This window comes from Acartia tonsa, chromosome 2, assembly GCF_053477335.1.
Source record: "Acartia tonsa isolate MP-2025a chromosome 2, ASM5347733v1, whole genome shotgun sequence".
NCBI classification, from domain to species: Eukaryota; Metazoa; Arthropoda; class Copepoda; order Calanoida; family Acartiidae; genus Acartia; species Acartia tonsa.
This window is the reverse complement of record NC_137261.1, coordinates 32626488-33714865: the sequence shown is the minus strand read 5'-3', so window position 1 is coordinate 33714865 and position 1088378 is coordinate 32626488. Positions and strand designations below refer to the sequence as shown.

Here is a 1088378-nt window from a genome sequence, read left to right as displayed (position 1 = left end):
AACACGCTGACTATTGTGATATTTTTTAGCTGTGGGATAAAAAATTTGAAATAAAAGTCTTAAAATATGGAAATGAAGAATAGAACTACAATGTAAATAAGTGTAGGTGTCACTCCTTATCCAAATCAGTTTTACATGCCCTGTTGAAAAATTCAATGTCATTACCCCATTTCTTCTTTAGACACTTTATTGTACTCTCAATCTCTCATGCGCATGCGTAATTTTATTTTCCTTTTATATAACAATGGACTACTTATGGACATGAATATCTTTATCTTTGCTGTATAGAAATACCTATACAATTACAATATAATATACAAGGTTTACATAAAAGTAAAGTTTGTGTTATGAAAACTGTAATATTGGCACCAACACATCTTCAATACATAATTACAGATAATAAAAAGGAAAAAAAGAAGAGTTATTGAGACAAAATAAATAGGAAAAGAGTGAGAGTTGAAAAGGACAATCGTAATTAAGTCGTGTCATGGTTAGGTGAGGGATTTAATTTAATTTTTTTTTTCATTTCATTCCCAGAAATAGATAAATTTTTAATCAGAATTTAGATTATATTTTTACTGGGATAGAAAAGATTTCAACTTTACTTGTGACTTTGGTTAATAATAGTATATAGGTATGCAAGGACGTCCAAGGGGGGGTGGGGGTGGTAAAGGGGTGATTACCCTCTCCCCCAAAATTTTATCCCGGGGGTAAATTTTGGGGGGGATAAAAAAATTTACCCTAACGAACAGAATATAACCCCCCAAGCAAATTTGACCCCCCCCCTGGGTAAACATTTTTTTTTTTGGTGGGGGGATTTGTGGCGCGCTTTAGAGCCATTTTACCCCCCCCCCCCCAAAAAAAAAAAAGAAATTACCCCCTCCTTAAAAGAATGTTACCCCCCCCCCTCCCCCCAAATAAAAAGCTTGGATGCCCCTGTAGGTCTGTAAATGCATAAAACAAGGATGAAAACATCTGTGCACAAATAGTGAAATTCTTAAATATGAAATTTCAAGAGAAGCCAAAGAACAAGAATTTTTAGAAAAATTAATTGATAGTCAATGAATAAAGCACATTTATTTAACATAATATATGTAACATACAGATAAATTAACCTATGAAGTAATGCACATTAAAAATTATAACCTTTATAAGAAATTTCAGATATAAATATTTAAAACAGCTGAGAAAATCATGCTTTCCTTCCAACAGAGTTGGGGGTACGGTTGACAGTACACATGTCTCCTTAACAAAACCTTAGATTAAAAAAAATCTCCAAAGAAACGGACAACGGGGCCTTCAAATAGGGCACAGTGGTGGTCAGAATCCGTTGGAGATTAAATCTTAGCTGCTCCTTCTTGCCAGATATTGCAATTTGAAGTTTTGTGGTAAAAATGCCTAAAATTACAAAAATTCCAAGGATATATGCATACATTTTTCATCAAATAAAAAGGTGAGTTTTTAAATTTGAGGAGTTTAGATGTCTCTGTATATGTAAACTACACAGTTCCTCCCCACTTAGAAAATTTTAAAACTTTTAAGAAATTATTTTAACAAGAGTAATGAAAACGGTACAATGTCCTGTCCAGTTTATAACTTTAAGCTAGAAGCCGTTACCCTGGTACAGTAGGAAAAATCCTCAGTTCAAGTTTACATATAGCTAAAGTTAATTCTTAAATACTCACAACCTCCTCCCTCCTCCCCTAAGAAATCTAATAGGAAGGGGGTGAAGGGGCAGAGTTCTATAGATATCACTAAAGAAATATATAAGCTTTAGTACTTAAACTTTAGTAGGCATCAAAATCTCTTGCAAATATTACTTTTACAAACATTACTGAATCCCCCCCCCCTCATCTGTTGGAAATAGTGACTATATAGGCCAATATTTACTTTTATAAATATCTATTCCAACTACAACCCTCCCAATTTAGTACAATTATTTTGCTGCATAATGTTCTCCAACCTATTGGACTTATAAAAGAAATATTGTCAACCCATTGCTCCTTCCCCAAACATTGAATAAGTAATACATATAAATCAATTTGGAAATCTAAAAGCTTTATTCCAAAATTTGCTCCTTATTACTTTAGTGGTTTCTGAGTATAACACAGGTGGTGAGATTGTATGGAAGGTAGCTGTAGAGGGAGGGGAGGGCAAGCAATAATTTAATATTTTTTTATGGGGGTGGAGTATGCAGCAATATAATTTTTCTGGTTGGGGTTGGTTGAAGTTGGGGAAAGGCCAGCAATATTTGTTCAAGTATGAAGTAATTAAGGACTTACTGAAGTTTAAATCCAAAAGCACACTATATCTTGAGTAATCTCCAAGTAAATCACAAGGGTATTGCTATACTCGCTTCTATTACTTAATTGGAGGGGGGGGGGGGGGGGAAGGAGATTGTAAAGCAATATGGAGGGAAAGGGGGCTTGGAGGGGGGGTTTCAGCAAAATTTGTAAAAGTTACTTTTGGCCAACCAAAGCATATCTCAAAGGTTTGCTTTGTTGCTATAATTCTAGCGGTCTCTTAGTAACACAACAGAGTAGTACCCTATCAACTGCAACCCTCCCCCCTTCTCTCTTTACAAAATGTTATGTTTTTGATTTATGGGGGGAGGGGAAGAGGTCAGCAATATATGATATGTGCTTTGGGTCCTACAACAATACAAATAAAAGCTTATATATATAAATATCTAATAGTTTTTTAAAACACATTGGAATGATCTTTTGCCACCCCCCTTCCCCTCTCAATTAGGTTAGGAAGAAGGGGAGGGGGGGGGGGGGGAGAAGGTGGTCAACATAATTTGTACAAACTTTTGGCCTAAAAACCTTACATAAAAATTTTTCTCACTATACTTCAATTAGTTTTTGAGAAACACATAATAGTATCATTATGCTTCCCCTTCTCTCCACCCTAAAGTTTGTAGGTTGTGAGAGTTTGGGGGGGGGGGGGAGAGCAGAATTACTAAAAGTAACTTGGGCCATATGTAAACTTAAGGGTAATAGCCTTTAGGATAAAGTTGTAAATTGGACAAACCTCCTTAAGCTTATAGTACCTTATTTATTACTCTTATATAAGTTAAAAATATCTTTTATAGTAGTAAAAATTGTTTTGAATGGGGATGTAGTGTGTAGTTTACATATGAAGAGATATCTAAACTCCTCAAATGTTAAACTCACCCTTTTTATTTGATGAATTAAGGTGTTCAATTATGCATATATCCTTGGAATCCATGTAATTTTAGGCATTTTTACCACAAAACTTCAAATTGCAATATCTGGCAAGAAGGAGCAGCTAAGATTTAATCTCCAACGGATTCTGACCACCACTGTACCCTATTTGAAGGCCCCATTGTCCGTTTCTTTGGAGATTTTTTTTAATCTAAGGTTTTGTTAAGGAGACCTGTGAGTATATATGTAGAGTAGCATTTACTACCAATGATAGGATATAATGACTTTTATTTGGGTATGAGTGTTTCTTATGATTTCTACCCTAATACCTTTGACAATCTTGTAGTGTTCAATATTTATATGCTTCATACATGTCTGCATTTTTATAAGTTGATAAAACTGTATGAGATTATTTTTTCCTAATATCTTAGGTATTTCATTAAAGGCATGGCAATTTTCAATCTTTAATCAATAGTGTAATAATAATAATGTTTATTTGGTGGTGCCAGGTTCCCCTTAGGAGACAGCCAGTGGCGTGCGAAGCACTTTGTCTAGGGGGGGGCATTTTGAGGATTTTGTAAAATTTTGCCCCCCCCTAAATCAAAGTGCCCCGGGGAGGCACTTTGCTTTAGGGGGGGGCATTTTGATTATATATACTAATTTTAAATAAGGGCGTTTTAAGGGGTGGGATTATTTGATTATGGGCCTTCTAGTTCTTATCCCTTCTTTCCCATCCCTTCCCCCATCCCTATCTCCCATTTATATCCCACATCTCTTCCCCCCCCCCCCATCTCTTCTCCCCCATCCCTTCTCCCCACCCTGCATTGACCGAAGGGAAGGGAGCTAGAAAGCATCTTTAAAAAAAAAGTACAGAAGATAATTTAACCTTCCCCCCCCCCCCCCGCCCACCAAAAAACATTTTTTATGGGTGGAAGGGGATGTTAGAAAATCTCAGTAGGAAGGATGAATAACCCCATTAAAAAAAATTTTGGGGGGGGGGAAGATAAAAACACTCATTTTGGAAATAATTTACCAAAAATTAACCTAATATGTAAAACTGATTTTAAATATTTCTTTATATAGGCGCTTTTGATCACAACTAAATAACAAAAACTTTTACCTATTAAATTCATGTTTAAAGTTTCTTTATTTCATATATCTACTGCAAACAACCCAGTTTACTTTTCACTTATTACAATAAGATGAACAACTATGAGCTCTATTAAAACATACTTCTTATCTATTTTATTTATTATTTGAATTAATATCTTGAATTAACAGAATATCACATTAAAATGTTTTAAATATGACTAAACCTAGTAAATTTGTTAAGAGATATTCATAAAGATGTTGTGGAATTTTGGATTGGTGAATTTAAAAATAGGGTTGTGAAATTTGGGTAGGGTGTAAGGAAGGGATAAATAATTTGGAAAACACAAAATTTTGTTCTAGTTTTTATTATGCTTAACAGAAATTTTAGATTCATGTTATATAATTATTAACATTCACAACTAATATACAAAATATTTATTGAGTATGATATGCTTTAAACTTATCAGAATTATATAGCTGTTCCTCAAAATAAAAAAAATATTTAGAATAATTATTATAAATCATAAAGCAATTTAACATTTTCTATTTAATAATTTAACAACCTAACATAGTTGATGAATTTAATTTTTAATATTTTAATCCACAAAAAAATTTATCGTACCATAAAAACCAAAGATATAAAGAACTATGTAAAAAATAAAAAAAATTACTTGTCCTTTCATCTACAGATATAAAAATCTCTTAGAAATATGGAAACTTTGGGGAATAGTCTCTTTTGTGGCAACGCCTCTTAAGAGCCATTTCGTCGTATTTTCATAGTAGCTTTTAATAGTTTATTCTAGGTTAAGTTAGGTCAGGTGATTTCCCCGTAGGGTTAGGCAATTGGCCCCGCAGGAGCTATAAATAGGTGAAAAGCTACTGTGAAAATACGATGAAATGCACCTTAAGAGGCAATGTCAAAAAAGGGACTATAGCCGAAATTTAAAAGATTCAAAAATAGCCAAAAACGTCTTGAAAAGCAGTCCGACCTCTATGAATTTTTAATAGTTAATTATACTCCATAATGATGGGAATGTTAACATTAAGTTTTAGCCTTCTATCTTTCATTGCAGTTGAAAAATTCACATTTCCCCCTTGGCCCTTGGGGGGGGCGTTTTGGTCGCTAGGGGGGGGGGCAATTGCCCCAAATGCCCCCTTCGGTTCGCACGCCACTGGAGACAGCACATACAATACTCTAAATTGCTGCTATCCATCGACAATTTAGAGTTTATATTATGAAATTTAATCACATACAATATAAAATAATATAGCCTAAGAATTCAATTATTAACTCATTATAAAGTAGAGGAATAAAAGAAAAAAAAATTCAGGATCTACAGGATTTTAGAATTAATAATCAATATTCTTACTCAGATGTATATGAAATAATAGAGAAGGTACGCTACCAAAAAATACATAAGCACAAAGTGTAAACCAGTCTGAAACAATAATAAGCAGACATAAGCTTAATACAAATTAATCTTTCTAATAGACAATCATTTACAGAAAAGAAGAAATATTTTCTTTCATGTTCTCCAATCTATTTATACCATCGCAATAATTAATGAATTATTTCGTACTAGCGGCTTCGCCCCCAGCAAAGCCCCAAGAGGTAATCTAAAAAAAAAATCAAGTACCTCTGGTGCTGCCAACACCACTTTTTTAATTAACTGCCTAAAAAAAATTGTTGAGGGGGGATTTTTTTTTGGGAGGGTTGGGGGTGTCCCAAGCCCCACGAAAATAGCCTAAAATCGCCACAGGACCAGTAGGTATATTCCCTGAAGAGTAAAATCCGATCGGTTCAGTGTTTACCGAGATCTTAAGGGACAGACAGACGGACGGACAGATTTCATTCAACTTTGTATTATATATGTATATTCAAAGAAACATATATTTTAAAGAGTTTAAATTTTTTATCAGGAAGTTTTAAAATAAACTTAAAAATCATATTTTTGGATATATATATTCAACTTATTTGGCTTTCCTGTTCTCACAAAAAACAGCATGAAGACTTTTTTGGTGGTGCCTAATTGATTGCTATTTATTGCAACACAAAATTATTGTATGTATATTAAATGATATTCTGGTAACTTATGCTTGAAATCAAACTTATCCCTTTGGTCAGACTGATTCGCCTTTAGAGAGGGGATGAAGACCGCAAGATCATTCTTGATTATGTTAAAGATTGTGTGAAACATTCCATGGTAATGAACTTCGTCTGTATATTGACCAAAGTATTCATCTTTAGTTTAGTGAAAAGTGAGAAAGCAGAGGTAGAAATAAATATATTAATGACCTACCTGACAATGAGCAGACGTACCTATAGTTGAAGGAATTTAGTTCTTTTATGTAATTTATGAAGTTTCTTATTGCTTAACTTATAACTTACTCAAATTAAAAACACTATAATGAAACAAATTACAGACTTTTTTTTACAGAAGAAATTACTTTTTTGATTGTTTTGTATGTACTAGCAAATAAAAAAATGCAATTTGTATTGAATATTAAATCACTTTTCACCTTCAATATTTATAAGCACATTGTTTCAAATATAATACCTGAGCTAAAAATATAATTTTTTTTAGCAAAAACATATTTTTGTATAAATAAACTACTCTTTATTATAAGGGATATAATTGGCAATTAATTCAATTTTATAGTTGTGACACTTTAAGGTCACAAACCAGAGAATTTAAGAAAAACTTATTAATTCTGATTGAGCAATTTTTATCGGTAATTTATTTATTTTTAAAATTAATTTTAATTCAAAATGGACCATCTCTCAAAAAATACTTAACTATAAGCCTATGATCATGAGAAACTTAGTAGCAATTTTTTTTCAAATCTTTATTCTTTAAACTTATGATTCACTATGAAGCCTGTCTTTATAAAAATTTAAAGAATTCAAATAAGTTAATGAGGCAAAGGGCATAAGGTGAAATGTTTGTCTGCTTCAAATAAATGTAGCTACATTTCAATTAAGTAGCCAAGGTCATTTTACTTGTAAAATGCATTTTTATTTAGATAGGTTTTAAAAAAAGTTTAATTTTAAATTAACAGTTTGCAGGGTTAATTGTTAATAATACTAGAAAATAATTAAATTCAGCATAAAAATGAAAATAGTATTTGTTGTTCATTGTAAAATTTTAAAATAAAAACGATAAATTTTTTCACTCAAAAATTTGTATTTGTTATAGAAGGAAAATAATAATTTGTATACCTTCCTCATACACACAAGAAACTGACAAACTAACACTGACACACTCATATACAGGCACAAAAATTGCACGGTCATTTCTTACAAAGATCTATCTCAAGCCTTACAACCTGCAGGGAAATGGTGCTATACTTCAAATAAAATGTAATACCTCGTTCTTCTAAGTATTCCTGATCTTTTACACATAACATTAGTAAAATATTAAAAAATGTTATTAATAATATTCTATATTTTCATAATTAAATTTTCATGTATGTGTGAACTAATTTGTAAAGTATTTTTATGACAATCTATATCCATGGATTAGATCTGACATGATTGATATTATTTCTCTTTCATCCTGATATCAAAATGGTGCTTTAAGAGTGATTTATCACATAAAATGCAAAGTCATACACACTTAGGTTGGACTCGGCTAGGTGTGTGGGCAAATTTGAGGCCCTTATTTACCATACATAATATACATTTTTTGCCTTCATGTCTTTCCCCTAAATGTTAAGGGGGAGTTTTACTTGAAATACAAGGTAAATTTTTTCCATTTTACCCCCCCCCCCCCCTGCAAAAATAAATAACCCCGAAAAAAAATTTATTTTTACTTCCACTATCAAGAATTTTACCACCACCAAAAGTCAAAAGACTATATAGTTCAACCAGATTACAACAGTTCTGAACCAGTTTGTAATGGCCTTTTGATTAAATAATGCACTGGGTGTGTCTATACAAAGTCTATCCAAAGAAGTAAAATTTTCCCAATTATTAAGAAAAAATGTTTAAATCAAAATTAATTGTCTAGCTTCCATACAATAGATAAATCAACTCAATCAAACATTTCAATAAATATCAAAATCTTTTTTTCTAGGGGCAATTTATCTTTGCAGGCTGCCAGGGTTGTGGTACCCTCCTATTCCCCCCACACCCCAAAAAAAACAAATTACCCCCCCTAAAAAAAATGTTTACCCTCCCCAAATAAAAAAGCTTAGACGTCCTTGTCTCAGTTCCTAAAAATAAAATACAAATATTGATAAGGATCATAATTTAAAAATCCGTCAATAAAGATTTCACTTTTATAGATAGAAACATATATTTTATAAACTCTATCAGTGTTATCTTCCTATGCATTCTGATCTGACTATCCAACTATCAATATTTCAAGTTCTGAGTAAAAGTTTTGATTTTGTTCTAGTGTTGTTGTAGTGCACTACTTAGTTGAAGCTTACTTCAAGCTTACCAACGAGCAATCACATGAATTGCATCTGAAATCAGTTTTTGGTCAGTCTTGCTCAAGGATTTTTAAAAAGGAATAGCAGTGGTAAGAGAAAAATTGAGAGAGAAAGAATAAGAAAGAAAGAGACAGAAAATATATTATTAGAATATATATTAATATTATTACTATCTACAATTAAGAGTTTCAACCCCTACTTTGTAATACTCAAGTTTTTGTAGCATACAACATTCGTAAATCATTTTTATTGAGAAAAAAAGGTATGCAAGAGCATTAATTTAGCCTTGCTTCATGAAAGTATAGAATATTTTATGTTTTATTGAAAACCTATAAAGCTTGCAGAGAATTGGTTGTGTTTCCATAAAACAAAGAAATGTTATTTTATTATTTTATAAACCAAGTAAACAATGTTTTAGTACCAGAGTTATTCTATAAGTCATTTTTAAGTCTTTCTGTCCATCCGTCAAGAAGAAGAAGGGATAAAGGTAATTCCTCAGCTGCTATTCGATTTTTTGTTTGAAGATTCTGAGAATCTACTATATAACTTACTTAGTCCGTATTCTATAGATTTATAAGATGTAATTTCAATTAAGAAAATGTGTTTTTCTCTTCTGTTATTTTAGGTAGGACGCTTTTTTTGGAAAATATTTTGCATCTACTTTTTAAATGTCTTGATATTTTAGTCTGTCTGTACTCATTTGAATTATGTGTTTTTTCCAACTGTTATTAAAGATAGACTAAAGACCACTGAGAAAGTTGTTATAAAATGATAGATGTTTCGAATCTTGTGTAAAAATTTCAAATAACAATGGTAATCTTTTTAAACTCACTTTTTAGTTTGTACAATCTGTTTGGCTGTTCTTATTCTTCGCTGCCTGGGTATAATGTCATCCTTGTTAAATGTAATCTATAATACAACGTAGAACGATGTCTGTCTGTCCGTCTGTCTGTCCCTTAAGATCTCGGTAACCACTGAAACGATCGGATTCTACTCTTCAGGGTATATACCTATTGGTCCTGTGGTGGTTTTAAGATATTTTCTTGGGGGGTGGGACACCCCCAACCCCCAAAAAACAAAAAAATCCCCCCCCCATTTTTTTTTTTTTTTTTTTTTTTTGCTGAAGATTTCCTTGGTCCTTTAGCGAATTCTACCTTAATTTTTTTATCACCTCTAGAGGCAAAGCCCCTAGAGGCTAGGGGCGAAGCCGCTAGTGTAATTATAGTCGAGTATAATATTAAAATATAGATATACTCAATAATAGGTTTGGTAAACAATTAGTTAGAAAAAAATGATAAAATAATCTGATGGTATTAGAGTATTTTCTCAGGGAATATAAATAGATTACATATAATTTGTCGTTTTGCATATTACTGATTTTTTTGTGTAAAAGTTTATACACTCTGCTGTGATTACTGAATGTAAATCTACATGTTTCATATATTTTTAGTAGCATAGCTATTCTATAAACAGTTGACCCCCCCCCCCAAATTAAAAAAAAACTTTCTCAAAAAAAATTGGGGTATCGAATTCAACTCCCCCCTCCTCAAGTGCTCTTGGAGGCCTCCAGGGGCGTAGCCGCAAATTTGTAGATAATAAGAAGACAAAAACTCTGTTCAAAATCATCAAATTAGTTCGAATCTTATAGCTTTTCATGTACAAAAATGTGTCTTTTGTAGATTTAATCATAACAAATAAATATGTTGTTTAATTTTTCTTTTGAATGAGAATTGGATAGGAGCAGGTAAAAACCTCATCTAATAGTAGAAAAAATCCATAAATAAACATTTCAGTCAATTTCGATATCAAATCAAAGAATATTAGATTATATATGTATATATATGTAGTTTTAAAATAAAAAATAAAAGCATTTTTTTCATGATGATTCTTAACAGTTATGTACAATCTAACAAGCATAGCAACTCCAAAATCATTATATATTCTTTAAAGATGAGTAATTTAGTTTTTTTTAAATTTTTATATGATGGAATGATCCTATTCACATATTTTTGGAATAGAGATTCCTCGGAACATTAGGTATAATATTTTGAGCAAAGCATCACTATAATCAAGTCTTTAATTGTAAGTATTTGTACAAGAAACATTATGTATTTAAGTAATTGAAAGATGTTGATATTTTCATTGTAAACTATATAGTTTTTCATGTTTAATAATGTATATTTTCTGACTTTCTAATTTGATAATCTTCGCATTTATGGATGTTGTCATCTTTATCTGTAAAGCATTGGAATTAAAACAAACTTTAATGTTTTGTTTTTAAAAGGTAAAAATTGTGTCTACTAAGATTTATATTTTACAATATATAAATATATATACATATAAGTTGGAAAAAATTAAGTTTTATAAAGAATTTTAATGTTAGAGGTAGATTTGAAATCTGCATCAAATTTTAAGGATTTTGATAAAATTCGTTTTTTGTATAATTCTTTATCTAAAAGCGGAAATACAATTTAAGTTAATTAATTTTGACATCTGTGATTGGTGGATTGAAAACTATCTGCGCTCTGATTGGAGAAGCTTAGGTGTCGTACATCATTCAACCAATTAGAGCACGGGTAGTTTTCAATTCACCTATCACAGATGTCAAAATTAATTGTATTTGCGCTTTTAAATAAAGAATCGTACAAAAAACGAATTTTATAAAAAATCCTTAATATTTGATGCAGATTTCAAATCTACCTCTAACATTAAAATTCTTTATAAAAACTTAAAAAATTATATATCTTAATACATATATAAGATAGGGAAAATTATTTACTAATCTTCTATTTTCAGTATACCAGAGCAAGGCCGTATTCATTATACATCATTCTACATATTTCGAAATAACACATTTGTAGAATATTTGTATGTAGTTTTCTGTCTGTCCGTATGTCCGTCTTAGTTTGGGGGAAACGTGATTTTCTCGGCTCCTATAAAAGAAAAAGGCTGAAAATTTTTTAACAATATTTTTATTATTAGGGAGCACAATTATCTATAAAACATCGATGGCGGTCGGACCGCTTTTTAGCAGGTTTTAGGCTATTTTTGTATTTTTCTCCATTTCTTTGGTGTTTATGGTCCGATTTCCAAAATTAATTCAGTTGTAAAAATCAAAATTTAATTTCCTGTCGTTTAAAGAAAACAACTATGACAGTCAGACTGCCTTCAAGCAGGTTTTAGGCTATTTTTGTATATTTCACATGTTTCTTCATACCTTTGGTGTTTATGGTCCGATTTTCAAAAATGTTTCAATTAAAGATATCAAAATTAAATTTCCTGTCGTTTAACCATGACGGTCAGACTGTCTTTTTGCAGGTTTTTGGCTATTTTTAAACTTTTCCATTATTTTTCCATATATCTAATGTATATAGTCCGATTTTCCAAATTTTTAAGTCAAGGATATAAAAATTCAATATCGTGTCATTTTAAGAAAACAACCGTTGCGGTCAGACTGCCTTTTAGCAGGTTTTTGGCTATTTTTATATGTTTTACATATTTCCCCATATCTTTGGTGTTTTTGGTCCAATTTTAAACCGTTTTTTGGGATATCAGTATCAAAATAATTTTCTCATTGTTATGAGCATCTTTTATGTAATTTATTGTCATCATTAAACAAAATATGTGTTTATTTTCTCCAATAAATCTATTCTTGATTTTAATAAATACACTTTAAATCTACTTTTACGTATTCCCATCCATGATTTTTGTGCTTCACTACTTATGGATGTTGTCATCCTTGTTTATCTCTTATTATTGCACCAAAAACATTCTTTTCTAAAAAGTGATCATTATTTAAATACTTTTAAATGCATTTACAACTACTTGGTCAAAAATCATCTACCTCTTCAATTTCTAAAGATTGAAAGCACTTTTTATCATTTTGTGAAATGTGCTTAATTGGGGAAATTGTTGTGTCTTTTAGCTTTAGAAAGATATACTTTTATTATTTCAAACAAATTTCACTTTGCTTAAAAAATGTAATTACAGCAGTATATTTTATCAAAAGTTAAAACCTGCATTACAAATTACAAATTACTGCAGAAAGTTATATTTTCTTTTCTGAGAGGTATGAATAATAGTTTTACTTTATCTTGAATCAAGTTTATTCAACTTTTTTTCAGACATTTTTACATTTCAATTCATTTCAGAATTTACTTTATTTGAATAAAAGAAAAAACTTTAGGATATGGGATAAATTATATTAAGATGAAAATCGCTGTTTTGCATTGATTTAACTGCTAACTTATGAGTAAGGACAACCACTCTATAATAAGTTTATGCATGAAAGTCCATTAATCACCCTTTAAAATAGAATATGAATTTTGTGAAAAAACTTAAATTTAATTTCTTTGTTTTTTTGCATACATGTAGAAAAATAACTTTTAATATGGGGGGGGGGGGGGGGGGTCATGATTAATTTTTAAAACTAAGTATCATAAATGAAGCACAAAGAAAAATTGATTATTTGTTTAAAAAAACAGGATTTTAAATTAATTTAATTAAATGTTATGTAATTAGTAGCATATTGCATTGGCCAATCTTTGTAACCACTGAATCGATTGGGTTCTACTCTTCAGCATATATACATATTGGTCCTGTGGTGGTTTTAAGCTATTTTCTTGGGGGTTGGGACACCCTAAACCCCTCCAAAAATGAAAATTTTCTTTTTCTTCTAATTTTAATTTTTTAAATTTTTTTTATGTTTTTATATATTTTTACATATATTTTAAAAGTTTTATTTTTTAAAAACTTTTTTATATTTTAAATTTTTTACTTCTTTTTAAATTTCTTTTCTGCTTTTAAACTTTGTTTTATCAAATTCAAAAAGATTGTGAAACCTTCCTTCTCCTTTAGGAAGTCTAATGGTAAAGAAATTTTTAAAAACCTTGAAAAAGAGAAAAATTCGAGGTTTTTAAAATTATAAATCGATATAAATAAATATAAAAAAGGTAAAAGGTTATAAAAAGTAACAAAATGCAGAAAATATCTAAAAAATGTAAACAAAATTTGTATAATTCTCCCCTGAACCTGAAGGAAAAAAGCCCCTAGAAGCTAGGGGCGAAGCTGCTAGTATTATATAAAGTACTAAGGTTTGTTTGTCTGAAGCTTAAGATCTTAATAACTACTGAACTAATTGAGTTTTTTTAGGGGAGCTTCTCATAGGTTCTGGGATGGTTATAGGCAATTTATTTTTTTAGAATAAAGCCTAGGGTTGGTTTTGGACTATTTTTCTGTTTTCTTCTCTTTGAGCCCCTGAATGCTAGTGGCGCACCAACTAGAATTCCAAATAGTAAAGAATGATATAATAAAAAAAACATTTTTATTAAGTTAGTTAGTTTTCAGCAAAAATGTAACTTTCAGTAGACATTGAAGAATCTGACAGAAAACTAATTATTGGATCTTAACTCCTCTTTCTCTCCTTCTCTCACATTTTACAGATGAATTCATAATTTACTAATATTAATTTTCTTTTAAAATTAATGATCATTCTTTTCTCTCAAAATATTAAATACAGAGTTTGCAAAAAGAACATTTAAAAGCTTTATAATGTTTTCAATATTGAAGCTACTCTATAAGTATTTGTGCCTGTCTTTTTAACCTTCTGTCTGTCTTTGATATTAGGGGGTTGTCAATTAATATTTACAGAATTTGCAATGGTGAACCAAACTCCCTTTGATAACCATGTTTACATAGAAGGTCCTAAAGGGACTTAATAGGATTACCAATGATTTTGGAAGGAGAAGGAATGTTACTTCAATTATAAATTTTTATCCTTGAGTATCTCTTTCCCTGTATCATAAATTATACCTGAAGTATTTCTCTGCTTTTATCCTATATAACTGAAGTATCTCTGTCCCTGTATCATATATACATGAAGTATCTCTGTCCCTGTATCATATATATACATGAAGTATCTCTGTCCCTGTATCATATATACCTGAAGTATCATGTCCCTGTATCATATATACGTGAAGTATCTCTGTCCCTGTATCATATATATACCTGAAGTATCCTGTCCCTGTATCATATATACGTGAAGTATCTCTGTCCCTGTATCATATATATACCTGAAGTATCCTGTCCCTGTATCATATATACGTGAAGTATCTCTGTCCCTGTATTATATATATACCTTAGCCCGTCCCGTTTTAGAAAAACTTTGTTAAAATTTTGGCCCCCAGCCATAAAATGGTTGATTTATGCAAAATATTGACCCATGCAAAATATTTTTTCTGTAATGCAAAAATTGCGATGGTACAAGCATTGCAAAGTTTTTAAAATTTGCAAAAAGCTCTTGTACCATCTCAATTTTAAAGATTTTTACAAAATTTCAGATCTAGTGTGTCTATATAAACCTGAAAAACGAAAAAAATGGAGGCCATCTCAATCATAACATATCATGAAGGACAAAGGTGTAGAAAGTAATTTTCTAAAGGAAAAATTGCCAGATTTCATACATAAATAATAGGGTTGGGCCGTATTGAACAGATACGGATATCTGGCTGATTTATAATACCGGATATCCGGTATTCAGGTTTATATTGACACACTAGAATTTAAATTTTGTGAAAATCTTTAAAATTGAAATGGTACATACTTTTTAAAATCTGCAAAAAGACCGTTTTTAAAGCTTTTGTTCCATCCTAATTTTAAAGATTTTTACAAAATTTCAATTCTAATGTGTCAATATAAACCTGAATACCGGATATCAATACTTGATATCTGGAATTATAAATCAATCGGATATCTGTATCCATCCAATCCGGCCCAACCCTATTATTTGTGTATGAAATCTGGCAATTTTTACTTTGGAAGATAACTTGTCCTTCATATGTTATAATTGAGATGGCCCTGGATCGCTATTTTTCCCTCTTAGACAATTTTACAAGGACACAGAAAATTGTAGAGTAGCTTCACGAGGGAAAAAATCCAATCCTACTTTAAATTCTATTTTATTATGCAAAAATCTTAAAAGAAACATCTAGAAATAAATAATGCAAATAAATCTAGTTATGTTTAAAAATCATTGAACTATAGTCCTTGACATATAACTTTTCCACAATTCAACATATGAAAGACTTTTTCCTTCCCTTTTTTCTTTGTATTAGTACTTGAATTAAAACTTTACCCCTTTTTATGAACAAAAATAATCAAGAAAAATCCTGCTAAAATCAATGAACTATAGTTTATTGACATGTATCTTTTCCACAGCTCAACACATATGCCTAATATTTTCCCTTCCCTTTTATCTTGAAACAGTATCTGATCAAAATGCAAATATCCAGAAAAATCTGATTAAGTTTGAATTCAATAGGCTATAGGCCCCAATAAGAAGTTTTCCACGAGTCAACACATGAAAAGATTTCTGCCTTCCCCTGTGTCTTGGGGAGGTGATCAACAATAATTTTTACCCACTTATATGTACAAATCAACATAATATCCTTCCCTTTTTGTCTTTATGCATTTAGTCTTTGAATCAAAACTTAACTCTTTTTATAGTAATTCCCACAAAACAACAAAAAATAGTCAAAATAATAGTCAAATATTTTTCTAGTTTAACAATAACATTATTATAGGATTCCTGGTTTCAAAAAGCCTCAGTTTAGGATTTCATACAAGTTTAATAGTTCTTAAAAAAACATAAGAACAGATATTGGCTAAAATTTCCTAAACAAAGGAATCGTTGAAATCACTAATTCTATATCTTCATTTTAATATGCAGTAATTATATGTGATCACTTTATAATCTTTAATTTGCTAATTAGTCACATTGTAACAACACTCGATTATTTTTCAAATGTCTCAAAGAAAAGGGGAAGGGAGAACTTTTTGGTGATATTTTGCCTAGATAGTAGAATCTGCCTGGCTAGCAGGCTCTGCCTGGATAGCAGGCTCTGCCTGGTTAGCAGGAAGTCAGGCCTATAAAAAGCAGCCCACTCGGGCTCAATTCCTCAGTTGTGATACTACACTCTCTATCACCAGTCGAAAATCTTAAGGGTTAAGTCGGGTTATAATCTTTGACAGAATTTAGCTTGAGTAAACTTTTCTTTGAGATCTTTGGCCAAAACATACCTAAAATAAAATAGATTTTGTTAATTAAAATTATTCCATTCTCTTAAAAATAAAAATCTGAGATATTAAAAAACTTTGTTTATGTATTAGGTATAGGGGGGAAGTAATAGGGTTCAAGCCCTTATGGGCAAGTATTGGTAAATAGTCATTGAAATTAGTTTGCAAGGAGTAAAATTTTGCTCAGACCTTAAGATATCACAGTAGAACCCATACTAAGGGATCGCATGATGGATCTGAGGTTTTGACAATTTTATTTCTTTAGTAGTATAATTCCAAAACCAGAAGATAACACAGTAGACTTACCACCTAAAGGCGTCGAATGCTTGGTTAGCAGGCCCCCACTAGAGTGGATGTCTTCTCGGAGATAAAGAGGCTAGCTTATTCTGAGGTTGAAAGGAATTTATTTCTTTATTATTTTTTGCTAGATTTTGAGATAACACAGTAGACTTACCACCTAAAGGCGTCGAATGTTGGTTAGCAGGTCCCCACTAGAGTGGATGCCTCTTCGGAGGTAAAGAGACTAGCTTATTCGATAAATCTTAGCATGAAATATTAGGGATTCTTATTTATTTTACGCCAAGACTTTAAGATAACACAGTAGACTTACCACCTAAAGGCGTCGAATGTTGGATAGCAGGTACCCACTAGAGTGGATGTCTCCTCGGAGATAAAGTTGCCAGCGCAATCTATAGATCTTGGCCTAAAATATTTATTTGAGTTTTATATGTTACCAATAACTTAATAGTTTGATTTCCAATAAACGTATGATCGTTGATATACAATCCTGAAACCACCGATAGCACATTATTTTCGGAATAGGGTTTTTAGGTAAATTATATATCTACTGTTTAGTAATCTATTATCTAGTGATTTGGTTTGAATATAATTAGTCATTTCATTGGATAGTATTTCTAATCAGACAGATATTAGTGTTTCACTGAATCAGACTTGGACTGTAACAGGAGGTGAGAGTACTGCGCCTTAATCATAGTAGTGTGATTAAAGGGTGCGGCTGTTTCGAGGACCAGGTTGTGAAGCAGCCCCCATTTTTTTTATGGTTAATTTCATGTATATTTCGACACACTAAAATTGAAATTTTGTAAAAATCTTTTAAATTGAGATGGTACAAGAGCTCTAAAAACAGGTCTTTTTGCAAATTTAAAATTTTTTGCATTACATAAAAAATATTTTGCACATATCAACCATATTATGGCTGGGGGCCAAAATTTTAACAAAATTTTTCTAAAACGGGACGAGGTAATATACCTGAAGAAAACAAATCATCAACAAAGTTACTCAATTTGTTTTGTTCAGGCATCAAGCCAGGTCTCAATTCCATGACTAGGTTCATAATAAACATCGAGCTTTATTTTTAGGAAAAGTTTCTGTTTTATATTTTCTGACTTTATAAAGTAAGGTAAATTAAAGAGTTATGACATGTGCATAATCCACACTGCTGCCAAAAGGTGTTTTTTTTCTTGATTAAGCTAGTAACATGTTTTGTTATATCAGAAATGAAAGAAAGGAATTCTCGACAATAATGATGGAAAAATAAAAATTAGGTATTTTTACAACATTGTTGTATGATTTGTTGTACAAAATTTCTTTTAAAGGGTGTTGGGGCTTCAAAAGGTCCGAATAAATGTGCCTCAGTTTAAGTTTAATTTTATTTTAACATTTTAATAAATTTAATAATTCTAATTCTTTTTATTCTCCACTAAAATAGTATATTAATACATATTGAAGCTAATTGCTAATAGATTTATACTAATGAGATGCATAGTCATTAAAGTTCTAGCAATATTCCTTTATTCTAAAAATGGGCCATAAATTAATCCCCTCATAAACAACCTTACATATAGACAAGTTTTAAAATCTCCTATAACAACTAATAAAATCATATTTTCTATACAAAAATAAAAGTATGTAATAACTATTTTTTTAATATTTGAAAAGTGTACATAAAGAAGGGTAAAAATTTAATGGTTTTTTTTTCATTTTCTATAAAGGTGAAGATAGTTGGTTTAGCTTTTGATCCTCTTGATACTGTCTTAATATTGATTGTAATATGAACTATACTACACTACATACATGCATTTACTTCATTATCATCATTATGTATCTTTTACATTATTTACACTGCATCAAGTTTTAGGTTCATCAAAGAAACAAATTTTAGTTTCATTGCATGACTATGCTCTTCTCACAAAACATATGAAAAGTGCAGATAGAAAACTTAATCTTTATTCAGTTAAATATGACAGAAATAAATAAAAACCTTAAATACGTAACAAATATTTGATAAATAAAAAAAGATATAATAATGCGCTCTGCCATGAAAAGTTTAAAAATGAGACCTCGCTGACACATGTATAGTGTATGTTTGCAACTAAATTGCAATTTTCTGCCTCAAGTAAATTTAGATAAATTGGTATTAGTCCCTGGTAGCAGCTGCTAGGAATAAAGACCAAGCAATACACTAATATGTTTTCCTCTCCCCACTATATCTCTGTATTTCTTTCTATTAAAAAAATTGTATTTAATTAATCAAATTTTTGTAATTTATTTTACTTGTTTATAATCATGATATTTTACAGAATAAGAGGTAGATAAAGGTATTTTATCTCTTAGAATTTTGACATATACCAATGTTGATTGTGTTATGAACATGGTATAAATGCTATATATTCATTCGAATGTTTACAATTTGTTTTAATGATACTTCAAGGTATAATAGTGCTCTAAGATGTTGGACAGAAAGCCGTTTTAGTGACAGAAAAACTAATTAATTTTTTTCCTCTGGTGAAGAATAAATTTACAATTGACTGCTAGCTGTCCTATATATCCCTGCAATGGTCCTGATGATTTACAGAAAGTAAGAAAAAGTAAATGACACTAAGTTAATCTTTTTATCCAATTTGTTACAGGGTGGGGTACCAATAAACCTCAGCAGCCAATATTTTTTTTTCCATTTTAAAATATTTGTAATACATTGACTTGTTTTACAAACATATTGTGGTAAACTAATACCATCATTATATCGTAAACTAGAGGCTGTGCCATTCCAAGACATAATTTTCTAAATTAAATATCCTGAAACCATCGCAGGAACTAAAATGAAGATTCAGTCAGGGATAAGGGATAGGAAACCTGGCCATAAATTAGGTCCCGGCCTAGTTTCTAAAGGGATATTGCAACTTTTACCATTTTCTAATTAAATGACGCCACTGGAGGCAGCTCCTAATAGGCTATCGCTCTATACCAATAAGGATCAGCTTGTTTTGTATCAACCAACAGACAACTAGAGGCAGCCGATATAAAAACCGCGGCATGTGAGCTCAAAGAAAATATTTGAAATGGTCTGCTTCTAAGAAACAATAATAAAAGGTGTTATATCACATCAGCTTAATTATCAAATCTGCCCAGAGTTTTAAATTAAAAAAATACCATATAGGAAAACCAAAAATAGAGGGTTTATCTTTTGGAAAGTGTGTAGCTACGAATTTTTCATTTGGTAGTTTGTAAATGAAATGTTGTATTTAAATGTTAAAATTTTATACTGAATTGATTGAAACCCCTCAATGTACTATTGTGTGCTATAAAGTACAAAAAACATTATTCTATTAACATGGAACAAGAAGAATTGTTAGAATGTTACCTAAGTACTTATTTAATTGTACCAAATTTATTTATTTATTATGAATTTTGATAAGCAATGATAAAATAAAATTTTTACTCATAAACAAAAATGCAAAAAGGCAAACCCAATGATGGCTTTCTGAAAAATTCAATTTACTAGAGTAATAGATAAAATTTGTTTTGGGAGACATCATAAAAAACATCATAGCGTGATTTTAACAAAAGCCATTAATATATTTGTTTTAATAAGTTCTATTTTTACTTTAGACTAGCTACCTGAATTTTATTCTATACTTCATATTCTTAACGCTTATTTAGCTATTTCATTAGAGTTGATAATGAACTACTGCACCATCCTATAACTGGTTTTTAGGCCTAGGCTTGAAATAGGCCTGAAATAATATTCTCTAACGTTTCCCATCCCTTATCCCTGGTTGGTTCAATATTGAAATCTTAAGGTACATCGTAAACAACCTTACCATTTTATATGATAATGGTATTCAATAACAAAATTACATAACTTGGGGAAAATTGGGGTTGACCTATGGAAAATTGTGGGTTGACCTATGGAAATGTTAGGTCAGCCGTTATATTAATATTTTGTTAAGTGGGCAAATAAGTGAGATTATGGGTGTGCCTTCTTAAGCTAACATATAACAATGTTCATATTCAATAAGTAATTAATTTTAGATACAGCCAAAAAGAAAGTAGTAAACTGTAGAAAAAGTAATATTTGCAACTGTGGCAGAAATACAAATCTTTGTTAGAAATTACGGTTCTTAAAAATTTGTACTACTGCTTCATAGCACTTATGTATTGACCTGGTGGAAACTTATAATCATGATGTTATTTTTTTACAATTTCTCTTTTCAATGAAAAAATAAAGTTTCACGTCTCGTCTATCATTTATAACTTTCATTCATTACAGAAAATTTCTTTAGATTTCAGGCTTCCATGTATTGTGGATATTTGTTCTACTTGATATAAGATGTTTTAAACCTTGTGTATATTTTAATTTATCTTTTGACTCCTGTATTTTTTGTACATTGTAAAATTTACATTTTTCCTTCCCTTTTGTTTCTCAGCATTTAATTTAGAAATATATAATAAAAATTACAAGCATTTAGATGTTATAATTTAAAAAGCCATAATTTGACAATTAAAGGAAATATGAATTTAACGACCATTGTCTTATCACTTTTTTACTTAAAGCACTTACTATGGAATATTAAACTAAAACAAACATTAACAACACAAATTTTGGCTTTTCCTTCTAATTCATAAAAAAAATTATTGTAAAATGCAGTAGCGGAGCTATTCTGTAACTATTTGTGTCTGTCTATCAATCGTTTGTTGATAAAGTTGTCCGATTTTATTAGAACTTCATCTTCCTTCGGCATCCATTCGACGCCAATTTCAAGTAAGTCAAACATAATCCAGCAATTAAATATCATACCAATACTAAAATAAACTTACTGAGAGGCTACTTTATTGTTGTTTTGATTATAATGTAGGAAAGTAATGCTTCTTACAGGAGCTCTTGTAAGTCATCCTATGAATTTTAGACATATGAGAACTCAAAGCAGAGCCTACTTATCATAATCCACTCATGACCTGAGTCTTCCAGTTAATATACCGAACCTGAGAAGATGAGTAGGATAACCTAACCACTCACTCGCTCTAGTCATTCTATATAATGCAGGGATAAGGGATAGGAAACCTGGCCATAAATTAGGTCCCGGCCTGGCTTTGAAAGGGATAATGCAACATTTAACATTTCCTAATTAAATGACGTCATTGGCGGATGGCTCCTATTGGCTTCTACTCTAAACTAATAGTGTTTGGTAATTTGGGCTTGTTTTGTACCAACCAATAGCCAATTGGCGGATGACAATATAATTAAAACGGGGCAAAGTGCGCATCACATAAAATTTCAAAACACAAACAAATTTCTGCTTCTCAAACAATAATATTAAAACATAAACAAGTGATGTTTGATCACAACATCTTATTTTCAAATCTGCTTAGAGTTATGCAATCAGAAAAGGAACCTATAGAAAAAAACAAAAATGGAGAAATTATTTTTTTTTTTAATGTAAGTAGCTAAGAATTTTAATTTGTTAGTTTATAAAGAAACTGTTGTATATGGTCCATTCAAATTTTAAAAATTTTATGCAGAAATGATAACCCTCCTTAAATTAATACAAACAAAAAACTAGTTCTATATCTAAATAATAAAAGTGTCTAAATTTTTTATATATTATTTTTATTAATTTTGCTATAATTTAATGCACAGTTATTTGAGTATTTCTGTTTATTTTAAACATAAATTAAGTTTTTTAAAGAAAATTTTTAATTATGTCTAATTTGACATGGAACAGTTAATTGTAGAATGTTACAGAGGTACTTATTCACTTATTCTTAATTTATTTATTTTCGACTTTGAATTTTAGTAAGCAATGATAACATTTTAAATTCAATTTTACTCATAAATAAAATGCAAACAAAACACCCTAAAATCTGTTTCAGGCCAATCCACCATTAAGCCATCTAAAAAATTCAAATTAGTAAAGTAAACAATTTGAATTTTTTGAGGAGAGATAAACATAATTGAAATAAAAGGCATTGGTCATATTGGTCCTATAAAAAGTTCTATGTTTACTTTAGACTAGCTACCTGAATTTTATTCTATACTTCATCTACACACACACACACAGCTATTTCATTACCATTTATAATGAACTACTGCGCCATCCCATAACTGTTTTTTTTAGGCCTATGCTTGAAATAGGCCTGAAATAATATTTTCCTACGTTTCCCATCTCTTATCCCTGAAAAAATGAATGAAATATTCGTGTGTAAAAATGTGCCATGATCTGCACCAGTATTTATTTAGTTTTATTTCTATGTAACTAAAATTTTCTCAAATTATTACAACCCATAAGCTTTCATTTAACTGCATTGCAACTAAAATTGGTTTCTATGGATATTTTATGATTGAATAGCACAGTATTATTACATTCTAAAAAATCTTTTAGTTGCAGTAATCGTTCTGACATATAAAATTAGAGAACTTAATGTAAGTGAACAAATTTCCTACCCTTTTCTATGCCTTCCTCTTTTAAAACTTATATTCTGGAATTGGGACATTTTTTCGACAATTTTAATCTTTCTATTTCTTATAGGTGTTTTTATATTAATTTATGTACTTTCCGTAATTTCTAATGTTTAACCTCGCCATTTATTATTCTTTTCTTGGTTAAAATCGTTCTATTAATTTTGTCTTAAAAATTATTTTAGATTCAAATTATTTGAGAAAGTTTTCCTTTTCTCTGAATAAAATAACACAAAAATTTTCAAGGTTGTTTTTAATTTCTTTTTTGATTAAATTACACTGCAATTCAAAATTAATATAAACCATTATCCTCAAAAATAAACACTCACACATCTATTGGAAGTTGATCGGGACAAAACTGCGACATAACTAAAGACATAAAAAGCTGTACCTATTCCTGCTATATTAGATGTACGACATTAATAGAAAGAGTTTGGAGAATGCCTTGGCCAAAAAATCGCGACTCATTACCACCATGTAAAATTAGAACTTCCAGACAAAGGGTTAAGGGTTGGTTGTCTGCAATAATAGGGAGATTTGTGCCTTGGAGCAACATACTCTAAGGGTCTGGCCCTATGTAATATCAACCGGCTCGAGAGGTATTAATCAGAGGTAGAAGATATGTTTTAGTTGATATCATTACATATACATACTTAGAAATTATTTCCAAATTTCATACATTGATTTTTCAACTTCGTTTTAGATTGCAATCAAAAAATGTTTTAAAAAATTTAAGAAAGAAGATTATTAATTGTATCACAGAGTACTTGGAATGGTATCATGTAAGATTGCCCAAATGTGATAATTAATATGACAAAATGATTGAACACGAACTGATTATGTATAATATTGAACAGAAATGTATGAGTGTAGTAAAACCAACCAACCATAGCACTGAAAGGACATGAACAGTAAGAGATATAAGTTGTCCGGAATTTTAATGTAGGGAGTAGATTTGAAATCTGCATCAAATTTTAGGGATTTTTTATAAAATTCGTTTTTTGTAAAATTCTTTATCTAAAAGCGAAAATACATTTTAAGTTAATTAATTTTGACCAATAGGATAGGTGGATTTTAAACTACCTGCGCTCTAATTGGTTGAATGATGTACGACATCCAATCAGAGCGCAGATTTTTTAAATTCACCAATCACAGATGCCAATATTAATTAACTTAATTTGTATTTCCGCTTTTAGATAAAGAATTATACAAAGAACGAATTTTATAAAAAATCCTTAAAATTTGATGCAGATTTCAAATCTACTCCCTACATTACAATTCCGGAAAACTTATATCTCTTAATGAACAATAAACATTTTTCTGGAGATGGGTAAATTTTGAGACTGTTGTAGTGTTCTAAATAAGCATTTCAAGGTACAATATAATTATATCTTTGTTATTGTTGTCTGATGACTATGGTCTAAAACGCACTTGTAGTGCTAATAGGACAAATCAACTAGTTATTATGACTTAGCTAGCGTACAAAAAAGAATGGGTTATTAGGACATTGAAAGAGAAAAAACAGTAGTGGTTTCAAAATAAGAGATCAAAGATTGTGATCAGTAAAAAAATGAAAAATTGGAGAGGATAACACTTATAGCTCTCTTTTTCTAGACAACATTCTTTTTGTTTTGTTTTATTCCCAGAATTAATTCATCAGGGCTAGTCAGCCACCAATCATTTTTAAGGCAGCTATGCTGTGGATTGTTGATATATTAAGTTTAAAACCATCAGCTAAAAGAATTGAAAAGAAACGCCGCTGTAAGGTGCAGGGTAAGAATCAAGTCGCACTCATCCTTTGAGGTTTGCGGCAGTATTTTTATTTCTATGTTTTGGATGTCATTTTTTCATATTATTCACATAATAGACAATTGACAACGACTTACTAAAGAAGGAGAAGGACTGCGGTTTCCGAGCTCTGATATCCATTCATTCATATTTCTCTACAAACAAGAATAATATTCTAGAACAAGAGTTTATAGGTTAAAAAAATTATTGTTTATCCAAAGTAAATTAAGTATTAAAATAAAAGTAAACTATTTTTATATGCTGCTGTTTCAATCTCTGTCCCCATATAGGTTAAGATGTTAGTGGCCGCTGACCCGATTGGGCTCTACGCAGCCCTAGAGGCTATTTAAAAAATACAAGTATGGAGAAACCTTGATGACCTAGTGGTTACGCCATAGCTATTAATACACAAGGCCAAATGTAACATAGCTCTTGTAACAATGTCAATGATATAAAGTTTTTCAAATTAAATTTATGGATTATAAAACATTTAAGTTGTATGCCAACATTTAGTTTTATAGGATTTAAGTGCTATTGTATGGATTTTTTTATGACAGATTTCAAATTATATCATTTTTTTCAATTATGCCTTAATTTTCAATTACAATACCTGCTATATATGTTAATAAAATAAATCTGGAAATAATATTAAATGGTTGAGAAAGATATCTGCATAGTGGAAGAAGGCTTTAAAAACCAATAGTACGATGTTGACCCTCTTTTCTTAATCTTCTTTAAAAATCATTTTAACATTTAAACCTTACAAATCGGGGGGGGGGGGGGGCTCTCAGATCCCCCTCCTCTAGTTTTTTCAATCTCATTTTTTTTTGTAGGTAAGATGGAGAGCTGTAACTTCATGACTTTTTAAGTTTAGTAATTATACGTCGGCAAGAGTTGATTTTATTAGGATATCTGGTCTGTGTCGGTCGTGGTGTCCGGTCAAAGTCGGTTGGGTAGCTAAAAAAATTAGAAAAAATTCTAAATAAATCTTAATTTCTACATCTTTTGTGTATAAGGTAGAAACCTAAATTTTTTTTGGTTAATACTAAGATATCAATGACCTTCTGAGAAAAGTGGTGTTATGACCGTTTGACCGCTCCCTGACAGACTTTATGACCGATTTTTGTCCGGCTTTTACTACAGGCATATATCATGAATATCGTGGCTTCTATTACAGCTAGAGACCTATAATTTTTTTTGGTAAATCCTTGAGCAATAATAAACAGATAAAAATATTAATTTGCGCCGCCAACCGCCGTTTTACCGCCGAAAATGGCGGTTTCCGTTATTTGCCGTTTTTAGGCGATGATCAGTAATAGTAATTTTTTTGTTATGAAAAATAAAAGTTCGTCCTAAAATTTGGTCATCCTAGCTGCAAAATTGGCCGCTCTACAGCTGTTTTAAAATTTAGCGGCTGGCCGCTAAAAAGCGGCTAAGGAGCGGTCTGACCGCTATGACTAGAAAAAGTAATTTTCTCTAAAAATAAACATGAACCACCAAAAAAAAAAAATTTTACGTCTTTATCTGTACCAGGAGCCGAGATAGAGGGGGGGGCTTTTGGAGCCCCCCCCCCCCCCCCCCAGATCTATTAAGGTGGGAATTGGCGCCCGATCTGTAAGGGTTAAGAGATTTAACAAAAATAAGAAAAATATTCATACGCAATACTTCTAAAAAACGACTCTGAAAACAAATTTGTAGGATCATCATAACACACTTTTCTTATTTTGGGTGATTTTCATGCCTTTATGGAATTCAAATCTACTCCCTACATTACAATTCCGGAAAACTTATATCTCTTAATGAACAATAAACATTTTTCTGGAGATGGGTAAATTTTGAGACTGTTGTAGTGTTCTAAATAAGCATTTCAAGGTACAATATAATTATATCTTTGTTATTGTTGTCTGATGACTATGGTCTAAAACGCACTTGTAGTGCTAATAGGACAAATCAACTAGTTATTATGACTTAGCTAGCGTACAAAAAAGAATGGGTTATTAGGACATTGAAAGAGAAAAAACAGTAGTGGTTTCAAAATAAGAGATCAAAGATTGTGATCAGTAAAAAAATGAAAAATTGGAGAGGATAACACTTATAGCTCTCTTTTTCTAGACAACATTCTTTTTGTTTTGTTTTATTCCCAGAATTAATTCATCAGGGCTAGTCAGCCACCAATCATTTTTAAGGCAGCTATGCTGTGGATTGTTGATATATTAAGTTTAAAACCATCAGCTAAAAGAATTGAAAAGAAACGCCGCTGTAAGGTGCAGGGTAAGAATCAAGTCGCACTCATCCTTTGAGGTTTGCGGCAGTATTTTTATTTCTATGTTTTGGATGTCATTTTTTCATATTATTCACATAATAGACAATTGACAACGACTTACTAAAGAAGGAGAAGGACTGCGGTTTCCGAGCTCTGATATCCATTCATTCATATTTCTCTACAAACAAGAATAATATTCTAGAACAAGAGTTTATAGGTTAAAAAAATTATTGTTTATCCAAAGTAAATTAAGTATTAAAATAAAAGTAAACTATTTTTATATGCTGCTGTTTCAATCTCTGTCCCCATATAGGTTAAGATGTTAGTGGCCGCTGACCCGATTGGGCTCTACGCAGCCCTAGAGGCTATTTAAAAAATACAAGTATGGAGAAACCTTGATGACCTAGTGGTTACGCCATAGCTATTAATACACAAGGCCAAATGTAACATAGCTCTTGTAACAATGTCAATGATATAAAGTTTTTCAAATTAAATTTATGGATTATAAAACATTTAAGTTGTATGCCAACATTTAGTTTTATAGGATTTAAGTGCTATTGTATGGATTTTTTTATGACAGATTTCAAATTATATCATTTTTTTCAATTATGCCTTAATTTTCAATTACAATACCTGCTATATATGTTAATAAAATAAATCTGGAAATAATATTAAATGGTTGAGAAAGATATCTGCATAGTGGAAGAAGGCTTTAAAAACCAATAGTACGATGTTGACCCTCTTTTCTTAATCTTCTTTAAAAATCATTTTAACATTTAAACCTTACAAATCGGGGGGGGGGGGGGGGGCTCTCAGATCCCCCTCCTCTAGTTTTTTCAATCTCATTTTTTTTTGTAGGTAAGATGGAGAGCTGTAACTTCATGACTTTTTAAGTTTAGTAATTATACGTCGGCAAGAGTTGATTTTATTAGGATATCTGGTCTGTGTCGGTCGTGGTGTCCGGTCAAAGTCGGTTGGGTAGCTAAAAAAATTAGAAAAAATTCTAAATAAATCTTAATTTCTACATCTTTTGTGTATAAGGTAGAAACCTAAATTTTTTTTGGTTAATACTAAGATATCAATGACCTTCTGAGAAAAGTGGTGTTATGACCGTTTGACCGCTCCCTGACAGACTTTATGACCGATTTTTGTCCGGCTTTTACTACAGGCATATATCATGAATATCGTGGCTTCTATTACAGCTAGAGACCTATAATTTTTTTTGGTAAATCCTTGAGCAATAATAAACAGATAAAAATATTAATTTGCGCCGCCAACCGCCGTTTTACCGCCGAAAATGGCGGTTTCCGTTATTTGCCGTTTTTAGGCGATGATCAGTAATAGTAATTTTTTTGTTATGAAAAATAAAAGTTCGTCCTAAAATTTGGTCATCCTAGCTGCAAAATTGGCCGCTCTACAGCTGTTTTAAAATTTAGCGGCTGGCCGCTAAAAAGCGGCTAAGGAGCGGTCTGACCGCTATGACTAGAAAAAGTAATTTTCTCTAAAAATAAACATGAACCACCAAAAAAAAAAAATTTTACGTCTTTATCTGTACCAGGAGCCGAGATAGAGGGGGGGGCTTTTGGAGCCCCCCCCCCCCCCCCCAGATCTATTAAGGTGGGAATTGGCGCCCGATCTGTAAGGGTTAAGAGATTTAACAAAAATAAGAAAAATATTCATACGCAATACTTCTAAAAAACGACTCTGAAAACAAATTTGTAGGATCATCATAACACACTTTTCTTATTTTGGGTGATTTTCATGCCTTTATGGAGCAAAAAAAACACCGTTATCTGGTATTCGCCTCGCAGAACAAGTTTACTGAAAATACTCAAAATAAAGTAAAATAAAACAAAATAAAAATGAATGTTTAAGTTAAAAAAAAACGGAAGGGATGGGTGAGTTCTGTAGGCAAATTTTGTAGTCATTAATTATAAAATATTTAGCCCGTAAAATGTTATTTCATTTCATTAAAAAATGTTTTATCTTTATGTTACCTTTTGTTTCAGAACTTCTTAAAATGTGTGTTTCTAGCCCCTTTCATGAAACTTTAACCCTGTGGGGCATCAAAATTTAGTTAACCCAAAATAAACTAAACATCGAACAAAAAGTCTATTAGAATATAGTTAGTAGTCTCATTTTAGTTTTAGAGGAATTTGCCGTTTATGCAAATGTTTGCATTACAAGTTTGCAATTCTAAAATTTACGACAATTGAGAACATGAAACTGGATATCAGTGATTGGGACAAATATTCCATTGTGGTGACACACAATTTTATATGTTTCTGTCATGATATATTATCATCATCATGCTAAATTATATTTTATTCTACATAGGTTTTTAAAAGTAACTAATAATTGTGTGCCTATATATCTCAAATCTTTTACTAAATCTCGTTATGATTAATTTCATAATATTCTGTTCTCCCCACTGTCATTTGGGTAGCAGTTTCCAGCTAGAACTAGGAGATGAATAAAGAGGGTGCTAACAATTGGGAAAGATAAAAAAGGGGTGGGCGTAAGCGGGTGATGAGGCTTTAGTGTCATAGTCAGCTAGGAGAAAATTGTTTTTTTTCCACAAACTTTTTTGCTTGAACAATCATGGATTGCACTTAGTAATGTGTATTGTGAAGAAATATTAGTCAATATTTAACAAAAACAGACATTAATTTAATTCCTAGGACAACAAGATACACTATTTTATATGAAGTATGTCCTTACCTTCCTCATACGAGCGAGTCTGCTGTCACTTTAATGTCAGATCCAACAACCAAAAATAACTAAGGGGAAGCCACATCTCTCATTTTCTGTCCAAACACCCGGGGTATTAGGTTAAGTAGCACCCATCAGATATTTAACTCTTTAATTGCCCGACCTTTTTTGGGAAGTCATAACTTTTAATATTTTTCTTATTGCGTTTTAACATTCTACAAGTATTCATGTTAGTTTGTTCTGCGCGCCGTTTGATTTCATAGCTTTGCTTTACGGATGTTTGTTTCATATAAATCCTATATTAGCTTGCTCAAGGTATAATTCTGTCTTTGGTATTATGCAATATAGTACAGGTTTGAATCTCCCGAAGGTAATACCCGGGACTCGGCAGCTGCGCGTCATCCGCGAATAAGTCCCAAATTTAACCCATTTGGATTCTTTGCTGACGCACGGCTGCCGCCGTGACCTAATAATATCTGGTAAGCCGAGCGTACTCGGCCCACGGGGTAACGAGTTCGGATTCAACGAGCCCTAGCCTTTAAGTATTCTACCAAACAAACAAGCAGGATTCAATCATACAGAAATTATATATTTAAAACTGAATAATATTTACAAGTTATGTTTACTCTATATATACAACAAAATATAACAATGGTTAGGTTTGAAGGGGGTGTGGGGCGCTAGGGCTTAGCGCCCGACGGTAGACAGGCTGTGGGGGCAACGGTGGTAAAAGGGGAGGCAGTGCCTCCCGATTATATAAGCGCATGAGGGACTCGTGATAGTTGCATGTTCAAGTCCCCTCCCCACATTTAGGCAGGCTAGTTTGACCGCTGGGTGCGGGGTTAACAGCGGTCATGAGATGGATAGTGATATAATAGGATTAGTGCGGGGGGTTTGCTTATCATAAGTCACAGCGAAGCAACTCTGTAAACGGCCTGTCCGTATGGGTGTCGTATTACCACAACCTCCCCTTCAAGGGTTGCGTGGCTCCTGAGCCACCAGGCCTTGAACCTGGGGATACGACAGCCGGCTCATGCGCCGGACAGGCAGTTCTTGGGGCACAGCTCGATGGAGGACAGCTCGGGCTACACAGGCTCCCTGGGACACTCGTTGCTCGGTCTGACTGTGGTTGGTGATCAGCATTGTCAGCTCCTGGTTGGCTTCTAGGCGTGGGTTGGCAACGGCCAGGCCTCGCCGCTGGAAATTTTGCCTCGTCTGCAGGATCAGTTCTGTCGCGGCTGGTAGCTGGACACGGAGGCCTAGGCAGGCTCTGATGGTTCCTAAGGGTGGAATGGTGATGGCAAAGGGCGCATAGAATTCCATGGGGGCGCCTGCTTGATTCAGGTTGCTTGGCCTCCTAGCTCCTACCCGGATGGGGATGGCTGTCATCAGCAGGGGGCACATGGCTTCTTCTTCTTCTTCTGGGGCGGCCTCTTCCATCGCAGTGGCTGGCTCTTCTCCTACAGGCTCGCTGCTGGCTGGCAGGTTCTCCATGTCTGCGTCAGGGTTCCAGATGGCATCTCTGAGTGGCTCTGGAGCGGGCGGCGGCGGCGGTGGTTCGTTGGGCTGCTCCTGCAGGTTTTCCTCCACTGGGTCACGATCTTGGCCGCTAGGCTGTGGGGCGGCTGCGGCTGGCTGGTGCACTGGGAACTCTCCTGGGTTGCTAGCTGCGGGCGCCGCCGCTCCAACTGGCAGCTCGGTGGCATCCTCGTCGCCGTCCACGTCAACTTGGATGTCTTCTGGGATCTGGTGGGCAGTCACATCTCCAGTGTATTTGCGCAGTCGGCCTACATGCGCGGTAACTTCTGAGATCCTGGCTACTGGAGAGGCAGGTTTAATGACATAATGGACTTCTGTAGCTTTCCTCACTACTTTCCAGGGGCCAGTCCATCTCTTGGTAATCTTGGCTGCCTTCCCTGGCACCAGGCGGGGGGCCAGGTACCAGACCAAGTCTCCAACCTCATACTTGGCCGTGCCTTCGTAAGCTGCCGCGCTCCTCCTGATGGCTCCCTCCTCCTTCTGCTGGATGGCATCATAAACTGCATAGTAGCGCTGCAACAGAGCTTGGACGTTGGCTGGAACTGAAGCATATTCGGTCTCTGGCAGCCGTAGCACCATGTCCACCGGAAGTTTGGCCTCTCTCCCAAAGAAGGCCAGGAACGGGGTCACACCAGTGGATCTGCAGGCCTTGGTGTTGTAGGCAAAGGCGATGGCAGGCAGGTGTGGCTCCCAGTTGTTATCGTCTCTGTCTAGGAACAGGCGCATGCCTGTGTTGAGCGTCCTATGAAACCTCTCCACTCGGTTGGACTGCGGGTTGTAGGGTGGTGGATGTGTCAGGCCAATCTCGAGCCGAGAGGCCAGTTCCTGGAATACCTGGCCGGTAAATTCCATTCCATTGTCGGAATGGATCTTCAGGGGGCATCCGAACGTGGCCAGGTGGCGGTGCAACAGGGCTTCAGCCACCGTGAGGGTGCGCTTGTTGGGGATGGCGTAGAGGCTGACAAATCGGCTGAATCCATCTTGGCAGGTGAGGATGTAGCGGTTCCCAGCTGGGGTCTCTGGCAGTGGCCCCACCAGGTCGATGAATAGGACTTGCTGTGGATACCCCTGGCGGGAGGGCACGTGGATCCCCTGCTTCAGCCTCTCCTTGGTAACTTTCTGGACACACTCAGGGCAGGTTTGTACCATCAGGCGGACGTCACGGGCCAGGTTGGGCCACCAGAAGTGCATGGCAACGCGGGCGATAGTTGCGTCCATCCCAAAGTGCCCAGCCATGGGGGTCCCATGGGCTAGAAAGAACGCGTCCTGCTGGAGGGCCGAAGGCAGCAGGTATCTTGTCCTCTCTCCTGTCAGAGTCTGGTCAGTGGTGGTGAGGCAGCCGTGCTCGTCAAGCCCCAGGGCTGGGAAGCGGCTGGCGTACTGCTGCTCGTCTCGTTCCTTGCCACGCAGCTCAGCCTTGGTTGGGGCCTTGCCATCAGCCACCCATTGGCGGACACGGAGCAGGAGGGGGTCCTGTGTCTGGGCTTCCAATACTCTAGCTGAATCCAGTCGGGCGGCAGGAGGTCGGCTAGCTGCGGCCTCCCCTGGCTGGCCAAGGTTGTGGATATACTCAGCCTGCTCTGCTAATTCTTCGGCGCTAGCCGTTGGCATGTTGGCATCTTCCCGGCGGCTGAGGGCGTCGGCGTTGGTATTCTGGGTGCCAGGCCTGTGGCAGACGGTAAAGTCTAGGGCCGCTAGCTCCTCCTGCCAGCGGGCCACCATCCCTGTGGATGTGTTCAGTGATTTCATCTGTAGCAGGGCAGAGGAATCAGTGTTGATCTGGAAGCTGCGGTAGGACAAGATGCCGTGGAATTTTCGGATCCCATAGATAATGGCAGCCATCTCTCCCTTCCAGGACGGGTAGCGCGTCTCAGGGTCGGTTGTCTTGCGCCCCACGGCGGCAATCAGCCTCTCCTTGCCCTCCTGGCATTGACTCAGTATGGCAGAGATGGCGCGGCTGCTGAAATCTGTGGTGAGCTGGAACACTGCTGGTAAATCAAACCTGGGCGGCGCTCGGATGGGGGCCTGGCGGAACTTGTCCTTGAGTTGCAGCAGCTGGGCTTCCATCTCAGGCGTCCAGGTTAGGGCCTTGGCCGTCTTCTGCCGATTCATCTCGTAGGTGAGGTCTGCATACTCTGGGATGAACAGGCGGTAGTACCCAAAGAAGCCCAGCAACGCCAGCAAATCCTTGGGGGTGCTAGGGGCTGGCCAGTCCAAGATGCGGTCAATATAGTCCTCTTGCATGGCTATCCCCTCACGGCTGAGGGTGTGACCCAGATAATCCACCTTGGACCGGAACAACTTGGTCTTGGCTGGCTTGAGGCGGATCCCTCCCCTGCGGTGGGCTTCCAAGACCTCTCGGAGCCTGGCCAGGTGGGCCCAGGTATCCTGATGGAAGGTCAGGACGTCGTCAAGGTATGACTGGAGGTTGGCTGTGCCTAGTGGGTTTAGGACCCCTGCAATAAACCTGGAATAGACAGACGGTGCCGTGGCCAGGCCAAAGGGCATCCTTTTCCATTGATACAAGCCCCTGGGGGTGGTGAAGGCGGTGCAGGGCCGGCTATCCTCAGACACGCGGATGGTGTAGTATGCGGCCACCGCGTCTAAAGCACTGTAGACACGGTGCCCGCCAGCTCGTTCCACCAATTGCTGGATCCTAGGCAGGGGGTAGCTGTCCAGCTCCAGACACTTGTTGAGGGCCCTGTAGTCGACGGCCCAGCGGGTGCTCCCGTCCTTCTTCTTGATGGGCACCAGGGGGCTGCTCCAGGCGGAGTCCGACGGCTCTATGACTCCTTCCTGTAGCCAGGTGTCCAGTTGTTTCTCCAGTTCAGCCTCTTGCCGCGGGTTCAGATCCCTAAATCTCTGGCGGATCGGCTGGGTCCCTGGCTTGAGGCGCAGCTGCAACTCAACCACATCTGTGCAGCCGGGGGTAGAATTGGAGAAGACGTCCCTGTACTCTGACAACGTAGTCCAGACCTCCTTCTTGAGCAAGGGGTCCTTGCGTAGGAACTCATTGTCTTCCATCTCCAGGGCCTCCCACAACTCTTGCATGTCTATAGGCTCAGCAGGTTCTTGGAACGAGTGGAGACGCGGGGGAGGCGTATCAGAGACCTCTAAAATGTCAGGTTTGACCAGCTCCCCTGCCACTGGGAGGCCAGCATCCAGCAAGAGGGGCACCTCCCCCTCATTGACCACCAGTACTCTGAACACAGTGGCAGAGCCAGGCCTGTGGGCATACAGGCCCTCTGGAATAACAAGGTCCTCCCCAAACCTCTGTTCTGGGGCAGCTAGTTGAATGGCATCCTTGGTGCGATGGCCTACTAGCTCAACAGGGACCGCCATAACCCCGCGGCCAGGCAGGACCACCCGCTTGGCTGTGCGGAGCTGGGGTGGTTGACCGTCAGTTGGAGTGACAGCGCTTAGCCTATACGTGGCTGGTGAGGGGTCAGCCTTGGCTCCGGGACCCACCGGCCGCGACTTGACGGGCTCGGCTTCTGGAGGGGCTGACGTGTCGGAACCAGGCGTGGCTCCGGGGGCGTCCGGCCACGATTTGACGGGCTCGGCGCTGGGAGAGGCCAAAGTGCTGGGTCCAGCTTTGGCTCCGTGGGCGTCCGGCCGCGACTTGACGGGCACGGCGCCGGGAGAGGCTGGGGCCTGAGAGTTGAGTGTGGCTCCGGGTACATCAGACCGCGACTTGACGGGTCTGGACTCGGGCTTGGCTGGTGGACTGGCTGGAGGTCCCAGGTAGAGGGGGCCAGGTGGACACGGCTGGCCGTTGATAAAAATGTCGGCGGAGAAGATTGGTTCTGGAGGGCTGGCAATCTCAGGAAACGTTGTTGGCAGGCTCTCCCTTGGCACCTTGGGCACTGGGGGCAACCCCATGGCTAGCAGGTTAGCTCCCTTGTGTGCGTTGAGCTCAGCGTCCACCCAGTGTGTGCCTTTCTCAACCACACGCGGCTGCTCAGGCAGGGGGCCTGGCAGAGGCCCCTCATAGCTTAGCTCTCTCTCGGCTGTCTCCCGGTCAATGGGGACGCCACGGAGTGGGATAAACTCCCCACGCACCCACAAGCAAGGTGGTTGCATGTCGAAACAGAGCCTAGTTCCGAACTCCTTGAGAAAATACCCTCCTAGGTTCAGAGGGTGTGAGAGATTCCGGACCACAGTCACGTGGTATAGATGGAGTATAAGAGTGTGTGAAACTGCCATATATAACTCTTTTAATTTTCCGATTACCTGGAGGGGCTGGCCTTCCTCATTAGCAGTCAGGATCTGGGTGTTGTCCGGAATCAACATGCGTTGCACGCCCATCGCATGCATGAGGTGCTCAGAAATTACAGCAGACCCTGGTACACGGTTGCCAGAATCAATCATGGCATCAACCTGTACATGCTGGGCAGGGTCAGGAGTAGGAAACCTCACCCTGACATGGCAGGGGAAGTGGAGGTCCTGCCCTTGAGACAAGGGGGCCTCTCGTTCGGCTGGGGTTGGCAGAAACTTTGGTGGTGGCCGCACCGCAGCTATGGTGGTATCGCTTACCATGGTGGCTTAGACTGTAGCTTCGAATCACTAGAGCTTATTAATTATCACTTGGTCAACAATTTTATATTTATTTTTATCACTTGGTTGACATTTATACACAATGATGTGTTGTTATCACTAGGAGCTCTAGGTGTGATTCTGGAAGCACTGGCAGCAGGGAATGTCCGTCCTGCAAGGTTCAGAGAGGTGACGGCGGTAGGGAATGACCCGTCCTACAGCGCCGCTGGTTCGAATCCCGAAAAATGGCGGCAGGGAATGGCCCGTCCTGCAGCGCCTCGGGTTCGAATCCTGGGAGGCAGCGGCAGGGAATGTCACGTCCTGCCGTGCCTGTGGCTCAAAATCTGCTATCCGTCGCAGTGGTAGGGCTTACTTGTGTGCTGAAGCTTCGCAGCCACACATTGCCTTCTTAGGGAGACCAGCACACAGCTGTCTGTCTCGTAGGTTTGGCCTGGGTGTCCTGGGGCTTGTCCCAGCTACACTTGCCAATTTAGACTCAGTTTTGTAGCCGTCTGAGCTAAATTATCCGATTGTCGTGGCTGCGCACCCAGCGCTACTCCTACACGACACGGAAAAAGCGTCTTAACTGGCGCTTTTAGCAGGCTAAATCTGCTTGCCGTAGGCCAGAGGCCCACATATTGCGTTCAAAATGATGGAAATTCGACCTAAAAAGGCCGTCTCACGGGTCAGTTGGCGGCTGATTGTCCCCTTACTTGCCAAAGGGTCCAATCAGAGGTAGAATAGGCTAGTTTCTGTAAGGCTCGATTGAAACACGCTGACACCAAGTTCTGGTAAGCCGAGCGTACTCGGCCCACGGGGTAACGAGTTCGGATTCAACGAGCCCTAGCCTTTAAGTATTCTACCAAACAAACAAGCAGGATTCAATCATACAGAAATTATATATTTAAAACTGAATAATATTTACAAGTTATGTTTACTCTATATATACAACAAAATATAACAATGGTTAGGTTTGAAGGGGGTGTGGGGCGCTAGGGCTTAGCGCCCGACGGTAGACAGGCTGTGGGGGCAACGGTGGTAAAAGGGGAGGCAGTGCCTCCCGATTATATAAGCGCATGAGGGACTCGTGATAGTTGCATGTTCAAGTCCCCTCCCCACATTTAGGCAGGCTAGTTTGACCGCTGGGTGCGGGGTTAACAGCGGTCATGAGATGGATAGTGATATAATAGGATTAGTGCGGGGGGTTTGCTTATCATAAGTCACAGCGAAGCAACTCTGTAAACGGCCTGTCCGTATGGGTGTCGTATTACCACAAATACACACCCAACCACAAGCTGACTCACTAATCGGAAAATCTTTAAATCACCTTTTCCAAATATAAAGCGTATTTTAATTGACTTCTAGAATTTGCTTGTTAAGCCGGCAGTTTGTCAAGTTAATTACCAATTATTAATAGTTTTGTAATTTACACCAGTAAGTCTGATTTATTAGGATATGCAGTTGCTAAATATTTCTTATACATAGTTGGGACAGGTAAAGATGGCGGCACAAAATTGATAACTGCAGTTGAACAAAATAAAGACGGCTGGCTGTTCCAGCATATGTTCGGTATACATAAAGCCTCCACTGATTGGCTGAAAAAGACAACAAAATGTGGCTGCAGTTGCCGGTAACTTAAAATATATAAAAATAAAAAAATAATTAATGTTTACAAGGAAAATAAAAAGTTGCAAGAATAAAAAAAAAACAATCATGCTAAACTATAAAACAACTACAAAACACATTCTTCCCAGAATATAAAAATAGTTTACTATAATAGATTAACCAATTGCTTATTATGGAGATGTACACAATATTATTTCAAATTGATTCTAGCTGTAGATTTTAATCAAAATTGTAAATGAGCTGCTTGTGTCAATTCCAATAATGTCCACCAATAATAACATAAGGGTAAATTATGTTTCTTTTAACTGATAGTTAGTTTCTCTGTCAGGAATGATGACATTATACCAATATGGGATTTGAAAGTCTTATGGCAACTATTTTAATTTAATAACAAAAGGCGCAGCCGATTTATTTTACAATTTTTTACACCTCCACTAAAACCGAAATCAAGGGGGTGTGAGGCTGAGCTTTAGTAGGCTGTATTGAGACATAAAGAAGGATGTGATTTTAGTGTCAGGGAGATGTATTTTTTATTTAAATTTAAATTTGATTGGGGTGTGAAAGAAAAATGCACCTGACACTATTATTAAACTCCTCTTGTTGTCTAGAAAGAAAATAACATCAGTTCTGATAAACAAAATTTCCCCTTACGTCAAATAGAATTATTGGTGGTGATTGTTACTTTGTAGAAACAAATTATGATTCAGTTTTCAAAGCTAACGATGGAATAACTGGTTTTCAATATTTGGTTGACATACACATTTTCAAGGCCTCTCGTCGAAATTAAGATATTGTGTTTGTATGTTTAAATTTACCTTTTTGCAGTTTGAATTGATACAATAATACATGCGCAGTTTATCTACATCACTGATTGATATTTTATGGTTGTTACGCATATTATATATAGTTATATTTAACAGAAATAATAATTTTTATAAGGAAAACATAAAATAATAATTAAAGTAATAATAATAAAGCAAACGGAAAATATCAATTTGGATCTGCAACTATGAACTCATTGATAAAAAAAGTTGAAATATCTACAGATCTTACTATAAGCGAGTCTTTACTATAATTAGGGTTGGATTGTTTGAATGTAGGTACCTTGTAAGCAAAATATTATGGAACCTACCCTTAACTTTCTAGATTATAGATAGCATAGTGGTGCCTGACTTTATTATGGGTGCTAACCTTAACTTTCTAGATTATAGATAGCATAGTGGTACCTGACTTTATTATGGGTGCTAACCTTAACTTTCTAGATTATAGATAGCATAGTGGTGCCTGACTTTATTATGGGTGCTAACCTTAACTTTCTAGATTATAGATAGCATAGTGGTACCTGACTTTATTATTGGTGCTAACCTTAACTTTCTAGATTATATATAGCATAGTGGTACCTGACATTATTATTGGTGCTAACCTTAACTTTCTAGATTATAGATAGCATAGTGGTGTCTGACTTTATTATTGGTGCTAACCTTAACTTTCTAGATTATAGATAGCATAGTGGTGCCTGACTGACTGCCTCACAAGTTTACAATTGAATAATTCATATTTCATTCAAAGTTTTGTCGCATTGTGGTTTAATATAAACTCATATCCAAACATGGAATAATGTTGTGATATACAGATATACATAAAAACATAATTAAAATGCCTCGTATTACAGGAAAGCAATCGTTAAACATATGGCATTTAAATTACGGATAACATATTTTTTTAAAAATTTCTTTAATGATGACAAAAGTATGAAAACCAGAAGTTTATCCTGACACTTAATTAAAATATATTTTCTTCCGATTATTTTTATGATGATACATGTTTCTTATATTTCATATGTCTATCCAAAGTCCCTTAACAGGTTTCTTACTTATTAATTGCGTGTTTTGAAAATGCATTATATTTAATATATTATATTTTTAGATTTGAGTCTAATATGCAGCTTAGACGAGCGCATGGGTAAATGTTAGGTAAATTTCTGGAATAGGAGAGGGGGGGGGGGTGTTCAAATGTATCTCCTTCCCCAAGCAAAACATGTGCAAACCATAGATATGGCGTATTTATTAAACTTTAGGAGAGATAAGAAAGCTAAGTTTCCATTGGTTCTGAGCTAAATCTTATTTGCAAAATTTGAGTTTTATTAAACCAAGACCATAATACTATTAGTAATATAACCTTTCAAAGTCAAGCCAGCTTGGATAAATGTAGACGAAGCAACAGGTAGCCAATTATAAACTGTTAAAAGTTTTCAAATTTCTTGTTGTATAGGTGAGAAACACCTGACTGAATTAATTTTGATTCTTAAAATAATAAACATAAGCAATTTTGGTGCAGATCCACAAGTTAACTAGATTATATCCGTACGTATGCTAAGTGCAAAAAATCATGCGTGTGCTATTAGTTGTTGAAAGTTTTTTTTAATTTTAATATTTTTTACCACATTTTAATATTTAAAATTTTTTTAGATTTACGTCAGTTTGCAAATCTATCAAGTATCATTAAACCTATTGCAGCTATTTGCTGTGGTTAATATTCTATGACCAGCTAAATATTATTACCAGTAGTTATGCAGTTTATAATTTTGAGTTGTATAAAAATTAATGATTTTAATTAATATTTTGTTAGTGCAGATTATTTTCACTTGGCGCATTTTCTTTTTCCGCTGCAGCGAATCCTTGAAAACAATAATTTTATGTAAATTGTGTCTGCTCTGCTCTATATCATTTCCTAAGCATTTATTTTAGATTTATGTCTCTGTAGTGAGTATTTTTTTGTATTTCACTGGCAGAAAGATGGAGGAAAAATAGTTTTCTTAGAATAACATATCATCCTTTGAACTAGACATATTGTATTGTTATAACAAAATGATGATAAAATGTATCCAACGCTATTTTAAAGTCAAACTGTCATAAATTAAAAATGTTTATATTGAGGTCCTATTTTTGTTCTCCGCCTGGGTCATAGTATAGTAAATTTGTAGAATAAAATTTTATGCCTAATTTGAAATAAAAGTATTAAAAATAAGAATTGTATTTGTTTGATTTTACTCTACCCTACCATTAACCCATAAACTATGCACGTGTATTTATAAATAGAACAAATACATTCATAGGCAGAGCAGTAATAATTCTATACTAAAATTTATTGTCATTACCTTATCAACATAAATTGTAGTAAAAATAGTATCAGTAATTGTCACATTTATGCAATATCATTTTCAATATAAACTGAAGTTTCTTATCGACAAAATGGGCCAATAAGCCCTCTGACATTTAACATTAATTTCATTTTTTCTTTTTCACTATTTCCCATGAAAAAATGGTTGAGTTAAATACAGACAAAGGTACTGTGTAAGAACATACATATAGTTAAATATATAATATAGCAGCTGCGCTTAAAATATTATTAGTTCAATATAATGTCCTGCCAAGCCAGACAGTTTTTAACAAAAGAAACTTTAATGATATAGTAATTATTTTCAAGGATTTTTTGTCTTTTTACTTGTGTATTTTTGCAGAGACACACACTTTAGCTCAACATAGTGGAATACTCTCATTAGTAACTTACCATTATTTTATGAAAACATATATTTTTTTTAATTAAAGGTCAAAAATTTGTTTATTTAGATAAGAACCATTTCAAAGGAAAAGATAAATTTGTAAATATTTATTATACCAAATAAACAATCTTTTATAAATTCTTAAAAAATACTAAAATAACACTTTAAAATATAGATCGTTTTTGGGTCAAATAAGAGGTTTCTTGGATAATCTTGCTACCCTCCTCCACCCCCCCCCCCCCTTAAAAAATACGACTCAACATCACTTTATTAAATTATTAATAGAAAAAAATGCACTGCATAACTTTATGTATGCATATACATTAACAAGTAAAAATAATAATAAATTTTCCTCTTTGATATGAAGGTCAGGCAGTCTGTGGGTTTATAAAAGGGAAGGAATATTTTATATTTTACAGTATTTTATACATTACACACACAACAGTAGAGTTCTTACTAAAACACACAAATAAACAGTTACCAATGAGATCATTTCATCATTTTAAGCGTAGCAAAATTATGTTGTATGGTTCATAATTTACTTTATGTTTTATGAATTAAGAATTGCTATTTCAAAATTAGTATTTTTTTTTGGTTTTGTGTGAAGATAATATTGGACCGGACAAGCTTCCCTCACCCAAACTTTCCCGCTCTGCCGCCCCCCCCCCCCCTCCAGCAAAAATAAAGGCCCATACACCAAGCACTACATACAAGTAACGGAGTGTATGTGTGTGTGTGTGTGGGTGTGGGTGTGTCTTTGCTTTTGTCCTTCTAACTTGCAATTTTACGAGCCAAGCTATTTTCCAATTCGTTTACTCTGCATAACAATTCAATCAAAACTTTAATTTTTTTCTGCATTTATCCAATATTAGGAATATTTATTAAATATTTTATTGTAGTGGGTGTAAGAGTCAAAAAAGTTTTTTATGTATTATTTTCTTACAATAAGAAAACCATTGAGATTTTTAATAAATTTTAATTGATTCTTAAGTTTAATAAATAGTCACAAGAGATAAATAACCCTATATATTTTAGAAGTTATATATAAATAAATATGGTCATATTATTGAGGAATAACGGACTAGGATTCTGGCAAAAAATGCTTTAGCGCATTCCAATTAATCTAACCCACCTTACCTTGATTTTAGCTTAAAACACAATTTTAAAAAATAAAAAAATCCTTTTCAACTATTTATCTCTTCTTCTATTTATTTATCTTTTTTTCTCTCTCTCTTTTGGTTTTCTTTCTCTTTTTCGTTTTGTTACGGACGTTATAATCTTTATACTAAAGTAACAGGATGTCTGTGTGTTTGTACCGAAGGATCTCGCTAACCGCTGAACCGATCGGGTTCTCCTTAACAGGGTAGCTTCTCATAGGTCCCGGGAAGGTTCATAACTATTTTGGGGGAGGGTACCACCACCCTCCCAAGAGAAATCGCCCCTAGAAAAAAATTACCCCTCCCGAAAAAGAGACTTGAACGAAACATAAACCAATTTTTTTTCTCTAATTAGATATTATACATAAAAAAACATTCAAAGTGCCACTAGAGGCCTCTAGGGGCGTAGCCGCTAGTGTTCTTCATAATGTAGCATGTTACATTTTAGTCTTGATGGTGTAATTTAATATATTATTTAATTATACCAAACTTCAGCGGTTATCACATTTTCTCCTAGATGTTTTTCATTTTGGATTTTACCCCAAAATATTGATTTAATTTAATATTTATAGCCAAAAAATTGAGGAATGTTTTACTTGGGAATGTTTACAGGATATATGTATTGTATGTATCTCCACTCATCTTTCATTTCTTTCTTTCTGCCAAATGTAAATCCAATATATCGAGAAAACTTTATCATATTTTTATAAAGTCTATCTCAGGGTGTTTAAGTGTTTGGTGAGTGAGGCTTTTTTGATTTAAATTCATTTGTATTGTATCAAATTCTTTATTTTTTAAGGTTACTTATTATTTTTTTTTCCATTTTTAGAAACATTGTATGCATTGCACCAATGCACAATCTTTATTTTCATTTAAATTCTAGTTAAGAAATAAATAGATATAATTAATCAAAAAGCTTATTACGTTTTCTACATTTAATTTTAGAGTCGTTAAGTTTATACATCTTTTCATTAAATGAGCATGTGAGAATTGGAATCGATTTGCATAATCATTCCTGTAACATTAGTTACAGTTTAAAAAGCGAAAAAAACCTAGAATCATTACCTGAAAGTACTCTAAGACATGTTATTTTTCATTATACTATTAGTTTGACATTGGGGGAAAAAGAGTTTTTAAAAGTTATAGTCAGGCAAAAACCGAAGTGAATATGATATAAAAAATTTACAGGCCAAAAAAATCCATTTTAGAAATCCTTCTTTTCTGAAGGCTTGAATGAATATATTTGTTGTTATGAAAATGATATCATGTATTCATATTCAATATATCAGATAATAGGAAGTGCCTAGAGTTATCAAATTATTAGGAACAAGAGCAAGATTAGAGAACTTATTTCCTTGCAACTCTACTGTGAAAGGGTCTTCAGAAACTAACTAATATATGTTCATATATTTGTACCAATATTAAAGATATCTCAGGCTTAGACTGACCTTCAATATGTTAATTTCAAGTCAAGTAAAAAAATGTCCCCTCCTATAAATCTGTCCGTCCAGAAGTCACTTGATAACCCTATAAACAGTTTAGGGATAAAACAATATATTGATTTATTCTTCCAATTATTGAACAAAATTACTTACCCTTTCTGTCGATTATATTTTCAGTGGAACCAACCAATTGATAACTAATAAAAGTCCCCAAAATAATTATAAGCGTGTATAATTTATAATATAATATACCCTTACTCCATAATTTATTAAAGCTACTCTATATCCAACACCAACTGAATAATTAAACATACTCTCAAGAAGGTAAAAATTTTGGAACTTTTGTTCTTATTTAACTCTACTGTATATGAAATGTGTGTCTTATATCTTGAGTTGAGTGTGCTGCATTGCACGTGTATACTATTCAGTATTCTGCCCAGGGTCACACCCATATTTTATGATAATATTTATTAAGTTTATTTTATTATTTTCTGGTTTAGTACAACTAACCTTTGGTTGGCAACAGTAACTGAAACTTTATTATAAAGCCATAAAGGAAATAAATATGCCTTAACATAAATATACTAAACATTTATTATAATGATAAATATGATATGTGTTAGTGTGACTGGTGAGATCATTTTTATCATTTAACTATAATTTTGATCCAAATACCTATTTCTTTCCATGATTTTATGCATCAGGGTATGACAAATTCTTATTATTTGTTGGTTTCCAGCTTTTTTTAGTCAGGAACTTTTATAGTTACAGAAAGCAAAAAAAATCTTTAGAAATTCGAGGCATCTTGATATTAAAATAAAATAAAATAAATAAAAATATAAATGAAATGATGACTGAAAAAAATTTAGTTTTGTTTTTAAAAGCTGTATTCTTAGTGTTTTTTTTATAAACATAATAACGAGTTTTACTTTTCTTTAGCTTATGGTTCTTTGCAATAAATAAAGAAACAATATAAAAGAATTTATATGTATTAAACATAAAATGTAAGAAATGTGCAGAAAACAGCGGATAAGCCTTAGTATAAAGCATAAAGAACCAATTTTACAGATTTATGCCATCCCTGTATTCTATGTAGTTAGTTTTTTTCTGCATTTCTTCCCTTTACCACTTAGTTTCCCTTTTTATATCTTCCACTTTCTTAATTTTCTTATTTTATTTCCCCAGGGAGAGAATAAAAAAGGACAACGGTCCTAGTTTTACTTGGTGTAAAGGAGGGGTACACCAAGAATCTTCGGACTTGAGATTGTCGACGGCTCCAGGCGCCAGCAGCTCCCGGTGGGATACTCAATATATAAGTACAACATACATACACCCTTTTTTTGGTAACATCTGGAGTTATAAAGTAAGGGCAACTATAGAGGGGAGTGGAAGCTGCAATGTATTGGGTCTATCAACAATATAGGAGCAGCAACATATATAAAGAGAGAAAACACTTATTTTCTTCAGAAGAGAAGGCAAAGAGAGTAACATTCAAAAGTGGGAGAAAAAAGAAAATTAGAAAAAAAGGAATGTAAGAAAAAAGAGCAGCTTCTGTAAGTGTAAAGAGGGTGAATGTGTGAGAGGAGAGAGTAGTTTGAAGAGAGAGCAAAGAAACCAGACAAGTTAAAGAGGGTGACATACCAAAGAGAATAGGATATTATTTATGCCAAAAAGGGAAAGATAGTAGGGGGCTAGGCCCAACCCTAGTGGAATAAAGTGCATCTGCAATGTCTGGTTCTATATAGATACTACAACAAAAAAGAAAGGGGGTGTGGCATTATTTTCATAAAATTATTTTTATATCTAAAATTGACTTAAAATACCTTAGAAAAAGGGTCTATGGTACTAATTTTTTTTTGAAAATGTACACGTGGAGTTTTGAGTCAGCTGTTCGAGATAATTTAGTGACATGTCAGGGCTACCATTCAAAGACTTATAAGGATTACTTAAATTCGCACAATTAAGTAAAATATGATACAAATACAAAAGTTTTATTATGAATTGAGGATTTAAAGTAAAGTTTTCAATAAAGTCCATAAATAAAATAAAGAGAAACTAACCAAACAAATTTCTACTCAAGCAATTTTAATACAATTTAAAAATTAATACTTTAAAGCTCTCTAAGTAAACCAATATTATAGTAATCCTCCTAAAAAATTAAATTATTTATTAAAGATAAACACTAATACATTGGAATTAAAATGACGTTGCATTTCACAATTTAAACTCATTTACATTTAAGACAAAAATTTAGGAATTTGTTCTGTTTAAACAGAGTTTGAATATTTAAATATTCTGTACTGGGCATAGGCGTCCAAGGGGGGGGGTAATGGGCCATTTGGCACCCCCAAACGATTTTGGGGGTGCCGTAGGCACCCCCAAAATTTTGTGAACAATACCCCCCCCAAAAAAAAATTACCCCTACCTTGGGGGTGCCGTAGGCACCCCCAACGATTTTGGGGGGGGTATTTACCCCCCCCAAACCATTTTGGGGGGTAAATACTCCCCCCAAAATAGAAAATCTCTAACAAAAAAAATTTTTGCGCGCTTCGCGCGCATTTTTAATACTAAATTTTTTATAAAATTTAAATTACCCCCCCCAAAAATTTTACCCCGGGGGTAAATTTTGGGGGGGGTAAACAAATTTTACCCCTGCCAACAGATTTCAGGGGGGGTAATTACCCCCCCCAAGCAAATTTTACCCCCGGGGTAAAATTTTTGGGGGGGGTAAAAAAAATTTGCGGCGCGCTTCGCGCGCCATTTTACCCCCCCCAAAACCAAATTACCCCCCCCTTAAAAAAATTTTACCCCCCCCAAAATAAAAAGCTTGGACGCCCCTGGTACTGGGCCTAAATAAGTGATATTAAAGTTGATAACCATGAACCCGGTTTGCTGTGGAATCAGCTGTTTTCAATGAGGTTAGTGCAGGCCTCACATCAACCAACCATATCCTCCCCATCCTCCCCTTACAATCACCCTCCTCCTTCGCCATTACCCAAGTACATTTTTTTATATTTTTCATATAAATATTATTTGAAATGTAAAATTCATTAATTAAAGTTTATTTTATATGAAAATAAAATATATTTATAAAGTCTATTGGAAAAAATGTTGAAATTTGTTTTTTTGTTAAACATTATACAGCTGTAGTGCAAACTTAGCAATTATTCTTTCCAGCACAAGTTACTTTTTCCTCCCCAAACACTCTCACCCCCCCCCCCCCTCCCCCCAATCAATCTAAGAATTTTGTGTCCTCTTTTGCCTGCAGTTCCATACTCTTCAATTCTATTCCTTAGTTATTTAGACCATTAATACTCCCTTCCATTCCTTGTGTAAGAGACCGTCCTCAAACTTTGTCTTTTCTCTTTATTATTGAAGCTGGTCCAAACATTATCTTCTCCATACTTCTGTGCCCTCTTTAGAACTTTACCCCATCCCCTTTCAATCCATCTCCATACATTTCCCTAGCGCGGTTATAATATTGGATGGTATGTACCAATGTATAGAGTTGCCTCTCTAACATTTCTAGTCTAAGTCCAACCTCCGAGCCAGGCAGTCCCCTTCCCCATAATAATACACATACATAATATACTTTAGCTCTAGTGCTCGTGTGCTATATTACTGGTTCCTAGCTGGTTGTGTGACCAGCCAGGATGGGTGACCCTCCGGCGCAGCTATCGCCCTTGTCAGGCGCGTACTTGCTCATTGTGGTGGGCGAGCCTTTCAGTGAGGAGCATAAACAGTTAATTCTACAGAAAATACAGCAAGGTAAGCAAAAATACTTTATTCTGCCGGGCTGAACATTAGTTTTCTTATCAATGTCATTTACTACAATTGTTTTATCATAAATGGCTGGTGTTAAAAAAGATAAAATGCCTGAACCTGTTAGTGTTGCTTGGTGGCAACTTATCTATTTTAAGTAATATATGTAAAAGTTGTGAGGACAAGGGGGATTACTATCAAGTTTTTGCATGCAGTTTTCAAAGTACAACTTTCAGTAGATTAAAGTATTTGTTGAGTTTGATGAAAAGACTGTCAGATTAAGAGAATTTTCTATGCAAGATATCATGTTAGTAAATAATTAAACATTAACTTCATCTTTGAGGCATACTTTTTACTCCTGTTAATGTTCTACATTGATAATTCTAATTTCTGCTATTTGTCATTTTATATTGCTTTAATTGTTGTTATTTGCATTTTCGAAGTACATATTATTAGTTAGGTTTTTTTATTAACAAGATATATCATATCTTACATGAGGAATGTTCTTTATATGTTTGTGGTATGCTTCCTTACATAGAAAGTTTTGTTAAAAAGAGGAAAGAAAACTACAGATTGTCACCAAATTTCTTAAATCCTTTCAATTTTGTTTTTTTTCATATTTAATTTACAAATGTAAGGCCATTTTGCTTTTTTTTGGTAGCGCAAGAACTCTATAATGAGGGCATTTCTTCATGTAGGTACCAAGGGTCGTCACTTCAAAAACATTGACTATTTTCATTTGATCTAGTATATATCATAACAATAGGGAAGGAGTAACAGAACCTACGACTCTAATTCCAAAAATATGTTAGATTTAATTTAATTAATATTGTTGTTTGCTTATTATTACTGTATTTATTTTGTAAATAATACATATGTTATATTTTATGTTTTGATTTTATTATCATTCAGAAGTAGATTATATTATAATTTTGGTATTATCCTCTCAGAATATATTTTTCAACTTTGAAAATTTTATACATCTTTTCCTTGCAGTCTAAACATTTCTACAATGTACATACATTATTACTGTAAAATATTTTATTATTATTTTGACTAAGATATAGTTAGCTAATAATATTTATCATTTTCTAAATCTATAATAGTTCTTGAAAAGTACATATCTTAGATTAGTTAATGTTATGTATAATTTCATGTCTTAATCTACTTTCATTGATCTCATGTATAATGTAATATATCGTATTAATACAAAAGGATTATTTCTGATCGTGTTTAAAATTTAACATGGCTGATGTATCTACAAATAGAAGACAACATTGATTAAAGGTAAGGTAAATAAATATGCAAAGGATAGCCTGAGCAAATTTTTTTTATTTCATTTTCAAAATTCATATTTAAAAAAATCATATTCTTAAACTGTATAAGATTGAAACATTTTCGGCAAAATAGCAAAAATGTTTTTTTTTCATTGATTTCTATGATCTGTATATCTATATATGTAGAACAATGTCTGTCTGTCCGTCCGTCCGTCTGTCCCTTAAGATCTCGGTAACCACAGAACCGATCGGATTCTACTCTTCTGGAAGTATTTACCTACTGGTCCTGTGGTGGTTTTAAGCTATTTTCTTGGGGGTGGGATACCCTAACCTCCAAAAAAAAACAAAAAAATTCCCCTCAATTTTTTAAAAAGACGAAACACTAACTAGGTGGTGCAGCACCAGAGGTACTTAATTATTTTTAAATTAACTCTTGGGGCACAGCCCCTAGAGGCTAGGGGCGAAGCAGCTAGTGTAAGTATAAAAGAAGTAAATAGATACTTGTAAAAAATACATATCTTAGTATGCCATAATAAAAAAACCTAGATATTACTATATTAGTCCATCACTGTCAAACATCAGGGAAATAGTAACGAGCAAATGAAAGTCAAATGATTACATAAGCATTTGGCAATATATTTTACTTTATATATTCTTACTAGCGGCTACGCCCCTAGAGGCCTCTAGGGACACGTAATTTTTTTCTTTTCAATCTATTTAAAAATCATCTATTTACCAAAAATATTTTTTACCGATAGTAATGTTTTTAGCAAATTGCAAATTTTCCGCAGGGCGGTATTTTTATTTTTTGTCGATATCTCTGAGGATGGTGGTATCCTCCCCCAAAATAGTTAAAAACCTTTCCGGGACCTATGAAATGCTACCCTGTTAAGGAGAACCCGATCGGTTCAGCGGTTAGTGAGATTTTGGTACAGACAAACAAATAGACATCCTGTTACTTTATTGTAAGGATTTTGCCCTTTTAAATAAATTATCATTGGTGTCTGGTAAAGGCAAAATCTTTGTGTTGACATGTAATTTCTTTTATATTAATTATGTAATTTACAAAAAGTGATGCTATAGTTCCATATCCTATTATATAAAGTAGTAAGCTTTTTTTTAGTCTGTCCCGAAGGATCTCGCTAACCGCTGAACTGATATTGTTATCCTTTACAGTGAAGCTTCTTATAGGTTCTGGGAACTATTTTTGTCTTCGCCCCCTCCCCCCCCCCCCAACAAAAATATTTTTTTTACTCTTTTGAAACTCATATTTAAAATGGGATAAGGTCGACTTTTTCCCTTTTAAGTGCCCCTAGAGGCTTCTAGGGGGCGTAGTCGCTAGTACAACATTAAACCACGAAACTCGAATGATTAATAAATGTTTAAACTCAAGATACATTAATTTGAATTAAGAAGATAATAGTTTATCTTCTACTGACGCACCTCTGTATCCCTGAAAATTAAGGAAAAGTTTATGTTGGTAACTGATCCCATTGTCCCTGATGTATCTATGTAAACTCTAAGTGCTAGTCTGTGTAGCATAGAAGCATTATCTTTAGCTAACAATAAACATCATTCTACATTTGAAGAAGAATAGTTATTTCTCGTATCGTATTATAAACGGCTTTCCGCGGATATAGAATGTACAATTATAAGATTAAAAATAGTTTTTTTAGCCCCGTGGTGCCGAAGGCACCGGCTAAAAAACTAGTTTTAATCTTATGATTGTACATTTCTATATTCGTAGAAAACTGGATATAATACGATGCTAGACATAATTTTTTCGTATGGATGAGAACCGGTTCCTATCCACCGGATTCGAATGAATACGAGAAAAGCTATTCTATATTTTCAAATGTCTGTTTGTCAATCTATATTTCTGCCATCTTCGTTAGAGAGGCAACATATCCTTTTGGCTGCTTTATTAATTATTAGATAAATAAATATCTGAATTTTATTTTAGCAATCTAATGTACACACTTTATCCGAGAGAAATTTAGTTTTTCTAGGTTGCTATTATAGATAGATGCTTAAAATCTTCTGCTATTCTTGTTTTTCTTCGATTCTTAAAGATATTCATATTCTTGCTTATACACAAATAGACGAATCATAGAAAAAATAGAATGCAGTTGCCCTTAGAAGGTTCTTAAGAGTAAGCTAAAATTAATTGAGAGCTTAATAGTTTTTAAAAAATCATTCATCTTATTAGTCCTTAAAGTTGCATTATTCAACATTATTACAACAAGAAACCTTATGTGGAAGCTTTTCTAATAATGAACAAAATCATCACAAAAATTTTGAAAAGAAATCGAATGATATTGATCCAAGTTGTGCAGAGATAGCTACCTGACCTTATAGCTATTATAATCAATGAAGTGTTTATATATCATCTTCTCATAGTTAATATAATGTATAATATTTATTTGAGCCAGACTAGGAATATGTATTTATATACATATACAGTCTTTTATATATTTTTATTAGAGATGGTTATATATACTTAGTATTGATCTTGTCTTTTATATTCAATTTCTTTACATTAAACGTTAAACAAGGGAGTGGGGCTGGTATCTTCCTACATCTATCACATATATTTTGCTGGAGGGGGGAGGGGGTTTACCCTATACCTTACAAATACCTAAAACATTCTCTGGAACTTCTCTGAAAAATATTTGAACAATCAGTCCTATGCTTATTTAGGAACATAAATTTTATTACTTTAGTAAATTAAATGATTCTTCTTAGTTTTAGATAATTCTTTTTAATTATTATTTTTAATATAGATTACATTTAAGAAATTTAGGTTGATTTTATTAAGAATAAAAGAGCCTGTATAAAAAATATAATAATATCATAAAAGAAACCTTAATGTTTAAAAATACTTAATAAATGTAATAAATTAATACTGTTGCATTATTATTATTACAAAAGATTGAAGATAAGAAAAATATTTTTCCTTTCATTATTATTGTAAAAACTGGCAGGAATATTTACTAACCCTGTTAATCTTGAAAAAATATTGTTTACAATATAACAAATCATTTAATAAAAGTTGTCTAAACTGACAATAAATGATCATGTACGCCATAAAGGCATTGTCATGTGTTTTCATAATATCATAAAAGTTTAACACTGTAACACTGACCTTATCCTGGCACCTAAACTTTTTAGGTTATCTTGAGGATAAATTTATTTCAGCATAAAACATACACAAAATATATATTTTTGGTAATATCCTCTTAGAATTTTTTTTTTCAATTTTGAAAATTTAAGTACCCATCCCCCCCCACCGACAACGAACATCTCTGGCCACAGCTCTTGGCTCCCTAGCCTGCCTAGCCGCAGCCCTCGCCCCCTTGCCTGCCTAGCCGCAGCGCTCTGCCCCCTTGCCTGCCTAGCCGCAGCGCTTGGCTCCCTAGCCTATAACCTAACCTAACCTGAAATAGTTGTTCGTTGTCGAAGGGAAGAATTTCTGTACATAAATAATAAGAAATAAGTTTTTTTAAAAACTAATCAGTTCATTTATTGCCTGAGAGGTTAGCTGCCGGCCTACAGTTTTCAAATATTGATATTTTGGATGATTTTATTGTTGTTGATTGTTAAGTGGCAGGTTTTAAACCCAGCATCTACTTAGGTTGCATTATTATATTAAACATGTTGCATTGATATGTCCTTAATATTCAATATGTCATGTTTGTGACATATTTAAAGAAAATGACTTATTGATCAGGCCTTAATTGTTTTTCTATTTGCCATCATGTTTGTAATAAAAAGAAACTACAAATTAATGCCTGATTAAATGGAAAAATTAAGGTTGTTTCAATATGGCTTTATCTTTTTTACCCCTTTTTAAAAATGTTTAAAGAATTACATATTAATGTTTCACAAAATGAAAAAAATAATGTGGCATTAATATGTGCTTAATTTGTAATTTGTCATCTTGGTTAATTAAATAATTTAAAAGACACATTGAAAAATAAGGACACATTAAAATGATATTATATGAATTTAAAAAGGAGATGGAACAAACAGTTACTGATTTTGTCACCAGATGGCAGTTGTAAACACTCCCTGTTTAGATTTTAGAAATAAAGGATTTTAATTCTACAGACACCACTGTGAATTTATATTTTAGCTCCCTTTTGCATGTATTTTATGAAAACTAATATTTTTGGTGGGACCTTCTACAAAGAATAGAACTATATATAGGTCAAGTAACTTTTCAATTAGCAATGATATAATTGAAAAATAATATTTATTTAGTTCAAAAGTATTAGATTAATTTCAACTCTAAATTAATTATATCTAATATCTAATTTTTAAGTAAATAATGTATTACCAATTTTGGTGGCCATATTGTTTTTTTGACGTTTTAAAAGTAATCGATGTCTCAAATTCTCAATACAACCTTAAATGATTTAAATTGAATTAAATTTAATCATATATCATTTTATGTATCACAAATAATAATAAAATTTTTAAGTTTGGCGGCCATCTTGTTATTTGACGTTTTTAAGAAAAAATTACATTATAATATGTTCTTATTTAAAATAAAATGTCATTAAATTCAAAATATTATTATTATTTATATTTTTTTGTGATGTTTTTTTAGAGATAAGGAGTATTTTTGGTACACAATACCTACAGCCTTAAAAAAAATAAAAATGTATGAAACATCATTTGTATAGTAATAAAAAAGTACGTCATTAAGGACATCAATGCAACATGTTTAATAATGCGACAAAAGTATATGCTGGGAAGTGAATGTTTATGATATTAAAGTTTAAACTATGATCTGATTTTTGGATTCAATTATCTAATTAGGTAAAATACAAATAGTGTTTTTAAATTCTCAGTTTTTAAAAGATTGAGATTGGCATGTTTTGTGATTTGTCATGATTGGAGGGTGCCACGAATACAATTAATTTGATATGATTCTCTATATTAGCCACCCAGTTTCTCCATAATCCGCGTGACGGTAACCAATAGATAATACATATATTCTTATAAAAAATCATCAATATTTACTATTGGCAAAAATTGTAAATTTTTCTATATTGTTTTTTAAATACTGCAAATAATTCTTGACAAAATCTTTCTATTGCTGAGAATACAAATGTCCTTGTTTCTATCATGTTTCAAATGTTGGTATAAATTAGGTCGCTTGTCAATTGTAAGTTGGAGAGAGAATTATAAATGGCATATATACGAACATGAATTAGATAATTGAATAATGAAATTCTAAATTTATGTTAGGTATACATTTCTTGTATTCTTTTCTATGTTAGCTTTGTAAAAATGAATATGATTATGAATGACATACTTAATTAGTGGTTTTTAAAGTATAACTTTTTAAAAGTTTTTCATTTCAAAATAAAGGTACTAAGAAAGAGAGGTAATGTCTGATTGAGCCAATAGAAAAATCGCATTGGAGCATACATGAAATTTCATTGGTTAAAATTATGTACACATTTTGAGCTTACCAAAACATTTCGAATCAAGTCCATCACGTGAAGTACTGCCTTCATATTGTAGTTTCACATCTATGTTTTATCTGTGCATTGATAATAAATATGCTTTATCTATTGCAATCGTTATAAAATAATAAAAATACCTTTATGAATTTAAGTTAATAAAATTATTTTTTTTCTTGAGTTTCTATTAAAACAAAAACATAATATCTCGGACTTCAAATGTACATGATTTATAATCTTTAATTTGTATCTATTATAAACATTTAAAATTCATAGTTTGTTTCATGTTTATCTCGAAATAAATTATATAAATATAAAATAACAACAAATAGCAAAACAACAGTATGTTCGTTACGTTTTCAACAGGACCTAGCGTTGTACTGTGTATACACTGTACACAATACACATATGGGTAAGAGGAAAGGGCATATATTTTTTCATTTTGTTCATAGCTATAAATAGTCTCATTTCTTAATTAAAGCTTTTATATCATGTAAAAATTTATTTTCTAGTAAAGTGTAAAGCATATTACAAATCCTTTAATGAATGGTTGAATTCCTTAATATAAAGTTAGCTTTCAAGAAATTATATACTCAAAAAATTTTAAGGTGTTTTGTCAGCTGGAGGAGTTCCTTTGTCAGATTTACGAAAAAAGGGTTCAGAATATGCTTCTTCTCTTATAATTCTATTCATTTAAAGTTTGTCTTAAAATAACATACTTAACCATAGAACTAAAAAAAATTCTTTCTCTCTTTTGTCACTTTAAAGTTACAAAAATAGTGTGGTTTGGATTGGTTAACTTTATGTGATACTAGTATTTTTCATTGCCATATCCCTGTTTGTGTGGTAAAATGAATGTTCTGCTTTTGGATAATAAAATATGATGTGCAAATATTGGTTTTAATGAAGGTAGAGATATAATTTATAACATTAGGTCATGATAAAAATAACTTTTGTCACCGAATTTTACTGCAATTTATATGTTAAACAAATTAATCCATTAACTAGAAAATGACTGAACTTGTAGGTTCGTGGTATAATAATTTTGGGAGGATTTGTCTCTCATTCTTTCATAAACAATTCAAAAGATAATTATGAAGTAATTCCCTTTTTTATTGATATGATATGATTTATTAGCAGTAAATTACAGATTAATTTTGAAAATAGTTTATTACATTTTAAATTACATAAATTTTTATAGATATATTTATTTACATGTTTTATTTAAATAATAAACTTTTGACCTATCACAAAAATTAATATACAAAATTCTTGATTTTTGCTTCTAACCATCTTGGTTGGTCATTATTCCACCCCCACTACCCCACTCCCCTTAAAGTTTCTATTTTGTGCACTTTCCTTATATTTTTTTTCATGAGCATGCTCCCTCTTTTTTGTTGATCTAAGTTTTGTACTTGTGTTTACCTGGGCTAGGCAATATGCCTTATGTTGCATGACTTGACTGCATTTTATCCAACTATCCATCCAATTCCCCTCATATATACCTTCACTCCACTCTTCTAAACTTTACCCTTCACTACATCACTAGGTTTATAACTCTTGGTGACCAAATAATCCAATTCTGAGCTCTTACATAGGACTTTTGATCATTTAGCTTGGTGCATGAATGGGGGTGTGGTTTTTATTCACTAACTATGTGCAGTGTGCACAGGATGAGGTATGACATGATATGGCAAGGGTGCTGCACAGTAACCAGCAACTGCAACATATTTTAATAAAAGTTACAGCTTTCCTCAGGTCAGGAAAAAATTATAATTGTTTGTTAAATCAAACTCCTTTTTAATATTCATTAATATAGGTATGAGTTCAAAAATTATCTATTCCATTACTTACCTACATACCAATAATCTCTTTATATTCTTAGAAGAAATAAGGAAGAAAGTAGTACTGGGTTGTTTATTGGTATTTAGTTTTAATTAAAACTATATCATTGGACAGTCTTTCAAAGCAATAAATGCACATGAACCTTCATTCTAAAAAAATGAGTCTTTCTAGGTTAAACTAGAACTACTGCTAAATAAAAAATAATAATTGGGCTATAGCATATTACTTAATAATAAACTAATACTTTTGTAAGAGTAAATTATAGTTCTTATTTTACCCAATCTAGTATTACTGTAATGTATATGCAAATAAATTTGTTCTTTTATACTTAACTAGCGGCTTCGCCCCTAGCCTCTAAGGTCTTTTCCCTAAAGGTTCAGGGGAAAATTATTAAAATTTTGTTTACATTTCTTTTGTTTTCAGTGGACAGGGTCAGATGGACGGACGGAAAGACGGACAGACATCAAGCTACTTTGTACTTTAGATATAAAGCTTTTTTAAATGAAATATGAACAAAAAGCAAAGCTATAACACAGAAGTGAAATCAGTATAATCTCAAAAAGACATTTCATATAGTTGAGAATGGAGATTTTCTTTGACTTAACTTCTGGTTTAATATTAAGGGGATCATTATATAAACAAAATAATTGTTCAAAACTTTTGTAGACTTCAGCTTTTCAATGATATATATGCTGTTTGCTATATTATTTTCATAAAATTTGAAATGAGTCAAAGAGATTATTCTGGTTAATCTTTAATAATATTTAATGAAAAAAAAATATTTTCTTGAAATCTTTAAAGTAATATTAAATAAAATAACAATGTATACACTCATATCATATACTCCAATAATATTACTGTATATAGGATTCATTTATCTGTATTTTTCTCTTTCCTGTACCTACATGGATAATATATTATATCAATTTTGAGCATAATCTATTATGTATGATTATGATAAAATATTAACATTCACACACAATATATTTATTTTTGTGCCACACAAAATTTTTATTGCTTACTTTAACGGTCTAGAAACAGCTTCAATTTAAAACATAATAAAAACAAGATGACAACACTATAAAAGTTATGCCAAACAACCAGACATTATATTAAAGATAAATAACGAACTATAGAGTGGTGGTGCTTTTGATTACATAAAACATCCTTAATTACTTAAACATCCTAAAATTGATAAAACTTACCTAGCTTTGTTATTTTTTTTATTAAGCCTGAATACAGTGAAAGGGATTTACTTAAATATCATGAAGTAATAATTGATCGTAACAGTATACTTAGCACTATGAATTAATCAAGTTATAGAGAAAGTTTTCATTTAAAATTTGGCATGAATAATCACAATGAATTGGATTTGGTCTTAGGCATGTTTTAAATAATTTAGTTAAATCCCCAAAAGCTTTTGTCAAAGAAATATTATTAAATACTTATGAAGTTTCTTTTCAATATTTTTATAGCTCATTCCTTATATGAACTGTTTTTAAAATAATTTACAATGACAAAAAATTATTGGTTAAAAGCTACTTTCTGTTCACCTTATATTTTAATCTGAATTTGAAAAGTATTATACATGAAAATACATGCTTTATGTAGATATATCATAAAGAGCTAGAAGAGATTTTAAATGTAAAAGGGAGGGAAGAGCTAGGGAAGAACACCTAGGCAAATCAAAATAACTACTTCACTTAATTTTTTTCAATCTTCAAATAGGTATCATAAACTATTTTATAACTTTTAAAAATGTTAACAATAATGACAAAAATTTCAGTGAACAAAAAGTTTTACTTTTAGATGAAGCTCAGACAGCTTAGCTGACAAGGAAGAAAAATACCAAAATTTCTAAAGTTAAAAAAATTAATCATAATATACATTTAATGTTATAGTAACCTAAAAAAGGATTAGAGTTAGAAAAAACATCTAGATTTTATCTGCCTAACTATTAGATATAAAGGGGAGGGAAAATCAGAAGAGGTAGAATGATGATTCAAATTCACATTTTCTCTTCTCCATTTAACTAGAAAAGGGGCCATAAATTTGAATTTTACTTTTAATCCACCAGTTTAATATGTCGGCAATGGATTTATGTTTCATTTTGAATGTAATTCTTTCTATTCAAAGTGATATATCAAAGATTTTTTTACTCTGGAAACTATGATTTAAGGATTTTCTTTCTATTTCATCTAAAAGTAAATGTAAACCACTATGGATTTAAAATTATTTTTCTCAATTTTCTTATCTGAATGAGTTCTTTTATTAAACTGCTTTAGAGAGAGATTATGATGTTCTAAGCTCTTACAATAGATTATTTTACCCCATTTAAGGAAGCCATGACTGTATACATCCCTGTTAATGCAGCAAGATAGAAAATGACCTGGTTGACATTACTCAAATTATGGACGGACCATAATGGGAGGAATGGGGGCTGCCATAGAAATGTTAAAGAATTTGCAAATTTCTTTGCAAAAAGTGACCAAAAGAGTGGACATGTGGTATGGTTGACATATTTCTTACATTTTTTCATCTAGATGATCTAATTATTGCAGTGTATTTATAAATTAAGAAATTAATATTCTTATTTCAAAATAAGTTTTTATTAATATGATGGATTATTTCATATTTTATGTTGAAGTCAAGAAATATTCAATATGCATTATCTAAAATTAAATTAAAAAATCCTAATTGTAAGAGATTTTAAAACAGACAGGTAAAAAAAATTTGAAGTTAAAGAAAATCTTTATCTATTGTTATCTGAAGTTAGTAAAATAGGGAGGAAAATTTTTTTCTGTAGAATGGAAAAATGTATATTTCAGCATATATTTTGCTGTATATATAAACTAGCGGCTACGCCCCTAGAGGCCTCTAGGGGGACTTGAGGAGAGAGTCAAATTTAATAATTAAATTTCTTATTTTAGATTTTAAAAGAAAAAGTAAAAAAAATTTTGGGGGAGGGCGAAAATTTTTTTTAGGGGGGGGCTGCCCCCCCCCCTCATTTTTAATTTTAGTTAAAAAAATTTAAAAAAATAGTTATAAACCTTCCCGGGACCTATGAGAAGCTACCCTGTTAAGGAGAACCCGATCAGTTCAGCGGTTAGCGAGATCCTTCGGTACAAACATACAAACACACAAACACACAGACATCCTGTTACTTTAGTATAAGGATTGCTTATGATGATACTGGATGTGAAACCCTAACAATGCTGACTTGATTTTTGCAATAATGCACTACAAACTACTCAATCATCTTCACACAAATACAACATGGCTTTTAAAATAAACAAACCTAAAGAAAATAAAGTAAATATGTATAGATTATAAACACAGAATAGGTATGCCATTAATTATGTACTACATAGGTATGCCATTAATTAGTACCACATAGGTATGCCTATTAAAATAGATAGATAAAAACAAAGTAATTCTATATATTGTCTTATATAAAAGTAACGGGATGTGTGTTTGTACCGCAAATCGCTGGATATGATTCTTGTTTACAGTTTTTTTTACAACCCACCCTTTCTCTTAAGGGTCCCTTGAGACCTTTAGGGGAGTAATCGCTAGTTCTAAAAGATAACAGTTGATGTTCATTGTTTTACAATTGTTTAAATTAAGAATTGGGTTAATAACTCAAGTTTAAAGATTAAAAAAGAAAATAAAAAAAAGAGAGAAAGTAAAGAGCGGAGAATGAATGGAAATGACATTAATATGTTAGGATTCTTCTTCTTGGTATTAGATAACTTTTAAAGAAGAACTTCTAACAAAATGCAAATTTTTACATAATACATAATCTTTTGCGCATTTTTATTATCTAAATGAAAATTTTATTGATTTTATAACAAAATTATAATTTCATATTAATCAACATAAATTAAAAAGTTTAAAGTTTCTAATCTTAAATCTAGTAGCCAAATACGATGTTATAAATATCAGGTATTTAATCATTTAATTCATTTTTCTTTCTTTTGAAGGTTAAATGATCTTTTTAACAAAGTGTTTGTGAAATAATTTATTCCAAAAAATCTTTTCTGACAGATTATTTTGAAAAGGAAGAAAAATATTTTGCCTGTGGTGCTCTTCTTTTTAGAACTTGAGATAAAATCTTTTTATTTTGAATACAAATGTTTAAAAATAGAGATAAATATTCTAGAAAAAAAATATTATAAAAGAAATATCTTGAATGTTAAGTAAAGATAGAAATGATTTGATAACACATATTGAATTTGTAAAAAATAATTAAAGATGGAAAAGCATTCATTAGGGCTTTGCACTAAGGTGTGGTGAGGGTTCTTCCCTTCCTCCCATAATTGTTTATGTTTTCCCCCTAAACCTATTTTTAGGAGTTTCATGTTTCCTTTATTGGTAGGGTGTAACTCCCTAGAAAAATAGCTTGAATTACCGCTGAACCAGTAGCTATCATTCAGTAGCAATGGTTGCAGGGATTAGATGGACAGACAGACATAGTTCTACTGTGTATTACATGTAAAACAGAATTAAACTAAATTTCAATATTTTTTACTTCTTTAGAATAAATTTATAGCTCCTTAGCTTGATCCAAATTTAGAAAATTTATATTGTTATTTGTGTCTCATTTTGCCCAAGAGAGCCAGCAAAAAATTACTTACATATAAATTAAAGATATAAACACAAGTATAGAATAAGGCATACTAAACTCAAGATAGGAGCACCTATTTAAGAAGATCCAAAATAAAGTTTTCAACCTTAGGAAATAGTTTTTATTCTGGCTATAAATTTGATTTATCTGTTTATTGGATCATTCAAGCGGAAAGTAGAAAAGACTGTATAATTACTCAAATGACCTGTGTATATTCTATTACCCCATCTTTATCTTTATTCTTACTTTGTTAATAGCACCTACATGCAAGGAGCTATAATACTGAATAGAATTAACCCAGCGGGACGTTTTTGTGAATTTTAATGACCTAGCCTAACATAAAACAGACAAACTTACTTTTTCTTAAAATAGTAATTATACTTAAGGATGGAGAGTCTGGGGGGGGGGGGGGGCTGACTTCTGCTAGAAATACTAATGATGTGCCTTAAAGACTGTGTGAGAGTATTTGCCAAGTTTAAAAACATTATCCTTTAGCATTCAATTTATAGTTTTTCTGTAAAAGAAAAAAACTCAGGTAGGTTAATTTCTCTGAGTTAACCTGTTTACAAAAGTTTACCTACAAATATTTATCTAAAATAAAATTTTAATAAAGTTTTGGGGTATAGTCCCTTTCATGGCAACGCATCTTATGGGGCGTTATGTCGTATTTTATTTTTTATAGGGTTAGATATAGGCAATTGGCCCCGCAGGGGCTAGAAATAGTAGAATAGCTACTGTAAAAATACGATAAACGCTCTTTAAGAGGCGTTGCCAGGAAGGGGACTATACCCAATTTTTGTCTTATAACATTAGACTTTCAACATCAGACTTTCAAATAAAAGGGAATATCTTGTGTTCTAAACAGCAGGGGTTCAATCTAATTTGAGAAGATATTTTTATATATTTTCCTCCAGTGTTCTAGAATTTAATCAAAGTTTTAATCTTGTAAAGGAAATAGAAAGTGTATATTATCAGACTTTTTACATTTTATAGGCTTAAGAGTTCAAATTTAATCTTGTTAATACTTGTAATTTGAGTTTAACGACACTAACTAGAGTCTAAATAAAAATATATGATTGAGATTTTTTTCCTTGAGATTATTTGTTCTATTAAACTCTTATATCTACATATATATAGCTTTATATGCAGTTATACTTTCCTTTTATGATCCTCTCCTTCAATACATGGTAAGTAAATTATCTTTTACCTCATATAATCATAGTTAAAAATTTTATTTTAATTGCACTAAATGATACCTAAGTCAAAATAATACAAATAAACATATTTGGCATCATTTACACAAATTTTTAAACTTTTGAAAGAATAAGAAGTAGGAAGTGTGTAAATATATTATAAATAATTTATATTTCAAGAGTTTAATTATTCAAATTATTCAAAATAGCATGAATCTGTCAGAGATCAATAAATAGCTTTGTTTTCAGCTATTTTCAAAACAGCTAGTTTAAAGACAAACTGGACAGATCCAGTTCTGCTTTTCAATAATTATGTACTAAAGCCCATGAGGGAAGGAAGAGGTAAGTCGACCTTCCCTATAAAATTGAATTTTAATGGAAAAAGTAAAATAATTATTTTTTTTGTGGGGAGGGCGTAACCTATATGAATATTAACTGAAAAAGAAAACACACACACACCCCATTACTTTTATATAAAGATATAATGATAGCTAGATCGTATTTTATTGTAAAAGCCAACATAATTCAATTTAATTCATTAATACATTTCTTTAAAAGATTAATACCAGAAATCTGGGTGAAATTACATTAAAGGGCTAAGGTGTAAAACTTAAAGAAATAATTTTTTTTTACAACTCTATCTGCAGAGTATTGTATGTATTCATTTTTATGTTAGGCAGTTTAAACAATGGATGTAAACAAAATAAGCTATAAATAATATGTACTTATATTTTTTGCCTGTCGGAGAGTCTTACAAATCATGATTAGCTTTGTTTTATTTGTTTGATAGATTAGTGGAAATATTCAAATTTATATGCAAGAAGTTAAACAAACATTATCACGATGAAGTTAAACTTGTAACAAAAAGATGAGTTTTCTAAAAAGATATTATCTGGAAGCATGTAAGAAAGTGTGAAGAGAAGAGTCAAACAAGGAAAATAAGATGATTAAGACAATCTAGTAAAATCCCATAATACGACAGAGAATAATGAAAAATAGTTGAAGGAACAGGGAAACAAAAGTAGCGTTAATTGTTGTAATAATGTAATGAATAAAACTATTTAAAGAAGTTACGAATATGAATATAAAACCTAAAATTAAAATAAACTGTATTGATATTTGTAAAGAGTAAATTGTTAAAATGTAGTTTAAATCCTTCTCGAATGACCTGTATTACTATTTGAATGAATGTCCATGTTCCTAATCCCATCCTGATCTAGGCCTATGAATCTAGAATCTCCCACATGCAAGCAAATAACATTAGCAAAACTTAGATTCGCCAAACTAGTTTACTGGGTGTGTGAAAAGTATTGTACAGTATTGTTTTTTAGTGTATTTGAAGATACGTAAGAATTAGGATATTTTAGTAATTTTGTTGGTGTGGATAAAAAAGGTAAACCAATATGCCTTTTTATGCCATCAATATCATTTTTATGCCTTTTTTCACCTAGCAATTTCCTTGAGATTATTAAAACTTAAATATTTCAGTCAAACAATTAATTAATTAACATATGAATCAGACAAGGATATTAATATTAGCTTCTTAGAAATCGCACCATCCACTTATATTTCAATATTTTTAATCTCCAAAATAAGATTACCACACTGTATGTCTCAACATATATGCCAATATTTGCACAGTAACCTTTCCAAGGAATGTAATTTATATTTTCTGGTAATCAGGAAAAGATTGATTTTAATTGAACATTCAGTAAAACTGATAGATTTTAAATTATGTTATTCAAATAGGAAATAACAATCTTTACAATTAAGACATTCTTAGTTCCACACAAACTACTTAAAAAAATAATTCCAAATTTAAAATATATTCTATGGTCTTTTTAACCCAGATATCCACAATTCTTTATTTCCAGTCTACAAACCTAAATTTACACATCAGAATATCAGTATCTGAGATATGTATTATCCTCGAGTCACAGAGATGCACAAATTTGTCTTTTTTTATTTCAGTTCGGGGATATGGGAAATTATCTAAAAAAACATTTTATAATTATAACTATAGAATTAAAATTTCTAGCAATTTCTATCTTTAAAAATATTTAAAGTAAAATTTAATACCTAACATATGTTTTTACAATTGCTTTGAAATCAGAAAAGACAAGTAGTTAGTTATATTTTAATATGTATTTTTAAATGCTATATATGTTAAAATCCATAGATTTGTTTTGAAACAAGAAAGCTTCTTTATTTGATTAGCTTAAAGGAAGCCTGTATTAAATATCTATGTTTTATAAAGACTTTAAACTTTGGTTATGTATAAGATATTCAATCTTTTGACCACAAGATTTTGTTATTTTGACTTCTAGTTAGATGGATATTTAATTTTTTATATTTAATAAAGAGTTTCTGTAGCTTTTTTCAGTAAACTTTAAAATTTTACTAATAAGCTAAACTGGTGGCAGTACTAAAAATTAGGTATTAGCTGCAGGCTAGTGTAAGAAATATCAACTGAAATTGTTTACCCATTTTTTCCCTAATTTCCAAAGTTGTACAACAGCTACTTCGGTCAAACGGAAAAGCAATATAATGTATAAATGATTTAAACAACAACATTCAAAATTTATATTTTTCAAATTTTTATTTTTTTGTTGTTGGAAATTTGAAGCCTTTTTAGCTAGTAGTAAATATTGAGATAGGATGAGGGTGATATGTACACAATCGGAAACTAAAATTTAGCTGACATAAAAATTGATTTTGTTCACATGGTAGTTAACTCTTTTAAACAATTTTCTTTTTTGAAAAATTGTCTTTATTCCTGACAGCTATGCAATAAAAGAATAGAACAGTTACCTACTTTACCCTAAAAAATTCTTTCAAATCATTAAATAATTCACAAATACCAGTTCACCAATGACATAGGTCGGCCATTATTATAATGTTTTTTTGTCCCACTTGGTTAGGATGATTTAAGGATTATCAATCAACAACTTACATAAAATAAAGATTATTTTATCTTCTTCAAAATTTGATTAAATTCCAAGGATAAAACATTAAAGTAATGCAATTTTTTTTAACAAATTTAGAAATGTAAATTTAACTACTTTATTTATTTCACCTGTCCTTTCTTCAAATCACACACACACTGACAAACATATACACAAGGACAGAGGAATGCAAATTTAGAATCAGAGATAAATATTCTGATTTACCTTTCTAAAACCCTTTATGGGGAGGTAGGAGGGGTAGGGAGGGACAGGATATCAAAGGAAAATCAAAGGACGAGATAGGGGGGGAATTTGGTTAGATAGATGTAAAAAAGGGAAGAATTTGGGAATGATGTGTTAGGAAAGGGAGATATTGTGCAAAATTTGGGCGGGTGATGCAAATAAATGTAAAAGTTTGAACCCTGGAGCAAGAATTAGACATGTTAAACATTTGTTAAACTAGAAACAAATTTCAGGAACATTTCAAATCAAATAAAAAAGAAAAAAGATTGAAAGGGCAATTATTTTACTTTATTAGAAAAGTTTTGCAATAAAAAGAGTAAAATTTGGCAGAAAAGTCACCTGGAAATTTTCAATGCAGATATTCTGTCCTTGGACATAATTTATTGTTTGAATTATTTAAAATTTAGTTGTTGAGAAAATAGTGTATCATTAAAATCATTCCTAGTCTTGGTCAAGGGTGAAATCACAACATTTTATTGTTTTAATTTTATTACTACTTTCATATTTTATATGATAATTCCACTTTTTTGGGTTCAACCTTGTTTAAATTAGTCTGCTGCCTAATATGAAAATCTTTTTATGTGTAATAAGCATGCTGTAAACAGTATGTTAAAGTATATTTGCAAGTGTAAGTTGAAATTTTACCATAACCTTTACTTTTAACCTAAATACAGGTTACCTTCTTTCTATTAATTAATATTTTTGGAAACCTTAAAGTTTTTCTGTTTTGAATGCGCAGAACTGGCAATTATATTATGATCCAAGCTTAAATCCTGAGGTGATTAGCAAAATCTTATTCTTATCTTTGATGACTGTACAATGGCAAGATTATTCTTCAAGCAAGCTTGGATAAATTCATTTTCTCGTATTCATTCGAATCCGGTGGATAGGAACCGGTTCTCATCCATACGAAAAATCTATGTCTAGCATCGTATTATATCCAGCTTTCTTCGGCACCTCGGGGCTAAAAAAACTAGCTTTAATCTTATAACTGTACATTCTATATCCACGGAAAGCGGTTTATAATACAATGAAAGAAATAACTATTAAACATTATTTTACATAAAAACTAAACTAAGTATTAAAAGTATTAAAAAACACTTCACAAGCAATATTGCATATTTTGCACCACCCTACAAATTCTGAGATTGTGTCTTAAACTTTGTAAAAAATGATAGAACAAATATTCAAGTTTGATTACTTTTACATGAATGTTGAAAATTGTTGAGAATCCTTGGATGTTAGGATGCCCATTCCATCCAATCATAAGACTTACATATATTATACATTTTATGTGAAAAAAATGAGGTTTGAAGTTAAGAAAGCATTCAGCAATGAAGAAGCTGGAATATAACTTAAAACCCTATTGTTCTTCTATGTTTCATTCATTTAAAAAACATTGAAAGCAAATTTTAAACAATAATTTTTAACATAAATAACATGGTTGAACCTCCATACAAAGTTTTGAATTCATTCTAACTCTTGTTAGAGATATTCACCCATGGCTTAATAAATAATGATTTAATTATTTGTTTTTCTACAAAACTTATTTAATAATATGTATAAAGTTTCCATCCATATTTTACAGCTATTATTTTTAATGAATAAAATTAATCTTACTAGTATAAGTTGAATAAAGATATATTGAAATGATACTTGATGAAGAGAAGCTTATTGAAAACCAATATAGCATAGTACTGGAGCTCTCTTCCAAACTAGATTTAAATATACATTCCAGAGATACAGTGACAGCAATATTTTTTTTTATCGTGTATATAAGTTATCTTAAATTTAGGGTTAGATTAAAAAAAATTAAGATGTAAGAGTAAATGTAGTAACAAGACGTAGTTAAAAATGTTTTTTAGCTAACGTTAAAGGGACTGTGAACGTAAATTTTTCTCATCTTAATATCAAATCTTAACATAATCTCATTCATAATATCTCACAGATAGAGCAAAACGCGCTTTTGTTTGCTTAAAAAACGGCTTTTTCCGACGATTTTTATAAGGTACAGGGAAAGGAAGAAATTTTCCGTATTATATAAAATGTGCATTAAATTGCTTTTTTCTCCCATTATAGCTAAAATTAAACTTTTCACATAGTTCTAGATTTTTCCTAACGGTTAAGCTGACTTTTAACATAATCCTTGCTTTAAACCAATGTATAGTTACTTAGAAATTGATAAAATAAGCAATATTTTTTATGGAAAACCAAATACAATAACAAATCTAGAAACAGGTTTTTTTATTAGTATCCAATTAACTTTAGATGGCCCATCTCTCGCCCACCTTTAATTACAAATTTGTAAAAAATAAAGACGCAATATTTCTTTATAAACAGTCTGATAAAATTGTAAACTATTTCTCCAAAGTGGGTTATTTATTGTCCAACACAATAAAAAAGGATGTTATTATTTTAAATAACCTATGAGATTCAACCCTTTGTAGACAGTGAGGTATTTTTTTGTCAATAATACGAATTTAAAATAGGTCTTTATTACCTAATTACTACGTTATAAAAAAACTAATTGGCAATTGTATATCATAAAATAAATCCTTAACAGTAAGTAAATTGTTTCAACTATATATGACAAGTTAAATATCCCTACAAACATTATAAGAAACAAAAACGTTCATATTTTCCCTGTTTTTTCCTTTTTCCCTCCCAAAATACCATAAAATCAAGGCATTATTCCTGCATATTTTTGTTAATAGGACGTTTTTGGTTGATCAGTGTAGTGAAATGTGCTTAGAAAATGTTAAGATTTGATAATCAGATGAGAAATTATTACGTTCACACTCCCTTTAAGCTAAAAATTTTACAGATTTTATAAATTTCCTATCCTTGGAAAATTCTACATTTCTGGGTTTCAAGTAGAAATTCAAATAAATTAATTTCTCCATTTCCTCCCCTCCCTTTTACTATTACTTTATCCTTCAAGTTTAAAATTGAATCTTCTATTGGACATTCACAGTGGTTTCTCAAGCTTATAAAACCACTATATTACATTTAAAGTTCTGGCTCAGATACACCATTATTCTGCTGTTACTTGTCTGTTATAAATGGCCCTAAGAAAAACTTTTTTAGATTGATGAGGTGTCTGGATATCTTTTTTTTATTGAAAGACAGATTTACTACTTTTTCCATTATTTAAATTTTTAAGGAAAGCCATTTTAAATGATACTCATCTTTTTAAATCACCTTAACTTAAATCAAACTTAATGGTCAGAAGAGATAGTGTAGATTTATTGGTCAATGTGGCCTTACAATCTGTCAAATAGTCTCGAAAAGTTTGTCAGTTTGTAACCATTTTATTTCATAACGCCTAAATTTGGAGTGCCTTGGGGACGTTTATTTGGACTTGCAAGAGGTAGGTTATCTAAAAAACTAAATCCATTTGCACAAATTTATCAACAATTTAAGATATCAGATAAATAAATGAATTTGTTATTTTTGCAAAAAAAAATGAATAAATAGAAATGATAAAATAAAAAGATAGTATGATTTTTTTTACCTTTAAATATTGCCGCCAAGTAAATATATTGAATGCCTGAAATGAAAGATCATAAAATATGTTTTTGTCTAACAATATTTTAAAACTTATTATCCATGATATTATGTTCTAACTGGTCAATATAAATTTAGAAATGATAATTTAGATAGAAAAAAGCATTAGAATGTCAAGCATTATTAAGTAGAGCAGTCTAAAAACATAAAGTTTCTGATAATAGATAGGAGTAAGAAATATTCAATCCCAATTTTCTAATTGAGAAAAGTTGCTGCAATGAAATAACATCATAAATAGGAAGTTGTGATGCAAAAAACAAGAAAACAAATAACATTCAAAATTTACACAAAATGCACTGAAAACAATTTTTGTAATAGATAACAGGAACCTCAAACCAATTTCACCAGCTTTTCAAGGTTTTCTTTTGTCAGAAAAAATATATCTATGACTTCAATATTTTAAAATTTAAAATAACTGAAATAACATTAATAACTCATTGATTGAAATATTTAACTTGACAAAAAACATAATCCAGATAATGAAACAGTAGTAAAAAACTTTGCTATCATCTTATTTTTTGTTTACAAAGGATTATTTAATATGGCAGTAATCTAAACAACCTTTGCTTTGTAGTTGTGTAATAGCTATACACCCACACTGTCAAAATATAATCTTGCCATGTTACTGATTGAAAACTTCATATTTACAATTGTAGCACCAGCACCTTGTTAAACTGTTTTTTTTTGTATCAGCCTTTCATTGTATTAGTGTTATATTCTACTTCTTAAACATAGTAGAAATTTAAGTAATTGGCACTTTAGCTCAATATTCAGCATTTCTATAATATGTCAGATAGGTCAATTATAGCCAATTAAAACTGTAAAAATCTTGTTAAAAAGTAAAAATCAGGGATCGGAAGCCTCACGTAAGCCGCGCATAAGCCTCAGTTTTAAACCTGCTTGTGAGCAGAAAAAAAAATTTCAGAAAGAAGGATTGTCTGCTAAAGAGCCGTTTTATACATCCAGCTGAATTTTATTGTGATAAAATCACGATTTCACTGAGGCTTACACGCGGCTTACGTGAGGCTTCCGATCCCTGGTAAAAATTTTAGAATTTATGATTTTGACAAATTTTTCAACAGATTTTGTTTAACGTTGTTAAATATGTATATTAGATGTGATATTTAAAATACACTTTTTCGAATATTATTCTTCGGCTAACCTAAAGAGTTACATCAGAGGCCTAGACATACATTTTTTATCTTTTTATCTCTACTGGCTAACTGATAACGGTAGCATGGCGGATTTAACAATTTCTCAACAATGTTAAGGTATTTAGCTCTTCTGGATATTTTAACGTAAACATATAAGGTTAAAGATATGATATCTAAAAATCTTATGTCAAAGTCTACACTACATGTATTTTTAGGCCATTAAAGTAACTTATTAGGTTAGCAGAAGAATGAAATTCGGAAAATATTAATAAATTTCACCAAGTGATCTGATAAATAGTCCTGTATTCTTTTATGGAATCTGATTTGTCCATCAAGGTCGATTAAAGCAAAACATCTGCAACTCACTGTTCAAATTTTGTCTTTTATGATACAAATTAAAAATCCTATATTTCGCTTTGAATGCAAAATGATGTTTAAGTTTAAATGTCCCCATTGGCCTGTGAAACCTACAAGTGTTTGTTAACATAATTTTTTTTCATATAATTTATTGACTAAATGGCATTTACTATAACATACACAAGATTGCCGAGTTGGCATTGCCTTTTGTTTTGTTGGCTTACTATTTTTTACATTAAAAACGAGTAATCTATATCTACATTAGATCTTTTCATGAAAATACCCTTTTTTTAATTTCAATCTTCTGCTAACCTAAAAAGTTACTTTAGGGGCCTAGAAATATATGTACAAAATTTCAGCTCTCTATCTCTACTGGCGACCTAGCGCCAGGCATGTAAAATATCAACAGATAACGGTAGCACGGCGGTTTTAACAATATCTCAGTAATGTGAAGGTTTAAGCCATTCTCTAAGCATTTTAATTTTTTTTGTTGAAATAACGGGATTTCAAAACTTCCTTTTGAAAAGGCCTAAAAAATATCTTTTTTTGTCCCTTTTTTCACTGTATATAGTTACAACTTATTAAGATATTATTCTCAGTTAAAAAAAAATTGGCGCTTCCAGCACCAAAACCGGCAAAAACAGGCAGTTAAACTTCTGAACCCCTACTTAACCCCCTGACAGACCCCCCCTCTATCTCGGCTCCTGTTACAGATAGAGACGTAAAACTTTTTTCTGGTTGTTCATGTGTATTTTTAGAGAATTGCTTTTTCTAGTCATAGCGGTCAGACTGCTCCTTATCCGCTTTTTAGCGGCCAGTCGCTAAATATTATAACAGCTGTAGAGTGGCCAATTTTAAAGCTAAGAAAACCAAATTTTATGACAAACTATTATTTTTTATAATAAAAAAATACCTTTTCTGACCATCACCGAAAAACGACAAATAACGGAAACCGCCAATTTTGGCGGTAAAACGACCAATTTTAAAGCTAAAAAAAACAAATTTTATGACAAACTATTATTTTTTATAATAAAAAAATACCCTTTTTGACCATCCCCGAAAAACGGCAAATAACGGAAACCGCCAATTTTGGCGGTAAAATGGCGGTTGGCGGCGCTAAATAATATTTTTATCTGTTTATAGTTACAACTTATTAAGATATTATTCTCAGTTAAAAAAAAATTGGCGCTTCCAGCACCAAAACCGGCAAAAACAGGCAGTTAAACTTCTGTATCCCTACTTAACCCCATAACAGACCCCCCTCTATCTCGGCTCCTGTTACAGATAGAGACGTAAAACTTTTTTCTGTTGGTTCATGTGTATTTTTAGAGAAAATTACTTTTTCTAGTCATAGCGGTCAGGCTGCTCCTTATCCGCTTTTTAGCAGCCAGCTGCTAAATATTAAAAAAGCTGTAGAGTGGCCAATTTTAAAGCTAGGAAAACCAAATTTTATGACGAGCAATTATTTTTCATAACAAAAAAAATGCTTTTTCTGACCATCGCCAAAAAACGACAAATAACGGAAACCGCCAATTTCGGCGGTAAAACGGCGGTTGGCGACGCTAGTTTTATCTGTTTATGATCACAATAAAGACTACATACAAAAATTGGCTGGTCTAGAGTTGTTTTAGAATTCCGCTACTGGCAGCTTAAAAACGGCAAAACTACAGGTAGGAAATAAAAAATCAGTTAAAAATCGGTCAAGGAGTGGCCAAACGGTCATGGCCTTACTATTCACGGAAGTTTATTATTACTCAAGAATTAATATATATTTATCAAAAAATTTAATTGATTTGAAGCTTACATGGACTGCCGCCACTGACTGCGGTCAGCTGGAAACAACAGCTGATTTAAAAAAAAAATTTAATATGTCATGTAGGCATGTAAGATAAGCTTAATTTTACAATTTTAAGTCTATGAGTAAAAAAAAAATACACTGGAGCCATTCAAAGTTATTTGAAGACTAGGAGGATTATATCCTTCTGGATCATACCTGAACATCTAATTTTCATCTTATTTTTTACTAAGGTTGATTAAATATTACAAAAGTGATTACAAGAGAGTTGTCCTTACTTCTGATCTTAGAGCTTTGTCTTTATGGATGTTGTCTTCCTATTTTTTGTCTGTATTTAATCACTTATTAATGTTGTCATCATTGTCATATTATTTGATAAAAATATCAATGCTTTACAAATAAAATTTATAGAGAAGATCATCTTGATGTTCTTAATAATTAGATTTGTATATTTTGATTTTGTTGTTAACCCTTTGTAGACAAATTGATAATATTTCTAAATGTTATATTTTTTAATTGTCTGCGTCTGGCATCTGACTAAAATAAAAATCTATTACATTAGCTTAAACAATTAACTGTCTTGACCCTTTCCAGACCTTAATCAGCCAATTTTTGTATGTAGTCTTTTATTGTGATCAGAAACAGATAAAAATATTAATTGGCGCCACCAACCGCCATTTTACCGCCGAAATTGGCGGTTTCCGTTATTTGTCGTTTTTTGGCGATGGTCAGAAAAAGCATTTTTTTTGTTATGAAAAATAATTGCTCGTCATAAAATTTGGTTTTCCTAGCTTTAAAATTGGCCGCTCTACAGTTTTTTTAATATTTAGCAGCTGGCTGCTAAAAAGCGGATAAGGAGCAGTCTGACCGCTATGACTAGAAAAAGTAATTTTCTCTAAAAATACACATGAACCAACAGAAAAAAGTTTTACGTCTCTATCTGTAACAGGAGCCGAGATAGAGGGGGGTCTGTTATGTTGTTAAGTAGGGATACAGAAGTTTAACTGCCTGTTTTTGCCGGTTTGGGTGCTGGAAGCGCCAATTTTTTTTTTAACTGAAAATAATATCTTAATAAGTTGTAACTATAAACAGATAAAAATATTATTTAGCACCGCCAACCGCCGTTTTACCGCCAAAATTGGCGGTTTCCGTTATTTGTCGTTTTTCGGCGATGGTCAAAAAAGGTATTTTTTTATTATAAAAAATAATAGTTTGTCATAAAATTTGGGTTTCTTAGCTTTAAAATTGGCCGTTAAAAAATAATAGTTTGTCATAAAATTTGGTTTTCTTAGCTTTAAAATTGGCCGTTTTACCGCCAAAATTGGTGGTTTCCGTTATTTGTCGTTTTTCGGCGATGGTCAGAAAAGGTATTTTTTTATTATAAAAAATAATAGTTTGTCATAAAATTTGGTTTTCTTAGCTTTAAATTGGCCGCTCTACAGCTGTTTTAATATTTAGCGGCTGGACGCTAAAAAGCGGATAAGGAGCGGTCTGACCGCTATGACTAGAAAAAGCAATCCTCCAAAAATACACATGAACAACCAGAAAAAAGTTTTACGTCTCTATCTGTAACAGGAGCCGAGATAGAGGGGGGGTCTGTCAGGGGGTTAAGTAGGGGTTCAGAAGTTTAACTGCCTGTTTTTGCCGGTTTTGGTGCTGGAAGCGCCAATTTTTTTTTAACTGAGAATAATATCTTAATAAGTTGTAACTATATACAGTGAAAAAAGGGACAAAAAAAGATATTTTTCAGGCCTTTTCAAAAGGCAGTTTTGAAATCCCGTTATTTCAAACAAAAAAAATTAAAATGCTTAGAGAATGGCTTGGAAGGTGAATTTAGGTGTTCTGCATATTTCAACTTAAACACATAAGGCCTAAGATATGATATCCCAAAAATCTTTTGTCAAAGTCTACTCTACACCTAGCGCTGGCGATTTCATTTTTCACAGGTATAAAATGCATGATTTTAGAAAACTGACTGGCGCTAGGTCTAGAGTAGACTTTGACAAAAGATTTTTGGATAAAATATCTTTGGCCTTATGTGTTTAAATTGAAATATGCAGAAGAGCTTAAAACCTTCACATTACTGAGATATTGTTAAAACCGCCGTGCTACCGTTATCTGTTGATATTTTACATGCCTGGCGCTAGGTCGCCAGTAGAGATAGAGAGCTGAAATTTTGTACATATATTTCTAGGCCCCTAAAGTAACTTTTTAGGTTAGCAGAAGATTGAAATTCGAAAAAGGGTATTTTCATGAAAAGATCTAATCTACATTATATTCTAATGATACTCAAATGGCCTTTAAGTTGTGTTGATATAATGATTACACTAAAGATTAACTGGATAAGCCAACCATTTGAAACTGTTTAATTAAAGAATTATGCAAAGTTCCCAGTCGAAATATTACAAATTAGGACTATAAAATTAGGTTTCCCATACATTTCTTCTTTTTCCTCCCTATATTTTCTAGTGATCATTAGACATTGACTAAACAATGGATAAATATCTTTAAACAAGGATGTAAACATCCATAATTAGCGAACCCCTAACATTTTAAAATCAGAAAAAAACGGATAGAAACGTCTAAATAATTTGTAAAAGATTAAAGCTGCTTAAAAGCAGTTCGATCGCTATACTTAAATTAGATCCGTAATAGAATTCAAGTAAGGATTAAAAAGATACCCACATAGGAATGTCTTTTGCAATTATTAGAAAATTTTATTCTCTGGGTAGGCAGAAACTGGGTAGTGGACAATGGATGGTAAATAAAATACAAGAAAATGTACCTTTAAATCATTTGGCATTATACGTTGTGAGATGGAAAATAACATTTTAAAACTCCTCCCGATAAAAAACTACAAATAGCTGAATTTTATTGATAAAAATCTGAGGAAGGTTGAATTGATGTCCATTGCTATGTCCCTGAATCCCAGGACAAGCCAGGAGCCAATTTTATTTTAATACTTGAATCATTTTTGGCAGAGATTTAGGAACGGCAAATTTTTCTGTCTCTATGTTTGCATAATTTTATATGGCTTCAGCACAATCATATAATACTTATACACGCAGGGATACTTCATCTCAAGAAAATTAATTTCGTCTTAAACTTTTTTTTAAGGTGAATAAATTTATTGATCAAAAAGAAGACAAATACAACACTAAAAAGAACAGTATTTAATAAAAGAAAAAAATGAGTTACAAATATAAATTCCTTGCATAAATCCATCAATGAATATTTTGTTATTAAAATAAAATTCAAAATATGTTGAATTATATTTTAAAATAATTGTCCCTTGCCAGACTATAATAATAGCTTAGAGGTTTAGCATTTAATTTATTATAACAATCTAAATTTATGTATTTATATAACTTACAATGGATAGCTATAATTTTTGTCAATTTAATTATACACATTATTTTAATTGATTTAAAAAAATATAATATAATGTATAAGAAGGGTGAAGAAATTGTACACAAACTATTGTTTGTGTACAATTGTTATGCATGTAATATTGTAACCATTATTTAAAAGATTACTGTTTAAAATTCTAGATAATGTCTGATAATTTTTAAAACAGAATTTTCTAAATCAATATGCATTTCATGTAAGTGCTATTCTTATGATATGGTCTAATTTAATGGATTCTAATTATATTTCACTCCACAAGGACGGACGGACACATCCTGTAAGCAGAAAAACTTCTCTGTATTCGTTTTAAAATTCTAGTTTGAGATATGTATGTATCTATATTACAACTGTAAAGATAAAAGTAAAATTAAATATAACTAAATGACTAATGAAGAAAAATGGGGGGGAAATTTTTTTTGTTTTTGGGGGGGGGTTGGGGGTGTCCCAACCCCCAAGAAAATAGCTTAAAACCACCGCAGGACCAATAGGTATATACCCTGAAGAGTAGAATCCGATCGGTTCAGTGGTTACCGAGAACTTAAGCTTCAGACGGACAGACAGACGGACGGACGGACGGACGGACGGACGGACAGACATCATTCTACTTTGTATTATAGATAGTAGTTGATATTAGGGAGGGGGGTTAGCAACCCTCCTTTCACCCTAACGATTAAGGTATGGAAAGAGGTCCGGCTTTTATGGGTTAAATAATTTAACAAATTTAAATTTTATTAATCAATAATCTGCTTCACTATATTTAATTTAAAATGATATTAATTTCCACAGCTCTGATGTGCATTTTTGTAGACATTTTTGACACTTTAATTTTCTTTTATTCATCACAAAATAATATACTAATATTTTTTCATAGAAAAAAAGAAAGTTCATGACAATACAAGTACTCTTTAGTGGGAGTTTTATAATCAGAAGAAAGAAGTTCATGTTTATTATTCTAGAATATCCTATAATTATAATAAAAAGTAGTATTTTTTTGTCTAAACCTTAATATTTTAATAACTACTGAACCGATAAAGTTCTCCAGTTTAGGAAAGCTTCACATAGCATTTTTTATAAAAAAATTTTTGTGTCAAAAAAATTTTAAATGCAAATAAAAATGTATAAATAATACCTACAGAAAATGAATCTTTATTAGTGCATTTTATGTAACAGTAGCAGTTAAATTTAAAGCACAAAAATAAAAGAATTTCGTTAATGATCAGAATTTAAGAAATAAATTAGTATTTCATTAAGTGCAATCATTAATAATTTACTTATTTAAAAGGAAATGGTATTAGACATGCAGCTCCTTGTATTATAAATTAAGGTAGTAAACTTTCATTTTTTTTTAAAAATCTAAAGAAAAGTATTATTATTGTATATCAACTGTTAATAAAGGTTAAATGTAGTATTAAAAAAAGTTAATTGTAATTTGTAAAATTATTGTGACCATGAAACAGTTAAGTAATATACTGTGCTTGCTTTGCTTCAATTTTGATAGTATAAGTAGAAAAGATTTATTTTTAAAAATGGTAATAAGAAACCTTATTAATAGTTTATTCTTCATGTCAATTCTTTTATAATCCTAAATCAGAATAGTTATGATGCATAATCTTATGTATAAGTTTTAATTACATAACTCAGTACTTTTTCCATCTTTTTTGTCTGAATATTTATTATCACTAGGTAACTCACAAACTGTGTTAAAAACCAAACCTGACATTTTAAGTCCAATTTAAAACTAAATTTAAGGCCTGACCAAAAAATTAGTTGAATGTAAATTTTTGTTAAAGATGAATGAATAATGTGGATATGCTTTTGAAAAGAAGGTGTATCAACTTTTTTTTTTATAGCTAGCCGGTTCTTTTAGTAAGTAGTAGATGTAAAATTTTTCATAGAATTCAGATATGCAATCGGTTTTTTTGTAGACCTCTTATTTTTTAAGTAATTTAAGTTTTTTAAAAAAATAATTAAGTCGGTTTTAAGGTACTAAAACGCAACAAAATAAAAGAAGAAAATGGCCAGTAAGAACAAAAATAGTAAGATCTTTAATTTGACACCTTACTTTTAAAATTCTGTTGAGTAATTATTGAAAAAATCTATTTTTTTAACCTCGGTTTAATAAAAACTTTAGACCTAAATATTTTCTCAAACAGACATAAAAAACATGGGTTCATATATACCTTTAGAATCAGAAAAATATTACGAATCCATTGTAAGCAAAATTGAAAAAAAGTAAAAAAATAAAAAAATAAAAAAATAGCCAATTGTATTTTTTGTTCTGGCAACACTATCGTCTTCCCTTTTTTACCCCCTCTTTACCCCCTCTATACCCCCTTCCCATTTTCATACTCAATTGAAGAGTTAAGACGTTGCCTGTACAATATAATATGATATTTTCATATAATTCCTTTTATTGTAGTTTATATACTATATTGTAAACTTTTTTTTTCAATTTTGCTTACAATGGATTCGTAATATTTTTCTGATTCTAAAGGTATATATGAACCCATATTTTTTTACTTGTGAAATGATAAAATTGAGTTCAAAGTTTTTATTCTCGTGGGTTTAAAAAAATCGATTTTTTCAATAACTACCTGACAGAATTGAAAAAGTAAGGTGTCAAATCAAAGATCTTACTATTTTTGTTCATAATGGCCATTTTCTTTCTTTTTTTTGTTGCATTTTAGTACCTTAAAATTGACTTAATTTTTTTTTTTAAAAACTTAAATTACTTAAAAAAATAAGAGGTCTACAAAAAAACCGATTGCATATCTGAATTCTATGAAAAATTTTACATCTACTACTTACTAAAAGGACCGGCTAGCTATAAAAAAAAAAGTTGATACAACTTCTTTAGCATGTTTTATTTTTCAATCGGTCTTTTGTTTTCTTTGATCTTATTGATGTACTTTAGGTCTCTTTCACAAAATGTAAGAAAGTTTGCATTTCTTTTCATAAAGTTATAAGAATAAAAAGAGTTATGATGTCATAATATCAACGTCTACATTTTCCCAACCTTATAATGCTAGGGAATATTAAGTTAACATCATAGAAAATAAAAATTGTTGTAATGAGTTAAAACCATAAAATATCCCCACATCATCTCTCTTTGTCATATATTTCTAATTACAATATTCTTTTAAATTAATTTGAGGGTTTTCTTTAAGATATTTTGTTGTTTTTTGCTGCTTTTGTCGTGTCTACTCTTTTATTCAGGATATTTATTTATCAATGATAAATATCAAACTTTTATAAATGGTTTACATTCATTAGAGATGAACATACCCTGTAAAAACAGCAAAAAATTATAGAATTTATTTTTTTTCATAGAAATTAATTTTAAACGTTAGCCTAAAAAAAGAGTGTGCTTGAGAATATTCCCTACAGTTGAAAGCTAATATATCCTTGCTTATGCTTACCTGTCATTCCACTATTCTAAGTCATTATTCATATTAGAGCAACACTAAATGTGGGGAAAGGTACGAAGGAATGAAATAATTGGGAGTGGGGACAAAACACCTAATTTAAAAATACCTAATTTAAAAATGCCTAATTTTATAAATGTCTAATGTGACAAAACACATAATTTATAAATACCTAATTTAAAAATGTCTAATTTAAAAATGCCTAATTTTAAAAATGCCTAATGTGACAAAACACCTAATTTTAAAAATGCCTAATTTTATAAATACCTAACTATAAATACCTAAGTTTAAAAATACCTAATTTTAAAATACCTAATTTAAAAAAACCTAATTTTAAGCATATCTTAAAACTGTTGTTAAATGTATTAAAATGGCGGCTACGCCCCATAAAGACCTGGAGGGGCTATTGCAGTGCGGAGGGGAATTCAATTTAGTCTTGGGGTGGGAGGGGGGGGGGGTTACAACCCCCCCTCCACAATTTCAAAATATAGTTTGAAAAAGAAAGATTAAGTAGAAAATTCTCTTAGGAAGGTGGTGTAACCTCCCCAAAAGTGTTATAAACATTCCCATGACCTATGGAAAGCTTCGTTGTAAAGATGAATCATATTGGTTCATCGATAATCAAGCTCCTTCAGCAAGAATCATTAGCCAATTGTATTAATGTTGTCAAAATTTTAGGTATTTTAGTGAAAAAATTATATATTTTAGAATTAGGCATTTCTAAATTAGGCGTTTAGATAGTTTAGAATTAGGTATTTTTAAATTAGGCATTTTTAAAATTAGACATTTTTAAAATTAGGTATTTTTAGTTAGGCATTTTTAGTTAGGCGTTTTTAAATTAGGCATTTATAAATTAGGTGTTTTTAAATTAGGTGTTTTTAACGTAGGTGTTTTTAACATTAGGTATTTTTAAACTTAGGTGTTTTTAGTTAGGCATTTTTAGTTAGGCATTTTTAAATTAGGTGTTTTGTCCCCACTCCAATAATTGTACGGGTATAGTACTTTTTATGTTTAAAGATACGTTGTTTGTGTTTAAATTTTTATAACTTAATCAGTTGGCTAAAACATTCTTTTTTTCCACAGAACCTTGTTGTTTAGTTCGATAAAGATGTTAAGTTTCCTATTATAATAAAGTTGCAATGAAAGTTTAAATGAATTGTAAAGTAAAGGAAAGAAGGGAGGCAAAGCTGTAAGGTACTAGTCCAAAATTGCATGATAATAAAGTGCAATGATTTAAATACTATATTTCCAGTAAAATATAATTTTGCTCATGATTAGAGTTGGTTTCAAAGCTGAAATTATTTTACATTAATATTAAGATTAAAATTATTGAATGATAACAAAAATATTATTGCTTTATTATTAGGTAAATAATTATTCAATACAGTTACTGGTAAGATAGTTACAAAACATATTTCTCCCTTCAATTATTTGTATTTAGTTTTCGCAGCAACTCTAATTAATGATTTTTCCTTGGGTAAAAATAGAAAAGGTTAGAATGCTAGGCGGGCGGGAAACTTTGTGCAAGGTTGGAGCCACTCCTTCTTATTTTCTACTGGTTATTGTGCATATTACCAAGGTGATAACTTGTAAATGATTACATTTGAAGATAAATATGGCACCTGAAACAAAACTAAATAGATTAAAAAATAATGTTCAAAATTTTTTTTTTTCTTTTGAAAAATGAACCCAATCCCTGAACACACCTCATTTATATTTAGCACTTTGGTGCATTTATCATCGCATTCTATTTTTTAGCAGCGAAGCTACTCTATAATTTGAAATGTTCGTCCGTTCGTTCTTTAGAAACGGAATGAGGGAAACGTGATTTCCTCGGCTCGTATCCTAGCTGAAACTTCTTGTTAATATTCACATCATTATGGAGCATATTTAACTATAAAACATCCATAGCAGATTTTAGCAGGTTTTAATAATATAATCTACGTAATAATCATGCATATGGAAAACCCTAAAAATAGTATTTCTTCTTTTTTATTTTGAAAAAACTCGACAGGGTTCAGAATTTGCATTATATTTTTCTCAAATAGGAATTCGACTTTCATATTTAACTGTAAAAAACTTAATATTATGCCAATAAACAATACAGGGTGATGGAGACAAAGCTTTGCAGAACACACTTTGCTATTTGTTAGCGAAGCTACTCTTTAATTCGAAATGTCCGTCCATCCTTCTGTCCGTCTGTCAGAGACAAAGTGGGGAAACGTGTTTTTCTTGGCTCCTTTTTATGATAGACGCTTCAAATTTTTAGGGATTAAATAACTTCACATTTCAAAAAAGACGGCTGACATTTTCAGGGATGGATAAGTTCAGATTCTGCAGTTCTATAGAGTTTAATTGAGATTCCCCTATTGATTGGGGTATTAGTTCGATTCCTACTTTAAAAAAAAGTTTTTCAGGATTGTATTGACTCCTATTAAAGATAGTCGGCTGAAATTTTCAGGGATTTAATAGATTCACCTTTTACATATTTCCACAAAGTTTTATTAAAATTTACTTAATAGTTGGAGTGCTGGATCGATTTCTAGATTTTCACTTTATACATTTTAAAAAGTTTTATGATTTATTTTAGTTTAATATTTTTTATGACACTGCTCTATATAATTCATTTTTTTCCCGGATGTCCTTCCATAATTTTAGAGCTTCGCTACTTATGGATGTTGTCACCCTTGTTTTTTTTTTTAATTAAATGTAATTAATTAGACAAAAATCTTCGAAGTTTCGGAATTAAAGATATATGTAAGACGATGAATTGAATTTTTGTTACATTCTTTTCTAATCAAGTTTTAAGATTCAAACTTAAAAGAAATGAGACAACTGGAAAAACTTTTAATTAAATCATATCCCAAATTTTATTCATGTAGTATAAAAACAAGGAAGATAACAAACATAAGTAGGGAAAAACCAAAAAAAGATAAGAAAATATTATAAACTTTCTCGGACAAAATTAATTACTGTGTAACTGCCATTTAAAAGAGAATATTTCCAAGAAGTTTTAGAGTAAATCTCCCCAATACACTATACCATTGTTGGACAAACAAATATGAAGATAATATCTTAAAGAAATTATACAAGAAGCAGCCGAGTTAAAAAAAACTTTACATTTTATAATAATAATTTTTATGGGATATACAGCAAGACAGACATACTTGATGGACAGGGATTCTACTTATTAAATAAGATGTTTATCTCTGTCAGCAGCCTTGTAAATCACGTTTCCTAATACTGATAAAGAAGCAAAATTAACTATGGATTGACGTTGCTTATACTAAAAATGTGTGAGTAGAAAAAGGGATTAAAGTAAGAACTGCTTAATTCAAATAGAACATAGAAATGTTAATGGCCATGGTATCTAAATGACTCTTATAAACAATAAACGTACTGCAGTATAAAGTAAAATTGTAATCAATTTTTAAAACCTTTTTTGTGTACTAATTTAAATGCTGTATTAAATATAAGAAAGAATTGTGCTAAAAAATTCTCTTAGACACAAGTTCTTTTCAAAACAAATGTTAAATTAACAAAATTTAGAAAAAGTTTTGTGAGAATAATTTGTTTAGAAAACAAAATGTTGAAGAATAAATAAAACAAGTTTTGTTGTTCTTTCTTGTTTGTCTAACCTTAAAAGTACAATATGAGAGATTTAATTTTTAAATATATGACGACATCCATTAATGCGGAGCTTACAACTTGCAGATAAATAAAGTTCTTCTAACTTTTGAGTATCAATAAATAAATAAATATGCCGATAACTGTAAAAAATAAATATATCATGTTATCTTATGTTGATGTTATTGAAAATTAATTGTTTTATTGTTAATAAATTTATTGGAGATAAAACTGATATTTTGCAAAACTATAAATAGAAAAGCTTGCTCCCTCTTTTTCAATACCTCTTTACTTGCTCTTTTCTGGAATCTGTCCCCTTCAATTTCTCCATTCTGCAATTTTATTTTGCTCTACCATTTTAGTGTCCCTTTGAAAATAAGAGAAAAATTATAAAAGTTTTGCTGAAACACAAAGGAACAAATAAAATTTTATACCATACATCTCTAAGTAGATTTGAAATATAACTTCTAAAATGTCTGGACCTTTTTATATCATCATTTTACATGTAATTTCGTTCCTGGTAAAAGTGTCTAACTTTTTATCTTTGTGAAGTAACAAAAATCGAAGGATGAGAGGGGAGGTAGGAAAGGAAACCCATAAAAAAGAGATTGATTTTTGTTACGTCACAAAGATAAAAAGTTAGACACTATTACTAGGTTCGTAATTTCCAATATTATTAAAACTATCTTGATTTCTATAGAATAATTTCCTCACTGATTGAACACTTTAGCTTTTTGTTGTGTGTGTGTTCTTGTAAGTGCATGTTTGTTTGTGTGTGTGTATCTACAACCAATTTCCTAGTCTCAAAAAAGAAATGCAATTTTTGATGGGAAAATGAAACTTGAAAATTGACAAGGAAGGGAGAAAATGTCCCCTCCATTCAAAAAAAAACTAAAAAAGTCAAATTTATAGCTAGTAACTTTTAATGAGTTGTTATAATTTATTGTTATGGCTGTATCACATTTTTTTTCTTCATATTTTTATCCTAACTTAACTTTTAACAGCTATATATGAAAAGAAAAAAGTGTGATTATTTTAAAACCAATTTTAAAGCAATCATCTTGATTATTTCTAGTTATATGTTGTATAATTGTATGTTGAATGTACATATACAATATATTTTGTCTATATTAACAAATACATAGAGGAGCAGCTGCTATATGATTAATGTTTGTATGTTCCTAAAAGATTATTATGGATACTCTCATTCACGCACACATACACACACTCGCAAGCAAACATGATTGCATCAGAGATGATCTATTTGTCGCTAAAACATTAAATCTAAGGAATATACCATTATTAGATTTTCTAAATTCTACTATATTATTATTACTATTCTTTTTAACTTTATTTTGTTGCTTGCTACTTGTGTTACTGATTATTGTAGTTGTATACTATGAATATGTTGATGAAAGAATGCAGTACTATAGTATAGAATATAGCCACACAGCTCTCTACCAATGTTTTTTCTTACCATCTAATATATACAATAAAGGCACAATATATGTACAAACTAAACATTTTCCAATTATTTTGATTTGATAATTGATATATACCCCCCCTAGACGTACAATTTTGATGCTTAACACGAAGATATGACATTTTCATAAATATCCTATTATATAAAGTATCTCCATAGACACAGTGTTTCGCCCTTTTAGGGCTCATCAGTATGGCTCAATTCATCAGAGTTAATTTTGCACATGGTGGGGCTTGAACCAGGAACCCTTAGATTACCAGGCCAACACCCTACCCATTGCGCCATTACCCCATGACGAGTAAGGAATGAAATTTCGACCAGAGAGCTCAACCAACTTATGATTAGTTGGGGGCTTTGCACTTACGGCTAATTAGTACAGATTTTCATTCCCCTGAGAGTGCTCTAGTTCAGCCTAATACCTGACCGAACGAGCATATATATCCATAGACACAGTGTTTCGCCCTTTTAGGGCTCATCAGTATGGCTCAATTCATCAGAGTTAATTTTGCATGTGGTGGGGCTTGATTACCAGGCCAACACCCTACCCATTGTGCCATTAACCCATGACAAGTAAGGGATGAAATTTTGACCAGAGAGCTCAACCAACTTATGATTAGTTGGGGGCCTTGCACTTACGGCTAAATAGTACGGATTTTCATTCCCCTGAGAGTGCTCTAGTTCAGCCTAATACCTGACCGAATGAGCATATAAATCCATAGACACAGTGTATTGCCCTTTAAGGCCTCATCAGTATTGCTCATTTCATCAGAGTTAATTTTGCACGTGGTGGGGCTTGAAACAGGAACCCTTAGATTACCAGGCCAACACCCTACCCATTGCGCCATTACCCCATGACGAGTAAAGAATGAAATTTCGACCAGAGAGCTCAACCAACTTATGATTAGTTGGGGGCCTTGCACTAAAGTAGTAAGCGTACCGCTGAACTGATATTGTTCTCCATTACAGTGAAGCTTCTTATAGGTCCTGGAAACGTTTTAAACTATTTTTTGGAGAAGATGTCTTCACCCCCCTCCCCCCAAAAAATATTTTTTTTACTCTTTTGAAACTGAAATTTAAAATGGGATTAGGTCGACTTTCCCCCCTCCTAGCCGTGCCTCTGGAGTAGCCGCTAGTATTATATATAAATCGGAACGGTGGTTTATAAGGTTCAGAACCATTTTATCATAACATTGTAGATTGTCCCTTTTATTTGTTGTTTATTCTGGCTTTAGTCCTTACACACACACAAACACGCATTTTCTTTCCTTTTGAGATTACTATTTATATTTCTAGCTTTAAGGAAAGATTTGGGATATCATTTTATGATCAGTTTTATAACTGCTCTTTATATCAAAATAGCTGAATATTGAAATTTTACCTAATAAGAATAACTTTGAATGCTGTTATACGTAATCTTTTAATAATTAAATCATATGCTTTATAAAATTTTGCTGCTCTATTAAACTTTTTTTTGTATAAAAGTGTATGATGTAGAAAAGTCATCATAATAGTTCATGTTGCATTCTTTTTTTATTATGTTGTATTATGTATATTGTCCAGATATGATTGATAGCACTTATCTGCAATACATAGATATTATATAAGAGTTTTATATTTGTTTATGAATATCGTTTTAATATCCTTACTTGTGCACTAATGGTTCTTTATGTAAAACTAGCGGCTTAGCCCCTAGCCTCTAGGGGCTTTTTACCTAAAGGTTCAGGGGAGAATTTAAAAAAAAAAATTACATTTTTTTATATAGATATTTTATGTATTTTATAACTTTTTATAACTCTCTATAACATTTTATAAATCTTTATAACATTTTATAACTCTTTATAACTTGTTATAACTTTTTATATCTATTTATATTAATTTATATTTCCAAAATCTTCGAATTTTTTTCTCTTTTTTAATGTTTTTAAAAATTTCTTTGCTATTAGCCTTTTTGGGGCTTCGCCCCCTACAGGAGAAGAAAGGTTTAAACATCTTTTTGAAATTGAAAAAACAAAGTTTAAAAGAAGAAAATAAATTTAAAAAGAAGAAAAAATTTAAAATTATCTATAATACAAAGTAGAACGATTTCTGTCTGTCTGTATTGTACCGAAGGATCTTGCTAACCGCTGAACCGATCGGGTTCTCCTTTACAGGGTAGCTTCTCATAAGTCCCAGGAAGGTTTTTAACTATTTTCTTGAGGGATGGAACACCCCCAAAGCCCCGAAAAAAATGAAAAATCCCCCCCCCCCTAAAAATTTTCCGCCCTCCCCAAAGAAATTTTTTAAAAAAAATTTTACTTTTAAATCTAAAATACGAAAAATTGGTTTCATCACCTCTTGAGGCAAAGCCCCTAGAGGCTAGGGGCGAAGCCGCTAGTACCTAATAAAGTATCAAAAAATATAAAAAGATATCAAAAATTATAAAGATTTATAAAATTATAGAAAAACATTGGGGTGGGGGGATGGGGGTGTCCCAACCCCCAAAGAAATAGATTAAAACAGTCCAGTGGTTACCGAGATCTTAAGCTTCAGACAGACGGACGGACGGACAGACATCATTCTACTTTGTATTATAGATAGATTTTTTCAATAAAAATTCCATGCCTGACTGACAGACTAGATGTAATTTTATATACTGCATAATGAGAATTTTCAAAAAAAATATTACCTGCCTTTATTTTAAATCTAAGCTTTTTTCCCACTTAGTGTACGTACGGACGAAAGACGAGCTAACAGACAGTCAAAGTGAATTATAGATAACTTGTGCTACCAAAAAGCTTTAATCATATCTAGACAATTTTTAAATTAACTTTTCGCAGATTAATTTATTAATTTACACGATAACAAAAGTTGCATAAAATATTTTTGTTTTAGGTGAGTTGAAGCAAATGGTTGTATAAATATAAATGGAAGAAAATATGTTCGTAACTCGCTAGCAAGCCACCAACAAGCAGAAAATTTTATGAATAAATCTTTCAGTAGTTGGTATATTATAAATAGAATGAGGTTATGGACCCAGCTTATTGTTTATGGGAATGAAATGGCGGTTTGCTTGCGGCAGCCGAGCTCTGGTTTACATAAGTATCCTATTTATATTAATATTTAATTTTTAACAATAAAAAGTAAAATTCCTTTATTTTGTCATAATATTTACATCTAGTGGCTACACACTGGAGGTATGCAGTTGCAGGTCACTTTCAAGTTTTTTGTTTAAGGGGACAAGGAGTATTTTTTCGTAAGACGATTTCTCTTAGGAGGGTCGAGATTACCTCCTCCAAGATCATTATAAACCTTCCCAGGAACTATAAGAAGTTTTAATTTAAAGAAGAACCACACCAGTCCGTCTAGAGCTTAACAAATCTGACCCTGAAGCTGCAGACACAAACAGACAGACACATAGATATCGTGTTACTTTAATATGTAAAAGTATACCCTCTGACTTATTATTGAAGAAAGAGGGGACTGTACCGAAAAGATAAAAAGTAGTTAAAAAAATCTCCAATATTTCATGAATTATATAGTAATAGGTCAAAAATTAAATCACTATTATAACCCGTTTGAATTAATGATTTAATGCTACTTTACTTATAAAGAAACATCTTCATAACAATAAATTTTGACTTATAGGAGACCCTTCTCTTTATTTTAAAACTAAGCTTATGAAGTCGGGTGCTCCACTGAAAGAAGAAGGTAATTTTCAAAAATAAAATAAATTACTTAACAATTTCATTTATTGCTGTCAATCAATAAATGCTATTTTCTTTTTACGAAAATTTAAATTCAGTTTTAATTGAAATTTTTATTAGTAGAATTTTTACTACTAAATTCTGATACTTGATTATAGAGATGCTTTGATTTTAATATTTGTAAAATTGAAGCATCCCAAGGAAACAATTTAACAAGTCAGGTAGGTAATACATTGCTTTTTAAAACCTAAAAAAATATTTATATGGATATAAGGATTTTCTTGAAATGATAATATACTTTCTTAATTGTACCTAATTGTACCAGGAATAGGCATAAAAAATGAATTTTATAGGACAAATTATCATGCTTAGATAAGAGCTGTAAGTTGAATGTAAAAAATCTTCGCTTTTGAAAGGTACTCTATGAAAACTTGTTTATAATATAATATAACCTCTGATTGTTGCTTACAGAGTGAAACAGTATTGAGTGCTTTATCTAATATCTTCTCTTTATATGCGTACACTTGAACCAAACTTAAAGGATAAGTCAATCAACTACAAAAACTGTCTTTTCTCTAATTCGTTGGGTTTGTATTATAAAATTATACTATTGTCCGGGTTTCTTTATAAGATAAGAAATTCAACAATTTTGTTGATTATAACAGACATACACACCGACTGAGTTATGATGCAAACCTTTGTTGAAACGCTTTACGTGTTAAGAAATAAGGAGTACTATGTCCATATAAGCGAAGCTCTAAAATCGGACATAAGAAAAAATCAACATTAATACTTGTAGCAGAATATCTGACGGTTGGATCGATCTTAATTATAGAAAAGCTACGAATTTAGAAACAGTTCATATTTGATTTAATTTCTGTAATCAATTAGTTTATTTCAATGTGGCTCGGAATGTTCATCTTACCTACTTAATAATTCCTTCATTCACATAATGTTCTACACTTAACATATTATGTTACTTACACTAGCTGAGTATGAGTAACAAACACATACTAAATAAAGCTGCCAGCCACAAATATCATATCGAAGACGAGTTTTTTTGCATGATAATAAGAAAAAAAATGTTTTTTAAAAAAAGGCGATTTTTAATCAACAGAAAAGATTTGTCAAAATGATCTTTAATTTTTCTTTTCTCTGTTTCTAGAAATATCTTTCTATTTTCTACGGAGAAACATCTTCAGCTGAAACGATATATCTAAACATACCTTTTAAAGGTGTTTTTTTTTATTTTATTTTTGCTCTATGGTTGATAGTCAGTTAGCCATTAAAGTTATAGCAAAGCTTTTCTAAATTTGAATGTTTTAATATAAATCTGAAGAAAAGTTCAGCTTATACTATAGCACTTTATAATAGCACTAGTGGCTTCGCCCCTAGCCTCTAGGGGCTTTGCCCCAAGAGGTATAATTACATCTTCTATTACTTACCCAGCAAAACGGATCACAAATTTTCGCACCTACCCAGCAGGAAAACATTTTGCGATTAAATTCGCAAAATTCGTAAAATTCGTAAATTTCATAAAATTCGTAAATTTCGTAAAATTCGTAAAATTCGTAAAATTCATAAAATTCGTAAAATTTGTAAAAAAAAAAATGGGGGGGATTTTTTTTGTTTTTTGGGGGGTTGGGGGTGTCACACCCCCCAAGAAAATAGCTTAAAACCACTGCAGGACCAATAGGTATATACCCTGAAGAGTAGAATCCGATCGGTTCAGTGGTTACCGAGATCTTAAGCTTCAGACGGACAGACGGACGGACGGACGGACGGACGGACAGACATCAAGCTACTTTGTATTATAGATTGTTTTTTTCTTAGTTTTGAACATTATAATGACAAACTCTCTTTATATCTATCTGTATTATTTGTAAAAGGGTCCTAGAATACGTATTCCAGTTTAGCTACTTCGCTATGACAAGACATATCATCCTTGTTATGATGACCAAAAACAACATTTTGCGCGGACACTTTCTTTCTCATAAATTTTGGTCCAGGTCACAGAGGAACAAAATTGGACACATCAATTATTCTAAATATAACAAAATTCCAAGTTAATTTTTGTATGGAAGGAAGTCTGTCTGTATTGGAAGATTCTGCTATCTTCAAGTCCTGGTAAGGTTTAGAAATTATTTGGACGGAGGATACTATCATTGTCACAAAAAAAGTTTTTACTCTAATAAAATAATTGAAAACGAAAAGTCATACCCCCCCCCCTTTATTGAAGTGCTACTTGTGCCATAGATGAAAACACTTTATACACACATTTTTATTTCTAAATTGTAAATATTTCTTTAAAAGTAATGGTGATCATTATAATTTTTCATAATGACTGTATAGAAATTATTCGATTTTCATTCTTCATATGTATATAGATGGATATATATTTCATATAAAATGTTATTTAATTCCTTTATTATAAAAAAAATAGTAACAAAAGCATTTACTTGGTATATTAATAAAATATCCATATAGAAAAGTAAAGTATTCCTAGGGGGCCAATATAATACATGACCAGTGTGTAACACAAATTAGGTTTCATAGTAATTTGCCTTTAATATTACTACAGATAAACTTACAGATGGTTAAATATATAAAGGGTGGGGTAAAGGGGTGTTTACTCCCCCCCCCCTCAATCATTGAATCCCATCATTTTACCCCTTTAAGATAAAAAGATATTAGCTGCACTTCAACATTTAGTATTACTTCCAGAAACCTATCCAACATATTATTTACACATATCATTTTCATTAATTTATTCTAATTTATATGATTTAAATTGTAATAATGTCCAGAAAAATGTGAAAATATTCCACTGTGAAAAAGGGCCTGAGTTTTGGTATAAAGATTGATGTTTGAGTATAAATCACATGCTCAGAATGGTCCGCTTAAAAAATAGAGAAAAGGATTCACAGCAAATAAACTTTAAGGCTACTGAGCTCTCTATTAGAATTATTTTGAAGCTAATACACTAAATTGGCCAAAAAAAGGATCTTTAAAATACAAAAAGTTTATATGACAAAAGAAAATGAGAATTCTAAAGAATTAAGGAGTGTTTAAGGCACCTTGAACTTAATAAAGCGTTTGATACATTATTTTTTTTTGCCCCAAGTAAGACACGTAAGCATAAATATCCAAACATTATACAACGCTCCTTTGGAATATTGGCCTCTTATCAAACAAAACTGATTTTTCAAGTTTCACTTAGTCATCGTCATTTTAGAAACTTTATATGCTGACTTTTAGAGAAGGTTTTTATGTCTTGCCTTACAATGAACAATTAACTTACTGACCCATTCTTTATTGATATCTGCAAAGAAAAAGTTGGAGGGATTAGATAAATGTTTTTAGTCAAAGAATAAAGATAAAATAAATGAAAAAGATTGAGGGATTGTTAAAGCAAAAAAAATTTAATATAACGTTGATTATAGATCCAAACTGATGTCTCTTTAAGTAAATAAGTTGAAAATGTTCTAAAAATCTTACAATGGAGAAGGAAATTGATATAATTTGAAAAGTTTAACTGAATTTACAATCACAAAAGTATATCAGTACAAAAAACGTATGATTTTTAAAATAGTTTTTCTTCAACGACCAAAACGCTGGTTTTTTATCTTTCAATAACTTTCCTTTGCCATTATAGCTGCATGTGCGACTCCTGTAATAAATGTTGTCTTTTTAAGGCATATATATAACTTTTTTGTTGAAAATACTCAACAATTTTCAAGACCTAAACCTAAAATCTTCTTTTAAATCAGCCTCCTGTAGACTCTTATTTTGCTTATTTTTATGTTTCAACAACTATTCTGAAATACGGTAAAAATAGGACAAATAAATTGAATTTAGTAATAATGAAAAATAGCTAGTCGGTGCTTTTAGTAAGTAATGGATGTAAAAATGTAATCGTTTTTTTTGTAGACCTCTTATTTTGGAGGTAATTTAAGTTTTAAAAAAAAGTTTGTTTTAAGGTACTAAAACGCAACAAAAAAGAAGAAAATTGCCATTATGAACAAAAAATAGTAAGATCTTTAATTTGACAACTTACTTTTTGAACTCTGTTGAGTAATTATTGAAAAATCTATTTTGATGACCCCTTTTGAATCAAAACTTTGAACTTTGGGCGCTCATCACTAATGGGTGAAAACAAAATCACAAAAGTTAAGACACGTTCTTTCAGAATTAATGGATTGACTGGGCCACCCTGTATAAAGATAACTTGGCTAATGGTTGCCTAATGAAATGCAGAGCCTTTCACAAGCAAATGCCAAAGAGGCACGTTAATAAATATATTAGATTCGAGAAACAAAATACACCAAAACCATGGGATGTAGATTAAAATGAAAGCATTCTATATATTTTATGTGTTCAATCAGATATTCAAACTGGCTAGATTAAAAATTCTTTAAGTTTATGACAAAAACTATTTGGGTCATTACTTATTTTTTAAAGTGTTTTGGAACCTCCTACAAAATATATGCTATCCAAATTCATTGAGTATTTTGTTTTGCTTTTTATGTTGTACTAAACCTTTAAATCTAGCCATTCTCTTTTACGCACCAACTTTTGAGAGTTTTGAGTTGGCATGCAACTTTTAATATCTTTCCTTCAATGGGTTTAGTACTACTCCATACTCAATACTCCATACCAAAAATATCTTTAGGTTAGGTCATAAATTATATAGAATTTTATAAATTTTTGTTTCAAAATTTATTGTTCTAAAAATTTTATTGTACCAAAATAAACCTAAAGTAACTAAACTTGATACATCTATATCTATTAATGGTTATTTAATAAATATCTTTATCCATAAACATGGCCTCTTTAACAACTTTATGATGTTTTATCTATTACAGCTTTAATCTTTCTATAGTACAAAGTAGAACGATGTCTGTATGTCCGTCTGAAGCTTAAGATCTCAGTAACCACTGAACCGATTGGGCTCTACTCTTCAGGGAATATACCTTTTGGTCCTGTGATGGTTTTAAGCTATTTTCTTGGGGGGTGGGACACCCCCAACCCCCCAAGAAATGAAAAATCCCCCCCCCCAAAATTTTTTTTTACTTTTTCTTTTTAAATCTAAAATACGAAAAATTAGGTTGATCAAACCTCTTGGGGCAAAGCCCCTAGAGGCTAGGGGCGAAGCCGCTAGTATAATACAAAGTAGAACGATGTCTGTCTGTTTGTTTGTCTGTCTGTCTGTTTGTTTGTAGCAAATGATCTCGCTAACCGCTGAACTAATCGGGTTCTCCTTTACAGGGTAGCTTCTCATAGGTCCCGGGAAGGTTTATAACTATTTTCTTGGGGGGTGTGACACCCCCAACCCCCCCAAAAAATAAAAACACCCCCCCCCCCAAAAAAAATAAATAAATATTTTTTCTTTTTAAAACTAAAACTAAAATAGTAAGGTCGACTACCCCCCCCCAAAAAAAAAAATTTCTCCTTCCCCAATTTTAAAAAAAATTTTCCTTTAAATCTAAAATACGATAAATTAGTTTGATCAAACCTCTTGGGGCAAAGCCCCTAGAGGCTAGGGGCGAAGCCGCTAGTGTCATCTATAATACAAAGTCAACCTATGTCTTTCTGTTTGTTTGTCTGTTTGTTTGTAGCAAAGGATCTCGCTAACCGCTGAACCGATCGGGTTCTCCTTTAAAGGGTAGCTTCTCATAGGTCCCGGGAAGGTTTATAACTATTTTCTTGGGGGCTGGGACACCCCAACCCCCCCCAAAAAATGAAAAATACCCCATGAAATTTTTTTTAACTAAAATTAAGGCGACTAAACCCCCCCCAAAAAAAATAAAAATCCCAACCCCAAAAATTTTTATTTTTAAACTTTTCTTTTAAATCTAAAATACGAAAAATTAGTTTGATCAAACCTCTTGGGGCAAAGCCCTTAGAGGCTAGGGGCAAGCCCTTAGTTATTATAAAAGCTTTACATGGTATTTGGTGGCATAAGGTAGTAAAATAAACTAATTTTTCTACCTAATTTCGACATAAATGTTTATATTTTAGAAGTTTATGCTCTGAATTTACTACCCAATCATTAAACATTCAATTATAAATGAACGTCTTTAAGTCGTAATGTTAAATCAACATTAAATGGAAAAACATATTCATAATTTTTTTAAATCATGAAAATATAACCATTTCTTCATAAATTAATTAAATACAGTTTATTATTAACATTTGAAGATAGTCTATGATCAATGTTATAAAAAGAGTGTAATCAAAAGTCTGGAGAAAAAAGAAAGAAAACAAACCTTCTCCTTCTATAACTGTCTCCAAAGGTTTGTTTGACACTTGCTAAAGAATAATTACCAAATACATTCTATATTTTTAAATTTCAAAACAAAGAGAAACTTTTGACATCCTCGTAATGATAATTGAAACTACCTTCATGAAATTAGTTTTTAGATTTGTCTTAAATAATGATGAAATATTTTTAAAGGCTTTTAGAATAAAGGAATAACCATAAAACAGTAGCAGTAAAATTATCTTAAAAGCCATTATATGAAGGAGCTTTCCAATTTACAAACTAAAAGTTTTTCATAAAGGGAAGCTTTTTTACATATGGGGTCATTCTGTCCGCCTGAAAGTAAAGTAATGCTATAATCGTTCCCAGAAATTTTGTACGTTCATCTTGAATATGGTGAAAAATAATGTTATCTTGTTTGTTTAAGAACTGGCCTGGAGGTCTAACTTTACAATATCTTTACAAAAACTTGTCTTTTCTTACAGAAAGTTTGTTATTGTTGTTTTTATTAGACTTAATATTGAAGAAATTAGTCAAGATAATTTTATTAAATATAGTTTTATTTTCTTTGTTAAAAACAATACTGCATAAAGTTTTTAACCAACAATCATGAACGCCCAAGCTTTTTTTGATGGGGATAAAATCCGAAACGGGATGTAATTCTTATTTGATTTGGGTAAAATGTCGAAGAAGCACGCAAAAATTTTAGTCGGTGGTCGGCGGGAAAACTACGATGGATTTTGATGTGTAATGTAGACATGATAAAAGCCTCTAAGTCAAAATTGCGGTTATGGAGCAAATTCAAAGATTTCTTGAGACCTGGAGAATCAGGACCTGCTGGATCATATCTGAAACCTGAAATTGGCTTGAAAACCTATATTTCATACTAGGATGTACTACTATAGGATATTTTAGTATTGTAAAATGCTTTTACCTTTACAAAGACTAAATTATTCTTACACTAACAGAAGTAGTTGAAAATTTTAAGCCAAAATTAATATTTTTTTCTTTAGATAGCATTTCCCTCTTTACTGTGTATAAGATATGAATATTAAATATTACAATATGTTAGTTTGGCTAAACAAATCTTGTTGGAGGTCAGACACGTGGAGATTTTTAGCAACCCTCTGAGGAGCACACTTTGAAAGGTTGGTTCCTTCGAGGCTTCTTTCCATTACCAGGGAATAAGAAAGGGGTATTAACACAAAAAATATTAAATTTCTGAATTATCTTATATTTTACATTTTCAGTATATAAGCAAAAATCAATTAAACTTTATATCAATATCAACTAAAAAATGTTCGTTATATATCCATTAGGGTGGATCGATTTTGGACATTTTTTTTCTGAGGCCAAAGCGGGGATCTGCACTCAATTTATATAGATATAATACACCTTTGGATGATTTAAAATTTATCCTAAGTCTTAAAACCGCTGACGACCAGACATTTAATTGTACAGCTATTTGTAAATGGGAGTCAAAAATTTATTGAATCAGAACTATGGCTTCATGGTGCTCCCTGGAAATGCCTTGATGAGCTGAGTCAGGAACTTTTGTCCGTTTCAAAAAATCTCGTTCCTAGCCTGAGAAAATCTAAAAAACCTCTACTAATTGGACAATTCTCAATAAACCTTAAAAATTTTTGTTTTTTTAGTGATTTCTAAGGCTAGGAACGAGATATTTTGAAACGGACAAAAGTTCCTGATTCAGCTCCTCAAGGCCTTTCCAGGGAGCACCATGAAGCCATAGTTCTGATTCACATTTTTTTGAATGTCGTCTTTGCATACTAATAAGTAATGAATTATATTTTTAAGTGGTCGTGTTCTAAAACTCAATTTTTTAAAATTCTTTTTCGGTCAGAAATGTTTTTAAGGTTAATTTTATCTGTTGCATATCCCCGCTTTGTCTAATTCCGATATGAACCCACCCTAATATCCATACATGAATATTTATGATATTCAACTAACTAAAAATATATGAAAATCACTCTTTAGTTTGAATTAAATTGATAAAGAATTAAGATATTCTTTAATCGTACTCAATATGATAGTAGAAAAATTATTTGTTTTATACATTAATATCACTAGGGAAATAATTTTTCCTTAAATTATAATTACACTTATCTCAGAGGAGGAAAGATTAGGGAAAGTGCATTTTTATCTTCTTCTTTTTGAATAATTGCTCAAATGGTTTAGTAGCTAATCGATATAATAAAAAGGATAAGTTAATAAAACAATCTACATATATGTATCCACATAAAATTTAATAATAAAATTTTTGAAAGATTTCAAATTCATGTACTTTTATTATAATTATCAGCTATTTCTTATATTAAGTATCATACTAAATTGCCTAAAGAATCATAATTAAACTATTATTTGATGAATCACGGAGTAAATAAAAGAATTTTACAAAAAATGCAGAATAGGGTGTGTGTGTGTGAGAGAGAGTTTTGAAATTTGGTTGTTGTGTATGTGTGGTTGTGAGAGTACATGTTTAATTGTTTCTTAGAAGAACATAGTCTAAATATATGTTTATAAAGTGGTTATACTTGTAGATGGTCATACTGTCGACTATATTAATAAAAAATAGCTTCAAGAACAGCATTAATGTTTTTTTAGGGTACATATTCGACATTAACCTTAAAATTCAAAATTACCCCCCTTAAATTTTATTTAAAAGTCTGAGTGAATTAACCAAATTTTATTCTAATTTATATTTGTCTATGGGTTTGCAGAAAAAGAATTTGCATGTGTATTAAAATTTTGGCAAATTGTCGCATTTACATTGGCAGGGACAAGTTTTATCCAGGAATAGTTATTTCTCGCATCGTATTATAAACGGCTTTCCGCGGATATAGAAAGTACAATTATGAGATTAAAACCAGTTTTTTTAGCCCCGAGGTGCCGAAGGCACCGGCTAAAAAAACTGGTTTTAATCTTATGATTGTAAATTTCTATATTTGTAGAAAGCTGGATATAATACGATGCTAGACATAGTTTTTTCGTATGGATGAGAACCGGTTCCTATCCACCGGATTCGAATGAATACGAGAAAGGATATTCTATCCACAGAAAAACCATTTTGTCCCTTGCTTTGTGTAAATTAACAGTTCCTTTACAATTTTGGTTTATAATGATGAAGACTAGAAGATAATTTAAAGGTTAAAAAGATATTCTGAATATATAGATAGTGGAATATTTATAGTCAAACACATTTTCTTTTTAATTTTCTTTTTAATTGAGTATAACGAGGATGATAACATCCACGAAAGGATTATCATTGTTTTGAATAACTAGAATTAAAATGAGCATTCTATTTTGAGGATAATGATACAATATTATACGAATTTGGTTGGTAGCAAACTAATTTTACCGCAATGGCAGGTGGGTCTAATTATTTCTATAATTCCCTCCAGTTTACTGTATATTTTGTATATCCAGAGACGGGCATGAGTATTCAGAAAATACATTTCAGGATATGAAAAATATATACCTGCTCTTATATATATGCATTTCTAAAAAGATAAGTAACTAAATTTTACCATGCGATTTAAGCATTATCTAAAAACTTTCAATAAGCTTTTTATAAAGTTTTTGTTTTTTCAGTGCTTTGTCCCATGTTAATTCTTAAAAAGTACCAATATTTACTAGCATAATATTTTTTTAAAAAACTTGTTACTCTATTGTTTTATATTGCCTTTGCTGAAAAATAATAAACTAATTAAAAAGGACACTCACAGGTTAAATATTTTTCTTTTATTCATAATGAAAAAAAACCATAAAAACCATTAAAAAATATAGGATTATTGCACGTCACTTATGTTGGGCTAAGTTATCCCATTGCTATGACGCTTAAATGTAAAATAATACAATCTCAAATTACTATAAAAATTAGTTTATTGTGTATTTAAAAAAAGTTTTTATTTCCATTTGTTATATATTTATTGCAAAATATTAAAATAGCTTTATATGAAATAAACAATAACATTCAGGGGCGTCCAAGCTTTTTATTTTGGGGGGGGTAAAATTTTTTTAAGGGGGGGGTAATTCGGTTTTGGGGGGGGTAAAATGGCGCGCGAAGCGCGCCGCAAATTTTTTTTACCCCCCCAAAAATTTTTACCCCGGGGGTAAAATTTGCTTGGGGGGGGTAATTACCCCCCCTGAAATCTGTTGGCAGGGGTAAAATTTGTTTACCCCCCCCAAAATTTACCCCCGGGGTAAAATTTTTGGGGGGGGTAATTTAAATTTTATAAAAAATTTAGTATTAAAAATGCGCGCGAAGGGCGCAAAAATTTTTTTTGTTAGAGATTTTCTATTTTGAGGGGAGTATTTACCCCCCCAAAATGGTTTGGGGGGGGTAAATACCCCCCCCAAAATCGTTGGGGGTGCCTACGGCACCCCCAAGGTAGGGGTAATTTTTTTTTGGGGGGGGTATTGTTCACAAAATTTTGGGGGTGCCTACGGCACCCCCAAAATCGTTTGGGGGTGCCAAATGGCCCATTACCCCCCCCCTTGGACGCCTATGATAACATTGTAGAGTGTCTCTTAAAGTCTACAGAGCTTAGAGTTGTTGTAAAAATAAAGAGTACTAGAGAATACCTTGTCTTGCACGTGTTTAGATTACCACTCTAGTGGCACAGGTTATTCATAATTATACAATGTTCGTACGTCTGTCATTCTAAAATCCGTAATTATATACAAATATCTTTGTTTATATTTATTTAATTCCATATTTCATACTAGCTGATGCGCCCCTAGCATTTAGGGGCTTTGTATTAGCAGGGCTAGAGAAAGGGGAGAAAAATAGCCCAAAACCATCTCAAGAATTTAACCAAAAAAGCCTAAAAAAAGCCAAACACAGACCTTGATAAAGCTTCTTCAAATTGATGAACCAAATTGGTTGAGCGGTTAGCAAGATCCTTCGCTACAGACAAAAATAGCTTACTACTCTATATATTAGGATAAAGGTTTATCTGATCAAATTATTTCTTGTGGAATTGTAACATGTATCAAACACTTTGCTAAATTCTAATATAGTACACAACACACAGATATATCGTTTTCAATACTTTATCTAGTCATCAAATTTCCCCTATGTGAAATAATTGAGATTAGGATTAGATTATTTTAACTACATTTAAATTATGAAATAAATTTTCATCTACTATTGTCCAAGTTAAAATTAAAATATGAAGCTTACAAGGTTGAATTAGGAATAAAGTTCTACACTCACAACACACACACAAACATTCACATATATACACACATTTTGTGAGAAAATTATTATTAGGCTCTATTTATAAGAACTTATTTTGCCTTTTTGAAAAAAATGCATCTAGTTTTCACTTCTTCCACCAATTTAAAAAAAGTTTTCAATGCTTTTTGGTCATTTGTATGTCCCTTGGGACATTTAAAACGATTGTTCCGTTTGATTGGTATGTTTATTGTTTGTTTGTTACACCCTAATTACCACAGGGATCTTTTTATGGACTATTAAGAGGCTATGCAAACTATGGATATTGTAATCCTTGCTGTAGATATGAAAACTATGGATATTGTAATCCTTGCTGTAGATATGCAAACTATCCTATATGATAAGTTTTAGGCTGGCATGTAAAGTTTTCTCGTATATTGTGTGAAAGTCGTTTCTGCCCACCAAAACAAATTTTCACTAGCAGTGTTACTCTACAAGTTATTTTATCTCTTATTATGCTGTTCAAAAATATATATAAAGATTATATAAAAATACATTAAAGTTTTATCTTAGACTTCTGTTTACTTTAAATTTAAATAGCAGAACTAATAATGAAAAGAATGAAAACATTTATTTAACATGGTCGGTCAAACCATAATACCCAGCTTAGTTTTCAGACCATGATTCAAGTCAAGCAAAGCAAATCAAACGGCTATCCGATAATTTAGCCAAACAAGACGGACAACGCTTTTGCTATGACAAGCATTATATCATAATCTAAAACCAAGCTGGATATTGCTTTGGACAGGAAGACACAAATAGTAATAAGATTAGCCACCATACTAAAAAAACTGACATGATGTATAATAACAAAAAATAAAGGGTATAGTCCCTTATGTGGAAACGCTTCTTAAGGGACGTTTCGTCGTATTTTCGCAGTAGCTTTTCCCCTATTTCTAACCCCTGTAGGGCCAATTGCCTAACTCTGGCGGACAATCACCTAACCCAACTTAACCTAACCTAACCTAAAATAACCTTAAAAGCTACTGTGAAAATTCGACGAAACACCCCTTCAAAAGCGTTACCACGAAAGGGACTATACCCAAAATAGACAGTAAAAATATCATACTGAAAACAGTAACAAATTATATTTCATGCAGTCTTTTTATGTTTATTAAGATTTAGAAAGTACAATCCTTTTACCATTTGTTCCTACTTAATGATCTTTCCATTTTTCTTTTGTTAAAAATAAGATTTATATCAGGTAAGAAATACAAAGTGATATCTTAACACTATTGGCTGTCAGGGGCAAAAAAGCTGACCGTACATCTAAAGTAGACACACCACTTAACATTCAAAAAAGGCCACAGAAATGTGGAGTGGTTAATTGGCAATAATGCAAAGATGGGTGCGTTTTTTAACTGTGTATATTTTTTGATTTTTTACAGATCGATTAATATCTTGGTTTTGATAAGGTGATAATATGTGCTTTTGATCTGCCTTTGCAGAAAAGGATCTTCGTATTTATGACCTGATCCAAAGAATCTTATTACTTTCCAACTTTTAGTCGACCTGTCTTTCTCCACGTTATAGCCCTACCCTCCATGTCATTTTCATGTTACCCCATTTTCTCCTCTTTTTACTTTTTTTATGCTACCCCCCTCCATTACCTTACTCACACATACCTCCCTCCCTTGATTTATGGTTTATAAGAGAATGATAACTGCAGAGATTGGGGATCGTAATTTTAAAGAACATGAAAGACAATTTATACCTTAAACTCTCCCTTTCAAACTAACAAAAACAATTTGATTGCGTAAAAATGATGAGGTGCTATGTTGCATATATCTAAGAAACTTACGTTATTTCATGCTCTATCTATTATTTTACTTTATTCCTGTAAAAAGCTTAACTTTCATGATCTGTCGGGTAACTCCACCTTCTTTACCCTCTCCAACTGTATGTGAGTCTCCTTGGCTTGGAATAGTTTTGCTTATATTTATCAGTGCAGTTATTCGCCATTATACTTTATTTCTTTTTAGTTTTGTATAGCAAATTTATAAGTGTTTTTACTACCTCTTTAATTTATAAGAGCTATTTTTATTTTTCTTGGCGATACAACCTCAGTTCTATAAGTTTAATGGGATCCAGGATACCTTTGTTTAATCTATTTTGCAAAGTTGACAGATCCATAGAGATCTTAATAGGATTTGGTAGTTTATTGTTATACCTAATAATTTTAATTGTATCTGTATCATATATTTTTGATTTTATGACTTATCAATGCCAAAATAAATATGTTCATGTTTATATCAATGCCCATTTTTAAATATTAAGATATTTCTTAATTTCATAGACAATTTTTATGGCTCTGCATGTAGCACCACCACAGAATAAAAATAAATATTTTTTCAGTTATAAAAAGAATGAAATGCACCAATAACATTTTATAGATTTTTTTAAGGTTTGCAGTAAGACAAATACAAAAAGGGCATAGAAAATGAAGTATTCATAATTTTTTACAAACATCATTATGATATAATCGTAATAATAAACTAATTTTCTTGACTCTGATTTGGTTATCATTACAAATTTAACAAATATTTCCTGAACCTGTTAAAAAACCAAGAGAAAAGCTTACAAATAGAGGACCTTTTAAGCTTTTAAAAATTATTGAGCTTATGGTGTAGCCGTTGGAGTACATAAACAGACAAAAAAAACATTCAAATATCTTATTTGATCTCGATAAATAGATAGTTATTATTTTGTTGTAAAATATTCTTAGAACTCTGACGTTATCATGCAAGCAAACAATAAACACTCCAGGGATAAAGGTAAAATCAAGAAGAAATAAATGTGTAATAACTTTTTAGCTATCTAATGCCTATTTATGCTAAAGATTCCTAATAAATTTTCTTCTTTCTTTGTGGTTTACCTATTTGTATTAAAAATGATTGCAAAAATTATATAGCTACAAAGTAGGTTCAAATAACTTTTTCAACTAATTCATCACGGATCATTTTATCTATGTTCTAACTGCAATTTAAAAATATTAAAAAAAAATAAAATAAACGGTTGGGTTAATTAGTGAGATTTGTTATGAAATTAAGATCAAAAAGCGGGTTTTCGTACCAAAAAAATGAAATTACAAAGTTCATAGATCTCTACAGGGAGAGTACAACTACACAGCTAAGCATATTATAATGAATATTGTTTATTACTATATTAAATCTGGCTTGTCCCGTTCCTATGTTTATCTTCATTCTTGTTAAGTATGCTGTGACCACAAAAAGCAATTTAGCGTCCATACTTATTTGTTTGGGACTCGGAAAGACCTTATTCACTAAACTAGGATACTGACTTTGACCAAATAGATCATTCAATATAAAAATAAACACACTAGGAGATAACTTATTATTACAACTAAATTTATCAAGAAACAAACTACAAAATTCTACAATGTAGTTAATTATTGCATCAATCGTCAATTACATGCAAGATACATTTATATGGCTATAATGAAAAGTGGCCAAGGCTTAGATTAATTAAGCTTATGCCTAAAGTTTGAGAAGAAATGCTATTGTTTAATTTTACTCTGAAATTTAAGAAATTGAAGAATAGTACCCCTGTATAAGACCAATTGTTTCCTTTAATTATTCTAAACTGTTGCTAGAAGTTTTAAAAAAGGCTTAGTTGTAGTGTTTTTTTTGTGAAACTTGAAGGCAAATTAATAATAAAATATATCCGAACAAAATAAAACTAGAAATTTGTAATCATATATTACCATGTAACTTCGAAAGACTTGAAAGATTGCATGACTGTAGCGTTTTCTTTAATAACAAGACTAAACCTTCTCTAATGCCTTGAAAACTACTTGGGTATAATTAGTCCTATTCTAATGAATATTCTCTTTATGAGATAGTTGTGTGTTTATTTTGTCTCGAGATTTCTCAATAGGTATAAACAAACAAAAAGAGGGTTGCGAATTGCATCAAAAAATCGACAACCACTGATAATATCAAATCAATGGAAATCTATCTTTTAATAAAAATGTTGTCACTTTAACTGATACAGGGACTTTAATATCAAATCAATGGAAATCTATCCTTTAATAAAGATGTTGTCACTTTAAATGATACAGAGACTTTTTAAATTCTTAAATATTTTATTATGTATACTCATTTTAATGAATTTTGTTAGGTTGAGTAAATTTATTCGGATATTGAATATATTGAAGTGCTTAGATGATAGAGAGAATGCATATATTTTATCTACATAAAATATACATACCACACTTGTCTGTAATGTAATCAACAAAAATTGTCATCATACCAGAAATAGAAAAATATTTATTAAATAAGAACCCCTTGACAATTTGTTTTTGAATGTGAAACCTCAATTTTAAAGTAATTAATATGCTGTTTCTTAAATTCTGAAATTTTTTTTGTCGATAAAGAACCTCTTTTGTCGAATTTTAAAAGCTAATTTTAGAAAGTTAATTTGTACAATAACTTGATCTAAAATTTATATTTGTTCATATATTTGTTTGCACATTTTGAAAGGAGCTCTAGCGCATTACTTTGGTGATTTATAATTTTATTTCAACATATCTTGATTGAATTAAAATACACAGTGACACTGACATGCAATATACATACAGTATAATATACATTTATGGCATAAAACAAATTGAGCTTTCAGCGAAATTAAGTTTAGTCTAAGCAAAACTGTTTGTTTTGTTATGTGTGTCTATTTTTAACAATACTAGTCCACAACAGACATAAACACATTCTAGCGAACAAGGATGGCAATGTTCATAATTCATTTAGACAATAATAGTTATTTCTCGCATCGTATTATAAACGGCTTTCCGCGGATATAGAAAGTACAATTATGAGATTTAAACTAATTTTTTTAGCCCCGAGGTGCCGAAGGCGCCGGCTAAAAAAATTGGCTTTAATCTTATGATTGTACATTTCTATATTCATAGAATGCTGGATATAATACGGTGCTAGACATAGTTTTTTCGTATGGATGAGAACCGGTTCCTATCCACCGGATTCGAATGAATACGAGAAAATTTCTACCTACATTTATGTGAATCTTATTGATTTACAAAAATCACCTGGAACCAAACCCAATTATGGTAAAACTTTTTTTTGATTTTTTTTCAAAGCATCTAAATAGGTTTAAAGTTGAGGATTAGTCGTGGCTGTTATGTTAGTTATGTAGATGTGCAAAATGAATTAAAATCAGGGATAGGTAAAATTAAAACAGGATCGGGTCATTAAAAATAGTTTAAAACCTCTTTAATAGAACCCTAAACCGAGACGTTAACAAAATACTTCTAAGTTTAACATGGATAATCTATATATAACACAGGATTGATTTATTTGTGTATTATTGAGTCTGATCCCCAATAATTGATAGAAAACTGGGCTAATTTACAACAATTATTGGAAAAGTAATCATAAAGAAGGTAGACACTAGTCTATACTCTTTTTGTATACATACAGGGTGCCTGCTGTAGTTTTGTATACATACAGGGTACCTGCTGTAATTTTGTATACATACAGTGTGCCTGCTGTAGTTTTGTATACATACAGGGTGCGTGTTGTAGCTTGGTATACCTACTGTTTGCCTGCTGAAGTTTTGTATACCTACAGGGTGCCTGCTGTAGTTTTGTATACATACAGGGTGCCTGCTGTAGTTTTGTATACCTACAGGGTGCCTGCTGTAGTTTTGTATACCTACAGGGTGCCTGCTGTAGTTTTGTATACATATAGGGTGCCTGTTGTAGTTTTGTATACCTTCAGGGTGCCTGCTGTAGTTATGTATACATATAGGGTGCCTGTTGTAGTTTTGTAAACATACAGGGGGCCTGCTCTATTTTTGTATACATACAGGGTAAAATATTGCCATCATTGCACTTAAAAATATATGTATTACATATCTTCATCATTTCATATCATTGATTATTTATTTATATTTCAGGTTTGTTAAGCTGGGCAGAAGACGACATTCATGTTGACATTTCTCGAGAGCTACAATCAATTGCAGACTGCAATCCTCCAGGAGAAGAGACTAGAGGAGGTAAATATTTAGCACCAAACTGTGTACATTTTGTTCCCATTCATATGGCCGGGTCGTTCCAGCACTGTGTTCTTATTGTATTGTATTGTTCTATGTAGATTTACTATGTTTATACTATATGCTGACCTCTTTTGGGGCTTGGTGTCGCTTTGGGTTCTAGACTTCTCCATTCATATTGATGCATACATCGCTTCTTATTATTGAGGTGTAAAGTGTCCAGTCGCCCAAAGGGTATAAGTTACTCAACAGACAGCCAACCCATGACGAATTCGGAAAGAACATGAAATAAGTTTGACTAGAGTACAGTATTTGATCAATATTTCAGCAGATTATTGCTCATCTGTTATGACTCAATACAAGAAATCTCTTTGATTGTCTGTCTTTTTTTTTGAGCCTTAAGCGGGAATTAATAAAATATTAAAAGTTATACATATTACACTGAAGCCAGTTATTGAGTTATAACAAAAATAATTGAATAAATATTAATAGAGTGAAATATTGATAAGAGAAAGTTTAGCCTATCTAAAAAGATAGATAAAAATAGAGTGTGGAAAATAATAAGAAATAGTAATCTGGAAAATTTGTATTTGAGCTAATCCTAAATGTGTATTAGATAGTGAGAGAAAGAGTAGAAGATTCAATTTCACAAATTTGGTAGAAAATCAAATTTTGTCGTCAATCAATTCCTTTCATACTATTTTCTGAAAATATTTCCACATTTTTTGTTTATTATGTGCCAAATCCAAATTTCTTAGGTTAACCCAGTGTTTCCTTGGTCTTGCTTATTTTTCTATACCTATGTAAGTCTTGGAAAACCCTACCTACCCCCTTAATTACCTAGTACTGGCTAGGCTGCTTTCTATGACACTCTAACCTCATGTTTAGGCATTCCCCTTCCTCTAACTGTTAATGTCTCACATCTCACATAGTAGCAGTAGGAACCATTTTTAATTTCTTTAGTTATGACGCAGTTTTGAGCTGAGATTCAAAAATATTGCCTCCCTGATGACAAGCGGATGATAATACGTGGCGGACGTACTTACATCCCGAAATATTAAATTCCGAAGTATTTAAAATCTACAGTGTGTTTATATATAGGAAAAAAAGTTTTGCTTAACTTAACTCATTTACCATTGACATATAGTAAGAACCAACATTTTATTTTCTTCATTGGCTTGGGGCATTTTGTATCAGAAAAAATAGCAGTTTTCCACAAATTTTACCTTAGAAACCTACTTTTTCATTGTATATGATTTTTGGAAATATTAATAGACCAATATCAAATTTGATTGTTATTGTTTTGTCTTAATAGCTTTGAATGCAGTTAGCTCCCAAAAAATTTAAAAATATTTGGTACCACAGACACAAATCTTTTTAAAAAACACAAAAACTAAATCATTTCATTTCAATTTCAATCCTAAATAGACTTCAAATAAAAAGACTTCTATAAAGAAAAAATATAAACTTCTATAAAAAATAGACTTCTATAAAGAAATAGACATACATAGACTAAAATTGACAACAAAAATAGAACACATTAAAAATATAATTACGTTAAAATATTCTACAATTAAAATTTCTTAAATTTGTTAGTTCTTAAATATTTCTTGTTCCTTATAGATCTTTCAGTTCTGGTTCTAATGAGGTGTGTACAGAGAAACTTTGCTGCCAGCCGTATGGGGGCTAGATATAGTTAAAGATATTTAGTGAGAATAACGACTTCAGAATTTGGTGTTGGTCCATTAATTTTTCCAAAATCTTATTCTTTGTAATTTGTGGAAAACTGCTAAATTTGTTTTTTTCTAATACAAAATGCACCAAGATATTATTAAGATATTGATTATTAATTTCTGTCAATGGTAAGTGGATCAAATGAAGCAATACTTTTTTTCCTTTAAATAAAAAACACACTGTATACAAACAAATATATACCCAGTGCTCAAAGTTATGTTGTATAACCAGTTTTTTCCGGAGAATAGGAATAATAGGGTCAACCATTTTTTATTGATAGGGTCACCCACACCTCCCCCTCCTCCTTTATTAAAGTTGTCACTAGTTCTTTTGAAATTACAGTAACATAAATGTCATGATACATTTGACCACATCATCTTTTTTTAAACTAAGGCTTTGGTCATTTTTTCTGGTCTTTTACTTTTTAAAAAAAAAATTTTAATTTTTCTCTGAAAAATGTTTAAGGTTGCCTATGTAACCCCTGACTAAAAGATAAAAAAAGATCATGGGGTTTAAAGAAAATTGTTAGCAATTAGAAGGAGATATAACCAATTGCAATTTATGGGACAATGCAAATATTTTGTCTCGTCAGCACTAATAAGTTTTGTGGTCAAAGAATACATACATATTACATATAACAATATATACTAATGATTATTACTCTTTATTTAAATAAATACTTTGCTAGCATTTATGACCATTACCATTCAGGATGCCTTTTAACTTTTTTTATAAGCTGCTTTTTAAATTGATCCTAGTTAAATAAGACAACTCAGATGCTATGCAAGATAGGGATCAGATTTTTTTGCTTTTTGATTCTCCTGACCATTGAGTCAACAATTACTATTTTTGACAATATTGAGCCTATGAAGCGACAGACCAAATTATTCAATTATTTCTTTGTTTTAAAAATTTATTATGCAATAGATCAACATATATAGAGTATAAATTTGATGATAATTATAAAATATTTTTGCGAAAATTTAGTTAAAATTTTACACAGGGATTGTTTCTTTTGCGGGGGATTTTCCTTTTACTGGGGGTTGAAGAAGTCCCAGCCACTAAAACACCTTAAAACCACCGCAAGACCTGTATCTATATTCACTGAAGAGTAGAGCTCGATTGGTTCAGTGGTTGGATTTATTGAAAGCTTTAAGTGCGATACTAGAAAGCCCCTTTTGAGTTATTTGCTTAAAATACTTCATTTTAGGGTATAAATTTTATTTTAATATTTTAACTCAATTTTCAGAGAATCCAATGAAATACTTTATATCAAAAATTAAATTTGTTTGAATCTGGGTGTTCTTTATAGCTTGAAACAATTGACTTTGTTTTGATCCGAATCAAGATAGCTCAGTAAACCTTTATCAAATATATTTTGCATTGGCAGCAAAAAGGGCTTTTGTTTAAATCTCTTATGGAGTTATTCATGATATTTAACCTGTAAATATTATCGCAGTTTTAAGTATATTCTTATCTATGTATGATGCTATTTTAATATTAACCAGCTGGCCAGGTCATAAACCTAACTTTTGAGCAGTCGACATTTCATTTTTAAAACACAAAACGGAGCAGAGCTTCCTTATAAGTTGAAATTTCATAAACAATTTTTTTATTATATTAATATTAAAATGTATAATATTTTTGATGATGATTTATTAATTTTGTTTACTTTTGCAGCTTATTCATTTCAAGGTTAAAACTTTTGATAATAAAGTAATTCCTTATGAATCAAGTTTCATTTCTCATTTTGAAAATAGATTAGGTCATTCAAAGTTAAGTCGTCTAACCCATCGGGACTTAATCCGACATATTTTTTTGGTCTGAATTAAATGGGACAAAATATAGATAAAATAAAATCTAAGCTTCTACATATATGAATTTGCTTCTAAATATGAATCAGAATCAAACCAAATCCCTTCAGCAAATAAAGAAATATATCAGATTTTGATACATATATTTAGACATTTAACAAAGCAGCAAATTAACTTTAAAAATGAAAAAGAAAGGCATTTAATATTTATTAAATTGAAAACCTATGTCTCACTGTATTCCCAAATTTTGATTATACTATCTCGCACAATAAAACATTTTTTTGTGTTTAGTTTACATTCATTGAAACTTTACTTTTGCCAGAAACAGATAACTTAAAATTTTCATAAAAAAAGCTCTTTAAGAATTTTATTTTTTTTGTTTATATTTATATAAAAAGTGTGCAAAGTATATGAGGACTACTTTGTATGAATAAAAGATATTCTACTAGGATATAAAATAAAAGATCCACCAATAAAAATATTTTGTCAGATATCTATCTATATACACATTTTATATCATTCTAACACACAAAACAATATCATATATTTAGCCAACTCAAACTAAATCCTTTATTTCAAGCAAAGTAGAAGCCCACTTCTCCCAAACATTGAATGTTTTATTTTAAAAGCGAAGCTTTTCTACAATTAGAGTAGGTCAGTCCGTCCGTCAGTCCGTAACGGATAGCTTTTTTCGTTAATTTAGGCATGTTAGAATTGTCCTATCGATTTCAAACTTTGCATGATTATTCCTTTAGTATTTAGGTATGATTTAGAAAGCGTAGACACTCTATAATCGTTACTATTTTACGTTAATCGTTACGTCCATGTAACATGTTGATATTTTTACTTTTTAACAATAATTTTTTATGTGATAAAATCATCTTATTTATCTGATTTTTGGATTACTGATTCCTACTACAATAAAATACAATTGTTTGAGCGAAGCATCTCTATGATCAAGTCCTAAAAATGTCAGTATGTCCTTAAACAAAATTCTGTATTTAAGAAGTTTTGCAACAAATTTACGTATAATTATGTCAAAACTTATATATTCATATTTTATTTATTCAGTCCTAACACTCTACAAGAGTTAATGTTCGTCTGTCATACCGTTTCAGAGCTTCGCTTTTATGGATGTTGTCATCCTTGTTCTTGCATAACATGTCGCACATAGAAAAAGTTTAGGATCCTAAGCTTTATAGAAAACGCCTTGCAGGTTAAAATAATGTGTTTTCAAAACAAGGTTATGGTGGATGGGGTTATGGATTGTCCACTAGTGAATGAGTAATAATACCATCATTTTCTTTTATTTGTCTTTTCAATATTACTATTCATAGAAAAATATAAATATTTGTGCGACTCTGTTTATTTTGATACAATAAATATTTTTTATCGGGTGAATACAAATAGTTTCTTTTTTCCTCGTTGTTTTCTACTACAACTTCCGGTTATAGATTTACTTTAGGCTTTCTTAAATTATTCATTCCAGGATTTTTAAAAATAAAACAATCACTTCAATTTGTATACAAAAAACAGCAGGGTTTAAAGTTTAAGAATAGTTATTTCTCGCATCGTATTATAAACGGCTTTCCGCGGATATAGAATGTACAATTATGAGATTAAAACTAGTTTTTTTTAGCCCCGTGGTGCCGAAGGCACCGGCTAAAAAAACTGGTTTTAATCTTATGATTGTACATTTTTATATTCGTAGAAAGCTGGATATAATACGATGCTAGACATAGTTTTTTCGTAAGGATGAGAACCGGTTCTTATCCACCGGATTCGAATGAATACGAGAAAAGTTATTATTTTCAATATTGTTTCAATATATTTTGATGAGGGAGGACAAGAAGGGGATCCGGGAGTTAGTATTATATACACGCATCTAATCCTTAAGGAAAAAATATAATAGTCATCAAACGCTTAGATATTTTGGCTCAAGTTATTCTTTTCAATAATAATTTCCTACACTTAAACACAATACCAATCCTCCATATAATTACTCATTTAATTTCATATTAAAGTTGACTTATGTACAGTTTTTTTTTATATTTTGATATGTTTAGGTGAGCGACTAATTCAATTCGCCACAGAACATTTGGTTACAGAAGTTTTGATTCACCCCCAGGTAATACATTATTACTTAACAAGTTTTGCCAGTAGTCAACCTTGTCCGTCTATATAGCACTGGAGAGTTCTGTAGGTATTTCACAAATATCCCTTTTCCGGCAATACTAGCTAACGAAAGAAATAATCATTTCTCAATTTAAGCTATACAACTAATGGACGTAATTGTAATTATTTTTTAAAGCTTAACTTAACTTAGATCATTTATGAAAAAAACTAGGCCATTTTCTGAATAGATAAGAAATTTATCCATAAATTCAACTCTATCTTTAAAATTAACTTCTTTGCAAAAGTTCTCTGTCTATTCATATTTACATGAATGTATGAATGTTTCTATAAATAAATATAACATTACTATATCTATCCATATATTTTTATACCTCTATCTATCTAGTGAACGGCCTGTTCATAACTCTTGTAAGTAAAACGAGAATGTAAGTTACATAATCACATTTACTTGCCAAAAATGGTCTATTTGATGTTCATTTGTAACTAATCCAAAAAGTATTGATTATAAAGAAACAAAAAGTTTGTCTTTGTTCAATAACATGAAATTTACAAAAATGAAGAAGAAAGTTTAATTTTATTTAACAATCACAAATTAAACGAGCAATATTTTGTCATTTTGTCGTTTCCGTGCGATGATCAGCTGTTATTCAAGATAAACGGCAGATTTTTTGGTGAAATTTTTTCTATATGCAAATTTACTTTGTCCTGCGGTCTGTCAGTGATGCTACAAAATATAGATATTAAAAAATAAATATGTGAAAAAGATTTCGTGAAGTTCTATCTATCACACGTGTCGCACATATCAGCTTTGGGTACTATTTAAGTCTTCAACATGATACTGAACATATTTTTTCAATCTTTGAAAGTTTACAATATGCAGCAGCAGAAGAAAACTTTGATATTAAAAGTTTAGTAAAATTTTGTTGTGTGTCAGTTCTAGTTTTTAACATCAAAACTTTTTTTTTATAACGTCACATCTTAGAAAAGATAACAAAAGAAAAGTTTAAAGAAGACATGTGTATTTTGCACATTTAAAAATTTGTTAATAAACAAATCATTTAAATATTTGATTAAAGAAAATCTTATATTTCATTAAACCTTTGCATAATAGGATTAAAAATTTTAAGTTTTATCCATTTATTTTCTACTGTTAGTTATTTTTTTTCAAGTAAAGTCATTTATTACATCAATAAAGATTTACAAAAGAAGATTTGATAAAGGTATCCAAAGTTTTATGACACCATTAAAATATTTTGGATACCAGTGTAATTCACTTTTCCATACGGACAGACGGCATACTAATGAACATACGCTCTGCTATTTAAAATATAATCTTGTATTCAAATTAAATTTAAAAGATAAAACTAAGTAGAATACTTGGAACCCTTGAACTGTAGTTGAACAAAGAATTTTAAATTCTGGGCACAATTTCAAGGTTTTAAGACTTTTATTTTCATCATAACACAATACTTTATGAAGCCTTAAAATACTGTAAACTTAATATAACTATTAGATAATAATATTATAAATATACAAAGTGAACCAATCCACTTTTCATTCATTTAATACATTCTAGTTTTGTTTCAAATTGCGCGGCCTGTCAAATTTTTGTAATTATCAGCATTGCAAAATATAGATACATTAGCTTGTTTTGACAAGTGCTCATTAATAATCTTGAATTTTAGAAACCAAGTGAGAAAATTACATTTGTACGCAGAAATAAAATATTATTTGTTCATCATAGACTTACAGATTGACTAGGTGTGTAATCGAGTAGGTGCTTAACGATCCTAAGAATACTTTTTCTCGTATTCATTCGAATCCGGTGGATAGGAACCGGTTCTCATCCATACGAAAAAACTATGTCTAGCATCGAATTATATCCAGTTTTCTACGAATATAGAAATGTACAATCATAAGATTAAAACTAGTTTTTTTAGCCCGTGCCTTCGGCATCTCGGGGCTAAAAAAACTAGTTTTAATCTTATAATTGTACATTCTATATCCGCGGAAAGCCGTTTATAATACGATACGAGAAATAACTATTAAAACATTTCAGCCATCTATCTTTAGAAGTAGGTGAGTAGATCACAAACATGATTGCCATAAGACCGACGCATAATTACATAGAACAGATGATCATTGGTCAGAGGTTTCATCACAAAAATCGGACTTCTTTCTAGAAAAGAGGCCGCAAAGTTGTCACTTTATTAATCTGTTTATAAAGCTTTCCTGCAGACTGACTGACAGAACCATGAATAAAATAGATAACATGAATTGAGAAACCTTCATAAGAAAATCCAGACCTCTATTTTTAATAGCAGTTGAGATAATCATATATTTCCCTTCTTTAAATGTTGTTTACTTTTTGAAAAAAAATTATATTTCTAATTGCTTAGACTTATTTAAAGTAAAGCTTTTTTATTCTTACAAAATTTTAAACTAAAATAATAAAAAAAATGTCTTTACAATATCTAAATTCGATATTTTTGCACATTCTTTAAAAACTCGCACACCTACATAAAATAACATAACACAGACGAATACAATTATAGCATTATTTCTTTATTAAGACACTACACGAGCTTTTATAGCAGCTTTTCTATAGGTAGAGTTTGTGTGTCTATCTATCTTAATACTTATGTATAAAGAGTATGTTGTAACCAATTTTACAAACTCAAAATTTTATCTTTGTATTGTACCTAGTTACTGAACTACTCCAGAGCGTCCTTGTTTTATTATTAATTAATGGATCACTGACTTCTTTAGCTGGAAAAAAAGTGACAAAAGAAACTTTATTACTTTATGATATCAATTAACAGGAATAATAATATCCTAGAAATCCAAGCTTAAGGTCAGGTTAAAGTTCTGTTTAAAGTTTCTTGTAGTTTAAATCTTTAAAATAATATCGCTTCAGATTGTTGGCTTGAAGAAAACGAATAAATCCACCAATAAATCATTAAGAAATAATATAATTTAACAACATCTAAAATAAAACTTTTTACCTTTGAATCATAACAAACAAATATTGTAATTTGTAGAAATGCGAACTTTATTATTGACATAGATTTTAAAAAGTTTAGCTTTCAGAAATAAAAAATAAGTTGAGCAATTAGATATTGAAAAGGAGGAGAAAATGGTATATAAACAAAGAACAAAAATAAAACTTTTTATAATGATATAAAAAGTAATTTCTGAGAGAAATAAGAAAAAACTTCTTTGATTGTTCTAAAGCACAAAAAGCTTATGGTGTTTGTTAGTTTGAAGATTGTCAGACTGTTGCAAAGGGGGAAGGGAAGGGACATTGGGAAGTAAAAAAGGAGTGTATGATTGCACTATGCTTGACCAAAGAAATGAACTATCCATAAAGAATAAAAACCCTATTCCTTACTTTGAATATGGACCACTTTGATACCCCACCCACCCATTAGATTTTATATAAAAATAAAACACAAACTTAAATGGGAACTATACAATATCTACAATTTGGGCTAGATTAACATGTAAGCAATATAGAAAAAATCACGTATCTTATCTTATTACTCATAATTTTCAGGGGGAAAAATAAAAGTCTTATTTTTTCATTCCAATATAAACAACCCCTTAAATAGTGGATGTAAATATTCATTCCATTGCAAAAAACGCGATCTTTGGTTTGTTTAAATGTCCATTTATTTAGCATTTTTCAAGAATGTCAAGCGTGGGAAAATTTTTAGAATGTGGGAACCATTTATTTTGATTTAAATGGTACATATGATTTTCATTTAAATTCATTTTTTGGACCCGTGAGAAAATTTTTTTAACGTGAGAACCATTTAATTTTCATTGAATTTCATTTTTTGGAAGTGTGGGAAAAAACGTGAGAAAAAATATGTTTTAGTATAAAGAAATGTTCTATCAGTTTCAAACCTTTTTCATTCGATAGATCATACTGACTTTGGAAATACTGTCAGACCGATTTTTGAAATTCAATCTGTGAAAAAAGATATTCAAGTTTTAATTTTTTGTTTTGAAAATATTATTTTACATGTATTGACGCCCTCTTGGATTATGATAATTTTTTTTTGTTAGAAGATTTTTTTTCTAAAATATTTTTAAAAAATTAACTTTTTACAATAAAAAAATCTTTGAACTTAAATTGACCAATAATTCAAAGATTTTTTCTCTTTGATTTGGAAGATTTTTTATGATTTTTATTTTTAATGTCAAATAAAAACACAACAGTGAAAAAAATGAAAATTAAATGAAAAAACGTTTTATGATTTTATTCAAGAAATTATTTGCTAACATCACCTTTTTGTTGCAATAGAATGTTATTTAAGCAAACAAAATTTAGCATAAATGGATATTTAAATCCCAAGGTATTAAAGGATCGAGCGTTAGCTCATCATTTAATACCGAGGGATTTAAATATCCATTTATGCTAAATTTTGTTTGCTTAAATAACTCATTTATTTCCCGGAGGTAGTCATTTTTAGAAGATTTTAAATTTTTTTTGGAAGATTTTAGAATTTTTATTAATTATTAAAAGAAACTTGATATCAGGGAAATAAATGAAAATTAAAAACCAAAATTAAACCACATTTTAGCATAAAAAAATGAGTTTTTTGTTTAAATGAGAATGATATTCCTGTCCAGTTTTTTGTTTAGGAATGAATATTTCCTACCCGAGGGAATAAATGATGGACCGATAGGTCATCATTTATTCACGACAGGAACTGGACAGGAATACCCCATTTCTCCACGGAAAACTGCCTACATTGCTATTCAGTAAATAATCATTACAAGAGTGGCGGGTGGCTGCATAAAATGTGTGTGGAAAGTTTTCATAAAAACGTGTCTGAAATAAAAGTTAACTCAAGGAGAAATGTAAAAAAAAGTATAGCAGTCTACAATAAAATATTTCTTTTATTTATTCACGAAGATCCATAAAAAAGTATGTACTTTTATTGCCTCAAATAATAAATAAATGATAAATCTGAAAAAAATGATCTCAAAATATTATCTTAAAATCCACTATTTCTTTGTGGAAGTTGCAGCTAAGCCAAACTTATATTAACGACTTTCATGAAACTGCAAACAAAGAAACTAAGCCGCAACCCTCAGACACCCTTAGCTAAACTCAGTTAGAGCCACCCTCAGTAAATCCTAATTTTGATTTCAGCTGTAACCCTTCAGATGAAGGCACGGGGGCCGAGGCATGGTTAAAAAGTACCAATACATATGTAATAAAATTAGAAATAAACATAAAGATATCTTTAATTGCCAAGCAGCATGCTTACATTCTATTTTTGTATGTATAATATTTGCCACTAAACACACTTCTACTTTCCTATTCATAGGAAACCTCTTTACCTTTACTTCTATAATATTATTCTATCTGAACAAAAGAAGGAAAGAAATATTGATGATACATGATTCTTTTTCTTCCTTAGGACGTTAATTACTTTCTTATTCATATATCTTCACTCACAGACAAATATTCTGTAAATCCTATTTAGGTGAAATCGGTAAACATACAAAAGTGGGTAATGTAATACATATAATTACTATTGTCTTATCGGTTTCAAACTTTGCATGATGATTCCTAAAACAGTTATGTACGACTTAGAAAGCGTAGCAACTCTATAATCGTTACCAGAAAGTCCGCACGTCCATTTAAAACAAGCAGATTTTTTTCTTATTTACGACAAGTTTTTGTATGTTAAAATTATCTATTTCATCTCTATAATCAAGTACTAAAAACGTCAGTATGTCCATAAACAGTTTAAATTTTGGTTGTGTAATAGGCCAACTTCCTTACGCCCCCTCCATTGGACATTGATACTTCTTGTAAAACGACTCCACAAAAGTTACCGTTACTTACTTTTCCGCGAATTCGAAGTTAAAAAACTAGTATTGCAAATATAAAAATTCTTACAGAAATAATAAAATTAGCTGAAAGAAAAAAATCTAAATTTATTAATTAGAACTTTAAAAATGTTGTAGGGTTTCTTTATGAACTTTGTGTTAGTGTTTCTTTAATTCCGCATATCATGACATCTTCATAGAGTTTCAAAATCCTAAAAATACACAACATCAAATAAATCAAAAGAAAAGTAAAAAGTGCGAGGCCATGCTGTTGATAAATGTGTGCAAGTGAAGCCAAGCATTTCCTGTTACGTAAGACAATCGCGTTTCCAATTAGTATTTATTTGTAAGAATAATATTATTAAACTACGAACCATGATTGTGGTTTAATTATGTTTTCTTTTAAATAGAAATATGTTTAAGTTTGCACATTTGCGTACAGCAAAAAAAGATTACAAATTTTAGAACATCGCACTAGTAAACAAAAGTAAATCTAAATCCACTCTGCAATACTTATATACTTTATACCTATAATAAATCTTTGATAATTAATAATATCCATAATTGGTAACTAAAGCATTCTGTATTCTAGATATACCTACAACAAGACAATTATGTCCAAAAGTGGCGGAGCAAGAACGAACTAATAACATTCTTACACAAACACAAATATAAATTGTGATATATTAAGTAAATCTTTATTCTAAATTCAGATTTAAAAAAAATTGTACTAGGGGGGGGGGGGGATTGTCTAATGAGTTTACCCCTAATTCCCTCACATATTGGACATACTTGAGTGAAAGGTTGAGGATGGTTTAGCTATCCAAGTGTTTATGTGACCGATATAGTTTAAAGAATTTTAAAAGTAACAATTATGAAACAGTGCAATTTAAGAAACTGTTGTACCTGATGTATCGACATATAATAATCATAGAGCATCTATTAGAGGACTTATATATTTTTATAAAATTTTCGGATAATTAGAATATTTTGTTAATCTTTTCCTAATTACTCGTCTATAATATATTTCATAACATTATTACCAACTACCAAATGAAGTGTAATCTATAAATAAAATAACCGGTTGTCTGTGAGTCTCTGTGTCTATCTGCACCGAAGGATTTTTTAATAATATAAAGATAAGAAACTTAGCTTTATTTTTTTTATAGATTTTTGGAAATGTAGTGTGGCTGCACATTTTTGTGAATTCATAGAAATATTTTTCAGTCACCAAAACTTTTCAACTAATTTCAATGTTGTACTAAATATAATAATATTAAGGTGAACACACTGCAACAATGTATGAAGAACATGCTTGGAAGCTTTACCAAGCACAGGCACATCATTCATGCAGGATACACGTTCGCTGGACAAGGTTCCTGGATACTACAGGTAGGATATTATAACTCAGGAGGGGGGGGGGGGAGGGGTTAAACATAAGAATACAGAAGCACAAAGATTTATAGATATTTTAAATATATTTTGTGAAAATGTCAGTATTAGACCCATTTCGCATGGATTTTGTGACAATGTACTATGGTTTTAATGATTTGGCAGTCTTTAGCATTTTTGATGGACAGAATATTTCATAAAGTATCTAATTTATTAATTTAAAACTGGAAATGGAAAATGAAATCTATAAAACTGAATAAAAATTCCAAAGCAATTATAGATTTGCATACTGATAGCAAAATATTAATATATATTTCATTTAATTACTTTTTGCAAAATAAAAAGAAAAATTGATATATGTATTTATAATTTTCATTCTTAAATTTATAAACAGACCATCTATAATACAAAGTAGCTTGATGTCTGTCCGTCTGTCTATCTGTCTGTCCGTCTGTCTGTCCGTACCTTAAGACCTCGGTAACCACTGAACAGATCTTATTCTACTCTTCAGGGTATATACCTATTGGTCAGGTGGTGGCTTTAAGCTATTTCTTGGGGGGTGGGACACCCCCAGCCCCCAAAAATGAAAATCCCCTCCCCCCCAAAAAAATAAATTTTCTGGGGAAACTACTTTACAAAAATTCGCAGCACCAGAATTTTTTTTTTTTTTTTTTTAAATAACCTCATGGGGCAAAGCCCTTAAAGGCTAGGGAAGCCGCTAGTGTTTTTTAAAGCGTAGCTTTCCTCACTCCGTATGTATGTTTATAGTGAGTATTTCTCTGTTAAAAATGTTTGAAAGGGTCTTATCACGGCTGGAACCTCAGATGTCAAAACTTTATTTTAGTGTTTGGCCAAAATGACTTAGCAATTGTATCTGTAAGTACGTCTAATAACACCCTTTGCTATTTTTAAAATCCTAGAAAATTTTTTTTGCAAGAAAATTGCATAAATTCGCAACCTTTTTTAGAACCACTACATAACTCGAGTTTTAAAACTTTTTATATAAAATCCTTTTTACAAAAAATATCAATAATTACTTAAAATTAAACCTGAAAGAAAAAAAATCTCATTACACGTGTTAATTTGCATGTTTTAGGCCTTTTTTTGAGGAAAGTATAACTTCCACATTTTTGACAATAATATATTTTTTTAACATTTCAAAGTAAAATATAATAAAACTTAAACGATTTTTCTTGAATTATCAGTTGAAAATTTCATCAAACATGCAATTTAAGTGATGAAAATTTAATAAAATCATTTTTTGAATGTTTAGAATTACCAATTTTCTACATTTAAAACAAAATGTTAACAAAATTTAAAAACATTCTAATATATAACTTTAAAAATCAATAACATTTTATAAAATGATGTTTTAAAAAAAAAATCATTAAAAGGTATTAAAATGCATTTTAAGTTGCTTAAAATTAAAACGAGAATATCTTTTTACACTTTATTCTTTGTAATAGAGATTAATCGTCATTTGCTGAAAATGAAACATTTGATAAACTAATTGAATCTTTTTGTGACCATGTTTAAACTTTTTAATTTTTACACTAAGGTGTTTTTTAATGAAAATCTTTGTTGAATTCTCTTTTGCGACAAAAAAAGAAAGGGAATTTTTTACTATTTCTAGGTTATCTTATGTAATTTAAACTATATAATATGAAATAATTTTTAATTGTCTTTCTTTTGAGCCACAAAACACTGTAAAATGTAACATATATGCAAAAATAACAATTTTTTTAATGAATATTATAATATCCTTACATGACATTGCGTCAGAGCTTATTCTTTAGATCATATGTTCATGAAAAGTAGTCATAAACTTGGAGGGTTGCGCTATTTATTAGAATATTAAATAAACTTGAATGGTAAAAATATTAGCATAGCCTTTGTCAATTCAAATGCTTTAGGTATATTATTCGGAAAGTTAGTTAAAAAAGAGAGAATTTGCTGTGTATACTGTTGAAAGACTTTCAAAAATGTAAATTACAAAGCAATCCTAAAAGATCGGGTCGTAGGCGAGTCTTAGTCGGGGGTTTTCTGATAGCAAATATTGCGTTATTGGTATACAATGTAAAAAAAAAACATTTTAAAGAAATTCTTTAAATAAAACCCAACGTGTATTGGCAGTACAAACATCTTAATGCTAGCAGACATATGTTTATCAACATTTGCAGAAAACTATTTCCACAAGAAAAATTATTCAGGTTTCTACTTCACAATTTTAAATATTTCTTTCTGATAAAATGTTTTACATATATCGTATAATCATTTACCAAAAAAAATATTTTGATAATTTAGATTTCAGAGAAGATTAATCCTTTCAAAAAACTAAGACGACATTTTGCATCTTCTGTCATGACATTTTAGAAAAAATATAAAAAACCAAAATTTAGTATGAAAACTATTTTCATCGATTTTTCTGAAGGTATTATCGTATTCTGTGGCTTTGTTATTATCATTTACTTATATCGAAAGTGCCAAACATTGTACCCTAACTTATTCATTTAATAATAAACTAACCGTGTTATGTGTGTCAACTATTATATTTCTAAAAACATTTGAACCTCTTTTTGATGTCATTAGATTTTTTTCCTATTTTACAACTGTAAGTTTATCCACCTTTTTGGTCAATTTATATTAAGAACCAAGAATTTAAATTTTACGAGGGAACATTAAGATGCCACATTATCAGCAAATAGCACTGTAAAGGGAGGGAGGGGACAATGTGGAGTATAAAAAATTTAATTAAAATATCCCCCAATAGGATTTATCTATGAAAGTCATAATTACGGACTTTTAATATCTCTATTGAATAATTTATCTTTCCAGTACCTTCATTGTCATCTCTTCTTACTTAACTTGATGTGAATATTTTTTATGTAAAATATATCTTTCCAAGAAGCTACACAAATAATATTTTTCCAGTTATTAAAACGACCAAGCTAATGTTGCTTGATTTACTTCTACAAGAGACAAAATGAATTGGAAATTATTGCTAAAATCGAAATATATCTTCATGTCTTAGAATAGTGTATTTAAATAAATAGGTTGAAAAACATACTAACTTTAAAATATTTCTAGTTACTTTCATTTACCTTAAACATATTATACTGCATTTAAGTATGGATATTCAAATTGTTTTAAGATAATTATAGTATTTTTAAAATATTGTAAAAAACGTTCGAAATAATGAACTTTTTGTAGCGAAGCTACTCCTCACGTCACCATTTTTGTCTATCGTTTATTTAGTTTTCTTCTTCTTCTTCTATTAGCCCTTTGCCTTGCCTATTCATACTGGTTCATCATCTCTGACAGGTAGACCAAGAAATCTGGCTGTCTCGATGGGTGTGCTCCATAGGTTTTTCACTGTTAAAGACGTAGGGTTCTGACTACAGTTGAAAAGATGTTCTGTAGTGTGCAGTTCTGGACATTTTGGACATGTGTCCGGCACAAACTTGTTTGGATTCTTGTTAATCCTGGTCAGGAAAGTGTTTAGGTATGAACTATACCCTGAACGCAGCTGGGCCAGTGTGGATCTTGTTGTTCTTGGGAGAGAGTTTTCATCTTTACTGATGGCTGGGGGTTTAGCTTGGAGGACTTTATTGTTCGCCATTTTGGCGATAGAGTCTCTCACTGATTCTGTGTGCAATTGTTTGAGTCTGGATTTGTAGTCCTTTCCAGGTAAATCTGGATGGGATATAGAGTTTACCTGTGCACCAAACTCGGAAACAAGTGTATTCCTCATTTTGCGGAAATTTCTTGGACGGGCTGGGACCAGGTTACACCTGTTGGGATGGTTGGGATGCTGTGTGGCCAGCAGAAATTGCTTGCTGAGCATCTGACAGTTATCCTTTACAGGCATGACTTTCGTTTCTGCATGTAAATGATTGATGTCTGTAATTTCATGGCAGCCTGTCGCCGTTCTTAGAGCTGTATTTTGGGCAGCTTGCAGTTTGTCCCAGTTTGTGTCGCTGAGGGTCAGGGTGAAGATGGGGCAGCAGTAGTTTAAGAGTGATTGTCCGATGAACTTGTAGGTGTTGACCATCACCTCTTTTTCTTTACCCCATGTGGTACCGGATAGAGCCTTTAAGATGTTGTTTTTGGCATTTAGTCTTGTTCTTAGGTCTTTGGTGTGATGGTTGAAACAGAACATGTTGTCATATGTGACCCCTAAGAATTTAGGGTGTTTGACGGATGAACAGTCTCGCCGTTTATTTTAACATCAAGGACTGTGCTGGCTTCATTTGAGAATGTGGTGAAAACTGTTGCAGATGATTTTGATGGTGAAATGAATAGGTTACGGCCCTTGAACCAGTTATCAAGAACTGAAAGATAAGCATTCAGGTCTTTAACCACTGGATCAATTAGTGGTCCTCGTCCTAGTACATTTGAATCATCAGCATAGGTAACCAGGAGGATGTTTGCTGGAGGGCTTGGCATTGATGACATGTACAGGTTGAACAAGACTGGTGAAAGTACACCTCCTTGGGGGACGCCTTGTCTAACAACTCTGTAATTTGATCTGGAACCTCTAAATTCTACAAATGTTTGCCTACCTCTGAGATAGGCGCACAGGAAGCGTGTCACGTAACTGTTGAGCAGCAGGGATTTTATATCCTGGAGGAGAAGGTGGTGGTCAACCGTATCAAAGGCCTTTGATAGGTCAATTGCAACAGATACTGTACGTTCTACAGGCTTCTTCATGTTGAGGCCGGTGGTGATGAAGTTGTTGATGGTGTGTAAGGCAGTGGTGGTGGATCTGCCCTTCCTAAAGCCGTGCTGATGGTCTGCAAGGTTCACCGCTTCATTCACCTGAGGTAGGAGAAGGGCTTCCAGGATTTTGCTGGTAGGACAAAGAAGTGATACAGATCGATAACTTGTACCCTGGTCTGCTGGTTTCCCAGGTTTCAGGAGTGGTATTATCTTCCCTGTTTTCCAAATGCTGGGTATGTGGGTGTTGAGAAGGCTCAGGTTAAAGATTTCAGTTAGGTATTTAATACCCTTTGGACCGAGATGTTTCAGCATTATTGGAGAGAGTCCGTCCGGCCCAAGGGCCTTAGAACTCTTAGACTTCTTGATTGCCTCAAGTGTCTGTGTGGGGGTAAATCTGACTGCTCTACTCTTAGATTTCTTCTTCATATTCCTGAGGGTTCGTCTAAGAGCTTGTACAGGCTTGGTATCGGATTGTGGGGTGTATTGCGAGTTGAAGCTGTTAGCCATGGTTCTCGGGTTGTTGGTCATTTTGCCGCCGAAACTAATGCCTTGGTTGTCAGGTTTGACAGGTTTATTGTTTAGGCCTTTAATGGTGTTCCAAAGTTTCTTAGAACCAGGATTGCATTTTGAAAGGTGTTCATGCCATTTACTTTTCCGGTGTTCATTAATGGCTATGTTGATCTCCTTGTTGATATCTGGGAGTCTTGCATCACTTGGGTTGTTCTGCTTTATTTCATCCCTTTGTTCTATGAGTCTGGCCGCAGCTGTAGGAACAGCATTGTAGACTTTAGGGATGCGCCCGGCAGGAATACAAGTCTTGGCTGCCTTCAAAAGGGTGTTTGGAAAAAATTTCTCTGCGTTGAAAACATTAATTACTTCTCTGGCGGTGTTGAAAGATTTTTCCGTTATTGCAGTAAATTTAGTCCAGTTGGCTCTTGAGAAGTTTATGAAGGTCCTGTTTTTAGTGTTGGATTTTTTTAAGGTTGCTGAAAGACTTATTGTGATGGGAAGATGGTCGGAGTTTAGTTTCTTTTCTACTTTCCAGGTGGTGTATGGAATAAGACTTGATGACGCGATACTAATGTCCGGAGCAGTGGATGTGCCATTGGCTATTCTGGTGGGCAGGTCTTCATTGATGATACCAAATTCTTTCCCTGCAATTGTGTTTACAAGGTGTCTGCCTCTTTGGTCAGGATTTGATTCTGAATACCAGAGCTTGTTGTGTGCATTAAAATCGCCGATGATGTAGGAATTTTTCCCAAGTCCATCATATATATGTTCAAGGGGGGAACATAATTGGGTGTGTTGCAGCTACTTTGTGGTGGGATGTAGATGTTTCTTATGTAGAGATCTTCCTTGTTTATGCCAGGAATCTTGATGGTGATTGATTCTAGGAACTCATCTTGTTCTAGAATGGCAGGTGTCGGTTCTACATTGAAGTTAAGATCTTTATGTACCATAAAGGCAAGACCTCCCCCTTTGTTGGTTCGATCTTTACGTACCAGGGTGTAGTTAGGTAGCTTTGATAGTTTAGATCTATCTGATAGCTTGGTTTCTTGTAGGGCAGCAACAGGGATGTTGTTCTTCCCAAGGTAGTGGAGAAGATCGTCGCGTTTCTTGGTTAATCCGTTGATGTTGTATTGTAATATATTCACATTATATTCCTCATCTTCTTTGCTCGCCTGTGGGGGGTTGTTACAGAAGGGCGGGGCACTCCTTATTTAGTTTTAACATTTGTCCTCGTTTGTTGAATGTAAAGTGGCTTATGATTGGCATATAATCCAAACTAGCTCTCTGGTTGGCCCGGTTGTGTATAATGATTACTTGATTTTAAAAAGTTGATTTTATTAATTATCTGTATAAGGGAACACATACATACATTATTGTTTCAAAAAGCCTCACCATTGTTAGGCGTAATGGTAAAAACACTTTTTCAGAGTGTTTATAATATAAATAGCAGAATATAAGAGAATTAAATGTGTAAGATATTTGAATAGAAAAGCCTAGAGCGTGTTGTATGTAATATTTCCCTTCAAAATAGACTTAAAAGTTCAGAATCATAATATTATGGTTTAGTTATTCAACAAATGTTTTTAGTCATAAGTGAAAGAAATTTACAATAAGAAAATTATCAACAAGCAAGAAGCCTAACTTTTGTTTTCTTATGAACCTATTATATGATCCCTATTTAGTTTTTTTATATTTATAATACCAAATGATTCCTAGTTGTTTAAATTTTATAATGAACACTCTTTTACTCATCTCCCTCTAAACTCTAATCTTCTACTTTGCTGGAGTATAAAGATGTCAAGAAAGAAAATATCTCATTACAAATACAAGTCATAAGAATCAGGGATACCTGGATACAATTATGGATATAAAATTTGATATTTTAGACAATTAAAGAGGTTACAGCGCTTATTATTATTATAATTTTCTTTTATTTAATTTGGGTAAGGGTGAAATAATAGTGTGATGAACAAATTTACTCCAAGATATTAATACCTATCTGTTGGTAGGTTGGTAATTGCAATGCACACTTCACATTCTTTCTCAATAATTGTTGTAACTGTTTTCATACTATATACTTATTACTCACATGCAAAATTTCTACCCTTCAAATAAATATTTCAAAGGCATAAAGTAAAACGTATTTTATCACATTTTCCCCGCTTCTCTCCCTAATAGGAGGCCAAATTTATTTGGTAAAAATATCTCTTCCTTTTTCAGTTGTTTAACATAAGTTTAGGCATTGACCAGCCAAACTTTTGTAAACTAGTTTCAAATAGAACACATTCATCAGGATGTAAAAAGGGCCATAAACGAGAAAAGTTTTTTTTTAGATGCATAGCAGCTTTGCTAGTCACAATTCCCCCCATATTTGTTTAATCTTTCTCGTAATAAAAAAAGTGGTTATTTTAATTTAGATATCGAGTTAAGAATAATGGAATCTTACTTTCCTTCAACCATTGCTAAATCGTTTTCATATAGTAAAACGTTTTTAAAAATAGTGTAAAGTTTCTTGTAATTTTTTGGTACTGTTTTTTTTAGTAAATTTGATTAAGATAATTTTTTATAGATGATTAATTTAACATTAAGCAGTATAATTTTAATGGTCAACTAAAAACTTTTGTTTGCTAAAATATTTGAAACTTTTCTATTAATTTTCAAACTTTTTTAGATTTGTTGGAATAATGTAAAAGGAAAAAATTTTAAACATTTTTCCCCCCACAATTTACGTTTTATCTTCTGATATAGACAATGAAATAATTAAGATTATAGGCATACAGACAAACATTAGTAAAACAAGTCTTTAACATCTACTTGTCCGTGTTTGTCTTAATGAATGGTTACAGTATGAAGTCTGAATTTCTAGAACTAGGAAAATTTCTGTACTTCTTATTTATGAAATCTAATATTTACCTGTATATTTCAGTTTTAACCCTTCAGTATTTCCTTTCCTTTAGTTAATTTTTTTATATCATTTCAATTTCAAACTCATGTATTTCTTAACATGTAAATAAAAAAGACTTTCTATATTGTTTTGTTTTATTTGCTACATTTTTTTTGTTGGGCGGGAGGATGGGGTGGGACAGTTCCTAACCAAAGTGTTAGAATGTAGGTAAGTTTGTTAGTATGCATAGTGTAAATGTGTGTTAGTATATACAGGGTGCGTCACATAAATCGGGACATTTTTTAAACGGCCATAGCGTCAAAACTACTTGACCAATCAGGACGTTTGACCCCACTATAGAAAGCTTAGGTAATGACCGTTTAGCACAAAAAAATCTTTGGACGAAGATGGACGTGTACACCGAGCTGGACGCGTATATGTTCAAAAAGGCAGATTCCAAATGCGCCGGTGGTTAAGTGCGCAAAATCACAAAACGTAGGGTCCGATAGGGAAGGAGTTGGAATCTTGACCCCAAATTTTGTGGGTGTCTTAGGCTCATTGAGACACACATTTTGCCGTGTTTAAATCCATTTTAGCTCAATCCTAGCCGAAATGAGGTCGATTATTCAAGATTTTGAGCCTTAAGAAATCACAAACAGTAGGGCCCGACAGGGAAGGAGTTGGAAATTTGACCCAAATTTTTTTGTGTGTCTTGAGCTCACCGAGACACGCATTTATAGTACTTAAAGTCCACTGTAGCTAAATACTAGCCCAAATGAGAGCAAAAACATGGATTTTGTCAATTTGGCGGTTATTCATGATCCTAAGGAAATGTGGCCTCCCAGTAGCCCGATCTTAATTCAATGGACTTTTGGGCCTAGGGCTACTTTAAAGCATGCACCAATAGACGTGCCCATACCACAAAGACCTCCCTCATTGCCACTATCAAGGAGAACTACGCCAGCTTGGACAGGTGCATTTTAACCTGGACCTGCCGGCGGTTGAGGAGGCGGGTAGAGACGGTGATTGAGGCTGGCGGCGATTTTATTGAATAATCTACTAGTCATATACCTATTTTGCTTCCAAGTTTTTAAAATTCAATAAAATCTTTAAAATTGACGATTTTATGTTCATTTCTTTAAAAATTACAAAATGTCCTGATTTATGTGACGCACCCTGTATAATGTGAATGTGTGCTAGTATGCCGCAGGTCCAAATAAGATTATAATATGTATGAAAGGCTTACTATACTTTTATACAACATTTGCCTTCTTTTTTAGCGGCTTGGATACTCTATATATTTATATTTTCTCCACTTTTAATTTAATTTCTTATTTATAGTTAAGGAAGTTAATTAGTGAAATTCATGGAATAAACATAGTTTTTATTACTTCGTGACAAGCTAACTTCAATGGAACTCATATATTTGCCAATTTAAATCTGCCAAGTTAATAAAAAATGTGGCAAATTAGTTATTATTAATTTAAGTATTGCATTGCAGCTCCACATACAGAACTTGGAAATTGAAAGCAGTGATTTCATTTTCCAATATTATCCAGGGATAAGGGGATACAAGTTTCCAATATTAACCAGGGATTCAGGGATACGAGTTTCCAATATTACCCAGAGACAGGGATACCAGTTTCCAATATTACTCAGGGATACTAGTTTCCAATATTACTGAGAGATAAAGGGATACCAGTTTCCAATATTACTCAGTGATATGGGGATACCAGTTTCCAATATTACCCAGGGAAACAGGGATACAAGTTTCCAATATCATCCAGGCATACAGGGAAACCAGTTTCCAATATTGCTGTGAGATACAGGGATACCAGTTTCCATTATTACTGAAAGATTCAGGGATACCAGTTTCCAATGTTACTGAGAGAAACAGGGATACCAGTTTCCAATATTAGCCAGGGATAAAGAGATACTAGTTTCCAATATTACCCAGGGAAACGGGGATACAAGTTTTCAATATTATCCAGGCATACAGGAAAACCAGTTTCCAATATTGCTGAGAGAAACAGGGATACCAGTTTCTAATATTACTGAGTTATACAGGGATACCAGATTCCAATGTTACTGAGAGAAATAGGGATACCAGTTTCCAATATTATCCAGGAATAAAGAGATACCAGTTTCCAATATTACCCAGGGTTATTTTCCAATTTTACCCAGGGAAACTGAGTTACCAGTTTCCAATTTTACCCAGGGTTAAGGAGATACTAGTTTCCAACATTACCCAGAGATATGGGGATACCAGTTTCCAATATTAACTAGGGTTACAAGGATACTAATTTCCAACATTACCAAGGGTTACATGGATACCAGTTTCCAATATTATCCAGGGAAACAGAGTTACCAGTTTCCAATATTACCAAGGGTTAAGGGGATACCAGTTTCCAATATTACCCAGAGATACGGGGATACCAGTTTCCAATATTAACCAGAGTTACATGGATACTAGTTTCCAATTTTACCCAGGGATATGGGGATACCAGTTTCCAATATTATCCAGAGATATGGGGATACCAGTTTCCAAAAATACCCAGGGATATGGGGATATCAGTTACCAATATTACCCAGAGATACGGGGATATCATATTCCAATATTACCCAGAGATATGGGGATATCATATTCCAATATTACCCAGGGTTACGGGGATACCAGTTTCCAATATTACCCAGGAATATGGAGATACCAGTTTCCAATATTACCCAGATATGGATATACAAGATTCCAATATTACCAAGGGATATGGGTATACCAGTTTCCAATACTACCCAGAGATACGGGGATACCAGTTTTCAATATTACCCAGATATGGGGATACCAGTTTCCAATATTACCCTGGGATATGGAGATACCAGTTTCAATCTTACCCAAGAAAATATTACCCGTTCTTTATGTCCCTGGATTTTACATCCATAGTTCACTTTTGCTGGTTTTGAAATTATCTAAAACTTAGTAATACAGTAATATATGATACGAAACTTGCAAGTTACTTTTATGTAATTCAAAGTACCAAAGATTACAGAAATTTCACACAGTTCATTTCTCTTTGCATAGAATAGAATGAAGAAAATGTTCTTGTAGGCCCACTGTAAAAAGATGTAAGAAAATTAATTATCTTGATTTTACATTAAATTTAATAAGAGTTGTTTGCAAATTTTTTTTAGTTAAAATCTAGTTGGTTCAAATCAAGAAATAAAATACTTATGCCAAAAAACTTTTAAGAGACTTTTAATAACCTTTTTCTATCACAGACATTGCACACTTGATAAAATAGGGAAATCATGAAACCTTTAAAATCACACAACCTTTAAATCATGAAAACTTAAAAATAAAGGAATCAATCTAGCACCCCAATTAATTAATACACAAATCTTATTGAAACTTGATGAAAAAATGTAGAAAAAAATCTCTATTAATACTATGTGCATTGACAAATAAAACAATTACCTTTTTATTTCATTTCAATATCTTTAAAAATAAGCAAGTTATTATGATTTGAAATTGTCGGTAAAAAGTGCTTTTTCTTTAATTACTCATGTTTTATAAGATGATCTCTTATAATCTGTCAATCAAAATTAAAAGATTAAGAGATTAAAGGGGGAGAAGTGAGGAACGAATATGAAGAATTTTAATACTATGAACTAAAATCCAAGCAAAAAGAAGGTTGATTTTATGTTTTAAAAAAAGGCATTTTAAATGTAATTATTAGATTATTTTGATGTTTATATTATAATGTTGTTTCAAGTAAAAAAAAAGATTTTAATTTACCGTTATAGAATAAAATTCTTTAAGAATACAATAACATACTCACCTTTTGAACTCTTTGGGCTCTAAAATGTGCTGTTGTTTTAAGAGATATTATAAAACACCTGTAACAATTTCGATGCATATTTTTATAGAGAATATGGACATATAATTATTTTTTTTGTACTCCTAATGGTTGTTTCCCAAATCTGGAAAACGCAGTTTTCTCTGAAACACCCTGTATATATTTAACTAGCTAGGTACACTTCTATGGTAGATAGATAGCTTATTCATAGTCTAATAGAAAAGGAAAAAACTATTTCAATTCAATCAGTTTTAATTTGTGTTGGGAAAATTTGACTAAGTATTTTATTTGTATCTTTTATTTTTTGAAATTGGTGTTTGAGAATATGTTTGTATGTCTGTATATCCGTGTATGTGTAAACGTGCATGTTTTGTATATGTGTGTGCGTCAATCTAATGAAAGGTGTCGGTTTGCCAAATTCTTGAGGAAGAGAGAGAAACTAATTTTGAAAGTTTTGGCCTGAGGAACCACTTTGTTGGCTCTGGGAGGTGGGGCTAGGTAGTTTAAGGGGGAGCCAATACCCTTGAAACAATCCCTACTGTTCACTATTCAGGGTGATTGCAAAATAAACTTTGAATGTAGTAATTCTTTTAAAACACAATCAAATTTAATATTTTAATTTCTGCAGTAGATTTTATAAACAAAATTTTTTATATTTTTTATATTATCTAAAACTAAGAACTTTTAAATTAATCAAGACCAACTTTTTAAATCTTAATTTTAAAATTACTTTAAAATATTTCCAAATAATAATATTGAATATCATTTTATATGAAAAGTAATAAAAACTAAAAATTAAAAAAATGATAATAAAGTATCATATTAATCTTAAGTTGTCAATCCTAATTAGTTTTAAGATGATAATCCTTTGCCGCCAGTTTGTAACACTTTTTTGTACCACCCTGCAATCTATATATCCACATACTACATATATGAGTAGATCTATCTGAAACTGTGAGCAAATATAAAATAAAAAAAGAAAGGTTTCAATGGACTTCAAAGGAATTTCCTAATAGGCTTTGATTGTTGTATGGTGTGTGTGTGTGTGGGTTTGTGTGTGCGTTGTCGGATAAAAGGTATAAGGCACCAACAAACACAAATTTAATATTGAAATCAGAGAGGCATTTGTCTTCTTATCCACATTTAATGAGATAGAAAGTACGACACATATGATAGTTTTTCAAAATCAACAAATATTTTAACCTAATAGTTATTGTGGCTCAACTGTAAAATTAAAATTTTGTCAGGTTTAAACAATAATTTAACAACGAATATTAAAATCAGCGGCGTGCATATGTATTTTTTTGAAGAGTGTGAATCTTGATGGGTTCAAAATAGGTGGCTGGCATACCCAATTTAAAATTTAATCATTTTTTTTACATTTTTTTCTAACAGCCAATTAAATCATTTTTAGTAGCAAAGCTACTCCATATCTCAATTAGTCTGTTTATCCGTCCTAAGGGGTAAAAGTGATTTATGGCGGAAGGACTACTTTTAGTCAGCATTTTAGCATCCTTTATCTTTTATAACTAATTTACACATATCTTGAGTGTTTTTATCAGATACTTTATGGGTGTAGTAAATTCAAAAATGTACTTTTCAGTCCTTTTTTATATTGTGTATATAGATAAAAAGACAAATAACAAATGTTTTTTCACCTATGATACCAATATTTTATTTTTTTTTTTTGGTAGATTTCTAAAGTTTTGAGATTTTTGTGTCTTTAATTTAAAGTACAAACAACCTTTTTATTTTTTTTAACTATTTAAGCTTTTTTGGTTATAGTTTAAAAATATTTAAGCGATAAAATAAAATATCAATAAAAACTGTCTCCTGAAAATCTTTAATATGAGTTAACTATATATTACTTTTCCATTTGTTTTCCTTATCCATAACAGATCTTTAAACATTTCTATACTTTGCTGCTCAATAAATTTTTACAAGTAAGTGTCGCTTGTCATTGATTAAATTTTGCTATTAGTTTGGAACTAAGGTTGGGTTGAAAAGCTTGTGTATGGGATTTATGGAAAATTTTTATTTTACTGTATTACTTCACAACAGTATATTTAGTAGTTGATTTGTTAAAAAATTGTATTTCATAAATTTATATATCTTTTAACACGTAGCAAATATCTTATGTCTTATCATCAATTATTTATCTAATATGCCGAATCTGTGATGTCAAAATAGTTCAAATTTACATATGAACTCAGCAACCTAATAAATTGATTTTTAGGTTTTATTTTATTACTAAAGAAATCCGAATCACCATACAAATTAAACATGCCTTGATTCATTTAATTTTTAGGATGGAACCTTCTCATTTGGTGAGTTTGCGAGTGTATTTGATGAATATGATGTGCAGCGGGTCCTGAGATCTTATGAGAATTCTATTTCTATCCATGTTCACTGCTGTGAGAGGGCTGAATGGACACAGGTATACATTAATATCATATCATGGACATGATTACCAATAAAACTAATAAATACATTTTGTGTTTCAATGGGAAAAAAGTTTTGCTTAATTTAACCCCAACTTATCATTGACAGAAATAGAAAATCAATATCTTATTTTCTTCAAAGGCTTGAGGAGTTTTGTATCAGAATTTTTTTTTCAGTTTTCAATAAATTTTGCTCTGAAACCTGTTTTCATACCTTAAAAATTAATAGTCAATTTTCTGACCAAATAACTTTAATTGCAGCTAGCTCCAAAAAGACAGGCAACACAGTCCTTGTACACATATTACTGGAACTGGAATTTAAAGAAATAAAAGAAACAAGTAATAGTTAAGAATTAAAAATTCACCGGAATGGCGCAGCAAATCAAATTTTCACGCATTTTTGGTCCTGTGTACTTTTCTTACATTTTAGTGATTGATTATTAGAGATTTCCTTTCCCTGCATTTAAAGTTATTTAGTCAAAACAATAACTTTCGAATTAGGTGTTGGTCCATTAATATTTCTAAAATCATAAACTTTAGGAAAACGATTTTTAAATATAAATTTTTTGGAAAACTAGAAAATATTTTTTCTGATACAAAACTCCCCAGGCCAATGTAGAAAATAAATTAATGATTATTCATTTCTATCAATGATTAAATAAAGTTATACATTTTTCCTGTACTCACTGTACTATGCTTTTCAACCATTCATTCAGACTTTTTAAAAGTTGTTTAGTTTAACCCTTTTTACAAAATGTTACATAAACAATATATTTAAGATGTATATTCATATAATCATATTAGATATAAGGAATTTGCACATATCTATAATAAACATTAAATATATACTGTACTTTTAAAAATTAAATAGGTAAATCATAAAGTAACTTGAAAAGGAAAAAGCATCAATTTCCAAGGTACATTATTATTATTCTAACATTTTTATCATTTTTTTGTGCAATATTTTGTTCCTACCCACCTGCCAGGCCTGGCCAAATAAATTGCAGAATATTCTATTTATAAAACTTATTTCACAGCTTTTCGGTGCAACTTTGTTGCCAAAACTTCTCTCTCAATCCAACTCTTTTCATTTACAAATTATAATAGAATGGAAAAAGTATGGTCTTTCTAGAAAACACTATTTAACTTTGCAAAAAATATATAAACAGTTTTTGATTTTGTTCGCAAAGGTGACACGTTACAAAGATTTTCATATCTTAATGATTAACTTTTTAGATATGCTTTTTATGATTGTTTCAAATATTGTTTAGTAAAATATAGGTTTTTCTGGTGCTATGTAAAGTCTGTGTAAAGATACAATATAAGACTAAACACTAGGTTAAACATATGCCTAAATATAAGACTAAACACTAGGTTAAACATATGCCTAAATATAAGACTAAACACTAGGTTAAACATATGCCTAAATATAAGACTAAACACTAGGTTAAACATATGCCTAAATATAAGACTAAACACTAGGTTAAACATATGCCTAAATATAAGACTAAACACTAGGTGAAACATATGCCTAAATATAAGACTAAACACTAGGTTAAACATATGCCTAAATATAAGACTAAACACTAGGTGAAACATATGCCTAAATATAAGACTAAACACTAGGTGAAACATATGCCTAAATGCAATGTAAACCACAAGTCCAGTGGTCAACCTTCGCTCATAAAAAAAATTAAGGTGGTCTTTTTTTCAAGTGGTGATTTATCTTTGGAGGGTGGTAGTAAGTACCTTCCCCAAACAATAGTTATAAACCTTTCCAGGACCTGCACTATAAATAAGAACCATATCGGTTCAGCGGTTAGCGAGATCCTTGTTACAGAAAGATTCAGATTGACAAACAGACAGACAGATAGACATCGTGTGACTTTTATTATAAGGAAAGGATAATCAAGCCACCACAAGAATTGATTTAAATTATTATTGATAATTTTTTGTAAATATGTACATAAATGTAATATCTTAATGACACAGCATAACATCCAACTTTTCAAACTTTTCTCCTCCTTTTGACATCTTGAGTAACAACTTCTAAACTTACAAAAATTACATAATATTATTATTTACCTAACGAAGAGGAACAACCAGTTACTTATATTTTCATGCCTTTTTTTTAAAAAAAAGTCATCTAGTGTTCACTTCTACCAACAATTTATAAATGTCAATGCATTCCCGTCATTTGTACGGCCTTTGGGATATCTAAAATGATGGTCTCAAAAAAGTTTGTTCCAAATGGGGGCTTTACTATCCCCCTTTTATTTTGATTGAGCTTTTGTGATTTTTTGCTGTTCTTTCAAATATAAAATTTTAAAAGAACCTAGTAATAGTGTCTAACTTTTTATCTTAACAATTTTATCTTGTGACGAAACAAAAATCGAAGGATGAGAGGGGAGGTGAGAAAGGAAACCCCTAAAAAAGAGATGGATTTTTGTTACGTCACAAAGATAAAAAGTTAGACACTATTACTAGGTTCTTTTAAAATTGAAAATTAAGCCGTATTGAGGCGTCCGCATTCTGCCATCCTAGTAAGTTAGCAAAAACTTTTGCTATAAGGAGGGTTCTTCTTGGGTTAGTTTTAATTAACGTTGAGGTGATTTTAAAGGGCATATACAGTGTTTTTTTTTATGAGAACTTTTTTGAAAGCAATTTTACCCCACTTATAGTTATCAGAATTTAATGATTAATGGCTTATTTTCTTCGTTTTTTAAGGCAATTAATAGAACACCAAAAAAATATTTCAGTTTTTATCTAAAAAGTACAGTAAAATTTAAAATTCAAAACTTAGGTGTCAACGTCTAAAAATGGTTTTAGCGCATTTTTCTTATGCTCAAATATTCAACCTTTTGCAAGAATGGCTGCTAAACACTTGAAAGTTGAAATATAAAGCTAAAAATGTATACAGATACTATTAGGGACATGTACTAAAACATATCAAAGTTTGAAGGTCATATCTCAACCAGGGAGGGAGTACTGGCCCCCCAAAGTCGACTACAGAAAATCCAATTTTTTTTCTTGCAAAGGGTAGAAGATTTAGGCATAAGAAAAATGCGCTAAAACCATTTTTAGATGTTGACATCTAAGTTTTGAATTTTAGATTTTACTGTATTTTTTAGATAAAAACTGAAATATTTTTTTGGTGTTCTATTAATTGCCTTAAAAAACGAAGAAAATAAGCCATTAATCATTAAATTCTGATAACTATACGTGGGGTAAAATTGCTTTAAAAAAAGTTCTCATAAAAAAAACACACTGTATTTCAATATGTTTCAGTTTTGTTTGTCTTTACATGAAAGGACAGTAATCCATCATTTATGGAAACGATTCTTGTTTTATTATTTTTTTAAGTAGGGAAAGGGGTTACTATTCTTTATATCTTATGATTTTAACTATTTATTTGTTAAGATCTGAATTCTTCCTTTTTAAATAACTGTAAACATCAACAAACAAATGAACCAGGGCTCAGCCTAGCTCTCCCCTGTAAAATTTGATGCATTTTATAATTATAAAATTTTTAAGGCATATAGCTTAAATTTTTAGTTGACACATATCATTCACACATCTTTTTAAAAGCGAATCTATGCTATAAATAACTATGTCTGTCTGTCAGTAAGTCCGTAACGCTATGGGGGAAATGTGATTTTGTTGGCTGCTATTTAAAACAGAACCCTGTAACTTCTTCTTGACAACACTCCCATCTTAATTAACTTTAAACATCCATGGTGGTCGGACATAATTTTTTTTACATATTACCTTATATCTTTGTTGTTTTTCAAAATTTTTGTAATAATATCAAAATTAAATTTCCCGTTATTCTTAACATCCAGTATGTAAAATTATTTGACGCTCAGTCTTTCAGTCATCATACAAAATATAACTATTAAAAACTTTAAAAATACGTGGGAGAGATTTAGTGATTTTTTCTCTAAAAATCTATTATTAATTTCAACAAATTCTCTTTAAACCTTCATGTCCGTACGTTTTTTTTGTATTTTGTTACTTATGAGGGTTCGTCTTCCCTGTTAATTACAGGATTGATGTCAACTTTTGTCTTTATATAAAAGTGGTCACGACTGATATATTAAAAACTGATAAAATCAATGGGGATAGCTGAAAACCAACTATTTGATTCTATTACATTTATGTGATACTAACACATAAGTTTTACAGGGGTCGAGCCTGCAGAGAACAAACCAAATGTTTCAAGTTTTCTCGCTCAAGGCATTTGTTTACTTTTGAAACAATCATTACATTTTCAATAATTCCTTTCAACAAATGATTTTGCACTTTAAAAACAAACAAAAAATGTTACTTAGTCCTATAGAAAATCTTTTTTGCTATAAAATCTTTCCGTCTGTTCCTTTTTTGGCATTTAACAATTTTAAGAAAATATTATTGAGTTTTATTTTGCAGAAAAGATTTCCCTTATAATTAAAGACAGTTATCGATTTATAAAATAGAGGACAATGCAAAAATTTAGTTCCTATGTGATAACTTGAAAATATTATTTATCACTTCATTTTTTTTTCAGGACAACATCTCGAAGCAGCAGTTCTCAAAGTTGTGCCAGGTGTTCCTGAACCCGAGCATCACAGGAATAAAGGAGACAGAACAAATAAACAACTTTGTTCAATACCTGGACAAATTTCTACACCCACAGTCTATCCAGGGATGGATAGTTTATTTAGCACAAAAGAGCTTTTGGTTAAAGTTTTGCATTTTTATATACAAGATATGTCTGTGTGTCTGTCTATAACTTAGGATATTTGAATTTGTTATACATATTTGTGATGGGATGGTTAATATTCCCAACAGAGATACCTCTTTACCTCATTTTAAAATAAAAATTATACATTCCTGTTATGAGAACCTTTAATATAATAGGTTGGTTGTGTGTATCTTTGTCAGTCACAATCACATATTTTGAAATTTGTCATCAGTCAAATCTGGTTAATTTAGTATTTTAATAAACATTGTGCTTTTTAAACTTTTTACCAACCAGGAACGCCTGCCGCCCTCCGACGTCGTAGGAAATATTCGGTTCAGCCACCCAACCCTTTATGTCTTCCCCGGGGGTCAAGGCGACTCCGCCCTCTTTGGCATCAATGGATTTAACATGCTAATTGACGGCGGATTTAGCCGGAAGGCGTGTTTCTGGGACTTTACTCGCCACTTGGACCGGTTGGATGCTATTCTGATAACCAGGCTCAATGATGAAAATACCCAGGAATGAATGTTTAAATATAGTTTTGTTTTGATTTATAATTTTATTTGCATATCTAAGGATTTAATTCTAAAAAAACTTATTATTGATTCTATATCTCTAGCCTCTATATTTTATAAATCCTCTACAAGGACAATAAAATGTTTCTCTTTTTGCATGTTTAACCATCAAAAATGAAAATAATATAAAGTGGTAGAAATCTTTCAATCAAAGTAGACTAAATCAATTCTTTCCTACTAACCCTTTAAAATAAATTTTTAAATCCTATTGTCTGTTACATTCAATAAGTATTGAATTAAACATTCAATACTTATTTTCCAGGGCATCAGTGCTGTGCTTGAAAGGAAGACGGTCAGCAATGTTTATCCACAAATTGGTCACTTCTTTGCCAACCTTGTTGATGATAAAGACAGTCAGGGCAGTGAAGTCAAAGATTTTGATGAGAAAGATCAGCTGCTTGTCAATGTGATCCACCAGGGCAACAGTATGATGGAAAACCTTAGAATACTAAATCTAAAGCCGCAGATTTGCTTCAGAGACAATATTTGTGACCCAATCAACTTGTATCATAAAGTTGGTCACGGCAAACTAGATATGTATGTGCTCAATCCTTCAAAAGATTCTAGAGAAGTCAAGGAATTTCTGAGCAGGTGGAATGATAATTCTGGACACCTTGGCAACTTCAAATCTGGCATTAATGTTGATGGCAAAGAGTTGTGGCTTCCGATTGCCAACTTAGTGTCAATTTGTGCTCTACTTATCTGGCAGCCGGCAAATCCTAATGATACAATGACAAGATTACTCTTCCCTGGCAGTACACCGCAGCACAAAATATTCAAAGGTTTAGAAAAATTGAAAAGGCTTGAGTGCCTAAAATACCCTACTTGTTCAGCTTCTACTTTGCATCAGGCTAAATCAAAGTCTAGAAGATCTCGAGATTATATGAAGAAGGAGAGATCTTCCGAAACGAATAAGGAGAGACAAGAAAAAATTGCAAGATTAAAACAAGAAAAGCTCCTGCGAGCAAATGAAGAAAAAGAAAAATTAGAAAAAGAAAAAGAAAGGAGAGATAAAGAAAAGCAAGAAAAAATGAAAGAAAAGGATAGAATGGAAAAAGAAAAGCGCGAGGAAAGAGAGAAGAGAGAGAAAGATAGGCTAGAAAAAGAAAAAGAAAAGGCCGAAAAAGAAAAGCAAGAGAAGGAAAGAAGAGATAAAGAAAAGAAAGAAAAGGCTCTTAAAGAACAAATTGAGAAGGAGAAAAGAAGAAGGAAAGAAAAGGAGAGACAAGAATTGCTTGTAAAACAGAAAGAAGAAAAAGAGAAAAAGGACAAGGAAAAGCGAGAGAGAAAAGAAAGAAAAGAGAAAGCAAGAAGGGAAGCTCTTCAGCAAAAGGAGAAAGAAGAGAAGGAAAAGGCCAACATTGAAGCTGAAGCTAAAATTGAGAAACCAAAAAAAGTTAGGGATGTGTCAAAGAAGCCTTTAGAAGTTCCTAAAGCTATCACTAAGAAAGTTGAAGCTAAGGTCAAGACAATTTCACTGCCTGCTAGCAAACTCAAAAAAGAGGAGAACAACAAGAAAGTGATGGAGACAAGAAAAGCTGCTGCTGCCGCCTCAAAACAAGAGGTAGATAAAAAATCTGTTCCTAAAAAAATTGTTGGTGGCAAATCAAAAACAAAGAAATTAGCTACAGATATGCAGGATAAGGTGGATGATAAGGCTGTTACTGAGAAAGTAACAGAGGCTATTGCTGCGGGTATCATTGACAATGCTAGAGTTATTGTTGATGAGGATGATGATAAAATTTCTATTGTAGAGAAAGATCAGATTGAGCTAATGGAGAATGTTCATGATAATGTTGATAAAGATTTTAAGTTTGAAGATGACATTGAGGCAGAGCTGCAGCATATTGGAATTGAAGATGATCAGCATGAAGTTGCTCCTGTTCCTGACATTGGAGAAAAATTACAGAATAATGATTTCAATTTAGAACTTAAAGAGTCTGTGGAGAAAGCAAAAGTTAGAGAGGAAAGAGCTGCAACAAAAATGGCTTACAGTCATGTCAAAACACCAGATGAGGTTGACGATTTACCAGAACATGAAGTGGCTCCACACGAAGATTTAGCTTATGAGGATGATATAGAAGAAGAAGCTGACAACAGAGAAGTAGAGGAAGATAATGCACAGCAAGATGAAAAGGATGAACATCTGGAGCAGTTAATAGCTGATGCATGTATTGAAAGCAAAATTGCCAAGGATGAAAATGAAAAGGAGCAAATTGATAAGGAAGACATGGAGGAAAAAGTTGAATTTGAATATGAGGACATTAATATTAATGGGGAAAAGAAAAGTGGTACTGATGATGGACACAAAATAGCTGAAAAGCAAGATCAGACAGATTCTGAAGGAAAATCAGATTCTTCTGCAGAAAATGTCAAGGGAGAAGATGAGGTCATGGTTGCAATTGCAAAGAAGGAAATTGAAAAAGACCATGATAGTACTGAATTAAAAGAGGAATCAACTGAGAAATACACAAAAGAAACTTTAGAGAAAGAGATAATTGTTGATGAAGAAAAAGAAGCTGAGGATGATGTTGATGGTACTGCATTGGCTCTGCAAGGAATTGTTGATGTATGTGATGAAGAAATACAAAAAACCTTAGAGTCAAAACCACCAATTAACGAAGTTGGCGAGGCTTTAATACTTGATGAACCAATGGAAAATGAAAATGAACGTAATGAAAAGGAGGACAATATAGAAGATAAAGAAAAGGACACAGCAGAATCCTTAAATGGAGAAAAAGATAAACAGGATTCCTTAAAAGATGAGCTTGAAGCTGCTGACAAATATGAAAATCAGTCAAAGGAAAAACAACAAGAATTGGATGATGCCTCTCAGACAGATAAAGAAACTGAAGAAACTGCAGTCAAAGAATCTGATGCAGCAATTGTTGATGTCTCTGATGAGGCTGGTGTGAAAGAATCTGATGAAGCTGCTGTTATTGAATCTGATGAGGCTGCTGTCAAAGAGTCTGGTGAGGTTGTAGTCAAAGTATCTGATATGGCTGATGTCAAATTATCTGATGAAGATGCTGCAAAAGAATCTGATGATGCTGATGTTAAAGAATCAGATGAGGCTGCTGTCAAAGAATCAGATGAGGATGCTGTTAAAGAATCTGATGATGCTGCTGATAAAGAATCTGATGAGGCTGCTGTTAAAGAATCAGATGAAACTGCTGTTAAAGAATCAGATGAGGATGCTGTTAAAGAATCTGATGAGGCTGCTGATAAAGAATCTGGTGAGGCTTCTGTTCAAGAATCTGATAAGCCTGCTGATAAAGAATCAGATGAGGCTGCAGTTAAAGAATTAGATGATGCTGTTGATAAAGAATCTGGTGAGGCTGCTGTTAAAGAATCTGATGAGGCTGTTGTAAACGAATCAGATACCGATGCTGCCAAAGAATCTGATGAGGCTGCTGTTAAAGAATCAGATGAGGCTGCTGTCAGAAAATCTGATGAGGCGGCTGTTAAAGAAACATATGAGGCTGCTGTTAAAGAATCAGATGAGGATGCTGTTAAAGAATCTGATGAGGCTGCTGATAAAGAATCTGGTGAGGCTTCTGTTAAAGAATTCGATGAGGCTGCTGTAATAGAAAATGATGAGGCTGCTGACAAAGAATCAGATGAGGCTGCAGTTAAAGAGTTAGATGATGCTGTTGATAAAGAATCTGGTGTGGCTGCTGTTAAAGAATCTGATGAGGCTGTTGTAAACGAATCAGATACCGATGCTGCCAAAGAATCTGATGAGGCTGCTGTTAAAGAATCAGATGAGGCTGCTGTCAGAAAATCTGATGAGGCTGATTTTAAAGAATCTGATGAGGCTGCTGTCAGAAAATCTGATGAGGCTGCTGTTAAAGAATCTGATAAGGCTGCTGTTAAAGAATCTAATGAGGCTGCTGTTAAAGAATCTGATGATGCTTCTGTTACAGAATCTGATGAGGCTGCAGTCAAAGAATCATATGAGGATGATCTTAAAGAATCTAATGAGGTTGCTGTCAAACTATCTGATGAGGCTGCTGTTAAAGAATCAGATGAGGATGCTTTTAAAGAATCTGATGAGGCTACTGTTAAAGAATCAGATGAGGATGCTGTTAAAGAATCTGATGAGGCTGCTGTAAAAGAATCAGATGGGGCTGGTGTTACAGAATCAGATGAGGATGCTGTTAAAGAATCTGATGAGGCTGCTGATAATGAATCTGATGAGGCTGCTGTTGAAGAATCAGATGAGGCTGCTGTCATAGAAAATGATGAGGCTGCTGATAACGAATCAGATGGTGTTGCTGTTAAAGAATCTGGTGAGGATGTAGTCAAAGTATCTGATATGGCTGATGTCAAATTATCTGATGAAGATGCTGCAAAAGAATCTGATGATTCTGATGTTAAAGAATCAGATGAGGCTGCTGTTGAAGAATCAGATGAGGATGCTCTTAAAGAATCTGATGAGGCTACTGTTGAAGAATCAGATGAGGATGCTGTTAAAGAATTTGATGAGGCTGCTGTTAAAGAATCAGAAGAGGGTGCAGTTAAAGAATCAGATGTGGCTGCTGTTAAAGAATCAGATGAGGATGCTGTTACAGAATCTGATAAGGCTGCTGATAAAAAATTAGATGTTGTTGCTGTAAAAGAATCAAATCAGGCTGCTGTTAAAGAATCAGATGAGGATGCTGTTAAAGAATCTGATGAGGCTGCTGATAATGAATCTGATGAGGCTGCAGTTGAAGAATCAGATGATTCTGCTGTCATAGAAAATGATGAGGCTGCTGATAAAAAATTAGATGTTGTTGCTGTTAAAGAATCTGATGAGACTGCTGTAAAAGAATCAGATGCGACTGCTGTTAAAGAATCTGATGAGGCTGCTGTCAAAGAATCTAATGAGACTGCTGTCAAAGAAGCTGACGAGACTAATGTTAAAGAATCAGATGAGGCTACTGTTAAAGAATCTGATGAGGCTGCAGTTAAAGAATCAGATGAGGCTTCTGTTAAAGAATCTGATGATGCATCTGTTAAAGAATCAGATAAGGATGCTGTTAAAAAAGCTGATGAGGCTGATGTTAAAGAATCCGATGATGCTGCTGATAAAGAATCTGATGAGGCTGCTGTTAAAGAATCAGATGAGGCTGCTGTTAAAGAATCAGATGAGGATGCTGTTAAAGAATCTGATGAGGCTGCTGATAAAGAATCTGGTGAGGCTTCTGTTAAAGAATCTGATGAGGCTGCTGATAAAGAATCTGGTGAGGCTTCTGTTAAAGAATCTGATGAGGCTGCTGATAAAGAATCAGATGAGGCTGCAGTTAAAGAATTAGATGATGCTGTTGATAAAGAATCTGGTGAGGCTGCTGTTAAAGAATCTGATGAGGCTGTTGTAAACGAATCAGATACCGATGCTGCCAAAGAATCTGATGAGGCTGCTGTTAAAGAATCAGATGAGGCTGCTGTCAGAAAATCTGATGAGGCGGCTGTTAAAGAAACATATGAGGCTGCTGTTAAAGAATCTGATGAGGCTGCTGTTAAAGAATCTGATGAGGCTGCTGTTAAAGAATCTGATGATGCTTCTGTTACAGAATCTGATGAGGCTGCTGTTAAAGAATCAGATGAGGATGCTCTTAAAGAATCTGATGAGGCTGATGTTAGAGAATCTGATGAGGCATTAGATGAGGCTGCTGTTAAAGAATCTGATAAGGCTGATGTTAAAGAATCCGATGATGCTGCTGATAAAGAATCTTATGAGGCTGCTGTTAAAGAATCAGATGAGACTTCTGCTAACAAATCTGATGTTGCTGCTGTTAAAGAATCAGACGAGGCTGCTGTCAAAGAATCTGATGAGGAGGCTGTTAAAGAATCTGATAAGGATGTTGTTAAAGAATCAGATGAGGATGCTGTTAAAGAATCTGACGATGCCGCTGTTAAAGAATCTGACGATGCCGCTGTTAAAGAATCAGACGAGGCTGCTGATAAAGAATCTGAGGAGGCATTAGATGAGACTGCTGTAAAAGATTCAGATGAGGCTTCTGTTAAAGAATCTGATGAAGCGGCTGAAGAGTCTGGTAAAGTTAAAGTATCTAATATGACTGAATTTTCTGATGAAGATGCTGCAAAAGAATCTGATGATGCTGCTGTTAAAAAATCTAATGAGGCTGCTGTTGATACAAAAGAATTAGACATAGAGACAATTAAGGAGATAAACACAAATGTATGTAAAGAACGAGATGCAAATGTAGTTGAAACTGTTGAAATTATTGGTGAAGTGGAGGATATTTCCAATATTCAGCAAGAAGAAGTTAAAGAAATAGACAAGGAAGGAGTGGAAAAAGGAGTATCAGAAGAGGACTCAGATGAAAAATTTAACAGAGAAAATGAGGTTGAAGATCAAAAGGAACATGAAACTAAAGCAGAAAATGACAATGCAGCAGAACAAAAAGAATCAGTGTCGGATATTGATTTAAAAGGAATTTATTACTTTATTCTTTATTTCTGAAACAAAAGATTATTAATATTTTATGTTTTTCCTATTGATCTGATTTTTGAAATACTGATTCCTAGGACAACAAAGTAAAATGTTATAAGCGGAGTATCTCTATAATAAACATGTTCTAAAGATGTAAGTATGTCCATACACAATATTCTGTATTTAAGCAGTTTTTCAACAAATTTACATACAATTATGTTTTGACTATACATTTATATTCTATTATTCAGTGTTGACACTCTACTAGTGCAAATGTTCGTTTGTCCTACTGTGATAAGGAAATGTATATTTATTACATGTTATATTATATTAAAAGAAATTGTTATGGCCTCTAAGCTTTGACTTTATCTCCATTGTCTATTCTTCAAAACTTTGTTATTTGGCTTCTCTGGAAGGTTTCTATTTGTCTGAAATAAAAACGTTGTATCTGTCATAGATAAAGCACAAACATCATTCTTCCTTGAGCATATTGTATCTCATTCCCATGCATATACTATTTATATAATTACTAATGCTAATTTAAAAAAAAATTGTAATAGTACACAAAGATGATCCAAATTCTTTACTAAAATTAATAAAACAAAGATACAAGCTTTTCAATCATCGTCATATTATACAGCATGACCCCCCCCCCCCCTGGACAGAAAAACTATTTTAGGTTATGTTAGATTTTAGGATAGGGAGCAGAGCGCTGCGACTAGGCAGGCAAGGGGGCCGATCGCTAAGGGAGGGGGGTTACTCAAATTTTCAAAATTGAAAAAAATATTTCTAAGAGGATATTACTGTATTTTTAGGGTTCACAGCCCTTATTTCTTAATGTATCATCAAAAAAAAAAAAAAAAGTAATTTTTACAGGAAACACCTTTTTAGCAATATTAAGTGTTGAAATTCCTTTTATTTTTGTTACTAGCAGAAACTTTATACAAAAGTATGATAAAAATTTGGGTTTTAAGTTAAAAACATTTTTTACACATATTTTTTGAGCATTTTTAGGTTGGTGATATTCTGAATATAAAACAACCAAATAAATAATTATGAATATAGCAAAAAGAATTTTTATGTTTCATAATTCTAACTTTTATAATAAAAAAGATATCAACAAAATAAAATTTCAACACAATGATTTTTTTTCTAAAAATCCTAATAGACCACTTTTAAAATAATTAACATGTCAAAAAGATGCGGAGTAACTGTCATAATCAATCCATTTGATTAATTACGGTGAATAAAAAGTTAAAAACAACCTGCAATTGTCAAATAATAAGTTCATTAACTAGTATTTTGCCATTAAAAACTGATATTTAAATTGAAATAATTGTTTTCTCTTTTTCTGGCGTAAAATTGTATAGAGAACAAGAACATCTGCTAATATTGATGCTACATTAAAGGAAGCCTGCAAAAAAACCACGCTTTAACTGCCGAAAGACTGCCACAAGTAGACCCAATACCCCAAATTTCAAGCCTTCAGCTTCAATAACAAAAAGTTGTAGGCATTTTAAAATGACATTTTATGTACAATGGAAACATATAATATAATAGAAAAAAAACATTATTAAATTAGGTCTCCTAGGCACAAAATTATAACCTTATCTTCATCAGAAACTTAGGTTGCCAATAACTGATTACATTTTTACAACAAAAACACCATATTTCATAGTCAAAATCTCTGGAAAAAGTAAATTTGGTTTAAATTGCATTTGTAAACGAGAAATAATAGCAAAAACAAATGAAACTAATAAAAGCTCAGCTGTGATTGGTTGTTGAGCTGATTCAGCCTTCTAATTAGCTGGAAATACTACAGTACTATCGGTACAACACAAGTTAAACATAATTTTTTTAATGATTTTGACCATAGAAATGGGTATTTTTATTGTAAATATATAATTAGTTAATCACAACCTAAATTTATGACAAAAATTACCTTATAATTTTGTGTCAAGGCCACGTAGTTTAATTTCAAAATTTCCAACATGAGCAATGAAAATCTTTCGAAATTTCATTGTACATAAAATGTAATATTGGGTTTCTTGTGGCAGTCTTTCAGCAGTTAAAGCGTGGATTTCTTACAGGCTTCCTTTAAAGGAACCCTGCAAGAAATATACCTCTTTAACTGCTGAACAACTGCCATGAGTAGACCCAATACACGAAATTTGAAGCCTCCAGCTACAATAACAAAAAAGTTCTAGACATTTCAAAATGATATTTTTAGTACAATAGAATTTTGAAAGTTTTTTATTGCTAATATTATAATTTTCATTATTAGAATACGTTGCCTAGAAAGAAAATTATAAGCTTATTTTTGGCAGAAACAAAGGATGCCAGTAACTGATAACATTTTTACAGTAAAAACACCCTTATTTATAGTCAAAATTATTCAAAAAAATTCAGTTTAATTTGCGTTGTATTGAGAGTACTGTAGTGTGAGAATGCCAGCCTTTAGGATTTCCAGCCAATCAGAAGGCCGAGTCCGCTGAACAACCAATCACAGCTGAGCATCTGTATTACTTACATTAGTTTCATTTTTTCATGTTTTTATGCTTACAAATGTTATTTAAACCAAATCTTTTAAAGAGATTTTGAATATGAAAAGGGGTGTTTTTATTGTAATAATGTTATCAGTTACAGGCAGTCTAAGTTTCTGACAAAAGTAAGCTTTTAATTTTGCTTCCAGACGACGTAATTTTATATTGAAATTTCCATAATGAGCAATGAAAATATTTCAAAATTTTCATTGTCCTAAAAAAATCATTTTGAAATGTCTGAAACTTTTTTGTTATTGAAGCTGGAGGCTTCAAATTTTGGGTATTGGGTCTACTCGTGGCAGGCTTTTAGCAGGCATACAGCAATAAAGTGGTGTATTTCTTGCAGGGTTCCTTTAAGAATCAAGGGCTGTAAACCATAAATATACTTTTTTTTATGGGTCATGCTGTAGATTAATCTGGCTTGCTATATTTTGTATATCAATAAATATGATCATTAAATCAAAATGTAATAAATCAAGAACTAGAATCACAAGTTGAAAAGAAGAGAGATTCTGTTGCAAGTTTAAAGTCTGCCTCAGAAGTTGATGAAAATAAAGAATCTGCTGAACCACAAGTAAAACCACAAGTTGAAACACAAGTAGATCAAAAGAGAAGCTCAGTGTCTAGCATTAAATCAGATATTGAATGTTCCCTTGAAGAACAGGAAACTCATGATGTTGAATCAAAAGCAAATCAAAAGAGAGAGTCTGTTTGCAGCATCAAATCAGCTGATGAGGAAACTAAAGAAGATCAAAATAGAAGCTCTATTTTAAGCTCTATAACAAGCACCAAAGATGCTGCTGAAGATGAAAAAGATGAGAAGGAAACCATTGATATTGAACCCAATTTAGATCAAAAGAGAATCTCAGTGTCTAGTGTCAAATCAGCTATTGAATGTTCTATTGAGGAACAGGAAACTCAAGATGTTGAATCAAAAGCAAATCAAAAGAGAGAGTCTGTTTGCAGCATTAAATCAGCTGATGAGGAAACTATAGATGAAAACCTTACACTTGATGTTGACCCACAAGAAGATCAAACTAGAAGCTCTGCTACAAGCATCAAAGATGCTGCTAAAAATGATGAAGACGAGAAAGAAAACCTTGATATTGAACCCAATTTAGATCAAAAGAGAATCTCAGTGTCGAGTGTCAAATCAGCTATTGAATGTTCTATTGAAGAACAGGAAACTCATGATGTTGAATCAAAGGAAGGTCAAAAGAGAGAGTCTGTTTGCAACATTAAATCCGATGCTGAGAAAGGTAAAGATGAACCTGATGTTAAACCACAAGTAGATCAAAAGAGAAGCTCTGTAGCTAGCATTAAATCAGATGTTGAGAAGGCCAAAGATGAACCTGATGTTGAAACACAAGAAGATCAAAAGAGAATCTCAGATGCAAGCATCAAATCAGCTACTGAGGAAGCTGAAGATGAACTTGATGTTGAACCACAAGTAGATCAAAAGAGAAGCTCTGTAGCTAGCATTAAATTGGGTGCTGAGAAGGCTAAAGTTGAATCTGATGTTGAAACACAAGTGGATCAAAAGAGAAGCTCTGTTGCTAGCATTAAATCAGCTGCTGAGGAAGCTGAAGATGAACCTGAATTTGAAACACCAGGAGATCAAAAGAGAAGCTCTGTTGCTAGCATCAAATCAGCTGCTGAGGAAGCTAAAGATGAACATAATGTTGAAACACATGTAGATCAAAAGAGAAGCTCAGTAGCTAGCATTCAATTGGATGCTGAAAAGGATAAAGATGAACTTGATGTTGAACCACAAGTAGATCAAATGAGAAGCTCCATAGCAAGCATTAAATCAGATGCTGAAAAAGCTAAAGATGAACCTGATGTTGAAACACAAGGAGATCAAAAGAGAAGCTCTGTTGCTAGCATCAAATCAGCTGCTGAGGAAGCTGAAGATGAACCTGATGTTGAAGAACAAGTAGATCAAAAGAGAAGCTCAGTAGCTAGCATTCAATTGACTGCTGAAAAGGCTAAAGATGAACTTGATGTTGAACCACAAGTAGATAAAAAGAAAAGCTCAGTAGCAAGCATTAAATCAAATGCTGAAAAAGCTAAAGATGAACTTGTTGTTGAACCACAAGTAGATCAAAAGAGAAGCTCAGTAGCAAGCATTAAATCAGATGCTGAAAAAGCTAAAGATGAACCTGATATTGACACACAAGTAGATCAAAATAGAAGCTCAGTAGCTAGCTTTAAATCAGATGATGGAAAGGCTAAAGATGAACTTGATGTTGAACCACATGTGGATCAAAAGAGAAGCTCTGTTGCTAGCAACAAATCAGCTGCTGAGGAAGCTAAAGATAAAGCTGATGTTGAAACACAAGTAGATCAAAAGAGAAGCTCTGTTGCTAGCATCAAATCAGCTGCTGAGGAAACTGAAGATAGACCTGATGTTGAAACACAAGTAGATCAAAAGAGAAGCTCAGTAGCTAGCATTAAATCAGATGCTGGAAAGGCTAAAGATGAACTTGTTGTTGAACCACATGTGGATCAAAAGAGAAGCTCTGTAGCTAGCAACAAATCAGCTGCTGAGGAAGCTGAAGATAAAGCTGATGTTGAAACACAAGTGGATCAAAAGAGAAGCTCTGATGCTAGCATAGAATCAGCTGCTGAGGAAGCTAAAGATGAACTTGATGTTGAACCACATGTGGATCAAAAGAGAAGCTCTGTTGCTAGCATCAAATCAGCTGCTGGGGAAGCTGAAGATGAAGCTGATGTTAAAACACAAGTAGATCAAAAGAGAAGCTCTGTTGCTAGCATCAAATCAGCTGCTGAGGAAGCTGAAGATGAACCTGATGTTGAAACACAAGTAGATCAAATGAGAAGTTCAGTAGCTATGATTAAATCAGATGCTAATAAGGCTAAAGATGAACTTGATGTTGAACCACAAGTGGATCAAAAAAGAAGCTCTGTTGCTAGCATCAAATCAGCTGCTGAGGAAACTGAAGATAGACCTGATGTTGAAACACAAGTAGATCAAAAGAGAAGCTCAGTATCAAGCATTAAATCAGATGCTGAGAAGGCTAAAGATGAACCTGAAGTTGAAACAAAAGTGGTTGATGTTGAATCAAAGGAACGTCAAAAGAGAGAGTCTGTTTGCAACATTAAATCTGCTGCTGAGGAAGGTAAAGATAAACCTGATGTTGAAACACAAGTAGATCAAAATAGAAGCTCAGCAGCTAGCATTAAATCAGATGCTGAAAAGGCTAAAGATGAACCTGATGTGGAATCAAAAGTGGATCAAAAGAGAAGCTCGTTTGCAAGCAGCAAACCTGCTTCTGAGGATGCAGATGAAGATGAAGCACAAGCAGAACAAAAGAGAGACTCGATTACAAGCATCCAATCAGCTACTGATAATGCTCAAGAATCATTAAAACAACAAAAGAGAAGCTCTGTTGCTAGCATCAAATCAGATACTGAGGAAGCTGAAGTTGAACCACAAGTAGATCAAAAGAGAAGCTCAGTAGCTAGTATTAAATCAGATGGTGAAAACGCTATAGATGAACCTGATGTTGAAAAAAAAGTGGATCAAAAGAGAAGCTCAGTTGCTAGCATTAAATCAGATGCTGGAAAGGCTAAAGATGAACTTGATGTTGAACCACAAGTGGATCAAAAGAGAAGCTCTGTTGCTAGCATAAAATCAGCTGCTGAGGATGCTAAAGATGAACTTGATGTTGAAACACAAGTAGATCAAAAACGAAACTCAGTAGCAAGCATTAAATCAGCTGCTGAGGAAGCTAAAGATGAACCTGATGTTGAAACACAATTAAATCAAAAGAGAAGCTCAGTAGCTAGCATTAAATCAGATGCTGGAAAGGCTAAAGATGAACTTGATGTCGAACCACAAGTAGATCAAAAACGAAACTCAGTAGCAAGCATTAAATCAGCTGCTGAGGAAGCTAAAGATGAACCTGATGTTGAAACACAATTAGATCAAAAGAGAAGCTCTGTTGCTAGCATTAAATCAGATGCTGGAAAGGCTAAAGATGAACTTGATGTCGAACCACATGTGGATCAAAAGAGAAGCTCTGTTTCTAGCATCAAATCAGCTGCTGGGGAAGCTGAAGATGAAGCTGATGTTAAAACACAAGTAGATCAAAAAAGAAGCTCTGTTGCTAGCATCAAATCAGCTGCTGAGGAAGCTAAAGATGGACCTCATGTTGAAACACAATTAGATCAAAAGAGAAGCTCAGTAGCTAGCACTAAATCAGATGCTGAAAAGGCTAAAGATGAACTTGATGTTGAACCACATGTGGATCAAAAGAGAAGCTCTGTTGCTAGCATCAAATCAGCTGCTGGGGAAGCTGAAGATGAAGCTAATGATAAAACACAAGTAGATCAAAAGAGAAGCTCTGTTGCTAGCATCAAATCAGCTGCTGAGGAAGCTGAAGATGAACCTGATGTTGAAACACAAGTAGATCAAATGAGAAGTTCAGTAGCTATTTTTAAATCAGATGCTGATAAGGCTAAAGATGAACTTGATGTTGAACCACAAGTGGATCAAAAAAGAAGCTCTGTTGCTAGCATCAAATCAGCTGCTGAGGAAGCTGAAGATGAACCTGATGTTAAACCACAAGTAGATAAAAAGAGAAGCTCAGTAGCTAGCATTCAACCAGATGCTGGAAAGGCTAAAGATGAACTTGATGTTGAACCACAAGTGGATCAAAAGAGAAGCTCTGTTGCTAGCATCAAATCAGCTGCTGAGGAAACTGAAGATAGACCTGATGTTGAAACACAAGTAGATCAAAAGAGAAGCTCAGTATCAAGCACTAAATCAGATGCTGAGAAGGCTAAAGATGAACCTGAAGTTGAAACAAAAGTGGTTGATGTTGAATCAAAGGAAGGTCAAAAGAGAGAGTCTGTTTGCAACATTCAATCCGCTGCTGAGGAAGGTAAAGATAAACGTGATGTTGAAACACAAGTAGATCAAAATAGAAGCTCAGCAGCTAGCATTAAAACAGATGCTGAAAAGGCTAAAGATGAACCTGATGTGGAATCAAAAGTGGATCAAAAGAGAAGCTCGTTTGCAAGCAGCAAACCTGCTTCTGAGGATGCAAATGATTATGAAGCACAAGCAGAACAAAAGAGAGACTCGATTACAAGCATCAAATCAGCTACTGATAATGCTCAAGAATCATTAAAACAACAAAAGAGAAGCTCTGTTGCTAGCATCAAATCAGATACCGAGGAAGCTGAAGTTGAACCACAAGTAGATCAAAAGAGAAGCTCAGTAGCTAGTATTAAATCAGATGGTGAAAATGCTATAGATGAACCTGATGTTGAAAAAAAAGTGGATCAAAAGAGAAGCTCATTTGTAAGCAGCAGACCTGTTTCTGAGGATGGAAATGAAGATGAATCGCAAGCAGAACAAAAGAGAAACTCGATTACAAGCATCAAATCAGCTACTGAGGATGCTCAAGAATCATTAAAACAACAAAAGAGAAGCTCCATTGCTAGCATCAAATCAGCTGCTGAGGAAGCTGAAGATGAACATGAAGTTGAACCAAAAGAAGATCAAAAGAGAAGCTCAGTATCAAGCACTAAATCAGATGCTGAGAAGGCTAAAGATGAACCTGAAGTTGAAACAAAAGTGGTTCAAAAGAGAAGCTCATTTGCAAGCAGCAAACCTGCTTCTGAGGATGCAAATGAATATAAGGCACAAGCAGAACAAAAGAGAGACTCGATTTCAAGCATTAAATCAGCTACTGAGGATGCTCAAGAATCATTAAAACAGCAAAAGAGAGATGGAACAGAGACTGTTGAGGTTAAAGAATCTGAATTGGACATATCTGATGACTTGCCTACCACAGAGAAAAAAATTGAAGTGGTTGACATAATTGGTGAAATAGAAGATGTAGATGAAAAAGTTATATCTAATGGAAAGGAACCCGAAGAATTAGAAGAAATTTCTGCAGAAAAGAAAAAAGTTGAAGAACTAAATGCAAAAAATCTAGAAGAATCTGGAACTTTGTGTGAATCCAAAGAAAATTTAGAGTCATTCGATAAAAAGGAAAATGGAGATTTTCATGTTGATGATCTATCAGAAAAGGAAAAAGGAAAGTCTGACTTAAAACCGAATAACTCAGAAAATAAAGAGGTAAAGGAAAAAACTGTTGAATTAGAAGAAAAAACAATGCAGTCTTCAGAAATAACTAAAAGTTGTGATCAAAATGAAGAAAAAAATTATGATGATGCTTGCAAAACCAGCAAAGGGTCATTAAAGAGTGAGGCTTCAATAGAAAAGGATTTTGATTCCTATCAATCTCCAGAAATTGATCCTAATAACAAAAGTGAAAGGGATGATGGCATCTACACTGATTATAAAGTTGAGTCAATACATGATGACCAAAGTATTGGACAAGATATTGGTGAGATAACTGATGAATCTGGTCTTCCAAATGAAGAGGAGAAGATACCATCTGGAGAGGAGGAGCTTAGCAAGAATGATGATGCACTTGAAGATCAAATACCAGGAGGTAATAAATTATAAAAATGCATTATAAGTATTATAGTCTTAGGAAGTCAAATTGAAATTCATTTAAGCCAAATAGATTAATATCTAAATCTATTTTACTGCATTTCATGATAAAATATGATGAAAGAGTTTAGTCAGAATATCATTTATTTCAAAATTTTTGTGTTTTTTGAAATTTGTAGTGTGTCTCTCTGTTATTAAATTCATTAAGAATGATCTTGCAATTTCTTTCTTTAATCTTGTTTACAATTATAGTCTATCCAGGGTTGGATAGTTTACAATTATTATTTAGTACTTTAAATGTATCTTTAATTAGTCTTAAAAATATCTTGTGATAATGACACTATTCTCAACAGCAAGACTTCACTGCTTAAATTTTTAAAGTCTTAGAGCTTTCTCTTCATATGTTAGGCCACAAGGAACTTAAAAACAATGGGCAAAAAGTTTGTCTATCTTGTCTCACTTTTTAAAAAAGTAGCAAATTTTCAACAAATTTTTTTTTTCATATAAAAGTATTAGATAATTGGATGTTTAATAAATAATTGGTTGTATCCAGGTATAAGGTATAACCAACAGTCTTTGATAATATTTGAGTGGGGGGGGGGGGGCAAATGGAGAGGTTGTAAAATCTCTACAAGAAAATGTTAATTATAATTCTGTTTATACCCCAATTTTAATATTTTTGTTAAAAGTTTTAATTGTTCCTTTATTTAGATGAATCTCACGAGAGCAAAGAAGAAGGAAGGGAGGCCAGAGAAATTCATTTTGAATACAAACAAGAAATAAAAGATGAAGTTAGTGGACTTAACTCTATCATTACAAAGCTAATTACAGCACTAGAAATCATATGCAACACTGAAAAATCATCAGATAACTTAAACCTTATCAAGGAAAGTCTTCAAAAGCTGAAGATTTCCTCGGAAGCAATTTCAATAAAGACAAATGTTAGTATCATTGATGAAGATTCAGCAATTGGACTAACAAAAGAAATTGAAGATATTATTCAAGAAGTACAGAAAGCTACCAACAACATTATTGAATTGAGTGACAAGAATAGTGACAGTGTGAAGGAGGAACTCACAAGTCTTCTTGTTGATTTGAAGAAGATAGGTAGCAGTCTCAGTTCACACATTTTAGTTCAGGATAGAGTTAAGACACCCCCTTCATCACCAACACTAAGTCAGCAAGAGGAAAAAACGTTACCTGAAACTGTGGACAGAACACCAACACCTACAATTTGTTCACAGGATAAAACAGAGGGAATGGCAGAGAAAGATAGTAAATCAATAGATGAATGCACAAAACATCATATACAAACGATTCACAGTGTAAATGAACAAATAGTAATAAAACATGATTCATGTGTTGTTACAAAAGAAGAAGATAATAGTAAGGAAGAATCTGATGTTGTAAAATTTACAGAGATAAAGGAAGTTAAACCTTATGATGCTAAGAGAGATTCCCTAAAAGACATGCATTGTAAAATCAGTATTGAAATTTCAGAACCTGAGTGTGTTGATCAAATTAACCTAAATACAGATGATGGAGATAATAATGACAGTACATACAGTGACAAAAATACTAATGTTTCAAATGAGGAAGGAGATGATGTTTCTGAGAGTGAGACAAAAACCCCACCACCCTCTCCAAATAATGAAGAAGATATTTCAGAGAAAGTTGATATAAAAGTTGAAAATGAGGAAACAAAGATAGAAATAGTTGAAAAATCAAAGGAAATTGACTTATGCAAAAAAGATATTTGCCATTCAGCTGAATCAGAAAAAACATTTGGCCTTTCTGATGATAAAGTTTCAGAAGTTAAATCTGAAAGAACATCCTCCTTGGTTGAAACTTCACAAGTTTCACAGTTTGAAATTAGCCAGGAAATGAAAAAGGCATTTTCTGTTGATAGTTCATACACTCTAGTTGAGAGTAAACTTGGAATAACTGAATTCTCAAAAACTGAGAACCTAGAGAATGTTACAAGTGAGATTGTAAGAGAAGATATATGCATGAAAGATGTTGCTGAAGTTTCATTTGTTAATCAAGAGGAAAATAAACATGATTCTGTTGTTAATTCAGATGTTGAAGAAAACAATTTTATTACAGAGAAATCAGCAGAAGAAGTTGAAGCAAAAAAATCCCATAAGGTGACAGAACATAAGACAGAAGAAAAGATTGATAATTCTGAAAATAAGATAACTAAAGAATCTGAAGAAAAGAAAGAAGACAAATATGCAAGTTCAGAACAAAAGACAGAAAAGGAATCTGTAACAGAGATAAAAGCTGAAATATCTGCAATTTCAGAAAAAGGAACAGAAAAAACAACAGAAAAATTTGAAGATACTGAAGAAAAGTCAAAAGGGAAATCTGCAATTTCTGAACAAAATGTAGAACAGAATTCTACCATTTCTGAACAAGGGAAAAAAGAGGAATCTGCATCCACTGAACAAAAGCAACAGGAGACAGCTGCAAGTTCTGAACTAAAGACAACTGAGAAAACTTCTGATCAAGAGACAAAAGATGAATTAAAAACAGTGGAACAAAAGCAAGAAGAAGAAAAAGCTAGTTCTGAACAAAAGTCAGAAGAGGAATTTGAAGCTTCTGAACAAAAGACAGAAGAAAAATCAATAACTGCAGAACAAAAGACAGAAGAGGAATCAATAAATGTAGAACAAAAGCCAGAAAATGAATCTGCAAGTGCTGCACAAAAACTAGAAGTGGAATCTGCAAGTTCTAAACAGAAGATTGAAGAGTCATCAACAACTGAAAAACAAGAGACAGAAGAGGAATCAACAACTAAAGAACAAAAATCTGAAGAGGAAATTAAAAGTTGTGTTCAAAAGACAGTAGAGGAATCAACATCTGTAGAACAAAAGCCAGAAGATGAATCTGCAAATGCGGATCAAAAGACAGAAGAGAAATTAACAACTACAGATAAAGAAACAGTTGAGGAATCAACAACTACAGAACAAAAGACAGAAAATATCTCAAAAACTGCAGAACAAAAGCAAGAAGAGGAATCTGTAAGTGCTGATCAAAAGACAGAAGAGAAATTGACAACTACAGAGCAAAAGCCAGAAGAAGAATCTGCAAGTTCTGTAAACAAACCAGAAGAGATAACTGCAGCTTCTGAACAAAAGACAGAAGAAGAGGAATTTACAAGTTCTGATAGGAGTGATCAGGAATCTGTAAATTTTGCAAAAGAAAATGAAGAGGAACCTGTAAATTCAGAACAAAAGATGGAAGATAAATCAACAACTGCAGAACAAAAGACAGGAGAAGAGTCATCAATTTCAGAAACATGGACGGAAGAGGAATCTGCAGTTTCTGAGCAAAAGACAGAAAATGAGTCAACAACTGCAAAACTAAAGACAGGAGAGGAATCTGTAGTTTATGAGCTAAAGACAAAAGAGGAATCATCAACTGCAGAAGAAAAGACAGAAGAGGAATTTGCAGTTTCTGAACATAATACAGAAGAAAAATCAACAACTGCAGAACTAAAGACAGGAGAGAAATCTTTAGTTTCTGAGCTAAAGACAAAAGAGGAATCATCAACTGCAGAACAAAAGACAGAAGAGGAATCTACAACTGCAGAACTAAAGACAGGAGAGGAATCTGTAGTTTTTGAGCAAAAGACAGAAGATGAATCAACAAATGCAGAACAAAAGACAGGAGAAGAGTCATCAATTGCAGAAGAGGAATCTGCAGTTTCTGAGCAAAAGACAGAAGATGAATCAACAACTACAGAACATAAGACAGGAGTGGAATCTGTAACTTCTGAACAAACAACAGAAGAGGAACCTACAGTTTCTGAACAAAAGACAGAAGAGGAATCTACAACTGCAGAACTAAAGACAGGAGAGGAATCTGTAGTTTTTGAGCAAAAGACAGAAGAGGAATCATCAACTGCAGAACAAAAGACAGGAGAAGAGTCATTAAGAGCAGAAACAAGGACAGAAGAGGAATCTACAGTTTCTGAGCAAAAGACAGATGATGAATCAACAACTGCACAAAAAAAGACAGGAGTGGAATCATCAAGCGCAGAAACAGGGACAGAAGAGGAATCTGCAGTTTCTGAGCAAAAGACAGAAGATGAATCAACAACTACAGAACATAAGACAGGAGTGGAATCTAATCCAAAAAAATTGGAAGAGTCAGAAGAGGAATCCAAAAATTATGAAGATGTAAAAGAAGAGGAATTAGCAACTTCTGAACAAAAAACAGAAGAGGATTCATCAAAGGCAGAACAAAAGAAAGATGAGGAATCAACAATTGCTGATCAAAAGACAGATGAAGAATTATCATCTTCTGAAAAAAAGACAAAAGTGGAATCTGAAAATTCTGAACAAAAATCAGAAGAAGAATCTGCCATATCAGAACTAAAAACAGATGAGGAAGGAGCAAGCTCTAGTGGTTTCTTTTTTAGTATTAAACAAAAGATTGGTGGATTTTTTTACTCATCAGCCTCAGAATCTAAGGAGAAGGAAAAGGAAAAAGAGGAGATAGAAAATGAGGAAGCAACAGATTTAAAGGAAGAAATAAATTTTGAACAAAGTAAAAAAGATTCTATTGAGACTAAATCAGAGAAAGAAATGGAAGATATAACCAAGGCTAGTGATAATGACACTGTAGCAGAAGAAAAAGACATGGGTGAGCCAGCATCTAAAAAAATGGAAATAACTGAAAAGGTAAATTTAGTAAGTCAGGAAAAAGAAGATAAACAAGAGGAGAGAGAAAATGTTTCAGATGAAATATACAAAGAAGGAGAAGAAGGTAAATCCAAAAATTTATTTTTCCTCTTAAATTTAGTTTTACAATCATTTTTAATTTATACAAACACTTATTACTCAGTAATTTTTTTTATAAATTAAAGGGAGTTTGAACGTAAAAATTTCTCATCTGATTATCAAATCTTAACATTTTATAAGCACATTTCACTACACTGATCAACCAAAAACATCCAGGAATAATGCCTTGATTTTAAGGAACTTTAGGAGGGAAAAAGGAAAAAACAGGGAAAATCTGAACGGTTTTGTTTCTTATAATGTTTGTAGGGATATTTAACTTGTCATGTATAGTTGAAACAATTTACTTACTGTTAAGGATTTATTTTATGATATAAAATTGCCAGTTGGTATTTTAAGTTCGTATTATTGACAAAAAATACCTCACTGTCTACAAAGGGTTGAATCTCAGAGGTTATTTAAAATAATAATATCCTTTTTTATTGTGTTGGACAATAAATAACCCACTTTGGAGAATTAGTTTACACTTTTATCAGACTGATAAAGTAACAGGATGTTTGTCTGTGTGTTTGTCTTTATGTTTGTACCAAAGGATTTCACTAATCTCTGAACTTATCAGGTTCTCCTTAACATGGTAGATTCTCATAGGTCCCGGGAAGGTTTATAACTATTTTGGTGGAGGGTACCACCACCCTCCCTAGAGAAATCTCAAGAAATCAAAAAAACATTGAAGTTTCTCGATTAACAAAGAGAATCCAACGAAACATAAATGTCAAACGCAACATAGGCATATTTCAAATATAAAAAAAATATTTAAAGTGCTACTAGAGGCCTCTAGGGGCGTAGCCGCTAGTTAGAGATAAAAAGCTTGGACTTTATCTGAACAATTTTAATACATGAATGTGTCTTTATACAAAATGAATATAATTAAAGGACGCCTGCAAGAAATACCACGCTTTAACTGCTGAAAGACTGCCACAAGTAGACCCAATACCCCAAATATAAAGCCTTCAGCTTCAATAACAAAAAAGTTCTAGGCATTTCAAAATAGCATTTTATGTACAAGGAAATATTTGAAAGATTTCAAATGCTTAATTAATTTACGTCGCCTAGACACAAAATTATAACCTTATCTTTGTCAGAAACTTAGATTGCCTGTAACTGATTACATTTTTACAACAAAAACACCACATTTCATAGTCATAATCTATGAAAAAAAATCGATTCAAATTGCCTTTTTAAACAAAAATCATAGCAGAAACAAAGAGGGAAACTTATACAAGCTCAGCTGTGATTGGTTGTTAAGCTGATTCAGCCTTCTGATTGGCTACAGTACACTCGGTACAACGCAAGTTAAACTTAATTTTTTTTAATGATTTTGACTATAAAAATGGATATTTTTATTGTAAAAATATAATTAGTTACTTGAAACCTAAATTTATGATAAAAATAAGCTCATAATTTTGTTTCTAGGCCACGTAGTTTAATTTCAAAGTTTTCAACATGAGCATTGCAATTCTTTCAAAATTTTCATTGTACATAAAATATCATTTTAAAATGCCTAGAAACTTTTTGTTATAGAAGCTGAATTTGGGGTATTTGGTCTACTTGTGGCAGTCTTTCAGCAGTTAAAGCGTGGTATTTCTTGCAGGCTTCCTTTAAGTCATATTATTGATATCAAAATATATTCTTATTAATATATTGATTGCTAGATATAAAACAATGCTTTGCTTTTTAAAATGTATTTTAGAAAAGCATTTTCTGAGATAAGCATTTTTTAAGATAGGCGTTAAATAAGACGATACATAATTGATGGTCCCGAGAATAGCTCAATTTTATATTTTCAATTATAATATTATCAATTGCCTGTATGTATCCTGTTCAATGGTTATATTACATTTTATCATACATATACAAAGCAATTCACTAATTTCAAATGATTTTTAACGTCACATATCTAAAGCCATGTAGATATGTAGATATTTATATAAATTTTTAAATAAAGGAAAAAATGAATATCCAGGTACCCTTATCAGTGATATTCTTTTCCATATATGGCTTTATTTCTGTGACCATCAGAAGAAAATTTTTAATCTATCCGTAGATAGCAATTTCAACATTTTTTGGTTAGTTTAACAGGGTACGTAACAAAAGCTTTTATTTTACTATAAATTTGCAAGTAAACTTCAACTTAAAGATTGTTATTTGTCAATTAGGTAAGTTTTAAGATATTTATAATAAGACACAAAATACAACAATGTTTTCAAGAGAATAAATTAGTTTTTTTTAGTTTGATTTATTTTTAAATGGGAAGTATTTAAGACTTAATTCTCAAAATAGTACTCTTAAAAAACATTAATCTGTGACATATATAAACTTTTTTCCAGCTTCATGAACACTTTAACTGCACATTTTTATAGTCCGGAAATTTTTCCCCCAATCTGGAACATAGTAAAAATCGGCAGAAAAAGCCGTTTTTTATGGAAACGAGAGACAGTTTTGCCCTATCTTTGAGATTATATGAATGAGATGATGTTAAGGTTTGATAATCTGATGAGAAATTTTCTCGTTTACAGTGCAGTTTCAAACTATACAACTATAAAATTAACTTATTATTTAAAGCATTTTTCAAGGTGTTGATTTAATCTGATACTTTACATGTCACTTATTTTCTACTTTTCAAAATTTATTGAGCTATGTATATTTTTTTCAGAAGAAGTCTCTGCACTGCCAACACAAAGTGAAGATTTGGTTGCTAAGCCTTCATCACTGCCAGATTTACAAAATGAGCAACAAAAAGACAATGAAGAAAATAGTAAAATTAACAGTGATTTAATCAGTAAAGTTTCTCAAATTGAGAAATCTACAGACAAAGCTGTAGAAAAAGTAGAGCAAGTGACAGATACTATAATAGGTAACAATGATGACTCTAAAGATAAACAGGCAGCTTCTACTGAGAAGACTTCTGAGGCAGAAAAATGCAAACAGTCTAGTAAATCTTCTGGTAAAACTTTATCAATGGAGACAAGAAGTGCTTCCATGGCATCAGATACCAGTGAAAGGGAAATACCTTCTTTGACACCTAGAAGTGATCCTGGTTCTCCAATTCAAGACAGTTGTTTGGTAGCTGAACAAGCTAGTCAACTAACTCAAAATGTAGTAGACATAATGACTCAAAGCATTTACCTACCAAGTGATGAAAGTAATTTTGATTCCATTGAGGAAACTACACAATTACTAACAGACAGATCAACCTTTTCTGTTGTTGGAGATAAAGAACTAACAGTGGTAGAATCAACAGAACAAGAGAGTAAAAGTGTATCTGTTACATCAGAATCTTTAAACTCAGAAATGGCAGAATTGAAAAATGAGGTATCCATACAGAATATTGTAAAAACTGAAGCAAAAACAATTTCTGAAAAATCTAGTGATTTAACAAGTTCATCTGCTACAATTGAGGTATCAACTTCATCTGAGAGCAAAGTTCATACAAATATTACAGTATCTGACACAGTTTCTGAGCACAAATTATTTTCATCAGAAAGTGTGTCAACTATTTCAACAACTTCTATTCATTCAGTAGAATCCAAATCAGAAATACTCAAGACCTCAAGTATTGAAACTAAGATCTCTACATCTTTGCAATGTGGAGAAGTAAATACATTAAATGATATTCAAAAGTCAATAGAAGGAAGCAAAACCCAAAAACAAGAAGATGAAAAAAGGGAAAATAATAAAAGTGCATTTAAAAATGGGGAAAAATCCCCTATTGAAAGTGAAGATAAAACTCTCAGTGACAAGGAAAAGGCTCAGGATAACATGGACATTAGCAGTGAACAAAAAGAATCAACATTGTTTAAAGAAGAGTTGGATGATGAAATCATTAACTCTAAAGAAGATTTGGATAACAATGAATTTGAAGATGGGGATCAGATTGAAAGTTTTAGTTGTGATACAAAAGTTGAAAAAGACAGTGAAAATTTACCTGGCAATGAAAGTGATGTTAATTCATCAAAGTCTCAAATTAAAATTGAAACTGAAAAGCAAGAGCAGGATTCCAAGGATCCTTTGCAAACAAATGAAGATAATGACAGTTCTGAGGTTCAAGAAGAGATAGAAATTCATAATAACAAATCCGAAAATGAAGTAAATGAAAAAATGTCTGAAGAAACAGCTGAGGTTCACATTGAAACAGAAAATAACGAATCACAGGTAGATCAAAAGAGAGATTCTATTTGCAGTCAAAAGTCGTCTTCAGAATCTGTAGAGGTTGAATTTAAGGACAGCAAGTTATTATCCAAACATGTGAATGACTGTGATTCACAAGTTGCTAAGAAAAGAGATTCTGTTTGTAGTCAGAAATTGTCCATGGAACCTGCTGAACAAGATTCAGAGGCAGATCAGTTATCAACAGTACAGCCTGATGAAAAAACTGTAATATCATGCATTAAATCTTCAATAGAAGCAACAGAAACAATGCAACAGTCAGAAGTAAAGAGAAATTCTATTGTAGACACTAAAAGATCTTCAATTATAAGCACAAAGTCCGCAGATGAAGCTGATAGTGCTAAAAAAATTGATTCAACTATAATAACATCTGGATCTGATATTGCTGACCAGAAAGTAAAAGAAGTAAATGTTTCTGGTCCTGATGTAAAAGATCAGAAAGGAGAATCCATTTCAAGTGTAACGTTAACTGGAGAAGAACAACAAACAAATGTACCAGAGATTGAAAGTTTGGCTTTAGAAGAAAATGGAGAGGAACTTTCCAAAGATCTTAAAAGAGCATCAATATCAAGTATTAAATCAGTAACTGATTCATCAGAAACTTCTACTTGCTTGGAGCAAAAGAGAGCTTCTGTTGCTAGCATTAGATCTGTTACAGAAGCTTCTGAAACTTTGCATGTATCTGAACAAAAACGTGCCTCTATTGCTAGTATCAGATCAATGTCAGAAACTTCTGAACAAATAACTGTTGAACAAAAGAGATTATCCATTTCAAGCATAAAATCTTCTAGTGAAATAGCTGAAAATTCAACTTCCCTCAAAAGAGATTCAACCTCGAGTGTTAATTCTGCAATAGAAACTTGTGAAGTTGACAGTCCATCAAAAGCTAAAACAGCATCAATTACAAGTATTAAGCCTGTCCATGAAATACCTGAAGTTACAGAAGAAAAGTCAAAACAGAGTACAGAAGATGGTAAGGACTCAGATTCTGTAAAACAAGAAGTTGACATTAAATCTGAACATGAAAAGAAAGATATTGAAAAAGAAAAGAATGGTAATAAATCAAAGGATGAGAAAGTTACTAAAGCTGCAGCAGATGGAAGCAGTGAGATTTCAGAAGGCAAAGAAAGTGAGGAAGATCCTATTGCAGGGTGGGGCAAGCCCTTAGGGCTGCCTAGTCCTATTAGACCTGGTACTCCGTCCAAACATTCAAGAAAAGCAGAGGAAGATTCCACTGAAACAAAGGTAATTTAATTTCTTGATATAACAGTTATACATTATTTCTTTTGAAAACCAGAGTTTAAATAATTTGTTCAAGGCTGTTTGTCCTGACTTTAAAATAACACTTTTTTAATGAAATCTGAAAGAAATACACCGATGTAAGATAAAAGACTGTCATATGTAGACTAGTACCCCAAATATGAAGCCTTCAGTTTCAACAACAAAAAAGTTGTAGTCATTTTAAAATGACATTTTAGGTAGATGAAAATTTGAAAATTTCTCCAGCCCTCATGATAGAAATTTCAGTATTAAATTACGTCAGCTAGAAGCAAAATTATAAGCTTAATTTGGGCATAAAGTTGGGATACCAGTAACTAATTATATTTGTACTAGGGTTTCATGGTCAAAATCATTTTTTTAAAATTAGGTTTAACTTCGCATTGTACTGAGAGTACTGTAGTGTGAGGATTCCAGCTTTCAGTATTTTCAGCCAATCAGAAGTCTGAATCTGCTCAACAATCAATCACAGCTGGGCATGTGTAGATACTTATTATAATTATTATTTTCATTTACAAACAGAAAGTTGAGCTGATTTTTTTGAGAGATTTTGACTATAAAACGTAACAGTGACAGGCATTCTAATTTTGTGCCTAAAATAAGCTCATCATTTTGCCTCTAGTCAACGTAATTTAATAGTAAAATTTCTATTGTAGGTACTGGAAAATTTTCAAAGTTTTCATCTACCTAATTTCGAAATTCGAAATTCCTATAACTTTTTTGTTATTGAAGCTGAAGGCTTCATATAATCAGTATTGCAGTCTCCCCTTAAGTTATTTTGATGATATTAAAAGATCCGTTTAAAGTTTAGTAATTGGTATTGTGTCTTAAAAGTCTATAATGGCGGATTTTAGTTGGAATAAATGTAAAATCATGTAAATCTTAATTTTTTTAATGTATTTTCCCTAATGAGTTTAGAATAGTTGATGTTCAATATTTAATGCTAAATTTAATGCATGATTTATTATTTATGAGATAGAACGCCTTAAAAGTAAAAAAAAATCATTAATCACAATTTATTAAAATTAATTTATGGCAACTTGATATATTAAGCACATACAAGAAATCCTAAACCATTGCATATACATTCAAGAAATCCAAAAAGTAAAAAAAGTAATGCTTTAACCCTGAAAGATCGGGCCCTTCGCGAGTTTTTAATCGATCATGGGGAGGGGGAGGGGGAATGCTTAAATACCGAACTTTCCTGACCCCTATTTATGAATATGCAACTTCTAGTTGAGCTAGGAAACTAAAATATTTTGTGTAGTTTCTTTTTACAATATACAAATTTTGACTATTACATTGTTACCCCTATTTTTGGCTTTATTATCCCTTTATTTAGCAACCTATTTGTAGTTTTTTTTACCCAAGAAATCGGTATATTGGCTCCCAGTAGAGACAGTTTATGAAAGCTGTTGCGTGGTTATCATTAAAGGAACCCTGCAAGAAATACACCGCTTTAACTGCTGAAAGTCTGCCACGAGTAGACCCAATACCCAAAATTTGAAGCCTCAAGCTTCAATAACAATGTTTTTTAGTGATAAAAATTTTAATATTAAATCACGTCATATAGAAGCAAAATTAAAAGCTTATTTTTGTGAGAAACTGAAAACATTTTTACAATAAAAACACCCCTTTTCATAGACAAAATATCTTTTAAAAATTCGGTTTAAATTGGATTTGTAAGCGTAAAAGGGGAAAAAATTAAACTAATGTAAGTAATACAGACAATCAGACTCGGCCTTCTGATTGGCTGGAAATCCCAAAGGCTGGCATTCTCACACTACAGTACTCTCAGTACAACGCAAATTTAACGGAATTGTTTTGACTATAAAGAAGGGTGTTTTTATTGTAATAATGTTATCAGTTACTGGCATCCTAAGTTTCTGCCAAAAATAAGCTTATAATTCTCTTTCTATATAGGCGACGTATTTTAATAATGAAATTTTTATTATTAGCAATGAAAAACTCAAAAATTTCATTGTACTAAAAATATCATTTTAAAATGTCAATAACTTTTTTGTTATTGAAGCTGGAGGCTTCAAATTTTGGGTATTGGGTCTACTCTTTTAGTAGTGAAAACGGTATATTTCTTGCAGGGTTCCTTTAATCAGATATATATTCTTACTATAACACAATTGGACTCATTATTTCCTTCCTTATCACCTTTATTTGTCAATCTGTGTTTGTCTTCAGATTTTTTAAAAACCAGCATATCAGCTCCTGTCAGAGATAGATATCTGAAATTTTTAATATCAATTTCAATTCCCTAATTGTTTTATATGAACAAATAAATTTATTTATTCTTTTTATATTCTTTATTCGAGAAGAAAAAAATTATTTATATGCAGTTGTCTAGCTAGAAATGAATTTTAATAAATAATATTTGGAAGAATAAAATCTACAAGACAATGAACATATTGAAAAGCCTTTATGCCTTTATTTGAGACAATCTAATGTTTAGAACAAGGATTCCACAATTGATCCTGTCTGGATGGACCTGGCTTATGTCCCCCACCACGGTTGCAAGGACTATGTCAATGCAGATTTCTTCAAGAAAGTTAGAGCCAGATATTATGTCTTTAGTGGAGTAGAACCCTCCAAGGATGTATTCAATGCTCTGCTGGAAGCTAAGAAAACTTGGGAGAACAAAGATCAGGGTAAGATTTTATTTTTTTATAATTTTATAGCAAATTATGAAGAAAAAATTTTTTGGAAAAGTGTGATTTTCTCATGGATGTAAAGAAATAACACAATGGTCGATAAATTGATGTACAAACCCAATGATGATAAACAAAATTAACCACTCTAGTGATTATTATGAATGGTTGAAACGTTTGGACATCCAAATTAACCCTTAATGATAAAGGTTATTAAATAAAAGGGTGAAAGCAGCAAAATATGACTTTGACTAACCTATGGTTGGAAATTCTTTATCAAACAGGGTCCATGAACAATTTTTTTAGCCCTATAGCTCTAATAGGCCGATTAAGGTGCATAAAAGGGGTTTTAGGGTTTAATGAACCAACTAATCAAAACTCTATAAAAAGTTCACAAAGTTGTTAAGCCAACCAATAATAAATCATAAAACTTTAGGAACCTGCAATAGATTTTCTTGTATGTTGTTTTACATATATAGATATTGTATAACTCTTTGTGAATAATTCGATATGACTATGCAGCATCTGCATATAACTTTATTTTAACCATAGACAAATTTGTAGTGGGTGTCAAAATCTGAAGTAGGAATTTGATTTTGCCAGCTGATTTTATGGATGTTCTATTTTTCATGTACATTTTTTCATTACCATCATTGTTTGGTTTCAAAGATTTAACTAATTTAGAAGTGACAATAATCCCAACATATGATACTGACGTGCTTGGCTACTGGGTGGCAGAAAATGAAGAATTATTATCCCAGCTGAAAATTGATCTAGCGCCATCTGCCAGTAGGTGTACTATCAACCTCCAGGTACATTTTACAGTAATTTATTTTGAAGCCAAGATATTCTACAATTCTTATATATTTGCCCTGGGTCTAACAAAAACATCAGATACTGTTCAATATTATAGTCCTTTTATTTCAGTCTGTTATTGTACTATCAGGTGCAGAAAAACAATTTGAATATGAAAAAAAATTGTTTTAAATCATTCATGAATTTAAGATTGTGTTAATTGATAAATATTTTTTCCCTAAATTGTTGCCCTTTAAATATCTAAAATATTAGATTAAAGAAAAGGTTTAACAAAAAGCATAAATTTTTTTTAAAACATTTATATTTAGGATCATGAGACCAGTTGTGCTGCCTACAGACTTGAATTCTAAATAGAGAAAATATAGCCATAATTCCATATGAAACAGTCATGAAAATGAAAATGACATCATTGTACATGAAGCCACTGCTAAATTCCTCATAGATTGTACTAATTCAGAATAAAAAAAAATTACAACCAAAATTTTAACCAAAATGATATTTTCCCCTTTTCAATGCTTTACTCTGAATAACATCCAATAAGTTGTTTGTTGTTTAGTAATTATGAAAGTAATAAGAATTCCTGAACAACAACTTGAACTAAAAATATTCCTCAGAATATTTGTATCTTTCTAAAATAAACACTTCATAACTCAAGCTTAGTCCACGAGCTCGCAAGTTTCTCTCCAAATAAAAAAAAAAAAATAATCTCCAACTCTCTCTCTCTCTTTCTCTCTGAGTTATCTCCAAACTGAAGTCTCTTGTAGATTATTATGAGTTATTGTAGATGATAATTGATAAAACTTATTCAAAACCTTTCTTGTAATCTTGCAAAGGCAAATAAAAAGACCAATTCTGCCTTCAATTGTAAAGATCCAATTTAAGTAGCAGCTATCCCAAGACAAAGTAATTTAGAAAATACTGTTTTCAGTTCAGATATTTTATGGAAAAGTATGTTGTTAAAATGTTTTTAAATTTTATTGTATTTTAAAAATTCATCTGGTGGACAGATTGTTGTAATTCATTCTGATTCTGTTTTGCCCAGTAGGAACTGTTAACGGATAAAAGGTCACAATATTCTAAATAACTAAATTTTGACTGAACATCAGAAAAAGAAGCCACACATCCATCTAGAAAATTGTAACCTAATCGCCTTGTTAATATTTTTTGCTAGGCTTATAAAATCTTATTGTAATGTTAGGTTAGAATAAACATGATTTATGAATACTTATTTCATTGCTGCGCCGGATTGGGGTTCTACATCTGCCCAGTCTCTCTAGAATCTTTTGACTACAAACTATTGTTGGACAAGTCTGCTTATTCAAAACCTATCTTACAATAAAAATATTCAAGATTAATAAAATTAATTTATTGGGAACTACAATAAGTAAACTTTTCATCTCCCTTGTTTTAGAGGATTCCTAATTTTCAGTATTATTAAAATATAGAAAAATTCTATTTAATCTTACTTATGAATGTGATTATTTGTTCTCAAACAAAGGGCAATTTTATCCTGCAATTATTAGCTGTGAGTTATTTCTCAAAATTTTATCAAATTGTTTTAATTTGTTTTGTTAACCTGAACATTGTTATATAATTATACATAGGGCTTTATAGAGAATTCATGCAATGTTATATATTATATTATAAATGCTGGGAAAAATATTTTATTTAATCATAATCAAATATATGTTTAAGTAATTTGAGCTAATTAAAGTTAGTTGGCTATTTAGCTAATTATTTGAGTATGGATAATAAAGTATTCCTAAATAATATTGTACTAGCACCAGTAATAAATAATTATATACTCTCCCTATAAATAATTATTTTATATCAAATTCAAAATTTTACTTTAAATATTTGGTAGAATACTTTGGCACTAAGTAAAAATTTTACTTTAAATATTTGGCAGAATACTTTGGCACTAAGTAAAATCTTTTGATAAATATTACTGTCATTCTTAAATAACATTTTAGAATAAATCAAATACATGAAAATATATTTCAAATTTATAGCAAAGAATAGCTAAGATTGGCATTAATAAAAATCATTTTATTTTTTGAAAATTAAAAATTCACCTTTTACATGTAGATAAAAATAGCTTTAAGTCACTCTACTCTATGTATAAAAAGTTAAAATTAATAATAAATGAAATACACAATATGTTTACTGTAAACTTGGATAAAGAAAAATTGTGTTAATGCTTGTAAAAGAGAGAAACGTGTAATTTCTTTATAAAATGAGAAAAAAATATACAAAAAAATGAGTTTTAATGTTTTTTTGCAAATCAATTAATAACTTGTTACAGAAAACAGTTGTAAGAGTGTGCAGTTTTTCTTTAGTATCACATGAAAATAATCCCTATTGATCCCAGTAATAAAAAAAAACATTATTTGGATGAAACTTTGTGTCTAGAAATTTTTTAAATTCAAAAGATTTTATTTTGAATTTTTATGTGGATTAATAGGAATTATTTTCCTGGAAGCATTAAAATAGATTCTGCTTTGTAAATGAGAGTTTGTTATGATTTATGATATCTTTACACTGTGTCCTAGCCCTGTCTTGAATCAATAATTAAAGAACATGGTTCCAAAGATTCAAGTAAGATTATCTGGTTCATATTGTAATGATACATGTAGTGCTATATTTATCTCATATATGAATAAACCAATTTTAAACAATTTCTAGTTATTAGTAGCAAAGCTATTTTATAATTTACTTGTCTGCCCGTTCGTCCGTCCGTAATGTTATGGGGGGATGTGATTTTTTCGGATACTTTTTATAAAAGGATGAAACTTCTATTCTATATTCCTATAATTATGGAGAACAATTAACTATAAAACATCCATGACGATGGGACTGATTTTAGAATGTTTTTTTTGCTATTTTATATTTTTCACACTTTTCTCCGAATCTTAGGTATTTTTGGCCCAATTTTCAAATTTTTTGTAGATATGGGTATCAAAATGAAATTTCTCGTCATTTCAGGGGATATTTGTGTCTGTAGATGAAAAGACAATTATTTTGTTTTATTCTTATTTACAAAATACTCCTCATCTATTAGTTTTGATGAAAAAATAGAAACTTGGGACCTTCTTGACACAACCCATAGAAATGTTTTTACAAATTACAGGGTATTTCTAACTAAAGCTCTTATTTTACTGTCCTTGTGTCCTATTTAAGAACTTTAGGAACCACTCCAAGTTTTAAGTGTTTGAAAAGTTTTGGCCTTTTAGTATATTAGATTGTATTGGTAGTTCCTAGTTAGTTAGCTTTCTATTGTTACCACACCACAGCCACGGGAATAAAAAAGTTGGATGAAGGGTAAATCCTGGCCTCATGTAAACAACGACAATAACGTCCAATTGTAGTGACACTTGTGAGACAATAAAATAAGATGGGGTACTTCTTATAAATTAAATGGCGTGTGTTCAATTTTATAAAATATGCCCTAAACAAAATATTATTACTTAGAAGTTTAGAAACAGTTAAGAATTTTTAAAATCAAAATGGATTATAAATAATTTAAAAATTTTGGGACAGATTTAACTTCCAATGGAAACTTTTTTCTCGTATTCATTCGAATCCGGTGAATAGAAACCGGTTCTCATCCATACGAAAAAACTATGTCTAGCATCGTATTATATCCAGCTTTCTACGAATATAGAAATGTACAATCATAAGATTAAAACCAATTTTTTTAGGCGGTGCCTTCGGCATGTGAAATCTCCCAAACCAATGTATAAACATAATATATTAATGTCTGTAAAGGGGAAGTGGGTCAAATAAAAATGATAAATAAGTCATTATTCAGCTTAATAAGCTTAAGGGAGAAAAATGAAAGATTGAGACTAGTAGCTCCTAGTTATGCTGTCAACCTGGCCTTTTCAATAGCAAAATATGTGCTCAGGCCGGTAACTAGTAGGGTCTGTCTTGGCCTAGCGGAAATGATATGCCGCCCCCTAAAGTTTCAAACTTGTTTTACCATTTGTCAGCTTAATTTTCACCTAAAGGAATAATTCAAGAATCATACATTGATCTTGTATCTAAACTCGTTAAATATCCTTCATTTAGTTGCAATTTTTCAGTATATTCTAGTTCTACTCATATGGCATTGTTTGTCTGGGAGTCTTTGATATTATTTTGTGTAAAATAAATAAAATATACATTGGTTTATTGCTAGAAATAAAACACAAAACTGTCAGACAATATTTCAGATTTGTTATAGCGTAGCATCACTGAATACTAACATAAAGCTCGATTTCAATTATCATTATAGAATCATCTTTTCAATTAAAAGCTTTTATTGGAAAATAAGATACGTCATTTAGATAAGCTTAAAGCCGAATTCAAAGTCAGTCTCCCGTTTTTAGTAAGTTATTCTCACCCCAAAGCCATATAATAGCTTGTCACCCTATTTTTAGATTCTCAGCGTTAAACATGGCTGATAGTCCAAGCTGTTGGAAATCAACCCTTGTGCAATAACTATCAAACAGAAAAATCTTCTTTGCAAAAGTGCGCCTGAAGACCCAGTAGTTGGAAAAAAATAAATCCGCAAAAAGGTCATTAGTGATCACAATATAATTCTCACTTGGCAAAAATTGTACAATTATTACCGTCATCTTCCCCTAAAGGTAAGAGAGAAATTTCAAGTTATGCAATGTGATCAAATATTTACAGAATATTTTGAATGCCTATTCCAGCATGATCAAAACATTAAACATACTATTTAGATAACAAATTTTTCAAAGACATTGTTCGTCTACTTGTCTTTGATATGAACCCTAAATATTATTAAAATCACTTAATGCCAGCTTTGCTGATAGCTGTAGATATTTCTTTCTTGTTACACACATAACATAATATTTTCTATTCTTACATGAGAAACAATAAATCATATTTATATTTTTGAAGGAACTATAATAATATACACACAAACAGATTATTATCAGAGTTGATAATTTCTGGAAATACTAATGTGTTTTTTTGAATAAAGCCGCTGTAAAATGTTAAATTAAATTTAATATGTTAGCTGGTAAAAAGGTATAGACTTTTTGATGTTCTTTTTATAATAATCCGTGTTGTTTTTTGGGTTATTTTAGCTACCTTTGAAGATCCTGTTCCTTAGGGAAACATTGAACAGTAGCCGCACCGTTTTACTATAGCTCATGTTATTTGTTTTAAATAGCTTTATAAATATAGTATCTTGTAGTATAGAAGTTGGTTTAAATAGCTTTATAAAAATAGATAAAAATGACACACTAATTTATATAGTAATTATTTAATACCTATATTTGTGATTACTTTTATTTAATAAAATCTTCTAATTTTTAACATGTACAAAACGGCCTACTGTATTGCATCAAGATCCATGACAGATCTATATAGGAAATAAACGTCTATAATTGAGCTCGAATCTTCCAAGCATATAGTGTTTAAAACTCATAGTGCTCCAATAATCCCTATTAAACTCTCATTGACCAGAACGATAATACCCATTATTCTACTTTTAGCATCATAAATTCAGTTTTTTTTATTCATGTTGCTATTTGAATAACATTGAAGTATTTGATTTATATTCTTAAAACAGAAAACTTAAATTCATAATATAGTAAATCTAAGAAAACTTAATTCATATAAATTGATTCATGCGACACTCCCGTAATGTGGTCAGATATTAAACTAAACATTTTAACCCTTTCAGGACGATAATTTGAAATGAAAAATAATAGGATCATATTCTTTAAAAAATGTTTTTAAAAATGAAGCAAAACGTTAAATTGTGTATTGTTACATTGGGTTTAAATATAAAACAAAAATTACTGAATAAATCAGTTAAACAGATATTCTAAAATAAGACGTTAAAGTTAATATTTTTAAAAGAGAGAGAGATAGCTTTGAAAATCATTGACATTCATTTGTCTAATTTTATTACAAGCTAAATTTGAAAGAGATAATAAAAAGGAACATTTAATTGCAGAATAAGAGAATAAAATTTGTAAGGCAAAGAGCGAGAGTATTTAAAAAGAGACAAAAGCCGTAAAAGAGAAACTCAAACTGCACTTAAAAGAGAAAATATTTAGATTTCAGCAAAAATTTGAGCTTAAATATAAATACAAGATATTTTATTTGGACATACTTATGTCATGGTGATAGGGCAACTATGTAAAGCAATGGTAAAAAATAAAGATTTAAACTTTAACTTCTTTGCAGGACATAACAGTTTCAAAAATTTTACTGTCGATTTTGAATTTAATAGGACAATTCTAATAAGTCTAAATTAACAATCAGAACTATCTGTTAGGGACGTACAGATGAACAGACCAACCCCTACTGTTGAAAAGTTTTGCTTTTAACAAGAAATAGATCATTAACATTATACAACCCCTTTTCCCCACTTCCTTCCCTCTTACTGGATGAACAAACTGACCAATAAATGAGGTCCATACTGGCAAGCTATGTTGGGAATATTTACATAATTTATTTAGCCATTAAATAGCAAATCAAATTTTCTCCTAATCCTAGCCAACAGACGAACGGACGAACATTTTGAATTATAAATAAGATTCGCTACTAAATAACAATGGAAAATGAATTTTGCAAATGTTCCATTATAATATTGATTGAAAATTTAAGCCATCTAATTTTGTTAGCAGCTGAGAAAACAAATATTTTAGCTATTAAAATATGGTGTATCCAAGAGACTAATGAACCATGTGAATTATAAGGAGAGAACATTTGACTGTAAATTATACTGTTAACCAAAGTTTAGTAACCACGTTGACTAAAAAACTTGATCAGTGTTTTGTCAGTTCTAAACAAGACGTGTCCAAACTTTTCAATCAACAGAAGGCTTACCTTGGTTTATCATCATGGGGGATGTAAAATCAATATAGTACATTATCTCCTAAGATCCCTGAGTTTAATATCATCAACAAGGATGATAATATCCATAAGTAAGAAGTTCCAAATTGTAAAAGTAAAACAAAAAGAAAAAAAAGCGGCATAACCGACAGACAGACCAATGATGATCTGTGCAGTGGGCATAGACGTCCAAGCATTATTTTTTTTTTGGGGGGGGGGGGTAAAATTTTTTTTAAGGGGGGGGGTAATTGGCTTTTGGTGGGGGTAAAATGGCGCGCGAAGCGTGCCGCAAATTTTTTTCCCCCTCAAAAAATTCGAAGGGTTTAGAAAATATAAATTAATATAAATAAATATAAACAGTTATAACAAGTTATGAAGAGTTTTAAAATGTTATAAAGAGTTATAAAAAGTTATAAAATACAGAAAATATCTAAAAAATGAAAAAAAAATTTTAAATTCTCCCCTGAACCTTTAGAGAAAAAGCCCCTAGAGGCTAGGGGCGAAGCCGCTTGTATTAAATACATTACAGACCAGGGAACAACGTGAGCTGTAGGCTAGCTATATATATAAACACAGGTTATTTCTTTAACGTTTTATTGATGGAAGACAATTGTTTCACTATTAAATAGATCATCAGTTCCAATTAAGATGTATAAAATAAGAGCTAAAAAAATATATGTACTTGCATTTTGAATCCTTTAGTAGTATTTTTTAAAAAAAAGTTTAGTTTTTTTTATATACTCTGAAATTAGATACTAAGCTTTTTATCAGTAATTATTTAAATTACATGCCCCTGTTTTAAATTGATTTTGCTAATTCAATTTACAATTTAATATATAACAAACATACAAAAATTGTTTTAAATAATGTTTAATTATTAGTAGATGAAAACTTCCCCTGCTATGAACAAGTTAATTGAGCTAATTGAGTATTTATGAGCTAGTTGATGTTTTATTACAAGCAGTTTTTTTGTCGCAATGCGTCTAGCTTTACTTACTACATGGATATAGAAACAGATAAAAACCATACAAATAATATCCTTGCATACTGGACATTACAGTAACTATTAACTGGGAGTTCTGAAAATAAAAAGCATCCTCCCTGACATAGTATGTATATACATATATTATTTTGAAGCCGGCTGTGAAAAAAAGTGGCTTCGAAAAAGAGAGAATATATGCTATTAAGTAAAATTTCTTAGTATTTATATAGTAAAACTCCATATATAAAATTGCAGCCGGCTTCAAGATTTTTTGAAATTTTAGTGATTTTTTCACATATATTTTTCAATAAATTCCTTTGATTAATTACCATTCTCAGATTTCGAGAAAAATGAAAATTTTTTTAAATAAGGGAAAATCAATAAAAATAAATTTTTCAAATTATTAAGTTAAAAAATCACTAAACTTGTCATGATCGCTTCTAGTTTGGTTGTAATTTACCTAAAAGGAATCTTTGAACCATTAAACCTAACTTTCTTGATTATTGACCAATTTCAACCATTTTTTTTTCTTTCGCCTGGATATTCATTGGATATTCCAAATCTGATATCGTACTTTACCTAAAATGACTATTTGAACCATTAAATCCAACTTTCTTGTTTATTTACCAATTTCAACCAATTTTTTCCCTTTCACCTGGATATTAATTGGAGATTACAAATCTAATATCGTAGTTTACCTAGAATGACTCTCTGAACCACTAAACTCAACTTCCTTGTTAATGGACTGATTTCAACAAAAAAATTTCTTTCACAAATAAAATCATCTATCTATCTATCTAATGGACTATCTATTTATCTAACGGACTATCTATCTATCTAACGGACAATCTATCTATCTATCTATCTATATAACGGACTATCTATGTATCTAATGGACTATCTATCTGTCTATCTATCTAACGGACTATCTATCTATCTAACGGACTACCTATCTAACGGACTATCTATCTATCTATCTATCTATCTATCTATCTATCTATCTATCTATCTATCTATCTATCTATCTATCTATCTATCTATCTATCTATCTATCTATCTATCTATCTATCTATCTATCTATCTATCTATCTATCTATCTATCTATCTATCTATCTATCTATCTATCTATCTATCTATCTATCTATCTATCTATCTATCTATCTATCTATCTATCTATCTATCTATCTATCTATCTATCTATCTATCTATCTATCTATCTATCTATCTATCTATCTATCTATCTATCTATCTATCTATCTATCTATCTATCTATCTATCTATCTATCTATCTATCTATCTATCTATCTATCTATCTATCTATCTATCTATCTATCTATCTATCTATCTATCTATCTATCTATCTATCTATCTATCTATCTATCTATCTATCTATCTATCTATCTATCTATCTATCTATCTATCTATCTATCTATCTATCTATCTATCTATCTATCTATCTATCTATCTATCTATCTATCTATCTATCTATCTATCTATCTATCTATCTATCTATCTATCTATCTATCTATCTATCTATCTATCTATCTATCTATCTATCTATCTATCTATCTATCTATCTATCTATCTATCTATCTATCTATCTATCTATCTATCTATCTATCTATCTATCTATCTATCTATCTATCTATCTATCTATCTATCTATCTATCTATCTATCTATCTATCTATCTATCTATCTATCTATCTATCTATCTATCTATCTATCTATCTATCTATCTATCTATCTATCTATCTATCTATCTATCTATCTATCTATCTATCTATCTATCTATCTATCTATCTATCTAACAGACTATCTATCTATCTATCTATCTATCCAACGGACTATCTATCTATCTATCTATCTAACGAGCTATCTATCTATCCAACGGACTATATATCTATCTATCTAACGGACTATCTATCTATCTAACGGACTATCTATCTGTCTATCTATTTAACAAACTATATATCTATCTATCTAACAGACTATCTATCTATCTAACAGACTTTTTATCTATCTAACGGACTATCTATTTATCTAACGGACTATCTATCTTTCTAACGGACTATCTATCTATCTAACGGACTATCTATCTATCTAACGGACTATATATCTATCTAGCTAGCAAGCTAGCTAGCTAGCTTTCTAACTATCTATTTATCTATTAAACGGACTATCTATCTATCTTTCTATGTATCTATATTTCTATTTTTCTATCTCTCACAGGCCCCGGGATAATTGTAAAATGCTAAATCTTTTTAAGAAAGTTACATATGTCTGTTAGTGTGTAGCATAAGATCTCGATAACTGCTGAACAAATATAAGTTTAATAAGTTAATAAGAAATTGAAAGTAAGATATTTAACAAATTGTTGTTTTAAACTCAAATATTTATTGCCAAGTGTTCCTTCATAACTACAAAACTTCTAGCTGTTGTAAAGTAATAAATATTTTGGTTTCTTGTGTATTAGACAGAACATGGAAAGGCTAAGTGCTAACGCATAAAAAAATAAGCCAAAGTGGGTATGTGAAATAATAGGAGTGAAGCAAAAAGTTGTGTACGTTTGTGCTGTTTTGTCAACCACACTGTTTTAAAGTTTTAAAGACACACAACAAATGTCAAGTTTAATAGTCCAATGTTTCCTGTTACCCAATAAAAAATATTCTTACACAAAAGTGTTTCTTATAATAATAGAAATATCTATAAATATTTCTATCAAATATTATTTTCAAGGAATCTTAATGATGTCATTGAGTGGTTTTGATTACTGACTTCCCACTCCCTTAGACCTTTGTCTGAAAGTCTTAACTATGCATGGCAATGATACAAATGTATTTTTAATTCAACAATTATATGCTTAAGAAAGTAAATGTATTATCCTAAAGTAAATGTTTCCCTATCCCTTTTAAAAACATATCTTTAACTATTTTTCATACATAAAAAACTTTTCAAAATCTGTTAAAAATAAATAAAAATCAAAATTTAAATAAGTACAAAAAAATGAGTATTATGCTTTAATTAATTACGTGGGAAAAAAGGTCAAAAAAACATTTCACACCCTCCCCGGGGGGGCTAAAATGGAAAAACTTTTCCTAAAAGATATTCATGGATAAAGTTAACAGTAAAGTGACCAGGAATAAATATCCAGTACTTAGTAACAACATTTTTATTACAATTAGTTAAATTTTTAAGAATTAACATTTGAAAAGAAGAAGTATGTATCTATATTTCTTGGTAAAATAGCCTTAAACCTGTTTTGGTCTAAATTAAAGATTTATGAAATAAAATATAGTTTATACCTTTTTTCATAAAAATACCAAAATCTTTCTCTTGTATTTTTTTCCTTTGTTCCTGAATTATTTGATACTAAAAAATAAAATGAAACGTGTGAAAAAAGGGATAGGGAGGATAAAATAATCCTCAACATTTACAAACAACATTTCCAATAATGATAAACTAAATTACCCCTTCTGCACATTAAAATAAATTGTTAAAAAGTTTGATAAAATTATATAAAAAATCAATAAAAATACCCAAAAGTTTCGAATCAGTAAACAAATAACGTAGTTAGAAAGCTTAGGGTACCAGTGAAAATGTAGCCTGTCGTCCACATCATCCCTGAAATATCAATACATGGGGCCAAAGGACATTTCTAAAAACTGTATTCTAAAAATAAAGTAAAAAGTAATATAGTATCTGTATGTTTTAGCTATGAAATTTTTGTTACGTTAGAAAAATGGATTATGAAGTTTGATATCCCATTTCCAAGATACTTTGCTTCAAACAAAAAAACTTTAATTTCTTATCTTATAGGTCATAGCCAATAGAACCTGTACTTTTGAGAGATTGTGTTTAAAAAAAGCATTAAACCATTGTTATAGTATACATACAAAAAAATCACATTTAATTATTATAATAGAAAGTTGTATAATTTGTATTTATAAAACATATAATTTTAAAATCATTTATTTATCTTTATTTTCCAGCTAAAATTGTTCCATATTGATCAGCTGAAATAAATTTCCTATTCGAGCCCTAGTTTCCTAAAGTGTACAGCAGATAACCCAATTATTGCAGACCCTATTTTCAGCGACTCCGGTCAAATGGAAAAGCGATTTAATGTATAAACGATTTATAAATTATACATTCAAAAATTTTAATTTTTAAAATTTAGATTTTTTTTGAAGTTTGAAGCTTTTTTAGCTAGTAGCAAATATTGAGATAGGACGCGGAAGCTACGCACACTTTCGGAAACTAAATTCAGTTCATCTCCATATTTGTTAAATCTTTATTTCTATTTGAACTTAACTTAAACATTTATATTATCATCCAATTATAGGATACTTTTTTTGAAGTAAAGTAGCGCAGCAACCCTACTTTATTTCAGCTTTATTCAAATAGTGGCAATACATACTCAGTACAGTCTTCCCTACATCTAGAGATTTACTTTCTTATTAAAGAAGCGCAGCTACTAAAAACTTTTGCTGCAGATACAACTATTTCCACTTACCTTTGTTTATTATCTAATTATCTAAGACTAAATATATTTTTAAAAGATTAAGATATAACTTCAAGTAGGTTATAGCCTTAAACAAACTGTAAGAATAGAAGTTTTGAAATTATGGATAATTTTGAGCGTAATAACTCCTTTACCCCCCCCCCCCTTCTCTTTGGAGGGTTGTGGTTCCATTCAGAAAAGACCTATAAAAGCAACAATGTGAAAGAGAACTAATGGTCCAGTGGTTAGGGAGATTCTTGGTACACACAGGCAGAAAGACAAACTCATACGCACAGTCACAATGTTACTCTAATCTAATTTAAGAATAGTTACCAACAAAGTAAAATTCTTAAAAGCGAAGCTTTTCTATAATTAGGGTCGGTCCATCCGTACGTCCGTCCGTAACAGATAGCTGTTTTCGTTAATTTAGGCATGTTAGAATTGTCCTATTTATTCCTGTTGTAGTTAGGCAACTCTATAATTACTACCAGAATGTCCGTACGTCCATTTTAAACATGTTGATTTTTTTTACTTTTTTAACAACAATCTTTTATGTGATCTAAGTATCCGATTGATCTGATTTTTGGTATACTGATTCCCGGGACAACAAAGTACAATATCATAAGCGAAGCAACTCTATAAAAATGTAAGTACGTCCCTAAAAATTATCCTGTATCAAGCCGTTTTTCAACAAATTTATTTAAAATTTTGGTTCGACTCTTATTCATTTATATTTTGATTATTCAGTTCAGACACTATACAAGCATTAATGTCCGTTTGTCATACCATTTCAGTGCTTCACTTTAATGAATGTTGTCATCCTTGTTATGATGAAAACCTATAGAATATGCTTTGTTTCTATCTATCTATTTATTTAGCTACATGTCTAACTATCTACTATCTATATATCTATATTTTGGTCCAACAGAATTTCTGCTTCTGCATGGAGTTAAATATAATTCTTTTTTTAAAGGGGTAGTTGCACGAAATGCCTTTAAATTTGAATTTATTGAACTGCATAATTTTTCCTGTTCAATGGTTTAAAGGGGTAGTTTCATGAAATGCATTTAAACTTAATTTAGTGAACCGCATATTTTATCCTGGTTAAATGTTTAAACTACATTTATATGGCATATATTTGAAAGAATTTCAATTTTCAACCACGTAGTTTTTAAAATATCAAGACTAGAAAATCGTCTTTTTAAATTGCATATATCACAAAAAGACAATTTTCAAGTCTTGATATTTTAAAAACTACGTGGTAGAAAATTGAATTCATTTCAAATATATGCTATTTAAATGTAGCTTAACCCATTAACTAGGAAAAAATATGCGGTTCACTAAATTAAGTTCAAATGCATTTCGTGAAACTACATTTATAGGGCATACATTTGAAAGAATTTCAATATTCTACCATGTATTTAGTTTAAAAATATTAGGACTTAAAATAGTATTTTTGTGATATATGTTATTTATATAACTGGCTATATTCATAAAAAATAACAGCATGACTACTAATTTTGTTATGTCTAATTGTTTGTTATTTACTGTAATACAATATCATATATGTTTGATGGTATACTTGTAACTTTGGCTTGCAATAAATTTTTTGAAATGCACTTCATGCAACTATCCCTTTAAGTTGATATACCTATGGATCTCAAGGGATAAGACAATGGACTAAACTACCTTTTCTGTAGAACGAAAATTATAGCTGGGAATTAACCAAATCAATCAAAATACCTATCTAGGCTATCTATCTACCAATCTATCTATTTTAACTATACAGGGTGTTTTTTTTATAGGACAAAAGTATTGCTTAATATAACCCATTTCCCACCAAACTGAAAAATAATTTTGGCGTTATCCTCTTAGATTTTTTTTTCAATTTTGAAAATTTGGGTACTTCCCCACCTTCCCCCCCCCCCCCCCGGACGAACAACTATTTTAGGTTAGGTTAGCGATATTTTTCACTACCTTTTTTAAAAATGGTATAAATCCACCAAAAATTAAATTTAAAAAAAAATTTCTTTTCTAGCTGTCTACTTACAGCCATTATTAATTCCTAGGATAGATAAAAGTCAATTTTAGATTTTTTGGATGTCCCACTGGATTGCACTGTGTGGCAAATGGGTTATATTAAGCAATACTTTTGTCCTATTAAAAAAAACACCATGTATATAATAAGCTAAAATAAATTTGGGTACTGATTGGTTGGTAAAAAACGCATAAAAACATCTGTAAATCAAAAAACTAGATGATAAAAATAATTCCAACTGATGTAAAAAATGTGCTTTGTTACTTTTTATTATTTTTCATGATTGTAGCTCAGCTGTTTGCCATATTTCGTGGAAAATTAAGGATCTGTGACCATCAAATATTTTTATAGAATCAAACTTTTTCAATTAACATTTTAACCCTATATTGTTGAAAATATCAACAATAGTAAAGTTAAATGTCCATACATTGCTGTTATTCATCCAAAACTGCTAAAAATGGCTAAAGAAATGGCTATGAAAATCTAAAAGTTTTAATAGTAGATAAGCTTGTGACATGTCTAGATATAGGTTTTAATGGGTACCAAGCCCAAAACTGCTACCAAAAATTAAGTGCCTGTCTCTATGTCAGCTGGGTAACAGCTATAGTTCAGCTATTCAACCATTTTTTTGGTATTTTCCAGGAAACCTAAACATAGAATATTGCAGTATAAGTACACTTTTTCAATTGAAATTTTAGCTTTTTTCATCAAAATACTTATTATAAACCTGTTTAATTCTATATTTAGCTGTTAAATATTTGAAAACGGCTTACAACGGCAAGGTATAGCCAAAAGTATGAGTTGAATATAGGGCTTGTGACATAACTATGGGTAGGTTTTTATGGGTGCTGAGCTCAAATATTCTACTAATTTTTGTGGCCGCCCATCCATATGGCATTTTGGTAATAACTACAGCTGGTTTTGTACAATTTTTAGACTTTCATAGCCGTTTCTTTGGCCGTTTTTAGCAGTTTTGGATGTAGAACAACTATGTAAGGACTTTTAACTTTTCTATTATTGATATTTTCAACAAAATAGGGTTAAAATTTTAATTGAAAGTGTTTTCTATAAAATTTTTGATGTTCACATATCCTTAATTTTCCACAAAACATGGCAACAGGCTGAGCAGTAGCTGTTTCCCAGCTACCATATGGATGGCCAGTCACAATTCTTATTGTTATTTTTTAGCTCAGCACCCCTAAAAACCTACCCAAAGACAGATCACAAGTCCTATCTACAATTAATACTCCTGACTGCTGCCAGCTGTTTTTAGCCTTATCCCAGCTGCCACATGGATAGTTGGTTACAATTCTTATTGGTATATTTGAGCTCAGCCGTTTTCAGCCATTTCCCAGTTGCCATATGGATGGGCGGTCACAATTTCTGTTGGGATTTTTGAGCTCAGCACATCTAAAAACCTACCCAAAGACACATCACAAGCCCTATATACAAATAATACTCCTGACTGCTGACAGCTGTTTTCAGCCGTATCCCAGCTGCCACAGTACCCCTATAAACCTACCCAAATACTCCTGATCGCTGCCAGCTGTTTTCAGCCATTTCCTAGTTGCCATGTGGATGGTTCGTCACAATTCTTGTTGGTATTTTTGAGCTCAGCACCTCTAAAAACCTACCCAAAGACATGTCACAAGCCCTATCTAAACATAATACTCTTGTTTGTCGCCAGCCATGTTCAGCCGTTTCTAGCTATTTAGTGGATGGTACTAGAAATTTTAAAAATGGTTATTGCTATCATTTACCATGAAGTAAACGAAAAACATTTTTTTTTTAAAGTTGATTCCTACATAATTAATGATGAATTTGCCCTGAAAATAGGCAAAAAACGGCTAAGCACCAGTGTCCTGGATAGGAAACAGGTTTTTTTTGAGTTACGTATGACAAGACATATATAAGACAGTTCAGCCCATAACTTTCATTAAATCACATCTGATCATTTTTGTGGATTTTTTTAAAAATTACTTTTTTCCTCAAATTTTCATAGTTTTTCCCCAAAAAATCACAATGTTCTCATATTTACAGCATAGTTAATCTAAATTTTTTCAAAGAAAAGCATAATAGGTGACAGCTGAACCAAAGATTATGTTATCATCGATAACAAGATCTTACAGAATCAATTGACTAATCTAAGATTTGTAGTCTAGAAGTTTGGTAAGAGTTATTTGAATTAATGTCTAAACAATTAAATAAAAATTAAGTTTGTTTTGGTAGTCAACACATAAAAATACTCACTTTTCATGTCCATCGTGCATGCCTCATTAATTGTTATAGCATAGTTCCTGGCTGTATAAAGATGTCCCTCTGAGGTTCCATCAATGAAGTTGAAACTAACATGCTTCAGAATCAGCAATGATTCTGTATAAAGTTTTCCTTGTAATATTGAAAAGTTATCTTGCTCAATATTGATTCCTTGCTGACTTGATGTCAAAATAGTTCCTCTGTTTTTGTTTGTTGCTGCTCATCATCATTGGAAACAGTCAGTTCAGTATTGTGGCTGCTTTCAAAGGTATCTAGGTGTTGATGGGTTGTGGTTGCAGTTGAAATGATGGTGGTTGTGTAAAATTCTTGCCAGTTTCAGACACAAACTGCACCAGATTATTGTTTACTCTGGCCTTTAAGGTATTCAGGTAAACATTGTAACCTGAAAGTACTGAGCCAGGGTGGTTGTAGCTGTTCTGGGTAATGAGTTTTCATGTTTTCTGATGGATGGGGCTGGTATGTTTAGATCTTTATTGTCATTTTAGTTTCTGTTGGTATTTCTGACAGATTCTGTGTGTATCACCTTAAGTCTGGATCTGTAGGTCTTTTCAGACAGATCTAGTTGGGAAATCCTGTTTTTCATTTGGTGTTTAGAGGGTGGTGGGATCAGATTTGTCATGTAGAGGTGATTTTGTGTTTTGGTTGACAGGAGAAACTTGCTTGCTTAGCATAGATGTTAATGGTCTATCACTGGCATAATCTTGATTTTTGCATGAAGTTTTTCAATGATGGTCATGATGTGACAGTAGATGGCTGTTCTCAGAGCAGCTTTTCCAGCAAACAGAATGCTGTCCCAGCTATCATTACTAAATATGGGACTGCAGTAGATTTTCAGGGACTGGTAAATTGCTTTGTATGTATTTACTATAACTTACTTTTCTTTCCCTCTAGTGGAGAGAGCTTCAAGCTTTTTGTTTTTAGAGTTTATTTTGTTTCTAGGCTACTTAACAAGATGGTCAATATAGAAAAGATTGTCACATATAACACCTAAGAGCTTAGGATGTCTGACTTATGGGACTGTTTTATCATTGACCTCTACAATAACTACAGTGCCTGCTTCATTCAAAAAGGCTGTAAAGACTATTGCAGATGATTTAGCTGGAGAAATGAATGGGTTCTGACTTTTTAACCAATCATCAAGAACTGCTAAGTAAGCTTTAATGTCCTTGACATAAGGATCAATAAGGGGACATATGCTGTTGGAGTTGTTGGCATTGATGTAATTTACGGATTAAAGAGTACAGGGTATAGGACCTCTCCTTGTAGGACAGCCTGTTTGGCAGATTTGTACGCAGATCTAGATCCTCTGATAACAACAAATTGTTGCCTACCTCTGAAAACATTTCATGTACTTAGTCAAGTCTTGTACATTAATATTATACAGTAGAACTTAATTGTTTACAGTGTCAAAAGCCTCTGAAAGATAAATGACAACTGGCACTGTTCTAAAAAGTGGTTTCTTATTGTGTAGGCTATTGTTGATTAAGGTTTTAATACTCTGTAAGGCAGTGGTAGTGAACCTGCCTGTGTGAAAGCCATAATGTTGGTCTGCAAGTTTAACAGCATCATTCAGGTAGGAAAAAGAAGTGTGACAGGGCAGTAGCTGGAACCCTGATTGTCAGGTTTCCCTGGTTTTAGTAAAGAAATAATTTTACCAGTCCTCAATATGCTTGGTATCTAGAAGTGATTTACTTGTCAATACTTTAATGAAAACATTGTACAAAATCATTGCTGATTCTGATTTGTTTAAACTTCTTTGGTGGAACCTCAGAGGATCCTTATATCACATCCAGGATCTATGTTTTACCTACAAATCTTAGAATAGTCAATTGAGGTTATTGATCTTGTTATAGATGTCATCTATTATACTTTCTTTTTTTGCATAAATTTAGAATACCTAAGCTGGAAATGTGAGAATATTGTGATTTTTTGGGGAAAAACTATGAAAATTTGGGTAAAAAAGTAATTTTTAAAAAAATCCACAAAAATGATCAGCTGTTTTTTTTAAATTTCAATTTCGAGACTTTAATAAAAAATCTTATTCTGTACAACTGTACTGTACAACTTTTACTTAGGAAAAAAAAAGTTATTGAGACAGGATAGAGCTCCCATACATGTATTAACTAATTAGAATTAGGCTATGCTAGATGAATCATTGAAATCCGAAAAAGAGGCAGTTAGACAGATGGATAGACAAGGGGAGGGACAGACAGACAAAAAGACAGACATACAAAGGGCTATTCTCTAAAAACAGTTTTGCTGCTATATGAATCATTAAAACCCATCAGAAAAAAAAGAAATTTACATTAGTTTCTTTATTTCGATACTCAACGCCCCCCCCCCCCTCCAATCAAAAGGGTTTATTATTTTTTAAAACCAATAAGTTACTTCTCAGCATAATCAAATTAAATATACTTTTTTTTCATCAATTTATCTCAAATAGAACTTAAGTTATAATCATTTTATTGTCAACATGCAATATGCTTTGTCAGTAAAAACGTCATATTTATGCATATTTAAACAGTAAATAAATTTTAAAATTGTATTTTATTGTAATGATTATTTTAAGGGGGTTGTTTTAATTATCAAAAACCTAAAAAAACTAATTTGGTTAAAAAAGTCCGAGTAATGATTAATCCATCTATCTATCTATGTATCTATCTTTCTATGTATCTATATTTCTATCTACCGTTCTAACTATCTATACATCCATCTATCTAGCTATCTATCTAGCTATCTAACTATCTATCTATCTAGCTATCTTACTATCTATCTATCTATCTATCTATCTATCTATCTATCTATCTATCTATCCATCTATCTATCTATCTAAATATCTATCTTATTACTATATCCAGTTTTCTACAAATTCGCAGAAAGCTTTTTATAATATGATGCCAGAAATAACTATCATGTGTTTAAGAATTAGTCGAAGCTTTCTGCTTCATAATAAGGATGTAAAGACAAACGGACAAAACAACTTTACAAATCCAATACAAATCAAATGACCATCAGAGCATTTCCAACAGACTGACGTACTGAGTAGAGTAGAGAGTAGATGCTCATCGATTAAGAAATTTTTAATCAAACAAATTGGTTATCTATATAGAATAGCAGCTAAGTAATTTAAAATTTCCAAAATAAATCAAATGACTCTCAGAGCTAAATATTATAAACTGGAGCTCATCGGTATAGGGCATTCTCATGAAATTTTTAGGCTCTTTAACTTGAATAGCAGCCGAGAAATTTATGTTCCCCCCAGTTTTATACAGATACAGACGGATGGACATAAATATATAAAGGGTGTTAAAATAACAATCGCTTTACTTTTTAAAAGCGAAGCTTTTCTATAATTAGGGTCGGTCCGTCCGTCCGTCCGTCCGTACGTCCGTCACGGATAGCTTTTTTCGTTAATTTAGACATGTTAGAATTGTCCTATCGATTTCAAATTTTGCATGGTGATTCCTGTAGTAGTTAGGTACGATTAAGAAAGCGTAGCAACTCTATAATCATTACCAAAATGTCCGTACGTCCATTTTAAACATGTTGATTTTTTTACTTTTTAAAATAGCTTTTTTCGTTAATTTAGGCATGTTAGAATTGTCCTATCGATTTCAAATTTTGCATGGTGATTTCTATAATAGTTAGGTACGAGTTTGAAAGCGTAGCAACTCTATAATCATTACCAGAATGTCCGTACGTCCCTTTTAAACATGTTGATTTTTTTTACATTTTTAACAACAAATTTGTATGTGACCTAATTATCCGATTGGTCTGATTTTTGGTATACTGATTCCTGGGACAACAAAGTACAATATTATAAGCGAAGCAACTCTATAATCAAGTCCTAAAAATGTAAGTATGTCCATAATCATTATCCTGTATCAAGCAGTTTTTCAACAAATTTACTTACAATTTTGCTTTGACTCTTATACATTCGCATTCTGATTATTCAGTTCTGACATTAAACAAGCGTTAATGTCCGTTTGTCCTACCTTTTCAGAGCTTCGCTTTTATGGATGTTGTCATCCTTGTTTCAATATAAATCCTATAGTTTTGGTCAAAAACCAATAAAAAGGATGACAACATCCATAAAATCTAAGCTCTGAAATGGAAGGACAAACAAACTTTAACACTTGAAGAGTGTCAGAACTGAATAAACTGAATTAATACAAATGTCTATACAAAATTGTAAGTATATTTGTTGCAAAATTGATTAAATACATTATACTGTTTAAGAACATACTGACGTTTTTAGGACTTGATTATAAAGATGTTTCGCTTATAACATATACCTTGTTGTAATAGGAATCAGTATTAAAAAAATAGGTGAAAAGGATGATTTAAACATTCAAAAATTTGTTGTGAAAAAAATTTAAAAATCAGCTTGTTTCAGATTGACGTCCGGACTTTCTGGTAACGTTTATAGAGTTGCTGCGCTTTCTAATCGTACTTACTGTTATATGAATCAGCTTGCAAAGTTAAAAATCAATAGGAAAATTCTATCCTGTTTAAATTAACCAAAACAGCTAACTGTTACAGACGGACGGACAGACAAACCGACCCTTAATATAGAAAAGCTTCGCATTGAATTTTGAATCTACTCACCTCTCCAGAGTACTAAAGCTCGAGATTTAGCCCTTGTGAAGAAAAAAAAGACAGAACCATCATACACTGAGACATGACAGCTCTGCCTAGTTCTTGATGTTTGACAGGCCTTTCTTTTTTTTGCCAAATTGGCTAGGATTGTGTTAGAAACCTGGTTAAGGTGTCTATAGAAAGGTCTTCTCATGCCACATATAAAAATTACGCATTATGGGGTAAGTGCAAGAACTGTATAAGCAGAGTGTAAATGTATAAGCATAAACAAAATTGGAAGAAAAATTGCTTAAATACAGGATAATGCTTAAGGACATACTTACATTTTTAGGACTTGATTATAGAGATGCTTCGATTATAACAATTTATTTTGTTGTCCTAGGAATCAGTATTCTAAAAACCAGATGAATAGGATAAATAAATCACAAGAAATATTGTAGTCAAAAAATTAAAAATAAATGTACGTACAGACATTCTGATAACGATTATACAGTTGCTGTGCTTTCTGAATCATACCTAACTATATCATCATCGTAATCATCATGCAAAGTTTAAAAACAATAAGCCAATTTTATCCTGTCCAAATTAATGAAAAGAGCTAAATGGGAGTAAGGACGGACGGACCTAATTATTGAAAAGTTTCGCTTTTAAAAATTAATTATCTGAATGTTTTAAATGGAAGTACGGACTTTCAAGTAACAATTATAGAGTTGCTACGTATCTTGAATCGTACCTTACTATCATAGGAATCATCATGCAAAGTTTGAAAACGGTAGGACAATGTGGTATATAAAGTCTAATGCCTAGATTATATTAAACAACTATTAACTTTTGAACCATGAAACAATGTCAAAGCAAACATTTTCGATAAATAGGGACTGTACCCTTTACACCCCCCCCCTGACCCAATCCACTCCCTTCCTACCTCCAACACAATATATCTTTTTATAAATAATATTCCTTTATTTTTCAGGGTGACTTTAAAAAGGTCACAGAAACTTATTCTGGGGTTTATGAGGTTAAGACCTCCTCTTTCTATCTATCTGTCTGTTTATCTTTTAACACTTTAATTGTCCTCTATCTCTCTATTTTCTATCGACATAGCTGTCTTTTTTATATTTTTTTTTTAAATCTAGCTATTTCAGATTTAAAAAATATCTATATTTCTAGAAAAATGAAAATATGTGTTGAAAGTAATATAATTAATTGGTTAAACTTAACAAGGGAAAGTTTGTTGGAAAAAAGGTGTCAGATATCTCCCACCCACTTAGCTATTGAAAGTTCTTTTTCTGTAAAAACAAGGATGACAATATCCATAATCGTACCTACAGTAATCACCATGTAAAGTTTTAAATCGATAGGACAATTCTAACATGCCTAAATTAACAAAGAAAGCTATCCGTTCCAGACGTACGTACGGACCGACCCTAATTGAAGAAAAGCTTTGCTTTTAAAAGGGGAGTACTTAAAAGTTGAAAGGGGACGGAGGGTTATAATAGTTATTTCTTTCATCGTATTATAAACTGCTTTCCGCGGATATAGAATGTACAATTATGTATTAGATTAAAACCAGTTTTTTTAGCCCCGAAGTGCCGAAGGCACGGGCTAAAAAATGGTTTTAATCTTATGATTGTACATTTCTATATTCGTAGAAAGCGGTTTATAATACAATGCTAGACATAGTTTTTTCGTATTGATGAGAACCGGTTCCTGTCCACCGGATTCGAATGAATACGAGAAATAAGTTTTAAACATTTCTTGGACCTTAAGGGGTAATATATTGGAGGATGTGTTTATAAACAACATTCTCAATAACGATAATAGTTATTTCTTGCATCGTAGTATAAACGGCTTTCCGCGGATACAAAATGTTTAATCTTATGATTGTACATTTTTATATTCGTAGAAAGCTGGATATAATACGATGCTAGACATAGTTTTTTCTTATGGATGAGAACCGGTTCCTATCCACCGGATTTGAATGAATACGAGAAATTAAATTACCCCATCTCTACATCAATTGTTCAAAAGTTTGAAACAAATAAAAAATCAAGAAAAGTATCCAAAGTTTTTTAGTCAACAAATAAAGTATATCTATCTATCTATCTATCTATCTATCTATCTATCTATCTATCTATCTATCTATCTATCTATCTATCTATCTATCTATCTATCTATCTATCTATCTATCTATCTATCTATCTATCTATCTATCTATCTATCTATCTATCTATCTATCTATCTATCTATCTATCTATCTATCTATCTATCTATCTATCTATCTATCTATCTATCTATCTATCTATCTATCTATCTATCTATCTATCTATCTATCTATCTATCTATCTATCTATCTATCTATCTATCTATCTATCTATCTATCTATCTATCTATCTATCTATCTATCTATCTATCTATCTATCTATCTATCTATCTATCTATCTATCTATCTATCTATCTATCTATCTATCTATCTATCTATCTATCTATCTATCTATCTATCTATCTATCTATCTATCTATCTATCTATCTATCTATCTATCTATCTATCTATCTATCTATCTATCTATCTATCTATCTATCTATCTATCTATCTATCTATCTATCTATCTATCTATCTATCTATCTATCTATCTATCTATCTATCTATCTATCTATCTATCTATCTATCTATCTATCTATCTATCTATCTATCTATCTATCTATCTATCTATCTAAATTTATATTGATCCTTCCTCCAAATAGCTTAAACCTACCCTGGAACTCCATATAACTTCCCTGAAAATTTTGTTATGATCAGTCCAGCCGTTAATAAGATCTTATTTGACATACATACACACATACATGCATAACAATAAATTGATAAATAGGACACGTTGTGTGAATAGAAAAAATATGTTATTTTAAAAGCTAGTGTCGCATCCACCAATTAAAATAGCATAAAACCTATGATTTACCTTTAAAAACACCCTGAAATTTTTTTATTGATCGTTCCAGCGGTAGAACAAACGAACATAGTGTGTAAGAACTGAATTATCAGAATAGAAATGTATAAAAGTCAATACAAAATTGTAAGTAAATACTGCAAAATACTGGATAAAGTTTAAGGACATACTCATTACTTACATTTTTAGGACTTTATTATAGAGATGCTCCGCTTATGATTTTGTACTTTGATGTCCTAGGAATCAGTATTCCAAAACATCAGATCAATTAGATAATTATATCATATAAAATTTGTTGTTAAAACAGTTTTAAAAATCATCATGTTTAAAATGGACGTACAGACATTTTGGTTACGATTATAGAATTGCTACGCTTTCTAAATACCTAATTACTACAGGTATCACCATACAAAGTTCGAAATTGATAGGACAGTTCTAACATGCTATCGATCTATTCCATACCTAGTGCAGGTAGAGCATTCTTAAAATGCTCTTTATACAAAAACACAAAAAGTTTTAACTTTACATTATTGGGTGATTTAGTAATTTATCACATCGTATTATCGACAGTTATGCTAATAATAAGGTTTTCTAAAAGAATAATTCCAGTTTTGTTGGCCCCCAAGAGATTTTTATTATACAAATTTTAGTCCTCTTGCTCTAACAGGATATGAGAAAATAGGGGGGATGGGCGTTGAACGCCCCCTCCTCTCCACCAAATCTATTAAGGAGCGGCAAGGTGCCCGACTGTTGAGTCTATATTAGCAAAAAGAATATAAGGACAGACGGACCGAACCTAATTGTAGAAAAGTTGATTTTCAATTTGGAAAGTTTGGTGATTTTATGCCTTAAAAAATATTTCTTTCATAAAAAAAATTTATGTGTTAATAGATAGATATCCTGCAGCCGAATTACATATATTTTCAGTTTTTATCAAGGGGTTAATTTTGGAAGGAAAAAAGGGTTTTAGTATCCTCAATTTTTTTTTATAGGAGTTTATTTTTAGTAAAAAGGGGTTCAAAAGTGTCAACATATATTTTCATCTTTTTTCGGCTTTGAAAGTGTTTTTCACAGCCGGCTGCGAAATAATATATATATACATGTGATAATTATAAAATATTAAAAGCGAAATTTAATGTTACTGCTAAAAAGGGAAAATTATTGATTATATTTGCTTTATGATGTTTTTGCCAAAACGAACTTATTAATAAAAAACCACTCTGAAACCTGTAACAAACTTCCTTAAAATATAAACAACTCAATACGTTCGGTATTTATTAAAAGCTTAATCTTTAATAGTTATTTCTCGTATCGTATTATAAACGGCTTTCCGCGGATATAGAATGTACAGTTATAAGATTAAAACTAGTTTTTTTAGCCCCGAGGTGCCGGAGTCACCGCCTAAAAAAACTGGTTTTAATCTTATGATTGTACATTTCTATATTCGTAGAAAACTGGATATAATACGATGCTAGACATAGTTTTTTCGTATGGATGAGAACCGGTTCCTATCCACCGGATTCCAATGAATACGAGAAATAATCTTAATCTTTAAACGAAAGGATTTTCGTTGTTAACTTTTTGTGTTTATGTAATCATTTCCCACGTAATTTTAATATAGAAATATTACGGTATAGATAGATAGATATGTAAATAGATATATTGACAGATATGAACTCCCACTCAAGTAAAGATTGATAATATTAATCAATCTAAGGACAAAATTGTCTCTACACAATAGACACAATTTTAGAGTAGCTTTTCATATTCATATTGTTCTCTTTTGTCAGAGACAACATTAATGTTTTGGGAACCCTATAACCCTTTTAAGTAGCGAAGCTACTCTATGATTTGAATTGTCAGTATGTCCGTATGTCTTAGTTTGGGGGAAACGTGATTTTCTCGGCTCCTATAATAGATAAAAGGCTGAAACAACATTTTTGACAACATTTCCATTATAAAGGAACACAATTAACTATAAAACATCAATGGCGATAGGACCCCTTAATAGCAGGTTTTAGGCTATTTTTGTATTTTTCACATTTTTCTCCTTATCTTTGGTGTTTATGGTCCGATTTCCAAAATTTTTTCAGTTATAGTATCAAAAATAAATTTCTTGTTGTTTCAAGAAAACAACTTTGACGGTCAGACTGCCTTTAAGCAGGTTTTAGGCTATTTTTGTATTTTTCACATTTTTCCCCATAACTTTGGTGTTTATGGTCCGATTTTTTAAATTTTTGTAGTTGAAAATATCAAATTAAATTTCCCAATGTTTTAAGCATGACATTATTCTATATATAACTGTAATCTTCACATATAATATTTTTTATAGTATTCCCACCTGTTTCACCTGTAATTGAAGTTATGCCAGACAAAGTTAAAGAATGTGTATCGACAGGGAAGCTGTTCTTGTGTTCTTTTTGTCATGTACTATTGTGAAAAGTTCTTTGTCCATTAATCCTTACTCCGGAGGTGGTGACGATGACATCTCCTAACTACCAGAGAAATCCTGCGGCATTGCTAGCAAGACGCGCATTTGGCTCCGTTAAGCACCTTTTCCTTTGATGATCAGGGAATGCGTGCGATGTGAGATGTATGTTGATTGTTGTTGAAAGAATTGTATGTGTATGCTATAATTCACCTGTAAGACTGTCCTGCTTGCACGGTTATTGACCAGGTAATGATTTATTCAATGCGTGATGAATATAGGGCTTTAATTGCGAAGTATTTTCTTTTGTTTTGTTTCATAAAAGACCAACCATACCTATGTAATATGTTAATTATGTTGTATTGCACTTGAATAACCTTTTTTGTACTCGTCGAAACAATCTATGATCTTATTACGCTTAACCGAATTTGATTATTGCATTTATATGTATTATTTTATCTCATGTATTTTATATTTTTAAGGCAAAACAGTTTTCATTCTTTGAATTAAAGAATTTGTAAACTCCGAGTCATTTACTCCGTCGGACAGTGCTAAGGTGTTTTACTGTCGCCAGTTCATTGCTGAATAATAGATCTCCATTTCGGTCGTCTGACGAAACAGAATGTATGATCATGTAATAATAGATAACTGGACAAAGTGTCTCAAAAATCAACCATGTGACTCAACATGTGTAAAAATGAGGGATTATTCAATTCTTTTTTATGTGTTTTCTTTCCCTCTTCTCCTCTAATCTCCCTCATTTTTATGACTTCACAAGTCTTTTTTTAAACACTTTGTCCAATAAAGTAAATAGCAACCAAGAAAATCAGAGTCTTTAGAGTTTGTATCATCACCACAGCGTTATGAAAATGGTTTATAGTTTAAAATCTACACAAAACGTGTTGATCTATGGTCACGCATACATGCTAATTTATTTGTAAAATTTATTAATTTGCTTGAAAATGTATATAATTTGTTGTCTCATACTTTTTCTTATGTTTTACAGAATATTTTCTTATGGCTCTCTTGGAAAGTAAAAGAAAACAGGGAAAACGGACTAAGGAAGTGGCAAATAATTTTTAGTTAGACTCCAAGTTTGCTTCAACAAAACATAATACATTTTTAGATTAAATTGCTGAATCACCCCCCCCCCCCCCAGATAAGAAATTATTAAAGGAGAAAAAATTGTCTTCGTGCATATTGTTATTTTGTGAAAAGATAATTTTACTTTCATTAATATATCCTTGTATCCTTATAAGAAAAAAAACATTTTAAGACAATTTACTACTGGAATGTATTATAGTGATGATTCTGTGACCTCTTAACAAAATTGGAACATTTCCGATACTTAACCTGTGTTCTACAAAAGGAAAGGATTTTCTTCAGAAAAAATATAATTTTAATTTTGCCCCTTAGAGAAGTCTAGTTTGTGTCTTGACCTCTCAGTATTATATTATACAGCTTTCCACCAGGAAGTGTCTTTAAATCTCTAGACCAATGTTGAATTAATTACAACGTGAACGAATTTTTCTTTAAGGACGTTAACCATTTACACTTTTAGATGAAGGATATTTTAAATGAATACTTTCGTAGAATGTTACTCATAAATACGAGTCTGAAATCCAATTCAATAATACACCTTTTCTAATATTAAGCATTATAGAAATGTATAATCTTCAGTGTGTAATTACTTACGTCAAATATGGAATCAATTCATTTGATCCGCAAATTAATTCTTTCCTTTGATTCAATCTTTTTAAACATATAATATAAAACTCTACCACAAACTGCCCCTCCCTTTTTCTTTAATATCTTTGTAGAAGATCCTTTCTTATTTATTTGCTCTTGTGTCTTTTAGAGAAAATGATACTATTAAGAAGTGATGGTACACCATAATCATTATTATTCTGTGGAAATATTACACAATAACTTTATCCAACACGAAGTATTATGACAAGTTATAATATGTAGTAAAAGTAAAGAATGACCTTTATTTTAGAAACGTTTTTTTTTATTTAATACTTATATTTGCGATTACTTTTATTTAATGAAATCTTCCAGTTTTTAACATTTACAAAACGGCCTGCTGTATTGCATCAAGATCCATGACAGATCTATATAGGAAATAAATGTCTATAAACGAGCTCAAGTTTTCCAAAGGTCAGATGTTAAAAACTCATACTGGTTCAAAAATCAATAATAAACTCTCAATGACCAGAATGATAAGACCCATTATTTTATTCTATGAAGAATAAATTAAATTTTTTATTTCATGTTGCTATTCAAATTATATTGAAGTATTAAATTTCTATTCATAAAATAGAAAGTTTAAGTTTATAATATAGTAAATCAAGGAAAACTAAGTTTTAATGTAATATGATACTAGCGACGCGCCCGAATGTGTTCAGATATTAAACTAAAATTTAACATTTAGCTAAATAGTTTAACCCTTTCAGAACGATAATTTTAAACAAAAAACATTGGGATCCTAAAATATTTTTAAAAAAGAGAGACAAAATTTTAAATACGGTTTTAAATAAAAATAATGAAATTAAAATAAAGACGGGAGAAAAGGGAAGTGAGAGAGAGGGACATTAAATCTTTAAAAAATGATGAATAAACGAAACTATAGAAGTCGTAGTAATCTTTATGAGTAACTTGATTTGTAGTACGGTTCGGAGAGAGAGAGAGATTGAGGGATAGGTCAATGGAAGAAATAAGATTAATAGTTGGGGATAGGTCAATGGAAGAAATAAGATTAATAGTCGGGGATAGGTCAATGGAAGAAATAAGATTAATAGTCGGGGATAGGTCAATGGAAGAAATAAGATTAATAGTCGGGGATAGGTCAATGGAAGAAAAATGATTAATAGTCGGGGATAGGTCAATGGAAGAAAAAAAAATTAAAAGTCTGGGATAGGTCAATGGAAGAAAAAAAGTTAATAGTCGGGGATAGGTCAATGGAAGAAAAGAAAGTTAATAGTCGGGGATAGGTAGGTCAATGGAAGAAAAAAAGTTAATAGTCGGGGATAGGTCAATGGAAGAAAAATGATTAATAGTCGGGGATATGTCAATGGAAGAAAAGAAAATTAATAGTCGGGGATAGGTCAATGGAAGAAAAAACTTTAATAGTTGGGGATAGGTCAATGGAAGAAAAAAAGGTTAATATTCAGGGACAGCTCAATGGAAGAAAAAAAGGTTAATAGTCGGGGATAGGTCAATGGAAGAAAAAAAAGGTTAATAGTCGGGGATAGGTCAATGGAATAAAAAAGGTTAATAGTCGGGGATAGGCCAATGGAAGAATAGGGTTAATATTCAGAAGTGTGTGTTTTAAATGATATATTTCATCTTGAGGAAAATACCATACATAAATAACTAAAATTGTACATGCACAATACAAAATAAAATAATGTTTTTGTTCTAATAGCTACATTTTGATAAAATTAATGTTATTATTATCATGTTTAACCTGTTTATGATTCATCTAATAAGAAGAATTTATGGTACTATTCCATAAACAACATAATATTGTCTTCCTTCTTGGTACTACTCCACAGGAAGCATCAGGTTGTTGTAAAATTGTTTCATCCAGCTATGTTCTAACGTAGAATATAATTTTTTAGGTGGTGCCTGCACCACCGATTCACTAGTTTATAATATTTAAGGCATAAATGTTTGGTGGTGACTGTTTCTTGCGTTAGTAGGACAAGCAGATTTTGAAAAAAATAACTTGTAGACATGTAAGAAAAGATAAAAAGATTGGACGTACAGAGCCGTTCAAAGTTTTCTGGAGATGTGGAGTTTAGTTCGAGTACTTGCAGAATTTTAACTAGAACTTATTATATATTTTGTATAATTTTTAACTGTTTTGTACCTTGATTAACCTCGGAAAATTTAATAGAAAATAATGGAGAAGGGTTGGTGGACTACTCCTTCTTCAGACCTATATAGGTTAAAGAGCAGCTGCGCTACTCACAGTTTTTTATTTAATTTAAAAGCAGGGATTACTAATTTATCTGAATATAAATAAACGGGTAGCAAGCGTATTTTTGTTGTGGGTATCTTGAATTACCCCTCTATAATACCTAAATACACAGCCTTAGAGATGCATAAACAAAAAAAGAAACTTACCCAGAAAAAGCTTCCCTGTAAAGGATAACCCAAAATGAATACAGTGGTGAGTGATGGCATTGCCCCACAATACATATTACATACACACTGACAAACATCTGATCAATATTTTTAATTTATTTGTTTATTTGGTGTTTTTGTCCATATCTGAAAATTATTCTGTTTTATATTCTGTTTGTGTATCGCAAGCATACACTTCAAGTGTCACTAACAGTTCTACTACTCCTACCAGGTTAATCTTTGAAGCTGTCATTTTATCAACATGTCGTTATTAGAATATGCTTATATATATAGATATAACTTTCTATTACTTCAGATATACCTAAAACTGTGCATCATTTTAAATTGTTTTCTATACTTTTTAAATTTCTATTAATCTTTTAGGTCACAAATTTTGAGAATTGTAGTTTGCTTTGTATGGAAAAAAATGTTGAAATGTAATGTTCAAGTATTCTAAAAATTTAAATATGCCTATTTTTTTGGTTCAAAGTGTATATTCCTCATACGCAGGCTCTACTTGAACATTTATTTTCCCCCAAATAATGTTTTTGAGAGCTTTATTGGTGCTGATTAATAAAAAATGAATAGTGTAAACTAGTAACCAAAATATGCATCTACATTTTATATTTATAGTAAAATCATCCTAAATGAATAATAAAGCTGCTATTATAAAAATTTGGATTTGCCTATTTTTTTGGTTCTCAGTGTACTATATAATTGTACTAGCGGCTTCGCCCCTAGCCTCTAGGGGCTTTGCCCCAAGAGGTTTGATCAAACCAATTTTTCGTATTTTAGATATAAAAGAAAATTTTAAAAAAAAATTTCTTTTGGGAGGGGGGGGGTATGTTTTTTTTTTTTTGGGGGGGGGGGGGGTGGGAGGTAGTCGACCCCACTATTTTAATTTTAGTTTTAAAAAGAATTTTTTTTTTTTGGGAGGGGGGTATTCTTTATTTTTTGGGGGGGTTGGGGGTGTCCCACCCCCCAAGAAAATAGTTATAAACCTTCCCGGGAACTATGAGAAGCTACCCTGTTAAGGAGAACCCGATCGGTTCAGCGGTTAGCGAGATCCTTCGCTACAAACAAACAGACAGACAGACAGACATCGTTCTACTTTGTATTTGTAAAAGCGAAAAGGTCCTTTATCAGACAAGATAAATAACTCTATTTAATTCCTACCCAGAGAAAAGAAAAATTTATGTTATGGTGTTACTAGGTATTTTCTCTTTAGACTTTAGTTGTTATGTAAGTATCGTATTGGTTCAGTGATATATTATCCCTGAGTAGTAAGAAAAAAAAGTCCTTAGGTATTAAAAAAAACTTCCCTGCCACAAAAGTTTTAAGACTGTAATTTTCTAATATTCTTTTTTTTATTAAGGTTTTAAATAAGGGTGCTCGGAAAACGGGAGAGGTGCAGTACAGACCAAACAAACAGATCAAAGCAAATTCCAAGTTTTTACCAAGTTTAAAGTGGATAAGAAAATACAAGAATGTATCTCTATGTACTGGTGGAAAAAAATAAATAAATGAATAAGTCAACAAAGGTAAATTTTGATTAAGTTTTTTTTTTCTTTATTTTACTTCTTACAGGTATACAAAACAAATGTCTGATTAAAAGGTAAAATACATATACTACAAAAGGTAAAAAGAATTCAAGCACACAAGTGTATACTAATCAGAATTATTATTACAATTGATAAAATGCCTGGTAAGTATAACCAAAGCATATACTGTATAAATGGTTACTACTAAAGACTATATCCTTAAATCTAGACTATTAAATTTACACTAAGTCTTTTGGTATTTTAAGCTTTAAAGAAAAATTAAGTTGAAATTATTTTAAGGTTTTTTTTTATATACTTGAAGCTTTAAGGTAAAGTATAAATTAAAAATAAACACAAGTGTCCTAACACTTAGGATTTTTAAAGGAAATGTATGTTAAAATATTTCTAAGTTTCTTTATATACTTAAGGATTTAAGGTAAAGTATAAATTAAAAATAAACACAAGTGTCCTAACACTTAGGAATTTTAAAGGAAAAAATAAAATATTTCTAAGTTTCTTTATATACTTGAGGCTTTAAGGTAAAGTATAAATTAAAAATAAACACAAGTGTCCTAACACTTAGAAATTTTAAAGGAAATGTGTGTTAAAATAATCATATGTTTTAGGAAAAATTAGAAGAGAAATATGGCACTTATAAAATTCAAAGAAACTCAAGTTAAAAATGGCAAAGTATGAAACTAAACTTAAGAACTCTTTTATACTCTACTGATAGAAAAACCTATTTGAACCTAAATTATAATGCTAACCTTAGTTAAAGCTAGAAGCTGGGTAGTGAACAATCTTCCCAAGACTGATACAAAAGCATTGAGATTTGCCCTTTTTATACTGAATTCTGGCTATGACATCAGAGCTTTTAGCTTGTAAAATCTAGATTTAATTTAGGTCATGCTAGTAAAAAGACTATAAAGTAAAAAGCTTTTAAGGCACTAGTTAAATTATGGAATTACAATTTTTAAATAAATGTTGGAGTACTTGATTTTCTTTCTTGTTTTTCAGCATTCTTTTTTTGTTTCTGTTTCTCGTGTAGTAGTTGGATGTCTGTGTTTATCCTAAAAAAATAGATTTCAGCTTTGTAAATATTTTCATCCTATGATTTTTCTTTACCTAGTTCTGCCTGTGTATTATCCAAGAATATTCCCCTGAGTGTGTGTGTGATCTGGAGTGTTAGGTCATAAAATTTTCTCTATGCTAGGTGCATAGCTTCTCTATATCTTTTTATGTCTTGCACCCATTTAGGACATATTTTCGTCCTAACATATTATAGATAGAATAAATTATATACAGGGTGTCCCTCGTAAACTGTTTTTTTTTGTAAACGCCCATTACTCCCTTAATATTTTAAAATTTTCAGCTTTTAGAGTGTTTTGCTTCATAAATATTGTATGCTAGGATAGAGTAAAGTTAGGTCTTTTGATTTCATCTATCAAAACTAATTAAAAATCAATTCTTTACAATATATCAACGAATTAACATAAAAATGTTGCATGTCTATTATCCATGTAAAACACATGTAAAAATATTTTTTAAAAGTATGTATCTTTAATATGTTTAGTTTTTATTCTTTTCATTTTAATAAAATAAAAATTATTCTATTATATTGGAAATAAGTCACTTTGTAAAAACACTATATTTCTAGTTTTGTCATTGGTTAATGTTAAATCATCATAGTTTTTATGTTAATTCAAAGAAATATCCCACATCTTTAACTTTTAATTAAATACTATAAATATAAAATCAAAAGAGCTATTTTTTTACTATCATTGTCTTTTAATCATATTATGAAGAAAAATGCCCTGTACACAAGAATTTTACCAAAAAAGAAAAGACACATCATGATTCAGCAAAATTTACTTAATCCATAGTAAAATAATAAACTTTCTCGTATTCATTTGAATCTGGTGGATAGGAACCGGTTCTCATGAATACGAAAAAACTATGTCTAGCATTGTATTATATCCAGTTTTCTACGAATATAGAAATGTACAATCATAATTGTACATTCTATATCCGCGGAAAGCCGTTTATAATACAATATGAGAAATAACTATTCTCGTATTCATTTGAATCCGGTGGATAGGAACCGGTTCTCATGAATACAAAAAAACTATGTCCAGCATCATATTATATCCAGTTTTCTACGAATATAGAAATGTACAATCATAAGATTAAAACTAGTTTTTTTAGCCGGTGCCTACAGCACCACGGGGCTAAAAAAACTAGTTTTAATCTTATAATTGTACATTCTATATCCGCGGAAAGCCGTTTATAATACAATACGAGAAATAACTATTCTCGTATTCATTTGAATCCAGTATATAGGAACCGGTTCTCATGAATACGAAAAAACTATGTCTAGCATCGTATTATATCCAGTTTTCTATGAATATAGAAATGTACAATCATAAGATTAAAACCAGTTTTTTTAGCCGGTGACTCCGGCACCTCGGGGCTAAAAAAAACTAGTTTTAATCTTATAACTGTACATTCTATATCCGCGGAAAGCCGTTTATAATACGATACAAGAAATAACTATTAAAGATTAAGCTTTTAATAAATACCGAACGTATTGAGTTGTTTATATTTTAAGGAAGTTTGTTACAGGTTTCAGAGTGTTTTTTTATTAATAAGTTCGTTTTGGCAAAAACATCATAAAGCAAATATAATCAATAATTTTCCCTTTTTAGCAGTAACATTAAATTTCGCTTTTAATATTTTATAATTCTCTCATGTATACACATACTATGTCAGGGAGGATGCTTTTTATTTTCAGAACTCCCAGTTAATAGTTACTGTAATGTCCAGTATGCAAGGATATTATTTGTATGGTTTTTATCTGTTTCTATATCCATGTAGTATATAATACTATATAATACGATACGAGAAATAACTATTAAAATCCAAAAACAATCGATGTGGGCTAATATTCTCATTTTTAGCTGTGCAGTATGATTCTTAAGGTGTCAGAGTATATTATTGATATACCATTCAAAAATAGGTTAAAAACAGTTTAAACCTTTGCCTTTGCAGGTTTTCTTTTTCTAATTTTTGTTCATAATAATTGTACTTGTTTTATATTGAATTAATGTTTAATTTTTATAATCCACGCAATACCCTTCATTTTATTTTATATTTACAGTAAGAAATTCAATTTGTTTTATTTAATTGGCTGATAAAGTGTTAAATATATATTTTGTAAATATTTGAATATTTTTTCTTCATTTTTTATTGTATTGATAATCTCATACTTGCATTAAAATTATTAATGATCTATATTATAATTATTAATGACCTATGTTGTAAAATTGTGCTAGTAAAGGTTCCAGCTGGCAGATACTTTATCCTGGAAGTAACCAACATGCCAAAGCTCTGGTATAACCATTTAGAAAAACTTATAAAGAAAGATTTAGAAGTTTTTCTATTACACAATCAATTGTTTGACTTACAAATATATTTTTTTTTGACTAGGTAGTATTTGAAGTTTCCATGCAAAAAATGTAATGTGCTTATTTCTCTTCGTATTTATGTTGACACTTTAAGTTGTTTGATTGTTATTGATGGAATTACTCACAAATGAATGATCAAAACTATCAAGTATCCTGTTATATAATTTATTTTGAAACAAATTAACATTTTTTTATTCATCATCATCATCATTGCCTTTTAGTTCTCGGCAGAACGTAGGCCATGCACAATGGTTCTCCAATCTTCCTTTTTTTGGGCACGTTTTGAGGCATTGCTGAAAGATGGAATTTTCTTTTCTTTCAGTTCACTTAAGAGTTCCCTCCTCCAGGTTGTTTTTGGTCTACCTGGTTTCCTCTTTCCTACGTGGGGGTTCCAAGTCAAGGCTTGATTGGTTATATCATCATGCCCTTTCCTTAGAGTGTGCCCCAGCCATCTCCATTTTCTCTGTTTTATTGTCAGTTTAATGTCTGACATATCACTGCGCTCTAGAAGCTCAGCATTTGTGATCTTATTTGGCCAAAAGATCTTGTAAATTCTCCTTAGACATTTATTGACATATGTCTGTAGCTTGGAGACCACTGCTGTGTTTAGGAACCAAGTTTCAGCCCCATACAGCAAAACAGAGAGAACATTTGACTTGAACAGTCTTAACTTGGTCTTTAAGGAGATGTTGTTGGAATTCCAAATTTTGTTCAGGCTGGCAAAGGCTGTCCTAGATTTGTTAATTCTAGCTTTAACATCTGTTAAAGTGCCTCCAGCTTCATCAATTTTACTTCCAAGATACTCAAAACAATCTACATCCTCAAGAATTTGGTCTCCAATAGTAATTGGTTCTTGGGAATTTGTATTTAATCTGAGTATTTTGGTTTTAGGAACATTTATTTCTAGTCAAATTTTCTTGGAGGTTTCAGCTATCCTGTTAGTCCTTCTTTGCATTTGACTTCTATTGCTTGTTAACAAAGCGATATCATCAGCAAAGTCCAGATCTCCTAAATATTTGGGATTGCCAAATAGCTCCCAGCGGATGTCATCATTACTTTCACAGTTCTTCATGATCCAGTCAATGGCAAGGAGGAAAAGGAAGGGAGAAAGAAGGCATCCTTGTCTGACACCTGTTACAATCTCAAAAAAGGTTGATAGTTTACCTTTATACATTACATTTCCACCTCCTTTATAATAAACTGCGAACCAAAAAAATAGGCAAATCCGAATTTTCAAAATGGCAGCTTCATTATTCATTTGGGATGAATTTACTGTAAATATAATATGTAGATGCATCTTTTTGTTACAAGTTTCTACCGTTGATTTTTTATTAATCAGCACCAATGAAGCACAAGATCTCAAAAACAGCATTTTGGGTAAAAATTGGTGAACCAAAAAGATATGCAAATCGAAAACAAATCAATGGAAAAACGATTTTTTTTGCACTTTTCTTCTGTTCTAAAGATTTATTCTGATAAATTAACAATTTTTTAAGGGATTTATGCATTAATTATTATGAAATGTAGTATAAGGTAGAAATTAATGATTTTTTTAAAATAAGAAATATAAGAAAAAAAGAAATTCAACCCCTATCACTTTAGAGGTCAGCTGCTGACCTCCAGTTTAATGGATGTAGCCTAATACATGTTAAAGATAGAAATTACCCTGAAAAGTATACAAAAATGCTTTTTAATGTGTTAAAAAAAAAACATTTTAAAATCTTGATTTTGAGGATGATGTCCTTTCAGATGCTCCTATTGGTGATGATGGTGAGCTAAATGTTATCTAAGTACATGCCCATTACAACAACTTGTCTATCAACCTATGTACCATTTTTTGTAGTCATAGCAATCTCCAATGGAGCCTGACGTCAAGAAATATAAACATCTTCTGAAAACTATGGTAATTATGAATTGGAGTAATTAAAATTGCATTATTTTTCTTTTTTAATACTGCTTGGCTGGAGGCTGCTATGAATACAAAAATTGGACCATAGTTTAATATATAAGTAATCATCATGGTCATGCACTTTGATAACATTTGGCTCACTATTACAACCCATAGGAGCATCTTAAAGGCCATCATCCTCAAAATCAAGATTTTAAAATGGATTTTTTCAACACATTAAAAATCATTTTTGTATACTTTTGGGATTAATTATTATTCTTAATATGTATTTAGCTTCATCCATAAGACTGGAGGTCAGCAACTGTCCTCTAAAGTGATAGGGGTCAAATTTCTTTTTTTCTAATATTTCTTATTTTTAAATTTATTAATTTCTACATTATATTACATTTCATAATAATTAAGGCATAAATCCCTTAAAAAATTGTTAATTTATCAAAATCAATCTTTAAAACAGAAGAAAAGTGCAAAAATATCGTTTTTCCATTAATTTGTTTTGGATTTGCATATCTTTTTGGTTCACCAGTTTTTACCCAAAATGCTGTTTTTGAGATCTTGTGCTTCATTGGTGCCGATTAAAAAAAAATTAACGGTGGAAACTTGTAACCAAAAGATGCATCTACATTTTATATTTACAGTAAAATCATCCTAAATGAATATTAAAGCTGCTATTCTGCAAATTCAGATTTGCCTATTTTTTTGGTTCGCAGTTTAGATAGCTTTAATGATATTGATTATCTTTTCTGGAATGCCATAGTGTCGGCAGATTTTCCAGAGAGATCTTCTGTCTAAAGAATCAAATACTTTTTTGTAGTCAATGAAGTTTACAAAAAGCTCAGAGTTCCATTCCTTGGATTGCTCTATGATGATTCTTAGAGAGGTTATCTGATCAATAGTGGAACGGTTTGGTCTAAATCCAGCCTGATTAGGTCTTAGCTTTTCATTAACCTTCTTCTTTATTCTATTAAGAAGAATCTTACTAAGGATACGGCCAGGTACTGAAAGGAGCATTATCCCTCTGTAGTTTCCACATTGGGTCAAGTCTCCTTTTTTGGCTAGTATTGAGATATGTCCATTCTTCCAGTCCTCTGGGCATAACACATCATTCCATATCTTTGTGATCAGAGGTAGGAATGCCTCAGCAGATGTATCTAGGTCTGCTTTTATGACCTCAGCTGGGATGTTATCAGGTCCAGCGGCCTTGTTATTTTTCAAACTTTTAATGGCCTCCTTGATTTCCAATAGATTTGGCGCTCGACAGTCAATGTCAAGTGCATCTGAGGGTGGAATCTCAGTTTCTTCCTCTGGAACTGGAAGATTCAGCAGTTCAGTGAAGTGCTCTGCCCATCTATTTAGCATATCTTCATCAGTTTTAAGGAGTGAACCATCCTTGTCCCTGATTTGTGTACTTTACCTGCAATGCTCTTAGTAATCTCATAGAAATCTTTCATTCTATTTTGATTAGCAGCATTTTCTGCTTGCATAGCAAGGTTTTCCAAGTGTTCTTTTTTGTCAATTCTGACACTTCTTTGGATTTCCCTGCTGAGCATCTTATACAGGTCTTTATCTTCTGGAGAGTTTCTGGAGAGTGTCTTTTGTCTTACCTCTCTTCTTTGATCCATGAGATCAATGGATCTTTGAGTGATCCACGGCTTTTGGTTAGCCTTTTTGAAACCTAATTTTTCTTGGCTAGTATCATTATAAACTTTTTTGATACCTTGCCAAATATCTTCAACTCCATCATCTTATTGAAGAGTCAACAACTCAAATCTGTTCTTTAAAGTGAGCTTAAACTCTTGTAGCTTTTCAGAGTTTTGAAGGGTTGTTAAATTATACTTTTTCCTGGGGTTAGGCTTTGTGTCCTGCTTTTTAAATCTAAGCCGAACTTTAGAAGATAGAAGATAATGGTCTGAATTAACATCAGGTCCTCTTTCAACCCTGACATCAAGGAGAGAACCTTTAAAACGTCTAGATATACAGATGTGATCTATCTGATTAAAGGTTCTTTGATCTGGTGATCTCCAGGTGGCAGTATGAATCTTCTTGTGTTTAAAGATGGTTCCACCAATGACAAGTTTGTTTTCAGTACAAAAACTTACAAGTCTATCACCATTGTCATTTTCCTTGCCATTACTTAAGCCTAGGCCATATCTGCCCATGACTTCTTCTAAATTCTCATTATTACTCCCCACTTGAGCATTGAAATCTCCTAGGAGCATGGTCAGGTCCTTTTCTTTATGACCATTCTTAAATACAGAGTCAAGCTGGTCATAAAATTCGTTTTTGACCTCTGTATCTGCTTGTTCTGTAGGAGCATATGCTACTATTATTCTCAGATTGATGTTTTTCTCTGAGGATTTGAAGTAAGCCTCCATGATTCTTGGACCATGGGGATGCCAACTGATCATGGCCTGCTCTGCTTGCTTGGTCAGCATAAGAGCCACCCCTTGGTTATGTCCTAGATCCTCATTCATATGGCCTGAGTAAAGTATTTTCAAGCCAGAATGATGTTTAAACTCTCCATTATTTGTCCACCTTGATTCGGTGATAGCCAGGATATCAAACTTGGCTTTACGCATTTCTCAGCAAATGTTTTCTGTCTGGCCTGACTGAAACATTGTCCGAACATTCCAGGTGCAAATTTTTGCTGGTCTGGGGAATTCAGAATCATCCGCCTGACTGGTCCTGTAGCGGTTTCCCAGCCAAACATCATATTGTTGTTTCCAACCTCTACTTCGTTCCCGAGCCCAGAGTTAAATTGGTCTTTACTTTGTGCAGATTGAACGTGAGCAGGTTTTTTCTAGGGAAGGATTGTTAGCCCCACCCAAACCCCCTGAACTGGGGGAAGTGACCAGAATTCAGTCTGGCATCTACCCTAGGACCTTTCCAGCACAGTAGGATTCTTCTGGTGTAGCTCCTAGGATCATTGATGCACGGTGCAGGATGGACGGCGTGCACGTAACTGGTCTCCCATCCCATTTTTTTATTCAGACTCCTTTAATTTTTTTGTAATAGTAAAGCGTTATTAAATAATTACTAATTTTTGTTCTCTCTTTATTTTAAATTTTTAATATCTTTATTATGGAAGAAAGAGATGGAGGAAAAGGTAAAATTGAATTTGAAATTTATATCACTTTTATACAGAAGTTAGATAAACACCTTGCACTTTTTATCACAGGTTAAATGGATACTTAATTCAATATTTACTGAAAAAAAATGCATTTTTACAATATTTATATTATACTTTATGTTTGTATGGGTTGTTTATCTGTCTTTGGTGCAGATACTCTCTCTGGAGCCAGTAAGTAGTGTGTCCAACTACATCTTTTACCCATTATTCCTGAATTTTTCTGATTTAAAGGGATAGTTGCATAAAGTGCATTTCAGAAAAATGACTTCAAGCAGAGGTCAAAAGTATGACATAAAACATATAGAATTTTGGATTACAATAAATAACAAGCAATTAGACATCACTGAATTAGTAATCATGCAGTTTTTGTGAAAAAAGGCCAGCTATTTTCATAAAATATATTCAAAAATACGATTTTCAAGTCTTGTTATTTTTAAAACTACGTGGTAGAAAATTAAAATTCTTTCAAACATATGCCCTAAAAATGTAGTTTAAGCCATTGAACAGAAAAAAAAATATGCAGTTTACTAAATTGAAGTTTAAATGCATTGCATGCAACTACCCCTTTTATCAAAGGCTAGACATCATACACATAATTCATAAACACATATATACACATATTAACACATATATTGATACACATATAATATATATGTATATAGAAAAAAAAACAATAAAAGCTAGAAATTATCACGTACAGCTATTGAAGGTCAAATCAAACCTTTTTTTTTAGCTGAGATCAAGTAAAATTTTGCCTTTAGTGGATTTATCCTTCAATGTAATAATAACAAGATGTCTATGATCCTAAAAATTCTCGCTAATTCTCCTTTACAGTGAACTTCTTATAAGTTCGGGGAAAGCTTATTACTATACTTTTACAAAAGTTTTAAAGCATCTACGGCAAAAATGAAATTTGACAGGGTACTTTTTTAGTATTTATTAAAGTATTGGTGGCTGCTAATGAAGCTAAGACACGGCTGAAATTTTCTTACAAATGAAGGCAAATACAAAGCACTACTTCTTTGTCAGTCTATGTGTTTGATACTATAAATAATGGATGCAAATATTGAAAAGGTACCTGTCATACAACACATAATACAACCAGACCCAATACAATTATTTTACTTTATGGATAAACTGTTTCAATTATTCTATCGTTTGATTTATAGTTTAAAGTTTATGTGAATGACTATCCAGATATCAAATATGTAAATAAATTAACTGGATTTCATCTATGATAATATTCACAATTATTAGATCTTATGAAAATGTAACAAAATTCATTTAAATTAGACCTTTGTGGATAAATATAAAGATATCCAGTTTCTTTAAAAAGTTGATATGTTTCATCCATGTAATTTCAAGCCATAATATCCAAATATTTTTTTAATAATGTAAATGTTGTATCCATGTACATAAAATTGTATGTCTATGTGAATACAAGTCAGAATATCCAGATCTTTTGATAAATTGAGATTTATAAGGATATGCTTATAATACAAATGCACACACACATACACAACTCTACACACACATAACTCTATCAAACTACGAAGAAAACAAATATTTTTTCATGGATAACGTGAAGTGGATGAATTATTTTTTGTAGGCTGCTTGATAAAAGGTTGCTAAGGTAAAAACTAAACACTAAATCCAACAGCCTATATAGTTGCTTCCTTAAAAATAGTCTTGTCTGCTATTTTTGTAGTTGATTAGATGTTATACATAGAGGTGTTAATGTGATATTATGATGGGCAAACTATTTTTTTTACAAAAAAAATCACGAAAATAAAATTTCAATTAGTTTAAACAATTTAGAGATAACATGTACAATTCATTTAGGATGTTTGTCTGCAAAGGTATCACTAACCAATGAACCATTTTGGTTATAGCATAGAATTTAATACATTATCCTTGGAATGCAGGCTATTTATCTAGTTTTTGCCAAGCCTATGTCAAATGTATCTGCTTAATTTAACTGAATTTGTTTATCTCAAAAAAGTTGTGAAAATTTGAAAACTAGGGAGGAAAAAATTGGCTGAATCTTTAAAGAAATGTGTTTTGTATGGTTATCGTATATAACTGAATAACATCTAAATTTATTCAGGGATAAGGGATGGGAAACGTAGGAAAATATTATTTCAGGCCTATTTCAAGCCTAGGCCTATTTCTAGCCTAATAAACCAGTTTTGGGATAGCGCAGTGGTTCGTATAAAATGCTAATGAAAAAGCTGTGTGTGTGTGTGTAGATAAAGTATAGAATCAAATTCAGGTAGCTAGTTTAAAGTAAAAAACATAACTTTTTATAAACCTATATATTAATGGCTTTTGTTAAAATGAAGTTTTTTCTCTCCCAAAATTTTTTATCTTTTACTTTGGTAATTTGAACTGTCAGAAAGCTATCGTTGGGTTTCCCTCAGACAGATTTTAGTTTGTATTATTTGCATTTTTATTAATGAGTAAAAATTTTATTTGAAAATTTCATTGCTAATTAAAATTCAAAATAAATAAATAAATATGCACTTGGGTAACATTCTATCAAGTTCTTTGGATACTATACTGGATATAATGTAATGATATATCTGTACTGTACTGTAATGAATGAGGATCTAGGACATAACCAATTACTATTACATTGAAGGATAAATCCACTAAAGGCATAATTTTACTTGATCTCAGCTAAAAAAAAAAGGTTTGATTTGACCTTCAATAGCTGTACGTGATAATTTCTAGCTTTTATTGTTTTTTTTTCTATATACATATATATTATATGTGTATCAATATATGTGTTAATATGTGTATGTATGTGTTTATGAATTATGTGTATGATGTCTAGCCTTTAATAAAAGGGGTAGTTGCATGCAATGCATTTAAACTTCAATTTAGTAAACTGCATATTTTTTTTTCTGTTCAATGGCTTAAACTACATTTTTAGGGCATATATTTGAAAGAATTTTAATTTTCTACCACGTAGTTTTAAAAATAACAAGACTTGAAAATCGTATTTTTGAATATATTTTATGAAAATAGCTGGCCTTTTTTCACAAAAACTGCATGATTACTAATTCAGTGATGTCTAATTGCTTGTTATTTATTGTAATCCAAAATTCTATATGTTTTATGTCATACTTTTGACCTCTGCTTGAAGTCATTTTTCTGAAATGCACTTTATGCAACTATCCCTTTAAATCAGAAAAATTCAGGAATAATGGGTAAAAGATGTAGTTGGACACACTACTTACTGGCTCCAGAGAGAGTATCTGCACCAAAGACAGATAAACAACCCAAACAAACATAAAGTATAATATAAATATTGTAAAAATGCATTTTTTTTCAGTAAATATTGAATTAAGTATCCATTTAACCTGTGATAAAAAGTGCAAGGTGTTTATCTAACTTCTGTATGAAAGTGATATAAATTTCAAATTCAATTTTACCTTTTCCTCCATCTCTTTCTTCCATAATAAAGATATTAAAAATTTAAAATAAAGAGAGAACAAAAATTAGTAATTATTTAATAACGCTTTACTATTACAAAAAAATTAAAGGAGTCTGAATAAAAAAATGGGATGGGAGACCAGTTACGTGCACGCCGTCCATCCTGCACCGTGCATCAATGATCCTAGGAGCTACACCAGAAGAGTCCTACTGTGCTGGAAAGGTCCTAGGGTAGATGCCAGACTGAATTCTGGTCACTTCCCCCAGTTCAGGGGGTTTGGGTGGGGCTAACAATCCTTCCCTAGAAAAAACCTGCTCACGTTCAATCTGCACAAAGTAAAGACCAATTTAACTCTGGGCTCGGGAACGAAGTAGAGGTTGGAAACAACAATATGATGTTTGGCTGGGAAACCGCTACAGGACCAGTCAGGCGGATGATTCTGAATTCCCCAGACCAGCAAAAATTTGCACCTGGAATGTTCGGACAATGTTTCAGTCAGGCCAGACAGAAAACATTTGCTGAGAAATGCTTAAAGCCAAGGTTGATATCCTGGCTATCACCGAATCAAGGTGGACAAATAATGGAGAGTTTAAACATCATTCTGGCTTGAAAATACTTTACTCAGGCCATATGAATGAGGATCTAGGACATAACCAAGGGGTGGCTCTTATGCTGACCAAGCAAGCAGAGCAGGCCATGATCAGTTGGCATCCCCATGGTCCAAGAATCATGGAGGCTTACTTCAAATACTCAGAGAAAAACATCAATCTGAGAATAATAGTAGCATATGCTCCTACAGAACAAGCAGATACAGAGGTCAAAAACGAATTTTATGACCAGCTTGACTCTGTATTTAAGAATGGTCATAAAGAAAAGGACCTGACCATGCTCCTAGGAGATTTCAATGCTCAAGTGGGGAGTAATAATGAGAATTTAGAAGAAGTCATGGGCAGATATGGCCTAGGCTTAAGTAATGGCAAGGAAAATGACAATGGTGATAGACTTGTAAGTTTTTGTACTGAAAACAAACTTGTCATTGGTGGAACCATCTTTAAACACAAGAAGATTCATACTGCCACCTGGAGATCACCAGATCAAAGAACCTTTAATCAGATAGATCACATCTGTATATCTAGATGTTTTAAAGGTTCTCTCCTTGATGTCAGGGTTGAAAGAGGACCTGATGTTAATTCAGACCATTATCTTCTATCTTCTAAAGTTCGGCTTAGATTTAAAAAGCAGGACACAAAGCCTAACCCCAGGAAAAAGTATAACTTAACAACCCTTCAAAACTCTGAAAAGCTACAAGAGTTTAAGCTCACTCTAAAGAACAGATTTGAGTTATTGACTCTTCAAGAGGATGATGGAGTTGAAGATATTTGGCAAGGTATCAAAAAAGTTTATAATGATACTAGCCAAGAAAAATTAGGTTACAAAAAGGCTAACCAAAAGCCGTGGATCACTCAAAGATCCATTGATCTCATGGATCAAAGAAGAGAGGTAAGACAAAAGACACTCTCCAGAAGATAAAGACCTGTATAAGATGCTCAGCAGGGAAATCCAAAGAAGTGTCAGAATTGACAAAAAAGAACACTTGGAAAACCTTGCTATGCAAGCAGAAAATGCTGCTAATCAAAATAGAATGAAAGATGTCTATGAGATTACTAAGAGCATTGCAGGTAAAGTACACAAATCAGGATCACACATCAGGGACAAGGATGGTTCACTCCTTAAAACTGATGAAGATATTCTAAATAGATGGGCAGAGCACTTCACTGAACTGCTGAATCTTCCAGTTCCAGAGGAAGAAACTGAGATTCCACCCTCAGATGCACTTGACATTGACTGTCGAGCGCCAAATCTATTGGAAATCAAGGAGGCCATTAAAAGTTTGAAAAATAACAAGGCCGCTGGACCTGATAACATCCCAGCTGAGGTCATAAAAGCAGACCTAGATACATCTGCTGAGGCATTCCTACCTTTGATCACAAAGATATGGAATGATGAGTTATGTCCAGAGGACTGGAAGAATGGACATATCTCAATACTAGCCAAAAAGGGAGACTTGACCCAATGTGGAAACTACAGAGGGATAATGCTCCTTTCAGTACCTGGCCGTATCCTTAGTAAAATTCTTCTTAATAGAATAAAGAAGAAGGTTAATGAAAAGCTAAGACCTAATCAGGCTGGATTTAGACCAAATCGTTCCACTATTGATCAGATAACCTCTCTAAGAATCATCATAGAGCAATCCAAGGAATGGAACTCTGAGCTTTTTGTAAACTTCATTGACTACAAAAAAGCATTTGATTCTTTAGACAGAAGATCTCTCTGGAAAATCTGCCGACATTATGGCATTCCAGAAAAGATAATCAATATCATTAAAGCTATCTATCATAAAGGAGGTGGAAACGTAATGTATAAAGGTAAACTTTCAACCTTTTTTGAGATTGTAACAGGCGTCAGACAAGGATGCCTTCTTTCTCCCTTCCTTTTCCTCCTTGCCATTGACTGGATCATGAAGAACTGTGAAAGTAATGATGGCATTCGCTGGGAGCTATTTGGCAATCCCAAATATTTAGGAGATCTGGACTTTGCTGATGATATCGCTTTGTTAACAAGCAATAGAAGTCAAATGCAAAGAAGGACTAACAGGATAGCTGAAACCTCCAAGAAAATTGGACTAGAAATAAATGTTCCTAAAACCAAAATACTCAGATTAAATGCAAATTCCCAAGAACCAATTACTATTGGAGACCAAATTCTTGAGGATGTAGATTGTTTTGAGTATCTTGGAAGTAAAATTGATGAAGCTGGAGGCACTTTAACAGATGTTAAAGCTAGAATTAACAAATCTAGGACAGCCTTTGCCAGCCTGAACAAAATTTGGAATTCCAACAACATCTCCATAAAGACCAAGTTAAGACTGTTCAAGTCAAATGTTCTCTCTGTTTTGCTGTATGGGGCTGAAACTTGGTTCCTAAACACAGCAGTGGTCTCCAAGCTACAGACATATGTCAATAAATGTCTAAGGAGAATCCACAAGATCTTTTGGCCAAATAAGATCACAAATGCTGAGCTTCTAGAGCGCAGTGATATGTCAGACATTAAACTGACAATAAAACAGAGAAAATGGAGATGGCTGGGGCACACTCTAAGGAAAGGGCATGATGATATAACCAATCAAGCCTTGACTTGGAACCCCCACGTAGGAAAGAGGAAACCAGGTAGACCAAAAACAACCTGGAGGAGGGAACTCTTAAGTGAACTGAAAGAAAAGAAAATTCCATCTTTCAGCAATGCCTCAAAACGTGCCCAAAAAAAGGAAGATTGGAGAACCATTGTGCATGGCCTACGTTCTGCCGAGAACTAAAAGGCAATGATGATGATATCTGTACTGTGTTGTATTGTACAAAAATTAGGGTGAAGGTGTTGTATCAGTTCCGTACTAAATTTTTAAAATTCAAAATACAACATCTAATTTATAAACTACCAAATGAAAATTCGTAGCTACCTTCTTTCCAAAAAAATAATCCCGTTATTTTTGTTTTTTCTATGTGGCCCTTTTTTAATGTTTAACTCTAAGCAGATTTAATAATTAAACTAATGTGATCTAACACCATTTATATTTATTTTTTCGTAGCAGACAAAATCATTTTTTTTCTAGAATTGTCTGCTTTTAAAATTTCCGCCATCTGTGAACAGAACACTATTGGTGTAGAGCGGTAGCCAATATGAGCCGTCCGCCAGTAAGGTCATTAAATTAGGCAAATGGTAAAAGTTGCATGATCCCTTTCAAAACCAGGCCGAGACCTAATTTATGGCCAGGTTTCCTATCCCTTATCCCTGAATTTATTCTATTCAGAATGCATTTTTCGTATCATTATAATATACTTTCTTTTTATTAACCTTAACCCTGTTTATCATTCAAGGATAGGAAGTTATATATTCTATCTAATTGGTATCAGTACCAATACATTTTTATTACTTTTTTTAACATGTTGATTTTTAACTTCCATTAAAGGGTGTAAAAATAATCGCCCACAATTTTATTTAAAGCTAATTTTTCGTTTGATTTTATTCATGCTCAAACAAGGGCAACAAGTAAACAATAATGAATTGAAGCATCACGGCTAAACTTTCATTGAAAATATTCGTTTGTTTGTTTTTCTTTGCTTTATGAATGCTGTGATTCTTGGTTTTTATAGTTACTTACCGAGATGTATGCCATCATACCAGTTTAATCTAGATTCAGATTCTTAACCTTTATGAATATTCATAAAAGGGATGACATTATCAATAAGCAGCTAAGTACAAATATAATAAAAGATGTCAGCAAACAACATAAAGAGTAGTTACCTATAAATCAGAGGAATCGTCTTAGACAATTTAAAAGCAAATTTAATTCATCAAAAATGCTACATGTCCCTTTATCTGTTCAAAACATATTCACCTACAGTCCGAATTTTATGATTATTTTATTATGCTGTATGATAATGGGAATTTTGCTATAAGTCTTATCCGCCTATCTTGTAAAGGAGGCGAGAAAATCAGCTGTAAAATATAATGCGCCTCAAAAGCTGCTTAAAAGCAGTCCGACTGTTTATACTATGTTTTATACTTAATTATGCTCCATAATGATGTAAATGTTGACAAAAAGTTTCAGCCATCTGTCTGTTGTAGAAGCCGAGAAACCCAATTACAAAAAGTAAAGCTGCTAATCACGTTTCCCCCCCCCCCAAAAAAAAACAGACAGACAGACAGGCATAGAAATAGATATAGAAAAGACGTGGATATTATGGCAGGTTAAAAATTGTCCTCAATTTAGGTTGTTGCTTGGAAATCATTTATTGGTCTGTTCGTTCATCCAGTAGGAGGGAATGGGGTAAAAAAGGGTGGAAAGGGGTTAATGTTATTTTAGCCAGCTACAAGTTTCTTATTATTAGAGTATATGATAATATGGTGTAAGATCCAGATTTAATAAATCATATATGCTTAATAGTCCATGCTAAGTGGTTGGAAGGTTTTTGTGTCTTGCAAGACTACTTAATACATGGAGTTCCCCATTCTATGGAAGCTTCACATACGTCATTTTTGTTATGAATTTAAGTCATTGTAGTTTTATGCTGTTTTCTATCATGCTCAAGATGCTAAGTGTGATAATTAATAATAAATATCTAATGTTTACCTTTTTTATTATTGGATGTAATCGTACTTTTATTACATGAAGTATAATGTAATTGTCTAGTTCCACTGAAGATATGCATATCAAGTATTAATATGAAGTAATGTCACCTCTTACATATTATTATTGATAATGCTATAATAGAAGGAAAAATGACCAAAATATCATATACTATATTTTTTGTGTTTTAAGAAATATAATTTGAACACATCTTTCTTGTTTCTCCCTAAAAATGTATTTAACGAGATATATATTGTATGCTTAACTTTTTGTCATCTTACTATATTGTTTTCGCCATATGAAGACTAATAAAGTAATCTATAATTCTACTACTGTTTTGTAATACTGGTAATTTCAATATTGAAAGAATTTCCTTTTCCAAAAAACAGGCACTGGTGGCTCTTCCAGACAAAGGTCGTGCAATTTAAATGATGATTGTACATAAGGTGTTATTTTACCTAATAGCTTGGGTATTCTTTTGAGGGAGTTTGTATTGGTGTCACTACTCTAACAAAGTAGCAGTAGATCTCAACATCTCTAGTATAAGTTGAGTGGTTCAGACTCGTACTCGACACCTTTCTGACATCAAGCATGCATTTACTATATGCTGTGGGCTCAAAATTAAGCATATCTACCATCTATAAATTTATTTTTTCCTTATTTTTACTTCGAAATTTTTAATCAATTTTAACATTTTAGGTTTTATAACTACTATGTACTACTATATGATTATAACTAACTATAGTTCTGTATTGATATAATATAAGCAGGCAAGGTAAACAGTGGTAGACTTGATATATTAGGAGTACTATTTATATTGTCTATTTCATACCTCATTGATTTTTATACATACACTGACGTAGATCAATTCCACAGATGAACTTTTTGTGTGACAGCGACTCAATTCAGTTGTTGGTCAATAATTTCTTTTACGGTGTTTTTTTTCAACAAAATAATGATTTTAGTTGTTGCGCTACTGATTTTTGTTTTTTATTCAAATGTTTAATTTAGCAGACAAAGCGAATAATTCATAACTAACAGCCAGAAGTGAACAACATGATCCTTGTATGTGTAGTAATTGCAGTCAATTTTTACTAAAACCAATAAAAGTTTTGAAAAATAAGTGCAGTTGTAACCTTTTATAATATAAAAAAGGATTTTGATTGCCTTTTATCTGAAAAGTGTATTTTCTCCATAGGAAACGTCTAAAAACTTCGGGTTTTTAAAACCAATAATTTTTGTAATAAGTTGTACTAAAACATACTTTCCTTTTTAAGTTGAATTATTCTTTCTTATTTGGGGAAGAAAAGATGAAAAGGAAAGTGCAATTCCTATCAATTTATGATGATAAAATGATTTTTTTAATTATAAATTATTATTTAGCTATCTTTTATAAATAAACTACAATATCATTCAAAGTAAAAAAAAATATTGACTGGACTTAATGTGTAGTGTATGCGGAATTGAAAGTGCAATTTTCTACTTCTCACACATGTGAAGATAAAAATTCCACTAGACAATATTTGTCTAGGCTGCTTGATGAGAGGCTTCTATACATGTAGGATCTTATATAAGAACGTCGACGTTTTTTTGGGAGGGGGAGTTGGAATTTATCAATTACATTTAAATTTAAATTGCCTGAATTTAGTTGAAAAACAAACCTTAAACATACAAGTATTAAATTCTAAAAATAACAGGCTAAAAAAAATTTTAAGTCATTGTATACCAACTTTACCCTCTAAAATTAATAAAAACTAACCAAAAAACGTTTGTAACAGTCTCTGACAACTTCCATAAGACAGACAGACAGACGAATGTCACTATCGACCTGAAACATTCTACGCACCAGGATTTAGCTACCATACGTTTGCAGTTGAGTGTGGCCGCGTGTGGCTTAAGCTTTGAGTGGCTGAATAAAATCTGATGACCGTGATTCTTCTAGTAGTTTATTCTTTCTCTGAGCTTCTGAAAACTTCTTGAGCCTTACTTTAATGGATAATAGGAGGCTTTTTAAAATTAGTTTTTCTATAGGAATCCCATCCCTACCATGTAGGACACATCAAATTAGGTAGCTATTCAGTGGGAGGACAGGCAGAAAATTGAATAAATAGTGAAAATTGACAATATAGCTACTATATGAGAAACAGACAATACACATTGGGCTAACAAACAGGAAAAAGTTGACCAAGAAAACATAGGAAAATTAACCCATTAGTGACGAACCGGCTTTTAACGCCCGGTTCCAGAAAATGCCGAAAAAAACCGGTTTTCAGTTTCAGGATTGCATCATGCTCGCATGAGCCTAACCTTTACTGCGCTGTTTTTCAATTCCCCCCAGAGAGAAGCGTTTCTATCTATTCGGTCGGCCACAATCTTTCATCAAAAATGGGTGAACCGAGAAAAACAAGGTGATTTAAAATACCCCTTCTAACTTTTTTGTTTATGAAGTAAAGTTAGTGATTTTTTTTCGTGAAATTTAAAGTTTATTGGCAACTACATTCATTTGTGAAATCGTTTTATTCAAATTATTATTTTTTATATGATTTTTTTATCGTTTAATTATGTTCTATATAACTCCGGTTCGGCGTGAGTAAAAATACCCGAAAGTTTTATTGCCCGGTTCGGCACTAATGGGTTAACTTTTCAACCATTAGATATATTAGATATTTTTTATCATTTATTATTCTCTTCAAATGTAAAAATTTCTTTATTTCCCAATGATAAATATAATTGATAGATAGATAAATAAAAGGATCGATAGATAGATAGATAGACTGATATATAGGGATAAGACAATGGCCGATAAATTTATGTAGATTCCCAATGATAATCAACAATTGTTAGATAGATAAATAAAAGGATGGATGGATATATCTTGGTTTAGACTTTATTACATAAATATTTTTAAGGGGTGGGGGGGGGGGGGGGGGATATGTTTTTTTCTCTAAAAAAAACAATACTATTTTAAATTTTTAGGAGTATAAAATTGACAACAATGGCCGATAAATTTTTGTAGATTCCCAATGATAATCAACAATTGTTAGATAGATAGATAAAAGGATGGATGGACAGATAGATAGATATATCTTGGTTTAGACTTTACTACATAAATATTTTTAAGGGGTGGGGGGGGGGGATATGCAAATTTGATGGTTTTAGGCCATTTTTGTTATCTTGATATTACTGTATTATTCTATTCTTTTGTTTGTGATATTTTTTAAATACTTTAGGCCAAAGATATGTGATAAGTCTTTTCTAGTCTTTCCTTTATCAATAAAAATTATATTTTTTTATATATTTGTCAATTACTGATACTACTAGAATAGTTGCTACTCTATAATTCACTTTGGACGTTCAAAAATTACATTATCAATATCCCTCCCATTATTATCAATACAAATATTAGCAAAAGTTTTAAAACTTCTTCGAAATGGGCTTTTTTAACCGAAAACGGCGGCACCTATAGCCAAAATCTTAAATGTGATATAAATTGTTTTGTATGTTAGTTGTAGCTCTATCAATTACATGAGGTTATGTAGTTTTCAATTACGGATCGTATCGTAGTTTTAAAAAGTGTTCATCTCACTTTGGGCGTTCAAAAATTACATTTTTAACTTTTCGCGCCAAAAAACCGGGTATTTAGGTCGCAAACGGGCTTCAATGCCGGGGGAAAGCACCAAAAAGGGCCAAAAACGGTTATTAATGCCGCAAGGTTTTTTTACTCACGCCGAACCGGGTTTTATTGCAACTTTCCTGTGCACGCCACTAGAGCAAAACAAAAAAATACGAATTCCGTTTTGACCATTATAAAGCTTCCCTGAAACTTTCAGCTCGATCGGCCCATAAAAGTGGCGCTCGGCACTAATGGGTTAAATAAAGTTAAAATTCACAATACAATCACATAAAATAATACAATTCACATACTACGAATGATAAGTTAGACATGTCAAAATTATGTTTATGTAGTCATAACGTAAATAAGTCGGTAAGTTAAAAATATGTCCGCCACGACTTTAAATTAATAGCCTTGTAAACCCTTGATATTATTGTTTTGTAAACTTTATTACAGTTTTCTACATTGTTGACTTGAGATTGGACGTGTGTGTACTGTGTGTGTATGCTTATATGCAATAACCACCAGAAGCAAATTTTTAAAATTTTACTATTCAATTTCTTTTTAAAGATTATCTATAAAGGTTTTGGAAGCAGAATGTTTATATTCATTTGTTTACATTAATCTTACTTTCAACTTCATTTGTATTCCAGCACAGTGTAAATTGTAGAAGACAGGGCCCAATATACAATTCTTATTCTGCCAGTCATTCTAAATATGAATTCTAGAGACCATAAGGCAAAAGTATGGAACTTAATTTAACATTAGGTTAGCCCAGGCAAGAACTTTACTGTGAACACATGAAACAAAAAGCTTTTGATACCATTATGAGTTTATCTTTTACAGTTCTCATTATTTACATACCCGGATATATATAATCTAAAAATAAAAAATCCTTTAACTAAAAATAAAAACCTTCAACTTTAGCTATTCTATTGTTATTTTTAGTGTTAATTTAATATTATATTGTCCCAGGAGGTAATGAATTTTTCAACCAAACCTTACAATTTTACCACAATTTATAAAGTATTAATAGATTAATGTATTCTATAATATAACGTAAAAAATTTCAAAGGGATAGTATGTAATAACTAAAAAGTTAATTCTATAACCTTATTTTCTATAATACAAATCCTTGTTTATAGCTCTTTTTTATCGGCAATAAAATACTTCAATATGTAGACGACATATTTCAAGTTATAGTGTTTTATACTACGTGGACAATATAAAAAGGAGAATTTAGTCCAATAGAAGCCTAGCAAACACATGCAACATCTCAGAGGAAAAAGAACACTGAAATGTGCTAAAGTATTAGGGTAATATTGCAATACAATCAAAAGTTATTGTCGGCCATATAGGTAAATGGTTTGAGGGTAGCTGTACTTCAAAAACAAGATTTTCTAAACTTTTAAAATTTTATGAAATGAATGCAACGGGTCTTTTGGCAAAGTTGTTTTTATACAAAGGAAAATTATTCAAGTATTAGGTAAATTTTATATAGTTTGCAATATAAAATGAAACTAACATTCATTATAAAAGGCAGTTAGACTTTCGCAATGCCTTTAACAAATCTAAAGATATTAAATTCTGTTTGAGTAATAGGTTACGGTATTGTCTTCTGATTAAGGGTGTGCACAGGGTTTGGTCAGGGGGGGGGGGTTAGCGAACGAACCTGAAAATATTAGAAATCGATTTTTCTTAAAGGGTGTGTAATCCAACATCAAGAGAGGTGTTATATTATCATCAGGGAAAAGGGAATGTGATTCTGACGAACAATTCTAAAGGAAAATTTCCGCACAACCCCCTTCCCTTTTTTCTCTCCTCAGTTACATGAAAAAAAACAAGTTTTACGCCAACCTTACCCCAACAAAATATTAAATTTTGCGACAATTTCATTTGGAATTGATGGTACACACCGACAAACCTCCTACTGCGACAAACGTCCTAAACCTCATAATGCGACAAACCTCCTAAAGGGACAAACGTCCAAATGCGACATCTCTTTAGTAAACGTCCTGAAAATTTTCAAAACTTATGAAATAAAAAAGATCTTCCAAATTTAAGGACAAGATCCTCCAGTTGTAAAAATATTTAACAATATAAAATTCAAAATGGCGATAAAACACAGGGGAATATTTTGGAACTAAATTTATTTTTTGAATAACTGTAACCATAGGCTAAATTTTAAAAATCTGTCCGACAGTTCTCCAAAAGTCTGTTTATATATATATTTCCTCTTATTTTAGAACATTTTAAAATCAAAGGAAGATTAAATTTTTGAGAAAAAAATTAGGACGTTTTACTTAAGAGATGTCGCATTAGGACGTTTGTCGCATTAGGACGTTTGTCGGTGTACCGAATTAATTGGCTTAATAGCAGCCCCTAATTATCATAAGGTAGGTCTGAGCCTAAGAGTGTAAGACAGACTAGGGGCAGTGATGTTACATCAACATACTCAAAAATGAAAAAGGCAGAAATACATACAGATGGACAGAAACAATGATAAGTTTCAAACCCTCCGAAATTTTAAAAAATGTCTTTTAACTTGACACCTCCCTTAACTGAATGTAGATCCTGTCAAGGGGGATGGGAGCTTCTGAAATAAAACATTATAAAAAGACTAATTCCTTTTTTTTCAAAAAGACATAAAAAAATAAATCTTAATATACACACAATAGTTAATCAAGATAATTCTCAAAGAAGATTTCACACAGAAAAGAATCCTAAAAATGTAAAATTCTTTTGTATAATCATGACAAAAAGAACTCCAGTAATATATTTTCATTTTGAAGCACAAATTGAAACAATTGAGACCAGAAATGTCAACTAGCAGAAGCAGCCAAGCTAAAACTAAGGATATTAATGTTAAGAAGCAAATAATGAAATAGAATTTAAAGGTTGAATGATTTTAGCCATATTGCTTTGCAAATCTTGCTAACCCACCCCCTTAAACAAAGCAAAGCTTTTCTTTAATTAGGGATAGTCCTTTAGGAACAGTTAGATATTGCATTAAATTAAGCATGTTAGAATTGTCCAATCTATTTCCAACTTTGCATGGTAGTTAATTTAAGCGTAGCAACTATCTTAATGTTACCAGAAAGACCGTCCGTTCATTTAAAACATACTGTTTTTTTTTACTTTTTTGACAAATAATTTTTATGATATTATCATATTCATCTGATTTTTGGTAAACTGATCCCTATTACAACAGGGTATAATGTTATAAGTGAAGCATTTAATCAAGTCTAAAAAATATAAGTATGCCCTTAAAAAGAATCCTGTAGACTTGTACATTTATATTCTGCTTATTCAGTTGATACTCCACATGTGTGAATATTAGTGTGTTCTACCGTTTCATATCTTCGCTTTTATGGATGTTGTTATCCTCGTTTCTTTGCCTTTATGCTACGCTAACTATTTATTATGCGCGTCTGATATAGCAGTGAAAGGAACAATTTTGATCATCTTTGTTTAGGACAGTGTTTGGCCAAGATTCAAACCTACCACAAATTAAAGAGCAGAAAAGCTACGTGCTATGCCACCATTGCTGGTCTATACAAGACTAAATTAACAGGGTTATTAACTCCAAAGTAGCTTCGCAATATAAAATCATGGAAGGAAATACAAAGAGATTTTCAGTTGTCACAAATCAAAATGAATATATATAAAATTATGTACTTTTTGTAGAATGACTCAACAGAAAAATTCACAAATTTAAAATTTTACCCGTCTATTTTGACTTAAAAGCTTGCAAAAGAATATCATGATTTATTGAAGAAAAAAATAAAAATCAGGTACACAAAAATCACAAACAAATAAAATATTACAGCTTTATCATTTAAAAGATTTTATTTCTTGTTCTAGCTGCCTCAGAAACCGCGTCTGAAAAAAGGAAAATATTAGTTACATAGTAAATATATATAAATACATTTTTTTCTTCTTCAAGTTTAGTGAAAAAATTGTCTAGGAGAAAGAAAAGGTAAAAAAATATGAAATTAAGGATTAGTTATTTAGATTATTTTGTGGTTAAATGATATCTAAATTATATTAGAAATGATGAATTGTATCACCATGTTGTTTACTGCAATAAAAAGTAAAGTAAAATCTTTATTTATTAGAACTAAATGAATTTCTAATTGGTATACTAAACAAACGCACAATTCATTTAGTTTCAATTCTAAATTGTAAAATAACAAACTTGACATAAACAAGGATGAAACTTGTATAAAATAAATGTCAAAATTTATAATAATATTTAATTCAAAATCAAAAACAAAAAGTCAACTTACAATTCTAGTGAAACCATGATTAAAGTCTAAGTAGCCCAATTTTGAAATATATACAACTTTTAAACTTAAGGATTTAAACATCTTTCCAAGTAAATGCCGACTTTTTATATACATATATATCTTGAATATGTAACTAAATACCTAAATAATGATGCATCAAAATTTTGACGTACAAAAATTTATGAAAATCTTTGCTATAATAAACTTTACAAGAAATTAAAGAAAAAAACTGGGCAGAGATAAAAGTTTGTGTCTCACAATAGAAATAAAGAACTAAGATAAAGAAAGTTTTGAGATTAATGTTAGTGGACATGTAGCAGCCACAATAGCATATGTACAACAATATATATACAATGCAATAGAGGAATTAATCTTAAGATTGGTATATGGTTTATGGTTATTATTCCCAAAGACTTTACAGAATGATAATTACTAAATCTTTAATGCATAAACTTAGTATTGAATCACAAACTATGCTATATTATACAAGCTATAAAGAGCTATTAGGTTAGGCAATCCAAGTGGATATACATGGTTAACAGGAGGACATTATCTTGGAAAAAAGAGACTTCAAATATTATAAAAAGTTGCACATAAATATGAATAATACTTTTTTCTCAAAAGGTCTACAAATATGTAATCTAATATAGTCTGGGTAAAAGACATTTATTTGTAGACTGACTAAAAGCAAATCAATTTAGTTTAAATTAAATCAGACTTGATTCAACAAATTAAATAAAAGTCTACATAATTCGTTGAGGGAATTTACTTTGTATTGATAATTTCGTAATTACTTAAAAGAAAAAGTTTAATTGTAAAATTTTACCCATTTATAGAGTACAAACAATTAAAATCCAATAGATCCTATTGAAAACAAAGACAAGCTTTTAAATGCCAACTCTGCTAAAACCATTCCTCCAAAGAAAATGGTCTGGGGAGTCTATATGCCCTGAGAACGAACAAGACATAAAAAGGATTTAAAAAGGAATAAGCTACCGCCTTGAAATAGAAAATAATTCAAATTTCTATTAATAAATCTCGAATATCTATATTTGTACTTTGTAAGTAAAGAAAATAGCAGCCTTATTGTTTTGTTTACAATCTATGAACTTGGTATTAAACTTGGGACAGACATAAGCTAAGCATAAAATGATAGGTAAAGAAATTCTTTAGTAGAACATCTACTCTATAATTAGGATTTTTCATTCCGTCACAGTGATTTAGATATACTGTTAACACCAGCCTCTACCAATAACGAAAGTAATTCGGAAAAAATCACGAAACCTATACTTGTTTTTCAGCTGTCGTTGGGGGGCAAAATTAGACGACCTCTCCATTTGCCCCCTATATATTATTTTAGATTTATTTCGCTTGTTGGTTACACCTTATTTCTGTGTTAACACGGACAAAACTAAACTGGCAAATGAAGAAGTTAAAGACGACTAATTGAATCTTTGGTCTCACATAAGCACACACACAATAACAAAACTTTATATTGAGGACAAATATATTTATTTTAATAAGAAAGGTGAAACATGCTCATGGAGCCTATTCGAGCACCAGCCCCAAAGTTACTTTGCGCCTGTAGAAGCTCAAATCCATTCCTGGTGGTTTCTGCCGGCAGCAACAATGAAAGAATGAGTTAAGCTAGGTTTTGGAATTTAAAGAAGTTATGTGTAGGTGTATCATGGTACATAAGGAGAAGCAGACAAAATAAAATTGAAGGTACATTAATATTATTATATGGATTAAATAAATTTTTTTGCACAAGTCTTGTTTGATTTATACTTGATTTTCATCCCCCCTCCCCTCCCTCCGAACCTCCTTTAAAATGTCTTTGCTCTTGGTTAGGTTTCTTTTTTATTAGTTATGCTTCCTTCATTAGAATTACTTATTGAAGGTTTCGCCACGGATGAAAGAAATGAGTAAATAATATTTTTTTGTCAAATATGGGACTGTAGGCAAGATAAGGGCACAAAAAAATCCTTGGGGACTCCCCCCCCCCCCCACCAAAAAAAACTATCTTACCTTATAAACATTTTTCGTTCATAATTATGAATAATGCTTATAGTAGAGTAACTGGATCTCCAGGTGTCTGTCTGTTAGGGGATTTTTTTTCCCTGGCTTTTTTTTTGAAATTCAAGTAGTGCAATTATTATGCCTTTTGGTGAATAAATACTTGTGTTAGAATTTTAACTATTTTGGACAAGTATTATGCCCAGTAATTTCACTTTGAAATTTTGACGCCCCCCTTATTGGGGTCATGGCTTCATGGTGCTCCCTGAATAGGTCTTGAGGAGTAGAATCAGGAATTTTTGAAATTTTCAAAATATCTCGTTCCTAGCCTGAGAAAAGTTCAAAAACCCCTAAAATTCTTTTTAAAAAATTGGCCAATATTTAGAGGTTTTTTGAACTTTTCTCGGGCTAGGAACGAGATATTTTGAAAATTTCAAAAATACCATGAACCCATAATTCTGATGCAATGATTTTTTTACCCCCATAAGGGGGGGTCAAAATTTCAAAGTGAAATTACTGGGCATAATACTTGTACAAAATGGTTAAAATTTTTACACAAGTGTCTTTTCACCAAAAGGCATAATAATTGCAACTGCACTACTTGAATTTCAAAAAAAGCCGAGAAAAAAATCCCCTTCTGTCTGTCTATACTAAAGGATCTCGCCAACTGCTGAAACAATATGGTTCTCCTTTGCATGTAGCTTCTCAGAGATCCTGGGAAGGTTTTTTTCTATTTTGGGAGAGGGTAACACCACCCTACCAAGATAAATCAAAAAATTACCCTCTTAATTTTTTAAAAAACTAACATTACAAATGGTAGTTGATCGACAACCCCGTCCAAATTTTATTTTACATTTACTTTTTAAAACGAAAAATAAAAAATGTGATGTGTCGAAATCCGAATTGAAGGAAAGGAATTTCCAAGATTATCTATTAGTCCTACTATTAAGGAACGAAAAAAAAATTAAAGCTAAATTCTTCCCTTATTGTTCTGTTCATGGATACTTGTGATTTGCAAACATTTTACATTCCGCTTCACCCATGTAAAAAGTTGGCCACTTGACGGGGCACTTGTCTGAATACCAAATAAGATTTTCTCAATTACAGAGAAAACTTGCAAAATTGTTTTTAGTGGTAAACCTTCTTTTAGTATATGATCAGTGTGTGAGTCTGTATGCCTCTATCATTATTTTGTTAACTCTTTATTGAATTAAAAAGATTTAACACGTTGGGATGTTGTAAAAGTTTAACAGCTCACAAGAATACTCTGATCTGCTCTATAAGGTTTATAGTGTTATTTTTTAACTATATTCAACATAATCAAAAAATTTTATGTAAGTTAAAATTATGTTATAAAGAAAAATGTCTCAAAATTAGTCTCTCAGTTATGAGGCTTGATACGTTAATCATAAGACAATAAAAAGACCAAAAAATGCATCAAGTAAATTTCAGTTTCAAACTCTCACTTTATGCGTAAATTCATTTCTGGAAATTAGAAAATCTAAAAAAAAATAATTTTTCAATTTTCATCCACTAGGATTTCCCGCATAATCATAAGAAAAAAGTATAAGGATTATTATTTATTGATTATGAACAAGTTCACTTTTTTAGGTTCTTAAAAATAAACTTTAAAAAGAAAACTTGTACAATTTTAAAAATATGAATATTTAATTTTGTTATCATGGATAAGTGTAAACATCTAGGGGATGGAATTTGAACTTGAAATTTTCAAACTTGGGGCAGATGCATGAAATGCATATGAACTAGAAATCAGTGAACTAATCTTTTTTCCTGTTAGATAGTTACAACATTTACGGGGCATTTAAAAGAACTTACTTTTTCTACCAATTACTTTTAAAAAACAAGACTTGAAAATCACACTCTTGTGATTTATGCAAACCAGACATATGGGTTATTTTTACATTATCAGTTTGGTGACTATTTTAGAAAATCAAAATTTCTTATAATTCTAAATGGTATTATTAAATGGTATTATTAGATGGTATTATTGTTATGCTTACAATAATTTTTCTGAAAATGTGACTTTTCTCATCACAATTTAAACATTTTATGATGTAAAACAAAATTCCTGGTAAGTTAATTCTTCTTTCAATTATCTTTATGGCAAACTTATATTTATCATATTCTACAAAAAAAAATTAAGGTTCACTACTCCAAGTAACCACACTCATTAAATGCACTTCTTGCAACTATTTCTTTCTCAAATATTTAATTTCTTTGAATTTTCTGAAAATTAACTTAGTAACTAAGAGAAATTGAAAATGCATACATATTTGGTTAGTAATACAGAAATGGATCATAAACTTTGGACAAGAACGAAAAGCTTATTTTGAAATTGTCGCTATTCATTTATAATAACAATGCTGAGCATTTAAAAAGAAATCTAATGTATTACATAATTTTAGCAAGAAATGACCATCCTGCATAGACAAATTCAATTTAAACCTGGACATATATGCAAATTTATATCAAAGAAAAAATTATAGGTATAAATATTCTCTTTGTGTAAGAAAATAGGAAATCTCTTTTTTTGATTGTATAGAGAATAGAGTTTAACTTAAATATGAAATTTGATTTAAGCCTTTTTTTGTCCTTTTTAGGTGAACGTTTTTTACTTAACAAACAAAAAGCTCCTGAGGGTTAGAGACCACTTCAGGGGCTAGAAATATATTTTACTTTTTCTATAATTTGAACAACAGTTTTTTCTAGGGGCCATTTCTCTTGGAAGGGTAGTGGTACCCTCTCCCAAAATAGTTATAAGCCTTCCCGGGACCTATGAGAAGCTACTCTGTTAAAGAGAACCCAATTGGTCTAGCGGTTAGCAGGAACATTCGGTACATATAAACAGACTAACATACAAACACACATCCTGTTACTTTATTATAAGGATAGACAAGACTACACAAAGATAATTTTTTGTTTGGGATGATGCTATCAAAATAGGTTCTACTGAAATTTTAATTCAATCAAGGACTCAATAATCTTACATATTGAATGAAATTCAAATATCGAAATTTTCTACCTATTCAATTTCAGTTTTATATACCTATCCAGTATCCAATCCGATTATATAAAGTGGTAGGATTTTTTAGTCTGAAGCTTAAGATTTCAATGAATACTGAACTGTTTGAGCTATCATTTAAAGGAAGATTAACAAAGGCTTGGGATGGTTTTATGCTATTTTTCTTTTCATCGTTTCCCTTTTAGATAAAAAAGCTATAGATACTAGGGGCGCATCTGCTAATTGTTTTGTTATAAAATAATTTGAAAATTGTTTAACTTATCAATATAACAACTGAAATTGTAAACCAAATTGAGATATACTTTTCCTGCAGATTAGTATAATTTTATGGTCTCCAGGACCTTAAATTAAATTTGTTCAAATGGATGGTTAGAGAAAATGTATAAAACTTTAATTAATCTATTTTGATGGTATTATGGAAAACAAGAAAGCTCTACAAAAGTTGTTAAAAACACAATTAAATCTGCAAATGGAAAATAAGGAAGAAGGCTGAATTGGCAAAATGAATGTGTTATATGCAGAAACTTATAGAGATTTTTGCTATTGAATTTTCTGTTTATCCACATTAGACTTACAAGCTGTGTGTGTCTGGAGCTTTAAAGTGATTTGGTGTAACACTATGACTCTGATCCTGACCTATAAGGATGTGGGGCCTATATCGGATTAATGAGAATATCCCTGGTTTTGACAGTTTTGACACAACTCCATGGATGAAGAGAGAGGATTTAATCAGGGATAAAAGATTTAATCAACAAGCAAAAAATAAATTGATTGATTAAAAACATTTTCATGATTCTTAACTAAAGATTTGTTGAATACCTAGACAAGACAAAGCAATTGTAAAGCCATTGGACATATTAAACCTATAATCATCTCTTTATTATTGAAATTTATTACCTATCACTGTTTGATTTTTACAAATGTTATTATCTATACCTGTATTCTTGATATGAACTAATATTATTATCTATACCTGTATTCTTGGTATGAACTAATATTATTATCTATCCCTGTATTCTTGATATGAACTAATATTAATATCCATCCCTGTATTCTTGGTATGAACTCATATCATTATCTATCCCTGTATTCTTGATATGAACTAATATTAATATCCATCCCTGTATTCTTGGTATGAACTCATATTATTATCTATCCCTGTATTCTTGATATGAACTAATATTATTATCTATCCCTGTATTCTTGATATGGACTAATATTATTATCTATCCCTGTATTCTTGATATGAACTAATATTATTATCTATCCCTGTATTCTTGATATGAACTAATATTAATATCCATCCCTGTATTCTTGGTATGAACTAATATTATTATCTATCCCTGTATTCTTGATATGAACTAATATTATCATCTATCCCTGTATTTTTGATATGAACTAATATTATTATCTATCTCTGTATTCTTGATATGAACTAATATTATTATCCATCCCTGTATTCTTGATATGAACTCATATTATTATCTATCCCTGTATTCTTGATATTTACCAATGCATTCTTAAAACTTTATCACCACTAGAAGTTAGCTTTCAAATATAATAGCAACTAAATTACAATATCTTTCAAAAAACTAATTCAGTTATTTATTGACTTTAAAATTCTTGCTGAAATTGGTAAGATACAACAATATGAAGACAAGAAATTTTATGGAATAAGCTCAGCTCTATATCTTAATATTTGATAAAAAACATAAATATTTTAAACCATTCTTTTATTATTCATAGTAATCTATAATACAAAGTAGAACGATGTCTGTCCGTCTGTCTGTCCGTCTGTCCGTCTGTCCGTCTGAAGCTTAAGATCTCAGTAACCACTGAACCGATTGGGCTCTACTCTTCAGGGAATATACCTACTGGTCCTGTGATGGTTTTAAGCTATTTTCTTTGGGGGTGGGACACCCCCAACCCCCCCAAAAAATGAAAAATACCCCCCCCCTCGAAAAAATTTTTTTTTTTTACTTTTTCTTTTTAAATCTAAAATACGAAAAATTAGGTTGATCAAACCTCTTGGGGCAAAGCCCCTAGAGGCTAGGGGCGAAGCCGCTAGTTTTACTATAATATGTTAAAAATGAATTATTATCAGTTTGACAAAAACAAAACATTTGACTGAATCTATGGGGTTTAAACGATTTTCTTAAATTTTCTTTCAATAAGAAAGGAAGCTATGTAGTGAATTTCAGCGTTCTATTTGTGTTTTTTAGTCTTAGAACAAGCACATTTACGGAAAAAAGGGAAAAAATGATCACTTTTGTTAAACTAAAATTTAGCTCCATAGCATTTGCTTCCCGTGTTTCAATTCGAAGGTGTTTTATACCAAAGTTGACCAATGTATGTCGTTTCCTCTATAGAGTGAGGTGCACCTACTCCTCCTTACAAAACATAATTTAATAGTTTTTGGACAAAGATAATTAAATAGTACTTGTATTACCTAACAATGTTTGGGGACCTATAATTGATTATATGCAGTATTTTTTAATTTGGCCGTCAAATTCATCGAATTATCATTAATTCTGTGAGTATACTCCAACTATTACCACCTATGGTTTAATAAATTAAAATTGGGTTGAAATAAAAGATAATTTAAAAATTGTGCATTCTAGTTGCTCCCAAGTTTGAAATATGGAATTTGGTTCTCTCCTACGGGGAATGGATTTGCTTCTTGTTCTCTGATTTAACACAAACTCACACAAACACACTTACACACACAAAACATTAACTAAAATTTAGAAATTAGGACATGTTTGCAAAAAATTGTAAGAAATTGGTTAATACGGCTTGATATAAGTATTTTTTTTGTAAATATATCTACGCCAAAAAGTAACTTCAGAAGATAAGAATAAAATCTAAGTGTAAACATTAAATTTTTTATCTGTTATTTTTTGTAGCTATCTAATTCATCACTTATTTTTATTAAGAAAAACTAAACAATGTGCTGTTAAATCTAGATTTCATTTTATTTATCATTATTACTTTTAAACTGTTTTTTTGTTCAAATATTAATATCTGGTCCCAAATATAACACACACAAATACATACAAACAAACAATTTCAAATCTCAAAATATCAAATCTAAACAAATTTCTGTTTAGAGTCCTTAGAATATAAAGTTAGAACAACATTCTTCTAAAAATCTTATTAAATATGATGAAAGAACTAAAAAGAGTTGGAAACATTGAAATAATTACATAGTATTTCAATGTTCATAAAATAAGTAAACTACTAAATATGAAGTCTGTTGCTTTGTAATAATTATTTTTAAAATACATTAAATATCCTTATAATACGGGAACAAAAACTGTAGCTTTCATAAAAAATAATCAAGATTCGCTTGGGAGCTTTTTCATTTATCCATGTATTAACTTTTCTTTGTTATTGTTAGGAGTATGATTTCAGATGCAATCTCAATTCTTTACAATTGAATTTGAGAAACATGTTACTTAGTTTGATGTACCTAGATACATGTACTAGTTGTATTTAGCCTAATATATATTTATAGTTTCATAAAAATAATATATCTTTTAAGCTGTTAATAATTACAACTTCATTAGGCATTTATAACATTTAAATGTAATGGATTTTTTACAAAAACTATGCATATAATCCCATTTCTTAAAATTGACTTTCAGAATTATAATTGATTAGTAAATTGATGAAAATAATCTAAACAACAATATTACCTACAGTTTTTTTACTAAGAAAAACGTACTGGCTAATTCCATCCACTTAACCATGTCAGAAATTAATCATTAACATCACATTTTTTTCATTGATGTGTGAAGTTTTGTATCAGAAAACTATATTTCATGGTGTTCAACAAACTATGCCTTAAAAACCAGTTTTTTCTAAAGTGCCTTTATTAATATTAATTTTTCATAACAAATTACAAGGTCATTGTTTCGAAGGATAACTTGAATTCAGACAACGCCCAAAATGCTGACAGCACAGTTTGAAATGGGAAATACTTAATTCATTCAGAGTTACAAGAGTTGGGTTACATAAAAAAATGCACAAAATTATCGTGTTTCTGTCGCCTTTCTGTGTGCTGTACACTCCCTGTGCATTTTTATTAATTAAGGGTTTCAGGTTATTTTAAAACTTATTAAAAATAAACTGCTTTTAAATACCCCGGTTTTTAATGCATAATTGGGCGAAAACCATGAAATATTTTTTATGATACCAAACTCCTCACGTCAATGAAGAAAATGGGATGTTAATGATTAATTTCTGACATGGGAAAGGAGGTGGAATTAGCCAATTCTTTTTATTTAATACAAAACACTCTTCTAATAAACTTCTCTGAAAGACAGAACCCAAACAAGCTAAGTTTAGATATTTTGTTTCAGATCGACTTCCAGCTACTTTGTTTTCTTTATATTATATGGATATTATTTCTTACCTAGTCTAAATATCTTCTTTTGTATCTTGAATTACATGAAATATAACTGATTCAATCTCTTCTTCATGACCTACGCCTTTGTGTTTTGCATCTGGTTCTTCGATTTGATGACCAACACCTTGTCCCTCAAGATGTACACTGTGTTCAGCCTGCAACTTATGAACAACTTTTACCTAAATCATTGATTAAAATAAAAATAGTCATATCGTGCTTGAACGAGGAGCTTAAGCAGGCCCTAGTGGCTATAGTATACAGAAGTGTCGCAGACCTACTTCATAACGACTTAGGCCCAAACCCTAAATAACTATGGCTAATCGATCAACCAAAAAAACAAACTTGAAGACAGGAAAACTAGCACGCTTATCTTTTATATTATTACTAGCGGCTGCACCCCTAGCATCGAGGTGGGTCAAAGAAAATTGCCTAAAACCACCTGAATACATTTATAAAGCTTCACTGAAACGTACAAAAAATTCAGACAATAATTTTCTGAGATCTTTAGCTTCAGACTATTTTAAATTATAGGATGATGAGACTAACCTGCCCAAGCTGAATATTTTGTTCAATGCCAACTGAAGAATTTCCTTCAATCACAACAGATTTGAGAGTACCATAATTTTCCTCTCTGTTAATAATAACATTATCAACTTGTATGTGAGTGTTGGAATGATCAGTTGCCTCAGTAGTGTCAGCTTTTCTCGTTCTAATTATAGAAATTTGAATATGATAAAAATATACCTAATCTTTTTAATCAAAAAGAACAGACAAATATTCAAAAGTATGACAGCAATGTTCGATTTACTAGACAAACAAAGTAAGTTTCTTTATAATATGCTCTATTATCTAAATAATCCTGTAAGAACGTATGCATTATATACCTACATATATTTGTCGTATAGTATACTATTACTAGACCTATTTAGATAAGCTTAATCCAGATATTGATTAACTATATTGCGCAACAGCATACATTTCCTGACATCCTGAACTTTGATTGCAAAATCTTTATTCTGCAATTTCACCTGTCCAATTGTCAAGATATTTTACATGCTTTAACATACCTATTGCTGGCATCTGACATAACAGCATTATTTACAACTTCTAACTAGGGTTGGGCCGGATATCCGGCCATTTTCAATATCCGGCCGGATACCGGATATTGAAAATATCCGGCCGGATATCCGGCTCTATAATTTTTTATACTTTACACCAAAAATCTCTGCTTTTTAAATTTTAAATGGCTATAATTTTCTTATTATTGAAGCTAGTACATTTTTTCTGAACAAGTTTAACTTTATGTAAATTTATATAAGATTTCTGACGAAATTTTTTTTTGCTTCTTTTATATCTGGTAATTTGGCCGGTTATCCGGCCGGATATCCGGTAATTTGGCCGGATAACCGGATATTTGCCGGATATCAAGCGTTGGCCGGATATCCGGCATTTGAAATCAGCCGGATATCCGGCATTTGAAATCAGCCGGATATCCGGTATCCGGCCAAAAAAGTATCCGGCCCAACCCTACTTCTAACATCATTAGTTATGACGAGGTGTGGGTCTGGCGCTAAAACCCGACACCTATCCATTGATTAGAAGATGTGTTAAGCTGAAGACAAGTGTCTATTATCTTTATCATAATCTAATACCTTGTTTTATTCGTTGAACTAGTGTTTGTTTGAGACAGTGCTTCAAGTAAACTTCTGTAAGAAGTAGCAAGTGTACCATCTTTCCCTCCTGTTTCAACTCCAGAGTTTGTCATATTCTCAAGTATGTCTGTTGACGTATGCACTTTTTCAATATCCTATATAAAAAATGGATGATATCATACAACAAAGCAAAGTTAAAAATATTTAAAGTTTTGCAGCAAAAAGATTTTTTGAGGTTGTATTTGAAATTTAAAACGATGTGATATTGGAAATTTTATTAAAAATACCTTTAGTTTCTGAAACCAAATAGATGACTTGTCCTTGTATGCTTGTGACTTGTCTATACTTGCAGGATCCCCCAACCACTGCATCTTAAGCTTGCGCATATGCCGCATTCCATGCTTTGTCACCACGTGATTGCGAGCTTCCGGTAATCCAGCCTGAAATTAAGAAAGTAAAAAATCTTTTATAAAAGAAGGAAAACAATGACAAGAAGAACTTGTTATATTGCTGTCAAATGAAGAAGCTTAATTTAAAATTAGAAGCAAACCCAACAAGTTTGCAAACTTTAATAGTTTGCATTAATGATTGAAGTTACAATACTGTATTTTAGACTGAAAATGCATTTAATGACGAAATTATCAGTACTATTGCTACATTTAAAAACAAGGATGACAACATCCATAAAAGCGAAGCACTGAAACGGGAGGACAAACGGACATTAACACTTGTATAGTGTTAGAACTTAATTATCATAATATAAATTTAAAAGAGTCAAAGCAAAATTGTAAGTAAATTTGTTGTAAAACTGCTTGATACAGGATAATTTTTATGGACATACTTACATTTTTAGGGCTTGATTATAGAGTTGCTTCGCTTATTACATTATACTTTGTTGTCCCAGGAATCAATATACCAAAAATCAGATCAATCCGATGATTTGATTATATAAAAATTTGTTGTTAAAAAAGTAAAAAAATCAACATGTTTAAAATGGACGTACGGACATTTTGGTAATGATTATAGAGTTGCTACGCTTTCTAAATCGTACCTAACTACTAAAGGAATCACCATGCAAAATTTAAATTTGAAATCGATAGGACAATTCTAACATGCCTAAATTAACGGAAAAAGCTATCCGTTACGGACGGACGGACGGACGGACGTACGGACGGACGGACCGACCCTAATTATAGAAAAGCTTCGCTTTTAAAAATACTATTTACGGAACTACCTCAATGATTTTATTTTCCTATAAAAAGAATTGTATAGGTAAGTTTTGCAGTTGGTGCATATATTAAAATAGTGTCAAAATAAATAGACAAAACATAGATATCTTACAATATTCAGAAAACAAAGAGAAACAAAACCATAAGGGGCAGTGATACCTATTGACAATTTACCCATTGATCGAAGATTATTTGTCTGAAAAGTCCTTACTGTGTCATTCTAATTTTGGCATCCATCTAACAATTTTGTCATTATTATTAAGCAATTTTTTTAATATATATCTAAATTCGCCGTTGGGTTGATTCGGCTTTTTATCAAAATTCATTTCTTAACACTTGACAATTTATTTTTAGAATATTTGATTCTGTTTTTATATCTGTAAACAAAAATGAGATTTCAACTGGTTGTAACATTGAAAAGTGGTACAAAACAGGAATTTCTAATTTGCGCCACAGTTGACATTTAAGGCGAGGAAAGGATTGAACTGTTCTGAGTAAAGCAAAAATAGAATAATATAGTAACCAGTGAAAGATCTGTGCTGGGATGTGCTAGATGGTGTACTTTCATTTACGCATAATATCATGTTTTATCCATATTGAAGTCCTTAGTTTCACAAATCTATTACTATTGCACAAATTATTCACTCCAATTCAAATTGAACATCAGCTTTAAATATTTTGCAGTTATCAAAATTTGGCGGAGGTTATGGATACACTGGTATAGATCCAATTTTACACCATTTCAGGTTTCTATCTCACTTCAGTTCAATGTAGATATTCTATTTCTTTAAAGCGGGTAAATTATGGCAAGCTATATAACAAAAGATAATATTACACATACTATAACACAGACATGACAAAAAAAACTTCATTAACTTGTATATGGATAGGTACTGGTACAGGTACACATGAGAACTGTAATTTTGTGTATCTGACACAAATTTTGCTCATGTCACTGTTAATTAGCAGCATACACCAAACTCAGCTTGCACACTCTGTCTGCAATTATTGTTATGAGACACCTCCTACCACTTAATGATGGAAGCATTTTTATCTTTTGATAAAAAAGTATTTTTCTTATGTAGAGTAGATTCCGTATACAAATTGTCGTAGAAACTTTTATATGGATTTTCTGTATTGATCAATATATAATGTATGTATTGGATAATATCTTAAATTAAAAATATCTTTACATCATAATGACGATAATCTTGTAAATAATTAATACTTCAACTCAAACAGTTTGGTTTGATCATGTCCTATACTATATAGAAGTCGCCTAACATTGATAATTATCACACTTTAAGACTCTTGAAGGGAAAAAAATAGCAACTATACTACAGACCAAATATATTACCTAGGTAAAATAAGTTTAAAATAAACAAGGATGACAACATCCATAAGTAGCGAAGCAGAAAAAAATATGTATAAGAATTTAAAGATTAGTTGTCAAAAGCATGTATATTAGGAAAAAAATCACGAAACCTTTTTAACATTTGTTTTTAATTTCTTGATATTTATATTTCAGTACTATGACTAACAGATTGTCAGTCAAAGTAAATGGATGCTCAAAACAACGGGAAATTTAATTTTGATATTTTTAACTACAAAAATTTTAAAAATCGGACCATAAACACCAAAGATGTGAGGAAAAATGTGAAAAATATGAAAATACAAAACTTTGGAAATCGGACCATAAACACCAAAGGTATGGAGAAAAATGTGAAAAATACAAAAATAGCCTAAAACCTGCTTAAAGGCAGTCTGACCGTCATAATTGTTTTATTGAAAAGACAGGAAACTTTATTTTGATACTATAACTGAAAAAAATTTTGGAAATCGGACCATAAACACCAAAGATATGGACAAAAATGTGAAAAATACAAAAATAGCCTAAAACCTGCTAAAAAGCGGTCCAACCGCCATTGATGTTTTATAGTTAATTGTGCTCCTCAATAATGTGAATGTTGTCAAAAAATTTCAGTCTTTTATCTTTTATAGAAGCCGAGAAAATCACGTTTCCCCCAAACTAAGACAGACGGACATACGGACATACAGACAGACGGACATTGCAAGTTATAGAGTAGCTTCGCTACTAAAAAAATGTCTTACAAAAAATGATCAAATAACCCCGATTGCCCTGTTATGGCTACACTCAGCTGCATCAAACTATATTCCGGTGATAGAGGGATAGAAAATAAAAATATGTTTGAAAATTATTTTGATTTAGTTTCACTAGGTAACCATATAAGTATTGAAGTCCCTTTGTTAAATGAAGGATAATTTGTTCATTTTGAAAACCATTAGAGGGGATTGCAAGATAATAGACTAAAATCAACTTATGTTAAATTCAAAGCTGCCATGAAAAGCACAACACATTTATATTATACATACTAAATGTTTTGCACAATACAATAAGGGTTCGATCAATCTGTCCACAATTCTCTAAGAAGTTTGGTATTACTGTCCATCACAGGTTTATAATAAATTCGAGGGAGGCAATAGGTCAAAAAAACTCCCCCTCACGATCACATTTAAAAACGAGACCATATGCCTGGTTACACTGAGATACATTCAGAATATTCTTATTCTGGTATCCCTGGTTACACTCAGATACATTCACAATATTCTTATCCTAGTATCCCTGGTTACACTCAGATACATTCACAATATTCTTATCCTGGTAACCTGGTTACACTCAGATACATTGACAATATTCTTATCCAAGTATCCCTGGTTACACTTAGATACATTCACAACATTCTTATCCTAGTATCCCTGGTTGCACTCAGATACATTCACAATATTCTTATCCTGGTATCCCTAGTTACACTCAGATACATTCACAATATTCTTATCCTAGTATCCCTGGTTACACTCAGATATATTCACAATATTCTTATCCTGGTAACCTGGTTACACTCAGATACATTCACAATATTCTTATCCTGGTATCCCTGGTTACACTCAGATACATTCTTAATATTCTTATCCTAGTATCCCTGGTTGCACTCAGATACATTCACAATATTCTTATCCTAGTATCCCTGGTTACATCCAGATACATTCACAATAATCCTATCCTGGTATCCCTGGTTACACTCAGATACATTCACAATATTCTTATCTATCCTAGTATCCCTGGTTACACTCAGATACATTCACAATATTCTTATCTATCCTAGTATCCCTGGTTACACTCAGATACATTCACATTCTGATCATTTCCCTATTTTTCATGTTAGTTCTCAAACACAAAAAACAGAAAAGCCTAAAACATTTATCAGCAGGGATATAACAAGTGAAAAAATTATTCAATTTAATGCAATGTTAAACACGAACAACTGGGGTAATGTTCTTAATGAATTAAACCCACAAATTAGTTTTGAAAACTTTCATGAAGTATTTGATTGTGCTTTTAATTTACATTTTCCCATCAAAGAAGTTAAATTTAATAAAAATATTCATAAAATAGAGGGATTTATGACGGGAGGGCTTATGATTTCTAGACGAAAAAAACTTGAGCTAGGGACAATTTATTCAAAAAATAAAACACCAGAAAATAACATTGCATATACAACATATAGGGACATTTACAATAAGGCAATAAAAGATGCAAAGAAAATTTTTTACAGGGAACAACTTAATCAAAATAAAGAAAATCTAAGAAAAACCTGGCAAACTTTAAGACAAGTAATCTCAAAATCAAATGACAAGACATCGTGTATAGATGAAATAATTGTCAATGATACATCTTACAGTAATAATCATGATATTTCTAACAAATTTAATACTTATTTTACTTCAATTGCTGATGAAATTGCCAGCCAAATTAACCCTTCCCCACTTAATCCGTGCGACTTTATTCCTGATACAGACAGTGTATTTAAGCTAAGAGAAATAAATATTCATGTTCTTTTTAATTTAGTGAAAAAAATGGAAAATAAAAAGAGCTCTGACATGTTTGGATTATCAAATTGTTTATTAAAACAAATTATAAATAGTATTGCCGTACCTCTTGTTCACATTATTAACCAATCTATTAAAACAGGTCAAATTCCTTCACAATTAAAAATTGCTAAAGTTTTGCCAATTTTTAAATATAGTAACAGCTCGAAAATGGATAAATGTAACCCTGGCAATTATCGTCCAATAAGTTTGCTACCTATTTTTTCAAAATTGTTAGAAAAAATTGTATCTGAACAACTCACAAGATATCTTGAATTTAATCAAATTATCTATGAACATCAATATGGATTTCAAGCAAAAAAATCTACACTACATCCTATGATCCACCTTTTAAATTATCTAGGACAAGCAAAAAATGAAAATTTAATTACTATAGGGGTATTCTGTGATCTTGCTAAATGTTTTGATACAATTTCGCATACAATTTTATTAAAAAAACTTAAAAAAATTGGTATACATGGATTAGAATTAGAATGGTTTAAAAACTATTTAAGTAATAGAAATCAGTTTGTTTATACAAATGGCGAAAAAAGTGATTTATTAGGAATCAGCAAGGGTGTCCCACAGGGAAGTATTTTGGGTCCAATTTTGTTTCTAGTTTATATCAATGATATTAAAAATTGTACTAGCTTAATGACACTACTCTTTGCAGATGACAGTAATTTTTTGATATCAGGAAAAGATTTGAATGAGATAATTGAAATACTCAACATTGAACTTAAAAATATCTGTGATTGGTTTCGTTGCAATGAAATGTCTCTTAATCCAACTAAAACTAAATTTATGATCTTTAATAAAAGGGAGGATTCCATAACTTGGGAACAAATTAAAATTAAATTAGATTTTAATAATGAAAATGAGAATGATACAGATAAAATTAGATATTTGGGTTATATCAACCAACAGAGTGAAATTCCTGCAATTAAATTTTTGGGTGTGTTTATTGATTCTCAACTTAACTTTAAATACCATATTGAATATTTAAGGAAAAAAATATCTAGAAGTTTGTTTTTAATCAATAGAGTTAAGCATATATTATGTGAAAAATCCTTAGTAACACTATTCCACTCTTTTATAAATAGCCATTTATTGTATTGCTTGCCAGCATGGAGCTGTGGCTTAGAATCATCTATTAAGCCTTTAGTAGTTCTACAAAAAAAAGCTATTAGAATTATACACAAATCCGCTTATAACAGCCATACGCCACCTTTGTTCAGGAAAATTAATGTTTTGCCTATTAAGGAGCTATCTATTTATACAAAACTACTATTTTTTTATGATTTTATTCGCTGGAGGCTACCAAATTCTTTTGATGGTGTATGGATTAGAAATAATCTAAGAAATCAGAGACAACTAAGAAATTCTAGTGAGTTTTATATTCCAATAGCCAAATTTAAAAAAATTGAAAGGTTTCCAGTCTTTTCATTTCAAAGACTATGGAATAATTTTTGTCATGAAAAAGATCTTTTAAATGAGAATATTCCTAAAAAAACATTTGCATTAAATCTTAAAGATGAACTTTTTAAATCTATATGTAATATTGAAGAATGTAATGAATGTACTTAAAATATATTGATTTGCCTGGATTTATTAAAAACCTTACATTATTGATTACAGAAATGATTTTAAAATTTAAGAAAAACTAGCCTTAGAATTTGTTGTAACCATTCTTTCCTTCTCTTTTTCCCCTGTCCATTTAATTTTACCTACATTTATTTTGACATTATTATTTCTTATTTTTCTTATTATTTTAATGCCAACCTAAAAAAGGCAATGCAAACATCTCGGATACGCATATTCCTACTTTTAGGGAAGCCTAATCAGTGCCACACATAACATCTAGTGTTAGTCATGCAATTTAATTTTATAAATATTATGAAAAATTGTAAAGTACACCTGGTACTAAGCAGTAGCTTGGTGTACTATTGTATGTACTGCTTCGTAAGACGGGGCGTAATCTGTCACTGAATAAATGTTTTTTATGTTTATATTCTTATCCTGGTATCCCTGGTTACACTCAGATACATTCACAATATTCTTATCCTAGTATCCCTGGTTACACTCAGATACATTCACAATATTCTTATCCTAGTATCCCTGGTTATACTCAGATACATTCACAACATTCTTATCTATCCTAGTATCCCTGGTTACACTCAGATACATTCACAATATTCTTATCCTGGTATCCCTGGTTACACTCAGATACATTCACAATATTCTTATCCTAGTATCCCTGGTTACACTCAGATACATTCACAATATTCTTATCCTAGTATCCCTGGTTACACTCAGATACATTCGTATTTTCTTATTCTTGTATCCCTGGTTACACTAAGATACATTCACAATATTCTTATCCTAGTATCCCTGGTTACATCCAGATACATTCACAATAATCCTATCCTGGTATCCCTGGTTACACTCAGATACATTCACAATATTCTTATCTATCCTAGTATCCCTGGTTACACTCAGATACATTCACAATATTCTTATCCTGGTAACCTGGTTACACTCAGATACATTCACAATATTCTTATCCTAGTATCCCTGGTTACACTCAGATACATTCACAATATTCTTATCCTAGTATCCCTGGTTACACTCAGATACATTAACAATATTCTTATCCTGGTATCCCTGGTTACACTCAGATACATTCACAATATTCTTATCCTGGTATCCCTGGTTACACTCAGATACATTCACAATATTCTTATCCTAGTATCCTTGGTTACACTCAGATACATTCACAATATTCTTATCCTAGTATCCCTGGTTAAACTCAGATACATTCACAATATTCTTATCCTAGTATCCCTAGTTACACTCAGATACATTCACAATATTCTTATCCTGGTATCCCTGGTTACATCCAGATACATTCACAATATTCTTATCCTAGTATCCCTGGTTACACTCAGATACATTCGTATTTTCTTATTCTTGTATCCCTGGTTACACTCAGATACATTCACAATATTCTTATCCTGGTATCCCTAGTTACACTCAGATACATTCACAATATTCTTATCCTAGTATCCCTGGTTACACTCAGATACATTGACAATATTCTTATCCTAGTATCCCTGGTTGCACTCAGATACATTCACAATATTCTTATCCTGGTATCCCTAGTTACACTCAGATACATTCACAATATTCTTATCCTAGTATCCCTGGTTACACTCAGATACATTCACAATAATGCATTTTTTAAATAGAGACCGAAAGGCATTTAAAGAAACACGCAAATTTTAAACCAATTCTATAATAAAATAAATTATTTGTAGCCAGTATATATCTTGAAAGATATTTCTAAAACTTTGGGGGACTGCATAATTTTAAGTCCATTACCTCTCTCTCTCTCTTTGTTAAAAAATAATCAAGTGACCTAATCAACTTGTAAAAAAATAAGATAAACTTGCTTTCTTTTCTGATATTCCATCCAATATTTCGTATTTCTTAACAAAATTTTCTAAAATATAATTTATCAGAATATTTACTTTATCATTAGTATTTGTTGTAGCGTATTTTGCTGTTATTATACTTTTTTCTTTAAATATTGTAAGAACTTCCAGCAGAATAAGCACACTAGCTACTCACATACACACTAGGGTATGGACGGATATCCGGTTGACCGGATACCGGATATTGAAACTATCCAGTCGGGTATCCGGCAATATGATCTTTTATATTATACTACAAAAATCCCTACTTTTCAAATGTTAAATGGCTGTAATTTTCTTGTTTTTGTGAAGATAGAAGAATTTTTTTTTCAGGAAATGTTAATTTTTTTTGAAAATTTTATTTATATTAGAAATCTCAAAACATGATTTTTGGCAATTCTTATGAAGAACTTTTTTTTGCACTTCAATATCCAGTTATCCGGACGGATATCCGGATATCCGGCATGATAAATCATCCGGTATCCAGCCAAAAAAGTATTCGTCCCAACCCTAATGCACACACACTCACCACACACATACACACAGTCATACAAACACACAGACATACAAAGAGCAGAGTATGAAGAAAAAGCATTTCCGAGAATGCACTTTCTTCTTTCCTTCTAAGTTCAATTACTTTAAAATTTGTCACTTATCTATTTTTCCATTTGTGTGTTTGTCTGAGTGTGTAAAGTAATATATTGGATGTTTTAGAATTTCAAAGAATAATAAATATCTCTTTTGGTAGATGTAATAATTTTTTTTACAGAAAACAAAAGCCAACTAAAAAATATAATTTAAAACATGAATTATGAGAGGCTGATGCAATTATAGAGTGAGTGAACTGAACATATTTTAATTCATATGACCTTAATTCAGTTTAAACAACTTTTATACTTTGTAAAGGCGCAATTTTGGTTAATATCCAAATTCGTCTCCTTATTTGTAACTGCTAAAGCAATGATAAAACAAGGATGACAACATCCATAAAAGCGAAGCTCTGAAACGGTAGGACAAACGGACATTAACACTTGTATAATGTCAGAACTGAAAAATCAGAATGCGAATGTATAAGAGTCAAAGCAAAATTGTAAGTAAATTTGTTGAAAAACTGCTTGATACAGGATAATGATTATGGACATACTTACATTTTTAGGACTTAATTATAGAGTTGCTTCGCTTATAATATTGTACTTTGTTGTCCCAGGAATCAGTATACCAAAAATCAGACCAATCGGATAATTAGGCCACATACAAATTTGTTGTTAAAAATGTAAAAAAATCAAAATGTTTAAAATGGACGTACGGACATTCTGGTAATGATTATAGAGTTGCTACGCTTTCTAACTCGTACCTATCTATTACAGGAATCACCATGCAAAATGAAATCGATAGGACAATTCTAACATGCCTAACTTAACGAAAAAAGCTATTTAAAAAAGTAAAAAAGTCAACATGTTTTAAATGAACGTACGGACATTTTGGTAATAATTATAGAGTTGCTACGCTTTCTAAATCGTACCTAACTGCTAAAGGAAACACCATGCAAAATATGAAATCGATAGGACAATTCTAACATGTCTAAATTAACGAAAAAAGCTATCCGTTACGGACGGACGGACGGGCGCACGGACGGACCGACCCTAATTATAGAAAAGCTTCGCTTTTAAAAAGACTTAGAAAAGATTATTTTCTACATCCATATAAACGAATATAAGACGTATTGTTTATTTTTATATGTTTATTTCGTACACTTTTTATTTTTCAGCTAGAAAATAAAAATTTACACTATAAATAAAGGGGGGGGGGGGTTAATACAACCATCACGTAATCAATGCGCAAATGGCACTTAGAATCTGAATTTCAGGATGAAATTTGGTATGAATAAATAGAATAAAAAGTTGGAAAGTAAAGGCTAACGGCTGCCGGCTCAGCCGTTTATGGACTTTTTTTAGGGCACAATTATCGATAAAAATACCAATAAACTTTTTGAAAAGGGAGGAGTAGGTTGCGCTAAAAATCCGTAAGGGTTTGAGTTTTAAGGTTTAAAATTAGTAGTAGAACGATAATATTCTCTAAATATGTGTATTTCTTATTTAAAAGAACTATAGACAATTTTTTTTTATAAAGTTAACAAAATTTTTATCGTTCTACTACTGTTTTTAACTTAAAACACACAACCTTTACGGATTTTAAGCGCAACCTACTCCTCTCTTTCTAGTACCAGCTGCTTAACAGCTAGAACCGACTAAAAAAGGCTGGTAGAAGCTATAAAATGGCAAGAGCATCATTTTTATACCAAATAATGTAAAACCATAATTGAAAAAGTTGATTTCGACGTAATTAATGATGGTTTTGCCCTGAAAAAAACCAAACGCCGGCTTAAAGGCTGAGCCGCCAGCCGTTACTTTTCCAATTTTTTTATTCCATTTTGGAAAATAGACCTACCAAAGATTAATCATTAAAAAATTCATCCTGAAATTCGGATTCTAAGTGCCATTTGCGCGTTGATTACGATATGGTTGCATTAAACTGCAAGAAACTGTGAAACCTAAAAAAATACATTTTATGTTCACCTTCAATGGGTCATTTGGATGTGGATGAAACTGTTGGCTACAGAAATTACACTGATAGCTTCCTCTGCCTAGGTAGACCAGAATATCAGAAATCTGTTTCCTGAACAGGGTCCTGGACCTACCAGCCTCGCATCTCTTTACATGCTTCTTTAACCTTAATAATATCAATATATTATAGTTATTCGTTGGAGTCGAGTGGTATGTTTGTCAAACTAATGGTGGACAATTCGAGTATTCCTGTCACCAAAAAAGAAGTAGATAAACCTACCACATTTACGACAGGATTAGGTATAAGAATGCAGAACTGATAATAAATCATCTACCAGATAACAAAAAAAAAGAAGAATCAATCTAAAAATGACTTTTGTATCATCTCCTTTCACCCCCGAATATTTTTTGTGTTTCTTGTGTACAGTTTCAGCAAATATAACTTTATTTCCCTTATTTTGGTTGATTAACTAGAATTTCCCTAAACCGTGCAATTTTCTTGACCGACCTGCTGCGTGTTGGAAATTGGTATTCACAAATCTGACATGCAAACATCTTATTTTCTGCTTTACCATGACAATTAGCCTACAAAACATTATTTTATAATTTTACGGTGGAGGGAGGACGGAACAAACAGCAGATCTCAAGTGTCCTATACACCTTTAAACTAAGATTTGCAAGTAAGGCTAGTTTTAGGTAGTCCAGCACGAAATTTAGTATCTTTTTGAAAAGAATTATCACTTTATTTAGGTTCGCTGTTATTCAGAAATGCAACATTTAAGCTTAACGAATAAAAAGGGGAAAAATTAACTACAAAAAAAACCAAAAAATTTAAATGCAGGTATAAAACAGACTTTTCCATTATTAATAAAATGTGAGATTATCTTATTCTGTATTGATGTATTCCTCTTTATATTCTAGATCGTACCTGATGAATAAGAAGCTCGTGTTTCGTAGAAAATTCTTTTTGCTTGTCATTACTGCTGCCACACCTATTCAAATTTAGTACTAAGGGGGGGGGGGGGGGGTTAATGCAGCCATCTCGTAATCAGTCTGAGCAAATGGCACTTACAATCGAATTTCGATCTGAAATTTTGCATGAGTAATCCTTGGTAGGTCTATTTTCCCTAAATCGAACAAAAAGTAACTGCTAACGGCTCAGCCGTTTAGCCTTTTTTTTGGCTATTTTTAGGGCAAATCTGCCATAAATTATGTAGGAATCAACTTTTTGAAACATATTTTTGCTTTAAATCATGTGAAATGATACAAAAAAACATTTTTAGATTTCTAGTACCAGCAACTAGCGGCTAGAACCGTTTGAAAACGTTTTGGAGCAGCATAGAATATTATGTGGAGATAGGTTTCGTGCCTCCCGTGATTAACACCAAATTCATTTCCTATAAGGGTACAAACTTCTCCCCATTTAGGCTACAACGGAGTTTTAAAACATTTTAAGAGTAAAAAGAACCATATTAATTTAGTAACTTACCCTTCACAAGTAAATGAGCCATGTGTATGAAAAGTCTTGATATGACTTTGTAGAGTTCTTTTGCTAAACATAGATGGCTGCTTCTTGGATTTTAATGGATTTATTTTACACTCAGGACACGGTAGCTTGCCCTGAATTAACATAATTGTGAATTTTAATTTGAAAACGGTACCAATAGGTATAGAATCGAAATGGTAATTATTAACGGTTTTAATCCTCATTCTATATCCTTTCTATTCAAATCCTTAACAATAGCTTTTAAAACATGCATATTGTCATATATGCATATATTTACCAGGAATAGATGTATAGATCGTAAATTCTACGATGAGTTGCCAGCCAACGACTGCTAAATTATGAATAGGTTTCGTGATTTTTTCCCGAATTAATTTCGTCGTTGGAATAAGCTGTATATTAGATTAAAGTAATGATTAAATTATCTAACCTGAGTATGAGAAAGTTTATGTTCTAAGAACATAGATTTATTATTTCTAAATTTCTTCCCACATTCTTCACATCTACAACAAGAGTTAGTATTAAATTATGATATACAACAAAATAATCTTAGCATTTAAAAGAAAACTATTTTAAAAAAAACAGGCAAAACATGCTTACAATGCGCTGCATACAATAATGCTTTAAATAAAGATAAACATTCCCTTCTTTGGTAGTAATGGCAGTAAATTGTATAAGTGTAAGAATCTTCATAAAAACAATGGAAGGTTTTATTTTTAAAAACTTACTTAAAGAGGAAAACATTTGTAAGATGTTTGATCAAAATATGTTGCTGGAGTTGAATAATGCTCTCGTGTTCAAAGAAACAAATCCGACATTTCATTACTTCTCCGTCCGATTCCTAAAAAGATTTTTAAATGTAGGGTGAGGGGAATGATTCTGCCATTTACTTCGACCATCATGTATTTCAGCAATATGTATCATTAGGCTAATTTGAACTTTTCAAGAGAGAAAACTTTCTTTTAAACCAATTTAGACATTTTTATCTAAGAAAGGCAGGATGAATACCCTCTACCACCTTACTCATAAAAGCCTAAAGAGTTAAAAATTATCAAGGTATCAATAGTCAAGCATGTTATTGTAGACCATCATCTAATAGGGGTAAATTCTTTATTACTGTACTTTGGACCTAATAAAAGCGTTTGGTGATACAAATATGATTTAACAACATAAATCTTTAATAGGTAGTTAGGTATAGTTTTACTTGAACAAAAAATCTTACTTGAATAATGTACTGCTTTGCTACTTCTTTGCCTTTATGTTCCCCCAAATACATTGGACTGGTAAGTTTGTCATACTCAATAGTTGTATCAACCACCATATCAACAAGATTTTCATTTTCCTAAAGAATAAATATAATAGTAATATCTTCTTTTTTGCCTATTTTCAAAACGAGTGATTGTAAACTCATCCAACCCCCCAACCCTAGATATACCACACTTTTCTGGGATCTTGCCAGATCAAGTATCAACTGTGGGGAATACCAAAGGATGACTCCATGCAAAATTTGAGCCGGATCCGGCCAAAACCGGCCGGGATTTTTATAAAAACCGGTTGTTTCCGGTTTTTAGGGGGTATCTGTAAATCAAGCCCCCTCCTGGGTAGGCCTCAATGATGATTTTTGCTTTAAGGTCTGATCTGAATTCCTCAACACTGGATATGACCCCTAGAGTTGAAAAAATGGTTAAAATCCGGTCTTTTGACCGGTTTCCGGCCATTTCCGGCCCAAAAAAAAAAAAATTTAAAAATCAAAATTTCATCTAAAATTAAAAAGAAAATGCTTTAAATCACATTTTTCATTAATAATTTTTCAAAAACCAAAAACCTTAGGTAATGAAGATAATTTTAGCAACTTAAAATGTGAAAAAAGGTTGAAAATTGACAATCTTGTGTCAATTTGAAAAATGTTGGTAAATCTTAAAAAAATTGACGGATTTATACAATATACATACATTAGAATTTAGGTTGACTATGGTCTTTAAGACACGCCATATCCAATAAAATTGCAATGAGAAGGTCTAAATGTTTTTCTGAACTAAAATTCTACATACCATGGCGGTTCCAGGGATATATCATTAAGGCCGTACGGCTGGCCAGAAAGCTTTTAACAGGTGGCCGACTAAAAGCCGGATTTGATAGTTATCAACCGTAAAAAGTAGCGATTTTCGTTTTTTTTGGCCAAAACTCATGCAGGGAGTTGGTTTTTGGGATTGACACACAAAAGCAAGTTTGTACAACTTTTTGGGGCAGACTTTTTTTTACATACGCATTATCTGCCACGGGTGAACCGTTTGGCCGATACGCGCCGCCAAAGGCACGATTTTTGATGATTTTTCAAAAAATCTTGGTTTTTTGCCCCTTTAGGGGATGACGGAGCCGATTTAGCGACTTAGAACACTTTTTCATTAATGTTCAACTTTTTGAGGCGGACATTTCTTTACTTATGTATCATTCACCTCTGGCGGACCGTTTGGCCGTTATTCGTCGCCGAAATCGCAATTTTAAAAAAAGGAAAACAATTACTAATTACACCAACCCCATGAAATGTATTTCCCCCCCACAAGAAACAAGTTTGGGTGAAATAATTTTTTAAGACGCAGGCTCCAAATTATCTTATTATTGATTATAACACTATAATTATTACCTAACCTAATACATATTAGGGTGGGTTCATATCGGAATTAGACAAAGCGGGGATATGCAACAGATAAAATTAACCTCAAAAACATTTCTGACCGAAAAAGAATTTTAAAAAATTGAGTTTTAGAACACGACCACTTAAAAATATAATTCATTAGGTACTTATTAGTATGCAAAGACGACATTCAAAATTTTTTTTGAATCAGAACTATGGCTTCATGGTGCTCCCTGGAAAGGCCTTGAGGAGCTGAATCAGGAACTTTTGTCCGTTTCAAAATATCTCGTTCCTAGCCTTAGAAATCACTAAAAAAACAAAATTTTTAAAGGTTTATTAAGAATTGTCCAATTTGTAGAGGTTTTTTAGATTTTCTCAGGCTAGGAACGAGATTTTTTGAAACGGACAAAAGTTCCTGACTCAGCTCCTCAAGGCATTTCCAGGGAGCACCATGAAGCCATATTTCTGATTCAATAAATTTTTGACTCCCATTTACAAATAGCTATACAATTAAATGTCTGGTCGTCAGCGGTTTTAAGACTTAGGGTAAATTTTAAATCACTCAGAGGTGTATTATATCTATATAAATTGAGTGCAGATCCCCGCTTTGGCCTCAGAAAAAAAATGTCCAAAATCGACCCACCCTAATACATATATTATAGTAATTTTTATTACTTTTTAGTTTATAAATACTTGGTAGAGATGAATAATAAGTATTCAGATTTACAAAGTAATAATCATTAGAGATTAATCAGATAATTAAAAGATAAATTAAAGATTACCAAGTAGTAAATATCCAGGGAGTAAGGGAGGGGACAATGGGCAATTAATTCAATATAAGAGTTATCAAAGAAAGGGCATGTAATCCAGTTTAATCCAATAAATTTGTAGGAAATTATAAAGGGATTGTTAATTGAATAATAGATTTCCATAGCGTCATGTAAAGTGAAATCACAATTGTTTACAGATACCCCCTAAAAACCGGAAAAAACCGTTTTTTTATAAAAATCCCGGCCGGTTTTGGCCGGATCCGGCTCAAATTTTGCATGGAGTCATCCTTTGGTATTCCCCACAGTTGATACTTGATCTGGCAAGATCCCAGAAAAGTGTGGTATATCTACCCAACCCCCTAAAAGAAAAACTTCTCAATTCATTTATATTTTCTAAAAACAATTCTATATCATCGATTTATCCCCTAGATATCATACTTTAATTTTATAATGTAAAGATTTACTTTACTGTACTTGACATATGTCATATGCCAATAATGACTTTATAGTGCTTGTCTCAGACTTAGAAATACATTGATTTTACCTTTGTTTTGATATTTGTATGTACACTTTTTACATGAACATTCAGTTGGTTCAAGTTATGGAACTTTTGATGGCAAAGAGAACAGATACAGGTAAACACTCTGTAGTGAACACTGTACATGTGATTCTAGAAATAGGAAATTATGGAACTTTTAATTATAAATAGTACAGATATAAGTAAACACTCTGTAGTGAACACTGTACATGTGATTCTAGAAATAGGAAATTATAGAACTTTTAATTATAAATAGTACAGATATAAGTAAACACTCTGTAGTGAACACTGTACATGTGATTCTAGAAATAGGAAATTATAGAACTTTTAATTATAAATAGTACAGATATAAGTAAACACTCTGTAGTGAACACTGTACATGTGATTCTAGAAATAGGAAATTATGGAACTTTTAATTATAAATAGTACAGATATAAGTAAACACTCTGTAGTGAACACTGTACATGTGATTCTAGAAATAGGAAATTATGGAACTTTTAATTATACATAGTACAGATATAAGTAAACACTCTGTAGTGAACACTGTACATGTGATTCTAGAAATAGGAAATTATAGAACTTTTAATTATAAATAGAACAAATGATAAATAGATGCATGTAAGAAAATATTTTTATTTTAAGATTAGATGCCTGGTTCGTGAATGAATTTGTACATAGCATGTATTACTCAACTGCAATTAAAGTAAAGTTTATTGAAAGCATAGATATTGGTTTCAATAAGATGAAGATCGGAGGGCCTACAGAGCAAAGGAAAAGTATTATGAAAGTAAATTTAGGGCGGGCAAGTTTAATGTTTATATGGACAAGAAAGGTTTCATATTGCAAAGAAACAGCTGTCCTATTTTTGTCCTTCTTGCTTTAACCTATGTAAGTAAGTCTGTATGTTTGTTTGTAAGGACCTCGCTAACTGCTGGAACGATATGTTTCTCCTTTAGAGGGTAGCTTCTCATAGGTCCTGGGAGGATTTATAACTATATTATTAATTATAATAAATAAATAATTTAAATAATAAAACTATACTCTATGACCGTCGGTATGTCTGTAATGATCTGAGGGTCATCAAATTTCAATATTGAAAATGGTTTTATCCGCTTATATGTAAGTTAGATGACTGAAATCTAATTCTATTCTCTTTTAAATATTTTCACTCTAGTTTTCTTCCGAATGCCTGTTCATTCCTTCAGCCTAGAGTGTATATTTGCATTTGTTGAAAAGAACTGAAAACTTTTCTATTCAATATTCTATTTCTATCAGTTTCTTTTTAAGAAAATGTGCTTATCATGAAAGAGAGTTTATTGTTTATTGGTTGAATGCAACTTATAGTATTTTATTAGCTGATTGTCTATTTGATCGTCATTTATCATAATATTAGGCTTATAATAAAAGAAAAACGAGAAAATGAGATGGTTACTCAAAGATTTTTAGGAATGGCGAAATTATGGCTAGAATAAAAATATTTTTTTGATGGGTCATTAAAGGTACACAATCAAAGCATCGGTTAACAAATAGGATACTATTCGAAAACAAAAATTTTGAATTCAGTCGCAGCCGAAAAAAATAAGTTGAAAAATGTGACTGTAAAGTGATTACCAACCTGAAGCGTGGATTTATATTGGCTTTTCAAAGTACAAAGATGACATTCCCAATGTTGGCTGGAGACAACAAAACTAAAGTTTCTGCCACGAATACTTTTCTCCTTAACAAAAAAAATTAGGTTGCAAAACATATTTATAAAAGAAAATCAAAACTATTTTGCAACTAGTTGAAGACATTTTGAATAAATATATAACAGTAAATTAATATTAGGTACTATAGAATGCACAAAGCACTCATTATTTAAAACTAATTAAGTAGGAAGTGACACACAAGTGTCTATGTCACTCAGTAGAGCAGGCTGGATTATAAAGTAGTAAAGGACAGCATTCTCTATTCATTTCTAATTTGTTTTTATTGTTTAAATAAGAGGTTTCGTGATTTTATCCAGAAACTAAATATTTTAAGAAAGCGGGGCCAGGATTCAAATTAATATTATGCTGCACCTACAATGAATTACCATTTTATCTACTTAAAACTTGAAATAAAGTATATGTAAATATCGAGGTAAAAGAATTGACACGAATAGCTTAAAATATAATCCGTACAATTGTAGAAATTCTAAATTATATTGCATTTCTATAATTCAAGATTTATGAAAATAATAGGTAAACGATTATTAATTCAATAATCAAACTATAATACAAAGTAGAACGATGCCTGTCTGTCTGTCTGAATCTTCATATCTCAGCAACCAATGCACCGATTGGGCTCTGCTCTTTAGGGAATATACCTACTGGCCCTATGATTGTTTTAAGTTATTTTCTTTGGGGGTGGGACATCCCTTCCCCCCCCCCCCCAAAAAAAAAAAAAAATTATTTCTTTTTAAACTAAAATTTTAAATGGGGGAGGTCGACTACCCCAATTCCAAAATAGGGTTGATCAAACGCAGTTCATTACTTCTTGGGGCAAAGCCCCTAGAGGCTAGGGGCGAAGCCGCTAGTTAATAAAATTTTAATGCGGCCATTGGTTTGGTTCAGAAGGATGTTTATTTGAACAAACAAGTTATTTCATTATTAACCCCTTCGTTTATTTTTTTGCAAGGAAGAAGTTTGATGGTAAAAGCTTTTTGTAATCTTTTCCACTGTATTCTACTTTTTTGTCTTCTCCAGAGTTTGTACATTATATCATATGTATGTATAGTGTATACTCTGTGTTGCATATTATGTGACCCACTCAAGAGTTCTTAAGAATTTTAGCATATTCACTTATGAAAGTTCTTTTAATTCCTTGAATTTGACGATGGATGAGAATAAGAATATTTAGTAGGATCCTACCTGAATTTTGTTAATTTGTTTATCTTTTAACTCATTAATTGGAATATGTGATAAATCCTCTAGCTCTGAGAAATCACTCTCTAAGTCCTAAAAATTAAACAAGAATGACTAGAATCAGGTTATGTTTATTGATTAAGCATTTTTTAACAAACAAAGACAAAATACGATTACAAATTACATATGCATTATATTCACCATTAAAATTCTTAAAATTTCATTTTATCAAATAGTCAAATTTTTTTTGCTGCGTTTGAATGTAATGACAGAATTGAATGGTTTCATATCTGGCGCCAAATAGTAAGAGAAATGCCTTTGTCCACTTCTTACACACATTTCAGACAAAGGAGGTGAAATAAAAAGAATTGGTTGTCTGTTGGGAGTTATACCTGATTAAGAAATCTTGAACTATTGATGACACTTTGTAAGAGTTATATTGTAAGCTTGATTGCACTCACATCCCAAAAATTGCTGACAACCAACACTTTGATTTGAGACCTTTTTCTGTGCATGACTATAAGTTGTGCCCGTTTAACCACAAGACAATCCCCTCCCTACCTACTCTTACTATTGATGTCAAGAATCTAAAATAGTAGCAGAAGGTATAACTCGCTCAAATGAGGAAATTTACAGGAAACTGAAATGGTTAAGAACTTTAAATACCTTTTTAACAGCATTATGTAAATGTTCTTTTTTGTGTTTAGTAAAATCTCCACTGTATTTAAATGTTTTATCACAATCCTCACACGAATAACAATATATTCTCAAATGTGTTCTAAAAATAAAATATTAGGTAGGAATTAAAATATTTTGTAAAAATATCTAAAATTATTAAAAAAGAAAAAAATCTGGCCTTTCATGTAAAAACATACAAACCTAGTGTTATAGATTGATTAGTCTTATCTCTAGCCCTACTATAGCCAAGTTGGAGTTTTTTGTTAACATACTTGGACGGACAGACGTACAAACAGATGGGGCACGGACGTCCGTTGTGTTCCAGATTTAGGGTATTTCCCCAATACATATACCTATCAGTACACTCACATTTTTAGATATTAAAAACACCTATAGTAAAGGGGGGGGGGGGAAATGTGGTGACTCGTGCCACGACATACCAGCAATTTTATTTTGGGTGCTACTCCCTTAGTTTTAGAGATAATTGGGTGAAATCTTTTGGGCTGGGTCACTAATTACCCCAACTACTGGTATCTTTCAAAAAAAACGGCGGCGTGTCCGCCGCTCCCGCCGTTCGCCGCCATTTTCCGCCGCCGCCAAAAAAAATTTTTTATTGCATTTCTCGCCGAATTAGGCAAGGTATATCTTAAATTCAGTGCCTCTCCTAAGCTTTTAAAGATATTGAGACAAAATCTTTTGAGGTAGGTCAGTAAAAAATATTTGAATAAAAAATGGCGGCGGTACCGCCGCTCCCGCCGTCCACCGCCATTTTCCGCCGTCGCCGCCAAAATTTTTTTTATTGCATTTCTCGCCGAATTAGGCAATTTAGAATCATTTGAGACCATATTATTTTTTTCAAAAATTTTTCCCCTTACAAGCCGTCCTGTGGGCGGCGGAAAATGGCGGTGGATGGCGAGAGCGGTGGTACCGCCGCCATTTTTTATTCAAATATTTTTTTGCTGATCTACCTCAAAAGATTTTGTTTCAATATCTTTAAAAGCACAGGAGAAGCACTGAATTTAAGATATACCTTAATAAACGAGAATTTGAATAAAATGACTAAGTCCCCCCGCAGGGTTGGTTATAAGGAGAAAAATTTTTGAAAAAAATAACATGGTCTCAAATGATTCCAAATGGCCTAATTCGGCGAGATATGCAATAAAACAAATTTTGGCGGCGGCGGCGGAAAATGGCGGTGGACGGCGGGAGCGGCGGTACCGCCACCATTTTTTATTCAAATATTTTTTACTGACCTACCTCAAAAGATTTTGTTTCAATATCTTTAAAAGCACAGGAGAAGCACTGAATTTAAGATATACCTTAATAAACGAGAATTTGAAAAAAATGACTGAAGTCGGGGGGACAGGGTTGGTTATAAGGGGGAAAATTTTTGAAAAAAATAACATGGTCTCAAATGATTCCAAATTGCCTAATTCGGCGAGAAATGCAATAAAAAAAATTTTTTGGCGGCGGCGGAAAATGGCGGCGAACGGCGGGAGCGGCGGACCCGCCGCCGTTTTTTTTTTGAAAGATACCAGTAGTTGGGGTAATTAGTGACCCAGCCCAAAAGATTTCACCCAATTATCTCTAAAACTAAGGGAGTAGCACCCAAAATAAAATTGCTGGTATGTCGTGGCACGAGTCACCACATTTCCCCCCCCCCCCCCTTTGATGTATTATTTTACAGAGAATATGGATCTATATTGTTTCATGAGGCTATTTCTGGTTAATTCCCTAAACCGAAAAACGCAGTTTTTTTCGGGACACCGAAAAAGCTGACAAACGGACATGCAATCTTTTTAGAGACCATCGTTTTTTATGTCCAAAAGGCCATACAAATGACGAGAAAGCACTGGAAAAATTTTAATTGGTGTTAGAAGTGAAAACTTGTTGATATATCCATGTTGCAGGATCCTGGTCAGACAGCCGCCTACTGAATTCATACCTACCCACAGTTTTATCATGTAATTATCTATCTATTTATTATTTGTGTTATATTATGCCCTATCACTCCTGGCTATCAATAAACCTGAGTTTTATATTGAACTGTAGTTTAACTTAATGAACCAACCTTTACTTATTAGAGAGTGTTAGAATGAGGTTTCGTTTATAACTATTAAAATGTATTTGTGTTCATTTCAGTATATAACAATGCTATAATATTGCTGGAAAGAGTATGGGTTGTTAGTGCATGACCTGTAAGGCTGGCTATTATCCAAACAGCCATTTAAGCCTCATATTGAAAAAAACTAGAAGTCTTTTTTTCAAAAAGCTAAACTTGGTGAAAATAAACATTTCTTAATTGATAGGTAAGGAATGGGAAATGTAGCAAAATATTATTTAAGCCCTATTTCACCCCTAGGCCTAAAGAACCAGTTACGGGATTGTGCAGCCATGAGTATTGAAAATAATCAAGCTATAAAAGAAGATAAAGTAAAAAAGAAAATTAGGGAGCTAGCCTAAAGTAAAAATATGACTTTTCATTAACCAATATATAAATCATATGGCTTTTGTTAAAATAACATTATGAATTTGTTCTCTCTGTCATAATCTTTTTATCTTTTACTCTAGTAATTTGAATTTTTCAGAAAGCTATGATTGGATTGCCTCAAATAGAGAATTTGTTGTTTGCATTTTTATTATGAGTAAAAAGGAGGATGTGCACTATAATGGTTTGAGCAGGTGAGGGGGGGGGGGGGGATTTACTCGAGAACCCTTAGAGCTAGAGTGATCTAATTTCGGATTTAAGCTTCTGTGGGGCCAAAGTTACTTTTAAGAATATCGGCGACCGCCACTCAAAATGTTCTAAAAATATACCTCAAACAGTGATTGTAAACTTTCTGATAACTTGGAAAGGCAGCTTTGCACACTAAACATTCAAAACTTACTAAAAATAAAAATTATTCAGTTTTTAAAAAATCCAAGTCCAAAATTAAAATGAACAAGTGACATCACTTCCATCATATTAACAAAAACATAACAACTCGTAGTAAATTTTATTGGCCATATTTCTTTACCTACATAACATAAAAAAGTTATTTTTAGGTTTTATGGAAGAAATTATCTAAATAAGAAACAACTGATAATATATTATTCATTGGTGCATTTTATAATACAATATACAGTAAAGGAAACCTACCAGAACCTGTCCTTGTGAAATAAGATTCAATGATAGGTTTGGCTTTGTCAGGCGGGAAAAATTCTTCTTTGCCCTCCAGATGATAATCACCGACCAGTTTCTAAATACATAAATGTACCAAATCATTGATAAACCTTTAAAGAAGGAAAAGTGAGCTTCTTTTTCTCATGCTATTTACCTTTTCATTTTGTGAAGATTCTAGTTCATGGTTCGATATATGGAGATCTAGCCCATTTTTTGTCCTAAATAATAAAATACCTATTTATAATGAAAAGCATAAACATTTGAATGTTTATGTATTTTAGATGAATTTCTTATTTTCAATCATATTTGTCTTAATTTAGAGTTTCTTAAGAAAAACATGCCTACATATATTATGTAGTGCAAAGTCGTATAACAAAGTCTAAGAGAGAAAGAATTTTAGAAATCAGTGGCGTGCACAGAAATTCACCAGGTGGTTGTAAATCTGTGAAACCATTTAAGAGTGAAAAAAGGGAGGCAGGCATTTAACAACCGCATGTTACTGAAATTAAACAACATCACCAAAACAGTGCATTACAAATCTTTTTAGTTATATATTTAGTGACACTGCTCAGTGAATTTTTAGCAATTCTTTATGAAAAACAATTTCATAATAATCATTTTAAGACAGTCTAATAAAAAGTATCGCCATAAAATGGTTGTTCTATTTCAAACCTGAAAACATCCAGACAAAACCCACATCTGTAGATAAATATATTGAAATGTTTAAACATGTGGTTTTGTATCAGAGATATCTTGTCTGCCTAAAATATGTATTATACTTTATACTTTATAATTGTTTTTATATTTTATATTATGTTTATGAGACTTTTGGCTTAAAAATGTTTAACCTCCAAGCAGGGGTGTATATTCTGCACAAGATTTATTTTTTTTCCCCTGCTACAAATTTTTTTATTTTTCTTCCCCCCCCCCCTAGTTTTTTCTCACCAAGTAGGGGGGAAATGAAAAAATATTTAAAGAACTCTATATTTTATTCATTTTATCCCTCCTACCACACATTTTTAAAAAAATTTTCACCAAGGAGAGGGGGGAAAATGGAAAAAATATTTTCAGTTTTCTTAATTTTTACATTTTTTTTCCCTCCAACCACTTATTTTTTATTTCCCCCCCCCCCCCCTGAGCAGGGGATCCCATGTATAATATACACCCCTGCCTCCAAGTTTACTTTTCTGTAAAAATTGGAGAGCTTTCATCTTGGAACATTTTCATTGGCATACAAACATTTCGTTAAAATATTATCAATTATACTCTATATACTTTTAAAAAAAAACACATTTTACCTTGAATTTTCCTTGGCATATAATGCATTCATATTTATTGTTCTGACTGTTTTTTAGAAAACTCGATGTAACTGTCAGTAATGCTTCTTCTTTACTCATATATCTAAAAAGATTTATATAGTTTTATCACACGGCATAACCAGATTTTACCGACAATGTGCAGCCAAGGCCAACGTAATCATTGAAAAAGCCAAATATGGAAGATTTTTTTAATTTCACAATATTGGATAAGGAATAAACTTGAATTAATTCTTAGTTGAGGTAATACAGTCAGAATTTTGATATACATAATTTCCAACTTGTATTCGTAAAAACCTCTACTTCAACTATTATCTAGAATCAAATCTATCAAGAACAAAAAAAAATACTGTTTTCAACAAACCTGGCGTTATAGATTTTCTCTAGTGTAGAATGATTATGTTTTAATAGTGGATTAGAAGCTCCTTTTACATAAACCTTAAAATTAAATTCAATCATTAGCATCAATGAAATTGGCCCCAAAACAAAGCGAGAATTTTCTTTCTATATTTTGAAATGTGCGAGTTAAACTATTTGAAGCCCATCTTTTAAAGGTCCTTGGGATCAAACAAATGAAGCAAAAATCTAAAAAGAAATTTGAATTATTTGAAATATAATGTCCTTAGTGAAAAATAAATTAAATTAAATATAAATATAAACAAAGAATTAGCCAAAAAACGAAACCTGTTCAACTCCATCTAGATTAAGTTTAGTTTCGATGATAGATTCAATGTCTGAACTCACTGTTGCTCTTGTTACTGAAGTATCAACCTTAACAAAACTTATTATGTGCTAGCGCATTTATTTCAAATTCTCGTTTATCAAGGTATATCTTAAATTCAGTGCTTTTCCTGTGCTTTTAAAGATATTGAAACAAAATTAGGTTGATCAGTAAAAAAATATTTGAATAAAAAACCGTTGGCGATACCTCCGCTCCCGCAGTCCACTGCCGTTTTCCGCCGCAGCCAAAAAATATACATCAATCCCTCCTTACCTCGAGTTCCTCTGTTCCGCCAATATCAAACACATGAGTCAAATTTTCAAATTCTTCAATCATATTTCTATTTGCCTTTTCTACGGCTTTCCCTTCATTACTTCCATTTGATGTAATTATGTTATTTCCATTGCTTTCATTTGTAGATGAATCTTCACATAGCTCTTTTGTATGTACGTCTTGAAGATGATTTTTTAGGTCATATCTAAAAAAACAGGACATTGTAATTGTGAAAAACTGTAAATCCTTATACTAAAGTAACCGGATGTTTGTTTGTGTGTCTGTACCGAAGGATCTCGCTAACTGCTGAACCGATCGGGTTCTCCTTAACAGGGTAGATTCTCATGGTTCCCGGGAAGGTTTATAACTATTTTGGGGGAGGGTACCATCACCCTCCCATTTTTTTAAATACGGGAGACTTCAACGTAAAATAAAGATGTATCGTACGTAAAGAATTATCGTAGAGACTTTAACAAACAAAAACATTGAAAGTGCCACTAGAGGGGCCTCTAGGGGCGTAGCCGCTAGTGGACCATAAAGCAGAAAAAAGTCTCAAGTTGCGAGAGGAAAAAAGATTTAACTTCCATCAACATGTGCTGTTAAAGGTTTCCTACTTTCCATTAAGTAGTCTTTAATTTAATCTTTTCTTCTACAGCTATAAAACATTAGACACTCTATACATGTGTACCTAAGCTTCACCTTATTTTAAATTTCTTATCGCAGAACTCACACGAATATCCATAAACATTAAGATGTGTAAGGAGAACATGATCAGAAACTTGACTTGGATCAAGACTAAGGAAATTACACAATTGACATTTGTACTCCACTTTACCATCAGGATTTGTCTAAAATAATACATAAATATACGATGGGAAGGACGTAAGTAAGAAACAAAAGTGGATTCGTATAAATTCACTCTGTTATTGCAAATTAAATTTGGTACAATTAAGGGACAAACAAATGACGAAAAAGCACGAAAAAAATTAAATTCATGGAAAAAGTAAAATTTGTGCCTTTTTTCAAAAATGAATAATAAAACAAAAAGAGTATTTCCATTGCACATCAAAATAATAACAAATATTATGAAAGTAAATACTACCTCAAAAATCATATAGGAACTGTAAAGTTTTTCAATTTCTGACTCACTGAAAATGCTTGGCTTCTCATTAATACAATGAGTATGTGCTGGTAATTCATCATTTCCATGTGCATTTTCTTCATTTTCTACAATTTCAGTCCCTTCTGCTGTAATTATTATGATTTTTAAAATTTTCAAATGCTTAAACTTTGTTCAATTTATGTCAGTATAAATTCTGTTATTATTTTCATTATAACTAGCGGCTACGCCCCTAGAGGAGAGAGTCGAATTTAATAATTCAATTTTTTATTTGATATTTTAAAAGTTAAAAAAAAAATTTTGGGGGGGGGGCGAAAAATTTTTTTTTTTGGGGGGGGTGTGCCCTCCCCCCTTCATTTTTAATTTTAGTTAAAAAAAATTGTAAAAATTTTGTGTGGGGGGGATTTTTCATTTTTTTGGGGGTAGGGGGTGTCCCACACCCAAAGAAAATAGTTATAAACCTTCCCGGGACCTATGAGAAGCTACCCTGTTAAGGAGAACCCAATCGGTTCAGCGGTTAGCGAGATCCTTCGGTACAAACATACAAACACACATACAAACGTCCTGTTACTTTATAATAAGGATAAAACTTGCAAAGAACCATATGTTTTATCAAAATATTACAGATCAGGAAAGGCAAACGGAATACCTTCTAATCGGAATTAGGATTAATTCATCATTTTTGCAAAAATGAATACAAATTTTGAAATCAGTAGGTATAATAAATTGTGGAATTTATGCCCTGAATCATTCCTAATCTGAATTCGTTTCAGATGAATCTCTAATTTGTAGACAATCAGATAAGAATTCGAATACGAGATTGTGATGTGTGCCTCGGATTTCCATTCCTGGTTTTAATTCGGGGGGAAATTATGAGGCAAAAAAATATTACAATTTACTCAATATTTTATGTCTCAAATAATCGTCCCTGTAATCTGAATAAGACTTTGTCTGTCACTTTCTTCTTCAATTTTATTTTCAGATTCTTTCTTACCAACATCTTGTTTAGTAGTTTCTATGTGATCTATTCTGTTATTTCCAAATATTTCTTGATCTTTTGATTTTGTGTCAGGTTTGTCATAATCAATTCTGATTAATGTAGACTTTTCTTTTTGTGATGATGAGGGTCTATCAATCCTTTTTCTAGAGAGATAGGATTCATTTTAATTAAAAGAATGATCCTGTTTAACAATAATGTAAGGATTTGACATTGTTTTTAAGATTCTAAATTTATCTAAGATGAAAAACAGGTATGACATCTTAGAAGGCAAAGAATGTATTTTTTTGTTCGTATCTAATGCATATTTATGAGGAAAAAATCTTATTGTCAATTTCTTAAAAGAAAAAATAATAAATGGAAACAATAAACTCAATTGTTAATTTGTCAAATGGTTTGCTATATTCAAAACAACAATAATTTAGATTTAAACCAAAGCCCATAATTTAAATGATACTGATTGAAAGTACGAAAATCAATTACGTTGTACAATAGTTTGAAATCTAAATATTTTTCATATTTAAAATGATGTCTTTAACTTGTTTAATTTCTTTCAAAGCTTAAATTCAAATATTAACCTAATTTCTTAACCCCTCATTTATGAAGAGTCCCGTATGTTAGAAAAAATGTAAAGAAATGAATCATGCCTGGAACTAATTTGTGACCAATCAGTGAACTTTCTTGATGAGTAATCAAAATGATCAAAATTCTTCAGGCGTTTAGAACAACTATTCACTTCTGAGGTGCACTAAAATAAAAACTTTTGAAATGAGCAGTGGGGGGATTCTTTTATAGAATATCTGGGATGTGCATATACCTAATTTAAGGGAAGCCTACAACCATACAACAACCTTACCTTTAAACATCTACAATTTAATACATACATATCAAATCAATTATTAAAAGCGAAGCTTTTCTATAATTAGGGTCGGTCCGTCCGTACGTCCGTCCGTCCGTCCGTAACGGATAGCTTTTTTCGTTAATTTAGGCATGTTAGAATTGACCTATCGATTTCAAATTTTGCATGGTGATTCCTTTAATAGTTAGGTACGATTTAGAAAGCGTAGCAACTCTATAATCATCACCAAAATGTCCGTAGGTCCATTTTAAACATGTTGATTTTTTTTTACTTTTTTTAACAACAAATTTTTATGTGATCTAATCATCCGATTGATCTGATTTTTGGTATATTGATTCCGGGGACAACAAAGTATAATGTAATCAGCGAAGCAACTCTATAATCAAGTCCTAAAAATGTAAGTATGTCCATAAACATTATCCTGAATCAAGCAGTTTTTCAACAAATTTACTTACAATTTTGCTTTGACTCTTATACATTTATATTATGATTATTCAGTTCTGACACGATACAAGTGTTAATGTCCGTTTGTCCTACCGTTTCAGTGCTTCGCTTTTATGGATGTTGTCATCCTTGTTGTAAAGTACACCAAGAACTAAACAGTAGCTGGTTGTATTATTATATGTAGTGCTTCGTAAGGCAGGGCGTTATCTCACCCACTAAAAAATTACTTAGAAAATAATAGTTTCACAAATTACCTGTCTTTTAGTGCCTTTTCTTTGCATTCCTTCGAAGTTTAACCTGAAAAAAATATTTCTGTACTTGAAGATTAACAAATTTTAATTATTTTAATAAAATTCTTTTCATTTTTGTGTAGTGCAATAATCTTTATGGTAAAAGTTGGTCTGCATGGTTTCAGATTGTCTGAGCTTCAAGACCACAAAAATCATTAAAGTCTGCAAAAAATATACTTTGTTGGCAGTAATCTTTTAACCTTTTACTGCAAACAGCAAATTCCAGGTACACTATTACATATGTAATATTTTATATTTATATAGGGTCGGTCCGTCCGTACGTCCGTCCGTCCGTAACGGATAGCTCTTTTCGTTAATTTAGGCATGTTAGAATTGTCCTATCGATTTCAAATTTTGCATGGCGATTCCTTTAATAGTAAGGTACGATTTAGAAAGCGTAGCAACTCTATAATCATCACCAAAATGTCCGTACGTCCATTTTAAACATGTTGATTTTTTTACTTTTTAAACAACAAATTTTTATGTGATCTAATCATCCGATTGATCTGATTTTTGGTATATTGATTCCTGGAACAACAAAGTATAATGGAATAAGCGAAGCAACTCTATAATCAAGTCCTAAAAATGTAAGTATGTCCATAAACATTATCCTGAATCGATCAGTTTTTCAACAAATTTACTTACAATTTTGCTTTGACTCCTATACATTTATATTCTGATTATTAAGTTCTGACACCATACAAGTGTTAATGTCCGTATGTCCTACCGTTTCAGTGCTTCGCTTTTATGGATGTTGTCATCCTTGTTCTTATGTTTGCATTTGGTGGTTGTCAACAAAACGCCTCCTATAAAAGTAAAACTAAAAGGGTGCAGTAGGTAGTAATTAAAATATTTATCTTTAGTGAAATATACTGAAGGTAATACTTTAAAATAGGATACCTGACAGATATTGCAGTTAAAAATTGTTGAACTTCCTCCCACATGCTATAATCATGGATTATAATAGCTTCAGAAAATCCGTGTAATATTTTTACAATTGTTCTAACTGTTTCACATCTAAATAAATAATAGATTTCTTCATAAAACCTTAGGTACTGTTTTGTTCCTACATATTTGGCTTTGTTCTAAGAAAATTTATCAATTATAAAACTCATGATTTACTTATATCTTTTTAAAAGCGAAGCTTTTCTATAATTAGGATCGGTCCGTCCGTCCGTAACGGATAGCTTTTTCCGTTAATTACGGCATGTTAGAATTGCCTTATCGATTTCAAACTTTGCATATGTGATCTAATTATCCGATTGGTCTGATTTTTGATATACTGATTCCTAGGATAACAAAGTACAATATTATAAGCAAAGCATCTCTATAATCAAGACCTAAAAAGCAATTAAGTCTATAAACATTATCCTGTATTTAATTAGTTTTTTTTAAAATTTACTTACAATTTTGTTTCGACTCTTGTACATTTACAGGGTGTTTTTTTTAATTAAGTTAAAAGTACTGCTTAATTTAACCCACTTGCCATTGACAGAAATTAATAATCTATATCTTAATTTATTCATTGACGTGGGACATTTTGTATGAGAAAAAAATATTTGGTGATTTTCAACAAATTCTGCCTTAAAAACCGGTTTTTCCAAAGTACCTATTTTGGAAGATTTTTGGATCATGACTAATTTAAAGGGTTTGCAAAAATGCGTACATTTTAAAAAATCAAATTGCGCGGCTTGTGTTAATAGTAGAAAAAATATTACGCATACTGTTAGAATTGACATAAACTCTAGTTTTTGGAAATATATGTAATATATTCATGCTATTTTTAGTATAGAAGCTACATTAGAAAATGTGAGAAATGTTGAAAATTTTAAGTAAGTTGGAACATTTTACCACGTAGCTCCTAAACTACACGTAGCACAGGAAACACCTAAAAACTAGAGTTTATGACGATTCTAACGATATGCATAACATTTTTCTACTATTAACACAAGCCGCGCAATTTTATTTTTAAAAATGTACGCATTTTTGCAAACCCTTTAAATTAGTCATGATCCAAAAATCTTCCAAAATAGGTACTTTGGAAAAACCGGTTTTTAAGACAGAATTTGTTGAAAATCGCCGAATATTTTTTTCTCCTACAAAATGTCCCACATCAATGAAGAAATTAAGATATAGATTATTAATTTCTGTCAATGGCTGAAGTGGGTTAAATTAAGCAATACTTTTACCTTATTAAAAAAAACACCCTGTATATTCTGATAATTCAATACTGACACTCTACAAATGTCCCGTTTGTCTGTTTCAGTGCTTCGCTTTTATGGATATTGCCATCCTTGTTAATTAACATTTCATGTTCCTATTTTTCCTTAGATAACTTTTTAAAACAATAAAATGGACTATCCACGAACGAGAGCAAGTAATTCTAAGCACCTTCCAGAATTGATCCATAGTATTTTTTTAGTGAATAGGTATAATAGGTTTATGTTTAATATTTGGTTTATCGACCAAAAAGTTAAGTTTCACCATGGTTTTATATGAACAAAAACTTTGAAATGTAAAGCATTTTTTGATGCATTGTCATCAAATGCTTTGTTGATTTCAAAGGACAAAATAAAATAACACCACAGAAAAGCATCAAAATGAACTAATTATGCTTACCCAAATCTGGAACTCACCTAAATTCTTTAACTAAAAAAATATTTTCTTCATTGTACAGATTTTCTATTAATGTAGAATAAGATGATAAAACTGCTCTAGAAAATTTCACAATACCATCCTTGCACTCAAATATAGCATCCACATTCTGAAAACAACAATCATATCCTTATAAAACTGTATTAGTATTTATTTCTGTCTTTGTGTGTTTACCAAAATACATTCTAGCTAATTACAGAACCGATATAGGTTTTCTTTAAAGTGAAGCTTCTTATAGAGATACTATACCGGTAAGATTGTTAGCTGTTATGGGATTGGGAACGTACCCCAACCTATTCGCAGTAAGAAATAATACCTAGTAAAGCTTGACCTTAAATTTAATTTAGCCCAGTCTAAATTTATATTCCTTGTGCAAGTTTTAACCTTCGGATCATAGAAATAAAACGAAGTATCGGGTTTCGTCATATTTTCATAGTAGCTTTTGATTTAATTTATGTTGGGTAAATTTTAATGATTGCCCAGTAGGGTGCCCCGCAGTGACTAGAAATAGGAGAAAGGTCACTGAAAATACGAAGAAACCTGCTACTACATTTGATTTTCTTTCCATGATCCTAAATTTCTTAGATTACATGTACTATAGGTATACAATATTATACATACATTCTTTCCTTGCACTATTTTTATCTGTAAATATTATCAGCACCTCAACTAGCTTTAGCTGCAACAGTATCAGGGACAAACATTTCTTAACGTGATAACAATCTCAGCCATCTAATATTTATATATATGACGGACTTTTAGGCCGTGAATCGTACTATACAAGTTCTATCAACTTATTTTTATTACCTGGCCTTTACACCACATATCATAAATACTTCTCCGTATTTCATTCTCTCTGTCAGAGGAACCACAAACCTTTAACATACTGTATCTGAAATATTTTATTAAATAAAAACATAAGATTATACAAATTTATTTCTGATGTTTAAAATACATTTGGAATAACAATGAACAAATGTCAAATAAGTATACAAATATTTGTACTTGGCAGGTAATTTCATATAATATCACAGAAAAGTTTTAATACAAATAAGTTTTCAATGCATTTAAAAATCTATTTCTTAAATAATAAGCAATAAATGAATTAATAACAAATGGTAATTCATTCTTTTTGTAGTCTTATTTTCCTAGCTTCTTTTTTTGCAATATTCAAACCTTCGACGCCTTGGGTCCAACTCATCTTTGTTTTTCTAAATTTATACAATAGTTATTTCTCGCATCGTATTATAAACGGCTTTCCGCGGATATAGAATGTACAATTATAAGATTAAAACTAGTTTTTTAGCCCCGAGGTGCCGAATGAATACGAGAAATAATATTATAATTCTAATTTTAATTAAAAATGTGATTTCTTTGAGTATGAGTTATTTTTTCTGCATAAGTCTAAATTACCTTACCACTAGGTAATCTTTACCTTTGTCTAAATGAAGGGCTAAATAATTTCCTAATTTAACATTAGAAATTATAACATATTTAAATAAATTAGGAAAATACACCTTAGATGTGTCTGTTTATGAACAGTAACAACGTGATTTCTAAAAAAATATTATGAGATGAATTAAAAAATACATTTTATATTTTAATATTGATCTTTTATAAAACCAATGCATACATTTTAAGTATAATACTTTAATAGTTATTTCTCGCATCGTATTATAAACAGCTTTCCGCGGATATAGAAAGTACAATTATAAGATTAAAACCAGTTTTTTAGCCCTGAGGTGCCGAAGGCACGGGCTAAAAAAACTGGCTTTAATCTTATGATTGTACATTTCTATATTCGTAGAAAAATCATAATGGATATAATACGATGCTAGACATAGTTTTTTCGTATGGATAAGAACCGGTTCCTATCCACCGGATTCGAATGAATACGAGAAATTTTCTTACAAGATTTTAAAATCCTTTCCTTCCATACACTGCATGATAGACTCGAAATAAAGTATTACCAAACTTTACCAATAAACTGTAAACAAATATGATAAATATACAACCAAAATAACAAGTTAATGTTGAGATTCAATTCCTTCTCGTTCCTTCTTAAGCATAAAATGAATTTGAAAATTTTTAACATAAACTTTAATATCCTTATCAGGGTGTTGATTTTATATGTCGTCTTTATGACAGGTGAAGATGTTATGAATATATTTCTTAAATTATGTATATAAAAAAATATTGTACGGTAATATCAAATTAAATTAAAAATAATTTATTTTTTTTTGTTTTTTTTTGTACCAGAATCATCCCTGCAATAAAAGAAGAAAAAAAATTGTTTTGTTTTACATAGCAGACTAAATGTATTATGATAACATACAACGTCTCTTTGTGAGTTCATATTTATAATATTGATTTTTATAAATGAATTAATGAAAAAATATTTGTTTGAAATTTGACTAAATGTCATATTGTATAATTTACTTAACCCCTAACAGTCGGGCCCCTTGCCGCATCTTTATCGGTCGGGGGTGAGGGGGTGGTGTTCAACGCCCCCTCCCCTATTATCTGAGCCACTATTAGAGCTAAAGGTCTTAAAATTTCTGTGTATGTCCCCTGTTTGATAATAAATTTCCGACTATAAGTGAGTCAAAGTAAATTTTCGCTTTCTTCATCCTTTTATTTAACAACCTTTGTTTTTAGGTCCTTTTTTACTTAAATATTACTAACGGCTGCCTTTATTTTATTTTTTATTAATATTTTTATTAATTATTAATATTTTATATTAGAAATCTAAAAATATATCAACGGCCACAGCTGTATTTGGCAACTGCCGCAGTCGGCGGTCAGCTGGAAAACAGCGGTGGATCTTTGTGAAATTTAAATATGTTATGTGAACATATAAGAAAAGCTTAAGTTTAAAATTTGAAGTATCTAATTCAAAAATTGCGGTCACAGGAGGCTTTAAAAAATTTAAATTCTCAGTTATTTGTCATTTAGTTTTAGCCCTCTATCTTTCTCACACAGAAAATGAGAAAGAAAAACTGGGGGGGGGGGGGGGGGGGGAGGGGAATCGTTCAACGCCCATAAAAAGCATTATTTAATGTACTTCTAGTATGAAAATAATTATTAAAAATTAACTAATATTTTTAAGAAAATAAATGAGTTTGAGTATTTGTTTATCTGATGTTTAAAGCGTGAAAAAAAAGATTTTACAGAAACTTGGAAGGTAATATAGTATTTTTATCTTTTATACACTGAATGAAAAGGAAAATAGCCATTCTCGTAAATACTGCAATAAATAGTAATTGGTTTTTCATAAAGCTAACATTTATGCACAAAATCATGGTAGATAAACAAGTTAAACAATTTTGAAAAGTTTAATATATACATTATAATTTCTAATTGTGCATTGTATTAAACACCAATTGAATTAGAGATATTTTTTTAAAATTATATTTTTTAAAAAGCTACCTAAAATAGTTGCCCATAACTCTTTTTTTAATTTGAATCCCAAAATAAAGCTTGGGCGTCTTTGATTTTTATCCTTATATAACAGTAACATGATGTCTATTTATCTATTTGTCTCAAAGGATCTTGCTAACTGCTAGACAGATATGGTTTTTCTTTACATTAAAGCTTTATATAGTCCTGGCCATGTTTATAACTATTTTGGGAAAGGGTATTTTCACAATATAAAAATTGCTCCTAACAAAAAATAACCCTCTAAATTTTTTGAAAAACTATGATCTTAAGTGTAGTTGCGACTCTCCACCCCCCCCCCCCCTCCCTCCCCTTCCTATCCCCAAGTGTCCCTAGAGGATTTTAGGGTACGTAGCCGCTAGTCCTTATATGGAAATAACGGGATGTATGTATATCTGTCTGTAACAAAGGAACTCGTTATCCGCTGAACAGATGGGGTACTTGTTTTTTTTTGTAAAACTTAAATTAAAAAATAGAGGGGATTATATTCTAGTGCCCATAATGATTGCTGGGGGCGTAGCGTTTTTAGCATGGCAAGCATCGTTTTAGAATTAAAAAGAAAATAAATGTTTCAGTTAATAACAACCCAACAAATGATGTCTATAGCAATTTGATCAGCTGATTGGTTTTAATACTAGATGTTTTTTTAAGTAGCGCAGCTACTCTAAATCTAGGAAATAAATCTAATTTTGCTTAGAATTTACTTTTAGGTGTTTTAAACGTTGTAAATTAAAGATTTTATTTTAATAATTAACATTTTACAACAATACCCTCTATAAACCTTGAGGAAGTTTGATAAAATTACGTTTATTTTGCAAGCTTTTTTGAAAATACTTCATTATTTTTATAATTCTGACAAAATAGAATGTCTGTTTAAGTAAATAACATGGCCACAAAAAGGTTTAAGCAGTTATTGAAATATTTTATTACCATTCTTGCTAATTAAATAGTCGTTAAATATGTTTAATTTGCATTTTTTAAAAGACAAGAAAAATATCCTACTTAAATGCTACTTTTATGAAGTTATCTTAAACCTTTTCCAAAAGTTTGTTTTATAAAAATATTTTATTTTCCATTGATTTTATTGATTATATAGGTTAAAAATATCAAAAGTATTTTTTAAAGGCTATAGATTAATTTTGATTAATTCCGATTTTTAATTTTTTAAATTTTTTTCAAATCTGAAAGAATATGCCTGTCTTTTTAAAGAATAGATTATATAAAAAACTAAATTAAACATATTCAGGCTATCAAAAAGTTAAAAATATTTTTTTTTTACTATTAAATCGCTAATTTTTAAAATCATTAGATTTTAAGCTTATTTTGCATGGAAACACACTTTTTCAGTCATTTCTTCTCAACAATGGATCTTAAATGATTATTACTGAAAACTTTTATGAAAATGTTATTAACCAAAACTCCAAATAAAGGAAATAATTGCCGTTTGCGAAAATGTGTGCAAAAAGTTGCCAATATCTCGTTAGAAGGGACTTAATGGATTTTAATTTTTACTGCTTACGACTTAGTGGACTATAAACTATTAGAAAAGTATCACTTCAAGGTGGAATTTTAAGGGTCAACTTTTTTTCTTTTAAAATTCGCAGTGCATAAGTTCCGTGTTAAGTTGTTAATGTTGATCTCAAATACGATTACAAAGCTTTGAAATAAATTTGTTTTACTGCATTCCCAATTTTACCAAATAAGTGGTTAAAAAAACCTTGCTTTTGGTAGACTGCTTGCTGTTCTTCTCGGAGGTCTAAATTCTTCTCCACAATGATTACACTTGTATATTCCTAAAATTTGAATTTATCCATAATCTGAATCTTTTATCAATAGGTATTCTTAGAAATATTGTTATTCAAATGTACCTGATGCATTTATAAAATCATAAAAAAATAATTAATCCTTCATAATCTGAATCAGATTGATAACAGAGAGGTCTACTTTTTTACAGGGTTAGGGGGTAAAGCTCAACCTATAAACTCCACAGTTATAACTAACTCCTCAGCCCCTTAAAAAATATATTGCTATGATACCTGTCCCCAGCCATGTCAAGCTTTTTGCCAGTTGTTTTCTGAACAAAGTCCTGCTCCTACCAGCTTCACAGCTCTCCATGTGGCTTGACAGCTGGAAGTTTGTGGGAAAGAAGTGTTGACAAATCTTAAATTCAAACAAACTTTGGACAAAAGTGTTCTTGGTGTTTTTTTGCTTTCTCCACTCCTAGCTTCTATGGGCTGTACAATTAGTATTACATTCGAGACTGGAGGAGTCGGTGATAATTTTATTTATTTTTTTCAAAGAACTCCCCTCTCGTGAGTCCAAATAAAAATTCCTGGGGCACTTTTAAAAAGGCATAGGTAACAATTTTAGTAAAAAAAAGTACCCAATCAGGTCAGCGATTAACGAGATCTTGACGGACAGACAAAAAAAGCTTTATAAATTAGGATTGTTTATCTACTCTCAAGAACCTGCAATGAAGTAAATTCATAGTAAAAGGTCTGGGTAAAAGGATGACATTCAAATATACAAATAAGAAGGTATCTTATTTCAACAAATCATTTAACAGTAAGATGTAAAACTTACAGAGCACATAAACTTTGTTTTCTTAGACATAATGTGCTGGTCAATTTCATGCTTCTTCAGATGGGCTGCTGTCTCCAAACTCTCCTCAACAAAAAATACGAAATCGAAAAAAAAAATACCTGGAAGTAACATTTTCCGTTTCTATTAGTGAAAGTAAAAGGAACATTCTATTATAAACTGAAAGATCATAAAATTTTGAGGCGGTTTAAAAATGGACACGGTTAAAAATAGATAACTACTACCAAAGCTGACAAAAAATATCATTATCATTTGTTAAAAAATACATTATAAAATAACAACTCTACTTCTATTATCTTTTATGCTTTGACATATTAAAATAAATTATGTGGTACTGTAAAGATATTTGGAATAAAGTACGAAAGACTTTAAGATTGCTTTAATCGACATAAGGTAATAAGAGGCTTAATCTAAATAAATACAAATAATAATTCTTCACCTTAAAAAAACAGCGAATGACCATTATTAAATTTACCTACCTAGTAAGTTATATTTAATAACCACCAATAAAGCTACATAGCATTCATACAATTTTCCATGGTTTAATAATTTTATCTTTTCTGATAAGCCAATTATGTATGAGGGCCATTTATAATGGTAGTCAATAAATCCTAGTTTTATAAAATGTTCCTTAACTACCTGGCAGCCTGGCTCTGGACAAAAATATTCTTTGTCTGAACAATGAAATCTTTTCTGATGAGCTTGTAAACTGTCAGACGTTAATCTTTTATCCTTAAAAGATGACATAAAATTATCATTTTCTATTTAACACATGAATTAAATGTGCTGAAGTATATAGCAAGGATTTTTCAATATTCTGCAATCCTACTAGTCCTAACTACAATTACCTCTCTATGGCGAGCTGACGCTTATAAGATAAACGATCCTAAGAAAAATTTGACAAATACCTCCCCCCCCCCCCCCCCCTCCCTCTTTTTATTATAAATAATTACCAGATTTATTCCAAGTTGAATACAAATAGAACAGCCGAGTTTTCCAACAGTATGTTCCAAAATATGGCTTAAGTAACTTTTTTTTGAATACCGAAACTGTTTTCCACAAATATCACAACTAAAATAATAAGGGTGGTGTTTTTAATGCAACCATCTCGTAATAGTTAAAATTTATCATTTAAAAGCTTTATGAATAGAACGCAATTGAATAATTATGTAAAAGTTTTAAAATATATCAATGTAAAAGTGCGATTTTTCAGTACATACCTATAACTTTTGGAAATTGTATATATTTTCATATTTAAGTCAATTGGAGTGAACCATGTTCCCAATCATCAGAAATTGAAAACATTAGGTATAGGAAAAGACAAAAAATATATATATTACCTATAAAGAATAAGTTTTGTCAGATGTTTAGCAAAGATATGATATTCCACCCCCTGTGAAGCTGACTTAAAATTACACAGTTTACATGCATATGTTCGTCCTTGTGCCTGAAAATAAAAAGTATTGCCAACATACATATTGCATAAAAGCGAATTGAGGGACGCATAAATACTAGATCTAATGACCTTTAATGCCCTATTTGGCATTATACCTAATACGTCTATTGTTCAATTCAAATATAAAAGTTTTTTGCTCATTTACCTTAGAATAATATTCTTTAACAATTTTCTTTCCATTTTCTGCTCCTTGATAGTTTAAAGAAAGGAATTAGCTTAACTTATTATGTTTGGATACTGAAAAAAAACAATATGTATAATAATTTAATAAATAAGATATAATTATCTATCGTTTGGTTTTAGAGAAAGCAAGATACAAAAACAACATTATATATACTTATGGCATTGATGCTAAGACTGAATAATAAAAAATGAGACTTGTATTTCTTAGATGTCGCAGTTATCTTATCTTATTTATATCAATTGAATCTATATAACTAGACGTTTCTGTACATGTAAATATTATTTTTGTATGATAATTTTTAAGCAAGATATTAAATAATAATCTAAAATAATTTTAAGTTTTCAAAAAAAATTTTTTTAAAATGTATATTTATGGAAAATCAAAGAGATTTCACCTAGATTTTTAAATGCTGTACCTTACCTACATATAAATCATTTTCAAGTAAATGATACTGAAAATTTAGATGATTCAAATCATTAGGAGGTGTCTTCAATTCTTCATCTTCTGGTTTATTGTAAATTTCTCTATTTTTTGGTTTGTCACTGTTAGCACTAAAAAAATATGTTTAGTGTTAGTAAACTAAGAAAAAAAGTAGGAGCGGGTGTGACACTTTTTGAAACCAAATCTAAGAGTCAATAGAACTCAACTTTGTAAAAAGACTTACAGCAATGAGCTCCTTTTGCTTTTAGTTTTTGTTGTTTTGTATTACCTCTCACTTGCAGATGTCTTTGAGGATAATTCATGTTTTGATTTTACAGAAATTATTAAATAATCTAAAAATATAAAATACCTAGGTATATTGTTCCATACTTGCAAAGTATATCAATAATTAAATATCAAAGTTGTTGAAGAAGTAAATTCAAATATCTTTGAAGTAAAACATATTTACCTTCGATAGATTTTCCGTGGGCGCTTTTCAAATGAACCGCAAAGTCACTCTTAAATTTAAATTCTTCAAAACACTAAAAAATATATTATTATTACAAAATCTTACAATTGAAAAACAGGTTTTTGAGTTATAATTTGAGGAGAACTGAAAAATATTTCTTTCTATATATTGAATATAATAATTGAAATGAACTAACCTCGTCACATTGGTATACGTACATCTTTAAATGGTGAAGTAAAGCATGACGTCTCATTTTTCTAAACAGGAAAAGCATGAACATCGTTATTAAGGGCAAAACCTTTAGCTTGATACATAAAATGAACGGGAGTATAGTTGGGAAGTTAGGACGCTAGCTAAAGTTCTGGTAATTAATGATGGTTGGTGTCTGACTCACAGACATTGTATTGAATTCTCTCCCTTGACTAAATGTTTGGGTGGGATAAAGTAGGACACCTCTCAGGGAAATAAGTAAGCTCCAGCTTAAAAAGCTGCATTGATTTGGGTTTTTGAAACAAAAAGGTCGTAGACGGTTAAATCATTCAATTAAAATCTCAATAACATAGTTGAACTGAACAGGAATTTTAAAACGACCAAGCTAATATTGCTTGATTCACTTCTACAAGAGATGGAATTAAGATGAACAAAACTGGAATTTTAAAAAATCTTTAATATCTGATGATAAATCATTAAGACAAATTACGCAGAACTCAAAAAACATTGCAAGGGCCGGTTGTATCCTATTCCCCTACTATAGAAAACTATTGTTAATATCACAACTTATTTTTGTACTTTGTCCATAAATGTTTAAGAATATTTCAACGTTTTCATACCTAAGAGACAAAAAGTTGGGAGATGGTCCGTGGTAAATCCCAAAAATAAGAAAATAGGAATATACTTACGCAATTTTGAAAGCTGAGAAAGCACAAAGAATACATTGAAATCCATTTGAAATTTTAGTTAAGTATGAATCAACAATGATTTTGGCCTTGGACCAAGGTATGTACACAGTTCCCTGAAAAAAAAGAAATATTCAACAAAGAAACAAACGTTAGCTTGTACCAGGGCTGGTATAAAAAAGCCGACCCCCCCCCCCCCCACCTAAAAAAAAACTAGAAAATCCGAACTTTAGAAGCTAATAGATAATGGTCTGAATTAACATCAAGAAGAGAACATTTAAAACGTCTAGATATACAGATGTGCTCTCTCTGGTTAAAATTTCTTTGATCTGGTGATCTCCAGGTGCAGTATCTATAGGTACCTGAATGTTATGATAGTTTCCAATCAGTTTTTCTCCATCCTCATCAACGCACATGTGTAGCCTCAAATCAGCCTCACTTGGAAACAATCGATCACACATTATATATCACAAGAATTTTCATGGTTCTCAAAATGCTGCTTTAAGATATGATTTCTTGCACTAGAAAGACTTGAAAAGGAATTTACCTAGAAGTTGGCAATTTTTCGATTAAGATTTTTTTAAATGTTATGTAATTGTTCAAAATTCTATAGAATTTTTTCCACTCATTTTTTCCAAATTTCTAGCTGCAACCCTAAAAACTAAGTAGCCTTTAGATCTGACATTCACTAGCTCTAAATAATAACCCGACTTAGCCTTACCTAACCTAATAACAGTTGCAAGTTTAATGGGATAGAATTTCGTGTGGGAGCCTGTATTTAGCTATCTCAAATGAACAAAAAAAAATTGACGTTGTTTTGTTTTATGGTAGCTTTTGAATAAGAAAAATTGTGTTCCTTATTGCAAAGGGAACAGTGATATGTTTCTTCATTTTCAAACTTGTACAAATAATCATTTATATCTTCAATTTCATTAAATGCTTCTATCTCTGTGAGTTTCTCTTTTGTTTGGTGTTTATCATATTTGGTTCCATCATCAATGTTTTCAACTTTATCATCCTGGATTTCATTTAAATTATATTTTTGTCGATGGTTTAATAATTTGTCAATTTGCTTAAATCTTAAAGGGTACATGTAAAATGTAAATAAGTCATATTCGATATTCTTAACAATTAACTTCCATTCATTGAGGTGTAAATAGTAGGACAACTAACATTTTAAAAATTTAGTTTATTTTTGACTTCCTGGAGTTGTATCTCGCCCCTGTACATTAAGCACTGAAGTCAATGAAGCAACAAAGATCAGAAAAATGTATACCTTATGTTCATTATGTTGATGTACAATTAGTTGATAATCATCTCCAAACTTCATACCACAAACCGAACATTCAAAGAAGGTTAACTTTAAATGGCTGTTTACCAAATGAAATGAAATATTTTCTGTCAGAAATACTTTACTGCATATAACACATTTTACTTTTTCTTCGTCTAATTGTGTTTGATAACTTGCGAGTACTTTCTCTTTTTCATCCTAAAATATCACAGAGGGTAATCAAAACTATATGGAAAAAATTTGATCTGACACAGCGATTCCTAGAGTCATTACCTATGTTATAAGCTTTCATTTGTATATAATTGCTTTGATAGTTATTAGTTATCAGATTTCTTGAGCTTCCTTTTTATGGCTGTTAATATCCTTGCTTAATATCATTTAGAAATACAAAATCAATTCTAAAACAAACCTTTGGTAAATGAGTTGAATTAATATTGAAATGATAATAATAATCATGATTGATATCTTTTGTTGATTTATGCTCAAATCTAAAAACATACATATATTATAAAACATAATAAAGTTTCAAAATCGCAAACTTAAAATCAAAAATAGAAAGAAAACTCTTTAATAAATCAGGATAAAATTTATAAAATTACTTGTGATATTTTAGAAGACCATTTGTAATAAAGCTTTCTTTGCATTCATCACATGAATATGGTAATGTTTCGCTATGTACAAAGGCTAAATGATTCTTCAGGGCTAACTTTTTCTTCAAAATGGAACGGCATAGCTTACATTGAAACCTAAAATATTAATTTGAAAAACAAGACAAATATTTATATACCTAGGAATATAAATAAGACATATTATTTCTTTGTATGCAAACAAATATCAAGATTAAGTAAATTAGTTATGCAAAAAGGAAAACAATTCTTGAAAATAAATGACTTTTTATATCAGACCTACCTATTTTTAGAAATAACTGTGTACCAAACATTATTGGTTGCACAATATTCATTGTGTTCTCTTCCTTCGCATTCAGAGTTTAATAATTTGTAGCAAAATTCACAGGAAAATGGCTGAAACTCTTCCTTAAATAAGTTAAATTGTCACATATTTAAACTATCAAAATTTTATCTATGAGTTATGAGTATCTATAGAATCAATTTAAACTAGCAGTATTACAGATTAAAAAAGAAGAGTTAAATGTTATGAAGTTTAAAGCAATAAATCTTTGTATATCTAGGGTCACGAGGTGCATTATTTTACAAAACGTTCGACCTTACCCTAATTGTAGAGTAACTGCAATATTCTTATAACAATTTACCTGGTTTGAAACCACTATTTCACTTACTTTAGTTTCTTTATCTAAATTTACAAAAAGGTTGGTATTGGTTTTAGTTAATGTTACTTTCGTGAACTTTTTCTTTAAAATTTCATATTTTGACATATTTTACCATCTTTTTTTTGAATCGATATAATGAGTAATATGACAACACTACATTTAACATTTAAGGAGATTTAATTGATACCTATTGAATCATTTAGTAACTTTGCAGCGAATAGAGGATAAATAGAATTTACAGGCCTATTTTTAAGTTCAACAGTTTCAAGTTTTGGAGTCTTAGACCTTTTCAAGTCGAGAGACGTTGCAGGATTTTCAAGTTTAAAAGATTCTTGTGATCAATACGTATTGTCTATTACGCAGCGTCCCGCGAAGCATTAAATTAGTAATGACTATGCCCCAAAGTGTAATAGAATCATAATTTACAAAACTTATTTGAAAGAATTTCTTAACTTTAATATTCACGTGAACATGCGCGAAGCTTACCAATCTAAGATTGACCAAATTATTCTCATTTATACAGGGCTACATACATACGCCTAAACGAAGGACTGAGCATAGCAGATGTACATGTGAATTTTAAACTGGCACCTTAACCATTCAACCATTTGTGTTTAGAAGCGTTACTTATTTGCTACTCAATAAAAAATTTCTACCTACCAAAAAATATTTTTTTGTCCTTGATAAAAAATTTCATAAATCACTTTTCAACCTTCCTGTAGTTTTTAATATTGTTTTACTCATCATATCTTGGGGCAAGTTTATTTTAAGTAATAAAGCTAACTTGATGACTTCATTAGAAATTCTTTCATCTTTCATAACTTGTTTCGGTCCAGTTATAATGTGTAATAACTTACTGAAAATAAAATTAGGAAAGGATTCATTACCTATCATCTTTAATAGATGGTATAAAAAATGTAAAGCACAGGCAGACAGAAAAACTTTTTAGACATAATCGTTTTTTGTTGATTCGTAATATGTTTGAAATATTTGAAGTGTCAAGTGAAAATATAATTTTTGGTAATTCTATTGATAAAAATGTGCTTGTCTCTAATGATTCAAAATTGCGAGAGAAAAAAAAATCGACGAGAAACGGCGGTTATGGCGGAGTGGCGGGTAACACCGCCGTTTCTGTACAGTTCCTTGTCTTGCCAAAATTCATTGATGTAATTATTCCTCATCCGCCTCCCCCCTTATAAATGTGATTTATAGAACTTCCAAATGTAAACAACCTAGCTTAATACATACCTACCTGGTTATTACATATAAAAGTAAAAACGGTAACTATCATATATATGTTAGGTACCAATTTTCGCACAATATATACCTGAGAATACCAATATTAGTTTCTGGCAGGAAAATAATATCCACCTCTTGATTACTGTTCATAATCTGGCACAAAACTTGACTTGCGGCTGCAAGGTATAGCCTACTACATTCTAGTGAGCCGTCCATACATTGTAGAGAAATATCGCAAAACTAATAAAAATATAATGGATTAATGGAATTTTTAGTAGGTATTTTGATCAATTAAAAAATATAGAAGGGGGGGGGGGGAGGGCGCTAGGTGCCGGAAGATCGAAAACCGTGAGCAAATTGGACTAAATATTGAGCTAAAATTTGGTACATAAGCCTGTATCAATAGGTACTACATTTAAATGGAATAAAATCAAAAAAAAATATTAGGTTAGGTAAGTAAAACCCTGCGGAAATGTTTTTTTTTTTTGATAAAACCTAAAGAAAAACAATTAAAGGTAAGTTGCTTCATTAAAATAGACCGAAAAAGGTCCAAAAACCCCATTTCCGCAGGGTTTATCTTACCTAACCTAACAATTTTTGGATTTTAATCTATTTAGATGTGGTACCTATTGGACTAGGCTTACATATCAAGTTTTGAAATTTCAGCTCAATATTTAGTCCAATTTGCTCACGGTTTACGTTTCCGGCACCTAGCCCCCCCCCCCTCTTTTTTTACTGTGTTTAGTACTAAGTTAATGACATTGACGACTTGATATTCGCAATCCTGTTTGTTATCATTTATTATATGTAGTTGCTATCATTCATAATTTTAAACGAAACCAAGGATGACAACATCCATAAAAGCGAAGCTCTGAAACGGTATCAATGACAGACGAACATGTCAGAACTGAATATACAAAATATTAATATATAAGTTTTGATTAAAGTATACGTAAATTTGTTGCAAAACTTCTTAAATACAGAATACTAATTGAGGACATACTGACATTTTTAGGAAGTTTGATTGTAGAGTTGCTTCGCTTATAATATTTTACCTTATTGTAATAGGAATCAAAACTCCAAAAATCAGATCAATCGGATGATTAAACCACATAAAAAAAATTTGTTAAAAAAATTAATCAACATGTTACGGACATTCTGGTAACGATTAGAGTTGCTACGCTTTCTAAAAATTACCTAACTACTACAGGAATCACCATGCAAAGCTTGAAAATTATAGGACGATTCTAACATGCCTAAATTATCGAAAAAAGCTATCCGTTACGTACGGACGGACGTATGGACTGATCCTAATTTTAAAAACAGATAATTTTGTCAAAAATATAAATGTGTAAGAAGGTTAAATATAGGTATATAGTCTTGTAACATGTACGTAAACAGTAAACACAAGGTATAAATCAAAAAACTTATTATACAAAATAGAATTAAAATTAGGTAAAAGTATTTTAGCTCATAAATTAATAAAATCTAAACTTTCTGCAGCTATATAATATATTCGTAATTATATTGCTATTGTATGTATAATCTCATTTAAGTACCTTTTTATAAAGTTTGTATCTAAACGAAACTTAGATTACTTACTTTTTTCTCAATCAAAAAGTCTTCTAAAGACTTGCACATATTTTCTATATGTCCATTATGTGTTATCTTAAACATTATCTGCAAATGTTTACATTTTAAAACTTTACATAAGATCACTCTTAATAACATAATAGGTAGGTGATTTTTTTATTATACAAGAAAACACTTCTATTTCTAAATAAACTATATTTCATAAACAACTTAAAAGAGAAAAACACAAATTATAGTGTTTAACACAATAATGGAGAAAATCTATACATTGTTCACAATAGTAAAAATATATAGGTACAGAAAATCATAAAAATTAAACAACATAGATAGATTAAACTACTAATATTAAGATGAAATCATTGTCATTTCAAAAAAAAAAATATTTAAGAACTGAGACACGTTATAAAACAATTAGGTATTGCAACCAAAACTAATTAAAATTAACGTTTAAAATTAATTGAAAAAAACAGTTGATAAAATCTAAAAAATTCTTGTCCATTTCGATGCTTGGGTACGATTAAAATCCTACAATACGGATACTAAAGTTGGTAACTTGAAAATGAGAATTTTTAAAATTATGCCTTCTTCAAAAATAAGAATATTTGAGGTACTCGACTTATAGTCAGATTTAAAAATCAAGTTTTAACTTTAAAAAATTATAACCAAAGAATGAGATTTTATACCTGGTGCTAGAAATTTTTTTTTATGTAAAACAAATACTTTTAAGTATAAATAGTGACTACATCTTATATCATAAAATTCAGAACAATAATTTATAACTACAGGATACAAAGAATCTAAATTGAAAAATAGAACTTTTTGTAATTGTATTTAAATTATGAATTTTGCGAGTTCTAAATGTTTAGGTAAGAAGTCAAGTTACGATTATCAGTTAGGTGTGAATACAATCTTTTCAAAAGTGTTGAAATAGCCACAAATTAGAATATAACGGGTAGAAAAATATTATTTTACAATTATTTTAGACCAAAAATTGCACTGGCAGGAAAGTTTATACAGCAGGTTAGGTAGAATTTAGCACTTCCTTATTTGAGGAGTAATAAGGATTTTTTTAAATATTGATGTAACAAGATTAAATCTTTTCATTGAAATATATAAAAAGAATAATCGTAATGTAAGGGGTTTCTTGCAGAAAAATTCATCTATCAAACGAATTATAGGAACCTACTTAAATATAGACATTGCTTTTCGTTTATTGAGTTAAGCAATATTCTTTAAAATCCTCATTACTTTTCCTATTTTTAGAAAGTACCACTAAACTAACTCTTTCAAGTATTAAAATAACGACACAAAATCTTTTTTTACATGCATATTACAAATTCGACATTATTTTTATTTATAACTCAGTAATTTTAGACATTACCAAAGGAATCAAAGCATTTAGTTCTGTAGGTTCTTAAATGGTTTACGACTTATAATGAGGTATAATTATTACAAGAATATTCATGCAAAAATATATATTTTAAGCAAAGTTTTTATTGAATTTCTTTGATTTAACACAACACTAATAAGCACAATACAATGTATAATTTCATATACAGAGAAAAATATACTTAGGTAGAAAATGAGGCATAACATTTTCTCTCGCGAAAATTTAAGTAGGTACGTACCTATATATTTAGATGTAGGTAAATACTAAAATCACCAAAAGAAAAACTATTTTGTTTTAAGCTATTATTCTACTCGTAATAGTTTTCGTGTAGAGTTAGTTTAACAGACTGAAAAATTAGAGGCAAAGTAGTTTTTACGTAGGTGCCATACATTTTTCATCTGTTATACCTTTTTTTAGAAAAAAATTTCTCTGTACATAATAATTACAATATTACAATGTATAACGGATTACTAGGTGTAGGGTGTTAGCCAGCAGGATCAAATATCATACACATTATCAGATATTTATAAAACAGACATTTTAAAATAAATATTTCTTTTTATCAGATTATGAACGAAACATAACAAAAAAGTTAAAACTTTTAAAATACCTAGTATTATTTTTGATCAGCAAAACATCTAGGTATTATGTATGAACTTTTAGCGTGCTTGAGTTGCCTTCATAAGTTAAAAACTAAATATCTAATATAATCCACTTCTAGGCTAGAAATTATGTTTTGTTGTTTTTTGTTTTTCTTTAAATATCTAACCCATTCTATAATGTTTTACATAATGCTAGACTAAGAAGATGGTGATTATGCATTTTCTTCAAAGGCAAAAAAAACTTATTTTATAAGATACTATTGCAAATATACTTATTTCTAACGAAAATATCTCTCTTGACTAGAGAGACTTATCTCGATAGAGTATTTTTATTTTTTTTAGTCTTGAAATATAAACTAATGATACAAGTTGAATGTGTATGAATAAGATTGCTCACAAAATTATTTTAGTAGGTATCATTTCACAATTGATAAATGTTAGAAACTAAATAAGTGTAGCAATTACGACTTAGTAAAAAACTTGCTCAACCAGTCCCAGTCAGATAGAATTATTTCAACATAAATTTTTTACAAGTATTTTTTATATAGGTAGGTACACTGTTTCAAAACCAAAACGAGCAAGTCCCATTCGACAATAAACAATACACACACACACCCGCTTTTAAAAGTATTTGCAGTGGTACAACAAACAGCAGTTTTAAACATTTTAATGGGTTAAATATTTAGTATTAAATATTATTTACCCTTCTCTTTCCAATCACTCAGCATTAACCTCCAGCAAATTTCTGAGGTGATTCTCAAAGTTTGCCATATGTGATTCTAAGTCGGATGTTTGCGAATCAGAATTGATAATATTGAAGAAAAGAAGGTGTTCATCACACTTGAGACCAATAGAACGAAGGGCAGGTAGACGCAGCAATAGCTTAGCAAACCTTCCAGTCTCTGTGGGATGATTTGTACGCACATAATCCTCTAGACTGGCGTACACACGTTCACGAAAAGATTCAACCTTAGTCGTGTCCGACAAACCTTTGGTGTCTGAATTATACAATACAATACACCTCAAGAAACCAAGCTCGGTTTTGTCCATTCGCAGGTCTGTCATCTTACGGACAAGTTCAATGAGAATTCTGTCAAAAACATTGCCCATTCCAGCTTCATGAGCGGTTTCTCTAGTCACCAATACACCGTTCGCCAACATGAGACCGTCCTTTACGCCAATACTTCTAAAAGAAACGCCGGCAATCATCAATTCATTCCATCCATTTCGAAGCAGCGCCACTTGATCTTCTGGTCTGAATTCAAGAAAGTGAGGAATTTGTTTGGCCCACTCGACCAGGGCCTGAAGCTGCAAGTCGGCAGCAAATTTAAATTTAGACGCCAGATCATCGCCGGCATTCTCGGCGGACAGACCCTCTTGAAATTTATCACATGCCCGTTCGGCCTCAAGTACTTGTGTGTGCGGCATTTCATTGACATAAGAATTCATTTCCTCGCCACCTTCTTCTTTTCCGCCCTTAGCATTGGGTACACCTCGTTCTTCTTGCACTGCTTCCCGTCGCATACCCATGCTTAAACACTTCATATAGCGGCAATATTGACATCTGTTACGTTGCCTTTTGTCGACAATACAATTGCGATCCTCCCGACATTGATAGGTCAGCTCTTTGCGGACTGTACGCTTGAAAAATCCTTTACATCCTTCGCAAGAGTAGACGCCATAATGCTTCCCACTGGCTCTATCCCCACATATTGAACACATGTGTTTGGCTCCTGACAGAGGATGATTTTGCGGGTATTGCTGTTGGTTTTGCCCGCCATTGCCAAAGTTATCACCGCTGCCATGCGAATTTGCCATGGCTAGCAAGTGTGTAGAATCAGGCTTCATGTCTATGGGACTGCTGGGGTTGAACATGTTACTCCCGTCCCCGTTACTATTATTATCCATCATTGTATCTGCTGTGCTTGTGTGCAGGCTTGCAATTCTAACCTTTAACTGTAGAAAACTAATTTTGGCTGCTGGATAATTATCAATGCGAACATATAGAATATACAAATCTGAAAAAGAAACACAAAGTTTTTAAAAAATATATTATAAATTTAATCAAATTCAATAAAATGTCTTATACAGAAGGAAATAGAAAGCCTTCTGATATATACGGACGTACATCCTTTCTTTTAGTTACATATCTATTTGATAAGGTATATTACTATATATACTACACAATTTTCATAAATCAATGAAAATAACAAATTGAGTACATTATATATCCATTATTCATTTGTTTACTTTATTTAAAACTTTTTTAGGGAGGGAGGGGGGGGGGGGGGGAAAGCAGTTTAAATATCAATTTTGTAGTGACTTCGTAGAATGGTTATAAAACTCAGAAAAGAATTTTTTAATAGCTAAAATTAACATAATAAAAGCATCCTAAAAAATTAATTAATATTATAAAAAATAACTTAATTTAAGATATATATTCAATTCTCAAAAATAAGAAAATATAACTTTGCATGCCATGCATTTTTAACCAATTTTATTAAAGTTGTAAAGGTCTTTTTTATTGGGGGGGTAAATAAATCATTAGTATGTTACTGTATTTTATTTTATTGTGAACGTATTACTGGTTTAGTTAGATAATTCTTAAATTGTAAGTGGAAATTTTAACTTTCTGTTTTGCTTCAATATTTTTATACGTTAATTAAATATACAACAACAAATAATAACATTTAACTTAGGCAGAAGGCAATTCAAATTTATACCTAATAATATATAAATAAGTAAGGTCAAATTGTGTACTCATTAAAACATTAGCACGCTATTTTTATATACATTTTAAAAAAACAATTGAGAAATTCCTAGAAACTATGTTATTTTGTTTGTAAGAGGTCACAAAATTCGAAAGATTTATTATAATTTGGTGTTTTCTTTCATAATTAGATATTTTATCGAAGATTATCGAGAAAATATCAAAGGTTTATAGGAAAATATAATATAAATATTGACGTAATTACAGTCAAATCCAGTTAAGGTTGTCCCTCTCTCCCCCTTTCTTCTCTTGTATCACACTACTCTCTTTCTACCTTTGAACACCATACAATTATTTCTCCTCCCCCCCCCCCCCTCCCACCAACACTTCCCCATGTTTTGTTTACACACATTTGGCTTTGCCGCGTCCAAGTTTAGAATAATAATGTCGTCGTTTGACTGAACCTTACATAAGGAATTAAGAAAATTAACAAATATTAAAAAAGAAAATATAAATTCTTCATATTGAACATTATAATTATAAAAATTCATATATTGATTTATTTTTATTTACATATTTATAAAACGTAGTCTATTGTGGAAACTTCCACTCTTAAGGAGTGAGGCTCAACCCGTTCTTCATATTTTATTGATAACTTTTTCACAACAATATTTCCATGTTATGAATCCAAAGTCTAGAAAACTGACAGCAGATAAACCTAAACAAAAAACATTTGAATATGCGTGCATCTTCTGGGGGATTGAGGTTTATACACTTAGTGCACCCGCTCATTGTTGGTATGGTTCAAATCGTAACTAAATATGCGTTATGACACAAGACATTAAAAATGGTTTCTACTGCTGCGCTGTCAGGTGCGCTAATAATTGAAATAGGATAATCCCTTGGTCCATCACAGGCACAACTCATTGCCACACACAGTTAGGATTTAATACAAAGGTACTGCAATCAAAGGGTTAGTTTCTGAAGGACGATTGACCATAAATTCATGCACTATATTAGCAAGATTTAGTTCAGAGATACATAAAAAAATAACTGTTTTTTAGTAGCGAAGCTACTCTATAATTCACTTTGTCCGTCCGTCAGTCAGTCCGTCAGTCAGTCCATCCGTCAGTCAGTCCGTAACGCTATGGGGGAAATGGGATTTACTCAGCTCCTATAAAAGATAGAATGCTGAAATTTTTTGACAACATTCCCATCATTAAGGAGCACAATTGACTATATAACATCATTGGCGTTTGGACCGATTTTTAGCAGGTTTTAGGCTATTTTTATATTTTTCACATTTTTCTCCATATCTTCAGTGTTTATGGTCCGATTTTCAAACTTTTTTCAGTTACAGATATCAAAATTAAATTTCCCATCGTTTAAAGGAACAACCATGAAGGCCAGACTGCCTTTTTAGCAGGTTTTAGGCTATTTTTATTTTTTTTTCACATTTTTCTCCATATCTTCAGTGTTTATGGTCCGATTTTCAAAAATTTTTCAGTTATAGATATCAAAATTAAATTTCCCGTCTTTTAAAGAAAACAATCATGACGGCCAGACTGCCTTTTTAGCAGGTTTTAGGCTGTTTTTTTATATATTTAACATTTTTCTCCATATCTTCAGTGTTTATAGTCCGATTTTCAAAATTTTTCAGTTATAGATATCAAAATTAAATTTCCCGTCTTTTAAACAGACTGCCTTTTTGACAGGTTTTAGGCTATTTTTATATATTTAACACTTTTTTCCATATCTTCAGTGTATATGGTCCGATTTTTCAAATTTTTAAGTTAAGGATTTAAAAAATTAAATTTTTTGTCGTTTTAATAAAACAACCATGACGGCCAGACTGCCTTTTATCAGGTTTTTGGCTATTTTTATATGTTTTACATATTTCCCCATATCTTTGTTTATTTTGATGCAATTTTTAAACTTTTATGGGATATCAGTATCAAAATAATTTTTTCCATTGTTATGAGCATCTTAATATAATTTACTTTGACCATCGTCATCATGCAAAATAAAACAAGGTTTCATGTCTATTTTATCCAATAAATCTATTCTTGATTTTAGTAAAAACCTTTTAAATCTACCTGTACGTATTCCCATCGACGATTTTTTGTGCTTCGCTACTTATGGATGTTGTCATCCTTGTTAATAATATATAACAGATTCTGTTTACTTTATCATGTAGCTTCATATTTGGCTATGTAACTTGACATATCTTTTTTAATTTTGGGGAAAGTACATCAACACTTCAAGAGATACAAAAATTTCCAACCCCCTATCTCACAAAATACTTTTAATACTATTAAATCTAAATTATGGGATGTAGTGTTAATTTTGTTCCAATATCAAAGTAAGGTATTTGCACTAACCTAGCCAAAGTCCCAATGAACTGCCCAGGTCTACAAGTAAGTTAAAGACATCATATCCATAGAAATCTCTAATAGTAAATATATGATTATATAACACTGATAATAATACAATAAATAGACTTATAGGTTTTTAAAAAATAAGGTGAGTATTTGGAAAATAAATATAAAAAGTATAAATGTCCATCTAAAAAGGAACAACATTACATAAAATTGAGGGCTTGTGTATTGCTACCAGTAAGTAAAAGAATGTATTGCAAGGAAGACATTATGTATCACATATAATATAAGGGGGAATGTTAAAATAGAAAGAAAGAAGGAGTAAGGATTTTAAAAAAGTAAAATTAAAGAACAAGAATGGGAATGTGGCTAATGCACATAACTAGTAGATGGAGAAGGTAGAAAGAAAGATAAAATATGACATTCATTTATATATACCAAAGCGTTACATCTTTCATACAGACAAGTTTGTATTTTAAAGCAGTTTAACTTCTTACAATATTTCATTTTTCTGTAGATCAAGCACAAAAAAATATAGATGAACGTTCAAAGTGAGCTATGGAGCAGAGGTGAATTTTTAAAAAACTTTTTCCCCACTAAAATCAGTGAGGAAAACAAAAAAATTTAGAGGGGATAATTTTGCCTCACTAAAATTTTAGAGGGGCAAAAGTTTTTTTAAGAATTTACCTCAGATGTTCACTTTTCAGAAAAAAGAAAAAAAGGAATATTCAATAAATTCTTTGTAAAAATACAAAACTGCCATAAAAAAATAAGTTTTTCTTACTTTTCAAGCTTGAATGACAGACTAACGGACCAAGTATATCAAATAATGAATGAATATTGGTACAGGGATTCATCACCAGAAATTTTAGTTGTCTATCTTAAATGGCAGATAATAAATCATATTTTCCCCATAGCATTACAGATGGATTGACTTACAGACATACAAAGAGAATTATAAAGTAGCTTTACTACTAACAATCAACTTGCCTTAATATCTTGACATTATCCTCTATTGTAAAGACAATACCTACACTGTCATGCTTTTTACCAGAATCTATAACCTGGAATATAAATTGCTATATGATAATGATTGTAGGTACAACCATCTTCCCACCTTCCGGGATGATGCCCTAATATTTATGTACTTATGTAGACGCTTAGATTGATAGTAATAAATAAATGAAATAATTAATTATTTATTTAAAATGAAAATTTTGCATCTTATAATTACATGGTTAATGTTGAATCTAACTATTTTTTAAAGATCCTTTAGGTAGGTATAAACTTTTAACACTAGATGCTTGAAAATAGTAATTAAAAAATAAAGGAACCCTAAATTTAAACAAAAACGGGGTGTGTATTTACTGATTGAAACGTCCCCAATTGGTATTAGATGAACTATTCTTTTAGAAAATTTGATTTAGTGAAATGTATTAGAAAAGAATACCTTCATTTTGATATTGGTAGTTAGACAGGGAGGCAAACAAGATTGAAACATTTCTACTTTTCCTGTGGACAACAGAGACAACATTTCATAGTTTAAAGTAGTAAGATCTTCTAGACTACCCTTCACAATATTTGAATCTTTCTCACATTCTTTACCACTGAAACACAATTTCTTGTATGAAAAAAAAATTTGTTACAAACTAAAACAGGTTGTATGTTGTCCAATTAGCTGTCATGGGTTACTTGTTTAGGAAACTTTAAATGTAAGGGGAGAAAGTCACTCAAAAATCAGCCAAGTGACGTTTTAAAAATGAGGGAGATGAGAGGAGAATTGGGAAAGAAAACCCCTAAAAAGGATCGATGGATAATCCCTCATTTTTATGACGTCACGTTGCTGATTTTTGAGTGAATTTCTCTCCCAACCTTTAATTCAAAATGACACTGTTAGAATATTTTGACTTTTGTTTAATAAACATAGGAGTTTAATGCCTAATTGGTCATACATATTGTGTCATAATAGTATAGCTATTGCCTGTTATTTGCTGATGGAACCCATGGAGGAAAACATCCAAACACATGTAACACTCTTTCTTCTAGTTTCTCTATGATACACCTATTAATATAAATATAGTTATCATCAAACACATGTAGCACTTTTTCTTATAGTTTTTCTATGATACACCTACTAATATAAATACAGTTATCATCAAACACATGTAGCACTCTTTCTTCTATTTTCTCTATAATACACCTATTAATATAAATATAGTTTGTTCCCTATAAAGAAAGTATGCAGTATACACAGCAAAATATCTTCTAGTCTATCATGATATACCAATTAATTCCAATATCTCAATATCAAAATTATTGGTTGAATATCTTGAAAGTATACATAAGAAAATGTTTTTTTTTGGCTCAGAAAAGAAACTAAAACATCATAGCACATTTACTTACCAACCTACTTTTCTTAAACAAGTCTTGCAGAGTAGCTTTACAATATTGAAATTTAACCTGCTATAACTTGTCTTTTTTTCTCTATTATAATCAGTACATGTAACTCCATGTTTAAGAGAAGCATCATGTAACTCATATTGTATCTCTATTCTAGCCCATTCATATTTCTCATTGCCAGCAGGCCCAACTAGTAACCTATGGTGTTGATTATTATCTAGTTATTGTATAACTATTAATTATTAAAAGGTGTGTATTTTTCAAAATAAACCTACAGTTTTGATCTAAAAGCTATAAAAGTAATAAAATTTATGCTCAAATAATGACCAGAGAAAACGACATTAAAGTAAAACAGCTTACCTAAAACATAACTAAACACTTATATGTCTCATTTTCATACATAAAAAAAAAGTATTTATTACTCCCTTATCATGATGTAAAGTGTCTAAATAAGGTCTGTATTTTTCCTCTTCAAATTTTTGTAATGAAAAAATATTTTAAATGAAGTCTACAGAAATGCAATGCTTAAACTGATGAAAGACTGCCACAAGTATAGTAGGCCCAATACCCCAAGCTGGGACTTGAGCTGTGGTGCCCTGGAGATTGCAGATTCACTATCATTTCATTATTGTCATTATTTGAGCATGAATAGGATTGATTTTTTTATTACTTTAAGAGTAAAACTGTAGTGTTAATATTACAAAAGTGATTGTTTTTTTGCACAACCTTTAATAATCTCTTCCCCTTTTCGCTTTAATCTCTATTGTGACTTTTTCAAGATTTAACTCATTTTTTCTATATTTAATCATCCAAAGTTAGGTTTTATAAAGTACTGCTGCTATTTGACATAATCAAACTTCTTGTAATTGAAAAAAAAAATCAATTATACCTGGCTTCTGGAGTTTCTTCTGTTCTTAGATTATTTACTCTTTTTGGATCTGATAACGTAAATCTTATCCTGAGTTGAAGTGTGATACCTATTAGATTTTACCCCCTTCCCCAATATTGAAATTTGAAATTGAAATTAATACCCCGCACTATATTAAAATTTTGTCCTCCCATCAAAGAAAAAGCTTGGATGTCATAACTAGAGTGCCTAATAATTTTGAGTAAGTTAAAAATAAAATTCTTTATAACACTTCCCTTGAAGTCGTAGAGATAAATCCATTATTTGTATTCAAAGTTATTACTTTACAGAATCCACTGGGAAACAGAAAAACTTCTCCTTCTTCTACTATACCATTGATAACCTCCAACGTAGAGTAGTTCCGCTCCCAAGCGTCATTCGTGATATTAGCATAAGTTTCATTTTCATATTTTCCTTTCCAAGTTGTTTTGTTGCTCATCATAAGTTGACCCATGAATAAATCCTGTGTTAAAAAAATAGGAAAATAAAACTGTTTTAAAATACAAAAATACAAGGACTAAACGCGAAAGTCTTAGAATGGATAAAACATGGCCAACACGTCCATAAAGGAAAGCCTTTTCTTTTCCATGGGCGCGAGGATGATTTTTTTTACATCCTTTTGATATATACAATTGAAAATTGTTCAAGGAGGAACTTGAACTAATGGCACTCCCCAATGTATGAATCTTTATTATGGGTGCAATCTACATTACATACCGTCATTTGGTTAAGGGGGATTTTCACACTCCTGTACACATACTTTGCAATAAATTTTGTATTTATAATAAGGACAGTTAGGTTCAATAGTAGGAAAGCTGCTTAAAATGATAATCAAAACATAGAGAGATGGAGCATGGAGAGACCTAGAAAACTTTGACAGAAGACAATAGAGAAGTAAAAGGAATGACACATGATTATAGAGGAACTTTGCAACAAAAAAATTAACCTTATAACCATATTTATTAATCATAACTGAAATATTTACTTGCTCTGCTTGGCATACATAAAATCTACATAAAAAATGGATCATAAAAAATCGGTTTTTTGTGTTTTTACAATAGCCGTTCTCCTATTTCTAGCCTCTGTAGGGCACATTTGCCTAACCTAAATAATCAAAGGCTACTGTAAAAATACGACGAAACCCGCTACTTCGTTTTCTTTCCATGATCAAAAAATCAATAAAGATGTTTTTGTCCATATGCAGCAGTAACATTTTACATCAAAAAAACGTCAATTGTTTAAGTCGAGGGTGGACGAACCCTTATGAAACCAAAATAGCACCACTCTTGTGATCTATAATACAGACATATAAAGTGTAAACTGTTAACAAAAAGTAAGGTTTTAAAGTTCACCCCCCCCCCCCCCCCCCTCGATTTCGGGTGTTAAAATTTTGTGGTTGCGCACCCCTCTTGCAAAACCTTGTGCATACCACAGAATGTATGTAAATATTAAATAAATAAAAAATTATGTCTCTACCTGGGTTGTTCAATATCTTGAAGCTTCACTGTAGAGGCGCTTTGTAAAATAGGAGGATCTACATATTTTTCTAAAGACTGTTTCATTTGAAATACAAAAATGGTGAGAGCTAAGGCAAGAAATATACCCCTGTTACAAATAATAAGTATTTATACAAATTTTAAAGATTTATATCCTAATTCTAATATAAAAGTAACAAGATGTCAGTCTGTGTGTCTGTACTGAGCGATCATACTAACCGCAGAACTGAAATGTTCGACCAACCCCTCCCCAACCAACCCTCCAACCTGCCTCAAGTTCACCATAAAGTTCTGTATGTTTCTCCTTTAGTTTCTCTTAGGTCCTGTGAAAGTTTTTACCTATTTAGGGGGAGGTTTCCTCCAACCTCCCGAGAAAAACCGCCCCATTGCAATAAAACCCCTCGCCACATTATTTTTAGTTGTGAAGCTGCACTAAAATTCCAAATGCCCGTCCGTCCATCTGTCCATTAGGCACGAAGTGGGGTAAACGTGATTTTCTCTGTTCCTATTTAAGATAGAAGGCTGAAACCTTTTGTCAACATTCCATTATTAGCATCAACACTGCCTTGTAAATGATTTCAAGATAATTCATTATTTTCCTGATTACAGTTTCGAATCCCATTCTTGGTTATAATTGGTTCTGGCGTTTTCTTAATATAATTATTAAATACAGTCATGAACTATGTTAAAACCTAACCTTTATTTAGGAAATCAAAGTCATTACCGTCCCCCCCAAAAAATTTGGAATATCAAAATTTGCCCTCATAAAAATTTTATCTCAAAGGTTTTTAGGGAATGAACCTCTTCAAACCTTATAGAACCCATAAAAATTCCTTTTTACAAATCAGCTAATTTTTAATATTTCAAACCACAAATGTGTCTCCCCCCCCCCCCCAAAAAAAGTAGCTTTTTAGGAATAACTGTCCTCTCTTCCTTTGTACTCCCGTGGTTAAAAATTTAGAAGGGGAAGGGAATTTTGCAGGTATTTTTATCCAAGTAAATATAAAATAAAATAACCATGGCCATCCTTGATTTTAATGAATGAAAGAATCGACCAAATGTTATGATTGTTAGTAATATGTTTGATCACAATTTTTGTCCTACCACAATTTTGTAATCAAAGACCTACTTAAATTTCAGATTTCGAGCAGTATATACACTCTATAATTTATTAGTACAAGGTTTAGTTTTTATGGAATTCCGTTAACATTGATTATTCTTTGAAATTTTGAAAAGTTAATAAAATTGTATTTACCTTTCAATGCTTCTGGAAAAACTAATTTTTCTGGACACGAAATTTAGTGTACATAATAAGTAAGGGCATATAATACAACTAATTTTCAGATTGGGGGTGACTACGCCTGGGGGGGGGGGAATTACCTACAATAACTCTTGTCCCCAGTTCAATATCGTTTGAGGTACAGACTTCCTTTAAAAGATAACTCAATCATTATTTCTTTAATGTTTTTTTGGGGTGGGGGCCTGGATATTCAAGGATAGGGGGGGGGGGGGGGTTGAGAAGGCGTAATAAAACATATAATAACAAATTTGACCATGAAACTTTTACCCTAATCCCCTTAAAAAAAAGAATATGTAAATTAAAAAATTTTAAATCTTTAAGTGGGGACCGTTACCCCTTCGTAAACAGGAAAATATCTAGAACGAACGTAAAGTTGATTTATGTGCATAATTGTGCTTAATTAAGAGAAAGCTTTACTATTATTTATTTAAAACAGTAATCAAACATTAAAATTAATTGTCTGCTACTTACTGAGTTAGGAATATCAGTGAATTATCGTTAACTAGAGCAGCATGTAACTTACAGTTGAAAATCTTTTGATATCTAAATAGTAATATTAAAAAAAGCTTGTGATAAAAATAATTATTTTAGAAAACCCCTATTGGGGTTATTTTTGTAATTCTTTCTTAAAAGCTAACTTATTTAGAACAATTATAGTATTTTGGCAGCTCCTTATGGGTCCAGCAATTGCATATATCTTTTTTTAACACATAGAAAGACAGCCTACCTCATTCACATTGGATTCATGTTGTATTTCGTTAATAAAAGCAATTATAAAGTAAGTATGGAATAGTAAACATAGAACAATATTTAGTATTAAGTTTTTTTTTTAATACAAAGACAACATTTTTTCCGGTTTGGATACCGAGTCAAATGAATTTGAATCTAAAATAATGAAGCAAATTTTTTTGACAAAGATTAGTGTTACTATGTTATCTATGCTTTCTATATCTTATCAATACATTGCAGGACAGATTGATAGGAGGAAGATTCAACTATACGCTATTCGAAAGAACTTTAAAGGCTGGAAACGGCTACTTTGTACATATGGGATATGCATCTTTCCACATCAGTGTAACAACATGTCCACCAACCAAGGATATATAAGTGACCTATGTTTACTATACCGAAACTCAATCAGGTATTAATGAGTGTCTATTTAGTTTGTTATTTGTATTTTATTGTTTGACTTCTACTTGTTTTCTTGGAAAATAAGTAATTTTTTTTTCTTTCTGCCCTTTGCTTCTAATAGATGTCATTAATCTTGCTGTCCCAATTACTTGAAACATATAAATGTAAATATATTAACATTCGGATCACATTATAAATTACATCAAAGTTTGAATTGTTTGTTTAATATCGTTAACACCTTCCCATCTACACATATTAAATGTTTGATTAACGTAGTTTTGAACTTAGAATAGCATTTAATACTCTAGTGCAATAAAGGTAATTGAGGACAAACGGGACAAATGAACTTTATTTAAAGGAATGTGTTAAATTATGTTTTAGGTAGACTAATTGCAATTAAATCAGATTTTTATAGAATCTAAAGTTTTATACTATATAAAATGGACGATGATTAACATATATCACTTATGATGATAATAGTTATTTCTTTCATCGTATTATAAACCGCTTTCTGCGGATATAGAATGTACAATTATAAGATTAAAACTATTTTTTTAGCCCCGAGTTGCCGAAGGCACGGGCTAATTTCTTATGATTGTACATTTCTATGTTCGTAGAAAGCTGGATATTATACGATGATAGACATAGTTTTTTCGTATGGATGAGAACCGGTTCCTATCCACCGGATTCGAATGAATACGAGAAACAATATTATCATTTTGAAGATTATAATTATTGGTTATAAAGTTGTTGGCTAGTTTGAGACAGACAATCAAGTTTGAAAAATTTTAAAACTTTGAATGCCAGAATTAATTATAATTCAATATTCCCTTTCTCCCTGAACAAATATTAAATATGTTTTTGAAGGTATTAATGAGTTAGAAGCAGCTTAGTAAAACGTAACTTCAAACATTTCTACTATATATATATTTGTTAATCATTGTACATAATATATCTATTATAACCGCTGAATCCATTGGGCTCTACAATTCAAGGAATATACCTACTGGTCCTGTGGTGGTGTTAAGCTATTTATGCCGCTACTTACATATATGTTAATTAATGTACATATATTTGATACACATTGAAAAATTAATTATGAAATAAAGCTCTTAAAATATTAATAGTTGATAAGTTATTAAGACAATTACTGACAAATCTGATTTATGATTATCCTTATAATTATGTTTAATTACTCCTATGAAATATAAACAAAGAAAATAAATTACTTGAAACCAAAATATGAAATTAGCATGGCATAAAATTCAAATTAAAAATCAAAATTATGCTAAATTAAAACAAAGATTTTTAAATGCGAAGCTTTTCTATAATTAGGGTCGGTCTGTCCGAGACAGATAGCTTTTTTTCGTTAATTTAGGCATTTTAGAATTGTCCTATCGATTTCAAACTTTGCATGGTGATTCCTGTAGTAGTTAGGTACTATTTAGAAAGCGTACTAACTCTATAATCATTACCAGAATGTCCGTACGTCCATTTTAAACATGTTGATTTTCTACTTTTTTAACAACAAATTTTTATGTGATCTAATTATCCGTTTTATCATATTTTTTGGTATATTGATTCCTGGGACAACAAAGTACAATATTATAAGCAAAGCAACTATAATCAAGTCCAAAAGATGTAATTATGTCCATAAAAATTATTCTGTATCAAGCAGTTTTTCAACAAATTTACTTACAATTTTGCTTCGACTCTTATCCTTTAAATACTGACTGAAGTTCAAGCTGACCTACCATAAAAACAGAAAAGATTGGCTTGCTGTAAAAAATAAAAATACAGTTTTATATGAAATAAATTTCCCTTAATTGCTTTCCCTTAATTATTCCACATGCAAGTTTTGTTTCTCAATTTCTCTTTTTTCTGTAAATCTACCTCCGCCTCCAGGTCTCCAGAAATCTTTAATTGGCTCTTGTGAACGCAATTTTTGAATTAGATTCTTCAAATTTTAAATTTAAGGTTTTCTTACTTGTATACATTAAAATTTACTGAAAATCCTCCGCCGTTTTCCCGCCGACCTCCAACTGCTGCGGCTGGCAGCTACCAAGTACAGCTGTCGCCGACAAAATTATTATTTTGAGATTTCTAAAATAAAATTTACATAAAGATAAACATTTTCTGAAAAATTGTTCTTCTAGCTTCAAAAATAAGAAAATTGTTGAAACTGCTAAATATTTTTTTCTGTGTAGAAAATAAGATATTATTTCAGAATTTCTGTCCATAATAAGAAGGTTAAATTAAGCAATACTTTTTGCATAAAAAAACCACTGTAATTAGCAAGTGGCCCAGTTACACGTTGTGGGAAAGCACTCACATTTGTTTGTTATCCTTTTATTGTTGAAGAATCGACACTGCTTGGTCATAAATTTGATGTTTAGTCAGAATTTGTTTAAGTTAATGAGCGTGTATACTGTATACTGTATTTACTCTGATATTCATAAATGTTTCAGCTATGTTTCCTTTAGATTTTATAAAGTTGTCGGGTTCGAGTCTGGAACAAACCAACTCATTCAATACTTGTTCAATAATTTGCTGTAAATTAGTTCAAAGTTAAAAGATTATGTGTCATATCTTTATGTAAAGTAGCAGAATGTCCGTTTTAAATTTATCTATTCTGTATAGTGAGGAGAATCTACCTGTAATGTTCTAATTATAAAAAAGGCTTTGATATTAAAAAAATATCAAGAATCATAATTAGAAATCATTTAGTTTCAGAGAAAGTGGAATAATGGGTGTAGCTCATAATATAATCAGGAACAAAGTATAATTATTAACAAGACCATATTATATGGTAATAGATGCGAAGATGTAAATATATTAACAATCCTTTTTAAAAAGTAAAAGGATATCTGTCTGTTTTTGTGCCTGCCTCTGTGTACCGAAAGATCTCGCTAACCACTGGACCAATGTTGATCTCCTTAATAATATAGCTTCTCATAGTTACTAAGCTGGTACATAACTATTTTGGGGAAGGATACCACCACCATCAAAATAGAATTAGCACTCAGAAAAAATTAATGCCACCCCCCCCCCCCTCTCAGAAAAATATTTTATAAACTTTTTTTTTCAAAACTAAAATTGGAAATATGGAGGGGGGTGGGGTGGTGGGTGGGGGGCTTTACTTTCCCCAACTTAACCTTAAGTGCAATAGAGGTTCTAGGGGCAAACCGCTATTGGAAATAAAGATCCAACATGACAATTAAAAACTTAAATTCCCTTTTTACATTATTGGACATACTGAATAATATTCTGATAGGCTGCAAATTCAAAATTATGTTTATCAATGGAACCAAGGATTATAAGTTTTTTAGGAGGTTTGCATAAAACGAGAACTCACATTAAAGATACCTACTTAAAAATAACAGACTGTAAACAATTTTTCTCGATTTATTTTTATATTTGTTTTATTGATAGAGCAATATTTTTGGTATTTGCTGTTTGTATATTTGTTTTTCAAATGAAACAGTCACTGGAAAAATATATGGATCCTCCTATTCTACAAAGAGCCTCGACTATCAAGCTTCAGAGTATTAAACAGCCTAGGTAACAACATTTAACATTTTTAAATTTTGTTCGACAGACAGAAGGATACACGCACTGACATGGGTTTCTTATAGAGACGCTTTGCTACTGAAAATGATGTTATTTATTATCACATGAAATATTTTGTATTAGTGTTAATATGTGTATAAAGGTTCTATATTTGTGAAGCAGATCAGTTTAACTTTACAAAGATGGTAGATATATATGGTTATTGGGTAAGAATTATTCCATTAATTATATAAAGTTTTGTAGTCACAGTAGTTACCATTTATCCTACTATCTCTAAATGAAATCTATGCACAATGTAAAAACAAAAATTTTCCAATTTGCTTACAAAATTTCTGACTTAACTTTGTTATTAATTTAGCAAATAAAATCAATCATAGTAAACTCGTCCCTAAACCAAACTCGCTGGGAATAAATAAATGTACTATTATTATACCAGCTTAAAGGGAGTGTGAACGTAAATATTTCTCATCTGATTATCAAATCTTAACATTTTCTAAGCACATTTCACTACACTGATCAACCAAAAACGTCCTATTAACAAAAATATCCAGAAATAAAGCCTTGATTTTATGGTATTTTGGAAGGGAAAAAGGAAAAAACAGGGAAAATCTGAACGTTTTTGTTTCTTATAATGTTTGTAGGAATATTTAACTTGTCATATATAGTTGAAACAATTTACTTACTGTTAAGGATTTATTTTATGATATAAAATTGCCAATTAGATTTTTTATAACGTAGTAATTAGGTAATAAAGACCTATTTTAAATTCGTATTATTGACAAAAAAATACCTCACTGTCTACAAAGGGTTGAATCTCATAGGTTATTTAAAATAATAATATCCCTTTTTATTGTGTTGGACAATAAATAACCCACTTTCGAGAATTAGTTTACACTTTTATCAGACTGTTTATAAAGAAATATTGCGTCTTTATTATTTACAAATTTGTAATTAAAGGTGGGCGAGAGATGGGCCATCTAAAGTTAATTGGATACTAATAAAATAACCTGTTTATAGCTTTGTTATTGTATTTGGTTTTCAATAAAAAATATTGCTTATTTTATCAATTTCTAAGTAACTATACATTGGTTTAAAGCAAGGATTATGTTAAAAGTCAGCTTAACCGTTAGGAAAAATCCAGAACTATGTGAAAAAGTTTTATTTTAGCTATAATGGGAGAAAAAAGCAATTTAATGCACATTTTATATAATACGGAAAATTTCTTCCTTTCCCTTTACCTTATAAAAATAGTCGGAAAAAGCCGTTTTTTAAGCAAACAAAAGCGCGTTTTGCTCTATCTGTGAGATATTATGAATGAGATAATGTTAAGATATGATATTAAGATAAGAAAAATTTACGTTCACAGTCCCTTTAAAAGAAAAAGGGCATACAGACAATTATTAATCATTTTAAAGCTTATAATCTTGAAATATTACTGCTATCAATTGCTAAAGTAATCTATAAAAAAATTAATTTAATTCAACTTATTTATAGGATATTTTTCGTGGAGTTCTTATAGCTAGCAATCAAACAACTTGGAAGGGTCAATCTGGATTGGAAAATTTTTCTGACATGCTTAAAGATGTTCTCGAATATAATTATACTTCTCTTACATTCGAAGATGAAATTGGAAAAATTATGGATGAAGAATTTTTTATTTTTCCCCTGGGTAATATTTACCTTTTTGACACCTTCTTTTTTACCGTTTGCACCTCAACAAACCTAATTCATGGTCATCTTGTTTTCGACTAAGCAATCTTTGAATATACACCAAGTCTTTGATAGCATGACTTTGAAAGGAAGTAAAACACTATAAAGATAAATTATCTACATTTTTAACATCTTTAGCTTGACGGTGATTAGTTCAGACCTTAAACTAACACACGAACATCCCTGAGAGTATACAAGCACATTATTATTTACGCCTGCAACTTTTTCATCACCTAAATGATGTTTACACCCCAATACTAAAACTGTGTGCACGAGACTAAATCCTTTATAGTTTGAAATGATATATCAGGAAGAGGATTATTGCCCTGTCCTTTAAACAGCTGCTACTTATTACCAACAAAAAGAGAATAACGAAACAAGGTCATGTTTTAACAAAGGGTTGTTTTTAATGGCCTTATGTAGCTGGGGTGTGAGCTTGTCACGAGGGATGTAGTAAGTGGACACATAGGGGAAAAGACAAATTACCTTTGCCACGGGTGGATACAACTACACCTAACTTATGCAAGCTATTGGTTGGTTATAATGAAAGAAAACATTTTTAGGAATTTGTAAAATTGGAGATCTTTCTGGTGTAACTTCTGCAACACTGGCCACATTTAATAGAGTTAGGTTAACTGTAGCAGATCCCAACAGGGTTAACCAACTCAGAACTGAAGAAATACCAAAAGCCAGGCATTATAGATAGCAACATAAATTTTATTAACTTGAAAGGAGGAGGGGTTGATAAGTAAAAATTTGGGAAAATTAGTAAAAAGAATTAGGTTAGATTTGGAGTAAATGTATCAATTTAAAATTAGCATAGATAATAGCATGCTAAAAGTAACTTAATCCATGTTGTCTGTATACTTTGTCATAGGCTTGTAATTGGCCCAGCTGATAATGGATTATTTGAATGGGTCAGAGCAGATGTTGTGTATGAGTTACATGATAAGTCATTGAGGGATGGTGATATTTGTACAGATTATCAGAGACATAATAAAACTACATATGGTAGGTAAGTTTTAACAAAAATAACACTTTTAATAATAACACAATAAAAAGTTAAGTTTTGGGTCTATATGCGATATGATGGAAACTATCAAAAGACAATTTATCTACAAATCCTCAAAAATTTTACCCAAAAAATAAAAAGAACTAAAACAAAAGCTTTATTGTGTGAAAAAGATTTAGAAGTTTGTGATAAGTGACTGAGGCTGTAATCATTTGTACAGGTTATCAGAAGCTTAATTAAAAAACCTATGTTTATTCAATCTTAGATACAGATTCCTATTCAAGTACATTTACATTTTAGTTTCAATTGCTAAATTCAATAAAAAAAGATATATTTTCTTAAACAGTTTTATCATTTGTTTAAGAATTGATAATAAATAAATATAAAATGATGTGATATATCATGGAGTACCTAGAAGAAAGATTGTTAAATGTACATATTTGTATATTTACCTCCTGTATATTTACAATCTATATTTATATATATTAAAAGGTGCATCATAGGAAAACAAGGATAACAACATCCATAAAAGCGAAGCTCTGAAACGATAGGACAAACGGACATTAACACTTGTAGGGTGTCAGAACTGTATTATCAGAATATAAATGTATAAGAGTCAAAGCCAAATTGTCAGTTAATTCTTATGAACATACTTACATTTTTAGGATTTGATTATAGAGTTGCTTTGCTTATAGTATTGTACTTTGTTGCCCCAAGAATCAGTATACCAAAAAACAGAACAATCGGATAATTAGATCACATAAAAATTTGTTGTGAAAAAAGTAAAAAATCAACACGTTTAAAATGGACGTACGGACATTCTGGTAATGCTACGCTTTTGAAATCATACCTAACTACTACAGGAATCACATATAGAAAGAAAACTACCTGCAAATGAGGGCATTTTAAAAAAGTGTTTGTTTATTTAAATTCGTATGTAATATATATATCCTATACTTTACACTTACAACAAATGTGGTATGCGGCAGCTCTGGACCATGCAGAAACCAAGACATTATAGTGATGCTACGCACCTAGTTAAATCCTGTTATTCTACAATTATGAAGCCACCTGAAAAGATGTCAGATAACGGTACTGATTTTATCTCTCAGTTGTCCTGCAAATGGAGGGAGGGGTGTTACCCCTCCCTCTCCCATCTTAAGCACCGGAACCTTCCCCTTCAACCACCAAGTTATCAGCACCACCTCAACCCTGAGGATAAAGGATCTAAACCTGCCCTCACCTAATATAATCACCCCCACACAGACTGTTGTTGTCACAAGTAATCATCAAACCTTCCCTCTTTAGTACCCAGACCTACCACTCAACCCCTCTATGCTTATCTACCTATTGTGCTGCTCCATGGGCTATCCTGCCTGCCCCAGACAGGGATAGCCATCTACCTAACCATTGCAATTATCTATGTTTTACTGTATGATTTATCTTTAACTATCTTTATTCCTAATCCATATGTATTTATATTATGGTTAACTGTATTCTTAATTCCCCCCACCCTTTCCAGGGATGGGGGACCATGATTGCCCAAACTGACTATTGTATATGTATTACAATGCTTTTATGTTATGATTATTTATTCCTATCCATTGTAGTTAATGTTTGTTGTATATAGCTTTAGTATCCTTTAAACCTCCAATAAAGTGACAACTGAAATAGATGTTGATTCTTGTCTAGTGAATGCTAGAGAAGCGTAGCTTCTCTATAGTAAGGTGTCCACGTCTGTTCACACTGCCGTAGTCTTTATTCGAACTCTGGTGTCTGCCATTTACCCTAGGCGGATACCACAACTTTTGGTGACAGCTGTGTGAGATTACGGCGAACCACAAGTGTAGAGCAGACGCGCAGCTGAGGCTAAGGTACTCCCAGCAGTGAAACTGGCAAAACTGACACAAGCAACCTGAATTACCCACCCTGGACAGCAAGTCTAACTCTGCATCCGGCAGTTGTGGAAGTGAAACTGGACGAAGAACCGCGAGAAGCGCCGACATCTAACGGAGAATTGAGCGCTCAAAAGGCTGAAACAGGCCTGCGGACCGGCTGAAACAAGCCAAATAAGTGTAAACGGCTGAAAATAGGCCAATTTTACTGCAAGAGATAGCAGGATCCGAACCAGTGGCGCTAGCAGGACGGGACATTCCCTGCCGCCATCAGCTGGATTTGGATAAGCGGCGCTAGCAGGACGGGACATTCCCTGCCGCCGATAGGCTGAAACACGACACATAGCTGCAAGCGGCGCTAGCAGGACGGGACATTCCCTGCCGCCGATAGGCTGAAACACGCCACATAGCTGCAAGCTGCGAGCCAACATACGAGTGTAGTGCACCAGAACAGAGAAAAACTACGTCAACTCCAAGTATCCTGAGAGGCTACAACGCAGCCACCCATCTAGAAAAACAGATATTATGTTACATTGCAGGGATTACCACCCTGATGTGATGGCTAAACAATAGATTTATGAGCAAAGCTTGGCAAACAAATTGTTGTGTTGTGATGAATCTAAGAATAGAACAGGCTTGGATTTATTGTGTATTGTGATAACAGCTAAAAATAGAACAGAGTTGGTAAACAAATCTGTTATGCAATTGTGATAAGGACAAAAATAGAAGCTAGATGTAATATAATAAAGACCCTGATATACAATCAAATCACCTCAAGCCTATAGCACAACAACAATACACCCCTTATTCCAAGGGAAAGGGAGGAGCCCCTCTCCATTGAAGGCAAATACAATCAGGGTGATATAATAGATAAGCCTAGGATTAAGAAGAAAAGGCACTATTACACCAGCACACAGTTACCTCCCTCCCTCACAGGGGAAACGGACGGAGCTACCCCCGTCCCCTCACGCGCTTCCCCCTTCCTACCCACACTAGACTAAGTCCGTCTGTAGTGTGGGGCTAGCGATCGGACACACAGAGCGCCATTCACGGGTAGCGCAACAGAGTGCGGAAAATATCATAAATCCAACGGACGAAGCGGACCAATGAGAGAGCGAGTTGAGGGGTGAGAGCGCGTTTTCCCCGTGTGCGCGGATTTGACGGTGCGGACGCGCGTTGCAAGGACAGGAGATTTCACACACACACACACACACCCACACAGGAGAGGGGCCACTCTATAGCATACAACAGAGATATTTTTTTTGGAGAAAAACTTGCCAGCTCCTCCCTCCCTGTCTACAGTGTGATAAGGAAAACTAAACCAGTTCCTTAAACCCGCTCAGACCCTCAACATCTTCCTAGCCTGCCAACCCTACTTCAAAGCTGAATGGTTAGTGAAACAAATATATGTATATATAAATACCCAAGTGATAAATAAGGTTGTTTTTTTTGTATCATGGGTACAAGTAAGTGAATACTAACCTCACCAAACAACACTGGAAACTGATATGGTAACTGAACGAAAGTACGCCCACCCTGTGGACATAGCCTGACTTGCTGCCCCACACTGGGCAGTGGTGGTGTGTACCTGGACCATCGACCTTCATAGTTGTGAACTATATACAGAGGAAGCGTGATTTTTTTTGGAGCAAGGAGGAAAAGCTAGCTAGCTCTGGGGATATTCCTATACACGTATATATATATATATGGGCGTGTAGCCATGTATATATATAGATAGCCTACCTATCCATATATCTACTAGCGGATACGCTCCTAGAGACATCTGTGGATTCCTAACATATTCCCTGCTACCCTTAAGCTAAGATCCGCTGGTTACCACAGAAATCAAGAGCTATACTGGAAAGGAGAACAACTCAGGCTCAACAGTTAAACAAGACGCTGGCACCCACAGACCAACCCCCTGCTACTTATCATGGGGGCGCGCCAGCCACAGAAACTCTTGAGCCAGGAGGACCGAGCCTACGGCTACGTGGACTACCACCCTAATTACACAGCTATAGTATTTATACTAGGGGTGAGCCGGCTCGAACCTCCTTGCGGTGCGGCTACTCTACTCTGCTCCTATATCTACAAGATACTGCTTCTGTTATTACTTTGGCCTACTGTGTTGAGTACAGTGAACATCAAACACATGCCAGGTCACAGACCCCTGGTCCCTGAGATGCCCTTGTCTGGAAGGGTGACTGAATGTCCGCTGCACAGCTCCTGTTCAGTTGGTGCTCAACGTACGAGAAATAGCAATACTGGACTGGGGATTGCTGAACCTGTAGGTGTCCTCCTGGGGGTGTTGAACGATGCAACTGAGCCTAATGAGAAGGTGACAAGCTTCAGAGACTTAGTGGCCAGCCCCAAGATGGACACTACTACCAGAACTGAGACTCCAAAGGGGCCCAGCCCTAGGGCCAGTACCACCTGTTTCTGGGGTGGAAAGGTCCTCCCTGGCACTGGCCTCACCAATCTGGAGGATGGGGAGCTGTCCCAGGGGAATAGGCCCTTCACCCAGATGCCCGACGCATACCTGGGGGTGGGGGAGCCGCCACCCAAGCCTCCCTGGGAGCCCCCAGGCATGGAACGACTGGGGACCAGCCTAAGGATGGGGACTGGTGACCTGCTGCAGTGGAAGACTTTACCCAGCACGGAGGGAGCAGGGTTGACCAGCAGCAGTGAGGCTGTCCCCCCACACTCCAAGACCAGATGCCGCTACTTTGTTGAACCACTGCACATGTCCCAGCCAAGTTCCCCCATGCTGCTGAAGATGGAGGCCCACCAGGATGCAGAGCTCAAACTAGGGAAGTCAATAAGAAGGCCACCCCCTGCCAAAACCAGAACCACCGCAGGGGCTCCCCACCAGCAGCTGACGGAGCCTGGCAGGGACGCAATACCAGCTGGCAACTCTGGCCCAACTCAGGTGGCTACCAACAGTCTGCTGACAGTCCGGAATACAGTTCAGGCTACCATCAGTATGGCATCTTCTGGGCCTTGCTGGTCCACCTGTGGGTACCTGTCCACACACTGGCCACAGGTACCCCCCAGAGATCATAGCCCCCTTTCCGACTGGCACCATCAACGGCCTTTGCTACCAACTACCTGGCATACCCAGAGGCAGGATCCCTCATGTGGAGAAGCACCTGCAGAAGCTAAGGCCGAGGCTGGCCTCGCCACCCAGGGGAGGAGAGCCGCTGTTGGATGGAAGGAACCTGTGTGTATGGGGAGGAGGCTGAATGTAACCAAGGAGCCACCACAAGCAGCCCAGCACCGCCTGACCCCTAGTAGGGGAGACCCTGTTTGTCAGCTGGTGCCCCAACTGGAGGAGGAGAGACCTGGCAGGTTGATACACCCTGGGGAAGCCGGCCTGATGGGACCCAGCTGGACGAAGGGGCGCTGCCGCTTCAACGGCCACACAGCCGCCAAGTGTAGAACCGGTTGGGACCAAGCAATGAAGAAACACCAGGCCGCCCAACAACCTGCATGCAACCAGTCTGCCACCCAGGTCCACCTGGAGGGAGATGCCCAGCCCCAGCCAGCCAGCCAGAGCCCCCAGCCAGCAGGGAGAGTCCAGCTGTCCCTCACCCTCAACTGCATCCAGCTGTCTACCTCCCTCAACCAAGCCAGGGTAATTGCATTGCACTGGTGTACCAGGAAGTTTGGGCTGGGCCAAACTTGCCTGCGCCCCCTGCATCTGCCCCAGGAGCCAGGATATCAGCCATTACCAGCCAAACTGAAGAAGCTTTGACCGCTGCCTGGGGAGTAACACAACTAGATGCGCCAAGTGCCGAGCCTAACCATAGAAGTAGAGGATCCCCAACAATTATGTCTACCCAAGATGGAGACAATGTGCCTGGACCCCTTCAGGCTAGGGGAGGAAATCCGGAGCCTTGTGCCTCCAGTCCACTAGCAGCAGTGTCCGTGGATGGGCCTGTCTCCCAGCCAACTAGAGCGGAGCCACCCTTGCAGATCCAAGACAGCCTCCGGCATAAAGGGTGGACTGTTACCTTTCCCTACCCCGCAGGTCGGACTGCCATGCACCACCCTGCCAATGTCCAGAATGAGCCTGAAGGAGGCAACGCTCCTACAGTATGGCAACCACCACCTGCCCGCGTTGACAGAGACCCTGGAAGCCGAATGAACCTGACCAGCCCCGAGGGCGAAGAAACTGCGCCTGCATCCAGTAGCCAGCCTGCCAGCAGCAAGGTGACCAACACGATGGAGACCACCAGCCCAGTGGAGAAACCTGCAGAGGTGTATACCAGGCGGCTGTTGGTCCAAGCCCCCTCATGTGCTGTGCCACCCCTGGAGGTTGCCAGGGTGGCCTCAGAGGTACACATCCAACGGCCAGAAGATCCAACAGGACCAGCTACTCCAGCAGATATAGCCGATTCCGTTAGACCTGGGGAGGGCTGGAGTCCACCACCGTCCAGCAACTGGTATCCTGGCGGACCCATTCCACAAGGACAACAAACTGAAGGCCGCAACCACTGTCGGAAGTCTGGCGGTGCAGACAACCCCTCCAGCCTTCCGAGGGGAGAGTTGTGGTATGCGGCAGCTCTGGACCATGCAGAAACCAAGACATTATAGTGATGCTACGCACCTAGTTAAATCCTGTTATTCTACAATTATGAAGCCACCTGAAAAGATGTCAGATAACGGTACTGATTTTATCTCTCAGTTGTCCTGCAAATGGAGGGAGGGGTGTTACCCCTCCCTCTCCCATCTTAAGCACCGGAACCTTCCCCTTCAACCACCAAGTTATCAGCACCACCTCAACCCTGAGGATAAAGGATCTAAACCTGCCCTCACCTAATATAATCACCCCCACACAGACTGTTGTTGTCACAAGTAATCATCAAACCTTCCCTCTTTAGTACCCAGACCTACCACTCAACCCCTCTATGCTTATCTACCTATTGTGCTGCTCCATGGGCTATCCTGCCTGCCCCAGACAGGGATAGCCATCTACCTAACCATTGCAATTATCTATGTTTTACTGTATGATTTATCTTTAACTATCTTTATTCCTAATCCATATGTATTTATATTATGGTTAACTGTATTCTTAATTCCCCCCACCCTTTCCAGGGATGGGGGACCATGATTGCCCAAACTGACTATTGTATATGTATTACAATGCTTTTATGTTATGATTATTTATTCCTATCCATTGTAGTTAATGTTTGTTGTATATAGCTTTAGTATCCTTTAAACCTCCAATAAAGTGACAACTGAAATAGATGTTGATTCTTGTCTAGTGAATGCTAGAGAAGCGTAGCTTCTCTATAGTAAGGTGTCCACGTCTGTTCACACTGCCGTAGTCTTTATTCGAACTCTGGTGTCTGCCATTTACCCTAGGCGGATACCACACAAACACACTAAATCTTTAGACACACTTGAGTATTTCACCTCAACTTCATCTCACCTGTAAAATCTACAGGTGGGTATTGATAAATAAAGTGTAAATAAAGTGTAGTAAAAAAAAAGAAGGACCCCGAGGATAATTATTTCTTGTGATTCTTAACTTTAACCATATGAATTTAAGCCTGTTTTTCATATGGTGTCGTTTAGACCTACAAGATAAAGTTACCTCATTCAATAGAGGATCAGTATACAACCTAAACAATATTCTTGAGGTGGAGCTTTTGATGGTCTGCCCATTAAAGCATTTTGCAGTTTTCATTTAACAGGCCAAACTTATTTATCCCTCCTTAAAATTTTTATGTTCAGCTGTGTATCCATTATACACATTTTAATCAGAATGTAGTTAGGATTAGTGTTGACCTAATATTTTTATCATAAATATCTTATTTTACTTCTCAATGACGCTTATTTTTCTTTCAGAGACTGAAGTTTTATTTTTTTTTGTATAAATTGTATATTTTGAGAAGAGATTATGTTGAATTAGCCTTGACCTAATTTAAATGTACACTTTTTATGATAAACGGCAATTTTGCTTTCTCTTTTTTACTTCTGCTTTACAATTAACTAACACTTTTTATAAGAGAATATCTTGGATTAGTCTTTATACAATATTGTTATAATAACTCTTATAATTCAGATGTAAAGTTTTTATGCATATAATTGGCACAAATAAAGAATCAAATAAGGAATCACATGCAAAGTTTGAAATCGATAGGACAATTCTAACATGCCTAAATTAACGAAAAAAGCTTTCCGTCTCAGACGTTAGGACGGACCTACCCTAATTATACAAAAGCTTCGCTTTTAAAAAGAAAGAGTGGTACAAGTGTTTGGTAACATCTACATATATTTATATTATAAGGTGCATCATAGAAAAACTAGAAGAAAGAGTGCTGGAGATATATGGCTGCTTTCCTCCCTGGGTTCCAGGAATTCAACACAGGTAAATATTTTACCTTAGAACATTGAAGGGAGGGTTGAAGTTTTTCTCGTACTTAAGTTATATACTCTTAATTGAAATCGTTGCATAAAAGTAAAGGGATGTCTGTCTGTCTCTAGATAAAGATCTCGGTAGCCGCTGGACCCATAGCCATTTTCTGCTGCACAAGAGGTCTAAAGGGTATATAAACAATGACAACTATGTCAATAATATCAACAAACCAGCATCATATTGGTGAAAAAAAGGCATTTCAGTAAACGATATGTGTTTTTTTCTTTCAGTTTTTTAGCTTAATTAATTATACATGTATTTGAATAATGTATCCTAGTTGCAATTTAGAAACATTACTAAAATTATTTATACCAGTGGAAGAGTTTGTGAGAAAGATTTATCTGTAAACCCTGTTGGCTTAAATCAAGATGAACTAATTAAAACCTTTACACAAGATATACTTGCTTTACTTTCTACAGGAATATGCAACAATATATGAATTGTTTTCTCGTACTCATTCGAATCCGGTGGACAAGAACCGGTTCTCATCCATACGAAAATACTATGTCTAGCATCGTATTATATCAAGCTTTCTAAATGGTTTTAATCTTATAATTGTACATTCTATATCCGCGGAAAGCTGTTTATAATACGATGCGAGAAATAACTATTATCTATAATACAAAGTAGCTTAATATCTGTCCGTCCGTCCATCCGTCTTTCTGTCTGTCCGTCCGTCCGTCTGTCCCTTAAGATCTCGGTATCCGCTGAACCGATCGGATTCTATTATTCAGGGTATATACCTATTATTCCTGTGGTGGTTTTAAGCTTTTATTGGGGGGGGGGGGGTTACACCCCTAACCCTCCCCAAAAACAAAAAAATCCCCCCAATTTTTTTTAAATTTTGATTTTGATACTGGGGCAGATCCAATTTTTTTTCCCGAAAATTTTGAAATTGATACTGGGGCAGCTGCATTTTTTTCCCCCGAAAATTTTGAAATTGATACTGGGGCAGCTCCAATTTTTTCCCCCGAAAATTTTGAAATTGATACTGGGGCAGCTCCAATTTTTTTTTTTAATTGCCACTTGGAGCAAAGCCCCTAGAGGCTAGGAGCGAAGCCGCTAGTAAATTTTATAAATTGGAATGATGATATGGTTCCCTATAAATAAACATAAGAAACAGAAATGTTTTTCCAGTGGGTTGCGCAAGGTGCACCCGACAATTTTAACACACTTTTTTACGTTTTATGCCACAACCCTCCCCCCCCCCCCCCACTACATTTTAATGAGGTGTGACTTTTTAACATGACACCTTTCTTGACTGTATTAGGGGCGTGTATCAATATCAATAGGGAATTATTCACTTCCCTTAATTTTGCATGGAGGGCGGATACACTCTCCACTTCCACCTTATATACGTCTTGGATCAGAAATATGTTTCTTCAGTAATTGTGTTTGTATATTTCAGTTTCAGTGAAATTGACGATATTTTCATTTATTAACAAAGTGAAATAAAATTAATGCTTTTAAAAACATGCATATAGACAAATGTAGATAATGTTAAATATTTAAAAGGGTAAACCTATTCATGTAGAATTTTTTTTACACTTGCATCTGTTGAATATTTTTGTAACAAAGGACGAGTCAAAATGTTTAATTCTTGCCTTCCTCCTTGTCTAACTACAAATATTAAGATGGAGGTAATATTTTCTTTGCTTTTGTATATTGTCATATTTAATAATCAGACGATTCATCAGGGATGTATCATTCTATATTTTTTAACTCTATATCTTCTTTAGATTTTTGTGGTGTTTTTTTCCTAAAGTGGCTAGTTGATTCTCTCCCCCCTCCCTCCCCTATTTTTCAATAAAATTAAAATTAGTGGGGAGGGTATATTAGAAACTGTGTAGCCTCGCAGGGTTAGGGCACCGTAAGTATAGAGACAGGTTTAGGGCACCTTGTAGGTACCTACCCCCCCTTAATTTCCATTTATTTGAAAAGTAAGAGGGGGATGGGTTAAGTACTCGATAGGCACTTTGAGGGAAAGCAAAAATTTTCTTTTAGTCAAATAGTTTTAGCTTGCTATTGTTGCGCTACTTCAGGACAAATTAATCCTTGTTGTTATATTTATTTAGATAGTTGATAGTGGTAAAAATTTACAAGATTTGGCGAGGGCAATCATCACTGTAAACGAAAATGTTCAAGTCTTAAGGAAGAATATGTTAACATAAAATCTCGAAAACGTCTGGAATGACATGTTGTGGGAACTGGAGACGCTTAGTTTTGTCCTGGGTTGTTTTTAGAAGAGCTGTCCTTAGGGTTGGGAATCTTGTAAAGTTTTTTTTAGACAATTTAATTTTATATGCTGTTGTGCTGGTTGTATCAATTTCTTTCTTCGTGCATTCCTATCAATGCTCATTCTTTTCAAAAATTTTATGTATGTTTGTAATGGCCTTATTCAGGTTTTAGGCTTTTGCACAGAAAAAAAATATTTCAACCACATTTTAAACAAAAACTAGAGGTTTAGGGGGTCCACCTATAAATCCATTTTTTAATAAAATATTCTTGAAACTAATTGTACAGAGATTTCTACGGATATGATGGTTTTAACTTATTAGTTGATCTGGGTAGCTCTCTAGGACTATGGCTAGGTCTAGTTTTATACATTATACTCCATTTCTCACAAAACAAGAAATGTTTTTTTACCCACAGTCTACTGATCATTGATTATTCATTATAATTAATAATTATATATTTTAAAATTATTCTATTAATCTAATTATTGAAAAAATGATTTTCCTATTTCCTATTTTCAAGTCATTTAATGTAAGTGTGCCCTTAAATAAAATCTTGTATTTAAGGAATTTACATTAAATTTTTTACTATTTAATTATTATTCTGCTTACAAAGTTTTTACACTCTTGAATAGTTATTTCTCGCATCGTATTATAAACAGTTTTCCGCGGACATAGAAAGTACAATTATAAGATTAAAATCAGATTTTTTATCCCCGAGGTATACGAATGAATACAAAAAATCTTGATATTCATTTGTCCTGCCTACAGATTTTATGCTTTTATGAATGTTGTTTTGTTTTATGTTAAATCTTAGATATACAAAATGTTTATTTCTAGGTTTATCTGCTATTAGTTTTCTGGACTTCGGATTTATAACATGGAATTATTTTAAAAAGAAAATGGCAAGGGATTAATTCCTATTTATTATTGATTTCAATAATAAACTTTTTTTCTATAAATCTGTTTATTTTATTTATTTCGAATCTACTGAGCTATTACTTTTGCTGTCATATGTAAGCGGTAAGCACAATTATATGATTCTGTTTTAAAATAACTTATAATGATTTTTGCAAGAAAAAAAGATATAATTAGGCTTAACTCTTAGCCTCAAGGGGCTTAGCTCCATAGGTAGTGGTGATAACCGCCACACTTAATATATGTTACAAAAATACTTTGCCTGCAGCTGAAGAAATCAGTATTCTTTATATATATTTTTTTTGAGGGTGGGGTTCTCTCAATAAATCTAAATCCAGACAGACGAAAAGAATCGTTTTGCTTTGTATATGTCTTTTTATCTTCATTACTTAAAGGGAGGATAAATGTAAAAATTTCTCATCATATTATCAAATCTTAACATTTTCTAAGCATATTTCAACTAGACAAAATACCGACAAACCTAGGAAACTTTCACAAAACATTTTAGTCGTTTATCTAGGAAAGCAGTTGATAAAATCACGTTACAGACAAATGAACATTTCCAATTATATAGTAGCTTCGCTTCTAAAAAAAGAACACCTTAAGAGTTTGAAGTTAAATGTATTCTTTTAATAATATAGTGTGCCAAATGTGATTTTAGTAAAATAATTACATTTGAAATGAAAGAATAAAGGATACTAGAATTACAATGAAGCTTGAACTCACCATAAAACCTGAAATAAATAATCTTTTTCAACCACTTATTAATCAGCCTAGTCTATTTTTCTATTATGAAAAAAATCAGCCCTGTCCTACCATATAAATTACTACTTTATAATTCTACTGTTGTACCAACCAATCATTAAAGTAGATCTTCACTTAAATATTTCTCTGTCCTGTTCTTCTATTTAATTTATGCACGACAGTGGCTTAACATGTAGAGCATCCGCTCTTCGTCGGGGAGGTGATAGGTAATTGTTAGAGTAGCGGGAATGCATAGGCCCAAAACTTACACAACTAATTACCATGCACAGTTAGGACTTCCCGATTAAGGGTATGCAATCAAAGAGTTGGATGTCTGTTGGGCGTTACTTAAACTAATACCCCCGGATAGACCTGACGTTACATTGTTACAGCCTCACCCTTATAAGGGAACTTTGTGTAATTTACTGTTATGAGATTCCTATGAACCCTACCTGCTCCGGTTCTACAATTGTTTCCAGCTGCTAACTTGGCTATCACTGAGATTGGACTTTCGTTGCCATTTTCATCTACAGCTTGCATAGCAAAACTGTATACTATACCATTCTGCAAAATAATGTAAAATTTAAAATGATTTATAAATAAAAATTATAAGAATATTTTTTTAAGAAAGGATATGCGACAATAACAGCTTAATCATTATAGTTATTACTTTTAAAAACTTGAAGTGTTCATTGTTTTTAGAGGCTTCTATAGGCACAAAAAAATGGATTTTTTTTCAGGGGGATTATTTTTCCAGGTGCGATATCTCTTAGGATTATGGTAATACCCTCCCCCAAAATAGTTATAAAACTTCCTGTGAGAAGCTACATTGTAAAGGAAAACAATATCGGTTTAGCAGATTAGGAGATCCTACGGAACAAACAGACTCACTGACATCCTGATACTTTTATATAAGGATAGTTGAAACTTAAATTAGAGAAACTTTGATTACATTCGTCTTTTATACCTGGAAAATAGTTGTATTAAGGTCAAGTTGAACAAGCTCGCCTCCATTATAAGCATCAAGTGTTCCATTATTTAAAAGGTCCAAATCTGTAAGCTCAGAAATAGTTACATTCTTGAAATTTGCCTAGAGAAAAACATTTTCATTCAAATATTCCAGAGAACTTAATCGGATTTTAGGTAAGCGAAAAAAGAAACATGCAAAGCTACAATTAGGTTTTGTCCGTCCGTCCGTGTCTGTTACAGATATTCTTGTAGTTAATTTAGGCCTAAGTCCTTGCGTTCATTTAAATGTGCTGATTTGTTTATAAGATTATTGGAGTCGTGATTTCTAGAACAACAAGGTACATTATCATAGGCTAAGCAACTCTATAAGCAAGTACTCAACAAGTTAAGTGTTAATGTTTGTTTTTCCTACTGTCTGTTTTTAAGCTTTGCTTTTATAGATGTTGTAATTCATGTATGTTCTTAATTCTTTTATTATAATTTTTATAATTTCCACTTAATATTTCCTACAAACCTCAGTAAGATCAGAAGCATATTCTGAATACTTGATTATGTATTCCTTGGCTGGTTCTGTGGAATCAAAATCATCTCCAGGAGCAGTGAAGGTCAGCTTTACTGCTCCACAATCATTTGTCAACTAAATTTACAATTTTAATGATTATGCTTAAACATGCTTTAACAACTTTAATTTTCTGATTGTAAACATTTCTAACACTTTGTTAAAATGAAGGTAAGGGATGTTTTTCGGAAACAGATCTATATAATCACCCAGAGATGACTCATAAACTACCCCAAGCTAGACAAACAGATGAACAATGTTCCTACTACTGATTTTTACCTTGAGATCTGTAACTCTTGCAGGAGGATATTTGTCTTCAGTAGGAAGGTCACCAGGCTTAGCTTGAAAAGAGCCCCCAATAGCTTGTCTAAATATGAATAAATACAAATTTAGTAATTTCTGAAAAAGATTTTCATGTCAAACACTATAAGTAACAAGGAAGGATGACAACATCCATAAGTAACAAGCACAAGGAAATCATGGATAGGAATATGGACATGGTCATTTAAAAGCTATTGTTTGAATGAAGAATAAAAAAATATTGGGAAAAAATAATAAAACCATTCACGTGTATTTATATATAATTTAGTATTTAGCATGGAATTCAGCAGTTTATCTTTAAGAGCATCATGAACTGACTGACATACAATAATGAATTATAGTGTAGCTGTGCTACTAAAAAAGTAATTCTTAATTTGCCTCTTTAACTTGTCCACTCTTTGTTTTTTCTCACCATAAAAATTCAATACAAATTTGCCGTTACTTACCTAGTAAAGTTGCCAGAGTTTGTAAGTTTTGAGTTAGGACTGACAGCAACACTACCACAACAGATAGGAGCTCCTGGTTGCTCTGGTAATGCTCTTAGAAAAACATAGTGTTAAACAGTTGATTACATGTCATTATAAGTTTTTTTAAAAAGTTTTAGGCATGTGTACCTGCTAATGATGAACCCTTCATTGATTTGAGTGGTATCATCTCCAACAACTTCACATTTTACACTGTAGCGACCAACACCTAAATTTGTGTGGATATTAATAAGATTAAGCATTCAAAGAAATATTTCTTGCTTAAAAAAAGAGCAATAAATATGACTATACCAGTGTATTTGGTGAAATATCTTGAGTAGATACCATCATTCTTGATCACATCAGCACCTGACCCATTGTCATCAAGTTCTAGCTCAAGAGCAGGAGTTTCTCCATTAGTAGATGGTCTCGTTATGTAAGCTCTGACCCTTGCACCAATGACAGGCATGTTACCTTTCTTAACCTCAGCTACAGCTGATAGCTTCAGGTAAACTTCAGTTCCAAGCTGTTGTTCTCCAGTTTTTATCCAGCACTTGGTCTGAATGGGATCATCATTGGCATATCTTGATCTGCTTGTAACGCGCACAGAAAGTGAGTCAAATTGTTCTGTTGATTTGATAAAGAATTGCCATCTACCAGCCGTAGCATCTCCATCAAGCTGATGTATAAATGTTCCAAAATTTTGTTTAGAACATTTAAATATAAAATCCTTTCTATCAGATATGTTGGGTCCTATTAAGGAAATATTCATATTTTGATTGCAATCTTTGTTACCATTGGCTATCTCAACTCTTAATGTGAAATTTTTTCCAACAGAAACATCAACATCAAATGCTTCAAGAATAGTTGCAGAGTAATCAAAATCATTTTGATACAAGGTCATGTCTGTATTTGAAATAGTGTCAGCTGGTTGGAAAGTTGTGGATCCTGTAAATGCATCACTGAAATCCCCAGGTCCACTATTGTCATCTACAAAGAAACTTTTACCACCAGTAGCCTCAGCCAATTCTTCTATTTCTTGATCTGCACTTTTACCAAGAGCAATTGTAATAAGTCTTACTTTCATTTTGACTAAATAGTCTCTGATTTGATCATAATTAGTATTGCATGCTCCATCTTGTTGTCCATCAGTAAGTAAAATTATTGCATTTCCTTCTGCATTATTCAGATAGTTTGGATCTTGCACAGCTCTAAACAGACCATCTGTTATACAAGTGCCAGACTGTACTTTTAGCTCATCTATTTTTTTCACCATAGTTTCCCTATTACCCTGATTTACTGCAGTCATATAAAATCCGAGATTTGGATATTGATCAGTTGAAAAAGGAAGCATTCCCAGAACAGTACCATCAGGAATATCGAAGTTTACAAATCTTTTGGCGGCATCTTTCATAGCTGTTAATCTATCTGCATGTTCTGGGTTGATATTAGGGTCCATTGATCTGCTGACATCCATCACCATAACATATTTTACTATCTGTTCTTCTCCTCCAATGATGATAAATTTAGGGTCTGTATTACTAATGTTAACTGGAGGATTAATGTTGTTCTTGAAATCAGTACTTTCAGAAATAACACTCCAGGTGCTTCTGCCATTACAGTACAAATTCTGTTTTGTAGGCAGCTCTGGATTGTGAAGATAAGCTTCTAAAAATATTAAGAAATTTTAAGCAGGCATTTTTAAAACTTTTTTTAGGATTTAAACCAAAAAACCCATAAAACAGAGAACCTTTTTAGAAAATAATAAATACAATGTGCTTGCTGCGGGAGAGGTACTCTGTTATACAATAGAGATCTATAGATTAAATATTACGTACTTTTATACCTGCAAGAATATACCAGAGTATGGGAAAGCATTGACATGTGCAATTAATTACCATGACATGTTAATACTTACTATCCAAGATCATGCAATCAAAAGGTTCATAGATATTGATTGTTAGATCGTCATGTACAGCATGAGGAAAAACTTAGGAGTTAACATGCAACTTAGAATTGTTAAATTTAACCTGATTCATCATCGCAGAAGTTAACATTAGTGGATAGATATGGCAAGGCCATCAAAGATGAAGTTACATCAGAATCTTGGGTTGCATAAAATACGCAGTTGCCATCAGGTAGACCATTTAAGTCTCTCTTGCAGGCACCATTACTGATGATATCCTTGATTAAAAATTTTTTTTACGTCTATTATAATAGCCATGCATTAGTAGTATGAAGCATGTTAGGTTATTCTAGTGTCTAAAACAAGCACAGCTTTTACTGAAAATTTCTAGCTGCAGATAAAATCAATATAATAATATTACAGTTATTGACATATGTCTTACCTGTTCATATCCTTTGATATCACCATTGACACAAAAGTTTGGTTTGGCTACAGTTTCTTGACCATTAGCACCCCAAGTTTCTTTTAAGTAAAACATTGGGAACATCTCATCACCAGGGTATCCATGCTCTTCAAATACACCCCATCTCAGCTTGCTGAACTCATGTATCAATGTCTTACCCCTGCAAAAGAAATTTTTTTCATAAAATTGTGCAATCAACAGTGTTTTAGTGACATTAACATTCTTATAACTATATCCCCAAAATATATAAAATTGGGTGGAGAATAATAGTTGATTCGTCCATTAACCATAATAACTAATAATGCAATTATGAAAATAACATTTAGCACTTTCTCTTTAAAGAGGATATTCAATTTAAATTATTCTTATCAATATTAAATTCTTTGAATTCTGCCTATAATTCTTACTTGTCACCATAGATGAGTCCATCTTTAACATATTCAGGAGTAAGATGAGTATAGTCTCCAGGTACTCCACAATCTGTTGACTACAATCATTCAGATTATTTGTTATTAATCAATGCATTTTTTTTTCACAGTCCCCCCCCCCCCTAATGGTTTACTAGTCGCTTAGCTAGGGGCATGATACTTAATTCTAATAATTTGTCAGTGAAATTGAAATAAAATTATAATACCTGTTGAGTATAAGGGCTATCCCCATAGGCAGAGTTAGGCGTATCAATCCTATAATAAAGGTTTAAATTTAAGACATTTTAAAATAGGACAATAAAAATATATGTATAGTAATCTTAGTTTGGACTAATATATATTTATTAGACAAAATAATTTGATGTAAGTAGTTTAAATTTTTCAAAAAGTAGCCTGAACTAATGCAATGTGAATGTTTATTTAAATCTTAGGCATAAAATATTTCTAGATTGTCGTGTACCTGAATTCAGCATCTTGAAATGTTTCTCCAGAAACAGTTGCATCTGTTGGATAATTCCAGGTTTTGGGTAGCAGGATCTTTACTGTTCTACATAGATAACAAAATGTGTTAAATGTGTTATAATAATTAACATGTGAATTACAAAAAGTAATTTTAAAAACTTTGTGCTTGGTAATTATTTATAATAAAAAATGCAAGTTTAAAGTTTAAGAAAGATACTCAATGATCTCTTTAGGTAATGAAAAATAAAAAATATAATATTTGCCAATTAAAGCAATAAACTACCGAATTTATTAGAAATGTCTATTTAGTAATATACAAATATCTTTCTACAACACCTTAGGTAAGATCTCTTTCTAGTAGCAATATACAAATATCTGCTCATATCTCTCATCATTTCCTGAATAAAAGTGAATAAATAAACAAAGTAAAGAATAGATTTTTGATATGAAAGCAAAGATAAAATGCTTTATTAAGTAAGATTTCATACACTACAAAAATACAAGGTGATTTTTGAGGTATTATATGAGAAAGAGTCAGTAAATCATTTGTAATAAATAAAAACGCCTTAATGTGTTTCTTGAGGGAAGCCTTTAGAGGCTATAGGCGCTATACTTCTAATGAATTGGCGAATTAATTATTTTAGTCTTATTTAAAGCAGTTTTCTCCAGTAGTTGTAGTGAAAAGGTTAAAAAGTTAAAAGATTAAACTGTCAGAAGATAAATATTTGGATGATTTACTGACAACTTTTTTGTCCTTATCATTGCTATTCTTTTTCAAATTTTGTCCGAACGTCTATGTATAAGTCTGAAAGATAGTAGGTCAAGGGATAATTCATTTATAGAAAACTAGTTTGTTTTGCATTTACCACCACAAAATAATATTACGTATCTTATGTCAACAATTAGAAATAACACGACATTCAAAGAAACTTTTCAATTTGGTAATCCAAATATTTAATTCTACTTTTTCTGACGTTGACAATTGTTGAAAAGACTTTTAAAATGTTGTTTTAGTTGTTTGTTGACACTTATGGAGAAATTTGCTCTTGTTTGTGAATATTTTGCGGATGTTGGACAAGTAGATAAGACAAGTTTTTTTAAATAATGAAAACGAAAACATTATCTCTTCTGCTACAAAAAAATGTGTTAATACATACTATTTTAATTGCTTGGCAGCCGCAGTCTTACACACATTAAGCCTTGCAGAAAATAAGGAAAAGCCGCAGCCTAGTTGTTTAAGGTTGTTTAACCCAAAAGCCTTTCTTTTCCTAAGTAGCAAATCAGCCACAATCTCACATCCTCATAAGCACTCTTTGACCGAAAATTTGCCGTAGCCACGAACTATTAAACCACAGTCCGCCTCAGGGCCTATAGAAGGCTCCAATTGCTCTCATTTAAGCCACTCTTAGCTGCAGCTACCCATACCAGCGACTGTTTAGCAGCTGTAGCTGCTGTAATACTTATTCAAACAGCTAAGACAAAACTGATGAAGTAGCTGCAACTAACCTCGTGGATTTGAGAAACCTTGGCGACGTGGCTGAAAGCGAGAGCTGCCCACAACAAAAGCCACTCTAAGTTTTTAACAGCCGCAGTCACCCAAACTCGTCCTTAGCTACAACTTCAGCCGCAGCCGCATGGCTAAAGGCGTGGATGTAACCCAAATATATTATTCATCTCAAACTAAATGTCAAGTGTTAGGCAAATATATTTTTCCTCTAATGGAAACATATAATATTTGTATTTTTCTCCCTAAATACGTCAGAATTGAGAGCTTGGTGATAATTCGGAAACAAGGGTTTAAAATGGAATATATATAGCGAAGCACAAAATTTCGTGGATGGGAATGACCGTCATGGTTGTTTTCTTCAAACAACAGGAAGTTTTATTTTGATATCTAAAACAGAAAAAATTTTGAAAATCGGATCATAAACACCAAAGATATGGGGAAAAATGTAAAAAAAATTAAAAATAGCCAAAACCCTGCAAAAAGGCAGTCTGACCATTATTGTTGTTTTCTTCAAACGACAGGAAATTTAATTTTGACATCTTTAACTGAAAAAAAATGAAAATTGGACTAAAAACACCAAAGATATGGGGGAAAATGTAAAAAAATATGAAATAGCCAAAAACCTGCAAAAAGGCAGTCTGACCTTCATAGTTGTTTTCTTCAAACGACGGGAAATTTGATTGTGATATCTATAACTGAAAAAATTTTGAAAATCGGTTCATAAACACCAAAGATATGGTGGAAAATGTAAAAATAGCTAAAAACCTTCAAAAAGGCTGTCTGGCCGTTATTGTTGTTTTCTCCAAACGACGGCAAATTTAATTTTGATATCTTAAACTGAAAGAATTTTGAAAATCGGACCATAAACACCAAAGATATGGGGGGAAATGTGGAAAATTTAAAAATAGCCTAAAACCTGCTAAAAAGCCGTCCGACCGCCAGTGATGTTTTATAGTTAATTGTGCTCCTTAATGATGGGAATGTTGTCAAAAAATTTCAGAATTCTATCTTTTATAGGAGCTGAGTAAATCCCATTTCCCCCATAGCGTTACGGACTGACGGACTGACTGACGGACTGACTGACGGACTGACTGACGGACGGACGGACGGACGGGCGGACAAAGTGAATTATAGAGTAGCTTCGCTACTAATAATGGAAGACAAATTTGTATTTTAATAAAGTATAATTATAGAAATATTTGGATTTGAAAATTGTAAAAATAACATTTTAAAAAATGTTTGTGCACTTATTTTAGAAAAGTTTTGCTTTGATAAATTGATTGTTTGATTTATTACATTTTAAGCAACTTATATGAAAAATTTGCAAAAGATTTACTTTAAATCTTACCTTTATCGAATCTATCATACTGTCATCCTATACGTTTCAAATTCATTTAAAATGTTTAACATTTGTTTTAAGCATTTAAGTATTAAACAAATCTAAAGGTGTACTTCTCTTTTGCAACCAGGCTACATTAAGACTAGAACTGCCATTTTAAATTGAATTAATAAAATTTTCCATATATCTCATTGTCTATCTGTCCGTCTTATGTGGTAAATGTAAATTACTCGACTGCTATTTGAAATGAAGGACAGTTGTTGACCAATAGGCATCTAGTATATAACTAACCTGGTCCGCCAGTCTGTCGTTTATGCTCTATGGAACACTAAACTTTTATAGGAGTGAATACAAAACCGCGACATTACAAAACCGCGACAATAACAAAACCGCGACATTACAAAACCACGACAATTACAAAACCGCGACATTACAAAAGACCAACATTCAAAAAGTCTTAATGCTAGAAGGTCTTGGCCGCAGCACTCGGCCCCCTGGCCTGCCTAGCCGCGGGCGGTCGGCCCCCTTGTCTATAACCTAACCTAACCTTACCTAAATATTGTAAAAAAATATTAAAAATTTGAAAAAAATCTACCAACCACTTTTTGTTAGGTTATAGGCAAGGGGGCCGAGCGCTCGCAGCCATGACCTTCTAGCATTAAGACTTTAATTTTTCGCGGTTTTATAATGTCGCGGTTTTGTTATTGTCGCGGTTTTGTAATGTCGCGGTTTTGTAATTGTCGCGGTTTTGTAATGTCGCGGTTTTGTTATTGTCGCAGTTTTGTTTGTCGCGGTTTTGTATCCACTCCCTTTTATAGGTGAAATATGATTTTATCTTCTTCTATTTAAGCTTTTTTGGCGAAGATTTTACTAAACCATTGATTAACTTATATCTTGATGAATTATAAATGTCGTAACATAAATAATGAATGTGTAAATTTCCTGAGGTACATCCGGAGAAATGGCGACAACAAAATCCTCGTAACCATTGTTAGTAAGAGTAGCTTTACTCTCACTAAGGTCCAACAAGCCAAGAATGAGCAACAGGCCTAAAATATGAAATAGTCAAGAGATTTCACTCATCTACACCACAAAAGAAATTTTTTAAGAAAATTTTGTTTCTGCTTATTTAGAATAAGTTTTGTTAAATTAAAGTTAGAAGAGTCCCGCAGAGATATTACCCTGTAGGCATAAGGGCCTCTTAGAGGCAGGGCACTCTGCAAGGACTAGAAATATGATGAAATTTTTTTTTGTAAAGCTGTACTCATCCATAATGGTGACAAATAGTGTTTAGACTATTAAAAAATGAGGGGATACAATTTTGCCAAAAAAATTTTAAAAAGGCATGCATTATCTATCAAACAAAGTAGAACGATGTCTGTCCATCTGTTTAAAACTTTAAAGTTAAAGTTAAAGATCTCAGTAACTTCTCAACCGATTAGGTTATGATATAAGAAAAAAAACTGTTTCTGAGGTTGTTTTAAGATATTTTATTGTGCCAAAAATAAGATTTGATGACAGGATTTTTTTATTATATCTCTGATCCTTAAAAACAGGGGAGATGGGGAAAAAATTTAGGGAAAAAAGAAGAGAGAATGCATCATTACAAGCAAAAGTTTACCTTAAAAAAGTAAACTGATATAACAATTAAAAACGAAACAATATTCACAACAAATATCTAAGAAAAAATAATAAACAGTCAAGAAAACTTCAATTATAAGATTGATTTGGCTCATGAACACTTGATTGAAAAATAAGATTACCTAAAGCCTCTGCTATAAGGCCAATAGGTCTCATTGCTATGTCAAGTATGAAACTCAAGTGACCAAACTATTTCCTTATCATTTTATATACAGTGTCCTTAGCCATCCCTGTCCAACTTGGAGACATTGGGTTGACATACAATATCTCTACTTTGTGTTTATCATATGCAATAATAATTCACTTTCCTACAAAATGCAGTTAACATTTTATTTTGACTTAAATAAAGTCTTTTGTTGATATAATAACAGCAATGAATTTCAGCATGAAATTAAAGATTATTCTAGTATAATGTAGTCATGGAGTTATATTCTGAAATAATTTAATTGGCAGCGTATAATGTCTGTTAATCAGCTGTCGAAAGAAACATATTTTACCTGAAATAATAAATTTCTGTAAAGCATTATAGACAGACTGAAAAACCAAGTAAGTTATAGCGTAGAAGATCATTGATGGATAAAAGTGATTGAGTTATATTAAGATTAGATTCGACTGTCTAGACCTGAGTGGAAAATAAGCATTTTTTAAGAATATTACTCCTGCTTTCAAGTAGGTTTTAAATTCGCTTTAGTAAAGATAAAGAATTTTTTTATGTATTTTTATTTTTTTTGTTTAAGCACTACTTTGATATTTAGTAGCGGATTTCGGACTTTATGATCTTTTACAAGAAACAAAGGAAGTCCATGGTAAAAATTCAAATTAAGGGTAATTCCTTTTTAAGAGGGGGGGGGGGGGGGGTGCTTGATCCATTTAAGATTTTTACTTCACTCCCCCCCCCCCAAAAAAAAAAGAGCTTGGGCGTCCTTGGACCGCTTCCAATCCAATCTGTACTATACTTCTTAACATCCATTTCTATGTTTTTTCTTTGCTTTGCTTTGCTGGTCTTTGCTACACATGGATTTTTAAATAATTTTTTGAATTTTTGAGCATCCAGTATTTGATAACTTGGTTTGTAGGTCAGTCGATCATGCTACATATTCAAGAATTAAAGGTTTCGTGTTTTTTTGTTGAAAATCTGCTCTTCAATTGACTTGGTCAGTTTGTACATTCATATTTTCTGCTCTGTTATTGATAAATGTATTTATCCTTTTTAGAAAATCTTTTTAAAGTTTTGGTCATTCATTACAAATAAAATCTCATCTATTAGATTTAAAATATTTTCTCTATGAAAAATGATCAAATAATTAGGAAAGTGTAAGAAGGATGTTTGCTAATCAGTGATGCAATAAATATTCAAAAACAAAAGATAGATAAAGAATATACTAACAGGAGCTTAAATATTAAATAATACAGTGAGGAATTTTTTAAAACTACTGCAGTTTTAAATTTGTAAATGTTAAAGTGTTTGCCGATTAAATCCAATAAATCTTGCAAAGCAATACAACAACAAGTAAACAAAATGCATAAAAGACATGTTCACCAAATTCTCCCAGACGAATATACTGTCTATCAGTCTCAAATTTCTTAAATACAGGATGCTTAAATACTTACATTTTAATACTTGATTAAAGATTTTACATAGTGTTGCCCCCCAAGAACAGCTGTAAATCATGTATAGGTTTCGTAATTTTTTTTCAATTTTATTAAATTTCGTTGTTGGTATAAGCTGTTCATCATTTATCTTTTAGTTTTATCAATTTAACACACAAGTGAATAGTATTTTATTTAATGCTACACCCGCAGAACTAAAAAGGTTAAAATAAAAAAAAAACTAAATGTCAATTATTGTAAATGTTAATGCAGTTTAAAAGAAGTCGCCAATACTATATGTTGAAACCAACAGCAGCGAAGCTATTTATCCTCATATAATACTGTTTGAGGACATACTTACATTTTCAGGACTTGATTATAGAAATGCTTCGCTTATAAGATTGTACTTTGTTGTAATAGAACAAGGATGACAACATCCATAAAAGCAAGGCTCTAAAGCGGTAGGACAAACGAACATTAATACTTGTAGAGTGTCAGAACTGAATAATCAGAATATAAATGTATACAAGACGATACAAAATTGTCAGTAAATGTGTTCAAAGCTTCTAAATACAGGAAAAAGTGTAAGGACATATTTACTTTTTTAGGAGTTGATTATAGAGATGCTTCGCTTGTAAAATTGTACTTTGTTGTCCTAGGAATCAGTATTCCAAAAATTAGATTAATCGGATAATTATATCATTTAAAAACTTGTTGTTAAAAAAGTTAAAAATCAGCTTGTTTAAAATGGACGTACGGTCATTCTGCTAACGATTATAGAAAAGCTGCGCTTTCTAAATGATACCTAACTACTACAGGAATCACCATACAAAGTTTGAAATCGGTAGGACAAAACATGCCTAAATTAACGAAAAAAGCTACAAAAGTTTGTTGTCAAAAAAGTAAAAAATCAGCATGTTTAAAATGGACGTACGGACTTTCTGGTATCGATAATAGAGTTGCTGCGCTTTCTAAGTCATACCTAACTGTTATAGGAATCATCATGCAAAGTTTTAAACGATAGGACAATTTTAACCTGTTTAAATTAACGAAATGATCTAACGGACGGACCTACCCTAATTATAAAAAAGCTTCGCTTAAAAAATATCTTATCTATGCCGGAGCTTAAGAAATAGGAAAATGGAAATAACAATTTTACATCCTAGTTTGGAAATAGAAAAGTATCATATATTAAGTATTTTTTATTTAAGTTTTTAAATAACTAGCGGATTCGCCCCTCAAGAGGTAATTAAACAATAAAATTATGTGCGTGCCTAAAATTAGGTACTAAATCAAAAAAAATTGGACCTACCTAAATTTCTACTACCCCCCCCCCCCCCTTAAATTAAAGACTAGCGGCTACGCCCCTAAAAGTCTCTAGGAGGATGAAAAGTCGACCTCATCCCATTTTAGATTTGTGTTCAAAAAAGTAAAGGAATATTTTTTTGGGGGGGAGGGGGTGAAGACACCCTCCCCAAAAATAGTTTAAAACCTTCCCAGGACCCATAAGAATCTTCACTGTAAAAGAGAAGAATATCGGTTCAGCAGTTATTGAGATCCTTCGGGACAGACAAAAAACGCTTACTACTTTATATAATAGGATAGCGGTTACGTACCTAATCTTTAGCGTTAATCTTGATATGGAAAAGAGCAAGGATGACAACATTCTTAAGCAGCGAAAAAATTAACTACAGATGAGAGTCATAAAAAATAAACATTAAACTTGATAAAATCAAGGACGTCCAAGGGGGGGGGGTAAAGGGGTGATTACCCCCCATGTGAAAATTACCCCTACCTTGGCGGTGCCGTAGGCACCCTTAACCATTTAAGAGGGTAAATAAAAAATCCCTATCAAAAAAAATTTTGGCGAGCCCTGCGCGCATTTTTAATACTAAATATTAAATAGTATTTCATTTTTAGGTAGGTATCTTTTTACATTATTAAATTACCCTCCCCAAAAATTTACCCCGGGTGTATATTTTTTGGGGGAATTTACCCCTGCCAAGAGATTTCAGGGGGGTAACGGGAGGGGCTCAAGCAAATTTTACCCCCGGGATAAAATTTTTTTTGGGGGGTTAAAAAACTTTTGCGGCGCGCTATTTTACCCACCCCCCCTCAAAAAAATTTTTAAAAAATTACCCTTCCCCCTTGAACAAAATTTACCCTCCCCCCCAAATAAAAAAGCTTGGACTCCCCTGTATAAAATATATAACGAAACCTTTAATATGTAATGGTCTTCTGAAGAATTAAAGATCCAGACCGACAGAGAATGGCCTTTTCGCCCACTCATATGTATTTCTAGAGGTATATTATTAAGTTTACTTGTCATTAATTTGAAAAGCTTTTGATTGCCGTATTAACCATCCCATTCAAGGAGTCAGCTAGGAATTGATCTAAAACCTCAACTCAACCAATAAACATATAAAAATGAACTTGATGTAAATGGGGTATTCCTATCCAGTTTTTTGTTGTTATTCATTCCTAAACAAAAAACTGGATAGGAATGTCATTCTCATTTAAACAAAAACTCATTTTTATGCTAAAATGTGGTTTACTTTTGGTTTTTAATTTTCATTTATTTCTCCGAAGTAGTCATTTTTTCCCTGAGGTAATTATGCTTTCTTTTAATAAAAATTCTAAAATCTCCCAAAAATTTTTAAATCTTCAAAAAATATTTTCTCAGATTTTCATATAAATATGACTGTCTAGACATGGGAACTTCAGTCGTGCTAGGCCTGTGGTGCAGAACTGAGATTCTGTTCACCGGTTGCCATGTGCGAGGCTTGTGGTGCAGAACTGAGATTCTGTTCACCAGTTGCCATGTGCAAGGCTTGTGGTGCAGAACTGAGATTCTGTTCACCGGTTGCCATGTGCGAGGCTTGTGGTGCAGAACTGAGATTCTGTTCACCGGTTGCCATGCTTGGGGAAATAAAATGACTACCTTGGGGATAGAAATGATACAAGGAAAAAAAATGATACCACAGGGAAAAAAATGACTACCTTGGGGAAATAAATGACTACCTCAGGGAAATAAATGATGCTGTGAGTATTGGTGCAAAAAATATGATGTAACAAAAAAAATTAGCCAATGAGAGGCTGTTATTGACCAATGGTAAAATTTATAGTGGACTCTCATTGGCTAATTTTTTTTGTTACGTCATATTTTTTGCACCAATACTCACAGCATCAAATAAATGACTACCTCGGGGAGAAAAAAGAATATTTACATCTACTATTTAAGGGGTCCTTTATGTGAGAATGTGGATTTATTCACTCCATGAAAATTTCAGCTGTCTATCTTGAATAGGAGCCGAGAAAATAATGTTTCCCCCATAGCGTTACGAACGGACTGATAAAGTGAATTACAGAGGAAACCCATCATGCAAGTTATATCAATCTTCTATTAAATTGAGAACAAAGTCAGTTCCAGAAGTAAGCTAGGTGTTGAGGGACAGTCAATTTGCATCTATTTTATTTAGAAGTAATAATAAGTTAGGTTGAGGCATTGACGAAAAAATTCACTTCTCTGGATATCCAAGTAATTTAAATGTTTATGGCTTTTGAACAATTAAATCCTGCGTAAGTTCAAATTAGTAGGAAATCTCCACTTTTTGCAATTTATAACATTATAAGTGGCCGATAGATTGCAGTTCAATCTACAATCATAAAAATATTATAAAGTTTTATTTTAGAGACATCTATTGAGCGTTTAGAGCATAATTCATTTATGTGTCATCTTCCCTTTTTTCTTTCTCTCCATTAATACTTAATCCTCTTTACATTACCGCCAGATTCTGCTTCCCCTTTAGTGCCCAGACCCAATTTCTAAATGTTTTTAATCCCTTTCAGGCCCCTTTCCCTTGCTTTATTGAAAGAATGCCTTATTCATTTCACTTCCCATTGTCTTTGGGTTTCAAATGTCACCCCTTTTTTGCTTTCGAAGTCTCAGCCACTCTCCGCTCATTTTTCATCAAAGCCGGTGTGTGTGTGGGTCTGAGTGATCGTGGGTGTTGGCGTGAGTGTGACAAGAGTGCTTGTGCGTGTCTGTGGATCTGTGTGCGGAAACACTCAAATTATTTCTGACCGCGTCTCAAATATCGTCGGACCGTGTCGCTATGACACCCTCGAGAAAATGACACCAACTTCCCTATTATTTCTATTTTGCACCAGGGGGATAAAAAAAAGGGGCGGGGGTTCCTTTTCACCGCAACTTTTGTCCGTCAGTTTATTGGCTTTCGCCATCCATTAATGTTATCGGAGTCTCTGAAATTTTAAAGATTACTAATAGGTGAAATTATATCATAAGCTAAAATGCTTAATTAAGTTAAATGAATAATAAAACAAAGTTATAAACCTAATTTCAAAGTAAAGTGACTCAAATTCTACCAAAAAAATCTTTGTTATGACACCAAAAACCTGTTTTTGTGTCAGCTGATTGGTAAAACCAGCAGTAAACATGAAGATTTCAGTGCAGAGGGTTTGTGGCCCTACTCTGCTGTATTTTTATCTAATTTTTCTAACAAATAATGTTGTAAGTAGTGGCGAAATCGCCTGCCATGCAATTAGATATATTTTTCATAATAAGAATTTGGATGTATCTGAAGTGCCTACCTCACCAAGACAAGGTAATAACCAATTTTTGTTATAACCAATTCAATATTTTAACTCAAACTTAAATTTCATAATTTTCAACAGCTGTAATAGTATTGCATCCAAAAATTGGTAAAATGTTAAATTTTATCAATTACCAGATCTGTATTTAAATATTCTTTTATTGGGGGAAAAGTTTGAGATAAAATAAATGAAATTGCAATTTTTGGAGCAATAATGAAGTTCTATTTTGATTTAATAATCATATTAAAACAAAATTGTTTGTTTTTACACATTTAAAATCTATCAAGTCAAGTGGAGGTATTTGTTTATTGGAAATTTTTAGTGTTATTTTTATAATATCAAGGCGATGGAACAATAAAAATATACGTTTTTAGAAACTAACTTTATAAATTTCAAACTAAAATTAATAAGTAAAGAAGATATTTAAGCTACAATGAAATTATTAAGATAGTGTTGTTGTTGTCATTAGTTTCCTCAACTTTGTTTAATGTTGAATTGGATATCACACAAATAAAGCAAGATAATTTCATGTCAGCTATAATTACTATTGAAAAATGGACAAATCATCTATTTAACGTCAGGATAATGCATACATAGCTAAGAGGAAATTAAGTTACATTGTTGAAACTTTATCATAATATACAAATATTTCCCTCAACCCTTTCTTCTACTAGCAGAAATATTGACAGCTTTAGGCGCGATGCAAAATATGTCAACTCTTATAACCACAGGATTACAGGGATAGGACTATCTAAGATTTATTAATTCTGGTAAGTCTACCCTTTCTTTGCCTAAAAACACTGCACTGAAGGATAGTTTTTACAATAGATTTTTACTTAAACTTTAAAGAAAACAATTCTATCCGAAGAAAAATGAAAAAGAATTAAGAACTACATATATTTCTTAATGCCTCACACCCCTACTCCTGTATAAGTCTTGCTTTGTTAAAAACAATATTTATACAATAATATTTGTTCTTAATCATAGAAAATTTATTTTTATTAAAAATACAATATATTGGAGTAATATTCATCTAGTTATTAAAAAAAATAAATTCAAAATTCAAATCTATAGAAATATCTTTTGTAACGAAGATATAATTACACACATTCATGTACAGTATATAAAAATGTTAAAATATCTAAATTTGACTGAAATCAAACGATTACATATTCAAACATCAAAGTCAAAAGAAGAAATTTGAAAAATTCAATGAAATTTCCCCAAATTTTCAAGAAAGTTAAAAATTATATTGTAAAAAATAATTTTGACAAATGTTAATTTATGTCGACATACTTGATTATTCAAAATAACCATTTCTGATTGCAACTAGAAACCTGAATCTACAAAATGTTGAATGTTGTAAGTCAATGACTGGCTACAGTCAGGCAGAAGAAAAATGTATTCACTCACATTCTTTTATGCAACATTTGGGCATAAAAAGAAACGGATGATTATTCCAAAAAATCTCTTAAACATTTACTCTATTTTGCCGTTAGTCATAATGTTATCATTATAATATCGTTATTCGGAAAATATATGTTTATTCGAGAAATTAAATTAAGACATTTTTATTTTTTATCTGTCTATAATTTCCTTTTTTGCTTTTAGCTTGTTTCTGAGTAAAAAACTTGTTATTCCTTGTTTCAGTGAATATATATCCACTATCATTTATAACTTGATAATCAATAAATATCATTATTCACGGTTATCATACATGTAAAAAGAATTATGCCATAATCACACTAAATACCAAATAGCCAAAATAGTTTCCATTTTTCTCTCAGTGTCGGTTTTTAAACTAAAGAAAAATAAAGTAAGGTTTTTTTTGTCTGTAGCTTCAGATTTTGATTACTACTGAACCGATTGAGTTCTCCATTTTAGAAAAGCTGTATTTTAAGCTGTTTGTAGGCTAATTTATTTATAGATTTTGATTTTAGTATGGTTTTAGACTATTTTCATGTCTTTTCCTTCGATAGAGAGCTACTAGAGGCTAGGAGCGCAGCCGCTAGTAAAATGAAAAAGGAACTGTTTTAAAATTTCATGTAATGTTTTTTTTAATTTACTAGGACGATTTTATTCTGATAATATCACTTATATTATTTAAATTCTTTTTAAAAATATATTTAAAGACTATCATAAATGCTAGATTGGAATTTATTTAGGCATGACCAATTTCTTTCAATGACGGGTTTCTTTTTTTTATATCAAAACTTCTCTATAATTTAAAATTTTCAAATCTCTATTAGCCATGTCAAACCATCATTTTCTTTGCTGTTATGGAAATAAGGTTTTCTTGTGAAGTTTCCCTTGATATATGAGCATCTACTCTATAATTAACTTTCTCCACCTGTGTGTTATCTTATCAATTTATTTTACATTCATGTGCTTCGCTACCTATTGATTTGTCATCCTTGTTTTATAAAAATATAATCCATAATACCCATAGCTTAACATTTTTATATCGAAAGAAATTTTCCTTTATGCTTAATTTTAAAAATTTTTAAAATTAAAAAGATTTTTATTTAATATTTTTATCCTATTATCTATGCATCAATATTTTTGTATGTGTAATACCTCTATAATTGTTAGGTTATTTTACTCTCTCTCATATATTTTTTGTATTCGTGTTTTACAAGACTTTAGTTGCCTAACTGTGTAATATTTCAGGAATCCACTTACAAATATGTCCCCGAGGTGAGACCTGCTGTACAAGAGAGATGGAGACAAAGCTGTGGACTGTGTCCAGGGAGACATACACCAACACCATGGCCAACAGCGCCAAGCATATTATCAAGCTTTTCCAAAATAAATCTAAGATGTTTGATGGTAAGTGTCAATTTTTCACTTTTTTGATGGAATCATTTTGAGAAAACAGTCGATCCAAAAAAGCATTTATATTTTCTAAGATTTGATGATTTATATTTTTTTAATCAGGGCTTAACTTAACTTTTTGCAATTTTATGGTGTTTAATATGAAAAATATTTCTTTTTCTATATAACTGGCATATTGATGAAGACAAAATAATTTTCTTTGGGTGCAATGTCCCTGTCCTTTCTTCATAATCCTTAAATCCAATAAAAAATGAAAAAAGGCATGGAATTAAATCCTTGAAAACTTTTTTTGTCGTTTTTTAGAATTCCTTCTTCGTCTGACTAAACTGCTTTTAGCAGACAAACAAAAGCTGCTATTTTTTCTATGAGCCACAAAAATTCTTTTACTAAAGATAAAAATTTGAATGAACAAAATATTTAGGCACAATCTTTTGATAGCTAGTAGATGCACATGCCACCTCCCCCTTAGCCTTGGCGGGCAAATTTAGGCGATTTTAGTAAGGTTGCTCTCCGAATAAACTGTTTTATGCGACTAAGTCAAAAAACCTGATTAGAGAAATCTTATGGTGTGTGTGTGGGGGGGAGGGGAGGGTCAACAACCAACGACCAAAGGGATATTGCTAAAACACTTTTTTCTTCTGTGTTCACAGTAAAGAATTATGTTTAGATTATTATCTTTACAACTCATTACTGAGACCTATGTATGTGCTTATGATCAGGGAAAAATATTCTAATAAACTTAAAAAGTAAACTACACTGGCAATATTAAAAATTTACTTCTACCAATGATTCCTGTGTTGAATAAATAAAAGCAAAATAAAACTTTGTAGGTATGTGTTTCTGTGGTTTTTTGATAATATTTTTCCCCATTCTCAGCATGAGTAAAGAACTTATAAACTGAAAGTCAAACATAAATTTGGTGGAAGGTGTTCAGGGGAGCAAAGGTTGGGCCGTGTTAAGCTTTGGTGCTGATATTATAAAGGGTGAGCAAAAAAAATGCGTACCTTTTTAAAATTGAAATTGCGCGGCTTGTGTTAATAGTAGAAAAATGTTATGCATATCGTTAGAACCGCTATGAAGTCTATTTTAAGGAAATATAAAAACGATTCCTGTGCTACGCATAGTTTAGGAGCTACGTGTTAAAATGTCCCAACTGACTTAAAACTTGACTTGCGAGTAAATTTTGGGACATTTTACCATCTGGCTTCTAAACTATGCGTAGCACAGGAACCGTTCTTATATTTTTAAAAAATACAGTTCATAGCGGTTCTAACGGTATGCGTACCATTTTTCTACTATTAACACAAGCTGCGCAATTTGAAATTTAAAAATGTAGGCATCTCTTTTTGCAAAATATCTTCTCTAATTTTTAGTTATATTTTAAAATTTACTCGCAAGTCAAGTTTTACATCAGTTGAGACATTTTAACACGTAGCTTCCCAACTATACGTAGCATAGGAATCGTTCTGATATTTCCTAAAAATAGAGTTCAAAGCGGTTTTAACGATATGCATAACATTTTTCTACTATTAACACAAGCCGCGCAATTTCAATTTTAAAAAGGTACGCATTTTTTTTGCTCACCCTTTATATACTCAAGACTAATAATTCAATATAGGTTTCTTGGTATGAATGCATTATCTTATCGACTTAATTATTGCATATTGTATATTGTTAACTTTGTATTCTATATCATTTTTATCTCTTAGCCTCTTTTATTTAATGAATAGAAAATACACTATTGAAATTATAAGTCAATAGATACTTCAAAGTTTAATATGAGTGGTGTTATTTTCTTATTTTATCTTTATCTAACCAACTATTGTGTAATTGCTCATAAACACATATATTTTTCATTTTTTATTGTTCTTTACTTCTTTTTTATGGGTATAAAAACATATTACCTAGGTTAACTTTTAGCTCTTAAAAACAGGGATAAAAACTTATTTAGATAAAAAATTATAAGCATTTTGTACAGAGCACATTTAAAGAGTTACTGCGCATTTAAAACTTATAAATATAAAATTTGCGATAAAAAATACATAAATTTTGGGAAAATATTGATTAGACTGTGACAGCTATGTCAATCCTGAATTTGACTTCAATGTTTTTGGGAAACCAATGGAAAATAAATCAATAATAATCCCAAAGGAGAAGTGGTTCATATCGTTCAATTAATAAAGACCCCTTTCCCCCCTCCCCCTAAAAAAAATAATAAATGGAAGGGAGATATTTATTTTGCTTCAATTTACCTATCTCCGAATCCTACTTTTTTTTATAAAGGACAAAAATCCAATATGCATGCTTTCAAAAGAACAAAATCGTAAGTCTCCCAAAAAATCTTTTTAAAAATGGATTCTTTTCTTTTTTAAAATTTTATTTTACTTGTATTAATGTCCAGTTTTGGGCCATAGTAAATAAATTTTACCTGTCCTGAGCAAGGGAAAAGTGAGTTGTGGGATGTTCTGCTAATGTTTAAAATTTTTTTTGAAAACGGCAGACAGACAAACATTTAAGTAAAACAATTTTTTTTTGTATTGAAAAAAATAGTTATGCACTTTTTTAAATAAAAAAAATATTTCTGTAATTAGCACAGCAATAACATTTTTTTGTTATTCTGAGGAAACACAATAAAGGGTCCCTTGTCAACATATCACTCCATGCTTTTAGCAAAATAAATTCCCAACATTTTCTAGACATTTTCTCAAGTGATAACATGTATTTTTACTTTTTATTTTAGTTTTGTGGTTCATAAGGATCAATATAAATTTTTGTGCAGCAAAGCTACTCTATGAATAGATATATAAGTCAGTCTGTCACTAAGGTAACTAAAGCGCAATCTCACTTCATTTCCCTAAAATGGATGACATTCCCTGATTTTTACAATTTTTTCAGAATTTTTCACAAGCCTATTGACGAACTCGAAGCGAGAATTTCACCTGATGTTCAAGAAGACCTACGGCATCCTGTACGAGAGAAACTCAGACGTGTTCACAGATTTCTTCAAGGAGCTTGAGAACTATTATGAGAATGGAAACGTGGATTTAGAGGAGGCACTGAAAAGATTTTTCACCCATTTGTATCAGAGGATGTTTACTGTGCTAAACTCTCAATATACTTTTGATAACAAGTAAGTTTCCCAAGTTTAATTGTTAAAGAATAATTGTCCCTACTGTAGTCTAAGCATAACACTAACAGCAAGTAAATTAAGAACATATTAGCTGAAAAATAAGATACTCATACGGCTAAATTAAACCCTCGTTAACGCTTTTTTAAAAGCTAAGCAAAAATTCTTTTTTTGCATTTGACGTAAATACTTCTTATCTACGTCTTCTAGATATTACTAGGGCATGTGAAAACATATTTTTCCAGCTAAATTTGTGTAACAATCTGTCAAATGTTTCTAAATATTTGTGTTGAATAGTTAAACATTGTTTTAAAGCTAAAAATTGGATAAAAACGAAGTAACAAATGATTTCAAAATAATAATTTAAATAATCTTAAGAAAATGTAAAGAAAGTTTGGTAATGACTGCAAAGTTTAACCAATATATTACATTGGTATACCCCTATAAGATATAAAAAAGGTGTAATAATAAAAATATAGAAGAAATTAAGATAATCCAACTCTTTATGTAGAATAAATTGTTAATATTGTAAGAAATATGCAAATTTAATGGGATGAAAAAGTGGTGTTTAAGTTCATTGTTCATCGTGTATCACCAAATCACTTGGGACTAAAGAAGGTTTAATTTTACTGTAATGCATAGGATAAGAGAACCAAAGGACCAGCCTAAATTGTGAGCAACGAAATGTAACTCTAAGGACACATCTGACATTAGCAAACACACACACACACTCTTGCACATTTACACACTTTCAACTAAATTCCTTCATTCTAAAATAATTCAGAATTAAATCCCCCCCCACTCCACAATAAAAAATGATTTTATTAAAAAACTTTAAAAGGAGATAATCTTGTTTACTTTAAATTCATTTAGGGAGGGGGATGATGGGGGGGGGGGGGAAGTGAAGAGGGTCTATTTTAAAACAATTAAAGCTCTAACCAAAGTCATATATAACATATATTTCCATATCTTTCCTTACCATTCAATTCTAAATATTACTTTAGAACAAATTTGAAAATATAATGTTTCAATCATGGATAGATGGATAGGTCAATATAGGAGAGCTAACCATTTACCCGTTTTCTATCTTTAATATAATAATTACGAGTAAAGATTAACCTATATATATTTATTCCAAGATACCTGTCACCGGTTTTGACGTATTGAAATAAAATATCAAATGTTATATTTGATTTTTCAACAAAAAAAGTTAAAATTTCGAGCAAAAAGTGAAATAAAACATTGATCTAAAATTGAATAGGACAATCAAATGAATGTTATTTTCATTTCTTTAAAATATGTCAACTAAGATTGAAATGTTAAGCCTTGGAACAGAGAAATATATTGTTAAAAATATATAGTCGGAAAAGATCCAGTTATTTCTTTTTAGAACTAAAGTTTTTCGTATTCCTTTATATTTAATGTTTGTTACTCCAAAAGGCTCCTCAACATATGTTACTTTGACACCAAAATGTCCCTCTTCCCTTAATAACCTGTTGATAAAAATACAGTTGTCAATCAAAATAATTTTTTGTTGAAAATTGCGTGTTTGTTGAAGATAAGAATTTGTGGCACTTAAGTACAGGGACGTGAGTTCTGAGAAAAAAGAATAATAATAATGATATTAATAAGTAATAATGAATTAAATGGAATGTAGAACGTATAAAGAACGACTAGGAGCCTTTATCGACTATTTTCTTTCTTATTATGTCAATACTACTGATGTCCTTTGTTGACAAAATATAAACACAACAATTTAGCTGGGATATCAATATTTTGTATAAAACTCAGCCTTATATGATGTGACCTCAATAAAACACTGATAAGTTATTATTTTCAACAATTTACTTTAATCTTGTGTAAATATATACTATGCATAATATTTATCACAAAGGACGGTCACATAAATTATTAAAATTTATATTTTGATCAGCATTAAAGATATCATTTACAGTAATCACAAAATATAGCACAGGCTAGCAAAATGGATGAAGTATCTTTATGAAATATATGAGTACTCAATTGAGTCCAGGTATGAAAACCTAAACTTTGTTTAAAAACTGTATAATAAAGGATTATAAAACTCTCAAGCACCTGACTTATTGTAATTATTATCTCAAAAATTATTAATATAAAAGATAAGCCTATTTGCAGTACTGTAATATTTACCATAAATAAGGCAATAAAAACGCCTTTTCATAATAAATAATAAAATCTAAAAGTCAACAAAAGTTTGCCTTTATTGCCCTTCACAAAAGTTAACAACAATGACAGTTTTGAGGCGAACTTTATATATTTTTATATCCCATGATATTAAAAGTTTTTGAAGCAAAAAGTCAAATACTAATAATTTCAAAGCTAAAGACATTATACGAAGAAAATTATTTTCTCTTTAACTTTTCAAACTATCGAAAATAAAAATTCCTTTAAAAAAATCTATACAATCATATTGACAATTTCGGTTTACGCTTGTCTTTTGCTTATAAAAAAATCTTTAGTCCTAAAATAATATTTTTTTAATGAAATAAATAGCCTTTACAAATACAATAAATCATTTATTTTCGTTATAGACAATAATAAAAACTTTCCTAAATTACTTTTTAAAGTTATCAGACTTATCTAAAGTAATTATTTATCAAAATTGAAATCACAGTAAAATTACTGTTCTGGAAACGTTTGTGTTATGGTAAGTTAGAGAATGTCTATATAACCGCCTAATATATATTTTTTGGCTTGAATAAAAGGGGTAAACTATGATTAATGAAAAGTTAGGAATTTTTTCATCAACTTAGAGCATGACAATAAAGTAGGAGGAAGGATCAACCATTAAAGGAACTGTAACATATTTGTTTATGATAGCCTTAAACCTGCCTATTAGTCTTTTGTTGTGGTTAGTTATGGTTACATGTTTGTAACCAAGATTAATATGTCTATGGAACTAAATCATACCAAGTAAAAGTAAGATTATTTGTTAATATGTCAAAAAGTTGTATGTTTTTTTTCATGGGTAACCCATGTTTTTTTTTAAGAGTTAAGAGTTTTTAAGGGTTAATTATTATTATAGTCATTATTAGAAGTATCAATTTTGATAATCTATTTTTAAGGTATCTTCAATGTGTAAGTGAGAACATGCAGAAGCTGCAGCCTTTCGGCGACGTACCAAAAAAGCTCACCCTCCAACTTCGCCGCAGCTTTGTCGCCACACGCACATTTGCGCAAGCCCTGCTAGAGGGCAAAAAGATCCTGACGCGGGTGCTCAAGATTTCTCCCAGCGACAAGTGCGTGGACGCGCTGACCCGCATGACCAGCTGCCCCAGCTGTCAGGGGCTGCCGGCCATCAGGCCCTGTACAAATTATTGTCTGAATGTTATGAAAGGATGCCTGGCGTATCATACGGAACTTTCTGATACTTGGGACAATTATATAGGTAAGTAGTCTTTTTATCTAAAACAAACGACAGTTTTTTCTTAAGTGGCGTATCAATGGTAAAGTATAAGAGTAAAAAAACACTTAGATAGTTTATTATTGATTGACCATTACAGACATGCTCTAGTTGTATATGTAGTATCTGTACATAGAATGAGTAATGTAAATATTATTAATAGCATTCATTGGAAGGTGACTAATTTATTGGGATTGTAAATTAACTTTCTTTTGTGTGAATGTACTTGCGCATATTTTCATCTATAAAATGTGTTTTATAATTCGCCAAAAGACACTCTAGATAATCAAATATATACAAGTGCAAGGCAAAAGATTTGAAAAAGAAACAGTCTGTGCTGTAGTAATAATTTTCATTTTAAAATTTACGTTTTGCGGAATGATTGGGCTTCGCAATGAAAATGTCTCCCAAGAATAAAACTTTTATATTAAGATTTATAGTAAATAAATACGTCTTTGTAACTTAAACCAAACAAAGTGTCACATTGGCTGAATTTATTCGAACAATGAGAGTTAGAGTTCTATAAAATATTATTTTTCTACAGACGTTCGCTATAAGTTTATAACTATGGTACATCCGTCTGTACGCTTCGCCCCTAGCCTCTAGGGGCTTTGCCCCAAGAGGTGATAAAAAATTAATATTTATTGTTTTTAGTGAGAGAATGTAGCTATTCTTTCATTCAAAATAAATGCTAGAATAAAAAATAATAAAGGGCAGCCTGCGGCAGCCTGTAGCAGAGCAAAATAAAAAATAACGGGGGGGATTTTTTTGTTTTTGGTGGGTTAGGGGTGTCCCACCCCCCAAGAAAATAGCTTAAAACCACCACAGGACCAATAGGTATATACCCTCAAGAGTAGAATCCGATCGGTTCAGTGGTTACCGAGATCTTAAGCTTCAGACGGACGGACGGACAGACAGACAGACATCGTACTACTTTGTATTATTGATTGTACTTTTGTTGTCTAGATTATGCTGTTTTTACTGCGATAATTAATATGATAGCTCTAATATTAACAACTCGAATGACATTAGTTAAGAAAAAGGAAATAGTGTAATCAAACAGTTCTGTACAAGGAGTTTATTATGAAAGTAAGAAATCGGGGAGGTGACGTTAAACCAATCACTCATAGCTATATTGGTCTCTATTTTTATATGTTTCGAAATATTGCCCCCTCCCCCTAATCCAGTTAAGATTTGAGAAAAAGTTATATTTGGAAAGATTTTTTAATCTCTATTAACCTAAACCTCCTTATGTTTTGACCTTTAGATAATGATAATAGCAAAGTTTATACAAGCTGAAACAATTTGCTTTGATATTTGATCCTAATTTTCCTGTCCGACACTCTGGATTCATTTTAGCAATTCGGTGCAAAATTAAAATTAAGTTATTCAGGGGAATTAGCAAAAAAATGTAAGTAGTGGTGTAGCTGCCAATGTAAAAAATACTTCAGCATGACACAAAGTTAGATCAACTCAAATCTACTATGGAGGCTGAGGAAATTTTTGTTCATCCAAACGATCAGCCAGGAGGAAATAATCTTAGTTAGAATAGCTGCGCTACCTAAATATATCTATTTCTGTGTTTTATTAATATGATGAAGTAGCATAAATCTTTCTTTTGTATTTCTATTCAAAATTTATCCTCCCAAAAGAAAAGTATTTCCCACGAATAATTTTATTAAGGATAGAATTTTAAAAATAAAGGCAAATTTAACAAAAATTATATAAATGAACAACACTTAATAAAATCATTTTAAAGTATGGTACAATATAATTGATAAATTATTTTAAAAATGCCTAGAAATGATAGCTTTTAAATAAGCGTTACATACCCGAGTTATAAAGTGATTGCTTAACTAAAAAATATTGTCATTGTCTCTTATATTCTTGTGATATATGCAGAGATAAGAGAATTTAGTTTTATAAAGAAATAAAAGAAATGATTATTTCTATTCAATTTTTAAATTTATTTATTTCCTTAAGTAAATAGATAAAAATATATAGAAAGCTGCTATATATCTGGGTACAACTGTTATGTTTAGTGACTTTATGAGTGATTTTATGAAAATGCCAGCTAAAAATTTACGTACTAGGTACATACTTATTAACTGTCAATTTAAGAAAACAATATATTTTGCCTCTCTTATACATAGTACAAGTGTATGTCCACCAATTAGAAACAAAAAATAAAAAGATTTATTCAAAATGTTTCTGATTTTAAAAACTTTTCGTTTATGTCATAAAATTTCACTCACCGAAAAAGTATTTGAGTTATCTATTCAATGAATTCAACATTTTATAACCCTGGCCAATTTTATCTTCAAGTTTTGGTAACAAGGGACCATTTTATCAGGCATTGTTACCAATAAATCCCCCCTCTAACTATTTTCTCCCCCTAAGTCTCCTTTCTTTTCTAAATTTAAACCTTTTTATCAATTTAATTTAAAATAAAGGCGTGTGACAACAAACAGGGTTTTAAAATATATTATTTTTTTCTTCGGAAATAGAAAAAAAATCTTTTATTGTACTTAAAAACAATTGTAAACTTTTATAATACTATTTTTATGGAGGGGGGCTGTTTGCCCCTGTTATTCATATATTCAGCATTTATAGGCAAAACAGTTCCAAAAACTTGTTCAAAGTAATATAACAAGCTAGATAAATAATATATTTAACTGTGACTTGAAGGTTTTAATTTTTATAAGAACTAGCCCAAGATAAGCCCATTCTCTATTACTCTTTATCAGCTCTTAAGTATATTCTTTTAAACTCTTTAAAAACTAAATTCAGCAAATTAAACAAATCAAAGTATTAAGCTTTGATAAGAACAGTGAAGAAAACATTTACAAAATGTAAAAATTAAAATTATTTTGAAGTATAGCAAACTTAAACTACATTGTGAGAACGAAAGTCCAGAATTTTATTGTTTTATTTCAACACTTATCTCAGAATTAGTGACGATTGTTCTAAAAATAAGTTTTAAAAAAACAAGGATGACAACATCCATAAAAGCGAAGCACTGAAACGGTAGGACAAACGAACATTAACACTTGTATAGTATCTGAACTGAAAAATCGGAACATAAATGTACAAATGTCGAATCAAAATTGTAAGTAAATTTGTTGAAAAACTGCTTAAAAACAGGATAATGTTTATGAACATACTTACATTTTGGACTTGATTATAGAGTTGCTTCGCTTATAATATTGTTCTTTGTTGTCCCAGGAATCAATATACCAAAAATCAGATCAAACGGATAAATAGAACACTTGAAAATTTGGTGTTAAAAAAGTAAAAAATCAACATGTTTAAAATGGACGTACGGACATTTTGGTAATGATTATAGAGTTGCTATGCTTTCTAAATCGTACCCAACTACTACAGGAATCATGATGCAAAGTTTGAAATCGATAGGACAATTCTAACATGCCTAAATTAACGAATAAAAGCTATCTATCTCGGACGGACGGACGTACGGACGGACGGACGGACGTACGGACGGACGGACGGACCGACCCTAATTATAGAAAAGCTTCGCTTTTAAAAATGTTAGAACTTCTAAAGATTGCTAAAAATATGAAAAAAAAACTCTAATGCGCTACTTGTGTTCATAAAGGAAACATGTTTATATGCTGACTGCACAAAAGTTTTCTATAATATTGGATAATTCTGTTTTATAAATAATTCTAGATAATGCGAGTCCGTGTGTCTGTCCTTATCTAAACTCTCTGCCTAATTTACAAGCCTTCAATTTTAAGAATACTTTATTTATGGATTTAAGCAAATTGAATACATACAAAAACCTGATATAAAATCGTTAAATTGGTATGAAAGTTGACAACAGGATTTCCCTAATTCATACCCCTTTATTGCTGTGCTACTTTTCTTTTAAATTAAGCCAATACCTAATTTATTTTTAAAAATTTTTTAAATTTTTAGATAGTCTGATATCTGTTGGAGAGAGGTTGGTTGGACCATTTAACATTGAAGCTGTCGTAGAACCAATAGACATCAAAATCTCGGATGCTATTATGAATTTCCAAGAATCTGGCTTTGAAGTCACTCAAAAGGTATACTTTTTTATCTATTTAATTTCTTTTTTTTTACTCATTCTAACCCTTTACATACGAAGTAAACTAAACTAAAACAGGAACGGTAATTCTATTACAATTTAATCTATTACAAAATTTAACTTCGGATCAATATACTCTAGATTTTTGTGAAAATAAATGGGCTTCAGAGGGTTATCCTAATTGCTACTCCATTGTTTCCCCTTCCACCCTTAAACTGGACCCTTTTTCTGTTGATATCCATACTTAAAACTCTTGCTAATGATAGCATTCTAAAGCACCATCAAAATACCATCCCCCATTTTTTTTGGCCGACCATTGCTTCAGTTTTTTTTAGGAATTTGAAACTCTAAAATTAGTGACTATAATCTTTTATTCTGGGCAAGATTAACGTTCTTTTTTTTTGTTGTAGCGAACCTATTTAATAATTGTGGTCGGGCCGTCTGTAGTTTCTTAAAAATTTCTTTTTAACTGTTATACCTTTGTATATATTATCTTTTTAAATTTTTAATAGTTCATATTAGCATTGATACATTTGACAGAAATTTTATTATTAACTTATCATCTACTCCACGTATGGTCCCTCAGATGTCAAAACTTTATTTTAGTGTTTGGCCAAAATGACTTAGCAATTGTATCTGTAAGTACGTCTAATAACACCCTATGCTATTTTTAAAATCCTAGAAAATTTTTTTTGCAAGAAAATTGCATAAATTCGCAACCTTTTTTAGAACCACTACATAACTCGAGTTTTAAAACTTTTTATATAAAATCCTTTTTACAAAAAATATCAATAATTACTTAAAATTAAACCTGAAAGAAAAAAAATCTCATTACACGTGTTAATTTGCATGTTTTAGGTCTTTTTTTGAGGAAAGTATAACTTCCACATTTTTGACAATAATTATATTTTTTAACATTTCAAAGTAAAATATAATAAAACTTAAACGATTTTTCTTGTATTATCAGTTGAAAATTTCATCAAACATGCAATTTAAGTGATGAAAATTTAATAAAATCATTTTTTGAATGTTTAGAATTACCAATTTTCTACATTTAAAACAAAATGTTAACAAAATTTAAAAACATTCTAATATAAAACTTTAAAAATCAATAACATTTTATAAAATGATGTTTTAAAAAATAAATCATTAAAAGGTATTAAAATGCATTTTAAGTTGCTTAAAATTAAAACGAGAATATCTTTTTACACTTTATTCTTTGTAATAGAGATTAATCGTCATTTGCTGAAAATGAAACATTTAATAAACTAATTGAATCTTTTTGTGACCATATTTAGAATTTTTAATTTTTACACTAAGGTGTTTTTTAATAAAAATCTTTGTTAATTTCTGTTTTACGACAAAAAAAGAAAGGGACTTTTTTACTATTTCTAGGTTATCTTATGCAATTTAAACTATATAATATGAAATAAATTTTAATTGTCTTTCTTTTGAGCCACAAAACACTGTAAAATGTAACATATATGCAAAAATAACAATTTTTTTAATGAATATTATAATATCCTTACATGACATTGCGTCAGAGCTTATTCTTTAGATCATATGTTCATGAAAAGTAGCCATAACTTGGAGGGTTGCGCTATTTATTAGAATATTAAATAAACTTGAATGGTAAAAATATTAGCATATCCTTTGTTAATTCAAATGCTTTAGGTATATTGTTCGGAAAGTTAGTTAAAAAAGAGAGAATTTGCTGTGTATACTGTTGAAAGACTTTCAAAAATGTGAATTACAAAGCAATCCTAAAAGATCAGGCCGTAGGCGAGTCTTAGTCGATTGGGGGGGTGGGGGGGGGGGGGGGGGTGGGGGTGGTTAATGATCACCTTTTCCAACCAATATTCAATCAACTTCTATTTAACACTTATCAGTCGGTCGCCTGCCCCCCTATTATCTCAGCTCCTATTTGATCAGAGCTCAAAAATTTTGTGCATGTCCCCTGTTTCATAATGAATTTCCGACTATAAGTGAATCAGATTTTCGTTATTAGTATACGAGGTAAAAAAAAAGAACATTTTAAAAAAATTATTTAAATAAAACCCAACGTGTATTGGCAGTACAAACATCTTAATGCTAGCAGACATATGTTTATCAACATTTGCAGAAAGCTATTTCCACAAGAAAAATTATTCAGGTTTCTACCTCACAATTTTAAATATTTCTTTTTGATAAAATGTTTGACATATATCGTATAATCATTTACCAAAAAAAATATTTTGATAATTTAGATTTCAGAGAAGATTAATCCTTTCAAAAAACTAAGACGACATTTTACATCTTCTGTCATGACATTTTAGAAAAAAATATAAAAAAAACAAAATTTAGTATGAAAACTATTTTCATCGATTTTTCTGAAGGTATTATCGTATTCTGTGGCTTTGTTATTATCATTTACTTATATTGAAAGTGCCAAACATTGTACCCTAACTTATTCATTTAATAAAAAATCAACCGTGACTCGGCAAGGTCTTCTGTACAACAGAATATCACAACTATAAATACAATTCTTTATTGATACTGTAGCAAGACAGGCGTGGATATATATGTTCTCCCTTGCTATGGATGTTGTTATCCTTGTTCTCTTTGTTTTATACTCCAAGTAAAAAATATATTTATCTTGTTTTTTACTTGCATCTGAAGAAATTTTTTCTGGGTTATGCTATCACTTTCACAGAATGTAAAAGATTATCAAATCTTCAGAAACACAACTTACCATTTTCCTTACTCTCATTCATAAATCTTTTTATTATTCATTATGTACATAGTTTTTTTTTTACAAATATGTTGTTTTTGGTTATGACTTTGTGTGGAAGCGATTGAAACCCATTTTCTGAAGCCTCTAATTAAGTTTGTCTGAGTACACGAATCTATAGGAGAGATATATTATCTCTTAAAAAGGAAATTTCTTAAATGTCTATTCTTTATATTTTGGGAATTGTTATTTTTTATGACTTTTGGACTTTAACTCAAATTATGATCTTTTTTGTTCCATTCTGCCATTTATTTTTCATAATACTTAACTAAATCCCAGATTATTGAGGAAAAAGAAAAAACCGTCAGACATGAATTATGTGTGTGTATCGAGTACACAATCTACATAAGTAAATAGTAAATAAAGCTTTAACCTAAAAAGAAGCATGTTAATATAGATATCTTGATAAAAAGACAGATGCATAACTAAATACTAGTTAATCTATGTAGTTTAATGTGTAGTTTATGTTTTCATTTAATCTTTTTCCTTCTAAATTCAAAATTATATTTTCTGTTTTAGGTATTCGAAGATTGCGGCAGACCGCGGCTTGGCCGTCGTCAGGCAATCAGCAACAATGCCTTCAGCTATAACCGTCTATCCGCAGCCGCAGGCAGCGCCCCCCAAATGCCGCCAGCTGAAATTATGGCTGATGCTGCTATTCATTCAAATGTCGCGTCTGGCAGCCGCATGAGTTTGGATACGCTTGTGAATGATATAATGACTAATGTGAAGGGTACCAAGGGGTATTGGATTCGTCTGCCTTACATCCTCTGTCAAAACCCTGAAGTCGGATCTGGAAAGGAGAGCGTGGAGCAAAATTGCTGGAACGGCCGCGAACGCGGCACCTACACCCAGCGGCTGATGGCTGATGGTCTAGCTGCACAAGATCAGAATCCTGAAGTAACGGTAGACAGCAGCATAGCGGATACTAATATTAATGAGCAGATATTCGCGCTGCGGCTGGTCATTAATAAACTTGAGTCCGCGTACAATGGTCATACAGTCAAGTGGCCTCATTATGAAGCAAGTAAGTCAATTTTTTTCAAATTATTAGTTTAATAAAAGATTTTTTTTATGCAAGGAAAGAAAAATATGAGGATTTGTTTTTAAAAATTTAATTGACTTTTTTTCTTCAGAATATCCCAACGACTCTGGTTACGAGGGAAGCGGCGATTGCTATGACGACGAGGATTGTGAAGTTGAGGGATCTGGCGCCGCCCAAGGGTCCGGAGACGGACCTTGGGATGACGATCTTGAGTCCTGGGACCAGCGGGAGGGCAGCGGTAGTCGTCCAGAGGGCAGCCAAGCGCCCGGCAATCAAGAGCCAGAATCAAAATGGCCGCCATGGGTTACTGACAAAACGCGCGGTGGCTCCGCCGGCGATAACAACAACGGTAGCAGTGATGATATTGAAATTGATGATTCTGTAACGTCGCACGACGGACAGAGCACGCCGCAACGCGGCGAGGCTTCCTCCGCCCATAGCCTTATGTTGTCAACACGGACTTTATTACACTACGCGTTACCAGTGCTCATATGCTGGCTAGGAGGCTGCTTCATTTAAACATACATTATTTATTCATCCTTTCATAGCAAGCAAATCAAAATATTGGATTATCATAATCAATCATCAAAGCTTAAAATCTCTAATTAAGTCACAAAAGAGAATTTTGATATTTTATGAAATCCATCAAAATGCCCAAACTTACTAACTTAGCTGTGATCTAATAAATTGTCATAATTAAAATCATTACTAGGTGTTTATAATAATTAATAGAGAGAAGCTGCTCTATTAAAAATACACTAATTCTTGAAAATTCTTGCGAAAAAGGTGATCAGAAATATTATAAAGGACGCATTTTGGCGCTAGTTTTAATGTGATACAAATAAAGCAATAATCCTGTACGATTTATCATACAAAAACAATGACATGAATAATTTTAAAGATGTGATGCTCTAATACAATTACCTTTTGTCCAATAAGGGGAAATTTTTTATATGAAAAAGTAAAAATTCATATTAGTGAAAGTAATACCATTTTATGTCTTTTTTACTATTTTTTCTAAAGAATAATTCTCTGTTTGGCTGGTTGTTGTTAAGTAAGATTTTGAAAAGAACTGCCTGTCAATAAAATTGTGATGTTATTTTTTAAAATTGGATCTCTATCGCAATTTTCAATACAAGCAATTTTTATTTTTTTTCAGAATTTTGTCATGTTCAAGCTCTAGTCTTATATTTTTTATCATTAATTATTTAGTAATTATTATTTTTAATAAACAAAAATCTTTTTAAAAAGTAGAGAAAATCTATAAGAGAGGTGTTACTCGTTTATTCATTCAGTCTAGTTTTTAGATCTTTCCATTAAGGGTCTAAATAATTACTTTCAGAATACCTTCTTTGGATTTTATACTTTTTTTATTCCTTAGATCAGAGCTTTTTCCAATATTAATTTTTTAGCTCTTTAACAAGTCCCGACTGTTAACTTTTAAAATGTTACCAAAGATTAGACTTAAGTTTTATGTTAAAATATCAACCCATTTTATCAAATAATTTTAATAATTTATAATTTTCAAATAGTTTCCGCTAAAAATGCCTAAAAATCCTGCCATCCCTAAAATATAGAAATAGATAATTATGAAATGATTAAAGAAAATTATCATAAAATGGCTGTGTAGTTTTATTTATATTTATGAAGGGATATTTTATCTAAAGAAAAATAGTCATGCCTCCATCTTTTCGCCATGTCAAAATAGTAGTTTCTTATAAATATTGTATTATTTCCTCACAAATAACAGGCGAACAAATAATTCATATTGTTTCAAGGGCTTCTATTTTGAACGTTTAGAAAAGGTAGACGCTATTTAGTTGTTCTTTATATGACACATCCCTCACTTTTATATTATAGATATATGTATTTGTATGTAAGCAATATTGGAATATTCAATAAGTTTTGGACAATTTTATTTTCATTCATCGCTCCAAAGAAAAGTACAGGCTTTTTGAAGAAAAAATTGAAAAGACAGAACATATAAAGATTATAATACAACGTTAAATAAACAAGAATAATCAAATGTAAGGTTTTTTATTATTGAAATTAAAAATAGCTATACTTAATTATAGATTTTTTGCCTTTATCGTTTTTTTACCAATGCAATGATTGTCTGTGCCCCAATAGATGAACACAAATGTTGCAATTTTTCGGGGAAAGGGGTAGTTTTGGGACAATAAGAAACTTTTTAAAAAATAATCTGTTAAAAAAATGTTATTTTTCTAGATATTTATCTTTATCCATGGGTCTATTTCCATTTCTAAAATCTATAAATCAAAATTAATGATTTCTTTATTTTGCGGAGACAGTAATAAGATTTATGAAAGATAATTTCTTAAGATGCCCGTAAGAAAAATTAGATCTCGTAAACGGCTGTGCCAATGGTTTCACAATTTTTATGAAAGTTTAGAATTTGTCCAGGGCAGGGTTTAGGCTATTTGGCATAGGTAGGGCAGATTTATTTCTATAAAAAGTTCAATTGTTTGTTTTCAGAATGAATATTCTTTCCCTGATAATATTGCGACACATCATATCAATTATAAAACTTGGTTTTACCTTTTTACATTATAGTTTTGGAGCAAAATTTGTAGTTTTTAAAACTGATTAATTTTCAAAATTGATAATATTAGTAATATTGATTGTTATAGAATGTTTATATTATAATCGTTTTTGTTGAAAATCAATAAAAAATGGAAATTTACTTATTTTCTTAGTGGCGAAGCTACACTATAATTCTAAATGACCATATGTCTGTCCGTTTAAACATATTTGGAGAACCGTGATTTTTTCGGCTCCTTTACACGATAAACGGCTGTTTTTCAATAATATTCCTTTACCCAATTTAATAATCTAGTTTTTAATTTATGATTTGTTGGTAATGATATGGCGTATTTCTGTAAGATTTGGTTGCCATTTTAGATAGATGATGGTGAAATATGGAATAAGAGTGTAACGAATTATGAAATAATTTTACCAAGTTAGCCGCATGAAGTTCAAGGAAAAAAAATTTTTTTGCAAGTGTCTCAAAAATGGGGGGGTGGCGGTTGAACCCCCCCCCCGCAGGGGGGCGGCCGGAGGCCGATTTTGAAAAGGAAAATTGCTATGGATTCTTGAATGCCGTACGGAGGTGGGACAATTGGAATTTCAAAAATCGGAGCAAAAACGCGCGCGCAGCGCGCGTGCAAAGTTGAAAATTGCGGAAAAAAAGTCTCCATTTCACGTTTCGTTCAAATTATCCTCTCGTTTTTTGACCGTTAATAACGCGCAGGTTTTTCAAGTTACATTAATTTCCTTTGAAACCCTGAAAATATGGCCCGATGGGGTCGCGAAAAATCATGACCCAACATTTTCCCCCAAATGGCGGAAAAGTTAGAGCATGTCAAAAATTTTTTTACCAGGCCTGCCGTATTAGCCCCTGTGGGCCTCCCAGAGGGGCTAGGAAAAATCCAAAGGTACCTATGGAACCACAATGGCCGGCTCTAACTATCATTTAGTGTTGCTGGAGGCAATTGCCGGCCGCCTTCCGGCCTTAAATTGGCGGCAAAGTTAGCGCACCCAAAAAGTGGCCATTTTTTGACGTGTTTTTCGCGCGTAGCGCGGCGTGTGTTTGTGGCGCAGCCACGTGTATTCCAACTTTTTTGTAGTCCATCCCAAGCCGGTTCAGGGGATGTGCGGCCGAAGGCGGTCGGCCCGGCCGTTTGGCCGGCAGCGGCCGTCAAAGGTCGCGAAAATCGTCAAAATTCGCTGTTTTTGCGGATTTTCGGCGGGCTGGTGCGGCTAGGCCGGTCGGCCGACCGACTTGGGACACATATCCCTGGATTCTATGGGCCATGGGCCTTCATTGCTATTTTGCACAATTTTTTTCCCCCAATTACCCTGGCCGGGACGGCCGTCCAAAGTGGCCTGGGTCAAAATCGGCCGAAAACCGTCAAAAAACACCGTTTTCGGCCGTACTTTGACGGCCGGCCACGGCCGAACCGGCAGGCCGACAGGCCTGACCGGCACATCCGTGAAACCGGCTGGCAATGCCGGTTTAGGGGATGTAAAAAAAATTTACCCCCCCTAATGTAATTTTTTTCGGCCACAGCCCCTCAAAGTGAGGTGGGGTTCCAAGAAATTGTAAATTTCTTCAATGATTATTACTTTGTAAATATATTCCTGTTTTCTTGATTCCAATGATTATTACTTTGTAAATACATTCATGTTTTCTTCATTGTAATGATTATTACTTTGTAAATATTTTCAGGTTTTACTAAGCTTAGACCCCAGTTTTGCACTGGTACAGGCTGACGCCTTGGGTTCTTGACTAGGTCAATGCTGATGTCTAGGCGTTTTAACTGTTTGTTTCCCAATCTGTGGCATTTTTTATCTCTTTCTTTGACGCTTGTCCCATTCGCTGACGCTTGCCCCACGCGGTCCCATAGCATATTTCACCGTGGTGGTCCCAATCGAAAGGGACCGCGTCAGCCTGTTCTAGACGGATAATTAGTTTGGTTTTGATTATTAAGTAGCAAAGCTATATGAAATTATGCAGCTATGTCTGGACGTACGGCAAAGTGAGTTTTACTTTCTTTATTGTTCAGGTGATGTATTGAACAATATTTTGGCTAACTTTTGGTACATTTGGGTTTAAAATATAGATTAAACTATTTATAAGAAAGGTCGTAAAAACGGTTTAATTATTTCATTAATTTTTATCAAACATGAAGTGTATGCAATTTAAACAAAAAAATAGAACTATTTTATACATTGTATACTATAGGTAGATTTTTTTGTATTATGAAAATTATACAAAATACACAATTGTATTATTTTTTTGTAATTTTGTACAGTACATTTTTTTGGCTAAGTCCCCTATATTTTTATCGTACATGTTGTATCAATTTTGTCTACAATAGTACTTTCATGTTTTTTTTATTAAGTACCATATTTATTTTTTGTTTATGTTCCCCCCGATCTATTAAGCTGCGAATTGGGGCCCGATCTGTAAGGGTTAAGTATATGGGCTACGATAATACTGTACAGAATAGGGTATAAATATAACACACGTCTTTTTATTTTCCTAAATCTTTCTCTCCTGTTGCTAGTAATATTATTGTTTTGTATAAGAAAAGGTACCAGTTTTCTGGAAAAATCCCATCATATTCGACTTAGTTTAGACTATCTCAAGTAGTATTTCATAACATATGGAGTTGAATTATTTTAACTAGCGGTTAAACATTGGAAGAAACTGTCTTTTCTCCTATTTAGTATGTGTATAAAACATTATTTTCACCCGATATTTCTTGGTCTGAAGTTTTTTCTTCGTCATATAACAAATCTATATTAAGCAATATAGCTTCCATCATGTTATAAAATTTGAATAAATATTAGAGAATTTTACTATGCCAAATCCTAGAAAATTGATAAGGCTTAGTTTAGGTTTCCAAAGCCTTATGTCTTAAGGTTAGGTAAACCCAAACTAGCCTAATTAATCTTAAATTATTTGTTTCTTGGTTTAAACTAATTTATCATTTAAAGCCTGTCGTTGCACTTTCATGCCTTATGCGGCGTTATTTATTAATATTTTTTTTATCCCTGTTACTCACTGTGTAAAGGAAATATAATATTGGGTTACTAAAACCAAAATCTTGCTATTTGGCGGATTTCGAAAACAGTCTGTTACAGATGTATCACATACCATTAACAACTTGACTCACATTGAAAGTTTTATGTTATTTGTTTTTGTCAAAGAAGTCTGGAATGGTCTTTTATTCCTGCAATGCAATGATGTACATTTGTTCTGGAATAAAATGAAATGCAAAGAAGTTGTATCAACTTTTTTTTTTATAGCTAGCCGGTTCTTTTAGTAAGTAGTAGATGTAAAATTTTTCATAGAATTCAAATATGCAATCGGTTTTTTTGTAGACCTCTTATTTTTTAAGTAATTTAAGTTTTTTAAAAAAATAATTAAGTCGGTTTTAAGGTACTAAAACGCAACAAAATAAAAGAAGAAAATGGTCAGTAAGAACAAAAATAGTAAGATCTTTAATTTGACACCTTACTTTTAAAATTCTGTTGAGTAATTATTGAAAAAATCTATTTTTTTAACCTCGGTATAATAAAAACTTTAGACCTAAATATTTTCTCAAACAGACATAAAAAACATGGGTTCATATATACCATTAGAATCAGAAAAATATTACGAATCCATTGTAAGCAAAATTGAAAAAAATTAAAAAATTAAAAAATTACAGAAATGGCCAATTATTTTTTTTGTTCAGACAACACTATTGTTTTCCCTTTTTTACCCCCTCTTTACCCCCTCTTTACCCCCTTCCCATTTTTATACTCAATTGAAGAATTAAGACGTTGCCTGTACAACATAATATGATATTTTCATATAATTCCTTTTATTGTAGTTTATATACTATATTGTAAACTTTTTTTTTCAATTTTGCTTACAATGGATTCGTAATATTTTTCTGATTCTAATGGTATATATGAACCCATATTTTTTTATTTGTGAAATAATAAAATTAAGTTCAAAGTTTTTATTCTCGTGGGTTTAAAAAAATCGATTTTTTCAATAATTACCTGACAGAATTGAAAAAGTAAGGTGTCAAATTAAAGATCTTACTATTTTTGTTCATAATGACCATTTTCTTTCTTTTTTTGTTGCATTTTAGTACCTTAAAATCGACTTAATTTTTTTTTTTTTTAAACTTAAATTACTTAAAAAATAAGAGGTCTACAAAAAAACCGATTGCATATCTGAATTCTATGAAAAATTTTACATCTACTACTTACTAAAAGAACCGGCTAGCTATAAAAAAAATAGTTGATACACCTTCTTTAAAAAGTTGTGCCTCTCTCTCCTTACCTACAAATCTAGTCAAGCTACTCTATAATTCGAAATTTTCCCGTCTGGCGCCTAGAAGAATGTAATCTTATTAAAGAAAGACTGCTGATTTTTCAAAGATTCATCTGGCCAATGATCATCTTTTCCATACCTTTCTTTGTCCGTCCGTCCACCCATAAAGATTTGTTTGAGACTTGATTTTGTTGGGGAAGTATCACTTTTAATTCTTACATGAGATCGGGTTTCAAACGTTTCTTTGTAACGATTTGGCAAATAAGCATTTACTTTGTCTATTTTATCGTCTAATTTTATTACTATTTTTTTGCGTTTTCTATTTATGAATCCCTGTTTTTTTTAAATATGCCAAAAAAATATTTTCATTTTCTAAAAGGTAATTTTATTTAAGCTTATTTATCAATTCCTAGATTTGTGTTTTTAACATTGTGTAGAATGTTTTATCCTCGTTTTGTGAATCTGCAATACACATACATACAATATATATTTTACTAGAAGCCTTGCCATCCACAATTAGGGCCTGTACGCCTTCTTACATCAAATATGAATTTTAGTTTTTAATTCGGTCCGACGGAAAAATTTATCTGTCGGAAAACTATTATACGCCAAACTGCTCTACAAATTAAAACTAAAAGTTCATTGCTTGTTATTGTACAAGGAAACTTCCTAAATAGTCATGGATAGAAGAGCATAATACATTTTACCATCCTTGTTGGTGTAATAGTTATTTCTCGCATCGTATTATAAACGGCTTTTCGCGGATATAGAATGTACAATTATAAGATTAAAACTAGTTTTTTTAGCCCCGAGGTGCCAAAGGCACCGGCTAAAAAAACTGGTTTTAATCTTATGATTGTACATTTTTACATTCGTAGAAAGCTGGATATAATACGATGATAGACATAGTTTTATCGTATGGATGAGAACCAGTTCCTATCCACCGGATTCGAATGAATACGAGAAAATACTTTAAATATAATTCCCGGAATATAAATTGTATGTGTTTTTTAATGTTAATATTATCATCCTTGTTGGTATAAAATACAAGATTTTATGTGTGTCAGTCCTGCAAAATAAATTTTATGCTCAGAAATATTTTTAACTCATATCGTGCTATTTAGATTTTAACCCAACATTTCAGAGGAAAACTATAGAACCTAACGGATTTTAAATGAATGATTAAAATGTCTAAAATTTTAATTTCATGTAATTCATAATATAACACAACATAGAACCTTCCGGTCTAATGTCCGTCTTTCCATTGTTCCGTCCCTTAAGATCTTGCAAACCACGTAACTGACATGGGTGTACTTTTCAGGATTGAAACGCACTGGTCTTCAAACATTTGCTCTCCCAGCTCAATAAAATTTAATATTAATTGGTTTACCTCTTCCAGAAGACCCTAGGACTTGGGTCGATTCCACTTTTAATCATAAAGTAGCTTCAACACTAAATCCCAAAGAAATGATGAGATTAAGACAAAAATACATCAAAAAGAAGAGAAATTGGGTTGTGTGAGGAATTAAAAATATAGAAGTGGAGGGCAATAAAGCTGGGATTATAATATAGTACAAATACAATAATTACTTGACAGGCTCTAAATACAAGAATAATAATTTCCAAACAGAGCCCAGCACAACAAGGTAACTATATTTTTACTAGTAATAGTGAATACTAATTTCATATGCTTTATATAAAAAAGGTAAAATTTTCTGTTCTTTTCATTCATATATAAATTTTTATTCATAGGCCTAATGAATTTATAATTTTAGCTACTATATTTAATTGTTCCTTTTTTGTTTATTAAACCTATCTCAACAATCAAAAAAATTATAAAGGTTAAAATCAAATGTGTTTTAATATTTATTTAATAGTAATACTGTACAACAGTTTGTTAATCTTTTTCATCAAAATGATATTTGGTTTCTAATGAACATAATTGTTCTTGTTTTTTATTGAAGAATGGAGAATCGCGAAGATCTATTTTTGGAAAATTTGAAGATCTATTTTAATTTGTTTAAGTATGGCTCAGAAGCAGAGCGGCGGTAAATAAACGTTTTACAACTTGTAATAATAGCTTATCCTGATAAAAAGTAAAAGGTTTTTTGTCTGATGCTAAAAGTATGAGAAATTGCTTATCCAAAATGTTTGTACTTTTCAGGTAAGCATGAAAATATCTTGGGGTGGTTTTAAGCCAATTTTAAAGCCTATCTTTTCCTCCCCTAGTGGCCAGTGGCGAGTACCAATCAGTATTTTTTGTAAAGCATCCAAGTAGGTTTCAATTGGCAACTTATGCATGGCTTACTAGCGGCTGCCGAGCCCTGCTTTGAGCCTGAGAAATAACAGAAACCACCTGAATTTCCTTTACAACAAATAATTAATAAATAATCAAATAAAATTTTCACCAAGGCAGCCAAAACAATAATTACCCTTATCCATCCCATCCCTTTTCTTCTCCAATGATTATCCCCTTTTCTTTCCCCTGCCAGCCACTCCCATTTCTTTCATTAAGCTGACCGTCAAAGGTTTTACCGCGCGCGTTCATCAACTTACCCCTCCTCATTTTACCCCTTCCCTCCATATATTACCCTCCCCCTTTGCCTAAGCCCTTGTAAAGGATTGTGAGACGCCACCTTTGATCTTAGAGATGATATGGAAATAAATGGCTTTTTTCTCGAAGTGGAAGACAAAGATCAGGAGAATTGATTGAAACAAACATTATTTTCTAAAATTTAATCAAGAATAACACAATATTGAAAATTAAGTTTGCTAGATATATATCACTTAAATTGTATATAAAAACAAATAACCTGGCTATTTTATTCTGTTTAATTTGAAACTTATTTCACTTACTAAAATATGTCCTGTATACTGTTTTACTATTTATTTTCAAGCTTATTTATCTTTACCCCTTGCATTATTGTTTTATCTCAGCTGGGTTCTATTTTATTATTTTAAATTAGGAATTAAAACTTTTTAAAGAACAATTTAATGTTTAGAATTCTTTCATGGCTTAATACTTGTAGACTTTAATTTTTATCAACAGCGAAAATCTTTTTAAAAAAGATTATTTTAGAGATATTGCAATACTGTATAAAACATGATTAAGTAAACCAAAAATAATCAATAGTTTTTAAACAAATATTTTAAAATTAATTTTTCTTTTTATCTGAATAAACCCTACCAAATCATAATTATTTGTAAGAATAGATGGAAAGGGTTTGTTGTTATTTATTTTACTGGTTCCTAGATTTTTGTAAGATGATGTTCTAATTGTGTTTAAACCTTAGCTAGGCTGATACTGAACTGTTATTATACAAACATATATTTACTTTCATCTGAGCTTGATCTATAAATGTGTAGCCGTTGCCGCTGCCAGAGGTATAGCCACTAACCTAATAGCGATCTTTAAATCAAATTGGCTACACGTAGCCGTGGCCAAATAAAAATTAAAATTAAAAAATGATTTATTTTCTGGGTGGACCATAGTATATTTTAGAGATTCATATTTCTAGGATAGCTGAAATTGCACTGTTGTAAAATCTTTTAAAAATCCATGTTTTATTGGCAGCACTACACGGCTACACATTTAATGATCCAGCTCTGATAATCATAAAAGTAAAGAAATTTTCTTTCAATGATTGATTGGCCCAAAATAGATTATTCCAGTTTTTCAAAATGTTTATTTTTATAGTTATTATGTAAAATTGTTTAATTAAAAGAAATTTTAAGCCTTGAAAATATATGAATCTATGTTCATTCATTCAATTAAAGAGGAAACAAATTGTGTGACCTTAACAAAGCATTATGACCCTTGCAATATAAAAAATGTTTTATGGAAAAAGCAAACCACACAAGAATTTTTAGACCTCTAGCTCTAATAAAAACCAAGAAAGTAAGGAAAGGATCATTTCTCCCTATCTATTAAGGACTTTAATCGGTAAAAATATCATTTTTATCAAAAATAGATTTGAAGATATAGGGTTAAGCATTTATTTATGATTGGGGTGGAAGGTGGGCAAGGGGAAGAATTTAGAGTAAAATTATGGGAGCGGTCACGGTGGTGAAGTTGGGGTGGTGGGGGAAGAAGGGGGGTAGACAGGTGGACTTTAGAGTACTGCTTTGTGAGAGATGACAGGTCACAACCTAAATTAGATCCTGAAAAAGTTCTATAGTTGTTAAATTTTGAGATGTCACAGAAGATTAATAGCCCAGACTATCTTGCTATTGGACTGTCATACTATAGTGACTGTAATACTACAGAATTATACCTAAATTATTTTCTAATTTTATCATCTAGAAACCGAATCTAATGTTTTCTCTAACTCCTTTATCCATTCATCTCGATAACTATTTGTTATCATTATAGTCATTATCAAGGCAAGTCAATTTTTTAAGGGTAGGGTACATAGATTAAAGTTTTAGTTATAAATTTGTTTTTCTACGCTTGTGGCATTTTCTCTTCGATTTGTAATAATATAACTTAAATAGAAAATGTAAATAGAATCTTTTAAAAAGCCATTACAACAATTGAAGCTGCGTTTTTTATATAATATTTTTCTTTAATTTTACAAAAATGGATCACAAGCTAATTTTGTGAAAGAACGATCAATGTAGGTCAAGTTTTATCCATAAAAACAGAAAATTTTTCAGGGGGGTGTGGGAGTGTTATTGATTTCAATAGTTCTAGATTTTTCCACTTTAAAGTCATTAATTAAATGATCTTAAAATTATACCTTGAAAATTGGCATCAATTTGCTTTATTTAAAAAAAAATTTACTGTGACTCCATGTGGACAAGTAAGAATCAAAAATAAAAATCAACTTATAAAGAAATATGTTATTTCGAAGAGATATTGAGAATGTTCTAGGTTGCCTTTTAGAATAATAAATTCAGACAATATATACATAAATAGTTCAAACAGAAAACATATGAGCTATAAAAATAACTGAGTTTTGTTATAGTCGACATGAATAATGACAATGCTGAGTATTAAGAAAAAAAATGTGTCGATATCATGTAAGTCCTGACCATTTTTTTTATAAACTACCAAGAATGAATTTCACATGAATAAAGTGTTGATATTCTTACCATGTGAAAACCAAACTTGCTAAATCTAATAAACATATTTGTATTTTTAATATCATAAAGTTGATTATATATATATATATCCCTGTTTTCCCTGGATATTTTTATATGTCACTATATATAAACGAAGCTGACAGACAAATATTTTAAATTATAAAAGTAGCTTCGCTACTAAAATGAACTCGGCGGCCATCAATATTTTTTTAAGGTGAACTAACTGCATCTGGGTTATATTATGTTGACATTTTAGTGGTATCGTCTTTTGCGGCTGCATTGTTCATCCGCGATTAGCTGCTTTTTTGGCAACTGTTAATTGATTATACTTGTCCATATTTATTATATGTTGTTCTATAATTTATCTATCCTTATACTTGTTCTTATTTATTAAATGTTGTCAACCTTGATTTATATGTTTATTACCCATACAGAACACAAAAGGTCCGTCTTTACTCCTTTACTGGGAACGCAGCTACTCTAGGGTATGCCCGTCTGTATGTACTGTCCGTAATAGTATTTTAAATTAGTCGCAAGTCTCTAACGAAAGTTTTAAATAGCGGTTCTTAAAAGATTGTACACTTTTTATTACCTAAAGTGATTTTTATTTTTAATTACATCACATAATTTGCATTCGCTTGTGATTTGAATATTACAGAAAAATACATATTACTCCTTTTCCTTTTTTGAATGTAGCCAGGTATTGCGTCGCTGTATTTTAACATAGATGTCCTTGTTTCTTTACTCCTCCCATATACTGTTAGAAATATTTATTATTAAAGTTATCTTGAACATCTAGTTCCCACACTAATATATATGTTAGTCAGGAATGCGTTTCGTGCTCCCTGCATTTTATGTTAAATTTTAATAAACTATTAATTACACTCTTAGCTTCAAGGGAATCGATCTGATTGGTGGAAAAAAAGTGTAAAACTTAACAATTTTTTACTCATTTTGAATTTAGAGGAGGACCTAAATAGTGTACCCACATTGAAAAATAGACAAGAACATGCTAACTCTATTCAATTTTAACTTTTCAAAACCCTCCTTTACATAAAATTTACTCAAGGATTTTAAAAAAATTATAAATGTAATGCAATATTCCTCGTGCACATAAAAATTAAATTATTTACAATATAGGTGGGACAATAGATTAATAATTTGTGTGTCATTTTTATTTTCTTAGCATTTTTGGAATTTTTAAGTTTTTATTAGCCAATTTACATTTAAAATCAGGACCATATATCATTTTATTATTAACTTGTATGTTGTTTATTGTTTTAAAATCAGGTGCATAATAAAAATTTTAATGCTAGATGATCGATTTTAAAAAATTTACCCCCTCCTAAAATATTTATAATTATTCGCTGGACCTATAATTACACATATGCATCCTGTTACTTTTGTATACGGATATATGTATTTATGTTTGTATAATGTTCTACGTTGTCACTTTACTGAAAGACACCATTCATGACAAAGTATACATTACATTAATATGTACATCATTCAGTGATAGGAGGAATATAGCACCCAAAGAAAAATTATTATCCAAAATATTTCACTACTTCATAAATGTAGTAGCAGTTTTAAACTATGTGTAACAATCTTTTTTATAAATACTCACAATAAAAACACCACCGCATAAAAACAGAAATGAAAGGAATACAATTTTTAGATTCCAAATCCCCTAAATCCTGCAGTTTAACCTTTAAGTTTATTTTGTTTTCTCAATATTCTGTAAAGTTGTCATATCTATTTATAAATACTTATGAAAATATCCAATGTTGTGAATCTTTGTGAGATTTATATTTTGTAAATAGGTCATAATATAGCAAGATTTTATAGGACTAATTTGAAGCTTTTCTGAAAAGTGGAATTAAAATTGACATAGTAAGAGGAAGGAGAAATTTTACTGTAAATAGTATTGGTCTCCAAAGTTCTATAAATATTTAAAACTTTGGGTACTTTTATTAGATCTTTATTGCTTATTAGTAGTGTACAAACTTCTTCACCAACAAATCAAATCTCCAAAAGTGGTAATTATAATTATAATTATAGGTTATTTGCATCAATTTATCATACATTGTCTCATATCTTAAGATCCCTTCCCTAACCCCACTATTATTTAGAGAGGTAATCTTTTCTTAGGGTTGTGTCTCCTCGAGAGATTAATGTACGTCACCCACCCTCCTAGTCAAATAGCATAAAACCTTACCTGTTCCTTTGCAAAATTTTTCCTATAATTGTGAAACAAACAATCTGAAAGTTAAGAAACAAAGAGATACACATTCTCTTAACTTAGTTTAAAACAATGAAATCTTTAAAAATATCTTAAGTGTACTATATGATCGACATAACAAAAACCTGTTAATACAAACTACACACATAGAGTAGCTTCGCTGTTCAAATAGAAAATAATGGTAAACCTGGAAAATTTGATAACATTTCAGGTTTCTTGTTCCATATATTCAAAATTCACTTTTCAATTTATGTCCATATTTTTAAAAGGATATTCATACTTAATAGTTAGTTCGTGTAAAAGTTGATTTTACTAATTGTTTTTTAACTTATATGTATAATAGGTAGGAAAAAGTACCTGTAATTAATGTTATTAACAGGTTTTTTTTTGAAAAATTAATTAATTAGAACAAAAAAGTTTTGAAACATTTACGTTATTCTAATAATAACAGTAATACAATTTCCATATACTGATATACTAACAATAACTATTCAAAAGTGCAACAGGTAATTGACAAGTTAAAAAGGTTTAATTATTGGGTGGTCTTACTACTTGAAAATATGGCTGATCCTTTTTATTTCCTTTGCCATGTCCTTGGTTCTAAGTTTTTAGAGCATAACTTTTGTTTTTGTATGTCCTGGATATTCAAAGTTTATATATCAAAGTATTTTCTACATTTCAAAGCATTGACCGTGGCTTCATATGTAGATTATCCGCTCGTCGTCGGGGAGATGATTAGTGAGAATCTCGTCTCAACACCGAGTCATATATAAAGGCGTTAAAGTTGTTCCTACGGCTTCTGAGTCAGATGGGCATCTCATTACCATGCCGTCAGGCACATCTCATTACTATGCACTGTTATGACTTTCAGACAACGGTCGTGCAATCAAAATTTGAACCAAATAGCCCGGACATAGTTGCTGGGCCTTTAGTTACAGCGTTTCTAGGACAGCAGATTCAACCATTCAAGGTAATTGACGAGATGCTTCTTCTTTTTAAATAAAAATTATTATAAAATATTTAGCATTTTAAAAGAACATCAAAGTTATTGTACAACTCTAATAAGTTATTTACTTGTCATGAGAATGAAAATGCGCTAGTCATAAGGTGATTTTTATACCTGCTTGTACTTACTTATAATAGAGCAGATTCAGAGAAAATGTTGATTGTAACTAGGTTTATTTTCTAAAAAGACCCACAAACATATCATACCTATAGAGTAGCCTGGGATAAAAATGTTAATTTGTAACAGATGCTTTGTTTCCCATATATTCTTTTATTCAAACACTGACATTTATTACAGAAAACAACCTTGTATGCAGGCAATTGTTTCTGATACTGCACTTGTATGCAGGTAATTGTTTCTGATACTGCACTTGTATGCAGGTAATTGTTTCTGATACTGCACTTGTATGCAGGTAATTGTTTCTGATACTGCACTTGTATGCAGGTAATTGTTTCTGATACTGCACTTGTATGCAGGTAATTGTTTCTGATACTGCACTTGTATGCAGGCAATTGTTTCTGATACTGCACTTGTATGCAGGTAATTGTTTCTGATACTGCACTTGTATGCAGGTAATTGTTTCTGATACTGCACTTGTATGCAGGTAATTGTTTCTGATACTGCACTTGTATGCAGGTAATTGTTTCTGATACTGCACTTGTATGCAGGTAATTGTTTCTGATACTGCACTTGTGTGCAGGTAATTGTTTCTGATACTGCACTCACAAACGCAAACGTGTGACATTTTTTAAGTGGTTTGAAAGCATTGGTCCATTATAAGTTGAAAATGATTTATAGTGTTTTTTTATCAAATTAAAAGTATTGGCTAGCGTAACCCATTTACTCCTGACAGAAATTATACATCAAATAAATATCTCAATTTCTTCATTGAAATATTAAATAATTAATGATCAAAAATATACAGGAAGTGCAAATTTCATAGAAACGCGCGAAAATTGTAAAAAATGTTCACATTTTTTTATGTATTGAAATTCATAAGAAATCAAGTATTTCTCATTTTTTTTATAGAATTTTCAATTTATGTTTTATTGATTTACATACCGAAACTATCATGCAAGCCGTTTGCGAGCTATCTGCAATTAAATTTATGTTGTCGAAACAATGTCCTTGTAATTTTATCAGATACTTATTACTTTTAAGCTACTCTTTATAAAAAAAATGAGTTGTATGTTTGTTTGACTATGTGTTTGTACCGAAATATCTCGCTAACCGCTAGACCGATATGGTTCTATTTTACAGTGAAGCTTCTTATAGAGTCAGGGAAGTTTTAGGAAGGTAACCTCCATGCTCACTAGAGAAATTGCCCTTGAAAAAAAGAATCCCTGCCCACAATTTATTCTACTTTTTCTTTCTAAAACTAAATTGTAAAGTGGAGGGCTGAACTCACCCCCCCCCCTTCCCTCAAGTGCCTCTGTGAACTATTATTTATCATATCTACATTAATATTTCATGAGTATAATTATCCATAGTCCACCTTTTCTCATTCTCTTTTCATATTTTCCAATAAATTTAGAAAATCTTTTTGGTTGGTGGTTGTGTAAAGGAAGGGACAGGGAATAATAATCTCAAATAATAATTGAACAGGACAGATAAAGATTTAAGTACTGAGTGATGATTAAAAATTGCTTTGAACATAAATACATAATTACATCTGCAACAATATCTTTTTAATAAATGTTGATAAAAGAAAAACAAAGTTATAAGTATTTATTTTTCAGAAGATATATTCTTACTTTATTATTCCCCTTCGTTTTAAAGAAATTATTAAATTTTTCCCCAAGAATAGGTTTTAAAATTAAAAAACAAATTCTCAATTTGTTATACATAATATATGATAGGAAAATAATATGAAAAGGAACCTACTTCAAAATGAAGAAAACGGAAAATTGAAATATTTGCTATTGAAATATCAAGAAGTAATCTTGAAAAAGCCTAAACCCGCCTCTTGATATATAGAGCTTCTATAAAATTTTGATTTTCACTGTACACCTGTAGGAAGATATATAAAACTCAAAACATTATGCCTAATAGTCTATAAATTATTTAGTAGCGACGCTTATCTATACGTGATCGTGTCTGTCTGTCTGTCCTTCTGTCTGTCCCACCCTCTGTAATGGTGGATGGTTGCCTATTTCACGTTTAATCACTTTCCTTTACTCCTTTATTAAAAGGTGAATTAAAGATTGATTAGATTAACTGGAAAAACTCATTAATAAAAGTAAAAATAAAGTTATCAGTTTCATTAAAACTTTTGGAATAAAACTTTCTATAACAGAATAGTAAAATTAAGTAGGTTTTTAAGAATATTAGCATAGTATTTCAAACATGGCTTCAAATCATATTCTTTTCGCGGGATGAAAACCGGTTCTGAAAAGTGAAGAAAACAAATTTATTGTATGGTTCTACATAAATCGTCCTCGAAAAATAGGATAAATAGTATATGGATTCTATTTTTTAAAATTATTATTTTTCAGCGTTCGTAACTTTTCTTTAATTATTTGTGTTTGAAGAAATACCCAATAGTTAACAACAAGACTGAACAACAGCACACAATTTATAAATCCATTCTAAATTTTTTTTAAACTTCCCACAACTTGGAGTTTTTATATTCCATGGCTGAGGGATATATAATTAAGTCAAGTTTTTAATTCTTATAATAAAGTAACATGATGACTGTCTGTTTGTTTGTTTGTCTGTCTATACCAAAGGATCTAGCTAACAGCTTAATCGATCGGGTTAACAGGGTAGCTTTTCATAGGTCCCGGGAAAGGTTTATAACTATTTTAGGTGAGGGTATCACCACCCTCCTAAGAGAAATCACAGAAAAATTTAACTTTTTTTATAGAGAATTGAACGCAACATAGATAGTTAAAGTATTATTAAAAAAAATACATTTAAAGTGCCAATAAAGGCCTCTAGGGGCGTAGCCGCTAGTAATAATAATAGCCGAACTCTAATTGTAAAGAAAATGATTTACTGATATTTTTAAGATGTGAATGTAGTTGGAATATGAATAAATTATTACCTTAAACAAAAGACGTTCAATCAAAGGGTTAGTTTATTTCAATAGTCAGAATATAAATGACTTAGGACCTACAGCAAAGATTGGCTCTACTTTGTTTTAGCCATATTTAGAGGTAATAGCGTTTTCAGCATAATATTGCAAATACAATGGCAGAAAAAAACTAACTTTTGCCTGCATAATGATAATTTTTGACTGGCGGATAAGTTTAACCATCCCTGATACTTCCTATCTATTTATTTTCTGTGCAAAAACCTGCAATTCTTTTAAAAAATCCATGCAAAAGTTTTTTTTCTGCATCTTCATGATGAATTCTTTGAAAGGGCTTGGACAAGGATAAATACCTTTATCAACAAATTGTAAAAAGTGCCACTTATACTATTATAAATTTGGAGGCATATTTTTAATTTATAACTTTAGTTTATTAAACCCAACAAAATTTAATGTAAATCCTTTTGTCAACGTGCTAAAATTAGAGAATATTTTTACATTTCTCCAAAAGATATTATTTTTATGATCATAGTCTTAAATTGATAAAATAACTACCATGAACCTTTCCAAACAGTTTATAAATATAGCTTTATTCGGCAAATTTATGTTTTAGCAATGCTGCTTGTTGTACAGAATATTGACGTAATATATCAGCAATTACCACTCTTAGTAAATGCCAATTAGACGATTGTAAGTAAAAATTTTTGGATATTTTCTCCTGTTTTCTTGTATAAATGTTCCTGTATGATAGAACAGTTTGAAAAATAGGAATCTTTTGTCCAAAGTTGTTCCATTAGATCAACATTTTCTTGAAATATCATAGCTGCTTTGCTAGTACCACGATGTTCGGGTAAAGTCTTATTTTCACGGAGGTTATGGGTTTCGTAGGCATGGTTTTGCCAATATTTTGTCATGAACACGACAAAATAGATTCAATGACCTGTACTTTAAGGGATACTGAGCAAAATGGTTAATATTTTCTAAGTTACCTCTATTATCGGAGAAGGGCTCTCAAGATTTAGATTTATAAATGATTGCTTTACAAGAGTTGGGAGAAAAAATATTTATCTTTCTTTAAACTAGTTTATAAACCTTTTAAAGGTGAAAAGCAATTGATTTGATTTGTTTACCTCTTAAGAGCAAAGGCAAGGGATATATCACCATTTCAAAAAAATATTTTGCCTTCGCCAGTGGTTTAGCAAAAATAACTTTAAAAAAATTTAAATATCACATTATTGTTACTGAATGTATTTAAAGGAATAAAGTATTTTATGTATTGGGTAAATTTATAAAGCTAACTAAAGGTATAAAAATATTTTCTAGATCACACTGTAAAATGTATAAAGCTAACTAAAGGTATAAAAGTATGTGATCAATTAATTATTCTAGAGTAAAAGACTCAGTTTGCCAAGTTTTACGCTACGCCAACAAAAGTGACAAATATTCTAAAAATGTAAGTGGTTAGACAAGGAAAACTTTTTAGTATTATGTCCCATGTAGGATTTTCCCAACCGTGAAAAAACAGTGATTAATAATAATAGCTTATTGATAAAAGGAGGCAATAACAATTAGGTATAAAAAAATACAATCCTTATTTCTTCTTATTGTTCTATTCTAATATACTAGCGGTTGCGCCCCCTAGAAGCCTCTAGGGGCACTTAAGGTAAGAGGGGGAGAAGTCTACCTCATCCCATTTCAAATTTGAGTTCAAAAGAGTAAAAAAAAATATTTTTTGGGGGGGGGATTGGGGTGCAGACACCCATCCCAAAAATAGTTTAAAACATTCCCAGGACCTATACGAAGCTTCAGGACAGACAAAAAACGCTTCCTACTTTATATAATAGGATATAAAATAAAATATTTTTATCCTTGTTCTAAACTTGGCTAAGATGATTGTGTTAGAAATGCATTATAAGATTGCTTATTCATCTTAAGGATGCTTTTTCATTATTATTATCTTTATTTATTTGTTCTTAAATTGTACTCTTTTTCAATTTTCAATTAGCATTGTTTTAAATAAATTTGCCTTAATTCAGCCATACCGAAAAATCATACACGATTAATAAAATAACAATACTTGTTTTGATCTTATAATTTTTAATGTTAATAATCCGCGGAAAGCTGTCTATGATACGATGCCCTTTATTGGAAAAACTTCTTTCTTTGCGTGATTCAAAATTGTCATTTAATTTTACTGTCCATCTATTAGCTCATAACCCTAGGGATTATTAAAAGCGAAGCTTTTCTATAATTAGGGTCGGTCCGTCCGTCCGTCCGTCCGTACGTCCGTCCGTAACGGATAGCTTTTTTCGTTAATTTAGGCATGTTAGAATTGTCCTATCGATTTCAAATTTTGCATGGTGATTCCTTTAGTAATTAGGTACGATTTAGAAAGCGTAGCAACTCTATATTCATTACCAAAATGTCCATACGTCCATTTTAAACATGTTGATTTTTTTACTTTTTTAACAAAAAAATTTTATGGGATCTAATCATCCGATTGATCTGATTTTTGGTATATTGATTCCTGGGACAACAAAGTATAATGTTATTAGCTAAGCAACTCTATAATCAAGTCCTAAAAATGTAAGTATATCCATAAACATAATCCTGTATAAAGCAGTTTTTCAACAAATTTACTTACAACTTTGCTTCGACTCTTATACATTTATATTTTGATTATTCAGTTCTGACACTATACAAGTGTTAATGTCCGTTTGTCCTACTGTTTCAGTGCTTCGCTTTTATGAATGTTGTCATCCTTGTTTTTAATGAATTTATTTATTTTATCATTTGTGACAATAGACTTTATAAAAAAGCATTAAAATAGCGTTAAAAAGTCCCTAGAAAAATCCATATTTCACCCTCCCCCCAATAATAAAAACCTACCAAATAATATTTATAATCAAGTGCATACCTTTTTCAATTTCTAAAATATTTTGATTTGGCCATAAAACCGACCCCTGTAATTATTTGAAACATATTTTAGTAGCAGAACTACACTGAACTATTATTTATTTGTAAATCAGTACTTTAAAGTAAAATTCACATAGATTCATACTTCCAAATAATGGTCTGCATTTGACAAGGCAGAAAAGGATAACAATTTAACTTCAATTTTAACGCGGTGTGTTTTAAACTTGACAACTATCCAACACTAAGCGGCACCTTCCGATTGATCTAAAAAAAAGGGACTTAAAATATACTAAACGAAATATAATTACTTGGAAATTGCACCAGATTTTTGTCTACTCTAATAAAGTGGTATGATCAGGTGGCTAGTATAACGATACCCCCCATCCATCCCCCTTACCAATCCCCCCAAACCCTATGACCATTAAATGAAGAGTATATTAGCCACCTAAACTGACGACAAAACTTCCCATGTCATAATATCCACGTAATATACGTCCATTAACATACTAAACTTCTAAAATTATGTTTCAAAAATAAATTTTAGAAATAGCCTAACTAGCTAACCTAGAAAGGGAACTGCATGTAACTTTTTAGCGTGCAAAATTGATTTTTCCTCGTAATAATTGTCACATTAACCACCTTTTTGATTATATTCGCCCTGCTTTAATGGAATTTTTACCGAGGTTTTATCATGAAACTGGTCAGAAATGCACAGCTTGCTTTGCGCCTCTTTTTATTAAATTGTTAAAAGCACACCTGCACTTATGTAAGTGAGTAATTTTTTTGTTTTAAAGCACCTGTGATTGGTAAATCATTGAGAGAAAAAAAGAAATCCATGATGTTTCTATGTGAATGAACTTTTTTAAAATTTAAAAATACTATATATTCACGCCATGCTCTTATATAGTAAAAATATTCGTTTTTTAGTAAAGAAATATGAAAAGTGGGCGTAGTTATAAAAAGAGCATATGGTAATAAAATATTTTTAGTCTAATCCAAAATATTAGATAGTGAATAAAAATTTTTAAATAAAAATGCAATTAATAGATTTTTTAGACAATGTACTTTACCCATTTAATGTAAGATTCAAAACAGTTTAGTAATTTGTACAGAAACTCTCAAACAAGTAGAATTGAAAAAGCTAGAAAAAAGTAAAAAGATCCTAAGAAAGTGTATCAAAACCGGATAAATAAATGTAAATGTAATAGCTGAATAATTATATTAATCTAAAACACTGTGTATTTCTTAATGTTACTGCAATACACAAATACAAACATATATCTTAGACAGGGACACAGTGGAATATTAACGTAAGATTTAGAAGAAGAAAAAACTTCATTATTTTTCATAGGTTATTTGAAACCTAGTATTTGATTAGAAAAAGTCAATCTATATCATGTATAATGTTTATATATCTAATAGGCAAAATATATTAAGAAAGAGAATGAACTACAGTTAAGATATACAAAAACTGTATGGTCCTTACAAGACAATTTATGTTTGACCATTTTTTAAATATAATACAGAATTCATGACTTTATGTTATTTTTTCTGTTTGTAGGTGAGGTAAAAATATTACGTCAAGGGCGTAAATAAACTTTTTTAAAGCTTTAATAATTTAGTTGAATATTTTTTTTTATTTATGCTATTTTTTCCAGTATGTTAAATATTGTTTTGAATTGGCTTCAATACTTCCTAGTTTTTTCTCTGTGTTTTTCTTTTTATTACACTAGTAGATAGAGAAATTGTGTATTTATTATATTATTTGTTACTATATTGCTTAGAATAACTAGTTAAGAATAGAACCGTGTATGTATTAAATCATTTACTATAATATAAGCAGTTCTCCTTGGAATAATCAAAATTTAATAAAATCATGCACCTAAAAACCCGACTTTTTCAGGGAGTTTTTTTTAAGTGTAAAATTTAAAGATCTTGGTTGTTTTAGATTTTTGTAGGGTCTTGTATAATGGTACAAAATATGCGATCCGGCCTAACAGTGCAGCATTTAAAACTATTAAAAAAGAATAAATCCGTATTTCTGACTCTATAGATGCGCAACTTCTCTATAGTTTGTATTCTATGTTGGTGCAGCAAAATATATCATCTTGTCTTGTCTAGAGAATGGTAATAGTAGGCATTTTTATTTCATTTACATCTTTTTATTTTCCTTTTTCTATTAAATGTAATAATATATCAAATATATAATATTAAGGTTAACATTCATGGACATGGGAATAGTTAAAAAATTTACAGAATTTCTATTTAAAATCATTTTGAAACTTAAAGACATCATCAACTTCCAAACCAAAGAACTTAATTGGCTTCCAGTGCCGCATGATGCTGTCATTGAAAGTAAACAACTGCTTTCATTGATAAGATCTATAATTGCTTGACATATTTATGTTCAGATTTAGTTTTATATGATAACTTAATGACTATTTGCTTTTCAATTTTGAAGATATGTCAATAAATGAGCAGTGGATTTTATAAGAACAGTTGCGGACCGTTTTACAATCAACTTGTTTATACAAGCCAGATTAGAATAAGCTGTAGGGCCTTTACTGGTGATTTTTAGTGGTGGTTTTGAATATAATGTCATAATCTTTATATCCCAGCTAAATCTTTTTAACATTATTATGATTTACAGAGAAAATGCCAGTACAGGGATTTTAGGATAATTTTATTTATTACTTATATTTTAGGTTAGTTCAGGGGGGGAGGGGACAATGGGCTGTTTATTACACTACTTCCGAAGTTTTATTATAACGTTTTCTTGGCTTAACAATCTTGGGGACATTTAATGAATTGTGATAGGTTGGTTCATTAAGAGTCCAAGCTTGTTAACCACTAAATGTATTCTACAAAGGGGGTAATTTTATGTATAATCATTGGGGATGTACACCAATTTATAGGACATTGTCTTATCCTTTCATATCCCTGGGTTAGTTAGATGTTAGTGTAAAAATGTCCTTTAAAATCTTAAAAACACCTGGACTGGGCACATGGAACCATAATTTTCTAAGATTCCCACAACGCTCTCAATAAGAGGAATGGGGCGCAAGAAGGGAAAAGAAAGATATCCTAATATTTCTTTAAAAGGCTACTCCGACTCTTTCCCTGAAACACACATACAAAACGGTCCCATCTACTTTTCTTTCCAATTCTGGTGAAATGAGGTGTGTTATTTTATAACCTCGTCATTTATCAAAAACATAGAAATTATATTTGAGTTTCTTTTCTTGGACTATTTGACCATTTTCCTATTAGATAGACTTGGGGTTTGTATCCGTCCTTTTAACTTTTATTTTTCTTCATGTTTTTGATTTTGTTCGTGTATTATATTTTTGGCAATGGTATTTTAATGTTGACAAAGAGATTTTTGATTGTGTAAAATGTGATATGAAAATTCCCATGAACAATGAGTACACTACTACAGTAGTACCCACTCTTTATTTATTTAATCCGTCCGCCTGTCCGTCCACCCGTTCTATGGTAATGATTCAAACAATTTGATTTGAATACCAAAGATAAATATTTGTAAATTTTATCTTGAAGATTCTCATAAAAAATTATCATTTACATTACTTGCTTTCTTTAAAAAAAAGCTGTTACTAAATGTAAAAAAGAAAAATTCCACCATTTATCTGACTTAGAAAGAAAGAAAATAATTCTTTAATAGCAAGCAAAAGATAAAGGTTTAAATCTAGATTTATTAGAAGCTGTAATCAGTGATGTGAAGCCGGAGCCTTTTTTATTGTCGCCGACTCCAGGAGCCGCATCAAAATTCCAGAAATCTTTTTTGACATTGTTTTAAATATATAAAGAGCTTATTTATCTGCTATAATAATTTTTTAATAAAGACATTTAATTATATAAAAACTATATGAATATTTTAAAATCAAAGCTCGGCAGCTGCGGATTATAAAAAAAATTGTCCGCTTACGATATATGCATAGAAGGCAGAGTAATGAAAATTGCCACATAGACTATGTCTTTACTCAGCATCTATTGATACTCTCATGGGATGGTTGATAATTTCAACTTGAGATTCAGACCATCATGATTGATCCCTAAGTATTGTTCTAACCAGCATCTTAAACAAGCGGTTACGAAGGTTGGGTTCTAGAGAAAAGTGGCTAAAATCGACTGCGGATATCGAACCCTTTAAAATCCAATATTGCAAAGTTGAGCAAAAATTGCATTCTCATATAATATACCTTTGTTAACATGTGTTAAATATTGATATTTTTAAAAGCGAGGATATTCTAGGTTGGTCCGTCTGTCCGTAACGGATAGATCTTTCTATAATTTAGACTTGTTAGAATTGTCCTTTGATAATGATTCCTGTAACAGGTACGATTTAAAAAGAATAGATACTCTAAAATCGTTACCAGAAAGTCTTCACGTCTATTAAAAAAATGCTGATTTTTAACTATTTTTGACAACAATTTATTGTATAATATAATTATTAAATTCAAATCAAATGTAAGTATGTCCTTATACAGTTATCTGTATTTAGTCAATTTAAAAAAACAAATTTACATCTTAATTTGTTTATTCTGGTTTATAAGTTTTGTTCTGCCGTTTGATTTCAGTGCTTCCCTTTATGAACATTATTGTTATTAGATAAACTACAAGTTAAATTAAACTATAAGTTAACATTTTCAGTAAAGCTGTTGGTCAATAGTCATTTAGTTTTACAAACATTTTTTCTTGTAAATGTTTACAATTTTCTCTTTTTCATGAACCTCCAATCTCTAGCTGTACCTTTTGTACTTTTTTTCTTGCCTTTTTATTGTAGTTTATTAAAGGAACCCTGCAAGAAATATACTGCTTTAACTGCTGAAAGACTGCCACGAGTAAACCCAATACCCAAAATTTGAAGCCCCAAGCTTCAATAACAAAAAAAGTTAAAATACGTCGCCTAGAAAGAAAATAATAAGCTTAATTTCAGCTGGGAGTACTGTAGCGTGAGAATGCCAGCCTTTAGGATTTCCAGCCAATCAGAAGTCTGAGTCCACGCTAAGTCCGCTGAACAACCAATCACAACTGAGCATCTTTATTACTTACATTAGTTTAATTTTTTCCCGCTATGATTTTACACTTACAAAAGCAATTTAGACCGAATTTTTAAAAGACATTTGACTATAAGAATGAGTGTTTTATTGTAAAAATAATATCAGTTACTGGCAGTGTAAGTTTCTGACAAAAGTAAGCTTTTAATTTTGCTTCCAGACGACGTAATTTAATATTGAAATTTCCATCATGAACAATGAAAATCTTTCAAAATTTTCATTGTACTAAAATAATCATTTTGAAATGTCTGTAACTTTTTTGTTATTGAAGCTGGAGGCTTCAAATTTTGGGTATTAGGTCTACTTGTGGCAGGCTTTCAGCAGTTAAAGCAGTGTATTTCTTGCAGGGTTCCTTTAACTTGCTTTTATTTTTACCTAATCTCGTTCTTTAAACTCGATAAGACTACAGAGAACGGAATACACCACGAGATCTTATTTGATCTTGATGAACGATGTTCATAATCATATTGTCAAACGCCCTCCAAACAATCAACCTCCTGATTGCACGACAATGCCAGGAAGTCCTAACAGTGCATACTTTTATTCCATATTCTAACTTTTAAGTTGCGCACATGACTGCAACAGTAGAAGTTTCATATTATGAATCAGTGTTGGTCCGAGATTCAAACCTATCACCTTCCTGACGACCAGCAGTTGCGATACACAGTCGCGGGTTAATCTTATTCTTTAGACTAAGTAATATCTTAAATAAGTGTGCAGTACATTAGACTTAAGCGTTGTAATTGCTTTTCCATGGGTTTAGACCAATTTTAAGAAACCATTGACCAAAGACTAGGGACAAACAAAATATATTTTGTTCCTAATAAAAATAAGTACATTACATATTACTTGTTATTCAGCAACTTTTATATAGCAGAACAAAAAGTCTAAATTAGATTACATAATTTTCCTTGAATAACCTAGACTTCTTTTTTCTTTCTTTATTATTCATATTATATTATGTATTTATTTTAGCAGGAATACATAGATAAGTCTGCAAATTCCATTAAAAGTCATTTTGCAGGGCATGGAAGTAACAGATTAAGCTGCACTTAGCCAAACAGCTTACAATCAGGGATAAGGGATGGGAAACGTAGGAAAATATTATTTCAGGCCTATTTCAAGCCTAGGCCTATTTCTAGCCTAATAAACCAGTTTTGGGATGGCGCAGTGCTTCGTATAAAACGCTAATAAAAAAGCTGTGTGTGTGTGTGTAGATAAAGTATAGAATCAAATTCATGTAGCTAGTTTAAAGTAAAAAACATAACTTTTTATAAACCTATATATTAATGTCAAAAAACGCGCGGCTAGAGCTAACTACACATGGAAGAACACACTTCTTTGTAGAAAATATATTTCGCTTTATTCAAGCCTTCTCAATTCTATAAAATAATAACCATATTTGCAAAAATTCTTAAGAAAACAACAAGCTTCATACTAGTTAAAATTAATATAAGTTTAACAAAAAACAAGTTAAAAATATTAAGAACTTTGAAAAAAAGAATTTTTAAAAACAAAATAAAATCCAAATCTTTTTACTTTGAAATATGGTGTACCTAATTGTTTGAGAGTTTATGTACAACTGAATTATTTATTGTAATGGAAGGGGGGGGGGGAGGGTTAGCAGATGAAAATTGGCGGTCAAACTTTTCAACAGTGGTAAGAATTTATACAACAACAAGGAAGAAAATATTCAAAATTTTGGTTGGGTTAGCATTTTTAAAAAAAAATATTGCAATTTGCAAGTCAAATAGGTATAAATTATGTTACAAGAAAAAACAACATGTATTAGCAAAATTTACTTTCATTAACAAAAATATATAACAATAACAATAATTTTAAATTTTTCTGTTCAGCCCCAGGTGCTTTGTTTCAAATTTATTGATGAAGAAGGATTCTCGACATTTTCTGTACATGGCTGACTCCTGCCTGCAATTTTCTATAACAGATACTTTCATGTTGGCAACACTGTGTCCAGGAAGATTAAAATGTTCCCCAACTGCAGTTTTATTCAAGTTTTCATTTTGAGATCTGACACAATCTAAATGTTGTTTGAATCTTTCTTTAAGCTGTTTCCCCGTTTCTCCTACATACTGTGTGTATTTGCATTCTCTCCTATCACATGTTATAACATAAACGAGATTTTTTGTAGAGCAGCTGACTGGTGTAGAAATAGGTACCTTAAAATTATTTGCTGAGCTGTAGACAACTTTGGCTTCACGGACATGAGGGCAGGAGGGACAGTTAGGTAGGTTACATCTCTTCATACCTTTGACACTTCTTTTTTCACGTTCAGGTAGCTTTGATTTCACCAATATTTCCCGGAGAGAGCTGTGTTTAGGCTGACGATATGCAACTAAAGGTGGTTCTGGAAATATCTTTTTCAGTCTCTCATCCTTTACCATTATTTTCCAACCTTGTTTTAGGATTGTGCTGATTGAAGGTAGAGCTGGATGGAAAGTAATAACAAATGGTATTCTCTTGGTTGATACTTTAACTTTCTTTTCCAGGGCCGCATTTCTATCAATATTTAGAGCCTTGGCAATAGCACCATTGATTATCTGTAGGTTGTAGTTTCTAGAAAGAAGCAGTTGTTTAAGTTCATCTAGTCGTTGGATTAGTGTGTTTTTTTCAGAACATATTCTTACTAGTCTGTAACATAAGCTGAAGGGAATATTTTTGGTAATGTGTGCAGGATGTGCTGATGTTGGCAACAGGTACTGGCAACGGTCTGTAGGTTTTTTATAGATATCTGTGACCAAGGTTTTGTTTTTGATGGTAACTAATGTGTCCAGGAAAGGTATGGATCGGCTTGAGTGGCAGAAGCAGTCATGTTCAAATCCAGCAGGATAGGTACAAGGGAAAGGACAGGTGAACGAACTTGTAAATTTAATTGTGGGGTGGAGTGTATTGACCAATTCTAAAAACATTTGTAGATTCTCCACACTGCCTCTCCAGATCATAAACAGGTCATCCAAGAATCTTTTCAGTAAAATTAGGGGATTTCTGCCAGCTGCCACTTGCCTTGCTAGATTTTTTATCTTGACATCTATACTATGCATCATTATTGTTGCATAGTTTGGAGCACAAGCCGTGCCCATGGCTGTGCCACAAGCTTGCAGGAACAGAGATTTGTCAAATTCAAATATATTACATGTGAGGACTAGTTGCAGAAGTTGAATTAGAAAGAGTGTTGGTACAGTTTTGTCTGGTCTGTTTTCTAGAGCAGATTTCATACAAGATATTCCATCATCATGGCGAATATTTGTATACAATGCAGAGACATCCATGGTCACCAGAATGTCCGTGTCTTCAATGTTTCCAGAGTCATTGAAATCTTTCAGTGTTCTGAGGAAATCTGGAGTATCTTCAATAAAGGCAGGAATTTGATGAATGACTTTTTTTGCATGAAAATCAACGAATCTTGATATGTTTTCAGTAATTGATCCATTACCAGAAACAATAGGACGGCCTGGGGGGATAGTGCCAGGTTCATGTTCCTTATGAACCTTAAAAATCTGGTAGAACCTGCCTGAGCCTTTGTCACTAGGATTCATGGCATTAAATTCGGATTTTGTTATCCATTTGTTGTTTAGCCCATCTTTTAATACAGAAACAATTTGGTGTTTCATTGTATCCAAATCCTTTTCAGATGATGGTTTGTAGTAAGGTAGCGGTGGCCCAGTTGGTTGCTGTTGAGAAGAAAGAAGGTGTTGATTGCAGCTGTTTACATAATCATCATAGTTAACCACAACTATACCACTGCCCTTGTCCGCAGGCTTAACTATGATCTGGCGTTCTTTCTGCAGCTTGACTAGGTTCTGGAGGGCCTCAAATTCGTCCTCTGGTAGATTTCTAATTTTTGGATTGAGGTGTTTTTTGTTCCACAGAGTTCTGTTTTGTAAATTAGATTCTACAGTATTAAGGAAAGTTTGTAATGGTTTAGCTACATTACCACGATTTGGAAAATTTGTTTTCTCCTGTTTAAATATTGATGGAATAAAATTACTGTCCTCAGGTTCAACATCATCAGTGTAGAATTGTTCTGCCCATTGCATTCGTCGACTGAATTTTAAATGATCTGATTTTATATATTAATGGCTTTTGTTAAAATGAAGTTTTTTCTCTCCCAAAATTTTTTTATCTTTTACTTTGGTAATTTGAACTGTCAGAAAGCTATCGTTGGGTTTCCCTCAGACAGATTTTAGTTTGTATTATTTGCATTTTTATTAATGAGTAAAAATTTTATTTGAAAATTTCATTGCTAATTAAAATTCAAAATAAATAAATTAATATGCACTTGGGTAACATTCTATCAAGTATTCTTTGGATTCTATTATGTAGTGATATATTTGTACTGTGTTGTATTGTGTATTGTACATATATTAGGGTTAAAGTGTTGTATCAATTCCGTATTAGATTTTTAAAATTCAAAATACAACATCTAATTTATAAACTACCAAATGAAAATTCGTAGCTACCTCCTTTCCAAAAAATAATCCCGTTATTTTTGTTTTTTCTATATGGCCCTTTTTTAATGTTTAACTCTAAGCAGATTTAATAATTAAGCTAATGTGATCTAACACCATTTATATTTATTTTTTAGTAGCAGACGAAATCATTATTTTTTCTATAATTGTCTGCTTTTAAAATTTTCGCCAATTGGTGATTGGTTGTTAAAAACAGGCCGATTCTTATTGGTTTAGAGCTATAGCTACTTGGGAGCGTCCGCCAGTTTGATAGTAATTTGTAATAGTTGCAATATCCCTTTAGAATCTAGGCCGGGACCTAATTAATGGCCAGGTTTCCTATCCCTTATCCCTGCTTACAATAGCTTACTATGCAAGTTGGTTGATTAATTTAGCAACAAATGCCAAGATGACCTAAGTCACACTCACCCTCAGCCTCACTAAGCCTAAGCATATTAGATTCGCAGCCGCTAAAATTTGATTCAGACACTGGCCATACATAATGAACCTCACTAAGATAAAGCCATTCTCATTCGCAGCTACACAGCATTCGGGAACATGTTCTTTTTTCATAATTTTTAAAAAGTTAGACAGTTTGTCTGTGGGATGGAAAGTTATTTTCACTTAATTCTTGTGGCGAAGCCACTAACTGAATAGATAAAGAATTTTTTCCATTAGAAACCAATATAAAGGAAGAGAAGGTCAGGCTAAATAAATAAATTTGTCTGGGAGAATAAGAAAGTAATATAAATAAAAAAGGTTATTCGTGGATGGAGAAAGATAATCATGTACATTAGTATAGCTGCAACTACAAGTTCACATTATTGTTTTCTCATAAAGTACACACACAAAAAAAACTATAAAAAGTAATAAATTACCTGCAAATTTTTGTCACAATTTGTAGTAAAGTTGACATTTTATGATTTTTTTTCTTTTTTGAAAAAACAAAAAACAAAGTCGCTGAATTTTATGAAAATGATAGCCATTTAAAGTAAGAAAGAAGAACTAAAACGTGTTTATGTGGCTGAAAGTTACACGCATATATTTCAAATTTTATTTATTAGCACGTTGTGCAATATCAAGATTCAATAACAAGGCAAACCCCATGCATGTCTTTGAGGAGTTCAAATTTCATAATAAGCATTTGTCGGTTGACAGATGTAATTGGAAAAATCTTAGCCAATCTTATTGATTATGCAAAGCTGTTTATATTTTACTATTAACATATTCATTTTATTATTGACTTACTGAGTAAATTTTAAAATGTGGTCTTACTACTTTGGTTGTTGGTAATATGTGTAGTGTGCTGATTCTAACTAGTTAAAACATAAATGGAAACTTTGTTTAATTCATATTCTCATAGGCTTACTCTTCATCTCTCTTACTCTCTCTTTAAACTTACTTATTCTTTCCCTTTTCTCTCCATGCTCTTTCTAACTCTCTTTTAATCTTGCTTTCTTAATATTTGTTTCATAATTATTCATCTTTAAAGTTAGATAAGAATTTAATAAAGAGAAATATAAGCTAAACTGAAACCAACTCTACAAACACTCAGAGATACATGGAAAGATAGATTCAACTTCTTAATCTTTCAAAGTTCTTTATTATTCTATTTGCTACACTTCTAGTATTTATGGGCTTAATATTTTAAGAATGAGAGAAAAATAGCTAAATACCTACCTATCCTTAAAAAAGTATCTATGTATGGAAAACTCAATAAGTACAGTGATTACGGAAAAAATAGAACTTGAAGAAAGAAATGTAAGTTTTCAGTATAAGAAAAACTTGGAACTTCTTCTATGCAATTTATAAATTTTGTTTTTATACAAATGGAAAAGAATATTTTTTTTTCCTACAATGGCCAATCTCTATATCTCTGACAAACACTTAATTTACTGCTATTCTGAGCTTCTGCAGATATTAAACTTTAAAAATTTAAACTTTTACCACAATGTTCTGTTAAAAACCTAAAGGTTTATATTTTCTTTTAAATAAGATATAGATCTTATTCATCACTATATAGGTATGTTATAAAAACAAGGATGACAACATCCATAAAAGCGAAGCACTGAAACGGTAGGACAAACAGACATTAACACTTGTATAGTGTTAGAACTTAATTATCATATTATAAATTTATAAGAGTCAAAGCAAAATTATAAGTAAATTTGTTGTAAAACTGCTTGATACAGGATATTTTTTATGGACATACTTACATTTTTAGGACTTGATTATAGAGTTGCTTCGCTTATTACATTATACTTTGTTGTCCCAGGAATCAATATACCAAAAATCAGATCAATCCGATGATTTGATCACATAAAAATTTGTTGTTAAAAAAGTAAAAAAAATCAACATGTTTAAAATGGATGTACGGAATTTTGGTAATGATTATAGAGTTGCTACGCTTTCTAAATCGTACCTAACTACTAAAGGAATCACCATGCAAAATTTGATATCGATAGGACAATTCTAACATGCCTAAATTAACGGAAAAAGCTATCCGTTACGGACGTACGGACGGACGGACATACGGACGGACCGACCCTAATTATAGAAAAGCTTCGCTTTTAAAAAGATTGTTTTCTAACTAACTTTTCAACATTAATAATTATTTTAAAAATGGAAAATATTGTTTAAATTTAGAGGCTTCAATTATAACACATTTTAATAAAAATAATAAAGACTCTTACTTATTCCTAAAACGAGACAAAAAATAATAACAAATACTAAATATAAATACAGTGGGAAATACATTTATCAAATTTATTTTTGTTATTATTTGTCTGCTTTCTTATAATTTGGAATAATTCTAAAATTTTCAGATCAAACCTAATTCTTTGCCTGATCAGGGCCAAATATAGGTCAGATGTTTAGTAAATAAAATTGAAATATTTGAAAGGAAATTTAGGAAAATGGAATTATCCAAAAACAGGAACAAGTAAACTATAAAAATGAAACTTATTCATATGTTTTAAATCTTTATTTAGTCTTCATCATAATCAATAAAATTTCAAACTTTTCAAATAACATGTTACTTCTGTAAAATTGTTTTCAGAATAAAATTTTCTACCTATATTTTTCTAAATTTTTCCAAATGTCAAAATTTGCTCTTATTTAACACATGAAATATTAATAAATAATGAAGTAAAACTTAACAACAGGCATAGTTAATTATATTTTTAGAATGAAAACCAATCAATTTGATTGAATTTCTTTTTTGTCTGTTTTTACATTGAAAAAAATGTTTTAAAATTTAAAGATCTATTGGGTCTTATTTTTCTATTAATGTAATTGATAAAAGATAAACAGGCATTAACTTCAAATTGATTGCATTTTCACACAAGAATTAAAGAATTAGGTTGCTTTTAAATATATAATCCCTGTAGGGTCCCTAACCCTGCAGGGCCTATACTTGTGATGCCATAACCCTGCAGGGCTAACAAATACCAAATATAACCTAACCTTAACTGTCCCAAAATAATAAACTAACTAAAATCTACCTTCGCTTCTTTTCAATTTATTTTAAAAGAGGTGCAAGGAGTTATCAGTGCTCAACAAGATACTTTGCTTGAAAGTTCTAAAATTAGATATAGACCTAGTTTTGTGTAAGAGTTAAAAGTACAATTCTGACAATTAATTTGTTTTCAGTTTAAATCTCAATGTTTAACATTTTATGTTTGAGTATTTCAATTTGTATACATTGGTTTCTTTAAATGTTTAGTCTGAGATACAAATAAACAATATTCCAATAATTTTCTTTCAAATTTTTTAAGCTGTTTAAAGTGCCTATAAAAAAAGACATCATACTGGCCTACCATAGTTCAATTGAAACGAATACTGGCCTGCTATTGGTAATTTAGTCTGTGTATTGGCCATTTGTATTTTATGACGTCATTCTTTTTATAGGCCCCATAAAAAGCTTCAAATTTTGACTTATTATAACATTAATCAAATGTAAAGACTTCACTTAAAGATTGCTAATTCTACGTTCATCTATAGGTTTATATTGTTCGCTTGCTTTTCTGCTGATAATGAAAGTTAAAGTTTATATTTATTTAGATTATTACATAGTTCCTAATTATTTATATAACCACAGGCCAAACCTAGTGTTAGAAAAGCTTCGTATTAAAAATACACACGTTAATTTTAGATACTTTAAACACACTTCGTAATGTTTATTTTATCAATCTAGCAGTTCGGTCCTTTTTCTATAAAGATAGTTTACATTTAATATATACATTCTAAAATGCATTACATCTAGGATAAAAATAAACCAAACAAAAAACTTAATTTTTAAATTCAACACCACCCAACCCCTACATTAAATTCTTTTTTCTTTAATATAACATAATATTAACGGGGTGGGGGAGGGAGATGATAGCTATCAACAAACCCCTAGAGGCAGGGGGAGATGCTTTTAGTGAAATAAGTACACCTGTACTGCATGCTCTTATAACAGTTCACCAATTCAAGAAATGCTGCCATTGTGACGTACAGACTCTAATTAATCAAAAGCACCGATTTTAAAAAGTTGTTTTACCGATGATATTTTTCAGACATTTTTGTTTGACCTTTAGAGTATGTACATACAAAATCTATTTTTGAAAGAGTTTAATTACGTAGCATCTATATATGAAATTTCTTTGCATTTTTAAATCTTGTCCTTCCATACATTTTGTCTTATTTTGTTTTCTTTTAAACTGTTTAATAATTTTATCATTCTCAAGGTATTTTATTATTTTTTTTTATGGATGTTTTTTTACTTGTTTTTAATGAAATGTTGACATACTGAAAGATAAGAGTATCCTAATCTTTTTATATTATCAGCCGTTATTAAAAATTCATAACACAAGGATTACAACATCCATATAAATGACTTTAGTTTAATTTTTAGCCTGGAACTATTAAACTTTTTTGTGCAGAGGGAGATGACCAATTCTTGTAAATGTAGGAGAAAATTTTCTTTAAATCAAATCTATAATTAAAAGCAGAATGTCTGTCTGTCTGTCTGTCCGCTCGTCAGAATTAACTTGAGATCTCGATATCTTGTTTTGCTTTTCAGTGAATATCCCTACTTGTTATACTATGGCCTGAAGGCAAGAAAAGGGGGCGATGCCAATAGCCATAATAAACTTTTAAACTTTGTAATTTATTACAACAAAATTCCAAATGCCCTAGATGTAGAAAAGCTTTACTTTTAAAATTATAAAGATAAAGAATGGAAACTTTATCTGTATCTACGGTTTGGTAATATTTGTATTTTTGCATTTTCAATCGAAAATTCTATCTTGAAATATCAATTAGAAGTTTAAACATGTTAAATACGAAGATTCTTAAAGATTTATTTTTTGTCTGTCTATCTACAACTTATGTCGGATAGCTCTGATTTTATGGTTGACAATTTCAAACTTTGATCTAAAGATTTTAAACATTGAAAGCGCAGCAACTTCTTTTTAGCTGCTTTGACAATGTATTACAAAAGATAATAAATTTATATATATTTAATACAGACAACTACCTGGCCTAAGTGGTGGAGACCCTTTTCGTCTGCTAGCAAATTTCTTTCTGTTCTTTTTTAGTTATTCGCCACGTGGGTAGAGTTACATATATCTCGTCCTCCCTCTATTATTTTACTTTATTCAACAAATGGTCGTCTATCAAATTATGAAATTAGGTTCTGATTACCTCGTTTTCGATGTTTTACCCTTGTGGATAATTATTAAACTAGAAATATAGTTCAAGAACTAAATTTCAAGGAAACTATTTGTAATTAGATAAGTAAAGAGTTTTTAATATTATGTTGTATAAATGAAAAATTCATATCTTAGAAAATTTATGGAGGTGTGCGTTACCTCTATCATTAACAAATCAGGTGAATTTTAACATTGGTTTCATTGCTAATATTTTACTTGTGCACCTATTCTATAACTACGCCGCATGATAATTTGCTCTTACAGGGACGTCTAATTGTCTAATGAACACTGACAGCCATATTTTTGCTGCTTGGCTGGGGATTAAATTAAAAAGACTTTTGCTTATTTTAGCTGTAATCAGCAGCTTTTTTTGGAGTTTGTACCTTTATATTGTTGTCCCATTAGCTACTTCGGGTTAATTTTGGTTATTTGGTTACCCTTTGTTCTGAAAACTTAACAATTACTATTCAGAAACATTTGTTTTTGGGTACATCGGTAAAAAATACATTTTAAATTCAATATCTTCTATAATACAAAGTAGAACGATGTCTGTCCGTCTGTCCGTCTGAAGCTTAAGATCTCAGTAACCACTGAACCGATTGGGCTCTACTCTTCAGGGAATATACCTAATGGTCCTGTGATGGTTTTAAGCTATTTTCTTGGGGGGGGTGGGACACCCCCAACCCCCCCCAAAAAAATTTTTTTTTTACTTTTTCTTTTTAAATCTAAAATACGAAAAATTAGGTTGATCAAACCTCTTGGGGCAAAGGGGCGAAGCCGCTAGTATTATATAAAGTAGTAAGCTTTTTTTGTCTGTAGCGAACGATATCGCTAACCGCTGAACCGGTATAGTTCTCCTTTATAGTGGAGCTTCTTATAGGTTCAGAGAAAGTTTTTAACTATTTTGGGGGATGATATCTCACCAAGTTATCTCAAGGTATTAATCACCTTTTACCCTTTCTTTTTAAATATCAAATTGAAAATAGGGGGTCGAATTTTCTCCTCCCATTTCAAGTGCGCATAAAGACTTCCAGGGGCGTAGCCGCTAGTAAATATGATAAAGTAACAAGTAACAGTGACTTAAATTAAGCATTGTGATCGTCAAATCCACTTCAATGTGAAAATTTCCTTATTCATCAGTCAATTTTCAGCCACGCCCTCCCTTTGCAACGAGATCTTATATATCAGCCGCGCATTATCCACGGAAAAGGATATGGTTTTTCATAAACTAGGATATCTATATCCATTAAAGGATTTTATTATATTGTATAAAAACTAAACAATTAAGTATTGCTGTAATAGTTTTTAGAAAACGTTCACATAATTATATTTTTTTTGCTATATTATCGACATAGAAATAAAATTAATCATCAATTATAACGACATGTCAATAATATGTATGTCATTCATTACAAGTTGTAATCAATTTTGTCGACATATATGATTGAGTTTTTTCCTTTGCTTTTCAGAATAAATATCTCCAATTATTTTCCTATCTAAAAATCAAAGAATTTAAGTGGCTTTATAATTTCGTGGGTAATAATGTATGTAACTGTTTACCGTATATCATTGTCGAGCCAATATGGGTGTCTCTTAGCCCCTACTTCAGAGAGTGCCAAATGTAAAGGGAAACTCTGCCCCTTAGAAAACTTATTTTATTCTTAATATAAGTCTTTAGATGCATTTTTTGTCTAAGCCTAAAAGTTAAATTTTTTAACTTGTAAATATAAATTTACATTGGATGTGACATTATTAAAGCTTTAGAATATATCATAAGCCCCTTTTTAAACTTTTTAAAGTCACTAGATTTTGACCATACTTTACTGTGTAATTTGAATATGTCGGTCACTACGTCATTTCGTTTGTCCGTTCTAATAAGAAAATGTGATTTAATTGGCCGACTGTCTGAAAAACATATTGTGTCATTTTTGTGATGATATTCCAGTAACCAATGAGTTTCTAATCTTTAGCTTACTTTGTTCGATCCGTTTGTAATGCCTTTGTGAGACGCCAAAACTCGTTATTATTCCTAGAAAAAAATAAACAATTACTTTATTCTTGTTAATCATCTAATATATCTAAGAAAACAAAAAGGCAAATAAATTCACAAAATCGTACTGCCCTTTTAACTAACTTAACCAATAAATTAGAGATTGTCCCTAAAATTAAAATATTTAAAGGTTTGTTAATAATATTGTAGTCTTTTGTGTATGTAATAATATCTGATATTGTGGTTCTTTTGTTTTAAAACCGTACAATGTAACTAAAAATTATAAATAGCGGAAGATCAGAAAATTCAGAATTTGATTTTGCAATACTTTTTATATAGTAAAAACAATACAATACAATGTGTAATCAAGGTAAATAATTTTAATAAAATTTTTTTTTGAAATAGCGAAAGAAAATTATATATGACTGTTTTGCTTCAACATATTTTTGTCAGTCATTCAATGGAATTGGTCATCCTTGCAGGGGGCATAATTGTTTTCGTCTTTTTTTAAAGCGAGGATGAACTATAATTAGGGCTTGAACGTCGTCGGTATTTTATTTTCAGAAGCTTTTTCAAGCTGAGGAGTTGTTTTACCGGAAGATTATTTCTCCCTCAACTTGTACTTTAGTCAAACAACTTGTCCGCTATATGAGAAATATATATGTATATGCTTTAACGAAAATAAAAAATATTCTTGCCAGGCTTTTCATTCTTGAATGAGTTATGTTCTTGTTCTTTAATTTGACTACTCAAAATATTTGTGATTATAAAAAACATGTTTGTATGATTACATAGATATGACACTCAATATTATTGATAGGAAAATAATTTTTACTGTCTCTAATTATAAATATTATGAATTTTTAAGAGAATTTTATTATAATTCCAAATTTCCGTCTGCCTGTTCGTCTATAACATTTTTGGGAATAATGAAATTTTCTCGGCCTCTAATTAAAATGGACACCTGAAATTTTTTCTCCATCAATTTGTTATAAATGTTATGAAGTTTATAAGATTTGAAAATTTTAAATTACTTGGTCCTTCAGTTTGTCTGTGATGCTTTCAATTTCTCAGCTATTAATAATGATAGGCCGCTAATACTTTTGAAACTATTTTATGATTAATGTTTTCATGAGTCGTAATGAGTTTGCTTTTCATAATACTGTAGATGTGTGAACGAAACATAATCTAATTGAACCTAAGATATACTTTTTTTGTACAAAAGTTTCGTCAAAACTGGAAACTGTTCATATTGTCCTTGTTCAAAATTTTTCAGAAAAATGTAAGATCCAAGTGTAAAAATGTAGGGAAAGTGGGGTGAAATATTGTCACGACGGAACAATTTTAACAAAATTTTATCAAATTTATTCTATACCAACAATTTTTAAAAGCTTAATTTGAAATAGAGGTAGAATGTTTTAACAAATTTTAAAGTTGGATTCAGATGTTAGAACCCATCTCAACAATAAATGATTTCGGGTACTTATCCTTAGTTTGTCTGAAAAGTAAAACAATTAGAAACGTCCCAGAGAAGATTAAATCTGTCAGCAAATCAGTTATTTTAAATCATTTAACTATAAGTTAAAAAATTTGGGCTAAACCTTTGAAGTTTAGATAATATGGCAATTTTTTCCTACTCAGACACAAAAATGAAAAAGCATAAAAAGTTTGCGGAAATTTTTATCTTTTGACCTATTCGATAAATTTATATAAGTTTGTGTATTTCAAATCAAGTCAAAACTCAATACTATTATGTAGACGAATATGATTTTGACTGACGATTACAATAACTGCAAATCCATTAAATTATGATAGCTTTTCTTTAGATGAGTGTACACATTGAATATGTATACAGAACTGACACTAGAATCTAAGTAGTTGCCTCATCCCTAACTTTATTCATAATTTCTCATTTTAATTTCAAAGAAGATAAATACAGTTATTTTTAGAATGAATTAAATTATGATTACCCCAAATTTCTAAGTGTATTTTGCCGTTTTATTCATCGGTTCCTAAAATCTTAAATACCAAAGAATCACAAAAGAGTAATTACCTAGTATTAATGAATATTTCTTTTTAATGTTTTTTGTATGATGATCCCAATAACAATTTTAAAATAAATAATTTTGGAATAATGATTTTTAGGTCAACAAGTTAATATCTTCAAGAGAAGACTCTCTATAATCAAGTCCTAAACATGAATGTATGTCATGTCCTGTTAATTAACCAACTACAAGGTATAACAGAAAGACCATCACCTAACCCAAGATTGCAGAACCGTTTTCATTTCAAAGTAATGAGTTGCGAATCTTCATAGATCATAGTATTCTACCAATTCTTACTATTATATTAAGTATTAGGAATAATTTTTATTTCCGTGATATGAAGTGGTTTAAGCTGTTCTAGAACCTAAAATTGGCATGCAAGTAGTAGTTTAACCCAATATTGTAGCTTTTACTTTTTGATTGTTATCAAGTGTTACTTGTACACGTCGCTTAGTCTTTAGAACTGTCCTTCAATGAAAGTGTTAGGGAAACATAATGATTGATGTTCCTCAAAACATCTGTACAGGAATTGGAACTTGTTTTAATAATGTCCAGCGAAAACTGTAGATCTACAATTTCAGGGAAGCCTATTATTTAGTCTAAACAGGTTTTATCTAGGAGTAGAGCTACTAGTTAAAAATAAATGGTATATGCTTTGTAGTTTTTGGTTATTTTTGTAAAATTCATATATCAGAAATACCATGAGAAGATGACTTATTTCTGTCAAGAAGAGTAAGTGGGTTAAATTATGCAATACTTTTGTTTCAGTACTTACCCAATGCTTTGACAATTTTTTTTATATAAAACTTGTCTCTGTACTAGCAAATATTAAACTTGGACTACCTATTGCTTTGTATTATCGTTGTATTCTAAAAATAAATTTATGATGAATGGGTAGATAGGTATACATGGATTGGACAATGGCTTACAGATTAACTTATCCAAGCAACAAGCTGCATAATTCTACTTTTGTAGCCTATTATATTAGAGGAAAGGTTAGGAAACTTGGAGTAAGAAATAAAATGAATCTCTCCTCCAATAGTCCGAGCTAAAAATGGTAGAATTTTACACTTTTATTTAATTTCTAGCTACTAAGCTATGTTGATGTAAATAAAAGTCTCGTACTGTAATATGTAATTCTGTATGTATATGTCTTTTCTTTATGAAATACATATCTTTAAAACAAAACAATTTATTTTTCGGTTAATCTCATTTTCTTCCCTGAAAGTGATAGGTAGACTAACACGCTACTCAGATCTAAACTACAAAATTACAGGCAAGTAAGCTATAGAGGTGATACAATTTTTAGAAATATAATAATGTGACAATGACAAATTTGGCAAAATTCATGACAATTTTAACTGGATTTGAAGGTTAATATGAAAAGTAAATATGACTTATGAATATGAATTTAATTTTAAAAAAAATATTTTCCTATTAAACGTCATCTTTTATCTTTAAAGTATTTGTGTCCCCCTGTTAAGTCTGAATGGAGTGGCAAAGGATTAATTCTGTGTATACCTCAAGGGACCATAATTATTGCCTTTACACCACCCCCCTTCAACCCCCTAAAAGTAATCCCATCCCCAAATTGAAAACAACCCTTCCATCTTTTTAAACCACTAGTTTTAATTCCTTTGTAGAAATCATATTTGTTGTCGTGGACGGGTATTCTGGAAAACAAATTTTAAAACAGACCAGAAAATTATATGAAATTATACATTAAACCAGCTTTTCCATAAATTATATACAGTCCACGCATTTTAAGAGTTTCATGGAAAGTAACGTACAATGTATTGAAATTACATTTCCTAAATAAAAAAATTCGTTTAGTTTTTTTATATACATGTTCTGTTTTTATAACTTTATAACTGTTTGTCTCGCATTTTATTTTAAAATTTATTTAATTCAGGTAGCAATAATACAAGAGAGATTAAGGGAATTGTAACTTTTTTCAATGGGGAGGGGGGTGTTGGTTGGTTCTGAGAATTGACATTTGGATAACATTTTCGCCCAAAAAATAGGATGTACGTACCATAAACTGCAAACTTGCATAAAAAACTAAACTGAGTCATATCAGAAGGCAATAACTACAGCTATGTTAAAGCATAATATTAATTTGTCAGGCACAGGAACGAATATTATACCAGCCCTAAAACAAGGACAAGACTTTAGGATTTCAGATAAAAGTTTGCAATTAAATAGTTGATTTTCTGTAAAGTTTACTATAAAAGGGCTGATAGTATGGTTTTCTGAGATACTTATAGCCATACCCATGCAATTGTTTCGGCAAAATAATTACCATATTTTCATTTTTACATATACCTATTCCTTCATTATGAAGGTAGGAGGATTAAATAAAATATGTTTATGCACTGTCGACACCGTATTACAATAGGTTTGATCAACTACCTAAAATAAAAAATATAATTTTGTTTTTTTGATGTATGTGTTAATCAGAAGGGACAATGCACTGTAAATTAAACTTACCCATAAACACGCTCAGCCATTTCATGGTTGTATAAGTTGATTTAGAGTTAATGGAGTTATTTTGAGCGGAGTATAAAGTCCTGAAAATCCTGATAGGTTTCTAAAAACCTAAATTTGCTGGATCAAATATTTAATTCTGCATAATTGTCGCACTGTGGAGTAGATAACTTTAGGCAGAATAATTTTCCTTTAGCAAATAATTCTTTTTATCTAAATCATAGGTATATCATAATGGTTTGTATAATTTCCTATAATAATTGATTACAGTACCATATTTTAAGTTATAATTGATGTGTATAACATTAATTATGAGAAAATATTATTCCATCTCATTTAATATTTATAGGAGCGACTCACTTTTGGTACATTTTACATTTAGGTATATGGAAAAATTGGTACAAAATCAGTGAATGCTTTAAGCTATTTTCTGTGTGTGAAAAGGGAATTGAATTTGTCAACTTTTAAAGATGGGGGGGGGGGGAGGGTTCTGGGAGGGAGGGAGTGATCGAAAAACTATTTATGATTTGCCATTAAACAAAGAAACATTGTGTATTGGACAAAGCAAATAAATTTTACATATTTTGATACATTTTTCAGATCACAATGATATTATATTTGGTTTAAACTTTGGATAATTAATGAATGCTCGGAGAAGAGAGATAAATCCTAGCTATTTATCTTATTACTATAGATCCGATTAAACTACTTAATTTCCTGTATAAGATGCATTGTTTTTAAAAGTGAAACTTTTCTATAATTTCTACTAAAGCACAGCTTTTCTATACTTAGGATTGGTCCGTCCGTCCGTCCTCACGTAAGGGATGGTGCTTATCGTTAATTTAGACATGTTATAATTTTTCGATTTAAAACTTTTTATAATGACGTTTGTAAGAGTTAGGTACAATTTAGGAACTCTATAATCGTTACCAGAAAGTTCTTATTTAAAGTCTTTTCAAACTTCTTAACTCATGTGGGATGTTAATTCCAACCTCTTATAATCTCTTCCGCGAGCCTCAGACCACAATGTCCGTATACCTTTTTGTTTTCTACTGTCATAAATGTCCTCATCCTTGTTTAATTCATTTTATATAGAATATAAATTTAATTAAAGTTAACCGTAAAAAATATTACATTTTAAAGCTGTTCAAATTTTCATTATTTCGGGATATTTTTTTATCTATAATACAAAGTAGGTTGATGTCTGTCCGTCTGTCTGTCCGTCTGAAGCTTAAGATCTCAGTAACCACTGAACCGATTGGGCTCTACTCTTCAGGGATTATACCTACTGGTCCTGTGGTGGTTTTAAGCTATTTTCTTGTGGGGTTGGGACACCCCCAATCCCCACCAAAAATGAAAAAATTTTTCATTTTAAAAATAAAATTAAAATAGTGGGGTCGACTCAAAAAAAAAAAATTCCCCCCCCCCCAATTTTTTTTTTAAATTTTTCTTTTAAATCTAAAATACCAAAAATTGGTTTGATTAAACCACTTGGGGCAAAGCCCCTAGAGGCTAGGGGCGAAGCCGCTAGTTCTATATAAAGAGGATTGAAAACCTCCATAGAATATGCCTCCGAATTTTGTGTCTCATAATAGTTTTCTTTATTTTGTATTACTAATAACGATCACATTCACAGTCAAACATTTTTGCACTGACATGATTTTGATTGCTAGACAAGTTAAGAATGATGTAAAACATTATTATTGAAAGACTAAGTTAAGTTTAAATTAATTAATTCTTAATTTTAATATTTCCCTAAACAAAGGAAACCAAAGAAAAGTGGTGCATTTCCATCAGGTTTAAAATCAATTCATCTTTTTATCAAACACTGCTTTATGCAACAACAATAACAACATTTTTAGAAATCTAGAAAATGGCATGTTTTGAAAATTTTGAAAAAAATTAAGAGTTTTTGTGTACTGGAAGTTTTAATATAAACAAAATTTATTTTTACTATCGATTTTTTTTTATAGAATTATGCACAACCTTATGTAACAAAAACACAAAATACAAAATTTAAACACACATTCATTTCAAATAAAATTTAAAAATATGGGACAAGATAAAAACAATTCTCGCAATATTGTAAAGAAAATCAATAAGTTATAGCAAATGTTAATTTTCCAGCGAAACAACTTACTTTCCCGTCCGTCCATATGTCTAAATGTACGTATGGGGATATGGAAGAGAGTAGACATTGGACTGCAAATTACACTAGTCTCAAAGTTTTATAAACATGTTTTCTTATTTGATGGCTTGAGAACTTTGTGGACCTATTAAAATCTTTATTTGGTTTTACAAACACACAATGTCAAAATTTTCCACCAAAAGGAATATTTTTGTTTAACACAATCTTTCTTAACTGATACCAAAACCGTTATTTTCTTTTGTCGATTCCAATTTTTTATAGTTAAAATAAGTTTTGCTATATTTCAACAAGCTTTTTTAGCAGGTTTCAAAAATGGATTTGCAAGATTGAGTAGAATAAAGTTGCATTCAATCAGAATCAGAACAAAATAAGAATAAACAAAATAAAACATGGATATTTAATCTAATACAATAATAGCTATTTTTAACGGTTTTCCGTAAATAATGAAAAACTTTAAGAGCGGCCGAAGTCCTGGGCTAACAAAACTGCTGTTTATTCTATGATTCTTATTTTAATATTCGTGGGAAATTGTCTGTAATACGATGCTATCCATGATTTTTGGTTCTATTTTAACAATAATTTTCTCATTCTTATGCCTTGTCAGGCAAACAAAGTCAATGTCGAGCCTTTTTAACCTTTCAAAATTATTTGGAGAGTCTAATTGATTTACTTGTTGCATAAGTTGCAAACCATGATTAGATTTTTTTCAAATTCATGTTAAATAAACGTTTCAGTCGCAAGGTACTTACATAGATAACTTTCTCCAAAATTTGAAGTTATCTTTAGATATAGACATACCATTAAGTTTATTACTTGCTTTTTCCTTTATATTCAATTCAAAATTACCTAAATAACTTTTACATTTTTAGCATTGTCTTACGAAATAAAGTTCAAAATATTGGCGAGAGGGAGGTAGTTGTATTTTCTCAAAGAATTGTAGTGTAAATACGCTCTTGATGATATAAACAATAAACTTTTTGCACAGTATCAAGACAATCAGACCTAACTGTCCAATCGTGACTTACAAAACCTAACTATAGAATAGCTTCTTTAAAAAAAGATATTTATAACTTTTATTCAGATTTGTATAGTTATACCTTCGTACTTGTGTATGATTCCAGCTATTAGGATAAAAGCCATTGATGTAATTATATGTTTTATACTAAAGCCAATTTTATATTCTTCCATAATTATTCCTTCATACATTATAATAGGTGTAATCAGAGAGGGAATTTTAATCTAATAAACAGTTTAACCAAAATTCCCTATTATTATAGAAATAAAAATTCAGTAATACAATTTGATATTGGAAGGGAACCGATGAAAGATTTTGTAACTAGAGATTTTCTTGATGGGTTTTACCACTGAAGAGTAATATTTGTCTTCAGAACGGCTTCCTCTGACCTGTGTTCCTTTATGATGTACATAACCAGGATAAAATGATCATAAAGAGCGCAACACTTAAAAATTAATTTAATATTAAATGAAGTACAAATGTACAAAGTTTAAAATAAAATAACATCAAGTAATAGCTTAAATAAGCTAATAATCCATCCAGTGTGTATGAAGGACGGACGGGAGATGGAGAGACAGTGTTTAGTTATAGAATAGCTGCGTTACTAATAAAAGATTATATCTCTGGTAATTTGAGTAATGTATGCTAATCATCTCTTTCTATGAAGGAGGGTTGGATACAATTCTGAAACAAAAATAAAATAGCAGCTAAAAATGACATAATACATAGAATAAGATAGGTGGTCGTTTATGAGAACGTTACAGGTCGTTCGACAAACTGATTCAGATTTATTGAATAGCCTCGCTAATGAAAACCAAGAGTACTTTTTTGAAACCGCATAAAGTTTAAAGCTTAAAGGCTTATCGAAACTATAAATTGGCATGATTGCTACTGACGAATTCTGTAAAACCATGTTGTTTTAAATGATACATTTATTAAAGAAGATACTTAGAACCCACCCTGATCCTAGAAAACGGACATCTATTCAATAAAATTATTGGTAAAATATTTCTTTATTTATTTTGGCAACTGTAATTGTATTGGCTATTCAAACTCAGAATTATTTTTGAAAACCTATTTCTACCAAACCGTTTACCTAATACTTGCCATATGACTACAAAGTTTGAAAAAGTAAAATAGACAAAAAATACGTTTTCTTTTGATTTTGACAATGTGTATCCTTGTCCGTCCTCGCCCTGTTTTCTTAGATATCATCCAACATTAATCAAATTTGGCATAATTAAGCCATTTGCGCTGGGATCCGAAGGAACAAGGTAGGGGACACTTTTATGGGCATATTAAACATATAAGACTAAGTTTTATTATTATTGTATTATCTTTTTATAACATAGAAAGGTCTTTTGTTTGTCTGTTAAGATCTTACTAACCACTAAACCGAATTTTCCATTCCAGGTAAGCTTTGCATAGGTCCCTGGTATTTCATTCGCAAAAAAAGTCGTTGAATGATTTTAAGGTAATCTATTGACCCTCCATTCCGTACAAAGAAATGGTTCTTAAATCCTATCTATTTGCTTTAAAGTTAAAGTCATAAACGAATTTTCTGTTCTGAACCTGGATGAACCTGAATGAGAGTTGGATGCTAGATTAGAAATATTCACTTAGTAAAGCCTTTTATGTTTAACACTCAGGAAATAAAAAAGAAAAATCTGTTCGAGGGGCAGTTGTGCATTCTCCCCCTCTCCATTATTTCTATTTTTTTTAATTGAACATGTATCTGCCCCTGTGCATGGCTCTAACCCTGTTTGACCCTATCCCTGCGGGGTGCTATTCTATGACGTTGTTTGACTGAAAAGTATTCTGTTTAAAAATAAATTCGCATTATGTTAATTGTTAAAAAAGGAAGTTCTAGTGTAAATACAACTATTATATTATCATAGAAAACAATAACCTTTTATAAAAGCTGATAACAACTATTCTTAGTTTTGAATAGTATTAAAAACGATGATGACAACAACAAAAAAGAGCGAAGAACAGACGTTGAAACCAATCTTTAAAAAGTATACCTATAGGATTTAGCAAAATGAAAAGTAAGTTTTAGAAATTGGACAAAGAAAATTTTCCAAAAATCACTTTTTACAATAATAAAATCAATCACGAATAAAGTGAGTTATAGAGCAGCTCCGCTATTTCTAAAATCTTATAATAATTGTTGAATTATAAAGCCCCCTAATGAGTTATATTTTTAGGAATTCTATTCATTATTTTCAACTATTTTTAAGTAAGCAAAGCTACTTTAATATCTATCAAAGAAAGTATGTCTGAAATTCTCTGGTAGATTTTAAAAACATCTTAAACATTTTAACTTTAAAAAAAACATAAATTCATAGTTTGTTTCATGTTTACCTAGAAATATATTATATATAAAACCACAGATATGTAAAGTTGTAAATTATTTATGACCAATGAGAATGTACCTTGAAACTCACTATTGAGGCACCGAAAAGTAACAGCGATGGGGAGTCGTTACCTAAGTGAACATCTGATTATTCCCTGGGGCATAAACCGGAGCGGGGCCACCTAAAATATGCGGCGACTTCACATCGCTGCCTTTTTTATTCGTCTCTTTAGTTTTTCTTGCCCTGTGATAAATTTTTAATTTAAAATAGCGTTGTTAACTATGGATTTAAAAAGTACATTTATTTTTTTTTATCAGTAACGAGAAATAAATCTTAAATCATTATGGTAGAATTTTTAACCTACAATTTATAAATTGAAGAGAAAATGTTTTTGTAATTACTTGTCCCTGATTATTTGTTGTAATGTTCATATTAATCCTTGCTTTCTATGAAATTAATCATCCTTGTTTCCTAAATCTGTATTAAACGGAAGACCAAATCTTTGCAACTATTTAAACATATTATGATATTAACAATAAAAATGTATTCATTATCAAAAATGAATTGAAAAACATCAAGTTTACTAGTTTGTACCCTACATTTATACTTTCTAGAAATATATACTTACAGCTTTTATTTTTGTTGAAACCTAGAAAAGGAACACAATTTTTAACTTAATTTTAGCTTGTGTGATTAAAAAGATTAACTTAAAATATGTTTTGAGGCAAAATGTTTTTCTTGAAGTATCATAAAACCCTATTTATTTGTAGCATTATATCAACATGCAGTTACAATTGTCTATATCGACAATATGACAAATTTAGAAAATAGTGGTCATTACTAATATATTATACCGTTAACAAAAGGCATTATTGGTAATATCAATTTATCGAAATAACGTTTTTCTCATGAGGTTCGAACTGGTTTGTAGTACATATTATCAAAGTTCTTATGAGATGACCGATGAACTACTACTAGCTGCTAATCCTTTGTCACAGCACGGGGTCCATGGGGTTAAAGGTCGGGTTTTGGAGACCATATATCATTCTATAATCATACTATAATAACTAGTTTACTTGAATATCCCTTTGACCACGCCATTAAAGATCATGTTTGTTAACACAAACCCAAAGTGAAGAATTACAGCCAACCATTTGGTTGGTCATATTTTGTTGGAAAGTTCTTACACTGGATTGTTATCATTTGCACTATTTTATGAGCCAAGTCTTGGCTTCCATGATCCTGATATAGCAACAATTAGTGCCTTTTCAGGGATATTAAGTGGTTTAGAAAAGTCGAATACACAACTCCCTTACAACTATTTAGCAGATATTAAAAATCATACTGTAACTGCAAACTTTTCATGGCTTTAAAACCCCCATCTTAAAACCTGATTCATTTTAGAAGATTATCAGAGGATTATTTAACCTAATTTCTGTAATGAACAACAAAGTTTTCCAATTAATTGTACATTTTCTACCTTGTATTAAGATTTTGTCCTAATAGTTGTCACTTTATGTCAGCAAAAACTTACAAAAAGCTTACAAACTATAGGTTCGATATTTTTTCAATTTTCAATGATTACGAGATTAAACAATAAATAATAAATGTATATTATGTGCTGTAAAAAGTTAAGAATAGTATTGTTCATCAATAAATTGTATACTTGTGAATTAAAAGAGGTTTAATTTCTCCTTCTATGTAAATAAGATTATTTAGTTTAATATATTTTTAATAGAATAGCTACTCCATGACCATCATATGTCCTTACGTCCATATGGCTGTATTTATATTACTTAGATATCCTAAAGAAACAAGAATCTTAAGGTATAAGAAATTGGAAGATAAATGGATATCAATCCCCAACAATGATTTTATTCTCTTGATTAAAATTATTGAATGAAAAGTTTAAACCAACCAATCAAAATTCGATAAAGGCAACTAAAGTTTTGTAGCCAATGAATAATAAAAAGTAAATATGTATGATTTACAGTCCAATGTACTCGCCCTCTATAATCTTAAAATGTAAAATGCCCATTTCCTTAATACGTCTTTTTTTCTTTCAGATATGAAATTTTATTAAAAAAGGATGGATGGACGTACTAAACCCAACCCAAAACAACTTCGCTTCTTATATCAAAGGTTGGTTAGTTATTAGATAATCCTATAATAATTGTTTTCATTTTAGTTGAGACGGAAACAATTTGAAATTGCTGTGTAAGGATTTAATGCTGAGTTTTATAGGCAGTTCATTTTTATCCAGACGTTTTACAGACGGTTCTCAAGTGATACAACAATTGAAGCGGGAAGAGGGTGCGGGATGTATAAATTTTAGACTATCCGTAAAATAGCATAAAACATGACAAAGAATTTTTGGAGAACTGTTGACCTTACATTCCAGAGGCCTTTGAGATCCTAATGGACACTAGGGCGACAATAAATACATCTAATTACTAAGATTACCCTGTAAAAATGGAAGAATGTGATTTTAAAGAAGTATTAAACAGCAACTCTGCTAACGATCGTCTCTCAGTTGAACGTACAGTTAGACATTTAGAATTATATATTAGCTGCGCTACTACAAATCAATGTAGATTATAAGTCATTAGTGTCCCATGTTGACAAATTAGTAATCAAAACATTTTTTTCATATCATTTTAAATTAATTTACCTGGATTTAAATTTATTTAATCTCATATGAATAAAGGATAAGGATATACATTCACAAATTCCAAAGATCAAAGTAAAGAAAATTGTATTGATATGCTGTTTATATTCAATATATAATTTTTAGTAATATAAAAGCTACTGTAAGCGTGCAGTGTGACCGTTTTCGTCCATTCTGCTTTAGGTGTGTTTGTGCTCTCATTTAAGAAAATAGAATTGTGTAGGTATGTATAGAGAGCCATGTACTTTGTAAATAAGAAATGGTAATTTATCTATATTGCTCTAAGTTGATGATATTTTGACTTACTTCTAATTGTTTTCTAAAACACAGTCCCCCCCCCATATGTATACGGATTATTTATTAGTTACTTAAAACAAATAAATTTCATATTATCCATAAAGATTAAAGAACAGATGACTGTAATGCATTCATGATTTATTTTAGTTTCAAATTTGTTGTGGGTGTTGACTTTTTTCTCTGGGCGCTAATTTCTTAAAATTCAGAAAATAACTTAAAATCATAACAGGAGATGAAGAAATTCATAAACTTTGAAGAACCCTAAGCTTGAACCAGACGGACGGACGGACAGGCTTCCACATTTTCTTTTTAGTAATATTATTTAACTCTTTTAATTATAATCCAAATTTCTAATGAACCCAATTCTTTATAGAACAACTATTGAATCTTTAATCTCCTTTTAGTCTCACATCAAAATATAAAGATTAGCTTTGTTAACTGTTCACCTACCTTGTTCTGCCCTGGTTTGTCAGAGTAAATATTGATTCTACTAAAGCTTCGCATAATATTTTAGCTGTCTATCCTAAATAGCATCAGATGGAGACTTGAAGTTAAAGTGTAACTTTGTTACGAAAAAAACGTAAGGAAGGATTTTTAGGCAAAAAAATGTCTTTTTAAAATTTCCACTTCTTCAAAAACACACTCTCTTGTTCTAAAGTTAGTCATGTAAGGGAAAAAATAAATTATACCTTTCCCACTAGTAAAGTATACTTATTTAAAATCTGAAATTTTCTCCAATAATGAAGATGTTTTAAAGAAAGGGACACGGTTATGTAAAGTTTTAAATGATTTTCAACAATTATTGAAGTCATGCCTTCAGCTTTACAGGATGAAAATTTTGCGGTTTGACTTCCTTAAAGCCGCAGCGATTGACCGAATTCACATTTAGAGTGGCAGTTGCATTTTCTTTATAACCTTACCGCGGGTGCAGTAATGCTATACATTTTGCGAATTAGCGTCTTCAACTATCTTAAAATCATTCGAGTGAGGGAAGTAAATGCTTTGATGCGACAATTGCTGACAATATTGTCTGTCCTATTTATATCCAAAATCCCTGGCAGAGCAATGTAAAACAATGTAAAGGACAATTTAAGTTGGGTTTACAACTCTTAATTCAGGGGTCTGGAATACTCAGGCATTTAGAGATAGGACAATGGACGGTAAATTATCCCTCCCCCCCTTCCCTTCTCAAGGCCAAAGAGTAAAATTTTATATTGGTTCCTAGTAAATTTGTTGATTAATCCCATTCTACCTGGAAATCTTGGATATACCATTGTGTACAGGGATACAGCACATGAAAACAATCTTTACTTAAAATTTTCTGTATGCATTTAACATGCATTAACAGCAGAAAATTTATTCAGTTATGATGATTTTAATTTAAAAGTTTGGTTACAAATAGATTATTTTCAAACTTACTTTGAGGATTCTCAACAAAAGCTGTGCAATAAAAAGGACTGGTTGTTTGCAGAATTGTATGTACGGTTAAAAATATTAAAGTTGCTTCTGGACAATTTAAACAAAAAATCTGGACTGATTTATAGATTTTTTCAGGTTAACATTTTCTTTACTTTAATTTCCCGTTTCCCGTGTTTCTTGGGGAGTACATTGGGGTTGTGTAAAACAGAATTTATGTTTGACAAAGTAATAATTACTACAAACCATTGGGAGAGTCTTATATTCTTGTTCAAATGTTTACCCCCCCCCCCCCCCCCACCCCAGGAAAATTTAGTGACTATGCCCTCATCCTGAAGTTGTTGGGGTATGGAAGGAAACTGTAAAATGCATTTAAATGGATGACTTTCCCACCCCAAAATGATGAATAAATTCACCCTTCCCTGATTTCATGCTGTTATGGAGAACTCGATAGAAAAATTTTAATTATGATAATAATTACCTAAATAGTTTAAGATTTTTTTCCTACTTATTAAAATTGAATCTAGCCTGTCCATTTTGTTTTCGTTCTTGTTCTATGCCAATAATGTAAATTAGAAATCAATATTTCACCTACATTTTTTGCCAAGTTATTTTTCCTCTAGCGAATTGGTTTATTTACATGGTTACAGCTTGTTTTTAGTCATAATCTTAAACAGAAAAAGAGCTTAGAATTGTTTGGCCAGTTTGTGAGCCAAAGCATACCCCTCCTATGATACATTTCTATTCCATTTTCTCTTTTCTCCAAAACCGCAAGATGTTTAGGTGTACAAATTTCAGTGTAGCTTTGTTTTGATCTTATTGGTATCTGATTCTAGGAGCTCAACTGAATAAAAATATATGTTTGAAGGCAAGTATTCTAATGTTTCATTTTGTATCCTGTGCACTCTAAGTAAATATTTGAATTAAATTCATCTTTAGGAAGAATCAAGCATTTCTACAGCAGATCATCTTGAAAATATCACCCTTATTCTATTATGTAAAGTAATAAGCTTTTTATTGATACAATTTTCCTTCACAGTGTAGCTTCTCATAGGTTTACAGATATTTTTGGGGAGGTACCACCCTCCAAAAAGTTTTCCCTCCCCTAAAATATCGCAACTAACTTAAAACCTTCCCAAGACCAATCGAAAACTTCACTAAAAATTGTGGAACGATCGGCACCGTAGATTACGAGATCTTAACACATATACAGGGTGTTTCAAGAGAAATGCGTTTTTTAAAAACTTAATTAGGAATAGAAAATGAAACAGTTATTTAAAATGCTTTATGTATTTGGAAAACCTATTCTAGGACATTTATGTTTCAAATATTTAAAAATGATTTTTTCGACAAATTATGCCTTAAAAACCGGTTTTCCAAAGACCTTGATTTTGAAGATTTTCAAAATTAAAGGTTGGAGAAAAAATGCCCTCATTTTTAAAATTCAAATTGCGCACCTTGTATTAATATTAGAAAAATCTTGATCTTGATCTTGATCTTGATAAGGCTTTCAGCTTCTTGAAGCTCCGCCTCCCCTTGTTATTGACATTTCTTCTGGTGTCTGGCCATATTTGTGAGTGAAAGTATTCGTCCGCATCTGTTACAGGGGCCATTTTTCGCTACATAGACCCTTGCTTGTCTTTGTTCTTGTTGAGTTTCTTGTCCCTCCCTCTCCCTGCAAGTTCTCTTGTGTCTTGCTAAGTTCGCCGTAACTAATATATTTATCACAGTAGTTGCATTTTCTTTAGTTATCTCTGTCAGGTACTATTCCATCACAACTTTTTTTGTGATTCCATAGGTTCGCCTCTTGTTGGAAGACTTGGTTGCATTTATCACAGGTGAAAGTTACCTTCTGACTAGATATATAATGCAATCTTTTGGCATGGACGGTGAGGCCTGCCTTGCTTAGACAGACTTTGCCACACCCTTCAAAGTCACATATTAGGGATTCATCCTCTGTTCTTGTGATGTTTCTATCAATCCTCTCCTCCTGGTTCTTGTTCCCCAACTGTTTCTCCCACTTGTCTAGGTGCTTCATCCTTGCCTTGACTAGCCTCTTCCACGTCTTTCTTTCAGTGAGTGTACTTATCTTGGTATAGTCCCACCCTGCTTCTTTGACTAGCTTCTTATAGAAAAGAACGGTCTTTCTTTTCTTACCTGGAACCTTGGGTAGATCCTCCAACTGCTCCATCCATCCCAAGGTGACAGATTTGATAATCCTGTCATCCTCCATCCTCATCAGGTGACCTAGTCTCTCCAAGCATCTCTTCTCCACCTTAAGTCTAATGGATTTGACTCCTAGCTCCGACCTGACATTCACTCCCTCCTCCTGCATCTGGATCAGGGGTGGTTTATTCTTCCTGCTCCAGATGTATCTGTACATGCGGTCAACACAGCTCTGGAGTTTCTTGATATCTCTTAACTGCCAGGTACGTACATGGCAGTCAAAGAGCATTGTGCTCTCGACGCAGGCCTGCGTGATCTGGGCCTGGGCCTTTTTGGACAGTTTTGAGCCTCTAAGCTGTCCTTTGACCTTAAACCACGCTGCTCCCGCCCGTTTCTTCCGCTGCTTGATATCGTTGTCTGGTCCTAGCCAGGTTCCCAACACCCTTATCTTTCCTCCCTCCTCCGTCCCAAATAACACCTCCTCCTCCTTGTCATCATTGTTCCTTTCTTCATACCAACCCATCACCTCCTTAAAGTGACTGCGAATTTAATTTTTCAAAATGCATTTTCGTTTACCTTTTTTTATATTTTAAGTAATTTTCAACGAATTATGCCTTAAAAGTTCAGTTAAGTTAGAAAAAAATCAGTTTAAAATGCAGAGAGTGTTTCCACATGAAAATAATGTTAAAATCTGAGCATCAATTAAACTAAGAGAAAATAAATTATTTCTTCGCTTGCAGATAAAAACAAAAAAATTGATACTTAGAAAATATTTTTGTAATATATCTCTTTTAATATTTATCTTTGAACTTTCTCTAAAATGTAATGAAAAAGTTTGGTTTATTTTAAAAAATCATTAACCAAATACCGCTTTGTTTATGCAGGTATAGTGACAAAAGAAAAATTGATTAAATCTGTAGAAAGCATGATATTTAAGAATTAAAATGTTTAAATAGAATAAACAAATATCATTTGCTGCTCATATTCAGCATAAAATATAGCAGTCTTTCTATAGTATTTACATAAAAAAAAGCATTTTATCATCGTAAAATAATCTCGTAATGTGTCGAATTTAATTATATATCTGTCATTATACACACACACACACACACACACACACACACACTCATTCACTTACCTTGGGCATTCATGTTTCCCTTTTCCATTCTCCGTCCCCCTCCTTATCTTTTGTGGTAGAAATGGTACCAACGGATTTTGTTAAGTTGAAGTATAGAAACCAAACATTACTAAATATTGTAAAAGTCGCAGTCCCTTCAGTGTATTTTAAGTTGTAAGTTTGGACCAGTACGGGAAAATTTCAATAGCTATAAAAAGTAAATAATTTTATTCCCATAACTGAAAAAACATGTTATTTTATTTCAATTTTTGTATAGGTTTATTGGTAACTGACTTGATTTATTACCTCAGGAACCATCTTTACATTGTGTTTAGGATTAAGATAAAAGCCTTGCTTTAATTAATGTACATCCATGAATAACAGATTAATATTAAAAGAATATAATTTGTGTTGTCTCTTTATCTTATTCCATGTTTTGAAGTATTAAACAATCAAGTTCTGTGGAGTCCTATGTATGTTTGTGTGTGTGTGTATTTGATTTAACCTGGCTGTGCTGTACTCAGAAAACGCTTATAGCAAATTAATTCATGTTTCAAAAATTGTTTCTTTTAAATATCTTTTATAGATTTTAGTTAATTAATCAAATATAATCTAAGCAAGAATTTTACCCCAAAATAAAAAAACCATAATAGCTAAAAACTTTCTCAATCTATAGTAAAATCCCCCAATTATGTGGGGGCCTAATCGTATTTTTAGCTCTGCAGTATGTTGAAGCTTTTTTAGCAAGTAGTAAATATTGAGATAGGATGAGGGTGCTATGTTACACAATCGACAACTATAAATCAGCTGACCTTATACCCATATTTGGTAATATCTTTTCGATTTTCGGTAAAAATCATTTAATCTCCCCGTAAAAAGAAATTACAAACTTTTTTGGTTAGTTTAATATGTATGTAACAAAAGAATTTATTCTACTCTAAATTTGCAAGTAAACTTCAACAAAAAGATTGTTATTTGTCGATTTTGATAGGTTTTAAGATATGTATAATAAAACTCAAAATACAACTATGTTTTCAAGGGAATAAATTCGTTTTTTTAAAGTTTGATTTATTTTTAAATGGGAAGTATTTAAGACTTAATTCTCAAAACAGTACTCTTAAAAAACATTAATCAGTGACATATATCAACTTTTTCCCAGCTTCGTGAACACTTTAATGGCTGGTAATCCGATCTCCATCTCCTTTCTGCATCCTATAACCGACGTATCATCTGCAAACAGCTCCTTGTCAATACGAATCCTCTTGGCCTCCGAGTTAGGTTTCTCCCAGATCTTATCTGATGGGATTAATGATCCTGGGACCCATTTGTATGCAATCCCTACCTCTAAACCTGCCTCCTCTGCTTTTCTCTTTCTGTTGTCCGCAGCTACTCTCATAACTACCTGGTGGTAAACATTAAAGAGCACCGGAGATGATGGATCTCCCTCTCGGAGCCCTCTGGCTGGCACCCATGGGTCACTCATACCCTCTCTGCCTCTGACCTTGTACTCTGTACATTCGTGAAGTCCTTTCAGAACCCTCAGTGCTTTTGGTCCCATGCCATACTTGGTCAGGATTCCCCACAGGGCAGGTTTATTTACCCTGGGGTAGGCCTTTCTCAAGTCCAGGAGCCTCGCCACTGGAACTGTCTCTGGATCCTGTCTCTGTCCTTGCGCCTCCATCCTCCATCTCAAATCTGTTGCATCCTCATGAATCCTTATCATCACCTGAGTTGCATCTGCTGTTGACCTTCCTTTCCTAAAACCCGACTGATCATCATCAAACAGCTCCAACTTCTCCGCCCATATTCTAATTCTGTTCGCCATTATCCTTGCTAAAATTCTGCTGCCCATGGCCAGCAGTACCACTCCTCTGTAATTGTCTCTCAGATTTCTATCACCTTTCTTGTGTAGTGGAACAACTATACCAACCTTCAACTCCTCCTCCCACTTGTCAGCATCATTTTCAAACATAAACTGGACCAATCTTATAATCCTCTCTGTCACCTCCTCTCCTCCTTTCATCAGCATAATAAGTCTAACTCCATCTTCTCCTGGCGCTGAGTCTCTCATCTTTCTCATCTCTGTCAGGATTTCCTCTCTTTCTGGGGTGGCCTCTAGCATTTCACTCCATTCTCTGGCTCTGTCTGTGTTGCTTATGTCTGTTACTCTGTTTACGGCTCTCTCAATTTCATCTGGTGTGTTTTCAAATCTTTCTTCAGAAACTTTTTAAAAATGTTCTCTGAATTCTTCTTTGGTAATTGTTGTAGAGTCTGTCGGGCCCTTCCAGTCACGTCTCCCCAGGTCTTTTAGCACTTTATACATTTTGCCTGAGTCACCTCTGCCTTCAGCCTCTTGGCATTCTCTGATTCTGTCGTCCCACCATTCTGTCTCCCACCTCCTTGTCTCTCTCTTCATTTCGCGTCTTGCCTCTCGTAATGTTTCTCTGGCACGCTCCATTTCTCCGTCCATTTCTTCTCCATTCCCTCTGGCTGTTTCTGCAATCCTGTTACGCTCGGTTACAGCGCCAGCAATCCTGCTTTTCATGCACTGTAGCTCCTCCTCCTTACCGACCATCCAGGGATTTTCAATCCTTCTCTCTGACTCTCCACAAACTTCTTTAGCTGCTTTAGTCACTATATCCATTATCTCTCTGTATTGTGTTGTTTCGGCCATCTCATTTCTCTCCATATTTTCTGTAAGTTCGTTTATCTTTTGCCTGTAAAGTAGCGCCGTTTCCATTTCCTTCAATTTTTCCCACCTGATTTTTGGTATCTTTTTCTTCACCTGTGTCTTCCAGTGCCATTTCTTGATCTCCAGTACTAACTTTTTCGGTTTATGATCTGAGATTGTCATTTCTCCGACTGTATTTAACTTTCTGACATATCTATGCCTGTCTTCTTGCCTCATGATGAAACCATCGATCTCGTACCACCAACCTAGCATCCTGTTGAACCATGTACCACGTTTTTTCTGATTGAAAAAACTGTTGAGATATGTTAATCCCTGTTCTTGACACCATCTAATCAGCTCCCTTCCTCGTTCATTGGATACTCTGAGACCAAACTTCCCCTTGACTCCTTGCACCTCCTCTCCACCTCCTACATGCGCATTGAAATCTCCTCCACAGACAAATATGTTTCTTCTTGCCCACTGTTTGTGCTCTGCTAGAATGTCTCTCTCAATCTCAATCTCATCCTTGTTATTACCCGTAAAAACCGGTAGGTAAACCGCCGTTAACGCCAGACCTCTTGTTATCACTGACACTGCTCTCTTGTTCAACTCTTTTGCTTGACCATTGTCACACCACCCTTGCAGTAAATCTCCTCTTAGCAATACTCCAGCTTTTTCTGCAAACACTATCGCCGTCAAATTTTCTCCTTCACCAAACCACGCTACACCTTCTCTTTCTGCATGCACCTCACTCAACAACACTGCATCCCACTTCTCTTTCCTTGCCTTCTCCGCCACCTTTCTTGCTTAAGCTTTATTCATTGTTCCAAGGGACATCCTTTGTACGTTCCAGGTTATAATGTTGTATTTTGTTGTTTTATCTGTCGTCTTCTTTCTCTTTTCTTGTCTTTTTGCCCGCCTCCTTTCCCTCCTAGCTTGCTTCCCCTCTTCAGTTTTGTTTCTCCCAGGCCCCTGATTGGGGTGTATAGTCTGTAGCCTTAGTCTTATTGTGTTTGTTAACTGTCTTTCACTCTTAACACCATCCAAAATGTCGCCCACAAGGGGCCTTCACCACAAAATTTTTATAGAGAGGGGCGGAGTGGCTGGGTACGCCCCCCTCTGTTGCCAAAAAAAAGCACCATGGCTGTCCTCCCATGTCGGGTCTCCTTCCTGGTTTGCTTCTCCGGCCTCCTGGATTCTTTGCCGCCAGTTTTGTTGCCAATCCTGTCGTTCCCGCTGGTCCTGCGGGGAAGGGATCCATTTGCACCAGCATATTAGAAAAATGTTATGCATACCATTAGAATCGTCATAATCTCTACTTTTTGGATATATAAGAACCATTCTTATGCTACGTATAGTTTAGGAGCTACGTGGTAAAATGTTCCAACTTAATTAAAACTTTTCAACCTTTCTCACATTTTTCAATGTAGCTCCTATACTACAAATAGCACAAAAATGGGACTTATATTTCCAAAAACTAGAGTTTATGATGATTCTAACGTTATGCATAACGTTTTTCTACTATTAATGCAAGCCGCGCAATTTGAATTTTAAAAATAATGGCATTTTTTCCACAACCTTAAATTTTGTAAATCTTCAAAATCAAGGTCTTTGGAAAAACCGGTTTTTAAGGCATAGTTTGTCGAAAAAATCATTTTTAAATATTTGAAACATAAATGTCCCAGAATAGGTTTTCCAAATATGTAAAGCATTTTATATAATTGTTTCATTTTCTATGCCTAATTAAGTTTTTAAAAAACGCATTTCTCTTGAAACACCCTGTACAACCTGTTGCTTTATTAAATACTAGCGAATGCTCCCCTAGCATCTAGGGACTCTATATTCGAAGAAAGGTGGAAGACAGGAAAATAGCCTAAAACCGTACCTACCCAGCCATTTTATAAAAATAAAATAGCCTAAAACCATCCCAAAACCAATATGTAGCTACACGGTAAAGGAGGACTATATCGGTTCAGCGGTTAGCTAGATCTTTTGCTACTTACAAAAAAAGCTTATTACTTTATATATTAGGATGGTAAGTCAAATGATTTTATGGGGTTACGAAAGCATAAATGACAAAATACAACATTTTTAACATCTGCAAAAGTTTTGAAATAGAAACTTGTTTGCTTTTGACATTTATTTTACATGGTTTCAGTATCACAATTTTAATTTTAATTTAAAAATAAAATACATTTTTAAAAATATTGAAAAAACTCAAGTTGAAAATTGAGTTATACCTATATTTTTAGACACAGTGCACTTTACGGCAGTTTTCATCAGTTTACAGTAAAAGTGATGTTAGAGGATCTCAGGGTCTTAAAAATCTCTTCATGTGTAAAAAAAAATTGATAGAAATTCCTTGATCCAAAAAAATTCAATTGGCCCCACATTTATTCAATTTAAGAGATGCAAACGAACATATAGCCAGGAAATGTTTACAAAGAATCCCACAGAACCTCTATTTTTTAAAATGTATTTATAGGATAAATTGTAATTTTCCCGAATTATATAAAGTCCATTTTATGCAATATTAGGTAAGCCTTCAATAAATAACATTCACATTTGACATTAGCTATACAGATCAAGGGATATGTATTCTGAATAAGAAAAAATATATTCGATGGTAGCGAAGCATTATTTGGATTATAACGTATGAATGAAAGAAGTAAATAACAAAGCTGCTCTAGGATTCTGTAGATTTGACACCATCTTGTAGTGTCAGTGTCGACACTTTTCTACGTTTTGTCCATACAAAACTTTTTCTGTTCAATGGGAGTGTTTGTATGTGTGGAGGTAAGGAGCATTGGAATTATTGGCATTATGGGGAGTATTCTTATAAACAACTTTTGCATTATAGTTACAACAAAGAAACAGTCTCCCCTAGGGTAAAATACTTTACTATTATATCATTCAACACCTTGTGGAACCATTTTTAGTATATGGGTTTGCATTAAACTGTCCAGCTTTGGGAAATGTTATGATAATTTGGTAAAGTTTAAATCTGAGTTTATATAAAAAATATAAATTTTTTATATAAATGCAACTTTTTTTAATGAAAAATTGTATTGAATTATTAAAAATGGCACAAATTTGGTTTATTATATATATCTTTGATCCAAAGTGTCTGTAGAAATAACAAAACTGATTTTTTTATTTTTAAAGATGGCCGAAAAATATAATAAAACTTTTATTACAATTCCTGCAAGCGGGACAAGTTTGTGTGCATTCAGTTTTTGCACTGCAAAGGGAATTTAGTGTTGAAAGATTATAAATATACTTGCTTCCAAATCGAGTGGGACAATGTCCACTTAGAATTTGACAAATTATGATATAATCGCCTAAATTAAATAAATCAATTAAACTTTTGTTCTGGCATCAAAAGTTTATTCATTAGCTTCGAGTACTTTTATCAAATATAGAATGGTTGTTTCAAACGTGCAGTCCCAAAAATATCAACCATAATTTTGATCCGTATAAGGGATAACAAGGATTATGTTTACAATCATTGGGGGGGGGGGGGGGGGGTATATAACTTTTCTTGCCATTGTCTTATACCTAAAGATTCCTGAATATAATAAACTTTAATTAATAATATTAGTTTATAATAAACAAAATGTTACCTTACAGTTTAGGTACACCAACTCTAATAATAAATAAAGATTATTGGTTTAGAAGTTTGGACACTTCTTGTTTTGGAACCAATCAATCAAATTCAATAAAAGTATCTAATTTTTTTGAGTCAACAAACTTTTGGTACCAGTGTAATTTACAGTCTCATCGTTCCCGGTCTATAATTGACTTTTACTTTACTTTACCTTTCCCAGACTTAAATAGGAAATAACAAGCCTTTTAAATACTTGAAATTGGTATAATTAATGTCCTCAAATATTCTGGTATATTACATATACACGTAATAATTATAAGCAACAGTTACAAGGCAAGTTCTAGGGAACTTTGGTCATAGATGTGTCACATCAAAACATTAGCAACAACTTTTGCTTAGGGTCATGGATTCGACCTCTGGCCCAATTACTTCATAGACGGCAAATTTGAGTTATATTTCTGTCATACATATGATACTAATCATAAAGATAGGAGGAATTCCTTAGTATCTTAACAGGCTCCGATAAAAATTTCAAGCAATTGTTAGGTTTTAAGAGTTTAATGAGAAAGCCTAAAATGTCACGTGTGACGTCACACGTGACATTTTAGGCTTTCTCAGTTAACCCTTAACAGTCGGGGGGGGGGGGGCGTTGAACGCCCCCCCATCCGGTTTTTTCTATCTCATTTTCTGTGTGTGAAAGATAAAGAGCCCAAACTGCTTGACAGTATGGGTATGACACATAACTGAGAGTTGGAATTTTTTAAATATCTCCATCCTGGCGGGCACAGGATGCCAGCAAACCTGGCAGGGTCATCCAGGTAAAGAACAAAAATTTGTTTTTTACTTAAAAAAAGCATTTTATCTTACCAAAATACTAAATTATACTCTAGTAGAACATCCTCATATTAAATACAGGTGTTCAAGTCAATTTCAGGTTCCAGGTATGATCCTGCAGGTCCTGATCCTCCAGGTCTCCAGAAATCTTTAAAATGCTCCTGTGGCCGCAATTTTTGACTTAGAGACTTCAAATTTTAAACTTAAGCTTTTCTTACATGTCTACATAATGTATTAAAATTTCATAAAGATGCGCCGCCGTTTTCCCGCCGACCGCCGACTGCGGTGGCTGGCAGCTGCCAAGTACAGCTGCGGCCGCTGAAACTTATGTTTTGATATTTCAAATATAAAATTTAAATAAAAATAAACATTTTCTACAAAAAAAAATTTCTTCTAGCTTTAAAAATAAAAAAATTACAGCCGTTTGAAATTTTTAAGTAAAAAAGGACCTAAAAACAAAGGTTGTTAAATAAAAGGGTGAAGGAAACGGAAATTGACCTTGACTTACTTAAGGTCGGAAATTCACCATAACACAGGGGACTTGCACAAAAAATTTTAGCCCTCTAGCTCTAATAGGAACTGAGATAATGAGGGGGGGCGTTGAACGCCCCCCCCCCCCCCGACTGATTAAGGTGCGGCAAGGGGCCCGACTGTTAAGGGTTAAATAAGTAAAATGTACAGACAAACACATTTGATTATACAACTTTTTCATTTTAATAATTCATGCCTATTGATGGATGGGCCAAATTATTTCCAGTAACTTTTCTATTTATCCTTATAGAAGTAACGGGAATCAGCTTCTACCAATAACGAAATTAATTCAGAAAGAAATCACGAAACTTCTACGTGTTTTTCAGCTGTCGTTGGGGGGCAACACATCGTAAAATTGACGACCTATCCATTTGCCCCCCAAATATTATTTTATGTTTATTTCCCTTGTTGGTTATACCTTATTCCTGAACGGGAATGCTTAGTGTAGTGAAGGATCTCACTAACCACTGTTCTGATTTGGTCCTCCTTCAAAGCTTCTTATATGCCCAGGAAAGTTTTGTAACTATTTTTGGGGTTGGATACCTCAAACCTCCGAAGATGTGGTTTTGGAATAGATAAAAAAAAAACTTTACCATAACTGTTACGTTGATAATATATAATTCTTGGAACCATTTAAATTATATTTTATCCAAACAACAGAGGCAGAGAATATCGCTTAAAAAATAATATCTGCTTTTCATCTATTTAAATATTAGAGATACAAGTAGATTATCTCTAATTTACCTCCTGGTTTGAATTGTTTAGGTAATAAGAAATCATCTAATATTGCTCTATTTGTAAAATTCTTCTTTTGTTAGCTTGTAACCATCATGAGGACGAAAGAGTTGTAAATTAATCATTTTTAATATATCCTATTTACAACTATATTATGATATATTTTTTTGAATTTTAGTATTTAAAAAAAAGGTCTATCTATAACTAATTGTTCTAATTATTAGTTATAAAGAAAGGTGTCGGGAGTTTGATAATTACAGACAACCAATCCATTCCATACCCCTTTCCTGTTACATACATTTTCCTCACCCCTTTCCTGTTTGGAGGGGGGGGGGGGAGGGCTGTTCTTACAAAGTTACTATGCCATTATTTCTAGCTAATTAACAGTAGCGCAAATCTATGTTACTTTGCACTATCATTTATTACAGACAACTGACTCTTTGGTTGCGTCTCTAAGTTGCTTTTAGAGTTTTGTCTTTGTTTTGTTGGCCCAAAGGGACCTAAGGTCAACATCATGTACAGAAGGATTAATCGTATGATTTTAATTTCTTTATGTATGACGAAATGATATATGTTATTTCAGCTTGGCTAAAAGCCTATAAAATCCAGTGGCAATAAATCGGCTCAGAAAAAATTTAACGGACTGTTTGAACACCATTCTTTTCCTTTACCCAGCCAGGTCAAAATTTTACCCTCAGGAGTCATTTGGTGAAAGATATGGTACAAATTACCATACTATTCCACGTATAACATAAACGTAATAAACAGTTGCTCCCGCTGCAATGTCAGGTTCATGACTTTATGCGTTAATGCGATAATAGGAGCTTAAACGGGCTTGAACAAGCTTTATTTGCAAGTTAAATTTAAAGTATCAAAAAAAGATAATTTCCTTAGAGATTTTTATATAAGAAAATGAATCTTTTGGGAGAATTAGGGGGTGATTAATTTTTCTATGGATATTTCTTTTCAAGAGTCACATGACCCCTCCCCCACAGACATCGAAATATTTTTACATATTCAGATAAACAACATTCTACCTAGTTTTTCTTCCATTTTGGTAAAATATTTTAAGGTAACTCAGAAATATGGTATTTTGTATCCTAACCAATATCTATGACAGACACTTTGAATTACTCCCAAAGTTAAAGGAATCAACAAAAATGATAAATTCAAGCTTTTTGTCTAAAATTTTCACCTTACATAAATAATAATATACACTAAATAGGTTGTTTCAATATAAGTATGTTTTTTTTGTTATTGACAGAGAAAATAATTATTCAATAGTAATCATTAACACAACTCAAAATTTTACTGCAAACCAAATCAGTTATGTTGTGTAAGTTTTTATCCCCATTTCCCTATCCCTACCTCTCATACAGCGTCCGTCTGTTTGTCTTTACACTTTCATATCATTCTCAAAACAATCATTAACCGAATTTTTTCTGTGAGACTTACCGAAGATTTCGGGTTTTGGTTAGGAAGTAGCGAAACCATTCTACATAAAAGTCTTTAGAAGTAATTTTCTATCTTTCTCTCTGGTGGTAATGCATTCGCTCTCAGATCAATATATTATGTAATTGCGATACAATTATCTTAAGATTGTTAAAATCATATGAACATACGAGACTAAAAAGTGTTTTACCTATTATGAAATATTACTCTATGGAATAGAAGGGTGAACCGACTTGGAAGAGTAAGTTATATATAGAAATTGCTATTTGTCCAATGTCCACCGAAAAAGTTCTTTTCCTATAATCGTCCTTCGTCCTTGTTAAAATAACCATGATTTGGGATACTTACATTATTTAGGTTATGTTAGGTATAAAGACAATTAATCTGCAAATCAAACAAGAATTACAGGAAAAAGATTTATTATATATATTATATAACTATAGTATTTTTTAATTGAATGTAAACTTGTAAAGCAAATACAAATACCCACATTTTATCTAACAGATAAAGGTTTAATAAAATATTTTTTTATGACTTTATATGACTGTAGTTTTATTTTGACATAATAACAGTTTTAAAGTTTTTCAGAAATAACCATGTAAAAAAGTCTATCACACTCTATTACTTTTTATTTATATTTGACAATATCTTTCCCTTCTTGATTATATACTTGAAGTTATTCAAATATGTTATCAGAGGGATGTTATTACATGGTTATTATAATGTAATTTATAGGTTTTTAGGCTTGGCAAGCTTTCTACACAATAGGTGTGTCCGTAAGTACTTTTCTGTATAACGGTTGTATTAGTCCATTAATTTAGGAATAATAAAAATCGGTAAATGGATTTTAATCAGTGCACGAAACAAAATTTCTGCAACCAATATGTATAACGAAATCCTTGAAATTTTGCAATCAAACCTTAAAGTCTGTGTATCAATTTTCAGACTTATTGGAACTAAATTGACAAAGTTGTTTCCTATGAAGACGATTTTGCACCTTTAAAGTCCAATAAAACTTGCTTCGTGTAAGGCAATTTTGCATCAAATAAACTTTGATATTTTAATCCCACATTAAAACTGCTTAATGTGTAATTTTATACATTATCCTATTTTCTGAGCTTCTTCTTTACGATGTTTTTATACTTGTTATAATGTATTTTGTATGTTTTTAATATTGTTATTATAAAATCATTCAAAAATGTTATTTGGCCAGTAAAATTATGGGAATCAAACCTCTATTCATTTGAATCATCTAATTAGTTTTATATTATGTATTACCTATATACTTATTGTTTTTATTTGTTTATTTTTTACTTCGATTTTAGTAATATAAAAACTCAAATCTTTAAGAATAATTCCGAAATTTGGAGAGAGAAAAAATCCCCCCTCCCCCCTTATACCTTTAATTCTTTGAAAAACACTATGTGAAAAAAAGCTAATGTGATTTACTTGCCATGCTCAAAATTTCCAGGCCACCAAAGATTGCTAAATCGAAGCTTTTTCACAGTTAAGATCTTTGCATAATGACTTTGAAGGTATCGCACAAAACTTATGTTTTTATTTGTAAGATCAAACAACTTATTGGACTAGTTGTTGCGCCACTAGCATCTAGGAAAGGGATGGTTACAAAATCGGTTTTGTTGTTAACGAAATCTTAACGGACAAGCAAAAACTCTTACTATTTACTTTTTTACTTACTACAAAATTAACTCTACAAGTAACTTTGAATAAAATGGTAGCTATTCTAAATAAAAAAAAATGGCCATTGTAACAGTTTAGCCTGTAGACTGATTATTCTTTCGTAGGCGTAATTGTCCATACCCATTACTTATGTACACAATTGTTCTTGTTTTCAATGATTCCTTCACTGTTAATTATCCAACTTTTTTGGGTGGTCTTTTCTTTTAGTGGCTAACCTTTTCATACAATAGTTTAGGTAATACCCTTTTAACTGCAAGCAGACCAACAATCCTCCCAATGAAATTAATTAGATGTCGTCTTATCTGTTTTGTATAATCTAGTATGCTGATTGGAAGGTTTTGATATTTTACCCCCAAATGATAATCCCTTATTCTTAGATTGTCAATTCGTGTTCTCTTATTTTGAGGGAAGGGGGGTTAAATGGAAATTCGTTCAAAACTAATAGAAACTACTTTAGTTCAGACTTTTTGAATAGACTTTGTCGGTGAGAATATTTCACTCCTAATTTTGCATTTCAAAGACCAGTCAATACGCGTTAAAACAAGAAGCATTACGTACAAAGTTAACAACGTTTAATTCACAACTGATTTTTACAGTTTAAGATTAGAAATGCACCCTTCTCGAACCATCAAAGTCAATTGATAAAATATAGTTAATGGAGAAGTAGTATTTTTGATTCCATCTAAAAAGTAATGACCAAGTCCATATTAAAACAAGGATGACAACATCCATAAAAGCGAGGCTCTGAACCGATAGGACAAACAAACATTAACACTTCCTTAGTGTCAGAACTGAATAAGCACAATATAAATGTATAAGTATAAACAAAATTGTAAGTAAATTTGTTTAAAAACTGTTAACTGTTAAAACGCAGGATACTGTTATAGGACATAATTACATGTTTAGGACATAGAGAGGTTTCGCTCCTATTGTTGTATCTTGTCCTGAATCAGTATTCCATAAATAACTTTCTGGTAATGTTCATATATAGAATGGCTACGCTTCCTCGTTCATAATTGTTTTAGGAATCATCATGCAAAGTTTTAAATCTATAAGACAAGCCTAACACATGATTAAATTCAAGAAAAGAGCTAACCGTACCAGACATTCAGACGGACCTAGATCGCGCGAAAAGCTTCGCTATAAAAATAAAGTGGCTTATTAAGAAGCTACGTTTTTTCAGTTGGACCGCATTCAACCCCTCTAATCCCATTTTACATTTTTTTAAGTAAATTAATTTGGTTCATTATGAGCGGGAATTCAATAAAAAACGTATCTTTTCATTAATTGGAGTTCTTTGAGATACATAAAAAGCGGATAAAACTTTATAGAGGCGTCAGGACCTTTTTGCTCGTATTGGAGACTTTCTGAGGTTATTACTATTTTTGATTAAAAAAAATGAAATCTACGTTTTCAGACCTAGAAAGGTAAATGCTATAATCCTGAGAAATCTAGCTATTGTGAGAATATATTTTTGTGTCTCTATTTAACTATTTAATCTATGGCTCAGCAGCCGCAAACAAACTAGCAAAACTATTTCATTTTATCAAATTCTGTAACTTCCACCGGCAGTGGGCGTGGCCTTCTAAATTTAACCCTTACAGATCGGGCCCCTATTCCCACCTTAATAGATCGGGGGGGGGGCTCTATCTCAGCTTCTGTTACAGATAAAGACGTAAAATTTTTTTCTGGTGGTTCATGTGTATTTTTAGAGAGAATTACTTTTTCTAGTTATAGCGGTCAGGCCGCTAATTAGCCGCTTTTTAGCGGCCAGCCGCTAAATTTTAAAACAGCTGTAGAGCGGCCAATTTTGCAGCTAGGATGACAAAATTTTAGGACGAACTTTTATTTTTCATAACAAAAAAATTACTTTTTCTGATCATCGCCGAAAAACGGCAAATAACGGAAACCGCCATTTTCGGCGGTTACGGCGGTAAAACGGCGGTTGGCGGCGCCAATTAATATTTTTATCTGTTTATTGTTGCTCAAGAATTTACCAAAAAAATTTATAGGTCTTTAGCTGTAATAGAAGCCACGATATTCATGTCTGTAGTAAAAGCCGGACAAAAATCGGTCATAAAGTCGGTCAGGGTGCGGTCAAACGGTCAAAACACCACTTTTCTCATAAGGTCATTGATATCTCAGTATTCACCAAAAAATATTTAGGTTTCTACATTTTACACAAAAGTCATAATGTAGAAATTAAGATTTATTTAGAATTTTTTTTAAATTTTGGTGCTACCCAACCGACTTTGACCGGACACCACGACCGACACAGACCAGATATCCTAATGAAATCAACTCTTGCCGACGCATAATTACTAAACTTAAAAAGTCATGAAGTTACAGCTCTCCATCTTACCTACAAAAAAAATGACATTGAAAAAACTAGAGGGGGGGGGTCAATATGACCCCCCCCCGATCTGTAAGGGTTAAACAACCACAACATATAAAAAAAAAATTTTATATCCGCAGCGGCAGGTCTACAGCAAAAAGCCGCCGAGCCTTGTAATTTAACTACTTAATCTAGTGCATTTCAAATCATTTATTTAAACTTTTAAACTAATTTAAACAAACTTGAAGCATTTTTTCTGTGAAACTTTGAACAATTCAAAACAAGAACTATTCGAAGGAGGAAAAAAACTTTGGAAAATTTTCCCCTATAGAAATAAAACCTTACAAGAATGATAAATATAAAATTAGAAACTTCGAAACAACGGACAGACGTAAATTATTAGTATATCATAGAGAAAATACATTTTCCCAAAAGAAATCCTATTAACCATAAAGCGTTTTGATAGATAATGTTAGTTAATAGATGCTCTACTACTTGTCCAAGGGAACAGCTGAGTAAATCACACATCTCCCCTAGACAGCACTGACAAAGTTGGATATAGAGTAGAAACTTCGCTGCTAAAACTAAGGACAATATCTATTTATTAAAACTTTAAATCTTACTCAAATTTCTACATAAATAATTATAAATTGCCAATTATGGATCAAAATTTTTGAAGATGTTGCATTTTTTATCATTTTAATATTAACATTTATCATTGTTATTACTTAGAAAAAAATAAGATTTTATTATAAAGAATTTATTGCTGTGAATAATAACTCGGACAATAATCTTCATAAATAGGCAAGCAATAATTTACGAGTGTACTTAACCGTTCTTGTATTAGTAAGTACTCTATTAAAAATTGTAATATTAAATAAAACTGGGTCCCGGTGTTTTATTGATGCCCTTAGATTCCATGAATGCTTTAAGTCTTTAAGCATTCAATCAATTGGGTAATTATTAGAGCTAGCTTACAAAGGCGGAACTGGATATAGTTCATATGAAATATATTTTTTATAAAGCTTGGATTCTGTCAATGCTTTAAGTGTACACTTTACAAAAGTCATAGATCAATTGATTTTATAAATAATATGTTGGCACAAATAGCCAAAAACCATCCTCAGACTTGAATTCCAAAATAGAAAAGCCTTAAAAATAAATCATTCAAATGAAATCTGAATACTTTACATAGTAGGATTTTAGGGCATTTCCGATGCTAATAAATGTTTTTTTTTCAAAAGTAATTTTTAGCTCGTGGAAACTGTTTTTATTTAATACTAAATTATTTAAGAGCTATCGCTAAAAGGTAAATTTGATTTACCCCCTTTTTTTGGCCACCCACCTGAATGCTTTTAGTACTTGATAAAAGGGGGTTTATGAGATTTTTAGATGATATCTAACAATATAAAATTGTTTTGTTTTACTTCTGTTTACAAAAGTAGGTATATTTGTGTGTGTGTGTATGTGAAGGTGTATTCGTTTACTAGGTAATATCTCGGAAGCTGTGTAATTATTCGGGTAAATATGTGGTTCTTTTGTAAGGGACGAGATTACTCCCAGCACCCGCAAATAAACTAGACCCCTAGAGGGACTACACATTAATATTAAAGAAAAAAAATCATATCGAAGTCAGAGAAAAATCTTCTTTTGAGTCTGTCTGTTTGCTTAGAATGGGATATTTGATATCTTCGTACAATTTTTAAAAGCGAAGCTTTTCTATAATTAGGGTCAGTCCGTCCGTCCGTCCGAGATAGATAGCTTTTGTTCATTAATTTAGGCATGTTAGAATTGTCCTATCAATTTCAAACTTTGCACGATGATTCCTGTAGTAGTTAGGTACGATTTAGAAAGCGTAGCAACTCCATAATCATTACCAGAATGTCCGTATGTCCATTTTAAACATGTTGATTTTTCTACTTTTTTAACAACAAATTTTTATGTGATCTAATTATCCGTTTGATCTGATTTTTGGTATATTGATTCCTGGGACAACAAAGAACAACAGTTTAAGCAAAGCAACTCTATAATCAAGTCCTAAAAATGTAAGTATGTCCATAAACATTATCCTGTATCAAGCAGTTTTTCAACAAATTTACTTACAATATTGCTTCGACACTTATACTTTTATATTCTGATTATTCAGTTTAGACACTGTACAAGTATTAATGTCCGTTTGTCCTACCGTTTCAGTGCTTCGCTTTTATGGATGTTGTCATCCTTGTTTACACTTGATTTTATAGAGATACTATCCCTTTAAACCGCCATTTCATAATCATGGTAAATTATACTTGCTAACTTATATCATAATCTTTAAAATCAAAATGTTTAAAATTGCCATACGGACTTTTAGTAAACAATATTGAGTTGCTCTGCTTTCTAAATCGTCTGGAATCATCATGCAAAGTTTGAAAAATCCTAAAAGCCAAGGAAAATGCTAACTTTAATCATCACTGAACTTCTGACGAAGCTTAGTTGTATAATAGCTATGCTATTAACTTATGTAAAACAAATTTATTTTAATTAATAGACATACATGTAATATTCTAATTTCTTAGTTGGAATAAAATTTGATTAAGTTTAACTCTGAGAGAAAAAGTAGAAATAAAATTTGACTAATGTGCTTCTATAATTGTTGTATTTGCATATTTATGTAATTATAAAGAATAAATTGTCTTAGGGGGATAATCAGGGAAAGAGGGGACTATACTATCAATCAAAACAGTACCCAAAGGTTAACGTTTGCTTATTCATTGGCTTAAAACCTTGGGTGCTTCTCTTAAATTTTAATTGGTTGGTTCATTAACTAACAGTACAAACGTTTTAACCAAAAATCAAATCTACAGAAGGTATAATTTTGGCTATCAGTGGGGATATATATCAATCTATCTTTCAGTGTCTTATCTCTTAAAATCCTTTCATAAATTAATGATTACATTAAACCTGGATGCCATATTAAAAATATCTAGCACGACAAATTAAAGAATAAACAGAAATTAAATGTTTTATATTAAAGTTTATATACCTTTGATGCTCTATCAAATCCATACATTTTACATAGATTTATTGAATAAAATTGTATTTTTTTTTACAAAGTCCTCTGATGATAGATTGAGAATGTATGTTAAATTTAAAAATACGAGAGCAAATGACTGCTAAAATATGCCTTATAAAGGTTTAATGAATATGTACATATATAATCTTTACATTTTAGTAAATAACCTAATCTTTATATAAATAGTTATAAAAGTTCAGAAATGCAATTTGTACAAAATATGTACTGTATAAAAACGGATCCTAATTTAACCACTCATCAATCCGAGGGTTCGTAATTAGGTCAATTATATATTTTTATTTTATCTGTCATTTTGGTTTTTGAGATTTTAAGTGACACAAGGGCATTCCGACAAAACAACAATAGCCAGTAATTATTAATGTGTAGATTTTTAAACAATAAAAAATTAAATTAATTTTGATAAAATTTTCACCTTGTGCTTAAATTGTAATGGGAAAAAATCAATGAAATGTTTTTTCTTTGAAATTTTTGCTCATTGTTTGCCAAAATATTTTTTGCACGGGCTCGGCACCCAAAGTACTAGCTTTTGTTAGTGCACCTTAAATTATTTGCAGCCTTTCGTCTTCCTATGCATATCACACCCAATTTGCAGCGTAGCATCAGGGGCGTCCAAGCTTTTTATTTTGGGGGGGGTAAAATTTTTTTAAGGGGGGGTAATTCGGTTTTAGGGGGGGTAAAATGGCGCGCGAAGCGCGCCGCAAATTTTTTTTACCCCCCCCAAAATTTTTACCCCGGGGGTAAAATTTGCTTGGGGGGGGGGGTAATTACCCCCCCTGAAATCTGTTGGCAGGGGTAAAATTTGTTTACCCCCCCCAAAATTTACCCCCGGGGTAAAATTTTGGGGGGGGTAAGTTAAATTTTATCAAAAATTTAATATTAAAAATGCGCGCGAAGCGCGCAAAAATTTTTTTTGTTAGAGATTTTCTATTTTGGGAGGGGGTATTTACCCCCCCAAAATTGTTTGGGCGGGGTAAATACCCCCTCCTAAATGGTTGGGGGTGCCTACGGCACCCCCAGGGTAGGGGTAAATTTTAAATGGGGGGGGGTAAAATGAAAAAAATTTTGGGGGTGCCTACGGCACCCCCAAATTCGTTCGGGGGGGGGGGGGGTAATTGCCCCATTACCCCCCCCCCCCTTGGACGCCTATGCGTAGCATATTTGCTTTTTTTCTGCTAAAATTACTATGAAAGAAACTAGGGTATTAACCTTCACCCTTCCCCCCCCCCCCTGAACTTAATTAAGCCAAGTTATTTCAAAATCAAAAGCTGCAAAAAATTGCATGGTTGCCTAGCCCTGAACATTTTGCAGTTCCTGACAGCACTAATAATTGAATAAAATAATTCTTAGTAAATCAATTAGACAATTTATTTCAAGGATACAAAAAATAAATAAAAATTACAGTAATATACTAAATTTGTAAATGTATTTTTTCTTGAAATCTGTATATCAAAAAAATTGCATTAATCTTTTAAAATTAGTTTGGCTTAGATGAAAAAAAGCCGAATTATTAGTTTTTTCCGAAACAAGCCGATTATTTCGTCTAAAATGTTTTGCTATTTTTTATTATATTTTTATAAAGTTATATACGGGCAATTCAAAAAGATTAGCCTAAAATAAGTAAGTTAAAGCAAAAAATATTTCATTCCTCGCTTTAAAAGCAAAGCGTTTTCAACTCGCATTTAACGTCAATAACTGCAGAAATGTTTAAAACTTCATAAATTATTGATGAAATAATATAAATGTATATTTTTAATCATGAAATTTTATTTGTAGTTTAAAGCTTTTTTTGTGCTTACACACATTAAGAAAATTTACTAATCCAAATACCTGACGAGAACCAATCAAAAATATCCTTAAAATACAAACTCATTTCTGAGATTCTATTTGGTAAATACATGCACATCAAAAGAATCCATATAAAACATTGCAAAGCTCAGCTTTTACGGATGTTGCAATCCTTATTTTTTTTACTTTCTCGTGAATATTTGAAGAAGCACAAAGAGATATTTGTTTCATTGCCTACTACAGCTCAGTACTCAGTGTAGTCAAAGCGTATTTTTATTGATTCTTTTTACAAACATTTCAATTGAAATAAAGAAAAAATGGTAAATATGAAATCTTTCATTTTATTAGGTATGGTTTATTAATATCCTTTGTAATGGGTCCCAGTGTACAATTATCCTAACAAACGCTTTAATTATACCACATTTATATATGTATGGTAATAGGCTACATCTACTTTGGACCAAATAAGATATTGTGTAACTTTATTTAAAAAAAACTCTGAATGACCCTCCCTCCTTCCCAGATAAGGGTAATCATGAAATAAAATGTGGTTAATTAATGTGTTTAATTACATTATCTAGCTGACATCCCTTTATATTCATTCATGAAAATTTGGCCTTTTTAAGAAACAAGAATAGAAGCAGCCATAGCTGTTTCATTGCTACGCTTAAAATATAATGATTAATATCAAGAACCAAGCTTTTAAATTTTGATAAAAGGCAACCTTTGTCTGAAAGTTTCAAATTTCAAACTGTTGCGTCTGTACATTGGTCAATGCATTCTCAATAGACGTCAATAAACATACTGTGCCTTAGATAGTAACAATATTTATGACGCAGGTTGTACAGCAAACTACAGGTTCGTTGACAAAAAAGTGTAACATTCTGAATTATCTATATAGAAGCTAAACTTCATAGTAAGAGACAATGCAAAACACTAAAAAGTAAATTTCTTGACATAAATACTCGACAAATATCTTATATAGTTAATGGATCATTCATTCCTCAATCCCCCCCCCCCCCTTGGGTTTCAAAATAAAAAATATGTATATGGTAATTATTTCAAAGTATGCTAGGGTGTTTTTTTTTGGGGGGGGTGGGGGGGAGTGGAGAAAAGGTTAACAAATGATCCACTTGCAGTAAAAGTAAATGTACTAAATACTCTAAATGCAGAAAAATACAAGAATTTCCTACAAGATGTCCATGTTTCTATCTGTCTGTTTGTCTGTCTGTGTGACTGTCTGTGTGACTGTCTGTGTGACTGTCTGTGTGACCGTCTGTGTGACTGTCTGCGTGACTGTCTGTGTGTCTGTCTGTTTCACTGTCTGTGTGACTGTCTGTGTGACTGTCTGTGTGACTGTCTGTGTGACCGTCTGTGTGACTGTCTGCGTGACTGTCTGTGTGACTGTCTGTGTGAATGTCTGTGTGACTGTCTGTGTGACTGTCTGTGTGACTGTCTGTGTGACTGTCTGTGTGACTGTCTGTGTGACTGTCTGTGTGACCGTCTGTGTGACTGTCTGCGTGACTGTCTGTGTGACTGTCTGTGTGACTGTCTGTGTGACTGTCTGTGTGACTGTCTGTGTGACTGTCTGTGTGACTGTCTGATTGTATATCTCTCTGTCTGTGTGACTGTCTGTGTGACTGTCTGTGTGACCGTCTGTGTGACTGTCTGTGTGACTGTCTGTGTGACTGTCTGTGTGACTGTCTGTGTGACTGTCTGTGTGACTGTCTGTGTGACCGTCTGTGTGACTGTCTGTGTGACTGTCTGTGTGACTGTCTGTGTGACTGTCTGATTGTATATCTCTCTGTCTGTGTGACTGTCTGATTGTCTATCTGTCTATTTGTGTTTCTGTGTGGATACTGAAAATGTATATTTTTACCTTGAACATTGAACATTACAGGATATTTTTGTATAATATTTTTTTTTCTTTAGAATATTTACTTTTTTCCACTTATGGTTTTTACTTATCTAAAATCTATATTTATTCAAATCAATACCTCCCCAACTTTCCTTTCAGCTTTCTTTTTTTCATTAAACCAAATTAAAATCAAATGACCACTTTCTCTCCTCTTTTTCGACTAAAAATATATATTTATATTTTTTAAGGATCTATATAGTGCATGTAAAGTAAAATAAAAAACTTTTCACATTCTAATAATGAAACTAACTATATTTTACATGGAGTAATTGAAAAGGGTTAAGACAATCCAAAGTGATTTTTTTCTCGATTAATGAAAATAGTACATTAAAAATTTCTCTAAGTATAATATATAAAAACTTTATAACTCTTTTCTTTGGTCCAAATGTAGAACTTTTTATTTGTTTCTGAGTATATATCTTGATTAAGGGAAATACTTTAGAAGCCATTGTCAAAAGATTTAATGTTTTTAGGACAACCAGTTGACATCTAACATGTTCATTAGAATGGCTCAAAACATCTAACATGTTCATTAGAATGGCTCAAAAAATCTAACATGTTAAATATGTCAGGTAAAGTTGTTCCATCCACAACCTGAGAACCATGTTCAATTAAATTTGAATTTGGCTAATGTGCCTTTTTATCTTGAGAATTTTCGGATATGGATCAGTCTGATAAAAACTTTTAAAAATGTGAACCAGGCTAATGTCTCTTTATCTTGATCTAAATCCACCAATTCTCAGTTTTATTCAGAGGAAGGAATTTTCACATGCATTCCGATTTCAGAAGCTGCCCCGCTTTATAAAAGCGAAGCTTTTTTATAATTATGGTATTACGTCCGTACATCACACGCTCAAAATGAATGTATGCATGTATTTTTAGAGCAACTGTTTTCAAATAAATTTAAGTTTTGATGAGAAATTAAAGACTTCATCAAAGCAGCTGCGCATTGAGCCACAGCACTGCACCTGTTCGTAGCTTAAGCGGAGAAGAGCTTCAGCTTCGGATGTCTGTTTCTTTCCTTGCAGCTGCCTGAGGCTGCGGCTTCTCACTGTAAATCAGATCAGTTTGAGTACTGCATCAACTTAACTAAGGCTGCATGGCTTTGGCTGGCTTCGGCTGAATTATGCTAAGATAAACTGTACGTTAAAGTGGCGAATGGAAATATGGTTGCTTCGGCTGAGCATGGCTAATTGGGTAAGTTATTAGTACGCTCACGTCTGCCGGTGTGACTTTTGTAAGCAATACGGCCAATTGACAATAAAGCTGCTCTGAAAACTAAATATATTATTTGCGAGATCATAAGTTGCAGATTTTTAGAAATCAATAGGTATGAAAGTGTTTTTTAATTGTAAATCTAAACTGTAAGGATAGGAATCCATAAATTGTAAATAAAAACTCTATAGTTACAGATGCAAATAAGCTGTATTCTTTTTTATTGAAAAAATCAGGCTCAGATGCGCTATGTTTGGACAGTCCCAAGCCGTAGCTAAAATGCCTTTATTTAACAATCCACTGCCTAGCCTAATTGTAAAATGGAGACAGCTAAGCCCTATTAAATTTGAAGAACAATTTGATCAACAGTTATGAGAAATATTAAAAAGCGTATTTGTAAAAGATTTAGGGATCAAATTCTTCAAATAATCAGCATCAGAGATGTTAGATTGGTTAAATTATTTATTGATTGTTTACGTATTTTTTATTAGTTTAGCAGAACCAACAAAAATTTAAGTAGTTGATTAAGTTAATGTTAAATTTAAAGATTTCTCATGAATTCCTGTACCTAAACTGCTTTGTTCTGAAGTCTATTTTTCAAAAGACATTTCCTGTCCCTTCAATAACTTATAAATCTCAAACCAGTCTATGAATTTACAAAGAATTCATAAAACTTAACTCAATAGAATTTATTAGGAATCTAAAATTGTTTAAAAACCAAAATAATTAAGGGGATTTTCAGATGATCAACCTTTTAAAGATTTTGAAGTATAAATAACTCTTTCTTAATACATTTTTATATTTCTTATGTTGTCAATTATGTAGATATTTACCGGTTAAATTTGCCACTGCAGATTCCTGTCCTTGAATTTCAGTCTAATATATTTTAGCCATGTTCCTGAGATACTTGAGTTTTGTTTACTCTACACAAAATTAAGATACTCTGATTATCCCTGTTAGACCTGAGTTAGGCTGATATATCAACAAAGAACTATTTAGTTATTATTTCAGTATCTGAATTGTTAACAAGGATTACACACAACGAGATCTTGAGATCTTATTTTAGAGATATCTGTACCAAATCTTGCTTAATGATGTGCATGTTTATATGGTTTAACGCCCTTCAGACAAGCAACCTTTGGTTGCATGAACTTTATCTATTTGTACATTATAATAAGTTGTGCCTGTTTTGTGCCAAGGAATTTCCGCCATCTATGTCGCATACATGAAAGTTTAAATATATTGCTGGTTTGAAAAAAATCTTAATCTAACTCTTGGGACCAGTACAATTTATTGTCCAATGTTCCCTTCCTCCCTGAATTCTAATAATTTTAGGCAAATTATATTTGAATTACGTAATCTTTTTGAGTTTTAAAAGGTTTTAAAAGTACTTTGTTTACCTAAAAAGTTTGACACATTTTTCCATCCCTGTAAATACACCAACCTTCATGATCTATTTGTGCTAGAACTTGATGTCAATATAATACTTTCAAGTTTAACAGAGATGCGTATAGTATCCTTAGCTGAGCATCTAAAATATATGTTTTACCTGTACCTATAATTACTTTATTTTAAACTTTTATTTATCTTTTATAAACCTATCCAAGGTTCCTTAGCTGAGCATCTAAAATTTATGTTGTACATGTACCTATAATTACTTCATTTTAAAGCCTTTTGTTCTTTCTATACCCGAAGAGGGTCCAAGCTTTAAAAATAAAAAGAGTAAAATTATGTTTTAGGGTACCAACCCTGTTAAGAATAGAAGCATTGTGGTGACAATGACTTATATTTCAATAGGTTCTTTTCTTTTTATATAGATAGAAATGCTGACTTAACAATACCTTTAATATTTAACAATGAAGTTTTAGCTGCATATATGTATCATTATGTTCATTATGTTATTAAAAACCGACATACACCTTTCTAAGTACTGACTTAGGACTACCCATTCAATTTTAAAAGAATTATAGATAGAAAAATCAAGGGGATGGATTAATATTTAAAAAAAAAATAGAAATGAATTCAGAGATAAAACAACATTTTGCCTCCATTCTAAGTAGCGCCTGTCCAATTATGTTGTTAGGGATTTCCGATATTTTTTTGAGGAGGGCAGATAATTCACTTTCCTTTACTACCCCATTACTTTTTTTTAGGGAGGGTTGTCGCGCCCCCTGGCAAACAGCACAAATCTTGACTGAGAATCTTGTAAATATGGGTCCATCCGTTTGCTCTGTGCCATATTGTCAAATCCACCAATCAATTTTCATTCGTAAGAGAACTCATGCAAATAGATTGGAGGGGATGTCATATGGGAACGGGCAGTTTCTGAACAAGTAATAATCATAATGACTAATCACTAAACTGATTTTATTTTTTAGAACTAATGACCGACCACAGTTTTGTGTATTTCTGTGTCAAGAAGTTTTTGGAGAAAATTTGTTAATTGGTTACACGAAGAAAAGTTAAAATTAACGAGACAGGGAAAACTTTTCTTTTAAACAATTAATTAGAAAGGACATACACAGGTTAAAAAAAAACTAGGTGAAATACTAAAATTTTAGCAACGTTGAGCAAAATTACACAAAACACACTTACATTAAAAATATTTTCACAATAAAAATTGTATACATAAAAAAATAGTAGGGTAGCTTGACTGCTGGTCCTTTTAAAAGGTCAACAAGGCTGTAGCTGTAAATTCTTTAGCTGTATATTTTGCCTTGGCCTATAAACAGGCGCAATTCATTACCTTGCACAGTTAGAATATCAAGACAGAGGTTATCCATTTAAAGTGTACTGGTTGCTGTTGGGACTTACTTAACCTACCAAGTTTCCTTGGGTGAAAAAATAATAATACGTTCAGTTCAATTGAACGAGGCACTAAATTCCTTGGCCGAGCGTCCTCTCGAGATAATAGGTGGTAAAAGGTGCTTTTATTTTGATTTTGTGGAGAATTATCCTATTCCCTGAAGTTACAAACCTAGAAGTTGTCATCTAATAGTTATTTTGTAAGGACTTGTTTTTAGTTTGAAACAACATTATCAACACAAGAAAGTTACTAAGATAAATGTATAACAAAAGGCTAGCCGTCCACCTTGCTTTATGGTAAAATTGCTCATTATACATTAGGATAATTGATAACCTACATTGATTCGTAATTGTGTAAATGATACTTTTAAATCGTCCCAGGACTCAACAATTAAACATGTAAATAGGACTTTTATTTTCTTATTTTTTTAAGATTTAATGTCAACTCACTAATCAGAGCTATGTGATGCGGCTAGACAGACTGATCCCAAAGATTTGCAACCTGTTACTGCTTGACAGACAGACCGTTAACTGTAGAAAACTTTGGCTTTAAAAAGAAAACAGAATGTATTGAAATTTGAAGGATTTATTATTTGCTTTTAACTTGCATCTTGTTTCAATTCAATGGGATTGGTACATTTATTCTGAGAAACAAAAACACATCTTTATAGTTAACTAGCAACTATCCCCTAAAATTAAACGGAGGGAGGACAGAATGAAATAGTCTGAAACCATTCTTGGGCCTCAGTGATGCTTCTCTAAAATGCAGGAATATCTAAAATGTAGAGCGCACTCGGTTCAGCGGATCAGATCTTAACGGACAAATACAAATATTTACTGCTTTATAGGATAAGATTGAAGTACTACCCAAACTACAAACATTTCAGTTGTTATTGAATTGATTTGTCAGTCCTTATCCCTTTAACTTAATTTGATATAAAAATAAAAGTATTACATTGGCAGTCACCACTAATACCTAATAACTTTAGTATAACGTAGTTATTGACATCGTTGTCTACCAAGATAGAAGATTTCACATTTTATTTTCAAAATACATTTGTGTGTCTTGCTTTACGTATAAATCTATGTCTGGAAAATTTCTTGCTTTCTTATCTTTCCGGAATTGAAGCTGTTTTTAGAAAGAAAAAAATCTATTTCTAATATAAGAGAGACAATGTGTGTTTGTCTATGTGTTTCATCCAAAAATCTGGCTAACTGCATGCTAGACCAACATTGCTGGCTCTGAATTACAGTGAAGCTTCTTAGAGGTTCGGAGAAAATTTAGGAAACAAGATAAGATATCCCTTGAAAATGAAACATTTAAATACATTGATTAAGATTTTGGTTCCATTATGCTATTTTTTGAAGTGAAAAATTTTGCCAATTTGTAAGAACACAAATATCCTTTCAATGTTTCTTTGATTTGATGTTATTCATGCTTAAACTTTTTAAAAAATCTAAATTCCTTTAAAAACACATCGAATTTGTAATAAATATAGATTAAAGATAAAAACAAGGATGATAACATCCATAGAAGCGCAGCTCTAAAAAAAAGAAAGGATTCCATTGCAGAGTGTCAAGACTTAATAGGCAGAACTAAATTTGCAAGTCTAAATAAATTAAACATAAATTCATTGCAAAATTGCATCAATATATTTGCGTAAAATACATTTTTAGGATTTAATTATGTAGATACTTTGCTTATTATATTGAACCTTGTTATCTTAGGAACCAACATGAACAGGAACAACAAAAAGTTATTGTCAAAAAAGGGACGTACTAACTTTCTTGTAACGATTATCGAGTTACTACGATTCCTAAATGGAACCTAACTGATAAGTGATAAAGGTAAAGGTGAAGTAAAATTGATAGAAAAGCTTTGGTATCAATAATATTATTTGAATATGTTATTCTTATTAACGTCTGAATCATAAAGAAAGCAACCAACTATTTCTTCCCACCACACTTATTGAATTTAACCAACCAAAGAATTTTTTATCCAATCTTAACCAGATAAATGCCATCTAGCTAAAAAAGATGCGTAGATTTCATTTCTGGAAACCAGAAAATCCGCAGAAATCGAATTAACGAGATCCAAAAAAGTTTCATTAAAAAAAACCTTACACCAAAAATAACAAACAATAATTATAACGACGACTTAGTTTCTTTTTCCTGTTTAATACGAATATTGAAACTAATTTTCAGGAATGCATGTTTGTTGGTATAGTACTTTTTTTAGAAACCAAAATATAGACACATATAAAACTATGAAATTGTATATTAGTTACTAGAAAGATTATATTTTTTTTCTTGCTTTAAAACAACTTTTTGTACATAAAAACACGTAATGTCTTCATTATTGACACAAACATGCATGCTGTATAGTTTTAAAAAATTTAGTCAAATAAAATACCTGATTAGAATACAAAGCAAGAAATAAAGGTTATCAACTCCCTATGAGCTTTTTGTGTTAAATAGAATTATTAATAAGAATAAAAGAGTTTCAAAAAAAAGTAAAATAACAAAATGTTAGGTGAATTGTTAATATTAAATCAATCAAAAAATGTTTTAAATTCTTATAATTAATTTCAATAAAACATATATATGCTCAAGAAAGGTTATTTATAATTATGAATTCTACCAGACTAAAATATAAAATGGGAAATAGTTTATGAAGACAACACAAAATGATTTTAAAAATTACTTATTTTTATCTTTTTTTTTAATTTTAATGTTTTTATTATGTAAATATATAAAGTATTATTCAAAATTAAAGGATTTAATCTTTTTCTTTGTAATTTATATGTCAAAACAGTGTAAAAATGAAGTTCTTAATTACAAATTTTCAAATCATTAGATTTTAATACAATTTATTATAGAAATAAAGAATAATTTCAACAAAAAAAAATTGCTACAAAAAGGCTTACTGTATTATTAAACTGACTTAATTGTATAATTGCATTTATTTTGTTTATTTACCTTGAAAAATGAGTGTTTAAGTGCTGCATTGGTTAAAATCAAACCTAAAAGTGCTCTTTATTCGGTGACAGGGTGAAAAAAATATATACCTTGTTTTATAGTTTTTGATCTCTTTTTTATATATTTTTATCTGATATGTATATCAAAATTTAAAAGTATCTATTTCATTAGATATTCATACTTTGCTAAAACGTCTTGGTTACTTTTTGCACTATATTTGCTCTAAAAAGGATTCTTTATCTGACTTTTACATTTAAAATGAAAGATTTTATGCCAATTTTTGTGTTGACTGTAGAAAAAAATAATTATTTTGTTTATATGCAATTTTCTATAATAAAATGTGAGAAATGCCTTTTTTCACATGTAGGGCGAAAAAAGTAACACTGAAAATATTTTTTACGTCTTAAGCATGTCCTAAACTCAAAGATAATAAACTTTCATAAAAGATTTATTTCAGAATATGTCATTTAGGGCATAAAATTAATTTTGCAAATTAACATTGCAAATGTTTGCCAATAACTTTTAAAAATGATTTCTGCGGATTTTCTAATTTACATGGGTGTTTTCTACACACTTTCCCCTTTCTAAAAATACCTTCCTCATAAAGATTGGCTTCCGGAAAGTATATACTTTCCAAAAATGATATGTGCCACGATATAACCAGGATTCAGGACAATTATTATATACACCTAGTATTAGGATGTCCGATGAGATATTGTAAACTGCTGGACAAATCTATCTACAACTTTGAGGAAGTATCTAATTGGAGAGGAGATACGACACTTCCCCTTTGACATATTGTTTCTAGACATATATGTTTTAATATCAACTTGGACAAAAATTATTGTTCTATCATGCTAGTTAATTAAACACACATATATGTATATTTACGGTTAATTCGTTTTTTTTTCTCCATAATTATTTTCTCAATTTAAATGTGTGTCTCTATAACATTCTGTTCAATTTCATCTTTTCTCTACTTCTCTTTATTCCTTTATATAAAACCTTCCCTTTACTTGAAATAGCTAATACTACTACTTTTTTAGAAACTAGCGGCTTCGCCCCTAGCCTCTAGGGGCTTCGCCCTATGAAGTAATGGGAAGTCAACCCTCCTAAATAGAAATATTCAAAAAAATTATTCTTTGTTTAATTACTCTGTGGTAAAATTAAACCCAGGTTGTGCGTTTTATGCACAAAAATTTTAATTTGTACAAATTAAACCCAGGTTGTTTGCCGTATACACAAAAATTTCAATTCGTAAAAATTAAACCTAGGTTGTTCGCATACACAAAAATTAAAATTAAAAAAAAATATCTAAATTTTTTTTTGGGGGGGAGGATTCATGGGGATTTCGCCCCATGTTGCATTTGGGTTCCCCCACCCCCCACTGGTTTTTGTTTACAAAAATTTTTAAAAATTAAAAATTTTGGAAGTGGGGATTTTTTTATTTTTGGGGAGGTTGGGGTGTCCCACCCCCCAAGAAAATAGCTTAAAACCACCAGAGGACCAGTAGGTATATTCCCAGAAGGGTAAAGCCCAATTTGATCAGCAGTTACTGAGATTTTACAAAAAAAATGTAAAAAATTTTTTTTGGGAGTGGTTTATTTTTTATTTTTGGGGGGGTTGGGGGTGTCCCACCCCCTAAGAAAATAGCCTAAAACCACCACAGGACCAGTAGGTATATTCCCTGAAGAGTAGAATCTGATCAGTTCAGTGGTTACCGAGATCTTAAGGGAAGGACGGACAGACAGACGGTCAGACGGACAGACGGATAGACATCAAGCTACTTTGTATTATAGATAACACTCCGCCCATAAAATAATTGCTTATGTTAGAGTAACTTTTTTGGTGTTTTAGAGGAAAAATTAGGTTTAGACACTATATAATAGTACTAGCGGCTTCGCCCCTAGCCTCTAGGGGCTTCACCCTATATAGTTTTGGGAAGTCAACCCTCCTTAATAGAAATATTAAAAAAATATTCTTTGTTTAATTACTCTGTGATAAAATTAAACCCAGGTTGTGCGCTTTATGCAGAAAAATTTTAATTTGTACAAATTAAACCCAGGTTGTTTGCCGTATACAAAAAAATTTCAATTCGTAAAAATTAGACCTAGGTTGTTCGCATACACAAAAATTAAAATTAAAAGAAATATATTTTGATTTTTTTTGGGGGGGGGGGGGGTTCATGGGGGCTTTGCCCCATGTTGCAGTGGGGTTCCCCCACCCCAATTACTGGTTTTTGTTTAAAAAAATTAAAAAATTTTGGAAGTGGGGATTTTTTTATTTTGGGGGGGTTGGAGTGTCCCACCTCCCAAGAAAATAGCTTAAAACCACCAGAGGACCAGTAGGTATATTCCCAGAAGGGTAGAGCCCAATTTGATCAGCAGTTACTGAGATTTTACAAAAAATGTAAAAAAAAAAATTTTGGGGGTTGGATTTTTTTTATTTTTGGGGGGGTTGGGGGTGTCCCACCCCCCAAGAAAATAGCCTAAAACCACCACAGAACCAGTAGGTATATTCTCTGAAGAGTAGAATCCGATCGGTTCAGTGGTTACCGAGATCTTAAGGGACAGACAGACAGACAGACAGACGGACAGACGGTCAGACGGACAGACGGACAGACATCAAGCTACTTTGTATTATAGATTCCTTGGAAAAGCGATAAATAGTCTATAACTTTGTAAATTATCTAATTAAGGTTAGTTTATGCTGCTTGTGTACTTGGAATATTTACATAAGAAGGCTGCTTAGACACTGTAGAGAATTTAGGAAACCAAACAATAATTTGCAGTATATAACAAGATCAATTGGAGAAGGGAAAATGTGTTGTTAAGTAGTCTAGAACACTATAGCTCTATTAGCTGTGCATACTTAGTCTACGTTATTGAGTTGTAAATTTCAGTTATGACCCTTTAGTTTCAAGTTAGCTTGAATAAGAACATAAATCTTTTAAATTCAATGCAGGAAGCCCACAGAGACTAGGGACTGAAAGGATTATAGAGAGAAAAAAAACACATCAGGTCAAGCTAAGATTTAGGTATCGATATATATTATCTTATTGGCGCGAGTATGAGCAAAATTGGAAAATTAAAGTAGAAGTCTGTAGGTTTTTATGTCCACCCTAATAAAAAGGCAATGAAACAAAATCATTCACTTATTTTATAGTAATTTGAATAATCAGGCCATCAAACTTAATTAGTGCCCGCCCCTAGGATATGGTCTTCTTCCAATACGTTCGACAAAAGAAATTCTGATTTCCCAATTCTATATTGATTTCGATTTGAAGAGTTAGTAATAAATATGATATTAATTTTGCATAATCAATCCCTTAGCCATCGAATGGACCTAACATCTTTTGTCTGAATCTTTTTATATGGATTTAATTATCAATTCAATAGTTAATAGCAGTTGTGTTTAAGGGGTTTTGGTATGGGGATGCGAGAAGTGCTCCGAAAAATTGTACACCCTCCTTAAACCCATATAGCGCGCATTTTAAAAGAACTTCTAGCCAACAATTGAGAAAACGTTTTTATAAACTTTGGGTACCAGAATTAATTCAATATCCACCACCTCACTTTGGGTACCAGTATTAATTCAATATCCACCACCTCACTTTGGGTACCAGTATTAATTCAATATCCACCACCTCACTTTGGGTACCAGTATTAATTCAATATCCACCACCTCACTTTGGGTACCAGTATTAATTCAATATCCACCACCTCACTGTATAATTATAGAGTAGCCTAGATACTAAAACTGGTATCCTACACATTTCCCTAATTTTATTCCCACTGTTTAGATTCCCACAAACGGATTCCCCGAAATCTGATTCCCCTAATGTTAAATATCCTTTGTTATTCTTTTCCCAATGACACTTTGGCCTGATGCACTTAGCCTAAACGTCTTAAAGCAATGAGATCATATTCCCTCTTCTACAAATTGCCGCATCTAAAGATATCCATTAAAACAACATTTTTTTATTGGCTCAAGTATTCTCTTTTTAATTGACATATGATTGTTAAATACTCTAATTACAAATCATGAGATTTAAATGGCGGGAAATTTAATAAGTTCCATATGACCTTGCTGGGACACTCTCACATTATAATATTATAAACTCAGCAATTTTTAGTAGCAAAGCTACTCTATAATTCGAAATATCCTTTTGTCCGTACGTCTGAAACTTTTCTTGTCTCCATAAAATACTTTTATAAAATAAATCTTCATTTTAAAATTTCCTTCAATATGTAGCATAATTAGGTAAACCATTGCAGTCGGACTGCTTTTAGGAAGGTTTTTAGCTACTTTTATATTTTTCAATGTTAAACGGCTCCTATAAAAGATAGTAATTTTAATTTTAGGGTGGGGGGGAGGGGGTATTTACCTGCTTTACTACTAGAAATTGGAAATGTTAACAAATATGTAATGAAATATAAAGAAAATCCTTTAAAATGGTTGAGTGCGAAATCGGAAAATTATAGGCTTAACTCAAATTTTTGTCTGATTCTACCTTGTTAATAACCTATCCTCTCAGTCCAAAGATAAAGCCTAGGTACCAAGTTTACGCAAATGTGTCAAAACTCCCCCCCCCCCCCCACTTAGTTATGACACTCTACAAGGGTTAATTTTGCCATCCTTGTTTAAAATTACTATCAAAGAAATATAGTGAGAAAAGATTGAATTCGTTAATGTTATAATAAAAGTATTAGTATGTCTTAACTTGCGCACTTTAAATTGAAAATTTAAAAACATAAAAAAATATGTTGGGGAGATAATTTTGGGTGATTTCTAGTGGGAGATTGGTGGTACCCTCTTTTAAAATAGTTATAAACCTTCCTTGGACCTATGAGAAGCTACCTTGTAAAGGATAACCATATCATTTCAGTGATTAGCGAGATCCTTCGGTACAGACATAAAATGAGATACCCAAACAAAAATCCTATTAATTTATTATACGGATTTGCAAAAAAAAACCAAAGTAACTAGAACATATATGGTGTTTTTGGGCGAATGGAATAGTTATTGTAAAATCTTGTTATGATTTTTAAAGTTTGATACATATGCGGAAGTGCAAGTACACCAAAAGTGGAGTGTTGTAAAATAATTAAGAAGGAGGAGAAATAATGAGTATTTGTATAATTTGGTAAGACACATAGGAGAATTCTTGGCTCTACTTTACAATACCCGCCCCCTCCCCCCCAAAAAAAAAACAAAATGATAAAAAGATTGTGATTCTCCAGTGTGGTTTTGCGATTCACAAGTTTTTGGGATAATTCAACATGGTTAATTTAAGTCTTAAAATTTGATCATGTTGATTTTTTAACTTTTTGACAATATTTTTATATGTTATATAATTATCCTATTTATCCGAATTTTTGAAATATTAATTCCCAGGACAACAAAGTATAATTTTATGAGCTAAGCATCTCTATAATAAGTCCTAAAAATGTAAGTATGTCCTTAAACAATATCCTTTATTTAACCCTAATCGACCAGAGGATGTCGGGCGTTTTTGCCTTCTTCTGTCATTTTTTTGCTCTTGTTTTTTTTCTTGGCATTGTACTTAATTATGCTCCATATTAAAAGGAATGTTAACAAGAAGTTTTAGCTTTCTAACTTTTATAGGAGATGAGTAAATCCCATTTCTCCCTAGCGTTATAGACTGATGGACGGACAGACAAAATGAATTATAGAGTAGCTTCGCCACTAAAAATAATAGTTAATATCAATCTTATTTTTGTTGCCATAACACTCTGTCTGTCCTTCTGTGTGTCCGTCTGTCATTAAGATAAATCTAATATGAATAAATAAAATAATGAACAAGCAATGGCAGAATCTCCTCTGTGTATATCCTTCTACTCATTTTCCTCAACTTATTTTATATGTAAAATGCTCCGATTTAAATAGTTGGATATTATATTTTCTTTTCCTTAAACTGCAAAGCCATAAAAAAGACAAAACTTCTTGGAATTCAAAATGTCATTGCTTCCTGAATTTAATGTTTTGACCGTTCTTAATTGTATTGCTCCTCCCTCTTTCTCACACAAAATATGTCCCCGCCCTTTTACACCTAAAATCCCTCCCACTGTTAGAAATCTTGTAAATCTTAAGGATGAAGAACCCTAGCACCAAATGGTGTAGAATGTGAGCCGTTTAAATGATACTTATTAATGTGTAAAGTTCTGAAAAATTTGTCCTAAGTTGTGTTTTTAAATGAGTTATTTAAGCAAACAAAATTTAGCATAAATGAGTTATTTAAGCAAACAAAATTTAGCATAAATGGATATTTAAATCCCAAGGTATTAAATGATCGAGCGTTCCCACATTCTAAAAATTTTCCTACCCTTGACATTCTTGAAAAATGCTAAATAAATGGACATTTAAACAAACCAAAGATCGCGTTTTTTGCAATGGAATGCATTTTTTGTCAACGGGATTTTATTTTTTAAATGGGTGGAGATTTCTCAGGTAAGATTTTTTAGGGAGGAAAAAAAGAATGGGGGGAGCTTTTGGGATACTTGTTTAGAAGAGAATGGTATGGGGGTGGAGCATGGGAAATAATTGACCCCAATCGGCTTTTGTTTTCAAATTGCTGAAAAAATGGGCGGAGTTTGTAAGGGTTTAATCAAGGAAAATGGAAGTTAAAAATTATTTGGAGTAAAGGAAGTCAAATAATGATCAAATATTACTCGTAAAAATTGATGAAAACAAGGATGACAGCATCCATAAAAGCGAAGCTCTGGAAAGGTATGACAAACGAACATTAACTCTTGTAGAGTGTCAGAATAAAATATACAAAATTTGAATATAAAAGTTTTGAGAAAATTATACGTATATTTGTTACAAAACTTCTTAAATACAGAATTCTGTTTAAGGACATACTGAAATTCTTAGGACTTGATTATAGAGATGTTTCGCTCCAAATATTGTACCTTATTGTAATAGGAATTAGTAATCCAAGATCAGACCAATTGGATGATTTTATCACATATAAAATTTGTGTTAAAAAAGTAAAAAATTAACATGTTTAAAATGGACGTACGGACATTCTGGTAACAATTATAGAGTTGCTACGCTTTCTAAATCGTACCTAACTACTACAGGAATCATCATTTAAAGTTTGAAATTGATAGGCCAATTCTAACATGCCTAAAATAATGAAAAAAGCTATCCGTTACGGACGAACTGACGAACCAACCAACCCTAATTATAGAAAAGCTTCGCTTTTAAAAACAAGAATGACAACATCTATAAAAGCAAAGCTCTGAAACAGTAGGACAAACGAACATTAACACATGTAGAGTGTCAGAACTGAATAAGCAGAATATAAATATATGAAATTATATTTGTTGAAAACAGAATAATGTTTAAGGACATACTCACAGTTTTAGGACTTGATTATAGAGAGGCTCCGCTTATAACATTGTACTTTGTTGTCCTATTAATCAAATGATTTTATCAGGAATCAAATGCAAAGTTTGAAATAGATAGGACAATTCTAACATGCCTCTATTAACGAAAAAAGCTAACCGTTACAGACGGATTGACGGACGGACAAACCTTTCCTTATTATAGAAAAGCTTCGCCTTAAAAAAAACAAAGCTAGAAGAATTAAACAGTAGATTATAAAAAGTATTGGACAACTGTATCCTCCGTCCGTAACGATTAGCTTTTTTCGTTAATTTAGGCATGTTAGAATTGTCCTATTGATTACTAACTTTGCATTTGATTCGTGTAGTAGTTAGGTACGATTTAGAAAGCGTAACAACTCTAAATTCGTTACCAGAAAGTCCGTACATCCATTTTAAACATGTTGATTTTTAACTTTTTTAACAACAAATTTTTATGTGATAAAATACTCAGATTAAAATGTAAGTATGTATATCCTTAAACAGTATTCTTCATTTTAGAAGTTTTGCAACAAGTTTACTATAATACTTTGCATTTTCAGTTCTGACAAAAGTTACAAAAGTTAATGTTCGTCTGTCCTACCGTTTTAGAGCTTTGCTTTTATGCATGGATGTTGTCATCCTTGTTAGAATAGATTTAAATATACAATTACAAGGATGACAACATCCATAAAAGCGAAGCTCTGAAACGGTAGGACAAACGGATATTAACACTTATATGATGTCAGAACTGAATAATCAGTATGTAAATGTATAAGAGTCAAAGCAAAATTGTAAGTAAATTTGTTGAAAAACTGCTTGATACAGGATAATGTTTATGGACATACTTACATTTTTAGGACTTGATTATAGAGTTGTTTCGCTTATATTATTGTACTTTGTTGTCCAACGAATCAGTATACCAAAAATCAGACCAATCAGATAAATAGGTTACATACAAATGTGTTGTTAAAAGCGAAAAAAATCAACATGTTTAAAATGGACATTCAGACATTCTGGTAATGATTATAGAGTTGCTACGCTTTCTAACTCGTACCTAACTTCTACAGGAATCACCGTGCAAAGTTTGAAATCGATAGGACAATTCTAACATGACTAAATTAACGAAAAAAGCTATCCGTTACGGACGGACGTACGGACTGACCGACCCTAATTATAGAAAAGCTTCGCTTTTAAAAAGTGAAAGTGGACAGTGCTTAATTTTACCCTTTTTCAGTCTTGAACTTATACTTCCACTATTTATCTATGTAATACAATACAAACCCTTTCGGAAGAGGCAAATGAATGTAGAATTTGAGCAGTTTTATTGGTTTAGCCCCCCCCCCCCCATCCCCCTTCTTAATTTAGAGACAATTAATAATTTCTAGGGTATTTAAGAAGGATATCAAGGACACGTGGAAATGTAAACTTTAGGATATATGATCTGTCGCCAAAGTGTAATTAGGATGAGTGCATTATGGATATCATAATTTAGGGGTATAAATTTTAATGGGAATTTAAATTGGGGGAATCCGTCACTTTGGCAAAATGAAGTTTGGGAATTTAAAAGAGGGAATTCGATTATGGGGAATCGATTTGTGGAAAAGTACCTAGAACCACTAAAACTACATATTAATTAATCAATAAACAATGATTGATGTACATATGCAAGTATATGCAAATTATATTCTATATATTTAAAAAGTTATTAGCAGCCGTTCCTACCTTCATAACTAGCAGATTAATATGATTAAAAATCAATTTAGATAACCATTCTTTTAACGCTTTTAAAACCAAACATGTATGTATACTATACCCAGCATATACTTTTATCGCATTATTTTAAGAAACATGTCGCATTAATACGTCCTTAATGACGTAACTTTTTTACTACTGTACAAATGACGTTTCATATTTTTTAATTTTTTTTAAAGGACGTGTTGTGTACCAAAAACACGTCGTTATCTTTAAAAAAACGTCACCAAAAAATATAAATAATAACAATATTTTGAATTTAATTAATGACATTTTATCTTAAATAACGGCGCATTAAAACGTCAATTTTTCCTTTAAAACGTCCAGAAAAACAAGATGGCCGCCAAACTTTCAAAATTGTATTATAATTTTTTATTATTTGTGGTAAATAAAATGATTAAATTTAATTCAATTTAAATCATTTAAGGCTGTATTAAGACGTCAAATTTTTATAAAACGTCAAAAAAAACAAAATGGCTACCAAATTTGGTAATGTATTATTTACTTACAAACAAAATAGTAGAAATAATTCAGGGTTAAAATTGATCTAACAATTTTGAATCAAACACATAATATGTTTCTATTATTTCATTGCTTACAGAAAAGTTTCATGACCTATATATATGGTTCTATTCTTTCTAGAAGGTCTCACCAAAAAAATTAGTTTTCATAATATACATGCATAAAGGAACTAAAATATAAATTCATAGTGGTGTCTGTAGTACTAATATCCTTCATTTCATTACAAAATAATAATTGTCAAACTAAAAATAAGGTCAAAACATTGAGAAAACAAAGCTAAACAATTAGTGATTTCAACTGCCATCTAGTGTCAAAATCAGTAACTATTTGATCCATTTCCTTATTAAATTTAGATAAGATCATTTTAATGCGTCCTTATTTATCAACACGTCATTTAAATTATTTAATTAATAAAGATGACTTATTACAAATAAAGGACGTTTTGAATCCACATTATTTATTTTATTTACTGTCACATTAATATGTATTCTATAACATATATATTAATATGTGGAAAAAATAGAATACGACGTATTGAAACAACCTTAAATTTTATATTTAATCAGGCATTAATTTGTAATTTCTTTTTTAAGAAAAATAATGGCAAATAAAAAACAATTAAGGCCATATTATTAAGTCATTTTCTTTAAATACGTCACAAAAAAGACGTATTGAAAATTAACGACATGTCAATGCAACATTTCTAAAGAAACAAAACCACTTTAGTAGATGCTGGGTAGGTAATTGTATTCTGAATTATAGAAACACGAAGAAATGTTTCACTTGAAGAATAACTATTTGACCTAACAACTTTTCCGCCAGAAAAAAATAATTGTTGTGACTTATATAAATTTATATTCTGCTGAAATCATTATCAACAAAGTAAAGTATATTTTATCAAAAACAGTTCTAACATTAACTTGCGGATATTCGAATAAAAAGTTTTCAGACTATTAGTCTATTTCTGAAAAAAATAACCGCTTAAAATGAGGAGCAAGGAAGACTAACATGTATATGTAGCGCAGCATTAGCAAGTTTACTACTTCTCTGTTGAAAAAAAAGAAGAATTACTTATTTTAGGGTATAATAGAAAATATTTCTTTAGACAAACACTTTTATTGGTGATTTTATCTTCTTTAATGTAAGACTGGCCAACAAAGATATTATATATAAAATAGCTTCGAATCTTTATATAAAAAATGTGAAACATATAATTTATTAGCTGGGTCTTTTTCTAAATAAGGTGTTTCTAAACCTATTAATGTATATATATATATATATATATAGTGGGGCATATGAGGAAACTGTTGCCTTCTCAAGTGTATTTCTAATTTTGGCCAGATTTATAAGTTTTTTAGACTTTTTTCTCACTGTAAAATAGATCATACTGCGCTATTACTATAATTAATAACCAAAAGTATGTAGTTATAATAACGTCAGATATGTCGATATTATGTCAGCTATGACCATCAAAAGCCATATGTTATAAAAAATATCTTACTTATTATTGTATGTCAGCCACGACTTCTATTTATTTTAGCCATACAGTCGAAATGAATTATTAAAATACAACAGTTTTGACAGGGTAGATCCTAGTTTAAAATAAAGGTTTAATAATGCTGATAAAGATTGTGCATTGTATTTATACCATAGATATTTTCTAAGCCCTTTATACTAGGGGCGTATCAGCTAACTTAAATGCAAGGAGATTAAGTCTTTGTTATATCTGAAAGAAATAAAGTATATTTGAGACCATTAGAAAATAGTATAAGGCCTCTTAAGAAGAGTGTAGTCTATCCAACTCCAAACTAAATTAATCAATCATAATTGGTAATAAATGAGGGTAAAACAGGATATTAAAGCCGGGGCCTTACAAAGTGTTTGGAAACAAAGCTAGATATATTCGGATTGTAGAATCATTTTAGAAAGTAAGCTTTTTAAAAGTAAATAATAGATGAATTATTTGGATGTCTGAGAGAGATTTTCTAGATAGTACTAGTACTTTTAGGCTTAGTATGAGAACAGAATCCTGAACCTAGTAATAGTGTCTAACTTTTTATCTTTGTGACGTAACAAAAATCCATCTCTTTTTTAGGGGTTTCCTTTCCCACCTCCCCTCTCATCCTTCGATTTTTGTTACGTCACAAAGATAAAAAGTTAGACTATTACTAGGTTCCAGAATCCTATGTTATTTTTAATTAGGTTCAATTTTTTGGGTTAGAGGGGCGGGTGTAAAGGATTAATACCCCACCAAAAATATTTTAGGAAACCATATTTTGTGTTATTAGAGTCAACATTACAGGCGTACCCAGGGCGGGGAAAACCGCCCTCAACCCCCCCCCCCCTTCTACCGAAATGGACTGGTATAGTACCCCCTCCTAATATTTTTTTCGGTGAGGGAGGTAAAATACATAAATATTTATCTAGATACATGAACTTGGGGAATAGTCCTTTTCGTGACATCGCTTCTTATGGGGCGATTTGTCGTATTTTTAAAATGGCTTTTATTAGGTTATTTTAGGTTAGGTTAGGTTATATTGAGTTAGGTGATTGCCCCACAGGGTTAGGTAATTGGCCCCGCAGGGTTAGAGCCCCCCGCAGGGGCTAGAAATAGGAGAAAATCTACTGTGAAAAATACGACAAATCGCCCCATAAGAAGCGATGTCACGAAAGGGACTATACCCTATACTATATAATGAAACGTTTTTTATCCGAAATATTTTGAAAAATCTAAAATTATTAGTAATATAATTAAGCAACTATTTTAACAAATGGTAACAAAATTGTTGGATATATTTCAGAGAACGTGACAGATATTGTAAGAAATAAATATTTCATATAATTATTATCATTACTCCAACCCCCGTCACTCTCGACTTTAGCAACAAAAATGAGATTTTATTATTGGCTATAAAAGATTGAAGCATTATGGTTTAGGTTTCCCATTCATGGGTCACTATTAAGCACTTGATAACATTGGCAGCAAAACTGTTTTATAAATGTTTTTTCTTCCCTTTAAGAAATGATTTTACTGCTTCACGATCTAAATAAATATTTCCCCAGCAAATATTAGCATCCATCCAACAAGTGTGTAAGCCCGCAAGGCTGTATTTGAAGCCGATAGTTTATCAATTTATTGTTTAAAAGTATCTTACATTAATAATTTATGATATCGTGTCTAAACTTTAAGTTTGAAAATGTCAAACTGCTGATTAGCTGGATATTCTGTAACGCATAATCATAGAAAGATTTTTAAAAAGTGAAGTTTTCCTAAATTTAGGCTTTGTCCGCTAGTCCGTCTGTCCGTCCGTCCGTGTGTCAAGTAATTAAAATAGATAAATTATGTGTATGTCTAATTGGCACAGCAACAACAAAGTGTCAGCACGTTCAAAATGTAGATAATCTTATTACATATTTATTAAATCAATTGTTCATAAGGATTTTGCTCAATATAAATTTGAGTAAGGCTTCTCTAAAAATTCGCAAGTCTGGTTACATTTTGTCTGTTAGGGCTCGGCAGCAGCGCGTAAGTCACTTGCATGCGTGAATGACACCTTGTCGAGCTTTAGTTTCCACACTTTCTTGGTTCTTGACTACGATCTATGTGAATCTTGTGTTTGGTTTGTTTTTGGCAAAAGTAGTTTGAGTATCACTCTCTTCCCCTCCCCCTTCTATTTACCAGCTTCCGAAGTTTATTTTCACGAATTAGTCTTTTTGGGAAGACAATTTATCGTCCGTTGTCCTATCCCTAAATCCATGATAAAAGTTGTTTATGTTAAACTAAAGAGTTAAAAGATGTAAAGGAGCCTATAAAATAAAACTTTTAAAACTCTTGTGTCACAGTATAATTAAAGTATTTGCTAGCCTTCTTCTCTATTGAGGTGTTATTATGATGTAGCGACTCTGAAACTTGCCTGTAGAGTTATAAGATCTAAAGTTGACAGACTGATATTGATAAGGTGATATACTAGACAAGGATAAACAGATTAACACAAGCCACAAAAAAACTAAACAATGAAATAAAAAGTTAAATTAATTAATTTCAAATATTTTGACATCATTATTCAACGAATCATGCACTTTTATTCAGTCTTCTTTTTTTCATATTTCAAGCAATCCATCACTCTAGATTGGGTAATTCTTGTTTGTACTGTTGAGTTTTGCTTTCGTTAATGCCATCATATTTTTTTCAGGAGGCAAATTTTCAACTGGTCTATCCCTTTTCCATTAGATATATGTATACTGTATGTATAAAGTTTAAGACTTAAAACATCTAACGTGAAGGAGAGATAGACAGAGAGAGAGAGATTGTATCAAGGATGATAGTATAATCAGTTGCGCATTCACTGTAACAAATATTTACTACTAGCGGATATGCCCCATACAGGCCTTTAGAGCCACTTGAGGAAAGGGGGGGGGGGGTAAGGGAGCAGTTCGACCCTCTCATTTCAATTTTACTATAAAAAGAAATTCTTAGCAAATAATTGCGAGGGATAGGCCAGGCATTTTCTCTAGTGCCAATTTTTCTTTGTTGGATGTAGTTACCCCCCCCCCCCCCTAAATAATTTTAAACATTTCCTTTCGTTGGAAAGCTTCACTGGAAAGGTGATCCAAATCGGTTTAGTGGATACCGAGATCTTTCATTACAGGCACACAGACAAACAATCTTGTACTGAAAACCTTGATTTATTAACTTTAGTTGTTCAACCTTTAAAAAGTATATGCTGATATCATATCAACATAAATATTTTAATACCTTTATTGGTAGATATATGTTATCAGTACAGATGGTGTAAATTTAGCATAATCAAGATGATAAATAAATGAAATTAGCTCTAATAAGTATATGTAGATAACATATCAGTCAAGACCACTTTTAGGAAGTTACAAAAGTCGACATAATTTTTGTTATTGGTTTAAGTTTTAGCTTCGACGGAGTATCAACACAAAACAAAGTTGTTTTATTTTATTCTCTACCTTTAAAATCTTAATTATATCGTATGAACACTTTCTTAGTAATAATTTAAAGGAACAAACAGAATATAGTAAAATGATAAAGACATAAAGGCTTAGATAATGGCGTTTTTACAAAATAAAGTATGATTTTTGAAATCATAATGGCACTGTTTTAAGCCAAACTTATATAGGCCTACTTTAGTATATTTTTAATAATTATGTTGAAGGTAATTTTATTTCCTCTGTTACTAAATTTGACGAAAGAAAATAATATTTTTTCAAAATAATATTTCTAAAAATAAAATAAGTTGCCCCAGGGCCAATGTATTACGCCTACTATCATTATATACTAGTAAGGTCGCCAAAACTGTTTGACCATTTAACATCCGAATATTATGCTACTATTAACGTATAAATGTAATATTATAATTAAAAGGACATTATCATTATTGAGTAAACACCCAAGCAAAGGATATGAAGCAATAACAAAATATTTTTATCAATCTACTATCAGAACAACAGACATTAATGGATAACTTTAAAATTTAGCTCTTTCTGGCGTTCAGATAAGTTATATTCCAAGAAACTAAACAGGAAAACATTACAACATATAGAGTAGATGCTAATTAATCAAAGAACAGTATTAAACATTTTTCTGTATTTTCATCTACAAAAAATAAACAATCCATAGGACAACTAGAAATTAAAGAAAAATACTTTAATGCTCTAATTAAAAGATAAGATATGTCTGATCAATATCATTTTATGTATGTCTGCTTGTAATCAGGAATCAAAGTAAATCGTAAAAAGACATGTCTTAGAAAAATCCACCTCAATAAACGCCATAAAATACGCCATAGCAAAAATCGTCATTGTAAAAATGCCATCGTCAAAAATACAATAAATAAAAGAGAGAAAAGTAACAATAAAAAAGCAAACATAATGGAATTATAAAGTACAATGCTGCAAATAGATCCAAATTTGACTAACAGACCATCTAATAGATTTATCAATTAGCTTTACCTGTTAAATAACATCAGTTTGCACTGTAAGATATTATACTCTATTCTTTTTTTCTGTAGTGCTAAATAAAACCGTTAACTAGAACGGATATAATTATTAAACCATTATTACCTTTAACTAGGAATACTAAATATATCCATTGTTAACGCAGCTATAACCAACCAACAATATATATTTTATAAATGTAACAGGATGGGTTTCTGTGCCTGCTGAACTGATATGGTTCTCCGTTACACTGTAGCTTCTTATAGGTCCAGGAAGGGTTTATAGATATAAACATGCCAAGAGAAATCGCAACTAGAAAAAATTACCCCCCCCCCCCTAAAAAAAATTTCCTTTAAAAAGCAAGATTAAAAGTGGAGGGTCGGCTTTCTTCTACTCCCCTTCGCTCAGGTGCCCCTAGAACCTCAATGAATATATGTTTATTTATTAGTGTGTGATTTATGGAGATACCAATAATATAGAGGAGGTGCGCTTTTCTAAAAAGGATATCAATAATTATATTGTATCACTATAATATAAAATTGTAATATCATTTACTAAGTATATTTGCGATAACTTTTATCTAATGAAATCATCCAATTTTTAACCTGTACAAAACGGCCTGCTTAATTGCTTCAAGATCCATGTCAGATCTATATAGGAAATAAATGTCTATAAACGAGCTCAAGTTTTCCAAGGACTATTCGTTGAAAACTCATAGTGCTCCAATAATCCATAATAAACTCTCATTGCCCAGAACGATAAGACCCATTATTTTACTTTATTAAAAACAAATTCATTTTTTTCATTTCATGTTGCTATTTACATTATAATGAAGTATTTAATTTCTAATCATAAAAAAGAAAATTCAAATTTATGATATAATAAATTTAAGAAAACTCTGTTTTAAAAGAATTCGATTGTGGCGACACTTTGTGTGTTCAAATATTGAACTAAAATTGTAATCATATAATAAACCCTTTGGTGATGGTAATGTAAAGAAAAAAATATAATTTAAAAGATAGCTTTTTAAGATCATTTAAATTATTAAATATTTACTTCCGTTTAAATAGTAATGCCGGGTGAGGAAAATAGATTTATTGAGAAATATATATGCATATAGAAAACTAGCCAATAGGGAGATAGTTATATCGAGCCAACTCTAGTTATATAATATATAATTAATCTTTTTTTATGTATATTGTAGGTATACCTGTTTTAATGTTAGTTTAAGTATCCTAATTTTATTTGTTAAGATATGTCCGCTAAGATCTCGCTAACCATTGAACCGATTGAGTTCTTCATTTTAGGGAAGTTTTATATAGGTCCTTTGATTGATTTAAGCTCCTGATTCAAATACAATATGCCCATGCCCAAGATACTAGAGTTTCTAATAGACCTACACGTAGACCAATAAAATTACCAAACATAAAAAATAGATTTAAATAAAAGTGTCATTGGGTTGTGTGCATTTTTAAGTTTTTATTTTAAAATCCTAGCCTAACAAAGTCATATTCGAGGGGTAAAAATTTGCCAAATGTTTGAAATGCCCCATCGCTATCAATTTAGTATTCTGCAGAAGTCATATCAATTTCAACGTCTTATTTATGCCACGGTTTTTGTCAATCCCAATAAATGAAGACGTTATTCAACTTTAGTCTTTAGACAAGAAATAAAACTACACTTTGAAAATTTTAATTATTGGTGGAAAAATATGGACAACCCCATCTAGATTTAATAAAAAGTTTTTAGGCTAACAAATTCGAGAACGTGATTCTAAAACTTTGTGTGCGAAGATTATTTACAGTTTAATGTTCTCTCTCTCCCTAATTATTGCACTCTTACGTTGATATAATAACAGCAAGCACCAAAGATTAGCGGATACAGTTCCTATGTTGTTGCTTTTGTATCTCTGATAAATTTAGAATGCGACCTAATTTGCATAAATATGTTCAGGACGGAGTTTGTATCGACTACAGTTTACCTGAGCTGCTAATCTACCTATTAAGAGCGCAGTTACTATAGAATTGAGGTATGTTCGTATATCCGTCACCCTCCATGCTGAATTATTTTAGGTAAACATGAAAACATATATTTATTTTTTGTATATTTGTAGGTATATCAGCTTTAATTTAAAAAGAAATTATAATATCATTATAATTTAGTTATTTTGATAGACATATAAACCATCATAATACATAATAGGATATCAGCAGAATGTTACCAGTTTTATGCTATTTTATTTTTCAATTTAAATCATGTTGTGTATTAGGTAATTTTACAGTCCTTATTCTCCTGGGTGCTTAGCAACAAGTATTGATAAAGCCATACAAATTATTAGAAATGTTTTCAAACGCCTCACTTATGAATACTTATTGAAAAGTATGTTATTTTGTTTGGTATGTCATTCGTCACTATTAGCATACTTCCTAGGCATTGTAACTAAATATAGTGGAGGGTTCTAAAGCGGGTATGCATAGTTATTTTTATGTTAGTAGATTAAAAGACATACTCATATAAAAATTCTTTTATATTTTAGCGATGTTAAATGACAATGAAAGCAGAACACATGTATTGTCTTTAAAATATCCTTCTTACCCTAAACGCTAGAAATTAATGTAGTTTCTAAGCAATTTTAGTGCAAACTGAATTCTCATCTTATAAATATACCGATGTTGAGTTACATTTTTAATAATCATACATACGTTTGTCAAAAAACAGATTATTATTATAAATTACATAAATAAAATAACTTCATGGTACTTTTATTTAATTACAATAATTGTGTAAAAGTTTGTATTATACGATGGCTAGCAAAAGTAATAAAACAGATAACAAACTAATTAATTTAATTTAGCACATAAACTAAAAACTTATCTCAAAATTGCGCAAAAATATCAAAGATGTGAAATTGATAATAATCTTTCTCGTATTCATTTGAATCCGGTGGATAGGAACCGGTTCTCATGAATACGAAAAAACTATGTCTAGCATCGTATTATATCCAGTTTTCTACGAATATAGAAATGTACAATCATAAGATTAAAACTAGTTTTTTTAGCCGGTGCCTTCGGCACCACGGGGCTAAAAAAACTAGTTTTAATCTTATAATTGTAAATTCTATATCCGCGGAAAGCCGTTTATAATACGATACGAGAAATAACTAATATTGTTTTGTTATCAGTTATTCTTAATAATTGATGATTCTGTAATTTTTATGTTATCATATAATATCAAGGAGACAGACAACATTTAATTATATTAGAAATAGTTTAAACTTGTAAAATAAGGGGGAATATTTTGGCTCGTAGAATGGCGCAATGGTCCAATAAGACAATAACTTAGTCTTGAACAAGCGTTCTTAAATAAGCATTATTTAACTGTATTATTAATTTCCAATTTTGTTGGTTAGTTACCATAAATATTTTCTATAAAAAATACCATGTCTCAAATTTGAGTAATCTTATCAAGTAGGTTTGACTCAGCTAATCATTTGATTAAGATTCTGGATAATACTTTTCTATATTATAATCATTACTAAAATTTGACTTGTTTTTTCAGATTCTAATTACCTTCATTTACAATCATGGATAATGATATGCTTTATTAGCTACGAAAACAATCTTCACGTATATTATAGAGAAGATTAGCAACTTTTACCGCATCTGCTTTAGTTTACCCATCACCTGATTCTAATTCAAATATTGTAAGCTGATATGCCAGCATTCAAAATAAACAATAAAATATTAATATCATCAGATTAAAGACAAAGAGTAAAAGAATTTATTATTAAAACAAAACTCATTATTATCTGCATGATAGTGTACAATATCATAATGTACAGTGTTTAAAGTAGAGAAAACTTTAAAGCTTTTAATCTTTTTCAAGAAAAATTTGATCTTCCCCCTCCCTTTATTTTCTCTCAACAACCTATTTGTGCAAATTTGGAATTTGGATGAAGATTAATTGATTCGGTAATGACATGTCCCTGTAGAATTATGATAATACAAACTGGCGTAGCTTTGTTGCATGTTATTTTAATTTTTCATTAGACTATCCAGGTATCTTAACTATTTGGAATTATGATCATTGTTTGTCATTGTCCTATTCCTGTATCCAAGTATAGGCCTGATAAATACACCTAAACTCATCTGCGGGTTGGTTTGTTTATTATTGTCAAAATTTAAATCTTGATGTTTAGACAAACTGTAGATTAAATTGGAACTTAAAAGAAACATATAGCTCTGATCGTAAATTCATTCATGTCAAAAACGTTCAAGAAAATTGTTGTGGGGGTTATACCCTCCTCCTCCCCCCAGCCAACCCAAATTTAAAAAATATGTAAAAAATAGTGGGGTTGGGCTGTAACCCATTTTAAAAAAATTGCCCGAATTGTCAAAGTTGTTCGTATGACGTAATGACATACAGAATTAAATAATTAAAAACTAAAGTTTAGTTGAAATGAAAGAACACTTTATAACTTGTCATATAATAAAGCATGTGGCCTTTATTAGATGCATGTAAGTAGGGGCCCCTGTATTTTCAATTCATCTTCATTATTTGTAGCGCAGCTAGTATATAACTAGTTTAGGTCTGTACGTATACTTGAACACGGACAAATGACAGATGATAGAATTAACTGTTTGAATAAAAAAAAATTTAAAAAAGGAAAAATTTCTTTATTTTCTTCTTAGGTTATAATAGACATTTAGCTTTAATATATTTGATAATGCGAAATTTAGGCTTACCAAGCTTTATCGGCGGAGATAGATTTTCTAAAAACTAAATAGCCCTAGTAAGGTACTAAATAATAAAAAAAAAGGTAAAAGAAGGCCATGGCTTCTAGTTGTTCCTAATACGTAAAACAGCTGAGAAATAAATTTAATCTATAAATTTTTATTGTAAATTTTTATTGTAAATATATATTTTGCCGCAGCTACCATTGTTATATGTGGCAGCTACGTAATTCATAAGACTAATCAAAGTCTACACAGGTTTTACACAATTATTTTTTACAACACTTATCCCTTTATCTCAGCCAAACAGAAAAAAAATTATACAACAACAACAAAAAAAAATTTAAGAAGCTTCCTTAGGAAATTTCAATAAAATAAAAAGCTGGTCTTGACAGGATATACAACAAGCATAAAATATTTCAAAGAAACGAAAACAACCATAACATTTCAATCCAAATGCTTTGGATCAATGGCGGGTCAGTGGCAGGGTGGTATCAATGCCCCCTTAAAAATCAAATTGGTATGGCCTGCCTTCTTCGTTTTCACAACTAATGGTTTTTCACCTCTTTTGTGAATGAATGTGCACGCCACCGCTTTGGATGGTTTTAAGGCAATTCAAAATTAAACTGTAATCAGACAATTTAACGGCAAACAGTTTTTATGTTTGAAAATTGGACAAAACAATATTTAGAGGAATTTGTAAGTGTCACTAAATCAATTTACTAAAGAAAAAATTGAACTATGATTAACAGACGATTATGGACATTTGTCAGTTTTAGAGAAGCTTGGCTCATATAAAATATACCCGCTTCTTGTGTTGTGTATAAAATATCACAAACCATTATAACCGATATCGCCCATTTGTATTGCGATGAATCTCTATAAGGTCGAGTACATAATTTTTACTTGTAATTTTTTCTTGATTTAAAAAAGTAATGGAAAAAGAATTTGAATTTTCATGAAAATTTAAGTCTTGAAGGATTATGTTTTTTAATTCAATGATTTTATAAATTAAAATGACAAACAACCTGGTATTTATTCGTTCTTATTTTGGTTTAGTAGGCAGATGGACAGTTTTTCTCCAAACTGAAAAACTACCTCTTTCATGTTGATATTCAACCAAAAAAAAATGGAAATTCCCAAGATACTAAGTCATAATATTATAACAGTACATTAGCAAGGCATCAGGGCCTAATTTTGAAGTTATTCTATTGTTTAGATCAACCTGGAAATTTTTTTAAAAATCTTGTAATGATAAGCTTTTTTTTAAAGTTCAATATTTACTAGAGGGGAAATAAAAAAATATGGTTATTTTAGAAATAGGTTTAAATCAAAGATGAAACTGACCAAGCTATAATTGCTTGATTTACTTCACTAAAGAGATGCGATTGATAATGAAGATTTTTTTCTTTGAAATATATTTCGTTATGAAGCAGCAGTAGTTACTAATTTATAAATGTTATGGTTGAGATAGATTTATAACTGTTAAAAGTGCGAAAGTTGAAAACATTCATAAATAGAGAATTAAAGAAATGAAAATACATAAAGTTAAGACAATAAGAAGTACGTATTAGCAAAGTGATAAGTAGATAATTCAGAGAGAAATCAAAAGAAATTTCATAAACCTAAATAAGTATTATCGTAGATTCTCAAAAATCAAGCAAAACCTCTTTAAAAATTTGATTTTGATTTAGAAAAACTAAATTTGTCATTTCTTTCAAAAAACAATTTGTTTGAAGCTTGTTTGATATAAAAATGTTTAAACAAAACAACAGTATTACCGTTTTGTAAACTGCACCTTTCGATTCTTAATAAGAAAGCTTCTCCTTTAACAGCCTATCTTTTATCCTATTATATAAAGTATTAAGCGTTTTTTGTCTGTCCCGAAGGATCTCGCCAACCGCTGAACCAATATTGTTCTCCTTTACAGTGAAGCTTCTTATAGGTCCTGGGAAGGTTTTAAACTATTTTTGGAGAGGGTGTTTTTACCCCCCCCCCCAAAAAAAAAATATATTTTTTTAGGTACTTTTTTGAAACTCAAAATTAGAATGGGATGAGGTCGACTTCTCCCCCTCCTACCTTAGGTGCCCCTAGAGGCTTCTAGGGGGCGTATCCGCTAGTAGTTTATAATATACTAGTGGTTCGGCCCTAGCCTCTAGGGACTTTGCCCCAATAGGTAAAAAAATTAGTACCTACTTTTAAAAAATTAGGTAACTACCTAAAAAAATGGTACCTACTTTTAAAAAATTGGGGGTGATTTTTTTGGAGGAGGGTGGGGGTGTCCCAACCCCCAAGAAAATAGTTTTAAACTTCCACAGGAACAGTAGATTTATTCCCTGAAGAGTAGAATCCAATCGGTTAAGTGGTTACCAAAATCTTAAGCTTCGGACGGACGAATTATTGATGCTTAATTTTTACTGCAGATCAACATAAGAAAGACGCTGAAAAGTTTGCTAATATAACAATTTTAACTAAATCATTGACACACCCGTCCCCTGCCCATGAATGAATGAAAATTGAAAAGCTTTTAGTGGTAAAGAAATGATTGGACATATGAACAACAAATGGAATAGTTGTTTCTACTTTTTGTAACTTGTCTATTAATATTTTTAATATATTATTTTAATATAATTATTGATATTACTAACGTAGTTACTCTACAACTATGATTAGGTTAAGAAACTATATAATACTTGCTTATTGACGGATGAAAACATATTCGAAATATTAATGTTTTTCAACAAACTGTTTTTTATAATAGTCCTAAAAGATTTTTAATAATGTTTTTAACCACTAATTGTAATCTGCAGAAAGGGTTACTTTGTGTATCATAATTTTATAAATACCTAAATTTATTGGCTATTGCCTTATCCCTATAGATCCCTGGCCTAAAACTATAAACTTGATTTAAAGCCTCCACCAAAATCTATAGAAAATTATTGTCATGCATTGGTCACCATTAAACAAGGGGAAACAGGACATTAATCAGTTAAGTTTAGATACAGGGCGGGTTTAATATGCTTTAATAGCCTTTAATATCATGGAAATTCATTAAACATATTTTCATAAAATTTTACTTAAAAAGGCTGGAAAACCGCGCATTCAAAAGATCAGTAGCAAAAGATCTTAACAAAATCTAGTTACTCCAATTAACTCATACGAGAAAGGCTACTGTCAATGACACTCTAACGTCAGTTTCAACAGTAAGGGTAACTAAGGGGAGCCAAATCTCTCATTTTCCATTCAAACAAACGCGAGGCATTAGGTTAAGTTAAATGCTATAAAGAAATAATAATGCTAAATATAATGGCTCAGCCATGTTCTGTGAATAAAAAACAATTATTAATTTTAATTTTTAGGTTATGCTATTTTCATATTGTATTAAAAAGTTGTTATTACTTTTAATCTATTTTATAGTAGCATGTGCTTTTTCTAAATAGTTGCGACAATACTCTATAATTAGGATATTATGTATAATAGCAACAGTCCGCCTTTTGATTTTATTTTAGTCGGGTCCAAATAAATGCTTTATACTATCCCTCTTGTGTAACTATTTATTTTCGTTTGAATTTTAAAGTAGCCTATAATACATAATACACTCATAAAATACAAGTAAGGGAAATAAATTCTTAGGAGAGGGAGGCAGAAAAATAGCAGAAATTTCATTCTGAGACTTTTATTTCAAATTGAGGACTAAATCGGTTCTGTTGCAAGAGAGATCTTATCAGATAAACATAAAAATCCTCCTTTTCAAAAAGTGTAATTATAATGTTTTGTTGCGCTACTTATGGAAACCTCCATTCACAATTTGTTATATCGAATATAATTATAAAAGTAATTGTAACAAGAATGATAATATCCTATATTAGATAGCTTGGCTACTAAGATATATAAAATGATAGTTGAAAGTTTTATTCAAATATGACGATAGAATATCTAAATACATGATGATTACATGGACATACTTACATTCTTAAGACTTAACTATAGAGATGCATCTCTTGTAACATTGTGTCTATTAAACCTAGTCACCAATCCAAAATTTTAGTTAATAAGAAAAATCAGTTCATGTAAAATTATTTACTTCAACAAATATTTATTTTTCATAAAATATAGAAAATAAAATTTAAATAATGGTGAACATGAACTCTGGAAACAATTACCGGATTTTTCAGAAAAAAATTAAAAGGAATGTTACAAACCTTTCGAATTCTTCAAAATCAAATTTTATCAAAAATAGATTTTGCCTAACTATACTTTTTATATTTTAGTTGAATTTATCAATATTTTTTTATATTTTTCTTCAGTCTTAATTTGAAAGATTTTAATGGAGATTAGAGACTATTGTCATCTAAACTTCTTGAACTTCTTAGATTTGGCACTGAAATCTTTTAACTTCCATTTATTCTTTTAAATTGCTAGCCTCAACTGTTTTTGCCATTATGTAACAGCTAAACAAACATTTTTGATTAAACAAATAATAACGCACAAGTAGAATTTATCAAAATTTCAATTGTTTTTTTTGTATTTTTATTCTAACTTTAGAAAAATCATCCAGTAACGCGAAGTTCAACCAAACAGAAAAATCAACTTTATTAAAAAGTGAAGAAACAGTCAGTAATAAAATGTCAAACTTATGAAACAAAAAGTATAGGCCAAATAATATAGGCTAGCCTAAGAGTTAGGGTATCCATTAATCTTACATAGATTACAGTGGCATAAGCGTACATGATACCTGGTCCTGCATGCTGTGTCGGAAAGGTGTCAGGTTTGAGTCTAGTTTACATATACGTTGTACTAGTGACGTTAGGATAAATGCCTTGTCCCATAAACAGGCGCAGATCATTACCACGCACAGTTAGGACTCTCAGTAATGCATTCTATTACAATGGTATGATCACTTGAAAACGATGGAGAATCCTGCACCAACGAGGTAATAAATAGGTAAAATAACCTTACTGAGACAAAAAGGACTATATCAGGCTTGGGAAACCTAACTTCTAGGTTTGGCCAAATATGTTTAAATAGATGTCCGGAGATTCATGTACTCACTTTATATTTACAACGCTTTAAACTGAAAATAAATTCACATTCAATTGATAGTATGATGATGACAGTAATATTAAAAATACTTAAGAAAAATTATCAAAGTTTAGATGGACGTGAATGACGCCCTTTTTATATTGTATAACCTGCGCTGATAATTTTTGTAAAAATTCTTTATCAATTAGATATAATATTTGTATAAAAAGTTACCGAGTCATTTTTAGATAAGAAGCTCCCCTGCATCTCAAAAACAAGAATAATTTCTTACATAAACAGGGAAGCTATTTCAGAACACTATAGGTTATGATATACTTTTATTTATTGGTATTCCCATATACTAAAGTAGCAGGATGTCTGGTAAGACCTAGTAAACACCTTGATCGATAGTTCTACAGTTTTCAATGAATTTTCTCATTGGTCAACGAAAAGTTTTAGCCAAATTGGAGGGTTTTATGAATTCTCCCCCCCTTAGGATATATAGCCCTATGAAAAATTAACCAACCCAACCAAAAAAATATATTGATATAACGATTTACTTAGTTTTATTAGTTAATTTACTCGTTGGATTGGAATACTAAGTTTGAAAATAGGCATGCCTACGTAGATACTTTAGCTTGATAACAATTAAGAGGAAAAATAAGCATTTTAATCTTCGGTATCAAATAGTTGCTTCACTCGTAGGAAATTTATTGTCTTGTTTTGATACTCTGATATCGCTCAGGGTTAAAGGGATCAGTGAATGGGAAATAAATTAAATAATTAATATCTCTTAATTAGTATGTCAATAATATTGCCCTTGATGAAAGGTTACAAAAAATGAGAGAAGGAATAATTTATCGTTATGTTCCCTCCCTCTTTATTTATATCTGTATATCTTACACTTTTTATTAAATATTAAAACTCATTGCAAGATAAGAAGAAATGTTTTAGTAAACAAGTCTGTCTTACTATATATTTTATTCTACTTAATTCGAAAATTTTTGACGTTGTTTTTTTGTATCAAAGTTATATAATCTCCATACTCCACACTCAATTATAACAAAAAATAATTGGTTGAAAAGTTAGGACAATGCTAATTTATACAGCTCAATCAAGATTTAATGAAAAAGTTTTTAAATCAACGAATAAGAAAAAGAGTTTATAAAACATTAGGGTTGTAATATTTTCTTTCTGTAGATTGATATTTTTAATTGAAACAAGTAAACACTTCTAGCTAGAGCAACCTCCAATTGATTCAAATTGATTTAAGCCAAAGAATATGAAAATATTTAATTTGAGTACAAGTATAATTTACAGTCCAATTTCACCTCCACTCCCCCCAAACTACAAATATATCTCTACCAAGAGATAATTTTTTAAAAACAAATTATGGTTAATTCTTTGACAGAAATACCTAAACTTGGAGGAATGCCATGACCCATAAAAAATAAACATTGTAAGCAAATACATAGAATACTCTTTTGAATAAAATTGTTGCAAGAAATAGTTTGATAGTAAGATCAAATGTATGAGAAAAGAATGCATTTTTTTCATGGGTGTAACATCACTTCACATCACTTCACAGTCCTCTTTGCTTCGCTCTAAATTTTATAATAAAGTAAAAGGATCTCCGGAAGTGTGTAAAGAAGGATCTCGTTAAGCATTGACCCAATGTGGTTCTCATTTACTGGCTAGCTTCTCATAGGTCCTGAGAAGGTGTTTGACTTTTTTGTGGGATGGTATAACCACCCTCTCAAGAAAATCGCAAAAAATATAACTAATTCCATACAGCAGCCGTTAAAATAGTTTTTGGTAAACAGTGGATCTCAATATTGATTGAAAAGAATACATTTTACGTGATCTTATAGGCCTATAGGTTCGTAGCAGCTAGCAATTGAACATAACATCTGGTAGTGATTGCACTTTTTCGGGTAATGCATAATCAGTTTTAGTCAGATCTCTTGTTTTGCTAGTAGAATATCTCTGTGTTAATACTCATTGAGAAAAGATTCCGTCAATAACAAATGGAAAGCTAAAGACTGACGGAGACACAGCATAGTCTACCAGACGCGCCTTTTCTTGTTTTGCGCGTTTAAACAGTTTTTATAAATTTCACGATCTCATTTTTAGCGTTCAGTTACTACAAAAGTCTTATTTAAAGACTGCTTCTTAGATAAGTGATATCTCTATTAGCGACTTTCTCTTCTAATAATCCGGCACTCACGCCGTCACAATGTAAATCTTTTTACAAAAGAAGTGACGGGGAATTATGGTGTTTAACTAGATAAATAAGAGAATTTTCATTATTATATTTGTATGCAATATAAATGTTTTCATTTATGTTTCTTTTTAGCATAGCCAAGCATATGTAGGATGGGGTAGGGATGGAGGATGAGGATATACCCCGGAGCCATTGTCAGGGAGGAGGAATACACTATTCTGAATCAGAAAGATAGCTCTATATGTATGAGGTAGGGGGTAGTCTATGAAAAATAGCCACTAAAATGTTTCTTTAAGTTTTTATAATAAAAACATAAGATGGTAGGTTGTTCAGTATTGCTCTTTATTTGGATCTGACTTATTAGAAGTGACGTCTTTTCTCAAGGTACTAAAGAAATAAGATAAAAATTTTAATTGAAACAAATTTCTAAAATAAGAAAAGCCTTTTTTAAATTTTGATGTGATCAAAGAGCAATATTTTGAAATATCAACAGCTAAATCTTTCAAGACAAGTCAGAATTAGATAAAATGTATCCATATCAGTATGTAAGGGTCTGTGGACAAGTGCGTAGCATGAGTTTGGTCCCTGCCTTGGACAAGATGGCGAAGTCGCCCAAGTTCCTGAGGCCTGCTCTATTCTGATTCTATAACAGTATGTTAATTTATTTTTTGAATACATGTAATATCATTCTACTTTTTATATTTAAGATACCTATCCGTGCTTTTGATGTAGAAAAGTGAGATTAAAATAGCAAGATCGTTAAGAATCATTTGACTCAAATATCAAAGTTTTTACAAGAAAGGAGTAATTTGAAACTTTATACCCCTTCCTACATTTTTAATCCCAGGAATAGACCTAACTTTGTTAGAAAACCTTATCTGCCCATTTTAAAAGTTTTAGAATCTTTCCAACCACGGTAAAGCCATATAAAGTTAAAAATTTGTTTTTATTATCTATAGTATTTTTATTTCAGCAGTGGCAGCTGTTCAAAAGTACTGCTGATGGGTCTCTTAAAAAAACGTTCCAATTAGACTAACAACAATCACAATTTTCTTTAGATAAATCAAATCATATTGACTTACATACAGAATGAGGGAGACTAATTTTAAAGAATACTCTTTTTTTAGATGAACTTTATTTTGGTTCTTCTATAACTCTAATTTTACCAAATATTTAGGTCTCATAAACTTTGATTTATTTTTTGTTTTAAAAATATTTTCAGATAAATTTTGTTATGTTTTTTTTCAATAGATGTTATTAGTAACAAAAGCAAATTCTTTTTAAAAGATTAAACATAGAAAAAAAATTCGTTTTTTAAATGAAAAAGTAAAATTTGAAATGTTTTGTTTCGTCGTATTAATCCAACCAACCTTAAACAAAATAGACTAAAACATGTCTACACAGGATTAGAGATTACACAGGTTAATAAATTTGAAGACTCATCTGGAAACACACACACACGCACATTTTCTTTGGTATTCATTTAGCATAATAAAATTTTTAACTTAACATTGTGAAATTCAATTTTATTTAATTCTATCTGAGTTTTTAATTACAATTATCATATTCTTATCTTCTTAAGAAAACAAAACTTAAAAGAAATTTTCTTATTTTCTTATCTTTTGAACAAACTTATAAAATAAACATTATTTTTCTCATAAAAACTTCAATTTTATTTTATTTCTAAGTTATTTTTTTTAATTATTTGAAAAAATTACTTTTTAAGAATATCATGGTATAAGGTAGCTAGATTTGCTCTTGTTAAATTCAGCATGCATTTTCCTAATTTACATAATTGCAAAAATGTATTATCAAAATTATGTCAAATAATGACTTACTTAAGAGGCTAGGGGCGAAGCCACTAGTATTAGAAATAGTATACAATAAAAAATAAACTTCAGTTCATAAAAAGTTATAATTGTTTATTTTTGGATGGAATGACTAAGACATTCTATATCCCATCTATAACTTCATGCAAAATATATGTTTATATACACCGCATATTACATATATTTTTAAAAACTTTTATAGATGAGCAAATAAAAATATCATTAATGTGGGAAATATATTCTTTACAGTGTAGTTTAGTTTCTAATTTTAGCGTGCCAATATTTCCTCAAAAGTATCGAAGTAAAAATCTTTGCAACCTCTAATTTATTTGCTTTTTGCGAAAATGGAGCACTTTGTGGATGTGACAAAATGCGGCAGTTAAGACACGCCTCTTGATTGTGCCTTAATATGTTTATTTGTTAATAGTTTATGTTGTCAATTATCACCTTAATGTTGGTAAATAAACAATAAGCAATTCTCAGTCAGTGTGTTAAGGTTGGAATATAAAGTAGAAACCTATCTGTCCGTCTGTTTGTCAGAATGAAGCTTAAGATCCCGCTAACAGTGGACTTTGAGTATGCGGTTTCCAAAAACTAAGTTTTTTTTTCACTTGTGGAATTTAAGAATGCTTTTGTAACAAATATTAATTTCGGGTGTTCACTCCCATCCCTTCTTTGATCTAAACCCTTTGAAGAATAGGGGTGAGGACACTAGTAAACCCATAAAGAAAGATAATTGAAATAATGTTGGATAGCTCTGTAAAATTTAAGTAACGTTATGGTCATTTTACGTAACTGTCTTTAATGGACGAACTTACTGTTCTAATCTTACGTCGTTAATAAATATTCAAAAAATATTTATTAAATAAAACATGACATTAAATGTTTGAGAAACCTGAAACTAATTTGTTAAGATAAACCAAATATAGATCAGGAAATCAAGGGATACAAGAAACATATTTGGGAGGAATTCCTTGGCACTAGTCATCTATAATACAAAGTAGAACGATGTCTGTCTGTTTGTTTGTCTGTGTGTTTGTCTGTTTGTTTGTCTGTTTGTTTGTCTGTTTGTTTGTCTGTTTGTTTGTAGTGAAGGATCTCGCTAACCGCTGAACCGATCGGGTTCTCCGTTACAGGGTAGTTTCTCATAGGTCCCGGGAAGGTTTTTAACTATTTTCTTGGGGGTGGGACACCCCCAACCCCTAAAAAATTTAAAAATACCCCTTTTAATTCTTTTTAAAACTAAAATTAAAATAGTGGGGTCGACTACCCCCCCCCCCCCCAACAATAAAAAAAATTTCTCATCCCCCCCGAAAGGAATTTTTATTTTAGATTAATTTTAAAAATCTAAATTACGAAAAATTGGTTTGAAAACCTCTTGGGGCTAAGCCCCTAGAGGCTAGGGGCGAAGCCGCTAGTATATGTATATTGCAAAAGTTAAATAAATTGTGAATTTTATGAAGATTAAGTGTAGTATGCTATATGTTATAAAAATCATTTAAGGTGGTTTATAGACAATAAATACTAAAAGTGAAACTAGATCATTATTCATAAATTATTCAGTTTGCTTGTTATTGTTGCACTGATAAGTTAGACGTGGTGTCCTTAATATTTTGATATCTATAATACAAAGTAGAATGATGTCTGTCCGTCCGTCTGTCTGTCTGTCCGTCTGTCTGTCTGTCCGTCTGTCCGTCTGTCCGTCCCTTAAGATCTCGGTAACCACTGAACCGATTGGATTCTACTCTTCAGGGAATATACCTACTGGTCCTGTGGTGGTTTTAGGCTATTTTCTTGGGGGGGTGGGACACCCCCAACCCCCCCAAAAACAAAAAAAATCCCCCCCCATTTTTTTTTTTTGCTGAAGATTTCCTTGGTCCTTTTACGAATTTCGCCAAAAAAAATTTTTGATCACCTCTTGAAAGGCTAGAGGCGAAGCGAAGCCGCTAGTGATACTTACAAAGGAAAAAAAATATGGAACAAATTTGTACTAATATCCCAACTCCCTGGCCTATATTAGGAAGATTTTGATCTGAATTTAGAAAGAAGTTGAAACACTTACTTGACCATTTTATCTCTCCTTAATTAGCATGTTATCAGGGAGCCACATTTCAGAACCTCAAGCAGATTAATTGACACTTTTAACGAGGTATTTCAAGTCTCTTTCTCTCTTACAGGGCATACTCTACTTTAGATAACAACACAAAAGGGTTAAACTCGAAATTTACTTGTTAGAAATAATGTTTTTTTTTTGGTTGTTATTTATTGAAAAACTGCATAGATGTAAACTGTTATTTAATATAAATAATCAAATCAAATCTTGTTTATTTTTTAGGAAAAATGAATCATTTCTAAATGTGTATGAATCTATCCACATGGGATTGTACCTACAACCTGCACCCTAGCTCCCACATGGGATTGAACTTACTACCTGCACCCTAGCTCCCACATGGGATTGTACCTACTACCTGCACCCTAGCTCCCACATGGGATTGTACCTACAACCTGCCCCCTAGCTCCCACATGGGATTGTACCTACAACCTGCACCCTAGCTCCCACATGGGATTGTACCTACAACCTGCACCCTAGCTACCACATGGGATTGTACTTACTACCTGCACCCTAGCTCCCACATGGGATTGTACTTACTACCTGCACCCTAGCTCCCACATGGGATTGTACCTACTACCTGCACCCTAGCTCCCACATGGGATTGTACCTACAACCTGCACCCTAGCTCCCACATGGGATTGTACCTACAACCTGCACCCTAGCTCCCACATGGGATTGTACCTACAACCTGCACCCTAGCTCCCACATGGGATTGTACCTACAACCTGCACCCTAGCTCCCACATGGGATTGTACCTACAACCTGCACCCTAGCTCCCACATGGGATTGTACCTACAACCTGCACCCTAGCTCCTGTCTAGCGAAACAAATTAATTATAATAGGCATATCTTAACACTGTTCACATATTCAGTCATTTTAATGAAAAGCAATTTTCGAGTTAACCCGCCTCTTCAAAATACTTTGACACTTGAATTAGTTTAATGTTGGTATGTATATTTGACACTACCACTTTTTTAAATAGATGTATAGCTTTTCTGTAACTAGAACTGTACCATTAGTTTTTTTTACCAATCTAAAAAATACATTGCTGATGATTTTATTTTTTTTTATTCTTAATAATTTATTTCATTTAAACACAAATAACATGAAGCAAACTATAATATTTTTGAATTTTTATGTTAAAATACAGAAAATTATTCTTAGATTAAATACATAAGAGAATAAAATATTTAGTGAATAATTGACTCAACCAAAGATCTCGAAAGAAATATCGTCATGAAAAATACATATTCTCATAAAAGTTGCTTATTATGCGAAACAGAATGTTTTAGATAAATTTACAAAAACCTTCTACTAATATCTTATTTGTTTTAAGAATAGAACAAGGTTTCGTGAATATTTCAGACATAAATTTAAATCCAAAAGTCTGAAAAAATTAAAATAGAATAAAGTTACGATTTTATACTTTACATATATACTTTGTATATTTAAAAGAATTTTTAGAAAAAGAGGTACGACTGACTTATTACCTACATGCATTTGTAACTGATTTTGGTAAGTATAGACTTGTGCTAATGTAAAAAATAAAATTATTCTTTGATACATTTAAAAACTCATAATCGATCAATATATTAACGGCCATAAAAAAATAAGATAATGAGTTTTGATTATAGTTATCAATGAAGTAATGAGAGAGTGACGAATGAAATAAATTAAAATTTAGATAATTCTGACAGTTAAGAGTCTGTTTACCCTTTTTAAGTGCAGCTACTCTATAACTAGGACATGTTCATCGCTTCCTAACATAAAATGACTTTGTTTACTCTCTCTTTCTCTTTTTCCGTACAGGCCCGTACTTTCATACATGTCTTTATTTATAAGGAAAGTGTTGTTTGCTTGTTTTTTCCAGTAAAGCTATTGGTTATTATTTTTCTTGTTATTTCATATTCCCAGGCCTACCAAATATCATAAATAGTTTTTAAAATATAATACAACAGGACAAACAAAACTTTAAAAATCAAATAAGTAAAATATTAGATAGTGAGACAGACATACAGATAATTTGTGTTGGAGAGTAGTTGCGTCATAGTCGAGGGTTTATTCGCGCGGAATTACAAAATTTTACTTCATGCAGGAGATTAGTTAGCCTCACAGAGCATTACCGACAAATCAAGTGGGTTATAGCAAAGATGATAATTTCTTAAAAGCGTAGCTTAGTTAGAAAAGGTAAAACTAGAAAATTTATGTTGCATAAAAATTTACTTTAAATACTAAAATAATGCTCATTTTCTACTTTTCAAAAACCCAACTTTTAAGGATTGCATATTATTTGTGTGTGGTCCCTTTTGTGCCTCCAGCCCCTTCCCATCATCCCCTCCCATTAAAATTCTATTTTATATGTTTCTATTTTTCAACTAAAATTTATGGACAGTCAAAATTTTAATCTATGATACAAGAGAACAAAAAGTAAATACAAACATTTTTGTGTGTCAAATTGATTGCAATATTTTATTTTAAAATCAGTAAAGAGTAAGGGACGGGAAATCTAAAAAGCAAACAAAAACCTTCAATGTTTCTGCCATTAAAAAGGATCATTAATAAGAAAAACTGTATAACTTTTCCTTAAATTAACTGCAAAATAATATGTTGGTTTTTATATATAAAAAAAAAAATAAAATAATTTGTATAAAGGTTGAAAAGTTTGTTTCTATGGACACCAGTTTGAGTTGTGTTCTGAGTTCACACCTAATCAACTCTTTCCGCAATTCAAGTGCAATACATTTTTTACGGAGCGAACCTGGACTATAATATATGTCTATACGCCTGTCTGTTGACATTGTAGGAGAATTTGTAATAAATGATGTACATATATTCAACACCTTCCGGTCAAGGTAAGTACAAAAATTTGCAAAACTAACCAGAATACATTTTCTGGCATACCTATAAGACTTGGAGTTATCTGGGGAAAAAAACACATTTTGACATCAGTGGTTAAACTTTTCTGCTTGAAATTTAACACTTATATTTTTTGTATTTTTAATACGTATTTAATTATTATATGTATCCATGCGTTATTTCAGATCTTTATGTAAAAACTTAGCTATATTCAAATGAAATGTTGTCATTCTTGTTTTATAAAATATTTGCATGATCCTTGGTATTTCCTCTCAAGAATATTGCCTCATCTTTTTAACCAGAGAATACACAATGAAATAAAGTTTTAATTTGTGGACCTATCATAATATTCTTTTAATTCATGCTTTAGTTTTTTGCCTATAGATAGAAGACACAATGGAAAACGTTGGTTTATAAAATCTTTATTAAGTTTATTTAAAAATTTTAACCATAACATGTGAATAAAATTTGATGATATTTGTTAACAGATTTTATGATATTTCTTCTATAGAATATTATTTTATTCTTTCTTGTTTTTTTGTAAAGATGTGTAGATCTTTGGACGTTTGAATCAAAGCAAAAGATTCGTGTTTATTTTGAAAATGCCAGTCAAAATTGCACAGTGTTTACATCTGCCCTTGTTGTCACTTTTGAATTATCTTATTAACCCCCAAGTATACTTATCAGTCTTAATAGTATTTTGTTCACAGCATTCTATAATTTAATAGCGGAGACACTCTTATAGGAAGGTCCAATACTCAACGATCATTAATAATAAAGAATCTACTCATGCAAGCTAAGATATGTAGTTTTATTCCCCTGGCCAACTCCTGTGGGGAGCCCTTACACTGAGGGCCTACCTTTTTCCCAATATAACCTAACCTAACCTGGCCTTAAATAAAAAAACAAATACACATATATTTAATTTCGACTATGCACGTTCAAAAAGCTTTGCTGAAGCTTTGCTCGTGTAACTGTTTAATTTTAAACGAAATTGTCCTTGTTAGTTTGGATTTTGTATCATCAAAGTGTTGTAATTAGGTATAACTAATCAATAGGAATTAATAGAAAAAGAGCCGCCAATAATTAATCTATAGCAGCTAAAAATTAAATATCTAAATACCTATGTAAAAATACTACGGTCTGACAAATGTAACTAAAGAGTACCTTCGCTGCCTACATTACCAGAAAAAAATGAAAAACTTTGTATCATACATTTATTTACTAGTTTCAAAGCACGTTTTGCTCCATACTGACCTAATTAATTAGAATAGTCAACTTAAGAAATGAAAAATTATAAGATAATTCCAATTTTGTTGGGCCCAAGACTTTTATTTCATTACCCGTAGAAAAATACGGTTATAATCATTGGATATTAATCGGTTTCGAAGCCATTCAAGAATTAGTTTGATGGTCTATTTACAGCTAAACATTATACTCAAAAACTGCTTTTAATTTATTTTCTTTATGTTGAGGCTACTGAAGTTGTATCGTATATAATATAGTTGTTAAAATCTTAGCTTTCAACTACGGTTTCAAACACAGGGTGTCCCTCGTAAACTGTTTTTTTTTTAAACGCTTATTACTCCCTTAATATTTGAGCTATCTTAGTAAAATAAAAAGTATTTGGCAGCCTACTACTGACCATTTAATGATATAGTGAAGAAAAAAATCCGCAAAGTTAACAAAAAAAAATCTACAAGGTAATACATAACAGGCTGATTTTAGTGAATATAAGACTAATCCACAAGAAAAATATGCCTTAGTTAACTTTTAAAGCAGCTGGTGGTCAAACAGTGGATCACAAAGACTTACTCCAGACATTATAAGAACTGGCATTGTAGTCTAATTAAAAAATCTGGTATATTTCAGGTTCTTGAGTGCATTTGAAGCAAGCTCACATGAAAAAGAAGATCAATATTATGCCTATTTTAAAATATTGTTCACTAATATTACACTTCAGATTCTTGAATATTGAGAATTTCTGGTATGCCATGTCAAGCCTGTTTTAATTTTGTGCTTAGAAAGTCTGAGCGACCAGCCGTTTGGACCCTAACTAATCTTAAAGTTCACAAAGCAAATATTTTCTTGTGGGTTAGTCTAAATTCAATAAAATGAACCTTTTATGTAATACCTCGTAGATTTTTTCCTGCTTATTTTGTGGATTTTTCATCATTACCCTATAAAATGGTCCCTAGTAGGCTGCCAAATACTTAATATTTTACTAAGATAGCTCAAATATTAAGGGTGTAATGAGCGTTTTAAAAAAAATACAGTTTACGAGGGACACCCTGTATATATAAAAAAAAACTTTAAGCACAGGTGGGTGCATGTCTTTCTTATGATTTATCAAAGTTCCCATTTTAATATTTTTCTTTGGTCTGAAAGAATTGAATAAGCCTTTAAAACTCTTTATAAAAACAAATTGAAAGAAATACATATGAGGATAAAAAGAATCATTTGAGATAAAAATTTGAGATTTGAACAAGCATCAGAATATCCCTAAATGCGAAGATGTTAAAAATTACATTTAGAATTTTATCTTTATGATAAAGTAACAGGATATTTGTCTGTCTTTTTGTACCGAAGGATCTCGCTAACAGCTAAAGTGATTGAGTTCGCCTTTACAGGGTAGCTTCTCATAGGTCTTAGGAAGGTTTACAACTTTATTGGGGGATGGTACCACACCATCTCAAAAGAATTCGCCTCTAGAAAAAAATAGCCCTCTCCCTTAAATTTTGTTGGTACTTTTTCTTTTTAAAACTTAAATTTAAAATGGAGGGAGGGTGACTTCCACCCTCGCCCCCCCCCCCTCCTTCACATCAAGTGCCTTTAGAGGCCTCTAGGAGCGTGACGTGTAGGATATTAAATAGTAGGATTCTATTTTGAGTACTTTCAAAGATATACGGATGGAAAATACAGTGAAAAGTTTGTCAGAATGAGACGTACCAATCTTATAATTGAAGAAAAGATTTGCTCTTTAGAACACACTTGTCTATTAGTTTCTGTATTTAATGCTTGGTTGTACATGAATTGTCCATTATATACAATTTATCTAAATCTTTTTACTCAAGGATTTATGGGATAAAGCTTTATCAATTTTATTGACAAAATTTGAAATTAAAAAACTTATAATATCTCTGAAAAAATTTGTACTAACATATAAATTATGAGATTTTGGGTATTTTAAAGGAGACTACAAACTTTAAAACTGTTTGTGTGTCAGATAATGGATGTAAAGGTCCGTTGAATATGTATTCTGCATTGCAGTATTCTGGATTTTGGTGTGATTGACCCCCCCCCCCCCCCCCCCACTTATGAGACTTTCGTTGAAGATCAAACCTTTTGGTCTTTAGTGCAAATGTACAACAAATCCTTGTTAATTAGAAGCTGAAATCTAAAATATTCCACACTGGATGTTTCGTCTCTTCATCCTTGAATAGTTTGGGTAGAGGACAGATAGTTTTTATTTAATCCATAGTTAAGTCCATTAGATTTAGATTCAAATCTTTATACATTAGAATTAAATAACAAATGCTTCAACATACATTTCAAAGAAAAGCTATTTTATAATCTAGGTTATATGTCGTTATGACACAACGACAGTTAATGTTAACCTTCCGATATTTATTCATAAAATCAATCAAAAATAAACTAAGGGCTTTGAGGATGAAGGCTGGCGCGAAGCGCCAAACATTTTAAATTTATTTTGATTGTATGGAAAGTAAAATGCCAAGTTTAGAAATTATATTGTATATGTATTTTTTAATTGAAATTAATTTTGAAATCTACCACTCCATTATGGCCTTTCTTAGTAATAATATCATTATGGTCGATACGATTTAAATAACTAACACCATCTAGCGACGAAAAAAATATTTTTGTTAAATAGCTGATTTTAGCACAGATTGAAGGAGCAATTTTACGTGTCCCTAGAGGCTTCTAGGGGCGTATCCGCTGGTTATATATATCCTGTTAAGTACATCATGTAATATTTGTAAATCAAAAACTAATTTGACTTGTTTTGAATTCTATAATTTAATCTCAAAATGCCTTCTTAGTGAAACTTAAATATTCAAAGAGAAAAAATAGCCAACAATTTGAAGATAAAAAAAGTTAAAAAACACCAGAAAATTTGTTGATTAAGAGACGATTTTTTCACGAAACAAGGAAATAAAAAAGATTTACAATAAGTGTAGAAACGTTGCGTTCCCAAAAAGTTTGCAAAAACTGTGAAAAACTGGATAACTGTGTAGGATCCAAGTATCTTTGTATAGCTGGCTAGCCTAGTGTCTTATTATTTCCGTAGGAATATCAAAACTGCAAATTGACATCACCGCCGATCGAATTCAGATTGTATATTATTGTATTCTTAAAAGTTTTATATCCAATTAACTGTTTTATATCAGAATCAATGACGCAAATATACCAAAAATATCTAAATATCTAAAGATCAAAATTACTTTAAATTGCTGGATTTTTTTTACAAGAGACAAAATGGATTATAATGATTGCAATATATTTGAATGACTTAATAGTGTAATTTTATCAAAAAGGTTGAAACATATTCTACCTTAAAAATAGGTAATATGAACTATTTATTGTATCAAATATTTTTTTATCTAAAATAATACTAATGCTATTGATGTTTTGAGTAATCATTTGCTAATTGGAGTTTTGATATTCCTTAAATCTTGGGCATATCGACATTTCTAGTAAGTGATGTAACACCAAGGAGCGCACTTATGTATAACTTAATTACCCCTAATATTCTCTAAGTGCTCAAAGAACGCCGCCTCATAAAATAGTAAATTAACATTTTTGTATTTTCCTACGGATTTACAATCTATCTTGGTGCATGAATACATTTTTATCCGCCAGGCAAAATATGCCTTGTTTTTATATCACACGGAGCTACTCTACACAACATTTATCTATAGATAAGTCACCAAATACAATTTACAATACTATCTTTATTTTTTTGTATTATAAACTTTTGTACTTTTATAAAATTGGAAACTAGTCTAAACGGTACAAAATGGTACACAATTATTTCGAGTTCTAAGAATCTTTATCATGCATTTTTAAAGCTTACTTAAAGAGCATGAGATAAGTTTAAAATCACGAAGATTCAATAAGACTAAGTATGGACGGTCAACTATAATTGTAGATAATATTTTGATGGGGATTTTGCATTTAAGGAACTATTTAGATTCAAACAAAAAAACTTCGACCCGTGTTAAAATAACATTAACAAGGCTATTGAGTCCAAAAGTAGTGCAGTATTATGAGTTAATATTTAAGATAGAAAAAGATCGATAAACTGTATAAAAGTATGCAGCAATATCAGTATTCAAAAAGGCATATTTAGATCATTGGAGAGGAAGATAGATTGAAAAAGAGAGCATGAAACTTATGCACAGTGTATAGAGAGTGTGATTTATATACATTTAATTATGTAGGACATACGTACTCTGTTAACTGTAGTGCAGCAGTGCATATAATAAAAAAAGTGACGGGCAATGTATCTAAATATGTATCTGGATACCAATTGTAAAAAAGGAATTTTTGTCCAACTTTCTCTTTATATATTTGTTGCTTTGAAAACCCTAAAGAATTAAGAATTTTTAACACCTAGCGACTTCAAATCCTAAAGTTTTATTTAACCTTCAGTACCATGTTAAAAAAGGTTTGATTAAAGCGGTAGGTTAAATGTAGCCCATGTTTTGATCTAACCCATGACTTCAATTTGGTAGGTGTGAATTTTTGTGGCACTATAAAATTTTATTTTTAGCCTTACGTGAATACTTTCATCACTATTCCGGGAAATATACTGGGGGGTCTAACATTGAAGACAATGCAAGGGTTTTAAAGTCAGTTTGTTGTATTTTTATAACATAACATTGAAACTCTCATTCAAACTGATAAAGTAATGTTAAAATAGTTTTTATTAGCCCGAATAATGATGGGTAAGTAATGGAAATGTAAAAATGGTTGTTTTCAATTTTCACGAAAAGGTAATTTATGCGTTAGGGTCGACATAGGTACTGACAGACAAACAGACAGACACACTTACAGACAGACTGGTACTGACAGACAAACAGACAGAGATATACTTACAGACAGACTGGTACTGACAGACAAACAGACAGAGATATACTTACAGACAGACTGGTTCTGACAGACAAACAGACAGAGATACACTTACAGACAGACTGGTACTGACAGACAAACAGACAGAGATACACTTACAGACAGTAAGTTAATGACAGGCGTGTCTCACAAGTATTCGCAGTGTTGGAAAATATACACAGAGAAAAATGTTCTCTAAAGTTAAATCAACAAATTTGGCATAACAAACACAGCTTAAGAAAACCATCTCTCCAATTTCTTTTATTTTATTAAACTTTGATATTTTTAGACAACCAAATATAAATTCGAAAAATATCATTTAGGATTTTCTTGTAAATAATTTCTATTAGTAAGATCAAAGAAAAATGAAGACCTAACCTAAATTTGTAAAGCCAAATTAAATTTAGAATCCAGTTATCTATCCATATTGTACACCTCTTTTTATAATATTTTTTGTTATGAAACCTGGTAGGAATCTGAATCTATGCTCCAAATATATTTAATCTCGTCTCTCACCTTTTTAAAATAGTTTTTATATTATCAAGTATATCAAGTATGTTTATAATCATAGGGGTTCAGCTCAGAGCATAATATTTAGGTTTTATATTGTATCAAAATTTATTTACATTAAAAATATACTAGCGCCTACGCCCCTAGAGACCCCTAGTGGCACTTTAAATGTTTTTTTTGTTCAAGTCTCAGCGATACCTATCTATGTTGCGTTGAAGTCTCTGCATAAAAATTTCGATTTTTTGTGATTTCTCTTGAAAGGTTGGTAGTACCCTCCCCCAAAATTGTTATAAACCTTCCAAGGACCTATGAGAAGCAACCCTGTTAAGGATAACCCGATCGGTTCAGCGGTTAGCGAGATCCTTCGGTACAGACCGACAAACAGACAGAAAGACAAATAGACAAAAACACATCCTGTTACTTTATTATAATGATTGTGCTGGACCCCCCTCCTCCAACTTCTACGTCCTTGTCTCTATATTCAAGTTTTAAAATGTACGCAAAAAGGTTCCTGTATTGAGGTAAATTTGGGAAATATTCAAATCGTATTTCTGTTCTAAAAAAATAATTGTATACATAAGTATCTTCTGAAAGGGTTAAAACTTAAACCTAATTGGGTATTATATTATTATTAAATACTAAATAAACTTTGATTTGAATTAATAATTTCCTTCCATGTTTGCAAAACCACAACCATGTAAACAATATATCTAATTATGATAGCCTGATATCTAGTTGCCGAATGTGTACGCAGTTTCCTGGGTGTTTCCTCATCCTAGCTCAATATTTACTACTAGCTACAAATCTTCAAACTTCCCTTGAAATAATCAAAATTTGAATGTGTAAACGATTTATACATTATACATTATAAATTTGAATTTTTGATTTTTTTTTGAAGTTTGAAGATTTTTTAGCTAGTAGTAAATATTGAGCTAGGATGAGGAAACACTCAGGAAACTGCGTACACATTCGGCAACTAGATATCAGGCTATCAGCTAATTATTGTCTAATTATAAATACCTAATTAGTCAGAATTGCACTGTGTTTTTCTGTGTTTTTATTGAAGCTATTTTATAATTGAATGTACCTGTATGTTTGTCTCTCTCTCTTTTGCTCGCTAATACAATATCTTTTTTATCTTTCTCTTTCTATTTTATCAAATTAAATTAGCCTTTGTGAAGCTTATGGTTTTTAGAAAGCTACAATGGACCGGACGTCTTAGACCTTGTAATCTAAGTTTAACATAAATTTTAATAAACATTTATTTGTGTGAGATATCATTTTTTAGGTTCAGATTATTCTTACACGGCAAGGAAATAGATGACATTAAGTTGTTCACTAGGGTTTCTTAAACAGTTAGAGAATTAATAATTGTTGTCGCATTTATAAAAAGTAAATTTGTAATAAAGATTTTATCAAAATAATGAAAGGATTAAAACCAATTGACCTTGTGATGATATGGTAATTATATTGTAATAATTAGAAATTAATTTAGATAACTATTTAATTTGTTAAGACCATGTAACCAAGACTTTAAGGTTCATATTCAGTACTGAATAATTAATTAATTGCAATATTTATAGATTTATGCATCTATTTGTTTGTCTTTAATGATTCTAAAAACGGCAGCTATCCAAATTTAAGATTTGTGATAAATATCAAATCTTGTAAAATTTGAAATTTTGAAGCCCTTGATTAAAATACCCTTTTTATGGAAGTTTTAACTTTACATTTCTACGTTTATTAGTAATGCTTTCAGGCTACAATTACTAAGATCACGAGCCTGACCCAGTAGTAGTAGACCAGCGTAATTTTAACATCTTTAATTATACCGCGATTTGAATAAAGATTCAAACTTATCAACGCAGTTTAATCAAAACATAGCTAGCGAATTATGAAGAAAATAGAATTACTGAATTAAATGAAATGTAGGTAGAGCTATTGACCTAGCCGTAATAAATTTTTATTGCATTGTATATTGGTCTACAAATTAAAGTGAAGGAATAAACCTGGAAGTTAATGTTTATTGGGCCTATATGTATATTTAACGAATGTCCAACAACAAAAGGGAATCAAACATACTAGAGACATAAAACTAGTAACTACTGCTGCTATATCAATCAAACATACTAGAGACATAAAACTAGTAACTACTGCTGCTATATCAATCAAACATACTAGAGACATAAAACTAGTAACTACTGCTGCTATATCAAACATACTAAAGACATAAAACTAGTAACTACTGCTGCTATATCAAACATACTAAAGACATAAAACTAGTAACTACTGCTGCTATATCAAACATACTAGAGACATAAAACTAGTAACTACTGCTGCTATATCAATCAGTTGACATCAAGAGAGGGAATTATTTTGCCTTACCATGCAAAATTAAGATTTCAAGAAAAATGTGTGCAATCAAAGATTTTGTTGTATTATTGGTGTTTGGTGTTGGAAAAGTTGTGAAAATGTTTTGTCCCAGAAACAGGCCCAAATCCTTGCCATCTAACATTTTACAATGAAGTGTTTAAACTAATAATTTTGAGGACACCCTTTTATTAAGCAACATAAATAATATGTATACTTTACACATAAAGTAAAAAGATAGATAATTATGTAGCAAATTTCAAATTGTCAGTAGCTTAAGAACTAATTAACCTTTCGACCGTTTTCTCCTTAAAGTGAAGCTTCTTATAGGTCCATGGAAGGTTTATAGCTAAGAGAAAAGGCCTTTATAAAAAAGAAAGGGAAAATGAAGGGTCGCCTTAGCCCGCCCCTTCCCTCAATAGCCCCTAGAGGCCTCTGGGGCGAAGCCGCAAGTATTTTCAAAAATCACTGACATAGTTTCCTTCTCTTCAAAGTAGATGAACCATTTTATGCCACTTTCAATACATAAAGTACATACTTATGATTATTGTCATTCAAGGCATTCCTCCTTCACTAACTATAATTGTCTTGCATTTGACCTAGCAGAAAAGGTGACAACCAAAGCCCAACAAATACCAATGTTAAGCTGTTTGCTTTCTAAATTGTTCTATGAAGAAAAGTGTAAGTTACTACAGGAAATTAATAAAACTGTAAAGGTAAGCCGAAATCCTCGGGGCTAAATTAGTCTGCTAACTCATACAAATGCGAAATTAAATCACATTTAGGGGATTTTTAAAGTCATTCTATGATAGAATTAGCACACTAAATTTACAGACTGAAAAGAACGGTATTTTTTTTCATTTTGACGTAAGTCAAAGAATAACTATTTATAATAAATATTTCAATCATTAAATTTTTATTGCATATTGCATGAGAATCATAAATTGTTTCCAATATCCCAATAAAATAAACATATTAATTGCGAAGGTTTTCTGCAAGCCTTGATGATTGCAGTTTCTAAGGGGGCCCGGCTATACTCATTTGACTTCGGCGTCAGCACCGACAACAGCGAAAAAAAACTTTTTTGATGGGAGTTTCTCTCTGACATATGCTACAAGAGCTGAAACCGTACTCGTTGTAGTCCGTCTGCCCTGTTTAGTATTCTTTCAATATGAAAACCATTGTCTCAAAACATTTTAACATGTTTATTTGTTCTAATGTCTGTTTGCTAAGTTTTTATTTATGTTTTCTTTGTCGCTTGTTCCTTTTTCAACTTGATGCTAAAATGTTTTATCTTGAAGTATAAAATTTATAATTATCTTTTGTATAATATGGCACTACAGCAAAATATAATATGATGTTTTTTTCAATGGTTATTGCAGTTTACAATTTTAGTGTTCCAATCACTAAGCAAGAAAACAATGAATTAAGAAACAACTCATTATATGTCACTAAATTAAGTAGATAACTTTTTAAAATCCATTTTGTTGTTCAATCTATGTAGCCTTTTTAGTATACTATGCATTTAAGTTTGTCAACCGCCAATCTTCGGGCGGCTTGGTTGGGGTTTTTAAAAAACATATTTGTACAAGAGCGTCTGACCGTTGTTACTGTGACATTCTAAAAGATGTGACTTAAAATAAACCCATTATTAGGACCATTGTGTAAACACCTAAAATTTGTTGGTCGCCAATCAAAAATTATTCATGGCTTCAAAACTTATACAACATAAGAATAATAAAGAATATTCAAGATGATTGATTGTCATGCATCAGTCAGTCCCTAGCAAAATTGGATGCTTCGTGACGACACTAATACTATAAAATGTATTCTTTTTTAATGTCGACTATTCTATACAGTAATTAATTAAAACTTTAAATTTAATACTAAAATGCAATAACACAAAAAAAACCACAAATATAATGAAAGTTCAAATTCATTTCCTTGATATATAATTTGAACTAAAAAAACAATAAAAAAGTCCTAAAGTATTTTATTATCGTGAATATCTTCAAATTGAAGAATTACAAAATATTTAGTTCTTAAACCCCACAATCACGGACGGGCATTCGCAAGAAAAAAAGTTGAAAGACAAAATAATAATAATGATATATTTTAGAAATATACACATCTTAAAGAAAAATAAGAATAGGGAGATATAAAATCTGAATATAAGTAAAGCCAACCTATTGGTCGTACAAAGCAAATATCAAAGTAGATTTTTAATGGACAAAAAATGTTTTTTCGGATCTATAATCTCAAATAACAGCCAAAGAAATTTTGTTTTTACAATATAAGAAAATTTCTTCCCTTTCTTACATTTAAACCTCAATTCTTTCCTCAAACCAATTTGAACCAATTTAAAATTTTATGATTGTTTTCTAAAAACTTAATTGTACCTTTTAAATTGTATATAAAGTCAACCTAAATAAACAAAAACTTAAATCACGTCGATTTTCAGTTTACTTTTTGTTAATTGCAGAATTTTATGAATTTTAAAATTCTTATCGAGGACAGTTACTTCCAGTAGTAGTGAATCAAAGATGACTTATTTAAAAAAAAACAATAATTATGATTCGAAAGGTTTTTTATTTGGCTTTAAAGTAAAAAGCAGTCGTGTAACAAAAAACGGTATTAATTTGAGAAGAAAAATATATTCAGCTGTTTTGAGGGGTTACATTAGAAAATAGACATACGCATTCTTGGACATTATAGATATTTGTTAGAACTTTATCAATCCGAATTCACTTACTTTGAATTTAAAGAATAGCTTCGAGGAATATAAAAACATATTCGTTTAATATTTTAATTTCTCATGAAAACAAGTCAAGATTGCATGGACTGTTGAACGATAGATAAATACATTTCGCACAGAAGGTTTGTAAAACTTTATTAAAATAACAGTATATTTGACTGTAAGTATGTCCAATAAGATATTGTAAACAATTTTCAGTGAATTTACAAATTGGTCTATTGGGGATATCTTATTCTGTTTGATGAGGAGATGCAAGTCAACCCCCCCCCCCCTCTCACACGTAAAAAAAACAATTTGGCCCCGATGATTATTTAACCATTTACTTTTTATTTTCAGAAAACCAAAAACCTATTGAAATCAAACAGAAAAAAATTATGTTCCTTTAATCTATCCCTATAAATGCCTTATTATTAAAAGATAATGTTATGTTTTTTACTCAATTTTGAATCATTGTCTTAAATTTTGAACTTAAATTACCATCATTATCAAACATTTAAAATATAAAATATATTGTTGAGTTTTGTTATATAATACATCAATCAAATATATATGTGATATTTATGGAATTCTCATTTAAACAAAACGAAGATCCTTCTAAAAATCTTAAGTTGAAGAAAAAAGGGTTGTGTTTTTCTGGAGATACTTATTTTAAGGATAAAGGTTGATATAAAATAAAATTTACAACATTTAGATAGATTGTAGTTAAAGCATTTAAAAGTTAACCGTTATCGGAAATAAATATATATTTATGTACTGTAGAAAAGTTTTGATTTAAAAAGAATATACCATAATTCAGTTTAAAATATTTCAAAAATAAAATTAAGCCTAATATATATTTTTTGACTGAATAACTGCATATATTAAGACTAAAACACAATGGTTTTCAACTAAATGAAGATTTCTAAAGATAAATATGAGAAAAAAATGACAGTAATGTCACATTAGGTTCACATGATATCCATTTTGTGATTAAATTGTATCTATTACCCTGAAACCCCACCCAACGTCTGCTTAAAAATGACCCAAACCAAATTTCTTTGTGTGTGTTTCAACACCGCCAAAAAGAATAGAATTTTAGATTTTCACAATAAGTGATTTACAGATTTGTCATCGGTAATTGATTCTATTATTTACAGCAGTGAAATTTTCATTTGTTCGTTAAGATCTCGCCAACTGATGAAATTTCCATTTGAGTGCAGCTTCACATAGTTTCAGGAAGAATTAGGCCATTTAAAAAAAATGGCATGGTTCTGAGAAATTTTTCTCATGTCTGCCTCTATCAAAAACTGGGCCTCTAGATGCTATAGTACTCCAAACAATAACATATATAGTCGTTTTTTAAATATTTCACAAAATAAACAGTTTAAAATAGCTAAACTGTGTGTGTAAAAATGTTGTTAGTTTGTCAGTAGGGAAACTTATCAATAACTAAATTTGTATGTCCGTTCATAAGTCCTAAGGTAGAGATATGTTTAACTCAATGGCTATAAACAGCTGTAAAAGCTATTCCAAGATATTATTATTTAATACTTATATTTGCGGGAACTTTTGTTTAATGAAATCTTCCAATTTTTAACATTTACAAAACAGCCAGCATTATAGCATCAAGATCCATGACCAAAGAAGATAAAGTATAGAATAGAATCCAGGTAGAAGATTCTGCCTGGCTAGCCTGAATTAAAATTGGAACATTTGAAAGACAAAAACAGCTATAAGGCTGTTAGTAAATCACATGATTTAAGTAATTATTCTGAAAAAATATTCAAAATAAATTCATTTTGCAATAATTTACTAAAAGCCTTGTAGCCGTGTATCCACCTTTCTTTACCCTATTCACAATGGATTAAAATCAAATTTTATGTGCAAAGCCTTAAAAATTTTAATTAAGTAAGCAACTTACTTTTCAAAAATTATTGGTCTCAGCATTTATATGATAGGGTTCGCTCCTATGCTGTTTTCAAACAGCTGATTATACATACTAGCAACTACATCCATACATGAACTTGAGGTAGGGGAGGGGAAGGGGAGGGGCTGACCCTTAAAATTATAAATGTGGTCAATCATACTTTTCAAAACAAGGTGTACAGTAACAAGTAACTTTTCATCTTAGTATGAAACGAACAAGCATCAAATGCTGGAACCAGTTCTATATGAGGTGTGTTTCAGTGGTGGTTTTTTCAGTATGACAACAATGTTTTAAGGGTCAAACAGTACCTGCTATCCAATGAAAATGATATCAATTTATTCTAAAGACTAATCCTTTAAACACAAAAAAATGTTAAACAGTATCTATCAGGTTTTAATACAAATTAAACTTTTTTTAAATTTTGTCCAACTAGTCATTGTGATTAGTACTTTAGCCTTATTGTCTTTACTGCGCAAGTCAAAGATTCCTTCAAATTTCCCAGAAATATTTAGGGTTTTCATTTCTATTCCTCCTTATTCTATGTCCATGACATATCTATATAGGAAATAAATGTCTATATATGAGCTCAAGTTTTCCAAGTGATAAATGTTTAAAACTCATACTGCTTCAATAATCCGTAATAAACTCCCATTGACCAGAACGATAAGACCCATTATTTTACTGTATGAAGAAGAAAAACATTTCTTGATTTCATGTTGCTATTTGAATTATATTGAAGTATTAAATTTCTATCCATAAAACAGAAAATTTAAACTAATAATATAGTAAATAAAAAACTTAGTTTTAAAATAATTTGATACAAGCGATACATGCGTAATGTGGTCAGATATTGAACTAAAATTTAACAGTTAACTGAACATTTTAACCCTTTGAGGACAATAATTTGAAATGAAAAATATTAAGATCCTAAAATAGTTTAAAGAAAGAAATCGTCAGGGAAAAGATAATGGAAGAATAGGGTTAATAGTCAGAATTCAGATAACCAAAAGAAAGTAAATAAAACATTGAAAAAACCTAGCCAATAGAATAGCGAGATAATTATATCAAGCCCAACTCTAGTCTTTCATATCACCCACTTTCAGCACTTGAAAATTACAATTTGTATCGTATTGTGTTACTGAGTATCATATGTGTAAGTAAAATGTATGGAAATCTAATTCTATTATGTGACTTAAATATAAACGTAAAGATTTTAAATGCAGGTGCTAACAGAGTTCTTCAACATATTTTCATTTTTTTATATTTTATTATGATTTACTGAATCGTTTTGTATAGTAATGAATTGCAACTGTTCAATGGTTAAATTGAAAAAAAAAACAATTTAAAACCTGACCCTGACTAAATGAGATATTAAGAGAAAAATTTGATTTTCAATGTTAATACAAAAAATCGCACAAAACTAAAAGAAGGCGCTGGAAAGTGTCATGTGTGACGTCATAAAAATTCGTCTAAAAAGGAGGCATGAGAGGAGAAGTGGGTAAGGAAACCCCTAAAAAGAGATGGATTTAGAGGTATTTTTTATCTTTTCAGCACTTCGGGTTCTTTGGAGGCTCTTGGTTAAAGTTAAAGCATCTCTATGTGAAACAGGGGCGTCCAAGCTTTTTTATTTGGGGGGGGTAAAATTTTGAAAATAAAAATTTTGGGAGGGTAAAAATTGAAAATCCAAAATTTTGCGGGTGCTTACGGCACCCCCAAATTCATTTGGGGGGAGGGGGTAATCACCCCTTTAACCCCCCCCCCCCTTGGACGTCTATGATGTGAAACAAAATACGAGGTAGCTGTGCTACCAAAAAAACAAGAGAAAAGATTTAAGATTTACTGTTTTCAACGAATAATTAAAAAATTATGGCGTGAAGTAAATTTTAAGCTCTGGCTTTAAAATATTGATTTTTCATGGTTATAAAGACGGATAGAGTTGTTAAGCACCAAGTTTTCAGAAACGGAGACTCTAATTCTAAATTTTTATGCCGCATATGTTAGATTATGATAATCCTGTAAGGGTTGAACAAAGGTCTTTTTTTTAGCTATATATATGAGTTGTGATATTCAGGGATGTTAAGTGATAAGACAATGTAAAATAATGTGTGTTCATTTGCGGAATTTAATGCACAGCTAACAATGTAGGTAAAGATGTCAAAGCAGTATTGTATTATTTTGGCTTCCATAATAATTTCTATGTTTGCTGATATACATATAGAGTTTTTACACATTATTTATAAAAGATGGATGGAAAGCTATTAGAATAACAAATTTATTACAACAGCTGCTAAATTTTCTATCTTTCAATACTATTTAAAACACACCCCAGTGCACAACATATGTAATTTAACAAAAGTGGTCATTACCTATTTATTGTCTACCAGTTACACTTATAATAGTTAGTGTACCTAATGTTTATGTAGAAATGTTGACCGACATAAAGCCGTACTCAAAGAAATATGTTTCCAGTATGGGTTTAAAGCAAATTAATGTCCGGTGGATTAGAACCAGTTCTCAGCCATACTGAAAAATAATGTATAGCATCGAATTACATATAAGTTTCCACGAATATTCAAATATAAATTTTAAAATTAATACTAGTTTTGTTAGGCCAGGCGTTCGGCCCCTCGGGGCTAACAAAGTATTATATAATACTTATAATACTTAATAATTATTTGGATTTGATATTTGAGAGGCAATAAATGTTCTTGTATTTATTTCGCAGTCATAATTAAACACCATGTTGATGCATGGTGTCAGGGATAGCACAACGAAGTATATATTACCTTAATCTTCTATCTTACCCCAAATAAAAGTCTGCCTTAGGTAGCTTGCTTATAAAGTTGAAGGGACCTGCATAATCATATATTAATTCAATGTTTGGTGCCCAATCCCTTTCTGTGTATGTTGGCATATAAAGATAGATATAAAGGAACAAAAGGCAGTACATGTGACATTTACTAATTATGTACATAATATCATGATAATATTATATCAAAATATTTCTTTACCAAATCAGTATCCCATGATATATAATAGTTAGGCTTAAGATTTAGGAAATGGATGAATGAAAAGGGTTGAATTTTTAACCCGCAAAATTAGTATCTTGATGAAAAACGTTCAGCCTTTGTATGTGAACTTAAACATACATGAAACTATAAATGAATAATTGATAATTATGATAATTTTTTTTTAAAGAAGTTACAAAATTTCGTTCTTAAATAGAATTGAGTAGTATAAAAATACGCTTACACTGACTCTATGAAATAAGAATAATTAAGAGTAAAAAATGATATGTGTTGTACCTCTAGGGGAAAAAAATGTTACTTTCATTATAAAGTTTGATTATTAGTTGAGAAAGTTGGATGAGTTATACCTGTGAGGCATTTCTTATGTTTATTTGTTTTTTGGAAGCAAAACTTTCTTTACAATTAGGATAGTCCCTGTGATTAGTAAGACAATTTTTTTTGTAAAAGATTAAACATAAAAAAACCACGTTTGTTTTGAAATGTTTGTAGACCAGCAAATCTAGATTTAGTAAAATCCCCTTACGTTTAAGCCAATGAATAAGAGAATGTGTTTTTAAACTTTGGGTATCATTATATCTTAAAATCTAATGTCTTTAACCTATCTAGAAAATCTACAATTTAACATGATCTGTTGGATTTAATAAAACCATTTAATAAGAATGACAATTATAAACTTTTAATCTGCGTCTCAAGTTTATGGATGTTGTCATCCTTGTTGGTATATATATACAATATTACATTATACATACACAATTACAAACTAATGCGTTATTCAACAAATAAACATATAAAGATTCTACATCAAATGATATAAGCAAATGGGAGGAAAGCGACCTAAACATGACTGCAGACATAAAAGTAATGCTTCCTAATCAAAGACAACATCTTAAAACAACTTCCATTTTCAAACAACCTTATTGAACAGTTTTCAAAATTTTGAGAACTTGAATTAGCTTTCACGGAAATCCAATACAAAATAAATCAAAGTTGCTTTATAACATTCAACTAATTTTGCCAAGAGTTTTCATGTCCTAATAATGTATGTAATTCAACAAATCTAAAAAAATGCTCATTAAATTAATTTTTCTTTTTTCATATACTTGTGCCTTACTTAAAGATTACTATACAATCTATAAAAGACTTCTCTCTTACCTATTTCTCAATCAATAATAAATTTATAAAATAGTTTCTTTTGTGTTGATAAAAATCACACTTTCTTTAATCTAATGGGATAAATTGTTCAAATTAAGTAATTCAATAAAAATAACAAAATTAATATAAATTATTTCAGGGGTGTGAGAGAAGGTTTGAATCCCAACTAATAATCTACTAATTCATTTATCTAACAATTGTTCTACACCCACAACAATTTAAATTTCTGAAAAGTGTCAAAAACATTATGTGTATACGTTTAATATACGCTTAAGCGTAACGCAGAAAGGCCTTGTGCTGGTAACAAATATTTTATAGAAACGTTCGTTTATTCTTTGTCTTATATATTGATTGAATAAATTAAACTTACAAGCAGTGTACAAACTTTCAATCAACAAAATTATTTCGGGTTTGTTTTGTTTGTCATCATTAATTATGCATGTATAGAGTTGTGAAGTAGCTTGGCTACTAAAAATGGAGAGTCTAAATTTTATATAAAAAAGCTAATTTGGGAGCCAATTTCACTTTTATTGGGGGGCTAAAATGTTAGTAATTACGCCAACAAAAATGTGATAGGCTATGATTATATTTTATAGGGGTGGAGGGATTAAATAAAAGTTTGAGAAGTGGACATTGGGTAGTAAAAAAATATAATATCATTTTTAAAAGAAAACTCTCATTCGTTGGTTTAAAACTTTTAGTAAATCTTGTTTGGGTTCAGAATTTAAACTTTCCTACCAATATTTTCTTAAAATTGGAGGTGGAAACTAATTTATCGTCCGTTGTCTTATCCCCGAAGATCCAATTTTTCCTCGCTCTTACACTTGTAGAGAACGGTTTCTTTTTCACTAGAGAATATTGTTTGTTTATTGTTATCCCTTTTTCCCTGATTTTATAATGGTTCAATTTGCCAGATGACCAACTAATGACAATCTAAAACACGGACGATTATTTCCAAAAGAAGCAATGAAACAGAAAAAGATTTTAATGATGAAAGAAGACTATAAGTTGCTTATTTTGCAATTGAAATGCCAAAAAATTGTCAGTCTCTCAACAGGGACTTCCAAGGGGGAGGGGGGGGGATAGTATGGGTCTTTCCTCACCCTAAAAAAATACTTGGACGGCCTTTTGAAATAAAAAATGTTTATAGAGCGGCTGCGCTTCTTAAAAGCTGTTGGTCCTAATTTTAACTATTGATTGTCATGTTTTTGACTTTTATAAAATTTTAATATTCAAAAATAAATTTATGTTTTTAATGAACTTGTGAAAAGTTTTAAAGAAGGTGTATCAACTATTTTTTTTATAGCTAGCCGGTTCTTTTAGTAAGTAGTAGATGTAAAATTTTTCATAGAATTCAGATATGCAATCGGTTTTTTTGTAGACCTCTTATTTTTTAAGTAATTTAAGTTTAAAAAAAAAAAAATTAAGTCGATTTTAAGGTACTAAAATGCAACAAAAAAAAGAAAGAAAATGGTCATTATGAACAAAAATAGTAAGATCTTTAATTTGACACCTTACTTTTTCAATTCTGTCAGGTAATTATTGAAAAAATCGATTTTTTTAAACCCACGAGAATAAAAACTTTGAACTTAATTTTATTATTTCACAAATAAAAAAATATGGGTTCATATATACCATTAGAATCAGAAAAATATTACGAATCCATTGTAAGCAAAATTGAAAAAAAAAGTTTACAATATAGTATATAAACTACAATAAAAGGAATTATATGAAAATATCATATTATGTTGTACAGGCAACGTCTTAATTCTTCAATTGAGTATAAAAATGGGAAGGGGGTAAAGAGGGGGTAAAGAGGGGGTAAAAAAGGGAAAACAATAGTGTTGTCTGAACAAAAAAAATAATTGGCCATTTCTGTAATTTTTTAATTTTTTAATTTTTTTCAATTTTGCTTACAATGGATTCGTAATATTTTTCTGATTCTAATGGTATATATGAACCCATGTTTTTTATGTCTGTTTGAGAAAATATTTAGGTCTAAAGTTTTTATTATACCGAGGTTAAAAAAATAGATTTTTTCAATAATTACTCAACAGAATTTTAAAAGTAAGGTGTCAAATTAAAGATCTTACTATTTTTGTTCTTACTGACCATTTTCTTCTTTTATTTTGTTGCGTTTTAGTACCTTAAAACCGACTTAATTATTTTTTTAAAAAACTTAAATTACTTAAAAAATAAGAGGTCTACAAAAAAACCGATTGCATATTTGAATTCTATGAAAAATTTTACATCTACTACTTACTAAAAGAACCGGCTAGCTATAAAAAAAAAAGTTGATACAACTTCTTTAAAAAAACATGCTTAAGGTTTTAATTATTGGTTAACCTTTAAAAACATACTAAAAAGTTTGAATTAGATTTCTCTGCTCTTAGTAGCATTCTTTTCCAGCATTTAAAATATTGATATAAATAAATGACTTCTTGTTTATTGAATGAGAATGTAATCTTTTGGTGAAAATAATTTGTTTATATTAAATTTGTTTGAAATTTAAATCTGCGCAAATTCAAGGTATGAGTTTTGATACAAATTTCCCATAAAATCTTAAAGCATGTTAAACAGGTTAAGCCCATCAATCTCAAGATATTCATAATGAGATAGGTGTACCTTTAAAAGATAGTAATGATAGTATCAAATTCTTAAAAGTTTGCATGTTCAATATTCACATACTAAATATTTTTTTAATTACAAATATTATTGTATCACCATCCCATAAGTTAACTTGACTAAGTTGCAACAAATAAAAAAATCTTTTTTTGAATGGATAAGATTATTCTGATAGTTGAAATAGACTTGGTTGACATAATGGAATAATTTCAACGAATGTTTAATCAAGTTTTAGATTTTTTCTTTGTCAATAAACAACTTGGCTACCACTAAAACAAATCAGTTCTTATTCAAAGAGAAGTTGTAAATAGGTCCTAGGTCCTTCTTTTTTTATTTTAGAGTGGGTAGGTCAACCCTCCAAAAATAATGTTCCAAAGAAAACCACCGTTTTGCCTCCCCCCGTACAAATTAATTTTGTTTTTCTTTTTAATTTTAAAACAAAAACGAAAATGAACACAGTAATAGTGTCTGACTGATTATGACGTAACAAAAAAAAATAGCCAATGAGAGGCCACTTTAAATTTTACCATTGGTCAATAACGGCCTCTCATTGGCTAATTTTTTTTGTTACGTCATAATCAGTCAGACACTATTACTGTGTTCCGAATATTCTCTTTCTTTTATAATACAAGTTTCCACCCAATCTTGTAATTGTATATATTAAACTGATATTGAAAAAGACTTTGAATTTTGCCTTGGTGTAAATATTTATACATTCCAATTTCCTTTAAAACTGTGGCATCTTTGTAACGATGTATTTATTTTTCATTCATAGAATACTATTCATTAGAACAACAAGGCATCTTTGTAACTATGTATTTATTTTTCATTCATAGAATATTATTCATAAGAACAACAAGACAACTTTGTAACTATGTATTTATTTTTCATTCATAGAATACTATTCATAAGAACAACAAGGCATCTTTGTAACTATGTATTTATTTTTCATTCATAGAATACTATTTATTAGAACAACAAGACATCTTTGTAACTATGTATTTATTTTTCATTCATAGAATACTATTCATAAGAACAACAAGACAACTTTGTAACTATGTATTTATTTTTCATTCATAGAATACTATTCATAAGAACAACAAGGCATCTTTGTAACTATGTATTTATTTTTCATTCATAGAATACTATTCATAAGAACAACAAGGCATCTTCGTAACTATGTATTTATTTTTCATTCATAGAATAGTATTCATTAGAACAACAAGACAACTTTGTAACTATGTATTTATTTTTCATTCATAAAATATTATTCATTAGAACAACAAGACAACTTTGTAATTATGTATTTATTTTTCATTCATAGAATAGTATTCATTAGAACAACAAGACAACTTTGTAACTATGTATTTATTTTTCATTCATAGAATAGTATTCATTAGAACAACAAGACAACTTTGTAACTATGTATTTATTTTTCATTCATAGAATAGTATTCATTAGAACAACAAGACAACTTTGTAACTATGTATTTATTTTTTAAATACAACTCATTTAAGTTATTGTTTAATGTTTGATAATGAGTGTTTATGTAATACACGAGGTAAAATAGAGGGTTTTCCATGTCTTACCTAAATTTCTTATGACATATTAACCTGATTATTATTCTACTTCCTATTTTTTATATTGAAGGGAGCAGTGACAGAAAATGTAAACTAGAGGTTTCTTTTAGATGAGATAGAAACATCAACTGTAATTTTGTGCCTTATAATTCATAAATTGTTAATAATCATGTTTTAGTATCAAATTTTACGTGTATTACATTAATTAACGAAATAAAGAATAAATGTCTTATGTAGCAATGAATGCTGTCATCCATGCTTATTTTAAGCTTTGTTGCACTCACCGCCTTAGAAACAAGTAGTAAGATTCATAAAAACAAAGATTGAAAAACCTTATTTTTAGTATGAACAATTACAATGCTCTTTATTAGCTTGTTGTTTTATCAGTAATTTACATTAATACTGAAAAGGGTTCCTTAAACCACATTAGAAATTGTTTGTTGACAAGTTTAATTTACTTACTTTAAAGTAATAATTTATTATTTAACTTCTTAATGTTTTTCATATTCACTGTTAAATTTTATCAATGTGTTTTTGACCATACAAAGTCTTGTTTTCTAAAACTATTCTCTATGATATTTTTTCCTTTCCATCACAGGGTATGAATGCCAAGAATTTTAAAATTTAAAGGGATTAAATTGATCTTATCTGTACAGGTTAATTTTTACATTCGACATGGTTTTTGTCTCACAAAATATAGACCTCATAAAATTGCCTTTCACTAAAAACTTAATATTAGAGGAAAATTCACATTCATTTACGTTCGGAAAAGAAAGTATTCTGTAAATCTGGGCCTGTTTTAATTTGTTGCTGTCATTCTATCAACATAAAATTAAAGTTAGAATGTCAAAAAGCACTGCATACAGTTGATATATGTATTTAGTAGTAATGGAATATGTTTATTGATGGACATAATGACAATTTAGGTTCGGTTAATAAATCCGTTATGAAAACTTTTATCAAATAATGTACCAAGTAGCTCTTCGAGCCCATACTTAGTATCAGTTAACTTTTAAAAAAATTTCCAATGAAACACTTGAAAACTTTGTTTTTTGTCTTTACAAGTTATTTGTCTATTATTTTTCAGTCTAAAAAGTGGGCAAAAAGTCAGTAGCTTAAAGTAGTTAGACAGAACGTTAGTAGACAATTATAGGTGAAAATAAAAGTGTGATTTTCTTTTTGTGCAAGCCTCCAGAAGCGGCCAAAGTGTGACCTTCTTTATTCAGCTACTAGACCTGGTAAATCTGGTAATAACAAAATATAAAAATACATTTTTTAAAAATCGTAGCTTCACTTTAATTATAGTACGTCCGTATCGGAATTTTAAAAAGTGATTACTCTTTGAAATGTTTTGTAGTCATATTGAAAATGGATTGTTCAAAGCTTATTAGATTTATTAGTTTAGAATTAGGTCTCGAGTGGTTACTACGTTAATTTAAAATAAATGTCTGCATTGAGTTGAATATTATTTAAATGGTGATCTTGAAAGTTTGATATGATAACAGCTATAAGATTAATCAAATTAAAATCAAGATTTTTCAACAAAATGTTTAAGCTGTGCAATCATAGATGTTGTCATCCTAGTTCATTTTCCATCATAAAAACTAAATTTCTTTACGCGTTAATAGTCAAAAATAATTTTAGAGTTTAGTATAAAAAGTGTTGAATTTTTTTGACCATTAAATCAAGGTATTCGAAAACTTCCTTTTTATTAGCGTAGCTTCTCTTTCCGTCTTTCCGTTCTATTAATCTCAATTTTGTTTTAACATATTACAAAATAATACAAACAAACAAACCCCAAAAAAATGTTTTTAAAATAAAAAAAACAATTAAATGATTTATTGATTAAGACCATTGATAATTCATTAATTATATAATCGACAACAAACTTAAATTGATAAGTCATCAGAATAATTTCAGTGTAACAGAGAAGCATTCATTTATTTTATGCTGTTTCTTAACCATCTAATTCATTGAGTGTAATTTAAAGATAGACATCAAATGAATCAAAGTCATTCTGTTTATAAAGTATAACAGTACATTTTTATGCAAACATACCCTGTAGTTCTAATGCCATAACATTAAATAAATCCACTTGAAACCCAACCTTAAATGTTAAAAGAATGTTTCACGCATAAAAACATTAAATTTATCTATAAACACATATTAGTACATAGATATATAGATAGGTAAATTTGGACGTTAATTTTTCTAAACAATTTACTATAGAATTATATTATAGAAGCGCATGTAATCTATATGTGTTTGAGTCTGTCTGTCCGTATGTAATGCAATCGTGAGTATTTAATTTAAGTGGGTTGTATAGAAAAAAATTGCGTGCTTCGCACGTCAATTTAGTAGTCAAAGGACGATTCTTTACTTTTGAGAATGTTGATTATGTAGGGGTTGGACTATAGGGGGTGTATTCACCACCCTAACAAAAAAATGACACTCTTCTGGATGTCTGTAATAGACGCCACTAAAGCTCACAATACCCTCAATCGATTTTTGCTTAAGGAGGGTGTTAAAAATTGTAAGGATGTGTCCAAATTTTCGGATACAACACAAAACCCTGTGCTCGCCAGTGCTTGGAACTAAATAATAGAATGGCAGTTACAGTCATGTTTATTCTTAATTCTAAATTCTGTTATTAACATTTATTTATTCTTTACCCCTCTTGTAGATATATCTTATACATATTTTTGTTGCGTGCTATTAAACACTTTGTGATGATATTCAATTCCAAAATAATATTTTAAATTGGACAGAGGTATATTATTAGAACATTTTATTAGAGGAATAGCTTCCATACAACTTAGGTCTTCCGTACGTCTGTCTGACCGGGTCAGAGACTACGCAAGATATATCACTATAACAGATAATAATACATGGTGTTTATACCACTGATTTTAATTACCCAATACAAAATCAGGATAGGGTATCTGTCCTGAGAGGAGAGTACATATAGCTCATGTCCTCTCTTTTCTTCTAAATTTAGTACATTTCTTGGAACCTTCATAATTTTTCGGTCTGGTTTTAGGCTATTTTCCTGATCTCACCCGCTCTTCAATTAAGACAAAAGACAAAAAAAACTATTAAAAATATAAAATAATACTGAATAAATATTGATTGTTTTATATTGGTGCTTGGAACTCATAGTCCTTGTATTAAATTATATTTACAGATATAATCTAGATTTATTAGTCCACATTCTATCATGCCAGTTTTTATACGGAGAACATTCTATACAACAAATGTTTGTCTGTAACTATGTGATTGTGTATTTCCTTTTTCATTTATAATCAAACCCTTACTACGACAACCCGTTTTAAATTTATATATCTTATAGATAGTTGAATTACAAAAGCGATTTTCAATAATAATTTCAAAGCATGTTTTCAATTTTAAGAAACCTTTGCAATAACTGTTTTTACTTACTTTTTGTATGGTTTATTCTTGTTTTAATAGGCACTTTTGACTTGTTTGGGATTATTTTAAAATCATTAAATAGAATATTAGAGAATGCCTAAATAACCTCATGGAGGGAATTAACATTTGACTGTAAATAACACAAGTACCCAATTTTTTATAACCACGTTATCTTCATCGTTGGCTTAATTTTGAGTACTTTTAATTGACTTTTGATTGACTGGTTTCCTAAATAGTAGTGTCCAAACTCTTAAACCAATAACTCTAAAACAAAGTGGGTTATTTATCGTCCATTGTCTTCTCACTTGAGATCCTTATTAATGTCTTATATTACAGTAAAAATTGCACCAAAATTGGGTTAACAGTCTTTGATTATAAAATGTAAATCAAATGTTCTACGTTAAATTTTCACTTTTCACGTTTAGGTTTTTTCATGGTGGTCGAAAAAAATGTAATTGAAATGAACAGAACTTAATTTGTGTGACATTAGAGTTATTTCAGACTAAGAGAATTATCAAGAATAAATGCAATAACATAATAATGGATTTTTTTGAAGGGTTTAACAAATCTCTAAGAGAAAAAATCAAATAATTTTTGTTAATAAAAAGGATCTAAATAAAATTATTATATAAATTGTTTTACCATACATTGTATTATTGAACGTATTAACATACCAAAATTATAATATTGAGAGTAAATATAAAAATAAACCATTATGCTATTTTAACTCTAAAGTGTAATATTTCAGTAGGGGTTAGTTAAAAGGAATGACCATTCAGAATTTTACTTGTGAATCGGTTTCATTTACGTTCATTACAATATACACACATTGTCCCCTAATTATTAATACCTGCCCAGAGCTTATATTTACATCTTTTTGAGGAGTGTAACTTCTCTATAATTTGCTTTGTCTGTTTTTCTTTAATATTTTACTTGCTTGATATGAAATCTTTGTCTTGACGACACATTTTTAGAAGTTAAATAGGAATTATTTAGCATTTACTAAAATGATTTTTCATAAAAATGACATCTTTACTTTGCTCTAAAAAATAACAGTGAAATGGGGGTTTAAAACTATATCACATGCTTCTTAATTCTTACCGACTTCCAATAAATTTAAGGCCATTTAAATCTTAAAGTATGCTTTAAAAACATATTTAAAATACCTTTTTCATATTGATGTCTGTCTGTTGATATTTGATTTAAAAGATAGTCTTTTGTTTGTATGGTCATGTTCGTCTTAATAAACAAGAAATGCGATTTTCGTAGAAGCGTAGCTCATACCCTGCCATCATTAGTGGTATTGTGTCAATTCCAACAGATTATTATTTTCGACAATATGGCTTTAAATAAAAGTGGACAAGACTGACATTTTATCGAAATACATAAACACTTATTCCCTGAAAGGAGGTTAGTTTTGTCGAGAAAGCCCAATCTGTCTCGATTTTGTATCACTTTTGAAAAGTGCGATTCCTGTGACGTCATATAAAAAGGGAAGGGGGGAAGAAAATCTCTTCCCTTTTCTCCCATCTCTTTTGAAGAGATTTTCTTCCCCCCCTTCCCTTTTTCTTTCCCGAAACGTATATGACGTAACTGGAATCGCACTTTTCAAAGTGATACAAAATCGGGACAGATTGGGCTTTCTCAGTTTTGTCGTATGTTAGTGTTTTACCTTAGGCAAGGTTAGTTCATAGTGTTGCAATTAAAGGTCTGATGGGTTATGCATGTACAAAAAACTACCTTCAATTTATTTATTTTTATTTTTTAAACAAGAGGGGAGTGCTCAGTATACAATTGAGGGGAAGTAACACTATTTTTTATGTTAACTATATGACACTCGGAATTTCAAATGAAGACCACATACTTTTAATGATTTTATATTTAGATAGAACTCTGAACTTCCATAACAATAGAGAAGCTGGACTGTAAAGAAAAGTTGATGATATGTTGACATTATCATTGACAGCTTCTCATACAACTTCACTTTAATATTAGCACAAACAGAGGGGGGGGGGGGGGAGAGTGTAATGTTGACAAGCAGTCACTACTTTGGCTTTAGTATTTAATACAAGTGGTCATGACTTTCATAATGTATCAGCTGATTTCCCTGGCTTTGTTTAATTCTTATACTTATTGCACCTGATGTCAAAATGTAATTATTTTTATTAATCATATTTAAATTGTTTATGAGAGAAGATAGTGTACTGTCACATAAGTATACAAAAAGCCCATAGAACTGGTCACTTGTCATAATAACATCAATGTCATATTATTGTTTATTTTCCAATACAGCATATAACCTGCAGCATTAGCGATAATTTTAAAGCGACCAGTCAAATTTTAAACATTTATATTTCTGCGGCGTGTTAGAGATGTTAAAAATAATTTTTTTAATGTTAGGCAATTGAAACATAACATAAGATTATAGCCAAGAAAGGTAGGGGTACTAAAAATTATATTAGAGCCCAATTTTATGTAAACTCTACTCTTACTATGTTAGCTTTAAAGTTTAGGGACTTTTATCAAACCTTTTATTTCAGTTGTTATAGTTCCCGGGTCATATCTTTGTCAAAATGGGCATTATTAGAATTAAATTGCTATAAAAATGATATTGTGATTATTGAAAAAACACAAAATACCATTCTTGCTCTAGATCTAATCTTTGGACAAGATATTTCATTTTTATACAATGCAATGAAGAACCATTGAAAATATATAAACTAAAAATGCTTTTAATTGATATCTTGATGAAACTTATAAAAAAACACTTTCATATTACTTAAGACTCTGATTTTAAAATGTTCTACTTTTACTTCTTCCCTTTTTTGAGACCAATTGCCTTTTTTTCTTCAATCGCCTTTTTTTCCTAAACTAGAATTAAAAGAAGTAACTCCTAGATTTTTTGTAGCACAGGAACCGTTCTTATATTTCCAAACAATTGACTTCTTAGCGGTTCTAGCAGTATGCGTAACATTTTTCTACTATTAACACAAGCCGCACAATTTGAAATTTGAATTTTAACTTGCAAGTCAAGTTTTAAGTCAGTTGGGATATTTTAACACGTAGCTCCTAAACTATGCGTAGCACAGGAATCGTTCTTATATTCCCAAAAAATATACTTCTTAGTGGTTCTAACGGTATGCGTAATATTTTTCTACTATTAACACAAGCCGCGCAATTTGAATTTTTAACATCTAGGCATTTTTTGCACACTCTTTATATATAGATATCTCTATAAATACAACAAAACCTTCTATAAATGTTGGTTATTAGCTTGTAATTGGCAAAAAAGATCTCCCTTACAATCAAATACACGCGTCTGACTGTGCAGCTGTATGTGCATAGTGGAGGTCTTACTCCATTTCACCATAATAAATAATGGAAGAGTAACACTTTATGCTAAAGACGGAGCTTATCAAAATAGTAAAGTTCGTCATCTGTTTTACAAAACACTTTTAATTTTTAGAAATACTGGTCTAATTGCTTTCAAATAATGTCCTGTAATTAATTTGTCAAAAAATGAAAAGCCTACAATAAATTTTCAAGTGCAACTAATCTAGAATAAAAGCTTGGATGTCTAGTCGTATATTTGTACCAAACATTTACCATTAGTTTATTTGGTTCTACTTTTCAGAGATATTTGTCAGGGTATATTTCTATTGGTGAAGAGGGTTAACCCTCATAATAAGGTAAGACCCAAAACTGTTTGGAGTTGTTATAGTTTTGTTCAGATAAATTTCACTTCCTAGCTAAAACAATGATCTTAAAGGCGATGAAGACAACCCAATATGATAAAAAATTACTTTTCTGTCAAGGATACTTTTTGCAGGCTAAAATTATTGATGGAAAAGTTTCTACACTAATAGATTTTGAAAAAAGTCTCAAAGTTTTAAAGCTAACGAATGAGAGTACTTTTTAATAAACCAGAGTAATTTACAGTGCAACGTCTTCCTTAATCCTTGCGCAAACTGCAAACTTTAATGTTTCTAAAAAAATTATTATTTTTATATTTTAAGTGCAATGTCGTTTCTTTAATCCATACTAAATTATACTAGCCATAATTCTCAGGGCTAGGAATAAATTTTCTAACACAGATATTTATAACTTTAAGTAAAATATAAAAATAAATAAATTACTCTCTTTTATTTGAAATAGCTCCTACTTTTTTTATTTTAAGCTTATATTTAAACATTTTATTCCTACTTTCTGGTAATGCAATAAATTGTTGAACAAGTAAAGCAACGCAAAGAAGTTAATTGCATCTAAGATAAAAACAAATATTACAACAACCATGAAAGCGAAGCACTGAATTAAAACAGTAGAACAAACGAACATAAACACTTGTGGAGTGTCAAAACTAAATAGAATACTAATTTAATGGTTTAAATTTGTATTACAATTGCATAGATAAAGGATTCTGTTTAAAGACATACTTACATTTTTAGGACTTGATTATAGAAATCCTTTGCTAAAATACACTACCTTGTTGTTCTTGTATCATACAAAAATTGTGTGTGATTGTGTAATGAGCATTGGTCTCTTTTAAGCAGCTTAGCTACTCAATACAAGATTATACATGTGGTAATAAGTACCGCCATTATTGGGCCAAGGAATTCCCTACTAAAAATAACAGGCAACTAAACAAGCTAAAGTAGTAACAACGTTGAACTTTTTCAATAATGAAGCTGTTTAACTTATGAATGAGTCATGTGACCAGGATATTAGTGAACAAAGGCCCTTTTTTATCAACAACATGAGGAATAATATTTTAATTTCTGAATGTTTGTCATCAGTTTGCAATGCCTTCTCAAACCATTCTGGCAAAATATGTTCTGCAAGTGCAAACAATATATTTAACCATAATCCAAAATAAAAGAATAATATTCTTACAAACTTAAAAGTTGATATTATATCCAAAACAGTCAAATTTCTATATTATAATACAGTTTAGAATTTTAACTGTGGATAGAATAAGAAAAACCAATACCAAGGCCGAGATTTTATCATAAACTTTTAGCATAAACTACCAATGCATCAAGGCTTACTCAGCCTAAGCCACATTAAGCATCACTCACAGCCTTAGTCACCGTCAACTGCAGCTATCATTAGTATAATTCAGCCTTAGCCACAATCACCAAGCGGCATTTAGCAGTTGTAGCCGATGTAATACTTAGCCATCCACAGTCATAGCCTGAAATTTTGATTTAGCGGCCCCCAGCCACATCCATCAAAAGCAGCAGTCTAAGCCATCCTGACGACGAGCTGATAAGCCAACCCAGCAAGATATTTCGCCATGGAATCGCCATCGAGCTCATGCAATATATGGACCGAGTATCATGCTACCTCCAATCCCCTTCGCCATGAATTATGGCGATAAACGTTGGAAAATCATTTTTTCAAGCAAAAGGTAGCATGCCAGTTCGCCATCGATATCGTAGCAGAGTATGGGGCGAAGTCGCACAATAGTAGCATAAGATAAAAGAGAGTGAGAGAGGATAAAAATAGAAGATTACTTTATGCTACTCTGCTACGATATTAATGGCGAACTTGCATGCTACCTTTTCTTGAAAGGCCGATTTTCCAACGTTTATCGCCAACGATATCGAGCAACGTAGCATGCTAACTTTTTAAAAAAGTTTTGCTAGGTAGTGTTACGATACAGTCGTGAGTTAAGTGAAGCTGTAGGTAAGATCTTTATTGTTAAAAGAAGAGATATTTGTTTGCAGAATATTTTACTCTTTCCCTGTATAATCCAATTAGCTTTTTGCATCATACACTGATATACTATACCAAGGGGGGTCAGGCGATTATTTTGGGTTAGTTTGGTAGGAAGGGTGGTGGGGCGACCCCCTGCTGAACTAGGGATTGGTAAAGAGATGTGGGATATAGCAAATGAAAAAACAAAAGATTTAAAATTCTTAAATAATTCAAATCTTTGTCAAAATACCTTCGATTTTAAATTGTTAGAAGGTGAATTGATTTAGACAAATATGACGGTTTTTTTGGTTATATACAATTGATGTTTAGAATTGTTCAGTAAATAATAATATTTATTTGAGCCATTCTATTGCTAAGTTTTTACTGTCAGGTCTAAATTGGATATTCTCAGTTGTTTGGTAATGTTCAGTCATCTTATATTTATATAAACCTGCTAAAATTTTATTCAATAAGTTAGATTATATTACCTTTAATTACCTCGTACGGGCGGCATTGACCTTTTCGACTTAATGTACTATCCAGGTCATGGTCCAGCAATCCAGGAGAACTAAGGATGGATACAGGAGGCTAATAGTTCGAATTACGATTATGACCATAATATAAAGAATAAGGGCAATGAAATATTCTAAAACAAGGTAAAATTTTCACAAAACAAACGTAGATTTTCAGAAAAAGGTTCTAGCAATCAAAGGGTTTTGGTTGAAATAGTTAATATGTTAACAAAGACGATAGCATCTTTATGGAGAAGAGCTAAAGTTTAAATAGAAATAGAAATATTATGAATTATTTCAGGGGATTTCAATACAGTAAAAAAATAAAATCTTCTAATGTGTGAGAAAAATTTCAGTAATATAACCTAGATACCAGCCGAAAAAAATTTCCTTTCCCCAAAAAAGTTTAAGACAGACTTACAAATTATTTTCATTCTACAAATTAGAACAAAAATTCTAATAATTACTTCGTATAATTTTGTTACAGGATTAACTTGAAATATATAAATTATAATGTAGTGTATGAACAGCAAAATGTTCAAATAAACACAGCAAGGATATAAGGGATAAGACAATGGCCTATAAATTGGTGTACATCCCCAATCCCCAATGATGATACACAAATTTACCTCTTCTGTAGATTAAAATTAGGGGTTGAAATGCTTGAACAATCAAAATTTACTAAAGTCACCAAAATTGTTAAGCCAAAGAATAAGAAAATGTTATTATAAAACAGCCCATTATTCCCTCTCTCTCAGTGAACCAAGTCAGTTTTTAGAAAGATGACTTGAATAAGTATAATAATAATACATTCAAATAAAAGAAAATTTTCAATTCATTTTTTTCGCCCTTTTGACAACAGCTGTTTGATTTCAGGACCTTTATCTGCAAGTCCTTCATGTGCATGATAACGACAAGACTGTGTGTTGGTAAAATTTACATTACTAAGATTTATTATATCTATCTTTTAGTATTTTTTTGAACGCATGTCTTTATCTCTGTCTAAGTTAATCTGAAATTTAATATTGCAATCAGAAAGAAAGGAGGATATTCAGAATCAAGTCCACCTTGCAACTTTTTCTTTTAGGAAAATGGATATGCCTGTTGGAGAAAATGTATCATTTACTTTAGGTTACTGAATTCTTGTCATTTCCCCCAGTTCAGGGGGTTTGGGTGAAGCTAATAATCCTTTCATAGAAAAAAACCTTCTCACGTTCAATCCGCATTTACTTTCATATACAAACAAAAATTAGATTAATCATATTTTTTTTACATAAAGTTTTAAGACAAAACAAATCTTTATTTGTGTAATATATCAGTCAAGGCAGGCTTTTGACTTGGCTTGTTCGGCTTTACTCAGCTTAAGCTACCTTCAACCGCAGCCTCCGCAAAGATATTAGTCGCAGCATCGCTGATTATGGCGAGGCTGCCGAGCATTGTTTTCATTCATCACCCATGGACAAATATTTTTTAAGTTAAAAGAATCTCTATTTGCATGCTTGTTACTGAATAAAGCTGATCCAAAGATTTATATCTTTCACATTATATCTGGTATGTGATTTTGAACAATGTACACCATCACTATGTTTAGACTCCACAACTCTTTTATGCAAATAAAAACAATTGCTTTTTAAAATTCGTTTATTATCATAAAATCAAACAAGTATAGAACATGCATAAAAAGTAAGTAATCATTAATTTCAAGAATAATATTTAACATCTTAAATGAGGTTTTCTTAATAAAGAAAAATTAATATTCTATCATAATTCTATTATACAAAGTATTAAGGACTTTTGTTGGGCCGTTAAAACTGTTTGGAAAAATTCAGACAAATAAGTCGAGAAGGCTTTGTCGTTTTTTATTTATATTTATGTTTAAGCATTAGGATTGTTTTATGCTCCTATATCCTCCCCCCCCCCCCCCTCCAAAAAAGGAAAATAATGGTTATGCTTATGATAGGTTAATATGGGATAAAAGAAAGATTTACAGAATTCAATTCTAAGAAATCATAAAATTAATTTAAAACTAGTGTCTTCGCTCCTTGCCTGTAGGTTCCCCAACCTTGCATCTATATATGTGTTAAATAAAAGAACACAGTATTTGGGAGTAGGATTTAGTTATTTTCTTTCTTCGGGTCTATGACTTAATAGACTATGACCTTTCCAGGACCATTACATAATTTTACTGTTGTAAAACGATCAATTCAGCAGTTACCGAGAGCTTCCAAGTCAACAACACAGACACACATATATCTGTCTACGTTCTATTGAATGAAACGATAAGTATACAAATATTTACTTAGATTGTAGACATAAATATATGCAACAGATAGGTATATCTATATTATTGTTGAGATATGTATGCTAATACATTACGATTATTTTACTATAGTATTCCCTACCTCTAATTTTGTTAATTAAATCAACACTATCCAACTCTCAACTCCCAATTGCATGACTGTATTTTTCAATGCGAAATTATTTTCAAGAATAAGGATATAGTTAAGCTTTTTTTAGTTTTAATTTTTTTCTTGCACAAATCTTATGAATCTTATTAGTTGCTACGCCCCTATAAAATAGTTATAAACCTTTCCTTCGGTTAGCGAGATCCTTCGCTACACAGAGAGAGATATCCTGTTGATTTTAAGTAAGGACTTACAAAATGTAAAAAAAACTTTTCACAAAAAAAAGACTTTTGCATATGAATTTCAGGAGAGAGAGGATAATGATTTAAAAACTCGTTTTCCAATCTAAAGGTATAATTTTATTTGGGAAAGGAGAGTTGAATTTCTAGTCCATTGACTCTCCCTGTATTTGTGGTAATACAAGTATGAAGGAAGGGTAATTACTGCGCTATGAGCTTGTATAATTACCACGTATTTGTGCCGTAAGACATAAGTTAATAACACCTTTTAAAGAACCTAAATTCCAACAATTGAGGCTAAACTTTCTTCTAGTCATTTTCTTCATGCGTAGAGAAGATGGAGTATTCTTCAAAAAGATTTACTTTTAATTTAGTTTATTCAATTAGTTAAAAATCAAATGCAAAATCAAATATTTGATGAAGTTAAGCAGAGTAAATCAATATTCTTAAATAAAATTGAGTCTTTTGGTATTGCATCGTATTATACACAGCATTCGCTTATATTTAATTAAAATAATTTTTACCAATTTCTAACTTATAACATCCACGACTACTTTTTACTAGATGATCTATCTATGAGCTATACTAAATATGCACTCATCCGTTTTTTTCTCTGAAAACTTTTCTCTTCCCTGGCGGTAATTAAATACATGTATTATGCTTAATGTAATGTTAATTTGGGAGGTGATTTTCATATTAAGCTGAAGATTTTAATAATTATTTGACGGACTTGAAAAAGATTAAGCCATCAAAATTGTTTTAAGGTCTAGTGAAATCTAATTGCAAGTTCAGTGTAAGCCTATACTAGATATTTGCAAGATTTTTATTTGTTTTTAATACCCCTCAAATTTCTAATATCTTTGGCAAGATAAGGAAAAGGTAAAAGTTTTTTTGTGGCAAAATTTTTGAAAAATAATATCTTTTCTAATGTTTCTTGACTATCGCCCTCCTCTTCCTTGTACAAACTAAAAGAATGCAAATTGAATTTTATAAACTTATAGGGAATCTTCATACCAGTTACAGTTATCTAATTTGCTTCCCGTTTTAAATATATTACTTTTAAAATGAGTTAAAAAGGAATAGCCTACATAAAAACTGAGATCATAAACTTTTAGTTGTTGTTGTTAAAATGATTTATTCAACTTATGGAAAAAAACTTAGGCTGTTTGGGATAGAACTTTTTCAGAATTATTTTTTTAACATTTAGACATTTTTTCTGAACATGAATTAAAGAAAGAAAGATTGTCTGTAATTATATTTCTCGTATTCATTCGAATCCGGTGGATAGGAACCGGTTCTCATCCATACGTAAAAACTATGTCTAGCATCGTATTATATCCATCTTTCTACGAATATAAAAATGTACAACCATAAGATTAAAACCAGTTTTTTTAGCCCGTGCCTACGGCACCTAGGGGCTAAAAGACTGGTTTTAATCTTATAATTGTACATTCTTTATCCGCGGAAAGCCGTTTATAATACGATCCGAGAAATAACTATTATCCGGACAAAATAGAAGTAAACTTTTTAAATTTGGACCAGAAAATGTATCATGAGAAAATTAGAAATAAGTTTTAGTAGAGAAACTCCTCTATAATTTACTTTATCTGTCCGTCAGTCTGTAACGGTATGGGGATATGTAATTTTTCTCGGCTGCTATTCAAAGTAAACAGCTGAATTGTTTTGTGATGATTTCCTATACCAATGAGCATCCAGTATATAATATGTTTGGTCCGTCGGTCTGTCATTCATTCTGCAAAAATAGAACTATTAAAGCAAATATGAAAGGTTTTTTGATTCCTATAAATGCCTTCTTGATATATGACCACAAAACATCTGTTCTATAACTCAACTTATTTGTTTGCCCATACATGAATGTTTTGCTTTGCTACTTATGGATATTGTAATCATTGTTTATTTCTTACAATACTCATGCCATTACCAAACCATTCGTGGATTTTAAATAAATCTTTTAAAAGAATTCAGATGATAATGACATTTTGTTCCCTATTCCTTTTTTAACGGAGCAAAGTTTGTTTTTAAATATCTAACAATTTGTAATATAAATTAAATTTCGTTTTACACACAAGCGTGTCTCTCAAGCTAAGGATCTCTGACCTTGTCTGTCTGTCTGTCTGTCTGTATGACTGTATGTGACAAACATTTTGTTCTTTACATATCTTTGCTGTTTATGTACGTATTATTTAGTGTAGTTACTGTTGATATTCAGCTAAGTTGACAAATTACAAAATTTTAGAACCTTTACATCAAAGGTTCGAGATCATGCAAAATGTTATAATATCTTTGAAATCCGATAATCCAATGTGCTTTAAATCTTTCCATTTCTATTATATCAAAACGCCAATATTTTTCATGGGTAGAAAACTAAATAAGAACAAAATACAAAGATTAGTGGGAATGCATTCATCTATCAACAGCCAAAACTTATTATGAAGCAAGGTTTACTCCACCTAAAATATGAAAAAGTGCTTGACATCTGAATATGATTGATTATATTCCTATAGTAGAAAATCATTTTATTCCGGGAAAGGTATATAAACTCAAAAAGGCAATTTCCACCAATAATCTTTGTTGTTTTTTTAGTTCATCATTCATGGCAAGATAGGTAATTTATTGACCATTGTCCCATTCCTCAAGGTCCCTTGTAAAGTCTGAAAAGTAAGGACTGCGCCAAATAACTGACTATCTGAGGAAGATGTAAACTTATAATGATGATACACATTTTGAAGGGTTTTAATTTGTTCAAATTTCTACTAAAGACGTTAAAAAGAGTATCTTTCTTCTGTCATGCCAGTTACGTCACATAAATAGTTAGAGTAGGGTAAGTGTTTTTTTGCCCAAAACTGACGTAACTACGCACAGTTAGACCTTCCAGCCAAAGGTTCTGAAATGAAACTGTTATTGTCTAAAGCGCGTTTGACCGTATAATCACGTACAATATTACGCAAGATTAAATAGACATCATATTACTTTGTTTTATTTTTCCGATTCAATATCAATGTCTTTAATTTTACTGAAGATGTGTATTTGAAGCTCGAGGGTATGTAATTAATCTTCATAATATCAACTTTACATTTAAAAGAATTTTTAGTAGTTATCCTACTCTGTAAGATTTTCTCGACTTAAGTTTATCATAAATTCACTAAGTGAAAAAGTCTTTTAACTTCCCAGCTATTTATTGAAATATATTTCGGTGGACATTGCACCCTCATCAGTCTAAATGACATAAATCATATTAATTTAATTTACATATTAAAAGATAGGTAAAAATAAAGAAATTTGTAGAACTATAAAGGCAGAAAATGTTGCTAAAAAAAGAAAAAAGAAGAAAATAATATGATCAACCTTGAGTTTAGTTGGATGTTAAAAGTAAACTGGAAGAGATTTTTTTTAGCAAGAGACAATATCAGCAGGGGGGGGGGTGTTTAAAATATATTGATATACATAAATTTTAATATTTAACATTTTTATATGAAAAAAACTATTTTCTTTTTTTTATTAAATTATCATTCAAAATTAAAGCTTACTTTTATAGATGAAGTATTTAGAATTAGGTTATGCTGCATAGATACTGTAGAATAAAATTAGTATTTAGAAGTCAAGCTTTTATACATTTTAGGTTATTTTGAAAAAACTTTTTTATATATGGGAGTAAGCTATCATTTACTATATCTATTATAGTACTCCAAAGATTTTTAAAGAAGTAAATGTTTATACATAATTATGATAATAAAAATTTTTCTTATAAGTTTAGGTCTTGTAAAATAAAAAATTTTTCAATTGCTATTAGCTATCATTTACTATATCCATTATATTGACAAAAGATTTGTATTTAAGAGTTAAACTGTTTATATATTATTATTGATAATCAAAAAAAAAAAACATTTAAAAAAAGTTATTGTGGAAAAGGTTCTTTAATATTGGAGTTAGTTATCATTTACTATATCTATTATATTTCCAAAAATATTTTTTTAAAAAAGAGATAACTCTAGGTATATACATAAATATGATAATAAAATTTAAGTAAAATTTTTTAGGTCTTGAAAAATAAAAAAAAAATTTTATTTTGCTATTAGCTATTATTTACTATATCCGTTATATTGACAAAAAACATTGAGCAAATTGTTGGAAAATTTCTTTTTAAAAAAAATGAATTAGTTCATATTTTCATTTATTGTTTTATTATGTAAACTAAAAGAAGTTTTTTTTAAAAATGTTGCTGTACAAACAAAAAGTGTAAAAAATTAATTAGCTAATCATTTACTAATTCTATTATCTATTATTGAGGCCAATTGTTTTTGTGTTGAATAGATTGATACATCTTGCCTCCTTAATTTTTCTCTCTGTTTCTCCTTCATATTTCAGAACATGTAAAATTGTAACTTTCAGTTTGGTAAAATTAAAACTGAAAACAGAGGTGAATTATTAATTTTTTTTGGCTCATTCTTAAAATTATTTTTTAAAAACTAAAATCAGTAAGGGGATAATTTAGTGAGGAAATGAGCCAAAAAAGTTTTTTAAGAATTCACCTCATTTCATCTTTTGAACAACTTTATTACTTTCAAAAATCCACATAAGCTACGTTAAATAAATAGTAATAAGTTTACTTAAACCCGCGACCGTGGCTCAACACGTAGCGCATCCGCTCGTCGTCGGGAAGGTGATAGGTTCGAATCTCGGCCCGACACCGCGTCATAACTAAAGACGTTAAAAATGGTTCCCACTGCTACTATGTTAGATGCGCGACGTAAATAGTCAGAGTGGGGGGAATGCCTTGGCCCAAAAACAGGCGCAACTCGTTACCATGCACAGTTGGGACTTCTCAGACAAAGGTCGTGCATCTCAGAGAGTTGGTTGTCTGATGGGCGAATGGACGCTTTACACGGCAATCATAAGCGGAGTATGTTTCAAGGTGCGTGGAGAGAGGTCTAGTTACCTAGGACCCGAAGCGACACCAAGCCCCCTAGAGTCTTTAATAAGTTTACTTGAAAGCTATACGTAGATGACTTCAGATTGTAGAAAAGCTACTTTTTAAATTTTAATGCATAGAAGCTAAAAAGTCCATATTGTGACGAAGATTAAAAATATACCCAGAGGCAGACAAACTTTGCTTCCATATAGTCATTTTACAATACACAATATAAAGCATACAAATTTATAAAGTCTTTGGACAGAAATGTATTTTCTAAATAATAAAAAGGAAAAAGATAGGAACCCATTGAAGAAAATACTTTGAATTTTGAATAAAAAAGAAAGGTTTTTGGTTTGTCTGTTAAGATTTCGCTAACCACTAGGCCGTTGAGATCTCCATTTTAAGCTTCACATAAATCGTCCTGACATGGTTTTGGACTATTTTACATCCCCCCCCCCCCTCCCTTTCCCTAGACGTCAGAAGGCACTGTTCTTTTAAATGCAATATGTATATGGATAAAGTCTTATAAGTTGAATATAATAACAGCCTCACAAATGAACAAGCTTTAACTTATGGTAATAGTTGTACCTATTGTTAAAACAAGAATCTATTGTTTTATGCTGGGATGTATTTGTTGGTCAATATTGAAAAAGCACCCCGTAACTGATCAACAAATTAAAGCATACAAATTAAGGAGTAGACACAAAAGCTTTTTTTTAAAAGCAAAGCTATTCTATAATTTGGGTTGGTCTATACGTCTTCCCGTTCGTCCGTAACACATAGCTATTATCGTTAATTTAGACATGTTATAAATGTCGATTTAAATCTTAGCATAATGATACATGTAGAAGTTAGACCATTTAGAAAGCGTAACAAGTAAGTCCGTACGTCAGTTTAAAACATGCTGATTTTTTGTATGATATAACTATTCCACTCATATGTTTTTTAAACACTGATTCCTAGGACAATAAAGTGCAATATCATAAGCAAAGCATCTCTATATCCAAGTCCTAAAAATGTATCCTCTATCTCAACAGTTTTGCAACATATTTACTTACACTTTTGCTCAGACTTATACATATATGTGTTTTGATTATTCAGTTTTGACATTCTATAAGTGTTAATGTTTGTTTGTCATACTGTTTCAGAGCTTCGCTTTTATTGAAGTTGTCATCCTTGTTTTTGAAATACCCAGGGACAAGATTAGGGCACCCGAAGAATAACTTTTTTACCTCAAGTTTTTATATTTTTAGGATTGACTTTTACCTCAATTGGCCATTTTCGCCTACTTCTATCAATGAATTGAAACGATTGTTCAATGTTCATCAGAAAACTCATCCTTTGATTAAACGGCTCTTGTATAGCAATCTAAACTTTGCATGTTAATGGTTTGTCAATATAGGCATTTTACTCTTAAAACAAAAGAATTTCTTCCTTCTGCAGAAAAAGGGGCCTTGATTTGCTAGAAGTAATAAATACACTTTTAATTTTTTAACCCAATTCTCTAATTAATGACAAGTGTAAAGTAATCCATATTATCAATTTGGACAGGGAAATAATATATAAATATACAAAGAAATTAGAGAGTTCCTAATCAATTCACAGACATAAGTGTTGAGGTCAAGTCAGATTTGGCTAAATTATCAAAAAACTTGAGGGTGTAAGGGCGGTAAAATAGCCTTAAACCAATCCGGGGCCTATGCGAAGCGGTTAAGTGGTTTGCAAGATATTAATGAACAGGCAAAAAACATTACTACTTTATATGAACGAATCAAGTAAATTTAGGTTATCAAAAACCAAAAGCAATATATTTTATTTTTTCCTTTTTGTCATTCTTACTTTTTAGAATAACTAGCGGCTTCGTCCCTAGCCTCTAGGGGCTATGCCCCAAGAGGTTTGATCAAACCAATTTTTCGTATTTTAGATTTAAAGAAAATTTTTTTTTTTAAATTTGGGAGGGGGAAAATATTTTTTTTTTTTGGGGGGGGGGTAGTCGACCCCTCTATTTTAATTTCAAACAGACAGACAAACAAACAGACAAACAGACAGACAGACAGGCAGACAGACAAACAAACAAACAAATAGACAGACAAACAGACAGACAAACAGATAGACAAACAGACAAACAGACAAACAGACAGACAAACAGACAGACAAACAGACAGACAAACAGACAGACAAACAGACAGACAAACAGACAGACAAACAGACAGACAAACAGACAGACAAACAGACAGACAAACAGACAGACAAACAGACAGACAAACAGACAGACAAACAGACAGACAAACAGACAGACAAACAGACAGACAAACAGACAGACAAACAGACAGACAAACAGACAGACATCGTTCTACTTTGTATTATAGAAAGTTTCATTTTTATTTTAATTTTAAACAGACAGACAAACAAACAGACAAACAGATAGACAAACAGATAGACAGACAAACAAACAAACAAACAGACAGACAAACAGACAAACAGACAGACAAACAGACAAACAGACAGACAGACAGACAAACAAACAAACAAACAGACAGACAAACAGACAGACAGACAGACAGACAGACAAACAGACAGACAAACAGACAAACAAACAGACAGACAAACAGACAGACAAACAGACAGACAAACAGACAGACAAACAGACAGACATCGTTCTACTTTGTATTATAGAAAGTTTCATTGTGTGTTTAGGACTTAAAATAAAGAAGAAAGAAAAAAATGTATTTAAAATGCCACAAATGCCAGATTATTAGGGGGATGTACTTATACCTTTCTAGAACTAAAACATCAAAATATAACATCATGCTTATTGTTTAAACCTAAAGCATGATTTTTACGTGCCTGAAAATACGATCAGATACGCTCTAAATGTAGAAAAGTTTTGCTTTGAAATAATTTGTTATAAACTTATTTCACTAATAATCTACCGTGAATATTTAAAAAGTTTAAGGACCAAAACTCAAAAAGATTAATCTGTAACAGCTAGGCCAAATGGCTTGCAAGACTATAACCGATATATTATGATAGCAAATAACCTTGGAATTGATAAAAATTACTATAGATCATTTCTTTTAGACCTAGTTTGAATACAGAATTTACTAAATCAACAATTTTTGTAATTTTGTTCGTGACTGGTCACGTGAACTTAAAATCTTGGTGACAGCGAAATAATTAATTCTTCAAATTACATGAAAGCGCTTTATTAAAAGCACAACCAAAAAATCTATGTACGATAAGAATGTTGTATAATAAAAACGAATTTTCAAAATTGTTCTTTAGTCTACTCTATATCATCTGTATAACATTTATCGAGTATTTTTTATCAGTTTATCCCAATATAAAAATGTAGACTAAAATATTGTACACTTCCTGTAGGTATACTTTCCTAGAGGAAAGTTGTTACCACCCAAATCACCAGAAATATGGACAGTTATTTATCAAATAGAATTAGAAAATTTAACCAGATTGGTTTTATATTAATATTGTTAGTAAGAATAATAAATGTTATCAAAAGCATTTGCTGTATTAAAGGGTTACAGTCTTAAAAGGTTGGGGGTTAGTTTACCAGCAAATACCTGAATCAAAAAGAGCTTGGTTGATGTATAAGACGACCCTGGGAGGCGACAGCTGCCATAAAATCACCGACTTAACAATGGAATCAATGGATTCAAGGAATTACCAATGTATTGATTACAAGACATACCATACTAATTATCAGATTTACATACATACATACATTTAATTTTACTTTTTAATTTAACAAGAATAACAACATGAAAAGTATCAAAGCACAAAAATCAAACAACAAACTCAATAAACTCAATGGACATGGAAATATTCACAAGACTTCATTATTATAAAATGTATGTTTAGTTTATAATTTAAAGCAGCTTTGCTACTATTGAACGTTTTGGTCTTGATATGATTCTAGAAGCATGAAAAAAATATTGCAAACATAGAATTTGTTTTGCATATCTTTGTCAATATCCAGGCAAAATCTAAATTTTCTTAATGATCCGAAAAAAATTGGTTTTTGTGCCGTTTGTGTCCCCTGGGCTCTGAGGGGGTCCAAACCTAAATATTTTAAAGTATCACCGTGGGATTACTTCTAAAGCTATTACAAATCTCTGCTGTTTTCGAACTGTAATCTAACAATATAGGAACCCATCTTATTTAATGTCGCCCATGGATAATGTAAAAATTATAGCATGTTAAGTTTGAGCATTTTTAATTTATTCATTTATTTTTTTCAGTGGGTATAATTTTCAAGCATTTTTAAAAGCGCAGCAACTATAAAAGTCACCCCGAAAGACATAGGCGTATTATCGAAGTAAGCATTTTTTGTTGTAATATACCCTAAGCAGAGTAATTCCCATAGTATTGTAGAACTAAGCAACTAATATGTTGATACAATATTTATTTTTGTTGTTGTAATATACCCTAACCAGAGTAATACTCATAGTATGTAGAACTAAGCAACTATTATGTTGATACAATATTTTTTTTTTTGTAATATTATTATACCCTAACCAGAGTAATACTCATAGTATTGTAGAACTAAGCAACTAATAAGTTGATACAATATTTATTTTTGTTGTAATATACCCTAACCAGAGTAATACTTATAGAGTATTGTATGACTAGGAAACAAATATGTTGATACATTTTTTTTATGTAATATACCCTAACCAGAGTAATTCTCATAGTATTGTAGAATTAGGAAACTAATATGTTGATACAATATTTATTTTCTTATGTAATATACCCTAACCAGAGTAATACTTATAGAGTATTGTATGACTAGGAAACAAATATGTTGATACATTTTTTTTATGTAATATACCCTAACCAGAGTAATTCTCATAGTATTGTAGAATTAGGAAACTAATATGTTGATACAATATTTATTTTTGTTGTAATATACCCTAACCAGAGTAATACTTATAGAGTATTGTATGACTAGGAAACAAATATGTTGATACAATTTACTTATGTAATATACCCTAACCAGAGTAATACTCATAGAGTATTGTATGACTATGAAACAAATATGTTGATACAATTCTTTTTATGTAATATACCCTAACCAGAATAATTCTCATAGTATTGTAGAATTAGGAAACTAATATGTTGATACAATATTTATTTTTGTTGTAATATACCCTAACCAGAGTAATACTTATAGAGTATTGTATGACTAGGAAACAAATATGTTGATACAATTTACTTATGTAATATACCCTAACCAGAGTAATACTCATAGAGTATTGTATGACTATGAAACAAATATGTTGATACAATTCTTTTTATGTAATATACCCTAACCAGAATAATTCTCATAGTATTGTAGAATTAGGAAACTAATATGTTGATACAATATTTATTTTTGTTGTAATATACCCTAACCAGAGTAATACTTATAGAGTATTGTATGACTAGGAAACAAATATGTTGATACAATTTACTTATGTAATATACCCTAACCAGAGTAATACTCATAGAGTATTTTATGACTATGAAACAAATATGTTGATACAATTCTTTTTATGTAATATACCCTAACCAGAATAATTCTCATAGTATTGTAGAATTAGGAAACTAATATGTTGATACAATATTTATTTTTGTTGTAATATACCCTAACCAGAGTAATACTTATAGAGTATTGTATGACTAGGAAACAAATATGTTGATACAATTTTTTTATGTAATATACCCTAACCAGAGTAATTCTCATAGTATTGTAGAATTAGGAAACAAATATGTTGATACAATTCTTTTTATGTAATATACCCTAACCAGAATAATTCTCATAGTATTGTAGAATTAGGAAACAAATATGTTGATACAATTTTTTTATGTAATATACCCTAACCATAGTAATACTCATACAATATTTATTTTTGTTGTAATATACCCTAACCATAGTAATACTCATACAATATTTATTTTTTTTGTTATATACCCTAACCATAGTACAATAGTACAATAGTACATAACTCATACAATATTTTTTTTTGTTGTTATATACCTTAACCATAGTAATACTCATACAATATTTATTTTTGTTGTAATACACCCTAACCATAGTAATACTTATGGGTCAGCTGAATCTTAGTTTCCGATTTTGTACAAATTACCCTCATCCTATCTCAATATTTACTACTAGCTAAGAGAGCTTCAAACTTCCAACAAAAAAATCAATTTAAAAACTAATATGTTGATACAATATTTATTTTTGTTGTAATATACCCTAACCAGAGTAATACTTATAAAGTATTGTATGACTAGGAAACAAATATGTTGATACAATTTTTTTATTTAATATACCCTAACCATAGTAATACTCATACAATATTTATTTTTGTTGTTATATACCCTAACCATAGTAATACTCATACAATATTTATTTTTGTTGTAATACACCCTAACCATAGTAATACTTATGGGTCAGCTGAATCTTAGTTTCCAATTTTGTACAAATTACCCTCATCCTATCTCAATATTTACTACTAGCTAAGAAAGCTTCAAACTTCCAACAAAAAAAGTCAAATTTGAAAAATTAAAATTTTGAATGTATAATGCATAAATCGCTTTGTTTTCATTTCAGCCTTTCCCTTTGACCGGAGTAGATGAAAATAGCTTTTGCAATAGTTGGGTTATCTGTAGTACAACTTCGGAAATTAGGGAACAAATGGGTAATCAATTTTAGTTAATCTACTCATGGAGTATTGTGTTGCTGCAAAACAGAGAAATGATTCCTGTTATCAGAACACTTTCTTTCTTATTTAACTTTTAATATAAGCTATTAAGTAATAGAAATAAATCTAGGGTAAATTCTCAGCTAACCCTATAATATTGTGGTACGTCATACCTATCAACTTGAGACAATTATTAAAACAGCTTTATGTTTCAATGTAACTTTTGAGTACTTTTATGATATGCCATATAACATATAACATACACTAACCAGTGAAAATTTAATCTAACACATTACTTTTTCAGGCTTCTTTCAGTGTGGTTGCATTTTCAGCTTTTGTCTGATTTAGTTGAATTGTGAGAGCACCCTGGGGTATGGGGTATGTCATCCAACAATGTAGAAAACAGTTTTAATAAATGATTCAACAACCACCGACAAGGACAAATATATGTACACATGAAGCACACCAATAACAAGGTAATTGCATTTACATTAATAAAATGCGTAAGAGTTTGTTTTCTAGTAAGGCTTCAAATCGATTGATATCCGCTGGATTAGAACCGGTTCTCAGTCATACTGAATAATTATGTATGGCATCGTATTACGGTCATTTTTCATGAAAATTGAAATAAAAATTATATATTTTTTTATTTTAATATCAACGGAAAGCTGTTTATAATACCATGCGATAAATAACTAATAAAATAAACGCCTAGTAAATCCCAATGGTATAGTGTATTAACCATACACAATTATCAAACTTTGCTGTAAAAAGATGGTTGAACACATTCCAGTATTATAGAGTAGCTGTGCTTCTCAATAGAATTTGGTTGAACAACTATGTGTACAACAAATCAAATTATTGAGCCGAAAACATTTTTACTTTTAACTGATTTTTAGCTCTTTATTCATTGCGAATAGTTCTGATCATTTATTTAGGCAAATGATTCCTGAAACAGTTTGGTACAATATAGAAAGCGTAGCAGCTCTATAATTACCGACAAAATTTCAATTTAAATATGTTTATTGTTTTTAAACTTTGAAAAAAAATTTACTTGATGTAGTTTAACTATTGCCACGATATTTGAAGATATGATTCCAAAGACAATTAGGTTCCACGTGATAAAATAACGTAAAAAACATAAATCAGTGATAAGAGCTATCCGTTACGGATAATAATAACACAGAAAAGCTACGCTTTTGAGAAGTAGACATAACCATAATACATACTTGTGAACAACTATATGTATAATTATTTAAAATAATTTTAATTATTAACTTAAAATCTACTTTGCTTGCATGTGGCTGGAAAGTTTGAAGGCATGCTTTTAATATTTTCCATATTTTCAGACATGTATTCTTACATGATATAAACATTTAGAATATTCTAATAATGTAATTATGTTATGGCTGGAGAGGCTGAAAAAGTGAATTTAGTTCTTACTAATGTCTTGTTAGAAAGGGGATTGTTTGACACTTCCTTTTTGCACGCCTATTTTATTCTTTGAATCTATCCCAAGTATTCTTTATCTATATGAAGTTTAATTTTAAAATAATATTTTCTTTTCCAATTACAAAATTAAAGCAAATCTAACAAAAATAGGTCTAAGAATCATGAAATTTAAAATAAAATATTTGGACACTCATAGTTTTTATAAAAATCCTTAAGATTCTTAAGCTAATTAAAAGTGGTACGAGTCAATAGAGATTAAGAATTTTTTATAGTCCAATTTACCCTTCCGCCCTGATATAAATATTCTTCAAGTATATATACGCTGTTCCAGACATTGGGCTCACAGTAGTATATATACGTCGAAAACATTCCATTTAATAAAATGGAATTAAGGGAATAGCTACTAGAGACCAATATCTACGATTTTCATTGGATGGCATATTGATGTCATTACATTTATCCGTAAATGAATGAAGCACTACCAAAAATTGTTAAAATGCCTATTTTTTTTTTAAGGCTATTAACCTCTTTGCCAATTAGAGTAACTAAAAAAGCTCCATGTTGAAGATTCAAAAGAAAACATAATTTTGTTGAGAAAGAAATGAGCGTAATATTCATGAAGACATTAAATGTGATTCCTAAGGTGGATAGATAATTTTAGTTTTACAGCACAATAAGAGGCTAACACAAGCAGAAATTTGTAATATATAAAGTAACTCTGGAAAGGTGGGAAAGTGTGAATTTGGGGTTTGGGTGGTCTAGTCTTTTACATAGTTGGGGCACTAGAATGTTTTATATTTTATTTTATTTATACAAAGGATGGCAACTTTCTGGAGTTGCATACAAATATTAGTATTCCTATCATAATCTATAATAAGATACTAAGATAGGTACAGCTAATTCATCATACAGTACTTTCTTAGAAGGTATCTGCTGACCGCCAATTGTTAACTATCAACAACCAGGCAGCAGCCGCCAATAAGTAAATAATCTGCAGACAATCTGATCGATTTTGATTCAAAGAATACGGTAAAATCGCTTCATCTTAAATATCTTGATAAATTTGATTACTTTTTAATTTTTTTCCTCTCAGAAGTCTGCAGTATGATTGAAATACTCAACTGAAGAAAACTTTATTAAGCCGACTTTTTAACATGAATAATAAACCCTGAGTCTGAGAAACTTATTTTCACCAAAATCTCCGTCTAATTTGTTTGTAATTGGTTTAAGAAAGGAGCTTGAAAAGGTTAAACATCTTAGCTGTTATTATAATCATCAAAACAGTGGTTTTAGTGTCATGTTAAGAAGATTTATTGTTAAGCAAGTTTCTAGTAGTAATCATTAATTTGTCATTATGACATTGATTATTTAATTACATTCCAAGTGGTCGACACAATATATTGGAACCCAATTCCTCCAAGTCTAACTGGGAATGTATGATGATGCAAATATACCGAGGCTATTACTTTACACATTATGCACGGGTATGGTGATTACACATAAAGTTGAGTATTTTGTACTATGCTTATAGAAACAATTGTCCACATTTTAAAACGTAGTGTTGAGCTTTCTAGAGTTAATGCTCAATAGTCCTTGTAATACATGAAATTCAAGTCTATTTTTAAAAGTGGCAAATTAAAAAGGAAGTTATTCGAAATTTTGCTTAGTCGCGAACCTGTCGTAGAAATGTTCTTAAATGCTATCCATAATACAAAGTATGTAGAACGATGTCTATCTGTCTGTCCGCCTGTCTTTCTGTTTGAAGCTTAAGATCCCAGTAAGCTTGGGCTCTACTCTGTTTTTTTTAAATTGGGTTGTTAAAATCAAACTACTCTCTCTTTATGTTCCCCCTAGAGGCCTCTGGGGGCTTGGCCGCTAATACTGTACAAACCAATAAAGTTTGAGTATAGTAACAACCATGGTTCTTCTATATTATCAAATTTTCACCAAGTACATGATATAATTTTGTGTCTAGCTCAGTGTAATAGATAATTCATACCTGGCCTGCACAAACTAATTTCATAGGGATTCTAGGAAAAAGTGAATGAGCCAATAGGAGTACCATCAGAATTCCGTTAAAATTAAGATTCATAGGTACAGGGAAGGTTTATTTTTATTATGGGAGTGGATACCCATATCACACTAAGAAAAAATCAACCCAGGAAAAATTAACCCTCTCCAAAAATTTTTTTTAGTTTTTATCTTTAAACTAAAATTAGATGTGGAGGGTTGAACCCCTCCCCTCAATTTAAAAAGCTACGCCACTACAGGGGTGTAGCCTCTAGTTTTTAAGATACTTATGTATCTCATTATTTTATCAGAAGAAATGATTTATTTTCTTCTATGAGGATAAAAGTATTTTGAGCATAAATTATCAAATATCTAGCTTCATACTACATTGTATTCTATTTTATCTAAATATAAATTTAATCTTTGCGATAAAAATAATAAATTTAATATCATTTTGTAAATCTATGTTTATCAAAAAAACATATTTTAAAATACACTAGCGGCTGCGCCTCTAGCATCCAGGGGCTCTTTATTCGAAGGAACATGGAAGAGCAGAAAAAAAGCCTAACACCATACTCAGACTTTATATAAAAAAGTAATAGCCTAAAACCATCCCGGGACCGATAAGAAGCTTCTATATAAAGGAGGACCATATCGGTTCAATACTTAGATCCTTAGCTACAGACAAAAAATCTTACTACTTTACATAACAGGATACATACTTAATTATCACAGCTGTCATGTTTGAAATGCTGAAATTTGAAATGACAGCAATTATATACCATTTTATAAAGTTTTAATTAAAAACCTATGCAACTTATCTTCCTTGAATCATTTTTTTAGAGACCCTGACTTTCAGAGGAAATAATTGTGCTTCACAATGATTTGCAGCATATTGATTTTGCACACACCCACTTACCCACACACACACACACACAAACAAACATTATTTTCTTATTTTGTTGACCCTTAATTTGCCCACTATGTATGCTTTAATTAGCAAAAAAAGTAAAAATGAATTACATAGAAATTGTAAAATACTACCAAGCAGCTTTTTCTCATTATATTGTCCTCTCTCTCTCTCTAGGAAAATTACGTCTAATCAAGCTATGGATAAATGTTCGAGATGGTTTACTTTCCCCAATAAAAAAGATTGACATCTAAGGGGGTTAGTTAGTTATATTCATGATATTAAGTTCATGTGTGTATATTTATTGCCCCACAATCTTCAAAGATGGTCTAAATATTTGCATGGAAGCAGCAACTGCCAACACGATTCAGAAGCTGAGAGTTGTTTTCATTTTGGTCTCATTTCAGATGTACTGGATGTTGTCAAAAATTTCTTGAGATTGCAAGGATGCTTATATAGTAGAACATCACTTCCGCAACAAGTCTCGTTTCTCTTAAAAGCATCGCGGTTTCCCGAGTTATTACAATGGCACAAACTGACCTTTATTTCAATAATATGATTTAACACTAACTTTATTGTTTTGCTTTTGTATCATATGAAACCTTTATAATTGAGCGGAGAATATTGGACACCAGCAGTGAGATGTGCACAAATATCTGTTCTTGCTTACCCATTTTCAACTAATTCCTTTATTTTACCTACTGACAAACCTTCATCTCCTACCTTATTTATTTTAAGTTTTAAAAAAAACATTATATTTTTGATCATTCTTACTATTGTGTTTAATTGAGTAGGAGATGCGCGAAAGTCTATTTTTTTTTATAGAGCTCCGTGTTGGAGCTATACTACCTAGATTCAAGCAATAAGAAACTATAGCTACACACACACAGTTAAAGCCGATAAAAAAAACTTAATCGTATGATTTTATTTTAGAAGACTGGATATAATACGATGCTATACATAATTTTTTTAGTATGGCTCAGAACTGGTTCTAATCCACTGGATATTAATTGGTTTCGAAGTAATACTGAAAAAGATTTTCTAAAGGAGGGGAATCAGCGATATTTAACTAAACATATAGGTAATTTTGTTCTATTTCCTCTATTTTATCAACAAGAACAAAGTTGAAAGTGAATAGAATTATTAAATAGTAAGTGGAAGGGATCAGACGGACATACACTTGTTTTTATCTATTTAATTATCTTTTCCTCCCTGATAATCAAACACTTTCTTTCAACTATCCTAAACATTTGGAAAATTTATTTCAATGAATATGCTACTTTTAAATTCTTGCATCTAGTATTTCTTTTTTAATTAAATGAATGTGTCTAATTTATATGCAATGTATGTAATATATTTAATGAAAATATTGCTTTATGCAAAAAGTAGGATATTTGTCTACTTGCTTAAGCAATAGTACTTTGATTAAAATAACCTAATTGTTCATTTTATCTATCCTGTATTTATTATCTGGGTAGTTTCCCAGCAAAACTTTAAAAAAAAGGTAGCATGCTACGTTGTTTGATATCTCAAAAAGTTGGTTATGAATTACCACCTAATTTTTTGGCGATAAACGTTGGAAAATCGGCCTTTCAAGCAAAAGGTAGCATGCGAGTTCGCCATCAATATCGTAGCAGAGTATGGGGCGAAGTAGCACAATAGTAGCATAAATTCTCTCTCTCTCTCTCTCTCTCTCTCTTTCTCTTTTAATTTATGCTTCTATTGTGCTACTTAGCCTCATACTCTGCTACGATATCGATGGCGAACTCGCATGCTACCTTTAGCTTGAAAGGCCGATTTTCTAACTTTTATCGCCAAAAATTTAGGAGTTATTTCATGGCGAATGGGATTCGAGGTAGCATAGGAATCGGTTCATATATTGCACGAGCTCGAAGGCGACTCTATTGCGAAATCTTGCTGGGTTTAATAAGGTTCATACTTTTTAGCGACTTTTATCGACTATTTGGCATTGATAGGAGTGATAATGGCTGACATAATTTTTATATTCCGACATTCGACATAAGCACTATATATGTTGACTAGATAGTATAAAAGTCTTTACAGCTGACATTTTTCAGGGCTCGGCGGCCGAAAATTTGTGTTCGCCTGCAACTGCATACGCGGCTGATTTAACCCATTGGCTGTAAAACTTTGAGAAACTATCTCAAGTTCTGAAATACTTGGGGAGAATTTCCAAGAATTTTAAATGTGGGAGAAACAGTAGAAAATGACTACTTAGAATTTTAGCAGGCGGCTTCTCTATACCAGATACTTCAAATCTATCATTATACGGTAGAAAAACAAGAATGAATTTGTTCATTATTCATCTTCTATATTAACTAAAACAGTAGTGAAGAAGATGTTTGCAATAGATTATGATATTAAGGATTTAATACATGGAAAAGCGTTGTCCATTTTGAGATTTATCATTATTATCACAGCTAGAACTCCATGCATTTGAGCATAGGCCTTAACTCAATCAACTGAAGTCTTATGTGTTGACTAAAAGTCAGGGACCTGAATTTCTAAAAAAAATTTAGGGTCATTTCAACAAAATTATCACATCCATTTCATTTTTAGTTCACCCAACATCTAAGTTAACCCCATCTATACTCCGTCAAAAATCCAAATACTCAAATTTATACAACTTTCCTACATAGAGAAACTCCCAGCCCCTTGGAGTTGATATTTGAGATGCTTCGCAACTAGAAAAATCACATTCATTGCAAATTTGAAAATAATACTTGATGGTGTATTTGGGCCTTGCAATTTTTCTGAAAACATAAATAAATTTGTAGTTAGTAAAATCTGGTTCTAAAATTTCTTTTTTTTCCCCACATCATTAACCCCTCATAAAATCCTCAATTGTAATATTTAGTTTTTTTCAAGCTATTGTACCTGATTCATACAACTGGTGACCAGACGGAAAAGATAATAACAACATAGGGCCAAACCCTTTGATTATACGACCTTTGTCTCGAGTTCAAAAAGTGCATTGGCATGAGATTCACCTGTTTTTGGGCCAAGATGTTCACCCTTTACCACTACAATTAATATCACGCATCTGACATAGGAGTAGAATATTATTTTCCTTTAAAGTAACATTGACGGGACAAACAATATTCTAGAAGATATCCTAAGGATTATATTTTCTCAATTGAATTTTTTTTCCTAATCAGCATTGGTAGAGGGCCTGCAGTTTCCGAAAAAAAGACAGATCTAAAACTTACCTATTGGATCCCCAGGATTATTTGACTATAATTTTGCGTAGAATTTCTGTCTGCTATGATGAGGACGGAAAATAGCAGTCAGGACAGAAAATCTATCTTTTCCATATCCATAAATTCGCATGAAATCAGTTAGAGAGAAGCAAGGGGCGAAGTTTGGAGAATTATAAAACAATGAATACACTGCACAGTGAATGAAATGTGACTATTGAATGACAATGGGAAGATATTTATGGATTAAGGGATAGGTCAATGAAAGTTTAGTTGATCTTTGCTATATTTAAAAGGATTGAAATCTGTAATAAAGTTTTTCAAAGAACGGTAAACTGTAATAAAAATAAAAATGACATGCCTTGGTTATTTATAGAGCTAGAGAAATAACATGTATAAATAGCACAAATATAAATAGTTTTTTTTTCTAAAAGTTTATTCTAAAATACTTTTACAACGAACTTACAGGCCCTAATTATAATTTAGCTTAGCTACTTATTTTTTTACATATTTATTCATCTTCATTTCACCTAACCCTTAGTCCCTGGTGAGCTTGACATGGGTTGACAGGTTCCAGAAGGGTGTCCATAGTGAAGCCAAGTTTCAAGTCAACCCATGCTATGTATGGGTTGACTTACATTCTCATCAATTATTAGACAAAAGATTCATAGAAAGAGCAATGGTATATTTCATATCAGAGAATCATGTAAATTTGTCCCGAAGTTTAAGTATGTCAAAAATTCCAGCTATCCTGTTGTATTTGCTCTGATGACAATTACAGTTTTGCTGAAATGAATAGAAAAGACTTTTTTACTCTAATAATAAATTTTAAAAGTAGAGATAAAATATATGTACCACCGACCAACGGATTTAAAAGATTTTCTTCAAATATTTTTTCCATGTTTCTAAGTTATATTTTAATTAATTAAACTTTGAATACAATAAAGTAAATAATTTTACTAATCTTAAATAATGTGTGCAAAAGGCATGACTGTTTACAACAACCATTAGAAGTGATGTTTTCTTTAACTCTGAACTGAACTCAGTCTCTAAATTTTCTAAATGGCTTATATTTGAAAAGTATGAGAAAGGGTGGAACTCTTCAAGTTGAAAGGAATTCACACATAATTAAAATAATTATTTCAATTTCTTAATTATGCAATTATGAGTATAATTTATAATTATAAGCGATTTAAAAATGTATAAAGATTTATTTATAAAGTTGACTAATTTTGTATTACTCCCAAAGAAACATTATCGCTTATTTGGTTTGAGAAAATTCTAGCCGGCATCTTAAATAGAAGCCGAGAAATTCACGTTTCCCAAGAAAAACATGAGATGAATATTTACAATAACTATAGAGCTGCGATGCTAATAGCTAAACAAAGAGGGCTATTTCAGTTTATGTGGGCCTATTAGTATAATTTTATAAAGGTGACAGATTGGAAATAGGATTACTGATGTATGCAAATGGATGAGCTTTAAAACTTAGAGAAAGTAATTCTTTGTAGTTCCTAAGAAATAACGATTATCAAAACCTTGAAAAATATTACATTATTTCTTTAAAACAAAGTAGCTATTTCAATTCGTTCCAATTTTTTAAATTGAGTGTTAAACCCTCCACCCCTCAAATGAAATTAAAGGAAGAAAAGCTGTTAGTGTAATAAGTAATAGAAGTTATCAGCAGCTGAAGGCACAATCAGCCGCGTCACTTCAGGAAGCCTCAACGTCAACCGTCCTGCTCACAACAGCCAAAGAAAGCCTCAGAAACCTTTAGCCGCTCAAAGTTACTTTTAGGCCAACTTAGACTAAGCCACCTACGCCAACCGAAGCCTCAACAAACCTAAGCGGCAGTCGCGCAAGTGCAGCTGCATATGTAGCAAAAGATCTTATCTTATACTATACATTCTACTTTACCAGAGGTTTCCTTTTGGTCCTGTTATGGTTGTTTCCTTTCGCTGTCTGAGCCTAATATTGAATTGTGTTAATGCTTTATTATGTTTGTTAACCCCAATGTCTAGAACCAACACAAAGATAATTAATACAGCTTACATGATAATCTTAAAGCCATGCAATAACAATAAATCACAAAATATTACTAGGCATGGCAAGACTGATATTCTTCTGTGATAAATTTGATTGGGTTAGTCAGGAAATAAGAAGAATTTGTGCTAATCATCAAAATATATTAGAAGGTGTGAATTATTGTTGATATGGATTCTTAAACAATATTAACATGAAGAATAGACATAGTTCTTTTGCTTAGATTGTGTAATTATTTCATGTTAAAAATATTGGTATAATAATACCATTTAATTTCAAAATTTTCATAAAAACTTATTATTTTCTTGCTGAATTCGTATCTAATATACTTTTCTAATGATGATTACTTTTCTTTTTTTTATCTAAGAAAAGTAATTGCAATCATAAATAATATTCTTATTGAGCTAAATGTAATATTAATTTAATACTTTTACTCCTATCCTCATATTCTTTACAGATGATGTAATCCTCAATATAAAGTGAATTGCAAGTTAGTAAAGTTTTAATTAAATATCAATGTCCATTCTAAACTAAGTGACAGCTTAGCTTGAACAAAACCTTTACTGTATTTATAATACAACCTAGGCTTCAAATTATATCATTCGAAACAACAAAGTTTGGAACAAAAATTTGACAGGCAAAATAATAATTTTCTTTAATACTGTTAATTAAGGTGCACTATTACAAAAAGAATTAAGTAAACATTATTAATTTGGCTAGGTTTTTTTTGGCCTTGTTGAAATGAACAGAAGTTTTTTTTAAATGAAGAAACGTCTGGCAAAGTTACAGAAAAGGGTTTAATAATGAATTATGTATACTTGACCAACAAGAATATTTTGTAACATATGAGCAAAGACGCGTAGAGTAATCAACAACATATTTTCCTTTATTCACATATTTGTAATAATTTATCTGATCAAAATAATATCTTAAACAGGCATCAAAGTTGCCAGCAAATAAATCTATAAATAGATATTTTCCTATGTATGTTTAAATTTTTCTAGTAATATATATTTTAAATACTCTAACTTAGCTCTAATGATGAAATGGCCACAGCGGGGTCATAATAAGTCATTTAGATATTTATCAAGGGTGAGATAAATATTATACACATAGCTTACTAATGGTGAGAAATCATTATTAATTGGATTATTACATTTTTATAATCAGATTTAATTATCTTTTCATGGTATTTGTTGTTACTAAATTCAAGAAGTTGGACCAACATGAAACTTCTTTGAAAATTTTTATTTTAGCTCAGCACATTCTACTAATAGACAAATAGTTCTTTAGTATTCAAATTTACCCTGTTTCAATTTTATTGTAGTAATTTAATCGTTCCTTAGTACCTCTGGGTCACCAACAAAAATCGAATATGTAATTTTATCCTTATAATAAAGTAAAAGGATGTTTGTGTGTTTGTCTGTGTGTTTGTATGTTTGTACCGAAGGATCTCGCTAACCGCTGAACCGATCGGGTTCTCCTTAATAGGGTAGCTTCTCATAGGTCCCGGGAAGGTTTATAACTATTTTTTTGCGGGGTGTGACGCCACCCCCCCAATTTTTTTTAAATTTTTTAAACTAAAATTAAAAATCTAAAATAAGAAATTGAATTATTAAATTCGACTCTCTCCTTCTCAAGTGCCCCTAGAGGCCTCTAGGGGGCGTAGCCGCTAGTCCTTATAATAAAGTAACTGGATGTTTGTCTGTTTGTACCGAAGGATTTCGCTAACCACTGAACCGATCCAGTTTTCCTATCCGTGTTATCTTAACATAGGTCCCGTGATGATTTATAACTATTTTTGTGGAGGGTGCCATCACCCTCCAAATCTCCCCTGAAATAAAAAAAAATACTTTCTTGTGTAATTATATTTGATGACATATTTACTTCTTATTATGGAGTTGTACCTAACTCTTATAGGAGTTACCATGCCAAGGTTGAAATAGAGATAAAACATGCCTAAGTTAAAGATAAAAGATATTCTTTTTATTGGCGAACAAACGGACTGAGCGACCATAAATAAAAATAAGTTTCGCCTAAAAAATATTTCTATTGGAAGTTATTTTCTTTTTGATGACCCCAAGTTTAAGATCACCACGAAAAGATTAAATTGATTTAAAGCTTGTGCTAAAAGGTCGAAGCAAACAATGAATTATTGTTTAAAATCATGAAATCATTTTATAGAAACCTTTTCTATAATGAGAGGTAGGACGTAAGGGATAGTTTAAACTGTTCTTTACGAAACATAGAAGTGATCTCCAAGAATAACCGAGTTTTTTTTTATAATTAAACACTATATGCTGGTTTTATATGAAGTTTATTTGGTTAAATATTAGCTCCTTCTCAAATATGTTGCCCAAATTACAGTTCGTATATTTTTACATTTTAATGGCTTTGCATTTAAATAAGTTGTTATCCTTGTTAAGTAAATGTTTGTTTAGCCATAAAATAAAAGTGTGCATCGCCCATAGCATTGAGTAATGTCAGTAAGCAATAAGTATTTCAGTGAAGTTATGATATTTTATTCGACGCCATGACCAACATTTTGCACGATTCTAGAAACACTTAATTTTTACATATTAACCTAGCCTCTAATGTTATTTTTTTATTATAGTAAGTAATTTTTAGAGGGAACTACAAATCTTTTTGTATCTCAAAGACCATTACAATGTTTTCTTTTATCATATTTAAGGTTTTCCATTGTTTACACCTTTATAACAACGACAGAATCAAATTTAACAAGGATGACAACAACCATAAGTAAGCAAACTGAATATCTTATTTAATTACGTGGCTATTAATAAAAGAAACAAGCAAAAAGGTAAATTCTCTTATTAAAACATTAAGTATCTAATTTCAAAAGTAACAAAATTATTGTTTGGTAACTTGAAATCTTACTTCGATAGCGTATATACCAACACACGTACAATACAAAATAAAAAAGCTTTACTTCTTAAAATTTTCCAATGATGACAATGCTGTTGACAATCAGATCACACTAAAACAAGAATAACAAAACTCAAACAAGATAAATAATATTTGAGAAATATTCAAAAATAGTAAAAAAAGTATCAAAACTACTAGGATTTAAACCTTTAGATAAAGAATAGAAATAACATAAAACTAACCCAGATGTTAGCTTGAGATATAATACGAAAGACGGAGAAAGTCCCTCAAAAATCAGCATGTTACGTCATAAAAATGAGGGATTATCCATCTCTTTTTTAGGGGTTTCTCATCCACTCCTCTTCTCCTCATCCCTCATTTTTATGACGTCATTGAGGGACTTTCTTCGTCTTTTATTAAACGCATAAGTTTACCCTTTCATTTAGCTTGAGAAAACGTTATACTTTGAAATATAGGACAAAAGTTTTTTAAATCATTTATTTAGTCTTATTTAGACTCAAATTATATTTACTAAAGAAAAGGTTTGCTCCAACTCAATGATAAATTATTAAAGATGGTACAATATGGAGGTAATATGAAAAATGGTTGGGCCTAGTTGTCATGTCATACCATTGTTTTCAATATGCAATGCATATTCTATAAAGTTGGTTTTCCCTCACTCTTTGCAACTATATGTATTGTGTATGGTGTAATTTTTAATTGTTCAAAATGAGGTTGTATACAAAATTGTTTTGACTTGTTGGTTTGTCAAACCATAGTTTCTAACATGCAATGTATGTTCTTTAAATCTGTGTCGCTCTCATCATTTCCATAATGTTGGTTGTTGCCCTTATAGATTTTTTTGTAATTTGTTATCCTTGTTTTTCGAAGATCTTGTTTTGTCATTATCACTTTGAATCCTGGGTAAAAGATCAAACAAAAAAATATCTCAAATACAAAAAATATGGAATCTTATCTTACTTAAATAGAGAAGGTGGGACATGGGAGTGATTAATTTTTAATAAAAATAATATTTCAAGAACATTTGTGAGAGAGATCTATTAGATAATTACAATATAAAACTAAGTACGCTTTAATGCTATTCTTAAATTTTAATATTCAGCTATTTACTTTTAAAAACAAGCGGTGATTGGTGTGCAGTGTTGGGAAGTTATTAAATAGTATTGGTTGAGAAAAACATTAAAATGGCTGGACAGTGGACTTCCAACACTATCCCTAATATTTCTCACAGTTTCAAATTGACCCTAAACCCACCCTGGACCACTTTAAACATTCAAAACGCCGCTTAATCTTTTTTTGAGGCGTTATATTACATCCGCAAAAATTTCATAGTTGCAAATCAACTACTTCAGAAAACCTAATTAATTAAAAGAATTTTGAAAAATTTATATCTGTAGTTCTAACGCTATAATAAGAATAGCGTTATAAACCTTTATTTAATGCTTGGTGTATAATTTTTTTAAATTAATAAATCAGCGGCCAACCTAGCTGATTTACAGAAGCTAAAGAACACTTTATTTCATTGCCAACATGATAATTTTTAAAAGCGAAGCTTTTCTATAATTAGGGTCGGTCCGTCCGTCCGTCCGTCCGTCCGTACGTCCGTCCGTCCGAGATAGTTAGCTTTTATTCGTTAATTTAAGCATGTTAGAATTGTCCTATCGATTTCAAACTTTGCATGGTGATTTCTGTAGTAGTTAGGTACGATTTAGAAAGCGTAGCAACTCTATAATCATTACCAAAATGTCCGTACGTCCATTTTAAACATGTTGATTTTTTTACTTTTTTAAATAGCTTTTTTCGTTAATTTAGGCATGTTAGAATTGTCCTAATGATTTCAAATTTGGCATGGTAATTCCTGTAATAGTTAGGTACGATTTAGAAAGCGTAGCAACCCTATAATCATTACCAGAATGTCCGTACGTCCATTTTAAATATGTTGATTTTTCTACTTTTTTAACAACAAATTTTTATATGATCTAATTATCCGTTTGATCTGATATTTGGTATATTGATTTCTGGGACAACAAAGAACAATATTTAAAGCGAAGCAACTCTATAATCAAGCCCTAAAGATGTAAGTATGTCCATAAACATTATCCTGTATCGAGCAGTTTTTCAACAAATTTACTTACAATTTTGCTTCAAATCTTATACTTTTATATTCTGATTATTCAGTTCAGACACTATACAAATATTAATGTCCGTTTGTCCTACCGTTTCAGTGCTTCGCTTTTATGGATGTTGTCATCCTTGTTATTTAACGAATATTTGCAAATTTTTATTATAAATTGGACATGGATAGTCAATGTATCAATTAAATAATAAATGGTCGACATAAGCTAAGCTTAAAACTGAATAGTAGAACATGACGGACAGAAATACAACTAGAAAATATTGGATTTTTTAACAAATTGTTTTTTGCTTTCGTGTTTTGTAAAAAAAAAATTGTTAGTAGAAAATCCTCTTTCAAATGTCCGTCTGTCCAAACATAAATTTATCGGCTACTTTTTAAGACTAATAACTGAAGCTTTTGGCCGTTAATCTGCCTAAACCCACGCAATTGAGACAATTTTTCCTCAATTTTGTTATCACAATTTTTTTGGCTGCTGTAAATCTTAGATAGCTGAAAGTTTTTGAAAGAAATAATGTCAACTATGGGCATCTTCTCTATTACTCATTTACGACTGTCTTTTCATAAAGTAAATGTAATTTACTAGTATTTCTAAATTGTTCTTGTGATATAAAAAAAATTGCAATAACTAAAATTTAAATAATACTTGTTAATAAAGCTTTTAATTTTGACTCATTCAACTAATGATTTAATTATATGGACAGTGTAATGGAAAGCAGAAAAACTTTTAAAATATTTGAATGCATGTAATTGTTGTAATTGAAATTGTAATTGTCAGTTTCCCAACTCTTCCTATATTCCCTAGAAACAATAAAGTTATAAATGATTAGAGGAGTACATCTGTAATATATTAAACAAAGCAGCATAAGGCACCAGGTCATACCACTAAATGTTTCCCAACACTTCCTCATATTCCTGATAAAGATTTAAACTATAATAAGAATTAAAGGAAAAAACTTTGCTTGAATCTCAATAAGGCATGAGACAATAACACAAAATTTATTTTCTCAACTCGACCATAGAAACATTAAGATGTAGGTATTAGAGAAATAGACCTTTGTTAAATAAAACATAAATATTTTTCCATACATTTTCTGTTCTTGTAAAATATTTTTTTAGTAATATCTTTGTTTATTTTAACCTTTTTTGCAGAAAAGGGATGTAGGGAGTTTCAAAGTAAAAAGTATACATACCCTTTAAAACTAAGACACTTATGAGGATATATTCACTCTCGTGAAAATAAAATCCCACCCCTCTTGTTGTCTGTATTGTGCCCCCCTAAAGCTGACACCCCTTCAGCCCCCCTGATATAGATTAAGGGGGTTGTCAAAATTTTCATCTGGCAAAACCCTGTGCACGTCACTCTTTGTCTTTCTCTATATCTTTACATCTATTGTTTAAATACATAGTGCTGCCTATTCTATCCTTGCAAAGTAGAGACGTGTATTCTCAAGAAAAAGTAAGTAATTTGTAATTTAATTATTATCTAAACAGAAAGCAGTGTCTTTTAGTGTAATTTTTCAATAACTGATTTCGTGTTAATGTTTAACTTGCAAAATAGTTTTTTCTCATAAAAAATATCCCTCTCTAGTTTTTCACAATTTTCCTGAGAAGAAATAAAGCTTTACAAAGTGTCCGAAAAAAATAGCCGTGTGACGTCATAAAAATGAGGGATGAGAGGAGAAGTGGTATAGGAACCCCGTAAAAAAAGATGGACCTGTTGGCGGCACACGGCTTATTTTTTCTGATTCTTTGTAGAGCTACAGAAGAAATATCCCTCTCTAGTTGTTCACAATGTTATAGTATAATTATTGATGCAGAAAATATCTAGAATTTCACTCCTTAATTAGGTAACATCTTGTCAGGGATAGGAAGAAATATGTAGACATTACATTGAAAAAGAACCAGCTATGTTCAGAGTTCTGCTTTGGTGAAAAGGTTTAAGGGTAGATGCCTGACTGAGTTCTGGTCTCTTCCCCCAGTTCAGGGGGTTTGGGTAGGGCTAACAATCCTTCCTTAGAAAAAAACCTGCTGATGTTCAATCCGCACAAAGTAATGGCCAATTAAACCAAGATGATCGAAAACAACAATATGATGTTTGACTGGGGAACCGCTAACGGACCAGTGAGGCGGATGATTCTGAATTCCCGCAGACCAGCAAAAAAACATGTAAAATTGTGTATTTGAGGAGTTATGCAACAAATGTGTAATTTGATTTCGAGTAGTCTAGAAAAATGATTATTAAATATAGGAACTAGCGTTACACAATTACATACAGTGACTAAGCTTTTTTAAATTTCTTTTTTTTGTATATATTATATAATATGTTCATTGCGACTGGAGAAATCGGAACACAGTAATAGTGTCTGACTGATTATGACGTAATAAAAAAAATAGCCAATGAGAGGCCATTATTGACTAATGGTAAAATTTATAGTGGCCTCTCATTGGCTATTTTTTTTTGTTACGTCATAATCAGTCAGACACTTTTACTGTGTTCGAGAAATCGCCTATTATTTTCAATTAATCTATATAATTATTGTAGACCAATCCCATTCCCCAAAACAAACTTCCCCCTCTATACATTGAATTAGTGTCGGCTATTTCGTTACAAATAGCAAAAATCTTTTTATTAGGACTCTGTTAAAGAACCTTATGTTTCAAATATTAAAAGTTCTTGATTGATTCTTTGGCGTTGGTTATCTTTCTTTTTTAACTTACATGTCCCTGTTCTTGTTAAAAGAATGCCTAACTAATTAAAATATTGTACTTGACTTGTAATTAAGTCCGTGCAAAATCCTGAAGAGAGATGATGCACTTCATTAGGACAAAATTGCAGTCATTTCAGATACGCGCATGCAGTTAGACAATGGATCTACAAATGTCAAATATGGGTACATTTTTAGTACAGAATCTACTCTAAAACTAATTAATTGACTGTCTGTCATAAGTCAGTGAATGTTGTCGTTATGAATAGTCTTTTTAATAACATAAAATAAATTTTGATGGGTTTAACACCCTCAATTTTGGGCGAAGCCCCCAGAGAATAGCAACAAAGCCACTTGTTAAAACGAAACAGTAAATCTAATTTGAGACCAAAAGGAAAAGAATTTACCATATAAGTAAACATTTTTTATATCAATCGACTTGGGTAAAATGTTAAGTAAAACTTTTCCTTTAATTAACGCTATAATCAGAAATTAGTTAAACATACTTATTAGTAGCAAAGCTTGCTGCTCTTGTAAATTAAAAAGTATCCATGGAATTTTACTTTTATCATCCAGCTAAGCTGCGCAAGGGTGCCATGTTCACCAAAATATATTTCAAAAAAATAACAATTGAAGAAACAGACTTTTTCACTGCAGTTAATTGATTCATAATTTAGTCTGAACTAGCTATATGTAGTGTTCCTTCGCTATTAAAGTTTATTTTTTTTATGCAGTTAAATATAATTCATTGATTTGAACATTATAATTCTTGCTTATTTGGTCTGTGATTCAAAAATATTTTGAATTACAAATATTAAGATTAAAGAGTTCTTATATGGGGATATGTTAAATTTATTAACCTTATAATATGAAATTAGTAATACTTTCTATTTCAGCATATGTTCTCAAAATTGTTTTCTAATTTAATTAAAATCCGTGCCCAAAATAAGCGCAGCAATAAAAGTGAATGAAAAATAAAAGTATAAGAACTTTTAAAAATTTGTTCTTCAATTCGTTAATTCGCGCTCTCGTTTATCATTTTTGCATAACTATTCTTCTTTATATTATAGGGCTTTTTTCAGTCTCGTCTAATGAATAATGTATTAATTTCATGTTTTATTTGTTGCCTAAAACTGATTCTATTCCAGCGGACATTGACCGATTTCTAAGCCACACTGGAAAGAAAATTGCTACATAAATTAATTTATTACTTTAACAGAGGCTAGATGAAAGTAGTGGGTACTTGTCAAAGAAATCAGATACCAGAATATCAAGGGGGTAATAATTGGGAATAGCTGTGGTGTTCTACCATTTCAACCGCATTCTCATCAATAACATTATCTAGCAAAATAATATGGAGTTAAAAATATCTGTAAAATATCTGTAAATTTTGCTTAGGTAAAAAACCTACGTAATATGATCAATTAATAATTATCTAAAATCATTAATAGTTTTTCTGTATAAAAATTAATAGAAATAAAGATTTCAATTGCTATCAAAAGAATATCATTATATAAAACATACTGAAGAAGGATATCTAATAGCAAGGGATAGGAAGGGAGAAGGAAATGGCGCTAAATTAATTATAATATTTACCTTTCTCTTGCGTAAAAGAAGCATATTTGCGGCAATGATTCTTAAGCTTTTACACAATAACTGATACATATATTACAATTATGGCATTAATATTACAATAAAGTTTTAGTCCTTTCTACATAGTTACTTAACTGTAATTTTTTGAATGGAGGAACCAGTTTTTATATCTTCATGGGAAATCCTATCACCTCTCTCATATTGTAAATACCACTCCAGTCCATATTCATTAAAAATCAAAATGACAAGTCACATTTTATAATTTTCTTAGTGCTACATAAAACAAAGATGTCTGTTCTTTGAGATGATTTCCCAACAATACTTTGTATAGAATTTGATGGTTTCAACACTGCTTCTATTTTTGTGAAAATGGAATAATTTCATTAAATTAAGGTTTGAAAAGGCAAAATGCCTCAAAGTTAGATACTTTAAAATAAAGAAGTACTGGAAACTCTCGTCAAATCTGTAGAACCATCCCATTAATGGAGTAAGTTAAGAACTAATAATAACATTTGAATTTCTCCAAGAGTTTATCCTTCAGCTTGATCAAAAATTAAATAATTTCCTAGATATTTAAAGAATCTGGCACAATAAGGCATAGTGACTACATCTAGCTAAAGCATCAATAAACAAGTAAAATATCTTCCATTGTTATGGGCTAATAAATTATACAATACTGGGATAGGTTTATCAAAGATAATTTAAAAGATAAATATATACGCTAGTTATCAAACAATACATTATTTTACAATTTGTGAATTTTATACATTTAACTTACGAATATTAAGTAAAAGTTAATTAAAAGTTTCGTATCACGAAAAAAATGCAAAATTCATAATATTTGTAGTTATTTTACACTATACAATTTTCAATGATGTTTTTAACCGGTTTGTATAAAAGAGAAATTAATTTGATTCTGAGCTGATAAGCTAAATTGTTTTTCCCTTATAAATTTCGTAATCATAAGCTGTGATATGTTGCTTTTCTACTTGTTTTGTAGTTTACTCAGATCAGTACATGTTCCATCTTATTTTATAACCTTGATATATATATTTTCTACAGATACCAATCTAACCATCTAGCTACCAAATGTCTTTATTATTTCATAAAAATATTCTCACACCATTAAATATGATTCTGATGACAAACTTGGTGAATGATACATATAATATTACTATTAGTTAGATAAAATAGCAGTATAATTTACAGTTTAAATATCCCTCTAAACCCGAAAAAAATGGTTGTCTTACAACTTAAATAGTTAATATCGACAATACTTTACATAGTCAAGGTGATAATGACTATTAATATTCTTTAGATATAATACCAGCTCCAAAGTTTGGCATGAATTATAAAAGGTACCGCCTTGCCAGGAAAAGGATGTTGCTGAACGCAGAAGATAGAATTGTGGTTTACTTAACGTCACTTCATTGTTGTTTTGTTTAAATAATAATAATTGAATAAAAGAAACGATAAACAAGTTAGTTTATGTATACTGTATAGGCAAGCTGATATAATCGTTATTTATCAAAGAATCTCAATTTCCTTGTAGATGGTATATTTTATTAATAAATACTAAATTTAAGACAATTTATAAATACATTATGACAATTTTACTTAAATGTCGTAATATATCCATCTTTGAAAGTAATTACATATTTTACTAAACCATTCAGAAAAAACAATAAATTTGTTTTATTAATTTTCAATGGAATTTCAAGAATAACCTTATCCAACGAAGGCAAAATATTAACAACAACAAATATTTGCTTATACCTTTATCTTTAAATTATACAAAGAACTCATAAAACAATTGAAAGTTCCGTTTTTTCCATGGGAAATTAAAAAGCTAAGTATAACCTTAACAAGGATTAACCAGATAAAAAAAACGCAGCTGAAAAAATAAAACAGTTTCAATTAAATAGTTTTATAACTGATAATCTAGTGAAATTAATCTGCCATTTTTTAAATCAAAAAGATAAATCTTAAGTGTTGAATATTTGTTTCAAATCACTAGAGCAATTCTATCGTTAAATAAAAATAATTTATCAAACAATGTTAGGATTTTTGATATCTTTTATCTTCTTAATTTTTTTTTACAAAATTAAAGAGGAGAAGTTTCGTGAGTTTATATTACAAACTTTACAGAACTATGTGACAAATAAACAATTGAACATTATTCTGAGAGAAAAGTACATAAAAGTCCATGCCCAGGGCCAATAAAAGCTTACCTTAAATCAAAACTAACTCGATTCATTTGATATCCTATAGAAAAGATTACCCCCCCCCCCTCCCCTCCCCCCACACCTCTGAAAAAATCTCTTAAAAAATAGGAACGGAGAAAATAAATAAAAAAAGATATGATGAAAATTATTTAGAAGGACTATAACTTGTAGGGAAGGTTCTTTAAAACTTTGTCTTTCCTGTCCTAATATTTGTTTTTAAAATTTACTTCTCTGTCCTTCTTACATAGAGTAAATAGTTGGATAATAAGAAATGGTAAAAAGTTTGAAAAAGAACTAAAATGAGAGGGAAGATTGCGGCATAGGGCTTGACCCTAATAGCAAGTTTCATAAATAATTTATTTAATGAAATCACTATCAAATCCCAGTCTTACATATTCAGATAGCTTAAACTTTATATTACTGTTACAGTACAACTTTAAAATTCAACTTGAATATGCTGATACTATATTGCTTTAGGAATTTAAATGGACAAAATTTACAAAGTTAATCCATTATTAAATCCAACTTTAAATGAAAAACCTTAGTTTTCAAAAAAAAAAATTTAATTGCTTTGTGTTTTTTTTTGTGTTTAAAAATGTGTTTTTATACTGACATAATTTTCATTAGCGGTTCAATCAAAATTTATTAGTATTTAAATTTATAAAAATTTTTAAAATGTATAATCTAGCTATTATTAAAAACTATAACTATAGGGTTATTCTTAACCCAATATCTGAACTACCTAATATTTCAAATTAAGGAATAGACCAATTCACAGAAAAAAAATTGCAATAATACAAATAGAACAAATTTTATTCAGAAATAGTATCGTTTAAAAGATAAATAACTATCCGAACTAAGGTTTTATAATAAACTAGAGTTGGCTCGATATAACTATCTCCCTATTGGCTAGTTTTCTATATGCATATATATTTCTCAATAAATCTATTTTCCTCACCCGGCATTACTATTTAAACGGAAGTAAATATTTAATAATTTAAATGATCTTAAAAAGATCTTTTAAATTATATTTTTTTCTTTACATTACCATCACCAAAGGGTTTATTATATGATTACAATTTTAGTTCAATATTTGAACACACAAAGTGTCGCCGCAATCGAATTCTTTTAAAACAGAGTTTTCTTAAATTTATTATATCATAAATTTAAATTTTCTTTTTTATGATTAGAAATTAAATACTTCATTATAATGTAAATAGCAACATGAAATGAAAAAAATGAATTTGTTTTTAATAAAGTAAAATAATGGGTCTTATCGTTCTGGGCAATGAGAGTTTATAATGGATTATTGGAGCACTATGAGTTTTCAACGAATAGTCCTTGGAAAACTTGAGCTCGTTTATAGACATTTATTTCCTATATAGATCTGTCATGGATCTTGAAGCAATTAAGCAGGCCGTTTTGTACAGGTTAAAAATTGGAAGATTTCATTAAATAATAGTTATCGCAAATATACTTAGTAAATAAGAAAATCAAAAAAGGAAACATACAGCTTTCATTCTGACAGATAAATCCAAATATCTAAAACTCCTATTTTTTGACACCATAACTTTTCCCCTAAATTCTTGAATATTACCAACCTCTACCATGATCCTAGACCAAAGATTTAAAAGGTTTGATTCCAGAATTATTTCACACCAAATGTTTACTATAGAATTATAGTCTAGGATAGTCTATTCATGTTATGAAACCACAATAACTGAGTGTTCTAAGGAACCGCAAAGTAGAGGAAAAAGGGTTCCCACCGCTATTAGTATTCGAATATGGATTTGAAATGAATATTTTGCTATTTGAACCATCAATTCCACCTGAAAGCGCAAATGTTAATACCACTAAATCGAAATTACTGCCGACATGTTGTTTTAGTACAAACGAGCTTTTTATTTAAATTTATAGAAGTGATCCATTCTTCATATTAAAACTAATGGATCAATTATGAAAATGAGATATTATAGTGCTTTTTGGCTGTTGAACCCTTTTTTGCAATAACAATATTTGTTAAAATATGTTGAAAAGAAAAATTCTCCCAATTTTTTTACATGTTAAAGTAGTGTAAGGTTATTCAAATTTGGCTGTTTAGCAGAAGGGAGGGCACATCGATTTACTGTGGAGTAGTAGCGCAAAACTTTTACTCAGTACTACTACTCATATCAACTGAAAGATTCGCCGACTTATTATTATCATATTTTCTCAGTACAAAGAGCAAAGCTACTCTTAACTTAATATTAATCTGTAAGATCATTACATTTACTTGTAATAGGGAAAAGAAAAGGTAAGTATAAAATTAACAGGACATCTATCTATCTGTACCATTAGATCTCGTCAAAGCTGGGCCGATTCAGCTCTTCTTAGAAAAAGAGCTTTAAATTATAAGTCCTGGGAAGATTTGAACGGAGTTTACCTTCACCCTCCTAAGAAGTATTACTTTAAAATACTCACAGAGGCTAAAGGGTATTGTCGCTATTATCTTTATATTATACTATCTCAATTTTGTTTCTTAAATGAACACAAGTGAAATATAGATAACAGAATAAATAAATTTTTCTCCTGATTTAAATCAAGAATTAAATCCCGAAGACTGTTTATTTAAATCCCCTAAAATTATTAATTTAAAACTTTTGTTCTTGCTTTCATTGATGTTGTTATCCTTGCAAATGTACAAACACAATTCAAAGCAAGAGAAGAAAAAATAAGTTCTTTGAATATAATTTGAGTCTTCTCAGATTTGAACCCATATCAATTTGTGTCTAAAATATAAATATTTCAGAAAGGATGGGGATAAATATTCTGCAAGACTTTCAGCTAGATCTCAGTTCAAATGTTTTCATTGCAGTCCAATTAAATAAAATACAATTTGTCTTTTTTAGATACTTTATAGCCTAGGGTGAATTTGAACAAAGTTTATTAAGAGGTGTAGAAAAAAAGAGTGGAAATAACCAAAAAGGTTATGAAAACCAATTAATAATTGAAATAAAATCACGATATGAATTTAAATTTTCCCATTCATAAATATTGAGAAGTTTTGTAAATCTGATGTTAATCATTGATTGTTGATGGGTAAGTGAAAGATTTTATTTTGGTGTGTCATCATTTCAGCGAAGCAAGAGGATTTTCTGTACATTTTCAATCAATCTATATAGGACAATGGAGAAGATAATAATCTTCCCATTTATTTTATTAGCAAAACTCTGACTTTAATAGTATTAAGAAGGGATGAAGAAAAAAGAATATATAAATTTACCAATAATGGACCTAGCTAATCATCCCTAAATTATAAAACAAAATATGTTTAACACTATTTGCAATTGAACACGTTTGAGAGCGAAAGTGTATAAACACGTATACATTACAATGTGCGGTGTTTATGAATCTAAGAATTAGATTCTTATATTATAGCTTCTTTCATATTAGACCAAATAATGGAAATGATAGGTTCAGAGAATCATTCCTATTGCTTAAACGTCCTAGGAATCAACAAAATTAATTTTCATATACGCAAATTTGGTACAAAATTGGCCACAGGACGTACGTATTTTCAGTTCATTTATATATAGTTGCTACACTTCTAGAATTACTTATAGTAACAGAATCCTCATGCAAGGTTTAAAAAGGATGATACGATTCAAACATGCCTAAATTTATGATCCGAGCTATCCCCTGACTGACGTACATAAAGACAGACACACCCTATGGTCCATATTACTAATTAATAACATGATGTGATATGTTATTGATGAATAAAGCCAGGAGCTGTGACTTATGACAGATTATCATCAACTTTCAGATTATATTCAATAAGAAACAGGGAATGTCACAAACATAAAGAAAATAAAGTATTTGGATGTAAAACTATGTGTATAATCTCTTAAGATTCTGAAGGTTAAATTCTTTTTTAACGTTTCATGGCTATGTTAGTTTAACCCCTCCCAAGAGGCCAGGTACAAAACGTAAAATGTAAGCAATTGGCAGTCACGACAAAAAAACGTATAAGCAGGATCGAACAGCCATAACTGAATTCGACTCTAATGATTCTTGCTACAATTAAAATCTTGTATAACAAATTGTTTTCCATAAAATCTTTCCCTGTGTTTGTATTATTTAAGAAGTAGCCTTATTTATTGCCTCAATCTAAACTTATCAAACATACTCCATTCATAATCAAATTATATGCTACCTAAAGTTATTCAAGCCATAATATTAACAGCAAGATATCTGTCTAAACTTACACGATACTTAGGATATTTTACTGTTAAATTAAGACATTCATAATCTAATTAACTTTCTTAGTAAATATTTGTCGGGAAGTATAAAGATTTAAATTATTGTAATTAATAAGAAGGGCCGAGGTATGCATCAAAATTTGCATTACACCAACACCATTTCATTGTTAAATATCAGGACTCGGTAGCCTGCGTCACCTCAGCCGCGCAGCGTTCAAAGCCGCTCAATTTTAATCCAGCCAACCGCAGCTTCATTAGCCACCAAATAAGCCTCAGCTTCGAAATCCGTTGCCGAGCTCATCCATACATCTTAAAGAACGCTGCAGTCGCAACCGCAAAAAAAATTTTATTAACCGGTGAAAAATATCTCTTTGTTAGATTGGCTCTGCCATACAGACGGACGGAAGGATAATGCTAATTATAGAGTGGCCGGCTTCTAAAAAGTCAGAAAATGTGGTTATTTTAAAAGCAGTCATTACCCTATCATATTGACAGCAGCCATTAGTCCATCAAACTCTTTGGGGAAGATTTAAAAAAATAAAACTTCTTTATCAATTTTAACGCATCTATCAGTATAACTTAAATATTTCAAGAATAATGAAGAAGAAATAAAATAATCCTATTATATAAAGCAGTAAGTTTTTTTTTTTTATCTAAAGCAAGATATTTATAACTATTGAACTGATTGAGTTATTCTATTTAGGGAAGCTCTTTATAGGTATTGGAATGGTTTCAGGTTACATTTTTATCTAATCCTTTGTATGGATTTATGCTATTTTCTGCCCTTCTAAACCCCCTTGAATACATACGTCTAGATGCTAGTGGCGCAACCACTAGCATGTAATAAATATAGACTAGCAAATAAAAATTGTGGTTATGTAAACTATAAGAGAAGAAAAAGAAAAGTCTGCTGTATCACCAGTCAAAAGAGCAATCTTTATCAATAGAACATTATTTTCTTTGTTGATTACAACTCCTGTAGATTTAAAAATACAGAATAATCATGCATTTAGCAACAAGATTGTATAATTGCAGAACAATTAAATTGAGAATATTAAGAGTAAAATACTTTTTACATCTTCCTTTTAGAATTTTCTTAACGATAAAATCTGGTAAAATCTTTACTGTGACTGCCCAACTATACATTAATTGATAAGAAAAAGGTTCTTTCGTTTTTTATTGACATGCAATAACAATATCATTTCTGCCTGAAAAAGCCTACTACAGTTATGTAATATACAGTTTTTAAACATAAATCATAATAAGTCTTAAAATTCTTCTTATACCAAACTTAAGTTCTATGTAGAAGATTTTTTTTTCTTTTGTGCGAGTTGTCATATACAGAACATTGTCCCCCTTTTCCCTTTTCTCGTCGATTTACTCATCATACATGCTAGAAAAGACTAAAACTATCATTGGACAAATTAAGAGAACAGATAATTATTAGGTTTGTACACCAACTAAAAGGGATATCTTAATTTGATACAGGCTTTTAAAAGTTCCTCGTGATTTATTTTGAGAGCTAGAGAAAGCTTAACAAGAACAATTATGCCAAGAAGTAGCGCGGCAAAACAAGCAATCAAAACTAAATTTTAAAAAAAACTTACTTAGCTACTAATACATGGGTAAGAAAGTCACATAATGTTTGACTCAAACGGAAGGATAGATAGTAATATAAAGCAGTTATGTTTAAAACTATATAACACATTTGGCATAACAGCATTAAGTAATATATTTTCCATCTTTAGTTATGACTTATTTTGAACAGAGATTCGAACCCGTTACCTGCAAGACGACGAGCGGTTACACTACAGTTGTACTCGTACAGAAAATTATTCTGAAGCAAACATTTTTACTGATATCTATATTTCTATCCGCTATTTAATTAAAAGTTCCTTCTGATCATAGAACAAATTTAGTGCAAAATAAGTTATTTTAGGAACTTTTTGTTGTTGTTTTAACAGCATAATTAAAACTTGGTTTCTACTGTTATAACGCGGAATTTATAATTCAAAGAAATCCACCCAAAGCACTGTATTAGTCTATTGATGGCACTTCCTGTGGATAATAGAATCCATTAACCATGATAAGGTTTCAATTAACAGATCAGGTTATATCAGAGGGCAAGTTCTAGGGTTCTTAGAAAATTAAAATATCAGTTAAAATAGCTACTTATGAACTGTAAAACTTTAGTCATTGATAAACAGAATAATAACAACATGAATGCAGGTACATTAATAGTATTTCAGCATTAAAAAATCAAGTATAAATATTAATAGATGATAAACAAATAGTGAAACTTTTTTAACGCGGTGCCTTTTTTATACTAGCAGTCACGCCCACATGCCTCGTTTAAAAAGAAATGTATATATTTCATTTTTTGGGAGGGGGGGGGGGGGAGAGACATTTATCAGGATTCAGAATGTGAATTCTCTTGGTTATAGTACTCTCCTCAAAAATCGTTTCATAAACATTTCCTAAACCTATAAGAAACTTGACAGGAGAACCTTATCAGTATCCTTTGCTACACACACATACAGACAGACATCCTGTTATGGGTATCTTCATAAAGATTAAAGAAATACATATAATGATGGTATAATATAACAACCAAAATTTCTACAATAAAAGCAATTTATCCTTACGATTACGTCAAATTGAAAGAAAGCTTGGCCCATAGTTATTAGATATATGCTTGTCTAAAAAAAAACTCTAATTAAATATTGGTTAGATGATAAGAAATATACTATTAAAAATTTTTTAAGAGTATTATTAGTCCAAATAAAAAAAACATCCTTTTCTCTTTGTTATTATTTAAGTTATTTACAATAGCAATATAAACATTTGTTATATTAAAACATAAATTTTTGTTTTTGCGCGGTTGGATATATTATGCCCTATAAATTGTTCATTAAAACCTACTTTTTGGTTCAAAAGGCAGCCCTATATTAGACAAATTTTAACCTAAAGACTTTTATTTTTTGCTACTTTCTTATTAAACTGATTTTCTTTTATTTTAATGAGTAATTCACAAATTATAGTATGTAAAAATGTAAAATCAAATATATTTTAAACATAAATACAAAAGTTTTGCAATGGGTAATATTGTTGATTTATATATATTTATGTTTACTAGCGGGTTCGCCCCCAGAGGTCCCCCTCCTATATTGAAGCTATAGAGATAATATAAGAAAATACTCAATGGCAAAAATAAAACCCAGGAATCAGGATAAAAACTTCTCCAAATATGTTTCACAGCTTTCATTATTCGTAAAATAAATGGGGGTGGGGGATTTTTTTTTTCATGGAAGCTTTACGATATGATAGGGTTGTTTTTATTTACAACACATTTTTTTCTTTCCTTGTTTGGGGGGTGGGCAGGGGCGTCCAAGCTTTTTATTTTGGGGGGGGTAAAATTTTTTTAAGGGGGGGGTAATTCGGTTTTGGGGGGGTAAAATGGCGCGCGAGGCGCGCCGCAAATTTTTTTTACCCCCCCCAAAATTTTTACCCCGGGGGTAAAATTTGCTTGGGGGGGGTAATTACCCCCCCTGAAATCTGTTGGCAGGGGTAAAATTTGTTTACCCCCCCAAAATTTACCCCCGGGGTAAAATTTTTGGGGGGGGGTAATTTAAATTTTATCAAAAATTTAGTATTAAAAATGCGCGCGAAGCGCGCAAAAATTTTTTTTTGTTAGAGATTTTCTATTTTGGGGGGGGTAAATACCCCCTCCTAAATGGTTGGGGGTTCCTACGGCACCCCCAGGGTAGGGGTAAATTTTAAATGGGGGGGGGTAAAATGAAAAAAATTTTGGGGGTGCCTACGGCACCCCCAAATTCGTTTGGGGGGGTATTCGCCCCATTACCCCCCCCCCCCTTGGACGCCTATGGGGGTGGGAGTGTTCCCCAACACTCAAGAAAATAGCTTTAAACAACAAGACCAGTGTATTCAGTGGTTACAAAGTTCTAACTTTGTTACTAAGATTTTTTTCTTCAATTTAATGATTCTGTGGTTTATAAAAGTTGCTACTGGTTAGACATAATTCAAAAGAGTGGGTCAAGTGCTCTACAGTGTCCTTCGTGGGATATTGCCCGTTATGTTTTAATCATAAAGAAATATTTAAAGATTAATTATTTTTAAATTTAATCTTCTTCAATTTGATGGAACAAATCCTCTTCGTAAATAATCTAAAAGAAACTGGCAAAAGGTTTCGTGTTTTTTCTAAAAAAAAATTATTTTTTTACTTTTTGTGTCAAATCGTAGATTTCCTTATTCATTCATTGATTTTATTTTAAAGTGATTGCATAATGAGTTTTGAGGGCTAGTGTAAGAAAACAAACAATGACTGCGAAGCCTATTGAATATTCCAAAATTGCTTCAGAATAATATGATGAAATAAATTGAAGGATGTGTTGTTAGAAAAATTGGTTTTATTTTTATAAAGAATTATTCAGATTACATGGGAAAACAATGGACGACAAATCAAAAACGTTCTGAGGGGAGGGGAGTTAAATTCCTTCTTTATGGTGTAAAATTTACCAAAGATATTTAAGCTAAAGGCTTTCAACCATGGTGCGAAGTGGCAGGTTTTTTTGTGGGTCCGAATTTTTCCATTTCCATAATCAATCATCTTTCATGCCCTTCTCCAATTAGCTTTGACATAAAGAACTCGCATAGGTTGGAAAAAATTTTGACAACTGTATAACGTTCACAACCTTTTTTAAAACGAAGGAAAGAACTATCTATGTAATTTTGGAAAAGCTGCATTAAAAAAATAGAATGTCATCCTTTAACTATAGAAATTTTGGTTAATAAAAGAAAACATATTTTAAGTGAACAAGATTTATGTTTTATAACATTAGAAAGGGGACCATACTTATTCAAAACTGCCAGCATCAAAAGAAATCATTACAATGGCAGTAACGCTCATAACAAAAAAATATTTGAACCTATTAGATACATAAGAAAAAAATCTTCTATAAAATATCCTGATTACAATATTTATTTGAATTCCAATTACCAAATCCCACAACATGGGTTAACTACGAGTTAAGTTTAGTGGGTGTTGATGAAATTACAATTTATATAATCTATATCAATTAATAAATGTTTCTTGACTTATTTTCCTGCGATTTTATGAGATGCACTATGTCTGAAATAACTATTAGTGTCACTGTAGTATAACCCAAATATAAAAACAAGGTATGCTTTCATAGTAATTATTGAGGCACTCTAATCTAAAGTGGTTTTATCTAAAAATTCCTGTACCTCTATACAAATGATCACCCTTGATGTAAAAAAAGGTGTACAATATACATACTATTATGTGTGCACTTACATCCGCACAGTGTTACATATTCGCATAAAAACAAAATAGCAAATTATAAAAGTGGGGTGGGGGTAATTCAGAGTTAAGTAAGTAATTGCAATTTGTGCTGTTTTAATAATATGCAGTAATGAATTTTTATGTGATATATGTTGGAATTGATTCCACACTATGCCTTAACTGTTTATAAAGAACTTAATAAGCCCCTAGCCTCTAGGGGCAATTAGCTTTAAGAGGAATGGGAGGATATCCACACATATATTTTATTTATAAAGATGATTTTATGTGTTGTGGATTTGAATATATTGGAAATATCGATTAGAATGAGTGACAACTGGTAATTTGCAAAATAGCCTAAAACCTCCCTACACTAATACTAATAAAACTTTAAAAACTGTGGACATATTTTACAACCCGTTAGGAAATCTTAACGGACAAAATGAACACACATACACACAACTTACTAATCTATAACAAAATATGATATTTCAAAATCATTTTGTAAATTTTATTTGGATTATGTCGATTTTTTCAGCAAAATAAATAGAGCACCTTGTGGTTTGTTAGTTGTCTTGCTGTGTGTTGCTTTAAATTTCTAAAACGGCAGAGTTGTAGGGCTGTGCTTTAAAGAAAGATAGTTAATAGTCTTTATATGTATTGCAGTCTTTTAAATTTCTCTGTTCATAATGTCTTCTTCAATGGAATCATTTTGTTACAAAAAAGGATGTCTTTTAGCTTAATGTTAATCTGTGTTGTTGTTTAGATCTTGCATTGAAAATAGAATGGTTAAAATATTCTCAATCGAAATCATGAGCAATAACACAAAGTGCCGGTTGAGCACCCCCCACCACATAATCTATTTTTTTCCTATTATATGAAGTAGTAAGCTTTTTTGTCTGTAGCAAAGGATCTCGCTAACTTCTGAAATAATATATAGTTCTCCTTTAAAATAAAGCTTCTTATAGGTCCATGGAACGTTTTTAACTGTTTTAGGGGATGGTATCTCCTTCCTCCCAAAAAATGCCCCCCCCCCCCCTCAGAAAATAAATATTTTTATCTTTATTAACGAAAATAGAGGAAGGATCGACATTTTCCCCTCCACCTAAAATGCCCCTTGACGCTTCTAAGGGCGTAGCAACTAAGATCACAATTCTGTAAGATAATACTGATTCTTTGAAATAAAAGTATTAAAAAAAACAATACATTTTGTCTCAACAATTACTATATTTAACTGGCAGATTTTGTTGAATTATTTATCAAACTTTAATTAAATTTAAGTTTTGATAAAATCGACACAACCCTAACATAAAATTTTCTTTTTAGAAAAATGGGGTAAAAAGGAGACTCCACCCTTCATACTGATAATTTCTCAAATGTCTAAAGAACATTGTTTTAAACAAGAACGATTAAATCAAACAGTAGCACACCTTATCTTACTAATTTTAAACTATTTTTTTCAATAGTGAGAAAAATTGTGCAAACTTTACAATTGAAAAAATTGAAAAAAATATTTCTATGAAGGTATATATAAGGTTTGACATTCAAATTATAGAGTAGTTTTTCTTCAAAATAAACATAAATTCGGATGTTATGGTAATAATAATACTTGAATGTTAAGAGTATTTTTAATAATAAAGTTTTCTTTTTCAGGGATACTGTAGAAGAAAGTATTTCAAGGCCTTCTTGTGACTGACCTCCAACGTTATTTAACAAATAACCTGCATTTCTTTTTTTGGGAGGGTAATTCTTAGCATTTTAACTTTTGGTTTAGTACCTAAGAGTTGAACTTGTTAACTTTAAAAAATTAGTAGTTTACAACATAATGCTTAACGACAAACCAACCACACAATTTTTAAAACAATAAAAATATATGGGGTCCAGATTCTAGTCAATAAGGGGGTCTTTAATCCTTTGAGGCGTTTCTTTCATTAACCTTACATAAATTAAATTAAAATAAGCATCAAAATAGTTTGTTTGATCGGCAAGCATTAACATTAATGACGGGAAAACTATTTTCTATAGTATCAAACTTGTACGTTTAATCAAATGCTGTTATTATTAAGTTTTGTCAAATGGTGTGCTTATTAAGAAGTTAATATTTATAAATAAATCTAGTTTTTATTACCTTTTTATTTCTGTAGTACCATTGTGACATGTCACATTCAATGTGACAAGTCACAAACATTCTTTGTGACAAGTCACATATTCTGAGACATTCATAATTCTATGTGACAAGTCACACACATTCTTTGTGACAAGTCACACAATACTTTGTGATATTTCACTCAAAAATCTCGTGACATGTCACATTTTTGATGACAAACTCACTATATAAAGTGTGTGACCGGTCACAAGTTTAGGTGTGTGACATTGTGACATGTCACAAACGTTAACATCGGAAAAAGTTGTGACATTTTTCAAAAACATGTTACTGGGATATTTCATATAGAGAAAGACTATATAAAAGAAATATTCTTACAAAAACCAGAATAAATATATATGTAGGTATGTATGTATATTGATATGATTCTAAAGAATTATGTTTAATAATAAAGTACAGATTATTTTTGCTCCTTAAAAATTCAGCATTGAACAGTGGCGTGCGAACCGAAGGGGGCATTTGGGGCAATCGCCCCCCCCTAGCGACCAAAACGCCCCCCCTAGCAACCGCCCCCCCCTAAATGTTAAAAAATGCCCCATTTTGCCCCCCCCTGGTCAACAAAAATGCCCCTTTTTGCCCCCTACATTACAAAAAGCAAAACTATCCCAGTTTCCAAAAAAAAGATCAAGAAATACTCAACAAAAAAAAATTTTGGCGCTTTGCGCCAAACAGACAGTTACTATTCATTTAACCTTACCAAATTTTTAAATTAGTGTAGAAATTAGGTTATAATCTTTTTTCACTGAACATAACAAACCAGGTTATAGGAAGTATTTTATTTTGTATAATATAAACTTTTTACCAAAGAAATTTTGTACATCCCCAATGATGATACACAAAATTACCCCTTATATAGATTACAATTAGTGGATGAAATGTATGGAAACTCGACTTAATTAACCAACCAATCAAAATTCCATTTAAGTCCCCAAAGTTGTTGAGCCAACGAATAAGAAAATTTTATATGAAATATTGGGGACTAGTGTAATAAATAGCCCAAAAAACCCTCCCTCCCTGCATATTTGAAGAAAAAAATTTGCGCTTCACGCCCTTCCAAATGGTTTCTGCTATGAAATATTGGGGACTAGTGTAATAAATAGCCCAAAACCCCCTTCCTTCCTGCATATTTGAAGAAAAAAATTTGCGCTTCACGCCCTTCCAAATGGTTTCTGCTATGAAATATTGGGGACTAGTGTAATAAATAGCCCAAAAACCCCTCCCTCCCTGCATATTTGAAGAAAAAAATTTGCGCTTTGCGCCCTTCCAAATGGTTTCTGCTTTTTATCACAATGAAAGGACAAGTAATTTTTTTTATTTTTTACATAGTTCATTATATCTTTGGTTTTTATGGTACGATAAATTTTTTTGTGGATTATAATATTAAAAAAATTAAAATTTCTTGCTGTTTCGAGCATCTAGTATGTAATTTACTTTGACTGTCATCACACAACATACAGGAAAAAGGATTTGTGACTTTTTCTACCTGAAATATATTTATTTCAACAGATGCTCTTTAAATCTACTTGTCTGTATTCTTATTAATGATTTTTTGTGCTTTGCTACTTAAAGATGTTGTTATCCTTGTTGTCATACAATAAAGAAATATTTAATATCATTTTTTCAAATTAGGTTAATTTTTAGTAAATTATTTCCAAAATGATTGTTTTTATCTCCCCCCCCCCCCCCAATTTATTTTAATGGGGTTATTCATCCTTCCTGCTGAGATTTTATAACATACCCTTCCACCCATTAAAAATGTTTTGTGTTGGAGGGGGGGGGGGGGGAAGGTTAATTTATCTTCTGAGAGGAGTTTTTAAATAGCTTAAAATGAGAATACATGCCCCCCCCCCCCCAAAAGAGTATGGGGGCCCCCATACTCTTTTTTACTCCCCTCAACCCCCCATCTCTTTTTAGAGGCAGAGAATAGGGAATGGAGAAGGGAGGTGGAGACAAGGGGCAAGGGATTTAAACAGAGAGAAAAGGGATAGTCAAATATTCTAGCCAAGCAGGCAGGCGTGTCAGGCCAGTTTCTTGCCACAGCCAGGCAAGCGTGCTGGGACAACATCATATGTTGATTGAGAAAGGGAGAAGGGAGGTGAAAGTAAGGAGCAAGCGATATACACAGGGAGAAAAGGGGAAGGTGCCATTAATACAAGTAATGGTTGCCAACTAAAAATGAAAATAAGATTTCTAATATTTTTTATAATCCTTCTAGCTTTCTTTTACTATTATATCTTACGAGTAATATTTTAATACCACATCCTTTTACATTATTAGAAATCTTATTTTCATTTTTAGTTGGCAACCATTACTTGTATTAATGGCACCTTCCCCTTTTCTCCCTGTGTATATCGCTTGCTCCTTACTTTCACCTCCCTTCTCCCTTTCTCAATCAACATATGATGTTGTCCCAGCACGCTTGCCTGCCTGTGGCAAGAAACTGGCCTGACACGCCTGCCTGCTTGGCTAGAATATTTGACTATCCCTTTTCTCGCTGTTCAAATCCCTTGCCCCTTGTCTCCACCTCCCTTCTCCATTCCCTATTCTCTGCCTCTAAAAAGAGATGGGGGGTTGAGGGGAGTAAAAAAGAGTATGGGGGCCCCCATACTCTTTTTTGGGGGGGGGCCGTGTATTCTCATTTTAAGCTATTTAAAAACTCCTCTCTGTACTATTTTTTCGAAGATGCTTTCTAGCTCCATTCCCTTCGGTCATTGCAGGGTGGGGAGAAGGGATGGGGGAGAAGAGATGGGGGGGGAAGAGGTGGGGGATATCAATGGGAAATAGGGATGGGGAAGAAGGGATAAGGACTAGGAGGCCCATAATCAAATAATACCACCCCATAAACGCCCTTATTTAAAATTAGTATATATAATCAAAATGCCCCTCCCTAAAGCAAAGTGCCCCCCCGGGGCACTTTGTTTTAGGGAGGGGCAAAATTTTACAAAATCTTCAAAATGCCCCCCCCTAGACAAAGTGCTTCGCACGCCACTGGCATTGAAGTTAGATAAAATATTATATATTGTTCTTTTCCAAAGAACATTTAAAGTAAAATTAATTTCATAATTCATAAACAGGTGTCGTTAGTGTGAAAATATATAAGGGGAACAAGCCTAAATTGCCACCTAGCGGCCTTTTTACGCCTTTCTGTCCAATTCTTTGTGTGTAAAGTTCCATTGCGCAGACTCGCGCCAATCCACACACTGTTCCTGCCCTCCAAGGTCACCAAATTTAAATTAAAATTTGTAAAAAAAAACTTAGGAAATAATTATTATAAAACACAAAAAAATATCTTAAGAATATTTAAGATGTTACTGCTCAAATATGTTGTTAATTTTAGTTTAAATAAAAATTTTATTATTGGCACAAATTCAGAGTTTTAGGTGTTCAAATTTTGTAATATAACTCAAATTATTTTTAAAATATTCTAATAAATAAAGCTATAAATAATGAAAATGAAATTGTGAAAATGCGAAGTTTAAAAGTTGGCGACTAGGATCCTGCTGCCCTTCCAATCATGGCTCCCAAATTTGATAACATTTCCGCATGTACAGACAGCAAATTATTTTTAAAAAAAGATTTTGTTTTTAAATTTAGTAATATTTATAAAGATTTATATAACAGATTTTTTTTACATTTGAAGAAACTTTTCTGTTTCAATCAATTCTTACATAGAAACACTCCTATTTATTAGTTTTGCTGTCATATTTTATTTGATAAAATTGAATCATAATATATCTGAAATTAATGCAAAATTCTGGCCAAAAGTTTGACCTGCCCTGTTTGTGGTGCTAGCTGCGGCTAGGGTTCGGCAACCTAGTTCCCAGTCAAACTTGTTCCGGTGCAGCAGCATTATCAAACCTTGTCAAGGGAAGCCCATTAACTGTCAGCAGCCACGGTTCTCTTAGTTTACTCCTTTATAGAGGTAAAATTTATTTATAAACGAATTTTTGTATATCCTAGCCGGTGCAGTTATTGCAAAATAAATAGTTAAAATCGCATACTTGCATAGCTTTGACCGGGGGAAGTAATTTGCCAACAAAATTTAGGATATTGGGAGGGGTTACAAATCAGCTGATTCTTGCCTAGCTCCCCCTCTTGTTTTTACACCCCCCCCCCTACCCTCAGTTATTCCTGAACACACCCCCTTCTTGTTATATTCCCCCCTTGTACTATATTGATCCCCTCCCATCCCTGACTGTTGTATGGTCGATATCAGGCTTAGTCAGTCACCACTGATGCCAAAATAATTTTTTGACACTATTTCGAAAATATCTACTTTCGAGATAATTTGTGTTTGTTTATGTCAATTCATTACAAACAATGCAGTGGTGAGGACATAAAAGAATCTTATAAGATGTATACAAGAACTTTCATAATATCATTTTAATTGAATATATTTTTAAAATGTGTCTTATATAAAAAAATTTATATTTCTGTTATTTGTTATCTACTTATTTTCGAACACCCCTTGTCCTTATATCCCCCTTCCCTATTGTCTTTGTCAGAACCCCCGTCCCTTTAAGTATTTTAAGTTAGCAAAAGTTGTGTCAGCTACTTTGCGAAGATTGGCATCCCTGTCAGTCAGGCTGTCTTTCTCATTCCTTCCTCTCCAACTTACTAAGTTACTACACATACTCCAGGAGAGCCTGAAACTCAATCAAGAAGCATTCCTACACCCGCAAACATGTCTTTCAATCCTAGATAAAAGCTTTATCTTTATCATACTGAAGTTATATTATAAATTTTAGATTGCTGTAATAAATATAAAGTGATACAAGCAGAGCAAATAACGAAAATGTTTTGAAATTTTATTCCAAAAGCTTGACATGTTACACTTGGAAGCTTGGACTGTAGGTTTTTCGTACTAGTCAGGTACTGAGTGTAGCATAGTCAATCTTTGCGGACGGATCAACAGACCATCAAGACGTACAAGTGTATCCTTGTGTCCTGCAAGATCGTTAGAAGAAAGAATCTTGGAGAAAGTTCAGCTACCGCAAGTTTTTTTTTTTGTCCTGGGCCGGTAAAGCATTTTTATTTTTACATTTAAAATATTTATTATTTGTTAACATTTAAATTATTTGACTTTACAATTAAAGAATTAAGATAGGAATTATTACTCACTCAAGGCTCGTGTGCTTACCTTATTATGATAAGACTAGAGATAAGGAAATATTCAAATCATTCATAGTATTCAATATTAAATCAAGGCACATGCAATGTAGTTTATATATTCTGCAAAATATCTCAATAACTTGTTCTTTATATCATTGGATGTATTGCTGTTGTTAAAAAATGTGTAAAATGTCATGCAAAATTTTGATTGCACTAACTAAGACACGCAGCACACACATAAAATGGGTAAATTGCATCAAGATCATTTAAAACCTGAATTTTTCGCAATTACTCAACCTATGCCCAACTTCCTAAAGCATAAACCATAATACAAGTTTGCCTTGAAAACTAAAAATGGCAGAAAATTAAGAAACTAGCAAAATATTTTTTTGGTGTATACTATATATTTATACATAATCCTGATCATTATTTACATACATGCATATATAGGCTATTAAAACAGGAGGGAGGATATAGTATGAGTTAGTTGGAAGGAAGCGAATTGGACCAATATCTCGTGTTTTTTTATGTTTTTTCATTGACTGCAGTGTTGTGTGATTTACTACAAAAAGTGGGTCAGGCTAAGGGGGGGGGGGGGAGTTATGAGGTTGGACAAGGAGTAGGGAGTTGCAGAGAGAGACAGAAAAATAAAAGAGGGTAGGTGGGGGGGGGGGGGGGGGGCATACTATTATTGCCTAGGATTAGGCTCACATTTACAGTCAGAGTAATAAGCACAGTTTAATTTAGAAATTCAATTAAAAAAAACTTGCACAATTCATCCTTCATACCCACGGATTCAATTTTAAATAATTTCACTTCATAAACATTATATATATTCACAAAGCAGTTATACTTGAATTTTAGACCAAAGTTATTCCTTATTTTTTATATTAAAAATATACATTATAATTTTAAAGAAAGTCTGAACAAAGACTATTGACCCTATATGTAATAAATGTATTTATTTATGTGAGTGAATGTGTAATTGTATCAATAGAATTACTCTAAATCGGAGACACAAATTTGTACTCTTATAAATTAGTAGTAGAGCAGGACAGTCTAATATTCGTGTTTATAGAAAAGACTTGAAATAAAATATTTAAAATAACAGCTTAGGAAAGATATAAAATATTGTTGTTTTTTTAAATAAAATAATTTATAACTGTATGACCCGTTCTACTAATTGTTTATCAGAAAACTCTGCCCTGTCTTTGAGCTGAGGTTTGGTGGATAGACATTTATTTGGTTTCATGCATCGCAGACCTAATTCTAGAAAATCAATGTTATCCAACAACATCTTTCGATCATTTGCAGCCTCTTCCTTGTTTTTTTGTTGCCTTGCTCAATATATATTAATGCTTTAATTATAAAAAAAATGCTTTAGAAAATGTTAGCATATCACAACAAGGAAAAAATATATTGTAGTTAATATATGGAATAATATGTAAAAGCAAGAACATGAAAGAATTTTTTTAGATTAATTTAGATAGGGGATTGTTAAGTAAATTGGGTGGAATTTGAAGGCTTTGGTATGCGTAATTTTTAAAAATCATATGGTGTTTTGTTTCAATTAATATACTTTAAATTTATCCATTAAATCAATGTTATGTAATTTTAAAGCTTTGTAATCATAATGTATCTATCCACAAGTTTACAAAAGTACGTGAAGAAAAAAGGTATCATCAACAAAAACAGCAGCTTATCAATTGCAGTTTGATAGGAGGGAGTTGAAATATAAACTACTTCTATCACGCTTGCTTATAACAATCAAATCAACATCATCGTGGTTATCAGCAACAATAAAAATTAATGCATATTTTTGTACAATTATTTAAAGGATGATTCAGAAAAAATTAGTTTTGTATTTTTCTGTATGTATTAAAACTGGTTTATATATTTTGTCTATCTCTCAGACACTCTTAAACTAATTTACTAACAATTTTATTCTATAGAAAGCTCTTTTTCTGAAATAACATGTATGTATATATATGATTAAATCATCATATCCAGATATTAATATTATTTCCTTCTTTTATTTATCATAAATATTATGTATATTTTGCATTAATAAAAAATATGATCTTAGAATAATCTTTCTGCTTATTTTATTGGATAGTTCTCCTAGCGACATGGTTTACTACATGTTAGATTTGGATTGTCATAGAATAAAGATTAAAATCTTATTTAGGATCCTGTTTTTTTTATTTTACTCGAAAAGAAATACATGTTCTAAATTAGATTGATATAAAAAAAATATGGAGAGTTTTTATCAAAAAAAACGCTCTAAGATCATAAATCAGAATGATCCTGGCAACCAACCCTTTATTTGCACGGCCTTTGTATCAGAACATAAGGTTCATGTAGTAAGGTTTCCTGCACCTTCTTTTTTTCTCTAAAACCTCATCATTAGGCACCTTACATAGCAGCAGAAAAAAACCCTTTTTTTAACACTAAAATTAAATTCTGTGGTGCGAAATATTTTTACAACATACATCTCAATTTGTAACCTTACCTTCTTTTGTAAACAATAAGTTATAAGTACAGCAGTAAAATAAAACAGTTGTTTGTCGTTTCAGCGGACAAGTGTTTTCTTCCATAAATCCTAGAAAAAGTATACAATTATAACATTATCAATAGTGAAGCTAAAATTCAAATAGGTAATAGATTAGGATTCCTAGTCATTTATATAGTTACAAGTTAAGGTAACGTCAGGAACGCAAGCCTAGGATAACTAAACCAAACTACTTTTATCTGTGTTAGGCTTGCGCCAAACACAGCACCTTTTTTGAACGTTAGTTATAAAATAGGTTTTAACCGTGACCCGAATTTGGCTCAAATAGCGTGTATTACGTTCGGACACGCCCTAGATATAGAGAAACTATACTACCAACATGGATGACATTATTTTTAAAATCGAAGGCCACAAAATATAGGGTTATAATAAAACTTTTAACATTTTATCCGAATTACAGGCTAGCTGCGCTACTAAAATAAAATAAAATGTGTAAAATAATATTTTTTAAGAGCGAAGCTACACTAAAACTTGTATAATGTATTTAAGTCGTAACCTTCAGAAGAAAGTGTGAATTTCTCAGCAGCTAATTAAGATAGACGACTGAATTTTTGTGTGAGGATTCCTCTTACCAATGCACATTCAGTAAACAACATACGGTGTCCATCAAGGTGTCATTTATGCTCTGAAAATATTGAATTCAAACCAGAAAATGTGTGAGATTTAGAGCTGATTTTAAAAATGACTTATCTGTTCAATGTGCATCTACTTAAATTTGCTTTGTCCATCATTCTATCGGTTTCCGTTATTTGCCGTTTTTCGGCGATGATCAGAAAAAGTATTTTGTTTGATATGAAAAATAAAAGTTCGTCCTAAAATTTGGTCATCTTAGCTGCAAAATTGGCCGCTCTACAGCTGTTTTAATATTTAGCGGCTGGCCGCTAAGGAGCGGTCTGACCGCTATGACTAGCAAAAGTATTTTCTCTAAAAATACACATGAACCACCAGAAAATTTTTTTATGTCTAACTGTAACTGGAGCCGAGATAGAGGGGGGGGGGTCAATATGACCCCCCCCCCCCCCCCCCGATCGATTAAGGTGGGAATTGGGGCCCGATCTATAAGGGTTAAATAAGCATATGCGATATATTTTAGTTTTTTTTTGCCATTTTTAATCTCTTAAAGCTAGTGCCTTAGTGTTTGATGATATGGGGAATATTATATTTTCGCATATAAGTAGAAATGCTTTTTATTATCTTATACGAGATATTATCTTTAATCTCAGAGATATATAGATAGGGCTTTTTAATATAGATATTTTTTACCTAAATTCTGACTTAAGTAACTTTTAATTTGCTAGGTCAAGTAAGGGGGGGGGGGTAGAGGTAGATAAATAATTCTCTGCCTCCCTGGTTTTATCTAGGCCAATCTAGATTATAATTAGTTCGGGGAAAAGTATCCTCAAAAATATTATTTAGAGGCAAAAGCACCCTAAGACAAAAGTTCAGCAATAGAATAGCTTAAAACAATCCTAAGGTGGGAAAGGAAAAGTTGATCCACCTCCCCCTTTTTTTCAATCTGAGTTAAAACTTACAGTAAAAAAAAATTGTGGGTTGGGTCATTTTTATTTGGAGGGTGGAGAAGATACCCTCCCACAAAATATTTTTAAAAAATTCCATGGACTTTAGATTACAGTTACTGTTTGACCAATGAAATTTTTAACAGAAAACAAAATCATATTTCCAGGGTTCCTAAGGGATAAGACAATGATCGATAATTCCATCTTCATTTCTGAGTCTGACAATGATAAACAAAATCATCTATTCTGTAAATTAAATTATAGTTAGGACCAACAAATCAGTTTTATAAAAAATATAAATGTTAAATTAAACCCTGTATTTCAGTATCATTTATAGTCAAATGTCCTATCCCTTCCTACAATTTCCTTATCATAGAAATATATTTTTAAAAGCGAAGATTTTCTATAATTAGGGTCGGTCCGTACGTCCGTCCGTCACAAACGGATAGCTTTTTCGTTAATTTAAACAGGTTAGAATTGTCCTATCGATTCCAAACTTTGCATGATAATTCCTGTAGCAGTTAAATACAATTTAGAAAGCGTAGCAACGCTATAATCATTACAAGAATGTCCGTACGTCCATTTTAAAAATATTGATTTTTTTTATTTTTTTAACAAATTTTTATGTGATTAATCATCCGATTGATCTGATTTTTGATATGTTGATTCCTGAGACAACAAAGTATAATGTTATAAGCGAAGCAACTCTATAATCAAGTCCTAAAAATGTAAGTATGTCCATAAACATTATCCTGTATCAAGCAGTTTTTCAACAAATTTACTCACAATTTTGCTTCGACTCTTATACATTTATATTCTGATTATTCAGTTCTGACACTATATAAGTGTTAATGTCCGTTTGTCCAACTGTATCAGTGCTTCGCTTTTATGGATGTTGTCATCCTTGTCTCACATACTATTACGAAAGAACAGAAAAACGAATTATGACGTAGATGCCAATTGGTCATTGGAATCATAAAGATCTTGCAGAATTTATGTTTATTAGTATAATGTAACCTTTACCACAAGCACAGACATTAAGAATTACAGATTGTGTTTTATGCCAAAAGTACCATGATTGAAGACTTAAAATTGATTGAAGTTAGATTTAGTTACACTTTAAAAGAAACTGCAAAATCTGGCGATCACGCCGTTTGATTCATGAATACGTTTGAATAAATCTGTTCCATGTTTAGTTGGCCTTTCCCACTTTCCTTCGAGATTCGCACGCCCATTAAGACCCCTCTTGGTACAAGCGTCTTAAAAAATGACATCCTATTAGACTTTGTAAAAGAAATTTTTAGGTACATTTTGACCATATATTACTAGTCTATGAATCCCTGTGTAAATGGTTGTTGTGCAACTGCAACTTGCATTACACAATATTTCTATAAAAAAAGCTACTCTATAAAATAAATTAGTACTTATGTCATGAGATACGTTTACGATTACAATTCAAAATATTTAAAGGAATCATATATACAATTAAGGTTTGTACTTTGACAACATAGAATTTGATAGAATTCGGAAATTTTGATATTATTTAAGAAAAAGTCAAAAAATGACAATTATATCCAACAGAAAATCTTCTACCAACATTATTGAAGATTTCTGCCTTGATAGTTTTACCCGATCAAAAAAATTCTACAAGAATTAATGGAATAAATTTTAACTTGGTTTTATTGGATATTTTATTCTTGTTTCTTATTAATTTAAAAGTGCAACCCGATGATGCATGGTAAGATATATATGAAACAATTAAAAAAAACTTTTTTAATCAACTGACCTTGCCCTGTGTTCTGTAAACACATATTGCTTCGATATTCTCTATGGATTTGCTTTAACGCCAGTCACGAATGTATGATGTGATTGCAGTACAAGTTACTGTTATTTGTGACAACTTTTATTTAATAAAATCTTCTAATTTTTAACATGTACAAAACGGCCTTCTGTATTAGGGTGGGTCGATTTTGGACATTTTTTTTCTGAGGCCAAAGCGGGGATCTGCACTCAATTTATATAGATATAATACACCTCTGGGTGATTTAAAATCTATCCTAAGTCTTAAAACCGCTGACGACCAGACATTCAATTGAATAGCTATTTGTAAATGGGAGTCAAAAATTTATTGAATCAGAACTATGGCTTCATGGTGCTCCCTGGAATGCCTTGAGGAGCTGAGTCAGGAACTTTTGTCCGTTTCAAAAAATCTCGTTCCTAGCCTGAGAAAATCTAAAAAACCTCTACAAATTGCACAATTCTCAATAAACCTTAAATTTTTTTGGTTTTTTAGTGATTTCTAATGCTAGGAAAGAGATATTTTGAAACGGACAAAAGTTCCTGATTCAGCTCCTCAAGGCCTTTCCAGGGAGCACCATTAAGCCATAGTTCTGATTCAAAAATTTTTTGAATGTCGTCTTTGCATACTAATAAGTAATGAATTATATTTTTAAGTGGTCATGTTCTAAAACTCAATTTTTTAAAATTCTTTTTCGGTCAGAAATGTTTTTAAGGTTAATTTTATCTGTTGCATATCCCCGCTTTGTCTAATTCCGATATGAACCCACCCTATTCTGTATTGCATCAAGATTCATGACAGATCTATATAAGAAATAAACGTCTATAAATGAGCTCGAATTCTCCAAGTATAGAGTGTTTCAAACTCATAGTGCTTCAATAATCCCTATTAAACTTTCATTGACCAGAACAATAAGACCCATTATTCTACTTTTAGCATCATAAATTCAGTTTTTTAAATTATGTTGCTATTTGAATAACATTAAAATATTTGATTTATATTCTTAAAACAGAAAACTTAAATTTATAATAGGTATAGTAAATCTAAGAAAACTTAGTTTTAATATAAATTGATTCATGCAACACTCCCGTAATGTGGTCAGATATTAAACTAAACATTTTAACCCTTTCAGGACAATAATTTCTCTTTCAAAAAGAGACAAAATCCGTAAAGGAGAAACTCAATCAATTCTACTAAAGAACATTAAGAAATATAGAGCAGCACCTAAAAGAGAAAATATTTAGATTTCAGCAAAAATTTGAGTAAATATGTCATTTAATAGCTTAAATACAAGATATTTTATTTGGACATACTAACGTCATGGTGATAGGGCAACTATGTAAAGCAATGATAAAAATAAAGATTTTTACTTTGACTTCATTGCAGGACATAACAGCTTCAAAAATTTTATTGTCGATTTTGAATTTAATAGGACAATTCTAATATGCCTGAATTATCCCTGTAAGGGACGTACGGATGGACAGACCAACCCCTACTGTAGAAGAGTTTTGCTTTTAACAAGAAATAGATCATTAACATTATACAACCCCTTTACCCCACTTCCTTCCCTCTTACTGGATGAACAAACTGACCAATAAATGAGGTCCATACTGGCAAGCTTTGTTGGGAATATTTACACAATTTTGATAGTATCTGAGAAAACAAATATTTTAGCTATTAAAATATGATGTATCCAAGAGACTAATGGACCAAGTGAATCATAAAGAGAGAACATTTGACTGTAAATTACACTGTTAACCAAAGTTTAGTAACCACCTTGACTAAAAAACTTGATCAGTGTTTTGTCAGTTCTAAACAAGAAGTGTTCAAACTTTTCAATCAGCAGAGGCTTACCTTTGTTTATCATCATAGGGGATGTAAAATCAATATAGTATATTATTTCTTAAGATCCCTGAGTTTAAGAATCATCAACAAGGATGATAATATCCATAAGTAGCAAAGTTCCAAATTGTAAAAGTAAAAACACAAAAGCAAAAAGAAGAAAAAGCGGCATAACCGACAGACAGACGATTGATGATCAGTGCAGTGGTCATACAAATCTTCACACTAAATATAAGCAGTCTTTGATATCAGAAAATAAAATTGTGTTTATGTGCAGTACTGACTAATCTACAGATAGGCGGACAGGAGTGCGGATTGGTTTCCAAAAAAATTAAATCTTCTATATTTAATAGCAGAAGGGAATAGAAACATTTCTCATAATTTTATTTATTTCAGAGCACTATAGACAGAATAACGGACTAAGTGAGGAATACAACTTTTTAAATTTAAATTAATTGACTTCGCTACTAACATTTAACAGATAAATAAGGATGATAAAATCCATAACCATAGAAGCTCTTGAATTAAAAAAATAAAAGTTAAAGCAAATGAAAGCAAAAAGGGTGCACAAAAGACAGACATAGTAAGTAATGATGCTTAGTGGTATTTGAATCTTTACATAAAAAAATATCTTCGATAAAAGCTGGGAAAATTGTTTTAGAGCATTACCGATAGACTGACAGACATTATTCTTAGAGTATACATGCATTGATCAGCAAGCATAAAATAAGCCTTCTGTTTAACCCTGAAAGATCGAACCCTCTACAAATTCTTAACTGATCTGATTTTATACCTTGATATTTGCATCAGCCTTATACCTTTCCAGTACGGATATATTCTCAAAAACATTACAGACCAGTGAACAACGTGAGCTGTAGGCTAGTATTTTTATACCTGCGACCAACACGCTCAACACGCAGCGCATATGCTCGACGTCGAGTATGTGATGGTTTCGAAGCTAATATCATAACGACCAAGCTAATATTGCTTGATTATCTTCTACAAGAGATGCGTTTCATAATGGAGATTTTTTCTTTGAAATATATTTCGTTATGAAGCAGCAGAAGTTACAAATTTTAAGCGGTTTGGTTGAGATAGATTTAGAACTGTTAAAAAGACATTAAAATTCTTCCCACTGCTGCTATGTCAGGGGCGCGAAATTCATAGTTAGAGTAAGGGGATTGCCTTGTCCCAAGCAGGCGCAACTCATTACCATGCACAGTTAGGACTCCTCATACAAAGGACGTGAATCAAACAGTTGGTTGTCTGATGTGGGCTACTAAACCTAATACCCCGGGTGTTTAGACGGAAAAGAAGAGATTTGGCTCATCCTATTTATCCTGGTTTGTGGGACCTGCCTATAGAGTGCTATGGGCAGCAGCCTCGCCAATATAAGGTAATACATTAGGTACTGTTATGTTTGCTACTAGCGGCTGCTCAGTTCAGCTGTTATTTAGATCCTTCGCTTCACACATCCTGTTTTATTTATATACCTAGGGATATCATAAAAATAAATAATAAATTAGGAATAATTTTTAGGGTTTAATTTTAAATTAATAGGATGTCATACCTTGTAGAGTTTCATTATAATTTTCTTTTTGTTTCCTAAAAGTGATCCTTGCTTTTCTTTTCCATCCGCCCCTAGACAAAAGTATTTGTGAAATCTTGTACCAAAAAGGAGAATGTGCAATTTAGTTGTCTTAACTTACAGAAAGAATGTAAGAAATACACAGCTCAAACTACTAAAAGACTGCCACAAGTAGACCCAATACACAAAATTGTGTATCCTTAAATATAAGGTACCTGACACGAATTCTATATTTATATGTAGGAGTCCTAATAGGAGTTGAGGTTGTCATAACACCCTAATCTACATACCTATACGTTATAAATTGTAGTAAAAAATGGCTCATAGAACTAATAGAGTAGAAAGTCTATATAAAGTGTTATTGCAAAATTTGCTCTGATTAGCCTAAACAATATCACTGTGGGCTATAATTGAATCAAGACAAAAGTAAGTGCCGAGCCCTGAGACCTATGTATGGTGAAAATAGACATAAAACCATTTTATGAAGTCCTTCTTAAAACCTCTCTATATTTGATTTATTTTAGGCTGAATTTTCGTGACCTTTGCAAAGCAAGTGATAAAAATGGCCATTTATTAACTCCCTTCAGGAGTGGTTTTATGAAGAACTTTGTAAAAGCAAAGTTGTTCAGAATTTTAAATAAATAATATTTGCTTTTCTTGTCTTGATTATGCGGCAACTCCTAGGGGGTGAAAATTGAACTTGAAATTTTCAAATCTAATTTTCTCAAAAAGCCCCCGCTGAAATATTTTGGTTTTACCTGGAATCATCATGGTTTTATGTCTATTTTCACCATACGTAGGTCTCAGGGCTCGGCACTTACTTTTGTCTTGATTCAATTCTAGCCCACAGTGATATGCAATATAGCAACACATACATAGCAATTTTAAAAACCAAGTTATCCCTTTTTTAAATTAAAGATATTAGAGTTTATTATTTTTAAAGTTGTAGGAAAATTGAATTTATCTGCTGATGACACATCCCAAACTGTATAATCAACTGTACATTTAAGTAAATCCAGTGTGTGATAGAGAATCCCTGAGATAAGGGTGTGTGTACGTAGTACAACCATGCAACATCAGGGGAAATGAAAAAGGGGACAGTAGCAGAGAAAGTTGTGTAACAGACAACAGTGTTACAAAGTAGACTGAGCATAATCCAGAATTATTGCAATATAAACAAATTTTACTTACCTTTTGCATAATAACTATGCATGGCTCAATTCACATTTCACCTTCATACTTATTGATACCTCGCCAAATTAAAGCCTGACCTGTGCACAAGGCAACTCCTAACTTAGCATAACCTTTATTTTCATTGAGTTACAAGCAGTTTGTAACTAGTTTATAGTTTAGGGGAAGATTCATTAATAGTCCACTGCCTCCTTCTTTTATCTAGTAAGATTAACATTAAATTAGAGGATTGTGAATGTTGTATGGCTGGGAATTTATGAAAGATCTAAAAATGCTTTGCAGTGCATTATGACAAGGGGTATAGAGATGGGATATTGGATCTAAAATTATTTTGTTTGTGCTATCTTAAACCAATGCAGCTTTTCATATTTTGGCAAATTCTAAAAACTGTAATTAACTATTATAATTAGTCCCTTTTTCTGTCTGTTATCAAACCCTAATTTTAATATTATTTTTATGGTCAATTATATACATACTATTCATATCAAAATACTTAATGGAAAATAATCCTCTTTGAACACTTAAATATTTCTGATATATTTAACTGTTTGCCAGGAATTAATGAATCTAGTACCTAATCAACCTAACTTACTTATGGAAATAAAATGACACTTTTGAAACACATGAAACCCTATGGATTCAATGAAAAAATTGCAAAAGCTTAAATAACTCAACTCTCATTGATTTTGATGGTTTAATGTTTATGGTTAGGTTTAGTAATGGCCAGAACCCTGCTAGGTGCAATAAACAATTTTTGAAAATAAGGGGAGTGGTTTCAAAGGTTTTCTTGAAAACCTTACAAATCCCTAACAAGTCGTTAGGAGTTCTATTTGGTGAAATAAATTTTGTAAAAGCTTTAATATCATTGAATACCATTCATATATACGTTTGTAAGTACATATGTTGAGAATTTAGGCAAAAATACTAATAGATGCAAATATAATAGGCGCAAGTCCTGATCCAACCGGCAGCTACTTAAAATGACCTGAACCCCTGCACACTTCTCAGAAGATTTGGTGCAAACTTTTTAAAACAAATTGTATTCATCTTTACAAACTTTCTTTAACAAACTCCACTCTAATTCTGTAGTTGTAATATATAGAATTATCACAGTTTTATTTAGGCCCAACGAATATGCTTACGAACTGTATTGGAACTGTAGCATATAGGCTTTAAACCACTGCAAAAGTGAGCAATGTAAAGCTGTTTAGGCACACAGAGTTAGAGACAATGTAAATTTAACTTAAACTAACAAAACAAAATAAACTTAGACAATGAAAGAAGGGTAGGAAAATTAAATAGAAATATTTTTAAACAAAAAATTGAAGATATTTTTTGGAACACTACACAACCACTATATACTAATGTAGGTTCTTCTAGCAAAGCAACATGTAGATTACTTTTATAATAATTTAATATAATATATTTGTCTTTTTAACACCATATTTGCAAAAATTATAATAGGAAGCAGTTTATTTATTTTTATTTCATCTCAGGCGCTCAGTTAGCATGTTGTTGCAGCCATGCTTAAGGACATAAATATTATGATATTTTGACATGTACTTTTTAACAAAATGAAAAAAAAACAATTCTCAGAAGATAAATAAGAGCAGGGGCGTCCAAGCTTTTTTTTAATTGGGGGGAGGGGGGGTTAATAGAGTACATGGAAATGGAAAGTGGATTAGAGCCCAGCACTAAGAAACAAATATTCTATAAAAAATATAACAAACCAGCAAATACTTTAGCAACACATAGATTCATGCAAAAAATAGAGATCAACTCTATTGAAAAAACTAAATTGAAGAAAACTAATAATTATTTTGATTACCTATTCAATATAAATTAAATCTTTACATGAAACTAACAGGATGTTTCTCTCTCTGTCTGAGTGTAGCGAAGTATCTCGCTAACCACGAAACCGATAAGATTCTACCTTACATTGAAACTTATCATAGGTCTAGGCAATTGTTTAAACTATTATGTAGGAGAATACTACAACCTCAACAAAAGATATCAAATCTAGAAAATTATGTTTAAGAACTGGAAAAATTTACACTACCCAAATAGGAAATTTATCTTGCCTTTTATTTTATAAACTAAAATTTCAGACCAGGGTTGACTTACCCTTCCCTCAAGTACAATCAAATGTTTTATTAAAGTCAAATGAACTGATAATATGAGTTCCATTTTGAACTTGTCAAAGGTTAACTTAGTTGAACTCTTGAAATCAAATTCATAAAGCCTCTTTAAATCCAGAGATCTGCAATTTAATAAAAAGCAATTATTCCTTTATTAGTTTACAATAAAGTAAAGTATAAATGTAGAAGGGATATTAAGGGAAAATAAAATTGCTCAGGGAAGAATTTTTCAGAAGAATTTTTTGCTATTTTTTAGCAAGTCAATACAAAAACCGTTTCATTACCTAAAATTTTTTTCTTAATTACATAATTAATATGAAGAATTACTCTCCCGAATATAAAAATAAAGGCAAAATTGTTTTTGTTGAAATAAAATATTTCTCCCTGAAGACTTTTATGGTCAATGAAATATTTGGGGAATAAACAAATATATTGCTTTAATATTTTTCGTTCAAAATTGACGTACAGCTATAAAATAGCCTGACACCTGCTTAAAATAAAAGCTAACAATACTCAGCTAACAAACCTCAAAGCATGGAAAGATGCTACTTAAAAGATTTTTAAATCTAAAGAATAGCCGCTTAAAAAAAAAATTTTTAAATTTAAAAAACGGTTAAACATTTAAGACTTAGTTTTTCTTAATTTCTTCCAAAACGTAATCATCCTATGACTAAAAATAGAATATTACATAACAATAAATTTGAAATACATAGCATAATGTTCAGAATGCACAATATTGACAAGAATTCTTTAAATATATTAAACAAACACACAAGAAAAGCTTCAGTTCTAATAACCATCTTTCATGGTCTCATTCTTTTTGTATATTATATTTAAACTTGCTAAACTGATTAGTTTTGGCTATTCAGAGATGCATTTTTCTGGTCTCTGGATAATCAAAATATGTAAGATATTTAAAAATCTTTGTATGGTTAGCGGACTATTTATTTTCGAGATAAATATTCATTGTTGCTGAGAATGCAGCTTGAATTGGCCTTCAACTGAATGCTAGCTCTGCATCCAAGGACTAGTACAGAGACATAAATACTGAAGGGGAAAATCAAATCATCTTTTTGAAATAGAATAACTTTATAAATTTATAGACTCAGTAGTCGTAGTTACACACTAGAGATAAGTCCTATTTATGGTTTTAAAAATAAATATACGCATAGTTTATAAAAACGCCTACAATCTCATACGGCTGTTTATATGCAGCCGATCGGTGGCACCTAACAACAGTGTTTTTCTAACAATTTATAACTTTCCTAATGGACATGAAAACACGAGGATGACAACATCCATAAAAATCGAAGCTCTATTATCAGAAGGAAAGACATAAAAACAATAATTCTTGTACAGTGTCAAAACTTAATAAGCAGAACATAAATTTTAATTCTAAAAAAATGTATATATTTGTTGCAAAATTGGGTATATGCAGGATATAAAAAAGGACACAACTTAATTTAAAGGATTTGATTATATAGATGCCTAGCTTATAGTATTGTAACTTGTTAAAATTGGAATCATTAATACAAAAATCAGATGAATAGGAAAACTATATCAGACAAAACTTTTAAATAAAAAATGTTGAGGATTAGCATGTTTTAAATGAATTTACAGTCTTTCTGGTAACGTTTATTGAGTTGTTATGCTTCCTAAATTGTATAATTTATCATGCAAAGTTTGTTATTGATGAAAAAATAATAACATATCCTAATTAACGGAAGGAGCTAACCGTTCCGGACGGACTGACCCTAATTGTAGAAAAGCTTGGATTTAAAAAAAAACATCTAAAAATTTGTCCCTCCCCGTACTATTCATCTCCCAATCAAACTTCACATACACGAAGCTAGAAAAATCATTTTCTCATTAATTAATTTATTAGATTTCTATAACCAAAAGAATCTTTTTTTAGGTAAACATTTTTGCTTTAACAATTTTACTTATCTTTATTTATTGAAACATATTCCTATTATTTTGATAGGTTAGCAAATTTAAAACAAGACATTCTATCAGAATCCTCTTCTGGGAGAGGAGGGGGGGGGGGGGGGGGAGTTAACCCTTCACTGTACATTTTAGTTTTAAAAAGAACAAGTGTTAATTTTGGGGGTATTTTTTCCAGGAGCAAATTATCTTTGTAGAATGGAGGTACCTTCCCCAAAATTAGTTTTTAAAAACTTTCCCTGGACCTACGACCTATTAAAAACCCCTGTACCATTATGGTCATCAACTTACTTGTTCATTTAATTACGTCTTTATGCGTAATAATGTAAATATAAATCAAACAGTTTTGGTACCCAAAAGGTTCAAATTAACATTAGCATATTTGTTCATGTGCTTTTTTATAAATCCAAAGCACCCCAGGAAACACACCCAAAAAAAGGCTTCATTCTTACCTAGGGCCAATATTAATATTAAACTCGAAGACCTTAATAGGAAACGTGTTTAGGGAACATATATCCCACGAAGACATGCTTTCAACCACTACATTACTAGGATTCCGGCTTTTCTATTAATTGAGATTTTACCTATTTGTTTATCAGAATACCTGTCTATATTGTTGGTTGATAAGCCAGGGCACCTTTATTTCTGTGGATTGTGCCTTGCTCAGGACGGGACAGCTGTAGTATTTACTATTGAGGCCAAATATACAGAAATAAAGAATAATTATTCTTCAATATTTTCAGATTATACTCTTTCAATAAAAATCCCATTAATGTAAATATATGTATGGACAAAAGAAGAGTCTAATGTCAAATAAATAAAGGTTTTCTTAAATTTAAATACTTGAAAATTCTGTCAAGACGAATGGTAAAAACCGATGTCTTTCGATTACGAATTTCAATATTTCAATTATAAATACGGCCATCGAAATTGCGATCAAAGGGGGTGGCTAATGTGCCAATTTTCGTTTGGGTTTTAGGTCAGTTTACATAAGTGACAATAAATTAATCATGCTCTTAATGAAATGAACAATCTCTGGGTTTTTTTTATCTTGAAATGAGTAATTTTTGAACAATGAGGTAACATATTGATTGCCATTAGACTGTGTCCACTCCGTTTAAAAAGTATTTTACCAAATCCAACGTTATAGTCTCATTTACTTTTCATTTATCCCTCGGATAACCCAGAATGGTTTAGAGAAAAGGAGAATGACATAGAGAGAGAATAGAATAGAGAAATAAGAGGAGAGAGAGAGATAAAGAGAGTGTGGGAAGTGGGACCGGGTGGAAGTAAACTTTGAAGGCACTGTGAGCAGGATGACCTACTTTTTCATTCAAAACTTTAAATATTTAGTTAAATTGGTGGAATTGCTTGATGTTTTTAAACTAAAAAAATGGAATGTGCAAAATATTATTCTGAAAATATATTTATTTTTTGTATATATATACATGTTTATTAATGAAAATAAGCTTAATTGTATAAAACATTTGTACAAAGGAACTGTTAGCTTTAATTAATATGAAGAGAAAACTACTAAAAAAGTTATAATAAAAATTCTATGGAGGCAAATTAGTTTATGATTTCAGTAAAATAATAATATCTATAACTGTCTCACCTTTTCAATTAAAATCAATCTCTTTTTCCCCCATACAATACAGGATTTTCTGAAGCTTTATCACTTTAAACTTTACTAAAAATAAACTTCATTTGATAGTTTTTTGAAGTAGAAAAATATAGTTTACGTCTTTCAGAAAATATTTAAAATATCTAAAGTTTTGAGCCTTGATTGGTTGCTGGGCCAGAACAGAACAGAACCTGGTTGCTGGGCTCCAAGGGATAGTCACATAGCACCTGAAAATTAAAATGTTTAACCTGGCAGATCTCAAATTTAAAAGAAATTATAATACTAATTGAATAGCAAATCCAAATAGAATTTTAACAGTAATTTCTCCTAACAAATACCTTTCCAGAGAATAACCTAATCTTAACCTATTAAAATTTATCTAATGTATGTTATTTTAAATGGCTGCAATTTACCAAACCCATTTCTTTTAAATCCATTATAATATTTCAAAACTCGGCTGTTTGACTCCGAAAAATTTTTGTGCTAACATTTAAAAGAAAAACTATAATCGTCTTATTTTAAATAACAACCCAATTTGAAAATTCTAACTTGTAAAATCTTAGTGTCGTGAAACATAAAATTATCAACATTCTTAAAATGCATCGTTCAAGAATAAACCTTAACTAGAAGTTTTGTATAAGGTTTCAAATCAATATTTCAATTCTACCAAGATATAAATCTAGAAAAGCTTTGCTTGAAAACACAACCTAATTGTTTATGTTTTCTTTCTTTACTACTTTTAGGTGACAGTAATAAGTACATTTCCATTAAATAATTTTCACTAAATATTGATCCGTGGGTAAAGGAAAATGACAAGTGTGGTAAACAAGGATGACATCATTCATAAGTTGCAACGCACAAGAAATCACAGAGAGACAAACGGTCTAAGTGAGTTACATTTCATCTGTTGTCATAAAAAAACGACAAGAAGAAAGATTGAAAGATATACGAATAGAAAATTATAGTAAAAGAATGGTAAAAATCACGTACTCTTCTTAACGTTATATACAAATAAAAATACGGAAATAATGATCTTTAGAACTTTCTTGTAAAATAAAAAATAATTTAGATTACCTAAACAAAACACACTCGATTATTTTCTGTTGTTAGCTGCACATTTCATGCTTCTAGAGCTATTAGAAATCTAATTAACATAGTAGATTATCTCAAATATCCTTAAATCTTGATGTGAAACTCATTGTGGCAATAGGACTTCAGGATCTAATTTCTGTTCTCTGAAGTTAAATTGGGGCTAAGTCAAGAGACAGTTATAAGCATTATTAAAACCAAGTAATATTTTTAAAAAATTATCTTACATACCCTTTTAAAACCTATTTATTTTCATTGATCCAATTGTTCTTTTACTATAGAATACTATTACCACTAGAATAGAGTATTCAACGTCTAGATTGTTAATAATAATAAGTTATAGACTAAATGAGTAAGAGAAGCTAAGGTCTTACAAACTTTTTTTAAAGTAGAAAACATTTTTCTTTATAACAGAGTATCAAAACAAAAATAAATGACTTTAAACAATTTTTCTGTCTTGTTCTGCTTTTTACATGTACCCCATTCTTTCCCAAACAATAATAAAAAAAACTTGGCACTAAGAAAATATTTAGAGAGTACATCTAAATAAGATTACAGAAATATAAGTTATTCTATGAAACATATAAATTCATATTTCCATGTTTTAAAGCTGTATTCTTGGAGGTAAAACCTACGCAAATAGGAGTATAGTAGTTACAATTTAGAGTATGAAGGTTGAATATCAAAAGAGAAGTATTACCACAATCCCAGAAACATTCCTACAGTTATTGAGATCTTGGGCTCCAAATGGATAGATGTTCTAATTGGAGAACAAAAAAAATTATGAAATTAAATCTAAGTGCAAATAAACAAAGATTGATAGATTATGACAAGAATCAATATTTCGTATAGGGTTACACTAAGATTCCCTATAGGCTTCTATTAAATGTGCAAAAAGACTGGTTTTTATTAAATATTCAAAAAGAAATATTAGTTTATGATTCAAATTATCATATATAAGCTATCATAACCAAAAATATTTTACTACAGCAGCGCTATTTACGAACATAAATCTCATGAAGGCTATTAGTTATTTGATATTTTTATGGATTTATTAATTTGTAGGCCGAGTTGAACAACGACTACTTTATATTTGTTTCCCTTTTCATATCAACAAACAGGTTCAATCATTCTGAATTAATAGATCAGGACAGAGCAATCACATCATGCATGGAAAATATAAATAGAAAAGTTTATTGCAGTATTAAATAATCTCCAATTACTATTAAATTGTCGGATTTAATTGTCTGTAAGAAGAGGAGAAGTTAAAAATGTATTTTTTCATCAATTGAAATTTTCTTGAAATATATATTTTTATACAGAATACATGTCCCTATATCAAATTCTCCCAATTAAAATGTGTAAAGTTTGTACTATAATATTGATAAACATTTTAACAAGAAACCTTATGTTTACAGTTAAGCTAAGGAAGGGAGCCAAGGACGGTAATTTTTTTTTCTTTGTGGTTGGCAAAAAAGTTTCAAATTTTTACTCGTAAATCAAATAAAGATCTTGATTTATAAAATTAACATTTCTAGTCGGAAAACACAACAATATTAACCATTTAAAAATTAGCTTTAAAGATTACAAAAAAGGATTGACACATTATATTTATTTTTACTAGATTATATGTTGTTATACAATATACATTTAATCAATAACAAGAACATTATAATTTTATCACATTGTCTTTTTCAACTTTTGCTAATGAACTTAAACAAATATTAGATTAAGTTGGAAAACGAATAAAGGTTTTCAAAAAAAGAACTAAATATTATTAGAAATAACCAAGACCCAATATTGCACATGGGGCGGTTGGTGCTCATAAATACATTAAAAACCGATTTATGCGCATTCACTTTATCCGTACGATTTCTATAAATTACTGGTTCTTAACTGTTCTAGATTATTTTTAGCCTTGCTCAGTCGTAAGCTATGCTTGCTGCCTGTGGAAGGTCCGCTAGCAAGCTCAAGTCCGTATATAAATGCCTTCCTCATTTTCCGACTTTATCTAAGAATCCAAGTGCAAATCTTAATATAAAATAAATATGCAATATAACAATCTGCTCAAACTGAGACAAAATATTCTAATTTAATAAGTAGTTCTACTATTTGCTATCCAGAATATTAATCTTATGAAAATTTTTTTTTATGCATTTATTACAAAATTCTTAATTTAAACTCTACATTTGAAGCACCCCACAATCATCAGATTTTTGAAGTAAATTTTAGTTTTCTGATAATGTAATATGTTCTGTTTAGGAAAGCCTAAAAAGGTTATTACAGGACACTGTAGGATAGTTATTGGGAGATTCATCCCATAAAGATATTTGAATTGATTGCTTTTATTTTTCTTTATTAATTTAATTAAACACCCAATAACATATCTTTCTACGCATTAAAAAGAATAATATGCTATTGATATTCATTTAGCAAGTATTCACAAAAACTGATCATTTTAATACTTTCAAGACAAATTATACATTAACTATTTGTGTTTTGATATATTTTGAATTCACTAAAGGGAAGAATTGTGTTTCTTTTTCTAACCCAACCTAACAATATCAAATTCAAAGTCAAACCCTTTTACCTTCAAGTGTCTTAGTTTTATCAAATAAGTTTGACTTTCACAAAGTACTTAATATACAAAAATCAAAGAAAGTCGACCAACTTGATCAGTTAACTCAGAAGATGAGAAGGACGGGGGAAAACTTTTAATACCAAATTTTTCATATTTACTATGTAATTAAATGACACATGGACTTGAAATGCAAAGAATTCCTTACTTAGGATAGTTTATAATTTATATGTGTTTTTACTTCTAAAATATTTTTAAAACTAAGCATTTTAGACACAATTTTAAGTGTCATAAGATCACATTAGTACCTAATATTGACTAAGATGGGGAGAAATTTCAACCCCCCCCCCCTTTTTTTTTTCTTTCTGAAAGTAACATATTGGTCCCTCCTTAGAGGAAAAAAAAATAAACTGCATGAATAGCACTTTACGCACCGGTCTAAGGCAACTAGACTAAATTATTCACAACCAACAAAAAAACAAAAAAAATAACAAACTAGGAAATATGACAAATAATATTACAAAAACAATTTTCTCTATAAGCAGCGCAGCAATTTACAAAACTGTTAAAAATATTCAGTAATATAATTTTTTTTGCAGTGGTTTTGTATCACGCATGAACTATAGGTACAATATTCATAAAGCACTAGAAGTTTGATCTAATCAACATAGCTAGAAAATATATGTCTATTTAATAGATTGCACGAATAATATTATATAAGGGCATTAAAAAGTATTTAAAAAAAAAATTGTCACAACATGAGAAAAAGTACGCAGATTTTTATTAGGAAAATTAATCTACGCATTTGTACTTAAATCCATCATGTCTAAATTTCATTTAAAGCCTTTTTCATGTCCCATTATAACATTTAGAATAAAAAAACTACACTCACATCATACATAGAATAGATAGATACAGTTTAAGATACTAACATTTTAGAGATAAAATTCAAACAGAATATTTGATCTTAAGTACAACGATTAGACTTGATGTTTTCTACGATTTATAACAAGTTCTTTTAAATATCACATTATCTTTGTTGATGCTAACATTTATAACAAACAATCAAATGCATAAAAGCAATTCGATTTCTGTATCATTTTATACAAATAGAAAAGATTAAGGCTTAAATAGTTATGCTTTAGATAAAATAACTGTCTATGAATTAAAGACATATAATACACATAATTTGGTTATTCATAATATTTTTAAATTTTAACTACATTCAGAACAATATTAGGTACTAGAATATTATAAAGAAAATAATTTAGCTTTTCAGTAGAACAACATCAAACATCATTCAAAATTTCCTTTACTCTTTTATTGCTGGGCAATCAAAATAAAATTATTTGTTATTTTATTCAAAAAAATATTGACTAAAGCATCAGGATTTTAATAACTTCTTCTAATCAAACAACGAAATATCATCTCTTACCTAAATGAACCAAAGGGAGGAGGGAAGGGGGGCGGGGTGTAATGACATCTGAACTTAAACAGTGATCTAAATATTAAGCTAGATTCTTGAAAATTAGTACATAAGCCTAGTCCTATAGGTATTACATCTAAATAAGAAAAAAAATTTTAGGTTAGGTACGAAAAACCCTGCTGAAATTAGATTTTTAGGCCTTTTTTGGTCTATTTTGATATAGAAGCTTAACTTAAGCTTTTTTCTTAGGTTTTTTCCTTGAATACGCTGTGTCTATTCACAAGGACATTTTTAAAGATGATTAAGCAAGTCGGGGACCAACCCCAGCGGGCTGGGTGGGTGGCTTGCAGGAGTTAAGTGCATTTTTTTATATTCTTATTTTTAGAGTTTCGGTCTCCAACTTGCTAAATCATCTTAAATAGTGTCCTTATGAATAGACATAGTGGATTCAAGGAAAAAACTTAAGTTTCTTTATCAAAATAGACCAAGAAGGACTAAAAATCCCATTTCTGCAGGGTTTTCTTACCTAACCTAAAAATAAAAAAAAATATTTTTTTTCATCTGGATGTAGTACCTATTGGACTAGGCTTATGTACCAAATTTCAAGAATCTAGCTCAATATTTAGACCATTTTTCTCACCCTACCCCACCCCACCCCTTATATACAGAACTCTCTGACTTGTGTTAATATATGTATATTCTTTTTTTTCTCTTTTCAAACTGGTATTTGACCAACAAGCAACATTATTGTAGTTTTATATGCCCCCCATATTTGTTTCTAGATATTTTGCTTGTTATCCACAGCTAATTTTTATAATATTAGTCAAGATGGTTCCAATGTAAGTTTGTAAATGTAATACCAGATTTTAGCCTTGTTTGGACAGAAATTGCATGTAATGTGATCCTATTATTTTTATACTCTTAGGAACCACCTTTTTATTAAACATCAAACAACTTCGTTCTTAAATTCTGTGTAGGCAGATTTGGACGTATGATTATTGTTTCTGTAACTATATAATTGATTTGTTGGGCTTTGTTCAATTTTGCTGCTGCCTCCATTTTTCTTTTTTCCCTCCATTTGTTTTACATAGCTGTACAATACACCTCCAAGAATGTTCAAAATTAGGCCTAAAACAAAAACAAAATGCAATACAAAAGCTATTTATAGGGACTCATAAGTAGGTAAATTTTTATGCTAGTCAAAAATGATCATGATTAAGAATAATAGGTACTTGATAAAAATTTGTATTGAGACATTCATAATCATATCTTAATATTTTACAATGCTTATTTAATATTGTCTTGCTATTAAGGCAAATATGTTTTCTTCAAATGAATTCCTCTTTTTTCTTACATGTAACAGCATGACATACAGACCTAAATTAAGAGAAACTAAAACACTAAAAGATATTACCTGATATATTTAAGGGGTGAAACTTGACCCCACCAAAAGTGAAGAATCCAAGGATTGTTTGAAGGATGGACTTGCTGACCCCCACGATGCTAGCGGTCAGTGCGCTGCACACACTAGCGCACAGAAATTGTGAATATGACAATACTATTCCACTCACTGAAAAAAAAATGATTCAATTATGTACTATTTCAATTTAGCCTGAAAATAAAAGTGTAAAAAAATTTTTTTTGTTTAACTTTCTAATTGGCATAATTGACAACAAATATTTTTTTTCAATGGCGTTTTCTGAGGCATACCCTTGATTTGTGGTTAATTTGCGATTCATTTAGGCAGAGAAAAATATTGATTTAAAGATAAGAGAAAAGTTTTATTTGAAAAGAAAAAAAGCAAGATGTGGGTAATTGGGGAGGGGTGGGGGGGGAGTTTATTCATCTTCAATTGTCCTATTCTGGCATCCTTGACAAAAATACTTACAAATAAGGAGAGTATATATAAAATAAAAGGATTGATCTTCTGTTCGTAGACTTGCTGCTACCTAAAACAAAAAGCTTGGTTATCTATAATACAAAGTTGAACGATGTCTGTCTGTCTGTCTGTCCGTCCGTCCGTCTGTCCCTTAAGATCTCGGTAACCACTGAACCGATTGGATTCTACTCTTCAAGGTATGTACCTATTGGTTCTGTGGTGGTTTTAAGCTATTTTCTCGGGGGTTGTGGGACACCCCCACCCCCCCAAAAAATGTAAATTCCCCCCCCCCCATTAAATTTTTATACATTTTTTTTTCTAATTTTAATGTTTTTTATGTTTTTATACCTATATTTAATTTTTGATTTTTTTTTTACTTTTTAATTTTTTTTATACTTTTTAATTTTTTTTTTATTTTCAATTAGGTATTTTTCTTCTTTTTAAATTTCTTTTCTTCTTTTAAACTTTGTTTTATCAAATTCAAAATGAGTGTGAAACCTTCCTTTTCCTCTAGGAGCAAAGCCCCAAAAGCTAATGGCAAAGAAATTTTTAAAAACATTAAAAAAAGGAAAAATTCGAAGGTTTTAAATAATATAAATCATTATAAAAAGTTATAAAATGTTATACCTAAAGAGTTATAAAAAATTATAAAATACAGAAAATATTTAATAAAAATGTAAACAAAATTTTAAAAGTCTCCCCTGAACCTTGAGAAAAAAAACCCCTAGAGGCTAGTGGCGAATCCGCTAGTCCTTATAATAAAGTAACAGGATGTCTATCTGTTTGTTTGTACCAAAGGATCTCGCTAACCGCTGAACCGATCGGGTTCTCCTTAACAGGGTAGCTTCTCATAGGTCTCGGGAAGGTTTATAACTATTTTGGGTAGGGTACTACCACCCTCCCAAGAGAAATCACAATAAATCGAAATTTTATTTTAAGTATAGAGACTCCTACGTAACATTGCGAGGTATCGTAGAAAGAGACTCCTACGCAACCTTGAACGCAACAAAAAAAATAAACATTTTTAAGGGCCACTAAAGACCTCTAGGGGCGTAGCCGCTAGTTAAATATATAACAATAAAGAGTAGGTACTATAAACGGAAAACACTTGGTGAAAAACTACGAAATGAGTCATCAAACTTCAATAAAATGCTAAATATATTTACATAAGGAGAACGTAGAGAGATTTCCTATCCTAGTCATCACCAAAGCCATAGTAATTAAATGATACATAGAAATGTTAGCTATGAATAAATGTTCTTTTTTACAGAACTTTATGTAAAAAAATAATGAAAGATCCTTAACCAAATTTTAAACAAATTGATCAGTCTCATATTGGCCCAGTTCGATTAGAGAGAAATTTAAAAAGTGACTAAAGTCTGCAGTATGACAGTTTATATGTTAGAAATTCACCAATATATATGCTAAATGGATAAAGATTCATAAACATCTGAACTATGATGCAAATAAAAAGTAATCTTTCCTAATTTAAATCTAATCCATTGTTTAATAGATTTTAACGTGTTAGTATTACTTTGATAATTAAATGTTTACCTTCTCTGGCTCACCAAGTAGAATAGCCAATGTAAGAAAGAGTGGAAGGGTATTGTAAGCGTTGATATGTATCATTTCAATACTCGACTTGTGCCGGGTCTCAGAACTTTTCTGAACTAGGGTCAAGTAACCAGCCTAGAACACAAAATTGTTAATAAGAGGCCTCTTCTTACAGTTAATTTTAGTTAGATTGTACTCAAATATTCACCATTTTAGGGAATATTCGGATTGCCTCTACGTCTTAGTTTTGGTTTTATCAAAAATTTTTTTTTTATAGAAGGACATCTGGTCTTTAGAATTAAGGTAATAGGTAATATTAAGAAAGCAAAGATGACATACTTGAGCAAAAACAGAGCAGGTGCCCATGAAGTAGGCATGTGCATCAAATTCTAAATCTCCAAGGCTTGCTATCATTACACCAAGAGTTATTATACCTTAAAAAATTACATGTTAATTTACTTAAATCAAAAGAATATTTAAACAGGGAATCTTTATTACAACCAGGGAAAAGGGAATGTGATTCTTACAAACAATTCTAAGTGAAAATTTCCCCTCAACCCCCTTCCCTTTTTCTCCCCCTTTTTACCCACTTCCCTTTGCAGTCACACAAAAAAAAGTTTTACTCCAACTTTACTCCAACAAAATATTTAATCTTCGGCAATTTCAAATGGAATCAATAAGCTGAATTACAACGCTCTATTGATATAAGTTTAAACTTATTGCACATTCCTATAAAATATTTTTGGAAATTGGCTAGCTGCTCGCTAGTGATGCAAAATTGTTTTTGTGAAAAATCCTCCAAAATCACTTTAAAAATCGACAAACATGAAATAAAATCATAGAAGGGTTATTAACATAAGATTTTATTAAATTTTTAAAGATTTTTTATGTGATTTTGGAGGATTTTTGCCTCAACAGCGACCCAATTTTTAAAAAAAAGAAACCACCTCTGATTTCATTTCCTGTAAGTCTACAAACTCCCCCACCCCAAAATTTGCTAAATAGATTCATTAATACCTAAAAATGTTAGGTAGGTAATTATTGAATATTTTTTCAATACAAGTAACTAAGTAAAAGGTATAGGTTCAAATCCATAAGAAATATAAACGACACCTGTTTAAAATCCATTCAGTATGATAAATTCAACAAATTCTTCTTAATCAATTTTAAGTTTTTGCTAAATATTATGTAAAGTTAAAGTAAAACGTATGTTTGAAGTGTGTTAATGCACCTCCTCCCTCCACTTGCCCCTGAATAGTCCTATTCAATTAAACATTATATAATTAAAAATTAAATTTCTAATAATTGGGCTCATGAAATTTTGCTAATTTTTACCTATAGAAAGTGTGAGTAGGGGTGAAGGCATAGACCTCTTGAGAACAAGGACGGACAAGAGCAAGCTAACCAGCGGTGTACATCTCTTTATAGCGCCATACATGGGCAGGTTCATGCCGTGCAGGGCAGACAAGGAAAGTGTGGAGTGGAGGGAGAATGAAATACTGGCGGCAAGAAATTCTAGGCCCTCTTTGTAGCTGTACCCAGGTAGCTTCAGTTTTCCTAAATTGTAAATCAGTTTTTAGTAACTATCGGTATCGATCATGTTTTTAATTTTTTTACTAGAGGTCTCTAGGGTAAGTTTAGAAAAGGTATAGGATGCGTCGACCATTTACTTTAAAATTTTAAAATATTTGCTTTGCTGTTAGTGTTACCTGTATGTCTAAGTGTGTCCAGAAAAACTATGGTAACAATCATCTGACAAGTCATTATTGTGAAAGGATAGTTAAAATTATAACTTGATACAACCTAATAATATAAATATTACATTAGTATCACAAGGTTCTGAACTTTAACCTTGTTTGCTTATAAAAAAAAAATAAAATACATATTTAACATTTTATGTTGAATGAAATAACTGGGTACTTACTGCTTTGTTGAGAAAGTTCATAGAAATACTGCACATAAAGTAGAAAATGGCCACTTTTAAAGCTTTGTCTGCCATTTTGGATCTTGTTTATTTTACGGTTCCTGAAAAATTCGAGTTTTGTTATTAATATATAAAAACAGTCGCTTTTCTTATGGTAGACAAGAACGCGCAATCCTTCCTTTTTATCTAGGTAAGGATGAAGCAATTGTATCATTTTCTTACTGTTGGTATTTTAAAAAATCAATCATTTTTTAAAGTACAAGTGGCTGCGGGTTTAGCCTCATTCATACTTACATCCTGTTACTTTGTATAAAGGATTTTCTTATTAAACAGAGATTTGATTTTTTATTTTAAAAAACCACATCTAAAACATGTATTTTGATTATGTTTAGCAATACAAATAAGTACATAACCTGAATGAATAAAATAGATTGTAGAAGGTGAATAATTTTCAGGTCATCATGTTGTTGAAAAACTTTGTCTGCTGTCCTACTGCGAGTTCCAGAGGTCTTTGAATACTTGAGACACAATTATCTCTGTGGCTGAGCTAGCATGCACTGTTCTAGAAGTCAAATGTGTTTAATTGACTCTAGAACCCACCTTTAAAACCGAACAGGTGTCTTCAACATTAGGCCAATTATAATTTATCATAATTATTGACCATCTATAAAAATAACAGGGATGTAGGAAATAGATAAATAATAGGTCCGAAAAAGATTACCTAGAATAAATTTTCGGTTTTTTTTCTCAATTGTCTTTAAAACTCCTAAGCTGTATCTATTTTACTAATACGTAACAGAACGATCATGTGGCCATACATATTACAAGAAACCAATGGTCCGACTGCAAAACCTTTTCAGAAACAACATGAAATAACATAAGAAATAATTTTACTGTCTTTAATTACGAGTAGGACGTTATTTAGGCTTAAACTTTAAAGTATATATACTTATCTAATCACTATATCCCTGACTAAACACCTGTAGAATGTTCTTTATTTTGTCATTTTTATCTGCAATAAAATTATGCTTAATAAACAGTGCCTATAAAAAAGTGCTTCTAATCTATAATAAATTTTGTGTGGTTAAAACCCGATAACTATAGAAGACTTCAAAACGTAATCAGAATTTTTCTATAAATAAACATAAAAGATCTAATTTAAGCTTGCCATTTCAACATTAACTTTATATGAAATGTTAAAATATTCCCAATGGGTCTAACTAAATAAAAGATTAAAAATTAGTTTAGTTCTCTACTAAAGTACTATTAATCTAATCTAAAAGTTTTAAAGTAAACAAAGGCTACAAATAGTTTATCTATGGTTATCTAGGCTTTAAACAATTTCCAATAAATTTGATACAATCAAAGACATTTTTACACAAATTAATAAAATTCATTTAAAAATCAAACAATTTCTTATTTTAATTCACAACAATTATATAATTTGTAAAGATAAAAAACTTTAATATTCACAAAATCCTGAATTGGATTGAATTATATAAAAATTAGTTTGGCACTCAAATTTTAGTCAAAGATAGAAAGGAGTATGTAAATGGTCCTTTAAAAAACAACTAAAATATACTTCGATATTCTATAACAATCTTTAGTTTAGTAAATAATGTTTCAATAGAAGTAAGATAAAGGCTTAATAAATCTGAAATTATTTATAAAATTATCAGATTTAATTTTTGGTAGGTACATTTACACACCCCTTATTCCTGACAAATAGTACCAGGAGATTCCCGTGACAACAAGAGCCGATTAACTTTTTAGAAATGATGATATCACATTAAGAGAATGAATAACCTTCTGAAAATACGTTGTATCCCAAAAAAATAATACAATATGTAAAAAAGAACCTTTTTGATAGCAACAATGAGAGTCTTGAATTTCAAATCGTTTTAAAATAGGGAGATTTTCTTTAAAATATTAACATTTTTACAATCTAACATGAAATAGATTAAAGGTATTTATAATATATCTGTTTTATTACACTTCCTTAATACTGATGACAAATTGGCTTTTCAAATTAATTGATAGCTAAGTAACAGATGTTAATAATCTAAAAACCAACTGTGAATGTTATAAATGTATATATATTATGTGTTAATCTATAATTATAAAAGTTTAAAAGTATTTATGTATATAAAAATCTTGAAAAACAAAAATCATCAGTTATTCATGTTAAGATTTTTTTATTAAAATTACAAATTGCACTATTCTAATTATGCAGACATTAAAAAGTAAAAATAATGAAATATCATTCTTAATTTAAATTATTCGTAAACCTTAAAAAGGAAAATCAATAGGTATTATGCCAACTTTTATAAAAAAAAATAGGCTTAAAATGCAAAGAAATGTTGTTCTTGTTATAAATAAATGCTGTTTTTCATTATTAGTACCAGAATTTATACCAATTGTGATACTAAATATTGCTATTGTAATTTTTGCCTGTAAAAACTAACACTAAAAGTTTGGCTTATAAATTTTTAAGGATTTTGTGCAACTGGGGGTTGTTGTTGTCCAGTTTGTACGGGTTTTCCGCCCACTTCTGGCTGTTGCTGTTGACCTTGTAATGGTGGCTGCTGTTGGCCACCCTGAGGTTGTCCTGCATATTGTTGTTGTTGAACTGGTTGCTGTGGCTGTCCAGCAAACTGTTGTGGCTGTCCGCCCATCTGATGAGGTTGACCTCCCATCTGCTGAGGTTGGCCTCCCATTTGTTGAGGTTGACCAACAAACTGCTGCGGTTGGCCTGCAAATTGTTGTGGAGCCTGTTGACCTTGCATTGGCTGACCTGCCTGCTGTGGCTGTCCAACAAACTGCTGTGGCATCTGTTGACCCATGTACTGTTGTTGTTGCTGATACTGATATTGTTGTGGGTATCCTCCCTGCATGGGTGCCATACCTGGAGCGTATTGTGGCATTGCGGGTTGACCGGGAACGCTACCATGCATGGGTACACCATTGGCACTAAGTCCAGGCATTGGGTGGCCAGGTAGTGGAGGGTAGTTTCCAAATTGGGGTGGCACCTGGCCATAACCAACTGGAGGCATACCTGGAATGTTGGGGTATGGGTAGCCTGGAGGCATTTGACCGGATTCCATCAACTTCCTAAAAAAAAGGTAATGACTGATCATTTCCTGTTCTGGAAGGAGTTTATATTATAAACTGCGAACCAAAAAAATAGGCAAATCTGAATTTGCAGAATAGCAGCTTTAATATTCATTTAGGATGATTTTACTGTAAATTTAAAATGTAGATGCATCTTTTTGTTACAAGTTTCCACCGTTAATTTTTTATTAATCATCACCACTGAAGCACAAGATCTCAAAAACAGCATTTTGGGTAAAAACTGGTGAACCAAAAAGATATGCAAATCCAAAACAAATCAATAGAAAAACGATTATTTTGCATCTTTCTTCTGTTTTAAAGATTGATTCTGATAAATTAACAATTTTTTAAGGGATTTATGCATTAATTATTATGAAATGTAGTATAAGGTAGAAATAATGATTTTTTAAAATAAGAAATATTTGAAAAAAGAAATTCGACCCCTATCACTTTAGAGGACAGTTGCTGACCTCCAGTCTTATGGATGAAGCTAAATACATATTGAAAATAATAATTACTACCAAAAGTATACAAAAATGATTTTTAATGTGTTAAAAAAATCTATTTTAAAATCTTGATTTTGAGGATGATGGCCTTTAAGATGCTCCTATGGGTAGTGATGGTGAGCCAAATGTTATCAAAGTGCTCGACCATGATGACAACTTATATATTGAACTATGGTCCAATTTTTGTATTCATAGCAGCCTCCAGCCAAGCAGGATTAAAAAACAAAAAAAATTCAATTTTAATTACTCAAATGCATAAGGTAAATACTGTCGTTTTTAGAAGATGTTTATATTTCTTGTCGGTTGGCTCCATTGGAGATTGCTATGACAACAAAAAATGGCACATAGGTTAATAGACAAGTTGTTGTAATGGGCATGTACTTAAATAACATTTGGCTCACCATCATCACCAATAGGAGCATCTGAAAGGACATCATCCTCAAAATCAAGATTTTAAAATGTTTTTTTTAACACATTAAAAAGCATTTTTGTATACTTTTCAGGGTAATTTTTATCTTTAACATGTATTAGGCTACATCCATTAAACTGGAGGTCAGCAGCTGACCTCTAAAGTGATAGGGATTGAATTTCTTTTTTTCTAATATTTCTTATTTTAAAAAATCATTAATTTCTACCTTATACTACATTTCAAAGTAATTAATGCATAAATCCCTTAAAAAATTGTGATTTTATCAGAATCAATCTTTAAAACAGAAGAAAAGTGCAAAAAAATCGTTTTTCCATTGATTTGTTTTGGATTTGCATATCTTTTTGGTTCACCAGTTTTTACCCAAAATGCTGTTTTTGAGATCTTGTGCTTCATTGGTGCTGATTAATAAAAAATCAACGGTGGAAACTTGTAACAAAAAGATGCATCTACATATTATATTTACAGTAAATCCGTCCCAAATGAATAATGAAGCTGCAATTTTGAAAATTCGGATTTGCCTATTTTTTTGGTTCGCAGTTTATTTATATCTTTACTCCCAATAAAGAATTCTCTCCCACACACACACATTTCTAAGGCACTCAAAAAAAAACGGCAGCACGGACGGACGGAATAAAAACTTTTTGGAGACCATCGTTTTAGATGTCCCAATGAAAATACCTACAAATGACGAGAAAGCAGTAAAATATTTTTTTAATAAGTGGGAGAGGGGAAAATGTTTTTAAAAAAGGCATAATAAACAAGGATAACAACAACCATAAGTAGTGAAGCACAAGAAATCATATATTGACACACGATAAGTGCTAACCGTTACGAACGGACGGACGTACAAACACAAATTTTTAAAAAGCTTAGCAACAAAAAATGGAAAATATTGATGTGAATAATTTTTTTTTCATGCAACCTACTTGACCAATATGAAATATTTTTCAAAATTAGAAATTCCAATAAATTTAGATTTAAATCAATAGAGAAAAATGTACAATTAAAACTAAATTTTAAACTAAAAACAATTAAAATATTACAAACTAAATCGTAAACATAAAGCTACATGAAATACTACAACTAAGGAAAAGTACAAATATTATATTACTCAGGTATTCAGGGATATGACAATGGACGGTAACTAATTCTAGGTGTGAAATTCTGCCATGTTGTGAATTAAATAAACCGGCATCATTGTCCTTCCCTTCCTAAAGCTAATTACAGGACATTAGAACTAAGTTTATGGCTCATGCTCATACTTAATCTGTTGTTCTCTTTCAGATTCAAATCTTTGGAATTCTTCATCAGTGTAAAGCTCCTCGTCGTCTATGCTGTCCCAACCTGGATCCTGAAATAAAAACGATAATACAAAAGAAGTTTTTATTTGAACATTATAACATCGTATTATAGACAATTTTCCACGGATATTAAAATATAAATCATGAAATTTAATTAAGTTTGGTTAGCCCGGACCTACGGCCCCTAGGGTCTACCAAAACTATTTTTAATCTTTAATAGAAAAGGATAATTTAGTTCTGTGACTGTTGCTGGCAACTAACCTTTTCAAATTCTTCTCTTTCAGTTTCTGCAAGGAACTCTTCATAAGAAATCATTCTGTCCCCATCCTTATCAGATTCCCTGTAAAATGAGTACAAATATATTATTTGTTTTTTTCCATCTTGTAAGGAAAATGTTAGGAAATGTTGTAAAATCGCGGCAAACCACTCTATAGATGATTTATCGAATACTGGATATATACGTGACCTTAGCTAAGCAACTTATAAGAATACCTAGGTATTTATTGTTAAGTTTTTATATTATGTCTTATTATAGGACTAATGACACCAAGTATGAACCATTCCAAAGTGAGGTGCGTAGGAAGAGTTTCCCCGTGACCAGTAGGAGCCTTCCCTGTGAAGAACACATTTGAAACTATACCAAGCACCGATACCAAATATTTTTATCTTTGTTTGTTTATTATTTTTGTGTAAATAAGAGTTTAAAGATATGTCTTTTTATTTGCAGAATATAAATATAGTCTGGGGTTAAAATATTACTTAATCTGTTCTTAATTTTTAGAGTATGTGAAATGTCATTTTGTGTACTGTTAAGGGTGCTTTCATAGCTGCGCTATTGACTTAGGTGAACTTTTCATTGATTTACTTCCTTCAGAGGTGGTTTTATGAAAAACTTCTTAAAAACAAACTTGTTCAAATTTTGAAAATAATAGTACCTATTTGTTTTTCTTATCATGAAAATTGAAAATTTCAAACTTAATTATCTCTAAAATTAGATATCATTTAGATTTTCTAGCTGCCAGAAATCAAATGAAATCTACGCATCTTGTATAGCTAAATGACAGAGGTCTAGTTAAGATTGCGAATATTAAATATAATTTGTACAGTAATAAACTGCGGTTGGTAACTGAAGTGTTTAACATAACTCACCATTTTCGAAAAGAAAACTTTATCATTACTTGTTAAAAAACTTACTTGAATACATGTTCTCTCATTCTCTCCATTTCTTCCTCTCTCTCTTTCATATCATCTTCAGGATTATTTGGATCGTACACCTTTAACAAAATAAAAGGATAGCTCCATGAAGTCTAAAGAATAGATATTTAAAGTTTCATAAAATATTCTTGTAAACCATGAATGATAAACATAGCTTACTTACCTATAAAAGTAAAAAAAATAATGAAGAACGCAACCCAAAATATTCATTTTAGGATAAATTGTAAGAATTCTAGAATAAAGTATACTTTACTATGAGTTTACCTTGCATAAAAAAAGGCATTATGACTAACTTTATATACTGAAAATTCTTTGTAATCGCTTGGCAGATATGGCATGCCATTAGCATCATTTTGGTCCTAGAAGGTTTTTATTTATTTAAGGAAACCTTAACTTTGAAAAGGTAAAACAAGGATGACAACATCAATAAAAGCGAAGCACTGAAACGGGTGGACAAACGGACATTAACACTTATATAGTGTCAGAACTGAATAATCAGAATATAAATGTATAAGAATCGGAGCAAAATTGTAAGTCAATTTGTTGAAAAAAAGCTTGATACAGGATAATGTTTATGGACATACTTACATTTTTAGGACTTGATTATAGAGTTGCTTTGCTTAAAACATTATACTTTGTTGTCCCAGGAATCAACATACCAAAAATCAGATCAATCGGATGATTAACTCTCATAAAAATTTATTGTTAAAAAAGTGAAAAAATCAACATGTTTAAAATGGACGTACGGACACTCTTGTTATGATTATAGAGTTGCTACGCTTTCTAAATCGTACCTAACTACTAAAGAAATCACCATGCAAAGTTTGAAATCGATAGGACTATTCTAACATGCCTAAATTAACGAAAAAAGCTAACCGTTTGTGATGGACGGACAGACCTACCCTAATTATAGAAAAGCTTCGTTTTTAAAATAAGAAGTAAAATGAGTTGAAATAAATTAAGAAATCATCAAATGATTACACAGAAGAACACACTCTAATAATATATGTTATCTATATCAATTCAACGGTTCCATCGGGATTGAACCCAAACGAGATTGAACCCAACGGGATTGAACCCACGGAATTGAACCCGCACGGGATTGAACCCAATGGGATTGAACCCAACGGGATTGAACCCACACGGGATTGAACCCACGGAATTGAACCCGCACGGGATTGAACCCAATGGGATTGAACCCACAAAGGTGTAGGTTTCCCCCAATTTTTTTTCTTCAATTTTTTTGGGGGTTTAAGTCTCCTCTTCCAATTTTTTTTCTTAAATTTTTGGGGGTTGAGAGCCTCCCCCACCAAATTTTTTTTTCTCAACCCCCAAAAAATCAAGAAAAAAATAATTTGGGAGGGGAGTTTAAACCCCTCAAAAAATTGAAAAAAAAAAAAATTTGGAGGGGGAGACTTACACCCCCCCCCCCAAAAAAAAAAAAAATTGGGTGCAGAGACTTAAACCCGCCAAAAAATTGAACAAAAAAATGGAGGGGGAGACTTACAACCCCCAAAAAATTAAAAAAGAAAAAATAAATAATTTGGGGGAAGACTTACACCACCCAAAAATTTAAGAAAAAAAAATTGGAAGAGGAGACTTAAACCCCCAAAAAAATTGAAGAAAAAAAATTGGGGGAAACCTACACCTTTGTGGGTTCAATTCCATTGGGTTCAATCCCGTGCGGGTTCAATTCAATGGGTTCAATCCCGTGGGTTCAATCCCGTGTGGGTTCAATCCCGTTGGGTTCAATCCCGTTGGGTTCAATCCCGTGTGGGTTCAATTCCGTGGGTTCAATCCCGTTGGGTTCAATCCCGTGTGGGTTCAATCCCGTGGTTACCCAATTCAACAGGGGGTAAATTGTGAATTCATAATCTGTCTAGTTTATATACTTCTATTCTTATATAGTATGTAAAATAATGTATTATTTTTGACATATAGAACTCAACAAAGCAATTAACAATTTCCAAGGCAAAACTTGGTTTATATTTGTAATTTGCTCTCGTTCGTGCAATTTTTTTTAGAATACATGTTATGTCTATGGCGAAAAATTAAATTATTACCTTATCAAGTTCTTTTCTAAAAAGGATTCTGACTTCGTTTTCGTCCCAGCGACCATTACCGTCCAAATCATGCATGTTGAAAAAGGTTTTAGGGTCCCAATCCTTAAAAAAAGAATAAGAATATCAATTAAAGATAATAATGAAAAGAAGATATAACAGTTAGACTTGAGTTGATGCAATTTTAACTCTCTTTCTTTCGCCCCTAGCCTATGAGGGCTTCGCTCTCAGGGGGGGTTGGGGTACTTGTTCTACCTGATTAGTTTTTTTAGGAAGCTATATATAAGAATTCTATGGTGATAGAGAAAATACTAAACACTTAGTTTTACGGGATCTCACAAAATGAATGCTATTGCTACTACATAAATAAAAATATTGACAACCTGTTTATCCATATGATCTTGTTCCTCCCACACTTCTTCCAACTGATCCTTTGTCATGGGATGGTTCATTTTCTCATGAGTTCTGTGCTTATTTTCTAATTTTTCCATTTCTTCCTGGACAACCTTTCTTTCCTAAATTTTTTGACAATAAAAAAAATTAAATCTATAATATATATTGTTGTTAAGTCGACTAAGATCATATGTGGTGTACTGTACTCTATACGGATATAAGATACAAGCATAGGAAGTAAAGGATTGTTTAAGTTCTGAGTTGTTAGTCCAACATTTACAAGCGAAGTTATTGTTTATTGTAGGGTAAATGTTTAATAAGGTGGATGTATCTTCCCTATCTTCCCTTTTTTTTCTCTGGTTGTTTCTCATTCATATTCATGAGAACGTTACAAGATAGATTGAAGCATGAATTAATACATGGATAGGTTGATAAGTTGATAAATAAATATATAAATGAATGGATGAGTACATCTTAAATTAATTTCTAAAGGATTTGTTTTAATAATATTGACCTGAGTGTCGTTTATTGCTTTCAAACGCATTTCTTTCTCAAATTTTTTCTCCATCTCATACTTTTTAAATTCTTCTTTTCTTTTCTTGTCTGCTTCCTATTAAAAAAAAACATATCATTTCAACTTCAGTGCAAAATTTTGAAGCTTTTTTTTATTTGCATCTTTTACACCAAGATCTGGAGAATGAGACTATGTACGAACGAGAGCAAGTGATGTTAAGCACCTTCCAGTAGTGATGCAAGGCATTTTTTAGTTGGTAAACTTGGTATATGTTATATAAAGCTAAATGAATGAAAAAAGTTAGTCTACAAATGACTTGACAAAGAAATGACGAGTTAATGTTATAAAACACCAAATGCTTTAACTTAAAAATATAAAAAGCAAAAGGGGTTGTAAATTATAATGATGTACCTAAACTTTATCATCTATCAACTTTCTAAAATGTCAACCTTCGAAGATGCAACATACCAGAAAAAGTTTTTAAAAACCACTATCAAATCACACCCAACCCTTACCGATTTTCCTTATTAGGCTAAAATTCTTACCATTTAAAAATACAGACAATCTTTATAATGCTAATTACTCATTTGATATCAATTACCTCTAAATCTCTAGTTGTTTGTTTGATGAGTTTCTGAAGATCAGCAACTTCAAATGATTTGTGCTTTAACTCAATATGCTGAGGAATTTTAACATGCTTTCTATTTATTTTAAAACACAATAAATATAGATTAGGTTATACCTTTCCTTTGTATCTACAAATTTCCATTTTGAATAGAGAATAGACTACTACCTATACCGTACACGCATGTAAAAAATCTCTGTTATTTTAGTCCTTAGAAGTAGCGTGTCGGACCCTTTTAATTTTGATGCGGCTCCGGCTCCTACCTTCTTTAAACGACAGGAAAGAGGACTATCCACGAACCAGAGCAAGTGATTCTAATCATCTTCCAGCATTGACCCATAGAATTTTTTTAGTGAATATACTAGGTTTATGTTTAATATTTGCTTTATCGCCTGAAAGTTAGGTTTCACCATGGTTTTATATATATAAAAAAAACTTTGAAATGTAAATCAATTTTTAAAGCAATATCATCAAATGCTTTATTGAGTTCAAAGGACAAAATAAAATAACACTGCAGAAAAGCATCAAATGTTGTAAATTGCAAAAGTACATTAATTAAACTGTTTACAAGTTACCAACCCTTTATCTAAATATACATCTTTAGTCACAATAATATACTTTTGTGTCAAAGTTTTTAAACAACAGTTTGAACTCATCAAAACATTCGATGATATTGCAACAAACAATGCTTAACATTTCAAAGTTTTTTTTTATATAAAACCATGGTAAAACCTAACTTTTTAGTCGATAAAGCAAATATTAAACATAAACCTAGTAGGTATATTTACTAAAAAAAATACTATGGGTCAATGCTGGAAGATGCTTAGAATCATTTGCTCTCGTTCGTGGATAGTCTTCTTTAATTTTGATATCTATAACTGAATTTTTTTTGGAAATTGGACCATAAACATTAAAGGTATGGAGAAAAATGTGAAAAAAATAGCCTAAAACCTGCTTAAAGTCAGTCTGAACATCATAGTTGTTTACTTGAAAACTATGACAGGAAATTTAATTTTGATATCTATAACTAAAACATTTTGGAAATCGGACCATAAACACCAAAGATATTCCTTAATGGAAATGTTGTCAAAAAATTTCAGCATTTTATCTTTTATAGGAGACGAGAAAATCACGTTTCCCCCAAACTAAGACGGACAGACAGACAGACATTTCAAATTATAGAGTAGCTTCGCTACTAATAATAATATGTTAAAGGTCATGTTAATCTATATTTATGTATAGTTTCCTATCTAAACCAGAGTTAAGCTCAAACTGTTTCTGTGCCAAGTGGCGCAGTCTTTCCACTTCCTAAAATAAAATAAAAATATATCTGAGTTGATAGGCAGTAAAACCAGCGAATTTGTTTAAACAAGGATGACTACATCCATAAGTAGCGAAGCACAAAAAATTGTGGATGGGAATGTGTACAAGTAGATTTAAAGTGAATTTTTAAAAATCGAGAATAGATTTATTGGAGAAAATAAACACCAAGCCTTGTTTTATTTTATGTGATGACGACAGTCAAAGTAAATTACATAAAAGATGCTCATAACAATGAGAAAAACTATTTTGATACTTGAAAATTGGACCAAAAACACCAAAGATATGGGGAAATATGTAAAACATATAAAAATAGCCAAAAACCTGCTGAAAGGCAGTCTGACCGCCATGTTTGTTTTCTTAAAACAACAGGAAACTTAATTTTGATATCTATAACTGAAAAAATCTTGAAAATCGAACCATAAACACCAAAGATATGGAGAAAAATCTGAAAATATAAAATTAGCCTAAAACCTGCAAAAGGCAGTCGGATCGTCATGTTTGTTTCCTTTTATCGGCGAGAAATTTAATTTTGATATCTATAACTGAAAAATTTTTGAAAATCGGATCATAAACACCAAAGATATGGAGAAAAATCTGAAAATATAAAAATAGCCTAAAACCTGCTAAAAAGTGGTCTGACATTATGCTCCTTAATGATAGGAATGTTGTCAAAAAGTTTCAGCCTTTTATCTTTTATAGGAGCTGAGTAAATCCCATTTCCCCCATAGCGTTACGGACTGACTGATAATCGGACAAAGTGAATTATTGAGTAGCTTCGCTACTAAAATAGATCAGTAGAACTTCAAATGTTTCCAATAATTGCTAATCGTTATTTAATCGACGCCAATTTGTCTCCCAATTGCGCTCTCTCTCAAACTCCAAAGATACTAGAAACAGAACCCTCCAACCTCTATTTTTAAATAAAATAAACATAAGGAGAGAGAGAGGTTTTCATCCCAACTCCTGCGGAGATCCCTAACCCTAACAAAACACTTTCCAACCCCTTATTCAGAATCCGAATCAAGTAAATGTATTCACCTTACCTTCTTACAAGCTGGTAATGATTTACCTGACGCTTGACTTCATCAAGTTTGGACCTAACTCCATGGCTGAGAAACTCTAGTTCCCTGGCTATTGTGCCATCACGAATGTCTTCAACCTAAAGATATTTTTATAAGATACTAAGCAAAGCAAGTTATGAATAAAATATTTACATTTTTATAAACTATAAAAACATAAAAGAGGTTCATGCTAAAGCACACGTCCTTTTGAAAATTCTTTAATCACACCTTTCTTTCATATGTATTTCAGTTTTTTAGTGTCTTAGCTTTAACGTTTTAAAAGATAAAAAAAATCTTTAATGGCCAATGAGCTGAAGTTAGTCAATAATTCAAAATAGAGTACAAACAAATCATATCATTTCTCTTTAGAGAAACAATGACGCATAAAATAATGAATAAGTTAAAGGAAAACCTTAGCATTTTCCAACTTTTTCTTGAATTCTTGATCTGACTCAAGAATAGAGACAACTTCTTGTAAATATTTATTATATTCTAGTCCCAGGTTAAATTCATCTGTTGTCTCATTCTGTGCTGGTCCTGAACCTGAAAAAATTAATTAGGAAGAACAAGGTAAATTTTTTTTTTAAGAACAGAAGGGGGGGGGTTGGAGTTTTGACACATTTGCGTAAACAGTGAGTATAGGCTTAATCTTTGGACTGAGAGGGTAGGCTATAAAAGAAAAAATCATTCTTAAATGATGAAAGGGAGGGGGCTGAAGTGACACTTTTTAAAACCAAAACTAAAAGTCAAAGGAACTCAACTAAATAAAGAGTTACAGCTCCGAGATTTGACATGGCAGTAGCTTAATATGGAACTGTGAAGAAACGGCGGTGGAACCGCTAATCCCGCCGAAATTTATTTTTGCCTTTTCTCGCTAAATTCGACAATTTTCAATCATCTGAGATAAACTTTTTTTTTATAAAAATTTCCCTTATATTTTCACTTGACACTTGAAATATTTCAAACATGTCAATATTAAAATCGCAAGTGTCAAGTGCAAATATATTGAACGTCATCATACTTCTAGTAAACCACACTTCTCTTCTACTGCAATAGCAGCCTTCCACTTTCCTGTCGTTCATTATATTTGCATTTGGCGAGAAAAGGCGAAAAAAAATCGGCGGGAAACAGCGGTTTTCGGCCGCCATTTCTTCACAATTCCAAATCATACATCTTTAATGCAACTGCCATGCCAAATCTCAGAGCTGTAACTCTTTATTTAGTTAAGTTCCTTTGACTTTTAGCTTTGGTTTCAATAAGTGTCACTTCCTTCTCCCCCCTTTCCCAAGTTTTAAGATTTTTTTGATAGGCCTCTAGGTTCAGAAGCTGCAGCCTGCAGGCCTCCAAGTTGGTCTCTGGATAGGTAAAACTAAACATTAATTTTTTTTAAGAGATAGAAGTCAACTTATTAACAAAATATGCATCTTTTTTCTTCAAATCAATAAATAACATTTAAAAATATGCATATTTTGTTACCTAAAAAAATATTTGATTTTTGCCTGTCCAGAGACCACTTGGGGGCCTGCAGCTCCTGAACCTGGAGGCATATCCAAAAAACCTTAAAACTTGGGAAAATTTATCATATAAGAATGATTTTATCCCTAATAACATATCCTCTCAGTCCAAAGATAAAGCCTATACTATCTGTTTACGCAAATGTGTCAAAACTTCCCCCCCTCTTTGATTTTATTCATCGTGAACGCGGCCCGGGATTAGCGTGAATGATAGTGTTTCTGCTTGCTATCGAGGAGATGTCGGGGTCAGGTCTGAAACACATCTTGTCACACTATAGAAGTTAAAGATGGTACCTAAAGTGAGAGTAAGGAAGAATGCATTGGCCCTAAAGGGGTTGGTTGTCAGTTGGAGGTTACTTAAACTTATATCCCATAATGGGCATTTTAGAATCGCATTCCCATTACATGCAGATGATACCATTGGGTTCTCTTAGATGATCTCTTGGAATCGAAGGAAAATACCCAGCCCTATATAGATTTGTAAGTACCACACCTTATTTGAATATACTAAATATACCTTTTTCTTTGCCACTATTTTTGTCAACAGGAGGGCCAACAATACAAGGAACCAACAAACTAAATATTAATAGCAACCTCATTTTAATTTTTCATTTAGAAGATCTGAAATAAAATATTTGTAAATATTTCATTTTTTAACAAATTAAGATATTTCAGCCGTATGTTTTGAATGGGGAAAGGGAAAAGCTGTTAATGTTTCTTTCTCAATAATGCCCAAATACTTTATGTAATTTGCACAATTTCTTAAATTCTGACGTTCAAATAAAAAAACATAGATTTGCTATATCATTATACCTAATTTTTTTACTTAAGCGTTTGGAAGCAGGGGTATTTCTTTTATTTGAATTCTTCAATTGGATAACAATATAATTATCTAATACAACAACAAGCAGACAAACAATGCCCTTAGAAAAAATATAAAGAAAAAACAGATATTCTTCGATGAAAATTACAATTTAGGGTTGGTCACAATGGCCCCATTGTCCTCTTTCAATGTGATGGGAGAACTAAGAATACCCGCATCCACCAGCCACTTCCTCGCAAGTAAAATATAACCATGAACAAAGTCAAGACTATCTTCTTCTTCAACGTAAGGTTCTGACTTGGCCTGGCCTCCTTCTTCAATTAATTTTTGTCTCTCGTCTTCCAATTTTTGTGTGGCTTCCTATAAAAGGTAACTATTGTCATTAATCTAAAATAAATAAACCATTAACTAATTATCTAAATATTGTGTGTATAGGAGGCTATTATTTAAGATTTATATTAATCAATGAATAGAAATAGAAATTAAATAACAAATAACATACCTAATAGATTGAATAACATATAATATTTTCAAATTTCAACTGGCTCTTAACACAGTTTAAGAGATATCTAGAATACTGATAGAAACGCAATAAAAAATCTGTTTTAAACACATAAATATGCAGTGTCTGGTATAAAAGGTTTAAGTGAGCTACCTACAGCAGCAATGACCAACCTTGAGTTCAACATTTAATCTGTACTGAAAGTATTCTCTTCTCCATCTTTCCTCCACCGTTTCTCCTATTCATTATCATGGATAAACAACGTAAGTATACAAAAAAAAGTACCTTCTAAGTCATATTAGACTAAAGATAAGAGATAATTGAATGAGCGTTTTAAAATACAGGTTATGCAGGTAGCTCATAAACTATTTAAATACAACCAATAATCAATTATGTGTTATTAATATTCTTTGAAGATGTGAATCACTGACAAGTTATTTTAATCTAGATTTTTATGTTGTAGAGTCCAGTTGCTAGGTACACAACAAAATCAAAAGTAAGATTGATATAGAATCTTTAATTCTTGCTTTTTATTTGGTTATTACTTATTTATTTAATGTTTATTCATGCCTGTAGCCCACTGAATAACCCACCATATACAGCCAGCCTGCAAACCAATTATACCTCCCAAAACACCAGCGGCAAGCATTCCTGATAAATATGTTTTCATCTTATAAATAAAGGTAGTAACTTTTTATCCGAATTATTTGTCATTTTCATGGGAAGATTTGAAATGTATTGTGATGGTTTTGTGCTATTTTTCTGACCTTCCTCGCAAGAAGTGAAGCAAATATCTTTTTTTTTTAAAAATGAAAACCATTTTTCCATTTTGTTTTGTAAATTAGTAGGTACGTTGTATGGTACGTTGTGTATCTGTTCGAGTGGCTGTGTAAAGAAAAAAAAATAATTTGGTTTCAAATGATTCTAAATTGTATAGGTAATATGACGAGAAAGATTTCTATAACTGATGCAAATATTAAATATTTTAAAATACAAGTAATGGCACTGATATTGAGATTTAACTTAAAGAAGGAGAATTTAAAAACCAAGCTAGTATAGCTATGAGGGGATTTATTTGGTTTCTATAACTGAACTGATCAATACACACTTGGATTAATTAGAGGAGAATCAAGTAGAGAATGATAAATTACCTCACCTTTAGGTCCCATGTTAAATCTGTAAACTGCTCCCATCATCATCCCACCTACCGCGTGATCCAAAGGGTTAACATAATTTCTTATTGCTGTTAAACTCTATAACATCAACACTTAAATATTTTATCTGCTTTAAAGGGTTAAAGTTTTGTTTATTGCTTTACTACGGAAACAACATAACAACGAAGTGATAATTACTTAATTGATTGCCTCAGAAAGTATATGTATAAATACATAAAAAGAAAACAAGGTCGATTGCATACAACAGTTGTCAAGCTAATAACATTAATAATTAAGAATGATTGCCTGCGATACACACATATATGTTCCAGTTAATATGGCCATTCTAGAACCATAGCGAAAAAAACCTTTAAAAAAATCTATGTTATTAAAAGAGCAGAATTTTTAACATCCGTTTTTTTTGTTTAGTTTAAGACACCTAAAAAATATACAGCACACAAAATGCTCATAAATTCACAAGGAGTGAAATAAAATGATTAATATGACGATTTAAACTTGAATACATTACAAGACTACATCTTCAGTCATTATAATCAATGTTGGAAAATTAAGATATTTTCGTTAAGGATGAACATTACGCAATAAGACGGTAAACTAATATTAAGAAAAAATTAAAAACTTTTATTAGGAGAGCTTTTCTTTATGAAAATAAGAAATACACAATTACCTTTATAAGCCGTCAGGATCCATTTATCTCTAACTGCTGCCTGAGCTTCACGCGGATGTTTAAACATTTCATATTTATTTCGTTCCAAAAACACTTTCATTATCCTTCATAATCATTGGAAATTCTTTAATCTATTGTCAATGATTGGCTGTCTGTCCACTAAGATATCGTAAACGGCCTTTACTCACTATCTATAAAATTATTTAAGAATATCCTTTCCTTTGAGTTTCCACATATGAGCCAACAATGCCGCCACATACAGCTGATATATAGGTACTGAATATACATTGGTTTAGTTCTGGTGATAAAGCTCCGTACTCATCAATCCTCCACATCAAACTAAAAAATATATATTAGCACACAGTTTACGTAGATACCATGATTTGCTGTTTGTTTTTATGACACAAAAAAACTAGTTAAAGGCAAGCTCTGTGGAATTTCATTGAAAATAATCATGATATAAAATACTAAAGGGGGGGGGGGGGTAGGTGCTAGGTGATGGAAGCTCGTAAACCGTCAACAAAATGGACTAAATATTAAGCTAGAATTTTGAAACTTTGTACATAAGCCTAGTCCAATAGGTACCTCCTAGGTATTACTTCTAAATGAAAAATAATCCAAATATTTTTATGTTTAGGTTAAGTTAGGTAAAATGCACTTAACCTCTGATAGCCAACCCACCTAGACCGCTGGGGTTAACTTCAGAGTAGTCTAATGCTTACTTTAGATCTGAATTTTAGTTTCTTGATCTAAAAAACCTGTAATTTGATGTATGACATAACAACACATACAATTTTTTTAAAAATACACTGCGGGTCACCCACATAACACGCTGAGGACGGCCTCCGATTTGCTGAATCATTTTAAATAATGTCCTTAGAAATTGAGTAATCAAGGAAAACACCTAATAAAAAAAAACAATTAAAAGCAGGGTGGCCACAGACTTTTTTTCAAAATAGCATAAAATAGTATGCAGAAAAAAAGTGAATAGTATGCAATAGTATGTACAAATTCCATAAAATAGTATGAAATAGCATGCATCTTAAACACAATAATGAGCATTTTAAATCAACTTAATGACTTAAAATGCAGGCAGGAGAGGGGGGGGGGTCTTCAGGTGTTGATTCTTGCATAAACTATAGCTCATGCCTCTGACAGCTTTCTAAAATTATAACTCATGCCTCTGATAACTTAAATTGAAAAGAAAATCTGCTTTTATGATTAAATGGTTTAGGGATAATTAAGGTCAGGTTCATTTTAGAGTTTTATTGAGCCCCGCAGGGCTAGGGAAGGGGGGGAAGATGACTTTTAAACTAAAAGTTGGTCTGCACTAATAAAAGCTTAAGTCCAAAATATCTGCACGGTTTATTAAGTGGTTTTAGAGACCAGGACCATTCAGGTATGGAGTAAAAATATTTCAGTTTAAGAAAGCATTTTATGTTACCAAAGTACTAAAATATCATGTATATGTATATAGGCAACAATTTAAGGCTTCAGGTTTGATCCTGCACGTCCTGATCCTCCAGCTTTCCAGAACTGTTTAAAAGGATCCTTTGACCGAAATTTTTTACTTTAAATTTTAAACTTAAGCTTTTCTAACATGTCCACATGAGGTATTAAAATTTCATAAATATCCACCGTCGTTTTCCTGCCGAGCCCCGGCTGGCAGCTGCTAATTACAGCCTCCGCTGCTGAAATTTATGTTATGAGATTCCTAACATAAAATTTACACACACAAAAACATTTTCTGAAAAAATTGGTTTTCTAGCTTCAAATTACAGCCGTTTAAAAATGTTATGTGAAAAAGGACCTAAAAACAGAGGATTTATATTAGTTAAGAGATCATAAACCTCAGTTACCTATAGGATCATTTAATAATAAAAGTACTCCTCAATGCTATTAAAATTTAAAAGAAGATATCTTTACATTTAATGTGGAAATACCAATAACTTTCAAAAAAAAGGTACAACAATCTGAACTGAAGAACTACTTTCTTCTGGAAACATTTCTAAAAAAATTGAAAACAAAGTAGCGAGTTTGCCATTTTTTCACAGTAGCATTTGATAAGTTATTTTAGGTTAGGTAAGTGGTAATGATTGCCCCGCAGTGTTAGAGCCCCCCGCAGGGGCTACAAATAGGATAAAAGATACTGCGAAAATGTGATAAAACCCGATACTTCGTTTTCTTTTCATGATCTAAAAAAATCAGTTCGTTTTAATTACCTACCTAAAAATTGAAGATTTATCTGACATACAAATAAATTGTGGCAAATATGTAGTATGCAGTTTTTGGAAAATAGTGAAAATAGTATGCAGTTTTGGACAAAAGTGGAAATAGCATAATTTTTTGGAATAGTATGCATAGCATGCAAAAATAGTGGAAATAGCGGAAATAGCATGTTTGTGGCCAACCTGTAAAAGTAAGTTCTACATCAAAACAGACCAAAAAAACCCTTTCCGCAGGGTTTTTTTTATCTAACCATACCTAAAAAATTTGTATTTTTTTACATTTTTGATGTAGTACATATTTGACTAGGCTTATGTACCAAGTTCCAAAATTCTAGCTCAAAATTTTGTCCATTTTGCTCACGGCTTCCGAGCTTGTGGCATCTAGCACCCCCCCCCCCCCCAGTAGCTTCATGTCCAGCAAGATCCCCGAAACAAATTTAATTACTTTCAAAGAAATAGTCCCTTGAACTTACTTCTCCGAAACTGCTAACTCACGAGTTTCAGCCCATATGGACACAAGGCGAAGCTGCTAAATACGATGAATGATACTTTAAAAATAACACAGCAGTAAACTATGTTGACTTTAAGTGACTTTAAAAGTAGAGTAGACAAAAATAGCTTCAAGTTCATACCTTAATCTTTCAGTCCATGATATGTCAGATCTTTGTTCATATTTCAATTTTATTTCTTGTAGCTCTTTTTCTCTGTCCACAATGTCAAAATTTGAACCAGCTTTATCTTCCTCCTAAAATATAGGACGTATACACCTTTTTGGGCAAACTAATAAGTTGTGGGTGGAAATAATCAGGGTTTTGTGACAACCGTCATTTATGTTTTAAAAAGTATATGGAATGGATGTTTGTCCAGTTGATCTCGTAATCGTTGGACTGAGCATTCTTGATAATTTAGTCCCTGGAAAACCCGTCCAAAAAAATGATATTCCTTTTATCTTTCACCAATACTCTTGAATAGAAGCTGTTTAAGGGTCGATCAAATTGTTGAAATAATTTGTAAATTAATTTAAAATAAATAGGCATTATTGTATGATAATTGCTTAATTATAGTCAACCGATGGTGTCTTATATGATTATATAATATGCTATTATCAAACTTTAAAAAAAAACTTTAGGAACCAATCAAGTTGTGGAAAATTATAGCAAACATGGGCTGCGCAAAGGATCTTCTCCTACTAACAAGAGTATTAAAAATCTAGCACTAATTTCACCTTTGAAAACAATCCTATGCTAAATATTAATGGTGCCCCTTGTGGTGTTCGCCTAGCTAGGCTTTTTAGGAAATACATTTTTTATGTCTGCAAAACAATAACAACAATTTTAAAAAATTTAAACAAAACAAAAGGAAAACTAAATGCAACTTGTAAATAAATAAATAACTGGTTTATTAGATCACAATGTTTAAAAGGTTACTCAGAATTATTTAAAAGAGAAAAAAATTAAATCCTAAAAAGTAGAAAACGTTGATAGTTAATTGTCGTTTTAATTTATAATACTTAAACAAGTGTTATTTTTTTAATAATAAGTTGACGTGTTTTTCTGGTTTTTACTAAATCTTTGTGCTGTGATAAAATTTTTGTTGAGAAAACTTTTTGTGTATTAAATTCAATTACAATGTTTTTTAAATGCAAATTAACAATATGTTATGTAAGTTTTTAAAATACAAAAATAAAATCATGTAAATTTGAGATAATGAAAGAGACAGAGACTACTTGCGCATTTTTTAAATAAAATGAATATAAAAGAAAAGAAACAATTTCTAGGAGATTTTACTTTTCAATGTAAAGGATTTTTACTTGCGAAAATAATGAGAGATTTAAATTATTACCTAAGTTGTAAAAACATTTTAAAAATAGTTTAAGTTTTTTTTTACACATCGACTTTTGTTTAAATAATATTTTATAGGACCCTAGTCTCTGTTCCAAGGGATGTGCACTTGAATGAAACATTTCTGTATTGAGGAGGGGATGGAGGGATAACCATTAAATTGAATTATATATTTTAAACAAATAAGTTGGTTTCAAATAAAGCTTGACATTTTTACAAAGAAACTTAAATAAATGCATAAAGTGCTCCTAGTGTCCTAAATTTAGAAATGATTTTTAAAGCAGCATGCAATCAAAAATATAATTCAAAGTATCACAATTTTCATAAAACTAATTCACTTTTTTTACTTCTTACCATGGGTATCAAAGGTTTTAATGCTTCTTGTCTCCCACCTGAAGTCCAACAATGAAATCAAACAAAACACACACAAAAAAAATATTTGAAAAACACGTCCAAGTCCTAATTTGAAGTGTTATCACCATAAAAGGTAACTCTAAAATTCAAAGCAAACTTACAATATAAACATGATGTAAAACACTGCCAATGTATCTTTTTATATTTTAAAAAGGGTCTTAAATTCCAAGTTTATATTCGTAGAAATATGTTTATTTTGTAACATTGAAATTTTAATTCAGCTGTTTACGTATAAAATATGCTCATCTACTACAAAATGGAAGTTAGGATAAGAAATCTTCTTGAAATTACTTTGAAAGCATACAAGCTTCAAGACATCTTATACTTAAAAGTTTTCAGTCATTTTTCAAGATCGGACTTTAATGACAGATTTTTTATCCCTACTATAAAAAGGTACTTATGTGATGTATGTAATATGTATCTATCTTTTTTTTTTTAAACACTGGATTATGCTCTTTGATTATTTAAAAATTAATTCTATTGTTTTTCTAAAGGTGTATTTATTCAACTAGTTTTGTTGGATTGCTTCTCAACTTGTTTCTTCTTTCCAAATACTCCATCCAAGAACAGGCCTGTGGTACATCAAGGATTAAGAAAAGAACGGTTGAATTTATTTTTGGGGATTTTTTTTACTGAATGAGATAATACAACAGATTAACAATCGAAACAAGTCTGAGATAGGAAGAAAGACTGTTTTACAGTAAAAAATAAGACCGTTATTCTACTATATTGCATAACAAAAGATTTTTTTGAAAATATATAATTCTGATCACCAATTTTCATTTTAATATTACCTAATTTGAAAGTGTAAAGAGATTCAAGGTCTTATTAGTTATTGTTTCTTAATTAAGAAAAAAAGCTTTTAAACCAAATATTAGGTTTTTTTTTATGTTTTATCAGTCTTGCTTATAACATTATTTTCAAAAAATTGTGTTTCTAATCCTTTCCTGCAAAAACTAGGACAACACCCAGCCACTGTCTGGACATTAGTTCATTACCAAAGAAGATAACAGATGCGAGAACTGTGAAAAACTTGCGTGTGGTGGTTATTATTGAACAAGGCAGCGGGCCAAAGTCACTAGGTAACAAGATAGTATATTAATAATAAATGGCACAACCAAATTATTTAAAACTCTGTTTATATAGGTAGGTATAAAATGCTGATTCAGTTTGCATAAAAAGCTTAACTGTTGTATTTAAAAAACATTAAATATTGGGTTAATAGATCAATAGACCATACACTTTGATAGAAAATTAGGGACGTAGAAGTTTTCTTTGTTCACATTACCCTATCCACGTATAGCCAATACAGTACTGGATACAGCACGAGATCATACTTTGGTGCATCTATAAACCAAATTTGCTTGATGATGTACATGATTACATGGCTAACGCCCTTCACACAAACATATCTTTGATTGCACGACCTTTGACTGAAATTTCTAACTGTGCGTGGTAATGTGTTACGCCTATTTTAGACAGAGGCATTCCCCTCTGCTATAACTATTCATCTCTACTCTAATTATTTATGTCGTAAACCAGAAATATCTGCAGCATGAACTATTTTTGACGTATTTAGCTATGGCGCGGTGTTGGACCGAGTTTCCAACTTATCAACTAGCTTCACAACAACGAGAGCTACATGTTTTCACATTACCCTAATCTGGTTCCAGGACAAACGCAGGAGTCCCAAACGTCGGGGTGGACAAACGCAGGAGTGTTAAAATATTAACTTTAAGTATTTATATACATATTAGGTTAGGTTAAGATATGAATGAACAAAAAAGCCCCCCGCAGGGGTTAGGCATTTAAAAAACCTATAAGATAGTCTAAAATAGGTTAGGTTAAGTGTCCACTCCGACGTTTGGAACTCCTGCGTTTGTCGTAGGACCCTAAAAACAAGTACTTGCACATTTTTACCTGACACACATAAAAATGAAGAATTGTCCGAATGCAGAGGCAACACAGAAGGATAAAATCTGCCAGATAACTCCGGGATGACGGGATACAAACCCGATAAACTCCACACCTTCTCCGGTCAGAACTTAATTAAATATGTTATATATTTTTCTCAGTATTTAAAAAATGAAAAAAACTACCTACTTAACTAATCAATTTCGTTAACTTATTTTTATTTTAGACAAAATATAAAAGAAAATTGTCCCTACCTAAAGCAACGCCAAGGAAGAGCATGGACCAAAGATTCATAGCTTTCATCATATGTCCGGATCTTGTGTTATGTTCTGATTTCATTCTTTCCTATACATTGAAGACAAAGTAATGTAGGTAATGTGTAGAATAGTTTTATGAAAAAATAGCTTCTCACAATTTCAGAAAAAAACTGTGTAGGAAAATGAATTTTCTAAATAACCTGAACAGCTCCTGTGATACCATCGCATGCAAGGGAAACCAATAAAAGAATTTCGCCAAGTCCAATTCCAGAATCTGAATCAGCTGTAGCCTTACTAGCCTAGCAATTGAAAACAAACAAATATAAATCAATATGGTTTTTTTTTAAATTGAGGATAAAAAATGCAGAGAAAGTTGAACTTACTTTATCTTTGTACATAAATAGTGCAACTCCAACAACAATCATCAGAACAAACAGGTACTTTCGCAGTGGATAAACTTTTCTTCCTAAAATAGTGGAACACATGCTTAACAAAATAGGAAAGGAGAAAAAAAAATAAAAGTATCACAGATACCATTAGATTTAGTTATATTAAATTATATAGGTACCTGCACAAATAAATAGATAAGATAAAAAGAGAAAAAAGTTTTACCTATAAGTACACCAAGAATCATCACAGGAATTGGTTTACAAGATTTTCCTACAACCTACAGAAACATTATAGATTACAATAAAGATTTTATGAACAAACTGGTACTAAGTACAATACGGGGATGGTAGATTGTTAAAGGATTGTTAAAAAGGGTAAAACAATTATTCTTAACATGAAAGATTTAATGATAATACCACTTTATAACTTAAGAACTGGCCCTATTTTAAAATCTATTCCAAGGCCATCCGCTGCTAAAGGCAAAGATAGTTATCTGAATTGTGTACAGATGAATGAACAAGGTTTCACTTGATCAGGGAATTAGTTTGATCTTCACAGGCTTACAAAAAAAATCATTCCTTTATTGTAGGTAGATACCATGACTTTTAGGTTAGGATAGAGAACAAAAACAATTTTATGACTGACATACAGCTGAGATTGATAAATACGGAAGCACAGACGTACCATGAATAAATACCTACAATAGGTGTGTTTCTTATCCTCACCTGAGTTGGATAATTGACCCAAACTAGAGCTTTATTACTTGACACCATGGCAATAAGATAGGATAGGGAACAAGTTACATAATATGAAGTCTTGGTTGTGTCTTCACCCTGAAACAAATGAACAAAATGAACTTCTTAAGTTCTTATATCCATTTTTTTGAACAATTTCTGTTGAATCAAGGGGCATTGTGTCATGCAATTTTAATGTTTTAATGGTAAACGTCAATCAAATGTTTTTAAAAAGAACTTGTTAGATGTAACCTTAAGTTAACATCGATTAAATGTCAAGCATCTTGCTTGGCACCAAAAGGTAAACTTTCTAACGTCTTTCATTGTCAAAGAGCATATGCCGCTTCGTTTTAAATTGAAGTGAAGAACAACTAGTTTACCTGGGTTAATACACCTCGGGAAACAATCACAGCGTAAATGTAGTTCACTAAAAAAACATTTATATTAATGACAGAAAATACTAATTTGAAAAGTACAATAAGTCAATTCTAGCAGGTATTGTCAATGAATCACTAAACAAACAAAATAATTTCATTATGTAAGACATACCTACACATTGACTGAAAACAAGTGCCATGCTGTATACAAACCTCTCATCCCCATAGTCTTTACGCGTAATACGTTCCTAAATGTAAGTATAATCACAAAAAGAGAAAAATAAAATAAGGAGATAAAAAAAAATTATTTCTTCTTTTCTTTATGGTAGGCCATATTTCCAGAAAAGCAGGATGATACAATAGAAAAGTAAATTGCAGAATATAAATTGTTTGTATCTTTACTGAAGAAATTAAAAAAAATTTGTGATAAAACTGCCTAAATTTTAACAAGGGGGGGGGGGGAAGTTTGTACAGTTATAGGAAATGAAATTCAGTATAAAAGTTTGGGAGGGCCGTGTGGGCTTGTTTTTATAGTTATCAACCTAATTCTTTTTGTAGGCTCTCTTATATGACTGGATGTACACATAAAACTTTGAAAATTGAATTTCGGCACTTTCCTTCTTGGGGCTTGTGGAGCACAAGAACCCCAAAAACTAAAAATATGCGTTCTGAGCTTATTTTTAAAGATATCAACCTGATTTTTTTTAAATGATACTTTTTTAACTTAACTGAATCAATGAACCATTACAGATTTCATTTTGGGACTTTCCTTCTAGGGGCTTGTGGAGCAAAAGACCCCCAAAAACACTAAAAATATGCGTTCTGAGCTTATTTTAAAGATACCAACCTGATTTTTTTTTAAATAATACTTTTTTAACATAACTGAATCAACGAACCATTACAGATTTCATATTGGGACTTTCCTTCTAGGGGCTTGTGGAGCAAAAGACCCCCAAAAACACTAAAAATATGAGTTCTGAGCTTATTTTTAAAGATATCAAGCTGATTTTTTAAAGGAAACTTTTTGAACATAACCAAACTAGGGAACCATTACAGATTTCATTTTGGGACTTTCCTTCTAGGGGCTTTTGGAGCAAAAGAACCACAAAACACTAAAAATATTAGTTCTGAGCTTATTTTTAAAGACATCAACCTGATTTTTTAAAACAATACTTCTTTAACATAACCAAACTAAGAAACCATTACAGATTTCATTTTCGGACTTTCCTTCTAGGGTCTGCTGGAGCAAAAGACCCCCAAAACACTAAAAAAATTGGGACTTTCCTTCTAGGGACTTGTGGAGCAAAAGAACCACAAAACACTAAAATATTAATTCTGACCTTATTTTTAAAGATATCAACCTGATTTTTTTAAGAACACTATATTTAAAAATAAGCTCAGAACTCATACTTTTAGTGTTTTTGGGGGTCTTTTGCTCCACAAATCACAAGAATAAAAGTCCCAAAATGAAATCTGTAATGGTTCGTTGATTCGGTTATGTTAAAAAATAATTATTTTAAAAAAATCAGGTTGATATCTTTAAAAATAAGCTCAAAACTCATATTTTTAGTGTTTTGGGGGGTCTTTTGCTCCACTAGACCCTTAAAGAAAAGTCCAAAATGAAATCTGTAATGGTTCCTTAATTCAGGTATGTTAAGAAAGTTTTCTTTAAACAAAATCAGGTTGACATCTTTAAATTAGCTCAGAACTTATATTTTTAGTGGTTTAAGGGGCGTTTGCTCCACAAGCCCCTAGAAGGAAAGTCCCAAAATGAAATCTGTAATGGTTTGTTGATTCGGTTATGTTAAAAAAGTATTATTAAATAAATCAGGTTGATATCTTTAAAAATAAGCTTAGATCTCTTAATTTTAGTTTTTGGGGGTCTTTTGCTCCACAAGCCCCTAGTAGGAAAGTTCCAAATAAAATCTGTAATGGTTTGTTGATTCAGTTAAGTTAAAAAAGTATCATTTAAAAAGTATTATTTAAAAAAATCAGGTTGATATCTTTTAAAATAAGCTTAGAACTCATATTTTTAGTGTTTTGGGGGGATCTTTTGCTCCACAAGCCCCTAGAAGGAAAGTCCCAATATGAAATCTGTAATGGTTCGTTGATTCAGTTATGTTAAAAAAGTATTATTTTGAAAAATCAGGTTGATATCTCTAAAAATAAGCTCAGAACTCATATTTTTAGTGTTTGGGGTTTTTTTGTGCTCCACAAGCCCCAAGAAGGAAAGTCCCAATATGAAATCTGTAATGGTTCGTTGATTCAGTTATGTTAAAAAAGTATTATTTAAAAAAACCAGGTTGATATCTTTAATAATAAGCTCAGAACTCATATTTTAGTGTTTGGGGTTTTTTGTGCTCCACAAGCCCTAAGAAGGAAAGTCCCAGAATGAAATCTGTAATGGTTCGTTGATTCAGTTATGTTAAAAGAGTATTATTTTTAAAAAATCAGGTTGATATCTTTAAAAATAAGCTCAGAACTCATATTTTTAGCGTTTGGGGGGTTTTTGTGCTCCACAAGCCCCAAGAAGGAAAATGCCGAAATTCAATTTTCAAAGTTTTATGTGTACATCCGGTCATATAAGAGAGCCTACAAAAAGAATTAGGTTGATAACTATAAAAACAAGCCCACACGGCCATCCCAAACTTTTATACTGAATTTCATTTCCTATAACTGTACAAACTCCCCCCCCCCCCCTTATTTATACTTTTTAATAATTGAATAAAATCTTACATTTACAAAACTCTTCTTAAAAATTTAAATACAGAACCTGTAAAATTCCATAGTAGAAATAGCAGAAAAATATGCCAGCACCGCATATAATAAATCTTGTCTTGTGCCCTAGAGTATCCAACATTTTTATATTCACTTTCTGCAAACAAAACTAAATGTAAATAAAATAATAAGGATTTCAAGATATCCGTCTGTGTGCAGCGAAATATCACGCTCGCTTCTAGACCGATATGGCTTTCCTTTACAGTGAAGATTCTTAGATGTCCCAGAAAGGTTGAACTAATTTACGGACGGGAGGGTACCTAAAACCTCCAAAAGAACTCACCCATAGAAATATTAACCCTACTTATCCTAAACATTTTTTTTATTACCTAAAAAAATAATTAAAAGTTGGGAACCTGAAGTTGCAGTCGCTATAAAGTTATCATAATAGAGTTGTTGAATATGAAGCTAAAATTGTAAATAAATGAATAATATTACCAAATCTTAAACAAAATCCTTGATTTTGTTATACCTGTAAATAAGAGGGGGGGAAAGTTTTGACACATTTGCATGAACCGTGTGTAATTGTATAGACTTTATCTTTGGACTGAGAGGATTGGTTATTAGGGATAAAATCATTCTTATATAATAAATTTTCCCAAGTTTTTAGATTTTTTGATGGACGTGGTCTCTGGACAGGTAGAAATTTTAAAAAGAGGTTAACTTATCAAATATTCAGAATATAAATGGATCAAAGTCAAAGCAAAATTGTGAGTAAATTTGTTCAAAAACTTCTTGACACAGGATATATAAAGTTTATGGACATACTTACATTTTTAGGACTTGATTAAAGAGTTACTTTGTTTATAATATTGTACTTTGTTGTCCCAGGAATCAGTATACCAAATAATCGGATAATTAGCTATATCACATAACATGCAAAGTTTGAAATCGATAGAACAATTCTAACATGCCTAATTTTTAACGAAAAAAAGCTATCCGTCTCGGACGGACGGTCCAAACCTAATTATAGAAAAGCTTCGCTTTTAAAAACATATATATTCAGAACAAAATGTACATTTGGCCTATATATACTTAATAACACAAAAAAAGGTGAAATAAGATAAAAACTAGTTTAGATGTTCAAAAAGGCCGGGTTTATACAAAAACTATGATGAAAACATTTAAATTTATACCTACCTATATATACCTAAGGAAAATAAACTTATTTCATATATTATTGTAGTATTTCATAAAATATTTGAAAGCATACGGTAATAAATATTTTCTCATCTGAAATTTTCCTCAAATGTTGATTGTCTGTTGACATTTTTGAGGAAAGAGAGAGCGAGAGAAAAGTTAATGAATGGTCATTTACTATGTAGACAAATTTCCCTAGAATATTTTTAAACTGTAATTTTAACTTATCATAGGTAAAACCCAATAAAATACGGGGTGCAAAAGTGAAACGGTCGTTAAAGCCGTTTACGAGATTTTACATGACGTAGTATACGAATATATATGTTCAATTTACGCACTTTTTTTTAGAGTGACAAAGGAAAATTGTTGCAGGGAAAACTGGGCTCTTCTGTTTTGATGAATCTATCTTGGTGTACACTTTCTGCTACGTGTTAAAATATTCCAGGCTTTCTTTTCCTATTTCTATTAGACAAATCTTTTCTACAATTAGGGTCGATTGTAACTTGTCATTGCGATATCTTTAAAAATTTGGTACAATTTAGAAAAAGTGGTAACTCTATGATACATGAATCATTGAATATCTAGAAGAAATTGGTTGGTTAATTTGAGCTACAAATATTTAAAATCCGAACAAAAAAAGATTAATTGTGATGAAAACTGATGCCTGAACTGAAAAATCACTATCTTTCGTACAAATTGTACAATCCTGGTGTGCTAGATTGATGAGGCTTGGTTGAACTAAAGCTCAGTTCTGTAAACCTTTTTGTCACACCTTCGACAGCTTAATCACAGGTGGCGTAGGTGTGACGATCACACGAGTCGTTCTTTAGTCAACTCACACCATACGCAATCACACCTTCAAGTCACACCTATGACGTCAATCACCCCTATTTTGGATTCACACGTTTTCGTGTGAGAAGATTTTCATCACACTATGCTGTCGCAGCTGAAAACAGCTTAATCACAGGTCCAGCATGGAAATTTTCAATAAAAACGCGGCATTGCGCATAAGAAGGGCTTTCCTCTCATATCTAGCAGACAATTACAAAAAAGATAAACAGAAGAAACGTAAATAAACAAACAGATGAGACGAAGCGAAGCGAACATATACAAAAAGGACGAATATTTGATTTATATTTTTTTCTATGTTTATTTAAATGTTTAACCAAATTATGATTTTATGAATAATTTCAGATAATTTGCAGTAAGAAGGTGAATAATGAAGAAGACAACATTGTGGATTATAAATGGAGATTTACAAACTCTAATTATCAAGTGAAAAAAAAGCTAAAATCGAGATTAGATACATCCTAAAAATATATAGTGGATAATGCTTTACAAATTTTAATTGAAAATGATGGTGAAAGCTATTGCAGTAAAACCTGCCAAAAATAGAACATTTTTTATTACAACCCATAACAGTTTTATCAAAGAAAAAATTGGTTTCGGATATATTAAAGAACTTTTAATATTATATATGAAGTCATATTTGGTTCCTTTAAGTATTTATAATATCTTATGTATGTATAAAAAATATAAAAAAAATAATCTGCCAAAATATCTGCATTTCTTTTATTTCTATGTATTATATCTGTATCAAACTGCATCATACCTACAGACGGCATAGCAAGACGTGCAATGCAGGGATCTTAAGGGATAAGACAATAGTTAATAAATTTATGTATATCCCCTATGATTATGCATAAAATTACCCCTTCTGTATATTGAAATTAGTGGTTGAAACGTTTGAACACTCAATTTAATAAAAAAGAACTATCAAAAATTTAGCAAGAGTCCCATTAGTGTAAAGCCAACGAATAAGAAAACATTATTATAAAACTTTGGGGACTGGTATAATAAACAGACCATTGTCCCCATCTCTCTCAGCATACAATGTTATTACAATTGAAGGGAAAATTAACAGGCAAATCTTACAACTTATTTGCATGGTTTTAGGCCATACCATATAAATGCTTTGTGTGCAGCCGCTCAGGGATCTAAATGGATAAGAAAATGGTAATTAAATTTATGTAAATCCCCATTCATGATACACAAAATTACCCCTTCTGTAGATTAAAATTATTGGGTGAAACGTTTAGACACACATCTTCATAATTCAACCAATTAAAATCAATTGAAGTCCCCAAAGTTGTTAAGCAGACGAATAGAAAACGTTATAAATACTTTGTGTGCGGACGCTCAGGGATCTAAAGAGATAAGGCAATGGCCAATAAATTGATGTAAATCCCGATTGATAATGCACAAAATTACCCATTCTGTAGATCTAATTAGTGGTTGAAACGTTTGGACACACAACTTTATGATACAACCAATTAAAGTCCCCAAAGTTGTTGAGCCAACGAATAAGAAAACGTTATAAATGCTTTGTGTGCGGCTGATGAGGGATCTAAAGGGATAAGGCAATGGCCAATAAATTGATGTAAATCCACATTGATGATACACAAATTTACCACTTCTGTAGATTACAATTAGTGGTTGAAACGTTAGGACACACAACTTTATAATACAGCCAATTAAAATCAAAAAGTCCCCAAATTTGTTAAGCCAACGAATAAAAAAACGTTATTGTAAGACCTTGGGGACTAGTGTGATTAACAGCCCATAGTCCCCTCCCTCCCTGGCGGCCGCTAGTATTTTATATCTGGAGAAAAAACGTAATATGACAGATGTCCAACCTTAACAGACGAAATTTAAAATAAAAATTGGTCCTGTAGCTTTTTTATTCTTCTTATCATTTACAGGCAACTAACCAATTGATTGCAGCAGTAGATAAACCTATTGATATCTTATAACGCGGCTTAGGTAAAGAATCAAATCCGTCAACACGCTTTAGCACAATAGTACCTTGAATTCTTTAAATTTATTAATTTTATGTTTGTCAGTCCGTACGGTTATCTTTCTAATAATGAATTTAGGCATGTACTTTCATACACTATAGGTAATTGGTACAGAAACTAAGCTTCTAAAAACACGATTGATGTTGAAATATTATTAAAATTTACCAATAATAAAAGTAATAAAAAATTCAAACTTTATTTTATTAATTTAAGCACAACAATTAAAACATTTATGAAAATAATATAGAATGTAAGTGAACAAATATGGTATTATTTTTGTTTCTAAGTGTAGCCACTACTTTTAAGGTTGTCAAGGTGGCTTATTAACAGAGTAATTCTTGGAAATCCTCTGACATCCAAAGTCCTTAACAAAAAGATTAACTTTAAAATTAAAATATTGTCAAGTAGATCAGGTGTTTACATAGGTACTTAAAATACATAATACCTATTGAAAAAAAAAGAGATTGTAACAATTTAAAAAACATTATTATCCTATTATATAAGGAAATTCATTTATTAAGATTGTGATATCCATGGAAGGTTTTGGGCCAGTTATAATAAATTATTTTTATAATGGCATAAGTACATTATAATTTTCCTAATTTACAATGAAGGGCGAAAGCCCCACATTCTGAGGTCAGAGTAACTGGAAGGTTAAATTAAGAACTGAAATATTTTACTAATATTTAAATAAAAAAATGACATCTAAAAATGAAAGTAAAATGGGTTTAGATTATAGAAAAATGTGATAAAATACCTGAATAAATATATTGCAATTTGTATGATTTGATGTTTGCTTCCCAACCATATAAACATTAGCTTTCATAATTCTGTCCCCAAATTCCACGAGAGAAACAATCTGTCAACAAATGAACTTCATTCAGTCTGAAATAAAAATATTGTTTAAACCTCCAAATTATAAAATTTATTTTTCACAAATAATATTAAAAATAAAAACAGTAGGTATTTAATTATAATTAAACATTAGAGTTAATCTGTTAATTAAAAAACAATCAACAACCCGCTTTACAATTTTAAAACTTAAGAAAATGACGAGCTTAAAATGCGTGTTGTTTCCGTGCTAGTCAGCTAACGATTGAAAATTTTTTTGTTTATGGAAGACGACATTCGTAAATAAAAAATTTTACGCGGATTTATAAAATGAATTCTATGGCTTATTGTAAGTTTGACTTCTAAAGTTGAGCAGAAGTTGATACAAAAGTGTTGTTGTTACCGGTGTACACATTGTTGTTGACAGCTAAAATCTTGTCACCCGTATGTTGTTGTTTCACACCTAGCAGTCACACCACACGTATGTTTATAGAACGGCTACGTGTGAGCAATTTCCATCACACCTACGAAATCGAAATCAGGGGTGAGATAGGGGTGACTAAATTCATGCGTGATCACAGCTTACTCACACGGTGTTTTAAGAACCGACCTTAATTGTTATACTCCTTTTTGAAACACACCAAATCTAATCATATTTTAAATGTAGAAGCTGTTAAAGGGTATAGGTAGCTAATATGGTTCTTGTAGAACCCATGTAGAAGCTTTAGCTTAATACAATAACATTGACCACTTACATTTTTGTAATCCCATAAGTTTTTTTATAGAAAAATTAATAGATTTCATTTTTAGCACCAATATTCTTGATCAAAAAATGGTGGTTAAGGAAGCGTTGTTTAAAAAATAATTTTCTTGATATAGGATGAAAATTAAAAATCGAGGTAATAGAGACTGTGCAGCAATAAAACGGCTATTTAAAAGTGCAATTTATATTCAGTTTCCTTTATTAGGTATATAGGAGATAGATTTTTAATATTCTTACTTTGCTTATAGACTTCTTGCCCTAATAGATGATTTTTAAAACATAATTTTCTCGTTTTTGGGAGGAAAAATAAAAAAAAGATTTACTAGAACCTATAAACAATACAAATGTCTACAGATTTATGCTTAAATTATAAATTTTAAGATAACAGAAATATAGTTTTTAAAAATAAATGAAGCCAAAAAATTCTAAATTTTTTTGGTCTTCGATAGAGACCAAGCGATTCAAACCGCTTATAACGCATATTTCACATATCTACACATCTCTGATTCCGTCCGTATTGGCCTGTCTAATCACACGCACACACACACGCACACACACACATACACAAAGACAGCTGATTCCGTCCGTATTGGCCTGTCTATACACACGCACACACACACGCACACACACACATACACAAAGACAGCTGATTGCCCGGTAAATATGTAAAATGTAAATAAACAACTGTTCGTATGCTTGTTGACGTTGCTTTTGATATACATAGTTTGGTTGTGAATTTTTTATATTTTATTTCATTCAAATAGCATATAGTGAATTGTTTATGATTTGGTTTTTGAAATATGTCAAGACATTTGCAATATTTTACCTACTGAATGATATTTTAAAATTTATAAGGTTTGATTGATACTTTTTTTCAGAAAGTAAAAATGGATTACGACGCGTTTGCTTCTTTGAACCCTTATAGATGTAAGTTCATTATTAGATAAAATACCTACTCTTTCAATTAGCATATTTTGCAATCAACAAAAAAAACCTTTTAAATTAGATTTAGATGAATCTAATCCGTCAGTTATTGTAGGTGTATATATATAGGCTGATTAAAAAGGAGACAATCCACGATCGAATGAGCTCTAAAGTGATTCCAGCTGCTAATTGAAGTACTTTTTGTTTTTTATTACATCAAATGCTGTTAAATGCAGAAGTACATTAATCAAACTGTTTACATTATTACAATTTACTCCTTTTGCTAAATATACATTTCTTATCGAAAATGAATACTTTTGTAACTAAATATATTGCATGATTACATATTTTAACTTTTCACACTTCTTCAAATTTTTATATCAAGACAATATTAGAACTAAACTTTTAGCTCTAAACAATGAAACCCGGCAGTAAGTCAATACTATTGTAAAATTGTCGCGCACATTTAAAGAAGATTAAAGGGTTACTGTTTAATTCTAGGTTTCATAACTTTATTTACCTACCCTTTCTTTCCTTTTTAAATTCAAGGAAATTTTGATAGATAAACAAGATATTTGTATTTTAATCTAACATCGAAAGCTAATAGCTTTGTATACTTAGTAACTTAATGGCTACTCTATTAGTTCTTAGGTGCCCATATATAAAAATAATCAGGGGTACCACGAGTTTCTGGACTCTGTGGTTCTCTAGATTTTAATAATATTAAAAAAATAGTATTCGAAAATGTTACTTTTATGTTGCTATTCTACTCTTTCATTCCATCTACATATCTGTTTCTCCTATTTTTGTATTAAATAAGGACGCTTGTTTTAAATATTGTTATTGTTAAACAAAACTCCTAAACAATTGTGTATCATGTCAATTTCTCATTTATTTGTCTGAAAGTAATATTTAAGGGGGGCGGTGGGGTGGAGGGGTTACTACGTTCATTCTGTTCGGAAACCGTGATCAAATGGGCTAAATATTGATCTAGAATCTTGTAACTTGGTGCATATGCCTAGTCTATTAGGTACTAGATCTAAATTGAAAAAAGTCCATTTTTAAAAATTTTTAGGTTAGGTTTGGTAAGAAGAACTGCGGAAATGGGTTTTCTAGGCTTTTTGGTCTATTTTTGTGTAGAGACTTACTTTAATTGTTTTTTTTTCTTCTCGAAAACACTGTGTCTATTCTTAAGGACATTAATTAAAATAATTCGGCAAATCGGAGGCCAACCCCATAGGGATAAGGGAGATGCCTACAGGGGTTAAGTGTAAGTGTTTCGTAGCCGGAGCTGGGAGCCGGGAGCAGCAACATATTTGGTGGATCCGGAGACGTATTTTTCGTTAAAAACGGCTCCGGCTCCAGATTAGCTAAAAGTGATTTTTTAAAGTAATAATATAATTTGGCAACGGTCTATTTCCATATAATAAACTGAAAAACTATTGTTACTTAACAAATAGACACACATCCTTCTACTTTTATATAGCTTTAATCAAATAAAAGCAAAATATTTTATATTATTTATTTTATTTTATCAATTTCAATAATGAACAAAAATTGATATATTTATTTTAAGGTAGGAGCCGGAGCCGCATCAAAATTAAACGGCTCCGACACCCTGCCTAACCTAATATAAAGAATTTTTTTATTTACAATTAGTACGTATTGCACAAGGCTTATGTACCAAGTTTCAAAATCTACCTCCATATTTTGTCCATTTTACTCACAGATTACAAATAAACGGCACCGTTTACTACCCCTCCCCTTATGTAAAGTCAATGTATGCCCTAATTAATGCCTATATGCAGTATTAGTAATGAAACATTATCATCGTTTTTTTTTTAAAAGGGATAGTTGCATGAAGTGCATTTTAAAAAATATTGTTAATTTTTTTCTTTTTAAATAATATAGTAATGCATAATATAAAGTTATTGATTAAAATTAAAAGATTTGGCCAGGGATTTTCCTAAAAAAAATGACTTTTTCATTTTTATTTTCAAAGTTTTTACATGTTATATACCTATCGCAAAATCATTTGATACAACTTTTGATCGCATTTACTAATTAATACCTAGAGCTTTTAACTTTTTATACAACAAAATAATTAGGTACAAGAGTATTCTATGATATGTATATTTTTGTAATATTGATGTAAAACTTACAAAGGAGTATATATATAAACTAGCGGCTTCGCCCCTAGCCTCTAGGGGCTTTGCCCAAGAGGTGATAAAAAAAAATTATTGCGAGAGACCATAAAGGACCATGGAAACTCCTTAAAAAAAAAAAAAAAAAAAAAAAAAAAAAATGGGGGGGGATTTTTTGGTTTTTGGGGGGGTTGGGGGTGTCCCACCCCCCGAGAAAATAGCTTAAAACCACCACAGGACCAATAGGTAGATACCCTGAAGAGTAGAATCCGATCGGTTCAGTGGTTACCGAGATCTTAAGGGACAGACAGACAGACGGACGGACAGACGGTCAGACGGACAGACGGACAGACAGACATCGTTCTACTTTGTATTATAGATATGTTTATATTGTATGGTTAGTTAGTTTGTGGAGATAATGTGTATATCGTCAGGAAACCAGATGGTTTTCTTTATTTTTTAAAAGTACCTATCCATAGAAAACCTGTCCTATGAAGAACCGGATGTTATTTTTTATGTTCTTTAACTTTAGAGAACTTGCCCTAAGGGAACCTCGGTTCATTTTTATATAACTCTTGTGAATTATTGTCAAATAAAAAAAGTTTGGTCAGGTCAAAGTTAAAAATTCTTTTACACATAATCATATCTATCCAATGCCTAATATATTCTACTAAGGCATATTTAAGTACACTACTCAAAGTACCTTAACTCTTTAAATGCACTTCGTGCTTTTTTTCTCCAATGGGTCATTGATTTTTTATTTTGATATAGGATACATGAATGGTTCATCTAATAAACTTGCTACCAATGCATTAATTCACTAAATTTACAAAATGTAGCCATACTTTTCTTTCTATTTAGCTGACCCAGTCAGAAAGCCAGGCATAGTACAGCGCCCAGAAGATGAACATCCAGATGCAGGTACTGTTTTTGGATGCTTGCGTAGTAATCCTATTATATAAAGTATTTTTTTGTCTTTAGCGAAGGATCTTGCTAACCGCTGAACTGATATTGTTCTCCTTTACAATAAATTTTGTTACAGGTCCAGGGAAGGTTTTTACCTATAATTGGGGAGTGTATCTTCACCCTCCCAATTAAAGGTTACCCCCCAAAATAAACTAGGTATTTTTTTTTAAAACTCAAATTGAAAGATGGAGGTAGCCGGGTCGAATTTGCCCTCTAACCTTAAGTATCCCTAGAGGTTCTAGGGGCTTCGCCTCTAGTTAGTAATAAAGTAAATTGTAGTTTTGCTTAATTTAATTTTTTCATAAGAAATGTTGTATACCGCTATCAAGTATGAATGAAATATTAAATATACCTATATAATTTTTAGTTCCAAATATCCCAATTTTGGTGGAAACATAAGGGAAATAGCACTTAGAATGAAAATTATGTAATGTAATTTGGCAAGATAGGTATACCTAATTTTTTTTTAAATGGGAGGGGGCGGTCGTGTACTTTTTGAAACTAAACTACAACTCAACTTTAAAAAAGGTTTACATCAATGAAAGGGAACTATCCACATACGGGAGCAAGTGATTCTAAGCACCTTCCAGCATTGATCCTTAGTATTTTTTTAGTGAATATACTAGTTATCAACTAAAAAGTTTGGTTTTACCATGGTTTTATATGAAAAAAACTTTAAAATGTAAATCGTTTTTTGATCCAATATCATCAAATGCTTTTTGAGTTCAAAGGACAAAATAAAATAACACGGCAGAAAAGCATTAAATGCTGTAAATTGCAAAAGTACTTAGATTAAACTGTTTACAATATTACATGGTACCAACCCTTTTTCTACATAAACATTTTTAATCAAAATAATATACTTTTGTGTAAAAGCTTTAAAAAGCAGTTTGAAACATCAAAACATTTGATAATATTGCACCAAAAATGCTTTGCTTTTAAATTTTTTTTCATATAAAACTAGGGATGGCAATCCGTCAAATTTTTGGACCGGATTCGGATTCTTACAAGAATCCGTCCAAAAAAATAGCGGATTCTCGTGGATTCCAGATTCTAGCAATATTTTAAAAGGCTTTTTAAAAAATTGAAAATTTAATTGCTACATATGTCCTAAAAATTAACGTTCTTGGTGTTTTCTATAATTCACTTCCGAGAATCGAACAAGATTTTAAAATATGTTATATATACCTAGCGGCTTTGCCCCCAGCCTCTAGGAGCTGTGAACCAACTTCCCCAATAAACAAAAAAAAAAAATTTTTGTGAGAGGGGGGGTTGGGGGTGTACCATCCTCCAAGAAAATAGCTTAAAACCACCACAGGACCAATAGGTATATACCCTGAAAAGTAGAATCCGATCGGTTCAGTGGTTACCAAGATCTTAAGGGATGGACAGACAGACACACAGGCGGACGGACAGACATCATTCTACTTTGTGTTATAGATGATAATAATGACAAGTATTAAAAACTCTAGGCTCTAATTTTAGTCTACCAACTAGCGGCTTCGCCCCTAGAGGCCTCTAGTGGCACTTTGAATGTTTTTTTTTTATTTGAAATATCTAATTAGAGAAATAATTGGTTTATGCTTCGTTCAAGTCTCTTTTTGGGGAGGGTTATTTTTTCTAGGGGCGATTTCTCTTGGGAGGGTGGTGGTACCCTCCCCAAAATAGTTGAAAACCTTCCCTGGACCTATGAGAAGCTACCCTGTTATGGAGAACCTGATCGGTTCAGCGGTTAGTGAGATCCTTTGGTACAAACACACAGACAAACAGACATCCTGTTACTTTAGTATAAGGATTAAGAATCCAAATCCGCTATTTAAAAACGGTTTCCGGATTCAGATTCCAAAATTGGCCAAAAAATTAGGCGGATTCCGGATCCCAGATTCAGATACGGATTGCCAACCCTATATAAAACCATGGTGATACCTAACTTTTTAGTCGATAAACCAAATAATAAACTTAAACCTAGTATATTCACTAAAAAAATACTATGGATAAATGCCGGAAGGTGCTTAGAATCACTTGCTCTCGTTCGTGGATAGATCCCTTTGGCATGGCTGTTGTTTTAAAGAATTTGGAACTGAACAAAAAAGTTTCTCTCAGAAGGTTAAAAATTATCTAAATGGCAGTTTTTGAAATAAGACAAAAATTTACGGCGGTTTTCGGCAAAAACAGCAGTTCTGCCGCCGTCTCCCCACGGAAAAAGCAAATGCTATGCCTAATTTCAGTGCTTTAACTCTTTTTTGGGGTTATTTGCTTTAACAAAGTTACAAACCTTAAACCTTACCTGGACCTATGATAAATTTTACTGTACAGAAAAACCTTCTCTGTCCAGTATTTATCAAGATACAGACATACAGACTTACACCCTATTACTTGTATATAATAATATATAAATACTACGCTGGGACTAATAAATTCATTTCAAAAGAAAAAAGGTCTTGCAAAAAGTCTTTATTTAAAACAAAAAAACACATATTAAAATAACTAAAGGGGTAGTTGCACGAAATGCATTTAAACTTAAATTTAGTGAACTGCTAATTTTTCCCTTTTTAATAGTTTGAACTACATTTTAATTTCTACCATGTAGTTTTAATAATATCAAGAAATGAAAATCGTATTCTTGTGATATATACAATGGATATAGTTGGCTTATTTTCACAAAACAGCACATTGACTATTTTTGTGATATCTTATTGTTTGGTATTTTTTATTGTAGGGTTGGCAATCCGTCCAATTTTTGGACCTGATTTGGATTCGAATGCTTACAAAAATCCGCCCAAAAATGAAACAGATCAATCCGTGGATTCCGGATTTTTTTTTTGACGGATTCCAGATCTTCAGATCTCGGATTCTAGCAATATTTTAAAAGGCCCCTTTTAAAATAAATTAGGTAATTAAATTTTATCGGGTACTGGGAAGAATCTAAAGCAGCGTTTTTTCATACTTTTACAAAAGCTTTTCTCCTATTTCTAGACCCTACATCGCCCATTTGCTAACCCTTACTCAACCTAACCTAACTTTGTTAAAAATTAAAATATATATTTAGACAAAAAAACTCAAGATGCTGATTTTAGCTTAACAATTAACATCCGAATCCGCTATTAAAATAACGGATTGCGGATTCAAATATTTCCATAAATTGAACAGATTCCGGATTGGATTGCCAACCCTAATTTATTGTAATACAAAGTTATATATGTTTTATGGTATACTCGTAACTTCTGCTCGAAATCATTTTTTGCACTTCATGCAACTTTCCCTTTACCAAAGATACTAAACTTATTTTTTCTGTGTTTTTTAGGCTGATGTTGTTGACAACGAACAACCTTAAGGCGGTGGCAAAGGTCTGAATGAGGTACAGCTGTAGTCGGCGGTCAAGCCGCCAGAGGAGACAAGAGCGAGGTGTTGAGACTCTGTGTGGGACTTGTCAATGGGACTGTTAAGTAAGTTTTTAGATAGATAGATAGACGGGCAGCATTCGATAGCTAAAAACGGTAGACACCGAATGAATGGACAAATGAAGTAGAGATTTTTGGTCAATTTAAAAGAATGAAAAAATAGATGTAAGTAGCTTGGATTTATAGTCAGGGGTCAGATAAAGTACCTAATCAATATTATTAAGAGTAATTTCAAATGATAAGTTGTTAGGTATTTAAAACCAATTTTTGAACTTAAAACTAGTGAAAATTCTTTTTATATTATTGCACTTAAATCTAACTCGATCAATTAAGATTTAAATGCATTTTTTATGGTCTAGTCTGCTTTTTTTATACACTGATAGTTTGTACAACCTGATCAATATCTTTACTTTCAGGAATGTCAAAGGATAACCTTACTCGTCATTCACCTGCCCACAAATCTAGATAAACTTTGGCAAGAATGTGCTGACTACACAGGCAAATGGGACCAAATGCGGGGACACCGGGACGAACACCTACCCAAAGCAGTAGTTATTTGTTAAAATGTTCTTTTTTCTTTTCGCTAAAAACTGATTTAAATCATATGACGTTTGTATATTTCCATTGAAGGGATACTTGCATGAAGTGCATTTGACAAGATTGATTGCAAGCAAAAATTACAAGAATATCATCTAACATAATTAATTTTTTATTACAATAAATAGCAATCAATTAGACACCATCAAAATAGTCATCAGAATGTTTTTGTGAATACAGGACAGCCATTTAAAATGCAAAAATCCAAAAAATATGATTTTCAAGTCTTGATATTTTTAAAACTACCTTGTAGAAAATTTAAATTCTTTCAAATACCTATAGATCATAAAGATGTAGGTAGTTTAAACTATTGAACATAAAAAAATATGCAGTTCAATAAATTCAAGTTTAAATGCACTTTGTGCAACTACCCCTTATCGTTTCTTCCTTGCTTTCCTTGATTAATGTCAATTGCTTTATCGGTGCTTTCCCTAAAAGTGCCTGCATGTATTCCCATGACTTTACCCTACTACGGGAATACAGTATCCAATATAACTTAACCTGACCTAAACAAACGAAAAATCAACCCCCCTTTTTTCCAATTTACTTCAAAGTAGGGGAAGGGGGTTGGCGATAATCTGTGCTTGACTAGGCGCTTTTAAGGGAAACCGCTGATGTTATTCTTTACTTTTTCCTTTTGAGTAGACAAATACATTAGGTTGTAGATCAATCTTTCATTGTGATTTTAAAAAATATTTTAATAAAAGTACCCAGGTATATTACGGGTTAGGACAATCGACGAAAAATTTATGTACAACCACAATTTCAATATACAAAATTGCTCCTTTGTAGATTTAAATTAAGTTTTGACACCTATGGTTTGTAAAATTCAATTAAGATTCTATTAGGTTCCCAAATTTTTTTTTTTTTTTTAAGTACAATTAATATTAATCTAATCTTACCCACCTTAAAGTGGATAATAATTTTTATGGGAAGTAAAGGTGTGTAAAGGGGGGATTTTAAATGCAACCATTTCGTAATTAATTTGCAAATGGCACTTAGAATCCGAATTTCGTTATGAAAATCCTATGTAGGTCTCTTTTCACTAAATTGAACAAAAAGTTGCAAAAGTAAAGGCTGTCGGCTCAGCCGTTAGGCCGTTTTCGGCTATTTTCCCATAAAAATGTCACAAGCCCTATCTAAACATCATACTCTTGGCCTCTCCTAGCCGTTTACATCTTGTTCTAGCCGGTAGCGACTGCTACTAGAAATTGAAAAAAAAATGGTAATTGGCATCATTAAACACGAAGCCGCTATCGGTTACTTCTACAACTTTTTGTTTAAATTAGGGAAAATAGATCTACCAAAGATTACGCATGCCAAGTTTCATAACAAAATTCGAATTCTAAGCGACATATGCGCATTGATTACAAAATGGTTGCATCAACCCCCCCCCCCCCTTAATTTGAGCTCTTTCTTTAATTCTTTATATTGTCTTGTTCCTTTATTCCTGTGAATTCATGTTCAATTATGTAATGCTCTCGTGATAGTTTTTTTGTTGAATTTTTTATTTAGTTGCACAGCTACTTCATATATATAATATACTAGCGGCTACGCCCCTAGAGGCCCCTAGGGCACTTGAGGAGGGAGGAGTCGAATTTGATAACCCAATTTCTTATTTTAGATTTTAAGAGAAAGTACCTACCTATTAAAAAAAATTTTGAAGGTGGAAATTTTTTTTTTTGGAGGGGTTATTTTTCATTTTTTTGGGGGGGGAGGGTTAGGGGTGTTCCACCCCCCAAGAAAAGTTATAAATCTTCCTGGGACCTATGAGAAGCTACCCTGTTAAGGAGAACCCGATCAGTTTAGCATTTAGCGAGATCCTTTGGTACAAATAAACAGACAAACAAACAGACACACAGACTAAGATCCTTTTACTTTATTATAAGGACTAGCGGCTACGCCCCTAGAGGCCTCTAGGGCCACTTGAGAAGGAGAGAGTCGAATTTAATAACCCAATTTGAAATTTTTTATTTTAGATTTTAAAAGAAAAAGTAAAAAAAAATTGGGGGGGGGGGGGCGAAATTTTTAATTTTAATTAAACAAAATTCAAACAATTTTTTTTTGGGGGGGGGATTTTTGGGGGTTTGGGGTGTCCCACCCCCCAAGAAGTAGTTATAAACCTTCCCGAGACCTATGAGAAGCTACCCTGTTAAGGAGAACCCGATCGGTTCAGCAGTTAGCGAGATCCTTGGTACAGACACACAAACACCCTGTTACTTTAGTATAAGGATTATCAAACTGTAATACTGAAGACCATGTATAACATAGTATTACACACAATATTCAGCGACTATTAAGATAAAAATCATAGAATTAAAACCAGTTTTGCTTGCCGATACCTTCAGCCCCTCACTTTAATATCCAGAAAGCTGTGTATTAAATTCTAAATTGTTAAGTATTTGTTATGTAATACACTTATTGATTGAAATAAATACACCATTTAGAAAGTAATATTTTAATTAAAGCGTGGCGACTCTACAATCCTAATATCTCAGTAAGTCTGTTAAGAATTACTTTTTAATATAGTTTTTTTTAGCAATGATAATTTATAAATTACTCTAAAATTTACTTTGTCTAAGATCGAATTTATTTACCAAAGATTGCATAGGTACAATTCCCCGATCTTGGACGACAATTTCACCATTGGGAAAAGAAATAAAATTTACATAGGTATATTAGGTATAATTTGATATAATTACATCAGCATTCCGATAATAATATCTCTTAAAAATAGGTTGTGTCGCAAGAAATATGATTTAAGGAATAAGAAATTTTCTTGATAAAAATGTCTTCAAATCAATTCAAAATTGAAAGTAAAAATCCTGAGAGGATAATACCACTTTTTGATTTCTACTTCGAAAACCTTTAAGCAATCATTAACATTTTTATTTGTCCTAAATATTATCCGAACAGCAACATCGCAAGCCCTTAAATATTTCTTTTCAGGTGTGCGTTTTACGTGCAAAATCATTACTATAACATATCGAAATAACATTTAAAATTAAAGTCCTTTCTTCCATCACTTCTTGTCTAAATACAACAAAGATGACAAAATCCATAAAAGCAAAGCTCTGAAATGGTAGGACAAGCAATCATTAACACTTGCATCAGAACTGAACAAACATAATATAAATGTATAAGTCTAAGTAAAATAGCAAGTAAATATGGTGACTCGTGCCACGACATGCCAGCAATTTTATTTTGGGTGCTACTCCCTTAGTTTTAGAGATAATAGGGTAAAATCTTTTTGGTTGTGTAACCCCAAGTTTTGGTATCTTTAAAAAAAACGGTGACTGGACCACCATTCGCCGCCGCCCCAAATTTTTTTTATTGCATTTCTCGCTGTATTAGGCAATTTGGAATCATTTGCGACCATGTTATTTTTAAAAATTTCCCATTGCAAGTAACCCTGGGACTTCAGTCATTTTTTTCAAATTCTCCTTCATCAAGGTAGATCTTAAATTCAGTGCTTTTATTGTACTTTTAAAGATATTGAAACAAAATCTTTTTGGGTTGGTCAGTAAAATATATTTTTATAAATAACTGCGGCGGTACCGCCGCTCCTGCCATTTACCACAGGTTTCCGCCGCCGCCAAAAAAAATTTGTTATTGCATTTCTCGCCGAATCAGGTAATTTGGAATCATTTGAAACCTTGTTATTTTTTAGTGGGACAGCGGGAGCGGCGGTTTTATTAAAGATACCAAAACTTGGGTTAATTAGTGACACAACTAAAAAGATTTTACCCAATTATCTCTAAAACTAAGGGAGAAGCACCCAAAATAAAATAGTTGGTATGTTGTGGCACGAGTTGTTGCAAACCTGCTTATAGACATATTTACATTTTTAGGACTTATATATAGAGCTGCTTTGCTTATAACATTGTACCTTATCGTAATTGGAATCAAAGGGAGTTATAAATAGTAAAAATCCCTATGTTTTAATGGATGTACAGTCTTTCTGGTAAAGATTATACATATAGTTGTTTGTTACGCTTCCTAAATCGATACGACAATTGAATAAGTGTGAAGAGCTAACTTTCTGGGTATACATATTACATACGGACGGACGGTTCGGACCCTAATTAAAACTAAAAGTAATAAAAACTACATTATCAACATCTACAAGTAGCGAAGTCAAATCATAGGATGGAAGAAGTATGTTATAATGGAAATGTTCAGTTCACATAACAAAAGAAAAGAGAATTTGCATAAACTCAAAGAAAATCACAAAACCTAAATACCTACCTACAGACAAAGTGAATTAGGTATAGTGTAGCCAAGCTTAAAAAAAAGACAAATATTTAATGAAAAAAATCTGTTAAGTTTAAAAAATATTTATTTATGTTAAAAAAATCGGACTGAGGTACATAGGTAAATAAAAAAAATACTATAGGTAATAATGATCAAATTATAGAACAATGAATTTTTACAGCTTTTAAATCTCATTGACAAATGGTACAAATTTCTATTTTGAGGTATATTATCACATACAATGTTAGATATATCACAAAAAATTGAATCTACAACTAAGATCGAAAACGTCATTTCCCGCCGAATTTTTATTTACCTTTTCTCGTCAAAATAGACAATTTCGAATCATCTGAGACAAAACTAAAATTTAAATGCAAATATTAAAATAATTCATCATATTGTATTATAAACAGCTGTCTGCGGATATAAAACTGTAAATAATAAGATTAATACAATTTTTTTAGCCTGGAGATGCCGAATGGATCTAATGTCAAACATGCCATCTTCTTTACACAACTTTACAACTTTGGATTTCACCTCCTATTGTGTTTGCACACACAGACGAGCTAACATCTCTAAAAATCACCTAAAAATTAAAATAGTTCATACCAAAAAGTGTTATTTTTTTTTGCAAAATTGCCACAGTGATACTTCCACACAAAGTACTTTGTATAAAAAAAACTTGTTACGTGTTAATAACTCAAATCTCAAAGTAATAAAAGTCAGGGAGTAAGGGAGGAGACAATGGGCAATTAATTCAATTTAAGAGTTTTCGCTGAAAAGCAATGAAAACCAGATTCATCCAGAAAATATGACCAAAATTGTAAAGGGATAATGGTAATATAATTTCTCGTATTTATTCAAATCCGGTGGATAGGAACCGGTTCTCATCCATACGAAAAAACTATGTCTAGCATCGTATTATATCCAGATTTCTACGAATAAAAAAATGTACAATCATAAGATTAAAACCAGTATTTTTAGCCCGCGCCTTAGGCACCTCGGGGCTAAAAAAACTGGTTTTAATATTATAATTGTACATTTATATCCGTGGAAAGCTGTTTATAATACGATGCGAGAAATAACTTTTCTTGTATTCATTTGAATCCGGTGGATAGGAACCGGTTCTCATGAATACGAAAAAAAACTATGTCTAGCATCGTATTATATCCAGTTTTCTACGAATATAGAAATGTACAATCATAAGATTAAAACTAGTTTTAATCTTATAATTGTACATTCTACATCCACAGAAAGCCGTTTATAATACGATACGAGAAATAACTATTCTCGTATTCATTCGAATCCGGTGGATAGGAACCGGTTCTCATCCATACAAAAAAAACTATGTCTAGCATCGTATTATATCCAGCTTCCTACGAATATAAAATGTACAATCATAAAATTAAAACCAGTTTTTTTAGCCCGTGCCTTCGGCACCTCGGGGCTAAAAAAATGGTTTTAATCTTATAATTGTACATTATATATCCGCGGAAAGCCGTTTATAATACGAAAAAGAAATAACTATTAAAACAAAATTAGTTCTAAAAAAAATCATTTAATTGAAAATTAAATTGCCAATAGATCACAATGTAGTAAACATTCTGTAATTAATCACTAGAAAAATCTTGTTTAGAAATTTGTCAACCCTTCTCATATATTTTTAACTGCTACCTAAATTCAAGGGGTTCTTAGATTTTTAATACATAAATATCACAGTAAAGTTTCTATACATGAAATGACATTTTCTTGGGAAAAAAATATTTGTTAAAACCAGCCATGAATAGCAAATTTTTCTGTCTGCAATATTCAAAACTAACTCAGCTAGTTAGCGGGGCATTGCCTCAAAGTCAGTCAGAAACTGCTGAATTCGTGCACATTCCCTTTACGCCAGTACCCATAGTCTGAGACTCTTGAAAATTGAATATTCAATCCATTGTCCCCTCCCTTACTCCCTGAATATTAGTACTAAAAGTTAAGCCAGAAATAAGAGTAGGTAGTGTTATGAAAATTAGGTTACCATATTAATTTATACTCCAACTCTGCTAATTATGTGCTATTAGAAACAAAATCAAAAGTGCAACTTAAAACCTACCTAATATCTCTTTCCACAGACATAGCTCTTGTGTGGATCTTGATTATGTTGTAACGTCCATTCAGGTCAGGTAGGGAAAATTTGACCTTACGTTCCAAACAACCAGGTCTCATAAGGTCAGGATTCCAGGGTGTCTGGCCTGTTTGTTACCTCCAATACCTGGGATAATGAATTTTGTGAAAATTAAGAGTATTGTGTATTTGTAATTGGTTGAATAAAGTTTTGATGGGCAAGTTATCTTCACATTTTTTTTTATTCAAGCAATAGCTGCCCTTGCACTTCCTCTGAATGAAAAATATAACGAGCAGATAAATAAATTGGCTTGTACCTATAAATATATGTATTACATTATGAAAAGGGAGGGGGCGGATGTGACACTTATAAAATCCAAATCTTAACATTAAAAGAAATCAACTTGGACTAAAATTTTGCAGGACAGTCGCTTTAATTAGGTACCTACATTGTAAAACTATGAAGAAACGGCGGCAAAACCGCCGCTTCCCATGACACTTGTGAAATTTTTATGAAAAAAAAGTTTATCTCAGATCATTCAAAATTGTCTGATTTGGCAATAAAAGACAAAAAATATTTATGGCGGGAAACAGCGGTTTTTGGTGAAAACCGCGGTTCCGTTGACATTCCTTTACAGTTCCACGAATCCACAGTGTACCTCTTTAAATCAACTGCCATGCAAAATTTCAGTGCTTTAACTCTATTTTAGTTGAGTTCATTAGACTTTTAGTTTTGGTTTTAAATACAGGGTGCACCACATAAATCCGGACTTTTTCTTATTTTTAAACAAATAAACATAAAATCGTCAATTTTAAAGATTTTATTGAATTTTAAAAACTGGGAAGCAACCTAGGTATATGACTATTAGATTATCTTATAAAATCACCGCCAGCCTCAATCACCGCCCCTACCCGCCCCCTGAACCGCCCACCGACCCTGGTCACCATGTCCCTGTTCAAACAGGAAAAGTTCTCCATGATAGAAGCAATAAGAGAGGTCTTTTTGGTATGGGCGCGTGTATTGGTTCATGCTTTAATGGCGCTCGAGGCCCAAAAGTCCATTGGATTAAGATCGGGGCTGCTGAGAGGCCACATCTCCTTAAGGAGTGAGTAACAGCAAGATCCAAATTAACCTATCTTTAAAGCTACCTTTTGACACGGCAGCTCTCATTTGGGCCACAATTAAGCTAGAACAACGTTTTATACCTTTTTCAAAATGGCACTAAGATTAAGATAGGGTTTTCAGTGCAATACATAGTCTGAAACGAGTTTCAAGGTTCCATATGGGCCCCTGAAGTCAAGAACCGAGATTTTTGACGTTTTTGACATCTTAAAATCTACCACGATCCACTTTGTCGGAGTACTACAGCCAAGTCAGCTTGGATAGAATTAGAGAGCTCTAGTCTTTTCTAGAGTTTTCACTAGGTATCTGATAGTATATCCAGCAAGTTTCATTAGCCCATCTCACATACAGATGGGCTGAGGTCAGATTAAGTAGGCCAAAGTCATAAATCAATGGTAATTTATCTGCGCAATTCGAATCTGCCTTGTTGAACATATGCACGGCCAGCACGGCGTACACGTCCTATATAGTTCAAAGATTTTCATGGGCAAAAAGGTCATTACCTATTACCTAAGCTTTTTATAGTGGGGTCAAACATCCTGATTGGTCAAGTAGTTTTGCGCTATGGCCGGGCCGTTTAAAAAAAAGTCCGGATTTATGTGGTGCACCCTGTAGTGCCACACCCGCCTCCCCCTTTACATAAATATATTAACAATTTGGCTTAATATTTATTTTCAAGATAAAACCATTAAGGCTAACCAAAAATCTTAACATAAATAAGTATCAGGGATCTTAAGAGATAACACAATGTACAATAAATTGATGAAAAAGTTGAAAAGTTTAAACACCAAACGATCACAATTAAAAATAGGATCAAAAGTTTTTAAGCTAACGAACGAGATAATGTGGTTTTTTAAAATTTGGATACCAGTGTAACTTGGGAGTACGATGACCCCTTCCTCCATTAATTTATAAGTATCAACTTAATAACTAGATGGGTACCTCAATTCAATATTTACTCTAACAAAAAAGGAAAAATACTTGAATTAGGTAGGTATATATCAGCGTATCTGCTAGTTTGTGTATAAAAAAAGCATATAAAATGACCACTCACATTAATATTTCCTCTGGAATCAAAACCATCCAACTGATTGTTCTTGCGTAGTTCTCTTACATCTCTAGCTCCATCGTCAAACCTAAATTATGTTTAAGTTAAAAATACACATAAGTTTTTTACGATGTAGATAGATAGATATTTGTTTTGTAGGTATAATCTAATTCTAAAGTTTAATTTAATCTATATTCGTTATTTATCGCATCGTATTAAAGACACCTTTCTGCGGATATCAAATTGAAAACATATTAGATTAAAACCAATTGAGTTAGTTACAGGGTTTGGCTAACAGAGCTGGTAAAATCCTATCACTTTTAAAAGCGAAGTTTTCTAAAATTAGGGTCGGTCCGTCTGTCCGTAATGGTTATTTTCGTTTTATTACACATTTAGAATTGTCCAATCAATTTCGAACATGATGTTTAGAAAGCATTGCAACTCTATAACTGTTACCAGAAAGACTGTACGTCCATTTTTAACATGCTTATAGCTTATTTTTAATCTTTTTGACAAACTATTGTATAATATAGTTATTAGAATAGACATGTTAGAATTATCCTATCGATTTCAAACTTTGCATGGTGATTCCTATGACAGTTAGATACGATTTAGAAAGCGTTGCAACTCTATATTCGTTACCAAAAAGTCCATACATCTTTGCTGATTTCTTTTTGCATTTTAACAACTTTTTTAAAGAATAATGATTCTTAGAACAGGTAAAGTATTATGAGCGAGGCAACTATAAAAGAATGTCCTTTTCTTTATCCTATATTTCAAGTAACTTAAAAATGCTGATTCTTTAAAGGTGCTTAACAATACTTGCTTTCTTTCGTGCCATGCACTCTGTCCATGGATAGTAAAGTTAAAATAATTCTAATATAATGTTCAATTATAATAATTTGGCGGTTCCTTGAAGGTATAGAGCAGTCCAGAACTAGAAAGTTTATAAATTCCAATAATACAAATGGATTTAATTACCTTTATTTTTCTATAAAAATGTTGGTTGGTTGTTTTTACTTTTGAGTTACATTTATTCTTCTGAAATAAAAAAAAATCCTGTTTACAAATTTTATCTAAAATTCAACATTATATTAAAGGTTTATTTAATTGTGTAAATCTTACGATTCTAATAAGTAATAAACTGATTGAGTTGCTCTCAATAGATGCTACAATTGAGAGTGAGGAGTGAGTTCGACTTCACTCCCCCCCCCCCCCCCCCCTCCAAACGAACCCAAGGGCCGCCATTCCTTATAATAAAGTAAAAGTTAATCTATCTGTATGTCTCGCTAGCCGTTGAACATTTTGACATCTCTCACAAAAAAAAGAGCTGTCGAATATGGACAGATATAACCGTTCAAATTTTGCTTATAATAAGTGTTGCGGAGCCGCCAAATTTTGCTGGAGCTGGAGCCGTAATTTTAGTTAAAAGACGGCTCCGGACTAGATAAATAAAGAGATTTTTTAAAAATTAAAATTTTCAGTTTTTCAAGTCCATTTTTATCAAAAATTTTACTTTTAGAACCTTCAAAAGTCAAAAGTAGACGTGGGAAAAAAATATGTCGAGTTTTTCTTGATGTTAGGTTGGAGCCGGAGCCGCACCAAAATTAAACGCTTCCGCAACGCTCCTTGTAATAATTAACAAAATAATGTGAATATATTGTTTTCAAAAGCGTCATTCATAGCTTTAGCCTGTAGCTAGCAGACAATTATCAATTTATCATAGGCATAATATCAGCTGACACCATAGTTGCCAGATTTACCAATTAATTATAAAATAAAATAAAATAATGCTATTAATAAATGTCGTTATTGAAAAATGTATTTTTAAAAAAATTATTTTTTATGTGTAAAACTTAAAATGTAATTTAATCTTAATCTCAGATAATTTGACAACTCTGTTTATTGTTTAGAGAAAAAATTCAGCGAACAACAGAAAAACTGATCAAATCATAGCGGCCAACTTTTGAATTAAAAAAAATATTTTATTTTCATTTTTATTTAAAAATTTATAGTGAAAGGCGGGAGTTAAATTAAATAAAAATAATATAGTTAGAGTACTTATCATATTTTTAAAAACAATAAAAAGTAATTTTGGAAACCATGATGAAAATTATTTATCCCATTCTCCTTTTACCCCCCTCCCCCTCCAATCCTCAAATCCTATTGGCTAGCCAATAGGAACTCGATTATTTTAGCTAAAACATTTTTTTTCGCAATTTAAATAACAGAAAAATAACTAATTTACGTCGTATAATTATATAAAATTACTTTTATATAAAAAAGATGACATTACAATATTAATTTTTAATACGACTGAACCACTAGAAAAAGTCAGAATCACCATTTTGTAATAAAAAAGAGCATTTTCCTTTAACCCCTCATTCAATATAAAATTTAGTGCAATAAAGACATGCTAAAAAACTATCTCTTTTGCAAGATTTTGATATTATCGCATTATTTCAATTTCAAAAGAAAGCCCATATTATACCCAATAGCGTCTAGTACATAAGTTTTCTTGATTTTTTGTTTAAAAGTAATTATCTTAAATTTTTCACGTTATTTTACTGTCAAAAAAAATTAAAGAGAAATAGTCAAAAAAAAATTTTTATATTTTTTTCATAAAAATCAAATTAAGAGGCTAAACTAAAAAAATGCCTTTCGATGCTGCTTATATTAACCCCTTCTAAACCACTGTTAAGTTATGAATTAGATTCTCAATCACTTTAAGATAACAAATTTTTTGAGGATGTAACAAAGCTATGCCACTGAGAAAAATCAGCTTGAGATCTTTAAACTATTTAATGATTTAAAATGTTTTCCTATATTTGTAGGAGGTTTACACATCCAGCAAATTTACTGTGGATGTGTTTTCGCCAGTGCAATGGATGTATTTATGACAAACTAAATTTTTACTGTATAAATGACAGTAAAATCGATCTTAATGTCACAAATACATCCAACACTGGCAAAATCCAATATTTTTATACATGTCAAAAATACATCTGACACTGGCATTTACACATCCATACTTTTTCAATTATATATTGTCATAAATAATCCAACACTGTCATTTATACATCCATAAAAATTTAATGTAAAATAAGAAAAAACACACTCGTATATTATTTGAGTTATAATGTATTTGTCAGGTTAAAATAAAATGCATGATGTGATGGATTGTTGTGATGATCTTGATCTTGTCACAATTCTAGGGTGTTGCGCTAGAACCTTGAAGGAATTTGTGTCATTATGAATCATGTAGTGGCTTCTTAACCCTTAACAGCCGGGCCCCTTGCCGCACCTTTATTGGTCCGAAGGGGCGTTGAACAACCTCCCCTATTATCTCAGCTCCTATTACAGCTGGAGGGCTAAAAAGTTTTGTGCATGTCCCCTGTTTGATGATGTATATCCGACTGGCGTTCGGCGGAAAAACGGCGGCGGTTCTTCATGAAATTTTGATATGGTATGTAGACATAAGAAAAGCCTAAGTTTAAAATTTAAATTTTCTAAGTCAAAAATTGCAGTCACAGGAGGCTTTAAAAAATTTCTGAAACCTGGAGGATCAGGACCTGCAGTATCATACCTGGAACCTGGAATTGACTTTAAAACCTATATTTCATATAAGGATTTACTATTGCAGGATATTTTAGTATTTTGGCAAGATAAAATGTTCTGTTTTAGTCAAAATATTATCTTAGCTCTTTACCTGTATGACCCTGCCAGGTTTGCTGGCATCCTTAAACTTCTATTGGTCACAGGCAACTTTCAAATTTTCCTAAAAAAATTGGACCTGCAGTATCTTACCTGTGGCTCAGACAACTTTTAATGCTCTAATTGATCAAGACAATAATAAATTATTACTCTCCACCTAGATGACTTGGCAAAGTTTGCTGGCGATCTTCAAATTAAATTAAAATTTCGAAGTCAATTAATAATTGCCTTTCATCTTCTACCTAAAAAAAAAGGTAGAAATAATATGAAAGTGGTTGTCATCCCCCCCCCCCCTCCCTCCTTCTTGAGCTAAAAAGGTGAAGACGAATAACAACAGTAGCTTACACTAACAACTATTAAGAGAAAAAAACAGAATTATTCTTATACATTTTTTTCTGATAAAAATCTTTTAACAATTTTGCATCATATGGAAAAATAAATACTCGAGCGAGAAAAAGTTATTACATAGGTATTGATTTTGTGGTATGCATGTTTATTGTTCAATTTTAAATAAAGAGATGTAGATTCCAATTTTATTAATTGAAGATCAGTCTTAAACCAATAGGATACGATTTTCCAGCACACCGATTCGGTTCAGAAACATTTATTCTATTCCGCTCTACCATTTGATTTCATAAAACCCATTCTAAAGTTTAATATTTTCAATTTAAAACGTTATTTTGTCTTTTTCACAACAGAACAAATATTAGAAACTGTTAACGTCTATTTGCCTACTTGAAAAGATATACCAAACTATCAACAATTTTTTAATTTTGTAATTGAAGGCATGGTGCAACAGGTAAATTAAAATCTTTGGATAAAAATTAAAGCTTTATTACTTTTTTAAATATTGGAATCTATACCCTTAATATAAGTCTTGAAAAAATTGGCAAAAATAAAAATACATTCAACTTTTAAGTCTGTAAAAATAAAATGGATCAATGGTAGGTATATAGTTACATAAAATTTGACTATTTCAGTAATGCAAATTTTGAATACAAGCTGTAACTTTAATAAGAAAGATGAAGTCAAAATCGACTTTATAATTATTAAATGAAAACATGATTTTTATAGATAAGACCTAAAAGTTGAGGGTAAATTAACAATGAAAACTAGGACTATTGTTTGTGTTACTTTATTATGATATAAATATTATAATAATAATACTATTAAATCTCTTTGTGGTTTCCAAAGAGTCTTTCTCTTGCACTTTAATTTCATGTGTAATTATTTTACAAATGATCAAACTTTTGTGTTCTTGGTCGCACTTGATTTTAGTAGTAAGAACTCGAGATTGGAAAAAGTATTCACAAAAAAAACATAAGTATGGAGCAATTAGAAACAAAACTATTATTAAATAATAAATATTTAAGATAAACAATATTATATTCGTTAGAAGTACTTGTAATTTTATTAAAGTTTTCAAAGGGTAAATTAAAACATGCAAAAATTTTTATTGCTCTTTCATACTATAATTTTATAGAACTTTTTCCGTTCTTTGTATAAAACAAAAATATCTGAAAAGGTAGAAGTTAATTTGATATACCTTTACATTAAAAAAAAATATATTAAGACAAAACTATACAGCCTCTAAATTTTCCGATATGAAAAGTAATCATATTTGGTAGAAAATAGCATTATGCTGAACAAAATATCAATCCCGTATATTGAAAAATATATTACTTTATTGACTGGCGGAAACTTAAAGACAAAATAGTTTTATCATCTGAAATATACTTCTCTTCTTTTTGTTTCTATTAATATATGACAAAAAACTAACTGTCAATATTAATTTTGATTAATTCTTACAAAGAATTATACGTGCAACCATTATCAACATGATATATTATTATTATGCGACAAACCAGGATTTTTAAATTAAACATTGAATTATACATAGAGGAAATAAATCAATATTTACAAAAGATATAAATAACAAAAAAAATAAACATTTCTTAATAAATAATAAACGAAAACGGTTCTGTCGAATTGTCAACTTTTTAGAATTAAACTCTTCTGGCGTTTTTGAGCGAATTGATCCTATCTTGCTTTGTCTCTTAATTAATTGGAAAGGCAATTAATAACAAGGCAATTCAAACATAAAAATATCCGTTTTACTTTTAGATCAGTGTTATATAAAATTCCGTAAAATTATCAAAGCAATAGGCGATGAAGAATTAAACGCTCGAATAGTTTAACAGTTAAAAATTAAATAGAAAACAAATGCAAAACTTTTGGATGCCTTAAAATTCAATACTTCAGATCCTTAAATGACATTGAAAAGGTACGATAATGTGACGCAAAATGGCAACAAAAAAAAATTATTAATTTTGTAGGTAAAACATAATTTTTATCTCCCTTAAATTACATTTTGTTAATTTCTCAAGTAAAAACTAATTAAGAAATAGTAGGTAAATAAAGCAAAATAAAATTGACTCAACATTAGCTATCATCATATTTAGAAACAAATAACAAGATTTTTTTAAAAAATCTATGTAATTAATCTACAAATATTAATAGCATAGACGTAATTTGTACTATCAAGAAAAAGCCAAAAAGCAGAGAACTTGTTTTGAATATTTTTACTGCTTTGCTTAACCCACAACTTGTACCTAGGAAAGACATATCAATCAATGACTTACTTTGCTACAAGGTAAATAAGAAACTCGAACAATGAAAAGCATTAAGTAAGAAATATTGTAGAAAAAGAGTGTTCTTTTGTAATGATTTCGTTAATCTAGGTATGAAGCACTTTTGTAACAGAAACAAATATTTTAAGCCATATTTTTAAAGAAATCACTTTAAGAATTTGGAAGGTTCTTACTAGTTTCTTAAATCAATTTGATTTTAAGATCTTAACAAGAAAATACCTCAGTGTAGAAAGTTTAAAATAGTTATTTTTGTATATATAGAACAAAGATTCGAAGCTTTGATCATTGTTCATTATAAAATATAAAATTTCTATCAGATGATATTTTCAAAAATATGTCAGGGGTGTATATTCTGCACAAGATTTATTTTTTTTTCCCTGCTACAAATTTTTTTATTTTTTTCCCCCCTAGATTTTTCTTAAAAAGTAGGGGGGGAAATAGAAAAATATTTAAAGAACTCTATATTTTATTTTTTTATCCCTCCTACCACACATTTTTTTAGTTTTTTTAACCAAGGAGGGGGGCGAAATGGAAAAAATGTTTTCAGTTTTCTCAATTTTTACATTTTTTTCCCCTCCAACCACTTATTTTTTATTCCCCCCCCCCCTGAGCCGGGGATCCCATGCAGAATATACACCCCTGAAATATGTTTAAAATAATAGGTAGTAAGTGCAATGTTTACCCAAGTCACCTATTTAATATTTCCCTAAAATAATTTTGTTTAATAACTTTACTTTAAACATCCCTACATATGCATTACTTAACATATAAAGATTTCCTAGGACAAAATTTAAAACTATAATGTTGACTTTTAGTGAATTAACAAGTATAGTAAAAAAAACTTGGAAATATACTAAAGGACGAATAACAAGTTTTCCAAACGCTTCTTAGATCAGATGAAAGTCTCTAATAAAACTTCACTATTAATAATATTAAAATATATCTTTTTCTGTACATTCACTATAACTGTATTGTCTCTGTCTATAAAGGCATCAAATTAATTTAAAAAGCAGCCGACGCCGACTTACAAATTGCGTTATTGTAACAAATTAGAATATCTCTCCGTCGATCCTCCCCCGGCTTCGACCTTGGTTACGGTCGGTTGGTGCTGAATGGTAGCATAACTCACAGCCTGTTGTTGAGGCGAAGACAAACTGGCATTGACGGACTGGACTGGCTGTGATACAACGACCTGTTGGCCGGACACAGTGCTCACTACAGTTACTCCGCCCGTGACCGAGCCAGAGGCGACTACAGTTCCTCCAACGATTGTAGTGCCGGCCGCGTTTTGAGAGTTTAAGTTGCTCTGGCGGTACGCGGCCATTTCGACGTCGTATTTTTGACGCTCCTCTTCGGCACGCGCCTGATATCGGTCTTTCGTTGTCTTGTCCATTTCCGCCCAACGGCGGCCAAGTTCTTTTGCGACGTCGCAAATGGAGTAGCTGGGATTATTTTCTTTTACCTGCAAAAAAAGTTAGAGAACTTTATTATTTGTTATAAAATTATTATCGAAGAAATGAGCATAAAAATTAATTTTGTTTAATTAAATGTTTATTTGTTTAAAAAGAAACTGGCCAAAAACCTCACCTTTAATCTTTCCTCAGTAGAGAAAATAAAATAAGCACTTAGAGGCTGTTTCGGAGCATTGGGGTCCTTCTTCTTTTTCTGGGGTTTGTACTGCGACATCTCCGCGTCGTATTGCTTCCTTGCCTCTTGATACCTGCCCTCGTATGATGCCTTTAGAGCTGGGTCCAGAGTTGCCCATCTTTTGCCTAGCTCCTTCGCCACCTAATTAAAATAAAGAAATGGCTAGGATGGTGTATCTTGGTAATAAATTATATATTATAAAAATATTTCGCTGACAAAAAAAGTGGGTATTTTCAAAGTAGATTTCAATGCAAAATCTTGATTTACACCTTTCAGGTTTTCAACATAAAAATATATAAATTGACAAGTTTTTTTTCTCGACTGCAAAGACCATTAAATCATTATCAATAATTATCATTTCTTCCTATTCTTGGGGAATTTTTGTAAATTAAAGGTTTTGATACTTTTCATAAAAGATAGCAGAGCTAAACTGATGAATATTGTTACAGAAATCTACAAAGATTTACAAATTTCAGAGCGCCTACTAATCAATCTATATATTGTGAATCTAGTTATTGGTTTTTAATAAATATTAGGAAATTATTTTCTAATACTCAAAAATTTAAACAAATTAAAAAATTAAATTAGTTAAGGTACAAAGGAGCAGTGCATTACAGAAAGGTGTTTAACTAGAAACGTTTTGGAGATTACTGTTTTAAAGGTCAATAAATACTGCCCTGCTGTGCAATGTTTAATTAAATTACCTCTGTGATGGACATTTCAGGGTTGATGTTCTTAACCTTCAACCTTTCCTCTTGTGAGAACAAGAAGTAGGCGGATAAGGGCTTCTTTGGAGCATTCGGGTCTTTCATAGGCTTCTGGTTTACTTTTTGTACCTAAAATATTCATGTCATGTGTTGTTTTACTATCCAAAATCTAAAAAAGTACATGTTTAACCTTATAGAGCAACTTTTTGATGCACGATTGGGTACTTTTTTATTAACTTCTACTTGTTATTTAGAACAGAAGCATTATATATATTGAAACATTAATTTTCACAAATTATTTATTCGCAAATTGCAAATTCATTTTTTCTACATAATTTATAAAATACCTAAATTCTTGTCTGTTGAAAAAAATATAAAAATTACCTGTACCATTTGATTGTTCATGATGATCTGTCCCTGCCTGTTCTGACCACCAGTGACCTGTTGCTGTTGTGGTTGAACATGCCTCACAACCTGCACCTGACCCTGATTGGTCGTAGTGTAGTTAATCAACTGGCTGTTGTCTACGACTGTGTTCACAACCTATATACAAGAGTATCACTTAGCTACTTACATAAATAAAATATACATTCTATATAAAATGCAGGCCAAAGATTTATATTTTTATTTGTTTCTGTAACCCTAAGGGTACCACAATCGGGAGTCGGTGTAGGGATGAAAAGAAATTTCATTTGGCATCCAAAAACTTTAGGTAGGTAGTTTTTAATTTAAATCGAATAAACTTTAATAGGGGTTCTATATTTTTCTTAACCTTAAATCATTAACTCCAGTAAAACCCACATGCTTTTGTGAAAATCACAGTACTGAACACATACAAATACCAAAGCTATAAAAAAAAATGTTAAAGTTTAGTTTTTAACTCATTTTCGTTTTTCATAAGGTTTGGCTTACAACTTATTTTACTAACTATACCTGATGTCCCTGAAAATTTCCAACATCTGAGTATTGAAACTGAGTCCCAAAATTTGAGATATCTGCTGTAGTGTTCTGAATTACAGTGCCACCCGCATTAACTTGGTTAACCTAAAATTAAAATTTTTATAGCAATGAATATCACTTCCTGAGGATAAATATTTGTGAATTTAAGTTAGAACTTCAAATAAATCCTTGAAGAGGGCATCGAGGACATCATTCATGTATGTTTGTTGTTTCTTCGAGTGAGACAATATTTTAAGTGAATCAAATAACACAAAAATAAAACTTATCACAGTAAAACAAAAACAAAATTATTTGAAATCATTACGTACTTAATTCAATATTATAGAACTGTTATAATAACCTGAAATACCTGAAGTTGGTTGAGAGCTGCCTGTTGTGCATTGCTTCTGTCTGCCATCTCTTGGAATCTGTCTCTCTCTCCCTCGGACAGGTTGTACCACCACACTGAGCATTGCTTGTTGAATTCTTCAATTTCCTACAAAGATTTTATAATTTTGAAACATAATTTCCGAATTTGTGAAACAACCAGGAGTATAAAAAAATTCAGTTAATATTCTTTAGAAAATCTCTTGAAATACCAGCGCACTTTAGAGCTAAAATAATGCAAAATTTGAATTTGATACTTTAATCAGGTAGAATTTTGTTCTTTGGGGTCAAATTAAATCCTTTTTTACTAGAAAACAACATTTAACACGGACAAGGAAATATTCTACCAATTTACCTAAACCGAAAATTAAATTTATAACTCTCTTTTTTTAACCAAATAGGCAGGTAGGTAATTAATTTTTTTAGTAGGTATGCTTAATAGGTCTTAGGTTAACAATTGTTCATGTCCGTAACTAATCTAGGTGGTGAACACTTCTGCTTCTTTATCGACTAACGATCAATATATCTACCTTGTGAATAAGTTCATCAGGGTACTGACGCTTGTGTTGTGCCCAGCAGGCCTGAACAAACACACCATATGCAGTGTTCTTCTGCACACCCCCAGTATCTGTCATTATAACAATAGTTAGGTTACGTCGTCACAAACAAAAGTACAATCTGAAATTGAAACATCATGTTTTAATAATTTTTATTATTATTTACACCAACAATGAATTAAAACCTATTTGGAATTACGCTCATAGCAAATTATCAATTAACTACAACTGTATGAAAATTAATGTCCTCACAGCGCTTTAATTCTAGTCTATATACAGATATTAGCACTGGGAAAATAGAATAGATTCAAACCTTCTACAGCTACATGCATATGAAGCTTACTTGTTAAGAAAACAACAGAGTAATATCGATCAAATATATGGTTTCTACAGCTTCCTATCGACACAACTGCGCATTTAAATATTTAATCATATAATTTTACAGAATAACAGAAAACAAATGATTAAATAATAACAAAAATCTCTTTAGAAATGGTGTGTTAACCATATAATAAATGGTGCACAGGTGCTTTTATTTACAAAACATAATAAAACGATAAAAACCATATTCACCTGTTTAACGTATCAAAATTTTTACAAATTTATTGTAGATAACATAAAAAATATAACAAAAAGTAGTGAAAAATTAGTAAAAACGTTATCAAATATTTAAGTACAACAATTTGTATAATTAAAAGGTGAAAAGTCACTTAAAACAACCAAAACAACGCTAAACGTCAAAATCAAAACAAACCGTCCGCCATCTTGGCACTGTCCAAACTCCCTCAGCCTAGGCCAAGCTAAGCCAATGCTGCTCTGTGATTGGCTAGCCACAGGTAAACAAACTGTCTCATTGGTCAAATGTATTTGTATTCACCAATGGTGACTTAGTTTTAATTTCAAACTTTGATGTGATTAGTGCAATTTACTTTTTAATGCAATTTGATTGGTTTAATATAATACAGCATTTCAAATAAAAAGGATGGATTGTCCAATGGCGATACGAGAATCACGACTGTTTGAGTTTAACCGGTTATGAACGCAGAGTTTCCAGCCAGCGCAGGCAGAGTTAGACTAGTCTAATATCGACTAGAAAAGAGTGTTGTAATGCTGCCGGAAACATACCCTTGGCCTGGCTAGCCTGAAGGACAAAGACTAGTCTACACTTGGAACAGCTGATCAAATGTAAATACGTGTCTGTTTGTATACATACAAGTAGCAGAAATTTACGATTTTTTATGTCATCCCCTCTATACTGTTTTATAGAGGAAGCGCGGTTATACCGCATTCGTTAAATACGGCACTGCCATACGCGGTTATCCAATAGCCAGCTTTTTTCCCTCTGAATCGTTAGGTCAGAGGATGCGCAGCTTTGTCTGCAGATTATATTCTTTAATATTTACCGAACGAAAAAACGTTCGAAGGTCCGACGATGGAATACACAGCATATTCATTATACCGGACTTATTCTTATTCCCCCTGTCTTCGTGACGGGGGAGGAGGCATATTGTCCCTTTGGGGGTATGGCTATAAGGCTCCGTAATAGGGGAAGCAGACAGCTTTATCTCTCTTTTCTGGTGTAAGCGAGGGAAAGGGGGGAGACACGGAAGGGGGTGGGGTTAGGCGAGCGCTCACACACATACATACAATCATTCTTACACACACACGTTCACAGTGGGGACAGACACACATCGAAGGGGTTCGGTGTACACGGAATTTATTCCGCGGGAAACACGGACAGAGGGAGCTGTTGAACTAGGCTTTCATACAGCTGTTACAGGGGAGGGGGGGAACACACACACATTCGCACCACACAGCATGGGGCAGCTGCCGCTAGTCATAGCTTAGGATTCAACGGAGTAACAACATATTGAATGCAACGTGGTCGTTTATCGGCAGTTTTTTATTTGCATTCTTTTTATCAGGATTATAAGTCATAAAGTGTTAATATTATTTATGACATATAATGAAATATGTCAGTTTTTAATTATGACTTTTTATACAGTGATTATAAATATTCTTTGTTGTATTTGAAACGATTTTTTAGCAAAAAATTTTTTCGTCTTATTTTATAAGTAGAACGATTTTTCTATCTTTAGGCGAGATTCATTGTTTTCTGGTTGGATATTTCGAAGTGCGGAGTTTCAGGGATTGTTCAGTTTTTCGGGACGGTATTTCGAAAGTATAAGGATTCTTAGAAGTACCAGAAAATAATAAATCTTGCCATATAAAGGTTGAATTATAGTGCTTAAAACAAAATCTGGACTGTAATTCATCCCTGCTTAATTTCGTTTTCATACAACTAGGAAAACTTCTGTGTTTAGCTTCATAGCACCGATAATCTGTTATAACGGTTGCCTATTTAATAATGCTTTTAATAGCGATTCATCTTTTATATATTCCTCAAGGGGATAAAGTCAAAAATCCTATTTTTCATGACATTTCGAAAAATAGAGTGAAAAATTTACGATTTTTTATGTCATCCCCTCTATACTGTTTTATAGAGGAAGCGCGGTTATACCGCATTCGTTAAATACGGCACTGCCATACGCGGTTATCCAATAGCCAGCTTTTTTCCCTCTGAATCGTTAGGTCAGAGGATGCGCAGCTTTGTCTGCAGATTATATTCTTTAATATTTACCGAACGAAAAAACGTTCGAAGGTCCGACGATGGAATACACAGCATATTCATTATACCGGACTTATTCTTATTCCCCCTGTCTTCGTGACGGGGGAGGAGGCATATTGTCCCTTTGGGGGTATGGCTATAAGGCTCCGTAATAGGGGAAGCAGACAGCTTTATCTCTCTTTTCTGGTGTAAGCGAGGGAAAGGGGGGAGACACGGAAGGGGGTGGGGTTAGGCGAGCGCTCACACACATACATACAATCATTCTTACACACACACGTTCACAGTGGGGACAGACACACATCGAAGGGGTTCGGTGTACACGGAATTTATTCCGCGGGAAACACGGACAGAGGGAGCTGTTGAACTAGGCTTTCATACAGCTGTTACAGGGGAGGGGGGGAACACACACACATTCGCACCACACAGCATGGGGCAGCTGCCGCTAGTCATAGCTTAGGATTCAACGGAGTAACAACATATTGAATGCAACGTGGTCGTTTATCGGCAGTTTTTTATTTGCATTCTTTTTATCAGGATTATAAGTCATAAAGTGTTAATATTATTTATGACATATAATGAAATATGTCAGTTTTTAATTATGACTTTTTATACAGTGATTATAAATATTCTTTGTTGTATTTGAAACGATTTTTTAGCAAAAAATTTTTTCGTCTTATTTTATAAGTAGAACGATTTTTCTATCTTTACCATCCCACCCACCCTACAGGACGAGACTAAATATATTATTCACGATCATTTTATGAAATCGTGGCGCCAGTAAGAAGTATTTTTGCAAGTTTTAATACAGAAATGGCCCCATATAATTTTTTACAGGAATATGCCGTTTTTTATAAAGAATTTATTTCTATGATTACATTTTATTTTCAGACTTAGTATTCACAATTTTTTCGTTTACATAAATCATCTTTGGTATATCCCTTATTTTTAAAGATAACAATAACATTTCATAAGTGTTTCTTTACATTTTTTAAGAAAATCGACGAAAAATTTGTTAATATCATGAGACAGTTTGACAATTTTTCCGTTTCATAACAATTTTTTGTCAACATACATTGAATCGATAAAAATATGGTTTGTTATATTACGCACATGGTTATTATTTTATTCAACGTAGATTTGTTAATAATTCATATTATTTTTAATCTTATATTTTTATTTTCAGACCAAATCGTCGATTTTTTAAATTATGGCTGAGCCTGGGCTACCTCAGAATTTCATGCAGTCAGACGATGATGTTGATGCCGCCGCGGCTTACGCCGCCCTGCGAAATATAGGTATTGTACCAATTTTTACACGTCTGCTAGTTTTAGCTAATTATATTAATTTCGACAATATTCATATTATTTGCAGCCCGAGCAACAAAATTCACATTGGCATATTTTTTACATATTCAAACAACATCCATTATAGTGTCGATACAATAGGCTTCAGCGGTCACCAAATTTATATGGCCAGGAATCAATTTTTACCGAATAAAAAGCTATTTTCTTTCTACGATTTTTTTCAGAGAGAAATAATAGGAGAATCGAATCGAAATAGGGTCGTGTTTTTTGAAAAATTTTACAATTAGATTACGATAATATTCGCGGTTTAATCCCATATTTTATCCTATGGGGGGGCATGTATTGCCCATTCATATTTTCCTAGTAAAAAGGGAACCAATTAATAATTTACCGTATTCATATACTATTCTAGAAGATAAATTATACGAATTTCGATATTTCAATATTTTTTCCAGTATGCATTCAGTTTAAATGTCAATTCGCCGGACAGTCATGATTTTGTCTTTTTATTTCTAGAGATTCCGGACGACATTAACCAGTTACAAGGAAGCTCAAAACCGAAGGAAACGGAAAAAAGCAAGAGCACGGAAGGAGGCCCATTGGACGACAATAAGAAGTCAAATAAAAAACAGGACCTGGAAAATAAGAAGCCTGCTTCTCCTACGAAGAATAGTTCTTCAGAGAAAGAGAAAACGCCCCCCAGAAAGAGGCCTAGGCACGATTCACACTCCTCCAAACATTCTCACAAGTCTTCATCCTATAAGAAATCTAAACCTTCAAGGGAAGGGACTCCAAATGTGTCGACGTCGCAAGCCGATGAGGTCAAGGATCTTAAAAACAAGATGGAGGAAATGTCAGAGTTCATAAAACACTTCATGACGACAAAAACCGCTTCTAGTTCTAAGCGTAAAAGCACAGAAACAACAGAGTCGCTGGCTAAAAGAAAAAAACCGGAAGTTGTCTCTTCAGAGTGTGAAGCTGATTCAGACCAGATTGATTCAGACTCTTCGGTCGATCAGCTGGATTGGGTGGGGGCGGCCCAACCTACAAATCTCCGCCAAGAGGATTCGATCCCGTCAGAACGCATGCCGGTAAAGCCCTGGATGGTGAACACACCGGAATCTGAAGAGGAGGATCAATGCCCCAGCTTCCGCCGACAGCGTTTCAGACCTGGCTCGAAAGTCAAGGATAACAGGATTATATCCAAATCCAGCGCAAAACCGAAGGAAGACATCCAGATGGGTTGTCCCCGGTTGCGTAGTTTGAATGGAGTTTTGGTCAAGACCCACGTTCCAGAATACTGCTTAATCACCTACCAAGTAGGTTTAAAACTTTATTTTTATTGGTTACCTATTACCCTTTTTTCATACAATGCTTCTTTACAACATGTGCAGGCATAATTTAAAGGCCGTTTGAACGATTTTACGTGTCATAGAAAGATTTTACAACTAGCATTTTTGTTCTGCATTGTTTTTTAGCAAGGTATTTGTCTTAAAATCACACAGAGTCCATGTTTTTTAAACAAAATGATATTTGGTTACAATATTGAAGATACGTGTTGTCATTATTGCAGATGTAAGGCAGAAGTCATAGTTTTTTCCGCATTTACAATGATATCACACGGCGACGTCATCTTTTATACCATTCAAGTTATATTTCCGTTCATTTTTTGTTTAGTTTAATCGCCTCCTTGTTATAGGGACTTCAACAGGAAAGGATGAGCAAATATGGATTATTCCACAACCTACCTACGGCAGGCCGCAGTGATCTGATTTTCCTCCAGGCCTGTTTATTCGAGTCTTTGAACATTGAGCAGGCATTGCAAGAGAGCTCAAGACGCTTATACACTCTGATGGCGCCAGCACGTTTGACGCCCGAAATCCATTCAGTCATGGAGGATACAATCAGCGCCATGGATTCTCTTCGTAAGCTGCAGAAGACCATGAACCTGATGTTCTTACCAAACGCACGCTGGTCCGTGTCCACTCAGTTTGCGAGTCAAGTAAACCTAGGTGGCATGCAGATGAACAGCAAAGAAGCCAAATTATGGGATTCTTTGGTCAAGGTATTTATGTTTTTTAACCACATTATTCCGCGTAAATATCAGAGCTTGCCACGGGAGCCCAATACAGAAAAAATTTTGATATTAATGCAAGGCATTTAGCATAAATATTCTGGAGCATGTAAACAGATCAATTTTGATTGGTTGCTTTTTTATATCACAAACACTTAAGAGATACGTTTATGTCTGTCCTATATTTGGTAAAATACATTTAAAATTATTTTTACAACGTCTCTATCACATTATAAGTCGCGTCTTAACGGTTACTATATACACAGTTATGACACATGCAGTGTCATTTTTTAGATTAGGAAGTTTAGTTCTTTAAACAATGGAGTCCTTTTTTCATAGTATAACAATATTCGTTTTACAGGAGTCCAAAGAAAGGGAAGAGGAGGACAAAAAGAACAAACAGTCAAACAACTTTTCGAGCTTTAAAGGCAAAGGAAACGGTAAATCACAAAGCAAGAAATTCTACTGCAATTATTGTCAAGGCAACAATCATACGGTCGACAGATGCCGCATAAGGATCAAAGAGGAACGCGAGGGGAAATCCAAAGCGGACAGAAAATGACTAGATTCTCCCTCGACTCGGCCAGCAAACTCTGTCATAATTTTACCCTCTGCGAAGGCCGGGCGCAGCAACGATTTACAAGAGTCGTCTTTTATATCAAGCCAAAGCAATGTTTCATTATGTCCTTCAGTCAATTCCAAACATATTAATGCCGATTCTCCTTCTAGCCAGCCTCATACTTACGACAGACCTGTAAATAACAGGCCACATAAGATGTCAACTGGGGCCAATTCTTATAAACCTCACAACGTTTCCAGTGATACAATTATTAATGTGCCAGACCATACAGACTTTAATGTTATTTCCGATTCGGTTCAAGCTAAATCCGACCGTGAATTCGAAGATTTTATAAATTCCAAACGCCAGGAGATTATAGACAAAGGATTCTCGCCGCTAGAACGCGGCATAGGCCAGCCCAAGGCCGTACAGTTCTACAAACAAATTCTCGGGGCGAGTGATGAAGTCGTGAATATCCTAGAACACGGCTACAAACCCAGATGGTCGGCATGTCCTCCGCCTACATCTTTTTTCAACAACAACAAGTCAGCAGAGTTAGAGATGGATTTTGTACGCGAAACCGTGCAGGACTGGTTGGAAAAAGGATACATCAAGCGTTTGGATAATCCTGCCACAGTTAATTCTCCTCTGTCCGTCGCATCTAAATACGACGTTATGTCAGGTAGATTTATTATCTGATTACGTTCTTATTTTTTTCATATTCTGTCATTAATTAACAATATGTCCTTAAAATAGCTTATATGTAGGTTTATTTTTTAAAGCCATCTTAGATAAATAATAACACATCTCGGGTTCCATTTGATATTATACAGTTTCGGACATATCATTTTTTACAAAATACTAAGTCATTCATATTCGGATATAATTATCATTCGCGTATTAACACACTTATTAAACGATCGAGATGTGTTCCATAAAGTGTTCGCTTAAACAAGTTATCAAAATTCATTTAAGTTTTATGTTGTACGAATTTATAATTATCGTATTTTATAGGACAGCTCAAGAAACGCTTATGCTTAGACTTATCCAGAAGTACAAATATGTATGTGGATCCAAAATCCTGTCCTCTCAGCGACCTATCTACATTTTTACCCAGGTATTATATTCATCTGAATGTAGGGCGTTTTTCACAGATATATAATTGGGGAAAGTGGCGTCCGTCGTATATGAACAAGTTTGTCGCGAATAGGTGATACAACGGTGCACGTCATGCGTTGCAATGGGGCTGTCCTTCTCAATTTATTATGTTTTTTATTTTAGGATTGAGAGGGGCAGCTTCATTGCAACGCATGATATAAGGTCGATGTATTTACATGTCTCCTTGCATAGGGAGGCATGGCAATACTTCGGCTTCACCATCACCAATGTTGCCGGCATCATGGAGCATTACTGTTTCATTGTAGTACCCTTTGGGTACTGCAATGCAACAGCATTAATGGCCTGTTTGCTCCGTCCCATTGAGATACATCTACACTCTCTGAGTGTAGATGTGTCTTATTATGTGGATGATGGCGGCAACATTGGTGTGTCATTAAGTCGTTGTTCCACATATCAACAGTACACGTTCTTTGTGATGTCCTGCAGTGCATGGCAGATTGCTACGGAAAAGACGGTGTATCCATCACAAATCGTCAGATATTTGGGTTTCATCATAAATACCGTGGAAATGCGCATTACAGCTCCTGCCCGAAAAATTGCGAAACTTCAGCTTGACATCGACGAAATTATCGTCGCAGGCAATTCTGGCAGTCCTGTTCCTTGCCGCCAAACTGCAAGTATTCTCGGCACAAACGCTCACTTGTTGAGTTCCCACGGCGAAATTTTGAAAATTGTGTCTAGAGAATCGCAGCATTTGTTGGGTACCGCCGTGGTAGCAGCAGGATGGAACGCACACATGGTGATTTCCCCCAGAATGGTGGAAGAATTAAAAATGTGTAAGGTCTACTTGGAGTCCCATAACGGCAGACCTATAAGATATGAATCTAGACAAACAACCATTTTAAAACCCGCGCACAAAACATATTTATTAGAAGGGTGGGATCCTAAAGACGACGCCAGGGAATTAATCACCATGGTCAGCGACGCGAGCGCAACCACAGCCTTTGTCTATCAGGCCGACACTTTTAATATCGTGGCCGAATTCCCCTTCAACGACAACGAAAAACAAACATCCTCTACTTTGCGTGAGCTTAGCGCTATCTTCAAGCTATTGACGTCCGACGAGAAGTTTCTCAAAGAAAACAGAGGACGTATGGTCCTATGGTTGACCGATTCTCAGTCTCTCTGTCATATAATGCGTCGTGGGTCAAGAGTGCGCCAGCTCCAAGAAATGGTTTTAAAAATCTTCGAGCTTCAACACAAATGGGGTGAGAATTTTCCCTTATTTTTAGAAATTTATCGCCATTGATTACATCGTTTTTTTCAGGGAATCACGGTTATTATAATTGTATACTTTTTTCAACCATGTATGATTTCGTATTTTTTGTTTCAGACGTGCGGATCTTCTGTTTTTGGTCGGAACGGTCAGACGAAAACTTGTCCATTGCGGACATGGGCTCCAAGAAGACCAGCACCGACGAGTGGTCGCTGGACAACGAGTCTTATTCACAAGTGTTATCTAGATTCAGCGTAGTTCCTACCATCGACGCTTTCGCGGCTCCTGACAACACAAAGTGCGAGCGTTTTTTCAGCAAGTGGCCAGAAACAAATACTGCCGGTGTTAATTTTTTCAGCCAAATTATTGATCCTACAGAGATTTTATATGTTTGTCCACCTATTAGTTGTATATCTAGAGCTTGGCGCACAATTTCAAAAATTAACGGTCTTACGTCCATTATGGTGATTCCTTATTGGAGGTCCCACGCTTTTTTCGCCGATTTTCTAGAGAAGGATCAGTTCAAATCCTGCATTAAGTCATATTTTATTTTTGATGCCAATTTCACTTCTAAATCTGAATCATGTTTATTTAATGGTTCCACAAAATTCGCAACTTTGGCAATGCTCATTACAGTCGACAACACCAATTAATATATTACGTTATTTTTTGTACGAGGAGCTGCTACAACGGTCTAATATTTACATGTTTTTTCCAAATACATATTTAAAGTGCAAAATCTATTATTGCAACAAAATATTGGATAAATACCATCTCAACTATTATTTTACACGTTTCTAATTTTTTGGTTTACAGCTTAGATAATTTTGTCACCACAATCAAAAACAAAGGCCTTTTGTTACACCAAGTTTTTGTTATTCTTTTATTTGACCAGCAGCACCTCATACATGTCCATATACCTGTATTTTTATATGTTTTCTCGACTAGTCAGGATAATTTATTTTGTCATATGTTTCAACAAAAAGACAGTAATTTTCTCATATTCCTTTTAAAGGGTTGGCTTATTTGCCTTAAGCACAAGCTGGGCTTCACACTATATTATTCAGACAATTCGTTTTACATATTACGACAAATTTTTATTTATCCTATACAGTCTTGACCAGTGACAAACCAGTACACTTATATATGTTTGTTTTATGTATATAATACGTTAAACAGTCAGAACGATTATCATGTTATTTTATTATGTCAAGTGACGTCGTGTTTTATACAACGGCGGATGTCAGATTATTTAATCCCGTAAGTACAGGGCATGTATGGGACAGGAGTTCATGCTACGGCAGGCAGTACGGTTTTCATCGTTTATTTATACTATGTTCTCAGGTCTCCTATATCGCCTAGGTACTTACGCTTTGTTTATTCGCAGTCAGATATATTTTTTCGCAAATTATAATAACACACTGTTGTTCATTTCAGAATGGGTACGGCTAAAAAAGCGAAAAATGCCCCGACGGACAAAGGAAGGTTTTCGAGGTTATTGCAAAGCAAAGCCTCCGGCGCCGGGTCCACTCAAATTCCGAATTCTCAGAAACCGGTCCGTACCATGGCCGCGTTGCAGGAGTTGGGCTTAGCCGGGAGAAGGGAGCTGCAGGCCAGGTATTTTTATACCCATTTGTCTTTTAACGCATACAAGGACGATAGTTTTCATAATAGTTTGGTCCACAAAAAATAAAAACGCAAATTGTACAAAATGACCAGGACTTACGGTAATATAGGGGAGTTATATAAATTAGCAAATTTTATCTTCCTACTTAAGGGTAGAAAACAATTTGTCATTCAAAATATTTTTGTGAATCACATACATTTTTCAGGGTATTAATATCAAATAGGGACTTAAATAATCTTCAGATTGCATTCCACCTATGGCTTAACATTACAGCCGACAGTATATATATCCGGTATTTTATTTATAGATTGGCGGGGGCAGCGCGCGCCGAGGGTACCAGGAGGAGCCACAACCGCATAATCAAGGATGTAACCAACTTTCTGGCGGAGCAAGGAGTGGACCCTTCCGAGCTCGATGAAGTTTCTATCATGAGTTTTTTGATGAAAGTCTATCAAGAGGAACGGCCATTCGGTTACACGGCGGCGGTCAAAGGAGCGATTCATGCTCTTATGGCAGCCCTGGGGTTACCAGCATCTATCTGGTCCTTAGCCGTGGAAAGGGTCTTCCAAGGTACGGTACGTATCGCCGCTCCACGAAGGATGCGCCGTCCTCGGGTTCAGCAACTTCCCGGCTACGCTATCAGAAGAATGGTCGAGTGGGTCATCCCTGTCTGGCCAAGGAACACCCAAGAATTGGATCAAATTCAACTTAGAAATTTTCGTACTGTCATATTGTTGGTGACTCAGTTCTATACTTTGTGTCGTATTTCCGACGCAAGAAAATTAAGAGCGCGCGACGTGAAACTTTTAGACCTGGACGGTACGCCGGCGATTGAGATATTTTTTCGTCAACAGAAAAACGATCAGATCCATATCGGAAACAAAGCATATATCGTCAAAGAAGGTGGCGCGGCATGTCCTTACACTCTGTACAAGTTGTATTTCGCGCGAAATTCTTACTATTTTCGAGATGGCAAGACAGAAGATCTGAATTTTCTATTTCCTAGACTCAAGATGGCGAAAATAACTAGGATCCTGATACCTGACGGCCGCTACGCAGTCTCTGAGAACACGCTGGTTACCAACATAAAAGCCATGGCCAAGAAGGTCGGATTTTCCGGGGTAGTATCCGGAAAATCCGCCAAAATAGGAGGTACGAGTGCAGCGTTTGCCAGCGGACTATCCGATGCGGAAGTCCGCGATAAAGGCCGCTGGAGAAGTCTAGAGTCGGCTCAACATTACAGAAGGATAAGTGATTCACACAACTTGAAGCTGGCCAAAGCATTCTCTATCCAAAGAAGTTCGGTTACGGATAATCGCAATCCACGGGTGTTCAATCCAGAGATTCTCTTCACGTTCAGCGACCAAATCGACGATGACGTCGCATTAGACCAACGTTTGTTTCCCGATTTGTAATTTTGTATTCCAGAATAAAGATTTTTCGATTCTGAGAATAAAAGTTTTTTGATTATTACAAAGCAGTTATTATACAAGTCTTACTGGCGACATGGCAGAAATATCATGTCAATATTTAAATAATAATATCATGGATATAGCGATCCGTATTCTTTAATTCTTTTTATCAGATATAAATCAGCCGTCGTACTAGTTTTATCGGTGTTATCACGAAATTATTCAGGGACGTATTTCAGTCATGATTAGTTTTCATATATTACGGTATTTCGAAAGTATAAGGATTCTTAGAAGTACCAGAAAATAATAAATCTTGCCATATAAAGGTTGAATTATAGTGCTTAAAACAAAATCTGGACTGTAATTCATCCCTGCTTAATTTCGTTTTCATACAACTAGGAAAACTTCTGTGTTTAGCTTCATAGCACCGATAATCTGTTATAACGGTTGCCTATTTAATAATGCTTTTAATAGCGATTCATCTTTTATATATTCCTCAAGGGGATAAAGTCAAAAATCCTATTTTTCATGACATTTCGAAAAATAGAGTGAAAAAGTTTTTATTCTAAAGACCACAGTCCACAGCTAATCATTACACACTCACACAGCCAAGACAAGAATTAAGCCGGTGTCCTGCTTATGTCAAAGTTTAAGTTATGATAAAAAGTGTGATGTTTTTTTCTTATTTATTTAAATTATCTTGATCTTTTTATGTTTTACAAACATTTTAATTGTTTCTATTAAAAAAATATAGTAATATACATATTTGACGCGTATGCAATTATATTATAAGCGTGTCATTTCGGGCTTTTTATCCTAAAAAATCTTATTAATTTAACAAGGATAACTAAGTGAATGAGTAGCAACGCAGTAAGAGTTATCACAACAGCAGAGCAAATAGAAAAAGAATAACTTGAACAGAACAAAAACAATTATGTTAACTTAATATGATATGATATTGATATGGTTTGCTTAATAGCAAAATTACCAAAATGGGGAGGGAGGAAACAAAATTGCCATGAACGCATAAACTAAGTTATTCTCCACCTAAAAAACAGTCTCCTTATTTTATAGTATTAAAAAAATAGTTTTTATCTTCCATTAATATTTTTTTTATTTCTAAAATGACATTATCCAGACCCCTAGATGACTTCAGATACAGATAAGAAAATGAAGGGCTCGGGCGCAAATGATAATACCCTCAAATATTTAAGGTAAGATTAAGTTATACGAATATGAATTGAACCTTTCATTATTAACCCTTTCGCCAGTTTTAGGTAGAGAGTTGAAAATATAATTAAACTGAATGACATCTTCTATTTTAATGAATTTTATGAATATTTCTAATTGCAGGTACTTAGGGTTTGAATAGGGGTAGATCGAGTATATATATCTCTTTGAAGTATAGATGCATGTTGAATATGCTTATTTAAAGAGTTATATTCAATTAATAGAACATGACTTTTGCTTTCTTAAAAATCTGTATGCCCAATTCTAGGACAAAATGGGTGAATTCTATAAGAAAAAAAGGGCTTACATAACCAAATTGTAAAAAGAAAAAAATTAAAGAATGATAAAATATAAAGTTTTTATACTTTGCAATTCATTGTATATTTTGCTGTTGTCATAAAACATAATTTGAGATTGCGTATTACATGATTTAATTTCAAAAGTATTGTATGCATTTATACCAATAATTTTGTACATCTGATATGATTTTATACTTTTCATAATAGAATTAATTGAAAATCAATTTGTATATTTGCCAAGTGTTTATTTTAATTTTCGCTTTTGTGTGAATAAAAATAAGTTTTAATGCTACAACATAGTCTTCATTTTAAAAATGGAAAGGGGGGAGGGGAGGGTTTAATGCAGCCATCTCGTAATCAATGATTAAATGGCCCTTAAAATTTGAATTTCTATCTGAAATTTTTCATGAGTAATCCTTGTAGGTCTATTTTCCCTAAATCGAACAAAAAGTTGGAAAAAGTAACGGCTGGCTGCCGTTTTGTCTATTTTCAGGTCAAATTCATCATTAATTACGTAGGAATCAACTTTTAAAAACATATTTTTGGTTTAATTCATGTTAAATGATAGCAATAACCATTTTATAAATTTCTAGTACCAACAGCTACCGACTAGAACCGTTTGATAAGGTTTTTGAGCGACAAAAAGTATTATGTGGAGAAAGGTTTCATGACTATTTTGCTTTTAAGATAGGTAAAAATTGGCAAAACGGCTGGGCCGCCAGCCGTTTGCCGTTACTTCTCCAACTTTTTGTTCGATTTAGGGAAAATAGACCTAACAAGGATTATTCATGCCATGCCAAATTTCAGATAAAAATTCGAATTTTAAGTGCCATTTAATCATTGATTACGAGATGGTTCCCCCCCCCCCCCCCCTCCTTATTAATCATTTCCTGATGTATTTTAGCTTAATCACATTGACTGGACAGAATGCTTTGCTTGGCCTCAGCATGCGATATGCTCGCACAAGACCTGGGGATATGTTCATCTCCACCACAGCTGTTCTTATGGCAGAGACAGGTAACTTTCCAAATGCGAGAAATTTTACTATTTACTTCCCCTTAATGTTTAAGACTAGAGATGAACTTAAAAAATCCATTATTTCACCACTAACTAGTGACTCAAAGGGTTAGAACCTTAACAAGTACTAGAAATAAGATTTTAAAAGTTTTGCTAAAAAGATAGATTATCCACAGAAAACAATGAGGGCATACTTTGTAAGCACTCTTTTCAAATTAAGTAGGTGATAAAATTATTTCTATTAAAATTATAATTCTCTTTATATTTTAGTGAAGCTCTTGGCTTGTCTTGGCTTAGTTTGGAATGCCGAGGGTAGAAGTTTGGAAAGGTGGTGGAGTGCGCTAGACAATACAATTGTTAAACAACCAATAGATACGCTAAAGGTCAATATTTTAACATCTATAACAAGAAATTTTTCAAATAAACAGATCATTGCCTAATGGAAGTATTGATAAAGCGACAATTGTACAGAGGCCTCTCTGATTTATTTAAAACAGGATGAAAACTAAGTTAAATATTTAGGTCTGTGTGTCATCTTTTGTTTATTTGATCCAAAACAATTTATTATATGTAGCTGCTTCAAATCTGGACGTGGCCACTTATCAGGTACAGTACAGTTTTCTTCTCAAGTACAGGCTACTCCTAAATAAATATTGCAGAAAATTTTGATCATTATTCATATGTCTGTTAAGCATCTACTCTATAACTCACTTTGTCCGACTAAATGTCAATAATGCTACGGGTTGGATTAATTTTCTCTGGTTCTATATGAATCTAAATTTGAAATTTCTGAAGAAAATTCCTTTGGTTAATGAGCATCTATTATTTAACTTTAGCATCCTTTAACTCTTTAGGCATCAGAAAATATTCATCTGTCTGTTTACTTTTGGATGTCCTCATCGTTGTTTGTATTTAGATTACATATCAGCTGAAAATTTTAACAACGGCCGTGTTTGCTGTGACAATGCTGAATAAAAAGTTGATCCCACTCCAATGGACCTCCTTGTTGATATTGGTGGGTGGAGTCGCAATGGTGCAGCTTTCTGATGTCAAGGAACAAGGCGCTTCTGGTAAGCTTAAAGGGCAGGTTATTATACAATAAATTTCATTCGCAATATTATTGTGTCTTAATAGTTATTTCTCGTATCGTATTATAAACGGCTTTCCGCGGATATAGAATGTACAATTATAAGATTAAAACTAGTTTTTTTAGCCCCGTGGTGCCGAAGGCACCGGCTAAAAAAACTAGTTTTAATCTTATAATTGTACATTTCTATATTCGTAGAAAACTGGATATAATACGATGCTAGACATAGTTTTTTCGTATGGATGAGAACCGGTTCCTATCCACCGGATTCGAATGAATACGAGAAAGATAATTATGTCATAAATACTTAAATCATAGGTAAGGTCTTTTGGATTATATAATTACATTGACAACAATTGCATTATTAGTGATTTATGGGACATCGTCGAATCAGCTCTGTACTTATAGTTTTACGTTACATTATTGTTAACTAGCGGCTGTGCCACTTGCATATAGGGCTCCATATTTGAGGAGATAGGCAGAAATAAGCCATCAAAACCATCCAAAGACTTAAATCTAACAAGGATGACAACATCCATAAAAGTGAAGCTCTAAAATCAGAAGGAAGGACAAACAAACCAAAACTTATGTGATTCAGTACCACTACCTAGTTATTGAAATCTAAAACTACAGACCAATAGTACATTATATTTATGAATTAAAACATTTTTTCATCCCAAATTTCTAACTTTTTGTTGCTGTGCCTCACGATTGAATTGTTCTTGTTGATTTAAACCTTTATATGAGAAAATTAAATTGTTTTTAGGTAGTGAGGAGCAGAGTAAGTTTGTTGGTTTCTCTGCGGCCCTAACTGCTTGCTGTCTTTCTGGTTTTGCTGGGGTTTATTTTGAAAAAATATTGAAAGGTAACCGACACTTCGACTAACTTGTTCTTTGGTAGTATTTTATTTTTTGCTTTATCGTTATTTGTTATAATTTTTATCAAGGGAGAGGTCATTTTCTAGTAAATCCCGTAAAGGTGTGTGTTATAAGGCCTAAAAATAGTAGTAGAACGATAAGGTGCTCTATATATTTGTATTTCCTATTGAATAGAACAATAGGGAAGAAATTTTTTTTTTTTTTTTTGATAACCGTACCTGGAATATCTTAAATTTCTATCAAATGCTTTGTTTGGCTCAAACTGACACAAATAAAAAAAAAATATAATTATAATAAATCAACCTGTAAAGAATGACTTCTTCCTTTGTTTAATGGTATAGATTGTTCTTAACCTTTACCTTGTACCTATAGAAAACATTATTATTATAATTATATTTTTTTTAAATTTTTGTCAGTTTGAGCCAAACAAAGCGTTTGATAGAAATTTCGTATTTTTTTTAGATAATCCAGGTACGGTTATCAAAAAAAAAAAAAAATTTCCCTATTGTTCTATTCAATAGGGAATACATATATCTAGAGCACCTTATCGTTCTACTACTATTTTTAGGCCTTATAACACACACCTTTACGGGATTTACTAGAAAATGACCTCTCCCTTTATTATAGGTAATCGGATATTATACCTACAGAGTGAAAAAAAATAGTTGCATACAATATTTGGGGGGAGGGGGGTCGAGGGTTGATGTTTTGATCTGTAATAATCTCAATTGATCATCCTTTATATCTGTTGTATGGAGTTATTAACTTCAATGGATATTGAAACATATACTTTAGTTACATGATATCTTTTTTTATTTCATATTTTTTGAAAATGTTTAGGACGTTTTCTAAAGAGATGTCGCATTAGGACGTTTGTCGTTTAGGAGGTTTGTCGTTTAAGAGGTTTGTCGCATTAGGACGTTTGTCGCGGTAGGACGTTTGTCGGTGTACCGATATTATACAGAGTGAAAAAAATAGTTACATACAATATTTAGGAGAGGGGGGTCGAGGGTTCATGTTTTGATAGGCAATAATCTCAATTGATCATCCTTGATACCTGTTGTATGGAGTTATTAACTTCAATGGATATCGAAACATATACTTTAGTTACATGATATCTTTAATAATCTTGTCTACCTTTTAATGATTTTACTTCCACCTAAAGAAAGAATATTTGGTCTAAAATTTTCTTTTCGTTGAATATTAATGGTAGGTAGTAAAACAGTAACAAGCACTTTTCACTCTACAGGGGTAGCATAGGCCACTTACAATTTGTCAGTGTTTCTGTAACAATGTGGCTTTTTTTGGATATGGGATAGGGTTGTCAGCCTTAAGCCCTATGATTGCGGTGTAAAGCATTCATTTGCCCATATTTCAAAAATAATGGTAGGTAGGTACCTTAATATTTTTGAAATACTTCTATTTTTTTTATTAATCGCAGCAAAATATTTTACACTATCACGTTTGAATACTATTTTAGACATAATATTTGTATTGTATACAATATGGTTTTTGTACTGTTGATTGTGCCTTTTTCGTATTTTGTACTTCATCATAATGTAGAAAAGTTCTATGAAACTTTTTATAACATATTTCTTAAGGTAAATTAATCTAGCTGTCTATACATCTACTTCAGGTTCAGATGTCTCAGTTTGGATGAGAAATGTCCAATTGGCCCTGTTGTCTATTCCCTTGGGATTCTGTACCACTTTTCTTAAGGTAACTTTTCTTTTATTTTTAAATGAAAAAATACAGGGGTAGAATGTTTTTATCCATTTTTGCATTACTTTTGATAAAATTATAAGTCATTCCGAAAGGACATTTTTGATGCCAAGTACTAGGTTTTTTAGTCTTGCTGTCTGTTTTTTTGAAGAAAAATAACTTTACATTTGCATGACCGATTAGACTCTGCTTTACATTAATGCTTCATAATGATGATTTGAATTTTTTTAAGTATGTTAAAATATCTCCCTTAAAATGTTTAGCTGCACAAAATTCGATTAAATATATGCTAGGAGAATTAGTATTTTCTATTCCATGATATTGAAACACCTGCATTTATCAATTATACAAAGGAAAGAATTTAGATTTTTTACCATATAGTTGTCAAAAATGGATACAGGAAACTTACTCTTGGACTAAATGAATGGTCATTATTCTCAGTATTTTAAGTAGTTACATGCACTTAATGTTCTATCACTTTTAGTAGCTGCACCTCTAAACAATAAGTTGCAATATGAAAATATATTCTCTTCAATATATCATAAAAAAAATGCTTAAAGAACAAGAACAATTGTGTTTACATATTTAGCGCATCTAAAAAAAGCTAAGAATAATTTAGATTAAGCATAGTACAACAAATGGCTGTTGATTTTCTTACACGAGGCTAGATTTTTTATTGTCTATGGTGGAAGAACATACATTATTCGTATGCTAGATTCGATGCAAAAATATTACATACAAAGAATAATATGATATTGAAAGGGTAAAAGTTTATAGACAATATTTATCCTTGGCTAAAGTTTGTTTAACTTTGGATGTGCCATAATTTCCCCCTAAATAAGATGAATATGATTTCATATAAATGCATGTTTTTTCATCAAAAAAGCAACTATATTAATAAATTGATTTTTGCCTTTATATTTGGCAACTCTGATACTGTAGTTGCTAAATGGATATTTTTATTTTGCGTTTATGTAATCATTTGGTATTTTGAGTTAGGAAACTTATCAATCTCAATATATAGCTTTTCTGAAATTGGATGTTAAATAACCAATTTTTTGGGAGGAACTGATGAGTCACTCATGACAATCCGTTAAGTGGTTGAAGGGGATAAGAATAAAAAAAACTTTTACAATTGTAAAGAAACAAAAATATATTATTGATTCTTAAATATTGTTACTATTAACTTCTTATATACAATGAAAATATAAAGAAAGAAAAAATAAGAAAAACTCTTTAGTCTAATAACAACATTTTTTTACAATAAATATATTATCTTTTTATGATAACAATTTACGCATAGTATTAAGCAATAATACAAAAAAAAAACAATAAACTTTGCACATCACATATTTATTACTACTTTGCACAAAATGTTTCTTTTTAGTTTTTATGTTTAAAATGACGTAAACTGAAGATCTAATTTAATTTTGAAATATTTTGCATTGATGTTTAAACTTTTATATTTTAGGACGGCGGTAAGATCAGTGAACACGGCTTTTTTCACGGATATGACAGTTTTGTGTGGTTTACTGTTCTTCAAAATGCTTTGGGTGGACTTCTAGTAGCTGTTGTTGTCAAATATGCTGATAATATTCTCAAGGTTAGTATAAAAAGACAAGAATTTGGACAAATAGCAGAACATCACTGGAAAAAAAATACTTTGGGCGAGCTTTAGTGGGTGTTTTGATGTATTTTGGCCGTTTAGATGCATGATAGTATGTCGATATAGAAATAAAATTGAAAAAAGTTGTTATAAGGGAAGATTTATATATACCTAAGAACTAAACCAGTTTGTATTTTTATCATTTTCAATGCTTTCTGGTATTTCAGGGTTTTGCCTGCTCCCTAGCCATCATAATCACCTGTGTTGCCTCCATATTTATATTTGACTTCAGTCTTAGCTTTCAATTTGTGGTTGGTGCTGCTATGGTAATTTCTTCCATATTTTTGTATGGATATCAACCCAAACAAGCGAATTCAAAGCTTCCACAGAGAATTTAGATAACAAAATTATTCTAATTCAAACCCTTGTAATATAAAAAGTTTAAAGTTCCATGCAGTGCATTAAACATAGGTAATTTATTTACATACTAAAGAAAACTTCATATTGCCACGTGGTTTTTTAAGGATATAAGATACGGCAAACTATACCTATTTTTCTGGAATGACTAAATTAGCTATTTTGTAAATATGAGACAAAGATTAAAAATATAATAATAGTACAAGGCTTAATTTTTCAAAAACCACATAGCATAAAATAGATATTCATATGAATATAACCCCCTTGAATTTATTTCTTATTGTTGTGTTAACCGTTAAAAAAAGAGTAAAGTGGTGTGATTTGTAAATTGTAATGAAAACTCAATAATATAAAAAGACTCCCTTTCCATGCACTGCACATATTATAACAGAAAAAATTACCTGGATCAAAGAATTTAAATGCATTTCGTGGAACTTCCTAATAAATTCTTAAAATCAGGCCTTATACAATATACATAAAGTCCACATGCTAGCTAAATATGTGATTGTGTAACCTATCCTGATAAAATCCGAGAAATATACAATTAAAGAATCTACAACCTACAGAGTATTCACATAAGTTGTACAATTCCATTGTTGTTTACCAAAAAAAACTAGATAAAAATAAACACACAAACTTAAAAATTTTCCTATGTATTATATTCTTATAGTTTTATTTATATAAAAAGTTAAATGCACAATTTATTTAAGTTTTATAATGCCTGATAACTGTAGGTCAATTCTTTTTATTAAAAATTGTATCTATTATATTTAGACCTATACAGACAGGTATACCAGTGTATAACCTGTATATAACTTATTTTATTCATTATTTATATCTAAATAATATTATTATTTTATGCAATAAAACCAATGTAAAGTAGATTTTCTAAATTTAAATATTAACTTCCTAATAGTGAATAGTGATATAAAACTTTGTGTGATATTTTAAATATACAACAAGCATTTTTTGTTTTAATATTTTTTTGTTTGCCATATCAGTTTTATTCATTTTTTTTATATTTATCAAGAAAAAATCAACAACAAATTTTTTTTCCAATTCAATTTTTGAGAAAAATGGACTTGAAACACTTAAAAGGGTTTCCAAATTATAAAAGGCGTAGTTGCACGAAGTACATTTAAATATGTTTTTCTGTTCAATAGTTTAAACTACAACTAAAGGATATATATTTGAAAGAATTAATATTTTTAACCAGGTAGTTTAAAAAATATTAAGACTTTAAAATCATGATTTTTGGAGATCAAAACAGCATGATGACTATTTTGGTGGTGCCTAAGTTTATCAAGGTATAAAAAATCTTTTTTTACGGATATACTTTAGCTTTTCCCGGAGCCGAAGCCGCTCTGAAAATAACGGCTCCGGCTCCACAACACTGCCAGATATTAGTAGTTTATAAGGAAAGACACTTATTAAGTATTTTTATGTAGGGAAACTGAGATAAGTAGTAAAATTATCAAGAAAAATAAATTTTAATAAAAAAACATGTCCTTATCCAAAATAACATTTCCTTCAAAATAATTTTATTTTTTTCAAAAATATACATATTATGCAAAAATAGTTTCTGATTATTCTTGGTGAACTGATTTAATTTTTATTTTCTTGACATATGAATTCTCTCCCATTTAATATATATTGTTTTCTAAGTTTTCAAAAATACACTCAATAGACTAAATCTTAAATGAAACCTAAATCTTTTTGTCATGTTTTTTCAACAACAAAAATGTGACTTTTTGTGATTTTAAGTTTTTAAAATTTTCAACATTCCAAAGTTTTCCTCTATTTTAATATTTTTGATTTAATTTAAATGCATGTGTTTGAAATTTTTTTACAAATACTAAAGAATTTTTATAAGGAAAATGACTCAAATAATTTCCGTAATTATAAGATTAGATTATGTTCTTTGAAAACTATAAGGAAAAATTTGAAATTTAATATTTTTTATGCCTTTTTGTAAAAAAAAGGCATCTAGTTTTCACTTCCTCCGCCAATGAAAAAAAATTCTCTTCATTTATGGCCGTTGAGAAATCTAAAATGTTGGTCCACAAAAAGTTTGTCTGTTCGTTTGTCCTTACGTTCGTTACGCGTTCGTTACACCAAATAATATTAAATTAGTTTCTTCGTTATTATCTAAATCAGTGCAATTAAGAATTTGATAACAATGTATATTATTCTTATCATGTTGATACAATTGGTAATCAGGGGCAACATACCAATCATGGCTTTATAAATTTCATTCATGGCCATGAAAATATAGTTTTAATTCAATTAATAAATCCCATCTTGGAAGTTTTTAGTACGTGCAAACGCTACATTTTAATATCTTTTTTACCTTGTTAATTGTTTAAGTTTTAATTCAATATTGTTTTGTGTGATTTTTAAAATATTTATTAAAATTGTTATTGTTTTCACAGGTTGTTTTTTACAATAAATATTTAATTAATTAATTACAGTATTATCAAATTTGGGACAGCACTCATGTTTTTAAAGTAAGTTAGAACTGTCCTAGCGATTCTTATTGGTTAAAATTGTCTTATAAATTTTAAACTTTGTAATCTAGAATGCTTAATATCTTATTAATCATATTTACCAGAAAGTCCTTATGTCTCGATCAAATATGATTGAATTTTGATATAAGGGGGGGGGCGTAATGACATAAGCTCTTAAACCGTGAGCAAAATGGTCTAAATATTGAGCTAGACCCTTCAAACTTGGTATATAAGCTTAGTCCTAAAGGTATTACATCTAAATGGCAAAAAAATCCAAAATTTTTTATTTTTAGGTTAGGTTAGGTAAGAAAAACCCTGCGGAAATGGGGTTTTTAGGCTTTTTTTGGTCTACTTTGATGTGGAAACTTGCCTTAAATTGTTTTTTCTTAGGGTTTTAACTTAAATACACTGTATCTATTCATATGGACATTATTTAAGATGATTCAGCAAGTCGGGGACCGACCCCAGGGGGCTAGGTGGGTGGCCCGCAGGGGTTAAGTTCATTTTTCCCAATATATTTGTTGTGATACATCTAATTATAGGTTTTTTAGGTCAAGGAACTCAAATTCAGAGCTAAAATAAGCATTAGACTAATCTGAAGCTAGCCCCAGCGGGCTAGGTTGGTGGCCCGCAGGGTTTAAGTGCATTTTTTCTAATATATATCTTGTTATATATCAAACTATAGGTTTTTTAGGTCAAGAAACTCAAATTCTGAGCGAAAATTAGCATTAGACTGACCTGAAGCTGACCCCCCCGGGCTAGGTTGGTTTTCTGCAGGGCTTAAGAGCATTTACCTAACCTAACCTAGAAACTTACTTATATTCTCACAGGTTTTTTTCTTGAATAAACTGTGTCTATTAATGAGGACTTTATTTAAGATGATCCAGCAAGTCGGGGACTGACCCCAGCGGGCTAGGTGGGTGGCCCGCAGGGGTTAAGTGCATTTTCCCCAATATATATGTTGCGATACATCAAATTTTAAGTTTTTTAGGTCAGTTAACTCAAATTCAGAGCTAGAATTAGCATAAGACTAATCTGAAACTAGCCCCAGCGGGCTATGTTGGTGGCCCGCAGGGGTTAAATGCATTATTTCCAATATAGATCTTGTTATATATCAAAATAAAGGTTTTTAAGGTCAAGAAACTCAAATTCAGAGCTAAAATTGGCATAAGACTTACCTGAAGCTAACCCCTGCGGGCTAGGTAGATTTTCCACAGGGCTTATGTGCATTTTACCTAACCTAACCTAGAAACTTACTTATTCTTTTTGGTTTTTTACCTTGAATAAACTGTGTCTATTAATGAGGACATTATTTTAGATAATCCAGCAAGTTGGGGACCGACCCCAGCGGGCTAGGTGGGTGGCCCATAGGGGTGTAGTGCATTTTTTCTGAAGTATGTGTTGTCATACATCAAATTATAGGTTTTTTTATGTCAAGAAACTCAAATTCAGAGCTATTTTAAGCATTAACCTAAGGCTAACCCCCGCGGATTAGGTGGGTGGCCTGCAGGGGTAAATTTTCCAAATTATGTGTTGTTATACATCAAACTATAGGTTTTTAAAGTCAATTTGGAGCTAAAAAACACAATAGTAATCTGATGCTAGTTTTTTTCGTGGTATGTGGTATACATTAAATTAAAAAATTGTATCCTATTAGCATATTAAATTCTTCCACCGCTAACATTGTACTATCAAAATTAAAATTCTTTCAAATATATGCCATATAAATGTAGTCTAACCAATTAACCAGAAAAAAATATGCAGTTCACTAAATTAAGTTCAAATGCATTTCGTGAAACTATCCCTTTGAATTTCTGGACCTAAAAAACCTATAATTTTATGTATTACAACTAAAAATGCACTTAACCCCTGCGGGCCACGCACCTAGCCTGCTGGGGTCTTAAATCTTAAATAATGTTATAATAAATAGACACAGTTTATTCCAGAAAAAAACCATAAAAAAACAAGTAAGGTTCTAGGTTAGGTTAGGTAAAATGCACTTAAGACTTGCAGGCAACCCACCTAGCCCGCTGAGGCTAGCTTCAGATTAGTCTGATGCTTTTATTAGCTGTAAATTTGAGTTTCTTGACCTTAAAAACCTATAGTTGGATGTATGCTTTGTATACATAATTTAGAAAAAATGCATTTAACCCCTGAGGGACACCCACCTAGCCCGCTGGGGTCGGTCTTCGACTTGCTGGATCATCTGAAATAAGGTCCCCATTAATGGACAGTTTATTTGAAAAAAAACCTATAAAAAAAAATATTAAATATAAGTTTCTAGGTTAGGTTAGGTAAAATGCACTTAAGCCCTGTGGGCCACCTATCTAGCCCGCTGGGGTTAGCTTCAGATTAGTCTAATGCTTATTTCAGCTCTGAATTTGAGTTCTTTGACCTAAAAAACATATAATTGGATTTATCACAACATATATATTGGGGAAAATGCACTTAACCCCTGCAGGCCACCCACCTAGCCCGCTGGGGTCGGTCTTTGACTTGCTGAATCATCTGAAATAAGGTCTTCATGAATGGACAGTTTATTCTAGAAAAAAACCTAAAAAAAAATAATAAATGGAAGTTTCTAGGTTAGCTTAGGTAAAATGCACTTAACCCCTGCGGGCCACCCACCTAGCCCGCTGGGGTCGGTCCCTGACTTGCTGGATCATCTTAAATAAAGTCTTCATTAATAGACACAGTTTATTCAAGAAAAAAACCTGTGAAAATATAAGTAAGTTTCTAGGTTAGGTTAGGTAAATGCTCTTAAGCCCTGCAGAAAACCAACCTAGCCCGGGGGGGTTAGCTTCAGGTCAGTCTAATGCTAATTTTCGCTCAGAATTTGAGTTTCTTGACCTAAAAAACCTATAGTTTGATATATAACAAGATATATATTAGAAAAAATGCACTTAAACCCTGCGGGCCACCAACCTAGCCCGCTGGGGCTAGCTTCAGATTAGTCTAATGCTTATTTTAGCTCTGAATTTGAGTTCCTTGACCTAAAAAACCTATAATTTGATGTATCACAACAAATATATTGGGAAAAATGAACTTAACCCCTGCGGGCCACCCACCTAGCCCCCTGGGGTCGGTCCCCGACTTGCTGAATCATCTTAAATAATGTCCATATGAATAGATACAGTGTATTTAAGTTAAAACCCTAAGAAAAAAACAATTTAAGGCAAGTTTCCACATCAAAATAGACCAAAAAAGCCTAAAAACCCCATTTCCGCAGGGTTTTTCTTACCTAACCTCACCTAAAAATAAAAATTTTGGGATTTTTTTGCCATTTAGATGTAATACCTATAGGACTAGGCTTACATTCCAAGTTTGAAGGGTCTAGCTCAATATTTAGACCATTTTGCTCACGGTTTAAGAGCTTATGTCATTACGCCCCCCCCCCCCTTTAGTTATTAATAAAAAATCGTATTATCATGAAAACGTTGGAGGTTAAATATCCTGTATTTAAGCTGTTTTAAATTTTATATTTCAATCAATATTTTGTTGTATTGATATTCGCTTTCATAGGTGTAGCCATCCATTTTACAGAATGGGAAGGAATATGATAAAAATACACAGATTTACTTATTTAGATACTGTTAAAGGATTGAAAAAAATCCTTGTAATGATGGTAAAAAATAGTTTAATCTTATGGTATAAAAGTTACTTCTAATAAAAGACTTATAAGTTTTTTCTCTCCCAAATTTTTTTTATCTTTTACTTTGGTAATTTGAACTGTCAGAAAGCTATCGTTGGGTTTCCCTCAGACAGATTTTAGTTTGTATTATTTGCATTTTTATTAATAAGTAAAAATTTTAATTGAAAATTTCATTGCTAATTAAAATTCAAAATAAATAAATATGCACTTGGGTAACATTCTATCAAGTTCTTTGGATACTATAATTTAATGATATATCTGTACTGTGTTGTATTGTACAAATATTAGGGTTAAGGTGTTGTATCAATTCCGTATTAAATTTTTAAAATTCAAAATACAACATCTAATTTATAAACTACCAAATGAAAATTCGTAGCTACCTTCTTTCCAAAAAAAATAATCCCGTTATTTTTTTTTCTATATGGCCCTTTTTTAATGTTTAACTCTAAGCAGATTTAATAATTAAACTAATGTGATCTAACACCATTTATATTTATTTTTTCGTAGCAGACAAATCATTATTTTTTCTAGAATTGTCTGCTTCTAAAATTTCCGCCAATTGGTGATTGGTTGATACAAAACAGGCCGATTCTTATTGGTTTAGAGCGATAGCTACTTGGGAGCGTCCGCCAGTTTGATAGGAATTTGTAATAGTTGCAATATCCCTTTAGAATCTAGGCCGGGACCTAATTAATGGCCAGGTTTCCTATCCCTTATCCCTGATTTAGATAAAAATAATATTTTTTCCAAATATTGTAATTTTATTTATAATTCTTTCTTGCTACACAGGACTGGGCTTTTAACCGACAATCTAGGCAGTATATTTTCGTGGTCCTACCCCAAACGTAGGAGTCCCAAACGTCGGGGTGGACAAACGCAGGAGTACCAAACGACGGAGTGGACATTGCTTAAGTAAAACCTAGGAGTGTCCTCATTTTAATAATATGACAATTTTGAATTTTTTGATACCCCTGTCTCAGTGTTTCGGATCCGCATTGATTTTTTGCGGATCCGGATCCTCCAAATTTGGTCAGTGCGGATCCGGATCCTTGACAATAAAAATAAAATCACCAAATTTTTCAAAAATATTTATTCTTTAATTCGAAGTCAAAAATACTTATAATTTTCAAGTCTGAACCTAAACCTTAAAGATTGGCTCTCATCAAGACAATGTCTGAAATTTTATATAAATTTAGGTAGATTTTTCCATTTTTTCCGCATTTTGAGTCCAATGATCCGGATCCAAAACTCTGCCCTGTCTACAAAATAATGACTATGGCCACAGCGCTTGGCCCCCTGGCCTATAACCTAACCTAACTAAGAAAAAAAAATTCAAAATTGAAAAAAATTGTTGGGACTCCTGTGTTTGTCCACTCCGACGTTTGTCCTAAAAATCCTGCGCTTGTCCACTCCGACGTTTGGGACGCCTGCGTTTGTCCCACTCCGACGTTTGGGACTCCTGCGTTTGTCCACTCCTACGTTTGGCTCGGAACCTATTTTCATCAGTGGCAAGAACAAGGTTTTGCCAGGGGGGATTCCCTTGGCTATTTTTGGAGGTGTAGATCTATGTATCCACCCCCTTCAGCACACTTATGATTCACATCTTTATTATCTTATTGCAACATTTAAGAAGGACAAAAAAAGTCAAATGTTTTGTCATAGTCTCAAAGACACAAATTATAAAGTAATTTTTATACTTTTTTATCCGATGAAACAACCTGCTAGTTTGCTTGACCCTTCTGCATTTAGTGGCGTGCACAGTCTTTAGTTAAAATCAAGGGAGATGTAATACAGACACAACATGATGGTTGTTTTTATTTTTAGTGGGGTGGATATTGGATACATCTTTCCTAGGTGACCGCCCCCCTTACATAATCAACAAACTCAAAAGGCAAACAAGTGTCATCTGTTTAAAAAACACATTTTTCCACATTTCTTTAAATTTAAGGGGGGGAGGGCTGACCTTTAAATTTTGAAAACCCCTTGACTATTTTAAAGTGATGTAGACCCTTGCCTAAGAGGTTGACATATAGGAGGGTGTATCACCCACCCTAATTTGCCAGAGGAGGAGATAGACCTCCCTATTGCATGCTCTTTATGTTTTATATTGAAGAATTTGCCTTTATATAAAAATTTTAAGTTAATTTTAGCTGTACAAAACCTTAAGGATAGAAACAATACTGTGTAATTTTTAATTCTATATTCTATTTAACTTAAATAATATGCATAAAACATAAAGACAGATTTATATGATACAATTTACTACTGACAAAATTTATCTAAATATCTCTACATAAATCTACTTTTTATTAAATATCTTTCACATACAAAAGTAAAAAATTAAAATGCGTACCTAATAAAAATGTGAAAAAACTGAGGAAAGAAATAAGTACCCGACAATATTATTTTTCTGATTACAAATAATATTATAATAAATAAACATGACCTAAGAATATAATTGGAATGAGGTACTTTTTCTTTCTAAGAATTTTCGGAGTTATTGGCGCACACTGTAAAACCTAGCTCTTTTAATTTTCCGTGTTCTATTATGGCAAGTTTTGAAAATCTTAAAACTGAAATAAATGTATATGGCAGTTTTAATAATTAATGAAATAACAGTATAATTATATTTCTAAGCAGTTCTATTAAGGACGAGGGAAAAGCATTCTGAAAAAACTGAATGATAATGAAGTCTTATGTGTTTAGCACTTTACTATTAATTAAAGGACATTTTACTTGTTTACATTTAATGTTTTATTGCAGCAGATGTTTTCCAGAATGCTATCCCTCCTGTCTCGGAATCTATTGACTTGTTTTATTGACTAGCACTGAATTTTCATAAAAATCATTTTATTTATATTTAGTAATAAAATCTGCATATATAAAAAGGAATTAAAACTAAATTTATACTAACATGTTTTGAGCAAATTATTATTTAAAGATACTGAGGCAAGGTGAAAGATTTAATATAAAAATCTTTTCAAACATATTTTTTTAAATTAAAAAAAATTTAGAGCAAAATAGAAAACAGAGAATTTAAAGTTAATATATAGAGAAATATAAGTAAGTGTCCAAAAGTAAATTTAATAAAGAATTTTTTTATCATTCAAATTAAGGAATATTCAAAATAGTTTGTGTTTTGTTATGTTTCAAAATAAAAGAACACTTTCTGTATCTAGTCGAAATTTGAAGGAAGGTCTTATTGTCATATATTAATAGGCTGCTTGTAACCAATTATTAATTGATAATTGATGGAATTTTATTTAGACGAAGAAGTTGTAAATTTGGCATACAACAGAGGCACATATTTTTTCATATGCCACTTGACAAAAACTTTAAGGACAGTGCTAGATGCATTTATTTTAGGTAGTAAGTACGAAATTATTTTTGGTAGGGGTTTATAAACTTTGACATAAAAGCATCCAGATATATATCTGATAGTTGTAAATTTGGCAGCAGCCCATAACAAATCCTAAACAAGCATAGTCTGGAACAGCTAAGTTTCCAGTTAAGAATATAGAGCTCGCAGCACATGCAAATTAAGATCGATCATTTATAGACTTGGTTAATCTAGATCTAATAATATGCAAACATAGGCTTTACAGATACTTTGGTCGTTATCTCGGCCCTTAAAGTTGACGAAAAACCTTCCTTCGTATTTCCTACTTGACCCACTTTTCAACATATATATATATATATGGATACAGTAATTATAATATGACCAGAGGCGTGCGGAATATAAGTTGGCGAGGAGTGTCTTACCTATTTCTGAGACTCAAGACTTACACCCACCTGGCAAATATCTTTGCACGATACTGAATATGACTATCACAAATTATCAAATGTGCATGAAAAAATGATACCGGAGCACATACATACATACTGCATACAACAACAAGGAAATGTTGTAGAACAAGATAGAAACAAATATTTGTAGCTAGCTAATACTTTCTAGTCTAATATAGGTCTTACTACAATTTTTTTATTACTATCTATTTCTCAGAAAGATGTTAACAAAAATATGAAATAAAGGTTCGATATATCCTTCTAAACATAAACAAATTTAATGCTAATAAAATTTATAAATAAGTAAACAAAATAATAACAGTGAAAAATAGATAGATAAAATTGTTCTAACAAAGTTAAAATAATATAAAACTTAACAAAATGAGTGTATTTTTGGGGGTTTTAAATTTTTGCTTTGGTCATATCCTAACTTTAACATTAGTACTTTCAGTAATTGAATACATTTTAAAAGACTTAAATCACATACTTAGGGACATTTTCACAAATAAATTTATTTTCTATAACTTTTTACATATTCTGAAGAATATCTGATGTGAAAGTTTCCATATCTTGGGGTGACGAACCCCCTAATTGTAGAATAGTATGGCCCGAGGTGGATAAGGGGCTGTCAACTTGACCCAAGGGGCTGCCAACAGACAGTGGCTGACCGCTGCTGGATAAAGGACTGCCAATACTTGTTGTTGCGGATTTGTCGGTGGCTGATGTGCCACCACCCGCCTTTGCTGTGTGTGTCTGCTGGTGTTTTGCAAGATGGGCTTTTTGTCGAAATTTCTTGGAGCAAACCTAAAAAAACATTTTTGGATGAATTAATGATAAGTATATTGCAGGTTGACTTTAGTATAATTATAACAGGATGCCATACTGTATCGCGTCTTTAAAAATACTTCAATCAAATGGGCATTTTTAAAAGAATAATTTTAGGAAATATTATTCCTATACTGAAAATAAAGATTAAATATTGCCAAAAATATGTGGTTAGGAATTGTTTTACCTGACACGAGAATGGTTTTTCGCCAGTGTGTGTTCGTACATGCACATTTACGGAATATTTATCCTAAAAAAAAGTTAGATTATAAATTATTTTAAAATAAAACTTTTATAATAAAATAAAGCTTGTTTTTGATAAGATTAAAAAAATACTTCTTAACATTTTTATCATGATCAATTTTAAATTTATACCTTAAACCCTTTATTGCAAACAGGGCAGTAGTGCAAATGCCGCGACTCTTTTTTAATATTCCGCTCGCTGACAGGAGAAGCAGCTGTTAATGCTACACTGTTAGTTGTCACCGGAGCCACCAGAGTATTCGTACTAACCGCTTCAACCAGGCTGCCAGCTTCTCTTGGCCGCCGATGATACTTTTTAACCTTTGACATATGACTGCTTGGGGGCGAAGTAACGTTTAGTATACTTGTGCCTGCGCTTGTATCCATGTTAATTGCATCATCCATGGTTTTAATAGTTGTAACATTGGCCGCGTTTATTGTATTGGCAAGACTTGTTGTGACAATATGGTTCTGGTTGACTAGGTTCGACTTGTGCAGTACTAGGTTACCATCAACATCCACCTCAATAGAAATAAGACTGCTGGTGCCTTGATGAGCTCCTGTAGTCGCTTGGGATGAAGCTACTGTCATCAATGATGTTCCTGTTGAATTTGAGGATGATATAGGCGCTGAGGTGACAATTTCGGGGTCATTGGTGACCTTTGTGTTGGGAAATAGTTGACTAGCACCACTGGACCCGTTCTTCAAGTGAGCAATTGCGTCCCTTCCCTCCAGAGACAACAAATATATGTCTTCTGCCTTGCTCTCACCTTAAATACAAACAATATAAATGGTTTTAAGCTAGCTTATTAGGGATGGGTATTGTTTATTGGTAAATCAACCAGAACCAAGATAATTACCCTGAATCTTTTTGTATAAATCTACTATATAAGTATTTGGGTCCTAAATTCTATTTATCTAATATTTCAAAGCTACTACTTTTTACAAATCATGTTATCTAAAATTTTGAGATTAAATTCACCAAAATGTGGCTGTGTGTTTCCCAAAAAAAATGTTTAAAGGGAAAGGTAGAAAATGATTTACCCCATCTATGTGAATCTTACCTAATAGGTAAAAATTTGAGGTGGGTTAAAACTTCATCTTATGTTTGCAAAAATGGTTTTGCTTATTATTTTCACGAAGGTTTGCTACTATTGGACTTAATTGTCCCTTGTTTTTAACCCAAGGAGGCTGGGTACAAGACAATTAAAGAATGTAGTTCAAAGATAAAAGGACGAATCTTACCTACATTACCACCACCGACCATAGTTAATACTGCTTTGCGCAAGCCACTGCTCTTGCTTAGTTGAGTGGCTACTATCTGCTGATTTGTTGATGATGTTATAGTTGGAGTTACTGATATTGATGATAATGAATTTGTTGACGAAGTGAGTAAGGGGGAAACTGATGACGTAGCCATGACTGCTGACACGGCTGTACTGCTGGTTGACACTGAATAAGACGACGCTGATGATGCCATTGGCTTATTGCCAATCAGCGCCGTTCTTAATAAAGAATTATTATTAATGCTTGTCTTAATATTATTGTTTGTTGTATTTGCATCACTGTTCACTATTTCACCGGCGGATATGACCACAGTGCTGAGCTGCGGCCGTGTTAGAGTTGAAGTTAGTTGCTTGGTTGAATCTACCAGTCTGCTGGCCAATATTGGCTGCGGCAGCTGACTGGCAAGGATTGTGGCCCTTGGCTTCACTGTTACAGCTGTACCTACAGTTTTTACAAGTCCTATTTTAGGAGCTGTTGACAGTTGATGAACTCCAATTGGTGCAAAAGTTGTTGTTACCAGAGAAGTTGCGGGAACTGCATGCACGGCAGATGTCGTTAATTCATGATCGATCGATTGCTGGGGTTGTATAGAGGACAGACTTATAACTTTTGGCTTCTGTAGTATAGGCTCTATTGACATTAGCTCCCAGGGGGAATCAAAATCCAGGTCATCCAGTCCGCAGGTGCTGGACACTGTGTCGGAACTGGAGACTGGAGCCGCCACGCGTTCAACCACACCAGCCTGGAGCACGGAGTTCAGGTCCATGTCTTGACTACTACACACATCCTGTTCGAGATTTTAGTTCATTTTATGTTTTTTTTTTAATGCTATTACAAAAAGTAGTAATAGCAATAGCTGGAATCAAATCATTTGTATAAATTAGTAATAAAGGTACTCATAATTCTATTAAATTAGTCTACCTGTCATTTAATTAATGAATTACCCTGTAATGGTGCTTAAATTTAAAAAAAACCTAACTTTCAAGTGATTTAAGAAGACAATAGTGACTATTATTGAACCCCTCATAAAAATGTCACAGTATATATTTCAACATAATAATTGCTAAGCGTAAAATTCATTGTACCATTTAATTGTCGATATTAATATTTACAAAATTCAAATAATTGATATCATTTGTTATATGGATCACTGATATAGTACAGTATTTTAAAAAAAACACCAAAAACCAATTAGAAAGCTTACAGCATAAAAAAGGGTGGGGGGATTCGATATTTTGCTATATTTTAGAAAATTAAATTATATTTTCAAAATTTTATCTTTATCAATTTATTTTTATTAATTTACGTATTTTCTATTCAGCAAAATGATAATAATATTTTAATATTGAGTACAGTAATATACCAATGTATTTACAATACCGACACAAAACTAATTTTGTTTATTTTATTTACATGTTCTTTAATCTCCAGATATGTTGCTTAATCAACCATAGGCATAATTAGCTTTAGATAAATATTTTTCTGATAAACTTTATTGTAGCCTTTTTACGTGGACTTGTTCGTCCTTGTTTTTATTTAGTCCCATGTGTGGTGAGTTGTAATATGCCTTGTCATAAGAAGGTTTTGATTGTGTGTATGTGTGTGTTTATGTGCGTGAGTGTTGTAGGTTCTAAATAAACATGGTAATATTTATCCCAAAATTGAAATCAGTAAATATTTAAATTAAACAATTAACAATAAGGATGAAAACATTGATAAAAGCGAATTTTACAAATAAACAAATTATCAATGAACATAAAAGATTCTCATATAAAAATCTAAGTTTAGATATGATAAAAGACTGATAATTAATCGTTCTGATATATTTACAAAAATTTCATATAGATTAGACAATTCTTACATATTTAAAATTACTATCCAATGTCATAATTCTCATCATAAAGAAAATAATTAAAAATTTCCATGCAATAAAAATGTGTAAATATTATGTAAACATAAGTCAATTGCACATCGATAGAAAGCCTACATTTTTTGTAAAGGGATCGTGTTTTCAGATACCATGTACCTGTCCCGGCGCTGTGCGCGTGGTCTATAATTGGGAGCATAACATTGTATGTATTAAGAGAAAGTGTCCCCACCATCATAATTATGTAATTAAAGCTGGGGATGTTTAATCAATTCTGCACAACCTAAATTAATAATAATAGGCAGAATAAGCAAACACTTCTAAAAATACCAGATGGACAAAGTTTTGCATGTTTAAAATATTTGAATATAGTGCAAACAGTATTTTTTTTATTGTTTATTGTTATTTTACTCTTAAGAACCCAAGTAGGGTCATAGTTATAGAGGTCTGAATAACTTGGCCAAAGTCTGAATATTACTATCAAGTGTTTTCTTGAATGTAGATAAAGTCACGGCCTTTTTCACATGAACAATCCCATTTTTTGGGTAGGGGGGGGGGGGATTTGTAGAAAAGTTTTGATACTTAGATAGTTTTATTTTTTATCATATTAATATTCTATTAATGATATGACCATAATCATACAATTAAACAGAATCCGATAAACATATTTAACATTAAAGACACGGGGGGTTGAATGACTATTCATTGTCGACATACTTAAATATTGACTTTAAAGACATATATAAAAGTGTTCATATTGACATTGACATTGACATTATAACTACTTTAATGAACTTTTATTAAATATTATTTCTAAAATATGAAGATAAAATTAAAGTGAGATATTTAGACTTTAACGAACTAATATGGAGATATAGTAAAATAATAATGTAGTCTTACTATTCTTTTTTACCATGCAATGATAGAATATATAATTTTGATTAATTTACATAATATTTTTCTTTCATACTAATATGTAAACTTAATTCTTTGTTTTAACTGCACAAACTGTTTTTCATGAATTTTTTCTCTTCCTGTTGATATTATGGATTGAGACATAGATAAGATTATTACTATTGAGACTTGAGATAAATAAGGATAAGAAAGGAGATAAAGTTATTCTATTTAATTCATCCAGAACAGGATACATTAGACTGGACCAAAATTTTGGTTCAACAATAGTCTATTTCAAAGAAGATAATAATCTATTGAATTGATTATTGTATATTAGTATTCGTTAGACTGGTTAAAAAAAAGTATACTTTGTAATGATTTAAAATAAAGTGCAATTGCCTATACTAAACCCCGAACAAACATAATAGTATGTTTGTTTAGGGTTTAGTAATTAATAAAATTTTAAGTGTGATTTTTTTTAATATTAATTTACAATCAATTTCTATCTTAAAAACATTCTAACAAATTAACCCATTACAATGGATTTATTAATACTTGTATTTTATACCAGATTACTTTAATAAAGTAAATCTTATAGCTGGCTAAAATAACGTCCCACCCCCCATCCACCCCTTTATCAAATCTCTAGCCCTGATACTGAATGCTGGCCATTAAATGATGTTCATGTTTGCAACCTAAATTGACAATTTTTCCCCTGTCATAATATCCACGTATATTGTATATCCATTCAATTTACATATATTGCCAACCATAATTAAATTTCATCATGTGCCCTTATGTTCTAATTCTCTTCTTATCAACACCCACACTTATACCAAGATACCCTATTTTAATACTATTTGTGTACATATAGAATTTACTTTGAATATTACTTTGACCCAGTCCCTAGGTTTTTTTGATCAGAATGACGGTAACCAAGCAAATTCTTATTTGAAATTGGAATATAAGACTTTTTTGAATGGATAGGATTTCTATTTTTTTTAGAGCTTTTCATCAATGGGAGGGAGGAGATGACATACTCCTTTTTATGTGACAACATAGTTTAATTTTTATAATTCATACTTAATTTTTTGAGTATTTTATTCAACATTATCTAGCCTAATTACAATTTAAAATTAAAGACACATATGCTCTTTCCTTTACTCAATTTCATATCAAATAATTTCTTTTTAATTACTATTTGTGTATCATTAATTTACCTTTAATTGTAAAAATTGTATTTTCTCCTAATTACTTAGTACTTAAATATCCAAAAAAATGAAACTCCACAAATCAGACAGCCGAACAAACGAACATAATAACACTTTGCTCTTGAATAATTTTATTTAGAATTTTTGCAACCATTCGAGATTTGTCTCAAATTGCTTGAATAAATGGTGTATAACAAAAATATACTTATGCTAAAGACTAGATTATAGCGATCATAGCATTCCTATACAGGGAGTAAGGGAGGGGACAATGGGCAATTAATTCAATTTAAGAGTATTTGCTGAAAGACCTTGTAATCCAGATTAATCCAGCAAATATAGAGGAAATTTTAAAGGGAGAGTTAATACAATACAGAAAACAATAAAATAAGAAGAAAGTTACAAGAAAAAAACATTCATTTGAAAATTTTATTACCAGCACATCAGACTGACATAACCATTATGTAATTAATAACTAGAAAAATCTCCCTGGAACCCATTCAACCCATAGCCCCATACCCCAAAATTTGATTGGATTCTTTGATCATTTATTAAACAAATATCACAATAAAGTATTTATCTATGAAATGATATTTTCTGGAGAGAAAAAAATTGTTAAAACCAGCCACATCATAACAAATTAAGTTTATTGATACTTGTCTGCAATATTCAAAATTAACAAACGAGTTAGCGGCATTCTGTGCGCTAGTACCCAAAGTCAGTCAGAAACTGCTAAATTCTTGCACATTCCCTTTAAGCCAGTACCCAAAGTCTGAGACTCCTAAAAATTGAATATTCGATCCATTGTTCCCTCCCTTACTCCCTGAATCCTATAGGTAGGACGGACGTACGCTTTTGAAATTTGTTGCCTTTTAAAGAGTGAGAAAACTTGTAAACACCGTTTCCTCTAATATGGCTGACATATAATCAATTAAAATGCCGCTTTTCTTTTAGTATATCTTATCGATTTAGGGAATAAAAAAATTGTTTATAAACTATAAGTATACAATGGACATGCTATATGCTTATGACATTGTAGTTATATACAGAATTGTATTAATGTAATGTCATATGTTACGATACAGACCAGAATAAAGCATCGTATTTTTAACAAAAAAATCCGAAAAATTTTATCATGTTTATGAACTTTTCCTCGTTATCGTTGTCATCTTGTCCGTCATCAGTCTTAAACTCCTCTTTCAAACAAATTCTATCCCCGCTGATGAGGGTGAAGTGCGTGTACGACACTTCATCCTCCATCATGAGAGTGGATGCCGATGAGCGCCGTCGCCCACCGCCATGCAGGCCCCCACCGCTGCCTTTGTGATGCAACAATCCACCGCCGCCATCTAGATTGTCCTCCAGGTCTGTGCCGATCATCTCCTCGAACCAGAGGTCACTAAGATCGGTTATGTCAACCATTGTTGCAATAAATAAGTGCCTACTTTTAATTTGTTTTTATATTTAGTTGCACGGCCTTGACGGCTTAAAAAGGCTAGAAAAATAAGAATGTTTGTTCATTTCTCAGTTTTGGCTGCCGTTGGGCGGTCATTTCACATACCTGAAAAAACACATATTTTTTACAACTAGAAACCTATATAGTTATCATATATCTTTAAGCGCTTCTAATATAACAGCATCACTAAAAGTTAAATAAGATATTGCAATATAAATTGTTTTTTGAAAATAATTTTCTTCCAGAGATTTTTTGTATGAAGTTAGCAAACTGTAGGTCACGACTGTCATTTTAAGCCTCACATATAAACAGGGAAAAATAAAAAAAATGTTTAAGATATTTTTCAAAAGTTAAATTTTTCAACTAATTATATGATTTTAGTTACTGTGATGTTGATAAATGAAAATAAAGCAATAATTAACAACAAATTAATATAGTTGATTATATATGAATCTAGAGCCCTTTCTCTGTAATTAAAGAAGAAAGCCCTGTAAAATCCCACTTTAGTTATATACATTTTAAAAGTATAGAAAAGCCCTTCGCTTCTTATGGATAAATTGCACTACTTTTAGAATAATTCTGGTTCGATTTGCATCCTTTTACATATCAATTTATTACTGAGGATGATCGACTTGGGATAGTCACGGATGAAACGTATTTGTCCGCCTACATTTTCATACAAGACTTGTTTAGTAAGTATTGATCAGAAGGATTTTAAGTATAAATTTAACTCTCTTTTTCAGGGAAACTTTACATTGCTTTTATTTAAGTAAGACACCTTTCTTTATAAAAAAAACTAGTATATTTTTTTAAAGCTGTACAATTGTCAGAAATGAATTTGAATATCAACACGTATGACCGTATTATTATCAGTTGAAATCAGTTTTTAAGAAAATCTAAATTGATTTAAATTGATAAAACATATATTTATTATTTTTTAACAAATAAATTTGGGATTTATTGAATCAAATACAAAAGCAAATTGATAAAAGCAGAGGAAAATTTTCTTAAAAACTTGTCATTAGAAATTTCTAAATCTTGCCATTGAGGAAGTAAAAGTTATGGATCATTACAGCAAAATATTTGTTAGTAACATCTGTATTTTTCTTCAATATTTCTAGAGAAAATTGCCATGACCGGTAAGCATATACAATAATAGGTATTAAATAGTTGGTCTGTTTATGCTTGTATCCATTATGCTCCAAAGATAATAGAAAATTTATATTTTCTCGGCTTGTAGTAAAGAATCCTTCCTATACTTACTTAATTAATAATTTGAGATATGAGGCATTATTGTAAAGACTGTAGCATCATTCTCAATGATGAGTATAGAGGTACATTAAATACATTTTTAAAACATATTGGTGTAATATCCCATTTTATTCAAATAGTCATTATCCCCATTTTTTTGTATTGTATTTTTGTATTTTATTTATAATACAATTTCACAAACCATTTTAGAAATTATGTCTGCCAGTTTTTGGGTTAAGGAGATGAGAAGGGGGGGGGGGGGGGAGTTGTAAACCATCTAAAACAGCTAAGTGGGGAAGATAGTAAGAACATATTTATATAACATATGATCTTTTCATTAAGATGGAAGCAATAGTATTATCTGATCACCTTTATAAAAGAGAAAATAGATTAAGAAAGGTAGAAAAGGATAAGGTACATAATAAAAATCACGAAAATTTTATAAAAGTATTTATAATATCTTGTGTACATGTCTGTTGATAGACGGACTAATTGAGTTGAACACTTTAGGGTATCTTCGATCAGCACTTTAATATTTATATTGAATAGCAGCCGAGCAAATAACAAGGTTTGGACTTAACATTTGTTTTCTTGGCATTTTGTATGTGACCTATTTATGACCATAATTGTCCTTGTTTTTCCAGGGAAAGGGAATGTGATTCTGACAAACAATTCTAAGTAAAAATTTTCCTCTCTCCCTTCCCTTTTTTCACCCCTTCTTAGCTACTTCTCTTTCAGTTACACCAACAAAACAAATTTTACTCCAACTTTACTCCAACAAAATATTTGATTTTCTGCAATTTCAAATGAAATTAATTGGCTGAATATCAGCCCCTGGTTATATGAAATATACATATCAGAAGGTTAATTAAGTGTAATTCAAATAACAAAGTTTAAAGTTTAAGACCCCAGGAAGTGATAATATTTATTCTATTCATCCATCCACACATCTATTTATATTAAAGCTAAAATGTAAATAAAGTAAACTTTGAATTATAACTGACCTTTCTGGCAGATTATCTGTCACGGCTGCCACATCGTCGTCGACACGGCTGCCTCCCAATCCAATTGGCACGAATGCCACGCACAATTTTTTCCTGACAATACTGTTTCTGTTTCATGCCTCCCTCAGTCATAAATTTGACACCACTGCGATCACTTCAATTCCCTGTTTCATACCATTTTCATATCATTTTATCGGCTCAATTTAACCTATCTTGTTTGTGGGCCTTAGTTTTAATTTTTATCGTAACTTGTTTCAATTAATTAGATTCATTTCAGTTTCGTTAGATCTTTATTTTACAGTATCGTTTGTACATTGTTTATTATGTGTTAGTGTTTTGAAAGCAGAGTGTCGGGACCGCTGGCACGTCGCCAAGAAGTTTAGGGATTGCTGTTTAGCCAGACGGCCGTCCCAACAGTGGTTGTATTTCCCGGCTCTCTACATTCGAACTATAGTGCATTGAGGTCAGTAATTTGTCAGCTTAGGGAGCCGCAGTGGCGGCGACGCTGTCCGCAGACGGACAGATATCTGCCAGATAGAGGTTTTTGACGAAGCACCTCTAAATACCAAGCGGAGTCAAAAACTGACCTTTCTGGCAGATTATCTGTCACGGCTGCCACATCGTCGTCGACACGGCCGCCTCCCAATCCAATTGGCATGAATGCCGAGCACAATTTTTTCCTGACAATACTGTTTCCGTTTCATTCCTCCCTCAGTCATAAATTTGACACCACTGCGATCACTTCAATTCCCTGTTTCATACCATAATATCATTTTATCGGCTCAATTTAACCTATTTTGTTTGTGGGCCCCAGTTTCCCCCCCCACCCCCCCTCCAAATTTTCCCAAAATTCATTTCCAACTAAACCACACATGACTTTAAATTCTTCTTTTATTCTTTCTGTTATAATACGTTAACTCTGTTTTTTATATTTCAAATTATTAATATGGCGGAGACTGTTAAGCAGCTTGATATGGAGAAAATGGAAGACCTTGCCTATGATAACTTTGTTAGAGCAAGGCTGCATGAAGCTCAGATGTCAGCTCCGTTTTTTCACACTAACAACAGAATGGAGCTTCTCAAGAGTCTGAACACCCTTCAGGAGAGCACACAGATAATTTGTTTTTTACAATTGTTAAAGTTACTGTTTTGTTTGCTAAAAAAAGTTTTTATGTTTAATGGGTTTCAGTCCCAACTTGTATATATAATGGGTTTCAGTCCCAAATTGCTTATATTTAATGGATTTCAGTCCCAATTTGTTTATATTTAATGGGTTTCAGTCCCAATTTGTTATGTTAAATGGGTTCTAGTCCCAATTTGTCTATGTTCAATGGGTTCCAGTCCCAAATTGTTTATGTCTAATGGGTTTCAGTCCCAATTTGTTTATGTTATAGTGGGTTTCAGTCCCAATTTTATCATGTTTTAATACGTTTCAGCCCCAATCTTTTACATTTAATGGGTTTCAGTCCCACTTTGTTATGTTTAATGGGTTCCAGTCCCAATTTATTATGATTAATGGGTTCCAGTCCCAATTTATTATGTTCAACAGATCTAGTCCCAATTTGTTATATTTAATGGGTTCAAGTCCCAATTTATTATATTTAAAGTCCAAAGTTGTTATATTTACAATTTGTTATGTTTAATGGGTTTTAGCCCCAATTCGTTATGTTTGTTGTAGAAAAAGAATACTTTTGAAGTCCCACAGTTGCTTTATTGATATTTTTAAAAGTAAGTTTTCCTTTTTGTTTGTTTTTGTCATTTAAACAAGATATGAATAATGTTACAATTACAAATGTAATAATAACCATAAACTGCTTATTATATGGTGGACCCAATTATTTAGACAGCTGAATTGGGCCTCAGGGATGTCAGGGATAAAGAAGAAGATTCTGATGCGGTTAAAGCCCTCAAGAAACGCCAGCGACAAGTCCTGAGGACCCTAACCACAGAGCTGTCTGAAAGATACAAAATTGATTTTGTTCAATTTGCTCATAGATCCATGGCCGCAGACATCGTGAGATCCAGCCGAAAACCCTTCTCCTTCATAGATGAGGAACTCATGAAGAAAATTGACAGTCATAAAGAACTTCAGAAGAAAAAGAATGATTCTGGTGAAGGCGGGCCTATCCGTGGCAGAGAACATTTTTATGGTCAGCAGCACTATCCCTACTAATTTCAACAGCCTACCCACCACCACGAAATATTAGGCAATTAGAATAATCTGCAGTTTATATATATTACAGGATTGTAAATCATGTTGTTTTGATTGTGTTTAACTAGTTGCTTTGAAATATTATCAGTGTATTTATTACTTATATATTTAGTCACTTATGGTTATATATATATCTGCAGCGGCCATATATAATGTTTTGTATTTCTGTTTTTTAGACAAAGCAATGGTTTAATTTCTTTTACTATAACACAATACATCTTCACAGTTAGCCTGCTCGAAGCTTGCAGTGGCGGCGTCGACCGTCCCAACAGTGGTTGTATTTCCCGGCACTCTACATTCGAACTATAGTGCATTGAGGTCAGTAATTTGTCAGCTTAGGGAGCCGCAGTGGCGGCGACGCTGTCCGCAGACGGACAGATATCTGCCAGATAGAGGTTTTTGACGAAGCACCTCCAAATACCAAGCGGAGTCAAAAACCACATAGGATTGTGTAAATTCCCCCCCCCCCCCCCTCTTCAAAATATAAAATTTATTTTTCCACAACCCAATAAGGAATTATTTCATATTATTAAATTTTTTTTTTTGGTTCCCTCAAATCCTGTGTACGAACCTAGTTATAAAGGCTGCGTTAGTAAGTGTTAAATCACTTTGGCTTTTACATCCAAATAACCTTGACAGGTGTAGGATCATCGCTAAATCTAGTGGCTTGCAGGAGAAAAATAGGTGCAATCTATATTCATGGCTTTTATAATTCCTTTTCTGAAATTATATTTAAAATTTTGCTAAAAAAATACGGAAAAATGAATAATAAACATCCTCTTTCCTTAAAAGTAAATAGTTTAAAATATGAATCAAATTTTGCCCCGGATAACCCTAATTTTTACATCATATAGACATGGAAAATCTATATACAACGAAAATAAAACCATCTAATTTCAATAATAGTGAGAGACAAATTTTAGGCTTCAACATAAAATCTCAGTAGCAATTAACATTTTATTATAAGACTTGATTAATGAAATAAAAGTACTCTTTTTTTTATATCACGCGTAACATTATGTTTGAAGAAGTGGTCGATTCTTGGGCCAAATGTCTTAGGGTAAGTTCATAACCCCCCTCCTCCCAGACAAATAGCCTAGAACCTGCCCTGGACCAATATAAAGCTATTTCCAATATTTTACCCTTCCCTAAAAAAAACTGACTCATTGCAGCCGATCAAGAAATCTTACTGGACAAAAATAAAACATCCATCTTTAGCTTAAAGGATAAAATTGTGTATCATGATCATTTTACAAAATACTTTCCCCAACTGGAAGCTTGAAATCTGTCTGAGTCCATGTTGAAATCCATCTCTATTTGAAGTTTCTTTTCATAAATTTTTCTGTTACTCTCGCTTGGCAAATTGGTCAAAATTGGTTGTACATGCATATTACGTTGGGGTAAGGGACAGGTACAGATATATAAAAATACTAATAATATCAGATACAACACATAAGGGCACAAACACTGTGCATGGGTTAAGACATTTAGACAAAGATCGTGCAATTAAACGGTTCGTTGTCAGTTTAGCGTTTATGGCCAAGATACTTTGTTACAATATAAAATAAATACGAAAAAGGGTCAGTTTTAAAACGGAGGAATTGTTCTTTTTATTTTCTACATACAGTAGCAGTGTTTGTAATATTGTGTACCCAAATTGTTATAAAAAATATATCAAGGCCATTGGAGGGTAATTTGGGAAATCAGTGTCAATAATTTTCAGGGAAGGTAGGGATATATTTTAAGTGATTTATGAATAACATCCTCCTTGTTACAAAGATCTAAGTATAGTGTTTTAAGTTTGTGTAAAAAAGTTGCAGATTTAATATTAGATTATTACCTTCAAGCACGCCCGAACATGGAACATGAAACAAATATTAAAAAACTTTATTGTTCAATGTGGAGAAGTAACAATAGAAAAGAAACAATAACTAATACTTAGATAGAATATCAGAAAATTTTCAGAAATTTACTAAAATCTCTATTGACCTAACATTTTACTTAGATTCTAATCTATATTAAAAATATTCGTATATAATATCGTTGAAAGATCTAAATCTAATTTTTTTTTTATAAACTTATAAAATGAATTAGGATAACCTATTTGGTGAATAGGTTAGCCTAATTCGGCATACCTTAATTATTTTAATTTAATTTTGAAATTAAAGAGCCTTAAAACTTTGCTGATAGAGTTAGCATCTTTTTCTGCCCTGTCCCAGGAAGAGAGGGGACAATAAGCTGTTTATTACACTAGTCCCTAAAGTTTTTTAATAAGGTTTTTATTCGTTGGCTAAAACTTTGGGAACTTTAATTGAATTTTGGTTGGTTGGTTCATTAAGTTGAGAGCCCAAACGTTTCAACAACTAATCATATTTTACAGAGTTGTAATTTTGTGTATTATTATTGGGGATGTACATTGTCTTATCCCTTTAGATCCCTGGCCCTGTTCTATAATTTGTTTTGTAGAATTGCCCATCCCCTCTTTCTCTATGTGCATGCACACGCATATCAAATACTGGTCAAGTTAGGACAATTTTCATAGCTAGGGATACAATACCTAAACAAAAACCAGTTAAAACTTTTTCAAACTTAATGTTATTGTTTCTTGTTATTGTTTTTAATTATGATGTCAAATAATGCAACCTTAAAGCAACTTATAAATTGAAAAAAATGTTTATAATTACTTAGCTTCCCTCGCTCTGTTAATTTTGTTATAGAATTGAAAATATATATTTGATGTTTTTTTGCGTATTGATTTACAATATATTTAGGGTTATGATTACTGAATTTTTATGAGAATATATAACCCGTCCAAGTTATGGCTATTAAACCGACCACGGTACAATTTTACAGGCCCTTCCAGGGACTAGGATATGTCATATTAAAAAAAAGTAAAAACACGAGTGACTAGTATTTTTTAAAAAAAATATCAAAAACTATTCTATAGATGAATATTATTATTTTTATGCTTTTGATAATTAAAAGTTAAGATATGATTGACTTTTTAAAAATAAGTGTCTGTGTTCGCTATGCCCATTAAAACTGACAACTTATGAGTTAAGTTGGAATGAAAAAATGAAAGTTTTTTTCGGCATATGGTCAATTGGTCGAACCCTTTTTAGGTGACTTTAAATATATAACTATAGTTAGTCCTGTTAAATTAATAAATATATCCGTTTCAATTTAATAAGAACTAAAGATTCTTTCTATCAACATAGGCCACAGTTATTTAAAAAGTTTTTTTTTTACATTATGGGATAGGGTAAAGTTCGATTTTTGCCCCCCCCCCCCTGAAAAATCTCTATTGACGCTCCATTACTGTCAACTTCTTTATAAAATTCTTTATGTTGAAATTACATAAAATTGAATAAAATGGTTTATAAGAAAATCTCATGTGTTGAATAAAAAGATCTAAAAAGACTTGAAGGTACTTTTAAAGGTATTATTATTTTTATTCATCTTCGATAATATTCTTAGCTAATCAATTGTAGAGCGAGGGATTATAAGTCTTGTAAACAATTCTTTCATACATAAAAACTCGATAATATTGGAAATATAAGTTTCAAAATTTACATTTATTACTATGAAATAGTTTAAAACTATTTACTTAAATTTACTTTCAGACTTTGAAATTTTCAAATTTTTATAAGAAAAGTTTTTCAATATATATATATTCATAGGACAAGGTAGCGACATCAATAACTAATGCTCTTATGTCCAAGCAGAAAAATTTTCCTTTCCGCTATTCATTTACGTTTCCGCAGTCAACTGTCTATTAAAACTTGGAAGAAACCTTATCTAACAATATTTCTAAGTGAAATCATAAACACATTTAAGGAAGTTAATGATAATGAATTTTTTTGGCAAAACTTCTTAGATGCAGAATATTGTTTAAGGACATACTTACATTTTTAGGACTTGATTTAGAGAAGCTTTGCTTATAATATTGTACCTGGTTGTAATAGGAATCAGTACTCAAAAAATCAGATTAATCGGATTATTATATCACTAGCGGCTAGCCTTTTAAAAAAAAATAAGTACTACTGGTGCTGCTCGTAGTTTTATGTGAACTAACTTCCCCATAAACCAAAAAATGGGGGGGGGGGATATAAGAAAATTGCTTAAAACAACCACAGGACCAATAGGTATATACCCTGAGGAGTACAATCCGATCGGTTCAGTGATTACTGAGATCTTAAGGGACGGACAGCCAGACGGACAGACATCAAGCTACTTTGTATTATAGATATAAAAATTTGTTGTTAAAAAAGTTAAAAATCATCATGTTTAAAATGGACGTACGGACATTCTGGTAACGATTATAGAGTTGCTATTCTTTCTAAATCGTACCGAACTACTACATAAATCATCATGTAAAGCTTGAAATTGATAGGACAATTCTAACATGCCTAAATTAACGAAAAAGCTAACCGTGACGGACGTACCGACCCTAATTATAGAAAAGCTTCGCTTTTAATAACGGACAGACATACGCACAGGCCAAAATATAACAGAATTGACGTACAAAGACATACGGACAGACAAATTGATTGAAATTGTTTCTCGCCATTGAAAAAATGTTTGAGAAAATTTTGTAGTAATTTTGATTCAATGTATTGGTCAAGGATTTGGATAATATTCATGAAAACACAAAGATAATTATTGATAAATGTCTAATGTGATATCTTAAAAACTTTGGGTCTATCTTGATTGGATGTACAAAGTAACAGTGTCCTAACTTTCCCTGATTTTAATTTGCAAGAGTGGTAATTTTTTTTATAATGAAAGTAAACTTATTTACCTCCATGTCTTATCCCTTAGCTCACAAGGGTCAGCAGATTGTATTGTACCTAGCAGTCTTTTTATTGTATTGATTTCAAAATTCCTTATTCTTTTCCCAAGTTTCTGTTTAAAAAGCCTGAAGCACAGGACATGGCATTCTACAATGCTAAATTGTTACAAAAATTAGACTTATAGAATAAAAATATTTTTAGCTATTTAATGAAAGATTTAATGAACTGAAAAAAATGCAACCATATCTAATTAATATTTTTTATTAAATTTCAGCTAACCAACAAAGCATATTATGAAATAAAAAATAATAAAAATGTTCTTTTTATTATTTTTATTAACGATTTTAAAATTTTGAATAAGGTTTCCTGCAATAATAAAGCCTAATTATGAAAACGTTACAATAAAGGCTAAAGTTCTTTTTAAGTATGCTTTATTTTCTATTTTGAGACAATTTTTTAATCTTAAAACTATAATAACTTAATTTTGGAAACCCATTTCTTCTAAATAGTTTGTTAAGCTTTGCTGTTATGTGCGCCACTGTCATTGTTAAAATAGAAAACAAACCCAAAATAATGCATGTCTGTCATTGGACATAAAACAAAAGTTTTATTTTTAATTAATCAGAATTGTAACCTGCCAAACCAATGGAAAATGATCAACACAAAAACTTAATATTTAAGCTTTGAAATATCTTATTAATATGTTAAATTATTGGTTATTAGAATAGTGACGGTTTGATTATACTCTAACTATTTATATCTCGCAACTAACAAAGCAGCAGTAGGAACCATTTTTGACGTCTTCAGCGTTGTTAAGTCGAGATTCGAACCTAAGCTAAGCGTAGACTTTTCTTATAATCTAACATCTAAATTTGAATACAACATTATAACCAAGTATTGATCACCAATAGAAAAAAAACATTGAATTATTTTTCAACAATAATTTTCGACCTTCACATTGACTGAATTAACCAAAAATAAAGAGATAAATGATGATTAAAAATAAAATTTTTACTTTAAAGACGATTTTACCTCGAAACAGACCATTTTTCCGAAATTAGGCACTGCCCCCTTGCCTTTCTTTGTATAACAGTAGAAGGGAAGAAGTCTTTAGTGATTTGTGATGTTTTTTTTAAACTTCCGATTTTTTCATAATTTCTTTGAATAACTTGTCTGAAAATAATTTATTATTATACAAACTTTATTTAAGCTAGAATAACATATTTTCACCACTGATATCTGTCGTGTGTGTGTTTTAAAAAGTCATTCAAATTACGTAACAAGTTCAGCATAGTTACCCATTCCTTTATCTGTGAAACAACCACACCATTGCATGGCGTATCAAAATCTATTTAATAATCTTCTCAAATAAATTACACAAATTTAAAAAAATACTATTTTACAGAGAGGATGGAGAATAAGGTTTGATTACAAACCATTCTTTCTATTTCTTCATTACCTTCAATTATGATAAATTATCTTTCATGTACATCAAAATTATTGTTGAAACTGAAAAATTTGTTTAATCCATTCACGGTTTAATGAAAGTCGCCAAAGATTTATGCCAACGAATGAGAATACGTTTTTTAAAGTAAAAACAATTTGATGTCTAAAGTCCATTCTTTCTTGTTAGTAATTTACAAAAAATATCAACTTTGAATTTTAAAAAAGTAAATGTCCTTTTTGAGTAAAATTTCAACCTTATAAATTCTTTAGCAAGGTACGTTACTATGAAATCTAAATTCATAAACCTTAATAAAGATCAACCATGGATCACAAGGGATAAAACTAAGGACGTTAACTTGATTACCATACCTAATAATGTATAATAACAAAATTACCCCTTCTGTAGATTTAATCCTTGGTTGAAAAGTTGGGACAATACTAGCAAGGAACAAAGTAAAATTAAATAACGTCCAATGCAATGGGGGATAGGGGGAATGGGTAATTACTCCCCCCCCCCTCAAATGAATTTTGGGGTGACGTAGGCACCCCCAAAATTTTGAAGTTTGAATTTTAACTCCCCCCTAAAATTAAAAAGCTTAGACGCCCTTGCCTATATGATATAAAGATTAACCCCCCAAAATTTTGAATTTTTACTTCTCCCCCCCCCCCCCCCCACCCCCAAAGGAAAAAGCTAGGTTAATTGCACATATGTACATTCATAGGCGTGGTCAATAATGTATCCTTTAACTTACCCAACCACTAGAAGTTGTTGTCCTACCAAAAATACTTCTCACAATATAGGGAAACAAAATTTACAAAGCAAATATTTTCAAATCATAACTGCTTTAGTTAATTATTTAAGAGAACCTCTTAGAAAAAAAATAACTTTCCTATTGTTATTTAAAACTTTGAATTTCGGAAAGTCTTGGCATATACTAATGATATCCAGGGATGACAGGACAGAAAAAAAAGACAACACTATTGTGAAAATATCAAGTTGAAAAATTTGGTAAATCATATATTTTAGTTTTTATCATGATTTACTTTTATATTTGATGTTTTTTAATCATATTAAATTGATTCACAGCTCTAAAAAGGCCAGGATAAAAGAAACATAAATAGGGTCCAGGGTTGTAGAAATAGGTAAATGGCAGATAAACTGATTTTTCCCCGTAATAAAATGTTGTTTACAAAATAAATTTGCTTTTTTATAACTAATACAAATTATAACGATGTCTATCTGTATATAAAATATATAAGTGATTTGTTAAATGTGAATTTTAACTTCTACATCCCATTTGGGGCGAAGCTACTAGAAGGCTGATATAAACTATTCTACTCTTTAAAAGGGCGAGAAGATTAATCTATATTCAATTTTTTTTCCAATGCCCATGACGTGGCCATAAGAAAGTTGTGTTCATTAAATCCTGTTTTAGGCTGCGTAGCTGATTTGTAATTTACTTGTTTATCGATTGTTCAGTATGACCTGAAAATGATCATACAGGAAAACAAAAGTTTAGATAAGATATTTCTCATTGTTGGGAAGGGAGCCAATACTCTACAAATAACAGCTTAGTAAACTGTTTTTTCAATCTGACTTTTTCAAATTTCTATGTAATTTGATTTTTGTGGTTCTATGTATAATTCCAACAAGTAATCTGTAATATATCATTGGTGACTCCTGATGATCATAAACAATTTTTTTAGAATAAAGATTATTTTATGAGAAAAAAAAGTAGAAAAATGCGTGGATACTATATTCTTATCGAACAATTGGTGACGGACGGACAGACTTATAGTATATTCGGGCATTATTGCACAAAAAAAAAATTTTCCTTTTCTTGAACTGCTCCTATCTGTATCTATCTTTAATCATGAATAGTTTTAATTCATCATCACGATTTTAGTTTTATCAATTATCAAAATCTACATTTTGGGAGCGAATAGGAAAACATGGATGTCAACATACATAAAAAGCGAAGCACAGAAATAAAAACAATTAAAATTAAAGAAAATAAATCTATCTAATAGACAGATACAAACAGAGCAGTACAGACAATGGACCTTGTAACCAATATACTAGATGCCCAATGGTCAGCATGGTCACATTTCAGATCAGAAAATCAATGGTGTAATGAAATGGAAGCTGATAAAAACATATTTAATTTAAATGAAATGGATGATCATTGGAATCTCCATAAAAATACTAAGCTCTAATAGCAGATAAGCAAATCTAATTTCACCCTTTAATTTTCAAAAAAAGTAAACTACGTACCTGAAATAAAAATTTAAAATCAGTTAATTTACAAAAAGTAGCATATTATGACTTGTAATTTTATTCTTTTAGTATATACACGTGAAATAAGAATGTCTATATTTAATGTACGACAAATAGGTATAATTTAGTATAGCATTGCGTTAAAAAAAAATTAAGAATAAATATGTATAAACCTATACCTGGTATAAACCCCGCTGTTAAAAAAGATTAAACTTGTTATTAGTTTCAAATCTACCTAATGAAATATATATGAAAAGAGAACAAGAATACAGTAAAAAACAATTGGTCGTTCTTTTTAAGATTTTGGAGAAATTGATATTTGTATTTTTGTAGTAATAATAACCTTTACAGGAAGGGATACACCATTAGGTCTTACTTTTGTTATCTCTGAAAAAAATCTTGGTAATGAAAGGCATGATAACATCTTAAAGATAACTAACACTTTGATTGCACGACTTTTGTCTGGAAGTTCTAGCTGTGCATTTTAATAAGTTGTGCCTGATTGAAGTAAAGGTATTCATCCTAGTCTTACTTTTAACTTATCGCAACTGACATAGGTGTGTTTTTAACCTCATAAGTTATGACGCGGTGCTGGGCCGAGATTCGAACCTAGCCCCTACCCGACAACGAGAGGGTTCATTTTTTTTTCTTTAAATCAATCAAAAAAACAGCAATTCGAAAAACATTGAGGCAGTATAGACCAATTCATGAAATTTGTCTGTTATTAAAATTTTTCCAAGTTCAAAATCGAATAGAAAACAAAATATTTTCCGCAATATTTATCCCTCTCCGTAATCAAAGTTTGTATTAAGAACTTTTAAATGACTTTTCAATTTCCAAATAATTTTTAGAAACTCAAACTCCACCTTTTTTAGTTTTTGACAAATGAATGTAGGTTTCAGATTTAGACTTCTTAATATTCAAGAGGTTTCGGTTTAATCTAAAATGTTATGTATCCTATTATAAAAATTGATAAGCTTTTCTTGTCTGTAGCATAGGATCTCGATAACAGCTAAACCTATAGGGCTTATTTTTGGGTACATATGGGTATTAACTATTTTGGGGGAGGGTATATCAACCCTACATGGGTAAATCATCCGTTGAAAAAAACACCTAGCCAAATTTAAATTTAAAATTAGGGAGTCACCTTCCCCCCTCCCCCACCTAATTGCTCCTAGACTCGAGGCTTCTATTTTTTTTACTTTTATTATTCTATGTAGAAAGAATTCAGAAAGTGAAAGTTTTATGTTTTATTCTTATTCTATGGTGCTAGAATTGAGAATATATGCTGTAATATGTAGATGATAAGGGACATATTTTCTAAAATAAGAAACTTAATGTAATAATAATATTTACGTAATACATAACATACAATTACACAACCCCTGTCAAAAATTATTTTTAAGAGTTTTAGAATTTTAAGGGTTTATTTAAATTATATAAATTTAATAAAAAGTGATCGGGGTTCAAGTTGATGTAATATCGACATTTACATACATTTTTAGATATTTATGTCGACTATTTGGATTTAATAAAAAGTGTTATGGTTAACATATCGATAAATCTAATAGCAGCCACAGTTCTGATCGGTCCATATTTGAAAAAGCCGTGTATTGGAAATAACTAATTTTTTTAAAGCTATTGAGTTAGAGTTTTTCTACTTGAGTAATTATTTATCCAGCTAAGCTTACGAATGTTTTTGCTGATAGTTATCCTTGTTACCAAGAGATATCCACATTTCTATGCCATGTATGAGAGCAAAACTAACATAGAGAGGGGGAAATATTCTAACAACAAAACTAGAGTAATTGCTGGGTTTTTTTTATCAACAGAAAACAATCTTAAAGGCTATTATTTGTTTATCAAAAAAACGATACTTGGCAGAAAAAGGCAACGAATAGTTTCATAACGTCATTAGGTATGAGTAAGGTTAAAGTAAAAAAGGAAGTCGACAATTTGTCAGTTTTTACCATTTATATCAAGATTATTAAGAGTTGGCGAGGTGGAATCTACCATTCACTGTTAATTTTAAGTTTTAAAAAGAAAAGTAAAAAAATCGAACAAATTTATTTTTCTCCAAATTATTTGTACCTAATCCTGAAGTCTTACATAGGAGAGAGAGAGAGAGTCAATCTAGCCCCCCGTGGTTAAACGTTCACAATTTCTAACATTTCACATTAAATACCATTTCTAAGGTTCAACATTTAAGGATTTTACAGTAGATTTCCTTCCTAAAACTAACCTATAACAGTAATGTGATAAAATGGGTAAAAAATGCTTTGAATCTGTCTGAAAGTTAGAATTCTTGTGTAAATATTTCAAGCCACAATAGATACAAACTTGAATAAAAAAATTCATAAGTTCAAAAAAACTTATGAGACAAATTTTTTTGACCATCACTTGTGTAAAAAATTGTGTAAGTTGATATCGCCATAGAAAAGAAAAGCTAAAATTCTGTTTCATGTTATAGTTTATTAAGTGAGGATAAAAATCTTTCAGCGATAATATAATTTCAAAAGTTAAGTCTTGAAATTTGGAATTTGTAATCTCTAGAGAACCTTGAAAATAATGAGATCAGTCATATAATTAAACTGTATTTTAACTTAGATTTAAGTTGGATTTTGCGATGGTGACCTGAATTATTATCTAAACTCAAAAATAAAATTTACACATATAAATTTTCATACAAATACTTAGGGTTAGTTTAATATAACCAGGGATCAAAAAGGATAAGACAATAACCCGATAAATTGATGTACTTCCGCAATGATAATACACAAAATCACCCTTTCTTTAGATTAAAATTAGTTGTTGAAACGTTTGAAGACTACTTAATGAATCAACCAATCTAAATTCCCTAGGGTCCCGAAAGTTGTTAAGCCAACGAATAAGAGAACGTTATTATTGTGGATTAGTGTAATAAGCAGTCCCTTGTCCCCTCTCTCTCTGTTTAATTATAAGTATAATCTTTATTTTTATTTATGTGTCAGTAAATCTTAATTGGTCAAAACTTTTTCTCATCAAAATCTGCTTTTTATAATGAAAACCAAATTTGCAGTAATTTTTACAGTGCAACGCTTGTATTGCATAAATTTAATACTGGGGCGCATTTCTAAAGTTATTTTAAAACTAGAAATTGCAGTACAGTAATTGTTATCCTTGGCCTACATTAAACTGTGACATTATTGAACTATGGGAACCACGAAGCATCAGGAAGTGAGAAGTTCTGAAGTGAACAGAAAAAAAAGACACGATGAAGGCTTTGCTCAGGGGTATAGAGATAAGTAAAAAAATTTAAAGAATCTTTTTATGTCTTCATTTATTAGACTATAGAGTATTTTATGTATAGTGTATACCTGAAACTATAATTGACAAGATAACAATGATAAAAGTGTTCATAAATGTAATTTATTTGAAATGCAGTTTATTAGCTGACATATTAAACATCTGATGATCTTAGTTGATCTAATGGCATAAAATAATTATAGTTTTGTAATGCTATAATTACAAAAACAATATTTGTTAAAACATATCTTTTAGAATGAACATAAAAAATTAAACACTTTTTACCCTGTTTCCTATGCTTACACCACTGGTATGAAAAGTGTTGAAATATAGCACTTTGACATGAAACAAAACTATTTTCTGGGTACCCTGTTTTACTTATACTCAGAGAAACAAAAAACACAAAAGATTTAAGTATTTCCTATGATTTTTGAGTAACTGAAAAGTATGTAAAAAACTCAACTTTTCTGTACATGAAATACCAATTTTGTATAAAGCGGCAAAAAACAACTTTGGAATTTTTTCTGTCACTACTGATATTTTTCCAACTAATAACTAAAGGTTTTATTGATTTTCCTTTAAAATCTTACTAACAACTGCACCGATTGACTTAGAGAAACCTAACATAGGTAGGGATGGGTTTAGGCTATTTCATGGTTAAATCTAAGTCCTCTTTCACTTGGAATAGATGCAAGGGGCGCAGCTGCTAGTCAAATGCATTGCTAATTCTTTTGGAGGGTTGACAAACTAGCCTAAAATCTGCTCTTGATTAGTTTTACGCTTTCCTGAAAATTAAGGAGTGTTCGACTTAGTAGTTTTCGAGATAATATTAAACATACATCCAACTACTTTATAATAAAAACTATATCTTTATATTACTCTATTTCTTTACCATTGAAAAATACCCATTACCTACATAATAATTGATTTTCAAAATAGTGCATACACTCATTCACATACACACACGTGCAAACACACACCCACATACACACACAAAGCCATTCTTTGCGGAAATGAGTGCACCAAATCTTATAGGGAGCATGAGAAAGATGGAGATAAACATAGATAAATAAAGAGATAATAGATAAGAAGGAAGAGAAAAAAAATATAATAAAAGAAATGGAAGAACTCCTTCCCTCTAGAATATCATTTTTATAAATCTACAAATAAAAAGGATTAAAAAACAATTGATATAATTAAAATAATTAAACAACATATTATTCAATCGTAAGAAATGCCAAAAAAGTCTTCATATCTTTCATAACTTTAAAAGACAAGTTTTGATAATTATTCTTTGTGTTGACTGACCCAATTTTCCTGAAACTACCAAGAGCCTCAAAAATGAAATTTCATAGAAAGAGGTGCTTCTAAATAGTAAAAAGAGGTTCTTATGGGGCACAATTAATTTTAATCCCAAATCCCCTCTCCCTAAATATTTTGGGAAGTATCATTTTTAATTGTGTTGTTAAATTAATCATCCATCTTGGAATTTAAAACTGCAATTTGGGTATATGACAATCATCGATATATTAAGTTCCACTAATTCTTAAGTTCAAAAATCTGTGTTTGGTAGTATTAACATATTCATAGCATGACCTGGGTATTAAATAAGCATAAATTTACCCATTATCATTATATACATACACTCATAATCTCTTGAAGTGTTTAAAATGTTAATGTAGGGACAAGGGGCATAATTTTAACTAGGTAATAAAAAAGGAAATTGCCATATTTATTCTTAAAAAGCGGGGGAATGGGGGAGGGAGAGCTGGGACACCGCCCTTTGATCCCATTCCTTTTTTAACCCTCTCCCCTATCTCTCTTATATATTTTTTACGCTGTAAGTTACCTTGCGTGAGTTGGCCTTGATATTTATAAATGCTCCGTGTTCCCTTTATCATAGGCCCCGCCAGTAGTAGGCCTGTGTTAGGACATATAGGCCTAGGCAAGTATTTCTATTCATGTTTTTCTCAATAATGTGTTAGTGCCTAAATTCTTCTGTAAAGATAGAAGTGCTTTAGACTTTAGGATTTGCTTTTTTGGTCTACACAGGTGCCTTTACACACACATTATGGAAGTTATATTTTCATACACACACATGCAGCCGGCAATTCTGTGTGTGCATTTTTTGTCTGTGTACGCTTATCTGTTTGTGTGTGTATGAGTGTAAGGCGTAGTTTTTTTCTGCCTAGTTGGTTTAACTTCCTAGGTTTAATATATCTCATATATTTCATCAACAGGGATATTTCTTGTAAAATTTAGATAATTTGTCAAGTATGAAGCCAAGAAAATATAAGATATTTATAAAATTGCCTCAAATAATTTTTTTTGTAAAATACTATATCTACCATGGAATGCTATTCTGTGGAAAATATCATGATTATAGTGTGTTATTCTGGTATCCCTATTTAAAATTAATAGGATGTGTGTCAGTTGGTCTGGCTGTACCAAAGAATCTCATTCTGCTAAACTGATAGGGTTCTCCTACATATTGAAGCTTCTCATTGGCCCTGGGAAGATTTATAACTATGTATGGAGAGAGGTACAAACACCCTCCCAAAAAATGACCTCCCACCCACCCTCTCACCTCCTTCAAGTGTCCATAGAGGCCTCTAGGGGTGTATTCGCTAGTAATCAAAGAATAAAGTTCTTTTTATCTTTTTTAAAGACTTCTTATGTCCCGCTGTTACACATTTGTTATTTATGAAGTGGCTGTCTTATGCGTCTGAAACCTTTAACCCTGTTGGATTAATGCAGTTTAAACAATTGGCAAAAGAACAAATAAAGTTCCTTAATCTATCATTAAACTTAACACCTGAAGATAAAGGTTATATGAATCAATTCATACAAATTACATGATCAAATATAGATTGACAGTGCTTCTAAAATAAAAGACACATAATGCTAATTATATATCCCTATAAATCTTAGTAAAACTGCATAAGCTTATGATGAAAACGTCCAAAAAAGGGAATCTAAAAAATCAGATTCACAATTCATGGATTCGCATAAAAAGAACTTAAGAAACAAAATTGCATTTAGAATTCTGAACAAAAATTCGATGTAAATTGATCTCAAAATTGATGAGAAAGACATACTGACATTCCAAGACTTGTTATAGAGATGATTAGATTATAAAATTTAAAATCACCATCTAAAATTTAAGATGATAGAATGATAAGACAATCAAAATAGCTAAATATTATCATTTTGGAAAAGGACATACAGACGTTCTGTTTATCCTTATAATAAAGTAACAGGATGTTTGTGTGTTTGTGTGTATGTGTGTTTGTATGTTTGTCTGTACCGAAGGATCTCGCTAACCGCTGAACCGATCGGGTTCTCCTTAACAGGGTGGCTTCTCATAGGTCCCGGGAAGGTTTATAACTATTTTCTTAGGGGGTGGGACACCCCCAACCACCCCAAAAAATGAAAAATCCCCCCCCCCAAAAAATTTATTTTTATTTTTTTAACTAAAATTAAAAATTAGGGGGGGGCCCCACCCCCCGAAATTTTTTTTTCATCCCCCCCCCCAATTTTTTTTCTTTTAAAATCTGAAATAAGAAATTGGGTTATCAAATTCGACTCTCCCCTCCTCAATTGCCCCTAGAGGCCTCTAGGGGCGTAGCCGCTAGTATGACTATAAAGTTGTAACGCTTTCAAAATTGAACTTTACTTCACAATGTAAGATATCTGTTATGTACGTACGGAAAGACGCTGCGTTACTAATATAACTGCCCTTGTTATTATTCTATTAGCTCTAGTATTTGCGTCTAAATTAATCTCTTTTCTATTCATTGGTTAACACCCAAAAAGTGCGCGTTTGCCTAAAATGAAAATAAATAATAATTTATGTAATGTATTTTAAGTTTATTTGAATATTTTTGTTGCTATGACTTTTAAATTAATAAAAGTGTAAAAATACTGCGGAGAATATGAATAAAAGAAGACATTTACTGTTCAGTGTTTAAAATATTATTGTTTAACTACTTATTTAAAAGAGCAACTTTTAATGATGATTCCCATTACAATTAGGTACGATTTAGAAAGCATAGCAACTTTATAATCGTTACTAAAAAGTCCGATTGATCGTAAAAAAACATGCTGATTTTTAACAACTTTTGTATTGAATTAAATTATCTAATTTTTGGAACAATGATCACAATGCTTATGAAGGTGTTTTGACTTTTGTGTCAGAACCTAAACTGGGACATAGTGCATTTCATTACCCTAGGTAAGGTAACTTCATTTCACTTTTCAATAAAATCTAAAATGCAGCCGTTTTTAAAAAAATTAAATTTGAAAATTTCAAGTTTAATTTTCATCTCCTAGGAGTTACCGCATAATCATGACAAGAAGAGCAAATATTATTTATTTAAAATTTTTAACAAGTTTGCTTTCATAAAGTTCTTCATAAAACCACACCTGAAGGGAGTTAATTAATGGCCATTTTATCAGTTGCTTTGCTAAGGTCACGAAAATTCAGTCTTAAATAAATCATATATATAGAGGTTTTATGAAAGACTTCATAAAAGCAAACTTGTTCAGAATTTTAAATAAAAAATCTTTGCTTTTCTTGTCATGATTCTGCGGTAACTTCTAGCGGATGAAAATTGAACTAAAATTTTTCAAATTTAATTTTCTCAAAAACGGCTGCATTTTAGATTTTATTAAAAAGTGAAATGAAGTTACCTAACCTAGGGTAATGAAATGCACTATGTCCTAATTTAGGTTCTGAGACAAAAGTCAAAGCACCTTCGAACGCACTGTGAATATAATAAATTCCTGATAATTCTAGGCACAAAAATGTCCTTGTTATTTGCGTATTATTGCGCATGACAAAATGTGACAAGCCAAAACTGCGTTTTGCAAAAAAAAGATGGTGAAAAGAGAGTTTTACATTAGTAAATAAATAACTCTTTCCGCCAATCAACATCTTAGATTTGCAACCTATCTAAGGCAGAATTTATCAAAATTATTTTGAGAAAGATTATTTTTACAAACCAAAAAAGGAGGTAAATGATTTTTTTTTATAAATTACGTTCATATTCTACTTTTTATTTTACTAGTGGTTTTGCCCCTAACATCTAGGGGCTCTGCATTTGAAGGGGTATGAAGAGGTAGAATGACAGGTAAACCTTTTAAAAAAACAAATTACGTAAAACCATGAGAGGAATGTAATACTTCCCTCAAATTAAAGAACACAATTGATTCAGTGGCAATCGAAAACTTCACTCCGGTAATTAAAAACCTAAAATATGAGGAAAAAAAGAATTTGAAAACATTAAACTTATGTATTGTTTATTCTCTGTAGATTACATCAGATTTTCATTGCACTTACCTAAAAAAAAAGATAAAAATAAGAAAATTAACCATCATGCTAACTTAAAATAAATCTAGTAATGAATTTTAACATTTGTTTGTGTGTGTGATTCTTTATGCTCATGTAATATGTTAGAGTTTGTGTTTTTAACACGCAAATGTTGTTCTCCAAAGGTTCATTTTGTATGTCAGTATGTATTCATTTAGTAAACCTCTGTTTTCATCGACTAATATTAGAAATTAATAACAAAAAAGTGTTTCTTTACATGAAAGGTTCAAGTTCATCTTTTTACATATTTTATATAAAATCATAGTTTGTTGGGTAGGAAAGTATACGATTAGTTAACCCCACAATTTTTTAATGGTTGAATTAACATATGGCATTTGTTTGAAAAAAAGATAAGGATGTAAATAAATTTAGGCAGTATTGTCTTATGATGTTGCCTATGCGTGTTATGGTAGTTTTCAGTCTTGTTTTTGGAAGTCGTATGAACTTGTGATATAATGAACGTGCATGTATGAAGCAAACAAGGATAACGTTCATTCAGGCGGTGAAGCATATGAACAATAAAAAATAATTGTTTTTGAAGAGTTTAAAAGTTTTTGAAATGAAATTAATGGTAGACAAAATAGATAGAGCCAGAGAGAAATGTTAAGAAAGTGAGTGACGGATACACATACAGAGATGCCACGCTCCTAGAAAAAATATTACACAACACGCAAAACCATTTTATATAATTAAGTATAAAGTGCATCACTAATAGACAGGAATAAGAGGAAAGATAAAATATTAAAAATTAAAATTAGCTTTTAACAAAAAACTGTTAACCTTCGTCATTCTTATTTTTTGCAGCTAAATTTAAATTTTAAATGTAAATATTTTTGTTCTATGTAATCTCACAAACGGCTTTATTGATAACTCTACAATTTTCGCTTTTCAGTAAACAAATCATTTCAGGACGGGTTTGAAGGTGTAAGACGTCCTCCCACAAAGAGATAATAAAACAGGAATAAATGCTCCTTCCACAAAAAAAAGTTGGGACTAATCAACTTTTAACCTACTTTGTTAAACTTTCTTCCATTTCCTTTTATCCTGATTCAACTTATGCATTAAAAATGTATAACTGTTTTACTGTTGTTCATTAACAAACACTTCAATTTTGTTTCGTTAAATCAAAACGAAAGTATATTAAATTAAGTCAATATTTTCAGAATAAATTCATATTTTTCCGTATAGTCAGACTATTTAGAAAAATCTATGAAAAATCCTTCGTTATTTTGTAATTTAGAAAGTAATTTTACCCCAACAAGGACATCAATGCCCATAAGTAGTGTTTTGACAAAATGATACATAGGTTGGTTCAGAATTTATAAACTCGGAGTGCAATTATGATTTTATTTGTATGAATTATGCGATTCTTTAAAACATAAAATACACACAAAAAGTCTGTTATTTACCAATTTAGGGTGCACACTCTAACATGAATTTAGAGTAGAGCCGCTGTTGAAAATAAAAGAAATGAGTATACTGCCTAACAAAAAGTCTTGACTGTCCCTCTAACAAATATTCAAGTTGTAAAACTTAGAAAATAAAAAGTTGAGAATTGTATGAAAAAATGGTGGATTAATGGTAACTCTACTCTTTTGTTATCTTGAACACAGACACACTTTCATATGCAGAAACTACAAAGATACTTGCAAATACGCCCCTAACCCCCAGGGCTCTTGTTTTTTTGTTTGTTTGCCCAAAAAAGCATATATTTTCAAACATTATATAGTCGGAATGCTATTAATAAAACAGTTTTAATCGGGAAATAATTTTTTTTTTATTAAAATACCTAATGTTGTCATCATTCATATTGACCTAGACATTAAATTAAGTTGTACAAACATGTGAATAGACAGTGAGACAACCGGTAAATCCATGAGTAGGATTGTAAAATAATTTTACATTGAGAAGATAAAACTCACCGTATTTGGGATTAAAGGTAAACAACTACGTAGATGGGTCTATGTATTCAGTGTCTTTCACAATGGTTATAGAAAAAGGATAGTAGCATAAAAAAGAAAATTTATTTGAAAGACAGGTTTACCCAGGAATATGCCTATTTAAAAGTAACCTCTTTTATATATAGGTACATCTCTTTTGCTAAGGGTAAAACAATTTTTAAAAGATAGGTAGACCGTTTTTCTTTCGACTTATCTAAAAATCCCAATTTGGGAATACATATTTGAGATAAAGGTGCATATTCTGAGACTTTTTTTCAATTTTTTTTTCTAAAATGTTGTCAGGTCATTTGTCTATTTATTAACAAAGGATATTTCGTAAATTTTTTTATAGATAAAGATTTTTATAGACAGGATACAAGTTTAGAATAACAAGGAAAGAATCATAATTTCATAATTTAGAGCGCAGCTAATGCAAACCTACTAACATAATGTGAATTGAAATTGAAACCTTATATGATTAAATATAAGTTTAAAAGATCATTTTTAGAGAGATCTCATCGTCCGTACTAAAAATGTTTTTTTTTTATAAATTAAGAGTTAGGGTTGGTTAACTGAAAAATAATTGGTTTTAACACTTATTTTACATTCGCTTGAGCAAAAAATGATTCTTAAAGTAGAACATGTCCTTAAAATTGAAGAACATTAGTAAACTGTCTCAAGATCGTACTGACAAACCTAAATGGTCAATGTAAAACAAATGACATTTTAAGTGGGTAAAAATCTTAAAATCTCAAGATTTTTACCAAATTTCTTAACAAGTATTTGAACTTTTTGATACTTAAAAACATTGGATTTTATATATGCGGATAAAAAAATAAATAGAAAAGCAACACTAATGTAAATTATCATGCAGAAATTTAATTTGTTTCAACAAAATACTTACTTTAACATTCTTATTAATGAAGTCTATTTATCCATAATTATTAGGTCCAATAGATGGGTAATGTGTGACAGGGAGGTTTGTTTGATTTTACACCACGATAATGATCTACAAACAGCAGGTACACTCCCAGGGATAGGGACAAACAATCACAATATAATATTTCACCATAATAGTGTTGGAAGGAAATGATGGTAACTCTAATAAGTCACATAACTATAATAGAACAACCACTAAAATACTGGCGCTTTAATGTTATAATAATTATAAAAAAAATTTCTTCAGAATTTCTGTCCCTGCAAATTTAAAGGGCACCCTTCAAGGATCATTACTCAACCCTATTTACATCCTTCCACTTTTATAGTGGAATATTTTAGACCATCAAAGGGAAAAAACTGAAAGGTATATCATAAATAGGGAGGTCTTCTAGTTTATTCATTAGATAGGTTGACCTAATTATCGACATAAGAGTTATGCTAATGACAATGCGACTATAATCAAGTTTTCAAATAAGCTTATTTTTTAATATTATGAAGTAAAGTAGAAACAAATTTTAAAAAGTATGCACCCGGATTCTGAAAGCAAACTTGATGTTGTATTAATGTATTTTTTTTGTGTTTGGTCTTCGGATTGTTAGGCAAACATTATGAGGATCATTTCTTCAATGGAAGTTTTAATGATTGTAGTTAAAATAACAATTTAACATTGTTTAAACATGTTGCAAAATTGGTAATATTCCTCAGGGTATCCAATGGAGCATTTAGCTCCCCCTAGCCAACCTTCTTCCTAGTTGCAAATACTTTCTATTCAAGACATTAAAAGGCCACCATAGAATTCAACCCCCCCGCTCCCCAAAACTTGAAATATATTGACGTATGAGGGGATGTACAGACAGACTGGAATACGAGTATAGAGTAGCTCCGATACAATTTAATAATCAATAATCTAACAAAGTATTTCTAAAAAATACACATTTATTAAACAATTAAAACTGGTTAGAAATAGGCAGATTAATGGGATTATTATTATAGGATATATTTAATATGATATATATTAAAGGCTTGGACGTCCTGTTTCTTAGTTAGGTAAGAAACGACGTACTTGAACACGTGGGAAATATAGATACCGCCAGCCTAGACTTATAGGCTTGTATCTAACCGAATGCAGACGGGAGGAAGCGTATTCACTCTTTGGCCTGCAACAATCAACTAGCCCTCAACACAGCAGGATGGAGTATGGTGGCGGTTACAAGTGGAGGTCTGACTCAGCCAGAGAAGTATAGGAATGTGAACAGGGATAAGGATACATAAACTTGGGTGTTGATTACCACACTTGCCCCCTCTGAGGGAATATGAAATATTCCCTCACAGTTGACCTGCACGCCGGCTTCTGCGGGTTGATGTGGTACTCGCAGGTTCTTCGATTGCGGCCATAGCCCTCTCTACGATATCCACAGGATTGGGTTCAGCGGGAGTAGGATTTTCTGGAGCTGCTGGAGGCTCTGGAGCAACAGCATTCTGGAGGGCTAACATGCCCTCACAGGGAGCCGTGGCTACTGGATCTTCAGAGGCAGCGCCAGCCTGCGGATTAACAGGCAGATCAATTCCAGATGGAAAGAGCTCACTGATTTGAGCATCGAGCTCTGTGTCACTGTTTTCCTCTGCAGGATCCAGGATCTCTGGGTTGCCTTCTCTATCGGTGGGCCTGTACTCATCAGAGCACTCAGAACCGCCATAATGGGAGATCAGCTCAACTCCATCATCATCTGGCCGGGGTACGTCCCCAGCGGGAAGAGATGCCTCTATGGTTGCCACATTCTGCCCAGGTACATTCATTACATTACAACGAGTATTAATATATTTAATTACCCTGTCAGAGTTTTGGTCCAACAGTCGACTAGTGGCCTCAATAACCGTGGTCATTCGTGATTTTAACTCAACGGTCGAGTCCTCAGAGACGGTGCGAATTTTGTCGCGCAAAGTTTTGCGGTTCCGCAGTAATTCTGCGGAAATTTCAATAAGGCGCTTGCCATGTTGTATATATGCTTTCTCAACAAATGAAGCATTGCTAGCAATTTTAGTTTCCAGACTTCTCTGGAAGGGGAGAAGAGCTTCCTCCATTGCTTCTTTTACAGTGGAGGATAGGACTTTTTTCCATTCCTCAGCGGTCACCCAAAAAGCCTTAGGCTCACTTTTGCTTTCTGCTAATGTCTCTTTCCTTTTAGGGGGTAATGGAGGCGGTTGGATTTCCACCTTAGCCTTTTTGGCTACTGGGCCGCCGCTGCCTGTTGGTGTTGGCGGACGTTTTTCTACCGCTTTTGGGGCAGATTTTACGGCGACTACCTCCAATTCAGGTGAGGCACTACGTTTTGGTGGCGATTCCACCCGATTTTTTTGCGGTTCCCCTCCCCTATTTTGTTCCATTAGAGGCCTGGTTCTAGGCCTGGCTTTATCGGAATATTCGTTGGCTTCTAAGTTTTTAGCCTGCCGCAATTTTTCTTGCAAGTCTAGGAGTTCCTTTGGAACATCTTTTCTCGCGGTGCGGTAAACGTGGATTGACCTTGAGACACATTGCAGTTCACTGAGGTTTTCAGGGTTGCGCGGCGGTTTTACACGCGGTTGATACCTGTTTTCATCAGGTTCATAGTAGGCTTCCTCAGGGCCGCCCTGGGGATAGCCATGATTGCTATCATAGTAATAGTCCTCTTCATTGTAAAAGGGTGCCTCTTCATATTCTCGACGGTATGAAGAGTGACCGGCCCCGTGGGAGTGGTGAAAACCCCTTGAAAAATTCCGCCTGGGATATCCTAAAACAAAAATAATAAACTTAAAATTAAGGGTCATTAATTCCTTATACCGAATAAGGAAATATTTTTACAAAGACGACCTTTAGGGACGACAATCTTATAGGTATATATGCTTGATACAGGTCGTCCGTTTTTGAGGGGATTAGTTTTCCCCATTATTTGTAAAATCCCGCAATTCGTGTGTTTCACTCGTACCTCCTTCTTTGTACGCGTGAATTTTGGTGCAGGCTAATATGTAGATAATAAAAGCGACGCATAATAACGACCCTATTCCTGTAAGGATGGCTGCTACTACAAGCACTATATGATACCAAGTACTGGATAGAAAATCAACCACCTTATGATACGTTTGAATAAACCAGGAGTCAGTTATTTTTACTTCAAAATTATTGGAGTCTGCGGCAAGTTGGCTGAGGTATAATTCCTCGGCACTTTCTGAGAAATTAGTTTTTTCTAGGCTTTGCCAAGAATGATATAGAAATAAGCTAATCGGTTTATCCATAAGATATTGATTTACATTTAGTATTTGCATACCCTGCCCTTGATTACCAAGGAATTTTCCTTGGTACAAATGTAAGAAAATTGGATTTTCGGCACATTTAGTCGGGGTTAAATGGGTGGTATTAACCAATCTGCGTGAAAATGGTGATATTCCCATAGTCTTATTATTGATTGAAACCGAAAAATGATCCACAAAACAGGGTAAATTTTCTCCCAAAGAAACATTGATTTTAAGACTGTCGCACTGTATTACTAAATCCAGCTCACCGAGCGCCCTAACTAGTTTTTTACGATGAGTCTGAATACTGCTTTTAGACAGAAAATGGTTCTGTAAACAGCGAGTTTCGGGGACAATTAATTTGTTATATTGTTGGTAGGAATAGAAAATCTCTAGTGGTAACATATCATCTTTTTCTTTAGCGTTTAAGAGTGGGAAATATGGTTTTATAGAATTTGTGAACCATACCATTAAGTTATCAATATTAGTTTTGTAATAAAATAATTCGGGAATTAGACTTTCAAAATGTTTTTTATCTTTAAGTTCTAGTGCTAGAGTAATTTGGGGATCGATCACTAGATATTTTTGGGCACCCTGTTCTCCTTCAAATGTAAACAATGAAATATTAAAGATGTCTACCGTTCGCCAAGGAGAAGTGAATTTTTGTGCGCTATCAGTTTTATCATCTGAGATAATTCTATCGTAGCCTAATCTCAGATTGTGATCTAAACAATTGTTTCCCACCCAGTGACTGCCCAGGTAACAGCCCGCTTTTGTTTGTAATAATTCAACAGGCTCAGCCTGGACCCCTATTTGTTTTTCCTCAAATGTCCCAGGGATAAAAATGCCGTTAATGTTTACGCCGTTCCCCTCGCAGGCGGGGTCGATGCCGTTAAGGATGTTGTTGGGGTAAGTAAGTGTCCCGTTTACCAGGAAACGCGTGTATGACATCTGGTGTTCATACACTGAGACTGATTTTCCTTCAAAGTTAAATATTTTAGTTTTGGACATGGTGTAACAGTCTTCATAAGTTACGAGGTTCGGTATCTCTACAAGAGCTGGAGCAGCGAGGTGTATGTGGCTATATCTGCCACAATACCAGTAATGAGTACTGGTTCGGAGGTGGCAACGAATTCCAGGTATAATTTTTCTTTCAACCTTTTGCAGCAGGTGAAATTGTTTTTGTTCAATATTAGTAAGATTAAGAAACGCAGCGCATTCAGAGATTTTCAAACGCGGATTTTCGTTTGCTACACATTGAGTCGCATCTATTTGTATTATTTCGGACGCATTTGATTTTGCCAAAATAATAAAAAGCCCCAAGAATCCCAAAATAAATTTACCTCGAGCTCCTGGTGCCTTTGCCAAATGATGCTGCATTTTATTTTTATGCTTCTCGTTTTTCTCTGAAATATGTTAATTAGTTAGTTTTAACATATATTTTTTTTGTTTATTTTCGTTATTATACATACGTAGATTAAGCTATATACATTTGCCACCTTGGTTTTATATAATACATTTATATACATTTTATTTCTTCCTTTTAATTGGGTTATGCAGTCCGATTTGGACATGTATGCGGTTATCCCCCCCTTGTGACCTAGTTTTTCTTTCTTCTTCTAATATATACTTGGGTACTATGCTTTGTTTGTTAACGTTAATAACCTTTTCAGGGCTGGATTGTTTGGGTCTTTGTGCGAAGAAAGAAGCCTCGGACGGGACGGTTTCTTCCAAGAAACTATTTTCGACGTGAATTTGAGGACCGGATGACCGATCTGCGCCAGGGGGTTCTTGGTCTTTGGGCTGTGACTCAAATGGTGAGTTTTTTTCCATTATATCCCCTCCCCCATCACAATCCACCTCCCCCTGGGGTAAATCCTGACTAGTTTCAGGGTTTCCTTCTATAAAATCGTCACCATCGTTATCTAGGTAGGTAAAATCGTCATTTTCCATACCTTTATTATCGTTTATTTCGGTTTGCCCGGTATTATCTATTCTTAAGGTTATTTCCTCAGACGGGACGATTTCCTCAATAGGAAAGACGTTAAAGGAAAGTGTTTCCCCCAATAATTCTATTTTAGAATCTATTTTCCGTATTTTATCTCTACTAACAACTTGGTTAGTTTTTATTGGATTTGATCCAAAGGGACTGAGCTCAAAAAGGGCCTCTGAGAATTTTTTTGTTACAATAAAAGGACCCCCATAGAAAGATTGCAATTTTTTACTGACCCCTATTTTGACTAGGTTAAAAAATGCAAAGACCACGTCGTTAACGAAAAGGGGAGATGAAGCCTTCCTAGATTTATTTTGAAACTCTAAATAAATCTTAGATTTTTTGGAAACCTGTGCAATAATTTCTTCCAAATTTTTTAGGTAGTTCAAGTAAGACCTGCAGTCAATGTCCTGCCTTTTCTGCAAAATTGGAGAAAAGAAATCGAGATTGAGAGTTGGTTGCCTGCCGAACATGAGGTAATATGGCGTATACCCCGTTCTTCTAGACGTACTAGAGTTAATTACAAAAGTGGTCAAGGCTAATTTTCTTGCCCAGTCTTTACTTTCAAATCGGTCATCGGATCTTAGACCTGCATAAATGCTTTGATTATGCCTTTCACATGGGTTACTATTAGGGTTTCTTGGGGGAATAAGTTTAGTTTCGATACCTAGTTCATCCATAACCTTTTTGAAAACTTCCCCAGTAAAATTTGTTCCCCTGTCACTTCTCAATGACCGAAATAAGCCGTAGATGGGTACTACCTGTTCAAGGATGACCTTCACCGTGCTTTCCACGGTGGCGTCCTTGATGGGGTGAGCGATAATATACCTAGAGAATAGGTCAACCAGTATAAATATGTAACGGACATGTTGTCCTTGAAAATAGTTAGGGGTTAAAGGACCGATAAGGTCTACTGACACCTGGCCAAAAATCTCGTGACTAATGGCTGAATGGGTGATAGGTTGCTTGTGTTTAGGTACCTGTCCTATTTTTCTTAGGCAGGTAATACAATTTTTAATGCGTGATTCGACAAACTTATTAATTCCTATAAGGAAGAATCTTTCATTTATCTTGCGTGTTGTTTCGTTAACCCCCTTGTGACCTATACTATTATTATGTGCCAATTCAAAAACTTTATTATATAATCCAATGGGTACGACGGGTCTTTCAATGAATGTTCCATTGCTAAGAGGTTGTCTAAATATTAGAAGTCCTTCCATAACGTATAAATGTTCTATTAATTTAAAAAGGACCTCTTTCCGGCCGGTTAGTTCAGCTTTTTCAAAGCTCGACAACTTCTTTTTTTCGAATATCCACCTACGAATTTCAGATAATACTTGATCTTTTTGTGTTTCAGATTGCCAAACATTGTTCACACCGACTTCCGAAGCCGAATGTAACTCAAAAATCTGGTCTTGGTATGGGCAATCCTGTTCATAAGGATCCAAGGTAAATGAGCTAGTACATTTTTCACAATCGGTTTCCTTATGTTCTTTGCATAAAAATTGCCCTCTAGATAAATTGTCGGCATTACAATGGTCCCTACCCTTTCGATGAATTACTGTAAAGTCAAAACTTTGGATGAAGTAAATCCATCTTACAGTTACACCATTTATTGTTCCTTTTTGCCATTTTTTGTAATGAACTAAGGAAATCGAATCTGTACGCACAATAAAGTTTCTGAATCTTAAATAATGAAGAAAGGTTTTAAGAACAAATACTAGACATGCTAATTCGCCTTTATAACTTGGATAATTTTTCTCTGCCCCGTTACATTTTTTGGAACATATTCCAATAATTCTTTCTACCCCCCCCTGATTTTGGCTGAGAATTCCAGCGAAATAACTCGTAGAAAAATCTACGTCTACTATAAAGGGGTTAGGATTATCCCACTGGGGGTAGCCTTTACTTATAGAATTTGAGAACATATTTATGAAATTTTCCCAATCTTTTGATAGGGAATTGGTCCATTCGATAATTTTATCGTTTCTGTGTTCGTCTAGGGTACAAGAATTTTTTGCATAGGATGGGAAATAGGCCCTATAATAATTGGAGAAGCCCAGGAAACGCTGGAGTTCCTTGCCTGTCCTGGGCCTGCTCCAATTTTTAATTTGTTCTAAATATTCGGGGTTCATTTTAAGTCCTTGGGAACTGACTATATGACCTAAATATGTACATTCAGATGTGAAGAATTTACATTTGGCTAGATTTAACTTAAGTTTTGCTAATTTTAGGACTCCGAAGAGTTTTCTGAGATGTTTCAGATGTTCCTCAACATTTTTTGAGAATATAATAAGATCATCAAGGTAAGATATTATGAATTCATATAAGCCAGGGATAAGGGTTAGGACTCTGTCCATCAAGTGGCAGAAAACACTTGGCGCGTTACACAGTCCGAACGGCAGTTTCTTGAAAAGATACTGCCTGTTAAGGGCTGTGAACGCTGTCAAGTGTTTACTTTCCTTCGAAATGGCTAGCGCATGGAATGCACTAGTCAAGTCGAGGGTGGTAAATACATTACCAGTGCCTAATTTTTCTAAATTACTAGAAATCAGGGGAAGGGGCCAATTAATTTTTCGTGTTACACTATTAAGCGCACGAAAATCGATAACGAACCTAAGCTTGCCTTCCCCCCCAGCCGTTGGTTTTTTCTTTACCGCAAAGATTGGGGAGGACCACTCGCTGTAGCCCTCCTCAATGACGCCCCCCCTTAGCCAATTTTCAATTTGTTCTTTTAATTTGGCTTCGTATAATGGGTTTAATTGAATGTTTCTAGCCTTAATAGGTTTAGCCCCGGGGATCAAGTCTATTTTATACTGTAAGAGATCGCAGTTACCGATATCGGCATCGTCAACCGAAAATATATCAAAATGATCAAGGCATAATTTTACTACCTTTTCCTTCATCCCTGGGTTATTTTTGATAAAATCACTATTTTCTAAGTCTAATTTTTCTTTAATGAATTTAATTCTTTTAAGAAGTGTAGTTCCTGACAATTCATTTATTTGATTAATACTTTTATTGCAGGAATTTGGGGAATCTGATTCGAATTCAAAGCAATATCCAACTTTAACGTTATCCAATAAGGTAATATTTTTTCCTGCTAAATTGACAAAATTTACCCAACATTCTCTCTTTTCATTTACATTATAAATACCCTCCATAAGCATTAAGCCGTTCTGGCTTGTCATTTTAGAATTATTTGGGGATATATACAGCTTCCTATTTTTCTGATGAATAGGAATTGTTATCATTGTTGTATTCCCCCCCGGCAAGAATGTTGTTTTCCTTGCTAATTTTACGCATGTTTTATTTTGTTTTAATGTCCCAGTCCCCCCCTGGTTACTCCAATTTATTCCCGGGATAAGGGAGTTTTGTTCCGTATGAACATTATTTGTAGGAATTAAGGGTATGTTTTTACTTTCTTCAACTATATTAATTGTTGAATTTTCTATGGGGATTTGCTCGCCAGTGGGGAGCTCAAAGGAGAACTTATCTAGTAACAAATTAATTCGATTAACTTTGAGAAATTCATATCCTAGATTTATAATTTTAGACGTCGTTTCAGGGATATAAAACGTTTCTTCGAATATTTTATCTGACCCATCAAAGCTGAATTTTAAACTCACGTGTCCTATGATATTTACTGGTTTTAAATCTACAGACAGAGCGCTAAGATTGGCGGGGGTGAATGTGATTTTGTTATCATCTAAGATTTCTTTAGAAATAAGGGACCTAAAATTGTTTCCTGTATCCACTAAAGCGTGTTGCAGGAATTCCCCCCCCACGGGATTAAGAACTTTTAGTTTTGCACAGATAGGCATTATAAAATAAATTATATTTTTAGTCGAAGCCTAAGATGCATATTTTCCAAGATCCCCACCTCAGCGGTTAGACGATGGTAATCCTCACACAGAGACTTCCTGTGTTCCAGGTATAGTTGTCTGTCGAAATTTTTCAAATAATGAAATGTTTTAACAATATGGTTAATTGTTAGAATAATTTTATATAACTTTCTGGGTTTCATTAAGTTTTTTATTAAGCGCTTTTCAGCTCCAGAAATTTCTCAATAAGCATGAGAATGTTGATAGTTCTAAAGAAACTACTTAACTTTAATACGGGTCCTTATTTATATACTTGGATATATGATAGAAACCTATCGGAATAAGATTGAACTAAAAAGTTTTAAAAGATTGAAGGGCTACAAAGTAGCTTAAAAATAAGTGTTCAGCTTGCAACTAACAAGACATTAAAAACAGACTGACTTATTTTTTGACTTATGTCTGTATTTATACAAAATATAGTGTCATTAGTTAGTATCTGATTCACGATACAAATAATTTAAGGTTAGCGCTAAATTATAGCTTAAAAATTATTAGATATGGCTAATATAATAAAGAGGGTCAATGATGACTGGTTTATTATTCTGATATTGTTAGTATTTATACTTAATTTTTCCACCTATGGGGTAGAACAAGTTTACATATTTACTAGAGTATAATTAATGCTGAAATCAGCTTAAAAAAATAGGATGTGGTTTGTAGTAACTGCTTTGATAGTAACTGGCCTCGATTAATAATGTGCATTCACTTTTATATAGACTTTTTATTCCACTGGTAATCCTAGCGGAAGCTAATAGAACTAACTTTATTTCATTCTGCTAGTAATCCTAGCGGAAAATAATTTAACCAAAATGTTTTAAGATTTTATTAATCACATCTTAAGTGATTAAAGATTTTAATTTTTAAATGCTGCTTGATTGCAGCTCAAAAATGAGTAAATGATAACAACAAAGAACTGAAGGACAACTGAATTAGATTTGGAAATTTACTTGTATTTATACAGATTTTCCATAGACCCCCCCCCTTCTTAATTTTATCATTTACTTATACGGACCGCGGTAGCATTCTAGGCGACATCTTTCGGATACATAATAAATTAAATATAGTTCTATTATTGTCACTGTACAAAATGCAATAATATTTATCCATATGGATAAGTTATTATACATAATTGCTGAGATATTTCAGCTACAAAAATCAGAGGCTAAGAGTGAGCAACTCTCAGATAAAATTGATACTGAGGGTTCAACTCAAAAATCATTGTTTATATACAGATAATTCGCTTAAGTTCCCCTAGCGGTTAAAAATTGAACTAGAATGTTTTAGATTCTACTATATATACATTCAAAATATACGATATTTACATATTAGATAGGTCGTGCGATATTAAAAATAAATACTACTAAATAGAAAATAGGTATTCACTTATTAGCTTCTTGATAAAGACTATTAGATTTTAAAAAATGGAAATATTAAGTGCATGTGAAATGCTCCTCAGGTTACTTCCCTATTTCCCCCAATTTCCTGTATCAGCTACATTTGGATAGGGAAAGGAGGGGGAGGAGTTTATTTTGTGTTGCTTAGTCAGACTTAATAACAATAATTTGTTTTATTTTTCGCGCCAAAGCATTGCTTGGCAAGGGATATTTGATATTAAGGAATTTGCAAGCTTAGCTTGGCATGGGATATTTTGTTTATCTTTCATATCAAAATATGAAACTCATTCAGCAAATTTTTATTTTCTGGGACAGGGACAATTAATATCGCATAAATCCACTTTTACATTTAGTGGACGTGATTTTTAACAATCGCTTGTACATATTTATCTATTTCAGATTCTTCGCTGGCTTCCTGATCCATTTGGTTGATAGTTTTACGCGCATACTGCTCAGGTATTTTATTACTATTACTTGGAGCTTTTCTAGGCGTGAATTTACTCCGTGTTTTACCAAAGCGGGACTCAGGATTTGGGGGCTCCCCAGCTTTCTTTTTGTTGCAATTTTGCACTACATGGCCAGGGATATTACAATGCCAGCATTTAATATTTTTACTCCTCCCATTAAAGGCTCCTATAACGCCCTCGATTTGATCCCAAGCAATAGGATCATCCTCATGGTCTACCCAAGAAGGAACCTCGTCAGGTTCTTCGGTTAAGTTTTCCTTATACATTGCCGTGTTAGTGGGGATATTATCTTCGATAATACTGATTATGGGTTGTTTTTTCGTTTCCGCAGAATTTTTAGGTAGGAACATTTCCATGGCTTGAGAATAGCAGGCCGAAAGGTTTTCCTTGCTAATATGGCCAGACCCATCCCAGTTAACGTATCTCTGTCCGAGATTAATAAGTTTATTTAAGTAAGCGTTGTAATCGTCCAAAAATTGCATACTCTCAACATAATTGGCCATGTCTATGGCAAGGTTGGTATACAGCAGATTTTTGCTAACGTTAAGATAGAATTCTTTCCATTTCTTTTTAGGTATGAGGCCAGGATTCATGAGTTTGAACACCCTAAGTTTGTTTTCAAAATAGGTGTCAAGGGGTTGATTAGTCTCCTGTTTTAGGTTGTAGAAGTACTGAGAGGCTACTTCTGGATCCGAGAAAGGGGTGACCAGCCTCCTAATCATCAGGTAATAACTTAAAGCAGATAAGGCCTGATTTCTTTCAGGCGTAATTAAGTCTCCTAATCGTTCCCCTCTAGAGTCATAAATTCTCTGGTATAAAATATCCTTAAAAAGAATTGGGTCACAGATTCTGTATGTCTTTGCAACCCTCCACATATTAGAAAAGAAGTTATCAAAGTCAGCCCTACCGTCCCACCTAGGGGCATCCCTCGCAAAATCGGAATCCCATTTTTGTCCCTTAATAAAGCATTCTTTAATAAAGTCATCGTCGGCGGCGCTAGTTGTTGCCGTTGCGGCTGTGCCTGTGTTTGGCGTATTTCTTGTAGAGGGTCTTGTTGCTACATTGGGTGCAGACCTTGTAGGTCTACGGAGGGGTTCTAACGACTTAATCCTATCAGGGATAAAGGGAATCCTTTCTAGCAAGGTTTTTTCATATTCAGTTAGAGAAGTTTCTCTTACATTCATCCAATTGTCATTATCCGCCGGACCTATAAAGCCTACAATTGAATAGGCCATACAACCTGGGGCTGTCATCCTATCCTTGGCGACCCATTCAACCACGTTTATCTTTTGCTGGACCGATATCCGGTCATAAAAAGTGGCATTAATTGAATCATCACCTATGGTGTTAAAATGAGTCATGTTAAGACTTTCGTTTAACGTTTTTTCCGCAAACAATGGGCCAAGATTTCCGTCCGCTGGGAGTTTTGATACTCTGCGTTTTAGATCTAAAATGTCGGTATCGGCTAATAATCTGCGATGTGATTCTGTGTCCTTAAACCCTGCCCATTTTGTTTCTAATTCGAGCTGCATAATCTCGGATTCTTGTTTTATTAAATCTCTATAATGTGACGAATATTCGTTTAACTTATCATTTAACGCTTCCGATATGAGATCTTTGATTTTTTCAGGGGAAAGCGGGTCAGCCTGCTGCTGCTGTTGCTGCTGCGAGGTGCCAGAGACGGCCGGAGCCGGCGGAGGCGGCGGTTTTTGTTTATCATCATTTTTCTTATCGGTCATGGTGCTGGAGTGTAGTGTTCGTTAACACTGATTTGTCTACCACGAAACTTTTTAAGAACTTGGGAATATCCCTTTCTTCCTGTTTTAAGGAGAAAATATGGAAATGTGTGAAATTAAATACTAGTGTGAAAATAAAAGGCGGGTTCCTTTTTATCTTTATTTGGCAGTTTGCCACGAAATAATTATTATAAATATTCTGTAACAAATTGTTACTGTAAACCGTTTCCGTGAATAAACTTAGTTATCAGGAAAATATTAATTTCACTTTGCAATCGAAGCTACTTTACAATTTAATTTTGTCTGTACGCTAATTATCCAAACCTTCCCCCCTCAAAAAATGAGTGGTAGACAAGACTGCGCCAAAATGACGTATGAGGGGATGTACAGACAGACTGGAATACGAGTATAGAGTAGCTCCGATACAATTTAATAATCAATAATCTAACAAAGTATTTCTAAAAAATACACATTTATTAAACAATTAAAACTGGTTAGAAATAGGCAGATTAATGGGATTATTATTATAGGATATATTTAATATGATATATATTAAAGGCTTGGACGTCCTGTTTCTTAGTTAGGTAAGAAACGACGTACTTGAACACGTGGGAAATATAGATACCGCCAGCCTAGACTTATAGGCTTGTATCTAACCGAATGCAGACGGGAGGAAGCGTATTCACTCTTTGGCCTGCAACAATCAACTAGCCCTCAACACAGCAGGATGGAGTATGGTGGCGGTTACAAGTGGAGGTCTGACTCAGCCAGAGAAGTATAGGAATGTGAACAGGGATAAGGATACATAAACTTGGGTGTTGATTACCACAATATGTTCTAGTAAAAGCATTACAAAAACTTCCTGCCTATAAATAATAGCTAGCAGATAAGGACAATTAGTTTTGGACTTTTCAAGAAAGCTTTAATCTTTTTTTGTGTCGGATTTTTGCTCCTGTGTTAGGCCGTTTTACTATTGAAACAATGTTTAACAAATCGGGTTTAGGCTATTTCCACTCTTTTTATTCACCAATAAAGATGCTAGAGGTGAAGCCAATTTTTCTATGTAAAAGTATGAGGATGTATATCTGTCTAGGCCAAAGGATCTCGATAACCACTGAACCAATATGGTTCTTCCCTACAATGTTGTAGGTCCAGGGAAGGTTTACAACTATTTTTGGGAATAAATAGCCTCTAAACCCTTAAAATCTAAACTTGAAATATTTTGATTTATAAAATATTTCTAAAGTCATACAGCATATTTCTGCAGGAGTGTTTTTTATGTTTGTTTAGAATAAGTATCTATGTCCCATCCCTTATCTTATAAGAGTCTAGACAAGTAGACTTTATATTGAATATACATTTATCATGTACATGAAAATTTATAGAGAACCTTTTCTACAATCAGTACTTGTTTATCACTAGGTAGATTATATACGGTTTACATTTCATTGTTAGGTATGGTATAATTGTTTTTGTTTTATTCTAAGAAACATCATGAAATCATATTCAAATTTGGAAATTAAGAAGAAACTGTACCCATAGCCATCTACTTCTACTCTTGCGAATGTTGCCATCCTTGTTATACATAAAGAATAGAAAATAGAGCTACGGCCCTAGTGGCCTCTAGGGGCACCTAAGGTGGGGAAAAAGTTGCCCACCTACCACTTTCATTCTTTATTTTAAAAGAAAAAATATAACAAATATTTATTTCATTGGGGTTCATTTTTATAGGGGCTATTACTCGTCGCTTCGTCTGAATTTGTAGTTTTTAAAGCACATTTGTCCGTATGTCCGTACGTCTGGGAGTTAAGTTAGAAATACCAGTGGCGGTTTATTATATCCTTATACTAAAGTTAAATTATAAAATATTAATAACAAAAATCATTTCCATAGCGAAGCATTGTCAAGCAAAAATATTTTTTTTCTCTTTCACTTTAGTTTGGGAAATCTACGTTTTCTAATTTTAAAAATCAGTCAATTAGCAAGAAAATTGTTGTCATTGGAGCTGTGATTTCGATCAGTTGGTCTGACGTACAGAATCTAGTTATAGAAAAGCAGCGTAAATAAAAAAATGCCTATAATAATGTCTATTACAAAAAAGTGACCCCTGTTTATAATTTTCAATATAAAAAGTTTAGAATGGAATGCTTTCAATCAAGTATTATACAGGCGGCATTGAAAATGGCCTTTCTGAAAATCAATAATAGAACAGGCAGGAATGTTTTTGAGCTTTTTAATTTGAGGAGGGTAAAATGAGGGGTTTCAAAGGTTTGAGGGGGGTAATCTAATGTATTTCTAAAATTTTGATGAGGGTAAAATACATTTTTTTAACGTATGAGGAGGGTAATCTAATAAATTTTTGAAAAATTTTGAAAGGGAAAGATGAGGGGCTTCAAAGTTTGAGGAGGGTAAACATCCATTTACCCCCACCCTTGGACGTGTATGGACCAAGGTATACAAAATAATAGTAGCAGTTTCCCTTAAAGTGCCAAGTCGAGCACAAAAACCACCCTTCCCCATTCCCCTCATTTGAAATCGAAAATAAGGGGAAAAGGGGAAATCTTCGTTTGCTTTTAAAGGAATATTTTCAATCAAGTAATAGAGAACCGATGTTTAATGAAAATTTTCTGGGCCAAGTTTTCAAGATATTCATAATTTAAAATTAAAATGAGAGATGTAGGCAGAGCTTTTAACCATGCATAGAGAGAAATCGTAAAAGTTGGGGTAAATTTAAAATTGACAGTTCCTTTCAAGTATTATATAAATTTCTTATTATTTAAGACACTTAGATATGATTTCTAAAAATATGTTGATATAGTTCATTTTGACCAATTAAAGATTATTTTGTGACAGTTTTCTTTGAAAAAAATATCACTCCACAAATTCTTAAAGGTTGTATTAAGATTTTAAATTTTTAAAATTGTTATATCAATGTTTAAATTACAATGAAATAACTTTTACCACAAGCAAATATCCATGAAGCTGAAAATGCTTTTCTATTTTTGGCTAAATATTTTTCTTTTCAATGAAAGTGAAATCTTAAAGAGGAGAGTTGTGTGGATGCTATTTACTCACACATACACACACACACACACATACACACACATTCACACACACACACATATAGATGCTTCCCACAGCTTCAGCCTTCCCTTACAAGCATCTACACCGCATCCCACCCCAAAAAATCCACTGCTCCTTTACCATCTTACCTTAATTTTAGATATGTGTGTTTGTGTGTGTTTGTGTGTGTGTGTATATGTTAGATGTCATGGCCATGGCCCGGTATAAAAGCACAGAGTTATATTTTATCATTGCAGCAGTTTTTATAAGTATTTATAAAATTAATCATGCCTATAAAAATTCCCAATTTAAATTAACAATTAGAACTTCAAGTTTTGAACGTTTTAAGGATCAGTTTTTTGATTATTAGGTATGACCAGTTTACCAATATATTAATACGATGTCAAGATTATTTAGTAACACGTATTAAATCAAATGCTTTGCACCTAGATTTCTTTAAAACTTTAAATCACATTTAACCCTCTCAAATTGTTGAGAAATAGCCAAAATACTCGCAAAGGTAATTCAGAAACCCAAAAGAAAAGCAAAATCAAACAAAATTATACATCAAACCTGATATGTTTTTTTATGGTTGATGTTAAAAAGTATGAAATTTGTAAAATTGTTTTTGCTATTGACTAAAATTAACAGTTTTGTATGGAGAAAATTTAAAGGCGCCTAACTCTAACATATCTATCTGTACAATATACAATATAGAAAATCTTTAGGAATTTCGTTGGGAAATCGATCTTCTTTGTTAATTGTTGTGTAGTTGGCCCATCTTTTTTAAATGTGAAGCTTTTCTACATTTAATATCAATCAGTTATTACGTCCATAACGATTTCTGATTATAAAGTTTTAACTTAATAACTATTTACACTTTCATAAAGATTCCTGAAACAATAAGAAATAAGTCTATAAATTTTAAACATTTATTTTGTTTTACTATTTTAAAGCGCAAGATTTGTCCTTTTAATAAATTTTTATTTTTTTAAAATGCTGATTTTAAGTACAAACAAGCACTATATTGTAAGTGAAGCATTGCTGCAATAATGTCGGGAAATTTAAGTACATCTGACAATCATTTTAAGCAACGGCCGTTTAGTAAATCTCCCTACAGATTATTATGTTCTTGTTTAATGATCCTTTGTACGGTTGTTTACTTTGTTTAAATTATTTTTTTTATGGATGTTGTCAACCTTGTTTTAAAGACATTTTTAGTTTAAGTTTTATACAGAACACTTTTTAAAAACTAAAATGTAACAATATTTGAGAATTTAAATAGGAATCATATGTACCTATAGAAGTCATGCCTGTTTGCTGGATAGGACTTCCCTCATATCGATGACCACAAACGAATTTTAAAAGAATAGAAAAATATATGTCAATGGTTTTGGTTAGGTTGGGTTAAATAGCCTTATACAATTACCTGCACGATTGGATTTATTATTATTTACTCCATATTATCATGTATTCTAATAAAGTGAAACTTGTAGCGGGCTAAGATAATGGTACAATCTTCACATCATCCCCTTCCCTCAAATAGATAAATAGCAACCTAAAATTGACGGCAATTTTTAAACTATCAAAATATCCACGTATATATTACATTCATTCCTTCATGAGCTAGCAATAAAGTTTTTTAATAAATCTAATGTACCCAAAATTGTTTTCGTCCATCAAATTTCTTTAGATGTGTTTAACCTCAAACTATTGTGTAGTATCTTAATAATCATCTTATATAGTTAACAAAAGCTTTTTATTCAAGTTTTGATAAAAGATTAACCATCAACCAAAATAGTAATTTTGTGTTCTTTGTATCCTTATTAGTTAGCTCAATGGATATAGGATACGTAAATATTGTGAATAAATTTTTGATACCCTAATAAAATGTTTCTCCCAGATGATGTCTATACCCCTATACCCCCTTTACCCTTACCTTTCTAGGATCGCGTTTACAAATAAATGAGGACTATGTTAGCAACCTAAATTGACGTCAAAATTCCCTTGTCCCAATATCATTATCCACGTATTTTATATCCATTGTTAGCTGGCTATTAGTTCCATAATTTAGAAAATTATACAAAAGCCGATTCAAGACGCACAAAGTTGTGGGGCTTAGACAAGTTTTCTGAAAAACAATAATGTTTCACGCGGATAGTAAAATAAAAAAAAATAGGATTATTTACAATTTTGATGGGCCTGCGATTTGATTTCATGATTTTTATTTTCTAAAAAAATTCTATATCCACGATACATGATTTATTTGGTATGGCTCATAACCATTAAGACAGAGGAAATGAATCGGATTTAAAGCCATATAGGAAAAGCCTTTCTAAATTCAACAAAATAATAGAAGAGTAAATTTATCTGGTATTTATGTCGATATCATTTCCAACATCAACCATTAGAACTAAAAAAATATTTTGTCCATGTAGTTAAAATCAACGCAAATGATATCTTTAAAAAATACTATTTTTAGAAACTTTATTCCAAACCAAACAAAAACCTTCAAAGATATTTATTTTAGCTTTTAACTAATGATTATAATTTTAGCCTTTTAAAAATGATTGACACTTTTAAGTTGTTTATTGATGTTTATTTCTACAGTTTGTTTAAAGATATTTCATCCTAATAACTTTAACCATCGAGCCCCTTTCTATACCTTAGCTCTTAAGATGGATGGAGCGCTAAAGGACCCTTTCATCTCACAATATGGAGAATCTATCTCAGCTTCTGATAGCGCTAGAGTTCTATCTATACATTTCTGTGTTGTTTCCATTTGCAAAAGCGAAGCTTTTCTATAATTAGGGTCGGTCCGTACGTCCGTCTGTCTGTCCGTCCGTCCGTACGTCCGTCCGTAACAAACGGATAGCTTTTTTCGTTAATTTAGGCATGTTAGAATTGTCCTATCGATTTCAACCTTTGCATGGTGATTCCTTTAGTAGTTAGGTATGATTTAGAAAGCGTAGCAACTCTATAATCATTACCAGAATGTCCGTACGTCCATTTTAAACATGTTGTTTTTTTACTTTTTTTAACAACAAATTTTTATGTGATCTAATAATCCGATTGTTCTGATTTTTGGTATACTGATTCATGGGACAACAAAGTACAATATTATAAGCAAAGCAACTCTATAATTAAGTCCTAAAAATGTAAGTATGTCCATAAACATTTTCTTGTATTAAGAAGTTTTTCAACAAATTTACTAACAATTTTGCTTTGACTCTTATTCATTCGTATTCTGATTATTCAATTCTGACACTATACAAGTGTTAATTTCCGTTTGTCCTACCGTTTCAGAGCTTCGCTTTTTTGGATCCTTTTAACTTAAAACAGCTGGTTATTTTGATTCGGTTTAAAAGTTAGTAGGCCATTTTCTCTATTTCTGATATTTCTAATTCGATAAAACTGTACAAATTTGTATTGTACACCAGTTAATCATCAGAATATGTTCAAATTTTTAACCATTCTTACCAACGATGGCTTTAGAATAATCGTCTATTTTTTATTTTTAATAGATTGATAAAAACAAATGGTGTCTTAAGTAATTAAGTGTCATTTTACACCCACATAAACCTGGTGTTCATTCACTGCAGCATATTATCAAATTTTACACCCACATAAACCTGGTGTCCATTCACAGCAGCATATTATCAAATTTTACACCCACATAAACCTGGTGTTCATTCACTGCAGCATATTATCAAATTTTACACCCACATAAACCTGGTGTCCATTCACAGCAGCATATTATCAAATTTTACACCCACATAAACCTGGTGTCCATTCACTGCAGCATATTATCAAATTTTACACCCACATAAACCTGGTGTCCATTCACAGCAGCATATTATCAAATTTTACACCCACATAAACCTGGTGTTCATTCACTGCAGCATATTATCAAATTTTACACCCACATAAACCTGGTGTCCATTCACAGCAGCATATTATCAAATTTTACACCCACATAAACCTGGTGTCTATTCACTGCAGCATATTATAAAATTTTACACCCACATAAACCTGGTGTCCATTCACAGCAGCATATTATCAAATTTTACACCCACATAAACCTAGTGTCCATTCACTGCAGCATATTATAAAATTTTACACCCACATAAACCTGGTGTCCATTCACTGCAGCATATTATCAAATTTTACACCCACATAAACCTAGTGTCCATTCACTGCAGCATATTATAAAATTTTACACCCACATAAACCTGGTGTCCATTCACTGCAGCATATTATCGAATCCGTGTACAGGTTAATAGATCTACAGTAAAGATGTATATTCAGATAAACACTTCCCTCCATTTTTCAATGACCTTATTCTTCTGCTAGCAAATAGTTTTCTGCTACTTGGCTGCGTTAGTGCACACCACACCATTAGTTGATTTTCAATGACCCCATTGAGAGTCGGCACAAGAGCAGTGCGATTGGGAGGTACAGTTATTTAACCCTTTCCCCCTCTAGTGTTTACTATTATTATGGGTTCATCATATTCCCCGCTGCATATTATCAAATCCGTGTAGTTAAAAGAAAAAGAAAATGAAGGGAGTGTTAAAAGATGAGAGTGAATGCAATTTGTCCTCTTGTAAAATATGCAAATATGATGATTTAATACTATGGTACATGTATGGGGGAAGCGATTGTACACCTGTATAAACATACAACTTTCAAATAAATGTCATCTGCAAGAAAAGGGGACATAAAGTATGAAAACCTTTTCCTTTCCTACAATTGAAAACAAATAATTTGGTTTGGTTAACTCTACCAGGTTCTGCCTAATGTAACTTATCCTAATATCCAAACCAATAAGGTTTGTGTTGGGGTATAAGTTTTTGAAGTGATATTTGTTTTTGTCTTTATTGTTTGTTGACAATATAACCGCTAATTGTTTTTAAAAGCAAAGCTTTTCTATAATTAGGGTCGGTACATCTACAACGGTTAGCTTTTTTCGTGTGACGGGTAGCTTTTTTCGTTTATTTAGACATGTTCGATCGATTTTAAACTTTCTATGAATATTTCTATAACAGATTTAGAAAGCGTAGCAACTCTATAATCTATACCAAAAAGTCCGTACATCCATTGGAAAAATGTTGATTTTTAACCTTTTAAATGTGTTATAATTTTCAAATTTATCTAATTTTTGGAACAATGATTCCCATTACATCAAGGAATAATCTTATAAGCGAATCATCTCTATAATCAAGTCCTAAAAATTAAGTATGTCCTCAAACTATATCCTGAATTTAATCAGTTTTGCAAGAAAATTACTAAAAATTTAGTTAGGACACATTTATATTCTGCTTATTTTGTTCTGCCACTCTACAAGTTTTAATGTTCGTTTGTCCTACCATTCAGAGCTTCGCAATTATGGATGTTGTCATCCTTGTTAAAATGCTATTTTCTACTTAGGCACAAATGATGTTGAAAATGTATATAAATTGTACATATGTCTCTGTTTCAGAATTTCTCTACGAGTGTCATTAAACATTAAACAGTTGAAGAAATGTTCCAAATACATATAGTTTATCAAGTGGAAGTCTTTCCAGCAAGGAAGAAGATAGACATCCTAACTCTTGTATAAATAAGATTACCTTTCTATCCCTCTAAAACTTATATGACAAGAATGTTTTTTTAAGAGTGACATAATCATTTAAATGGTAAAAGTTAAGTAAAGGTTACATTACATGATTAGGTATAACCAACAAGCGAAATAAATCTAAATTAAGTTTGTGGAGCAAATGGAGAGGTCGTCAATTTTGCGATGTGTTACACCCCCCCCCCCCCCCCAAACGACAGCTGAAAAACACGTATATGTTTCGTGATTTTTTCCTGAATCAATTTCGTTATTGGTATAAGCTGGTTCTATTATAATTTATCAATAATATGCTGAATATTGTATGTATTTTCTTTTTAGAGCTGCTTATTTAATTTTAGGCAATTTAGTGTCAGAGTTTTAAAGCAGGTTTTAAATAGGAAAGTTATAAAAATTAATCGGACAGATAGACAGACATAACCTTGTTTCAAAGTAAGATGCGCTCTTAAAATAAATTAGGCACATTTCTGATTACAAATATCCCTTGAATAGGATGTGTATATATCTATTTTCCTGTTCATTGATTTTACAAATATTATTTAACTCTCCATTTAAATAGATATTTTAACAATTATAAGATTTTTATACAATTAAAGGGAATAAGGACGTAAAAACTCATTTTTTTTTTTTTTTTTTTTTTTTTTTGGGGGGGGGGTAAGATAGAGGGACATTTTACATTGTGTGTAAATGCCAAAAATGTACCTAATTTTAAAAAAAACTTACGGCTTTATAAAGCAAGGCGCGAAGCAGCAAAATCTTTTTTTAAGGTGTTTAAAAGATTTTGAGGCTAAAATTTTCATGATGGGTAAAATCAAAAGTATTTTCAAGAATTTAATGAATTTATAAATTGGTTTTAGAGATGGTGGGGAGGGGGCTTAATCACCCCCTTAACCCCCCCCCCCCTGTATATCCTTGTAAGGGAATCAGTATCAAAAGAAGGAAGATCGCAGTATTTTAAAAAAAAACGTTGGGTTATTTTTTGCTAATAGTTTTAATCTAAAGCTAATTATTAAAATTTAGTTTGGTTTAAAAAATATTTCTCCCTTTCTATACTTTTATAGTTGTCATTGCTTAAGGGGAAAGATGTAAACTTGATAGAAAATAAGAAATCTATAGTACATCTTGAAAAGGGTTGTAGACAAATATTATTAAAAGTAAAAATAGTTCAGATAGTTTGTTAAAAATTAGTTTCATTCTGTTTTACCTACTGAATTTAATTTCATATTATTGTAGTTTACAAATTACTATAAATTAAGACTTAATATATAACTATAACGTAAACAATGCTAGTAACGTGCACAGTGAATTATCAAGGGGTGTGTGAGTGTAAGACATCCTACAACCTCCATCCCGTAAATTCAATTCTACAAATGTCATGGCTTTATTTTGATAATAACCTTTTTTTTAGATCGGATTTACTTTTCCCTAAATGATGCACATCTTAAAGATAATTGATAATAACTTTAAAATTTTTGTTAGAACTGAGTTAGATTTATATTAGATAAGGTTGTTTGTGAGTTGTAATATTCACAGATATTTTATAAACATCCAAATAATAAATTTACATTTTTAATAAAATATAAAAACAAAATAGCAAATGGACAAAGTAAGTTATAGATCAGATTCTCATTGGTCATGGGAATCTTTACAAGAATTTCTGTTGTAATATATATTTAATATTAGCCTATTGTAAAGCAGAATCCTTACAAAAGAATCAGTCAATTACAGCCAATTAAATAAAATGTTTCCATTCAGAAGTATAGTTTTTTCCCCTTTAAACTACCGACGAACCGACGGTCAAAAACATAGGCTGATTGATGGTTGGCCAAATGAATCTTTATAAAAATTTCAGATGTCTATCTATAAAGTAAAACCGAGAAAAGTGTTGTTAATACCAAAAGAGGTTCCACGACAAACGTAAGAGTCCCAAACGTCAGAGTGGAAAAACATCAGAGTGGACAAACGCAAGAGTCCAAAACGTCAGAGTGGGACAAACGTCAGAGTGGGACAAACGTCAGAGTGGACAAACGCAGGATTTTTGGGACAAACGTCAGAGTGGACATTTTATAAGTAAAACGTATGAGTCTCGATTTTATAATCATTAAAGCGCTGCGGCTAGGTAGGCCAGGGTGCTGAGTGCTGCAGCCAGAGTCATTTTCTTTATGATTAGGTTAGGTTAGGTTATAGGCTAGGGGGCCGAGCGCCCGCGGCTAGGCAGGCTAGGGGGCCGAGCGCTGCGGCTAGGTAGGCCAGGGTGCTGAGTGCTGCAGCCAGAGTCATTTTCTTTATGATTAGGTTAGGTTAGGTTATAGGCTAGGGGGCCGAGCGCCCGCGGCTAGGCAGGCTAGGGGGCCTAACTGTCTATTTTTTGTCATATAATTAAAATAGCATAGACTCTGATGTTTTACTTAAGCAATGTCCACTCTGACGTTTGTCCCACTCTGACGTTTGTCCCACTCTGACGTTTGGGACTCTTGCGTTTGGGACTCTTGCGTTTGTCCACTCTGACGTTTGGGACTCTTACGTTTGGGGTAGGACCCCAAAAGATATCAGACAAACATTTAGATTTAAAGAATGAATCTATCATTTTTCTTGAATTGTAAATTGTTCTTAACTCAAAGCTTAAATTGGAGTCTCTGTAATGCATTTTAGCTACCCTAAAATCCTTTAATAACAATACATATATGTTTTTTAAAGCACACACACACACACGCATACCCACATACACTGACACACACGCAAACACATTCCCATAAACTTGACTTGTCAAAAACTTACCAGGAAGTTGAAGGAAATTTTTTTTACATCTTTTAAGGACACTTGAAAATCAAAGATAATTTTCACTTTTTAACATTATTTTGATCAATTTATGTACTATAAAACACTTTTTACTATTATCATTACATAATTCTTTGAATTCACATATTATTTCTCAATAATAAATACACATTAAGAATTACGTTTTACAAGAATTGACCCTTGTGTTTGAAACCATATGTGTATACTGAGTGTGTAGATAGATAAATATTTATACGTGCGCTCTCGCTAGAGGGATGTCCATACATTATAAACTATTTAAATTTTGAAAAAGCAAATATAGTTTCTTTTTACTAGAGAGGCTACGTTATATGTCAATGTGTTGGCTTTTATTGTTTCATTTAAAATGCACTAATTATCTAAATAGCATAAAAAGAAATAAGCTTAAAACAGAAAATAAAATAAAATATAAATGACTTTTTATGGTCATATTTACTACGTAGCTTAGCAAATTTTGGATTTCGACACTTGTATGAAATTGTGAAAATTATAGGTTTTATTGAAGAGAGATAAATCCTTAGGTTATTGTAAATTAATACTTTACGTTGAACTAAATCATTTTTTGGTGTGCAAATGAATAAGCACCCTGCCAGCGTATAGGGATTCATATAGGATACGCGCACACACGCACATACGCTGGCTGACTCACACACACACACAGACCGATACACACACACGCTTACAGACTGATAAACACACACGAAAATGTTATACACATAACACATATCTACACGCTTCCACTGTGAGCCATAGCCTTTAATGGTTACATCTAAAAATGAAACTTTAACATTTATAATCTTAAAGCTAAAAGATAGACTAGCAGCTACGCCCCTAGAGGCCTCTTGGTACTTGTGGGGGAAGAAAGGGGGGAGTTGACCCCTTCATCATTTTCCTTTTATTAAACTCCCATTAAAATATATATTCACATATTGACAGTCCCCTCTTTTTTAAATTTGTTTAAAAATCACAGAGGATGTCAAAATAGATTTATCATTAAAATTTTTTTCTTAAAAAATTGATTTTTCCCATAGTGATTCACACACACACACACAAGCCCACATATACACACAGAAAATATCAAATGCACAGACACATGTATATTGCGCATTCAAATCTCCAAACTGACAAACACACACACACTCACACATTCAAGCTTTATTATCCTTACACATATTTTTTTTCCGGGTCTAGAACCCACCACCATCCTCCCTTTAATTCCCCCATCGAGAAACTAAATCTCACCGCCCCCCCCCCCCCCCCTCCTTCTGAACCGCATATTTTTCCCAACATCTTAAATATGTGTACACGAGGGTTGCACTTCACTTTCCCATAATTTTTTTCTTCTCAAAAATGACACAATGCTTAGGATATTGGGATTTTTTTATAGCTTTTGTATATGTTCAGATGTCCCTAGTTGAGATAGTTGTCCATTTTAACACTTTAATCCTAAAATTATTGAATTTTTGCTACAATATAAAATATTTGATATTTAAGTTGAAATGATGTCACATGTACACGACACACTGCTCTGCTGGTTTACTAGGCCCCTAGGGGATCAAAATAAAAGTGGAAGGTTAAGGATAGATGGATATTTAAACTGGGTTGCAGGTATCAGCATTTGGAAAAAATATTAATGTTTCTTAATATTTAACAGTTTCAATGTTTATTTTTACAATAATGAATTTCATAAAATTTGATTGTTATGAATTTGCCTGATATTTCCGTTGACTTTATGTTTAACTTTGATCTTTTAAATATATATTGAATAATTGTTAATACCTGGGTTCCTGGTTTGATGGAAAGAGGTTGATGAGAGAGTAATCTTTAAAAGTAACTTATTCTAGAATTTTTAGTAGCAAAGCAACTTTAAAGTTTCTAGAAAATTTAGATTGGCTAATATAACATGCTAGAAGATTAGGATTAAATGACTTTTTAACTTTGAAAAATTCTGGCATCCTTAAGCTGTCAGAAGACCTAGCTGGGTTTACCAGCGAAAATAGTATAATAGATAGTTTTTTTCGGAAAAACTTTATGAGACCCCCCCCCCCCCAATCTTCTAATCACTTAAGGTATCAATGGGAACCTATATGAATAATATTCAATTTCTGATATTGTTGAGCCTCGCTTTTATGGATGTTGTCATCCTTTTCTATTTTCCTTAACCTGCCAAGATTAAATTTGACTTTTAATACTGTAATAAAAATTAACCTGTTGAAAAAAATTAGAAACCTAGACAAGTATTTCAAAAAAACAATGATAGGATTTTTCAAGTTGTTAAAAGAGATGATTCTATTTACAATTAGCGAAGCTTAAAAACAAAAATTAAGTAACTAAAATTTTTAGGAGAAGCCAAATTGACTGATGCAAACAAAAGCAAGTAGATGTTGAAAAGTAGACTTCTTTCTTCAATAGCATAGTCAAGTCTTGTGATTGTTTAATGTTAACTTCTGCCCCTGACAGTTCACTTGAAATACAGAATCCATTTATGGTAAAGGCGTATTCACTAGTATAGTTATAAAGTTGCTATGCTGATAATAAAAACAAGGATTGCAACATCCATAAGTAGTGAAGCATAAGATTCATAAACAGACTGGGCAAAGTGATTTTAGAGCAATTGTGCAGAGGTCTTTGTAAACGAAATGAAAAAAAACTTTTGTCTATGTTTTGTAGACATAGACGAACGGACCAAGAAAAGGGATGCTTATTGGTATAGGGTAAATTCATAATAAAAGTCTTTTTGAATAGAAGCCGATAAAATCAGTTTTCTCCAATAGTGCTTTTGACTGACTGACGGAAATACTTCATAAAATAGCTTGGAAGCTAAAAAGTTTACAATCCAACTTTTTATAGTTTTATTACTAATGATATGTTCCATCTTAAAAAGTTTACATTAAAAACACAACTCTGTTTCATCTAAAGAATCACTATTTCAAATACTAAGTTTTTAGAACAATTTTGTATCAAAAATCAATAAGTTTATATCAAGAAAATTTATTATTTTTATAGAATTATTCATTCCATCTTGTATATCGGTAGGATGATTTGGAAATTCAAAAGAAGCATTTAAGATGAGGGAATTCCTCTAGAAACTGGAACCATTTTGTCATCATGTTGGCTTATTCCTTTAGATCCCTGTCTAATGCATGTCGATAAAATAAGAGGACTAAAGTAGAACAGGATTATGTAAATTTTCTCTATGGTATGACCCCCCACCACCCCTCTATTGAGTTGATCCCTGTGAGTGACCCCTCTGCTTTCACCAGCATACCACCATATACACGTGTGTCATCACTTCCACATCATTTTATATATACAAAGTGTTTCATTCTTATAAAAAAAAGACTAAATAGCAAGTTATTTAAAATAGGTAAAAATAAGGAACAGAAATCAACAGGTAATTGACAGATTGTACGCCAGCAATTTGCCAAGTTTATATTTAATAATATTAAACAATTTGGGGATGTGATACTACGTCTATATAAGTGGGCCTTATACATAAACAATGTATGTTATAATATGTTGTAGAGAATTACTTACCCTTCAAATATTTGGTATAAAATCAGTCCTACGGAGAAAATAAACGTTAGCTAAACTCTCCCCAATTCTTATGTGGTAATTTTGCCTGTGGAAAATAATATTAAAATCTTTACACTAGAAGTTAATATCAACTCTTTAATATTTTAGAAATAAAACTGTTTTCTTACCATAAAAAAATAATTATGCGTTTCCCCCAAACCGCCCAGTCGAGCACAGAAAACCCACCTTTTTAAAAGAATAAAAAAATTAGGCGAAGGGGTGATTTTCCATTTGTTTTTGTAATTCTTTTAGCTAGGTTATCTTCGGTTAAATAAGGTATTGGTTAGCCCCGCCTGGTTAGGGCCCCGTATTACTAGGCTAGGCATATGAAAAAAAACTACCACCCCTTATTCATAAAAAAAATAATTGGGAGCTCGATAGGATTTTGGGGAAAAGCTCAAGGTCTAATTCTTGGTTTTAAATATAATTTACTTAATTTTCTTTTCTTAGAACTGTTCTCTTTTTTCATTCACTACATCTATTACACAAACTTTCATCTAAACATCTTTGGGGAAACCAACCTAAGAATGTTTGCCTGTGTATTTGTTTGTTTGTTAGTCTGTCTGTCTGTCTGAAAGTGTGTAAGTGGGTGAGTGAGCTTATTTGAAAGAAAGTAAAAGTGGAAGATTTTTGGGGCACTGTGAAGCAAAGTAAATAAATATATGTATTTATGTCATGGAAAGAGTTATTTATCGCATCGTATTGTAAAATAAATAAAAAATATGGAATTTAACAAGACCTGTAAAAAACTTCACTATATTGGTTCTTTGGTGAACGAGATCTATACGTTAGACAAACACACAGACTGACAAACAGTGTTACTTTAATTTATTTCTGAAGAACATTCTGAAGAATTTCCTTGAAAATAAAATTAACTCTTCACGTCTTCATACAGAATAATGTGACAAATTATTTCTTGTTAACAGAATAAGAATTCTTAGAATTATTATAAAACATTATGAAAGAAAGCAGGGATTGGCGGCCATACTTGGAATCGCCAGTTTAATACACCTAATCGTGTCATTCTTAGTAGCAATAAAAACGGTTGAAGATATAGTTCAAATAAACTCATTTACATTAAATTTGTTCAATAGTGTGATAAAAACAAGGATGGTAACAACATCCACAAAGCGATAAGACAAACGGACATTGCCACTTGTAAAGCGAGGGAACGTAGTATATAAATCCTTCAGTCTTAAAAATTTGTATTAAATTTTTTTTTGGCAAAACTGCATAAATACAGGATACTGTTTAAAGACATTTTGGGCCTTGATTAATTTAGAGATGGATCGTTTGTACAATTCAACTTTTTTATCCCAGGAATCAATATTCCAAAAATCAGATTTCTAGGATAACTATATTGAGACTTCACAAAGTGTCCGACAAAATGAGGTGTATGACTTCATAAAAAGGAGATATGAGAGGAAAAGTGGGAAAAGAGACCCCTTAAAAATAGATGGATTTATTGACGTCACATAGCTCATTTTGTCGGACACTTTGTCGAGTCTCATTATATTACATAAAAAAAATCAGCATGATTTAAATAGACGCAAGGACTTTCTTTAAACGATTATAGAGTTTCTGCGCTTTCTAAATCGTAATTGTTTGTTATAGGAATCAGTATGGTAAATCTAAATTGATAGAACAATTAAATATTTCTATATTAACGAAAATAACTATCTGTTACGGACGGTCGAAAGGGTTCGTACCAAATTATAGAAACGTTTCACTTTTAAAATTATAATTGCTGAGGATTTGAAAACCTGTAACCTTAGTAACTATTCCTATCATGCTAATTATTAGAAAACGGACGCAGGAAGGGAGGGGAAATTGGGCAGTTTATTACAGTTGTCCCCAAAATTTTATAATACAATTTCTTATTTGTTAGTTCAGCAACTTTGGGGACTATTTTGAAAGGTTGCGTGATATAAATCAGTTTTACTTCATGTTTGGTATATTAATTTGAGATATAAGTTGCTATCAGATCTGTCATTTAGTTTGAGACATTTATATGCTTTTATTATTAAATCAATATATAAACCATAATACATGATAGAGATTAGTTTAATAATCTTTTTTTTACCAGTAACAAAAATTACATTTAAAATATGAAATGATAAAAAAAAGGATTTTAAACTGACGCCGAAATGCAATTCAAGTCAAAATACAGTGTACAGCAGCCAAATTGTCGCCAACTTTAAAATCAAATAGACCCATCATTATCAAATAAAAATTGTGCACCAAATATAAAAGATAGGCTTTCTTCTTTTAATATTTTGTTTAGTTAGCATCATGGCGTTATCCTTCGGGTAGATAAATGGATAAAAGTAGAACAAGAAGCTTTAGAGGTCCGTCGGTTTTAGAGAATCTTAAAATCCAAGAAATTCTAAGGGCACTAAAGTCACCTAGGCTACGGGTTCCAACTCAGCCTAAATCTTCACCATATGAATTGTCCTTCAGGCACTGACTGTGGACTGAGATCTAGAAAAAAAATTGTCAGCAAGGCTTAGAACATCGAAATTGGTAACTGAGGATACTTTGGGACACCTTTCAACCTTTGACACGACATCTCTTAAACTGGCCTTAGTATAGCTTATATCAATTTGGAAATGGCATAGGAATAGAACTAGAGTTACTATTTGAACCTGAATCATAAAAATGGATGTAGAAAATACGTGAATGATATAACAGGAGAAAAATTGTCGTCAATTTAGGTTGCAATTTCCCCCCGTATTTATTGGTCGGGCCGTTTATCTAGTAGGATGAAATAGGATGGGGTAAAGGTGGGGGATTGGGAAGATCGTTATTTTAGCCAGCTACAGAGTATACTTTATTATGGAACATGAAAATTTTGTGTAAGATCCATGTAATTATACATCCATTATCCTAAAATGACTTTTAGGGTACTTTAGGCTGACTTGAAGTCGAGATCCGAGAAATTTTCGATTTTACCTGAACTATTATGACAATAAAATGATTTGTGGCCTCATAACTCTCCCAACCCTAATTCCTTGGACTTTCTGGTCTTTGGCTGTGTCGAAAGACATGTTAACAGATATCCCCATACAACTAAGGCCTCCATCAAGGAGATATTTGGCTACATGGACAAGAACATTGTAAGAAGAGCCTTCAGCCGGGTCAGAGACCGCACCCTGTATATTATCTAATTATTTCTTTTCAAACTGGGTTAAACTTTAACTTTCTTACACAACTTTAATATCTTCAATTTCAGTTCAAAACTTTTTTTCTTTGACGCCCAATAATCTAACATTCTAGATTATATTTTTTTTATTACTAGTGCAGTTTCTATACCTAGTTGCTTCGCACCTTGCCTTAAAGGGATTTGCTCCGAGAAGGTTGGAAAGTACGGACACAATTATTTTTTTTTTTTGAAAAACTTCTTATTACTATATTTCATATGAGGTTTAACAAAATAGCTTAAAACCTGCTCAGAACAAATACTAAAATTCTCTGGAAATTATCGAACATTAGTTTAGCTGTTTACGACACCTTAACAGACATGGAGATAGAAAGATTAGCAGGTTGTCAGTTTTAAAATTTTCTTCATTTTCAACGGTCTGTTTACTCTATTTTTTACTTTTAAATAGCTACTTGATGTAATCGTTATGTATTACTGTGAGTGGCTAAGGCTTAGAGTGGCCGATTATCTTTGAACAGTACAACTGCGACTGCAGCTTCGTTACACTTATGTGGATGTTTGCATCTGCACCAATTTTGCTGATGTTTTGCTGCAGCTGAATGAGGCTTATGATGTTTGCTGGGGGATGAGAGGGTTGTAAATTACCCCTATTGTCAACCAGTCCTTTCTTTCTAATAGTTATGCGTGTAATATAATACGGAGGTAATATAAAATACATATTACATACATCATATATGCAGTTTTACATAATTTGTGTTTTGTTTTCTTTTTATTTCATCTGTGCGTCTTAAGACCTTTTCTCGGTGTTGTTTTAAGTTTAACTTTATACGTGCTAAATTTGTACTTGCTAATACTTCACATACCAAAATATGAAACATAAAAATAACAAAAATTCCACAAGGAAACTTTTTCAATATCATTTTGTAAAGTTAAAATTTAAATTTTTTTGCCTAGGAACTCAATAATTGTCTTTTCTCTCAGTATCTGATTAAAAAAAAGTTTTTAAAGGAAATGTTTATGTTTTTTAGGTAATATTTTATTTAGAATTTTCAAAACATAATTTTTTATCGGCAATGTATTTAATTGTTATAGTCTGCCATTTGATGTAGTAACCTACAGAATTCCTACCCCTCTTGTTTGTAATCTATGATGAATCAGGATTCTTTGTTCATAAACAATTTCTTTGGTTTATTCTATTCATTTAATCCTTATATATAATATTGTTTTTAGGTCTGTCTGTTTGTACCAAAGCTTTTCTATAATTAGGGTCGGTCCGTCCGTACGTCCGTCCGTCCGTAACGGATAGCTTTTTTCGTTAATTTAGGCATGTTAAAATTGTCCTATCGATTTCAAACTTTGCAAGGTGATTCCTTTAGTAGTTAGGTACGATTTAGAAAGCGTAGCAACTCTATAATCATTACCAGGATGTCCGTACGTCCATTTTAAACTTGTCGATTTTTTTACTTTTTTAACAACAAATTTTCATGTGATCTAATCATCCGATTGATCTGATTTTTGGTATATTAATTCCTGGGACAACAAAGTATTATGTTATAAGCAAAGCAACTCTATAATCAAGTCCTAAAAATGTACGTATGTTCATAAACATTATCCTGTATCCAGCAGTTTTTCAACAAATTTACTTACCATTTTGGTTCTACTCTTATACATTTATATTTTGATTACTTAGTTCTGACACTATACAAATGTTAATGTCTGTTTGTCCTACCATTTCAGTGCTTCGCTTTTATGGATGTTGTCATCCTTGTTTTTTAAAAATTGGTAATTAATAAAAAAAACCTATGGCTTATGTGCAGAACAATTATTTTATAATGACATGAAATTGTAGTCTTGTGTTGATATAATAACAGCTCCAAAATTTAATAGGGTACAGCAAAGCAATCATTATTTAGTAGACCTAGAATAAAGTTTTATATTTCATTGCTCTTTGCTAAAACAACTTTTCCAATAAAATGTAGTTACTAAAGTCAAACAATAGTATGACCGTAACAGTAGGCTTATAGTAGCAGAGATACTCTTCAAGTTATACGTGTTGTTATTATGTATTTCTAATATAAGAAACAAACCAGGTAAAGGGAGCCTCATCCGAAGTCAGCCACGCGGCTGACATAATCCTTACTATCAGCTGTGCGGCTAACACTTCCATTGTCTCAACCACAGCTGCGACAACTCTATGTCACACATTCAGTCGGAGCCTCAAATTCAGGGATCGGAAGCCGCGCGTAAGCCGCGTGTAAGCCTCAGTGAAATCGTCATTTTATCACTATAAAATTTAGCTGGATGTATAAAAAAGTTTCTTTAGTAGACAATCCTTCTTTCAAAAATTTCTTTTTCTGCTCACAAGTAGGTTTAAAACTGAGGCTTATGCGCGGCTGAGGCGCGGCTTCCGAACCCTGCTCAAATTACAGACCTATTTATAAACAATTTCAACTATATAAATTGTTCTAACCGCTTTACTTTTTACTTGTTGATCCTGCTCATGTTAAAGGATAATATAGAGCAAAAGTATGTAGAACCGGCCTAAAGTTGAAGTGCAGCTTTGGTTTAGAATCACTACTGCAAGGCTTTACTTGGTGAGTTATAAAAACAACAAAATATTTTTATGGGAAGAAATATTACTAATATAAAGTATAAGTTTAATAATTTTTTAAAATTAACTAGCAGCTTTGCCCCTACCATCTAGGGACTCTAAATTGGACCAAAATAGCTTAAAAACCACCCTAAGACCTAAACCTGAAATAGACAAAACAAAAAATAGAGAACCATATCGGTTCAGTAGACATTGAGATTTACGTACACTTTATAAAATAGGAAAATAATACACACGTATACATTTTTTTTGGGTGGGGGGTGGGAAGGAATTGGCCTTTTAAAGCTTTCTTATACGAGTTTGACTTATTAGGTAAGATATTATTCATTTTATTTTGTATAAATTTATTGATACAAAATCTTAACCTATAAAACAACTCGAACGCGAAGATTTAAATTAAAAATTAAAAGGGAGTTCTGTTAAATTTGTTAATTTGCTTTTTTAGTTTATATAAACACTAAAAATGTTTACAAAGCTAAAAATGAGAAGGTTTACACTAGAAAAAAGGGTCAATGGAGTAAAAGGAAAAAGGGTTGAGGGGAAGAAATAAAGTATGAAATGAAATTGAGAAGTAAAAAGGGAATACAAATAGCTAAGTTCGCCAGTATACAGAAGGTTTAATATTGTACTGGTATTTAAGGAACACTATGATTGCCGTTATTAGAATTGCGTTATAAGACATTGTCGGCGTCAATATCTTGCAAATAAACACAACTAAAACTAAAATGTGTGTCAACAAAAGTCCCCCAAAGGTGTCTATTCTACCAAAAATTTGTTAATATCAGTAAAGTTGTTTAGCAGCTAAATTCTGAACGGTTACCGGCGTTATTAATGTAAACCAAATCCATTTTGTGTAGTTCTAGTTGTTAAATACACCTTGCTACAACTTCATTACACAATAATCGGTACTAGAGTTGTTAATATATTAATTTTACAGTAGAATTATTGTCTTGCTTATTCAACTACTATGCTGTTACGCTACATATCAAAGTAATTTTTGGATCCACTCACCATTTACAACACCAAGAATTGTAACATTTCTTAAATTACAAGTTGGTCTCTTTTTCTTTTAAACAATTAATTTAATTGTCATTTTATATCTAGTACTGCATTAGCTTTCTTTTATTGGTTTCAAACTTTTTACATTGATTTAATTTTAAATATATTTTGCGCTATTTTCATAATTGTTTTAAAAATTTTATTTTATTATTTAGGCATAAAAACTATTATTATTATTATTATTTGATTCTTTATTTGTCTTAATTATTTACATAAAAAGTTTACATCTGAATTATAAGAGTTATTATAACAATATTAAGTTAGAACTAATCCAAAGTATTCCATTATTGAAATGTGTTAATTGAAACCAAAACAGAGGTAAAAAAAGAAAAAAATGCCTTCTGACATAAGTAGTGTACTTTTAAATTAAAATTGATGATATAATTATTTTAAATTAATTTTTGTAGCAGGACAAAATGCATCAAAATTCAGCCATGTGACGTCATAAAAGTGAGTGATTATCCATATCTTTTTTATGGTTTTCTTTCCCACTTCTCCTTTCATCTCCCTAATTTTCATGACGTTACATGACTGATTTTTGAGACACTTTGTCCCGCTACAAATGTTTATTATTTTTGTTTATCAAACGCTTTACTAATGTCTAGAAGACACAAATTTATAAAAGATTGAGATATGCAACTACTGTACCTTACACTTTAATTAAGTATTCTTTAATCATTTGCTTTTTGATTAAAACTTAGATTTTATTGTAGAAAAGTTTAAAAATCTGTTGATCTGTAGTATTTATGTTGTAATCTTTCAGAAATAGAAATGGAACATCTGTTCCTTTTTCTCTTGCTATTACAAGGTAATTCAATTTCAAGAAGCAATGAATTTCTACTTTAAGGCATGGTGAATTTCGTCTTTTCAAACATTATATAAATAATGCCAAATTTACAGAAAAAAGTCTTAAAATTATAATCTTAATCTTAATTTGTTTTAAAAAACAAAGAAAAAGCGGAAGAAATTTACATGAAACCAGGAGGGGGAGGGGGGGGAGTTAAAAACCTTGAGGGGATGAAAAAAAGGGGAGGGCAGTCTGACCAAATTTCAATATTAAATGGTGTACACCATCTTACACCCTTCCACCACACTCTTATGTTTCATTGGTTAGTTAAATGACTATACAGTCAATAAGTAGCTACGCTAAATAAACGAAAATAATGCAATATCCCTCACAAGTTAAATATTGCACAATTCCAAAGTTTCCATAACTTTTTACTTAGTTTTAAGTAATATTATTCAGATTGCACTAAAATCGATATCATATATTAAAGGAATTTTTATTAAAATCACAATAAAGAATTTTCTCTTAAACCAACCACGGCCCCCTCTGCATCTTATGTTTGTAATAAATAAAAAAGGATAAGAATTTATTTTTTTCATTCCCTGCTGGCCCTTACCTGCGGTTCCTAATTCACCCATCACACTGTCATAATTAAAATATGTTTTTAGGTATCAAATTTTCGGTACTTCAATTACACACATATGAATGTAACCCTTTTTTTTTTAAATTTTTGCAGAAAAAAAAATTTCTTGCGGTGCCTGTCCTTACATAGAGTACAATCCTGAAGGGTTTTCCTAACCCTTCCTTCAAAAGTTTATTTGTGGGCCATAAGCGGTTTGAGAGGGATAACGTCGAATTTTTATAACTGAATTTTATATAGATATTTTTTAGCTGGAGATGTGGAGAGGAATCCAGGTCCTTCTGGCCGGAGGTCTGTGGCCAAGGTAAACATGATATCTTTACGATAAAGTAAAGAGATGTTTGTCTGATCTCGATAACCAGTAAACCGATTTATAATTCTTTACAGGGCAGCTTCTCATAGGTCCTGGGAAGTTTTATAACTATTTTAAGGGAGGGTACAACCACCCTCCCAAGATAAATCTAAATTAAAAAAAAATATGGGGGAGGAGTATTTGACTCACCCTAAATAAAAAAACTCCCTCCAAAAATTTTTCTCTTAAAATAAAAAATAAATAGTTGGGTTATCTGATTAAATTCTCCCCTTCTAAAGTTCCCCTAGAAGCCTCTAGAGGGAGTAGTCGCTATTATTATTATAAAGTAGTTTCGCAGTAAATTTCTCTTTTCTTATTATTTGAGAGTATCATTAAAAAAGTAAAGTCAATATTAATTTTTAAAAAAATTCTGAAATTATTTTCCTGGAATCAAAAAAAAAATCATTGAATAATCCAATCTGATTTTAACTTCTTTTAAGTTTATGTGTATTTAGTTTTGAGTTTAATAAACTAGGAAAATGTAAGATATCATCTGATTTTTAATCATCAAAGCTTAATTCTTATTTGTTGTTACTATTTTTCATAATTTTTAGGGTCCAACTCCAGAAGAGGAAATTCTCACTCTACAAGCAAGGGTAAGCTTTCAATCTAATTTAAAGTAGTTGTCTGTTGGTCTGTCTTTCTGTTCCTATCATCGAAGAAAAGTAGCTACTAATCAAGGACGTCCAAGCTTTTTCATTTGGGGGGAGGGAGAGGGGAAGAGTGGTTTCTAGGTATGGGTGGGTAATCTAATGTGCACCCAAAAATCTGTTTTTTGGGGGGGGGGGGTGGTGAGTAATAACCCATTTATCTCTATTCTTGGAGTCACATTTACCAATTATGTTTAGAAAATTAATGTGTTTTCAGTTAAAAAATTAGTCGACAAAACATTAAAATAATTTTCTCAAGTAACGTACTATTAAAAAACAAAATTATATGTAAAAGTTCAGAAATTCAAGAAATCTTTTCATCTGCAAAAAAGGATTACAATTGAAAGAGAAATTCTGCAAACTATTATTAAAATGGAATTTTTATAGAAATAAAACAAGGACGTTTTAATCAACAACTAGATATGATAGAAAACAGGATTGAAAATATATGTATATAAATAAAATCAGAACAAAAAGAAACTTTTTGGTACACAGAATAACGTACAAAAAACACAAACAAAATAAGTTACACAATACACATAAACTTACTTACTCATTGCAGTTATGCAAATGAGATTTTAAGGTTATGTCAACTATATGACTTTCATAAAAGCAATTTTTTAATAACTTAAAAATATTTACATCGACTAATTGCTATTAATGGAATATTGACAATCTAAGTACATAATTACTACACATATATGAAATACAAAGAAGTAGAGAGCGAGAAAAACTAAGCTTCAAGGAACACACCTTACGTGCAAAAGGGCTGATCATACTGAAAGTTTAAAACTTGAATTGAAGTTAATTTAAGTTTTTAAGGAATGAAATATATCAATATAACTTTTGACAAACAAATCATATTTCATTCAGTCACAAGCATTCTAAAAATTTAAACAGGATTGTTAGAAAAAATCTCCGAATTGCATTCAGTTCTACTGGAGTAAAACCAGTACTTAGCCTTACAAAATGAAAATGTATCGTATCGTATTATACTCGATTTTCCACAAAAAAATAGAATAAGAACTATAAAAATATTCCCCGTTTTGTTGGGCGGGTCTATCTGGCCCTTGAGGCCAACAAAACTGAAATTAATCTTTAAGTAGGTCTATCTTATGAAAAACCATACTCATAAAATTCCAGGCTAGTACCTATCTGTGGAGCCTCTAGAAGATATGGAATATATTATAGATATCATTTGGATGTGTGTCCAAATTAAACTTTGCTAATAAAGTGCACAAACGTCCTATAGGCAAACAACTCTTTGATAGCACGACCTTTGTGTAGAAGTTTTAAGAAATCCTCTAGTTTATGTGCATATAAAATAGTGGCAATAGATACAATTTTAAGGTATTGAGTAATACTAATAACGAGATTTTTGAGGAGATTGTAACCAACCACATATCCGACAATGGTATTGCGTCACGCATAAATTTGGGATGATAAAATAATTTTTGCTAGCGGCTACGCCACTAGAGGGCTCTAGTGGCACACAAGGGGGAGGGGGGGTTAATTTCGACTACCCATTTTTAAATTTAAATTTATAAAGAAAAATTTAAAAAAGGGAAAAGGTGGAATAATTTTTATTGGGGTGATTTATCTTGGGAATATGGTGGTACCCTCCCCCAAAATTGTTATAAACCTTCCTTGGATTATGAGAAGATACCCTGTAAAGGAAAATCATATAAGTTCAGCGGTTAGCGATATCCTTCAGTACAAATAGACATCCTGTTACTTTATAATAATTGTAATAATTATAAACCTATCTCTTTAGATCCACCTCTTGTAAAAAAAAAAGTTTTATTTCATATTTTTCTATATTTAGTTTGCTGAAATGGAGAACAAGATAAAGGAGCTAACAACAGGGATTATTACACAAATTGTATCAATTCTTTTTTTATAAAACTATTCTCATTTCAATTTTTAAAAACAAAAATTGATTTAAAATAATTTTTTAATTGACGTCAAGTTTCTATTCCTACAATTGATTTTTATTTAAAAGAAATTATTATGTAGAAAAATGTTTTTTTTTGTAAATATCTGACACAATTTCCATTGTATATCTACCATGCACAGGAGCTGAAGAGAATAAGACAGGTCTGGAGTCCAAGATTGATGGTCTAGAGACTAAAATTGATGAAACTCTAACTGAGAGCATAAATACTGTTAAACAGGTAATTTGAAGAAAAAAACTACAATAATATATATTTTTTTAATTAAAATCAAAGAAATTAAATAGTACAATTTGTATGGTATGTTAATTTTATATTTCTTGTTGACTGGAGCTGTCATTTAGCCAATTAATCCTATTTGAAATTGCCGAAAATTATATATTTTGTAGGCGTAAAGTTGGCGTAAACCTTGTTTTTTAGTGTAGCTGAAGAGAAGTGGATAAGAAGGGAAAAATAAGGGAAGAGGGGTGTGAAGAAATTTTCACTTAGAATTTTTTGTTTGAATCACATTCCCTAGTCACTGCTTGTAGTAAATTGAAGTTTTTTTCAGTATCAATAATCATAGTTAAAATTTTGAAGTTGAAGTTGAATTTTTATTATTTCTAGGACTATGATTCTCAGATAACTCAGATAAGAGAGGCCTCTGCCAGCTTCCAGGTAGAATTATAATGTTTTACTTAATAAAAAAAAACATATTTATCTTAACTGATATGAATACTTTGACGAAGCCCAATCTGTCCTACTTTTAATTTCTGTGACGTCATAAAAATGAGGTATTATACATCTTGTTTTTATGGGTTTTCTTTTCCTCTTCTCCTCTCATCTCCCTCATTTATATGTCGCCACAGGAATGAAAAGTAGGACAGATTGTCAATACTTTTTGTTTTAGGAAGCTAGTGGTTCGAATCTTGGCGAGCTTCAACAAACATTGGAATCTATGATAAGGTTAGCTTTGCCATGCTTCCGTTTGTAAAGTGTATTACAAAAAAAAATTAAGATCAGTTACAAATAAATCCAGTTAAAAAACTTATGGGGCTGTTAAAAAATAGTCCAATTAAGAATATAACCGTAGAAATTAAAGCATTTGGTGAATTCAGGGTTCGGAAGCCGCAGCCGCAGCCTCAGCCTCAGCCACCATCAGCCGCGCGGCTTACGAGAAGCCTCAAAATCAGCCGCGCGGCTTCCTCAGCCACCCAATAAGCCTCAGCCTTAGTCGCAGCCGCGCGGCTTAAAGAAAACATAAGCCACTGTAAGCCTCAGCCGCATTCAGCCACTGTAAGCCTCAGCCACTGTAAGCCTCAGCCACAAAACTCCAATTCAGCCACATTAAGCCTCAGCCGCACTAAGCCTCATTCAGCCAACGCCCCTCTAAGCCTCAGCCGCAATCAGCCGCGCGGCTTATAGTTGGGGAAGCCTCAGCCACACTCAGCCGCGCGGCTGTTAATAATTTGAAGCCGCAGCCGCACTCAGCCGCGCGGCTTCAAGAAAGCCTCAGCCGCAGCTGCAAAGTTATAATTATGCCGCAGCCGCAGCCGCGCGGCTTGATATTTGTAAGCCGCAGCCTCAGCCGCAGCTTAATTTTTTAAATTCAGCCGCAGCTTTGACACAGCCGCGCGGCTGAGATATTGTAAGCCCCAGCCGCAGCCGCAGGTGCTAAATTAGTACAAGCCTCAGCCGTCAATTCAGCCGCGGGGCTTAATTTTCATTTAATTTTGTCTGTCTGAAGCTTAAGATCTCAGCAACCACTGAACTGACAATGTTGTCCTTCTCAGGAATCCTTTTACTACAGTAACAGGATGTCTATGTGTCTGTGTATCTGTGTGTCTGTACCGAAGGATCTCTCTAACCGCTGAATCGATCGGGTTCTCCTTAACAGGGTAGCTTCTCATAGGTCCTGGGAAGGTTTATAACTATTTTTTTGGGGGTGGGACACCCCCAACCCCCCCAAAAAATTAAAAATCCCCCCCCCCTCAAATAAAGAAAAATTTTTTTAAATTTTTTAAACTTAAATTAAAAATGAGGGGGGAGGCCCCCCCCCCCTAAAAAAAAAAATCCCCCCCCCAAAAAAAATTTTTTGTTTACTTTTCTTTAAAAATTTAAAATAAGAAATTGGGTTATTAAATTTGACTCTCTCTCTTCCTCAAGTGCCCCCTAGAGGCCTCTAGGGGCGTAGCTGCTAGTTATATATATATTGACATTGGATGGTTTTGAGCTAATTTTGGGGTGGGGGTCAGACATTTCCATCGCCCAAAAATAATTTTTTTAAATGTTATACTTTTAAATTTTTTTATATTCTTTTATAAAAATTTTATCTTAAGTTTTTTTTAAAATTACAACATAGAAACTACCATCTCGAACAACTACAAAAAGTTTGAACCTGTAATGTAAGAGCTCCAGTAGCGCAATCAGTTAGCGCACGGTTCTTCTACACTGTTATGCCGGGGTTATAAGTTCGAATTTCACCAGGAGCAATACGTTTTTGAACGTTGATACTTATGAATATTATTGAATACTATTTATAGGGTAACTGCCCTACTGACGTTTGCCTAATTTTATTGTTTTTATAAGATACAAATTTTTCAGAATTTACTTAATATTTACTATGAATTTGTATTATCTTAAATTTTTTTTCTTGTACAAGTGGCCTATTTAGCTCAATGGTAGAGCACTCGTCTTGTAAACTAGGGACCGTGAGTTCAAACCTCACAGGGGGCAATCAATTTTTGTGATACTCAAGTTATATAGTAGCTTCTCTATTATTTTTCCGTTTAGGTACGCAATACTTGTTATATATAATTAAGCTTCTCCTACTTAGATATTTCTTCAATTTTAAATGTATTTAATACGTTGTGGTTGATGAGAGACACTGAAAAAGTTATGCAAAAAAAAAGATTTGTATGGAGAGTTATTTTGTCTGTAGATTAAGAATTCGATAACTACTGAACTAATGAAAACTTTTTAAATTGCCTTTTCCAAGTTTTTGAATTTTTTAAAAAACTAAAATTAAAACTGGTGGGTGCTCAACCAAACTCCCCCCTATTTTCCCATAAAAAAATAATAAAAGTCACCCTTCATCCCCCCAAATTTTTTTTTCTTCTGGGATTCGAACCCGGATGATAGATGGTTCAAAGCTGTTACCGTACCAAAAAGCTATCAGAGCTCCAATATTTCAAAATGAAAATTTGTCTTATTTTTAGATCATTAAGTATTATGATGTCTATTTGTTTGTCTGTCTTTATGTTTGTACTACAGGATCTCGCTAACTACTAAACCGATATGGTGCTCCTATTCAGGGTAGTTTCTTATAGGTACTGGGAAGGTTTACAACTATTTTGGGGGAGGGTACCATCACACTACCAGAAAAAAATTGCCTTAGAAAAAAAATTAAACATCACCCCAAAATTAAAAATGGGATTTACTCGCCCTGGCCCTCCCCACCCAATAAAAATCACCCTACCCCCCAAAAAATTATTTTAATTCAGTTCTTCTTTTTCCAGTACCTATTGTTTAGTATTTTTTGTAATAACTTCATAATTACATTGTCATTAAGATTATGTGACATAAAAAGTTAGTCATAAAAATTATACCCATGAATAATTGTAATAAAAAGCACTTTTGTAAAAAAAACATTTTTCATAAGAGGTAAGTTTTTATGACTAATACATTTATTGCAAGTGTACATATGATAAGCATTTTAAAGACGATTATTTTTAAGACAAATTTAACCTGCGTACCATGGCTCAACATGTAGCGCATCTGCTTGTCATCATGGAGGTAATAGGTTCGAATCTTGGCCAGACACTGCGTGAAAACTGAAGACGTTAAATGGTTCCTACTGCAGCTATGCCAGGTATGCAACATGTAAAGTTAGAGTATGAGGATTTCCTTGGCTCGTAAACAGGCGTAACTTATTACCATATGACTTTCTGGCAGGTAGTTGGTTGCTGGATAGATGTCACTTAAATTGGAAAGAATTGGTTCCCTTAATTATCCAAGGTTCAACAAGAAGCGCATCTGCTTGTCATCAGGGAGGTAATAGGTTCGAATCTCGGCCAGACACTGCGTTATAACTGAAGACATTAAATGGTTCCTACTGCTGCTATGGCAGGTGTGCAACATGTAAAGTTAGAGTAGGAGGATTTCCTTGGCTCATAAACAGGCGTAACTCATTACCATAAAACTTTCAGGCAGGTAGTTCAATAAAAAAAGTTGGTTGCTGGATAGATGTCACTTAAACTAATACAGAAAAGGAAAGAATTGGTTCCCCAAGGTTCAACAAGTAGCGCATCTGCTTGTCATCAGGGATGAAATAGGTTCGAATCTCGCGCAGACACTGCGTTATAACTGAAGACATTAAATGGTTCCTAGGTGCTTGGTGTGCAACATGAACAGGCGCAAAGGAAAGATATAATTCCCCTTAGTTATCCAGGGTTGTTGGACCTTGAGTTATTGTCATAGAAACCCTCGACCGTGGCTCAACATGTAGCGCATCGGCTCGTCGTCTGGGAGTTAATAGGCTTTGTACTGCATCATAACTAAAGATGTTGAAATAAATTCCTACTGCTAAAAAACTTGTATAAAACTTTGGGTACCAATATTAAAACAAAATTTTAGGTATTAGTATAAAATTTTGGGTACCAGTATAAAACTTTGGGTACCAGTATAAAACTTTGGGTACCAGTATAAAACTTTGGGTACCAGTATAAAATTTGGGTACCAGTATAAAATTTGGGTAACTGTATAAAACTTTGGGTACCAGTATAAAACTTTGGGTACCAGTATAAAACTTTGGGTACCAGTATAAAACTTTGGGTACCAGTATAAAATTTGGGTACCTGTATAAAACTTTGGGTACCAGTAAAAAACTTTGGGTACCAGTATAAATTTTTAGTACCAGTATAAAACTTTTGGTACCAGTATAAAACTTTGGGTACCAGTATAAAACTTTGGGTTCTAGTATAAAACTTTGGGTACCAGTAAAAAACTTTGGGTACCAGTATACATTTTTAGTACCAGTATAAAACTTTGGGTACCAGTTTAAAACTTTGGGTACCAGTATAAAACTTTGGGTACCAGTATAAAATTTGAGTACTAGTCTAAAACTTTGGGTACCTGTATAAAAACTTTGGGTACCAGTATAAAACTTTGAGTACTAGTATAAAACTTTGGGTACTAGAATAAAACTTTGGATACCAGAATAAAATTTGAGTACTAGTATATAATTTTGGGTACTAGTATAAAACTTTGGGTACCAGTATAAAACTTTGGGTACCAGTATAAAATTTTGGGTACCAGTATAAAACTTTGGGTACCAGTATAAAACTTTGGGTACCAGAATAAAACTTTGGGTACCAGTATAAAATTTTGGGTACCAGTATAAAACTTTGGTTACCAGTAAAATTTGGGTACCAGTATAAAACTTTGGGTTCTAGTCTAAAACTTTGGGTACCATTATAAAACTTTGGGTACCAGACTAAAACTTTGGGTACCAGTATAAAACTTTGAGTACCAGTATAAAACTTTGGGTACTAGAATAAAACTTTGGGTACCAGACTAAAACTTTGGGTACCAGTATAAAACTTTGAGTACCAGTATAAAACTTTGGGTACTAGAATAAAACTTTGAGTACCAGTATAAAACTTTGGGTACTAGAATAAAACTTTGGGTACCAGTATAAAACTTTGGGTACTAGAATAAAACTTTGGGTACCAGAATAAACTCTGGGTACCAGTATAAAACTTTGGGTACCAGTATAAAATTTGGGTACTAATTCTGAATCAAACATTTGAAAAAATCCTGCTGTCCTCCCCCCTCTTCCCTCCACTCTTATTCTCACAACCCCTAACCACCCTCAACTCTCCAAAAAATGTACTAGAATGCATTTAAAAAATCCAATTTAGCCGAAGCCTCAGCTGCAAAGCTTATTTTATAATCAGCCATAAGATCAGCCGCAAGGCTTAATATTGTATTCAGCCGCAGCCGCATTCAGCTGCGCGGCTGAATTTAATTCAGCCACAGCCTCAGCCGCACGGCTTTCAGTAAGCCGCAGCCTCAGAATCAGCCGCGAGGCTTAATTATGTTATCAGCCACTCTCAGCCTCAGCCTCACTCAGCCGCGCGGCTTAATTTTCCAATCAGCCACTGTAAGCCGCAGCCGCTATGAGCCGCGCGGCTTTCAGTAAGCCGCAGCCTCAGCCACAAATCCTTCAGCCACTGTAAGCCTCAGCCACCCTCAGCCACTGTAAGCCTCAACCGCTCGAAGCCTCAGCCACAAAATTCCAATTCAGCCACTGTAAGCCTCAGCCACCCCAATTCTCATTAAGCCTCAGCCGCATTCAGCCGCAGCCACTCTCAGCCGCACTAAGCCTCAGCCACTTTCAGCCTCAGCCACTTCCATAACTTTAAGCAGCCGCAGCCGCAGCCACAGCCGCAAATTAGGATTCAGCCGCAGCCGCAGCCGCGCGGCTGATAGCGCGGCTTCCGAACCCTGGGTGAATTACACGAAGTGATAGCTTTATTGCTAGCCAAACATAAGTTTAAATTAGGTTAAATTTTTCTTACACCTGGATTTAAATTTATATACCAATCTATCTTTTAATGTTAGTTAGGGATTAAATCATAATTGGTGTAGGTAATAATCACAGCCTATATTGTACAATAATATGAGGATTATTGATTTTAACTCCCACCCCATCCCCCTTATTAAATTTGTTTTGCTCTCGCTGGGCGTAATATAACCAACCCAATCTAATCAACTTATTTCTAATAGTTTAGAAGCTACTTTAAAACTCAGTCGTCAGTTGTCTGTCTGTTTATTAATGATTCTATTGGGGACATTTGATATATGTGGAAAAAATACGATACCTTTGTCATTTCGATTGCTCAACTTTAAAAGATATTTCACTAAATGGTTTTATATTTTCTGTTTTCTTCTACTTTATGATGTTGTCATCCTTGTTTATTCTGTGAATATCTGTCCCTGTCCTATTTTCTGTATAGACAATTTTGACAGAACCTTGGACAGTTTTGAGAAAAAAATATTCCCAATAGTATTGCAATACAATGCAAACTCATCAAATATTCCCAGTTAATCTTTAGATGCTAGTATTATATCAACATATCACTTGTCTCAGGATATAATTGTTACTGTACTTATAATATTCAACAATTTCTGGTAGAATATAAAAGTTAATCGATGTCAAATTGTTATGTTTTTCTAAACTTGTTGAAATTTTGGCATGCTCTTCCAAATTTGATCCGAATAATTTGTTTTTATAACAACATTTGTTATTTGTAGTTGATTCAGTAAAAAATATATTCAGTACAAATTAAGTCAGGGACTTTAAGTCATCGAAGACAATGTAAGATGATTAATATTATTGGTTACAAAGTCTGTACACTTCTAGTTTTAACCAACTATTCATAGGCAGTAAAAAAGTTTCCGATAGTGGTGTAAAACCTTGCGGGGGTTAAAGTTTAAAAAGTATTTCTTGATTTGTGGGGGGGGGGGAGGAGAGAGGGGTTGGCACCCTCCTACACCCACCTTTTGCAGACAATGATCTAGAAGATAAAAAAAGGCCACTGAAGCTTATATTTAAGAATGGCCCAATTGACTATTGTAGGTAGCCGCAGTGGCTATTGATCCTATTTCAAAATGCAATTTATATTGTTCCAGATATAAAAGAATACCAACAACACGCCTCCTTGTCTGGTGTCCAATCACTTCCACAAAATTATATTATGAAAAATCTGTAAAATTATTACAACAGCACTAACTGCCGCCCTTCCTTACCGAATTTCGTCATTAATGCATTCTGCGTCTTTTTCAAATATAAAACATTTGAGTATACTACAATATACGTAAGTGATAGCACACTCTCTTGTCTGAGTCTGAAATAGCATTTCAACAAGTAATAAATAACAAATCAAAACTATTTATAAAATTTAAATTTATAAAAGCAAAGCAAATAAATATTATATCTTGAGAAAGACGGATTTGTCCTTATTTCAGGGTTGCCTAGCTCAAACAATAAAGCACTTTTATTAAATAAATAAATGAAAAAAGTTATATAATAATTTTTGATGGTATGTCAATATTATATCATCTATTGCCAGGATACCGCCTGTTTTGCCGGTGGTAGCCTACTCCATTACATCTTGTTGAATTAATAGGAAGTTTCTATTCTTAAAGACCATTGTTACTAACAAACTCCAATTATAGAAAATCATCACCTCAAAAAATAGCAAAAATACAAGCAAACTGATTTTATTTATAAAACTCAATAAAATAACAGAAAACTAATGGTGATGCTTCTGGAACAAAAAATATTTTCCGATGAGATATCCCTAAATTTGTTGTGTTGATGTTAGACCTTGGACCTAGCCAACTTGAAGAATATTTACTTTCAAAACTAAATGGCTTAAAATCATGGTTTTGCTAACTTGGTCAACACACAGCGATTTTTACTTTTTTCTGCTACAGCAAACAATTGTACTCTAAAATAATAGTCATAAATATAATGTAGACAATCTTTTTTCATTAACTGTAAAGTCTATTAAGTAAGCTGTAAGAAAGGAGGATTAAAAATGAACACCAATGGATCTTAGGGATAAGACAATGGACGATAAGTTTATGTATTGTACATCCAAATGATGATAAACAAGATTCTATTCTGTAGATTGTAAAATTATAAGTTGAAAAGTTTCCTAAAATCCCGAATATAAACTTTGTAGTGTATAGTGTATACTAGAAAATATAAACTGTGATTACCAAGCTTAACTTGCATAAATAATTGTAAACAAAGTGCAACTTAATTCTTATAAAGTAATCTCAGATCCGAGTAAAAAACTTGAAAATAATTGTTTTGAAAACTGTAGAAACAAATATTCTCGCGACTGTTAGTCTATCCTCACTTAAACCATTGCTATTTTAGAAGCTAAAATGTAATGTTAAAATTAGGGAGAATTGCTTAATTCATAAGCTGTTGTAACTTTTTTTTATATGTAATATTTATCACTAGAAAAGGGATGTTCAAGAAATATTCTAAATCATATAATGGTTATGACAGTAAGGAATTTATAAAATATTTTAGATTTTTTATATAAATTATTTTTGCATTTTATATTCTATTTTTGCGTTTTTTTTTGTATTAACATTTTTTAGTGATGCTTGAATCTACTATTAAAGACAGCTTTATTTGTCATTTCTACAGTTTTATTAAGACGTCTGCTATTCATTGTCCACTTTATATAATGCAAAACTGAAGGACACACAAATTGCAGAAAAAAATAAAAATAATAATTTGCAGAAAAAATGAATAATTTGCAATAAATTGTCCTATGTAAACAAAAAGTTTTTTTGTTTGTCTTTAAATTTCATTTTTCAAAATTTTATAAAAAGTTGACAAAATCAATAAAAGTAAAAATTAAGTTAAACTACAAATCCTAATTTTAGATAAAATCTCTGTAAAAGGAAACAAAAAAGAAATCCATAAGAAGCTCATCTATATAAAATTATCACCATTTTTCATAATGTAAAGCCAAGTAAGTTTTGGCAGAAATCGTCTATAAAGTCTAGCATTCAAATTTCTAAGGTCTTTTAAGAAAAATAGGTAATTAGTTATCTTATTTAATTCTAATTACCAGTAAAATATGATAAATCATAATCATTGAGTTCATGATCTTATAAAATTATCAATTCAAACAACAATTAACTAAATTACTATTTTGAAAAACAATAAAATGAATGCGTCATTTTGAAAGTTTTGATCCCTGTTTTGTTTTGAACTGCAATTGTACTTTTGTCAACTTATGTCTGGAAATATATGTTTGTCTGTGCGCTACTTTTTTTTAGTAACGTAGCTACTCTATATGAATAGTCTATACGTTTGTATGTTATCAGGAATAAGATATAACCAACAAGCAAATTTATTCGAAAACTGATTTGGGGGGCAAAATAACGCAACCTTTATTAAATTGCCTTTTTCAACTGTCGTTGGGGGGCAAAATTTGTATTTCACCATCGAGAAATATTGTGCTTTATTTGTAAACAAAAAATCCAATAATTGCAGACAATGGTCTGTTAAGTTAAAAAAAGAACTGTCCACAAGCAGAAATTATAATCATTTATATATACAGTAAAATTTTTTAGATAATGTTATTTTATATGAAAATTTCATCTTTCTCATATGGTACTCATATTGGTAAGTTTGTTTATTCAGTAGGAGAGGAGTGGATGGGATATAGTATGTAGATGGGGATGAGGGGTATTGTCATTTTAGCTAGCTGCGAGTATAATTTTATTAGAGTACATAAAAATCTGTTGCAATATCCATGTATTAATATATTGATTACCATTATATCAATGTTTTGGTACTAAGAATTGTACCTTCCAAAAAACAGGTTTTAAGCAACTATGGTGAAATAGGTTTAAATAATTAATTTGCTTGTTGGTTATACCTTATTCCTGGTATGTTATAATCACATAATGTTCGTATAACAGAAACAGTATGTGTGGGATGTAATTCATAAGAAATGTCTAATCATTCTAAATATACGCTTTGACACAATACAATTTTAGAGATTTTATATTTTTAGTCATTTCATTCAGAGCAAAATAGCTCTTTACGTTTTTATGTTCTCCAATGACCGTTTATATCTAGCATTAGTTTTGTTAGATTTAACACCCGTTTTTTAATGTTTTCTCTATTCAGCTATAGCTTGTATCATTGTATGAATCGATTATTTATATCTACAGTTAAGAAGTGAGTATGCTTCCAAATGATTTTGTAACTTCTCAACTACGCTTTTATGGATATTGTCATCCTTGTTTTAACCAAAAATAATAATATTTACATTGAAAATTTATTTCAAACTTGACATACCATAATTCACAATTTTTTTGAAATATTATAAAACACTAGCAGCTTCGCCCCTAGCCTCTAGGGGCTTTGCCCCATGAGGTGATCAAAAAAAAATTAGGCGAAATTCGTAAAAGGACCAAGGAAATCTTTATCAAAAAAGGACCAAGAAAATCTTCTGCAAAAAAAAGGACCAGGGAAATCTTCTGCAAAAAAAGGACCAAGGAAATCTTCTGTAAAAAAAAAAAAAAAAATTTGGGGTGATTTTTTTTATTTTTGGGGGGGTTGGGGGTGTCCCACCCCCCAAGAAAATAACTTAAAACCACCACTGGACCAATAGGTATATACCCTGAAGAGTAGAATCCGATCGGTTCAGTGCCACCGAGATCTTAAGGGACGGACAGACGGACAGACAGACGGACAGACAGACGGACAGACAGACGGACAGACAGACGGACAGACAGACGGACAGACAGACGGACAGACAGACAGACAGACGGACAGACATCAAGCTACTTTGTATTATATATTATTATTTTCAAGAGGAATTAAATTAAATTAAATTATAGACAAGCCATCCCATTCAGAGACATTAGGGGCTTAGTAGATATTAATAAAGACAATTAAGAAGTGAAATACATCATTTGGCTTTTATTATAAAAAAAACAATTTATACATTTTGAATAATTGTACTTTAGACTTAAAAAATGCGTTTAATGAATTAAAATATACAATTTGTACTCAAATTTTTGTAATCAAAATAAGTTTACTTTAAAATTTTGTATTAATTGCTTTGTTGATAACAATTAAAGCATAACCTTTCCTTGTAATACTTATCAACGTTTTTAATCTTTACTCTGAAAAATATAGAAGTAAAGTATTTGTTCATAATTATTTGTATTCTTTCTTCATCAAAACTAAAATTTGATTTCGAACATCTATAGTACTTTATTTTTAATGTTTTAACCAATAATTGTATAAAATTACAAGATTGTTGTTTTAGGTTAGTTATATAATCAAATAAATAAGGTTAGAGCATTTATATTTGGACTAAAGGTATAGTTCATTCTAAAAACATAATAAACTTAACCCAATAGCCCGGGTGTTTGGACAGAAAGGAGACATTTGAATCCCCTTGGTTATCGTGGGTTGTTGGACCATGGCGTTTGAATGTCATGGACAGCATCTCCGCCCATCTGTAGTTGACGAGGTAAACAGACATTTCTAATTTATTTATTCGTAGTACCACTCCGGAATAAAGACTACAACTAGTAAAAGCCATTTTAAGATCTAAACTGTGAGGGAATTATCCCTAACACTACAACGTTTGGTTTTTAAATTAAGCATTTTAGATCCTGTTTATTGGTTCAAGTGACACCCAGCTAACAACCTCTGAGGGCTTAACCTTTGTCTGGAAATTGCACATTTTCAAGTATTGTCGTCATCTTCCTAAAATAGAAGCAATGGCTACCATTTTTAATGTCTTTAATTATGATAATGTTTGTGAAAGTATTTAATCTTACAACCTATTTGACAACCATCGAAGGCATTAGCTATCCCTTTATCCCTGATTTTGACCCCTTAACAATTTGTGTGCTGTCCAATGATGAATTTGAAGGATTGCATTTCTGACTAGAATTGAGCTCACTGACAAGATGTTTCATCGTTTCCTCCATGATTATTTTGAGTATCTACAAATACAAATATATTATTGTTGGCTTATCTGATATTGGATAATTTATTACATTTCTAAAAATGGAAATTGGATGTTTATATTTTTTGCTCATTTCGTCATTAGATGGATTTTAATGTATGTAAATTTAGAATATAAATAGCTGGTTAGTGTGTGGAATTGAAGGGTCACCAGCCTCCAGACTGGTGTTTATACAAAAAAAAATAATAAGGATAATTATGTCTATGAATAACATGGATTTAATAATAGTTTTCATGGATTGTAATGATCATTATATTACTGGCAGATTAGCGTATTTAGAAAAAAATTATTTGGTAAACCAGCTAACTACACCAACTGTAAATGAAAGAAAGGCGTTTTCCATTAAAGTGCATTTTGAGCATAGAACCCCGGAGGGCGCTACAAAGATTTTCAAAGACATTTCACAAATTTATTAGAAAAATAAATTATAACATTACAACATAACGCATAAAAAGTGTATTTTTTTCAATTCTTGAGTAAAAATAAAGAAGTTGTAGCAATTGCAGCAAAATACGAGACAAAAAAAAAACAATCGGCATAACAAGGTGGTAATGGGGAAGAGGGCAAAAACAATGGATTTAACAACAATTTACCACAAAAATGCATAAAATAAATGTATACCAATACTAAATACATGGTACAGGAAATGGTGGAAAAATGAGGCCAACTTTTTCATCAAAACATATTTATACCGACTAACAATAAAATCGTTTTAACCAGAGCTCGCTCAAGCTGATAATGGTAATGTAAACAACACTGTGTTAAAAGAATATTCAACATTCAAAAAACAAAAGAATTTAACAGAACACAGCTTAGAATATTTTTGAAAGTTTTAACTATTCTCTGTTTTTTGCTTAAATTTTCTGAGTGTGGAGGATAGAGGGCTAATTAACTGAATCATCCCGGTGAAAAGAGCAAAAATAGTTTTTTGACATAAACAAAGCATTTATGTTACCAAAATACTATAATATCGTAGTAGTAAAACACAATATGAAATATAGAAATTCAAGTTAATTTCAGGTTAAAGCTATGATCCTGCAGGTCTCCAGAAATCTTTAAAGTGCCAAGCCGTAGATGGTTAATAGATTATGCTCAAAGTGACAAATACAAGACTGTCTTGCCTAATTACATTTGTTCTAACTAATGTGTATTGTTTTATTAATGTTTTAAATTATTTCACAGTATACTAATAACTAATATACTATATTCATTTTTTATTTCTTTTACAAAAAGAACATAAAGTTTTTTTTTATTTTAGTTCCCAAATTGATGCTCTACGAACAGATCTGTATGATAAAATTGAAGCTAATGATATTGACTCTAAGAATAGAGACAAAGGTAATTTATTAAAACAGGGTGGTAATACAAAATGGTGAAATAGTTCTTAAAAATATTCGTAAGAAAAAAAGGAATTCTGAAACAACAATTTTCTTTGTGTAAGATTATCCTGGTTTTATTTTGATATTATTGACTGATAAGTATGATTGAAGATTCTGGATTCAAATTACAAAACAATTTATATCAATATGTATTTTCAATGCCAAAAAGGCACTAATAAACAGTCAACAAATCTACTTTAATGCAAATAGATAAAGAATCTGAATGTAATATTTTAATTATTCAATGACATTGAAATAGTCATTAAAGAATCACATTCCTTTTATGTGATAAATTAAAAAATCTTCCAGGAGGCCAATTTTGTTACCACCCTGTTCCAATTTTGTTACCACCCTGTTCCAATATTGTTACCACCCTGTTCCAATTTTGTTACCACCCTGTTCCAATTTTGTTACCACCCTGTTCCAATTTCTTAAAGAATTAAAAATTTTAATATGACTGGGACAAAGGAATACTAGTTTTTCCATTTTACAGACTTGGATGAAAAGATGGAAGCTAATAATATTTCATCCATTAACAGGGATAAAGGTATTTCATTTCTTTATATAAATTTACACTACATATATGCATGCTTTATTCTTAATATACTCTAGTTGATGGGTCATTTATTTTATTCCAAATGAATCCTTTAATTAAAAGAACTGTCTTCAATAAATTTGTTTTGGAAAAAAATCTGTAGGTAACTATCTAATTTTAAGCATGAAAGACATTTACAGAATCCTCTTTGAAGCACTTCAAAATTTTGAATGATACCATTTTTTTTCTTCTCCTATTAGAGGTGTTCCATTTTTGTATTGTTATACTATATGTATAGTAATTTCTCAGTATAATAATGTTTTTTTTTACACAGTTTAGACTTTAGTTTAATCTGTTACAGTTTGATGCTATTACTTCACTTTTTCAGGACAAAACTGTTCATGTGTAAAGAGGCTAAAAATTCTAACTCCTATTGCTTTGCAGCGAATTTTCTCTGCTATGTATTTTATTTCTATATTGTTCTGAATATCTTCATAATATTATTAACTTTTGTGTTTATTTAGAGTTGAGGAATGAAGTGCGAAGTATCTTCAATGAAATGAAATCTATCTCCAACAGAATGGAAACAATCAACCAGATAATGGAGGATGTCCAGGTTAATTTAATACCACTTTGTAAAATAATTCATCACATAATTCATCACTTTTAGGCTCTTAAATCAAAGACTCCAAGACATATTAATAAGAGAGAATAAAATGTTAAAAGCTTGCTACACTATTGAAGTTTTCTTACAAAATTGTCTACAATCAATGATATTTTAATACATCAATGAATCAAAATAATATTCTTCTCTCATTAAGGTTTTATATCTTTGTAATCTTCAAAATAAACCTCTTTTTGATTCAACCTGGCCGTTATATATTTAATAAAAAATGTATTACAGGAGAAAATGTATGACTTTGAAGAAAAGAAGAAAAATAATTTGATTTTCTACGGAGTTCCTCAAGAGCCAAGGGAAACTAGTGAAGAGTTGAGGTAGGAAGAAACTAAGTCTGCATGAAGATTTTCTTTAATGTCATTTAATTTAGGTCTTTGAATATGGTATTTTTCTGTCCCTCCATTTACCTTAAATACAGAGCCACTAAATGCTAGGGACACAGCCGCTAGTATTTAATATTTACTTTACTTATTTTAATATATACTTAGCCTTTTTAATTAAATTAAATTTATTTTAAATTGTAATGTCTAAAAAGGATTTTGATGTGTTTGCTTTAAAGAAGGTTTATTAAAACAACTTTATCAAAATATGATATTATAGAACAAACCTTCTGCATAGAAAAGTAAGACTGTGCAGCTAAGCTACATATGAAGATTAAGAAACAGAAAATAACTCTTAACTAAAGAATAAATGCCTTGGCATATCATACAACAAACTAAGACACAACTATATAAAATAAGGATTAAAATATCCATTGATGCGAGCAATACTTTACTTTGTCAATAGGAGTGCATATAGAATTACAAAATTAGTACTCCAATTCAAGACATTAGACTATTGACTTTACCAAATCTGAAATTATAGAATTAGTAATCCTATTATTAAAGTAGTAAAAGATATTTTTGTCTGTAGCGAAGGATCTTGGTAACCGCCGAACCGATATGGTTCTCCTTTACAGTGAAACTTTAAAAGTTTTTAACTTTTTTGGAGAGGGTATCTCCACCTTCCCATAAAAAATCGTTTACCTTTTTTTTTTAAACGTAAATTGAAAATGGAGAGAGGGGGTCCACCTCCCACCTTAATTGCCCCAAGAGGCTTCTAGGGGCTTAGCTGTTAGTAATGAGATATAGCAATACTTTAAGAGATGCTGCGGATAAATAATGCCTCCTTAATTAAGAAAGTTGAATTCTTAGTTTAAATAAAAGTTCTGGTTGGACAGGAATAAAGGATAGATAAAATTAAAACAACAACCCCTTCATATTCAACAATTTAGATTTAATCTGAAATTAAAAGTAGAAGGATGTCTGTCGGACCGTCTAATTATCCGTCGCATAAGATCTTGATAATCACAAAACAGATTTAATTTTAATATTTAATAAATATACCTTTGGGGTTGGAAAGCTTCCTTTTTTTTGAAAGCAATAAAAATTTTATATAGTTTTTTGACGATTTAAAGTTATCTTCACTGAACCTATTACTGTATCCCTGGGTTCTTGAGAGTATGGACGTTAATGTTAATTAAACATAAAATGTACTACAATGTATAATGTATATTTAGGGACAAGTAATACAAAAATTAATTAACGCTTAGGCAAAGATTTTAATACACAGCAAAATGCTATGAACCTTCTTTTCTTAATTTTAAAAAAAATATATTTATTCTATTTCACATGTATTTATTTTTGCTATTGTATTAATATAGAATTAAAAGGCTTATTTAGAAAACCATTTTAGCCTTTTTGTCACCACTCCCATCCCCCCCCCCCTCACTTTAAAATCTTGGACAAGTTGATTTCATTTGTAATTTATCTTTTTCATAAAATGTTTCAATCTCCAGTGAACAATATGTACTAAAACTTTAATGTGCAAATGTTAAGATGTTACAATGTTGAAATTTTGCCAAAATGAATTTAAAGTTAACTTAATTTTTAATAAAACTTATTTGTAAATGGAATAGAAAAGGATATGGGAAATACGGTTCAATTCTAATAAAGCAGCCATGAATTTTAACTGATCTTTTTTTAGAAATAAATACCTAACTACTAGTCTAAGATTTTATCTGTTTAGTTCCCTAAGTTGAATTCTAGTTCTCATTAAGACACACCTCCTTTAAAAGATACAATACAGTGCAGGTTCTATTGTTCCTATGTAATAAAATCAGGGATCGGAAGCCGCGCGTAAGCCGCGTGTAAGCCTCACTGAAATCGTCATTTTATCACTATAAAATTTAGCTGGATGTATAAAACTGCTCTTTTGCAGACAATCCTTCTTTCTGAAATTTATTTTTCTGCTTACAAGCAGGTTTAAAACTGAGGCTTATGCGCGGCTGAGGCGCGGCTTCCGAACCCTGAATAAAATACTAAATTTCAATATCAATTTAATTTATTACTATAAATATTACATTCAATTCTAAGCGGAAATCTAAGTGGATAAACTTCTTAGATTATACGGTTTTATCTATAAATTTCTTAACAATGTTTGAGTTTAAAAATAACTATATTATCAACAACAAAAAATACTAAAAGAAACTGTTTTGCCAACATATATTTTCTTCTTTTTCCTTCTGTTGCCATATTTCTAACGAAGAATATTCTGGATAGCAGTTAGTTATCCCGTGGGGTTATGAACACCAGAACAGGGGCCAAAGTGGGACAATAATTCTCCGCGGCATTCTAGCTCACATCTAAATTGATCAATATTGTTATTAATTGATTGATAGAAACAATTATTGATTGATTGATATATTTAGCGCTAATGAGGGATTGACATTGTGATTGATTGAGAATTAGTTTGCAGCATTTATAAAATTGATACATTGATGAATTGATAAATGGAAATAATGAATTATTGGTTGATAGCAGATTAATTTACATGGCACTATAGTTCAGATTTAAATTTATAGTAGTAATTTTTTTTATGGAAAAGTACAAAAGTTGAACACTAATTTTTAGTTATTTAGTATTAGCACCAAAATACAAAGAATGAAAAATAAAAAAGAGAAAAATATAGAAAAGGAATAAAGTATTGGAGACAAAAGCACTTTGATTGTGATTTTGACAATTTAGAATTTTAATAAATATAAAGGGAATTTCAAAATACTATATTTTGCTAAAAAAAAACAAGATTAATTTAGTGCAGCAGTAGTACAGCAATTACAAGCAAGCAAAATAAAGATTTAATGTAGTTGAAAAGAAATTATAAAGAAACCTTAGATTTTTAAATTTATGAATAATTTTTGTAATGTTTAAATGACCATAAATTATTTACAGCCAAAAGTGATTATCTGTTTTTGTGTGTGTGAGTTTGATGTATCTTGTCTGTTGAGTGACGAGCAAATAGAATAAACTTTAGTTATGGAATAGCTACGCTACCAGAAGCGGATGGCAAAATATTGCAAATATATTTAGAACGTTGAAAAGAAAGGAATGATTGAAACAAAATAACTTTTTATTTGAAATAAGGTTATCAGAGATTTAAAGAATTGAATTAACAAAAACTTTTACACAGTCTTATAAAAAGTAGAACAATGTCTGTCCGTCTTTGGATAGAAAAAGTATGACAACACTTTCAATTAGTAAAAGGGGTAGTGCTCTATTCCACTTTTTGTCTTTCTTTGATATTTATCCAATCCGTGTTTGAAATATTGAAATTTATCAATACAATTCACATTATTTACAGAGGGAAAAGTGGTTTATTAAACTGCTTTATAGAAATAGATCTGAATTAAAATGACATTACTAGATGAGGTTTGAAACATTTCATAATCATTTCATTTATTTTTTGTTGATTCCCTTATTTCTTTTTACATAAGTAAATGATTATCTATTTATGAATGAATGTTGAAAAAAGCAATTTTTTATGTGTTTTTTCTCCAACTCACAGATTTCCTGTGGTTTGAAGAGGTTGTCAAGTGTACGTACCTCACATTTTCTAATCAACGTCAATTATTGTGTTGAGTAGACCAGAGGACAGGGATAGTGATGGATAACCATCGATTTTAATCAAGTTATATCATATTGTATTAGTGTGTATTCCTACAATAAGTTTAGTACGGCTGCATTTAATTGTTTGTGATATGTATTTACGCTCATCCCTCAGAGTATTTATTCTATATGTATCTAAAATAAAAAGTAGTAGGATGTCTTTCATCGTCTGTCTTCCTAGAGTTTAAGATCTCTTTAACCGCTAAACTGACAAGGTTGTGCTTATTAGGTAATATACTGGTCCAGTGATGGTTGCAGGGGAGATTGGGATACCCACCTCCATATTTTTTTAAAAATTACTACGACATCCGACTTATAAACTTTGTACTTTATCAGTAACTAGCGGCTACGCCCCTAGAAGCCTCTAGGAGCACTTTAGGTAGAAGGGGTGAACGTTGACCTCATCCCATTTAAATTTGTGTTTCAAAAATTTAAAAAAAATAGTTTTTTGGGGGATGGGGGGTGAAGACACCCTTCCAAAAAATAGTTTAAAACCTTCCCAGGACATATAAGAAGCTTCACTGTAAAGGACAACAATATCGGTTCAGCGGTTAGCGAGATCCCTCGGGACAGACAAAAAACGCTTACTACTTTATATAATAGGATAAATAAAAGTAAATTTAAAATAAAATAGCCTAAACCCTTTCTCTTAGTATAATATATCATAGACGTCCAAGGGGGGGGGGGGGTAAAGGGGTGATTACTAGGGTGGGTCGATTTTGGACATTTTTTTTCTGAGGCCAAAGCGGGGATCTGCACTCAATTTATATAGATATAATACACCTCTGGATGATTTAAAATTTATCCTAAGTCTTAAAACCGCTGACGACCAGACATTCAATTGTAAAGCTATTTGTAAATGGGAGTCAAAAATTTATTGAATCAGAACTATGGCTTCATGGTGCTCCCTGGAATGGCCTTGAGGAGCTGAGTCAGAAACTTTTGTCCGTTTCAAAAAATCTCGTTCCTAGCCTGAGAAAATCTAAAAAACCTCTACAAATTGGACAATTCTCAATAAACCTTAAAAAATTGTGGTTTTTAGTGATTTCTAAGGCTAGGAACGAGATATTTTGAAACGGACAAAAGTTCCTGATTCAGCTCCTCAAGGCCTTTCCAGGGAACACCATGAAGGCATAGTTCTGATTCAAAATTTTTTTTGAATGTCGTCTTTGCATACTAATAAGTAACGAATTATATTTTTAAGTGGTCGTGTTCTAAAACTCAATTTTTTAAAATTCTTTTTTGGTCAGAAATGTTTTTAAGGTTAATTTTATCTGTTGCTTTGTCTAATTCCGATATGAACCCGCCCTAGTGATTACCCCTCCCCCCCCCCCCCCCCCAAATGAATTTCACCCTCAAAATTTTGAATTTTGAATTCTTACCCCCCCCCCCAAATAAAAAAAAATGCCTCTATAAAATAAAATTACCCCCCCAAAATTTTTATTTTCAAAAATTTTACCCCCCCCCCCCCCCAAATAAAAAAGCTTGGACGCCCCTGATATATATCCTTACTTTCCATTCAAGAGACGTCTTTTTATCTTGCTATCTATTTATACCTGTTTCTAAAAGTGATTTGATTTCTGCTGCAAGCGTGTCTGTGGTCAGCGCAGGTTATGCCGGCACATCTCATTTCCTCTGACCTGCCGATCTAAATAAATAAAAAAAATTGTTTCATTCATTAATATTTTGGTGCTTTCCCTTAAAGTGACTTACCCTTGGGGGCTACCCAGTACCCAAAACAAACCTAACCTTATATAAGAAACTGGCAAAAAACAAGGATGACAACATCAATAAGTAGCAAAGCACAACAAATGGATTGACTATCAGACAAAGTGAATCAACAAAATGTTTTGTGGTCACAAAAAAGATAGGAAGATAAAGATATATAAAGAAGAACATACGAATGGAAGATATTTTAACCAGTATATTAAAAATGATCTCACCTTAACGTTTTTAGTATGACAAGGTTTTAACAAGCATACACAAATACAGAACAACATGTATCCAAAAATATACAACTTCATTCTCAAACTTCAAATCAACTATGATTAAGTATTGATAGAATATTGCTTTATATACATTTAAATCTTTATTAACTGTGATATCTTATCATAAGTTTTTTTTTATAATATTTGATTTTTTTTTATTTGTTTATCAAATATGATAAAATTAGGACATCATTATTTTTAAGAATTTTAAATTAATGTCAAGCTGCGTCTTTATCCATTGAGGAAGGTTGTGGATAATAGAGTTGAATTTTCATTTTATAAACGAAAAATGACTATATAAATCTTATTGCATATAATATAAAAATTCACGCAACCTTGCAAAATTTATTTTTAGATAAGGAGCATTCTAGAATCTAGATCATATCAAAATTAGATCAGTGCACTAAAAATTAACATTGATACAATGCTTTCATGAAAACCTGCACATCTTATTTGGTCTAGTCTCATCTACAAGAAGATGTAGAGGTAAACGCTACCCCAAATTGGAAATCCGAAAGGCCTGGCTTCCCTTTTTACCCCCCTTCTTTGTCACTGTACACGCCACTGTACCATACATTATAAATATCTAATAATTATGTATAATACAAAGTGGAACGATGTCTGTCTGTCCGTCTGTCTGTCTGTCCGTCTGGATCTTAAGATCTCAGTAACCGCTGAACCGATTGGGCTCTACTTTTCAGGGATTATACCTACTGGTCCTGTGATGGTTTAAAGCTATTTTCCTGGGGGGTGGGACACCCCCCCCCCCCGAAAACTAAAAAACCACCCCCCCCCAATTTTTTTTTTTTTTTTTAAGGATATATCCTTACCCTTTTTTTTGCAGGAGATTTCCTTGGTCCTTCTTATTTTTTTTTTTACGAATTTCACCTTAACTTTTTTATCATCTCTTGGGGCAAAGCCCCTAGAGGCTAGGGGAGAAGCCGCTAGTAATAATATAAGCAATTACCTAATTTACAAAGTTCATTTTTTTATTGTTTTCTTTAGGCAGAAGATTATCAACTTGGTGAAGCTGCATATGAACATGAGGAGAGATATTCCTGTAGCAAAATGTAATAGAATACATACAGGTACATATCTATCTATCTATCTGTCTATCTATCTATCTATTTATCCGTATCTATTTATCTATTTTGCAAGTAATTTGAAAGTACTTGATAGTTAAATAGTTTAATAAAGATTAAATGGCTATAGATTATTATTATAGATTGACCTTATAAATGCAATGATGGTAAACAGGTAAAAAGATGAAATGGTATTTACTTTAGTAATGTCAGGCTCGTGATGTAAATAGATAGTATAGGAATTACATTTGTCTAAAAAAAATTACCTTACATTGTTAAATCTGTTAAACAAATAAAATACAATCAAATGTTTGGTTGTCTGCGAATTATTATTAGGACGAAAAATTAGTTAATGGTATCTTAAGATTATATATCCCCTTCCCTTGTTATCACCATTTAACAAGTGCAAAATTAAACAAATTATCTTTCAATTGTAATGCAATATTATTGATAACAAAATTAGTTAAAGACTACAAAGTAAATATCTTTCGTAGTAAACATTAAGACAATTCTCTAATACTAAAATTAAGTCTGTCTGGCCTAGGACCGTTTTTTTTTGTAGGCTATCTACTTATCAAGAAAAATGACCTTAAAAAATCCGTTATTTTAAATTTAAAGAATATTTTGAATTAAATTATATTTTTCCAATTAGTATTAATGTTATACTTTTATGAATATGGTATACCTTATTTTTATATGCTTTTTGGCAAAATTATTTATCTCATTCACATTCATTCTGGTGCATAATCAAAGATTATCTGACTAAAGTTTAGCAAACATGTATATAATTTCATTTTTGTATACTTTGATATTTGACATTGTAATATTTAAGAATACTTTGCTTTAATGTTGAGTAAAATAAAAAGTTTTACAATTTTAAATGTGCAAACAAAAAAGTAGCAATTTCACTGCCTAAAGTTTTAATCATTTTTTTGATTTAAGTTGATTTTTTTTACTTGTACATAGAAATAATAACATTTCTTATCTATATTTTTAAATTTAACAAGATAAATGAAATATGATGTTTTTATCATTCTTAATAACAAGAATTGAAGAGGGGTTCAACCCCAACCCAGTAGAAATTGATGCATAAAAATGAAATTATTATGCCTAATATGCAAAAATTTGCAGCATAAAAGAAGTTGAGATATAATCTAATAAACTTGATAATTTAGTTCTTTCATGTTTACAAGTATTTTAAATGAATATATTTGCTCTAATTCTATCTACTTTACCTTTTATTAAATGCAAAGTTTTTCTATAAAGATAGTTGGTCCGTCAGTACGCCTGTTATACTATTTTCTATGTATAATGTTTGTCACAAATAAGTTGAATAAAATACTGTAGTAATAATATTTGTATTACATTTTCTAATTCTATAGTTAGTTATTTTAGTTTCATCTATATATTCAAAAAAATACATATATATTTTATGAGCCATATAAAATAGAAAAAAATGTAAATAACTTTGGGATAAAACTTAATTAAATACTGTTTCAGGTCCTGAAGTACAAGGAACGAGACCCGTACTTGTTACATTTGAATCTTTCAGAGACAGAGAAGATATCTTGAAAAATTCTAAGGTTTGTTAAATTACAATTTTAAATAAATTGAGAACAAATTTATTCAACCCCTCTTCATTTTGGCATTTTTAGAATTATATGAACAAAAGTCTATTTATATAAGTCTGTTTATCATGGACACACGGAAAGACAAAATGTTTTGTTGAATAGTTTTAATACTAATAAAACCTAAATTAGGTGAGGTATTCCAAAGGGGGAGGATAAGTGGATGGAAAATGTAGCTACAACACTATGTAATATAGTTTGTAGCTTCATACGTGAACAGAATATTATATTATATTTTTGCTAATAATAAAGTAGAGTAGTTAATTACATGAATTAGAAATAAGTTGTTGAGTAGCTTTCCTACTAATAGAATATAAATAGTAGGTAGTACAAATATGAATACTTGAATCTAAATAAATCCTATTGAAATGTCTATTAGACGTGTCTACCCTTCTGAATACAAACTTTTTATACAAAAAAGGGACACAGACTTACTTTAGCATTCAATTCAATACTATGATTAAGTAACAGGATGTTTGTGTGTCTATCTGTATGTTATTATTCTATTTAGTAAATGACTAAACCGATTGTTTCGCAGTTTTCTGAAAATACAAATTTCGAGAATATCTTTTTTTACCTAATTACAACGTTATTAAAACATAAATCCCACTCACTAAAACAGAATGTAAAAAGAAATACAACTCGAGATCTATTTGAAATATTAATTCAAAGCTCTGAATGTCTTATTTTTAGAAAATGTTAACCTCTCTTTAAATTTAAATTTAGGTTTATTCAAACAAGGAAAAAATATTCTTTTTTTATTAAAACGATCAAAAAAATTTAAAATAAAATTTATTCATCAATTTATTTTTATTACAAGAAAATACAAAAAATTCTTTTGAAATGAAATTGTTAAAATTTTTCAATTACTTCAATGTTTCTCTTGTGTTTATTTTAGAAATTTTTATTATAATTTCGGGGAATATTAATTTTTTTTCTTTAATTATAGGGATACTAGGATGTAAAAATTATAAAATAACTACGCTCCAAACAATAGCGTCATTACAAATATCTTACTTATACCGGAATTGTTCAATCAATGCATTCTATTCCAATTTATTTTTTTTGTTAGAAAACTAGGGAAATAAAGAATTTATTTACATTGCTTTTCCCCCTTCATCTAAAGGTATAATTTTTTTTAGTTTTAATTAAAACGAACACAGTAATAGTGTCTGACTGATTATGACGTAACAAAAAAAATAGCCAATGAGAGGCCACTATATATTTTACCATTGGTCAATAACGGCCTCTCATTGGCTATTTTTTTTTGTTACGTCATAATCAGTCAGACACTATTACTGTGTTCAATTAAAACCAGATCCTGTTTTTTACCTCACCTATAATTCAACAAACCAAGAATTTGCAGATAATGATTAAACCTGAAAATAATAATTCTTTTATAGATATACTATAACTAATTCTAGGTTCTCCGACGTTCCTCTGTCACTGTGACAGAAGACCTCTCAAAGAAGACGCGAGAGAGCAGGGTTGAGCTACGCAAATTTATGCGTCAGGTATCAAATTTTTTTGTCACAAAAGTGTTTAAAAGGTTATTTAATGAAAATTTTCGTTGTACTTACTAAAGACATAGAAATATTTGTGTTCTTTGTGAAAATACTCAAATCAGTCATGATATATTTTAATTTGTGAAAATTATATTCACCTGGCTTTATTGACCCTAGTAAGGAAATTGAAATCTCGAGAAAGAATATATTACTAATCTTAGAAGGTGTTATTTATTGATTACACCTCTTAACGATTGCGATATATTGCTTTGTTGTTGGTATCAGTTCCTGGTACGTATTTGTGTGTGTGAGCGTGTGTGTTTGAGTTTTTGTTTGACTTATGTGTAGTAGTAATATTAAAAGTTTTGAAAAGGATATATACAACAAGAATAGACAAAAGAAATAATTAGAATGGATAAATCCTTAATAATTAGGTCGTCCCTCTTTTGTTAATAAATGTAAATAAATAGGAATTTGAACTTTGGAATGTCTAACTCCTAGTCTAGTGTAAGAAATGTTATAGAATTTGGCCTGATATACTGGCATTTATATAATAAGGAAGTATTATATACAGATGTTTTGTACAGACAGAAACGAGCAAAAAAGTGATTTAAAGTGGAACTACAATGCATGTTTTTAAAGTATGGTTTATAGCTAATTTTAATCCACCGTGATTAAAAAAAAACTCTTTTATACAAATAAAAAAATGTAAACAAAGATATTTAGCCCCCGCTATACCTATATGAACTGTCTATAAAAATGATATGAGACAGACTGCTCACCAATCATATCACAACATATACAAACAAAAAAACTTCCATATTCTTCTTACAAATCCAGGTTCTTGTGGACCATTTTTTAAAGCGTGACCACAAAGAGATTAAATTAAAAATTTTGTGTCTATAGAAGTGTATTTTTTGTCCTATTAGATTTATAAAAAATTACACGCAAGCTATGTTTTGCTGATTTGAATACAACAGAAAAATTAAAGATTTAATGACCCAAAAGATTAAAATAATTTGATCTCTACCGCACCCTGTTCCATAAAAGGCATTTTGAAGTCTGAAAAAAAGAATAGGGAAATAAAGTTTTATCTTGACAAATAAAAAAGTTTTTTTTGAAAAAAATGTCAACAGAAAGTTTTAACTGTTGGCCTTTGTATAAATCTTTTGATACACTTTGTAGAGTTGCTAGGCATATATTGTTTGTACTCTTACATGAGACTTAAATTCAATTAAATACAATTTTAGGCTGGATTACTCTTTTGGGTTCCATATTCAAATGTTTGAAAAACACTGAAAAACTACTTGCTCAGACACACAAGACAGACAACTAAAGAAGAAATGATATTTAGTTGTTGGTTGATGCTTTCATCCTTTGTTTAGGTTAAAAAGAAGAACCCTGAAAGATACTGCCATATTGAATATGATAAACTATATCTGGATAATAAGGTAACTAATTAGTTACAAAGTGGATAGTGGTTTCTAGTATTATTGTCTAGTATTTGTATTCCATTGTCACTATAAATACATTGTTACGTTGATTTATTAACTAAACACGAGTTTGACAGGTCGAAAAAAAGGTTTAGCCGCCGGCTATGAACTTGATTTTTAGTTCACTAAAAAAATAAAAATCACAGCAAGGTTTTGACAGATATTAAATATAAACTAAAAATAGAATCATTTTATTTATAGATTAGCATACCAATTTTTATTTTACGGAATATGTAAATTTATAGGAGTTTAAAGCAGCGAATGGAAAGTAAAGGACTGGATCGAAAGTGTCTTGTGTGAAATACATCTATTATCCTTTCCCACTTCTCCTATCATCCCTCCCTTTTAGACGTATTTTTATGACGTCACACATGACACTTTCCAGTGGTTCATTGAAAGTCAATATGATATTTTCTGTTGTTTAAATTCATCAATAACAAATTTAATGACAGTTTATTTAAAATTTAGGTATTTGTGTGGAACGAAGTGTCCGGCCAGGTAGTGGAGATATCAGAACTGGACAAGGATGGTAGAAACTCAAGCCTGGGGAGCAAGTAAGAATTTGTTTGTTTGTTGCACAGCTACTCTATAAATCCCTTAATATGTTGATTTTTATAATGCGTTGATTCAAAACTTTCTTTTGTTTATCATTATAATATAGTGCTATGAAGATTTAATAAGAGGAGCGGCTTGGAGGATGGATCGTTTATTTTAAGCCACATAGCCTTAATCATCCTCTGCCGCAGTAATCATATTTTAATTCAGTCCCATTCAGCCTAAAGAATCCGTGAGCAACCTGCGCAATAACACAAGCTGCATCTACAAAAACTTGAATTCGGCTGCCGACCTCTTGTTAATTTTCAAAATACTTCTATGATTATTTAAAAGTTATTTTTTATTTTATTGCATATTTTCATTCTTGTTCAGTAATTTAATTTTTCTTGATAAAACTACTGAATATATTTAAAACTTGAAAATGTAGCTTCTAAATGATACCCAGTGTCTTATTATACAATGTACATATCCTTAATTTAGGAGCCCCTTGCTACGAGGATATAGTCTGTCCACTCCAAATATTTCAACAGATCCAGATTTATTGGAAAGAATCCGGGAGCTGGAACGTCAGATTCAGGTTCAAAAGGTAAACTTTATACTCTATATTCGATGAACTCCAATTTAGTTTCCGAAAGTGTACCTAGCGTCCGCGTCCTATCTCGAAATTTGCTACTAGCTAAAAAAGCTTCAAACTTCCAAAAAAGATATTAAAATTTTAAACATTAAAATTTTGAATGTATAATGTATAAATCGCTTTGTTCTCACAAATTTCCGGAGTAGCTGAAAATAGGGTCTGCAATAATTGGGTTATCTGCTGTACACTTTAGGAAACTAGGGCTCGAATAGGAAATCCATTTGGAGCTGATCCTATATTCTAGGTTAGATAGATATCAAAGTAAATAAAACTGGGGATGTAAATCTTTTCTTGGTTTCTGACGGAATTTAAAAAACCGGATAAAAAAGATATGAAATTGAAAAATATGTACCTTAATTCATTCTTTTTCTCGTGGTAAGAATATATTTGGGAACGTGATGTAAAAATATGGAATAAAAAAAATAAAATCCTTATGTATTTTTGCATTGTTCACTTAGATATGTAAACTAACTGAAATTTAGATCCTCTGTATCTGCAAATAAACAAGAAAAATTATGTACAAAAGTATCCGAGTAATATATGTATAATGTGAAAAAAATCACTTTATGTTACGAAAACAATAGTAAATTGTGTTATAATAGTCATGCATGTTGAAAGTTGTTTTATAGTTGAACAACTAGAAATGTTAAAGTTTGTCGTTTGAATACCCATTGATTATTTCATATTTCCCTGCAAGAATTTTTGTGTGTGGTCTGATAGATAGTTGATCACCCTTCATTTTGATGTTTGTTTTGGGCGGGGGGGGGGGGGGGTAATTTTTTTCTAGGGGGGATTTATCTTTGGATAGTGGTGATACTCTCCCCCAAAATAGTTATAAACCTTCCCAGTATATGATGTTACACTGTAAAGGAGAAATATATCGATTTGTCGGTTAGCGAGATATTTGGGTACACAAAGATACACAGGCAGAGATCCTGTTACTGTATTATTAGGATATAGCTTTGATAAAAATTTGTCAAAGCTGACTTATTATCGACATAATGATATGACATGAAAACTATACATGTTCGGACGGACAATAAGGACGTAAGAAAATTAGCATTGAATTAATTTAGACCTTCTTACTGATGTGTTTATACCTGAATATATGCAAACTTCTTTCTTTCTATCCTTCTGATTAAAGACATAAGATTTTATTCACAATGCTGGGGATAGGCACAATTATCCTTAAAAATAGTTTGAAACAATAAAAATTATAGAAACTCTTAACTATAAGAGAAAGAAGAACATATCTAAAGTTTCAAAATAATTAAACATTACAATCTGAAAGCTTTACAAAGTGTCTCAAAAAATCAGCAATATTAATTCAGAAAAATGAGAGATGAGAGGAGAAGTGGGGAAGAAAACCCCCCAAAAAAGAGATGGATAATCCCTTATTTTTAAGACGTTACGTGGCTGTTTTTTTAGACACTTTGTGAAGCTTCTACAATCTGTGACTATTCATGGAAAAATTCTTAAAGATTTTGACAGCATTTATGTATATAAATTACACTTTTTCTAACGATTTTATCATTTTATTATAGATAATTAAATCTGATTAGTATTACTATTTTATGTTTTATGTTCAGCAATACTTGTTTTCTTATGAATACTTTTTCGTGTTTGGAATAAATGGAAACCCATTTTTTTCTATGTGTAGATAATGTTAGTAATGGATATAGAAAATACATGAATATAATGACAAGGGAAAAATTGTCGTCAATGTAGGTTGCTAACATAGAATTACTTAATTGACCATTTCTTTCATCCAGTAGGAGGGGAGGAGATGGGGGGTATCATTATTTTAGCGAGTTTCACTTTATTAGAGAACATTAACATCTGGTGTAACATCCAAGTAATGATTTATCCATTATGTTAGCATACATCCATATTTTATAGATAGATTCTTGCAGCAGGAATACTATATAATTATTTTGTTTGTTAGTATAAGTAAATTTACTGAACATTGTACATATATTTTATAAATTACATGATTTTCAACACCTAGCGCTCCTCATCGGTAAGGTGATAGGTTCGAGTATCGGTCCGACACCGAGTCATAACTTAAGACGATAAAAATGGTTCCTACTGCTGCTATGTCAGATGCGCGACATTAATAGTTAGAGTAGGGGGAATGCCTTGGCCCCAAAACAGGCGCAACTCCCTACCAAGCACAGTAAGGAATTCTCAGACAAGGGTCGTGCAATCAAAGGGTTGGTTGTCTGATGGGCAAATGGACGCTTTACACCGCAATCATTGGGCTTAGGGCTGACAACCCTATCCCATATCCATAAAAAGCCACATTGTTACAGAAACACTAATAAATTGTCAGCGGCCTATGCTCCCCCTGTGGAGTGAAAACGGCTTGTTACTGTTACTGTTACATGATTTTTAAATAGTAGCAGAGATTCTTTTAATATATTAGTTTGTATGTGTGGGTTTCTTTCCTTTTTTTGTTGAATACTATTTGTAAAATTATTTAATGAAAAACTTAAGACATAAAGAAAAATGACTACAGAAACAACCGCCAAACTTACCAACACTAGATTTAGATAGTAATTCTTCTTAAATATTTTAGGATACAATCCAGAACCAGCAAAATCTTTTGGAAAACAAAGGTAAAACCTTCTTTGGTCTAGGATACAAGTTGGGCTCGACACCCAATAATAATCCACTTCTAAGAGACAAGCAGGGCTCGGCAGCCAATAATAATCCACCTCAAAGCAGCAAAGAAATAGACGTTTCAGCATAATCAGCTGCTCTCTAAACTTAAAATAAAAAAAATAATCATTTGATTAAAAACGGAGCCATATTCTGAATCCCCAAATTGTAAAAGGTTTTCAAATGCAATCCAAAGACAAATTTCTTTTGTAGAAGGGATAACTTTCAAAGCTCAAGTAAAAAATACGATGGTTTTTTTTCCATGGATATATAAGAGTCAGCGGCCAAGCGGCTGGCTTACTTTTGTACAAATACTCTAGAATAACCAAGACTCGAACATGCACAGCGAGTTTATATCCTGAGAGATTGTAAAAACGGTTTTTGGATACTTTCCATCAAATTGCCTATTAAGTACTGACCAACCCCTCCCCCCACTTATATTTGATGAAGAAAATTTAGTATGAGGGGCTAGTCATTTCCCTTTGATTTACCCCTTCAAGGCTACCAAGTACCCAATAAGACCTATCATAGCATAACCTAAAGTAACAACTTAACAATTAAAAAAAAACATACATTATCTACAGACATTTGATATATATTTATGCAAATGCTTAGAGTGTCGAAAACTTTCCTTTGTAATTCCGACTTGTTCCCAAGATTTTTAAAACCTTTTAATTAATTACGAGGATCAAAGGAATTAAATATTTGTGCATCTATTCTACACTCCTGTTATCCCCCTCCCCACCTCTTTAGCTTATACCTGCATTTACAAGAATACTAACCCGCCCCCACCTCGCCCCAATCCCCTCAGCAGAATATTCTTGCATCAACATTTATTGACAAAAATATTTTGCACTTCCCTAGTAATTTTCAAGGTTGCGTAATCCCCCCCCCTCTCCCACTCCCATCCCTTCTCGTGAAACGAGAGACTGATAACCGATATAAAAAAAACATTTAAGAATTTTTTTGACACACAAATGGTAATTGGTTACTTTTTCCCTACATACTTTAGGTATTTATTTTGCCTGGTATTTGCGTCTACCCTTAAAAACTTTTTTATTTAACGCCACATTGTTATTATAATAACAGCAAAAACTTTTTATTAAAGTAATGATACTGGCAGCAATCTTCAGGGATAAGACAATGGACAATAAACTTACATGCATATGTATACCCCAATAATGATAAGCAAGATATTTAGTTAAAAAGTTTTGATACTACAAATTTGTACAACATGATACATAAAGGTTACCAAGTTATTAATCAAACGAACGAGAGAAAGTATTTAAAACTTTTTGAATAAAGAGTCCAATTTCACCTACCTTCCTGAGTTCTGGACTAAACAATGTCACCTACCTTCCTGAGTTCTGGACTAAGCAAGCTTGCAATTATCCTATATGTACAATTTATAAGCACAGAGCCAAATTTTGATATTTCTACTTGTATTTAAAAGCTTTGTTTTGTAATGAGTACAAGGGACAGTAACTTACATTCGTAGAATAACTGAACAACATTCAAAGAAATAGAACTGATGATATTATATAAAGGTTAAAATTTTAAAACTTTTAACAATTCAGCGCACAAAATAAAGAAGAATTTTCTAATATGTTAATAGTAAAGATATTATAAAAATTAATATTCCTTATCCTTGAACTGAACTGCATATTAAAATGAAGTATCTATTGATAAACTTTTTGATTGATTTCAATTTTTAAATATTTCGAGCCAAAACTTTTATTTTGATGGATAAGTGAATTTATTTGCAAGGAACAAGGATGTAATTGTATATCTATGTATTTTGGTAAATTTTTACTATCTATAATACAAAGTAGCTTGATGTCTGTCCGTCTGTCTGTCTGTCTGTCTGTCCCTTAAGATCTCGGTAACCACTGAACCGAATGGATTCTACTCTTCAGGGTATATACCTACTGGTCCTGTGGTGGTTTTAGGCTATTTTCTTGGGGGGTGGGACACCCCCAACCCCCCCAAAAAACAAAAAAATCCCCCCCCCTATTTTTTTTTTTTTTTTTTTTTTTTTGCAGAAGATTTCCTAGGTCCTTTATTTTTTTTTTGCAGAAGATTTCCTAGGTCCTTTATTTTTTTTTGCAGAAGATTTCCTAGGTCCTTTATTTTTTTTGCAGAAGATTTCCTTGGTCCTTTTACGAATTTCACCTCAATTTTTTTTTGATCACCTCTTGGGGCAAAGCCCCTAGAGGCTAGGGGCGAAGCCGCTAGTAAAGCCATACAGAGTTAAGAAACAACACTTTTTTTGAGGGTATAATTTTAATAACAGGATCTTAAAAAGATTGAAAATTCGATATTCAAGTAACTATTTCTTATTAGTGATAAGAACTATTAACAGTAAAAGTTTGTTTTAATGTTTTATGTTTAATCCCTTCTTCATGAGAAAGTATAGATTTCATATAAAAGTTAGATTAACCATTTCATTTCAATAACATTTAATAGATTTGTTTAAATTCGTCGAATCAAAAGTTTTATTTGCATAAATATCAAACATTTTAAATACTTTATTTATCGAATTTTGAATAGATTGATATAGGATATAATTTGAATGACAGGCGAATTCAGGGTCCGATTTTGTACTTATATGTTTTCCAAAATAATGGATGAGGTTCGGTGCTCACTAAGAACTTTGATAGAAAGGACAAAAGCTTCGATAATGTTGAAATTGTTATAGTGTCGTAGGGATCTATAAAAAGAGTGTTTCTGTGGGTATGAAAATAAATTCAAATAAAACTTTTAAACCTGATGATAATTGGACGTATGAGAGCCAGTTAAGGAAATTCAAAAGATTGTTTTACTGGAGGAATAGTTTTAAAGAGTAGCTCTTTTTTGGGGTGTTGAGGGGGGGGGGGGCCTTGGACTGCATTTTTTATACAATAATACAGCTATTTTATTTTAGGACTAGAGCTAAGGTCTCCAATCAAAGTTTGTATCAGGTAAAAATTATTTCTAAATACGGACTCGTAAAAAATATGTATTTGGTGTTATTACATTACTTTTGGATTTGATTGTTCTTGTTACAGAACAACTGCTTATTTACTATTGGCTATTGTAAATTACATATACCTTTCACCAACAGGAGTAAACTAAATATTTCTCATATAGATATAGGGTTAATACTTGGATAAATCTTAAATGGATAACTTCACAAAAAAATAAGACAGCTTTTTAAATGAAAGACAAGAAAATATCGTATCAGTTAAATTTTATTTTTATGTAAATTAAAAATTATAGAGTAGCTTTGTAACTAATAAAAATTATTTACATTTACTTTTATGATTAAGGGATGACCTAAACACGGTAGAAGTGCGAGTGTCAACGCCAGCCCCCGGTGATGACGCACAACCAATCTCCAGCCCAACTCCTCCAGATGACGAACAGGCAAACAAAGATAAAATTTAATTTGATGGTTCATTTTTTGGACAATTTATTATATCTATAATACAAAGTAGAATGATGCCTGTCCGTCCCTTAAGATCTCGGTAACCACTGAACCGTTCGGATTCTACTCTTCAGGGAATATACCTACTGGTCAAGTGGTGGTTTTAGGCTATTTTCTTGGGACGAAGTATGAATTAAAGTAAAAGAAAGACTGTCTAATTATCCAGTAAGAGTTAGTATTGCATTAAAAAAAATTCCTGGAAGTTTGCAATGATCCAGGACATCTTATAATTTTTTTGGGGGATCATTCATTTTTTTTAAATTGAGAGTAGTCGAATAAAGATCTTAATAAACGGATATTCTTTCTAGCCATCGCAGAGATTTTAATTAAAAATTAGAATATTTTCTTTGTTGATAACAGGAACAGCAGGAAGAAGATGAGGAATAAAAAAACGTAAAAATGAACAACAAATTTCCAAAGACATAAAAAAACATTTCCTACATAACAAAATTATTTTTAGACCTTTTAATCCTAACAACAATCATATTTTCCAAATAAAAGCCAATTAAAATTTCTTTAGAATCAATTAATCATCATTTCTTTTCATTATTCAAAATTCAATAAATTTTGATGTAATTATTTTAAACTGCTTTGATAGCAAAACAAATTGTTTCGGTATTATTGATAAAAAAAACTTTAAAAAAGGAAAACGAATAATTTATGTATTCTAGACATAAATATAGCGTTTGATAAAGAAGTATGAAAAAAGAGTTTTATTAATTTTAAAATTTGTTAATATTTTTCAATGCTAGTTATGTCTAAGTTTAACGGCTAAAATTTATTATTTTAAAGGAAAATCACTTCAATAATATACAGGGTGCGGCACATAAATCCGGACAAATTCTAATTTTTAAACAAATAAACATAAAATCGTCAATTTTAAAGATTTTATTGAATTTTAAAAACTGAGAGGCAGAATAGGTATATGACTATTAGATTATTTTTAAAAATGGCCGCCAACCTCAATCACCGCCTCCTCAACCGCCGGCAGGTCCAGGTCAAAATGTACCTGTCCAAGCTGGCGTAGTTCTCCTTGATAGTGGCAATGAGGGAGGTCTTTGTGGTATGGGCACGTCTATTGGTGACTTGCTTCAAAGAAGCCCCAGGCCCAAAAGTCCATTGAATTAAGATCGGGCTGCTGGGAGGCCACATTTCCTTAGGAACGTGAATAACCGCAGGATCTAAATTCGCCCAACTTTCAAGCTACCCTTAGACACAGAGGCTCTTATTTGGACCACAAGTGAGCTAGAACTACGTTCTTAACATTTTTAGAAATGGCATGAAGTTTCAGCTAGGGTTGTCAGCGCAACTTATAGTCTAAAACAAGTTTAAAAGTTCAATATGGGTCCCTGAAGTCAAGACCGAGAAATTTTCACGAATTTTAACGATTTTTGACATCTTAAAATCTGTCACGTTTCACTTTGCTGGAGTACTACGGCCAAGGTATTTCAGATAGAGAGCTCTAGTCTTATCTAGTGTCTTACTTATGTATCTAAGAGTCTCTTCAGCAAGTTTCACATGCCAATCTCACCTACAGATGGGCTGAGGTCAGATTTAGTGGGCCCTAGTCGAGTATCCAGATTAAACCACCGGCACAAATGGAAACTGCCTTGTTGTACATATGCGCGGCCAGCTCGTTGTACACGTCCATCTTCGCTCAAAGATTTTTTTTGTACTAAAAGGTCATTACCTAAGCTTTTTATAGTGGGGTCAAACGTGCTGATTGGTCAAAAAGTTTTGACGCTATAGCCGTTTTAAAAATGTCCGGATTTATGTGCCGCACCCTGTATAAATAAAAAACAAAAAGTTTTGTCATTCAAAATTTAATTAATAAATCAAAATTAAATGCTTTGTTAGTGATTCGAGTAAATTTCTATTTCTATTGACGCCTCATTTACTGTTTTGTTTATAAAGTTAAAAATAATGTAAATACTACCTAATGTAAATAAAAAGATGTGTAAACCAAAAGCATTAAAATATTGTATAAAATAATTAAATTGAATCATTTCGTAGATACGAAGGAAGTTCTTTTTTCACCAACCTTATATTGTGTTAACGGCCTTATAGCTTATCGTCATTAGAATCGGAGCAATTAGGATACAAATATTCTGAAATATATAATATGCAATTAGCTGGAAGCATATATGTGTATATATAAGCATACTAGCTAGCAAAAACGCGCGCAATATTCTTCGTTTTACGCGTACGCTAAATGATTTCTATGTATTCTATAATCCTTGTTATTCTAGATTATTTATGGACTTCTTCTAACGTAAGCTTCGTTTTCAGTCGTTTAGCTGTTAACAATTAGTCCCTAAAAGACAGTGAAAAAAGCCTTCAATTGTAATTTCGTCTTGATTCATATAATCTTATTACATATTATGAACACTGCCTGTTTTAGATATAGAATATTATAATCACAATCTTTATATAATAATAAGTACTAACATGTTGTTAATATATCTATCTATCGATTTAGAAATAAAGTAATTTAGAAAATTTGTTTTTCTTTTATTTATATGCATTATAACTCAAATAACTTCCAAAGTCAGTATGTCCGACGTTGAAACATTGGCCTGACGTCCTACAGAAAATAAATCTGCAACTCCTAACTGTGTATGGAGTCGAGCTGCGCTTATTCAATATTCATAGGCTAAGACGTTCCCTACTTTTTAACATCTTTTATCGCGACTTGGTGTTGGATAGATTCGATCTTATCACCTATATCAAAGACGACATATACGAAGCGCTATGGCATATTTCGTATAGTTTGCTAATTATAATATTTATTTGTCTGTTATCTATGGACATAACCTTCATAGTTTTCCTTTTTTATACAGAAAAAAGTGAGTATAACTTATTAACCTGAGCAATTTACATTCCACAAAAAATATTAATGGTAAGCGACGGGTACGTTATTATTACTTGGATCTTCCCCCAGATTTTCATATTAAAGTAAAATAACGATCTATACCATACCCCTTCTCCTACTGGTTGAATGGCCCGAAGAAAGATATCCACTTATGTATATTCTACATCAATTTTGACACAAGGATATACAAAAGTTATAAAAAGCTTTGCTACTAATAATGAATAACAATTATCGATTTTTCTTATTTATTTTACTAAAATATTGACGTTTACTATAATTTTTCTACACATACAACATGGTTTGATGATGGTTTTTAATTTGAAGATTTATTCACGAAAGCGCTAGAATATTTTTTTTTAATAAACCCAGTTAAAGTTTAATGTTTAGAAATTTTAACTTTAATGTTTAACTAGATAGGTAGGATAAAATGAGTCAGGGATAGGACGCACAAACATTTTTTTCTTCTCCTAATTCAGATTATTTCCGTTGGTCCAAACCACGGATAGATAAAAAAAACAGGATTCGAGACAAAGTTTTTCATTAGGAACCAAATAATTGCCCTTTAAATATACTAGGATACTTTAATTGCCGGTACATCTACCCAAAAATATACAAATTCTAATTAAATTTGATAAAAAATAAACATTTATTAATTTTCCATATTATGTCGACCAGTCTTAAATAGATACATAAATATACATATTGTCAAATTATATGCGGCCAAAGCTTTTTTTGCTTTTTACATTTTATATGTTCACATGAAGGTAGGTAGGTAACTTATTAAAAACTAAAATTAATATTTGTAGGCTAGAATTAAATCATTAATGTGAAAAAATATTTAATTGAAATACTTACAAAATTTCATTATTTTTATAATTTTTTATCTTGTTGTAATGTACTAATACAAAAAGATTCAATAACAAAGGGGGTGATAATTATTTAAACATCTCGTAATTAAGGCAACAAGGACATTAATATTTTGAAATTGATAATCCTCTAAGGTATACAATACATGCATTTTAGGGTTTCTGATAAGTTTGTATTTGTCCTTCATACCTTGATTTCAAAGAATTGTACAATGTTAATTATCTCTCCCTTATTATTAATGGACTCTACATAATTGCCAATGTAAGGTTTTTACAATTTTGACAAATAATTTGAGATACAAAAATATGGAATAAAGCCAGTCTAAAAATTATTCTCTTTACTGACGGCAAGATTAAAATAATGTTTCAAAGTATGGGGCAGTGGAAAAAGTTATACATAGTTAAAAAACCATTTGGTTTTAAATCAAAATAATGTTTTCTTCTATAAATTATCTACAACCAAATTTGAGCTAAAAATTTTAAGTTTGCTTGAAGTTAATTATTTTACAGCATTATATTTATGAACAGTTATAAGATAATGCCTACTTCAAAACTATAAAGATTAAAGAAACCCTCGAACTCTATGAACTACAAATTTAATAATAAAAATAAAACGAGAATTGTATGAAAGAAAGACATTTAAATTTTAAAGATCAATAATTTAGAAAAACATAAAGAATGCAAAAAATACTTCCTAAATTGAAATAATACGGTCTGAACATAAATTGTTGTTTCCTAGTTAGCGCTTTTGAACGATTAAAAATTATTACATTATTACAAAAAAGGGTAAAAATAAGGTAGAGGTTGATAAATAAAGAACTAAATATCCTAAATCCTACATAAGTACACGAGAGTACGATGTAACCGGGGACACAGATAATTATTATGAAATATAAACAGCAAAGCAAGTCAGACAAAAATTAATTGTAGAGTTATGTTGACACATTTAGTTTTACAAGAAATCGAATTAAATATTCCACATACTATTTATTTTCATATAAACATCCCTGTCCCTTAGTTAAACTACAAATAGCACAAAAATATTTCTTTCCACTACTACGAGAAAGAGAGAGAGAGATAAAGATAAGATGATTATGAATATGATAAAATGGTGAATAGTGATTGCGTCTCATTTTAATTATTATTAAAACCAATATACACAAGTGGGTAAGTTCTGTGTCCAATAAAAAAAACGAAGCATTTTCTTTAATATCCTAACCCTTAAAAAATATAAAATTTGCGACTAAACCGCGGCTCAATTTGTTCTAAAATAGCTGCTAAACTTTACTTACATTTCATGCTTGTTTTTAATTAGGTACTCATTGCCCATAAAATCCTTGTTTTATTGAAAATATAAAACAGGCACAAACACTATTAATTTACATTAGTTTGATCACATAAATACTAAGTAATAATAATGGGTACAAATGGATCATAAAGTCATTAAGTCCTAATAGCACCACAGCAGACTTGCCTTGGCTATAATTTAGCTGTGATGAAAGGAGTTTTAATGATTTTATAAACTATTTTTGATGAGATACAATTAATGCCTAGAATGTCGGAAGATTTTGAGTAAGACAAGGATAGATATTTTGGCCAACAATTTGAAGAACAATGCAATCAAATATGCAATCAAGAAAAATTCTTACTTTTATTTTAGCCGTTCTACAAATTATTTATTAAAATACCAAACCCTGCCTCTGAAAGTGGAGAGGTGTGTTTTGGGAGTTCTTATAAGGAGTCCAGATGTCACTAGATCTAATTTTTGGGAGTTAAGGTGTTTTTTATTTGCGAGTGTTGTCAATTTTAGTCAATGGAATGTCTTGAAAAAGTCTTTGTAATAATTTTTTTTTGTGAAGGAGTTTCAGGCGTGGTAGGTAGAGGAGCAAAAATTTGGAGTTTTTAAAGTAAGGAATGGGGTAAAACATCTGGAGTGTTTTTTTCTGCTTGTATTTTCATTCCTTCTACACAACAGTCGTCCCACGAATTCAGACCTGAAACAATAATAATCACATAACGGTTGCATTATTTTTTTTTATTGACGCACTTTATATTCTGCATTCATGCCTTGCCTATGTTAATATGCTAAGTAACTTATCTAAATGTTAATTTCTTTTATTACAGAGTTAACATGTCGAGGGTGTACTAGGATTTCCAACAAAAAGCCTTATGTTTATAAGTGATTACTTAATAAATGAACAAAAAACATAATCAATGGTTTTTCTTTGAAAGTAAAAAATATTTGTATACCTTTCCAGTTCCAGAGTCATCTGTATCATCCGCCTTCTCATCCTCATCATCATCCTGAGTATCACAACAATATAAACTAAACATTAATATACGAAGCAAAAATAATATTAGCCAAAGAACAAGTCGATGTTTATCTAATTTTTCAATTCAGTGGTTTATATTTCTTTATCTAGTTGATTTTCTTTTCCCCTATCCTTTTTGTTTTATTTCCCAATTAAAGTACGGAATGTTTGCTTATTTTAAATCCAACCCCTTATCTCCTTATTATAGAAGAGGAGAGGGATTGAAAATTTATCCCAATTGAAGACTTTGCTTAACTTTTCTTTTAAGAGGAGTATGCACGAACAAGAGCACGTGATTCTAAGCACCTTACAGCAGTGATTCTAAATGACTTTTGATGAATGTACTAGGGTTATGTTTAATATCGTTATATCAATTTTAAAAAGTAAGTTTCACCATAGTTTTATAAAAAAAAACTTTGAAATGTTAGGAATTTTTTGGCTATCAAATATTTTGTTGAGTTCAAACTGCTGTGACACAAAAGTACTTTTTAATGAAAAATGTTAATTTAGAAAAAGGGATGGTAACTTGTATTTTTGTTAACAGTTTTATTATTGTACTTTCATAATTTACAGCATTTGATTATGTTTTGGCGAGCTATTTTATTTGAACCTTTGAAATCAACAAAACATTTGATGTTATTTCATCAAAAACTGCTTAACATTTCAAATTTTTTTTCATATAAAACCATAGTGAAACTTATTTTTTTCAGTTCATATAACTATAACAAAAATAACCCTAGTATATTCACAAAAAAATATTTAGAATCACAGCTGGAAGGTGCTTAGAATCATTTGCTCTCGTTAGTGCATAGTCCCCTTTAAACACAATTTTCAACCAATTTAAAATTGAAGAAATGGTACATTAAATTTTTGTTGAATAGTTTATATTTCCTCATCGTCAGAGTAATCATCTCCCAGATCATAATCATCATCATAGAAATCAGTCATATCTATATGATCAGGAACAGTCGGGCGTGCCTTAGATTTTATACAGTACCTGAAATAGAAAAGTTTTACATAACTAGCATTTTTTGTAATTCATGAAATATTGAATAATAGAAAATACAAACATAAACATTAAGTAAAATGAAGGCTTCTTCATCAAATGAATGTACAAAAAATTAAAGAAAAACATACGATATATTAAAGACTAGAAACCTTTGAAAATAAAGAGGGGTGGCTCCATTACCTAGACTGAAAAAGCCAAGGTAAAAATGTGTACTCCCTGGTAGAACCATGTGCACGCTTTTGTTAAGGACATTAACTTAACAGCAGGGTACAAAAAAGAAGAAAAAGTAGAAGAAACAAAACCAATTCAATAGAGTTGTAATATAGGGGAAAACTGAATAAATCAACGAATAATGTAAAATAATAATATCTAGTATAATGCCGTTGGAAAATAAGGACGAAATAAATTGCAAATGAAGAATTAAAAAAAATTTTTTTTTTTTTTAAATGAGAAATTTTATTATTTAGTAGGTAGCAAGGTTAGCCTCATGAAATATATGGCAACTCTAAAAAATCCCTTTTATTATAAAAGTTAATACAGAAATCTAGAGATTAAACAAAGGAAATAAAGGTATGGATATTATGAATTGCATAATAATATAATGGATACATATAGAAAATGGTTCATTTATTATACAGCATGACCCTCGAAAAAGTATTTTTAAGCATCTGCAGCTCTTATTTCTCAATGAATTATTAAAAAATGCATATGTCCTTGTTCTCTATAGTATTCCATGTAAGTAGATATAAAAATATTTTTTTTACCTCCATTAACACCGGAGATTTTTAGTGCTAAAGTATTGAAAAAGTGACTGAGGAAAAAGTAACTTTTAACATGAAATTACTTTTTTAGCAAAATTAAGCTAGAAATCCTTTTTTTTTGTTACTAGCAGAAACTTTATACAAAAATGAAATAAAAAATTTAGTTGTTGAGTAAAAAGCATTTTTTTACACATATTTTTTGAGTCTTTTTAGTTTAATGATATTTTGAAAAACTTACTTATTAGGCAAAATTGTTTAAGATTAAAAAACCAAATAAATCTCTATGAATATATCAGGAAAATTGTTTTTGTTTCACAATCCTAACTTTAATAACAAAAAAGTTATAAAGAAAATAAAAATAAACATAATGATTTTTTAGTCTAAAAAGCTTAATTTACCCCCTATTAAATAATTGAGATGTCAGAAAAGTAGGCGGAGCAACTGTCATAATTAATCCTTTTCTATAAATAAGGGTTAATAAATAACCTAAAATTTGCAAATAATCAATTCATTCAGTAGTATTTTTTGCCATTAAAAATTTATATTTTTTTGTGGAATAAAAAAGAAATATTTAGTTAACTTGTTTTTCTTTGTGTCTCATTATTCAGTTGCCAGAAAAACATAATATAACCATCCAAAAAATAAGAGAAACAAAAAAAAATTCTTTTTCTCAGTCACTTTTTCAAAACTTTAGCTCTAAAAATCTCCGGTGTTAATGGAGGTAAAAAAAATATTTTTATATCTACTTACGTGGAATACTATGGAGAACAAGGACATATGCATTTTTTAATAATTCATTGAGAAATAAGGGCTGCAGATGCTTAAAAATACTTTTTCGAGGGTCATGCTGTATTCATAATAGATATAGGTCAAAAGTTGGTAGGTACATATCTAGATCTTTTGTATTACCAAAATTTTTACGTTTGCTTACTGTCGGGAAAACAATGGCCGATATATGGGTAAAATATATATTTTAGAACTAAATCAACAGACATTAAAATATTAATAGATTCATACAATTACTATGAAAGGCGCTTGAAGAAAAAAAGATAAGCCAAGGGAGAAAGGGAAAAGTAGGTTGCGGGTAAAATCCGTAAAGGTGTGTGTTTTAAAGCTTAAAAATAAAAGTAGAACGATAATATTCACTAAATATTTTTATTTCTTGTTGTTATAGAATTTTTTTAAATTCAACTTAAGTTTTTATCGTTCTACTGCTGTTTTTAACTTAAAACACACAACCTTTACAGATTTTACCCGCAAACTACCTACTTTTCCCTGGGTACAAAATTACGAACGGCAGACAAATTTGTGCTATTTAAGGGTTGGTCAGTGTCACATGCAATTTTGAATTGGTTCAATAAACCAATAAGCGTCAAGACTACATATAAACAAGATGGCCGGTATGTTTTTTATAATATCACTTCGCTAGGTATGACCACAAGAACTATAAACTAGATAAATAAAATAAAAAACAAGGACTTACTCTTCCATTGTGAGGGGAACAACTACATTATCCTTCTCGGCATCGGCTCTTGAGGCAGTTACTTGTTTTCTAAAATAGAAATAAACTTTTTTTTTGTTTTTTTTTTTAAATCACGAAACCTTTAATACGAAGTAATTTTTTTATTTTAGTTTGATTATTTTTTCCTTAAGTAGCTAACTATATTTTACAACGTTTAAAAACTTGTAGATCATTTAAGTAACTTTATTTTTTATTCTAATTATGTACCTAAAAAAATAGGTCAAATTAAAAAATTTGCTTCCTTGGAACAATGTTATCTAAATGAAGATATCTGTAAATGAAATATATTTAAGAGTATTGAACAAGTTGTTTATTGAGAAGATACTAAAAACACAATACTATCCAGAATTAAGGACATCTATACTGTAAAACAACTAACTAAACAAGAAACTAAAATTAAAACCGCTCATTATTCAGATCACAAGCCAACATTTCTAAACATTAATATTAATTACAAATTAAAAAGGCAGCTACTCCCAAATCATGATAGACTTAAAAACTAACAGTTTGTAAAACCATATGTTCATAAGATTTTTCTTGTGGAGGTTTTCGTAAATAAATTTCTAGCTTATCACATCTTTAATTATCATGGACCTAACCGTCCTTTTCTTAAGAAAACTTATCTTTCCTAAACTTGGAAGTAAAAGGTATTCCCTTGACATATAAACAACTTCAGAAGGAGTAAATAGTGACGCGAAGGAAAACTTATAAAAACTATTGTTTAGCTTCACACCCTAAAACTATCTCAAGATTTGAGGAAACGTTAAAAAACTAAACAACTCTTTTATTCTTATTTTATCATAAAGCAGCTTAAACTCAAGGAGGCCATAGTGTAATGTACCTAAAAAGGTTGTGCTAAAATTCCGTAAATGTGTGAGTTTTAAGAATTTAAAATAGAAGTAGAACTCTAAAATTTGGCATGACAGTTGCTTTAATGGGGTATAACGTGGATATGTACTAAATTGGAGCAACTGCCATACATTTTTTTATTTTAGAGTTCAACTCCTATTTCAAAGTCTTAAAACTCACACCTCTACGGAATTTTGGCACAACCTACCTCCCCCTTTATAAGAAGAGGGATATTTAACAATTAAATTAGGCTTTTCCTTGATAAAGGAATATCCCACCACCCACAGAAAAATCGTTTAAAAACATAAAAGGACCAGCGAAATGTAGCAGATACCAATCATACTTGCCGACGCTGAGATATTTTATTTAAAGGATCCAGACGGACGGGTAGACATCATACTACTTTGTATTAAGAGATTAGCAACACAATTAATCGTAATCTTGTCATCACTCTCTCTATATATTAGTGCCATACAATGCAACCAAAAACAAAGAATATCTTCTAAAACCATCAAACACGTTCCTTAGGTCTAAAATACTCAAATAGTAGAGTAAAAAAAACTGTTCTTAAATAATTAAATATGTGATAAATTGTAACATATATAATTGCCAGACATTCCTAAATCTTAAAGTGGCTTTGACTTAAGTCAATTTTAGGAAAAGTATATGGGAGGATAATTCTTTATCACATCAAATAATGCTATAGGTTTCCGCGGATAGTAAATTAAAAAAGTATAAGTTTAACTATGAGAGAAACGAAAGCCCGAACCAAAAAAAACAATTATTGATCTCATGATATTTATTTTATTGCTCGTGAAAAAAAAGCCAAAATACGATACACCATTTTTCAGTTTGGCTTAGAACCGTTTCTAATCCAGCGGATTTTAATCTGTTTCGAAGCCATACTGGAATTGTAATTATGTGACACGAAAGGATATCAAACAAGAGATACTGGCTATGGCAATCAAAGCTTTAGAAAGGTTGGATCATAGGTTAATAGTTCGAACATTCGGTTTTTTCTTCTCGTATTAGTTAAAATGTGAGACAACTGTTGCAGAGGCCAGGACATCACAAATACAATTTTTTACATACAAGAATAATAGTTCCTAATATCAAAATATATACCTAACACTAAAAATTAGTAAATAAATATTTATGCTCTTGTATATTTCAATAAGTTGCTTATGGAAAAATGTACTTCTACAATATACTATTACTTTGATATCACCCGCCTGACATGGCTGCAAACAAAGTATTACCCGCCTAGCATGGCTGCATTTTACGTCCTTAATATGGGGCGTTATCAAGACTCTTATCACAGCAACAAGTGGAATCAGCAATCAAACATATTTTTATTGAAGAATCTTTATACCTTATTCTATATGTTCTGTTTATAAATATACACAACAACATATTGATAATCCATCATCTACTTATTCTACCAAATATCCGTGCATATGGAAAAATTCTCAATATCATTATCAAAAAGTATGATCATATCCATAAGGAGGTTAAAATAACATATCAAATATTATTTTAATTGCCTTAAAGTGGAGTTGTGGAAGAGATACTTTTAAAATTCAAACCTAAAATACAAAGTAACTCGACAAATACAAGAATTAGGTATTGAACTGAGATTTAGCATGACAGTTTTCTTAAGAGGTAACTTGTGGAACATTGAATAAACTGTGGTTGGACCTCCGCTGCTGTCAGTAACAGCCATTTGACGCCTATTTTTTTTTGTCTTTTCTCGCCAAATTAGACAATTTTGAATCAAACTTATTTTTATCAATAAAATTTTCATAATATTTTCAATTGACGCTTAATATTTCAAATATATCACTTATCAACAAAAAAAGTGTTAATGTAAATAGAAATATTTTTCTCGTAAAAAATAAGTTAGCCTCAAAAGATTCAAAATCGTCTAATTCGGCGAGAGAGAAGACTGCGGTTTTCTGCAATTGCATATATCACAAAAAGAAGATTTTCAAGTCTTGATATTTTCAAAACTACGTGGTAGAAAATTGAAATTCTTTCAACTATATGCCATATAAATATAGTTAAACTAATTAACTATAAAAAAAAATATGCGGTTTACTAAATTAAGTTCAAATGCATTTCGTGAAACTACCACTTTTATAAAAAAAAACTAGAAAAGAGGTGCGTGTGAGACAATTTTAAACAAGCCTATAACACAAATGATCTTAACCCAAAGAAAGAGCTAATGCACTAAAATTTGACTTTTACAAGGCTTCACGTGCTTCTTACATTGATATGTAGTACATAATGTTTGAGTAATAAACAATACATTTACATATCAAAGGATGAAGATATGGCAAACATTTAATAATATTCTCAGGCTAGTTCATAATTCTTTCAGTGAAGAACCTCCAACCTCAACCCCATAAGGAATATTATAACATGTTTAATTGAATTACTTAATTAGATAACAAAAGTATGTTAAAGAGAATAAGATCTATATAATTTAAAATAAACAGAATCTTCACATACAAAATCAGCTTTGTATCTCAAAAGCAAAAAAGTAATTCTTATTATCTTTTAGGTAAGACAAACATACAAAGTATTTTACAGAGTAGATTTAGAAAAATTAAAACATACCTAATATGATTAAATCTAATTGAATTTTAATATAAATAAAACCTTTGTGCTAAGGCATTAATGTTGATTTCAAACAATTGTAAGAATGTCCTATTTGTAAGAAGTCCCAAATTATAATATTAATAAGTAACCGCAAACCAAACTTAATAAATTCAGATTTTTCGTCTTAAGTATAAAATCTTTTTATGGACTTATTACAAGATGAAAATTATTTTCCCTTTTCCTAGCCATACTTATCTATTATACAAACACTTCCCACTAACACGCCTTTCCCAATTGCCCTCATATGAATTATATTATTATATCTAACATTTTGGCTAATCATCAATCATAGATTGTAAGATTCTAGGTCACCAAAAAGCTCATGTTTTTTTCCAGGGTTAACTTCAACACTGTATTTAGCTAAAAGTTTGACATATAAAATATCAAATAAAAATGATAATTTGTAAACAGCATCACTTTAAAAATTTGATTATGTTAGATCGACCAACAATTCAGCTTTACAGAGACGAAACAAAATTGGGCACTGCACCTGCTACTGCCTTCCTTTCCTATGGTTGTATTTTCTCCTTATATAATAAACTGATGAAAATGGATTTATATTTATATTATAGAATTATGAGTCTGTATACTTATCTATAAATCTATTTGATATTTTGGATGGTATCACTTTCTCATGTATTGTATCAGATAATAGGAAATAGATAAAGATTTTAGATACATCATAAATTCAGGGAAAGAGATGTCAATTTAGAAAAAAATTAAGGGGAGGGAGCTTCAATATATGCCATAAATTGTTGTCACCCAAAATTATAAGAGCATTTTTTTCGAATTAATTCGGTTGTTTGTTACAGCAGAAAGTATATAAGTATATTTTCTGCTCTTAATTTTCATTTAAATAATAATTTATCTTATTGAGAAAATATCAATTGTAAATCGTTGTACCGTCTTATCGTTGTGTTTTAGAATCTTACATTTATTGGCCCTAATATTATTTAAAACTCTATGGACATCTCAGTGTCTCAGGCAGTGAGAGTAATGATGGATCTCTTAAACGTAATATAGAACGTACCTTTAGACTTATTACTTACAAGCTATGAAAGCCTTAATTTTATAAGTTGTCTTTATATCTGTTTGTAATGTCCAAATTTATTTAATGCTCTTGCAATTAGTTAAAAAAATACCGGAGACGGAACAAATAGAAGAATATAAACTAAAACCTTATCACCATTCTTCAGCAGATATTTCTTATTATAAGCCTTCACTTTTCATAGATAAAAATGACCCAATATTAAGAAAAACTTGAATTTTTACCTGATAGCAGGCATAAAAAAATATGGGTTCATATATAACTTTAGAATCAGAAAAATATTATGAATCCATTGTAAGCTAAATTAAAAAAGTTTTATAAAACTATAATAAAAAAAAAGTTTATTTTAAGAATCATAGTTTTCGGCTTTAAAGGGTTGAACAACTTGAAAACTTGAAACTTGAAATAAACCTAAATAAATATACATACAATGTAACAGATATTTTTTAAACACAAGAAACAATAAAGCATTTTTAACTGCATTGTTTTGAAGTTTATAAACAGATTGAAGCATATTTGTTCATAATTTTTCGTTCTTTACATGTTATGTAAGTATCACTATTTTCATTGTAGTATCTATTGTATATATTCTATGAACATTATACTTTTTTTTTGTCAATTCTATTGGTTGAGGTTTTGAGGTTAAGCTTCCCGATTAGTCAATTTTTGAGACTTGTGATTGGCTAGTTTAATAGTTACAATTAAATGTTACCTGTAAAAAATAATACATTAGGCCATTTTTATTATTTTTATTTTTTTACTTTTTTCAATTTTGCTTACAATGGATTCGTAATATTTTTCTGATTCTAAAGGTATATATGAACCCATATTTTTTATGCCTGTGGGAGATTATATTTTACTTCAAAGTTTTGATTAAACCGAGGTTAAAAAAATTGATTTCTTTAATAATTACTCAACAGAATTTTAAAAGTAAGGTGTCAAATTAAAGTTTTTACTATTTTTGTTCATACTGGCCATTTTCTTCTTTTATTTTGTTGCGTTTTAGTACCTTAAAACCGACTTAATTATTTTTAAAAAAAAACTTAATTACTTAAAAAATAAGAGGTCTACAAAAAAAAACGATTGCATATCTGAATTCTATGAAAAATTTTACATCTACTACTTACTAAAAGAACCGGCTAGCTATCTTAAATAAAAAGTGAAAAAGTTGATACGCCTTCTTTGTATTATTACTTTGATCTCTAAGAAAATATTTCTCTCTCTGAATTGAAACTAAGGCAGACATTGCAATATAGCAAAGTTAATTGCCACAATCAAAAGAAAGAGATTGTGCATAACAGCGAATACATTTTATTTCATTCAAATGTTATTGCTAATAACAAAGTTTTTATTAGATGAACTTGAAGCTGTCCAAGAAACCATAACTATACAAAATACTGCCACCGTCCAAAAATAAAACCGTACATGTTATGTTCGAACTTTGTCTACAAATAATTCTGACTGAAAAAAGCCAATAATATATGATTACCGCTTTGCCTACAGAAAACACACATTTTTCTTCATTAACAATTTACCTTCTTTTTGTAAAACAATAAATATTTGTTGATTCTACGTTATTATGAACTGAATTGTCCTTGATAAGAATACGAAACTAAAACTAGAAGAACCTTACTTATAATCTATTTATACTTTGTTATTCATACGCAATAAGAATTACATAAATACGTAATACATATTTCGGATCATATGAAGAAAATGAAGTCATTCCTAAAAAGGACAGAAATTCCCTTCCTTGGGTATAGGAAGGCTATTTACTTTCCTTTTTCTTACAAATTCTCTGTAAGGAAGGTGATTTCTGTCCACTATCTTACAAATTCTCACTAAAGGAAGGTGACCTCTGTCCACCATCTTACAAATTCTTCCTAATTCTTAGAAATTCTTCCTTTTCCTCACTATTACAACTATGCTTAATAAATCTACCTTATTTACCCAAATTCTTACTTATTCTCAGAAATTCTACCTTAATTAGACAAATTCTCCCTTATTCTAAGAAGACCTACCTTATTCAATGAAATTCTTCCTTATTCTAAGAAAATCTACCTTATTCCCTCAAATTCTTCCTTATTCTAAGAAATACTTCCTAATTCTATGAAAATCTACCTTATTCTAAGACATTCTTCCTTATTCTAAGAAAATCTTCCTTATTCTAATAAGATCTACCTTATTCTAAGAAATACTTCCTAATTCTATGATAATCTACCTTATTCTAACAAATTCTCCCTTATTCTAAGAAGACCTACCTTATTCTAGGAAATTCTTCCTTATTCTAAGAAAGTCTACCTTATTCCTTCAAATTCTTCCTTATTCTAAGAAATACTTCCTAATTCTATGAGAATCTACCTTATTCTAAGACATTCTTCCTTATTCTAAGAAAATCTACCTTATTCTAAGACATTCTTCCTTATTCTAAGAAATTCTTCCTTATTCTAATAAGATCTACCTTATTCTAAGAAATACTTCCTAATTCTATGAAAATCTACTTTATTCTAAGACATTCTTCCTTATTCTAAGAAAATCTACCTTATTCTAAGACATTCTTCCTTATTCTAAGAAATTCTACCTTATTCTAAGACATTCTTTCTTATTCTAAGAAATTCTTTCTTATTCTAATAAGATCTACCTTATTCTAAGAAATACTTCCTAATTCTATGAAAATCTACCTTATTATAAGACATTCTTCCTTATTCTAAGAAAATCTTCCTTATTCTAATAAGATCTACCTTATTCTAAGAAAATCTAGCTTATTCTAAGAACTTCTTCCTTTTCCTTACTAATTCTCTCTTATTTTCAGATAACCTAGCTTTTTCTAAGAAGTTCTTCCTTAATTCCCCTAATTCTTCCTTTTTCTCAGATAATTTTCCTAATTTATATTGGGATATCATAACTGAAATAGAGGTATAGAGAATATATAAATTCTGCCTTTTCCCCTTCCTTATTCTCTCAAAATCTTGGTTTTTCTCACATATATTTCCTTATGTTTATTGGGATATCAGAACAACATGTGTAGGATAAGTTTGAGTTGTATCTTTTGACCTGAAATGTTTGTTTGTACTTTAGAGGTGGAAATTCATAAAGTACATTTTAATAGGAACCCCAGTCAGAAGTATGAAATTATCTTAAGAAATAATAGAAAATTCAGTATTTTTTTTGGTTGTATCTTTTGACATTTAGTGTTTATGTTTTTATTCATAAAATTATTAATAATATTAACATAATTTTGCAGAGAAATAAACCTAATAATAACAGGATAACAGAAAAAGACAAGTAGTCTTTACAATCTTTCTCTAGCCAACACATAAAATATTAGACCAAGACCAAAAAAGTAATAATTTCAAAACAAATTAAAATATTTTGTATATTTTACTGATAATTTTCTTCAATAACTATATGTAATTAGCAATCCTTTTATAAAAGTAACAGGATGTTTGTCTGAGCTCCCAAGAAAAATTGCCTAAAGAAAAAAATTTCCCCCCTAACCATCAGAAAAAAATCTTTTCCTTTTCAAAAATAAAATCCCAGGCTTAGAGTCAGACATTTTTATTTGATTAATTACCCAAAGTGTCCATAGAAGCCTCTAGTGGCGTAGCTGCTAGTCTCAACCAATGTAATGTTTTTTTTCTTCACATTCCTATTTATGTGGTACAAACTCTATAGAAAGTTGGCAACTTATTCTTTTCGTCAGTAAACTAAAACAGCTGATAATTATGAAATCAATTCAAGGGCAATTAGAGTGGGTCAATTTTCAATTTTTTTTTTAATTTTGAATTCACCACAATGGATTTATTATTACTTAGATCTTACACGAAACATTTCATGTTCTATAATAGAGTGAACTCTCTTGCGGGCTAAAATAACAATCTTCCCCACCCAATTCTTTACCCTATTCCCTCCCATCCTAATGGAAAAATGGTACACCAAATAAAATCGAAGGGAAATTGCAATCTAAACTAACTAAAAATTTTCTCCTGTGATAATATCCACGTGAATAAATATAGAATTAATTGGAAGTTGAACCATAATTTTGTATCCTCTTAAAATATCATTGTTGTAGATGGTTAAAACATTATCTATCCCCTCTCCCCTATCTCTTTTCCTTCTTTATGGTGAATAAACTGACCAATAAACAGGTTAGCAACTTAATTTGGCGACAACTTTTCTATGTAACTCTATGTCAATAAGATAGGGTACTTATAGCTTTAAAAATCGAACCATCCTTTTAAATATTGACCCAACTCGACCCAATTTGTTGCTTTTAAAGACCAATACTAAAATCTAAATACAAAAAGTTTTGACATTAAGAAATATTTTATTTTTTGGTATTAAGTAATATGAATATTAAGAAAATTCATAATCCTTTATATCTTTTGAACATATATTTATAATTATAAAAATATCCGAAAATCAACAATTCTTTAGCTCTGATGTTGGTCATCACTCATCCCCTCACTAACCCATATGTTCTATTATTCATTCCCCAAATATACTATTAACAGGGATCTAAAGGGATATGACAATTGCCGATAAGTTGATGTAAATCCTCAATGATTAAACATAAAATTATCCCTTCTGTAAGTTATAATTGGTGGTTAAATCGTTTACTATTAACAGGGATCTAAAGAATAAGACAATTGCCGATAAGTTGATGTAAATCCTCACTGATTAAACATAAAATTATCCCTTTTGTAAGTTATAATTAGTGGTTGAATTGAATCGTTAGTGGACAGGACACTCATTTTAATGTACAAACCAATAAAATTCAATAAAAGTTTTAAGTCACTGAATAAGAAAACGTTATTATAAAACTTTGGGGACCAGTGCAGTGTAATAAACAGCTCAATATTCACTCCCTCCCTGGATTATTACACAGTTTTATTTTAACAATTTCTTATTAATGGGCTCAACAACTTTAGAGACTTTTTATTTAATTAATTAAGTAAATTGATTTATCATCCATTGTCCTATCCCTCTTAATTCCTGATTATAGGTTGATTTCTCTGTTTCGGCATGGGACAAGGACAACATATCAAAGACAATTTGTAAATATAGAATATGTAATATAAAAGTTTTTTTAAAATAATTAGATACCGCTGAACCGATATGGTTCATTTTTACACTGTAGCTTCTCATAGATCCTGAGAAGGTTTATAGCCATTTTGAGAAGGGTACCACCACCCACCTTGAAAAATATTACTCCTTTACAAAAAATTTTAATTTAAAATAAAAAAAACAGAAATGAAAAATGTGGGGATGAGTATGATCCCCCCCCCCACCAAAACAAAAAAAATTAACCCCCTTCCCTTCATTTTTTTCACTTTTTCATTTTAAACTACTATAGAAAATGGAGATATTAAATTCAATTCCCACCACCTAAAGTGCCCCTAAAAGTGTCTCTAGGAGCGTAGCCGCTAGTTTGAAATAAAACACTAACAATATAATTAATTATCCATTAAAATTCTTAAAATTCTAAATATACATAGTCTATGGTCTTATTTTAAATGTATGTCTGTGGGTTTGTGTTCGTTCATAAAAAATACACCCCCTCCCTTACCATGTAGCCGGCCGTGCTGCGTCAAATTCTTGTCCAGGCTAGCCAAGCTGACGGACGTTTTTTTTTCTAATTTCTAAAAGCTACCTTTTTTATAAGAATATTTTTTTAATATTATATATAGAAGCAGTATGGTTCTTCATTACTGTTTAGCTTCTTATAAGACAAAGGAAGGTTTATAGCTATTTTGGGGGAGAGTACTAACACATTCTAAAGAGATATCTCCCCTAGGAAAAATCTCCCCCCCCCAAAAAAAAAAAATTAGAAACCCACTAAAATTAAAGAGGTCTCTAGGGGCTAGTTTGTCATTAAATTAAAAACATTCTTATTTTTCACTCTTAAAAAAAGCTAGCTTTTTTATTTGGATGAAAAAATCTGATCTACATAAAATTATTGCAACACAGCACTTTTCTCATCTCCTGGTAGAATATGAAGAAAATAGTAAGGTTTTTCTGTCTGAAGCTTAAGATCCCAGGAATGGTTGGTCTAATTAGCAAGAATTAGCTAAATTATCTGAGACAAAGGAAGGATATGTGATGAGAAGGAAGACTTTGAGGGAAAAAGGTAGATTTTCTTAGAATAAGGAAGAATGTCTTATAATAAGGTAGATTTTCATAGAATTAGGAAGTATTTCTTAGAATAAGGTAGATCTTATTAGAATAAGGAAGAATTTCTTAGAATAAGGTAGGCTATCTGAGAATAAGGAAGAACTAGGAGGTATTGGGTTAATTTTCTTATAATTAGGAAGATTAAGTGAGATTTAGGAAGAGATTTTCTTAGAATAAGGAAGAATGTCCTAGAATAAGGTAGATTTTCTTAGAATAAGGAAGAATGTCTTAGAATAAGGTAGATTTTCTTAGAATAAGGAAGAATGTCTTAGAATAAGGTAGATTTTCTTAGAATAAGGAAGAATGTCTTAGAATAAGATAGATTTTCATAGAATTAGGAAGAATGTCTTAGAATAAGGTAGATTTTCTTAGAAAAAGGAAGAATGTCTTATAATATGGTAGATTTTCATAGAATTAGGAAGTATTTCTTAGAATAAGGTAGATCTTATTAGAATAACTAAGAATTTCTTAGAATAAGGAAGAATGTCTTATAATAAGGTAGATTTTCATAGAATTAGGAAGAATTTCTTAGAATAAGGAAGAATGTCTTAGAATAAGGTAGATTGTCATAGAATTAGGAAGTATTTCTTAGAATAAGGTAGATCTTATTAGAATAAGGAAGAATTTCTTAGAATAAGGTAGGCTATCTGAGAATAAGGAAGAACTTAGAGGTATTGGGTTAATTTTCTTAGAATTAGGAAGATAAAGTGAGATTTAGGAAGGTGATTTTTATCCTCTTTTTCAGATATGTGAGAAAAAGGAGAGTGATTTTTGTCCATATTTGAGATATCTGAGAAAAAGGAAGATGATTTCTGTCCTTTTTGGAAGGGAATTTCTGTCCTTTTTAGGAATGACTTCATTTCCTTCATATGATCCCATATTTCCTATCCTGTTGTCTGAAGCTTAAGTTTTTAATAACTACGGAAGTTCTCCTTTAAAGGGAAGCCATTAATAGTTCTGGGGGGGGGGGGGGGGTAGGCTAATTCATTTTTAGATTTAAACCCTTAGTGGGGTTATGCTATTTTTCTGTCCCTTCTTACCTTAATTTATGTATGGCCCCTAGATGCTTTAAATGTTATACGAAAAATATTAGGAAAAATCTCTCTAAGTCGTATCATATTTTTTCCAGTATGGCTACGAATCAGATTAATATCCACTGGATTAGAACTGGTTCTCAGCTATACTAAAAAAATCATATATAGCATCGTATTACAGAAAATTTTCCAACCATTTTTTTCCCCCTCGGGCCAAACAAAACTGGTTTCAATATTTTTTTCATTTTCATATCCGCGAAAAGCTGTCTATAATACGATGCGATTAAGAACTAATATTCCATATCAGTTTTATAAGCATAGCTTAGCAGGACATTATAACCCAAACGAAATTATAATCAAGGATTTTCACTTTGGAAGCCTTAGTGCAAAAAAATATATCCCAAGAAATTCAATGTTTGGTTGAATATTGCACTACTTTGTTATACCAGTCTAAAAACTTTAACCTGACCAATTTTTATTGAAACCCTGAAAGCTAACAGAAAATAATATACCACCATCGTAACTTAAAAACTTGGGTGTGGGGTTTATGAAAGAAAGTGATTGATATTTGAAAAGAAACTTACCTAATAATATTTTCATATTCTTTATCCTTTCCCTTGCTTTCCTTCCACCGTCTGTACATCACACTAGCGTCCACATTGGCAGGGCTAAACAAAAAAAATATGTGATTTTATATGATCATTATTATTACCTACCTACTATAATAATTTTGAAAATAATATTAAGATTTTAACTGAATTTCAGCATGAAAGGCAAGATTAAAGAGCTTAAAATATGTTCAAACAAGTCCGTTTTTTACTTTTGTGTTAACATATTTACATAATAATTTCTGTATAAAATATTATTTAACTTTTCAAAATTCATTTCTGAGTAAATCTTAAGGTTCGAATAGGTATAATAGAAAGTTATAAAAAAAAAAATTCTGACTTTTGTATTGTGAAATTATTGAGAAGGCTAGAGAGGTTGGCTTCTTTTTACATATTGATTTTATGCTAATTTCTCTTCTTGTCGCTTCTTATTTCTTATGATGTGGTTTACCACATTATTTTGTGGATGGAGTATGTGGCAAAAATTGGATGACAAGAACCCATGTTCCAAAACTAAGCCAATTAATCATAGATGGATTACAAAGGTTGAAGGGTCCTGTGCATACAAAACAACCAAGTTGTGTGCCATTTCAATTTTGACTGAGTACAGCAGGCTAGATTTAATCCATACGAAACTTTGGACTGGATGAAAGGTTTCTTAAAGAATTTTCCAAAGTCACCTTTTCATTTAAAAGTGAGGAATCGCTGGAAAAAAAATTGACAGATTATAAAAACACTAAAAATGGGAGTGCAGTGAAAAGGGAACGAAAGAAAGGGTTTGGCCCTCAATAATAAATCAATTTCAGTGCTCAACAAACTTTCTTATTCATTTTCACATATTCATCATACACTAGAGAGATGAATTACTCGCATACCAGCTGTGTGTGCTATATTGCTACGTAACCATTTTATCAACATACACAGTGCACAAATTTATACAAATGCGCAAAAAATGGTTGCACTATTCATTTCAGATATGTTTGTCTAAAAATTGTTTACCTCCTGAATAAAATAAAAATAAGTATTTCATTTAATTATTGGTTTGTTTTTGAGAAAAAGAAGAATGTATTAATTAATCTACAATTAATGTTCAACCGAAAGTTGATCACAAATTTTTTCTGCAGATTTTTTAAATACTTTAGGTATGGGTTTAGAGTATCCCAAAAAAAGATAAAGCAGCAAAGTTAAGATTTCTGCAAGAGTTTTTTTGGTCGACTTTGAAGAATCAAACAAGCATTTTATGAATTTAATAGGAATTAAAACATATTAATTGGCAGATTATTGGACCAAAATTTCAGTAGAGATCAAAGCATCAAATATTCAATTCATATAAAAGAGCAAAAACATATTTTAAGGTCCATGTGAATTTTTTGGGCAATGCAAAAATATTGGTGTTGCAAAAATTTGCACAGTACTGCCAATTTTTTTTTACATATAATCTACACTTACCCTTCATCACTTTACTCCCATAATAATTTTCTTAAGTCTGTTCTTAGTTTTTTTTTAAACAGCACAGTTTATTTATTCCACTCTGAAGAACTGTGATGTAATCCTAATGATATAAGTTTTCTCACTGGTATTTGCAATAATAAAACACAAAATTAGGTATGTTCAAACTACATAAAACAATTTTCTTTCCCATCTAGTTTGAGATGAATCCTGAGATTAACCTAGATGTTAGTTTGATACAAGTTTGGGATTAACTTACAATATTAATTTATGTAAGAAGCACAACAAGTAGCCAACCAATCAGTGCAGAAATTAAACAGAAATATTTCCAATAAGTAGGATAAGTTCCAGATGATGCAAAAGGCAGTCTGTAGTTAAAAGATACTACAGACTTTTAATTCAGGGGAGGAAAAGGACAATAGCAATTCAATAATCTAAGACCCTATACACTACCCCCTTCCTAATGTTTAATGGTGGACATAGTTATTTAACACCTTAACATTAATCAGACTTTAAATCTATTATGTTAAGAACACTTTTAATCTCTTTATTTTATTGATTTAATCTGTGTATAAACTTTAAACTTATATTACTTCTCATGAGAATATTTTAAAGGAAATTCATTGTATATTCATGACATTAAATGGGTAGAAATGAATTATTACACTATCAACCTCCTAGCTTTGTAAATATTTATTTTTTTATGAATCTTTATTACAATCATTTAGGTGTGGTATTCAGAGGGCAGGAATATGTATAATGTAAAAAATTTAAGAAAGGGAAATTAAGCAAGAAAGTATGGTAAATGGTCAATTTTTATGCTTATCACATTACCCATAAAATTATTGATAACATTCACAGATATTTAAAAAGGTAAGATATTATGTATTAGATATTAAATTTCAACACTTCTTTTAACTTAAGGAGGCAATGCCTAGTCTTTAAAAAAATCGATAAAAAAAATGTTACTTTTGTCCATCAACTTATCTATTGTGGCAGAAGCGCCATAATAATGACTCCTCCCTTTCCCCCTTTTTATTGTGCTTTGTACAAACGCCCACATTATAGGCTTTGTGGTGTTTACACACAACTGAAATAAATATAATGAACTTTTAGCTGTTCTAATTTGTTCTAGTTGTATTGAATAAATCTTGGTAAATTTACACAAAAAGGGGTAGTTGCACGAAATGCATTTAAACATGAATTTAGTGAACTGCATATTATTTCCTGTTAAATGGATTAAACTACATTTATAGGGCATATATTTGAGAGAATTTCAATTTTCTACCATGTAGTTCTTAAATACCAAGACTTAAAAATCGTATTCTTGCGATATATCCAATTTATATAAAAACCTTCTTGAGATCACAAAGATGGTTTAACATTTCAAGAAAACTACGAGAACTTAGCTATTTTCTTTATCCTATAACTGTATGTTAAAAACATATGATTATGTGGTTTGGAGTAAGCTGTACAATATCAAATTCATTTGGAGGATTTCTCACATTTTAATTCATGCAATTCATGCAAATGACATTAAGTTAAAATCAATGACATCAGGACGGACATATCAACCGAAGAAAACTATATGGTCTCTTATTTTTCAATCAGTCAAAATATTTAATACTAGAAAAACATCGTTGAAATTTACTGCAATTGGTATCAATAAAGAAAAGGTACAATCTTATATCTAAGAGGAGGTCAGGGGCGTCCAAGCTTTTTATTTTGGGGGGGGGGGTAAAATGGCGCGCGAAGCGCGCCGCAAATTTCCCCCCCCCCAAAAAAAATTTTTACCCCGGGGGTAAAATTTGCTTGGGGGGGGGTAATTACCCCTCCTGAAATCTGTTGGCAGGGGTAAAATTTGTTTACCCCCCCCAAAATTTACCCCCGGGGTAAAATTTTTTGGGGGGGGTAATTGAAATTTTATCAAAAATTTAGCATTAAAAATGCGCGCGAAGCGCGAAAAAAATTTTTTTGTTAGAGATTTTCTATTTTAAGGGGGGTAATTACCCCCCCAAAATTGTTTGGGGGGGGGTAAATACCCCCTCCTAAATGGTTGGAGGTGCCTACGGCACCCCCAGGGTAGGGGTAAATTTAAATGGGGGGGGGGGGTAATCACCCCATTACCCCCCCCTTGGACGCCTATGGAGGAGGTATGCAATTTAATATCTGCTCTGTTCTCGCATACGGCTGGACCAATCGTTCCAAATATCAGAAAAGCTTTTAATTGAAGAATTTAAAGATTCCATGCTATTAGATGGGGATAAGACAATTATCCTTGCAGATGTGGTCCCGAAAATAAAACTTTCACAGATATTTCTTTTTAGCAACAAGAAATAATAAATTGGATAATACCTATGGAGTGAAGTAATTAAATAAAAGACTACAAAATCATACAAAAAAAAACTAGGTATAGGGTAGTTTGCAGAGAAGTAGGGATTGTCCTAAATTATCATCACAAAAATGCCAATCCTAGGTGTTATGCAATATTCGTTTTTATCTTTCCCACATCTATTTAATTTCTCTAGTTTTATGAAAAAAAAGTTTTGTAAAAAATCTTTTAATGCTAAAAGATTGGATAATTCAATTAATTTGATTCTAATTTGTGATCGTTATATTTAAGAACCTTTTTAATATTAAATCATATATACATTTGGAATGATTATACAAAGTGCAACGCACATTTCCGGACTTTACTCAGCTATAGCTCTAAATGTATCTAACGAATGCTTTTTTAAAATATCAAAATGTCATTGTCCGCAGTTTTTGAGTCAACTCTCTACAATTTAAATTGGTTGAATTAATATGAGCTGGATTAAATAAACATAAAAATAATGTAAGAGAAATTTATTAAAAAATAATGTCGGCTGTCCAGGTCGAAGCGAAATTAAATTCTGAGAGTGAAGGACACTAAGATTGACAAAATCTGTTCAAACATACATTTATGTTTTATAAGTTTTTTAATGTTTATGATTCGATTAGGTATAAAAAATCTGCATTTGTTGTTTGGTGAAGTAATGAGTCCCAGTCTCTTTATAAAGTCGAATCAAAAACCATTTGACCATGTAGCTGTGGACATCCTTGATTATTTATAAAAGAAGATTGAATTCTGCAAAACAAAGACTTCTGTAAACAAAAGAAGATGAATAACTACGTGAAATAGAAAACAAATAGCATTGAACGCTAGGGAGGAATTAATATCCAGAAATATTATACAATCCATTAACGTTTTCACCAGTTTTTAAGAAAATAATATAATAACCCATGATTTTTTTGTGTCCATAGATATTCTACTCAGCGGAAAAGTATGGTTCGAAATATATGTCTTCAGATTTAATATCCCTCCATGCGTAAAAAGTTTGTTTTTCAAATATTTATTAGATTCAAGATTTTTAAAAAAGAAATCTTTAGTAAACAATAGTTCTTAATTTTTTTTATTAATTAGTATTTTAAGGTAGATTGTACAGTATTAAATAGAAGATGAACAATAAACTGTGTTTTACATAAAAATCTATTTCTGATTTTATCATTTTTATAATTCTTGTTTTAAATCTTAAAAATATACTACAATTTAACCAATGACAATATGTATAGCATAATATTTTCTAACAAAGGAAAAAAACATTTAATTGAATGATCATTGCCTACATATTTTATTTTAGGCAAAATAGTTATCCATTTTCAGAAATATTTTCCCTGCAAGAAATTTTCTAATGTTAATTATGGGAAGGAAATGAGAAGTGTAAAATAAGCATTCATATGAAAGTGTCTGGAGAAAAACCAGGGTTACGGAAATAGGACACTGGCCAATATATTAATCTCCCCCAACCCTTTTATGTATGACATTTTTTTTCAGTATAGAAAAATTGATGTAGGTTAGGGGGAACTACGTATATCAATTTGAGAGCCATTGTCTTCTCCCTTGGCAAGAGTAGCTATTTCTCGCATCGTATTATATACAGCTTTCCGCGGATATAGAAAGTACAATTATGAGATTAAAAATAGTTTTTTTAGCCCCGAGGTGCCGAAGACACCGGCTAAAAAACTGGTTTTAATGATATGATTGTACATTTCTATATTCGTAGAAAGCTGGATATAATACGATGCTAGACATAGTTTTTTCGTATGGATAAGAACCGGTTCTTATCCACCGGATTCGAATGAATACGAGAAAATATATATTAAAAATGGTACAGTCTAAACTGAAAAATAAAACCTTTTAAGGGATAATTCCTGGAAAAGTAATGAATGAATTTAAAACCATTTTCTTCTGCTTAACACATATACCTTTTTTAAACATAAAAAATTTAAGAGTTAAAGACGAGAGACAGTTAAATATCTTTTTTTGTACCCACCCTTAAATGAAAATCCTTAATGCTCTTTTAAACCTGAAGAAAAAAATGACACACATAGAGTTTGAAGTAAATATTTACCTGGATGTGTTTGGTTCATTGAGTAGGCTGACCACACTAAGCAGGACAGTCCTCACACTCTGGGTGGGGTTCCATCTTTCACAGGGTAGCTCTCCTGACTGGGGGTCATCAACAGGAGGGTGCAGGATAGATATACACAGGTCTCCATTCTAGATACACAGATATACAGAGATAGCAAAGCACATTAATAATGCTTAATAAGAAAGTTGATAAAGAAGTTTCATTAAATTAAAAGTTTTAATGATATGTTAAAAGTAATGAAAAACAATAATATTCATATTACTTAAAAACTTTTCCTGTATTGAAACAACAAAATATTCAAATTTTTACTGAAAAAAAGTGCATTTTTCCTACACACAGCTATATGAAATGTTACTTTTATATACAGTAAACTTTCTACTTCTGGGACATTTATAGCAAAAAAAGGGACAATCATAAAGAAAGAAAAAAGATTCTAGGTATTAAGACAAAATATTATTTTACAAGAACAGTCCAAAATCAGCAAAACAAAGGAAAGTTAGAGTTTGTTTGACACCCTTGTTTCAATATCCTTGTGATGACCGTCAGCAAGGGTGAGCTGAGGTTATAATAAATGTCTCAGTCTATTCCACAGATTAATTGGGCAAAAACCAAAACAAATCGAACAATACTTGATTTTATACTTAAAATTTTTTTTATACCTATATTTACCTAGGCCCTTTAGATATTTTTGTAAAGAACAGAACTTAAGGGGAAACTTGGAGATTCTTTTAAAAGAACTTATAGTGGTTAAGATGTAGGTATTTAAGAGCAGAATTTTATTTTTAAAAGTTTACTTATTTAACTTTTTATTTGCCAATATATGGCACGTATCCCACCTATTTTAAAAATAAATAAATAAAACTGTGATAAACAAATTAAAATTCAGCAGGTTCCTTTAAAAGAAGATTTGGTTGACTGATTCTCAACACAGCACGAAATGAGTAATCCATACAAAAACATAAAAAAATGTATATTATTACTATGCAATATTTTTTTGGTATCTATCATTCCTTCATTCATAACACATGACAATAATAGCACAACTAGTACTTCCTTGTTAACACATGATAAATATTGTACATTGTACAGGAATTAAAAATAAAGGTAGTATTGCTAAAACACCATGAAATGTAATGTTTTTTTCATCAATGTTGGTAATCTAATGTCAACAGTATATAACAAATAATTTTTATAGATTAAAATGAAGCCATTTTACTTCATGGTTTTATTTATAATAACAAAATACAGAGTGTTTGGGGTTACACAGTTTACCTTAGGGTGAAATTTTTTCACAGCAACGAAAAGATGTAAACTAAGTTCATAGTATTCACCCTTTGAAAGCATTTTAATTTTTTACAGTGTCAAAAATATAAAACATAAAAACTTTAAATTAGCAAATAATTACAATATGTCATGAATTAAAATAAGTTAAGAAGCAGTCTGAATACAGTATATTAAAATATAAAATTTCCTTGTTCTCATTTGAGAATTAACACATCTGAAGAAAAAAAATCAGACACATATATTTTACATAAAAGCTAAGATAATCTAATTTTCATTACCTAGGTAACTATTTCAGGATAAAAATGTATATTGCTATTTTATTCCGTAAGTTAAATAAATTCAGTAATACATGATATTGTCCCTCTAGTAGACGTGTAAAGCCCAAAACAACCGCCTCCTTAATCACTTAATCATTAACTTAAAAAAATAGGGTTACTTCTAGCATTGTACACGCGAAGCTTTATTTAATACTTTACCTAACCTTAAACTGACATTCAATTAAGTTTTTCAAAAAAGTTTGTTCATGGTTCACATTCAGTAACTAGATTTAGGTTAGAGGGAAATTGCGAAATAAATTATATAATAAAAGTAAATCCCCTTTACATTTCCTATTTCTGTTAAAGATAGACTTCATTTCTCTTTCTTTCTAGTCCAGATTGGCAAAACCTTTCAGGGTTTTATATTCACGGATTAGGGAGGTAAATCATAACAAAAATAAAAAAAAACACGTTCTGCCATTTATATACTACTAATCATGTCCTACTTAATATATGAGATTCTACGAGCAAAATAAAAGTTTTTCCAGTATGACTTCTTAAGTCGTAACCAATTATTATCCGCCGGATTAGAACCGGTTCTAAGCAGTACTGAACATTTCCTTCACGTGCAATATCCTTATCACTGTCTTTTAACTAATAATGTTTTTTTTATACTGGAAACTTTTTAAATCCTTAAAGGATGAATCACCCCTACCCCGGCCCTCCACCCCCCGTTGAACGCCCTTGGTTATTTGTAAAAAAAAAGTTTACCAGAATGCGCTGACATGATATGATGATATGACAGCTTGGTCAAAAAAGTTTTCTGTTATCTATCTAACAAGAAAACTTGTTACCCACTTCTCAAAAACATATTTACTTGCACGGATGGGGATATTCAGTCCTAATGGCAAGTGTTCTAATTCATGATTTATAGCTAAAAACAAAACTGCCAACCAATTCTCACAAAACATTAGTAATGAAAAAGAGGTTTTTGAATATTATGGTCTATCTGAAAACTTAGATATAACAAGGAAGAGAACATCCATAAAAGCGAAGCTCTGAAACGAACATTTACACTTGTAGAGTGTCAGAACTGAATAATCAGAATATAAATGTATAAAAGTCAAAACAAAACAAAATTGTAAGTAAATTTGTAAAAAAACTGCTTAAGTGCAGGATATTGTTTGAGGACATACTTACATTTCTAGTACTTGATTATAGAGATGCCTCGCTTATAACAATGTACTTTGTTGTCATGGGAATCAGTGTTCCAAAAATCAGACAAATCGGATAATTTTATCACATAAAATTGTTGATAAAAAAAGTTAAAAAGCAACATGTTTAAAATGGACGTTCAGACTTTCTGGCAACTATTATAGATTTGCTTCGCTTTATAACTCGTACCTAACTTCTATAGAATTCATAATGCAGTTTGAAATCGAATGGAAAATTCTAACATGCCTAAATTAACGAAAAGAGCTATTCGCCGATACGTACAGACGTATAGACCGACCCTAATTATAGAAAAGCTTTGCTTTGAAAAACACTGAACAAGAAAACTTTTTACCAACTTCTTAAAAATAAGACACGAAGGCAGGTGTCCCAATTTATGTAACATTACTTAAAGAATAACATACTAGTTATCTAGTTCTCAAAATCACGGGTTATCATGAGAAAACTTGTACTCTACTTCCTTAAAACATATTCAATTACAAGGACAGAGATATACATTCAAATTAGAAGTATTCTCAAAGAAAACAAAGATATCCAATTCTAAAAACAAATTAAGGTGCTAACAATTTTATTTATCTAATCAACTTACGCATGTACTACCTAGAAAATATTAAGACATAGGTCTAAATATTTATTAAAACAGGGTAATGTGTTTAGAGTCTAAACGGCTGGTTTTCAAAGTGAAAAAATTACCTCATAAACATTAGGGTGCCAAACTTTGCACAGAAATCTCATGGAGGGAGGGTTGTAGGGGTAGTCTTGAGGGAACTTCAAATGAGCCTGAAATAAAAGAAACCAATTAGACTGAAATCAAAAGTATTAGATTTAGAATATACATAGCTTATAATAATTAAATAAAAATCATTGTGGAGTTGTACATTTAAATGATGTTTCATTTAGTAAGTTCCTGTAAATTAATTAATATTGATACCCATGATTATAATATTTATAGGTATATGGAAATTATGCTCTAAGTTAAAAGAGATAAAATGACATATGAAGATTATATATAAACGTAAACAAAACAAAAATGCGGAAGAACCCATCCTGGCAAATCTTTCTACCTCCAACTTTCAAGACTTGATAAATTTTCTTGTCTTCGTAACAATTAATTAAACCAACAATATTTGTCAATTTAGGTACACTTTCTTATCAAGGATACAGGGCTGAACAAAAGTAAAAATACCTTTTATTTGCATTATTCATTTAAATAGAACTCGTTGTCTTATTAATACTAGATATATATAATCAATTTCAATGCCGTTAAATGACGAACATCAACTTAAGTATATTAATATATTTGTTAGATAATATACCTAGATGATATGGTATTATTAATGGATAGGTATAACTCCAGTATTATTTTTAATGAAAAATAAATATTGCTTAATTCAACCATCTAATTTCAACACCTATCTTATTTTCTTCATTGGCTTGGGTTAAATTCAGCAATACTATAGGTATATTTTTCCCTTAAATTAACACACACTAGTAAAGGGATGTTTTATTTTTTTAACCTTCCCTAAATTCTTGCAAAAATTTGCAAGAAATGTTTTCCCAACCAATATAGGTATTTCATTTACTCAGAAAACTTTAAAAAAAATATTAGATCTTCCTATCTTTACAAAGTAACGCACTTTTAAAAAGTTAACTTTCAACACCATTTTTTAAAGTCAAACAAATTAACATAATGTAAAAATTAAGGCTCTCCTAGCACTATTATATACTTAACCATTTATCTAAAGTTATCTTAGCTTAACTCTAGAAAATATCTATCTACCTTACAACTAACAGAATGAGATTAAATGGAAAAATTTGATATAAAATTAATAAGTTGGATGTTTGTTGGGTCAGTCTTTGATGTTAAACAATACCCTTCAGCCTTGCACAACCCACGGACTAGGAAACATTTGATCGCATGCTATGTTAGAGGCGTTGCTTTGATAGTCCTAGTATGGGTAAATGTCCTGGCTCTAGACAGATGTAAAACATAACCATTGGGGTTATGCATTTTTTTGTACAAATACTACTGGTGCACTACCTTAACTAGAGTAACCTATAAATCAGGCTTCAAGGTATTTCAAATCATCGATTCCTAAGCAATGCTTACTTTCTTTATTATGAATCCAAACCCTATTAATATTAAAAAATCCTATATAATCCTATTCTATATTTTTTCAGTGTACTAATCCCTATCCAAGGTTTTAGGAAACTAGTTTTACACAAATATATTAAATAAAGGATTCAACCTTTTAGCTGTACAATCTATTTCTAAAACTATACAAAAGGTATTTTTTTTGTTAAATTAAATAATTATGTTTTGAGTTCGAAGCGTGGTCCTATATTAAAAAAAAACACTGGCAACAAAATAATCACTTAGAGTAAAGTAACTGGATTATTAGATTTGGAGTCTTTTATTCAAGAAGGTCTTACTTTACAATTTTAAATGTCACAATATAAAAGTAAAAAAATCAAGGGATTCGAATTGTTTTACAGTTACGTATGAATTTGTTGCTTAAATGATCTTAATTCTAATTTTTAAAATTGAATAAAAATGTATGCGTTAATAGTTATTTCTCGCATCGTATTATAAACGGCTTTCCGCGGATATAGAATGTACAATTATGAGATTAAAACTAGTTTTTTTAGCCCCGAGGTGACGAAGTCACTGGCTAAAAAAAACTAGTTTTAATCTTATGATTGTACATTTCTATATTCGTAGAAAGCTGGATATAATACGATGCTAGACATAGTTTTTTCGTATGGATGAGAACCGGTTCCTATCCACCGGATTCGAATGAATACGAGAAAAATAATTATCATTTCTAAAGTTTAAAATGTTTCAGCACAATTTATCTTACAACAAAAAAGTGTTAAAAAGTTGGTAAGAAAAGCATTTTCATACAAGTATAATCATGATTTTTCTTTTTCTTTGGAGAGCAAAGGACAATGGAAAAAAAACAAAATATCTATAAATATATTTCCCAAAAACTCTTTAAATCCCAAAATTTCACTATAAAAATATTGTATCGTTGACTGTGCCAACCCTGTCCCCCTGCTGCTTTTTTGCATCATCAAGCAAGCATAACTGTACAAGTTTTCTTGAAATAACTGAAAATAATTTTTTTAGCATTTTTTATCATGAAAAATAGAAATATTACGAAAGCGAAGAAAAAAATAGATATTATAAAATGTGCACAACTTTTGCCTAAGTCCAATTGCTACACTTTGCAATTAATATCTAAAAATAGATTCTTATTTTATTTTATGCAAGATTAAATTTTTTTCCAACCCTACAGAAACCTGTACGGTTTAAGCCAATTTTATAAACAAGCTATATTATATATTTATACTTTATATAGTTAAAATTATATAATTATTAGGCAATCCTTTTAAAAAGAAATAAACTAATGAAGATCTTGTTTTCTTCAAAATATTATGTAACTTACCTATATTAAACAATAATTGATAAAGTAAAGTAAACTGTGAAACATATTAGGTATGTGCAGAAATCTTTCACACATTGCAAAAAGTAGTTTTAACCGAAAATTATTTCTATGCAAATACTACTCTTTGTTTCTCAATTAATTAACAAAAAACTTCACATTTTATGTTTATCAAATATTTGCGGAAGCTACGGGACACCAAAGTAAAGGTAACAATTTTAACAATTGCATATACTGCAAATTATAACAATATTATGTGGTTTCTTAATTGAGTGAGGTATTTGAATACACTGAGGTTTATTTTCGTTTAGAAATCGACATTGAGAAGCTTATTATTTACTTCTTCATAACAATGAAAAACGAATCTACTAATACCCAACAAACTTAAAGGGATAATATCTATTTATGCCGTTTAATCCTCTATAAAACATTATGAGTATAAGAAAACAGTATTTCACTCAAATCCCCCTCAGTAATGAGTCAGGGTTTTAAATCATATTTTTATTCCATTTGGAATTATAACGTTGTAATTCTCATAATCAATAAAAATAAAACGATGTTATGTCAAAACAAAATTAATTAATAAAAACAAAAACAAATAATTAAAAGTTAAAAGAATAAGAAAAAAATATATGTCAACGTCATAAGCATAAACATTATAAAATGAAAACTATTGCAAGAGCTAAATTTTTAGAGAGGCAACTTCTCTACAAAACAAGTTTGTCTATATTTCTATTCAACAATTCGTGGCTTAAAGATCAATACCTAAGTAAAATGCATTTCTGTTTTTTTTAAATTCAAAGATCAAAAAGAGGCCAAATATTCTATTACTCAAATGCTTTATTGACAATAGCTACTAGATATTAATCTTATGTAATTTTCAAATAAATATCATTAAATCGTAATTAGTTCGATATTCAGGGACACTGTAATATGTTATATGTTTTTGTTAGTTTGTATAAAAAGATAAAAATAACTTAAAAGTCAAAGCTTTAAGTAATAATTTAGAATGCATGTACATGTATATTTCCAAGTACTAAACACGGAAACTAGACTTAGTTCTAAAAACATTATCTATATTAGTATTACAACACTTATTAAGGTTAGCTTTAGCTTGTACCATACTGTAATCATAAGGTTTTTAACAATTTCTTGGAGTGATCCTCTTGTAAACCACTACGACAATGTTTAAACAAAATGACTGACATTTTCAATTAATGCTAAAATCTTTGAAAAGCGAAGGTTTTCTTCAATTAGTCCACGTAACTTTATAGGTTTCACATAAAAATGAAATGAAACTTTTGAGAATCTTCCTATTTAGCGGTTTTCGCCTATCGAGCACTGAACCTTCCCTCCCCCCTATTAGTAGCAAAGGCACTCTAAAATTCGAAATGCCCGTTTGTCCGTTCTTAACCAACGGAATGGAAGATAAGACTATATCATCTCATTTTTATGCGATTACTGAATAAAACAATAATAAAGAAGCCTAAAATGGATCAGACTGTCTTAGTCGGAAAATCTCACTTAATTTAAGAAATAAAAAAAATAAAAAATAATAGAGTAATGCAAGAGACCGTTTTTAAAGGGTTAACTGTAATAATAATAATTTGGTAAGTTTGAAGAAACATAACATTTGAAAGGAAGTACAAAGACAGAACTGACTTTGAAACCATCTAATTTATTTACAAAATGGTTAATAACAGTTATATGTAAATATAGAAGTATTAGTCAATTATAATCAATTAATTTATATTGTTTAGCAGATATAGTTGATATAATCTAAAACTTTGATAGAAAGAATTGGTCTTCAAATTTTTTTTTATAAAAACAGGTATTAGGAAGCTTAATTGAAATTAAACAGTGGGGCGGCATTTCTACTGATTTTCCATAAAAATATGTGTTCTTTAACTTTTATACAAGACAATAACGCTTAGATTTGGAATGGCAGTTGCTAGTAATTTTTAAACTGAAGCTTAAGATCTCAACACTGATCTGATTTGGTTATCTATTTAAAGGTCCTGTGATGGCTTTAAACTATTTAATTTTCAAATTTAAGTCTTTGGGTGGTTTTAGTATGTAAAATATAGAACCATAAATAAACGGTGACGAAACAGGCGATGTCGCCGTTTTTTTACTTTTTATCGCAAAATTAGACAATTTGGAACTTGAATCATTTCAAACAAGCTCATTTAATAAGCTCAATAAAGTTCACAACAGTTGTATTTGACACTTGTCTTGTCATTTTATTGTTCCAAGGATTTAAAATATGTCACAACTTAACCAAAAAAAACTCAAGCATACCTAAAGTGATAAAAGCGATTTTTTTCTGGAGAAAAAACGGCGGCTTTATGCAGCAGCGGAGGCTCAACTGCCGTTTTTTCTCACAAATCCACAAAGCAACTGCCATGACAAAGAGAGGGGTAGGTTTCTGGTAGAATCCGTAAAGGTAAAGGTTTTAAGGCTTAAAAATAGTAGTAGAACGATAATATTCACTAAATATGTGTATTTCTTATTGAAAAGAACTATAAGACAAAAAAAGTTTAAAAGTTAACATAAATTTTTATCGTTCTACTTCTGTTTTTTACTTATAACACATAACCTTCACGGATTTTACCAGAAACCTACCCCTCTATTTTTTTTCTACTCCTGTTTTAAAGTCTTAGAACCTCCAAAGAAATATGGAGAACTGCCTCCACCTCTATTATTGACTGTAAAAGTTTAACCTTTCTTTTGAGCATACTCCCCTTTATTAAAAAAATTATTTATCTCTTTTCACAAAAATAATTTGTTTTTAAATCATTTTAATACGAAAAATATGAATTAAGTGTTCCTATAGACATATTACACCACCAAAATACACAACTACAACTAGACACAGACTGAATTCCTTCTTTCTCATATTGTAAACATGACAAGAATATATTTAACAAAATATATTTGGTACAACCACAAAGGGGGGGGGGGAGCGAAAGTGACACTTTTTGAAACCAAAACTAAAAGTCAACAAAGGAACTCAACTAAAAAAAGGGTTACAGGTCTGAGATTTTGCATGGCAGTTGCTTTATAGGGGTAAAATATGGAACTGTGAAGAAACGGCGGCGCAACCGCATTTTGCATGGCAGTTGCTTTATAGGGGTACAATATGGAACTGTTAAGAAACGGCGGCGCAACCGCCGTTTCCCGCCGAAATTTTTTTTCCCTTTTCTCGGTGGTTTTCGGCGGTTGCGACGCCGTTTCTTAACAGTTCCATATTGTACCCCTATAAAGCAACTGCCATGCAAAATGTCAGACCTGTAACTCTTTTTTTAGTTGAGTTCCTTTGACTTTTAGTTTTGGTTTCAAAAAGTGTCACTTTCGCCCCCCCCCCCCTTTAAAGATCTAGGGTAAGGTACTTTTTTTGCTCTAGCTAAAAAAATCTAAATTTGTAGTCCAAAATATAAGAAACAGTTTATGTTATTTAGGCAAAAAAAAAAATCTGTTTTTATGGACAAGGTTTTAAAAATTTCGACAGCATTAAAAAAATCATAGTGTTTATTGTTTCAAGCTTTCTTTATTGAATAACTACACTAATAAAGTTGCGGAGGGTAAATATTACCCCAAAATTTACCCCAGGGGTAAATTTACTTAGGAATTACCCTCCCTAATTATTTTCATGTGAATTAGGATTTTAAAAATTTGGACATTTAACAATTCTTTAAAAGAAACATTCGGGCGTTATCCTCTTAAATTTTTAAAGGGGGGAGGCGGATGTGCCACTTTTTGAAACCAACAGTATAACGTGCATGATCTCAGCCCATGACAGAGTTTTAACTCTAAAATTCGGCACAGCAGTTGCTTTTGTGGAGAACAATATGGAACTGTGAACAAACGGCGGCGGAACCGCCGCTCCCGACGAAAACCGCCGTTTCCCGCCGAATTTTTTTTACCTTTTTTTCGCCAAATTAGACAGTTCTCAATCATCTGAGATAAACTTTTTTTCTCATAAAAATTTCCCTTATATTTTCACGTGACACATGTAATATTTCAAACATGTCAATATCAAAAAAAAACAAGTGTAAAATCTTACAAGTGTCAAGTGAAAATATAAGCGAAATTTTTGTGAAAAAAAAGTTTATCTCAGATGATTGAAGATTGTCTATTATGGCGAGAAAAGGAAAAAAAAAATCGGCGGTTATCGGCGGGACCGTTTCTTCACAGTTCCATATTGTTCACTACAATAGCAACTGCTGTGCTGAATTTTAGAGCTGTAACTCTTTTATAGCCTGAGTTCATGCACGTTTTACTTTAGGTTTCAACAAGTGGCACATCCGCCTCCCCCCTTTTAATCCAAAACAAAACTATGACTCTGGCCGCGAACGATAAGGGGGGGGGGGGAAGTTTGTACAGTTATAGGAAATGAAAATTCAGTATCAAATTTTGGCCTGGCCGTTTGGGCTTGTTTTTATAGTTATCATCCTAATTCTTTTCGTAAACTCTCTTATATGATTGGATCTACCTGTAAAACTTTGAAAATTGAATTTTGGGACTTTCCTTCTAGGGGCTAGTGGTGCAAAAGACACCCCCAAACACTAAAATTTTAAGTTATGAGCTTATTTTTAAAGATATCGAACTTTATTGCATAAATGAGTTGATTAGCCATCCCATATTTCATTTTTGCACCTTACCTCTAGGGGCATGTAAGCTCAAAACTTATAAATTTTGTATTTGGGGGGGTTGTTTTACTCCAAAAGCCCCTAGAAGTAAAGTGCAAAAATGAAATATGGAGTGGCTAATCAACTCATCTATGTAATAAAAGGTTCCATTTAAAAAATCAGCTCGATATCTTTAAAAATAAGCTCATAACTTAAAATTTTAGTGTTTTGGGGGGTCTTTTGCCCCACTAGCCCCTAGAAGGAAAGTCCCAAAATTTCATTTCCTATAACTGTACAAACTCCCCCCCCCCTTAGGTTAGGTTAGGTACATTGTATATCAAAATTGAAGAAAAAAATCCTAGGAGGATAATACCAAAATTCGTTTTAACAAAACCTTTTGAGTTTAATAGTGTCTTTTAACATCATTATTTTTAATACAGTAACAGTACAATATGAAAATTATTATTCATCCGTTGCTATAAATTGCGTTCTATGGATAAACAAAAGAACTTACAAATACAATGCATGTAGAAAAGCTTTGCTTTTATATATTGATAACTAGTAATTTTTAGTTCAAATTAATGTTTAATTGATTATGAACATAAATCGAGGCAATATTATTGAAAAATTAGCCAAGAAAGTTTAAAAGACAATTCCTTTTGTTAAGCTGTCAATCTTAACAAAGTAAAATTACGCATTAATCATTGCAAAGAAGATGTTTAACACATTTCTCTGATAAAATTAAAAGAGGAATTACAGCATAGTATTAGTCGACTAGAGCATTGTATTATAAGGTTAAATTCTAGTATTTCTCGACTGTAGAAACAGCTAAACTCCCAATTGCAAATTATTTTTGCGTAGGCTAAACTCAGAGATATAAGAAGAGGTAACTTCGACACTTATATTACAACCAACAAGGATGACGACATCCATAAAAGTAAAGCACTGCAACGGTAGGAAAAAAGGACATTAACACTTGTATAGTGTCAGAACTGAATAATCAGAATATAAATGTATAAGAGTCGAAGCAAAATTGTAAGTAAGTTTGTTGAAAAACTGCTTGATACAGGATAATGTTTATGGACATATTTACATTTTAAGGACTTGATTATAGAGTTGCTTCGCTTTTTATATTGTACATTGTTGTCCCAGGAATCTATATACCAAAAATAAGATCATTCGGATAATTAGATCACATAAAATTTTTTTTGTTAAAAAAGTAGAAAAATCAACATGTTTAAAATGACGGACCGACCCTTATTAAAAAAAAGCTTCGCTTTAAAAAAACCTAGATGTGCCATTGATGTCAACCACATAAGTTTAAAAATTAATTGGTGTAATTTAAACATCATCCAGAGTAGGGATTGCTTTAAAATAACTATCCAAACTCTTTTGCTTCCTTTTTTCTCTGTCTTATTGCATACATAAATAATTGCGTTTCAGACACTTATATAAAAATAGTAAAAGACGCACTATAGAAGTTTTATAATTTGGCATTATTAGTACTTGGTATTTATTTCCTATTTTATAATGTTGTAAGTTTAAGTTTATTTGGTCGTTAAGTTCTTATTAACCACTAAACAGATTGGGTTCTATATGTCAGTGAAGCTTTATTAAGGTCCTAGGATAAATACTTTAGCACTCAAAGTGGACTAACATTTTGGAAATTTGTAACATAAATCATACAATCCTCGACTTAACAAAGTGGATGTGAGTGTTTCATATTGATAGAACAAAACAAATTAAAAACTTTAAAAAATTTATTTATGTAACATATTTATTGGAGGTTACAAAACATATCCGAAATTGGTATAATGGCATCAATTTAAAAACCCTCATAATACAAAAACTTACAGCTGCCAAATAAAAAGAGACCTATACATTTATTTTTATGTAAGATGAAAATTTAAAATCATGTACTCAATTTAAAAGCTTATTAAAATAAACTTGAAATATAAGCAACTCGGCGGGGAAAAAATCATATTTATGAACTCCCCCCCCCCCTCCCCCATAAATAAAATCAAAAGGAGTGTTGTTATAAGAAATGTCTTTTCTTTGGGTATGTAGGGGCTTTAAGGTGTTAAGTCTTCAATATACTATTCATCACTATACTACAAAATCTATTGTGGTACTATAGAATATACCAACCTAAGGCTCCGTCTTAAGTAAGTAGTTTATTATCACGTATACAAAGGGTAGACCAAAAAAAAGAAACTAGCCCCCACAGTCCTTTGTCTGACAGTTGGGCGTACAAAGACAGGGAATAAGAGTAAAAGAAACAAATAAAAAACAGGAGAGACAATTCTAATCAGCTGTGAAGTAAAGAAGAAAAAATAGTAAATTGAATAAGCTTAACGGATTTACGTAGAAATGAGAATAGATATGAAAATTTATATGTTAAAATTTCTTTATTGAAATTTCCATAAACAATAAGTCTTAATTTTCTGTGTCAATGAATAGTTATAACAACCTTTTTTTAAAAATATCTCATCTTATATTACATAATTGTTTTAAAAATGCTTGTCTCTGTTCATCTAGCGATAAAAAAAAACAAGCACAGCGCGCGTAAAAACCTCGTGCACACAAAGAAATTGCCATATAGCCTAGTATTACACCTAGAGGAGGGAATATAAAACTACCAACATTTTATATTAAATTGTAGTGGTGTAGTTCTTATCGAATTATCAAAGAATATATTTAGTTTGATTTTTAATCAATTAAATATCAGCTGCAGCTTCACTCTTAGACCACAAGTTTAGTATTTATGAAAAATAACGTAGACACACGAACATAGAAACACACTTAGAAATGACGAGAGGGCACTAAAAATTTTATTTGGTGGAAAAGTTGAAGGTTAAAATTGTAGGTATACCTTTACGCCCAAAAGGCATAATTTTTTTTTGCTGAAAGGTAGAAACATTATCAACATCTAGCTTTCTTGTTTGTTTAAAAACAAAAAAGAAAGAATTTAAATAGGACAAAGTGAAGGAAAATAAAAACAAGAAAACTTTTTATCTGCCTTGAATTGCATAGGTATTTAAAATAGGTAAGGTAGGTTTTTTTCAAAGAGCATAGATTCTTTTTAATAAAATTAGCGGCTACACCCATGGTATCAACCATCTTTGTAATCGGTGGTTGAAGGTGTTGCTTCCAGTCTTTAAATATTTAATTGTCTAATAGGCATTTTAACAGAGCAATAAAAGAAAATATTGTTGTTGGCCAAAAATAAGTTTTAGGCTACTTGCAGCCAAAATAAAAACAGATTTAAGTTTAGCTTTTAAAAGTTGTTTGCATTTATATTGAAACACGGAAAGAGACAGAATTCTGAGGAAAAAAACTAAAGGTTAAAATCTGTTATGTAAAAAACTAGCGGCTTCGCCCCAAGCCTTTAGGGGCTTTGCCCCAAGAAGTGATCAAAAAAAGACCAAGGAAATCTTCTGCATTTTAAAAAAAAGGACCAAGGAAATCTTCTGCGATAAAAAAAAATGAGGGGGGTAATTTTTTTATTTTTGGTTGGGTTGGGGGCATAGACGTCCAAGCTTTTTATTTGGGGGAGGGGGGTAAAATTTTTTTAAGGGTGGGGTAATTCGCTTTTGCAAATTTTTTTTACCCACCCCCCAAAAAAAAAATTTTTACCCCGGAGGTAAAATTTGCTTGGGGGGGGGGGGGGAATTTTCCCCTGAAATCTGTTGGCTGGGCTAAATTTTGAGGGGGGTAATTTAAATTTGATTAGATATTTAGTATTAAAAATGCGCGCGAAGCGCGCAAAATATTTTTTTGTTACGAGATTTTTTATTTTTTTTGGGGGGGGGGGTAAATACCCCCTCCTTAATGGTTGGGGTAGGGGTAAATTTTAAATGGGGGGGGGGAACTCGCTACTTAAGCCCCCCCCCCTTGGACGTCTATGGTTGGGGGTGTCCCATCCCCCAAGAAAAAAGCCTAAAACCACCACAGGACCAGTAGGTATATACCCTGAAGAGTAGAATCCGATCGGTTCATTGGTTACCGAGATCTTAAGCTTCAGGCGGACGGACGGACGGACGGACGGACGGACAGACAGACAGACATCAAGCTACTTTGTATTATTGATAGAAGGGAGTTTTTCTTTATGTCCTAACTTAGCTAGGCTAACCTGTACCAAATGAGACCTAACCTTATCCAACCAAAAGTAAAATTTAACGTAGGAACTCAACTCCCCTCTCCCTTTCAATTTATTTAAATTTTGGGAGGCGGAGCGCGGATTTTTCTGATCTTCCAAGCACTTTTAGGGAAACAGCCGAATTTTCTTTTAACTAAACAATTCTGTTCATTTATTGTTATATGAAATATTTATCTCCTTCCCTGATTTTGAAAAAATTGCAGCAAAATTTAGATTCGTCTAGGTTATTGCTCTTAAATTGAACATACAAACGCACACAGGAATATAGAAAAAGGCAAAATAATTTTAAAAAACTCTTAAACTATGTTTTAGCAATGTGGTTTTATAAGTGTTTTTTTGACAACATTATACCAGTTTACTGTCGTTAACGCATTTTAATTTTATTTGACATGTTTAACCTTTATTTTTGACCAAATAAAATAGATATAAACACATACAAAAAATACAGAAAAACAGACAGAGATAAACAGACAAACACTGTAAGTGACAATACACATTACAAAAGTGAAAAAGTTCACACACCGTAACACCACCGCTACCAAAAAGAAAAGACAATGACCCTATACTTAAAATTTTATTTATAGCAGCAAATATTACATTACATTTTCTGCCTAAGCTATCCGGTTAACGTTATGTAACACCGCTTTTAAAGAACAACTTTAAACCTTTAATCTGATACAATTATGAAAAAGCACTTTTTAAGATTATATTTGGAATCAGGGACTAGATAAAAAGGCATTTGAAGAAAATGCATACAATTTAAAAAATTGTGTGGACAATTTTTATCGCTTCATTTTAAACACTTTTTGCTACTAAGCTTAACTCGTTAGTGCCTGATTGTCGGGGAGGTGTCGGGTTCGAGTCGGAACTTCACTGCGTCATACTAAATAAGTAAGAGTAGGGGGGAATGCGGACAATTAAAAACCTTACTTACTACTTACTTAACTTTATGTAACAGGATAAATGATTCTTTAAATTGAGTTAAAAATACTATTGGCAAGAAATCTTCATTTTCAAACTTACCTAAAATTAAATAAAATATTAAATAAATGAAAATTGACTTAAACTAAAATAAAAAGTTCAAAGCATCAATGTTAAAAAACTATACAATATTTAGTACATCGTCTCAACATACCGTTCTAAATATATAAAACATTGGAAAGGGCTCCTCTACTGTTGGTCATTTGTGCTTTTTATTGCCATTTGATTACATGCCTTCCAGGCATTAAGTGCACTGAAAAAAATATAATATGATGTTATAAAGTAAAAAATAATCTAACGGTCATCTACCATTTTATACTAAGTAGAACGATGTATTTCTGTCCGCCTGTTCTGTTGTAGCAAAAAATCCTAGTATCCACAAATGATTATGTTTTTTCTTTTGCTCCTATCTTGATTTCCAGTCATTTTAACTAGAAAATAGCATCTCCAATAAATGGTAATTTTGAAATTTCTTTGACGAAAGCTTTTGAATTTCTGATAAAATTTAAAAAGGTTAATTTCTTAAAAAGAGGCCAAACATGTCCCCCTTCCTTTAAACCAAATTATCTTTATCGAATTATATTAATCAAAAAATCTATTGAATATTATATATTTCTATATTTTTTAGAGTGCAGTTGTTAACAAGCTAAATAGAGAGTAACTCAAGCGTTTTTTCTTTTATTTTCTTGCAATTTTATTTATATAAAAAACAAGGATTACATTACCTTTAAGAGCGAAGCTCTAAAATTATATGAAAAACGAAAAAAAACACTTATGAATGTGTCAGAACTTAATGAGCAAAATATCAATTTTTAGATCTAAACATGATACCTAGTAAAGAATAAAACTTACTTAAATAAAAGATACTGTTTAAGAACATCCTACTTGCATCTTTAGTTAGTTAGATCCTACTCACAAGTAGACATCTTGTTACTTTTATATAAGGATTATAACTGTCTTATCATCCATTATGCCATCAATATAAAGATGTAATAATAAAGAAATAAAAAACATTATTTCTTCTCAAGCAAGAACGACAATGCCCATGAACTGGAAGAAAGGGAAATATCCACGAACAAGAGCAAGTGATTCTAAGCACCTTCCAGCATTGATCCATATTTTTTTAGTGAATATACTAGGTTTATGTTTAATATTTGATTTATCGACTAAAAAGATAGGTTTCACCATGGTTTTATATGTAAAAACTTTGAAATGTAAAGCATATTTTGATGCAATATCATCAAATGCTTTGTTGAGTTCTAAGGACAAAATACAATAACACGACAGAAAACATTAAATGCTGTAAATTGCAAAAGTACATTAATTAAACAATAGTGATGGGAATCCGGATCCGGAATCCGAATCCGGAATCCGCCCAATTTTCGGCCTATTTTGGAATCCGAATCCGGAATCCGTTTTTTATAGCGGATTCCGGATTCTAAATTGGTAGGCTAAAATTACCGTCTTGAGTTTTTTCTTACAACTACCTCTTAATTTTTTTTGTACATAACAAATTTTAATAATTACTAATGTGATGTTACACTTTAACACTTTAAACAAATCAAGGCTTCAACCAAGTAACATAGTGTTAAATTAATGAAAAAAGCTATCCCTCTGTGACGGACGGCCTTTTAAAATACTGCTAGAATCCGGAATCCGAATCCGGAATCCGCCAAAAATAAGAATCCGGAATCCGCAAGAATCCTTCACTTTTTTTGACGGATTCCTTCAGAATCCGGAATCCGAATCCGGCCCAAAAATTCGACGGATTCCCATCCCTATTAAACAATATTACAAATTTTCTAAATATACATTTTTAATCAAAATAATATACTTTTGTGCCAAGGCTTTTAAACAACAGTTTGAACCCATCAAAACATTTGATGATATTGCACCAAAAAATGCTTAACATTTCAAAGTTTTTTTTCATATAAAACCATGGTGAAACCTAACTTTTTAGTCGATAAACCAAATATTAAGCATAAAACTAGTATTTCCACTAAAAAATACTATGGATCAATGCTGTAAGGTGCTTAGAATCACTTGCTCTTGTTCGTTGATAGTCCCCTTTAAAAAAATGCATTGATCAAACATTATGCCAGCCTAAAAAATGGCCTAAAACCTCACAAGGTTCCTTACAACTGTAAAACTATTGATCTATCCGTTTCCAAGATATTACTGGATACACGCACAAACTTAAAGAAATTAGAAATATGCAATCTTAAAATAGAAACTATTATTCACGATTGTTAAACAAACAAGCCTTTTATTTGTTTTGCCTAAATATCTGACAAAGAAGCGAAGTGTCCCTGACATTGTGACGTATAGTTGGTAATTATAGAAAAGCGTGATATGATAACTGAAAAGATATGACATATTCAGGCCCAAAAAATATAAAAAGCTATTTAGACATGCAACATTTTTTTCTTTTCTTTGTATCTAGGCTGTGACGTTCTTGTAAAACAGAGAAGTAGAGTTAAAAAATATTGTACAAGGTTTTAAAGAAAATCCTTAGCTATAATTGAGTACCTAAGGATTTTAAAGATTTTAATTAAGAATTTCTTTTAGTCTAATGGCTTATCGCTCGACAAAAATGACAAGTTTATTTTCTATATTCTTTGCTGTTTGTTTTATTTCGTTGCTTTGTGGAAAGAAAATAACATTAACATTGGTCTTTGTTTTAATGTTTATATCATGAGATCTCATTTTCATTACACACAACTCTTTCTTTAAAAATAAACAGGAAAATAAAGATTAGATAAATGTTTAGGGTGCTCGCTGTAGATTAAATTTTAAAGGCTGAGGGGGCAAGAGTTATATGTAAATTTCCCTGCAAGGTAAAAACCCTGTCCCGATTTTTAATTGGGTCTTTGAAAATCTGCTAAAAAAAAGTTAAGTAAAATTCCAAGATTCTGAAATCTGATATTGTCAGGTACATACAAAAGAACAATGAATTAAAATGTTTCTTTGATTAAATTACTTATTAAACTAAAAATTGACAATAACCTAAAAAGCCATACCTAATAAAATTCACCGATAATTTAACCTTTTTGTAAAATAACTGACCATAAAAATGAAAATGACTTATAAAAGCTTAATTGGCAAAGCAAAGTTTAATGAAATTTATTTTCGTCTGCTAGGTAAAGGGTCCTTGCACTATACTTTTACATTTGACACCTAATTATAATAGTTACCTACATGTATAGGATTTAATTCAATTTCATAACTGTGTCATCCAATAAGGTGAGCAATATTGAAGAACAGGGCAACAAATTCCTTCCATTTATTCGTTAAATAAATCTCTAATAACCTTTAAAATGATGTTTAGCTACATTTTCTATTTAAACCTTATAGGTATGTGAAGCAGTAGGTTTTTGTCTACAACTTAAGATTTCAATAACTACTAAAATTATTGAGTTCTATATTTTAGGGAAGCCACAAATAATTTTATATTTGAGTTTTGGGGTGGTTTTAGGCTATTTTTGTAGCCTCTCCATACCCATTTGAATACAGAGCCACTAGATGATAGAAGCGTAGCCGCTAGTGTTCTACAATTTATTCACATTATGAAACTATTTGAATTATATAAAAACAAGGATGACAACATCCATAAGTAGCGAAGCACAAAAAATCGTCGATGGGAATACGTACAGGTAGATTTAAAAGGTTTTTACTAAAATCAAGAATAGATTTATTGGATAAAATAAACATGAAACCTTGTTTTATTTTGCATGATGACGATGGTCAAAGTAAATTATATTAAAGATGCTCATAACAATGGGAAAAATTATTTTGATACTGATATCCCATAAAAGTTTGAAAATTGCATCAAAATAAGCAAAGATATGTGGAAATATGTAAAACATATAAAAATAGCCAAAAACCTGATAAAAGGCAGTCTGGCCGTCATGGTTGTTTTATTAAAACGACAAAAAATTTAATTTTTAAATCCTTAACTTAAAAAAATTGGAAAATCGGACCATATACACTGAAGATATGGAAAAAAGTGTTAAATATATAAAAATAGCCTAAAACCTGCCAAAAAGTCAGTCTGGCCGTCATGATTACTTTGTTTAAAAGACGGGAAATTTAATTTTGATATCTATAACTGAAAAATTTTGAAAATCGGACTATAAACACTGAAGATATGGAGAAAAATGTTAAATATATAAAAAAAAACAGCCTAAAACCTGCTAAAAAGGCAGTCTGGCCGTCATGATTGTTTTCTTTAAAAGACGGTAAATTTAATTTTGATATCTATAACTGAAAAAATTTTGAAAATCGGACCATAAACACTGAAGATATGGAGAAAAATGTAAAAAATATAAAAATAGCCTAAAACCTGCAAAAAAGGCAGTCTGGCCTTCATGGTTGTTCCTTTAAACGACGGGAAATTTAATTTTGATATCTGTAACTGAAAAAAATTTTGAAAATCGGACCATAAACACTGAGGATATGGAGAAAAATGTGAAAAATATAAAAATAGCCTAAAACCTGCTAAAAATCGGTCCGAACGCCAATAATGTTTTAAAGTCAATTGTGCTCCTTAATGATGGGAATGTTGTAAAAAAATTTCAGCATTCTATCTTTTATAGGAGCTGAGTAAATCCCATTTCCCCCATAGCGTTACGGACTGACTGACGGACGGACTGACTGACGGACTGACGGACGGACAAAGTGAATTATAGAGTAGCTTCGCTACTAATAATGAGTATATGTAGAAATACTAAGAAACGAATTTAATTCTACTTGTCAGCAAATTTCTATGATTAATTACATTAATAGAAGTGGAAGCTTAATTTGTTTTAAGTCTTAATATGATTTAATTAATATTGAGGATTCATCCTAATATTAATTTAGTAAATATTTATATTTTATAAAGATTTAATATTGAAGATAATCTAATAGTATAAAATATTGACCAATTTTACCTCTTTCTTAAAAAAGAAAAAGGGGTAGGAAAATGTAATAAAAACTCCACGCGGAAGTTGTTAAATGGTTATTTACATGAAATTCATTAAAACTTGAATTTAGTGATCTGCATATTTTATTCTGATATAGGACATAGATATATAATATTTAAAGAATTTCAATTTTCTACCAAGTACCTAGTTTTAAAAATAATATTTTTCGGATATATGCATTTTTTCACAAAAACAGCATGATGACATTTTTGGTGCCACCTAATTGATTAATATTTTAATTCAAATCGTTAAATGCAATTCATGCAACTATACCTTTTGGGAAGAATAGATTGAAAATAAAATATAAATTCTAATTTGATATCATTCCATTTTGTTTAGGGTTTCACTTTCCAGAAGATGTAAAAATCTAAACCAACTAGTGTACTGTAAAATACTTCAATAGAGAAGGACACCTGCCATACTTTAATACCAATGCTATCGTACCTATACAGTATACATACAACAATAGTAAGTCATATAACAACTTTACTCTTGTACTTTGAATGCATTTAGAAACCATTTAATATCCAGCTTCCTGTAACAAAACCTACAAATATTTACAACATGTAAGGATAGTTGGATACTAAGTAGAAACTAATATAAGCAAGCAAATATGAAATTAATCAAAATGGTATAAATTGAGAACTACTTTCTCATTTAAACAATAAGATTTAATGCCAGATAGAATTAATATAAAGATTCGTGTTCTGCTTAATTACGATATTTATTTAAATTAAGTACTTCATCATTATTATTTATCAATGCTTTTCTCTCAAGTAATTTTATTTCATTGTAAAAATCAAGGTGAGCTAAAGAAGTGCCCCAACTCTAAAGAAAATATATTAAAAGGCAGGTAAACCTTTAAAGTAAAGTTGCAAGTGCACGTTTGCATTTTCTTTCTTATGGTATACCCAAACATCATCATAGATTAAGGGTAAGGTATAAAGTTATTTTTAGCAATATTTCATAAGAATTTATTTCTCGTTTTCTGAAAAGATTTAAACAACATACCTAGGTATTTATTTGATCAATCCTAAAAACAGCCAAAAACCAAAGAGCAGTTTAGAAGATCTATTACGCTAGTGTTATCTAATAGCCCATTAATAACTGTATTCTCTATGCTACTATTGGAGATTTGTAGATTCACAATTTATGGATGTTGTAATACTTGTTTATTTTCAAACAAAATATATACCTATTTTAAACCTTTGAGAACTGTTAATGCTTTTAAAAATAGAAGCGAGGTAAGTAAATCAATTTCTAAAATTGCTTTCCAATCTTTGCAACAAAATTTAAAGGGAAAACAATAAAAAGCTTGAGAAAAACACATCAGCTTTTCAAAAGATTTTTCAAATACTGCGTAAAATCTAAATAACTCTGCATTTTAGTTGAAAATTCTTAGAGACACAGACATTGATTAGGGAATGGTAGTAGAAAGAAATGAGCAAACAATCATATAACATGTAGTATGATCTGAGAAAATATTTTTTATATCTTACTTTAAAATAATTTTGAATTAATAACTATTTTTTTATTCCATGTTATTAACTTCTTATAAAAATCTGCATTCTGTTTTACTATTTATTTGTTATTAATACCCCTTTCCTGATATTTACTTTAAGATTAAAATATTAGAATTCATGTTGCATTTTGAACATTTGTTCTGCTCAATATATACGACAAGGGCGTGTTAATATTTTTTTCGTTGGGGAGGGGATATTAGTGCTGATACTGCCTTTTCACCTCTGTTTATTTTTTTCAGAAGTTTGAAGCAAAACGGAGGTGTGATCACATTTTTTTTAACAGTCATTAAAATTTTTAAAGCTTTTTTCACTCCTCCTCACTCAGCCTCTCCAAGAGATGCCTTCTAAGATTTCTATAAATGGGGGAAGGGGGGTTGATCAAAGAAATTTGTGTATTTAACCACTTGGAACAGTACAAGTGAGGTCCTATATTTCTGACCCCACTCGGAAGGCTACGCCTAGGATATACGTAATGCTATAAATTTTAATTTAAAATTCATTTTTAGGAATAAAGTAGCTAGTAGGTATTTTTTTTTAAATTGTATGTATTTACAACACACATACAGAATTTTAAGTCTTGGGTATAGTAACTAGAAAATACTCTTTTTAAATGACAATAAGTTCTAAAGCAAATGGCAAAATGTTTTCCTCAGCATAGAGATGAAATATGACCACACAGGATATAAAGTAATGTTTGTGGTACAACTCTACGCCCCACAAACTGATAAGTAAACAATAATTTACCCAATTCGGTTTGAGTGTGGCAGGTGTCCTAACTTTTATCCACCAAATTAATGGAAGCTAACAGCGAGGCGTAAAAAATCTATTTTAAAGTATTATTTTCTTGAAGCGATGAAAACTACAGAACAATTTTTGCACTACCTTACTTATAAAGTACTGATCCAGTTTTGATCAGACAATCAGTTAAGAATTAACTATTTTAACCTTCTAGTCAAAAATAGATGTGGGGAAAAAAATATGCAGAGTTTTTCTTGATTTTAGGTCGGAGCCAGAGCTGTAGCCAGAGCCGCCATCATCACAGACGGCTCCGCTCAGCCGGACCCGCACCAAAATCAAACAGCTCCGCAATGCTGCCATCTAGAGTTGCGACTAACAGATTAAAATTCAGCGCATGAAGAGAACGTCCATTTCTTTAGTTTTTTATATCAAGGTATTGCAATAATTTTGTTGGTTAGTCAATCTTAATTATGTGATGTGAAATGATGTACTAAGTGACTAAAGAACCCACATGAAAAGAATTTATTAACTGCATAAGATGTAGAAGAACATGCAGTAGTAGTATAAACTGTATCATGCATTATTGACGGCTCTTCTTTCAGAATAAGGATTCTAAGAGAACATTGCTTCATACCTTCTTTGAAAATTCGAATTTAGCATTACGCCATTCGGTGTTCAATTCATTCTCTTGGTAGAATAATAAAACCTTACCCTCATCAGGGGATTTATTTTGATTGTGTAATAACAACACAGCCTCCTATATATATATATATATATAATATATATAGATAAATGATTCAAGGCTAAATGGTATTTACAAATGAATAAAGTAAATTAAAAAATAGCTAAATCTAGTATAAATAAACAAAAAAGTTTTATAAAAAGATTTTACAAACAAATGCTTGGCTGTATTTTCTATAATGAATAGATAGCAAAATAGTAAACGTACACCAATAAATAAGAATGCAAATGGTACATGTACAACACTATTCAATGTAGTTGCAAGCAAATAGAAATATAAGGACAGGTAATATTTTGTTCTTCTTTGAAGTGAAATAGTAAAAAGGGTTTAACATAACAACAATATGGAAAAATAAAATAGCAGCTAGGTACCTAGTAAATAATATCAAACAGATTACCTAATAAACACGTGTAATATAAGGTTTTTGTTATATCATAGGTAATCTTTATATTACTTCATTTTAGAAATAACATTTTTGGAAGTCGACAATCAGCTTGTTTATATTTTTTTTGAAAAGCATCAATAGTAAGGTAATTGTCAGGTAGGATTTAGAAATCATTATTAGAAAGTCCATTTTCAACATGCTGATTGAAAAGTATTGTCTAACGTCTCAGCAGTTTATGGCTATATCTTTAATTAATGTTAAATTATACCAAAAACCATTTAATTTTTAGATTTCTATATTTTAAGCGAAGCATCTCTAAAATCAAGACCTAATAATGTAAATATGGCCTTAAATAATATCCTGTAATAAAGGCAATTTTGCAATAATATACATTTACGTTTGACTTATAAAGTAATATTCTGCTTATTAAGTTTTGACACTCTACAAGTGTTAATGATCGTTTATTCTGTCGTCTGATTTTGGAGCTTTGTCACCCTAGTTATTACATACCTTAATAGGTACCTAGGTATCTTTGAAATTTCAGATAATCAAACCATAAGTAAAAAGAATTATCAAACAAAAAGAATAAATAAATTTGTACCTAAAAAAAATTAGGTATCTTAAATTAAAAACATCTTTCAGACAAAGAAACTTCTTAGAAGTATACCTACTAATAAATAGGTAAATTTATTACATTAAGTTTTTATTTTATCATAAAATCTTATTTCATAAATCAAATATTTAAAAAAAAAAAGACTGTACAAACTTAACAAAATGCCTACCTTAAAATATCCTCCTTGGTAAAGTGTGTCAGGGGGGCCAAAGAGGGCCACTTCCCAAACAAACATATCTTCATCATTCACTAATTTAACTCTAAATCCTTCAACTGGCTCTTCCTGTATTATAATTTGCTCATGTTTTTGTCCGAATTAGATACTTACAAAGAATTTATTCAAATATTTTGTTTTTCAAAGCGTCTGACTTTGAGACCTATTACTACCCTTAATTTTTTTTTACTTAAGGGGAGAAATAAAAAAAATACTTTAATTATATATAATTTCAAAAAAAATCTCTATTCATAAATGTGTATTTTCAACATAATTAAAATCACAGAAGCATTCCTGAAGTGATTTATATTCCAGCGCAAGGGCTCGAACTGCACTACCAGCCATTTTTCAGTATTTATGGTAACTAGGTAAAATTTAACTTTATCACTCTTATTTTTATCTCAACAATCAAGTTGTTTCAATTCCTTTAGGTTTTCACTTTAATAATCACTTTTTATATAATATCCTATTTATAAACAAGTTTTAATAATCTTTAAGAATTTTGTAATTACTGAACCATAATAACGCTATAATCTAAAAATTATTATATTTTTACTTATAATCATACAGGTACTATTAGTTTTCAATCATCTCCCAATTCGCATTTAATGAGTAGGATACATTAAGTAGTTAATCATAAATATCTTTGATAAATAAATCAATCTTTAGGTTAGCAATAAAGATATTAAGAAAAAAATTAGCTTTACCACGTAGGTAGTGTTTGAATTATCTTAATTACGAAAATTTTTAATATTAGTCACCAGTCGTCTAAGTTGCATAAATCACAAAGTAGGTAAGATAATTTTATATGTGAAAAATATCAGAATCACGAATTTTAAGTTTAAGTTATATTTGATAACCAGTTATTGGGGAGGGGGAGGGAGAATTCAGATAAATACAACCATCCATGTCCTGTTTCTTCAAAGTACATGTACTTCATAATTTATTCAGGGGTGTATATTTTCCAATATCCAACCCACGTACCCCCCTTATTTTTAATACGTAAATTGGAAATAAATATAGAAGAGTGGAGAAAGGAAAATCAAATAGGTTGAGAAATATAAACCTAATCTTGATAAATATTTAATATGTTTCCAAATACCACAATAAAGAATATTAAAGAATATATATAATCATACTATGAAACTAATATTGTCAGAGTAAAAACTATAAATTTTTTAAAGAGAGTAATATCTAGGATTATATATGAATCCTCCTTATATAGATAAGCTATGCAATATTTCAATAATATTATAGGCTAAACCACCAGCCTCGAAGGGATCTTTTTCAAGGGGAAAGAGATCAGGTATATACTTAAATATACCTTTGGGATTACGAAATATAGCCTAAGACCTACCCTGCACAAAAGTTATCTCCCTGAAAAAGAAGCTTACTACTTTATAACGTAAAAATTTACAACTAGAAAGTAAAAATAATAGGAATGACTAAAAATCTTCGAGTACAAACAAAATGAACGATTATTATATAATAACCTATTAAAACAAAGAAATGTAAGTAAAAGTAATAAAAAAAGGTTTTTAAGGTAATTTTATGAAATAATAAATAGGTTTTTACATTAAAATAATAAAAGTATAAGATAAAAACTGTATGAATTAGAACAAAAAGAATCACATTTAAACATTTCTGATTTCTCTGTTGTATGCAACATAAGACCAAAACAACTACTAGCAAGACTGTAGAACGCTCACAAATGAATAATTTTGTAACTTCATGTTATTCCATTAAAAACGTCTTATTTCGTTTCCTTATGCTACAATTAATATTTTTTATCGATCGATATTCCATAAATCACTAAAGAATCCGTCGAAAATAAGCTAAAAGAGTTTTAATATTGGGAAAATTCGAAGAATTCGATAAGTATTTAGGAACCAATCGAAATGAAACGAAGAAATTCGTGAGAATAATCGGATAAATAAAACCAATTCGAAATCAAAAAATTTTATGGTAGGTAGTTATTAAAAAATTCTTTTTTCTTAAAAAGAAAACATTTTAAGTAATCTGAAAAAATACTGAGAAAAGAACTAATATGCAATTTAAAAATTTCAGTTTTATTTAAGCATTTTTTTTTAAAAAATTGAAAAGCATAAATAGAAATAATACAAATGCATAATAACTTAATTCGGCAGAGTTACTATGAAGGTTTGAGAAGACTCGATGGCTAGAAGATCTTCAAAATTTAAAAGCATAAATAAAAATAATACAAATGCATAATAACTTAGTTCGGCAGAGTTACTATGAAGGTTTGAGAAGATTCGATGGCTAGAAGATCTTCACCGTTAGCTCTAACCTCCGGAACGTCTTGAGGGAGGGGATAACCATCGTTGTTGAGAGAGCATCCTTGGGGGTCTAGATAGCCCGAAGCTAACAAAATTTGGAAGATAAGAGCGCGGTTCAGGGGTGCTGAATGGGCTGAGGACCAAGAGGGAGTCGTCCGTGAAGCGATGGAATTGGAGGCTTGGTCTGTAAGGGCTGCTAAAGACCTGGGGACTGCTGTGCTCGAGGATTTTAGCATAATCTTGGAGAAAATCTCAATAAGCGTTGTGTCATCAATAGCTCGATAATGTTGAGCTGTAGCTATGGAGCGCCATCTGCCTAAGACTCGGATATGATCATCGCTCATACCTAATCGAAAGGCAGATGACACTCCTAAGCTTTTAGCAGATTTAGATGTAATTTTATGTTTAAGTCCTAAGTTACTATAAATTAAGTTTACATCCTTCATTAAGGTGGAAGCTGAAATGGCGTAACGTCCATCCGCGACTAGGATTCTAAAAAAATATAATTACCAATAAAATTTTGTGACAACTTAAAAAAGAAAAATGTGTGAGTATATTATGCTTAAAAACTCGCCTAGAAGATTTCGAAGTGGTACCATTCCCTGTACGGGGCAGCAGATAGCTCGTATCCAGACAGGAAGTATCTGATGAATACAACCGGAGCCTATTGTAATACAGGACCAGTAGAGAATAAAGACAATATTCTGATCCATTGAAGATCACGTAACTGGTGGAGCCCTCAAATCTAGAAAAATAATGTTTATGTTTTTGTGTAAAAAACGAACGCTATTCTAGATGAAATGCAGAGTTGAAGAATGCATAATAAATTTGAAAAAAGATTTTCTGGAATTTTCTTTAACAATTTTACAGTAGAAAAAATAGGTATTGGTTAAGAAAATTATTTGTAATTTAAAACATTTTAAACTAAGACATTGAAAATCTTTGAAAGAATTTTTAATAAGAATTAGAAAATTATTTTGCAATTATAATGTAATTTCCAATTTAATATTAAGTAAAAATAGATAGAAAAGAATGTCGTATGATATTTGAAAAAATTTCTGGGAAAAAAAGTTTTTGAGAAAGAATTGAAGAAAGATTTTCTTGTTAAAAATAAGTACCTAGGGTCAGTCTTAGAGGATCTGAAGGTTACGCTCATGGCTGGCGTGTCTCCTAGTGTGGTAACCGCTAGATCACAGGCTCTTAATCTTAACAGGTCAGATATGCGTGCGCACAAGCTGTACTGAAGGTGCTGGGCCACGATTGCTCGGAGGGTCACGATTGGAATCTTAAGAAAACAAAGTTTCTATTAGAAAAGAATATTAAAAGAAAATACAAAAGCGGAGAAAACTCCTTGTCCTAAAATAGTTGGCCCAAAAAAACTAAATTCGAATTTTTAAGAAATAAGCTTTCTATTAGAGATCAATGTGAATATTAGAAAGACGTAAAAAATTCCGTAATATTTAATGTAGTTTGATCCGACAACTTAAAAATAGCTAAGTAATAAGTATGAATCAAAATTATTTGAAAAAGGATTTATTGATTCATATGAAACAAATTACCTGATCTGGATTCTTTAGAAAAGGTGTCACGTGCTTGTCGATGGCCAAAGTCAAGTACTGTATGGGCAGTTTTGGCGCTTTTTTGGTCAAAGGCTGTTCTGCAGAGGCTCTTCTCGTGATTCCCTGATACATTCTTTCAATTTGGGGGGTCCAAGGGGATTTCATATCTAAAGCACTGGCTAAAAAATCTATTGCGCCTGCCAATCCGACTACGGCGGATTTTTTAGCTGCGGAATCCTCTAAGTATTCAATGTAGGCGGCTAAATCCTTTTTTGAAAAATTTAACAGAGATTTATTTCTGTTTTCGCAAAATATTTCAAAACGGCGTAATGTACGATTGTGGAGTAGCTGCGTGGACTTAGTTCTAGAAGACGCTGTCAATTTTATATGACGTTTCCTTTTTTCGGAAAGGTTGTATTTCTCTAAAACTGACGGAAAATACAGAGGGCCTCTTTTTTCTAGAGGTCTATTGTCTTTAAAGGTTTGTAACTGAGCATTAAACTTATGGTAATTTACAGTGGAATGTTTGAAAGACGTTCTCATTGTAAAAATGCTGAAAAAATTTTGTACAATTCATTAAAAAACATATTGATTAAAATTGTGGTAAAGGAATGGCATAGTCTTTACCGGTATGAATCAATAAAGCGAGAGTTTTAAACGTCTTATGACCATTGAAAAGATTATTTGGCGTAGAAGCAATGTAGTAAGGATCCCAGAGCAAAAAATTTTTTACAAAAGAATTAAAATAAGATCCTTTAACAATACAATTCCAGAAAGGGTATGTCGGCCATAAGGGCAAAACTACCACTGCTGTTATATCCTCATATAATTTTAATTTATTAAAAACACGAGAAAGGAGAGAAATCGGTGGGTGGATGTAGTAGCATTCTGAACTGGTCAGGGAAACTGTGAAAAAATCAATATCAAAACAATTTAGTTGTGGGAAGGGGGAAATGAATTTCTCTACTTTACAATTCTTAGATGTTGCGAAACAGTCAATGGAAATTTGAATAGAAAAATAATTTTGAAGAAATTGAAAATCATTAGAACTAATCCCAAATTCATTTGAGGATTTAAAAAGCTTAGAGCCTAAATCTGCTAAAGTAATAAGTGAACTGTCTCGGGGCATCCATTTAGGTATAATACGAATTGCGTATTGGAATTCTAAAATTTTTAATTGAATTAATAATTTTTGAATAACTAAATTACGGCTTCCAATACGCAAAAAAGAGTAAAGGCACATGCTATCTGTTATCCAAATAACCAGCTGTCCTTTAAGGGTGGCGAAATAATTGCTATAATGTTCAAAAGCTTTAACTATACTTAAAAGTTCTCTATGGCCTGAAGATAATTCAGCCTCTTGTGGAGTAAATAAATAATCAGAGATAATCTTACAGTCTCCAGCTTTAAATGAAAAGGCTGAGTGGTCAGAAGCGTCTGACACAAAAATATTACAATGTTTATTTAAATCATTAGGATCAATGTTGTCAATCAAGAAAGATGTTTGATGGGGGGAAAAAACTTCTATTGTTTTGGATTCAGTACGAATTGGTTGTCCGTTTAAAGAAACAAAATGTTCTTTACAGAGGGACAGCTCTTGAAACATATCTGCATTGACAAACAAAGCTCCTTTCCAGCCATACTGTGAGGTGTAAACACCAAGGGCATGATTAGAGTTTCTTGCCACGACGCGAATAAAATCTCCATGACTAAAATATGCATGACATAATTTGCCTAGAAAGGAGGCTAACATAGTAACATCTACAGGATCGTTAGAATCAAAAGCAGCTAAAATTTTATCAAGAAGAAATAAAACTTCTGAATTTTAACAATGGGCAAAGAAATTATCATTTTACTACTATCAAGAATAAAACCTAAATATTGTATACGACGAACAGGTTCTAGTTGACATTTAGAAAGTTGAAAATGCCAACCTGCACATAGTAAAACTGATAGGACAAAGTGAGTACTAAGAAGACATTTAAAATAATTTACTTCGACAGTCAGGCCGTCATCAATATAGACACTCACGTCTATATTGTGACGGTGACAAAAATGTTTAACTGGGCGTATCAAGGCATCAACTAGAAATACGGCTGAGGCAACCCCGAAGGGAAGCCTCAAATATTTGTAAAAAGAATAGGAATTATCAGCATTTTTATAACAAAAACCAAAAAATTCAGTAACGGCAGGATGTAGATGTACTTGATGGTACATGCCCCGCAAATCCCAAGATGTAAAAAATACATCCTGAGAAATGCGAGGCAGCACTGTCTTAATATCATTTAAAGAGACGTTCTCTGGCTGGAGAAGTAGATTAATGTGGCGAGATAAGTCGATGCACAATCTAAAAGCAGGAAATATTTCGAAAAAATTAAAAAAGGGGTGAAAAAAATGAAAGAATTTTTTAAAAAATTTGAATTTGAACAAATAAAAAATATTTGAGAGGTAGGGAAAAGAATTGAAAACGAAAAGAAAATTTTATAAAAAGGGGGGGTAGAAAAAGAGGGGAATCAAAAAAAATTTGAAAAAGAAATTTAGGATAATATTTATGTGTCGAAAAATTTCCTGAGTTTAGTTGTGTTGGTTAAACTACATGTTCTGCTAGCTACCGTAAGAGGTGAACAACAATAAGGCTGATGATCGATTTGAGCAATAATACCTTTGTCTAGCAAAGATTGAATCTCTTGACGGACAAATTCTGGATTGCGGACAGCGCTATTGTTGTTCTTCTCGAAATACGGTAACACTGGAGATGTAAAAACTTAAAAAAGATAGATTATGGAGAATAATTTTAAAAAGAAAACAAAAAAAAAAATTTTTTGGAACAATGTCATATAAGAAATAAAATGTGAAAAGAATTATTCTCAATAATCTACCTGGTTGATATCCAAAGGTAAGTGTTTGCAAAACAAAAGATGGTGCATGGAGAATATTTTTATAGAAATTAATTGCTGTAAGTGAATGAATCGAATAAGCTGGCGAATAACTAGATAAAAAATCCGATTGAATATCATATAAACGTTTATAATGGTCATAATCTTCTGTGAAACAAAAATTTTTTAGAGAAGCGATATGAAAATTTGGAATGTCTGAGGTAGGTATCTGTAGGTTTAAATCTTGAATAGCGTAAAGCGGGGTGGACTCATTATTTGGAGTTGGCGGAAGGACAGTCTTCGACTTTATGACCTTCGCCGTTACATCCGTGACAGCGAAGAGATCCTCGACCTCGTCCTCGAGATCCTCTACCCCTAGGGTTTGAGCCTCCATTTGAGTTAAACCGGCCGTTAGAGAAGCCGCCACGTGCTCCTCTGCTATAGTCCCCTCGAAAGTCCGGCAGGGAATCCGAGATCCGTTGCTGCTGGGTGGTGAGGTAGCGTCTGTTACCTGCTAGCGCCACCCGGTTGGCGTGGCCGATGTTTTTCGAAAAAGCCAGTTCGATATACCCGATGGAGCTTTCAGCTATCTAGATAAAAATGAAAAATCTTTATAATTTAGAAAAGATATGTTAATCTTTAGCTCCATGAAAAGAAATGTGTTGTAGGAATTATCTTTCCTGTAGATAAAAATAATGAAACTTAAATGAACTGAAAAATAATGCAAATGTCACAGAAAAATCTTATGAACCTTTTTTCTGTGGTGCGGGAGCTAATAAAACTGGTGTTAATCAAATGTTTGCACGTCTTCATTAAAAAAGCACATTTGAAAAAAAATAAATGTCATAAATAAAAAACGATTCCTATTGATCGAATTTGTACGTAAGAAATAAAGAAAACTAAAATTGGCATAGGTTTAGTTATTACAAAACGAAAAAGAAGAAAAATTTTATGAATTTCTTGCCTTTATTGCTTGATAGCAGGCTTGCAGCGACTGCTGTAGGTCATATAACAAGTTCTTGGGGGCTTTCAGCGCCACAAGACGCTTCGCAGCATCCTCGACATAATTCTTCGAACGGCAGGTGTCTCTTAAGACACATTTTAAAAATGTGAGAGAGACGTCATTCTTTTCCTCCAAAGACTTAATAGAAAAACTATTGTGAGATTTCCAAGAAAGGAATTTCAAAATTTGAAAAAAGATAAACAAAAAACTTAATATTTGAGATAGTGAAAGAATACTTAAATGTGGAAAAGAGAAAAAAATTTTTGTAAAGAAATGTAGAAAAGAAAATGCCCTTAACCCAAGATAACTGCCCTTTTTTTGTTTAAATAGACTAAATAACCCCTACATATATTAAAAAATATATGTTTGACCAAAAAATTTTTCAAAAAATGTTTTTCTTACGTTTAAATGTTCGAAGAGGCGTTCCCGTTCGGCATGTATGTCTGCTGTCGTCATGCCAATCCAAGCAGGTGGGTCTGACAGTATTTCAGCTGCTCGCCGGAGGCGACGTCTAGCTTTTCGGCCGCCTACTAGTTGGCTGCTACTGTCGGAATCGGAAGAGTGCTTTTTGCTCTTCTTCTTTTTCTTTTTCTTTCCTAAAGAAAGAATGTATGAAAGCATAATAATCCGAAGAATAACGTCAAATATTCAATCGGTGTTCATAGAAAACAAGAAATTTGTCTTTCAAATAATTGAACTAAAATAAATTTCTGTAATAATATCGGAAAATTTTCAAATAGTTCATACATGAGAGAAAGAAAGGATTTCTTTTTAAATATTGAAAAAAATACCTTTTCTTTTCCTTTTAGGTTCATCTGATTCCGAAGAACTCGACGATGACGAGAAAGAACTGGTAGAAGAGGAACTACTAGAGTAGCGTTTCTTCTTTTTTGACTTCTTACGTTTAGGGGAAAAATCATCTAAAAATAAAAAGATTTAAAAAGAATAAAATGGAAAAAGGTGTAAGGTAGTAAAAAAGAAAGAATAAAAAAGAGGGGGGGGGGGGGGGAAAATTAAAAAAGTTTGAGAAAGAAAATGTTTGGAAAGGTAAAAAATTTGTTAAGAAGACAAAATTCATATGAACTTCAATTTCTAAATCAATGAATCAAAATCATGAGAAACTAAGCATGAAATTTTACCTGAAGACACTGAAGCATGTCTGACAGGCATCTTAACTTTCTCAGATTCAATATGTGGAGCTGCTGACACTGAAGGTCGCGCTGGAGCTGCAGACTCTTGAGGTCGCGCTGTCATTTTCGGAGGCTGATTAATTTGTGGCACAAAACCTATCCCCGGCAAATATGAGCCCGCTGGGGGAAGGTTGTTTAACCCCAAGGGATCTTTAGGATCCTGGGGAATAATAGTTTGTGCTACCGATGACGGACCTGGAGCTACAACCGACGAGGGAGCTGAGGTATTGACTGGGGCTGAATAGGATCTAGCCAAATTTGTGGTTGGAACCACTGTGGATGCGGGGGGGGGGGGATTATTATCCTCATCTGAGGAGTTGTGTGAATGCCCTGTAGGAACAGGCATTTTTAGGTCTGAAGAGGAAATTTAAATTTAAAGAAAAAATTTAACAATAACGTTAAAGTAAAGAAACATCCACGAAAAATTTCATGCAAAAATAATAACAAATAAAAAACATGCTGTAATTTTTAACAATTCAGTATTTTACAAGAAAAGAAAAATTGAAAAAGGAAAGAAATTTTAACTTATTTCAAGAAAATAGTGGTGAAACATTAATTGAAAGAAAAATAAGAATTGTTTGTAATAAGAAAGAAAAAGAAAAATTTAGTAATGTAATTTAATCAAGAAGTGACAAGGTGTTGCGACATTCTGCTTCGAAATCTTTAAAAAACTGGCCAAAATTATCATAAACAGATTTTGCGGCGAAAAAATCGTCATCTAAAGTATGGTTAATTTCTTCTAATTGTTCTTTATAACAAGATGCACGATTAATCAACTCTCTAACTACTAAATGTTTATCAGTTTTACTTTGATAAACGACAAAATAATGCAGGTTTAAGCCTAAAATCTGCTTATAGGCAACTATATTTTGAGCATGGAATGACTTAACACTCCTGAGTTTATAGAACTCGAATGGTGTCATGATAAAAAACGTTGATCTGAAAAAATGTTAGAGACATGAATAGGTAAGTATGTCAGTTTAGAAAAAACAATATTAATATAAAAATACCGGAATTAAGAAAGCAGAAAAATAAAAAATTTCTAATAATAACTAAAGGGTTAGGGAGGGTGGGTGAAAACGTATTAAAAAGCGATGTAAGAGAGAGTACTAGCTCTATCGGTGTAATGAAAACGAATGAAAATATGAAAAACGTTTTGTATTAAAGTAAGTTTTAGGAGATTTCAACTCGTGTGCCGGCAGGCTATAAAAACGTGCGACGCGCAAATTTTCGAGAATGCTCCGTGATGTAATTTCAGCAATCGATCAATAAAATAATATCAATATTCCTCATTAATTCAACAAAAAATGGCCATTTTGTAACTTCATGTTATTCCATTAAAAACGTCTTATTTCGTTTCCTTATGCTACAATTAATATTTTTTATCGATCGATATTCCATAAATCACTAAAGAATCCGTCGAAAATAAGCTAAAAGAGTTTTAATATTGGGAAAATTCGAAGAATTCGATAAGTATTTAGGAACCAATCTCCATTTACTATTTAAATTCTCTTGAATAATCCCCAAATGCAAATAAAATCCCCAACTGAAAATAGTAAATGAAAAAATACGTTGAAAAAACATATATATAATACACTAAAAACTAAAACTTACTGTTGAAAACGTATTAAAAAGCGATGTAAGAGAGAGTACTAGCTCTATCGGTGTAATGAAAACGAATGAAAATATGAAAAACGTTTTGTATTAAAGTAAGTTTTAGGAGATTTCAACTCGTGTGCCGGCAGGCTATAAAAACGTGCGACGCGCAAATTTTCGAGAATGCTCCGTGATGTAATTTCAGCAATCGATCAATAAAATAATATCAATATTCCTCATTAATTCAACAAAAAATGGCCAAAACAGCTGATCTTAACATAGACAAATTATTTCTCAACTTAGATGTTTTAAACAATTTGTTTTATTACAAGTTGTTTATATTTACTCATTTTTAACAACAAAATATCATAGATATACACTTAATGTTATTTTTTTAGCATTATGTATGCCTGTTTTAAATATATTAAAGCAAAAATGTTTAAATAAGAAAAGATCTAAACGTAATAAATTGTGAGCGTTATTATAATCCTTATGTGGAAAAATAACCAATAATATGACGTTATATTTTCTTTATAAAACGTTAATAAGAGAGCAATTTTTATTTTTGCTTATTAGGTTAAAAAATATGCAATCTTTTATGTTTTACGTGTCTTTGACTTAGGGTAACGGTGCGCGCTTAACGTAATGTGCTTGTGTATATGTACTTGCGTGAGTGTGTCTTTGTGCATGAGTTGTGAGCGCGTTAGCTCGTCGGAGCGAAGAGAGAGAGGGAGGGCGAGGAGAGACATATATTGAACACTTTTTTTGTTGATCTTTATTATCTTTTACTGGTTATATAACAAAAATTCTACATAAAGGATTTTGCGTTTTACCCATATTTCTATTTTTAAAAGCGAAGCTTTTCTATAATTAGGGTCGGTCCGTCCGTCCGTCCGTCCGTCCGTCACGGATAGCTTTTTTCGTTAATTTAGACATGTTAGAATTGTCCTATCGATTTCAAATTTTGCATGGTGATTCCTTTAGTAGTTAGAAAGCGTAGCAACTCTATAATCATTACCAAAATGTCCGTACGTCCATTTTAAACATGTTGATTTTTTTACTTTTTTAAATAGCTTTTTTCGTTAATTTAGGCATGTTAGAATTGTCATATCGATTTCAAATTTTGCATGGTGATTTCTATAATAGTTAGGTACGAGTTAGAAAGCGTAGCAACTCTATAAGCATTACCAGAATGTCCGTACGTCCATTTTAAACATGTTGATTTTTTTACATTTTTAACAACAAATTTGTATGTGACCTAATTATCCGATTGGTCTGATTTTTGGTATACTGATTCCTGAGACAACAAAGTTCAATATTATAAGCGAAGCAACTCTATAATCAAGTCCTAAAAATGTAAGTATGTCCATAATCATTATCCTGTATCAAGCAGTTTTTCAACAAATTTACTTACAATTTTGCTTTGACTCTTATAAATTTGATTCTGATTATTTAGTTCTGACATTATACAAGTGTTAATGTCCGTTTGTCCTACCGTTTCAGAGCTTCGCTTTTATGGATGTTGTCATCCTTGTTAAAACGAAATTAGGTATATACATGAGAACTTTATTTTGGAGCCAAAATTTCTTTATTTCGTCGCGGTACATCGGCCCGTCCTTAGATAGCTCGATATGTTCCCTGTCTAATTTGTTGAGAGTTGCTTTTATGGACGAATGTCGTTCTTGTTGTATATTTGTATGTCTTTTAGATGTATGCTAAAATTTGCATAGTCATCACATGATGTGCATGTCTTTATTTCTTTAAAAATTGCATCATAATTTTGTAATGTTACTAGCGGTTTCGCCCCTAGCCTCAAGGGGCTTTGCCCTAAGAGGTAATTAAAAAAAATAAGTATGTATTTCTGGTGCTGCCATTTTATGTGAAGTAGTTTCCCTAGAAATTTTTTTTTTGGGGGGGGATTTTCATTTTTGGGAGGTTGGGAGTGTCCCACCCCCCAAGAAAATAGCTTAAAACCACCACAGGACCAATAGTTATATACCCTGAAGAGTGGACGGACAGACATCAAGCTACTTTGTATTATAGATAGTCACTTATAAAAAATAATTACCTCTGGAGATGCCCCCACAAATTTTTTAATAATTTTAAAAAAATTGAGGGGTGATTTTTTTAAATTTTTGGTGGGGTGGGGGGAGTCCCATCCCCCAAGAAAATAGCCTAAAACCACCACAGGACCAGTAGGTATATTCCCTGAAGAGTAGAATCCGATCAGTTCAGTGGTTACCGAGATCTTAAGGGACGGACAAACGGACAGACAGACAGACGGACGGACAGACATCATTCTACTTTGTATTATAGATTGTCACTTATCCCATAATAGTAGGGTTTATTGTCTGGAAGCTAAAGATCTATAGCTAAAATCACTGGTCCAAATGGGGATATGAGTGGGGTAATGAGATATTGCACCATTTTAATTATGAAATTGAACTATATCCAGTCCATGTAAAGTCTCTTTCTGGAATCTTTTTGAACCTAAGAATGAGTAATTAACTCTTCACACATCATGTTTTACTTAGCAGGAAGCTTTTTACAGGTTATATGGGGTGGTTTGAGCTTACTTTCCAAGATGAAGGGTGTCTAGGTGCTCTGAAGTAAGAGGAAATATAATATTATTAAAATTGTTTAGCCAAAATGAAGTTGCGGTAATGAAAAAATCTTTTAAATGAATCCTTATAAAGTTAATTACAAAAACTGACAAAATTATCTTGAAAGGGAAACTTCATTACTATTTTCTTATGTTATATTTAACTTAGGTTTGCTAACTAAGAGTCAAGTGACTTGTACTTCTTAAAGGCGGTTCGGTTGTTTCAGTCTCAGTCGACCCTCCACGTTCAATATTAGTTTTAAAAAGAAAATATTTTTTTTGGGAGGTGAAGGTTATTCTACTCCAGGGCGATTTCTATAGAGTATATGTCACAAAAAATTTCAATTATAAAAATCACGAAACCTTTTAAAAATGTATATTGTATAATGGTCTTTTCAAGCATTAAGCTAATAAGAAAAACGTTAAGATCTAAAATTCGATTTAGCACCCCAACCAATAGTAGGTCTTTATAAAACATGGTCAAAATATTTAAAATGTTGACTTAATTAATCACTAACAAGGATGGCAACATCCATAAGTAGCAAAGCTCAAAAATCATGAACATCCAGAATGAACTATAGAGTATTTAAATAAAAATTATATAAAATCACAAAACCTTTCATGATTTATAATGTGGAAATCTAGGAATCGATCTAGCACCACAACCAACTAAATCTTAATGAAACTTTATGGAATTATGTAAAATGTAAACTTATTCAATCCCTGAAAATTTCAGCCATCTATCTGGACTAGGAGTTGAAAAAAAGCTTGAACACTTAAAAAACTAGGAATCGATCTAGCACCCCAACCAACAAGCAAATCTCACCAAAACTTTATAGAAGTGTGCAGAATTTGAATTTATTTGATCCTTGAAAATTTTAGACTTCCATCTTTAATAGGATTAGAGAAAATCATGAAAACTTGAAAATCTATGAATCGATCTAGCACCCCAATTAATTGACATATTTCAATGAAACTTGGTGAAAATATGAAGAATGATAACTTATTTAATCCCTAAAAATTTCAGCTGTCTATCTTTTATAAGAGCCGAGTAAATCACGTTTTCCCCAAAACGTTTCAAACATACATACAGACGGACATTTCAAATTATAGAGTAGCTTTGCTACTAAAAATGTGGGATTACTGTGGATATAGAATATATACGTGGATATTATGACAAGGGAGAAATTGTTGTCAATTTAGGTTGCTACTATAGACATCACTTTTTGGTCAGTTCGTTCATCCAGTTGAGGGAAGGGAAAGATTGACAGGCAGCTACAAGTTTTACTTTATTAGAATACACGATAATCTGGTGTAAGATCCTAGTAATAAAAAATCCATTGTAATTACAAAACTAATTTTATTTATAATTTTTTGTTTATATCATAAACCAGGAAGCGATTAATCAAAATATTATTTTCTAGAAACTGTAAGTCAAGAAGATTGGATGGCCAGCAAGTCCCAAGAGAAAAATGGAGACTATTTTTCATGTACCAAGGTAGAGGGATCTAAAGGAACAATATAATGACCGATGAATTAATGCACATCCCCAATGATTATGGACACAATTACCCTTCTGTACATTACAATTAACTGTTGAAACATATGGACACTCAACTTAACGAACCAGTCAATAAGAATTCAATAAGTCCCCAAAGTTGTTAAGCCAACAAATAAGAAAACGTTATTACAAAAATATGTGTTCTAATAAACAGCCCAATGTCCCCCCACCCCCTTGAATAAGGTATCTATTAATTTTAATATTGTATATTTTTAGATTAATTATTTTGAGTGTGATACTCCTAATAAACCAACTTTATAATTCCTTTTAATTTGTTACCAACAACATTATCCATTTATGTAATAAACTAGCGGCTACGCCCCAAGAGGCCGCTAGGGGCTTTTAAGGTAAGGTGGGGTATTCGACCTCCATCACTTTTTTAAAAAAGATAAGTTGTTCTAGGGAGGGTGGTGATACCCTTCCTAAAATAGTTATAAACCTTCCTAGGATCTAGGATAAGAAGCTACCCTATAAAGGAGAACTATATCTGTTAAGTGGTTAGCGAGATCCTTCGGTATACACACACAGACACAGATCCTGATACTTTATTATAAGGATAAAATATAGATTTTAAAGTGCTCTGGAAAATGACACTTAAATTTAAAATGAGCACAATTTAGACAACATATATGTAAATAAAGCTTTTACATAAACTGCTAGATTTTAATTTGAAATTCCATGCATGCAAATAAAAATTTCAGAGCTATAATTAAAAATTTACATAAATTAGAAATTTATGTCTCAGAGTACGAAAAACTTGGAACTTGCATAATTATTCATAAATATGTTATTTTCAACTCAATTTTTTTTTAACTTATACTTTAGCCAAAATTAGCCTTTATAGGAGCTACAATCCATGTAGGGAGGGGACCTTGGGCTGTTTATTACACTAGTCCCCAAAGTTTTATAATAGAGTATTCTAATTCGTTAGCTAAACAACTTTGTTTTTTTTAATGAAAATCAAAGGGTTGGTTTATTAAGTTGAGTGACTAAACGTTTCAACCATTAATTGTAATCTATGAAATTTTATGTATCATCATTGGGGATGTGTATAAATTTATCGACCATTGTCCTATCCCTTTAGATCCCTAGCTACAATAAAAGGACATCATTAGGACAGCTAATCTTTGATTGCAAGATCTTTGTCTAAAAGTATTATTTGTTTTTTCTATTAATATCTTGAATATGACGCGGTATGGGACAAATTACATTAGTTAAGAAAATCCTTAAAAAAATAGAAAGCTATCCGCGGATATTAAAATGAAAATTATAAGATTAAAACCAGTTTTGGAAACCCCAAGAGACCGGGCTGGTGTTAATTTCATGATGTTTTTTAACAATTGTGGAAATTTGTCTGTAATACCAGTTCTAATCGAACAGATATTTCTTGGTTTCCAAGCCATACTGGAATAATTACCTTATACGTTTGGTTGCTTATTAGTCCTTTGAAATTGTAACTTCTAGCTTCACCACTGAAAAAATGTTGATTTTAGTAAAATTAATTTAAAAGTATACAAACATCCACAAAATTTTTATAATCTTTATTTTATAATTCGTTCTAAATTATCTATGATACGATTCGAAACATGATTTTTCAGTATGATTTATTTACCTTGTTTTAACCTTCTTTACTTCTGCTAGGATTTCTTTATGTTTTGTTGTATTTGCCTAAAATAATAATTTCAATTCAATTATTTTAACAATATCAGATTATAAAAAGTTCTGTTTTAAGTACTATTAAAAATATACTTATCTATAATACAAAGTAGAACGATGTCTGTCTGTTTGTTTGTGTGTTTGTGTGTTTGTGTGTTTGTGTGTTTGTCTGTTTGTAGCGAAGGATCTCGCTAACCGCTGAACCGATCGGGTTCTCCTTTGCAGGGTAGCTTTTCATAGTTCCCGGGAAGGTTTATAACTATTTTGGGGGAGGGTACCACCACCCTCCCTAGAGAAATTAAATTTTTTAAAAATAACTCAATTTTAGAAAGAGAGTTCAACGAAAAACAAACATCAAACGTAAATTTTTTTTACTTTTTCTTTTAAAATCTAAAATAAGAAATTGAATTACTAAATTCGACTCTCTCCTCCTCAAGTGCCCCTAGAGGCCTCTAGGGGCGTAGCCGCTAGTAAGAAATATAGTGCAAAATTAATTTAACCCTTACAGATCTTAATAGATCGGGGGGGGGGGGGGTCATATTGACCCCCCCCTCTATCTCGGCTTCTGTTACAGATAAAGACGTAAAATTTTTTTCTGGTGGTTTATGTGTATTTTTAGAGAAAATTACTTTTTCTAGTCATAGCGATCAGGCCGCTCCTTAGCCGCTTTTTAGCGGCCAGCCGCTAAATTTTAAAACAGCTGTAGAGCGGCCAATTTTGCAGCTAGGATGACCAAATTTTAGGACGAACTTTTATTTTTCATAACAAAAAAATTACTTTTTCTGATCATCGCCAAAAAACGGCAAATAACTGAAACCGCCATTTTCGGCGGTTACGGCGGTAAAACGGCGGTTGGCGGCGCCAATTAATATTTTTATCTGTTAATTATTGCTCAAGGATTTACCAAAAAAATTTATAGGTCTCTAGCTGTAATAGAAGCCACGATATTCATTATATATGTCTGTAGTAAAAGCCGGACAAAAATCGGTCATAAAGTCGGTCAGGGTGCGGTCAAACGGTAATAACACCACTTTTCTCATTCACCAAAAAAATTTTAGGTTTCTACCTTATATACAAAGTCATAATTGAGAAATTAAGATTTATTTAGAATTTTTTTAAATTTTGGTGCTACCCAACCGACTTTGACCGGACACCACGACCGACACAGACCAGATATCCTAATAAAATCAACTCTTGCCGACGTATAATTACTAAACTTAAAAAGTCATAAAGTCACAACTCTCTATCTTACCTACAAAAAAAATGACATTGAAAAAATAGAGGGGGGGGGGTCAATATGACCCCCCCCCCCCCCCCCCCGATCTGTAAGGGTTAATAAAAATTCAGCGTGACCGCTTAATATGTTCTTGTTAAATCGTAATTTATTTATTTACCAGCGCCTACACCCCTAGAGGGGTACTTGAGGAGGGGATAGTTAAATCCAAGACCTATTTTTTTAATATAGATTTTTTTTAATGGAAAAAAAAGATTTCAACAATCGTATTGGTAGAAAAAAACTCATGACTAATAAAATGCCTCCCTTAAAATCATACTTTATTTTTTCTAATAAACTTTGAATTTACCCTAAAACCTTTAAAACCTTGTGTTGCAAATGCCTTATTTAAAAAAATCAGCTTAATTTAAAACACTTTACCCACTTTTCGAGTGTTTAACTCCTCCTTCCCCATAAAAAGAATTGGCTAGTCCTTGTATAAGTTTGATGTTGTGCGTTAGACAGATTGACAGACAGGCATTATATCACTTTGCATTGTAGACTTATATTTATTTTTACTTTTACTTTTACTAGCGGCTATGCCCCTAGAGGCCTCTCCCTAAATAGTTATAAATCTTAGCAGGACCTATGAGAAACTACCCTATAAAAGAGAACTATTCCGGTTTAGCAGTTACATGATCCTTCGGTAGAGACAGATAAATAGACAGACAAACATCCTCTTACTTTATTATAAGGATTGTCTATTTTTTTGTCTATGTATATGTGTATTATCTTTTATTCTCTCCCATTTTATATGAAACTAGCGGCTTCGCCCCTAGCCTCTAGGGGCTTTGCCCCAAGAGGTTTGATCAACCTAATTTTTTGTATTTTAGATTTAAAAAGAAAAAGTAAAAAAAAAATTTTTTTTTGGGGGGGGGGGTATTTTTCATTTTTTGGGGGGTTGGGGGTGTCCCACCCCCCAAGAAAATAGCTTAAAACCATCACAGGACCAGTAGGTATATTCCCTGAAGAGTAGAGCCCAATCGGTTCAGTGGTTACTGAGATCTTAAGCTTCAGACGGACAGACAGACGGACAGACGGACAGACAGACGGACAGACATCGTTCTACTTTGTATTATAGATATCTTATTTAAAACTTGACAACTACTTGAACAAGATATTAGCTATGCAAATTTAAAATCTCACTTTTTCAATAAACATAATTAAATTGTTAAATAAGCAAATTTTAAAAATGTAATTTTATGTCTAATGCTACTCTAAAATTTATAAAGAAATATTCATCAAAAGTGCGAAGTCTCTACAGAGTCAAAGTATTAATTTACATTTTATAAAAAAGACAAAATCATCTTAAAACTTAAAATCTTGAAGATAGACCCATATCAAAAGTGTTACTTTATTAGTTCTTAAAAATAGATGTATAATTGACAATTTTAGATGTTTAAATGCCATTGTTAGATGTATATTTGTCACCATACCTTTAAAATATATCAAATAACTGTCAAATTTACATCCAAACCAATAATTTTGACAAAAAAAACACTGTATTTCTGACATAGAAACAGCAACGTTGGTTTGATAATATTAATCTGCTGCCGTTAATTTCATATTTCTTGTTGATGTTTGTGAATATATTTGGTGCAAAGAATAAGATTTAATTTCAAACTTAAATTCAAATTTGAAAATTTTGTAAGTGCCTATTGTTACATTTTTTGTATGAATAATCATTTTAAAACTCTTAGTCATGTATACATTTTTTTGAGTATTTAACAGCCGTTGGATATTGAAAATTAAAGTCGTATTTTACATTAAAAATATTGTAAAGGAATAAACAACTGTGCTAACTTGAGAAAAAGAAGATACTTGTATGTAATTGTACAGGTTACATGATTTTTATCAAGTTCGGGGTGGGGGGGGGGGGGGGGGGCAATGCTTAAAAGTAATATTGAACTTGTATCTGACCCAGCAAGATTTATTTTAGATTTACTATGCCTTTTGGCTATACTTTGTTGAAAGTTAGATATAAAAAAAGGCTATTTTATATCTAACATACAAATTATGTAGTAGGCTTTTATAAAAAACGGACATTAACACTTCACAAGGACTCTGGCAGGAAATTGACAACTTATTCATACGTACTGTACTAAATCAATCTTTACGTGGACTAATTTAACCAAATTAGGTTTTTTTTTAGGTTTTTTTATAATTCATACAACCCCCTTAAGTTATTCATTACAATAGAATACAATTTTAAAATTTATTTACTGTGTAAATATGCATAAATATGACGTTTTTACTGACAATTAGGTTGATTTTTACTCAAAGCATTTTTCTTGTAGACAATAAAATGATTATAACTTTCGTTCTATTTAAGATAAATTGATGAAATAAAAAGTATTTTCAATTTTATTATGCTGAGAAGTCACTTATTGGTTTTAAGAAATAATAAACCCCTTTGAGTTGGGGAGGGGGGGGGGCGTTGAGTATCGAAATAATGAAACTAATGTAAATTTCTTTTTATGGTGGGTTTTAATGATTCATATAGCAGCCAAACTGTTTTTAGGCAATACCCATTTGTCTGTCTGTCCCTCTGTCTGTCTGTTTTTTTGTCTGTCTGTCACTCCACTTGTCAGTCTATCTGTCTAACTGCCTCTTTTTCGGATTTCAATGAATCATCTAGCATAGCCTAATTCTAATTTGTTAATGCCTCAAAAACTGTCTGTCTGTCCGTCTGTCTGTCTATACCTCCATCTGTCTGATCATTCACAGGTTCTCTATTGGATTTTATTTAATGAATTGTCTATTATGGTCAAACTGTAATTTGATCATTCTTCTTGCCTGTCTGTCTGTCTCGTCTATCTGCTGAGTTTCTACCATTGGTCTAACAGACTGATTCACTTAATTAACCCCTTACAGTCGGGCCCCTTACCGCACCTTAATCAGTCAGGGGGGGGGGGTCACCCCCCTGCAACCAACCCCTAGCCCTCCGGGGCTTAAAAAATCCTATAAATGAACCTAACCTTATTTTTCTCAGACACCATTTGACCAATAGGGATGATTTCTTAAACTTAAGCTTTTATGATTATAAACTAACTCCTAGATTATAAGTCACCCCCTGCCGCCAACCCCTAGCCCTCCAGGGCTCCAAAAACCCTAAAAATGAACCTACCTTTTTTTTTCTCAGAAACCATTTGACCAATAGGGATGATTTCTTAAACTTAAGCTTTTATGGTTATAAACTAACTTTTAGATTTTAAGTCGCCCCCCTGCCGCCAACCCCTAGCCCTCTGGGGCTCCAAAAAATCCTAAAAATGAACCTAACCTTAATTTTCTCAGAAACCATTTGACTAATAGGGATGATTTCTTAAACTTAAGCTTTTATGATTATAAACTAACTCCTAGATTATAAGTCACCCCCTTGAAAATAAAGGTTAGGTTCATTTTTATGGGTTTTTTTGATCCCCGGAGGACTAGGGGTTAGCAGCAGGGGGGTGACTTCTATACCAAAAGCTAGTTTATAACCATAAAGGCTTAAGTTTAAGAATTCATCTCTATTGGTCAAATGGTTTCTGAGAAAATTAAGGTTAGGTTCATTTTTAGGGTTTTTTTGAGCCCCGGAGGGCTAGGAGTAGGCGGCAGGGGGGTGACTTCTAAACTAGAAGTTAGTTTATAACCATAAAAGCTTAAGTTTAAGAAATCATCCCTATTGGTCAAATGGTTTCTGAGAAAATTAAGGTTATGTTCATTTTTAGGGGGGTTTTGAGCCCCAGGGGGCTAGGGGATGGGGGTAGGGGGTTGACTTTGGAACCATAAGATGTTCATACCCCTAAAAGCTTAAGTCCAAAAAATTTGCATGGTTCATCAAGTGGTTCCGGAGAACCCCCCCCCCCCCCCCCAGCATCAAAAAAGCTTCAGTTACGTCCCCCTTTTAAACGTAAGCTTTCCTTATATGTCAACATAACATATCTAAATTTCATAGAGATCCGCAGCCGTTTTCCTTGCTGACTGCCTGCTGCGGCCGCTGAAATTTATATTTGATATTTCTAATATAAAATTTACTTAAAGATAAACATTTTCTGTAAAAAAATTGTTCTTCTAGCTTCAAAAATAAGAAAATTACAGCCGTTTAAAATTTTTAAGTAAAAAAGGTTGTTAAATAAAAAGGTAAACTAAGCAAAAATTGACTTTGACTTATAAAAGGTCGGAAATTTATTATCAAACAGGGGACTTGCACAAAAAAAAGATTTAGCCCTCTAGGTCTAATAGGAACTGAGATAATAGGGGGGGGAGCGTTGAACGCCCACCCCATCACCAACCGATTAAGGTGCGGCAAGGGGCCCGACTGTTAAGGGTTAATAATACATATTTAATAATTCATATTAAAATCGATAATACTGTAAAAATGGTTGAATGCTTGTTTCAATAGAAAATTAGATTTAACTAATAATAATGTTGAATCTTGTACCAGGAGATAAACAAATAACCTTGTGTTGCAATAAAAAATAAAAAAAATTATCCAATTTACTTATGAAAAAAAGTGTAATACTGTATCTATAATCTTTTTGTACATAAATGATAATAATATCAGGTTATATTCCATTAATTTATAACCACCTAAATTTTTTGACACTTACAACTTTTAACAGCTTTCTTTAACCAAAATCAAGGATAGTTTATTTAAGTATGTCACCAAGACTTCATTACATAAGTAATACATTTTTACAAACTTTAAAAAGAGGATTGGGAAATATCTCCCTCCCCAACATTAACTTTAATCACTATTGTAAACAATATTAAAAGTTATAAATACATATCAATCAAGATCTTTAGAGGTATTAACTGTGGTTTAATTACATATGTATGAGAGCTCCTTCTTGTGTCAATCACTTTTATTTACTGATTAAAATTTGTACAGTACAGTTGTACAGAATATTGCAAGATTTTTTTTAGTTAAGTCTGGAAATTAATGATTAATTTATCTAAAAATAGATAGCATAGAATTATCTTAATCAGTGGCTTAATTTTATACACCTGCCTTAAACACCCCCCCCCCCCACTCTTTATTTTAAGGGGTGTAAATTTATTTCCTTTACACCCCCTTGGAATTTATAGAGGGGTGTATCTGAGGGTGTAGGCTCTTGTCAAGAGGGTGGACATGGGTGGACACCTAGGGAGGTGTATCCATCCCCCTTAATTTTACAAGGGTGGTGTAAACAACCCCTACACCAACCTTTTGCACGCCTTTGATCTTAACTATACTTTTAGTGTACATAAAGTTGTAAATTCAGTAACTATTCTACAAAAATTACCTTCCTAAATTGATATATGATTTTCAGGGTAATCTCCGGTGGACTAAACATTAAAATTTTATGGAAAAAAAGATATCTTTGGAACATGCATGACTTGAAATTATCCCCCCTTTGTACTCAATACGCATTTTTTATTCTAAGTGCGTCAATTTTGCGTTTAAAGATACCCTTAGTTTAAGCATTAATTTCTCCAAAAAATGATGAAAAAAGATAAATTTTTTTTTGATAAAATGATAAAAGTATATGTAAAATGAAATAACCAGCAAAAAAAATTACAAAATTACGTTAAATAGAACGAAAATTAGAGCGTTTTGTATGCCTTATAAAATGCGTATTTCTCATGAAAATTGTAACGATTTAGTGTCTTGAGTAAAAAATTTACAAACTTCCCGCTTTTATAAGAAGCTAGAGCCTTTGTGACTTGTATGATGTCAGAACTGAATAATCAGAATGCGAATGTATAAGAGTCAAAGCAAAATTGTAAGTAAATTTGTTAAAAAACTGCTTGATACAGGATAATGATTATGGACATACTTACATTTTTAGGACTTGATTATATAGTTGCTTCGCTTATAATATTGTACTTTGTTGTCCCAGGAATCAGTATACCAAAAATCAGACCAATCGGATAATTAGGTCACATACAAAGTTGTTGTTAAAAATGTAAAAAAATCAACATGTTTAAAATGGACGTATGGACATTCTGGTAATGATTATAGAGTTGCCACGCTTTCTAACTCGTACCTAATTATTACAGGAATCACCATGCAAAATTTGAAATCAATAGGACAATTCTAACATGCTAAAATTAACGAAAAAAGCTATTCAAAAAAGTAAAAACATCAACATGTTTAAAATGGACGTACGGACATTTTGGTAATGATTATAGAGTTGCTACGCTTTCTAAATCGTACCTAACTACTAAAGGAATCACCATGCAAAATTTGAAAGCGATAGGATAATTCTAACATGTCTAAATTAACGAAAAAAGCTATCCGTGACGGACGGACGGACGGACGTACGGACGGACGGACGTACGGACGGACGGACCGACCCTAATTATAGAAAAGCTTCGCTTTTAAAAAATCCAATCGTTTATCTTGGACAGGAGTTGAGAAAAACACAAAAACTTGAAAAACTAGGAATCAATCTAGCACCCCAACCAATAAAGGCATCTTAATAAAATTTGATGGAAATATGTAAAACGTGAATTTATTTACTTCCTGGAAATTCTAGCCGTTTATCTTGAACAGGAATCGAAAAAATTACAAAAACTTAAAAATCTAGGAATCGATTTAGCATTCCAATTAATAGACAGACGGACAAAACAACATATAGACTAGATGCGCATATATCATAGGAGTTTTCACTAAAAATTTCTGCTGTCTATCTTTATTAGGACTCGAGAAAATCACGTTTCCCCCATAGCGTTACGGACTTACTGACGGACTGACTGACTGACGGACATACAAAGTGAATTATAGAGTAGCTTCGCTACTAAAAATGGAATACCTATAGTTGTAACTGATTTTTGATGATGATACTGAATAGACATAGATTGGCTGCACTATCAAATGCGTCATTTTTTTCCACCCTTTCCATAATATTTCATATTAGGGTTCAAATTTGCCTCCACTCCAAAATAGTAAATAAACATTAGGCATCCATACCCGTAGATCAAAAATACTTATATAGCATTATCACCTTCCCCCACCCCTGTAACAAAAATTTTTTTTTTCATTTTTGGTGAAAGAAAGATTAGTAAAGATTTTTCAACAAATTTAAAATTTTGAATTTAAACGTACCAATAAATAAGGAACCCCTTAATTTAATCTTTAAGTATAAACTTCAAGATTTTGAAAACAGCTATCCCTATCCTTATAAAAGGCTCCAAGTGTTGGAACTAATTACCTGTTCTTACTCTTGCTTCTCCAGGAAAGATTGTTCATTTCTAATTAAAGATAAGAAAGTAAAAGTTAGGTTTTTCCTTTTTTCCGCTATCAGTTCTACATATAGCTTATATCTGCTTATTTTTAGGGGGGGGGGTGGGGTAAATACACCTCGGTCCATTAGAAGGACGGTCAACTAAAATTAATTTAATTTTATAAATATTTTTTAAAAACTTTTTTATCAATACTATAAAAGGTTTATGAGCACTTTATTTTAAGCTGATAGTTTACATTGCTACACAATTTATATATACTAGCGGCTTCGCTCCTATCCTCTAGGGGCTTTTTTCCTGAAGGTTCAGGGGAGAATTTTGAAAATTTTGTTTGCATTTTTTTTTAGATATTTCCTGTTTTTTATAACTTTTTATAACTCTTTATAACATTTTATAACTCTTTGTAACATTTTATAACTCTTTATAACTTTTTACATTTATTTCTATTGATTTATATTATTTAAAACCTTCGGATTTTTTCTTGTTTTTTATGTTTTAATGTTTTTAAAAATTCCTTTGCCATTAGCCTTTTTGGGGCTTCGCCCCTACAGGAGAAGGAAGGTTTCGCAATCTTTTTGAATTTGATAAAACAAAGTTTAAAAGAAGAAAAGAAATTTAAAAAGAAGAAAAATAATTAAAATTACAAAAAAAAGTATGAAAAAGTATAAAAGATATATAAAATATAAAAATTTATAAAAAATATATAAAAACATAAAAAAAATAGCTTAAAACCACCACAGGACCAATAGGTATTTACCCTGAAGAGTAGAATACAATTGGATCAGTGGTTACCGAGATCTTAAGGAACAGACGGACGGACGGACAGACAGACGGATGGACAAACTTCATTCTACTTTGTATTATATAATAGTGCTGGCTCCTTTGTGGAGGGGGGGGGGGGAGGGGGGAGTCTGTATGTTCCATCAACAAAATACAGGAATATTTCTATAAGTTTGAGTAAAGTAAATTTGAGGAAGAGACAAATAGTTACATGAAAAAAGCTAAATCTTTTCTTAAACAAAGTTTTAAATGTTCAATAGAAATAGGTTTATTTACTTAATGTTAAGGCAAAGAAGCCTTTGGTTGTTCTTAAAAAGTTCTATCTATTTCTTCATACAACTCTCTAATGCAAATGCTAAATATTTAAGTATATGTAAATGTCCATAAGAAAAACTAATATTTTTTAGTTTTTTTTGTTTTAAATTTTTTTTATCACATGTAAGTTTAAATTGTTTGAATTAAGGTTTTTCTTTTAGCAGTATCAGCAGATTAAAACATATTTTAAGTCGCACCTACTTGTCTCTTTTTCAACAGACAAGCAATGTAAAGCAAAAATAATGAGAAAGCCCAATCTGTCCCGATTTTGTATAACTTTGAAAAGTGCGATTCCATTTACGTCATATACGTTTCGGGAAAAAAAAGGGAAGGGGGGAAGAAAATCTCTTCAAAAGAGATGGGAGGAAAGGGAAGAGATTTTCTTCCCCCCTTCCCTTTTTATATGACGTCACAGGAATCGCACTTTTCAAAAGTGATACAAAATCGGGACAGATTGGGCTTTCTCAAAGATAATGTAACCAGACAACAAAACAAAACATTTCAATAGAAGTTTACAATTCTAAACAAAATAACATACATACTGATCCTTTGTTCAGAATTTTTACAACATGATAAGTGTTATTTTTCCAAACTGGTGTCAATATGTCTACTTTTAAGAATATGAAATAATTTTAAACCTTTTCGTGAAAAAAGGAGGTAAAATCTTGAATCCAATATAATGTTTAAAAAGTGAAGTTTGTCTAGGTATCTTGAATATTAGCCGAGAAAATCACTTTTCCAAAAAAAACATGTCTTACCTACAGACGGACGGATATTTTAAATTATAGAGTAGCTTCGCTACATATAGAATAGCCACACAGTGATGTACCTATCATAAACTTTTTCGGGTAAAAAGAATTAATCTTGTTCTTGATCAATTCTATTCATTTCTTTAGAACAAAAAGAAAATAAAGTATTAAATAGTATTATGATTTTCTTGAAAATGTCCATTTAATAACAAGAAAGAATATATTAATAGTAAAATAGAGGGAGGACGTCCGAGCTTTTTATTTTTTGTAGAGTTGATATAGGGTGTTGAGTTTTCTCGAGTGTTTTGAGTGGGGAAGGTGGTGACAAAAAATATTTTTTTTTTAAATACAAGGTGGGGGAGTTGGGGTAATCAATACGGTTGTAAGTACGGCTTCTTATCCAGTAAGTGACCGCTCAATAAAAACAGCGGCTTAGTTAGCACAGATGTCATTTGGTATTATTATTCATCTACTGTATGCTGTTCTAGTAATATTATCTATAATACAAAGTAGAATGATGTCTGTCTGTCCGTCTGTCCCTTAAGATCTCGGTAACTACTGAACTGATTGGATTCTACTCTTCAGGGAATATACCTACTGGTAGCTTAGGTAGTAGAAGATGTAATGATTCCTACAATAGGCACGTTCATAATTTTTTTTAATTACCTCTTGGGGCTTCGCCCCTAGAGGCTAGGGGCGAAGTCGCTAGTGAAATATAAACTATTATATACTTGGAGGTTAAATATTACAGACAGCTTAGGAATTTATTACGTCTCCAAGAAGATCAGACTAATGTGAGTTAGACTAATCTATTTATAATTTTGCATATAACTGTGTCAGCTTTTAAATTCACTAAACATCATTATACGCTATAAGATCTTCTACAATTTTACAATCTATAAGTTTACTGTTTTTTAGTTGCTCAGCTACTTTCTAATAATGATCCGTCAGGTTGTTTAATTGTCTCTCTGACAATCAGCCAAAAAAATCGGAATTTTTATTATTTTGATTTTTATGGTTAAAAACGAAAATTATTCTGATTAATGTGTTTATAATTTGTTGTATTTGTTATGCCGAGATAATTCACTTTTTTGCTTCTAGCTGCATTACTCATGACTAACAGTTTCCTTATTCAAAAGAGAGAAAACGCCAAGATCTTTAATAATTCTAATATCTACAGGAAGGAAGGGGAGATTATATTGTAAATTATAAAGGTCTCAAAGTTTTATTAAAATTCGGTCATTCGTTGGTTTTATTGAATCTTGATCGTGATGTACACAATTGCAGGGTCAAAACTTTTCCTTCAATAACTTATTTTTTTCAAAAAGTAGAATTTTGTAAATCTAAATTGGATGTATACAATAGACATCACATTTTCTATCATAGCATTTTCCCTGAATTTATATGACTTTTGTACATAAATAAAATTTGATTTACTTCTTTACATTTCAGTATATTATAAAATGTAATTTTCATATAGTGTCTTATTACAATTGACTACATACTTAGCTTCTAAAAAATTCACTTCCAATTCAGCTATTTTCTTGATTGGGTTCATTGCAGGAATATAAAGGGAGAAGACAATGGACAACAAATGAATTTACAACCCAAATAATAATAAACAGTTTGGACACTGCTAGTTTTGAACCAACCAACCAACAATTTTTAGAAGTACCTAAAGTCCTTGATTTAATTAACGTGATTATACAACTTTGGATAGTAGTGTAATTTACAGTCTCCCTTCCTGGGTTGATCTGAATATTCATACTTCTGTCCTCGCCTGACACTTTTCAAATATCTTTTTTTATTGAATTATTAGGAATTTTTAAAAATAAAATTTCATATTTTAGTATATTTTACTGAAAACTTATACTTAACAATTTAAATACTACTGCACAACTGTTAGTCTTTTAAATTACTAATTGTCCTTGCCTAATAAAAAAACATTACACAAACTTTATTAAATAATCTTCATGAAATGATATGTTGAGTAAAATTAGGAAATAATTTGTCAAATTGAATTACTAAGATAAAAAGGAAAGTTAGATTTTCTCAAAGTTTTTTTTTAAATTACCATTCTGACTCTAAACTCTCTTTAGGAATGAGATCTCTTAGGAGAGTGGTGTTTTCCTTCCCAAAATAGTATAAACATTCCCAGGACCTATTAGAAGTTTCTTTGGACCATACAGGTTCATCGATTAGGTACACACATAAGACAAACATACTGTTACTTTTATATAAGGTTAAGATTGTTCCCGATAAATAGAATGATATAGGTAGTTTTTAAGGGGAATTTTTATTACCATTAAAGTATGAGATTGATTATGTCTAGTTGTGGGGGGGGGGGGGGGATTTTCTAATGGTCCATCTGCAGCAACAAAAAAAAAATACGGAAAAAGTTAAGAGCTCTTATATAAATTCAATCTTATTTTATATTAGGAAAATATTCTCTTTAGATATAAAAGGTAGTAAGGTATAAATAATTTCTCTACTTAATTTCATTATAAATCTTTTTCTCGTATTCATTCGAATCCGGTGGATAGGAACCGGTTCTCATCCATACGAAAAAACTATGTCTAGCATCGTATTATATCCAGTTTTCTACGAATATAGAAATGTACAATCATGTACATACAAATATCCGCGGAAAGCCGTTTATAATACGATACGAGAAATAACTATTCTCGAATTCATTCGAATCCGGTGGATAAGAACCGGTTCTCATCCATACGAAAAAACAGTTTTTTAGCCGGTGCCTTCGGCACCTAGGGGCTAAAAAACTGGTTTTAATCTCATAATTGTACTTTCTATATCCGCGGAAAGCTGTTCATAATACGATGCGAGAAATAAATATTTTTTTCTTACGTTTTAAACCGTTAACGGAAAGATACAATAATTTCCTTTTTTGGATAGATAGATAATTAATACATAATTCTATTTTAGAAATAAACAGAGATATAATTTTTCTTCACAAATTATCTATAAAAACTGTAGAAAAGAGAGCAAAAAGTTACAGAATATTTTGATATCACCGATATCTGTGTGACAGACTGACCCGAACTAGTATAAAGTAGCCACTTTATAAATAAATAAATTGGTAATAAATGAAAATGATAAATAAGAGAAAATATAAAAAAGAAGATACATATATTTTGTAAATTGATTATATAAAGAAAATTGGATTGATATATTTGCAATTTACTGATTTATAAAATATTTATATAAATATATGTATTTGTGGATTCTCCTATATTTTCTACAAATTACTGATAAAGAGGCCGGATTTGTTGCAAATATAGTGGATCAGAAATAAAAAACATCATGGCTTTGAAAAATCCTCGGCTAGAATTTAGAAACTCAAGATAGGCCCGAGCACTGGTTAAACTACTGAAATCTAAGTCTAAGTAACAAGACGTTTGTTTGTAGAATTACATCAAAATAATTACCAACTTAACATAAGTAATTGTCTTGTAATAACTTAAGGAAGATATGAGTATATCTTAATTTTATGATAAACCTACATTATTCAATAAGTAAATCCTTAATTTTTGTTTGTTTATTTTTTGGTATTAATGCTGTATTAAAGTAAATAATACTTGTGTTGATCTAAAAATTTATAATAAGCTGACGCAGTAGGGGCCAATTAACAAAATATCATTACCGATATACCTACACAATAGAGATTCATATACATGGAGTGATCACAAATGAGAAATATGGAAAAACAGTTCTTTAGATAGCTTCTTATTTTCTCAGCATTTGTATTGAATATGACTTTTGAAATTTCTAAAAATTCTTCTTATTCCCATCAGTCCCTTAATGTTATGTTTTACTAAAAGTTATATTTTGTTCTTTGCTACTTATGGATTTTGTTATCCTTGTTCATAAAGTTGTAAAACAAATAATTTTATTTTGATCTGATTAGCTACGGATGTTAATAAAATGCTCATTTTTATTCGTTATATATAGGTACTAGCGGCTTCGCCCCTAGATTCTAGGGACTTTGCCCCAAGAGGTAATTAAAGAAAAAAAAAATGATTACCTCTGGAGGTGCCACTACAAATTTTAGATAAATAAAAAAAATTAGGTACCTGATGAAAACCACCACAGGACCAGTAGGTATATTCCCTGAAAAATAGAATCCGATCAGTTCAGTGGTTACCAAGATCTCAAGGGACGGACAGACGGACAGACAGACGGACTAACAGACATCATTCTACTTTGTATTATAGATAGGATAAATAAGTATAGGATAAAAAACATCTGAATTAATTTTTAAAAAAAATATTTCTTAATGTTCGCCCCCCCCCCCAAAAAAAATCCGCTGAAATTACAAAATATCTTATTAGAATTCAGTCAGTTTTTGGTTACAGCTTTTCAGCAGCCCCAACACAGCTTATGAACATATACGTTGTTTTCAGCTGCCGTTGGGGGGCAACATATAGTAAAATTGACCACCTCTCCATTTGCCTCTAAATATTATTCATTTATTTCACATGTTAGTTATACCTTATACCTGGCACCAACCTTCTGTTAAATTATTGCCCATGTACTGCTGTATTCATGAACTTACATCACTCCTCTAAATAATATTATTGAGAAATTAAGCTTGATAGATATTAGCAGAAAGGAGATAAACAAATTTTATCAAAACTAATTCAAACTATTGGCATTGACAGAGATTTTGATAATTAGACCTCTTAATTTTCTACCATGATATTTTAAGAGGGATACTTGACAACAAAAATTCCTAAAAAAGCCCTTGAAATAACAAATATCTTGAAATACAGTCAATAACTTAGTAAAGTAAGGAGTTTTAGAGGATAAGGTCATTGTCAAAATAAAATAAATAAAATAAGCTAATAACAATCCTGATAATAATAATGTAAAACGACGTCTTCCTACCAACCGGATGAAACTTAAAATCTCACTAACCTCATAACAATATTTTCTTAATAGAAGCTTTGTCTTTGTTCCAGCTATGAGGGTGTATACTTATTATTTCTTTTCTCGCCCATGGTTCATATATAAAGATATAATAATTAGATAACTTATTTTTTTATTACCACAGAGGATATCCAAATTAGGTCATATTTAAAGATAAGTGTATAGTAATAAGTAAAAATATATACTTCATAATTGTTGTTCCTGTAGCTTAAAGCAGAGGTGAATTCTTAAAAAAAAACTTTTGCCCCACTAAAATCAGTTTGCCCCACTAAAATTTTAGTGAGGCAAAATTATCCCCTCTAGATTTTTAGATTGTCTCACTGATTTTAGTGGGGCAAACTGATTTTAGTGGGGCAAAAGTTTTTTAAGAATTTACCTCATGGCTCGACAGCAGTTGAACTATTGGCTTTCAGTCTTATTCATTGGGCAACTGAGGCTACAGATTTTTGGCTGTGGACAGCTTGCAAAATTTTAATTATTCTTTAAAAAAAAAGGTCATTGAACCATGACGCGAAGCACCCAATTTTTTTTATATTTTCAAAACTTTCGGGTCTCTGGACCTATGAAAAGCTTTGCTGTAAAGTAGAACCTCAGCGGTTAGCGAGATCCTTTGCTACACTACACACTTAACCATCTTGTTATTTTTTTTATAAAGGTGATTTATGTTTTAACGGTAAAAACGTAAAAGAAAGTAATCTTATACAACCCAAGATTTTATTATTCTAAATAAAATTTAGAAACTATTCTATTATGTAAATAAAATAGAATATTCATGGAGAAGTTTAGAGAAGTTTCGATAATTTCATTGTCCCTCAAGTTCAGCAGTTGGGCCATGAAACCAAGGTTCCTAACCTAGAACACCTGCAGAATATGATTGGACTTCTGCGTTCTTTTATAACAATCTTTTTATACATATTGGTTTAAGTAAATTTCTTTGGTAAGGATGCTAACATCCACAAGTAGCTAAGCTTTTACATATCAAAGGGTTGGTTGTTTAAAATGTATGAATAATTATGGATTTATAATACATGGATATTGTAAGAGATTCTTGCATACATTAATAAAATATTTCTCACAGCTGGCTAATATAACAATAGCTCATTCCCCCTTATAACCTTAGCAACCTAAATTAAAATCAACTATTCCCCATGATATTGATCATGTTAAGATACTTAACCATCAAGTAGTACTCTTATTTCCTACTTTGCATAAACATAATCAAAGTTTCTTTCCACCTTATTAAAAGGATGGTTACATAACCATTAATCAAAGGATAAACTTATAAGTAGTCACCTTTAAAACTAAATGAAAATTAAATGAAATCCTTAAATGGAAAGAACAGAAATATGAAATACCCTTGCTTAAATTAGGAATGTGATATGCAATCAGGCAGCACTCAAGAGATGTTAATGCCCAGGCTGAAGACACAAGACTGCCTGTAAAGCAAGGTTAGTTTTTATATTTAGTAGCTTACAATGCAAGCTGATTCAATACTTATTTGCTTTGTCAATAATATTAATATTGCTTGGCAAAAGACATTGCATAAAGTGATTGTGATTCATGCGCCCATATTCACTAAGTAAAAAACTGAATAAAAATCTGTTTAAAACATGATTTTTCTCACACAACTATAATAATTTCACATGGCAAAAGAAATATGTTCTTTAAAAAGTTATTTTCTATGATGAATAACTCAAAAGTATGTAAAAATGAATATTTCACCAAGACATGTGATTAACGTGAACTTTGAACTTGATTCAAACTTTTGTTTTAACTTACCCAGTTAAGTAAAGATTATCACATACAGACTTTATTAATAATTATATACCAAGGAAAATGCTGAATATATCAAATGAACCATTAGCGAATCAAGTGTAATCAGGAGTAGATTAAATTCAGGGGCTGATAGTTAACAGCTGATTGTTGTTAACTATCAGCTGTTTTCCACAAAGAGCATGTTGAACACTGATAACCAACCCCCTCTTTTATTGTTAGAATAAATTGAAAATAAGGGGGTTTATTATCAGTGCTCAACATGCTCTTTGTGGAAAACAGCTGATAGTTAACAACAATTAGTTGTTAACTATCAGCCTATATTTAATTTTGGAATCACATAATTTTGTTAGGGCACACAAAAGTAAAATAAAAACTATCCACTCAACTTTTAATGAAATTGAAATTCTTTTCCCATACCATGTTTGATTTCAATGGATTACAGAAAGAATTATCATTCCAAAGTAAGTTACACTATAAAAACATATTTTTGCTTTCATAGACCTGCATGCTTTATGATTATATAATATGTCACGTTTTAATCTTCCATAATATTTATAAATGACATAAAATCATAGTAAAAAATCATTACTTCTTTTGAGTTATCTAGTGTTATCTTGTGGCCAAAAAGTTCAATATACAAGAGAAAAAAACTTATTTATTATTACAGATTAAACATGACCTATCATTGCAATCACTTTTTTGAAATGAAATCTTAAAAAAGTAAATTTGGTGTATTTTCTCATATTTCTTCTGGTTTTCATACAAATCTGAAAATCTTCTGGGACACCTTTAATTTTTTTTACAGTGATAGGAAACTTTTAGGTTATGTGTGTAGAAATATTCTTATTTAACTTTTATATATTATTTAAATCTGACAAAATGCATTATTTTTGGCAAATCTTATAAAAATATCTATCTCATAAAAAGTAAGGTATTACTAAAATCCTTTTCCCTAGAAAGCCATTAAAGGCTTGTGGTGGAGCCACTATAGACTTTAAATTGAGCCACAAGTTTTTCTAAAAGCAAGCTGTCTAATTTTCTTGCATGATCATGAAATGATGAGCACATTTATCATTTAAAAATGGTAAAAGTATTACATCAAATATCTACATCTCAATATCATCCATATACAATATACATTACCAGTATTGGATAAGTTTTCTAGAAAAAAATCATATTTAGATAATTATCAAGTAAATTTTCTATAAACTATTTTAAATTAACCTTTAAAAATAGATGTTAGCTATATAAAGTTTCCTTTTTGATTGATAAAGGTAAAAATTATTGCTTAATTAAAAGCTCATTATTTCAATCTTTTTTATTCCCTGCAAGCTTTTGTAATTGTATATGACAACCCAGTTACAATTACAACATAATATTGTGCAATGTGATTAAGTACACATTATTCCCTTTCATATGAAAAAAATTCAATATCAATTTTAGGATTTTTTTTCATAAGTTGAAAAAGTTTTTGAATACTTTTCCCTCTATAGTGATAGGAAATAAAGTTTATAATGAAAGTATATATCATGATATATCTTGATAAATCAACATAGGATACAAAATACAACAAAATCCTTAAAAACTTTTTTCTTGAGTTCAATACTGTGCTGTTTGTTATTTAATCTTTTTTTTATAAATAAATATTTCCCATCAAAACGTTTAACTATTAAGATTTATTTAAAGACTTTCAACATTGTCATTTCAATGGATTTCCTGTTGCATTTAATGTTTTAGGGTAATTGTATCAAATTAACTTGTCCCTCTTCATGTTTGAATGTTTGTATTGCCTTGCATACCTGACTCACAAGCACTTTCAAAATATGCACCCAGCAAAACTAGAATGTCAAAAAAAGATACCATATACCCTACCCCCTTCCCTTTTTCATGCCAAATGGTACCAAAGGCTTCTTTACTCTAATGCAAGCCTAATTGATAGTAGAGTTGATATTCCTCCCTGGTCTTAAAAGGTAGCAACTCTAAACATTTCTATTGAACTTTCTTGATTTTTGTGGAATATACGGGCTTGGGTTCAAAGTTTTATTGTAATGCCCTCTCAATTGTTGACTCAACTTAAGAATCTTCTTACTAAACCTTGATTTCATTGTACAAACCAGAATATCTTTAAAGAGATTTTTTGTTTTTCCTAACTTGAGTTCAAAATGAATTTATTGTTAATGTCTCATCACTTAAGATTCCTGGGAATATATAAGTGTATCTTTATTTACCGACTATCAATCATTAATTTCATGGAAAAAGGAATGAGAAAAAAAATACAAAAATTAGTTTACACAAATTGTAGAAAACGAAGTATATAACTAGTATAGTATAACAAGTGTACATTTGTATGTATGTTTTACAGTGATAATTTTATTTTTACCATTAATAAATATTCGGCTTGTAAAGAAGAATATTAAAATGTCTTTTCTTACAACATAAAAATATCATGCATCTCTTTATCTGTAATGTATAACTATTATAAATGTATCTAGATATAACACTCACTTTCGTGTATTAGGTATAGGAACAAGTTATAACTTGATTCATATGTAGTTTTCATTCTGTCTTAATCTATTTACTTTAAAATGTTTTTATTTATGTTATTGAACTAGAGTAAAAAATATTAAAAACCTGTTAATATACATAAAACAAGCGTCAAAAAGAATTAAAATAGTTGCCTTTAATGTTCTTTGCTTTAAAGTATAAACAAAGCTCATTTTTGGTTTCGGGAAACTTCACAACAAATTTTAGATATCAATCTTAAGAATTACTTTTCCCCTAAAGTGTTCCATACAGATGAAAAAAATTCTAGGATAGTTTTGAACACTTCGACTTTCTCAAAGTGTTTGACATATTTTACATATTTTTAATGCGTGATAAAATACACCACTTTATTATTTAACAGATATATTAAGACTGGCTTTTGATGTTAGTGTTTTTTAAGTTCAAGCTGATTAAATGATTAAATTTATAAATCAGGCCATTTGAAATATCTCATAAACTTTTTGATGGTCAAGATGAAGGCTATGTTTGCGGCTTTATGCTTTTTTATGCCCTATTATTCTTAATTTTCCATGAAAAGGCTCATTTAAAAAAAAATTTCATGCTGTTTTTAAATGTCTCAACCTGGCCAGATCTGTGGCTCCTTTTATGTAAGTACTATAAACATATTCAATAGGAAATGAATTCTTTTGTAAGTTTGTGATAAGAAAACAACTCTTTTTATGCCCACTATTCATTCACATTTAAATATTCAAATATGGTTGGAAGTTAATTTAATTCTGAACATTTTCCTCTAGAAAAAGGTTGGAAATTTTATTGTTTACCTCCTTTTAATACTTTTTTTAAAAACTGATTATCCTCCGTAAAAAAAAAAGAATAGTATCTTCCACCGTAAATAGAATCCATGGATATAAAGGGATAAGACAAAAAACGAATAATTGATAAACGACCCTAAAGAAGAAAAACAAAATTACCTCTTCTGTAGTTTAAAACTAATGGTTGAAACGTTTGGACACTCAAGTTAATGAGTTAATCAATAAAAATTCAATAAAAGTAGCCAAAGTGTTTAAGCCAACGAATAAGAAAACATGTATTTGGTTGTCTGAAGGGGGGAATGGGGGGGGGGGGAGTCAAAGAAGTACCAATCTTAGAAAACTGAAATACCAAACAAACTCTGGGGGTATTTTGGTAGATAATTAGTTATGAATAAATTATACCATCTCATAATTCAAACAGTTTGCACTTTTCAGAATATAGATTGATCTACAATTCTACTCAACAAACAAGAGGCAAACTTTGTTAGTGGCGTAGCTGCTTCATACTTACAAATTCCAAGAGGGAAACGGATTTTGTTTAACTGCTTATTAATAGTTTTCGTCAAGATTTACATGATTATCTACTTCTTGAATATCTTTTCGTCGTTTTTTTCACTATGCTTGGCTATGTATGCATGCTTTAATTTGTTGAAGCATATTAGACAATTTTAATTCAAATTATAATTATAAGTAGTTATACATATCGCAGCAATAATAAGGTAAAGAATTATAAAGAAGTAAAGTATTATAAAGTAAAATGTGAAAGTTTTAGTAAATTTAATCAATAGTAATAAAGTCCCAAAGTTTCATTAAAGTGGATCTTTACATAAGGTGAGACTATTAAATCATTATTGTAAGTATGTTGCAGCATGCATCACTCATTTCCTTAAAAAACTTCTTTATGAGAAGCTATCATCTATACTTTAGAAGCATACTAGTCCATGTTACTTGCAGGTAAAATATGTGAAAACAGTTATCTCTGTCTATTTCTAAATTAAATAGTGTGAATACATTCTGATTACAACTCCCAATTCTTAAAAATATATCTATATTAACCTGTACAAATATCAAGTCATTAAAAATATCAGAGATATAACAGAATTGTACAGGCATTTAAACAGAAAGAAGATTATGAAATGAACTGTTTTAAAAAGAAATCCAAATATAAAGAATTTTACATCAATGAAGTAGAATTAACTATTTTAATGATTTACCTAAAGTTACTATGCACACTCTGCTTTGAAAAAAAAACTTTAAAAAAAAATTAAGTATTCAATGTACAACAAGGACTTTTATGTCTGATGGAAGTAATAGAATCAAAGAGAAGCTATATTATATATATATTTAAAAAGTCACTCCAATTTTACGAATCAAGCTTTATGCTACATAACAAAATGTGTGTTTTAAATGAATATTAGTTTTCCCACAAAGTTCCTTTACAGCACTGAAAATCTCCCATCCCCCTTATTCTTGAAATAAAATTAAAATAAAAGGGTAGGGGGGGGGGGTAATTTTTTCTTATGCCTTACCTCTGCGTGGGCAGGTTTTAGTGCTAAACAGTCACTTTGAGGGAAAACGCCTAGTAATTCTTTAAACTTTTTTCGCTTGATAAAAATTGTCACTTACTATTTAATTTGTGAAATGTTTGCACCATCCTGGTAGCCAATGATCCCTATGAATTAGAATCCTATTGAAACCAGAAACATGGCCTGAGAAGTATCATTTGATTGCATGTCCTTGTAATTAGTTTTATTTCTTTGTTATTGATACAACGGATCTGACAAAGCAACAGAAGGTTGTAAGATTCTAGAAACTGATAAAAAAAAATTCAGTTGCCTTATTTTTTATAGTCATGTAATTTTTTTCTCGCAATATCTGTCCCTGTCCCTGTGATCAGCTCTTTGATATATTTGAAGTAAATAGCTGTGAGCGAGGCCGTAGCAATAATGAGATCAAATTCTATACTCCAAGTGAGCTAGGCTAATCAAGAGATATAGAGCTGGGTTACATACAGTTGCTTTGTCACAATTCAAAGTGTCAAAGGTATATTCCACATTGTTTCATGCTAGAGACGTCTAAAATGTATTGAACACTTTTACTGTAAAGATCGGATACAACACATGACAGATCTACTATAATAAAAAATGCATGATAATTTTGATAACATTCTACAGAAATTCATTGTTTCAAGCAATTTTTATGGGCGAACGGAAATTAAAATAGTAGTTTTTTAAAAGTAGGTGAGGTTGAAAGTTACTACTGTCACAAACTGTTTCAACACGTCTCTGGGACCAACGCATAAGATGTATCAATTACATTTTCAAATCTTTAATCTTTAATCTGGATAAAATGAAAATATCCTCATCATCTTGAATATTAAGAAGCGTGGCAATACCATGGAGAATCCGATCGGTTTAGCGGTTAGTGAATTCTTTCGGTACAAACATACAAACAAACAGACATCCTGTTACTTTATAAAAGGATAAAGATTTTAAGATAATGAATAAGAAAATAGAAATACAGATCCTTAATTTTGAAAATTGAAAATTCAACAATCAAATTTTGTTTTGATTCAGGGATAGGACAATATAAGATTAAACATTACCCTATCCTAAAAATATGTCTAAAATGTTACTTCCTTGAAAAAGTTTAGGATGTATGTTGATTTATCTACCATTGCTCTTTCACTTCCTTGGTGTTATTTAAGAAAAATAAAAGAAAAAGTGTAAGTGTTTTTTTCAAAACAATAAAAAATATTCAGCTTCACAATGAAAAATATTTAATGCAAACAGCCTTAGCTCCAATGTCTATCTGCTTATGGCATTCATTCAATTTGCATAAAAAAAACACTTAAATTAAAAAAACATGATTTTATTATTAGGATAAATATTAACAAATGTACATTAGAATTATAAAGACATTATAAAACAATCAATATCATTTGGAGGTTAATTTTTTACAAGAGATAAAGTGAATTTTACATCTAACATTTAATTACAAATGAGTATCATTATTGCTTTGTCATACCCTTAATATAATCAAATACATTTAATACACATAATAAAGTTGTGCTAGTAAAGAACTTGAAGATGTACCACAACTTTGAATTGCAGAATATGTTTATGTGCCCTTAAACTGAACCAAACACATGTTTCCTTGTCATCATACTGTAGTGGACAGACCTAAAACTGTGTAGCTGCACTTCCTTGGAAAATCCTAATGATTGTTGTAGTATATAGGAGCGTTCCTAAAAATACATATAGAAGGGAACGCCTTTAATCCTATTGTAATGTACCTTGCCTAATTTTCATGAAGAATTATTTAGTATTGTAAAATCATTCATTCAATAGACATGTAAAATAAAATACTTTGTGTTTTTTTGATTTAAGAGTAAATCACTACAATGGAAACAAGTAATTGGTTAATTTTAGCGGTTTTTAAATATGTATTTTCAAAGATGTGTCATTTTTATATTGATAGTAAAAGATGCTAAAAAAATTGTACATTATAAAAATATTGTACATATTTACTTTATTTTGAAGTAAATGCAATTCAGAAGACAATTTACTAATTTTTAATCAAAAAGAGTAAAAGAAATTTTATTAAAGATAAGTGCTCATACTCATACTGAGCGCCTTGTGTAAAAAATAATACGCTATGATGCAAAAAAAATCATATTAGAATACATTTAGACGTCAGTGTTTTTTATATCATTTGAGAATGAAGTTATAAAAAAATTTAAAACTTTTGCTTTACTGTCTTGAAATGTTAAATAAAATTTGAGAGACTATAACTAATTTTGAGATAAAATTTAAATTTCCTTTTCATATACTGACAGATTTCTATTATGCAAATGAGAAAACATTAAACAATATTACTTTCATTTTAGGAATATTTTTACATTTTATGAAAGAAATTGAGTTTATTTTTTTTTATAAAACGAAAAGCAAATTAACCCTGTTATTGATTTTGTGCTTTCATAACAAAACATCTATTTAATATAAATCTAATGTTAATATCAGGTAATTTTTAGTATCTTTATGAATAAGAGAAGAAAATACATCTTAGTTAAGTTATATTGAATAACTTCATAAATATGAAACTTTATATATAAGTTATTAAATTGTGTTTTGAGGCTTATGTTATATTAATTTGAATAAGACTGAGGATGAACAATTGCCAAATATGGACAATGATTGGATTGTACAAAATAACATTGTTCAAACTTCTGGTCCATTGTACAATTATTTTTTTTCTGGTTATGTCATACATTTGGTTGGGTAAAATTGTTTTTGTTAAGATGGAAAATATTGAAAATGTTTGAGTCTAGTACATTCAACAAATCAACCACCTAATCCTTATTTTTATCATCCCATTCTTCCAGGGTATCTGCCGCATTTGGGTCGTATACTGTAGGAGTGTAAGGTGGAGGGGGGGAAACCTTCACATCCTGCCCTCCCTCTTCCTCTGGTGTGTTGGGTATAGGGGCTGTAGCTAACAATGGGAGTGGCGGGCGCACAACTGGTCTTGTCTGGCCCCACGTGTTCATTGTCTGCATAGACTCCACAGTGAAAACATCATAGTTCCTACAATCAAGCTTTGAATCAATAGAATGAATAACATATCTTTTTAACACATACCTATATTTTGTTTAATAAAAGGTAAATAAAAAGGTATGAATGAGACTAATTGTAATGAAAGTTTAAAACTAACCTGCTACTTTGTATATACTGTGCCTCATAACCATGGTGTCCAAATTTGTCCAATGTGTGAGGCCCTAGTCCTGTGTTTGAGGATTGGGCTTCCATGATACCAATCTACATATTAAAAAAATAATTTGAAAGTAGTTGAATGTTGAATGAAAGAAATATAATATCACTTGAATGTGTATTTCCTGTTGGATCAGAGCAAAGAAGGTATAGGCCCAACAGGGTTAGTACCTCCTGCAGGGGTTAAGAATATGAAAAAAAATGGGGTTTTCAGTGCTAAATAGGCACTTTGAGGGAAATCAATATTTTATTTTAAAAAAATTTTACGTGGTGATGTCATTGCCTCCATTTTCAATTTTATCTTTGGAGGAACACAATTTTTTATTCCCTAAAAATCAGAACCTAATTGTTCAATATGACTTTTTCTCTGATTTCTAGATATTTACCTGGGCTGTTCTAACATGATAAGGAAAGTTCTTGTTGTGGGCAGATGGTCTGAAAATATAGAACTATAGAAATTTTTAGTTTTATCTTTATTATATTTTTTATTCTCATTAAACACAAAGTCTTCATAAAAGTGATTGAAATTTGTATCCTATACATTTTTTACTTACGAATATTGTGTAAGTTTATATCATAGTATGCTTATGCAATGTTCAGTCAAGCTTTTCTTACTTTATGAGGACAAAAACCATAAAAAGAGAGTAGAACCATCTCTATACACTTTCTAAGTATGTTTACATGTACCCAAGGATATTAAGTATTAAGGAAACAATTTATTGATCTTTAAAAGTGGTAAAACAACTAATGGTAAAGACAAGGTTAGGTTTATGCATTTAGATAAATTTATCATGGCTCATGAATTGTTTTTATTACTTTATGACCAATATCTTTTTTAAAAAAAGGGATAAAACTATACAATATAACATCCATATCCTTTATCCCGAAGTTTACCTGGTTAGAAGAAGAAATACAGCATGTCCCATAAGGGCAATTCCATGCTCTACAGAGCATACTACTTTCTCTCTCAGCCACTAAAAGGAATTACAAAATTACACACAACATACAATAAAACAGCATTAAATTAAATTTGAATCAATTTGAGATGTTTAGACATTCAGTCAATATTCAATTCCATAATTACTTTTTTTTGTAAAGTTAAACTATTATTGTAAATTAATAAGTAAGTTGATAATAAAAAATATATAGGTAAAATACTCTAATAGTGAAATATAAAAAGAAAATGAAACTTATAATTAAGACTAATGTAATAAAATCAGATCTAAAAACAAAATTTACAAAATTCCCCATAGCAAATCAACCTAAGGTATCAAATTATATTTAAAAAAAACTTACCCTTGGTATGTACATATTTCCAAGTACAATAACAACTGGGCCAGCAATAAACCAGAGCGTGTAGAAACAGAAGAATGGATAGTAAAATCCTCCCTAAATAGATTAAACTTTTTCTATATAAGTTACAACAATTTTATTACTCTTTTTTAGTGTATTATTCTTTAGTTTGAGAAAAAAGCAAACTGTACTAATTCAACCCAAACCTGTACTTTTTAGATGAAACTTTAATATCTGAAAATTGATCTACAAAAGATCCTTATTGAAAGGAAAAATAATAAAACAAGAGGTTAAATATCATTGAAAGGTAACACTAATCTTGTACTACTGCAGCTACGCTAAAAACTTATTTGACAACAATTTTTGGTATGATATAATATTACTATTTTACTGATTTTTGGAACAATGATTCCCAGGACAACAAGGTAAAATATTTTAGCATAGCATCTCTATAATTAATTCCTAAAAATGTAAGTATGCCCTTAAACAGACAGTATCCTAAATGTATGCAATTTTTAAACAAATTTATATACAATTTTATTAAGACTTATAAATCAATATTCTGCTTATTAAATTAAGACCCTTTACAAGTGTTAATGTTTGTTTGTTCTTCCTTAAGATATAAGAGCTTCGCTTTTTTAAATGTTGTCAGTCTTGTTTTTCATCTAAGCTTGTTAGCTTGTTTTAACTGGTCTTTTCTTTTACTTGCTCACAAATTGCAAACCAGTCCTTATCCCTTTACATTACATCCTTGAATATTCATCTTTTGATCTAGTTGTATGTAAGTTAGAGAGTTTTAAAAAATATGGTCTTTTTGAATTACTGATAATTTCATTATCCAATATTTTTTACAAAAATTAACTCTAGCTGATATAAATACTATCCATATGGTAAACTATGTTTTGATCCAGACTATGAGGTTGAAAAGAGCATAGGTAGCATCAAGTTACTATTGGGCATTAGATTATAACTTATAGTTAAAGAGTATTTAATCAATGCAGGAAATGTGAAAAAAATCTTTAGACTTTACTGTACAGCAAACTAACTCAGAAAATACATTAGCATGTATCTAGGGACGAAGTCAGTGGCGTGCGAACCGAAGGGGGCATTTGGGGCAATCGCCCCCCCCCTAGCGACCAAAACGCCCCCCCTGCCCCCGTAGCCACCGCCCCCCCTGCCCCCCCCTAAATGTTGAAAAATGCCCCATTTTACCCCCCCCCCCTGGTCAACAAAAATGCCCCTTTTTGCCCTCTACTCTACAAAAAGCAAAACTATCCCAGTTTCCAAAAAAAAGATCAAGAAATACTCAAAAAAAAAAATTTTGGCGCTTCGCGCCAAACAGACCGTTACTATTCATTTAACCTTACCAATTTTTTTAATTAGTGTAGAAATTAGGTTATAATCTTTTTTCACTGAACATAACAAACCAGGTAATAGGAAGTATTTTATTTCGTATAATATAAACTTTTTACCAAAGAAATTTTGTACAATTTATATGTAATTATATAGATTACAATTAGTGGATGAAATGTATGGAAACTCGACTTAATTAACCAACCAATCAAAATTCCATTAAAGTCCCCAAAGTTGTTGAGCCAACGAATAAGAAAATTTTATATGAAATATTGGGGACTAGTGTAATAAATAGCCCAAAAACCTTTCCCTCCCTGCATATTTGAAGAAAAAAATTTGCGCTTCGTGCCCTTCCAAATGGTTTCTGCTTTTTATCACATTGTATATTTTGTTTTTATTTCTATAAAAACATGTGTAAACAACAAATATTTAATCAAAAAGTTATTTATATAAAAAAAAAAACAGCGTTGATATTTATCTAAGCCTTTTTCTCAACACTGTATGTCTGTCTAAATGAATAACTTTATATGATGTCATATTATTTTCAGGATAAGTTTATCATTTTTTTGTGTACATACCCTTACAAAAAGACATGTTTTTTTTATGGCAATTTTCATTAAAAACCCTTAAAACTAACTACACTCTTTATTCCTAACTTGATAAAATACGCCACTCTTGTTGTCTTTAATTGATTTTAGTTCAAAGGGGGAGTAAATATTTTTAGGTGCGCTTCACGCACCGCCCTTATAAATCCTTGGAAACACCACTTAATCAAAAATTAACAGAGTTTTAAAGTGCCATTTAAAGAGGGTAGGATATTTTGATATAACTTTTTAGCTTCTCTATAATTCACTATGGCTGTCAGTACATCATGCTAAGGGGGAAATGTGATTTTTTCAACTGCAATTAAAGATAGAAGGCTAAAACTTAATGTTAACATTCCCATCATTATGGAGTATAATTAACTATTAAAAATTAATGGAGGTCGGACTGCTTTTCAGGACGTTTTTTGGCTATTTTTGTATCTTTTAAATTTCGGGTATAGTCCCTTTTGTGACATTGCCTCTTAAGGTGCATTTCGTCATATTTTCACAGTAGCTTTTCACCTATTTATAGCTCCTGTGGGGCCAATTGCCTAATCCTGCGGGGAAATCACCTGACCTAACTTAACCTCGAATAACCTATTAAAAGCTACTATGAAAATACGACGAAATGTCCCTTAAGATGCGTTGCCACAAAAGAGACTATACCCCAAAGTTTTCCATATTTCTAAGAGATTTTTGTATCTGTAGATGAAAGGACAAGTAATTTTTTTTATTTTTTACATAGTTCTTTATATCTTTGGTTTTTATGGTACAATAAATTTTTTTGTGGATTATAATATTTAAAAAAATAAAATTTCTCGCTGTTTCGAGCATTCAGTATGTAATTTACTTTGACTGTCATCACACAACATACAGGAAAAAGGATTTGTGACTTTTTCTACCTAAAATATATATTTATTTCAAAAGATTCTCTTTAAATCTACTTGTCTGTATTCTTGTTAATGATTTTTTGTGCTTTGCTACTTAAAGATGTTGTCATCCTTGTTGTCATACAATTAAGAAATATTTAAAATCAGTTTTACATATTAAGTTAATTTTTGGTAAATTATTTCCAAAATGAGTGTTTTTATCTCCCCCCCCAAAAAAATTTTTTTAATGGGGTTATTCATCCTTCCTGCTGAGATTTTATAACATCCCCTTCCATCCATAAAAAATGTTTTGTGGTGGGGGGGGGGTGGAGGTTAAATTATCTTCTGTACTATTTTTTCAAAGATGCTTTCTAGCTCCCTTCCCTTCGGTCATTGCAGGGTGGGGAGAAGGGATGGGGGAGAAGAGATGGGGGGGGGAAGAGATGGGGGATATAAATGGGAAATAGGGATGGGGGAAGGGATGGGGAAGAAGAGATAAGGACTAGAAGGCCCACTATCAAATAATCCCACCCCTTAAAACGCCCTTATTTAAAATTAGTATATATAATCAAAATGCCCCCCCCTAGACAAAGTGCTTCGCACGCCACTGGACGAAGTTACTGGTTTATCTATGCAGGCAGTGAAAATCCCGTTCATTGAATTAAGAAACCCTCTAGTGTAGGACTAGGTAGTGTGCAAAATGCACAAAACCAATGTTAAAGAGATTAAGGCCTATTACAGAAGGATTTAGAAAATTTACCAACCGTTCACCTTGACATTAGTTTCATAATTTTTTTAATTTCATTTATTTTCTTCAATCCTTATATAAAAGTAACAAGATGTCTGTGTGTCTGTTGTAGCTTTTACTAGGTCATTGAAAGGTTTATTACTATTTTGAGGGAGGTTACCACCAGCCTCTCAAGAGAAATCGTAAAAAAAACATAACTAACCCCATCTAGATACAGAAAATGTTTTAGTAAACAGCTGATCCTAACTTAAATTAATTATTAGTATAAGTAGATATATCAGTAGAGCAGACTAATAACAAAGTAAAGAGAAGTTACCTACAGTAACAATAGTACATATGTAAACAGTGATGTAAAATTTACAAGTATCATATCTTAAATAAGTTTATGTGCCAGCAAGAAAATAAGAATTATATTTTATATTTTTTTTTATTGAGAGACTAGACACGGAATGTAAAGATGACATATAGCGAATAAATTTCAACAATTCAAACAATATTATATATATACAGATATGTGACATCGTTTCCGTATAAATATTAACAGTACAAACTTTTATTATCGACAATTTATAGCATTAAATTATCAGAATCGTATTTTAGCCAAATTGAGATTATCATTGTATAAATGTCATCGCATGATCTAAAGGTGAACTGGTAATATTATGTTCTTTCTGGGGCCAGAGAAGTACAGAGAAGTACCGACTAAATATATCTGATTTCCAGTTAAGATTGTAACGTTAAATTTTTTGGTGTGTGGATGGTATGTCACACTAAAGAAACCTATTCTGATTTCATAGCCTATATTTTCTTTAGGGCACGTCAGCCTCAATTGCATTCAGCCACGCAGTTTACAGAAGCCACAACAGTCGCAGCTCTAAAAATCCTCATAACTGGGACGATGCTGCAGTCGCAGCTTTAATATATATTTAGCTTCAGTCGCAGAAGCAACAAACCATGCAGCTTCGAGGAAGCTCAGCCTTTCTAAGCTTCAGGTACTCTAAACCTAATCCACCCTCAGAAGCAGCCTAAGAATTATGATTTAGGCAAGTTCAGCCTAATAAAACCTAACTCAAACAAAGCAACCATGAGCGTCAGCAATACAGTCGAGCCCTGGTATTTATGTACTGTACAATGTACATATATCTATAACTAAATTTACATAATATGTAATATGATATGTTGATCCTACAAAACTTTACATTTTCTCTTCTTTTAAAATTCAACCGTGCAGGTCCTCTTTAATTTACTAGTACTCATCAAAAAATATACATTGAACACTCCTATAAAGTTGATTAATAAAAAAGGCCTCATTTAATGACTTTTGCTTACAAAGTACAAGACTCTTTACAGATTCCAAAGCACCCCTGTATCATATGCACATAACTCGCTTACAGTATCTCTGCTTCTACTTGACTACTTAAAAAAACCCAGAATATCTGATTATATATGTAATTAATACAAAACTGTTCTTCTTCATTTGATCTGAGCTGGATCTTTAAATTGTTAGTGGTGCGCTGAATCGGGGCGATCCAGTTAGGCGCACCTAGATATTATTAGATTTCAATCTTTAAATCAAATGGGCGAATAAGCGCGCCCAGTGGCACGGTACTGGCGCGGCAATGGCACTCAGCGAGTGAAATTGCCGCACCAAACCGGGGTGAACTGGATCGCCCAGATTCAGCGCACCACTAAACAATTTAAAGATCCAGCTCTGTATTACAATTTACTTTAATTTTTTTGGAAAAAAGTTTTCATCTGTTATTGATACACCATTAGTGAACATAATTGTCATTGTTAAACAAACATTAGGAAGAAAAGCAGCTATGATAAAGGTACAAAATTACCATCCTATGTTTGCCCAGTAAAATCTCTTGAACTTCCTCAGTGATAGTTCCACCAGGTTATAAGATAATCAGTTTTTAGTTTATGACTGAAACCATAGTTTTACACATTTTTTCCACGTGTATAAATAAATTTGTCCTTGTTATTAAAAAGAAAAGAATTGATTTAAAGTTTGTAACAATTATTCTTCTCAGCAACTAAAAACTTTGGAAATTTATGATTTTAGGTATTCTTATAAAGTTTTATAATTTGTTATAAAATTTGAAAATATCTAAATTTAAATATTTCTTAAAATTTGTAGAACAAAGTATATAATTTAATACATATTCTGTATACTGTTAAATAACAATGACATGTGTTTATTATGATCTAGAATTAATTTGCAGAAGATTGTTATGAAATAAGGGGAATATCAAATAAATCCAAACCATTCGATCATTAGCTTCTTTGTGTCATCCTTAATTTATTCTCTTCAAAGTTTTCTTCATTTTATTTAAAAAAATTTATTTAAAAAAACTTAAAAATCTTTGAAAAATACCGTTGTATACAAGTATTTGTAATTTTCTCAAAAAGATATTATTTTATTATTTCATTAAACACTTTATACTGTTGTTCTCTGAATTTTCTAGAAATTACTTTTACTTTTAAGTTTAAGTATCATTTCTATTTGATACATACAATTATTTTTTTTGGTTTAGTGTAAGAATGCAAAAAAATCATAATTTTCTCATAAATTCAAATATCTGGGACTTACCTGTTTTTGCAATTATAAAGTAAACAAGGATGACAACATCCATAAGAAGCGATGCACAAAAAATCATGGATAGGAATACGTACTAGTAGATTTAAAGTGTATTTATTAAAATCAATAATAAATTTATTGGAGAAAATAAACACATATTTTGTATAATGATGATGGTCAAAGTAAATTACATAAAAGATGCTCATAACAATGGTAAAAATTATTTTGAAACTGATATCCCAAAAAGTTTTAAAATTGAACCAAAAACACCAAAGATATGGGGAAAAATGTAAAACATATAAAAATAGCCAAAAACCTGCTTAAAGGCAGTCTGACCGCCATGGTTGTATTCTTAAAAAGACAGGAAATTTAATTTTTATTACCCTAACCTAAAAATTTGGAAAATTGGACTTAATACATCAGAGATATGGAAAAATAAGGGAAAAATTTATAAATAGCCAAAAAAACAGGAAAAAGACATTCTGACCGTCATTATTATTTTCTTTAAACGACAGGAAATTTAATTTTGATATCTATAACTGAAAAAATTTTGGAAATCGGACCAGAAACACCAAAGGTATGGAGAAAAATGTGAAAAATACTAAAATAGCCAAAAAACCTGCAAAAAGACATTCTGACCGTCATTATTATTTTCTTTAAACGACAGGAAATTTAATTTTGATATCTATAACTGAAAAAATTTTGGAAATCGGACCATAAACACCAAAGGTATGGAGAAAAATGTGAATAATACTAAAATAGCATAAAACCTGCTAAAATGCCGGTCCGACCGCCATTGATGTTTTATAGTTAATTGTGCTCCTTAATAATGGGAATGTTGTCAAAAAATTTCAGCCTTTTATCTTTTATAGGAGCCGAGTAAATCTCGTTTCCCCCAAACTAAGACAGACGGACAGAGAGACAGACGGACATGCAGACGGACATTTCAAATTATAGAGTAGCTTCGCTACTAAATATAAACATGAAGAGATATTTTTTGTAGTTATCTCATATTCAATGTGTCAAATACATTTAAAAATCCTAGCAAGCTGCATAAATCCAGTTTCACTTACACTAGTGCTAGTAGTTGTAATAGTTAGATGCAGTTTGACTTTTTAGTGACATTTGATAGAAATAATATAACTAACCTAATAAATATAGAAGATTTAGATTCCTACTTGGTAAAATAAGCCAATAGGAAAATAGTAGAGGAACAATCGTATAATAAGCCTGCTATAAATAGTCGAATTTCTTAGGAGAAAGCTTTGCTTGGGTAAATTATACAATGTTAAAATATCTTCGCATATATTTGTTTATAGCAAATGTGACAAAACAAATATAATAACAAATCAGCTAATATAATCTTTGAATTTCTTAGGAAGAAGCTTATCTTTCAGAAAATTATATGGACCAAAATTTTCCTTGCACATAGTATTGGAATAATTAATGTTACTAACTATAAACAAAAATGTTCGTCGTCTGCAAGGACTCTCTATTTAATTTTGACGGATACGGGCGATCGACATGTAGATCCGAAAAGTGTCATGTGTGACGTCATCAAATTACGTCTAGAAAGGAAGGACGAGAGGATAAGTGGGAAAGGAAAACCCCAAGAAGAGATGGATTTACACTTGACACTTCTCTGTGTCGATTGCCCATCTAGAGTTATAAATCAATTCCTAACCTTTTCTGGGTAGTGCTTTAGAGTGAAGAAAGTCGCGTATATGAACATTACCCAGCCAACAACTCTGAAAAAAAAGAACGTTTATGCCAATCAGGGGCGATGTTATATCATTTTAAAAATAGCTAAACAATCGGGAGAATAGAAAAGAGGCTCTTTGGCCTTTTTAAAAAATGAGTTCATACAATAAAAATGACCAACGATAGGCCGATACACAGACTAAATTACTAATGGCAGGCCAGTATATATTTTATTTGACCTATGGTAGGCCAGTATAACGTCATTTTTATAGGCTCTATATTAAGCTTCAATGGAAAAGATATAATCTTTTAACGCAAAAACAGTGCTGAATACATTAAGTTGTGAAGCAAAATTTTTTTGCCTAGATCAACAGCTATTCTGATGAAAGATTTTAGGGAGAAGAGAGAAAAAAAAAAAAAATTATTTAAAAAGAAAGTTTGCAAATGGTTAAATTTTCTCGAAAAACTATTTATTACGATAACAATTTGTCATATTGATTACCTTAAAATAACAAGTACATAACCCCAAACACTCTCATATAGATACAGAACTGAACCTGGGTCAAAGTACATCTGCTCAGCTACAAAAATAGCCTAAAACCAAAAAGAAATATTGGATCATGGAAAGAAAACAAAGTCATTCCTAATTAGGACAGAAGTCACTGGAAATTGGTCTAAGGAAGGCTACCTATGTCCTTCATCTAACAAAATCTAACTTAAGGGAGGTGACTTATGTCCTTTGTCTAACAAATTCTTACATTAGGAAGGCTGCTTATGTCCTTCATCTTGCAAAACATAGCTTCTCTTTCCTTCTCATAGCAAAACCTCACAAAACATAGCATTTTTGTCCTTCACATAGCAAATTCTTGCAAAACATAGCAAATTCTTGCAAAACATAGCAAATTCTTGCAAAACATAGCAAATTCTTGCAAAACATAGCAAATTCTTGCAAAACATAGCAAATTCTTGGAAAACTTAGCTTTTTTGTCCTTCACATAGCAAATTCTTGCAAAACATAGCAAATTCTTGCAAAACATAGCAAATTCTTGGAAAACTTAGCTTTTTTGTCCTTCACATAGCAAATTCTTGCAAAACATAGCAAATTCTTGGAAAACTTAGCTTTTCTGTCCTCCACATAGCAAATTCTTGCAAAACATAGCAAATTCTTGCAAAACATAGCAAATTCTTGCAAAACATAGCAAATTCTTGCAAAACATAGCAAATTCTTGCAAAACATAGCAAATTCTTGGTAAACTTAGCTTTTCTGTCCTTCACATAGCAAATTCTTGCAAAACATAGCAAATTCTTGCAAAACATAGCAAATTCTTGCAAAACATAGCAAATTCTTGCAAAACATAGCAAATTATTGCAAAACCTAGCAAATTCTTGCAAAACATAGCAAATTATTGGAAAACTTAGCTTTTTTGTCCTTCACATAGCAAATTCTTGCAAAACATAGCATTTATGTCCTTTACATAGCTAAATCTTTCAAAATGCAGCTTTTCTGTCCTAAACATAGCTAAATGTTGCAAAATGTAGCATATTCTTGCTATTTAGACCACCCATTCCTGGGATCTTAAGCTTCAGACAGGAAAACCTTTCTGTTTGGTAATTGAATTGATAGGATTTCAGAACAATGATATTAATTTTGATGTTTTATAACTCTGAATTTTTTCATCCATTTAAAATAGCCAGCTTTTTGTTAATAAATGTGAAAACTAAAAATGCTTTTAAATTTAATGATCAACTAACTGCTATGCTATAGACATATTAATGAAAAGAGGGGAAAGTCTCCCCACCCTAATTTTTATTTCATTTTTCTAGGGCAATTTCTCTTAAGAATGTGGTAGTACTCTTCCCCCAAATAGCTTTAAACCTTTATTGGTCTCATACGAAGATAAATTGTAAAAGAACCATACAATTACTATAATAGCATAGTAAAAAAATATATTTTTTTAAAAGATAGCTTTTTATAATAAAGAAATAAGTAAAAAAAAAACTGTTTGGCTAGGTGGCTAGTTGGGCGTTTACGGCATGGGTCGGAACACACACAAAGACCATAGACTATGTATGCTTAGATTTGTAAGAATTTTGATTTATTGTTGCCTGTTGGTGTTTTATTTTAAACTATCGGCTACGCTCCTAGAGGTCTCCAGGGGTACTTGAGGTGGATGTGGTTTGGATTTAACCCTTCCATTTTTATATTATTTTTAAAATGAAAAAGTAAAAAACAAATCACTCCTCCCCCATTTTTCATTCGATTTTTTAAAGGGTTATTTTTTCAAGGAATGGTTTATCTTAGGAGGACGGTGGTACCCTTCCCTAGAATAGCAATAAACCTACCCATGTCCTGTAAGAAGCTACACTATGAAAGTGAACCATATCGGTTCAGCGGTCCCTGATTATTTTTTTTCTTAAAATCTTTTATATTACACTAGCGGCTTCGCCCCTAGCCTCTAGGGGCTTGGGCACCAAGAGGTTTGATCAAACCAAAATTTCGTATTTAAGATTTAAAAAAAGAATTTTAAAAAAAATTCTTGGGGGGGTAGTCCAGCCCACTATTTTAATTTTAGTTTTAAAAAGAAAAAAAAAATTAGGGGGGTTGGGGATGTCCCACCCCCTAAGAAAATAGTTATAAACCTTCCCGGGACCTATGAGAAGCTACCCTGTAAAGGAGAACCCGATCAGTTCAGCGGTTAGCGAGATCCTTCGCTACAAACAAACAGACGGACATCGTTCTACTTTGTATTATAGATATTCTATATTTATAAATTGTCTTTGATGTTAAACATTTTTGACCCATGCCGTCACATAAAAATCACGCCAAAATCAGGAATTAAAAGGGATAACACAATGGATGATAAATCAATTTACATAATTAATTAAATAAAAAGTCTCCAAAATGTTGAGCCCATAAATGAGAAATTGTTAAGATAAAACTTTGGGTACTGTGTAATAATCCAAGGAATGAGTGTACATTGAGCTGCTTATTACAAAGGTCTCCAAAGTTTTATAGTAACGTTTTCTTATTCGTTGGCTTAATCTTAGGGAAATATAATTGAATTTTTATTGGTTGGTACATTAAAATGAGTGTCTTGTCCATTAACGATTCAAACACTAATCATAACTCATAGAAGGGATAACTTTATGTTTAATCATTGAGGATTTACATCAACTTATTGGCAATTGAATATCATTTTAGATCCCTGTTAATAGTAAACGATTCAACCACTAATTATAACTTACAGAAGGGATGATTTTGTGTTTAATCATTGAGGATTTACATCAACTTATCGGCAATTGTCTTATCCCTTTAGATCCCTGTAAATAGTACGTTTTGCGAAATGGACATTATAATACTATATGGGGGGATGACCAATAACAGAGCTAAAGAAATGTTAATTTTCGGAATTTTTTACAATTAAATATATATGTTGAAAAGTTATAAGGGATTATAAATTTTCTTAGTATTCATATTAATTAATACCAAAAAAATAAATTAGAATATTTCTTAATTTCAAAACTTTGTGTGATTAGATTTTAGTATTGGTAATTAACCAACCCCAGGTCGTGTTGGGTCAAAAGTCATAAGGATGGCTCAATTTTGGAATTGATAAGCACGCTATCTTATTGACATAGAATTACATAGAAAAGTTGTCGCCAAATTAAGTTGCTAAGTTCTGTATTGATTCACGTTGATATCATAACAGGAGAAAATTTTGGTTGCAATTTCTCTTCGATTTTATTTTGTGTACCATTTATCCAGTAAGAGAAGAGGGAATAGGTTAAAAGAATTGGGTGGGGGAGATCGTTATTTTAGCCCACTAGAGAGTTCACTTTATTATAGAACATGCAAATCTCGTGTAAGATCCAAGTAATAATAAATCCATTGTGATGAATCAAAAATTTTAAAAAACTTTGAAAATTAACCCACTCTAATCTTCATAGACCATACTTCGCGACAGCGGCGGACGGCATGATGTGTCAAGTTTTTTCTTCTTATTTTGAAAAGCTAGCTTTTACACAAGAACATATATTTTACTATCCTTATAATAAAAGTAACAGGATCTGTGTCTGTCTATCTGTATGTATATCTCGTTAACTTCTGAACTTATAGGGTTCTGTACTTAGTTTAGCTTCTTATTAGTTCTGGGTTAGGTTATAGGTATAGGTACCACCCTCCCAGGAGAATTCACCCCTAGTAAAAATTAACCAACCCCCCCCCCCCCAAAAAAAAAGGTCTCTAGGGGCAGAGCAGCTAGTAGATCATTAAATTTAAAAGCATTTTTAGTATTCACATTTATTAACAAAAAGCTGGCTATTTTAAATGGATGAAAAAATTCAGAGTTATAAAACATCAAAATTAATATCATTGTTCTGAAATCCTATCAATTCAATAACCAAACAGTAAGGTTTTCTTGTTTGAAGCTTAAGAACCCAGGAATGGGTGGTCTAAATAGCAAGAATATGCTACATTTTGCAACATTTAGCTATGTTTAGGACAGAAAAGCTGCATTTTGAAAGATTTAGCTATGTAAAGGACATAAATGCTATGTTTTGCAAGAATTTGCTATGTTATGCAATAATTTGCTATGTTTTGCAAGAATTTGCTATGTTTTGCAAGAATTTGCTATGTTTTGCAAGAATTTGCTATGTTTTGCAAGAATTTGCTATGTTTTGCAAGAATTTGCTATGTTTTGCAAGAATTTGCTATGTTTTGCAAGAATTTGCTATGTTTTGCAAGAATTTGCTATGTGAAGGACAGAAAAGCTAAGTTTACCAAGAATTTGCTATGTTTTGCAAGAATTTGCTATGTTTTGCAAGAATTTGCTATGTTTTGCAAGAATTTGCTAAGTTTTGCAAGAATTTGCTATGTTTTGCAAGAATTTGCTATGTTTTGCAAGAATTTGCTATGTTTTGCAAGAATTTGCTATGTGAAGGACAGAATAGCAAAGTTTTCCAAGAATTTGCTATGTTTTGCAAGATTTTGCTATGTTTTACAAGAATTTGCTATGTTTTGCAAGAATTTGCTATGTGAAGGACAGAAAAGCTAAGTTTTGCAATGTTTTGCTATGTGATGGACCAAAAAGCTATTTTATGCAAGATTTTGCTATGTGAAGGACCAAAAAGCTATGTTTTGCAATATTTTGCTATAATAAGGACAGAAAAGCTAAGTTTTGCAATATTTTGCTATGTGATGGACCAAAAACCAATTTTATGCAAGATTTTAGATTTTGCTATGTGAAGGACCAAAAAGTTAGGTTTTGTTAGGTGAAGGGAGGCTACTTATGTCCTCAATCTTGCAAAATCTTTGTTAAGGGAGGCAATTTATGCCCTTCATCTAACAAATTCTCACTTAAGGAAGGCTACTTATGTCCTTCCTAGGAAGGTGACTTCTGTCCTAATTAAGGAATGACTTTGTTTTCTTTCCATGATCCGAAATATTAAATATTTAATAAACATTCAAAACAGATATTTAAGTTGATAATAGGCATCAATACTTACTACATATTTTTTTACAGGGAAATCTTACCTTATAGCAAAGAATATAAGCACATATGAAGACAGTCACTTTGATCGAACTCCAGGTTCGAAGCCGTGCTCTAAAGAAATCATGATTTTATTTTTTCAAGAATATAAAGTTTTATTAAATTAAGCCTAAATAATCATCTAAAAGTAAGAAAGGAACACTGTAATAGTGTCTGACTGATTATGACGTAACAAAAAAATTAGCCAATGAGAGGCCACTATAAATTTTACCATTGGTCAATAACGGCCTCTCATTGGCTAATTTTTTTTGTTACGTCATAATCAGTCAGACACTATTACTGTGTTCGTAAGAAAGTGCACTTAATCTAAAATACCTTTACCATACAGGTTTAACAATTAATCAGCAAATAGATACCTAACTTTTGTAGGATTTCATTAAAATCAAAGTTACGCCAAAATTGATCTATCATGTAGTTTATATAGTAACTTAATTTTTAGGTAATTAAAAATGCCAATTGCAAGTCTTAATTTAAGTTTAAACAATTTATTGCTAAAATGAACTAAAGAGCAGTTTCTCTATAATTGACAAAGAAATGAACGTACCTTGTTACTGTATATCCCTTGGCTATTACAATTAAAAGAAGCATAAAAACAATCTCAGACGCTGATTCTAATATTCTTCCTAAATTACAGATTAAATCATGTTTTGAGTCATATGTTGAAAATCAATTGATAATTCCAAGTAGTCCAAATAAGCATTTAAAAGGTTTTCTTTAAAAAGCACAGTGTATCCTTATACTAAAGTAACAGGATGTTTGTCTGTTTGTTTGTCTGTGTGTCTGTGTTTCCCGAAGGATCTCGCTAACCGCTGAACCGATCGGGTTCTCTTTAACAGGGTAACTTTTCATAGGTCCCGGGAAGGTTTATAACTATTTTCTTAGGGGGTGGGACACCCACCAAAAATGAAAAATACCCCCCCAAAAAAAAAAAAAATTTCACCGCCCAAAATATTTAAATTTTTTAAAAATCTAAAATATGAAATGGGTTATCAAATTCGACTCTTCCCTCCTCAAGTGCCCCTAGAGGCCTCTAGGGGCGTAGCCGCTAGTAGTATATATTATATAACACTTTTTAACTGAAGCACATGAATTATTTAAAAAGAATTTATTTAAATATATTTGCCATTCATGAATTTTGATTACGCGTAAAGTTACAGTCCTTTTGTTTAACTTACTTTATCATCGTGATAAATGGATAGTCTATACAATACAAAGTTAAAACATGTAACCTAGTAGCTTTCCGCTTGGCATTCCATGTCCGTTAAAACCATACGTCATGTAGGCCAAAGTCAACAAAAATATTCCAAATCCCTAAAAAGAAATTTAAGTTAAATATTTCCATAAAAAGAGATATACAGACGCTCTTGTATACTGTTTTAGCTAGATCTATTATCTTACTTCTATGAATTATAGACATTTGTCCACAGTTAGTCAAATGCAAGATTATGGGATACATTACTGATTTGCTGGCCCTGGAAGGCCGCAGTCCCTGACCATCAAAGGGGTAATTAATCAGACACGAGGCTATGCGTTCCTTCTATTTATATTATTTTCTTGCTACTTTGTATGCCTTCTAATCCTATCTTTTTTTACATTTTGACAAAATATTTGTCAGAACACAAAAATTATTAATATTGCAAAGTCGTAAAAAAACCAGAAAAGTTGCTCTTCCAATCATTGGCTGTTGTCATTCTTGTTTATATGTATTCTTTTTCTATCTTTTTACATTAGGAAACAATTTTCTCACTAATGCACATAATAATAAAAAGACGTAAATGGTAAGGGAAAAAATATTATTTAAACTAAAGTAGCTGGGTGTATGTTTGTCCTTGTATTCAGTAGGATCTTATAAACGGGTGGATTGAATAGAGTTATTATTTTAAAATTTAGCCCTGGCTTTAAACTCTTGGTTCCCAACCACTCAAAAGATATAGCCACAAAAACGAATCTAGTTCTAATATGGATGTCCCTTTAGGGAAGCATCATATTAGTCAAAGGCACAAGTGGACTTAACCAAACCTATGTTTTCTAAAAAGTTCTGTGCATGCCCTTGTAATCTATTCTGTGTATAAATAATCATTTTTTTAGATGATTTGTCGTGAATATTAGGTTTTCAATTATATATACAAAAAAACAGTTTTTTTTATATTAATGCAGACTTTAGCAGTTGTTCATAGTTATTATCTAAATCTATCTAAGCCATGTAAAGACATACCAAATATATTGTTACTTAATTGAATTTATTGTGAAAGTTCTATGTCTCCTTTCCAAACCTCGTCATAACCTAGGACGTTAATACTGTTTTTGCTACAACCAATTATACGTAGGGAAATCAGGACCCATAACAAAAACAACTGGTCTAATTGCAGTTGAGACTTCATGAAAAGAATGTGTAATCTAAGGGTTTGCTATCTGTGATTTAATATTGATGACAGGGAACACCATGAAGTGAATATTATTGTGCTATAATAATAATAAATATCACTGATAAATTATATCAGGATTCATTTATGTGTCTCACATACTGATATTTTTTTAGCTGGAAGAATAGGAAAATTAACTAAAAAAGAGACAATTATGTTCATGATATATTTTTATGACAAAATATTGGGTCTTTTTGGGCAGCAATTGTAAATTAATTAGGGATTATTTGGATAGCTGATTTTATATCTTTTATATATCTTTTATAAACTTTTCTAATTTTTCAAAACATACTTTCAAAATGATTTTTATCAAGGAGGAAGGAGACGTTGAACTTTGGTCAACAAATATTTGGAAGAAACTTTATCTCCAAATTAGGAGTTTAATTTATAGATATGAATTTTATGGTGTAATTGTTTATCTAAGAAAATAATTAGTAATAATTAATAATAGTAATTAAACAAATTTAGATATTGAGAACATCTATATATAGCGAGGCCAAACGGATTAAGTGAGTTATAGAATAGATGTTTAGAGGTAGAGAGTGAGAGATAATTCGGTAACTTTTAGAAAATCACCAAATCTTTATAAAATCATATACATATAAGTTAAAACGATCGTCCAAATAAGTTGTATGCTCTTAGGATATCCTCGCAATAAACATCAGTCTATCTTAATTAAATATGAGCAGGGAAAATCACATTTCCCCAAAATCTTTACGGAGTTCCTGACAATGTGAATTAAAGAGTACCTTAGCTAATGATATCTTAGTAACCCCCGCCCCTTTACTTTCAGCACATTTGAATTTTATGTCTTCCAGTTTTTTTTTTAAAATTGCAATTCTACATATTATTAGCGCAGCATCTCAAAACTATAAAGTTTACCTGTAATAAAACAGAGCAAAGGAACATTTTGTAAGTCACATGATACAACTGGCGGCTTTTCAAATGCATTGCAGTCCTAAAAAGATTATAAAAAAAATATTAGAAAAAAAACAAAAACAACATAAACATACCTTTTGGTACATATAAATATTATCTTTAAAATAACTATTTTCAAGAGTATTTTAAAAATCTATAAAAATAGCATAAGACGATCACAGAGGTGACCTAATTCGAAAAAAACATGGTTCACCATAGTGCATCCTCAAACAACTTTCAATTGTAATATCATAATTATATTCATTTAGTTAGGCGCAATACTAAATCAATATTATTTGCACATAATTTAGGGTAGGTTACATTGGCTAAAAATAGATAATAGTTACGGTAGGTTAAACAGTATACATGGCGGATTCCTCTCGTTATATATTTTGGGGGGTTGGAATACTGAACTAAACTTTTTACAACAGTTAAATAACTTAGATTTTACATGAGGAAATTTTTACATGGAAAACATGTTTATGTGGAGCGAAGCTAGACTATATTTCGGGTTTGTCCACTCCATTTTCTTGTTCAAAAAATGTTATTACCTTACTGCACCAAATAGGAGAAGAAGATTGATAAACCCGTAACCTTAAATATACATATTATTAAATACTCGTTCATATCTAATTTTTAATCAGGGAGCTTAGGGCATAAGACAATCGACGATAAATAAATAAATATCCCCAATGGTCATATATAATTGCACTATATGCTGATTTAATTATTGGTGTTAAAGTTTGGAAACTACTAGTTCTGAGTCAACCAATTTAATTCAATAATAGTTCCTAAATTTTTTGAGCTAACGAATAAGATAAAACTTTGGGTATAAGTGTAATACAGTCCAATGCCCCCTTCCCCCTGAGAATAAGGAATTTATCTGCCCTGTTGTAATATTTGTTTACCTAATAATATTGGAAGAATATAGAATTCATCAGCTGAAAAATGATAATGGAAATAATCTTGTGGGTGCCCGTTCGTCAACCACAGACGGTATCTGAAAAACGTGTTTGTCAACATTTTCATGAAAATTATTTCATACATTATTTTTGAAAGGGGTATCAAAAATATACTCTGACACCTGTAGAATTATTCTACAGAGTATTTAAAAGAATAATAACCCACATAAATTTTTAATAGGATTTTAAATTTGAATTTCTTTTATTTATTCATTAGGTCCATTTGGCTAAATGTTTATGTGTCTTTCCTGTCAAAATTGCTTCAAAAACAGTTTAATGTATTTATGAAGCACATCTCTCTTTCTCTCGTGCTATCTGAATATTTTGAGTTAATTTTCATTTTTGAATACAATATTTCTAAATGAGGAACAGAATGTCGATGTACATAAAGAAGCATGAAGAAACCACATATATATTTTACCCAATAATAATACTTAATAAATAAATAAAAAAGATTTTTTTTCTCAAAAGATTTTTCTTTTCTTGGGAACATATGTTTTGTAAGAGAGTAGTACAACCCCCCGAGGTATAGTTTAAAACCTTGCCAGGACCAATACAATTAAGGAGAATCTAAGCGAGCCATCAAACTTGAAAGCAAAGTAGGTTTCTACACGTGCAATGATTCACAATATTTTTTTTATAGAATATAGAAACATTGAAAAATATGGGTAAAACAGTATCTCTTTGAAGTACAGGTCAGTATACTTTATTTTAGATATGTTTACGAATTATATTTTACTTATGTAAACTATATACTATACAAATATAACAAATATTTTGAATAAGAAATAAGAAAGATTACGACAAAAACTTACACTAGCTGATTTAGTTGTGTGATTGTAAATTGAGAATATTTGAAAGGAGCAAAAAAGATAAAATGGAAATGTATTTAACTTGAGCGTTACTGTTAGACCGACTGAATAAGAAACACAGCTAGCTTGATGAGCATCTTCGCTACTAAAATTTCAAATTGTTACCTCAGGCTAAGACCATTGGTGGATTGACAATTTGAAATAGCTATGAACCACCATCTTTCGCGAGCAGTCTTAAAGTTTCTAAAAAACACACATATTATTTTCAAAATGTTGGACATACATATTTTCTGTGTAGCAAAGTTGCTTTGCTCAAAACAGAATCACTAGTTTTACAATGACTTAAAGAAGCAGAATATAATTTATATACTTAAAAGTAAATTACAGCATAATCGCATATATAATTTGAAGAAAAATTGTTTCAGCATTCATTATTTATGTTTGATTATTAAAACTGTGAAAAAATCTTAATTTCATGAAAAAAGAACACTTAAACGTCATTAATGCAAATAAGATTTTCCTTTGAAAATTGAAGTTCGTGAAGAAAATATTGTAAAAAGTTAGTTTACAACTATGTAACCTAATAATTAGAAAACTTTTAAATTAGAGAAAACAAGGAGAAATTCTGTATCTATATAATTTAAAATCTCTTAAAAATGAATGGCAAAAATGAGCAGTCACTACATCAGGAAATGTATGCATGATAGAAGTATCTCATTGTTTTGAAACTTTACATATTTGTTGAACTTGAACTAAAAATGGATAAAAAGGTCACTTTTTCAATTTCGTTCCAATTGAATCAGATTTGATGGAGATTTTTTGGTTGCTAGATCTAAATTTTGGTCCCATATTATCATAGAAAAGACTACCTCGACCCCCTACATCTGTAGAACGTCTTGTTTTCATTTCTGACTGTGAATTGTCGACATCCAGAGTAGATGACGTCTGATGTCAAGTTTATAAACTGATTGTTTTCAACCTAAAATATGATAATTAAATAACTCTTATGTCTTATGTGAGCCGCGAGACAAGTTTAGTTATATTTTCCTTAAATTTTAAAATCATAAATAAGGAAATTTAAATTAAGTTTGATATCTCAATTAACTCTAACCAATTTATCTTTTTAGCGGTTTTAATCAATTAGTAAAGAAAATTAAATTTCTTGATAACCTACTTTTCTAATTAACAAACAGACATTCCATAGTTGTAATGTAGCTACGCTATAATACCAATAATAATAAATTTATTATTACTTGGATCTTACACCAGATTTTCATCCTCATAATAAAGTAACAGGATGTTTGTGTGTTTGTCTGTGTGTTTGTGTGTTTGTATGTTTGTATGTTTGTACCGAAGGATCTCGCTAACCGCTGAACCGATCGGGTTCTCCTTAACAGGGTAGCTTCTCAAAGGTCCCGGGAAGGTTTATAACTATTTTCTTGGGAGGTGGGACACCCCCAACCCCCCCAAAAAATGAAAAATCCCCCCCCCCAAAAAATATTTTTTTTATTTTTAAAATTTTTTAAATTAAGAAATTGAATTATTAAATTCTAATACTACTACTAATAAATTTATTATTACTTGGATCTTACACTGCACCAGATTTTCATGTTCTATAAAAAGTAAACTCTGCTAAAATAACTATCTCCCCCATCCCCCTTCTGTACACTATCCCCTCCATTCCTATTGGATAAACAGCCCGACCAATAAATGTGAGGGGAAATTGCAACCTAAATTTACGACATTTATTCTCCAGTCATAATATCCACGTATATTAAATCTACATCCATTATTATAATACAATTTTGAGTAAAGTTACAACATGAAAAGTTTAATTGGTGTATTTTCCTGTATGTCAGCTAGTTAAATAGTTTCCTATTTCATCAGGAATATGGGTATGGATTTATTGATCTATATAATTGTCTCCCATACGACTTCTTAGCTTCTAACTCAGCTGATTTTAAAACTATGTATAGGGAATCGAGATTGAAAATGATTTTAACACAGGAATGCAAAAAATGCATGTTGCCTTTGATTATAAGTTTACAACCTAACATTTTTTTATAGATTTAGCTGTTTTTTATTTAGTAAAATTCCCAAAAAAATTTTGACATTCATATATATATTTCTAAACATTTTGTTTTTAAAGTGAAAACTTATGGTCAATTATTAATACTTCAATCCATTATACCATCCTCGTATTTCAGATCAACTATTCAAGTTCAATGGAAACTTAAAATGTATTTTGGAGGATTTTTAAGGTTAATATAAAACGAATTTGTTTTTTGATAACAAAAATTCACATAAAAAAACAATTAATTTTTTTAAAGACATTAACAAAAATGTACTAAACGTAAAAATTATAGATTACGAAATTGCCGCTAGAGTATGTTTTCTCATTACATTATTTGTTTCATCATAAAATTTTTTTTTTGTTTGTTTAGTAAAATTTGATCATGAATAGCAAAATATCATAGTTTTTTATGATTCTAAAGAAGAAACAAGAAATTTTTCAGAAGAACGTACAAGTTAAAACTTAATTCTTGTAGATAAGATTTGTACCGTAAAAATATGTAAACTAAATTTATTTTCATGATTTAGGAGGCTGAAACGAAAAAGAAACAGTATGTAGCCCAGAATTACAGTCGGATACAGAAAAAAAACGATATCAACACTAAATAAGTTTACATCGACGATGTCATCAAAAACATTGGACTTTGTATGGTATTCTATTTTATTCTGTGTAAAAACCCAATGTCAATTATACCAGGATTTAAACAAATTTAAAATCTGATTTTGAGTCATCATTTAAATTTCTCTTTGTTGTTCCATATTATGTTTATATGAGATGAACTCTAATTTAGTTTCCGAAAGTGTACCTAGCGTCCGCGTCCTATCTCGAAATTTGCTATTAGCTAAAAAAGCTTCAAACTTCCAAAAAAAAAATTAAAATTTTAAACATTAAAATTTTGAATGTATAATGTATAAATCGCTTTGTTTTCACAAATTTCCGGAGTAGCTGAAAATAGGGTCTGCAATAATTGGGTTATCTGCTGTACACTTTAGGAAACTAGGGCTAGAATAGGAAATCCATTTGGAGCTCATCTTATATGATGTTTAGTTGCAGGCGCGTACACAGGAATATCTTTTGGTAGCTCACAAACAATTCTAGAGAAACACATTTAGATGATAATAAAGGGGAGGGAAGGGCGCCAAATTAAGTTCAGAGAGTTATAAACTATGAGCAATATGAAAACATTACTACTAATAATACTGACACCGTTTAACTAGTCTTATCACAGAATACCCCCTCATATTATTATTGGGGTTTCAACACACCTTCATTTTTTATATAGGTGTCAAACACCAAAATTTTGTAATAAGGGCAACAACACCACCTTTATTTCATCATGGTGGTTTTACCACATCCTTATTTTGTCATCCTCTTATTATCATGGAGGTGCCAATATACCTTCATTTTTGTCATGAGGGTGTCAATATACCTTCATTTTGTCACGGGGGTGTAAACACACCTTCATTTTGCCACCGGGGGTGTAAACACACCCACATTTGTCATTTGGGGATTCAACACACCCACATTTTGTCATATGGGTGTCAACATACTTTCCTATTTTTGAATGGGTGCCGACACTCGCTCCAAATATGCACATCCCTGTTTAGTAGTTTACAATTCTATTAACTTTAGATAATATATAATATATTAGATACTGCGCAGTTGTTCTATAATAATTAATTCCGTAACTAAATTGTGATTTCATACAAATGAATTTTTCATGATGAACAATAAAATTATCTAATCAATTGCGAAATAAAAAAGTAAAATAGTTCCTACAATAAAAAAGTAAGTTTCAGTTACTTTGGAATTTTCATACATATTTTAATTATATAAAGTATTATAAATCATAACAATTATTAACTTTCTTAAAAATAAAAATTTCAAATATCAATTTAATAGGTTAAATTAAATATGTCGGACACTTACGGATAGCAACACAGACCTTTCCATATAGAAAAGTTTCTATATTAAGAATAAGATAAAAATTAAAACCTGTAAAACTGACTCTTTCTCCCTGCATGTAGTTAGACTTGATTTAGGTCCATACACCAGCGGCCACTGGGATTCTGTGTCGTAGTACAGGTTCAACTTTTGCACAGAAAACTCCTAATAAAAAAACACAGCTAAAAAATGTCAGATGCACATTATTGATTACTATCGGCTTTGCCCCTAGAGGTTTAATCAAACCAATTTTTCGTATTTTAGATTTAAAAGAAAAATTTCAAAAACAAATTTTTTTTGGGGGGGGGAATTTTGTTTTTTTGAGGGGGGGGGTAGTCGACCCCACTATTTATATTTTAGTTTTAAAAAGAAAAAGAAAATTTTTTTTTTTGGGGGGGTATTTTTCATTTTTTGGGAGGGTTGGGGGTGTCCCACCCCCCAAGAAAATAGTTATAAACCTTCCCGGGACCTATGAGAAGCTAACCTGTAAAGGAGAACCTGATCGGTTGAGCGGTTAGCGAGATCCTTCGCTACAAACAAACAGACAAACAAACAGACAGACAGACATCGTTCTACTTTGTATTATAGATTACAGTAGTGGGAATGCATTGACATGAAACACGGAAAATTGTATCAGACTAAAAATTCAACTTTAAATCTACTTTAAAAGTATAATAAGGAATGCCTTTCCCTTAATGTTGAAGTAATAATGTATTTAATGAAAAAGAGTCCATAAGCAAAGGATATCAGTCTCTCTATCTGTGTGTAACGTAAGATCACGCTTACTGCTAAACTTATATTTCACTCATATTGGTTGCGGGAAGGGTTTTCAACTTTTAGGGGGAGGGTAACTTAACCCTTACGATAGAAATCCTTGTAATAAAGTAATAGGATGTTTGTCTGTATGTTTGTACCGTAGGATCTCACTAACCGCTAAACCGATCGGGTTCTCCTTAACAGGGTAGCTTTTCATAGGTCCAAGGAAGGTTTATAACTATTTTCTTGGGGGGTGGGACACCACAACCCCCCCAAAAAATGTAAAATCCCCCCCCCCCCCAAAAAAAAAATCTAAAATAAGAAATTGGGTTAACAAATTCGACTCCCCCCTCCTCAAGTGCCCCTAGAGGCCTCTAGGAGCGTAGCCGCTAGTCTACAATAAAAAAAAGAAGGTAAAATAAACTAAAAGTTAACCATTTTAAGTTTACACAAAAACATTCAAGAAGAGATGACAGTTTGTAATAATCTCCACACTTGAGATGTTTACAATAATGTCAAACTAAATATTTAGGTAGCAAGAAATTACAGCTAAAACTTAAAGTAGCCATATCAAATTTGCTGAAATGCAAAAGTTGTCGGCAGAAGACATATTACATCCAACAAACCCCAGAAATGTGCAAGATATACCACATGCTTCTATGCCAAGCGTGTGACTTTATTAGTACATGTAGCATAATATAAAAAAGTTGTTTGTTGACCGCTGGACTGATATATGGCTTCTGTTAAGGTTCTTATGGGTCTTATGGGATATTTTTCATTAGGTAGGGTATGTGAACACACACAAGAATGATGGAATAAAAATTACTTTTTTAAAAACTAAAAGTTAGGGTAGTGGTTCAACCTTCTCGGTCATCTCTTTACAGTGCCCCTATATAAAGGAGTCTTGTGGCGCAGCAAATAGTAGAATTTCCTCATGCTTATCTTTCGGTCCATTGCCCAATCTCGTGTATTATCAGAATAATTAGGTAACCCAATTAGCTACTGAAATATGAATTCTTAAAATTTGATAATTTTTTCTATTGGTTGATTTATGTAAGGATATGTATTATGTAGAGAATGTATTTCCTTCTATTTCCTGTCCTTCAACCAAGTACAGGTATAACTAACATATTATGAAATATTTACTATGGTATTCTAATAAAAAAGTAACAGGGTGTGTGCCTGTCTATGTATCAGTGTGTCTGTACCTCAAGATCTAACTAACCACTAGAATACATAATTTTGCTTTACAGTGAAACTTCTTATTAGTCCAAGAAAGGTTCATAACTATCTTAGGGGAGGGTACCATCACCCCTATATACCAAGAGAAAGTAATTTTTTACTTTTTCTTTTAAGATCAAAATTTAAAAAGGATGGTCGATTAAAAAAAGAATAGGTTTTTGGGGTATAGTCCTTTCCACGACATCCCTCCATAAGGAGCGATTCTTCGTATCTTTAAAATGGCTTTTTATAGGTTATTTTAGGTTAGGTTAGGTTATATTGTGTTAGGTGATTGCCCCACAGGGTTAGGTAATTGGCCCCGCAGGGTTAGAGCCCCCCGCAGGGGCTAGAAATAGGAGAAAAGCTACTGTGAAAAATACGAAGAATCGCTCCTTATGGAGGGATGTCGTGGAAAGGACTATACCCGGTTTTTGTTCCAGGTAGATGAATTTTTTTTTTTTAAAAACATGTCTGCCATATTTTACCTTTATACAATTTTATACAGTATCTATCAATAATTTTTGGATTTACTTTTTTTTGTCTTGGTTAAAGCCATTAAAGGTTTAAAGTATAAATATGATAAAATTTTACCTGTGGGTATTCAATATCATATTCGAACTTGCCATCCAAGGATAGAAAACAAAATCTGATGATATGAAATCATTCTAAATTATATATTTATTGTTGACATATCATTGACAGACATGCTGTAAACGTCTTCTTAATATCTATCTGATAAAGTAGATTTTAGAGAAGCGCAGAGTATCTACCGTGTGGTTTAAGGCTATTTTTAATGCTATTAGGGACGAAGCCACTAGTCTATAAAATAGCATGTCAACAATTTCTTTTAAGTTCTCCAAAAGAACACAATTAAATGATTTATTTCCTCGCTAGAAAGGACCAGTTGTCTCCTGTTGTCAATTCTCCTTCCATATACTTTCCCTGGACATTGGCAGGTCAATTTTCATTTCAATTTTGTGCAATGTCTTTACTCATTTACTTATTCATATTGTATTGTGGATCGAGCCATCTGATGTCGAATCTATAGTGGGGGTGAAAAGAAGTAGTTGATTATGTAGAGGCTCGCCCTTTCCCTTTTCTTCAAGTCCTCCTAGAGGCCTCTAGGGGAGTACTCGCTTATAATCTTTATGTTATCATGCAATGTTTGTTTGATTGATTTTATCAGATAAAACTTAAAAGTAACTTGATCTGCTTTTAATTTCGTCATTTACATTTTGTTAATTTTTTGGGTATATTACTAAAAATCTATGTAGCCAAGGCAGGCAAATTAATAATTTATCATGTACTTTTATAGAAGTATTTTTGTCTAAAATGTCATTAAATGACGCAACATCATGAATAATTCATATTAACCTTAAACGTATACAAAAGTAAAGAATTTATCTAGAAATCACTTGGTTTTCTACTATAGACGTTGTAAATCTAATTATGTAATGCGTTCTTACTTTATTATTTTTCTTGCTCGTATTTCCAGCAAAAAAGGATCATTCATTTAATTTAATCCTCCCAATTTTAAAGTTATTTTAAAGTTATTTAAATCACATTATCTCATAAACATAGCAACTGTTCTAACATATGTACTAACAAACATCCTATATCCTATTATATAATATTTTTAGTATAGCTTCAAAATCGATTAATATCCGCTGGATTAGAACCGATTCTTCACCATGCTGAAAAATCATGTACAACATGGTATTAAAGAAAATTTTCCACGAATATTTAAATAAAATCATAAAACTAATACCAGCCTGGTTAGCCTGGGCCTTCGACCCATCGGGGCTAACAAAATTGTTTTTATCTTGTAATTTCTCATTTTAATTTCCGCGGAAAGCTGTCTATAACACGATGCGATAAATAACTATTATCTTATATTTGTGAGTTTATGAAAATTTTAATTTCCTGAACGATTGACAGATTTGAGATTCCATAAAGGAGAAGCAAAAAGCAGTCCCACATCATTTTTAACATTTTGCTCAATTTTCAGGTTATATCTTTCATTTCTTGGCTGAAATATATATAATATTTTTATTGCTTCATTTAGGTTAGGCAAAACACAGGGATTTGACATAAGCAGATAAACTATTCTTACTTTCAATCATTATTGTACTTAATTCTCTGCTTAGGTTTAAGCTTACAAATATTTGTCATCTACTGCATTGTCAAAAAAAACTTAACGAGTGTTTATGTGATTTTGGTTAAAGCGACAATATCCTTACAGGGCTTTCCTTTAACATATTATTATAAAGAATAAACTCTGTGTGTTCTAACCATGCGGGACTTTGAAACCAAAAAGTGAAAATGGCATATGATCTTAGTTTCTATACATCTATATATTTATCTACTAATTTCAAAGGTAAAACATACAAGCGATTATATCGATTAAACTAAACCTTTTAAAAGATATAATAATTCATTTAAAACTATCTTAATACCTACTAAAATTTCATACATGTAAAAATCATGCTTGACATCACAGAAAAAATCATTTTTATAATATTTTCCAACAGTAAAATTAATAACTATTTAATAGACTATCAATTAATGCATTTATTAAATGAATAAATATAACTATTTATAGTAAAGTTACTAATAAATAAAATCAGATAAAACTAAGGCCACTTTTTCCCCATGTGTAAAATGAGGGAATAAACCATAAGCTGGTTCCTTACATTACAGAGAATTACAAATTACTTTGTACCTCTGGTGGTCTAGTAATGTTTTGTAATACAGTGGAACTGTAGGACGTTTGAATTTTGGTTCAGGTAGAAAAGCTTTCCCTTTCTGTAATGGTATTTCCATGGATACTATTTTATATTCGAGTTATTAATGACCACACATAAACATAAAAAAAAGATAAAATATAAATAAAGAATATTCATGTATGTTTTCTATTTTTAAAAGCGGATCTTTTCTATAATTAGGGTCGGGCCGTCCGTCCGTACGTCTGATTGTACGTACGCCCAGAACGGATAGCTCTTTTCGTTAATTTAGTCATGTTAGGTTGTCCCATTGATTTCAAAGTTTGCATGGTGATTCCTGTAGTAGTTAGGTACAATTTAGAAACCGTAGCAACTCTATAATAAATACCAGAATGTCCGTACGTCCATTTTAAACATGTCGATTTTTAACTTTTTGAACAACAAATTTGAAGTGATATTATTATCCGATTGATCTGATTTTTGAAATACTGATTCCTAGGTACAATATTATGAGCGAAGTATCTCTATAATCAAGTCCTAAAAATGTAAGTAAGTAAGTCCTTAAACAATATCCTGTATTTCAGCAGTTTTTAACAAATTTACTTACAATTGTTTCGACTTTTATACTTTTATATACTGATTAATGAGTTTTGGGTTCTAAATCTTAAATCATTACTTTGATGCAATTTATGCCAAGATTAGAACAATCTATTACTTAATGATGACGGTTTGACTGCTCTAAGTGTTTTATTTCTAATGATTTGCTGTGGTTCTTACTAAGGTTTACTGAATACATAATTTGCTTTCTTTAACATTTTCATACACTTTTGATTTAAACCTTTTGGTCATGATAGTCTACGCAACTAGCGTTTAGGGTCTTTTCCTTATATAGCATTTAGACCTCAAAAAGATCTTTTGAAAAAAATACCCTTTTTTAAGCTAATTGTATGGTAGGTTAGCTAAGTTAAGCAATTACCCACGCAGAGACAAAATCTCTTATTCATAGAGATAGGAAGGACATCCAAAAATATTTAAAATAATTTTTTTATATGGACTCATGGAGAGTGAATTTTTTTCATGCTTTTATTACCAATACAAAGCTTTCAATAAAATTGCATGCTGATGATGCACAAAAGCTATTTATTTATATGTTTATATCCAATAAGATAATACATACGGCTAAACCAAACACATACAATTTTCAGGAAACCTAGTTTTGGTTTTTGGCGGTTCATATAATGTTTTATTCTAGTAGTTGTCCATCCCGTACGATGTATAAACACTAGAAAGTATCCCCACCATATTAAATTCTTTCTTGCTCATCCTATTATATAAAGTAGTAAGTTTTTTTTTGTCTGAAGCTTAGGATCTCAGTAACTACTGAACCGAATCAATTCTCCATTTTTGAGATGCTTAAATGTGTCCTAGTATGGTTTTAGTCCAATTTAGTTTTACATTTAAGTCTTTGGGTTGTTTTAGGCTATTTCTTCTGCTCTCTTCTACCTCAACCAATATAGAGCTAGGGGCGCAGCCGCTAGTTTTAAAAAAAATTGGTAAATATTTGGGGTTGGAGAAGCCAGCAACTCCCTTTAAGAGCGCGACAAAAAAGATTATAACAGTACAAATAAAAGTCACACAACCTTTGTCATTACAAACCTTATACTCTTAAATTTCATGAGTACGAATTACTGATTTGTATTATTAGTAAAAAAGACAAGTATTTACTAAAGAGAGTCGAGCACAGGATTTTACCAGGAGGGGGGTTTGCGGAGTGGACATGCAAGTTTTGACACCCCACTATGCGATTTAGAAAGGGTTTACATTTACAGGGTTTCGATTACAAAATCTAGGGTGGTGGTGTATTAATCACCCAAGATGTCTGTCCACCCTGTATATCTGTATACCTGAGATTGAAATTATTTGGGTGGACAATAGAACCACAACTTTGCCTCTTTGTCTTATTCTTTCAATATTTTGACCTTCAATCTAGAACTTTGGAATATTACATAAATGTGTATATGCGGCTAGTAAGATCGCATAAATGTCTGAACTGATCATTAAAGCAACCCCCCGAAGATATAGGACTCTGAGAAAAATACCTTAAACTTAAACTTTAAATAATATATTTATCACTAACCCCTTATTTTTGACAAAGCTTCTATATGCGAGGGGCAAACATCTTTGCATTAGTACTGGTTTCGGTTTACGGTATTTTGCACCGATAAAATCATTTCTCGTATTCATTCGAATCCGGTGGATAGGAACCGGTTCTCATCCATACGAAAAAAAAACTATGTCTAACATCGTACTATATCCAGCTTTCTACGAATATAAAAATGTACAATCATAAGATTAAAACCAGTTTTCTAACCCGTGCCTTCGGCACCTCGGGGCTAAAAAACTGGTTTTAATCTTATAATTGTACATTCTATATCCGCGGAAAGCTGTTTATAATACGATGCGAGAAATAACTATTATTTTTGCGGCACAACTTATAGGAATAACTTTACTTGTAAAATAAGTAATGTTTTTGTCTTCTAGACAATATGTTTCAGGGTGTTCTATGTTTACCCCGTGTACAGCTTAAGTTTAAAATGAGAAACGAGCTCCTTATTAATTTCGCTAAAAGCATGCCTAAATTGAAAATATTAAAAATAATGAAAAAACTAATTATCAAATTTGTATTTTGGTTTTTATTTATCAATAATGATTTTGATGAATAAATTATTTTAGCTCATATGATAGTTGATCTATGTAAATTTGTTTTATTTAATGTTATCTTTTCCGTTTATGATTGGGTTTTGGCAATTATAAAATAACGATATAATGCTATTCTATTGAATTTTTGTGCGGATTTGATTTCCCGCTATGGTTAAAAGATGAAGACTAATGGCTAGGATATTTACAGTAGATAGTAGAAATGCTGTATGTAAAGGTAGTTTATCTTTAAGAAAATAAAACTTTGTTTTCTTCTTGTCCAAAGAAACGCAAATTATTGTAAACTATATTTTTTAAGATTCATTTTATTAATATTTATTTTTAAATTCAGTATCAGTATAATGTATGATATTGTTAGCACGTATTAGTTCTGTTTGCGCAAGGTTTAAAGATTTTTGATCCACAGAGAACTCCACAAAAAGAACTAAAATATCAATATTTGAAACATACTTGTAAAATATCCCCATTGTTGGCAGTTTTTATTATCCAAAATAATGCAACCATGACAAAGCTGCCGCTGCAAAATTTTGTATTGAAATTAAAATTTTCTACCCTAAATTATAATCTTGTTATCTAGCAAGAAAATAGTTTGTAAGGACCTATCTACATACTACATACATAACCTTGTTATATAGTAAGATGATAGTTTGTAAGGACCTATCTACCTACATACATAACCTTGTTATATAGTAAGATGATAGTTTGTAAGGACCTATCTACCTACATACATAACCTTGTTATCTAGCAAGAAAATAGTTTGTAAGGACCTATCTACATACTACATACATAACCTTGTTATATAGTAAGATGATAGTTTGTAAGGACCTATCTACATACTACATACATAACCTTGTTATATAGTAAGATGATAGTTTGTAAGGACCTATCTACATACTACATACATAACCTTGTTATCTAGCAAGAAAATAATTTGTAAGGACCTATCTACATACTACATACATAACCTTGTTATATAGTAAGATGATAGTTTGTAAGGACCTATCTACCTACATACATAACCTTGTTATATAGTAAGATGATAGTTTGTAAGGATCTATCTACCTACATACATAACCTTGTTATATAGTAAGATGATAGTTTGTAAGGACCTATCTACAGTATACGTTACGAAAAATGACCGGTCTTTAAAATGATCTAGCCCCCCCTGTAATGAAGTTGTAACCCTATTTTTTGTGTGTGTGATCTTTATATACATGTATAATAGTGTTTGTTGCGGTAAATTAGATCAAAGAACATTTTCCGACATTCAGCAGGCTATAAAAGAAGAAATTCAAAATGAAAAAAATACTTATTTTTAAAAGTAAATTTTACTTAAGCCGAAAAATCACATAGTGAAATTGAATTAAGCATAGGGGTTGTGTCGAGTTTTATCTTCAGCATAAAATTCTGCTTCCATAGACCACTTACCCGACTTCCTAGCTCTAATACAAGTCATTTGAGCCTAAAAAGCATGTATCAAGACCTCAAAATCTATGATTTTTCGGCTTAACCAAAATTCAATTAAAATACATTAGGGTCGGAATTTTTTCATTTTGAATATTTTCTTTCATAGCCTGCTGAATGTCGGAAAATGTTATTTGATCTAATTTACCGCAACAAACACCATTATACATGTATATAAAGATCACACAAACAAAAAATAGGGTGACAACTTCATTACAGGGGGGCTAGACCATTTTAAAAACCGGTCATTTTTCGTAACGTATACTGTACCTACATACATAACCTTGTTATATAGTAAGATGATAGTTTGTAAGGACCTATCTACCTACATACATAACCTTGTTATCTAGCAAGAAAATAGTTTGTAAGGACCTATCTACATACTACATACATAACCTTGTTATATAGTAAGATGATAGTTTGTAAGGACCTATCTACCTACATACATAACCTTGTTATCTAGCAAGAAAATAGTTTGTAAGGACCTATCTACCTACATACATAACCTTGTAAGATGATAGTTTGTAAGAGATAAATGTTTTAACAATTGTCTTGTCAATATTCAGCTAGAGCAAATTTATTCTTATGTAGGAAAATTTGTACATATATTTGCATTTAGTGGGATAATTGTATGAGATATTTTTTGCAGAATATTTTAATTTCATCTTTTAGTCACCATTTTTTTAGCTAAGTAATGCAACAACAGGACTAACAAAGAGATCCCTGAAAATAAGAACACAATTAATTCATCTCTTTTAAACAGACAGACAAAATACATGTCAAAATACAATATATGCTCGGCAGCCGCGACGAAGCCTCATATTTAAACTAGTCTGGATGCTTAACAATTTTCCTGAAATTGGATTGCAATATTGGGTCAGGTTTAGACTTCCAGCTGATTTTTAAAATGGTAATAGGTTGATTTCTCCGAGGCTTACAGGTAGGTTGATTTTAATCGGCTGCCGAGCCCTGGTAAAAGGCCTTTGAAATTGATCACAAAATAAATTCTTTATGTTAATTATTATAGATTACATATGCTAAATTATATTATATTTCTTCCTACATACATTAAACAGATATGGGCCAGTTACTGGGAATATGGAGATAAATATGTTTATACATTTTATATAAAGATGTATATTTCACCGCACATTATATAGAATATATACAGGTTGTTACAAAAATATTTGTAAGAAAATTACATATCTATGACTTTATTTAGTTTGTTATGTATTGACCAAATGACAATTTCGACTTGTGTCCACCTTTATATTCCTGACTGGTATAAAATACAAATATGTACATTGTACACTCTTTCTTGTGTCCACCCTGTAACATTCCTGACTGGTATAAATTATAAATATGTACAGTGTGCATTCTTACTTGTGTCCACCCTGTACATTCCTGACTGGTAAATGATATAAATCTGCACAGTGTATACTCTATCTTGTGTCCACCCTGTACATTCCTGACTTGTAAAAGATATAAATCTACACAATGTATACTCTATCTTGTGTCCACCCTGTACATTCCTGACTGGTATAAGATATAAATATGCACAATGTACATAGCTTTCATTGAATCAGTAATAATTCCCATAAGACTTTGCCTGCTACAGAATGTGGCGCAAAAGTAGGAAGATTTTTTATTAAAGGGTAAAAATAGTTTCAACCATACATTTTCATTTTCTTTCAGACACATAAGGTTATAACTCATTCGAACTATTTTAAGGTCACACTAAATCTTACTACTCACAGATACACAACTCTATTATATATTCTTGCTATTTGCAGGCCACACTATTTCTTACTACTCACAGGTACACAACTCTTTTATATATTCTTGCTATCTGCAGGCCACACTATTTCTTACTACTCACAGGTACACAACTCTTTTATATATTCTTGCTATCTGCAGGCCACACTATTTCTTACTACTCACAGATACACACCTCTATTTCTCTTTAGATAATCCATTTACACACTAGCTGAACTTTTTGATGATGGTATGGTGAGAATAATCATGTTTATCTATTCACTCATTTCTAGTAATTGTGGATAGTGAGAATCATATCAAGATATTCAGTACAATTTATTTGAAATAAGTAAATAACTAATTTATGAAAGTAATGAGAAAAGGCTAGCCTTTAATACATAGTTGGATTACAGGGATCTAAAGGAATAAGACAATGGCCAATAAATGATGCACATCATCAATGATGTTACAAAAATTACCCATTCAGTAGATTAAAATTAGAGGTTGAAACGTTTGAAAACTCAATTTCATTAAACAACCAATCAAAATTTACTTAAGTCCCCAAATTTGTATAGACAACGAATAAGAAAATGTAAAACTTTGAGGACAGTCCATTGTCCCTCTCTATCTGGTATGATTATGATATAAGTTTTGTTCCTTGGAATTTTCTGAAACCTGGGTGAATAAGAAAAAGTTTATTGTCGGGCACAGTGGCGTGTAAGGTATTCAATTAAGAAAATCATCCTCTATATACATAATGCGGTATTCAAATATGTACAGGGACAAAAATAGACTAGAATTATCAATGCAAAAGGACATACAAATTTGCATTTCTTTCGATTACTTAAAACATATTCTATTATATAAAGTAGTAAGGGTTTATTGTCTGTAGCTTAAGATTTCGGTAACTACTGAACCGATTGAGATCTCCATTTTATGGAAGCTCTTTATAGCTCTCTGGATGGTTTTAGGCTATTTGGTTTTTGGTTTTAGGCTATTTGATTTTTGTAATTGAGTTTGTTTTAGGCTATTTTCCTGCTTTCCTTACTACTTTCCTTGTAAATTATTATAGACAATTTTCTGTATGAAGTAAAATGAAAGTTTCTGGAGTGATTCTTGATTTGCTAGCCCTTATGATGACCTAAAATAAAGACTTTTTTCAATATAAATCTACATGAAGACAGGCAAACGGAAAACAAAACGTAGAATATTTTTTCGTAATTTATTTGTAGCTCACTTTTCCATATCCCCGGATAAATGTTTAATAGATGAAAATATATCCAGAGAAACCAAATTAAAGACACGGGGAATATTTTCTTATATTTTCCAGAGCTCGATCTTTAAATCGTTTATAGGTGATTTAAACCGGGGCGATTCATTTGGCGCACCATCAAATTATTAATATCAATCTTTAAATCGAATTTGCATGGGCGATTTGAATCGGGCAGTGGCGCGGGCCCGGCGCGGCAACGCCACTCACTGAGTGGCATTGCCGGTTTAAATCGGGGTGATTTATTTAATAAATAAATATTTTTTTTAAATTACTTTAATATTTTATTGCAAAACTATTGTGAAAACATTTTTATAGTTATTTTTAAAATAAATTATATATTAATGTTTTATATAAAATACCATGCTGACACGGAATTTTACATAAAATGCCTTACTGACACGGCTTATGTAATAAAGTTGTACTAATAACAAAAAGGTGATAATCTAAAACCCAAGGGTAAAAAATTGCTGCCACGATCGTAGTCGTAGCCGATTTTGATGCTGTGAGTATTGGTGCAAAAAATATGACGTAACAAAAAAAATTAGCCAATGAGAGGCCACTATAAATTTTACCATTGGTCAATAACGGCCTCTCATTGGCTAATTTTTTTTTGTTACGTCATATTTTTTGCACCAATACTCACAGCATCCCGATTTTTCATAGCTTTCCAATGTTTTCAAAACACTGAGAAAAATTCTTCGTACTAAAAAACGTTGAGGAAAAATTCCTCCATTGAAAACATTTTTCTAGTGCTCCGTTTAAAAATTTCGTAATCATTTTTAATTTTAGTTAAAACACCTTTTTTCTTAAAACAAGGATGACAACATCCATAAAAGCGAAGCACTGAAACGGTATAGACAAACGGACACTAATACTTGTATAGTGTCAGAACTGAATAATCAGAATATTAATGTATAAATGTCGAAGCAAAATTGTAAGTAAAATTGTTGAAAAACTGCTAGATACAGAATAATGTTTATAGACATACTTACATTTTTAGGACTTGATTATATTGTTGCTTCGCTTATAATATTGTACTTTGTTGTCCCAGGAATCAGTATACCAAAAATCAGATCAATCGGATTATTAGATCACATAAAAATTTGTTGTTAAAAAAGTAAAAAAATCAACATGTTTAAAATGGACGTACGGACATTCTGGTAATGATTATAGAGTTGCTATGCTTTCTAAATCGTACCTAACTACTACAGGAATCACCATGCAAAGTTTGAAATCAATAGGACAGTTCTAAAATGCCTAAATTAGCGAAAAAAAGCTATCCGTTACGGACGGACGGACCGACCCTAATTATAGAAAAGCTTCGCTTTTAAAAAGCCTTCATTATCTTGCCACAGGAAATATTCCCTGGAGAAGCAAAAGGACGAGGAAAATATGATTGAGATAATTGAGGGGGGGGGGCGGGGAAGAGGAGGGCAATGACGTGCCTGATATAATATTAAGAGAAAGATAAAATGGTGGGAGGGGAACATTCATAATTCAATAAATACATTACTGTCATGAAAATTGTTAGTTATTATGTTACTATAATGTGGTCAATATGTCATCAAATTTATAATTTCATTATGTCGATATTATGTCAACCATGACTACTTTTATTAAATGTCATATGGTCATCGTAAAGTTAAAAAAAATATTATAAGAAATCCATAAGCATCGAAGTACAAAAAAATCATGGATAGGAATACGGAAAAGGAGATTTAAACAGCATTTGTTAAATTAGGAATCACGAACCCATAACCAAAAATTTTTAAATATATATATTTTGTAGCATGACAGACATACCAACAAAATAATTACATACAGGATACTTATTGTATAAGGAATCTTCACAAAAAAATCAGCCGTCTATCTTGAATAACAACTGCGAAAATCACATTTTCTCCATAGCATTAGGGACTGACTGACAGACAAAGTAAAAAAATAGCTTCTCGTATAATGGTATTTTCATCCTTGCTTTTACTTGATACATTATTTTCTGCAATCCAATGAAGTTTTGAGAAATCCTTCTAGAGTTTTCTAGACAATTTCTTTTAACAATAATCTGCCAAAACCAAAAGTTTGTTAACTATAGTTTTCATCAGCTGTGCTATCACTTCCACACAAAAACGAGTTTGATAGAAGCGCCAAAATCAGATTAGCTAAACATCAATTTAGCAAAAATTCTAAGAATCATAAAATTCTTAATATCAGATCAGTCTTTTACACCATATTATCTCGTCTCCTATTATTGCAAGAGGTCTAAAAATTGCTATGTGGTTTCTTTTTTACATAAAGATTTTTCTATAGAGCAGAAAAAGTTATTTTTTTGCTTCTTTAACCCCTTTAAGCCAGCTTAAACCTAAGTTACATTTTGCAATTTAACTGTGTACTGCATAAGGAAAAAGGATAAGAGGATGAACACTCACCCCTTTTTCATGGTAAAATACTACTTCCCCATCCCTAAATTTAGAAGCAGACAAAAATCAAAAACCGCTCAGGGCTTTTTGTAAGTCAATCATAAATAATAATGTGAATAAAAAGAAAAGCGATATTTAGCAAACAGCCGTGGGCGGTCAAAATCAGCTGAATGTTCATTATGAAAAAAATTTCCCCCTTTTTAGAAATAGAAGGATTCATCTTTCATGAACAAATTCTTTTAAATAAAAATAAAATTCTATGTAATTTTTAATTAAAACATTAAAACGAAAATATCTAATCTAATATTCTTGCCCTAAATATGGAAATAGTAAAAAGTAAAAAAATATTTTTTTTAATAATTTTTAATCCTTCCATTTGAAAAGTAGTGGAATAGCAATAAATTTTAGCGCGGCAACAGCGCTGAGTAGGCCTCTAGGCCCACTGCCTATTTTCGTCTTCTAGTTGCTTCGATTCCTCTCTTTTATTTTTTTCTTTATGGTGTACTGTTATGATTTTTGCATTAATACCAATTTAAGTAGGTAATATTTGGGTGGAAATGATGGTACAACTTTTCATCAGTATAATATAGATCCTGTTAGATATACTTTCTGCACTTTTTTTAGTAGCGAAACTACTCTGTTCGGGATGTCCAATAGGATGGAGGTACAGGGTTGTGCCCCCCCCCCCCCTAAAAAATGTGTCTATCTGTAATTAACAAAGAGGAGGGAGACATTTTTTCTAGGTTGCTGTTAAATATAGATTTCTGAATTATTATTGTAAACTATATTGTTCTAGTTGGCTATTAAAGATGTTTTGATGATTTCTATGATTAATGAACATATGTTCTGATTTATAACTAACTATTTAGATATAAATGTTTAGGGAAAAATGTGATTTAATCGGGTACTATTTTGTTTTAATTAAACAGAATATTTCTATGAAAAAAAAAAATTACTCTATAACATTTGTGTTGCATCTATCTGGTAGTTTAGTAAAGTATTTATATTAATGTGCTTCGCTACTAATTGGCAGTGTCATCCTTGTTGATAGATTATTTTATTTTCATTGTTTTACATCAAAAAATTGTAATAGAAATAATCTATCTAAAAAAGTATACATCTTGATATTCAAAAATACATAATGTCTCTTTGGTTTTATTTAAAATAATTTTAGTGGCGTCGAATCCCATTCATTACTTAATAAGTTAGATAATAAAATCATTTTTTTCTTATACCTGCCAAGAAATTGTAATAGACAAAAATATATCCAAAAAAACAATTGTGACTTTTAAGTTGTTCACCTTGCCATCCAAAATATTTTGATTTTAAAATCTTTTAGTTGAGGGAAGATTATTTTTTCCCATTGACATATTACTGTATCTATTGAATGATACCTTGTATTAAACGCCTTTGGGAGTTAATCCATCTAATTTTGCAAGTATATGTCAGATAAATTCAATGACACAATCTGGACAAAATCCTGTTGAACTTAGCCACTTCTGTTAACATAGCTTTGCTTATATAAATAACCGTTATGCTGTCATATGATTACCACAGACAAACATCACTACTAATTTACTAAAAATCATTTTCCTCTTTTGTGATTATTTCTTATGTCAATACTTTATATTATCAGTGGCAAAGTTTGAGTTAGTATTTGATTAAAAGAATTTATTTCTAAAGTTTGCAAAAATACGTGTCTACTTCTTTTCTAATCCTAATCTGTTGTGCAGTTTTCTTTTAAGTCTAGTTATTTCTCTGGGTTACTCTAGTTTATAAACAAGTGTAGCTTTAGATTACATTATTTTACCGCTATTTAAACCTTAAATATTCCCCTTAAAAATCTTGGAAGTCATTGGATCCGTTCGTCGATTTAAGAGTCGTTATTTTAATATTGACATCCTGGCGGATACAAGACACAAGCAAACCTTGCTTGGTCATCCAAATGCAGAACAGAAATCATATTTTCCTCATGGCAAAAATACCTTAAGGCTTTAAATAAAATATTTTCCATTACTCTTTCACATAAGGTATCTTGTTGAGCAATGGCAACCCCCCCCCCTTCCCACTTTTCTCACGCTTTTCTTTAAAAAAAATTTAAAATAAGAGGAATGATGTACTTTTTTCGCTTTTTTTTGTTTATCACTTTATGTTAGGTTAGGGTAGGTTATATTGGATAATGGGAAGCCACGCAGGGGTTAGGCACAGGAACAAAGAAAAAAAAGGGGGGGGGGAAGGTGCTTATCAGTTTTTAACAGCACTTATATCTACATTTTGGTATTTATTCAGATAGATACACAGATGTTAAGATAAAGTAATATAAACTTCAAGTTTTTAAAATGTATTTTTAAGATGGCGAGTAATTTTTCACTTTCTATATATTAAGTAAGGTGTAACTTTTTAACTTACCCCTTCAGTACGCTTCTGCCAACATTAGTATTTTCAAGTAAATTGATTATTTTTAATTTCTTTTTTCATGGATTATTTAAGACCACCATACCAAAATTTATAAAAAAAAAAACATGGTTTATTTACTTGAATTTTACAAACACACATACATTCAAACATCTTATTTCTATTAAGTAAGAAATAAAGTTTTTATGTTAAAAATGTTGAGTTGCAAAAAATCTGGGATAATCAAGATTTTCACACATTTTTTTTTATAAAACAAAATTTCATTCCAGTCTGGATTTATGCATGTATTATGGGATAGATAAATGGAAGATGATTTTACCATTCCATAATTTTAAGTTGAAAATATTATCATGATCTTAATTGTATATTGATAATGATTTATTAAAGATCTATTACGTAGGAGTTTAAATATTACATCCCATCTTATAGCGGTTGATGCCGACTGTTTCTATTATCTTAATAAATTGATTTTACAACAACATAAAAAGCGAAATAGGCCAATCCCAACCAAGCTTCTCTAAAATTGTAAAGCCATAGTTGCTGCCGTTTGCGAGACCTAACTATCAATCCCGATTTCTTTCTCTTTTGCTAAATAAATATCTACGAACAGTGATTAATTTCTATAAATAAACTAATGATTATCAATGCGAGCAAATTAAATTTAATATTATGAAGAAAAACGTTAGAAAGTTAAAGACAAATGGAATGACAAAGTAGGTTTTATAAGAGAGTTGCTCATTGTAATTAAGGTAATTTTCACACAAATAAATTAACGAACATTTGTGAATTTATAGAACATTTGCTCTAAGAATCTACTCTTAGTTAATAATGTATCTTATTCTAACATTTACATTAAGACTTAATATTTTCAGATTATTTTGCATAGAAAATATTTAGTAGAATATTTAACAGATACATTTTACATTTACCTTCTATATCATTGTCAATTATTGATATTAATGATTTATCGCATAGTATTTTAGACATCTATCCGCGGATATTAAAATTAAAAATAGACCAGTTCCCGAGTCTTCGAAGGCCCAGTATAAAAAAAACCGGTATTAATTTAATTTATTTATTTTAATATTCGTGGAAAATTTTCTTTAGTACGATGATATACTTTGTTTTTAGCATAGCTTGAAACCGTTTCTAATCCAGCTGATAATAATCATCGGTGTGAAAGCCATACTGGAAAATATCTTCATCAATCTATTCATGTTATTTTTCTTAGTTTAGAGATATTACTGTGGAACATATTGAAGCATATTATTATTATTCATTTCAGGTATATTATCATCTAGGTGTTCAAACTTTACAACTTCAGACTATTCCAGAAAAGAAACTTAACAGTTTATTAAGACTTGCGGCTGCGCCTGTAATAAAACTTTATTTAGGTGTAGGAGGAGGTAGCCTTTCCCATTAGCGTTTAAAAACTGGACCTATAAGAAGCTTCGTTGCAAAAAAAAGGGTCATATCGGAAAACCAGTTAACGAGATCTTAAGCCATAGGCAGACAGTGGATTGATGGACAGACAGACAGAAAGAGAAAAAGAAAGGTAGACTAAAAGACAAGAGACAGCAATTACTTTTATAAAAATTGTCCGACTATGGCTGCTAAAAAAGAAAACAGTCAATACGCCCAGTAGCCCATTCTAACTACTTCTAACATTGTAAAAAAAAGAATGGTGAGAAATTAATCTAAGAATTTGGGTAAGATATAATTTGAGTTACATTATAAGAACGTCATCATGATGAGGTATTAATGTTTTCTTCGAGTATAAACCTATCTAGACTACATTTATCATATTCAGGAATATAGAGGTCGTAATAACTACTTTCTAATGTCCTACTGGACAATTTCACTTATCATATATGTTGACCTTGCTCAGTGGGTATTATCATTATTCATTATTGTTGACTTTTACGTTTTTAAATGATAAAAACAATGGTAATTTCTTTTGGGTAAATATACGTTTCTAGTGATTTTGGTTTTATGATTTATTTTCTTTGATTGGTATAAATAGAGTACTTTAAGAGATATTTATCTAAACGAAAATGTATAAAAAATAAGTTATGTTCAAATAACTATATCTTGGAATAATATAAATATGAATACGCATTTTATCAAATGGATTTGGATCTAATCTTTTTTTATTAATTTGGTACTATGATATCAACGAGGCATCTCAACGAGCATTTGTTTGGTGAGTTTTCTTCGTATGGATATTATTTCTTGTGATATTGTTATTTTTTACAATCACGATACAAACATTATGAGCAATAAATAATTTCAAGTGTCAATTTATTTTAAATTTTCATATTCTTATGACTATTCATTTTTTAGTTTTTTTAGTTGCAAAGCTAACCTTTGTCAATAATTTGTCCGTTGTTTCGACCTTATATGTCAGTGACCGACAGTTAGGTAAATGACTCATTCATTCTTGTTTATTGACAGATTTTAAATTCTATAAACATATAACTTGCTTAAAATAAATAGGTATTACAATTACAATATTAAAAAAAAAATTTTCATAAGCTCAAATAATCGTGATGTTTGTTTATTTGTTATTGGTGCGCTCCCCAGAACTTAATTGCCCTAGTTTAATTTTTATGACTATATAAATATTATTTTTTGTTGTTTTAAATTCAATGTTTGGGACAAAGGTCATGTCTAGATGTTGCTAATACAAGAATGATAACAATATTCAAAGCCTATCCAGCTAATCTGCACAAGGTTCAAGAGAGTACCATGTTCACCCAAATATATTTCAATTAAATATTTATTAAGAAAAAGACTTTTTTACTGCAGTGAATTCATCCTAAATAGAAATTTATAACTGGTACATACTGCTGATTTGATATATGAATAAAATAAAAATTAGTTGAAGAATGAATTGAACAAATTACAAATGAATGCATACATACACAAATGAGACATGAAAAACGGACGCAAATTACAATTTTCTATTTATTACCTTTTCTTGCATTTCTAAAAATTACCTATACAACCTAAATCCTAAAATATTAATAGAATATAAATTTACCGGTTTGATTATAGAGTTACTTTACTCCTAAATAGAACAAATACTATGGTGTCATTTGTAACAATCAGATAAAATATCGCCAGTTAGTTTATGGTGCCACTTTCTTATTTGTAGCAAAGCTACTCTATAACTTACTATTTTTGTTTGTCTGTCCGTACATCCAAAATAGTCAAAATGTTTAGTATTGTGGTTTGCCATTTGAGTTAGTGTAGTGTCGTATAAATGTAAATTTAAATGTAGTTTGACATGTTAAACAGTTTAAACTCTTTGCTTAGCAGATTAATTACATTTAGTCATAAATGTAAATAATTTGAAAATTACAAATAATATAAAACATATTTTATACATATGTATATTACGTACATAAATATATATGTGTACATATACAATTTTGAAAGACAAATCAATTATAAAATTATCACCGTCTAAAGCCATGTTTTTTGGGAGATTTTGTACAAAAAGATTTGAAAATAATATACATTTTAAACACATTTAGTTGGTATGTTAGTTTTAAAAGTACTAGCGGCTTCGCCCCTAGCCTCTAGGGGCTTTGCCCCAAGAGGTATAATTACATCTTCTATTACTTATTCAGCAGAACGGATCACAAATTTTCGCACCTACCCAGCAGGAAAACATTTTCTCGTTTAAATAACGAATTCGCAGAATTCGTAAAAAAAAATAGTCTAATGAAAATTACTACTGGTGCTGCTCATAGTCTAATGTGTTCTCAAGAAAATTATTTTTTTGGGGGGTGGGTTAAATTCTCATTTTTTGGGGGGTTGGGGGTGTCCCAACCCCCAAGAAAATAGCTTAAAACCACCACAGGACCGATAGGTATATACCCTGAAGAGTAGAATCCAATCGGTTCAGTGGTTACAGAGATCTTAAGCTTCAGACGGACGGACAGACGGACGGACAGATAGACGGATGGATGGACGGACGGACAGACATCAAGCTACTTTGTATTATAGATATATTCAGTAAAATTAGTGACGTATTATTTTAACTTCAACTGGGCCAACTAAAATAATTAATTAATATATTTTTTGCCATAGTTTGTTGGGGGGAAAGAAATGTATAACAATTTTAGCAACACTGTCCTCTTCCTCCCTGATAACTAGAATAGTCAGGTGTTTCAATTAATTGATGGAAATTAATTGATCAAAGTTAGTGAATGAATTCAGAGTTCAAAGTAGGGGTCTGCATTTGATGATCACTAGTAGAGCTAAGAATTTGTATATACGTACTTTTGTCTTTTTGGGAAATGAAATTAATAAAAGACTTGATTGGAAAACAAACTGTACAAAGTAACAAGTGTCCAAGTATTAGTCATTACTTGTTCAGTTCAATATATTGCAAATATTATCCAATCAATTCAATTTCATTCGATTCCACCATTTTTTTGATGGGAAGAAAATTTGCATGTTTAAAGATATCAGTGTAGTTGGTATTTAGAAACATAGGCATCAGTTTTACTTACGAATAGAGCGCCCTTTTCGAATTTGGTAAGTTGGTCCTGTATCTTATTCCTCTTTCACATCCACTTTAGTCTTGCTTTTTAAAAGCGAAGCTTTTCTATAATTAGGGTCGGTCCGTCCGTACGTCCGTCTGTAACGGATAGCTTTTTCATTAATTTAGGCATGTTAGAATTGTCCTATTGTTTTCAAATTTTGCATGGTGATTCCTTTAGTAGATAGGTACGATTTAGAAAGTGTAGCAACTCTATAATCATTACCAAAATGTCCGTACGTCCATTTTAAACATGTTGATTTTTTACTTTTTTAACAACAAATTTTTATGTGAACTAATCATCTGATTGATCTGATTTTTGGTATATTAATTTCTAGGACAACAAAGTATAATGTAATAAGCGGAGCAACTCTATAATCAAGTCCTAAAAATGTAAGTATGTCCATAAACATTATCCTGAATCAAACAGTTTTTTTCAACAAATTTACTTACACTTTTGCTTTTACCCTTATACATTTATATTATGATTATTCAGTTCTGACACTATACAAGTGTTAATGTACGTTTGTCCTACCGTTTCAGTGCTTCACTTTTATGCATGTTGTCATCCTTGTTTTATCGCAAAATCAGGGATTTTATGGGATAAGACAATGAAAAATAAATTTATATACATCCCAATGATGATAAACAAAACTCCACACAATTATAGCTTTATAAGTTTGGAACCAACCAATCAAAGTTTGATAAAAGTAACAAAAGATTTTGACCCATTGAACAAGATATTGGGTACTAGTATAATTTGCAGTTCAATATCCCCTCCCTCCCTGCTTAAATGAAAAATAAAACGGGTTGGACGAAAATCATTATTTGAAAATTTTTAGGTTTAAAAGAATGAAAAAGTATTAAAAGAGTTATTATTGTCAATATAATAATTTATTGTTCATTATTTTCATATTTATTACTTTACTTTAATCTTTATCAATCTTGTAATAAACTTAATGTTTAGGAAACTTATTTCTGCGCACAAATTAAATGAATTATGGATAAGTATTCAGTTTTAATTATCTTTAAATCTACACTGTAAATGATATTATAAATCAGAGAAAGTATAAAAGCACTCAAATTATCTATTTTCAAAAACTATTATCTAACAAGGGCAGAATTTAAAGCATTAAAATTTTGATAAGATTAAAGATTGATCATTCATTGTCTTATCCCAAAAATAATATTTTTTTAAGTCCAATGTTTGGATGTTTTAGGCCATCTTGAAGGAATATACAATAAATATAACTAGCGAATACGCCCCTAGTGGTCTCTAGTGGCACTTGAGGGAAGCCAGCCAACTCCCTCTCTACTTTAAATTTAAATTTTTTTATGGGGGGTGGAAGGGTTTCCTAGTGGCGATTTCTCTTAGGAGGGTGGTAATACCCTCCCTCTAAAAAGTTTTCTAGAACCTCTGAAAATCTATACTGTAAAGTCGAACCATATCGGTTCAGCGGTTAGCCAGATCCTTCGGTACTCAGAGACAGACAAAATTTAACTAAGGTTATACATTATAGCAAAGTTCAAATTAAGATAATTTATGTTTTGCAGTGTAAATTAGAAATGTGATATCAATATTTGATTAAATACTTATATAAAGTTTGCAAATTGATTTAAGTAATTTAAAGTTATATGTTGGACCCATCATGTTCTGTAAATGAATGAGATTTTATTTAAATTCAGTTTTTAACACGTTTTAATACAATTATTGCTATATGTTTTTCAAGCGGATGATCCCATCCTTACCCTGATCTCACTAACCGCTGAACCGATATGGTTCTACTTTACAGGGTGGCTTCTTATGGGTCCTGGGAATGATTTCTAAGTAAGATACCACCACCCTCCCAAGAGAAATCGTCACTCTTCAAGGAACACCAGAGGCCTCAAGGGGTGTAGCCACTAGTAGCATGTAAAGTATTAAAGGGGGGGGGGGTTAATTAGGCATTAAACCATCTAAAAATATAAATCTAAAAATAAGAAAGCATTAAGCCATTCCCCGGGACCATGAAGCTTTTCTAACACGAAGAACTTTATCAATTCAGCACGATCTTAACTATATTTGACATCCTCAACATTCGACAAAACTACACTATATGTGTAAAAAAATTGTGTGCTTCGCGTCCGACATCCTTTTGCCTTGAAAATGTGGATATGTAACACATTTGTTTACATATGATAATTTCATGTTTATATAAATAAGTATAGAAAGTATACCTTTCTCTCATACTTACATATTTGATAATATTTGGTAGTATTCAGCAATCTTACGGGATAAGACAATGGGCAATCTATAATACAAAGTAGCTTGATGTCTGTCCGTCTGTCCGTCTGTCTGTCTGTCCCTTAAGATATCGGTAACCACTGAACCGAACGGATTCTACTCTTCAGGGAATATATCTACTGGTCCTGTGGTGGTTTTAGGCTATTTTCTTGGGGGGTGGGACACCCCCAACCCCCTCAAAAATAAAAAAACCCATCCCCCAAATTTTTTTTTTACATTTTTTTTAAAAATCTCAGTAACTGCTGATCAAATTGGGCTCTACCCTTCTAGGAATATACCTACTGGTCCTCTGGTGGTTTTAAGCTATTTTCTTGGGGGGTGGGACACCCCAACCCCCCAAAAAATAAAAAAATCCCCACTTCCAAAAATTTAATTTTTTAAAATTTTTGTAAACAAAAACCAGTAATTGGGGTGGGGGAACCCCACTGCAACATGGGGCGAAGCCCCCATGAATCCCCCTCCCCCCGCAAAAAAATTAAAATTTTTTTTTTAATTTTAATTTTTGTGTATGCGAACAAACTAGGTTTAATTTTTACAAATTGAAATTTTTGTGTATATGGCAAACAACCTGGGTTTAATTTGTACAAATTAAAATTTTTGTGCATAAAGCGCACAACCTGGGTTTACTTTAACCACAGAGTAATTAAACAAAGAATAATTTTTTTTGAATATTTCTATTAAGGAGGGTTGACTTCCCATAACTAAATAGGGCGACGCCCCTAGAGGCTAGGGGCGAAGCCGCTAGTAGAGTAATAAAACTGTAATATTCTGATGAATGCATGTCCTGAAAGATGGGCTATTGCGTTTGTTGTCTGGTTTAAAACGTTTTAAAATTTGCTTACTGAAATATAAAGCCTGGAGACCTATAGATTATTTGAGTAAAGACCTGTGCTAGATCTCTAAATCACAACGACAATGCCACTGACGACTTTGAAAGCGGCTCACCTAATAGCTATCTTTAAATCAAAATGGCAGTGGTGAGCACTTTGAAAACACCCACCTGCTCACTACTGCCATTTTGATTTAAAGAACCATGTTTTATTTGCAGCAATAAGAGTACCAGTGGGTAGCACTAAATAATTAAAAGATACAGCTCTGGTCAAAAGAAACCCTTTGTTCATCGGACTCGACATACTTCTACATCTTATGAACTGAACGGACAAACATTAGACATATACATCTCCAATTACGAAAAACAAAATATTTAACAAAGTACATAGATTGAAATTATTGGTTTTTAATACCTTGGGCACAACTGGTTCAAATAAAAGTTTGAAGCCAACGATTAACATGGTATAAAACTTTTGATTTGTCTAATGTGACCTCCCTCCCTGGCATTATAGTTACAGACACATTATTTCAAGGATATGCAGAGCAAGTGTGTTCTACAGCGCTTAGTTTCCATTCATATAATAATATGATATTTTATATTTTAAAAATAGTAAGCCTCACTAAATCTAAACAACCAAGATATATTAAAATTTTATCTAAAATATTTATTTCTTAAACTTCTTACTATTAGACGTATATCATTTGGTATATTACTTCGTAAAGAAAAGACAGACAAACATACTTTCTACAACTTTTATATTGGAATAGTTATAAAACAAGAAATCATATTATATTTACCATGTATATGGTTTGATCATATTTGTTTGTATTACATAATGATGTATGAGTGTATGTTGCATAGTTATTCTAGAATTCACTTTGTCTGGAGGCCAATTAGCTCACAGATCATTAAACTTTCAAAAATAACAATATTGACTCTCCCTCAATGTTATTTTTTGGATTGTTGCGAAAATATTGATAATAGTGTTCATTTTTAAAACTAGAGTTAAAAGTCACCTATACGACTGATATGTCAGGCACGTGACTTCAATTTAAATAGAAGAGAAGCCCCATCATAAGATACCTACTTATCTAAGTTTTTTATATCAAGTGCCCTCGGCCTCAACCGCTTTTTCTTGATAATTTTTTCAGATGACCATTTTTGAGAAAATGATTTTGATTTCCTAATTCTATTTTTAGATAGTGTTTTAATGCATGGACAAAGTAGGCATTGAGATAGGCAGGAATTGAGAAAAATTAGAATTAAGGTAGATTAAGAAAAATATTTACATATCATTGTGACATATTGCTCGTCATTACAATTTATTTAAAATTGTACCTATTATTACTGTCTTATAGGTTCGACATGGATTTTAAGAATAGGGGATATACCATGGTCCAAAATAGGATCAAACGTTTTACCTTTTATAATTAGGACTACCAGACAATGGTTATGCAGCTAAAGGTTTGGTTGTCTGTAAAAGATAGGATTATACAAAAACAACTTATAGAATAGATTCGCTAATCCTTGACATTTTAATCTCCTTGTGTTTTCAATGAGAAAAAAAATATTTTACTATACATTAACTTATCCTCTTTCTTAACTTTATTTGTACTTTTCTACAATTTGTTTTTTTAATAATCTTTGCCCCTTTCCCAAAGTATTTCGCCAGCGGAAAAATATGCATTAAATCTAAACATATTGTATAATGCTTTTAGAATAAAAACAAGGATGGTCACAACCTTAGAAATTACTCAAATAATGGTAAATATGTGTAGGTAAAAGGTGAGCAAAAAAATGCGTAGATTTTTAAAATTCAAATTGCGCTGCTTGTGATAATAGTAGAAAAATGTTACGCATACCTTTAGAACCGATAAGAAGTCTATTTTTTTGGAAATATAAGAACGATTCTTCTGCTACGTATAGTTGGGGAGCTACGTGTTAAAATGTCCCAACTGACTTAAAACTTGACTTGCGAGTATATTAGTAGGACACCATGGAAACTGTCCCGATTTTGTATAACTTTTGCGGAACATGTTCCAGTTACGTCATATTTTTCTTTCCCGAAAAAGGGAAGGGGGGAAGAAAATCTCTTCAAAAGAGATGGGGAAAACCCCCTTTTCTCCCATCTCTTTTTTCTTCCCCCCTTCCCTTTTTTTTCTTTCCCCCTTCCCTTTTTCGGGAAAGAAAAATATGACGTAACTGGAACATGTTCCGCAAAAGTTATACAAAATCGGGACAGATTCCATGGTGTCTATTAGTAGATATTAGACAATAATTCTTGCAAAAAGACGTGCGTACATTTTTAAAATTCAAATTGCGCGGCTTGTGTTAATGGTAGAAAAATGTTATGCATACCGTTAGAACCGCTATGAACTGTATTTTTTGGAAATATAAGAACGGTTCCTGTGCTACAAATAATCTAGGAGCTAGGTGGTAAAATGTCCCAAAATTTACTCGCAAGTCAAGTTTTAAGTCAGTTGGGACATTTTAACATGTAGCTCCCTAATTATACGTAGCAGAGGAATCATTCTTATATTTCCAAAAAAAAATAGACTTCTTATCGGTTCTTATGATATGCTTAACATTTTTCTACTATTAACACAAGCCGCGCAATTTGAATTTTAAAAATTTACGCATTTTTGCTCACCCTTTAAATTGAACTATTTTATATTGGCAAAACAATAAAACAAGTATGAAAACATGCAAAAAGGATAATAAGAACCTTAGCTATATTTTTAAAAAATTAATCAGGTTATGTCCATGCAGTCCACTTACAGTAAAATATATATTCGGTTCTACGCTGTATACAATCTGGAAGATGTACATGTCGAGCCGCCGACAAATCGTTGCACAAAAAATTAGTTGTACCCAATAACCTGGGCTACTTAAGAACATAATTGTTCTTTATTTAACATTCTCAGGCCTCTTATCTCTAGAAGCTTGCAATTTGAAAAGGTTGGAGCGATTTCATTACTTCCCTGAGAGAACCCACCATCCGCTATCAATGGGATGCGAAAACTACACTGCTTATTATAGAATTAGGTAAAGTAACATCCAACAAACAATCCATACTTTGATTGCACAACCTTTTCCTGGAAGTCGTAACTGCGCATTATGATGAGATGAGCCTTTTTACACTTTTTACGAGACAATGTATATAGAAAAACATAGCAGTAGTAGTTACCATCAACGTCTCTTGACGTGGAGAGACTTGAACCTGACAACACCCTGGCAGCAAGAAGTCACGCTATTATATTACAGACAATTTTCCACGAACAGTCACGCTATTATATTACAGACAATTTTCCACGAACATTAAAATAAAAATCATAAAATTAAAACCAGAATTGTAAGCCTGGGCTTACAAAACTGGTTTGAAAAGCTATTTCTAATTATCAAAACTTATATAATCTTATTAATCTAAATTATTAAAAAATAATGTACAAAAGCCGCGCTGTAAAACCCCCCAAAAAACAGTTTGGTAGCTGATCTAAAAATGTTTTTGTTTGTGATTGTTGAAACCCAATATTGAATGGATTTATTGGAAACTGCCACAAGCTCAACACATAAGAAAAACATGTACAAAAATAATATTAGGGAGTGTCTCATTCCAATTTTTTCCTATACAATTATTTTAGGGGGATTAACATTCAGTTTACAAAATCAATGAAATAAAAAATAGGGGGTGTCCTAAATGAAATTTGATTAGAAAAAATAAAAAAATATGTATAAAGAAATAAAAGTGGCCTATTTCACATTCTTCAAGAACTTGATAATTCTAGTGGGTTTAATAAATTTAAAAGCTCAACACTTGAAAAAAATAAGTTTAATGGTCTATGGACAATTGACAATGAAATGATTGACATTCCAATAATGATGAACAAAATTACCTCTGCTGTAGGTCAGAATTATTGGTTGAAAAGTTGTGAAATTACTACTTTGGAACCAGCAAATTGAAATATGATAGAAGTAAACAAAAATAATGAGTTAATGAAGAAGATAATGTGGTTATAAAACATTATCATCAGCGTAATTTACAGTCCAATGGCATCTCCCTCCTTGTATAGTTATAAACCTTCCCAGGACCTATTAGAAGATACATTGTAAAGAACCATTTCGGTTCAAGATCGGCCTATTAAAAAAACGAAGCTTTTTTACATTCAGGGTCAGTTAGTTCGTCCTTACAACCGTCCATAAAATCAAAATTAGTAAGAGTATTCCAATAACACTTAGGGAGCTCATAATCTCTACAATTATTACTAAAATGTTCGTATGTCCATAATACACATGTTTTTTTTAGCTTGTAAAAGCAAATCTTCAACATCATATAATTATATAACATCATCTGATTCACTACATTTTTTATCATTGATTCCTTTGACGATTGACATATTTTATACATAATATAAGAAATAAGTATCTCTATAATCAAGCCTTATAAAAGTTATAATATCTTGTATTTATGTAATTTTATTGAAAATTTTGTACAGCTTTAAAAACGAGCTAAAATGTTTTATCTAGATCATTGATAACTAAAATATTTAACAGTTTTTTTCTCAAATATAGATATTAAATAAATTCCAAAAAATTCTTATCTTTAGAACTAAGATTTAGATATCTATTATTGAACTTATTAGAAAGGTATTAAAGATTTATGTGCAAAATTAAAAATAGTCTCTCCTGCTATTCTTAAACTATAAATATCTAATAGTTTGATAGTACTTTAAGTAATATATACTACTAGAGGCTACGCCCCTAGAGGCCTCTAGGGGCACTTAAGGAAGGGAGAGTTAAATTCGATAACACAATTTTTATTTTAGATTTAAAAAGAAAAAGTAAAAGAAAATTTTTGGTACAGATCGACATTCCTCCTCCAAAATAGTTGTAAACCTTCCCAGAACCTATGAGAAGCTACCATGTATCGATTCATCAGTAAGAGATATCTTTTGGTACAAACAAACAAAAAGACAGAGCGATAGATAGACATCATGTTACTGTAGTATAAGAATTATTAGTACTATAAAGAAGAGTAGTTAATGAACAAAACCTTAAAAACTTTATAATGAAATAATAGAAAGGGTTCTATTGCAGCATCCATAGTCGCACAGCGCACATAGATCTCCAATTAAATGCCTTAAACACATTTTCTCTTGCAAATACTTCACTTTTTCTTTTATTATTAAGCTGATGCGACCCTCCTTCTTTTGGTTATGTCAAAATTTTTCTAAATCAGGATTAAAATAGCCATTCTTTACAAAAAAAATTACTTCTGCCAATAGAAGCACATCAAAGTACATGAGCCCTTATTATTGTATTTTCCTTCATAAGAAATATGACAATCATGCTAATATAATTTTATGATATAATTATGTACATGTATGTATATAGTACATAAAAATTTTCCATGGCGCCTACTTGGAGTTTTCTAGTTTCAAATATTAACAATAGATAAGTTTATAGACTAATACTTCTTAGTTTTTAGTTTCTAGAAAATAACCTAATCAAGAAATCCGTCCCGGCCTTACTAAATTTTTAATCTTGCTTCCAAGTACATTTTTTTATTTGTTCATCTAATTTCACAACTCTATTGTATCCATGTGTTATTTTGAATCAATCTAAGCATAGCTTATCCTTCAAATATCTTGATTTGTGCCTCTATTATCATAACTCTATTATATCCATGTGTTATTTTGAATCAACCTAAGCACAACTTATCCTTCAAATATCTTGATTTGTGCCTCTATTATTATGACTCTATTGTATCCATGTTATTTGAATCAATCTAAGCACAACTTATCCTTCAAATATCTTGATTTGTGCCTCTATTATTATAACTCTAATGTATCCATGTGTTATTTTGAATAAATCTAAGCAAACTTTTCTTAACTCGCTTTTGAGTCCTACTCCACACACACATACACAAAAGTGTTTATTCAAAACCACTAAGAATAGTAAGTTAGTAAAACAGCAACATGGAAAAAATAAGTTTAAAATAAATTTCATAATTGGTAAGACAATGTACGATCAGATGATTTACACACTCAATTATGATACACAAAATTGCCCATTCTTTAGATTTTATACATTTGTAGAAAAGTTTGATCACTACTAGTTCATAAAGGTTCTTAAAGGTTTAATAGAATGAGATAACGTGTTAATAAATTTGGAGTACAACTAAAATTTACAGTCTTCTAACTTCCTTGTGATAGGCTATTTAACTTAATTATTTTTAAGCAAAAGTTTTGGATTGAAAATCATCCGCTACTTGCTGGTGATGTGGTAAATGGTTTGAGTCTTTGATACTACCATATTCGATAGAAATACTGAGAATTTGATAGTAATGGAATATAGAATGATTTGTTCTATAAGTATAGGTGCAACCGTTTTTATCCTTAGTCAGGACTTAAACACAAATTTAGTGTATTGAAAGTAGTACATATAAAGAAAAAATTCATCACAATTTTACAAAATCTAGAGAACAATATCGGTTTAGCAGTTAGAAAGATCCTTCGGGACAGACAAAAAACGCTTACTACTTTATATAATAGGATATTTGCTCGATCATATAATAACTTACACACATGCACAAAAATAGTGATTCATAGATGATTGAATATCACAGTAGAATATCTTCTTAATTTGCTATGAAAGTTTACTGTTATGCTTAAGTATTGACCAGACCCCAGACCCTGCCTGGAAACTCGCCCACATATAAAAACAAATTAATAATATTGGATCAAGGCAGACACAAAATTTTTATTGTCACTTCCAGTCAAGTTCTCTTCTGATTAACATCTAAAGATTAATTTTAAAATTTGAGTAATTTGTACTTTTCAATGTCGTGTTGTTTTAATACAATTCAATACTTTAAAGACTATTAATTTTAAACAAAGGGACAACCCCCACTCCCCACAATTTTTTTTACTTTTTTAAATTTAAAAAAATGGGTTTAGGGATTCAACTTCCCCCTCCTCAAGTGCGCCTAGAGGCCTCTAGAGGCGAAACCGCTAGTTTATCATATTTTCGTAATATTGATCATGCTGGAATCGGTTTTAAAAATATTGTGCGATCCCCTTACAAAAATGCGATTCCTATTTTAAGCCAAATTGTATGAAAATTAGGGTATAAAATCATACTGGAATACAAAAATTATCGTTTTCAATACAAATAAAAAAATATTGTTTTTCTTTTCTAACTTGTTTCAATGTTAAAGCCTTATATGAATTTTCAGACATCGAAACTTAAAAATGCCTCCAGATTCCTCCATCGAAGAGTCCGTCACCAAGAGCGAAAAGTTGCAAAAGTGGTTGGATCAAAATCAATATTCCAGGTATTAATTGTATTAATTTGATAGCGGTGCTACACTTCAAATCATAATGATTTTATCTGGATAAATCTGGTTTTCATTGCCTTTCAGAGAAAACTTTATATTCAATTAATTGCCCATTTTCCCCTCCCGTACTCCCCGAAAAGAAGTCGCAATAAATAAAATGAAGAGAAATTTTTTAAGTATAAAACACTGAATTAGGATAGAGTCATCTAATTATAACATTAGAAAATTGGATAAAGTATAATTTATTAAATTAATTTTAAATTTTCTACATATATTATAGACACTGATGTAATATATAAAATTAGATTTTAATCTTGAATAAATATTAAACCGATGTTGCCGCATCTGTATCCAAACAAAACAGATAATTCAACTGTTGGTACATTGTAAAATAAACTAAGTCATAAAATCTTTAATTTATCTTTTTAGTAGCGAAGCTACTCTATAATTTGAAATGTCCGTCTGTCCGTCTGTCCGTCTGTCCGTCTGTCCGTATGTCCGTCTGTCCGTATGTCCGTATGTCCGTCTTAGTTTGGGGGAAACGTGATTTTCTCGGCTCCTATAAAAGATAAAAGGCTGAAATTTTTTGACAACATTCCCATTATCAAGGAGCACAATTAACTATAAAACATCAATGTCGATAGGACCGCTTTTTAGCAGGTTTTAGGCTATTTTTGTATTTTTCACATTTTTCTCCATATCTTTGGTGTTTATGGTCCGATTTCCAAAATTTTTTCAGTTATAGAATCAAAATTAAATTTCCTGTCGTTTCAAGAAAACAACTATGACGGTCAGACTGCCTTTAAGCAGGTTTTAGGCTATTTTTTATTTTTCACATTTTTCTCCATACCTTTGGTGTTTATGGCCCAATTTCCAAAGTTTTTCAGTTATAGATATCAAGATTAAATTTCCTTTCGTTTCAAGAACACATCAATGGCGGTCAGACTGCCTTTTTGCAGGTTTTTTGCTATTTTTATATTTTTCACATTTTTCTTCATATCTTTGGTGTTTATGGTCCTTTTTAAAAAAATTTTTGTAGTTATAAATATCAAAATTAAATTTCCCGTTGTTTTGAGCATCCAGTATGTAATTTACTTTGACCGTCAGTCTGTTAGTCATAGTACTGAAATATAAATAAATATTAAGAAATTAACAAATGTTGAAAAGGTTTCGTGATTTTTTCCTAATATGCATGCTTTTGTCAACTAATATCTAAATTCTTATTTAATTGTTTATGCTTCGCTACTTATGGATGTTGTCATCCTTGTTTACAATATAACCAGTATATTAAACATTTTTGAACATCTCATATATTGTATATTACTGTGTAATAGTAAATTGTTGGTTGTATATTAAAGGCTTTTAAGTTTTGTGTGTTACTGTGTAAACTCTCGCATAGTATCCGCCAGTAATGAAACATATGCAACAAAATATTGCAACAAGCAAGAACAAAGCTTTTTATAGATAGCGAATTTGAGATACCTAAATAATTTTCGGGGGGTAGGTGGTCCCTAACTGATACCTTGAAAACTACCAAAAGATATAAACCACATCAAAAAGCTTTTAGGGGTTTTCTTTCCCACTTCTCCTCTCATCTCCCTCATTTTTTTGACGTCACATGGCTGATTTTTGAGACACTTTGTAGGGTTTCTCATAAAATCGGCGGTTTGTAATAATCCAGCATGTACAAAAAACTTTTTTTTAAGTGAGGTTATATCTGTAAATTTGTATACAGTTAGGGAAATAACAACTTATAAGATGCTCAGCTGTATAAAATGCATTTTATTGCACCTGAGTAAATATAAAACTATAAAATATAAGGCACTGGTGTAGTTTTACATACTTTTATATCAATGATCTTTATGCAGAAATGGTTGAGGGCAAATTCCATGTTTTATATTGGAAAGATCCATTCATTTTTGGGGGTTTGGTGTAATTTATTATATAAAATTAATCAATATTTTTTCAGATATTAAAAATTTATAGATACATTACATTTTTAAAGCTTTTAACCATCTTTTCAATGATATATAGTTCGCATATTTAGTCTACACAAACTTAATATTTAAAAGATTTAATGATATGTGACACATCTTAATAACCAGTATACACATTTTTAAAAACTTTAAAATTAATTTTATTACACCAGAAAAATTTTCAAAATTTTAACAGTTTTTTTATTTAGGAAAGGTATTTTGAGGTATGAGAAGATTTTTGGCAGAACTTATGTTTCTGTTGGTGGAGAATATACTACTAGGAACATTTACATTGCAACTTCCTACAAATAAAAAATCATTTAATTTGCAAAATCAAATAATTATTAATTTTAAGATATATTAAAATTTTCTTTTTCTTTTCAAGATTGACTAACATTTTGCCTACAAGTATGTGTGGTAGCGGCAGCAGTTTATCAGCCGCTGCCCGAGTCCGGGTATTACGGCGGTGTGAACAGACGTGGACAAGTGTAGTTATAGAGAAGCTGTGCTTCTCTATATATCACCAAATAACAAATAGAATATAATTTAAGATGTTGATTTATTCAAAGCTCACAAAGTACTAAAAATAATACAACAAAATGGTCAATGCATAGATTGGAATAATTAATACTAAAAGTCAGAGGTTAAATATATCTGTACAACAATAATAATGGACAATAATTATCCCCCATCCCTGAAAGGGGTGGGCAGAAGCAAGATAAATCAGATCAAACACAATAAGGTTGTCAAACTATAAATACTTTAATACATGGGGGGGGGGTTAAATGGCCCCACCTCCTTCTTAGGGGAGATCACTTGGACCGCCCGTACGTTGGAAGAGAAGTTACTATACAATTAGGGGCTTCGGGGTGGCGAATACCACATATGCTCTTTTTTTTATATCTACCAAGAAATGAAAGCAAAACTTGCAGTACCTTTGAAAGAAAAGAAATATGAAATTTTTAAAAGTAACTTAAACAAACTTTTGCGGCAATTTTTTTGTGTTGCAAAAATTGGGTCAAATATTGGCACTCAAAAAGGTGGCAAATTCAATGTTTATGTTTGTGTGGGCGTAGTATGTTGACAGAAAAACTTAACCTTCAGCCAAATATGAGAGTTTTAGATATTGGTAAGCATACACAATCACAAGTATTAGAGAAAATATTTATTTTACAGAAATTTTTTATTTCAATATGGCTTCAAAACCGTTTAATATCTGCTGGATTAGAACCGGTTCTCAGTCATACTTAAAATCATTAAATTTAAGCTAGTTAAAACTGGTTTTAATCGTCGAATATTTCATTTTAATATCCACGGAAAGCATTAGGGCACGAGGGATAAGATTACGTAAAGAAAATAAGTGAAGGTAAAATATAGAGAAAAAAAAAAAAATATTTTGGTGTATTTATTTTTCTAGTAGTCATATTTGATACAAATAAATAATATATACAAAATTGTAATAACCGACAATTAATGCTGACAATGTGTTAGCTTTTGTCACTTTCATAAAAGACCTAATATTTTACAAAAAAAAACATTAAAATTGTAAGTAATCATTTTTGTATCAGAATAATGTTCCCTATCACTGCCTAAGTTATATGCAATTTTTTTGCATACTTGTAGTGATATCAATTTTTATTAACCTTACAATGTACTTCTTTTTCTTTTTAACACTTACACACTAAATTGAGGAGGGAGTGTCGACTCTCCCATTCACTTTAAGTGCTTCTAGAGGCTTCCAGGGCGTAGCTGCTAGTATATGAATACAGAATTCAAATAGATGGAAAGTTATTAAACTTTAGGTTTAGCAAAACTTTGGTCTTTTCTACTATATATGCCGCAAAATTTGCTTAATTTTTTTCCAGGTACATTTAGAAGATATTGTCCTTAAAGCGTTTGATTTAACTAAATAAAAGATGTTTGTGTGTATGATATTACACATGTAGCAGCACAGATACATTGAAACATGGATAACAAATTGAAAAAGACATAAGAAGACTTCAAATCGAAAAACACATTTTTAAAAATTTTGTACGTTCATACGAGTTGCTTCGCTCCTAGAATATAGAAACTCCAAAACCACCATGGGACCTACTTGAAGCTTCTCGAAAGTAAAGAACTCGATCGGTTTTGGTGGATCAGTAATATTTGACATAATATCATTTAACATAAATTCATTTCACATAAAACATTTGACATAAAATCACTTCACATAAAGGTACATTTGACATAAAAACATTTGCCATAAAGGTACATTTGCCATAAAGGTACACTTCACATAAAAACGTTTCACATAAAGGTACATTTGACATAAAGGTACATATGATATAAAGGTACATTTGACATAAAGGTACGTTTGACATAAAGGTACACTTGGCATAAAGGTACATTTGACATAAAGGTACAGTTGGCATAAAACGTTTCACATAAAGATACATTTCAAAGTCTACCCGAGGTTGTCATGTTTTTCCCCCAAGCATGGCAACCGGTGAACAGAATCTCAGTTCTGCACCACAAGCCTCGCACGACTGAAGTTCCCATGTCTATACAGTCATATTTATATGAAAATATTTTTAGAAGATTTTTAAATTTTTTTTTGAAGATTTTCCATTTTTTTAAAGATTTTAGAAATTTTTATTTATTATTAAAAGAAAATTTTCAAAAAAAATTCAAAAATCTTCTAAAAATATTTTCATATAAATATGACTGTATAGACATGGGAACTTCAGTCGTGCGAGGCTTGTGGTGCAGAACTGAGATTCTGTTCACCGGTTGCCATGCTCAGGGTACCTTTATGTGAAATGTACCTTTATGTCAAGTGTACCTTTATGTGAAATGTACCTTTATGTCAAATGTATCTTTATGCCAAATGTACCTTTATGCCAAATGAGTTTATGTGAAACGTTTTTATGTCAAATGTACCTTTATGTCAAATGAGTTTATGTCAAATGATACTTTATGTCAAATGTTTTATGTGAAATGAATTTATGTGAAGTGATTTTATGTCAAATATTACTGATCCTTTGTTGGTTAGCAAAATTTTAACGGACAAACAAAGTGCTTAGCTACCAAACCTTTTCTTCATTATTTTGAAAGGAATAAAAATAAGGGACAAGAGGGTAGTTTTCGATAGTAATCGTACTAATTTTTTATCCTAGGTTAGGTTATATTGTGTAGCGGGTTTCCCCGCAGGGTTAGGGCCTAACATCAAAAATGTTAGGTACAATGAAATGTTATTTTCGATCGAACAAAATTTGTAAGATATACCGATTCTCTTCTTTCTTTCTTCTTAAAATTAATGTAAGAGAAAGCACCAAGAAACCAAGAAAAGTTTTTCAAGTGACAATTATAGAGTGGCTACGTATCTAAAAACAACTGCATTCCTATTAAACTTTTCAAACTTCTTTCAATTATCCAAAAACCCAGAAGGAAAAAAAGAAAAAAAGAGAAAGTAAAAAAGATAGATGAATGAAAGAGAAAAGAGTTTCAAAATCAAATTAAGAGAGATGGAGACTGAAATCCATAGTTGAAATTTCAAAGAGTTTTGAATTTGAATATAACATTAAGGTTGTGGAACTGGGGGCTCTGCGTTTTTTATGGCAAGAAGGTAATACATATTTTTAACATTACCATTTATTGAATAGCTGCGACCCTAATAAAGGAAGGGTGTACAAAACGGCCAGATTGTAATTTTGAAACAAACGAACCCCCCAACTTCCCACCCTGTTTACTTTTAATTTATTTTAAAAATGAGTTGAGGTTATGAGTGCTTAACGAGGTACTTTGTGTAATAGGGCCGTGCTGCAATTTCTGCAATACTATTCCAGGCGCGCCATTAATCCGATGATTTAATTTAGATATGGAGTTGATGTGCATGGTCTGGATTTATCAACAAATATGATTGATATTGCCCATGACTACAGATCTGAGATGGAGCCTGCTGTCAAACACAGGTACAATTTTCATTTTTCATCGTATTATAGACAGCGGATAGTAAAATAAAAATCATAATATTAATGCCAATTTTTGTTAGCTCCCAAGGGCCGCGGAAAACTGTCTATTATACTAGGCAATAATAACAATTATGCAATTGTGATTTTGTTTTGTTCATTTTTGTGAAATTTTTTAAATGTCTACGTATCTTTACCTGACCCTTGCCTTATTTACTTAATTAAATTCAAACTAAATTCAAATTTAGAACCTGATTAAAAAATAGATTAAACATATTGATTTATAATAGGGTCCAGTTTTACATTGAGGATGCAACTGCAATTGAGTATCCTGGATCTCTTTATGATGTTGTCTACAGGTAAAATAGAAAAATCCTTAGAGAAATAATTAAATATACAAAGTTTCGCTTCATTTTTAAAGGATTTAAAATCTAAATGCTTCAGCTTTTAAATTTTAAAGTCTTATTTTATTTACCTCTTGCAAGAAACTAGTTTAAACTTTGAATAAATTTATCTTTATTCAGTTGTATTATTTGAGAACAATAACGTATTATTTCTTATTTAGTCGGGACACACTATTGCACATTGAGGAAATTGTAGGCCCTTTGTTATTAAAATAGTTTACATTTTTATAAATTCATTACTCTATTTAAATTGCCAAGAGCTAAGTTTAATGTAATTTCTAATATATTTTTTTCAAAAATCTTTTAAAATTAGTTTCATTCATCCAAAATTAAATTTAAATTTCACCACTTTAGTAATATGTTTATAAAATTTGATAACATAATAATTTATCAAATAACATCAAAATAAGCAGTTCATCTACTCTTTATTTTACTATTTAGGTATGATCTACCGTTCAATAATATTTCAAACCTACCGTATCTTTCTATTTTTTTTGAGAGATTTTAAAAAGATAATTGCAAATAATGGTCTGAATTAAATCAGCTTTACAATAAGAAAAAAATCATTTCTTGTAATTTATTGACAATAACTGTTAAGCCGGGACGCAATTTTGCACATCAAGGACAAGTTGTCGTTGTTCAAGAAGTTTATGACCGCCCTGAAGCCTGGGGGCAAGGTTCTCATCTCAGATTATTGCGTTGGAGATCAGGTCACAATTTTTATTTGAGATTTAAATCCATCCATTATTTTTATCGGAGGTTCTAGTTTTATTTAGTCAATCTCGTGAGATAAGTAAAGACGCTATGGAATCATACCTATTTCTTATATGTGTCAAAATAGACATTGGTCCATTAGAAGGTGTGAACGATACTTAAGTGCAACTACTTTACAAAAAGGTCGTGCAACAAAGTCTTGGTTGTATGTATTAGTAACATAGTACAAGGTCAGGAATTTTAACATTAGCATAAAAGCCTGGAAAACTTGTAACTACTATGAGGGAGGGGACAATTGACTGTATATTATATTGGTACCCAAAATTTTATACTACCGTAATCCAAAGAAGGAGTAATTTACAGTTCTAGTCGTTTGGTCCTTTATAAGAAGTTTAAAAATCTAAAAGTTCTAAATTACAGTTCTAGTCGTTTGGTTCTTTATAAGAAGTTTGAAAATCTAAAAATTACAGTCTCTAAAATATATGTATATGTAAAAAATTAGATTTATAAAAAAACATGGTTTTAAAACAATTTAAATTTTAAAAGTCTTGTTATTTCATAAGAGTATTATTAAAATATTGAACCCATAAAGAAATTTACAATTAAGGGCGTTCAGGGTTGAAAGGGGGTGAGGGCATTGAAAACCCTATTAAAAATTAGTGGGTATATAGTATATACACCTTACTACGCTTACACCCCCCTACACCTCCCTAATTATCTCAATTTCTATTAAAGTAGATGTCAATAAGCCATATATGTTATTCATTCACATCCCCCCCCCCCCCAACCCTTGTTAAATCCTGTGCACGCGCCTGTTTACAATTCCAGTATTATCACAGTAATATCGCTGTAATAATCAAATATAAAAACTGTAATCTCTAAACTTTTCAGATTATGGCTTAATACGTTTTTTCAAAATGTAAGATTTTTTCAGTTTGACAAAAGAAGTCTAATACCCTTTAAAAGAAGAAAACTATATATTATAGAAACATACTATTACACATATTTTGTATTATAATCATACATACAAACTATCACAAAAAATGTCACATTGAAATAACATATTAAAAAGCTTATCCTTTGTAATCTAAACTTTTTTAGAATCAAAACTTTTCCAAATGGTTTTCCGTACGTCTAACCGCCTGCATATGGAAGAAGAATGTGAGGTTGAAAACTCTCCCCATCCGAAAATTTTTACATCCTCTTAAAACCAAGAGGGGCGTATCCACTCCCTTAATATTGCTATGAGTACTACATCCCCTACACGCCTCTGCACAGATGTATTTATATGCAAATTTATAAAACTAAGTCGTAATTAGACATATCTTTAGAAAATTTCTAATAATAATCAAAATTGTGGGATGGTTTAGGGCTATTTAGAACTGGTTCAACTACCTTTATGTAATTTTGTTTGAACTTTTAGGAGCACTCTGAACACTTCAAGGCTTATCTGAAGAACAGGGACTACCAACTTCTTACTGTAAAGGTAAAAAAGTATTATTTATTAAGGAAACTATCGGCAAGTAACCATTTTCATTTTTCATTGACAGTATGGCGGGCTATAGTTTAATAGCTACCATACTCAAAAGAAAATTTATAAATAAACAATAATTCTTTAATATAGCCAAATTAATTTTAATCGGGCCATGCTTTTAAATAAACAATCATTATTTGCCCAGTATAAAGAACAAAATATGAAAATTCCAAATATTCGTAGAAAACTGGATATAATACGATGCTAGACATAGTTTTTTCGTATTCATGAGAACCGGTTCCTATCCACCGGATTCAAATGAATACGAGAATAGTTATTTCTCGCATCGTATCATAAACGGCTTTCCGCGGATATAGAATGTACAATTAAAAGATTAAAACTAGTTTTTTTAGCCCCAAGGTGCCGGAGGCACCGGCTAAAAAAACTGGTTTTAATCTTTTGATTGTACATTTTTATATTCGTAGAAAGTTGTATATAATACGATATTAGACATGGTTTTTTCGTATGGATGAGAACCGGTTTCTATCCACCGGATTCGAATGAATACGAGAAAAACACTTATAACTAGCAGAAATAAAAATAAAAGTGTTTGTTTAGGAATATGGAAACACTTTACAACGCGCCGGATTTGTTGATGTAAGTACTAGTACATTTATTCTTAATCAAAGCTTTGCTTTTTCATGATTAGGGACTAAATGTTCTCACGTCAGTTTTTAATTACGTTATTTGCCTAAATCTATGTAGCAGGGTATCCTATTTTTTGTTTTAAAGTTTGTCATATCTTAATATGTTTCAACGGTACTACGTCAATCCCTAGATACGTCAAACAGTAGATGCGACAAACGATAGACAGACAAACAGTAGATGCGTCAAACGATAGACAGACAAACGATAGATACGTCAAACACTAGACTACGACAAACAGTAGAATTTGCCATTTCGCGACAAACAGTAGAATTTGTAAAGTGTGACAAACACTAGAAGCGACATACGCTAGAATACCTATAAACTTATAAAATATTTATAAATTTTTTCGTTCATTAATACTAAATTTATATTTCTATTAATGCAGGGATCTAACTGGATAAGATAATTGACGTAAAAATCTATGTACATCACCTATAGCAAATAATAAGTGGTTGAAACTTTTGAACACTCAACTTATTAAACCAACCAATCATAATTCATTAAAGTAACAAAAGTTGTTTAGCCAACGATTAATAAAATGTTCTTTTAAAACTTTGGGGACTAGTGAACTAAAACAGCTCATTTTCTCCTCTCGCTCTGCTATCATTGTCCCTTCCCTGCAGAAAATGTGATATAGCAATGAAAAGGTGTTTTTGCAATACAGTTAAAACTAAACCAGCATGTGTTATTTTTTTGTATTTATAGTCATTAACAGTTATAAGATACATCAAAGAAGGTTTATTAAATTAAGTCTAATATAATTAAAGAGATAAAGAATTTTAGTAATTTAAATATAATTATTTTTAAATGACATGTTTGTATAAAGTTATTTTACAGTTGCTTTGTTTAAACATCAAAGGGAGATATAAATGGGTGGAGTTATATACACTTAGGATGAGCAATATTTTATGAGCATTAATTATTTGACCATTTATGACTTCGCCTTACAACACTTTTTCAACAGCGCAGCTATTTAGTAGTAAGTGTATGTATGTATATCTATAATTCTGACAATCCGTTGCTTGACTGAAACGTTTTACAGAAATCTTATTTCACCTAGGCCGTGGGTTAAATCAAATAATATAAAATAATTTCAATTGTAATGAAATTTTTCTTTTTAGATTCATACTAACAATACTTGTTTATTACAAGAGAAAAAATCTTGCTTTTATGTTGCTGCACTACTTAAATATGATATTGTCCTTGTCTTTGAATCAGTACAGCGATTCATCTGGGGTCATTTGGGGGAAAAATAGGGGAATGCAGGCAATACTAATTCAAATTTAAATGGAGGTGTTGTCACCCCTCTACAAACCCCTACCACAGGCACTACTTTAAATAATAATCACCATATAATTTTAGTCAGTAGTAATAGGCAATATAATTTAAATTCCACAAAATTAGTTAAAAACCTTCTGGACCTATTATTTCATTTTCTTTTTAAGTTTTAAAAAGAAAAAAAAATATTTTTTTTTGTGGGGGGGGGGGGGGTAGATACCCTCCACAAAATTAGTTAAAAACCTTCCCTGGACACATATGAAGCTTCACTGTAAATGAGAACCATATCGGTTTAGCGGTTAGTGAGATCCATCGCTACAGACAAAAAAAGCGTATTACTTTACATAATAGGATTAATTCTAGCGTTTGTCGTATCTATTGTTTGTCGCCTTTAGAAAAAATCTAGTGTTTGTCATATTCTAGCGTTTGTCGCATTCTAGTGTTTGTCGTATCTAGCGTATGTCGTGTCTAGGTTTGTCTGTCTACTGTTTGTCTGTCTAGCGTTTGTCGCATCTACTGTTTGACGTATCTAGGATTTGACGTAGTACCGTTTCAACTAAGTATAGGGTCAGATTTTTCTTTTATTCATTTATCAAAACATCAACTTTTTAAAATTTAACTAGAGAAGTTCAACTAATATATTGATATAAAGGTGGAAGCTGTTGATGTTAGCAACATCCTCCTAGAGGTGTTGCACAGTGAACTAGAGAAGTTCAACGCCATCAAGCAAGAGTTCATTGAGGAATTCACTGAGGAGGACTTCGAGTGGATTAGACAGGTGTGTACCTATAGAATTTAACTTCTGGCATAATAACCACAAAAATAACTATATTCAGAAGAGCTGGACTAAAAAAAAGACATATATGTATTCCAATTCTTTCCCAGGTAATATTACTTGGTGAACATTTTTTAGCAGCAAAAATTTGCCCCTAACTTTCTAATCGACACAGTTGGGACATTTAAAAAGGTCGTACAATTTAAAAAAAAAATTTTAAAAGGTTGATTTAAATGATTTAACGGGATAAAAGATACAAAGATGTGCATTTTCTTTCTTGCTGCAAAAAATCAAACAACTCTATTCATATTTCTTATTTTTATTTTCAGGAAATATTTATATTTATGTAAACATATTTTTGACAGGAATTCTTAGGATTGTGAAAGTTTTTATGTTACCAGAAATAATATAAATAATTAGTTCCCTGTATGTGTAAGTGTATATAAGATTATGTCCAGTAAGATCACGAGAGAAAAAAAAATTTGGTTTTAAAAAGAATTGAATTTACAAACTATAAGAATTTCCTTATCTCAACCAAAGTGGATGTAATAATTAATTAATAAAAAGTATAGGATGTAGTTATAATCTAATAAATAGCATCTATAAAGGTCATTAAGCTAGATGACAGGAGGAAAACAAGAATGACAATATTCATAAAAGTTTGCAGTTATAATTATTAAGTAGCTACACTTTGTATTAAAAATTAGAACACTAGTTCAAAAGATACAACATAATTTCTTACTATTTTTAGTAAATCCATTCTGAATATTTTATATAGCGTACATAATTTCATAGTTTTAGCTGTAGTAATATTTTTCTTACTAGTAGCAATATTTAAGGAATGGTGGGGCATCTCGAAAGTCACCCTTGACATTTTTTTCGTGGATGGGAGAATGTTTCTCCCTCTGGGCCATATCTCAAAGGGATATAATCTAACTTGACTATATTCTAACTTGGAGCTATATAATACTTCCTTGGAACAATCAGTCCAGCCATTTATAATATATTAATGAACATACACACAAGGACATTCGGACTATGTCTATAGAAAAGCTACACTTTCTTTATTGATATACTAACGGATATACACTAGTTTTTGAAAAGCTTCGCTTTTAATAAAGCAAAGATGTGCAAAAGCAGGAAATTTACGGGGAAATGTTTCGCAGAAAATATTTAGTTACATAATTCTTGTTATATTAATTTGATTAGATGGTAACACATTAGTCACATTAGTAACGCAGCATTTGATCTAGTAACTGCTAAGTTTTTCATTTAGTTATACCATTTAAAAGATAGAGGTATTTCCTCTCAAGAAAAACTATAATTCCTAGTTAACATTAAATTCATCAAATGAGATTATGATAATATAGAAAAGGTTAGAGGCAAAATAGTTTCTACTGGGATGTATTATAATACATATCAGATTATATAAATTACAAAGGGAAGTTAAAGCACAAAGAGACTTATAATCTTTTTAGATATATTATTTTTCTTTTCTATTAATGAAAATACATAATTTTTCTCTGTTTTGTAAAAGCAATGTTGACATTAATTCTGTTTAAGTCAAACGTAAATATAAGATTTTCCTCTAAACATTCTTTGGTAAATTCTAATATCTGTTTTCTTCAGGGATGGGTAGACAAAATCAAGCGCGCTGGAGAGGGAGAACAGGTCATTTTTTAACTAGCAAAGATACTTTATAATTAGCATTGAACCGTATGTCCAAATGTTTATAATTTTAATTTAATCTTAATTTACAGTAGGCAACTAAGGCTAAACACATTGTTTGACTAATTAAGCTAAGTTAATTGCTTAATGAATATTTTTAATTCTACACCAAGATCTAAAAATGTTTAAAGCTGTTTTTAAACCTGAAATATGTATTGACTTTGCCTTTATACAAATGTGAATGTCCTTGTTTATTCAAATATTCTAAAATTTTGTCATTCTTTAATATTAATGTCAATCTTTGGGTTTATGAAAGTATGCTGTTATAAGATATTAGAGAAGTAATAGGATGCCCTTTTGCGGCGGTTTCAATCATATCGCAATCTCATAAGGAACCACAAACGAACTTTTAAAAATAATGTTTAAGCAGGGACAGTGCGTTCAACTACGTTGGGCCCCGCAGGGTTATACCCCCCCTCCCCCCCAAACACACACACACATTGAAAGAAAGAAGAAGGAAGGGTCAACAATTGATTTTTGATTAAAAGTATCCAATAAATTTTACTATTTTAGGTTTGGGGTCTGTTCACCGCTACAAAACCAGAATAAAATGAAAATTATAAAAATAAAAATATTATTTGTTAAAATATATCCATTTTTCTGTTTTAATTATTAATTAAGTTTTTGCAAATTTTAATAGCTTTACTTTGTTAATTATACTTTTCTAAATTTTGTATTTTTACTACTTATAATAAATTCATTGGTTTTAAAGACATAAACTTTAATTTATTTTAATAAATATCAAATTAACAAGGATGACAACATCCATAAAAGCGAAGCACTGAAAAGGTAGGACAAACGGACATTAACACTTGTATAGTGTCAGAACTGAATAATCAGAATATAAATGCATAAGAGTCGAACCAAAATTGTAAGTAAATTTGTTGAAAAACTGCTTGATACAGGATAATGTTTATGGACATACTGACATTTGATTATATAGTTGCTTCGCTTATAACATTATACTGTGTTGTCCCAGGAATCAATATACCAAAAATCAGATCAATCGGATGAAGAGATCACTTTAGAATTTGTTGTTAAAAAAGTAAAAAAGTGAACATACGGACATTTTTGTAGTGATTATAGAGTTGCTACGCCTTCTAAATCGTAAATAATTACTAAAGGAATCACCATGCAAAGTTTAAAATCGATAGGACAATTCTAACATGCCTAAATTAACGAAAAAAGATATCTGTTACGGACGGACGGACGGACCGAGCCTAATTATAAAAAAGCTTCGCTTTTAAAAACTAATTTAACTCTAAAACTGGGTCATTTTAATCAAAACCTTGTGCCTTGTGGTCCCTTGCAGACGTAGCCCCGTTATTGTTCATAAAATTATCTATAGTACAAAGTAGAACAATGTCTGTCCGTCTGTCTGAAGCTAAAGATCTCAGTATTTGGTGTATTCAGGGAACATAGATACTGGTCTTGCGGTTGTTTTAATATATTTTGTCGGGGTTGGGAAACCATCAATCCCCCCCCCCTCATAAAAAAATTGCCACGCCAAATTTTTTTAATATTTTAAAGAAGGTGTATCAACTATTTTTTTTATAGCTAGCCGGTTCTTTTAGTAAGTAGTAGATGTAAAATTTTTCATAGAATTCAGATATGCAATCGGTTTTTTTGTAGACCTCTTATTTTTTAAGTAATTTAAGTTTAAAAAAAAAAAATTAAGTCGATTTTAAGGTACTAAAATGCAACAAAAAAAAGAAAGAAAATGGTCATTATGAACAAAAATAGTAAGATCTTTAATTTGACACCTTACTTTTTCAATTCTGTCAGGTAATTATTGAAAAAATCGATTTTTTTTAACCCATGAGAATAAAAACTTTGAACTTAATTTTATTATTTCACAAATAAAAAAATATGGGTTCATATATACCTTCAGAATCAGAAAAATATTACGAATCCATTGTAAGCAAAATTGAAAAAAAAGTTTACAATATAGTATATAAACTACAATAAAAGGAATTATATGAAAATATCATATTATATTGTACAGGCAACGTCTTAATTCTTCAATTGAGTATAAAAATGGGAAGGGGGTAAAGAGGGGGTAAAGAGGGGGTAAAAAAGGGAAGACAATAGTGTTGTCGGAACAAAAAAAATAATTGGCCATTTCTTTAATTTTTTAATTTTTTAATTTTTTTCAATTTTGCTTACAATGGATTCGTAATATTTTTCGGATTCTGAAGGTATATATGAACCCATGTTTTTTATGTCTGTTTGAGAAAATATTTAGGTCTAAAGTTTTTATTATACCGAGGTTAAAAAAATAGATTTTTTCAATAATTACTCAACAGAATTTTAAAAGTAAGGTGTCAAATTAAAGATCTTACTATTTTTGTTCTTACTGGCCATTTTCTTTTTTTATTTTGTTGCGTTTTAGTACCTTAAAACCGACTTAATTATTTTTTTAAAAAACTTAAATTACTTAAAAAATAAGAGGTCTACAAAAAAAACCGATTGCATATCTGAATTCTATGAAAAATTTTACATCTACTACTTACTAAAAGAACCGGCTAGCTATAAAAAAAAAAGTTGATACAACTTCTTTTCAAAACTTTTGTATATTTTTCAAATTTTTTCTTCTTTCTTTCAGTTCCTTTTCTTCTTTTAAATGAAAAATCTTAGCTGCATAAGCTGAAAAATATAAGAATCACTGTTTCAAGAAAAAAATGATATTGAAATATCCTCTTATTTTTATAGGTCCGGATATAACCTCGGCCTTAGTAACTATTTGTGATGATTCCTGAGGAATGATCTCTGTCTGCAAATAATAACTAATATTTTAAAGAGTTCACCTGTTTCGGCCTAGGCTATTGCTATTTTCGTGCATCTGACAAAGCAGCAATAGTTTTCATTGACAATGGCATCGTGTAATGGAAAAATAAAGTTTATTTCCACACTTAGGTTTTTTCTATCTTGTTATCCAGTAATACTCTACGTCCCAGTTCAGATTTTAACAGCTAAATATAACATTATATCAATATAATAAACCAACGACCGATGAAAATTATAGAGGTGCTACATTATTTGTTGGCTTTCTGATATTTTACTTATATTAGATACTTCTTATATTAATTAATATCTTTCAGTAAAAAATAGGTTAACCTGTAGAGTAAATTATTTTCCTACTTTGACTTCTTATGATGCATATCGTGTTCTAAAAGGATTCCATTGGTTTATTTATGTTTAGAAAAGTCCTGAAGAATTGTACTCAAAGTTTATAAACCTTTTTTTCATTGGTTAGCCTAAAATTTAGCTAAAGAATGATAAGTTCGTTCAAAGTAACAGTGGCAAAATTCTTCATAACTAATTATAATCTTTAAAAGGCACAATTTTGTTTATCCCAATTGGAGAGTAGGCATTAATTTATTGTGCATTGTCTTATCTCGTAAACATTCAATAATGACAATTATTATCAGTTGTCTAAATTATATTGCAAGGAAGAAAATATATTTATTATTGATATGCAGTTTCAAAATTGGATTGCAAAACAGTTTTTCCTCAAACTTAATATTTTGATATTGATGCGCTATTTATAAACAGTATATAAACAGTATTGTCCTTGTATTTTTGATAATTAACTAAAAAAAAGTGTATACGTCAAATGTGTAAAGATTGATTAAGTAAATTATACACTGTAAATATAGAAAGAATTGGATCATGGAAAGAAAACGAACCAGCGGATTTCGTCGTATTTTCACAAGCATATAGCATATTTTAGGTTCGGTTATTAGGTAAATGTTAAAGCCCACGCAGGGGCTAGAAATATGAAAAAAGCTACAATGAACATACAACGAAACCCGCTACTACGTTTTCTTTCCATGATCTTTCCTTATTTCTTATTCCCTTACATTGTCACAAGACATTTGGTCAAATTTGTAATTAACTTTTGTCTGCTTTGTTCTACTAATTGACTTTTAGAAGCTTTGTCCCTTTGGGTAATTACAAAGTTAGGCATTTGAGAAGACCAATGTTTACTAAAGCACCTTTACTAACATATATAAACATGAGTCGCCAGGGACTTATCAATTTGTGATGAATTATCATTTCTTCTATTCTGTAACTATTCTGACATAAAAGTAACATGATGTTGATGTGTCAGTGTTGTTGACCACTAGACCAATACAATGAAACTAGATCCAGATAAGATTTTTTTATTCTTTTTAAAACTTAAATACAAAGTAGAGGCTCTATATCAACCCCCTTCTACATCTGAGGGCTCTAGAAAATAATTATTATATTCATTATTTACTCAAGTAAATGTTAATATCCTCATGTCTCAAACTATAAAGCATATGTAAATAATGAAGTGGAAACTAAAATGATCGATGATTAATCGTTGGCACTAACTGTTTAGAAATATGTTTTATTGAAAACTTTAACAAATTTAAAACAAATACTAAATAACTATTAATGGTTTAGCCTCAATAAAATCAAAAAATCGATTTATTAAAACTTTGAGCATAAAGAATAAAAGCTAAGGACCTAGTTTACACAAAACCTAAGCCTACTATCGATCCTCAGATGATGAAAAATTATTATTCATGTTTTATGACTGTATGTTCACTTTAAGTAATTTTTCAGTCTTGATTATTATCTTCATATTCGGAAGGAGGGACAATGGCATAAATATTCATTTGTGCAGGGTTTTATTTTTAACCTTGTGTAAAAATCAGTTATAAGGGATGGGAAACGTAGCGAAATATTATTTCAGGCCTATGTCACCACTAGGCTTAAAAAACAGTTATTGGGAGGTGCAATTGTAAGTACTAAAAATTATCAACTATGATAAGATAGCTAAGAGATTGCAAAGAAGATAAAGTATTGAATAAAATTCAGGTTATCAAAAGATAACGTTTTATTTACAAATATATTCCATATTAATGGCTTATTAATGTTAAAATAACGTTATGATGTTTTTTTTCTTCCAAATTTTTTATCTTTCACTCCAGTAATTTGTTTCTGTTTGATTTGCTTCAGACAGATTTTAGGATGTGTTGTATGCATTTTTATTAATGAGTAAAAATTATATTTGAAAATATTATTTTATCATTGATTATTAAATAAATTTCTTATAAGTGAATAAGCAACTGGGTAAATTCTTTCAATTTATTGTTCCATTACAAGAGAAAAATAATTTAAGGATTTATAAAAACTTAATATTATGTTTAAAATCTAGTTACAGACAGCAGGACGTACGTAATTACCAAGATTTTGGAATAGTCGGGGCTATGTATTGTATATGCATAGAAATGTTTTTGTATTGACTTTGTATGAGAATTGTCAGGTGGAGCTGTCCAAACACTGTCTACTTATAGCTCAATGTATTTTCAACACATAAGATATGTTAGTGGGTTTCCAAAACTAGTCACAAATGACAATCGGGAAGAATATTTCGATATTGATGTCTTCTTACCACAAAAAGTATTTTCAATACGTAAAATTACACTAGAGGGCAGCAATACAGAGCCGAAGTAGCATTTTTTTTATATGGCTTTAACAAAATAAAAGAAACCCATCTTTATTTTGAAAAATAAATACCTAAACTTAGAATTATAATTCTAGTATTAATTAGTATCCAATTTTTCCATTGTATTTAAATTGGTACTGAAATATCATGGCTTGCTTTTCGTTTGCTTCCTATTATGTAGATGGGGATGCAATATTTTACACTGAAATAGTGGAGGGTGATTAACCTCTAAATATTTTTCCTGATATTTTTTTACTTTGTTATCCCCTCAAAAATTTCTATAATATGATGTGCATTATTTATTTTTTTTCTTCTGAAAATAATTGAATAACTTTCATCAAAAAAAAATGAATAGTTTAATAAAAACATAAAAACAATTTAATGTATACAATTTATATCTCCAAGCAATGCATGAAAACTAGATAATAATCCTTCTCTTTAATTTGCAAAGTATATATTATTCTTTATTCAGAAATCATTCTATAAAAATCTACATTCATTTTATTCTCTCCCACATAGGTATGTTTGTATTTACAAAAATGCTTTTGAAAGTTAAAAAATGACTGTACTTAGGTTTATTATTTTCAAGGAAGCCTTTTAACAGTTCGTAGCAGGATTTTAAGTTTTTTTTATCATGGGATTTGCTGAACTTGTTAAAAGATATTTCGTCAAAAAAGTAATGTTAACCTTGTAGATATTTTAAGAAAGATATTTTGGTAAGTGATATGTCAAACTTGCAAGAATAATCTAGCCAAAAACGTTACACCCTTAAATCGTTTTAGTTTTAAAACAATAACTAAAATTTCAAAATTATTACCTCCTTCCCCCAAAAAGCTGTTTGATGAATCCCAAAGCAGCACAAAAAAAACTTTACTCGAGTAAAGATGTACTTTATTGAATTGTTTGAAAGCCTCTACCACAACCATCTATAGATGATACAATCATGGCAGATAAGGGAATATTAGGAAAATTAGTGTAGAGGAAGAGAAAATATTAAGAAAATCTACCAGGAAATATTGTTCCAAACACAATCATAAATTTATTCTCCTGTGTTTACATATTATTATGGCATTTAATGAAAGTAAGTATTGTTTACATGTAATTGTAGAGGACACTTTTTATAGTTTTAGAAAAAAAAGCCAGTAAAGTGGGGATTTCCTTCATATCTATGTAAGGTTAAAGGTTTTCCTAGAAAATTTTATAAAAAGTGCACGACAACTAGAAAAACAAATAAAACATAATATACTTAAATAACTACTTTACGACTTGAAAATAATCAGAAACAAAATACAATTGTCATTTTGTTAGACAAAATATTAATTAGTTTTTAAAGAAAAACATTGTACAAAATTTTGAAAATCCTTTAGGTATATTGTTTGTTCAAGTATGACTCTGAACAAAAGTCAAGTATATGATAAAAATTATTAATAAAATAATTTAGTTTGGAAAGCTTTCATATAATGTAGCACCTCTAAGTTATACTCCAGTTTTCTTCTTTCTTAAAGTCTTTGCTTTTTATATTGTATTAAAAAAATATTTTTATATTAATCTTTAATGATGTTTCAATATTTAGTCAACAGCGGCTTCGTCCCTGGCATCTAGGGGACTCTGTAATCAAAGGAACATAAAAATAGCCTAAACCATCCCGCGACCTAATTGAAGCTTCCCTTTAAAGAAAAAATCAATCAGTTCGGTAGTTATTTAAAGCTTAAGCTTTAAAGAAAAACCTCTGTTCTTTATCTAATAGGATTTAAAAATTGTAGCAAATTACCTCTTTTTTTGTATATTTTTATGTCTTTTTTTTATAATTGAAAGTATAAGCTTTTAAGGTTTTCTTTAAACTGTTTTTAACCTATTTTTTTATCATATATCAAAAATATACTATGACACCAGTAGAATTAGACTGCAGAGCCCAAATTTGAATTAAGTCCCCAATAAACTTTTTTTGGGGGATTTAAAAATCAATTTTATATGTTGCTGTGATCATATTGACGGAAGCAAAAGCATTTTTTAGTTTGGGGTTAAATTGTTTCTTACAGAACAATTTGATGTGATTCAGATTATATCAATACAATAATAAAAACTCTACTCTGTTTGATGCAAATATTTTTTTTTCTAAAACAATTATTTAGATAGAAGAAATTTAACATTAAAATAAAACATATTATTCTGAAGTCTGAACCAATTAAAAGTCTTGTTTCATTTCAGTTTTTTACAATTCAAAAAAGAGTGTTTTCACAAAGTGACTTATTTCCAATGTAGTTAAATAATTTTTATTTAATTAAAATGAAAAGAATGAAAACCATACACATAAAAGATACATGCTTTTTAAAAATATTTTAAAAAATAAGTTTGAATAATCTTATAATTTATCATATTTGTATATGTGACAAAAAAAATTTTGTTGTATTGAGTAAACGTTTGTTGTCATCTTACACTATTTAACCCTTTACAGCCAATTTTTTTGTGTTTTAAATAAGTGATGGAAAACAAGCACGATAATGTTAATTCATTGATATATTGTAAAGAATTAAGTTTTTAATGAATTAATTTAGATGAAATCAAAAGGCCTAATTTTACTCTATACCAGAATACTATATATATGAAGCAAAACACTCTAAAAGCTACGAATTTTACCCAAATAAAAAAAAAACCTTTTGCTCTGATCCAAAAGGACCACAGCAACAGTAAAAATTAATTTTTAAATCCCCTCAAAAAAGTTTATTGGGGACTTAATTCAAATTTAGGCTCTGCAGTTTAATTCTACTGGTGTCATAGTATATTTTTGATATATGTTTTAAAAATAGGTTAAAAACAGTTTAAAGTGTACTTAATGTACATTTTAAAAATCTTTGAAACACTATTGTATATCATAAGTTTCAAATTACTTTTTTAATCTTTAAAAGTATTCTAAAATTTGGTATAAATGATTGTCCTTGTCTGATAATATGAATGGTCTATAAATAATATAATGAATAAGCTGGTAAAAAGTAAATAAAAAGGAACACTAACCAAACTCTAGACATAAGACTTGTTTTATCTATAGTACAAAGTAGAACGATGTCTCTTTGTCTGTTTGTGTGTCTGTTTGTTTGGTGCAAAGGATCTCGCTAACCGCTGAAACGATCGGGTTCTCCTTTACAAGGTAGCTTCTCACAGGTCCCGGGAAGGTTTATAACTATTTTCTTGGGGTGTGGTACACCCAGAACCCCCCCAAAAACTGAAAAATACCCCCCTCAAAAAAAAATTTTCTTTTTAAAACTAAAATTAAAATAGTGGGGTCGACTACCCACCCATAGGCGTCCAAGGGGGGGGGGTAATGGGGCGATTACCCCCCCCCCCCAAAATTTTTTTCATTTTACCCCCCCCATTTTAAATTTGCCCCTACCCTGGGGGTGCCATAGGCACCCCCAACCATTTAGGAGGGGGTATTTACCCCCCCCAAACAATTTTGGGGGGGTAAATACCCCCCCCAAAATAGAAAATCTCTAACAAAAAAAATTTTTGCGCGCTGCGCGCGCATTTTTAATACTAAATTTTTAATAAAATTTAACTTACCCCCCCCAAAAAATTTTACCCCGGGGGTAAATTTGGGGGGGGGTAAACAAATTTTACCCCTGCCAACAGATTTCAGGGGGGGTAATTACCCCCCCCCCCCCAAGCAAATTTTACCCCCTGGGGTAAAAATTTTGGGGGGGGTAAAAAAAATTTGCGGCGCGCTTCGCGCGCCATTTTACCCCCCCCAAAATAAAAAGCTTGGACGCCCCTGTACCCAACCCCCCAACAAAAAAAAAATTTCCCCCCCCCCAAAAAATTTTTTTTTTTAATTTTTCTTTTAAATCTAAAATACGAAAAATTGGTTTGATAAAACCTCTTGGGGCAAAGCACCTAGAGGCTAGGGGTGAAGATTTCTGCTCTGAACTAAATTAATGAATGGTTGAAATAGTCAAGCAAGAAGATAAAATAAAACATTATCTATAGTACAAAGTAGAACGATGTCTGTCTGTCCGTCTGTCTGTATGAATCTTAAGATCTCGGTAACCGATTGGGTTCTACTCTTCAAGGATATTACCTATGGTCCTGAGGTGGTTTTAGACTATTTTGTTGAGAGTTGGAACACCCTAAACCCCCCTTAAAAAAATTTCATTCTTTTTTAACTAAAGCAAAGAAGCAAGAGAACAACCAACGCAACCTAGGGGCGAAGCACCCGTTTTACCCCCCCCCCCCCACTCAAAAAAAAAATTACGAACGAACGATTCCATATAGCAGGGAGACGGTGGCAGAAGTTTGGGATCACGGATCTTTTCAAACCAGTTTTCTCCCTCCCCTATCTTCATTGTACATGAACCAGAAAGTTGTAGATAAAGTATATCTGACATGAAAAATATATCTTCTAACCGGTTTATGATAATAACAATAATAAAAGGAAAATCTCATTATTCACTCTTTTTTTAAGTGCAACTATAAATCCTAGCGATTTTAAAAGACTAAAAATGATAAAAAGATTTTAGAATAAAATAAGCATAATATTTGAATTGTAAACCTATATATTTAATTACATCCAAGAAAAGCCACAAGGCAAATAAATTAAAGAGTAACTGCACTGTTGATCAACAATTTTTTGGCTGGAAATCCATAGTTTGAAAATTATAGGACAATTCTAACATGCTTAAATTAATCAATTTATCGCATCATATTATAGACAGCTTTCCACGGTTATTTAGAATGAAAACATATACAAATAAAACCAGTTTTGTGGGCCCTGAGGTGCCTAAGGCCCATGGTAAAAAAATTAGCATTAATTTTATGATTTTTATTTTAATAATTGTGGAAATCTGATTGTTATACCAAGCTAAACATTATTTTTCAGTATTGCATAGAGCTGGTTCTAATCCAGCGGATATAAATCGGTTTTGAAGCCATACTGGAATAGGTATTTATCGCATTGAATTATAGACAGCTTTCCGCGGTAATTTAGAATGAAAAAATATACAAATAAAACCAGTTTTGTGGGCCCTGAGGTGCCTAAGGCCCATGTTAAAAGATTTAACATCAATTTTATGATTTTTATTTTAATAATTGTGGAAATTTTCTGTAATACCAAGCTAAACATTATTTTTCAGTATTGCATAGAGCCAGTTCTAATCCAGCGGATATAAATCGATTTGGAAGCCATACTGGAATAGTTATTTATAGGTATTATAGACAGCTTTCCGCAGTTATTTAGAATAAAAAAATATACAAATAAAACCAGTTTTGTTTGCCCTGAGGTGCCTAAGACCCATGCTAAAAAATTAAACATTATTTTATGATTTCTATTTTAATAATTGGAAATTTGACTGTAAAACGAAGCTAAACATGATTTTTCAGTATTGCTTAGAGCCAGTTCTAATCCATCTGATATAAATCGGTTTGAAGCTATACTGGAATATATATTTATCGTATTGTATTATAGACAGCTTTCCACAGTTATTTATAATGAAAAAATATACAAATAAAACCAGTTTTGTAGGCCCTGATGTGCCTAAGGCCCGTTGTAAAAAATTAACATTAATTTTATGATTTTTATTTTAATAATTGTGGAAATTTGACTGTAATACGAAGCTAAACATGATTTTTCAGTATTGCTTAGAGCCAGTTCTAATCCATCGGATATAAATCAGTTTGAAGCCATACTGGAATAGTTATTTATTGCATTGTATTATAGACAGCTGTCTGCGGATATTAAAATGGAAAATTATAAGATTAAAATCAGTTTTGTAATAAAGGCCTGTGATAAAAAAAACTGACATTATTATTTATGATTTTTATTTTAGTAATCGTGGGAAAATGTGGAAATTTGACTTTAATATGAAGCTAAACATGATTTTTTCAGTATGGCTTAGAACCGGTTCTAATCCAGCGGAAATAAATTGGTTTGGAAGTCATACTGAAATAGTTATTTATTGCATTGTATTATAGACAGCTGTCCACGGATATTAAAATGGAAAATTATACAATTAAAACCAGTTTTGTGGGCTCCAAATGGCCGAAGGCCTGTGCTAAAAAAACTGACATTATTCTTTAGGATTTTTATTTTAGTAATTGTGGGAAAATGTCTGTAATACAATGCTATACATGACTTTTTCAATATGGCTTAGAACAGTTTCTTATCCAGCGGATATAAATCGGTTTGGAAGCCTTACTGGAATAGTTATTTATCACATCGTATTATAGACAGCTGTCCGCAGATATTAAAATAGAAATACAAGAGTTAAAAACTTAAAAACGAAGTGAAAAACGTTATTCTATAGCCATTAAATTACTAACAATATTTGTTAAAAAGTATCGTTAAATTGGATGGTTTGTAACGTAAAAACAACGTAAAAAATTGATTAAAACAACGGTTATTCTATAGCCATTATATTGCTAACAATATTTGTTAAAAAGTATTGTTAAATTGGACGGTTTTAACGTAAATATGATGTAAAAAAACTATTTAAAAAAAACCGTTATACTATAGTTATTAAATTACTAAAAATATTTTTTTTAAAAGTATCGTTAAATTGGATGGTTTTAACGTAAAGACCATGTAAAAAAGGATTAAAATACGTTATTCTATAGCCATTAAATTACTAATAATATTTGTTGAAAAGTATTGTTAAATTGGACGATTTTTAACATAAAAACAACGTGAAAACGATTCTAAAGCCATTAAATTACTTACAATATTTGTGCCAAATTGTCTGTAATATGATGCATTTCAGTATGGCAGAGAGAGATATAGCCATATAGGTTTATAAAACTTTGGGTACCAAATGTAATTTACAGTCCAATGTTTACTAAAGGTTATGAAACTTTGGGTACCAAGTGTAATTTACAGTCCAATGTTTACAAATGGTTATAAAACTTTGGGTACCAAATGTAATTTACAAACCAATTTTTACTAATGGTTATAAAAGTTTGGGTACCAATTAGAACATGTTGTATAGTTAGGTTGCTAATATGGACCTCATTTATTGGTAAGGGGTGAGGGGTTGGGGGCAGACCCACATGGCAGGATTTATGCTAGCTTTCATTTACTAGGTTTAAATTTCGGATCAATTACTTTTTTCCTGTAACAAAATTTACATTAACTTTTTGTGCAAAAAAAACCACTAAAAATAAAGAAAGGAGTCTGAATTTTTTTGTGTAGATTCCTTAGGCAAATAAGAATCGCAGTTCTATTATGCTTTGTGCCCGATTTTTACGTTTAAACCCCTATAGTTATGTAATCTTTGTCCGTAGGTTTTTCGTTTAAATTTTGGATCAATTATTTTTTTCCTTTCACAAAATTAACGTTAACTTTTCGTGCAAAAAAAAAATAAAATAAAGATAGGAGTCTGAAATTTTTTGTGTAGATTCTATAGACAAATGACAATCGCAGTTTTTTCATGCTTCATGATCGATTTTTACGTTTAAATCCCTTTAATTATGCAATCTTTGTCCGTAGGTACTACATTTAAAAAAAGTCTTTTTTTATACTATTAAATAAAAAATGTTGATTGTCTTTGAGTGTCGTTAACTCGTTGGCCTTTCAATGTAGATCGATGAAATTTTAAACATAGCTAGTTAAAGTAGTTGGTAGTCTCTGTATGAAATTTCATTAATATCACATGAATACAAAAAAACTTATTACAATCGTAAAAAACGACACTAAAAACCATAAACCCCAAATGAAAATAAAAAAAACATTTTTAAAATAAATTATTTAAGACTGTTCACGTTATCGTCAGCTAAGGGGTTAATACGAGCCCACTTATTGAAACCATTTTTAAGATTTTTCATGAAAGTGAAAGTGTTCCCCATTTTCAGGCCATAAAGGGGGAGAGGGAAATGGCCACAAACCGGTTTCAACATATCCAACACAATACAGAATTAATCTATACTCAATCGAACCAGAAATTTCTGGATACACACCCTCAAAACTTATTATAGCTTTTTTAATATGTTGCTACAGTTCAACAAATTTAAATTGTAAATTGTCATTACTAATTTCTTGTTAATTACTAGCTTATATAACTACTAGCGGCTACACCCCTAGAAGCCTCTAGGGGCACTTAAGTCGACCTCATTCCATTCTAAATTTTAATTTCAAAAGAGTAAAAAACAATTTTTTTTTGGGGGGGGGAGGGTGTGAAGACACCCTTCCAAAAATAGTTTAAAACCTTCCCAGGACCTATAAAGGAACAATATCGGTTCAGCGGTTAGTGAGATCCTTCGAGACAGACAAAAACGCTTACTACTTTATATAATAGGATTGTATATGTAACAATGTACAGCCTGAAGTAAATGAAAACAAAAAAAACCTTACTACTTTATATAAATGGATAAGGATAAAAGTTATTTTCGAATAGTATTATAGACAGCTTCTCTAAGCCCCGGGCTAACAAAACTGGTAGGTGCTAATTTTATGATTTTTATTATAAAATTCGCAAAAATTGTCTATAATACGATGCTATACATGATTTAAGAATTGTTGAGAACTGGTTCCAATCCAGTTGGTTCTGAAGCCATGCTGGAAATTTTTAGTAAGTTATGCTTGAAAATTGTTAAAATAGCTATTATTTCTATTTTCAGATTTTTCAGAGAAGCGACCAGGGAGACTTCCCAATACCTCTTGGGGTGACGCCCCTAGAGGCTAGGGGCGATGCCGCTAGTGTTATATAAAGTAAATATTAAAAATCATATACTTACAATTTTTGTAAAGGACAGAGACAAATTTTCTAAAAACAAATAATAAAAATATGTAGATTATTATGGTTAGGGGTAAATTTAGTTAAGATCATCCCCCGCATATAAGATATGTCCTGAAAATAGAAAATGGAACAGAAATATTTTTCATTTAGAACTTTTATTTAATTAGAATGATGTGTTCGTTACTATAACAAACATTGGTATTTCATACTTCCCTAAACTAGAGAACATAATCGGTTAATCGGTCAGTGTTATTTTGACTGACAAACAAAACTTTACTTTATCATGTAACTAGGGCCTATGCCCTCTTTGGGCGCTTGAGGTGATGGGGCCTTGAATTTGACCACCACCCATTTTTGTAGTTTCAAAAAAAAGTGTTATAAAATAGGTGGGGGAGAATTATTTTTGGTTGGTAGTACCCTTCATCAAAATAACTATATACCTTCCCAGGACCTATGAGACGCTACAATGTAAAGGAGAACCATATCGGTTCAGCGGTTAGCAAGATCCTTCGCTAAAGACAATAAACACCTTACTACTTTATATAAGCGGATAAGATAGATTTAGAGAACAGATGCCACCTTCCCTCACTAAAGCAGACATATGTTACAATTACGGAAAACATAGATAAATACAGGTGATTTATTGGGTAGCTTACTTTCCACATGTACCTTGTCTTTAGGGGGATGGTATGTTGTAGATTCTCTTCACGCCTTGAATTTATTTATTCATTTCCAGGGGCTTCGGAAGTTGCTTGGAATCCAGGGAGGGAGGAAACATTTGGCTATAGTTGGTAGTGCGAATGGGGCGCTTGTCCAAAATCTGGGATATGGAGATCGCTCTTCTATGAGTACTACTTAAATCCTACTTTTACTGCAATACACATAGACATTCTCAAAATCGGTTTGTCAGTGAAGAATGCTTTTCCTTTTATTCCCACAAGTATAATACGAATTAGGTTGAACCCGTGGCAGTCCATTATATACCCACGCACGGTATTATATTGCTTTAAACTAAGAATAAATGGCTGGTTATGATGTTCGATCTTTATAATATAAGTATATCAAGTATAAATTAAGGAAGATGGCTTAATAAAGTGTATTTATATATACAAGTGAATCAGCTAAGTATGAAAGTTACAGGATAGGAGATAATAAACATAAGTAGTGTAGGACAAGAGATTGCCTAAGTCCAAAGCATCTAATTGTGCATAGTGTTAGGCCTCTAACATAAGACCTATGCACAATTCATACCAAGTACAAAGGAACCTAAATTTAATACTATACAATGCATGCCAAATTAACTAAGTCATTACCTTTAAGCCAGGAGAGAAGAGGAGAACTTTTCAGTTCAAGAGTTAGTAAATAACTGCCTTATTTTAAGAGGTGCAAGTCATAAAGACAACTTTATTACCAGGATCTAGTCCTGTCTGTTCAATAAGGTGTTTGTATGTTAAACTTGTGACGTAAATGTAGCTGTGGCTATAGGCATACTTAGTCTTACATATTGGTTACATGATTACTTTAACAATAGATACAATGTTTTATATAAGCATATAACATTACTAAATCACATAGATATTACCATGGAAAGGCTAGTATTACCCATATATGGTGTTATATTGGTAATGATAGGCTTGAAATTGCATAAATATATATTAAAACTGCCTGAGGGCTGACCAGATTATCTGTGTCTTACGCCTGAAGTGCACGAGATAATTACACAGAGCTGTCAATCAAAAGTTGGAAGAATATCTCTTGTTGTATAAATTTATGATGAAATTTATAATAAAGTGTAGATAAATTAGAATAAATATTTTTAAGAAAGTTGCATCTTTTTAAAATATTAATTAAAAGGAAATTTTATAAATATTTTACTTCAACTGAGACACATTTTACAGCTTTGTTATTTTTGTATATATATATGAGTCTATGAGGAAAATCAAAGGGAATAAATTTGTATATATTATACACTGAGAGTTTCACTTTAATAATAAGTTGCTTTTATACTTTCAGATTTATGTCATTCATTCTCTTATTTTATTTCTAACTGTCTATATTTGTTGATATATTTGCAGTGGCGTGCACCCAAAAAGTTTAATACTCCCATCAAACTAAAATCGAGGGAGGTGATAGCTTTAGAGGAATGTAAGGGATTATGAGGTGGGTAGGAGAAAACTTGAAAGAAAGATAAGGGAGAGAGGAGTATATCATTATCAATATAATCAAAGTCAAACAATCTAACAATGAGGTTAGCTACGTAAGGATGTTTTCATCCCTGTTTTCAGATTATCTATCCATCTTTCTCTGTCTTCTTGAAACATTCTTTTCTTACAATTGTCATCACAATTGAGAAGAATCAATTCTTTTCTACAAGGTCCATATATTAGAGTAGCCCTATCAAAACTATCTACAATATGTCAAAATGCCAGCTCAATGGTTTATGTCGACTATATTACATCTATAAAAGTGGTCATAGCTGATAGAATCGACATAATGATATTATAATAAAATTGTCTCTATGAAAAAATGTTTACGAATTGACATAATAACTAAACATCTTTGAATATATGTCTAACGGATATAGGCTACCAATTTTGCACGCTCCTAGGGAATTTTTACTTGCGGCCTTAAACTTTTCAATTTTAATCAAGTAACATCCAGCAGACAACCATTAATTGCTTCAATATTTACAATAAAAAATATTGCTAAGTGCATTCTATCTTAAAATGATAACCTGTATAAATGATGTTGTGTAAAAAAGACATCTTTAATAACAATACTACAAAATGAAAGCAAGCAGTTACAATCATGGTTGTAAGGAATGCACTTTAAAACATAAATAATCTTTAAACATTTTATTTTTATATACCTATTGGCTTGGCCTTTAGTTTTTATGGGTTTGGTAATAGTTATTGTATTTGTGGAATTATTTTTATCTGTCTCGAATAATCTCTATTCATGATAGAAGAAAAAAAACATATCTTTTTCTAAACAGCATCAATTACATTTACAATAGTCAAAGACAGTTGATAAGCAAGAGTAACAGCTTCCATAGAAGAGAAACGGACAAACGAACACGGACAACGATTATTGTGATGTTGAAGAAACAGAATTTAATTTAGAAATGTTATAACTAATGATATGGGGGGGGGGGGTACTTCCACCCTTCCAAGAGAAATCACCTCTCGCCCGTAATTGATCTGTAAAGGAATACTTTACTTTACAATAAATAAAAGCTGGAATGAGGGTTCGGCATCCGCTAGTTACATAGTAGCTAACAGTTCATTTGAAAGTGGGGATAATGGACGATAAATTGGCGCACACCGTATTTCCCAATGATGAAAAATAAACTTAGTTCTTCTGAAGACCAATTTATTTAATGGTTTTTAAAAATAGTTGTATAACCCTGGCTAAAATATACTAATGTAAATGGTTTATACTCTAGTTGCTTAAATAGGCCAAAAACACATTTGTAAAAAAGAATTGTGATTCAACAAGTGGACAACATTCATAAAGGTGAAGCTCTAAAAGCAGAAGGAAGGACAAACGAGCAATAGCTCTTGTAAATGTAGAGTATCAGAACTTAATTATCAGAACATTAATTAGTGAGTCTAAACAAAATTGTACATGAAATTGTTGAAAAATTCTGTAAGTAAATGATACAAAAAGGACATACTTTTATTTTTTTTGGATTTGATAATAGCGATTACTTGTAATATTGTACTTGTTGTTCTTGGAATCATCATATTAAAAATCAGGCCGAACAGAGATTATGTGAATAGTGTAACGATATTCTAATAATGACATACTAGACAAGGATTATCTATATAGTTGCTTAAATATTAAAGAAAAACCTATTATACGTCATTATTATATTTTGAACACAATAGAAAGAGCATTAATTCATTTCCCCACTGCAAAGAGCTCAGGGCTTCAGGGATAGAACATGGAAAATAAATATTCCAGTTATTCCTTAGTGGTTGCTCCTAAGGCTATATTTATTCCATATATTAATTTCCCTAAAATGTTTGAAAACTGCACTATAATGAGTTAGGGATGTTTGTGGCCAAAGCATTCCCTATACTAAAACTGTTAATGTACAAACCTAACATAGTAGCATCTAACTTTTTCAAAATCTCTAGTACTGAATTGGTTTTGTCTAGATTATGGGCTCTATGTTACAAAGGGTTGGTTATCATCCATAGACTCAAATCCAAAAACAAATTATCATAAAAACTATTCCGGGCTCCTTTGGTACACACACACATTTACTTTTATACAAGAATAATAGGATAATTGTCACATGTCGATTATTTGCTACTAAGTCCTGCTATCCCCTAATCCCTGGAAAATAGCACTGTCAATATATTTAAATAAATCATCCGCTATATTTATTCTTTTACCATTTATTATTAATAATGTTGGCCAACTTTAATACATTTAATTGATTCCTGTAGTAGGTACATACTGTGGTATAACATTCATTTCTGTGCCTGTGCCTCATTCTCTTGTAATATTAAACTTTTACAATACCCAGATTGGAACTACTCAAAGCCAAGTTTATGAATATTAGAATGTATGTTCTTGGTGGCGAATCTATTTGATTGGAAAACAGTGCAGGTTGTTTCACTATCAGTCTTAACCGCTTAGGTGATTTTAACACAATTAATTATTGTATTTTCATTTAATTTTCAATTACTCGTGCAATTTAAAAAAAACTTACAAACACCTACATTTAAACAAATAAAAAAGTTTTTTTTCTCCTTTTTGTTTAAATCATAGTATTATAAGTATAAAAAATAGATGAATCTTTTCTTTGAAACTAATTTGAAATTTCAACAAAATAAGCTTAAGAATAAAACTTATGATAATATTTCAACTTAAATTATTCTTAAAGAAGTATGACAAAACTATGCATGTTTTTTTATGTATACATGATCATAACTTAAGATTAAGCAGATATTTAGATTTAGAATTTTCAATTTTTTACATTTCTACAGTATACAAGGTCGAGTGATCATTCAAATGTCATTAAACAACATATCTTAAATTAATGAATACTAATATATAAATCAAATTAGAATTCAAAATATGTTGGCAATTCTTTGAAGTTGACCCATAATCATTTTAATTTGTAGACTCAACATTCTATTGTCATGTTTTAGGTTCAATATTCATACACATATCTATAATACAAAGTAGCTTGATGTCTGTCCGTCTGTCTGTCCCTTAAGATCTCGGTAACAACTGAACCGATCGGATTCTACTCTTCAGGGTATATTCCTACTGGTCCTGTGGTGGTTTTAGGCTATTTTCTTGGGTGGTGGGACACCCCCAACCCTCCCAAAAACAAAAAAATCCCCCCCAATTTTTTTTTTTAATTAGAAAGTAGTGGGGGCACCTTAGTGGGAGTTCTTAATTTTTTTTTAACAGAAAGTAGTGGGGGTAGTTTTTTTTAATTACCTCTTGTGGCAAAGCCCCTAGAGGCTAGAAACAACGGAAACAACAGAAACAACATACATAACCATTTTCTTTTGTTTTCAACTTGTCCCTGATGCAAATGTAATTTAGAGTGTAAGGGGCTTGGTGTCCCTTCGGGTTCTAGACCTCTCAAAGCACCTTATAGTTGCGACGTTAAGCGTCCAAGCGCCCTATAGAAAACCAAACCCTTCATTGCACAACCTTTGTCTTAGTATTCCTAACAGTGCATGGTTATGAGTTGCGCCTGTTTTGGGCCAAGGCATTCCCCCTATTCTAACTATTTACGTAGCATAGGACATAGCAGCCGTATGAACCATTTTAAACGTTTTTAATTATGACGCGGTGTTAAGCCGATAGTCGAACCTATCAACTCCTCAACGACGAGCGAATGGTCGAGGGTTAAATATATAGTTTAGTACATGAGTAACTAATTAATTGTCAGTTTGAACTTAACAAAACGTTTGATGAAAAAATTTCGACAAACCCAAAGTTTTTAATGTTTTCTCATTTGTTGGCCTAAAAACTGTTGTTGTTGGGCTTGGTATCATTCACAAAATTATTTGGGTATTTTTAGAGTTTTGTTACAATATCATATAAGGGTAAAAATTCATTTCATGAAAAGATGCTTGAATGTCATTCATTGTCAAATTAGTGATCTTTTCAAACTAATTTGTGTCTTTTTTCACAGGTAAACTTTTGTCCTTTTGTATCCTAAATTATTTTTTGTTTCTAGTCACGTATTTACTTGCCTGGTGCACATACAATCATAGATTGGGACACATCATCACAAAATAATTCATATAATTTCTGTTTGCTTTTGGGGACATTTTTGAATTTCGTGTCAGAAAGGGGGGGTTTCTGTATGATGAAACATATTATTTTTATTATATTATATTTATAATTTATTTAAACAGCTGTTTCCCTAAAATTACATCTGGACCACAAATGAAATTTTTGATCAAAATGTGTTTTGATTATTAGTTTAGGATAGGTAAGTAAGAGCCCTATATGGAGAGGACCCCCGTGGTTAAGGTCAGAGTAAGTTTTTTTTCTCTCCAAAAGTTTAAGATGAGGGATGGAGTGATTTTGGTGTTCAGAAAAAAGTTTGAGTAAAAGCAACTTTTTATGGGTGGTAGTTATTTTAAACTTTACTTTTTTCCCATATGATTAAGATTATAATAAATTGCACGGAGATCGAAGGAAGTGGAATAGAATAATACGATACAAATATAAATAAATAACATAGTTGGATATTTTTGAATCTATGTCTTTAGTAACATTGGATATGTAAGGGGTTTACAGATATACACATTACACGCATTGTATGCCGTTCTTCTCTTTATAGTTTGTCTGTGTCACATCTTTTCATTTTTTTTAAAGAGAGGCTTTATTTAGGTCCCAAACTATGTTTCTTTCAAAAGAACTTTAAAGAAAAACAATCTTTAAAAACATATGTATTAAGTCATTTTTAAGACCAGTGAAAAGATAGTACTTGCATTATTTAAAATCATAAAATTATAAGTTAACAGATTTGTGAATGCTTACTGTACATAACATCTATTTCTTTGAATATTAAATACGAAATTTGAATAGTGACTGTTCTCTGCCAAATTAGAAATTATTTTCACTTAAACTTTAAAAAATTGATTAGACACTACTTGTGAATTAATTTACTTTATAAAAGCAAAGCCATTGTGCATTTCTAATTTGCTGTCTGTCCTCCTATCTATCCGTTAAGAAAAATAAACCCTAAACAGCCATTTTATAGACACAGACGGACAATATATATTCTTTCCCACTTTTCTATACGGTTATAAATCTCGGAAACTGAAGTAGGACTAGAAAGAGGACACAGAATAAATACACATAAGATATGGCTTCCTAAACGTTTCTTCAATCAAACCAAAAATAGATAAGATTGAAATAATATACCCAAAAACAAAAGTTAGCCCAAACTAAATTAATCTGCTAATACTTTTATCATATCTTATATCTTCGATCTTAAGGGATAAGACAAAGGATGACAAATTTAATAAAAGTACCCGAATTTTATGAGCCAACAATTGGTTGGTTGAATTAGTATATAAACAGTCAAATTTCATTCCACCCTGATATTAACTAAAATATTCTAACATCTGTGTTTTTTTCCCAATAATTCTTTGAAAAAACAAGGATGACAACATCCATAAGTAGCGAAGCACAAAAAATCGTAGATGGGAATACGTACAGGTAGATTTAAAAGGTTTTTACTAAAATCAAGAATAGATTTATTGGATAAAATAAATATGAAACCTTGTTTTATTTTGTATGATGACGATGGTCAAAGTAAATTATATTAAAGATGCTCATAACAATGGGAAAAATTATTTTGATACTGATATCCCATAAAAGTTTAAAAATTGGATCAAAATAAACAAAGATCTTGGGAAATATGTAAAACATATAAAAATAGCCAAAAACCTGATAAAAGGCAGTCTGGCCGCCATAGTTGTTTTCTTAAAACGACAAAAAATTTAATTTTTAAATCCTTAAAAACTTTAAAAATTTGGAAAATCGGACCATATACACTGAAGATATGGAAAAAAGTGTTAAATATATTTATAAATAGCCTAAAACCTGCCAAAAAGGCAGTCTGGCCGTCATGGTTATTTCCTTTAAAGACGGGAAATTTAATTTTGATAACTACAACTGAAAAAATTTTAAAAATCGGACTATAAACACTGAAGACATGGAGAAAAATGTTAAAAATATAAAAAAAAACAGCCTAAAACCTGCTGAAAAGGCAGTCTGGCCGTCATGGTTGTCTTCTTTAAAAGACGGGAAATTTAATTTTGATATCTATAACTGAAAAAATTTTGAAAATCGGACCATACACTGAAGATATGGAGAAAAATGTGAAAAATATAAAAATAGCCTAAAACCTGCTAAAAAGGCAGTCTGGCCTTCATGATTGTTTCTTTAAACGACAGGAAATTTAATTTTGATATCTGTAACTGAAAAAATTTTGAAAATCGGACCATAAACACTGAAGATATGGAGAAAAATGTGAAAAATATAAAAATAGCCTAAAACCTGCTAAAAATCGGCCCGACCGCAAATGATGTTTTATAGTCAATTGTGCTCCTTAATAATGGGAATGTTGTCAAAAAATTTCAGCATTCTATCTTTTATAGGAGCTGAGTAAATCCTATTTCCCCTATAGCGTTACGGACTGACTGACTGACGGACGGACGGACGGACAAAGTGAATTATAGAGTAGCTTCGCTACTAAAAAAGTTGGGGGAGATTTTTTTTTTTTGGGTGGGGGGTTTGGGGTGTCCAATCCCCTAAGAAAATAGCCTAAACCCACCACAGGACCAGTAGGTATATTCCCTAAAGAGTAGAATTCGATCGGTTTAGTGGTTACCGAAATCTTAAGGGACGGACGGACGGACAGACAGACGGACAAACATCATTCTACTCTGTATTTTAGATATAAATTTGTTGCATATTATTGACAAGACACAAGTAATAAATTCCAATTCCATGAGAAAGAAAGAATAAGACAAAAACTAGTGTTTGTTATTTTCTAGCGTTTGTCCGCAATCAAGCGTTAGTCGCATCTACTGTTTGACGTATCTAGGGTTTGACGTAGTACCGTTGGAACGAACTCGATACTTAGAACCTAAAATAAATAACATTTTCATTACAGATGTGTTATATTAGGGTTTATTATTAGTAAACTTATTTGATAGGTTCATTTTACATTGATGACAATTGCAAATATGTAGATTTATAAAGCAAAGATTTTCAGTAATTCATACAGCTGTTCTAAAGACATAAATTGATGTACATTAAAAATTATGAGACACAAAATTACCCCTTCAGTAGATTACAATTAGTGGTTGAAACATTTGGACACTCAACCAACCAATTAAGATTTAATAAATGTCCTCAAAGTTGTAACGCCAACAAATATGAAAACGTTATTATAAAACACTTTTGGGACTAATGTAATAAACAACAAAATGTCCCCTCCCTCCCTCTCAAGGGCGTCCAGGGGTGGGGGGGGGGACGGGTATAGCCATATTGTACCTTACCCCCTCCCGAAAAAAGCTTGGACGTCTTTGGCGTACATCCGTACGTTTATCCATCTGTACGTTGGTCAGTCAGTCAATCGACTCATTTTTTTGTGTTTCTTGGCGGGATTTTGAAATTCATATTTCTGAAATAAAATTAGTTAAACAATGCGAACAAATACTACTAAAAATTTGATTATTTTTCCTGTACAACACTTTACTGTTGTTTTTCATTAGGTTGGTTAATATTGCGCTATTTAGAATCATATTTGTTCTTGTTTCTTCTTCTACATATACATAAAATTTAGAATTTGCAAATGGGTGTCTTTTTGCTAATTTTAAAACAACAAGAAAGGTTACATCCAAAAAACATTATAATCATAAAAAAGGGTTTTAACACTGGCGTACACTTGGCTTAAGGGGCGATTCTTCGTATTTTTAACATGGCTTTTTATAGGTTTTTTAGGTTAAGTTAGGTTATATAGGGTTAGGCAATTGGCCCCGCAGGGTTTGAGCCCCCCGCAAAGGCTAGAAATAGGAGAAAAGCTATTGTGAAAAATACGAAGAATCGCCCCTTTAGGTGCGTTGCCACGAAAGGGACTATACCCTAATTTTCTCATGGGAGTTGTTACTGTTTTTAAGGTTATTTTCTAGTATAGAAGGGGGTTTATAGATATCAAGCGTCTTACCTCATATGTGATGCTCTTTTATAGTGCCTATAAAAAATGTTGTCATATTATAATAGTCCATAATTCTAATATGACATAATTCGGGATTTTTAGCCAAAAGTTTTTAAAAAACGTGTCCTAACTTTTGTGATTTTTAAAAATAGCTAGTCGGTGATTCTAGTAAAATGATCCATAGAATTTAGATATGAAATCGATATTTTTAGACCTCTTATTTTAGAAGTAATTTTAAGGTTTTTTTTAACTAAGTTGGTTTTAAGGTACTAAAATGCAACAAAAAAAGAAAAAAAATTGCCATTAGGAACAAAAATAGTAAGATCTTTAATTGACACCTTACTTTTTGAATTCTGTTGAGTATTAATTGAAAAAAAATATTTTTTTTTAACCCCGGAGAATCTAAACTTTGAAGTTTGAGAGCTCGTCACGAATGGGTTAAACGAAAATCACAAAAGTTAGGACACGTTCTTTAGTGCCTATGGAAAAAGGAGATAAATTGAAAACTTTTTGCCAAAAAATGCCGAAATACGTCATATAAGAATAATGGATTATTCTAATATGATGTCATTTTTTATAGGCACTATAAAGAGCTTCCTAATATATATAAACGCATTGACCCTATGTAAAGCACCAAAAACTTTTTAAAAAACATAATAAATTTTGTGAATAATTCCTTTCGTGACAACGCAACTGAAGGGACGATTCGTCGTATTTTTAAAATGGCTTTTGATAGGTTATTTTAGGTTAGGTTAGGTTATATTGGGTAAGGTGATTGCCCCGTAGGATTAGGCTATTGGCCCCACAGGGGCTAGAAATAGGAGAAAAGCTACTGTGGAAAAAACAAAGAAACGCCCCTTAAGAAGCGTTGCCACGAAAGGGACTATACCCTAAATTTTTATGTGTTTAAAATCACAGTGGTTAGAAATAGGAGAAAAGCTACTGTGGAAAAAACAAAGAAACGCCCCTTAAGAAGCGTTGCCACGGAAGGGACTATACCCTAATTTTTAAGTGTTTAAATTATAAAAATAAGAGGAAAGCTCTTCAACTACAGAATAAGAAACATATGGAGGGGAAATTTTCGGGTAACTTAATGTTGCGTGAAGCACCCATTTTTTTACCACACGCCCCCTAAGAAAATAGGTGTGTATGTCTTTTTCATCTTGACTACCCTCTTGGCTCTTTTAGCTCTTTGGTACAATTGTCAAGGAGGGTATAAATAAAATGGGTGTATACTTTTTACACCCGCTACCCAGGGACAAGGGAATGATAATTTGACAAACAATTCTAAAAGAAAGTTTCCCCACGCCTCCTTCCCCTTTTCCTCCCCTTCTTTCCCACCCCTCTTCAGTTGCATGACAAAAACAAAATATGTCACCAGATACTTTATAAGGTTTCGTGATTTTTTGTAGAATTGTTGGTTAGAATAGCTACGCCTGGCTAACTAACCACGTAGCGCATCTGCTCGTTGTCGAAGTTCTAATCTCGGCTCAACACCGCGCGTCATAACTAAAGACATTATGAATGGTTCCTACTCATGCTATTTCAGTTGCGCAACATTCATAGACAGAGTAGGGGGAATGCCTTGGCCCAATACAACCGGTTACGACTTACACATAGTTTTGTAAAGAGTTGGTTGACTGTTGGGTGTTACCTTAATTTATACCCTGGGCGAATGAGCGCGTTGCATTGTAATGCAAATGCAGAGTATCCTATTTTATAAATTAGTAAGCTTTTTTGTCTGTAACAAAGGAACTGTTAAACCTATATAGTTCTCCTTCATAGTGAAGCTTCTTTTAGGTCCTGGGATGGTTTTAGACTATTTTAATTGTATCCCCCTCCCCCCTACCTAATTGGTCCTAGAGGCTTCTAGAGGCGTAGTTGCTAGTGTTTAAAATTGCGCGTTGAGAACTCAAAGAAACACCTAGCCCCCAAGAGGTCATCATCCACCACCTTACATCACCAAGAGGGTGTTAACAATCCCCTCCGGCACCCCCCACTGTTTGAAAGATTGAGATCTAAAATGAGGTATATAATAGCTGTGTTTCGGAAGATATCAAATAGTTTTCTTCAACAAACAAAAATTACATTTCAACAAATATTTATTTGTTGAAATTTTAATATTGAATATTTCTAAATAAGTTATTTAATTGAATCCTATTTGGACAAATCCCTCTAACTTCTTAAAAGCCAAGTTTTTTTTTAATAAGGGTCGGTCTGTCCGTCTGGAATAGTTGGCTTTTTTCGATAATATATACATGTTGTACTATCGATTTAAAACTTTGCATGCTGATTCCTATATCAATTAGGTACGATTTAGGAAGCATAGAAAATCTATATCGTTACTAGAACGTCCTAACGTCCATAAGACATATGGTTTTTTAACCTTTTTAACAACAATTATTTATGTGATCTATTTATCCTAATAAACTGATTTTTGGATTACTGATTCCTTTCACAACAAGATACAATGCTATAAGCGAAGCAACTCTTTAATCAAGTCCTACAATTATAAGCATGTCCTTAAACAGTATCCTTTATTTAAGCAGTTTAGAAACAAATTTACGTACAATTTTGTTTAGACTTTCAATAGGTTGGCGAAAGGGGTTGTGGACTACTCTCAAAAGAAAGAAAATAGTCAGGGAGGTTTACCTACCCCAAGATCTGATTAATAACTCCAGGGACAATTGATAATATAATCTTTATAGAAGGCAGGGATCTAAAGGGATAAGACAATAGCCGATAAATTGATGTACATTTTATGATGACACATAAAATTACCCATTCTGTAGATTACAATTACCTAATGGTTTTAACGATTGGGCACTCAACTAAATGAACCTACCACTCAAAATTCAATAAAGGTCCCCAAGCCAACGAATAAGAAAACATTAATATAAGACTTTTGGGACTAGTGTAATAAACAACCCAATGTCCCCTCTCTTCCTGTCAGAAGGTCCTAATGCATTACATCCCAAATATTGCATATGTAGACAATCATCCCTTTGATTGTGAGACCTTTTTTGTTAAAAATTAGAACCTTGCATGGTAAATTTTGGGCTAATGCATTCCCCTCTTCTTATTATTAATGTTGCGCATCTATAAAGTTTTAACGTTTTAATTTGATGCAGGTTGGACCGAGATTCGAAACCATCACATCCTCGACGACAAGCGAATTTAAAAATTTCTGAACGCTTCGTGCACCCATCTCGAACCCAACTCGTACGCCACTTCCTTTATGGCTTTTTGTATCATAATTTTAACAAATTCAAATAGTGATAATGAAATGGGATCTAAAGGGATAAGACAATGGCCGACTAATTGATGTACGTCACCAGTGTTAATACTTAAAGTAACCCTTTCAGTAGATTACAATAAGTGGTTGAAACGTATTGACACTCTATTTAAAAAACCTACCAATCAAAATTCATTAAAATCTAATGAATAAGAAAATGTTATTAAAAAACTTTGGGGACTTGTGTAATCAACAGCCTATTGTCCTCTCTCTCTCTGGATTCACTTTTAAAAAGAAATTTTTATTTAGTGAGAGATCAAAATTCAAGATCGTATTTTAATTTTAATTAAAGAATCAAATATTTAAATTCCTGTTAATTTGTATATAAACATATATCATATATACCAAAATATAAGATTATACTTAGTAGATTGATATATATTTCTCTTCTTCACTGTATTAGGCGAGTATTTAAAAAGAACAAATTTGAATTTAATGTCATATCTCCTAGATCTTTCAAGGGATAAACACCATTCTTTTAACACATTATAAAAGCTTGGGTTTCATAGTGTTCGAGGGGGTGTAGGGTTCGAGTGCTGGCCTTAACTGTTTAATATCTAAAGACATTAAACATATATAGCATACATTGTCATATTACAAGGGAAATGCCTTTACCCATCAACAGTTCAGACTTTTGGTGAAGGGATTTTCAATCAAATAGTTGTTTTAAAAGTTTCATTCAGTGGCGTGTGCAGGATTTTACTAGGGGGTGTAAAAGCTTTAGGGTGTTAAAAAGAGAGAATCTTCTCTTTCTAAAATCTTGTTTTAAGGGGGTTATACAACCCCTCTACACCACCCTTCTGCACGCTTATGGTTTCGATTAACAAACAAGTATCTATTAGCTAGCTGTAACAGTAAATCTTATTTAGAATTTACTTAACATGGCCAATCTTTTAAAATTATAAAAAATTTTAAATTAGAAAATATATTGTTGCTTTTCAAAAGTTTTGGTTAGGTTTTATATTTTAATTGTATTCAGACTACTAGGGCAATGTATTTTAATCCTATTATATAAAGTAGTAATTAAAGGTTTTTAGTAGTTTGTTGCCTAAGATTTAAATAACTACAGGGCCGATAAGGTTCTCCCTTTTAGGAAGACTTAACATAGGTCTTGAGATAGTTTTAAGCTATTTTATTTCTTAGGTTTAAGTCGTTGGATTTTTTAGGCAATTTGCACTTCTTTCTCTAACTCTACGAAAATAAAACCTCTAGATGATAATGGTTTAAAATATTTGATTTCAGATCAAGTAAATGTTATCTTGGAACCTATTAACATTTGTTTTAGCATTTATCAAGGTACATATTTGATATGTTTATCATAACATTTTAGATCAAAAATATTTTAATTTTGCAATAAACAAGGATGACAACATCCATTGAAGCGAAGCTCTGAAACTGTATGACATTAACTCTTGTAGAGTGTCAGAACTAAATATACTAACATTTTATGGACGTTAGTATAGAGTTGCTTCTCTTATAACATTGTACCTTATTTGAATAGGAATCAGTATTCCAAAAATCAGATCAATCGGATGATTATATCACATAAAAATTAGTTGTTAAAAAATTAAAAAAAACATCATGTTTAAAATGGACGTACGGACATTCTGGTAACGCTTTCTAAATCGTACCTAATTACTACAGGAGTCCAGGAGTTATCCTGCAAAATTTAAATCGATAGGATAATTCTAACATGCCTAAATTAACTAAAAATGGGTAACCGTTACAGACGTACGGATTGACCCTAATTACAGAAAAGCTTCGCTGTTAAAAACAATAGATTTAAACAAAATTCAAATTTATTTATTTGTTTTTGTAGGTCATTGATGCTAAAGAAGTTAAAATCAGGTAAAATTCTAATAAATCTGAACTAGCATGATTTAAAAGTTATTGTTCGTTTTTTTCATTTTAAGATAAAATTGCTTTGGGATTTGAATTGCAAATATTTCGTTGCTCGAATAAAAAATTAAATTATATGGGACTAAATATAAACATAAAAATCTCTTTCTGCAAGATATTCATTTTTTAGTTGGTGGACATATTATTACAATGGATTTATTAATACTTGGATCTTACACCAGCTTATCATATACTCTAATAAAGTGAAACTTTTAGCTGGCTAAAATACTGTCTTTACCTCTTTGTTCTAATGGATGAACAAACTGACCAATAAATGATGTTAACAACCTAAATTGACGACAATTATTACCCTGTCATAATATTCATGTATATTCTACATTCTACAACCATTATCAGTATGTCTGATTGACCATCTAATGATAATAAATGTATTGTTTTAGTGAGGAGTCAATCCTTACCGACCAGAAGTGTTGTCTGATTGAGTATCTAATATAATAAATGTATTGTTTTAGCGAGGAAGTATGTGAGTCAATCCTTACCGTCTAGGAGTGTTGTCTGATTGACCATCTAATATAATAGATGTATTGTTTTAGCGAGGAAGTATGTGAATCAATCCCTACCGACCAGGAGTGTTGTCTGATTGACCATCTAATATAATAAATGTATTGTTTTAGCGACTGATTGTCCATCTAATATAATAAATGTATTGTTTTAGCAAGGAAGTATGTGAGTTAATCCTTACCGACTAGGAGAGTTGTCTGTTTGACCATCTTATGATAATAAATGTATTGTTTTAGCGAGGAAGTATGTGATTCAATCCTTACCGACCAGAAGTGTTTTCTAATTGACCATCTAATATAATAAATGTATTGTTTTAGCGAGGAAGTATGTAAGTCAATCCTTATCGACCAGGAGTGTTGTCTGTTTGACCATCTTATGATAATAAATGTATTGTTTTAGTGAGGAAGTATGTGAGTCAATCCTTACCGACCTGGAGTGTTGTCTGATTGACCATCTAATATGATAAATGTATTGTTTTAGCGAGGAAGTATGTAAGTCAATCCTTATTGACCAGGAGTATTGTCTGATTGACCATCTAATATAATAAATGTATTGTTTTAGCGACTGATTGTCCATCTAATATAATAAATGTATTGTTTTAGCGAGGAAGTATGTAAGTCAATCCTTATTGACCAGGAGTGTTGTCTGTTTGACCATCTTATGATAATAAATGTATTGTTTTAGCGAGGAAGTATGTAAGTCAATCCTTACCGACCAGGAGTGTTGTCTGATTGACCAATACCATATAATATGATAAATGAATTGTTTTAGCGAGGAAGTATGTGAGTCAATCCTTACCGATCAGGAATGCTGTCCCAAACTTCTCAGTCTTGAGATAGCAGTAGTCAACTGTGAAAGGTTATTATCCATTTCTTTTCCAAGTCTCGGTAGCCACGCGTCAGCCGCTTGTAAGTCTCAAGGTAATCAACCTTTTACAATTTTAAAATCAGCTGGAAGTCTAAATATGGCAATACCTTTTTTTTAATAAAAAAAGCATTTACACGGGTTTGAATTTGAGGCTTAGTTGCGACTGAAGCGCTGCTGCCGAGCCCTGATTCTTTCTTTCTAACAATTGATTTAATAAGATATTTAGATAGCTAGGTAGAAAGTCAAACTGTTTAACTAAAATGATACAATTTAGTATTTACAAAAATACAAATACATAAAAAAAACTGTCCATAATTTTGTAAAGGAGGTAGGAGATACTAAAACCATGCATCAAAATATGAAACATATTTTTAATAATACTTTAACTTTACCAAAGTAATCGATATACAATATTCCATTAAAAGTCCATAATACTAGAACCTTATCCTTATAATAAAGTAAAAGGTTGTCTATCTGTTTGTTTGTACTGAAGAATCTCGCTTCAATAAATATTTTTTTTTACATTTTCTTTTTAAATCTAACATTAAAAATTGGGTTATGGAATTCAACTTCCCACTTCTTAAGTGCCTTTAGAGGCTTCTAGGGGCAAAGCCGCTAGTGTTCATGAGTTTTACTACCAGTTTTCGAGATCATATTGAACACATCCAGGCACTTGACTACATAGGACTTTGTTTAGGGCTGTAGGGATGTTGGTTGGAAGTTTTTGTGATGTAGGGTGTGCTACTCAAAAGTTTGGCCTACACCATCTTGTGGAGGAACATAATTTACAAGGTTAGAAGCATGAGCTTGCAGGGCGGCATTTTTTTATTTTTTTTTTATTTGTGCTTTTAATTGAATGGAATTTTTAATATTTTTAAAATCTTAATCGTATTCATTTTTTTCTTGGAATACAATACGTTAAAATTTTCATTAGAAAGAATATTTTTTAGAAATATTATTTTTAGACAAAACAATTTCTGAAGTTCATCAAATAAATGAAAATGAGGACTTAGATAAGTCTTACTCACAAAGGTAAAAATAATAAATTAATAGGTTAATCTTCTATACAGTAAAGTGTTAATTAAGGTAGGAAGGGGAATTGACTTCCCCATTTTTATTAAAGTTTTAAAAGGAAAAAGAAAACAATAATTTTTTATTGGGAAGGTGGAGATAATCTCCCACAAAAAAAGTTAAAAACTTTCTCTGGACCTATAAGAAGCTTTACTGTAAAGGAGAACCGTATCGGTTCAGCGGTTAGCGATATCCTTCGCTACAGAAAAAAGGGTTACTACTTGATATAATCCTAATCCTATTATATAAAGAAGTAAGCGTTTTTTGTCTGTCCCAAAGGATCTCGCTAACCGCTGAACCGATATTGTTCTTCTTTACAGTGAAGCTTCTTATAGGTCCTAGGAAGGTTTTAAACTATTTTTTGGGAGGGTGTCTTCACCCCCCTCCCCCCCACAAAATATTTTTTTACCCTTTTGAAACTAAAATTTTAAATGGGATGAGGTCGACTTTTCCCCCTCTAGAGGCTTCTAGGGGGGGCGTAGCCACTAACCACTAACAGACATTTTTAAAGTGTGTGGGTGAAATTTTAAAATCATTATCTAATTCTATATGTTACTCTTTTTTTTAGACTTTAAGTGTAATAGAACTTAAATTGTAAATAAATTATTATACTTGCAGATTTTAAGTGAAGTACTTAAAATAAGATTAGATTTTAAATATGAATCTTTAAGCCTAATAATATGTATTTTACACAGAATTAAAAATAGAACTATTTTGAAATTTTTTATTTATTAGACCCAAAGGAGATCGTCATGAAAGCCAGATTGGGCGCTACTTGAAATCATTTCGGCGGGTGATGAAGAAAAGGGGGATCCACCCCTCCCACCCCCTCTCCATGTACCACCGACAGCGCCAGATGGAGGATAGAATGCTCCCTCCAGAAATTTTGGTTATTCCTAGGCGTGGTGTTCATGATAAACATGATATTTTGGTTGACCAGCCTAGCCATGCCTTTAGTCAGGTAGGGGTAAGAAAGAGCTAAATAATCCATAGTAAATTATTTTTTTCTGATTTATTTAATGTTAAAAATGTCAGTTTTTTTCGAGTACTGCTAGTCTTATATTTTTTAGCGAAGCTACTATATAACTCACTTTGTCCATTAAGTCATGGTGAAAATGTAATTTCTTAGCTACTATTTAAGATGGACTACTTAGTTTTTTTTTAAAGATTCCCTATTCCAATTGAGCATCTAGTATATAATTTACTTGGTCTGTAGTACTGTTAGTCATAATACAATAAGGATGACAACATCCATAAAAGCGAAGCTCTGAAACGGTAGGACAAACGGACATTAACACTTGTATAATGTCAGAACTGAATAATCAGAATGCGAATGTATAAGAGTCAAAGCAAAATTGTAAGTAAATTTGTTGAAAAACTGCTTGATACAGGATAATGATTATGGACATACTTACATTTTTAGGACTTGATTATAGAGTTGCTTCGCTTATAATATTGTACTTTGTTGTCCCAGGAATCAGTTTACCAAAAATCAGACCAATCGGATAATTAGGTCACATACAAATTTGTTGTTAAAAATGTAAAAAAAATCAACATGTTTAAAATGGACGTACGGACTTTCTGGTAATGATTATAGAGTTGCTACGCTTTCTAACTCGTACCTAACTATTACAGGAATCACCATGCAAAATTTGAAATCGATAGGACAATTCTAACATGCATAAATTAACGAAAAAAGCTATTTTAAAAAGTAAAAAAATCAACATGTTTAAAATGGACGTACGAACATTTTGGTAATGATTATAGAGTTGCTACGCTTTCTAAATCGTACCTAACTACTAAAGGAATCACCATGCAAAATTTGAAATCGATAGGACAATTGTAACATGTCTAAATTAAAGAAAAAAGCTATCCGTGACGGACGGACGGACGGACGTACGGACGGACTGACCCTAATTATAGAAAAGCTTCGCTTTTAAAAACATATTGAAGTAGGGTACATTTAAGTGTTTGTCTGTAAATTAGGGCCAAAGAACGTCCAAGGCGGGGGGTAAAATGGGGATTATCCCCCCTAAACGAATTTAAAATTATTTTCATTTTAACCCCCCCCCCCCCCCATTAAAATTTACCCCTACCTTGGGGGTGCATACGGCACCCTTAACCATTTAGGAGGGGGTATTTACCCCCCCCCCCCCAAATAAAAAAGCTTGGACGCCCCTGTTAGGGCAAGGTAATTCTTTCCAATTTTAAACATTTTGTATATCACTGCTGTTTTCAATAAAATTTTGAAAGTTAAAATTATAAGAATATATGAATTGTAGAGCTTTAGACATAAAAAAAATTTAATTTTTAGAAAGAAAAGTATATTTTAGTTTTTTTACAGTTTTAAGGGAAGAAATATTGATTTCCGCAAAATTTGAGGAAATTAGATTTTGTTGCAGACTACTATTCCTATCTGTATTGTATATAATCTTACACCCATACAGAACCTGGATATTTTAAACATGGATTAAACATTAATGACACTTTATTTGATACATCTCAAATTAACAAGGACGACAACATCCATAAAAGCGAAGCTCCAAAATCCGAAGGAAGGACAGACAAACAAGAACCTTTTAGAGTTTCAGAACTTAATAAGTAAAACATAAATTTGTAAGTCTGAACAAAATTGTACATAAATTTGTTGCTAAACTTTGTAAATACAGGATACAGTAAAAGAAACTTTCTGGTAACGATTACAGAGTTGCTATACTTCATAATTGTACCTAATTGTTATAGGAATCATTATGCAAAGTTTGAAATCGATAGAAAATTTCTAAAATGACATACGGACCCTAATTATAAATAAGCTTCGCTTTTAAAAACTAACGAACATTTCAATATATGAATGAATACTTATGAGTCTATATCATAGCTATTATTTTATAATAAAAATCGCCATTATATAGACAATTTATAAATCACATATTGTACTATATCCATAGTTATTGATCTATTACAAATATCGGCATTATATTATATTATTTATAAGCCCATAGATCATTGCACTAGACGACAAGAATTTCGGTGTTCTATCAAATTCGCTAAAAAATCATATCAAAATATAGCAACATAGTATCAAACAAAGTTGTTGAATAATTTAAATGATAGTGTTGATATAGTTATTTGCAGCAAACCTAATCCATAATTAACTTTATCTGCCCTATGTCCTTCAGTCGGTCAGTCTATAACAACGCAATGGGGAAAATGTGATTTTTAAAATACCTCTTAACAAAGAGCGTCTAGTATACAACTTACTTAGTCCCATCAGTCCGCATTAAAAAATGCCTTAAAAAGTAACCGTAAAAAATCTTATCTAATCTCTTTTTCTTTTTCTCCCTCTCTTTATAATAAACACTGAACATCTTATCTTACCCACTTTCCCCATTTTGTTTTCTTTCACTTTCTTTCTTCTTCTTTCTTTTTCTTTCTTTCTTTCTCTTTTTTTTCTCATTCCCCCTTCACAACCAGAAAGTATGATGTAGCTGCACACAAACAGAAAATATCATGTTATTTTGATGCTGTGAGTATTGGTGCAAATAATATGGCGTAACAAAAAAAATTAGCCAATGAGAGGCCGTTATTGACCAATGGTAAAATTTATAGTGGCCTCTCATTGGCTAATTTTTTTTGTTACGTCATATTTTTTGCACCAATACTCACAGCATCGTTATTTTTATTTTTACATCCTTCTAATACAGGATCTGTGTGTGTGTTTGTCTTAGGGTTGGCAAAAATCCGGATTTTTGTAGAAAAGTCCGAGCTTTATTGGTTCAAAACTGGGAAAAGTCTAGAATTTTTTTTAAAGTTAATTTTTTTAAAACCAATCTCCGTAAATGTCAACGTATTGACCCAATCTTTTTTATTTAGGTATGAGAGAGGCAATAGTTAGCTGAGAAGACTTCTTGGTAGTACAGATACTCTACAATTCTCTTGAATGAATGAACGTTAGTATAAAATTTAGATTTTTTTTTTTTGGGGGGGGGGGTAATTTAATAATGTAAAAAGGTACCTACCTAATTATGAAATACTTATAAATATCTAGTAGTAAAAATGCGCGCGAAGCACCCCAAGGTAGGAGTAAATTTTAAATAGGGGGGGGGGGGTAAAATGAAAAATATTTTTGAGGTGCCTACGGCACCCACAAGTTCGTTTGGGGGGGGGGGTAATCACTTCTTTACCCCCCCCCCCTTGGACGTCCTTGCTCACAAGTAATAGAAAAGTTTTTGTGTTTGGAGGGAGGGTACTTAAACTTTTTAAAACTACAATTGAAGGGGGTAGTTGATTCCCACCCACCCCCTCCCCACCTCACTTGCCTCCAGAGCCCTAGTGGCGTAGCCGCTTATTCAGATAAAAATAGTACAAAACTCATAAAAATTTCAACTAAAAAGTTATCTTACAAGACAGAACATTTTATAATATTGTTCTACATTTTATATTTCACACAATGCAACAATTATATTAATATTTTCAAATAGCAAAATCATGTATGAATGTTGTTCTTATTACTTTTCAAACTTTTGGAGTTTTGTTACTCTATTGTCGATTTAGATTGGTCTCATGTTTTGCACATCTTCTCCTCTTCTTTAAAACATTTATGCATAATTTTCTTTGATTTACTGTTACATTTTTTTAGTATCTGGCTTTGGAAGAACAATCTTGTAAATTTTATCGCAAAGTTTTCCAGAACTTTTGTGTGAAGTTTAAATAATAAGAACTTCATCGATACACGATAAAAAAAAATACCTAATTTGAAACGTCTATTACAGTTTTTTTTGGCGAATCTTTTATATCTTGGTAGTACAAAGTAGAGCAATGTCTGTCTGTCCATTCATTTAAGCTTAGGATCTCAGTAACCGCTGAACGTATTGGGCTCTACTCTTCAAGGAAAATAGATACTGGTTTTAAGCTATTTTAAAAAGTTAGTAATAATAAATCTAAATGTGTAAATATTTAAGGACACAAAAGAAGACGAAGAAAGTCCCTCAAAAAATCAGCATGTTATGTCATAAAAACGAGGGACTATATCTCTTTTTAAGGGGTTTTCTTTCCCACTCCTCCTCTCCTCAATTCTTATCTTTATGTCGTTATTGAGGGACTTTCTTCGTCTTCACACAAAACTAAGATATAATAAAAGTATAAAAATAAAATTTTACAGTATTCAACATACTGATACAGACCATAGATAAGCTAATAAATATTCATTGCTAAAAATGAATTTTATAGTATTCTGTCAATTTCTTTAAAAAAGAGTAAAACGTCTGAATTTTTTTCGTTAAATAAGGATAAAAAATGTTCCATTATTTTTCACGTTTTAGAGACAAAAATGTGAGTAAAAATTGAACTGTACCTGGTGTAAGGGTAAAGAAGCCATGATTTTTTGTCAAAAGATTTGCACTTGTTTATTCTAGAAAAAAATTACTTAAACCTTTTTAATATTCAAAATATTTTATTTTCAATTTTTTTTGCTTTGTTTTAGCTAATCTTGTTTATATTATCACAATCAAATAGTCTATAGGATTGTATTAGGTTTTTTTTTAAATTTGTCCCAATTTTTCTCAAAACTTCGCTTTTATTGAAATTAATCGTCCTAATTTGTATATAGTATTTATGAAATCGCCTATTATGTTATTTACCTGAAATAAAAAAAGGTGAAGTATAAATTTTCTTCAGGGATAAACTGGATATGTAGTCACGTTCGCTATTTCCAGTAAAGGTTTTGGGTTCAAGTATTAAAAAAGAGATCATTTCATTCCTGTCATTATTTTAGAGTTGTTATTATATCAACGCAAGATTGTTGTCATAATGGCATGGAAATATCACCATATCAATAATATGTCAGGTATGACCACTTTTGCAATAAGTACATGGTCGATAATTACAACGTTTCAGTCTTCAACAAGCTTTGTAGTGGGTGAGATGTCTGTAAAGGTAGGGTGGGAACAATTGACTGTTTAAAATCAAGTTATCATTTTTTCATTAAATTTTGTTTGGTTGGTACCAAACTTTTCAACTAATATTCTTCATCAATATAGGTGGTAATTCTGTCTTTTTTAATCATCCTTAAGGTCCTTGCAGAGGCATCTAGGAGAGCAACCGCTAGTAATAAATACACTACAGTTAGATATGCGATTTTCTTGTGAAGTTATCCTGAAGTTTATGATAAATTAAGCAAACCATGTAACATGTAACAGTAACCTCTGTCACAATTAATACCCCCCCCCCCCCCTTAGTGTATCTGTTGGGGTTATATTTTCCTGAGAAGGTTGACACACACCCTGCAAATTACCAGCAAATAGCCTGACCAAAACCAATGCTAATTCTTCATAAATAGTGTGGAACGAACGGTCTAGCCTTTTCCGAAATCTTACTGGACTTACATTCACAAAACTTACTATTCATTATTTGTCTCTTCAAAAAAATATTATAATATAATCTTATCCTGTTATGTTTTTCCATAGAAAGTAAACCTGTCCTAGATTTTGAAAGCAATTTCTAGCAGAGCAAATAATTTTTGATTGAACAAAGCTTTTATTATGGAAATATCCCTAGTCATGAAATTGGCTTACTTTTCGAATCATGGTAATATTTCAAGGTAGACGAATTGTTACACTAAACTTTGGGTACTTTTATTTGAAATTTGATTGGTTCCAAACTGCAAGTGTGGTATTTAAAAAAAATAATATTTTTCTATACAAGGGGCAATTTGGTTTATATTGGAGTTATATATCAATTCATCGTCCATTGTCTTATCTATAAAGATACCTTGAAACAAATTTTCGTTTGTGGTTGTGGGAGCTTTATTTCTTGGTATTTTTGGTGGTTAAAATAATAATCCTCTTACTTGGTAGGGATTCCTATAAAGATCTATTAATCAAAGCAAAAACCTAACATGGTACAGCTGTCATATTGACTTACGATCTCATAGATTAATGTCGATTAAAGGGCATTAAAAATAAGTGGTCATTGATGATTTTTTCTAGAAATCCAGTCATATATATCACGTTCAATAAAAAGAGTCAAGGTTGACATATAATCGAAATAATTATAACAAATGATCCTGTATGCACAACCTTGTGGAAAGTCCATAGTTGAAGGGAATTTGAAGTTAATTAAAGTTTAATAATATTGCAGAAGGTTTAAATAAATATGATTTTACAAGATCACACAACAATTTGAGGATAATGGTGTAAGTAGCAAAGCTACTCCTCAATTTACCTTTGTCAATCATTCTATCTTATGCTTGGTTGTCTTGAAGTTTTTTATTTTTCCTTTAATACTATTTTTTTCATTTTCTTTCATATAAATTTCAATTTTGAATGAAAACTATTGTTATGTACTTTTTGTATATCTGGTATAAATATAATATCTAAATATTTTGTTCTTGACTTATAGTTACTTATTTAATCCCTGCTGAAAATCTACTTTAAAATATCTTTCCTATTCTTAAACGGGTTGGTACTTTTAATTAAGGGGGGGGGGGGTTTAATGCAACCATCTCGTAATCAGTGAGCAAATGACACTTAAAATTCGAATTTCGATCTGAACTTTTGCATGAGTAATCCTTGGTAGGTCTATTTTCCCTAAATCAAACAAAAAGTTGGAAAAGTAACGGCTAGCGGCTCAGCCGTTCAGCCGTTTTTTGCCTATTTTTAGGGTAAATCCATCATCAATTACGTAGGAATCGACTTTTTAAAACATATTTTTGGTTTAATTCATGTTAAATGATAGCAATAACCAATTTTAAAACTTCTAGTACCAACAGCTACCGTCTAGAACCGTTTGATAGCGTTTTAGAGTAGAAAAGAGTATTTTGTTGAGAGAGGTTTCGTGACTAATTTGCAGTATAAATATCAAAAAAATGGCAAAATAGCTGAGCCGCCAGCCGTCAGCCGTTACTTTTCCAACTTTTGTTTGATTTAGGGAAAATAGACCTACCAAGGATTACTCATGCAAAATTATAGATGAAAATTCGAATTCTAAGTGCCATTTGCTCACTGATTACGAGATGGTTGCATTAAAAACCCCCCCCTTAAATTTAATTTGAAATGTATTCATGTTATTAAGTAAATTGAAGGACCATGGAATCCAGAATTTGCTAAAATGATTGGTAAAGTGTTTTTGCATGAATTTCAATATGTGGTTTAACCTCAAGGAACGGTTGCCTAAAATCAAAGCTATAATTTTTCTTTAAATTTATTATCCAATCAGTTTTAATAAAAAAAAACTTTGTAATACGTTTTCTACGATTTTTTTACTGTAGGAAAAATGCTTTAAAGATATGTAACTATACATCTAAATTGATGAAGTTAAAAATTGAAATGTTTTTTTTTCAACTTCATTAAATAAAAATTAGACAAAAAAAGATTGTTTAAATTTTCAAATTTTATCATAGAAATGTTTTAAAATACCATACCTATGGTATTTTTTAGAATGATCTACAAAGAACAAATATAAATAGCGCAAATACGGTAAAGAATTTAAGCTGGCGCAAAAGGTTAAACTGAAATATTATTTTTTGGTGACTCCATCCTGAGCACAAAATTCACCAAAAAATTATCAAAACACAATATAGATATAGAATTTTAAACTTGTAAGTAGGAAAAATAAAATTGATAAAGTGTAATATTCGGTATCCATGATTAAAAGCTCGTCATGCAATGTTGGTTTCACACCTATCTTTAACACACAAAATTTCTATTTGTGGAACATTAAGTTTCATAATTCTAAGAAAATAGTACAAAAAGAAAGAGGAGGGGGGGGGGGGGTAATCACTTTTGATAATGTGTAAAAAGTGTGCACAAAGTGTTTTATTGGTTTGTTACCTTGAATCATTCATTTAAATGCGAAGCTTTTTTTTAGTTATTGTAAGTCCGTAACGGATAGGTGTTATCATTAATATAATTAGGCATATTAAAATTTTACATTAAGTTCAAACTGGCATGATGATTCCTGTATCGGTAAGGTACTATTGAGAAAGTGTAACAATTCTATTCAAGACCACAAAGTCCGTATGTACATTTTAAACATGATGATTGTTTAATTTTTTAAACACAGTATCTTGTATAATATAATAGTCATTATGGAATATGGAGTCCTAGGACCATTGGGTATAATATCATCAGCAAAGCATTGTTAAAATCAAGTCCTAAAATATAAGTATGTTCATATTAAGAATCCTGTATTCAAGTAATTTTCAAACAATTTCAGCTTAAATTCCTAGATAAAAATTGCTTTCACATGAATTTACATTCAACTGTAAATGGTAATTTTAACCTTATGCACTAAAATATGCTTATATTTAATATAAATTTAATTTGTAGTATAAGATGAAAAATTCAAGTAAAAGCACTTGATTCGCCAGTCTGTCTGTAATGCAATCAAGTACTCATTGAGAAAAATACAATTCCCTTATTAGGGGAATGAAAACTGGATTTTGTTTAAAAGTTATTTCTGACCAATAAGCATCTATTCTATAATGTGGATGGTTCGTCGGCAATGTTATTCCTCATTCTATCTCATCTGCTGTATGAGATAGAATGAGGAAAATTTGTGTGAAAATCCTTTGACTGCGCATCAACACCGTCCCTCAATTTGTTTCATCTGTATTCTACTAAATAACTTCGCTACGTATGTATGTCGTTCGTGTTTGATTTCATCTCTCATTTCGAAACATAAAAAAGGTCTTGAATATCATTTTTAATAAATTTTAGTTTTTCTTTAAGTACCTTCTTAAACTTTTTTTATGTTATCTAAACGTACATTTTAATAGTCTTATCTTTTTTTATTGTATTATAACTATTTGTATGATTGCAAATAATGTGCAAATTTCTAGTTAACTTAGGTTCATTTATAAGCTGTCAGAATTGCACAAAAATTAAGGAAAACTTGTAAATGTCATCAGATTAACCATAATAAATTGAGTTTTATCTTCTAAATAAAAAATAATTCATTGTTTGGAGGTTTGTCATTTGGGTAAATATTTTAATTAAATTAAAAATACTTAAATTCTAGATTTTAACCTATTTGTACAGTATTTAATTAAAAAAATGTAAAATGGCTTTAGATTTAATCTTTAATCTTTAATCTTACTTACTTTCTAAGCAATATAGTACATATTAAGAATTAAGGAAATTTTCATTAGAAAATTGCCTAACAATTTCCTATGTATTGATGCTAAACTATCAACATAGACAACATTCTAATGGCAAATTATTGAAATTTCTTAAAATCATGTAAGTAGATGATTACGTAAACAACAAAAATTAAATTTATAGGTCATATTTTTAGAAATAAAACATATTTAAAGTTTAAGATACAAGTAATGATTAATTATCCTCTGCGATTAGTATACCTTAATATCGCTGGTTAAGGAATCAGGTAAGCAATGTATGGATTGTTAGACCCATATAAATGTTTTGAAATTCTAGATTTTAATTATAGGAAAATTTGTATCTATTATCCTATATCCTTATACATAAGTAACAGAATGTTGGTCTATCTGTGTGCCTCTAGCTTAAGATCTAGCTAACCACCAGCTCTTTAAGAGGTACTGTTCCCTAAAAGAGTTATAAACATTTCATTGACTTGTAAAAAGCATCACTGTATGTAAGGAAGAACCATTTCGGTTCAGCGGTCAGCGAGATCCTTCGCTACACATACACAAACACGTATACATCCTGTTACATTAATATAAATTGTGATTTTGATGCCAACCAAACGTAATATAGGAAGAGCTATTATATTCCGTTTGCTCCGTTAGTCAGAGATCCCCCAAATATTTGTCTCCGTGTGTCTCTCAACCATTCTCCGTCAGAGGACCACAGCTATTTCCGGAGAAACCTCGGCAGTCAATCCTATATTTACTTACGTTAAACTTGTACAGTGTGTTTCTTTGTTTTTACTGAAATTATTCAACATTTTTAGGGATATTTGTATATATTTAATGATTTCAAAAGTCTTTAGTTTTTTATTAGTAAGTACTATTAACATATTTTATTCTGCTGTTTAATTTAAAGGTAAAAAGTAGTGGTTTGGAAAAAAATTACAATTTTTTCAATTTAAAATTAGCTGAAGGTTTTAAAACTCCTTAAAAATCATAAGTATAAGGTTTAAAGGAATAAATTATTCTACTAACTTGAATATTTGAAAATATCTTTGCTACAAGGTGACATTAAAAAGAATGACCATACATCGTTTTACTCTTAACTATCAAGTTTCAAAAGATCCGACAATTCTTCCATGCTATAAAATTTAAAAGAACTAATTATAACGTTGTGAATTACAACGTCAAACACTCTATTTTTAGAAAAGTGTTGTTTTAAAAACATATTAAGCATAATTTTAATTTAAGCCAGCCCAAGTTAATTTATAATTGATCATTTACTCGCTTAATTGATTGGTTAGTTGTTGAGCTTTATTTTAGGTGATTCCTCACTATCGCATTTAATCCAGTATATCAGAGAAATTCAGATATAAGAGCTGAATTATGGAACTTTCAATTTTTGGATATAAATATGATTCGTGTTTTTAATATGGTTCATTTCTGCTGACATAAGAGTTGGCATCATAATCAAATTCGCGAAAATCGTATGGTATGATGGTAGATAGTACACAGTGCGTTTGAAGGTGCTTTGACTTTTGTGTCAGAACCTAAATTGGGACATAGTGCATTTCATTACCCTAGGTTATGTAACTTTATTTCACTTTTCAATAAAATCTAAAATGCAGCCGTTTTTCAGAAAATTAGATTTAAAAATTTCAAGTTCAATTTCCATCCCCTAGGAGTTACCGCATAACCATGACAAGAAAAGCAAAGATTATTTATTTAAAAATTTAAACAACTTTGTTTTTATAAAGTTCTTCATAAAACCACTCCTTAAGTGAGTTGATTCATATCCTTTTTATCAGTTGCTTTGCTAAGGTCACAGAAATTCAGCCTTAAATAAATCATATATAGAGAGACAGACTTTATAAAAGCAAAGTTGTTCAAAAAATTTAAATAAATAATATTTGCTTTTCTAAATTAAACTTGAAATTTTTAAATCTAATTTTCTCAAAAACGGCTGCATTTTAGATTTTGTTGAAAGTGAAATGAAGTTACCTAACCTAGGGTAATGAAATGCACTATGTCCCAATTTAGGTTCTGACAAAAAAAGTCAAAGCACCTTCATACGCACTGTGAGTAGCTTTAAAAAGCATTATACAGTTTACCAGCGACTGCACCCCTCAATCTTTTCTTGTTGAAATGGCAAGGGAGAAGGTAGAAAAACAGCCTAAACCCATCTTTAGGTTTAAATTAAAAAAATAGATAGTTTTAAACATATACAGGACCTAAATCAAGCTTCCCGCAAATGGAGAACTTTATCATTTTGACATCTTGATCACATACTTTAAAACTCTTGGTCAACCCAAAGATTCAAGTTTAACCCGGTGCTATATTTCTTAACCTAGTTTAATTAGTTTTTTTCTTAAAAAGATGACGGTGGCAATATTTTAATTAAGTCATTCAGTATAAGGAAGGGACATTTCGCCTGAGACAAACTGCTTTTCCTCGAAATTTTACCAAGATAAACACACCTCCCGTTCTCTTTACTAAACCACTTTGTGCCCTCTTCTAAATTTATCTTTTCACATGGACACACCAATAATTGTACAAATAACCAACAGAGGATTTTGTCATTCTTTGACAAAAAAAACTTGGTGTTTCATTTAGTCTTGATTGGTTGGTTCAAACTAGTGGTCTCAACTTTTCAGCATATAATTCTAATCTGCAGAAAAATGTATTTGTTTATCATGATTTTGAATGAACATTACATTATCGTCCTGTATAACAAAAGGACATACAGGCACACAGAGGGAAATTTTGAATTATATAGTAGCTGTATGATAAGAATGTTTAGATTATTCGCCTTGAAAAAAATATTACATGTCTAACTTAATGTAATTTACTACTTACAACTTTGGGGAAAAAGAACTAGGTTATGTTTTTTCTTCATTATGTATGTCTTATTTTTACGGAAAAAAAGGATGCAAATATCCATTATGGCATACATGGCCGTTTACCCATTTTTTTTTGCCATTTTCAATGCAAATCTACACATCATACTCTTTGTCTCTCCCAGCCGGTTAAGCCGGTTCTAGCCGGTTCTAGCCGGTAAGCGACAGGTACTAGAGAACTAAAAAAAGTTTTTCGGTATAATTTAACATGAATTAAAGAAATATATGTTTTGAAAATTTGATTACTACGTAATAAATGATATGTTTGCCCTGAAAATAGCCATAAAACGGCTAAGCCATTTGTGCACTGATTTGGGATGGTTCCATCCCCCCCCCCCCCCTCCCCTTTTTTATTTATAGTAAAAAAGTAGAGTTGGTGATTTTAGTAATAGAGATGCTACGCAACTAAGAATAGCCCAATCCTATCAACATATTTGTTTATTGTTTTTCTCCAAGTTGTACATAGATACATAATACATAAACACTAAATATGTCCAAGAGTGTGCAATCACTACCACAGAAAATAAAGATCAATAAAACCGCTAAAACCAAATAGCCAATCTTCAATATGTCAAATATTAAAAGGAGCTCTTACCTCTAAAAAGTAAATTATCGATCTGAAGATCTAACCTATATTTGTTAAATCCAAAAAAAATCCCAAAATGCTGAACATTGTTTATGATAGCTAAATATGAACAAAATAAACTAGCTTAGATACTTTGATGTTAAGATAATTGGCGTTTATAATGATAATGCAAGTTTCGGGTAAAATAAAACAATCATAGTTATTTATCGCATCGTATTATAGTCAGCTTTCCCCGGATATAAAAAGGATAAATTATAAGATTATAACCAGTTTAAACTGGCCCATTCCTAAAAAGGGGTATTTATTTTATTATTTATATTTTATTGTTCGTAGAAAATTGTCTGTAATACGATGTAATACGACATAATTTTTCAGTATGGCTGAGAACCAGTTCTAATCCACTGGGTATTAATCGGTTTCGAAGCCATACTGGAAAATATTTTGGTATTTTGGGGATTAATTTCCGGTCCAAGCAAATTGACGCATAAGTAAAGTAATTACAAAGTTGTTTTACAGAGAAGTTTTAATTTAACATAATTAGACATGATCTACTTTTTGCTTATTGACAACATCCATACCAGCGAAAGCCATGAAATCAGACATACAAGCATTCAAAATACAGAATGATAACGCATTCAATAATAATATTTAAAATTAGTTGGAAGTCTAAACGAAAAATCCGTATAAAATGTCCCAAAATTATTTAATTCATTATGTTTTATATTGACATACTTACATTTTTGCTTGATTATAGTGAATAAGTCTATTGTTTATTATTCTTTGTAGAAACAAATATACATAAAAATATATTATTAAAGTCTATGTGTTATTATTCTATGTAGCAACAAATAAACATAAAAATATATTAATAAGTCTATGTGGTATTATTCTATGTAGCAACAAATACACATAAAAATATATTAATAAGTCTATTTGGTACTATTCTATGTAGAAACAAGTATATAAAAATATATTAGTAAAGTCGATAGGTTTTTATTCTATAACGAAACAAATACAAATAAAAATTATGTGGTATTATTCTATGTAGAAACAAATAAAAATATATTAGTAAAGTCTATGTGGTATTATTCTATGTAGAAACAAATACACATGAAAATATATTAGTAAAGTCTATGCGGTATTATTCTGTGTTGAAACAAATACACATAGAAAAATATTTGTAAAGTCTATGTGGTTTTACTCTACTTAGAAACAAATACACATAAAATAAAGACAAATACGTCTATGAATAACAAGGTGTATACACTGACAGGTCAATAGGAGATAGAAATTATTATTTTCCCATGTACACTATCATAGCTTTACTATATAGCTTAAGGACGTTGATTATTTGTTAGTCATAAATGTTATTTTTCCCTTTTCAAAAATCTCGTAAATAATAAGGATATAAATATATGAGTCTAAACAAAATTGTAGATAGATTTGTCGTGAACTTGCTTAAATTCAGGATGCAATTTAAGGACATACTTACAATTTTAGTACTTAATTATAGAGATCTTTCGTTTATTACATTGTACTTTGTTGTCCCAGGAATCAGTGTTCCAAAAAACAAATTGGAAGAAGATTTGTCGCAAAATTGCTGAAATACAGGATACTGGTTAAGGACATACTTACATTTTTAGGACTTTATAATAGAGATGCTGTGCTTATGACGTTGTACTTTGTGGTCAGTATTTCAAAACTCAGATGAATATGATAATTATATCATATGATTTTTCTTGTCAAAATAGTTAAAATCACCATCTTTAAAATTGACGTAGGAACTCTCTGAAACTATTATAAAGTTGCTACGCATATAAATCGTACCTAACTACTAAAGTAATAACAATGCTAAGTTTGAATCTGTTAGGATAATTCTAATATGCAGTTACGGACGGTCAGATTATAAAAAAGCTACGTTTTCAATTTTTTTGTGTTAACAATGGTGACTATATTTTAAAATTCAACAAAATATTTATATTTTGTTTTTTGAAAATATTTTCTTATATGGAAAAATAATAAATCTAAATAACAAAATTATACTGGTACCCAAAGTTTTATAACCACTTTATCTTATTCATTGGCTCAGAAACTTTGGGTACTTTTACTGAATTTTTATTAATTAGGATAATCTAATTTAGATTAAAACTGTTAGTGTTCAATCTTTCAACCAATATTTACGGAGGGTAATTTTGTTTATCATTATTGGTCATGTATTTCAATCTAATGTCCAGTATCTTATCTCTCAAGATCCCTAAAATATATTAGTCTTTATTGCAATAGTTATTAAATATTTTAAACTTTGCCATAAATATTTCAATATAAAATAGTATAAAAATTTATTCATCCATTAGCTGTTGAAAAGAATGTTCGCAAAAACTTTTTTATTGTTTCCAAAATGTCATACAATCTATTTACTTATTTTATGTTATTTTTTTCTTGTATTGGTGGCAGAAAAAACTTCAAACCATCCTAAGATTTTTTAAAAACTCAAACCATTGGTTCGGACTAGATAATTTGGTGAATTTTTAAAAACTAAATTTTGCGTATAAAAAATTCTTTAAGCATTAACATTAACTTAATAAACCGTAGTTTGTTTTGTACATTTTTGTAAAGAAAAAAAATGTATAAAGTAAAATTATAGTGTCTAAATCTATTTAAGGCATAGATACATTAACATTAGTAAAACATTTGATTGTTGTTTGGGTTTATCATAAATTTATATAGTTTACTTCGGTGAATATTTTTCTTTAATACTTTTTGTTTATTTATAAGTTCAGACATTTAAGCAACAAAACCTAATAATGGTTATAATTTGTCACAAGTCAAATAAAAAAATTCAGATCGACAAATAATAGATTTGAATATATGCTATCTATGTATTATCAGATATTTATGTCTAAATTTTCTTGGTTTTTTCCTCCAATTGAACAGTAGTCTGCCAACCCCGCCAGAGTATTTTCATCTTTTTAAGTGTTCTAGTCCCTTCAGATAGATCATCATTTCAGAAACTGGTGATAGTGCCTTTAAAAATGATGCCGTACTTGCCTACCATTGGTCAATTTAAATTTAAATGTATACTGTCTATCATTGGTCATTTGTATTGTATGACATCATTTTTTATGCACTATCATCAGTTTCTCATTTCGGTGAGTTTCCATACATATGGCACTATATTAATCCTTCATTACCTAACCTAACTTAGAATAAAAAAAGATTAATTGAAATTTCATTTCTATTTCGAGCGATGTTATACTAAATTAAGGAAAATGAAATGATTCTGTTTGTTCTTCGTTTCACATTGTTTTAGTTTAGTTCAGCTATCATCAACTACATCAAGAATTGGGACAGATATAACCAAAAACAAATAGTTGAAAAAGTTACATAGGGATATAAGTGAAATATTAATCCTCAGTTAAGTTAAGCAATAATCTTTTTAGTGTTTAGAGCCCACAACTGTAAAATTAGGCGTAGCGCATCAGCTCTTTATTGTTGTGGTTATGGTTTTAAAGACCGCCCCAGAAAATCGATTCATTGAGTCTACAAAAGATACACAAGTAGTTAGAATGGAAGGGGTGTCTTGGCCTAAATCACGCTTAACTCATTGTCATAAACAATAAGTACTTTCGGACAAAGGCTATTTAATCAACTGGCCAATTTTCTTCATTGCATATTCGTCGAAATATCTGTTCCATAGATAGTCATTTCGGCTAAATCAGATTTATGTAATTTCTTTTTTTTTATTTGAAGCAATAATTTTTATTCCCGCTATTTTGCTAGCTTGCGACTGTTCCCAAGCCCTTGGGACAGCTGCGTGTAAAATGATTTAAAAGAGCAGCAACCATTAGGGTCCCAACCCCTCTTCAAACCCCTGGACAGGGGTTTCTTAATAAATAAATACTGCATGCTATTTCATTTCCAGTATTTATGTTCCTCCTTCAAGTTCAAGTTTAAACATTGCAGTTTTACTTAATTAATTTGCAACTAGTATGATTTTTCAAAACTTCAAATATTATCCTGATAGAGCAATTGTTAAACTAAATAAAATTTTTAATTTTTACACATATTTTTTCTTCACTTTAAATATTTTAACTATACTTTGTTGTTAAGTATAAATTGTAAATTCTAAACCTTATATATTAGTCTAAAATGCTAAAAGTCTTACATTAAAATTTGTTGTGTACATTTACTCTTTATTTTTTTAACTATGTATAACAGTGTAGCATCATTTTCTCTTTATCGTATTAACACTTATAATAGTGTAGCACCATTTACTAAAATCAGGTGTCTAAAAGGATAGGATAATGAACGATAAATTAACAAAAAATCATGATTACCCTTTATATAGATTACAATTATAATTGTAAAAGTTTAGACACTTGTACTTAATAATCAAGATCATATCTGACCACCTTAAGTTTTTAAGTTAATGAATTCTGAACGAGTCCTCATTCCTCCCTAAATAAAATATACCAAGAATTTCATTTTATTAAAAAATAAACATTACCTTTTTATAAAGTTAGTGACAAGACTTAACAAGACACTAGCTTCCATTAAAACAAAGACTTAGGTATTCATAGATATTTTGCTTTGGCTAAAAATATTAAGGTATTATTGTATCATAATAAGTTATTTTTTTCAGGATATCATATACCTTAAATTCTAGAAAACAAACATCTTTTATCTTTATCAAAGTAGGAACTGAACAAAATTTGCACTTAAGATGTAAAAAAATTTTACTGCAATTTTTAAAAACGAAGCTTTTCTATAATAAGAGTCGGTCCGTCCGTAAGTCCGAGACGGATAGCTTTTTTCTTAATTTAAGCATTATAGAATTGTCCTATCGATTTCGAACTTTGCAGGGTGATTTCTGTAGTAGTTAGGTATAAAGCGTAGCAACTCTATAATCGTTACCAGAATGTCCGTACGTCCATTTTAAACATGTTTTTTTTTACTTTTTAACAACAAATTTTTTATGTGATCTAATTATCCGATTGTTCTGATTTTTGATATACTGGTTCCTGTACAACAAAGTACAATATTATAAACAAAGCAACTCTATAATCAAGTCCTAAAAATGTAAGTGTGTCCATAAACATTATCCTGTATCAAGAAGTTTTTCAACAAATCTACTCACAATTTTGCTTTGTCTCTTATTCATTTATATTCTAATTATTCAGTTCTGACACTATACAAGTGTTAATGTCCGTTTGTCCTATCGTTTCAGAGCTTCGCTTTTATGGATGTTGTCATCCTTGTTAATTCATGATACAAACATAATAAGTCAAAGAATATTTAACTTTAAACAAAAATGTATGATTAATTAAAGTAAATGAGCGGTTAAATGGTAATAAACGTCAATTTAAACCTATTGGTTATTAATACATTATTCTGACAAACAACTTGAATTTTAATGTACAAAAGGCTACGCTCTAAAAGCCACTAGGGTCACTTGAGTGGAAGGTAGAGATAGAGGAAGTCGATCCCCCACTTCTAATCTTACTTTTATATAAGGATAAATAAGTCTTGCTGTTTCAAAGTTTAGTTTATGCCAAAACAAATTAAAGAATAACAAAACTATGATAATATTTAATATAAACTTGTGTATGAAAAGTACATAAGTGGCGTATTTTCTATATAAAGTTTAATAGACTTGAACGAAATTCCTTATCTGGTAATTTATTCACATTTATCAAAAAAAAATTAAATGTTAATTTACTTTCTTTAAATCTTTTTTTTAACCAACAAAGTATTTGTCCAAGTGACTTCGCTAATATCAGACAAAATCTCCCCCTACTAAATCATTTAAGGGTTAATGGTCTTCCAAAAAGCTTATGCATCAATCCAGTAAATTGTCTTTGGGCCATGGTAAAGAATTGGGAAGCTAGTCAACTTGGGGTTTTTCTAAAATCTAAAATTTGTTCAACTCTCCCGCTTGGATATATACTTAGTTGCATAAGCTTTGGTTAATATGCATTAAATCAAAGCTCCAAATTGAAAAGCATAATTTTCATGGCAATTGCCGAAAAATATTTTCACCGAGAAAGAGTAAATCAACTTACGTTTTATAGCCTTTCTTTTTATAAAATATTCTTTCTTAGCTTAGTCTAAAATCTTGGCAAACCTAAATTGAAAAGCCCACTTTTTGTAGACATTATCCTTGGGGGAATAGGCAAAGGACATGGTAGAAAAATTTGAATTCGATTTCCTCAGAAACTTACATGACCCCACCCCCTCACTTGTGTTTAACAATTTATTTTTGTTTTAGATAATAACAAGAAAATATACGATATGAACAATAAATAGTCCTGTATATGTCTCAAAATATGTGATAGAACATAGTTAAAAAGTAATGATAAACAAATTTTGCATCTCAGAAATTAGAATTTCTTTCATTCGAAGACAATTTGTTTTTTCTGTTTCATATATCTTTACTTTTATAAGAAAGGCCAAGTCTATTATAAGTCTATTAACATGAATTCAATAGATTGTAAGTTTTAACTTTACTAACTTTGAAAATCATTCATACAAGTGACTTAAGTTATTAAAATTAGAATGCATAATTGTTTAATAAATGGTATATAGTTGGATCAGGATCCGTTTTGTAAACTGAAGACTGGGCTGGGTTTTTTCAACAGTCAAATATAGATTGCACAGGAATTGAAGAGTAAAATTGTTGCAATGGATTTCCACATGCAATTTATAAAAGAATTTATTGCTTTTTAACAGTGTAGGATTCAACCAATTTTCAACATAAATTTTCCATAGATGGTAAACTATATTAGGTCTTATGCATGAATCTTATCTATTGCAGACAACCAACTCTTTGATTGCACGACCGTAGGCACTAAGCTCAATCTACATATAGTAAGTTGCACCTAAAGCTCGAGACAAGGCATCTTTCCACTCTTGCTAAATGATGTTTAAATAAAATAAAAACACAAATGAATTTCTTGCATAAATATAAAGATTATAAAAGCTTTATACATGGAAGGTTGTACAATTTTCTCTAAAGAATTGTTTTGCAATTTATTTTATAAGATTTGATTTTATAAAGTGGGTTTTCATCAGAAGAAATGCAAAAACCACTCCACAGCCTACCCCCTCCTACCCCTCAATGTTGAATTGTTCAAATCTTAGATTTTAAAATAAGACTTAATCATTTATTTTTACATAACTAATGGATTTTCATGACAAGCCTAAAATCATAATTTAGAGAATTTCGTGGCTTGGCTGATTTTACACAAATGGAACTCAATAATAGAAATCATTAGAGTGGCTAAATTTTTTTTTTTTTTTCAAATTTTCAGTAAAATAAGTTAGTCAACTTTTCCAACCCAAACAAAAGTGAAAAATAAACATTTAAAGAAGCGAAGCTTCTCCATAATTAAGGTACGTCCGTCCTAATGAATAAGTGCTTATGGTTATATACTTTTCTATCCCCTTTTTTGTACACAAGTTGCCTAAACAAAATATTTAAAAATTTTATTTAATACCTATATTTGCGACAACTTTTATTTAATGAAATCTTCCAATTTTTAACATGTACAAAATCTCTGGCCCTCTCGGACAGGTTCGAACTCGGGACAACCGGGTAAGAAGACTCGCGTTCTATATACTGAGCTACACGAAACTTCAAAGATGGGTTGTAAAAAAAGAAAATGTATTAAAAAAAAGTATTATTCACCAAACCTCGAAGTTTTTTTCATAAACTCTCACCAAACTCTCACCAAACCTCCCTGTTTTTTGGGGTATATGTATTTTGAAGATTTAAAAATTTAAACAAGTTTTTGCACAAAAAAAGCAATATATGGCCTAAAAAATCAAATCAAAAAAAAATTTAAATCTACAAAATACAAATATTTTAGATACGGAGGTTTCGTGATAAAGAAATAAATGTTCCCCCCCTCTCTCCCTTTTTATCCCACTTCATATGTTCTTCCTGGTCGAAAAGTACATGGACAAAATTTCCTCTGTAAAAGATTTAGCAATATTTCGTATAAATTAAGCAATATTACTTAAAACTATTTAAAAACAGATAAAACATTATATCTAATGTACATGCACATATAATAATCCTAAAAACGATATTCTTTTAACAATTTACATCAAAAAACAGTAAAGAAAAAAAGACAATAGAATAAATCAACCTCATTTTCTCACAAAACTCTCACCAAACCTCCCTGTTTTTTGGGGTATATGTATTTTGAAGATTTAAAAATTTAGACAAGTTTTTGCACAAAAAAAGCAATTTATGGCCTAAAGAATCAAATTGAAAAAAAATTTTAAATCTACAAAATACAAATATTTTAGATACGGAGGTTTCGTGATAAAGAAATAAATGTTACCCCCTCTCTCCCTTTTTATCCCACTTCATATGTTCTTCCTTCCCTATTTCCTCCTTATATCTCCTCCCCCACCTCCTTAATTTTTACAATTATTGCTGGTGTTCTTGGTAGGGTGGTTATCGCACTTGCTTCTTAATGTGAAGATAGCGGGTTCAATTCTTGGCGAATAATCTGTAAATTTTGTTTTCACTTTCTCTCTCTCTTTTTCACTTTCTCTCTTTTTCTCTCTCTTTCTCTTTTTCTCTTTCTTTTTCTTTCTCTCTCTCTCTCTCTCTCTCTCTCTCTCTCTCTCTCTCTCTCTTAATTTTTATAATTAATTTTACACAATTTATAATGGCGTTCTTGGTATGATGGTTATCATATTTGCTTTTAAATATGAATATAGCATGTTCAAATCTCGGTGAATGTTATGAAATTTTTTTTCACTTTCTCTCTTTTTCTCTCTCTCTCTCTCTCAGGTAAGGACAATAGAAGAAAAAGGTTGATATTCAGACAATGGACTGTTATATACTTACGAATTTTTAATAGGCCTCTAAACAGCGTTCGTGGCACAGAGGTAACGTGTTCGTCTATGGCTGAGAATGTTTAGGATCGATTCCTGAGTGAGTTCTTACATTTGAAAAAAAATAATTTTGAGAAAATTTTTCGTGGATTTCCAGTCAGATTAGAACCTGGAATTTAGAAATGGCAAGCTAGAGTGTAAAACACTAAAACATGCAGGATACATATTTCAGTGCAATTTTTTCATAATACATAATAAAATTTGTATTTGATATTCCCTGACCCTAAATACATTCTCACTTTAATATTCCAGTATTGCTTCGAATCCGAATTAGAACCGGTTCTTAGCCATACTGAAAAATATATATATGCATCGTATTATATCCAGTTTTCTATGAATATAAAAATGTACAATCATTTGAGATTAAAGCCAGTGTTATATAATAATAGTTAATGATACGATGCTAAATAACTATTATATTACTCCCCCCTCTCCAACCCCCTTGAAATATTTTTGATTCATAAATGAATTAATCGATTCGTGAAATTGATATGTAATAAGGAAAGAATAATTTGTTGTCAACGGAATTTTGGATAAAAAATGTGTAACCAAGCAAGACTAGAACCTGGATTTTAAGGATGACAAACCAGCGTGTTAACCCATGCGCTATTTAGGAAAGGAACTTTCACTCAAATTTTAAGCTAATAATTAAAAAAATTTAATACAAAAGCTTGGAAGTAAAATGCTTTTTCATGCACTAGCATCTAGAGGCTTTCTATTGGAATATCTTATAAGTAGCCAAAAACCATCCCATATCTTAAAACTAATAATTACATTAGCCTATAACCATCCAAAACCCTCTGTGAAACTTTCCTCAAATGGAGAACTCAATCGGTTCAGTAGTTATTGATCCATTAAGCTTCAGACCAAAAAAACATTACTTTATATAATAGGATATACAGAAAATATGTTTTTCTATGAATATGTTAATATTTATATTTTATGATGGATTTTATAGATGTCGTTTCTCTAAGTCATACGCAGTCATATTCAATGTTGAAGGGTGACGCAAATTCAGATTTCAAATCAACCATAGAAGAAATTAAACAAAAAAGCTAAAACCCTTTTTTTTGTTAAAATTAATGTTTCAGGATGATGATTTTTATAAGAATCAATATCAATAATGTATCATAACAGAAGGAAACAATTATTTTCACCAATTTATCTAAACCTGGATGGTACATCCAGGCATTTCTAGTGACTTAATACCAATGACATAATTTTTCTTGTTATATTTTAGCTTTAAGAAGTTATAACTCATTGGTCTAGTATGCAACCTTGGTCATGTGTGTCTTTATGCAATTTTTGTCACCATAATTTAGAACATAAATCAATTTAATATAAAACTTGCTGAAATATGTCTAGGAACCACTCTTAACAACAAGGAAAATTATGTTCAAGCGTAGTGAAGCAACAATAAGTTCAAAAAATTATATAATTCTTTGGAATAACAGTATAAGAAATAAAAAATAAAATGTACTTTAAGATTATATAAAAAGTTCCAATACATATTAAGTAAATTCGACTTGTTATAAATATTGATGGAACGGTACTCGCATTATGTTTGTGTGTTTTTATTCCTTTTTTTGTCTACGCGGATATATGTAAAAAAAAACTTACGTTATCATTGTGAGATACGTCGCACAGACTTTATTGATTTGTGGAGTAACTGTCCACTTACTTAACCATTAATAAGCAATAAATTAAAATAAAGAATACAATTAAATTATATTTTCTAAAATTTTCTCATTCAAATGCAGGTATAAAGTTTAACCAACAAGAAAATAATATAAAAAAATATTTGGAGGGCAGATAAAAATGTCGTTGAATATGTGGCAGAAATAGCCTAAAAATACCGGAAGGTATGTGAAGCTTCCTTTAAAAGGAGAACTTAATCGATTGTGTAGGTTGTCTTTACCCTAAACAAATTTTCCTGAACTATTAAGAAGCTCCATTGTAAAGGAGAGCCATATCGGTCTAGCGGTTAGCGAGGCTTTTCGGCTAAAAACCCCTATGTAACCATTCTTCCACTTTTATATAATGATATTTATTTTGGAAAATTATTTTGGATTAGAGCATAATTTAAAATAAACATAGGTAAAATAAGGGACTGGGATAAAAGTTCTGAAAAGCAAAAGAACTTAAAGTTTAATAGTTATTATTATTTGTTAACATTACTTATTTTTTATAAAGTTAAAACTATAAGGACTTAATTTTTTCCTTTTTAAGAAATATTAAAAAAACTACCTGCAAACTTTTCTTAAATTACTCTGTTTTACTTTAGTTTAGAATAAAATTTAATAATTGTACTGTGCAAAGGTTAATTGTTCTTTTTAAAACTGATTAATAACCGGTGGATTAGGACTGGTTCTTGGCCATACTGAAATATTATGCATCCGCGGAAAGCTGTTAATAATACGATGCTATAAATAACTATTCTGACAGCTTTTTTCGTTGTATCTGGATTGCTTTGTTAATGCTCTTACTGTACCTGGACTATAGTTTCCTAGCAAACTTGTAACAGTAACTTCACCAAATTTCATAGTTTCTTTTTTAGAATATTTCTTCCTGATCCTGGATATTGCAAATTAATTGTGAAAAATTCCGCACTTTTTATTTAAAATGCATTCTATATTGTTTAAACAAGGATGCAGATATTAATAACTGCCAAAAATTTGAAAGTTAAAATAAACCTATTAAATTCATTATATATTCCATTTCAATTTTAATTTCAAAATTAAAAAGCAAAATTAATTCTTTGCTAATATAATATACTTGTGATCAAAACCCTTACCTATAATAAGTTTTTTAATATCTGATGCACATTGTACATGAGGTTTTCACTAACAACCTCCTAATGCCATATTCAGTTAAATAACATAAAAAGATCAATATTAAACAATAGTTTGTATTACAAAATATTTAATACGAAAACTTATTAGAATGTTATTGATTTCTAAGATTAATTCTAATCTATAAACCATGAACATATTTTGGAAGGCTCTAGCAAACATAATCATAAATAATAGTAGTTTTGTATAATTAGTGAGCTCCTTATGGGCAAAATATTTATTTTCTTAAACAAAGGCGCTGTGTAAGAGTTGTCATTATCTTTACTGTGATTTTCTCAGCTGCTATGTAAGATTATATCTTATTTTACATTAACCAACAGTTTTGTAGGCTGTCATATAATTTCTTGACTTATTTTCTATTTAGCAAAATGGAAACTTATACTAATCAGCCGTAAAGTCTGATATCTTTTTACTTAGGATAGTCAATAGAATTGTATTTATATGAGTAAATTTATTTTGGATTAATATCCGTTGCTAATGTGTTTTTATGACAAAGAATAATCAATTAGCAATTATATTCATTTGAGTCACATTTTCCTTCTGTCATCTGTTAGATAATTTTATTTTCAAAATACATACTCCTCTCCATTCACATTATTATTAAAATGTCTTGGCATTTTCTTAGCTGAAAAATATTTTTGAATAATTGATATATTTTTATGTGTATAACATTTTCATGATTTAAACTTGATGTACATAACATATTCCAATAGATTTTTAAATTCGAAAATGGTGGGATAATTTAACATGAAAAGGTAACCAATCTTTATTTTAATTAAAGGGTAAACAAACAAAATCATTGCACTGTATTCATGTTTATTTGCAAAATAAGTCATTGAATTAACATTTTTTGTAGTGACCTTATTTGACTACAAGAGTTATTAAATACAGATCATTGGAAAATATAAAATTTTTTCCAAAATGAAGATTTCCAAAAGTTTTTTTTTTAAAGGTTGATCATCATATAAATGCATTTTCTACATAGTAAGAAATATCTTTTTCTTGTGTTTTAAGCATCTAAGAAATTTAGTTTTATAATTGTTGACAGCTTCCACTTTTTGCAATTATATATATCTTTAGGAAAATCTCAAAAGTAATATTCAAAAGATATCAAGGTATCAAATTATCCCAGAAATATTTCTTTGGTCAGTGAGTAATCTACTGAAATATCAGTGATTTCAATTTTAAATGGTATAGTGTATGTTATATGAAAAAAATCTTCTTTACCTTACATTCTAATACCGATTAAAATCTGTTTCTACTTTGGTTCAGTTTTGTTCAAACAGAAAGTGTTACATTTCTTCTTAATTGTACCTTTAAATAACTAGAGAATTATCTAAAAATTTCATTTATTGCCATTTTTATTCATATTCTGCTTTATATTCCCGTTTTATTATTTCTTTCATAAAACTATCCTTTTCATTGTAATGACACATAATAGGAGAATCTTTGAACCAAATGGTTAAACCTTTTATGTTTTTATTATATTGGCCCACATACCATTATTTCCATTCATCCCCTTTAGATTATATCAAATTACACTTTTCTCTAAAGTGGTAATCTTTTAATGACATTTATCTTAAAAATAGGTTAACTTTCTTAAAAATGAGGCAACACTACTATTATCTAATTCCTCCTTTGATTTAAATCTTTAAATAGACGGAAAGTATCTTGAAAAAATTCAATTTGAATTATTTAAAGCATTGTAGGTACATTACACTTAAGTAATCAAAATTAAGATTTTATAAATAGATTCTTATAAAAAAAAAATGAATACAATAATTGATTATTAAAAATACCATTATTTAAAGTTTGATATTAGCTTTGATATGTGATTACAATAAAAGAGGTCAAAGTAGATCTTAGAATTTTATAAGACTAAAGCAATGCAGGGAGTAAGGGAGGGGACAATGGATCGAATATTCAATCTTTAGGAGTCTCAGACTTTGGGTACTGGCTTGAAGGGAATGTGCAACAATTTAGCAGTTTCTGACTGAGTTTGGGTACTTGCGCAAGAAATGCCGCTACTCACTGTGTTAGTTTTGAATATATATAGTTTTGCAGACGGGGAGTAGTTTAAATATAAATACACGGCCCCCCTCCCATACTCTATTTCACTCCCTTCTCCCCCACCTCCTTTTTTAAAGTAGACAAGAAAGGGAAATGGAGAAGGGAGGTGGAGAAATAAACAGGATAAAAAGGGGCAGGAAGGCGTGTGGGTCATATTCTTGCCAGCTAGCAGTTACCCTACACGCCTGCCTGCCCCTTTTTTTGGTGTTCACATCACTTGCCCCCAAATCTCTTTTCTCTTTCCCTCTTTCCAGGGAGATTTTTCTAGTAATTAATTACAGAATGGTTATGTCAGTCTGTAATACTGGTCATCTAATTTTCAAATGATTGCTTTTTTTCTTGGAACTTTTTTCTTAGTTTATGGTTTTCTAGATTTAATTAACAATTACTTTACAATTTCCAACAAATTTTCTGGATTATTCTGGATTTCATGGCCTTTCTTCAAAAACTCTTAAATTGAATTAATTGCCCATTGTCCCCTCCCTTACTCCCTGAAAGCAATGGCGTGTTTATGTCCTCTTACATCTACCTAATCAAATCCTAAGCACACTTATTAAATTTAACCAATCAAAGAATTTTTTATCCAATCTTAACCAGACAAATGCCATCTAGCTAAAAAAGATGCGTAGATTTCATTTCTGGCAACCAGAAAATCCGCAGAAATCGAATTCACGAGATCCAAAAAAGTTTCATTAAAAAAAAACCTTACACCAAAAATGACAAACAATAATTATAACGATGACTTAGTTTCTTTTTCCTGTTTAATACGAATATTGAAACTAATTTTCAGGCATGCATGTTTGTTGGTATAGTACTTTTTTTAGAAACCAAAATACAGACATATATAAAACTACGAAATTGTATACTAGTTACTAGAAAGATAATATTTTTTTCTTGCTTTAAAACAACTTTTTGTACATAAAAACCCGTAATGTCTTCATTATTGACACAAACATGCATGCTGTATAGTTTTTAAAAAATTAGTCAAATAAAATACCTGATTAGAATACAAAGCAAGAAATAAAGGTTATCAACTCCCTATGAGCTTTTTGTGTTAAATAAAATCATTAATAAGAATAAAAGAGTTTTAAAAAAAAGTAAAATAACAAAATGTTAGGTGAATTGTTAATATTAAATCAATCAAAAAATGTTTTACATTCTTATAATTAATTTCAATAAAACATATATATGCTCAAGAAAGGTTATTTATAATTATGAATTCTACCAGACTAAAATATAAAAGTGGAAATAGTTTATGAAGACGACACAAAATGATTTTAAAAATTACTTATTTTTATCTTTTTTTTTAATCTTTAACAATTTTAATGTTTTTATTATGTAAATATATAAAGTATTATTCAAGCTTAAAGGATTTAATCTTTTTCTTTGTAATTTATATGTCAAAACAGTGTAAAAATGAAGTTCTTAATTACGAATTTTCAAATCTTTAGATTTTAATACAATTTATTATAGAAATAAAGAATAATTTCAACAAAAAAAAATTGCTACAAAAAGGCTTACTGTATTATTAAACTGACTATATTGTATAATTGCATTTATTTTGTTTATTTACCTTGAAGAATGAGTGTTTAAGTGCTGCATTGGTTAAAATCAAACCTAAAAGTGCTCTTTATTCAGTGACAGAGTGAAAAAAATATATACCTTGTTTTATAGTTTTTGATCTCTTTTTTATATATTTTTATCTGATATGTATATCAAAATTTAAAAGTATCTATTTCATTAGATATTCATACTTTGCTAAAACGTCTTGGTTACTTTTTGCACTATATTTGCTCTAAAAAGGATTCTTTATCTGACTTTTACATTTAAAATGAAAGATTTTATGCCAATTTTTGTGTTGACTGTAGAAAAAAATAATTATTTTGTTTATATGCAATTTTCTATAATAAAATGTGAGAAATGCCTTTTTTCACATGTAGGGCGAAAAAAGTAACACTGAGAATATTTTTTACGTCTTAAGCAACTCCTAAACTCAAAGATAATAAACTTTCATAAAAGATTTATTTCAGAATATGTCATTTAGGGCATAAAATTAATTTTGCAAATTAACATTGCAAATGTTTGCCAATAACTTTTAAAAATGATTTCTGCGGATTTTCTAATTTACATGGGTGTTTTCTACACATTTTTCCCTTTCTAAAAATACCTTCCTCATAAAGATTGGCTTCCGGAAAGTATATACTTTCCAAAAATGATATGTGTAAGACTACAGAATATGTTAAGTTAAAATTAGAGAAAAATGTACACATCTCTTGGAAAAATTACAATTAAAAATTTCTTTGATCTTTAGAAAATGCAGATAGATGTATGCCAAAAATAAGATGGAATTTTATTTATAATTATAATTTATATCCACTTGGATTGAAACTATACTCTCAAATACATAATCAGTGAAATAAAATACAATAAGAAAATAAACAAATAATATTTAATTATCTAATTTCTGAAGAACCTCTTGCAATATTAGAATTTCAATTTTAACTCCATATTTTCCAACTTACAAATACAATAGATTTTGTAAAAAAGGTTTACTTGAATTTTGTAAATATTCAATATAGTTTGATATTGTATTCTTTAATTTAAATTTTAAGGACATGCATATTATTTCTTGCCTCAAAATTAATTTAAAAGATTGGTTAATCTCCTAGCTTAATCTTAAGTTTAATCATATATTATGTGAAAATGAACAAACTAAGATATTCAACATGCTTTGCTCTCATAACTTGTTGAGGGCACATTTATAGAATCAAGGAGCAAGGACAGATTGTACTAGCTTTAAATAAGTGAAGAATGGCCAGGTATTTATCAGGTGCTGCTATTCAGCCAATTAATTCTACTTGAAATTGAAGAAAATTAAATATATAATGTTGGAGAAAAGTTGGAGTAAAACTTGTTTTTTTTGGTGTAGCTGACAGGGAAGTGGGTAAGAAGGAGAGAACAAAGGGAAAGGGGTTAAGGGAAAATTTTCACTTAGAATTGTTTGTCAGAATCACATTCCCTTTTCCCTGGGTATTTATGGCATAAATGTTGAGGTTCAGCAATAGGAAGCTAGTTGCATTTTAAATGAAATGTTGAATTGTCAAATTGTAATAATGTATTTAGGATATTAGAATGTTACTTCTCAGATAATATCCCTTCAATATAAAATTTTAACTGGCAAAACAAGAAATCAAGACAAATCCTGAAAACTAAGAGGCTATGCTTTCAAAATAATAATGACAAGGTCAGAATAAGAGTTATTTAGTATCAAATTTATCTGTCCACACTCCTTTACACTGAAATTTCATAGTTTGATGTTATGCACTGCTAAGCATTACTAGAAGAGAATGCCTGTACATACACAATGCTGTTCTGTGTATAATACCACAGGTATTTCTGGCAAAGGTATCTCTGCAGTTATAATTGATTAACTTTCAACTTTTATTATCATTGGCAAAAGTTTAAAGAGGTTGCTGCAATGCACCTTTACCAAAGACAGGTCAAAAGATTTTCAAAGAATATATTAAAAGAAAGACAAGACTTAAACACATGTAAAACTTTACAACAACAAAAAAGCTTTTCTTTGGCTGTTAAGACAATGTTTTATTTTAAATGCACAAGTTTAATAATACTAGATTTAATGATAATAACATGCAAAAAAAAACAAATCTCAACCAATAAGAAATCTTAATCTGGCAAGTTTTTTTTCTAAATTTTATTCCCTGTTCCTGACCATTACAATGAACAATATAAAAACAACCCAACTTTTATGTAAATATTTTAGTAATATCCATCTTAATTTGTCTTGACCTTATTCTTCCATATAAAAATCACTAGCGGCTTCGCCCCTAGCCTCTAGGGGCTTTATTTCTTTAAGGTTCAGGGGAGAATTTTAAAAATTTTGTTTACATATTTTTAGATATTTTTTGTATTTTATAACATTTTATTACTCTTTATATCATTTTATAACTCTTTATAACATTTTATAACTCTTTATAACTTTTTATATTGATTTATATTATTTAAGACCTTTGAAAATTTTCTTTTTTTTATTGTTTTTTAAAATTTCTTTGCCATTAGTCTTTTTGGGGCTTCTCCCCCTCAGGAGAAGGAAGTTTTCCAAACTTTTTGAATTTGATAAAACAAAGTTTAAAAGAAGAAAAGAAATTTAAAAAGAAGAAAAATAATTGAAAATATAAAGAAAATATAAAAAAGTATAAAAAAATATAAAAATTAATAAAAATATATAAAAACATAAATTACATTAAAATTAGAAAAAAAATATGAAAATTTTTTTTGGGGGGGGGGGGGGGAATTTTCATTTTTGGGGGGGTTGGGGGTGTCCCACCCCCCAAGAAAATAGCTTAAAACCACCACAGGACTAATAGGTATATACCCTGAAGAGTAGAATCCAATCGGTTCAGTGGTTACCGAGATCTTAAGCTTCAGACGGATGGACGGACGGACGGACAGACATCAAGCTACTTTGTATTATAGATATCTGAAAATATTTTTCTCTCTTTTATAGCTTTAGAAATTAGAATAATTCTTATGATTTCAATGTTAAAGTATCAAAAATGCATTGCTCTAATAGCCTGATGTTGTAGATATAGTTTTCCAGTAGGAACAATACATTTTTTGGCAAATTTCCTGTTTTAAACCACTTTCACCTTGTGTAATTTATAAAACAAAGTAGATCGATGTCTTTTTTCTGTCATTCTGTCTGTCTGAAGCTAAAAATCTCGGTAACCGCATAACTGAATGGACCCTGCTCTTCAGAGAATATAGCTACTGGTCCTGTGGTTTTGAAACTAATAAGAGGGTTGGGGAAACCCCAACCTTATTTGGATCAAAGCCTTTGTGAAAAAATGCTAATTCACCCCCCCCCCCAAAAAAAAAAAAGAAGATTATTTCAACTAAATATTATTGGGGGAGCTTTTGTAATTCTTAAAAATTTACAGTTTCTATGGTAAAAAGATTCTCGCAAAGATAGTTAAACTAAATAAAGACGTCTTGGTACAAAGCCCTTAGAAACTATGGGCTAAGCCACTAGTTAAGATAAAGATTAGCAACGTGGTTCCTACCTAATGATAACATTCTTTAACTTATCCATCTTTCTATCTTCCATTCACACCTCCCTTCTGCAGTGCATCAAGGAACGGGATAGTACAATAAATATTTTATGGATATATAACCCTTTTGTAACCACAATATCTCTTGCTTTTGCAAAATTTTGCACGTGAAAAAGGAAGAATACGGATCTAATTATCTTCTATTATCCTAACCCTGTATATCCATGAAAGCTAATGAAATATTTAGTGTTGTTCTTTTTGTCTGTCCTGTCCAAAACTCTAATGGTCCTACACCATTTACAGTGTCCATGTAATAAGATTTTATCAAATAGAGCAAACATATTTTAACTTTTTAAAAAAACAGTAGAACATGACAGAGAAAATTTAATTTTCAAGCACTTTGCTCAAAATTGAAAAAAAAATATATCTAACAGTTTGGTATACCCTGAAACTGACGACTGAACTAAAGAAACCTCTGCTAGAAATTGCTTCATTTACTTCATGCCTGATTATATCAATATGCTTTTTTTTAAATCACTTCATTGACTAATGATTATGTTGAATTTATTAAAAGTGTGACATAACGATAATCTACATGACAGCTTACTAAAATCAATATATCATCTGTCTGACAAACCGACACAGGCACCATATTAAAGAGTTGTGCTGCAAAATAAAGTAGTTCTTTCTTCGCTGTTTTCTTAAAATATTCCATTTACCTAAGAAAACTAAGGAAAGCTAAATCATTATTCATATCAAATATTTACTTTTTTACAAATTACTAGAAAAACTCTTTTTTTTTGCAAATCTTTTATGATGATACACAAAATTACCCCTTCTGTATATTATAATTAATGTTTGAAGTTGTCAAGAAAACATATAAGATAATGGGGTATAGTCCTTTTCGTGGCAACGCCTCTTAAGGGGTGTTTCTCCTTATTTTCACACTAACTTTTCTTCTATTTTTCTAGCCCCTGCAATCACCTAACCCAATAAAACCTAACCTAACCTAAAATTACCTATCAAAAGTCACTGTGAAAATACGACAAAACGCCCCTTAAGAGGCATTGTCACGAAAGGGACTTTACCAAGAAAATTTTCTTATAAAACTTTGAGGACTAGTGTACTAAATAGCCCAATATTCCCTCCCTCCCTGCAAGGGACAAGAATCCTTGTGGTTGTGTGTGACAGATAACAGGAAATCTTAGTTTTATTACTAACCCTATATTACTTCGTTGAAAAATATTTGATTCATAAATATTATTCAAAATGTAAAATACATGATATGAAGTACAATTTTAGTATGCGAAGCTACTCCACGAGTCTTTGTATTGTGAAATTGGATAATAGTGCACCAAAGGACAAACATTAAAACTTTCTTCATTTGCATTAGTAAAAAAGTAATGTATTAAATAAAAAAAATAAAAAAATGTCATTGATAATTATAGAAGTTAAACATAAAAAAAGCTTCGTGGCAATTGAAAATAATCCTTGTTTTCATAAATATTAAAATTTATTCAATCTTTGGCATAAGTTTTGCTGCATTTTTGTAATGTATTCAGGATTAAATCTTTCAGGTAAAACATAATAAAACATACACTCAATATATTTTAAGTTGTTAAGCATCTTAATAAGTTTTAATTTCCCTCACTTTTTCTGACTGCTTCACTTTGCACTCAGATTTTCTTTATAATCTTAAAAATAATTCATAAAAATATTTTGAAGTTTAATTTTTAACTGCGTAATTATTTTTCATTACAATATAGTTAAAGGATATCTGTCTGTCTGTCTGTTTGTATTTAAGAATCTCGCTTGCTACTAAACCGATTTGGTTTTCCTTTATAGGATGGCTTCTCATATATCTTAGGTACCACCACCCTATTGAAAGGGATGTAGCCGCTTGTAAAATACCTCTTATGGGCGAGGCTGACAGCCCGAGACCAAAACCAGTCCGAGTCCACCAGCCCAGGAAAACTAAGGGGAGCAGTAGTGTCCCCTTTTCTGTCCATTCACCCTAAATAATTCCAGTTTAGTCTTGTTAATCTTTCTAGGTTTACCCTTGACGTCACCCTTATATCCCCGCTAGAGCCGCAGCTCTTAGAGGGATTTTTATGGGGCGAGTTAGAGTTTCCCTTTCTCTTTATTCCTGAAATGGTTTAGATTAGTATAGCTGGGTCCAGTCTTCCTAAAACTAGTTTCTAAGGTTAGTAGGGAAAGATTTGGTGAAAGTGTAGAACGCAGGAGATAAACATGCGCGCGCTTAATTTCTTCAAGGGAAAGTTTTCAGTTGAAGATAAAACATCAAACTGTTGATTAAAAATGTCTTTTAATGCAAACATGGAGCTTTGGACTGAGATGAGTGAACGTTTACAAGGCCTACGAGCGGCTCTGATGAATAAGGCTCGGACTGACGAGGAATATGTCAAGAGAGAGGTTGCAAAAAGTCTGTATAAAAATGGATATCTAACAACCCAGCTTGAGTACAGCCGACCTACCCCTGAGCAACCTGCGGATGCCCAAGCTGATGAGTTGGCAGCGCTCCAGCACGAGGTTGATATGCATGAAGCTACGAGTATCGCTATTTAAGGCTTTCAGCCTTAAGTACCTAGTTAAAACTGATTTAATTTTCAAAAATTCAGATTAACTACCTAGTTTTATCATGAGAAATGTTGGAGTTCTATCTATCATTTATGAAAGTCTAACTCTAATAAATCTAATAAAAATCTAATGTAACTCGTTATTTATACTGTACCATAACCTGTATAGTAGTTGGATGTTTGCCTGTCAGTAACTCTTAAATGTCTTAAGTGCGATGTTTACAATCATACAATCATACGATTAAGTTATCCTTAGTTTAATTTGGCTAGGTTTTAGCCACCTTAACTTGCAAGGTTTTTGCAAGTGAGAATCAGCTAGTTTTCCTAGCTTATATGTAATAATATTGCAAGATTTTTGCAATTTCTTTTTCCTGTGTGTCAATGTTTTCCGCGACTATTTAATTTTTACCTAAAGATATTTGGCTAGGTTTTAGCCATTCCTGACTTGCAAGATTTTTGCAAGTATAATCATAGCTAGGTATTCTAGCTTTCGTTACCTAGGTATTTTTGCAAGGTTTTTGCAAATGCTGGTCGACTAGTTTTTCTAGTCTTACAATATAATGGGCTTATTTTCATTCTAAATAATCGAATCTACGCGTTGCTTTAATAAACTTAAGTACGTTATCAAGGTTAAGGGTGGGTAAATCTATAACTCGCAAGAAAATATGTCCTAGATGTTGTTGTCTTGCATGGCTGAAGGCTGGGCATTCTGTTAGATAGTGTTCTACCGTTTCAGCATCGTCAAATTCTTCGCACTGTTTGCATGTAGGTGCGGCCTCTATTTTCATATTGTTCAGATGGTAGCCAAGTGTTGCATGGCCTGTATAGATTTGTGTGATCATGTTCATCATCCTTCTCGGTTTTGTTATCAGTTTTCTCCACAAACCATTCTTGACACTGGGTAGCATCATTTTTGTTTGTCTACATGTTGTGATCTTCTCCCATTCTTTCTGCCAGTTTTTGAAGGTGAAGTCTTTAATTTCAGCTTTTATATTTGCATCTGAAATGGGAATGCATTCTCCAGGTGTGTGTATTTTCATCATTGCCCCTAGCTTCGCTTTTCTATCGGCCACCTCGTTTCCAAGGTGGCCTTCGTGTCCAGGTACCCAGGCCACTAGCACTCTGTTGTCTTCTCCAAGTTTGTTTAACAGTCTTTTGGTCTCAAAGATAACTTTGCTTCTTATTTGATAATTTTGAATTGCTGTTATAGCAGAGGTGTTATCAAGGTAGAAGTTTACCGTCCTGTTCCTTATGTTGTTTGATATGAGTGTGAAGGCTGCTTCTGCCAGCGCTAACAATTCAGCTTGATATACCGTTGTATGGCTACCCAGGTGTTGGGCGCCACTGATCTTAAGTCCTCCTCCAGTAATAATGTAGCCAAATCCTGCTCTTCCTGCCATCTTGCTGCCATCTGTGAAGCATGTAATTACTTCCTGGTCCTTTGTTCCTGGCTTCAAGTTACTTTCTCTAGCTTCTTGTCTAGTGCCAATCTTTGTTTTAAAGTGTGTAGGTACAAACTGTGTATGTACCATTCTGTCTCTTGGTATAAAGATTGTTTTAATGTTCTTTGCCAGCTTACGTATAATAACTGCATGTGATTTTTCACTGACTATTTCAGCCTGCTGCACTGTCCAACTGTTGTTCCATATCAGTCTTTTGTAGGTGTTGATACTTTGTGCCTGAAGGTGGAAGACTATAGGTTCTAGTCCCAGCATCACTTCCATCCCCGCCGTGGGGGTGGACTTCATACTGTTAAGTATGGCCAGACATCCTTTCCTTTGTACTCTCTCCAGTCTTTTTCTGTTCTTTCCATTTAGTTTACCTGAGATACCTTCAATCCAGATCATAGCTGCATACGTCAAGACTGGTCTCACTACTGCTGTGTAAAGCCATCTGCATATCCTTGGGTTGAGTCCCCAATTCTTTGATATCATCCGTCTGCAATACATCATGGACATGGTTGCTTTGTCTGTTATGTTCCTTATATGAAGATCCCATTTAAGATCGCTTCTGAATGTTACTCCAAGATATTTCATGCTTGATACATACTCCAGCTCAGTTTCATTCATGTAAATTTTTGGTAGTACAGGATTTTTCTTGTTGGTAAACAGCATCAGTTTGGTTTTGCTTGCTGAGAAGCTCAGTCTGTGGTCTTTAGCCCATTCCTCCAGTATGTGTATGTCTCTCTGTATGTTTTGTGCACAGGATATTTCATCCCAGCCGATTGAGATGTCAAGTATGTCGTCCGCAAATATGTAAAGGTCTGTTGGGTTTCTTTCTGGCATTCTATCACTTAGGTTCTGCTGATTATTATTCCATAGGTGAACGCTTGCTACGGATCCTTGTGGTGTGCCCCTAGTTGTTTGCTTGGAAACCATGACGTCATCATGCATAGCTGTCACTTTTCTGTTTTTAAGCATTGCTTCTGTCCACATGACAGTTTGTCTTGATGCTCCCATCCGCTCCAGGTTATGTATCATCATATTGATGGAGGCGTTGTTGAAGGCGGCGTCGATGTCTGCGAACAGAACAATCGCACACTCGCCATTCAACTTTGCCTTCTCGATTTTCACCACTACTGCGTGGAGACAGTCCTCTGTATTGGTGCTTTCCTTGTATGAGAATATTTTCTTGCTTGTTTTAGATCTAAGATGATTTTCACTAACTTCCCAGTAAAGTGTTCTTTCTAAACCCTTTAATAGGAAGCTAGAAAGGCTAATGGGTCTTTTAGATTTAGGATCAAGGCTGTCTTTTTTACCAGGTTTATCAATAAACGCTACCCTGGTGTCTAGCCAGGTTCTAGGGCACTTACTTTCCCTCACACTTCTACGCCACATCTTCACAATGTCCCCCCCAATGATTTCGATACCTTTCTGTAAATGACACGGATAAATGCCGTCCATACCCGGAGATTTAAACGGCTTGAAAGATTTCAATGAATTAGTAACTGTTTCAATATTAATAACTCTTTCAATATCAATAAAATTATTGTTATTACTATGGTCATATGGTTCCGTATGTCTGTCATCTTGTTTGTCCGGAAAATGTGTATTTAATAAGACATTTAAGGTATCCTTGATGTTTTTTGTGTACTCCCCATTAGGTTTTCTCACAGTACCCAGCTCTCTGTTGTTGTTCATCTTCATCAGTTTCTGTATCCTGGCTGCTGCATCAAGTCTGTCCATTTCCTGGCACATATTGTACCAGGCCTTTTTCTTAGCTGATTTAACTAATGTATCATGCCTATTTCTAACCGCCCTATATTCTGCTGCTCTTTCTTCATTATTAAATCTACCTACCCTTCTCCTATGGAGGTTAACTAATTTCTTACTAGCCTCAAGGTTCGAGCTCCACCATTGTGGACGATTTTTTGTTCTTTTCTTAACACTAGGACAACTATCATTGTAAGCACCTATGATATCATCCCTAAGCTGGTCTGCAGCTGTATCTAAGTCTACCAAATCAACATTACCTCTTTTATTCCGCTTTTCTTGTAAGATCTCCTTGTATCTCCGCCAGTTGGTTTTCTTTATACATCTAAAATTATCAGAGTTATTTATGTTAATATTTTCAGTTAGCTCGAAATCTAAATACGCATGATCCGAAAAAGATTCAATATCACTGACCCTCCATCCAACGACCCTATTAATCAAAACGTCCGAGACAAAAGTTATGTCTAAAACCTCGCCTCTCAAGATATTAGAAAAAGTTGGTTTGTTACCTTCATTTAAAACTATAAGGTTTTTTGAAATTATGAATTCAAGTAAGTCTTCTCCCCGTTTTTGGGACTCCGACGAGCCCCAACTCAGATGTCTTGAGTTTACATCTCCCCCAATGATAAGTGGTAAGCTATTAACTCTGGCATATTCAACCAGTTCTATTAATTTTTTGGCGGGCGGCGATTTTCCCTCCGCCTCTGGTTCACCTGGACAATAAATAGAGCAAAAGATTATTTGTTTATTATTAAACCTGAAAAGAACTGCTGTATGATCCCTGTCCGTGAATTGGTTAAGTTGGCAGCCCCTAACTTCCTTGCTAGTAGCTATACAAGCTCTATTATCATTTTCCTTACTGCAATACACATTAATATTGTGAAAAAATTTTACCTTATTATTTGAAATGTACGGTTCTTGTACCAAGATAATTTTTCATCCAAATCCTGTCCGTTGGGCATGTGTTGTCGTCATCGTTGTATCAGTCCGGTCATGGCTCCCAGTTAGCCTGGCCCCACATTGAACTGTGGCAGAGACAGCTTTGTGTAGGTTGGCCTGGGAGATTGGAGTGTAGTTAGTTGTTAGTGCTGGGTTGGGCATTAGTCTCTGGCAATATGCTCTCGTACTTTTTATATGCCTTGTCTCTCAAGTCTTCTTTGACGGCGGTGATCATACCGCCGTCGGACAAGAAGACATATGACATACCGAGCTTCAAGCGGCCTTTTAGCCTGATCAGTTCCTTGAACAGCTTCTCATCCACCTGCAGTCCGACCGTGAAGAAGCCATTCTCCGTGTCTGACAGCTTGTTCTTGGTGATCTCTGTTACCTTGAAATGATAATCCCTGGACTCTCCAGTCTCAGGGTTGACATATTTGTCCTTTATTATCTTGTTCCACAGTTTTATCTTGATCTCCATTGTTGTCAGATCCTCGCAGAAGAATTTTGTGTGGATCTTGCCCTTCATACTGCGGTATAGTCTCTCCTGTGGCTTGTAGATTATGAATTTTATGCCCATATCCTTTAGCTCCTCTGTGTGAGGGTCCATCCTCTTAATCTCGTTCTGGACAAATTTGGCCGTGTAGTTGTTGTTACAGGCAATCCAACCTATACGATTGTTAATTCCACCAAAGATTGAGAGGTCAAAATCTTCGTTACCGCTTGTCAGAAATTCACAATACTTATTAACCATGGTGGCATCCACATGGTCAAAAGCTGCCTGATCGATAGCAATGCTATCATCATCGTAGCGGAATTCATAGATGATATTGTCAGCTGCCAGGGTTGCATAGCTAGGTCTGCTATGAACTTCATCCATCACTTCTTCTTCTATGAGCTTTGTGATAGATGGTCCACCAGTAGATTCTTCCTTTGCTCTCTTGAGCTTGTTGAATTCAAAGTCTCTCTGTTTTTTGGCAGCATGCTTATCAGCACCAGTTCTCCTTCTCTTCTCCTGAATATCAGATATATCAGATATATTATTAGTGTTTACATTTCTCTCTTTCTCTTTATTCTGTACTTCAGTCTTTCTTTTCTTTTCTCTGCTCTTGACCACAATGAAAGGTTCATTGTCATCATCATCTTCATCATCCATGTCAAGTATAGCTGGGTCTACATAAGTAATGTCTTTAGTGTTCCCTTCCAGGTCCAACTTACTGTCATTTGCAGTCCAATTAAGCTCTGTTATCTCTTCTGTTATTTGTAAGTGTCCAACAGTCTTTCTTATTTCCTCTTTCTGATTGTCTTCTAGACTCATGGCACTGAGCTCAAGACTATCATCCTTGATCGATTGTGCGTTGTTGTTAAATGAGTCATCATCAATATCAACATAATCATCATTAGTAACATTGGTTCTCGTAGACGAGTCCCTATGTACATTCTGACTTTTTAAGTTCTCAAAGTTCTTGCCTTGGGTCCTTTCGTTTCCGAAACCCCCTGGCATTACCTGTACAGTAGCCCTTTCATCGCCTTCCGCCTGCACAGGATCACTTCCGGCGTGGGTATCGGTAACCATCGGGGATGTTCCGCCCCTAGAGACCGCGCTGCCGCTACCACCGACGCGGCCCCCATCTCTGCTTGATTTCTTGGCTTGGTTCATTTTTGAAAGAAGTTCTGCAAGATTAATTTGTTATTAACCATAGACAGTTAATTTTAATTAATCCTGGTGGAGAGAGGAAAAGAAAGTAGAGGGATAGATGGAGGAAATGACAAGAGTCTGAGATCTTAAGCTACATAACATAACATCCTACTTGAATCCATTAGCTTGAAATAAGGGAAGTAAGTAAGCTATGGAAAAAGAAAAGAAATGAAAGATTTTGTCCTAAACAAAAATAAAACTGAAAAACCCTGACTCACTTTTTAAAAATAGTCGCTACTAATTAAAAAGTTTAACAAAATTTACTAATTTTCACCATTGTTTGATAAAATTTGAACTTGAACTTGAAAATTTGCGGTGCCGCTTAAACTAAGTGTACACAATGGTGACCCTAGCGACTCCTTACGGCGATACGTGTAACTAATCGAGACAGGGTTGCCGGCAATCATGATCGTTGGTTGTACTTTTCATCTTTATTTTCATTTAAAAACCGAATTGATCTTACTGTTGTTTGGGGGGGGGGTAAAGGTAAAAATTGTAAAATTTTTGTTAACATCTCTTTTTGTAAAATTATTTGCAAGAGTACCATTTTTAGGGGATAAAAGATGTGAAAATTTTCCTAATTAGACAACCAGTGGTACTCAAATATGGCGACCGTGGTATGACAGTAATTTTCTTGAAAATCACGCAACCTCGTTCCTTATAGTTAAATCTCTTAAAGGGCGAATATAGGTTCGATATGATATGAGCTTATATCAAAGGTGCCATTGCATAGTTTTAGAATATCTATGTTAAATTTAAAAATTCAAAAAAATCCTTAAGTAGATTTTACAATTTTCGTGTTTTCTTCAACATATAATAAATGAGATGGCCTACAAAATCGTTTATTTTAGCCCTTTACAAGACTTTTTTTGACTAGTTTTCTTAAGTTTAATTGATTATTTCATTGGCATGCATCTTAAATGATAATTAAAATGTTTATTTTATTTAATTATATAGTATTGTATTCAAATTTTAAATAGCGTCAAAAATTTTGCTTTATAGTGCATCATAAAGATAAATATTAAGTTTTTAAATTTATTTTCTCTACCAAGATTTTAGATTTATTCATGATGAATACAATTTATTTATATAAAAATATATAATATGTAAAATATATTTACCCTTTGTAGCCTGGGTAAAGACACAAACATGATGCAACTTTTAGCAAACAAACATAATATTTTAATTTTGAAATATTTTTTTTAAATTAGTTTTCAGCCCTCCCTTTTTCAATGTACTTTTACAAAATTATGTTATGAAAAATTTATGTGATCAAAAGTAAAAGTTGCAGCATCCTTTTTTTCCCCATTCCTTTCGTCTTCATTATGACTATGATTGAACAAAAGCTTTATAATACAACCTTCCGACGCAGCCTTGAGTGATGCAGGGATGTTTGGATTTCTTAGGGAACCACACAAGTTACGCGAAATGGCGTAATTATATCAACGAATCAGTTCGGTTTTATGCTAGAAACGGACTTATACAGTTAAATATGTCAATGTCTTTAAGTTACTTATAATCTATATAATTGCACGCTTGAAATAAGCCCATATCATATCAAACCTATATTCGCCCTTTAAATATTAAGATGATCCAACTACAAGTTTGGCCCTAGTTCTTTATAAACCTAATTGAGAGATGTTAACTCCTAGCTTAATTTGACTATTTTACACTTGTAAGATTTGTAAAGTAGTGTCTACACACCTTTTAGTTGGGTCCCCTGGACCGTAAGCCCCCGTGCCTCGACAAGGCTTGGTGTATCTACGACCCTCTCTTAACCCACCTAGACTGATGCTCCCTTTCGAGCGGCTAGGCAAGGGAGGGCACACGGGAGATGTAGCCGCTTGTACTTATATATTATATATTAATTAGCAATTCGCTCCTAGCCTCTAGGGGCTATGCCCCATAAGGTAATTTGAAGAAAAAAAATTAAATTTAAGAAAATAGCTCAAAACCATCACAGGACCAATAGGTATAAATCCTGAAGAGTAGAATCAGATCGGTTTAGTGGTTACCGAGATCTTAAGGGACAGACGGACGGACAGACGGACGGACAGACAGACAGACATCATTCTACTTTGTATTATAGATAAACTGATCAACTGACGGTTGTAAAGACAAACTAGTGGCAATACTAAAAGTAGCTTTGCTTCCAAAACCATCGTTTTATGTTCTCTGTTGAAGGAAGTGGATGTTATGATAATGTGGGTGTAGTGTTTATTTATGTCTATGATGGACACCATAATATAATCAAATGTAAAATAAACAATAACAATACATAAATGGTTAGATCCCATTGCTCGGAAGTTGACCATCTTTACCCCCCCCCCCCCCCTGTTTCTTAAATCTTAACTTGTTCTTAATGCACTACTTTTGTAAATATTTGTCCTTTATTTAATTTATGAAAAAGAGACAGATTTTAAGGCTTGTTTGATGGGGGGGGGGGCGGGGGGGTATGGCTTTCCATTGTCGAAAAATGATATTTATCTCAACAATCAACAATATTATGTATGGATAAGAAAACATACACAAAGCCTTTAATTCTTTTTGGTTATTTATACAAAAAGTACATAATAACACAAAAAAAAATTTGGGCAATTAGTTTCTGTGTGCTTCCTGGAAATTTTAAATTAAAATGTCATAAAAGATACATATTGATTTTTACAATTTATAATATAACAATTTCTAAACACTAATGTACAGAAGAATTTGTTTAAACCTGTATTCTACGGTCATTTTTCATGTAAACTCTTTGGTTTTTATATTTTTGTTGAATGTCCATTTCAATAATATGAGATGCATTTTCTATTGCTAATTTTATGGCAACTTTTAGAAAATTTTATAGAAGCTGCGCTACATAATGATTTATTCATCCTTTCCCCGTCTCTTCTTTTTATACTTTTTCTATTCATCTTTACTTCAACTTTTTTCTAAGAGAAAGATAATTGTTCTCGATAATAAATAAACATTAAAATTTTGTATTTTATGGACATAAAATACTTATATTTTCTGGGTTTTTTTCAATTTAACACTTACATTTACAATAAGATCTATTAAAACAAAATTCGATTTTAAACATTCAAATCTAAGTTTGGATAAAAAGATTCAGTAAAATTTTAACTGTTGGTTTAACATTTCAAGCAAATACCCCAATTCGAACATATCACCATTATATACATAAGAATCTTTTATATATGTTGAGACTGGATCTAACGCAAACACAATGGGCACAGAGTGGATTATTAAATAATGACATTATAAATATTGAACATACGGTACCATTTAAATCATGGTTACATAGTTACAGGAACGAAGGTATACAGAACACACTTTATTTGTCATAACAAATATATCATAATTATTTCCACTATCTTCATAATGTTGAGTTCTACATATACTATCTACTATCTTGAATATTTATCCAAAGCTCATGTTGAAGTCTCTCTAACTTTATTATTAGTGGAGAAAAAGAATATTTCAGGGAATAAGGAAACTGTTATCTATGTGCTTATTTTGCTAATTATTCTGTTGATATGATACATGGTTTTTGAAATCAACCTTTTCCCCCTCCCAAAAAAAATATTAAGGTATTTAAATATACTGTTGTGTTAGAAAATTTCATTAATTTCTGTTAACTATTTGAAATTTATTTCAAGTGGTTGTGGATACTAGAAACCTACAATATTTACTGTGCCACGCTTTTCTTGTAGTGACACTAAATAAATATGGGCCTATCTAATACTACAAATGTGTACCTGTATTCCTGAAGAAAAATTTGTAAAAACATTTTAACCAGAGAAGTGTATTTAAATTATGCTGGCTTAGAAACTAATTAAACTTATTTCTTTTACAAAATTCAACCCTACATACTCTTACTTACTCTTAGGGTGTTTTTTAAAAAGATTTACCGTGTTTAATGGTTTTCTACTGCTATTTCTTTTCAAAATTTGCCTAAAGTTTGCTTTAGAACCTGAAGCGGAGGTTTGTTTTTAACTCTATAATCATTAGTACAAAATGACAGTACATGATGATTTTATGCTTGCTTGACGAGATTTTTTGCATTTTAGGGACGCTTCACATTAGTTTCTTTTTAGGCTGATTTTCTAGTTATGAATATGTCGTGTTATAACTCAAATTATCAAAACCTAATCAAATTATTTTTTTTGTTAATGTTGAAATCCTTCTTATTCCCCTAATAGATTATACATAGACCAAAGTAACTAAGAAAACAATTTTTAAAAATTATTAATTAACTGCATTTTTTACTTTTAACAATGAAACTAGAATCAAATTTGTGTTTTATGCTAAACTCTGCTTAAACAAACATGTATCAACAATGTTCTACAGAATAACTTTCAAATTTTAATGTTGAACCAAAAGAAACAGATTTTTTAGATTACTGAGTTAAATCCCCCAACCCTTATATTAAAAGTTTAAACTTACCAGAATATTCCATCTCACAAGTGTTGATAGGACAGGACAGTTTGTAAAATTATATCCCAAAGTCACGAAGCTGATTTTTAAAATTTCGTTCTTGGACATACAGTCTTACATTTGGCCTGCATGGGGGGGTTTTAAATTTATTTTCAATTGACAAATGATTCGCAATATTGGGTTTTAACTTATTTATTTTGGCAAATTGATGAGAAAATTTGTCGAAGGGGTGTAAATATTTCTGATGATAGGGGTCAAATTTGAAGCAAGTCAACACAAACACCTGTTAATTTTCTTTCTTCTAAATTAGGGCTGAATTATAAACGCAGGGACAGAAATAATTTACACTATGAAGAAAACTTATTGTTTACAACTAAACTTAATTTGAAATGTTAAAATTTATCTTCTTGCCCCCTTCGCAGAATAAATTAATTCAAACTTTCAGTATTTTAAACTTTATTTTAGATTAGGCACAGCTAGAGACAAGTTTAAAAAATAAATCAGATAATTATCACATTAACATAAAGAGTGATTATTATCAGTTAGGAATCTTTGCAAAGCATTTGAATTTTGTTGTTCTATAAATTTAATATATCAGAGAACACAAAATCGTTGCTTTTCTGATCTGGGTTTTAAGTCCCCTAATTATGATGGGTAAAAAAGAAGTTTAAGAAGTCTTTAATTGATTATTTGATACTTGAAGCAAACCAAGCCTTCTGCATATGCTCTTAAAATAGCTTTTCAATAGAACTATTTAGAAGCCATTTATCTGATATTTACTTTTTACATTATGACCATCTTAATTATTACAATTAAAAATACTATCATAACATTACAATAAATCATATCTCTAGTCTTAGGTAATAAAAACTGATAGTTCATGTATTATATGTAGCATTTTTACTATAATATTAAATCTTTATTTTATTTTATTTTGCAAAAGTTACTCCCTTTCAATGTCTAGATTAAGTTTATTAAGTTGCGTGCGGTTCATTTTCTGACAGCAACTTTTCAATCATTATTTCAAGTAACCACACAACACTCTTACTTATGTATATGTACAAGATACACAATCAAATTGTACGGTTAGTTTTTGGTAAGCTAATTTTCAGTCATTATTTTAAACAATCAAACCTTACTCTTAATGATATGTACAACATAATCAAATAATGCAGTTGATTTTCTGACAGCATCGTTAAGAATTACTTCAGGTTTGGATATTGACTTTTTTGTGCTACATACTACATTCACTGATATTATTAATAGGGTTTTTAACATCGTATATTTACTAAACACGAAATAATCAGAATTAGGATCTGCAAATTAGGACTAATTTATAATCTACAAAAATATTGATCATCAAAAAGTAAAGTATATTTATGGTAATTTCATTTTAATTCCACAATGAGCTTTCATATTAATACACTTTTGTTTATAAATCTTAAATTTAATACTATTACTATACAATGAATTAAATTACAACATTTTCACTGTTTAAACATTGTAAATTTGCAGACAATTTTAACGAATTATTTAGCTTAATTTTTAAATGCGAGACTGTAGAGCCCTGGTTTTTTTTGTCCTTATGCATTTAAAAAGAATTTAAAGGGACTGTGAACGAGAAAATTTCTCATCAGATTATCAAACCTTAACATCATCTCATTCATATAATCTCAAAGATAGGGCAAAACTGTCTCTCGTTTCCTTTAAAAACGGCTTTTTCCGCCGATTTTTACTCTGTCTAAGATTGGGGAAAAAATTTCCGGACTATATAAATGTGCAGTTGATTGTCTTTTTTCCTTCTATAGCTAAAACTAAACTTTTTGACATAGTTCTCTATTTTTCCTAATGGTTTAGCTGACTTTGAACAAAATCCTTGCTTTAAACCAATAAATAGTTACCTAGAAATTGATAAAATAAGCAATATTTTTTATTGAATACCAAATACAATAACAAAGCTAGAAACAGGTTTTTTTATTAGTATCCAAGTAACTTTAGATGGCCTATTTCTCGCCCACCTTTAATTACAAATTTGTAAATAAAAAAGGTGCAATATTTCTTTATAAACAGTCTGATAAAAAAGTAAACTAATTCCCCAAAGTGGGTTATTTATTGTCCAACACAATAAAAAAGGATGTTATTATTTTAAATAACCTATGAGATTCAACCCTTTGTAGACAGTGAGGTATTTTTTTGTCAATAATGCGAATTTAAAATAGATCTTTATTACCTAATTACTACATTATTAAAAAACTAATTGGCAATTTTATATCATAAAATAAATCCTTAACAGTAAGTAAATTGTTTCAACTATATATGACAAGTTAAATATCCCTACAAACATTATAAGAAACAAAAACGTTCAGATTTTCCCTGTTTTTTCCTTTTTCCCTCCCAAAATACCATAAAATCAAGGCATTATTCCTGGATATTTTTGTTAATAGGACGTTTTTGGTTGATCAGTGTAGTGAAATGTGCTTAGAAAATGTTAAGATTTGATAATCAGATGAGAAATTTTTAGGTTTACACTCCCTTTAAGTTAAGCATGATTTTTGACCAACTTTGGTTGAAAGTGTAATATTGTGAATTAGTAAAAGAATTCAACTTGAATAGAGTTGTTGCAATGTTGTTTGTAAGGTTTGGGCTACATTATTTTATAAAAATATTAGAGAAAGCCCAATCTATCCCGATTTTGTATCACTTTTGAAAAGTGCGATTCCTGTGACGTCATATAAAAAGGGAAGGGGGGAAGAAAATCTCTTCCCTTTTCTCCAATCTCTTTTGAAGAGATTTTCTTCCCCCCTTCCCTTTTTCTTTCCCGAAACGTATATGACGTAACTGGAATCGCACTTTTAAAAGTGATACAAAATCGGGACAGATTGGGCTTTCTCAAAATATTAGACCAAGACTAAACTCATTAACTCATTTACCCCTTTGTTTTATTTACTTTTTTGTGTAGATACTATATCCATTTACCGTGTCTACATTTGTATGAGAATTTCTTGTAGTTATTATATCAACTTAATTATACAGTCTTAATCTTACTTGAATGTCATTACTATTATGTAATTTGCGGCTTTAGAAATTCCTTATTATAGAGTAAATTCGCCACTTTAAAGAGTTAATTTTATTGTTTGAATACAATAGCACAAAAATTTTTGACCGTAACTCCGCCCACTTTTCAAATTCCAGACAATTTTAGATTAACAAATCAGACTTTGGAGCCTAGGTTTTGTTTTTACATAAAGTTTATACTTGATTAATCATGCTCTATAAAAAATAACTTCTTTTAATATTTGTTTTTTTTATAATGAATATTTTCTAGGGTTGACATTTCACAAAAATGCGCAAAACAATAGGAAAATATAGAAATATAAGGTGTAGGGTAATTACTAATTAACGCTATTTCAAAATGCACGGAAAAATGAAATGTCAATGTTACTAAGATGTGACTGTTTATAGGCTAAAACATTCTTCCTGCGCTCACCATTATTTTTCTTAACCATTTATAAGTATTTTTGCAATAACTACGTTTCAGGACAAAGCTCGAAAATTTTATAAGTAGCGGACTGAGGTTACCTTGTTGTTTAATCATGCATATATTATAACTTTTACTTTTTACATGTTGAGACAACTTTTCTTTATTGTCTCGTCCTTCTTTTGTTATGAGCACCACAGAAAAAAATCTTATGTACTACCTGAGGTATTTTTACAATGTAGTTTTAAAAAACCTATAAAATAGCATATTAGATTTCTTATTCCAAAGTCTAAACATCATATCATTTTTTGATAAGGTTCTACAGAGTAGATTTTATATATTATAGGTTTTTTTAATGATGTAATTTTTAAGCTAAACTGAAGGAATCTTCTAAAAAGTTGTTCTTGTAAGGCTTGAAAAGTATTGAATACAATATTTTTCTTTTATTTTGTCAACAACTTTGTCTCTCCTCAACTTTATTTTCAATCAGTTACTACATCCAGGGCTCGGCAGCCGCAGGTAACCCTATTTTTTTGTAGATTCACAGCTGCATGTAATAAAATAATACACAGCCGAGCAGCGTTTTTAAATGTCCCCCAGTCCCAGTTTTAATTAAATCTGAGGTATGAATATTTATTTTGGATAAACAATTATATATAGATAAAGATGTCTCGGGCTAAATAAATTGCTGCAATCTCTTTCTTTCGAAGATGGAATAAATTAACCTTCTGTTTGCTCCAAATGACAACGATGTTAATTAGTTCTGATGCTTTATTTGAAACTAGCGGCTTCGTCCCTTGTTGGTAGAATTTTTTTGAGAAGAATTGAATTAAATTAAATTCTTTTTATATTTCAAATGTTATTTAATTTAGTTACCTATATTAGGCAGAGTTTAATTAACTGGTATATTTGTGGCTTAAAGTTTGAATCCCGACAACCACAAACCATAAGAGTGTGCATGGCCTCTGTATAATTACAGATAATTAGCATAAAACTTGATAACGAAAGTTTTAGTAAGTAAGCATCTTTATTTGTAAAATTTTATGATAGAATGCTCTATTTTTGTAGGTTTGAATTTAGCAAAGCATTTGACAATAGTGAGCAATTTTGTCTTATAATTTAAAAGACAAAAATGGTCTTACATTTCATTTCAAATTAACCAATATTTGAATGAATTTTGTATCAGCAGTTAGTTTGAAGACAGGAGTTTCATGTTAATGTTTAAAAAAGTGTTTGACTAAAGCAAGAAATATGTCTAAAAAGAGTCAATATTAATAAACCCTCAACAGTCAACTCAAATATTTTTCTCCGGTACTATTAACCTACCTTCGGCTCCTCCTGACCAACAAAACTAAAATTAAGTCTTTGATTTTTTATTTTAGTGTTCGCGAAAACTGTATATAATACTGTATATAAAAAAAACTATAATTTATATGTATATGTACGAACTTATCTTTACTTCTATTTGGTAGAATATTAATTCGTCATCTATTGATATATCCCTGCAACAAACTCATACACAAACATGAAAATGTTGACATGTTTCTGTCATTGGAAATATGATGCAAACTTGGGCCAATATTTTAGTGAGAAAGCTGCAAAATCTTATCAGTTTAAGTTAAGCGATTATAACCCCTAAACCAAAAAATAGACCACAATAACATACCCGTCTTATTCAAACTCTTCAAGTAAAATATTGGGATCTATTTTAGATAATGATAGTTTATTGGAGCTGTAATGATTTTATCTAATCTAACCTAATATAATTTCAAATGATTTTATAGTGGTTCAATTTCAATACTGAAGGGAAAGTGGCAGTTAATCTAAATTAACTTCTGAAACAATTATTCAGAGTTGAACTTAAGAAGTTAGAGACAAAGCTCTTACAAGTTAATAAAGATTATTCAACTTTATATGACTTAAAACAAAGTATGAAAAATGATATTTTATTACTTAATTTAGGCCTCTGTTTCATTAACTTACATATTATTTTAGAAACATCACTATAGAACTTTGAAAATTCCATCCATTTCAAAGAATACCCGAAATCTTAAAATCTAGAAATTTAAGTACAAAAATAACTATAAAAATTAGCTAAAATATGATTAATTTATGTACATTTTACGTATAGAAAGTTGCATCAGGCTATAGATATATTCCATATCTGCTCGTGATTGTCAAGTTAAGTGTATAATTTTAATTAGTTCTTTTCATATTCAAAACAAAGGGTATATATCATAAAGGGACATGTACAAAGCTTTTATACAGAGGTCAATTCTTAAAAAAGCTTTAGCCTCACTTAAATCAGTTTGCCCCACTAAAATTTTAGTGAGGCAAAATTATCCCATCTAAATTTTTAGCAAGGGTCACTGAATTTAGTGAGGTAAACTGATTTTAGTGAAGCAAAAGTTTTTTAAGAATTCACCTGAGGCTAAATTTCTTAATTTTAAAACTTAAAATTATGTCCGTTATTTTAACTAGAATTATACATACAAAACGATATTCCGATAATGGCTTTATTAACCCGACAATCCGCAACTGTAGAGCATATGCTCGTCTCATTTAGAAAGTGATTGGTTCGAATCTCGGCCCAAACCGCGGCATAACTGTTGAAATGTCAGATTAGCGATATTGATAGTAAAAATAGAGGAAATGCCTTAGCCTAAAACAGGTGCAACTCATGATCATGCACAGTTAGGATTTACAGCCAAAGATCTTACAATCAAAGAGTTGTTTGTCTGGAATAGTAATAGGGATAAAATGCTCAAAAAGTTAAAAGTATTTAGCTTCAAACGATAAAACTTAATATTGGAATAAATAAAATAATATTTCTAAGCACTGAAATTAAATCTGAAACGCTATATTTCTGGAAAAAAATGCTCTTTATTTTTAATTAACTTTTGTAATGTACAGAGGTGGATTCTTTAAAAAATTTGCTCAACTAATCGCTCATTGGGGCAAAATTGTTTTCGTGGAAAATCTACCAGAATCACATTAAAAATCTACAAAAATTAAACAAAATCATAGAAGGGTTATTAACATAAGATTTTATTTAATTTTTGTAAATTTTTTAATGTGGTTTTGGAGGATTTTTCACGAAAACAATTATGCCCCACTAAGCGATTAGTGGGGCAAATTTTTTTTAAGAATCCACCTCAGAGTACTTATCAGGTTCTTACTTTGTTTCATATTAGTTTTACTTTAGGTTATTTCTAAATCTCTGAGTTAGATATGAATTGTTATTTTCGTAAAAATGAGATATAGGATGTTTGTCTATTTACATGTATGCGTCAATATTGGTTTTATGTTATCTATGGAAGGTCGAGTACTTGAAAAAATAATCTCATGTAGAAATTGCACTTACATTTAATATGTTATCATATTTCTTAATTATTTTCAGATAGTTTCTTCATTTCAAAAGAAAATATTTAAAATGAGAAAAATTTTCAGCCAAGAATTGTGAAAAATCTTCGAGTTTGAAATTAATGGAAATGCACAAGACGGCGACTTTGGTGGTTTTAAGTCTTATTCAGAGTAAGTTTTAATGAAGCTGCTGTTATACAATTATAGCATTATTGTGAAACGCCGCGTAAGTTAGAATAAGCCTCTATGTGGGTATAATAAAACTTGACATTAATAAAACTAGAAATACAGACATTTGTAAAAACAATAAATACTTTTGTAAAATGTTGCAAAACAGCTTTGTTGTGCTATAATTAGACATTGGCCATTCTTGATTCATTTAATTCTAATTCTTAGTGTGGGACGTTGTAGAGACAAACCTGCGAACAAACCACTACAATCTGGCAGATGGCGCTAGCGGACATCCTCAGGAATAGAGTAGCAAAATTTATATAAATTTTTATGTCTTTAGCTTTAGCTTCTACTCAAAAGTAGATTCAATCTAAATCTAACATAATACTTTTATTGTTGATCTTTTTTTTAATATTCTATGGCCGTTGCAGATACCATCCGGATACCAGCAGCTGGATTACCATTTATATCCGGAGGCTGTGAATCCACAGGCTACGGAAGCTACTCAACATGTCTATACTGACTCAAGGTAATGGTCTACTGTTAACTTGCAAAAATGAAGAGAAAATATTTACTAAAATCCTGTTATCATTATATATTTGTCGCTGTAGAGAAAGGATAAGGTTACTAACAATTTAATTGGTTTGCATATTCAAATAAGGATAAACATGTTGCAAATCTATTTAAACGTTAAATTGTAATAATTTAGTACCAACAAGCGAACACAGTCATCTAAATACTTTTTTACTCGTGAAGTTTATTCCTGTTTCTATAAGTCCTGAAAACTGGCATTAATTGCTAATTTTCCTGGTGTCTACGTTGACATTAAAGCCAAACATTGAACATCGGGATTAGAAACCAAATATTTTATAAATTATGCCTTATTGATAATGATCCTGTTGATTTATGACTAAGAAGGTTAATTAAATAATTGGCTATTTCCCCTTGTTGGTCTAGAAGAGAAATAGTAGTCAATTAGAATTTGAGAACTAAATAATGATACAAACAGTCTATGTCATAGTTAAATACACATAAATGTTGATTTCTAAAAAATTCCTATATATACACTAGACCTATTACTCAAAATACCCTCTTTTGAATTTCATTCTTCTGCTAACCTAAAAAGTTACTTTAGGGGCCTAGAAATGCTTAGAGAATGGCTTGGAAGATGAATTTAGGTTTTTGGGATATCATATCTTTGTCCTTATGTGTTTTTTGATATATGCAGAAGAGCTTAAAACCTGAACATTGCTGAGATATTGTTAAAACCGCCGTGCTACCGTTATCTGTTGATATTTTACATGCCTGGCGCTAGGTCGCCAGTAGAGATAGAGAGCTGAAATTTTGTACATGTATTTCTAGGCCCCTAAAGTAACTTTTTAGGTTAGCAGAAGAATGAAATTCAAAAAAGTGTATTTTGAGCAATTGGTCTAATATACACCCATCTTATACCAATAACGAAATTAATTCAGAAAAAAATCACGAAACCTATACGTTTTTTTTTCAGTTGTCGTTGGGGGGCAACAAATCCAATTTCAGATTTATTTTGCTTGTTGGTTATACCTTATTCCTGATATACATCATTGATGCTGCGTTACGTATAATGGACATGTTTTGTTTCTGTAGCAGCTGTAGCCGTCTTAAGCTGCACCGCTGCTTTCAGAGGCAACCCAATAAGTCGCAAAAAGGACCAACAGACAATTTGTATTGTAGCTAATCCACTGGAAAATTTTATAAAACTAACAAATATTAATGAGAATAAGACTCAAATAAATTCTGTATGAAAAACTAAATTTGAAAAAAATCCTTTTTTTGCAAATTGTTCTACTTATACAAATGTGACTGTCAGAATCGGAATTTTTACCACACTTTTAAAAAGTGGAAATGAGTAATTTTAATTGGTTAAGTTTATTTATCAATTGTATTATTTTAAAAGAATGTTTTGTTTTGATATCACAGGATATATGAATAATATGTTCTTTAACATTTAATTAAATTTAAATAAGGATAGTATAAAAAAAATACTGTAATAACAACATCAATAATGAACGTGAAAGAAATAAATTACTGAAGGAAAGTTAAGGAAAGTCAAACATTGAAAAAGTTTCATCTCGATTATAAATATTAGTAAATTTAAATTTAAATCTTTATAACTGGATATTCATTTTTCAACTTGGTCAGATAAGAACTTTTTCTGCATATAAACTCAATACAAAATAATTTTTTGTAATATATGTATTATTCAATACAATTATTATTATTTGAATATTGCTGACACTTATCATTTAAAATTTTCTTTATGTGTAGAACCATATTTCTTGTTTTTTTTATAAAAAATTATTTGTAAAAACTTATGTTTTCAAGAGTGGATCTAAAGTGATGATGTATGAATTTTATATTTTCATGATCAATTGTAGGGACTAATTTAATCTCAAAACTAATAATCTACAGTCTATAATCAAATAAGGACTACTAAGAAGGATTGAATTGATTCAAATCTCATACCCCAATGTGCTATAATAGCAATTCTCTAGAAAATATATATAACTTTCCCCAACACTTATCAAAATCAACCTGGAGTAAAGTCAAATTGTGTTTCAGAAATGGAATTTTGAACTCATAGAAAACTCAACGCCTTAAATTTTTACAATTAATTTATTAGACACTTCCCTTCTCTATTTTCAAAAATGTTTGTGTTAAGTAATAAAAGTGCAAATAATTTGTGACAAGAAATGATCATCTAAAATTGATGGCATAAAATTCAAAAGTGTTTTTCCAATATTCTTGTGAAAAAGATCATTGAAACGACAGGATTATCAAACATGGGCAAAATTTCACTTCAACCAAAAGTGGACCACAAACAAACTTTATTAATGATTACTTAGGTTAGGTATTGCTTAGAAAACCCCAGATGATAAGGACACATATTTTTAAAGAGTAAAATAAGGTGAGTGGTATGTTCTGTGCTTCTATCGACTGTTTGACGAATATCAACAACAAGGACGCTTTATTTCCAGCTATCAATTAAAATTTTGATAATACTAGTTTTAGAAGTAGTTATTTCTTATAAAATTCAGGGATTAGACAATGAAAAATTAATAATTCCCTAAATCTATTTCTAAGATATTTACTGTTGGTTGTAGATATTGAGGAAAAAAGGGTATGTGGATTAATTTAATCGTCCTCTATTCCCTGTGACATGTCAATGGATATAATGAGTAATGATTTTATTAATGGATGTAATTCTAATAATGGATACAAGTTTTGCTTCTTTGTAAACTCTAACAAAATGAAGTAGGGTTCAACTTATTTTTTTTGTTAGTGGCTGATATTCCGGAATGACAAGCAAAGGGATCATCTTGCAATTTTTATTGACAACTTCTTTAAACTTTTGAGTGTGTGTTTCTTTCAGTTCATAGCCAGTTTTCATACAGAGCGGTATTTAATCTGATATGGATCGTTGATATGCATATTCTTCTTCTTAAGTTAAAAGTCTTAGATTTCAGTTTTATAAATGTTACATCCCCCCACTTTATTTTCAAGAATCATTGTGTGATAAAATCAACAACAACCCTCCCCTCCTCATTTACTCCTTTTCTGTCCGCTTCACTCCCATTCAACTCCCTAACACCCATCTGTATAAAGCACCAAAAGATTAATGAAGAAACCGTTTGACTTCTCTAATGGAATAAAGGAATATTGAAATTGTAAATGTAGAGACATTAAAACAAAACTTGAATATTATTTATAAACATTACTGTATCTGTATGTAATTTAACTATTTTACATCTGTTCATGAAGAGCAGTTTATCAGGCGTAATTTAGTATTTTTAATAAATTATTTATTTTGTTTGTTCACTTAACCATTAGTCCTTAGCAAACTAATACACACACTTACACAAATAAATTGAAATGTTATATAAACCACAAAAAAATTATAGTTTTTTTTCAGTTTTAACGACTTAAACTTTGGAAACCAATAAAAAGATAAAGTTAAACATATGTCCGATATACTTTGAAACTTTACCAGTATCTGAAAAGAAAAAGTTAATAATTCAATTTAAAAATTTAAATGGCAATTATTTCTGAAAGCATAGCCTATACAGATTTATGGTTCTTCTGATTTGCTAAGCTTCCCATTTTTGGATGTTGTCATCCCTATGTAAAAGGTTCAGAATATTTACTTCTGTGTGTCTGTCTTTATGTTCGATTTTTCTTTTTCTCTAAAAAAAATTTGTTAAGGTGATAGGTGGACAATGACATTAACTCATAGATTTAATAAGATTTATTTATTGTCTTAAAGAAAATAATAAGAAAATTTGGATCATGGAAAGAAAACGAAGTAGCGGGTTTTATCGTCTTTTCAGGGTAGCTTTTCTTGTAATTCAAGCCCCTGCAAGACCAACTTCCCAACCCTGCGGGACAATCATTAATATTTACCTAAAATAACCCGCTACTTCGTTTTTTTTTTCCATGATCCAAGTTAAACCCAAAGAGAATGATTACATCCATGAAAAATACGAACTTATTTAAATGAAAAATTTTTAAAATACGTCTTTATCTAGCATGTTGTATCAGATAACAATTTGAAGCGAACAAAAAAAGGATTTGAACAAAATGAATGAATTTGATTCTTGTATAAAACATTATGATTTATTTGTAGACAGCAATTCCTTCTCCCTGATTTAATCCGTCTGTGTGTAGGTGGATATGTATTATACATACATACACTTTACACATTTGTTGCACGTTTACCATTTTGGAAATGATTTTTTTTGTATTTCATGATAGGTATTTTCCCACTTCATTTTTTATATTTACTGTGTAGAATATACATTTCTTTATATTAGAATTTAACTGATTTAAAAAGTTTAGTACGATTAAGAAAGTAAAAGTATACGATCACCTAATTCAAAAGTCAAGGATAGATCATATAACATCAGATAGCTCGAACGATGTGATTTCTTTTTCTAGCAATTTAATTAATTCGACTTTTTAAAATGCAACAATAATGTAAGATTTAAATTGATTAAAAGTAAAATATTTTGAAACACTATAAAGAAAAAGGGCTTTACTTTTCTAGTGAAATAAAATAGAGTAGATTAAGTATATGTAGTACAATTTAGTAAGCAAGTGTGTGTTGTCAGATATTTCTCACCTCAATGATAGATCATATAACATCAGACAGGGATTAATAGAGTTACGCGGCATTGAGTGCGCAACAATAATTTTGATGGATTTTTTCCTCAACTATTCAGTGAAAAAATTCGAAAACTTTTTGCGATAAGCAGGGGAGGGCTGGAGACCATGAACGAAACATTAGTTGATGAAAATTATGTTATTTGTTAGTATAGAGTCTCAAATTAACATAGCTTCTATCTTTTCAGAAATAGAGTATCTTCATTCTTGTTTTGTTGATAACAATCGCAACATAATATTGTATGGTCTAGAATAACTCTATATAAAAGTTTGTTATTGGTATAGAATCTATAACATAATCTTTTGGTAGATCATTACTTTAACACAAGTCTAAGGGAGAAAACTACATTACCATTTTTCCATAATAATATTTTTGTCTTTCTATAATACAAAGTAGTAAGATGTCTGGCCGAATGTCTGTCCGTCTGTCTGTCCGTTTGTCTGTCCGTCTGCATGTCTGTCTATCTGTCTATCTGTCTATCTGTCTATCTGTCTGTCTGTCTGTCTGTCTGTCTGTCTGTCTGTCTGTCTGTCTGTCTGTCTGTCTGTCCGTCTGTCTGTCTATCTGTCTATCTGAAGCTTAAAATCTCAGTAACCACTGAACCGATTGGGCTCTCTACTCTTCAGGGAATATACCTACTAGTCCTGTGATGGTTTTAATCTATTTTCTTGGGGGGGGAGGGGGAGACACCCCCAACCACCCCAACAAAAATGAAAAATATATCCTCCAAAAACAAGGTCTTTTTAAACTAAAATTAAAAAAGGGGTATAATCCTCTCAGAAATATTTTATTTTAATTTTAAAAATTTTGAAGCTAGGGGCGAAGCAGCTAGTACTATTATAAAAAAATTGCTAGTATATAGTTAAAGTTAAATGGGCTGCGCTTTTTCTTGACATTCTTATTTCTTTCCTTAAATGTCACGTGTCTACAAAAGTAGCATCAGAAGGAAATTTTACCTAATTGATTTTCAATAAGGATTTCAAGCGTTCATACGAGTTTACATTTTCTAAAAACTAGTAATCAATTTTATTTCAGTGGAAACATAACAACACATATTGGTGCCACGGTTCACCTGCGCTGCCATGGCCCTGTCCACAAGGTGGTGGTCACCTGGACCAAGCATACCACACAGGAGTCAGATCCTATAGCTCTTTCATATAATGATCAGGTGACATTAATATTCTCTAAAAATCTTCAAGGACGGGCAGATTATGGAATAGGAATTATTATGGAAAAGACATTGTAGCCGTAAAAAGTTTAAGGGTACAATTCTTCTTACTATCCTGTCCTTACAATACAGCTTGGATACTATGTATAAGCTAATATAAACTGCATATAATTTCTATGCATAACTAAGATTTTTTAAAAAGACATTTCTCTTGAAACATCCTTTATAAATATATTGGTATTTCAGCTGATACATCAACGAATAATATTTTTGAAATCTTTGCGTAAAGTGTAACATTAAAGACGTCCAAATTATTTGAAAACGACTTTTTGGTCAAGTTATTCTTCCAAACCGAATTATAATGTCTTATTACTTACTAACGGTTACGGCACTAGACAGACAGGCATCATAATACTTTTTGATAAAAAAAATAACTACCATTGCACGATTAAACACCTTTTACATAACATTTTCTTCTGTCCCTTAGTCCCTGCTTTCTTATTTGATTGCATTGATTTGTTACGTAATTGTCCTTTGATAGAAGCAATAATGTACGTTTAATCAAAACAAGAATGATAATAATATGAAAAGCCAGACTTGAAACTAAAAAATATGTGAGTGATTATAAATACAATCCAATGTAAATCAATTTAAACTCTGTAAATAATATTATATGAGTTTACATTTACTTTTGAAGGAAATAATTATCTTTTAAATGCCTCTTTTTAAAAGCGAAGCTTTTCTATAATTAGGGTCGGTCCGTCCGTCCGTCCGTCCGTCCGTACGTCCGTCCGTCCGTCCGTCCGAGATAGATAGCTTTTATTCGTTAATTTAGGCATGTTAGAATTGTCCTATCGATTTCAAACTTTGCATGATGATTCCTGTAGTAGTTGGGTACGATTTAGAAAGCGTAGCAACTCTATAATCATTACCAGAATGTCCGTACGTCCATTTTAAACATGTTGATTTTTCTACTTTTTTAACAATATATTTTCAAGTGTTTTAATTATCCGTTTGATCTGATTTTTGGTATATTGATTCCTGGGACAACAAAGAACAATATTATAAGCGAAGCAACTCTATAATCAAGTCCAAAAATGTAAGTATGTCCATAAACATTATCCTGTTTTTAAGCAGTTTTTCAACAAATTTACCTACAATTTTGATTCGACATTTATACATTTATGTTCCGATTTTTCAGTTCAGATACTATACAAGTGTTAATGTCCGTTTGTCCTACCGTTTCAGTGCTTCGCTTTTATGGATGTTGTCATCCTTGTTCTATTGCCTTTCTACATAGGTCATTATGGATTTAAAATCTCTATATTTTGCAATATTTTGTAATAATTATCCTTTTTAAATCAATTAATAATCTTTACTCACCAATACGAACATATAATTGAACCAGAATTCTATTTATAGTTAAAAATGAGTAGAATATTTAAAGCCTAAAGAATGGAATAAAAAAATTCTTTGTTGTATGTAGAATGAATACTGAACAAGGACAAATATTTTCAAATAATAATTTATAGATTTTTGTGAACATTAGATATATCATTTAGTGTTTCATAGATTTTTTGATAACAAAATGTTGCATCATATGGTAATTGAAAACATAATTGTAGTCCAAAAATGTCTTTATCGCAGAACTAAAGTACACATATAAAATAAATGATTAATTTCATTGAAAAATCCGATAAACTAGCCTTTGTTTTTTTTATATCTATAAATTATATTTCGTACCTTAATGCCATGAAGGTTGCTTAAGTTTAAAAAATTGCTTCGCTCATAACATTGTGCTTTTTTGTCCTAGGAATCAGCATACCAAAATTAAAACTAAATAGGAAAATTATATTACATAGAAATTGCTGTCAAACAGGTAAAAATAACCATGTTTTAAATGGGTTTACTGACATTCTGGGAACGATTTTAGAGTTGCTACGCTTTTTAAATCGTACCTAACTACTACAGGAGTCACCATATAAGGACTATTCTAACATGCCTAACATTAACGACAAGAGATTTTAAAAATTAGACTATGGGGAGTAGAAATATTGTATTGACTTATTAAAAGTTTTTAATAAATCTTTCTAAATAAAATATCTCGCTTCAATGCTGTCTAAAATATTTATTCTGTTCCTTGTTCGTTGCCGTGATAAAATTGCGGTAATTTTATTTTATTGGTTTCTCCTTTTGGCTTATATAGAATATAGATGTTATACTATTCAATACAAAAGTTAGAATTTTCCGTTTTAACTTAAAAAGGCCGTCTATCCCGCCCATTTATAAATTATTAATATACCCCTGATAAACATTCAAACCAAGAGCATAAATCGATTTAATTGATTTTTATTAAATTGTTTATTGTTAAAATATTACATACAAATAGCCTAAAACTAATTTAAATTATGTATGCAAATTTAGTTCTTTACTACATATATCATCTTGTTTCCAATGTTAGATTAAGTTTTAAATGGTGTTGACATATCAGTCAAAATAGCACCAACAACAATATTACTATTGACGGTCTTCATGACGTATCTGCACATCCAACTCAATCAGATATACAGACCAGTTTTAATTATAGATAAGATGGTCTTTTCAACCAAAGTGATATCATGTAAAAGTTGAAATTGTTGAAATTTATTCTTTCATATATTCTGAAAAGCAACAATAAGACTCGAGAGTACAAAGCAAACAAAAATTATCATTGCTTTTAGAAAAGATACAAAACATTGGTTTAACATTCTGCCAATATTTTTAACAAAGACTTTCATATAATAGTTGTACTTTTGAAACTGAGGCTCTAAAAAAAAACAGAATATAATTTTGAAAAAATGAGCAACACATTTAACTAAATTGTATTCTTAGTTCTTAGAGAAAACATACTAGATGATAAAATATTAAAGTAAAATATGCATGGGCTGCTATTCAGCCAATGAATCTATTTAAAATTATCCGAAAATTAAATATTTTATTGGGGGATAGTTGGCGTAAAACTTGTTTTTTTTATGTAGCTGATGGGAAGTGGGTAAGAAGAAGAGAAATATGGGAAGAGGGTTGAGGGGAAATTTTCACCTAGAGTTGTTTGTCTGAATCGAATTCCCTAATCCCTGAATCGGTAAAAATGATTTTCTGTAATCAAATGCTTTCCTAAGGTCTAGCTGTAGTTAATTTATTGAATGTCTTCAATTTTAATATTGAGGCAGTTAAAAATATTGAGAAATATAATGTCAAAATAATATAAATAAACAAAGATTTTCATCCAATATATAAACAAAGTTAGTTAGCGATTGAACTAGGGACTTATTTGCCATAACTTTTTTGAAACCAGTAAAAAAAAATAGAAAAAATTATATTTTCAGATTTTTTTATCCTTTAATTACTCACCATCCCCTTTAGATAAATTACAATTATGTTGAATTAGAAAATGTAAAAATCCACCCTCGAATTTATGAGATAGAGATGTCCACCAACTTAATCCGGACACCCTTGGCACTACTTTTTTTGGATACAGTACATATTACTCATCTTTTCTGTGTTGATATATTTATAAATTTTATGTCTAAAAGTAAAAAGATTAAAAATTACATTTATATCATTTATTACATATTTACAAGCATGGTAACCTTTTTTAAGCTTTTCAAACTCTATAAAAATCCCTAGATGTAAATTTTTAAAATTATGTAAAACAATATTTTCATATTTTTCTTAGTTATGATAAATCAAACTGTTGTTTATAGTGCAATATTTTATCAACAAAAATTATAAACTTTGTTTAAAGAAGCTAGGTAGAAGTTGGGGGTCATTAAGATTTTCTAACTGTGAAATATACAGACATCTAGATTCTGAATCCCCTAGTTTTTTAAGCCAAGCTTTTCTATAATTTGAGCATATAAAAATTATCATATCGATTTCATACTTTGCATGATGTTTACTGTAGCAGTTAGGTGTGATTTAGAGAGCATAGCAGCTTTATAATCTTTACCCTAAAGTCCGTTCGTATATTTCAAAAGTGTCCCTTCTTAACTTATTTGACTACAATTTTTTGTGTAATAGGACTATCCTATTCATCTGATTTTGGGAATAATGATTCTTAGGACATAGATTCATAATATTATAAGCGAAGCATCTCAATCAAGTCCTAGAAAATGTAAGTCCTTAAACAGTTTTGGACCTTCTAATCCTTTTTTATTTCTCTTTTTGTTAAAGGTAGATCGCATATGATAAAACCAAAGCACAGATCAGAAGGCGCAGTTCTGTTTTAAATAGATATTACTGTCAAGTTTTTTTTTGAAATAATTTGTTAAATGAGTTGCACTATTCTGTAAGTATATGAATCACCAACAATCTTAAGATAAATTCTTAGGAATCATAAAGAGTTATATAAGACATTACTCAAAACATAATGGATTACATAACTCCCCCCCCCCCCTTCAAGTAAAAAAGCTTGGACGTCCTTGACCTTCACTATCAATTCCAGAAGCCAATCTCATAAAGCTATTTAGTAAATCCTTTTATATAAATCCTTTGACTTTCATAAAAAAGAATCTTTACATACGGACGAACGCACAGAGAAAGGATAATTGGATTAACAGAAAATATGCGTTACCTATAAGGAAAGTTCTGTTAAATGCAGGTATAAAAATCAATATTTATTTTGATTTATTTGAATTAACTGTTATGAAACAAGAGACCAAAAATATGAAATGAGAATTATCTTGCATTTGTTTTATTTCAATAGGTCTAGATTACTAAAAGAATGAAACATAATAAATTAAACAAAAGGTAATTATATCTTTTTAAAAAGTGAAAAATATAACAAAATTAGATGTGTTAAAAATGATAAAAAAAAAAACAATGGTAATCAAAAGTTCTTCTGGCTACACAATTCTTTGTATTTGCCTTCATTTTGATGTCTAAACTATGCTTCCAATGTGCCATGCTTGTGTTGACATATGCAATGATGCATACAGTAGTTTTATAAATACTGGATAAATTGGCACAAACAATTATAGCTTTAATTTTGAGGACTACCATAGTTACGAAACATCTCAGTTAACATCTTGTTTTGATGCTGTCTAAAATGGTGCAAAAATTGGGACAAATTTCAAATTGTTTTGTCGTGTGACGTCATACCCCCATCTCTTTTCTAGGCTAGGGGGTTTCTTTCCTCCTTCCCTTTTCTTTCCCCTCACTTGTGACGTAAAAAAACAGCCCCGTCAAATCAATTTGAAATTTATCCCCATTTTTTGCACCATTTTAGACAGCATCCTTGTTTTTGTGGTAAAAATAAATCCCACACAGACTAATAGAAATATTAGAAAAAGTTAGAAAGAAAAAATGAGCAAGTATCGATTTCTACCTTTTACCTTATACCTATTTGTATTCTGTACAAAACAACAAAATTAAAAATGTGAATTTTAGTTTTGATATTGTATCAAGAAGACTTTAAAATGTTATTCATATATTGAACAAGATTATACTTTATGGATTTAGTTTGCACATTGATATTTGGAACACTCTAAGAACGTCTATAAAATCATTTTTAAAATCTCTTGACCTTCCCTTAATAAAAATGTGTAGTATTGTATTCATACTTTCCTATATGTGGGAATGGTCTACAAATAGGTTTCTATATTGCCCCATCAACCAAATAGGAACAATTATTCTAAATAATAATATCTGAATAGGGCTTACAACATCCATAAAAGCAAAGCTCAAGAAATCAGACACTGCAAACGAACATTAATAAATGTAGAGTAACAACGCATTCAACAATAATTAAAGTCTGAAAAAATACACATCTACATTTTAAAACTTAACTATACATAAAGATGTTTTGCTTAAAAAATTTTATGGCATGTGTGTTTAAAAAAAACAATTTAGTAAGATATTATAAACGGATGGACCCATCAGTTCAATATTTTAGTGTAGCTTGGTTTTGATACTGGACAGGTTTTAGGCTGTTTATTTTTAGCAAGAGATATCACCAAACACTTGATTGATTTAAAGAAACATTATTACTGATTTTATTGGGATGAAAAAAGTTGATGTTAGAGTAGAAATAAAAAGTATCTTGTCTCATTTCTCTTAATCAAATAGTAGTATCAACCCCTTAAATTTTCCGGTCTATTAATTTTGTGTTTGCAAACACGGAGCATTGTTATATTGTTTCTCTGTCTTTTAGTGAAGATGAAAGATTTGGGATAAACAATTTGAAATACTAATACCGTAGTACTATCTGGCTAGTATACCAAGTTTGCCTCATATTTAATCGACATAATGTTTTAAAAACTATTAATCCTCCCTTAAAATTGGCTGAATTCTGTCGGCATGAAATTTATATTTTTGTCGACTACAAAAGTGGTCATGGCTGACGTTATATCGACAATCGTCATATGTTTCTTACTTGACTTTATAGGAGCATTTTTTAGTTGTGTTATAGCCTACAACAACTACAAAAGATTACGTGGGATAACCTATTGTAAGAGCACAACTGAAAACCCAATTATATTTTTATTTTATTAAGGTTTTTGTTTCTGATAATCGAATAAGCGTGGAGACAAAACGAGATATTTCAATATTGACAATCAGGTATTATGTAATCCTTATATCAGAGTAACATTGTTTCTGTATCTAATTAACCATTGGACCAATTTGGTCCTCCTTTACAGAGAAGCATCTTATATGTTAAGGGAAGAATTATAACTTCTTGGGGGTTGAGTACCCCAACAAACCTGCACGAACTTGCTCCTAAATATATATATAATTTGATTCATTAAATTTTGTACTTTGAATCCACAATTTGAATTTATATAACAAATTTAATTGTTGTTAAATGTTTAAGAAAAATCCGTTATTAAAATTACTTAGAAATAATATTAACAATTTTTTTTTTAATTTAAACAATAACGTTGGAAATTTTATTTCTTAGATCAATTATATATTTTGTAAACCAGTATTAACAACTTTAATACTGGTTATAACAAAATCAGAGTACTATCTTGTACTATGTTTACTGGTGTATGCTAAGGATGGAGAAGTGAAAATGGGTTGATTATCTCCACCAAAACAAATTTGGGGATACTCCCAAAATTTTGAAAATTTATTATTCCTTCTCCACACCCCCAAGAAATTTTACCCTTATGTCTTGTGGAGAGTGGGGCTCTGTGATTTATTTTGTACGACCCCCTCCTACGTAAACAAAATAAGCTTGGACATCCTTTGTCATCCGGTCATTTTGGTATAAGATTTACCAAGACAATTATTTTCTAAGGTAGAGTACCAATTTAGAGAAAAACAAAAAAAAGTTAATTTTTCATGAAGAAAAGATTTTTGTTAATCTCAGTTATGTCCGATATTTTATAATTTTTAATTGTTGATGATTAATCGAAGATATCCTAATTTAAGACCAGCAGTGTTACTAAAAAAATAAAAATGATCAAGCTAATTAGAATAAAAACTTATATATTAGTATATATTCCATTTTTTATTTTATTTTACAGGGATGTGAAAGAGCGAGATCATGGCTACTATTCATGCCGACAAAATACAGACAAAGCAAACATACAAACATTTCCTCTCATTGTACAAGGTAAAATTTTTAGTAGTAGCGCAGGCTACAAAACAGTTTGCTTTGGTAAAGTACATCCAAGGTCCATATTTTTACAATTTTATAAAGGATATGGGGTTGTAAGTTACTCGCGAAATTATTAAAATTAACTTTTTGTATGATTTCTTAATTGAGATTCTTTGATACACATTTATTTTAAAATAAAAGTTAAAATTTTTGGTTGTATTAATATGCCTAGAAAAGAACATCCATAACAGGGGGGCTAAAAACAGGACAAATAAACATTAACAAGTACTCATACTCATTTCAACAAAAATACTCTTTCATTTATTAATCGTACTTTCCGTTTAAGACGTGGTTATATATATACTAAGAAATTATTGTCCTAGGAATCATAATTTTAGAAAACATACCAATAGGAAGACTTCAGTTTAAATTCAGTGCAAAAAAAAGTCTCAAATTCCTTAACTGACCCTTTGATCATAATTATGGATTTTTATTGCAGTGAAGTTCAATATTCAGAATGATTACTCTAAACAATTACTCTAGAATTTAATATAAGATGATAATGCAGTAAACCTATATAAAAACCCAAAATCCTATATTTTTAGCCTTAACTTTGGCTATATGTTGAGAGATATGTCAATGTTATTTACATTTCTCTTCCAGATTATTTGGTATCAACTTTCTTGCAAAAAGAATGTTAATGGTAATATGAGAAGGAAAAACAAATACAGAAGAAGAAAAAAGAATATTTATTTGTTCATTCTCAGTTTTTTTTATACAGGATGTCTCAAAAAATTGGGAACAGAATAAAATTCTTCTTTTCCAAAAAGTGGCCTTTGTAATAAGAACATTACCTTTTATGAAATGTTCTTCCATAATCAAAATATGTAAGACAGGGTCAAAACAAGCATTGCTAAAAAATCTTTAGTAGACCCAGTACCTTTATAAATATAATTTGTATTCATTAAAATATCCAATAAAAATAATCATATCACCATGTACAAAAAAATTTTGCTATTGAATTCATGAAATGAGTGAAGAAACCTGTAAAAAAAAGAATATAAAGCACCCTGTAGATAAATGAAGATATTCACACCATGAAATTGGTGAGATTTACGGATTTCTTCCGCTGAAGATGGTATAAAATAAATACATTTATATTTCTATCTAAATAATTTTTCTATTATTAAGAAAATATATTGTGGATTAACATTATTAACCAAAGTCAGAATGTTATTTTTGTATAGTTTTTTTTATGAAATTATTGACATTTTCAAATAACTATAACAGTTTTATTGCATATTCATTGAAAGCTTTTTAAAGTTCTCCATATTTTTCATGAAAACAACAATTTTTTGCAGGTCCTGGGGACTTTTTAATTATAATTTCAATCTGCTTTAGTATTCTTTTAATTACCTAATTAATTTATAAAATCCATCTCCTTACCCTCTTGAAAGGAATTAACCCGTAAAAAGAAGAGAGAGAAAAGAAAAATTTAAAAAGAAATAGAAAAAGGCAAAAAGGAGAAAGAAAGAGGGTAAAGTTAGGGAAGGCAATAAAAACTTGGAAAAGGAGGGAATGCCTCCGTAATTTTGAAAAGAAATGAAAGAAGGGGTGAGGTAGTTTTTATTCTGTACCTAACCCCAATGAGGGAGCCTAACTCTGTAAGACCTTAACCTTAACCATTCGGAGCTACATAATAATCTAAACACCTGACCGTAAGTAAAAAACCAACAAACATAATTTATTTCAAATAAGTTCAAGTCTGTGCACGACCAGGTTAAACGCATACACTCTTCATATTTTTTCCACCTCCAAAATCTAATTTAGAAATATAAAAAAGACATTGCATAAAATTAATTGGAAAAGTAAGGTAAAGCAAAGGACAAAAAATTATTTGAAGAATGGAAAACCAATGTGACCAAATATTTGTAAAACAGTCCTTTTATATTTATTAAACAAATATTTAGACAGATATACAGTTGATGTAAAGAAGACAAGAACTTAATTGAAGTTTTAAAAATCTATATGTAAAGATGGGTATGTGGAGGAGATGATGTGACTCCTCGAAAGAGAAATAAAACAACACCTGACATACTTTTTCTTTCATTTTCATTCCCATCAATATTTCATTAGTTTGTCATGAAAATTTCTGGTGGTTACTTAGGTTTTGAGACAAAACTTCCTGTTTACGCGAATGAAGGGTATGCTCACAATTTGGGTACCTCGGAGACCCCCCCTCCCATCATAATCTCCCATCCTATCATTTGAGATATACTTTACTATTTTTGAACATACCTGTCACTGTGTATTCGATAAAAATTATTGTATTTTCCTGCTGTATATGTTCAGTTTAACAACGTTGCCAAAGAATATTTAGATATTTTAAGACTGTACAAAAGTTTTAGGAGATAAAAGTTAATTAGTAATACCCAATGCTGAGCTTACTTGGAAACCAAAAAAATATTTAATTTAGATGTTTTGTTGATCTTACTTAACGGAAAGCCATAATACTTCTTAGATAAATTTATTGAGATTTGTTTGTGGTTTATCTCAGAATTGCTAGTCGAGCACAAACCCTCCCCATACCCCTTTAATGAATTCATTTAGAAATTAGGAGGTTGGGTGAATTTTCGTGTGTATTGGAAGGTATTGGCCTCGCTGGGTTAGTGCCCCCAAAAGAAGTTTGTTATAAAGAAAACAAAACCCTTTCTTCCCTATTTTCAATTTGTTTCATGAATACTATCGTATAGATTAGTTTCAGTGCTCGACTAGACACTTTAAGTGAAACCACATTTATTTCTTTAGAACTGATATTCTTCTTAAAGAAAAGACAGAAAATTAGGGTCATAATTTTTTTCCTAATAATTTGTGTCAAGTTACTTGAAATATTATGTGTATAAAATGATAGCGTGCAGAAAGGGGTTTGAGGGGATTGCTACATCCTTTTAGTTAAGTAAAAGAGGGTGTGATAACCCCCTACAACCCCTTTGACAAGGGCCTTCTATTTAGAATTTTCAACTTTAGGACTTTTTAGTAGCGAAGCTACTCTATAATTCGCTTTGTCCGTCAGTCAGTCCGTCAGTCCGTCAGTCAGTCAGTCCGTAACGCTATGGGGGAAATGGGATTTACTCAGCTCGTACAAATGATAAAAGGCTGAAACTTTTTGACAACATTCCCATCATTAAGGAGCACAATTAACTATAAAACATCAATGGCAGTCAGACCACTTTTTAGCAGGTTTTAGGCTATTTTTATATTTTTTAGATTTTTCTCCATATCTTTGGTGTTTATGATCCGATTTTCAAAATTTTTTCAGATATAGATATCAAAATTAAATTTCCCGTCGATTACAGGAAACAACCATGACAGTCCAACTGTCTTTTGCAGGTTTTAGGCTATTTTTATATTTTTCAGATTTTTCTCCATATCTTTGGTGTTTATGGTCCGATTTTCAAAATTTTTTCAGTTATAGATATCAAAATTAAATTTCCGGTAGTTTTAAGTAAACAATCGTGGCGGTCAAACTGCCCTTTCGCAGGTTTTTGGCTATTTTTATATGTTTTACATATTTCCCCATATCTTTATTGTTTTTGGTCCTATTTTCAAACTTTCAAACCAGTATCAAAATAATTTTTCTCATTGTTATGAGCATCTTTTATGTAATTTACTTTGAAGGTCGTCATCATACAAATAAACCAAGGTTTTGTGTTTATTTTCTCCAATAAATTTATTCTTGATTTTTTAAAAATTCACTTTAAATCTACTTGTATACGATTTTTGTGCTTCGCTACTTATGGATGTTGTCATCCTTGTTTGAATTATAAAGGGTTGTGAACAAGACAAACATTTATCCTAATACTATACATCTTCTAATATAAATATATCCTAATACTATATCCTTTTATATAAAGTAATACGCTTTTTTGTCTGTAGCGAAGGATCCCGCTAACCGCTGAACCGATATGGTTCTTCTAGTTTACAGTGAAGTTTCTTATAGGTCCTGAGATGGTTTTAGGCTTTTTTATTTTTACAAAAGTCTGGGCCTGGTTTTAGGCCCTTCCATAGCCCTTCAAACGATAAAGCCCCTAGATGCTTAGGGCACAGCCGCTAGTATCTTCTAAAAGGCTAAGAATATATTTTCGTAGACTAAGTAAGGAAGAAATCCTTCTTAGTCTACACGGAAATGTCAAAAATAATCATTTTTCACATTGATGTATAGTTTTTAGAAGATAAGCTACTCTATATACTAGTCTGACTTCTTAAACGTGTTGGGAGATTCAAAATACAATTAAGCATGTAGTGTATAACTCACTTTGTCACTCTGTCCGTCCATAATTCAACATCTAACTTATGAATTCTGTTATTGTCTGAAATTGACATCTGAGATTCATGAAGAAGATTTCTCTAATCAAAGAACATCTTCTATATAACTTACTTCATCCGGCCCTTTGTTTGTTTATTGATATTTTGTTGCATTGCTTTTTATTTGTTGTGCTTCGCTACTTGTGGAATCTGATATTCTTGTTTTACATTTTTGTAGAACTATTCTATAGTGGACTCTATTGTTTAGTAGCCTGGTTAGAAATATAGTTTTAGTATATAATCTTACTATAGTGGACTCTATTGTTTAGTAGCCTGGTTAGAAATATAGTTTTAGTATATAATCCTACTATAGTGGACTCTATTGTTTAGTAGCCTGGTTAGAAGTATAGTTTTAGTATATAATCTTACTATTGTTGACTCTATTGTTTAGTAGCCTGGTTGGAAGTATAGTTTTAGTATATAATCTCACTATAGTGGATTCTATTGTTTAGTAGCCTGGTTAGAAGTATAGTTTCAGTATATAATCTTACTATAGTGGACACTATTGTTTAGTAGCATGGTTAGAAGTATAGTTTTAGTAAATAATCTTACTATAGTGGATTCTATTGTTTAGTAGCCTGGTTAGAAGTATGGTTTTATTATATAATCTCACTATAGTGGACTCTATTGTTTAGTAGCCTGGTTAGAAGTATAGTTTTAGTATATAATCTCACTATAGTGGATTCTATTGTTTAGTAGCCTGGTTAGAAATTAAATTTTTGTAAATTGACTAAATGGACATTTATGATTATTATTTAATTACAAGTTTTCCAGTCATTTGATTTTGTTCATAAAATTTGAAATTAAAAATAAATTTTGTACGAGGCTAATTTTAAATTTTATTGAAAAACTGTAGAAGTCAGATTGTATAAATAATTTAAATCCTTTGAGTAAACTCTTTTCTTATTCATATATATCGTTTTACCAGGAGTTTTCGATCCTTCAAAGTGCCTTGTCGAGCAACTCCCCTGAAGATGATTAAAGTCCATTTACAGATTAAGACGTCATACGATAGAATAGCCAATAAGAGGCCAGTATACACTGTAATTGACCAATGGTAAAATTTATGCTGGCCTCTCATTGGTTAAACTATCGTATGACGTCATAATCTGTGGAGGGACTTTAATCATCTTCACCTACCCTTTATTTTGAAATAAATTGAAAATGAGAAATGGTAGTTTACTTTTGATTGTTTATTACTTTAGTTCAGGTTAGGTTAGAATACATATTATGTACTGGGAAGCACCACAGGTATAGGCTACGCTGGATTAGATCAACCTGCAATAGTTTGCTAAAGGAAAAATCTCCTGTTTCAACTTTTTTCAATTTATTTTGAAAATAGGGGGGGGCAGTATAGACGTCCAAGGGGGGGGGGGGTAATGGGGCATTTAAAATTTACCCCTACCCCTACCCTGGTATTTACCCCCCCCCCCCAAATAAAAACCTCTAATAAAAAATTTTTTGCGCGCTTCGCGCGCATTTTTAATAATAATATTTAATAAAATTTAAATTACCCACCCCAAAAATTTTACCCCGGGGGTAAATTTTGGGGGGGTAAACTAAATTTACCCCTGACGACAGATTTCAGTGGGGGTATTCACCCCCCCCCCCCCCCAAGCAAATTTTACCCCCGGGGTAAAATTTTTTTTTGGGGGGGGGGGTAAAGAAAATTTCGGCGAGCTTCGCGCGCCATATTACCCCCCCGCCAAATACGAATTACCCCCCCCCCCCAAAAAAAAAAAAGCTTGGACGTCTATTGGGGGCAGTGCTTAAAAAAACTTAACATAACCGCTACGTGACATTACCAGTAGAGAATTCTACAGGCCACAAACAGGTCCATTATAAAGTGTTAAATCATTTTTGATAAAATAAAACATTTTTCCTTCTTTTATTTTTATCAGAATATATTCCAATAAATTGATTCCCAATAAAAAATTCCAAAAATTACAATAAAATTCCAATGCAATTCATCTAAATGAAAGTAATTAATAAATAATGGTAAAGGTTTCTTGACTTTCAGAGAGAACTATGTTTTTACGTCTATTTAATTTTATGGAGAATTGTAAAAAAAAAACATAAGAAATCAAAAGTTTGTCATTTTTGATAGCGAAAAAGATTAAGACATGTTATTTTTTCTTCATGATATATCGCCAAACGTAGATATTTGTGTTATTATACTAACGTTCGATAATTGTTTTAATAAAAGTGTCAATCATAAGGGAAGATTGAAGTTTTGGGTTTTGATAGGTTAATGTTTAATGATTGACGTTATTAATGATCGATTTAACTAATTTCCTCCGAATTGTTATCGACATTATCTATCAGAATTTTATGTGAAACAATAGTATTAATAATAGTTTTTTTTCAGTACCTAATGTGACGATATTGGACGGATTTGGCCGGCTGGACCGTTCTCATTTTTACAAGGTTGGCTCCAGTCTCGAGGTCGTCTGCCAGGTAAATTATGCCAAGCGCAAGAAGTTGGCCTAATTAACAAGCGCAACTTTATCAAGCATAGTCACGCGGGTAAAGGTCGTGCAACTATAGGGTCATCTGCTAAGAAATACTAAAGTAGTTGGATTATTTGTATGGTTATTATGAGTTGTGATAACAATCCAAAGTTTGCCTGTCTGTTTGTCTCATTGTCGGTGCAAGTGATGAGTAAGACTGGTATCAATTGAATGTCTAAACTGTAATCATATAAGATATAAAATCAAACGCAATATTTAAGTCTAAAAGACACAAATTCGAAATAACTAAACTTGAGTAAATTAGGAAAATTACTTGATAAACATTTATTTCTAGGATTCTAAAAGAAAAAGAAAAACTAAATACGTAAAGTAAAAAAAATAAATGAAAATAAAGGTCCTTTTATTTATGGCTTACATTGCAGCAAGTTTTAGTTTAGAGGAAACAAAAGTTTGTCAAATATTTACTTGCAATATTTACTTGCAAAACTGTACTTGTGCAAACTGCACTGTGAACAAATATTGGTAAAATCTCTTTAAGGTCAACTTGACCATTCATTGTATACCCCCCTGCCTAGATATACCACACTTTTCTTCGATCTTGCCAAGTCAAGTATCAACTGTGGGGAATACCAAAGGATGACTCCATGTAAAATTTGAGCCAGATCCGGCCAAAACCGGCCGTGATTTTTTAAAAAGATCCCAGAAAAGTGTGGTATATCTACCCCTGCCCCCCCCCCCCCTATCTCGCAACAACCTTCTTTTAATTCTTTCACAGTAAATAAAATTATCGAAAAATTCTGGTAAAAATTATAGAGTTTCTATGCTTTAAAGATTATTCCAAATGATACAGGAATCCACTAGGAAGGTTTCAAATCAAAGGGGACGATGGTTATTCCTTTTTTAAGTTTATGATTTTTCAATGTAACGAAAAAAATTTAAGATTTAAAATTTTTTTCGTTATAGATTGACCTGGGTATATTCGCCAGCTACTGGAAGTCTGTCGGCCACCTACAGGATTTTGTTATCTGGCAGAAAAACGGAATCAGAATCGAATCAAACCCGAAAAAATATCGTAAAAGGTACGTGTTTCTTATTTTCCAATTTCAGACGAACTTTATCTTGATATTTTGAAATTGTCAGCACTAAACTGCGTAATACTAAAAACGATGAAATTTTTGCTAACCTTTATATAACCGACAATTGAAATTTCTAGTATAGGTAAATTTATTGGCCACAAACAGGTCAATTTCTCTTTACCAAGCGCCAAATATCCCTCATAGGCATAGAGAAAAACATTGGACAAAGCCCATGAAAGAACACTTAAAGTCTATAAGCATTATTGACTGTTATGTGATGATATTCACGACAAAGTACTGATATTATTAAAATTTTAAATTTATGTTTTTCTAATATATTACTTGCATGTTGATTTCATAGGTTAATACGTGAAAATTTATTATTTTTAGGATACTAACAGAGCTTGAAAAAGAGAGAGTAACAAGTAGGCTTGCCATTACACAGGTACATAGATAGATAGATAGATAGATAGATAGATAGATAGATAGATAGATAGATAGATAGATAGATAGATAGATAGGTAGATAGATAGATAGATAGATAGATAGATAGATAGATAGATAGATAGATAGATAGATAGATAGATAGATAGATAGATAGATAGATAGATAGATAGATAGATAGATAGATAGATAGATAGATAGATAGATAGATAGATAGATAGATAGATAGATAGATAGATAGATAGATAGATAGATAGATAGATAGATAGATAGATAGATAGATAGATAGATAGATAGATAGATAGATAGATAGATAGATAGATAGATAGATAGATAGATAGATAGATAGATAGATAGATAGATAGATAGATAGATAGATAGATAGATAGATAGATAGATAGATAGATAGATAGATAGATAGATAGATAGATAGATAGATAGATAGATAGATAGATAGATAGATAAATAGATAGATAGATAGATAGATAGATAGATAGATAGATATTTACTGTATGTAGCGCAGCTACTCAATATTCTTAATTTTAAGGCGAATGTATCAGATAGTGGTGATTATTCTTGTGCAATACCTAAATTCCGACCAACCACCATCCACCTGTACATTATGGAAGGTAGGATTTAGAGAATATTTTAATTTATGTTTGATAGCGTCTGCTTCTCCCTAGAGGCCTCTAGTAGCACTTATGAGGGTGGGGGGTAGAATCAATTCTCCACTATCAATTTTAGTGCTTTTTAATTTCAAAGTAAGAAAAAATGCTGTGGGGCTTGAGGTATAATCTCAAAAAATAGTTATAAACTTTTCCTAAACCTATAAGAAGCCTATAAGAAGCTCCAATATAAAAGAGAATCATATCGGTTCTGCGGTTAGCGAGATCCTTGGAGTAGCTTAGCAAAAAAAGGAATACGACATATTTTTCTGTGATAAAAAGAACAAAAAGATGTGAATAGAAATAAAAAGTTTTTGTTAAGAAAAGTTATCAAAAAGGAAGGTTGACCACTAAATATCTTTATTATTTTTAGCTGAAGACCCGAAGCCGAGCTCTATCCTGAATAGCAGCTTCAACTTTAAACAAAACACAAAAATTATTTTAAACGTTGGTCTCTTTATTCTTATACATGTCAATCGAAATATGATAATTTAAACTATGAAAATAATTTTAAAATGAAGCAATATTAAAGATTTCCTGTGTAAAAAGAAAAGTAATAAAGTTAATGTGATAATAATTAAAGATTGCGTAATACAATTTTTGTGAATATTAAACATAAAAATAATATTTGATTTGTAAGTTAGAAGGAGAAAATAATTTCTTTTAATATTATTATTTACTAGCTGGTGTACCCATAGCATGGAACTTTAAGGGAGTAAGATGGTAACAAAACAATAGCCTGAAACCATTTTTTTCCAATTGCTTTAAATTCTCAAATACTCCTCTCTACCTTTCATCCGTTTTTTTTGTCGTGTGAGAATTAATTAATATTTAAATTTGAAAATTTGGATCAAGTCTGATTTGCGATGAAAAATATTTTTTGTAACTTTGAAAACAGGTACCGGCCAAACGATTGACCCCTCAGGACATAAATAAAGAACTGGCACAACAAAGACAACAATTAATCTAGAATGGTGCGATAAAAAAATTTGTATGCGCATTTTCATTAGCCACATTCACAATAGGCATAATTTATTTTTTTGGTCAATTCTGAGCCAGTTTTTTTAAATCTTATAATAACGTAGATGCTTTTAGGGTCCTATTTTGTTTGGTTTTTTCCATAATTTTCAAATATTTATCAAATGTTTTTTTTCAAGAAAACTAGTTTTTTTAACCAAATATAATTTCAATTTTTAAAATTGCATTTAAGTGTTTAATTGTCATCGTACTATTTGCCTATGTTTGAAAGTGTATGGGGTCTCTGTCATCGCGAATGTAGGCTGTGCAGTAGGATATATAAGTTGGAAGGAATTTTAATGTTACAGGGAGATTTGAAATCTGCATCAAATTTTAAGGATTTTTTTTTGTAAAATTCGCTTTTTGTATAGTTCTTTATCTAAAAGCGGAAATACAATTTAAGTTAATAAATTTTGACCAATAGGATAGGTGGATTGGAAACTACCTGCGCTCTACTTGGTTGAATGATGTGCGACACTTAAGCTTCTCCAATCAGAGCGCAGATAATTTTCAATCCACTAATCACAGATGTCAAAATTAATTAACTTAAATTGTATTTCCGCTTTTAGATAAAGAATTATACCAAAATTGAATTTTATAAAAAAAATCCTTAAAATTTGATGCAGATTTCAAATCTCCTTCTAACATTAAAATTCTTTCCAACTTATATATCTTACTGTGCAGTGAGATGTTTGACCCTTTTAGGACGGTTTTTAAAAATCATGGCATTTCCGACTTAATCTACAAAAAAATCTAAAGAATGTGAAACTATTATACAATTTGTATAATAAATATTTTAAATTAAATACATGAAAATTCACTTCTATTTTATGCAGGGATAGATCACAGGATTTTAAAAATAATTTAGTAAAATATGTAATAAAAGTGTTAATGAATTTGTAATTTTTTGAATTGTTAAATTTTCTTTAAGTATTCTAAAACAAATTTAGGTTTACAGTAACATGATCTACGATAGTTTCATTCTTAGAATTTTTAAATTTTTCAAAACAGAATGTAAGTTTCATAACTGATTCTAAAATTTTAAATTCTAGTTTATAGAAATAAAACATTTATCAACATAATTTATATTATAGATCTATTTCATATGTTTTACATATCCTTTCATACATTATGTTTGCCTATTTTCTTCATAAGGTAATCCATCATGGTAGAGAGGTATGCCTCAATATCTTTATGATACCTTTAAATATTATTTCAGCTTTGATTGTAATCTTTGGTTTATAATGTTGCAAATATTAAGTTATTTTGTTATGTATTGCTTTTCAATTTTCTACAATTGTACGTAATTATATTTTTGTTGAGAAGCCTAGTATCTATTCCTGATTATATCTTTGTTGTTTACACAGTTTTTGTAATAATAATCTCGTAAATGTTATTATACTTGTTTAAAAGTAATTTAAGTTGACTTCAAATGATTCAAAAATATAAACTTTGTGTGGTAATTTCTATAAACTGTCCAAAACCTGCATATTAATCTCTTAAAAAAATAAGGACTTTCTTATCAAATCATGTACAGCTATTGGTTTTTTTTTGTCTGTTGCTTGAGAATTCAACAAGTACTAAACTTATTAAACATGAAATGAATTTTGGACAATTTATTTGGAAAAGCCTCCCACAATCATACTCAAATATTTATTATAAACTTACTTCAAATTGTTTTGTGTATTTTTAACTTATACAAGAATATTGATAAAAGAGAAATATATTTATGAATTCAAATTTGTGTAATTTTTTCATTGATGACGGAACTTTTCTATAGTTGGAGTCATTAGTTCGTCCTGCGTTGTAAAAAAAACTTACTTTCTTACACTTTTTTAAAATTATTCATAAAAAGTAATAATCTCGAAGCATAGCTAATATAAATCATAACCAGAAGTTCTGTGTGTTATATTTGATATGTTAATGCATTGTTTAGCTTTTTTGGCACAAACCTTTCTAAGGTGAAATTTTCAACCTTTAACTGGATTAACTGTTTTTTCTGTAACACCTTTTCTGTTTCTTCCTTATTAAAATCACTTATTAAATGTGTTTCTTTAATTTTTGTTGAGAGCTCCGCTTTTTATGGATGCTTTGATTTTTTATCCTTTTATTGTGTACTTGAAAATTTAAAAATTCTTTTCACACTACTTCATAAAACATGTTATGAAAATTTAAAGAATCAATATCATATACAGGGCGTTTAAAAAAAAACTGCGTTTTCCAAATTTGGGAAACAACCATTAGGAGTACAAAAAAAATAATTATATGTCAATATTCTCTATAAAAATATGCATCGAAATTGTTACAGGTGTTTTAATATCTCTGAAAATAACGGCGCATTTTACAGCATAAATATTTCAAAAGATGCGTATGATGTTTTTTTCTGGTAGAATTTTGTTCCTTAAGGTTGGTTTTCAAAAATTTATTCACTTGAAAACAACATCTTAATACGGCCAATACAATTTTCTACCAATTACACTAAATAATTCATTTAAAATTCCCTCACTGAAAACAAATATTCAGTTTTTCTTTTTGTATACTTAAGAAACATGACCTTAAAAATTGCTCATGTTCGTAAATCCACACCCCTCATTTATTCCTATAATCCTTTAATTTGATTGACAGGTTAAGATATAAACTCATAATTTATCCATAATTTGTAATTAAATGCTTTGATAAAAAAATTCAAACTTCAATAACTTTTTTGTCTTTAGAGATTTTTTTGTCAAATAAAAAGGAGTTTTTTTCTTTTTACTATAACCTGCGTTATTAAAGAAGATTCTTTTACTGCAAATGCATCACAATCAAGAAATGTGAAAAAATGACAAATTGCAGTTTCTTAAAAATGCTTTTGTGAGGAGCTAAAAAGCATTTCACCTTTAAAACTCATTAAGGTACTTTTCTTATACCTTTTTCTAAATTATATTGAAATTTTAAGATTTTTTTATACATAATAGAACAGTTATTTTAATTTTTCTTGCACAACATTTTTCACATAAAGCAGTTTTGGAAACTATGTACCTATCATAGAGGCCGTATTTTTAGAGATAATGAAAAACACCTGTTATAAATTTGATGTACTTTTTTTACAGAGAATAAGGACATATAATCGTTTTTTCTGTATTCCTTCTGGTTGTGTCAGAAAAACGGAAAACACATTTTTTCTGAAACACCGTGTATATGTATACTAGCGACTGCACCTCTAGCATCCAGGGGCTCTGTATTCAGCGGGATAGGAAGAGGGCTGGAAAACTTCAAACCACCCCAAGATTTAAACCTAAATAAAAGAAAGGACGGACATCTTGGATTATAGAGTAGTACCCTCGTTAAAAAAATATTAAAAGAAAAAAATTATAATCAATATTTAAAAATGGATAAAAAGTACTTGGTGGTATGAAATATCGTAAATGGACATTATAATAAGTTAGGTAAGATTAGCACAATTCTTATCTTTTTACGAAAGAATGAACACTCCCCCCCCCCCCCTTCTCTCTTTCGTACCTTCTTACGCATGAAGGACCCCCCTCCCCCCTGTGATAGTGCCTTGGATGGGTGAAGCTTAATTAAAAGCGTTTTTCTCCAATTACTTTACAAAAATAGCCTAAAACCATCCCAGAAACTATATAAAGCATCAATCTATTCAGTAGTTAATGAAATTTTTATCTCTAGTTTCAGACAAAAAAAACCTTACTAAGTTACTATTTTACTAATATATAAGAATTAGCTATATATCCGTGGGGAAACTCAAAAATATATAGACTAATAGCTGTTGGTACATATCTAAACTTAGTTTGGAAACAAACAGATATAACTAATTTTAAAAGTGAATCTTATTTGTTGTAATTTTAATTCTAAGAAGTTAAATGAGTAAAACTAAGAAATTCCATTACACTACTAGGTTTTCTCAAAACTTTTTATAAAAAAATCTTTTATAATTTAAAAAGTTGTGAAAAGATATTTTTATACAGAAACCTAATATACAAACACTTATTCAAGTTTACATTGTAAAAAACAAGTAATTTTACATATTTTCTTTTTTCTAATCTTTTCGTTTTTAAATCCCACTCTTTACAACTGTTAGTGTCTGTCCGTCTATCCTTCATTATGTCTGTCGCATGAGAAAATTATAAAAGCAGCAAAAAAAGCTTAAGCTGTCCGTCATTTTGTAGTTAATAATGAGCAATAATAATGGGGAATTTGACAACAAGTTTCAGCCGCCTATCTTAAATAGCGACTAAGAAAATCACGTGTTTAACGGACATTTTAAATTCTAGAGCAGATGATTCGCTCCTTATAAAAGATTCATTTGTAATTCTTATCTTTATGATTATTTGTAACAAGAAAAACTTTGATTTTAAAATGACATAACTTGTACTGCACTGTACATCTAAAATCAGTTAAAATGTAAATGGTTTAAGTCAGGATTAGAAACGACTACAAAGCCCTTTTTTGTAAGTTTAAAGCCAAGCCATGCTAAAAAAACTTATAGATTAAAGAAATTAAAAAAAAATGAATAAAAATCTTCATTTTTTGTTATTAAACAAAATCTATTACTTTTTCTTGTGGACAGACAGTTCAGTTAGATAAACATACTTGGGCCAAAGGCAATTAAGAATATGTCATCATGAATAATAGCTTACAAGAAGCTACCTACTGAAGCTAATTTCCTTATTACTAATAAAAAAATAAAACAATATATACAAAATATTTTGCTATTAAATGAGGAAAAGCATAACGAATTTCCTTTTATTATTATAAAACAAGTTAATCTTAAGAAAAGAGTAAAGAAAATGAAAATGTGAGAAAAATCCTTAGATTTAACAAGGATTGGGACATGTAGAATAAAAAAGAAATAGAAAAACTTATTATACAGAGTATTTTTAAAAGCGAAGCTTTTCTATAATTAGGGTCGGCCCGTCCGTAACGGATAGCTTTTTTCGCTAATTTAGGCATGTTAGGATTGTCCTATTGGTTTCAAACTTTGCATGGTGATTACTGTAGTAGTTAGGTACGATTTAGAAAGCGTAGCAACTCTTTAATTATTACCAGAATGTCCGTACGTCCATTTTAAACATGTTGATTTTTTTACTTTTTTAACAACAAATTTTTATGTGATCTATTAATCCGAATGATCTGATTTTTGGTATACTGATTCCTAGAACAACAAAGTACAATATTATAAGCGAAGCAACTCTATAATCAAGTCCTAAAAATGTAAGTATGTCCATAAACATTATTCTGTATCAAGCAGTTTTCAACAATTTTACTTAAATTTTGCTTCGACATTTATATTCTGATTATTCAGTTCTGACACTATACAAGTGTTAGTGTCCGTTTGTCGTACCGTTTCAGTGCTTCGCTTTTATGGATGTTGTCATCCTTGTTAAAATTTATTTAAGCAAGTGGTAGAGGCTTCATTGCACTGTCTGGTTCAAGTTCAGAAAATATCCTGGGTTGGTGGAACTGCTAGCCACCATTATCTGCTTTGTGAAGATATATTAATGTTATTATGAATTTAGGTTTATATGTTGATTTAACAGTTTAACTTTAAAAGGTACTTTACGTTTTTATTTTGAATGCATATTCCTTCCCCTGTATTACATAAGTTAAAAGTCCATTAGCAAAATCACATAAAGAATACGGCATAGAATGTAATTTATTTATCTATAAATATCAATTTTATCAAGGTGTCGAGTTCGATTCCGCTCTGAGCCATATTAGAGATGTAAAACAGTCTCGATTTTAATTACCATGTATGAAATTGTGCCTTTTAAATCTACGGGCTCTATATCAAATGGTAAAAAATGGGAACTATGTGAAACTTCCCGAAAATCTAGAACCTAGTATCTAGTTTTTCGAGTTCTTTATAAGACAAATTAAAAACCTCACTATTAAATATAATAGGATTAGAATCTACTCTTCCTAGGTTGTGTTACTAATGGATAGAATTATCTTTGTTTCTATAAGAAAGATGTTCTTGCCAAAATGAAAATTTCCTGAATTTAGGATTATCTAAATAGATGGCAAGGAAATGCAAAAAATAACATCAAACAAGATATAGGATTCAGGCACGAAGGGTTTACAAAAGTTACCAACACGCCGTAGCTTTTTTTTGGGGTATAGTTCCTTTCTTGACAACGCCGCTTAAGGGGCGTTTCGTCGTATTTTCAAAGTAGATTTTCTCCTATTTCTAACCAAATAACCTAAAATAACAAATCAAAAGCTACTGTGAAAATACGACGAAACGCCGCTTTTTTATTAATTATTTTGGGGGAGGGGGCATTATGGCGAGCGAAGTAATAATTGGGTAAATACCCCTCCTCCCTCCCACAAAAATGGGGGTAAAATTAAAAATATTTTGGGTGTTCCTATCACCCCAAATTCCTTTGGGGGGAGAGGGTGTCTCTCTGACGTGGATGTTTCTAACCCACCACTCGAGTTATTAAAAACCTTTACTTAAACTAACCGCACCTAAAATAATCAAATCATAAGCAACGGCCAAACATTTGTCAACAAAAAACTGCGAGATGGTACCTAAACTACAGTTTACTATGTCGAAGGTTTTAACTTTTATTCATCTACCTTTATATATACAAAGATTATAAGATTCAAGAAAAAGCACTAACAAATAAGTAACTCTTTATCCATTCCAGATTTTACTGTAAATATTATCAATGTTTATTTGAAAAATGTTTACTAAGAATTGTTCAGAGAAGCATTATTTCCTCATTTACTCTTCATTTTTCTGTTGTTATAAGCAACGATGGGGCTATGATCAGTGTTAGGCAGTCCTTCATAAATTACCAATATTTAATTTTGGTATATTTCCTTTCGTGGCAACGCCTCGTTTATTCGTATTTTCATAGTAGCTTTTCTCCTATATCCAGCCCCTGCGGGGCAATCACCTAACCTAACCAAAAGCCATTGTGAAAATGCGAGAAAACGCCCCTTAAGAGACGTTTTTATTGGCGGATATTTTTTAAATTTTATTTTTAGCTGATAATTATTCTAAACAATTAAAATGGCTGAGTATGGAATTAGTGTTTATTAATAATTCACAGATAAATTTATCAAAATAGACAATTTTTTAACAACAATATTATATTAATATGGTTAATCACAATTTTAAGATTAACACAAACACAATTTATTAATTATAAAAAAAAACATATATTTTGATATATCAACAGTAATTAAATTTAGAAATAAAGTTTTTACCACAAGATGTCTCTGCATTTTGGCGAATAACATCTCTTACGAGTTTGAAAATAATATTTCATTCAAGTGCTTTGCCAATCCGTGAAATAAAACAGCCGACTCGATAATGTGAAATATAATTTATGTCCAATTCAAAATTACTGTACATAATATAAATATGCCTAAATAAGTAAATTGTGTAGGTGTTAATGAAACAACATTTACAAGGCTCGGAAAGTTACATTCGTTTCTATTACATTCAAGTTTTAAATCAAATTTCATAAAATTAGAAAAGTAAAAAAAGGGAAAATAAATAACCTAAAATAAGGAACAGGAACTACTATTTGGAAAAGATTTGAAATGAGTAGTATTTTTAATTACAGATCTTAACCAAGCTCAAAATCAAATATAACCTTCTAAAATATTATCGAAAGTAGAGTTTTGTCCTTTCTGAACTTAGGAAGAACTCGTTTGAAGAAATAAAGACACTTTAAAGTGGCTTGCACTGATTTTTAAGTAAACACTTGACTGCTATGTCCTTTTTCACCCCCCCCCCCAAAAAAAAAAAAATAACATTTATCCTGCATATACTTATACTTTAACCTTACATGGAAAGGCAAAGATAAATTAAGTTTTCTATAAAACAAATTTAGCTAAGCAGACCTTTTTAAAACACCCATCCTTATATTCCCAAATTCAACTTATTTAACAGTTAACAATAATATTATACAATTAATGTACAAAACATAGTAAAACAAAACAAATTCGATTATAAATCTCAAACAAAATATTAACAAGACAATTATAAAAATACAAATTTAAAGATGGAAATTTTTTCCAAAGAAATTTTTTTGCTCTAATGTTAAGCTAGTCAAATTAATCATTATTGAAAAAAAAATATTTTTATTAATTGATATAGAATACGTTGGTATTGTAGGAGATTCTCGCATATTTGATAAAATATTTCTCCCAGCTGGCAAATACAGCCATACCCCACACCACCTATGGCTTTACTCCATCTCGCCCCTTTACCATAAAAAAACGTATTAACCAATATCTGAGGACTATATTAGCAACCTAAGTTGACGACAAAAATTCCCCTTTAACAATATCCACGTATTCTATATCCAATTGTTTTATAAATAGTTTTTCTTTCTGACTAAAACCTCAATTAATTCTTCGTCTTTATTTCTAAAATTGGCAAAAGTTGGCTGAGAATTTGAGAAAGGTTTAATGATTAAGATATAAAATTAAGTTTTTTTTCTATTTTAAGCAAAAAATAATCTTTTTTTGATCGAGTATACCTAAATTTAAAGCCTCATTGAAGGTAATAGAATTGATGAACTATGAAACTTCTATTACAAATATACCTTGTATATTCCAAAAAAATTCCTTAAGTATAAAAATATTTTTAGAAAATTTTATATTTTAAATTATTATTTTTTATTTATATTTATCAAATATCATATGATGCTTATTTATTATACAAATATATAATATTTTTATTGTACCATAGTGCAAATTTCTTAAACCTACAAATATGTATAAGCAGGAATAGATGTTACTGACAACTGAAATAATTCGAAAAATATATTTGAAATATTATTTTGAATTAAATCATTTGTTAGATACATTTGATAAAAAAAATCCTCTGAAAAGAACACAAAAAAATAGCGGGAAAAGATATTTGTACTTTTACAGTTTGAACAAAAAACTATTTGTTTTATTACAAAAATTGTACGGAATAAGCAATAGCCATTTGGAGTAATTTTGAAAATTTATATGACTAGGAAAAGAGTTTTGAAAATAGATTTTAAGTTTTACATTTAATCACTTTTTAAAAAGCGTTAGGCACAAAAATTAAGGGAAAAGACAAGTCTTCTAAAAAATGATAGAATATTGTAACAACTGCAAAAATTATAAAGAGAAACAAGTAGACTTTCAATTATGCGTTTAGTTTAGGTCAAAGGTATAATAAAAAACCTTTAAAAGTCTTCTTGAATCATTGTCTCTTCCATTCTATTATTTGTTTAAAAACACTTGTCCCTCTCAAAAATAAATCATGGCACAAATTACAAAACAATCATTACGGTAAAAATTTTGATAACATAACAAATAGGCCGAAATTTATATGCCTGCATACAATTAACATTATTAACATTTTACTCTCAGCTTTTAAAAGAGATGATTCTGGTAAGAAAAACTTAGAAGAAAAGTTGGAGGAAAAGTAGCTTTTCATTGATGTTTATTACCTTTACAAATTGAAAAATGTCAATATTGTACTGGATTTTGATCAAAAAATTGTTTCTCTATTAGCTTTTGTGACTGAAGTTGTATTTTATATCTTAGAAATTATTAAAATAATTTAAATAGATACCTAGTACATGTATTTTTGGAGACAAAAAGTAGATTAAGATTTAATTACACAAATATTCGTATAAGAAAAAAATCTAAATCTATTTTCCAAATTCTCATAAACATTAATGTTTTTAAATTAGCCTGGCATTGGCGCTAAGGCGTAATGTAATGCCAGTTTCCTCTCCCTTATTTATTGGATTATTCTTATTTTTCTTTTATATGGTTCTACTAAATGATTTGTCAAACAAAATTCATGTCCCATTATTTATTGGTCGGGGATGGTGATTTATAAAAAGTGTGAACTGAATCCTCAACTGTTTCTACTGGTGTCAATTCTTTACCAACATGTTGCGGGGTGGATGCGACAGCTGCCACTAAATTATTTGCATTTTTAATATATTTACAATTTTCATTTTCTTCATTTGAAAAAGCTTTTTCGTTATTTACTGATTTAAACCCTGAAAAATTATCACGCATTAAAGGAATTTTATCTTTCTTGGGGGGTTCTGTGGATTTGGAAAAATAAATGAGGGAATTTGAGTCCGCTTGGTTTATTTCTTGTATAAAAAAATCCTCCAATTTAAATTCAGACTGGTTTGAAAGTTCATTAATTTGTACATCACTGTTATCAATTTCAATATTTTCAATCATTAAGGCAGCTGATGATTTTTCTGTTTTATCAGAGAGTTTTTTTGTATCATTTTGTTGTGTTGATTGACCTCTCTCGGTGTGCCCCGTAACTTTTTCTCAAGCATGACCACTCAATTTCTGAAACATATTAATGAATTATTAAACAATTTTTTTTAAACAGAACAAATTATCGAATGACAGTTGTCTGCAGAAAATAACATGGTAAAAGGTTTAGAGTCATTTTTTAAAACCAGATAGTGTACACTTCAAAGAATTACCATTCGCTTTTCAAAAAATATACGGGAAAAATATATTCAAGACTTAGATTATCTTGATGAAGGTTCCCTTATTAGTATCTAGGTACTAAATTAGAAAGAAAACCAGTTTTATGTAGTTTAGATATTCAAAGAAAATATTCTCACTTTTATAAATATTTTCAACACGCTTAAAAACTGGATTTTGTATAAAATATCCAGTAATAGTTATTTCTCGCATCGTATTATAAACAGCTTTCCATGGATATAGAATCTACTGTACAATTATAAGATTAAAACCAGTTTTTTAGCACCGAGGTGCCGAAGGCACGGGCTAAAAAAAAACAGTTTTAATCTTATGATTGTACATTTTTATATTCGTAGAAAGCTGGATATAATACGAGGCCAGACATAGTTTTTTCGTATGGATGAGAACCTGTTCCTATCCACCGGATTCGAATGAATACGAGAATAGTTATTTCTCGTATCGTATTATAAACGGCTTTCCGCGGATATAGAATGTACAATTATAAGATTAAAACCAGTTTTTTTAGCCGGTGCCTTGTACATTCTATATTCGTAGAAAACTGGATATAATACGATGCTAGACATAGTTTTTTCGTATTCATGAGAACCGGTTCCTATCCACCGGATTCAAATGAATACGAGAAAAAGTATTCTATCTTTTTATCAACAATTTTTTTTGTTGCGAACTTTAAAATAATGTTGGGTGAAAAAATGGAGAAAAAAGAATAAATATTGTGTACATTGTATAAAGAGATAAATATTAAGTTTTTTAGTAGCCTAACAACTCAAAATTAAATTCTTTAGATTAACATCTATGTCCTTTAAGAGAGGCAAATGTAAGTATTAAAGACATTTGAGATAATAAAGAACAGTAAACTCTTTTACATTTCGTCGTAATTGGTAAAAATTCAAGCATATTTAGAAAATGTAATTTGTAAAGACAAACTCATGCATTCCCCTATAACTCATTTATTTTAATTTATTGATTAATACTTCTGTGCTTCTTGTAAACAAAATTCTCCTTGTTTTGATTGAATATTGAAATATTTGAAATTGGTATTTGTTATAAATAATGTATAAATCTATCCTACTCTTCCAATTGAAATGCAATGAAATGTAATATCGTATAGTACCAATCTTATAAATATTTATTGACTTTTCATTTCAAAAAAATAAACAAAGGGTACAAATCAAATATTGACCTAAATATTGGCAGCATTTAATAGTTGCAATTTTTCCCTCTTTTCTCCTTTCTTGTTCAAATTGTTATAGACCTTGGCAAATCTTTTTTTAAAATAAATTGAAACAAGGATGACAACATCCATAAGTAGCGAAGCACAAAATCTAAAATGAAATAGACAAACGGACAAAGTGAGTTATAGAGCAGATGAACTGTTATCATAACAAAGAAAAGAAAGATAAATATATGCAAATAAATATGCAAAAAATAAAAATCACGAAACCTTAAAAAATTAAGGTTTATGTCTGAAAGTTTTAAAAAGAAAAGCAACTTAAAAGCAGTCAGACTACCATAGATTTTTCATACCTAATTATGGAGCATAAAGAAAGGAATATTGGCAAGAAGTTTCAGTCGTGTATCTTTTGTAGGAGCCAAGAAAATCTGTTGCAAAAAGTAAAAGCTGTTAAAAAGCTGTCTGAATGCTATTGATGTTTTATACTTAACTAGGCCTTCGACCCTAGAGGCCTAGAGGGGGTCTTGAGCAGGGAGAGTTGAATCCAAAACCCCATTTTTTAATTTAGACTTTTTTAAAAGAAATTTTTTTTTTGGGGGGGGATGGGGGTTGTACTCTCCCCCAAAATAGTTATAAACCTTCCCGGGACCTATAAGAAGCTACCCTGTTAAGGAGAACCCGATCGGTTCAGCGGTTAGCGAGATACTTCGGTACAAACAGACAGACATCGTTCTACTTTGAATTATAGATTATGCTCCATATTAATGGAAACATTGACAAGAACTTTCAGCTTTCTATCTTTTATAGGAGCTGAGTAAATCCCATTTCCCCCATAGCGTTACGGACTGACGGATAGACAAAGTGAATTATAGAATAGCTTCGCTACTAAAAAGGGGGATGTTTAATAGGGCGAGTTGATTTCCAACTTTTTTGGAATTTCACATTTTTTCACATTGGCAAGGGTTACTGGGCCAATATAAAACCCTGTGAAATTTGAAAGAGGTTTTTTAATCCAAAAACAACAAGCGCGCGGGGGTTAAAAAATGTGCCCGCCCCCTTATAAAACCAAAAATTGAAATTCCTTCAAACACAGGCATGTTGCATATCAAAATGACCGCATTGAAATGCTGATTATGAATCTGGAAACCGTTTTGAAAAATATTGCTCCTAGTTCGAATAAGAGCTCATTAAGTACCTAAAAAGGCTGATTTAGTCAAAATTGTTCATTTTGGTAGGTTATTTGAAAATCATTTCAGACTGAATCAATATTTTTCAAAACGGTTTTCAGATCTGTAATCAGCATTTCAATGCGGTCATTTTGATATTTTTTTAGGATACTAACCCAAACTAATACTAGCAACATAGATATATTTTTTAAGTTAAAAATTTTATAGGTAATCCACTAATAAAAGGATGGACTCCTTTTTTTTATAAAACAAAGAAATTGTTCTGAAGATACATTACCTATAACCTAGCATCTATCATGTATGAGAACCACGGTTTGGTGGCTAATGTCGCCTTGCAAGAATCTAAGGTAGTCACATTTATTAAGCGACTTCACTCCCACGGGATTAATACTTATCGGACAACCGTCTCTTTGATTGTATGACCTTTCAATGAAGTTACTTATCACTGGGTATGGACTATTAAAGCACCAAGGCATTCTCCCTTACTCATAAAATCTATGTAACAAAGAGTCCCTAGTTAGAAATTATAATGTCTTCAGTATAAAACGGATTATCCTTAACATCATATGCAGAACTTATAAAAAATATTTCAGATAAAAAGCTCGTCAATTTACTAAGTGTTGCCCCCAAACGACAGCTGAAAATCCAGTAGGTATAGGTTTCGTGTATAAATTTTTTCTTTTCTTGTTCAATTAAATGTTTTGCACACAGTTAAAAAAACAAACCTTGCTAATGCTAACTCCAGTCAATTTTTCGACTGTATCAGGCAGAGAGCCCATGATCTCAAGAATTTCTCCAGTCACTCTGCTGGCGCCAATAGGACCATCGCCAGAATTCACCATCGTGATCTTCTTGGTCTGAGAGATGGGCGCGCTCACCTCGGCGGCAACTTGTGGCAACACCTTCATAATAAAGCATAATTAAATGAGTGCTATGCTTATAAAAAGACCTAGGAATAAAAGATTTTAGCTTATTTGTTTAATTGTAATTTTTTTGGGGGGATGCCAGGGTAATTTCTTAAGGTTTACTGTCTTGTGAGGGTGGTGGCACACAACACCCCCTAAAAAGTTATTCACCTTCTCTTGACCTTGTTACTTTTATAGTTCAGGATAACAAATTAGCAATTAATTATTATAAAGAATAATAATGTATAATCTTACTTTAAGCATCATGTCGACCATCGCAGCCTCCTTGTATTCCTTCCAAGCATCCGCCTTCTTTGCCATCTGCTCTGCCTCTGCCTTAGCCAACTCTTCGATGGCGTATGCCTCTGCGTCTCCCTTAATATTAGAATTGTTCTAGTATTTTTAAACCTTGCAAAGTACTTGCTGTATATTCTAGCAAGTATAATATTATAGTTAATTTATAAGGTATTTTATAATGAATAAATATTAATTATCATTTGGAAACTAGATGGTAAAAGTAAGGTTTAGTATTGGCTTAACAACATTTTAATTATAATTTAATACAAAATGCGTAAAATTACGGTTTAATATTTATGTTTTTTAAGCTTATTTTTGAAATATGTTGGAACATCTTAGTTACCTTAAATCTTTAGTAATACAGGGTAGAGCTTTGTAAAGTTATAGTTTAGTTTCAATACCTTCAATTGTTTCGCCTCGGCCAAAGCCTCAGCCTCTAAAACAATTCTCATTCGCTCAGCCTCCGCGATTTTCTCAAGTCTGTACTTTTCAGCCTCTGCAGGCTTCCGCACTTTACTGTCCAATTCTTTCTCTTTCCTGTAAAATTTCAAATATTGGGAATAAAATCAAACAACGTATTTGTAGTACTTTATAATTATTAAGTGAAGGTTATGAAAGGGAAACCTAAGACCCAAAAGGTTCGAGTTCCCCCCAACAATAAAATGAATCTTTTAAAAGTTAGAATATTTCATATTTGTGTTACCTACTTAAAGGAAGCCTGCAAGAAATACCACGCTTTAACTGCTGAAAGACTGCCACAAGTAGACCAAATACCCCAAATTTGAAGCCTTCAGCTTCTATAACAAAAAAGTTCTAGGCATTTTAAAATGACATTTTATGTACAATGAAAATTTTGAAAGAATTGCAATGCTCATGTTGAAAACTTTGAAATTAAACTACATGGCCCAGAAACAAAATTATAAGCTTATTTGTGTCAAAAATTTAGGTTTCCAGTAACTAATTATATTTTTACAATAAAAATACCCATTTTTATAGTCAAAATCATTTTAAAAAATTAAGTTTTACTTGCGTTGTACCGAATGTACTGTAGCCAATCAGAAGGCTGAATCAGCTTAACAACCAATTACAGCTAAGCTTGTATTAGTTTACCCCTTTGTTTCCGCTATGATTTTCGTTTAAAAATGCAATTTAAATCGAATTTTTTTCATAGATTTTGACTATGAAATGTGGTGTTTTTATTGTAAAAATATAATTAGTTACATGCAATCTAAGTTTCTGACAAAGATAAGGTTATAATTTTGTGTCTAGGCGACGTAATTTAATATTGTTTTTTCTTTTATGAGCACTGGAAATCTTTCAACAATTCCATTGTACATAAAATGCTATTTTGAAATGCCTAGAACTTTTTTGTTATTGAAGCTGAAGGCTTTAAATTTGGGGTATTGGGTCTTCTTGTGGCAGTCTTTCAGCAGTTAAAGCGTGTTATTTCTTGCAGGCGTTCTTTAAGGTTTACATTCTATATTTATTTTATTACTCCTATCGGTGTGATATAACCAGAAATCTTAGGGATATGACAAGAACGTTGAATATTTCTTTAAGAATTTATGAGTGGAATTCTGCCGTTGGTAGCTTTGGAGGGGAAGAAGGGATTCGAAATAAATTAAACCAGCATTTTTATTTCCAGCAATCCATATCTTACCTCATAATTTCTTGTTCCTGGATTCTTATATTTTGTTCCCTCTCCACAACCTTGACCTGCATCTCCTCCTCCTTGATCTTGGCCTGCACCTTGGCTGCCTGCAGGCTGTACGCTAGCTCCGCCTCTGCCTTCGCTGTGTTCACCTGCCAGAAAAATGATTTAGTGTATTGGCGCTACAGAAATATCATTATAAGTTAGTCATAAGGAAAACTTTATTAAAAGAATACCTATTAATAATTAAATAATAATGATCAAGTAATGATTACCTTATAATTATGGAAAGAAACTTTAAGAGCCGATTTTTGTGAAACTCACAAAAAAATATTAATCAAATTTATTTGTAACTAGTATTAAAAATATTTTTATTTATTTATAAAGAAATGGCTTTTCTTATATCACTTATGTAATCTATTCTTTGATTAGGCATCTAAAACTAAAAAATTAGTTTTTAACACAAAAATTTGTTTTATTACTTTTGTTCTGTATATTAACTAACATAACACAGATACATCTTGTAAAATAATAGCAATTCTAGGAATTTGATGTAAAAAATCACCCAAGCATAGCAACAAAAAAAGACAAAAAAGGATAAAATCTAACATTTGATTTTTTAATTATATAAAAAAAATTTTGTCTAGCAAATGTACCTATTAAAGATAAAAACAAGTATCCTGAAATTAAAATTTATCTCGATCTACTTGCCAACACATGACAACCTTGGATCTAGAGGAATAACACAATGGCCACTAAATTGATATAATTCTCCAATGATGTTACACAAAATAACCCCTTCTTTCGTAGTTGAAACGTTTTCGCACTCAACTTAATTAAAACCACAAAGTTTTCAAGCCAACAAATAAGAAAACGTTATCATATAACTCTGGGGACAATGGGCTGTGTAATAAACAGCCCATTGTCCCATTCTTCTCTGGAAAACAACGCACTGCAGCTACTGATAATTATCATACCTCTACATCGTAATTAGCCTTGTTAAGCTCGAAGTCCCTCTTGGATTTGGCAATATCTATATCGTTCAGCAACTTTGCTTTCATTCTTTCCTCCTCCGCCAAAGCTTCAGCAATACCAGCGTCACGTCTAGCCTCAGCCTCACCTTAATAAAGAACATGAGTAGTGTAATGAGACTTACCAAGGCATTTCTAAATGTTCACAGTCAATGAAATATTCTTTTCTAATCAAAATATAAAATATAAAACTTACGTAAAACTATTTTAAATACCTAATTCTATTTTAAAATAGTTTTAAATAATTTAGAAAGACTGAAAAATTTAATCCAACGAATATATAGAAAAAAATTTAACCCAACGAATAATGTCAGTTACACAAAGTTTCATAAATATATCCTACAACTTTGGCAGATAAATATCCAATTACTGCCTCTAGAACGATAGAAAATTATTTTCTAATGTCTTAAAAGTTAAAAGATGTCCTGATCAACTTTAAAATTATTTGAACGGAGAGTTGGAGTAAATACTTTTTCGTTTAATTTAACACTTAAAATCTGAGTTAAAACACTTTCTTCGACGAGCAATAAAGGGATGAAGGAATAGGAAATATAAATAACTAACGAATGCTTTAAATATACTCTAAAGCCGTGAATTATAATATTTCTTACCGATCAGAGCGTCTCTCTTGACCTGCGCAGTTCTAGCCTGACCCAAGCTAGCCAAATATCCGACATCGTCCCTGGTCAAAATAAATATTTATTAGTTTTAAAAGAAAACCTGATATACCTTATGGTATTTAATTATTAAGGTTTATTTGTGCTTTCACACCAATAACTTAAAATAAGGTGGGGGGAGTTCCCCATATGCTTAAACCCGGTGGTGGGCCTTTACTCCGTCTAAATCTACGGTAACCTAACCCAAATATAACATAATCTAACTAAAGCATAAACAAACAAACGTAAAAATACCCTCTCCCCCACATCTTATTTTCTATTTTAAAATAGAAGGGGGGGGGGGGCAGGGGGGGTATCAGTGCTCACCGCTGTGAATAATAATGATGTTATCCTTGTTATAAAAATGATACCTGATGTCCTTGAGAGTGTAGGAGATGACCATGATGCCCATGTTTATCAAATCGCCAGAGGCTACATCAAACACCTGAATAAAAATCATTAATAGCGCGGATTCAATTAACCTAATCAAAAGAGGGAGAAAAGTAGTTCACAATAGAACATACGAAAATTTAAGTTTGGGTGTCTAATATATTAAATTAAGCTAGGACACCTGCCATATTAATTTCAATAATTGTTTAACTTTAGACACCTGACATAATCCTTTAATGGGTTAAATTATTAATATTTTAATTTTCTTTTCAGATCCTTCATTGTTTAATACCTTGTCAATTTTCCCTATTAATGATTTTAAAAGTGCAAATACTCTATTATTAGGGCATGTCCGAATACACGTAAAAGTAATTTAGGTTTACTGTAGTGTAGGTTTAGTTTGAACAAAAATAATAGTTTTTTTTTAAATTTTTTACACACAAAAACTAAATGGACAATTTATGTTTCTATTTTCATCTAAAATATTTTTAACTAAAAAAGCCGCGCCTCTTATAGAAATGTGTGCGTGTGTATAAGTGTAGTCATAGGTTCTTATTGTTTGGACCAAAGTAGTTATGGAGTAGAATGGACACTTTTGTATAGCCAATAGGGCTAGCTCACGCTCAAGCATGTTATGACTTAACACGCTGCTGTGTGAATGTATTGAGACTTGAACAACTGAGCTACGACACCCTCTCTTTATGGGAATGATTTTCTTTGCTTGTATTTATTTTCTGTATATAAATAATATAAATACAAATATTTCTATTTAATATATCCTTATACTAAAGTAACAGGATGTCTGTTTGTATGTGTGTTTGTACTGAAGGATCTTGCTGAAGGTTTATAACTATTTTGGGGGTGGGTACCACCACCCTCCCAAGAGAAATCGCCCCTGGAAAAAAATTCCCCCCTTTTAACTAAAATTCAAAATGGGTAGAGGGCATCCCTCCCTTCCCCCCCCCCAAAAAAAAAATAAAAATTTCCCCCCAAAATTTTTTGTTTACTTTTTCTAGGTATTAAAATATAGAATAATAAATTCGGTTATCAATTCGACTCTCTCCTTCTTAAGTGCCCCTAGAGGCCTCTAGGGGGCGTAGCCGCTAGTTATCAATAGAGTAATAAAAAATTGTAATACATTTTGTGCTTAAATTTTCAAAGAAAATGAAACTGTTTAATCTCATTTTATTGTGTAACATGTTTTGCAATGAAGGTTATTTGAATAAAAAGGAGATTTATATATATTAAAAAAATAAGATTACAGATTATATTAGCAGTTGATATAAACAGCAATATCTGTTTGATTCTACTAAGGATGATTACGTTAAAACATATAATTAAAGAGGGAAGGCGTCGAAAACTGCCGTCTCAAGCCGAATATTTTTGTTTTTCTATTTCTGGCCAAATTGGACAACTGTGAATCATTTGAGACAAACTTTTTAAAATGGAAATTTTCCCTTTTTTTACTGGACATCTTTTTATCTGCCCCCCAAATTTCATTTCAAGTTTATTTTTTTAACTAACAGAATGAATATTAACAAAGTTTAGACATTTTATTTTTAATTTTTGAAAAAAGTAATGTCAATTCTAATTTCATTAATTAAACTACAATTAGATAAGTTTTCAACAAAATTATATTTCATCGGAAAAGTCTCTCTACAAGTCTTTAATTCTGTCAGTCTGGTTCAAGACACGCAGAATTAGAGAAATACAAAAGGGGGGGGTGCGTAATGACATCTATTCTTAATCCGTGAGCAAAATGGTCTAAATATTGAGCTAGACCCTTCAAACTTGGTATATAAGCCTAGTCCTATAGGTATTACATCTAAATGGCAAAAAAATCCAAAATTTTTTATTTTTAGGTTAGGTTAGGTAAGAAAAACCCTGCGGAAATGGGGTTTTTAGGCTTTTTTTGGTCTATTTTGATGTTGAAACTTACCTTAAATTGTTTTTTCATAGGGTTTTAACTTAAATACACTGTGTCTATTCATAAGGACATTATTTAAGATGATTCAGCAAGTTGGGGACCGACCCCAGGGGGCTAGGTGGGTGGCCCGCAGGGGTTAAATGCATTTTTCCCAATATACATGTTGTGACACATCAAATTATAGGTTTTTTAGGTCAAGGAACTCAAATTCGGAGCTAAAATAAGCATTAGACTAATCTGAAGCTAGCCCCAGCGGGCTAGGTTGGTAGCCCGCAGGGGTTAAGTGCATTTTTTCCAATATATATCTTGTTATAATCAAAATATAGGTTTTTTATGTCAAGAACCTCAAATTCTGAGCGAAAATTAGCATTAGACTAACCTGAAGCTAACCCCCCCGGGCTAGGTTGGTTTTCTGCAGGGCTTAAGAGCATTTACCTAACCTAACCTAGAAACTTACTTATATTTTTACAGGTTTTTTTCTTGAATAAACTGTGTCTATTAATGAAGACTTTATTTAAGATGATCCAGCAAGTCGTGGACCGACCCTAGCGGACTAGGTGGGTGGCCCGCAGGGGTTAAGTGCATTTTTTCCAATATATATGTTGTGATACATCAAATTATAAGTTTTTTAGGTTAGTAACTCAAATTCAGAGCTAGAATTAGCATGAGACTAATCTGAAGCTAGCCCCAGCGGGCTAGGTCGGTGGCCCGCAGGGGTTCAATGCATTATTTTTTAATATATATCTTGTTATTTTTCAAAATATAGGTTTTTAAGGTCAAGAAACTCAAATTCAGAGCTAAAATTGGCATAAGACTTACCTAGGTAGATTTTCCACAGGGATTATGTGCATTTTACCTAACCTAACCTAGAAACTTACTTATTCTTTTTGTTTTTTTCCTTGAAGAAACTGTGTCTATTAATGAGGACATTATTTTAGATAATCCAGCAAGTTGGGGACCAACCCCAGCGGGCTAGGTGGGTGGCCCACAGGTGTAGTGCATTTTTTCTAAAGTATGTGTTGTCATACAATTATATACAATTATAAGTTTTTTTGGTCAAGAAACTCAAATTCAGGGCTATTTTAAGCATTGGACTGACCTAAGGCTAACCTTATACTAAAGTAACAGGATGTCTGTGTGTCTGTGTGTTTGTACCGAAGGATCTTGCTAACCGCTGAACCGATCGGGTTCTCCTTAACAGGGTAGCTTCTCATAGGTCCCGGGAAGGTTTATAACTATTTTCTTGGGGAGTGGGACACCCCAAACTCCCCAAAAAATAAAAATCCCCCCCAATTTTTTTTTTATTTTTCTATTTAAAATAAAAAAGGAGGGGGAAGGGACCCCCCCCCCAACAAATGTTCACCCACCCAAAAATTTTTTTTACTTTTTCTTTTAAAATTTAACATAAAAAATTGGGTTATCAAATTCGACTCCCCCCTCCTCAAGTGCTCCTAGAGGCCTCTAGGGGCGTAGCCGCTAGTTTTAGATAAAGTCCTCATTAATAGACACAGTTTATTCAAGAAAAAACCTATAAAAATATAAATATAATAAAATATGGGGTCGGTCCCTGACTTGCTGGATCATCTTAAATAAAGTCCTCATTAATAGACACAGTTTATTCAAGAAAAAAAACCTGTAAAAATATAAGTAAGTTTCTAGGTTAGGTTAGGTAAATGCTCTTAAGCCCTGCAGAAAACCAACCTAGCCCGGGGGGGTTAGCTTCAGGTTAGTCTAAGGCTAATTTTCGCTCAGAATTTGAGTTTCTTGACCTAAAAAACCTATATTTTGATATATAACAAGATATATATTGGAAAAAATGCACTTAACCCCTGCGGGCCACCAACCTAGCCCGCTGGGGCTAGCTTCAGATTAGTCTAATGCTTATTCTAGCTCTGAATTTGAGATACTGACCTAAAAAACTTATAATTTGATGTATCACAACATATATATTGGGAAAAATACACTTAACCCCTGCAGGCCACCCACCTAGCCCCCTGGGGTCGGTCCCTGACTTGCTGGATCATCTTAGATAAAGTCCTCATTAATAGACACAGTTTATTCAAGAAAAAAAACCTGTAAAAATATAAGTAAGTTTCTAGGTTCGGTTAGGTAAATGCTCCTAAGCCCTGCAGAAAACCAACCTAGCCCGGGGGGGTTAGCTTCAGGTTAGTCTAATGCTAATTTTTGCTCGGAATTTGAGTTCCTTGACCTAAAAAACCTATATTTTGATATATAACAAGATATATATTGGAAAAAATGCACTTAACCCCTGCGGGCCACCAACCTAGCCCGCTGGGGCTAGCTTCAGATTAGTCTAATGCTTATTTAGCTCTGAATTTGAGTTCCTTGACCTAAAAAACCTATAATTTGATGTGTCACAACATGTATATTGGAAAAAATGCACTTAACCCTTGCGGGCCACCCACCTAGCCCCCTGGGGTCGGTCCCCAACTTGCTGAATCATCTTAAATAATGTCCTTATGAATAGACACAGTGTATTTAAATTAAAACCCTAAGAAAACACAATTTAAGGTAAGTTTCAACATCAATATAGACCAAAAAAAGCCTAAAAACCCTATTTCCGCAGGGTTTTTCTTACCTAACCTAACAATAAAAAATTTTTGGATTTTTTTGCCATTTAGATGTAATACCTACAGGACTAGGCTTATATACCAAGTTTGAAGGGTCTAGCTCAATATTTAGACCATTTTGCTCACGGATTAAGAATAGATGTCATTACGCATCCCCCCCCCCTTTAGTTAAAATGTTACCGGCCTACGTTAAATCTCATAATAGATTGTTTTTAATCTTCAACACTATTAGTCTATTTTTCATAAAATTTAAAAAAAAAGATTTGACCACATTATGTACGTAATCATCCATGTTTCTACTAAATTTGTACATTTATTAAACAGTTATGTAATAATTGATTTCAAGGATTTATACGGTTTCTACAATTAAAAATACATAGGTAAATAAATCTAATTATTTTTTTGGTACTTGTAGGCCAAAGAAAAGTTTTAAAGAAAACTATCGAATTTTCAAAATGAAAAAAATCTTTCCTTTCTAAATTGAAAATTCCCCCAAAAAGACGAAAATACTTCTAATTTTATATAGACAGACAAATATACATTCAAATACTGCATAAGACGACTCAAATTAATGATTGTAGCAGAAAAAAATAAAAAATCTGCTAAGTTATCCGAAACACAGACACACAAACAAATTGTTCGGATAGAAAAAGTACAATCTATACCTACCTATGCATTAAAAAAAAAAAAAAAAATTGCGAAGGAAAATACTCGAAGTTTTAAAATATAAAATAAAGAGACAGGGCAAATGTATGCCTTAGATTGGAGGCGCGAACTTACAAGACATAGAGGCATACCTAAAATAGGTAAATTGTCGAGTTGCTGCTCTAATTAAAAGTAATAATTTTAAACTTCTTATTAATTTGATAATCAATTGAATTTGATAAGGTTAGTAAAATAGCAAGGACGAAAAAGTGTGATAATGGCAAAGCTATTTAAAAGTTAATCCTGACATTGGTTAAATAGTAGAGCTCAGAAGCCTCGAGAAAAAATTAAATTTGCGCCCGCATGGATGGATGCTAATTTTTTAAAAGAATCATTGTGTGTCAGGTTCAGACTTCCAGCTGATTTCTAAAATTGTAAAAGGTTTATTTCCCTGAGGCTTACTGCAGCTAACGCGCGGCTGCCGAGCACTGACAAATATATACAAATATGTTGAGATAAAAAATAATATCTTTATCTTTTTACACATTATAAACAAATTTGAGACGCCATACGAATCATATTTAAACCAAAAATAACTATTATGATTTTCTGACTTTGTACAATGTAAATACATTATCTGTAGATTAAGATTTTCTGTTTTGTTTAATAATTTGAACTTTCCTAAAATTTTTATACTAACGTCTGAAGTTAATATAAGGATCTACACTAGAATTATATTGTAGCCATGATACCAATCTAGTTGCATAATTTATAACGGAAAAGTTTTAGAGTGGCTACGCTACTCAATAAGTAACGAGTTAAGTATTAGCAATTGAAATCCTAAAGAAAACAAGGATGACAACATCCATAAAAGCGAAGCACTGAAACGGTAGGACAAACGGACATTAACACTTGTATAGTAACTGAACTGAAAAATCAGAACATAAATGTATAAATGTCGAATCAAAATTGTAGGTAAATTTGTTGAAAAACTGCTTAAAAACAGGATAATGTTTATGGACATACTTACATTTTTGGACTTGATTATAGAGTTGCTTCGCTTATAATATTGTTCTTTGTTGTCCCAGGAATCAATATACCAAAAATCAGATCAAACGGATAATTAAAACACTTGAAAATTTGTTGTTAAAAAAGTAGAAAAATCAACATGTTTAAAATGGACGTACGGACATTCTGGTAATGATTATAGAGTTGCTACGCTTTCTAAATCGTACCCAACTACTACAGGAATCATCATGCAAAGTTTAAAATAGATAGGACAATTCTAACATGCCTAAATTAACCAATAAAAGCTATCTATCTCGGACGGACGGACGTACGACCCTAATTATAGAAAAGCTTCGCTTTTAACAAATAGTTTAGTTTGCACCACATAGACATTAGACATCACAGAAAACACAGAAATAAACTATAAAAAAATAAAACATAGCAGAAAATTTCATACGAAGGGGTTTTATTGGAGTAAAATAATCGACCTCTCTACTTGTAAAATATACCTAGTCAATTTTCATTTTCGAGGAATGGCCAATATAATTTTTTGGCGTCCATATATTAAAAAAAAATAAATTACTTCTAATCTACAGACAAAAGGCCATTTGATCATGCGACCTTTGATTGGTAATGAGCAAAGGCATTTCCCCTACTTCAACTATAAATGTCAAGCATATAACATAGCAGCAGAGGGTACAGTTTGAAACATTATAAGTAATGGCGTGGTTGTGCCAAAATTCGAAATTAACTCTTAAACTAATGGTAATTTCATAGAATCATAATTTCTTCAGAATAAATATCCCTTCCTGACATATGCAAAAAGAAAGAAAACAAGTTTACAATTTCTTGCCTCCATAAAAAAAACATTTAAATTCTATTTGAAATGTACACTGTATATATTTAACAAGGATGACAACATCCATAAAAGCGAAGCACTGAAACGGTAGGACAAACGGCATTAACACTTGTATAGTGTCTAAACTGAATTATCAGAATACAAAAATAATAAGAGTCGAAGCAAAATTGTAAGTAAATTTGTTGAAAAACTTCTTGATACAGGATAATGTTTATTGAGTTTATGGACATACTTACATTTTTAGAATTTGATTATAGAGTTGCTTCGCTTAAAATATTGTTCTTTGTTGTCCCAGGAATCAATATACCAAAAATCAGATCAAACGGATAATTAGATCACATAAAAATTTGCTGTTAAAAAATTAGAAAAATCAACATGTTTAAAATGGACGTACGGACATTCTGGTAATGATTATAGAGTTGCTACGCTTTCTAAATTGTACCTAACTACTACAGGAATCATCATGCAAAGTTTGAAATCGATAGGACAATTCTAACATGCCTAAATTAACAAATAAAAGCTATCTATCTCGGACGGACGGACGTACGGACGGACGGACGGACGGACGGACCGACCCTAATTATAGAAAAGCTTCGCTTTTAAAAATATTGATAACACATGTAGATAATAAGAAAATTATAATTAAATAAAATAATATCATGAAAAAAACAACAACTGTCTTATGCACAGCGATATAACAGGGGGTGTAGATTTAGAACTTTATGGAGCTGAAAAAGGAGAATATCTTTAAAGGGGTGTTGATTAACCCCGTTTTCTGCAAACCCAACGGGACCACACATTTAATTTTATTATTTAAATTTAAAAAAATTTATTATGACATAAAAAAACTAAGACAACTACCCATAATTTTGTAATTGTAACATGCAAAAAGACAGACAAACCATTTTTAGACTTTATTAAAGATTAGACAGCTTAAAATTAGTGGAAATGAGTAAAAAGTAAAATAGAGTTGCTTTGCTTCAATAAAAACAATTATTGTTTTAAATTTCATGATAAGAAACAAAATGTTACGTCACATAAAATTATCAACTGAGAAACTTACGTCATAATTGATAATATTTCATTTGGAATTATCAGTAGCGAAGCTACTCTATGTCAAGTGAAATTGGTCCCTTAGTTTGTAAACTTTTATATTACTTGGCATATATGTAATTACGTCTTATTAAATTGATAAGCTAAATATTAGAATAGGTATTTATTATAAAATGAGAAAGAGATTGTGAGGAAACGAATTGAGCATTGCAGATTAAAGGACACACAATCACACACATATATATATAAAACATGATTATCAAATTAATTTTTGATTAAGATAATTTTAAATATTTAGGTATCTATCGAATTCTATAAACTATTCCACGGATGGTAAAATGAAAATAATGGATTTATTCCTGTTTTGCTAGCCCCTAGGAGGGTAGTTGTGTGAATCCCCCCTTTAAAAAAATATTTTCATGAGTGTGATGAAATTTTCTAGGTATATATCTTTGTGATTTACTTTTTTTCACTTAAAGAGGAACAGATTGATAAAAAAGATAATTAAATACCATGATGAAATAATCATTTATCGGCAATTTACATTTTAAATAGAAAAATATAAACAAAAGAATACCTACTAACAAAATTTTTCTTTCCGTTCATTTATATCTTATATTACGCACTTACTGTACAGTACAGGAAGTGGATTCCATACTGATATACCGATCAAAACACAAAAAGTTTTAACATATTAAATTAGATAACCTCAAGGAGAACGGGTGGTAGGTTTTAGACCAATGTTTAATAAGATAAAAAAATAGGTGGAAAATATTATAGACAACCAACCCATTGATTGCATTTTATTTGTTAGAAAGTACTAGGTAACTGTTTATAACCAAAGAACTGCCCAACTCTTACTATTAACTCCATAAACATTGTATAGCAGTAATAGGGACATTTTTTAACGTCTTTAATAATGACGTGGTTTGGACCAATGGACAGACTTTGACCTCTAAATTTTATTGTTAAACAGTCTCGGGATTTAATGGAATAAACTTACCCTAGTTGAGAAAGTTTGTCTATCTTTGTAAATTTCTTCGACTGACATATTACCCATAATAGCTCTCTGGTGGCCTTCTAGAGTTGCCTGAAATATTGAATATAGAATTGCTTTGCTGGACAAAAAATATACTTACTGTTATATAACTTTTAATGTGATTCGGTGCAGCCTGAAATATTAATCATACCGCAGCAACCTAGCTGATGTGCAAGAAATATACTCTTCTATAGGCTTACTAATTAACGCTACAGTATTTCAAAGTTGCTATGATTTTTAAACTTCCGTACTATCTCTATTAACCTCATGAAGGATTAGTAAGATCAAAACAAACAAATTCTAATTAAAAATAATTGAAAATAAAATATGATTACATTTCATTGAAAAAAATTAATTTTATCTCCCCTGATGTTTTAGATAAAGGATTCTAACAAATTCGTTTACGGCAATTTTATTTATTTTATTCGCACGAATTTTCTTTAAAAAACAGGAATATAATTCGTATCTTAAATTGATTGTTTGATTAAAACTGAAAAAATATTTAGTAGTTCCGGTTGGCGCAATAGATTTTAAACAGAAGTTGTATTTTAAAATTGTTCCAGATGAAGTCCTTTTTGAGATTATAATTGAAAATATATATATATACTAGCGGCTTCGCCCCTAGCCTCTAACTTTGCCCCAAGAGATGAAAAAAAAAGTTGAGGTGAAATTCGTAAAAAAAATTTAAAAATTAAGAAGGACCAAGGATATCTCCTACCAAAAAAAATGGGGGGGGGATTTCTTTGTTTTTGGGGGGGTTGGGGATTTCCCACCCCCAAAGAAAATAGCCTAAAACCACCACAGGACCAATAGGTATAATATACCCTGAAGAGGAGAATCCGATCGGTTCAGTGGTTACCGAGATCTTAAGGGACGGACAGACAGACGGACGGACAGACATCAAGCTACTTTGTATTATAGATAAATTTCCTTTCTTTATAACCATTGCGAAGGAAAATTTATGGGAGATGGAGGATAGACGGTGTCTCAGAATGAAACCTTCTCGTAAACAGTTCACAAATGGTGCTTTAAATCCGAATTTTGTAATCAAATTTTGAATGAGTAATCCTTGGTATATATGTTTACCCTAAACCAAATTAAAAGTTGTAAAAAGAAAAGACTAAGCGCTCTGTTTTTAAATCATGTAATATTACACGATTAAACATATTAAAAACTTTTAGTTCCAGCCGTTTAGCGGCTGGAAACAGCCAATAGATTAAGTTTAATTGATGGATCATTGTTCTTCCCCCGGTCTTCAATGAATTTAATACTCACCAGACAGATTTCCTTAATATCCTCTTCACTCTTGCCTCCAAACTGTTCAGCCGCAGCCTCCAGCATCTCCCTGTTCGAACCATTGATTTTTACCTTCAAAATTAAATGATAATTTCAGATGGAATATTTTTTTATTAACTATAAACTAACCTAATTTATCAAATTGACGAAATGTACCATAACTGCATGTACTTGGGGTCCTTCATATTCTAATTTTAACTTTGAACACTAACACATATATTAACAAGGATGACAACATCCATAAAAGCGAAGCACTGAAACGGTAGGACAAACGGACATAAACCCCTTTTTAGTGTCTGAACTGAATAATCAGAATATATAAGTATAAGAGTCGACGCAAAATTGTAAGTAAATTTGTTGAAAAACTGCTTGATACAGGATAATGTTTATGGACATACTTACATTTTTAGGACTTGATTATAGAGTTGCTTCGCTTATAATATTATTCTTTGTTGCCCCAGGAATCAATATACCAAAAATCAGATCAAATGGATAATTAGATCATATAAAAATTTGTTGTTAAAAAAGTAGAAAAATCAACATGTTTAAAATGGACGTACGGACATTCTGGTAATGATTATAGTAGGGTTGGCAATCCGGAATCCGCCCAATTTTTGGGTCAATTTTGGAATCCGAATCCGGATCCGGAATCCGTTTTATATTAGCGGATTCCGGATTCTTAATTGGTATGCTAAAATTAGCGTCTTGAGTTTTTTCTTTCAACTATCGCTTACTGAAGGCAAAGATTATCATCTTTACATATAAATTTTTTCAAAATCTGGTTCGATTCCCCAGAAGTGAATTATAGAGAACACCAAGAACATTAATCTTTAGGACATATGAAGCACTTATTTTTTTTAATTTTTTTAAAAAGCCTTTAAAAATACTGCTAGAATCCGGAATCCGAATCCGGAATCCGTCAAAACTAAGAATCCGGAATCCGCAAGGAATCCGCCACTTTTTTTGACGGATTCTTTTAAGAATCCGGAATCCGAATCCGGCCCAAAAATTCGACGGATTGCCATCACTAGATTATAGAGTTGCTACGCTTTCTAAATCGTACTTAACTACTACAGGAATCATCATGCAAAGTTTGAAATCAATAGGACAATTCTAACATGCCTAAATTAACGAATAAAAGCTATCTATCTCGGACGGACGGACGGACGGACGTACGGACCGACCCTAATAATAGAAAAGCTTCGCTTTTAAAACAATTTGTCTAGATAATAATCATTCCTGACTTGCAAAAGGTGGCTGTATATTATTTTATCTCGGTTTTGGGTGTTTTCTGAGCATTGCCAATAACTGTATGAAGAGGGGGGGGGGGGGGATTTACCTAAGGTCAGTAAATAAACATATTGAAGGGGAGAGGGGAAAGAAAATCTACCTACTCTGTACTATACCAATAAAGCTGCTAAAAAGGTGCATAGGAAGGAAATTTACCTGAGCTGTGCCAATAACACCAATGGTGACACCATGTGCAGTGTATACAGTATACACATATTTTGGGGAGCATGGAAAGGAAATATACCTGAGCTGTGCCAATAACACCAATGGTGACACCATGGGCAGTGTATACACATATTATGGGGAGCATGGAAAGGAAATATACCTGAGCTGTGCCAATAACACTAATGGGTACACCATGGGCAGTGTATACACATATTATGGGGAGCATGGAAAGGAAATATACCTGAGCTGTGCCAATAACACTGATGGGTACACCATGGGCAGTGTATACACGTTCTGTATAGATACTCAGGGTCATTGTGTTCAGAGTAATTCTTTGTACTGTCTGTATAGTAAACAATCCTTTTAATAAAAGCATTTCCAAAGATCAATTTATTCGGCGGATTTCCAGAATATCACATATGATTCACAAAAAATTAGAGAAACTAATAGAACCCTGGAAGAAAAAGTGTCCTCGTGACAAGAGCCTCCCACAGGGGCTAGAAACAAAGTAAAATAGGAGGTGTGGGAAGGGTGGAAGTAATCTATTTTCGTAAAAAGGCGGTGCTTATCATTTAAAAAGGCGAAAAAATCGTATGAATGAGGGTCAGTGTTTAAACAGTCATTGCAGTCACCCACAAGTTGTTAAGGGGATTGATAGTTCGAGAATCTGCCATTATAAAGCAAGTAAATAAGACTTTTCAGATCTCACTTTTTTTTATGATTTTGTTAACCAACAAAAGTGGCTCTTTATTAAAATATATAGAGGGAGTATATTTGGCTAGGTAGGTAATTAAAAAGATTGTTTTCCTGAATACAAGGGCAAACAATAGCTCTTCCGCCGGTAATAAATGTTGGCTTTCCACCCTGTAATAAAATAATATTTGTACAGGCACAATACAAAGAAATAAATTAAATATTCCACAAGGTAGTCATTTTTTTTTATATTTTTGTCTGTTTTATTTCATCTTAAAGTACCTAGCAATCACAAAACCCCATCCCCTTATTTTTTTCTTCAAAAAACTTAAAAAAGGAAGAAATTTCATTATGCATACCCTCTGCAGATGGCCTTAACCATGCGGGCCTAAAACTACGGTTGCCCCAACATTTCCTAATCTAGCCTAGGGTAAGAATTTACACGACAAAAAAAGTTACCCATAATTTTTAATTCTCAACAAGAAAAGGGGGTGGGATTCTGTGTTCGACTAGACATTTTGAGGGATACTTTTCTCAACATTAATCTAACTAGGTAAGTAGATATTGATTTTTAAAAAAAAATTTCTTAAGACAATAGCCAACAAAATCAATATATCGATTTACATAGGTATATGATGCAAATCTAAGCATCGATTTTAGACAAATTAAAATAGAATTTCTCAAATTTAGTACAATTAATTGTAATAAATTAAATGAGCTGAAATGCAAGACGCGTAACACTTATTGAATGAGAGAGTACTTTGTTCTTTAATTCCCGACAACCTTTACTATGCACAGTTAGGACCTATAAACAGAGGCCGTGGAATAAAAGGATTGTTTTTTTAGAGGGTGTTAATGTTATTTTTAAATGATACCTGAAACATTCCAGAAATAACCAGGGCCTCATTGGGGCCACACACAACTACTCCAATATCAAAACACATTATGAATATAACTTAAGGATTGAAGGCACTTAATCTATAACTTTTTCACAAAGTTTTTTCTATGTGTTAACAGTTACAAGCAAGTCTGAAATTAAGTTAGAAATATTGATTTCTTCAAGATTTCTATAGTGAAGTATTTTTTCTAATGTAGGCTAGAGGGGTTGTAACTAAATTTTAACACCCTAAAAAAATTAAGGGGAGTATTTTGATACGTTTATTGTTTAGGGAGATGTAAGAGGTTGCTGAATGTTATTTTCAACATGCACCCGGTCCTCTACATTCATAATCTAAAGAAAAAAATATTTTCAATGGGTGGGAGCCATATATGGAGGGGACAAAAACAAGGAAGGGGCTCCCATATATATGTATATAATATATTTACATCCCGACTCTTTCCGCACGCCCATATATTTGAATGACGAAAATATTAGACGCTAAATATATACCCAGTGAAGCACAGAAAAAATCTTTGTGTCAATGTGATTTACAGAAAAATAAAATCAATAGTTTTGAAAAAAAATATGATTAATTAAGCAGAAAAAACACATAAATTCATCGAATATACATTTTCTTTAAGGTTTTGCTTGATTATTGTCAATTTAAAACAATTATGTACATTCAATTCAATTAATTAAATCACACCAACAAATAACTAGTAACATGACAATACGTTTGAAATTCTATTCTCATTATTCACAAATTTAAAAATATTTTATTTGCCCCAAAGCAATCAATTGAAATAATACCCAAAACGAGAAATTTCTTTATAAAATTTTACTTGAAACTTTAGCTCACTTCATTTACACTACTAAATGTAATTACCTTACAGCTTAAGTTTTTAGGACTATAAAGTATCTTAAAATTATTTCTTATTAAAAATGTGTGCTTTTACAGCATTTACAATTTGGTAAAGCTTATCAATCATTCATAACTAATGTATTATTTTAGTTTATCTATCTATTTCACAATTGTACAAATGTGTTTGGGTGTGTGTATTGAAAGCGGTTTCCATAATTTTGACATATAGTGAATCACAGATATAGTTACAGATAATGCTATCCTATTTACTTGCTGTGACAACTAAACTAATAAATGTTTGTGGAACTTATTCTCTTTAGCGTAAACATATTTCTGCTTGTATGTTTGCGCAAACTCTAATAAAACTAGTTCATACCAGGGGTGCCGGAATTTACTCTGTAAAATAAAATTGACTTATATAAGTTTCATTTATTTACTATTTTTATAGCAGCACTATAAAATATTAAAAAATAACATCATTGTTTATTTGTGAAAAAATTTTCTAACATCGGCAATTCTATTTATTTAGGCATAAAATTTCAAGCAGACAGTTTTTAAGGGGTAAATATTTTAGAAATGTTTAAATAATAAATTTTAAAAATTATATAAGATATTTAAACTGTAGTATTTTATCACTAACGGCTACGTCCCAAGAGGCCTCTAGGGGCACTTTAGGGAAGAGTCAAATTTGAAAACCCAATTCATTAATTTAGACTTTAAAAGAAAAAGTAAAAAAAAAATTTTTTTTTAGGGGGGGATGCCCCCCTCTTATTTTTAATTTTAGTTTAAAATTTTTTTTACATTTTTAAACCTCTTAAATGATAGGTGTAAATTGCTTGCATTAATGTGCTTTATTGTCATCGGAATCAGCATTATGAAAGGATATAATGAAAATACCAATAGGAAACTATTGTGGATATTCAACTACCATAGGGGAAAAGTTTAGATATTCAACTACTCTTGGGAAATATGCGTGGATACTCAAATACTATTGGGGAATTTGTGGATACTCAGCTGGTATTGAGCCGGTGATTTTTCTTGGGAGGGTGGTGGTACCCTCCTCCAAAATAATTATAAATCTTCCCGGGACCTATGAGAACCTACCCTGTAAAGGAGAACCCGATCGGTCCAGCGGTTAGCGAGATCCTTCGGTACATACAAACAACCAGGCAAACATCGTGTTACTATATTATAAGGACTAGCGGTTACGCCCCTAGAGGCCTCTAGGGGCACTTGAGTAGGGGGGAGTCGAATTTGATAACCCAACTTCTTATTTTAGATTTTAAAAGAAAAAGTAAAAATAAATATTTTGGGGGGTGGAAATGTTTTTTTTTTGGGGGGGGGTACTTTTCATTTTTGGTGGGGTTAGGGGTGTCGCACCCCCCACAGATATACAGAGAGATATCCTGTTACTATATTATAAGGACTAACGGCTACACCCCTAGAGACCTCTAGGGGCACTTGAGGAGAGTCGAATTTTATAACCCAATTTTATTATTTCAGATTTTAAAAAATTAAAAAAAAATTTGGGGGGGAATTTTTTTTGTGGGGGGGGGGTGTCCCCTTCCCCGCCATTTTTTATTTTAGTTATAAAAAAAAATTAAAAATTTTTTTTTTTTGGGGGGGGGGAATTTATTCTAGGGGCGATTTCTCTTCGGAGGGTGGTGATACCCTCCCCCAAAATAGTTATAAACCGTCGGGACCTATGAGAAGCTACCCTGTTAAGGAGAACCCGATCGGTTCAGTGGTTAGCGAGATCCTTCGGTACAAACACACAGACATCCTGTTACTTTAGTATTAGGATAATATGTAAATTTAACATTCTAAATATTATCTATTTCAATATTTACCCCTGAATTGGCCTAAAATTGTTTGAAATACTTAGAAAACATCTGTCCAAATTAATTCAAAGATTGTCTTAAAATTCAAGATAAATAATCTAAATTCTAGACAAAAAAAATTAGAAAAAAGTCTTTAAAGATTCGATTATCCTACAAATAATTTACAAGTATTTCTTGCTGTAAATTTATATATTTTCACTCCAAAAGAATGACAAATTGCTTAAAGCTTAATTCATTAAAAACATTTAAAGGCGATGCAGTTATACTAACTTACAAAACTGGTTTTTCATCTTCATGCGATAAATAACTATTCCTAAGTTATATTATAGTTGTATAATTCTAATGCCAACTCCATAACACAGCTATTCAACTTCCTAGTTTCACATATATGTATGTATTAGTATATTTGAATCTTATCACACTCTTAATATTCATTTAAAGACATAATGACCATTAACCTAGACAATATAGATCATTCGTTTTTTTAAAACAAGGGCAAGTTTTTATGAGGGGGCTCGACTTTTAGTGGACTAAGAAAACTGCTACGTTTTGGTATGATTGACTATAGATTTTCTGAAATAGATTTTCTGAATGGACATAAAGAAGGTGTATCAACTATTTTTTTTATAGCTAGCCGGTTCTTTTAGTAAGTAGTAGATGTAAAATTTTTCATAGATTTCAGATATGCAATCGGTTTTTTTGTAGACCTCTTATTTTTTAAGTAATTTAAGTTTAAAAAAAAAAAAATTAAGTCGATTTTAAGGTACTAAAATGCAACAAAAAAAAGAAAGAAAATGGTCATTATGAACAAAAATAGTAAGATCTTTAATTTGACACCTTACTTTTTCAATTCTGTCAGGTAATTATTGAAAAAATCGATTTTTTTAAACCCACGAGAATAAAAACTTTGAACTTAATTTTATTATTTCACAAATAAAAAAATATGGGTTCATATATACCATTAGAATCAGAAAAATATTACGAATCCATTGTAAGCAAAATTGAAAAAAAAAGTTTACAATATAGTATATAAACTACAATAAAAGGAATTATATGAAAATATCATATTATGTTGTACAGGCAACGTCTTAATTCTTCAATTGAGTATAAAAATGGGAAGGGGGTAAAGAGGGGGTAAAGAGGGGGTAAAAAAGGAAGACAATAGTGTTGTCTGAACCAAAAAAATAATTGGCCATTTCTGTAATTTTTTAATTTTTTAATTTTTTTCAATTTTGCTTACAATGGATTCGTAATATTTTTCTGATTCTAATGGTATATATGAACCCATGTTTTTTATGTCTGTTTGAGAAAATATTTAGGTCTAAAGTTTTTATTATACCGAGGTTAAAAAAATAGATTTTTTCAATAATTACTCAACAGAATTTTAAAAGTAAGGTGTCAAATTAAAGATCTTACTATTTTTGTTCTTACTGACCATTTTCTTCTTTTATTTTGTTGCGTTTTAGTACCTTAAAACCGACTTAATTATTTTTTTTAAAAACTTAAATTACTTAAAAAATAAGAGGTCTACAAAAAAACCGATTGCATATTTGAATTCTATGAAAAATTTTACATCTACTACTTACTAAAAGAACCGGCTAGCTATAAAAAAAAAGTTGATACAACTTCTTTAGAAAAAACGAATAGACTGCGTGGGGACAGGGGAATATTCAAAATCCTAAAAAAGTCGGGCTATTTGATTAGAGCATTTAATAACAAACAAAATTCTAAGACAATAGCAGTAATTTTGGAATAAGTGGATTAAAATTGTCAAAATTAACTATTCCTCAGGGCCCCTCTTAAGTTTTGGAATTTTTGGTTTTTGGCATTGGTTATTGACTACCATTTTCTTAGTATCTTAGTGATGTAATTCTTAAAACTTGCACCTTAAAATATTTTTTTTATGTTTTTAGTTATCTGGGAGGTTAAATATGGTAGCATCATTGCAGTTATACCACTCCTAAATTTTTACCAAAGTAGTGATCATTCTCTTTATCCCTGCCATGTTAAGATATCAGTTGACCTAACAGGTGCAACAATAAAGAATACATTGTGTTTATACATTTACACATAAAAAAATAAAATAGGAAAATGATTATAAATAGAAGATTTTGAAAAAGAGGCTAAATTGTATCACGATAGATACTCAATTATCCTGTTTTAAAAAATACTTCTAATACTTGAGACAACAATCTTTCGGTCCCCAATATATTTTAGAAACTAAAATACTAATAGCTGGAAGCAATATTATTATTTGCAATATTTCATATCTTATTTAAATACACTAGCGGCTACGCCCCATAGAAGCCTCTAGGGACACTTAAGGTACGAGGGGGAAAATTCGACTCCATCCCATTTTAAATTTGATTTTCAAAATTGTAAAAAAAATATTTTTTTGGGATGGAGGGGGGGTCAAGACACCCTTCCCAAAAATAGTTTTAAACCTTCCCAGGACCTATAAGAAGCTTTACTGAAAAGGAGAACAATATCAGTTCAGCGGTTAGCGAGATCCTTCGGGACAGACAAAAAGCCCTAACTACTTTATATAATAGGATGGATATATAGTATGAATGTACTTGATTTGGGCAAAACCAGTCTACTCTAAACTTTGATACCCGTTTTTTTCTTTGTTGTTATGTATTCACAACAAATGTCAAAACTATTTCAGAGGCGTAGCAATTCTTTATTTGTTACAAGAAAGTCTATTTAAAACATGCCTTTTAAAACTTTTTTACCACAAATTTTGTATGATAAATTTGTCCTATTTATCTGATTTTTTTTGTAATAATGATTCTTAGGCCAACAAAGTACATTATAGTAAGCGATCGCATCTTCATAATCAAATTTTAAAAATGGAAGTATGTTCTATTACTGCATCCTGTATTTAAGCAATGTGGCAATTTTGCAACAATTTCATATAATATTTGTTGAGATTTACAAATTAAAGTTCTACTTATTATGTTTTGACACTCTGCAAGAGTTATTGTTCGTTTGTCCTTCATTATGATTTTAGAGCTTTGCTTTCATGAATGTTGTCATCTTGTTATGAATGAATTTAAACAAAGATTTCTATAATATGAGTAAGTCGTTCCTGCGGTCTACCAGTCAATAACGGATAGCTTGTATAGTCTCTGCGTCACCTTACAGCATGTTGTTTTTTTAACTTTTTGTATTACATGATAATCCAAGTTTTTAGTAGCGAAGCTACTCTATAATTCACTATGTCTGTCCATCCGTCCGTCCGTCAGTAACGCTATGGGGGAAACGTGATTTTCTCGGCTTCTATCCTTCGCTTTAATGGATGTTGTCATCCTTGTTTTATCATTATTTGGAATGTACATCAATCTATCGTCCATATTTGCATAGGATAACATTTATTTACTAAAAAGTTTTAATACATATCATTGATTACTGTAATTTAAAATCTTATTTTTAAAGTAGCTTCGCTCCTAAAAATATAATCTGTATGGGTTGTATTGTCCCGCCTTTTATTAATGTAACTCCTCCTTTTTTTGTCAGGGATCTAAAGGGATAAGACAATAAACGATAAATTTTTATAAAACTGCAAAACTTCTGTAGATTACAATTAGTGGTTAAAACATTCGGACATTTAATTCAATGCACCAACCAAACAAATTCAAAAGAATTCTCCAAAACTGAATAAAACATAATTATATTGGAGACTAGTTTAAAAACAGCACACCATCCACTCCCGTCGTTTTTGTAATGTTCTAAGCGAAGCATATTTACCTTAAAAAATTGGTATATCCATAATAAGTACCCTTTAATTAATTAATTTTTGTCCGAACTTCTATACCTATATTATTGACATTTAATGTCCTATAACACTACATGTGTTTATATGTGTATATCCATTTGATTTATTGGGCTATGCTTTTATGAATGTTGTTATCCTTGTTTAATTAGAAACTCTCATCATAATATTACTGTACTATAAATTATCTCAAGTTTATATTCTAACAAGGATGACATCCGTAAAAGCGAAGCTCTGAAACAAACAAACATTAACAATTGTAAAGTATCAAAACTAAAAAAATAGAATATAAATGTATAAGTCTAAATAAAATGCCTAAATACAGGACAATGTGTAAGGACATGTTTACAATTCTTAGGACTTGATTATAAAGATACATTGCTTATATCATAGTATCTTGTTGTAATAGGTAAAAATAAGATGATCAGGATAATTATATCATATAGTAAAATTTGCTGTCAAATTTTTTAAAAATTAACATGTTAAAACATTCTGGTAACGATTACAGAGATGCTACGTTTCCTAAATCATTCAATAGAAATAATATAGAAATAATCATACAAAGTTTGATATCTTTAGAAAAATATAAAAACATGTTTAAATTAACGAAAAAAGCTATCCGTTACGGACGTGTAGACAGACGTACGGACCGACCCTTATTATAGAAAAGCTTAGCTTTTAAAAATTTTGTCAATAAACGTGCTGAGTAAAATGAGACAAATTAACAAGGACATTCATGAACGTCGAAAATAATTTGTGTGATGAGATGTTAAATCACATAAATAATATACAATTTTCAAGATAATCTATATACTAAATATGTCCCAAGAGGCATGAATTTTTGTTTTGGTTGTAAAAGTTTAAAACAATTTTATCGTATTTTACTTTTAAATGTTATGTTGTTTGAAGATCATCTTTATAAAGTAGCTGCGCTGTCAACTTAACATAATTTCTTGTATTGGTATTCTCCTCCTTATTAATTACATTACTCCTCCCCCTCGTAAAGTTAAGGATCTGAACATAAATTTTATCTTAATTTGTCGTAAAAATGTGGAAAACACGCGATATCAGTGGCATATGATAGGAGTGTATAGAAGGGTGTCACCACCCCCTTTAAAACTAAAATTGGGATCGCTTGTCTTCCACTTTTTTCAACCGCTAACGGTTGCACCAACTCCTGGTGTACACTGTGCATGCCACTGCTTTTTTTAGATATTATAATAGAAAGTCAATACGTAGATTTAGAAAATCTTAGCTAAAACTTGAATTGAAGTATAATTCGATTTAATTTTCTTAAAATAATAATTTTTTCAAAAGGTATAAGAAGAAAATTATCTTTAGCTTGTTTATGCTGTGAAATTATGGTAATATTTATGTTTGTTTTGTTTGTTTAAAATTCAACTGCTTATCCTTATTACATTAACTCCCCAACTCTAATTTTCACACAGGAAGTTGTTTAATTGTCCAAAATTTTTCTGTCAAGGATAACTAACAAACAAGTTTAAAAAGTTAATTAACAATAAATGTTAAAAAAAAAAACATAAACATAAAAAACATTTATTCAGTGACGAAGCAGTACATACATTAGTACACCAAGCTACTGCTTAGTACTAGGTGTACTTTACAATTTTTCATAATATTTATAAATTTAAATTGCATGACTAACACTAGATGTTATGTGTGGCACTGATTAGGCTTCCCTAAAAGTAGGAATATGCGTATCCGAGATGTTTGCATTGCCTTTTTTAGGTTGGCATTAGGTTAATAAGAAAAATAAGAAATAATAATGTCAAAATAAATGTAGGTAAAATTAAATGGACAGGGGAAAAAGAGAAGGAAAGAAGGGTTACAACAAATTTTAAGGCTAGTTTTTCTTAAATTTTAAAACCATTTCTGTAATTAATGATGCAAGGTTTTTAATAAATCCAGGCAAATCAATATATTTTAAGTACATTCATTACATTCTTCAATATTACATATAGATTTAAAAAGTTCATCTTTAAGATTTAATGCAAATGTTTTTTTAGGAATATTCTCATTTAAAAGATCTTTTTCATGACAAAAATTATTCCATAGTCTTTGGAATGAAAATAATGGAAACCTTTCAATTTTTTTAAATTTGGCTATTGGAATATAAAACTCACTAGAATTTCTTAGTTGTCTCTGATTTCTTAGATTATTTCTAATCCATACACCATCAAAAGAATTTGGTAGCCTCCAGCGAATAAAATCATAAAAAAATAGTAGTTTTGTATAAATAGATAGCTCCATAATAGGCAAAACATTAATTTTTTTAAACAAAGGTGGCGTATGGCTGTTATAAGCGGATTTGTGTATAATTCTAATAGCTTTTTTTTGTAGAACTACTAAAGGCTTAATAGATGATTCTAAGCCACAGCTCCATGCTGGCAAGCAATACAATAAATGTTAACACAAAATAACACACAGGGTCATGCAAGGTAAATGCCCTATTGAAAGTACTAGAAACATGTTTTTTTATTAGAAATTAATATTATTGTAATGAGGGAGAGTAACACAAAATGATGGTCCATATGAGTAAAAATATCCAAAATTGTTTTTCTTTTTAAATCTTTTTTTAAACCTAATTCAAAAACACTCTACTAAAAAAACTGATTCCAAAAAAAGCACTCTAATTAAAAGTGCTGAGTTTGCATGAAAGGTATGACTTTAATTTTTAACCTGATGGTATAAATTATTGAAAACTGCACAGCAGCTGTTTCTTGTAATTTTACCCTTTCTCAGGGATACAGGGATAAGTAAATTAAAAATAAATTGTTTCCACTAAAATAATTTAAATCTTTACAAACAAAGTTTTCTTGAAATGTAAAGGTTGATTATGTTATCATTTATTGACCTATAATTGTTTACAGTACTCCAAGATACAATCACGTTTTTTTTAAATATAAAAAAATAAATATTTGAAAAAATTTAATTTAAAAAATCTTAAATTATTTTTAAAATATTTCTATTTACCTTTAAAAATACGTTTACTTTTTAAATGAGAAAAAAGTTGTATTTAACACAATAAAATTTCTTTAAAATTATGATCTGTTTGCATTGCATATAATTAGAACTGTTATGAATAGATTATGAATAGACCTTTTCAGAAATACTACTATTCAGAAAATCTACACGTATGCAAAATCTACGCATGACCTTTGGTATGACTAAGGGGGGGGGGGGGGAATTATGACACATTTGCGTAAACCTGGTGTATAGGCATTATCTTTGGACTAAGAGGATAGGCTATTAAAGATAAAATCATTCTAATATGACGAATTTTCCCAAGTTTTAAGATTTTTTGGATAGGCCTCATCGTTCAGTCGCTGCAGGCCTCCAATTGGTCTCTGGACAGGTAAAAAATAAAAATAATTATTTAAAAAGATTTAGAGGTTAACTTGTAGAACAAAATATGCATCTTTTTGAATGTTATTTCTTCCTATATGGCTTGTTTTCAATAGCCGTAGAAAAAGGATAACATCCATTAGTTGCGAAGCACAAAAATCATGGATGAAAAAACGGACAAAGTGAGTTGTAGAGCAGATTTTCAAAATTCATAAAGAGAATTAGAAAAAAAGGATACGCTAAATAAAAGGGTATAACAATACCCTTATGAAAATATAATGTCTTATGGTACGACCAAATAGGATGTAAACTGAATGCTTGAAGCAGATTTTTTATCATTGTAGCCATAGTGCATCTGACAGCAATATTTGAAGAAAATTGAAATAAAACTCTCCAGGAGATTATGTTTATCGGCTGCAGTGAAAGTTTCTCCGACGTTTCTTCACAGGTCCATATTAAATTCTTTTAGAGCAATTGCCAAAGTACACAAAAATTAAATACAAAAACAATTTTAGAATGAACATTTATTAATATTCGGAAACCGGATTATTACAAAATGAGAAGTCATTCAGGAACAATTAAAAATGGATAGCAAAGCAAACGACCAAAGCTCTTTTACGTTTCCGTTTCACAAAATACTCGAAATACCATTTCCTAGAGGATGGCACTAAACGTGGACACCTCCAGGTAGAAATCGACCATTTTGCTAGCAGGATCCAATTCCAGGTTGACTTGTAGGCATTGTCTTTCAGCTGGGGGCAAGTTGGGGTACTGTTCTCCACTTGGGGACTAGTACGGGGACTGCCATCCACCTGAGGACATGCTGGGGTCAACACTGGAAAGGATTCAGGCGGCTGAAAGATTGGAGAAGTATCAGCAGATTGTTGATAGTTGCAGGATGTCTTGTAACTGTCGGTTGGGACAGTCTGGTCGTAGGTTTGGGTTTCATTTGGATCGGATGATTTGATCAAATTTGATACTTTGTCCAAGCCTTTCAGCATTTGCCTTAATAGAAAAAAATATTATTTCATATGTAATTTTTTAAGATAAAGTTAGAAACAAACTATATGAAGTAGTAATATTCTTCAGAAATGTAATGTTTAAACTAGGGTTGGGCCGGATATCCGGTGTGACCGGATATCCGGCCATTTTCAATATTCGGCCGGATACCGGATATTGAAACTATCCGGCCGGATATCCGGCTCTATAATTTTTTATATTTTACACCAAAAATCTCTGCTTTTTAAAATTTTAAATGGCTATAATTTTCTTATTATTAAAGCTAGAAGAACATTTTTTCTGAACAAGTTTAACTTTATGTAAATTTATATAAGATTTCTGAAGAAATTTTTTTTTGCTACCTTAGTATCTGGAAATTTGGCCGGTTATCCGGCCGGATATCCGGTAATTAGGCCGGATAACCGGATATTTGCCGGATATCCGGCGTTAGCCGGATA

General features: G+C 31.4%; 32 protein-coding genes, 5 long non-coding RNA genes and 1 other non-coding gene across 83 annotated transcripts in view; 14 read left to right on the top strand and 24 right to left on the bottom strand.

The window, feature by feature from the left end:
* Nucleotides 1-47671: 47671 nt before the first annotated feature.
* LOC145312422 (microtubule-associated protein futsch-like) lies at nt 47672-138159 on the top strand. The gene is made up of 7 exons (XM_080151657.1): nt 47672-47919; nt 105470-105568; nt 111180-111241; nt 118381-118491; nt 132764-132892; nt 137443-137581; nt 137915-138159. Exons 1-7 carry the CDS (start codon nt 47805-47807, stop codon nt 138142-138144), a joined length of 885 nt encoding a protein of 294 aa, XP_080007783.1. The 5' UTR covers nt 47672-47804; the 3' UTR covers nt 138145-138159.
* Nucleotides 138160-138441: 282 nt separating this feature from the next.
* On the top strand, nt 138442-169544 carry LOC145312514 (uncharacterized; the record flags this gene model as incomplete). Its single annotated transcript, XM_080151770.1, has 7 exons — nt 138442-144660; nt 147646-153673; nt 154387-158448; nt 161134-163892; nt 166390-166585; nt 167270-167397; nt 167710-169544. Coding segments are annotated over 7 exons (19434 nt in total), but the record flags the coding sequence as incomplete, so codon positions are not given.
* Nucleotides 169545-224195: 54651 nt separating this feature from the next.
* Nucleotides 224196-268806, bottom strand: LOC145311635 (uncharacterized). Of its 4 annotated transcripts, none has more exons than XM_080150573.1 (32): nt 268723-268806; nt 267897-268024; nt 266160-266277; nt 265225-265260; nt 264315-264415; nt 263606-263813; nt 262653-262805; nt 262250-262398; nt 261551-261755; nt 261241-261327; nt 260921-260994; nt 260539-260641; nt 259913-260001; nt 259395-259458; nt 259217-259316; nt 258895-258964; nt 256066-256177; nt 255406-255492; nt 254130-254231; nt 252521-252646; nt 249794-249913; nt 249300-249412; nt 249002-249074; nt 248557-248687; nt 247996-248059; nt 247576-247652; nt 247080-247233; nt 236141-236293; nt 235854-236008; nt 234748-234910; nt 234208-234380; nt 224196-224324 (listed from the first exon to the last, which is right to left on the bottom strand). In XM_080150573.1, exons 1-31 carry the CDS (start codon nt 268798-268800, stop codon nt 234213-234215), a joined length of 3561 nt encoding a protein of 1186 aa, XP_080006699.1. In that variant the 5' UTR covers nt 268801-268806; the 3' UTR covers nt 224196-224324; nt 234208-234212. The 4 variants fall into 4 exon arrangements, with proteins under 4 accessions (XP_080006699.1, XP_080006698.1, XP_080006696.1 ...); XM_080150572.1 differs by having other exon boundaries at nt 262653-262798; nt 263602-263813; nt 265225-265267; nt 266161-266277; XM_080150570.1 differs by having other exon boundaries at nt 265225-265267; nt 266161-266277.
* LOC145311639 (uncharacterized) lies at nt 268807-282928 on the bottom strand. 4 transcript variants are annotated; one of them, XM_080150576.1, is made up of 16 exons: nt 278238-278374; nt 277742-277928; nt 277383-277495; nt 276680-276740; nt 276484-276556; nt 276304-276367; nt 276015-276145; nt 275556-275599; nt 275295-275401; nt 274908-275025; nt 274594-274686; nt 273937-274020; nt 273390-273513; nt 273071-273146; nt 269433-269471; nt 268807-269126 (listed from the first exon to the last, which is right to left on the bottom strand). In XM_080150576.1, exons 2-16 carry the CDS (start codon nt 277838-277840, stop codon nt 269039-269041), a joined length of 1314 nt encoding a protein of 437 aa, XP_080006702.1. In that variant the 5' UTR covers nt 277841-277928; nt 278238-278374; the 3' UTR covers nt 268807-269038. The 4 variants fall into 4 exon arrangements, 1 of the variants encoding a protein (XP_080006702.1); XR_013876715.1 differs by lacking the exons at nt 268807-269126; nt 269433-269471; nt 273071-273146; ... (8 more) ...; nt 276484-276556; nt 276680-276740 and adding exons at nt 278656-278868; nt 279080-279158; nt 279270-279416; ... (3 more) ...; nt 281286-281437; nt 282800-282928 and having other exon boundaries at nt 277742-277830; nt 278237-278397; XR_013876714.1 differs by lacking the exons at nt 268807-269126; nt 269433-269471; nt 273071-273146; ... (8 more) ...; nt 276484-276556; nt 276680-276740 and adding exons at nt 278656-278868; nt 279080-279158; nt 279270-279416; ... (3 more) ...; nt 281286-281437; nt 282800-282928 and having other exon boundaries at nt 278238-278397.
* LOC145311644 (UDP-N-acetylglucosamine transporter-like) lies at nt 277067-661621 on the top strand. Of its 9 annotated transcripts, none has more exons than XM_080150589.1 (11): nt 277083-277111; nt 652050-652114; nt 653334-653446; nt 653717-653829; nt 653969-654052; nt 654363-654516; nt 655300-655398; nt 657048-657130; nt 658605-658736; nt 658967-659166; nt 659616-661621. In XM_080150589.1, exons 1-10 carry the CDS (start codon nt 277109-277111, stop codon nt 659135-659137), a joined length of 1017 nt encoding a protein of 338 aa, XP_080006715.1. In that variant the 5' UTR covers nt 277083-277108; the 3' UTR covers nt 659138-659166; nt 659616-661621. The 9 variants fall into 9 exon arrangements, 6 of the variants coding, with proteins under 6 accessions (XP_080006716.1, XP_080006715.1, XP_080006714.1 ...); XM_080150588.1 differs by having other exon boundaries at nt 658967-659185; XM_080150587.1 differs by having other exon boundaries at nt 658967-659185; nt 659569-661621.
* Nucleotides 277079-645469, top strand: LOC145311638 (uncharacterized). Its single transcript, XM_080150575.1, has 5 exons — nt 277079-277109; nt 642714-642824; nt 643350-644152; nt 644533-644898; nt 645269-645469. The coding sequence occupies exons 2-5, from the start codon at nt 642737-642739 to the stop codon at nt 645467-645469; spliced, it is 1458 nt and encodes a 485-aa protein (XP_080006701.1). The 5' UTR covers nt 277079-277109; nt 642714-642736.
* Nucleotides 282971-287812, bottom strand: usp (retinoid X receptor ultraspiracle). Its single transcript, XM_080150584.1, has 2 exons — nt 284627-287812; nt 282971-284312 (listed from the first exon to the last, which is right to left on the bottom strand). Exon 1 carries the CDS (start codon nt 286691-286693, stop codon nt 285500-285502), a length of 1194 nt encoding a protein of 397 aa, XP_080006710.1. The 5' UTR covers nt 286694-287812; the 3' UTR covers nt 282971-284312; nt 284627-285499.
* Nucleotides 291852-293226, bottom strand: LOC145312785 (uncharacterized). The gene is made up of 3 exons (XR_013877120.1): nt 293160-293226; nt 292331-292468; nt 291852-291932 (listed from the first exon to the last, which is right to left on the bottom strand). It is a non-coding gene; the product is annotated as an uncharacterized LOC145312785 (long non-coding RNA).
* LOC145312784 (uncharacterized) lies at nt 300541-312136 on the top strand. The gene is made up of 6 exons (XM_080152026.1): nt 300541-300665; nt 300817-300880; nt 302169-302343; nt 302948-303399; nt 311587-311667; nt 312031-312136. Exons 1-4 carry the CDS (start codon nt 300580-300582, stop codon nt 303088-303090), a joined length of 468 nt encoding a protein of 155 aa, XP_080008152.1. The 5' UTR covers nt 300541-300579; the 3' UTR covers nt 303091-303399; nt 311587-311667; nt 312031-312136.
* Nucleotides 315473-325855, bottom strand: LOC145311622 (calcium-activated chloride channel regulator 1-like). Its single transcript, XM_080150560.1, has 17 exons — nt 325793-325855; nt 324974-325078; nt 324039-324067; nt 321520-321581; nt 321182-321268; nt 320928-320976; nt 320701-320780; nt 320273-320453; nt 319955-320108; nt 318237-319592; nt 318075-318153; nt 317907-317999; nt 317419-317506; nt 317095-317217; nt 316579-316701; nt 316064-316175; nt 315473-315601 (listed from the first exon to the last, which is right to left on the bottom strand). Exons 1-17 carry the CDS (start codon nt 325824-325826, stop codon nt 315537-315539), a joined length of 2820 nt encoding a protein of 939 aa, XP_080006686.1. The 5' UTR covers nt 325827-325855; the 3' UTR covers nt 315473-315536.
* dlp (glypican dally-like) lies at nt 331475-351869 on the top strand. The gene is made up of 7 exons (XM_080150559.1): nt 331475-331885; nt 334545-334703; nt 337605-337839; nt 340941-341263; nt 345218-345348; nt 348640-349147; nt 349257-351869. Exons 1-7 carry the CDS (start codon nt 331717-331719, stop codon nt 349682-349684), a joined length of 1953 nt encoding a protein of 650 aa, XP_080006685.1. The 5' UTR covers nt 331475-331716; the 3' UTR covers nt 349685-351869.
* On the bottom strand, nt 571782-572211 carry LOC145311595 (uncharacterized). The gene is made up of 2 exons (XR_013876712.1): nt 572074-572211; nt 571782-571893 (listed from the first exon to the last, which is right to left on the bottom strand). It is a non-coding gene; the product is annotated as an uncharacterized LOC145311595 (long non-coding RNA).
* LOC145311526 (uncharacterized) lies at nt 572560-579004 on the bottom strand. 2 transcript variants are annotated; one of them, XR_013876708.1, is made up of 11 exons: nt 578404-578654; nt 577991-578091; nt 577776-577869; nt 577402-577623; nt 576406-576500; nt 576067-576201; nt 574522-574582; nt 574048-574203; nt 573566-573761; nt 573289-573437; nt 572560-572642 (listed from the first exon to the last, which is right to left on the bottom strand). XR_013876708.1 is itself a non-coding variant. In XM_080150555.1 (10 exons), exons 3-10 carry the CDS (start codon nt 578063-578065, stop codon nt 573580-573582), a joined length of 1020 nt encoding a protein of 339 aa, XP_080006681.1. In that variant the 5' UTR covers nt 578066-578091; nt 578404-578654; nt 578971-579004; the 3' UTR covers nt 573495-573579. The 2 variants fall into 2 exon arrangements, 1 of the variants encoding a protein (XP_080006681.1); XM_080150555.1 differs by lacking the exons at nt 572560-572642; nt 573289-573437 and adding an exon at nt 578971-579004 and having other exon boundaries at nt 573495-573761.
* On the bottom strand, nt 578996-592675 carry LOC145311510 (nucleobindin-2-like). The gene is made up of 12 exons (XM_080150554.1): nt 592561-592675; nt 590942-591072; nt 590538-590627; nt 589396-589453; nt 588122-588225; nt 587521-587616; nt 586997-587128; nt 586617-586718; nt 584533-584612; nt 583600-583678; nt 583300-583388; nt 578996-581101 (listed from the first exon to the last, which is right to left on the bottom strand). The coding sequence occupies exons 1-12, from the start codon at nt 592640-592642 to the stop codon at nt 580480-580482; spliced, it is 1665 nt and encodes a 554-aa protein (XP_080006680.1). The 5' UTR covers nt 592643-592675; the 3' UTR covers nt 578996-580479.
* Nucleotides 592664-598777, bottom strand: 140up (RPII140-upstream gene protein). The gene is made up of 9 exons (XM_080150557.1): nt 598664-598777; nt 598071-598183; nt 595433-595549; nt 595211-595317; nt 594829-594890; nt 594525-594621; nt 593939-594019; nt 593542-593606; nt 592664-593226 (listed from the first exon to the last, which is right to left on the bottom strand). Exons 1-9 carry the CDS (start codon nt 598739-598741, stop codon nt 593011-593013), a joined length of 936 nt encoding a protein of 311 aa, XP_080006683.1. The 5' UTR covers nt 598742-598777; the 3' UTR covers nt 592664-593010.
* On the bottom strand, nt 599598-607447 carry meigo (Solute carrier family 35 member B1 homolog meigo). 4 transcript variants are annotated; one of them, XR_013876710.1, is made up of 12 exons: nt 606139-607447; nt 603538-603613; nt 603369-603415; nt 602980-603087; nt 602477-602531; nt 602248-602330; nt 602065-602163; nt 601862-601952; nt 601614-601737; nt 600644-600771; nt 600052-600268; nt 599598-599671 (listed from the first exon to the last, which is right to left on the bottom strand). XR_013876710.1 is itself a non-coding variant. In XM_080150556.1 (12 exons), exons 1-12 carry the CDS (start codon nt 606223-606225, stop codon nt 599651-599653), a joined length of 960 nt encoding a protein of 319 aa, XP_080006682.1. In that variant the 5' UTR covers nt 606226-607447; the 3' UTR covers nt 599598-599650. The 4 variants fall into 4 exon arrangements, 1 of the variants encoding a protein (XP_080006682.1); XR_013876709.1 differs by having other exon boundaries at nt 599598-599942; nt 600078-600268; XR_013876711.1 differs by having other exon boundaries at nt 600078-600268.
* Nucleotides 610363-611583, bottom strand: LOC145312783 (uncharacterized). Its single transcript, XR_013877119.1, has 3 exons — nt 611376-611583; nt 610899-611026; nt 610363-610505 (listed from the first exon to the last, which is right to left on the bottom strand). It is a non-coding gene; the product is annotated as an uncharacterized LOC145312783 (long non-coding RNA).
* LOC145311646 (uncharacterized) lies at nt 624089-629367 on the bottom strand. The gene is made up of 4 exons (XR_013876742.1): nt 629280-629367; nt 628305-628386; nt 626117-626275; nt 624089-624607 (listed from the first exon to the last, which is right to left on the bottom strand). It is a non-coding gene; the product is annotated as an uncharacterized LOC145311646 (long non-coding RNA).
* LOC145311642 (uncharacterized) lies at nt 632388-639944 on the bottom strand. Of its 25 annotated transcripts, none has more exons than XR_013876725.1 (9): nt 638874-639944; nt 638318-638452; nt 637951-638061; nt 637402-637560; nt 637015-637146; nt 636251-636451; nt 633878-636125; nt 633750-633766; nt 632388-633558 (listed from the first exon to the last, which is right to left on the bottom strand). XR_013876725.1 is itself a non-coding variant. In XM_080150578.1 (7 exons), exons 1-7 carry the CDS (start codon nt 638976-638978, stop codon nt 635700-635702), a joined length of 1269 nt encoding a protein of 422 aa, XP_080006704.1. In that variant the 5' UTR covers nt 638979-639944; the 3' UTR covers nt 632388-635699. The 25 variants fall into 25 exon arrangements, 4 of the variants coding, with proteins under 4 accessions (XP_080006704.1, XP_080006706.1, XP_080006708.1 ...); XR_013876733.1 differs by lacking the exon at nt 633750-633766 and having other exon boundaries at nt 632388-632932; nt 633094-633145; XR_013876734.1 differs by lacking the exon at nt 633750-633766 and having other exon boundaries at nt 632388-632923; nt 633094-633145.
* Nucleotides 645683-648114, top strand: LOC145311645 (uncharacterized). Its single transcript, XM_080150591.1, has 3 exons — nt 645683-646148; nt 646481-646583; nt 647979-648114. Exons 1-3 carry the CDS (start codon nt 645683-645685, stop codon nt 648106-648108), a joined length of 699 nt encoding a protein of 232 aa, XP_080006717.1. The 3' UTR covers nt 648109-648114.
* LOC145311641 (uncharacterized) lies at nt 649300-651470 on the top strand. The gene is made up of 2 exons (XM_080150577.1): nt 649300-649478; nt 649796-651470. Exons 1-2 carry the CDS (start codon nt 649300-649302, stop codon nt 650901-650903), a joined length of 1287 nt encoding a protein of 428 aa, XP_080006703.1. The 3' UTR covers nt 650904-651470.
* A 5879-nt stretch (nt 661622-667500) lies between the features above and the next one.
* LOC145311494 (uncharacterized) lies at nt 667501-672239 on the bottom strand. Its single transcript, XM_080150553.1, has 4 exons — nt 671415-672239; nt 670302-670939; nt 670114-670176; nt 667501-669905 (listed from the first exon to the last, which is right to left on the bottom strand). The coding sequence occupies exons 1-4, from the start codon at nt 672220-672222 to the stop codon at nt 669630-669632; spliced, it is 1785 nt and encodes a 594-aa protein (XP_080006679.1). The 5' UTR covers nt 672223-672239; the 3' UTR covers nt 667501-669629.
* A 4278-nt stretch (nt 672240-676517) lies between these two features.
* LOC145311478 (uncharacterized) lies at nt 676518-725823 on the bottom strand. Its single transcript, XM_080150552.1, has 2 exons — nt 725597-725823; nt 676518-676986 (listed from the first exon to the last, which is right to left on the bottom strand). Exon 2 carries the CDS (start codon nt 676845-676847, stop codon nt 676533-676535), a length of 315 nt encoding a protein of 104 aa, XP_080006678.1. The 5' UTR covers nt 676848-676986; nt 725597-725823; the 3' UTR covers nt 676518-676532.
* LOC145311462 (uncharacterized) lies at nt 703018-709747 on the top strand. Its single transcript, XM_080150551.1, has 7 exons — nt 703018-703187; nt 705669-705806; nt 706341-706484; nt 707041-707136; nt 708018-708109; nt 708895-708966; nt 709688-709747. Exons 1-7 carry the CDS (start codon nt 703158-703160, stop codon nt 709731-709733), a joined length of 618 nt encoding a protein of 205 aa, XP_080006677.1. The 5' UTR covers nt 703018-703157; the 3' UTR covers nt 709734-709747.
* Nucleotides 725824-736808: 10985 nt separating the features above from the next.
* On the top strand, nt 736809-777030 carry LOC145311436 (uncharacterized). 2 transcript variants are annotated; one of them, XM_080150548.1, is made up of 21 exons: nt 736809-736849; nt 737720-737772; nt 738375-738416; nt 740296-740336; nt 740548-740644; nt 741029-741079; nt 741312-741367; nt 754253-754332; nt 754867-754920; nt 755433-755524; nt 755813-755904; nt 762564-762646; nt 764141-764223; nt 765693-765782; nt 767159-767224; nt 767735-767820; nt 768302-768407; nt 771034-771073; nt 774040-774076; nt 774425-774521; nt 774943-777030. In XM_080150548.1, exons 1-21 carry the CDS (start codon nt 736813-736815, stop codon nt 774967-774969), a joined length of 1410 nt encoding a protein of 469 aa, XP_080006674.1. In that variant the 5' UTR covers nt 736809-736812; the 3' UTR covers nt 774970-777030. The 2 variants fall into 2 exon arrangements, with proteins under 2 accessions (XP_080006674.1, XP_080006676.1); XM_080150550.1 differs by lacking the exon at nt 754867-754920.
* On the top strand, nt 743066-743137 carry TRNAT-UGU (transfer RNA threonine (anticodon UGU)). The gene has a single exon. It is a non-coding gene; the product is annotated as a tRNA-Thr (tRNA).
* LOC145312782 (uncharacterized) lies at nt 758065-761613 on the bottom strand. The gene is made up of 3 exons (XR_013877118.1): nt 761514-761613; nt 761127-761218; nt 758065-758270 (listed from the first exon to the last, which is right to left on the bottom strand). It is a non-coding gene; the product is annotated as an uncharacterized LOC145312782 (long non-coding RNA).
* A 655-nt stretch (nt 777031-777685) lies between the features above and the next one.
* On the bottom strand, nt 777686-827442 carry LOC145311404 (ubiquitin-conjugating enzyme E2 R2). Its single transcript, XM_080150546.1, has 8 exons — nt 827327-827442; nt 805669-805755; nt 802181-802329; nt 796275-796358; nt 783886-783954; nt 781526-781629; nt 780571-780626; nt 777686-780314 (listed from the first exon to the last, which is right to left on the bottom strand). The coding sequence occupies exons 1-8, from the start codon at nt 827390-827392 to the stop codon at nt 780309-780311; spliced, it is 621 nt and encodes a 206-aa protein (XP_080006672.1). The 5' UTR covers nt 827393-827442; the 3' UTR covers nt 777686-780308.
* Nucleotides 827443-829479: 2037 nt separating this feature from the next.
* LOC145311371 (uncharacterized) lies at nt 829480-832401 on the bottom strand. The gene is made up of 4 exons (XM_080150544.1): nt 831228-832401; nt 830787-830953; nt 830243-830413; nt 829480-830160 (listed from the first exon to the last, which is right to left on the bottom strand). Exons 1-4 carry the CDS (start codon nt 831768-831770, stop codon nt 829608-829610), a joined length of 1434 nt encoding a protein of 477 aa, XP_080006670.1. The 5' UTR covers nt 831771-832401; the 3' UTR covers nt 829480-829607.
* An 80-nt stretch (nt 832402-832481) lies between these two features.
* Nucleotides 832482-835727, bottom strand: LOC145312513 (uncharacterized). The gene is made up of 4 exons (XM_080151769.1): nt 835509-835727; nt 835068-835244; nt 834107-834693; nt 832482-833991 (listed from the first exon to the last, which is right to left on the bottom strand). The coding sequence occupies exons 1-3, from the start codon at nt 835725-835727 to the stop codon at nt 834376-834378; spliced, it is 714 nt and encodes a 237-aa protein (XP_080007895.1). The 3' UTR covers nt 832482-833991; nt 834107-834375.
* A 109-nt stretch (nt 835728-835836) lies between these two features.
* On the bottom strand, nt 835837-836746 carry LOC145311387 (uncharacterized). Its single transcript, XM_080150545.1, has 2 exons — nt 836246-836746; nt 835837-836026 (listed from the first exon to the last, which is right to left on the bottom strand). The coding sequence occupies exons 1-2, from the start codon at nt 836640-836642 to the stop codon at nt 835878-835880; spliced, it is 546 nt and encodes a 181-aa protein (XP_080006671.1). The 5' UTR covers nt 836643-836746; the 3' UTR covers nt 835837-835877.
* Nucleotides 836747-866935: 30189 nt separating this feature from the next.
* LOC145311355 (transmembrane protein 145) lies at nt 866936-895579 on the bottom strand. Its single transcript, XM_080150543.1, has 18 exons — nt 895526-895579; nt 895229-895285; nt 892712-892825; nt 889512-889621; nt 888808-888885; nt 887777-887868; nt 887420-887462; nt 886833-886908; nt 884757-884838; nt 884072-884150; nt 883512-883581; nt 878481-878572; nt 877962-878025; nt 870143-870235; nt 869741-869820; nt 869233-869281; nt 868791-868894; nt 866936-868663 (listed from the first exon to the last, which is right to left on the bottom strand). Exons 1-18 carry the CDS (start codon nt 895568-895570, stop codon nt 868429-868431), a joined length of 1563 nt encoding a protein of 520 aa, XP_080006669.1. The 5' UTR covers nt 895571-895579; the 3' UTR covers nt 866936-868428.
* Nucleotides 895580-924290: 28711 nt separating this feature from the next.
* On the top strand, nt 924291-938132 carry LOC145311420 (uncharacterized). Its single transcript, XM_080150547.1, has 12 exons — nt 924291-924403; nt 926592-926666; nt 927462-927511; nt 929950-929989; nt 930240-930335; nt 930623-930691; nt 931335-931446; nt 932874-932936; nt 933543-933581; nt 935563-935688; nt 937315-937356; nt 937927-938132. Exons 1-12 carry the CDS (start codon nt 924321-924323, stop codon nt 937960-937962), a joined length of 831 nt encoding a protein of 276 aa, XP_080006673.1. The 5' UTR covers nt 924291-924320; the 3' UTR covers nt 937963-938132.
* A 28234-nt stretch (nt 938133-966366) lies between these two features.
* Nucleotides 966367-973364, top strand: LOC145312512 (uncharacterized). Its single transcript, XM_080151768.1, has 7 exons — nt 966367-966422; nt 966946-966974; nt 968319-968405; nt 969112-969206; nt 969380-969446; nt 970221-970446; nt 973359-973364. The coding sequence occupies exons 1-7, from the start codon at nt 966378-966380 to the stop codon at nt 973362-973364; spliced, it is 555 nt and encodes a 184-aa protein (XP_080007894.1). The 5' UTR covers nt 966367-966377.
* Nucleotides 973365-1008068: 34704 nt separating this feature from the next.
* LOC145311340 (uncharacterized) lies at nt 1008069-1010417 on the bottom strand. The gene is made up of 2 exons (XM_080150542.1): nt 1010230-1010417; nt 1008069-1009737 (listed from the first exon to the last, which is right to left on the bottom strand). The coding sequence occupies exons 1-2, from the start codon at nt 1010380-1010382 to the stop codon at nt 1008862-1008864; spliced, it is 1029 nt and encodes a 342-aa protein (XP_080006668.1). The 5' UTR covers nt 1010383-1010417; the 3' UTR covers nt 1008069-1008861.
* An 11780-nt stretch (nt 1010418-1022197) lies between these two features.
* LOC145312511 (uncharacterized) lies at nt 1022198-1047568 on the top strand. Its single transcript, XM_080151767.1, has 10 exons — nt 1022198-1022206; nt 1022299-1022396; nt 1028103-1028235; nt 1034768-1034832; nt 1035744-1035832; nt 1042551-1042639; nt 1043617-1043732; nt 1044120-1044174; nt 1044721-1044802; nt 1045212-1047568. The coding sequence occupies exons 1-10, from the start codon at nt 1022198-1022200 to the stop codon at nt 1045331-1045333; spliced, it is 858 nt and encodes a 285-aa protein (XP_080007893.1). The 3' UTR covers nt 1045334-1047568.
* A 5317-nt stretch (nt 1047569-1052885) lies between these two features.
* Nucleotides 1052886-1077261, bottom strand: LOC145311046 (flotillin-1-like). Of its 3 annotated transcripts, XM_080150508.1 has the most exons (14): nt 1077073-1077261; nt 1076315-1076368; nt 1075746-1075850; nt 1074029-1074121; nt 1072718-1072804; nt 1063613-1063686; nt 1063197-1063267; nt 1062532-1062674; nt 1061564-1061706; nt 1060305-1060440; nt 1059862-1059981; nt 1059427-1059603; nt 1058979-1059043; nt 1055961-1056178 (listed from the first exon to the last, which is right to left on the bottom strand). In XM_080150508.1, exons 1-13 carry the CDS (start codon nt 1077139-1077141, stop codon nt 1059023-1059025), a joined length of 1293 nt encoding a protein of 430 aa, XP_080006634.1. In that variant the 5' UTR covers nt 1077142-1077261; the 3' UTR covers nt 1055961-1056178; nt 1058979-1059022. The 3 variants fall into 3 exon arrangements, with proteins under 3 accessions (XP_080006633.1, XP_080006635.1, XP_080006634.1); XM_080150507.1 differs by lacking the exon at nt 1058979-1059043 and having other exon boundaries at nt 1052886-1056178; nt 1077073-1077260; XM_080150509.1 differs by lacking the exons at nt 1058979-1059043; nt 1075746-1075850; nt 1076315-1076368; nt 1077073-1077261 and adding an exon at nt 1075496-1075633 and having other exon boundaries at nt 1052886-1056178.
* Nucleotides 1077262-1087430: 10169 nt separating this feature from the next.
* Nucleotides 1087431-1088378, bottom strand: part of eIF3c (eukaryotic translation initiation factor 3 subunit c) — an 18746-nt gene continuing 17798 nt past the window's right edge. The window contains exon 26 of the mRNA XM_080151766.1: nt 1087431-1087926. The gene's annotated coding sequence lies outside the window, so the exon portion shown is untranslated. The remainder of the gene's footprint in view (nt 1087927-1088378) is intronic.

Excerpts from the sequence above, each read along its gene's own strand:
- LOC145311478 (XM_080150552.1), bottom strand. The coding sequence starts at position 676,847 with ATGGTTGACATAACCGATCTTAGTGACCTCTGGTTCGAGGAGATGATC.
- LOC145312513 (XM_080151769.1), bottom strand. The coding sequence starts at position 835,727 with ATGCTTTCATACATTCTTTCTTTAGGAAAGAAAAAGAAAAAGAAGAAG. Across the intron at positions 835,245-835,508 it reads GCCTCTTCGAACATTTAAAC|TCTTTGGAGGAAAAGAATGA; the intron begins GTAAGAAAAACA and ends TTTTCTATTAAG. Across the intron at positions 834,694-835,067 it reads CCTGCTATCAAGCAATAAAG|ATAGCTGAAAGCTCCATCGG; the intron begins GCAAGAAATTCA and ends ATTTTTATCTAG.
- LOC145311436 (XM_080150548.1), top strand. The coding sequence starts at position 736,813 with ATGGAACATCTGTTCCTTTTTCTCTTGCTATTACAAG. Across the intron at positions 741,080-741,311 it reads AGGCCTCTGCCAGCTTCCAG|GAAGCTAGTGGTTCGAATCT; the intron begins GTAGAATTATAA and ends TTTTTGTTTTAG. Across the intron at positions 754,921-755,432 it reads ATCCATTAACAGGGATAAAG|AGTTGAGGAATGAAGTGCGA; the intron begins GTATTTCATTTC and ends GTGTTTATTTAG.
- LOC145311387 (XM_080150545.1), bottom strand. The coding sequence starts at position 836,642 with ATGCCTGTTCCTACAGGGCATTCACACAACTCCTCAGATGAGGATAAT. Across the intron at positions 836,027-836,245 it reads ACATGCTTCAGTGTCTTCAG|ATGATTTTTCCCCTAAACGT; the intron begins GTAAAATTTCAT and ends TTTTATTTTTAG.
- LOC145312512 (XM_080151768.1), top strand. The coding sequence starts at position 966,378 with ATGTTATCTTGGAACCTATTAACATTTGTTTTAGCATTTATCAAG. Across the intron at positions 966,975-968,318 it reads GCTAAAGAAGTTAAAATCAG|CGAGGAAGTATGTGAGTCAA; the intron begins GTAAAATTCTAA and ends GAATTGTTTTAG. Across the intron at positions 968,406-969,111 it reads GCAGTAGTCAACTGTGAAAG|GGCTGTAGGGATGTTGGTTG; the intron begins GTTATTATCCAT and ends GACTTTGTTTAG.
- LOC145311638 (XM_080150575.1), top strand. The coding sequence starts at position 642,737 with ATGGCTGAGCCTGGGCTACCTCAGAATTTCATGCAGTCAGACGATGAT. Across the intron at positions 642,825-643,349 it reads CGCCGCCCTGCGAAATATAG|AGATTCCGGACGACATTAAC; the intron begins GTATTGTACCAA and ends TTTTATTTCTAG. Across the intron at positions 644,899-645,268 it reads TATGGGATTCTTTGGTCAAG|GAGTCCAAAGAAAGGGAAGA; the intron begins GTATTTATGTTT and ends TTCGTTTTACAG.
- LOC145312422 (XM_080151657.1), top strand. The coding sequence starts at position 47,805 with ATGGGTGACCCTCCGGCGCAGCTATCGCCCTTGTCAGGCGCGTACTTG. Across the intron at positions 118,492-132,763 it reads AAGGTTCCTGGATACTACAG|GATGGAACCTTCTCATTTGG; the intron begins GTAGGATATTAT and ends TTTAATTTTTAG. Across the intron at positions 137,582-137,914 it reads ACACCCACAGTCTATCCAGG|AACGCCTGCCGCCCTCCGAC; the intron begins GATGGATAGTTT and ends TTACCAACCAGG.
- LOC145311641 (XM_080150577.1), top strand. The coding sequence starts at position 649,300 with ATGGGTACGGCTAAAAAAGCGAAAAATGCCCCGACGGACAAAGGAAGG. Across the intron at positions 649,479-649,795 it reads AGAAGGGAGCTGCAGGCCAG|ATTGGCGGGGGCAGCGCGCG; the intron begins GTATTTTTATAC and ends TTTTATTTATAG.
- LOC145311404 (XM_080150546.1), bottom strand. The coding sequence starts at position 827,392 with ATGTTTGTTTGGGAAGTGGCCCTCTTTGGCCCCCCTGACACACTTTAC. Across the intron at positions 805,756-827,326 it reads ACCAAGGAGGATATTTTAAG|GCTCATTTGAAGTTCCCTCA; the intron begins GTAGGCATTTTG and ends CTTTTATTTCAG. Across the intron at positions 780,627-781,525 it reads AGATGATTACTCTGACGATG|AGGATGATGATGAGGATGAG; the intron begins AGGAAATATAAA and ends GTTGTGATACTC.
- LOC145312511 (XM_080151767.1), top strand. Across the intron at positions 1,042,640-1,043,616 it reads GTCTCGAGGTCGTCTGCCAG|ATTGACCTGGGTATATTCGC; the intron begins GTAAATTATGCC and ends TTTTCGTTATAG. Across the intron at positions 1,043,733-1,044,119 it reads CCGAAAAAATATCGTAAAAG|GATACTAACAGAGCTTGAAA; the intron begins GTACGTGTTTCT and ends TATTATTTTTAG.
- LOC145311046 (XM_080150508.1), bottom strand. The coding sequence starts at position 1,077,141 with ATGTGTTTTGATATTGGAGTAGTTGTGTGTGGCCCCAATGAGGCCCTG. Across the intron at positions 1,075,851-1,076,314 it reads CTATTGTTTGCCCTTGTATT|CAGACAGTACAAAGAATTAC; the intron begins CAGGAAAACAAT and ends TTGTTTACTATA. Across the intron at positions 1,059,604-1,059,861 it reads TGGTCGACATGATGCTTAAA|GTGTTGCCACAAGTTGCCGC; the intron begins GTAAGATTATAC and ends TTTATTATGAAG.
- LOC145311494 (XM_080150553.1), bottom strand. The coding sequence starts at position 672,222 with ATGGACCTGAACTCCGTGCTCCAGGCTGGTGTGGTTGAACGCGTGGCG. Across the intron at positions 670,940-671,414 it reads GGTCGGTGGTGGTAATGTAG|GTGAGAGCAAGGCAGAAGAC; the intron begins GTAAGATTCGTC and ends TTTGTATTTAAG. Across the intron at positions 670,177-670,301 it reads TTTGCAATAAAGGGTTTAAG|GATAAATATTCCGTAAATGT; the intron begins GTATAAATTTAA and ends ACTTTTTTTTAG.
- LOC145311639 (XM_080150576.1), bottom strand. The coding sequence starts at position 277,840 with ATGTGTGATCGATTGTTTCCAAGTGAGGCTGATTTGAGGCTACACATG. Across the intron at positions 276,368-276,483 it reads CCACGGAAAATCTATCGAAG|ATTATTTAATAATTTCTGTA; the intron begins GTAAATATGTTT and ends TTATATTTTTAG. Across the intron at positions 275,026-275,294 it reads ACAAAACTTATTCTTTATAG|TTGTGATATTTGTGGAAAAC; the intron begins GTAATATATATA and ends TTATTATTTTAG.
- LOC145311645 (XM_080150591.1), top strand. The coding sequence starts at position 645,683 with ATGTCAACTGGGGCCAATTCTTATAAACCTCACAACGTTTCCAGTGAT. Across the intron at positions 646,149-646,480 it reads TAAATACGACGTTATGTCAG|GACAGCTCAAGAAACGCTTA; the intron begins GTAGATTTATTA and ends CGTATTTTATAG. Across the intron at positions 646,584-647,978 it reads CTATCTACATTTTTACCCAG|ACGTGCGGATCTTCTGTTTT; the intron begins GTATTATATTCA and ends TTTTTGTTTCAG.
- LOC145311622 (XM_080150560.1), bottom strand. The coding sequence starts at position 325,826 with ATGAGACCTATTGGCCTTATAGCAGAGGCTTTAG. Across the intron at positions 324,068-324,973 it reads CATTTCTCCGGATGTACCTC|AGGATGACAGTATGATAGAT; the intron begins AGGAAATTTACA and ends TTTGAAACGTAT. Across the intron at positions 317,507-317,906 it reads AACTCTGGCAACTTTACTAG|ACAAGCTATTGGGGGCTCTT; the intron begins GTAAGTAACGGC and ends ATTCATATTTAG.
- LOC145311635 (XM_080150570.1), bottom strand. The coding sequence starts at position 268,800 with ATGTTAAAGGTTTGTGGTTCCTCTGACAGAGAGAATGAAATACGGAGA. Across the intron at positions 263,814-264,314 it reads TGGTCACAAATTAGTTCCAG|AAAAAGGATTGATAGACCCT; the intron begins GCATGATTCATT and ends CTATCTCTCTAG. Across the intron at positions 259,459-259,912 it reads TTTTGTCTGGATGTTTTCAG|GACAAAAAATGGGCTAGATC; the intron begins GTTTGAAATAGA and ends TTTATTATTTAG.
- LOC145311526 (XM_080150555.1), bottom strand. The coding sequence starts at position 578,065 with ATGGCAGACAAAGCTTTAAAAGTGGCCATTTTCTACTTTATGTGCAGT. Across the intron at positions 576,202-576,405 it reads CCTGCTCTGTTTTTGCTCAA|GCTGGTTACTTGACCCTAGT; the intron begins GTATGTCATCTT and ends TTTGTGTTCTAG. Across the intron at positions 574,204-574,521 it reads TATATATACTCTCCTTATTT|TGAGTGGAATAGTATTGTCA; the intron begins GTAAGTATTTTT and ends TTTTTTTTTCAG.
- 140up (XM_080150557.1), bottom strand. The coding sequence starts at position 598,741 with ATGTATTTCCTAAAAAGCCTAGCTAGGCGAACACCACAAGGGGCACCA. Across the intron at positions 598,184-598,663 it reads GCATAGGATTGTTTTCAAAG|GAGGAAGATAAAGCTGGTTC; the intron begins GTGAAATTAGTG and ends CCTATATTTTAG. Across the intron at positions 593,607-593,938 it reads GGTTATTCAGTGGGCTACAG|GAGAAACGGTGGAGGAAAGA; the intron begins GCATGAATAAAC and ends GATAATGAATAG.
- LOC145312784 (XM_080152026.1), top strand. The coding sequence starts at position 300,580 with ATGAAACAGTCACTGGAAAAATATATGGATCCTCCTATTCTACAAAGA. Across the intron at positions 300,666-300,816 it reads CAGAGTATTAAACAGCCTAG|GTTCTATATTTGTGAAGCAG; the intron begins GTAACAACATTT and ends ATGTGTATAAAG. Across the intron at positions 302,344-302,947 it reads ATTTTTTATTTTTCCCCTGG|GAATTTGTAAAATTGGAGAT; the intron begins GTAATATTTACC and ends AAACATTTTTAG.
- LOC145311371 (XM_080150544.1), bottom strand. The coding sequence starts at position 831,770 with ATGAGAACGTCTTTCAAACATTCCACTGTAAATTACCATAAGTTTAAT. Across the intron at positions 830,414-830,786 it reads TCCTCTAAGACTGACCCTAG|ATTTGAGGGCTCCACCAGTT; the intron begins GTACTTATTTTT and ends TTATTTTTCTAG. Across the intron at positions 830,161-830,242 it reads ACCACTTCGAAATCTTCTAG|AATCCTAGTCGCGGATGGAC; the intron begins GCGAGTTTTTAA and ends ATATTTTTTTAG.
- usp (XM_080150584.1), bottom strand. The coding sequence starts at position 286,693 with ATGATGGATAATAATAGTAACGGGGACGGGAGTAACATGTTCAACCCC.
- LOC145311355 (XM_080150543.1), bottom strand. The coding sequence starts at position 895,570 with ATGGAAGGAGAATTGACAACAGGAGACAACTGGTCCTTTCTAGCG. Across the intron at positions 895,286-895,525 it reads ACAACTGGTCCTTTCTAGCG|AGATTTTGTTTTCTATCCTT; the intron begins AGGAAATAAATC and ends TTTCATATCATC. Across the intron at positions 878,573-883,511 it reads CTTATATTCTTTGCTATAAG|GCTATTTTTGTAGCTGAGCA; the intron begins GTAAGATTTCCC and ends TTTTGGTTTTAG.
- LOC145311340 (XM_080150542.1), bottom strand. The coding sequence starts at position 1,010,382 with ATGAACCAAGCCAAGAAATCAAGCAGAGATGGGGGCCGCGTCGGTGGT. Across the intron at positions 1,009,738-1,010,229 it reads ATGAAAGGGCTACTGTACAG|GAGAAGAGAAGGAGAACTGG; the intron begins GTAATGCCAGGG and ends TCTGATATTCAG.
- LOC145311420 (XM_080150547.1), top strand. The coding sequence starts at position 924,321 with ATGCCTCCAGATTCCTCCATCGAAGAGTCCGTCACCAAGAGCGAAAAG. Across the intron at positions 930,336-930,622 it reads GAGCCTGCTGTCAAACACAG|GGTCCAGTTTTACATTGAGG; the intron begins GTACAATTTTCA and ends GATTTATAATAG. Across the intron at positions 933,582-935,562 it reads AACGCGCCGGATTTGTTGAT|GTGGAAGCTGTTGATGTTAG; the intron begins GTAAGTACTAGT and ends ATTGATATAAAG.
- LOC145311642 (XM_080150578.1), bottom strand. The coding sequence starts at position 638,978 with ATGACAGATACTGGGGGTGTGCAGAAGAACACTGCATATGGTGTGTTT. Across the intron at positions 638,062-638,317 it reads ACCAACTTCAGGTATTTCAG|GTTAACCAAGTTAATGCGGG; the intron begins GTTATTATAACA and ends TTTTAATTTTAG. Across the intron at positions 636,452-637,014 it reads CTGAAATGTCCATCACAGAG|GTGGCGAAGGAGCTAGGCAA; the intron begins GTAATTTAATTA and ends TATTTTAATTAG.
- meigo (XM_080150556.1), bottom strand. The coding sequence starts at position 606,225 with ATGTTGGATACTCTAGGGCACAAGACAAGATTTATTATATGCGGTGCT. Across the intron at positions 603,614-606,138 it reads TCTACTATGGAATTTTACAG|GAACGTATTACGCGTAAAGA; the intron begins GTTCTGTATTTA and ends ACTTACATTTAG. Across the intron at positions 601,738-601,861 it reads CTTCCTTGGCGTTGCTTTAG|TTCTGACCGGAGAAGGTGTG; the intron begins GTAGGGACAATT and ends TATTTAATTAAG.
- LOC145311510 (XM_080150554.1), bottom strand. The coding sequence starts at position 592,642 with ATGAGGTTGCTATTAATATTTAGTTTGTTGGTTCCTTGTATTGTTGGC. Across the intron at positions 591,073-592,560 it reads AAATAGTGGCAAAGAAAAAG|GTTCAGGACCAGCACAGAAT; the intron begins GTATATTTAGTA and ends TAATTTTTTCAG. Across the intron at positions 587,129-587,520 it reads AAGCAATAAACGACACTCAG|GAAAGAAAGGTTGTCCAGGA; the intron begins GTCAATATTATT and ends CAAAAAATTTAG.
- LOC145311644 (XM_080150589.1), top strand. Across the intron at positions 652,115-653,333 it reads AATACCCTCAAATATTTAAG|CTTAATCACATTGACTGGAC; the intron begins GTAAGATTAAGT and ends GATGTATTTTAG. Across the intron at positions 653,447-653,716 it reads TGTTCTTATGGCAGAGACAG|TGAAGCTCTTGGCTTGTCTT; the intron begins GTAACTTTCCAA and ends TTTATATTTTAG.
- LOC145311462 (XM_080150551.1), top strand. The coding sequence starts at position 703,158 with ATGCCTCTATGGTTGCCACATTCTGCCCAG. Across the intron at positions 705,807-706,340 it reads GAGGTGGCAACGAATTCCAG|GGCTGGATTGTTTGGGTCTT; the intron begins GTATAATTTTTC and ends TAACCTTTTCAG. Across the intron at positions 706,485-707,040 it reads TTTGGGCTGTGACTCAAATG|GTAGTTCAAGTAAGACCTGC; the intron begins GTGAGTTTTTTT and ends CAAATTTTTTAG.
- dlp (XM_080150559.1), top strand. The coding sequence starts at position 331,717 with ATGAAGATTTCAGTGCAGAGGGTTTGTGGCCCTACTCTGCTGTATTTT. Across the intron at positions 334,704-337,604 it reads TAAATCTAAGATGTTTGATG|AATTTTTCACAAGCCTATTG; the intron begins GTAAGTGTCAAT and ends CAATTTTTTCAG. Across the intron at positions 341,264-345,217 it reads TACTTGGGACAATTATATAG|ATAGTCTGATATCTGTTGGA; the intron begins GTAAGTAGTCTT and ends TTAAATTTTTAG.